The 1,153,433-nt window shown below is 46.4% G+C and overlaps 1 protein-coding gene and 1 long non-coding RNA gene across 5 annotated transcripts; one reads left to right on the forward strand and one right to left on the reverse strand.

Moving 5' to 3' along the window:
* Positions 1-130,162: 130,162 nt before the first annotated feature.
* LOC146832839 (uncharacterized) lies at positions 130,163-150,980 on the reverse strand. The gene is made up of 3 exons (XR_014960177.1): positions 150,893-150,980; positions 147,217-147,313; positions 130,163-130,289 (listed from the first exon to the last, which is right to left on the reverse strand). It is a non-coding gene; the product is annotated as an uncharacterized LOC146832839 (long non-coding RNA).
* A 117,385-nt stretch (positions 150,981-268,365) lies between these two features.
* SARNP (SAP domain containing ribonucleoprotein) lies at positions 268,366-812,158 on the forward strand. 4 transcript variants are annotated; one of them, XM_085600267.1, is made up of 11 exons: positions 268,366-268,524; positions 317,623-317,722; positions 353,273-353,319; positions 460,172-460,245; positions 519,156-519,207; positions 520,073-520,146; positions 531,213-531,241; positions 604,734-604,768; positions 624,605-624,673; positions 757,577-757,660; positions 812,001-812,158. In XM_085600267.1, the coding sequence occupies exons 1-11, from the start codon at positions 268,492-268,494 to the stop codon at positions 812,040-812,042; spliced, it is 639 nt and encodes a 212-aa protein (XP_085456393.1). In that variant the 5' UTR covers positions 268,366-268,491; the 3' UTR covers positions 812,043-812,158. The 4 variants fall into 4 exon arrangements, with proteins under 4 accessions (XP_085456393.1, XP_085456391.1, XP_085456392.1 ...); XM_085600265.1 differs by lacking the exon at positions 812,001-812,158 and adding an exon at positions 809,511-809,747; XM_085600266.1 differs by lacking the exons at positions 624,605-624,673; positions 812,001-812,158 and adding an exon at positions 809,511-809,747.
* Positions 812,159-1,153,433: the final 341,275 nt, after the last annotated feature.

Here is a 1,153,433-nt window from a genome sequence, read left to right on the forward strand (position 1 = left end):
TTGGGTAGCAGCACTACAGATGACTTTGAGGAGGATTCTGAGGGGGGAGGATCCCCAGCCAGAGTACCGGGAGGGCAGTGGCCCTGAGAAGGTAACAGGGGGGAAAGGTGGGTCCTTTGAAGAAAAGAGTAGGATCCGAGCTCGTGATCGGAGACTGAGGGTTCGACCATGAACTCAGGAGGGCTGAGGCTAAGGGAGCCTTAGCCCAGGAAAAAGAAAAGTGTGTTACTCAGACCCTGAGCTTGGCTGGGTTGAAGGTAGAAACCATGAGGGTGGAGTCCAGCTCAGATGGTGGCAGCAAAAGTGTTAGGTACAGTACTGACTAGGGAGATGTACACACACACACACAGTTGATGTCCTGCTTCAAGGAGGTGGATTGAGGAACTGGCACAGGGGATTATATTCCTAGTGGTGGGAATTACACTCTACTGAGGCTAGATGAGAGGTGCAGGGAGAGGGGTTCTCCCATGGTAAAAGCCCTGGTAAGTGAGTATGAAGACCACCCAGTAGAGCATGGGTTGAGCAACAGCAACTATCAGACACTCTCTCACCTGTCTTGCAAGGGTGACGTGGGGTACTTTTCTGCGGCACTGAATGGTTGGGTGAAGGATAGTTTGGTTGACATTTGTGAGAGGCTGTGTAATTTGGATGCTGGAGACCATATGTTAAGTCCCTGATTTACAGAGCTATGCCAACACCCGGTGGTGTGTGAGATCTCTGACCCCAGGGAACTTGCGCTAGAGGCAGACCTTTTGGTGGATTCCAGAGGGCCTAAAGAAGCTTTTGGGAGGGATCCTGAAGGAGGTGGCTCAGGTTTTCCCTAACCAGGTGAGGTTGGTAGTGACCCAGATAGGCCCAGGTGTAGTTGGATGGGTGAGGGGTCCCATGTACCATCTGAGTAGAGGGAGTGGGAGTGGGCTGAGTCCCAAGGTGCCCAAGGCCTGGCTGGTTCCATGAGGGAACACCAGGATGGGGGGCCTGGTCTGTATCAGGAGGGCATCCCCTAAGGGGGGTCCCAATGTGTCAGGTGAGCTGGGGGGGACTGCTGTAACCAGAATTCCACTAGTTCTGATTTCTGGCAGTACCACTCCAGGCGGGAGGGTACAGGAGTCCAGAGAGAAGGGTAAGGGGACAGTCCCCAGAGGAAGGACCAGTGGTTCAAGGGTTGCCAGCTCTGAGGTCAGAGCACCCAGGACTGACTGTTATGTTCCATATAGGCATCCCAATATAGGCTCAAGTAGCAACCTTCCCTTTCATCTATATTCTCCCCTACCATTTCACAACACAACGGTTCTTGGGACTGACCTTTTACCTAGTTATGGTACTGCTAACAGGACGTGGGCTTTTTCCTGAAAACTAGCCTTATCCATTACGCATGAGGATTGTTGGAAATTCAGCAGGACTACCATCTCCTGCATAATAACTATGTATAAGGGTAATTCTTTCTGTCATCCTAAGTCCGACATGACACAGCAAGGTAGAACCCCTGAGGGTACCACTTTGGGTATATAAATACCATATCTTGCTGAGGTAGTGGGAGGAGAAAAGGACTTCCATGCTGACACACTGATGCAAGACGCTGAGGTTCCTGCACACAGACACTCTTGTTCGCAGTGGTCTGACATCCCTCGCGGGGTGTCCATCTCGAGACCAAGACGGGGTCCCACAGTCTCACACTTCAGGTAATGGGGTTGACTTCATCCTAGAAGAATTCTTGACTTTACACCTACATATATGCTAGGTACACTTAGGTACATCTAGTTAGGGTCGCATCGTAGAAGTACGCATTTACTACTGTCATGTATTTTATATACTTGCCTGTATTCATTGTTTTAGCACAATGATAGAAATCTACCATCCTTTTACTCTGTTAGTGCTTTTAATCATTTATTTCGGTTTCTGTCTAATGATTGTTTCAGCACACCTATTTTATACTAGAATGATGCTGGTTCAATAACTTCTTATTAGAAAACGTCCCCACCGTTTATTCTGTGTATCTCTCTGAGACAAAGTGAGCACGAGTGACTGAGCGAAAAGTATAGCACTGTTTCTACGATCCCTGATGGGACAGAGTTGTCATGTTCGATAGTTGCCAAGAACTATTCTCTCCTTGGTAAGAGGGGTTTCTAGTGGCACTGTGAGATTGCTGGTGTACAGGCTAACATACCCGGTGGAGGTATCTAGAATTAGTCTGGAAACCAATCCTACAGTGTATGTTGTCTAAACGCGCAGACCCTATATAGGCTTATAGGAACTACATGAAATGGCTCTGCCAACATTGGTTTGGTACTTATTTAACGGTCAAATCTGAGTAGTTTAGTCGTTCTATTCTCAGAGACCCCTACTCACAGTTCCCCAGAGACGTGGTGGGAAGGGAACTATCCGCCACAGCTGAGTAGGCATATCCTATGTATTGGCTGTAGTTTTATCAAGCTTGAAGGACAATCAGTTCCTATTGTGCATAAAACCTCATCTCAGTTTCCTTGAAACTTTTTCCTTCTTCAAAATAATGGCTGACAAAGACACCACTGCGCCAGCACAACGTGCGCTTGCAGCAAGGGAAGAGCAAGAAGGGTAAATAAACATTTCAGAAAATGTTACAACTGCCCTTACTCGAACGAGCGGACTATGGAGTCACAGATAGGGGCGGGACAGTGACATTCGTGATTGAGGCACACGCATCATATAGAACACAGGTATTCTATTCATGGGTTAAATTCCCACAAGCAGATGCACAATCAAAGACATTTCATTCATATACTGAGGATGAAACACCAGACAAATACCGTCCGTATGAGGACATTGAAGTTCCGCTCACCGACCAGGAGCATATCAACTGGTCTAAAGGTGCCCTCCCACACACAAAAGAAATAGTGAGACTCAGGCCGCTCAGAAGAGATGGAGCGACCTGGCCAGTCCTAGCGGCCTATAAACCACATCCAGACATTGACATAATGCCAGTAGGAGACTTAAGTCCACTTCATAAAGAAATAATAAAGCTTTACAGAAACCTGACACAGTTTGTGATGAGAACACTCACATTTCAGCCAGCAAGGGCTACACAAGCAGGACAAATTCAGGGATCTACAACTACAATAACACCTCAAACGCTACCCGCAGTTATGGGTAAAATGCCCACTAAACATGAGCAAATGGCATTCTGGATAGCTCAGAAAATAACACAGCTAGAGGGAGTATTTCCACACACAAGTCCTAAAATAAAACACAGAACGCTAACAATTTGCTTGCCAAGGGGGATAGATGCCAAAAAGAGGATTGTACCGCTTGGGGTACAGTTTTCGCTGTCAAATATACCAGAACTCATGGTTTCCCTTCATTAGCAGTAATACCAGATGTATTAAGACAAATACAGAATGAGTATGGAGCAGAAGCTGCTCTGAACTTAGGGATGACATTATTAGGAAATTTTGCCCAGGTATCTGCTATAATATTAGCAAACATAAAAGGGCAGGCAGCAGCAGTGGCAATACGCCAACGCATGAGGGATTTCACTCCTTTACAACAGGAGTATGAATTACCTAAAATTATCAAAGACACCTATGCTGAATTAGGTAGAGATAATTTGGGTGCTAGAGCAGTAAAACCTCATCTCATGGGTGGTTCTGAAAAGGATAACGCTAAACAAGCACCTACATCTTCGAAGAAGAAATGCGAAGTCAATAAAAAACAAAAGAATATGTTATGTTATAAAAACTTATAGAGCGCTCAAAAACCCAAAGGTGTCCTGGCGCTGATGCAGAGTCTCTGGAGAAGCAGTGAACAAAATTGTCGCCAGAGGCGGAGAGATAGCCTAAATAGAGAAAAGCCAGGTCTTCAGACCTCTTCTAAAAGAGAGGAGATCAGTAGTGGACCTAAGAAATAGAGGAAGTTCGTTCCAGGCATGGGCGGCCTTGCGCACAAAACTCCTCCCGCCCCAGTTGGCTTTTTTGGCCCTGGTTATTTCCGCCAATTTGGCATCGCTAGAGCGAAGAGTTTTTCCCGGAGTATACCACTGGAAACGCTTTCTGAGGTCCAGAGGTCCAGTTCCGTGGAGTGATTTGTGAGCTATACAGAGGGATTTGAAAAGAACCCGATGTTTCATGGGTAGCCAATGCAAATCACGTAATCCTTTGCTGACGGACACAAGTTTGGGAGTATTCGTTAGCAGCCTGGCTGCCGCGTTCTGTGCCATCTTGAGTCTGTTAAGATGTTTAATGTGAACCGTAAAAAAGAGGCTATTGCAGTAGTCCAGATGGGACAGAGCTAAGGCGGACACAACAGACCTGAAGCTATCGGTAGTCAGATAAGGTTTTATTTTCCTCAACATCCTAATGGTTAAAAAGCAAGTGGATGTCACTTTATTAACCTGCTTCTCAAAGGAGAGTTTATTGTCCACTATTACCCCCAAATCCTTTACTTTAGGAGCGAGCGGAGGGGGGGGGACCCAGATCACTGGGCCACCAGTCTGGGGACCAGAGGCAGGGATCGTTCCCGAACAGGATGACCTCTGTTTTGCCAGCGTTAAGTTTTAAACAGTTGGCATCCATCCATTTAGTGATGGCAGACATACAGTCTTGACAGGTGGAGGCTTTGGTTACTTTAGTCCCTTTGTTAAGGGAAATCACAATCTGGGTGTGTTAGACCTGTCAGCCCTTTGGGTGGTCCCTCCTCATCATTATTTATTTTGTCCCACTTCTGCCTCAAACCCTGTTATAATTTTTCCTTTTTGGGAACCACCAGACTTTTTAGTGTTGATGCAGGGTCAGGGAGCCATTTTCCCTACCCCTGGAACTTCTGTCTGAGGGCCTGAGACACAAAATGGTGGCCACCCATTGTCACCTGTGACATCACCAGAACCTCCTGGAACATTCTAGAATCCTGGGATAGTAGGAGGCAGTTTAGAATGTTGGGAGGCCATCTCAGAGTGGCAGTTGGCAACTGACTGGAGAAGAGAGAGGACAGAGATAGAAGGAGGTCGGAGTAAGGCAGCAGAGGTGGAAACCAGTGCTTGGAGTGGGGTCCAGAAACCCACCCTTGATGCTAGTCTCTACTGACCAAGCCCAGCCTAAAGCCCTGTGTGGGACCAAGACCAGAAGAACCATCTTAAGGAACTGAACATTTGGAACAGGCCTTAAAGAAGAAGAACAGCAAGTTCCTGACCTGTTCAGCAGTGTCCTCCTGGAGTCCTGACGTCGAGAAGCCTGGAGACCTGGGGCCTGAGGTAGAGAAGCGGTGCTGACAGAAAGCAGACGTCGTACCCGGAGCCGCCAGAGGTCGAGTGAGGGCGCCGACGGAGGTCGTGGAGGGGCACCGGAGGTCGAGTAAGGAGTCACCCGAGGTCGAGTGAGGGCGCCGACGGAGGTCGTGGAGAGGCGCCGGAGGTCGAGTCGGGAGTCACCTGAGGTCGAGGTGAGGCGTCGACGGGGGAGTGAAGTCCGCCCACCGGAGTCGCCGGAAAATAAGGTGAAGCGCGCCGGAGGTCGGGAGTGGAGATCGCACCCCGGAGACACCAGGAAGCGGGGAGTCCGAGTCCCTGCTACGCCGGAAGGCGACATCGAGTCAAGACCGTCCAGCGACATCGAGTCGAGACCGCCCAGCGACATCGAGTCGAGACCGCCCAGCGACATCGAGTCGAGACCGTCCAGCGACATCGAGTCGAGACCGACCAGCGACATCGAGTCGAGACCGTCCAGCGACATCGAGTCGAGACCGCCCAGCGACATCGAGTCGAGACCGCCCAGCGACATCGAGTCGAGGCCGCCCAACGACATCGATCCGGAGCCGCCTCACGGCGTCGACACGGCGCCGAGCGAAGCCGATCATCGTGTAAAGGACAGTAAGTGGTAGAGGGGGCGTCTGAGGCCCCGTGGAGCCCTAAAAGACCATCCTAGAGGTTAAAGGGGGTGTTGGGACCAGCCTGGGAGTGCCAGGGGTGAACTGAGACTGGTACAGTGACCTCCATAAAGGGTTGTGTAGTTGGGAGGGCCAGATCTTTAGATTACTCTTGTTCTGCCTCAGCTTAGGCCCCAGCCTTGACCAATCTAGGTGGGACACCCCCATGCCATCCAAGTGACCTTAAGAGGTGTATGGGCAAAGTAAGACCAAGTGACCTCATGAAAATGATCTGAACTGTAATTGTCATTGATTGTTTTACCTTATTTATTGAAGGTGCTTTATTTATTGTCTTCCACTAATTTATTCCTGCACTGTATTTATTGTCTGACTGTATTTATTTGCCGTCTGTATTTATTGCACATCTATTTATTCCTTGCTTAATGATGACCTGAACCTATTTATTGAAATTCCAAAGTAGTATTGTTTATTTGACCTGCTCTTTTGAAGGAAAATCTTATTGTATTGTATTTATGTTATGAAACCTGCAACTAAGAGAAAATAAGATAAAGACATATATATTTTCAACTTGACTTCCATAATTTTTACGGTGTAGTGTCGTTTTTGGAACGGATGAACGCATGGTTATTGTGTGGGTGTGACGTACGCTTAACACGGTGCCTGACCCCAACCGCTCGAGCCAAGCTACCATTGTGCTGGGAACCTGGTGACTGCTAACCCGGTTGCCCGGTTTCCAACATAAAATTGGTGGCAGCGGTGGGATAGAGCTGTGCTTGCGTCTACTCGACAATAACTTTGGGTAGTCCATAGGCCTACACCGGGAGTTTTCTCCAAGCGGACTTCCTAATTTTGAGTTTTGTTTTTCCAAATTTACTTCTGGTGGTGGGAGGAGGTATTACAAAAGGTACCCCCCTGCATAGCTTCTGTAAGCAACTGTCTTCTATCCTGAGTGGGCAAAATGGAGTTTAAGTTGGAGGATGTGGAAACTTATACTGTGGCCCAACTCAGAGAGTTTTGTCATCGAGAGGGGGTGTTTTGTCCCCAAGGTGCAAAGAAGGGTGAGCTCCAGACCAGCTTGAGGGCTTGGGGGGAGGAACGGCGAGAAAGTAAGGTTGAGAAGGAGGACAGGGATGGAGAGCCTGACAGCGAGGGGGCTGGTTTGTACCAACCTGAGGTGGGGAACCTAGTAGCGGGGCCCAGAACACTTTCAAGGAAGGGCAACAGTGTCTCTAGCAACGGCTTATTAGAAGCAGAATTCACTGACCGGAGGGAGAAAAGACAGCTCACATGGGAATTGGCGAAGCTGGAAGCATAGGAAGTTAACCTGAGGCCAAAGGATCGAATGAGAGGTCCAAGAGGTTTAACATAAACATTAAAAAGTGTCGGGCTCAACGAGGACCCCTGAGGCACTCCACAGGGGAGAACAAAAGATTTGGAGGAAAAAGAACCCATGTCTACGTTTTGTGTTCTGTTGGACAGGAAGGACTTGAGGAGGGCAAGGGCCGTGCCCTGAATCCCCACCTGAGCTAGTCGATATGTTAGAACAACATGGTGAACCGTATGGAAAGCCGCCAACAGGTCCAGTAAGATCAGAATGGCTAAGCCTCCCTGGTCGACGGCTTCCCTAATCTCTTCAGTGGCTTTCAACAGGGCCGATTCGGTGCTGTGCCCGGCCCGGAACCCGTATTGGGAGTGGTCCAACAGAGTGTTGGTGTCCAGAAAGAGACTGAGTTGCGAGTTCATCGCCTTCTCCAGTATTTTGGCCGGTAAGGGAAGACGGGAAATAGGTCTGTAGCTATTGGGGTCTTTTGGGTCGAGATTAGTTTTTTTTAGGAGAGGAAGAATCGAGGCGGTTTTCCAAGACAAGGGGTAGTGCCCAGATGCCAGAATCTGATTAAGAAGTAGAGTGAGAGTATTGGCGATAGTATCTGGGGCCAGTTTGATTATAGAAGCAGGGCAAGGGTCTTTAGGAGAACCAGAATTGCAGCCCAGCAGCAGATTGGCCACCACCTGGTTAGACAGAGGCGTGAAATTGTCAAAGGTGGGGAGGTTGTTGGAAGGTGTCACGTCAGTACTACTAACAGCAGGGGGTCCTGAGGGCATGCTGAAAGAGGAAAAGATAGTATCAACTTTGGACAGGAGGAATTGTGCAAGGGTGTTACAGAACTCATAGCTGCTGTCCGGGTTGGGTTTAGGGAGAGTAATAAGGGCAGTAACAGTTTTGAAAAGTTCTTTAGCCGAAGATTTGGCTTCGATGATTTTTTTGGAGAAGTAGGCCTTTTTCTCGGTAAGCAGCGAGTTTTTGTAGTCTAGGAGGCGGGATCTGTACCTGTCTTTATTAATGGGGTTGTAACCGTTCCTCCATAATCGCTCCAAACGTTTACATTCTGATTTCAGTTTTTGAAGGCTCTGCGAGAACCAAGGGGCAGATGGAGTTCTACGTTTGGGGATGCACCATTTGACCGGAGCGAACAGGCAGCAAGCTGAGTTGATCCAATCAGCATAGGCGGCTGAGGCATCATCTATGCTAGGAGTTAGGTCCGGGGCTGAGCTAGTCAATGCTTTATTGATGTTGGATGGATTAATATTTTTCCAAGCCCTAATGGCTAACCCATCTTTCTGATTACGCAGGACTTGAGGAGGAGTTGAATGGGCGATCTCAAAGAGGATGGCCGAGTGGTCAGTCCAGGGTAAAGATAGGATGCCAGTGATTGACAGACAAGGTGAGTTTGTAAAAATCCCGTCCAAGGTGTGGCCAGCCTTGTGAGTAGGACCAGATACTAGTTGGTGAAGATCAACGGCACTCAACGTGTCAACCAGTCGAGCCGTGTCAGGGTCCGAGGGGTCATTTAAATGAAAATTAAAATCTCCTAAGGCGGTGAAGGATTTGGCACAGAGCCCATCTTCCAACAGTATGCCTATTGAGTCGAGAAAGGCCACTTTAGAGCCTGGGGGGCGATAAATAAGCATCATCTTAAGTGAGTCATGAGGGCCAAACCGCACATTAATGGAAAGTGCTTCGCAAGAGCTGTTAGATGCGTCCTCAAAAGTGGGGCAGAGGCTTTTGTGGTAGATCACTGCCAGGCCGCCTCCTCTTCTGAGAGTGCGATCAAGACTATAGCTCAGAAAATCGGGTGGGGCTGCTTCAACCAAGTCTGGACCTGACACGTTGTCAGTCCAGGATTCGGTAATAAAGGCCATCTTGATATCCTGATCTTCAATCAAAATGGAGCATTCATGGCTATGCTTCACTAGCGATCGAGCATTCACCAGGAGGCATTTGAGAGGAGACTCCTTCATAGGTGGCTCGGTACCTGAGCGACCATAGGAAAGGGTTTTGATGGGCGCAGCTAGAATTAGAGGAAGTTCACAGGAACAGCGCCGGCGGTGCACCCGCTGCGCGGTCGCTTCAGGGCGTGTTTATGTACCATGAGCGGTTGGAGCGCGACTAGAGCGCTAACTGAGTGATGGCCGCCGCTCACTGGGTCTGAACGCGGTAAAGACCAGCGAACCAGGCTTCAGCAGCGACCTCAAGGTAAGATGTTCACAGTACAGTACAATTAGCAAGTGAAGCAGATTATTAAAAGATTAAAAAGGCCAAACCAGCAATGTGCAAAAATAGCAATGAAAACGTTCTGACAGTAAGTAAATACCGTGAACTTCACAGCCAGCCACTCGCACCAAGCAGTCTGTTCTCTCACGCACCTGGAGGGTATTGAACACAACCCTCCAGGCAAACACTGCTGCGCGGTCGCTTCAGGGCGTGTTTCTGTACCATGAGCGGTTGGAGCGCGACTAGAGCGCTAACTGAGTGATGGCCGCCGCTCACCGGGTCCGAACGCGGTAAAGACCAGCGAACCAGGCTTCAGCAGCGACCTCAAGGTAAGATGTTCACAGTACAGTACAATTAGCAAGTGAAGTAGATTATTAAAAGATTAAGAAATGCCAAGCCAGCAATGTGCAAAAATAGCAATGAAAACGTTCTGACAGTAAGTAAATACCGTGAACTTCACAGCCAGCCACTCGCACCAAGCAGTCTGTTCTCACACGCACCTGGAGGGTATTGAACACAACCCTCCAGGCAAACACTGCAAGAATAGAGAGAATAGATCACAATTCAGTGGTGGGTATCCTAAATAGGAGCCCTCCGAAAGGAGGTACAACCTTAGGAATCGTGATAACATTAAAAACCCTGACAGGTATCAGGATACTGATACACGTTCCTCTTGTTCCTTTCAGGGTTAATCAAAAAACTCAGAGTGAAGGACGGTCAGAACACAGACAAGAGCGTACAAAGTTCAGAGACACGCAACGCGCTTCAGATTAGAGTTCCAAAAAAGAAGAATAGCCAAAATCAAAACCTCAATTTAGAAAGAAGAAAGTAGCAGGTCTCATAGTTATACATGCCCGGAATTCTGAGGACTCAACTTCTGAATGGGGAATGGGCTCTGAAGATGCTAGACAGCGCAGCAGAAGAACAATAGCTAGCCAGAACCTGATGGAATTTCTGCTGACAGCGGAGTTGAATGAGCATATCACGGTGGAAACACCTGATACCCGGGTAAATGCCCCACATAGGTTACATGAAATATCACTCCAAATGGAGGGGGACAAACCCAGAAAAATTGAAGGTCTCTTGTGGGTGAACCTGACTTATGGCTATGACATCCTTTTAGCTGAAAAAGATTGGCCGCCATTGTTATGGATTGCCCAAACACATTTTATTCAGTTTTATATGTGGTACTGCTCCAGCGGAAAAGGGCAAATTTGTATATCTTCCCTGCGTCACAGACCCGTCATCACACTAACTCATTCATACACGCATTCATTGGTGGGGCCCATAACACCAACACTCATACATCTCCTCGAATCTGCACACAGGAGAAAAGAAGCGCTGGACATGTGGGGTACCTTGTTACCTATAGGAGGAAAATTCTTTACATTATATACATTGATACCTATAGAATCCTAACTTTAACATCAAGGCACTCCCCCACTTTGTCGACGGACCAATTAGTTGGACTGGTTGATGGTGATTTAGAACCAGCTAAAACACATTAAAGCTTCGGAACCTTTGATTAATCAATACCTTATTAGAAGAATCACGGACTCACTTTTGTTAATCAATATTTAGTTTATCTAATTAATTTGCTTTCATTCGCATAGTTGAACTTCAATCAAATCAGAATTTTCAATGAGCATCTTTGTCACGAATTTACATAACAATCATATTTACCTAAATTTTTATACCGGTGACCATTTTCAGAAACCTGTCAGCCCTGCATAAATCAAATCCCTTCTGGTGAAATTGTCCAATCAACTCAGGCTAAGACCCAATTAAGTCCGGGAAAAGTTATTTCGCTCAGTACGACACAGTCCCAATGGTAACCAAAGACCAGGTAATCGCGCCAGCAACTCGACCCTCCTCACCATCAGTCACCAACGGAAATTTGGAACGCACTTACACCCACCCTCTTCTAAAGTTCCCCTTATATAGTAAATTCTAGGATAATATGCAACATTTCTAGGAGTAGAACTGTTCTGATTGGCCAAACCCCTGAATTTTGAAATACTGAACGCTGTTCCCAGGTTTTCTTGGTTTCCAGGGAATCAAACATGTCATCCCTTAATTTGTATTCTTTTGTTCAATTCTCATGTGAAAAGTTCCGAAGTAACAACATGTAGACCTACGGGTACAGGTCGCTATTGTATTTTCAGTCATTCACTCTAGCCGAGTCCTGGCAATCCTCCCCGTTCTTATCCTTGACAAGGAACACGTAGTTTTGTTGGTAGAGGTCGCCTGGAGATATTCAGAGCCATCCGAGTCTGCGCAGTATACATCGCGCTCAAATGACGGTGGCCACTTCCGAACTCCATTTTGAATATCACGGCCTAGTAGGCCCGAATGCCAACTTAAGCAAAAACAAGCATAAAAGTAATTAATATACGGAAATGAAGATTCTAATGTTTAAACCCACACTAATCCCGATATATATTAGTACTTTCCTAGCTTATAGCAACATTTAAAGCAATAATACTCACCATTCCGCAATACTGGAAGCACAAACCATTACAAAAGCAACAATAAATCATGCAATTTTCTATTTCAACACACCCTACAGTTAATTTGCGTACCATGGTTAATCATTTAATTATTTAGCCATGCAATTAGCATTTTAGTCCCACGTGTATTAAGGTGTAAGGTTGATTAATAATAATACTCCAAATGATTAATATAGGTTAATATTTAGAATGGTTACGCAATTAGTAATCTTCATGCAAAATAGAGAAGGTATACAAAATTTTGCTTTACCTGCTCCACCAATCCCCCCTTTGGTGATTTTTAACATCACCACTAATCCCATTACATTTTTGTTTTATGGAAATGATTTCTCAGTTCCCTTACATTTGATTACGTCACATCATGGTTTCTCCCATCTCATCCTTTCTTGTTTTCTTATACATACTTTCTTTCCATTCCTCCAATTCTATTTTTCCCCTTTCTCTTTCCCTCGTTTCTTTCTCTTTTCTCTTCGCAACTTCTCTTTTTATTTTACTTTGTAACTTTCTTCTTTTTATACATACACATCCCAGTCTTAAAATCAATATTAGTATCACCACACAGGTCACTGGCATTAAAATCTTACCTACAAAAGAACTACCTAGTTTGGTTAATAAACTTTTTATCGTAGAAAACCCTTTACCAAGCCTTTCCCAAACACTTTCAACCTCCAGTGGAACAATTTCCTCATGCAAATCAGTTATATTCTTAATATATTTCTTTAAATTTTGACTCTCGTCAGGAATGTAAGTATAGCAGTGTTGCACCTTCAGCATTCCACAGACTCCTCCCTCTTTTGCTAAGATAATATCAAGGGCAAGTCGATTTTGCATTATCATGGCCCTCATAGTAACCATTTCGGTATTTACTAGTAAGAACCCTCCAGTAGTGCTTGTCGATAAGCGATCCACTACTGTCGACAATTTTCTAATTTTATGTGCATTCAGAGATATTCCAACGGCTGGTATCAGTGCTCCAAAAATATCCCCTACAATTTCTGACCAACTTTCCCTCCTTCTACGTGTTAGTTGCCTACCTATTTCGTGCACACCGTCTTCTCCCCTTCCCACGTGAAATATTTTTGGGAAGATCAGGCCTAGGTAGCATGTACCATATGTTGAAGCCAGGACTCCTCAGGATCGTACGTTGCTCAGAATGGTCCACCTCTCGACACCACCACGGTCTGAATGTATAGAAGAACAGACTCGATGGAGTGGTCAAGTGGGGGAAGGGAAGGAAGGGGACAGCAGGGAGGGAGACCTGAAAAGACAACAATAGTGATATAAATTACCAGAGCCTGCATACAGTTCCTTCCTATCTTACCCGGACCCCACTATAAGATCACCCCGAAGTCTACCAGTAGTACCTGTAAAGAAAGAAAACACCGCCTCATCTATTCTGCAAGGTTAATGGATGTTGTGTCCTAAGGCTCAACCTAGTGAAAAAAGACCATAGTCAGCACTCTGCGCAATACCTTGTAACATCAACTATGAGGTGGCACACAGATTCCTCCTACATACCATGGAAACATTCTTGCAGGCCGAGACAGGGGTGTGGAAGAGCCGTCCTCTGCTCACTCTCAATACCACTGCTACAGGACACAGAAAGAGATCACATGACATTCAGAAGTAGCACAGTACTAGCAATAGCGGAGAACTTGTCTGGCCCTTCCCCCAATACCTCTTGGGTAGAGGCTGTGATCAAACGCAGAAACAAAATACATATATGCACCTTGCAACAGTGTTTCTATCCCTTAACACCAAGGATAGTACACCTCTCTTGCCTGAGGCTAAAGTATATTGTATTTCACAATCACAATCCAAAGGAAAAAACGATAAGAAATTATGGCCACCAATAATGCCTGGTGGTGGCGATGCGTTAAGCTGAAACCATCAGCGTTTTCCCTGCATGAACCGGAGTGGTTCTCCAACAGGGAAAACGAGTTTGGGCTAGTCTGTCCCCCTATGAGTCAGGAATGGGCTTTCCCCTGCAAGAGCCGAAGGCGGCTTGCCAACAGGGAAACAAGGAGTACAGCGGTTTGCCCCCTTTCACGGTTCCAGGAAGGACGGTGGGGGCAAGCAATCCAGGTGAAACCCCAAAGTCACAGGTCTCACTTTGACTAATTCTATGCCGGGACGTGGGACCCGTTGTAGGGGTTGCTCCGCAAAGAACCGGCAAGTGGTTCCACCAACGGAGCACTCCCAAAGCAAGTGCAGACCCCCTAGACAGCCACTCGAAGAATTGTGAGCGTACGCACTGACCAACAGGTAGGAACTGAGATGCGGTGCACACGGCACCCTTTCCCACCTCCAGCGCACAGCACGGCTCCTCAGGAATAAAGTAAGCGGCAGCGCTCTGCTGCCCCGGTAGCGTTTTCTAGGAAATGCCTCGTGCGCGTCATGACGTCGCCATGTCATCGCGCCGAGGATCCTGGGAAGTGTAGTTTTTGTTTGTTTGTCTCATACGGCTACGTTGTTCTAGCGCGCCGAGTCAGTGTTCTTTGAGTCCCCCCTCCGGTGGGCTGCAACACCATACCAATGGTCCGGTAACCGATAATAAGCCCTGCTCCCACAGATTAAATATATTCCAGAGAATACCGGATCCTTTCCTCCTTTAAATACCCAACCTCCCATGATTCTATATACATCATGGCATTCACTCGCACCTACAAAGTAATTATCATAAACAGTTTTATTTCTTTTAATACACAATTTCCCTCTCTGAGGCCAATCCAAAGCCATTGCGGGACTCATTTCTCCCTTTAAATGGTTTTCTTTCTCCACATCCCAAACTGTTGTCTCTCTTTGTCCCTCAGGTACCTTCCTTTGCATCTTAATTCTCCTCTCTTCTACCATGTCCAAGAAGGTCTTCTCTTCCCTTTTCAGACTACAAGTAAGATTGTTTCTAAACACTTCCTAAAATTTTACCAGGTTTTATCTTATTTAGTTCAGGAACTACAGGTACTTGTGAAAAAACATTGTCTACATCAGAGTAATAATATTCTAATTTCCCTGTCTTATAGTACAGACTTGCTAATACACTACATGTGATTCCATATGTCACAGGAAGGTGGTGATAGGTAACACCCTCTGACACTGATGCAGTTAACTGCATACAAACATAACAATCTCTAACATTCATAGTCTTTACATATTCATACAATAGCTTCGAAAACACATTATTAGAAAAATCAGTTATAGAGCTATTCTTATGTAGATTAATTCTATCTACCAGTCTAGTCGAAACTTCTTCTCTATGAGTCTTATTCTCAAGGTGATTTTCTACTCTTTCAAATGTTACTCTAAACGAAACTATTATAGCTATTACGATCCATAGAAGCATTAGTAATCCTGTACAACAACAACACACCTTGCACCATCTTCGGAGAAACCCACAAGTAGGTTTGCTACCTTCTGTGTTTGCCATTTCAAAAATGATCAGTGTCTTTTGACTTAGCCTCCTTTATTCACAACTAAACTTCTGTCTAAACCCAAGGCTCTAAGCGCCTACTTGGTTCTTTCGGTTATGTGTCTCGTCCGGTATTTCAATCTCTCTGTATTTTCCTTTGCCATTTCAGTCTGGAATTTGATTGTCTTTGTCTTCGGTTCCACAGTCTTGGTTCAGAACTTCCTGATCATCCGTCTCTTCTCTGATATCAGATAAGATAACTCAGGATTTCTGAATCTTCTTCGTCCTCAACCACGTCCGGCACAGTCACTCCTAGACTTTCTTGGCTGTCTGCTTCCTCTTGTGTATCAGGAAGTGCCACATACGTCCATTCCGGTGACTTGTACTTCTGGTTGGGTTTCTTGATTCTTTTGTTTAAGTGAGTCTGATCAGTGTCTTCTGATTTCGCTTGACTAGACACTTCATTCACTTGCTCCGCTTTAGATGGTCTTACTCTCGTCAATCAGTACCTCAGTCTTTTTATCTTATTCGGCCAAATTTCCTATTTCGACTGTCGTTTTAACTTGTTTCCCTACTCACCTCGCTCAGTTCTCCAAGCTCTCTTCCTCAAGACTCGTCCTTCTTGGTATTCTCCTTCACTTTCTTCTGATTCTGTATCGGTGTGACTTTTACCTTCCTTGGATTTTACCTTCACGACCTCAGGTTTCCCATCTATAGTTTTCCCTCCTCGTGTTTCTTCCATGCAATCGTCCTGCTGACTGACTGTCCCTTCCTCTACCTGGATGTGTGTTTTCCCTACGCTTCCTCAGGGGTCTTCCGCAACAGTCTTACCCTCACTCTCTGTATCTGATTTCTCACCTTCTAGTTCTATGACCTCAGGCGGAATTTCTCTCGTGCTCGCATGTGGGGCTTCCTTATCAAGAATTTCTTTGTCAGTTTCCTCAATGTTTTCCTTTACCTTTTCTTGTATTCCCACCTGTTCTGTTGCAGGGATTCTGCTTATACACAGAACTATGCGTAGAACCCCAGGACCTCAGTGAATTGTGGTGTACCAGAAACTCACCTCAGAACCCAGAACCCAGTATCCGGCTAGCATAAGTGTCCCATTCGTTATTCGAGGTTTAGCTCGGCGGTCCCAATGAAAAGACAACCCAGAACAAGCGACTCAGTGTACTCTCAGGAATGGTGGAAATCGGAAATACCTGTTCGTATATTATTCTCACATCAGTCCACAACAAGAATAAACAGAGACACGGTGAAAATAAAAAGAGTTTATTTTTATAGACCACGTGTCCTAAGATGCAGTACTTTGGCTAATACAAGCAGACAAATGATTATAATCAAAACCATCAGCATCATTACAATACCATAGAATATAAAGGGAGTGATCATGTTATAAAGGACAGGGGATACTACCACCTTCCCTTAACTAAGAAGCTAATATTATTATTATGCTAATAAAAGGTCTCTTAGGCTTGAACAGGGGACCCCATACCTCACAGATCAGCTTAGTGAAATCACATCACAGGAGCATCAGAAGTCTTCTTGCAGGAAGGCTCGTCTTCGGTCTGAATATTAAACCTGATGTCTGCAATATTAAAAGCACCAACTTTCAGGTATTCGCAGCTGCCTGTGTGTTATGGCTAAATAGTGAGTCGATCAACCTAGAGTGGAAAACATGCATTGTCTAACGACCCAGACTGTTCCTGTTACACCATGTACAGACCAAGGTCGCTGCGCAGAGCTCGGGATGGTAACAACAGATTGCTCTTGTGTGAGGCAAAGCGCGAGCTAGCAGTTTGTTTAAACAATAACATGTAGACGCAGTGTCGTGCGCAAAAGCAGCAAGATGGCTTTCTAACATCTAACGTGGGTATGCTAACTTAACAATGTATGTACGTATTAAGGGATTCCTTACTACAGTTCAGTATCTGATTCGGAGCTAGTATCGGAAATTTCCAGTCGTCTCCTTAGTGGTAAATTCTCTGGCTGCGCAACTTGACTCGGCTCCAACTCTCCCCTTCTTGGAGTCTGTCTTGTTCTCGTTTCTTCTGATTCTGACTCAGAACTGGTATCAGACTCTCCCAAATACTCTTCCTCAGGTCTGTTTATAGGACTGGGCATTCGGAGAGTATGACTAGCATGTATCCAATTCTTTACTCTGGCACAATTCACAGCCGTCGTCGTGGTAAGAATCACTTGACGTGGTATTCCACAATGTGGGACCAGACAATTACTCCTTCTATGCAATTTGATCCTCACCCAGTCTCCTGGACTCAAATCATGAGCTGGCTTCTTTTCAAGGGTGTTTGCATCTGATCCAACCTGATGAAACACAGAATGAACGGAATCAGCCAACCCCTTGCAATAATCCAACACGGAGTCATCAGATATAGGCAGTAGTTTGTTGACAGGAATGAAAACATGTCTCATCCCTCTACCCATAACACTTTCATGGGGACTCAATCCAGTATTCCTATCAGGAATCAATCTAATAGTCATGAGTACTAGAGGCAAGACAGCAGGCCATTTTAAACCTGTGGCCAAACACATTTTTCCCACTCTGTTTTTAATGGTGCCATTCATCTGTTCCACTACTCCAGAAGCCTCTGGACGATAGGCACAATGTAGTTTCTGTTGTACATTCAATGCTTCACAAATCAATTTTATGATTTCATTCTGAAAATGCTTTCCTCTATCTGATTCAATGATCACTGGGAAACCAAACCTAGGAATTAATTCTCTCAATAGGAGTTTCGCTACGGTAACCCCATCACTCCTTCTAGTTGGTTACGCTTCCACCCAACGTGAAAACAGACAAACAACTACTAGAACATATCTTAGCCGATTACATGGGGGCATTTCAATGAAATCAATCTGCATTCTGGTGAAAGGACCTCCCTCCCGTCCTATCGTTCCCACACTCACCACTGTTTTCCTACCTGGATTGTATTGCTGACAAATGAGGCATCTTTGACAAAGGCTCTCAGCCACAAGCCGAAACTTGGCATTATACCAGGTCTGTTTGAAAAGTCTGATCATAGCATCCCTGCCTACGTGTGCCTGTCCATGGTACATCCGTGCCATGGTAGAGATCATGCTATCAGGCATTACTGGTCTTCCATCACGATAAACCCAAACTCTGTCTGCCTCTCGTGGTGCGCATCCTGATTTTATCCATTGTTTCTTTTCCTCTTCTCCTGCCTCCTCCTGTAACTGCCTCACCTCTTCCCAAGGTAGAGGGAAATGCTACTTTATCGGCGAAACAGAATGATTCTGTGGTAGGGTAGAGGTAAGCGCTGCCTACTGGAAATACAGAATTCTTGTGTAATCGAATAAAACTATCTCTTTGGTTTAGAGAAACAGGCAATGGTGGTGTTTTTATGTCGGTACTAACAGATTTTGATTAAAGAAAAACGTAAAAAGGTTTGCCGATAAAATTTTGTAAAGGAGGTGTCAGCATAAGCAGGAGTAGTGAGAAACGCTGACGTCAGAAAGACCGCGCTGGGATTGGCCAGCCATAGCGAGACAAAGCTTTCACGGATTGGTGCGTTGGTACGAGACGCACTAGGAGTGGAGAAGTGCCAGTGTGACGTAGACGCACAGGATTGGTGCGTTAGTGTGTGTCGCGCTAGAATTGGCGAACTACAGAAAGGACGTAGACGCCCAGGATTGGAGCGTTAGTGTGAGTCGCGCTGGGATTGGACAGCAAACGGAATAGTCGTAAGAGAAGTGACTTGATAAAACTAGTGAGTCGGAAATAAGAATAAGGAAAATTATGTATTACGATCCACCTGAGAAGGAGAAAAGGTCATGGTTTGGGAAAATCAAAAGCCTTTTTAAGAAGGATAAGCCAATTGTGACTAGGGAAGGACAGATACTTCCTCCACCAAAATCGCCTGCATCTTTTATGGTAGCGAAATATGGGTACCATACATGTATTTGGCTGGATAATTGGGCAAAATATACTAAAGAAGATGGAGGTTTAGAATTTCCAGAAACTGGTTTGTTCAGTTTAGCTGTATTAAGGAACTTAAGAGAAAGAATGATGAGGTTAGAACCGAGACCTAGACCTACTCAGTTTGAAGCCTTAACAGAATGGGAAGAAGAAATGTATGAAAGGGAACAGCATCGGAGTAGAAGAAGGTATAATTACATGTTTGGTAGACCGTGTGGGCAGGAAAGTCATGATGACAGAATGAAGAGATGGCGGAGTGCAAATATGACTGATGGGATGTTTCCATTAAGAAATACTGAAGAACCAAGTGGCAGAAAGTGTACAGAGAAGAAAAACAAAACAGGGTCAGACGGTTATAAGTATGGTGTGAATGAATCGGAGGATGATGTGGTAGAGGACATGTTTTATAAAAATCCTCCCCCGTATCAGCCAAACTCTACGGTGCTAACACCCAGTGCGCCAGTAAAGGAAACAATGCGAAACAAAATTATTGAGCAAACGCCACCTGATTTAGGGAGAAGTAATCCATTTAGAGACTCTGAAATAGCACAACCTGTCAGGACTGGAAATGAAAACTCAGCTGAACTGGCCAGAACTACTCTGGAATTAACTGAGAAAATTAGGGAATTAACTAAAAACATGGAAGCTGTAACCGTACCTGTAACTATAGGGCCGGTGATGCCTGTTTTTGATAAACAAAAAGAGAGTGACCATTGTTTAACAGTTACTTACCATAGTAATAAACCATTTGAGACAGGAAAAAGTGATCCGGGAGGAAATCCATGGGGAACAATGGTAGGAACGTTAGGATTAAGTACTCCTAAAAATCCGACGATGAATCAAAATCCAGCAAGTAAGCCGCTGATGACCACAGAATCGGCATCAGAGACCCCAGAAAGAAGTATGGAGCGAATAAGAGATGAGACAATCCCTGTAGGTCCCACTTCTGATGAATTAAGCGATTGGTTAAGGAGTTTACAGCGAAAAGATACAGAACCTCAACCGTTAGATGTGGCAAAATTAAAAATAACATTGGAGGAATTAATAGTAGGGACTAACCCAACTGAAAACTTAAAAGCATATCAGGATGAAGAGCTAATGTTTCTTTGTAAAAGTATAACTTGGAGAGCAAGGAGTTTGCATGAGAAACTTGAGGAAACAGCGAGCGAAATGGGTATTGACTTTGAGAAAATAAGATCGTTTCAGAAGCCATATAGAGTAGATTTCTCTGAAAAGGATATTGAAAATTTGAATACTGCAGGGAGATTAACACAAATTAAAGAACTGATTGCCTTGCTGAGGAAATGGATAGATGGAAAAGCAGGTGGTTTTGAAAGAGAGCTGATGCGACAGATAAGACCTTTTCAGCATTCCCGGTAAGAGAAAAGGAGACGGTGGTAAGAAAATGTCCCATGAGGGAGATCCCAGTTGGGGGTTATGTGCATGTTCCCTGGACTAGACAGGATATTTTATCATTTACAAATGATTTCCCCAGGCTCTGAGAGAAGCCTGTGGCGTGGTACCGACAGGTGGAAAGGTTTGTTAAATTATCAAAGGTGCTTTGGATAGATTTGAATGGTCTGTTTGATATAATTGTGCCGGAAGATCTATGGTCAGAATGTAAAATTACAGTAGGTTGGCCCACTCAAGAGTATCCCAGGGATCCTAAGACAGGTTCCCCTGATCCAGAGGTAATGAGAAAGTATGAACAGGTAATTACTTTTTTGAAAAATAAAGTGCCTCCAAAGGAAACTGATTGGGTAAAAATTGATAGAACTCACCAGGAAGTTAAAGAATCTGTCCATGCCTATTATGAAAGGTTGCTGTTAGCTTTTAAGCAATACAGTGGTGATGAGAAATTGAGTGAAAAGTATTTAAGTCATTTTGTATATCGATTTGTTTATGGTTTGAGACCTGAAGTAAGCGAAATGATTAAACAGCATACAGTGGATTGGCAAAATAAAAAGATAGATGAAGTATTGAGACATGCAAAGTGTTTTAGTGATGAAATCGAAGCAAAACAGCGCAAGCTGAAAGAGAAGGCTATGTGGGCACAGGTTAAAGTGGCAGAGAGACAAGAAGCTCGGCTGATTGAACAAGCAAATGGCATGGGCCAAGTGAGACCAAAACCTAATATTGGAAAGGGAAAAGGACAAATTAGCTTGGACGAAGCAAAAAACAAATGGCCATGTCATAATTGCGGAAAGTTAGGGCATTGGAAATCCGAGTGTAAATTGCCCCGAGTGCTAATGGCGATAATGCATCATTAAATCCACAGGTGCAGAATGAGGTGAGTTGTCAACCGCCGTGACAGCAGCCGGTTGTTGCCCAACAGTGTCAGGTGCCAAAGCCACCTTTTCCACAGAGCATAAACCCTCAGAGATACAGTAATGAGACAGGATTCTACACGGAGGAACAGGTAACAATGCTACCGCGCACTAGTGCTGTTTTGCAGTATTGGCTGCAGCGCGATGAGAGTGAGTCAGAAGAGAGTTATTGACGGTGCCGAGGAGAGGAAGAGGAATGTGTACTTGGCACAACTCTAGATGTAGACCAGACAGGACCCTTTGTGGATGGAGAGGTAAATAATGAAAATATTACTTTCCTAGTAGATACTGGTGCTACTCGTTCAACTGTTAGAACAGCTGACGTCAAAAATCTTCCTCTCTCGGGTGACACAATCCAAGTAGTTGGAGTTTCAAATAGACAGTATCTTACTGAACCTGTTAGAGTTAAAATAGGGAAATTTACCGACATGCATCGACTTGTCGTGTATGATACTAACCCTGTAAATTTGTTAGGGAGGGATTTGTTGTGTAAAATGAACTGTACAATTTTCTGTAAACCGGATGGCATAGCTTTTGAAACTCCAGATGAGGATGTACTGTATAGAATGACAATGGCCAATCTGGAACCTGAAATTACTGAGGCATTTGTTGTATTTGACCCAGAGGAATTGCCTCAGGAGTTGAAGAAAACAGTGAAACCTGAGGTATGGGATTTCACGGGAGAAGATATGGAATCGATGAAAAGAGTAGACCCTGTGAAGATAACTGTAAAAGAGGGAATAAGCTACCTGAATATCCCCCAGTATAAATTTACACTGGAAATAATTGCAGGAGTGACTCCTGTAATAGATAAGATGATTGAACAGGGAATTTTGAGAGATATAATGAGTAGTCCATGTAATTCACCAATCATGGGTTTGAAACCTTTAGGATGGTGCAACATTTGAGGAAGGTGAATAGAATTGTTGTACCTTGCTGTCCCATTGTACCAAACCCTTCAGTGATCTTATATCAGATTCCCCATGATGCAGAATGGTACACAGTCATTGACCTGTGTCATGCTTTCTTTTCTATCCCGTTGCACCCTGACAGCCAACAGATTTTTGCTTTCCGGTTCGGCGAACGACCCTTGGCATGGTGCCAAATCCCACAGGGGTATACAGAAAGTCCATCAATATTTAATCAGATTCTAAAGAAATCCCTGGAAGATTTAAAGATGCCCGAAAGTTCAGTACTAGTGCAATACATCGATGACCTATTGGTGGCATCGAGGACACGAGAAGCATGTGTGGTGGATACTGTTGCCTTGTTGAATCATTTGGCGGATGGAGGACTTAAAGTACCCCCATCGAAATTACAATTTTGTAAAAAGGAAGTACAATATTTAGGCCACAAAATTGAGAAAGGTCTGAGAAAGGTGACTGCAGACAGGATCAGAATAATAAAAGGAATGAGAGCACCAATGACTCAAAGAGAAGTGAGAATGTTTCTTGGAATGGTGGGATATTGTCGTCAGTGAATCAGCAACTTCTCGCTGATTGCAAAACCTTTGGTACGATTGACGAAGTGATGTGAAAGACCCCCTTGAACTGAACAAAGTGGAAATGAAGGCTTTTAAACTATTGAGAGATAGCTTGTGTGAAGCCCAGGCTCTTGGAATGCCTGACTATGAAAAGGAGTTTGAGCTGGATTGCAGCGAGAGAGATGGGTGTGCTCTTTCTGTGTTAGTACAGAAACATATTTTTCAGCTGTATTAGATCCTGTAGCTGTGGCATTGCCTGGTTGTTTGAAAGCAGTGGCTGCTACCTGTAAGAGTTTGGAATAGAGTGAAGGAATTGTGATGGGATACCCTGTGAGAGTGTTTGTACCCCATGACATTGCGATCCTTTTAACAAGGAGCCGCACGCAGTTCATGACGCATAGTCGTCTAACTAAATATGAGAAAGTCATTTTGGGTGCTACGAATGTGAGCCTTGTGAGATGTCTCAATGTAAACCCCTCAACATTGCTATCTGATGCTGTAAATTTGGAAGTGAAGGATGACGTGGACCATGATTGTTTGGAAGTACTTGATTTTTGCACCAAGCCGCGTCCGGACATAAAAGATGAGCCCCTGAAAGAAAGTGACTATGTGATGTTTGTGGATGGGTCATGTCTAAGAACTGAAGAAGGAATTTTGAGTGCAGCGTACGCAGTATGTACTGTAGCGGCTGTATTGGAAGCGTCTTGTCTGAAAGAAGTGAGATCAGTCCAGGTTGCTGAATTGTTTGCATTGACCAGAGCGTGCAAGTTGGGGAAGAATCTGAGAGTCACAGTGATTACCGATAGTCAGTATGGATTTGGAGTGGTGCATGACTTTGGGCAGATTTGGTCCCAAAGAGGGTTCTTGACGTCCAGTGGAACTCCTATAAGGAATGCGGAAGTGGTTGGCAAGTTGCTTGAGGTGATACAGCTGCCTAAGCAAATAGCTGTAGTAAAATGTGCAGCCCACTCAAAAGGTACTGACTACGTGTCAGCGGGTAATGAATTTGCGAATGACATAGCGCAATATTGTGCACGCAACCAGAACTCAGTAAATCGAAATCGGGAAAAGGAAATGAACTCATGTCCCTTATTTTTGACTAACACTGAGAATTAAGGCCAGAGTTTCACAAGAGAACCTGTTGCTATTTCACCCACACACATTCATATGGTAAATGTCCCTACCGATAACAAACGACGATGTTACCAACTCGAAACCAGACAATGCGTTGTGCGACTTCACTTGCCACACATTTCCCCGTGTACCTACAGGGCAACCAGACAAAACACCGTGCGACTTCACTTGCCACACGTTTTCCCCGTGTACCTACAGGGCATCCAACTTCCTACATCCCGGAAGTCTTCAAAAACAACATAGAACGCAACACGACTCAAAATAAAATGTTAGTACATAAATCAATAATCAATCATCAATAATCAATAATCACCAAACCAATGCAATAAAACCATAACTCTGCTACCAGAAAAATTGCTTCAGTGGAAAAGGGCAAATTTGCATATCCTCCCTGTGAGAAGTTGGCCTGATATGTAGTGCTCACTATTCTAGTGATCACTGTGTATCATTCCAAACGACCCTTATTGATGATTGGTTGTAAGTCAACCTTTTAGACCAGCTATCCTAGTAGCGTGGATACGAGCAGTCTTAGGCTAAACTCTAGAGGGCGTGTTAAGCCAGCTGTTTACCATCACATATACCCCTTGAACACCAAGTGAAAGGACACCACACAAGTTGTTATGAAAATAAAAGGATATTTATTTATAACAAGACTACCCTGGCTCTTTATGAGTCAGGGAGCTAAGCACACTACAAAACTCTTAGGAAAATACTTCAGTTGCACAATTTACACAAATGCCCGAGGGGCACGAGAAACCACCTACACTAACAGTGAAATGCGAATGGTTAGAGTCTGGAGGTACTGATTCCGGAGTGATCCGATCAGTGGGACTAAACGAAAAAGGAACTGGACACTTGTAGAGCGAACCTGCGATGGAGCACCGAGATGCTCGAGTTACCTAGCCCGGAGGCTGCGGCTGCGTGAAGTTCGTCAAGATGTCGGGAGTCCTCGTGTAGTCTCAGGAGCCTGAAAGAAGAAGTTGCTGGCAGGCGACCAGTGACGATGTTCAGAGCGATCCAAGCCTGGATCGGTGATGAAGGAAAACCTGAAAGCAGAGGGGACTCAGTTCTCAACCGCTAGCCAGCGATCGTGTGGGTACCAGGAGGGTACCGGCTGAAGTCACCTCGACCAGGTGAGTGGGTGACGTCGGACTCGGCTGTTCCTCGGACCAGGAGGCGCGGCGGCGACCAGGATGGAGGGCGAGCTGTCCCACGAAGGTGGCTGCTGTCGATGATGCTGGGCCCAGGAAGGGGCAGCGGATCTTGGCAGTGGCAACCCAAGCGGGGGAGTCAAGATGGCGTCGGGAGTGGACCAGGAGGGTCCGGGGTACTCCTCTGTTGAAGGGGAGCAAGAGCCAGTCTGGAGCAACCAGACCAGTGATGAAACCAAACGTGGTGCGCCGTGAAGAGGGCCACAAGCCGGTCGGCAAGTGGTCGGACAACGCGGTGAACAGCAAGGAGCGGAGGGGCCCCCACGCAGATCTCGTGGATGCTGGGGAGGCAGACTTCGATGCTGGAGCTGCTCAGGGTTTAGGGCTTCTCAAACCCTAGGTGCACTCACTCGAGGGTCCCTCGGTGGCGTGCTAGATAAGCGTCGTGCAGGTTCTGAAGATAGCCGGTCCCGCAGGTCTCGTCACACCTACGACTCTCAGCTGAGCTGATGAGGGAGGTAAAAGGTCAGAGATGGCAGGGAACTCGGGTCTCGTCGAGCTGGGCAGTCTTGATCCGTAGGAGAGACTTACAGCAAACCGCAAGCGCTTAGGTGGTGCCTGCTGGTGCAGGGTGGCTACTCCTTAGCCACAAGGGAGAGTCTTCAGAAATAGTCAAGAGTTCCTTTCGTGGAAAGTGGTTCGTGATTCGGAGGTATCCGATTATCTGATTATCCAATTTGGGAAGGGGACTCGCTCCTACCTTTATTCTAAGAAAAGGGGCTGGCCCGTGACTAGGTTCTACCTATGGGTGGAGCCAGGAGGGGGGTGGTTACACCCCTATCCTTTGTCCGGCTTCGCGCCAGCTCAGGGGCTGGTGTGCCCCCGAAACTGGTTTGAGCCGGGCTATGCACAGTGAGCACCGGGGTGCCACTTGCAATCACCTTCCTTTCAGCCCTGCCTACCTGGGATACACAAACCCTGTCTGGGACGGTGCTGACACCGCCCTCGACAGGAAACCCTTTGTCCAAGCTCCCCTCGCTGGAAGGTCCCCCAGCAGCGGGAGGTCAGACTTGTGTCTGGTGGCAGCATCCATTTTGTGATGCTGAGGCTTGAGTCAACTTTAACCGGGGTTCAAGGTTACTTCCATGTCGTGTCCCTCTAAAAGTGGGGAATGCCAACCCCGTCACCAGGACTGGCGAGGGGTTCGTATTCCCATTCGTATGACACCTTACTCGACATGTGTAGGTGATGCGAGGCCAAAGTTAGCAGATAACCGCAAGGATTATAAGGCATTAAAAGTAGTTGGCCCGCGTCACCATGGAACGGCTATTAGGACTTAGTTCCGCAAGCCGTCGACGGGCTCAGCTCGCGCCAGAGCACCGTCCCACAGGATCCCCTGCACTCTGCCTTCAGGATTGATAAGGCCTGCTATAGGAGTGACTGATAGGAATCCATGTGTCCATTTTAGGGGTTAGGTGTAGGAATACTACACCTACAGCAACGGGTGATTACACCACGTGGCCCCAGCTGTCGTGCAGCCAGTTGTGTCAGATTTGGGCGGCCATTCCAGGGGTGGCATAATACATGCTTCAGCCCCTGGTAGGCCCTGGGTACACCGATGCCCTGGATACCTGTGGTATGCTGAGACAGGGACTGACAAGGCGGCCCAGTTCCAATTAGTGGATGCACCTAACGTACATGTGTGTTAATTTCGAGAGAGAACAGCTAGGCTGTGGGTCTGATTGGCAGGCCCACAGCCGGAGAAAGTGACCCGTCATCACACTAACTCATTCATACACGCATTCATTGGTGGGGCCCATAACACCAACACTCATACATCTCGCTCGAATCTGCACACAGGAGGAAAGAAGGGCTGGACATGTGGGGTACCTTGTTACCTATAGGAGGAAAATTCTTTACATTATATACATTGATACCTATAGAAGCCTAACTTTAACATCAAGGCACTCCACCACTTGGTCGACGGACCAATTAGTCGGACTGGTTGATGGTGATTTAGAACCAGCTAAAACACATTAAAGCTTCGGAACCTTTGATTAATCAATACCTTATTAAAAGAATCACGGACTCACTTTTGTTAATCAATATTTAGTTTATCTAATTAATTTGCTTTCATTGGCATAGTCGAACTTCAATCAAATCAGAATTTTCAATGAGCATCCTTGTCACGAATTTACATAACAATCATATTTGCCTAAATTTTGATACCGGTGACCATTTTCAGAAACCCGTCAGCCCTGCATAAATCCAATCCCTTCTGGTGAAATCATCCAATCAACTCAGGCTAAGACCCAATTAAGTCCGGGAAAAGTTATTTCGCTCAGTACGACACAGTCCCAAAGGTAACCAAGGACCAGGTAATCGCGCTAGCAACTCGACCCTCCTCACCATCAGTCACAGACGGAAATTTGGAACGCACTTACACCCACCCTCTTCTAAAGTTCCCCTTATATATTAAGTTCTAGGATAATATGCAACATTTCTAGGAGTAGAAGTGTTCTGATTGGCCAAACCCCTGAATTTTGAAATACTGAACGCTGTTCCCAGGTTTTCTTGGTTCTCAGGGAATCAAACATGTCATCCCTTAATTTGTATTATTTTGTTTAATTCTCATGTGAAAAGTTCAGAAGTAAATACATGTAGACCTCCGGGTACAGGTCGCTATTGTATTTTCAGTCATTCACTCTAGCCGAGTCCTGGCAATTCTCCACGTTCCTATTCTTGACAAGGAACACGTAGTCTTGTTGGTAGAGGTCGCCTGGAGATCTTCAGAGCCATCTGAGTCTGCGCAGTAGACATCGCGCTCAAATGACGGTGGCCGCTTCCGAACTCCATTTTGAATATCACGGCCTAGTAGGCCCGAATGCCAAATTAAGCAAAAACAAACATAAAAGTAATTAATATACGGAAATGAAGATTCTAATGTTTAAACCCACACTAATCCCGATATATATTAGTACTTTCCTAGCTTATAGCAACATTTAAAGCAATAATACTCTCCATTCCGCAATACTGGAAGCACAAACCATTAAAAAAGCAACGATAAATCCAGCAATTTTGTATTTCAACACACCCGACAGTTAATTTGCGTACCATGGTTAATTATTTAATTATTTAGCCATGCAATTAGCATTTTAGTCCCATGTGTATTAAGGTGTAAGGTTGATTAATAATAATACTCCAAACAATTAATATAGGTTAATATTTAGAATGGTTACATAATTAGTAATTGTCATGCAAAATAGAGATGGTATACAAAATTTTGCTTTACCTGCTCCACCAGTACAATAACGGCCAGAGGCGTACCCATCGATGAAGTTCAATATAGATGCTGCCATGTGCAATTAGGAATCATACGGAAAAAAGAATTAATTAAAACCAAAGAACATAAACAGTTAACATAGTAAACTGTGCACAGGTCAGGCAAACCCCCCCTCCTCGCATCTCTTTATCATTAACGCATAATAACAGTCTGGATGATCATGTCTCGTCTCATGAGGCCTACACCAGTAAATTACTCTCCCACTGTATGAGGGATTCCGGTGACTCTACAACGAGTAAGTCAATGCCTCTATACTCTGCCCATCGCTGCCATATCTTCCAGTGTTTTTGAGGGCAACTCCTTGCTTAAAACACAGCCAGTTCAATACCCATGCACCAGTCTAATGCTTTTTTCCATTTTCCCTGGGGTGGCGCAGTGTTATTCTTCCAGTGCTGGGCGATGTCTCGTTTAGCAAGTGTGAGCTCAAGAAATAATAGATGTTGCTTGTATCTATTTCCCCCTATTCCGTCTGTACTATGGAGTAAAACTAATATGGGGTCTGAAGGGATATCCCATGAAAGTATCTTACCGAGGCATGTCAGGATTTTATACCAGTAGGGTTGAAGGGAGCAGCAGATCCACACCGTGTGGAGAAAGGTGCCTATTTCTCAGTTGCAACTATGGCACAGTGGTGACGGTATTACACCGATGCGCAACATGCGATGCCTGGTGTAAGAAGCACGATGTAAAAATTTGAACTGAATCAAACGGTAACGGGATGCGATATCGGGCCCACGAGGGCCCACCAGTGCCTCCGACCAAGCATCATCCGTGAGCTCAGTTATATCAGTTTCCCAGTTACGTCGAAGTGTATCAATTGTTGTGTTATGTGTAACAACGGTTTGGTATATTTGCCAGATATTTTGTGCTTCTATGTCGCCCATTAGTAGTCGCCCTTCCAATGGATGGAATTCTGGAAGTTCAGTCAAAGTTGCAATGTGTGGGGACAGAGCATGCCTCAGTTGTAGGTATTTGTAAAATTGATTGCAGTGGAGCTGAAACTCCTCCTGTAGGTTTTGGAAGGATTTAAGGATTGTACCCTTCATTATCTCCCCAAGTGTAGATATGCCAATGAGGTCCCACGTGCAGAACCAGAACAATGACCCAATTTGTCTAAAAGATGATCCCTTCCGCAATGGGGTCGCATGTGTCAAGCGCCCTCTCAGCCCATCCGTCGGAACGCGCATCTTCACAACTGAATCACCACTTTAGTGGCTGGGGCAGGTGATTTAAACAACTTTGGCTATACAGCAAGTCTAGTAATGATTGGTATTCTATCATGATTCTATCGACCGCGAATCCAGGGTATGTCTGAGTATTATACCACCAGTCATTAATTTTGAGGGGGTGAGAAGCCAAGTAATATGCGTAGATATCAGCGGTTGCTATTCCACCACAGTAAGTGGATTGTGTACATGTTCGCAGTACGACTCGCGTAGCCCTGCCGCCCCTTAAGAAGTTAGCTAGAAGAGCGTTGATTTATGCAAACCACGATTGGGGGATGCCATAGGGATAGTTCTGAAGCCTGTATAAAATCAGCGGTAGCGAGACCATCTTGAAGATGGTGGACCTTCCATATAAGGACAGGGGGCGGGGGGACCAAGCCCCACCTCATCTCTGATCTTGGGTATTAGTGGAAGTATGTTGCATGTCCAAAACGCCATTTGATCTGGTGACATAAAGACGCCAAGGTATGTGAAAGCGTCCGATACATATGTCAACCATGATGCCCACGTGGCACGCCACTGATCACCGCAGACTGGGAATAGCATGGATTTGGTCGGGTTTGTGCAGGGACATGAAGTTTCCCTGAACACTTTAAGGATCTGTAGTATTCGTGGGCCCGTAAATCCCAGATCCATAAGAAAGAACAGGAGATCGTCGGCATAGAATGCAATCTTGTCCGACACCTCCGGGGACCATTTAAAGCCCCGAACTAGTGAGTCTCGGCACATCCAGTTTGCCAATGGCTCTATGGCAAGTGCGAAGAGGAGTGGGGACAAGGGGCACCCCTGTCGAGAGACCCGCCCAATGGGAAAGGGGGCCAACACGGCGCCGGCAACACGCACTGAGGCGGATAGGTCGGTATATAGGAGGCGTATATAGGATGTGAATCTATGACCGAAATTTAGGGCATGTAGTAGAAGAAAGATATACTCCCAGTCTAATGAGAAGGCTTTGTTTATGTTGGCGAGTAAGCCTGCTGCAGGATGTTCTAGTTTCGGTACCATAGCAAGGGCGTTGTGTCGTCATATGATATTATGGCGTGTGGACCACTGTGGCAATAAGCCCGACTGGTCTGGGTGAATTAATTCCATGATGTGCGGTAAGGGACAATTGGCAAGGATTTTACCCAAAAGATTGGCTTCTAGGATTAACAAAGAAATGGGGCGATAGAAAGCTGGGTCTTCTGGGGGGCATCCTGGTTTAATGAATACCATGATTTCGGCATGCCGCCAATCTGGTGGAAGAATCCCTAGCTCAAGGGACTCCTGCAATGCTCCAAGGAGATGGGGACCCGTCTTGGAAATGTTTCCTCTAAAGAATTCGTTCGGGAACCTGTTGGGACCCGGGGTCCATCCAGGGCGCATGGCATGGAGAGCGGCGGTGAGCTCCTCCAGCATAAAGGGGGAGAACCTGTAATTTTACCGACTTTTTCCGATCTCGTTTCATTATACTTAAAACACACATATGCACAGGAGTGGGCGGTAGCACTTGCTCCAGCACTATATCGCAACCATGTTGGGTGGGATGCTGAGTCACCTCACCATACAATCCCAGTAAAAACTACTCCAACTCCACAGAGACAGTAACCAATAAAGTAAGAAGCAAAAAAGCAGGTCAGGGAGAACTTAGATCAACTTGAATACCAAGATGCAATTGAAACTTGCTCCTCTTCAATGAATAATCCTTTGTTTCCCGTAATGAAACCAGATCATTCATAACATCTAGTTTTAGACTACAGACATCTGAACACATGCACTAAAACATTTACAGTACAGAATGCACACAGTGCTGCATTAATTAATAATATTGTGCCGAAAAAATACAAAACAACATTAGATATCTCAAATGTATTTTTCTGCCAAAATATAGCACCTGAAAGCAGAACTTTTACAGCATTTTCAGCGCTATGTTCTTAGATTCAATTTTGTCGACTCCCCCAAGGGTTTAAGAATAGCCCTGGGTCGTTCTCTGCTAGGTTAACAGAGTTACTTCAGAATTTGGATGAAGAGGCATTCTCCTATGTAGGTGACATTTATCTGACAGATGATGATTTGAAGGATCACTTGACCACAGTGAGCAACATAATTTTGGGGTTTGCCTCTGAGGGTTACAAATTCAACTTTTAAAAATTGAAAATAGCCCACCTCAATGTCATATTTTTGGGCTATGAGCTTTCAAGTGAAAGAAAAAACTTGGCATCTAACTTTTTAAAAAAGTGCGCGCTGCTCCAAACTCCTAAATTGTTGCAAAAGTAAAACCTTTCTACGACTTAATAAAACCTAATTTTTCAGTTAAGCATTGGACACAGGAACACACAGATTTCCTTTGTTCCCTACAAGCTGACATGATAGCATCAAAACACATGCAGACACACATGAATGTTCACAATTTGGTGATCCGTGTTCCAGCGGGTCAATCTGGGTATACTTACCTAACCTGACAGCAGTACAGACCTCTGTAGCGAGAAAAAGAGCACTGGCTCAGGAGAATCGAATAATTGTCGTAACTCCAGTCCCAGCCTTAGAGGCTGTTACAAAGGCTAGCATTTCTAATGCTAAAGCCTTACATCCAAGGTGGATACAATGGGCTAATTCCCTCACTGCAACAGATGTAGAATACAGATATGACTCTACACTAAATACACAAGCATTTCTGCAATATGAACACAAATATCCTTCCCCAAATGAGATAATGTCTCTAGATCATTATGAATACAATATTTACACTGACGGATCAACTCAGCCAGCCGTAGGAAGTAAACAGCAATACAGCGCCGCGTGTGTGATTGATTAGGGTAGTATGCAGGAAGGCAAGTTCCATCCTAGCAGTACGAAGACACAGTCTCTAGGAGACTGCATAGCTCAGCTAGCAGAATTAAAAGCCCTATCACTGCCACTAAGAAATACAGATCGAGAATTTCCCACACTGATAGTGTGAGATTCTTTTTACTGTGTCCAGTCATACAATTAATATCTTCACTACTGGGGTCAAAATGGGTTTAAGACTCAAAACGTGGCACAATTAAGCATAGAATGCTATGGGAGCAGGTAGCTGAGTTGAAAAATGAACTACCAAGAGCTCACATGATACACACGCTGAGTCATCAACGTGATGGCGTTCACATTGAAGGAAATTAATTGGCCCATGAAGCTGCAAAAGGAGCAGTACGTACTGCTGCCGTAGCTGCAATCAATCGTTCAAAAACGAGAATAGACAGACAGATAATGGTTGATGTCATTGCTTCACACAAAAACAGCCCAGCCTTGCCTAAAGGTTTTTCACACAAGTACTCCTACAAGTTAGATGCAAATTACATTCTGTATGCTCAGATTCCAGGAGTGGGGGATAGAGTAATTCCAATCATGGATCACAGATTGGGTTTAATACTAGCTGCACATGAGGATCTGGGTTCTGCACACACAGGAGTTACAGTGGCCGTTTCATTGCTGAAATAGTGCTATTGGTGGCCAGGACTTACTAAACAGACAAATAATTTTGTCTTAAAGTGCGACATCTGTCAGAAGATGAAGGGTTCCACCATGGCATATCCAGTACAGACACCACTACTAATATCAGACAGACCACTTGCATGTGTCTATTTAGACCACTGCAGCCCCCTACAATCAGATGAGCCTTACAAGTATATCTTGGTGGCAGTGGATTCATGCTCTAGATTCCTATGGGTTTGGCCTCAGCGCTCGGCTGATGCTTAAACTGTTATAAAAGATTTGCGAGTCTTCATAGGGACATACACAGTTGGCACATTACACTCTGCCCGTGGCCCCGCGTTTAGCTCTAGGGCTTACAAGGAAGCCACAGGAAGTCTAGGTGTTGCACTGCAGTACTCCTCTCTGTACCATCCCGAGGTAAATTTGGTAGTGGAGAGGAAAAACCGGGACTTTAGACAATCTTTAACATTAAGGGTATTAGGTTCAGGTGGTAGTTATACAGGCGTACAAAGAGTTCCTAATAATATCCCAAGAGGTTTCCTGGGTAGTGTCACTCCTGACGAAGTCCTTTCTGGGACAGAAATGTGGGTACCTGATCTCGATTTTGAAAGCACAGTGGCGGATGAAAAAGCATTTGACATCAATAAACGTTTGCCTGTTTTACAGAATCTCAATGAATTCCGGGCACTACAAAGCAACATGCAAGTAAAACGCACCGCCAGTGGGGAAGTCAAATCAGTCACATCAAGACCTGTCTGGATCCCAAAAGTCAGGGATCTGGTCAGAACAAAGATTGTGGATAAGAAAGAGTTTGGGCCATCATACAGAAATCCAGTCCCTATCTTGGCTGTCGAAGGATCAAGAACAGTACTTCTTCCGCCTCTTGCCAGCAACAAAGAAAAGAGATTTGTCTCCATTGATCTGATCAACCCACACTATGTGGATGATACTGAATAGTAGGCCTCGTGGGCTCCTGGGTAGCCGATGCTCTCCTCTTGCTACCATACAGGAAGTTCAGACAGAAAGACTCATAACATTTGAAGAGTCACCAATACAAAATGATGGAATTTCCAACAATGAAATGGAACTCGTTCCTCTTGAAGCAGAAATTCAAAACTCAAATAAAATACAAATATCAATTCGGCCTAACACCAACGTCTACATCAATATGCCTCTACAAGAGACGCCTGCCAGTTCAACAAAACCTGCTGAGCTACCAAAGATAGATAGAAATGCATCTGGCTACTTCATCGAGTTTGATACCTTCTTGCTGGATCCCAGGGGACCTGAAACAACGTCAGCTCCTGTTTCCCGTAAGCAACACATTTGTGACTTCTACATCTTTCTGAAAAAGACTTACTTAGTATCACCTTGGCTCCAGCTCTGGATAATAACTAGAATATTGCTTTTTCTGTTCTGGTTTGGCCTAGTGACTATCTTTTGCTTACTCATGAATGGAAAATATCTCCCAGAATGCTCTGCAGTATCAAATGTGAACTTGGTTCTGAAACCTCATACATTTTCTCATCGTGAACAAAGAGACCTGTCCTTCATGAACATTACAGCTGTTCCAATTCCTGATGGTAAAGTTTGGGACAAGGTTGATTATGATGTATTTGGTCCCACTGAACTTTTGAAAATACCACATTTATTTAAAATTTCTCTAAATTATATCTTACCTCCAGTACATTTTCTGACGATTAGGATTTTGAAACTGTAAATAATGTGTTGTCTGATTTGGAACAGAACAGAAGCACTATTTAGAGCATGCCTCATTCCACAGCAGATAATATTTCTGAATGACAGTGTACAACAGACTTCTTGTCTTGGGATAGCCAAGAACAAGGATTTGAACACACCTTGGATACCAACATGCCACACTTTGAGTGGTGGCAAAACTTTACATCACGTGAAGGGGATACAATAGATGACATCATACAGTACAATTCATCAGATCCCAATTGGAAAGGATGGTTAGGTTGGCCCACTGACACAAACAGATGTCAATCAAGATTCAAGGTTACAACCGAAGGGTTTACTATCCATAGGCCGGACCAACGACATGTACAAAGAGAACATCCGGGAGTGGTGATATCATACAGTGTTGGGAAGTTGTGCCTTGATTGGCTAAAAACCTCAACACTTTCCCAGGTGAAACAACGCTTATCCTCACTCTCAGATGAGGTGGATTTAAGGAATTTTTTATTAGGTCTCCGAAAGCCACGTCAGAAACGTTTCTTATACGGTATTTATAAGGAAATCTGGAAAATCCCTCAACAAGAAGCTGCAGAGAGACTCCGTGAAATAGATAGAATTAACCTAGAAAAGGAGTTAGCTGTATTGTATAACGGAATAACATACAGATTTATTCACTGGGCAGCATTGTATCTTCTGCTATAGATATACTAGAACAGGACTTGTCCATACTACAACACAGACAATCTCAACTACGTTCTATTATGTTATTAAGCTGGACGCTGCAATCAATGCGTGCTAGTTATGTGCCTTGGCGATTTATCAACAGTACATCCTTGTTCTCTGCATACAATCTAACTGAAAAACAGATGACAATGGCACAAAGGGGAGCAAAATATACAATACTGTGAATTGAAAAACTGGACCATTTACCTTTCACTGTGGCAGAATCACCATTCACAGAATGGTTAATCCATGGCCATATAACATTACCAGTCACAACTTTCCAGTTTCAGTATTGCCTAGAACAACAACAGGCAGGCAGATATGAAGCGATGGGTAGGGAATTCATCAAGGAATCTTGGGAATTGCCATACAGATTTCGATGCAGGTGTGGGGACATGGAAGTGTTTCTAAGCGGTACAAACTGCGAGAACGCTTTAAGTGATTCGCTCATATGCCAGGCTATCATGTTTCACGGGGCCTGTAATGGTTCAGTTGTTAACTTATCCTGTCACTTGAAAGGGTCCCCAGCTGCCGTGAGAAATCTAGAGTTAAAGTTCTTTCAAATGGGAGTTACTTAATGCTGAATGATCAAGGTTGTTGTGGGATGCTTCCGGGCATCGCATATCTTGTCACTGTAAGCTCCAGGGTTACTTGCTGCATGCAAGTATTGTTTCCACTGATCCATACAGTCAGGGAGGTGCTGTTATGGCCTTCGTTGAATTGTTCCTTTCTACGGTTTGATACTCTGAGCCAAATGAAAGCCATGCTTTTATAGAAAACTGTGTCCTTAACCTCCGTCCGAGAAACTTATGATCTCCAGGTTGCAAGGTCCTCGGCTGAGATACAGGCACTAGTACGAACAAACTGCCTTATCCATTTCACAGAAATGGTACAATGTATCTTTAACATGTCTGATACGATGGGTATAGTACACCTATTTAAGACCATAGGTTCTGGACTGTTAAGCACCTTTCAGACAATCTTCAGAGTTATTCCCAACTTCATTCACTCCGTGTTTGGAAGCATTTTTGGAGGGCTTCCGCTGATTCTGTTTCTAATAGCAGGCATGCTGATATGCAAGGGACGTCCCAGTCACTAAGGAGATGGGAAAAACGCTCTTGGAGTGCCGATACCTTCATTGCATGGTACTCCATCTGGGCACATCTCGCCTTCGCGAACTGAGGGAATCTTGGTTCCTATCATTTAGACCAGTCTGGATTGACTGTATTATGCCTGTCCTCCGATGCCTGTTCTGTGGACAAAAATGCATTTTGGATCTCTGTCTAGCACTTCTATCCGGTGCGCCACCGGACGTTGATGCCTTACTGGACCCGATAACGGCCCATGTTCTGCTGTGTCCTCAGCGTATTCCAATGTTGATGTCTGCATTCTTAGAGCCACCACAGGATGCTTCAGCTCCTGCTGGAATGGATACCGGCTCCTCAATAAATACTCAGGCCTTGGTTTACACACAGGAATCCCCAGCAGCGGCTGTGGAGAATACGGAGGAACATCTGTGCTCGATCGACCTATGCTCGATTGACCTAATCTGTGAGGTGTTGCAGGGACCGTCGTCTGCGACTGCAGGCAACAGTGATGTTGCACCTCCCAGCCAGGACACAAACATTTGGCTCATTATGGACTGGGAAAATGTGTTTTTTTAAAAACAACCAAATTTGGAATTTTTAAACAATAGACACTTTTTGCTAAGCTGCATGGCTTTCAGTCACTCATAGTTGTTCAAACTATAAATATGAACAAGATTGTAGTAAAGACTTCTATTGCTTAAACTATTATCTTAGCCATTTTTAAGAATTTTTACATTTTTAAACATTGTTTTTATAATTGTATTAGTTGTTTTTTGTACAAATGCCTACAAATATGTTAGAATTTAAGTTTGTCATCCAGTCGGATGAGGAGTGGGTGTTATGTTCCATATAGGTACCCCAATATAGGCTCAGGTAGCAACCAACCCTTTCACTTATATTCTCTCCTACCATTTCACTACAAAACGGTTTTTGGGACTGACCTTTTACCTAGTTATGGTACTGCTACCAGGACGTAGGGGTTTCCCTGAAAACTAGCCTCATCCATTATGCATAAGGATTCTTGGAAACTCAGCAGGACTACCATCTCCTGCATAATAACTATGTATAAGGGTCATTCCTTCCATCATCCTAAGTCCGACATGACAGGACGGCGGCCTTGCTGCAGGGGTCACTTAGTGGCATGAAAGACATTAAATCAAATTTGTGAAGGAGATCGTTCAATATTTACCCCTGTTCAGAACGTTCAAAGTGAATTCCCCTCACACATGGGCAACCTATGTGGGTCAATCTTAGAGCCCTGGGGTCTCGACATGGGTGGATGTTAAAGTCCCGCGCTGCATGAGCCCTGGCATGAATATATGCATCTCATGGCGCTCAGGAACAACGTTTGCGGCATGCGCGCCATGTGGCAGCCTGGGAGTTGAAGTCCCAACACCCCCGGTAACTTAGGCAGGCGGTAGTGGCAGCTAAAGGCAGAAAGCGGCAAAACAGCAGCAGGTACGAGCTCCCGAGTTGCGGGAGCCCTGGCCTGAATATATGCGCCTCCTGGCACTCAAGAACAACATTGGTGGCGTGCGTGCTGCGTGGCAGCCTGGGGGTTGAACTCCCAACACCCCCGGTAACTCAGGCAGGCGGTAGTGGCAGCCAAAGTCAGAAAACGGCAAAACAGCAGCAGGTACGAGCTCTCGCGCTGCATGAGCCCTGGCATGAATATATGCATATCATGGCGCTCGGGAACAATGTTGTAGGCATGCCCGCCGCGTGGCAGCCTGAGGGTTGAAGTCCCAACACCCCCGGTAACTCAGGCAGGCGGTAGTGGCAGCCAAAGGCAGAAAACGACAAAACAGCAGCAGGTACAAGCTCCCACACTGCGGGAGCCCTGGGCTGAATATATGCGCCTCCTGGCGCTCAGGAACAACGTTGGCGGCGTGCGTGCTGTGTGGCAGCCTGGGGGGTGAAGTCCCAACACCCCCGGTAACTCAGGTAGGCGGTAGTGGCAGCCAAAGTCAGAGAACGGCAAAACAGCAGCAGGTACGAGCTCTGAATGGTATATTTCTGTGTCGGGCAATGTTGTGAAGCATAAAATATAACAAACAATCTTGCAGACTTTACAAGGAGAGTGGAGGCGGGCCCTCAGGCTTGTCCAGACACCTGAATTGGGCCCTCAGGATTAAAAAATCCCAATCCACCAGACCCTTTGCTCACACTTGGGCCTCACTTAAGCAGGTGGGGGGCTCCTCAGTGATGTTATAAGCCATATGCTGCTAACATAGGCTGAGTCATCTGACAAATATAATCATAAAACAAGCATTGACATAGCCAATAGGTCTCGCCTTTGGGACCTTATAAGTGTTTAGCCATGCAACAGTTGATGTTGTTGCACGAAGGATATTGTGCTGCATAACTAAATACTTATAAAGCCCCAAAGTCGAGACCTATTGGCTATGCCAGTGCTTGTTCTTAATGAGTGGATTTCGTGCCTTTATCCCATCTGGGCAGAAAATCAATAAGTAAACAGGCAGGCCTGTTTTCCCAGGCCCAGGGACGGCTCCCTGTGATATACAGCGGATACACTCAGCCGATCGGTCTTTGGGCCCTGAAAACCAGCTCTGTTTGTTATTGAAACCAAGGCGAAATATGGCAATGCACCAGTATTATTAAAACATACGACAAATGATGGGGATTCTTGTGAGGTCTGGTTGGAAGCTCTTCACTCAGAGGTGCGAGGGTGCAGGTGCCGTTCCATGGCAGGAGGCTGGTGTCCGGTCTCTGCTGCACGAGGGTGGGCAGCGGGGGTGCAAGGAGCAGCAGCAGCAGCCAGAGCAGGAGCATAGAGGGCTGTCCCAAAGGGCCCGACATTGGCATCCCCCGCTCCACTTCTCCGAGCCACCTGCACACGGTCACCCTAATGCGGTGGTATCCGGGGTCGGTCAGAGGAGGGCACTGCGTTTCTTTCTAGCTGGGGGGCCCCTCCTAAGCATGGTGCAGGGGTCTACGCAGGGCCTGTCTCCAGCACAGCCTGTCCACAAGCAGAGAGATTCCATAAGAGCTGTGGGGGTCTGACTACTTTTTCCCCCAAAACCAAACGACCCTCATCTCAGAGGCTGCTCACTTGCCCGCACCCAGACCGCAGTGCTACAGGGAAACTACCAGCCCGTAGGGTACCACATAGAACCATAGGGCGAGTTCGCACTCCGCACCACAGGAAGGCGTACTGATCTATAACCCTAGGGCACCTTAACAACCGCACACAGAATGAGGTGAACGCTAGCAGGCTAAACGCGCAGACCAACACAACACTGCAATTCACTGGATTTCCCCTGGTGCCGTCACAGAAAGGCAGATGCCTGTGCTCCGTCGCCCTGCAGCCATAGCTTCTCCCAGTTCTCTCCTCGGGTCTCGGTGGTCCAATCCACGATGCCCAATCCTAGATTCCTTGCCGGCTCTCACTGCCGACTCCAGGCCCTTGTTATTCCTTCCCCTGTTCTGGTGCTCTACAGGCGGCAAAGGCTCTCTCTACGCTTTGCGTTCCTCGCTCGGTTCTCCTTTACGGGGCTCGAGGTGCTCCTATGCCGGACTCTGCTGCTCTCGCTGGGGCTCAGCGTTCTCCTCGCCCCTCTTCGCAGCGCTCTCTCTGCCGAGTTCTTAAGGCTGCTCTCCCGGGCTCTCTGTTCTCTTTCCCTCCGCAGCTTCCAGCACAACCTGCTCTGGATCCGCGTAGGTTGTTGTGAGAAGTTGGCCTGGTATAGCCTGTTCACTAGTTAAAGTGACCACCTTGTACCATGCCAAGCAACCCTTATGGTGTGGTTGTAAGCCAACCTTTTCGGACTAGCTGCCCTAGTGGTAGCGTAGGCTAAGCAGTCTTTGAGGCTAAACTCGTTAAAGCGTGTTAAGCAAGCTGTTTTACCATATGTAACCCCCCTTTATACCAATGAAAGGACACCACACAGATATATATTCAAAATATATATGTATTTATTACTCAAAGTATCCCCTAGACTCTTTATGAGCACAGGAGCACAAATCGTTAAACAAGACAATGTTATAATATACAGAAGTTGCACTTTATATGGATAGGCCCTGGTGGCCGATCAAACAATATACAAAAATAGTGGTATAAGTACCACGAACAGGAAAGGGAAAAGGCCTAGGGCCTCTAGAATCGCTGGGCCTACAAGGAGCTAACTTCAGTTAGTGACCAGGAGGTCCACGGTTGCGTGTGCAGTGAGGAAAGTTACACGCGTGCTCCCATAGGTTTTCAATGGGTGCGTAAAAGTTCAAAAGTTACTGCTAGAAGGGTCTTCTGGATGGACTACGAATTTAAGATTCAAAACAAAGACACTAGAGATGTTTCTCTACACTTGGGCACCGGAGTGCCAGCTTTACCTCACCCACAGGAAGCGGGTGCATAGGTCTCGAAGTGCGTCGGGTTTCTTCTATCGATTCAATGGAGCCTGATGACAAAGATGCTGCAGGCGGTCGGTCCAGAAGAGATGCGGTGGATCCAAGAGTGGATCGGAGTTGTAGAAGACCTGAAAGCAGAGGGGACAGTGTTCACAGTCACTAGCCAGTGACCGGCGTGGCACCAGGTAGGTACCAGGCGATGTCGGGTGCAAACAGGTGATGAGGTGTAGCTTGTCTCCGCAGCCACGTGGTCCCTGAAGGTCGACGACGTCCAGGAGTCGGTTCACGAGCTGTCCCACGCAGGCTCTCGCTGTCGGCGGTGTCGGCGACTCGAAAGAGGCAAACAAGCCTTGGCAAAGGCAGGAGACGTGGAAAGAGAAGTAAGCTGATTGTTCTGACCAGCAAGGTCAGAGGGGCTGCTCCTTTGGAGAGCAGCTGGGGCCAGTCTGGAGCAACCAGACCATCATCATAGATTTCAAGTTAGGTCGCCAAAATGGCCACTAGCCAACGGGCCAGGGACCGGGCAGGCGCGTCGAGATGCAAAGTGCAGAGGGGCCCCACGCAGATCGTGGAGAGGCTGGAGGGCTCACCTTTGGTGCAGATGCTGCTCGGATGTTGGGCTTCTCAGGACCCAAAGCACAACTTGGAGGGAGCCTCTGTTGTCGCGCTTGCAGCTTGTCATCGGTCTTTCAAGATGGCTGGCTCCACGTGTCTCAGTGCCTCCACGAGTTCCTTCCTTGCAGGGACTGTGGATCGGGCTGTGAGAGGTCTGGAGGTCCAGGTCTTGTCGGGCTCTGGGCTCGGGCTCCGGCGGGAGGCGGCGGCAAAGCAGACGTCGAATAGCTGGTTGGTGCTTGCGTTAGCAAGATGGTCACTCCCTGACCATAGGGGAGATTTCCTTCAGTCCTCTGTGCAGCAGAGCGTCGAAGTTCCCGTCTTCTTCTTTGTAGTAAGTTGATTCCAGCATGTCTGAAGTCTTAGGACACAGCTCCTACCTTTAAGCGGATTCTAGGGGCTGGACTACCTGCTAGGTCCCTCCCTAAGGGTGGGACCAGGAAGGGGGGTGGTTACACCCCCAATCCTTTGTCCAGCTCGCCCCAGGTCCGGGGCTGGTGTGCCCCAGGACCGGTTTGAACTGGCATATGCACCGAGGCTCCTTGTGAGCCTCAGGCATGTCTGATTCCATTCAAGCCCTACCTGACCAATACACAAAATCCTGTCTGGGGTGGTGCACGCACCTCCCCTGGCAGGAAACCCTTTGTCCACGTCTCCCAAGCTGGAAGGACTCCCAGCAGCAAGAGGGCAGACTTGTGTCTGTGGTGGCAGCATCCATTTTATGGAGCTGAGGCTATGTCTGATTTTACCTGGGTTTCAGGTACTTCACATGTCGTGTCCCTCTAGAAGGGTGGAATGCTAACCCCGTCGCCAGAATTGGCGAGGGGTTAGTACTCCAATTCGTATGACACCTTACTCAACATGTTTTGATAAAGCCAAACCAAAGATAGCATTTAAACGCGAGGTTCATAATGAACTTAAGAGTATATGGTATGACGATATCTGGAAACGGTAGAAGGAAGTTGTTCCGACCACTGCAGACAGGCTCCGCTCATGCCAGAGCACCATCTCACATGGAACCAAGCACTCTGCCTTCAGGATTGTCAAGGCCTGCCATAGGAGTGACTTATAGGTTAACATGTGTCCCATTTAAGGTTAGGTATAGGTATACTACACCTAAGTAAGAGGTGGTTACACCAACTTACCCCAGCTGAGTGATCAGCCAGTTGTGTCAAATTGCTAGGCCAGGCCAGGGGTGGCATAATACATGCTTCAGCCCCTGGTAGGCCTTAGATACACCAATGCCCTGGGTACCTAGTGTACACTGGTACAGGGGCTCACAGGGGGATCCAATTCCAATTGGTTATGTACCTAGGGTACATGGAGTCCATTTTAAAGAGAGAGCAGCTAGGCTGAGATCCTGAATGGCAGGATCTCAGGCCAACTAAGTCGAAAAACCAGCTAGACACTAGGCAAAAAAATTGGGGGTAACCATAGTCAGATATCCACCTTCCTACAGTTGTTAAAGTGGTGATAACAGTCGACAGAGAGGTGGGGCCCACAAAGCAAGGCGGGCAAGGTGAGAATCACACAACTGAGAAAGAGACGGAGAAAACACAGGAGGTGGGGTACTAGGCAGAGAGTGAAAGTGTTTGGTGGAATATAGGCGAACAGCAAGAGGAAACAGAACATTTAAAAGTAAGAAGGCATCTGCTACCAAATGAGTGGTAATGTCCAGTGCACGCATTTTAAGAAGGATTTTTCTCTCCCAAACATATGTAATATGACGATAAAAAACGATAGCCTCAGACTTCGTAGAATAGAACTATACCACGGATTACACACCCGTAGGCTCAGGTTATATAATTCAACGCTATCTTTGGAGAGAGATGTAATTTACAAGTGCAGTCATCACACAGAATAGCTACCCTTCAGCTTACTGCTTTACATGAATTAGCATAATAGACAGCATATCTATCTATCCTGCAGGCAGTAGACTTCATTCGCACTGAAAGCTCTGGCGGTTCCGCAGCACACGCGAAGTGGCATTTTTGTTGCTATGACAAAGAAAGCTTCGCAAGATGGCATCAGGCTGTCCACAGTCTGACGGACACGCGCATGCTGTTTGCTATGGACAAATGGCAACAGCAGCCATGTTTGTCCATGCAGACGCGTGCATGAAAGCCCTCGGCAGAATCGATTCCAAAAGGTACTCGCAATAGCGAGAGCAGCGTATGCGCTGCTTTCGTCAGGCGAGACCTAAACAAGCATATGTGAAAACATGTTTGCAAGACCCCAACTTTTAAACAGAATATCACATCAACAGAATGTTTTACACTTACTCTTCTTGCAAGGCCTGCTATCTGTTGTGGTTTGGAGATGTTGCGTAGCACTAGGGTGTAATAAGTGGAACCTGGAAATCTTGCAAATGCACTAATGATGTAGACATCTTCAATGCAGACCGCCTGCACATTAATGGAGAGGAAATGCTTCCTAAAGCAGTACACTTACTCCCAGCCAAGAGGTGGCACCAGTGCAACGGAGCTTCCATCTATGGCACCAACCACATATGGTAGTATGCCTCCCAAGCGATCAAAGTCGGTCATAATATTGTTAGCTTAATCTGTAGAACATTGGATGCAGCCATTCATACGCATGAGGATGACATCCAGGACCTAGCTAAAGACAGCTGGAAAAGTTGGCTGTGACATCCCAGTGGAGTTGCTGTTTACTGGAAGTAGCCAGTAGCATGACTACTGCCATAATCTTCAAAATGAGTGGGACAACAGTCTGAATAATTATGTCCAGCAATAGTTCAAATTGAAATGGTGTCATGGTTCCGCCTGTACTTCTTTTTTTAAAATTTAAATTATTTATTCTATATTCAAAATAACAAGAGCTACAGCTGTTGGGTAGGCTCACGAGACCCGCCGACCCCCTGGGAATGTGTCAAAGACCCCTGGGGGTCCACGGACCACAGGCTGGGGCCGCCGCTCTAAAGCATAGCAGCTCTACCATCTATTCTGATGCTAACCACTCCGTGTAGCCTGCCTATTGAATATGAGTCTGAAAAGAAAAGAAAGTCCCTCCAAAAGCACCCCCATAGAACAGTTGCACTACTCATTTGATCCTTCTCGAAGCCGAAAGGGAGACAGCAAATACTACTGCACTAACCAAGACAATGTAGGTCAAGTCACTCTGTACAGTCCAGCATGAGTAAGTGGGAGTGATGTCCCTCCCCTTGCGGGTTATAGGTACAAATGGACTCTCAATGTCTCATCCAGTTTAGGTTGAAAACATCCCCATGTCTCCTTAAACTGTGGCAACTTATTATTCAATGTATTTATTAATTTCTCAAAAGCCGCCATTTCACTTATATTATCTAATTAAGAGCGTACAGTCTGAACCCTTGTTATTTTCCAGTTTAAGAACAACTATTTTTGTTACCGCGAAGGCTGTGGACAGCCATATGTTCATGTGGGTGGTTTGAGGAGGTCAGAGGTGTTGTGGGAAAGGACCAACCGTGCTGACTGCACTCCCACTTGTCCAGATTTCCACTTAATCAAGTGCCATATCTGTTGCAAATACTGTAAGTCAGGGTATTCGGAAAGGAGGTGCCCATATCTCAGGATTCCCTCCCACATCACCAACACTTTGAAAGGGTGCTAAGCTTTGCTTTGTGTTGCTTATTGGGTGACCAGCATAACAATGAAGACAATGAAGAATCTTAAAATAACTAAGGGCCTAATTTAGATGTTGGCAGACACGTTACTCCGTCACAACAGTGACAGATTTCCTGTCCACCGAAATATAAATTCCATTATATTCAATGGGATTTATATTTCAGCGAATGGGATATCCGTCACCATTGTGATGGAGTAACCCATATGCCAAGATCTAAATCAGGCCCAAATTTTCAGAGGAGCTTCCCTGAACCCTTTATCATGCCTTTCCTGCATGGCTTCCAGATTGGGATGTGGTTTGTATACGCTTTCACCCTGTTTACGTATCTTTCTCTGTCTTGCCTGGTGTGGTGGATAGATATAGAGTACAATGTGTCAATGTAGTATGTTCAAACAAGGTTCTTTGAAATATTACACAATGGTGTGATTTTAGCCCAGGTAAATTAAAACATATCTAACATTTGAAAAAATAAAATTTCTTTTGTCTGCATTTGGTTCTAATATATCTGATGGTGCCAGTGGGTAGTAATAGTTAGGACCTAGTTTCCATAGGAAGAGCGTTTTTTGTTTTGCCAATAACTTTAGCATCGTTTGACGAATCATCACAACATTTTCCAAACTAATATGACGCTCACTTCAGCTGCTTTCCTGAAAGGTTCGTGGTGATCCGTCTAGCAGGGATCAAGAAAAAGAGGAGGGGTCCCAAAACTCGTTTTTTCATGACAATTCCCAAAGAGATTTTAGACATGACTACAGCCCAAACCACTGAACGGAATCGCACCACATTTGGCAGAAAGGTAGCTGTTGGTCCAGAAAGCGGCCTTTAAATTGGCATAAATCTGCTCAGTAGTTTTAGAAATATTAAGGGACAACCAAATTTGTATACATAGGGACGCGGCTCCTCCGAGGAGTTGACAATCCCCATGCTGAAATTGATTAACCAGGAAGTGTTGGCAGCCATCTTGGGACTCTGCTTCAGCCAAGTCCCACAAAAAAAAATTAAAAATAGAGAAGAGGGCAGGGTAGAATTACCCTGCCCCCTAGGCCTCATGGGGGCTCAAAAGTATTTATTTTTTTTGTCGGCAGGAAACGCGCAGGTTCTGCGGCTCCTGCTGGGAAAAAAAACTCCTGCACTTCTGTACTCTTTAAACCCTGAGTGGACGAGGTTGCAGGGGCATGAGCAATTATATAAAGGAGGGGGGCTCACTGAGCCCTTTCCTAGGGATTATGAAAGTCCTGGAGACAACCACCTCCACCGGGCACTTTAAATATGTATGCGGGCAGGCTTCGCTGTGCCCGCCTGAGCCCCGGGGACCACCCCCCTGGTCAAATAAAGTTAAATTCATGCAGGGGCAATTCATTGAATATAAGGGTGCATGCAACCCTCCTACAGCCCTGGGACCACCACCTCTCCATGGCTGAAATAACTTAATGTAGGAGATCCGTCGCTGACCCCTGTTCCCGGGACCACCATCTGCCCGAGGTAAAGTTTTACAAAGGAAGGGGGCCGCGCGGCCCCCTCTCGTGGAGCCAACATGGGCCTTGAAACTGCCACCCTTCCTGGGCCGGCTTGTGCTACCTCCCAATGTGCCCAGCCTCAGGAGGTAGCTGTTTGCTTTTGCTTAATGGGAGCTCCCATGAAGCAAAAGCAAACATAAGTCTACTTTCTACAAGAAAGTGGCATTTTCATCTGTTTCCCTGTATGCAAATATGCATGCAGTGAAACAGATGAAAACATTGCTTCCCCAAGCAGGTAGCTGGTATTTCAAGCAGCTCCCTGCTTGCCGGAGCAATGCCGGCTCTTGCAGGAGTCAGGAGCTGGCTTGGACTGCAGGCCCTTGAGGTTCCCTCCACAGTCCTGGGGGAAGAGGAGAAAATAAAGGTCAGAAAAGGCATAATAAAGGTCAGAAACGAGTAGAAAGGCAGACTAAAGGTCAGCAGCTAGCAGAAAGAGGCAAAATAAAGGTCAACAACGAGAAGAAAGAAGCAAGATGAATGTCAGAAACAAGCAGAAAGATAGAATAAAGGTCAGAAACGAGCAGAAAGTGGCAAAATAAAGGTGAGAAATGAGCTGAGAGAGGCTGAATAAAGGTAATAAATTAGCAGAAAGAGGCAAAATAGAGATCAGAAAGGAGCAGAAAGAGGCAAAATAGAGGTCCGAAACCTGTTGCAAGAGACAGAATAAAGGTCAGAAAAGAGCAGAAAGTGGCAAAATAGAGGCCAGCAACAAGCAAAAATAGGCAGAATAAAGTTCAGAATCAAGCAGAAAGTGGCAGAATAAAGGTCTGCGACGAGCAGAAAGAGACAAAATAAAGGTGAGAAATGAGCCTAAAGAGGCAGAATAAAGGTAATAAACAAGCAGAAAGAGGCAAACTAGAGGTCAGAAACGAGCGGCAAGAGGCAGGATGTAGGTAATAAACGCCTAGAAAGAGGCAAAAGAAAAGGTCAGCGAGGAGCAGAAAGAATCAAAATAGAGGAACGAAACTAGCTGCAAGAGGCAAAATAAAGGTCTGCAATAAGCAGAAAGAGGTCAAATAAAGGTCAACAATGAGCAGAAAGAGGAATAATAAAGGTCAGAAATGAGCACAAAGAGGGAAAATAAAGGTAACCAATGAGCAGATAATGGCACTATAGAGGCCAGCACCGAGCAAAAAGCGGCAAAATAGAGGGAAGTAACCACCTGCAAGTGGCAGAATAAAGGTCAGGAAACAAGCAGAAAGAAGCGGAATAAAGGTCAGCAATGAGCAGAAAGAGGCAAGATAAAGGTCATCAACGAGCAGAAAGAGGCAAAATAAAGGTGAGAAACGAGCTGAAAGAGGCAGAATAAAGGTGAGAAACAAGCCGAAAGAGGCAGAATAAAGGTCAGAAATGAGCAAAAAGATGCAGAATAGAGGTCAGAAATGAGCAGCAAGAGGCAGAGTCAAGGTCAGAAATGTGCAGAAAGAGGCAGAATAAAGGTCAGCAATAAGCAGAAAGAGGCAAAATGGAGGTCAGAAACCAGCAGCAATAGGCAGGATAAAGGTCAGAAACGAGCAGTAAGAGGCAAAATAAGGTCAGTAATGAGCACAAAGAGGAAGAATAAAGGTCAGAAACGAGCATAAAGAGGGAAAATAAAGGTCAGCAACGAGCAGAAAGTGGCAAAATAGAGGCCAGCAAAAAGAGGCAAAATAGAGGCCAGCAACTAGCAGACAGTGGCAAAATAAAGGTAAGAAAAGAGCAGCAAGAAGCAGAATCAAGGTCTGCAACGAGCAGAAAGAGGCAAATAGAGCTCAGCAACACGCAGAAACAAGCAAAATAAGGTCAGCAACTAGCAGAAAGAGGCGAAATAAAGGCCAGCAATGAGCAGAAAGAGGCAAAATAGAGGTCTGAAATGGAATGAGAGAGGAAAAATAAAAGCCAGCTACAAGCAGAAAGAGACAAAATAGAAATCAGCAGTGAGCAGAAAGAGGCAAGATAAAGGTCAGAAATTAGCAGACAGAGGCAGAATAAAGGTCAGAAACGAGCAGCAAGAGGCAGAATAAAGGTCAGCAATGAGCAGAAAGAGGCAGGATAAAGGTCAGAAACGAGCAGAAAGGGAAAATATAGGTCGGAAAAAAGCAGTAAGAGGCAGAATAAAGGTCAGCAACTGTCAGAAAGAGGGAAAATAAATGTCAGCATCGAGCAGAAAAAGGAAAGATAAAGGTCATAAACGAGCAGTAAAAGGCAGAAAAAAAGGTCAGAAACTAGCAGAAAGAGGGAAAATAAAGGTCAGCAATGAGCCGAAAAAAGGAAAATAAAGGTCAGCTACGAGCAGGATGAGGCAAACTAGAGGCCAGCAACAAGCAGAAAGAGACAAAATAGAGATCAACAATGAGCAGAAAGAGGCAAGATAAAGGTCAGAAATTAGGAGAAACAAGCAGAATAAAGGTCAGAAATGAGCAGCAAGAGGCAGAATGAAGGTCAGCAATGAGCAGAAAGAGGGAAAATAAAGGTCAGCAACAAGCACAAAGATGCATACTAGAGGCAGGATCAAGCAGAAAGAGGCAAAAATAGAAATCAGCAACAAGCAAAAAGAGGCAAAATAGAGATCAGCAATGAGCAGATAGAGGCAAAATAGAGATCAACAGTGAGATGCAGAAACAAGCAAAATAAGGTCAGCAACTAGCAGAAAGAGGCGAAATAAAGGCCAGCAATGAGCAGAAAGAGGCAAAATAGAGGTCTGAAACCGAATGAAAGAGGCAAAATAAAGGCCAGCAGCAAGCAGAAAGAGACAAAAAAGAAATCAGCAGTAAGCAGAAAGAGGCAAGATAAAGGACAGAAATTAGCAGAAAGAGGCAGAATAAAGGTCAGAAATGAGCAGCAAGAGGCAGAATAAAGGTCAGCAACAAGCAGAAAGAGGCAGGATAAAGGTCAGAAACGAGCAGAAAGAGGGAAAATTTAGGTCGGAAAAAAGCAGTAAGAGGCAGAATAAAGATCAGCAACTGTCAGAAAGAGGGAAAATAAATGTCAGCATCGAGCAGAAAAAGGAAAGATAAAGGTCATAAACGAGCAGTAAAAGGCAGAAAAAAAGGTCAGAAGCTAGCAGAAAGAGAGAAAATAAAGGTCAGCAATGAGCCGAAAAAAGGAAAATAAAGGTCAGCTACGAGCAGGATGAGGCAAACTAGAGGCCAGCAACAAGCAGAAAGAGACAAAATAGAGATCAACAATGAGCAGAAAGAGGCAAGATAAAGGTCAGAAATTAGGAGAAACAAGCAGAATAAAGGTCAGAAATGAGCAGCAAGAGGCAGAATGAACGTCAGCAATGAGCAGAAAGAGGAATAATAAAGGTCAGCAACTAGCAGAAAGACGCATACTATAGGACAGCAACAAGCGGAAAGAGGCAAAAATAGAGATCAGCAACAAGCAAAAAGAGGCAAAATAGAGATCAGCAATGAGCAGATGGAGGCAAAATAGAGATCAGCAGTTAGCAGATAGATGCAAAATAAAGGCCAGCAATGAGCAGAGAGAGGCAAAATAGAGGTCTAAAAGGGGATAAAAGAGGCAAAATAAATGCCTGCAGCAAGAAGAAAGAAACAAATTAGAGATCATCAGTGAGCAGAAAAAGGGCAAGAAAAAGGTCAGGAATTAGCAGAAAGAGGCAGAATAAAGGTCAGAAACGTGCAGCAAGAGGCAGAATAAAGGTCAGCAACAAGCAGAAAGAGGCAGGATAAAGGTAAGAAGAGAGCAGAAAGAGGGAAAATAAAGTTCAGCAATGAGCAGAAAGAGGAAAAATAAAGGTCAGTTACATGCACAAAGACACATACCGAGGACAGCAACAAGCAGAAAGAGGCAAAATAGAGATCAGCAACAAGCAGAAAGAGGCAAAATAGAGATCAGGAACAAACATAAAAAGGCAAAACAGAGATTAGCAGCCAGCAGATAGAGGCAAAATAAAGGCCAGCAATGAGCTGAAAGAGGCAAAATAGAGATAAAAAAAGATCAGAAACAGGTAAAATAAAGGTCAGAAACAAGGAGAAAGAGGCAAAATAAAGGTCAGAAACAAGCAGTAAGAAGCAGAATAAAAGGTAAGCAACGAGCAGAAAGAGGCAAAATAAATGTCAGCAACGAGCAGAAAAGTTAAGATAAAGGTCAGAAACGAGCAGTAAAAGGCAGAAAAAAAGGGCGGAAACTAGCAGAAAGAGGGAAAATAAAGGTTAGCAATGAGCCGAAAGAAGGAAAATAAAGGTCAGCTACAAGCAGGATGAGGCACACTAGAGGTCAGCAACAAGCAGAAAGAGGCAAAATAGAGATCACCACTGAGCAGAAAGACGCAAAATAAAGGTCAGCAATGAGCAGAAAGAGGCAAAATTAAGAACCGCAGTGAGCAGAAGAGGCAAAATAAAGGCCAGAAGTGAGCAGAAAAAGGCAGAAAATTTGCAAAACTCACTCAGCCACTCATGCGATGACACAACCACTTACAAAATTACTCATACTCTTTCTCACCCACTGACAGATCTATTCAGAGACTCACGCCTGACTCGCAGACCCACTCAGACACTTATGCCGTCACTCACAGACTGACTGACACTCATGGAGGCACTTTGCAAATGACTCAGACACCCTCACACCCACTCACAGACCCACTCTGACACTGATGCACCCACTCACACACCCAGTAAAACACTTACACCCACTCACAGACCCATTTAGACACTCATGCACTCACTCACAGACCCACTCAGACACTCATGCACTCACTCAGACACTCACATCCACTCACATACCCAGTGAGGCACATATGTAGCCACTCCCAAGCCAAATCAGAAACTCACAGAGATTGAGCCACTCACACACCCAATAAGACACTCATGCAATCAGTCACACACTCATTCTAAAAGGTTGCAGGTTTCAGTTATGAAATACAATTTAAAAACCTTAGAAATTCTCTGAAACATACAAAGGTTAAAGGGACGTTATAGTTAGGCTCAGATTTCAATCATACAAAACCATAGAATTTCAGCTGTTAAAGTTACCTGAGCTAACTATAACTTACGCCCCGCAATGCACTGCTTATGACCTCCCATATTATGTCACTCATGACATGTTCAGTGACATCACTGATGCCATCTCAAATGACATCACAGATGACATCATCCACAGAACCACTCAGACACCTACTCACACCCCCATATAACCTCTCATACTCCCACTGCTACACATACCCATTAACAGATCCATACTAGTACTCACACAACTAATCACTCATCCATAAAGCCACTCACACATCCACTCACTCATACAAAACATCACATATCTAATAACTCACCCATAAGGTCACTCATGCACCCACTCACTCACCAATTCAGTATCTCACAAATCCGGTCATACAAACACTTACATATCCACTCATACACCCTAATATCCACTCATGTATCCACTCTATCATCCATACAGAAACTCACACAGCCACTCACTCACCTATACAAGAACTCACACACCCACACTCACCCATACAGCCACTCACATTGCCACTCACTCACCAGTAATGCTACTCACACATCCACTTACTTACGCGTACAGCCAGACACAGCCACTCAACCATACAACCACTCACTCACACACCCACAGAACCACGCACATACCCATTCACACATCCATACAACCGCTCACACACCCACTCACTCATCCTTACAGCCACTCACACAGACATTCACTCTCCAATATAGCCACTCACCCACTTACTTACCTATACAGGCACTCAAACAGCTACTCCCTCACCCATATAGCCACTCACACACCCACTCCCTCATCCATACAACCACTCACAAAGCCACTAAGTCACCCATACAGCCACTTACACACCCCCTCACTCTCCAATAGTTACTCACACAGCCACTCACTCGCCCATTCAGCTACTCATATACCCACATACCCACTAACACATCCATACAGCCACTCACACACCCATACAGCCACTCAGACATCCATCTTTAAGTTTCTTACACTCATGGGATGATGTCATCAGTAATGTCATTGAGATGCCACTGACCATGTCATAAGTGATGTAATATGTAAGGTCATAAGCAGTGCATTGCGGGGGTGTAAATTGTAGTTAACTGTAGAAATCTGAGCCTAACTATAATGTTCCTGTAACCTTTCATTTTTTTCAGTGAATATATTTTTTTTAAGGAAATATCTAAATGTACTGATTTTTTGTTTTTAGATTGGAACTTATCAAGGTTCAGATAATTGTTGTGACGAACGCTAACCTAATCCATCACACATAATTTTGAGGTGAAATTTGTCTATGAACAGCGGAACATGATTGAGTGATAATGTTAAGAACAGGAATACATGGTTTGTTGGTTTTGATTACAGATGATCTTCGAGATTGTGAAACAGTAACGGGTACACGAGTGTAACGCCCTGAACGTCTCAGGATCGTTTAACAGACACGACAATGAGGACGCAACCACTTGTGAAGGGTTAGTTCTTTTAATGAAGGAAAATAAAATACAAAGAACAAACAAAAGTTATAGTCACTGGAATCCTCCAGGCTAAGTACGTTACCAGCCCACAGCACGGATGGTCCTAACCGTCCTCTGCATATACGCCGATCCCGGCGTATGCCAACAGAGGGCAGAAATGAAATGGCCGACAATGCCAATCGGTGGGCTGTGAGGGGCACGAAGAGTGTTGGGGAGAATCGAGGAGTCAGGGAAACACCCAGCCGGGATCTCTACCTGAAGGGAGCAGCCGCTCAACCTCTTCCTCAGACTGCACCGGGACGCGGAGTCACCTCCTGGTGATGCGTCACCGATACCCCAATCACAAGCAAGAAGACTAAACCGAGAGCAGCCGCTCGATCGATCCTGTGGACTTCCGAGTCTGTAACGCGGCAAACACCTCCTGGTGTGCGTTACAGCTGGCAGTCCCTGTGTCTCTGGTCGGGCTGGGAGTTACGACTCCAACCAGCAAAAGCGCCACTGCGCTTGGACTCAGCCGAGTCAAAAAGCGAAGCTCAATGGTTGACCGGTAGAGCTTCCGGGTCCTTCACAGGTGACGATGGGGCAAGACACGGCCCAGGGAGTAACGACTCGACCTACCTCCGTTCTTGCCTTACTGGAGCACCACTCCGGAACACTGCTCTTCACGAAGCAGGTACGTCGGTGTAAACACAATATCCGACAGCCTTGTACCTCCCGGTTCCTCCCTTTATAGGGCGTGTTTTCCTTGAGTTATGTAACAGCTCTCCTGTTTACATAAGGGCGTGTTTCCCTTGAGTTATGTAACAGCTCTCCTGTTTACATAAGGGCGTGTTTCCCTTGAGTTATGTAACAGCTCTCCTGTTTACATAAGGGCGTGTTTCCCTTGAGTTATGTAACAGCTCTCCTGTTTACATAAGGGCGTGTTTCCCTTGAGTTATGTAACAGCTCTCCTGTTTACATAAGGGCGTGTTTCCCTTGTATGACAGGAATTCTTGACAGTACATCCTCCCTCTCAGCGGCTCCCCACGGGTCCAGCGCTGGCAGGAAAACGCCGATGGAACAAGGAGACCAAGCGCGGAGCATGAACCCCTTCAGCCGGTTCCCATGAATGCTCCTCCGGGCCATAGCCTTTCCACGCAACCAGGTACCACAGCTTCCCCCTGCGCCATTTGGACGCCCGTATGCCCGACACTTCATACTCCACCTCCGACTCCACGCATACCGGCCTAGGTGTCCCAGACGGCTTGGAGGGTGCTGGTTTGAGCAATGATACATGAAAGACAGGGTGTATCCGCAATGACTGCGGCAAGCACACCTTCACGTTCACGGGACCCATACACTTGGTAATTCGATAGGGGCCCATGTACTTGGGATGGAACACACTGTTCTTTCGAAACCTCATGTTTCTTGTGGATATCCAGACGTAGTCTCCAGTGCGGTACAGTGGCCCGGGCCTTCTCTTCCTATCTGCCGCAGCCTTGTATCTTCTCTTGGCCTCTATTAGGACAGCCCTTGAGCACATCAACGTGTCTTTTATGTGTGCCACCCTGTCCGCTGTGGCGGGAATCCTGTCCTCTCTGAACGGATGTAGACATGGCAAGAACCTGGGATGTTGGCCATAGTTGCTATAGAACGGAGATGACTGTGTGGAGCTGTGAGTGGCGTTGTTATAGGCTATCTCTGCAACCCATAGCAAGTCGACCCATTCTTCCCTGCCCTGGTCCACAAAACATCGCAGATACTGTTTGAGCGTTTGGTTCAGACGCTCGGTTTGGCCGTCCGTTTGAGGGTGGTAGCTGGTGGACAGGGCGGTCTTAACATGCAGCGCAGTGCACCAAGTCTTCGAGAATTGCGCAGTAAACTGCGACCCCCGGTCCGACACGATCACCCCAGGTAATCCATGCAGTCGTACCACATTCTTTAGGAGTAGTGACGCCAATTCCCCGGCCGTAGGGACTCTCTTGCAGGGGATGAAGTGCCCCATTTTCGTCAAGTAATCCACCACCACCAGTATTGCCGTCATCCCCTGGTCTACCGGTAGGCCCACCACGAAGTCCAGTGATATGCTATCCCATGGTCTATCCGGGGTCGGAAGTGGATGTAAGAGCCCTTGGGTTCGGCCATGGTCGGCCTTCATGGTAGCACACGTAGGACACTCCTGTCCCCACCTCCTGACATCCACTCTCATGGTTGGCCACCAGAAATGCCGTCCCATGCTAGCCACCGTTTTTTCAAAGCCCAAATGACCTGCGCATGGAGAGTCATGGCACCAGATGAATGCTTGTTTCCTTAGCCTAGGCGTGGGTATCAATAGGCACCTGCCCTTCAGGGGTATCCCGTCCTTCAGCTGCCATTCTCTGTGACTGAGGAGCCACCTCCGCCATGCGAATGACCTGATCCCTCTCTTTATTCCCCTCAGGAAAGTATCCGGTTGGATAACCCCCAATACCATCCTCGGGGAAATGATGGAACGCTCGGTTGCAGGCAATGGTTCCTTAACTGCAGATTGACGGGACAGGGCGTCCGCCTTCCGGTTTTCCGTCCCCGGCCGATATGTGATGCGGAAGTTGAACCCCGCAAAGAAGATCATCCACCGCAGCTGCCTGGGAGAAAGGTGTCTAGTGGCCGTCATGAACTGTAGGTTCCGATGGTCCGTGTACACCGATACCACATGTCTTGCCCCCATCAACCAATGCCTCCATTCGGTGAAGGCGTCCTTGATTGCGAGAAGCTCCTTCTCCGCAATATGGTAGTTGCGTTCGGCGTCGTTGAGTTTGCGGGACATGTACGCAACGGGATGAAGCACCCCTGTGTCGTGGTTGCGTTGGGAAAAGATAGCCCCCAGCGCCACATCCGACGCGTCCGCTTCCACCACGTAGGGGAGATCCGGATCGGGGTGAGCCAACACCGGCGCCTTACCAAAGGCGCTTTTCAGGGCCTCAAAGGCTTTGTTCGCTTCAGGGGACCAGACAAACTCCTTGGACTTCCTCAGTAGCTGTGTGATTGGGGCCACCACTCCTGAAAATCCATCTATAAACCGCCTGTAAAAGTTGGCGAAGCCAATGAAACTTTGGACGTCCTTCACGCTTTGGGGCACCGGCCATTCTTTCACCGCCTTGATCTTTCGTTCTGCCATCTCCTGTCCCTCTGGACTCAGCATCACTCCGAGGAATTCCACGGATGTGACGTGGAAGTCACACTTGCTGAGTTTACAAAACAGCATGTTTTCCCTCAGCTTTTGGAGCACAGCTTTGACGTGGTGTACGTGCTCCTCCACACTGGACGAATAGATGAGGATGTCGTCGATATATACGACCACGTAGATATCCAACTCCTCTCTGAATACCTCATTCAAAAAGTACTGAAAGGCTGCCGGGGCGTTGCACAGACCGAACGGCATGACGAGGTACTCAAAAAGGCCGAACCTGGTCTTAAAGGCGGTCTTCCACTCGTCTCCGTCCCTCATGCGCACCAGATGGTATGCCCCTTTCAAATCCAACTTGGTGTAGATACGAGCTTTCTTGACCTGTTCCAGAAGTACACTGATGAGAGGCAAGGGGTACCGATTTTTTATGGTTATCGCATTCAATGCCCTAAAGTCCACACAGGCTCTCAGCTCCCCATTAGCCTTCGGGATGAAGAAGAGTGGCGAGGCGGCCGGAGACTTGGACGGGCGGATGAATCCTAGCTTGAGGAGTTTATCCAGGTACCCCCGGAGATGCACGTTTTCAGGCTCCGTCAGGGCATACAGCCTGCCGCTGGGAACGCTGGCCCCTGGCACCAGGTCGATCTGGCAGTCAAACTTTCTATGTGGTGGTAGCACTTCCGCCTTCACCTCATCAAATACATCCTCAAAACTGTGATAAGCCTGGGGGAGAGCCACATCTTTTTCTGCCGCTGTAGCCACCGTCTGACTCCCGCTCTCATCTGCGTCAAGGGATTCCGTTCTTATTCCACAATGCAGGATGCAATACGGTGACGTCATTTCGATGCGATGTGTTGGCCAATCCACAAAGGGGTTGTGTTTCTGTAGCCACGGCAATCCCAATATGACGCCATATTGGGGCGCTTGGATGATGTTAAAATCGATTTGTTCCAAATGGTTCCTCCCATATCTCATCGGAAGGACCCCCGTGTGCTGTCCGATGGGCCCCGTCACCAATCGCCTTCCGTCTACCGCATAGACGTCTTCGGGTACTGCTTTGGGAAGAAGCACTAGCCCTAGCCTGCATGCCTCGTTGTGGTCCATAAACATGCCAGTGGCCCCTGAATCCACCATGGCCACAACGGGTATCCACTGGTCATGCACTCCCACGTGCACCGTGATAAACAGGTGTCGTTGTCCCTTAGTGACCGAGTTGGAAAGTGAAGGGATGGATGAGTGACTCCGAGATGCCCCTTCTCTGGTCTTGGAGTCCTCTAGTTTTCCGCCGGTATGTCCACCACGGCTGTTACCGACCGGTTGGCCCGATAACGTGACGTCTTCGGTTTGGCAGGGCATTCACGTACGTAGTGGCCTTTTTTGCCACAATATAGGCACAATCCTTGTTTACGGCGTGACTCTTTCTCCGTGGCTGTGAGGCTCGCTCGTATTGCGCTGATGTCCATGGGTTCTCCCTTGGATGCGGTGGAAGTTTCAGGACTTCCCACCGTCACATAGGATGGAAGGGATTTTCCTTTTCTCCCATGATCCCCCTTTCTTTCACTTAGCCTATGTTCCAGCCGTAATACCAGGTTGATAAGGCCCTCACATGTCTTGGGTTGAGGGTCAATATGAGCCACGGCGTCCTTGAGCTCATCGCACAGCCCTTGATGGAAGAGCGCCGTCTGTTTAGCAACAGGCCACTTGGTTTCCGCAACCAGCCTTCGGAACGCGTTGAGATACTGCACCAGGTCGTTGGATCCCTGTCTCAACTCAAGCATTTCACGGTCCGCCGTGTACGAGTCAGCCCTTCTGTCGAATACCTTCAGGAATTCCTCGCGAAAAGCACCCCAATCACATAAGAGGGGGTCGTCCCTGCTCACCAGAGGTACGGCCCATTGTGCCGCGTTTCCAGCCAAATAGGATATAAGGAAAGCCACACGAACCTGACTCGTGGGGAACGCCTTTGGTTTGCACGATACATGTAGCGCCACTTGTGTGAGGAATACCTGCACTGTGTTAGGATCCCCACTGTACCTCTCTGGTGTTGCCAAGGGGATGGCTACCGGCATTTCCACTACTACCGCAGGGGTCTGGTTCGTGAGGGAGGTGCTGGGCGTGAGCGGGTCCAATTGGATAGCATCCAGTCTGGCTTTTACATCGGCTGTTTCTTGCCTAGAGGCAGCCACTTCAACTTGCATGGCCGCTAAAGCAGCCAGCACATCATCAAGTGTTGCCATGTCTGTTATCGACCGGGAGACAGTTAGTGTTATTAAGGTCGGATATTTTGTAACGCCCTGAACGTCTCAGGATCGTTTAACAGACACGACAATGAGGACGCAACCACTTGTGAAGGGTTAGTTCTTTTAATGAAGGCAAATAAAATACAAAGAACAAACAAAAGTTATAGTCACTGGAATCCTCCAGGCTAAGTACGTTACCAGCCCACAGCACGGATGGTCCTAACCGTCCTCTGCATATACGCCGATCCCGGCGTATGCCAACAGAGGGCAGAAATGAAATGGCCGACAATGCCAATCGGTGGGCTGTGAGGGGCACGAAGAGTGTTGGGGAGAATCGAGGAGTCAGGGAAACACCCAGCCGGGATCTCTACCTGAAGGGAGCAGCCGCTCAACCTCTTCCTCAGACTGCACCGGGACGCGGAGTCACCTCCTGGTGATGCGTCACCGATACCCCAATCACAAGCAAGAAGACTAAACCGAGAGCAGCCGCTCGATCGATCCTGTGGACTTCCGAGTCTGTAACGCGGCAAACACCTCCTGGTGTGCGTTACAGCTGGCAGTCCCTGTGTCTCTGGTCGGGCTGGGAGTTACGACTCCAACCAGCAAAAGCGCCACTGCGCTTGGACTCAGCCGAGTCAAAAAGCGAAGCTCAATGGTTGACCGGTAGAGCTTCCGGGTCCTTCACAGGTGACGATGGGGCAAGACACGGCCCAGGGAGTAACGACTCGACCTACCTCCGTTCTTGCCTTACTGGAGCACCACTCCGGAACACTGCTCTTCACGAAGCAGGTACGTCGGTGTAAACACAATATCCGACAGCCTTGTACCTCCCGGTTCCTCCCTTTATAGGGCGTGTTTTCCTTGAGTTATGTAACAGCTCTCCTGTTTACATAAGGGCGTGTTTCCCTTGAGTTATGTAACAGCTCTCCTGTTTACATAAGGGCGTGTTTCCCTTGAGTTATGTAACAGCTCTCCTGTTTACATAAGGGCGTGTTTCCCTTGAGTTATGTAACAGCTCTCCTGTTTACATAAGGGCGTGTTTCCCTTGAGTTATGTAACAGCTCTCCTGTTTACATAAGGGCGTGTTTCCCTTGTATGACAGGAATTCTTGACAACGAGATACTCTCCACTATCGTTATTCTGATGAGGAGAGGTTATCAGAAAATAAGTGTACTGGATAAATGATGTAATAGGCATATTCCCATTGGAGTGAAATCTATCAAACCTTAACTTGTTTAAAAGCGTTTAGAAAAATAAGCAATAGGGATGCTTACCTGTGACACGTACGCACATATACTCTGTCCAAGCTCTGTATTCAATGGATATAATCTTAATTGTGTCGTGTTGAAACCACAAAATGAAGGCATCTGGAACATTTTGTCTCCTTCACATATATGTATATAACTTTGAGAATAGGTACTATGTTTGGAGTTTTGTGATACTGACACAGGCCGAAAATGAACATAAAATGTTCATAGGAGGTTATAGTGATTATAAATATGTGATATATTTATGGCTATTATAATAATGGATACATGGACAGCTGAGCACGATATGTGCTATAACAATAACAGTGTTAATTTGACAGTCTAACGGTATGGAGGATACAATAGGTTCGAATGCGCCTTGACTATTAATTTTCTTCTTTTTATTATGTAGATCTGTGGTGTATATTATGGCAATAGTGTGAGAAAAAATCACAACTGCCTAGGAGATGCACTGTATGGCCAAGAAACAGTTCTCTTTTTGGTAGGTGGTCTACTGTTTACTCACTGCAAACTCTGGGAATTGTTGGTGTCGGTATATTTTAGATAAACGTAGGGCCATCATAGGTGTCTCCTATGAGCTGAATCTTTCTCTCAACTAATTTCGGGTGTGAAAGCCTTCCTCTAGCATCTTCTTGTGGTGATCCTTTTGGGGATTTGACTTTTTCACGCACCTGTGCAACGTCTGATTCTTTGATCTCTTTCTTTAATCTCTGCAATGTATAGGGACAAAAATGAATATGTCCTTGATGATCTTTTTTGAGGATTTATATATCTTCAAAATATATGAAATATTTTAGAACAATGGTCTTTTCCTTCTGTATATTCAATTTGATTTAATGAATTCGAACGTTTAGGATATTTTGCCCTAGACAAACTGATCAATACAACAGAATACATTTGTACCATTTAGAACACGTTTATTTATGTTCAGGTGTCATGTGATAGATTGTTGATTAGATTTTTATCCTCTGAACATTTTTCTATCCTCTGGTAATTACAAATGAAGTATATATCTTGTATTACAGCCTTGACATAGTCTAAGGGGAGACGAAACACGTGTTGGCGGTTTTGTTTTGGGATGTATTATCAAAGAAAAATAAAAAGAATTGCGTCTGTGAAGATAACCCAGTAATGTGGACTCTACTTTTCGAGTCGAACTTAAGAATTTGAAAACGTATCATTGTCAATCAATCAGTGCATGAATATTGGTTTGTCACTCATCAAGCCACTGAATTGTCCTATACCCAAACTTGGACTGTTTTGATAAATTTAAGGGTGTGCTGAATATTTCTTTCAATTGCTATAAATATATATATATATGTATATATCTATATATATATATACATATCCTACAACGCAATCGAGAAGAGAAATATCCTTTTTAGTAGGGCCTTTTGGCCCCTTAGAGGCTTTGCAAGTAGACTTGGCACAAATCTCCCCAGAAATGATGATGAAAATATATAAAGCTAAATGCACTAGTATAGCACTTTACGGGGCGGGCAATTGGGATACAAGAGACATGCTGAGATGCAAGTAACAGAAAATAATTTTTTAGATATCTTTTAGCAACCCCTAAAAGCATGTCAGCATATGTACTCCACTCCGAACTCGGCGCCCCATTTCTTACTAATTGAATTAAGCTAGAACCAATTCTGCTGTTGTACAAAATATGGACTTCAGATTGCACAGCTCTCAACCGAGCGATAATTGCCGACTGTCTGAACTTAAGTGCATATAAGTCTATCCCATGGCTGATGTATATCCAGCGGTTCCTTGGTGACATGGCCCATCCTAAATATTTTGATAAACCAGAGACACTAGTTACCATCAGTAGAAAGACATTGAAAACAGAGGTGATAGCTCACTTGGAAAAACTTAGTCTGACAACCGAACTCCCTAAATCTTCCGTTTTACACAATCAATTGATATTAACCACTTGTAATACGCAGCCTTACCTTACAACTGTTTTAAACTCATGGCATAGGTTTGTGCTTACACATCAAAGATTGGATATATTTCACAGATTATGTACTTTTTCCACTATGAACGAGTGGTCAACAGAACTGGTAAATTGTCCGTGTGATGGTAGGCTGCGGCAGAACGACATGCACGTGGTTTTTTGTGTGTAAATTTTACTCTAACTATAGGAAGCGGTATATTTTTCCAATTATAAGGCAGTTAAGTTTTAAACAATGCCATCCTGTTTATTTGTACTTACAGTTGTTACCAACATTAGACATCTGCTGCAGTATGTCATCTTTCCTCTGGGCAGTTTTTTATGCTTGAAAGAAGATGACAACAGGATCTACATAGAGTATAGTAATGGGAATAAAACTAACTGTGAGTCTATAGGGCAAGGTGAACTTCATACAACAGCACTATCAAAATACGTTCCTACCAAGATATCACTATAGATATGTGCATGCATTATGAGATCGCATGAATGCATCAAAGGTTCCCATCACCCACATAGAGTGGCTTGCCTCATCATTTGGGAAAACAGGGACTTTTATCTAAGAACCGGATGCCACCAGGTTGTCATGAGGCAAGGTTCAGGATACGTCCCGGATGCTCGTATGGCAATGTTGTAAAAAATGAGAGGATCACTCTAGGACATTGTGTGGGGTGATGTGTGCAGTGCAATAAAGTGAATGTGTATAATAAAATTGGGAGCAAGGCACAAAGATAAGTTTAATAAAGTGCTGCCTTGATACCAAATTAAAACAGTGCTAATGACAGTTTTAACAAATAACTGTGATGGAAGTGGTCGACATGTTTCAGCCTTGGGTAAATATGCCCTGGCTTTCGTCAGGACCAAGTAAGCTACTGCAACTATAATTGTGAAAAAAAGGTAAAACATACAACCTGCACCTGAAATAGGTGTGGAAGAAATTACCTGTGAAATGAGGACAAACATAATGAATAATGCTGTTCAAAAGTGAGCAGCACTTTATTAAACTTATCTTTGTGCCTTGCTCCCAATTTTATTATACACATTCACTTTATTGCACTGCACACATCACCCCACACAATGTCCTAGAGTGATCCTCTCATTTTTTACAACATTGCCATACGAGCATCCGGGACGTATCCTGAACCTTGCCTCATGACAACCTGGTGGCATCCGGTTCTTAGATAAAAGTCCCTGTTTTCCCAAATGATGAGGCAAGCCACTCTATGTGGGTGATGGGAACCTTTGATGCATTCATGCGATCTCATAATGCATGCACATATCTATAGTGATATCTTGGTAGGAACGTATTTTGATAGTGCTGTTGTATGAAGTTCACCTTGCCCTATAGACTCACAGTTAGTTTTGTACTTATATTGTGGATTGGGATCTTTTCTGTTTGAGTCTTTAAACTTATATCCCGTAGACCCCCTACTCTTTTTGAGATTCTTTTTATTGTAGTAATGGGAATATACATCAATCAGCCATGGTCACTAAGGTAACTGGGAACAATAACATCTGGAAGGGAACACGAGGAACACTGTACTAATGCACTTTAACCATTTTAGGATTATATTTGTATAAACGTGTAACAGAACTCTGGGTAGTAGTGGTCTTTTAGTAATTTGTCCTCATGTTGACAATCCTTTTATATGTACCTGAATGAATTTAATCAGTTGGCTTTCTAATATTTTGATTCTATGATGATATTGCTTCTAACCTTTTTGTATATGTAGTTAAATGAATTCGATGTTTGTTGTTTTCATCTGTGTAATTACTTTTATGACTGTTGTGACTCCGAAATATATATATATATATATATATATATATATATATATATATATATATATATATATATATATATTGCAAAGATTACTCCTTCCACCTCTACCACGGCAGCGAAGAAAGAGATACGAACCACTTTGTCTTCTCAGGCAAGATGTTTTATTCCATACCCAGCAGCATACGACAGATGACGCGTTTCAGGCTCAAGCGCCCTTGTTCACATAAAGGCTGCAATTGATTTCGCCATTTTTAAATAACATGCCCTTCCCACAATAGTCACATGATACAAAACTTAATGAATGACATGGAAAACAGACTTCGTAAACATACCCCACGTAATGAATACATAGCGGTCAATATAAAAATTCCTGGATAAATCCAAATTTTTATAAACAATTCATTCATTATGACTGCATAAATGCATGCTATCATTAACAGATTTGTGACTTCGGAAGGCAATGTGCAAAAATAATGTTTGTTCGTGTTTTTAAAGTGCATAGCAGAACTATTTGAAGAATTAATATTTCAGATCATTTATGTGCAAATTAATGTGATATTAAGTATAAAAAATATTGGTTACATAGAATGACCACACAGATAGAAAAAAATATATACTATATATACTATGTACATATAAACACACTCTATATACAAATATACATTTATCAGCAATCTACACCTGGCTAAGGCACCATTCTGAATATACTATGTATTAATACATGATGGTGTCAGCTTCTATTTGGAATACTTTCTCAATCTTTTCAAATTCAGATCGTATCTGAATTTAATTATATTTTTAGTAACAAATAGAAGAACGGTAATATCAAAACTCTGCCACAGTGTAAATATATCGCCAACTAAGCTTGTAAGTACAAATGTACCCACCATTGTTAATGTGTTATCTATCCATCTCGCGTGATCACACATTTCACCAATATTTACAAAATCCAAACAATAAATTGTATAAAGTTACATCCAAAAAAAAGCAAACTCAAAAAATATATGTACCTCATATAAGTATACTGTTTCGGGTTATCCACAGAAAAATTATTTATAGACATGTATACATATCTTCGGTGTTATTCAGACCATTTGGGCATTTAGTTTCTAATCTTAGCATAGCCTCTCTGTTTCCTCCTCTGCGTGGTTTAGGAATAGCAGCTACCACATAATATTTTAGATAAGATAAATTATTACCATGAACTTGTTTAAAATGGCGCGCCACTGGGTAATTGGGATCACTATGCAGAATGGCACGCAGATGTTGCAGTATTCTCTCATGTACCTGTAGTTTCGTACTTCCAATATAATGAAGCCCACAAGTACACGTGAGAACGTAAACTGCGAACTCGGTCTTACAATTATAGTTTCCCGTTATCTTGTGTGGTATAGGACTGAATGGAGTATAGTACTCTGTGGTGTTAACCCCGAACTTGCACGCCCGGCATGTTGAGCACTTGTAAAAACCATCTTTTGGTTTCAACCAATTAGATTTGGTTCTTATTTCTGGGCTAGTGATATCTAGTATTGCCCCCATGTTTCTAGCTCTACTGAAAGTTATAGTGGGGATGGATGGCAGACTCATTTTTAAGACAGGATCAGTTAGTACTATTCCCCAATTTTTATTGACAATAGAACGGATTTTGCGTTCGTTCTCACTATAAGCTGTGATAAGTCTAGGACATTGACTTTTGACTGTAACCCCAGGAGTAGCTGATGGAACACATGATACCTCCAAGGCTGCTGTTGGAGCCGGGAGTAAGCTGGCTCTAGATCTAGTTGATGTTTTAATCAGAGCTTTGGTCAAAATCTCATCTGTGTAGCCTCTTACTTTCATTCGGTGCATGGATTCTGCAGCACAGATGTTGAATTCTTCATCCGTGCTGCAAATCCTTTTCAGGCGTAATAATTCCCCATAGGGAATACTCGCAATTAGGTGTTTAGGGTGGGCACTGGAGGCATGGAGTGTTACATTGCCGGCAGTTGGTTTCCTGAAAAGGGTACTTTCTATTCTGTTGTTAGCTACATACAGTTTGACATCCAGAAATTCCAAACTGGAATTATCTATGTGGTGGGTAAAGTGGAGATTCAAATTATTAACATTAATGCTTTTAATGAATTCCAATGCTTTATTTTTATCACCACGCCACACGATGAAAATGTCATCGATGAATCTGTAGTAGTGTACTATGTTTTCATTGAAAACAGAAGAATAGTTCTTTTTAAGTACCTGCTCTTCCCACCAGCCTACGTGTAAACACGCATAGCTGGGGGAAAAGCAGGCACCCATAGCCACGCCCCTTAATTGCCTAAACATCTCCTTTCCAAATAAAAAGAAGTTGTTATTGAGACACCAATTCATCATACTCACTAGGGCCTTATTATGCTGATAGAATTCGCACGTTTTTTGGTCCAAAAAGAATTTTACAGCTGCCAGACCTGCCTGGTGATCTATACTGGTATATAAGGATTCAATATCCAATGTAATTAGATACATCCCATCTAACCAGTGTATATTCTCGATCTTACTCAAGAAATCACCCGTGTCTTTTATGTAACTAGGCAGTGTTTTCACATGGTTTTGTAGAAAAAAGTCGATATATTGGCCCACTTGTTCAGCCACACTCCCTATAGCTGAAATAATGGGCCTGCCCGGTATGGGAGAAACACCTTTATGCACTTTTGGTATTAAGTATAACACAGGTACAATAGGGTTCTCATTATGCATAAATTTAAATTCATCATTAGAAATGAGGCCATCACCACGAAGTTGTACTAACAGTTTCTTGAGAGAATCTGTGGCCCCTTTGTAGTTTTTGATGTTGGATGGTTCGTAGCAATCTTTGTTATTTAGTTGGCGTTTTGCCTCCTTGATGTAATCTTCTCGGGGCCAGATTACTAGATTGCCCCCTTTGTCTGATTTCTTAACGATGATTTCGTTGTTTTCACTTAATTTTTTCATTAACTGGGCATAGTCTCTTTTCTTTTTTTCAACTTGCTTTCTTTTTTTTATTTTTTTGGACTGTACTTGTTTGTTCAATTTTTTAATGTCTTCCACTACACAGTCGTGGAACGTATCTAATGCGTCTCTTGGCATCATGGGGATATATTTGGATTTTTTCTTAAAGGGGCTTATCCCGGCACCCTTCTGTAGCAGATTGATATTTTTAAGTCTGGTTTGCGTTGGAGCATCGTCATCGATTTCATCACTTGCTGCCTCACCAGTGTTTAAATCATATAGGTCTAAATACAATGGAATATCAGCTGCCCTAATGCCAAGATTTTCGTCAAGGTTGTTAACTCCTTGTTGCAACTCTTCGTCTTTTTCCTTAACATGTTTTAAAGAAAAATGTTTTTTTAATTTAAGTTTTCTGACGAATTTGAAGACATCAATCCTCGTGGAGCTGTAGTTAAAAGGTTGGCCAGGGCAAAAATTCAGACCCAGAGATAGCAACTTCTTCTCAGCATTTGATAGAGACACCTTGGACAAATTGATTATAGTCTTGTCCAGATCTACTTCTTCCGATTCCAGTTGCGTCTTCTGTTGTTGTTTCCTTTTTTGTTTGCTGATTTTTCTTCGTTCTTTCCTTCGTCTGTTTTTTCTTTTTGTGTTTTTTGTTGTTGCTTGTTGTCTGTTCTCGGTCTCAGTGATCGCAGTCTCTCTGCTACTAAAAAATCCAATTCTTCTCCTGCATCCAGTACTATGGCTGGTGTGGGTCTCTCTCCGCTTTCCGTACTCAGTTCGCTTGATGTTGAAACTGAATCAATATATATATATATTCCTCCTCCCGGCTCGGGTAACTGCCGCCGCAACTCCAAATCAGAGGGTGGTTTGTCGGGAACGGACCACCCCAGCAAGGTCCGATAACATTTACAAAGCTTCTCGTAACAAGGGATGACGACGCTGTGTTCTGGCCAACAATGCTTTTATTTAAGTCGACTGGTAGGACGCGTTTCGCCTGTCCAGCAGGCTTGTTCACCAACAACTTAACCGTTTTGAACAGCCATTTTGTCACATGACCTGACTACCAAAATAGTGTATTAAACGAAAGACTGGTAGTTTTTACGCAACATTGTAGCGCAAACACATTCACTTTTCAATTTCATAGTAAAACATGTCATTCAAATTGTGATTATGCACAGTTCTTTACAATAATGAATAACATCTTTATGGTTAAAAAATCCTTCTATTTTTAACTTCATTGCACAAATATCTGATTGAATATGAGAGCCATTCAGATAATTAATGACAACCCACTCTTAAAGTAACAAAACCACATTTCGCTATCGTCAAAATACTGAGTGGCGCGCAACATAAATACATGCTGATAGCATTGTTATTACTAGAGCATTTATAACGGATTAAACCCAAGTGGGTTACCGCATCATACCAGGATTTCATTCTTTTCCCTGGCTATATACACATTTAAACATGTAGATAAACATGTAGATATATATATCTATCTCCAACTCTACCCATGGGTAGAAAACGAGCCGCACACACAACGGTAATGTTGCTGGTTTATTAAGTTACAGCACTGGCAGTCCTGATGCATGTCGGTCTCTTGACCTTTCTCAAAGGGAAGCCCCAGCATCGCACTGAACTCGCAGCCAAACAAGGTGATTGCTTTTATGTTATGCTTCTTTGCCCCCTGGTGAGCGGCCTTAGAGGGCCTTCTCTTTGAAGCATGCTGGTCCTTGTGGTGCGAAATCAGTCAATCATTGCCCTCCAGTGGGTGATGCTTTAATAATGTTCTCTTCCTGCTGTTTTCTCACTTTCCGTTGTCCCCTCGCAAAACCATTTTAAAGTTGCAGGAAACCATGCCAAAGTCGATCCTTGGCGGCGCTCTAGTATCCCTTGCCGTTTTGTCGGATTACACAGATGGTTCGAATTCGGGAAGTCATGGCACTCTTTACTGGCGGTGCGTAGCTCGCGGCCGAACCAAGCCACTAAAACATCTCTCCAACTCTCCCCAACGGAAAAAAACGAGCCGCACACACAACGGTAATGTTGCTGGTTTATTCAGTGATAGCACTGGCAGTCCTGATGCCTTTCGGTCTCTTGACCTTTCTCAAAGGGAAGCCCCAGCATCGCACTGAACTCGCAGCCAAACAAGGTGATTGCTTCTATTTTATGCTTTTTTGCCCCCTGGTGGGCGGCCTTAGTGGGCCTTCTTTTTGAAGCATGCTGGTCCTTGTGGTGCGAAATCAGTTAATCATTGCCCTCCAGTGGGTGATGCTTTAATACTGTTCTTTTCCTGCTGTTTTCTCACTTTCTGTTGTCCCCTCGCAAAACCATTTTAAGGTTGCAGGAAACCATGCCAAAGTCGATCCTTGGCGGCGCTCTACTATCCCTTGCCGCTTTGTCAGATTACACATATGGTTCAAATTCGGGAAGTCATGGCGCTCTTTACTGGCGGTGCGTAGCTCGCGGCCGAACCAAGCCGCTAAAAGATCTCTCCAACTCTCCCCACGGGAAGAAACCGAGCCGCACACACAACGGTAATGTTGCTGGTTTATTGTTACAGCACTGGCAGTCCTGAAGCATTTCGGTCCTTTGACCTTTCTCAAAGGGCAGCCCCTGCATCGCACTGAACTTGCAGCCAAACAAGGTGATTTCTTTTATTTTATGCTTTTTTGCACCCTGGTGGGCAGCCTTAGTGGGCCTTCTTTTTGAAGCATGCTGGTCCTTGTGGTGCGAAATCAGTCAATCATTGCCCTCCAGTGGGTGATGCTTTAATACTGTTCTTTTCCTGCTGATTTCTCACTTTCCATTGTCCCCTCGCAAAACCATATATATATATATATATTTTGAAAATTTCGCGATGATTCGTCGACCGGCGCCAAAGTTATTCCAAATAGAATGTTGCGGATTTCCTATGGAAACAGGGTCCTAACTATAACTACCTACTGGCGACCGCCAGTAGGTAATATATATATATATATTTATATATATATATAGATATATATATATATATATATATATATATATACACACATACATACAGGGAACTCTGGGTAGTTCCCACGTTTAGGTGGAAGGTAGCTCCTGTATGGGGCACCCTCAACACCAGTGATACTCTAAATTTGCTCACCTCAAATGTCTGCTTTTCTATCAAAGCTTTTAAGCATAGGATTAGCACAGTGCTATCCAGGCCGAGATAGAAAGGGGCAAAGTCTTTTGTCATTTCTACAGCAAAGTCTTTAAGCATAGGGTTAGTACAGTGCTATCCATGCCGAGCTGTTAAATGACAAAAGCCATTTACCACTCCAGGCACAGTATTACAGCTTTGGATTGGTAAAATAGCATCCAAGCCAACCTGAAATGAATAAAAGCAACCCCTGACACATGTTTCGCTGTCATTACAGCTCTTCAGAGAGGTTTAGCTTTGTCCAGACACAAGAGAGCACCCAGTATAAGTCAAAACAATACCCTTGCAGGCATAGAGTGATGCATACATTATGCAAAAAAGAAGCAGAGAACTCTGGGTAGTTCCCAAGTTTAAGTGGAAGGCAGCTCCTGTATGGAGCCTCCTCAAAACCAGCAATATTTGTATCTGTTTCCCTGCCCACTAAAGTGCAGGCAGGGAAACAGGTCAAAAGTCTGCTCCCAGCAGGCATAAACACTTTCAAAGCTCCCACCCACTAGGAGCAAACTTTTGTGTCTGCTCTCACTTGGCTGGAGTTTTGAAAATGCTTCTGCCAAGTGAGAGCAAACACAGGTTTCCCTGCCCGCATCAGTGAGGGGAGCGAAAACAATATGTCTCAGGGGTGGGTTCCCTGGGACATAGCTTATGAGTAGCCCCAGGAATGGAGGAAAGGCCCCCCTCCCTTGTACTTTAGTTTCACAGCCTCGGGGGATAGGGTCGGCTCGGGAAGGGGGGCCATTTAGCCCTCATTGCCATTGAAAATACACTGGGCCCGGGGGCTGAAAATGGGCTGAGGAGAGGGGCCGTGTGCCATCGCCCCCTGAAAAGCACACCGGGCCATGGGGGTTGTGGTCCCCGGAGCTGAAATCAGCACAAGGAGGGGTGCTGCGTGCCTCCCCCAAACAAGATGCTGGGCCCTGGGGTCCCCGGGGCTGAAAGTGGCTTGGGGAGAGGGACTGCCAGACCCTCCCCCTCATAAACACACTGGGCCATGGAAGCTGGGGTGCCCAAGGCAGACACCAGCATGGGAATGGGAGCCACATGCCCCATCCCCTAAGGAAAACCACCAGGCCCAAGCATGGTCCCATGCCTGTTTTTAAAAAATTCCCGCAGATTTGCGGATCCTTAAAGAATTTGTGGCAAAACTTTTTTTTTAAGTTTTTGGCCCCAGGCGGGGTCACTCTGACCCCACCACCAGGTCTAGCGGGTCAGGGTATCCCTATCCTGCCTCCTTATTTTTTGTAAACTTTTTTTAGGACTTGGAACTGAGACCTGAGCCTAAGATGGCTGCCATCACTTCCTAGTTGAGGTGATGGCAGTCAATCAATCTCAGCTTGAGAACTGTCGGGATGCACAGCGGCTCTGCGTCCCTAGATATAGGAAGGTTTTGAGCATTATTTGCTCAAAAACTACTGAACGGATTTACACCAAAACACAAAAAGCATTTTTTCTGGCCCAAGATTTAGCTTTCTGACACATTTGGTGTAAATCCATTCAGCGGTTTAGGCTGTAGCTGTGTACAAAGTTCCTATGGGAAAATGAATAGGGAAAATGTGTTTTGGGACATCCCTTGTTTCTTTGCCCCCGCTTGACCACAAAACTTTCCACGCACAAACTAGGCCAAAAAAGAGCACTTTTTGGAAAGTTTTGTGGAGATTGCTCAAAGGGCACCAAAGTTATTAGCAACTCTATCCTCACTATAATTACCCATTGTGAACACACTAGGCAGAATAAATGAACTATAACTCAGCCCTCTACCATGCACAGTGTTCTGCTAAATTGTATAATTTGAGATGTCATGAGTGTTTTTATGAATGCTATGATTTATCATGCTTTATTAAGTGATGTAGTATGGAAGGGTGTAAGAAGTGCATGGGTAAGGAGAGAGCTACAGATACTTTATTATGCCTACCAAGTTCACAAAACTGTTTACGGATATGCATAAATTATAGGTGCGCAAATTATAACTGTAAGTTATAACCAGGGCCTTTGGAATTATGCGATTTCCGCATAATTGTAGATTTGTCGTATTTGCCACCTAATCCATCATCTGCTGCATAATCTGCAGATTTTAAGCCGAAAAATGAATTTTTAGCTCAAACAGCTCAAAAGTTAGTAAAAAACACAGTGACCCTTGTGGCCGCGCAGTGGAAGGCACTTTGTAACGGTTGACTGGTCAATGTTCTGTGGTTTATTGCTATTTTTGTGTGTTAATCTGGTAATAATGAGGTACAATGTGTGCCAGGACAGTGTTAACAAGCTTTAAAATGAAAAACAATTGAAGTAATACTATCACAAAATGTGCTGCATGTTGCTGCATAATTTGCCTTTTCTTGCTGCATAATTTAAATGGCTAAATTTGAACCGACCCCTACCATCTCATTTCAATAATGAGATTATTATGGTTAGAAGGGTCCCTTGGATAGGGAAGACCAGAAAAACAATAATAGGGGATTGCATCTTGGTAACTTTTAAAAATCCGGGCACTGTTCTGCATATCTGTGAAGGAATAAATAGATCACTGGATTCCACTATTCAGACCCTTCCAGTATCCTTCTTTTTCCCCCCTATCCGCATGCACCATGCTCCATCGCATGATGAGTGGATAAGGGTGGAACATAGACGCAGACATAAGGACTATGTACAACGCCCAAATCTCCAATTGCAGGACACACCCTATTTTCATTTCAACCGTTTCAATTGTTTGAATGGTCTGGATGGGGTTGATTGACTTTCCGCTCACACGCCAATGACCCAAGATTGCGGCTCCTGTAGTCTTTCCAAGCCATCCACCCCGATTGTTGGTAAAACCCTTGGTCCACTGAACGATCCAGTGCTCCTGGATGATGGCACCAGCAGACTTTTTGATCTATCTGCCCACAATGTTGACAATGCCTCTGGAATATTGAATGAGCCAACTCCTGTGGAGAACGGCTCCAGTGGACTTTCCGAACCATCGGTCCCTACTGTTGGTAATGCGTCAGAATTCCCGATTGCAGTAGAGTCTGGAACCATCCCCTCTAACCCCTCTGGCACAGCAACTAATACCCCTGAACATCTGAGGCTAATTTGCTGGAATGTTGCTGGACTGGCTAGTAAATTGGGTGACCCGGACTGGGCAAATTATATCGAGACTGGTGACGTATGTATGTTCCAGGAAACCTGGGCCAGAGAGGACTATGGTCACCAAGGCTACATGTCATTCTTCATTCCAGCGAGGTGGGAAGGCAAAGGTCGTCCGTCAGGAGGGCTTACGACCTGGGTCGCATCTCACCTGGGCTGTGTGGCAACGCGGTTGTCGGCTAACTCTGAAGATATCCTTGCGGTTTCATTATCATGGCCCAACCAAGCTAAACTTGTGTTTATTAACATTTATTCTAGGCCAATGGGAATTGCAAAGGAATCACCGACCATAGATGAACTCTCTAATTTTATATCTGACCTACCGAGTGATTCATTCTATGTAGTGGGAGGGGATTTTAATTCTCATTTTGAGCCACTCCCTGGCCTTCTGGACGGGTTATCATCGGAAGAAGAGGCCAGATGGGCAGTGCCTTTAGTGGAAGCTCCACCTCCGAAGGCTTGGACCCCACTAGCACTACAAATTACAGCCCTCACCCTAAAGTTCGGAATCAGAGCTTGTAATGGGCGAATGAAATCCGACATACCCAGTAAAACCACCTACAACAGACCGGGAAGAGAGTCCCGTCTGGATTATGTCTTGGCCCAAATAGTGAAGTGGCCGACAATCCAGGATTTTAGGGTGACGGAAAGGACCGATAGTGACCATAATGCACTTGAGCTTGACCTTGTTCACCCTGGCCCCCAAGCTCTCGTGACTAACGCGGAAGGGAACAACCCTGCGCTCCTCCTTGACAACAGCAGGAGAAGGATCAGGTGGGAGCACCTGGCTACAAGCAAGAATAAACTCCCCATGCTCTATGATGGGATAACCCCCATCTTGGAAACTGTGGGGAGCTTGGACACTGAGGCAAACAACAAAGACTCCCAGGGCAAATTGTACAAGGCTCATGAGGACCTCATAAAAGCTGCGGCACCTCATTTCACCTGCAGTTCACGAAAACCAAAAGGGGGGCGGCAAGGCAAAACATCATGGTATAACCTATTATGCAGAAGGGCAAAAACAGAACTCCTTAGACTAATCAAGGAGGGTTTAGGGGGGGATAGCCTTAAACAAAGCAGGCGAGCTTACAAGAAACTCATTGCCCACGCTAAGGCAGAATGGGAGGAAAATCAGTGGGAAGAACTCACCAAGGCCCTAGCGACCCAAAACCAACGTCTGTTTTGGAGGATAGTGAACGGGGGGTCGGGGAATTTACAATCGGCACTGGAGCCCAACATTGCCCCAGGGGTGTGGCAGGCTCACTTCCAGACCCTATACAGTTCTGAGCCGGGAGAATCTCCTGCTGTTGTTGAGGTGGGCTGGCCGGACTGTGAAGGGGAGCCAATAACGCTGGGCGAGGTCACCGCTGCCATCTCAGGACTGGCTTCTGGAAAGGCGCCGGGACTGGATGGATTACCAGGGGATATGTTTAAACAGGAGCCCACTGTTTGGGCCCCTTACCTTACCGCCCTTTTCAATGGAGTTCTTGGTGGCATGGAAATCCCTAGTACTTGGCTGGGGGCAGAGGTGGTCCCCATCTTTAAAAAGGGCTCGCCTCTCCTCCCAGCCAACTACAGACCAATCAGTTTAATAGACGTGGCACAGAAACTGTTTGGTAGGGTGTTGCTGAATAGGCTTCAGGACTGGATGGAGGAGGTGGGCGCCCTTAGTCCCTACCAGGCGGGATTTAGGAAGGGGGTATCCACAGTGGACCAGGTTTTCAGATTGAACCTAATTTATTGGAGGACAGCAAATTTCGAGGGCGGTAGTCTGTACACAATTTTTGTGGACTTACGGGCCGCCTTCGATCTGGTGCCCCGAGGGAAACTTTGGAGCGTCCTGGCAGAGATGGGTGTTCCCCCGGACATCCTATTGATCTTACAGAGGCTGCACCACAATAATTACGCCCGAGTGAGGTGCGGGAGGTCGGGGGAACTGACCGATAGATTCCCCGTTGGCCGGGGGGTAAGACAGGGTTGTGTGTTGGCACCAACCCTGTTTTGCCTCTTCGTCAACGGGGTAATCGCCCATCTGAATGCCACTGACTATACTGACGCCCCCAAATTAAATGGCAGCAGGGTGCCTGCAATTATGTTCGCGGACGACACCCTGCTGCTATCCAAAACCCCTATGGGTATACAGAGGATTCTTGATTCCTTCGTGGCCTTCTGTACTGATAGGGGGCTGGAAATTAATGCGGCAAAAACCAAATTCATGGTTTTGAATCCGAGCCAAAAATTGCGGCCAAATCCGCAATTGGGAGCTGTACTGCTCGAGAGAGTAGCCACCTTTGAATACCTTGGTGTGACTCTCAACGAAACCATGACTTGGGGATCTCATCAGAGTAGGGCTAACCTCAAACTCATACAAACCACTGGGGGTATCGCCCGGATGATGACTGGTTCATCATACCGTCCATTGGGGGCACTAATCCAGATATATAAGGCCCAGGCTAGGGGAGCGATAATGTATGGGGCGGAACTTTGGGGTCACACGCCTTGCCGGAGTCTGTCACTAACGGAAAATAAGTTTATAAGACAGATAGCCGCACTCCCGCCCAGCACCCCGCACCTCCCCCTGAGGCTTGATTTGGGTTTACGACCGTTAGCTGATGAAATAAGCCTGAGACCCACAGCCTTCTGGCGTAGGCTGTGGAGTAGCAATGATCTTGCAGAATATCGGGAGGAACTGGTCGAACTTCTGAATCACCCAAAAGTGCTCAATATCCCTTGGGTCAAAAACATCCTAGCCACTTGCATGGAAATAGGGCTCCCTGATTTATGGACTGAGCCAGCGAAAGCCGCACTAAATATCTCCAAAAAGTCCCTGGCTAATGTATATCACGAACACAAATTAGCCAGGGCCCAAGCCACCCAGGCAGAAGGGTCCTTATCCTCCGTGTTTCTGCAAAGCAAGGATCTCTATAGGTTTGAGAAGGTATTGGATCCTATTTTCCCTGTACTGGCCCGGAAGCTGTTTCTCCAATGGAGATACTGCACACTGCCCTTCCGGTCTTTTACAAGCACCTGGTCATCGGCTCCCACCACAAAGCAGTGTCCGGTTTGTGATGCTACGGAGGAAACTGACTTGCATGTGGCTTTCTTCTGTCCAGCCTACAAGGTAGCACGAAAATACTGGCTCCTCCCGCTGATAAGGAATATGGGCTGCAGGGAATATGCACCAATGTATAGGATTTTAAAATCTGATGTCTCTGGCCCAACTGTCCTCGCACTAACAAAATTTCTTACCAATGTTTGGCATACGCGCAACCGTATTCTAAAGGCGTTGGGTCCCTCTTAAAAATTTTTTTTTTTTCTGTGATTGTATATGTGTATTGTGTATGTTTTATGGCCAAATGGCCGAAACAAAGATTGGAATTGGAATTGGAATTGTTTATTGCTGCTACTTTGATAACTGTTGTTTAATAACTTTTTATCTCAAATGCTGAATTATTTATGTATTTTATGTATATGTATATATTTTATCTGTGCTTTTATGGTCACCGACCGAAATAAAGCTATCAAAGTAATTTACTTAACCCTGCTGCATAATTTGACTCTCCCCTGCACATAATTCCAGGGGCCCTGATTATAACTATAACATTAAAATTTCCACTGTTTGTATAATAAGTTGTTTTTGTATAAAAATAAATAATTCACTTTTCCGAACTGTAAGTCATCCCCAATCTTGATTTGTTTTATTGAATTTCTATGTTTTAAAAAGAAGTTTAACCATATAATGTTGTTTATTTTGGCATTGCTTCTTTCATGTATACATTATTTGTACATTTCAGTAGTATTCTGGTACTCTTTCAATAATTTATATATTCACTGAAAAATCAAAGGTTAAAGGGACGTTATAGTTAGGTGAATATGTCAGTTAAAACATACCATTTTAAACAAACAAAACCACTGAAATTCTCCAGTTATAGTGATCTTAGGTAACTATAACTCGTGCCCTAAAGTAACTATAGCACTTTAACACCAAGACATTAAGCTAAGCTATAAAAACATAAGCACACTTGACTAAATAATTACTCTGCCAGGGTGCAGAAATAAGTACAGTATGCATTATTATCACGTGATGTGACACTTGGCAGGCCAGGCAGTGAGGACTTGTGAACATGGAACGAGCTGTAGTGTCACAGACCAGGCTGGACATTGTTTGCTCCGTTCGTGTGCTTCACAGAGGCCTGTAGAACGTGATTGCAGCTCACTCAGTCTCCAGCCAAGGTCATTCACATACCCAATACCAGCATGCCAGTCCCACCCAGATACAGAATGACTTGATGACTTGTTTGAAATATGTTCCCCTCATTATGCCACAAGCAAGGTTTACAGGAAGAAAATAGAGCAATATTTTATTCTCATATATTTGTATTGCAATTGAAATGTTCCTAACTGAAAAACTGTATATGTGGATAAAACAAATTGGAAAATAGAGGTTGATGGTGACAAAAAACAAAACGTGTTAGGTAACAGTACTGCAGGAGTGAGAGTGTCGCAGAACAAAAGGCTGGAAGCCGAATGAATTACAGCTTCTTCTCAATCCCTCTCTGATGATTAAACGACAGACCAAAATGCTTCATGTGCAAAAGATTTTTTTTTGTTTAAAAATGCTTTATTGCAGAAAATAAGAGAACAGAAGGCAATTACATTGGATAAAGATAAACATCAGAAGATCAATCCCAGCGACAAAGAAATATACAATGTATATCAATAGAACATTCTAAAAACAAAAAAGAAGAACAAGATAGTGAAACTATAGGAATTAAAGCAAAATTAACATATCCTATAAAGATAGATTATGAACTTAATAAGCTTGAACTGAAATACAAAACTGTAATGCAGAAACAAGTGCATTTTAAATATTTTATAAGAATGAAAGAGAAGAAACAGTAAAGAAGAGAAAGAAAGGAAAGAGAAAATGCAAAGGTAAAGAAAGAGTGGAAGGAGGAAAGAAAGGGGAAATAAATAATGCAATAATTAGAATTAAATAAGCAATTGAATAACAACAATGGGGTTTATAAATAGATATTGAATGAACATTTCTACTCTTTAAGGAGGTTCATAGTTACAGACCATGGATACTGGACTAGCCATATGTCTAGATGGAGATGTTGTAAGAGGTGACCATAATAAATCTTTTTTAATCTTTAAAGGAAGAGAAGTAGCATGGGCTTCATCCAGACGATGATGGTGACACAACAGACTCCACCATGCGAAATTTATAATTTTGGTTGTATCTTTCCAATTAGATGTAATTATTTGAAAAGCTAAAGCAAATATCAAATCGACAAATTTCCCAATCATACACTGAGAAATCCAGAGGGGGGAAACAACACCCAAGAAAATGTGTACAACATCAAAAGTAAAATCTGTGGACAAAATTGTGTTCAGTATATCCCATACATGTGTCCAGAACTTTTGGATTAAAGGACATTCAAAAAACATATGTAAAAGATCACTATTTTAATGAGCACAGGACCAACACAGTGGTGCCGATCACGATCCTGTAAAAACCTGGTACGAACCGTCGGACGGAGCAAATTCTCCGTCCGACGCGTACCCGGTCGTCAAAATGTACAAACATGGAATTACGATTCGCACGGAAACACCATTTCGTACGAATCGTACAAAACCCCGACCGACGAAAATAAACATACAAATGCGATCCGGGAAAGCGCCGACGTGACGTCGGGACGCACGCAGCCAGCCATTCACGAACCAGGAATTACGATTCGCACCGACGTCATCCCGCACGGTGAATATTTTCCGGCTGCCAAAAACTGCCGGGAAATCAGGACAACGCGAACAAGGAGGACCTGTACGCGACGGACAGACATGGACCCGAACCTACGTGTCATCCCGGCCCTCATAGCAGTCGACCTCCTCTACAGGTTACGACGCAGACGCCGCAGAAGGTCAGAACAACTAAGGGAGGGGGAAAGGGGGGGAAAGGGGGGGGTAGGACCAGGATCAGGCCACAAAACCACCACCAATGTCACACAGCACACATGCCCTGGACATACCTGACCCCCATGCCCTGGTCACCACGAGGGGGTGGGGGCGTGTCCAGCAAAGCCAGCGTCCGCCACAAAGGAAGTGCCTCACGACGCGAACCGGCAACACAACTATACAGGTACGTCCCGTACCCACGCCTTAAGAGTGTGGGTACGAGTCGTACCACGCCCACACCTACGTCACCCCAACAATGGCGGGACGGCTGTACCCACGTGGCAAAGGCCTGGGTACGGGTTGCACAAGCATCACATAGCGTGGTTATGGATATGTACGTACCGTACCCCCACCACCGTATGCATGGAGCGTACCCCCAACCCCAACAGTGTAAGTTCGACCCGTACCCTCACCCGCGTACGTATGGAGCGTACCCCCACCCCAACAGTGTAAGTACGACCCGTACCCTCACCCACGTACGTTTGGAGCGTACCCCCACCCCAACAGTGTAAGTACGACCCGTACCCTCACCCGCGTACGTTTGGAGCGTACCCCCCACCCCAACAGTGTAAGTACGACCCGTACCCTCACCCGCGTACGTATGGAGCGTACCCCCACCCCAACAGTGTAAGTACGACCCGTACCCTCACACGCGTACGTATGGAGTGTACCCCCACCCCAACAGTGTAAGTACGACCCGTACCCTCACCCGCGTACGTTTGGAGCGTACCCCCCACCCCAACAGTGTAAGTACAACCCGTACCCTCACCCGCGTACGTATGGAGCGTACCCCCACCCCAACAGTGTAAGTACGACCCGTACCCTCACCCGCGTACGTATGGAGCGTACCCCCACCCCAACAGTGTAAGTACGACCCGTACCCTCACCCGCGTACGTTTGGAGCGTACCCCCCACCCCAACAGTGTAAGTACGACCCGTACCCCCACCCGCGTACGTATTGAGCGTACCTCCACCCCAACAGTGTAAGTACGACCCGTACCCTCACCCGCGTACGTATGGAGCGTACCTCCCACCCCAACAGTGTAAGTACGACCCGTACCCCCATGGAGCGAACCCACACACGTGTATGGACTAAGCGTACAAATTGTTAAATAGGAGGGGTGTGTGCCTATCACTCCCAGCAGTGCCCAGACGCAGGAGAGGTGTGTGCAGAGTCCTCCCAGCAGTGCCCAGAGACAGGAGGGGTGTGTGCAGAGTCCTCCCAGCAGTGCCCAGAGGCAGGAGGGGTGGGTGCCTATCACTCCCAGCAGTGCCCAGAGACAGGAGGAGTGGGTGCCTATCACTCCCAGCAGTGCCCAGAGACAGGAGGGGTGTGTGCAGAGTCCTCCCAGCAGTGCCCAGAGACAGGAGGGTTGGGTGCCTATCACTCCCAGCAGTGCCCAGAGACAGGAGGGGTGGGTGCCTATCACTCCCAGCAGTGCCCAGAGACAGGAGGGGTGTGTGCAGAGTCCTCCCAGCAGTGCCCAGAGACAGGAGGGGTGTGTGCAGAGTCCTCCCAGCAGTGCCCAGAGACAGGAGGGGTGGGTGCCTATCACTCCCAGCAGTGCCCAGAGACAGGAGGGGTGTGTGCAGAGTCCTCCCAGCAGTGCCCAGACACAGGAGGGGTGTGTGCCTAAAACTTACAGCAGTTCCCATGTAACGCAAAGGGTGGAGTAGCCACAGATACCATGCCCACAAATTTCAGTCAGGTGCACAAAGACCCTGCAGTACATGTACCACATGTGTGTGAGGCTGGGAGTATACGCATGCATAGCGCAGAAAAGAAAACATGTCCACATGAAGTCATGTCAATAGTCCACATACACAAGTACAATGACTATCAAGAATGCCACGAATGATGCAGGTGGAGACATCGCTCAGCATGCATGTGCAAAGTTGAAGGAGTCCGTCACACACCCAGCTAATGTACACACAGCTCTGCGCTAAATATTGGGAACACCCTGCAGGGAAGATGTCAGGGTACACAGAGGAAGGAATACACCTTTGGACAATTTCACCATGCAGCAACTGCTTACTTGAACACAGAAACCTAGCTAACACCGTGTGATGGCACACAGATCCCAGGGTCCCCCCTATGACCAGCACACTACTACATTTCCCACACAACCAACACATGATCACCACCCAAAATCATGTAGCAGCCCCACCAACAGCAATATCAGAAAAGCAGTAGTGTTCAAAGGAAACAAAAATGGCTTTAATCAGCATGATCAAAAATTGTATGTTCGTATAAAGTTCAATATTTACAAAGCCCATTGGGCAGTCCAGAAGTCACAGCTGGATGGGGGACACAGTGGGATGCGTGTCCCCTAGCTTGCCTGCACAGTTACATTCCGTCGTCTTCCACAGGGGTGAGGGCATCATGTGGGGGGGAAGAAACAGGCACCGCAGGGACAGGAGGGTGAAGGGTAGGCGTCGTGGGTGCAGGGATGGAGGACTCCACCACAGGGGGTGGGGCAGGGCCAAAGGTGGAGGCCAGGAGCTCGCTGCACACCTTAGCAAGGTCCTCCAGGGAATCCCCTGCACCCGAAGGAACCACAGGCCCCAAGGAGGGGGGGGTCAGAGGGATGGGTCGCAGCGCCACTGGGGGAGGGTGTAGACAGGGGGGGGAATCAACCACCCTGACCGAGGACTTCCTTGACCGCTTGCGTGGTGGCGTCACTGTGGGGCTCAGGGACAGAGCGGCCATGAAGGAGTCTTTGGGGGAGATGTGGCCAGGAGAGCTGAGGGGAGGGGATTTGAAAGGAGTGGATTGGGTGGAATGCGGACTCCCACTCTGGCTGCGTGTCACACGTTTGCCCCCGACCCAGTGGGTGTGCCTACTTCACCCTGTGTGTGCGTGTCAGGAGGTGTGCGGTGGACCTTCCCTGCTGGTGTGGTGCCTGTGTGTGTTGTGGTGGGTGCATGCTGACGTCTGGGTGTACGTGGGACAGGCATGGGAGTGGGAAGTGTGGATGGGGCAGGGGTAGGGGGTGGGATGTAGCGCTGTAGGAGACCCACTGCTGCAGTCAGTGTCGAGTCTATCGACCTCAGCAAGCTGCGTTGGTCAGCCTGCGATGAATGAATGCCCTCCAAGTATGCCTCCATGTTGTGCAGAACTTGGCTGTGGCCATGGAGGACATTAAGGATCGCAGCCTGACCAACCTGCAACTGCCGCTGGATGTCCACAGACTCGGCATTGGCGGCAGCAGTGGAGACAGGGGCAGGGGGTGCGGTGCCTGGCAGGAAGGAGACATTTGGTGACCGGGCACGTTGGGAAGGGACACGAGCAAGTGGGAGGCGGCTGATGGCAATGGAGGGGGCGGGGCGAGATGTAGTGCTGCTGTCAGCTGCCGGTGCAGCCGCCGCCCACTCGGAGAGATCAACCTCGGACCCGTCAGCTTCATACTCTGTTGTGCCAGTCGACAGGTCCCCGGCTTCACTCTCCTCCACCTCAGTCCCACTTGATGTGCCAGCCCCGATGTCACCGCTGGCACTGGTGCTCGGTCCCTCTGCTCCGTCTGTGCCCATGTCTCCCTCCGTGTCCCCCGACGATGCTGTGGGCAGGGTGAAGAGACAGAAATTAATCATACACCTGTATACATATGTCACATGAGTCCAATCTACATAGGTCACAGTGCATAGCCTGAAACAAAAGAAGAGTTACATCTACAAAACAAGGTACATATGTAGGGCATGCAAGACACAGTTGTTTGACCCACCATGCCACCTAAAAACTATGGAGAGCATGACACAATAGCAAATGAGATGGAATGGAATTTTGACTGAGGAGCAAGGCCCTGGGGACAATCCAGCACTGCATCTGCACCACAAAGCGTGGCAGGAAATAGGGATGAGCAGGGACCATATCCAGGAACAAGAGGCACATGCAGCATAGGTTATACTGAAAACATGCCCACCATGACTGGCCCACTGCACCTTGAGTGCATGTCCAGACAAACATCACACACTGGCCAGTCCTAGCAAGGAGATATCAGGTTGTGACATGAAGGCCATGCCCGCACCACCCACCCCCTACATGAGACTATTATTTGGAGACACAGGAAGCACTTACATCCCTTAGTCTGGGTGAAATACACATGGGATGCAACAAATCAAGGTTGCACACAAAATACCCAAGGTGCGCCTGTCCAAATAATCATGTACAAATGGGCATCATCAGATGATTGTAACAAGACACACAGGCAATGTCCACCGTGAGTATGAACAAGGAAAATCAGGTCAGGCTGTACAGTGGACACTTGTACCACATTTCACGTCAATATACATTTGGCCAGGGGACAATGGCACAGAGCACAACCTATGCTGTAGTGTTCTGCTCGATTTTCCCGGCCTTCTTGTGAGGAACAATAATGGAATGTGACTTCAGTCTCTTATCATTCAAGTCTAAGGGTTAGAGTAGTGAATGGAGCCTATTTACTAGGCACTTCGACATGATTCTGTGCTCTTCCCCATAGATCAGGGCTTGCACACATAGCCTAGGGGATAGATTCGTTAGTATTAGGGATAACCTGTCCTGTAGTGAGGGTATTTCATGGAGCTGTGCTGAATTCAGGCCTGGTAGGCCTCAAACGGGAGAGACTCCATCTTTCTTTCTGCTCCGGCAGCTTGGGATGCTTCTAGGTCAAATGTAATGTTTTAGTTATGAGGTGTTATTCGCTTGGAGAGAACCGGTTCAGGCCGGCCCTTATCGAAGGATTGTATTTTTCTTCATGCCGAAGACACTACATCAGGCCGGCCGGTTGGGAACGTGTCCTTGGTACGGGGAGGTACAAGAATTTGGTGGGCGGCAGGTTACGGGCCGGAATTTTCCATGAGGAAACGCACCTCTATATTAGTGAAAGTCTGAGGCAGTTACATGTTCAGTCCGCAGGCGGCATCTAGCCGTTAGCAGTAAAGCTACTACTTATTCCAGGGAAGACAGACGCCATCTTGAAGGCGGAGAAGAACCGAGAGACAGATGCTCTCCTAGCAGAATAGCCAGAGAGGAGAGAGTAGCCGATAAGGAAGAGGTCCCAGTGACTCGGAGAAGGGTGATTCCAGGCGAGCCGAGGCACAGACGAGAAGGGAACCTAGATGACCACTGAGTGCAGGCTACATACTACTAAGGCAGGGGTCTTCAAACTGTGGGGCGCGACCCCCAGGGGGGCCGTGGAGTGATGCAAAGGGGGTCCCGCCTTCCCAGTCACACTTCTGCCCAGGCCCAAGGGCTTCAGCCCCCCCCCCCCCCCCTTCCCCCGTCCTGTGTCTCAGCCCGGGCTGCTGCAGTGAAACTTGAGCTGCTGGGGGCTCAGCTGGGCAGTGTCTGGATTCCTATCTCCAGCACCCCCGTGTTTTTTTTCACAGGTCTTTAAAGACCATTTAACATGCCTTTGTAAACTGCTTACAGAGGCTTAGGTTTTTTTGCTGGTTCCAGTACCCCCTGGGTCCCCACTGTGCCTATTCCTTACATTTGGATTTTACATTCACTGCCCTAGTGTGAGAATGCATTTCATGGAAAGGAATACAAAGTTGGCTTCCTGGGGGCGCCGTGAGTGAAAGTTTATTGTGCTTTTGAAGCACCTGCTGCAGCGTTTCTTTCCCCGGCAATTGCCAGGCCTCACATAAATGTCAAGATAACTTGTGTGATTAATTATCTTCCTGGAGAGAGATCAGACTATTGTATAGTTGAGGTTTTGACTTGGGTGATGTTAGTGCAGAGGGTTAATATGCCTGCTGCAAAGAACGTGTACCAAGTAGATTACAGAGTGCGTATGATGTGAAGAGATCAGCAGGTTACTGCTTTCAAAAGAGACATCCTTTTGTTACTTGCAATTTATAACTTAAAGTCCTAATAGAGAATAGTGAGCTATTAACTTTCATCCTAGAACAGCATACACACTACAAAGAATACATTATTAGACCATTGATTAATGTTGCAAAAAGGGTTAATTTGGCTAGAAATCAATTCTTATTATGAAAGGAAACTCCCAACTATGCTGTTTCTTTTTCGACTCTGAGTTTGTGCTTCTCCACACCAAGCACTCTTGAACTATACTGCCTACCAGTATGGATGACATGTGACTCCTATACTTTTAGTCCTTTGGCTTATGTAACATTTCCTATACACTGATTTACACACTTATGATTGATTGTCTCTGTGTAATGTGTGTGTGATGCAAAGTGCTCGGACACCCTACACTGGTATGAGTGGCACTATATAACTAATTCAATGCATCTGAGAGTGTGGGGTTATGGAGACTTGGTCACTGTTAAAGGGTGCTAGTGAGAGAATCCGTGGTGGGGGTGGTCATTGTGGGGGGCACCAACAAACATGGTCGCACAGGGCACCACCAGCACTAAAGCCGGCCCTGGGAAGTATGCACAGATAAGCGCTGAAAATACCGCTTTAGGTGACTGTTTTTTTTTGTACCGACTGGGCCACCAAAATAATCTGCTGGCAACCCTAACCATAGGACTGGAAGTTTGTTGCAGGATCAGCACATTATTTATTTCCTTCACCCTCGATCCCCGATTAATGCCGCAATAGTTTAACTTAGATCTTAAAGTCTACGCCCCGTCAATAACATGCTGAGTTACTTCATGGGTCTGGGAATGCACCCTGCATTCAGACAACTCATTCCTCATTCTCGCCCTTCATTGTCACGCTCACCCTGCACTCACAGTGATCACAATGCACTCACACTGATCACCATGCACTTGCACCATTCACCCGCTCACCTTGCACTCACAGCGATCACAATGCACTCACACTGATCACCATGCACTTGCACCATTCACCCGCTCACCCTGCACTCACAGTGATCACAATGCACTCACACTGATCACCATGCACTTGCACCGTTCACCCGCTCACCCTGCACTCACAGTGATCACAATGCACTCACACTGATCACCATGCACTTGCACCATTCACCCGCTCACCTTGCACTCACAGTGATCACAATGCACTCACACTGATCACCATGCACTTGCACCATTCACCCGCTCACCTTGCACTCACAGTGATCACAATGCACTCACACTGATCACCATGCACTTGCACCATTCACCCGCTCACCTTGCACTCACAGCGATCACAATGCACTCACACTGATCACCATGCACTTGCACCATTCACCCACTCACCCTGCACTCACAGTGATCACAATGCACTCACACTGATCACCATGCACTTGCACCATTCACCCGCTCACCCTGCACTCACAGTGATCACAATGTACTCACACTGATCACCATGCACTTGCACCATTCACCCGCTCACCTTGCACTCACAGCGATCACAATGCACTCACACTGATCACCATGCACTTGCATCATTCACCCGCTCACCCTGCACTCACAGTGATCACAATGCACTCACACTGATCACCATGCACTTGCACCATTCACCCGCTCACCTTGCACTCACAGCGATCACAATGCACTCACACTGATCACCATGCACTTGCACCATTCACCCGCTCACCCTGCACTCACAGCGATCACAATGCACTCACACTGATCACCATGCACTTGCACCATTCACCCGCTCACCCTGCACTCACAGTGATCACTCTGCTCTCAAAATGCACTTGTCCTGCTCACACTATACCTCAACCTGCAGTCACACGAGTACACTACTCATCCTGCACTCATGTGACACTTCACTCACCTGTCCCCCTCACTACTCAATATGCAACTCACTCAAACAAGTCCATCAGTAATCATACATTCATTCATCCCATTCTGAACTTGCATCTGCACCCAAAATGAGAGAGGACAGCAAGGGAGTGAGAGAATTTGATTGAAGAGGTCAGGGATGAGGAGAAATGTGAATTGCCGAAGAGAAGTGTGGACACGCAAGAAGTGAGTGTGATCCAAAGGTGAGGGCTTCTGTTAGAACAAAGGGGAGATGTGAAAGAGGAATGGGGGGACTGGAGAGGTGTAAGATACAAATAGACAAAAATTTGAATGAAGAGACGAGGTGAATGAGAAGTGCTGAGGGGCACGGGAGGTGACAGGGCCAGAGAGGCCATGAGATAAATGTGAGAGACTGTTAGAGATGAGGGCAGTGAAAGGACAGAATGGCAAGAGGTGATTAAAGGTGAAGTGAGAGGTTGAATGGGGAGAGTTCAGAAGTTGTAAAAAGGGGTGAAAGAAAATGACCTGCAAAGTGAGAGAGGGATCCGGCGTTGGGAGAGAAGAGAGGGATGGAAGGGAGGGGGTGAGAGGAAAGCTGCATGGGTAAACGGCTTAACTCTACACAAAACCGCCAGGGTTTTAAGGGACCCCTGCTTCTCCCGGTCAGGGCCAGGTGAGCTTCTAATGTGGCAGCACGTATTGCTGCAGAGTGGAAGGCCCTTCACAAAGGTTGACTTGAAATCTTTCTGATGATAATTGCTGTATTTTGGTTATAAATGGGTACTGATTGGGTGAAATCTTTCCTCAGCGTTACTGTGTGTAACAAATATCAAAATAATGAAGCAATGCTATCCCAAAATACGCGGCATCACATAACCTTATTTACATTTTTATCCCACGCAATTTAGTCAACAGGTTTAGACATTTTTGTCAAGAGGGGGTCCTTACGCCTCAAAATGTTGACAGGGGGGTCTCGGCATCCAAAAGTTTGTAGACCTCTGTACTAAGGTGATGTCTTATTAGAGTGTACAACTTAATCTTTCACTTTTCTTTGCAGGTTATGTGTTATATTGTAATGTTATGTGATTGCGTATGTAATGAGTAATAAAGTACCCAGTTTGTAGTGAACCAACATGTGCTGCGTGTTCTTGTATGAGAGGGTAGCCTATTCTTCTAGTCAGCTGCGGCTACATGAACAGATGTTAACCCTGATCAGGTAAGTGGTAACTGAATAAGGGAAAGAGGAGCCCCTCGAACCTGAGAACAGGCTATGCTCGAACTGGCAATCCTTGTGTGATCTGATGAATAGTGAGACTGATTCCCTTTTTGTATGTTATGGTGATCATAGGATGAACTGTCGTATGAGACTGCCGTCTAGGTAGAGAGGTCTGGATTCGTATAGGATCGCGAGGCCGCCACTTGTGATACTGTCGTATGGGCAGAGAGGTCTGGATTCGTAGGGGATCGCGAGGCCGCCACTTGTGCTGAGACTGCCGTCTGGGTAGAGAGGTCTGGATTCGTAGGGGATCGCGAGGCCGCCACTTGTGATACTGTCGTATGGGCAGAGAGGTCTGGATTCGTAGGGGATCGCGAGGCCGCCACTTGTGCTGAGACTGCCGTCTGGGTAGAGAGGTCTGGATTCGTAGGGGATCGCGAGGCCGCCACTTGTGATACTGTCGTATGGGCAGAGAGGTCTGGATCCGTATGGGATCGCGAGGCCGCCGATTGTGCTGAGACTGCCGTCTGGGTAGAGAGGTCTGGATCCGTATGGGATCGCGAGGCCGCCACTTGTGCTGAGACTGCCGTCTGGGTAGAGAGGTCTGGATTCGTATGGGATCGCGAGGCCGCCACTTGTGATACTGTCGTATGGGCAGAGAGGTCTGGATTCGTAGGGGATCGCGAGGCCGCCGATTGTGCTGAGACTGCCGTCTGGGTAGAGAGGTCTGGATCCGTATGGGATCGCGAGGCCGCCGATTGTGCTGAGACTGCCGTCTGGGTAGAGAGGTCTGGATCCGTATGGGATCGCGAGGCCGCCACTTGTGATACTGTCGTATGGGCAGAGAGGTCTGGATCCGTATGGGATCGCGAGGCCGCCACTTGTGCTGAGACTGCCGTCTGGGTAGAGAGGTCTGGATTTGTGTGGGATCGCGAGGCCGCCACTTGTGATACTGTCGTATGGGCAGAGAGGTCTGGATCCGTATGGGATCGCGAGGCCGCCGATTATAAGAGGTCTTGGTATGTATAGTAGGAATTCCCTGTCCTTAGGTGGTAGATATATGTGGTTGCACTATTGTAAATAGGCCCTAGGGAGGGGGTAACGTTCTGTCTGGGTTAGTGAGGCTCTGATGAGCGGGTTCCATCTGATCCGAAAACCCAAGCAGAACATTTGGCGTCACGAACCGTTTACGAAACCTGTGTGCGTTGTGGTTGTATCGTGTTTGCTTTCAGCGCGTGCGTGGTTTCGTTTGTATATTATTTCTTTATATTTGTGAGTGTAGTTTTTTTTCTTTTTCTTCTTTCTTCTTTCTCTTTTTCTCTTTTTCTTTCTTTTCCGAGATGTTTTCTAGAAAGTCGAAATCTACTTTTAAGTTGCCCGTTGATATTCCCGGCTGGGATTCAACGCCTTATGAAGCCTTAGCCCGTGAATGGGCTGATTCTACTGGTTTGAGTGAGAATTGGAATTCTTTTTTGGAGCTGGCGGAGCCGGCTAATGTGATTACTTGTTTACAGAAGGCGCCGGTATCTAAGGGTGATGAGCTTCCCGTTTTGGGGCGCAGAGGTTGGATTGTTCTGTCTGCGTACAGGATTCTGCATGAGAGGTTGTTGAAGTTGCAGAAATCGCATAAGGATGTGGAAGCGAACTTTGTTGAGATTCAGAATGCTCATACTTTGTTGCGGTGTCAAAATAAGTTGCTTGCTGACAAACTTGAGACGTACCAAACTATTGCCGAGAGGGCGGCTGTGCGAATTGCTCGTTATAAATACAAAAATCGGCGTGGTCGGGTTTCGAAGCGAAAGGTGCGTCTGGTCGTGGCGAAAGCCGGACTGGATTGGAATCCTGATGAATGGGATGGTAATATCTGGAACTCGAGTGATTCTCCTTCCTCGGGTGAGGAGTCTGCCAAGCGCGAGTCCTCTCGCTCCAGCCGTGATTGTAAGTCTGCTTCTTGCGCCTCTGATGGTGCACCCCGTGATTGCGCTCGTCCTTCGAGCGGGGTCGATGCTTCTTACACTGATTGTTCCTCTACGTGTACTGGTCGAGCTCCTTGTGATGCTCGTCCCGCGGTCTCGGTGCATCCAGTTTTTCGGCGGAAGTTGCAGCAGGCTCCCGGTGCTCCGAATGGTATTGCTTTAGACTCTTTGGAGGATTTTACTCAACAAGAAATTAGTGATATTTTGCAGCGATTTCGGCAGCGAGCTGGTGAGACCTTACTCACATGGATGGTGCGCCTTTATGAACTGGGCGCTGCTGGCATTATGTTGGATACTGGCGATTGTTTGAAGTTTTGTTCCTTGAGTTCGGATTCAACTGTACAGGATCATTTTCGTAACTTTAATGTTGGTGGTCAAATTTCTTTGCTTCAATTGGCGACTGAGGGTTGTAATCAAAAATATCCTACTGAGTCTGACTGGCCTGTGAATGACAAACCGTGGTATACTTTGCGCGATGCTGCGCAACGTCTCAAAGAGGAGGTGATGAAAACAGCAATTTTTCTAAATACTGCTGACAGGTTGCTTGATGGTTTCTTGACATCTTCTGTGCGGAATCGTATTATTCGTTCTTCCCCTGTTGCTTATAAGCAGGTCATGATGACTTTATTGATTAATCAGACTGGTAACATGTTATCTGTGGTGCTGGAATCGGTACGCCAACTCGGTGAGTTGGGTGAGTGGTTTAAACCTGAACGGCAGTCCCGGCCTGACACTCGTACTCCTGGTGACAATAAACTTACTAGACGTGATATGTTTTTTGGTCTTATGGCCGATGGTGTGCGGAAGGAGGACATTGATGGTGAGACTACTTCTCGTTTGTGGGAAATGTTTCGCAAACGTGGCTTGGATCGAAAGGAGGGTGCCCGGCGTGTTCGGACAACTGAGTGTGATCGTGGTTTTTCTGACGGTAGCGGTGATGACGACCGCCGTGGGCGCTCTGATCGTCGTGATGATCGACGTTATGTACGTGATTTGTCCCCCCGTCGTGAGAGAGACAGGGAGAGAGAGGGGGAAAGAGAGAGGGGGAGAGATGATTATGTTAACAGCAGACGTAGAGATGATAGGGATCAATCCCCTGAGTTGAGAAGGAGAGAGGATCGACACATATTGGCCGATCGAAACCCGCAGTACAATGCAGAGAACAGGAATCCATTTCGTAATGGAGATGGATATGAACAGGAGGTATCGATACCTGGGAAACGTGAGAGTCTTTATCCTGATTTATCCTGGTACACAGAACGCAGTAAAGATGACTAGGAAATAGGTCAAGCTCCAGTACACAGATGGGCTCACAGAGATAATAGACCCTATGTAGATATTGATATTTATTGGAGACATCGTAATGTCCAAAGGGCCCGAGCATTGGTAGATACAGGAGCGGAGGCCACTCTTATTCATGGAAAATCAAAGAAGTTTAAAGGTCAGCCTTTTACAATTACCGGATTAGGTGGAAAGGAAACTCCCGCAGTTCAAACTTTACTTGAAATGAGAATAGGTAGGATTCCTAGAAAAGAATACTCTGTATTAGTGGTACCACTCTTAGAATTCATAATTGGAATTGATATTTTGAAAGGAATGACTTTGCACTTAGATGATGGATGTTACCAATTTGGAACTAAACATTATATATCGTCCAGGCCTGTACGGGTTGGTCGTTTAAGAATGCCCCCCATAAAAGTTCCCCAGGCGACAAAAGTGGTTCGTCAGAAGCAGTATCGTATTCCAGGTGGTCATGAAGACATTAGTACCACTATTCAGGAGTTGGTGGATGCAGGAGTTATAACCCCAGTTACTTCTGCTTGGAATAATCCTGTTTGGCCTGTACGTAAGAGTGATAATTCTTGGCGCATGACTGTTGATTATCGAGAATTGAATAGACACACACCCCCTTTGACTGTTGCAGTACCGGATGTTATTACCCTAATTGAAAGAATCCAAAAACATCCAGGTACATGGTATGCGTCCATTGATATTGCTAATGCTTTCTTTTCGATTCCGATTGCCCCTGAGTGTCAGGAACAATTCAGTTTTACGTGGAACGGGCGTCATATGACGTTTAGAAGTCTTCCCCAGGGCTATGTGCATAGTCCTACGATATGTCACCGGCTGGTGGCAGAGCATTTGGCTGAGGTACCGGTTCATCCGCGAATTCAGATATGTCACTATATTGATGATATTTTGATCCAAGGTGAAACACAAGAGGAAGTTCAGACCCAATTGGACAGAGTCATTGAGTGCCTGCGTGAGAAAGGTTGGGAAATCAACCCGGATAAATTACAAGGTCCGTCCCAGGCTGTGAAATTTTTGGGTATTAATTGGCATGAGGGGCACCGAGAAGTGATCCCTCAGGTTAAACAGAAAATTCTTGATTTTGCAGTTCCGAGGAACAGGAAAGAAGCCCAAAGCTTCATTGGTTTGTTTGGTTTTTGGCGCCAGCATATTCCTCATTTGAGTCAAATATTGGCCCCTTTGTACCGTGTCACTCGTAAAAAGAATGCATTTGAATGGGATAAACCACAGCAAGATGCGTTCAATCTGGCAAAAGAAGCAATTCAGCATGCTCTGGATTTATGGCCTGTATGTGAGGGTGATGTGGATTTGAATGTGTCTGTACAAGGCCTTTATGCGAATTGGAGTTTGTGGCAGAAACAAGGCAAGAGTAGAGTACCGTTAGGTTTCTGGACCAAAAAGTTACCTGATGCTGGTGAGCGTTATACACCTTTTGAGAAACAGTTACTTGCATGTTATTGGGCTCTGGTGGATACCGAGCAATTGACTTTGGGACATGATATAGTTTTGCGACCTGAAATTCCTATCATGCAGTGGGTTATGAGTTCGCCGAAAACTCACCGAATTGGACACGCTCAAGAGGCGAGTGTGATTAAATGGAAATGGTATATACAAGACAGGGCACGTGTGGGACAAAAAGGAGTTGCATCTTTGCATGAGCAGGTGGCACGGGCGCCATCGACTGAGACTGAGAGTGAATGTTCCGTACCTTTAGTACAGGAGTCTCCTGTTCAGTGGGGTAGACCTTTTGATGATTTGTCCGCAGAGGACAGAAACCATGTCTGGTTTACGGATGGTTCAGCAAGGTTCATAGGGACGAAACGGCATTGGAAGGCGGTGTCCTATAATCCGATCACACAAAAATTGCTGAGTACAACTGGTGAGGGTAAGAGCAGTCAATTTGCTGAACTCTCTGCTGTTTATCAAGTTCTGAAACAAGAGTTACCTGGCACATGTCATATTTTCACCGATTCTTGGTCTACTGCCAATGGACTGGCAGTTTGGTTACCGACTTGGCATTCCCATAGTTGGAAAATCCATTCAAAAGAACTGTGGGGAAAAGAATTATGGCAGGAGATTTGGGAAATGCTCCCACAGAGTACTGTTACAATCTTCCATGTGGATGCTCATACCCCGATAGACTCTCTTGACAAATTCTTTCATAACATTGCAGATGAGAAATCTAAAATTGCTGAGGCAGTGGTGGACAGGCAAGATTCTGATCTTGCGGGATTGGCGAAATGGGCCCACCAGAAAGCAGGACACTTTGGAGAGAAAGCCACTAGCAGGTGGGCTGCTGATCGAGGAATTTATATTCCCCTAGATTTAATTAAAAATGTTATTCTACATTGTCCTATTTGTCAGCATATCAGGCAGCGCAAAGTGCCCCAAATTGTTAAAGGTCATTTACATCGCGGGAAATTACCCGTTCAAATTTGGCAGATTGATTACATCGGTCCACTTCCTATGAGTAGGAATTGTCAATATGTTTGCACTATTGTTGATACATACAGTGGCCTATTGGTGGCCTTTCCCTGTAAGCAAGCTACCCAATTGAATACTATTAAAACATTGGAATTGATTATGATGTATTATGGTGTGCCATCCCAAATTCAATCTGATAATGCATCCCATTTTCGTGGAAGATTGGTATAGGAATTCTGTGTGGAAAACAATATTGAATGGGTGTTTCATATACCATATTATCCACAGGCCTCGGGTCTTGTGGAGAGGTTGAATGGACTGCTGAAAAACCAGTTACGTAAATTAACAGATGACAAGTATAAGAATTGGCGAGACTTTTTGCCTCAAGCGCTATTGATTTTGAATAACCGTCCTTTTCTAAATGCTGAATCCCCACTTATGCGTTTGTTTCCTCCGAATGTTGATGCTAAGCCCAATGAAATCAAAGAGACTGTGATGTACTGGGAGATTACTCCCGGAGCTTTGGCTCCATGTAGAGCGACCCCAGGGTCGGCAGGTTTAGACTTGCATGCCATGGATGACACCGTTATAAAAAGTAAGGATCGAGTCATCATTGAAACTGGTGTTGGTGTTCATATACCAACTGGAAATTTCGGATTAATCGCCCCTAGATCGGGGCTGGCTGTAAAAGGCATTCAGGTGCTTGGAGGAATAATTGATAGTGATTATCAGGGAGAGATTAAGGTGCTCCTGCTGAATAGCAGTGAGGTTGACTTACTGATACATCAAACTGACCGAGTGGCTCAATTGCTAATAATGCCTGTTTTCAGTGGTGAGATCACAAAAGGCACTGCCCCAACGTTGCTAACTGTACGAGGCCAGAAAGGTTTTGGCTCCACAGATAATCCTGGGGCCAGAGTTTGGGTGCAGTCGCCTAAGAATCCCCCTGAGCAAGCAGAAGTCATTGCAACCGGTCAAGACAACACCATTTTAGTTATGAGACCAGGGAAAGATAGCTGGGAAGCAGTCCCGGCTGACAAATGTTACTTACGAGAATGAATAATGCTTGTATTTGATTCTCTTTCAGATCATTCTTTGGACTGTTGCTGCAGGATGTGTCGGCGTTGGACTCCTTTTGGGCTGGTACGACGAGAGAGGAGGGATCCCATCAACCCGGGCTGAATTGAGAACCCGAGTGTCGCGTTCCTTCCCTGCGTGGGATTCGTCGTCGAACTTTTGGATTACATTGGCCAAACAAGTGACTAAAGCCCCTCATTTCTGCTTGACACCGATGAGATCGGTGACGGACATTCTAGCGACTTGTTTAGTGGCTGTCCCTGCTTCATTGGAGACTTTGACTCATATTTTTAATATATCAAATGCTCGCCCCAATGTTCTTCTGGGCGATTTTGCTGCCCATGAGTATTGCCCCTTGTGTACTGTACTGTCAGACCCGATACCCCCCATCCAGTCCCAAATAGTTACTTATAACATCACACAAGGTGATTTGTGTTTTTTCCTTACTTGTGATCCTAGTGCGATTTCTGAATGTATGCGTTTAAAATTGAAAGGTGCCACTTCATTCACCGCTCATGAACGAACTTTGTGCCTTCAAAGGACACCGAAAACATGTACTTCTGTTCAGAATAACATGACTTGCAAGAGTTTGGTGGTTACCCCCAGTCATTATCGCACGATGTTACTACCTGCCGGATGGCTTTTCTCATGTGGTAATACTTCCTGGCCATATATTCCCGCAAATATTTCTGGAGGCCCTTGTGCCATTACTAGACTGAGCTTGTTAATGTTTTCGTCACATCCGAAAGCCAACTCTCGTGTGATTCGAGATACAGTGAGGTTACAGGAGGATTGTGACTCATCTTTGCATTTATATTCCAAGTCTGAATACCTTAGCCTGGCTATTTCAATTGTTGGTGTTCCTGCTTTGGCAGTTTATAATGCCAAATCTATTGGGAAAATGGCCTGCTGGATGGTAAAATCCATCAATCATACTTCTACAGTCCTGTCTGACATGCTATTAGACGCCCAGGGTGAACGTAGGGCTATCTTGCAAAATCGAGCGGCCATTGATTATCTTTTGCTTAAACATGGACACGATTGTTCTGATTTTGAGGGTCTTTGTTGTTTTAACTTGTCGGATCATACAAAATCCATTCAAGCTCACATTGATAAACTACATGACTTGACAGAAGAAGTTAGAAAACACATTGACCAGGGCTGGTTTGACTGGCTCTTTAATTGGTTACCTGATTTGCATATGTTACGTCAGATATTAGGAGGTATTCTGATTACTATCGGCATTTTGATTTCTATCTGTTGCTTTATTCAGTGTATTCCTTCACTACTTCAATTCTGCACACCTGGTGCTAGACATAGATCAGTTAGTCTTGTTTCATATTATTCTTCCACAGATATTAGTTCTGTTTAATGAATGTATAATAGACTGAAGTCAAGGGTGAAATGTTCTGCTCGATTTTCCCGGCCTTCTTGTGAGGAACAATAATGGAATGTGACTTCAGTCTCTTATCATTCAAGTCTAAGGGTTAGAGTAGTGAATGGAGCCTATTTACTAGGCACTTCGACATGATTCTGTGCTCTTCCCCATAGATCAGGGCTTGCACACATAGCCTAGGGGATAGATTCGTTAGTATTAGGGATAACCTGTCCTGTAGTGAGGGTATTTCATGGAGCTGTGCTGAATTCAGGCCTGGTAGGCCTCAAACGGGAGAGACTCCATCTTTCTTTCTGCTCCGGCAGCTTGGGATGCTTCTAGGTCAAATGTAATGTTTTAGTTATGAGGTGTTATTCGCTTGGAGAGAACCGGTTCAGGCCGGCCTTATCGAAGGATTGTATTTTTCTTCATGCCGAAGACACTACATCAGGCCGGCCGGCTGGGAACGTGTCCTTGGTACGGGGAGGTACAAGAATTTGGTGGGCGGCAGGTTACGGGCCGGAATTTTCCATGAGGAAAAGCACCTCTATATTAGTGAAAGTCTGAGGCAGTTACATGTTCAGTCCGCAGGCGGCATCTAGCCGTTAGCAGTAAAGCTACTACTTATTCCAGGGAAGACAGACGCCATCTTGAAGGCGGAGAAGAACCGAGAGACAGATGCTCTCCTAGCAGAATAGCCAGAGAGGAGAGAGTAGCCGATAAGGAAGAGGTCCCAGTGACTCGGAGAAGGGTGATTCCAGGCGAGCCGAGGCACAGACGAGAAGGGAACCTAGATGACCACTGAGTGCAGGCTACATACTACTAAGGTGATGTCGACCCTTTCTTATTAGACTGTACAACTTAATCTTTCACTTTTCTTTGCAGGTTATGTGTTATATTGTAATGTTATGTGATTGCGTATGTAATGAGTAATAAAGTACCCAGTTTGTAGTGAACCAACATGTGCTGCGTGTTCTTGTATGAGAGGGTATCCTATTCTTCTAGTCAGCTGCGGCTACATGAACAGATGTTAACCCTGATCAGGTAAGTGGTAACTGAATAAGGGAAAGAGGAGCCCCTCGAACCTGAGAACAGGCTATGCTCGAACTGGCAATCCTTGTGTGATCTGATGAATAGTGAGACTGATTCCCTTTTTGTATGTTATGGTGATCATAGGATGAACTGTCGTATGAGACTGCCGTCTAGGTAGAGAGGTCTGGATTCGTATAGGATCGCGAGGCCGCCATTTGTGATACTGTCGTATGGGCAGAGAGGTCTGGATTCGTAGGGGATCGCGAGGCCGCCACTTGTGCTGAGACTGCCGTCTGGGTAGAGAGGTCTGGATTCGTAGGGGATCGCGAGGCCGCCACTTGTGATACTGTCGTATGGGCAGAGAGGTCTGGATTCGTAGGGGATCGCGAGGCCGCCACTTGTGCTGAGACTGCCGTCTGGGTAGAGAGGTCTGGATTCGTAGGGGATCGCGAGGCCGCCACTTGTGATACTGTCGTATGGGCAGAGAGGTCTGGATCCGTATGGGATCACGAGGCCGCCGATTGTGCTGAGACTGCCGTCTGGGTAGAGAGGTCTGGATCCGTATGGGATCGCGAGGCCGCCACTTGTGCTGAGACTGCCGTCTGGGTAGAGAGGTCTGGATTCGTATGGGATCGCGAGGCCGCCACTTGTGATACTGTCGTATGGGCAGAGAGGTCTGGATTCGTAGGGGATCACGAGGCCGCCGATTGTGCTGAGACTGCCGTCTGGGTAGAGAGGTCTGGATCCGTATGGGATCGCGAGGCCGCCGATTGTGCTGAGACTGCCGTCTGGGTAGAGAGGTCTGGATCCGTATGGGATCGCGAGGCCGCCACTTGTGATACTGTCGTATGGGCAGAGAGATCTGGATCCGTATGGGATCGCGAGGCCGCCACTTGTGCTGAGACTGCCGTCTGGGTAGAGAGGTCTGGATTCGTGTGGGATCGCGAGGCCGCCACTTGTGATACTGTCGTATGGGCAGAGAGGTCTGGATCCGTATGAGATCGCGAGGCCGCCGATTATAAGAGGTCTTGGTATGTATAGTAGGAATTCCCTGTCCTTAGGTGGTAGATATATGTGGTTGCACTATTGTAAATAGGCCCTAGGGAGGGGGTAACGTTCTGTCTGGGTTAGTGAGGCTCTGATGAGCGGGTTCTATCTGATCTGAAAACCCAAGCAGAACATGTAGACACAGAGATTGTCAACATATTCGGATTACACACATGATACCTAGGAAAATATGCCCCTGGGGACAGTAGTGGCCACACAACTCCATGCTCCTGAATGGGAATGACTGCAACACACGCTACCATCCCATCCCCGCACTATGCGTACCGCACACTCATGCACATCATGCCACAGGCCACCACATAGGACATGCGTGCTGTAAGGCCTCACACTTGAGAGACTAACTCCCATGTCTGGACTCATCATTAGTGCCAACTGACATGGAACCCACAAGATCAGAACTGGACAGGGCACAGGCAAGGTCCCAAAACCTGTTACACACCACCCCCACACATGATGCTGCAGGCATTGTACACGTGGAGAAGGTGCCAGGCTACATAACCTTGTGACGGAGTGACTTCACACAGACCAGGGAACACATTGCAAGGAGGGGAAGGGAGGCAGGAGAGCACTGCAATACTGTGGGTAACAGGATCTGCACAGCACCATTAAACCCTGGCAGTGCATCCATGGAACAGTGCACTTACAAATGCTGGTGAAACACAACAAACACACATGTACCTACCCCCTTCCTGCTGCTGCATCTCCTGTAAGCGCCTCTCCAAGTCTGGAAAGACCACCGGCAGCACACGCTTGTGGATGTGGCTCAGTCGGCGGCGCCCGCGGTTCTTATGGCTCTCAGGTGAGTCCCCCAGCAGGACCCGTGCGATCCTCCGCGTCCAGCACCGGATATCCTGCCAGCGTTTCCTCACCTGGGACAGGCGCCGCTTGCGACCATCCGCACTCCTCACGGCACTGACGGCGGTCAGCCAGATCTGCTCCTTGGCAGAGGCGCCTACCTGTGAGGATGAACAAGTGACACTACATCAATACACCTGCAACATGTCACAGAGACACATATGAGAACAAATTAGATGATTACAACAAGGCATGTCATGCAGCCAACGCATTGCACCTTTGCCATAGGGACATACTCCTCTGGGGAAGGGCAAAAGCAGTACGTGCCAGTGAAAGTACACAGGTGGAATAAGGGCAAAGACACAATCAATTATAAAGGCTCACACTGTGCATCACACCCACCCCTCCTGTCTCTGGGCACTGCTGGGAGCGATAGGCACCCACCCCTCCTGTCTCTGGGCACTGCTGGGAGGACTCTGCACCCACCCCTCCTGTCTCTGGGCACTGCTGGGAGTGATAGGCACCCACCCCTCCTGTCTCTGGGCACTGCTGGGAGGACTCTGCACCCACCCCTCCTGCCTCTGGGCACTGCTGGGAGGACTCTGCACCCACCCCTCCTGCCTCTGGGCACTGCTGGGAGGACTCTGCACACACCCCTCCTGTCTCTGGGTACTGCTGGGAGTGATAGGCACCCACCCCTCCTGTCTCTGGGCACTGCTGGGAGGACTCTGCACACACCCCTCCTGTCTCTGGGCACTGCTGGGAGGACTCTGCACACACCCCTCCTATGTCTGGGCACTGCTGGGAGGACTTTGCAGACACCCCTCCTATCTCTGGGCACTGCTGGGAGGACTCTGCACACACCCCTCCTGTCTCTGGGCACTGCTGGGAGGACTCTGCACCCACCCCTCCTGTCTCTGGGCACTGCTGGGAGGACTCTGCACCCACCCCTCCTGTCTCTGGGCACTGCTGGGAGTGATAGGCACCCACCCCTCCTGTCTCTGGGCACTGCTGGGAGTGATAGGCACCCACCCCTCCTGCCTCTGGGCACTGCTGGGAGTGATAGGCACCCACCCCTCCTGTCTCTGGGCACTGCTGGGAGGACTCTGCACACACCCCTCCTGTGTCTGGGCACTGCTGGGAGGACTCTGCACACACCCCTCCTGTCTCTGGGCACTGCTGGGAGGACTCTGCACACACCCCTCCTGCCTCTGGGCACTGCTGGGAGGACTCTGCACCCACCCCTCCTGCCTCTGGGCACTGCTGGGAGGACTCTGCACACACCCCTCCTGTCTCTGGGCACTGCTGGGAGGACTCTGCACCCACCCCTGCTGCCTCTGGGCACTGCTGGAAGGACTCTGCACACACCCCTCCTGTCTCTGGGCACTGCTGGGAGGACTCTGCACACACCCCTCCTGTCTCTGGGCACTGCTGGGAGTGATATGCACCCACCCCTCCTGTCTCTGGGCACTGCTGGGAGTGATAGGCACCCACCCCTCCTGTCTCTGGGCACTGCTGGGAGTGATAGGCCCCCCACCCCTCTTGCCTCTGGGCACTGCTGGGAGTGATAGGCACCCACCCCTCCTGTCTCTGGGCACTGCTGGGAGTGATAGGCACCCACCCCTCCTGCCTCTGGGCACTGCTGGGAGTGATAGGCACACACCCCTCCTGTCTCTGGGCACTGCTGGGAGACATCAGGCATTCCCCCCCCCTGGGACCCCCCCTACAGTACATAGCATGTGTGTCACACCTGGACACAATGGCAGAAGTCACAGTCACAAAAAAGGGACACAGTCTGTGCTAGTGGACTCTGCACTCACCTGATACCCTGATCGCCCATACAGCATGGGGTACTGTGGGAGGATCACATCCAGCAGAGCCATGTTCTCCTCCAGGGTGAAGGGCTGTGACCTCTCCACAGACCTTTTCATGGTTCCAGGGAATCAGTAGCAGCAGCTGGGTCGTGGAATACAGAGATGTGCAGGCAAGTGCCCCCTCATGGGACCTGGCTGCCTTATATCTGCCTTGCTGGCCTGTTTCATGCACAGGAGTACAGAGTGATTGGTCACTCACCTTTGCATCCTATGTTTCCTCCAATCCCTTCAAACCTAGCACAGTCAGTGGGTTCTCATTGTGTTTTTTTCTTCAGCATGATGTCAACCCCACAAACACATTGCAACAAAGTAGATTCATTCCAACTGACTTCTGCTGTGCACCTTCCAGAACAAATTCAAACTTAAAACTTGGTCTCCATGACAACCAGCATGCATGTAGGCCTTAATACTTGTCCCTCATGTGTCCCCTATGTAATTTTGAGCTTCACACACAGGTACGGTGCGTTCCGGGGCCCTAGGGCACCCCAAATGCATAGCAACGGCCCGTACAGGCGTGCGTACTTTCACTATCACCATGGGTGCCCTCGCGTATGCGTACTCGCAGTGGTACGGCCCGTACACACGCCTGTACGCTCACTATCACTATGGGTGTCCTCGCGTATGCGTACTCGTAGTGGTACGGCCCGTACACGCGTGCGTACGTTCACTATCACTATGGGTGTCCTCGCGTATGAGTACTCGTACTGGTACGGACCGTACACACGAATGTACGTTCACTATCACTACGAGTACGCATACGCGAGAACACCCATGGTGATAGTGAGCGTACAGGCGTGTGTACGGGCCGTACCATTACGAGTACGCATACGCGAGGACACCCAAAGTGATAGTGAGCGTACAGGCGTGTGTACGGGCCGTACCAGTACGAGTACGCATACGCGAGGACACCCATAGTGATAGTGAGCGTACAGGCGTGTGTACGGGCCATACCAGTACGAGTATGCATACGCGAGGACACCCATAGTGATAGTGAGCGTACAGGCGTGTGTACGGGCCGTACCAGTACGAGTACGCATACGCGAGGACACCCATAGTGATAGTGAACGTACGCACGCGTGTACGGGCCGTACCACTATGGGTGTTCTTGCGTATGCGTACTTACTGACCGTACACATGCCTGTACGCTCACCATCACTATGGGTACACATACGGCAGCACTCCCATAGTGATATGGGAACGTACACAGGCCCTCTTAGCAGAAGCACGGTGGTATTCACACATCACAGTGGTGACAGGCAGCACACAGGAAGGAATAGGGCTGACATACTTGTCCATGGATGGACATCAAGGCATTGTCTGGGCAGTACTACATGTGTGGGGCACAGGTGTGACAGGCTGTGATGTGGCACATTACTCCTGAGTCGAGAAGGCACCAGATGTATGATGAGATGTGTACAGATGTAATGTGTGACGGTGCAATGTGTGCCAGGCATGCCCTTGACTCCTTTGACATGTGTGCATGTCGTACTGCACACTTGGGATGAGCGTCACTGGCATGGCACGGACACCAACACACGGAAGTGTCCCCTGATGCCCGGTACAGGGGTTACCACACCTGACATGTCACTACCCACGGTGCACGATGTGACTATGTCATGTATGTGTGGGGGGTTCCCATTAGGTTGATGTTGGAGCACCCTCAAAAGCTGCAGCTGTTGCAGCAACCAACATGTGTCTGTGTGTAGATTGACATTGCACACTGTTCCGCACACCATGCCACATGTGGTATCGGATGTGAGGTGCATATGTATGCATGGGACACTTAGTAGCGTAACAAGGACATGTCTGCATCCTCTCTATGAATGTGTGGTGAGTCATGACATGTACACCTTCATGGCAAGGTGTGTGGGCTGTCCTAGTGTAATGTCATGTGACCTGTGACTCTAGTGTTCCGCTACCAGTCTCTGCAATCAACATCCTACTTCTGCTGATGTGTGGATGTATGTCACTCCTGTGTTGCATCTGGCTGTTCACTTGCACTGGGACACAGCTAATCCCATGCCATGGCATGTGGAGGTTCAGAATCTCCGTGTGTAGCTGGGTCTTGGTAGGAGTGTCACCTGCCAGCCATACGTGTCCAGGGCATGTGGCACATACCTGACTCCGTATGTAGCATATGTGTATAGACAGATTAACATGTGCTCAGTACATATAAATTGTTGTTGTGGTGCACTCACTCTTCCTTGTCACTTCCAAATTACTGCAGAGCGCCACCTCTTCCCCGAGCAATTCCGGACTTGGCTGCCATGCGGGAGAATGACTGTATCCGGTGCTACCGCTTCCCCCAACGGTTGATTCTGGATTTGACGGCGAGACTGGCACCACACCTGCAACCGCTGCACAGGTATCCTACGGCACTGACACCCAAGCTGAAGGTAATGGCAGCCCTACATTTTCTAGCCACGGGTACCTTTCAAAATACCATAGCTCATGTTGGTGGCATGTCCCAGAGCATGTTCTGCCATGTGCTGCATGATTTCTTAGAGGCCATGTTGATTCACCTGGATGACTTCATCCATTTTCCTACCCCTGAACAGTTGACTGTGGTCAAGCGTGGATTCTATGCCCTGGGAGGGATGCCCCATGTCATTGGGTCCATAGATGGGACACATGTTGCTTTGGTACCACCACAGGCACAGGAGGTAGCGTACCGGAATCGCAAGCACTACCACTCCATCAATGCCCTTGTGGTGTGTCTGTCCAACATGGTGATTTCACATGTCTGTGCTCGTTTTCCAGGATCAGCACACGATGCCTACATCATGAGGCGTAGCAGGGTGCCTGAAATGATGACGCAGCTGCGGAACGAACGAGCATGTGTTGTTGGTGGGTACACTCTGGCAGTCCTGTATTTTGCTTACACTTCCAGCACGACCGCTTCTCCTGTCCTGCTTATGTCCATGTGCTTTCCATGTAGGGGACGCTGGCTATCCCAACATGCCATGGCTGATCACACCTCTCCGCAACCCCATCACGCCGGCCCAGCTCCGCTACAACACCGCCCATGGCCGGACAAGGCGAGTGATAGAGAGGACGTTTGGCCTCCTGAAGAGCCGATTCAGGTGCCTACACAAGACCGGCGGCGCCCTCCCATATGCCCCGGCGAAGGTCTGCAAAATCTTCATGGTCTGCTGCATGCTGCACAACATGGCAGTTGAGAAAGCTGTGCCACTCATCCTGGATCAAGATGACGAGGACCATCCACCTGTGGAGGACGAAGGTCTTGGCAATGGGGCTAGTGATGTGGAGGATGTGGAGCCGCAAGAGGACATCCGGACTCGGCTCATACGCGACTTCTTTGCTTAGTGGTGAGTACCAGTGTCTGAGTGTGCACGCATTGGTCCCCGTGTGGCATGTGTTGTGATGTGTGTCTCCACATGCATGTATGGCACGTGAGTCAGAGGTGTGTGTGGGTGTGTCACTGGAGTGATGGTGCCAGTGATGGTTGTATTTCCCCAGTCATAATTGTGACCTAGCATGTTGTCATCCATACATGTGTCAAGTAAATGCACATGCAAGTGGCTGTGCTTTTTGTGGCTGACTTCTTGTGTGTCTCTCTTCCCCAGGTACTTGCGCATGCCGTCTGCTGCTTGCATTGTTGTGGCACTGCTATTCCTCATGGACACGTCATCGTGTGCTGACTCAGCGTTACAGGCACGGACACGTTTGGAAGTCTCCTTAGGGTAAGGGATGCATCAGGGGTGTATTGGGTGTGGCAGTTGTTCACGATGTATGCACACTGCCCCTGTGGATGTTTGGTTCCTCTGCAGACATGTTGCATCACCATGGTACACATGACATGCAGCTGGGTACACCTGAATAGATGGTCAGACTAGTTGACAGTCATCTGTGATGGGATAGTGGATTGTGATGATGGCATCAATGTGTGTAACACTGCCCTCGGACACATACAGTTTGCATTGGCTTGACATGGTGTGGGACTTCCACATCAGAGGATCAATGGTGTATGGCAGCCTCTCCGTGAGCAGCAGGGGGTGTTTAGCTGTTAGCCGACACTTGTGTGCCAGTTCCATGGCTATCACGCATTTGTGCTGCAGAAGGGGGGTGCCAGTGTTGGACCCACATGTTACTCCACATGACCTGTGTATGTGTACTCCGAGTTGCCTCTGCATTCCCGAATACATGACTAATAAAGCTGTCCCTATGCCTCCAAGGTGCCTCTTCTCAGTCAATGCTGGTGTGTTGCCACGGTGCATCCGGCATGTCTGGCATGGTTTTCCCTGATAGTGGCTATGTGTCTATGTGTCGAGTAGCAAGATGCAAGCTGTGTGTGTGGGATGAGACTGTGTATTGTGCATGATGTCCATGACTGTGTGGGTATTGTGACATGTGCCATCCCCATGCATCCAACCTTGGCCAGGCCCCCATTATCTGCATCCACCGGACTCAAGCTTGCAGGACATGGTTCTGCCACCTGTCTACACATACCTGGGTGCCCCCAGGACACTGGACATGATCCCTGACCTCTGCGCATGACTGTTGCTGTACTCAATATGTCTGTCGGCACGGTTGTGCGGCCACCCCCTCAGCTGGTTGGGCCCATCACGGGTGTGTATGGTGCTCCATGTCTGTCTTGCCTAATACACTGTGACCCGTGTGTCCTGTGCCAGACTCAGGCCCCAGGGTGTGGATGGTTGAAGTCAAAAGAGAACTCAGGCATGTTTAGACTTTACAAGACACATGTAAGGTAATAATGCAACCAGCAGGCATCTTCTCTTCATGGTGTGACTTTTTATTTTTGTGGGGGGAGTGGGGGGGGGGGGGTATGACATGAGGGGCTTTCCGGGAGTTTGGAATCCAAAGTTCAGTAGGGGAGTTGGTGTCCTTGCCATTGGAAATCCTCAGAGTCCATGCCACAGTCTTTGTCAACATTGGTCAGACAGTGACCAGCAAGGCCATGTGGCAGAGAATGTCTTTTGATGCTGTGATGCTGTTGCTCCAGTGGGCCAGGTGCCAGGCCAGGTGTCCTGGGAGATGGTGATGTAGCGCCGACCCTCACGGTCTTTTCCGTGGACGACCCGCCCTCCTGCGGGGACCCTCAGAAGCAGGCCGTGACGATGTTTGGGATGCTCCATCGGATGTTTCCTCCTCCTCCTCCTGATCCCTCCCTGTGGGTGGTGATGTTCTACGCCTTCTGGCACAGGGAGGGTTGGCCATGTTGTCGGCCATCCGACGGAGTGTAGTGTGAATTCCCGTGAACACCGTCACGAGCTCAGCCTGTCTGTCCTCCATCCTCCGTTGGTGTTGCAGTAGACAGGCATGTTGCTCCGCATGTTGCTGGGCCTGCTGGGTCTTGATCTCATCGAGGGTCCCCTTCATATCATTGAGGGTGGACACAACCTGGGCCATGCCCGTGGTGTCCTGCCGGTATGTGTCCAGGATGTTACGGACATGGGAATAAACCGGATCCCCAGCCAACTGGTCAGGCTGGCGCCTCCGCCGTCCTCCACTCCCACCACCCCTGCCCACTTGCACCTGGCCTGCCCTTGTGGGCACATCGGGTCTCCGGGACCCCTGAGGGGTGGCATTGGCATTGTCGCCTGCCTCCTCCTGGGTGCCCGGGACACCGTGTCCCTCCTGGCCAGCCTGGCTGCTTTGTGGTGGTGGGGCAGGGATCCTGGGTGTCTCCTGGGATGTGGCAGGAGTGGGGGTGGTGGTTGGCCCCGTTGTACCTGACGCAGGTGCTGCAGGTCGTTGGACACCAGAGGGGCCAGGTTGGTAGGGGTCGTCCACAGAGTGGTGAGAGTCGTCGCTGCCGGTGGGATCGGCCTCCCGCAGAGCCGGGTCCTGTGAGTCTTCCCCCCCAGTGTTGGGGGGTGAACCACGAGGTTGACCTGTGTGTGAGAGAGACAATGTTAAATTTTGTTCCATGCAACATCCATGTTTCATTAGTTTCAAAGTTGGAACATTTCCTCTGGGAATTTGGATCTGTCTTGCATTCCACTCACAGTGCACTTGTGCATGGGTGTGTCCCTTGGGCACAGCTTTGGCGACTTTAACTATGTGTGGCACAGTCTTACTTGCTGCGTCAAGTGTGACTGCAGTCAGCAGTGGAGTGGGCAGGTGTGGCGAGCCGTGCATTGGCGCCTTATGTGTTGCACTGTACGTGGGCACATGAAGTTGTTCCACACACTTCAATGATGCAGGTAGCTGTCGTTGTGCTCGTGCACAGGTTGTGACATGGCCCTGTGTTTTGCCATGGAGGAGTGGGGGGTTCTGGCACTGGCCACCCTTGTCTACATGCACGCAGTCCACCTGCTGACGAGCAGACATTCCCACACACCACAAGGCTGATTTGCTCTCCCTGTGTCTCCCTCCCTCTCTGTCCCCCTCTCCCTCCCTCTCTGTCCCCCTCGCCCTCCCTCTGTGTGTCAGCCTCCTCCCTCTGTCCGTCTCCCTGTGTCTCCCTCCCTCTCTGTCCCCCTCTCCCTCCCTCTCTGTCCCCCTCTCCCTCCCTCTCTGTCCCCCTCTCCCTCCCTCTGTGTGTCAGCCTCCTCCCTCTGTCCGTCTCCCTGTGTCTCCCTCCCTCTCTGTCCCCCTCTCCCTCCCTCTGTGTGTCAGCCTCCTCCCTCTGTCCGTCTCCCTCCTCCCTCTGTCCGTCTCCCTGTGTCTCCCTCCCTCTCTGTCCCCCTCTCCCTCCCTCTCTGTCCCCCTCTCCCTCCCTCTGTGTGTCAGCCTCCTCCCTCTGTCCGTCTCCCTGTGTCTCCCTCCCTCTCTGTCCCCCTCTCCCTCCCTCTCTGTCCCCCTTTCCCTCCCTCTGTGTGTCAGCCTCCTCCCTCTGTCCGTCTCCCTGTGTCTCCCTCCCTCTCTGTCCCCCTCTCCCTCCCTCTCTGTCCCCCTCTCCCTCCCTCTGTGTGTCAGCCTCCTCCCTCTGTCCGTCTCCCTGTGTCTCCCTCCCTCTCTGTCCCCCTCTCCCTCCCTCTCTGTCCCCCTCTCCCTCCCTCTGTGTGTCAGCCTCCTCCCTCTGTCCGTCTCCCTGTGTCTCCCTCCCTCTCTGTCCCCCTCTCCCTCCCTCTCTGTCCCCCTCTCCCTCCCTCTGTGTGTCAGCCTCCTCCCTCTGTCCGTCTCCCTGTGTCTCCCTCCCTCTCTGTCCCCCTCTCCCTCCCTCTCTGTCCCCCTTTCCCTCCCTCTGTGTGTCAGCCTCCTCCCTCTGTCCGTCTCCCTGTGTCTCCCTCCCTCTCTGTCCCCCTCTCCCTCCCTCTCTGTCCCCCTTTCCCTCCCTCTGTGTGTCAGCCTCCTCCCTCTGTCCGTCTCCCTGTGTCTCCCTCCCTCTCTGTCCCCCTCTCCCTCCCTCTCTGTCCCCCTCTCCCTCCCTCTGTGTGTCAGCCTCCTCCCTCTGTCCGTCTCCCTGTGTCTCCCTCCCTCTCTGTCCCCCTCTCCCTCCCTCTCTGTCCCCCTCTCCCTCCCTCTGTGTGTCAGCCTCCTCCCTCTGTCCGTCTCCCTGTGTCTCCCTCCCTCTCTGTCCCCCTCTCCCTCCCTCTCTGTCCCCCTCTCCCTCCCTCTGTGTATCAGCCTCCTCCCTCTGTCCGTCTCCCTGTGTCTCCCTCCCTCTCTGTCCCCCTCTCCCTCCCTCTCTGTCCCCCTTTCCCTCCCTCTGTGTGTCACCCTCTGTCACCTCAGCCCAGCTTCCTGGGCACACACTGTTAGCAGATCTTTGAATGGCCCTTGGCTTGTTGATGTGAGTTTGTTTCTGATCTCCAGGCACCCATTGGGTGTAGTGTCTGTGTGTGCGCTGCTGCTGTGGTGGTGTGTGCTGCCACTCTTTCACAGTGTTGGCTGTTCATTAGCTGCTGTCATGTGCAAAACAGTGCCTTCACCCCCATGTGTTAATGCAAGGCGTCCGTCATTTGCTGGCGAGTCTTTCCTGTGTGGGGACACACTGTTTGTCTGGCTGTGACCTAGGCCATATGGGCAGAGGGCATTGTTGTCTGCTTCTGAGTTGCACTATGTGATGTTTGGGGCCCACCCTCCCGCCATCCGGCTTACCGTGTCATGTGTTGGTGTCTTCTGTGGCCTGTGACTTGACATTGTCCAGCTGGGTGCATGGGGCATGGTGGCGCCAGTGGCATGTGCGTGTTCATGGAGTGTGGTTGAGTCATGCGATAGCTTGGGGTGGTTGAGTGCCTGTTAGTGATTTTGGTTGTGGATGACGTTCCCCCCATGTGAGGTGCGTTGTTTGTGTACTCACCCGGGTCTCGGAGTCCTCCTAATCCTTCGACTGCCTCCACCGGCTGTATGGCCATCACCCTCTCCTCCCAGGGATGATAGTGTACGGGTCTGCGGGACGGCCCTCCTCCAGTGACGTTGGCCTGGTTGTGTTCATCCGTCATCTTGGCTCGGACCCTCCTCCGCAGATCGTACCACCTGGCTTGGTATTCCTGCTTGTTCCTTCTGGTGTCCGCAACAGCATTCACAGCATCGACGATGGTCTGCCACATGGCTGTTTTTGCTGAAATGCTGGTCTGTCTGACCAATGTTCCAAAGAGGTGTGGCTCGACTCTGAGGATTTCATCGACAAGGACCTCCAACTCTCGGTTACTGAACTTTGGATTCTTGTTAGTGGGCATGGTGAGGGGTGTGGGTGTGGATGGGGTGGGGGTGTGGATGGTTGTGGGTGTGTGGGTGTGGTTGTGCAGGTGTGTGTGTGTGAATGTGATGAGGGGGTGTTTGTGAAGGTGGTTGTGTGAAGGTGTGCAAGTGTAAGGTGTGGTAAAGCTTGTAGTATGGTGCTGTAGGTTGTCTGTGGGGTCTGGCAGCAGTGAGTCTGTTGCAAAGGCTCATGGTTTGTGTGTGTGGGCCCTTTTTATTGATCCATTGGTGGGTGTGGCTGTGTTTGAAGTTTGGGTGATGTTTTGGGCCTCTGTTTGTTTTTGGCAGTTGCAGGTCAGTGAATGTGTTGTTTTAGTGGTTGTTGGACATGTTTAGTGGCTTTGTGCCATTCGAATGGTGTATTCTTGTGTTGTTTTGGTTTGTCCTGGTTGTGTACGTGCGTTTTTAGCGTGTGTACGGGGTGTACATGGGCCATTTTGTTGTACAGTGCTGTCCTTGTGTGTGGCTTGGTACGACTCGTACATGCGGTTGTGATGTTGGGGCCTGGGGTGCGCTCCGTACTTAGGATGTTGTGGTGGGGGTACGACTCTGACGTACACGGGTGTACATACACGGGTGGGGGTACGACTCTAATGTACAAAGTGTACATACACGGGGGGTACGACACGTACAGGGGTGTACATACACGGGGGTTCGACACGTACATGGGTGTACATACATGGAGGGGTACGACACGTACACGGGTGTACATACACGGGGGTACGACACGTACAGGGGTGTACATACACGGAGGGGTTCGACACGTACACGGGTGTACATACAGGGGGGTAGGACACGTACACGGGTGTACATACACGGGGGGTTCGACACATACACGGGTGTACATACACGGAGGGGTACGACACGTACACGGGTGTACATACACGGGGGTACGACACGTACACGGGTGTACATACAGGGGGGGAACGACACGTACAGGGGTGTACATACACGGAGGGGTACGACACGTACACGGGTGTACATACACGGGGGTAGGACAAGTACACGGGTGTACATACACGGGGGTAGGACACGTACACGGGTGTACATACAGGGGGGGTGGGACACGTACAGGGGTGTACATACACGGGGGTTCGACACGTACACGGGTGTACATACACGGAGGGGTACGACACATACACGGGTGTACATACACGGGGGTACGACACGTACACGGGTGTACATACAGGGGGGGGTACGACACGTACAGGGTGTACATACACGGGGGTTTGACACGTACAGGGGTGTACATACACGGGGGGTTCGACACGTACAGGGGTGTACATACATGGGGGGTACGACACGTACACGGGTGTACATACTGGGGGTACGACACGTACACGGGTGTACATACGGGGGGTACGACACGTACAGGGGTGTACATACATTGGGGGTACGACACGTACACGGGTGTACATACTGGGGGTACGACACGTACACGGGTGTACATACGGGGGGTACGACACGTACAGGGGTGTACATACACAGGGGGTTCGACACGTACACGGCTGTACATACACGGAGGGGTACGACACGTACACGGGTGTACATACACGGGGGTACGACACGTACAGGGGTGTATATACACGGGGGGTACGACACGTACACGGTTGTACATACACGGGGGGTATGACACGTACAGGGGTGTACATACACGGGGGGGTGCGACACGTACACGGGTGTACATACATGGAGGGGTACGACACGTACACGGGTGTACATACACGGAGGTACGACACGTACAGGGGTGTACATACACGGAGGGGTTCGACACGTACACGGGTGTACATACAGGGGGGGTAGGACACGTACACGGGTGTACATACAGGGGGGTAGGACATGTACACGGGTGTACATACACGGGGGGTTCGACACGTACACGGGTGTACATACACGGAGGGGTACGACACGTACACGGGTGTACATACACGGGGGTCTGACACGTACACGGGTGTACATACAGGGGGGTACGACACGCACAGGGGTGTACATACACGGAGGGGTACGACACGTACACGGGTGTACATACACAGGGTAGGACACGTACACGGGTGTACATACACGGGGGTAGGACACGTACACGGGTGTACATACAGGGGGGGTGGGACACGTACAGGGGTGTACATACACGGGGGTTCGACACGTACACGGGTGTACATACACGGAGGGGTACGACACGTACACGGGTGTACGTACATGGGGGTACGACACGTACACGGGTGTACATACAGGGGGGGTACGACACGTACAGGGTGTACATACACGGGGGTTCGACACGTACAGGGGTGTACATACACGGGGGGTTCGACACGTACAGGGGTGTACATACATGGGGGGTACGACACGTACACGGGTGTACATACTGGGGGTACGACACGTACACGGGTGTACATACGGGGGGGTACGACACGTACAGGGGTGTACATACACGGGGGGTTCGACACGTACACGGCTGTACATACACGGAGGGGTACGACACGTACACGAGTGTACATACACGGAGGGGTACGACACGTACATGGGTGTACATACACGGGGGTACGACACGTACAGGGGTGTACATACACGGGGCGTACGACACGTACACGGGTGTACATACACGGGGGTATGACACGTACAGGGGTGTACATACACGGGGGGGTGCGACACGTACACGGGTGTACATACACGGGGGTACGACACGTACAGGGGTGTACATACACAGGTGGGTACGACACGTACAGAGGTGTACATACAGGGGGGGTAGGACACGTACACGGGTGTACATACACTCGGGGTATGACACGTACATGGGTTTACATACACGGGGGTACGACACGTACAGGGGTGTACATACACGGGGGTACGACACGTACACGGGTGTACATACACGGGTGGGGGTACGACTCTAATGTACACGGGTGTACATACACGGGGGGTAGGACACGTACACGGGTGTACATACACGGGGGGTTTGACACGTACGCACGGGGGCTGGGGGGGCGGCGCGTACGTACGGGGGCTGGGGGGGTCGGGCCGTACGTACGGGGGCGGGGGGGGTCGGCGCGTACGTACGGGGGATGGGGGGGTCGGCGCGTATGCGGACGCATGTCTCTATGGTTGCTATGGGTGTTCGGTGCGGATGGTGTTTTTTCCATACGGTTGTAACATCGGACGCACAGGATGGATCGTGATTCCGCGGTCGGACTTCACTTTTCACATTTGTACGGTAAATCGTCCGAAGACGTGTCGGACACATTTTCCGACCCGAGGACGTGTGGGGAATAATTCCCAATGCGATTCGTATGGTCTTTTTCCCATGCGAATCGTAATTGGCAGTTTGTACGGCACTTGTACGATTCGTACGGTAAAAAGACCGGATACGAGTCGTACGGGGAATTTTTTTGCCGGATCGTAATTGGCACCTTAGTATTAAGAGATAATTTACATTTATAAGTTCGTGGGAGTGATATATAATCTGTTGTAAAAAATAATAAAGCGTTTGTATTTTGCTTGCCAAACAAGACGAGGTATGAATTTTAGCCCATTTGCATTTCCAAGTGAGAGCTGAAAATTCTTGATGTAGATCTGATTCCCATAAGAGATCTATTTTAGATTTGGTAGTTAATTTAGAAGCACCAAGCAATAATTTGTATATGCTAGAGGCTCTTATTTGTGAAGAAACATCTATCAAGGAAAGAGGTTGCGTGTTAGGAGCTATATCAGGTTGTTGAAATATGTAGGAGAGAAGATGTTTGAGGCGCTGAAAATGAGAAGCATATTTAATAGATATATTATATTTTCCCTGTATCTCGGTGAAATCTAACAGAGAGCCATCAGAGAATAACTGTCCGACAACTATAATACCTTTATTAATCCACTCTTTCCACAAAATAATTCTATTATTTAATTTAATGTGCGTGTTCTCCCAACTTGGGGTTTGTAAAGTGTTTTAAGAGAAGGAATTGAGGGAACAAAATCAGAGGTTTGGAAATAGCTATAGAATGGGTGAGTATTGGAGAAATAAAACCTTTTGGAGGTTGGGTGATACAGATCGCATCCTTGAGAGTAAAAGGTAAAAATTGTGCCTGTTCAAGTTGCCCCCAAACTGTTGATGAATCTGTGTGAGTATAGGAACGGAAGACTCAGATATGTTTTGATGTAAAGGCTGAATGGTATGCTCTAAGGCAGAGGTCTTAAAACCTTTGTAGGTTGAGCCCCCCCAGCTGATTTTATTTTTGATGTTGGGCCCCCCCCCACCACCTGACAGAAATTTCTTGAATCTGGTACACTACATAATGGACCGCCACTCGCATATCCCGGGCCATATCCAGCAAATAATGTTCAACACAATAAGAGTGTTTAGTAAACTGCAGGTTTGTGAGTGGGTTGTGCTCCACATCCAGTCTTGAACGGTACTTAGTCTTTAATACTGCAAGTGCTGTGAACCCAATCTCACATAAATAGAACAAGCTGAAAGGCAAGAGAGTTTTGATAGCAGTTTCTCTCAAAGCTGAATATTTTGCAGACATTTTCAGACAAAACAGGGACTCAAAGGGAGACAGTGTTGTCAGATTTTTCGAGCACTCCCTAGCTCAGAGCTGGTACACGAGAAACAAATCTTCTCTAGAAATCATTATAATGGGATAATTGCCCACCAACCAGTTATGGATCCGAAGACAAAGTTGAAAGTCCACAAAGAGGGCGCTGAACGAAAACCTAATTGAGAATTCCTTAGTGGTTACAATAAGTTGCTTGCCTGAAGCAGTGAGGGTTTAGGACATGTTGGGCTTATGTTTAAAAAAATAGAACTAATAATAAATAATTGATGTTGTCTATTTTACTTCAGAGCAATGCTGTCTGACAGACTTTGTGGTGGCAGGGACATGTTAAGGATTTTTGGTGCCCTGGGCCAAAAATATTTTGGGGGCTCTTGTTCAGTACAGCTTTGAGTTTCAATGATTTGCTTTCAGCTCTGCCACACCCTCTTTGGCCAGGCTACTAATGGTTCACAGGCACTATAGTCGAAATTCTAAAAGCGTTTACACCTAACATTCAGAGATTGTGATGTGTTTTCACTGTTGTAACAAAGCAGCAGCCCACTAATTTTACAGCGAATAATATCTGTGATATCCTCCAATTTCTCATATGTGAGGACCCGCTTGGATTTAAAATAAACTTTTTTATGGTTGTTGCATGAAACAAACACATTTCTCTGCAAATAGTAATAGACTCCCTCACATCAATTACATTAAAAAGAAATTAAACAAAACATTATTTACAAGAATCTGTTTAGGAATTATTCCAGGCATCAGGGTAAAACCAGAGCTGTCTCTATCAAGGGGCACCCTGGAAGGCTGGATTGCAGTGCATGTAAATATGTCCTTTCGTAATTTAGGACGAAAACCTTGATGGGGCACGACATGTCCATACTTGAGTACAGGGGTGCAACTAGACCCGAACTTTGGGTGGAGTCTAACACTCCCAGCCAGGACTGGCCCTAGCACTTGTAGCACACAGTGAACCAGTCTTTTTTCGCACCCCCTCCCCCATTTCCTCCTTCTCCATGAATTCCCTCCTTACCACTTACCAACGATGCACCTCATCTCTGTATAGCACCTTTCTGGCAAACATATCATTTTTTTATAGCACTACTCATTGTTTACTCACACTCAGTTCTTTGATCTGCATGTTACACGTTCTTTGTATTTATTTACTTATTTATAAAGTTTTATATAGCGCTAACAAGATCCCAAGGGATATCAGAGCGCTTTACAATCTAACTAGAACTGGAAGGATAATAATGTAACAACAACAAGTTAAAAACACAAATGATCATAAGGTGCACGAAAATTCAAATGGAAGTTATGTTAAACAAGGTACAGTGTAACGACAGAGGGAAACAGTATGTCACAAAAAAAAAAAGATTGTAGTAGTAAATGTTGAAACAATGGAAGTAGGAACAATGTCAGCGGGCCAAGGGGCTAGCCCAATTACTGAAGGAGTTTATTCATCAGGAATCTTTTGACTTCCAGTTTGAACACCGTTGTTCTGGAGATTCTGCGTATTTCTGGAGGAAGAGAGTTCCATATCTTGGGAGCCGCGCCAGAGAAGGCTCTGTGACAGGTTCTCTTTTTGTTAAGGATAGGTGGTTTCAAGAGTAAGGTAGTGGCGCTTCTAGAGGCTCTTGCACCACAAGATAGTTCAAGTTTTTGTGCCAGGTACCTGGGCGTCTTGAAGTGGATAGCTTTGTGCGTCATAGTGGCAATTTTTAGCTGGATTCGTGCTTCTTAGGGGAGCCAATTTAGAGTTTTTAGGACTGGCGATATGTGCTCATTGTGTTTGGAGCCTGTAACCAGTCTAGCAGCAGCATTCAGTGAAGCCCTTAGCGGAGCCAGGATGTATTTGGGCAGGCCACAGAGTGTAGTACTACCGTGATCTAGCCTCGGTAGGACAGGCGCTTGAACCACCTGCTTGAAATCCTTAAGAGGGAGGAAAGATTTGATGTTTCTGAGTGTTCTTATCAAGTGATATGCTCCTTTACATGTATTGCAGATATGATTTTTCATATTCAAGTTCTTGTCCCTGGTGACTCCTAGAGACTTGGCTGAGTTTACGATGAGCGGGGTGCAGTTGAAAGCAGTGAGGTGGCTCAACCAGAGGTCAAGATTGGGTGTGTAATTCTGAGGGGAGACGAGCAAGAATTCTGTTTTTGAGGTGTTGAGCAGGAGATGGTTCTCAATTAACCAGTTTTGAGTATACGTTAGGGCGGTGTTGAGTGATATGAGGTTTTCCGGGGATGAGATTTTCAAGTAGAGTTGCGTGTCGTCGGCATACATGTGGAAATGAATATCCATGGAGTTAAGTGAGTTAGCTAATGGTTCCAAGAAAAGGTTGAAGAGGATAGGAGATAAAGCAGATCCTTGGGGGACCCCCATGAGAACAGGCGAGGGCTGGGAGAGAGAGTGATTTGCCTTGACTCTTTGCGATCTGTGATGGAGGAAGGACGAGAACCACTGTAGCACCTGATCACCAAAACCCATCCTGATTTGCAGAATGGCTAAGAGGTTGTCATTATTGATCGTGTCAAAAGCAGAGGAAAGGTCAAGGAGGATCAGGAGGCAGGATTCGTTTTGATCGAGACTCTTTAGAATGTCATCCATAACATGAATGAGGGCCGATTCCGTGCTGTGCCCCGTCCGAAAGCCGGATTGATGTTGGTCTAAGAGCTGGTAGTTCTCAATGTGAGCACAGAGTTGGGACTTAACGCATTTTTCAAGGAGGTTCGCAAGGGTGGGTATGTTGGAGATAGGTCGGAAATTATTGAGGTCTGTCCTATCAGCGTTAGGTTTTTTTAGAATAGGGGATACTTGAGCTGCTTTAAGGCAATCAGGGATTGTGCCTTGTGAAAGAGACGCATTTACAATCCTTGTCCAGGTAGGTCTTGTAGCAGGCACATTTAACCTCTGCGCTGTGTGGGTGGCAGGAGTGCCCATGTGAGTGCACAGTGAGCCATGCAACAGTGTGAGAGTAGGTTAAGAGGAGTGACTGCAGGGTGAGTGAGGTGACCATATGAATTTGGGTGCAGATGTAAGTGCAGAGTGGGGCGAATTAATGTATGGTTAGTGGTGGGCTCATTTGAGTGATATTGCAGATTGAGCAGTGAGGGGGGCAGGTGAGTCAAGTGTCACATGAGTGCAGGCTGAGTAGTGTTCTCCTGTGACTGCAGGGTGAGGTACAGGGTGAACAGCGCAAGTGCATTGTGAGCGCAGAGTGATCACTGTGTGTGCAGGGTAAGTGGGTGAGTGGTGTGAGTGCATTGGGATCAGTGTGAGTGCATTGTGATCGCTGTAAGTGCAGGGTGAGAGTGAAAGTGGAGGGCGAGAATGAGGAGTGAGTTGTCTGAATGCAAGGAGCAATCACAGACGCTTGAAGTAACTCAGTATGTTATTGACGGCAGCGTAGGGTTTTAAATGTGTTAAACTATTGCTATTATGGCAGTAACCAGGGATTAGGGTGGAGGAAATAAATAATGTGCTGATCCCGCAACAAACACCCAGTCTTGTGATTAGGGTTGCCAGCTCATTATTTTGATGTTCCAGGCGGTACAAAAATAAGCAGTCACCTAAAGCTGTATTTCAGCACTTGTCTGTGCATACTTTGAACAGCAAATATAAATAGAAATAACTTTTAATTGGGTTCCAGGGCTGCCTGAATGATCTATGACTGACAATAAAAGGGCACAAAGATCAAAAAGTCAGATTACAAGTGAATACATACTTCTTTATTTATAACCATATTTAGTGTCAAGACAAGCAAGCAATAGTAGGCTGTTTAACAACACATGGCTGGCTGGCATTTTGCGTGCCTGCCTGTGTAGTTTTAAAAGAAACTGTCTTCTTTCAGGGAAAAGCTAACCCTCCCAGGAAGGGGTTAATTCATAGAACTGAAATGCTTCAGCTACAGTGGGAGGCTGGACATCTCCTCTGCTAACACTGAAAGCAAATCAACAGACAGTCATGTCAGCTGCAGTGGGAGGCAAGGAGTCTCCTCTGCTATGAAATCAAACCTGAAGGAACAGAACTGTCTATTTGTTTGTGATCGGTTTCATAGCAGAAGAGACTACTTGCCTCCCACTGCAGCTGAAATGAATGTCTGTTACTTGCTTTCGGTTTCAGCAGCTGAAGCATTTCCGCTCTATGAATTAACCCCCTCCTAGGACAGTTAACAAGACAAAAGCATGGGCGCGTCGTGTCCCATCGATTTCCCCTCCCTCCCCCCTCCAACCATACCGGTGTTCTCTACGAAGACTTGCAATGCAGGGAACAAAGGTACGATTAGAGTGGAGTGCGCGCCCCCCTGAGATGGCGTTGCGCCCCCCCCAGGGGGGCACGCCCCACAGATTGAAGAACTCTGCTCTAAGGTTAGGGAAATTAACCCCACCTGAATCTTTGGGTTGTTGAAGGCATGTCAAAACAATTCTGGGTTACGTTTGTTCCATAAAAAAAATGATTTTCCCTACCTGTGATTGCATCATCTTTTCTTTTCTTTTTTATTTTTTTACTGTCTTTGCCTGTGCTTGTTACAGTTTGAAATTGTAGTTTTAACCTGCCGTGATTGCATGATTTATCCTATGTTTTTGTGTTTAAACTTGTTGTTTTTCCTGCCCATGACTGCTTCCATTTAACCTGTTGAATTGTGGGATTTGCAGTCCAAACTCTGTAGTTTTTCCCTCTCATTCCCTGTGACAATCAGTTTTTTCCCTCCAAATTTCTCCTTTGCTCTATGCTAAGACCTGTATGCTAAGCAGTGCACCCCCAGCCACCATTTTGTGTTAACAAGTCAGTGAAACCAGCCCCCCTTGCCCCCCCAGCAACAGGTATATTCTATATCAGAGGGTGCTCTGAGACAGCAGTAATCTGCTGTGAGCTGTTTAAACTGTGTTTAATAGGGACTGTGCACTTCGTTGTTTGCCCAGGAGTGGGAGTAAAGTTTTATATAAACAGTATTGTTAGAGGACAAGTTTGTTATGCCCTTACCTGCAGAAGTCCAAAGTGTGGATTGAGCCTGTCTGTCTCCTAGGAGATTTCTGAATAGAGCAGCTCCCCAGTCCCAGCCCCACCGCCAGGCCAGCAGACCTAGGACTGCTGATTGGTTACCCCAGCTCCAAGCAAATCTGAGCCCTCCTCTCACACCTGCCCAGGCCCCTTAAGGCATTGCTGGGTGCACCCCAAATCATTCTGCTCCATCGTGAGTTGCAGCCTACTTGTGCCCCAGATTGCAGTGAGCCGAGTCCAGGAAGTGGTAAGGAGGCAGACTAGTGCTACCTCTTTCCTAAAAAAAGATTTTAAAACGATTTTCCCTACCTGTGATTGCATCATCTTTTCTTTTTCTTTTTTTTTTGTACTGTCTTTGCCTGTGGTTGTTACAGTTTGAAACTGTAGTTTTAACCTGCCTGTGATTGCGTAATTTATCTCATGTTTTTGTGTTTAAACTTGTTGTTTTTCCTGCCCATGACTGCTTCCATTTAACCTGTTGAATTGTGGGATTTGCAGTCCAAACTCTGTAGTTTTTCCCTCTCCTTCCCCGTGACTATCAGTTTTTCCCTCCAAATTTCTCCTTTCCTCTATGCTAAGACCTGTATGCTAAGCAGTGCACCCCCAGCCACCATTTTTTGTTAACAAGTCAGTGAAACCAGCCCCCCTTACCCCCCCCCAGCAACAGGGATATTCCATATCAGAGGGTGCTCTGAGACAGCAGAAATCTGCTGTGAGCTATTTAAACTGTGTTTAATAGGGACTTTGCACTTTGTTTTTTGGCCAGGAGTGGTTGTAAAGTTTTATACAAACAGTATTGTTAGAGGACAAGTTTGTTAGGCCCTTACCTGCAGAAGTCCAAAGTGTGGATTGAGTCTGTCTGTCTCCTAGGAGATTTCTTAACAGAGCAGCTTCCCAGTCCCAGCCCCACCCCAGGCCAGCAGACCTAGGACTTCTGATTGGTTTCCCCAGCTCCAAGCAAATCTGAGCCCTCCTCTCACACATGCCCAGGCCCCTTAAGGCATTGCTGGGTGCACCCCAAATCATTCTGCTCCATCTTGTGAGTTGCAGCCTACTTGTGCCCTAGATTGCAGTGAGCAGAGTCCAGGAAGTGGTAAGGAGGCAGACTAGTGCTACCTCTTTCCTAAAAAAAGTTTTTAAAATGATTTTCCCTACCTGTGATTGCATCATCTTTTCTTTTTTTTTGTTGTTTTTTTTTGTACTGTCTTTGCCTGTGGTTGTTACAGTTTGAAACTGTAGTTGTAACCTGCCCGTAATTGCGTAATTTATCCCATGTGTTTGTGTTTAAACTTGTTGTTTTTCCTGCCCATGACTGCTTCCATTTAACCTGTTGAATTGTGGGATTTGCAGTCCAAACTCTGTAGTTTTTCCCTCTCATTCCCCGTGACTATCAGTTTTTCCCTCCAAATTTCTCCTTTCCTCTATGCTAAGACCTGTATGCTAAGCAGTGCACCCCCAGCCACCATTTTTTGTTAACAAGTCAGTGAACCCAGCCCCCCTTACCCCCCACCCCCAGCAACAGGGATATTCCATATCAGAGGGTGCTCTGAGACAGCAGTAATCTGATGTGAGCTATTTAAACTGTGTTTAATAGGGACTTTGCACTTTGTTTTTTGCCCAGGTGTGGGAGTAAAGTTTTATATAAACAGTATTGTTAGAGGACAAGTTTGTTAGGCCCTTACCTGCAGAAGTCCAAAGTGTGGATTGAGCTTGTCTGTCTCCTAGGAGATTTCTGAATAGAGCAGCTCCCCAGTCCCAGCCCTACAGCCAGGCCAGCAGACCTAGGACTGCTGATTGGTTACCCCAGCTCCAAGCAAATCTGAGCCCTCCTCTCACACCTGCCCAGGCCCCTTAAGGCATTGCTGGGTGCACCCCAAATCATTCTGCTCCATCTTGTGAGTTGCCGCCTACTTGTGCCTCAGATTGCAGTGAGCAGAGACCAGGAAGTGGTAAGGAGGCAGACTAGTGCTACCTCTTTCCTAAAAAAAGTTTTTAAAACGATTTTCCCTACCTGTGATTGCATAATCTTTTCTTTTTTTTGTATTTCTTTAACTGTCTTTGCCTGTGGTTGTTACAGTTTACAATTGTAGTTTTAACCTGCCCGTGATTGCATAATTTATCCTATGTTTTTGTGTTCAAACTTGTGGTTTTTCCTGCCTGTGACTGCTTCCATTTAATCTGTTGAATTATGGGATTTACAGTCCAAACTCTGTAGTTTTTCCCTCGCATTCCCCGTGACTATCAGTTTTTCCCTCCAAATTTCTCCTTTGCTCTGTGCTAAGACCTGTATGTTAAGCAGTGCACCCCAGCCACCATTTTCTGTTAACAAGTCAGTGAAACCAGCCCCCCCTCCCATCCCCCCAGCAACAGGAATATTCTACATCAGAGGGTGCTCTAAGAAAGCAGTAATCTGCTGTGAGCTGTTTAAACTGTGCTTAATAGGGACTGTGCACTTCGTTTTTTGGCCAGGAGAGGGAGTAACGTTTTATACAAACAGTATTGTTAGAGGACAAGTTTGTTAGGCTCTTAGTCCAAAGTGTGGATTGAGCCTGTCTGTCTCCTAGGAGATTTCTGAATAGAGGAGCAGCTTCCAACACCCTGGCCAGCAAACCTTGTCTGAGGTAGCTGGAACCTTATATAGTCTGCTATTGTTTGGTACATGTGTACACTGATTGGTGGTTGTAGCTGGTGTTTCTATTGGATTAGGGTTAGTGTCCTCATTGGTTGGGTATTTTAGGGTTCTGATTGGTTTCTGGGTCTGTGATTCAATCAATGTAGGGTTGGGACTAAGGCTAGGGTTATGATTTCTATTGGAAGTAGGGACTAGGGCTTCCTGTGTTATTGGCTGTTGGGACTAGGGCTAGGGTTAGGCCTTTAATTGGAAGTAGCGATTAGGGATTCTGGCGTGATTGGTTGCTGGACTAGGTGTGGGACTAAGAGTAGGGTTAGGCTTTCTATTGGAAGTAGGGACTAGGGCTTCCTGTGCCATGGGTTGCTTGGACTTGGGTTGGGACTACTGGTAGGGCTAGGGACTCTATTGGACGTAGAGATCAGGGTTTTTGAAACTGATTGGGTGCTTGGACTAGGGCTAAGATTAGCTGTAAGTCCCTGGTCTCCTACTGGTTCTAGATTTTAGGGGTAGTTTTGTGATTGGATAGTGTTAGGGCTAGGGTTCCCATTGGCTGAAGGGGTCACCTGATTGCTAGGGCTATAAAAGGCCAGGCTTAAGGCTTCTTAGCCTGGGCATCGAGGCAAAGGGTGGAGAGGACAAGGGCAGTTGCCTGTTTGAGCCTATTCGAGACTGGTCAGGACTAGGGCCAGAAATGCTGCCCATGTTCCCAATCAGTAATACCCACCCCACACATCTATATCTACAAACATAGTAACACACACACACCAAATGTACACCAGACACAACCCTATGCACAAACCAATGTACCAGCATACATTACAAAACCAACCAAACCACATCTATACACCCTTCTATCCCAACTACCACACATACCCACCATCACCTACAAACAGTACACAACTCTGTCCTATACCACTAACCAATCCACTCGTCACTAACACAACGCCATTCAACACCATACATAACTACATTCCATCCAGACACACTCTCCCTGCTCTAATTACACCTAACAGACCACCTTTTATCACTAACAAACATATAATCAGCCTTCCATCATTTGTCCAACCAACACCCTCCTCTTCCCTCTACCATAATTACACTAACGCACAACACATGCACTGCACACCACCACGCTTTTTAACTCTTGCAACTAACCAGTCTAAGACAAACACTCTTACCTCTACTTCATTCCCTCCTACACACAACATACACTCTACTCATAAACAATCACCACTCCCTCTATCTTACAACCTCCTCTCACAAACAATACTATACAATCAAATCCATTGCATGAAACAAATACACCAGCACCCCTTTTCACTACTCCTCAAAAACAAAATATATCACACACACCAGCACAACAAAATCTTCAAAGCGCAACACCTCATAATACTTACATCACAAAATACAAACACACACCCACCTTTCAAACCCCACAAAGGAACAAAATCCAATACCAAGCTTTCTCTCTTCCACCACACCTAACACAGATACAGCAATACAGCAACTCTCTTCTAACCGCCTCTCATCCATTGGACAATTTAGAACCTTACTCCATGACCCACATGCTGCACCACCACTCTTGACTCGTACACCTTCTGCCCTAAATACACGCAAACAATATAAGCAGCGTGCCACACCTCACAACTTCGCTTCCCCATATCTACTGCACAACAGTGTTACACCACGAAAACAACACAGCACTCCAACTCACTCTCAAACACCATCTCCACCACATACACACACAGACCCATCAAAATGCCTTCTTAGCATGCTGGATGCGGAACACATTATAGAACAGCTACACAATTGCTATCTTAATACAGCTAATGCCAGCACAAAAACACACCTGCTACAAACCCACACAATGCTGATCACTCTTCTACAAAACAAAGTCTCACTATCACCAAAGGCCATTCTCTAAACTGTCTACTAATAAACGCTCGATCCCTCTCTAAAAACAAACATCACATCTACGACCTTCTCACAGATACAAAACCAGACATACTATTCATAACTGAATCATGGTTGGGAGATGATATGGCTCCAGTCCTGCATGAAACCTTTCCTCTAGGCTATCAAACGATCACCCAAAATTGTATAGGCAAAAAGGGAGGTGGTCTAGCTGTTGTGTTCAGGCAAACATTACATATCACTAAAGTTGAAGACATCTTCATAAAGAATTGTGAGGTTCTTCTAACAAGATGCAATCCTACACCATCTTCCTCCTTTAACTTTCTGCTTCTTTACAGACCTCCACCTAGCAAGGCGACATTCCCAGACGCACTTCTAGACACAGTTTCAAACCAGATAACAATACACTCCAACCTATGCGTTCTGGGTGACCTCAACGTTTGGTTTGACAAACCCAATATGACCCATCCAAAAACAATAATCACTGGCCTAGATGCACTGTACCTGCATCAGATTGTCCACAAACCCACACACATTGCTGGACATATCCTAGATGTCATTTTTGCTAATACTGAACTAGTTACCTTTCAAACTATAACTCCAGTCACATGGTCAGACCACCACTTGCTTGCTTTCCAACATAAGCCAACACTAAGCGACTCACCTAAAATTACCTTACATCCACCCACCTATCGTTCGTGGAACAAACTCAATTTGGAACACTTAGAAACACAACTAACATCCAGTACAAATCCGCAAACAATCAATTCTGTTCAAAATCTATATGAGTGGCTACAGGAAGCTTTTGTCATCTTGATACCACTCAAAACCACACAACAGAACAAACAAACAAAAAAGCGCCTTGGAGAAACATAGAAGTAAAAGACATAAAACAACAAATTAGAAAGCTGCAACATACCTGGCTCAAAACAAACGCCAAACAAGACAAACTTCACCTACAGAAAATTAACAGATTATACAAGTCAGCTATCAAAAAAGCTAAGAAAAGGTACTATTCAGACAGAATTCAAAATGCTAAATGTGCAAATAAAGAATTCTATAAAATACTCAATGAATTTCGCAAACCAAATTGCCAAGGAGGAACTCATCTTGTTACTCAAGATTTCACAGACAAACTGGCAAATCATTACACGGACAAAGCAGAAACATTGGACTCGCACTTAAAACAGAAACAAAGCACCAGCACTAACCCTTGTACAAAACAACAATCCAAGAATACTCTAACCCAGCCTCTCCATTCCTTCCAACACATCTCACACAATGAATTTATGGAAATGGTCAAAGCAAGAAGGCCTGCCAGCAGCCCTTCTGACCCCTGTCCACCACAAACTGTCAAGACAATTCTTTTAACAACCTCTGCTGCCACTCCAGTAAGACGAATCATCGATTCCTTAACTACCGGAATATTTCCGGAAGAACGCAAAAAGTCACACATACGCCTCTTTAGAAAGAGCAGCGTTTGCCCAGATGTCACAATTCATTGAAGAGAATGACATGCTTTCAGACTTCCAAACAGGATTCCGTCTGGGAAGTGGCACTGAATCTGCCCTCCTTGCCATCTGGGATGACCTGAGGAATACAGTAGACCGCAACGGGGTTGCTGCGCTACACCTCTTGGACCTCTCGGCTGCCTTTGACTCTATGAAGCCAGCATAGAGGGAACTGATCTAGACTGGATCGCGTCCTACCTTCGAAACAGAACTAATGTCATCCATACCCCACCTTTCTAGTCTAAACCATACTCCACAAAAGCAGGGGTCCCTCAAGGCTCTATCATCTTGCCAATGCTTTTCAACATCTACATGAAGTAATTACCGGAACTGATCAATCAATTTCACCTCACCTCCTATAACTATGCAGATGACACGTAAATACTCCTTCAACTGGAATGCCCCAAAGACATTAGAAAATCCCCAATTTTCAGTTGTCTCAGAGCCGTGGATCAGTGGATGACATGGAGCCATCTCAAATTGAATGCTTCCAAAACTGAAATACTCACGTGTGGCGATTGGAAGCATGACCCGCTTGCCGCCTGGCCTGATGAACTGGGATCACCGCCTAAAGTATCGAAGGAAGTAAGAAACCTCGAAATGATCATGGACTCCAAGCTGTCGATGAATGCCCAAGTGGACAAACTAACAAGATCAAGGTTTGTCACTATAAAAACGCTGCAACGAATTTTCCCTCATTTGGGATTTCCACACAAAGTCCAAGCTACCATCTCCCTTGTTCTGTCCAAACTCGATTACGTCAATAGTCTCTACCACGGATCACCTTTAACGACCATGAAAAGACTGCAATGGATTCAGAACCCGACTGCCAGACTATTCTTGCATATCAAACCCCAAGACCACATCTCACCTGCCTTGAAAGCCCTGCATTGGTTACTGGTTGCCAGAAGATCCACGTTCAAGCTGTTGTGTAGCACCCACAAAGCAATACATGGAATGGGACCGCTCTTCATCAGGAATAAAATCACCAAACACATTCAACAAAGGAACCTCCGCTCTAAAGGGGCATCTCGCCTCAAAATCCCAAGATACAAGAAAAATACATGGGTGGCACATCCTTCTCTGTTCAAGCAGCCAAAGTATGGAACTTTTACCCCTCAACATAAGATACACCGACAACCACCTTATCTTCAGAAAACTACTCAAGAATTGGCTCTTCCCCATATAAGCACCATACAAAAACAGAAATTTACAACATATCCCTCTGTATATAAGCATTTATTTTCACTATAGATATGTACCTATCTTTGTGTATTGCTTTGTATAAACATGTAGAATAATTATGTTGTTAAAACAAAAAAACATCTTTGGTCTACATGTACTTGCTTCCATTATGCATCTATGTACCTCCATCTACTTGGATCTGTGTGTCTGTTACTTTTCTCCTGAAAAAGCATAATCAGTGCACTACCCTATTTCTCATCCTGTACCTCTATCAATATCTTTAATCTACATATACTTGCCACCTTTATGCATCTACATACTTTCAATGTACTTATGGATCTATATATTAATCACTTTCTTCTAATTTGGCATTTTCAATGCACTACCCTATTTCTCAGCCTATACTTCTCTCAATATATCTTCTAGCCCAACTTTCTGACTCATCTCAAACTTCTTTCTACTACTCTTTCCAATGCACTACCCTATCTCTCAGCCTATTCATCTATTATTATATCCTCTACATCCACTTTCTCATTAATCTCAACCCCATACCACTACTATGATCCCCAAAATAACCCTTTCTAGACTCTCTACTACTCTACCCTCCTTGCATCTTCTGACACCTCTTTACTATACCGATCCCCCAAAACAAACCTTTCTAAACTCTTCCCTCTGACTCTTCCCCTCCAAAAACCATTTTTACTCATCCAAAAGCCTTCTACCTACTGCTATGACCGAAAAACAGGCATTAAAAAAAACTTCAATCTTCTATCCCTCCACTATCCTTTTCAATCAAAATAACAGACTAACATGTTCACTTCTCAAATTCCATATACCACTATACTAACTCACCACTAATCCTTTATGGGTTCGAGAGTAGTGTGCTACTCGCCAATAAAGCGTTTCAACACCCCACTAGGGTTATAAGCGCTAGATAACGGCAAACCGTTTTCCCTTTTCTACTCCTCCCCAACCCCTCTCAATCCAAATAACTGACTAACATATCCACCACTCAAATTAATTTCATGTTTCACCGTACTAATTCAACACTAATCCTAATGGGTTCCAGAGTAGCGTGCTACTCCCCAAAAAAGAGCTTCAAAACCCCATCAGGGGTAGCAAGCACTATATAAATACAAACCTCTTTCCCTCCTCTATCCTGCCACCTACCCTTCTCTATCCAAATAACTGAATAACACACCCACCACTCAAATTACTTCATATTTCACTATACTAATTTTCAACACTAATCCTTTATGGGTTCCGTAGTAGCGTGCTACTTGCCAGAAAAGTGCTTCAACACCCATCAGGGGTAACAGGTGCTGTATGAATGCAAACCTTTCTTCCCCTTCTATCCCTCCGCTATCCTTCTCACTCCAAATAACTGACTAATATCCACCAGTCAAATTACTTTCATATTTCACCATACTAATTCACCACTAATCCTTTATGGGTTTCCGGAGTAGTGTGCTTCAAACACCTCATCAGGGGTAACAAGTGCTATATAAATACAAACCTTTTTTCTTCTTCTATCCTTCTGCTATCCTTCCGAATCCAAATAACTGACTAACCTATCCACCACTTTAAATTTACTTGCATGTTTCACTATACTAATTCAACACTAATCCTCTATGGGTCCCAGAGTAGCGTGCTACTCGCCGAAAAAGTGCTTCGACGCCTCATCAGGGGTAGTAAGCGCTATACAAATGCAATTACAATACAATACAATAAAAATCGAATCAAAGCACAATTAATGGCTTTAAAGAAAGTATGAGGAAGAGATATTGAAAGCATTGACAAATAAAAGTTAACAATAGGTAACAACATCATTTTAATTGCAGCCAGCCTGCCTCACCGGGACAAAAATAAATGAGACCAACCATCTATTAGTGCATTAACTTTAGTCATAATCTCTTAAGGGTTAATCTTAATGATTTTTTAATATTGTTAGAATAGAGGATGGCTAGACATTTAATACCATTTGAAACCAGACTCTTTGAACATATCAGGAAGACAATATTTATTCAATGGCAACACTTCTGATTGGTCAATATTAAGTTTATAACCTGAAACAACCGAATATGTGTTTAATAGTGAAAGAAACTCTGGTAAAGATGTAGAGGGGTTGGATATATATAATAAAATATCATCAGTATATACTGTGTATTTAATATTCAGATTTTTTAATTGAAAACCAGAAAATGTAGGAGATCGGCGGATTGTTTCCAGGAAGGTTTCCTTAATGCTAAAATGAATAAAAAAGGGGGATAATGGGCAACCCTGCCTAGTACCTCTGTGTAGGGGGAAGTAGTGGGATTGTTTGCCATTGAACCAAATAAAGGTAGAAGGTGCAGAGTATAGTAGCTTAATGTATTCAATGAAATTTTGGCTAAAACCGCGCCAATTCAGTGCACCGAACATAAATTCCCAATTCACTTGATCAAAAGCCTGCTCGGCATCTAGCGTTATGGAGGCTAGGGGAGAGCTAAGTTTAGCGGCCACGTGAATGATGTTAAGGAAAGTTCTAGAGTTATCTGAAATAGATCTTACCTTCACAAAACCTGACTGATGCATATCAACTAAATAAGGAATAACCGAATTAATACAGAATACTAGTAACTTTGCAAAAATCTTGCAATCCGTATTAATCAAAGAAATTGGTCTATAGTTGCTACTTTGAGAGCGGTCCTTATCTTTCTTATGGATTAAACAACGTATGGCCTGAGAGAAAGAGCCTTGAATCTGTCCTGAGTTCAGAAAATGGTTGACAAGAAGTAATAACTTGGGAATTAAAAGCTGTCTAAAGTGTGAATAAATGCGTATAGTAAAGCCATCAGGTCTAAGAGTTTTATCTTTGGGGAGTTGATTAATGGCAGATAATAATTCTTGTTCAGATAGAGGAGTATCTAGGGAAGATAAATCAACAATAACATCGGGGTTTTTTAGGGATTGATTGAAAAAAAATATCTAATTGATCTGTAGAGGGAGATGATTCAGGGGTATATTGATTGGTATAATATTCCGAAAAGCATTCTAACATTTTTGAGTCGCTAACATGACGGACCCCAGTTGAATCTGTTATGGCAACAATCTTAAATTTCAGCTTTTTGATTTTAAGATAGTTTGTCAAGGATTTACCAGCTTTGTTCCAACCCCCATACATTTTTGCATGAAAATGAAGTAGGGTATCACAAGCATTGTCCCAGGATTGCTTGTTGTATTGCAACTTGGCCTTAATAAGTTTAGTTAACATATTGTTACCATTGAAAGAGAAGTATTCATGTTCCAAAGTCTTAATCTGAGCTAAGAGTTGCCAGAAATTTATTAAGAGCTCTTTTCTTCTTTCTAGCTACAAAGTCTATTATAAATCCTCTTGCAGTTGCTTTAAAAGCATTGCTTTGTAAACAAGGAGAGGGGCTCTATGAGTCTAAAGGGACAGAGCACCGCAATAACTGAATAGTTATAAAAACAAGATTCACTTTGAAACTGTACTACATAGTCATTCTGACTCTACTAACAATGGTTGTTTTTATCAAGCATCCAATATCACACAAATCAACCCTTTGTCACACACACATGAAACCACTCTGTTCGAGGTATGAAAGTACTTATATTCAAAGTTTAATACATCAGTTATGAAAATCACAAAAAGTATATCACAGCATAGAAATTGATAATAAAATACACATCAAATAATAACATTATACCCGAAAGGGCCATAAAAATACATTAAAAAGCTTCTCACTAACTCAGGGAGTGCCATGTCCCTAAAAAGATACAACACCTAGAAAGGAAATAAAAAAGGCAATGAAATCTGCCTTTCAGGCGTTAATTTGAGTCTTGTATTGACAGAACTTAGCAGAGTGCAACTTTCCCTGTCTTTTGTGGCTCCTGTCACATCTCAAATTTAACAAGGCTCTCTCCGTCGACGCGTTTCGGTGGTTGTAGATGGATAAGGCCACCTTCTTCAGGACTAAAAATAATTTTCCTTCCTCATCCCAAATTCATTTAATAAACCTAACACAAAAAATAATAACAAAGGTTGTTTTAGAAGAAATTTTTTCATTAAAATATTAACCAGCAACTCATTACAAGACTAAAATTAACGCTTTAAAAGCATGCCAAACAATATTCATTTGTGGGTCTGTGGGAAGATTATTTATGAAAAACTCTTGTAGGAAAACTGTAAATTTTTCTGGGAATTGTTGATCCGATAGAAGGGAATTGTTAAATCTCCATCTACGAATGGGAGAAATGGAGCTGGGATACTCGAGGTCTACAATAACGGGAGCATGATCCGAAATAAGAATTCAACCTATTTCCGCATGTGTTAAAAATTGAAATGTATGGTAGGTAAAAAATACATAATCTATTCTAGAGTGGGAACTATGAACAGGGGAGAAAAAGGTGATTTCCAATACATCAGGATGTGATACTCTCCAAACATCAACCAACCCTCTAGCAGATATGGCTTTCTGAAAGGCTCTATGCATTTTGGTGGGAACAATCTGGTCTGGGATCTGCGGTCTAAAAAAGTATCGATACGTTGGTTGCAATCTCTGCTAACTATCAGGTTTTCAGAGGAATGCAAGGATAACATAGTAGAAAAATTATTCCAGAATAAGAGATCCACTCCATTCGGACCATATACATTACAAAATGATAATTGTGTATTATTAATCTTAACATCTATTAAAAGCCATCTTCCAGCATCGTCATTAAATTCATTTAACAATTGAACATTTAACGACTTATGAAACAATATAAGCACACCATTTTTGTTATTTACAGCAGGTGAACTAAAAACATTTCTCACCCACTGTTTTTAATATAATTTATGTTTTGTTCTTTATGATGAGTTTCTTGTAAGATAGCTATTTGACATTTCAATTTTGATAAATGAGACAGAACCCTTTGCTTATTAACCGGATTATGAAGACCTTTAACATTCCATTTCACAATACGTAAGTTACTCATGGGGAAAAGCGTAAAAAGTATATTGATCAATAAACAAGCTTAAATGTGACTTAAAATAGGTAAAGAATTTAAGCAACCGAAACACAAATGAAAGCGCATAATACAAAACCAAATGTATAAAACCATCAATAAACAAGGAAGTGATATTAAGATAGAAGAATTGAGAGAAAATGGGATAAAAAATAGAGGAAGGACTGAGAATATAATCAACATGTTTTCTAAAACAAAACAGGTCAGGTAGAAAATAATAGAGAACTACTAAAACAAATTTGTGTAAAACAAAGGTCACTATAATATACAGAGAAGTGGAGGAGAAAGAAGATAGAACATTAAAAATGAAGTGTAACCATTCATAAGGAGTCCGATGAAAAATAATGGAAGACCACAGATAGGAATAACATAAGGAAAGTTTGTTACATGACACAGAAAAAGGAAAGAAGAAAGAGAAGAAAGGAAAGAAGAGAAAGGAACATAAAGAAATGAGAAGAGATGGGGAAGAACAAGGTCTAACCCAATGTAAATTGAATGAAGATATGAGAAAAATCCAAGAGACTTTAGTCATAAGAATGGGGAACAAAATGAACAATAATACTGAGGTGGGGGGATGAAGAGAGGATAAATACCGCTCAAAGAGATCAAAACACGTTCAAAGACGCGCTTTTGATTTTACTGACCTCTGTAAGGTGATCAGATCTACAGCTCACATAACGCTGCCGTGAGGGGAACGGCTTTTGGGCACTGAGTCATCTTTCTTCAAGCCGCTGCCGTGAGGGTAACAGTCTTTGGGTGCAGAAGGACTACATCTCCCATAAGGCCCTGCTCTGTGCCGAGAATCGGCATCCTCAGAGGGTGCCAAAAGCCCTCTTAATCAGCACGGGGCACACGCAGCGCGGGACGCGCTTTTAATTTCTCTGACCTCTGTAAGGTGATCGGATCTACAGCTCACATAACGCTGCCGTGAGGGGAACGGCTTTTGGGCACTGAGTCATCTTTCTTCAAGCCGCTGCCGTGAGGGGAACAGCCTGTGGGTGCAGACGGACTACATCTCCCATAAGGCCCTGCTCTGCGCCGAGAATCGGCATCATCAGAGGGCGACAAAAGCCCTCTTAATCAGCACGGGGCACACGCAGCGCGGGACGCGCTTTTAATTTCTTTGACATCTGTAAGGTGATCGGATCTACAGCTCACATAACTCTGCCATGAGGGGAACGGCTTTTGGACACTGAGTCATCTTTCTTCAAGCCGCTGCCGTGAGCACACGCAGCGCGGGACGCGTGCGGGCGTGCCCGGGCGCTGCCCGGGCCAAGGGCGGGCCCTTCTGCGCCCTTCGAAGCCCGAAGGAGTCCGGGCTGGGCCACCCCTCTAACAACTCCAGATGGGTAAGCGCAAACATCTGGGTAACTCTGATAAAGGGGGTCTAAAAGCTAAAATACCCAGAAAGTCACCATCTATAATTTCTTACATAACCTCTGCCGTGGGTGCCTTGAATAAAGAAATAGCAAATGCGGAAAAGGAGCTAGGTTTGGACTCAAGGGAAGCACCTAAGGAAGGGATCGAGGTGACAGTATTCTTGGCATCTGCCCCCGTACCCCTGGACCCTGTGGTATTGATTAATGCCCCCAAATCAAAGACCGATGCTCTTCCCTTTGCTTTGGCCGGTATAGATGGCATGCCTAGCCCCCAGAGCACTTATACTTCACCATGTGGCAAATTAGAAAGGGCTCCCCTGGAGGGGCCTACTGGAGTGAAACGTCCTCACAAAAAAACTATAAAGCGCAACAAGGGCTCTAAGAACAGCACCTTTAAGCCCATCCAGGGAATTGATGAATCCACTCAACAGTCTTTGCGGTCCCTTATTGAGGATATTTTTAGCACAAGATTCGAATCAATGCTGACCACTATTGCTAAGAACATTATTGACACTATGAATGCTTGTGTGGCTGATCTAAAAAAGAAATGTGAACATTTAAACACTATTATTTACTCCCGTCTGAGAGAAAAATCGTGTCCCATGGTTAACAATATTGATGTGTTTCCAGCAGCATCTGGTTTAGCTAATAGAGGGAACAACCAATTGAGTGACTTGCTGCCATCCTTGGGGAGGGTGGCGGTACCCTGAATTCAGGGGATAGGATGGATGTCCCTCTTACCGTGAGTCAAAGGGATCCTAATGTTACCCCCTGTAACAACACGAGGCAACCTAGAGGGCTGCCCATAGCCATGAGGGAGAATTCTGAGCAGTATAAGAATTCTACATTTTATAACCACAATAGGATTGATCTCCCCCCCCAGAAGCTACTTCTTTGGTTGTCGTTCTTGTTGGGGTTCCCTCCCTAGAGCATCCGGAAAAAGAATCAACAAATGGTTTGTTGTGTAAAACAAAAAGTTGGTGTAATCATTATTGTTCTGGTTCCTCTAAGATCTCAGACCATATTATTATGGCTAGACGGGTGTCCTGGGTGGGTAATCATCCCAAAAAAATCGCTGGTGATTGTATAATAGTCAATTTTAACAAACCAGATATAGCGGACCTGTTGTTTTGGGATGCTACTGACCTAAATGGGGACGGCAAAAGGGCCGTCCCATTGGGTTATTTTTACCCACCAATAAGTACATGTTATTCTTGCAATAGGTCAAAGGCTAATATTACTTCCCATTTGCTGCCGCACCGGCATGTAAGACCTGTAAGCAGTGTTTCTAGTCCTGCAAGGTTGTGTGGAGTTGGTGCCCTGTCTCCTTACATTATGGGTGTGCGGTCAGGTTCTAAGGAGGAGGGTTTACCATTGTCTAATAGATTTCTCCCATTAAGCCAGCTGGAGTCAAATGATTGACTTCCAGTGATAGCGGTTAGTTCTTCTGTTCCTAGTCTTAATGTCTCGGAGGGTATTGATACCGGGAGTGAAAAATATCTATCTGATACGCCTCGTATCATTTATGCCCAAGAAGTTACTGGCGACGCAAATTCAACCAAATGCAGTATTATTAGCTGGAACATTGCGGGCCTAAGAAGTAAAAGAGATAACCCTCAATGGCTAGAATTTATAAAAGCTTTTGACATAATTGCCCTTCAGGAAACTTGGGATAGGGGGGATAATTTTTGGCTGGATGGTTTTAGCTCTTATTTCTTACCAGCCCGAGCAGCTCCAGCAGGAAGAGCTAAGGGTGGTCTTATGTTACTTCTGTCTCTGAATTTACGGGGATCTATGAAAAGGATTGACAAAGACTCCTTTAACTGTCTGGCAGTAGAAATCTGTTCCCCAAACTACCCCAAGATACTTCTTGTGAATTTTTATAACTCTGGGGAAAATGACTACAGGAACCAACACTTTTTTTTTATTTTTTTAAACACTTTATTACATTTTTCATGAGAAGGAGCAATGGGTCACAAATTGCATGCATCGCATTAAACATATATATAGTAAAGAAGACAATGCAGGCGATAAATGCCAACCTGCAATCAAATGTAGTAAGTGCGCGATTGTAATCATATAAACGCATCAGGATAACCTGAGGTCCCCCATTCATGTACTTTGCTTTGTATTGCATAACCATCTTTCCAGATGGTATACTCATGGGGGGGCAGTGTCTGTCTAATATTCCCCTAACTCCCGAAACTCCCAAGCCCACCCTAAACCCACCCACCATACCAAACCATGCCACAAATAAAACTCAGTCTGCGTGCCGCGAGGCATTCCCTGGGGGGGATAGGGGGAAAGAGAAGAGGGGAAGGAAAACAACAGGAACCAACACTTGAACACTTTGAAACTTTTTTTAGGAAATTACAGGGTAATGCAAACCACTCTATATAACGTTGTGCTTATGGGCGATTTTAACATTCATCCTTGCTGCTCTCATTGTTGTATTGAAGATGATCTTGGTTATAATTTTGCAATGACCCCCCATTTGGAACATTCAGAACGGGGGGAGGGCTTAGAGTCCCTCTTGTCTGAAGTTGACCTCTTTGAACCTGGTTTTGTTAACATTCTTAACCGGTGTCCTACATTTAAATCTATAGCCAGAGATACTATTATTGATTACATTTTCTTGTCTCCTGTGCTCTTAGACAAAGTAATTTTTTATAATGCCAAGGAATCGCCCTTTAGTGACCATAACCCCGTCATCTTGGAACTAGATAAAAGCTGCGGCCTATTAGCACCTGGTAGTATACACTTCGCACCCTGTTCCATAATTACTTGTGATCAGGGGAGAAGGCTCAGATGGTCCAAAGTTATGCCGGACATCTTCTTTACAGATTTGTGCGAGAAATGCAAGGGGAATATTCAAATATGTGCTGATCCTTTAAGCACAAAAGATCCTACCTTTAGAGCCTTTGAGGGTATTTGCAGTCAAATAGCTAGCGAATTAACAGTCAATCCTAAGCAGAGAGCAACACGTGGCTTAAAATGGTTTGATAATAAATGCTCACGTGCTCATCGACTTTTAAATTTAGCATTGAAAAGCTCACCACGTGATAGGGTCTTAATTGCTGATTTACGGAAACAGTACAAGAAGGTCATTAATAGCCGGAAAGCAGAGATTAAGGCTGAGGCATGGCACGCGTTGCTATCAGTAGATGTACTCAGGGATAGCTCAAAATTTTGGGGAATTATCAATACCGCTTTTTTCTCAGGCATGGATAATGAGATCCAGGAATGTAACATCACAGAGGCTCAATGGCTGTCCCATTTTAAGGCAATATATGCCTCCATAGAGACTCAAGACTTGTTTCTTAGCTCATCACCTTCTCAAGTCCGAGTCCCATTTGTGTTCCTTGAAGAGGAAGTGGAGAAAGCAATAAGGGAGACTATCAGTGATAAGGCCCCTGGCCCTGACTCTGTTCCTGCAGATCTCTACAAAAGTGAACCTAAATTTTGGGCAAAGATCTTGGTTAATGTTTTTAATGCTTCTGGCACCTCAGGGTTCCCTGTATCATGGTCTCAATGGATTATCATTCCGATCTTTAAGAAGGGCCAGAGAGGGGACCCGCGGTGTTATAGACCAATATCCCTGATTGATTCTTCTGTGAAGATTCTAGGAGAAATAATTTTAACTAAAATTTTGGATTGGGCCACAGAGAAGAACATTATTTCTGTTTTACAATATGGGTTCAGAAAAGGTAGAAGCACCATCGACCAGTGTCTTAATTTGTCTTTACTAATTAGCAAATACACTGTGGCAAAAGAAGGCTGTTTAAGGATGGCATTTATGGACCTATCCTCAGCGTTTGACCTGGTTAACAGGTCAAAGCTGTGAAATATTCTCTTGGACAAAGGTCTTGAACCATCTTTAGTGTATTTCCTGGCTGATCTCCACCAAGATCTTACTGCCTCGGTCAGGATCTCACAGGATGGTAATTGCTCAAGCTCATTCAGATCAGCCCTTGGAGTTCGTCAAGGGTGTATCCTAGCGCTGGTTCTTTTTACTTTGTATAATATTGACCTAGACAGATCCCTTTTGAAGGCGTCTTTGGATATCCCGCGTGTAGGAGACCGATCTATCCCGGTTCTCCTATATGCGGATGATGCTGTTCTTCTAGCACGTACGGCGGTGGGCCTCCAGCGGCTCTTGGATGCCTTTGGGGCACACATGCAGTCGCTGGACCTGGTAGTAAATAATAGCAAGTCCCACATTTTGTCTTCTGGTCGTAGAGCAAGAAAACCCTATTCTTTTTATTGTAATGGGTTGGAAGTGACTTCGGTCTCTTCCTTCACCTACTTAGGGGTTGTTTTTGATGAGAAGTTTTCTTGGCTACCTCAACAGAAAATTAAAAAGAATTCTATTACTCGATATGCCCTGGAATTAATGGGGTTCGCAAAGCGTCTGGGGGCTAGACCGATTGAGAGTATACTGAAAATATATAGTGCAAAGTGTGTAGCGATTGCGGCCTATGGTTCCTGTGAGAAGTTGGCCTGATGTATGATGTCACTAGTTCTAGTGTACACCTTATATCAGTCCAAACAACCCTTATGGTGATTGGTTGTAAAGTCAACCTTATAGACCAGCTATCCTAGTGGTAGCATGGACAAGAGCAGTCTTAGGCTAAACTCTGAATGGCATGTGAAGCCAGCTGTTATACCATATATAATCCCTTGAATACCAAATGAAAGGACACCACAACAGATATATATATAAAATAAAGTGTATTTATTCTAGTCAAACCCTCAGCACTCTTTATGAGATTCGAGGTAAGTACAACACAGTCTTATTCAAGCATACATTAAGTCACACAGGTAAGTAATACAGTTAGGCCCTAGGGGCCACGCAAACCATATACTAAGTAAGTGGTATAAGGACCACTGTCACGGAAATAGGATAGGCCTAGGCCTAGGGAATCGCTGGGGCTACACTATACTACCCAAGGTTAGGAAGTGGGAGGCCCACGGGATTCAGGTGCAGAGTGGAAACACTCACGCGTAATGCGTAAAAGTCGATAGAATCACTAGCAGTTAGAAATAAGCAGATTTAGGACACTTCTGGTATAGCTAGAAAGTCGAGACTCGGAAACTAGACCCTAGGATAGTCAATACCCTTGTGAGCACCAAAGTACCCAAGTTACCAAGCCCACGGGCTGCGGGTGCATAGGTGTGAACTTGCGTCGGGTTTCGTCGTGGACTTCTATGGATGCCTGAAGGAAAGTTGCTGATAGGCAGTCAGTGAAGACAGTCCGGTGGATCCCAAGGCCGGGATCAAGAAGGAAGGAAACCTGCAAGCAGAAGGGACACAGTCTGGGTCACTAGCCAGTGACCACGTGGAACCAGGAAGGAACCAGGCGATGTCGTGAAGATGCAGGTGAAGAGGTGAAGCTTGTCGCAGCAGCCACGGGTACCAGGAGACGTCGAGGACGACCAGGACCAGGAGGCGAGCTGTCCCACGAAGGCTCGTGCTGTCGGCTGCATCGAAGTCGAACTAGGACTCACCAAGCCTTGGCAAGAGGAACCCACGAAGAATGGAGGACTTGCTTCTGGTGCAGACCAGGGAGGTCTGGGGTGCTTCTCTTTTGCAGAGGAGCAGGAGCCAGTCTGGAGGAGCCAAACCAGCAGTGGAAAATCGAAGGTGTGTCGTCGCAAAGGTTACTAGCCAACGGGCAAGCAACCAGACAGACGCGGCAAGCAGGAAAATGCAGAAGGGCCCCACGCAGGACTCGTGGAGTGTGGGGGGCTGATCTTCGGTGCAGATGGTGCTTGGGGTTGGGGCTTCTCAATCCCCGATGCACAACTTCGAGGGTGCCTCAGAAGCTGCGCTGGAAGATACTCGCCACTTTTCCCAGGTAGCCGGTCCCACGTCTCTCGTCGCCTCCACGGATCTCAGCTCGGCTGTGGATGTGGATCAGGGTCGGAGAAGTCTGGAAGTCAAGGCTCTGGTCAGGCTCTGCAGTCGGTCCCTCGTAGAACGTCAGCAAAGCAAAGGGTAAGTCTCTTGATGGTGCCTGTTCGCACAGGGTAGCCACTCCTTGGCCACAAGGGAGATTCTTCAGTCTTCTTCTTTCGTCGAATGTCGAAGGTCCAGAGTTTCTGTTCAAGTTGCAGGTTCAGGATAATCTACTTTAACAGGGCCCACCTAGCTACTAATATACTGGGCCAGTGGGCTGGGCTACCTGCAAGGTCCCTCCTATGGGTGGGACCAGGAAGGGGAGTGGCTACACCCCCTTTCCTTTGTCCAGTTTCGCGCCAGAGCTGGGGCTGGAGTGCCCCAGCACCGGTTTGAACTGGACTATGCATGGAGCACCTTGTGTGCCCCAGGCATGTCTCATTCCTTTCAGCCCTCCCTGCCCCAATACACTAAAGTCTGTCTGGGGAGGTGCTAGCACCTCCCCAAGCAGGAAACCTATTGTCCAGGCCTCCCTGGCTGGGAGGGCTCCCAGCAGCAGGAGGTCAGACTCGTGTCTGTGGCAGCAGCATCCATTTTGTGATGCTGAGGCTTTGGTGAGAATTAAACAGCAAAGTAGGATTTTAACATGTCTCTCCCTCTAGAAGGGAGGAATAATATCCTCATTACCAGAAAGGGTATGGGGGTATTATTCCAAAGTGTTAGACACCTTACACAACATGTTTTGATAAAGCCAAACCATAGCTACCATAACCGTTTAAGATTATAAGGTACTTTAAGAGGACATGGTAGGCTATATCATAGAACAGCTATAAGGACATGGTTCCAAAAGCTGCAGACAGGCTCAGCTCATGCTAGAGCACCATCTCACATGTTACCAAGCACTCTGCCTCCAGGATTGTTAAGGCCTGCCATAGGAGTGGCTGATAGGTACACATGTGTCTATATAAGGGTAGATATAGGTATACTATATCTAAGCAAGGGGTGATTACACGACCTTGCCCCAGCTGAGTGATCAGCCAGTTGTGTCTGATTGGAAGGCCAGACCAGGGGGGCATAATACATGCTGCAGCCCCTGGGAGGCCTAGGGTACACCTATGCCCTGGGTACCTAGGTTACACTGTACAGGGTCCAATAAGGTGATCCTTACCAATTGGGTATGTACCTAGGGTACATGGATTCCATTTTAAAGAGAGAGCAGACAGCCTGAGACCCTGAATGGCAGGATCTCAGGCCAACTAAGTCGAAAAACCAGCTAGACACTAGGCAAAAAGTTGGGGGTAACCATAGTCAGATATCTACCTTCCTACACAACCCCCCCCCCCAAACGAAAGGAGATAAGGCTGTCCTTGACAAGGTAAGCCTCTATTGCCTAAGTGGCCATATAAGGAAGAACCAGCACTGGCATGGTTACCCCCTGTCTCATGGTCCACTAAGCAATCCCTCACCCTAAAGGTATCATAGGGTCTCCACCATAGGGAATCTCTACCTTTGGTGTGTCTTTGCAAAGTAAAAGGCTGGTGTTGAGATGGAGTACTGAAGTGAGTGTCCTCAAAGTGAGGCCTCAGCTTCCTCCAATCATCCTCCACCATGGATGCCTTTCTTTCTTTAACTGAGTTGCACTGTGCTCTCAGGGTCAGCCTCTGGCTACCTAAAGCTGGAGGCTGGGTCCCTTTTGTGGGCTTACTGGAGGGACAGGTCAGGTTTGGGGCCCTAAGGTCCCATGTTTGCCTGTGCCCAACAGAATCCCTCTGGGGGAGGTCCCTAACTACCTGTAAAAGGGATCCCTCAGGAATGTTTTTAACCATCACCTGGCTAGGGCTACTAGCCAGACAATCCTCATTCTTTTGATGGGGGGGTTCTTGTGGACAGGGGCCCTCTTGGGGTCCACTGGCTTCCCTGACCTCTACAGCCCTGGGCTGATTGAGGCAGGGTAGAAAGAGGCAGGCTACCTGCACCAGACTGGGTCCCACCTTGGAAGGGGCCACTGACATCAGAGGCTCTGCCAGGCCAGGCCTGGCTACCTCTGGGGCAGTTCCTTCACAAGGGGTGAGGTCAGATCCCTGAGGAGGCTGACCTTTTCCTAATGTCTGGGGAGAGGGAGACTTTTCTTCCTCTCCACAGCTCTCTGTTTGTGTGGAGTGATCCATAGTTTCAGGCTTCACTACACCTATGTCAGTCTGAGTATGGGCTGAGACCATTACAGCCTTGCCAACCTTTTCAGGGAGGCACTCAGTTTGGGTTTGAGCTGTGACTGTCACAGCTCTGTCAATCTCTACAGGGAAGTCTGTCTTTGCCTGGGCTGTGGCTACCACTGCCCTTCCAACCTTTTCAGGGAGGAAATCTATTTGGACAGGGGTTGTGGCTGGGACAACCCCACTACCCTTTTGTGAAAGGCCTACCATTTTAGAATGGGTGTCTTGTTCAACTCCAGCCCAAGCTGAGAGTTCTAAGTCATTCCCCAGTAAGCAGTCTACAGGCAAGGTTGGGGACACTGCCACCCTTTTAGGGCCAGTGACACCTCCCCAGCTGAGACATACCTCTGCCATGGGATGACTGTTCTGTTTGCCATCAATGTTAGTTACCTGGTATGAGAAACCAGGCAAAAGCTGCTCAGAGGGAACTAGCCTATGGGCCACCATAGTGATGCTAGCTCCAGTGTCTCTGTAGGCCTCAGCTTTTCTACCATTGATGTAGGGCTCCTGTCTGTACCTGCCCAAAGTGTTGGGACAGGCAGTGAAGTTGGCAAACCCCATGCCACCATCACAGACAAGAGTAGCTGCTGTAGGGGAATTGGCTAAGCCAGGATCCCCCTGTGTTCCCCAAGAAAACCCAACCAAATTTTTGTGGGCACTCCCACCACCTGGGGGATTACTGCTGACAGTAATAGGTGGTGTGACAGGAGTAATTGGAGGAACAGTTTTGTTTTTAGCCTTTGGGCAACTGCTGTCAGTTTTCCAATGCCCAGGAATTTTACATTCATGGTAATAAGGCTTTTTAACTGTGGTAGAGGAGGGAGCTTGGGACCCACCACCCTGTGTGGAGTTTTGGGGCCATGAGGAAGATTTCTCTTTTGTTTTATCCCCACCCTTCTCTTGAGGCTTGGTGGTATCTTTCTTTTGGTCACCACCCTGATTTTTAGGCCTAATCCTGGTCCTGACCCATTTATCTGCCCTCTTTCCCAATTCTTGGGGAGAGGTCAAATCTGAGTCTACCAGGTGTTGATGGAGAAGCTGGTTCTGACAATTACTAAGGATCTGCTCCCTCATAATCAAGTTGTACAATCCTGTATAGTCCTGCACCTTGCTGCCAGTTAACCAACCCTCCAAAGCCTTAGTGGCACAATCCACAAAATCAGACCAGTCCTGTGTCTGTGTCTTCTGGGTGTCTCTGAACAACAACCTATATTGTTCAGTGGTTAAGCCAAACCCATCTATCAGAGCACTCTTCAGGACTTTGTAATTGTTAGCATCCTCATCACTAACTGTGAGGAGCTTGTCTCTACCTTTGTCAGAAAAGGAGAGCCACAAGATAGCTGCCAACTGACTCTGGGGTACCTGCTGTACTTTGCAGGCCCTCTCCAAAGCAGTCAACCACTTGTGGATGTCATCCCCATTCTGATATGGGGGGACTATCTTGCTTAGGTTTCTATGGTCATAAGACCTATCCCTATCTCTAGGAATGTTGCTGCCACCAGTGAGTTCTGACCCACACAATTTTTGCTCTCTGGCCAGAGCAAGCTTCTCTTTGGCAAGGGCAAGTTCTTCCCTTTCAATCCTCAGTTTAGCTTCCTTCATTCTGGCCTCATGCTCTCTCCTCTGGGGGGAAGTCATCCCCCTGTGGGATGAAGCATTGGAGCTTCTTGAGTGATTGGAGTGGAGAGAGTCCCCTGAGGGAGATCTACCCCTTCCATCTCTCTTTTTAAGATTACTTGGGGGCCTGTAAGGGAAGCTCCCATGCAAGCTCCCATGCAAGCTTCAGTTAGCCTGACTAAGTCTTCTGACTGGGGTCTTGCTACATCCCTCTTCCTCTGAGGTCTCTTTTAACTCATCTGTATCAGTTAAGTCAGGGGTCTCTTCTGTGGAGGGGAGGCCCTTATCTACAGCTATGGCACCATACTTGGCAGCTCTTTCAGCATCATAGGCCTCCAGAAGCTCCACTAGCTGTCTACGGGTAGGGTTGGAACCCTGTTTTAATCTCCTGGAGGTACACAGTTGTCTCATCTCCTGGAAAGTGAATGCATCATATCTAGAGGGAATCTGTCCAGGATCCTCCTCTCCTGAGGGAGTATCAGTGTGATCTCCATTCAGGGACATGATTCTAGTGAGGGTGTGGTGTGTGCACCTACCTACACTAGTTGTATCTACTAAACCTCTCTAGTAGTTGTATTCAGGGTGTGCTTGGCCCTTCAACCTACAACAACTAAGTCCAGTAGGACTTAAGTATTTATAATCTATGTTATATGTACCTAAACAATATCTGTGTGATCTTTCAATTTAGTATCTCAAGATTACAATGGTATATCAGTCCAAAGAACCCTTATGGTGATTGGTTGTAAAGTCAACCTTATAGACCAGCTATCCTAGTGGTAGCATGGACAAGAGCAGTCTTAGGCTAAACTCTGAATGGCATGTGAAGCCAGCTGTCATACCATATATAATCCCTTGAATACCAAATGAAAGGACACCACAACAGATATATATATAAAATAAAGTGTATTTATTCTAGTCAAACCCTCAGCACTCTTTATGAGATTCGAGGTAAGTACAACATAGTCTTATTCAAGCATACATTAAGTCACACAGGTAAGTAATACAGTTAGGCCCTAGGGGCCACGCAAACCATATACTAAGTAAGTGGTATAAGGACCACTGTCACGGAAATAGGATAGGCCTAGACCTAGGGAATCGCTGGGGCTACACTATACTACCCAAGGTTAGGAAGTGGGAGGCCCACGGGATTCAGGTGCAGAGTGGAAACACTCACGCGTAATGCGTAAAAGTCGATAGAATCACTAGCAGTTAGAAATGAGCAGTTTTAGGACACTTTTGGTATAGCTAGAAAGTCGAGACTCGGAAACTAGACCCTAGGATAGTCAATACCCTTGTGAGCACCAAAGTACCCAAGTTACCAAGCCCACGGGCTGCGGGTGCATAGGTGTGAACTTGCGTCGGGTTTCGTCGTGGACTTCTATGGATGCCTGAAGGAAAGTTGCTGACAGGCAGTCAGTGAAGAGTGTCCGGTGGATCCCAAGGCCGGGATCAAGAAGGAAGGATACCTGCAAGCAGAAGAGACAGAGTCTGGGTCACTAGCCAGTGACCACGTGGAACCAGGAAGGAACCAGGCGATGTTGTGAAGATGCAGGTGAAGAGGTGAATCTTGTCGCAGCAGCCACGGGTACCAGGAGACGTCGAGGACGACCAGGACCAGGAGGCGAGCTGTCCCACGAAGGCTCGTGCTGTCGGCGGCGTCGAAGTCGAACTAGGACTCACCAAGCCTTGGCAAGCGGAACCCACGAAGAATGGAGGACTTGCTTCTGGTGCAGACCAGGGAGGTCTGGGGTGCTTCTCTTTTGCAGAGGAGCAGGAGCCAGTCTGGAGGAGCCAAACCAGCAGTGGAAAATCGAAGGTGTGTCGTCGCAAAGGTTACTAGCCAACGGGCAAGCAACCGGACAGACGCTGCAAGCAGGAAAATGCAGAAGGGCCCCACGCAGGACTCGTGGAGTGTGGGGGGCTGATCTTCGGTGCAGATGGTGCTTGGGGTTGGGGCTTCTCAATCCCCGATGCACAACTTCGAGGGTGCCTCAGAAGCTGCTCTGGAAGATACTCACCACTTTTCCCAGGTAGCCGGTCCCACGTCTCTCGTCGCCTCCACGGAGCTCAGCTCGGCTGTGGATGTGGATCAGCGTTGGAGAAGTCTGGAAGTCAAGGCTCTGGTCAGGCTCTGCAGTCGGTCCCTCCTAGAACGTCAGCAAAGCAAAGGGTAAGTCTCTTGATGGTGCCTGTTCGCACAGGGTAGCCACTCCTTGGCCACAAGGGAGATTCTTCAGTCTTCTTCTTTCGTCGAATGTCGAAGGTCCAGAGTTTCTGTTCAAGTTGCAGGTTCAGGATAATCTACTTTAACAGGGCCCACCTAGCTACTAATATACTGGGCCAGTGGGCTGGGCTACCTGCAAGGTCCCTTCTATGGGTGGGACCAGGAAGGGGAGTGGCTACACCCCCTTTCCTTTGTCCAGTTCCGCGCCAGAGCTGGGGCTGGAGTGCCCCAGCACCGGTTTGAACTGGACTATGCATGGAGCACCTTGTGTGCCCCAGGCATGTCTCATTCCTTTCAGCCCTCCCTGCCCCAATACACTAAAGTCTGTCTGGGGAGGTGCTAGCACCTCCCCAAGCAGGAAACCTATTGTCCAGGCCTCCCTGGCTGGGAGGGCTCCCAGCAGCAGGAGGTCAGACTCGTGTCTGTGGCAGCAGCATCCATTTTGTGATGCTGAGGCTTTGGTGAGAGTTACACAGCAAAGTAGGATTTTGACATGTCTCTCCCTCTAGAAAGGAGGAATAATATTCTCATTACCAGAAAGGGTATGGGGGTATTATTCCAAAGTGTTAGACACCTTACACGACATGTTTTGATAAAGCCAAACCATAGTTACCATAACATGGTTCCAAAAGCTGCAGACAGGCTCAGCTCATGCTAGAGCACCATCTCACATGTTACCAAGCACTCTGCCTCCAGGATTGTTAAGGCCTGCCATAGGAGTGGCTGATAGGTACACATGTGTCTATATAAGGGTAGATATAGGTATACTATATCTAAGCAAGGGGTGATTACACGACCTTGCCCCAGCTGAGTGATCAGCCAGTTGTGTCTGATTGGAAGGCCAGACCAGGGGTGGCATAATACATGCTGCAGCCCCTGGGAGGCCTAGGGTAAACCTATGCCCTGGGTACCTAGGGAACACTGTACAGGGTCCAATAAGGTGATCCTTACCAATTGGGTATGTACCTAGGGTACATGGAGTCCATTTTAAAGAGAGAGCAGACAGCCTGAGACCCTGAATGGCAGGATCTCAGGCCAACTCGAAAAACCAGCTAGACACTAGGCAAAAAGTTGGGGGTAACCATAGTCAGATATCCACCTTGAAAACAAATTTTTACGCAGTCTCTTATCAGTTCCACAATCAACGCCAGTTTTTTCGATACATCAGGAACTGGGGATCGGTTATATCTCGGACACTTTGAGCATAGCTCCGTTGCTCTGCTGGCTCTAAACGTGTATTAATCCTGAATTGACTTTGAATCATGAGATCCTACGAGACTGTGTCATTTAGACAAGTCTAACAAGATTAAGTGGTTGTCTTATGTTAAAAGTATGTTAACCAAACTGGGGCGGCCAGAGCTATTTGAAGCGCCTGAAAAGATTCGGAGGGAGGATGTGCGGTGGGTGAAAACAAGCTTTAAGAATTTATTGTCTGCAGAAAGGGAAGAATCAGAGTTGCATAAACCCTCAGTCAGGGCCCATTTTTTAATAAAAACGAACATCTGTATTGAACCATATTTGGTAATAGTAAATAAGCCCTTCCATCATTGGCTTTTAACTAGGTTTCGTTTTAATTTGGTTCCTTTCTTACTAGGTGATTTCCAGGAGTGGTGTAACCCCGAATATGCGGTTCCTTGTCATTGTGAGAATTTGTCTTCCCAGAATGCCCTCCATTTTATGATGTTTTGTCCTTTTTATACTGATATCCGTAAGAAGTATATAATTCCCATTTTGAGAGGAAGGGGTTTCCTGCAGGTTAGACTAGCATTACTCTATCTCCAGACATTGAACACTCCATGGGAAATCTTTATTATTGCGTGTTTTTTGGTTGCTGCTATGAGGACTAAGAAAAACAGATATTTGCCACCTGATTATTGCTTAGATTCTTAAATGTTGTCATGTAATTTTATAGGTTTGTGATTTTAGTAACAATGATTTTCATATGAAGGACTGTTTTTTAGGAGGCCCACAATGTGTCAACATTCTAGAGATCATCATAAATCTATGAGTTTTTCTTATATGCCGTAGCACCTTAAATAACGTTTTTATATGGTTGTCTGAAATGACATTTCTGTAGTCTGCCCCGTATGGTTTATATCTTTTTAGCATTTTGCACTTTATAAAACACGTTGCACTTTAAGATATATTATAGGGAGTGAAAATTGAAGTTTCGTATTTTAATATGTTTGCCTTTTTGCACTTTGAAATGTTATTTTGAGGACTAACGCGCTATTTTAATCTTTGAACTTTTTTAACAACATTTTGCACTTTATACAAAATTTGTACTGTATGCTTAGCAAAGCTCTAGCTCTATAAGACGGATCATAGGAAAAGACTCTTGTAGTTTTGCACTTCTTGTATTTTTTAATCCTACCCTTTAAGTCTCTTTTTTACATGGAGTGTTATGAGCTGCCTATCGAGCTGATATTAGGATGGTTTATTTTTAAAATGAATTGTAGTTTTGAATGAAATGTTTACTTTTATGACATTAAGTTGTCGAATAAAGCATTCATGATTGATTGACAGGTGAACAAAATATCACCCAATAAGGAGGGAATAACATAAAACGAAAAGACAAGACAATCACAATGCCTTTGTAACTTACCGAACAGTAGGGGAACACCATAACTAGACACAAACAGCAGACTAAATATCAATATTGAACTCGGACACCGACATCAAAGCAAGAGGGAGCCAGGGACCTGCAAAAGAGAGAAAAGTTAGAATGACAACATTTTAGGAATTACGGAGTTCCATGACTTCTCCCTTGTGCATATGTATGAATTTCTTGAGCTCTGCGGGGTCTGCAAAAGTGGTAGTCCTGCCTCTCTAGGTGACCTTGAAGATACAAGGATGAATAAGGCCATAGTGAGCATTCATGGATCTCAACATGGGTCTGAGATCTAGGAACTCCTTTCGACATTGTGCCGTTACTCTGGAAACATCATGAGTGAAGAAAATCTTTTGGCCAAACCACAGTATTTGTTTGCGTTCTTTAGCCACGGAGAGAATCGACATTAAATCTGTATATGGAAGAAAACAGGCAATGATCCCTCGTGGCCTTTGTGAGGTTGAAGCACCCATTGGCCCAATCCTGTGAGCTCTTTTAATGTTGAGGTCAACAGTTGTCAGTATATCAACTATTTTTGATATGTGAATCTTCAAGAAGTTGATCATGTCGAGACCCCCAGAACCTTCCGGTATGCCATGGATACGTAGATTATTGTGTCTGTTTTGGTTCTCAATATCCTCAGTTAATTTCTTTAATTGAGTCACTTCTTTGGATAGGGTATCAACCTTTGTAGTCACATCTTGGGCATTACTAACCCTTTGTTCGACCTCTGTAAGCCGAGAATCTAAATGAGACCATTTATCTTCAATTCTCTGAAGCGCCGCGTGAGTATCTGCCATGAAAGGTTTTATGTTTTTCAACTCGTCCATAATGTCCTCCAAAGGCAAAGGTGATTTGTTAGGAGAAGTGGGATCTTTTTTTGCTCTTTTTGTTGCGTTGCCTCCAGATTCTTTGTGGGTATTAGTGTTAGAATTGCCGATAGAAGGAGATTTAGGTGATAGAGTCCTCTCCGTATTTTAGTGAACTGCAGTGCGCTGGTGAGATGGCGTATATATTCCTTCAAGTCTCACGAAGACAGAAATTTAATAACTTCAGTTAAAAGAACAGTGAGGCAGACCAATAAGATGACACAAAAAAGTTGTAAGAGTCTCTCACCAATGTGGCAGTTTAAAAAAAAAGATGTCACTGACAGGACCACACGATGCAATTGTAAAAGCTAATACAGCTACTCCGCCCATATAAAATGCCCACAAAGTGCTGAGAACATGAGGAAAGAGAAACAAAGCAAACTCCTCAAATTGAGAAAAATTCCCATTTGTTTTCAGTCTCCATTGACTGTTGATAGAGGTGGAGAACCATAAGGGCACCAGCACGTGAGGAGATTCAAGTGAAAGCTAACAAAATGGCGGCCGCAAGATGGGGCGCACCGGTAGCAGCAAGAGAAAAGACTAAATTAAGGCAAAATAGACCATTACAAGGTCTATAGACCTACCCTGTTGCTCCTGAGGGCCTCTACCGCCTTCCGCCGTGTCAACACAACGGCCATCTTCCGTCGCTGCAGCCGCGCGCCACTGAGCAAAAGGTTTTAGTGGTCGCAAACGGAGAATCGGGCCATTTACGACTGTTAAACAGCCTTTAGACATGTACTAACCCTATTTTGCATGTTGGTACCCTATTACTGACTCACAAAATAGGGTTTGTGAGGCGGTGTGTCCCAAATAAAAGAAATTCAGCACTCCCTAGCAGAGACATTCTGTAAGGCAAGAAAACACCTGGAAAGGGGCTTCACACTCACCAAATGAGGCACATCAAGAGACAGTTTTCAGAATAAAGCGTGGAGTTTTATTAGTGCAACACTCTCTAACAGAAAGACTTTCCCAGATGTCAAATGAAAACAGGTAAAACAACATGCAAAAATATATATATATGTATCACAAGTTCAAATGCATGAGATAAAACATAAGCAGATAATTACGGTAAAACACATAATGAGCACCTACAAGTCAAATAATAATGAGGGAGAAAAACCTAAGCAGATTATAAAAAGGAATACTCATAAAGCAAATGCAAGAGGGCAAATATAATAATGATGGACGTCCAATGCAAGAAGCAAGCATTGTCAAATGCAAGTAATCAAATACATGAAATAAGCACTGTTAAATGAAAGACTCAAATATACACAGAATGGAAGCATATAAAATATATACACAGAATATATCAGAAAATGCCAATGAACAAGAACCAATGAATAAAAAATACTTCGCGGGTTGGTCACTTAGCACACAGACAAAAACACATGTAGAAATAACTCTATATATTTATACATATATGTTAATTCCAGTGATCAAATAAAATACTTGCAATATCTTCATCTTAGCCCACACAAGACTGGGGGATCCCAAATTACAGTTCTGGGGTGAAGAATCTCCTCAAGTAGGGAAATGCAGCACTGAGCAGACGCGTCCATCTCTCAGGAGAGAACCCGGTTTCCAAGCCAAGAAACCCCAGTTTTATAATATTCTCAATGCATGAAAAGACATCCTCTACAGCAAGGACACTTACAGTGTCTGGCCAGGCTCCATGCAAGCATTCCAAGGCAAAGGAGTCCTCACGTATTCTCCTCACGCTCCCACACATGTCCCAGCCCTTTATCTTAGTGAAGCTTGCGAAAGTAGAAAACATTCTCAAAAGTACACAAACACCCTCAAAGAGGGAAACAATCTTAAACGTGAATAACCTAAATAACCGTGAGTAACAGGGGCCTGCTTGTGTGTGCAGAGCTCAAGCTAGACAGAAACAGAATTCAAGATGGAGTTTAGGGCATGTTCAAGCCCATAGGTAAAACTCCATGTACAACCTAATGCACATTTGCGCACCACTGCCTACAGCACTTTTCCCTAAGACAGAGAAGCACATTCCACACATTTTTTTCTCTCAAGCTTTCAAACGCACTTCCCACACGTTCTGTTCCTGGAAAGGGTAAGGCTGTCTTACTCTGTAAAACCCTCCCACTCTGACGCTACAAGGAGACACAAAATGATATCACAAGGCAAAAATGCAAGTGCAGAGTGAATTAAAACCCATAAAGTTAATTAAAACAGTCAAAGGTCACTACGTGGTCCCAATACATGGGAGTGCGTGTAGCACTACAATCCCCCATGACCTTTGACTATCATAACATACATATCTAAAATGAACTTTTTAAGTAAAGGCATGAATATAAAATTAAGCACACATTAAAACGGTGACATTATAAAATCATGATGCATATTACTTCATGTAAAATAGCTCATTTATATCCAATAATAACTCAGCTACAGAATAAATGTATGATGAATACACCAATAGAATCAAACATGTTAACTTATTAATGCTTCTAGTGTTACAAATTTGTAATCCTGGAACTTCTACTATTGAAGCCCCTAAAGTTATATACTTTGCCTGAAAAAAATGAATCTCAAAATCATCTTCATCAAGCTGAACAGTTTCTCCTATTACACTCGGTATGCAATGCTGGATTCAATGAAAATATTCTCCATCAGTCCTAACTGTGTAAATGTACACAGCCCTCCTGCTATATTTAAAACAATATCCTTTCACATGTGTCATTCAGAAGTACCCTAGGGACTCATATTTCATTTTCAGAATCAGTCTCATTTGAGCACGTTTATTATGATCTGTAGAAATAGTTGGGGCTCGGTGAGCTCACCTGATTGATTCAGCCAAAGGATGTCAGTAAAGGCATCAATCTGCACTGTTAGGTGGTCACTTCAGAGTTGGGGGCTCCCACATCCTCACGGCCTCACTCAGACACAGGCACCCACATGCCGGGGAACGGTATCCATGGCACCAACACTACACAGGAAAGAAACAAGTATCACTCTTCTTGAAAGCAAACCTTTTCATTTTCAGAAAGCACACATTCTCCTTTTTCTGCTTTGGATCTAATGTCAAAGTTGTGTCTTTTCCATCTGCAAGGGTCTTCGCTGGTTTTGGGGAATGATTTGGGAATTCCAGCCACAAATTGGCCTCTGGGTTCTTGTTAGTGGAGTCAAACTCTCCTTCCTCTCGTACATTAAGAAGGGCTTGGGCAGTCCTTCCTGACTATCTCTCCATACACTGCTGAATCAGTACACCCTCGATCATTTGGCATAAGCCTAATGTCTGATAATTCTATTCTATCCAACTGCCCCCCCTCACCTTCTGTTGGAATGGTCTGTGATGTGCATGCTGACACTTAAGAATAACAATTTTACTCAGGTCTAGGGGAATATGCAGTCCTTTATTCTCTGCCCACCGGTTAGTGTCTTTCTCTCACAGGTGCCCACATTTTTGGTGTGCCCTCTTAGCCATGCCCACTAAATCAAAATCTTGGGGCCACCTCCCCTGTCTTCAGGATTTTGGCTTTTTTGTCTGCAAGAAAATTAAACCACCATTCTAGTGAAGTGGTAGGGTAATGAGCTTCTACATGATAAACAGTGACTGCGCTTTGCGGTAACATTTCCGAAAGTTCTTGCCACAACTCCTTACCCCACTCCACAGGGGAATCCTGTATCTGACACATCCTGTAACCCTTCTGTGTTTTCTATAGGGACCTGCACCACCTGCTCAAGCAACACTACAGTTTCTGTCTGTATGTACCACTTACATTTGATCACGTGCTACTTGTGCATTCTCCAGCATCTGGCAAAAGCCCAGGAGCACCCTGTTTTTTCCTGGTTTTTCCCTCATAATCCAAGTAGCGTACTGCCCCTGAACATGTAACTCAATGTCTCCTTCTGTATTAGCCACACAGGTAAATCATATTGTACAGCCTCTTTTGGCAACTCAAAAGCACATTGCGACTGCTTTCCCCACTCAGAATCATGTTTAAAAATAACATTTTTCATTTCTTCTGCCTTAGGTTTCTGCATATCATCTCTCAAAGTAAACCAAGTTTTGTCATTTACTGACCAATCTGACTTGTAACTGCAACCAACAACCGTTAATTGTAACAAGCTGATTTGTTTATCTTCTGTGTAATTTCTAAAATATTCCTGCACTTTACAGTTAACGCTAAGTGCACAAAACTGTGCTACATTTTCTCAATTCCACATCACTTTAGAGGCTCCTAAATAAAAAAAATCACAATCCACGTTAGTAAAGCCTCCCCTCTTTTCTGCCGTAATCTTTCCAAATTGGCATTAATCTTGTGGGGAGGAAAGTCCTCCAGAGAAATGATAAAACCTCCTGTGAGCATTGTGAATTAACCTGTAGTTTTTCTTGAAGCGCATTCTTCTACTTTGACTCACTCTGGCTATCTGTAAAGTCTGGTAATTTATACTGCGTCAAACACACGGTATCTCGCTATTGAGCTGCCTGGTACATCTGCAACTCTCTTTTTATTGATTTATTTTCACATTTTAATATATCAGAAGTTTTTGTTTACTTCAACAAACTGCTGCTGTATTTCATTACGTTCTTTTTCTAACAGTGCACATTTTTCATACATGCTATGAAAAGCACTGAAAAGAATCCAACTTTTTGTCCCTGAAGAGCTAAGCTCTTTCTCCTCTTCATAGGAAACGTTTTACAAACATTGTATATCTGTGCTTGCCCCTCGTCTGTTGAACATGCATAAGAGACATCTTCCCTCCCGAGTAGTCAGTTGGCATCTGGGAATCTGCAACTGAAAACATTTACTTTTTAGAAAACATTTTTCCCATTTACCTTTTAAAATCGTACCCTCTTTTAAAATCATACCCCACTACCTTTTAAAATCGTATTCCACTCCTGCTACCAAAATGTTTTGCTTTACACTCCCAAATAAAAGACATTCAGCACTCCCTAGCAGAAGCATTCGGTAGGGCAAGAAAACACCTGGAAAGGGGCTTCACACTCACCAAATGAGGCACATCAAGAGACAGTTTTCAGAATAAAGAGTGGGGTTTTATTAGTGCAACACTCTCTAACAGAAAGACTTTCGCAGATGTCAAATGAAAACACGTAAAACAACATTCAAATATATATATGTATCAGAAGTTCAAATGTATGAGATAATACACAATCAGATAATTATGGTAAAACACACGCAAATAATGACCACTTACAAGTCAAATAATAATAAGGGAGCAAAACATAAGCAGATTATAATAAAGGAATACTCATAAAGCAAATGCAAGAGGGCAAATATAATAAGGATGGATGTCCAATACAAGAAATAAGCACTGTTAAATGAAAGACTCAAATATACACAGAATGGAAGCATGAACAATATAATCACAGAATGTATCAGACAATGCCAATGAACAAGAACCAATGAATAAAAAATAGTTTACGGCCTGGTCACTCAGCACACAGACAAAACACATGTAGAATAAGTCTATAAATCTATACATGTATCTCAATACCAATGATCAGAGAAAATACCTCACCGGCTGCAATATCTTCACTTTGCCCACACAAGACTGGGGGACCAAAATTACAGACCTGGGGTCTAGAGACTCCTCAAGCCAGGAAATACAGCACTGAGCACACGCGTCCGTCTCACAGAAGAGAACCCAGTTTTATAATATTCTCAATGCATGAGACGATATCCTCTACAGCGAGGAAACTTACTGGTGGTGGGCAGGCTCCATGCAAGTATTCCATGGCGAAGGAGTCCTCACGTATTCTCCTTGCGCTCCCACACATGTCTCAGCCCTTTATCTTAGTGAAGCTTGCGAAAGTAGAAAACATCTCCTAAAGTACAGAAACACCCTCCAAGAGAAAAACAATCTTGAACGCGTTTAACCTAAATAACCATGAGTAACCTGGGGGCCTGCTTGTGTGTGCAGAGCTCAAGCTAGACAGAGTCAGAATTCAGAATGGAGTTTAGGGCACGTTAAAGCCCATATGTAAGACTCCAATATACAATGTACAACCTAATGCACATTTGCACATCACTGCCTACAGCACTATACTCTGAGACAGAGAAGTACATTCCAGATATTTCTCTCTCTCATGCTTTCAAACAAGCTTTCCCACATGTTCTGTTCCTGTCAAAGCTAAGGCTGTCTTACTCTGTGCAACACTCCTACTCTGAAGCTACAAGGAGACACAAAATGAAATCACAAGGCAAAAATTCAAGTGCAGAGTGAATTAAAACACATAAAGTCAATTAAAACAACGGATGTCAAAGGTCATCACGGGGTCCCAATGAATAGGAGTGCGTGTAGCACTACACGATATTAGGAAGGGGAGTGTTAAAGGCATCCCTTCCTAATACCAAGTTGCAGTGGAATGTATGAATGTTTTGCCACTGAAATGCAGTCACAAAACATTTGTATTTTAATGCCTATTTCAAGTAGGCAGTAAGCCAGTCGCAAATGGGAAGGGGTCCCCAAGGGACCCCTTGCCCTTTGTGAATGGTTGTGAAAACGGACCACTGCCTACACTTAAAAAATGAAACGTTTCATTTTTCTTTTGAAACACATCCAGTTTTCCTTGAGGGAAAACGGACTGCATTTTTTTAAAGATGCTATTTACAAAGCAATCATAGACATGGTGGTCTACTGACTCCAGCAGACCACCATCCCTGTGATTTTGGCCATTTTCCAATGGATCGCAAACTGCAACCTTCCTCATGCATATTGATGAGACAGGTCCATTTGCGAACCACTGGGAATAGCAAACAGTGTCAAACACACTGTTGTACATTGCATTTTGCGACTTCCTAATTGTGAGTCACAAAAAGTCACAATTGAGAACTTGCAAAATCTGGCAGTCGTACATGTGGCCCATAGTGTTACACTTATTTCCAGGGTATGATATTGGTCCCAGTGGTACTGGTAGTGCCCAGCATAATGGGCTGTGTTACCGTTAAGGATCATGCAGTCAAAGAATATGCTTTTAGGTCTCGTCTACAGACAGCTCTAGATGTTTGTTGTTAAAGATCTATTGTCTCTAATATATTAAAATATATAGATGTAGTGGGCTTTGGGTCAGCCTCTTAATCGAGATGGGCTGGCTCTCATATATCTCATTTTCACGTTTCCTATGTGATGGTAAGGTAAGGTAATGGTTTCCTCCTATTCGTAGTTTATCCTATTTATGGAGCATTTCTTCTTCTTCTTTTTCTGACTGTATAACTTGTATCCTTTAACTGCTGAGCTATTTTTTCATTGGATTTTAACATTTCATGGGACAGCATGTCTTTCCTTGCAGTCTTCCCCTTTGCTGCCCTTGCTGCCTGCTTGCAGTGGTGTGAGCCCCCTCTCCTCTTGCTAGTGAGTGAAGCTGGATATCGGTGGTTTCTTCATTAGGGCAGGGGAGCATCCCCCCTCCCGCTGCGAGCCGCGCTAGACGCGAAAAATAAAATGGCAATGAAATTATTACATTGCCATTTTATTTTTCACTGTGGAGCACCACAGCCACACTCATGCCCCCAAGCCAGGAGAAATGGGACGTATCCTCTGCTGCCAATGGAGCAGTGGTGGACGTCCAAAGTGCGCATGTCAGTTTGGCCAGCTGTCTTGCGCTGGCCAAAGTGACATGCTCACTTTGAAGCTCTGCACTCAGCTGTCTTAGACAGCTGGGTTGAGACCAAGCACAGGCCTGCCGGTCCTGTTAAAGCATATAGCTGGCCCCCTCCATCCATTCATGGTGCTGCTCTCATGTTGGTTAGCAGCATGAGAGCAGTGCCTGGATTGGTTAGGGGATTATCCTTCGAGAAACAGACTGCAGAGGAACACCAAGGAGGACGTGGAGCTCGTGGGTAAGTACAATTTTATGTTATCTATTTGGAATTTGGAATGCATGTAAGTGTAGTGATTAAGTTGGTGTTTATGTTTTTTGGGTGGAGGGGTTGTATTATTTGGCCTTTTGGAGGGAGGGTTTGGTTCTTTTTTACCTTTAGAGGGAGGGCTTGTTTAACTGCTTTCTAAGGCTACCAGTTGCCCCTGGGCAGGATATTCCTGTTACGGAAGTCGTCCTGCAGAAGCATTTTATGGCTTTTCCTAGCACAGTTTAGTAAACATTCAGTAATGCAGGTAAAGAAGTTAGACTTCATTTATTTATTCAAAAAGACTGAAAGCAGAGCAAGTGAAGCTGCATCTATTTACTGCAGCCACAGAGGGGTTCTCTAAATTCACTTAAAGTACTCTACTTTCAGCACTCTGCTTTAAAAGTAATTGTTACGTGCAAAGAGACAAAACAAAAAAATGGAAAGAAAATCCCACGCTCCTACAGACGATATTGTGTAAATTGGGAATAGAGTTAAATAATGTCTTTAAATAATTTCTTTATATTAAACACTCCAACAAAGAAAAAAATATTAAAGAAGCGGAGACAGCAGCTGTGCACAGAAGATTAGACTCAATGCAAAGGGGAAACACACGCGCGCACACACACACAAACACACCCAGTCTCTCTCTCTCTCTCTCTCTCTCTCTCTCTCTCTCACACTAGCACTTTCATTTACTGAAATAACATGGTCAGCAAAGCCCTTACCATCAGACATGAATGTTTAACTGTACCAATCAACGCCCCTCAATGAACTCCAAACACCCACCTGCTAACCAGTGTAGGTTGAAGCCAATCATCTTAGTCAAAAACACCGGCGCCTCTGGAGAGCTCAGAACACCCAAAAAGCAGTTGTATTTCAACCAATTGTATTGCCCTTCCCCCGGCCAACCGGTCTATGACCTCATCACTTGTTCGGAGCAGCTTGTATATGTACATACGCAGATCCTAAATTCAGGAAATGTACCAATATGGGTTAATGTACCAATGGGTTAATGGACAGATGGGTTAATGTGCCTATGGGTTAATGTGCCTGTTGTAGCTGGCATATGTGCAGTTCGAGCTCTCTAAATCCTTCCTGGGCCACAGGAGTGGGCCCGTGGCTACATTTGAAGAACCCACACCTACTGCCACTCCTGACCTGATTCCATTCTCTGAGTGCATTGGAAGTTTGGCATCTGCCTCCATTAACAAGCATTTGCAATGCAATAGGTCTCGCATTTGCGAGAGTTTAAACTATTGGCATGGTAAATGACAATGCCTTTTATTTATGTTTTAAAAACCAAAACGTAAATAAAAGGCATTGTCATTTATAATGCCAATAGCTCAAACTCGTACAAATGCGAGACCTATTGCATTTCAAATGCTTGTTTATATTTTGATTGCCGCTCCCTCCCTATAAGGGACAGGGACTGCCTTTACAGAATGTTGTCAATGGCTGTCTGTTGATCCTCATAGGCCTCCAGCACTGCATTCACAGCTACTCAGTACGATTCACAGAGGGAATCCTTCCTCATTCACCGGATTTCTGTAAATTCTACTAAATGTCAATTTTTCAGATTAGTATGTAAACACACTTTGCCACCGGATCCTTCATGCAACAGGCCCTAAGACTTTTGAGGCCCGATGAACAAATGTCGAGACTCAAAGCATTTGCTGTTTCTTGCACAGGGACTGCTTTGCGACCCTACCTCACCTTTGTACTGTGGCTAATGTACAAACCGTACTGCTCCCACTGATGTGTACTATCGCAAAGATATTTCCAACTTTGCACATCACAGACTTTGCAACTGTAAAACAGTTTCGTTCATCACGTCCGTGGATGGGTAGCACATACGGCTGAAATGTTGTATCTGCGGAGCAGTGTGCTCTACAAAATCAGTTATCATAATGTGTTTTGATAACTGTGAGCAAAAACAGAAGATACTCTGTAAATGTTAGGTAACCAGGTAAACAAACGGGCGCTCTACTGAATTTCTAGGTCACAATATCAAACAGGATAATAAAACTATATCAGTGCTCTATGGGGACGAAGAGTTGGTTACCTGTCAACCCTACCTAAACCTGCAAAAGCAGATAACAGTATCAGTAAATATCCTCCCCGAGCACACCAAACACAAAATGTTATATTTAAATGTCCATTGATTAATTTATCTTCTTTTCAAGTCAAGTTTCCTTCAATCGGTACAGCACAATGATTTATTCATCTTCTTATCAAGTCAAATTTCCTCCAATCGGTACAGCCCTATTGTTCGTGCATCCAAAACATTCAATGTAGTAAATCCATCCAATTTAAATCATATCATTGGCAGCCAACACGTGTTTCGTCATGCTATATCAAGCATCAATGACTTCTTCAGGGCTGCAAACCCAAATAAAACAATCTGTAAAATATGTATATTTTATCTTATACATTAAAAATACAATACTTAAATCCTATTTATTCAAAGAAATTACAATACCCATATGAACAGAAATAGACACCACCAAGTGATAGAAAATTAAAGATCCTTAAATCCATTAAAAAAAATATATATATATATTAAAAAAAAAGACTTTTAAAGCACCGTGCATATTAAAAAACGAATACTTAGAAACAAGAGTAGTCAGCCCAAGAGCAAAGTTTATGTTAATTAATGTGTTAATGCCAGAATTAAGAAATAAATTGTTGGTTAGTTATTATTTTATAATTGTAAACAAAAAGTCACCTGAAATGTAGTTGCCAAAATCACTGCTAGTATCATGATTCGTAATATTAGAACAACGTATAATTCTTACACTGTAAAACCAAAATCATTCATCAAAAACAACCCTCATGAAAAATATATATGAATATTAATCAAAACCAACGATACCCCATCTCAAATGTCATATATTTTAAGACAAATAAATCAATTCAGAATGTATTATTCCTAACATGATGTTCTGAATTTAATCAATATATGCAGCTAGCACTTATCAACGTAACCTCAAATTTATCTAAACGATGGAAAGTTTCAAATTCTATAGAGAAGCACCAGACTTGCTCATAACTATTGAACAACTTGCATATTATATGCAAAAACTGAAGTACTGGGTATTTTAGACCCAGCGGTGCAGGGGCACACACCCTATGACTTCTGGGTTCACCCTGTTCCAGACCTACAGAAACACAGAGTCTTCTGGGTGAAGTCAAAGATTCGTTTATTGGCTGCAGACCAATGACAGGTATCCTAGAAGTACAACAGCGTGTATGTTCTCAGGAGACTGCTGAAAATCATAGGAACGGACTTCATCTTAAATACGCTTTTCCCTGCCTCAAGCATACATTCCTAGGTTTTATGATACGGTAATAAACAAGTGTACATTACAAAGAAAAGGCAGAGTCATGATGACCATCCCACATTCCAGTTCGGCCAGCCCACAATGATTTACACAGTAAGGTTCAGATCCCACATCGGATGTCAATAGACCCCCCAATAAACATGAGCATCTCCTGTTTTGGGAAACAAGTCATAAAGCAGGAACAAGCAGGTGTGGAAGAGATTAGCCGGGGGATTGTATAGAATGAAAGGGTTTTATGATGGGTCAAGCCCTGATGCTAATCACAGGTGGACGGAGGAAGGGGAGCTCGTGAGACCGGTTTGACCTGGGGCAGCAGTGCCAGCTGCCCAGGTCACAGAGAAGTCAGAGGGAAAGCCCATGTACTGTGAGGCCCGTATTTACTCCATTATAGCCTATGTGAGGGCAATGACAAGATGGCCACTGCTTCCAAAATGGAACCCGCGTAGTGAAGCAGAATAACGTGTACACAGTGCATTCATAGCTAGAACGATATATAAAGCACTCGTACATGCCGCATTTACCATTTGCGGTTCGCTAATACCAAGATAGACAGGGGTAGGGCCCTGTCCCCTACGCGGTCCCGAATATTAAAGTACGACAGACCCTCCTTTTGCCCTTACATAGGCAATCACTATACTCATCTTAATCCGAGTCCAGGTCAATGTTCACAAAGTCATGGAGATGTTGCTGTAGCATCATCCTATTACTTAGCTCGTCCCTCGATACAGGTTTCCTTACACATAAGGTAGCACAGAGGCCACATATCGTAGGAGCACACTGTATGCACAGACAGAACAGGAAAAGAATGGCTAAGATCATTCCAATGACCATCAGAACTTTCCAACCCCAGGCAGATATCAATTCCCAGAACCACCCCACCAGTGACCAATCTCCCTTATCCACGTGTATGGATTCAGATATTTTATGGAGTTTGGAGATGGCTTGATACACTGTTGGAGCATTATCTGGTATGAAAATGCAGCAACTGGATTGGATGACCTTGCATACCCCACCGCGGTCTGCAAGAATAACATCTAGAACCATGCGGTTCTGTAAAGTCATAAGGCGATCCGCTTGGAGCTCAGCTGTCAGGTTACTAAGGGCACCAGCCGTTACATTGACAGTGGATTCAACCACACGAGTCAGCTGTCTCAGGTTCCTACTATTGACCATAGGTCCCCAAAACGGCAGGAAACCCAATAAGAAGTCTCCCGCTTCCTGACCGGCAGTATCCTCCTTACTAATCACACCTCTCACAACTCTGGTCTTGTGATAGTCAGAGGCAGCAGTAAATGTCGGCGGTAGCAAGTTCGCAATATAACATGTGCCCGAGAAATCAGGGGACAGCCATGTATATGCTCGGTCATTACAGATGAAATATGTGCCCTTGGCAGCCAAAAACGCAGGGGAAAACTGTGATGGGAAGGTGTACGTTTCAGTACAGTCACTTCTTCCCAGTTGAGCTCTAGGATTCTGACCATTACCCTGTAAGCAGAACCGACCCATATGGGGTACGACCCAGATTGGAGATGAGATTTTTCGCTGTCTTTCACCCAGACTAATACTATACCCCGTCGCGTTCCATCCTACATAAGGTCTCAACTCTTCTTTGGGAATGGATGAGTATGCATCGATATCCCTACTCATATCGGCAACTCCTTTCATCAAAGCCTTATTATTGGTGATAGGTCTGATGGAACGCGGTTGGCGAGGGGAGTATGTATCTAGAGCATAGAGAAACATGGTTTGGAATGCCCATGACGATCCATTGTAACTGTACGGCAGCACCAGGTAGGGAATACCCTTGTTAATGGTATGTGGCATTAACCCACACACCCAGCAATTGGTCGTATTCATTACCAGTTGGTGCTGGTGCAAGAGCTGGATAAACAAGTTATTTACGAACTCTGATCGTCTGGTCTGTTCGTGCTCAGGCAAAGGGTGAAAAGAGTGAGAGGAGGCAGTAGAAAGAGGTATAGGCTGTTCAGTGGGTTCAATGGGCTTTTGAGCGGAGAAAAACACAAATCCTACAATAAACATTATGATACTACACAGTGTAAAAAGGCACAAAAAGACAAAACATTTACTTTTTACAATTCTACACATCCTTGCGTTAGAGTTCATTTCCTCAATCGGTCTCTCCATCTTAAAAAACTCCATCCTCTACTCGGGCCGCTCGCGGCGGATGAGTTTCTTCTGCTAAGGGGTACGCCTGTCAGTCCAGGGAAACGCCCTAGACCAACCAGAACCGTTGACCTAGCGTCTTCGGCCTGTACCCCAAAGTCTTGGCACCGCGACCCTGCGGCAGAACCCGGATGGTGGTTCGAAAAACAAAAATCAAGAAAGTCCTTCAGATGGGAGAGCAAAAAATGTCAAAAAGGAAATCGTAAGGAAATCTTTATTTGTCCATGGGCCTTGGTCTCAAATTATAGCGGAGACGGCCAGGTGCTGTTTGGTCTTGAAACAAAAGTTCAGGCTCAGTGGTGTCCAGTCGATTTGATGGTGGCACAGCTTCTTGCAGAATATTGTCACTCTCTTGGTCTGAAACTGTGTCTTTTATGCGTGCGTCACTGAATGGTACAAAACGAGGTACAGTGTCTGTTTCTGAGTCGGCGATACCCTCCTTGACCCACTGGTCATATGGCAGAGGCAAGGGGACTACTTTACAGTGGGTACCATGGATCCAGTGCTTCTTCCCTTTCACTCGCACTGCTGATCTTGTCGAAAGAAGAACAAGATGAGGGCCGATCCAGCGAGGCTCGTCGTTGCTCTTGCGCTGGAAATTTCGGACTAGCACCCACGTACCAGGGTTGATAGGGTGTCCAGGAGGTTCAGAAGCTTGGGGAAGAGTATCATGTACCTGTTGGTGCAAAACACGCAGTTTAACAGTCAAATCATACAGGTAATCGAGCAGTACTGGATGCTCTATCTCACTGAACTTCATGGGCCTCGGTACACCCCATACATTGGCCGGACGGCCAAAGACAACCTCGTAAGGGCTAAGCCCCACTCGTGAGTGTATGGTCATTCTGGTGGACAGGAGTGCTAGAGGCAGAGCGTCAGGCCATTTAACCCCTTCGGTGCTCATGACGGAATGGTTCCGTCATGACCCACGGTTGAGCTGTGCTCATGACGGAACCATTCCGTCATGACCCCGCCCGCGCAAGATTCCGCCAGCACAGCGGCGGAATCTGCGCAGCATCGAAGGGGTTAAGACCGGTGCTCGCCTGGATTTTGGCCAGCTTGAGCTTTAAGGCTCCATTGTAGCGTTCTACTAATCCAGCTGATTGGGGGTGATTTGCAGCGTGGAACTTCTGCTTTATCCCTAGCCCTTCATATACATTCTTCATCACTTTACCCACAAACTCACTTCCGTTATCACACCACACCATTCTTGGCATCCCAAACCTAGGGAAAAACTCTTTCACAAGGGCTTTGGCTGTGGATAGGGCAGTGTTATCTTTCAGAGGATAAGCCTCTATCCATTTTGAGAAAGCACAAACAACCACCAGTACATATTTCAGGTTGTTGCATCTTTCCATGTGAATAAAGTCCAGCTGCAAAACTTCAAATGGACATGATGGGGGTGTGAAGTGACCAGCTGGAGTTGGGGTTCCCCTACCAGGGTTGTACTTCAAGCATACTATGCAATTCTTGACCACATTCTCTGCACACTTGGGAATCCCAGCATTCTGCCATACTGGAGCCAACAACTTACATATACCTTTCGTACTGATATGTGCCATTCCATGTGCCATAGTAACCACTGGAAGCACATATGCATCAGGCAACAACCATCGCCTATGTTCTGTCAGATCAATCCAACAACCATTCTCATCCAACTTACCCATACTTTCTCTCCACTTGCTTAACTCTTCCTCTGTGGCTTCAGCTTGAAGCGACTTCACACTCTCTATTGTGTTCTCACACATTCCCACATCATTAACCCATCTTGCGGGGCCTGCAACATACATTCTAGTCTTCACATTCTGTGCTGTTTCTCTCGCGGTCTCATCAGCAAACGCATTCCCACGTCCAACATCATCTGTGACTTTCCTGTGCGCACTGCATTTCATGATCGCAACTTGCAACGGTAGGGTCAGTGACTCAAGGAGATCATTCACCAACTTGCCATTCTGAATTTTAGCTCCATGCGACGTCAGGAACCCACGCTCCTTCCACAAACGCCCAAAATTATGAGCCACGCCAAGGGCGTACTGGCTATCTGTGTATATATTCACTCTCATTCCTTCAGACAACACACATGCTCTCGTGAGGGCGATTAATTCTGCTGCTTGGGCCGAATTATGTGGCACTCGTGCAGTTTCCACGACCGTGTGCAAAGTCGTGATAGCATATGCAGCAGTCGTGTCACCATTAGGGAGCTTGAAACATGAACCATCTACCCATAAAGTGCCATCACACTCAGTCAGGGGAGTATCTTTTAGATCCACTCTCCCTTTCGTCTCTTCTTCTGTTCTGAACAGACAGTCATGTTGCTCAATCTCATCTGAGTCTGCTGGAATTGGCAACAATGTGGCTGGATTCAGCGTATTGCATCTCTTTATGTGTATGTGATTTGCTAACAGTGTAAGTTCATAACCTGATAATCGCGCACTAGTCAAGTGTTGTGTCTTGGTCCTATTTAATAATGTGTCTACAGCGTGTGGAACCATAACAATCAATGTATTGTCCATTACCAAACCAGCAGATTGTCGGATAGACATCGCTGCAGCAGCTGTCGCTCTCAGACAGCTTGGCAATGCCCTCGCTACAGGGTCCAAGGTGGATGAAAAATATGCGCATGGGCGCGGTCTGTCGCCAAAAGGCTGTGTTAACACTGACAACGCACATCCATCTTTCTCGTGAACATACAATGTAAAAGGCTTACTATAGTCGGGGGTACCCAACACAGGAGCTGAACACAATGCATTGCGCAATTCCACAAAACTTTTCTGGCACTCTTCAGACCATGGGATAGGATTCGGTGTGTCTTTGCATGTTAAGGCTAACAAAGGTTTTGCCAATAAAGAAAAACTAGGGATCCAATGCCTACAGTATGAAGTGATGCCCAAGAAAGCACGTACTTCTCTCTGTGTTTTTGGCACACTCAACTGTGCAATGGCTTGAATTCTTTCTGGGGTCAGTTTCCTTCCCTCCTTCGATAAGAGATGACCTAAGTAGGTCACTTCTTGTCGACAATATTGCAGCTTAGAGAGAGACACTTTGTGATGGAAAGCAGATAAATGGTGCAACAGTGACAATGTGGCTTCTTTACAAATCTTTTCAGTATCCGCAGCGATCAGTAAATCGTCCACGTACTGAATCAGGATAGCGCCACTAGGTAAAACAAGTGCATCAAGCTGCGCTTTCAAAGCTTGACTATATATTGATGGACTTTCACAGTAGCCCTGGGGAGCGCGTTTGAAGCGGAAGCTTCGGCCTCCCAGACTAAAACCAAAAATGTCTCTGCTCTCTTCTGCAATTGGGATACTAAAGAAAGCATTCTTTAAATCGATCACTGAAAACCATGCAGCAGAGGCTGGAATCATCGTTAACAAGGCAGTTATATCAGGGACAACCGGAAACTGTGGCACAACAATCTTATTAACCTCTCTGAGATCGATCACAAATCTGTAAACAGGTGGCTGTGAAGGGTCCGTTCATTTTAAGACAGGTAAAATCGGGCTATTGCAAACGTTGCCTCTTGTCTCTTCAATCACACCCTTATTAATCAAGTCGCTGACAATGTCTAACAATGCTTTCTGCCCTTCATTAGAGATCTTGTACTGGGGAATACGTGGCAGTCTGACATTTCCTTTAAAGTCACCACATATGGCGGTATCTCCAAGAGGCCCACATCATTGGGACCAGTAGCCCAAAGGGCATCCGGAAGGGATGACAATTCAGGTGACATTGTATTTTTAGACAAGTACATTGGGGAAATCACTTTCTTGCCTAATGTAAGTTGTACTCCTGAAGGAGAACAATACAGTGTAGCGTGCAATCTTTTCAACAAGTCTAATCCCAGCAAATTCTCACCACAACCTGTTGTCAGAATCAGGGGTGCTTTCAGCTCGCAAGGTCCAACAGAAAGTGACATGGGACTGGAAATCGGGTTCCTAACCGGGGCGCCAGAAAAACCTACTGAAACATTGATATCGCCAGACAAAGGTGCGCCAGGGAGTTTTGAATGCATGATTGAACTCTTTGCAGCACCAGTGTCTAGCAGAAAAGGCTCCGTTACATTTGCTGTAGTCACCTCAACATATGGTCCGCTCTGATCCACTGGCACTGAAACAACTCCCTCTCTCTGTCTATGGCTGTCCTAGTAATCATTACTTTCTGCATCACCGTCCTCTGCATAATAATCATTATTATAATACTGGGCCGTATTACTAATCGCGTTAGCTTGCTGATCAAAGCTATTGATGGTATTTTGAGGCGGCAGAGGACGCGCGTTCTGGGGAACACTTCCACGCCCTCTGCCTCTAGGAGCTTGCTGACCACCCCTACCTCTTGCGCCATACGCATTACCGTTCCGCTGCATTAATTTAGGGCAACTATATTTAAAATGACCTTCCTCTTTACAGTATGAACATTGGTTGGGACCTACAGGGACACGTGGTTGGTAATACCCGTTCATTTGCTGGTTGTTCTGAAACTGTTGGGGTTGGTGATAGACACCTTGGGGTTGCCTATAATTATTCTGACCTCCACGTGGCGGATAGGCCTGCTGTAAAAGGACCTTTGTCTTTAGTTCCTTCGTTTTCTTTTCTGTTCTATCTTTCTCGTCTTTATCTCTATTTTCATAATACTGTGCAGTAGCCAGTATTTGCGCTGAAGAAGAAACAGCCCAAGAACTTTCTGAATCTTTTAACTTTTTACACAGGTCAGGAAGTAAATTCTGCACAAACTTATCCACAAATAACCGTTGGCCACCCTCAGTACTCATATCCTGCCCACTGTGGTCAATAAACGTTTCTTCAAACCTAGTAAAGAAGTCTGACACTGTCTCATCTTTCTTCTGCTTGCATGCAGATAACTTGTCCCAATTTACGCGCATCGCAGGCATTATTGTCTTCATATACGTAATGATTCTACCAGGCAGTTCAGCTACTAAAGGTTCTGGTTTTGCACCACCAGTTTGTCTAGCATCAGCAGCAACAATGTTAGCCCATGTATCCCCTAGTTCTGCATTGTGATCTACATTACGAATTGATCCCCATAGAGGCTGTGGAACAACATTACCAAACAACATGTCTATGTCGGCCAGATTCATAATGCATGACCCTGCCGTCTGTGACAACTCTTTGTAATAACCTGCTGGGTTCTTACGGGGATCAGGCAAGGACTGCTTAAGCGCTAACACCTCAGAGCGCTTCCATGGAACATGCACCCAAACACGCTGGAAATGCGCTGCCACAGCGGGGTTACCACCGGCAGCTGCAACCGCTTCCTTCCATACCGGGGGAACTTCTCTCATAGGGTATTGTCGCGCTTTTACCTTTTTCCCCACAAGGACATCTTGTTCAAACAATGATTGTTGGCAATCATCATTCCTAAAGGACAATACAACCGCAACTGCTTTATCTACTCCACTCCACGGTCCACAATTATACCAGTTCCAAAATCAAACCTCACTTTTACCACTATCCTCCAATTCTTCACAGAGAATTTCGCACATTTTCTCAAACACATATCTCTGTTTCGGGGCATCCCATTGATGGAAAACGTTGACAACTGATTCCACATCATACAGTGAAGGAAAAACAATCCATCTACGCGCCATGTTATCTATTACCTTTTTCTCGTCAGGGTTAGGCAATTGGCTGCGCAACTGCTTACGCTGTAAACCAGGAGTCGCACCAGATGACTCAAAGAGAGGAGACATTAATGTCGTAACCACATTAGCTAAGCGCTGTCGCGCTGAAGGAGAAGCTGAGGCGAGAACAGGGGGAAAAACAGAGGGAAGAAAAGAGGATGTAGAGACAGGTACTGGAGTGGTGGAAGGAAGAGTGTTAGGGGAGGCAGTTGCTGAATTAGGCAAAGTTGCAGGAAGTGCGGGGGCAGTTGGAAGCACAACTGGCGGCGCTTGAGAGGGCTGCGCTACAGGGATAGGAACCGGCTGCAAAACAACTGGCGGTTGCGGCAAGGCTTGCAGTATATGCACTGGAGGTGGCATATTTACAAGCTGGGGAAGCGCCGTGGCATTTTGAGCATACGGGGGTGGCGAACTCAACAAATGTGACATCAGGGGATCTTTCTCTTTTTCTTCGGACTCATTCCGCTTAGAATATGGTAAAGCTGGGTAACATTTGTCAATCCCTAACTTGCGCTGCCTGTGCAATTGCTCACTCATTTGCTCCTCCTCATTGTCTTTAAATTGTACAGCTGCTTGCATTACTGTCATACCTTTCTCTCTCTTATTCTTTTTCGCTAGCTTAATTTCCTTTTGTTTGGCTTCCTTTCACCATAAGCGGAAAGAGTCAAACATCGCCGGCCGGGCTTTCTTCTTAAACAATTTAATTTCCAAATTATCTAAAATATCGGTATCAAAACTACCATTTTGGGGCCATTTTAAAACACCATCTTTCCTGGTGTAGTGGATCCATACTTCGTTATATGCAATGGGGCCTACGCCATGTTTTACATAGAGCTCATAAGTTGGAGTTCCAACCGGAGGAACCGGACATGACTCCTCTAGCTGGAAATCTTTTCCACAACCCAAACAGAATAATCTACCAAATAGTCCAGAACCAGGCATCTTTGCTCACTAGTCTAGATCCAAACGTCAAAGGATTATCGATTACGATAGTCTCGTGAATACACGAGTCCTCTGGCTTTGGCGTTTGCAAACTCCAAAGTACCAAATTACCAAATCAAACGATCCCGAAGGATACCAAAAACAAATAGGAGACGCTCCACTTATACTTAACTGAATATTGCTGATCGATGGCGTCACCAGAAGACTCTCTCGATTGTTTCGCTCTCTCAGATTCGTCAAGGGTCCAAAACAGGTCGATTAATCAGGGCAGCAGTCCTTCGTAGCCGTCGGGACGCGGAGAACCTCCCAGAAAAGACTTTCGGACCACGTCGACATGCAGGGGTCGATGAAGTGGCGGCCTTCCTCCGGAATTTCCACACGAAGCTCCTCACGAACCTCTGGCTTGGACTGGTACCGCTGAAATCGTCCCGAGTTGGGCGCCAAACTGAAGTACTGGGTATTTTAGACCCAGCGGTGCAGGGGCACACACCCTATGACTTCTGGGTTCACCCTGTTCCAGACCTACAGAAACACAGAGTCTTCTGGGTGAAGTCAAAGATTCGTTTATTGGCTGCAGACCAATGACAGGTATCCTAGAAGTACAACAGCGTGTATGTTCTCAGGAGACTGCTGAAAATCATAGGAACGGACTTCATCTTAAATACGCTTTTCCCTGCCTCAAGCATACATTCCTAGGTTTTATGATACGGTAATAAACAAGTGTACATTACAAAGAAAAGGCAGAGTCATGATGACCATCCCACATTCCAGTTCGGCCAGCCCGCAATGATTTACACAGTAAGGTTCAGATACCACATCGGATGTCAATAGACCCCCCAATAAACATGAGCATCTCCTGTTTTGGGAAACAAGTCATAAAGCAGGAACAAGCAGGTGTGGAAGAGATTAGCCGGGGGATTGTATAGAATGAAAGGGTTTTATGATGGGTCAAGCCCTGATGCTAATCACAGGTGGACGGAGGAAGGGGAGCTCGTGAGACCGGTTTGACCTGGGGCAGCAGTGCCAGCTGCCCAGGTCACAGAGAAGTCAGAGGGAAAGCCCATGTACTGTGAGGCCCGTATTTACTCCATTATAGCCTATGTGAGGGCAATGACAAGATGGCCACTGCTTCCAAAATGGAACCCGCGTAGTGAAGCAGAATAACGTGTACACAGTGCATTCATAGCTAGAACGATATATAAAGCACTCGTACATGCCGCATTTACCATTTGCGGTTCGCTAATACCAAGATAGACAGGGGTAGGGCCCTGTCCCCTACGCGGTCCCGAATATTAAAGTACGACAAGACACGTACTGTTTCATTAATTAAACCTCCGTATAAAGCATATTACCGTTATGTCTTACCGATGTATTTCCAGAGAAATAAACAGTAAAATCGTCATGGAAAACGTCCGTGTGATGAATAGTTTCAATTTCTATGAATAACAAAGAACACAAATCTAAATAATGTATAACTAAGGCACACGTTCTAAGCGCGCATAGTAAGTAATGCGTATATACTCTTACTATAAGGAACGCTCGATCAGTTATATAGTTTTCTCACCCCATTTCATCTGAATTCAAATCCATGTAAACACGTAACTACTGCAGTATTTCAATCCCAGAGTTCGAGAATCTGAAACGGAGACCAGAATCAGTAAATCAGGCTCCTCATATTATAAGATAAACATACTCCTCAGACTAGTAGTAAAGACATGCAATAGACCCTCACCGACTCACCAAGTGTATCCGTATCTAATCCAAACGGGAAAGCCAGCGTTCTACTCGAGCGCCATTTTGTCCATGTCTTATATAGCGAACAACAACAGGCGCCATCTTGAAATGTGCAATTTATCCATAGTAACCATCATTTTTACTAAGGTTATGTAGTCAAAACTAAATAAAGTTACATTTAGTTCATATATTAAATGGTAATAGTCAATAATGTTTAACATCAAATTTAACATGCACATCACCTCGTGTAGTGTGCCTTCAAGCTATGTAATATAATAGCACCGACGTTCTCTTTAAATGCTCTTCTAAGTATTACCAAATAAAATAAAATAAAATTCAAACTACTAATATATATCAATGTCTCGGTTAACAATAATATCAATATAATGCGCCTGAAGCGTTATACAGTAGATAAACCTTGGCGCCATCTTGGAATATGCAATTAATGTGTGCACCCGTCTTATTTATCTAATTACGTTTTATAGCATAAATCTAAATCGCTATAACATTGTTCATGTATATCCGAATTTTCATTCAGAATGAATTTCAAAATTAACACGAGCGTTACCATGTAAATATACTATGAAAAATCCAATACTTCGCCATCAATTAAAGTAAAATTGGCGTTAAACAGTGAATAAACAACAGCGCCATCTTGAAATGTGTGGTAATATGTACACCAGACATTATTAGTAAAATTACGTATTTTTAACATAGATATTAAACTCGAAAAGAAATATAAAAATGGATAAATTGTTAGGGCTGATCAATTGGTTATTCAAAGGAAAAAAGAAAGAGTAGAAGGGAAGTAGTACAATAATAAACATGTTCAATAGTATTACCAAATTACTGAATTAATTTCCCAGGAGTCCAAAAAATGACACATTTATCCTCAACAGAAAGTATAAAACACATTATCATATATGTGCTGAGTTAAAGAATAAAAAATCTTACATCAATATATATATATATATATATATATATATATATATATATATATATATATATATATATATATAAAGAACATTATCAGGGTTACAATAAAGTTGTGTATCATCTTCCTTAATAGCACCCTAACTAAAGTCATTTAATTCAGTTAACAAAATATGCATCAATTTGTGCGTACAATTCCATTAAATATCTCAATTTAGTAACAGTAAATGAATGACCAATCACATATAACACTAATAAATGGAATACCACTTATTATAAACCAACTGCCACATATTGTCTATGGCACATACATTCTGGATACAAAGGAAAAAGGACAAACAGAAGGACTTCCATAAATTCTAAAATAATAAGTACATATTCACCATAATAATATCCTAAGTATACACAAATAGTAATAACAAGGATAACTACCAGTGGATCTAATGATACTTTCAATACAATAACTTACTGACCCAAAAAATATTGAAATTCATTGTCTATATTCATCCCCATTTCTACCTCTTTCAATTTCATTATCCAAATCACCTCTCTGCGTCTAAGTGATAGCTGTCTATTACCACCTCTCTTAACCTGTTGAATATGATCTATGCCATGAAAGCTAAAAGTGTGTTTATCCTTGTTTTCATAGTTTTGTACTGCATGGGCTGCAATAGGATAACGTGTATCTCCCTTTTTCCAGGCCCTAAAATGTTCAGTAATCCTTTCTCATAGTTTTCTGATAGTACTTCCCACATAGATCATTTTACAGGAACACACAATCACATATATGACATAATTAGTATCACAATTAATAAACATATTAATTTTGTGTGTCCCCATATCATTGTAATTGAAAGATGTTACTTTATTTTTAGCCCACCTACAAGAGTTACATCTTCCACATTTATAGAATCCTTTTAAATATTCACCAAGCCAATTCACGTTATCTCGTTTTCTCGGATAACTAGGGCTCACAATATTCGCTAACGTCAACCCTTTCCTAAAAGTCAAACTAGGTTTGTCATTCAAAAACGGCGAAATGTCCTTATCAATTTTAAGCAAATGCCAATATTTATTAAGTATAGAATACAGTTTATGGCTGTCACTGCTGAAATTAGTAATTAATCTAACCTTATCTATACCTTCCCTTTTTATGTCCTTGTTCTTATTTACAAGAGTACATTCTCTACTCAGTTTTGTGCCCTTTTTCTAGCATCATTAATCACTTGGCGTTTGTATCCTCTAGCAGTAAATCTCTGTGTCATATCCTCCAAATTTTTATCAAAGTCCTTCTGGACTGAACAATTCCTCCTAGCCCTCAACATCTCGCCATACAGTATGGCATTAATTTGGCTCCTAGGATGACAACTTTCCGCATGTAACAATGCATTACAACTGGTCTATTTGCGGTACATTCTACTGCTCAATTTGCCCTCTTCAACAAAAAACTCCACATCTAAAAAGATAATACGATTCCTGTCATAATGTGTAGTAAAACTAAGATTCCAGTCATTGTCATTCAAAAAACCAAAGAAATCCTCTAATTCACTAGTAGTTCCTGTCCAAATAAGGAGACAATCGTCAATGAACCGTCCCCAATAATACATTTTATCAATCCATTTACTGCCCCTTGGGCCCCAAATCCACCCCGCCTCAAACCAACCCATTAATAGGTTGGCAAAGGACGGAGCGAATCTGGAACCCATCGCAGTACCGAGTCGTTGCCTGTACCATTTGTAATTGAATAAGAAAACCTTATTTCCAAGTACAATCTTAGTCATTTCCAATAGCATCATCATATGATCATAATAATCATCTGGGCGTTTGTTGAGAAAAGTCTCTAGTGCCTACAGTCCCAAATGATGGTGAATATTAGTATACAATGATACTGCATCTAATGTTGCCATGATCATTCCAGTATCCCAAGAGATGTCACTCATAATATTTAAAACATGTTTAGTATCTTGTATATAGGAAGGAAGATTCTGAACAAAAGGTCTCAAGAATGTATCTATAAACTGTGAGATTCTTTCCGTTGGGCCCCCAATACCCGAAATAATAGGTCTTCCTGGTGGCTTTTCCCTATTCTTATGTATTTTGGGTAAGCTGTACATACACGGTGATCTAGGGCAGTCAACTAATAGGTAATTATATTCATCATAGTTAATTAGAGTTTGATCATACCATTCCTTTAATTTCTTATTAATCATATTTTTCAATTCCTCTAGAGGATTAGCTGTCAAACATTCATAATATTTGTCATTGCTGAGTTGTATGAGAATTTCTTCATTATAATCTTTAGTATTCATGACAACGATGTTCCCACCCTTGTCTGCCATACGTATTGTCAATTCCTGATTATTTGTCAATTCCTTTAACGCTAATCTCTCTTCCCTCGTCAAGTTGTCAGATCTCATACCAAAGATCTTACTCCTCCCTTTATCTATAACTTGATCTATGTCATAATTAACAGCTTTGTAAAAGGCATCTATAGTATTACCTACTGCTAATTGGGGAGTCCACTTAGATTTGGTTTTAAGTCCACTACTGGTACTTAGATTGCGACTCACCTCCAAATCTTCCAATAATTTTGATACAGTTACTGGATCTTCCTCGTTCTCAATTAATGACAACAATAGTCTGGTATCATAAACATCTTGTATTGTCACACTGCTAGTATCAGATCTTGTATAGTCTTGCTTTAACTTCACAGGATTATTTACAAAAAACTTTTTTAGTTTTAACAATCTAACAACTTTATACAAATCTATCTTGATTGAATACCAGTCTGCTTTTATTGTTGGACAAAATCCCAGTCCTTTCATAAGTAAATAAACCATATCCTTGGACAACTCAAATGAGGACAAATTAATAATTTCAATCTCATTGTTAGCCAGTAGATGTTGGGTAATCAAGTTTTCCATGACCGTGTTCTCATTCCCGATCTTATCTTTTGCTCTTCCTTTCCCTCTTGATCCTCTCCTTGTCTTAGTAAACCAGTTTCTCGATTTCTGATTCCTGTTTCTCGGTTCCCAATCCTCATACGGCGGACCTCCTGTAAAAAACTATTTTCTGTATTTATATTTATCTGTATATCTCCCGTTTCCTCATTCTCATTACTGGAGACGTTACTAGATTAGGTATTAATATCACTTGTGGATGGAGCATCTACTTTCCTCCTAGTACCCAAATCTTTACTCACTAAATGGTCAAAACGTTTAGCAAATGTAAATATACGTCCTGTCCTGTGATCATTCTCATCACGCTTTAGTTTCCTAGCTCTTCTCCTCTTTATCTCAGCCTGTAGGTTATTCAAAATTTCATCTAAAATTGTATAATTTTTAACTGTTGCTTCTGGTAAATTCAACTGTTTGATCTCCTCTTCTACTGTCTGAATCTCTGCTAATAGTTTGGTAATCTTCCTCTCCGCATTTTCAATTAGAATATTCATTAAATTTCTAGAACTATTAGTTAATTCAGTTAATTAACAGAAGAGATTAGCCGAGTATTACAGTGCTTTTAAGCGTCAGGAAGCAGGGCTGCCACTGGCCAGGCAGATAACGTAAGGGCATACATCTTTCATTATTTATTTTGCCAGTGGTCAGAGATAATTCGCACGCCCAGGTCAATCCCTTGGTAGTATTCAATAATAACGTCACAGGTTTGAAAGAGTGAAAACTGGTTAAGTGTCTTTTTACGCGCTGCAGAACTGCAACATTTCCTGCATTCTTCAGCACAAAACCCTCCTTTCATTCGTTTGGCATTGAAGAGACATGTGGCATTCCACAGAGAGTAAACAGCTGCCTCTGTCACATGCTGCCTGAAGGTTCCTTGCTGATGAACTTTGCTTACAATTCTGGTGCTGGCAACCCCTTTCCACAAGAGCAGCCACGTGTTGCGGCAAGGGTTTATCACACGGCACTTCTCTAGCTATGTCATTCTTCGACAAAAGAATAACAGCGTTACAGATATATACAGCGGTTTATTTCCTGCATGCAACTGCAAGTTTCTGTGTTAGTTGTTAATGTCATACATTTTCTGTCACTTTGGTCGCTAAAGTAAATATTTACTTAGGTATTTATCGGCATAGCGCTTAATGGCATGAAAAATGCTTCTAAGCACAGTGGCAACAACAAATTCAGCGAACGACTTGACCGGAAAGGAAAGTGAAGGGATCGTTTGGGGAAAGAGGTAAGGAGATAATGGAAACACGAGCAACAAGCATTGGCACGTCCGATAGGGGTGGCGTTGTCTGCCAGTCTTTTGGCTGTCAATGCTTCTTTCTTTTAGCCGTGGTTTTGGTAATATTTTATTGTTGGGCAAATAGCCAGGTCACCATCAATAATAAAAAAAGATCTACAAGCAAAAGTATTTTTGGCATCAAACAGTACACATTACTATAGTATTACAGCGTGCTGATGGAAGCTTTGAGTGTAAATGTGTAAGGACAGAATACCGTCACTCACAGTGAGGTTAGCAACTATCTGAGGTGAGCTGACCCTTTTCTCCATTCTTAATGCTGTAATGGGCAGAACAAAATATGAATTGCACAATAACACACCAGTGGACGTGGATGGCTGTGTTAGTTAAGATGTATCCTTGGTACAGGAGTTTATAAGAGAGGGAGGTGGTAAAAGAAATGCAAAAGGAAAAGGAAAAGAATGGGAGAACAAGAAAGAGGAGAGAGTGGGTAAGAGGAAGAAGAAATAGATGGAGTAAGTGAGGGAGAGAGATTGGTTGAGGAGGGGAAAAGAGAAGGAGAAAACGGGAAAAGAAGAAAAATGTAAGAGGGAGTAAAACTGGAAGAGGAGGAAGGGAGCTGGTGAAATAGCTGAGTGGGGAGGAGAAAGGATCAGAAAAAGAGAGGTAAATGCTATTGGCGGAAAAGGAAATGACATTATATGGAGAGGTAGCGATTTTGGAGCTGAGGAACAAAGTCTGAATTTTGGCGTAGGCCCAAGAAACTGGGTTGTTGGGCAAATCATTTAATCACCACATTTGTACCATGAAGTAATATGTCCTTAACGGATGCTAATAAAAAGCATTTGAAAACCGTTGGGTCCAGTTTGCGCTAGTGTTTATAGTTAAGTGCTGTGGTGATTTCCGGAAAACACAGGCTCAAATTAAGCACTACTATAGAGAAAGTAACAGATTAGGAGAGGCAAATGCCATTGGGGAAAAGTTATATCGTAGCAATGAAAGGTGCCAACTTCAGAGCTAGGAACAAAGATAAAGTTTTGGTGTTGGCCCAACATCCTGTGATCCTGGGCAAATCACTTAATCTCCACGTTTGTACGATAAATGAATATGTCCTTAAGTTATGCTTAAGGACATATTACTGTATTAGTGCCAGTGTTAATAATTAAATGCTGTGGTAAGTCCCAGAAACCACCCGCTCAAAATAAGCACTGGCGGACACAAAATCAAAAACAGCATATTAGACAACGCACACAATAAGAATATTGTGAGAGGGAGGAGCCTAGCGCGCAACCAAGATGGCCGCGTAGGTGCGAGGCTCCCGAGGACCTCCGCGACCTCCTGCATAAATCCTGACTATATCCTGTCCTAGATGAGGGGACTGTGTTCGTGAGACCGAGCTGAGGTGCCACCCGTTTTCCGTTTCCAAATCGGACCTCGGACACCGGCGGGAGCATCGATTGAGGTTTGCGGCCTTCTCCACGCCGGCCCCCCGGATTGGAGTTGTGGGGCGATCCGGAGACAAAGTGAACAACAGCGGCGGGCGAGGCTGGGCGATTCACATACCCCGCACTTTCACTTTCGCTTTCGCGCCCTCCTTGCTGCCAAGCGAGGTAGGGTCGCGAGGCGGCGTGCGGTGGTGTGACTTCATCGGGGTGCCCTGCCGGCCCGCCAGCTGTGATCCGCCCTTCGGAGCTGTGGTCGCCCTCCCCCGGAGCCCGTGAACCGGTCTGTCCGCCCTTTTCAAGGAGATTGGCACGATTTGGGGACTGGAGCCATGTCCACGAAACAAGATGGCGACCGGGCAAAGGTGACATCGACCCGCCGTGGCGCAGCCCCTCAGTCTAACAGCATGGACCGCTACACCCTCCAGAAGGGATCTCCAGAGGCGCCGCGTAGGTCCCCTGTTGGCCCGACTGATGCCCCTGCTTTGCCCGCGGATCTGACCCTCCGGGACGTCATGGGCGCCATCGCCGAGATGAAGGCCTCAGTGGACCAGCGCTTTGACACTCTGGCGCAAAAGATTGACTCGGTCCTCGTGGATGTGGGCCTGGTGAGGGCCGATCTGTCCAAGACGAATGACCGGGTCGACTCTTTGGCCCACACCACCTCGGGCCTCACAACGGACGTGGCGGCCCTCCAAAAGGAGGTGCGCCGACTGGGCCAGGCGAGCGCCCTGATGGATCGTCGACTGGAAGATTCCGAGGGTCGGGCCCGGAGGAACAATGTTCGCATTGTCGGGGTGCCGGAGGGACGTGAGGAGGAGGCGGCGGATCTGTTTGTGGAGGACCTGATCCTCACCCGTCTCCAGCCCCGGGGGCTGAGTAAACTCTTCGCAGTGGAACGTGCCCACAGGGTCCCCGGAGGGAGACCTAAGATCGGAGCCCCTCCGAGGCCTCTCATTGCCCGGATCTTCAACTTTCGGGACAGAGACGCTATCCTGCAGACTTCTAGGCAACAAGGACCGGTCAGACTCGACAATATGGACGTAAACTTCTATCCTGATTTTACTCCGGCGGTCCAGAAGCAGAGACTGAGTTTTCTCGGAGTCAAACGTCGCCTACGGGACCTGAACCTCAAGTACGCGATGCTTTTTCCAGCGAAGTTGAGGGTAGAGGTGGATGGCCGCACGCACTTTTTTGATCGTCCCGAGGCGGCCGGGGACTGGTTGGACACTTTGCCCGGGGATCGGGGCCGGGGGGGTGGCGCGGTTGGTGGGGAGGGCTTGCCGGATCAGGACTGAGGGACTAATAGTAGGCCTTGCTCTGGACAACATTATTGTCATCATTGACTGATTGTGTAAGTTCCCCTCCCGTGGAGGTCGTACGGGGTCTCTTGGGGGCTTTCCCTCCTCCTCTGGGGGACTAGTTAGTGTTTTCATCTATGGGGCGACAGGCACACTGCACTTTGGGGGGGCTGTTTGGGCTCATGCAGGGGTGCAGGGAGGGGGGAGTTCTGTTGGGACGGGTGGGTTGGGGTGGGGTGTTGTTCGTTTTTACCGCAAGGCAAACCCTTTACTGTATTGGTGTTTTTGAGGTGCTCTCGGGGGGACGAGTGATGGCTTCTGTATGTGATGGGGGGTAGGGACTTGACTTTGTTGTCTTGGAACGTTAATGGACTGGGGGATAGGATTAAGCGAGGTGTGGTCCTGCAGTATCTGAAACGAATTTCGCCAGAGGTGGTCTTTCTGCAGGAGACACACCTTATTGGTAATTCCTTCTTTGCCATGAATCGGCGTGGCTATCGTTTGGTGGCCCACTCGGGCTTCACGTCTGGCTCGCGGGGGGTGGGCATCATGGTTAAGAACTCGCTCCCGCTGGAAATAGATGAGGTGCGCCATGATGAGAGGGGACGCTACACTGCCTTGGTGGGGAGAATGGAGGGCAAAGTGGTTGTCTTTGTTTCAGTGTATGTCCCACCGGGGCTACAGTCTACCACTTTTGCGGACCTGGGGCGCCTCCTCCTTGACCTTCCGGGGGGGGCTTCTGGTGGTTGGGGGGGATTTCAATGCGGTGGTTTCTGGGACTATGGATCGTCACCCCCCTAGGGACCTCCCCCGGGCGCAGGCGTGGCTGTCCGGCCTTTTAGATACATTGGGATTGGTGGACTGCTGGCGCTTAAAACATCCCACGCAGCTGCAATACACCTTCCATTCGGGTGCCCATGGTAGCCTCTCGCGGCTTGATCATATCCTTGTCCCTGCGGCCTATGCTGGGAGGGTGGGAGAGGTGCGCCATCTGGCGCGGGGTATTTCAGATCACTCCCCGCTCCTGTTGCACTTTGGTGTCCTCCCGAGGGGGGAGGGCAGGGTAGCTCCAATCAATGCCTGGTATCTGCGCGACCCCACTATTCGCGCTGACCTGATTAAATCCTTGCAGCGGTATTTCGAGGAGAATGTGGGGTCTGTCCCTTCGGCTATCTCCCTTTGGGAGGCCTTCAAGACAGTTATTAGGGGGGAGGCCCTCTCCTTCATATCCCATGCCCGGAGGCGCGAGTAGGAGGAGGTGACCCGAGTGGAGGCCGAAATTACTGAACTAGAGGGTGATTTGGGGAGTGGGGTGACGGATGCTGCACTGCATGTTCTACACCTTAAGCAAGCGGCCTATAGGGCCCTCGTCACGGAGGCAGCCAGGGGCCTCAGTAGAGAGCAACAGGGGCGACTGTTTGATGTGGGTGATAAGGCTGGTAAATTGATTGCGTGGTTGGATAAAAAGGAGAGAGCGAGTCGTGTGGTTCCGCTGATTGAGAGGATGGATGGTGTACGTGTCACCGAGCCAGAAGACATTGTCTCTTGCTTCGCGGATTATTTCCGCGAGGTGTATTCCCCGATCTCTCCCTGCTCGGAGGCGGATTCTCATGCCCTGCTTCGAGATATCGCGCTGCCCTCCCTTTCGGTGGAGGACAGGGAGTCGTTGGATGCTGCTCCTACCTCGGACGAAATTGCCCTCGCTATACGCTCGGTTGCATCTGGCAAGGCCATGGGCCCGAACGGCATCCCTATCGAGTTGTATAAGCTGCGACCGGACGTACTGGCACCCCACCTCCGCGCGATGTTCCTTGCGGCCCACTCGCGGGGCTCCCTCCCGCCGGACCAACGTCTGGCTACAATCGTGGTGATCCACAAGGAGGGGAAACCCCGAGACCGGGTTACCTCCTATCGGCCTATCTCGCTCTTGAATGCGGAGCCCAAAATCCTTGCCAAGGTGCTTGCCAACCGGCTGGTCGGCGTGGTGGGCGATTTGGTCCACCAAGACCAGTCTGGCTTTATCCCCCATCGCAACACGGCCCTCAATCTGCGGCGCTTGCACGGGGTGCTCGCGCGTGTTCCGTTTGTGCGGGAGCCGGCCATCTTGGCGTCCTTAGACGCCACCATGGCGTTTGACACGCTCGAATGGCCATACATTTGGGCGATGCTGGCGAAATTTGGATTTGGACCGGGATTCATCAGCTGGGTCAAATTGTTGTACTCGGGCCCGTTAGCGCAGGTGGTAGTGAATGGGCGAGTCTCGGCCCCATTCGCGCTGGGACGGGGCACGCGACAGGGTTGCCCCTTGTCGCCGCTCCTGTTTGCATTGGCCTTGGAACCCCTGGCAGAGTGGCTGCGGTGGCACCCTTCCATCCGTGGTCTCCGTTGGACCCCCGAGTATGAGGACCGCGTGTCCCTCTACGCTGACGATATCCTTTTGTACCTAGCCTCCCCGCGCAAATCACTGATTGTCCTGGTTGATGTCCTGCGCTCCTTTGGCCGTAACTCAGGCCTTGTCATCAACTGGGCTAAATCATGTGTCTATGTGCTTTCCGGGGAGGCTCCCGTCCTCCCGCGGGGATGTCCGATCCAGATTGCCTCGCAGGGGTTTCGGTACCTGGGTGTCTATATCACGCTGGACCCGGCGGCCCGCTACGAGCGAAACTTGCTTCCCCCCCTCCAGCGCTTGAAGGAGGACGTCGCGCGCTGGCGGCACCTGCCGCTTTCGCCGCTCGGCCGGGCGGCATTGTTTAAGATGATGTCGTTGCCGCGCTTCCTGTACGCTCTCCAGAACACTATGGACCTAGTCCCGGCGCGCTACTTCCGTGAGGTGGAGAGTCTACAGCGCCGCCTGTTCTGGGACGGGAGGCCGCGTATAGCCCTGGCGAAGTTGACGCTCCCGTGGTATGACGGGGGGATTGCCCTCCCGGACATCAAGCGGTATTACTGGGCCTCCCAGCTAGCTGCAATTAATCACGGCCTCTATGGGCCCGCCTTGAACCCGGCATTTGAAATGGACAAGATGCTCCTGCCCGGTGGCGACTACAATCGAGCACTCTACTCTGGCGCGCCGGATCCCCGCTTGACGGGGCCCACGCGTGTCATGGTGCGGGTGTGGCACGCGGCCAATGCAGCTATGGGGTGGAAGGACCGTTTGACCCGGGCGTCGCCGCTGTATGCGCCTCAGCGGTTGGGCTCCCTGTGGACCTCGAAGGGCTTCGAGAAGTGGGACACGATTGGCATCAGTAAAGTGGGGGACCTCTGGACGAGAGGGGGATTTAAAACATTCGAGACGCTGCAGACGGAGTTTCAGCTGCAGGGCAGTGAATACTTTCGGTACTTGCAGGTCCGTCATGCGCTGGGCTCCGTCTTCCCAGACGCCGCCTCCATCCCGGAGTCTTCCCCCCTGGAGGATAGAGTGCTGGATGGCCACGTTCCGGATAGCACGATCTCCCTCATTTACAAAAAATTGATTAATGACCGCTCGGGCCTGCTGACCGGCCTCCGTGAGGCTTGGGTTGCCGACGGGCTGGAGTTGGACGACGAAGACTGGATTTCCGCGGTGGCCTCTCCGAAGGAGGTGGCCATACCGGCTCGCCTTCGCTTCGTCCAGCTTAAGATACTCCACCGGGTTTACATGACGGGGCCAAGGCTTCTGCGTATGGGTTATGCTGAGGATGGGTTGTGTAAGCGTGGGTATGGTGCTTTGGCGACTTTTTTGCATATTTTGTGGGAATGCCCGAAGGTGGAGCGATTCTGGCGTGGTGTGCATGAGGTCCTGCGTCTGGTTACGCATGTCGCACTGTTGCCTGAAGCGAGGAGATGCTTGCTGAATGTGTGGGAACCAACTGATTACTCGGTTCCGCAGACGCGATGGGTGACTCTGGGATATATGATAGCTAAGCGTGACATCGCTCAACTGTGGGGATCCCAGCGGCCCCCGGCGGTGTCGGCCTGGAAAGAACACATGGATTGGTGCATGTTCCGAGAAAAGGTGGTGTATGTGGCGAGGGGCAAGCCTGGGGCGTGGGTGAAAATATGGGGCCCCTGGAACGCCTACCGCGGGGGTATTTGCGAGCCACCACTGCTGCCTGCTGCCTCACCGGCTCCGTCCCCCTAGTTGACCCCCTCCCCCAGCCCCGGGCACAGAGTTCCCCCAGTCCTGGACTTGTTTCCCTTCCCCCTCTTCAGATTCCTGTGGATGGTCGGGGTCCCTCATTCGAGGAGCACGTGTGGTTACCTTCGATTGCGGGTTGCCTTGCGGGTGTGTTTTTTTTTTTTTTTATGTTGTTGCGTGTGTATAAAATGAAACCGTATTGTGGGCTTAGAGTCATGTGACCCACGTCGTTGATGTCTCCTGATTTGCTTCTCTGTAACGCCAAGTGCCCTTTTGTAAGTTTGTCAGGTGCTCCTGTCACTCTAGCGGCCGGCCGGAAGGTTGTAGGCCCATACTTGTATATACTTGAGATTGCAATAAACGGTTTCAACAAAAAAAAAAAAAAAAAAAAGAATATTGTGATCTAAAAATAATAAAGTAGATCACAAATGCGTTTTACTTGTGTAAGTTACAAAAGCAAACCAGCATGTTAAACACCGAGCACAATAAAAATATTGCGGTTTATAAATAAAAACTATGCTACAAATGTGTTTTACTTGTGTGTGTTATAAAAGCCAAAGAGCATGTAAAACACCTTGGTCAATAGATAAAAAGTATATCACAAATGCGTTTTACACCATGCACGAAAACATCACGGTTTTTAAATACAGCAAAATCACAAATAGGTTTGACTTGTGTGGGTTAGAAAAGGCAAAGAGCATGTTAAACACTGCACACAATAACAACATTGCGGTCTACAAATAATAAACTATATCACAAATGCGTTTTACTTGTGCAAGTTATAAATACCAAACAGCATGTTTAACACAGCGCACAATACCAACATTGCGGTTTATAAATAATAGCTAGATCACTAATGAGTTTTAGTTGTGCAGGTTAAGAGCATGTAAAACACTGTGCACAATAACACCATTGCGGTCTATGAATAATAAATATATTACAAATGCGTTTTAATATATCCTTAAGTGGTGCTTATAAAAAGCACTACAAAACCTTTGGGTCCAGTATGCGCTATAAGCGCCGGTGTTGATAATTTAATTCTGTGGTGAGTGCAGGAAAACACTAGCCCAAATTAGGCATTACTATAAAGAAAGTAACAAATAGCAAAGGCTAATGTCATTGGGGAGAGCTGTAGTGTAACAGGCAAAGATGCCAACTTTAGAGCTGGGGAACAAAGTTTGAGTCTTGGGGGCTCATTATGATGGCGGGCGGATTTGATCGGTGATTGGGTCCGACCGCCATGTGTGCGGCGGTCTCGCCTATTCAATTATGATGGGACCGCCACTGCTGCGGTCGGATTCCGCACCTTTAACAGTGCGGCGGTGGCTGCTGACAGCTGAACCGCTGCGATGTTAAAGGAGCATGTTGTGCATTTCACTGCACTACGTGGCAGGCACTAAACTGGGTCTTCCACTTGGTGCAGTAAAATGTAGGGGGTACCATGGGTACCCCCCAGTGCACCCACATCTCCCCCAACACAAGAGGGGCCCACAAGCGGCCCTGGAAGATATTCTCCGCCAGCCTTTCAATGGCGGTTCAACCGCCATGGAAAGGCTGACTACCGCCGCCATCATAATTGTGCCAGGCTCCGCCGCCATTGTGAGCATGCTGACCGCTCCGCCGTGCAATCGTGACGATTGCTACGGCGGAAAAGCGGCAGCCGGACTTTCCCTCCGCCACGGTACCCACCGCCATCATAATGTGGCGGGGGGTAAATCTCATGGCGATAGCGGTCCTTCAGCCATCATAATGAGCCCCTTGGTGTCTGCCCAACATCCTGTGATCCTGGGCAAATCACTTAGTTTCCATGTTTGTACAAAAAATGAATATGTCCTTAAGTGGTGCTTATAAAAAGCACTCCAATATCTGAAAGTTAGGTTTGCTCTATAAGTGCCGGTATTAAAAATTAAGGGGCATATCAGCAAGACGAGACGATAAAATTATCGCCGCTTTTGCGGCTGTTTTCGGCCAAAAAGCTGCGATAATTTTATCGCCTAATTAGCAAGCTCACGCTAACGCGTGAAAACTTGCGTTAGCGTAGGAATTCCTAACGCCCAGTTTTGCATCTCTAATGAGATGCAAAGTGGGCGTTCCTGACCTGACATGACAGGAGAAATGTCGCTAAGCGACATTTCTCCTATCATCAAGCCACACGCTATGAAGCATGGCGGCAAGAAAAGTAGCGATAACCCCTGTTAAAAATGGCAAAACTAGAGCCAGACATTTCAGGAAAAACTCTTTAAATGTACCCAAAACGAATCCATTGTGTAGATGTGCACTAAAAGAATAAAGTAGTATTCAGCATCTGAAAGAAAATGCTGTGTGAAGCTCTCCGCCAAGCCTGTACAAGTAAACGTTTAATACATGTAGCTATTATCCTGCCAACATTAAATAGTATGTTATTTATTTAGTGGATTTTACTGCTAGTGTGCCCCGGAAGTGTTTCTTTTTTACGGTTAGCAATAGGTTACTGCTACTGAAAGTGAACCACTTCCCACTCGATATTTACCTATCAAAACTGCAGTTGGTCATTCCTACTGATGCATGGGCCTCCATCGAATAACTCAGCATTTGAAGCCTCCATCCTCAAAGTAACTGAAACATGCAACAATCTCTGCACCTTCGGACACTAGAACATCGGATTTGACTAACCAAAACAGATTCAAAATCAAGATACCTCCTATTGATCTTAGCGATGCTTAAATTCTTCTAAGTGGCCTCTGGACTGATACAAAGAGATTAACAAACACCGCCCACAATCTTTTCTCCAAAGGAATCCACACAAGTCACTGGACATCTTTCAGTTATCTAGAGAGACCAGCACCTTGTCCCATTCAATGTTTATCTGCCTATCAATACAATTTAAAAAAAGCAAGAAGACATTCTACAGATATTACAACAAATTCAGCTAACTTGGATTTGCCTGTCACCTAACTGCATCCTTACCATCCGAATCACATAACAGAGGGAGGCCTATCCCAAGGCTTTAGCATACTTGTCCCACTCAAAACTCCTCATGTCGAAACAACAAACTAAACAAGCACTGGGTCAATGAGACAATGAAGACTGAACACAGACCCTTGAAATATCTTTCAATTTGGCTCACCATTGGATACTAATCCGCCTCAGGTTTTCAAGAACTTCCAATGGTCCACTAACACAGCCGTTTAGGCCAGAACCATTATGAACAACTCTTTAAACTCAGACCTCTTCCCAAATTACCTCAATATCTTTTACACCAAGCCACATTAAAACAAACCCTGATTCAGTTGATTCTGCCTCCTGCTGCCTGATATCGAATACAAAAGAACCAACTGATCAAAGAGCCGCTTTGACTTAGATTTCCAAATTCCAGACAAAAAGCCTACTCTCCAACTTTCACGTTGTCTGCTGCCCTGCACAGAAGTAGAACATACACTCATCTCCACAACTGACAGAAATGTAGTTGTCACACATAACTTTTGGACATTGTCTATCACTTTTGATACAGTCCACTGCTGCACCCTACTACAAAAGTTAGAAGACGTTGAATTACAATGAACCATCCCAGGCTGAATATCAGCCTAAGTCTGGAAATAAAGTATCAACTTGCTCCCACCATACTAGACTCCATTCCGTACTAACTCTGAAGTGTCAGAAAGTTCTAACATCTTTCTACTCCTCTCTCGTACTTACCTCAGCCCATTACCAGGCATCAAGTCCTTCAACCTAAGCTGTTCAAACTACAGAGACAGGCACCCAGATCATCTCCAGGTGGACCTACACTGCTCCGGCCTAGGCCACTGCCTCTAAGCCATGGACCAATGGATGGTATTCAACGACCTGAACTTAACTTGCGTAAAACAGAGATCCTCACAGATAAAAATTACCTATTCAGAAACCTATAAAGAATGCAGCAACAATCAACTACTCCAGCTATGCCTAGATGACCACATTAATCAAGCTCTTAAAATACTTCACTTGCTACCTATTACCAGGCGCTCCTCCTTCAAATCAGTTTTCATTGCCCAATGTGTATCCAAATGAAGCTGTAATGATACACACAAACTATAGCCCTGTCCTCAGAATTTCACTCCAACACCATGTCTCACCTTTAAGAAGGTACACAATTAGCAGAACTTTCTTCTCTGTTTAAGCAGAAAATTCTGGAACTAACTTCTCACAAAGATAAGCAACAACCCAGAGCACATGGAATTCATAAAGGCATGAAAGGCCTGGTTGCTTTCTAACAGATAGCATCCCTACTGCGAAGCAGTGGCAGGCCTGAACAATGCCAGAATTTAGAGCCTGTCACCCCATAGAGACAGTAGGGAGCAGCATATAAGAAGGAATCGCTCTCCTTTTGCCTCTACTTCAAAATTAAGGGCATTTCCAATATTATTTAACACAATAGGTGCATTTCTATGGTCGAAAAACAAAGAAGGGAGTGAAGAGGTATAATAAGTCGTGGACTTGGCCTCCTCTACAAGTAATGAAAAACACAAAGGGAGTCCACTCTCAATTCCCAAAAAACGTGCTATCCTTACCAACAGTGACTATACCCAAGAGAACCATTCGGTTTCTAGCATGGGAGAAACGTTATGTGTTCTAAAGTAACCCTCACCCACCAAAAGGAACCTTGGTGGCATGCTTCATCATCGGGTTCTTCCCGCTGCGGGACGGGGCGTGCTACGGCCTACGGATACGCGGGAGCACATTCAAGTGATGTGAAATAATGTGTTTGATGTGAGAGGGGAAGGGTCAGAAGATAAGTGAGTTCAAAAATACCTGGCTACGTGGAAAACTAAACTTTAATACTCCCTATAGTTGGTATTAATAAAAGTGGGGAAAAGGAGGAAAAAGTGCTATAATGGGCAGTTTCCTCACGGGTCTACATGTTTCAAAGCCTACTCCTAAGCTTCTCTTCAGGACCTAGGATGTTGCTCTCTTTTACCACTCTGACTGTTACCTAGTGTGGTCAGCCTAGTCAATGTCAAAAGCTAATATGCATCTATGCCAAAAATACATTTATCCAATACCCATTTGATATTCTCTTTAAAAACGATCTGGAAGGATAGAGGAACAAAGTTAATAATCGTAGTGTATATACTCTGATATGCTAGAAACACCCCTTCACCACATTCGTGAAAGGTTTAAAAAGGTGATATATTTTTCACTCCATGCATGATAGTTCATGGTAATTTTGACGTGTATATCTGGCTGCCCTTTTGAAGTTCTGTTCAAGACGTACAAGACAATACAATGCATGTAAAAAAAAAACACACACTCTAAATGCGCTTTCAGTTTGCGGAGATCGGTGCTCTTTTATAATGCATAAGTGCTGTGTGCCAGTAGTCATCTATACAGGAGAGAAAAAACACGATGTGACAGATTCTCAGCTTTTTATAAAAACTGATGGGGAACGTACACTTAGGTTGCCTAATTAGGGCCCCATGAGCTTCAAGACGGGAAGGGAGGAGCGCTTGTAGTCAAACACTGTGGGTAGAGTAAGGATTCAGTCACAGTTAAAAAATATATATACAAATACAGAGTAGAATGTTAGTATGTGTCACACAGAGGAAGGCAGAGCCATCGTTCAGGCCGTATGGATTCCGTGGGCTTGTCACTCTGTCACACAGAGGAAGGCAGAGCCTACCAACAACAGCCGGATACAGCGGGAACGATGGAGACGCAATTTTGCCCCTTCCCCTAAGGAGAGATGTCCGGGAGTAATTTTATAAGTACACTACAAGGACATATCTCTAATCGGGGAAAGGGAAAAGAAAGGGATAAAGAAACTGGAGCGCCGCTGGGAAGCCTCCGGACTAGGGAATCTTCGGAGGGAATGGTTCTCTCACGTCTTATCTGTTACCCTGAGTGCCCTGGAAGAGAGACCACACAATTGTTAACACTTGGACATCATATGCCTTACACTCCTTCTCCCTCCCCCTTTATGTGTAGGTACTTACTTAGATATCAGCTGCACATCTACCCATAGGTTACCAGTGGCAATATTGCCTGAAGAGGAAGACCATATAACAATGTTGACGCTCACCACGTAGAGGCACTTGATCTGCAAGAACGCCTCCCTTAGACTCCAGGGAGAATGTGACAGTACCAGCCTCTTGGAATGTGTACTCAAAATTCTTCTAGGTGAAAACACTCTTTCTCGCCCCGATCTTCCAGTCAGATGAGGGCGAAGGAGTAAACGGGTCAAAATTAAATAGTCGGGTAGCGCTGTGTCTCCTCCACCCCTTCTCTCCAGGGAGGCAAGGAGCAAAAGTGCTGGTTTGTTCGTGTAAAAACTCCAGGCATAGGGAAATCCTTTCTACTGCAAATCCCATGCAAACGAGGCGTTTGCACTCTCAAGGAACTTCTTAGGAAGCTCCGGGGATCTAGTCTTCGTGTAGGGTGCGGGCTGAGACAAGCTGAATCCTGCCGCGTCGCGCAGCCTGCAGGCAGTGATGTGGCCACCTAAGTCAGCGGGGTCTTCTCCGCGTACGACGACGCTCCAGCAATCCCTAGCCGGGACTGGAGACAGGCACTAATCCAATATCGTGGCTTCTCAGAGAGAGCTCCAAGAGCGGAGCACGGGGAAATTATCCAGCAAATGTCTTCAGGGTACTTCAGGGCGAAGCAGCGGCAGCACGAGAACTTCGTTCACCAAGGTAGGCAAACACGTAATCAGGTGACAAGCCTCGTTGGAAGCTTGGGCGGAGCTTTAGTACCCGAGGTGAATGTCTGGTTTCCGCCTCTAGGGCGCCTGGGACTCGTAGTTTTCTCCTCCTCGTACCTATAGGCTGGGGTCTATCTCCGCCGAGTTATGACAGTATGTCTGGATATGCTGCCCGGGTTATCGGCTATGCCGTACTCAGTTCGTCAAAGCATCTCTCTCGCCCAAAACACTGTCTGCCCGTGGGTCCGATGAACAATGAGTGTTTGCAGAGCACCGGTATTTGTATCCGGTTTGTTCTGCAATCAGCATGCATGTGCATCTAAACACTAGAACGATAACCTCCAAAGTGGCCGCCTACCTTGGAATGACTAACTTCCGGGCTCAAAATAAAGCTTCGCCCATGAAACTAGAACGCTGGATTTCTCAAAATGGCCGCCTTACTATGGCACAACTTCCTGGTTGGTTAGTTGATACAAACTGGGGTTCGCGGTTGCATATAGACCAGTCAGGTGTGACCTGAAGGGTTTGAAATGAGAATTAAAATTTTGAGGCAGCATTAATTACCAAAGAAAAAGGTTGTGATCAGTGCTATGTTAAAATCAAGTGCTACGCCGAGCCATTTTTCGATCATGAAAGTGAAACCTTCCTAATGTTGGAAAATACTGGGGCTGTGCAGTTGTACTTCTGCTGTCACAGGAAAAAATGGCCCGATGTGGCGGATCTCCCTGGTTGGTTGTTATTCACATGTAACAGAGCATATAAATAAAATAAGTGGGCAAAATTGAGGGATGAATTTTAGCTAAAAACATTGATGTAAGTGATACGAGATCAGTGTTTTATTACTGAAGGTTGGTCTCAAAAGGAGCCGATTAATATTAAAAAATAATGCATACTAGTGTTGTTATGACTAGTAATTGCTAGATGGAAAAATATATATAGACTACTTAATTTTCCCCCATGGAATATCGCTATTCAGGCCCCTTGTGTGTGTGCCAAGAAGGAAGACCCACCGCTGTTCTTTTTCGACCAGAGTGGTTTCTGAGTCCATTTGTTCGATAACTGTCCACCTTAGGTCTAATATGGTGTGGTTGGTTTCTAAGTAGTGAGTTGACATTTTAGTTGTGGCTTTCTTGCATTTCACATTGCTCCTGTGTTCCCGGATGCATCCTTTCACAGGGCGTGTGGTCATCCCAATATAGTGTGGACCGCACAGACAGCTGATCATGTAGATCACATTCTTGCTGTTGCACGTGGTGAATCTACGTTGTTCCCACTTGGTGTCATTGTTAAAGGAAATGTTCTTACTCATTCTGGTTAGATGGAATAAGCTAGATTAACCACAGGGGTGGTGACCTTTCAGTGGTGGAAGAAGAGTGTTTGACATTGCGCTTTCTGTCAATTTCCACGGTCTTGTATGTACCACTAAGTCCCGCACACTTTTCCCTTTCCTGTGTGTGTACATAGGTTTGGGGAAGTTCAGGTGTCTACAGTTGAGTGTGCGCCAGTGTCTGTTTATTATTTTGGTTACTTGATTGGAACAGGTATTGAACGTTGCTATGCAGATTGGTCTATCTTCTTTGACTTTCTGAGGTGTGGGTTCTAGTAGGGCGTCCCTATTGTTGTTTCTACCGCATTTCAAGGCACTCTCCACCACCTTGGCTGGATAGTTCCCTTTCAGCAATTTCTTCCGCAGTTCTTCTGCTTGGGTCTTGAAATCCTTTACATCAGAACAGTTCATCTTCAATCTTAAAAACTGACCCTAAGGGAGATTATCCCGCAAGTGTCGGGGATGGAAGCTGTCGTAAAGGAGGAGGCAGTCCTTAGCTGTTGCTTTGAAATGTGTGGTAGTTATCAGGCCACCATCTTTGGGGAAGATGTTAAGGTCCAGAAAAACAAGTTCTTTATTGGAGATGGTGTTAGTGAATTTGAGGAATTTATTCTGATGATTTAACCAAGTCATGAAACTGTTGGCCGTTTCCTCATCGCCATTCCAGATGACGAGAACGTCATCTATGTAACGTTTCCATACCCTGATGTGTCGTTGGAAAGGGTTATTTGGGTTGAGAATTGTGTGTGCCTCCAAGTGGTGGACATATAGCCCGGCTATACTAGGAGCAAATATACTGCCCATGCTGGTCCCGTGCTTCTGGACATAGAGTGTGTTTTTATATCGAAAAAAGTTTTCGGTAAGAGCCATTTTAGGACAGTCCATAACTATAATATGTGGGGTCTGGTACTCCTAATCAATCTCAAAGAGTACATCTTCTATGATGCGCAAGGTCTCCTCATGAGGTAGGCTGGTGTAGAGGCTCTCTACATCTAAGCCCATTAATAATTCCTTGGTGGGGTCAAAGCTCATGTCATGTAAGAGCCTCAGGACATCATTGGTGTCCTTGAGATAGGTATCTGTCCGTTGTATCAGTGGACGCAGGAAAGCATCGGCAAACTTTGATAATGGTTCCTAGATTGACCCAATACCTGATACAATGGGTCGTCCTAGAGGTTGGGATAGGTTCTTGTGGATCTTGGGTACTGTGTAAAAACAGGGGATAGTTGGTGACTTCGCAATAAGGAATCCCCCTTCTGTCGTTGGTACCCAGTTGTGGGAGAAGGCTTCCTCCACCATGCTTGCGATTTGGATCCTAATTGACTCTGTTGGGTCCTCTGTCAAGATCTTGTAGGTCCTTTGTTCCTGTAGGAGGTGTTGGCATACCTGGTCATATGCCTGTGTGGATTGATTCACTATTGCTCCTCCTTTATCGGCCGGCTTAATGACTATGTTGTGGTTATTGGCCAATTCCCTGATGGCTTGTTTTTGTTCTTTAGTTGTATTGCGGAAAATACAATGTTCCTCTGGATCCATTTCTTCAATCTCCTTCATGACAGCCTTCTCAAATGCCAGTAACTTCACAGGTAACAGACTGTCAGGGGGGTGAAGGTGGATTTTTCCCTCAGCCTTGTGTCATCATGTCCGTTGGTTAGTGGTTCCTTGTCTTTGAAGTAGATCTTAAGTTTTAACTTCCTTATGAACTCATTTATCTTTTTGAAAAGTTTGAACTTATCCAGTTTCTCTGTGGGTACTAAACCCAATGCTTTCTCCAGGATTTTTTTTGGGGCCTTGAGTTAAGTCCTGGTCGGTAAGATTCACCACCAAGTGGTCTATCTGCTGGTTCCTAGTTGGTTGCTCAAGGCCCCGGTCATGCTCCTGGTCGATACCCCGGATGCTTCTTCCTCTGTGGCCCAGTGGACTTGGCTCCTCTTTCGATTCCGTCCACTCCTGGGGCCAGGGTGTAATCCCAAAAAAGGAGGGGGGTTTGGTTGGTAATACTGGTATTCCTGGGGGCCCTTCCAGTGGTTGAATGGTACCATGGGACCTTGCGGTAACGGGGGACCGTAATGGTAGGGTGGATATGGTGGGGGACCTTGATAGTGACCCCATCCGCGTTGTACTCTGTAGTTTGCTCTTCTTCCCTGGTTCCTTCTACCCTGGTAATTGGATCCACTGTGTCTACTGGAGTCCAAGCTATTGGAGCTATTGGAGCCTGAGTCCAAAGTGTCACCATCGGTATTGAAATCCTGGTGATTCAATGATGGGACATGATCATCCCGTATGTAAGGGTATAGCCTCTCGTGACTGAACCACCCAGTATCCTTCTTCAATTTGGTGTATTTACTTTGTTTTACGGTGACTTCAAACTCATTCATTGTTTGATTAAGTTCCTCAAGACGTTTCTTTAAGACACTGATCGGTGTGTAGCTTTTAAGGCGTACCTCGATGGTTTGTATTTCTGTCTTCAATTCTTTTGCTATGCGGGTGGCAGTTTTTATTATTAATATAAGCCAATCCCGTGAGCAATGCCAGGATATAAGGGACCAGTCTTTCTTAAAAACCTTATCATTTTGAAAGATAAAAGGTTAGTTTCTCACTATCAGACCTTGTGGGGCAGAATTGTCCCTTAGATACTCGGTCATCAATAGACCGTGTAGTGCGGTTTTTATCTACAGCCGTCTAAGTGTTGTTAATTCATCCCAAGGGTTGTTGTCTGGACTTGGTTCTGAGTTATTAAGTCCCTCACACTGGGTGATGGTGGATAGAATCCTTTCTACCTCCTCTTCAGGGAAAGTAAAGCCTATGATCTCGGCCATGGTACAGTGTGTGTGTAAACCCCTGGATAGTATGGTCCGGACTATGAAAATGCTCATTTGGTGAGGGCTACCCTTTGGGAAAATTCTAAAAAAAACTTCCACAGCTGTACGCTGTCTAAATATTGCAAAAAAACAAAGAAGGGAGTGAAGAGGTATAATAAGTTGTGGACTCGGCCTCCTCTACAAGTAATGAAAAAACAAAGTGAGTCCACTCTCAATTCCAAAAAGCCATGCTATCCTTACCAACAGTGACTAAACCCAAGAGAACCATTTGGTTTCTAACATGGGAGAAACAATATGTGTTCTAAAATAACCCTCACCCACCAAAAGGTCCCTTGGTGGCATGCTTCATCATCGGATTCTTCCCGCCCGCTGCGGGACAGTGCGTGCTATGACCTACGGATACGTGGGATCACTTTCAAGTGAAGTGAAATAATGTGTTTGATGTGAGAGTGGAAGGGTCAGAAGATAAGTGAGTTAAAAAATACCTGGCAGTGTGGAAAACTAAACTTCAATTTTTCCTATAGTTGGTATTAATAAAAGTGGGGAAAAGGAGGAAAAAGTGCTAGAATGGGCAGTTTCCTCACAGGTCTACATGTTTTGAAGCCTACCCCTAAGCTTCTCAAAGGAACTAGGAGATCTTGACAGAGGACCCAACAGGGATCCAAATCGCAAGCATGGCGGAGGAAGCCATCTCCCACAACTGGGTATCAACGAAAAAAGGGGAATTCCTTATTGCTAAGTCACCAACTATCCCCTATTTTTACATACTACCCAAGATCCACAAGAACCTATCCCAACCTCCAGGACGACCCATTGTATCAGGTATTGGGTAAATCTTGGAACCATTACCAAAGTTTGCCTATGCTTTCCTGCGTCTACTGATACAACGGACAGATAACGGACAGATACCTTTCTCAAGGACACTAAAGATGTCCTGAGGCTCTTACATGACATGAGCTTTGCCCCCACAAAGGAATTATTATTGGGCTTAGATGTAGAGAGCCTCTACACCAGCCTACCTCATGATGATACCTTGCGCATCATAGAAGATGTACTCTTTGAGATTGATTGGGAGTACCAGACCCCACGTAATATAGTTATGGACTGTTGTAAAATGGCTCTTACCGAAAACTTCTTTCGATATAAAAACACACTCTATCTCCAGAAGCACGGGACCAGCATGGGCAGTACATTTGCTCCTAGTATAGCCGGGCTATATGTCCATCACTTGGAGGCACACACAATTCTCAACCGAAATAACCCTTTCCAACGACACATCAGGGTATGGAAACGTTACATAGATGACGTTCTTGTCATCTGGAATGGCGATGAGGAAACGGCCAACAGTTTCTTGACTTGGTTAATTCATCAGACTCAATTCCTCAAATTCACGAACACCCTCTCCAATAAAGAACTTGTTTTTCTGCACCTCAACTTCTTCCCCAAAGATTGTGGCCTGATAACTACCACACATTTCAAAGCAACAGCTAAGGACTGCCTCCTCCTTTATGACAGCTTCTATCCCGACACTTGCACGAAAATCTCCCTTACGGTCAGTTTTTAAGATTGAGGAGGAACTGTTCTGACGTAAAGGATTTCTAGACCCAAGCAGAAGAACTGCGGAAGAAATTGGTGGAAAGGAACTATCCAGCCAAGGTGGAGGAGAGAGCCTTGAAACGCGCTAGAAACAACAGTAGGGATGCCCTACTTGAACCCACACCACAGAAAGTCAAAGAAGATAGACCAATCTGCATAACAACGTTCAATACCTGTTCCAATCAAATAATCAAAATAATAAACAGTCACTTGCGCACACTCAACTGTGGACACCTGAACTACCCCAAACCTATGTACTCACACAGGAAAGGGAAAGTGTGCGGGGCTTAGTGGTACATACATGACCGTGGAAATTGACAGAAAGTGCAGTGTCAAACACTCTTCTACCGCCACTGAAAGGTCACCACCCCTGTGGTCAATGAAGCGTATGCCATCTAACCAGAATGAGTAAGAATATTACCTTTAACAATGACACCAAGTGGGAACAACGTAGATTCACCATGTGCAACAGCAAGAATGTGATCTACATGATCACCTACCTGTGCGGTCTACACTATATTGGGATGACCACATGCCCTGTGAAAGTACACATCTGCGAACAGAGGAGCAATGTGAAAAGCAAGAAAGCCACAACTAAAATGTCAACACACTATTTAGAAACACACCTTGACAGTTATCAAACAAATGGACTCAGAACCCACTCTGTTTGAAAAAGAACAGCAGTGAGTCTTCCATCTTGGCACACACACAAGGGGCCTCAATGGCGATATTCCATGGGAGCAAATTAAGTAGTCTATGTATATTTTTCCATCTAGCAATTACTAGTCATACCACCACTGGGAAGCATTATTTATGAACATTAATCGGCTCCTTTTGAGACCTATATTCAGTAATAAAACACTGATCTTGTGTCACATCAATGTTTTTAGCAAATATGAGTCCCTCAATTTTGCCCACTTATTTGATTAATATGCACTGTTACATGTGAATAAAAACCAACCAGGGAGATCTGCCACATCGGGCCATTTTTTCCTCTGACAGCAGAAGTAAAACTGCACAGCCACGAATTTTTCCAACATTAGGAAGGGTTTCCTTTCATGATTGAGAAATGGCTCGGTGTAGCACTCGCTTTTAACATAATACTGATTACGACCTTTTTCTTTGGTAATTAATGCTTCCTCAAAATTTCAAATCTCATTTCAAACCCTTCAGGTCACACCTGACCGATCTATATGCAACCGCGAACACCAGTTTGTATCAACTAACCAACCAGGAAGTTGTGCCATAGTAAAGCGGCCATTTTGAGAAACCCAGCATTCTAGTTTCATGGCCGAAGCGTTATCTTGAGCCCGGAAGTTAGTCGTTCAAAGGTAGGCGGCCACTTTGAAGGTTATCATTCTAGTGTTTAGATGCACATGCATACTGATTGCAGAACAAACCGGATACAAATACCGGCTCTCTGCAAACACTCATTGTTCATCGGAGCCACGGGCAGGCAGTGTTTTGGGCGAGAGAGATGCTTTGACGAAGTGAGTACAGCATAGCCGATACCCCAGGCAGCATAACCAGACATACTAACATTCTACTGTATTTGTAAATATATTTTTTAACGGTGACTGAATCCTTCCTCTACCCACAGTGTTTGACTACAAGCGCTCCTCCCCTCTCGTGTTGAAGCTCATGGGGCCCTATTTAGGCAACCTAAGTGTACGTTCCCTATCAGATTTGATAAAATTCTGAGAAACTGTCATATCGTGTTTTTTTAGGTCTCGCCTGACCCAGCGCATGCGCTGGTCTGGCGAGACTTTTTGAGAGGGCTCCAAAAAGTGCTACCAGGCCAGCCTAGAGCTACAGTGCATGTGCGCGGGCGTGCGCGCCGCGCTTCACGCGATTACTTTCACTTTCGCGGCCGCCTTGATTTTTGATCGCGATTGTGATCACTTTCGCGGCCGCTTGTTAAAGTTCAGGGCGTGAAGCACACAGTGCTGAGTGCAAGTTTACTCCTCTCTACAGCACCAAGCACGTGAGAGTCTGCTTTTAATAAAAATGCATATTTTAGGTTTGCTGTATTTAGCATAACTAGGCCAAACCACGCCAAATTAAAACCGTTAACTTTTAATTTCCTGTGAGTGAGCTGTGCAAGTTCATGTTGCATTTTGCTTTCAGAAAATCATTTTAAATCAGATGCTAACCATAGGCAGTATTTGCATATAACAACAAAAACGTTCTTAGCTTCCACAGGAAAGGATGCTCTAATGTTGTAACAAAGCAAGGGCACTCAGCTGGGCCTTGTTTAACATGACAGGAAAGCCTGCTGAGACCGGCCCGCAAGTGTTTTGCATGTGACCAGGTGGGTCACCTGAAGGGGGACCCCAAGTGCCCAAAGGGGGCACAGCCACCCACTGGTGAGCAGTGAGCAGTCCAAGGTGTTGGCTAGTGTAGCGCTTGGGGAGGAGGAGTACCCACAGGAGGGTGGGGACCCCGCAGAAATGACCCTTGTCTCACTAGGGGATAGTGAGATGGTCCCAGGAAACCCGGTGACCCCTAATACAAAGAAATAGGGTTATGTATATCAAATATGGTATTTCTTCCATAATGTATAGTACACTATGAAACAAATATACGATAAAGGATCCGGATAGGCATGCCTTATGGAATAAGTATGATTTGGTAAAGACACAGAGCGTTTGCGAACACTCTGCCAAACCAACTGGTAATTCGGCGTATTTTGGAAAAGGACTGGGGCTAGAGCCTGTCTTCTTGAACATGGAACAGTCTCTGGGCTGTTTTACTTGTCTTGGTGCAGTCTCTGGATTGCTTTTGAGAGCTCTTTTGTTTGTAAATATGATTTACAATTGGTTTGGTTTGAGTACAGTCTGTGGTCTGCCTCTTGCTTTTGTCCTGATGTTGATTTGTGGGTTGCTTGTGTGTTTGAGTCTCTATGAGGTTTGTGGACTGACGCTGGTGGTAATGCTTGTGAAGTACTTGTTTGAGTGAGTAGCGACTGTGCTCTTTGTGTAAGGATGGCTTGCTTCAGCAAGCTGTGATATGAGTGTGTGGACCCTTCTTGAAAATGTTTGGAATGAACTCAATTTGGTTTGTTGTTGTCATTGTGTTCTGCAGATGCCGTTGGAAGAATTACATTTTAAATTTCAAAGATTGAATTATATAAAATATGCTAAGTAGCTGCACGCTACTATAGAAAGTAAAGCAGTGACAAAGTATAGATGTGTGAACATTCAATTATTATATTGCCACAATGGTAACAAATTAGAATTAAAACTCAATAGGAAAAAGTAGGCTTCACAGAGAAAAACAAATTTGTGTGTTTTAACAGAACTAGGACTTAACAAAATTAAAAATAGATGCCCAACATTTTGTTAGTACTGCCTATCTGCTGTGCAAAATGTTACAACACTATCCTTAGATACATCATATTAAATATTAAAAGGCATTCACATTATATGAGTAATTGTTTTCTGCTAAAATAAAAGCGTCCTCCTTTTACCAACTGCAAATGATAGATTTTGACTGGCGTGGAATGCCTGGTTTTTAATAGAATGAACTGAGCCTCATTCCCAGCACCAAAAAGAGAGCTTTTAACAGCTGCTCAAGCTGTCTGTCCGAAGGAAGCTGTCTGTCAGAGCAGAGGGAGGTAATGAGTGGTTTATCAACTTTTTTGGGTTTCTGTGAGGACATTAGAATACAGCACATTACTGTCATATTGGAAACAGATAGCATCATAGCATCATAAGGGCCCTATGCCATTAATTATCAGACAGGATTTATCAGTCCTAGAACACGATGCCTTCTCTCCTGAAAAAATGTAGAAGCTAACATCTGCCGGTCATAAAACACAGCTAAATAAATAAGACAGGCCATACCGAGGCACAAGCTACAAATAAACACTGTGGCAACTAGGTTTTACGTTAGTACAAAATGGCATAAAAGCACATGCATTAAAGACTACTAATTTTGAAAGTTTGAAATACAGCTTCATTATTTTGGATAAAAGAGAAAGGATAAAAGTTAGGACTTTCTTTCCTGTTGCTTTCCTCAGAAGCACATCTGTGGATCTGATGGTAAATAATGACTACTTTCTAAAGGGTGGAACAAACTTTCTATGTTTCAGTAAAGCTTCTGTGCTTAGTTTCAAAAGAAGTTTTGTAAGTGTTATAAATAAATGCATTTAAAGACAGAAGGAAAGGAATGAGGCTTGCTTTTCATATGTAGAAACAACCAAAAGGATTAGTGATCATTATTCAAAAATTACTACATGAAAAAAATGTAGTAAAAGTCATTGCACTAAAATCGTTTTTGCATTTTTATGATCTTTATAATGTCTAATAACACTACTGTGAAAATTCAATATTATTTAGCAATGAAGAAAATTACCCTGTGCAAAGTGTGCATTAAGATTTCAATGTCTAAATGGTTAAATATATTGTGCATCAAAATTAAAAAGGTGCATATTAGTTTCTCTAACAATGACAATATTATTGTATCTTAGTGACAAACTTAAAATATGATTTCTAGTATGGCCTAATGGCTGCAGTCTCCAATACAAATAAAAAGTTATACAAAAGTAGCAGCTCTAGAAACATGTGAATTACATTGCACGCCTTAATGCACAATAGTTCTGGGCGCATTATGGCCAGTTCTTTAGGTGCTAGAAAGCACAGTGCACAAGAATAAAAAAACAAAGAGCAAAAGTTACATCCTACCTTTGAAATATCAGCACACAGGCACGGAGCAGGGATGCCCCTCGGTCATGCTTCTCAGGGAGTTACTTTGAATTGTGATGGCCACATGGAGATAACTTTGCTCAGAGAAGGGACAACAGGTTTAAGGGTCAGATGTCAAGTTCTGTATTTAGCAAACTAGCACGGCTGAAAGCAAAATGCCCACACAGGAGGGTTTCGAAGGAGGGGGTCAGAGCGTAGAGAGAAGAAGGGGCAATGAAATAAAGTTTGCATTAATGCGCCATCATGTTAAACAGAACAATAAGCTAAAGCAATTGGTAGTTGGTCATTGGAATGATGTTTTCTAGTTAGCTCAATGTGCTTGTATAGCAAAATTTACAAAGTGGTACAGTCCAATAGTATTGGACATGGCCTCCTTGGTGTGGTTTCCCCTAGTTATTTACCTCCTACAAGTCTGTCCGTACCCAGCTGCCAAAAAGGGATAAGTATTGTCGACAGGAGGTCACCTGCTTAGGTTACCTACTGTCGAAGGGGGGTAGGAGACTAGCTCCTGGGCAAATTAAGGGTAAGCAAAATTAAGTCGTTTTTTTGGTTTTTGTGCTTGGTATATGTATTATTGTGTCTTTTTTTCTAGGTTTATGTACCGATTATGTGTAGTATTGTGAGCTATTCTGTGTGGAAAGTACGCAGGCCAGCTTATTGTTGTGTTCTCTCTCTCTCTAAGTCTCTCTCTCTCTCGCCTGTCTAAGCTGGCTAGGAACGGCCATGAGACAATCGGTTGGGTTCGCTTTAGTCATTCCTTTCACAGGATGCTGTGAATATGTTCTTGAATAAATAGAGACAAAGCACCTCACCAGTGCACGTCTAATTGGCTATTAAGTAATACTGTTTGAACAAATTGTTAGAATTAACAAAATGAATAAATAAATACGCCATGTTACTGCCCCTCCTGTCTGTAAACTGATGTAATATGGAATTGGATAAGGATGAAAGGATGGGTAGAATAGAATGATGTTCCCTTATTTGACCTTTAGGGGGAACTATATGTGGGTGTTTTTTGTTCTGAATTCCCAGGTGGCAACACCATTATTGTTTATGTTATTGCAGCACTACATAAGTCGCAGAGGCATCACAAGTCCCTCCTTAGTTAGTCTATGTAATTAAGCTGACAGCACTTTCTAGAGCTGGTAAATAGGTTTCTCCCCTGAATATGATGTTATATGGCCCGGATCGTTAAAAGTATGATACATATGATTCACAATGCTAGGAAAGATGCCCATATGCCCTTAACACACATTTTTAAGAACAAAAGGTTCTTTGCTTGTTTTCTTGTCTGCCACAAACAAGTTCTACTGGAAAATTCATGTACCTATTAGGTTATGTTTAATTTATTAGTTATTCATGTAATATGGATCTCTGTTACATTTACAGTTTTAGAGTTTTCCGCTACACCTATAATATGAGAGCATGGTTATAAGAGAAAAACATGGTTGTTCTTATGCAAGGAAAATAATTTTAGAGGTGTCTGCAGTTTTGCACAATAGTGAAGGTTCACAAAGTAGAAGCTGTATTGTGTGTTCTATGACTTATAAGTACAAGTTTTTTAAAAGAATAATTGTCTTGAAATTCCCTTTTTTTTAGGTTCTTCAGAAGAATAATATATGGGCGTTTCTGAAATAGAATATCCTCTTTTGATTTGTGGAAATGTGGATTTTCCTGATCAGTTATGTCCCCTATCTTGGACCCCAACGGTTCTATGTGCATGTCACAAGTACATGTATGTTCCCTCCAGTTCCAGTTTCCAAAACGCAAACATATGTGTGTCCACCGTCAACATGTTCTCTGTCAGATCCGCCATCAATGGGCTGGATATTCGATTCCTAAGTATGAAAGGCCACCGACTTTATATGGCTAAGTTACTCCATTTTTACAGTTCAGGCAAGTAGGCCCGATTCTGTCCTCAAAGCCTTTCCCTGCTCCCTGTCTCTGACAGCTTCAGCTTGAGCTCGCATCTGTATCCATGAACTTTGTCCTACTCCCTGTGCAGCTAACGGTGCCTGCCTCGGCCAGTTTCGCCTGCCTGCCAAGAAGCTGTATTTCACCTTCGAATTATCTACTTTGCTCTTCAGCCGATGCATTCCTGTCTAGTGATTTAGGTAAACATTTCCTTTAGCTCACAAGCAAAGGACTCGGCCTTTCCGTCCTTCTGCAAGTAATTCATAGCCCTGTTGCCATGGAAAGTTTTCTGCCCCTCGCATCTCATATAGACACCTAGACGCTTGTACACGCACACACAGTCAGTATAGAATAGATTCTGTCCGAGAGTTTTTCCTTGTGGATAACATAGTTCTCTAAACATAGGATGTTAGATATGATTTGGGATTAGGTTGACTTGACCCCCCAGACTTCTCGTCTCCACATGTAGAGCTAAATGTCAAGTCCCCTTCACCCCCTAGTTGCACGTCAATCACACGTCATGCTGCTGCGCGCGCATCTATGTTAAGTATTATCTTATAGATCCACCTATGTATGATAATCAGAGCCAATCATGTTTCTTTTTGCTCCTTATTACGCCTAGTTTCGATTACGTATCACTATGTCATTTCTCTTATCAATTGTTACGCCTTTTGCATTCGTTTCATTGTAATGTATGACCTATAAAAGTTACTTCTTGTCAATAAAGTATTGTACTTCACTTCCTGAACCCTCGTGGTGACGGAACCTGAAGGCCGCCACTCGAGTCGGCCATTTTGGAATAAAGCCCATTCAGAAAATCTCTTATACCACGGATTCTGCCTCTTGTTATTTTGAGCTATTTTACTTTATTTTAGATTCCGTATGAAATTCAGTCTAGGTAAAAAGAATATTTACCACATAATGGCGCCCGAATAGGGACACTTTCTCATCTCACGCGCCGGCGGTGCGTTGCAGGCCCGGTCTCCTGCCACAGCTGGACGGACCATAAACGCGTACCAGCAGGATTTCCTGTAGCTCCCTCCGGTCAAGCGGGGGCGACTGAGGCTGCGATCAACCCAGACGAGGCGGTGAGAAGTGCGAAGTATCCCGACCAGAGCCTAGCTGAGAGAGCAAGATCCGAGGTAAACAGAGGCCCACCAGGTTTTCGAAGTCCCGATGTCCAGAGGGACCGCTGTCCGCAGTCATCGAGTCCCGTCCATTCTCTGAGGCCTTCCGTTTCAAGGAGCTACTCGGTGAGTACCATCGCCGGGGAGGCGTGTTGACGCGCACATAGGTTGTGCCGGTCAAGACGGATTTGGGTACACAAATCCGGTCTGCACTGTTTAGCAGTGTATAGGTACTGTTTAGCAGTATATCAAGTATTCCGAAGTATTCAGTTATTGTCAAGAATTCAGCTTGGTGATTAGTTATGCAGACTGTCATCATTGTCGGTCATTTTTAAAATGTTTAATGTTTAATGTTTAAAGTGTTCAAATGTCTTGCATATTGTGGTATGAATGATTGTTCATTGTTCACTGTTCATTATTGTGTTTTTTCGTATTAAGTGAGTTCAAGAGTAAGTATCAGATCAGTTGTCAAGATGCCGCTCTTCTCGAAGTTAAGACAGATTACTACCAGAAAAGGGGTGCTTGAAGAAGCCGTTCCTATTCCTCCTAGGGACACTCCAGGGCATTTTATGTATCACAAGCATGGCTTAGATGCCATATTATTTCTTGATTTATGGGTAGATTATACCAAGGGATTGCCGGAAAGTCAAAGGTGGCCCGCAGCGGGAACCTGGGATGCAGAGTGCATCATGAAAGTGGAAGAAGAGTTATGGAAAAGAAAAGTCAGACAGTCACAGAAAGACGCTGTTGAGTTATGGCGTAAAGAATCTCATAGACGTACAGAAAAAGCACGTAGACAAGAAGAGAGGAGTAAAGAGAGTTCAAAGGAAGTTCAAGAAAATCTATTAATTGAGGAAGGTATCCGAGTGAAATCAGAACAAGTAGATAGACAAAGAAATGCTCTTATGAGTGGTATGTATCCCCTCCTAGCCGAAGGACTACCTAAGGCTGTTCCAGAGATGCCAAAAGATTTGCCACCCCCATTATTTCCAATTAAGGTACATCCAAAAGGGCATCCCAGAACCGCAGAAGATGTTTTTCTTTCCTCATATCTAGATGACGCAGCTCCCGAGTATGCTAACCCCACACCACATAGACCGTCTGGCGGAGGGATTCAACGTCAGGATCAGGTATCTGTCCCCGTGCAACAGCAAGTCCCGACACAAGCTCCGGCAAGCACATCTGTTTCCGCATCTGTCCCCGCAATCGATTCTACAGTGGTATCGACACCTATAGTTGCTGTGTCACGTTCGACGAATCCATTCACACCCGACGCCCCTGAAGGGGCCACGGGAGGTGCTAGCAATACTTTTACGCCACCTAGAATAAATAAACTTGTTTTTCAAGAATCAGCGCATTCACGTACACCCAAATTCGTAAGTGAACGTACGCTTAAGGAACTCCTTATAGATTGTAGATATGACCCGGTGGTCGGTAAAGAGGACGAAATGGTCCTGGCATCATTACGTATCAGACGAGCCGCAGAGTATTTAGCGAGGTTACCAGGAATGACTACGCATCTAGATAAAATATATCATTTTGTCCGAACAGGACACGTAAACAGTATGTCCTTTTTGTAAGTCCGGATTCTTTCTCGCTGCCCCGCAGAGAAAGAACGCCGTATTATATGGATAGACAAAATCCCTTACGAGAAGTGCACCCAATAAAAGGCGAAGACAATCAGTTTCACCGTGTATTTGTATACACACCCATATCAAAAATTGAATTGTTAGAAATGAAGAAAGTAGTACCAAGTCATGACAAAGACCCAGCGGGTTTCCACCGAGAAATTAAGGACATGTTACTGATGGGAGAGTATACCTATCCTGATATTATGACGATATTAAAGGTGCTCTTACCTGCTGGCATTTATGAAAAACTGAAAGAAAAAGAGTGGGAAGTGGGAGACCAAAAGATAGATTGGACAGCATTAGAAACGGAAGAAAAGGCCCGAACTGCAGGTTCAGGGCTCGGGGATAAAGTCAAAGCATTACCAGGTTTACTAGTACAAGTACTGCCACGTTTATTAACTACGAAAAAGGAAGATTGGGGTGCAATCACGGCCTGTAAACAAAAGCATGATGAAGACACAAGTGATTATTATGCCCGATTTGAAAAATGTTTTGGAATAAATAGTGGTATAAAAACAAGTAGTGAGTCGTATCCACATTTATTTGTGACAAAATTAGTAGAAAATGCATTACCTCCAGTAAAGAATAGAATATTGAAATTCGAGAGTACCTGGCAAAGTAACACTCCGTCACAAATGCTACAAATGTTACAGTATCATCACAATAGAATTAGAGATGAACAAGAACACGAACAAAGACGTATGAAAGATACAAAAATGAAAATGCTAGTGTCTCAGACAGTACCGGCTGAAGGACATAAAAAGGGTATGACACAGTCCGATTCAGCAGGACCGGTAAAAGGGACATGCAATTATTGCAAGAAGCCAGGTCATTACGTACACGATTGTCCAGTTTTAAAACATAATATCGCCATAGGTAAAACACAAGAAAGATCACGGCCACTCAGACAAGATCAGAATGAACAAGGAGCTATGCCGCATCCCCAGGCCATGCCAGCCGCACAACAGCCAATACAGTTTGTGCCAGCTGCACCACCGTTGCCTGCTACTGCCACACAAACCACAACACGACAAATGTATCAGACTGCACAGTATGAATATCCTGAGTATCAGCGTTACGCATGAACCAGCCTAGAGAGGGAAGTTGACTTACCGCTTATCGAGATTCCTGTAGATCAAGAAGGACCTTATGTACATAGTGAATTATTAGGTCAAGATAGAAAATTCTTACTCGATACAGGGGCAAGTCGAACAACTATAAAACGTAGTGAAGTTCCAGGGGCACCCCTCTCAGGCTCTCAAAATGTTTCCCTTGGTTTTTCAGGAAAACCTATTGTTAATGAAGTATCACAGCCTCTTCCACTTACGATAAGACCTTTGACACGAACTACAGATTTATTGCTTACTAAATCATGCCCAGAAAATTTGTTAGGAATTAAAACTCTGAAAGCCCTAGGAGCCATAATATGTTGTTCTCCGGAAGGAGTAAGGTTGTTTTTACGTGATTTTAAAGGTCACTATGTGTCTAGAGACATGGATCCCCGACTACAGACTTTACCAGCGCATCTATGGGCACAAGGCCCTACTGATGTTGGTTGCATGAACATTACACCATACCGAGTTACACTCAAGGCAGGAGTGGTATTACCACGAATGCGACAATACAAGTTACCGCAAGATGCTGTAGGGGCTTTGCTGAAAATCATTGATGAGCTAATTGCCCAAGGAGTAGTTGTAGAAACAGACTCCAATGTATGTAATTCACCGATAATTCCGATTCTTAAACGAACTGATCCTACTGCTCCGCCAGTATACCGATTGGTTATTGATTTGCGTGAACTAAACAAGTGCATTGTGCCACAATTTCCTGTGGTCCCCGATATATCATCATTATTGACAGCAATTGATTCCGAAGCAACATTCTTTACTGTAATTGATCTCAAGAATGCCTTTTTCAGCGTCCCAATAGATCCGGAAAGCCAATATTTGTTCGGATTCAGTTTAAATGGGCGCAGTTTTAAATTCTCACGCGCTCCCCAAGGATTCACAGAAAGCCCCAGCATCTACAGTCAAGCACTGAAACGAGAACTTGACAGTATCCACATGCCAGTCAATACTGCACTGCTTCAATATGTCGATGATCTACTGATCACCGCGAGAAGCGAACCTGAATGTGAAAAGGCTTCTCTGACAGTTTTACATTTTCTAGCCGACAAGGGGCACAAGGTGTCTCCTTCTAAGCTGCAATTCTGTGTCCAGCGAGTTATTTATCTTGGTCACTCGCTGTCCAAGGAGGGAAGGCAGCTTACACCAGATCGCATCCAGTTAATTGCTAACATATCAATACCCCAGACACAAAAGGAGGTGCGGGCTTTCATAGGCCTCACTTCATATTGTAGGCAGTGGATCCCTCAGTACGCATTTCTAGCAAAACCACTCATTCAGTTAACCACACAGGAGGCAGCCACATCGACTGTTCTCCCTTGGACTCAGGAACATACACAAGCTTTTGAAAGCCTAAAGGAAGCTTTATGTCAAGCACCTGTTTTAGCAACACCATGTTATAGCAAACATTTTACACTCTTTGTTACAGAACGCGAAGGTACTGCCTTGTCAGTACTCACTCAGGATCAAGCAGGATCACACAAGCCATGTGCTTATTTTTCCAGTACATTAGATCCCGTAGCTCAGGCTTTGCCCGCGTGCCTGAAATCAGTGGCAGCAACAGCTTTAGCAATCAGACAAAGCGATGCCATAGTGTTAGGACATCCATTGACAGTACAAGTACCACATGCAGTAGAAGTTCTTGTGAACCGAACACAAACACAACACTTGACCATAGCAAGACTTACCGGTTATGAATTGACATTGTTTCAGCCACACATAGAGATTCGACGGTGTAATACATTGAATCCTGCTACACTATTACCTGTAATTGGAACAGACCCACTAGCTCATGATTGTGTTGAAATTATTGAAATAAAGACGAAACCTAGACAAGACTTGACAGACGTTCCATTGTTAGATCCAGACCTGACGTTGTATGTAGACGGATCGTGCATGAGAACAAGTACAGGAGATTTAGTGGCCGCGTATGCAGTCACAACAGACACTGAAGTTATTGAGACAAATTGTATAGATACTTTGTCAGCCCAAGCAGCAGAACTTATTGCTCTAACACAAGCCTGTATTCAAGCCACAAATAAGAAAGTTAATGTATACACTGACTCACGTTATGCATTCGGAGTTGTACACGACTTCGGCGTGCTGTGGCGAGAGAGAGGTTATTTAACCTCCCATGGTGCCCACATTCAGCACGGACCCCTCATTCATGCCTTGTTAGACGCAATACATCTACCGACTGCTATATCGATTATGAAATGTAAAGCACACACGAAGGTTACTGATATCATTTCTCAAGGCAATGATGGCAATGATGGACTGAGGCGTACCCAGTATCAGATTACACGGCCCCGACTACTGCCAAACAGTTAGTTCGAGAATTCTTCCCACGGTACGGTTTACCACGTGTTGTATATTCAGATAACGGCCAGCCTTTCTCATCCGAATTAATGAAACATGTCTCACTTTTGTTGGATATCAGTGGAAATTCCACTGTGTCCGACACCCCGAGGCAGCAGGTCTCGTGGAACGACATAATCAAATTTTGAAAATCAGATTGTCTAAAATATGTAAGGAGAAAGGTGTTGACTGGATAGTAGCCTTACCAGTTGCACTATTTTACATAAGAATGGTAGCACACTCTCGAACAGGGCTATCCCCGTATGAGGTGATCTTCGGAAGGCCACCAAATATGTGGGGGACGCCTATACCACGTAAAATAACTGATGTTAATTGTAATATGCTGACAGATTACTTGGCTTCCTTGATGTCTGCACTACAATCTTGTCGTTCACAGGTAGCTGCAGCTTTTCCTGACAACACTGAGGTGAAACCCCATGACGTTGCTCCGGGTGATCTGGTGTTTGTGAGAAATTTTGATCGGAAGACCCAGTTGGAGCCCAGGTGGAAAGCACCGAAGCTAGTCCTGCTGACCACAAGAACAGCCGTGAAAGTTGAGGGCCGCAAGGGCTGGATACATTCCAGCCACATTAAGAAATTCCATGGACTATCCTCGGATATAGACACTGTGCCCTGCACTCCCTCACAGACTGATTCAAAACTTCCCTTTGTTGAACAGAATGACTCTCAGTGCTATAAATTAAAGCTTAGGCCCAAACAGTCGAGCAATTTGATTGTTTAAGTCCTCTCCAAGGTGAAGCGGTTGAATTGTCTCTGACATGTATCCCTTGGACCTGAGTAGAGAAAATACCCGAGAAATGTTGAAACGACAGGCGTATTGTAAATCACTGCGTAGCTACTGTATGAGGACATTATTAATTCTGTTTTTATTGAGTCTTTTAATAATTATTACGAGTGTGATTTTGCACATATATCATCCTATTTCTAGACATGTTTATAATGTTGCTGCTGAACATTCTTTTAGTGACCTACCGCCACATGAATTATCTTATAGACTTGCGCTGCGCAATAACACCTTCATTAGTATGTTACATCATTCCCATCAGACTAGTAATGCCACCAATTGTTGGGTGTGTGGCCGACTCCCTCCCTATCAGAATAACAAAGGAGTTCTGCCTTTCTTTCCACATCCGTTCACACACAATGGCTCCTGTGGAGCATGGTTTAGTTTACTAAATTCCATAGACCCAGACACAGCAGTTTATCAACAACATTGGATATGGGGAAATCTGAATCTAGTTTTATTCAAAGTCTGTCACCCTAATAAGGAGGGTCACCCCAGTAGAACAGGGACTGATCTAGAAAATGAAGTGTATAAATTAGGTAATTTTACACCTAATCTTATGATTCTGAATGTCAAATCCGAAGTTGAACTAATTCTGCCCACTATGTCAGTATTTCCAGTTAAGGGTGAATTATGTGTGAGAAAAGTTGGTTCCATACATATGGGCCATAGCAAATGCGTTACTACAGTAGAATATAGTGATCAAGGTAAATCTTCATTTAGAGCTTCTCGCCATTCTTACTTTATATGTGGTCAGACGGCATATATGCGTCTGCCTCTAGATTGGGATGGTACCTGTTACATAGCATTCCTTTTGCCACCTGTTTTCCTAGCTCCCCCTGATTATTATCGAAATGTTCATTTAGTACACAATAGAGAGCGAAGAGATCTCCCAGTTGTCGATTATACTGAGACGGCATGGGACAAGTATGTGGATTTCAATAAAGGTATCTTTCCCTATATAGGTACAATATCAAATAGTAAGCTGATACGTAGACTAACCAAGACTCTTGAAGCTGTAGTAAACGAGACTATAGCCGCCCTAGGCAATCTGACAGAGGAACAATCAGTGATGAGAATTGTTGTTCTCCAGAATCGTCTTGTCCTTGATGTCATCCTGGCCGATAGGGGCGGAGCTTGCAGGGTCATCGGATCCAGCTGCTGCATATTCATACCAGAAAATTCGCCATCTGTATATAAAGCTATAACACGCCTTCATAAGATTGTGAGCCAGATACACGAGAATCCAGGCACTTGGACGTGGTCCGGGTGGTTTTGGAGTGTGATATCAGCCTGGGGATGGAGAGTTCTATCCTTCCTAGGTATTGGCCTTCTTATGCTCTTCAGTTGTTGTTTATGCCTGCAATGTGGACCAGCGATTTGTGGTCTGTGTGCCACATCATGCATTCCATATCAAGGTTCTCGTTCAAAATGCCGGAAGAAGAAGGAAGAAGAAATGATGCTCCATGAGCAAATCGATGGAATGATGAAGATTGATATCTCTTGAAGGGCAAGTAGGGGACAAGGAGGGAATGTGGAAATGTGGATTTTCCTGATCAGTTATGTCCCCTATCTTGGACCCCAACGGTTCTATGTGCATGTCACAAGTACATGTATGTTCCCTCCAGTTCCAGTTTCCAAAACGCAAACATATGTGTGTCCACCGTCAACATGTTCTCTGTCAGATCCGCCATCAATGGGCTGGATATTCGATTCCTAAGTATGAAAGGCCACCGACTTTATATGGCTAAGTTACTCCATTTTTACAGTTCAGGCAAGTAGGCCCGATTCTGTCCTCAAAGCCTTTCCCTGCTCCCTGTCTCTGACAGCTTCAGCTTGAGCTCGCATCTGTATCCATGAACTTTGTCCTACTCCCTGTGCAGCTAACGGTGCCTGCCTCGGCCAGTTTCGCCTGCCTGCCAAGAAGCTGTATTTCACCTTCGAATTATCTACTTTGCTCTTCAGCCGATGCATTCCTGTCTAGTGATTTAGGTAAACATTTCCTTTAGCTCACAAGCAAAGGACTCGGCCTTTCCGTCCTTCTGCAAGTAATTCATAGCCCTGTTGCCATGGAAAGTTTTCTGCCCCTCGCATCTCATATAGACACCTAGACGCTTGTACACGCACACACAGTCAGTATAGAATAGATTCTGTCCGAGAGTTTTTCCTTGTGGATAACATAGTTCTCTAAACATAGGATGTTAGATATGATTTGGGATTAGGTTGACTTGACCCCCCAGACTTCTCGTCTCCACATGTAGAGCTAAATGTCAAGTCCCCTTCACCCCCTAGTTGCACGTCAATCACACGTCATGCTGCTGCGCGCGCATCTATGTTAAGTATTATCTTATAGATCCACCTATGTATGATAATCAGAGCCAATCATGTTTCTTTTTGCTCCTTATTACGCCTAGTTTCGATTACGTATCACTATGTCATTTCTCTTATCAATTGTTACGCCTTTTGCATTCGTTTCATTGTAATGTATGACCTATAAAAGTTACTTCTTGTCAATAAAGTATTGTACTTCACTTCCTGAACCCTCGTGGTGACGGAACCTGAAGGCCGCCACTCGAGTCGGCCATTTTGGAATAAAGCCCATTCAGAAAATCTCTTATACCACGGATTCTGCCTCTTGTTATTTTGAGCTATTTTACTTTATTTTAGATTCCGTATGAAATTCAGTCTAGGTAAAAAGAATATTTACCACAGATTGATTATTTGTATGTTTTGTCAAAAGATTTCTGTTCTGTTCATTAACAGATATCTGCTGCCTTACAACCATTGCCAGAGGGGCCCGGACATCAGATCCAGCCTGGGGAATCAGCGCAAGTCCAGCTTGGAGCTGAGGTGAAGGAAACCAGCACAGGTGGTGCTGGCAACTGGGACTGCAGTGAAGGTAGAAGGCCGGAAGCACTGGGTCCATGAAAGTGACGTGAAACGTGTACCCCTACCACTGTCGGAAAATTCTTGGGGGAAGGACGGGGTCACAAATCAGGACAGAGAGCTGATTCCTTGCTTTGTTCCTTTTTTCCTGATGCCCAGCTGAGAGAGGCACAGACCAACAAGGACGGCAAGGAGGCTTTGCTTGAGGTGACCCCCTCTGAAACAAGGGTTGCTTCAGATACTTCAGCATCAGGTCTCCGAGTCCCGGTCCCCAAGTGAATGCAAGTCTGCACCTTGGTTGCTGATAAAGAGGTGCCTGGGCACAATAGGTACAATCTGTGGCCCCGACGAAAGAGCAGTGCGCCAGCAGAGCAACACAGGAGTTAGGGAAGGACTTCAGTTCAGGGTACAGGTGCTGTGCCTCTGGTGCCTGTTAGATTAGAGTGAAGAATACTGGTGCACTGCCTGAGACACTGGACAGGATCATTGAGGGTATTTGACCTGGAAGGTGATTGCCCTATCTTGAAAGAAAGACTTTTTCCTTAGCCTGCGCCGTGATTGTTTTTCTGAGTTGCAAGTTGTGCAGCTCCACCGTGGGAGAAGTGAACACTTGATGAATGATAAGAGCCTGCCTGTTTGTACAGTGGCTTCAATTCCTCAAGTACTTTTTTGTTAGCAATGTACCCCTTTGGTCGTCCCATTTTTGAGGAGGAGCAGTCCTTTGCGGCTCCTCATCCTAATTCCCATGGCCCCGTTTGGTCCTCCTGGTCCCCCAAAACAAAGATTGTTTCCAGAACTCAGGGACACGGACTTGGACTGGATGGCTTTGGACACTGTTTTCTGTTTGGGGCTGGAAAGTATTATCAGTTCTATGTATATTTGCTGCAATCCTTTTCTCCTGCTGTTTATGTATAGAATGTGGCCCGATGCTCTGTTCCCTTTGTGCTTCTACCTGCACTTCATGTATACCAGCTAAACAAAATACTAAGAATGTAAATGCCCGGCTAGTAACTGACCAAGAAATAAGAGAACTAATGTCAATCGACATCCATGATAACTTTCATGTTTCTTCTATTGCATAGCAGATGTCTTCAGCTAATGTTAAAAGGGCCGTCTGTGGAAATCGCAGAAATTGCCGTTAGCATAAGCTGAAGCCATTTTGGTTCTGGCGTCCATTTTGTTAGCCATGTGCTTCTTCCGTCTTCACTGTTGCTTTTCTTTCTATTCTGCTTGAGTCATCAACTGTAGTTAACTCCTTCAGTACTGCGCCAGAGCACTGTGTAAGCTCAGAAAGGCCTGTAGCTGCTAGAATGCACCTGTCTTAGAGTGTAACTGTCAGGCTATTTCGACTGTTGTAATCAGTTCTGTCTCCCCTCCCATTTTGTTGACTAAGTAATATTTGCCTGCCCCTGTTAGTCAATAACTATTCCTGTGTGTGACTGTACCTCCCATTTGAGTCTCCATGCATACTCTGCAACAGTCTGTATAAAAAGCCCATGGCCTCCGTATTCTATGGACTACCTCCTACAGTGCTCAAGGGTGCTGTATTGATGTAGTCTAACTCATGAGAGATTAATAAACTTGTTATTTGATATTTCAGCTTCCATGCCAATCTCTACTTTGTTGGTTTAAAGAACCAGTGGACAGATAAGGGTGAACCCCTGCACTGGTGGGCTCCGAAAAAGGCTCATTTCCACACACTGACTCCAGAGCAGCAGAGCGACTGTCACCAGTTGTTGGGACAGTTTGCCCCACTGTTCTCCCTGACTCCAGGTGTTACTCACTGGTGTACCCATGACCTGGACACCGGTGACAGCACTCCTGTGAAGCACAAGATTTACAGGCTGACTGACCTGGTCAAGGCCAGCATTAAAGAGGATGTCTCTAAGATGTTGGCGTTAGGGGTGATCGAGCCTTCCAACAGTCCTTGGGCCAGCCCAGTGGTCTTGGTCCCAAAGTCTGCTGCACCCGGTGCCACTCCAGAACTGCGGTTTTGTGTGGACTACCGTGGGCTCAATGCCATCACCAGGACTGACGCGCACCCCATCCCCAGAGCTGATGAGCTCATTGATCGGTTGGGAGCTGCCAAGTTCCTCAGCACATATGATTTAACGTCCAGGTAATGGCAGATTGCCTTAACCGATGGGGCGAAGGAGAGGTCAGCATTTTCAACCCCAGAAGGACATTACCAGTTCCGGTTGATGCCCTTTGGGTTGAAGAATGCCCCTGCCACCTTTCAGAGGTTGGTCAACCAGGTGTTACTTGGGCTGGAGGATTTCACTGCCGCCTACCTGGATGACATTGCAGTGTTCAGTTCCAGCTGGGAAGAACACTTGCAGCTCCTCGGGGAAGTGTTGAAGGCGCTGCAGAGGGCAGGCCTCATGATCAAAGCCAGTAAGTGCCAGATCGGGCAGGGTTCGGTGGTGTACTTGGGACACAGGTAGGAAGCGGCCAGGTGGTGCCCTCTACAACCCAAGATTGACACCATTCTGGCTTGGGAGCCCCCCAAGACCCAGATAGAGGTGAGGGCCTTCTTAGCACTCACCGGGTACTACAGGAGGTTTGTGAAGGGGCATTGCACCATTGTTGCCCCCTTAACAGAGCTGACTTCCAAGAAGCAGCCCAAGATGGTGATCTGGACTGAGTCCTGCCAGAAGGTTTTTGATGCCCTGAAGGCCGCCATGTGCACGGCACCCATGCTCAAGGCACCCGACTTCTCCACAGAATTCATTGTGCAGACTGATGCTTCAGAGCTTGGTGTAGGAGCGGTGCTCTCACAACTGAACGAAGAGGGTCTAGACCAGCCTGTAGTCTTCCTTAGCCGGAGACTACTCCCCAGTGAACAGAGGTGGAGTGCTATAGAAAGGGAAGCTTTCGCTGTGGTCTGGGCACTGAAGAAGCTGAGGCCATACCTGTTTGGGACTGACTTCCGGGTTCAGACAGACCACAAGCCCCTCAGATGGTTGATGCAAATGAGGGGTTCCATCTCCCTACACCGTCCTGGCACAGAACACGCCAATGCAGATGGTCTGTCCAGGTTCCTCCACCTTAGTGAAGAGAACTCCCAGGAGGGTGGGTAGTTCTCCCTACTTTCAGCTGGAGGGGACATGTGTTAGACTTGCCATCTTTTGGCATGTTTACCCTGAGTTTTTGCTTTCTGACCTCCCGGTTTTGACTCTGTTTTTGCTGGCGTAGTGTTTCTGCGTACTTTTCTCACTGCTGATCAGTGGTAAAGTGCAAGTGCTCCTGTGGTAACTGGTGTTATGGATTGGTGTTTCCATGATTGGATATTTGATTTACTTATTAGTCCCTAGTAAAGTGCACTGAGTGTGCCAGGGCCTGTGAATCAAATGCTACTAGTGGGCCTGCAGCACTGATTGTGCCACCCACGTGAGTAGCCCTGAAAAGGTAACTCAGACCCACCATTGTGGAGTCTGCAATCAGTTTCTAACTGCCGTGAGGGACTGGCCAGTGCGCACACTGGCCAGTCCCTTACCTTCCCTTTTCTTACATGTCAGTCACCCCTAAGGTAAGCCCAAGGTTCCCCTGTGGGCCGGTGCAGTGTATGTGAAAGGTAGGACATGCCCTGGTGTGTGTGGCATGTCCTGATAGCGAAAAACGAAATTGCCCGTAATTTGCTATTGCAATGCTACCTGTTCCCCATAGGACAGAATGGGAAGTTTGTTTATAACATCTTATAAACATAACTGGCCCGGGGAATTAGGTAGGAAAATAAAGTTTAGTATGCCTGAACTCAGAATTTAAAGATGCATCTTTTAGTGAAGGTGATTTTTACATTCTGTGTTTGAAAATACCCCTTTTAGAAAGTAGGTATTTTCTTGCTCAGTCATTCCGTGTGCATCTGTTGGAATGTGGATTGTCTGTCTGGGTTTTAGATGACAGAAGGCTGGGGAGTAGGAGTGGCTCTAGATGGTTTAGGTGGGTCAGGAAAGGGCTGAATAGACCTGTGCTGCAATGGAGGAAGGGGGAGGAGATTTCCTTGCACCTCAAAGGGCCTGGTCTGCCTCTGACCATACCGTCTCCACCTCCTGCCAGGACATCACACCAGAGAAGGCAGAACTGGTTCTGGCTGGGTACAGACACTCTCTGCCTAAGATATCAAAAGCTTTTGGGATATAAATACTTGGGGCCAGATTCTGAACTTTAGAACTCTTTTGGATAAAGAAGACTGCCAAGAAGAAGAGCTGGAGAAGCTGTGAGGAGGAACTACCACTTTGCTGTGTGCTTTGCTGTGTTGGCCTGCAGTGGCTGCTTCTGTCTTGGGCAGTGAAAGGACTGGACTGAACTTTCTGCAATCTACTTTTGTGAGTTTCTCCAAGGGCTTGAGGTAGAGCGTGCACCCTATTCCAGAAGCCTCAGGAACAGCAAAGACTTCAAGCTCTTCTGCCCTCAGCACTGGGGACTGTGTGTTTTGTGCTGCAACAGGGGAAAAATCAACCCGACCCCGTCTACGACGCCGCTGCCGACTCCTTGTTCTGAAGGCACCTCAGAGGGCACCGCCGCAACACGACCCTGGTCTCACCGACGACGCCTGCTGACACCGCCACCGAGCCGCTGCTCGCACCGCAACCTGTGGGCACCGCACTCCTCACCGCCTCGCTTCACGACGACGCCTTGGGATCCCTGACGACGCTCCGTGCTGAAATCTACGCCGCTGCTTGCACCGTGGTTCAAGGGCACCGTTCGTAAAGTTACACGACGCACCGCCCTCATCCCGCACCGCAGCCTTGGCCTACCGACGCCGGCACCATCGACTTAGTTTGTCAGCCGATGACAGCGCTTCAGCAACGACGCCGCCGCTGCTTGCACCGTAAACTGCCAGCACTACGATGAGCACCGCAATCACCTCGCACAGCGACCCTGGTCTCACCAACTATGCCATCTGATGCCGCAACCGAGCCACTGCTCGCACAGTGACCTGAGGGCACCGCATGCCGCACTGCTGCACTTCGCACCGCAGCACCCGACGCCTGCCGACGCCAGGGCTCCTGACTCCAACAGAGAGGAGATCGATCTGCAACACGTGTGACGTCGAGGGCCCCGACAACTTCTGCACCGACCTCCGGAACCGACGCCTGTGGACGCCGTGCTTTCGGAAACTCAATGAGAGGTCGCCGACACCCTGCATTTCTAAAAGGTACTATTTGCGGGTCTTCCCGTCACCATAGCTGGCCCGCGACTCCGCGGTCATCCAGAACTGTTTGGATTTATTTGTTCACAACGCCGTGATAGCCCCGGACGGAGCTATCGACATCAAGGAACTGTTTTTCAAGCATATTTTGATAACTGAAGATTTAAGTTCAGTATTGTGGATTTTTATCATTTTTGGTCTTGTCTTAAGTATATAAAAATATTGGGTATTTTTCTAAACTGGTGTGGTGTCCTTTTGTAGTGCTAGCACTGTATTACTGTTGGTTATGTGCAAATGCTTTACACACTGCCTCTAAGATAAGCCTGACTGCTCGTGCCAAGCTACCAAGGGGGTGAGCAGGGGTTATTTTAGGAGTGTAACTCCCTTATCCTGACTAGAGTGGTGGTTTCTGCCTGGCTTTGGCACATGCCCTAGCCTACAAAAAATCCCATTTCTAACACATGAATTGTATTGTCTTGTACGTCTTGAACAGAACTTCAAAAGGGCAGCCAGATATACACGTAAAAATTACGATGAACTATCGTGCATGGAGTAAAAATATATCACCTTTTTAAACCTTTCACGACTGTGGTGAAGGGGTGTTTCGAGTATATCAGAGTATTTACTACGATTATTAACTTTGTTCCTCTATCCTTCCAGATCAATTTTAAAGAGAATACCAAGTAGGTAGTGGATGAATGTATTTTTGACATAGATGCATATTAGGCTTTGACTGACTAGGCTGACCACACTAGGTAGCGGTTAGAGTGGTAAAAGGGATCAACATCCTAGGTCCTGAAGAGAAGCTTAGGGGTAGGCTTTGAAACATGTAGATCTGTGAGGAAACTGCCCATTATAGCACTTTTTCCTCCTTTTCCCCACTTTTATTAATACCAGCTATAGGGAATATTAAAGTTTAGTTTTCCACGCAGCCAGGTATTTTTTAACTCACTTATCTTTTGACCCTTCCACTCTCACATCAAACACATTATTTCACTTCACTTAAAAGTGCTCCCACGTATCCGTAGGTCGTAGCACGCCCCGTCCCGCAGCGGGGTGGGCGGGAAGAACCCAATGATGAAGCATGCCACCAAGGGACCTTTTGGTGGGTGAGGGTTATTTTAGAACACATATCGTTTCTCCCATGCTAGAAACCGAATGGTTCTCTTGGGTTTAGTTACTGTTGGTAAGGACAGCACGGTTTTTTGGAACTGAGAGTGGAGTCCCTTTGTTTTTACATTGCATTTCTATGGTCATCATGTCCCCCACCAAATTCTCCGATCATGGCCACTCTATAAATCCACACTGTAGTAACTAAACACAATGATGGCTTGCATAAGTGCAATTGTCCATATCTCTCAACTCATCTTCGCTCCAGCCGACGCTTGAGTAAAACTACATACATGCAATATCACAAAAGAAGCATGTCATCAGTCCCCATCGCTAACACCAATACTGTCTCTCTATTGAACAACGATATCCTTACGTAACATTGACAAGGATATATATTCTACCTGAGCAACCAAAACAAGTAGTCTAGGGGGCAACTGGACTTTTGCTAGACCAAATAGGACTTTGAGGAACATCGACCCCAGTGGCCTGAGTTGCCCCCACCTGGACCATGGACTGAGGAGTAGCCCCAGGATAACTCCAGTCGACCACATCCTCAGCATCTTACAGCATCCTGTATCCCTTGTATCAGGAGCACTCCGTTAAGGTCTATGGTGGTACACCCATAGAGACTGGTACTAGACTTGATACTGCTTTGGGGACAAGGTAGAACTGCCAATTTCCAGCTATTCCTTATTGCCCCCTCTCTGTCAGAGCTGGTCGCTCAACATAGGCCAGAGTAGCCAAACACAACTTTTCAAACATTTTACAAAGTTTCCAAACTTTACCAATGCCTGTTGGAATTTTGCAATGATTTATTTGAAAATGGGTATCTCCAGACCCAGCCAGTGGATTTTGTTCATTTTGGTGTCTAAAAATGTATTAAAATAAGATCTATTTTAATAAATTGTTGTTCAATTTCTTTCTTGTTGCATGGCTTTCTGTAGGAAGCTGGGTTTCTGTTGTAGTAACCCCCCACTTTTTGCCAGACTACTGATGCACTTTAACTTCATGTGCCCTGGGTCCCTGACAATCAGGATCCCAGGGCCTGTCTTCTTTCCCAAAATTGTACCTTGTACCCTCAATTGGTACCTCTCTGGCCACATGTCAGTCCCTTGTAGAAGATACCATGGGTACCAAGAACACTGTGGCCAGGGAAGGCCCCTAAGGGCTGCAGCACTTATTGTGCCACCCTTAGAGGCCCTGTACCTCTACACACGCACTGCCATTGCAGGCTGCGTGTTTTTGTGCAGAACAAAGTGAAGAGTCGACATGGCACACATCCCTGGGTATTCTAAGTAACAAGAGCAACCCTTATGTCCCTGTGAACCGGGTAAGTACAAAGTACAAAAACAATATTCACAAGGAACTCATTTATAAACAATGATCTATCATTTGCAACTTCAGTCGTCGCTTTGAATCAATCACAGTCATAAATTTCAAAAATGACCTTGTAAGAAATGCAAAATCAATCAAATGATAATATTCATAATAAGCCCACACAAAACCTTTTTCCTTCCGGAATATACCTAACCTCAGCCGAGGTAGGTTTTTTAAATATACAATGTCTATCTCGCAGACTTCTTATCCAAATACATATACAAAAAGATTCATTTATTCTTGACATTTATAGTGATTTGTGACCCCAAGTGAAAAAACCATAACCTCTTATTATGTGACAATGTGAAAAAGACTTAAAAGGTTATTGGAAAATTATATAAGGACAGATTTAATACAATTTACAATGATTCAGTCAAAGCTGTCTCTTTTATATGTTGTCGACGACGTTTCGACCCACTCTAGATACGGGGTCTCTTCAGGACTGTATTTCTGGGGACTAAAAGGAATAAGGAAGTATAACTATACAATAATGAACTTTAATAATGTGGTATTAATGAAGGAATTGGGCTTAAGTGGCAAGGATCGTGGCTTACCAGTATAACGCATACATATGTCCATGTAGGATCCAGTATGTGGTTGATATGATGGATGAAGGAATCTATCCAGACCTGAAATCTGTGGGTGCAATTTTTGCCCTAAATCTGGCAAATCTCTATGTCGGTGTGGTGAATGAGCCACTTTTGTGGTCTGACACCCTATGATGACCCTCAACCACCACCATTTTGTACTGACTTAAGTGTGTTATGTTACCTTAGCCTTAATGTAGGATGGGTTTGCATATGCCTGCATTTCTTCTGTCTTTTAGTGGAATAGTCTTTCCAAGAATAGAAGGTATGGGATGTTGAGGTGCAGTCTTGTGGGTGGTGGTGCACACATGTGCTCAATGTTGTATACTGAGGGATTAAGTGTATAATGTTATTTGGGTTAGGTGAATTATGACTTTGACCTATTGGCTTTGACGTAGTCTAATGTCATTCTGCCTTCTGACTTTACCTTGCTTCAAACTTTTCTGTGTGCACAGTGGTGCTTGTAAGTTGTGTGGATGAGAATTATAGGTGCAGACTATTGCCTTTGACAGGGCCTCATGTCTGACTCTGCCTTGCTGCTGCGTGCACAGCCGTGCTTGCAAGTTGTTTGGGTTATTCACATTCAAGGTCTTGGTGTTTTCCTGAGCGATTGTTTTTGTTTAGTGTACTGTGGAAGGCCTTGTGAGAGCTTCGTCAAGACAGAGGCTGGAAGAAGTGCGAATGGAGGAAGAGACTTGAGAGCTCCTTACTGCCATGGAGATGCTTGCTTGGAACTTGGCCAGTTCTGGTAAAATTCCTCTGGCGGTGGGAGGAGGTCTTTCACGAATCTTCTAGTGTGTTTATAGCTGAGGGTTGCAGGCTGAGAAACTGGGAGTTTGGATTCCGAGCGAGGGCAGACGTGTCTATCTCGGATTGAACCCTGGCTTGCTGAGCTCTATCCCCGGCTGTAATTCCCCCAGTCAAAAGTGGGCAGTGTATGCACCAGGTGATGTATTGAGTTGTGTGGTTCTTTGATCATTGGAGGTGTTTTCTTTGTGGTGTGGGAGGTGCGCATCCAGAGTACTCCTCTGCTCTCTATATATGTATATCTTTCTGATCTCTTGCAGGACGTCCAGTGTACCTTATCTTATATCAGTTATAGCTTGTTTATTAATCAGTATTATAGTTTGCTCAGTTATTGATTCATGCCTTTAGATTATAAGTTTGCTATGTTCAATCATATTATTGATATGTTAGAGTCTGCTATGTTAGGTGCATTTGGCTTACTGTGTGATGCTATTTACTAATAAATACATCCCAGATATACCAATTCGTCTTTTCCTTGTAGCAGGAGGTGTGGACTCTTCTTGGCCAAGTATTCTGTTGTAGAAGGATGGGTGAATTCCCTTCTAGCAGGTAATTGTGTTATAGGAAGTTGGCGCTACTCCTCACAAGTGATGCGCAAATTATTGTTTTCTTGCCTTGCCTTTGGGGGAGTGTTGAAAGTTTGCCCACCTTAGGAAGTGCAAAGGTGTAGTATATTTGCCTCCCAGGTGGGAGTGCAGGGATTGGGTGTGGCTTATTGGTGAGAAGCCACATTCAAAACAGTCGGGGACCTAGAAGATAAATACATCAATAATGTCAACAATCCCTTCCACACAAATATAAGGTGTTGGAAGCGTTATATTGATGATATTTTCTTTATCTGGGTTGGAATTGAGGAAGATTTAGATTCATTTGTCACGTATTTACATACATGTCAAACAGCACTGACTTTTACATACTACAAAAACAAAGAAATGGTACCATTTTGGACCTGAAAATAAGATGTCGAGAAAATCGTTTGAATGTAACGTTGTATCGTAAACCCACAGACAAGAACACTCTATTGCAGTATACCAGCTTTCATCCAAGGTCCCTCAAAGATGGCCTACCATATGGCCAATTTTTGAGGTTAAGGCGAAACTGCACAGAAAAAGAAGATTTTGTAATATATTACAGAATTCCAGCGCTTGAGTGATTTAACTCTCAGGGAATCTATATTGTGGAAGATTCCTTTCATAATAAGAAGATCCATATATCTCAAACAGATATATTCTGATAAAGAAAAATCAATGTAAGTGTGACCCTCTAATTCACCTGGGTGATCACCTTTAATAATTGAATCTAGTATAAGAACTGAAATATTATACTCCCTGATTTCAGGTCTGGATAGATTCCTTCATACATCATATCAACCACATACTGGATCCTACATGGACATATGTATGCGTTATACTGGTAAGCCACGATCCTTGCCCCTTAAGCCCAATTCCTTCATTAATACCACATTATTAAAGTTCATTATTGTATAGTTATACTTCCTTATTCCTTTTAGTCCCCAGAAATACAGTCCTGAAGAGACCCCGTATCTAGAGTGGGTCGAAACGCGGTCGACAACATATAAAAGAGACAGCTTTGACTGAATCATTGTAAATTGTATTAAATCTGTCCTTATATAATTTTCCAATAACCTTTTAAGTCTTTTTCACTTTGTCACATAATAAGAGGTTATGGTTTTTTCACTTGGGGTCACAAATCACTATAAATGTCAAGAATAAATGAATCTTTTTGTATATGTATTTGGATAAGAAGTCTGCGAGATAGACATTGTATATTAAAAAAACCTACCTCGGCTGAGGTTAGGTATATTCCGGAAGGAAAAAGGTTTTGTGTGGGCTTATTATGAATATTATCATTTGATTGATTTTGCACTTCTTACAAGGTCATTTTTTAAATTTATGACTGTGATCGACACATCCCTGGGTGCCATGCCTACAACCCACTGCCCTGGCATAGGTCAGACACCCCTCTAGCTGGGTGCATAATGAGAAAGGGACCGATTTTCCCATATAAATACCCTGAGACATCCCTACCACTTAGCCAGCATGAAACCCCTGTGTAGGCCCTTCTGTTCAATATGTAGGCCTCTTTGTTAAGTTAACCATAGTTCTGCCATTTTACTGTATAACAGGTTGAAGGCAGGTCTGACCCAAATCATATCCAGCTCCTCTTTCTGCGAGGCCTCCTGCTCCAAACTAAGAGCCCCCACCCTACCCGTTTGCCAAGTTCACTGTCTCAAAGTTCAACATCCCCATGATCTTTCAACATACAGTAGGCTGCATCCTAGGCTGGTACATACTTTTAAGGAAGTTCCCACCGCAGCAACCGTCGGCCCCCGTCAGACCGGCGTGATGAATGTGGAAATCCAGACACAAATATATATATATATATATATATATATATATATATATATATATATCCACACAACAGTTCTCCACTTTGCTAGGAGCCCCCGTCCCTGCAGGGCGGCCTCGTATGAACAGGCAAGGAGTCTCCTGTCCTTCAAGACTGCACACAAGAAGAGATGTCGAGGCTTCAAGTCCGTGAACTGCAAGCTTTATTTCAAGTACACAGAGGCAGCATTTCACTCTTTCCCTGACGCGTTTCGACAAATAATTGCCTTGTTCACAGGTGAGTTGAAACATAGTGTTTGAAATCATTGGCCTTAAGTACCCTGCACATGTGACCTCGATTGTCAGCATACATCATCCATGATGCACCATGATTGTAAATACAAAATCAGTCATGAAATTCAGAGCATAAGTATTCTGCTTAATAGCACGAAATTCAAAGCTAAGTGCATTATTGGTGCAGCATGATTTTAAACAGTCACGTAATGTAAGGAAGGCATCCAAAATAAATAGCTGTTCAACTCCAATGCTGCCATATTAATCTGTTAAAAAGCTCAGTTTGTCACGGAAGTAACAAGATGAAAACTTCCATCCTGTTGCCCTTTCTCACCTCCTTAATTGCATATCACCAGGAAAATTCCATTATGGTACAAAGGGGGGTGAGCGGGACAGGAGACTCCTTGTCTGTTCATACGAGGCCGCCCTGCAGGGACGGGGGCTCCTAGCAAAGTGGAGAACTGTTGTGTGGATTAAACTTGGGGAGCATGTCCCGCTCACCCCCCTTTGTACCATATTGGAATTTTCCTGGTGATATGCAATTAAGGAGGTGAGAAAGGGCAACAGGATGGAAGTTTTCATCTTGTTACTTCCGTGACAAACTGCGCTTTTTAACAGATTAATATGGCAGCATTGGAGTTGAACAGGTATTTATTTTGGATGCCTTCCTTACATGACTGTTTAAAATCATGCTGCACCAATAATGCACTGTGCTTTGAATTTCGTGCTATTAAGCAGAATACTTATGCTCTGAATTTCATGACTGATTTTGTATTTAAAATCATGGTGCATCATGGATGATGTATGCTGACAATCGAGGTCACATGTGCAGGGTACTTAAGGCCAATGATTTCAAGCACTATGTTTCAACTCACCTGTGAACAAGGCAATTATTTGTCGAAACGCGTCAGGGAAAGAGTGGAATGCTGCCTCTGTGTACTTGAAATAAAGCTTGCAGTTCACGGACTTGAAGCCTCGACATCTCTTCTTGTGTGCAATATATATATATATATATATATATAATTCCTTTGCATTACATATTTTCTGCTTGCCCTATGCAATTTACGACGAGCGCTTGGCCTGAGAAACTGACCTTTTCACCTAGTCTACGTTCCGCATTTAGTGGGAAAGCAACTACACGTCTGATAAAAGTTGCAGACCAAGCTTTTAGGGTAGACTGACGTAGGTAGAAGTGGCGTGAGATGACGTTATTGTAGGCGCTTCTCATAACCTAAAACCATATAAAAGGGGAGTTCACACAGTCCTCGGCGGACTCCCTTGCTGTCTGTATGTAGGTAACAGGCTGTGTAGGTTTTTCCCCAAGAGCTAAGAAGCTCTTGTCTTGTCTTACTTAAAGTGTCTTGTTCTGCTTTGCTTAAAGTATTTTGTTCTATTTTACCTATATGAAATGTCATGTTATGTTTAACCATTGTTCTCTTCACTTTTGCATTTAAAATGTTTTGTATTGTAATTGCAGGATTGCTCACTCTTGGGTAAACGTGAGTGTTCCTAGGTAAAGGTGTTATGTATTCTGAGACATATTTTACTTCATTTATGCTGTTTTCATGGTGCATTTATAAAAGTGTTTTTTAGATTTAGTCTCTCTCTCTCTGACAGTACAATAGTTTAGATACGGAAATACCATCTAATCCATGTGACTATCTGGATACTTTATTTTGTATTTTATGCCTTTGTCTTGCAGTTTCTTTGAAGTTGTACCTTCTCATTAAACTGCCAAAGTACTTTGCTTCAAATTCCATGGCTCACATGTCTGTTTCCTTCATTTTTAGAGCGAGCGTTCCTAGGCACCCCGGCTCAAATTAAGGTGCCCCTTTTGTCCCTAACTCACTCCCTCGATCACTCCGTGAAGGCTCCCAGAGCTCTGTGCTCGGCCCCCTGCCCCCTTTGCCCTTAATAAATCTTCCCTCCAACATTTTGGTGCTGTGACTCGGATTTGCAGTACCAGCAGACAGCTGGGACCGAGAGGACACAGACTAAACACTTGTGACTCCTTTCTGACTGAAACCTCAGAGAACAACACTAGGGTAAGTCTATGAGTGCTGCCTGACGTGAGTGTCTTTTGGTAACAGTTTTTGAGAGGAGCGCTTGTGAGACCTCTGCGTTCCTTCTCTCTTTCAGTTTTTCTTCCCTGTCTGACTGATCTCGCTAAAAGACATTCTAAGGCTGGGGAGGCTTGTGTGCGCATTGGAATTCTGAGCCAGAGAGTGGAGTTAGACAGATATGAGATTTACGTGTTTATGTTTCTAGAAACAGACACATGTAATTATTGTGCCTCTTGTTGTCATGATTGCCGATAACAAGACGCCGAGATCGGATCCAATATGGCGACCGGCTATCGCGCATGCGCGACAACGTCAGGCCTGTAGAAAAGCCCAACGTCCAAGGATCTCGAGGCTTCGCGTTCTAGTGTTGCCCTGCAGGCGTGTCTTGCAACTTCCTGTTTCCTGTTTCCGTTTCGGACTTCAACTCGCTTACGCCTTCTGGCGTTCTGTACCTCGGACCTCAGTTATTCGGACGAATCGTTATATAGCTGTCTTTCTTCCTCACAGCTAAATTATTGCAGAGCTCTGTTTTCTTCGGGAATCTTCCCTGTTTTTTCCTGTTGTGTAGTTTTCTACACGCAAGGTATTGTGATCATACCCCCTGTTTTGTTAGTGGCTTATGCGGGTTGTGGAGCGCTCCGCCCGCCTTACCGGACATCTTCCCGTGGGCCGGCCGGGCGCTTCCTCTCCCGCCTCCGATTTCCCTGGAGCACATACGGTTGGACAAAGAGCGCTCCGCCTGCTTTACCGGATCATTCCCGTGGACCGGCCGGGCGCAGTAACTCTTCCCGCAAAGACCCTGGAACTCGCTTCATCACCCTTCCCGGGACACTACGGACTAATGTGAAGTACTCTCCTTACAGACCTGCTGAGACCCAAAGTCAACGACAGACGACAGACTCTTTCTGTATGAGAAGCCAGTAATGGGGTATTGGGACTGTGGGGGGGTAATACGTAATATAATCTCACCACTATCTGCTATTCTGTGTTATAGGACATACTCTAGTAGACGAGAAGGGACTCCTCAAAGCTTGCGCTTTCCCCAATTCTACTATCTCTGTGCCTGTCCTGTCTATTGTACGGAGCCTCCTTCACAGTCATCTCTGTTTTGGGAACTAGGTATTCACTAATAAACTCCATTCCTATCAGGTTGATTAAGGCTTAGTCTCCCCTTTCCTTAGATACTCACTCTGTCTTTATACTCTTTCAGATACACGGTCCACAGTCCTCTTTCAGATATACGGTCCACAGTCCTCCGGTATACAGAAGAAGCAAGACTGCATCTCCAGGGATTTTTTCCCCTCCTTCCTGGTTTTGTTTCCCCTCTTTCCCCTATTACCTGTGCCCTCTAGGGTTTGATAGAGGCATTAGGTGGTGGTGGAAGGTTGGGACCTGGCAACAACTTCACTGAACTCCGCGGCGCTCCTGCAGAATTGTGTTTCGGTAAGATCCTTACACTTGTAGAGCCAAGGGAAAGACTGCGTCTGGCATCTTTCAAGGGCTCACTTTGCTTCATTGATGTTATAATTTGTTACCGTGCCTTTTTTTAAAGCCAGGGAAGACTGCGTCTGGCGTCTTTCAGTGGTGCTCATTTTTTATTATTATTGTTATAACGTGTTATGGTGCCTCTCGACATATAGCAAAGAAAGGACCTCTGTCCAAGGAGGTCACAGGGACCACCTGACAGAGAGGGAAAGGTTGCATGTACAATCTTTCAGTGATCATTTATGTTTTTTTAATTCCAGTGCTCCTCTGATAATTCAGAGGGGGCCCCTATTTCATTACCAATAGGTAAGAGGTTGATTATTCCGGCTCGCCTAGCTATCGAGCTGAGGGATATCTCCTGTTTAGAGTGGATTACAAGTGGTTTCCCAGGGATGATTTACTAGATACTATTTTTTGTTAGTTATAGGTATTTCTGTGTTGTTGTCTTTTTTCTTGTGTGTGCACCATTGTGATAGGAAGCACTTTATCGCCACCCAGTGTGTAAAGTACGCAATCATTGTTTAAAATACAAACACTAAACGTGGCTGCATTGCTCTCTTCCTGAAACACATGTACAAAATGTTCACCAATTATTAGGTACTTTCAGGACTATATGATTTTTGGTTAGTGTCTATTGATATATATAGAGATCTTTATTAAGCGTAGCAGCAGAACTTTTTTGTGATTATTGCTTTTATGGTTACTGTATTAAAAGTCACTGGATGGTACAGAGGCTGATTTAAGGAGACCATAATATCTAACTGAAGAGATTCTGTAAGTTAAAAAATTTTGAGCGCCACAATTGTTACAGGTATACTGTTTAGTGCTGCCTTTTTTCCTGTGTGCACATTTGTCATACAGGACTGCCCCCCCTCATCAGCACTGCAGACCTCGCTAGCATAGTCACACAGATGAATAGAATACATGGTTACAGAACTTATAAAACTGCTGACACCATATATGTGCAGGTTTCTATGGTAACACCAGGATTAGAGATACCAACTGTAGTAACCAGCTCTTGGCCTTGTAACCCCTTGCGAAGCAAGGTCCTTGTTTCTTGCTTCAGCGAACACCCTAGTGCCCTACAATTTCCTGACTTCTCTCCAGAAGGTGTTTATAACGGCCCAGATAAACAGGAGATTAAAGAGGCATTTTTTTTAGTCATTAAAGAGGCATTAGGGGACGAGCTTATACTCGACCACCCTACCTCCCTAACTACTGACACATAAGGACAGCAGTATATATATAATAGGAGACAGAGATGAGCTATAGTGAACAGCAGTCAGTTGGGATAGTTCTACGCATACTAGACAACAGAATAATAGCGGTACACAATCCTGGCGCACAGACTATAACAACATTTAAGAAACGTCAAAGTGCCTTGATATCCAGAGCGTGGAACTTGCCGGGACTCACACTTGCACAGGGCACTGAGGTAAGAGTATCTGCACTACACCTTGTGCAACTGCGCCTCCCAGTGCCAACCTATAGACCCACTACCCTGAGCCCATACCCTACACTTGAGGGGCCACAATATTTACAAAGCTCCCCCTCTGTGGAAGACACTCCAGATATACCACTGCAATTGCCACCGGTGTCCCCATCAACGTCATATACTACTAGAGACTCCTCCATAGAATTAATTCAGTCAGTGGGAAGTGTAGAAAGCAACGGGAGCCCTGATCTCGCCCACCAGCACTCACTCACACCATCTCCTTCAAGCACCAACTACCTGGAGCAACAGGGAGGTTCACAAGTTACTAACGACGCACTAGGCTGTGAACATCACACATTATTGCTGCAGGCACTCCACAATCCCAACTTGCCCCTGGTTTGTGAGCATCACACCCAGCAGCTGCATGAGCAGCTGCAGCAGCAGCCCTCACCAAGTATCATAGAGCAGTTACAAAGACACCCCTCTACAACGCACTACCCATTATTGTGGGCATATTTACAAAACCGCCAGTTAGAAAGAGAATAGTATTGTTAATTCGCTGTCACAAATTGACCACCTCAAAGATATCTCCAGGAGATGAGCAAACAACCCACCCAATACCCTAGATTATAGATCACGGTAAATATAGAAAAAGGCTGTGTGTTGCCCTTTCTGAGGATACATCACTATCCTCTGTTCATGCCCCACCCCTAACTTGTGCAACTATTGACACTAATCTCAACCCTGGGAGTTGATACAACAAATCTGCAGCAGGTGAGGCTGATAATAACACCCAATGGAGGTACACCGTTACTCCTTTCTACACACAACGCTAGAGAATAATGGCAACACCACTGGAACACGTGAGAAAAGATTTCACCGCTCAGGAAAAGCGTATAATAAAACATTGTGGAGAGCTGCACAAACTCACACAAAATATCCTACAATCATGGCCAAAAGAAGGTACATTTGATAGGGCAGTACTAGATCACGCTGCAACATTCCTGGAGGGGAAGTACTCCGGTAACAAACTCAAAAAACGTAAAGACACCCAGGCTATGTGGAGAGTCTTTAAGGACAATGACGAACAAGCCCCAGTACCTACCGCACCGCCACCAGCCTATGACGCAGGTGGCATGTATACAGAGCGAGTTATCAAGGCTGACCTAGAGCCTAATTCAAATGACCAGGCAGCTGTAGGCCCTGAGGATATTTCTGTCCCAGACCTCTCAGATGATTCACCAGAGAATACGCAGGGCCTGCTATCCCTAAGCTCCCAAAGCCCAGGGATGCAGTGTGCAACATCAGGAATACCAGGTAAGATTGACGCGCTATTTACAATAAATCTGACACCAGCATCCAACTCTGCAGCACACCAGCAGGAAGAGGACCCAGAGAGCGATATGGCCTTTGGTGGTTGATAGCACAGTTCTCACCTGCCACTTCCAAGGCCTAACCCCCCAGCACCCACATTTTTCACTGAAGATAACAAGCCCTTAGAAACAAGGACTAGACATTATGGCCCATTCCTCTCCCCTGGCCAGCAGCATTACAATACACAGGCGCACTATAATGGGTGGCGGCCCCTTAACACTGGTCCCAAGCGAGAGGAAGAGCACTTGCTACAATTCAATGAATGAAACAGGGATAGTGAACAATATCACTCTGAGGTAGCCACTGACGCAGACATTAGCAGGTGGAGAACAGAGCATGATTTACACCAAAGAACAGGTAGAGAAGCAGGGGACATGTCACACGAGCAGCACTCAAGAAGCCCCACTGGCAACCCCGCAACAATACAGCGGTTGTCATTACAAGTGGGCAGGGTAGAGGATCAACTCACTGAACTAATGGGTGGTTTTGGCCAATTTAGTAAAAAGCAGCAACCAACACTAAATGAATTAGCTGGTGCTGCAGGCCCGGTGGGTTCACGTAGTGGCGGGGTCCCAACCATCCCACCACAGCAGGGGCCATGGATAAACTTACATCAGGGAGACCAAAGCATAGCCCCAGCCCCACCACAGAGCAACCCAGCAGCTTCTCTGACGGCCAACCTAAGTATACCACAAGCTCTGCTAACAGTTGTTAACTATAACACCCAGATGACGCCACCATCTATGCCCATACCTCAGGCATCACCGCCAGTAGTTGCACCACACAGGCCAGTGGCACAACAGCTAGACCTAGATAATTTTGATCTGCCAAGCGTGCTTGAACGGGCAGAAACAAGATGGAGAAGGCAGAGAAGAACAGAGATAGAAAGACTTGCAGTGTTAGGTAACCATGGGCGACCTGATGACATCCCACAGGAATATGATGTATCAGGTACTGCACAGCTGCGAACAACAAGATCTAGAGCTCTGCACTGCATGGCCATTAACAGGCCAACACCGCCAATGACCAACGGTCTGACGCCAAATGAGATAGTAATACTTGGAGAAGGGTCTGACTACTATGTCAATCCATTCTCAGATAATTTGGCAGGTTGGACAGAAGCTAATGCACCTCAAATGAATGCCTGGCCTCGAGAAGGGTTTTTGAGCCAGAAGAAATGGCCACTGCTGAAGAATGTATTCTGCAGGGCGCAGGAGACGACGATTGGGACTACGAGTACATGAGCCAAGGCCTAAGAATCTGGCAGAAATATGCACGTAGACATGATCACACAAGGCCCACAGGGGCGACACACCAGCTGCCTCTGCTATTTAAAAATGTGACCCCCCCCCCCCCCCCCTATGTCCCTTGGTCACTTATGGACAAGGAAAATTTGAAGAAACAACCCCCAGCCCTCACAGAGGGTGCTGGAAAGTGGATACAAGCCTTTGAAAAGCACACTGCAGGTGAGCCATTGGCTATTGGGGATGTAAAAAGTCTGCTCACCTCCCTGATTGGAGAGGATGCAGAGGATATGTTCACACGCATTGACACAAGGCTGTCCACCACTAATACACGGTGTGATGGTAATCCTTTCAATAGGATTAGACCATCCCCATGGAATGAATTGCGCTGGAAGTTTCCCGATGTCCCGAACATTGGGTCTCTGATGTCACAAACAATGCAAAGCAATGAAGACCCAGCACAGTACATTTCAAGAATGAAGGAAAAATGGCATCAGGAGTTAGGAGAAAAATGGGACGTGACTGGGGGTAATTGTAGGTTCTTTCACCACACAGTTAAAAAGGGGCTGCCCACCGCAGTACAGGACAAATTAGATGGAATAGGAGCAATGGAATGCAAACCATGGCCAGAAATACAACACCACATCATTCATTTTTGCAAAAAAGAGCAGGAACAGGAGAAGAAGAAGCTATTAAGAATTGAAAATGCAGCAGCTAAATTAGTACAGCAAAAACTTAAGAAAAGAGAGGCCCTTGACACAATGATGGTAGCCATACCAGTGAGTCAAATGACTGCTGTCACCAATTTCCCACAAGATGCCCAGAATGCACTAGGAGGTAACACACAAGTAGCAACACCACTCATGCAGGCACAGCCCATCAATAACAATGCACAACAACAGACATACACCAATGGGCAACAACAGCAGTATTATGGTAATGAGCTGATGAGGTATGCAAATATTGGGATGCGGGGGAGAGGTAGAGGATTAGGCTCCCAAAGACCTGCACCACAGCCAGGAGCACAACTGTGTTTCTACTGTCAGCGACCAGGACACCTTGTGAGGGAGTGCCGTACTAAAATGCGGGATGAAGAGAGGTCGGCAGGTAGAGGACACCCACAGCAAGCTCAGGTGCCAACACATGGTCCACAATACTTCCAGCAGCAGCAGCCACAGTCACTGCCGCCCCAAGTAGTGTACTCCTATCCTTCTCCAGCACAGCGACAGCCAATGCTGCAGCAGGTACAATTACAGACACCTGTGATGGCCCAAATGCAGCCCCCTATTCAACAAGCACAGCCACAGCTACTTCAGCCACAAATGCCTGTGTACCTAATGGTGCCACAGACACAAGCCCCTGTACCCCAGGGATCCACGGCACTGCCCCCCACCAATACATTTTCACAGGGCACCATCCAGCAGTACCAGGCTGGAGGATATTTAAGTTAGGACAGCCCATAGACAACTCTAGTGTGTCCCGTGTTATCGTGCCTCACAAATATTAGAGAGGACCCAGTTGTGTATGTCACGATTAACAACAAAACTTATAGTTTCTTGATTGACACAGGTGCTACATTTTCCTGTATTAGGGAAGGAGCACTGCCCATCTCCAATCAGAGCGCAGACACACAGGGTTTCTCTGGGGCAATAACAAGGGTCCCTTTCACCAAGCCAGTACCAATGGAAATAGGAGGTAAATGTATTCAGCAACGTCTACTCTACTCAACACAGTCCCCAGTAAATCTCTTGGGACGTGATCTCATGGCCAAATTAAATATGACAATAAATTTCAATGAGAACGGCACAATGACCTGCTCCATTTCCGGTACATCAATGGCCAGAATGATGGCTGTCACTGTGGATTCTTCCCTGAGAGATGAGATAAGAGCCCGCCCAATGGATGAGCAAGCATTCTCCACAGCAGTACACATTGTTGTTGCCAACACACCAGAGATGAATGGGCGCACTGTCCAACTTCCCAAAGAATTTCTCTTTCGTCCCCAATCACAGAACATCCCTGTACCTGACAAAAATATGATCCTAGGAATACACTGTGTTGAAATAACACCCACATATGGAGCTTTTTACCCCTAGACGACTACGCCCACACATGGGCCTGTGTCATTTTCATTGAACCTGGACACCAGGTGAGGAACATTTCAGATCACCAACTATTTGGAGATCCTGAGGAATATTCCAAAGCAGCAATTATTCATCAAAATGCAGTCCCCCTATCGGTGACAGTTGAGATTAGAACACCAACTCCACCCACAGTTTTTGATGCTACCCGTGACTCAGACTTAGCTCAGGTACCCAGCATCCTTTGGACAACAGGTCCCAATGATGTGGGGCTCATTCAATCAGCTACGCCATTCAGAGTGACACTGAAACAAGGCGCCATTCTACCCAGAGTGCGCCAGTACCCTTTGTCTAAGGAAGCAGAGGAAGGAATTGCCCCTACCATACAAGCACTGCTAGACCTAGGCATGATATACCCCTGTATTTCCCCGTGTAACGCGTGCCATTTTCCGGTACGCAAACAGAAAACAAACCAATGGAGACTAGTACATGATCTTCGCTCGATTAACAGCATAGTGGTTCCAGAGTTTACCATTGTCCCTGACCCTTCAGTAATACTTACCAACATCGCACCTAATACCAAATACTTCTCCATCATAGACCTAAAAAATGTGTTTTTCAGTGTCCCTTTACACACTGACAGCCAGTTTTTATTCACATTTTCATTCAAAGGTAGGCAATTCACATATCAAAGATTACCTCAAGGGTACTGTGAGACCCCCAGTGTGTTCAACAGAGTTGTCAAAGATGACTTGTCAAATTTCCAATGTGACTGCACTTTGCTACAATATGTCGATGACATACTCCTCTGTAGCTCCACTGAGCAGCAGTGCCAACAGGATACAATTGGTCTGCTTACAACACTGGCACAGAGAGGATACAAAGTAGACAAACAGAAACTTCAATACTGTCAGGAAGAAGTACAATACCTAGGTCAGCTGATTTCAGCATCAGGGAGAAGAGTTACCCCAGGAAGAGTAGAGGTAATAAGAAACGCTCCAGAACCTCAGACAGTTAAAGACATGCAAAAGTTCCTAGGACTAGTGAACTACGTCAGACAATGGGTTTTTGACCACTCTACCATCACTGCACCACTCCTGACAGCTGTCAAAATGGCCAAAGACAGACATAACAAGATTGACTGGACACCTGAAATGACATCAGCCTTTGCAAAATTGAAAGAATAGATTACAAATGCGCCAGTGTTAGGCTCTCCTGACTACACAATAGAGTTCTATCTATTCACTGTAATGGACAGGTAATGACAGCAGCGTTCACCCAGAAGTACCCCATGGGCCACAAATCCATTGCATACTTCAGTGGCTTGTTAGACTCAGTAATGAAGGGCCACTATCCCTGTGAACAGGCTTTATTGACTGCAGCATTTGCTGTTGAAAAAAGCACCCCCATAGTTATGAGCTCCCCTCTGACACTGTACACTGAGCATGCTGTCTTTGCAATATTACAAAAAGCTAAAACAACTCTTACCACACAAAGATTGTCAGGATATGAAGTAATACTGTCATTGCCATCCTTGAAGGTTGTTAAATGTCACACTGTGAATCCAGCCACATTCTTTGCCCAACCCATCGCCACCACTGATGATGACACTCATGATTGTGCCACATATTGCCCAGACGAGTCAGGAACAGCAAAAGAGGACCCATTACCAGATAGTATAATTTACTTTGTTGACGGTTCCTCTACCATTGATCAAGAGACGGGAATAAGGTACACAGGTGCTACAGTGGTCAGAGCACAACAGAGGGACTCCTCTGACTCTCTAGACATTGTACAGCAGATAGCAATGCCATCACATTACTCAGCAAAAGCAGCAGAATTAGTAGCTTTGATTGCAGCCCTCAAACATGGAGCTGATAAGAGGATTACTGTGTACTCCGACTCTGCATATGTCACCACAACTACACATTCCAGCATCTTGAGATGGCAAAGGCGTGGCTTCCTCAAAACAGATGGCACGCCTGTAATGCACAAACAGTTACTTGAAGAACTAATAGATTCATTAACGTTGCCAACCGAAGTGGCTGTAGTAAAGTGTGCTGCACACACAAATGGCCAAGATTTTGTTTCCAGAGGAAATGCCATGGCAGATTGGGCTGCAAGAGCAGCTGCCAGAGGGCCCTGACCTGTACCATCTCTAGTCACAGCACAAAATACCTGTGCCCCCAACCTGCTTGCTCAAGATGCATCCTTAGCAGTACAGGTAGATACACAAAATACAGTTGAGGACACAAGTGAGCCGCCGCTCTCAGATACCCCTGATCCAACACTTCCATACACTATTGATGATACACAGCAATATGATCTCATTGCACAACTACACCTTCGAGAGATACAGGAGAGTGCCCCACCTGAAGAATAAGAGTTGTGGAAGAAGAGGGGAGTGCAACAAGATGCCTCAGATTTCATTTACAAACAGACAATGACAGGAAAGCCAGTCATGCCACAGGCACTATTACAAGTGGCACTCACTCAGTTACACCTTCCTACACATGTCCCTCGTGATATCATGTCCACAACTTTGCAGACAGAGTGGCTCATCCCCAATGCGTATGAGCAGATACAACTCTTTGTTTATCAATGCCTCATTTGTCAACAGTATTCACCTAACCCAACTATGAAAACAGTTGCCTCAACAATACCAATGCCCAAAGGTCCCTTTAGAGAGCTCCACATTGATTACGTAGACATGATTGAAAGGTGCCATAATTACCGATACCTCATTGTAGTGGTATGCCCTTTGTCACGGTGGATTGAAGCCGGACCATGTGTCCATTGTGACGCAAAGGCCGCAGCTACCTTCCTGCTTCGTGAGGTCATATGTCACTGGGGTTTACCAGATGCCATTCGCAGTGACAATGGCAGCCATTTTTCAAACGCCATTTTTGACGTAATTACCACAATGTTAGGAAGAAAACATAAGTTGACGTCAGCTTATCACCCGCAAAGCAATGGTATTTGTGAGCACCTCAACGGCCTGCTCAAAGCCAAAATCAGTAAGATAAGTGCCACAATTGGAAAGAAATGGCTCTATTGCTTTTCCACTGCTCTGTTCACACTCAGAACACTCCCAGTTCTGATCATCACCTCACACCTCACCAGCTTGTCACGGGCAGATCAATGAATGTGGTTGTTCCCTCCACCAGACCTAAAGTAGACACTGAAACGTCTTCTGAGATTGTGAAAGCTGAATTGTTTGATTACTTGTGTGCTCTAACTCGTGCTTCAAAGTTCCTTTCTATTCAGATATCAAAGACAAAGAACAAGGGCCCTATTTCTGATGAACTTCCACCTATTTGCCCTGGGACAAAGATCTTCATAAAGAAACAAGTCCGGAAGTAGAGAGACCCAAAATTTGAAGGACCCTATCAAGTTATAGACTCTTCACCCACTGCTGTCCGAATAGCCGAGAGGAAGGCATGGATACATCGGAGCCACGTGAGGATCCACCCGGCACCATCCAAGGCCTGAATTATGAACGAGAGGAGGGCATCGTGTTTCCACTGACTATCCAAGAGAAGGAGTATGAAGATTGTATGGTGGTCTATGGACTGAGACGCAGTAACAGACGCACCCCGCATATCGAACTTTCACTTAAATAGATATGTACAGTCACCATTATTTTCTTTGTTACATTTGTAGTTGCAGTAGCTGTATTTCACTGGCTTGCAGTACATTCAGAGAGAGAGAGAGGTGCAGTTAGCAATATTAGACCTACCACCACCACAGGACACCCCCTGTCCAAGACACTTCCTGGTACCTATGCACCGCCCACCCTGGCGCCTTCCACACCCCCTGCCAACCCTACAGAATGGGATATGGTACTTGATCTCACCCTGAATCCCCCTGTGCCAGATACTCATAAACGTTCCCGCCAAAATAAGCGAAGTGTTAGGTATAAGTTGAGTACCAAAAGCAAGAAAGTGCCAGACAGGTATACGCCATGTACCGCACGTAAGAAAGCAACGGCCCCGCCAATAGCAGACTGGGTCAGTGACCTTCAAAACACAGTTGTTTACACTTATGACCAGCACTCTATGCCTGATTTCCACTTCCAGCGCCCTGATACGACAGCAGAGGATAATGGGGTTCACAACGCACTATTAGACAACATGTGGTACAGAGACATGAGGGAGGTTGGGAGAAAGGTCACAAATGAGTCCTGCTTTGTGTGCTCACATATCCCTCACGCTGTAGGTGCAGATAAAATAATATTTCCCAGAGAAGTGCCACCACCGACCGCCAAATGTCTCCTACACCTGTTTCTTTGCCGCATACATGGTCAGATACAACTCCACTCAGCCGAAATAGATGGTACATTTGTGAACACCACAGAGTGGGATGACAAGTATATTACATTTACAGTTGTAACTGATCCATCAGAGTTTGAAAGGGGAATAGAGGTTTACCATGGTATGGAAGTGCCTGCCAACCTAATGCAGGTTTGGGAATATTACTTTAAGAAACTAGGGTACTTCACCTTCCCAACACCCCCATCAAAATGTCACTCACCCGAACATCGCCACGCCAACCATACCATTTCCAAATGCCCTTGTCACTGGAGGGCAATACTGCGCCTAAAGGCCAATATTTATTTTAACAGCAAGTGGAATGGCCCACATGACTTGATATGTAAGGCGGCCTCCTTAGGAAACACCATTGTGGAGGAACAGAACACACAATATATTAATAAGGATACAAGGGGGGAGTGTGCTGAAATATGGGCACAGGAAACTAGAAGATACACTTTCAATGAGGGTACAACATACAAACCCAAGAGAGCATACAAGATAAAGTCTCCTCTCCTTTGTTTCCTAGGTAACGGTGTAGTTTCTGTGGGTCGGAACACTAACTGCAGCAACGCAATTTTTAATTCGGACCTTCAGTACGGCACCTCCAACCTCATGGACATCTATTGGGCCTGCGGTGAACACATTTATCTGCAGCTGCCTCCCCACTGGAAAGGACTCCATCGTTACAATGCATGAACTGCACCTGGTTGTACCAGCAGCGAATATTTCCCACATCCATACCCACCCGATGACAGGTGATGTCACCCTGCTCCACCACCAAAAGAGGGGCGTCTTGAAATATTTATCAGATGGCCCATTTCACGAGATTCCACAAGAATTCCGCCTTTTCAACGAAGCTGAACTATTCTTCGGGGGTGCTTTCCCCCTGTTCCAGACAAAAGCCAATGCTCGCTGGCTCCAGGTGACGCGGTACGAGCTGATGCAGCTCGTCAACAACACCCGTGATGGGTTCAACGCCCTGAAAGAAGAACTGCGACCTTTGCGACTTATGGTTCTGGAGCACAGATATGTTCTAGATCAGTTAACTGCAATGAATGGTGGTGTATGCGCAAAGGTGGGGAGATCCTGCTGTACTTTCATTTTGGCCAATGATGCGGACAACGGAACACTTACAAAGGCCATTAAGGACTTGGACAATCTGGGGAAACAGATGCATGAGGAGGGAGGTGCTGAAGCAGACGTTTTTGCTAATTGGTTCAACTAGGACTGGATGCCTTCATGGCTGTCTGCTGTACTAAAATTTATAATGCCTATCGTTTGTGTGTTGTTGCTGTTGTGTTGCGGTATACAGATTTTAATACATTGTGTAAAAAGATTCAGCTCTAAGGTAATTGGTAAGAACTACGCAGACTCAGGAGTATACAAATGAGTGCGCATGGAACAAGGGGACGGGGAACAAATAGCTATGTTAAATATAGTAGAGCTCACCATCCCTGACTCTAACACGTCACAGGTTCCCCTTGGTAGTAACTACCAGGCCCAGGTGCCTGGTAGCCCCCCACTTCCCTTGAGGAAAGACTTGGTGCACCCATATGAGATAATGGCTGACCAATTAGGGAGATCACCTGGAGAGATAGAAGCAGACACGAATAAGAGCCCCGGAAAACCTTCTCTTCGTGACGCAACCTGGCCACTGCCCCCACCGCCAGCTAAATATGCTGTACGAATGGTGTTCAAAAATGAACAAGAGGAGGGAAATGAGAAAGGGACCGATTTTTCCCATATAAATACCCTGAGACATCCCTACCACTCAGCCAGCATGAAACCCCTGTGTAGGCCCTTCTGTTGAATTTGTTAAGTTGACCATAGTTCTGCCATTTTACTGTATAACAGGCTGAAGGCAGGTCTGACCCAAATCATATCCAGCTCCTCTTTCTGCGAGGCCTCCTGCTCCAAACTAAGAGCCCCCACCCTACCCGTGTGCTAAGTTCACTGTCTCAAAGTTCGACATCCCCCTGATCTTTCAACATACAGTAGGCTGCATCCTGGGCTGGTACATACTTTTAAGGAAGTTCCCACCGCAGCAACCGTCGGCCCCCGTCAGATCGGCGTGATGAATGTGGCAATCCAGACACAAATATCTATATATATATTCACTGAAAAAACCAAAGGTTTCAGGGGCGTTATAGTTAGGAATTGGCATTTAAAAAACCTTAGAAATTCACTGAAAAAACCATTGGTTTCAGGGGTGTTATAGTTAGCTGGACATTCCCCTCGTACAAAACCCTAGAAATTCCCCTGTTATAGTTAGTTCAGCTAACTATAACTCGTGCCCCCGCAATGCACTGCTGATGACGTCACATATTACATCACTCATGACATGGTCAGTGACATCACTGATGACATCTCAAATGACATCACTGATGACATCACTGATGACGTCATCCATTGAGTATGTGTTTCTGAACAGTTTTATCATGTTTAATATATATAGGGAAAGGCCTGTTGAAAAATAAGTGGGTGTACAAGTGTGTGAATGGATGATTTTCTAGGTGCGTAACTGAGTCTATAAGTGAGTCATTAAATGTATCTTAGTGCAGACTAGTGACTAAACTGTGTGAATGTCTGTATGTGTCTGTGTGTTGGTGTATAAGTGGGTGCATGATTTAGGGAATAGCTATATGAGTGTCTATATGGGTTATTGATTGGTTGTCTGAGTATCTGTATGGGTGCCTGAGTGTTTGTGTGGGTAGGGTGTGTGTGACTCTGTGACTAGATGTGTGAGTGTGTGATTCAGTGGGTGCATGTTTTTAAGAGTGCATCTGTGATGGACTGTATGGTTAGGTGAGTGTATGTATGGGTGTGTTAGTGATTGAATGTATATCTCAGTTGTACATGTATCAGTAACTACATATGTGAAACACAGTGTATATGTGTGTAAGAGTATATAACTATCTATATGTGGGAGTGTGTGATTTTGGGAGTGGCTGTATGTGCCATAGTGCAAGGATATCTGTGTCATGTGCTGTTTTTCTGCAGGAAGACACAGAATTTGTTAGTATTTTTATGAGTAAGTGAACTTGAGTGTTTTTAACTGTATAGGCGAGTAAATTTTACTGTGATTAATTATTTACACTGACTAGATGTATCAGTACCTCAATGGATGATTGGCGGTGTGTGAGTGTCTATATAGGTGTATAAATGCACAGAGTGACTGTAAGTGTGAGTGACTGTACAGGTGTGAGAAGTTGGCCTGGCATATGCTGTTCCTAGTTATAGGGACACCTTGCACCAGTCCAATTCGACTCTTATTGATGATAGGTTTAAGACAACCTTTAAAGAAAGCTATCCTAGTGGTAGCTGTGGAGAGCAGCCTTCAGGCTAAGTCTTGAAGGAGTGTTAAGCTTATTGTTTTACCATAATAACCTCTTGAATAACCAAATGAAAGAGTAGCCCACACAGGTATATATATAAAATATATGTATTTATTCTAGACAGAATCCCACAGTCCCTTTATGTGACTAGTGGCAAAGTTACACTTCAAACAAGCATTTATAAACACAATAAATAGCACAGAAGTCAATGGGCCCCAGGGGGGGACCAAACCATATACTAAAATAGTGGTATAAGAACCACAACAATTCTACAGGCAATGCCTAGGGCATTCAGGATCGCTTGCCCCTTCAGAATCCACCCACAGTTATGAGGAAGGGGACCCACGGGAGACGCGTGCAGTGCAAAGAGCTGCTATCGGGATCTCAATGTTAGCCTATGGAGAATGTCGCGGTTTAAATTATACAGATTAAAGTCACTTCTAGCAGGAGTACAAAGTTAAAACTTTAGACTTAAGCTTTTGAGGAGCCCACTACCACGAGAGTACCGAGGTACCACTGTTACCTGCCCCAGGGAAGCCGGGTGCATAGGTCGATTCTGGTGTCGGGTCGTGGGCTGATTTTCTATAGGAAAATGTTCAAAAGTGCTGCTAGCCAAAAGCGTCAATGATGCCGTGAAGATCAAAGATGTGAAGATTGTAGAGAAGAACCTGAAAGCAGAGGGGACAGAGTCTGGGTCACGGCACAGTGACCAGGAGGCTCAAAGCAAGGAGCCCTTCGATGTCGGGTGCTTCAGGTGAGAGATGCTGTTGCTTGGATCTGCAGCCACGGACTCCGGGAGGCTTCAAGGAAGGCCAGCTTCCGGAGGGCGACTGTCCCACGTCGGATGAGGGTCGCTGTGGTGTTAGTGTCCGGATTGGATCCACTAAGCCTTGGCAACCGCAACCCACGAAGAATAAACAAATCGGCGACAGTGCAGACCCACGAGGTCTGGGAGAGGTCTCCTTCGAGAAGACTGTAGAGCAGGCCTGGAGCAACCAGGGGAACTCTTGTTTTCAAAGATAGACCTCCGCTAGGGCCCGCAAATCGAGAGACAAGGGACCGCGGGAGGCGGCAATTTGGCGTGCGTAAAAGGGCACCCACTGGCCACCGGAGGGGACTAGGGGCTAATCTTTGGCACAATTGCTGTAGAGTGGTTGGCTCGTAAACGGGCCAAAGCACAACTTCCCCACTGGTCAGGGTCGTGTGCTATGCAAGAGGTGGCCGGTGTCCTGGGGTATTGGGGATCTCGGCACCCACGCGGTCCACGGTGCCCAAACTCGTTGACCACACTCACTGGCCTCTGGGATGCGCTGGAAACCCACCTCAAGGGTGCTGGAAGTCGTCGAAGTCCGTTGGAGCAGCGAGGTTCCAACCGGGTCACTTGCAGTGTTTCAGGTGCCTGCCAAGCAGGGGGATAACTCCTTTATCCCAAGGGAGATGTCTTCAGTCAGCTGGGCAGCAGCTCGTTGAAGGTCGGTTCTGTGAAGTTCCAAATTAATCTGAGGCTCTGGGGCCACGTTATTCACCTTTATCCCCAAGATTAGGGGAGTGTCCAGAGTAGTGTCCACCAATGAGTGGTGAGGCGGGAAAGGGTGGCTACACCCTCTCCCCTTTGTGTGTTTCCCGCCTGGGCGAGGGGCAGGATGCCCCTGAACCGGTTCCAAGCGGTGTATGCAGAATTAGGTCTCTGCAGCTGCCTACGTGCAACTCTGAAAGGACATTTGGTGCACCCACCCTGTTCCAATCCACATTATCCAGTCTGGGGAGATGCTAGCACCTCCCTGCCACAGGAGCCCTATTGTCCAGCTGGCGAGGCTGAGGTTTTCCCCAGCAACAGCCAGCCAGGGTCGTGTAGGTGGCGGGCAGTAGCCATTTTGTGAAACTTGTGCACTTTTAAATTGGTGTCTAAATTCTACCGCTTTTCCCATATCGCCCTTCTAGCAAGGAGGAATCGTACCCTCATGCCCATGACTGGACTGGGGGTAGGATTCCTACATGTTTGTCACCAAACACGATATGGTTCTGTGTAGCCATTCTCAAGTTATCGCGATATCGCAATAGACTTATAATGCGGTTAAGAGTATATGGTATGGCTACACTACAAACAACCCAGTAACGATTTTACGAAGGTTGCAGAGAGGCCCTACTCATGTAGGGGTCCCCCCTCACACATACCTCAGCACCCTGCCTTGTAGGATTACCAAGGCCTGCTATAGGGGTGACCTATGAGAGTACATGTGTTGTAATGGGGTGGGATATAGGGTACCTATATCCCTGTAAGGGGTGCTAGCACCACCTTACCCAGACTACAGTAGTGGTCTGGTGGTGTCAGTTTGTATGGCTGTCCCAGGGTGGCACAATAAGTGCTGCAGCCCTGGTAGGCCTACTGGGGGACCCATGCCCTGGGTACCTAGGGTACCATCTACAAGGGACTGGTAGGGCATGCCCAGCATCCAATTAGGTTTTTACCTAGAGTACTCACATCAGTTTTAGGGAGAAAGCAGATAGGCTGGGGTCCTGGATAGCAGGATCCCAGCCAGACTAGTCAAAAACCACTCAAATACCAGGCAAAAAGTTGGGGGCAACCATTAGTCAGATTCCACCTTCCTACAACAGGTGAGTGAGTGGAGATGTATGTAGACCTAAAAGTCAATGAGTAGGTGAGTAGTTATTGGTATTGGAGTATCTATGGTTGTCAAAATGGCCGTCTGAAATTTTGAGTCGGTATATCAAAGGTTTTATTAGGGTGTGAGAAGATGCACTAATTTATCACATGGATGACATCATAAGTGATGTCATTTGAGATGTCATCAGTGATGTCACTGACCATGTCATGAGTGATGTAATATGTGACGTCATCAGCAGTGCATTGCGGGGGCGCGAGCTATAGTTAGCTGAACTAACTATAACAGGGGAATTTCTAGGGTTTTGTACGAGGGAAATGTCCAGCTAACTATAACACCCCTGAAACCAATGGTTTTTTATGTGAATTTCTAAGGTTTTTAAATGTCAATTCCTAACTATAACGCCCCTGAAACCTTTGGTTTTTTCAGTGAATTTCAAAGGTTTTTTAAATGCCAATTCCTAACTATAACGTGCATGAAACCTATGTGTTTTTCAGTGAGTTTCAAAGGTTTTTTAAATGCTAATTCCTATCTATAACTTATTTCTGAAGATATCATGAAAAGCATTCTATTTTTAAAAGTAGGGTGCACATTAGTTTTGTGGAAAAGCATCTTTGTGATTGGTTAAGAAAAAGCAGTTTCAACGTGGAGTACATATCATAGGATAAAATTTGCCCAGCTCAACCACACCTGCTACTTGCATTTGTAAGGCACTGTTCGAACTTCAAACAATCGTCAACTTTTAACCTGCATTTGTTGTGAAATGTTCAAGAAAATGTTACAAAACAATATCGTAAAGTTTTTAAAAAATTGATGAACTTTTAACCTGCACGTATTGTAGAATGTTCTAGAAAGTGTGTTGATAGAATACGTTGCACTTCTGACTCCTATGTGTTGTTGAATATTTAAAAAAATGGTTCATATGGAAAATTAAAAAGAAACCAATAGAGAAGTTTTGAAACCTAAAAGAATCAAGGAACTATTCTAATTCCTTCTTTACATGTATTTATGTGTGCAGCAACAAAATTATAGACACAACAGCACTAGGAAGAGGAAGAAGCAGGGAGTGGGGGGAGGGGGGGGGGGAGGGGGGAGATGGGCAGAATGGCACACATGCACAATTAAGTACAACACACATATAGACTAACAATGGCCAAAATGAAACACACCAACAAGGAGCACAAGTCACACAACCTGCCAACATCACACCACTGAACGAGCATAGAAGTGAAAACCACGCTGCATTCATACAGGATGTGTACAAAGGCCAGTCGTTGGTGTTGTGGGATGTCTGTGACCGTGGTCATCATGGATGAGATGCCCAGCATGTGGCACATGGTCGAGTTCACTGTGTGTTATGTTGCCAAACGGCTGCTCCTCCCTCCCACGAGCCCCCATAATTTTGTACGGTGAGCTGTTGTATCTCGTGCACTCGTACGGCACGCCATTGTAATGCCTATTTGCGCATGTCCTGCTACAATCCAACAACAACATCACAGTGCCGTTTGGAGGTGGTGCATGCCACTTTACAACATCGACTGCTGCGGCTCTTGTAACAGGCCACACCAGAACACAGAGACACACTTACCGCACTTCCTGTACACGGACATGTCCGAGACACCCCGTTCCCCTTGCCGGATAGGCACACCCCTGCACTGACCTGTGAACAACAGACCAGCACACGCCAGTTGTGCATGCAGGAGGATGCGTACGTAGCTACACATCCAGGCTCACTGCCAACGCTGAGGTGACAGCACACTGTAATGTTGCAGGGCTCGTGCCTATCATACTAAGACAATGACCACAGGGACACACTTACTAAGATGTGGGTTTGGGGGGCATTGGCGGTCCTGGAGTTGTTGAGATGAGTCTTCTGGCCCTCATGGGTATCCCTGTATCATGCTCATTGACTCTATGGCATCTGTGGGTGTTCTGGTGTGGCTCTTGGCTGTGTGCCCTTTCATGGTGCAGGTAGTAGTCCTGCTTAACACCAGCAGAAAGCAGATGTAAAATCTCTGGTGCTAACGTGTCTTATCGCCGGAATTTGTTTCGCATTGCAATTGGTGTGAAAGTTGTGATGTGATTTTTTTCGTGTGCACAACAATATACGAACTGAGCAGTGTATCTCGTCAAGATCCAGCACCTGACGCACTATTCCCAATCAATATAAATACAATGAGATTTCTTAATAGATTTTGTGTGTACACTGTAAGTGCAGCCAATACCTCAGTGCAATACAATACAGGATTTTAGTATTTAGAATAAATTGCAAAGGTGCACCTCATGTCTTTTTGCACGGGAACGGCTACTCTCCATTTCATTATCAGCACTATAACGGAAGTTGAGTTGAGATAAATCTAACACACTATTCAGAAGTTGGTGCAAACTGCAGATATCACTAGTATTCCAGCGATAAGTGCCCCAAAATTTAACACCATGGTGGACTCCATCAAATAACAGTAATAAGAACAAGAAAGAGTCACACAGCAGTTAAGAGAACAACCAAAAACATTATTAATTTTTCTTCAAACTTAATTTTTTACAATAATAAATATATAAATGATAAACTATTTTCAAACTTTATTTTTGTATTAACATAAATATAAACAATAAACTAATAAACAAAATATAACAACAATAATACAAAACAATAAGGCGGAACACTCCTGTGGGAACCACGGATGTCGACGACAGACCTGGAAAAACAAAAAGATTGTTAAAAAAACAACAACATGGTATTCTCAACAAAATACTACAAGAAACAAATCACAGATATATACACAATGTATACAGCTAACAAAATGTTATAAGTTTAACTTACAAAAACTGTAAATGTTGCAGCTTTAAAATATTTACCGAATCTGAGGAAATTGCAGAAGGCACCACGCCCACAACGTTTTTCTTCAGTGGTGAAGACATTTTTAACTTTTTCCAAGGGGAAAACAAAGACCAATGCCACCAAGATTTGCCAAAGAGTTCTGTTATGAGGGGATCCTACCAAAAAATACTCGTGCGGCACAGCAAGTATGATGAAACACCTAAGGACCCTTCATCTAAACAATCTTGCACGAGAAGAGTGCAAACAGATGAGAAACACTCCTGTTCTGTATCTGTAAAAAAGAAACAAAAATAAAATGTATATTAATAACTTTCAAATTTATACTATTCCATTACTGTACAAACACATTTTATGTAAAAACTGACTAAGAAACTATAGCCTTGAACCACAAGTGTGACGATCGTTAAAACACTACATGCATAGTGCATACTACTTTGAAGCAGTTCATGCCCTAAAGCCTACCTCACTAAAAGACTACATGCTAACTGACTAAATGATTACAGTACTATAAGGAGACACACTGGATGAGTGACAGGGTGTTTTCTAGAAGAGTATGAATACTAATTAGGGAATTGAAGGTGTGAAACACAACTGTGTAGGTGATTAGAGAACTGCATCCATACTGCATAGGCATTTAAAGCAGTCCATGTGCTAAGGCCTGGCTCACTGCATGACTACTTGGGTACTAACTAAATGATTAGAGTACAGCAAGGAGAGTGCCTAGGTGAATTTATAAGTGGTAGGCTTTTCGCACAGTGAATGGATTAGTACTTGGTACTGAATGGGTCACTAGAGGTGTGCAAAGGCAGTCACAAGTGCTGGACTGTATGGATACTGACTAGGAAATTGAAAGTGTGAAAGACAAGTGTCTAGGTGGTTAGAAGACTGCATGCATAGTGCATAGGGGTTTGAAGCAGTCCATGTGCTAAAGCCTGGCTCAGTGTATGAATACTTAGGCACTGACTGAATGATTAGGGTACTGCAAATATAGTATCTTGGTGAATTTATAAGTGTTTGGGTTTTAGCACAGTGAATGGATTAGTACATGGTGCTGAATGGGTCACTAGATGACTGCAAAGGGAGTGACAGGGTATTTCCTGGCAGTGTATGGATATTGACTAGGGAATTGAAGGTGAGAAAGACAATTGTGTAGGTGGTTAGAGGACTGCATGCATAGTGGATAAGGGTTTGAAGCAGTCCATATACTAAGGCCTGGGTCACTGGATGAGTACTTGGGTACTGACTGAATGATTAGACTACTGCAAGGAGAGTGCCCGGGTGAATTTATTAGGGTTTGGCGCAGTGAATGGATTAGTACATGATGCTGAATGGGTCAGTAGAGGCGTGCAAATGGAGTGACAGGGTGTTTGCTGGAAGTGAACGGATACTGACTGGGGAATTGAAGGTGTGAAAGACAAGTGTATAGGTGCTTAGAGGACTGCATGCATAGTGGATAGGGGTTTGAAGAAGTCCATATGCTAAGGCCTGGCTCAGTGCATGAATACTCAGGCAGTGACTGAATCATTAGAGTACTGGAAAGAGAGTGGAAAGAGAGTGTCTTGGTGAATTTATAAGTGTTTGGGTTTTGGCACAGTGAATGGATTAGTACATGCTGTTGAATGGGTCTCTAGAGGACTGCAAAGGAAGTGACAGGATATTTCCTGGAAGTGTATGGATACTGACTAGGGAATTGAAGGTGTAAAAGACAAGTGTATAGTATGTTAGAACACTACATGCATACTGCATAGACATTTGAAGCAGTCTATTTGGTACTTAGAAACTGACTAAATAATCAGACTACTTCTAGGACAGTGCTTAGGTAAAACTTTTAAATTTTCAGTTCTGCCACAGTCAACAGAATAGTACATGGTACTGCACCTTAGTGTCAAACCCTGCCTCGTTTTATCAATGCATAAGCAAAGACTAGCTTCTAATGCTACTAAAACTTGACAACATGAGAGGTTTTAAATTAGTTATCTGTCAGCAAATACACGATATTACCAAATGCTTCTCTCACAGTGGTTCTCAAATACACACAGACTCACAGTGTGATTCTAGACAACAACCACTATACCTAGGAGTTTACCAAAAATCATTCACTACTGTGGAAGTGGTAAGCGAACTGCACACAATCTTCATATTTCAGGACTGCACTTTTATGTCAAAGCCTGACTCATATAATCAAAGCATATGCAAAGACTGGCTTCTAAGGCTACTAAAACTTCACAACATGACCGGTTTTAAAACAGGTATATGTCAGCAAATACACGATTTTACCAAATGCTTCTCTCACAATCCTTACCCAAATGCACACAGACTCACAGTGTGATTTTAGACAAGCAACACTATCCTAGGAGTTTACCAAAACTCATTCACTACTCTGGAAGAGTTAATGGTACTGCACACAATCTACATATTTAAGTACACCACATCAGTGTCAAAGCAGGACTCATTTAATCAACGCATAACCAAAGACTGGATTCTAATGCTACTAAAACTTCACAACATGACAGGTTTTAAAAACTTTATCTGTAAGCAAATACATGATATCACCAAATGCTTCTCTCACACTGATCCCAAATACACACTAACTCACACTGTGATTCTAGACATGCACCACTATCCCTAGGAGTTTACCAAAACTCATTCACTACAGTGCAACTGGTAAGGGAACTGCACACAATCTACATATTTCAGGACTGCACTTTTCTGTCAAAGCCTGACTCATTTAATCAAATCATAAGCCATAACTGTCTTCTAATGCTACTAAAACTTCACAACATGACAAGTTAAAACAGTTATCTGTCAACAAATACACGAGGTTACCAAATGCTTCTCTCACAGTGGTTCCCAAATGCACACAGACTCACTGTGTGATTCTAGACAAACAACACTATCCCTTGCACTATACCAAAACACATTTCTTCATCTAGAAGTAGTACTACATTTTAGTATAGAAACATAACATAACTCATTTCACAAATTCATAAACAATGACTGGTTTCTAATTCTACCAAAATATAAAAACTGCACAGTTATCTGTTTACAAACACATGAAAAACACAAATGCTTATCACAGAATGGTTTCTACATGCACACACATTGTAGAGAAAAAAAGTACTCCCTACACTTTAGCAGGAAAAATACATTAGTCTGATTAAAATCAAAATAGTCTACATACATCCCCTCACAATTAAATAACTCATCTTTCAAGTTCTTTTAAATTAAGAAGTATATCAACCACTCACCATATTTTCTTTTACAGAATCTCTGCACTGTGCACCTCTCAGCAAAAGCAAAGAATGAAAACGTTTCCCTTTCATTTTCCACACATATACATGTAAACATCAAATCACAATCCTTCACACATAAACTCAAAAGCAAACACACATTTCTATTTGTTAAACATTTCAACCCTTTCCAACTGAAATACATTTCAACCCTTCCCCTAATCTGCCTTCTGCCTGTTACCATAGAAACAGGTCATGGAACACTGCACTAAGCTCACAGGTCACAAGTTCAGCACACAATGTTCCTACACATGACAGGAAGTGTGCTTGACTTTTCAACATATCAGCTTATCATATATAATGTTCCTTACAATCTGTTTTTGTTAACCAATAACAATCATACCTTAAAAAACAGAAATATACACCCTACCTTTCAGTGTAGAAAGTTGTCATGCAACCAATGATTTCTTGTCGTTTTTCAAAAGACGTTGCCGTGGATCCGAGCACCCACCGCGAGAGAATCCGTGCATCCAACGCGATAGGATGCGCGCATTTCTCCGCGTTTTTTTTTTTTCTTTTTAAAGGGGGCCCCAGGGGGTCCTTCTGGGACCCCCTAAGCACCTCTAGAGGGTCAAAGTATTTCCACTCTGCCCCTTAATATGTTTTACACACTTATTCCCCTTGCATCTTCAGCCTCGCTTCTACCGAGGCAGAAAATGGCCGCCAACAGTTCCTGGTTTCGAATGTAGAGACACTCGACAGCCAATTAGCATTCAGCGCGCGATCGGAAAGGTGCGCGCTTGATTCGGGAAGGGTGCGCGCTCGGTTCGGGGAGGGTGCGCTTACGGTGCGGGTACGCTCCGCGGATCCTCCGCAGCAATAGATATCACTAACTTTTTTACCCTAATTTTCTCAGGAACTACTGAACAGATTCACACCATATATGCAAAAGGCACGAGTCCGAACTGAGGACTACCTCTTTGCCAAATTTGGTGTCATTCCGTTCAGCGGTTCGGGCTGTAGCTGCGACAACAGATCCTATGGGAAATTGCATGGGGAAAACGCGTTTTGGGACCCCCCTTTTTTCTCGGCCCCCGCTTGACGGATCACCGCAAAACTTTCAGGGTAGGAGCGGAGCGGAGCTGGCCAAAAGTTTGGAAAATTTTGCGAGGATTCGTCAGCCGGCGCTAACGTTATTCCAAATAGAATGTTGCGGATTTCCTATGGAAAATAGGTCCTAACTATAACTATCTACGGGCGACCGCCAGTAGATTATATATATATATATATATATATATTATTCCTTTGCATTACATATTTTCTGCTTGCCCTATGCAATTTACGACGAGCGCTTGGCCTGAGAAACTGACCTTTTCACCTAGTCTACGTTCCGCATTTAGTGGGAAAGCAACGACACGTCTGATAAAAGTTGCAGACAAAGCTTTTAGGGTAGACTGACACAGGTAGAAGTGGGTGAGATGACGTTATTGTAGGAGCTTACCATAGCCTAAAACCATATAAAAGGGGAGCTCACACAGTCCTCGGCGGACTACCTCGCTGTCTCTATGTAGGTAACAGGTTGTGTAGGTTTTTCTCCAAGAGCTAAGAAGCTCTTGTCTTGTCTTACTTAAAGTGTCTTGCTCTGCTTTGCTTAAAGTATTTTGTTCTATTTTACCTATATGAAATGTCATGTTATGTTTAACCATTGTTCTCTTCACTTTTGCATTTAAAATGTTTTGTATTGTAATTGCAGGATTGCTCACTCTTGGGTGAACGTGAGTGTTCCTAGGTAAAGGTGTTATGTATTCCGAGACATATTTTACTTCATTTATGCTGTTTTTATGGCGCATTTATAAAAGTGTTTTTTTAGATATAGTCTCTCTCTCTCTGACAGTACAATAGTTTAGATACGGAAATACCATCTAATCCATGTGACTATCTGGATTCTGTATTTTGTATTTTATGCCTTTGTCTTGCAGTTTCTTTGAAGTTGTACCTTCTCATTAAACTGCCAAAGTAATTTGCTTCAAATTCCATGGCTCACATGTCTGTTTCCTTCATTTTTAGAGCGAGCGTTCCTAGACACCCCGGCTCAAATTAAGGTGCCCCTTTTGTCCCTAACTCACTCCCTCGATCACTCCGTGAAGGCTCCCAGAGCTCTGTGCTCTGCCGCCTTGACCCTTAATAAATCTTCCCTCCAACAATTATACCAGTGGTGAGGGTACAGGTGCATGAGCCCTGTATCCCTACTGTGTCTAAGCCAATTCTTAGACATTGTAAGTGCAGTAATGCCATTAAGAATATATGATGCTGGGAGTCTGTCATTACGAACTCCACAGCACCATAATGGCTTTACTGAAAACTGGGAAGTTTAGTATCAAACTTCTCAGCTTATACTTTAATGAAAAATGCACTCAGAGGGCATCTTGGAGATGCCCCCTGAAAAACGACCAGCCTCTGGTGGGTTCCTTGACTGTACACACCAGCCTGCCATCACGAGACATGTTTCTGGACCCCTAGGGTGGGAGCCTTCGCTCCCTGAGCCCAGAAACAAAGTCTTTCCTAGGCAGAGGAGTTCACACCTCTCCCAGGCCAGGAAGAGCCATCTGTGGCAGGGGAGCTTCAAAGGTCTTGCAGCCTTTGTAACGCGACCCCCATTCTCTCCTGCTATCAGGAGCAGGCCCCCTTCATGTCTCACCTCCTTTTCGGCGGAAAGACAGGCGGGAAAAATTAGCCAGCCCAGAAGGTGTGCCCATCTCTGCCAACCCCACCCCTCAGGTGGAGGAGGAGAGGTGAAGCCCACTCTCCAGTGCTATCCATCTTGGAGATGGCAGGCACTCCCCAATCAGGATTAGGTATTGTGCTCACTCCCCCACGTGAGGTGAGCACACCAAGGGTGCAGTCCCCCTGAGGTCAGTAGCCCATTGACTACTGACTTCGAAACACCTAAAATGCTCCCTAAATACAGTATTTAGGGGGCAGCCCAGAAACAAGAAATCAGACAAGAAACCAGAAGAAGAAAAGAAGAAGGACTGAACAGCCGTGCTGAAGCTAACAAGAGAACGAAACTCCGGTGTGTCCTGCAGCTAGCAGCCTCAAGATTCTTGAGGACCTGCCCTGCCTTCAAAAGAAAAGACTGCCTCTCCTGTGAACACCGGATTTGTTCATCCACAGACTCTAGGTCCGCCAAAGTCCACGAGTCTACACCACTCTGCACCCGATGCCCACGGCCCAAGTTCGCGTGGCCCAACACCACAAGGAGGTCTCCTCTGCAATCCCGACCCGCGATCCAGTGACCCCTGACCAGCCTCAAGCCTGCAGCCGACGCCTGCAGCCTCAAACCGGAAGGTCCCCCCCCAACAGTGACCAGGAGCAGGTAAGAAGATCCGATCCTAAAAGGCTCCCCTGCACCCGACGCCCCACGGCCTTGGGTGGCCTAACAGACGGTGCCTAACCAACCCCCAACATACCTCTCCAAGTGGTGGTCGCACCCAGAAGACCTTCGTCCCCGAGCCTGCAGTGTGTTTGCAAACCAGGGACTCCCCATTGAAAGCTACAGGGCTCCCAACGCCAAAACAGCACTCTGCACCCGGCTGTCCCAGTGCCGCTGAGGGTGCACCTTTTGTGCTGGCTTGAACCCCCATTTGCCCTGAGCTTAAGTCCAAGAGCTTTGCTCCCACAACCCAGTGGCCTGCTCGTCAGCAGCCACCAACCAGAGGCCCCCTATCCCCCACTTGATAACATTGGGCCTCAGCACTCTGCACCTGGCCGTCCTAGTGCCGCTGAGGGTGTAACAAGAGTGCATCCTTGACCCTGGGGGACCCCTGAGTCTACCCCCAGAATACCAACTCCCACAACCGAATACCTACCTTTGAACTGATAACCCTATTTTTCGCCATAGGATAACATTGACTGTTTTTCTGTGAAACGTTTCTAAGTGTTGAGTTGCAAAATCTAAGAAAACCTTTAAAACTGTAATTAAATAACCAAATCGCTTTTACTTACCTGTTTACAGCAAACGTCCCAGTGAAGTATCCAGGTATACTGCACTGTGTAAGAAAAGTAATCTGTAAAGTAAACTACTTGACATTCTACTAAAAAGCCAATACAAAGTATATGTACAGTATATCAAAAGCATTGCATTACTAGTAGCTCTACTACAGTCAAATCAGAGTGCATATACAATTGCAATTCAAACTGTTTACAAATTGCATTACTACTGTAAATTATTTATTGCTTACTTGTGCCAGGCTTGCTTGGTTCTAGAAAATAAAATAAGTAAAAGAATATTTTTATACAAAACCAATTGGTCTGAAGTTCAGTCTTTGAGTGTGTGATATAATTTGCTGATTGAGTGTGTACAACAAATGCTTAACACTACCCTCTGATACAGCCTTACTGCTCAACCACACTACCACAAAAAAAGAGTAAGGTGCTATCTACTTTTACCTCTGCCTACCTTTGGGGTTCCACTGGACTCTGTGCACACTATACCTCACTTTGGTATAGTATATAGAGAGCCAGCTTCCTACACTTTCTTGTTCTGTTGTTTTGGTACCTCTAAATGCTTTATACTTGTTCCTTTATTTAAACCTTGCAGCTCGAAGCCACAGCTACCCATAGTTGAGGTAAAGGTTTTACAAACGAGCCTGACTGGGCCCACAACGTTAGTGTGAGTGTATTACATGGTGACGTTTCAAAACCACACCATATAATACACCACATTTCCTCACTGAAGGGAAGTCCTAACTACTCTTGAAATAATGTCACGCAAAGTGTCACTCGGGATACACGTATGTCACTCATAAGCAGGTCACTGATATGCACGCTGAAACCTTGGCAGCTATGGAAAACACCTAAGTGAGCTAGACACCGTGAAGACCCCCTTCAACAGACCTCAGTAATGTTCACTTTAGTGTCTCAATTTCAGATTTGAAACATTTTCATATTTTTAACAACAAAATTGATGTCACTAATTTAGCTTATACAGCTAACAACCATTGACAAAGTCAATAATCCTGGCGTGTTTAAGCGCAAGTCAATTGTTGTTATAAATCTGGATGCAATAACAAAAAACACAGAGAAGCAAAATACCAGTTGGCAGAACACTATGTGAAGCACAAATTTGTAGTTCAAGTTTCAGCTGTGTCCTTATCTGCTTAGGTCCCAACCCTTTTAGAGACCTCTCAATTTTTCTATTCCATTTAAAGCCCTGGCTTTTCCTTTTAATGCCCAGCTGCTTATTTTCAGGTTTCGGCTGCACAGCTCTTGTGTTAGGTCACATTACCCTTGTTATGTTATGTTATCTGGTGTTTTATTGAGCGCTCAGCTACTCAAGCAGAGTGTCCCGGCGCTGTGTACTGCTGGGGAACCCATCCTGGCTTTCCCTGTGAGATGGTCCCTTACTGGGCATCTCCAAGGTGAAGACCAAGCATCCCCGGCGCTGGTGGGGCCGTAAGTGGAGATTAAGCAAGCTATTGCCCAGAGTTGCTGAGTGTGATCCATGATTAGAGTAGGCACCGAGGCGAGAATTATCGAGTCCGCTGACCTTGGCCCAAGACCCTGCCGCGTCGGGAATCGAACCCTGGTCCCGGACCGACCTCTGCTTCCGGGTCTGCCGCCTCTAACCAGTGAGCCACACCACTCTACGTGGTCGCATGCTGGGGCTTTGATGGAATGTGGGTATGGTGTTCTGGAATGCGGAAGTTGGGAGGTGACAGTTTGTTGTGGTGTGATAGCTGCGATGTTCCTGGCGACGAGTTGCCTTCCAGCAGGAGCCCCCACGCGTTGGTGTGAAGCTCCTGGAATCCGCCTTCCGGTGCACACAGTGGTCTCCGAACAGGTCCCGTTTTCAAGGTTCCTGGTAGTCAGAGTTGGTCGCACCACAGATCGGCTTTATTCTCGCTGGAAAACTGTCAAGGTGAGGTCCTGTTCTGCCTGTCCAGCAGGAGCGCATTGAGGAAGGGCTGTGCCGAACTCGCCGCGTTTGCCACCTGTCACAAGCTCTTTCCTCGAGCTGCTATTGACAGCCATCATTGAGTGCCTGACCTTGCCCGAGCTGCCGGTCCAAACGTACTTATGCACACGCATGCCGGTGGCCATTTTACTTTGGGCTGGATTCAGACCTTTCTTCTGTTTCTTGTCTGCCGGTGACACACACACCTCTTTTAAAACATGTCACTTCTAAAAGAAAAGAAGAGCATATGATATATTGGTGACACATACATCAGTATCCTCATACAGGAAAACAAATTACAATTTCCTAGAAAGAAAAAAAAAAAGGAGGAAGAAGAAATTATAATCGGTCACCACTCATCAGTTCTCCACACAGTAAAACAAACATTGGTTTAAACAAATTTCCAGCCAAGTCCGGTAAGTCATCTCAAACAAATTCATATACTAATATGAAGCAAAAAAAAGGTTTTTGGATTTAAACAAGTAAAAAAAAACATATTAATAACATGCAACAAACAATAATGCAACCTGCTGCATTTCTACCTAATCTTGCGTCTCCAGAAGCTAATTGGGAAAGATGGAAGGAAGGATTCGAAGCATACCTTGATGCTCTTGAGGGCGAATCTTTCACACACTAAAAGACGTACACAATTCTAAGACACTGTTTAGGTTTCAGAAGGTCGCACCATTCTGAAACACATTCCTATGATTGTGGTTTTGTTAGTTGAAGGTGATGGCGTGGAGGATGAATAGGCTATGTCCATCAAGTCCTTAGATACAAGATTTAAAGCATGCAAAAATGTAACGTTGAAGAAACAAATTCTACAAAAGAGCACAATTACCTGGAGAATCGGCATCCAGCTATGTTGATACATTGCATATTTTGGCTGTTTCTTGCAAATATAAAATCTTTGAAGAAGAAATGATAAGGAATCAATTGGTGGAGAAAACTAGTAATAAAAAAGTTGAAGAGGTTTTACTGTCCAAGCCTGATTTAACTTTGCAAAAAGCCTTGGAAATAGCAACCAGGATTGAAAGCATGATGTCATATTTAGAACAAATGGCGATTTCAGACTCAAAACCACATTCTGATGGGAGTCAAAAACACATTCTGATGGAGTATTAGCAGTCAAAAGTAAATACAAGAAACCAAAGGATAATCTACACCATAAATGGAACAATGGGAATGAGAAAATTGTCTCAAAACCTTGACATAAATGGTGGGAGTGTTACCGGTGTGGCAGTTCTTCTCATCTCGGAAACACCACAGTATGTCCTGCCATGGACAAAACATGGTCATTTTGCAAACGTTTGCAGATCAATCGGCAAAAGGTCATTCAACGCGGATTTCTCAAGGAGAGTACTCAATGTAAAACACTGTACAGGAGGAGACTCATTGTCAAGTGAAGAAGAACAGATCTACACTATTACGGAATCTCAAGAACAATTTCAAAAACAATCTCACACTGTGTGCACGTGTAGTGCTATCTTGCAAGGAATTAAACGTCTTTTGTGCATAGTGAACATCAGTGGGGAGGATGTCAAAGTGTTGGCTGATTCCGGTTTTCCATTGACCCCAATAAGCGAGAGAGCGTGGGAGGATTTTCCAAACTCAGGGGATTACCTTGAAACATTCTGTTACACGACTGGTTGGATATGGAGGAAAAACTATTGACGTAGTAGGCGAATTCGAAGCAAATTTATGTTTCAAAGACATTATATCCTGAGTAGTGTACGCAGCTAAGAAGGATGCTAGTTTATTGGGGTGGCATGATCAAGGCAATCTGGGTATTATACTGGACCCCAACGATCCCCATCAGGTGATTTTGAAAAAATTATGTATCTGTGTTCAAACTATCAAAGAAGAATCATGGGAGTCATCATATCCAGAGGTTTTCAAAAAGAAACTAGGTTTGAGAGGGGTCCGGCAGGGGTGTATTTTGGCCCCTTTACTTTTTACTCTCCATATTAATAAGAGAGGAGATTCCCTAATTTCCTGCTGTAAAGACATCCCCAGAGAGTCGGCTCCAAAATGCTCCCCGCATTCCTGTATGCTGATGATGCAGTGTTGGTGGCCAGAACCGCAAGGGGGCTACAAACCCTTTTAAATTGTTTTACAAATTTTATGGAGTCTTTGGATTTAATCACCAATTTTAAAAAATCACATGCTATGTCTATAGGGTCAAAAATGGCAAAGAAGGTCAAATTCTATTGCAAGGGTCTAGAGCTAGTAAAAGTCCCCGTGTTCCCATACCTAGGGGTACTTTTTGATGACCAGCGCTCATGGTGCACGCAGCGTGCACACACGAAGAATGCATTAGCTAGAGCATCGGGCCACTCTAGACTTTGCAAAAAGAATAGGCTTAAAACCAATCCCCGCACTTATAAAGATCTATAATGCTAAGTGTCTCCCTATGGCGACTTATGGGAGTGACATCTGGGGTTATACAGATGTCAGAGAAATTCAGGGGGTCGAAAATATTTTCTTCCGTAGATTGCGTTCGGTCCCTGCTTCTACGCCAGTTTTTAAAATATACGAGGAATTAGGAGCAGGTTTTATTTCTGACCAAATTGCGGTTGCCCCGTTATTGCGTTGGTTGAGAATTTGGGCACAAGCTACCCCAAATCTTAATCAATTGGTCATTGGAGATTGTCTTACCCTGGAAAAGGGGTTAGACATTCCGTGGCTTAGATACATTAAGGACCAGATGGAAATTCTTGGCCGTCCCAAATTATTTTTGAGTCCTCCAGCACTGAGTCAATCGGCCATTAGAGACCTCAAGCAGGAGTTCTTAGATAGATGAAGAGTACTAAGGGAGGAGAATGAGCTGAAAAAACCCATGGTGAGAAGTTTTGCTATATTGAGCCTGGGTCGGCAGACACAACCATATTTATCCTATATAAACAAACCGTACCATCTTTTTGTCTTGATAAGATTTAGGTTGAATATGGTTCCCTGGCTCCTTGCATTCCCCAAAGGGTATTTCAAAGAGGGAACATTAAATCCTTGCCCTTGCGACAATTTCTCAGACCAGAATACTCTTCATATAATATTTTTCTGTGCATATTACAACTCACTGCGCAGAAAATGTATTATTCCCTTGCTTAGAGGATGTAACTTCGAGCAAGTTAGGCCGGCGTTGGTATACTTACAAATGCTGGCCTCACCCATGGTCTATTTTGGGGTAGCAAGTTTTATAATAGGTGCAATTAGGTGTAGGAATAGGCTATCTATGAATCTCCCTGTGGACACGGCTTTTAATCCTGTTACTTAAAAAATGTATTTTTATGTTTTTTTATATGTAATGTTGGATAAGACTAATGCTGGGCTAATTGTATTTTATATATTTATTTATTTATTCCCAGGCCTAATTATGTGTTAGTGGTCTGTATTTCCATTTTTGTATGAACTGTGGCATTATTTGAAGGAGTGTATTTTGTCCTATTGTGTATAATGAATTTTGAGTGGGGAAGGACTCTATGAAGATTAATAATAATCGTTTTATGGTTTTTACTGATTGTAGATTTGATTTGTCTTGTTTGTTATATGTACTTTGATGGCTATAACTAGCCAAATAAAGTAAATTCGACTCTTGACTCAGGTTTGTTTAAGAAATTTAAGCACAAAATAAGGTTGGTCAATAGGGAAGAAGCTGTTGTGCACAAGGTCCATAGAGTACCTTTGATTTTACGTGATGAGTTAAAGAGAAAATTGAACAAGTTGTGTGCTAGCAATGTAATAGAACCAATCGAGTCATTGGATTGGGTTTCTCAGATTGTTCTGGCTAAGAAAGCCAATGGGGCTCTTCGCATGTGTGTTGATTTACGCGATCTAAATCAAACACATATGGGTAGATTAACACCATTTGCCCAACATTATCGAAATGACATCCACTCTCAAGAGCGGGATGTGGTTCAGTTTACTAGACATGACATCAGCCTATAACCAAATTGATTTGCACCCTGACTCTAGGCATTACATGGCCTTCATCACCCCGGAAGGTTTATACCAATTTAAACGCATGCCCTTCGGACTTGCTTCTGCAGTGTTTCAGAGAATTGTGGAGAGCATGTTTAAGGGTATGTCCGAGGTGGTCTTTTCAGGACTATGTATTGGTGTTTTGTATCAATCAGGAACAACACAATGAAAGTTTGAATTCTGTAATGTCTGTGCTAGAATGAATGGGAGTTACACTAAGACTCGATAAATGCAAGTTGAATAGGACTACCCTGGAGTACTTAGGCTACAAACTGTCCGCTGAGGGGGTGGAGCCCAAGAGCAGTTTAACAAAGACGATAGAAGATTTTAGCACACCTGAGGACAAGGATCATTTGATATCCTTTATGGTACTCATTGAGTTTTATGCAAGATTCGTACCCAATTGTGCTGCGAAAACTTAGCACATGATGAATCTCCTCAAGAAGAACTCCATATTCAGGTGATGTAGTGAGTGTACAGATGAATTTGTTTCAATCAAAAATTGCACATGCCATTCCTTTAAAACCTTTTGATACCAGGGACCATAACATTATCATGACTGACGCAAGTCAGAACGGTTTGGGCGCTGTGCTTATGCAACAAAGAGGGGGAAAAGGATGAAGTGATAGCTTTCGCACCTAAAAGCTTAAGAGGAGCAGAGGCAACGTATTCTGTTGTGGAACGCGAGGCATTGGCCTGCTTGTGGGGCATTGTCCATTTTAAACATTACCTATGGGGTTCAAAATTTACAGTTAGGGAAAATCACAAGCCTTTAGTTCAGCTATTCACTTCAAAAGGAGGTGACAAAGCGACCCCCAGGATTGCCAGCTGGCAATACAGATTTTTGGAACACAATTTGAAGGTTAAATATGTTCCTGGCAAGAAGAACCTGTTAGCAGATTATCTGTCTAGATTACCCAGTTGTGAGGAAAATGGAGGTGGGAAAAAGTAAAGGATTTGGACTCTGAGATTATCTGCCATACTGTATGCAATTCTAATGGTGTCTTGTTGGAACAAGAGTGGAGATGTGCTTATGAGACAGATGAGGAAATTAAGGTGGTAATGAGCCTGGTGCCCATAGTTTGTTCTGGAAGCTATTCTAGGGACTTCTCTCTCAGTAAATTCAAACACCTTTTTGAAGAGCTGTCTGTTGTTAATGGATTATTGTATCAAACTTCTTTACTTGTGGTCCCTGAAGCTATGCGGAATAAAGTTTTTACGTTAGCTCACGAGGGTCACATTGTCGTGCGTGCCATGAAGAGGAGAATCAGGGATAATTTCTGGTGGCCGGGTTTGGACAGACATGTAGAATACTTTGTGGGAGATTGCATGTTCTGTGCTGTTAGCGACAAGTCACAGGTAACCGTGCCCAGCCCAGTGGAAGCGATTGATGTGCCTACTAAGGCCTGGTCCAAAATTGCCATTGACGTCATAGGTCCCATGTCTCTATCTGTCAGTGGTGTTCCTGAGTATGGCATAGTCCTTGTGGACTACTGCAGTCGCTGGCCTAAAGTCACGTTTGTGAAAACGCCCACGGCTATTTCCCTCTTCCAAAATGTGGAGGAGGTAGATGGGTGAGTTTAAATTGCCTGAAGGAAAAATAAAGGAAGCAGGTAGGAAGAGGGTTGAAGTTCATAACAAATATGTTCAGCCTAGGACCAGAGAGCTAGGAGTAACTGCAGGTGATCAAGTGAGAGTAATGTGTCCTAAGATTCTTCCTAAGAGAGAGTCTAAATTCTCTGAACTCAAGTCTGTAGTGAGAATCAACAAAAGTGCAGTGAAACTGGAGGATGGCAGATCGTGGAACAAAAATAAAATCACAATGCCTAGGTCACATCAAGATAATGTGTCTAGGGAGAATGGGTCTCAGGCCGATTATACAGAGTTGCATCATGAAACCAGAGTCCGGCTACCTTCTTCTAGAATATCTAGGTTGCCAACCAAGTTTCGAGATTATATTATGCATCGATTCTTACATTTTCCTGCTAAGTTGATTTTCCTGCTAAGTTGAAGCGTTATGTTATGCATTATTTCTACAATGTTTCGATAGTATCCAATTTATCAATTCAGATATTTCTTGCTAAGCTCTAGCGTTTCGATATCCATTAATTTCATTTGTTTAATTTTAACTGGACCAGTTCTGTAATTATGTTAATTTCTTATTGTATAGGAGAAAGATGTATTAAGTCACATTAGCCTTTGTGGTCACGTGCTTGGGCTTTGATGGAGTGTGGGTATGGTGTTCTGAAATGCGGGAGTTGGGAGGTGACCGTTTGTTGTGGTGTGATGGCCGCGATGTTCCTGCTGATCGGAATAAAGTAACTTACTCCTACCTTCAAGCGTGATCTTTTCAGCTTGCGACATCTATTGTTTTTAATATAAACCTAAAAGGGGCATACATCCTGCCTCCTCTCTTTTGTGGGTTTTCATTGGTTCCTGTGCGTGCCACTTAGTTTTCCTCAATTTCTATTGGCGGTAGCATAATTTCCTGCATTTACCAATGCTTGTTACTCATCCGCTTCTCTTATAAGTATCCCGTCGCCGAAATACCGTTAACATCTGCGTTGGTGGACGTATTTTTTCCATAATGTTGTGCCTATTAATGCTTTTTTGTCTTGCAGCAGATTTATATAGCGCAACTGTATCGCCATGAATAAATAAGTGGTTTGCCCAGAATCGCAGGATGTTGCACCACCAGGTCTCGAACCAGGATCCCTAGCTCTCGCCACATTCTTTCAACTCTTGTGATTCTGGTTTGGTTTGCCATAGCTTTGACATACCCATCACGTTTAATGTATCAGGCAGTTCCCGTGGGCTTTCGCAAGTTTTTTCTGATTTCTGCATCAACTGTAATACCCTAGAAACAACATACACCATTCATATTATTTTCATGACATTAGATTCTCGTAACTGTATTCTTTAGAAGTGTAATTTCAAGACAAGCAAGATTGCAATCATTGCAGTGATGGAGGTATATTAGCTGTGTGTACCACAGAAGATTATGTCACTGTAATTAACGTTTGGCTATTAGCAATGTGTTCAAGAAATGTGCACCATACATGATTTGTTATACACTCATCAACTTACTATGATGCAACTAGTTTTTTTCTGTGCTATTGTAGCATACGTTATAAATTCAAACTGCTGTTATGCAGTGTTTCTTAGTTCCTGGCACATTGATTATAACAAACGCATTTGGTTTGAGGTCATCAGTATTAATGATGCTTATCTCATGGGTTCGCAGGGAGGGGCTTTGTAACTAAATCGAATACTTTGCCACACTATCTTTCCCTGCTTTCTAACACTCTCTTTGTACTTTGTTAGCCTGTCTTCAGTTTCTATCACTGTGCACCACGGAACGTCCTGCGCCTTAAATTAATACACCTTTTTGACTGTTACTTCCGATCTATACTAACAAGGGTGCACACGCACCTGAAGTTTGGATTCACCGACATTTGGGTGAGTTATGGCGGTTTGTTAATCCTGTATACTGGGCGTATATGTAGCTATCCATAACTTACAATTGTTCACCTCTTCTCCTAGTTCACTTATGAAGCGGACGCTTGATCAGTAGTCCAGATATTCAACACCACTTTTTTAACCTTGAGAACACTTATATTTTCTCCTCCAACTAGTGTCACATTGCTTTAAACTTTGTAAGAGCTGTTTTAGGTTTCACCTGCACAGTGCTTGCGCTGTGATTGTTAGGTTCGGCCTCCACTCTTGTGATACTTTTAAGGGAGCTCCTTCCAGTATCCCGGCCGGTGACAGACAAAAATAAACTTATGTTCATCACGTAGGTGAAACAGATGCATTACCAATGCTTGTTAAATTTTGTTCCAGTTCTTGAAAAGAAAGAACTAAATTTACAGCACCAAGCAAGAGGAGATGTAGATATAACCGTGTCCCTTGCAACACAGCCCTTACTTATTCCATAAAGTCAGGGCTTTAAGTGGGCCGGGTCTCACCGGGTCTGAGCACCGGCAGTTTTTTTTAGGGGGCCTCGAAACAGGTCTCTATCGGGCTCTGTTTCGTGCCCTGGCACAGGCGGTCCGTTTTTTTCTGGACTGCAATGACAGCAGCCACATCGATGTGTGCGTGCTTACACTGCTCACTTCTCACTGGTGGAGGTTGTCGGGGCCTGTAAGTGGTTGCACTTGAAGCGCTAAATTACTGGACACACACACTGCTACTTGGCTGGTATGGGCCGTAAGTCCCGAGCGACTCCGGCCCGTTTATTTAAGCCTTCTGGCCACGCCTGGCCAGAAAGTGATACAATGTATGCATGATGTTCCGGGTTGGGGTCTCAGCTCTCTGAAGCGGCTAAAGACTAGACCGCTACATCCCATCCCAAATCAGTTCAAAACAAAACAGCAAAGTGAAAAGTCAGCAAGTCTTTGATTTGGCTTTGGATGGGGTCTCAAATTGTACCAATGCTGCTGGGTGCCTCCTCTCGGACCAGCGGTACCTTCCGTGGTCGGCAGGTCTTCTGTTCTGGGGTGATAGGCTACCTCTGGTGCCGCTGGGTTCAGGTTCGGACTACCAGTGGCGCTAGGAATGCCGTTTAGGCGCCCCCCTTCTTCGTTGCAGGACACCTCAGCTCTTGGTCTCTCACCTTCTGGAGTGGGTACTTTCTTGAACCATGAGATGTTCCGAGTGATGACCTCTCCATCCTTCTCAGCCGTCACTGCAGTGCCTTTGACTGTTTTGACGAGCCACAGTCCTGGTTCATAAGGTGTGCGGAATTTGCCTCCGCTGCGAAGGCTTCTCACTAGGACAACACATCCTGGCGTCATCGGCCGGATACGTGCTCTTCGCCGTCTGCTTGCTTTCTCGTTTTTGGCCGATCTTCGGGCCTGAACGCTCACAGGCTCATAAGGTTCTGGTTCCCAGTTGTCTGCTACCGGGATGTTGTCTCATCTCTGCCCAGAAAGCATCAGCGACCATGGGGACCTCTGAGTTGTGCAGTGTGGAGTGCTCCAGTATTCCCGCAGAAACCTCTGAAGAGCGACCTCTGGGTCTGACTGCTCGGCCACGGATATGCATAGAATCTTGTTCAATGTCTGCATGAATCGCTCTGCCTCGCTGTTAGCTTGGGGCCAATGCGGCGTGATGCGGTGATGATTTACTCCTAGGCATGATAGAAATTCCTTGAACTTGTGCCCTTGGAACAGGGGCCCGTTGTCTGTTTTGATTACGTGTGGCAGACCAAACAGTGCGAAGGTCTTATCCAGCATTGGTAGCAAGTGGTCGAACGCAGTTGACAGTAGCACCTCCACAACTGGGTATTTTGCGTAGCCATCAATCAGGACGGCAGTCATTCGTCCGTCCGGAAGACTCCCAAAGTCGAGACTGACCCACGACCAGGGTGACGGGGCAGAGTCTTCGGTTATCACCGGAGCTGGAGCCCACGGGCCACCAGTGAGTCGACATGCTCGGCACCTGCACACAAAGTCATCCACGGCTTCTTCTAGATTAGGGAACCATATCTTCTCCCTCATCCTGGCTTTCATTCTTCTCGTTCCTTGGTGACCCTCAAGTGCTAGGGCAGTCACCCGATCTTCGAGGTTCAGGGGTATGACGATGCGTGAGCCTCTCAAGACTATGCCGTTTGCTGCGCCGCTCAGTTCTTCATGGATTCTCCATACTTTCCCTAGATGGGACCGGTCTGCTTCGTTCCATCCACTAACGTTGTGGAGGAAACCGGCCCACGAGCCTTTCTGTATTGCTTCCAACACTTTCCTTAGAACCATGTCAGTCTGTGTATGAGCTTCAATTTCCGAGATAGTGAGGGCTTTTGGGCAGGCCCACTGTGTGATCATGTTGACAAAATCTTCAGTCAGCTTCTCTTGGTCGAAGGTCTCTTATGTGATGGCTGCCGGATAGCGCGATAAAAAGTCAGCTGGGTTCTTGGCACCTGGTCTGTAGACTAAATCTAATTTGTAATGCTGGAGTTGGATCGCCCATCTCTCGTTTCTGGGTGGCGGATGAGGTGCAGTTCCCTTGAACAGCGGGAGAAGTGGTTGGTGGTCCGTTACCATGCGGAATGGGTGCCCACTGATATAGAGATGAAAGTGGTTGAAGACCCACTTGATGGCAAGTGCTTCGCGTTCAATTTGTGAGTACCTTGTCTCTGTTGCAGTCAGCTACTTGCTTGCGAAAGCTAGCGGGACCCACGTTCCTGGCTCTGTTTCTTGTGTCAGTAAGGCTCCCAGCCCCACGGGGCTGGCGTCTACTATCAATTCCGTTGGTCGTTTTGTGTCGAAGTAGGTCATGGTCGTCTTCTCCAACAAAGCTTAACTCACCTTAAGAAAGGCTTCCTCCTCTTCTGGGCCCCATTTTCACCCGATGTCTTTCTTCGTCAGGTTTCGCAATGGCTCCGCAATGGTCGCGAGGTTGGGTATGAATCTCCCACAGTATCTCGCCATACCTAAGAAGCTTCGAACTTCTGACGCTGTTGTGGGGGCTGGGGCTAGTTGGATTGCCTGTGATTTTCGGGGGTCTACCTTCAAACCCTCCTGGCTGAAAACATATCCGAAAAATTCGATGGATTTCTTAAAGAACTGGCACTTCTCCTTGTGGAGGGTCACCCTGTGTTCTGTGAGGCGCTGGAGGGTGGCACGGAGTTGGCGGTGATGGTCCTCTAGTGTTGCGGAATGTATCAAGATGTCATCGCTGACGTTCAATACCCCTTGAAGTCCGGACAAGATTTCCCTCATAGCGTTCTGGAATATTTCGGCAGCTGATGATATTCCAAAGTTTAGCCTCTTGTAGCGCCTGAGCCCCAGGTGTGTCGAGAAGGTGGTTGTATATCTACTTTCTTCCGCCAACCTCAACTGGTGATATCCTGCATTGAGGTCCAGCTTGGAGAACCACCTGGACCTATTTAGGTCAGCCAGGATGTCATCTACTGTTGGCATCAGGTGTCTTTCTCTTCGTATCGCCTGATTGGGCATTCGCATGTCTATGCAGAGTCTGATCTGTCCGGGCTGTTTCGGTTTTTCTGCTATAACCATGGGGGATACCCAGGGGTTGGTCCAGTTACCTTCTCTATTACTCCTTGTTGTTCCAGTTTCTGTAGTTCTTGCTCAACTAGCGGTCACAGGTGAAACTTGATTCATCGGTGCCGTAGGGCCAAGGGCTTTACTGACGTGTTGATGTACAGGAGGTCGCTTCATGCTCTCCAGCCCTTGGAACAGTTGTGGGAATAGTTCTAGAATGTCCTCTGTCTTTAGTGTCTTCACCGCGTTCGCAAACATCACCAGGCTTAGGTCTTCAGCGGTGTGACTTCCCACTAGAATATCTGCTTCTCTATCGACAACATGGAACGTTGTCGTCACTTCTTGGCTCTCCGACTTTACTTAAACAGTCATTTTTCCTTTTAGGGGTAGGGGCGTTTGACTGCCATATGTGAGGATTCATACTTTGGACGGTGTGAGCTTCGGTCTTGGGTTCAGTTTCTTGTAGTGTTGGCTTCCCATGACATTGACCGATGCCCCGGTGTCAATGAGGGCCGTGACAGGGGACCCTGCAATCTCGATGGCACATGTCGGATAAGGACGTCGCCTTCGTTTGAGGTCACTCGCGAATGATATGAGAAGGCACTCTTCTTCTTCGTCAGTGGATGGGTCCTCGAGGTACGCCATATGCTGGGTAGATGTCTTCGGCGTTCGTGCCATGTCAGGTTCATCTAGCGAGAGGTGCCTCACCGCTTTGGTTGGCGGCCATAGTCCTGGGATTCCTCTGCTCCGCATACCCCCTCGGCATACACTGGAAAAGTGATTGGGGATTACGCACTTTGAGCAGGTGTCCCTTTGGCAGGGCAGTCGTTTGGAGCATGTTCTTCCCTGCCACAGTATCCGCACTGCGGCTGGCGCGGTCTTCTGGTGGGCCACCGCCCTCGGTTGCCACGACCTGGGTTGCGGGCTGCATCCACCCGCTCGGTCTTAACTGTCACGGCTTGACCAGATGTAGGTGTGAGCGCCGCTTCCATTGCAGTAGCTATGACTTCGGACAGGTCGTGGGATCGCGCCAGGACAAGCATATCTTCTAGGTAGATCCGGGGTTGTCGGAGGATAAGTTTCCTCAGGGTTTTGTTTCAGCACCCTTGGATAAGTTGCTCTTGCACTTCTTAAGCCGGGTCATCTTCAGTGCATGTGCTGGCCAGCTCCCTTAGGCGTGCATGGAAGGCGTCCATAGACTCGCCCTCTCTTTGACGGGCTTGCCGCAACTTAAAGCGTTCGTAATCGGAGTTTAGTTGGGGGTCAAAATGGGCATTGAGCGCCCCCACTGTCGCGTCGTAGTACGTGGGGGGTCCAGTGTTCGGTAGGTGTGCGAACAGCTTGAAAATGTCATCTCCTGCGAAGTGTAACAACAACGACCTCTTGACAGCACCATCTGTCTCTCTGGTGGCGATAAAATAATTGTCCACGCGGCCGACCCACACGGTCCATCTTGGGGACGCAGTAGCAGGATCGATCAGTTCACTGAAGGGCGGCAACGCACTAACTTGGGTGTGTACGTGCGCTGTTGAGGCTGCCGCTTCTGCGTCTTGATCTGTCATGGCGGAGCGTGGTGTACCGGCCTTCTTGCTTCTTAAGGGCCTCTGTGTGTGTGTGTGTTCTGGTGGACTTCGCCAGGGCTTGTCTGTTTTCAACGGGTTTTGCCAGTGCTTGTTTGTTGACCAATGCTTGTTTGGTCTTCTTTTGGTGGGCTTTGCCAGTGCTTGTTTACTTGGCCAATGCTCGTTTGTTCCGCTTCAATTCGGCCAGGCGCTGCCACACGTTTGATTTATTGCAGCCTGGAGGTTGTGGCCGTGTCTCGGTCTGCGCATGCGCACCTCCCCGATTGCAGCGCGGCCTAGATTTTACCAGGTTGGCCCTCTAAGCATTTGCGCATGTGCGCTCTGCGGATTGCAGCGCGGGCTCAGGCAGGATGTCACCGGGAGCACTAGCGCGTCTCTGCTTGGCGTGGGATCACTTCTTCAGGCGCTGCTGTTGGGTGTAGCTGTACCTCTAGCCACCGGCTAGTGGCTTGCCGACTGCTTCGCCGCTCCGCTGAACTCCTTCAATCTCCTCAGCCGGGCGTTTTGACGGGCCAAGGGGCTGGATCGGATGGCTCTAGCTGACGGAAGGGAGCAGTGGGATTTTTGTCTCCCACCCTCGTCGCCAGTGTCGGTGCCTGTAAGTGGTTGCACTTGGAGCGCTAAATTACTGGACACACACACTGCTACTTGGCTGGTATGGGCCGGAAGTCCCGAGCGACTCCAGCCCGTTTATTTAAGTCTTCTGGCCACGCCTGGCCAGAAGGTGATACAATGTATGCATAATGTTCTGGGTTGGGGTCTCGGCTCTCTGAAGAGGCTAAAGACTAGACTGCTACAGAGGTTACGGCATGAAGTCATGCCAGGTGGGCGTTGTAGGGGAAGGGAAATCCTTTAAAGAGAGTCATTTTCTCACTGGATTTCCCTTCTCTTTTTAAAACTCAGGAGCAGCAACATCGTCGTGTCAGCAGTGCTTTAAGTATATACAACAAGCCATCGTTGCTGCTTATTTATCTTATGCAATAACAACCACTGACAAAGTCAATAATCCTGCCTTGTTGTAAGTATGTTACTTGTTGTATGATATCTGGATGAAATGACAGAAACCGCAAAATACAGGTCGGGCAGCACACTATGCTATGCACAGATTTTAAGTTTATGTGTTAATAAGCCACGCCCCTAATTATATTGGCCGCGCCCCCTTAAAAGACCCCCCAGTTTGTTCATCCCACTTAAAGCCCTGTTTAACGTCACCATATCTCCACAGCGTTTTTTCTCCCTCGCCTTGTTTTAAGCGTGGAGTCCTGCTTCGTCACTTGCCGCCCCAGGGCTGCTGTCAGCTGAGCTTTAATCAATCACCCTCGCGAATGTTGCCTCCAACACGTGAATCTTCTTATTGCTCAGGCGCTGCGCAAGGTCTACTGTGACTGGTGTTTATGCACACAGTGGTGTATTGTGAGTGGTGGACGGTGTGAGGCTGTGAGCAAGGAGGACTGTGATTTGTTGCAGTGCTGAACATGGACGGCTGCCATTGGTTTTGATGCTGAACACCGGACGGCTGCCATTGGTGGGAGTGAGCGGAGTGCAAGCGCAGCGGAGAAGATGGCGGACACCGTGGAGCTACACAAGCTGAAGGTGCGTAAGGGTAGTAGTGGTAGTTGTCTCTTTTTGGTTTGGGAGCTATCTGTACCCTTGCTTATCTGCATGATCCAGTGAACAGGGGCTGCCTTGGGAATATTTTCATGTATTATGCTGTTAAAGGGGCTGCCGGCACTGGGTACTTTGGATGAGCCTCTCTCTGGGGGTGTGAGCAGCATCATTGTAATGTGATGTGAAGGGGTTGCTCAGGTTGTTCTTGCAGTCTTAAGAGTCTCTATTATGTATGTTGTTGTGGGGGCGGTTGATATGCTAGGTTTGGATGCAGGGGTAATATGCTCGTCCTCTCGTTGTCTGTACTCGTTGACTGAGGGGGGGGGGTGATAACCATATATGATTTGCCTTTACTTATTGGTGTCTGCTGGGTATGGCTGAACCCGATAGTGGAAGGCTGGCAGTGTATGTGAGAACATGGGGCTTATTCGCTGTAGGAAATACTGTCGGGGTGCTCTGTCTGTTCTTCGTATTGTGAGAGGGATTTGCTAGTTTCTTTCTAAGAGGGTGTTAAGTGTGCTTTTAAGGGGGCGTTGCCTGTACTTTGCTGCCTGAGGTGCAATCTGCTTGCTCCTTGTTGAGTGGGACCTCTTCTTGGGATTAGGAAGGCTAATTTTCAATTAGTGTTTTGCAGGAAACACTTTGCTTATAGGGACTCTAAGCTTGTGTGGAGGCACCAGGAGACGTGTATTCGGGAAGAGGGGGCGGGGTTTAGTCACTGCATTTTTTTTTAAGGGGTTTTATTTCATAGTCCCTTTCTTCCAATTCAGACCATTTTAAAACATGTGACACTCTGGTATTTTGAGCTTATCAACTATGATTACCGTGTGACACTGTATTTGCGTTCCAATTTTCTACTGCCACCTGAAGTAAGCCTTGACTGCTCGCTATAGGTACCTTTGGAGAGCCGAGTTTACGAAATTGATAACTCCGTAATCCGAAAGGAATGAAATGGTGTTAAAACGAGTGGTTCTGCCCAGTAACCACCTACTGCACCATCACCTAAATAAATGGTCTCAATTTAAGTTTGCCTATTTCTAGTGAGACGAAAATATTTAGGAGCCTCAAAAATGGCCTCCATACAGAAAGATGATGTTAGGAACTAAGGGGCATATCAACAAGCAGGCGATAGAAAATTATCGCCGTTTTCGGCCAAAAAGCGGCGATAATTTTATCGCCTAATTAGCAAATCACGCTAACGCGTGAAACCTTGCTTTAGCGTCAGGATTCGTAATGCCCGCTTTGCATCTCTAATGAGATGCAAAGTGGGCGTTCCTGTCCTGGCATGACAGGAGAAATGTCGCTAAGCGACATTTCTCCTATCAGCAAGCCTAACGCTATGAAGCATAGCGTCAGGAAAAGTAGCGATAACCCCTGTTATCGCTACTTTCCTTACACCTGCTTCAGGACTGACTTAGCCATGATATCCTATGGAAGGTGGATATCATGGCTAAGTTTGTGAGTCCCTATCAGCTAGCTAACGTGAGATTATCGCTGGGTTTCCAGCGATAATCTCACGTTAGCCAGTTAGCGCTAGGATTTTTATCGCTGATGAGATAAGCGTTGCTAATAGCACGCTATCTCAGCGATAAAAATCGGCGCCAGCCGACGATAATTATCCTAGCGCTAAGTGCGCTCAGCGATAATTATCGCCGGTTGTTGTTGATATGCCCCTAAGTAACTTGACATCTAATCCTCTACTTTGTCGCTTTACCTGAATGAGCAGGAAATAAACACTAAGGGGCATATTATCAAGCACGGCGTTAAAATTATCGCCGTTTTAGTGGCAGAAAACTGCAGCTAAAGCGGCGATAATGGGCTTGATAATATGCCTCAGAGAATTCCATAGAAGCCCAGGTTGACACCAGAACATGGGCTTCTATGGGAATTCTCTGCAGCATATTATCAAGCCCATTATCGCCGCTTTAGCGGCAGTTTTCTGCTGCTAAAGCGGTGATAATTTTAACGCAGTTTCTTGATAATATGTCCCTATATTATTAGTCTGAGCAGGGCTCGCAATACTAGGATTGATAGTACCTTATTCTTGCCATTGGAATCCTGCCAGTTGTGGTTTAGTTGGTTAGCTGAAAACTAATTGAGACACAATTTGTAATCCTGGCCACTCCATTCGACCACATTTTATTGTATTGAATAGTCACATTTTGAACTTCTTCTGAATCCTTTTTTTTTTTTTGTTGCATGGCTGAGTATTTAAAACCAAACTTCGTACTGAAAGTTACTTGTGTGTGTGGGGGGAAAAACTGGACTGGCTGTTACATGGGGAAGGGGAACAGCGCCTGATCACATTGTCCTACCAAAATGTAATATGGTGGTAAAGCAACCACTTTTGAAGCAAGCTGTGCTGTTTTTCCTACTTTAACAAACTGTTTGATCTTGGGCAAATCATACTGTCCCTTCTAATCTGTCCACTTACCTAGCAATATGTAAGTACTTTGACACATGCTTAATGAAACCGGTAACACAAAGCATATTCCTAGGGCAGATCCACCAGGATTGGTTTCATTCACTGATTCTAGTGCTCATATTCTGTATTACTTGCTCTTAAGGTGAAGGTGCTTCGTAAACTGAACTGTGCAAGACCCTTCTCCCATGGAGGGCTTAAAGAGTGAGATTTGGACACTGCTGGGTGACTCTGTCTTCCATATCAGGCCTTGCGAGATCTACTCGAAACACTCAATATGGTGAGTTAGATTTTATCAGGGGGAGCTATTTTTAGCACCTACTGGCTCTGCCTGTGAGAAACTTGCTGACAAAAAAAGGTGTTCTGTTAATTCAGAAAGTGAATGAGCAGTAAAGATGCCTTTAAATCTTGTTTCTATCTTGTCACATTTAATGTGTGTTCAGAGATTACATGCAAGCTTATGTCTACTTACAAATTGCTTGGGAATTGAAGATGCACAAGAAGTGAAGTAGAGACAGCAAGTTCAGTCCATTATCCTCCTTTATTTATAATTGAAATAAAATCAGCCAACGCGTTTCGTTCCTTTTGCATAAGGAATTACATCCAGGCTGAAACAATCACATAGGACACAATATAAGGCGTCACATATATAACAAGCATTGAAGATGCAATAGGTCTCGCCTTTGATTAAATTAAAGCCATTTGCTTTGCTAATGGTATTGTATAGCAAAGCAAATAACTTTAACTTAATGAAAGGCGAGGCCTATTGCATTTTTAGTGCTTGTTTTTTAAGTATGTTCCTACCAATTTTGATCTTTATAATTCATAACTTTCAACCTATGTTGGTGATCGTGAAATTCGCAATGGACCTGCCCTGCTGGACTCCAGGTAACGCCCATAGTCTAACCCCCTTTCTCTGTCCTACAACTATAGCAAATGAGGCCAAGTGGTGGTTTTAAAACTCTGGTAAATTGCATATTCAATTTTAAAAGATGGAATATCCGGATTATCCGACCAGGAAGCAGGGACAGCTTTTGGCATGGGCGAGCTGGTCCCAGGCCATCCGATTATCTTTCTCCAATTCCCCTCCCATGGTCTCTCGCCTCCAGTTTAGCAACTGAATAGGTGATTAAAATGAGTTGTGACGTGGCAAATGTGTGTAAAAAGGCTGCTCACTGGTTTAAGGTATTCAGCCACAGCATGAGACCAGAGAGCAAACCAAAGTCCTCCCCCCCCCCCCCAACTAGGATCACCAATGCGAGGGGGTACATAGGGAAAGATCGAGAGGGAAGGGTCAGGAGGGGTGCCAAATATAATTTCGCCCGGGGCACTGTTTGAGGAATGCCCGGCCCTGCCAGGGAGGTGTCGTTTTTGCAGATAGACGACACTGAGCATCAGAATACAGCATCACTGAGTAAAAGGCTTTGTGAATCGGGCGCAGAGAAATTAGAGTTTACAAGCAAAGTATGCAGAGGCAATTGTTAGTTTAGGCTGATGTGTTTTAAGCCAGGCCCTTAATTACATTGGCCACGCCCCTTTGAGAGGCCCCCCTAGTTTTTTCATCCCACTTAAAGCCCTGCTCCTGAGGGTATTCATACGTAAGATATGATTTAGTGAACTTGGATTGCCCCAGAGATAGGGAAAAGCAGTGCTTAGCCAGTTAATATTGTGTATGGTTAGAGTCACCATCATTCTGTTACAGACTGTCGGTTGACAAAAAGTGCCATGGGAAAAACAATTAAAACTGTGTTGGTGTAAGGGCGGACGGAACTTACCAAAGCGTCTTGTAGTCTGCGGAAGGAACGGGAGCAAAACAGAGAGTAAAAAGTCTAACATGGTCCTTACCCTATAATTAACAGTAAGTGATTGTACAGGTGTATAGTGACTTATGGCGATCTAACCTGTAGGTGCAAAGAACACAAACAAAAAGTGCTGCGAGCTGGAGAAGAAAGGTAGGGAGCGCAAAGCTAAACTTGAAAATCAAATGTTGTCCGAGAGATTGTAACTGCTAATGCGTCCTGTCTGCGTGAGTGCTTTCTTTATAAAAATGCATACGAAGGTCGTGAAAATGGTATTGATTGCGTGAGTGCTTTCTTTAGAGAAGTGCTTACGAATGTCCTGAAAATGATATTGTTTAAAACTGTATACATGTAAATTAAAACCGGGAAATAGTGGTGGCCGGGTGGCCTTCCTGTAAGGATGGTGTAGTGCACCCTTAAGATTTTGGTGTGCGATGAAGTTAGCCCAGAGTTGGACCGAGAAAGACTTCCTGTCGTGGTTTGTATCTATCCAAGATATGGGAACGGTCTCTGCAGTGAGGGAGAAGGCTGTCGGCCGCTCGCTCCTTGTCGTCTAAATATAGGCTGGAAGACCTAACGAGATGTCAGTGTCCGGGGCCAGAAAGCGAGATTGTGCGTGACCGCAGTTTAGTGTAAACCCGAGGAGCACGGAACAATTACCGAATCCGGTGACCGACTCTCACGCCCAGTGATGTGATTCCGTATCACATGTGTGACAGTAATATGAGTAAGTGATGGTCAATGGAACCAACTTGCACATCAGGAACGGTGTGCTTGAAAAATAAAATGTAAAGTTACAAAGAAAATGGTTGTCCGGGAGGATTATTTGTGCTTGCCATATATACGGGAGTGAAAAACAAGCTTCTGATTGAGGTCAGTACATACTTCTTAAGTTGGTTTTAACTGATTTCGGCGAGCCAGCAAATGTACAGCGCCATTCGCCAACATGACAAAAGAACATAAAGTGCGCCTTAAAACCACAGCGCTTTAAAACAATACAAGACAAAGAGCGGCTGAGCTGCTTAAACAAAACACAAGTTTGCAAGTTTAGGAGAGAGCATGTGGGGAAAAAAGTGCGTAGCTAATAATTAAAGGAGTGTGTGTACTGCCGCCAGTAAAAGATCCAATCCCGGTGGATGGGGCCAAAAGGGGACAGGGTGGCAACCAGGTGGGATTGAACTGCCTCCGGAGCAATCATTGCACTGCCATTTGCATAATTTGTGACGCCAAACGATGCGCACGAATGAAAACTGCAGGCAGAGCTGAGACACGGCTTCGGAATCCGTATTGATTCCAAGAAGCCCTCTGCATGGCGAGAGCAGTGCATGTGCTGCTTTCGCCAGGCCGAGACCTAAAAAGACATGCAATACACACATATATATATATATATATATATATACATACACACTCAGTATACACTACACAAAGTTCCCTTAGTCTAGAACGTTGAGATGACACAGGATTCTGTTATAAACAGTCACACTAAATGTAGTCAAGTCGCTAGACAGGCCACACAACAAGTGTGTACAACGATATACAGTAATCGACACTTAGTGTAAAGAAAAGATATGCACAGATTAAAAAAAAAATATATATATATATATATATATATATATATATATATACATACAGATTCTACACAACCTAAGCACAGTGTCTATAACTATTGTATCCTTATGCAATAATTGACACTGGTTGAAAAGAGAACCTACATATATACAGCATAAGAGCAGCGTAAATAGACACTGTTATTATCCTTATACCTCATAGGTTTGTGCTAGGGGGAAGAAAATAGAAAGAGGTAAGAGGTGATCTGAGTTTACCCGAGAAGCCTAAGAAATATACCTATGTGCATAGGGAAGGAAACTCATAGCCCATCCCCATTTCCATAGATTCTCACCTTGGTTAATCTAGTAGAGTATTCACAAATATCCTTGGTGGTTGCAGTAAAGGTAGTGTAGCCCAGGTAATCACCCCACACAATAAGGGTCAGTCATGTCTGTATAGATGACACTCCTATTAGCCATGGCCAAAATAAATGCACATATCATTATGAATTTCATAAAAAAGGTCAAGGCAGGCATGTGTTGAAACCATGATCCTGTATTAGCAGATCACAAAAAGTCAATGCCTACTTTCCGCCATTTAGATGCCATACTAGAGTCCTACCAAAGACCAAAACAAATGAATGTGAATCAAGTGCTCCTAATACGCATAATGACACCCTTTTGAAATCATGTCCCAAAGAACCAGCTGTCAAGATGGTGCTACCACGCAGGGACAAAAGCTAATGCCCACCCGCATAACAAATTCTATAAGGGTCCATACTAACTGGACCAAACGGTATATGCCCCTTGATGCAGTGACACTAATGCGCAAAAGAGGTGAAAGTAGCAATTATTTGCCCCTGTAGTGTAGTTCCTATTTCCCTAATAGGCTCTGCACATTGGAATAATATACCCTATAGGTTTGGCATAGGATTGAGGTCAGTATGCCCCTATCGAGTATATTAAACTTAATTAATTTGTACCAGCTAACTCAGAGGCCACTAGAAACTCCTTGTAAACAAGAAGGGAGTAGTTTCTGGCAACCACATAAATATGACAACTTTGTTTTCCTTTAGAATCGGAACACACTCAGAATCGTGGAAACAACAGATAAGTTTCACTCAGCTAATCGTGCATGCTTAGTTTCTTCAGAGTTGCACAGAAAGAATAGACTGGCGTTTCAATAAAAGGATTTATTGAACAGTCTTGTTTCTCGTGTAAGAGATATGAGCTGTTTCAAGTTTCAAGTTTCAAAAGACCTTTATTCGATATGAGCTGTTATAATCACAAGACAGTATGGGAGATATATTATTGTAGGAAGGTGGAATCTGACTAATGGTTGCCCCCAACTTTTTGCCTGGTATTTGAGTGGTTTTTGACTAGTCTGGCTGGGATCCTGCTATCCAGGTCCCCAGCCTATCTGCTTTCTCCTTAAAACTGATGTGAGTACCCTAGGTACAAACCAATTGGATGCTGAGGATGCCCTGACAGTCCCTTGTAGATGGTACCCTAGGTACCCAGTGCATGGGTCCCTCAGTAGGCCTACCAGGGCTGCAGCACTTATTGTGCCACCCTGGGACAGCCATACAAACTGACACCACCAGACCACTACTGTAGTCTGGGTAGGGTGGTGCTAGCACCCCTTACAGGGATATAGGTACCCTATATCCCACCACATTACAACACATATACTCTCATAGGTCACCCCTATTGCAGGCCTTGCTAATCCTACAAGGCAGGGTGCTGAGGTATGTGTGAGGGGGGACCCCTACCTGAGTAGGGCCCCTCTGCAACCTACATAAAATCATTGCTGGGTTGTTTGTAGTGTAGCCATACCATATACTCTTAACCGCATTATAAGTTTATCGCGATAGTGTGATAACTTGAGATTGGCTACACAGAACCATATTGTGTTTGGTGTCAAACATGTAGGAATCATACCCCCAGTCCAGCCATGGGCATGAGGACACGATTCCCCCCTGCTAGAGGGGCGATATGGGAAAAGCGGCAGAATTTAGACACCTAATTTAAAAGTGCACACGTAGTACAAAATGGCTACTACCCGCCACCCACACGACTCTGGCTGGCTGTTGCTGGGGAAAATCCCAGCCTCGCCAGCTGGACAATAGGGCTCCTGTGGCAGGGAGGTGCTAGCATCTCCCCAGACAGGATATGTGGATTGGAACTGGGTGGGTGCACCATGTGTTGCCTTTCAGAGTTGCACGTACGCAGCTACAGCGCCTACATTCTGCATACACCGCCTGGAACCGGTTCAGGGGCATCCTGCCCATCGCCCAGGCAGGAAACACACAAAGGGGAGTGGGTGTAGCCACCCTTTCCCGCCTCAACTCTCATTGGTAGGCTCTGATCAGGACCCTCCCCTAATCTTGGGGATAAAGGTGAATACTGTGTCCCCAGAGCCTCAGATTAATCTTGGACTTCACAGACTTGACCTTCGAAGAGCTGCTGCCCAGCTGACTGAAAATATCTCCCTTGGGGTAAAGGAGTTACCCCCCTGCTTGGCAGGCACCTGAAACACTGCAAGTGACCCGGTTGGAACTTCGCTGCTCCTACGGACTTCGGTGAAGTAAACAAGGGCCTATCGCTAGTTCAATATCCCGCTCCGTAATATCACACAGCAACGCCACCACCTCTTCCCAATAATCCCCGAGTTTGTGGCAGCCCACATCATATGGCGGAAATCCGCCCCTTCAGAGCTGCAGCGCGGGCAGATGGCGGAAGTCGTATTAAAATATCTATGAATCTTTTTCCGGAGTAAGATACGCCCTATGTAAGATAAAAAATGTAACCAGTTAGAAACGAGCATTTCTAGTGCTTTTCCATGGTCGTTCAATCAGCTCAGCCCACGCCTTGTCAGGGATTTCAGCGCCTAAATCTTCCCCTAAATCTGTTTCAACCCCGTCAACGGAGTCAGCATCTCATGTGTCACACGTCGATATAGACAAGTTATTGCCTTAATGGATCCCACCGCTAAAACTACATACTGACAGGCCATAGAGGTCTGCGGCTCAGACAGCCCTCCTCCCCAATACTTCTGGATGGCCGACACGAGAGCCGAATGCAGCAAATAATCCCCCCGGGGCAGGTCGTATATAGCCTGCAGAGGGTCAAATGGCAAGAGGACAGAATCGTCATAAAGGTCTCCAACTGCAGTCAGGCCTAGTACCCCCCCCCCCCCCCCACCCCCCTCAGGTGCATAGGGGCGCGCAATCCGCGCTCTCCGCTGGCTCCTGCCCCATCAGAGCCGAAATGTTCTGAGTTCAGTGGAGAGTTTTTGAGACGCAAGGGTTGCTGCAAAATTATGCGGGAGAGAATCTGCTCAGATATTCGGCCATCAACATGCTCGCCCCCCCCCCCCCGAAACAGCAGCGCCACGGCCTGAGTAAGCCATTGCAATTGGGCCGCCAGATAGTATGTCTAAGAGTCCGGGAACACTAGCCCTCCCTCTCCTCTTGGCCACGTAAGGGTCATCAGGGCCACTCGTCGCCTGCCTGCAGACCATAGGAAACCCATGACCATTGTTTGAAGCCGTCTAAAAATTGATGCCGGAATCAAAATGGGGAGGGTCCTGAAACAATACTGCAGTCTAGGAAGTGCTACCATCTTAACCAGGGCCACCCGGCCCGCCACTGAAAGCAGCAACGTTCCCCAAAACTCCATGTTGCCCTGAAGGCCCGGAGAGCTCTACTCACATTACCCTCTAGGAGATCCGTCTGTTTGTGATATATATGGGTCCCCAAATACGTCAGACAAGTAAGTTTCCAATGCACTCCATCAGTTAGTAAGGGACCCTCACTCATTGGGGCAGCGGGAAACAAGCATGACTTCGTCCAATTCACCCTAAGGCCGCCACCTTTTCGAGGTCTTGGAGTAATCTCTTCGCACTGAGGAGGGCAGCCCCAGTGTCTGCCAAAAACATAAGCATTCTGCTTTTTACCTGTATTGGCATTTTACCTGATTGCTATCGCCGTCACCTCGGTCCACCATGGGGTTTCCCCGATTGTTGTGGAGGGTGTCGGCGAGGAAGTAACTTGTCTCTGGTTGTTGGGGGCGGGGCCTAGCGACACACCTGCAGCCTACATCAACGGCATGCCATTCCCGTTGTGCAGCGGACGCGCGCAGCGGGTGGCACGCCTAAGGCAAGCCTGTCTGTGCCCGGCCGGGGCCAGGGGCCATGCACTATGCCTATTTGTTACGCTACCCTGCTTCGGAATTAAAATCGATGCAGGGAAATTGGGCTATTGACTCCCGCACCCGGATTAAACGTAACAAATTCGGGATATTAGCCCATAGGGACACGCACCTTGGAATTTCTTGCAAACCACATGAACAGAAGCGCCTTAACAAAGATGAGCATCGGCAAGCTCCAGCCACTCCCATATATCAGGCGCAGGAGGGACTCTCAGTCTGCTACCTGAATACCTGTACGATGGTAAAACATCAACTTGAAATCTTCTATCTCCTAGATGTTGATAAACCGGATATTCTGCTCCTCTCTGAAACATGGCAGAATCTGCTCCTGATGTCCTTGCTGCAATCCCAGATAACTATTACATCCTTCAGGCTAACAGACCCGCGGGTAAAGCCGGTGGAGGGGTAGCAGCTATAATACAACAGAAACATCAATTTACCTCATTAGTGACTTCAGGTATCCCCTCAGTCGATTAGCCTTTTATTAAAATTGGAATCCCATCACTCTGCCTTTATCTGTGCCCTATTTTATAGACCCCCACATCACATGCCTACTTTCCCCCAGCTTTTGGGCGATATGATTGCCGAACTGGTTGTTAATCATTCTATAATCTTGATAATTGGAGATTTCAACTTTTGACCCAACGATGTACAGGAAAGCTCTTGTTCTATTGAACTCACTGACCTCCTAGTGGGAATGAACTGTATCCAGCATGTAAAAGCAGCCACCCATATCAAGGGGCACATCCATGACCAGGTCTGGACTTCGAACCTGGAAATTTCCCCTTGCACATGGTCGGACCATCATTTTATCAGCTTTTTCATCTCCAGTGTCACCCCTTCTAAAGCTCCTCCGTCAGGAAATTTTATGGCTAGAAACGGGTCGGGTGGACATCGAGGAATTTTGCTCCTTGCTTACTGCCTCAACCCCCACTGCTCAGGAGGAGTTCTGTCTTCCTCCCCCCCCACCCAGGCAGATAACATCAACACCTGTCTTGAATCTGCCAGAGACAGCATAGCCCCCCCTGAGGAAAATTAGAATTAAGAGGCCCCATGACGCCAAACGCTGGTTCTCTGACGACTTAAAAGCGAAGAAACTGGCTCGGAGACAAGCCGGACGTAGGTGGAGACACAACTATTGCTCCGATAAAAAAGCCACTTTTGTGTTCCTACTCGGAGATTACAAAAGTGCCATCCTCCAGACCAATGCAGAACATATTTCCTCAAGAATATTAAAATCAGCCAACAAAGCCAAGGACATCTGCTCTATAGTGGATTAACTTGCTAAGCCAGATCGAGTCATTGCAAAACCTGCTCCATCACAATTTTATGTGACTCTCTCAATTAATTTTTCATCGAGAAAATTGCCACAATTAAGGCCAGTATCCCTAGATCTACCTTACCCATGGACCCTCTGTGCCCACACACAAACTCTCTCATCACCTTGACCAAATCCCTCCAATCACTAGAGATGTTACTTAAAAAGGTCTGTTCTGGCTCCCCTACGGATAGTTGTCCTCCTCACATCCTTCAGAAAGTTTTCCTTTCCTGTTCGGACCCCCCCCCCCCCCCATCGCTTCTAGACAACTCCCTTGCTCAAGGTACTTTTCCTAATTTATTTAAAAATGCCGAAGTTGTCCCTATTCTGAAGAAACCCAGCTCTGACCCTTTGATCCCCAGTAATTATCGTCCCATCTTCTTGTTGCCTTACTTAGGCAAAATTCTAGAAGCCCATGTCGCCAACTGTCTCAGTTCCTTTGTGGAGCAATCTCATTATCTGGACTCCCATCAAGCAGGTTTTAGACCTGCACATTCCACTGAGTCAGTCAACTTGGCAGTCTTGGACAAACTTAGAAGGGGGGCCGACCAGGGCACTACCCAGGCCCTGGTGCTCCTGGATTTGTCTGCCACCTTTGACACAGTCGACCATCACCTTCTGATCGACCGTGTCGACAGTGCCGGTATCCAGGGCCTGTCGCTGAAGTGGATCTCTTCCTTCCTCAGCAACCACTTCCAAGCAGTCCGCCTTGCTAACTTCTCAGCTAAAAAAAGAAACCTGACATGCGGGGTCCCGCAGGGCTCATCCCTCTCACCCCTTCTTTTTAACCTGTATATTTTACCCTTGATTATGGCCATGCGTAAAAGAAAGGTCGTATCTTTTAACTACGTTGATGACCTTCAGCTGGTGTTTAATATCGACTCATCTGCAGCTGGTGTTTAATATCGACTCATCTGCTTCATCAGTGGCGAGCTTCCAATCTACAATGAGTTTTATCAGCGACTGGATGAATGTCAACCAGCTCAAACTTAATCCTGACAAAACCGCGCTGATTTTCACTGGTGGGCCAGCCAATCCGTGGAATTCTAATTTCTGGCCCCCACTACTAGGGAGTCCACCACTCCCAGCCAGCTCTGTCAAAAGCCTGGGAATTGTGATTAGTAATGACGTAACTATGAAGGCCCAGATCAGCTCGGTGGTCCCCGCTTGTTTTTTCCATCTGCGAAGAATCCGGAAGATCAGTATATTCTTGACCCCCCCCGAGGCTCTTACCCAGGTTGTCCTTGCCCTGGTTATTTCGCGTATTGATTACGCAGATTCCCTATATGCTGGTATACCAGCATACCAATTACATCGTCTGCAATTAGTGCAGAATCAAGCGGCCAGGCTAATAGTTAGGCTGCACCATTTATAAAGCCCTCTTAGGATACAGCCCTGCTTTTATCGCTTCAAAGTTACAGTGGTACGTCCCCTCTAGCGACTTACGCTCTTCTAACAAGAACCTGTTGACCCTCAACTCCTTCAAACGTAAGAAACATGGGGGCCTTAGATTCACGATGATTCTGGCTCCTCAATTCTGGAATAGTCTTCCTTTCGAACTACGTACGACCACCTCTTATGCCCAGTTCAGAAAACTACTCAAAACTTCATTACTCTCCCAGGATATAATTGAGCTCACTGTCTTGGGAATGACACCGCCCGTATTTAGCGCCAAGAAACTGCCCGGTTTATGTGCGCTCCACAATTTTTTTTTAACATAACATCGGCGTAGAGCGCAATGTAGTGAGTAAAGCCATGCACATAGAGTCCCGAATATCGCCGCCCCGTCCGAGCTTGAGTCACTAGAGGCTCAATAGCCAGTGCAAACAGAGGGGACAGCGGGCAACCTTGGCGTGTCCCCCTGCTCACTGCGCACGACTTTGAAATCAATCCACCCGTTTTAACTCGCGCTGTAGAGCACTTGTATAACAATGCCGTCCAAGCCACGAACTTGCCGCCAAACCCAAAAGTGCGCATAACCTTAAACAAGTAAGGCCACTCTAAACTGTTGAAAGCCTTCTTGATGTCGACCGAAAAAATGGCCGCGGACGTCTTTGGGTACGTATCGGCTTCCACTAAGCGACTCATAAGAGGGAGCAGGCGGGTCGCCAAAATCCGGATCAAGATCTTATAATCATCAGTGAGCATAAATAACGGTCGGTAGGCGGTTCTATCCGCAGAAGACTTCCCGGGCTTCAACAACTGAATAATTATCACTTCCCAGTTAGTGCTTGGGAGCTGCCCAGCCCTCTTTGCCTTATTATAGAGAGTAACCAAGTTTGGCGCCAAAAGATAGATACAAGTCGAATAAAATTCAATTGGCAGCCTGTCAGCCCCGGGAGTTTTTTTCTGCGCCATTTGTTTAATCGCTCCTCTCACTTCTCCCAGTGTAATGTCCTGGCCTAATAAGTCAGCCTCAGCAAGCCCTGGAAGGTCGACCTCAGCCAAGAACTCCCCCAGAGTTTCCTCATTCAACGTCACCTTGCTCTGATGTAGCTCGGTGTAGTAGGTGTGGAATTGTACATTAATCCCTTGCTGTACATGGCATGGTTCCCCTGTTGGGCTATTGAGTTTCAAGATAACCGCCCCCCGCCTTGCCGGATTAGCCAACCAAGCCAGCAACGTACCAGATTTGTCACGCTCGGCATGCGCACGCACTATATATTTCTTATAGTCAAAGCATCGGAGTCTCTCGACCCCTACTGCCACTTCCTCTCGCGCTGCTAGTAATTCTCTCTGTCTATGAGGTTGCTCAGGTCTGTCTCTTTCTTGGGCACGTAAGTGCTGGTCCGCAGCTTCAATGTCTCACAGGAATGTTTTTCGTACCCCTACTACATTGGCAATGCAAAGCCCCCTCACCACTACCTTGAAAGCATCCTACTCCACAGCGTTCGAAGACGCCGTTCCCGCGTTGTCAAGGAAATACTGGGTAATCCCCGTCCCCACCGCCCCCCGAATCCTCTAAGAGCTCTGGATTTAGGCTCCAACTTGGGATCGCGGAGCGCGCCTGGTTCCATTGCACCCGCAGCAACAGAGGGTTATGATCCGATAATGTCCTGGTGAGGTACTCGCTATGTTTGACTGCAGCGTGCAGGTCTGGGGAACATAGTATAGCATCCGGTCTAACATGGAGCTCATGCAAATGAAAAGAAGGAATAATCACGGTCAGCTGGGTAATGAGTCTTCCACGTGTCCACCAACCCCCAGCGAGTCTGCCAATTCCTCCTGGCTTTAGAGATCTTATGAATAGGGGCAGTAGGGAGAGGTGGATGTGACCTATCCATAAGAACATCAGTGACTGAGTTAATGAAAGTCCCCTCCTATCTTTACCGTGCCAGTCAGATAGGGTGCCAATTTGCGGTATCGTCTGAGCCCGGGCAGAATTGTTCTGCTGCACTGTCTTCCGTGACCCATGGCGGCGTGCTGATTTGTGGCGACGGGGGTTCTAGCCCCACTGCGGGTATGTACAAGCTCACAGCAGAGTGGCACGGGTTGGTATTACTTGCAGACAGGGAACAGGGCACCCATCTACACCAGCGAACCCTCAATGAACCTCTCCCAAGTACAGTATGACCTCCGCCAGGGGCCAGCACTGTCCCAGTAGTCACCTGGCTGCAGATGGAGTTCAACCAGAACCTGCTCCTTGCGGTGGTCTTGGGGATGAAGCAGAGTAGGTACCTTTCCACTCCTGAGCACTCTCCCAACGCACGGAAAATGAACAAGCACAGCCCACCGCTCCCAATGGCAATCGATTATGCTCCTCCCAACATGCCAGCACCTACTCCGGATTCTCGATACAGGCCTGAGTCCCGCACGTCAATCACTTCCTCCGGGTTAACAGTCCGGAGCAGTCTAGGCTCATAGGCCAGAGTCCAAAATGGTGGCGTCTCCGCCCAGTGTTAGTCCGAGCCACGCTCTGCCCTCAGACCCCCAGCATGAGGAAGCGTGCCGCACTCCAGGGCCCTGGGGGCCTCTCCCCCACTCCGATGTCCTGCGCAGGCTTCAAGAGCAGTGCCACAATGAGCATCAGCACTCGTGTCCCCAGAGCGGCTCCACCTTCTTTCAGGATTTCTCTGCCTTGTGCTCTCCCCACCGGCGCTCACCTGGACATCAGGCCGATTGCGACCCAGCAGTGCCGATCTCTGGTCGGCAGGTCGCGTCCACAGTCCGCTCTCGCATCCTTCGTCGACCACCGTCAGCAATGCCGCGGGCCTCCCCAAGCCCCTGCAGCCAGGGCGTCGAGTTCTACCGAGGCCAATTCTGCCGCGCGGCCACTTCACTTCGGGTCTGGACCGCAGGCACCGCTCCTCAAGCTCGGCGCCAGCGAACCACAAAGTCGGTTCAGTTGTGCCCGACTTCCCCAGGAGTATACAGGCGGCAGCAGGACGATGAAGCACGGTCCCGGTTAGCGCTCTTTACAGGAGAAATGTTCGACTGGCGCGGAGCTCCTCACTCATGCGTCCGCCATCATCCCCAGGCAAGCCACGCCCCCACTGCAATTTCTCCTGATGCGTGTCATTTCTCCGAAGGGGATGTTATTAATCACAGAGCGTGAATGTGCACTTGAGGCGTGCAGTACCCTATTACAGGCTGTCTCCTTTCTGTATAATGTACTATGCATTATCCCATTTTTTACATAGAATTGTAGGTCCACGAAACCTAGAACCCATCGCCCTTGTCGGCCTCTTTTCGGCCTCTCTAATGACGATGTCACTGTCCAGACTGAGTCTATTGAGTGCATGTCTTTCCTTAGGGGAGATGTTGTGATGAATGGGTGGTGCAAATTTGCTGGACATTTCCAGTTTATTTAGATCTTCAGTTACTTTATCAAAACATATATAAATATTATGGTGGTAAGCTGTAGTAGGCACAAATTTAGACTTAGGCCTCAAGCCACTGTCCCTGTTGAAATTTTGGGGAATATTAAATTCTTCCAACAATGTTATGCACCCCATCCTCACCAAGAAAAAGCAGACTCCTGTACATTTCGCATGTCTTTAATCGTATGGGTCACAGAATGCTGTGTTGTAGCAGGGCCACCGGGCTTGGAGATGCGATCTGAGAAATAGTCCCTAAGCTTAAGGGCTCTCACACATTTGTACAAATCAATATGAACATTGGGGATATCTCCACTCTTTTATTAGGTAGGTGTAATGAATGTGATTTCTCACCAATAAGCCACACCCAAACCCTGCACTCCCCTATAGAGAGGCAAATGTACCCACTGCACCTTTAAATCATACACTTTGCACAGCACTCCCAAAGGCGAGGCAAGAAGACAAATTCTGGTGCATTTAAACTGACACACAAGTTTATTAATGCAATATTTTAAAAAGGCAGGCCGAATATATCAGTAATCGCAGACTCCCATATATCAAGTGACTAATTAAATGAACAATTGAAATAAAATGCAATATATACAAATAGCAAAGAGTAGAAAATATATACAGAAACGGTTATGAACACCTCACCGACTGATCTGCAACATCCTTGCCAACTCTAGCTGGGGAAGTCCTTTCAACAGCCTAGGAAGGAGTTCAGTCCGGACCCAAGTTCCGCAGCAATACGTCTATTCTGTGGTGAACTTTCACCTGGTCCCGAAAGCACCCAGCTTTAATACCATTAGTCAACGTGAAGCGAAGCTTCTGGAAAACCTTGCCCCCTTTTCATTAGAGACGAGCATTGGCATAGCCAATAGGTCGCGCCTTTGGGAATTTTAGTGTTTAGCTAGAGATATTGACTTTGCTTATGTTTTTAAGCTGTGCTGTATAGAAGTCTGCAGTATGCTGAAAAGTTATAATCAAGTAGTGTCAGAAGCATTTTTGTTGCCTTATATATGACCAAGAAAGCATTATGAATAACTGAACGACTAGATTAAATAAGTATTAATATTAAATAATGTGTTGGGTTTTTTTTGTCCTTTTTATGCCTGCAACTTCTATCTACCTGTCTGAATGGTTGCTTGTTATGTTGTTTTTTTTGTTCGGGGGGAATTAATATTAGGAGGGTGAAGGTTGGGAAATAGTACCTGTATAACAGTTAGTGAGAGAGTTGGTCAGTTAGTGAGGGAGACAGTGAGTGAGTTAGTCGCTCAGTTAGTGAGAGGCATTTAGTGAGAGATGAAGTTAGTGAGAGAGAGAGTCAGTAAGTGTGAGATAGTCAGTGTGAGTGAGAGAGAGAGTGTGAGAGAGTTAGTGAGAGCGAGAGAGTTAGTGAGAGCGAGAGAGTTAGTGAGAGAGAGTGAGTTAGGTAGTTAGTGATAGTTAGTTAGTCAGAGAGAGAGTGGGAGAGTCAGTTATTGTTAGTGAGGGAGTCGAAGATGGTGTCAGAGGACACATACAGGAGCAGCAGTTTAATTGAGTGTTAGACAAACAAAGTGAAAAAAATAAATAAAGAGCACACAAAAAAGCGACAAACACAAACAGTTGGGAAGGGAGACAAAATGGGAAATGGAAACAGCTGTTTAAAAAATAAAATCTGACAAATGCAAAAAAAACCCCTGTAAAGTTTAATTGAAACACGTAATCAAGAAAAAGCGTCGGCAAAACAAGCAGTTCAAAGTGGAAAAAAAGTGCGCCACAATGATGCAGTGCATCAGGTTTTAGTGTGGAAAGATGGGTTTACAGAAGTGTGACTGACTGGATAGGGTAGTGTTTTGAAGGACTTCAGTACGCTTCATGTATGATCCTTCACAATTGAGAATAACTGTTGCACAAAATCGCGGGGACATGAACATGGTTCACCAGCATCCCACTGAACAGATCTGTTCATTACGCCACATCCTTCTGATTTATTCAAATTGCGTAGCGCTGTGTTATGGGCCTATGCTCTGTTTGTGTACGATTTGGTTGCAGAGAGGGATTTTGTACCCCTAATGTTACGTGAAGTGCGCAATAATGATGCAGTGCATCGGGTGTTAGTGTGCAAAAATGGTGTCGAAGGACACATACAGGAGCAGCTGTTTAAACGAGTGCTAGACAAAGTGAAAAAAAACCAAAGAGCACACAAGAAAGCGACAAACACAAGCAGTTTGGAAGGGAAATAAAACGGGAAATGGAAACAGCTGTTTAAAAAATAAAATCTGACAAACGCAAAAGTTTAATTAAAACACGTTACCGAGAAAAAGCGGCGGAAAAACAAGCAGTTCAGAGTTGAAAAAGAAAATGGAAACAGCTATTTACTCGTGCCAAGCACTCGTGATTGTGGTAGCATGCCCCATGAGGTAGCTGTTGCTTCTGGGTAGGCAGGCAGATTCCCATGAATCTTTGAAAAACTTCCATTAAAAGACTTATAAGTACTGACATTTCTGTCCATCATCACTTTATATAACAGAGCAATGCAGGTTTTAAGGGCCAGTGAGGTAGGGGACCAATCACATTTTCATGAGGCAAGTGGCCTTCAAGTAACTACTGCTAACAGGAGAGTTTTGATATTGTAAGAGGACACAGTGTAGTCAGTTTGTGCTGCAAGGGACAGTTCCTGCCACTGTTAGGGCAGACCATCTGCAAAGGATACTTAATGGCGTTTCAGGGAACATTGCTGCAATGGCTAGATTAGATTTATCTGCTTGAGTTAATGAGTAAGTGTCACTTAAAATGTAATACGTGAGGCCTTGATATTAAGCAGTGTGAAAATTGCATAATTTTCTGTCCCGCAGTTACGTAAAATTTTGTGACAAATACACGCAATTAAGCAAAATGCAAACCTGTGATTTAGCGCTATAACGTAGCTTGAAATGTGAGTACGGGTCCATTTTATACACAATCATGCATTGTGCGTTGAAAAAATAGAATAAACAACACAAGTTCCACAAGCAACAGCTGCTCTTGTGCGCGTGGTCAAACCTTGAATCAAACGTTGCGTAATTGCATGACGTGGGGTAATTTTAAGAATTCTGCGTCAAAAGTGTAATGCACAGTTCCTAAAATTACACAAATTACCAAGTGTAATTAAAATTTTGTCCAGGACAACTTGATTTCTCACACATAACTTTGCCTGAAAATGTCTCACATAAGTAGACTGAATAATTGTCAGATTATTTGCAGGGACAACAGTCTCAAACATAAAAATACTTGCTATGTTGTTAAAATGCTGCCGAGGTGGCAACACTTTGGCCATTATGAACTGCAACTTCCCCAAGAAAACAAGCTTTAGACTAAAAAATGCATGAACAAATGTGTACAGGTCGGCTCTGTGATTTTAACAAAGTCCTGCATCAGAACCGAGTATTTATGGCAGACTACATGAAAAAGGAAGATACAGTTTAAGCACTTTGCAGGAATTGAATTCAAACATCAAAGAAACTGCATTACAAAGTCACCATGCGGGTCAAAAAAGCAAAGTATAGGTTTGTATAGTTCCTTTAATGAAAGCAGTCTGTGTGATTTCTCTGAAAACCAGGCACCATCCGTGCAGCTTAAAGAGAAATCACGCAGCTGCTGCTCAGGCCTCAGTTTTATTTACAGGAAACTGTTCCCACTAAACGGAAAGTGAATATGTAAGTTTAGTTTTTGCGCAGTTTGCCTCTTTAAAGAGCTGCAGTCAGAAGCTAATTGCTAGATAAACAGAAAAAGCAGCAGCTGTTTTGAAGCACTCGTGCTTGTGCTGGCCTCCGCCTTGCGGGAGTGATCAGCGGCGACACGAGAGCCATATGTATCCAATTAGCACACTCGCTGCTGCTCGCTCCCGCAAGGTGGATGCCTGCACAAGCATGAGTGTGCTTGAAAAGGAGCAGACCGATTTCTAAAGGTCATCTTCTAGAGCAGCGCATGCACGCTGCCTAGGCGAGACCTAAAAACCGAGCTGGCTGGTACCAGTCTGCGTCAAGGCCAAGACGGAGACTGGCCAAGCTCCCGTATTTTAACTCCGAGGCAGAGTTGTACATTCCACAGACACTTCCCACAACACATTCCAGTTTACTCTGGTCGGTGAAATGCGAAAAACAAGTGAAGAGCATAAATACCTTGAAGGTGAATCTGTGCACGCGGAAGTAAGGCAAAGTCAGAAAACAAGAAGACACGAGGCCATGTCAAAGCCAATAGGAAGGACCTATAATCCTCATAACCCATACAACTTGCAAGCTTAAAGCAAGGTAAAGTCAGAAAGCAAGATGACATGAGGCCATGTCAAAGCCAATAGTAAGGCCTAATATTTCCCATAACCCAAACAACTTGCAAGCACCACTGTGCACGAGAGGAACTGAAGCACGGTAAAGTCAGAAAGCAAGATGACATGAGGTCATGTCAAAGCCAATAGTAAGAACTCATAATGATTCTCACCAATGCACAACACCGAGCACATGTGTGCACCACCGCCCACAGCACTTAGAGACCAAAAAGTGCACTCCGCACCTCTCTCTCTCCCTCTCACGCCCTCAAATGCACATCTCACACCCTCTGTTCCTGGCAAGACTGTTCTACTCTGTGACAGCTCCCATTGAAAGACAGCAAGATTACAGGACAGAAGAGAAGCAAGCATATGCAGGACCGTCCTACATCAAGGATAGGGCAAAATAACACACTAAAGTCAGTTAAAATGGTGGTAGTCGGAGGTCATCATAGGGTGCTCAACCACAAGAGTGGCTCTTTCACTACAGTAGGTTCAACATTTTCAAGTCTCTGTTGTCATTTATCATATCATTTGAACACATGATATCACATGCTACATCTCTTGGACTGTCTACCGTCCCTCCTTTTGAATCTCCCCTTTGACCTCCTGCCTCCCCTCCTGGATTTGGCTGGTCCTTTTTTTGTTGCAGCCTGTTGCTTATTCACAAATTTGCTAGTTCCTTCTGGAAGGAACTTCCCCTAAAGGGACCTCCTGTGGTGTAGTGTTAGATGTTATACTACTCTGTGGTGAGACGGAGACGCTACTGACTGAGCTTGTATCATTACTCTCATCTCTTTCATCTCTATTTCTCTTCTTCTCCTCTACCCCCTGGATGTTATCATACTTCTTAGCAAAGGTGTACACTCGACCATCATGGTAGTCCCTGTCGTCCCTTTTGATTTTTCTCAATTTTTACTCTTCCAAATACATTTGGTGATTTTCCATCACTTTTTTCAAGTTGGCATAGTTTTTTTCAATAAGATCTTTTGGTTCCATCTCATCTTTCTCAATGGCCTCAATTTCTCCCTGGAGTTTCTCCTCCTTTTCCCTGGCATGTCTCACCAGAATTTGCATCATAACCTGTGATTCTCCCTCTAGGTTACTTTCCCATTCTTTCAATAACTCCTCATTTAAATCTTTGAACGTAGGGAAAATTAGAATCCTAACCCTCCTGGTATTTTCCTGTTCATGTACTACTGGAGGGTCACCCCGTCCCACCAGCGGGCTAGCTCCTGTTTTTTTAGGCGCTCCAATCTCAAAAACAATGTTTTAAGGCTCACATTGCTAGATGCCCCCTGAGCCACAGGCTGTTTGGAGACACTTGTACCAAATAGATTTTGCGCCATCTTTTCTCTGCCATCATTGAATCTGGGCATATTTATCAAATTATCACCAAGGGATGAGTGCAAAACGGTCCACAATATACAGTAATAGACAATACTCCCAAGGGCTGACCGTGCATTAAATTATAATGGCAAAAGCCCCCAATGAGAAAGCAGAATGTTAATGAATGTATAGACCAATTAACATGAGACTCATTGGTGGATGGAAATCCACTCCCGCCCTTAGTCCAAGCAACTGACATATGGCCCCCATGTGCCACTGGTAGATATACTGAGGCTAAACAGAGATTCCACTGTCCAGAGCATGTTATGGGGACATAATTGAGGACAAAGTTGGCCCTGGACTTGATCCTAGGAGTATAATCAACTAGGCAATATCCATAACATGAGATAAAAAGACCACCCATTATAGCATCTCTATCGTGTACGGTGGGTGAGCTTGGTAGTGTTGTTCAGGGATAACAACAAGACAAGTCAGAGAAATCAGAAGAAACAGGAAACAAAAAGGGGAAATGCTGCTCATTTTGTCATGAAGATTGGTGTTTACAGAATCCTCTATCTTTGCAGTAAAGAGAGAGAAAATATAAAGTAAATTGTCTGACACTCGAGCTGGTCTGTAGACAGTGTCACACTGAAGACTATAAGAGGTCCCTTTTTTCTATAAATATATCAACAAAAAGGAGGAGACTGGGGGCGCTTATAGGTCCAGAATACGGGTCCCTAGAATATATCAATTCTATTTAAAATGTATGCAGTTCCTTAGGATAAAAGAAGAGAGAATTAGAGGATTGGTCTGAAACTTATATATGTCCAAAGGTTGGAAATGGGGTCTCCTCCTTGTGGAACTGGGGTCCTCACACACCTGGCAGGGTGTCATGCTTCATCATAGGGCTTGCTCCTCATCAGGCCGGCGCTGCAACAATGCCTGACGGGCACCCATTATCGAAGATCTTCTGTTACGTGAAGTGCAAGTGTAGATGAGTGTGTAGAGTGAGTGAATTATGTAAGGAAGCTCGAGATTAAAAGGGGACCAAGTAGTACTCTAAAAAAGTTTTAATCAGTGTGTCAACTTGTCTGTATTTCTGTAAACAGGCCATAAATCTTATTCTTATCTTGTCACATTTATTCAAAGACGCAATGTCAGGCTCCGTCTTCTGAGGGAGCTTGGTGTTTACTTGTCTTTCTCTGACTTCAAAGTGAAAGGATTTATATGAACATCTTGCTGGATACTGAACTGTGCAAGTATTTCAAAATTAGGAACTCGCAAGTGAAGCACATTTTTTGTTAATTCTGAAGCGTGTTGGGAAAAAATACTTCTAATATGAGCAAGACAAATCAGTTCACTAAGTGATGGCATTTCCACACATTGTTTGTGAGCTGTATAGTTTTATTAGTAAAGCTGTATGTCTGTACAAGAGTGATGGTAATTTCATTTGATAATTTGTTGTCTGTAATGACAGTGTTACCACACTATGCATACTCCACTCTACGCATCTGCACCAACCCACGCTACTGTGCACCACTTCACACCACTGCTCTACGCTACTGTACTCTACTCTGCACCACTCTTCTGTATGCCAGTGCACTCTACACCACTCTACACCAATGCACTCTTTCGCTCTGCATTCTACACCACTCCAGTCTAGTCTACTTCAATCCACTCTGCACTCCACGCGACTGCACTCTATGCCAATACACTCTATGCCAATGCACTTTATTCTATAGCACTCAACTCTCGCCAGTTCTCTGTATTCCACTCTAATCTACTCTTTGCCACTGCACTCTGCACCACTTTACGCCATTACACTCTGCCACTTTACTCTGTACCTCTCCACTCTGGCACTTCACTCTACTCAAAAAACAAGAAATTCTCCGAAACCATCTACTCTGCACCACTGCACTCTACTCAACTGCACTCTGCCACGCTACTCTGCACCACTCCACTCCATTTCACTCTACTAAAAAACAAGAAATTCTCTGAAACCATCTACTCTGCACCATTGCACTCTACTCAACTGCACTCTATGCCACTCTACTCTGCACCACTGCACTCTACTGTGTACCACTCTATTCTACTCCACTGCATTCCACCACACTGCATTGTACACTGCTGAATTCTATGCAGCTGCACTCTGTCGCTATGCTTTGCAACACTCTGTGCCACTCTACGCCACACCAGTACACTCTACACCACTCGTCTCTGCAGCACTGCACTCTACGCCACTCCTCTGCACTACTACATTCTATGGCATTTTACTCTATGCCACTCCACACCACTCTGTATCACCGCACTCTACACCACTGCATTCTACTATGCAACACTCTAATCTACGGTACTACATTCTAGGACGCTGCATTGTACGCTGCTTAAATCCATGCCGTTGCACTCTTCGCCACTGCACTCTACGAGACTCCACTCTATGCCGCTCCAGTACATGGCACTAGATGCCACAAAACTCTACTCCACTCTTCGCTGTGGCACTCCACGCCACTTTCCTCTATGCCACTAACTTAGCCATGCTGAAAAGCAGCCACGTTGGTGTACATCATGGCTAAAACACATTGGCGAGAGCAAGGCAAGACATAGGAACTTTGCCAATGCTTGTTTAATTCTGAAGTGTGATGGAAACAAAGATTTTAATAGGATCCCAAAAAATCTGAAAACTTTACTTAGCTATTGTACAAAATATAAATTTTGCTGAACCCCCGATTGCCACACATTGTTTTCTCCGGTATGTAGTTTTAGCAGTAAAACTGCATGTCAGTGGGAGAGTTTGTGGACATTTTAATGGAAATGTGCTGCCTGAAGATGACAGTCCACTATCACATCAAGCTTTAGTAATATTTACTTAAAGTGAGAATTTTTAACCCCTTTTGTTAACGTAATGCATTCGCCATTTAAATTGCATTTCAGGTCACAGAAACATACTCCAGTCTTAAATAACAGATGATAGATAGATCAGCTCAATGTCGTCTTTTCTATTAACCTCTTCAGCGCTGCGCGGATTCCCGCGCGGTGCTGAAAGTTCTGAGTGCGGGCGGGGCCATGACGGAACGGTTCCGTCATAAGCACAGCCCAACCGACGTGCATGACGGAACCGTTCCGTCATAGGCGTCGAAGAGGTTAAGCAGCGGCCAAAGTCCATTAAAAAAATGCATCGAGGGCTGAGGCACGGGCGTCACCGCTTGGTAGTGTGTCCGGGCGGGCAACTGCTGACCGCTTTCATGGTTCCAGCACGTCCGTATTCCTATCTGAATGCCACAGACGTGTAGCCGGAAGTTGCGCCAGAGAACACCGGCATCTTGCAAGGTATTGCTTTGTTTGTTTTGGCTTGTTCATAGTAGTGTTTTCCTTCAGTAACTCCGTGTCTCCCCTCGGTCCTGGCTTCACTTTCCTGAGCTTGTGTGATCCGCTACTTCAGAACCGCTGTTTCCCCAGAGGCTGCGGTAGAGTTTTCAGTGTGGTGTTTGCCTAAATCAAAACTGTCTTTTCCAAAGTGAGGTGAGGGTCCGCAGAACCATCTAAGCCACTAATACTACAAATCCCAGAATGCATTAGGATAACTAGAAGCCAAGTAATAGAACAACATATTCCCCTCTGCATGTAGCAACTGGTTGCTCAACGGCATGTCGTTTGTTGCCCCCCTCACCTATAGGCTTTGGTGTCGGAGTGTCCCCATCTTAAAAGACAAACAAGAAACAAATGATTTCTTATAAGGTTGAACTTGAAATGATGCCCTTGGGCGAATGGGTTAGGTTGTACTACAGTGGAATAACGAAGGGGCATCTTGATGTACAGTAGCTGGAGGTTTGGCTAAACTGTTGTAGTATGGCACATAATAGCTAGTTTTAATTTTAGCTGGTGCTGTTTATTATAACTTTTTTGGTGTGGCACAACACAGCGGCATCTTGGATTATAGCTCCTACGGTTGGATTGGTTTAGCTATTGGCAGGGCCACTGGAGTTATGCGGTTGTGCAGCCGCTGACATTTTTTGCATAATTATTGATTTGCAACATTTACCAGGCAATATTTCATCTGCGGCATAATCTACAGTTTTTAACAAAAAAAAATGTTTCTAGCTTAAACGGGTCAAAAAATACAGCGACACGTGTTGCTGCGCAGTGGAAGGCCCTTTGCAAAGCTGGACTGGTCACCTTTCTGTTGCTTATTTTGTATTTCTGGGTGATAAACTGTTACTAATGAGGTGCAACCAATGCCCAGACAGTGTTACTTGTACTGGGTGGAGATATTTGGGGGTGATGGTACTACTATTAGTAGATTTAGATACTGTACCAGTAAGTCACCAAATCGACTAGTTGTTATTTAGAGTTGCAAGTCGTACCGATGATGACCAGTGTGGCCTGGAGCCAGACTATCTGGGCAGGAGTAACCACAGTGACGTGGCTTTTTTTCTAAATAAAAACTGCGCCATTTACTCAGCAGTCACCCCGTGGAACTGTGGGTAGCCAGCGCTGTACCACTGTAAACTGTGGCTGTTCATTAGTCAATTAGCTTAATAGTCCCTCCTTAGTACCACTTTGTCTCATTTTGTGACCTCCCATGGCGGCACCCCCTGTTATGAGTGTTTTTAATCGGTAGGCTTTAATTACAGCCTCCGAGCACTATTTTTCCAAATAGCAATAGGTCTTGCATTACATAAAAGGCATTGTCATTTACAATGCCAATAGCTCAAACACCCATTCATGCGAGACCTATTGCATTGCAAATGCTTGTTTTGGGTATTTGGGGTAGTTCGCGCTTAGGCCCCTGTAACTTTTTGACCACATAAGGTATCCACGCCAAATTTGTGTCCTTTTCTTCCAACATCATGGGGATTCTAAAGGTACCCAGGATTTGTGGATTCCCCTGGAGGGGACCCAGAAATGAGCTAAAATACAGCTAAATTAAAAAAAAAATTTTATAAAGTGCTGCAAATGAAAATGTCCGTTTTTTTCCCTGCAAATTGTATCAACAAAAGGGTTGTGGGGCTGAAATCACAATTTTCCCAGCTTTCAGGGACTGGCAGACTTTTGTCAGAAAACCAACATTTTTTTACACAGTTTTGGCATTTTACTGGGACATTTGCTATTTTTTGTGCTTTCAACCTTCTTCCAGTTAATGGTAGAAATGGGTATGAAAGCAATAATGGATCCTGGAAAGCTATATATTTTAGAAAGGTAGACAAAATTCTGAATTCAGCAAGGGGTCATTTGTGTAGATCCTTCAAGGTTTCTTTATAGAAACTAACAGTTGAATATAGGAAAAATTTAAAATTAGTTGAAAAAAAACAGCCATTTGTGCCAATGTTTTAACCTGTAACTTCTTCTAATTATGACAGATGTTTAAAAGCGATATACTGTTACATCCGCTGGACCTTTCTGGTTGTGGGGATATATAGGACTTGTAGGTTCACCAAGAACCCGACGAACCCAGAGCCAATAACTGAGCAGTGTCTTGCAATGGTTTTTTATTATGTACCGAGTATATAGCAATATAATTTGGGAAAATCTATACAGGGAAAAATCGGTATGAAAGACACCTATGTATTTCTGAAATTGGATCAAAATATAGAGTTTAGAAACAGTAGCTCTTTGCACATTTCCGAAATTGTGAGTACCCATACTAGCATGAGAATTATAGGACATTTTTCAAAGTGACTTCTTTTTTACACATTCTTTCATTTGGAAGGCAGAAATGCATCGAGAGTCAATACGTAATAACAGCTGCTCTACAATTATGTGTTACTCTAAGTACCTCACTTGTGTGGGTAGGCCTAGTGCCTATGACAGGAAACTGCTCTAAACGCAACGTGAACACACTTTATTTTTACAGTGAAAGCTGACACTTTTTTTGCTATGTGCCTAGCTGTAGATTTTAAACCCTAGCTCTGCCGGCACCTAGGGAAACCTAGAAAACCTATACGTTTTTGAAAAATAGACACCCAGGGGAATCTAGGATGGGGTGACTTATCTGGCTCTCACCAGGTTCTGTTACCCAGAATCCCTTGCAAACCTCAAACTTTGTAAAAAATAAAACCTTTTCCTCACATTTCTGTGGTGGAAAGTTCTGGAATCTGTGTGGATCTACAAAATTCCACCCACACTGCATTGCCCAAAGTCTTCCGAGAAAAATGGTACCTCACTTGTGCGGGTAGGCCTAGTGCCCGCGGCAGGAAACGGCCCAAAATGCAACATGGACACACCACATTTTCACAGAGAAAATTGACCCTTTTTTTGCAAAGTGCCTAGCTGTATATTTTGAACCCTAGCTCTGCCGACACCTAGGGAAACCTAGAAAACCTATACATTTTTTAAAACTAGACACCCAGGGGAATCCAGGATGGGGTGACTTTTCTGGCTCTCACCAGGTTCTGTAACTCAGGATCGCTTGCAAACCTCAAACTTAGTAAAAAAAAAAACATATTCAAACACGTTCAAAATCTACAGCTAGGCACTTTGCAAAAAAAGAGGGTCAGTTTTCACTGTGAAAATATGGTGTGTCCATGCTGGTTTTGGGATGTTTCCTGTCGCGGGCACTAGGCCTACCCACACAAGTGAGGTACAATTTTTAGGTCTCGCCTAGCGTTGCAGATCGCATGCGCTGCTCGCTCTGCGAAGCATATTGTTGTAGGGTAGGCTTTAGAAGTGGAGTTGACACCCCACCCATCTGTTTTTATTGGCTTGCGTCATCGTTTATGGTAAACGCTGGCTTCTGATTGAAAATGAGGCTTCTTTGTTACCGCCCTGTCTCCTTTTGGGACCGCCCATCCAGACTGGATCGTTTACTTGCCGCGTTACACGGTGGGCTTTATCTGGTGGGTGAGCACTAATTTTAAAATGGACACAGATGGGGACAATCGTATGCTTTTTATTGTTTTAATGAGCGCAGCGGCCGCTTGGGACACCGCGCTCCCTTTATTTATATTTAGCATTTATGTTGAGCGCGGTATCCACTTCACAGACACCGCGCTCTGTTATTTTATTTTTTATTTATTTTTTTAACTTTAAAACTGAGCCCGGCGCTGCCTCAAGGACACCGCGCTCAGTGTTAGTTAAAGAAGGAAAAAAAAGAAACCAAGCACGGTGTCCTTGAAGCGGCGCCGCGCTCAGTTTTAAACTTGACCATTAGCAATGCAATTGGGCCTATTGCATTGCAAATGATTGTTTACAAGAAGGTGTTGACTTGCATATGGAGGCTCTGGCCTGGGGAGCGGGTGGATAGTAGTGCTTAGGCATGTTATCTTAGGCGGAGCAGGCTGATAAGGAAAAGGAAAGAGTAGGTAGTAAACACCTAATTTGGGGCTCCTCCTTCTTTACTCTTGCCCACTGTTGTTAGGTCTCGCTTACGCAGCGCGCGTGTGCTGCATAGGAGGACCTTTAGCCGTCGTTCTGCACTTTTTCGAAGCACATACTCGTGCTTGTGGCGGCATCCACCTTGCGGGAGCGCGCAGGGGCGCGCCACAAGCACGAGTATGTGCTTCCAAAAAGAGCAAACGGCTGCTGCTTCGCACACGCGTTCGGAAGCATTTCCAGGGCGTCTCTTCTATTCTGTGCACTCCCCCAGTCCCCCATAAACCCCCCCCCCCCCCCACCGCCACCCCTTCCACTTGTTTCATTTACGTTAGGCACTCAGTGCTGCTGCTTCCCCAATGAAAAATCCCTGCCCCCCCCACCACCATCGCACCAGGGCACTTAAAGCTCTATGAGAATGACATAACAGACTTCAAAGAACTCACTCACTGATTGTTTTATCGAAGTTCATCAAACTCGAGGAAGATAAAGCTTTTATTTTACTAGCTCTGGGTGTTACACTTTAAAAAAAAATATCAAACTTTCGTTTCCTAGTCTAGGAGGCATACCATTGTAATAACACACATGCCAAATGCATCTTTTAGTATTAAAAATGTTGACATTTCTCTCTTTCCATGACTTAATGCCTCTTTAAAATATACCTCACTTCATTACAAAGACAGTGGACTTATGAAAACCAAACATTTTCCAGTAGCAAAGTTTGAGTTTGTGTGTTCTCAAATAGCATGTTGTATAATTATCCTGTATCAAAATGTAACGCATTTTAAACTTTAGAAATGCAATCTATGTCCAGCGAAACAGAGGAAACCGTGCTCTCTGCCTCAACGTTTCTCCTCATTTACTGTTAGCTGGAGTTTTTTTGGTGTGCAGGTATGGGGTTTCAGGTCTCCTTGCACGAGTTAGGCATTCCCTCCCCCAACTCTCCAGGCCTCAGAGGTGCTGATAAGTGAACAATAGAACAGATGTGAACAAACACCCCAAGATAGATAAAAACCACTGTGGTTTTATTGACTTCAAGAAGGGATCAGCATAATCTCATTGTGTTCAGCATGTTTCAGGGCAGACACTATGCTGTGTGATTTTATATTCTGTCTTTCAATTAAATCTATCTAGAGTACCCAATAAACACAAATTAAGCACACACTAGCACAATGTGTACCACAGCACATGTGGACAAAAGGCCAGAGAACAACTGATGTTTGAATAAGAGGCAGATGATTTCAGGTACAAAGAGACCTGGTGACTTACGGCCACGTCCAGTTTAACAGATACTCCATCATGCACTCAAAACATCTGCATGTTTTTTAAAACAAAGGAAGGGCTTATGTGATTGAAGGCACTAGAAGATATATGGTTCGGGTGTTTTGTCCACCCAAAAAGTAGGATTCCTACTGGTCCATGAATTTTAGCGAACAGCTCAACATACACTGAGATTACAGGACCTCCTGGTAAGATTGCAGGCCCACCAGTTCCCATGGCTGGAAAAGCAAAACTTCAAGTCCCAGAATCCAAACTGGTTTTGGTGAAAGGACCTAGGCTCGATGACAGTGAATATCATGACAATGGCCTCTTGACAGTCATGATGATGATGTCCTATTTGTAGTTTTGATAGATTATAACTGTGTGTGCAGTTATGCCTGTGATGCAAAGACCTGGTTTTTTACGTCTGGGCACTTCCACTACACAGCAACCCACCAATGAAACAAAGCAGGTTTCAAAAAACAACCATGCTCCAATACGGAAAATGATTCCTTTGTCAGTTATGTGTTTTCTTTTGTTCAGCTCACCCCTGCTGTGCTTCTGGTAGCAAAACTGCACCCATGTTCTGACATCACTACATTGAATACCTAGAGCTACCTGTTAATTTCCGACTATGAATTAATGAGGCTGGTGCTAAATGCACGACAGGTTTTTCAGCGGCACTGTACCATTGGGAAAACTGTCTTTCTCTTCTGGCTAGTTCACCTCTGATGGTGAAGAGAGTGCCATTACCTCTACTCTAAAGGAAGCTTTTTAACTGGTGTCAAAGAGACCTATTATGGACAATACCAACACTAACAATGGGCTTTGAGTCAGCCTATTACGTACCATTGGGTGGCTTGCCTTTCAATTTTACTTGCTAGTTATTCTATGGCTGTGCTTCCTTTCCTTCCTCTTATTGTGTTTATCCCTCCCTGGAGAATAGCTTCTTTTGCATCCTTTGGAATGGATTACCCAAATCCTCCCATTGCTTAAAAGTAGGGAACTACATTTTTCTTTTTCCATCAGTAGTACATGGAAAGTCATGCGTTTTTCATCCCTCTCTCGTGGGCTGTTTGCCCCTCAAATCCCTGCATCCAAATGCTCTCACTGTTGCATTTCTCCTATAAATTTCCCTGCCGCTGCTATCCCCTATCCGGCTCTCTACTGTTATAGGTCTCGCCTGAGCCAGCGCATGCGCTGCTCTGCGAGACATTTAGTAAGTGGGCTTTTCAAAGTGCTACCACAAGCTTTTGCTGGTCTCAAGCTTGCGGTTACGCGCGCGTGCACGCACAGCCGCCATCTGGCTTTTTTTCATGGCTCATTAAGCCTTACAGCGCGCGAATCACTTGTATTTGAATGCCCCTCCACCCCCTTGCTCTCTGCTCTCACTACCCCCTCCCTCCTTGTCCGCTTCATGGCAGACTCTACAAGGCTTATTTTAAATCGGACATTGATCATGCGCACAAAGTAAACATTACTGAAAACCTTACCAAATATTGATGAGCCCTGTGGAAATTTCATTTGTGTTAGCCGAGATCAGACTCTCACACTACACACATCTCTCACCAAAAACAACACATGGGACATATTTAGGCAATAATACTAAACATCCTGCCATTTACATTTATAGAAAACAACGTGCTCTCTCACCAAAGGCAGCCTCGTCTGATAATTGAACAATTATTTTGTACTTAAACTTACATTTCCGTCTTGTTATTATGAAATAAATTGAATGTGTGCATTTTAAAAAAATGAAAACGTGTGCTATTTACCCAAAGACAGCCTCGGCCACAAGTTATACAATTTATTAAATTTCCTTTTTAGCTTTTAACTACTCCAAACTTCCTTTCCATTTTTTAAAATTTTACCCATATGTGAAACTTTATTGATGACACATTTGCCTCTCCTAACGCTGGGACTAATATTTAGGAGGACCAAACCACAAACATTTCGGTACCCTTCTAATTGCAGTGCCATGACGTCCTCGTCTCCTCATTACACATGCTTTCGTGCTTAAACAAACCTTTCCGTTTTGTTATTATTAAATAAATACGGCGATCAGCCAATGTCTACGAACATCAGAAACACATCCTGCTCATCTTGGCACACATAATAACTTGAGACGCTTCGGCTATAAGGAACACAGCAACAATTAGAATGAGGTTCTAATCGTGTTATTGTGTTACAAAAATTGTGCAGCTTGTGGCTTCACGTTAGTATGAAACTGAAAACTCGCTTCTTCGAGAAACGCTACCCCGGGTAGGATGACTTCTCCTCCCTTCTACTAGCGCCACTTCGTCAGCCACAATCGGCACTCTCCTCCCCGCTTTACACCCCAGTGACGCCGAGCTGGCCAGCTCTCCATTACTTGCCAGCTAGGTTCACGCAGACAAGCTACAACAAGGTGGTTTCAGATCGGACAACTAAAATGAGGCAAAGTGAGGCGTCTATAATTAGAAATATGTGCCTTTGTTATTACCGTAGTGTTTACTGCTGTGTGTGTTCTGTGTATTTCGGTGTCGGTTCCTGTGCATGCTTCTGAGGTTCAGCTGTTGTTGACACTGTGTTCTTTTTGTCACTGTGACTCTGTGGCTGTTCATCTCTTAAGTGGTCGTGTTCGCCTCCGTATTTGTGTGAGCGCTCCTCTCTATGGCTGTGACTCTGCACTGCACCTGTGTGTGCTGTCCGGTAACACACATCGTGTGCCTGCAGTTGTGTATCTTTTGTGCCTTGCGTGTCACGTGTGCGTTTGTGTGTCTCTGCTCGCACACGCGTGTGTGTACCTGCGATTCCCAGCGTGTTCTTGCTTATGCGTAGCTGCCATTTCCGGTGTGTAGCTGTGCTTCTGTGACGTCCCCATGGCATTTGTTTGTGTGTGTCTGTGATCCCTTGTATGTACCCGCAGTGTTTTCATGACTCACTGTATGGGTTTCTGTGTGTGTGATTTCGTGTTTAGATTTGTTATTCTCCGTGTAGCAGCGTGTCTAATGTATCGCCCTGTGTGCATGTGTGTGTGTTTGCAGTTGTATGGCTGTGCCTTCCTGATTAATGCTAGCTGCCTGTCGTCCGGTGGTTTAATGCCCTCGTGTAATAAAATATTTGTGTGGCTCCTCAGAATGTCATGTTTTCACAATTGTGCATACAATTGTCAGCTCTAATAACTCACTGACTTTGTCCTGTCGCACTACAACCCCACGTTCGCAAGGTAAAGGGAAGCGCTTTTGTCAGCCACACGCAAATGAGTTGGCAGAAATGCTTCTCTGTCCTTGAATAGGACCTAAGGAACAGTCACTCCCTGTACATCCGCTCTATGCTAAATCTCTAGCAGTGAAAAAAGGCTTTGGCAAGGCCAATAGGTCTGGCATTGACTGCCAGCCTTTTGGCTTTGTTAATGTTGTTTAGTTTTTGTTATGGTTTTTTAAAAACAATATTTTTGCAGAGCTGTTGGGCCCTCACAAATATTAAAAACAACACATTGGCTAAAAACAAACATCGTTTTGGTCTAAAAAACACACACATTGCCATAGTAGTCCTTTGCACTGAAGGGAACTACTTTGAGTGTGTGGATGCGCTCTCGTGAAAGAGCAGAATGGCGTCACTCACAGTGAAGTTAGCCAGTGGCTGAAGTGGGCTGTCTTACTGACCTGTACTGTATGCTGTGTTGGGTGGAATTAAAATGTGAATGACACAATTGCCCAATGGATGAAAAGGGCTGACTGACATAAGACCACAGGAACGTGGACAACTGGAGTGGTTCAGTTATACTCCATCCAAGTGTCTAGTCTAGACATACAATTCGTATCCTTATTGTGTTGAGTGGACAATCTGGGGAATTTGGGTTTGGTTGTATATTAGGCTACCTGCATTAATTGCAGCTCCAATATCGTTTTCTGGCAATGTATATGTACATAAAAAGATTATTTCATCACTAATTTATATGTACCTTGCTACAGTGAACCACTGATATTCTTATATCCCTGTTGTTGGTGGCATCCGACATTCATCAGGGCATACCAGTGGTGTGGCACAGTCAGTGTACTGTGTACCGATAGGGGTAGCATCAGTGGCTCCCACACAAGTATGATTACAGAAGTTAAATGGACTTTCCTAAAAAAAAAAACAAGCATTGTCATAGCCAATAGGTCTCCCCTTTGGGACCTTATACGTTTTTAGCCATGCAACAGTTGATGTTGTTGCACCAAGGATATTGTGCTGCATAACTAAATACTTATAAGGTTTCTTCATTTTTAAACCCCTCAGCTCCAGCATTGCCCTCCCCCATATTTTAATTTACTGCTCCAAGATTGCTCTCTACTAGCTTGGAACAGTATTGCATGCAATTTAAACAAGCATTTGCAATGCAATAGGTCTCGCATTTACGCGAGATTAAGCTATTGGCATTGTAAAAGACAATGCCTTTTATTTATGTTTTAAATACAAAAATAAAAAGCATTGTAATGTGCAATGTCAATAGCTCAAAGTTACGTAAATGCGAGAACTATTGCATTGCAGATGCTTGTTTTGAGTTTGATGCTAAGGGGCTGGCTGGAGGTGGAATGTGGCATCTGGTGACTCTAAAGTTTCGGTTTTACTGGAGAAGTGCAGTGCTGAAGAGCATGTTGAATTGTTGCTGATGAAAATCTGTAGCGGAGGAAGAGCCTTGAGAGAGAGCATCTTTTCCAGTTGAACGGGCTCACTAGGGGTACTCTAACGTTATTTCCTTTATAAACAACCCCACCCATCTCCACAGACCGAGCTAGTGTCTTCAAATGCACTGCTTTTTCAGTGCTTTCTGCCAGCCCCTGTGCACCTGATTTAGAAGCATGTATGTATACGCTAATTAAAAAGGCACTGCGCATTTTTCACCAGTGATCGAATTTCTTCTTGGGAGATGTATATGGTTTGTAAAAACTACTAATTCTCCTTTTGCACCCCTGGCTTAAACAGCTTTCTCCAGGTCGTGTTCCTTTCCTGCATACTGATCCGAACTGGGATCCCCAGTTTCAAAGGCCACATCTCTTCCTAAAATTATTGTGCATTTGTTTGTTCTATACTCAGAGGCCTCCATTGAACTCTGCCTTGCATGTGTAATGTTTAGGGACGTCTAGGTGCTAGAGCTCGTCTATGACTGCTTTTGTGTAACATCGTTCAACGCATTGATTACAAATTCAACCTGAAGTAGCGCTTTACATGAGCACAGTCACATTTAACATGTTTTCGTTATACGCATGCGAAGATTGAGTGATTTAGCCCAGAATCACAGGATGGTGGGCTGGCGCCCGGACTTGAACCTGTTTTTTCCCCATGTCTAAAGTACACAGCGTTGGTCGTTATGAGACATACTCCTCCCTGTGATTCTGCGTCGGTGTTGTTTTGCAGCTTCTCTGTGTACATTGATTAGAGAAGTGCAGTTTATTTCCGGCTGATAAACACATAGAAAACAAGGCTGGGAACTACTTCAGGGACAAGCGTTGCTTTAATATGTCATTGTCTTTCTCAAAGCCAGTCAAGTAACTGGAGCTCGGTCCAAATAATCAAATTAGAAAGAAAGGCGCACAGGATGCTTATGGATTTGATCTGCGCTTCCATATAGCGGGCACTAGGTCCAGGTGCATTCCAGTCCTTCACAGCACAACTGCACTGTTATAACACTAGTTCCAAACATCACATTTTAAACATTTGTTCAAACTGTTTGCAATGGGGTGTCGAGTGCTTGATCTAGCATCATGGGATATTGTGCTGAGGCCGGGATTCCCATCTGGTTCCTCAATAAGGATGGCGGCAGCCTTAGCCTTTGCCTTTAGGCCACATCCCTTGCACATCTCTGAGAGCTAAACTTGCCCGCAGTGCCACCTGGCTTCCCAGCACCAACCTGTGCCAAGTTTCAAAGGCAAACAACCGGAAAGCAGGAGTGAAAGCACCGATCTTACCTGGAAAGGGGTGGGGAATTAGGATCCCTGCCCAGCTGTGGCAGATGTTCCACAAAAGGCAGCAGCGGGGAATGCAGAGACCAAGCAATACTTCCGGTTGTACCACCTTAAACCTGAGGAACCTTGATGAACCCTGCCCACCTGATTATAACCCAACAAGAAGAAACACATGTCCTCATGTGATCCTTTCATTCATCTGCTGGTGCCAGCGAAAAGGGTGAAAGCCCACCTAAAGCCCCCAAACTGGGCTGGACATGACGTCATCCGCCAGGTTCAGGGGCTGATATCTCGTGCTGGCCATGGCTAGTTTGCATAGCAAGGTGGCCACTGAGAAAATACTATACGCAGGCAGTGGAGAAAAACTAAGGGGCTGTCCCCTTTGATGTTCCCCTCTGGGTGATGTGACCTTCCACCTTTCTAGTTGTGCAGAGAACGTAAATGATTGAAAAATAGCGCACAATTGTTTTTTATAACCAGGTTAAATGGAACATGTGAAACTAAAAGTGCAGCTGTGTGCCATTTTTCTGTCCTTGATGGGAAATCTCAGCACAGATTAGAGTAACAACAAGCATTTGCAATGCAATAGGTCTCGCATTTACTCTAGTTTAAGTTATTGATATTGTAAATGACCATTCCTTTTATTTGTTTTGAAAACAAAAATAAAAGACCTTGTGATTTGCAATGTCAATAGCTCAAACTCGCGTAAATGCGAGACCTATTGCATTGCAAATGCTTGTTCTCTGAAGACTTTGGGGAATGTGGGGTGGGTGGAATTTTGTGGATCCACGCAGATTCCAGAACTTTCCTCCACAGAAATGTGAGCAAAGTTTTTTTTTTTTGTTAAACAAACTTTGAGGTTTGCAAGGGATTCTGGTTAACGGAACCTGGTGACAGCCAGACATGTCACCCCATCCTGGATTACCCTGGGTGTCTAGTTTTAAAAAATGTATAGGTTTGCTAGGTTTCCTTTGGTGCCAGCTGCGCTAGGACTGAAAATTCAGAGGTAGGCACATTCCACATAAAAGTCTGTGCCTAGTGGGCTTTCTGCCCTGCCGCCCTGGGGAGGGGGTAAATCGGAGGCTATTGCCCCGATATGCACCCAAGGGGGCAGAAAGACTATGGCTATTTTGTTTGGGTGGGTGGGGACATTGGGATGCCCATTCTGGGCAGCCCCTACCCCTACGTATAAAAAATGCCAGCATAATCGCTGGTGCCTCGTGGGCTCTCTGCCTCCCCCCCCCCCCCGGGGTGCAAATCAGGGGCTACTGCCCCCATCTACCTCCTGGGGGGGACAGAAAGACAGTGGCATCTTTTTTTGGGGGGGTGGGGGCATTGGCATTCCCATTCTGGGCAGCCCCTACCCCTGAATTTTGAAAAACATTTACTCCTGGTGCCTAGTGGGCTTTCTGCCCCCACCCCCCACGACGGGGCAGCTATGAGGCTATTGCTCCCATCTGCCTCCGGGGGGGCAGAAAGACTGTGGTAATTTCTTGGTGGAGGGCGTATTGGCATGCCTATTTTGGGCAGCCCCCACCCCTATGTATAAAAAGAACAAATCCCTATGGCCTAGTGGGCTTTCTGTTCCCCCTCCTGCCCCCAGGGGGTCGGATCAGGGGCTACTGCCTCCTGAAGGGGGGAGGGCAGAAATACTGTCATTTTTTTTGGGGGGGGGGTATTGGCATGCCCATTCTGGGCAACCCCCGCCCGATCTTTGGAAAAATAAAAATCCCTGGTGCCTAGTGGGCAGTCTGCCCCCCCTCCCCCCCCAGGTGGGGGCAGATAAGGGGCTATTGCCCACATCTACCTCCTGGGGGGGGCAGGAAATCTTATTTCTTCTTTGGGGGGGGGGGTAGAGTGAGGGCTTTGGCATGCCCAGCCTGGGCAGTCTCCACCCCTGGCCTATTAAAACAAGCATTTACAATGCAACGCTCTCGGCATTGTTAAAGTTAGAGCTATTGGCATTGCTCATGACCTTATTTTTGTTTTTAAAACATTTAAAGAAACGGCATTGTTATTTACAATGTCAATAGCTTAATCACTCTCAAAAGCGAGATTTATTATGCGAGCATTATTTGGGAAGTTTGGCAAATCCATAATTCTGAGGAAAACGCTGCAGCATCGCAAAATGCCAGTGGCCCAGACTAATATGCATGATTAGTATTTGGATTCCATGCCCATTCCTTCTTTGTCCTCTCTGCTGAAACTGCTGTCTGAAGTGTCAAATTTTATTAATACTAAACAAAAATCGCACTACCGTGCCAGGGCCAGACTTGGCGTTGATAATGATTGTTTGAAAAGGGAACTTTGAAAGGATACGAACTTGACCAATTCTGGTTTCAAAATATAAGAGAACACTGTAGAGGCATGCGTCTACCGACTGTTATATATAATTTGGGATATATTTCTTAATCTGTCGAGTTCAGCCACTGCATGATTATATTGTTGTCTCTTTTTGAAACTCAGGAGCAGTAACATTGTCGTGGTGTCACTAGGGCTTCAAGTGGATGCTTTTTCAATATTATATACAAGCCACAGTTACTGCTAATTTATCTTATGCAACTAACAACGATTGACAAAGCCAATAGTCCTAACTTGTTGTAGGTATCATGTTACTTGCTGTATCATTATGCCTGGATGCAATGACAAAAGACAGCAAAATACAAGTCGTATAGACCCCGCGCAACACCGCCCCCCACCCATTTTTTTTTATCCCACTTAAAGCCCTGGGTCGGATACTCAACAACAGGGCCGAACTGGAACCCCAAAGTAGGCCTGGCAAATATGTCGGACCAGCTGGAGGGTCATGGGGGAGGTTAACTGTGAAGCTCTTTTGCTACAGGAAACGCCCGATGCCCGGGCAAGCCAGCCCGACCCTGCTCAACAACCCCGTTCTCTCTCGCATTTACCTGTGATCAGGCACGCATCACCCATTGAACTCAAAGGGCTTCAGCCCCCCCCCCCCCCGTCGCGTGTGGCAGCCCGGGATGAGACCGCTTCCCGGGCAGACTCAAAGCCGCGCCCGAGCACTTCACAGGTCTTTAAAAAGACCATTTGCATGTTAATGATGCCTCGCTGTTGGTTCACCCCTTCTAAGAACCCCCGCAGCTCCACTCTGCCTAGATTCAGCCCCCCCACCCCCGAAATCAGCGCCACTCTGCCTACTGTTTAAAGATTCAGCCCCCCCCCCGAAATGTTTGCTTAGCCCCCCCCCGAACATTAACTAGCAAGTGATTTCGCTGGTCGCTTTTTCACAAGCTCTGAACTTTGGCAGTGATGTTTCCCCTTGATAGAGAAGTTTCAGTTTCTGTTTGAGATACACGCTTATTGCACCTCCGCTGCTGACGCATGTATATTTACATCAAACTCCTTTTACCGCCACTCAGTGCCTTGCTGCAACAGAGAATCTTCGGTACCTCAGTACTTGCAGCGTTTTGTAAAAAGCATATTTCCAAGCAGTCATCGAACACCGCTGCCTTTCTCCGAGGTAGAGCAGAAATGGCTCGGAGAAACGCAGCGTCGTTTTCGGATTCGGGGGCGTGTTTTGCTTTTATCTCCTCTTGCCATTGGCTGGAGGAGATAATTAGACTTTCTGCAAAAAACACGCCCCCCGATCCGAAAAGGACGGGGCCTGATCGGAGTGACGGGACCTCTTCTCCAATGGCTGGCCAGCATTGAAGAGGCCAGCCAATGGAGAACAGGGGAGAAGAGGGGCGGGTTCAAGCCCCTTTTCTCCAAAACATTAAATCTCTCGACTTCCGGTTCTGCCTTCGGCAGACCGGATGGTCCCGAGACCTAAAAAAAAATCCCTGACGTCTAGAGTGTTTCTTGTCTCGCCACTAGATGTTAGGGACCCAGAGGTTTAGAATGGGAAATAATCTGAAGTAAGAGTAACCTTGACCATACTGCATCAAGAGGCTTTCTATTACTTGCACTTTTACCATTAAATTACTCTGCATGATTCTTAAAGAATATAAAACCGATTTTACAGCTGTACACTGTTTCTTGAATTCTAATGTCGTTCTCCAACCGAATCTTCTACTGGATAGGTTTGTTTGTTGCAGTTTAGCTTTTCTAAACTGATCCTTTTCAAGTTTACTACATGATCGCTCATGTTCTTGCATTTTAAAATCATCAATGAATATTATTTGTAGTTACAGATGTGGTTTTTAGGTCGAGCCTAGGCAGTGCATGTGCTGCGGCATGCTGTATTGGGGCATGAAATAGAAGCCTCACCAACTCTCCGCCCATATTTGTCATTGGCTTGTGTAATTGTCCTTCGTAAATGCTGGCTTCTGATTCGTTAATAGGCTTGTTAGTCCCTCCTTAGTACCGCCTTATCTTCATTTGTAACCTCCCATGAGGGCTGGCCCTTTTACTTCGGTTGTAACGCGGTACGTCTTTTTTAGTCTGTAAGCACTATTTTCTTTAATGAGTTTCTCCTACTGCAGGCACGACATGCTTTCCTGCAACATTCAGCGCACCATGCGTGGGTTCACTTTCATAGCAGCCCGGGACAATGGCAGCTGCTTCTTTGAATATGTCTCACATTTACAAGAGTTTGAGCTATTGGCATTGTAAATGACAATGCCTTTTATTTATGTGTTAATTAGCAAAACAGATACATAAAAGGCATCGCCAGTTAAAATGACAATAGCTTAAACTCTTGTTATATTCCAGCCTTCTTAATTAATTTCATTAGTGGAAGGTTAGGGAGCCGACTGCTTGTGTAAACTTGTAATATTAACATGTCTATTTTTGTCTAATCCCCTCGGTGTTCTATCTATGTATCCAGCAAGCATGTGCAATTTATTTTTTGAATCTTAATGGGTTTCATAAAGTTGTTTTGCGTGAAGGGCAGTTTCAACAGTCTTTCAGTGCAGCAAGAGTTTATTGCTGTTTTTGTAAAGGGACAGATGTAGACTGCTGCCTCTTGTCGCTGTGGGTTAAGTGCAAGTGTACTTTGTTTAAACTGCAGACACCAGTATACCTGGCTGGTTTCTGTACTCTGAAACACAGCCATCTGTCATATGACATCCTACATCATTTTGGCTCCTGTGCGATTTCGCTTCTAAAGTAGAACGAAATAATCTTTATTGGTGGTATCGACTGCATTAATCTACCAAAGTAACTGAATTGGCCATCTCCCTTCCATATGTTGGTCTCGGTGTCACCTTTTAGTTCAGATTTGGCTGCGCCTGAATGGTGTTTCCATAGCAGTGTCCTTTGTTTTATGCAGCACTTTCAAATACTCTTAACTCTCCAAAGGTAGCTGGGTATAGTATAGAGAAATCATACACCCCGAATCCCTAATCATTGAATAACAGACACTGGGAGTGTTTGTCTATACGCAAATAAAAATTAGGCCAACACTTTTGGCCACACTACAATTAAACCTTAAATTACTTATGTTTTGACATTCAACCCTGCTACTTTAGTTGGTGTGCCAAGCTATTCTTCATCGCTATTATAGATCTCTAAATGCACGCAAACAATCTCCCTCGACTCCCAAGCGAGAATTCATTTATTGACAACACGAATTAGCAGAAGATTGACAAATTATATCATAATGAAGGGTCATGAAAACAAAACATACTGCAAGTAATGTCGCAATCAAAACACAATAAAACTTTATTCATTGTAGGCATTTCAACTTATAACAAGCATTGGCATAGCCAATAGGTCTCGCTTTTGGGACCTTATAAGTATTTAGTTATGCAGCACAATATCCTTGGTGCAACAACATCAACTGTTGCATGGCTAAACACTTATAAGGTCCCAAAGGCGAGACCTATTAGCTATGCCAATGCTTGTTTTCTCCGGGATGACCAATATTTTCATGTCGCAGCAGGTACAAAAAAGTAGGCAAATCATCTAAAGCCAATATTTTTTCTTCCTATAAGTACATACTTAAATCAGCAAATCTAAATAGAAAGCACTTCAAAATGTATTCTAGAGCTCCCTTAATGATTCACGACTGATGGTTAAAGTAAACCAAGGCAACGAAGACACGTTAAAAATGAACAGGGTCGATCTTATATAAAGCCATATTTAAGTATTACGTCCGGGCCCTTGCCAAACCTAAAAACATGAACAAACGGCAAATTTTCTCTGTACGAAAGGTAGTAAACTTATACGAGCATTTAATCTGCGTAAATAAGTTGAAACTGAAACTAGTAATGGACTATTCGAAAATGGCTCAGAATCGGTAACCAGACATAAGCGCTGAATCCCGATCCATGCGGTGCCCAAATGCAATTTGACAGTCAAATCCCCTTCTGTATAGCATGCACCCGCCAAATCGTGCAATCCAGATGAAAAGGTGCCTGCCAAGCTGCACTCAAAATATAATTTGTTATCCATAATGTTGGGCAGTTAGTCTCCTAAATTAGCTTGAACAAACGACATCAACTAGAGCTGTCAAGGCATCATGTTAAATTACCACCCATGCCACTGAAGAACAGCAAATGGGCGGACCCACTCTGCCAGCAGACAAACGAAGGAAAGCAGACCTCACTCACACCAAGGCTACCCTGAGACTCGAACAAATGCCTTACTACCTTATGTAATACATCGTTGATAAAAGCCGTTCTGATTTTACTTAGGTGACCAATTATACATTACTTACATACGGCTCCCGTAAATTCAACCTAACGCCCGTAGCAGAGACGATTGTTGGTCTTTTAGCGGCCCTTGTGCGTAATGTTTGTATTTCCGGGTTGCATAATAGCCAATCCCACTGCTAATGCTCATCTACTATAAGAAACAACAGTATAATTGTGTTTATAATAAACCACTTGAACGATTACTATTTTATAAGGTTTAGAGAGACATAATTAGGCATCCTGCAAAAAAAAAAAAAAAAAAAGCGAATTCATGCAATGATCACGGATATTCAGAGGACGGCAAAAATAGTCAATGTCTGAGGGTGTAAAACCTTCCAAGCAACAGCTATGAGCACTCCCATTCAGGAGGGAATATGACTCATCAGTTAGACATATGAATATCCAGAGGGCTCATATCTGCCAAGTCTCTAAAGAGTGGAATCATCAGGGCTGGAGTCATACAGAACTACAACAGCTGAAGTCACTGGGTCAAAGCGGCCTCAATGCTGCCACTTTCTAGCATGTTTCCAGATGTGAAACTGTCCTATTTATAATACGGAAATGTAGAATTACACGGGAAAAAAAAAAAAGAATTAGAAAGGTAAAATAAAAAGACTTAGAGGGAGCATTATACAGTGAAGCTATTACAATGGAGACCAAAATGGAGTAATGAGCAGTTGGAGAGTTAACAGAAACAAAAGTTTCAGAAACAAATAGCATGAGAAGTCAGGAGTTAGACAGCGTTATAGAATGAAGGCACCAAAAATCATAATGAACAAGAGAAATAGACTGATTCACAGAATCGGAGAGCAAACAATCGTTAAAACAAACAAGAGTGTATGAGTAAACGGGAAACTAAAGGCGCAAAAAAGAGAAGTAGGCAGCTTCAACGCAAAGGAGCAAGATGAAAAACTAGTTAACAAAAAAGAACAAGCAATGGCCGCGCGACCGTGAAAGGAAAATGAAGCTGACTAGGAGGGAGTGGGAGAAGGGAGGGGGTAGGGGAGGGGATTCACGCGCTGTAAGGCTTAATGAGCCATTACAGAAAGCCAGATGGCGGCTGCGCGCGTGCACTCGCGTGAACGCAAGCGCCAGGCCACCAGAAGCCTGTGGCAGCACTTTGGAAACCCAATCAATCAATACATTTATAGACCGCGCTACTCACCCGTGAGGGTCTCAAGGCGCTGAAGGGAGGGGGGTGCTGTTACTGCTCGAATAGCCAGGTCTTGAGGTGCTTCCTGAAGGTGAGATGGTCCTGGGTCAGTCGTAGGTGTGCGGGGAGGGAGTTCCATGTCTTGGCGGCCTCCGGTTGTGGTTCTGCGGATCTGTGGGACGATGGCGAGGCTGGCGGAGCGGAGCTGGCGGGTGGGAGTGTAGAACGAGAGGCGGTTGTTGAGGTATTCGGGGCCCATGTCGTGGAGGGCTTTGTGTGCGTGGGTGAGGAGCCTGAACGTGATCCTCTTGCTGACGGGGAGCCAGTGCAGGTTTCTCAGGTGGGGTGTTATGTGGCTGCGGCGAGGGATGTCTAGGATGAGTCGTGCGGAGGCGTTCTGTATGCGCTGAAGTAGTTTTCTGAAGTTTGGCTGTGGTTCCTGCGTACAGGGCGTTCCCGTAGTCCAGTTGGCTGGTGACGAGGGCCTGGGTGACTGTCTTTCTGGTTTCGGTGGGGATCCACCGGAAGATCTTTCGGAGCATGCGCAGGGTGTTGAAGCATGAAGATGATTTGGCGTTGACTTGTTTGGTCATCGTGAGGGAGGAGTCCAGGATGAACTCCAGGTTGCGAGCGTGGTCCGTGGGTGTCGGTGCGGTGCCCAGCGCCGTGGGCCACCAGGAGCCGTCCCAGGCGGAAGGGGATTGTCCGAGGATGAGGACCTCCGTCTTGTCTGAGTTGTGTTTCAGACGGCTGAGCTTCATCCAATCCGCGACGTCTTTCATTCCTTCCTGGAGGTTGGTTTTGGCTGTGGCTGGGTCTTTGGTGAGGGAGAGTATCAGCTGGGTTTCGTTAGCGTAGGAGATGATGTTGTGATTGCGAGCGATGGCGGCGAGGGGGCTCATGTAGATATTGAAGAGGGTTGCGCTGAGCGAGGAGCCTTGGGGTACGCCGCAGATGATCTTGGTGGCCGTGGAGCGGAAGGGAGGGAGGCGGACTCTCTGGGTTCTGTCGGAGAGGAACAAGGTGATCCAGTCCAGGTGCGGTGGCAGACGGTATCGAAGGCGGCCGAGAGGTCTAGGAGGATGAGAGCGGTTGTATCCCCGTTGTCCATCAGGGTCCTGATGTCGTTGATGGCTGTGATGAGGGCGGTCTCGGTGCTGTGGTTGGCTCGGAATCCGGACTGGGATGGGTCGAGCGAGTTGTTTGCTTCGAGGAATGCAGTCAGTTGTTTGTTGACTGTCTTCTCGATGACTTTAGTCGGGAAGGGAAGGAGAGAGATGGGGCGAAAGTTCTTGAGTTCTTTTGGGTCAGCTGTGGGTTTCTTCAGTAGGGCGTTGATCTCTGTGTGCTTCCAGCTTTCTGGGAAGGTGGCTGACGCAAAGGAGTTGTTTATGATGTTCCGCAGGTGGGGTGCGATGATGGCGTCGGCTTTGTTGAAGATGTGGTGAGGGCATGGGTCAGAGGGAGAGCCGGAGTGGATGGTGTTCAAGACGTGGGTGGTGTCTTCAGCGCTGATGGGGGTCCAGGCGCTGAGGGTGGTGGGTGTGATTGTTGGTTCGGTGGCTGGAGGCGTGGTTTAGGTGCTGAAGCTGTCGTGTATGTCTGCGATCTTGCGGTAGAAGAACGTGGCGAGGGAGTTGCAGAGGTCTTGCGACAGTGCGATGTCATTGTTGCTGGCCCTGGGGTTGGAGAGTTCTTTTACGATGTTGAAGAGTTCCTTGTTGTTGTGGGTGTTGTTGTCCAGCCGGTCTTTGAACGATGTCCTTTTGGTGGTGCAGATCAGCTGGTGGTGTTCGCGAGTGACGTTCTTGAGGGCTGTCATGTTTTCTGATGTCCGTTCGTGGCGCCAGGTTTTTTCGAGGGTTCGGCAGGATTTCTGTGAGGCTTTGAGGGCGTCGGTGAACCACGTGGTTTTCCTGTTGCTGATCTTGCCTGGGGGGTTCTTGAGAGGAGCGAGGTCGTCGGCGCAGTTGGTGATCCATTGTGCGAGGTTCTGGGCTACGTTGTTGGTGTCAGGGGTGTCGACTGGTGGGTTCTGGCTCAGCGATGTGGTAAGCTGGTCTGTGGTGACTTTGCTCCAGCATCTGCGGGGGATCTGTTGCGTGTGGTGGTGGGATGTAGTCTTCTTGAAAGTGAAGTGGATGCAGCTGTGGTCTGTCCAGTGTAGTCCGGTGGTGTGGCTGAAGGAGACGTGGTTGCTTGCGGAGAAGATGGGGTTGAGCGTGTGGCCGGCGTAGTGGGTGGGGGTGTTCACCAGTTGCTTGAGTCCGAGGTTGTCGAGCAGGGTGGTGGTGGTGTTGTCGTCGTTGTTCTCCAGGTGGAAGTTCAGGTCCCCTAGGAGGATGTATTCGGGTGATGCTAGGGCGTGCGGGCTGATGAAGTCGCGGAGGTTTCGCTGAATTGTGTGCGCGAGCCCGGGGGTCTGTAGATGAGGGTTCCTCTGAGTGTGGTCTTGGGGTTGGTGTGGATCTGGAAGTGTAGGTGTTCGGGGGCGGAGATTGTGTCTTCGGCGTTGGTTGTGACGCTGATGGTGTTCCTGTAGATGATGGCGATTCCTCCTCCGTTTTGGTTGACACGGTCCTTCTGGGTGATTTTGAGCCGTCCGGGATGGCTATGGCGATGTCGGGGGCCGAGGAGGCGTTCATCCAGGTTTACGTGAGGAAGGCGACGTCAGGTGCTGTAGTGTTGAGGAGGTCCCAGAGTTCGATGGCGTGTTTGTGGACGGAGCGGGCGTTGAGGAGGATGCACTTGAGGTTGTTGTTGTTGTTGTTGCTTTGTTCGGTGAGCGGGGTGCAGGTTTGGAGGAATGTGAATTTGCAGGTTTGGTAGGCGAAGGGTCCGTGGGTTCGTTTCGGGGTGGCTCGGTAGCAGGCGGGTGATCGTCCGGTGTTGAGTGCGTTGAGGGTGGCGGTGTCGTATCTCAGTCGTGTGCCCAGGGGTTCTGGCGCTGGGCGCGGTCCAGGCGCGGACAGGCTTGCCTTTGGCGCTCCAGCGGCATGCCAGCGGAGCGCCCGCTGCGCACGTCCGCTGCGCGGCCGCTGTGCGGCCTCCATATGAGGGGTTGTGGGAGGGAGGAGCAGCTGGGAGGCGGGAGTGGGGCGGCAAATGGGAACAGCGGGGGGCGGGGCCGCAGGGATGCAGCGGCGGGAAAGGTGGCACAGAGGGAAACCGGGGAAAGCGGGGAGAGGACACAGAAGGCAATACGGGGGAAGGGGGCACAGAAGGCAAAAAGGGGGGGGGTAAAGGGGGTACAAAAGGGCACAGCAGATGTCAAATGGAGAGTACAAAATACAGAAAAAAAAATCCAAAGGCAACAAGTGAAACCGGGGAAACAGAATGAAACCGGGGAAAAAAAACAGGAGAAGGACACAGAGGCAATACGGGGGAAGGGGGCACAGAAGGGCACAGCAGATGTCAGGTGGGGAGTACAAAATACAAAAAACAAAATCCAAGGCAACAAGTGAAAACGAGGGGCAAGACCAGAGGAGACTCACGCAGCAACAGGCAGGGGCAAGGCGACAGCAGATTGCGGGGGCAGCGTCACAGGAGGACCGTGTGGCGGCTGGGGGGCGACCTACCTGAGGACAGGGTCAAAGGTCGCTCGCAGAGCAGCGCATGCCCTGGCTCAGCGTGACCTAAAAACTGCCATTACATGAAGAGGTGTCAAAAACGACTCCTGATGGTACCCACATAAATGATTAAACTGCACAAAAAATACACGATTATAGCACCGAAGACAAAATCCTTTCTCTGTCTTATGATGGTTCACAATTATGTTTTTGTCACATCCTTTAAGTAAGGTCCACCTTCCCCAGGACAGAAAGATCGATTAAATATAGTAAACTATAGCTACTGATGTGCTTTGTAAGTTTAGGGTTCTCAATGGTATTTTTGGGGGGGGCATTTCCTTTTGTATTTATCCTTATTTATTTGTTGCCAATTTTTATCTTTATCCATATTTATTTTCGGTTTTGTGGAGAAATGAATCTAAAATTAGTATGTTTCCACATATATTTAATAGATAAAAATTCCCTCATGCTTGAATGGCTGCCAGGTTTCAATGCTGTGAACGTCAATAGAAGATAAATCAATGCACTTATATGAAAATATGCAAATGTCACTATCAACCTTGTGCATATCTACTGCTGTTAAATCCTCTTAACTAAAATTCCTTTCTTTTTTAACCCCCTTACCTATCAATCCATGCAGCTACTGGCCTGGCAGTCATGGCATTCAGTATCTAGAATGACTCAAAAAGCAACCAAAGTTCAATTTTTATTCACATTTAACAATAAGTATAGACAAGAAAATGTTTTCTGTCTGTATTTATCAGTATTAATGGAAAACAGGGATCCTTATTTGTAATCAGCAGGTGGCACAGACCGGTCAGCCTATGTAACTATGGGCCTGCTAGAAAACAAAACTTCTAACTATAAAATCCCAGGTACACAATGCAGTACAATAGTTATGTAGTTACCTCAATAATTCCCCTCATAATATCATAGCTTGTTGGTCCCAATGACTTAAAGCTGAAGATGTAATGTTCTCTCTGTGGGTTTGCTCCTGCTCCTCATATATCTGAACTCGGCACACATCAATCTAGAGCACTTTGCAGAAAAATAAACTAGCTAGTTCAATAGCTGACGTAACTGAAGTCCCAGCAAATGGAGCCCTGTTGTGAATGCCCTGCACCACCTTGGCTCCGAGCCTGAGGTGTTCCTTGTCACTTGAACAAGTGCTGTGATAGTATCCCAAGTCACTGGACACTGTCATGAACGCCAGTATGAATTTCATGTGTATTCAAGTAGTGCATTTTGCTCATGCCTGGGTCTTCAATACTAATAAAGGTACATGCAAGATGTTGAAACATCCTTTCTTGCTCACAAGTCAAATATCCCAGAGAACCTCATTCTCTCACACTATCCGGTCATCCCAGTTCATAGTATTTCATCATCCACTTTTGTGGGAGAAAGAGATGAAGGTGGTAATGACTTTGGGAAGATTGGGTTGAATCAAATGCAAGCGGGAAGAAATGTCTGGTCTGTCATTCAGCATTGAGTATTCATGTCTCTGCTAATTCTAATCTCTTCTTTAGTTGGCTGAACTGAAGCAGGAGTGTGTGAGTCATGGTCTGGAGACGAAAGGAAACAAACAAGATCTCATCAACCGCCTGCAGGCCTACTTTGAGGAGCATGGTATGTCTCAGCAGTGCTCTTGCCTGACGTTTACAGCACATGTGCAAGTATTGTTTGATCAACTACTTTATGATGGAATATTACATTGTGTAAATTACATTTGGGTTTTTTCCTTTGAAATGTGAGCTCTTCATGCACGAAAAAGAGCTTTGAGGAATTTAGTGCATAAACATGTCTGCTGACACAGGTGTTCTCTTCTTTTAAACAAGGAGGGCTCTATTCATCTGAAAGTGGATGTGGCGCAAGTGGGTACTCCTGTGCTGCCAGTCGGAAGCCATCACCCCAAAAATGGTCCCTAGAATACTTTTTGGGGAAAAAGATATTGAAGTGTGTTTTTGGTAGTCTGTTAACAATGTAGAAACAATTGAGGTTTTAGAGTTCAGCCGTACTTTTGATCAGAGCGGAGAGGTTTTGCTTTTGCTACAGCCAAACTCTGTCTGGTGAGGCAGGTTAGCAAATAAGTTTGCTGACAGGGACGCAAATGTAGCTGGTAGATGGGTTTTTAGAATTTTGGAGAATGGGAGCACGTTGTTGATAGCGTTGTTCGATTCACTGCAAGTGTCTGAGGAGATGGGCATTTATGGTGCTGTTTTACTTCAAGTATGCTGCAGAGTCCACTGTGGTGTGGGAGCTACTGCACTTAGTTTAGCTCGTCTATTCAAGTTCTACTAGAATTTTTCACTGTCCGTCACTGTCTCTTTACTGTGGTACCCTGTGTAAAATGTCCTGCTTAATTCAATACCCTTTATTTTCATTATTCGAGTTCCAGCCCTGAATATAGAAGCAGAGATTATTTTTAACACTTTATACAAAGTCCTTGTTTCCTGTATGTTGTTAATATACACTTCCCACTGTCAGTCAGGCCTTGTCTAAGAAGCAATGCCACCAGTAATATTTATTGAAAGTACAAAGTCAAGTATAGACTTCATTCAGAAAATCAGTTCCAGCTGGAGAGAATTGGTCCCCCTTCACCCAGAGCCTATAATGTTGGAATAAAAGCATGTGAGGAAGCCCAGGTGGCTGCCCCACAAATATTTGGTGTCTGTAAGGTTCATAGCTTCATAAGATCTCTTCACTGCCAATTAGTTTTCCTGTCCATGGAGGGAGAAAGACCTAGTGTTGTCAAGAGTTAGATATGACTTATGTGCCATGTTAGCTAGCATGGAACAATTTCCATAACAAGAAGGAACTCTGAATCAAAACTTTCCAGAGGTAACTTGAACAGAATGATACGGAAGGCAACCCTATCACTTTCTTTTCATTCCTTTAACATCAACTAGAAAACAGCATTTAATGGAACAGCCCTCAATTTCGACAGTGGGTACTGCTCAAATGAATTTGCTTCTTTGGACATAGCAGAAGTTTACCTTCAAGTACTTGCCTTTCGAGAGCAGCTCATTTTCCTCCTCAATGGTAGCCTCATTGGCTAGATGACTCTCCTTGGCCACTTGATTCTCAGACTGCAGTGAATTACAGCGTGAAACAGACTGCATGATCATAAGCGCTTACAATTCAGTCGTTTTTAGCAGAACAGGATGCTTCCTTTCATCCGCTGCTATGCCCTTGTTCTTCTCATAGTGGGGAGAATGATACTTCTTCTCCACACACTTGTGAGGCTCCATTCTGTAACACAAACACCTTGCATATCCTGGCTGATATCCAAATGCTATTAACAGTATCATGGGTCCAGCCATGATATTGGCGATGCTGGTCTCCTGAACCCCAGTACAACTGCAGGGTAAGACCAACTGTGACAGTTGACCCTGAGAAATGTCCTCGTGCCCCCAACAGATCCAAAGCAGGGTGGCGCAGTCAGAGTACGACCACCAGCTGAAGTCAGGCCATCCAACCCCACCACAACCTGCGTCAATCAGATGTCCTACTCTGGTTAGTTCATGGCAGAAAGGCGGGCCCAGACTTGTGCTGCTGCATACATAAATCCGCGTAACTTGTAATACCCTTAACTGAAATGGACAGGTGTACTGACCACCTATTTACCCAATGGACAGGTTAAAAATAATGGTTGGTGTGAGTAGCAGGGAGTCTGCATTTTTAGTCTACACATATAAATTGAATATTTTAAAATTTAAAAAAGGAAAACATACCCGGCTTTTAAATGAGTTAGAATTTTGTTTTATTTTGATTGCAGTGACAACTGCTTGTCTTGGTAATTGGACCTACTTAATATGTAAGGAATCCGATGAGCAAGGCAGGTGAAGGTGTAATGGGAGTTCGAGATTAATTTTCATGGCGCTCAGGCTTGCTTCATCCCATGTCTTTCTGTATCTTTAACGTTGCTTTTGCTTCCTCTGTATTTCTTCGCCTGATTTTTAGGTCGAATCCTACCAGACAGCGCAGCTGTTTGGTTTGCTAAAGATATCTTAGGGACATTTGAAAAGCTTCCTGGGGAATGCATTCCCCCCAATACTTACCTTTTGGATTTGTAACTCACATTTTCTTGCTTTCTATTTGCAGACTTTGTTTATTTTAGGGTGCCAAGTTTGATTTTGTCCCTCCTGTAGACCAATCTTTGTTTACCCTATCCTTCCACAAATGTTCAAAGGCTGTAAACAGGCTTTTAAATCTTGTTGTCACATTTGCTGTGCATTCAAAGACAGGTCAAATATCAGGCTCTTTTTTCTGAGGGAGCTTGGTGATTACCTTTCTTTCTTTGACTTCAAAGTCAGTATTTATGGGACAATTATGGTGGCTACTGTAGGTGTGCTGGAGTAATTTGAATGCCTGTAAATGAACTGTGTAGATATTTAACAATATATTGGAATTCGGAAAGCACAAATGAAGGTAATGTTTTGCAATTCTGAAGTGTAAACAAATATTTTAATACGATCAAAACAAATCTGCACACTAGGTGACCTTTACACACATTATCATTTGTGCGCTGTATACTTTTAAAATTCTGTGCAAATATAATGGTTATTTCAATTGAAGTTGTATTGTCTGTAATGGCAGTTCCCTACCACACTATACGTACTCCACTTTACGCCACTTCACGTCATTACACTCTACTCTGCACCACTCTACTCAACGTCACTCAACGCCTCTGCTCTGCACCACTCTACGCCAATGCACTCTACGCGAATGCATTCTACCCTGTACCTCTACGCCACACTAGTCTACTCCGCATCACTGCACTCTGCTGCCACTGCACTCTATGCCGCACCACTCTACACTATGCCACTGCACTCTAAACCACTCTAACTACTGCACTCTACGCCACTTGATTCAAATTAATGTCCTCTACGCCAGTCTACTCTGCAACACTGCATTCTACGCCACTCTATCCTACTCTGCACCACTCCACTCTATGCCACTTCATGGCACTTCAATCTACCCCGCACCACTCCTCTCTACATCATTCTACTCTGCGCCACTTCACTCAACTCTATTCCACTGCACTCCATGCCACTCTACACTTCTAACCTCTGCTACTGTACTATATGCCACTGCACTCCGCGCCACTCCGCTCTGCGCCTCTCCACTCTGCGACACTCCACTCTAATCCTCTTAACTCTACACCAATCCACGCTACTTTAATCCTGCACCACGCCACTTCACTCTACTATTAAACCATCTACTCTGCACCACTGTATTTCACACCACTCTACTGCACTCTATACCACTTTGCACCACTCCACACCACTCTGCTTTACGCCACTACACTCTGCCACTTTACTCAAAACCAGTGTACTCTGTGGCAATCTGCTCTTCTCCACTGCACTCTACTACGATGTACTCTGCAGCACTGAAAATTCTGCCACTGATTTTAGCGCCTCTCTACTCTGCATCTCTCCACTCTAATCTACCCTGCACCACTGTACTCTACGCCACTTCACTCTAGACCACTCTACTCCTCTCTGCCATACTCCACTCTACAACATTACACTCCACTCGGACACTCTACTCCTCTCTACTTTGCACCACTCTACTCTGCACCCCTGAACTCTATGCTACTACACTGTACTCTGCACCACTGCACTCTATGGCAATCCAGTCTACGCCATGCCAATCCACTGCAATCCATGCCATTCTGCACCATGTCACTTTGCACCACTCTACACCATTGCACTCTGTGCTACTTTACCCAAAACCAATGAACTCCATGCTACTGCATCTTAAGCCAATCTACTCTGCTGCTCTGCACGGCACTCTCTGCCACTTCTCTCTACGCCACTCTGCTCTGCACCACTCAATTCTATGCCACTTTACTGCACTCTACGCCACTCTAATGTACTCTACGGCATTGCACTCTACAACACTGCTCTTCACCAGTCCACTGCACTCTACGCTACATCTCTAGGCCACTCTACTCCATTGCATGACACTCTACAGCATTATACTTCACGATACTCCACTCTACAACATTGCAAGCCACTCTACTCCACTTGGACACTCTACTCCATTCCACTATACATCGCTCTATAACACTCTGTGACATCCCAAACTTTTGACTCCTGAGAACCCCCATTGACTCACCACTGGAATTTGTATGATTTAAATTTCATACATTAAAAGAGTAATTCGAAAAAAATAATAACACGTGCACACAAAACAAATACTCTAATTAGTAAGGATTTTAGTATTTTATAGTGAAAGAGTTACAAAAAACGGAAAAATGTAATGGGAAGGTTGGTGCTGCATCTCCGTGATTAACTCTCCTGCCAGGGCCAGAGTGGAAACCCAAAGCAGCCCTGGCAAATGTTTTCAGACCAGTCCCCATACAGTGCACACCAAGTGCAGTGAGTGAGCCTGACCACTACAAAGGGGGTTTGGGAGGCTCTCCCCCGAAGAAAATTTAGTTTACAATGGTGCATTCTACAACACATCTGTCATTATATATTGAATTATATTAGCTTTTACAGAATAGTAAATGATTACCTTTCTATGCACCAGGATATAACAAGCTTTGTTGGGGTTCTTCAATGATTCCCTTATTATCACCCTTCAACAGTTCCACAGCACATCTGTCCCATACATTTCATTTGTTTTATAGCATCTCTCATACCATTGTAGGATGTCAGAGCACTTTACATCACACACATATAGAGACAATGAATCATACATGTAAATCAGTGCAGATAAAATATTACATAAGGCAAAGGGGACTACAAGGTGTAGGATTCACATGTCATTTATACTGGTAGGCATTTTTAAAGAGTGCTTGGTCTGGAAAGGCACAAACTCAGGATCCAGAACATGACACCGTGGTTAGCATTGACGTTAACAATAAATCTCTATTTCCACCCAAATAAACCCCTTTAGCAGCATCAAGATAATGAAAGACTGGGTAAAAACATAAGTTACTAACTTGTACCATGCAGTGTGTAAGCAGTTCTTTGATGACCGTTTATAGGGCACTGTGCTAGATTAGGATTGTCTCTCATGAGCTGCAGAGTAACAGTCGAATCTCTGTGACAATAGCAGTAACCCACTGACCTATGCACATAAAATATAGTTTTTTCAAATGTATGGTACGCGTTATTAGCAGCAGGCATATTAACCCTCTGTGCTACATTAGATAAGTCAAACCTGCCACTGGACAAAACTCTCATCTCTCTTCAGCAGGTACATTATTCACTGGTGTTATCTTGACACTTTTATTGTTGACAAAAACGGCTAATTCTACAAGGAACTTTGCAGTGCTTTTAAAACTGCTGCCTGTGGACCCCCTGGGAATGTTTCACGGACCCCTGGGGGTCCACGGACCCCAGTTTGGGAAACACTGCTCTATGCCACTCAGTGACACTCTCCTCCAAACCACTCTAGCTCGCTTCGACGCTGTACAAGTCTGCTCCTCTCTGTGACGCTCTATGCAACTCCCTTCCACTTTACTCCGCTCTATTCTACTGCACACTGCTCCGCTCCATTCTACACCACTCCACAACACTCTATGCCACTCCACGCTACTCCACTCAAAAGTCCATCTACGCTACTTCACGTTACTTTACTCCACTCTACGCTACTTCTCTGCTTTACGCCTCTTCACGACACTCTAAGCCTTTCCACTCTATGCCCCAACATTAACTTTTAGCCATGTTGAACAATAACCATGCTGGTGTAAAACATGGCTAAGGCACATTGGCAAAGCGAACAGCTCTTGCTTGGCCAAGACATAGTGGCTTTGCCAATGTTTGTTTTCCCCGCGGCATCCATAATACTAGTGTGGCCTATGTCAGACTTGGTGCTGTCTGAGAATACCCATTCCGACAAAAGTCTCTGCTCTTCACCTCACCAAGGGATCTACTATTCACTGTGGAATAGTTGTAAATGGGTGTGTTTTTAGGTCTCACCTAGCGGCGTAGCAAATGCGGTGCTCGCCATGGCGAGATCTATTGTCGTCGGTTTTGTGTTCGGAAGGGGGACAGGAGCTGTGCAAGCGCCCTGGATAGGCGATGCGCACGTGTACGACTCCTTCGACTCCAGATCATCTCGGACAGGAGATGTGCCTGCACCTGGACGGGAAACAGCTTTCTGGTAGCGGGCTGTGACATCTCATGCCGCTTTTACTTTGCCGGAGCACGGCGCTTTGGTTTGTGTTTCTGGCTTCTAAATGCGAGTGACTGATTTACCAGGACGCATTTACTATCCATAAGGGAGTTCTTAAGTTTTTAGCCCGCTTTTGCATTAGCAAACCGTATCGTCTCTATGGCGCGTTTAGTTTTACAAGCCTCGTAGTTTCATTTTCTCCCTGCATTTTCCCAAACAGTGACAGCGCACGGTCATGGAAAGTACTGACCTGCTCAAAGGGAGAGGAGACATGCTCCGTGTCGGTGAAACACTGACTCGCTTTGGGACCGAGACTCCGTTCTTTCTGCCACAGGGCATGCCAGTGCCATGGAGAGACAGACGCACACTGAGGCAGGTGGCACTAAAATGCAAACTGAGACAGAGGGACAGTGACAGGCAATGGCACAAGGAAGCACCAATATGCTCACTGGAGAAGGGAGACCCTTAAGCATAGTTTCACAGGGCGACACTGGAACAGGACTAACGGGGCAAGGGGACAGGAGAAAACATGTACTGCGGCAGGAAGACACTGATGCACACTAAGTCAGGAGACACTGAAACGCACACTGGGACACGACACTGCGATAGACGCTGGCAATGCAATGGTGCAGACAGTGGCACTGCAGTGTGATCAGGCAATATTAACACCCACGAGACTAGGACAGCATACAGGAATAGAGACACTACTGGCAGAACACTGTGGCAGGGATTATGACCGCACACGGTGTCATGCACACTGAGAAAGGATGCGCTGACAGTACTCTGGCAAAGACACGATCATGTGCACTGGGACAGGAGGATCTCTGTAGTGGTAACGCATTTCACTGAACACACGTTTGCAAGACCCAATTCCAATACAGAGTCTTCGAGATATCCAGCATGCAGCGGACTACAACCTACATCTCAGAAATACTCAGCTGCCTGCGGGGAAATGCAGGGCTATAAATAATTGCTTAAGAAAGGCTCGCCATCATCGCCATGCTAAGATACGGAAGAAGCAATTAGCCCCTTGCACACAAACATTAAAAAAAAAAAAAGATTATATTTACGAAGTAATCTCAAAATCTCCGTGTCGGCACGTGTTTAAACACTTAGACAAGCAAGCATTGGCATAGCCAATAGGTCTCGCCTTTGGGACCTTATGTGTTTAGCCAGAACGTTTGGATATGTTGTAGAGCATTGTGGCTGCTGTGCATTATGTTGAAAAGTTATAATAAAAAGTGTTTAGCATTTTTGTTACCTTTATACAAACGAAGACAACATTATATATAACTGAAAAACCTGATAAAATAAAGATTTTAACATAAAAAATGTCTTCTAGTTTTTTTTTACTTGTAATTATGTGGTACTGAGTGGAATGTGGAGTGTATTTATGTTGCATTGAGTAAAGTGGAATTATGTGGCGTAACTTTGTCGCACTGAGTGGTATTTTGTGTATTGTATTTATGTTGCATTGAGTATATTGTAATTGTGGTGTCTAATTATGTGCCATAGTGTATTATGTGGAGTGTATTTATGTTGCATTGAGTAGAGTCTAATTATGTGGCTTGTAATTATGTGGTACTGAGTTGTATGTGGCGTGCATTTATGTTGCATTGAATAGAGTGTAATTATGTGACGTGTAATTATGTGGTACTGAGTGGTATTATGTGGAGTGTTAGTCACGTTACTCGAGACATACTAGTAAATTAACTGTGCCAATTGGGTGACAGCCAAGGTTACCATGTATAAACGAGAGAGCACAAGCACTTTTGTACTGGCTAGCGGAGATAAAGTGCGCAGAGTCCTAAAGCCAGCAAAAGCGATATCACAAAAAACAGGAGATGGGGAGGCAAAAAGTTGGGGGAAAGCACAGCAAGGATGCAGGTCCAAGAGAAGACTTCTGATAGGAGGTTACAAGGTGGAGAGGGAAGCCTCTTCGTGCAGAGATGCATGACCTGTGAGCCCCAATGATGAAGGTCGTCCATTAGTTTTGGGGCTCATCTAGGCCTGTTAATCATACGTTATATGGGAATCCTGTAGAACAGAAGACATAGCAACACATGGAGGGCTGTATCCACGCTGGGCACCCAATGCTCCAAGAACCATCAATCAGGGGCTTCTAACCACGGGGGAGAGGGTGTGAGAGGTGTGGGGCAGCCAGCGGCGTTAAGAGTATAACGGAATTGGTTAAAAAACGGCAAGAAGGTTATGGGCAGTAATAAAGGGTTAAGGGAAATTGTTATATTTATGGGTATTCGGGTAACGGATCTTTCACCGAGGGTGCACAGTGACTCATCTAGCGGAGGTCCCCACACAAGAGTAGCTTTCCTCCTCTACACGCATTTGTACGGATGGGCGCATTGGTGATAAAGCCACCAAGGGACGAAGGTCTGTAGAGGTTAGCGGGAGCGGCTTAAAGGCTGATTTAGGGTTGGGCGGGGTTAAAAATGCAGGCAGTGACTGGCATTGTCGTGGCATAGACCTTCATTGCCCCCGAATGTGTGGGCCCGGGCTAAGACAATCCCGGATTGGTGACCGTCTTAAGGCAGCGGCAACTGAGTACTCAACAGGCCGCTCAAAGACCTATTACCAGTGACCGGGGCTTTGTTGTGTTTTTTCACCCCTCCTCTGTGCTTATGTCGGGTAGAAGTAGCACCCTCCCGCTGATTTTGAAGGGAGACGGTTTCTCGGACGGCTGGAGGCTCACGGAGGAGGGTGCGGGTGGCGAGGGTTAGAGGGAGACTTAAGAGCACCACAGCGGGGGAAGGGGCAGCATTGAGGTTTAGTTACAAGTTGGGGGGGTGAGACGGGGAGGGTGCATGGCTGACCAGGAGAAGGAATTTGTAGATAAGGAGAACACGGGGAGGGGTTGCTCCAACAGGCATCGCGGCGTGTTGGTGGTGCTCCCCGTCCCTCACCTGGCGGGGCAGCACATAGAGGCTCTCTCTGGGGAGAGTTTCGGCGCGCACCACGAATAGCACTCTGATAGCCTCCGGTCCTGGGTTCATTAACCAGTAACAATAGCACTGTGGGGACACCCTTGCAGAGCGGGCAGCATTGATGCTAAAGGGAGCACTCCTGTTACGGGGTGCATTGCTGCAGGCAGTTTCGGGGGCCATGAGGGAAACGGCTACACGGAACAGAAGAACATCGCCGCCGTGAGGGAAACGGCCAGGGGAAACTACATCCCCCAGAAGCACCGGGAGGTCGCCGAGGGTGACGCGCTACAAGCGCCAGCCGCTGCCTACTTCTGCCGCGGGGCCCCACGCACCGCGGGACACCCTTGCAGAGCGGGCAGCATTGATGCTAAAGGGAGCACTCCTGTTACGGGGTGCATTGCTGCAGGCAGTTTCGGGGGCCGTGAGGGAAACGGCTACACGGAACAGAAGAACATCGCCGCCGTGAGGGAAACGGCCAGGGGAAACTACATCCCCCAGAAGCACCGGGAGGTCGCCGAGGGTGACGCGCTACAAGCGCCAGCCGCTGCCTACTTCTGCCGCGGGGCCCCACGCACCGCGCGCGGTCGGCACCGGGAGAAGCCCGGGACAAGGGCGGGACAGTCTACGGCAGTCCACGGCAAGACTAGGCAGGGCTGGGCCACCTATCGTACATCTCCTGCAAATATGGGTAAGCGGAAAAGCGGTGCTACCATAGACGATGGTGGAAAAAAGGCTAAAGTGGCAAAACAATCTGACTCCATTTTGTCCTATCTTACTTCTGCGGTGGGGGCTTTAACTAAAGAAATTGCTACAGCACAGCAAGAACTGGGTTTAATAGCTAAGTCTCCCTCCTCAGTTATATCACCTGAAGCACAAGCCATCCCTTTAGAGCCTGACGTCATCATAACAAAACCCACAACTGCCACTGTTTCCACTCTACCTCAAGCTTGTGCATTCCAGACTTTGCTTCCCACTGTAAATCCGGACCCTTGGGGAACTTTAAAATCATCCTCGAAAAAACGTAATAAGAGGGAGGCCCCCCCTCGAGCTACTCATGGGATGGAGGAGTCTCTAAAGGACCTTATTGAGGCTCTTTTCGAGGAACGGATTGAACCCCTTTTAGTGGGAATTGCAAAGGACATAGTAGACACTATGAACACATGTCTCGATGGCTTGTTAAAAAAATGTGTCCTGATAGATGATATAGCAAAAAAAATTGATAGCTTGCATCTTGGTGATAAAAAGGTCGTAGATTGTCACAGAGCACAACACCTACCTCTACCACTACCTGAGGCCACCTCTGAGCCCATGGAATCAGATATAGTAGGTTTACAGGCTCCCCAACCACCCATACCTATTACCCAACAGGTGGTCCCCTTAACATCAGGGGAAACTAATTACTTGGGAAGCAAGATTCATTTAAATCTGCCCCCTGCGGTAGTACCCTACGTAGCTGTTTTCCTAGGGGTGACCCCGCTAAGGGAAGGCGAGGAGGAGTCAACTTCCGCACTTATTGGAAAAGCAAAAAAATGGTGTGATGATTTAAGCAGTGGTGACTCAAATACATCCTCTAGCATCATAGCCTCAAGAAGGGTAGGATGGGTGGGAAAACGGGCTAAAAATGTGAAAGGTGATTGTGTGGTGATAAACTTTAATAACGACCATTGCCCGAGTACTCTGTTCTGGGATGGATCAGATATTAAGGAAAGTGATAGCCTCAGGGCAGTCCCTTTAGGCTTCTTTTATCCCCCACAGCCCCATTTTAACTCACATAGGATGCCCCCCCCAATTACGGTCCCACCAGTGAATGGGTGGCAAACTGTAATTAGGAAAGTGAGCCGAAACCCACCAACGTACCATAACACAGGTCCTATTATGGATTTGGTTAATCGTTTTAATCCTTTAAGTGATTTGAACACCAACGATTGACTACCTTTACGCCTAACATCACCTATAATAGCCATGCCTGAGAGGGTAAATTCCCTACCATGTACATTTATGACCTGGAACGTTGCAGGAATAAGAGCTAAAAGATCAGACCTTACTTGGACCCAATACATTTCTAAACATAAGGTCATAGCTCTGCAAGAAACGTGGGACACTTCACTTTCCTTTAACTTAGATGGTTTCCTAAGTTTTACAATACCCGCTAGTCCCAGTAACGCGGGGAGAGCAAAAGGGGGGCTTATTACATTTTTTTCATTAGATCTAGTAGGAACTTTTAACCTACTGAATTCAGGTTCCCCAAACATTCTAGCTATAGAATGGACAGTCTCCCCAAGCTGTAGCATACTAGTAATTAATTTTTACAATGCCTGGGGTGGACCAAATGAATTCGAACATGTGCATTGTTTGGCGAACTTGATAAATAAATACAGTCAAAATTCACATACTCCCTTCGAAATATTTTTAATGGGCGATTTTAACAGCCACAAATGTCAATTGCCTTGTCAATCATTAGATGCAGATTCTCCTGCCGGAGCCTGCATTCCTCACTTTGAACACACCAAAATGGGGGAGTCACTTGACTTATTGTGTGCCAATTTTAATTTATATGAATCATTTAAAACTGCTATTAATGAGAAGGTCCCCACGTACAAAGGTACAACTAAGGGGACGATAATTGATTACATATTTATGTCTGTAGGCTTAATTTCAAAGACCAGTGACTATAAAGTTACGGTCTCACACCATAGTGATCATAACCCTCTGTCAGCTGCAATACACTGGAGTGACTTATGGCGCAGGCAGGTGGATCAGCCCCGGGTTTGCGCCTTGACGGTGCCCAGTGATCAAGGCAGTCGACTTAGATGGGGTATGGCCATGGAGGAACGGTTTACGGAAACCCTACTTCCCAAAATTGAGGGACCGATAGAAACTTGTCTAGATCACACTGCCTCGAACCTTCAGGTTGTCGCAGCTTTTAATTGTATCTGTGCACAAACCGTCAGGGATCTTACAAAACCTAAATATAAGTACCCCCCAAAGCCCCACAAATGGTTTGATAGCAAATGCTCAAGGGCACATAGAGAACTGAAACTGGCTCTTAAGGCCAAGAAAAGGGATAAAGAACTAATCTCTCATCTAAGACGGGCCTATAAAGCCAATGCGAGGGCAAGGAAAAATGAAATTAAGAACAATGCTTGGACCGATCTTCTCAATGTAGATGTTTTAAAAAATAGTAAACAGTTCTGGGAAATCATCAACCACTCCTTTTTTACAGGGGAGAACAACCTGAATACAGATTGTGTAATTCCCGATGAGAGATGGGTACAGCATTTTAGCAAGATTTATGGGGGCGAACCATTAGTCTGCCCAAGTACCACTGAGGTGGCTTATGGTGCAGCCACAGTGGTATTTACGGAAGAGCAGGTCCTTAAAGCCATTAGGGATACCACAAAAAATAAGGCTCCAGGCCCGGACGGTGTCCCGGCAGACTTTTTTAAATATTGCCCAGTACTCTGGAGTAAAGTTTTGACCAGAGTATTCAGAGCAGCAGCCGAAGGATGCCTACCTCAAACTTGGGCAACATCCATAATAGTCCCCATTTTTAAGAAGGGAAATCGGGAGGACCCCGGGTGCTATCGCCCAATTTCCCTCATCGACTCTACTTTCAAAATCTTAGGTAGAGTCCTTTTGAATCAACTAAGGGAAAATATAGAACTGAATGGGGGACTCTCGAATATCCAATACGGCTTTCGTGAGAATAGGGGGACATTGGAACAATGTTCTAACCTCCACCTTCTAGTCTCCAGGTATACGGTGGCCGGGGAGGGGACAGTTTACCTGGCCTTCATGGACCTCTCCTCGGCCTTCGATCTGGTGAATAGAAGCAAGCTATGGACTATCCTACTAGAGCTAGGCATAGAGGAGCCCTTGGTGGCTTTTATGGCAAGGTTACATCAAGATCTCAAGGCAAAAATAAGAGTCACCAGGGACGGAAGGTGCACGGAAAGTTTTAAATCTGAAAAAGGGGTGCGCCAGGGTTGTATCCTGGCCCCCCTTCTTTTTACTATTTATATAAATGGTCTGGGGAAACACCTAGAAACAGGATTGGCAGATGTTCCCCGTGTAGGCGGAGCTCAGATCCCAGCCCTCCTATACGCGGACGATGCCGTCCTGATAGCACGAACAGGGATTAGCCTACAGATTCTTCTGGACCGTTTTGGTTCCTTTATGGAGAATCTAGACTTGAAAATCAATGTCTCCAAGTCCCACACCATGATTATTGGTCGTAAAGTAAATATGTTGCAGAAAAAATCGTTTATTTGCAAAGGGGAGATCCTTTCTAGGGTCCCAGTCTTTCCTTACCTGGGAGTCCTTTTTGACCAAAGAGGGTCCTGGGTCTCCCAGGTTAAAGCTAAAAGTCTTAGCCTAGCACGATCTTCATCAGCCTTGCTGGCCTTTACAAAAAGACTGGGAGCTAAACCAATGGAGGCTGTGGTTAAAATATACAACAGTAAGTGCGTTCCAATCGCTATGTATGGATCTGCGATTTGGGGCTATGCAGAGACGGCAAAAATACAGAGGGTAGAAAACGGTATCATCAGGAATATTTTATCTGTCCCACATTCCACACCCACCTTCTCTATCCATGAGGAAATAGGCTTAGCATACATCTCTGATAAATTAAAATTAGCTCCCCTCCTTTTTTGGGTCAAAACGTGGTTGAATCCCGAGCTGACGCTAAACCATGCCATCCTCAAGGACGTCATTGCAAGGGATAACGCCATGAGAATTCCCTGGCTAAAATTTATTAAATCTACTTTACTAATGCTAGGGAGACCGGAACTTTTTAATGACCCATCTAACATCAGGAGGGAGGATGTCAGATGGATTAAGCAGATGTTTCTGGAGAGGGTTCGTATGGATAGAGAAGATTTGGAATTGAGGAAACCCATGGTGAGGGCACATATCGTTTGAACTACTTCGCCCACCATGGAACTCTACCTAAAAACTGTGACTAACCCTCTTCATAGACTCCTACTGACTAAATTCAGGATGAATTTAATCCATTATTCTTTAGGAAATTTTCCGGTGTGGTCAAAACCTGATGACGGGCCGCCATGCGGATGTGATAATTTTTCAATTCAAGATACCCTCCATTTTATATTTTTTTGTGATTTTTACAGCAGTGAAAGGAGGAAATATCTATTCCCTGTCTTGAAAGCGGCGGGCTTTACTCAAATAAGGCCAGTCTTAATCTTCCTCCAAACGTTAGCAGATACTTACACCATGTTTAGTGTTGCTTGCTATCTAACCGCTGCATTTAGATCTAGGAAGAAAAGACTACCCCAGATTGACCTGTTTTAACTCAAACTGGTTTTTAAAGGAATACTTTTAATATTTGTAAATAGACTTGTACTTTCGCATGCAATAATCTGATGAAATGTAATCATTACGCAGAAAACCCTTTTTGTAATGAGATTAAGTGATGTTTTTAAATACTGTATTTGTGTTTGTTGTACGCCTTTTATGATTTTAACAAAAATCGAATAAAGAGTATTTTGACTGACTGACTGACTGTGTTTGCTCGGTCATCCCCCCGATGGGGCAGCGCTTGCAAAGCCTCGTAGCTTCTAGGCGCTAACCCATTGCACTCACCTGGAAGGGAGGCACTTTGAGGCTGCCACGGCCTCCTTGCGGTGGATACACTGTGCTCGCCGAGGCAGGCTTCTGGGAGCGGTCACCGTGTCCGGGGGTTGAGGGAAGGTGCGCACTTGGGATGGGGGGCAGCCCGGATCACTGTGTGTCAGGTCGATGGAACGATGGGGGGGGTGAGGGGGGGGGTGGTGAGTCGTCGGTCCTCTGCCGTCCAAGATTGCCGGTTTTGGTGTAGCCCTCATGCTTAGGGAGAGGATGCAGGAAGCTGCTCGAGTCATGGGCGGGTGTTCGGGGCTCGGTCGTCATGCCCTCTGCCTTTCATCCCTCTGAGGCCGGTGGGATGGGGCTCACAGGAAGGGGTCGGGCACGGTCTGGTACACTACCGGCAGGGGGGACATGCGGAGTAGTACGGCTGGTCCTCGGGAGGGGGGGGGGGGGGGAGTTCACCCCTCTACCTGGGCCTCGTAGGTCAGGATAAGACTGGGAAAGAGCCACCAAGGTTTGGGTATGGTTGAATGGGAGTATTTCATTTTCATGGGGTGGCGAGTGCCGTTGCAGCCTCTCTGAGTGAACGCTGTCCTGCGGGTGAGGGTCGCACGGTGAAGGCAGGGGAAGGAGAGAGAAAAATTTAAAAAAGCTGGTGGGGTGGCAGTCCTTGGACAGGAAAGGGGGTGGTGGTGGCGAGGCTTGCTGCAGCCTGGGCCTGCAGGTTGTTTGGAAGGTGGTGCGGAATTTGGGGGGAGGAGGGGTTCAAAACGGCAAGATAACTATTCAAACTGACCTCGGCCTATTAAGTATTAGACGTCAATTAAGCCCACATGGTCCTTACATTCTGCAGTTTCACGGTGTCCCAAAAGATTGATAAAAATATAATAAAAGCCAGAGAAAAGTAAACGACAGGACAATATGCACGGAGTGCTACTGAGGGAGCAACATTATGCTTTCATTTACACTTACCGTGAAGTTCAGGGCTTTGCCTATTTGTATTCATTTTTTAACAACGTGCACCACCATTTATTCATTCCATCCAAAATGCATATGAAAAGGTCTCTGCTTGCACGTCTAAGATTTTATCTTAGGACTTGATTACTGCTGAATGCTAACCTGTTAAAGAACAAGCGCAGTCGTGAAAGTGACCGCGCTGGGTTAATTAGTAAAGGAATTCGCACCAGGGCCAGCATGACCACCATCTGTTTACAATTAAGATCATTGGAAACAGATGGTAGTCGCGCGCGCTCCCGAGGACCCTAGGCCAAAGACCAGAGAAGGCGGAACATGCACCCGCCTTGAGCCAATTGCGTGCTGTCTTTCTTAGAAAGACGCACGCAAAGGCCAATCGTGGGTTCATTTTAAAAAAGGACACGCACAAGCGTGTGTTCAGAGCTCAAAAGCCCTTACTTAAAGTCTCGCAGAGCAGCGCATGTGCGCTGGCTCAGGCGTGACCTAAAAAACTAGATTTGCTCGACCTGCATTCAGGTGCCCGATATTCGATCATTTTTGCCCTACGTCAAATGAAGCACACCAAGCATCAGAATCGCTTTCCAATACATTTGTCTTTTGGAAATGCTAATATCTTTGGCTTCATAAGTTCTGTACGTGGAAAAAAATGGGAAGCCATTCTTTTACCACGTGTTTAACCTTAATCAGAAAAATATGGTTTCTGTTTAAAAATAACGCAGTTATGTAGCTCTTTCTGGAATCGGAAATGCCGACTTGAGAAGTGAGAAAAATGTGACCGGCACCAAGATCAAAACAAGCATTTGCAATGCAATAGGTCTCGCATTTGTTAAAGTTAGAGCGGTTGCTGTTGAAAATGATTTTTACCTTTTTGTTTTTTTATTTGCAGTGGAGTTCTTATATTTGCATAGCACTATTGCCAATGGTATATAAAAGCTAAAGTAAAAAACATTGTCATTTTCAACACCAACAGCTCTAACTTTAACAAATGCGAGACCTATTACATTGCAAATGCTTGTTTTATTGGTTTGATGCCTTCCTGAATTTAGTTCTAGGTCACCATCGAGCTCAGCATTGAGCTTTATTTTGATGTCATGCACTTTTCATAAAAGGCCTAAGGGCAGAGCTCCTTCGCATAAAAGAAAGTCTAGAACTAAAGCGCATACTGTGCAACCCCCTTTTGGGCAATGCGTACACATTCATGCACACTCATTTAAAGATAAACTTGAGGACCTGCTAGAGTGGAATCTTTTGGTCTGTGAGGAATTGTAAGAGGAATATTAAAGTGACTTTGAAAGATAAACCATGAAGTCGGTGTTCAAACCATTTTAGTCTGAAAGCTTGACATAAGTTGTTGAAACCCATTAGGAAAATGACTGTCAAACAGTGCCAGATTGGTCTATTTTATCAGGGATATAAAAATTGTAAACTGTCCTCTATGATCAGTTTTCATTGTAGATGATATTTGGAAACACTTTTGTCAGTCTTACCTGCTCATGGGAAAGTCTGCTCTGCCAGTTTAGAGAAGAATTAAGTACAGAGGCAGACCTTGTCTTTGGCGTAGGCCATCCTCTGGTGGTATCCTTTATTGTGTTGTAACTAAGATGTATGTTGTGCTCTCAAATTCTTCTGGCTGGGAAATTAGACATATGATAGGATCTGGCTGGAAAGAAAGATGTGCATAACTGAGTACATAGCTTTCAGAGAAGCAGTTTGAGGTGCAGTTAGATTGACCCAGGCAAAGATGCTCCTCCATCTTAAGCTGTGGTCTCTAAATTGAAAGTTAGAGGCTGCACAAGAGATTTTACTATAGACATATCCAACGTAAGGGGACTAGTATTCTCTGTGACTCTTGCTGACCCACTCCAGCATCTTTGGGACTGTGTGCCAAGGTTTTTTTGTAGTCTTCATTCATCTCATTGTCACTCTCACATTCATACTTTTATTTGCACTACTCTCAGGCTCTCTGAACTTTCCCGATCCTCCCCCTTTCCAGTCAGCCGTGTGGAACCATTCCACATTGTCCTTTCATTCACTCTTTCTTGGTTTCCTTTTCCAACTCTCTTGACCACTGTTATTGCTTTTAGGTTTAAATCTTTTTATTAGCATTTTGTAAACAAAGGCCAACAATATGATACACAGATGGTCTCCATCACTAGTCAAATGAACCAACAATGGAATGCAAGTATGTGAGGGAGCCAACAGATTCACCTGGTCAAGTGGCCAAAAAAGGAAACTGATTTTACCCTCCCAGCCCTCGTCCATGAACCAAGAGACTTATGCAAAACAGGCTTATTTCGCCTCCGTCAGCGAGGTATCTTGCGGTTCACCCCCTGGGGGGCCTGTCAGCAGTGAGCGAAGGTACCTTGGGCAGGTGAGCTCCCTAAACTCAGAGCTCAATAGAGAGAGAAATGGTTGCCAGAGGTCTGCGAAAGAGGAGCCCTTCCCGGCTAATTTAAGAGTGATTTTTTCCATCCCCAATACTTGCCACAAGCGCTGCAACCACCCCTCAAATGTAGGGGTGCGAGTGGTCCTCCAGTGGATCAGAATGTTCTGCATGGCCGAACCCAGGGCGGCCGCCATCTGGCAGCCCGTAGTGATCTGAGCGGGTTTGTGAGAGGATTCGGGAGGCCCAGGAGAACGTAGCTGGGAAAACGTGGTATTTGGGTGTTGAAGTGTTTTATCTATTTCATCAATAACCTGCGAGCAATAGGTCACAGTCCCACAGTAGATGCACCAGCGTTCCCCCGCTTCCCACAGCCCCGCCAGCAGTCGGTGTTCAGTTGGGGGTCCATCGAGTGTAGGCGGTCAGGTGTGTAATACCAGTAGGTGGTCACCTTAGTCAGGGTCTCTGTCAGTCCGATGTTACATGCAGAGTGACGTGCCCTATAATATATCCCCTCCCATTCCTTGCGGCTGAGGGCTCGTCCTAGGTCCCGCTCCCAACGCGGGCGCCCTGCATTATAGATATGCGTGTGTCTGGCCAGCAGCATCCTGTACAGGTCTGAGTTGAGTTTTTTTATCGGATGAGCGCATAAGAAGCCATTTTTCGTAGGGTGTGAGGAGGCGCTGTGCACCGGGTTTCACCAGGGGGTGGAGAGCCCAATGTCGGCTCTGGAGGTAGCGGAATCGTTCAGATTCCGGAATCCCATAGAGTGAGCGGATCTGGGGGGAGGCAAGAATCCCATAGGGATCGAACAGATGCCCAAGGGGACCGACAGCCCGTAGTGCGCCAGCTCGTGAAGGAGGTCTCACCCATTCCTGGTTGAAAGTCGGGATTATCAAAGAGCGGGGTGAGAGGAGATGGGAAGGTAGTCAAATTGTATTTCTCAGTAGTCTGGTCCCAGGCCTCCAAGATCGTCCTGGTAATGTGGGAGGCATAATGATTGGTGGGCCTATGGGCTTTACGCAGAAAGGGGATCCTTTGCAATGTCGTGGCTGCCACCGCTTGGTCTTGGAACAGCCCATGCTTCTCAGATTCGGACTTGCTCCATTTGGCCAAATGTCGAAGTTGCGTTGCCTGGAAATAGAGCCGGAGGTCCTGGACCCTCAGGCCACCCGCCTCTGGAGGCATCATCGTGATGACTCCCTTCATGCAGGGCCGACTGCCCCGCCAGATGAACTGTGACAGCTCTGATTGGACCTGTTTGATCCAGCCCTTGGGTGGTTGCAAGGGCAAGGTCTGGAAAATGTAGAGTATTTGATGGAGGATTGTCATTTTTATGGCAGCCACTCTCCCCAACCTGGAGATAAGAAAATACTTTCACAGCCGCAGTTCCACCCGGATCTGCGCCTGCAGTTTAGCGTAATTAATAGTGGTTATCTCTGGCAACGTGGGCGCCAGTTGGATGCCTAGGTAGGGGACAGGTCCATCTGCCCATTGAAGGTGGGTGCACGGAGCGTTAGTGCGCCAAGGTAGAGGGCATCATCGAGAGGTTGAGCGCTACTGATTTATCAAAATTAACTTTAAAACCCGACGGAGAGAGATACCGGAACGTCATCGGCGTAGAGGCTAATGGTATGGATATCCCTCCCAAATTTAATCCCAGTGATGAGGGGGTTGCGCCAAACACTTTGGGTGAAAGGCTCCATGTACAGCGCAAAGAGCTGGGGAGAAAGAGGGCACCCCTGTCTCTTGTCCCTGGTAATGGGGAAGCGGACCGAGGTGTGTCCGTTGATCCGGACTGAGGCCGTGGGGTGTCTGTAACAGTTGAGGATTAGGGTTCGGAACCTCTCCCCCATCCCTGCATGTGTCAACACCTGCTCTAGGAATGGCCAGTGGACCCTGTTGAAGGCCTTCTCTGCGTCTATGGTGAGGAGCATATACGGAGCATATACTCCCCGGCGACACAGGAGGCCTTCTTGATCAGGTGGAGGACCAGTTTGGTATTGTCACTCGTTTGTCGTTGAGGAATGAACCCCGCCTGATCCGGATCGATGTATCCTGGCATATAGGGCGCCAGTCTTGAGGCTAAGATCCTGGTGAAGAGTTTAAGGTCGATGTTGAGGAGGGATATAGGGTGGTAGGCCCGCACCTAGTCTTGTCCTTCCCAACCTTCGGAATAACCACGATGGCCGCTTCCAACATGTCCTCCGGGATTGCTCTGGTGAGCGCAAAGGAATTAAAAAGGCGTGTTAAAAGGGGTGCTATCGTGGGGCAGAAAGTTTTATAAAAGGCGGCCGTGTAGCAGTCAGGCCCGGGCCATTTAGCCAGCTTGATGCAGGAGATTGCCGCTATAACCTCCTACGCTTATTTCTCTCTCCAAATGGTCAGCTTGTGCCTGTGTGAGGGAGGGAAGTTGCGCTGCCTCTATGTACGCATCACTGAGTAAGCCGTCCAATGCCTGCGCCACATACAGCTGGGCATAAAAGTCACGAAAGACGTTCGCAATGTCAGCGTCGACCGTCACCACCCGCCCTGTGTTGTCACGCAGTTCCTGAACCCCTTGTCGTTGCCTAAGCTTGCAAGTAAGCGGCCGCACCTGTCACCCCCTTTGTAAAAAGCCTGGCGTAAATGAAGAGCAGAGTACTCCGCCCTGTCGTTGTCAATAGCCGGCAACTGAGCCCTCACAGCGCGCAGTTGTCTCCAGATCCTAGGCGCTCCAGTGCGTGGTGCATCTGTTCCAATTCCCTGCTGCGCTGCGTAAGATCGTCCCTCTTGCGCCTACGCTCACTGTTGTCTGCCATTGCAATGGCAATGAACTCCCCCCTCAGTACTGCCTTAAGCGCTGCTCACTGTGTGGAGAGTGGTGTGTCGCGATTGTCGTTATGTGTCAGGAAGTCGTCTATCATGGACTGTACTTGCTTGACCACGTCCTCACGGTGGAGAAGGGTGTCGCGCAAGTGCCAGTGACGGGAGGGGCGTTGCATTGGGGGGGGGGGGGGATTGCAAAGGTGACCACAACCGGGGCGTGATCCGAGAGGGAGGCCGTCAAAATCTCCGACTCCCCAATCGGGGACCGGAGCGCCTTCGTGCCAAGGAAATAGTCAAGGCGTGCATAGGTCTTATGGACACTTGAGTAGAATGAGTATTCGCGGCTATGTGGGTGGGTAAGACGCCATAGATCCACCATCCCCAACTCCCTCAATCTGTCCAAGCCCCTCTGGGAGAGAGCGCGCCCATCTGACTTGAGCGCTGTGCGGATCTATCCCTCGAGTTGTTCATCACCAAGTTCAAGTCCCCCCCCCTCCCCAACAGGATCCTTCCTTCTATTGTTGCTGTGGCTTCAGTCAATGCGTCGTGCAAGAACCTCTCTTGTCCCTCGTTAGGAGCATAGATGGACCCTACTGTAAACGTCAACCCCCGATGACGAACTGATATGTAAGGAGCCCCCCCCCCCCCCCCCCCCTTAGGAATCTCGGCCTCTCTGCAGAACCCGTCCCTGAAAGGAGCGGGAAACCAGTATGGCTACCCCTGCCGTTTTAGTACCACTACAAGAAAAAAACTGAGTGGGGAACAAGCAAGATCGAAGGCGGTGGCAGTCACGAGCTAGTAGAGTCGTCTCCTGTCTGAGGCAAATGTCTGCTTTTGAGGATTCTAGGTAGGAAAGGACCACCCTCCGCTTGACAGGGTTATTGAGCCCTCGCACATTCAGGGTAAGAATACGAAGTGTAGAGGGTGCCATCTAGAGAGTGAGTAAACAATAGCACTTCTGGACGCCAGGGACTAACTGGCAAGGGAGGTTAATCAGTAAAGGCAGCCTAGTAAAGCCGGTGTTAAAAAGCAGTGGACAAGGACCCCCAAAAAAAGAACAAAAGAAAAAACAAACCCCAACAAGAAGAAGAACCATGATGTCCTGAGAAGATACAATGTCCAAACAACCCCAAGGGGAAGCCAAAGAATAAGCCCCCCCCATCGGGGAAGGGGAAGGTCGCAAGCAACCAACATCTGGAACTCAGAAGTCCGTCATCCTAGTATAAACCGGAAAGGTCCAACAAGGGGTTCATGGAGTGGCCAAGACTACACCCTCCCCGCCTTCCGCCTCAATAGAGTAAAGAACAGATCGGCCCTGCTAAAGTCATGACGAGTGGGTCTTTGCCAGTTCGTCAGGGGGGGAACTCCAGAGCGGCCCTCTGACTCTGTACAATTTCTTTGGGGTCTGGCCGCTTGGGGCGCCTTCGGCGTCGTTGCCTCTGCCAACCCGATGGCGAGACATCTGCAGCGGGTCTCCAGCTGCGACCCCCCCCTCCCCATCTCATCCGGGATATCAACACCAAGAAGTCTGCTGGCCTCCGTCAAGGAGCGAAGCTGGTACAGTTTCCCATCCATGCGAAAGATCAAGCGGAACGGGTTCCCCCAGGAATAGGAAATGTCCTGTTGGCGGAGATGAGACGTGATGGGGCGAAAGAACCTGCGTTTCTGCAATGTGATCGCCGCAAGGTCCTGGTAGAGGACGGGACGTTGGTCCTGATAGACAATTGGATGCATGGTCCTGGACTTGGGAAGGATCTCCTCTTTTGTACGATAGTCCTGGATGCAGCCCAAGATATCAGCTGGAGCCGCCCTGTCCGCCCTAGGGGGCCCAACCTGGTGGGCTCTGTCTATTTTATTATTATTATTTCGGATTTATAATGCGCATGGCTGCCACAGGAACGAGGCGTCCCAGCGCAGCACAGGGGACCAGAAACGGGAGCTTAAGAAAGTTGAGGCCATTAAATGGTGGAGATGGGGAAAAAGCCAGGTGATTAGAAATAGTTCTAGTAGGGGTCGGAAGTGAGTTCCACAGTTTTGCCGCCAGGTAGCGGAATGAACGTCCCCCTGCCCTAGCCCTACACACTCGAGGAGTGCAGACCATAGCTTGGTCGGCAGATCGCAACGGGCGCTTGGGTATATAGGCCTCCAACAAGTGGAGAAGGCCCGGCGGAGCCTGTCTTGCTAGGATCTTATGTGAAATGCACAATGCTTTAAATTGTATTTGCTTATCCACTGGCAGCCAATGGAGTTTGGGAAGCACCAGGGCTACTGAGCAGTGCTTGGGTAGTGAGACCAGAATCCGTGCTGCTGCGTTCTGGACCCTCTGGAGGCGCTTTACGCTGGCCCTTGTTGCTCCTAAATATAGGCAATTGCCGTAGTCCAGTCTAGATAAAACAGATGCCTGGATGATAGTCTGGCGCACCGAAGCGGGGAAAAACCCGAGCAACGGCTTTAGACCCCGCAGGAGTCCAAAACAGACCCCTGCGACAGCTTTTGTTTGTTTCTCAAACGTCAATCCTCGGTCAAACCATAACCTCCGAGGTTTTTTACGGTATCCTTGGGGAATGGGGCAGGTTTTAGGCGGTCCGGCCAGTAAAGATCGGTCCACAGCTCCCTGTCCCTCCCAAATAGCAGGATTTCCGATTTACCGGAGTTAAGCTGTAGGCAATTGGCTGCCATCCAATCGGAGATAGCCAGCAGATCGTCCTTGAAATTGTCTAGATTGATGGTACATTTCCTAGAGAAGGCTATCACCAATTGGGTGTCGTCTGCGTACGATACCAACGACAGCCCCCTCTCCTTCGCCAGCTCCGCCAGAGGGCTAACATAAAGATTGAATAAAAGTGGGCTCAATATGGAGCCCTGTGGTACCCCCTGGTGCAGAGCAAACTCCTGTGAGGAAAAGGGAGGTGCCAGGACCTGAAAGGATCTTTCCGATAGAAATGATTTAATCCAGGCCAAGGCTGAATCCCCGATACCGATATCCTGTAGGCGTTTCATGAGTATTTTATGGGACACCGTATCAAAAGTGGCACTTAAGTCCAAAAGGACCAAGGCCGCTGAGTCCCCTACGTCTAGACTGCTCCTAATGGCTTCCGACACGTCCAAGAGCGCAGATTCGGTACTGTGCCGGGGCCGGAAGCCATGTTGCGTAGAGTCAAATATGGCATGTTGCTCAACAAAGTTAGCCAGAATGGAATTCACATGCGCCTCCGCCACTTTGGCCAGGAAGGGTAACTGAGAGATGGGTCGATAGTTACCCGGTTCGGCAATGTCTAGGGAAGGTTTTTTCAGCAAGGGGACAGATCTTGATATCTAAGTCGGGTGCATTCCCCAGTACGTGGTTGAACAACCCCCTCACATAGGCGAAGATGTCTTCCACTTCTGCGTTCGTAGCAACACCTCTGATCCGTACGTTGTGCCTCTGGGATCGATTCTCCAGATCTTCAAGATGTGCTTGGAGGTCAACTTGCTGCTCATGGATGCGACTGACCTCCTGCTGGAGCGCGGAGAGTTCTGTGTCCCTATCATCCCCTTTATCCTCCAGTGTTGAGACCCATTCTCCAAGGCCATCAACGTCCCTGTGAATGTCCTTGATCTCAGAAGTGAGATTGCGTTTCATGGTCTGCAGGTCCTCCCTGAGCGTTGAAAAGAGGGACTCAAGAAAGGCCCGCGTCCCTGGTTCCTCTCAAGCGTCTCTTGATGTGAGGGTGTACTCTGTCTCCTGAGATGAGTGAGCCATCTGGGAGGGTCCTTGTTGGGCGCGAGAGAAGAGGTCCTTCACAGTAAGGTCGGGCTTAGTCTCTCTGGGCTTTGTCCCTCTTGGCACGGGTAGAGGTCATATCCCAGTTCTGTGGCAAAGGGAGCGAGCGGTGCAGACCCACTCCCACGTCGCGTCGGTGTCGAGCTTCGTGAAGCAAGGAAGGATGCAGGAGCCCCACCTAGCAGCGCTTCGAGGCAAATACAATGTCTATGGCAGGCAGGCACCTAAGGGGCAGCGGCCCCAAACACAAGCACGCCCAGAATGACGCACTCCTGGCAGCGAGGGCCCCCCGTTACACTCTCACGTGGTCAGGCCCACCGCAGGCCCGGGGCAGCACACACCAGATGCGACCACTGTCCTTAGCCGCACAGGTGGGCTCGCTGTCTCGCATGACTTAGGTCTCGTGTCAGAGCACACTTCACCCCACTCACTTCCGAGGGCTGCCAGCCGCAGCAGGTCGCAGAGCCGATCAGCCAAGCTCGTCCGGCCTCTGCCAGCCCATCAGAGCCGCCGCACCGCCAGCTATCAAGCAGGGGGGCCGTGCAGGAAGTCGGGTCAACGGGGCGTCTCGCTGGGCCCATCCCAGACTCGCTGCTCCCAGATAGGCCCTCCGTCCACTGACGCCACTGGTGCGACCCCCTCACCTTCGTATCCAGCAATTGCACTGCTGCAGCCCTCGCCGCCAACCGCCGGGCCCGCAGGCGCAGCGTCAGTCCCACCAGGTCCGGCGCTAGCGGCAAGAGCCAGCCGCCGAGGAGGCACGCCCCCCCCCGGCCGCCTCAGGTCAGTCAAGCCGGGGAAAGGAGTCGACACACCAGCGTAGCTCGGCCTCTGCTGGGAGGCAGGCTGGCCCGCGGCCGATGCAGCGTCCCTCGTTGAAGGGATGCAATAGGTCTCGCATTTACGCAAGTATAAGCTATTGGCATATTAAATGACAATGCCTTTTATTTTTGTTTTTTAAAACATAAATAAAAGGCATTGTCATCTACAATGCCAATCGCTTAAACTCGCCTAAATGCGAGACCTATTGCATTGCAAATGCTTGTTTGAAAACGGGAACAATTATAGCGGTGCCCCAGGAAGCCGGGGGTCCAACTCCGACCGCCACGTTGTTGACTGATGTTAGGACGGGCCTATAGCTACAGATTGGAAATGTAAAGATCAGGGGGAATTCTATCTAGTCCTGGGGCCTTGTTACGGGTCAACCCAACTATACCCAGCCTGACTTTCCCCTCGGATACTGTTAGGGCAGATTTAACCTATCCCACTCCACAGGGGACGCTCTGAGGCTGGGGGCTCTGAAATATTACCTCATAGTGACTGACCCATTCAATCTCTGTGAAATGGGCATCAAGAGCATTTGCTGCATCCGGTGCCGGAAAGGAGCTATTAACAATGCTCCAGAACTTGGTGCTGCTCTTGATGGTGCTAGTCTCCATCAGCTCGCTCCAGGCATCCTCCTTCAGGGCCATTTTACGCCTACCCAGGGCTTCTTTATACAGCTTTCCGCAAGTTCTAACTCTGAAGGTGTCCCTAGAAATAATGCGTAATGCCTCTTTTAGCTTCCGGGCAGCACCTGAGCAGGCATAATCGCACCATCTTGGGGTCCTATCTGGTGTACAGATTCGTCCTGGTCAAGGATTGTATTAGTTGGAATTTTTAATTTTGTAAAAGGTTGCAGTCTCCTGATTATTCATAAACCACTAGCTAGCCATTTCAGTCTAAACACAACACCGCCGTACTTGGATCTCTTCTTCTTTTGCATTAGCAAACAGTTGAATTCAAAGGGAGCTGCAGGGGGTTATTTGAGGGGTTTGGGGGTGGTCATACAACTGATTCATCACAGGACATGATCCTAAAATGTATAGAGGAAGATTGTAAACGTGTGCTCCGTTTGAAGTCTCAGGATGTTGACTACATTGATGAAATGGTAAGATCAAAAAGGGCATGCCAAAGATATTTGAAACAGCCCTGCTTTCACAAGCCTTTACTGGCAAAATTCCAATGGGTCTGCACCTTGGGTGTATGCTGCTTAATCGTAGTGGCAACTGATCATCTTTGTGGAGAAAGAATGCGCGTACTCTCAAGCTTGGAAACACTAGTTTAAAAAATGATGTGGCACTTCAAGAAGTACATGCCTACCTGGAAGCGTATCTCTTGTAGGTAGATTCCTCCATCAATTGGTCAAAATGTTTGTTAATTATGTTTTAATTTTATATAAGTGGTCAATAGCACCATCCAGACAGGTGTTTTTATTTGAAGGTAAGCATTTTAGCTTGCTAGATAAGATTTAGTTCTTGTTGGGGAAAAGAGAACCACCAAAACAAAGTCTCTTCTGAGGCTGGCAGTCTCGTGCGTTTTTCAGGTTCCCTGTACTTCGCTGCATATTTGCCCATATCAGTAATATCTGGATGTCGCTTGGCCTTAGGATATACACTGTTGTCACAAGTGCAACGCTGTGATGACATGGAGGGCACAAACTGTCTCTTAGGGAAGGTGTTCATGGTAGGGACTCTGTCAGTGCTGAGAGCTTTATTCAGGTGGAATAAATGCTGCACATTGTTGTCTTGCAAATCTTCACTGCTATATTATCATTCTATAGAAGGACAAATAGGTGTTTGTACAAACCAAAAGCACAGTAACTGTGTCACCAACAAAAATAAGGCAGGATTAGGTATTGTACACAGTCCTTTGAAACCTCCACTTAGGTGGGAGTAGCGTCGAGTATAGGTCGCAGTTTGTATTGCGAAAGGTGAGACTGGCAAGCCATGCACTTTTAGCTGGAGTTAATTTACTACCCCATCAAAGCGCTATCTCACGTTTAGCCAGAAGCAGTTCCAGAGCAATAAATGTACAATGTTTCTTAGGCATATTGCGTACATATCCTAACAATGCAACCTCTGGGGAGGGGGCCAATTCCAACTGTCATTTGCGATAGTGTTTCGAAGACGGCCGTCCAAAACTCAGCAATCTTAGGGCAAATCCATGTCAAGTGAGGAAAGTCGGCATAAGGGCTGTTACATTTGTGACAGTTATGGGGAAGGGAGGGGTCAATAGCGTGGAGCTTAGCCAGGGTCATATATGCTGTCCAAAGGAATTTAAAATGTAACAAATTATTCCTGCTATTCAGTGAAACTCCCCTAGTCTATGCACAGCAGAAGGCCCATTGGTCATCTAGGATGGGATGACCCAGGTCTGACTCCCAGGCCGCTCTAACCTTGCTGTCGCGGCACGGGATTAGGGTCATGCAAGCCTTATATAGTTTGGAGATCAGTCTAGTCCCGTCTGGGGCAGAAATGACAAGGGAAAGAAGTTGGATGGACTGAGGTTCGAGAGGGTATTCTGTAAATTTGTCTCGCAGAGCTCTGCGCACCCTGGCGAATATAAACTGGTCCATGAAGGTCAATCCAGTCACTCCCACGCCCCCTGCATTCTCAAATAATGCCCCCCTGGGAACAAGTCGCCAAATTTAACCATGGACTGGGATTTAAGCACCCTCAAGACCTAGGTCTCATCCGTAATAGGGAGCCATGGGTTGTGTGCTATAGGGATGTCAGAGGAGTATAGGGAGCCATTTCAAGTGATCTGCGAGAGTTTGCGCCATGCCCAACTTGTGGCGGACACCTTCTGGATATCCCTGGGGTCGCGGGGAAAGCCTTGGCATAGTATGGCCGAGAGAGGAGTCGGGAGCACCAAATCAGACTCCAGCCTAGTATAGGGAATGCGGACATCTGGATGATACCAAGAATAGGAAAAGCTGGCCTGTGCAACCAGATAATACATTCTAAAGTCTGGAGCACCGAGTCCTCCCTTTTCGTACGATAAAGTCATGGTGTTCCACCGTATCCTGGGTCTTTTGCCCACCCATGCGAGCCAGATAAGATGGGACCGGAGGGTTTTAAAAAAAGCTATCTGGCAGTGGAATGGGAATATTGTGGAACATGTATAAAAACTTCGGGAGCACAATCCTCTTCATGAGAGCAATCCTACCAGACGTAGAGAGTGGGAGCCGCAGCCAGCGCTCTATCTGCGCTTCAAGGTTCTGCATAGCTGTGCCATAATCGAGCCGTAGCATCTGTTCTGCATCTTGGTGTACCTGTATACCTAAATACCTGACAGACTTGTTACACCATGCCAGCAGGAACTCCCAGTCCCATTCAATGGTGCTGGTGGTCAGAGGGAACAATACGGACTTACTCCAGTTGATACTCAGTCCTGAGTGTCCACCAAAGCAGAGAATCTCCCTTATCAGTGGGTCTAAATTGGTTTGAGGGCAGCGGACATATAGGACAATGTCGTCGGCATATAGCGACTTGAGGAGGGGGCCGGTGTTAAATTGTATACCTCTGTGAAGGTGCTTCTCCTGAAAATGGCGGACCAAAGGGTCCACGGCCAATATAAAAAGTAAAGGGGACAATGGGCATCCTTGCCTGGTGCCTTGTGTGAGATTAAATGGGGTGGATAATGTGCCGTTCAAGCGGAGTCTGGCAGTGGAACCGGCGTACAGTAGTGCTGTAAGGTCTATAAAACACTTGGGCATGCCCAGCTTCCTCATTACGGCCCATATGAAAGGCCATTCCAAGGAATCTAATGCCTTTTCGGCATCCAACAGGACCGCTGCCGCCGGTGTCTCTGGGTTAATCCTATGTAGCACTGCAAATAATGTACGCAAGTTCAGCGCAGTGGACCTATGGGGTACGAAGCCAGATTGTACTGGGGATATAATATGATCTAACAAGAGAGCAAGCCTCAATGCAATCATTTTGGCTACAATTTTGTAGTCCAAATTCAAAAGTGAAACCGGCCTGAAGGATCCGCAGTTCAATGGGTATTTGCCAGGCTTGGGTAGTAAGACGATTACTTCTTTTCGTAGTGTGGGGATCAGTGAGTTCTTTTCAAGGGCTTCACTGTAAACCTCAAGTAAATAAGGAGCAAGTATGTCTTTATAACGCTTGTAAAAAACGCCCGTAAAACAGTCTAGCTCAGGCGCTGTATTGCCATTTAAGGCGTCTATGGCACTTACTAGTTCCTCCTTAGAGAACGGCTCCGCCAAGAATTTCTGCATATAGTCCTCAAGCCAGACCATTGCAATCTTATCTAAATAGGTTCTGCAGCCGCCCTCGTCCTGTTGCATCCGCGTGGTATATAATGCTGTGTAATATCCACAAAATTCATCCCTAATCTCCGCTGTGTCTGTGTGCATCTGTCCATCATCCGAGCGAAGAGATGTAACAAGTCTTCCTCACACTAGGTCGCAATAACTGTGCTAACGTGTCTCCTGGCCTGTCCCCCTCTCCATACCGCCTGGCAGTACAAATTAGTTTCGCTCTCCGCCGCCTCTGTGAATTCCGTCAACAGCAACAAGCGGTCGACCTGCGTAGCCTGATCTGGGTGCGCGAGTAGATCTGCGTCTAATGTTTTTAAACGATCTTCCAAGCGGTCGAGTGTGCCCCTCCGTGATTTCAAAACCCCAGAGTGTTTTGCAATACATTCCACCCTTGAATGCTCCCAAACCGTTGCCCATGTGTCGACGGAGCCCACATTGAGCTCATAATAAGCCACTATGGAGTCACGGATTTCTGCCGAAAAAACAGCGTCATTCATTTCCTGCCACGGGATCCTCCACTGCCGCTCCACACCCTCTGGTCTGGGAACCCGGATTTGCATACTAACCGGTGAATGGTCAGTGTACATTCTGGGTAAGTGAGTAATCATACAGAACCAAGGCGCCATGGTGTGGGAGACTAGCCAGATATCCAGTTCGTGTCCAGGTGTCATGGGGGGTGAATAGTGTGTGTAAGCCGAGTCGTTGGAGCAACGCACTCGCCAAGTGTCAACTAAACCAATGGAATCACAAATATCTCTGAGGACTCCATTTGCTCAGGGCTTCGTAGCGGGAGAGTCGGCCGTACTATCCAGTGTGGGTTGCAAAAGCAGGTTAAAATCACCCCCCAAACAAACATAGTCCGTGCCCAAGTGGAGCAGTAGTGCGTGTAGGGAGTGAAAGAAATTTGGGTCGTCCACATTTGGTGCATATATGCACATCAAAGCAATGTTGTATCCCATAAGTCTCCCAGTCACCAATGTGTAACAGCCAGCCCTATCCATGGTCACCGTGGACAGTTGGAAAGGTAACCGTTTGTGTATGAGCATGGCTGTGCCTCTGGAGTACGTGCTGTAATTCGCAAAGTAGCGGTCTACACCCAACTAGAGGCAAACAATGTAGAAGTGGTGGACAAATGCATTTCCTGTAAAAAATAAATAAAACCCATCCGCCCCATGGCGCTGCAAATAATTCAATACATGTTTCCCCTTCCTAGCGTTATTCAAGCCCCGAACATTCCAGGTGACAAATTTGACATCAGATATAGTGGAAAGCCTAATTGGCATCGTCTCCGGAGGTCATAAGTGTGAAGAGCATACAAGTGTTGACATGAGCACAAGGAACATCATGGTGAGACTGTCGTGACAGGAACAATTGAAACTGTATAACTAAAGCAAACCCCACCCATCCCCTCAATCGTAAACAAGGGGAAAACCCACAAACCCATAAGAATGCCAAATGAATCTCCCAGTTGTCGACTGGAAACATAACACAAAAGTGCGATCGCACTGGGAGAGAGGCAACACCTCGCCTTATCCCCAGAAATATCTATTTAAGGAGCGAATACAACAAGGCCATAGCCCAGAACCCATGATTTAACCAACCTAAAATGTGTTAATCTGAACCGAGAAGCACAAGCAGTATATCATTGCCATATAATACTTATCAGCGATACGTTGCGGTAAATTCCTTTATGTCCCTAAAAACAGTTCCATACTGAGCCAGAGTTCAGCAACGGAGATGAACGTTCCAGGGTAGGCGACTTTCTTGGCGGGCCAGTATTGGTACGGACTATAAGAGATTCCTGGGCCTCAGCTGGGGTGTTGAAGACCCTGGACTGGCCATCAAAATCAACTTTCAGCCGCGCTGGGTACAGCATACCATATTTGAGTCCAGCCTTACGTAGCATAGTTTTGACCGTTTGCAAATTTTCGACGGGCCTCCTAAACCAATGCCGTGAAGTCCGGGTATAAGGAAATGGATGAGCCCTGCCAGTCCAGCGAGCCCTGCTCTCGTGCCAAGCGCAATGCGGTGTCCCTTTGTTTGAAGTTCAGGAGCCGTGCCAAGAGGGGGCGAGGTGGATACCCAGGATTGGGCCGTGGACCAAGGGATCTGTGCGCCCTCTCAAAACAAAGGTGGCAGAGAAGGACTCTCGCCCAAATAGGTCAACCAGAAGCCTTTCCACAAATTCGTCCAGATGACCCGTGTTCGTGGACTCTGGCACGCCCATTATTCGCAGGTTGTTGCGTCTACTCCTGGCTTCAACGTCCTCGTTCTTCATGGCGACGTTCTTTAGTAGACCTTCCATCCTTTCCAGCCGTTTTGTTGTTTCGGCTGCGCCGTCTTCCAGATCTGAGACTCTTCCCTCCGACGTGTCCAACCGCTTTTCATGCTGGTCCAATCTGGCCCACATTCCGTCAAGGCGCTTGTCCACGGTGTCGAAGCGAGAGGCTAGTTTTCGGAAGCCCGCTTTAAGTTCCGCCATCAGCGCCTCGCTGGCCTGTACTGCAGACTGAGATGGGGCAGCCATCTGCTCCCCGCCATCGTAGCATGTGAAGAGTCTGCGCCACCACCTGCCTTGTCAAAGGTGAGTTTCTGCTGCTTCGGCTCGCTCTTGCCCATTACCCCAGAATAGGGCTGCAGTGGGGATCGTGTCGCAACCGCCCTGGATCGGTGCTGTCGCAGGGGCCCACCCCCACGGAGTACCGCAACTGTCTGCTGCCAACACACCAAGTTCTAGGATCCCAAACACGGGCCACTTCGCAGTTCTCAATCCGGTGAGCCCCAAATCAGCCCAGGCACTCCGCTACTCCGTCAGGGGCATTCCCACTCCGGGGCCTCACAGTGAAAGGGGCCAGTCCAGAACATTTATCAGAGAAGGCTTCTCAGCACCCAGCCTTCGCGGCTCCTCCGTGCATCACTGCAGCTGGCATGATGGCAGGCCCAAAGCCGCCGCGGGGAAGTAGCACTTGTCTTCCTGCGCCACCGGTGCAATCTACAGCCTTTGGTGCGGGGGGCAGCGCCTGACAGAACGTGGGGGCATTCGCGCGGGCTTAACCACTGCCAACCGGGGAGCCCGATCCAATCAGGGTCACCACACGGGCCACACAGTGGCAGCGAGCCTACATGACTCCAGCGCGGGCCCTGCTGCCGACCGTCGCAGCCAATCCGGGCACCTGCTGAGAATCAAGTCCCCGTCTGCAGTCAGGTAAAAATGGAGGCCGCGGCTTAGGACGGCGTTGCAGTCCCGGCACGCATATCACCAACGGAGCGGCCCAGGAGCTCCAAACAATCAAAGGAAGGTAGCGCTGAGAGCGGAAGGATCCAGGGAGTGCGATCCTTTCGATTTCATGCTGCTTAGCCGTGCGTGGGCTCAGGTATGGCCTCTGTCCCCTGGGAGTTCGGTGGATCTCCTCGACTACGTGGCCATTTTGGTCCGCGGCGCGGCCACGCCCTATAGAAGCCCTGTTGAGTGCCAAACTTCCTCCCACCAGTCCACAATGTGCCAACTGGCCAGAAATCGCAGCTACTTCAGCTCCTCTGTCTCACCAAAATTCGCAGCATATAATTGAAACATTCCATAATCACTCACAAAGTCTTTTGCGGAAAAAACCTCTCCAGACTTTGACAGGTCAAGTCTTAGTAGAACCTGAAGCACTGGCTTACTCACCAGGGCTCTAAAACCCACTTTTTCTCTCCAACCTTAAATTCCTCTTACCCAACGGTTAAGGCATTATAACTCCCTTTCCTACACCACCTTGGCAGAACACTGCTCCTATCTGGTTTTGCTGCAACAGCCGTTCTAAATATAGCCTGCAGTCCCTACAGCAGGACTTCCTTCCTCACATTTGTAGTACCTGTAAGTTTCTTCTTTGAAGTGACACTGTCCATCTGTTGAACTGCACTTTATGAAAGTCAGCATACTAATGCATACTGGATTTTCTAGTGAGGTTTAAAATAATGTTTCTTTTGGCCATCCTGGAAATTCAATTAAGTGTATTTAACTTGAAAGTTGTGATTTTAGTTGCCATCACATCTAGTGGGCGAGTGAGCAGAGTTCATACCTTTTTGCCATCCAGTCGGTCTTTTATAATAAAGTTATCTTCCCTTGCTGAGCAATCCTGACATTCTCTATAAATTGCTTCAAAATTGTGAAGAATAATTTTTGTTATGTGTAAGGGTGATGCAAAGCTCTATAAAAACAGTCTTGGTTCAATATTGCATTAGGTTGTTACCAAAGTCTTGACTGGTCCTTAAAATGTCTCCTCAGACTTCATTCCTGTATGCTACGACCCTGGAATTAATTCAATCACAGAGGATTCTCTCCTCTCTTTATAAGTTATCAGGTGTGAAGTATTTCCAGTAGCAACTAAGGCTACATTTTTCAAGGGCATGGCATTAACAAGGGCATGAATCCAGCTACTCAGGAACTCTATATTTCTCTAGGAACAAGGATTTCATCCTGTCCTGTTTAGCCAGGGGTAAGGCATTGAACATGGAGTAAGTACAGACTTCCCAGTAGCTTTTCTTACAGTGTATGCAATGTTTTCAATTCTAAGTGTTGAATTTGGGTAGGTTTCTTTGCTGGTGAAGGCCACATTAAAAAAACTATTACAGTAGTTTTCCACCTTTGGTATGCATTGCCTAGAACCATGTGTGTGCCTCTTCACTGCCCCAGTTTTTAAAGGCTGCTTTTGCACATAGTTGCTTTGGAAACGGCTCTTGTGTTGCCCAATGTTTTTAGAAGCACTTTCATAAGAGAGCGCAGAAGTGATGGGTGGAAATGCAGCAGTCTGTCTGAACCATTTGTAATTACTCTAGACTTATGCCGTCATTATTTTCTCAGCAATTTCAGACTAAGGCCAACCAAATACAAATCAATCTTGGCTTTTACCCATAAGTGAAGCCAATACTGAACTAATAGGCCTCTGTCCCTCTAAATGCAAACACAAGCATCTCCAGATGTGTCTGCATTATTGGTTTGGTGCAACTTCAGTTCCCCGTGGTAGTTACCTCTGGACTCATTTATTGGCGTTCTACCATCATTTAAGGATGACTATCAGCACATAAGGCCTACAGTTTGAACTCAACCTCACCTGTTTGTGGTTGATTAAGGGTAATTTGCACATGACAAGCTCTCCTGTGGTTGTTCAAACATTTCCATCCATCTCAATTTTTACTAGTTAACTACTTCTAACTAAGGTTGACGATTGAAAGGGACAAAGCCCTTATAGATTGCCCCCGCCCCCATTTGTTTTTCTTTTAACATTTTTCTTGGATACTCATATTGCACGGTATCACCGCATTAAAACCCATGGAGGATACCAATGTTCTAGCAATATTGTTAAAAGTAAGTAACTCTTCCTTAGTGAATCATATTGTTAAAGGTAATAGATGGGTTTGCGGGGGGAAATAATGTGACCATCTTTGAAGTCTCAACTTGCCTCTGCAACTAATTAATGAATTTCTTCCTGCTTCCCAGCTGATGAGGCAGCAAATGAAGATGATGTTCTTGGAGAAGAGACGGAGGTAATTATATTATACATTATTTATTAGGTTTGTTGTTTACTAGTATAGCCATTTCTCTCCCAAGCCAGCAATTTTTTTTAGCAATATATCATCCTACTTATGTGCTGTTAATTGTACATAGACAATAGAAGACAGTAGGGGGCAAATTTCTTGTGTACTTGCATGCTTCCTGCATTAGTGGTGCTCCTTCCTGTTCTTTCCTCCACACATGCTTCCAAACCTCGCCCTTGATAGCTGACTGAGCAGTCAGTCTCTGGCCTCGCCTGTCCCTCCCTCCATTCAGGAAAACAACAGGGAAAAATAGCACCATTGCATTGAAAATATACTTATTTGCAATCTTCTTCGCCATATGTATTCCCTTTGAATTCACTAAAATAGAATATCTCTGCTCTTGTGCAAGATCCCGGAACACGGCTTTTCAAGATTAAAAAAATATATACATTTTCAAATCTGTGAAATACACTGAAAGCAAGACCAAATAGGCAAAATACTTGCCTTCCTTTTTTTGTTACCAATTTTTCTATCCAACACGACTTTTGACTGAGGCGCCGCTTGAAAACAGTGCACTAAACAAAAAAGAAAGCAGAAATAGTACACAATATAATGACACTATAACATAGTAAAAGCTAATCCTACTTTTTATAGAATCTTGAAAAGCTGTACCAGACATTTAGGCAAATAATCAAAGAGAGGGCAAGAAAAGATCAGTTGGGATCCTCCAACTTCCCTGAAATTACCGTATTTAAATCAAAACAAGGGTTTACCTGAGTCCAGTCTATCTGGGCGGTACCGACACATAAGTGATTTTTACAAGAAATCTCTCCCCCTTCAGGAAATCCTGCAAGCATGATTCATCATAGAGGTTTCACGATGGAATCTAATACTTCGATCGCTGGTTTCATCCTGAGCTCTTTCGGGCCGCACTTATAAATATTTCAAGGGATCCTACACGTAAATGGTTAAAAGCCTGCCTCAAGCATACCTACAACAAACTTTATGATCAGAATATTGCATTGGCAGTGTTATAACCAAGTGCAAACATTGTGGGGTCTATCCTTCCCTGCGGTCTAAATGTTTCAGCGTTCCTAGAAGATGCTGAGGCTTTTGTCAGGACCAGTACCAGTGTTTCAAAGATCCATATGAATTGCATAATCCTTTTTGGGTCTGACTAGTGGGAATTACCCCTACTCGCACATCATGCTTCCATTCATACCATGCATAGATTTTATGCTTACGCCCTGACAGGCTAAATCATCAGTGGGTATTGATATATTTAGTTTTTCACTCCTTTTCTATTGACGAGGGAGGGTCAACATTCTTATAGTCACACTTTCTTTAACTAAACATTGTGCTCAATCACCTAAGCATCCTCACTCCTCGTTGGGCAGTATGTAAGCATAAAGAACTGATAAATTTGGTCTTGTACAAATTTCTAACAATGTTTTGGCACCCATTTGTTCTTTGTACTTCCTGTCACACAAGGAGAGAGTTGTAAATCATTCCTCTTATGGAGTTGCTAAACAGTGGGGACAGAGGAAGTGAGTCACTGATTTGTTGGGGCTTTTCCTGCGGCTGCAGAAGGCTTATGACTATTGCTGTGACCACTGGTGGACGTTTGCGGCTCAGAAGACAGACTGCTTCTGTTGTTGCTTTTGTCTCTGAAGTTATCTTTTGCAAGAAAGCAATTTGTATACATGTAGCTCACTCATTGAGTATCCTTTTAAATGAGACATGGAGAAATTATTTTAATCTTTCAAGACCAACTGACATTGGGGTCTCTGCCTCTGATTTCATTTTCTGAATCTTCCTGTTCATTTGTGACCTGAGAAAAGACGTAGCATTAAAAGGTAGCTTCAACATTATCTGTTGAGATTGTGGTGTTGGAGGTAAGTCTAAGCCACAAAGAGTGCCTGATTGAAACACCATTGCAGATGTCAACTGTGGGCATGTCTGCTGTTATCCTGGGCTGCACATATCAGGCTATTATTCAAAGTAATCCCTTCTTGTATGATTTCCTTGAGAAAGAGGGGACTCTGGTGAGTTTGTGATGCTGCCCATTTACTCTCTGAAAGTGGCAGGAGCAGTGTCATGGAAGGCAGAATGGGTAAACATTATAGGTGTGCAAAATGTCTGTAATTTGATTTTGTGTAATTGCTTGTAATTTCAGATACATTATGCAAAATTCAAAACCAACATCTAGCGCTATATTTTTGCCCTAAACACATTTCACTTAAAAACAATTAGCACAAAACCCAAGCACTGTGTATAGTCGCTTATGTTCTCATTGTTTCCAAGCACGTGCTCTGTATTTTTTTGCAGAAAAATCAATGCCAGTTTCACCCAGGCCTAATCTTAACTGAACTCGCCTCTCTGAGGCTGTTGTGGAAGCTGAAAGTGGCAATCTTTCCCTTCTTAAGCCTAAGGTAGACACCTTTGTTCTTCCTCAGCCTCCAGTAACACCTCTTTTTGCAATCCTTAATAGAATAAGGTCAGGAAGGCAGACTACTCAAGCACTTTTGACTTCTTTGAAAACGTTAAGAAAAGCAATGCTTGAAAAGATGTGTTCGAGGATCTTGGAATGTGGGGAATATTCTTCCTTTTAGGATTCAGTCTATTTAATAATGTTTTACTTAAAAGATACTTTTGCCTACACCGAGAGGCAGACAAGGAAATTGATAACATCTAACTTGGTTCCATCTCTTCGCTTTCTCTTCCCACCCCATTATCCCCATATACCAGCACTCATTCTATTGATGTATTCGTAAGGTTGTGATAATCCCAGTGGAAGGCAGTGGTCCAAGATAGTCTGTGGCTCTATGGCTGGAATATCTAATGTCCCATTTGTTGGTATTAATGGGGTAATGTTCAACGCCCTAAGATATCTGTGGCAGGAGAGCTCCCTGAACATTGCAACCAAGTGCATCAGAAAGAGCGCTCATTGTTCTCTGAAATCTTCTCCCTTTCGGCTCCAGTGCTGGTGTCATTTTCTTTTTTCCTCGGACATCTCCAAACCTATATTTCCGCTCCCTTGGGTCTGGTGGTCAGTCTTTCCTCCATTGAGTGGCAATTGCCTGTTTAATAGCACAATCCAGTTGCTTCTGAAGAAGCAGTGAGAAGGTTTGTGTGTGGGAATGACTGTGTAATGTGTATGGTGGAAACCTGGGACCAGTATGTGCATAGATTCAGACAGTGACAAAACAAGTGAGTTAGGGTGCCTGTGCTTCCACACTTGTCTGCATACATCTGACTTGCGGTCATTCCAGGAGCGCAGTCTTTCAGTTGTGTAATTCAATATGTCAGAACTTCCGACATGCTTCCCGCACTGATAGTCACGTACCTATAGTATGTGCGTGCTTTGTGGAATACCTCTTCCCATACTCATTAGTTGCCCCTTATCATACCCTTGTGGTAATAATAAAACTATGTACCACAGCCATATGGATATGGGGTCTGTCCTCCACCTCTCATCTCCACCACTCTGGCCTCCCCCATCTGTGGGGGTTGATGACTGACTCAGGTGGAGTTCAGCACAAGGCTGGTTGCTCTTTGTTGGATCTTGGATGAGCTGCTCAAATGGGCTGCCATGAAGGTTTGTGGACTAATGGGTGTACAATTAGTTGTCTTGCCTGACTAGAAAATGTAGATTTTATTACAGACCAGGAGGCTCATGTTAGCCACTTTTTACTAGAAGGTGTGTCCATCTTGTGATTAGTTTGAAAAGTAAACCACTTTTCCATTGAACACATCCATTTTTAATTTAGACAATTTTCAGAGTATTGTAAGGAAAACAAGATAACAGCCATTTAATTGTGCACCTCCTAGCCACAGCTTAGATGTTTCTTGACTGAATACCGTTCAAAAGTTCACATTTTAGAGAACACTTTTGTATAGCTAAATCATTTATAAGCGTTCCTTTTAAATACCAGTGTAAATACTGCAAATACCAGAAAATTGAATTTAAACCTAAGAATGAACTGTTAGTATATAACGTAGAAAACGCCTTAAGATCAACATGTTTGCTACTAACCAGGAACTGTCCAACATCAACTACATTTTTTTGTGAGAAACAGAAGACAGTAATTTGAAATCAAGTTCTTGAAAGAGCTCAAAACAACTGGAAAAAATGCTGACCCCTCTATTCATCATGTGGAAAGGGGTGTACTAAAAGAATGCTATCTGAAACAGATAAATGAAGATATAAACTATTGTCCTCAAATCACTTAATCTTCAACCTATTAACTTAATAGAATTAAGAACACATATACTATAATATTTTTCATACTAGCTTAAAAATGACGAAAGTGAAACTACTAAAGTCATAAACTATTTTTTAAATGATTTACATTCCTTACTGGATGACTTCATTACAATCCAGGTTTTACAGTCCTACCTGCTATTACATCATTGTTCTGTCAAGACACAAGGCTCATTTTACAGGATATTGACATCTTCATTTAGAGGTTTCAAATAAAATATGCAAAGTTATAAATGTTTTTGAGGTATCTTTCCAGTTGGTCAGCACCAGTTTGATCGCTGCTGTCAGAAGTAGGTCCAAAAGTTCTCTCCCTCCCTCTGTGGGGAGGTCTGTTCTAATGAACGCTGTGGTGAGTGAGGCGAAGATCCTTGTGATCTTGCAATTGAAAACATTGTCTATAAAGTCCATCACCTTTTCCCAGAAACTCTTGAGCATTGGGCATAGGAAGATCAGGTTCTCCAGCTCCCCACTCCCCCTGTTGCAATTCCAGCAGGTTGGGCTATCTCTGAGGCCTAATGTGTGTAGGCGGGCTGGGGTTCAGAATGTTTTGTGTATCATCCATAATTTGGTTTGTGCTAGAACTGGCGTGATTTTATTTCGGGTGGCCGAGGCCCATACCTTTCCCCACTCTTGTTCATTTAGCGGGGGTTGTATAAGTGTATCCTAGTATCCCTTTGTTTTATTGTTGAGTTTGGATTTAAGGGGTCGTAGTGTTTTGTATATTTTCGATGCTTGGTGGCCTAGTTTATTTATGTTTGCGACGTATTGGAAGATCGAAGGCGTGGTGTCCTTTATTTTCGATTTTGTTATGGCTGTCTTTATCTTTAGGAAGCTGTATAAATCTAGGTGGGTCATCCACCTTAGGGAAGCAGATAACCTGGAAATGCAATACTCCCCATGGAAAGTGACTTCCAGAGGACTATGGGAAGTCCTTGACAAGGCGTTGGTCCCTTATGAACCACCATAAGAAAACGCTCTGACCAAGAGACCTCTCAAGAACTAGAACAAACAACCTATCCAGGAGAATATATACAGTTTACTTCTGTCCTATCCTCCTCCTTGACTTATTCTACTTATTCCTCGACTTATTCCACTGTACATTCCCACTTTAAGACCTTTCTTTTCTTCATAAGAGTATAGCCAGCAATGGGAGACCCGACAAAAAATGTACTTGTATACTATTATCTATACTTTGTAACCCAAAAGGCGGTGAACCCGATAGACAATGTTTGTATATATATATATATATATCACTTAAAAAACCATAGGTTTCATACATGTTATAGTTAGGTGGACATTTCACTCGTAAAAAACTAATGAAATTCCCCCGTTATAGTTAGTTGGGATAACTATAACTCGCACGACTGCCACTCTATCACAAGGATGATGTCATCAGTGATGTCATCAGTGATGCCACTGACCATGTCATGAGTGATGTAATATGTGACGTCATGAGCAGAGGATTGCGGGCGCGCGAGTTATAGTTATCTCAACTAACTATAACGGGGGAATTTCATTGGTTTTTTACAAGTGAAATGTCCACCTAACTATAACATGTGTGAAACCTATGGTTTTTTAAGTGAATTTGCAAGGTTTTTCAAATGCTAATTCCTAACTATAACGTGTGTGAAACCTATGGTTGTTTAAGTGAATTTGTACGTTTTTTTAAATGCTAAGTTATGTATGTATTATATTTTTTTTTTTTAAGGTTTTTCACCGTGCGCGCACCCGCGATTTTTAAATAAAGAAATAAAATGTTTTTTTCACCCTTCGGGGTCCTTTAGGGACCCCCTGACAAAGGCTAGGGGGTCAGGAACTCTCTACCCTGCCCCCTTTTCACGTTCGCCACCTCTCTTTTTCACTGTCGCACCCAAAACAAACAAAATGGCGGACGACACTTCCTGATTTCGACCGATTCGAACGTTGACTGACATGTAACCACTAATCAGAATTACGCTCGCGCACGTTAGGGTGCGCGCACCATGCGCAGCTATAGATATTTATGTACTTTTAACTGCAATTTTCTCAGGAAATACTGAATAGATTTACTCCATATATGCAAAAGGCACATGCCTGACCTGAGGACTACCTCTTTGCCAAATTTCAAGTAATTCTGTTCAGCCGTTCGGGCTGTACCTTCGACTAAAGGTCCTAAGGGGAAATGCATGGGGAAAACGCGTTTTGGGACCCCCCTTTTTTCTCAGCCCCCGCTTGACGAATCACCCCGAGACTTTCAGGGTAGAAGCTGAGCAGAGCGCCCCATTAGTTTTGGAAATTTCGCGAGGATTCGTCAACCGGCGCCAAAGTTATTCAAAATAGAATTTTCAGATTTCCTATGGAAACACGGTCCTAACTATCTACTGGCGACCGCCAGCAGATAATATAAAATATATATATATATATATATATATATATATATATATATATATATATATATATATATATATGTATGTATATATGTTGGACAAGTCTGCTGTCTTTCGAACGTCATCCAGCCTGTGTCCTAGAGTAAAAACATTTGAAGCTGTTGCTTTTCTAACTGAATAAGCTGAGAAGCACTTTAATCTATTCCTGCTTCCAACATGACCTCTCTTACCCAGTGAGCAATTGTTGGCAAAAGAAACATGTTTGTCTGGTTTGACATGTAACAGTATTCATTAAAACTCTTAATTTTGAATTGCTGTTAAATCTTTGGTATGAAACAAACTAAGTTAAAAAAAAAATTAAAATAACTTTATTTAAAGTTTTCCACAGTAACAAAATACAGATATGCAACCGGTACCAGCAAAGAAGAATCATGTAGTCATGTGATAATGTGGTACAGTCCAAGAGATCAGTCCTTCCTCTGGATCCTCTCTTCCAAAAGCAATAATCAAGTGTGACAAACATATTTATTCCCCCTCCCCATCGCTAGATGCCTGGCTGCCCGCTGCTGCTGGGCTTTGTAAACCTGACTGCAGCCCATTGGCCAGTAGATCATGGCAGAGCTCCCTCCACAGCTTTAAATCGTCCCCTAATTTTTCATCTCTCCAACTCATCTTCATGTGGACTTCCTCAGCTAATGTCCATTCTCCCACATCATGTATCCATGCAGTGACCTTGGGAGGCCGCACCCACATCCACAAAATAGCATTTCTGCTTCTCGCTAGCACCAAACTTGAGTTAATGTTGACTTTCTTTTGTACTCTACTTTGAGAGGGGATCATTTTGCAGTGAATGTGTCCTCACTCTGGGCTAGATTGTATATTACCATTTCCATTGCAAGCAATTGCCACAGTAAACCGAAGTGCTATGTTAAGGCATTTTTATTTTCCAGAAGAGCACTATACAGTGGAGGGCCAGCATGTGTGAGGAAAAGTCATTGTTGAGATCCCATTCCCTCTTGCAGGTCAAATCGTAGGCCCGGAAAAGTGACTTGTCTGGTCTGCAGGGACAGGGAACCCCAGGACTTCTATTAACATGACCGAGAGCTACCTTCCAAAATATTTGATTGGGCAGGACCTCAAAATATTGAGTAGACGCTCCCTATCTACCAGATACCTCCAGTAGATGTCCGGCGCAAACGAGGTGTCGCTGGAAATCATGTTGGCGTCATGCACTATGGGTAAATTCCCTGTGCAGGATGCTTTCAAACATTTGGGGATATTAGATTTAAGAGTCAACCAATCCTCATCTGTGCACTCCCTCCAGTCCTTCCCATCACTGCTGGTAGCACAACTTTGTTTACTGACTCATGCTTTTTTAGTGCTCAGTAAGTGTTTGGGATAACGTCTAGAGCTAGAGTTACAACGGAGCTTTTTTTTTTAAAGTGGGTGAAGGGCTTAGTGGCTTCCAGTGCATTAGGGGCATGGATGGCCCAATGACCAAAATGACAGTGCTGAAGCCTACCCAGTTCTGGTTTAGCATAGTCGCCTTGCATTGAATGCAGGATATGAAATGGCCGTGGTGAAATAGGTTTGCCAGAGTTCTGCACCCATTTTGTATTGAAAGTTATCTCCCTTCAAAGCTTAGATGTAATCAGTATTCTGATGGATAGTGGTATGTGTGAATGGGAAGGAGTTCAGCTACCTCTTATGGCAATCTGGTCTCATACTTAGAGTATCATTGTCACTGGGGTTGTCATGTAGGCATTATGGGGACGCTGAACTTTCCACAGCCAAACTATGTCTCACAGGGGAGCCGCCCTCCCCATCCATCAAGAGCCATCTCTTAGTCTCCCTAAATACAAATTTCTAGAATAATACTGAGGGATGCTGCTCGATAATAGTGCAGGAAGTCTTAAGAAGCCAGCCCAGCCTTTTCTCTAGGGGCCATCAGAATTATCTTTGAGATCCACATTTATGCAGGAGGGGTCCTAAATCTATAAAAAAATAAAAATGGTCTTAGGTCATTAGGTAATACCAAGAAGTACATTTTTATTTAGGCACACTGAAGTATTGTGTTTGCTGCAAGGGAAACGCATCACATTACATCCCAGTCACCAGACTCCTGAGACTGAAAGCACAACCAGTATTTATATAACCCTCCCTAGTCGAAGTTGAAGCGTGTACAAACATAGTATTTTGTGGTTTGAAAGTTGAGGTAAGCCTATCTGAGCAAGGCTTACTACAATTAGAAAGCGTTCCTGCTTCCCAAAATACGATCATTAGTAAAATGCTCAACTTTAGTCATGCACAGTGATGTATGATGAGCAAAGTGTAGGGACAGCAGATGTCTCCAGCCCACGATGAAGGTGACCTGCACAGATATTCTTTGTGTTGGTAAGAGGCGCACTGGGGGTTGGTAATGGGGCACTAGTTTAATCTCTCTCTCTTTTCTCCCCCCCCCCTCTCTCTTTTCTCGCCCCTCTCTCTCTTTTTCCCCCTCTCTCTCTTCTGCCCCCACTCTCTCTCTCCCCTGTCATTGTTTTCCTTTCAACTTCCAATGTTTGATTTGCCAAGAGCATGTCTTCCTTGATTACTGCAATGTTTTTACTGAGGTCTGCTGTCAGGTTGCCAGACTGTCAGTAAAAGTTTTTTATAAGGCTGGATTTCAGTTCGACCACACAATCCTTTAGGTCTCTCTTAGTGATTAAGTCTGAGCGCGTCCTGCCCATTTTGCCTCTGCAGCTGTCTGACCCTCCAGTTTCCGCTATTGGGAAGGAAAATTTTATACCTCCTCCAGCTTGCTAGAAGGAATGTGTCCTGCTTTTTTTTTTTTATCGCCGTCCTTCACTGTCCCCATTTGGGAGTGTGGCGGGGGACACCCACAGTTACTGCTGGTAGGTTTTAGAGACCTTTGAAGAGAGTATGGTGTAGGTACTGTGGTCCATGTCAGAGCCCCACCAGTTTCCGAGACCCCTGGAGTGTAACCTCTCAAATCAGCTACATTTCCTCAACCTCTGTCCATATTTTTGCATCTCTCCTGCGCCAACTGAAATTGTCATAGGGTGTACAGAACTGTGCCAGAGGATGGATCAGACCGGAACGGGGATAGTTGTCATCAAAAGTACATGCAGGTGAATGAGCCCTTAGAGTTCTTGCTCTACGGTTATGGAATCCCTTCATTCAGTTACTTCTGTTGGGAGACTATAAAACGTTTTGCAGATTGCTGAGAACTTAAGTATTGTTGATTGGTGGTATGGCTGTGTGTTCTGTTCTTTATCTGTGTGGTCTTGATGTCTTCAAGCCTATGTTGGCAGTGGACTTCATAAACAAATACATTGTATAACTCCTTGGTAGCAAAGTCAAGAAGAGCAAAGGAATGATGAGGAAAGATCACTAAATACCTATTACAATATATCAGTTTACTCCTGATCCATGAGTTAATCAATACTTTAGTGGTGCGGGCAGAAATAGAAGGAAAGATTCTGTGTGTATTTAGTGTATGTATGTATGTATAGATATATATATTCACAGAAAAAAACATAGGTTTCAAGGGTGTTCTAGTTAGCTGGACATTTCACTCGTACAAAACCATAGAAATTCCTCTGTTATAGTTAGTTCTGCTAACTATAACTCGCGCGCCCGCGATGCACTGCTAATGATGTCACACATTACATCATTCATGACATGGTCAGTGACATCATTGATGACATCTCAAATGACGTCACTGATGACATCATCCAGTGAATGTGGTTTAGTTTGAAATTTAAATATGTATTATATATATACCAATCTGTATTGAAGATTGAGTGGATCTATAACTGTCTGGATGGAGGATTTAGTAGCTGTCTGTCTGTTTAAGTGAGTAATTAAAAGTGTCTCAATACATGGATTAGTAACTAAACTATGTGAATGTGTGCATCACTATCTCTGTTGTAAAACATGCTGCATCAGTTGGTCACTAACTACATGAGTGTGTATATTAGTTATTGATTAGTTGGGTGAGTATTTGTATGGGACACTGAGTTTGTGTGTGGTTGGATGGGGTGTGTGTAACTCTATGCATAGATGTGTGAATGGTTGATTGACTAGGTGTATAGGTTTAAGTGTGCATGTGGAAACAGTTGTTTGGGTGATTGAGTGTATTTATTTGTGTGTGGCTGAGCGAATTTATGTTTTAGTTGTACATCTTCAACAAAGTAAAAAAATAAAAGGCATTGTATGTGAGAGTTGGTGTATATAAATAAGTATATATTAGAGTCAGTGATTGTGAGAGTAACTATATGAATGAGTGTATAATTGTAATGGTGATTTTTTAACATATAAACTATGAGTTACTATGTGTTTGAATGAATGAGGTGTTGTGTGTATAATTGTGTAAGTGAGTAAATGTAAGTGTGATTAATTTTTTTCATGAGTGAGTAGGATGACTGCATAACTGACTAAGATGACTGCTGATGTGTCAATGTCTATATATGTGTATAAGTGCATTTGATAGTGTTCTATTAATTAGTGACTGCATGTATAAGTGATTCTGTTGTTGAATGGGGAGTTGTGTGTGTAGACTTAGGAATCAGTGAGTGGGTACGTTGTAACTGGTATTGGTGTGTCAATGGTTTCAAATATGGTACTCTGTATTTTACAGTGAGTGATGAAAGGTTATACTAGTGTATGATGTGTATCAGATTGTCACGTGGATGATGTCATTTGAGATGTCATCCGTGCTGTCACTGACCATGTCATGAATGATGTACTATGTGACATCAGCAGTGCATTGCGGGCGCGCGAGTTATAGTTAGCAGAACTAACTATAACTGAGGAATTTCTATGGTTTTGTACGACTGAAATGTCCAGCTAACTATAACACCCCTGAAACCTATGGTTTTTTCTGTGAATTTCTAAGGTTTTTTAAATGCTAATTTCTAACTATAACGTCTTTGAAACCTATGGTTTTTTCAGTGAATTTCAAAGGTTTTTTAAATGCTAATTTTTAAGTGTAATAGTTATACCTATTTTTTTGTACTGATTTTCTACAGTTTTTTAACTGTTTATTTATAAATATTTTATTCATTAAATAACATTATATATTTTTCTGAAAATTGCACACACAAAAAATTTAAACTGAAATATTGTTTAATTTTTTATTTTTTTATTTGAATATATTTATATTATTTTCTTCTTTAAATGTTTTTTTCCAAAAACATTTCGGAGTCGCGTACACTTCACGGTGGGTGCGCGGATTCTAGCCACCATTTTAGAAATGTCGTGAAGGATCCGCGTACGGTGTGCGACGGCTGCATGTTTTTCATCATATACATTTAATATTACGTGATGTGCGCAATTGGTATGCGACCAGTCCGCGACTTCTGCTCCCGCGCATTCGCGAATTTTTTTATGTTCTAAAATTATATGTATGTGTGTTTAATATACATATTAGGGCAAGAGACTATCTAAGATATTCATAAAAAATTATATATTTGTACTTATAATGAACATGTTGTTTTTAAATATATTTTCGCGAAGTCTCGTCGGGTGCGTGCTTCGTGATCGCAGAGTGCACGGATCCCATGTGACCTCAAAAAAAGATTTCATTGGTTCATAACATTTCCCACTGTAACTATTGAAGGACCCCACCCATTTTAATCATTCTTGTTGGAGCATCTTTAGAGAGACATCTCTTTTCCTACAAGAACCCTTTTTGCTTGTTTTTTTTGGTGTTTTTCAAAAAGTATCAAACAAAATGGCATGTGGACAGCAGCAGCAGCAGGAGGAAGTATCTTCTGAAGAAGAATTCTTGCAGGAGGCACCACGTCCACAGAGGCTGGAATCTGTAGTGTGGAAATTCTTCACTTTTCCACCTGGAGAAAAGAAAGTTAATGCGAGGAAAGTTGACGTGCAAAACTTGTGACCGAGTCCTGTCAAGAGGTAGTGAAAAAAAATACTCTTGTGGCATTGCTTCTATGTACAAGCATATCCGGACCACACATCCTCTCAATCTTGCTCGGGAGGAAATGAGGCGAGCTGCTTTGAACCCCTCACCTGCTGTGGCAATACAGCTGGAGCGTCCTCAGGAACACCTGCAATGGACATTAGGCAAGAATTCGCCTTACTCGAGCAACACTGCGTGAAGTGTAAGAAACTTATATGCATCGGTGAGCAGTCGGTGGATGCAGTTTGTGCTGCACAACGCAACCATCGTTGTTAATTTTTTTGTTTTTGGATAGATAAGTAATTCCAAATGTTTCCAGTTTTATTTGTTCTTTTTTTTGTGTGCATTTTTTTTAAAAAACCAAAAAAAATACAAAATTGTTCCAAATAAAATTACAAAAGAAAAAAGAAGAAAAAAAAAAGTTCTTATCAGAACTACCTTATCTGGTTAAAGAAAGAACTATAATTGCACGGTAATGTGTGAAAGTTTGGTTGAATATATGTATATGGCATGATTGACTGAAAGAATGCATTAGTAGTGTATGGTGAATTTATAGGTGAAGACTTGTGAGGAAGTATTGCAGCGTGACACTGCAAGCTCTTTAGCTGCACTTCACTGTGGCACTTCCGAAGCACAGAGATGTGACACATGTACATGAATATGTTGCAACTCTGTGCTTCCCTCTGCACTGCTGCACAAACTGCAGCCATGCGGTGACACAGGCACCCTTGCACCATGGTGCAAGGATGTCTGTGTCGTGTGGAGATTGTTTTTGTGCTGGAAGGGACACCTTCCAGCACAAAAACAATCAGTAAAGGTATTTTCCTCTTTCAATGTATGCTGTGGAATGCAGCATGCATTGAAAGAGGAAAAAAATGAGAAGAAATTAAAACAATTCTCCTCGTTGTGCCTTGCTACACCAACTCTAGGATGGCGCAGCATTCACACACATCTCCAGATTTACGATTTCTCATAAATCTGGAGATGTGTCTTGTTCTATGGGTGTTGCGTGGGAACACCCACAGCAACACCTATGGGACGCCCCTTCAACGCAAAGTTCTGTGTATGAAGGGGTCGTATTTACAAGGAGATGAAAAACCACGCGGGGTGGCTTTTCCTCTCCTTGTAAATATGAAGGAGTGCCTGGCGCCATCACTACGTTACAAAAAGTGACGTACTGGTGGCGCAGGGTGCTTGTAAATCTGCCCCATAAGTGCTTAGGTATTGGCAGACTAATACAATAAGAACATAGTGCTGGATGGGTGATTGAAGAATTGCATGAGACTGATGGGAGGTATCCTACGCTGCATGGGTACTACTTCAGTATTTAATGGAGTGGACCAATAGTATGTATCTGCTTAGAGATTTGTAAGGATTATGCACAGAATATTTTATGTGTACTTGTGTTGGTGCCTAGGTCATTTTATAAGAATACCACTAGTAACTGGAATGATGACAGTGCTGCAAACAGAGTGAACACTTAATTTATAAGTGCTTATGTATTGGTGGAGTGATAGGATAAGTAGATAGTGGTAGATAAGTGATTAAAGAAGTGCATAGGACAGACTGGACGATTCCTACACTGCATGAGTACTAACTGGGTATTTAGAAGTGTATCAATAGTATGTAGCTAGTTAGAGGTCTGCTTGGATAGTGCACAAAATATTATAGATGTACTTGTGTTAGTAGCTAGACCATTCCATAAGTTCATGACTAATAACTAGAATAATTACAGTATTACAGAGTGTATAGTGAATTTATAAGTGCTTAGGTATTGGTGGGGTAATAGGATAAGTAGATAGTGCTGGATGGGTGATTGGAGAAATGCATGGGACAGACAGGAGGATTCCTACACTGCATAGGTACTAACTGGGTATTTAGAAGAGCGTATCAATAGTTTGTAGCTGGTTAGAAATGTGCATGCATAGTGTACAAAATATTGTACCTGCACTTGTGTTTTTGACTGCGCCATTCCTTAAGTATACGACTAATAACTGCAGTAATTTCAGTGTTGCAAAGAAAGTGCGTACTGAACTTATAAGTGCTTAGGTATTGGTGGAATGATAGGATAGGTAGATAGTGCTGGATGGGTGAATGGAGAAGTGCATGGGACAGACAGATGGATTCCTAGACTGCATAGATACTAACTGGGTATTTAGAAGAGCGTATCAATAGTATATAGCTGGTTAGAGGTCTGCGTGCATAGTGTACAAAATATTGTACCTGCACTTGTGTTAGTGGCTAGGTCATTCATTAAGTATATGGCTAATAACTGGAGTAATTCCAGTGCTGCAAAGAGAGTGCATGCTAAATTTATTAGTGCTTAGGTATTGGCAGAGTGATAGGATATGTAAATAGTGCTGGATGGTTGAATGGAGAAGTGCATGGGACAGACAGAAGGATTCCTAGACTGCATAGGTACTAACTGAGTATTTAAAAGACTGTATCAAAGCTATGTAGCTGATTAGAGGTCTGCATGCATTGTGCACAGAATATTGTAGCTGTACTAGTATTGGTGTGTCTATGGTTTCGAGAATGGTAGTCTGTATTTTAGGGTGTGAGGAGGTGCATCAGATGTTAGTAGATGATGTCATTTGTGATGTCATCAGTGATGTCATCAGTGATGTCACTGACCATGCCATGAGTGATGTAATATGTGACGTCATCAGCAGTGCATTACTTTAATCCAAAAACTGGCGGCCATATTGGCCTGGTCACGATGTGAAAATTCAGGAATTGATACAATAAAGAAAATAAAACAAGTGTTAATATGCACACAATGTCATTTCAGCATATCTTGCCCCGTGACCGCCATACCTGTATGTTCGTCAACATGACATTCATAATAAACATACTTAGAATTGCAAACATCAACATAAACAATGGACTACACATGGGGCGTGGCTAAGCGAGCCACGATGGCGGATCGGCTTTGCTGAGGCTCCGCGTCTGGGCGCCTCTCGACAGCTCTATGGAGTGTCCCGCCGGGTGCTGATCGATGCGGGGGGCATCGGAGGGTGACTACATTACAGCGGGGAGACAGTGGACGCCCGGGCGCACCCCCAGCCCTCCGGATGGGAATCGGCCCGACTGCTGCCGCCGGCGCCGCATCTTAAGCCGTAAGATGGCGGCGGAGCTCTCTGAATGATGCGGGGGATGCCGTGAGGGGAGACAGAGAAGCCAACACCGCGTCTCACCCTGATCGCGCCGACACTCGGGGAGTGTGAGCAGGGAGCGGACTCCCGGATAGTGACGTGGAGAGCATCGAGGATCGGAGGGGCTTTACTGGCCCGAACGCACCCGCCATCTTGAGCCCGCTGAGACCCGGAGTCGGGCCCTGGGGCGGCCCCCGTGCACCTCAGGTACTACATGTGACTGGCGCTGGAGTGAGCTAAGGGGGTGCTGGGCTCTGTTGCGGACGGCAGGACCGGGAGGCATTCAACCGACCAGACCAGCGATTGCCTGACCCTAAAATGGCCGCCCACAGGACATCGCATCCCTGTCCATGCAGCCGGTGAGGCCTGGCTCCTTGTGCCTACTGAAGTGACGGCCTTCTGGGTGCCGCCTGTGGGCGCTGCTGTGCCCTTGCCAGACCTGTTGACCGCCTACCCGCTACGAGTCGCCGAGGGACATTGATGACCCCGCCTCGACAGTAGACCCTGAGAAAGACTGGGGCTTGCACGGGGACCACGAGGATGCTTCCCCCCCTTGACCTTGGGGCGGCCGCGGAGGATACCCCGTGGCGTCAGTCGCCGGTGGAGACCCTGCGAGGGGTGGATTGGTGCTGGGAGCGCCCTGAATGTGGCGCCTGGTGACCGGTGTGGACGATTCCTGTGCTTGGTCCACGGGGGGACCTTGGTGGACCGGCTCAGACGGCGGCTTCCCTGGACGGCTTCACCCGTGAGACAGCGCGGCCGCGCCTTCCGCCCTTTTGTGGATTCCTCGCGTCGCTGGGGCTCCTACGACCCGGCGGACACTACCGACTCGTCCGGACCGCGTGGACTCACGATGGGGAAGTCAATGCCCGCGCAGCATCAAGTGATCCCGGAGACAGCCCCGGAGAACATGCCCCGGACCTCGACGTGGTCCCCCAACGCGGTGGCCTCCACGGACTTATCGATCTCGGACAAGCTGGATAAGGTCCTCGCCGCCATTGAACTATCCCGTCTGTCTATGGAAGAGCGCCTTGGTACCCTGGCGACGGATGTCAATCTCCTCCGCGATGACCACCGGAAATTGGCGGACCGGGTGCGTACGGAGGAGCGGACACTTGCGGAAATACAGCCCATACTAAAAGAGCAACAGCAGACGCTCCAGGGGGTCCTTACTCGTCTGGCTGCGGTGGAAGAATACTCGCAGGATTTAGAGGGCCGCTCGAGACGCTGCAACATCCGGGTACTGGGGCTGCCGGAGGGAGTCGAAGGTGCTGACCCCATTGCATATATGGACACGTGGCTGAAGTCGTTTACCCCGCCCGCAGACCGCACACCATTCTTCTCCATTGAACGGGCTCACCGAGTGCCGGCCCGAAAGCCCCCGCCCGGCACGTCTCCTCGACCATTTCTCGCCAAGTTCCTGCACTTCCGGGATAGAGATGCGGTGCTTCGGGCGGCGCGACTGGCCTCACCGTTGCGAGTGGACAACAGCCACATCATGATCTTCCCGGACTATGCTCGAGCGGTGCAACAACGGAGATCTTCCTTCCTGGACGTAAAGCGGAGGCTGCGGGACAATAAAATCCAATATGCGCTGCTCTTCCCGGCCCGCCTCAAGATTATCTATAAAGGATCCTCCTTCTTCTTCGCATCCGCGGAGGCCGCACAAGACTGGGCAGATCAGCACTGCTCGCGGGTGTCCGATCCTCACCCCCAGAGGAGCTCCCCTCTCAAAACTTTCCACGCCCGGAAGCGGCCCAAGAAGCTCCGTAATATCGAGTCCCGACCAACGCAGGGCGCCCACGACTCGCCGGATCTCGAACAGATTATGCGAGAAAGACGGGAGGCTCTACAAGCGGTGATCGACCTACGCACCACACAACCTTCAGACTCTATCGATCGACCTCCGCACCTGTTCTCCTCCGAAGGCGAAAACGACAGCGACAGCACCGTCTCGGGGGTGGACCAGACGGCACCTCCCCACGCCACTCCGCAGACCGCAGATGGACTATTGGATGGGCCACCCTCTCCTCCTCTCTCCTGAGGCAACTCAGGCACACGGACTCTTGGTATCCTTAACTGTGATGCGCACCCAGCACCAATGATATGGCGCCCGCAGGGACAGTCACTCTGCTCCAGATCCTACTACATGCCCACTCAGCGTGCGGCCTCGCACTAGCACATCGTCACCCCCTATCATATAAAGCAGTTCTCCCCCCTTTAGTGTTACGGGAGGTAGTTTGGACACATCGTTACCCGCACGATGAGTCCTGAGTATTGGGACAGTTTCCCGCATCCCCACACGTTGTTCACACCCCGGTTTGCTTATGTCCCACTTCGCCATGGAGTTTCACACCACAGCACATCCGTTTTCCAGGCTTCCAGTCCGCCTGCCCCCTTCCAACGCAGCACGTCCCTGAGGGCCCATTATTCGATTTCTCTAAGAGGCACCACACCCCGTCCCCACACAGAACCGACCATCTATGGCACAACTGACAACTAGCGCAGACATTAATATACTCACACTCAACACACGTGGTCTACATACCCCATGTAAGCGCTACGCAATATACGCCTATGCGAAACGACAGAAGGCATCTATCCTCTGCTTACAAGAAACCCACCTTAATGCAACCGAAGTCGGCAAACTACGAGTAAAATGGCGCGGACTCATCTGCGCCACGACCTACTCCTCGTTTGCCAGAGGGGCACTGATATGGATTCGCCTGGGAACCCCTTTTCGGGAACTAAGACGGGTGGTGGACGACGAAGGCAGGTACGTCCTACTAGAGGGTCTCTTAGACGGGAGGGCTGTCCTTTTAGGCAGTATATACGCCCCGAATGTCGACCAGGATAAATTCTGGGACCGACTCACAATCTCTTTGGCTCAATTCACACAGGTGCCCTGGCTATTAGGAGGGGACTACAACTGTATCCTGGACCCGGTGCTGGACCGCTCACACCCTCCACTCCCACACTCTCCCACCTATAGACAAATAGACCGCTTTAAAGCGTGGGCCGCACACTGGTCCCTCACGGACGCATGGAGGATGCACCATCCCCAGACCCGCATTTACTCTTTCCACTCCATTCCTCATAATTTACGAGTCCGGCTTGACCGATTCTTATGCACAGCAGCGCTTCTCCCGCAAATATGTCACTCGGATTACCTGGGTAGAGTCGTTTCCGACCATGATGCGCACCTTCTCGGCCTCCAGTGGCGACCCCCGCGCCCCCCTGTTCCTACGTGGCGACTGTCACAGGAGTGTCTCAAGGACCAGACCTTTACACATGACCACCAACGTAGCATCCAAGACTACTTTACGCATAATGCGGGGACCGCGTCGTCAACCCTGGTCGAGTGGGATGGTTTCAAGGTAGTGGCCAGGGGAGAATGCATTCGGTACAGAACCGGGGTGCGACACACCCTGGAGCAAGCCCTAGAGAGGGCGGAGCAGCAACTGGCTACTACCACTAAGGCCGCAGATCAATCAGTGGCGACGGTAGCTCAGGTCGCCCACGCCAAATCGGAGTACCAGGTGGCGTGCGTGGACTTGCGTCGTCACAATTTTTGGGCATACGCAAACCGCATGCATCGGGACCGTGATAAGTCGGGCGCACTCCTGGCGTGGCTTGCTAAGCAAGATACCGAAATCCGGCCTATTACGGCAATCATAAATCCCCAGGGTATCCTGGTGCAATCTCAGGATGAGATCCTCCAGGCGTTCTATCACCATTACTCGGCAGTCTACACTGCTCCCGCGTCTCTCGACCCCGGGGCCATCGACCATTTCCTCGACCCTCTTCCCCTTCCCCGAATTGCCGCTCTAGACCGGAAGGAGTTGGACGCAAAGATAAAAACAACTGAGATTACAAGTGCGGTACGAGCACTGGCCCGCGGCAAGGCCCCTGGCCTTGACGGGCTCCCACTTGAATATTACGCCACTTTTGCCCCACAGTTGACCTCTCGTCTATCAGCAGTATTGGACTCGGCGCTTAGACTCGGCGAACTGCCCGGCTCTATGAGAGCGTCGGTGATCGTGACGTTTCCGAAACCCGACCGAGACCCTCAACTCCTCGCACCGGCCCATCACGCTGCTCACAGCTGACTGTAAAATCCTGGGTAAAATTTTGGCGGACAGATACTCTCAAATCATATGCCCGTTAGTACACCCGGACCAATGCTGTTTCGTTCCAGGGAGGACTACCTCTCATAATATTCGGCGCCTCTTTCACATTCAGGATCAGATTGGGGATCGTTTTCCGCACGCGGCGTGTCTGATCTTAGACATTGAAAAGGCGTTCGCCACCCTAACGTGGCAATTCCTATTTGCAGTCCTGGGGCGGGCGGGTCTCGGCCCCACGCTCATAGCCTATACTCGTCTACTCTACACCAATCTTACGTCCCGGATCCGCCTCGGTCGCTATATCTCCCCGGAATTTGCGATACACAGGGGTACGCGACAGGGGTGCCCCCTCTCGCCCCTCTTATTCGCACTAGCGGTAGAACCCTTGGCCATCCGGCTCCGTGGGGATGGGCAGGCCTGGGGTATCCCACTGGCGGACGTCACGCACTGTGTATCTCTGTATGCGGACGATCTTCTCATATATATACGGGACGTGACGGCGGATCTCACCACCGTTGAGACCGCCCTGGCGGAGTTTGCGGAGGCCTCGGGGCTGAGGGTGAACTGGGACAAATCGATGGTCTATCCCCTCCACCCGGACGCCCCCTCTCGGGAGGTCTGGATCGGTGATCGGAAGCTGCACTGGGCGACGGAGGGTCCCCGATACCTCGGGATCCGATTATATCATTCCTCACTCGACATTTTTGAAGGGAACCATCGGAGAGCACTAGCAGGGATACGATCCTCCATTGGGTTCTGGCGGAGTTTACCGTTAGCCCCGATTGGCCGGGTAGCCCTGGCAAAGATGATACTGGTCCCGCGGCTTTTGTACTACTTCACCAATCTCCCAGTGATTCCCCCCCGCTCCTTCTTCAAAGATTTAGATACGCTTCTCAGCTCTTTAATATGGGGGCAGGGACGACACAGAATCGCGCTGGCCAAGCTAAGACTGCCCACGACGCAGGGGGGGCTCGGGGCGCCTTCCTTCGAAGCCTACTTCCTGGCGTCGCAGCTCCAATGGCTCTCCTATTGGACGGCGGAGCGATGCCTGCTTGAGACATGCACGGTCACGGGACGTGTGCCCCTGCCCGAGTTGCGTCGCCTTCTTCTGCCGGGTTCTCGTCCCATGCGAACCTACCCCCTGCAGGTGGACATTGCCCGGAAATGTGTACAGCGTATCCACCGCATGGCACCGCGCCGCCCTCCATACACGCCATTACTGCCGCTGGTCGGCTGGCCCAGAAATGACGTTTTTTTCACACCCGCCATGCTTCGGGAGTGGACGGCGAGGGACATTGTCGAAGCGGAAATGCTATTTGACGAGTGACAGCTCAGGCCATACCGACAGCTCATGGAGGAATACGATCTGCCCCCAGGCCAGTTCCTGCTTCACTGTCAACTCCTCAGCCACTTCCGACCATACTCTGACCTCACGCAAGGGGAGCCTCCCACACACCCAGTCCTTCTCACACTCTTACAACTGGGACGGGGTCGACACCTTATTACATGGCTGAATAAATCAATTGGGGACCTAACACCCCCCCTGCTGGTGCCTCTCCGAGCCCTATGGGAGGAGGAGACGGGACGACCATTTCACGACAGCGAATGGGACAGAGCGATAGAATTCCCCAAAAAAGTATCCAGGAATGCCCGCTTTAAAAATATACAATTCCACATTCTCCATAGGGCCTATTTGACGCCAGCGCGCCTTCAACGTTTTTATCCCGACACTACATTTCTATGCCCTCGTTGTCAGGCGCAGGATGCTGCCTTCCGTCACATGTTCTGGACCTGTCCGGGCATTCAGCACTATTGGACTTCGATCCACTCAACACTCAGGGATCTCACTGGGCTGACCCATTTGACTACCTGGGAGGGGTGCGCACTGGGTGTCCTGGGGCGGAGGAAACGACACAAGGTGTCGATGCGCTTTGTCTTCCTGGCCCACCTACTAGCCAAACGCTGTATAGCAATGCACTGGCGGTCCCCCACTGGTCCTCCACTTGCAGCTTGGGTGGGGGCTGTTCTTAAGTGGGCTGCTGCGGAGGAAGACGCAATACGAGAGGAGGAGGCCAAAGGTACCCGTAAAACCCCTATATCTTTAGAATGGGCGCTCCTACTACACCAATTCAGACAATCTCAGACCCCAACTGCAACGGTAGCTGACAGGAATAACCCCGATGCCGCACCGCCTAACGCGGTCCGGATCTCCACGACGGGGGATCCCCCCCAATGTCCCCCCGCACCACCCCTGGGCCAGCTGAGTTCCCCCCCCCCCCCCCCCCCTGCTCATTTGATACACCCCATGGCTCCTCATCCCGGACTGTGCACACGCCCACCCCCCCCTAGATGGGAGGCGGATATATAGCCGAATAGGCAATGGCAGAATTGGGACATAGCCTAGACTTCGTCCCTCAGAACTCCATGGCATCCCCCAGTTTGGTTCTCCTCCCCAGTTCTTTATACAGGCAATGATCTGCTACCATACGGACCACTTCCACCTGGAACAAAACATATACGTTCTCTCTATATTGATGTTGGTCTATTTGCCCACTCTTGTAACGTACCCATTTTCACGGAAGATGATGTATGTATACTTATATTCTTAAATGCCAATAAAAAGTATTTTAAAAAAAAACCAATGGACTACACATTACGTTAAAGTGAAAGGCTATCGGCCATATTAATCTGGGCACGTTGCGTATTATAATGGTTCTCACACGAAAGAAAAGGGAAAAAAAAGGGGTGTTAATTTACACACACTATCCCTAAATAAAGTTCTAGCGATTCTAGTTCCATTCCATTCACAGCTCATTAGAGATGTAATGAGTGATGTAACTGACCATGTCATGAATGATGTAATGTCTGAGGTCATTAGCAGTACATTGCGGGGGCGTAAGTTATAGTTAGCTCAGGTAACTATAACTGCTGAGTTTCACTGGTTGTGTATGAGTGAAATCTGAGTCTAACTATACCGTCCCTGCAATCTTTGTTTTTTTCAGCAAATTTCTAGTTTTTCTTTTTTTTTTTTACGTTAAGTAAGATGCATATCACAATGGATGGTGGGGGGTTGGAAGCAGGGCCTGGCATTGTGCTGCCCCCACCCAAGCTTGCTGCTCCTGCCTTCCCTCCTAGCCATCCATTGTCCAAGTCCATGTCCCTGCTCCCTTATTACAGCCCTCTGTGGCCGTTGTTCTGCCACTGGCCTTCTCACCTTCTCTGAACAGTTACCTTGCTGCCCCATCCACCTCCTCCCTATCCTCTGTTGTCTGAATCCATGGACTAGCCTCCTCCCACCTGCCATGCATGGTCTGATGTGCTGCCACTGCCCTCCATTTAGCATGATGTACCAGTCCATTCCTCCTGCCTTCCATTGCCCAATTCTATGTCCCATCATTGACCTCTTGCTTAGCCTCTGTGCTTAGCTTGCTGCCCCTGTTCTCATTCCCCCTGCCCTCCAATGTCTTTGTGCATGCCCCTGCTCCATCCTTTTTGCCCACCATGTTCCATGGACCTACCACTCCTATCTACTCTGAGTGTTCTGTTGAGCTGCCACGCCACTCCCCTCCCATCTGCCTAGCATTGTCAGATGACTGTAACCTGTCCCTGTCACCTCCACGCTGCCTGTCCACATTCCATGCCCCTATCCCCTTCCTCCTGTCCTCCATGGTCCATTTTACTGCCACACCCTTCTGCCCTCCGTGGTCTGTTGTGCTGCAACTGCTCCTCCTGCCTGCCCCGCGTGGTCTGTTGAGGCACCTTCCCCTGAACTCTCTTGTCTGTGCCCAGGTCCTGACCCTCCCTTCTATCCTCCATGGTCCTTTATGCATGCCCCTGCACCCTCCTTCTTGCCCATCATAGCCATTGTGCTGCCACTAACCCTCCCGCTTGCCATGCATGGTCTTCTGTGCTGCCACGGCCCCTCCCACCTTCCCTATGTGGTCAGTTAGCTGCCCCTGACCCCTCCCACCTTCCCTCCATGGTCTCCGTGTATGCCATCATAGTCTCACTGTTGCCCTCCATGGTGTGTCTTGATTCTAGTGCCCATCCTGCCTGACCTCCATGGTCATCTTGCTGCTCCTGCCCCCTTGCCCCCAGCCCTCTGTTTCCATGTGCAGACCCCTACTCCCTCCCTCCTGGCTTGTCTGTTCCATTGTAATGCCCCTGACCCTTTATGGTCTGTTATGCTGCAGCTTTCTCTCCTGTCTGTCCATTATGGTCAGCTAGCTACCATTGCCTCTTTCCCATCTGTTCTCTGTTCTCTGTTGTCCATGTGCATGGTCCAATCCCCTCCCTATTGCTTTCTATGGATTATTGTGCTGCAGTCCTGTCCCACATGCCCTGTGTGGTGTATTGTGCTGCTGCAAACCCTGATGCCTGCCCTGTAGGGTCAGTTTGGTGCACCTCTCCATGTCCCTCCTGTCCTCTGTTATCCGAGTCCATGTACCTACCCCAATTCCACCTGCCTTCCATGATCCAATGTACCATACTTGCGAACATTTTGAACTTGGTAAGAGGGAGATTTTGAAAAAAAACTGGGGTATTGACTTTCCCCTTTGAGTTACATTGAAAAAGAGGATATTGTAGTCAGGAGTCAGATCAAATAAAGCCCATTTGAGCTTAAAAACATTGGACGTTTCCTGGCTGAATCAGGTCTGTTGGCATGTATGGTTGTACTACCACTGCCTCTTCCTTATGCCCACAATGGTCTATTATATTGCCACAGCCTCTCTTGCCAGTCCTGTATTGTTGGTTTGTTGGCCGTGCCCCCCTTTCCACTGCCCTCCATAGTCTGTTGTGCTGCCACTGCCCTTCCTGCCTGCCCAGTGTGGTCAAATTGTTGCCTCTGCACCCTCCTACTTGCCTTCAATTTTGAGTCCGTGCCCCTGGCCTCTGCCTCTCAACAGTATCCTAATGAACAACTAGATTGCTAACATTCTATATTTATTACAAAAGTGTGGAACGCCTGACGTCATCTTGATGTAATCAAAACTGTAATACCTAGAGCATTTCCTTTAGAAATTACATATATGAGAGGGTCTTATTTGCATCAAAATTATGGTTAGTGCTCTAAAAAACTAAAACGAGGACATATTTTCTGAGTTTTCAAATAGCGACAAAGCACTTTTAAATTAATTGTTATCTATTTTTTTTTATCCAGTTGACCACTTGATTAAATGTTGCACTTAGGGGAGAGGATGTGGTGTTACTTCCAGAGCTGCAGACTTTGCAACTGGGGAACCAGGTTGGAGTTTCTGCTTCAGCTCGACATTCTGTGATTCTGGTCAAATCACTTAATCTCCCCATGTCTACAACCAAAATGAATTTGTTCTTGTGTGATGTAACCAATGGTCATGTAAAGCACTCCAATACCTGACAAGGCTGCACTATATAAAACTGCAAAAACACAAAAAATAAAGTGTTTTGCACACTTCTGTCATTGGGCTACATGAGGGCTACATCTGGGTGACATTTGTGCTGCATTTGGGCTCTTTTGTCTCTGGTGGCCATCTTGGGAGATTTATTTGTTATGAAGTTTCCTAATTTCCTCATTTACTGCAGCCTCCTCAGTAGGAAATACGTTCAGTTTTTTACTTTGGTTCCATCAAGAAGGCATTCAGATGTGTCGCACATTTGCCATAAATTCTGAATGTTAGCACTCTAGTTGCTCATTAGATCACTGTAGTAAAGCTGCTGCTCACCAGGGAAGTCTGCTGCTGGTATTGAAAGTGCATGTTTCAGTCTGCATGTCAGAATTGTTTAATGAAATAGAAGAGGATTTGAGAAGTCACTCAAAATGTGCCCTAATTTTTCTTTCTGCAGCGCTAATCATACTTTCTATGGCAAAATGAACCCCCTCATGTTCCTTTTTAAATTAAATGTTTTAAGAGTTACCACTTTATTCCAATCAAGATGGCTTCAGGTGTGCAATACGTTTGTCATAAGTAATACTGTTAGCGCTCTAGTTGTTCTTTAGAACACTCTGGGAAGCTGCAGTAGAACACAAAGGAATCAACTGACAGTCTCTGCCCTTGTTGGATGTACATGTTTTACTGAGAATGTCAGACTTCACTCTCACATGACTGAGAAAGATAGTGTGAATTTACAGAAAATATGCTCTCAGTTTAGCTTGTAGATCACCTTCCAAACCTCTGTGGGAAAAGCATGAGAAAATATTTTTCTCTTAAACATGATTCATGATATCCCAGCAGAAGGCTTTTTCACATGGTAAAATCACCTTGGAACACACCACAATTCCTAAAATGAGTATGGTACCATCAACAAATGATTTATAATGTAACTAAAGTCTTAAAACCTTCTATTAACTGCAATGCTTTTTAATGAGGTGCTATGATGTATATTGGTCCCAAGATGGCTGCCAACACTTCTTGGATGAAGTGCTGACAGCCAATCAGATCTCACGATGAGTTGTGTGGTTAGGCTCCGCCCAGATATATGTGATTTTACTTTTGATTTTCTCAGGAACTACTGAACGGATTTACACCATTTAACCAAAAGGCACGACTCTGAACCAAGGGCTACCTTTTTGCCAAATTTGGTGTCATTCCGTTCAGCAGTTCGGGCTGTAGCTGCGACTAAAGATTCCTATGGAAAATTGCATGGGGAAAACATGTTTTGGGACCCCCCTTTTTACTCGGCCCCCGCTTGACGAATCACCCCGAGACTTTCTGGATAGGAGCGGACCGGAGCTGGCCAAAAGTTTTGACAATTTCGCGAAGATTCGTCAACCGGCGCCAAAGTTATTGGGAATAGAATGTTGCAGATTTCCTATGGAAAATAGGTCCTAACTATAACTACCTACTGGCGACCGCCAGTAGGTAATATATATCTATATATTTTTTTTAACATACTTTATTGATGACCATGATAGCAAATCCAATGCAATGATTATTATAAAGAGAGACAGTGTTTTTTGCACTTTCAATAAGTACAACATATGCGTTACATAAATCTAGCTTACATTTTCCATACTACTCGACAGGAAATGAATAACGAATGGTATCTGGTGACAACGTGAATATCAAATCATAGCAGTTATGACCGCTAAGTTTACAACATAAAGCTTTTACATTTCCAATTAACATGAATAAAAAATTCAACCATGACCCCTCCCTAACCCTCCCAACCCATACTCCTGGTCAGCCGGTGTCTTCAGTTTCCATTGTAACATAAAGGGGGATGCTAGTAGTGCTATTCTGGAGGGTCCGCAGTGACCGCGGATTGTAATGTTTGGGTCGGAGTCCCGGAACCTAATGTGGAAGAGTTGCAGAGTGACTCTGTGTATCATGGGGATGGGGTACCCTGTGGGGGTAGTAAGTGAAGTGATTCGAACTCATGTAGCATGATCTCCCATTCCATCAAAATGGGCTGCTTTTGGAGCCCCCTCTCTTCTTCCCTCCTAAGGGCTACACCTTCCGACTTTCCCCATTGAATCATGTCATCTTGCCAACTGGAGATCGCTGGACACTTGGGGGATTTCCACCTCATGGTGAGGGCTCTTACTGCCAATATGAGGGCCAAGTCTAGGAATCTCAATCGCACCTTCTGGACTTTTGTGCGTCTATGAAGACCCATGAGGCAGTTCAGGGCGTCGTCCGAGACAGGGATTTGTGTGACTTCGCTCAGGGATCGACGAACTCCCTCCCAGTAGCCCCGAAGGCGGGGGCAGGACCACAGCATATGAAGGAAGTCTGCCTCGTCCCCTTTACAGTGGGGGCAGCAATGTGAAGCGTCTGGGAACATGGGATGAATCCTCTTGGGGGTGAGATACAACCTATGGAGGACCATCGTCTGTATGAACTTTAGTTTTGCATTACGGGAAACTCTTTTTGGGTGTTCTAGCATGCACTGCCAAGCCTTGTCAGTGATTTTCGCAGTTGAATCCTCGGACTATTGTGTTCTGAGGGATGTGAGTGTGGTTGCAGCGTGTGCCCGAATACCTGTATATAACCAATGGACCAGGTGTCCCCCATTTCCCATGTAGTATAAGAGATGTACCAAGTCATGTTGTGGGGGTTCGTTGCGTTGTGGGGCCCATGTGTTCTTTATGTAATGGGATACAGTAGCGTTTAGTAAATCTAATCGTGGTGGTGCGTCCGTAGCCTGAACAAAGGAGTTGTGATCAAGCAAGCTACCGTCACCGAAGAACGCCACAACGTCCTCCACTCCCGCCTCCAACCAATCGTGTTTCCTAGTCTTCGTGAGCCTACTTTGTTGTGTGGGGATACCTAAGAGGGGGATGTTCTTCGAGTAGGGGGCCGCCAGGGAGGTGTATGATATCGCCTTCCTCCAGCACTGCAGGGCAGTCTTCAATAGGGGGGGGCTGTCCATGGGGATTTTGGCCTTGGGTAAGAGCAGGGAGTGCAGCGCTCCCTGGTCCAAATCCCAAGGAGTGTACCTAATTTCCTGTAAATTCCTCCCCGCAGTCCAGTAAGATAGCCATAGGAGCTGACTAGCATAGTAGTAGGCTCTGAAGTCAGGAACTCCCAGGCCGCCACTCCTGGTCTCTAATTGGAGTTTCCGTAGGCTTACTCGCCTACGGCCCGTCCCCCAGATAAGGTCCACCAATATGGTGTTCAATGTATTGAAAATAGACTGTGGGACTACGACTGATAAGTTCACAAAATAGTATAATAGGCGAGGGAGCATCACCATCTTTGAGATGGCTATACGCCCCATCACTGAGAACGGCAGGGAGGACCAAAAGGCCACACTAGCACGGATGCCGGTTATGGCTCGCCCTATATTACCTTCAATTTGATCTACCTGTGTTCTATAGACTTGGATACCCAAGTATTTAAAGTTGGTGGGGGCCACTGGTAAGGTATAATCGCCGAACCATAGGTTATTTGGGTAAGGTATTTCCTGAAAAAAGTATGCCATAGATTTTCCCGGGTTTATAGCCAGACCCGACAGACGATCGAAAGTGGTAAATATATCGGGAAGGGGAGAATTCACAGCCGTCAGGTCACGTAGATACAAAAGGATGTTGTCTGCTTAAATGGAGATTAGGTGGGTCGCACCCTCAATGGGTATACCAAGCCGTTCCGCCGATCCTCTAAGCGCTATCGCCAGGGGTTCCAGTGCAAGAACGAATAACAAGGGAGATAACGGACATCCCTGTCTCGTGCCCCTGTGGACAGTATATTGGTCCGAAATGTAACGACCTGTATGGGCTCGGGTTGTGGGGGATGTATATAGTAGGCGTACCCATTTAAGATATGTGTCTGGGAACCCAAAGCGTCGAAGAGCCGTGAACATAAATTCCCAGGAGAGAGAATCAAAGGTCTGTCGAAGGTCTAGCGCTATGCAACCTGCGGACTGGTAAGCACGCGAGGTGGCCTCCATTATATAATGTAATCGTCTGGTGTTAAGAGACGTGCTACGGTTCGGCAGGAATCCGCACTGGTCACTATGTATTAGTGTGTTAAGATAGGGCTGTATACGGTTGGCGAGGGCCTTACTTAGGATTTTATATTCAGTTGCCAGCAGGGAGAGGGGTCTATAATTGGACATGTCCAGGCCATCACGTCCTGGTTTGGGTAATGATGTGACCAACGCTTGCATGGTGGAATGCGGTAGATGGCCAGCCTTGAAAGCAGCTTTGTATACTGACTCCAGTGTAGGTACCAGGGCCTTTGAGTATGTATGGTAAAATTCAATAGGTAGCCCGTCGATCCCAGGTGCTTTGTTACGATTCAGCCCTTTTATCTCAGCACGAATTTCGTGTTGGGTTATGGGGCCATCTATTCCGTTTTTTATCTCCTCAGAAAGTACCGGGATGGGTAAATCCTGCAAGAACTCCGCAATAGAGGAGCCTTCCACCGATGTGGGTGCAGCGTAAAGCGTATTAAGGTAATCATGAAAGGCTGTGTTTATTTATCGTTGGGTATGTGCTATATGTCCATTAGGTGTATGGATACTAGTTATGACCGGTGGATCGGGCCTATCCCGTACTATGCGGGCTACGTACTATGCGGGCTAGCAGTGTGCCAGATCTGTCTGTCTGTCTCCGTGTGTTTGCGTTGCAGGAATGCCCTATGATCGATTGTCCGTAATGTTTCTAGTGTTTCAGCGTGCACTATATAGGCAGCCTGCAACTCCTCTTTTTTTTTGTCAAGGTCTGTCACTGCTTCCTGTTCCAGCACAGTCATCCGTTCGACCCTGTGTAATCGTTGGTTTGTTGGTTTGTCTCCTGTCGGGCCCCTACTAGCTGACCTATCGACATACCACCACCTTTAGTGCGTCCCATTCGATTAAGTTAGAGGAGGCCGTGCCCCAATTTTCAGCTAGATAGCTAGTGATAGTGTTGGAGAGGGCTGTTCGGAATGGAGTATCCTCTAGTAATTGCGGATGTAACTTCCAGGTGGGTACTGGAGTGGGCACATTTCCCCAGTTAAGTGTAAGCTCTAGGGGTTGTGGTCGGAGAAGGTTTTAGCTAGGTATCTGGATTGGCAGGCCTGAGTAACACTAGATCTAGAACAGAGGAATCTATTGATTCTGGTATGAAGACTATGTACCGGAGAATAAAATGAGTATTCCTAATGAGTAGGGTGTAGACACCGCCATGCGTCTGAGAGCGCCCAACCGTCAGCCCAGGTAGCAAACAGGTCAGCCAGTTTAATGGCGTTTGTACCGTGAAGGGGAGGGTGAGATCTATCAAGTGTAATGTCCAATACAGCGTTCCAATCTCCTCCCAGCACCCATGGGACACCATCCCAGTCAGCCAATGCTGCACCCAATCGGTGCAGAAAGCGGTCCTGGTCAAAGTTAGGGGCATAAACACTGCCAAGGATCACCAGGGATCCGTCCAGTGTGCCCTTCAGCAGTATGTTTCTCCCTTGGTCCTCTACCTGGTGTTCCAGTTCAATAAATGGGACCCCCGTGGCGTACCCAATAGTTGCTCCCCTGGAAAATGCCGAGTAGTTAGTGGAGTACATCTGTCCCCTCCATTTTTTGCGTGTTTTTTGTGTTTCCGACTTGGTTAAGTGGAATTCTTGTAGGAACACTATATGAGCTTTGCGCCTGAGTAGATACGCATGTACACGATGCCGCTTTTGAATCGCCCCCAACCTACGTACATTCCATGTGATTAGGTCATGTTTACAGTAAGGCCAGCTTCCTGGCGGCTCTACGGAACCCAGCAGAGGGGATTTATAATTAGACATGTCATAGACAGTATTTCCGCAGTACATAATCATGCATAAGATAGAGGCGGAGTCTCTGAAGAACAAAGCCTAACGTGCCTGCAGATAGAGGTGATCTAAGTATACATTCTTAGCAACAATCCCGAACCTCCACATCAATATACAAGCTATAACATGATGACAATATTCATACGTAGGATTGCAAAAAAAAAAAAAGGATACGATAGACGCTGGGGGTTGGATTCTATGCCATCTGTATAAGCATTTGCCTAACGGGTAAGAGAGTTATACTGTGCTCGGAGTCTGAGTTCAGGGTGCTGTCCTCCGAGTCTATGGGGATTTTCTTGGAGTCTTCACGAAAAGCCCCGGCAACAGCAAGGACCCCTGCCTGGTCACGACGCTGTTGGTCACTCCATGGTCCTGCGCCTCTTTTGTCCTGGTTGGGATTCTGAGATCGGCGAGATCCTAATTTCAGGAGTTTGCCGGAGCCCTGTGAAGAGAAGTCTGAGTGACTGATCTGGCTAGAACCAAGGCACATAACTTAGAGCCATTCCTCAGTGTCCGCGGGGCTCTCAAAAGAAGTGAGCTTTTTTGTCGTAAATAACTTTCAGTCTGGCAGGGTATAGAAGTGCATATTTGAGTTGCGCTTTCTGAAGTTTCTTTTTTTACCGCTTGGTAGGACGATCTCTGCTTCTGAACCATGATGGTGTAATCTGAGTACAACGAAATGCAGTGATTTTCGAACTGAATCAGCGCTTTTCCCCTCGCTTTCTGTAACAATATATTGCGGTCCCTATAATTCAGAATTTTCACTATTAGTGGGCGAGGTGTTGCGCCTGGCCGGTATTCTATGTGCCCGTTCAACACAAAAGTATGGAGAGAGTCCCTCCGACACTATATGGTCCCTGAACCATGCCTCCATAAATTCTGCCGTCTTAACACGTTCACTGCGTTCTGGTAGGCCAATAACGCAGATGTTGTTGCGTCTTTTTCTGCCTTCCGCATCTTCCACCCGATCTAGGAGGCCTGTCATCTGTTGTTGTAGCTGTCGTAGAGTTGTGGAATTTGCCGTGACTCGAGGATCTAGGTCCTTGAGGGATCGTCCGTGATCCTTGACAGTATCTGCCAGTTTTATGTGGTCCGCCCTGAGTAATGTAAGGCCTGTGGTGAGCGTGCCAATCTGTAGTTCGAGTGCTGCCCTGGAATCGCGGATTTCCTTGTGAATTAGATCCAGCTTGTCGGGTGCACTCTCCAGCAATTCCGAGGACACGGCCCTTGGTGAGGAAGGCCTACTGGAGAGCTCCGTGGTGGAGGGGGGGCCAGCACCCTGCTGGCCTTCGACCGTCTTCGCCCGGACTCTGCCCATGATGCTAACACAGCGTGTTGGCGTAGAATTGTCTCTTCCAGGTGGGTGAGTATAAGAGGTGTTGGCGAGACTCTGTGCTGTTGTACGAGTAGGCCCAGACCACCCCTTGGTAGGCCGTGCGTGTATGCCACTGTCAGAACTACACCGTCTGAAAAGGAGTCAGGTGGCTGGGGGGGTCCTGCAAAGAAACGGCAGAAGCACTCTCCCCGCAGGGTTGCAGTCGGGGTTGGCAGACAAAAGGGTCGTACTATTGCTGATAAAGTCAAGTAGGCTAGTGCACGTCTCGAAGCCAGATACAGACCGCTATTGGCCAAGGAAAGGCTGCTTGGTGATGGTGTTCTCTGATTTTGTCTAGTCGTGCCCCTCCCCGCTCACGCACAGCACCGTGGAGCGCGGCAGGGCCTCCTCAGGTCGCTCCCGCCGGTATGACGGTCCTGTGCGGGCGATGTAGGCCCCACCTCGGGATGCGTGTGCGAGTGCACGGCAGCACGGCAAGGACCAGCGTCCGGTAGTGTGGGGCTTCCGCAGTGGCGTAGCTCGCTGTGGGGGAGGGAGAGGCCTGCAGTAGTTGCGGTGTGAAATTGGGAAAGTGTTTAGTCTTGCCGAAAGGGGCCGACGGCCCATGTTTAAATCTTCTGAGCCGCCCCAGACCGTGAGGGGAGGACTCACTGCGTGCTCTGGCAAAGAGATCATGCATGGGGCGAAATGTCCGGGCCAATGCGGGTACCGCAACTCACCGCATATATCCTTGATGGTGCCTCCTGGTGTACCGGTGTGATTCTCCCCGCTGCCGGGTGTTGCCGGGGTGGCACAGGTTTCAGGCCGCGCGGCTGCCCGCAATCGCCCCGCAGGGGTCACCGCGCGGCGTGCCCACTCACCCGTGGCACTGCTAGTAGCTGGAGCGGGCCACGCGGGGGATATGGCGCTGTGTTGGGGCAAGGGGCAGACAGCCGTCACAGTGCCCGGCCAGGCTCCGCAGCACATCCGATGCCTCCGATCTTCAATTGGGCCTCGCCCCGTGGAGCGCCGGGCCATCTGCGTCGCGCGCGAACCCGCGTCCCACCTCAGGCCCCGGAATCCGCCCGATCACAGGGGCGAGCCGGCCCAGGCTCCAAACCCTTCCGCGTCGTAGTCTGGAGGGTCATTCAGGGCACACAGCAAAGCAGGGGACTCCAGCTCATCGGTAGTGATATCCCCGGTCGTCCGTTGGCCGGGGAAGGTGGCACAGGAGAAGTAAAACCCCCTCGAGGGTCCGAAGCTCTACTAAGACTCGACTGCCATTTTAGGCGGCTAGCCACGCTATACATATATATATATATATATATATATATATATAATCTACTCCCAAATATTATTAGGACTAGATGGAGAGGCTGAAGTGGTGCAAATTTGTATGCAGAACACTTCAATTCAGTTAAAACTGAAGTTCTGATCATAAAAGCGACTGGTCTAGTGATTTGTGGCCACCAGACAAGACATCTGTCCCATTTTGGTGGTGAAGGTGCATAATCTTGGCTTTGTCTTCTTTAATAAGCTTAGTTGCTCTGACCAAAAGCAAAGTGTCTTCCCCCTGTTTTACCATGTGAAAGTCCTTAGAAAGATTCTTCCTATGCATACCATGGAATCTCTGTTTTCCGTTTCTAAGGGCTCTTATTGGTACGTGCTTTGAGTATTGTAATGCACCGTAGTGAGCCTATGCATTTGTCTCTGGTTGCATATGCCAATAGTCCTACCTTCATGCGCAGGATCATTCTTCCTTACCCTTACTGCTGTAACCAGCATTTCTCTGCCAAAAGGCCTATTGGCTAATCCCAAGGCTCTCAAAACCAGGGCTACAACTAACCATTTCTTATCATCTGAAAATCCAAAGACCTGGCTATTTGATAATCTGTTTGATCCTCTTTTGCATTTTTCGAGTGTGGGTCTCACTCAGCACCAGGATCCTTGCAAGTGTAGCAGAGCACGTTATAAAACTCATTGAGTTCAAATTCATGGCAATCCACTGACAAGTGGCAACTAGACAATTAGATATACAATATTGCAGAATGGGTGAGAAAGTTGGAAACTAATATTTGGGTGTCACTGACATCTAGAAGGTATGAGAACTTGAAACAGGGGACAGTGACACCAAGGGAAGTATAGTTGCGAGAGAAAAGGAGAGGAGCAAAGCTGGCCTTGGGGTAGTGGAATGGAAGTGAATCCGATGAATTGCCTTTCCTTGGGGAATGACCGGTTCAAGAGGTGGGAAGAAAATCATCTGGGTGCATGGTCTAAATTGCCAAGTGTTCCTAGGGTGTCAAATAAGGTAGGGTGGGCAAGTTGTGTCAAGATTGCTCATAAGAGAGGATAAGGGTTGTTGTGGTGGGTGGAGGTGACAGTTATCTCTACGTGTCTGATGGATGTCTCAGTGGAGTCCAATGCACATTATCCTGTCCCGAGTAGGTTGAAACGATTGTGAGAACTGAGTCAGGCTGTTGAACACAATGATTTTATGTATTCTGAAAGTAGTGACACTGGGCAATAGAGTGGGTATCTGCTGCTGTTGTATTTTTAGGTCTCGCCTGACCCAGCGCATGCGCTGGTCTGGCGAGACTTTTAGTGAGGGCTTAAAAAAAATGCTACCATGGCCGGCCTAGAGCTTGAGTGCGTGGGCGCGCGCTGCGCTTGATCGCGCGCTGCGCTTGATCGCGATCACTTTCACGGCCGCTTTGATGTTCTCCGTGAGCCAATGCTTGTTCTCCTAGCCACAAAGTATTCTCTTGCTCCAGGTTGCTTTAGTTAAAGCCTGCACTGTCTTTGTTCCGCTCGCATTCATTTACACGATGAAAACGGGACAATTCATGCATTTGTTTGGAGTGCAGTACATAATAACTGCAGGTATAGGTTGTCAGCTGCCTGCTGTTACATAGACCAAAGCAAGGGAGAATGCAACTGGAATCGTGGTTTTAAACCTTATTAACTGTGCAGCCAATCAGTTGCACCAGTTACTGGAAAGCATCAAGTTAGACTAGGTTTAATAACCAGCGTATTTGACTGACTCATTGGTCAATGGTGCATTGGAAGAATATGTGTCTCATGAGCTAGCTAGCTAGCTTACTTGCTTCCTTCTTTCTCTTCTTTTTCTTTCTTATGTTCTTTCTTTCTTGTTTTCTCTTTCTTTCTTTGTTTCCTTTTCTTTACTTTTTCTTTTGTCTTCTTTTCTTTTCATTAATTCTTTTCTTCTTCTCTTCCTTCCTTCATTTCCTCTCCTCTTCTTCTTCTTTCCTTTCTTCATTTCGTGGCTTAATACATCTATTTAGTTCCGATTCATGGCTTTTAATGCAAAATTAATAATACTAGTGTGCCAAATGGCTTTTATGGGGTAGCTCTGACCTTACAACTGAGAAAGAAATTAACCTAGGTAGTGCATGTCCCACGTTCTTTCAAATAGCTTTGAAACTTTGTAGGCCATCCTCCCATTTACGAGAACTTTTATTGTTGCACATTATTAAAACATGAAGTCACAACTAGAAAAAAATTGGCGTTGTTTGCAGTCCCGGAAGTGGCTAATATTGAACGGATGTAACTCTTAATGCAAACCGGGAATAATAAACAGTCTTTTTTTTGCTTTCAGGCAGGCTTAATTATTTAAATGATAAAATACGCAGGGGGGGAAATTAGTGCGGAAAGACAGAACAAATTGGCGAGATCTGTGTCGATTTAACTAGCAAAATTTCTAGGCAAGTAGTACAATCCGTGTTTCATCACCAGTGCTTTATTCTGTCCAGTCACCCCTCATTCCGTTCCTGCTTAGTGATTGAAAACAGACATGGTTAATAATATGCGTCTACCTGAGGCCCGATGCAGAAATAGCGCGGAAATGGTGACAAAATGGCTGCTCAGATGTTGGTATTACTGATGAACATTAACACGTTAATTGGACTATCTCTAAAGGGTTTGGGGGGAACGAACAGCGCTAAAACCTTCGACTTGCAGCATGACAAACAAGCATTGGCATAGCCAATAGGTCTCGCCTTTGGGACCTTATAAGTGTTTAGCCATGCGACAGTTGATGTTGTTGCACCAAGGATATTGTGCTGGATAACTAAACACTTATAAGGTCCCAAAGGCGAGACCTATTGGCTATGCCAATGCTTTTTGTTTAATTATTAAATAGAGGTTAGAGCCATCACATTTTTTAAGCAGGGGGATAGATACCAGAAAGTAGTGAAATGGGAAGCTAGGACAAAGAAGTACATGCAAGAGGATTTATCGTTTGAGAATTGAAAATGTCAGATGGGTTGCAGAAAGGAGGTAGCACATTTGGGATAAGCTGTATGGGACATGTGGAGGGAAAGTCAGAAAGGATAGCAGGCTGCACAGTTGGGGAGTAGTAGGGGTGCAAGAGGAGGGGTCCTGTCTGAATGTGGTCATTTTTTAATAGACGTTTAATGCAAAGAAAAAATATGTAGATAGTTGGGTTGGGTGCAGCAATAAGTTGAACGTGTGCTTAGAGCGGCAAGGCTTGAAAAACTATTCACATTGCTTACATGCTACAAATCAGGGATGTGGAATTCCCAACGCCCAGGACATGGTGCTTAGAGTCAAGAACAGGTTTGATGTTTATTTGTACACTGGACAAGTAGGCCCAACCCCTACAGCACAAGCCCTTTGGCTTCCAGTCTACAGCACTACAGTATATAATGGGAAAGTGTTTTGTCTGGCACTAAGGTATGATTTGTATTCATTAAGGTGTTCAAAGTTGTATATATGAATCACTGATGCAAAGCTTGCTCTATTATGCGCGCACACTTAGGAATTGCAGTGAGCTCCGCTTTCATTACTGACTTTGGTTCCAGTGTAAAAAGAGTGTGTGTTAGCAAAATGTAGTACTTTGAATACTCCCAGGTTAAATGCAAATAGATGCAGAAACTTAAAAGAAAGATTGTTTTTCCTTTCAAAATAAAATGCCAATGCACACTTGAACAAAGTTTCGCTAAATATTGTCGTTTTAAATACCAACCCACAGAGGCATTATTTAGTAAAATGTGTTTAATGCATGCAAGTACTTTAATGCAGGATTCATAATTCTGACTCCATGTAAACCATGATGGATGACATGAAAATAAATTAGGGCCCTGATTGTTAAAGAAAGTCACAAAAGCGCACCAAATGTCTGTCCTTGCATTAGTGCAGATTTCCACGTTCTGGAGTTTATAAATTTAAGCCTGGAAACTTCTAACAAAGTTTTGTTAATTCCAATTTCGAAAATCTACATATGTATATTTGTTAATGAAAAAAACTGCTTAATGTTGGCAAATTTATTTTGCCTACACCCACTCTTTCCCCACCATGAAAAACGTTTTTCTCTTGCTGTTGTCAAGAGTACATTTCTAACCTTTTCCATTGTGATCAGAGATTAGATAGAAGTTGGTGAATACCTTTAAAGCATGTAAGCTTTTGGGGTGCACAGACTCACAGGGCATTCCAACCCTGGAACTGCTGCTTTCCGATTAATTCCAGCCCCTTTATTTAAACTTGCGGAAATATGGCAAAGTCAGAGCCTTGGTAGGATTCAAACCCAGAAGTAAGATACCCCTCTGATATAATATGAACACTGCCATAATTTGTCACCTCGCTGCATGCCAACAAAAGGGACAAATTATTTATTTTAACTAGGCAAGTAGAGTTGTAAAGCATCTCGTCCCTTAGACAAGTAGACATTTTCTAAAATTCCACATCCCTGACAAAAACAGCTATAAACCTCTCCTTCACTCGCCTCATTCAACTCCTGCAATACACGTGTAAGGGACAGGGGTGAAGCCATCTTCAGAGCGCTGGTCAAAGCTTTTAATTATGGTTCTAAAGCAGTGGTTCTTAACCTGTAGTCTGGGGGATTCTTGTGGATCCACGAAGTCTACTGAGGCGGTCCATGGCCTCTTGGAAAATGTAATATAATTAGCAGATTAATAGTGTTTATAAATGAAGAAGCAAAATGTAAAATTGAATTTTTAAAATGTTCTGTAAATGTGAAGAATTTGGAAATTGGTGGCTAAAAATCAAGTTAGTATCATCAGATTGATTTGTGGGAGCAGTGCAATTGCATGTAACAGAATATAGCATGCACGTTGAGTGACCTCAATTAAATTTAGACAAGCTCCAACCTTTTGATTACAATTATTATTCTTTTTTTATATTTGTTTGTGAATTAAATATTTCATAATTTGCATAATTGTTTGATGAATGTGTGGTTCTGTATTTTTTGTGTATTATTTTGGAGTTCAAATATCAAATTCATAGGCCGGGGCCACTGGCGGTACCCGTGTTGCAGTAAAGGTTAAGTGGGGCTCCACAGACGTCAAAAGGTTAAGAACCACTGTTCTAAAGCAATGATAACACCGCCTTAAAGTAATTGATCTCTCTTATTGTGGGCTATGAAACTCCTTTCAGTATGTCCTTAAAACTTGATGTCTATAAAGCCTCTTCCACATATTTCTTCTGCCATCACTCGCATCAACATCGGTCTGTGTTCTCAGCAGACATGTGAGGGGTTTACTTGCATACCAGAAGTATGAGTCCTTTTCTTTTTGGGTAATAAGTATCAAAAGATATGTAGAGCACTTAAAAACTACAGAATTGTGATATGAAGCACCATAAAGTAATTTGTTAGTATTTTTTTAATCACTTTATATCACACTTCTTTTACAGCCAGATTCCAAGTTCAGTTGTTTGATGCACCTATTGCATATAGATAATGGAAGAAGTGCATTAGGCCGAGTTAGGAATTCAGATTACTATACTAGCTCTGGCAACATGTTAAAGAACTTTCAAGGCCTGAAATAAATTAAAGAGATTTAGGAAGTAGGCAGCATTAAGAAGTGTTGTGGATAGTTTAACCAGGGCCTGCTTGTATGTATGCAATTTTCCATAACCTTATTTTAATGCCGCCTACGAAGGAGTGTGTTCAAATGCCAGAAAGGATCATTATATCCATTTATTGCGATATTGAAGGTTTTTAATCATAACCTAAGAAGCCGCCAATTAAGTTAGGTTAATTGGGCTCTTATAGTTATTTTTAGATAACACTTTCCCTGCACTCTACTCGCCATCTACACTCCTCACACCCCATATTCATCATCGGCAAAAAGAAAAGAACTCTGGCAAAGAGTTCCAGATCAACGAGTTAGCTGCCCACCAGTATCAATACTCCGGAGAGCGCCAGACCAGAAGAAAGTTCTACCAATGGGGACCGAACTAAATATAATCGACTCTTCAATGACACTCCCCATTTTCAACCTCTCTCAACACAACCTCACTCCATACGAGATCAACCTCCTCAGTAAAGGATTATCGTTTGTACCCACAGACAGAAGTAATTTCTTTGAGATCCAGGAGAATCTACTACTATTCTTCAGAAGAATCAGACTGAAACAATTCTTCTCGGAGAGACCTTCACGTGAACAAAACACACGTTCCCTATTTCAATTACCATCTACCTTCAACCCTCCATCAGTACTAATGCCCCCAGAAATTCTCACCTTTGAGAGAAGGATTCTTCTACTTGAAATGAGGAATATTCAACTACAACATGAATTTGTTCCTTATAACCTTTCCTTGGCAGAAAAACAGGCCCTTCAACACCTTAGTAAGAACAAGGATTTAATCATCAAGCCCGCAGACAAAGGGGGAGGGATTGTCATACAAGATCAAACCAAATATGACATGGAAATACTTTGCCAACTTAACAACATGGAACACTACCGCGCTCTTCCCTCTGACCCTCTTCCGGGTATAAGATCTAAAATAGTTACGCTGACTGACCAGGCCAAATTGGATAATATCATCTCTGACAAGGAGGCCTTGTTCCTTAACAAAATCAATCCTCGCACTCCAGTACTTTATGTCTTGCCAAAGATACATAAGAATCAACAAAATCCTCCTGGTAGACCTATAGTATCCGGATGCGGCTCTATTCTGGAGCCTTTTGGCAAATACATCGACAGCATCCTCGAAGAATTTGTACCAAAAACTGACACTTTTGTGCGAGACTGCATGGATTTAATTAACCTTATTGAAGATACCCCTTTCATACCAGGTACTAACCTGATGGTGGGTATGGACATTGAATCCCTCTACACCAATATACCCCACAGAGAAGGTCTCGAAGTCATAAGAAATATCCTCAACACTCGACCTTCACCCTCAAGGATACCCACTGACTTCGTGATGGCCCTCTTGGAAATTGCCCTAGAGAATAACTACTTTTTGTATAAAGACACCTATTATTTACAGATCAAAGGAGTCTCCATGGGCGCATGTTTCGCTCCAAATTTTGCCATCCTGTATGTCCATCACCTTGAGAGCACATTGATCCTCACTGACCTTAACCCCTTCAGGAATAACATCACCTTTTGGCGTCGCTATATAGACGACATCTTGCTCATCTGGACAGGTGGCAAGACCTCTCTTTCACAATTCATTGACTGGCTACACAATTGCCAACAACATCTGAAGTTTACAGTGGACCCAAAAGAAGATAACCTCCCATTCCTGGACCTCACTCTACGGGTTGAAGACGATAAAATTGGAACCTCATTATACAGGAAACCCACGGAGCGCAATACCTTACTGCTCTATTCAAGCCACCACCCACGAGGTCTCTGCGATGGTCTACCATATGGACAATTGTTGCGGATTCGTCGCAACTGCAAATGGCGCAGAGATTTCTTCAAGGAGGCCGAAATATTAACCGCCAAACTTGTGGCCCGCGGGTACCCCAATAAACTGGTAACCAGGGCACGGAAACGAGCATGGTATAACCATCGTGATACCTTGCTTACCCCCAAAGAGAAAAGATCGAACAGCCGGATACCATTTGTTTCTACCTTCTCACCTTCCAGCAACAAACTATCCAAGATTATCAAATCAAACTGGAACATTCTAGCTCCTCTCACCATCTTCAATGAACCCCCTCTATTCTCTTACCGCAGAGGTAAAAACATAGCTGACCATCTGTTACATGCGATCACTTGGCCACCTACACCGGCCATATCAGAGTCAATTCATAACTCGTGGAAACTATCGCCGGTGGTGGGCCACTACAGATGCCAGAGATGCGCAGCATGCTCCTCTACTACTAACACCAAAACTTTTGAACACAACGGTATGAAATTTGACCTGAACTCCTTCACTAATTGTAGGTCTCAAAACGTTATCTACCTGATAAAGTGCCCCTGCAGCAAACTCTACATCGGACAAACTACCCAGATGGTCAAGGACCGCATCCTGCAGCATCGTAGCCGCATCAGATGTGGGATCCTAACAGCCCCTTTGGTCTCACACTTCAAGGAAAAAAATCACGAGTCCGAATTCACCTGGCTGGTAATTGACAAACCGTCCATTCCAATAAGAGGTGGAGACATTCAAAGACTTCTGAACAGGTGTGAATGCCGTTGGATTGCTCGCTTTAACACCATTGAACAGGGCTTGAACTCTCTTGACGAATGGAATTCCACTCTTGCATAAATGTGTCCTTTTGCTGCCTACTGCCTACTCTGTCTAACTGATACATCCATCCAGTTTTGCCATTCCTTGGGTTGCCACCTACCACTGCTCATTCCCTTCCCTTTGTCTCCCCTCCCTCCTTGTCCCACCCGCCCTCGCCCCCTTCCCTCCTTTTCCCTTTGCTTCCCATCCCCTGTCTTGCTGCATCAATTTTGCCAGTATATTGCAAATTTAAAATGTACTCTTGTTGACTTATGCTCCATTCTGTTTGTACAAATAACATGTGGTTTTTCTCCTACAGTTGCACTAGATACGTTCATCTAGTCTTGCCATTGCTTGTTTACCACCCACATTTGTTCATTCCCTTTCTACATTTCTCCCTTTCCCTCTCCTTGCCCTACCCCCCTCGTCCCTTTCCCCCTCCCCTTTCGATTCCTTCCCCTGTTTTGCTGCAAGTGATTTTGCCAATGATTTGCAAATCTAAATGTACCGTTTATTACTTATGGCCCCTTCTATTGTACAAATGATACGTTTCTGTCTCCTACCGCGGCATCATTCATGACTGTACTCCTTGTTTGGTGTTGACCATTAGCAGGACCAGGCCCTCCTTGCCTTTTTTCTTTCCCCTTCACTTCTCTCCCTTGTTCGTGTGATGCACGCGTCTTAACCTTCCTGTCTTACTGCTTCCGTATTTCACCATTGACCATCTGTATGTGTATTAGTTGCCATGACTACCTCACTGACTTCACTTCCGGTTTTCCAATGCACGCGCTCTAGTCGCTTCACCCCTCCCGTGATTCGTTCACCATCTATCACGTGACTCGGACGTGCCGCTTCTATACCTCCCCTCCGTGCTCCTCACTTCCCATTCACTGCCTGACTCACGCCGGCTGACAGCACGCCACGGACTCCCTTCCGGTGATTGACTCGCCATTTTCCGTAAGTACCCTTCCCACCCCCGGCCCCTCTCCCTTTCCGTGTCCACCTGGCCAGTATCGTAACCCCGACTTTTCCTTTCTTCAGCACTCCAATTGACAGTGTCCCCCGCCCGTTATCAAGTAAGTGCCGCCCCTTGCCCTTGTCTCTGCTCCATATTCCCGTCTTAGCGGTTTCTTTAATTTTCCTTGCCTCTCTCCCCCTCCCAGTTCAAGCCTTCACGGACCTCCCCCATTCCCTCAAGGCCGTGCCCCGCTGGTTGAATCTGTCTTCCGGTTTTCGCAAGTAAGCCCGCTATTTTCCCGCTCGATCACGATCCCGATCTTTGTCCTTTGTTATTGGTCTTGACTTGTCTCTCCACTGCGCTCTTGTTTCCCAACCGCACTTGGTAGCCTGCGATCTCCGGATCGTCTCACTCGTTTCACTCGTCTCCCTTTGCGCTCTCCACTTCACCAGATCTTTAGCGGTGGTACCCAGTTGCTTGCCTGAGTCACTCTAATTCGCCGTCATGACCGTGCACAGATGCCAATCCTTAGGGCACTTCATGAGTTGTCCTCCCTACTGGCTCTTTACGTGCTCTCTCTCTCTCATGTGTCTAGTTGCTTGCCTGAGTCACTCGGCTTCGTCACTGTGTCCTTTAGGCACTTCGTAAGCTGTCTTCCTGATTCTCTCTCCCTCTTGCTGCCCTCTCATCCTTGGCCTCTTAGGATTTCCTCACGCTCGGTCGCCTACCGCCGCCCGTAAGTCACTTTCTACCACTCCGCTGTAAAAAAAAATTTTTTCCCTTTCTTTCCTTTTTTGGTCCAATCTAAATTGAATTCTGTCCTGAGATAGGTTTCTCTGTTACCCTTAGCACTGCCCCAAGTATGTGTAACCAGTCCTGATGATGGCCTAGAGTGTAACAGGCCGAAACGCCGTCGACTTCAACAGCGTTACTTTTGGCGCCCTTTTTACTATGGGCATTTTCTCTACTGTTCCTTAAAAAATTCCTACATTAATTGTGTGAATGCCCTAACTTCGCCAGATTTAATGTACCATTGTTTTTTCTGTTGCGCCTCTTTCACCGCTGTACATACCACTTCATGTGTCACTTGCGCCGTCACAAATTTCACGAGCACTTGTGCACAGTATTTTGTTGATTACATTGCCACTAATTGTCACGCAGTGCTTCCCACTCATATGATATGTACATATGACGTAATATGTCCATCATGTGTTGAACATCCTTAAAAATATATATTTCTCTACTTCCTCGGTCTCCCTGTGTCTTCCCTATGTGGATTCATTCCTCTAATAAGTACTCTATTGTATGGTTCGCTTTGACATAACTTGTCCTCCTAATGAATCCCACATTGAGACATTGTTGTTAGATACGATGATGAAGCATGACACCCTTCAGGGTGTGTGAGGGCCCTTGATTCTATAAGGAGCGCTCCCCTCTAGTGCTTACCCGGTTAGAACTCCCTACTTTCTCTATAGCCACTGCATACCTCTTATTTCACAGTTAACCTCTCGGGCACGTATGCTAGACCTTTTTCTTCTACTGTCAACCCCCTCATTTTGTATAGTTGATTGCTGATGTCCAGGTTAAAATATTTAATGATGAGGGGGAGTGCTGGGTATTAACGAGGCCTCGAAAAATCAGTTTCCCGACTCTCTAGTGTAAGTCGTATTTAATTAGGGAAAAGCTATTTTTAGGGTCTACTAGTCTATTCTGGCGAGTGAACCTTCGCTGGCAAAGAAGAGTTGTTCTATTCATTCAGAAATTGAATGAGAAATAAATATGCCTTTAAGCATTGTTTTTATTTTCACACGTTTGGTGCGCCTTCAAAGACAGGTCATCAATTTGTGTCTCCCTACAAACGTGTCATGGAGATTGGTGTTTACTTTTCTCTCTATGACTGCAAAGTTAGAGGATTTTTTGAAGTTCCTTGTCTTGACAATTGTGCTGGGGTACAAAGAGTGTCACATGTAAGGCAGGAGCCTCCAATACACATTTATACAGCTTATAAATGAACTGTACAGATTTCAAAATATGTTTGAGTAGTAACGACTGTACACTTTTGTAATTCTGAAGTGTGGTAGAAACAAAGATTTTATTTTGATCAAAACAAATTGGAACTCTACTTGGCGATGTGTCAATGATGAATATTTGCAGAAGCCCAATTTCCACACATTGTTTGTGCACTTTACACTTTTATCAGTTAAACTGCTTGTTAGTGGGAACATTTGTGGATATTTCAATAGAAATGTGCTTTCTGTAAATGACAATGTGCTTACCACATTGTGCTTCAGTAAGATATTTATTAAAAATTAGTTTTTAAACATGAACTGAGAAACATTCGTGCCCTGCTCTTTGATAATGTCGTTACTTAACTGAAGCACATCAGAGGTCATGTGTACCCTATATATGGGCTAGATACTTATTGTACGTGGAGTAAATATTTAGTCTATGGCAGCTATGCAGTCAACACATATTTGAAGGTCCATTCATGTGTGATTATGAAGAAAAGGCGAGACTGTGGAATAAAATATTTACCTAGGATCCCACAATTTGAGACAAGTTTATGGGTCAAGCGCATTAGTTAGTTAGCTAAATTATTCAAGTCACTAGAACTGCAGGTCTGGTAACATTTTTAGGCCTGAGCTTTTCTTGTCTAGATGGACGCAGCTACATTTTACCAAATCACTCCTGTTATCTCAATTCTTGCCACTTGAGTGATTTACAGACGTTCCTTTTAAAAGTTCGTGTCAGCAACCATAACAGTTTGCCTAAAACTTTGTGCTTGGCAGTTGAGGACAGTTGTGAAATATTTGCCCTCTATTGGCCCCTCTAGATTGACTAATTTTAACACACACACACTGGGGAAAAACAAAAGTTAAAGTGGCAGTTATAGTTAGGTTTTGATTAAAAAACTTAGAAGTTCACGGACAATAAAAGGTTAAAGTGACGTTATAGAGTTAGATGACAATACCAGTTGCAGCATTATATTTTGAATTAAAAAACACAGAAATTCAGCTGTTCTAGTTAACTGAAGTTATTAAAGCTCGAGTGTTAAAGTAACTAACTCGCACCCCTGCCATGCACACTGTTGTCAAAAATAATTTAATTTCAGATGTTATTAGTGATCTTGTCAGTGCTGTCATAGTGGATGTCATCAGTGATGTAATATGTGAGGGTATAAGCAGTGCATGGTGAGGGTGTGAGTTGTAGTTTTTTCTGTGAATTTCAAGTGTTTGTAATTAAGTTATTATGTATATATAAAAGTCAAACAGATTGTTTTTATCAAACATTTAAATGAAGCATTTATGGTCTTAGCTCCAGCTCCATGTATCTTTTAACAGTCGAGCCACATAATGCAGCCATAATCAGCCACAAGTGGTTCCTGCATTGGCTTTGGGGAATGGGGTCGCCAGGCCCTGAAAATGGCCTGATCGCACACCCTCCTCCCCTTTATAAATCAAGGCCCCGTGGATGAGGTGCTATGAGTCTAGAAAAGGCTCACATGGGGAGGAGGGGACACAGGCCACGTGCTCTCTTCCCCCATTGAACATTTGGTGCAAAGCCAACAACCCCCCACAACACACACTTCCCAACACCCCTATCCCACGGCAGGGTTTTGGGGGGGGGGTGTTTAAACAGTTAATGGTCCTGGGGAGAACCCCCCCCCCCCCCCCCCATTTAGGTACCCCCTACCCTGTCCCGCTGTATCAGTTTTAGGTCTCGCCGAGGCAGCGCTTGCGCTGTCGCTGCTAGACATTTTGTAGTCTGGATATGGGCTTTAAGCTCTGCTTATTTTCAAGGACTGCCCCTGTTTCTTGTGTTCTTGTGTTGTTACTATGACAGTTTGTGGCACTATTTGTTTCTTTAAGCTAAACCACTGGAGACCAGTGATTGTGGTTTACAAAGCTCTGTTGTAAACAAGGCTGTAAATCTTGCCCAATTTGCTGTGCATGTAAAACCAGGTCTGTTTTCTATTGATCAGCAACATTTGTTCACCTGATCCTGTAACAGTGCAGCTTTAACCATTGATTAATTGTGCTTGTTAAAGTTTCCATTTAGTTAATGTTACCAGCATATTTTTTTATGGAGCCTACGCCGAGGCTCGAACCATTGCCCTGAGGTCCGAGGTCGGCAGCTGTGTTTATTATACCACATCCCCTCCCGCCCCTGCGCCAGAGACATGGAAAGGCTTGCTGCATGCCGCGACTTCACGCTGTTTATTTCATCCTTGTTTAATAAAGCTGCTGAGCTGGTCGTCCCTTCTGGCCCCACCTCAAAGCCATGGCATCCCATGCCAGCCAGCCCCTGCTTTGTGTGAGCAGCGGTGACATGAGGGGCCACTTGCCACTACACAAGGTCACATTAATTTATTTTTAATCACTGAGAGACTAAGTGATTTGCCCATACTCACAGTATGCTAGTTCACGCCGATACTCGATCCTGCTTCCTCATTCGTTGTCGTACCAACGACCAGCTTTATTTCCCCCTATTTTTTAAATCTAATTTTAAGCTTGTCAATTTTAATTTTTATCACAAACATTAAAATTATGTTTGGCATTATGCACTTTATTATCAGTTATTAACTGGTGTCACTTCCATTCCATACATCGTCTCTAAATGTCGCTGTGCTACACCCAGTATGTAATGTCTTGAAGGCTCATGCCCTGGTGCGGCAGGCGAACTACACACAGTAGACCAGCTGTGAAACACACAATTCGAGATTTTACAAACAATTAGCCGTTTGGGGGCTACTGCTCATGCTGTTGTTGGTAGCCTCTTGAATAGTCCTTGCGTGAAGAAGTCTGACTATTCAGGAAAGATTGGAATGGGATTCTGTTCTAATCATAAATCGAGCATATTGTGAGGTCAATGGGGCGGTCTGATTTCCTTAAGCACCTTTCCAGGGCTCTTCAACATTTCAGGAGAAGTTTATCTGTGTAGGATTTATTGTTCGCTAATCTCGATTAGTGTATAGGGAGCTGGGCTTTCTGATCGAGGTAGGGGTGATGCACTGCCAGTACAATATCCGAAGGTGTGCAAACCTGCACAGGAGTGCCATAGCATAGATGGCAGCACTGATCTTGGAGAGGTTTCTGGCCCACATAACTGACTAGTTTCTCAGCAAGTGAATTCAATTCTAGGAGTGTGTGAAATTTGTGTAATTTCCTTTTACAGAAACATTGGTACATTTAGGAAGAATTATGCCAAATTATGGGCATTTAAAAAGCAGCTGGCATTTGTATCAATATTTAAGTTTAAAATGCTTCCTCCCATACTTTTGGATGCAAGAAAGCATTTCCTGCAAAAATGTCTCATAACCTATTTGCCATTTTCTGGTTGTCCAGCGTGGCGCCGTCATACGAATGGCAATAGTGCTATGCAAATATCATCACTCCACTGCATACTTGATAAACAAAAGTAAAACACATTGTCATTCTCAACGCTAAGAGCTCAAACTTTCACAAATGCGAGACCGGTTGCATTGCAAATGCTTGTCTAGTCTTATTTTCAGGACAGGGGAGAGAGTCCCCTAGTCTTAAAATGACTGCCATCACATCTTTGTTAGTGTAGTGGCAGCCGATCAGATCTTCTCTCTAGATCGGTCAGGTCGGAGGCGTGACATGTAAATACATACATTTTAAACATTTTATTTCTCCAAACATACTGAACAGATTATTATCAAGTCACAAAAATAGCATACTTTCTGGGCTTAGATTTACCTTTCTGCTAAGTTTGTTGTAATTCCCTTCAGACATTTTGCCTGTAGCGGTTTCTAATTTTCCTCTGGTAAGTTGCATGGGGTAAAAGGGTTTTTGCCCCCCCCCCCCTTTTTCTTGGCTACCAGTTACGGATCACCCCAAAACTTTTAGGAAGGAACTGAGGTGGATGGGACTGTCTTTTGTTTGGAAAGTTTTGTGAAGATTCACCAAACAGCAAAAAGTTATTAGGAAAACCAAAAATGCTTTTGCTGTGGGGTGGTGTGGTGGGGGTGTGTGTGTGTGTCTGTCCCCCCCCCCCCCCCCCCCCCCCCTCGCTACTATCGCATCTTGACTCCGAGGATTTGAACTTCCTCCAATCTGGGTATGACTAACTCTCGGGATATATCCACAACATGCAGCAGTTTAGACCAGGATGCAGGTGGGGAAGTCTTGAAACTGGGGCACTTACCCCAAGTGCCTGAAGAGTACACTTGTGTGCCCAGAATACATGGAGTCGAAATAAGGAAACCCCATTAATAGGTAAGGGGCTTATTTGTAGGGTGGCCAGATGTCTTGGATTTCTCCCGACACTTTTCTTCGTTTAAAATGCATTTCTTGGTTTTTGAGACAAAGGTCACGTCATTCTTCAAAGCATAATTGAAAGGTATGCTTTCCTTTCACAGGCACCTCTGAAGGCTAAGTAATATAACTGTTTCTGTTAGGTACAATAGGAGGAGGTGGGCTGCATGTTCCCAGCAGAGAGGAGACAGTGGGGAGGAGGAGAAGAGCTCAGGGTGGAGGTTCTGCCATAGGTAATGTTGAGTAAATGATGGTTTGTAAATGAGTACGCACTGCAACACCCCCCCCCCCCCCCCACCCCCAAATGTGTGTGTGTGTGTATATATATGTATATATTTTACCAAGCTGCGCACAAAACCGGACAGGCCAGATATTGAAGTAAGATTAAAGGCTCTAGTCCTACTTTTATGCCTGTCCTATCCCGGTTTTTGCTTGTCAAAATCTGGTCACCCGATTAATATGGTCTTACCTGATGGCGATCTTGTATCATTGGGCAAGTACTGAATGCAATACCCTGTTTTATGGATGTTGTGCCTGGGCAGATGGTGTTGTTTTCCATCATGGGCCGTCAAAGCCGTGTCTAAAGTCTGCGGTTTGAAAACCAACATGTAGACCCGAATTATTTTTTTTCGTTACTAACAGTTGTGACCTACCTCAAAAACCCGGCCCTTTGTTGTATCAGACTATGATGGTACGGTCACAAACTACTGTCCGAAGAATCATGATCTACTGATCCCCATGCATTGTCTGCAGAGGCCTAAAAAACGTCTTTCGTTTGATGGTCTTTAGCGCCCCCTTGTGGATACTCTTCAAAAGTGAAGCCCGTAGAAAAATTCGCGGTTCTTTGTTGTGGAGACCGAAGCAGCAGGCGATTTCCGCTTCTAGAAAGGAACACGCTGCGCAGCGCAGCGCCCCATGGCCGTTGAGATATGCGGTATGGGGGAAGTGCAGGACTGCAACAGTCCAAGGTAAGCGCTCAGTGATGTCCCAAAAAATACTGTGTGTGGAATCTACCACAAAGATCTCCGTACTGCGCGGGAAGGCCCGGATTCGAACTGACAGGAATGGCAGTGGCGTGCCTGGCTCTCGTGCTCCCAGCGATAGCAGTGCTGACAAACCTGTTCAGTTTGTCGCAGGACTTAATTTTTTAGTTCAAGTTCGGCAAGCCAAGTAATTCATGGTGAGCTTTTCCGAAGCTCTTCATAATTGTGCTTCAAGGAGAAGCCTTTTCTGCTCACTCAAAAACGTGAGAGCTGTGACCCATGGGTGGCACGGGTAAGCTCCCATTAGGAACTACACGTGTGTTGCCTATTGCGGTCGATCTGTATATCACACTAAAGTTTTTATTATTGTCCGAAGCATAGCTACCAAGTTTTCAGCATGCTTATGTGTGACATTTCCATTACTTCAGTGTCTGACATTTAAATGCCACACGTGTAACGCTTTTAGTGACACTTTACATTGAGAGAAAAAAGCAGTTCTGATCATCGGAGGAATGCTGCGATTACTCAGAGTTCTTTTCTCGCCGTGCTGAATCACATAATGAGGACCCTGTGCCTTCAATCACAATCCTTTCCCACGCATAAGTCTCCACCCCCCCTACCCCCCCCCCCCGCCCAAAACACCACACAGTTGTGGTGCAGTTCGGGTTCTTCAATTTCCCCCTACTACCGCGGACAGAGTGATTTCGCAGTCACACACACACACACACACACACACACACACACATCATACGCTGGTGGGGCCCATAACACCAACATTTATTCTATCAATCTATCCGTACCTTACTCAGAAGGGGAAAACATTTGGTTCCGAACTACACTGCTTTCCTTGGTGGGAACTTTATCACTTTCCCTCTTACTATCAAAACCCTTGCTTCTCTTCCCATCAAGGAATTATAGGTCAATGAATCATTTAGTTGGGATTAGCTTAATGACTCCTTAATTCTCTGTAATTATTCAATAATACATTTCAAATAAAGAACAACCCGACACATGAGTTCAATTAATATTTCTTTATCTAAATCAAATGCAGGTTAAATTCTAGTTAATAATTTCATCTGTTGTCATATTTACCTATTCTGGCTAATTGTCGTTTCTAAGTCAGAATCTGGTCCTCAGTCAAATCGTCAAAGTTCTGTTCTATCATGCAGAGTCACCGTCCTCTGCGTCAGCATAACATCAGGATACTGGAAATGATGAAGTCACGACGAACGCTAGACCTCTCTAGTCTACTATTATTTATACTAAAATTTACATTCCAAATGTTGCAATTGACATTTTGCAGCGTGAATCTTTCTGGATTCACTATGCTGTGCATTATTCCGCGATCTTGTGGTTGGGTCCGGATTCGTAGTCTTTTCTTTGTTTTTTTTTTTTTTTTTGTAGCCCAGGTGGGCGTCGACGTCGACCATTTGGTGCACCTCCCGTGACGTCGTCGTGCTTCCTGCGGAAGTCCCACCTTTGGGGCGCCATCTTCAGATTCTTTTTTCCGCCGTTGGGTCTGGATCGACATCGGGAAGCTCCAGAAATTCACTCGGAGGAAGAAGGAAGAAAAGCGAGTTTCATCGATAGAATCAAGAGAAGACATCAGGAATTGAACAGATTTCATCAGGAGCGCTAAGAAAGAGGACCAGCGAGCCTTTTTCTTCGGCAGCCCTGGAGAATGCACGCTCAGAGACCCTGAGCGAAATGGACAAGACGCCATTCAAGTTCTGCCCAAACTGCCACCACAAGTTCGCGCAGAGAGACCAGCATCCGGTCTGCAACCTCTGCCTACCGGTCGATCACCAGAGTATCGACTGCAACGCCTGCTCAGCCTTCGCGCCGAAGACACTCAGGGTGAGAGAGCGGCAGAGAAGGGCCAACGCCAACATGGACGGCAAGGGGAAGCCCCCGACGCTCTACGCTCTGGGCCTCTCCTCAGACGACGAGGACAACGTCGCCGAGACAGCCGAAAACTTCACGGTCGTAGAGACCGACAAGAAAAAAGAAGACGAGGTAAGAGAATCGTCGAGCGCAAAACAAAAAGTACCTCGACAACACGAGGGTGACTCGAGAAAAACTGAGTCAAAGTCCACGAAGGGAGCCCCGGCGCCGAAAACTTCGACGTCCAAGGGGGGAACTTCGGACAAAAGGCCCAGCGGATCCTTACAAAAGGACTCCCAGGTGCAGAAAGACGCCGAAAGGCAAGGGTCGTCGAAATCATCCCATGAAACGGGCCGATCGACGCAGAAAGAACGTTCGACGTCGACGCAAGTTTCATCGAAAAGGCCCGCGGTCGACGCCGAAAGCATCTCCGAAATGGAGAAAAAGAAGAGGCGGCTCGAGGCCGAAATGGAGAACATCCTTCAAAGGAAGAAGGAGTTCGACGCCAGGATGAAGGAATTCAAGATTCCAACAGTTTCATCGGCGGACGTCGTCGAGGTCGAAGAGGAGTTCGACGCCGAAGGGCTGACAAGGGATCTCGAAGAAGAGGAGGAGCCCTATTATGAGGAAGAAGCCGAGGAAGAAGACCAACAGTCGTTCTTCGAATCGGCGGCATCTACCAGCAACGACGTCGAATGGCACGATCTCGACACCGAAAACCCGGAGGAGCCCGTGGACACGTACCCCTCGAGGCCTTCGCCACCCGACGACATCGGGGTATACAATATGGTGGTGAAGAGCGCAGCACTGGCCTTCGGCGTCAAACTCGACGAGGAGAGGCCGAAAGCCGATTTTCTCGTCGAAACACTGCTCCCCATCCAGACTAGGAGTCAGTTCCTCCCCATGCTACAAAGCGTGATGAACCAGGGGAGAGAAGCCTTCAAGGAGCCTGCCACCTGCCGGTCGATCACACCCAGGACAGAGAAGAAATATAAGCACTCCTCCCTGGACCCACCTTACATCAAGGGTAGCGTCACAGCAGACTCCATCATAGCCTCCACGGCCAGGAGAAGGGCCAACGTTCCAGCAACTTCGGGGCCACCTCCGGATAAAGAGAGCAGGAGGATCGACCTCACAGGCAGAAAGGTCGAGAGGAACGCCGCAATGCACTGGCGCATGGCGAATTCGAATGCACTCCTCAATAGACACCAATACCAACACTGGGATGAGATGGGGGAGCTTGTAAAGCACCTCCCCGAAGAATACCGCCAGAGAGCCTCTCACCTGGTGGATGAAGGAAAGAACATCGCCAACTCCTGTATAAAGACGGCGTTGGATGGGGCAGAGACTTCAGCAAGACTCATGGCCATAGGGGTCACAGAGAGGAGGCATGCATGGCTACGAATCTCGGGATTCAAAGCGGAAGTGCAGAACAACATCCTTGGCACCCCCTTCAACGGAGAGACACTGTTCGGAGCAACGGTGGACGAAAAGCTCACCCAGCTCAAGAAGGAAAACGAGACAGCGAGGTCCATGGGGGCCCTGCAGCTGAGGGGAATGAGACGAGGTAATCCCTCGAGGAGACCCTACGGTAGGGGTGCAAGCCAACAAGGGACATCGCACCAGGCGTTCCAACAAGGTCAGCAGGGCGAAGGTCACGGTCAAGGTCAGCAGAAGCAAAGCTGGCAATATCAACCTCGGGGCCAGTCCTTTCGCGGGAGAGGGAACGGACGTGGCCAAAGGAGGAGAGGGGGCGATCAGCCCTCCTCGAAGTGACTCAGCACGCAAGAAGACGCCTACCCTCGTCAAGTCCCCAAGGGTGAGGCGCAGAAAAGTGTCATCAGGGGGAAGAGAAGTTTCAAGAGCCTACGAGCATACGTCACCAGTAGGCGGAAGGCTGAGGTTCTACCTTCAGGAGTGGCGGCGCATAACCACAGACAAGTGGATACGGAACATCGTGCAGTACGGATACTGCGTAGACTTGGAGAAAAGACCTCCAAACAGAAAACCGAAAGGAAGACAGAGATCTGCCCAAGAACTGGCAATACTCAGAGAGGAAACGCGGAAACTCCTACAAAAGGGAGCCATAGAGGCAGTGCCGTTCGGGGAACGCAACAAAGGGGTCTACTCAAACTACTTCGTGGTTCCGAAGGTAGACGGAGACCTCAGGCCCATACTGGACCTCCGTTACCTAAACAAGTTCATAAGAACGCAAAGGTTCAAAATGACTTCACTGCAGGAGGTACTGCCACAGATAAGAGAAGGGGACTTCATGGTCACCATAGACCTCAAGGATGCCTACCTTCACATCCCAATAAACAGAAGGCACAAGGGCCTTCTAAGATTCAACATCGAACAGGAACACTACCAGTTCACAACCCTGGCCTTCGGATTAAAATCAGCGCCAAGGGTCTTTACAAAATGCCTGTCGGCGGTAGCGGCACACCTACGAAAGCAGGGCATACACGTATACCCATACTTGGACGACTGGCTGGTCAAGGCAAACTCACGCGAGAAGTGCGAGAGGCACGCAAAACGCGTAACGGACACCCTCACAAATCTGGGATTTTCCATCCACTGGGGAAAATCATCGCTGGAACCGGAACAGGTAAAGATTTTCCTGGGGGCACAGATCAACTCCATCAACAGTACAGTAGTGCCCAGCGACAGGAGGACAGAGGCCCTACTGAAGGAGACGCAGCTCTACCAGAAGGGGCGAGCTCTGACAGTGAGGGCGGTGAGCAAGATGATGGGGATGATGGCGTCCTGTATCCAGCTGGTGCCAAATGTACGCCTGCACATGAGACCATTCCAGGAATGGCTGCAACAGCAATGGTCACAAGCAAACGGAAGTTGGGAGGATCTAGTGGTTGTTACGCACGCAGTGCAGGAGGAGATAACTTGGTGGAACAGAGACAACATAACAACAGGGAGAAGCCTGACACCACCAAGCCCAACAGTGACCATTACCACGGACGCATCGCAGATGGGATGGGGAGCGCACATGGACAACCTCAGAGTGAGGGGTCTATGGGCTCCGGCAGACGCGGTCCGCCACATCAACTACCTCGAGTTGAAAACGATACTGCTAGCCCTGAAGGCATTCCAGAGACACCTGTGCGGGCAGAGGGTGTTGGTACAGACAGACAACACCACGGCGATGTTCTACATCAACAAACAAGGGGGGACACAGTCGTTTCCCCTCTCATCCCTAGCTCAGGAGATTTGGAGATGGGCCATACCTCTCAGGATAGATCTACTGGCAATTCACCTACCGGGGAAGGACAATGTGGAGGCAGACTGGCTAAGCAGGCAGACCTCAGCATCACACGAGTGGGAGCTCAATGGCCAGGAAACGGAGAAACTCTTCCGGAGATGGGGGACTCCCACAATAGACCTTTTTGCAACACGCCACAATGCAAAATGCCAAAGCTTCGCGTCCAGGCAACCAGATCAGCAATCCAAGGGAAATGCCCTATGGATAAGCTGGTCGAGGACATTTGCCTACGCCTTTCCACCGATACCCCTGTTGCACAGAGTGCTCGACAAGTGCAGAACCAGCAACATGACTCTGATCCTGGTGGCCCCACAGTGGGCGAGGCAGACATGGTTCTCACAGATTCAAGAAATGGCGCAAGGCAATCCGTACAGGTTCGAGAGAAGAAAAGACCTGCTCTCAATGCAAAACGGGGAGGTCCTGCACCCAGAGCCAGAGACCCTCAACCTAGCAGCATGGCTCCTGAAGACCTAGAGTTCGCACACCTAAGGTTACCTCAGAGCACTATGCGAGTGCTACGGGAGGCAAGGAAACCTACTACAAGAAAGTGCTACAGCGCAAAGTGGAAGAGATTCACAGTGTGGTGCAGGAAGAAGGGCCTGCACAACAGAATGACAAGAGACTCAACTGTGCTGAGGTACCTCACACACCTTCTAAAGAGTAACCTCTGCTCGAGCTCCCTAAGGGTGCACCTAGCAGCGATCGTTGCCTACACCAGAGGTGAGAAGGGTGGAAGTTTCTTCAGCTCGCAGGTGGTGAAGAGATTCATGGAGGGAGCCAAAAGAATGGCACCCCCGAAAAGGTTGCCGCCGCCGGCATGGAATTTAAACGTGGTTCTGACGGAGCTCATGAAGGCGCCGTTTGAACCCATTCACAAGGCCAATCTACAAATGTTGACGATGAAGACTGCCTTTCTAGTGGCCATAACCTCACTACGCAGGGTGAGCGAGCTTCAAGCACTAACGCTACAGGAGCCCTACATTCAAATTCACAAGGACAGGGTTGTCCTGAGGACGGACCCACACTTCATGCCCAAGGTAGTGTCGGCGTTTCACATGAATCAGAGTATCCAGATACTGAGTTTCTTCCAAAACCCGACTACAAACGCAGAAAAGGCCCTGCACACCCTCGATGCCAGAAGAGCGGTGATGCACTACATTGAAAGAACCAAGGAACTCAGGAAGTCGAAGCAGCTGTTTGTGTCCTTTGCTACCAGCTTCATGGGTAGACCAGTGACCAAGGGCACCATCGCTAGGTGGATTGCCCTCACTATTCAATTCTGTCACAAACAGGCTGGACAGGAGCTAACGGAGGGGCCACAAGCTCACTCCACAAGGAAGAAGGGGGCCACAGTTGCCTTCCTGGCAAACACGCCCATCCAAGACATCTGTCTCGCAGCAACTTGGGCATCTGTGCACACGTTCACAAAGCACTACTGCGTGGACATTCAAATGAATAAGGAAGCACAGGTCGGACAGAAGGTGCTACAACACATTTTCAACGACCAGCGATCATCTTCCACCCAGCCACCACAAAAATAGGAAAACCGCTACAAAATCTATGCACAGCATAGTGAATCCAGAAAGATTCACGCTGCAAAACGAAAAGTTTCTTACCTGTCGGTGTAGTTTTGCAGCTTGAAGATCTTTCTGGATTCACTAGCGAACCCACCCACCTCCGCCAGGAAGATGAGGCTGGAGGAAGAGGGGGTGAAATGGCTAGGATCAAATAGGTGGATACGTACAGAAATATGGACAAAAGGATTAATCAATCGCCTAGGGTTAAAAAAAAAAAAAAAAAAAAAAAAACAGGGAAAAAAGAACCCGAAGATGGCGCCCCAAAGGTGGGACTTCCGCAGGAAGCACGACGACGTCACGGGAGGTGCACCAAATGGTGGACGTCGACGCCCACCTGGGCTACAAAAAAAAAAAAAAAAACAAAGAAAAGACTACGAATCCGGACCCAACCACAAGATCGCGGAATAATGCACAGCATAGTGAATCCAGAAAGATCTTCAAGCTGCAAAACTACACCGACAGGTAAGAAACTTTTCGTTTTCAGTGATTCTCATTGGTCAACTGAAATACATTCCAATGCATCAGGAAACATTCGATGTCGTTCCCACATATTAAAAGTTCCAAAACGAATGTATGGGAATATTAGCAATCCATAGTTCAGGTTGCAACAATTTCTGTTGAAGGGTTGGCATTTCGCCCAGAGCAGCCTTGAGGGCACAGCGATGACAGTTCACCGGCAGGTCGCAGCTGCTGAAGTTTGCGTAGGCGCATTTCTCCTTTCCCTTCATTGGTATTACTTCATAAATGTCTGATTCAGTTGGCGGCCATTTTATAGCAGGCTGGATTGGGTAGATAAAAGGAAAACATTTTACCCGCTCCATCAGTTGGACTGGACGACAGGGCAAGAGGGAGGGCCTGATTCAGCACGGCGAGAGAAGGAATCCGAGTAATGCTATTACGGTAAGTAATCGCAGCGTTACCTCCTTGATCCTATCGCCGTGCTGAATCACATAGTGAGGTGTACCAAAGCCACAAAAAGGATCAGGCCAACTGCACATAAAACGTAAGGCCAAGCCACAGGCAAAACCAAAGACCGAATAGAAGCCAGCACTGCGGAACCCACCAACAGTAGCACAGCTGAGCCGCCCCCTCCCCGCCTTGAGGGGGAACAAACGACCCCAAAAAGCAACCAACAGAGCGCCAGGAAGAAGGCACAAAAGAAGGAGGCCCTCCAGCACAATGCCCAGAACCCACCAGAGAACAAACCGGCCACACACACCAGCAGCTGAGGGCAGAAAAGACTAGCATCCAAAAAACAAACCACTGGTGAGCAAACGCCAACCAAAATAGCACCAGCAGGACGCCAAGACATGATCCACAGAGGCCAAAGGCCCAGGAGACCACCAGACCCCTGCAAAGGAACCGGAAGCTAGACAGGCCCAGGCCGGATGAAACCAGCACCTGAGGCAGAGCAACAAAAAGTGGAACCCCAGGTGACGGAACACACCACGCCAGGGTAAGGCGGAAACCCCAGGCCACACAAGGAACAGGGCAGGGAAGAAGAGGACACCAGAGTCCAACAGCTGACCAAACGACAGAAGGAACCCAACCCAAAACAAAAGCAAAATGCCTTTAAATCTTATCATGTCACATTTGCTGGCTTTCAGAGACAGCGGTCAAAAGTCAGCTTATCTCATTACATGTATTTTTCTTTCTGTGACTTAAGGTAGAGAATTTTGTAAAGTGAACTGTGTGACAATTGTTCTGTGCAAAGCATGTTAAATGAAAGCTGTAAGATGTCTGACTTTTTTCTAACACTGAAATAGTTAAGTGAACTGTTCAAACATTTCAAATATATTTCAGTAGTTATGAAGACCCATTTTTGTCATTCTGTGGTGAAAAAATATTTTTATAGGATCAAAACTAATAAGAACACTTAACTTGGTGATGTGCAAATTTTAAATATTTTTGCTGAAACCTAATTACCCAAAATATGCTACCTGTGAATGACCATGCTCTGGTAATTAATATATTTATGAAAAGTGAGTTTTAAACCCTGAACTGGGAATTATTACTGCTCCTGCCCAGATGACAATGCTATTCGTGAACTAAGAGGGAAGCCAGGTATCATGTGTACCCTATATATGGGCTCAATTCTTGTTATAAATGGAGCAAACATTTATTCTAGTAAATAAAACGTGTTTTTTTTGTACAGCAGAAATAGTGAACTGGCATATTTGAAGGTGCTCTCGTATGAGATAATAAAGAAAAAGGCAGCTCTGTAAGACAAAATATTTGCCTAGTATCCCTCAATTGGAGACCAGTTCAGGGCAAAGTACATGACAGTTCTGTCGAGTAGATTATTAAAGTTAATAGAGCCCTGACCAACCTGAAGACCAGGACACAGGCCATACGGCTGCACCAGGAACCGACAAAACAGGACACCACAGTGAATGGAAAACGCCCAGGCTGGAAGGGACGCCAGGCCAGCCATGAAGGTGCTACTGTACAGGCTAAGCATACCCAGGAACGAGCGGGAAGGCCTCAATGTGGCAGCCTGGGTCCCAGAGAAGACTGGGACAGACAGCTGCAGACCACCATCCTTCAGGCAAACAACAGTAGCTGAAGGCAAACTAACCCGAGGCAAAAACAAGGAGCAGCAAAAGGAACCAAAAGAAAAAAACACAAAGAGAAGGGAACAAGCCCCAACTGCCACTTCAGAGGAGAGTCAAAGAAAACGAGGACCAGAAAGCCACAAACAGTGCTGCAACACCAAAGGCAACTGAAGACTTAAAGCCATAGCCAGCCAGCACAGCAGAAGAGGAACTCCGAGACAGCCCCAACAAGAACTGCAAGACTGCATCCAGGAAGACTAATGGGACATCTGACACACAGGCACCACCGGCACAGCCAGAGACGATAGCGTCGCCCCCAAGAAGGAAGCCGGCAACACCTAACAAGAGGCTGACTGGGCCCAAAAACGAGGCAAGAAAAAAGACCGACCGGCCACAACCCCTAGGTGAACCACTGGATCCAGAAGCAAAAAACTCCAGGAAGAACAAGGAGTGGCCAGCAGACTGGCCCAGGAAGGACGAACCAGGCCGGAAAGAGCAGCAGCAACAGCGCCCTGCCAACCAGCACACAGGGGAAGCTGAAGACACAGACACCGATGCACCAAAAAGGGACCCTAGCAGGAGCACAGCGGTCCCTGGAGACACCCACCACCACAGCCCCCGGCAAGCCAAGAAACGTGGCAGGGTAGAAATGCAGGTGAAGGGCTAACACAAGACCCTGCCCGGCAGCCACCACAGTAGAACAGCATTGCGGGGACACCGAAAGCCAGCCACCAACAATGCGCCGCACTGTGACCTGGAAAAGAGGAGCACCACTATACCAGGCCATGGGAACAGCAACAGCGCACAGGCCCCGCAAAGCAGAGGAAGAGGTGCCAACCGCACAAACAGGCAGCCACAGCACCAGGAAAGGCAGCGCAGAAGCGAGCACAAGGAGCGTGTTAACCAGCCAGGGCGACACAGGGCAGGAGAGAAAGTGGACTGCGCAGCACACATCACTGAGGACGGGAGACAAGGCACCAAAACAGGAGGGATGGACAGGCCACCAGGAATTCCCAGCTACAGCCATGAAGAACACAAGCAGACGGAGCCGCAAGGTCAACAGGGAAGTCACCAAACAGCCAAGGAGCAGCAGAGACAACACAGATGAACGCGACACAAGGCGCAACCGAACCCCCGAAGGCCTGAAACACACCAAGCAGGCAGGAAGAGATCCAGCAGAAGACCAGACAAGAACCAGACACAACAAGAAGGGGTAGACAGAACAATGGAGTCCGGGCCCCAACCCGCACAGTTAGATCGCGCAAGCCCAAAAAGCGCCAGGCCCAAAAACAGACCACCAAACATGGAAAAGGATGACAGCAGGCAAAAGCGCACAGGCAGAAATTTGGCAGAGGGCACACTGCACAGTTTAACCTTGATAACCGGTAGTAAAGTGCCAGTGCTCCCCCATTTAAAGATAGTCAAATTGGCATACTTCTAATTGGTATATTTAACTTGTGTATAAGTCTCTAGTATATGGTATAAAACGTGCCCAGGGCCTCTAATGGGCTGCAGCACCTATTGTGCATTCCACTATATTGGCAGTGCAAACGTGACTTCAGTCCTAACGTTGTAGCCTTACTCTAACCGTGCTAAACATGCACAGCTACATTTAACAAAAGTTTTAAAAAACTATCTTGATAGGTACAAATCTTCCTTGTAAGTATTAAGCTATCCCGTGTAGGCCTATGAGCCCATAGGATAGGGTGCATGATATTTAAAAGTAGGACATGTATAAATAAAAATTAACATGTCCTTACAGTGACTAGCACCTCATAGCAACTTTTTTCTTTTTTTTGGTAAACTTTCTCTATAATTTTCTGACATGCATAGTCTGGTTGCGATAAGATCACTGCAATAACAAATCCGTCATTACCAACGTATTAGCATTACGACGTGTACACACAAGTATGAAAAGGGTGCTTACAAATCTGGAATAAATACATTTACTGGATGCAGGTTTCAAGTCACAACCCCGATCAGCCTTATCTTAAAACACCTATGTCTGCGCCCAAGGAATCATCCGTATGCTATATAAGGAACTAACCTCATACACTCTGTTCAGCCTATCCCAGCTGGGACTATCCACGGGGGCTGTGGTGTGGGAGAGGGTGTATTCAAGTTCTGCAAATATTCTTTAAAGGGTCCCCAAATGTCTTTTGGTCGGGAGGCGGGTGGTTGCATTGTGGCATAAAGTTTTCAATTTATGTTGCAGGAAGTAAGGCTGGCTAGCCAGACTTTTGTCGTGGGGAGGATTCTACTGCCACACTTGAGAGCAATCTCAAACTTGGCGAGTAGGAGCGCTAGGGCGATACATTTCCGTAGATTCTTTGGCATGTTGAATACATCGCCCAGCAACGCAACCTCAGGTGTTGGGTCTATCCCTAAATGTCATCTGGGAAAGTAGTCTAAAAACAGCCCTCCGAAAGTGTCCAATTTTAGGACAATTCCACGCCAGGTGGACAAAGTCAGCATGAGCACTCCCGCATTTAGGACAGTTGTGCAGGCGATTGGGATCTATGGTATGGAGCTTCACGGGCGTCATGTAAGCTCGCTATAAATACTTGAAGTGAATCAATTTATGCCTGCTGCTAAGGGATCCTTCTTTAGTTTGAGTGCTACAAAAAAGCCCGTTGATTGTCTAGAATCGGGTGCCCTCAGTCTTGCTCCCATGCGTCCCGAACTTTGGTATCATGGCAGAAAACGAGAGCTACACTAGCTTTGTACAACTTGGGAATTAGTTGTTCCCCATTTGCACTAGATATTAAATGCGTCAGGGGGGGTGGGGGGGGGAAGAAAGTAGGCTCCAATGGAGATTCCAGGAGTTTGGAACGGAGTGCTCTACGGACTCTAGTGAACACAAATTGGTCCATGAATGTCGCATCGCTGAATTTCCCTCCCTCTGTACTAGAGAATACATGCCCATCTGGGAACATGTCACCAAATTTAGTCAGAGTAGGATTGCAATGTGCGCAGGACTCATTTCTTCTCTGTAATAGGAAGCCATGGGTTTTGTGCAATAGGTATTTCGGAGGAATAGAGTGGTGCCCCCCCTAGCTTGTAATAGTTTACGCCATGCCCAACCCGTTGTTGACACTGTCTGGATATCCCGAGGGAAACCCCATGGCAGGAGAGCGTGCAGCGGGGTCGGGGAGACCAGATCAGCTTCCAGTCTACTATAGGGAATGCGAACGTCAGGGTGGTACCAGGAATGTGCGAAGCTTCCCTGTGCTACTAGATAATACATTTTAAAATCCGGGGCGCCAGACCCGCCCCTCTCATACGGCAAAGTCATGGCTTCCCAGCAAACTCTCGGCCTTCGACCTCCCCATGTAAGTCTGATAAGATGCGATTTGAGAGTGTTAAAAAACCTATCAGGCAAGAGAATGGGGATGTTATGAAATAGGTACAAGAATTTGGGAAGCACGATCATTTTCATTAAGGCAATTCTGCCGGCTAGTGATAGCGGAAGTTTCAGCCAAAGCTCGATCTGGGGCTCCAGGTTGTGTATAGCCGCCCCATAATTACAAAGGTTGATCTGTTCAGTGTCCCGATGAATGTGGATACCGAAGTACCTGACTGATTCTTCACACCAAGTCATTGGGAATTCGCAATCCCATCTGCCCGTGCTCGTCGTCCGAGGGAGGATCTAGGACTTGCCCCAATTTATACCCAGACCCATATCGGATCATCTCTCGGATGAGTGAGTCCAGATTTGTCTGGGGGCAGTGGACGTATAATACAATGTCATCCGCGTATAATGATATCGGAGCGGGCCTGTGTTAAATTGTATGCCTCTATGTAAGTGTCTCTACTGGAAGTGTCGCACCAGTCGGGTCAAGGGCTAAAATAACAACAAGCATTGACATAGCCAATAGACCTCGCCTTTGGGACCTTATTAGTGTTTAGTTATCCAGCACAATATCCTTGGTGCAACAACATCAAGTGTTGCATGGCTAAACACTTACAAGGTCCCAAAGGCGAGACCTATTGGCTATGCCAATGCTTGTTTGATCTGGTTTGACAGCACAGAGGTTACCCAACTTTCGGTTATCAACTGTATTTCAGCAGTATTATAGAAAGTGGCTTTGGCTCCACCCATATATTGATGAGCAGGATTACCTGTTTTGATAAGGCAGTTGTGTGCTTCCACAGAAAAAAAATATTCTCCTACAAGAGATGTAATCATTAGTTTATCAAGTTGCCAGAGCTCATTATCAAGTCTAGCTATTGCTTTAAAACAGAGCTTGACCGAAAGAACAAACGCATACCACTGCAATGCTATACGTCTCGTAGACAGTTAGATAATGATGGAGTTTGTTCTTCTCTGGCAGCACCACATATGGAAGCAGGGCAGTCTGGAGGAATGAGTTGCTGTATTGCTGATCCAAACACCTCTCCTTTTCCTTTCCATTATGAACTTCAGAGATTCCTAAACATGTCCCTCCTTGAGAGAATGGTGTTTTTTTCCTCTCTTTTTCCTAGTTTTAAGATTTGGAGATACTTTTTTAAACTTAAACTGCTCAACTCCCTAAAGTTAATTCAATTATCAATCTCAATGTATTACTTTCTTTAAAAAAAAACACATTATTAACATATATTCAAATGCAGTATTTCATATATGAAAACGCTTTTATTCCCAAAATAAAGTCCCTTCTCTTTCTTCCCCTCTCCTCTGGATAATACAATCAATATAGCGCGGGGATGCCTTCGGGTCACCAGGCGCTCTACAAATCGTTAAATAAATAAATAAATAATTATATTAAACTACTTATCCAATATACTATAATTCAGCCCCTTATCACTAACCATCACAGAACCCTAAAAACTCCTCACTATGCCTCATTGCTACTCTCCCCTGAACCCCAAAAGCCTATTACTGCCACTTAATGCTACCATTTCCTGAACCCGGCAAACTCCTTAATACCCCTAAACACTCACTTAGAGACTTTGCCTGCTGGAAAGCAGGAGGGAACCTAAGGGTGAAATACTGGGTAGAGCTGGGAATCACATTGTTTCCCTATATATCCAATGGTGATTGGAGAACACTAGTGCTCACTTATAATATTATACAGAGCTATAACTTTCACAATAATATCACAATTGCATTGCTCCAAAGGAAGGGTGGTCACCTCATACCCTTCACCCACCCAAGGGGTTTTACGCAATAACAAGAGTCCTTGAGCACACGTCGTATACAAAGTTTACAGAAAGTATATCGCAAGTATACTTTGTATATGACTTGTACTCAAGGACTCTTGTTATTGTTTCCCTGTATTCAATCTACACAGAAAGCAATATTTACTGCTACATTTTTTCCAGCACACAAACCCAGCAGAACAGGTTTTAGTGTGATAAACAACATTTGTGAATGCAATGCATGCAAACACAGCGTTTGCCCGTGTTTACATTTGTTGGTGCATCAAATCTAGATCTGTGGGTTTTGTCAATGCTTGTTACATCTTAACTACTCCTCACTTAGCACTATTCAATGTACCATGCAGCTAAATAGCTTACATGCACCATTAAACCTCAGAGTATTCCGCCAAGATTTTGGACACACATTCTCCGACCCCGGGCGTTTAGTTTTCATGGAGCATCCAGGCTGTATTCCCAGATAACGGAAGTCTTTCCTCTACGTCTAGTGACCCGTCCCTGCTCTCACGCTCACAGGCGACATGGTGTGCCGGCTTCAGGCGCTTTCTCAAAGTGAACGTCCAGAGTAAATGTTCTTGTGCAAATGTCTGAGGGGGTTCCAACTCCATATAAGCGCAATTGAAAAAATATCGGCCAGTTTTAAAAATACGCATGTAGGGAGTTATTTATTGCTGTGAGCTTTTAATGCCCCAACACACAGTGCGCTGCGTTCAGGAACCGAAGTCCACGTTAACCTCACATAAGACTCGAGCGAAAGCAGCTGCATATGAGCAATTCTTCTCACATAAAACGTGTTATTTCCTGCGAGCTGAACACCAAGTCACTGCTGTCGTTAATCGCAACAATGTGTTAACATGCTTAAAAAGTAAAGCGCTGCGGAGCCAGAGAGTCATTGTCAGTCGCATTAAAATTCATTGGACCACTGTCCTTTGTAGGCATAAGTTAAGTGAAAGCCAACTGGATTAAAGAACTTGGTGACTCAAAGTAACAAGCACGCGCGTCTCACGCTGAAAGTTAAAAGAAAAAAAAAGGCGTGCAGGCAGCAGTGGGAGAAAGAGGCGGAGGGGTGCACACGCGAGTGGTGCGCGCGCGCTGGGGAGAGCAGTCTGCTCTTTTTCAAAGCACATACTCCTGCTTGTGGCGCGCCGCTTCGCACTCCCGCAAGGCATTTGCCGCCACAAACATGAGTATGTGCTTTGAAAAAGAGCTGCACGACGGCTAAAGGTCTCCTATGCAGCGCATGCGTGCTGTGTAGGCGAGACCTAAAAAGGAGTGGGGACCTGTCTGCACCCTTGTCTGGTGCCACGTGTGAGAGCAAATGAGGGGGACAGCATGCCATTCAAACGGAGCCTGGCTGAAGGAGCGGAATAGAGCAGCGCGGTAAGGTCACTAAAGCCCTTGGGAATACCCAACTTACCCATGACTGCCTAAATGAAAGGCCACTCCAGGGAGTCAAAGGCCTTTTCTGTATCCAAGAGGACTGTGACGGCAGATACCTGCGTTACAATTCTATGCAATACTGTAAACAATGAACGAAGATTCAGCGCCGTGGATCTATGGGGAATAAATCCAGTTTGTGCTGGGGATATGATGCGATCAAGTAGAAATGCCAGCCGCAGCGCAATCATTTTTGTAAGGATTTTATAATCTACGTTAAGGAGCGACAGTGGACGATACGATCCACAGCTCATAGGATCTTTGCCTGGTTTGAGAAGTATGACAGTGACCGCTTAGCGTAGCTTTGGAGGAAGCAGTTTGCTTTCCAAGGCCTCGTTGTACATTTCAAGAAGATAAAGGGCTAAGATATCTTTGTATGTTTTATATGTTTTATAAAATATACCTGTAAAGCCATCAAGGCCAGGGGCAGTGGAGCCGTTCAAGGCTTCTATAGCACTGATTATAACATCCTTAGAGAAGGGTTCTGCTAAGAATTTTTGCAAAAAGTCCTCCAACAATACCGTGGCTATCTCATCCAGGTAGACCTTGCGATCTTCATTGTTATATGCTGTGCGTGTGGAATATAAATCTGAATAATACTTTGAAAATTCATCTCTGTTCTCGGTAGTGCTGGTGTGCAATATGTCCGTCTCAGAACGGATGGACGTAATGTAGGCTTTCCCTACGTTAGGCTTCAGGAGCTGTGATAAGGTGCGCACCGGTCTGTCGCCCTCCCCATATCGCCTGGCTGCGGCATACTTCCCAAGGAAGTTAGTTTTGCTCTCTGCTGCCTCCCTGAACTCAGTCATCCGCAACAAGCGGCGGTTAGGTCCAGATGGGGAGGGGGACAAGTTGTTCTGCATCGAGTACACTCAACTGTTTTTCTATGCCAGAAATAGTATCTCTAAGTGATTTCAGTATCCCAGAATGTTTGGCGATGCATACTCCTCTAGCGTAGGCCTTAAAGGCTTCCCTCGGGGTCGCCCATGTGCTGGCTGAGCCCACATTGAGCTCAAAATAAGTCACAATTGCTTCCCGCAGTTGTGCCGAAAACACCGCATCATTTAACGCCTGTTCTGGAAATCGCCATTGCCGTTCATTACCTTCAGGTCGGGGTAATGGTCTGAAAATGTTCTAGGGAGGTGGGTAGTGGATCTAAACCAGGGTGCCATGCTAGGAGACAAGCCAGAAGTCCAGTCTCGTCCAAGTATTGTGTGGGGCAGAGTAATGCGTGTATGCTAATTCAGTCAGGTTACGCATGCGCCATGTGTCTATCAAGCTCAGTGAGCTACAAAGGTCCAGCAGTGCACTGCGAGCCCGGGGTTTAGTGAAAGGGGAGTTTGCTGTGCTGTCCTTCTCAGGGAGAAGGAGGAGATTGAAATCACCGCCCACGCAGATATAGTCCGCCCCCGATGAGAGGAGCAATGCATGGATTCTATGGAAAAATTCAGGATCATCCATGTTTGGTCCATATATACACATGAATGCAGTACCATACCCCATTAGTTTCCCAGTGACAAGGGTTAACAACTCTCTCTATCATTGAGCATGTTATGTAGTTAAAAGGGCAGCCGCTTATGTATTAAGATAGCAGTACCTCTGGGGTATGTACTGTAGTTTGCGTAATAAAGATGAGCCCCCCAACTGGAAGCAAAGGAGGTAGGAGAGGTAGGGGATAAATTGGTTTCTTGCAAAAACGCAATTTCAGCTTTGTGCCGTTGTAAATAATTTAAAACATGCTTTCTCTTTCTGGTGTTGTTTAAGCCCCTTGCATACCAAGTGACGAAGTTCACATCTGTAATAGTAGACAACCTATCCGCCATCGTACCTATCGAGATGATATACAGACAGTAAGCATAGAGATGTTTTAGGACACGATGAGTAGCAGTAAATTAACTGTGTCAGAAACAAGTAAAACAATCCCACAAAACTGGAACCCCACCCCCCACCCATCCCTCCCTATCCCTTTGCAGGGAAATCCCTTATTAAAAATTCAGCAAATTGCCTCATGTAACCTATACGATTGAGACCAACTCCATAAGAATTGATACATTCTCAACTCAAGAACAACCAAACGTGATATACACTGGGGGGGTGTCAACGCCACGCCAGGACCCGGGATGCAAGATTTCTAAAGGTGACTCTGGCACCTCTACATGCTGTGATTTATTAAACCGCATTTACATTATTTCCAACGTTAAATGAACCCAACACTAATCATTTGAAAAAAGTTCCACACTGGCCGCTGATCCGCTGTGCGGTGGGGAGCTCCCGGATTTATCGGTGATCCTGCGTCCGTTGTTCTTTTTGTACCCTTTGCAGAAGTCTTGCACTGCTTGGGGCAAGTCAATGATGCGAGATTGACCCTCTATGTCCATTCGGAGCCGCGCTGGGTAAATCATGCCATAACTAAGGCCCAAGTTCCTGAGCGTAGCTTTAACCCCAGAATATTTCCACCTGGCATCCTGCACCATGGCCGTGAAATCAGGATAGGGAGACAGAGTGGAACCCTGCCAGGATAATGTGCCAAGTTCTATGGACAGCCGTAAGGTGGTGTCCCTGTCCCGGAAATTTATTAGGCGGGCTATGATGGGTCTCGGAGGACAGCCTGGGTTAGCTCTTGGTCCCAGGGAGTGGTGGGCGCGTTCTATCAGAAAGGTAGTTGTAAAAGATTCCCTGCCAAACCGGTCCGAGAGCAGGGTCTCTACGAACGCATCCATACGACCAGTGTTGGTGGACTCAGGGACCCCAAGGATTCATATATTGTTGCGCCTACTACTCGCCTCCAAATCTTAATTTTTAATAGCGATTTCCTTAAGGATCCTTTCCATCTTGTCGAGGTGTTTAGTGGATTGGGCCGTCCCGTCTTCTAAATCCGAGACCCTGCCCTCTGCGTTGTTTAGCGTTACAACAAACAAATGATGGACGGAATGCTGACAATGCAGACATTCTCCCCCAGTCAAGAGATCTGGGTTAAATCCATCGTTCTTTTGCCCACTACGCCACCCCAGTTCAGACATGGCCATATGCAAATCAGTCTTGACCCTGTGCCTCATGGGAACAGTCCAGCCTGAACTGCCAAGCCATGTCTTCCCTGGACCGGAATCAAGCATCCTAGGACCGGTTTCTGGCTATCAGCCGTCATCAGCCAGGATAGCTTGACTCCAGGGGCGTAGTGAGCACGGGACCCACGTCTGGGCATACCCATCCCACTTAGGGCGAAAAGCGTTACAACAAACAAATGATGGACGGAATGCTGACAATGCAGACATTCTCCCCCAGTCAAGAGATCTGGGTTAAATCCATTGTTCTTTTGCCCACTACGCCACCCCAGTTCAGACATGGCCATATGCAAATCAGTCTTGACCCTGTGCCTCATGGGAACAGTCCAGCCCGAACTGCCAAGCCATGTCTTCCCTGGACCGGAATCAAGCATCCTAGGACCGGTTTCTGGCTATCAGCCGTCATCAGCCAGGATAGCTTGACTCCAGGGGCGTAGTGAGCACGGGACCCACGTCTGGGCATACCCATCCCACTTAGGGCGAAAAGCGTTACAACAAACAAATGATGGACGGAATGCTGACAATGCAGACATTCTCCCCCAGTCAAGAGATCTGGGTTAAATCCATCGTTCTTTTGCCCACTACGCCACCCCAGTTCAGACATGGCCATATGCAAATCAGTCTTGACCCTGTGCCTCATGGGAACAGTCCAGCCCGAACTGCCAAGCCATGTCTTCCCTGGACCGGAATCAAGCATCCTAGGACCGGTTTCTGGCTATCAGCCGTCATCAGCCAGGATAGCTTGACTCCAGGGGCGTAGTGAGCACGGGACCCACGTCTGGGCATACCCATCCCACTTAGGGCGAAAAGCGTTACAACAAACAAATGATGGACGGAATGCTGACAATGCAGACATTCTCCCCCAGTCAAGAGATCTGGGTTAAATCCATCGTTCTTTTGCCCACTACGCCACCCCAGTTCAGACATGGCCATATGCAAATCAGTCTTGATCCTGGCTGATGACGGCTGATAGCCAGAAACCGGTCCTAGGATGCTTGATTCCGGTCCAGGGAAGACATGGCTTGGCAGTTCGGGCTGGACTGTTCCCATGAGGCACAGGGTCAAGACTGATTTGCATATGGCCATGTCTAAACTGGGGTGGCGTAGTGGGCAAAAGAACGATGGATTTAACCCAGATCTCTTGACTGGGGGAGAATGACTGCATTGTCAGCATTCCGTCCATCAATTGTTTGTTGTAACGCTCTGCGTTGTTTAGGCGCCTGTCATGGACCTCTAGCTTGGCCCCCATTGTGTCCAACCTTTTTTCCAGGGGGTCGAATCGGGAGTCCAATGCTTTAAAGCCAGTACGCAATTCCAGTAGTAGCGCCCCAGAACCAGCTGGATTGTCACTAGGGCCAGCTGACTCCGATCCACCCGACTCCGATCCACCCTCCGCCATGCCTCTTTCAGAAACCGTGGACTGTTCAGCAGATTTGGGGAATTGCAACTGCTTTTGTTTCCCGGTCCCTCCGACCCATCCCTCAGGCAGCGGCACAGTGGGTTGCCGAGCAGTCACTCGCTGTCAAATGCTTTCTGGGACAAGGGGCTCCTGCCTCACACCAGCCAGGCCACGTGTCACTTGCATGGCGCTGGAAACAGCATCATTGTCTCACAGCCACACTGCGCAGCGAGCTGAGTTATTGCGCCCGGTTTTAGGATCTCCAAATGCGGGCAATCCGGCACCCATGAGGCACTGTTTGCAGGAGAGGTCCTGCAAGTCAATCCCAGCCTCGCCTCCACGGGCGGCCGGATGTCCCAGCACATTCAGCGGGGCACAACTGCAATTATAGCAGCCGCGCAAGCATCCTCTTCAAAAGGGTAGGTAATTGACGGCCCCTCCAGAGCTCGGTACAATATGCAGGTTCCACATTTGGCCGTACATTGTTAAATCCTGTATCATAGGTCTGCTGAGCCTCACATAACACTTGAAAAGGAGAGAACAAAATGGAGAGACCATTCCTGTGTATCCACTGTCTGCTTGCTGATGAGCTCTTCATTTGTCATACAAGCCCTGTCTCTAAGTTTATTGTGAGTACAGTGTCTGCCCCTAACTGGATTTTATTGTTAGATGTGAGAGCACACTATTATTACCATAGTGCACTTCCCACACATTCCCCACCTCCCTTAACCCTCAGAGCCTGAGTTTAGTGTGGCCGAAGAAATGTTACCCTATTGGTTAGGGGCTATCTATGAGTCATTCCCACCGCATCAATGTGGCACCTCCAGGCACCTACCTCATTACAGTTCCTGGACCTGTGGATGATTAGAAGAGGACTGAAACCGCTCCCCCAGGGCAAATAAAAGTATTCCAAGGGTCGTACATACAGATGATCTGGTTGCTCTATACCTGACTGCATACAGCCTACAGACATCATTGAGTTGTGATATCTTGCATTTGAGATCACTAACTCACAAAAGTTTGGCGAAAATAAAAAGTTTAAAGCTTGGATGGAAAAAGCACAACTTTAGCTGTTTAATCAATAAATGTAAAGTCTGGGTTGTCCAAAAACACAGTTGTCTCAGTCTGGAACAGCCAAATCTTAGTTTGCCTCCTTTTTTCTGAAATAATTTAACTGTTAATTCTTGCCCTGTATAGCTTAGTCATTACTGATGAGCTGTACTGTACGTTCCCACAGGTCTCTACTTTCTCCTGTTCTATTCAATTTTCAGCCTTTCGCCAGCATTATTAAAACCTTCAGCTTCAGGGTAGTCTTTTACGCTCACAACACCCATCTTCTTCTCAGACTTAAAGAACCCTCTCTTCAAATCCAGGCTATCATGACAGGATGCCTAGCTACCATCCTACATTGGATAAACCGCAACTTGTTAAGGATCAACAGATCGAAAACTGAAATCCTGCTTGTAGATTACAATACTTTATATTCTGACCGCTGATTTTTGGGAGCCATGCTGACTAAAGTCAACAAGATTAAAAGACTGGGGGTTGGATTGGAAAAGGTTCCACTGTAAAAACTCATATTTAAATTTGGTTTCTACTGAATATTTTTTGTAGATGAAAATGCTGTTAGAAAATTCTTCCTTTGTCCCCACTTGAAAGCACCAGTTGTTCATTAGGCCATCAATTGCAGACTGGATTATGACATTGCTTGCTATCTGTGCCTCCCTGCAGCCTCAATCTATGGATTGCAGAGAGTTCCGAATATGGTTGTAAGACTCGTCTTCAATTTGCGATAGTTCGACGGGGAACGAGATGTGTGCCGAAATTTACATTGGCTTCCACTTGCAAAGCAAGTACAGTTCGAAATCTTCTATCAGGCCGAGTCACTGTTTTTTCAGAATCTGCTTCTCAGATCTCCGTAAGCAATCTTTGAGGCCATGGTAATTTGTCCAGCTGGCAATCCTGCATTTCTCAAGAACTAGAATGGCAGCTGAGTTTCTGCTATTGTAGTTACTATTCTATGGAATCGCCCTTCCTTCATCCCTCCACCTTGATACTTCAACTGATAGAAAATCATCGTTTTTCCAGGAATACATTCAAAACCTGAACTTGTTGACGTTTAGGTTCCAGTTCTAGCACCATGATTCCTTTTGGCAAATACACTGCGTTTTAGAAGATAGTCACTTACTAGACGCAGTGGCAGAAAACATTCCCTTACTAAATGCTAAGCTCCATTTGACTAAATGTAATGTGCATTGATGCTTGTTTACCCTGGCTGGGGTAAGAGCGGGTGTGATTGTTGCTATTTAATTGTTGAATCTGTGTGTAAACTTCTGTCAAATTACGATTTGTTTTAAACAATTTTTTTAAGTGAATATTTAAATACACTGTTGATTACAATTGCTCAAACACTGAAATTGAAACAGTGTATTGATTTTTAAAAATACTGAGGGAGCTTAACAAAAATTAGATGTAAAGGGTGATGCTCTTCCTCACTTTAAACAACTTTTTTTTTCACTGCTGTAAGCTCAAAATAATTTGATCTAGAGGCGCCATTTTGTCTTTTGACCACATTGCCATGTTTGTGGCCAGGTAGCGGTGGTCATTCAGCTTTACAGAGGGGGGCATACAATTCTGTCAGTGGCTTTGAGGCGTCCCTGGTGTGCCGAAGGCAAACCAGTCTGTACCCGCCTGCATCCAGCTTCAGCCACGCTGTCCAGCTGGTGAACTCTGTGAAAACTGACTCTTGGCCTGCCACTGCAGCCTTGTCAAGCAGGTTTAAACCTGACAATTCGACTTGGCAAAAATAAGCCCTTTTGCCAGGTCAAAACCTTCCTTGTTAGGTTTTGGCTAAACAGCGTATCTGCTGTCTCAAAGAGACATTCAATTCAATGTTTTATTGTTTCAGTTAATTAAAACCATAGCAATATAGATTCTAAAAGAACAGTAAAGGACAGGTTTTTTTTGTTGTGTAAATTCCTTATGATTTAAAAATCTTTTCTCAACAATTATTAACACTCAAATATATATAAAATGTCCATTAAACAATTAATTGATCACTTAATATCAAAATGTTTACAAAACTACATGATTAACAGTTAATAGGTCGGGAGGGTTAATTAGCCCATAGTCCGCTATATTAAAAAGAATACTTTTCAAGTGTTGTTGACATGCTTTCCAATGTTTTCAATATACAATATTACTCTCCAAGGGCAATCAGTCTTATTCAATATTACCGGGCAATGGCTCAAGATTCTATTTTTTTGAGTTTGCTTGTGTATGGTAAGGAACTTTATCAGTTGACAGTTCAGTAAGGTGTCAGTTGGGTCCAAGCCAGCTATGATTGCAGATCTGCATGTTCTTATTCTTCTGATGTTCATAGCGTTTTTTAATAAAGTGGCTCGTGGATTTAACAATTTATGACATGGGCAGACTAGATTAATAAAATCCTCTTTACTGCCACCACATAATCTACATTCTTTCGGCCCTTTCTGGACCCATGATGGCTGGTCCGCAATTGATGGCAGTTTGCCCAGACGCAGGGCCATTAGTTGTAAGTTTCGATAGGCCGATAATGTGATATCTAGATATGGCGCTGGGGTGAGTGTTTTATAGTTGGCAATTACCATCCAGGCATGTTTTTGCTTGATGAAGATGTTTTTGTCTACTAGCAAAGAATGACTATTTGCTGATTTGTTTATGGCGTGTTTGGATTATGAGTAGGACAGACTAGTTTTCCAAAGCTCACCTGCGCAGGTTGCTGATAAAGCTTTTTTTAGGTATTGATTGTAATAGACATGTTTGCAATTCAGTGGGCTTCAGCCTCGCCAATGACTTACCATTTGTTCTTTCCATCGTCACTCTTGTATCCTTCATTCCCGTTTGTCCATGGCATGCATGCGGCATGCCTCTTCTTTTGTTTCGCCCTCCCTCAGAGCATGGACCAAATTCTTGTATCCATCCATTACTACTGTTTTAGGAGCTACTTTTTTCTGTGTTTTTGAACACCCCACATGAGTAATTGTGTGTTTTGCTTCTTGCTCACCTGTCCTGCCAACTCTCATGAAAAAAGCACTATGATGCGGCTCTATCGCTGACCGTGTTATAGTGCTCTTTTTAAAAATAATTTTTTATAACTTTACTTTTCATGCAACAATTTAACGAAAACACAAGAACACCATGGGTCTTTTTGACACCCAAGCCATTATGTTCCCCATCTTCAGTGGGCCTCTCACTGAAAAACGTGCATACCCTTTACATAGAATGTGATTCCAGTAGCTTCCACAAAAATAGAACATTAAGATTCTTCTCTCTAATTTGCCTCCCTTCTGTACTGATGCTTAAATTCAAGATCGCCGTTTCTCCCACATTCGCAATCCCTGACAGTGTCTCAATCCAGCACGCACACGCACTTTTAGCGCTTTCCCTCCAGGAAGACTGGCTGCATTGTCCTGCCTATCAGCATAGTGCCTGATATTCTTGCATTCACCCTAGACAGCCGATAAACATCTGAGCCTTCACTTCCATAAATAGCTGTTTGGATCCCTTAATTACATCTCAAGATTCTTTCAACTGTGTTACTCATACGACACCCTCAAACTGAGAGGTTTCCAGTTGCATCTCTTAATATTTACATAGTTTGTTCGCAGTTCTAACTTAAAAAAAGTAAGATGGCTATGTTTTGTTTTCAGACTTTATTTTGAATTTTTGCTTTGTTTAGTTAGGGTACTGTGGCGGTGTGACATTGGGTACAGACTCAAATTAAAACATTTTCGTTCTGACGTTTTCTTGTTTTACAAAGCCATGAAGGGATTCCAGGCCTGGGAGACAATATCGGTGCATCGTACTTTGTAGTTTTTGCTTACGCTTATTTTTCGTTGGATTATTATTCAATACAACACTGCGTAGGTACGTATCAGAGTAGCTGTCTTAACCATATGTGTAATGCTTACCAAGAAACATTGATCGAATAGCCCCTTTTCTCATTTTCATCCCACTCACAAGCACCATGTTGGATATCTTAGACACGTGTTTCACGTAATGTGCCCAAACGCTGTAGACACTGGGACTGAACTAAAGTATGTTTCACAACTTTCCTTCATATGTTAACACTTCACCAGTTGCTTTTGACCTGATAATAGAACACCCAGTGAAACTTGTTAACATCACACACAGTATGCAGTTCTTGTCTGTATGCTCTCTAGAACTCGTCCAGAAGTACCTATGGTTTGCTTCCCTTTTTGGGAAGCGTTCAGAGAAGTGCATGCATTTGCCAAACAGAGCCACCCCGTGTGCAGCCACTAACTCTCTAGGGTGGTTTCTACGGAAATTCTCTCCCTGCAACTCTTCGTAGCAGCAGATTGAGAATTGCGCTTCATGCCTGTAATCTTATGGGACCTCACGGGAAGTTGGCAGAGAAGAGCCTGCTAAGTACTTTTGAGATCCCAGAAGAGGATCTGTGGGCTCCACAATTGTCATTGATTACTTTGCTGTAGTTCTTTCTCCATGTGCGCACTTAAAGTATAGTGTGCCCTAGTGCTGCTAACAGTCACTTCTGAAGCTTCTGAGATGATTGTTATTCATGATTTGCGTTGGATTATACAGCTGTACAGTTGTCTACTTGTGTCGCTACTGCTGCCATAATGTGCTTTGTACGAAACAGAAAATAGACAAAAATAAAGGGATAGACCAGAAAACAAGGATATATCATGCTTCACTGCTTAAATTGTGTGCTAAAAAGACATTAACATTGCCAAAGCCAATAGCTCTTGCATCGCCGAGACCTTTTAGTTTTGCCAATGTCTGTTTATATTAGTAAAGCACCCCTAGCGGAAGGCCTGGGTGTCCTATCAGGCAAGGTGCTTAATACTGAAAAGGACATGTTTGTTTTGGATTTAACAAACCCTGACGGTGAAAACACGAAATTGCCCTTTTCATTGTAGCAAGGCTGTTGGTCCCATTGTTTAACATAGAGTTTCAGTAGTACTAACTTCCATTTGAGGCCACCAAAGAAATGACTCCAAGGTATCAAATTAATTGTTACATTAAACCCGACTCATTGTTGAGATCGAATTTAAGTAACTTTCAATAGAAAGGTTACTTTAGAACGTCACCCCTTTGTTGCCCAAATCATCAGTAGCCTTTCCTGCTATCTGCAGCAGTTGTCACCCGAAACAAAATGCTTCCCCTGTGCTAGAGAAATTTCTGAAAAGGGAGGAGGTGAGGCCTCATCCAGCAGGATGACTATCCAGATTTAGCAACAGATGGTCCAGCCTCGAAGAGGCTATTGCATAAGTGAAGCAAATAATGAGCACACCTTTGCCTGCCTGCTCCTTTGTCTAGGAAAACAGGCTGGCATCTCTGCTAGACTGAGAAAAGCTGTTGCAGAACTGATTTTCCTGGACGAGTGGCTCATTATGCCCCAGGGGTGTGCTCAAAGCTCCTTGCAGGGGAAAAAGGCTTGTGCCTTCTTGGTTTAGGGTAGAGAGGGGTATCCTGCAATTGTTCGATGACTATACCCCTAGGAAGTGACGTAAAGTGGGAAGGGTAGCCTTGTGGGAACTATTGCCCCATTAGCTAGCGTGTCCTCCACTCCTACAAACGAGAAGATGGCATAAATGGGGCACTCCAGACCCATAGTCCTCAGATCACTACTGGACTGCCAATAAGACAGGACTGCCCTGCTTATCCATGGACCCATCAAAGAGAGGCTGCACCAAGGAAGGACTGCACCTTCTGAACTCAAGGGATGGCGAAGAGGACTGTCTTTTGTGTCCACTTGTGGAAGAAGAGCTCCACTTCTGCCAGAACTGAACACCTGCTGCTCTCGGGACCCAGCAAAGAGAGGCTGTACCCCAGTTTGGACTTCTCCTGCTGAACCAGAGGGACTCTCCAAGAGGGCCATCCCTGCAGTGGCCTTTTGCGGCAAAATTATCTGTGTGCCAGTCTAGAAGAAGTGACTCCAGGGGCTAGGCGGCTAGCTTCCTGTTCAGTACCAGGGACACAAAGTCTAAAGAAAGCCTGCACTTGAGAGCCTAGCTGCCCAGGATCACCTCCCCTCTCTGTACATTGAAGTTCCTACTGGGAGACTGAGTCCTCACCTGACCTGCCCGAAGGTGTCCCTAAGTAAATGAAACCCGTGGCCGTCATTGAAGTGGACCATGGTCCTTCTGCAAGAAAGAGACACTCTCCTGTGGACAATGGCTGAAGACCACTATAACCGTAGACCAGCTGACCAGTGGCAACTTGACCTGCACTGGTCTTCACAAGGGCATTGTGGGAGATAGACTGCTGAGGCAGGAGACTAACCCCTTAAGTTTGTGGACCCCAGGTCGGCCCCTGGAATACTCACAGCATCTCTTCACCAGCTCCTGCCTTTTCAGCATCCTTGGTATCTTCTCTGCAACCTGCATCTCAAGCATCAGGACCACTTCTTTTCTGGAACTGCGATCTCAGTGAAATTTTCTGTGTGAACTCAGACTTCTGGACCTGGCAGCTGACTTTCTCCATTGACCTAAGTGGTCTCAGGGACTGGCTTCTCACCCCTTGTGGGCAGTCCAAGAGAGGATTGATAGTTGTGTTAGCCATTGGCTTAGGAACAGTGAAGCAGATTATAGAGATTTATCACTGATTACAAAGGTTTATTGGAACTAAAGAGTTTACTTACTTTTACAAAATTATGTCTCTGCTTTCCCTTGATAGGTTTTTGTGTCTTATTTAAGATAAAATGCATTCTGGTTTTATAATCCGTATTGGATTCTAACTGTGTCGTGCTTCATACTTACCTGTTGTTTTGGAACTTCCAAAGGCTTACACCTCTTCCTTTGACTAAGCATGACTGCTCTGTGCCACACCTACCGTGGACTGATCTAGAGGATTTGTTAAAGAAACCAACTTAATTTGCTAGAGATAGTGTCATTATTACATAGTGAGGTCTCCCGACCACCCCACATAATAAGTCAGTTTCCTACTTCTAGCACTAGTGCCTGATAATGGGAAGGGCGTTTCACCCCATGTCGACTGTTCTATACAGGGTCAACAGTGCCAGTCTACGGCTTCCCTTCTGTATTTCCACCTCCAGCTCCCTAAAGACAGCATCTGTTGGGTAGGGTATTCTGAGTTATGTATAGGAAGCACGGTAGGGAAAATATTTTGAAGAGAACTGCTCTCCTCAATAAGGACAGTGGTAAGGCCCATCAGTATCATGCCTCTTCTCCAAATATGATTAGGCTGTTCTTAGGTTTTTCACTATTAGTGTCTCTCTATCTTGTGTAATCTAACATTTTAAACATCTTAAATGCATCTTTATGGACTCTATTGAGTCATCAATCCCTCATCTTCCCTATTGTTGTGCCCTAAACGTTGTACATTTTTGCCACTTTGTATCCTGAGCTTCTTCAGAATTCTTCGAATATGTTCATTAGGTTGGTATTGTGTGGTTTGGATGTGGATAAATAGAGAAGGATGGTGTTCACATAGAGATACTCTCTCTTTTTGGCCCATTTGCCATATAAATCATCCCATTCCTGGGCGTTTCCTGATCCAATAGGCCAGAGGTTCCACATCTAGGGCAAAGAGGATAGGTGACGCGGGACAACCATGTCTGATTTCTTTTTTCAGTTTAAATGTATGCAAAGTCACACTATTTATCTCTCAATTGCAACTGGGTCTGTATAGAGCAACTGATCCCATTTTTAGGTCTCGCCTGACCCAGCGCATGCGCTGGTTTGGCGAGACTTATTGAGAGGGCTCCAAAAAGTGCTACCAGGCCAGCCTAGAGCTACAGTGCACGTGCGCGGGCGCGCGCGCCACTTTTACCGCGATTACTTTCACTTTCGCGGCCGCTTTGATGTTTCACCGCGATCCCTTTCACTTTCGCGGCCGCACGGCCGCTTTGCATAGCCAATAGGTTTCGCTTTTGGGACCTTATAAGTATTTAGTTATCCAACTGTTGCATGGCTAAACACTTATAAGGTCCCAAAAGCGAGACCTATTGGCTATGCCAATGCTTGTTCTGTTTTTAGCTGGTTAGTCCATTTGGCTGCTTCTTCCTGTGCCATACCGCCGTCAGGAGCTTTTTCAGCAGTCTGATTATTTCCATGACAAGATAGTAACGCTCATTTGTTCAGTAAGCCCCGATCTCAGTAGATCTTGTTCTACCTGTCCTAATATTTCTACTCAGGTGCGAACAACATATGCCCTAAATAATCCTCCTTTGCTCTGATTATTCAAAATATGATGACAGCTAATCTCAACTCAATTAATTTTGTTTCCCCTTTCAACTGTTTCCCTGCTAAGCTTATCAAAAGGGTTGCACCTACTCTACCGCCTTTCCTAGCATCCTTATGTAACTCCGTCCTGTTTTCCGGTACTGCCCTAGACTCTTGGGGAAAAAAAGCATCAATAGCACCATTGTTGTAAAAACCACATGCAGAGCCATCTACGCTGTGTAATTATTGGCCATTTTCCTTGTTACCGCTAGTCGCCAAAATCACTGAAAAATTAACCTTCAATTATTGTCCTATATTGAGGACATTATTTATTACATTTCTTGTACTCTGGGTTGCAACCACATTTAAGCACAGAAATATTATTATTTACATCTGAATGGTTCTAGATGTTGGAGCTGCTGCTGCCCTTATTCTTTTAGAACTCTCAGCTGCATTTGACACCATATCTTAGACATTCTTCTCAATCAGCTTTCAGATATTGATGTCCAGGACACAGTCGGTTCATTTTTAGCCCTTCTTTTCAATCGGCCCCTTTTACTGTCCTTTCAAAATCATTGCATTTCATTCCTCTTGAACTTTTATTTGTGTTGTTACATTGACTCCTTTATCTAGTTGGTGAGCACTATTTGCTGAAACTCCTTTCTTCTCCTACCAGCTGTTGTAGACAGGACACTCTCTCCGGCAACCGCAGTTATTTTTTTATATACCAGCAGGCATGCCTAAAGTTATACAGCTTGCAACATGCAAAAGAAGCAGCATGACGCGAGGGCCCATCGCGTAGCTGAAACATTTTATTTGTTTTTACCAAACACACACATGCTTTATCTTTAACACCACGCCTGCTTTAAAAAAATATATATATTTTATTCTACCCAGAACGCATTCAGTGCTTTATTTATAACTCGGGTGCACACCAGAAGCATGGGTAAACAAACTTTTTGAAGCCATGCTGCCTTTTGCAAGGCGCGGCATGTTCCTTGAAGCTGCTTTTGCTTCCCCACTCCTGCTTTGCATTATGAGCCCTCCCCCACCCTCTGAGCATAAACTGAGCCTTTCTCAGTCAAGTGGCAACGCTTCCTCAATCCTCCTCCCACAGCCATTCCCTGGTCTGCTTGACTCCCTCCCACACTCCCAACACCCCCTTCCCCCACTCCGCACAGGTCCCTCGGGCACCTACAAGGTATGGGCTTCACCGTGGCATCTATATTTTTAAACAGTACAGTGTTAAAACATTTCCATTTGCTGCTCAGCCCGACCCCTCTCTCGCTCCCAACACCCCCATGCACAGGTCCTGCGGGCACCTACAAGGTACGGGCTTCGCAGCTGTAGCACTTGTATTTTCAGAAGAGTAGCGTGTGTAGGCATTTGCACTTTGTAAATGCTCTGTCACTGCAGGTAAATAAATATTTAAGGGCATGGACTGTAGAATGTGAACTGCCAAAGCCGCGAAGAAATGTTTTCACATTCATCCCGAGTGTCGGATTCATGCATGGTGAAAAGGCAATGAGAGACTTGAGCAAAGCTGTCCTTTTAGACAAGTGCTATTTAACTCATGGGATGGAGTGCTCAATGCCGGCAGCGTGCGATCAAAGGGCGAGCAGACAAATGGACTTGCCATCCCTGCCTGCAGCGAGTACTGCCACTTCTGGGCTAGTCTGCTTAAGTATGCTATGTTAACCAAGAGGGCGGGAGCTGGACATGAGACAAGTACAACACTGGAATTAAGGAGCAAACCAATCGCCTACCACAGAATTTAGTCTTCCACCCCTGCACTCTTGAATCTTCTTTTCACTGACTCTTCCTTTTCTTTTTTAGCCTTTCAAAGTGACTGGACTGTTTGGAAAACGTTTTATTTCCCTTCAATCTACTCCAGTGTTGCAACCATCTCGTTAGCCGTGAACACAGGGTGGCCTGATCGCTTTACTCGTGATTTGTTTTATGCTCTGAAACTATCTAAGGAGCTAAATTGTTTCCTTGTAAAGAGCTTACTGTTTCTGCTAACATTTCACATGCCTTACTTAGTCTTGCATTAACAATAAATGTTTGCTTTTTACAAGCATTTTGTCACCTTTTTTTTCCAAGGCAACATATCACTCGTCTCCCTTACCTCATAACCGATTTTCAGGTTCTCCAGCGACAGTCATACAAATGGAAGTAGCGCTATGCAAATATTATTATTCCATTGAAAATGAAGACAAAGGTAAAAACATTGTCATTTTCACTGCCAAGAGTTGTAACTTACCCAAATGCGAGACCTATTGCATTGGAAATGCTTGTTCTCCTTGTTTCCTACAGACTGTACTCAGATTGTTATCCTTGCCTCTTTCAACTCTTCTTTAAAACCACCAAGTGTGGTGTCCAACAGGGTTCCTCCATTAGCCCCACTCTTGTAATTTGTATGTTGTCCAATTGGCTGATATTTGTTCCTTATAAACTCTAGTGTTTTTAGGTCTCGCCTAGTGACGCAGCGCGGAAGCGCTGTCGCTAGCAAGATCTATTGTTATCAACTTGGTTTGGAAGGGAGACAGGACATGTGCACGCGCAGAAAGGACTGCAATTATGAACGCGCCCGTGAACACGCACGTACAGACACGCGGTGTGCACATCTCCTTTCCCCCTTCCGTCCTCGCAAGCCTCATGCAATTTCACTTTCTTTTTCTTAATGCGCAGGCGCGCTCAACTTGGTATGTCCTCAAGCCCGGTGAGCGACGCGCTTTTCGTGCGCTCATCTCTGGATGTCCTCAAGCCCGGTGAGCCACGCGCTTTTTATTTCTAACAGACTGTCTTTCCTATAACAGCTCTCTGACTGACAGCAGCCGAATCAAAGCACACCGTTAACCTAGATTAGTTCCAGAAAGCTTGAAAACGAACTTCCGCAATGGACCCCCACCTTAAGCCGTTGCAAACCCCGTGGGAGAGATCAGGTGCGCGCCTCCCGGCAACCCCTCTTTGTCGATGGCAACCCCTCTTTGTCGATTAATTACTCTGCCACATAACGCTCACTTACCCAGGGACAGCTCCAGGACACCGGTCCCCTCTCTCCGAAACTACGTGCAGACATGCGATGTGCACGTGTACGGCGTCTCTTTTACTGAGGAGATGTGCACACATACAGACACGCGATGTGCACATCTCCTGTCCCCATTTCCGTCCACGCAAGCCTCATACAGTTTCACTTTCTTAATGCGCACACACGCTCATTTTTTACTAGGATTGAAACCTGTGACCTGGATACTACACACAGATTTCTGCAACATACACTGACGTCCTCTGCGCGGGTTTCGGAGCAGTGACCTGCAGGGTGCATAAACCTCTATTCAGCTGATCCCGACTCCTCCCTGAATGATCGATCCGGGATGGAATATGTAGCCTCCGACACGTCTCCTGGAATGACCCGCCGACATCAGGAGCTATTTCACTGCGAATGGATCCTTCGGCCTGCAGAAACTCCCCAGGTTGTTCTGGGGTGGAATCTACGGCTAGCGAGTACCCACAGGTCTCTTAGCAGACATCGACACCCCCTGGGCCCCCTTGAGCTGCTTTCTTTCTTACCGGGATAAAGAAGGTGCACAAATAATGTGGCTGAGAGCCGCACCCTGGTGGCACCCTACCTACCGGCACGGTCTGTCACCCAACACTAGCCGATATCTAATCTGCTCATGCCTGTGTCATTCTGCGATTGTCCGCAGTGCTGCCTACCTCTTGTCACTGGAGAGTCCTGGGGGTGCGGGGGTGTGATGGGTTGGTTGTAGCGGTCTACACGCTGCTTGAGGCTGCATACAGCGGTGCTATGTGATGTGCCTGTAGCATTTGTTAAACGTGTCTGGGTCTGGCCTATTTCCCTCCTCCACCTGCCCTACTTCCCTCCTCCACCTACCCTACTTGCCTTTTCCATTCATGGCTTTTCCGGCTTAAATTGCCTGTCCCTCTGTCACCGACTTTGCATGCATCTTGTGTCAATTTCCTCAGGGTCTGCTGCATTTCCTAATCTGTGTAATCTCACACGCTCCCACCGCGCGCTCACAGTACAAGGCAAATGCAAAAAGAACTATTGATGGACAGAATGCAGAACAATGTCATACATTCACCCCAGTGCAGAGATCTGGCTAAATCCATCGTTTTTTTGCTCACCATGCCATTCCAGTTTGGACTCAGCCATTTGCAAATCAGTCTTGACCCTGTGCCCAATGGGAACAGTCCAGCCCGAACTGCCAGGCCAGGTCCTCCCTGGGACTGGAAACCAGCATCCTAGGACCGGTTTCCGGGTTTCACCCCTCTTCAGCCAGGATAGCTTGATTCCAGTGGCATGGAGAGCACGGGACTCTCGTCTGAGCATACCCGTCCCACTCTGGGTGACAAATACAAAAAGAACTATTGATGGACAGAATGCAGAACAATGTCATACATTCACCCCAGTACAGAGATCTGGGCCTAAATCCATCGTTTTTTTGTTCGCCATGCCATTCCAGATTTGGACACAGCCATATGCAAATCAGTCTTGACCCTGTGCCCACAGTACAAGGCAGACATGCGCTCGTATTGACTCCCTGCGCCTAGAATGTATGTTTATACGTGCCGTGTAAGTTTATTTGTATTATTTTTAGAAATCTCCTTTCCTCTCTATTTTAAGGGGCGGGCGCATCGTGTTGCATACACTGGAGTACAATCTACACATGTCGAAACAAGACCCCCTTCTGCTGTTTGTCGGTGATTTGGGGTGGGGGGGGGGGGGTGGTGTTTGGAACCTCCCGGAAGGAGGAGGGGTTTTGTAAACTCCAGTGCGGGCTGTCGATCTGGGTGGGTGTGGGTTTGCGAACCTCCAGAAATGGGGTCCTGGGAAAAGCTGACACTTAGCATTGATGTTGGGGGATGGAAGGGGGGGGGGCTGTATTTGTGGGTGGGGGTGGATTCTCCGGGTCTGGAGTTCTGGACTGTGTGAGCCCCGGGGGCGAATCTCCCTGCCCTTTCCCTCGGAATGAGCGGGTAACTCATGCCTGGTGTAGGTGGTGGGATGGATGTGAGAGGTGCCCCCAGTCAACCACATTGGAAGCTCAGGCCAATCTGCACACCGCCTTGGGGGTGCCCCTGCCTCAGCCGCCGCGCCGATCTGCTCTGTCACTTTCCATAACCGTAGCGGGGTATGCCTCCGTCCCTGGCACAGCGGTGGGCAGTGGGCACTCCCTTCGCCTCCACCCTCAAACATGCTGCGCGAGAGCCCTTCTCTTCCCCGCCGTCTTTTTTTCTTTTCTTTTTGTAGTTTTACATTGTACGAACTCGGCTCAAGGACTGGAGCGCTTCACACGAGCGTGAGTTACATTACACAAGGCTAGATTCTTTTTTAGGCACAGGGGAGTAAGTGATTTTCCCAAATTCACAGGATGTGGAGGCGCGCCAGGACTCAGACTCTAGTTCCAAAGTCGACAGTTCTGGCCATAACAGCACACGCTCTAAAGTAACAAGCATTTGCAATGCAATAGGTCTTGCATTATTAAAGTTTGAGCTATTGGTGTTACATTATTATTACCAATGCCAATAGCTCAAACTTAAATAATGCGAGACCTTTTGCATTGCAAATGCTTGTTTTCTTATACAGTTGACACTAAAATCAGCCTGAGACTGGATGGCAGTGTGCAAACATTGCAAAGCCAATTACAAACTCTCCTCTGTTGCCAAGTGAATACATTTCAGTCTTTATATTAAACACAGATAAGACCGAGGTTCTGGTCTTCAGCAATCCTTCAGCTTGGTCTTCCAATTGGCTGGCTGGCGGACCTGGCTTTTCGACAGACAGATCAGCATTCCCCCCTAGCGCCTTGAGACCTTTACAGGTGCGTAGCTGCGCTATACAAACTCCTGATTGAGTTGGGCCATCTCCCATTCCCGCCTCCTCATCTGCATGAAACCTATTTCTGATTATTTGTTCTTTGATGACTATATCAGTAACCTCATCTCCCTGTGTTGTCCTATCATGAAAGTCTTTAGGAAATTGATTTCTTCTTTACCAGATACTTCAAGGAAAACCTTGGTTGAAGTCCTCATAACTTTATGGTAGCACATTTCTTTCTTTTTCTTGAAGCACTCCACAAGAATACATGTTTTTTCACTTATCTCCCTTGCTTGCTAGCACAGGAACCAGTAAACGTCCTGTATTTTTGGTAAAAGTTTTCCAGCCACCTATCTTTTTTTTATTTGAGGAATTTTATATAGTGTGACTAATAACCCGCCAGTGGTGTCAGAGCACTTCACAAGTACAATAGAGATTATACAACATTTCTTTTGTTAGTAATATAGAGACAAATGTATGAGTGTCAAAATATATACATTGGTGTTCCCAGGTGGCTCGGTCAGTGTTGTATATTATTCTAAAAGCAAGCTTATTATTACAAGAGCAACAAAGTTTTTCCTATTCCTGGAGGACCACAGGCCACAAAGTGTTTGAGGACCTCAGTCTATTGGTTACAGTATAAAGAGGTTGGCGTGTTGACGTTTGATCTGTTCCAGTTTGTGGCTGGGTGCTTTCAGATGTGATTGTTTATTGTGGAACCCTGAGATTCGTGTTTTTGCTATTCTAGTGGGACCTTGTGCTCGGTGGCACTTAGTTTATATGTGCCAATTACATGCTACGAGTTCTCTCATCAGTGGCTTTTCCTTGTGCGCATTGGATTTAGGATAGAATTTTAAATGGATCTATATTCGCTCAGTTGAGTTAAGGTAAGCTACTGGGTAAAGGTAGTGGGCCATGTGGGAGATTTGTTGGATGAAGTCGTTTTTTCATCTCTACTTTGAAGACTTTGAGAGAGAGGGGTTCTGATTGAAGAGGGAATGTTCGACATCTTGGGGGTGCATACAGAAAAGGCGTGTTTGAGAGTCCTATTGCATTTGTAGGTAGGCCTTTCCAATAGTAGGTAGTTTTTGCCCTGCAGGAGGTGTTGACCTTCTGAAATGGTCAGGTTTTCAGCAAGGTAGATCAAGGTCTTTCTGTGAAAGGCTTTGTGAATAATGTAGGTCAGTTTCAGGATACTTCTAGTTTCAGTCGGCAGCCATCCTACTGAAATTAGAATGGATGTGATATGATAAAGATTTCTTAGGTTTGATACAACTACTTGGCTGATTCTACTTCACTCTGCCAGTACCTGTTCTTCAACCTCGCACGAGGAACAGTGTTGTCTGTGAGCTTGTTTGTTTTGGTCAGTGCTCTTTAATAATAGCATAACTTGAACAATCCTCTTCTCAATTTCGTGCCCATGCCATAGGCACTGTAGGAGAGTGGGGGTATTGAACTACCCCCAAAATAACCATACCAGAAGTGAATGAGGAATAAACAGGCCTTTACATTTTGTTATTATCTTGTCACATTTGCTGTGCACTCAGAGACAGAGTTCAAATGATAGGCTCTGCCTTCCAGGGAACTTGGTGTTTTACTTTTCTGTGACTGAAAACTAAGAGGCTTCATGTGACAATCTTGCAGGATATGGGAACGCAAAAAGGCTGTAGGGTGTTATTTTTATCCTAGGACACAACAAAATGTAAATAGCTGTAAATGAACTGTACAAACATTTCAAAATATATCCGAATTAGGAAAGCACAAATGAAAAACATTATTTAGGTCTCGGCTAGCGAAGGCTGCGCTTGCGCAGTCTCGCTCGCGAGATTTAATGACTTGGAGTAGTGGGGCTTGAACCCGCCCCTCTTCTCTCCTCTTCTCCAATTGGCTGTCCTCTTAAATGCTGGGCAGCCATTGGAGAAGAGCTTTGTCTCTCCAAACAAGCCCCGTCTTTTTCAGATTCATGGGCGTGTTTTTTTCGATTCTTTCTCTCCTCTGGAATGTAAACATTCCAGCCAATGGCAAGAGGAGAGAAAGAAAAACACGCCCCCTAATCCGAAAATGCCGCTGCTGTTGTATGGGGGTCTTCTGCAGCCATTGCGTCCCCCGGACTATGGAATAAGCACCAAGACTTCAGGCATGATACACATCAAAGGGATACCGGTAAACTTGATGTTATTTCTTTGCTGACATTTGTCTCCGACTTCATATGTATTTTGGTGACCTTCTTATATGAAGATTAGGAGGTAATGCGGCCTCTGCATCGAATATTTATGAACATATGTTTTCGAAAACCTTAGATGTCTGGGTCATCCAATTGGTGATATAGCTTTAAGGCACCCTAAGTCATCACGTGTGCGTCGGTTAGTTAAACGTTTTCCAGCCGCACAGGAAGTGAAAGCACGCTTCGACCCCGCTCTGCGGGAGCCTGAACGGCTCTTATCGAGGTGAGACCTGGGAGCGTCTCAGTGTTTATTGGCTCCTTTCCGACCTCGATATCCGTTTGTTGACTTTTGTCAGGCTTTGCGATCGTGCCTTTGTGACTATTTTTAACATAGATCATGCACACGAGGCAGCTTTCTGTCCGGTCAGCTCGTGATAGTGCATGGAGTGGATTTACTCACTTGCTTGAATATATTGGTTTGTCTGAATTTGTCTCTTCATGGGAGAAAAATAAAAAAATTGTTTCTAGTTGCCATCTTGATTTTAATTGGCCTCAGCATATGTATATATTTTCAGTAGTTGAACCGCCATCAGGCGTCTGGTTTAGATTGGAGCCAGATTGGTCTATCATATTTTAATCATATGTCGACACTTGCCTTTCATAGGCATACGACGCTGCGTTTTTTCGTTATTTGAATTAATTATACCGTTGCATTTGCGTTGTATGCAAGTTGGCTCACTGCCTTCATACATGAAGGGTTGACCCTGAACTTTCATTTGTTTCTCAGGATTTACGGCCTGTCTGGTTAAATGTCCAGGCATAGGCTGGCCTCTTTACTTTTTTAGGTCTCGGCTGCGAAGGCTGCTGACCGGGAACCGGAGGACTCCTAGTGGCGGCTGGAGAGAGAGCGTGCGGCTGTGGCCGTTGGAGCGGGCACAGTGAGCGCACGCGGGGCCGGCAGCGGAGGGAAGCGGCTCGCACGCAACGGCGGGTCCGACTCCGCAGCCCCGGGTTGAAGCATGGCGGAGCAGGCGGCGCCGGAGAGCCGGCCGCAGAAGGGAGCTGCCGCCTCCAACTCGCCGGGCCACCGGGGGCAGCTCCTCTTCCGGAGGGGCCCTGGCCGGTGGGCTTTCGCAGCCGGCGGGCTGGCAGTCCTTACTCTCCTTCACCATCCTCTTCTTGGCCTGGCTGGCCGGATTCAGCTCCAGGCTCTTCGCTGTCATACGCTTCGAGAGCATCATCCATGAGTTCGACCCTTGGTGAGTGTGGGGATGGTCTGCCTGATGCAGTGGGGTTTGTTGAGCAAGAGGGAGTGGAGCTTTAAGGCTCAAGGGAGTGAATCTGATAACCTGTCTTGGGCCGGAGAAGAGACTCCTTTGGTGCATTCTTGCATGAACTCTACGAATCCCCTCTCCAATCAGGTCCTACAGGACCAATTAAGTAATTCCACCCAGGATGAGCATGGACTGCTTTACAACCCTGTGCCGCCCCACCTGCCGGTTTCAATCCAGAAGCACATGGAGGAAAAGAGGTACCCCGTGAAACTGAAGGAGGCCTTTGCTTTATATGCAGCTTTAATGGGACGAACATGGGCAGTACCACAGCTTTGCTACACAAGACACGCACGAGACTTAAAACTTGCAGCATACTCGCCCTTGGGCTTAATTATAACTTGGAGGGAAATACCAACCAGGTGCAAATAGAGGTACTAATTTGAAGCACTGTGCATTCGTTGTAGGGAGCCAAACTGTGATTTACACACCACGTTTTACCGAGCGCAGCAAAGAACATGTACCATGCAGATCACAAAGTGCACATAATGTAAATAGGTCAGTGGGCTACTGCGTGTGTGTGTGTGTGTAGGTGGCTCTATTTGTGTGTGGGTTGCTCTATGTGAGTGGCTCTGTGTGTGTGGGTGGCTTTGTGTGTGCGGGTGCGAATGCAATAGGTCTCGCATTTGAGTGATTAAGCTATTGACATTGTAAATAACAATGCTGTTTCTTTAAATGTTTTAATGCGGAGACCGTTGCATTGTAAATGCTTGTTTTAATTCTGAAGTGTAGTTCAACCATATTTTATTAGGATCAAAACAAATCAATGCACTAGGAGATGTTGATGTCCACACAGTATCATTTCCGCTCGAGGACGCCCTATGCCTCTGGAGGACGCCCTATGCCTCTGGAGGAAGCCCTATCCCACTTGTGGGCACCTTAGCCACTTGTGGAGACACTACGCTGATTGAGGACCCTCTGCGCCGCTCTGTGCCACTGGGGGACACTCCATGCCACTCTTTGCCACTCGCGGACCCTCCACGCCACTCTTTGCCACTCGAGGACCCTCTACGCTGCTCTTTGCCACTCGAGGACCCTCTACCCTCCTCTGTGCCACACTCGAGGACTCTCTACGCTGCTGGATGACCCTCTAAGCCGCTCGAGGACCCTCTCCACCGCTCTATGCCACTCCAGGACCCTTTGTGCCACTTGTGGACGCTTTGCCGCTCTATGACACTTTAGAACACTCTACGATGCTCCATGTCTCTGTACGCCACTCTGTTCACACTGCCCCACTCGAGGATGCAGTGCCCCACTTGAGTAGACTCTTCCAGAATTCTGATTTGCAAAACCAATAACTAGAAGATGTCGGACCAGTTTACCAACCTCCTTTTGCTCTTGAAATGGACCTTCTCTGGAGCATCATAAACCCAGCAACACGTTGTGTCAGCTGAGACATCACCATCAGAAAATCATGATTAATTGAGCTGTAGCTCACTACTGCATCAGTGTCCGGTATAATCCTTAAGAGAAGATATATCCAGTGGTGCTGGAACAGGTCTAAGGTAGGTCGCTAGTCCCAACGTATTGGGAAATAATTATTTCCAGTAGTGTAAACATCCCCCTTTCTATCTTTAGTGTTGATCAAGATATTTCTGATTCCTCGTTCCACCTGCTTTAATCTCCAATGTATATTAATATTATAATGATTCCTTACCGCTCCAGACAACTGCCCAAACATGACTTCAAAAAACATATTTAAATCCATCCAGACTGGCCTTCTCTTACACCAGTCGATTAGAGGCAGAAACCATTAAAATCTAAAACAAATTCCCCAAAATTCGAGTTACTGACTGATCTTTTAATATCCTCTAGTTACTTTCATTAAAGGCATTCCTTATTGCCTTTGAATATTTCCACCTTTGAATCACTGAAAATAGCCTGGAAGGCCACACACAACTGTGATTAATCTGCACACCATCTATTGTCCCCCAGAGTCTGTAACACTTTAATTGAAGAATTCAAGGCATACATGATCTTCATGGAAGAATTCAAAGAAATACCTAACAGAGTAACTACAGTTGAACTCCCATAACATTTTCTTTGGGGACTTAAACATCAAATGAAACCATCCTTTTGATTTTTAACATAGCAGCATTTAAATTCTCCAGCTATATTAACCTTCACCAAGCTTCCCGGAATAGTTAAAATTACTGATCTATTATTTTAGGATTCATCGTCTAGTAAGTGACATTTATTTATTTATTTATTTAAAAGGTTTTGTATATCGTGAAGAGGACCCTAGAGGGTATTGGAGCGCTTTACAGACAATTGCGAGACACATAAGGGGAGGCAATTGTAGCAAAACAGCAGCAAAAGACAAAAATAAAAACAGTTATGTAACGTCATAATAATGGAGGGTATCAGAACCGCAACATTACAAGATATCACAAGTAAGCAGAGGAGCATGACACGTAAGGCAGCAGAACATGTAAGTAGAATACAGCAAGAAGAATCGTTGTGACAATAGATGAGGTGGAGCAGACCGTAGGGCTAGGAGGACCCACCAGTTCTAGGCTGATATTACAAAAGGCCGAGGCTAAACATCTAACTCAGAAAAATACGCATCAGTAAAGCTTTCACTTCCTTTTTGAAGCACACTGTTGATGTAATCAGTCTAGTTTATGTAGGTAGGGAGTTCCAGATTCTCAGGGCAATACCTGAGAAGGATCGATTGTAAGTTTTCGTTTTTGAATTTTGTTTTTTGGTTTAAGCTACAAGGTACTGGAGCCAGTGGCGGCATCACTTGCGGGTGGGGGAGGGACTGGGGATGCGTGCGAGTGGGGGGGGGGTTAATTTAAAACAAAAATTAACTTCCCTTTGACGGCACGGTCCTGTGTCGTCTTCTCTGCAACAGGAAGCAGCCACAGGCAGCCTCCATCTCCTCCCCTAAGTCAATCACAACTCTGCGATGGCAGCATTGTGATTAGTCTGACCGCGCCCAGCCAGACGCCTAAGGGGAGGCCATTTTATCCATGTAGGCTGCATGCATCCTACATGGAGAAAATGGCAGTGCGCGCATGACTGGTTTGGTCGGCCCCAGAGGGCTGACCAAACAATCAGCGCCCACACAGTGGGAAAGCCACTCCTCCCCTGCCCTCGAGCATGAACGCCCACCCCCATCCAAACCCTTCTGCTTTCTCGCAGTGCGAGAAGCAGAAACATAAAATGATATTTATAATACCATTTTATGTTTCAGCTTCTCGCACTGCGAGAAAGCAGTGGGGCGATGCTTTTCTGCCCATATGGAGGAGCTGCCCCTGACTGGAGCTCCTGGAGGAATGGGCAACGCCCGAAAGCCCTAGCATTTTTGCGAGGTACAGAGGAGTGTTCAAATGAAGGGCTTCATGGTTCATGCAGGCAAGTTTTAGTTGTATTCTTCCCTCGAAAGGTAACCAATTTAGAGATTTCACACTCGGGGAGATGTGGTTGCTTTTCTTGGAGCCTGTGATGATCCTGGCAGCAGCATTCAGTGAAGCCCTGAGAGGGACCATTCTGTACCTCGGTAGACTGCAGAGTGTTGCACTGCTATATTTCAGCTGTGAGATGACTAATTCTTGCACAGCAGACTTCAAGTCATCGAGAGGAAGGAAGGGTTTTAATTTCCTTAGGATGCTCATTTGGAAGTCGCTCCTTTGGTAAATGCGCTGATGGGATCCTGCATGTTCAAGATCTTGTCCAGCACTATTCCCAGAGATGTCGTAGTGTCTATGATATGTGGTGTACAGTTGAGAGCGGATAGATTTTTCAATATTTCTCCAAGATGGGGGCTTGTTTGGGTGGGGAGATAAGGAGGAATTCCGTTTTTAGGGTGTTCAGATTGAGATGGTTGGAGGTTAACCAGTTTTGGGTTTTGTGCAGGGTTCCGTTGTGTGTCTTGATATCGTCAGGAGAAGAGATTTTCATATACAACTGGGTGTCATCTGCATACATGTGATACTGGATGTTAGATGTTTGAGTATTTCAGTAAGAGGTTCAATGAACAGGTTAAAAAATGTGGGTGAGAGAGAGGACCCTTGGGGAACTCCCAGAGTTCAAGGACTGGAATTGGAGAGGGTTTGATTGGTTTTAACTCTGTGTTCTGTTATGGAGAAAAGAGGCAAACCATTTTAGTACTGAGCCGGAGAACTCCATCCTACATTTCACAAGGCTCAGGAGATTGTCATGTTTGACAGTGTCAAAAGCGAATGAGAGGTCGAGTAGTATTAATAGGCAGGATTTGTTCCGGTCAAGCATTGTAAGTGTGTCACTGACTATATGAGTGATGGCTGTTTCGGTGCTGAGGCCCTGCCGGAAGCCCGATTGGAATTGATCAAGAAGCTGGAATTCCTCAATGTGGTTACACAGTTGTACATGAACACATTTCTCAAGGAGCTTTGCCACAGTAGGGATGTTTGTGATTGGTCGGAAGTTATTCAGATCCTCTGGGTCAGCCGTAGGTTGTTTGAGAATACCCAAAACCAGATCGGACTTTAAGCTGTCCGGGATCTCGCCTTGAAGTAGGGAGGCATTAACAATCTTGGTCCAAAGTGGAACTAGGGACATTATCTCTTTAAGGAAATTGGAGGGAAGGGGATCGTTTAAGTGATTTGAGGGTTTCAGGGTAGAAAGAATGTTGAGAATGGATGTATCGTTGAAGGTTGAGAATTGACTCCAAAGAGCATAGTTTTTAGGGGCGTGACATACAGCAAGATGGGGCTGTGGGGGTAGGGGGGAGTCTGGTGAGAGTGATTGATCGATCAGGGCAGATGTGATCTTGTTAGACTTTCCAAGGAAGAAGGCCCAAAGTCATCGCAGTTTGGTTGTGGCCTGAAAATGAATGGCGATTGAATGGGAGTGTTATTGGTTTGAAGTTTAATCAGATCAACCATTATTTGGGGGCGATTTCTGCCTTTGTGCAGTTGTCTTCTGAGCAAGATTGCTTTCGCAGTTCTGATGTGTTGCACAGACTCCTTCTACATCTCAAAAGCTTAAGGAGTTCAATAGATGGAGAGGACCTCCATGAGCGTTCTGCTAGTCTCAGGTTGCGCCTGCCTGAGTTTAAGCTATCATTGAACCATGGTTTGGAGTCTTTGTTGGACTTTCTTTTTAGTTGTAGGGGGGCAATTGCATCCAGAATTTTCAGCATGGAGTTGTTGTAAGGCTCAGTGAGTTCATGGACGTCTGACATGAACGTAGAAGGAGGCAGGGACAGATTGCTACGTGATATGAGCTAATTCATGTTTGCATTTTGCAGCGATCTTTTCCAGTATATGTTTCTTTGGTTGGAATTTGTTGTTGTTCTCGTTCTAGGATGAGGAAGGTGATATAGTGATGATCAAACCAGTCACAAGGGGCAATTAATTCCAGCTCCAAATAAACTTAACATAATTAAAACTCTTTTTGATTCAATGTTTCCTTCTAAACTAACAACACAACCCTACCTTATAAATAGGGCTCCCGGTTTTATGGTATTTATTTTTTCAACATTTTCGTCTGTATTTATCCATATTTATTTTTGGCCATTTTATATGTATTTATCCATATTTATTTTGTGTTTTGTGTATAAACGAAGTTGAAAAAGTGTACATTTCCATATTTATTTAACTGATAGACGTGCACTCGTAATTTGATGTTTGTTGTGTTTTAGCAGTTTAAGCTATCAAATATTACATACCAGTACATCCACTGGTAAATACTAGCATTATATCATAAATATATATTGACATATGCCATTATTTAAATAAATTTTATCCTGTTTTTTTAATTTCCCATGCTGTCTATATTCTCAGCTGCTGGCCTATAATTCATCAAAGCCAGCACAGAGAGTCACTTAGAAGGAGCACAATTTTCTGTATTTATCCACTTTAAAAAATAAATGCAGACAGAAAACACATTGTTTTCTGTCTGTATTTATCTGTAAAAATGGAAAATAGGGAGCCTTATAATGACAATTCTTTCATCTATTACCTCATACTCTATCCCTGAAGACTAAAACACTTGCTCCTTAATAACTAAATTAGATACTTATCAGAATAACGCAATGCATGTACTACCAACTGGACTTACTGCATGCATAGACTATCGGGCGCTTTAATTCTGCTGTACTATATTTCCACTGCCGTTACCGTAACAAATGATCTCTACTTCTTCACTTAGATCTTTAAAAAAACGTGTACACTTTCTGTAGTCACCTTTCGGTCCGTTCAGATTCAGCACTTTATTTATATCACTTTTGAATTCCGCTCACATGGCACTTGGTGGTGGTTAAATTTGGCTCCTAAATCCACTTAAAGGAATGCTGTTGAGCTATATCTATTGCAGCCTTGAGTAAGCCCTGGTCTTATAGACCACTATAGGGCATAACACGTGTCGGCTGCTGCAACCCCAAATATGTATTCTGTAATACTTTGGAGAATGAGGATAAAGCCAAAAAGCTTTAAAAAAAAATAATAAAGATTTACACAATACTGCAAACTAACTGGGACTTTGCAACCTTTCTTGACCATAGGAAAACCCCATATTGATTAAGGAGGAGCACATACTTAATTATTTTCGCACTCTTACAATATGAGGCTGGTAAGGTACAGTGCCTCGAGTGAACCTCCTCCATGTACCTAAAAACAAATTGGGCAACATCATCTAGGAACACGATCCCTGGACCTCTTCTGTCCTGGGAACACCGCAAATGATTCCAGCTGAATGGAGTTGAGATTGGAGATGATTAGATCAAGGGTCGAGCCCAAGTTGTGCGTTGGGTTGTTACAAAATTCAGTCAGGGTGAGGTCAGCTAGGCAGTTTTTAAGACTATTAACAGCCTGATCATTCAGGTCAGTCCAATGTAGATTGAAGTCTCCCAGGAAGATCTGAGGACAATGGAGACCCAAGTTGGATGAGATGGTTTCCATAGTTTATTCGGCCAGAGGGCTGTTGTCTCCTGGCGGATGGTAAAAGTTGTGCAGGTTGCATAAGGGTCTGTGTTTGCGGATGTTGTCTATGCACAGATATTCACAAGATGAGAGAATTGTGGAAGGAGACTGCTTTGCTGAGAGACTGTTATGGTATATACAGGCAATGCCTCCACCAGTTCTCTTAGCTCTATCAAGTCTGATAATGTTGTGGCTAGGAGGAACTAGGTTGTCAAGGACAGGTCCTGACGAGTCATTAAGCCAAGTTTCGGTGAGTATTAGGATGTTGAGTTCCTGATCAAGGATGAGGTCAGCGATGTCCGTGGCATGTTTCACAGCTGATCTACAGTTGAGAAGCATGCATTTCAGGTGTGTTTTGGAGTCCGTATCAGTAGGCTGTGTAATTTTAACTTTCATAAGGTTAGCAGTGTTTGTTTAAGGCATTAGAGTTATGTCTGGGAGCTCTGTGCGAGCTTGGTGGAATAGTTTGAATAGGCCCCGGTATGACTGGTTTATGTCTAGGAGCTCTAAGAGGGTTTAGAGGCATAATGTGAGTAGGCCCAGTTAGGTTTGGCTTGTCCGATTGAGTGGAGTAGTATGCTAGGAGGAGGGAGAGAATGTCAGGGTCAGATAGGTAGTTCTTACATCTAATGGGTCTGGAGGGGGCATTAGGAGAGAGTGGTACTCCAGTTCCGGACGGGTGATGCCTGCTTAGGGTCAATCCTCTTCTCAGAGGGAAGAGTTGGTATTTTAGGGTATTGGTTGGTCACTTGCAAGATCAACTTCGAAGCTTTGTTGGACGATAAGTCAAAGGCTTGCTCTGAGGTGATGTTTATGAGCTTTTGTTTCAGTTTTTTGTTTTTGAAGCTCCCAGTTGATTTCCTCAAGTCTAGAGGTGGGACAGGGCTGAGGATCATTGATCGTGGAACAGGAGGGAGAGGGGCCATTCATGAGGATGGAAGTAGTCGTGGGACACGAATGGGGACGGTATGGTGAGGGGCCGTCCCCGAAGGAGGAGTTCAGGTGGTGTAAGCCAGATGGGAGCAGCAGGGGGAGGATGATTTGGAGTGGTGAAGGAGCTTGGGTGGCAGGGGAGTTAGGTTCAAGATTTAGGGAGTCACAAGGGAATGAGGCCTATTGCTGTTATTGTGTCTTGAGAGAGTCGGCTTCATGGTGTAGAATGAGTGAGCCTGCAGCGAAGTGATAGGCAAGATAGCAGTTTCTAGGTTAGTGCAAGAAGGTATGGAGGAAGTGTTAGTAAGGTAACCAATGCTATGGCTGTCAGTGAGCCCAACTATCAGTGAATGGAGGCATTCTTCCAGAGAATGGTCTGACCATCTTTTGATCACCTTACTTAACCAGCAATGCATCATTTCAATTTCTTGGATATATGAAATTCTTTTTTGATTACCTCCATATAGTAAATTGCAACGAATTAGAATCGTCTGCACCTCTGTGTAGGGTTAAATCAGCAGTGAACAAATAAAATATATGAAATACTTGGTTCTCAGGCAAACTATTTCAAATGAGAAAATATCTGAAAAATCGAGAGAACCTGGCACTCGCATGAGTCTCTTCATTCTCTAATAAATCTCAAACAACTTCCTTAATCTCTGAACTGTTCAAATAGGCGAAATCAAGGTTCGCACCTTCCAAAACAACTTCAATCACAGTCCACCGTAGCTGAAAAAAGATCACATGAATCAAGAACTCCATTTCTTCCTCCGACTTTACAGCTCACATTTCTTCACTACAGGTTTTTAAGCCATCCACCAATGGAATACCTTCTCAGCAATCTTTGAGGATAATCTGAAAACAACTGAAAAACAATCTTTTATCCTGATGATGGCATTTACTCTGATCTTGTCAGAGATTAATGTTATTTATTCGGCAACCTGAATTGTTTAGTGAATGCTTCCCTCAAAGAGGGTGGCCTTCCTTACTCACCGTAAACAGGTCTGATTACCCCAGTCATTTAAAAGAAATTGCAGGCAGATCTAAACAATCTTGCCAACGTCTGATCTGTGACTCTCCTTTCCCTGGAGTGGGAAGATTCTTTTAAAATTAGCATTTATCCAGCACAATAAAAGTATTGCCGACCACAGTCTCTTTCCTCCTTATTAGTCAGGATTCAGCAGTAGATGCAGCACCGAAACCACTACTCTTACAATCCTCGGTCTTTAACTCCTAGCTTGATGAATGCTCTACCATTCGGATCTGTTGGTGGCATTTGACAGAATTGATCACAAGAAGCTGTTTGAGAACTTAGAGCCTTGCATGTACGTTAGGCGTATAGTATTAAAATGGTTTGCTTTCTTCTTTGACTAATAGAAAACAATTAGCATTTCGAAACGTATATCTAAAGCTGCTTTGGTAACGTACAGTATCCCTCATATCTCGATAATATCTCTGGTGCTGTTTAATCTTTACAAGGAACCTCTCAGAAGTATGTTGGAGAAAACAGAGTTGGCCACCTATGTGTAGATTTACCTGAAGATCTCAGGGATTCAAGATAAGGTATGCAAAGAAACCAGATCAACAAAAATTAAAAACTGGATGTCCGCTAATCTCCTAAACCTTAACCCAGAGAAAACCAAGTGCCTCCTAATCAAAAGCACGCCACAACAAAATAAATCAAGACTTGCTTACGTTAAGCTCCTGAAGACTCATCGTGCAGAACAAATTGCTACCAAAGCCTGTGCAATTTTGTACACTAAAATGGGGGCGAGCCACTTAAGGTTGGAGCCAGAACCCTAACTTGTATGCTACTCAAGGTTACTCTTGGACCATCCCGCCCAAATCGAGCTGAGATTTAATGTGGCTTCTGCCAGCCGCCCACGCTCTACCATTATGCGTTGAGAATTAAAAACAAGGCATAAACCTTTGGTGTAAAAATGAGAGAAAGAGGTAGCCATCTGATGGGTGAATTGCATAATGTGAAACCAGACAAACTAGGACCAATTTTTGTTTCCCCACTTTACCGAATCGTATGATGCTAGGCATATATCTTATAGAACCTCTTTTTTTGTTCATTATCACATACTGGAGTGTCTTCCAATACACGAGTTCAGGGTGTGCACTGTACAAAATAGTCTGCAATATTAAAGTGAAACACTTCTCCATGTAAAAGAAATTCTTTTTTAATTTTTTTTTTATTTTGACCACTATCATATTTTCACATGATGTTTGTTGCATGATTTTGAAGCCAACTATTTTCAGTGCTCGGCTTGTGCACGTTCTCTTAGAGCCCAGCCAGACCCTTGTCTTGGCTCTCCCCTTAAATTTGGTGACTTGCTCTTCTCTATTGTATTCTATCAAAACGAGTACATTTTTTCTCTAGCATAATGTTTTCCAGTAGTAGCTCAATCTTTGGTGCTTTCTAAATTGACTATTGTATACTTTGTATTTGTCGCTGTGTGTTCCTCCCATCTAACCCCCAGTAAAAGATAATACACTCTGCAGAAAAAAATTGACCAGTTAACCTCCCTCCTCAAAGATTATCACTGGCCCCCTCTTGAGGCCAGAATAAAGTAGAAGTTGGCTTGTATCACCTATGAGATGCTTCACCTTAATACTCCAGCGTACCTACTCGTTATCAGAAGACATGGGGACACCAAGAATCTAAGAATTACCAGTTGTTAAGTAAGACTGGCGGAATGCTTATTGATCTTTCAGAAAAAAACGGAAGACTTTACTGTTCAACCTACACCTAATATACAATCATTTGTTGCTCCAGCAATCAGTGTATCTTTATATAAAGTACTTGTCCCATGTCTCTTGTCAATTCCTTTTCACAAACGCCTTCCTTCTTTTTCCCTCATCCTTCTATCCAGTCTTACCTTCCAGTTGCCATGCTCACTCTTCACCGCACTGGCATCCAGATACACTCCCAGCCAATCAGATGACTTTACTACACCTGTCCTTTATTCAACGTCTCTGTCCTGTCACTTTATCCTTCACACCATCCTCACTGCAATTGTACTTATCTTACCTTCCATCAGCAAGCGCCCAGAGTATGTATACCTATATCTCTTGTTCTATTTATTTTTGTGATGTTGTTGATATTTACACAGTTGGATGTACTGTGTGCTGATAACCTTGAGTTCGGAGCTCGTTATAAGAAGGCATAAATATTTAATATGAACTTCATGTAGACCCCATTTGACGACTACTTGAACACATGCATCACAACAACAAGAATTTATACCTGGCAACATTGCAGAAAAAAATGAAGACTTGCTGAATACACCTTGATGATGGAATGTTTTATCACAAACGGTACCCTTTTTATGAGTTGTTCTTCCGTGTCATGATAGTATTTTGTCTCCTCCACCGAGTTCAGTGGTGTTTGAACAATTTTTTCATGGGGGTGCTGGCTACACACAAGTTAGATAAAAATATAGGAGACTTGAACAATGACTGTTTGACTAATCAATCTAATGAATGACATAAACCTGTCTAGTTGGATAGTGTAAGGCTGTCCTAATACTTTTTTGCTTCATTGGTGGAATAAGACACTCATATTTCTAACTATGTATGAAGTGTGCCATTACTTGTGTCTGGTCAGTTAGTGTAAACACATTCCCCATTGAAATGGTCTTCAGATACAATTAAGCCACAACCAGAGGAGTGCTAACATAGTTTCTTATGTAACAGCCAGTTCTTTGTCACAACTTATGATGTACAGTTGGAAGAATTTAACACTTCACAATTTCTGACCACACCACATGAGGTAAACGTCTGAAGCTCACAAAACATTTGCGTCATTGTATACATGTTTGTGTCCAATTATAATCCTGAATGTAATACAGAAATTTGAAACAGCACACCTGGGTCAGTCTGAAACTTCAATCTACTGCGGAACTAACGCTTATAGCGTAAATAGTGCCAGGAATACCAATGACCATCGCAAACGCTGTGATAGGGTTTATAACACCATAAGCCAGTGGTTCCCAAACTGTGAGCAGTGGCTCCCTTGGGAGCCATCAAACCTATCCAGGGGAGCCGTGCACCAAGCACTTTAATGCATTTAATGTTGAAGGATCTGTTGGCTTCAGTTAAACTAATTAGACTTAAACGCATGATGTCAATTTGTAAGTGACATGCCTAAAGCTGCAAACATAGTGCTTAATTGATAGCATGTCGAGGAAGATAACCTCCATATTTCACTGGATCCCCATGTTCCAACACTCCTAAAGTATGTGGAAGATGCCTGATTTATTTTGTTAGACTCGTTATTAGTTTTGTTTTTTTCCAAATGCATTTTACACCAATGCAAATTATCAGGAAAGTACAGTCTATGGTCTGTCCATAAAACACATTATTATTAAGTATTGACACGTACTTGAACCACCGGTACTACCAGTACACACTTCTTTCAGTACACACACATTTCCAGACAGACCTGCTCTGTCCTTGAGGACAGGGAAGTAAAACACTATATATACGGCATAATGGCAACCCTTGGAAGCAAGAACGAGGGCCGTTTAAAAAAAACAACAAAAAAAACTGAGGAATTTATTTGGCTTGCATTGATTTGGAGGCAAATTTAGGAAGGAGACAGCAAAAATAAAGCTCTGTGGTTTGAGAAATCGTGAGTCACCCTGCTGAGACAGGTGTGTTGGCACGTATGACATCGGTAGAAATGAAAGTGCATGCAAATATTCTTCAAGAGCAGAAACACTTTGTTGATGGGGCCTACATGCCTAGGGGTGCTATCTAGCACTGTAAGTGGGATACAAAAATTGAGGGTACTCTAAAAAAAGGCATGGGCAAAGAAGTGTATCTAGGAATATATTTTATTAGAGGTGCCGCCTTAGTAATATAAAATACCCTGCCTATATGATTATAATACCTTCATCAGCGTCATCCCAATTATTTTCAGGGAGACAAATGCAAGTACTCCCGAGGCCGGGCTTACATGCCCCCCACCTTTCAAATAAAATAACATTGGGAAGCCACAGGCAATGGCCAATGGGTCAAGGGAGCCACGGGTCAAAAAAGTTTGGGAACCACTGCCATAAGCAATATAGTTCCATTACAGAAATATTTTATAGTAGTGTGTGTGTGTGTGTGCGCGCTATGCAATGGTAAACTTGCTTCACTCCGAACACATTTCCTTAGTAATAACTTATTTTTATATAGCATTTCAAGCCACACTTCAACCATTTCTAAGCACTGTTAATAACTGGTTTCACTATTAGCCAGTGGATATTTGCCAAAATCGAAAGGTTGAGCTAGCCTTGTTAACTCAAACTCATAACCTGTAGATAACAGTAGTTGGTGGCAGATGTTTAACTAACTAAGCCATCATTCTAACAAGACAATGCTCCTTCTTTATTGGCCCAGCTTATGCACGCAGGTGACCAGGCCACATAATTAGCCCGTAGAATTTTGTGAATTAGAAATAGGCTCTCTTCAGAATTATCTACTTAACTAAACAAATTATATAGATTATTTGCAGCTTAAAGCACAACAGGTGACTCTTGTCTGAAAGCATTTAGACTAAAACTTCAGGCTGAAAGATTCTGTGAATATGTTCAAATAAATCCTGTTTCGACTGTTCGTTGTTTTCTCTGTTTAGCTCAAGCTTTAGTCATGACGGTTCCCCGAGTTAGGGTTTGTGCCTTGCTGTATTATAGCAGAGGGAGGACAGTGCCAAATGGTCAGAGTTTTGTGACATAAAACACCCAGATGAATACAAAAGCGCTCATTGCTCCCTCAATGTCATCACCAGACTGCACCCTAGTCGGGTGTTGTATTTATGAATGGAAGAGTCACAACATAGACAAGTAGAAAAAGTGAACCTACCATGTCCCTTAACAACCATGAGAGCTGTCTCGTTTCAGAAACTCAAATTACAAAATAAAATGTACGAGTAGTGCATACCTTTAAGCTTATGCTAGCTACCATTTGTGTTTAGTATAAATGGAACTTTATAGCCTCATAGGTTGTGTGAATGCAACTTTCTACTTAAATAAGTTTTCCTAACAGTGTTTTACATTAGAGATATTCATTTATTGTTCTCGCTCTCAGGTTTTAACCTTGGTAAGCACTACATTTCTTTGCCATCTTTCCAATAGCATCTCAGATCATTCAAAGTGTGTAAAGAGATCTCTTTTGGTAGTATGAACTTTGACAGTAGATCCCACTACCTTATTTAGCATTGATGGAAACAATGAGTTTCTGATGGTGGCCCACCTGCAAACTGCCGCCAGCTAAACTGTGTTGGAAGGCCAGTCTGGTTTAGTTGCGGACGGCCTGCTGACAATGTTTCTTTCTGTTATCAATAGCCATGCCTTGAATACCCAGCATTGGGAAAGCCAGTAGGTCTAGTCTTTAGGACCTTTTGGTGATGATGTGCCATTTTGTAGACACATGCGTGAGTCATGCATCCATGCCTACAAAATTAGGCGTGCAACATTTGTTTTTATATTTTTATCGATCTGAGATTGGGTCAATAAAAAAAATAGCAGAAGTAATTTGTTGCCTTGTGCCCCCTCCTCCCAAGGAAAAAAAGTTATTAAAAAAAAAAAACACAAAAAAAACTGTGGGTGTAGTGGACAACTGTGGAGCGGGTGGCGGAGAAGCAGCTAGAAGTGGGGAGGGAAAAAGCAGCAAATGTGGGAGAGCAACATAGGGGGAAAGCAAACAAGCTAGAAAGCTACATATAGAATGGGTAGGGTGGGGATTTGGCGGGGGAAGCACATGAGCGAGAACTTGCAACACAAGGGTGACACCAACATGGTGCGTGGTGGGTATTTGGTGGGACAGAGAGAAACACGAGGGGGAGGGTGGAAAACACATGCACTCTCATGGTGTGCTAAATAAGAAAGGAACCCGAAGCAACCAAGGACTGGTTACATCCTAGTTAGGGCTCATCAGCCAGGTATAGCTTGGTTTCAGTGCCTAAGTGTGCATGGGACCCACGTGTGGGCAGAGCCATCTTACTTACGGCGACACACTAAAGTAAACAAAAAAGTGATGCATGAAAGTGCTTATTTTCCAGTTCAGGGAGAACCTTGCTTGGCAGTTCGGGCTGGACGGTTCTCATAGGAGTAGGTTCAATATTGATTTGCATATGGTTGAGTCCAAAATGAGGTGGCATGGTGTGCAAAATACCTATGGGCTGGAATGCGGCCTGAGTAATTATCAGTAGCTGAGATTAATTCAATCTTTCTATTCATCTCATTTTTGTATACTTTAGGGTACCCAAAAATGCGTGGCATAGTTTTTATCTGAAGAACGGTGGAGCCCTGCAGTTTTGTTCTTTTGTGGTATATACATTTCGGGAAATACCATTTTCAGGTACACTGATTGTTTTGCCTCTTTCTGAAGCAAATAAAATTGATGCTGGCTAAAAACAGCACACCTCCCTTGCCTTGCTTGTTGAGTTTTCCAAAAAAAGCAGTGCTTGGTAGGTGTGTGAAGCTGCATACACTTTGAGCCAAATTCTGCAACCTTCTTGCATTTTGGTGGTTTTGCCGCTTCCTTTGCATTATCTACGCCACTATTTTCAGGTGGGGTAGGGTTTTATTGGAAGGTATGTAGCTATGTACACCGATAATCTATTGGAATTATCACTTATTATACGCACACATTTAGATTTATATGACTCTAAAATTGTAGGTGTGTTATATTCCCATAGCGTTATGGATATTCCAAATTTCTGTAAGATACATAAGTCATCTATTTCTGAATTCAGAGTCTCAGGTAAAATTAAAAATGGCTAGCTTTCCTTGACATACATTTTCTGCTCATATTATTTTTCAGTGCCATTAGATAATTGGCCAGTACACATTGAAAATTATTGTAAGTCAGTGATTTGGCTGTGGATATTGTGTGTTTTCCGGCAAACTATAAAAGTTGCATATATCTGTGGCCGAACGTCTGTGGGCAATGTTCATTTAGTACCAAATATTAGAGATGCAAATCTTGATAACTATTATTTTTTCCAATGGTATATTTACTTTTGTGTGAATTCACTGAAGATATTCTGCCGGGGTACCTTGGACAACCTACACAAATGATCCATTGATTAATTTATAATGGTATCTAGATCTCTGATACATACAGTTTCCTGTGTCGCCTTTCACTACAAACCGCATAAACTACAACAAAAGGACATATTGACCATAACATAATGGGAAATAATTTTTTCTCCTTTTAATCTGTTTCAGAAACTGCAGGAGAGGGTGAAGTTAGCACAGCTCATCTTTTGTTGAACCCATTTGCTTTAAAAAAAAAAGGGGGAAAAACACTACTCTCTTTTAAAAAAAATTGCGGTCTGAACGAGACTATTACTTATAGATTCCTTACCTTAGAATTACCCCCAGGCGTCAGTCTGGATTTGGAGAATTTTTCTTCAGCAATACCCCTGCGCATTGGTAGGTGGTGTCGGTCGACTGCGTCCGTCGTAGACGACGCGGTCGCCGGGATGACGTTGCGGTGCCTACTTTGACGCCGCCCCTGCGCGTTGACGTCATTTCTTTCTTTTTCCGTGCCAGCCTAGTGCAGATCCGGAGAGAGCTTGCCCTTTAGTCATTTTTTGAGTAAACTTTTTTGACGTCTTTTTTTGAGTCTTCGACTCCTGGTGAGTGAGGAATGACCCATCATCAGACTGGATTCAAGCCTTTTGACTCCTGTAACAAGCTGATGTCCATGACGGATCTGCACCTCATGTGCCTCTTATGCCTGCAGCGTGACCACGACCCGAAGTCGTGCTCCGAATGTCAGGCCATGAATCCGAAGTCTTTGCGGGAGTGGTCCCGAAAGCCTCTGGAGGTCCGGCAGTCAGCTCCTCGTCGCTCCCGGTCTCGCTTGAGGGGAAGGTCTCGAGACCGGTCGGGGAGCCACCACACCGCGTCCAAGACGTCGCACTCTTTCGGTAAGTCGAAGCACAAGAAGAAGGCGAAGAAGCACTGTCGCTCTTCACCTTCTTACCCACCCCCCGTCAGTCGGCTGACGTGACGTGGGACCCGGAGCATCGTCGCTCTAAGGCTCCGTCTCCGGTGCCGGACTCGGAGACGACTTTGTAATTCCCCCCCCCATCCCCCCCGTCCGGGAGCCAGGGCGTCCCTTGCCCAGCTCCGTGCGTTCTACGAAGCCCTCCACCATGTTTTTGGGAAGCCCGTCACCGCTGGTGCGCCTTCAGGGCCCACGGAGTCAGTTCGGGGGCCCTGGGCCTTTGATGCCGGCGGCTCTGGCACCGGAAGGCGCCCGTGGATGCAGACCTGGAACCGGATCGATGCCAGTCGACCTTACTCGACCTTCCCCGGTGCCGATGCCAGCTTTGCTCCCTGACGACGACGCCCCATCCTCATCCCCGAGATGGACCCAGATCGATGTCAGCCGATGTCAAATCTGACGCCGGAGGGTATTTTTGTTCCCCTGTTCGTCCCAGGGGTTCCCTAGCGCCCTGAGCGTGGTGATGAGGAGTGGGCGGGGTCTGACAGACCAGCTGGAAGAACGGGACTGGAGAGAGGAATTGGTTGACCCCAGTGGTCTTGATCCCTCCCCAGACCTTGGCATACTTTCTCCCCTAACCATGGTTACGGAGGAGGGAGCGTCCTATGCTGTGGTTTTCAAACAAAAATCTTAGTGTTTTACGACTAAAGGGCTTAACAGTCAATTGATTAAAAGCCTCAACACTTTCTGATGTTAGTTGCATTCCAAATAATAATGTAAAACAAAATAACCTAAAAATTTGATGTTCAGGAATTACTATGGTACATAGCATTTCAGTTCTTCCAGCTCTTCCAGGCAGGTGTGCCACTTTATCCTAATGAAATGGACTGCAAGTTATCTGTCATAATGGAGAGTGAGGAAAAGCAAGATCCCAGGTTTTAGTTTGTGGTGCTTTGCTCTTAATCGTGTTTTGCTGTTTACTTGAGCCACTAAATGTGCCAGCCAGTCTAAAACCACACGTGAAGCAGTTCTATGATAGCTACTTAGATGTATGTCACCATGCACTTTCCTCTGTCGCTTTGGGTTTTCACTCACAGCTCACTTTCCCACCCTAGGAGGAAGAACCAAAGCCAGTAGAACCTGCCGCCGAAGTTGAAACACTGCCACCACAGGAGAAAACCCCTGAAACGTAAGTATTCTCTTGGTTCTAAGAATCCTGGCCTTCTTTTTGTTACCAGAACCCTCGTTTAGAGAAACTTGCCATATTTCCAATTGTAAACAGTGCCCATGTAACGGGACACATGCGAGTGGCAGATGAAGTACCACATGACCTTAAAAACTGGCATGCGATGTTGCTTGTGCTGAGTGGTGACGAGGATGAGAAGGAACTCCCACAGGAGCATGTCACCAAGGTTTGTGATTTACATAAGTGGCGTCAAAAAGACTGAAATGTTAATTAAATGTGCATCAGCGGATGTCTGTGGTTCCTATATTGATTAATTTCTTGAACTGAATGTTATGGTATGATGTAGATTGCTAAACACACAAACGGAAGGGGTGAAAGGCAAATTCTCTGTACTCCGGCCTCCCCAATCACACAATCGTAACACAAACGTAGGAGTAGCGAGTGGTATTAATAGGGTGGCACGTGCTCAGTGAAAAAATACTGCCCACACTCACAAATCTGTGCCATGCTTCATCATTGGGCTTGCTTCAATACACCCCAGCGCAGACCAATGCCTAGGGTGGAGCAAAAGGGAGAGGAGACAATACAAAAAACACACAAATAATGTACAGATATATTTGGGATCACCGAAAGAAAAGTGCAGTGAAGGTTAAAACTAGTACGGTGGTGTCTCTGCTCAACAATTTATTCTGGGACCCACCAGCTAGATCTAAAATTGTGAAGGATGGTGGTGATAGGAAAGGATTGAGTTCCTTCACCCCTCCTTACTGCCAAAGTGATTTTTAGATTGTGCATAATTATTTTGGATGGTTAGTCACCTCAATGTGATGTTTATGTAAAACAATAAAAAAAAAATTGTAAACGCCAATGTTAAGCACTTCTGTCTCTAAAAGATCTATATTTCTATCAGTATGTACGCACGCACGCCTATATATTCACTGAAAAACTATGGTTAAAGTGAAGTTATTGTTCGCTTGGTTAAAACACTGTATCACATGTTTAAAACAACCTCAGAAATTCACTTAAAAACAGGTAAGTGCAATAATGGTTACAAATTAAAGCCCACACACAAAGTTTTATTTAAAAACAGTTAGTCATAACTTCAAATTAACTTTAGTTTTATTTTCAGGGAATTTTTTTTTTTTTTTGATAATCTATTACATTGAACCTCTATGAAGGTGTGTGCATTCTACATTGCTGCACACAGCCTGACTCTATGCACTTGGTGTTCACCACAGGACCTGGCCTCTGGTCAGGTCATGCCCATCCATCTGCGGGTGGCCCAGCCGTGCACTGCTAAAGGCACAGCTGGGGATGGATCCTTCACTGCACATAACTTTTGGGTTGACCGCAGGGCCTTTGCTAATGGCACTGTGACAAATCTACACACAATTTGGCATAAAATTAGAGCTATTAATTTTCTATTGTTTTGTCAATTTTTGTGCCAAGGCATCATAAGGGGTATAGTTAAAGGGGGGGGGGGGGGGTCAAGTGCATTTTCATTTGCTAAGAACTTGGCAGTTGTTTGATAAATCTAGGTGAAATATGGTTGGCAGATACAAAGTTACAGCATTGCAGGTATATCCGGTTTTGCAAATGGGGAGCAAAGTTAAAAGGTTGGAGTTTCAAAACATTTTTATTTACTAATTACTTTGATTCTGTTTGATAGATTTCTCTGAAATGTGGCATAGACTTAGTAAGTTTAACATACTCTTGGTATTCTCAATGTCTTGCAAGTGGAGACTTTTAATGTCCTTTTAATAATCCGTCGACGACGGAAGACTCTGGAAATTGATCGTTGCCAATATTGTCAGAGAGGGTGATTCAAACACTGTTGTTGACGGATCGCCCGTTGATGGGGTTCCTGTTGACGAAGTCGTAGTCACAACCCTCGACAAAGTGTTCGTCGTCGCTGAAGCCGTCGACTATGCCGTCGATGAGGAAATTGACGTCATCGTGTTTGTCGACGATGCTGTCACCACGGCCGTCGACGATGTAGTCGTCGACATAGAAGTCGTATTTAGTGGAAGTCCTCGACGACGGGTCTGTCGATGCTGCTTTTTTTGTCGACGAAGCCTGTTTGAGTGGTGTGACAGGCAGAGAAGCAGTAGAGGATTTCTTTAGGCCTGATTCCTTAAGTTTAAGGGCTGTTTTATCGGCAGTGAAGGATTTCTCTGCATTTAATATCTTTGAATCAGCCTTTAATGAGGTAGAGCCCTCACTTGTACGCTTCCTCTCAGCTGAGGATGGCCCAGGGCTGTCTTCAACATCAGATCCAGAGTCTGATTTTGATTTCTTCTTCTGGAGCCATAACAATATTATGGCCTCTCTTTCCTTTAGAGTTTTGGCTGAAAAGGTTCTGCAGTATTTACAGTCCTTGGCTGTATGTTTAGGGTAAAAGCAAGAAAGACAGTCCTTGTGTGGATCTTCAGAAAAAAAACCTTGCCTTCCCACAGAATTTACAGGGCCTAAAAAGCCTCTTCTTAAAACCCTCTGGCATCTTTGAAGCAAAGAAGGTAGAAAGACAATACCTTGAGGTTAATTCTAGCAGGGTCAAAAGTTCACTCAGTGACAAACTGAGCAGAGCTCAGGGAGACCCCCGTTCGAGGCATATGAGCTGCAGATTGTACACTTAGCATAGGTCGCCATCTGGTGTTGGGCCCGGATGTTTGCAGTTTGTTTTTCTTCTTGGACCGTCTTTGGAAGTCACGAGTTTGGTGACTCCTCCTTCGGTCCGTACTGCGCATGGGCTTCGGCTCCATCCTCAGATTGTTTTTTTCCGCCATCGGGCTCGGATGTGATACTTCGTGCTCCGGCTTCGAACTTCTACGGTTCCAGCCTCGACGGAAAATCCTCGATTCTTCGAGTTCCTTCATCATCTTCATCTCTCGAAGCGGCACTTTTTCCATCCCGTACATCGACACCGGCCTTCGGGCCCTCCGCGACTCCGGTCCCGGCCGATGGAAAGGACTCCGTTTAAAAAGTGCCCAAAATGTGGGTCTAAATTTCCCCACACCGACCTCCATCAGGTGTGTAACCTTTGCCTCTCTCCGGAACACGAGGCTCGAGACTGCCCCGCCTGCAAGTCTTTTCGATCGAAGAAAACGATCCGAGATCGAAGGGCTCGACGCACCATGGCGCACTCATCCTCGACAGCTCCACCGGACATCTTCGGAGACGACGCCGAAGCTTCGGGGCAGACACACACCGAACTGGGAGAAGACATCGTCAGCGCTTCCGAGGCCGACGACTCCGACCTGGAGGACGTAACACCAGGACAGCGGGCCGTGAGTACAATGCCCCCTCCCAGCCCCGCACCGAAAACCAAAGAGACTCCGGTTACTCCCTCGCCTGCCGGCCTGGGCAAAACCAAAACCAAAGCCTCGATCACCCCACCTTCGGGCCCGGTGTCGAAGCACTCAAAGTCTCACGGCAGCTCGGGATCGAGCCAGCCGACGCCCGGTGCCGATAAACACCACTCGGCACCGAAGCCTGCAAAATCCAGCTCGACTCCGAAACCACCGGTGCCGAAGCCTGGACACTCGGCGCCGACCAAACACAAACAGAAATCGGTCGGCACCGACGCTCCGGCGCCGAAACAGCATTCGACGCCGAAACACACGGAGACCTCCAAAAAGCAGGGCGTACACAGAACATCGAAACCTCCGGTTCCGAAATCGCCGGTGCCGACAGACGACTCGGCGCCATTGGCTCTGTTTACACCAGACCCTTTACAAAAGACTTTGTCCAGAGATCCAAAGACTGGCCTTTTGACTGTGATTACTAAGAAGCGTCGCCTTGAGGCTCCGGCTCCTCCTCCTCCACCCAAAAAGAGGGACTCAGCTACTTCTCCCCTTAGAGTACCCTCCCCACTGCCACCCCCCCTCCCACCACCACCCCCTCCACCTTTACCTCACTACGATCCGGCCCCATCCCCAGACCCGGATGACGGGGACCCGGACAATGACCCAGGGGACGCCCCAATGGATCCCACTCCACCAGGGACCCCAGATCCATGGGAGGATTATAATAACCCTGATGTACCCAATGTACCTCAAGACGACCTATACCCATCAAGGCCGTCTCCTCCAGAGGACTCTTTAGGGTTTCACCATTTAGTGCAGAGAGCAGCACACTACCATGGGGTGGACATGCACACGGAACCAGTGGAAGAAGACTTCCTACTGGATACATTTGATTTACAAGATCGTTCCACTGCTATTTTACCCATGCTTAAGGGTGTCACCAAGCACGCTACAGAGGTATTCAAAGACCCTGTCAGAGCCAGAGTACTAAACCCTAGAATAGAGAAGAAGTACAAGGCGGCACCCACAGACCCTGCATACATCAAGGGCCCTGCTCCTCTAGATTCCCTAGTTGTCTCCACAGCTAGAAAGCGGGCTAACTCCCAATCCTCAGGAGATGCCCCACCACCAGACAAGGAATCTAAACTTCTGGACGCGTCTGGTAAACGCACCGCCTACCAGGCTGCAAACATGTGGCGCATTGCAAATACACAAGCACTGCTTGCGCGATATGATAGAGCACACTATGATGAATTAGAGGCTCTTATGCAGCACCTTCCAGAGAAATACAAACGCCAAGCTCATGACCTGATACAGGAGGGCAAACTAATCACAAACACCTCCATTAAGTGTGCCCTCGATGCAGCAGACACTGCTTCTAGAGCCATAAACACCAGTGTCCTGCTTCGCCGCCATGCCTGGCTCAGGATATCAGGGTTCAAGCCTGAGGTCCAGACATCAATACTTAATCACACCTTTGACCAGCAAACACTCTTTGGCCCAAAGGTAGACGAAGCGCTCGAAAAAATGAAGAAAGATACAGACACAGCGAAGTCTATGGGAGCGCTCCAGACCCAAGCCTCTAAGCGTTCCTTTCGACGCTCGTCCTTTCGTGGCACAGGTAGAGGCTCCTCCACCGATAATGCCTCTACCTCCTACAAATCCCCTCCTCAAAATACCTTTTCAAAGGGCAACCAAAGAGGTGGTTACAGAGGCAACAACAATAAGGGCAGGGGCAAAACCAACAATACCCGTTCTGCCACCCCACCCGCACAATGACTCCCCTTCGCTCCCCCCAGACCATTCCACTCCGGTCGGGGGCAGACTACAAGATTTTATCCACGTATGGGAGTCCATAACATCGGACAAATGGGTGACCCAAATCATTCGGTCAGGGTACTGCCTCGAGCTAACATCTACCCCACCCAATATCCCACCAAGGCACCGTCCAATGTCCCAAGAGCATTCCACACTGCTCAAACAAGAGGTACTCTCGCTCCTCCAGAAACACGCCATAGAGCAGGTACCCGGCAATCAACGAAATCTAGGGGTCTACTCCCTATATTTCTTAATCCCAAAGAAAGACGAGACCCTCAGACCCATTCTGGATCTCCGGCCTCTAAATGCCTACATACATTCAGACCACTTTCACATGGTCACCTTACAACAAGTCCTCCCACTCCTCTGCCAGGGAGACTTTCTCACAACACTGGATCTGAAAGACGCGTACTTTCACATTCCAATACACCCCTCTCACAGAAAATACCTCAGGTTCGTGGTGGACGGGCAACATTACCAATTCAAGGTTCTCCCCTTCGGGGTCACCACTGCACCACGGGTGTTTACCAAATGCCTAGCAGTAGTAGCAGCACACCTCAGACGTCAACATGTTCACGTCTTCCCTTACTTAGACGACTGGCTCATAAAAGCCGCGTCCTACCACCAATGCGTGCAACATACAAACAGCACCATCCAACTGCTTCATCAGCTAGGCTTCACGGTGAACTACCAAAAGTCCCACCTCATACCATCTCACACAAAGCAATATCTCGGGGCCACCATAGACACCTCAAAAGGTATTGCCTATCCAAACTCAGCCAGAATCACAAGCATTCTAGCCTTACGCAAAATATTCCTTCCTCAACACTCTCTACCAGCAAGAGTGTTTATGAAGCTCATAGGGATGATGGCGTCTTGCATCTTCATAGTGCCCCATGCAAGACTCCACATGCGTCCACTTCAGGAGTGCCTAGCACAACAGTGGAACCAGGCCCAGGGTCAGCTGACGGATCTGGTGTTGGTGGACGGCCGCACACATCACTCTCTGCAGTGGTGGAACACCACAAACCTTTCCAAGGGACGGCCGTTCCTGGACCCGGTTCCCCAAGTGACTCTAACAGCGGACGCATCGCTCTCCGGCTGGGGAGCGCACCTCTTACACCTCACAATGCAAGGTCTATGGACGCCACAGCAAAAAACGCTCCACATCAACCATCTGGAGCTTTTGGCGATCTTTCTAGCCCTAAAATCTTTCCAAAAGCAGATTTCAGGCAAAGCAGTCCTCATTCGCACAGACAACATGACTGCGATGTATTATATACAGAAACAGGGGGGGACACACTCTCCCCAGCTCTCCCGCTTAGCCCAGAGCATATGGAGATGGGCAATTCCCCAAAACATTTTTCTCCTGGCACAACATGTTCCAGGCGTACAAAACACCATAGCAGATCTGCTCAGCAGACAGACTCAACAACTACACGAATGGGAACTGCATCCACAAGTTCTTCACCCATTCTTCCGACAGTGGGGGCATCCTCAAATAGACCTCTTCGCCACCCACGAAAACAAAAAATGCCCAAGCTTCGCCGCCAGATACCCACACCCATTGTCCAAGGGCAATGCGATATGGATGAACTGGTCAGGCAGATTTGCATACGCCTTTCCACCTCTCCCACTAATTCCATTAGTGGTCAGGAAACTACAACAGCACTCCCTCACACTCATTCTGGTAGCTCCGACGTGGGCCAGACAGCCGTGGTACACCACGCTACTACAACTATCAGTGGTACCACATCAAAAACTGCACCTTTCCCCATGCCTCCTAACCCAGAACCATGGAGAAATCAGGCACCCGGACCCAGCTCAGCTCAACCTGGCGATCTGGCTCCTGAAATCTTAGAATTCGGGTACCTTAACCTTCCCCCTGATTGCATGAACATCATCATGGAAGCCAGACGTCCTACCACTAGAGCATGCTATGCCGCAAAGTGGAAAAGATTTGTAATGTACTGCCGTAACAATACAATCAACCCTCTAGATGCATCCATACAACACATCATATGCTATCTGCTCCATCTTCACAGGTGTAACCTGGCGTATTCATCCATACGCCTACACCTAGCAGCGATCGCTGCCTATCTACAAAACAGACAGCATTTGTCACTCTTCAGAGTGCCCGCTATTAAAGCCTTCATGGAAGGCCTTAAACGAGTACTTCCTCCCAGGGCACCACCCTCCCCTGTATGGAATCTAAATTTGGTCCTTACACGACTAATGGGTCCGCCCTTCGAACCAATGCACAAATGTGAGCTACAATTTCTCACCTGGAAAACAGCTTTCCTTGTAGCTATCACTTCCCTTAGAAGGGTTGGTGAAATACAAGCGTTCACCATACAGGAACCTTACATACAAATGCATCACAGCAAGGTCATACTTCGAACTAATCCGAAGTTCCTGCCCAAAGTCATTACCCCCTTCCACCTCAATCAATCAGTGGAATTACCTGTCTTCTTTTCGCAACCCCAATCTGTTGCGGAAAGGGCCTTACACACACTAGATGTGAAAAGAGCGTTGCTATATTACATACAAAGAACGCAACCCTTCAGGAAGACCAAACAGTTGTTCGTTTCCTTTTCTCCACCACATAAAGGCAACCCCATCTCAAAATCAGGGATAGCTAGGTGGATTGTAAAATGCATACAAATTTGCTATCAGAAGGCAAAGAGAACATTATCTGTTCCCCCTAAAGCCCACTCTACAAGAAAGTTAGGGGCTTCTATGGCTTTTCTAGGGAATATACCCTTAGATGACATATGCAAGGCAGCCACATGGTCTACACCGCACACATTCACAAAACACTACTGTGTAGATGTGCATTCCCAGCAGCAAGCTAGGGTGGGCCAGGCTGTACTAAAAACACTCTTTCAAACAGCTGCAACGGATACCGGTGGTCGCCGCTAAGGTTGGGTACTGCTATATAATCTATGCTAAGTGTACAATCTGCAGCTCATATGCCTCGAACGGAATATGCTACTTACCAGTATGCATCTGTTCTTGGCATGTAGAGCTGCAGAGTTGTACACGCCCACCCGCCTCCCCGGCTACCTGTATCCGTTCCAGTCCATCTTATTTAGATACAACACACATGGGTTTCTCACTGTTATTACTACGCTCCATCATTTCCCTGTTGGCGAAAAACAATCTGAGGATGGAGCCGAAGCCCATGCGCAGTACGGACCGAAGGAGGAGTCACCAAACTCGTGACTTCCAAAGACGGTCCAAGAAGAAAAACAAACTGCAAACATCCGGGCCCAACACCAGATGGCGACCTATGCTAAGTGTACAACTCTGCAGCTCTACATGCCAAGAACAGATGCATACTGGTAAGTAGCATATTCCTTACACATGACGTGTGGTTAGAAATCTGAGGTCTGGTGGCTCTGCTGGAGAGTTGAGGTCTAGGGCTGGTCTCTGATTGGTCAAAGTTTGAACCTACATAAAGATGCTGACAAATGTTGTTTTTTTATTAAATACTTTATTTGTAGTTTTCCAACAATGGAACAAATAAACTTGAGCAGTCATTTACAGAATCCTTCGAGACAGTTCTTATCGACACATTCTTTAGTTTACGCATGAGAGTACCTGGCGCCCATTACGGGTCATTGTACTTTTGCACTTCCCGTGGCATAGCAGCTCTTTCAGTAACGCAATACAAAAAAACATCAGGGCTGACATAGGCACCTCACACACTGTTTTCCCCATCAGACCCACTAGACTGCTCACCGCCTGATTCCATTGCTGACAACAGTTCTCTGCTCAATTCTCTCCAACTTATGTCCTCATCTATCTTTTCGTCCCTTCGACTTGCCTTGATATGCAACTCCTCAGCCAAGGACCACTCGGCAACATCCCTTAGCCAGTTCGCAAAAGAGGGGGAATCTCTCACCTATCCTATAGATGACTACCCTCCATTTAGCCAAAACCAGTGCCAATTGTACAAGCCTATTTGCCATTTTTCTCTTTTTGCGTCGCGGCACTAACCCCAGGAGGCAGTTTCTAGGCGTTGCCTCCAGCACAATTCCCACCCGTCTGCGGATGAGCGCTACTACATCAATCCAGTACTGGTGAACTTCTGGGCAATACCACGCCAAATGCAGGAAACCTACATGCACACCATGACATCTGGGGCACTCATGCGATCGGGAGGCATCTATGCGATGGAGCTGCGCCGGAGTCATGTATACCCGGCAGGACACCTTACGCGTTAGCGCACATGCCCTTCCCACGCCTTTTCCTGTATCGGCTCCTGCAAATCCGTATTCCACGCGTCCCACGCCTTAAGGGCCAAGGAGCCAGTGTCAGCCCTCATAGCCTTCTACAACAAGGACACCAACCTGCGCCCACCTCCACAAGTTAGCAATATATCTAGAGTTTCTGTGGTCCAGGGCATGGCCGGGTACACTGGCCACGTCATCTTGGCCACTTCCATCAGACCAGCATATTGTAAGTATTGCCCCGGACCCAAGCCAAATCCCTCACACGCCTGCTCAAGCGTGATATAGGTGTCATTAATATACAAGTCTGCCAACACCATACAGCCACCCTCTCGCCATGCCTGAAAAGACATGTTGTCCACCATCCTACGCACCGGAACTAACTGCCAGATGGACAGTTCCGGGTGAAAAGGAGCCCGCCCCAGTACTCGTTCCAACGACTTTCTGTCATATCCAGGCTGTTTGCTTAACCATATAGGGCTGCTCCGCACTTGCCCCAGCACCCTGCATCAGGACCACAGGTAGGTCCTCCACCAACACTCGTCCAGCAAGCAGGCGCTTTTCCAAGCAATCTCCTTCATATAGCCACTGAACAACATGCTGCAGATGTGCCGCATAATATAGATCAAATCTAGGGACCCCAAGTCCACCTTCCTCATATCGCTTTTGAAGCACACGCAGCGCAACCCTAAAACGCGTTCCTGCCCAAAGCAGAGTTACAAGGAGAGAATTTAATTGTCTAAATACCTTCACAGGAATCGGGCACAGCGCATTCTGCAAAGCATAAAGACATCTTGGCAACATCACCATCTTTGCCACCGCTATTCTGCCCACTAATGACAGCGGCAGTGTATTCCAGAATTCCTCAGAGCGCCACAATCACTCAACCACCCTACTGATACTCAACTGATGCAGTCTAGCATCCCCGTGAGCCATCTGCACCCCTAGGTATCGGAAATGGTCCGTATCCCACCTCCGCTCCAGTCCAGGCAGTTCTCCAGCCTCTCTCTCTCTCTCATCCCCGCTAATGGAAACGCCAGGGATTTGCGCCTGTTAATGCGTAGCCCTGAATAAGTTGCAAACCGATCCATTAACCCCAACAATTGTGGTATGACTTTGCCCGGAGACGTAACATAAAACAACGCATCATCAGCGTAAAGTGAAATGAGGTGCGAACTGAGTCCAGTTTGTATGCCCCAGCAGTCCAATTTCTGCCTTGCCCAGACTGCCATAGGCTCTATAACCAGAGCAAACAGTAGCGGCGACAAGGGACAACCCTGCCGCATGCCCCGCACCAGCGACCATTGCGCCGACCTAGTGTGTCCCATCCGCACACACACCACAGGATCCGTGTATAGTATTTTGATCCATCTGCAAAAACGCGGTCCCAACCCCAGCTGGCCAAGGATTGCCAACAAATACCCCCAGTTCACCGTATCAAATGCCATTTCGAGGTCAGTGGACACCAGAGCCATCTCCTCGGGCGTCCCCTGCGTCTCATGCAGTACGTGCGCCAGCCGTCGCACATTCATGGACATACTACGGCCCGGCATAAAACCGCACCGATCCACATGGACTAAGTGGGCCATATGCGGTCAATATTTTTATATCTGAATTGATCATAGTCAGCGGTCGGTATGCTGCCGGGTCCAGTGCATCGCTGCCCGGCTTTGGGATCAAGCAGATTTCACCCTCACGCATCGTAGAGGGCAATATTCCACTGTTGAAGGACTCATTCAGAGTCTGTAACAAAGGTCTAACCAATATCGCAGAGTATGCTTGCTAATACTCAATGGGTAACCCATCCCTACCTGGTGCCTTCACCCTAGGTATGTCCCCCATCACTTCCCTAAATTCCTCTTCAGTAATGTGCTCATCAAGTTCTGTCCTAACGTCCTTAGATACCTGTCTTAATTGAAGGCCCTCCAAAAATGGACATATAGGTCCGCGTTAACCTGCGGGTCTACCTTCTAGACAGACTACAAGTGGTGCCGGAAAACTTCCAGCATGGCTGCTCGGTCATATGCCAGCTCGCCCGAGTGGGCACTAAGACAAGTAACCTGGGAGGGGTGCTCTCTGCGCAATATCCAGGCCAATAGAAGACCTGCTTTGTCTCCTTCTGCATGTAGCCGCTGACGCTATTTCGTAAGAGTGTACTTATCCAGTCTGTCCCAAGTGTCGGCAACCTGCTCACATATTTGTCGCTCTCGGTCCTGTATGTTAGCTTGACCCTGTGATCCTGACTGTAGATTGGCCAACTCTTTCTCCCTATCCTGTAGTTCAGACTGCAGCTGCCTCCAAACGCCATACATCCGACCCATTGCCGCCCCCCTGACCACCGCCTTCATCGCATCCCATTCGTGGGCTCTAGTGCTAGCAGTGCCCCAATTAAGGGTCAAATATTCCGTCAAGGCATTTGATATTGCCTCCTTCCCTACCGGATCCTCCGATGCTGACAAATGTTAAAAGTTTTTCTCTCCCATTGGTGGTTTTTATGTACTTCTATGGTACTTCTTTTCTAACTACAGCAAGACTCCCACCATGATGATGGAGAAGATACAAGCATGTGAATCTATGAAAGATTCTATGCTGGAGAATCTATCTAGCTGCAGATTCCTTACAGCCCCACCCATGCCTCCCCGCTTTGCGGACTGATGTAGTAGGACTAGGGTTGTTTCCCATTTCGGGGCCCTAGTTTTTTGCACACGACTACGTCAGTTACTTCGTGCTTCTGGCGTAGAAAATACGAAAAGTACTGACGTCTGCGCGCCTGGGTGACGCCTATATAGGCACCAAAACATCACAACAGACGCTACTGACGCCGTCACGCAGAGCCGAATGGAGCCACCCGACGTTGCACGCAAGGGGTATTGCTCAGCAAAAGTTTCCAGATCCAGCCTGACGCCTGGGAAATTCAAAGGTAAGGAATCTGCAGCTAGATAGTCTCTACCAGATAATGCGTTACTGAAGGTAAGTAACTTGTTCTTCAGAGCCAGATAGATGTACAGCTCTCAGCTCAAACATGTATGTGATCTGACTGTTCGCTGGTTGACCACTCCACTTTTCAGCATTGTCCCAATATCCATTTCTCCACGATCATCAGTCTGTGAAGCACTCCTGAACAAAGGTACCCCCCACTCATGCGATTTGTTGTCCCTTACAATATTTTTTGTTAGATACTGCCTTTGTAATGGAATTCTGCTCTGTATATTCTATTTCCACTATCCAGCAACTGATTGCTAGGCTGGGGGAGATAGCCTGTTTCTCAACTCCATCTCCAATTACCTGAGATCTGGGGTCTGAAAGGCACTCATGAAATCGATGTATATACAAATTGGCCTGACACTGCTTAGAGGTAAGATGTCTGGCAGCTGGCTGGGCGATTGTTAAAAGACCTTTTTTTTTTTTCTTTCAAACAATTTTATTAGAATGCTGGAGCAATGATAAACAAGCATTTGCAATGCAATAGGTCTTGCATTATTAAAGTTTGAGCTATTGGTGTTGCAATAAACATAGGGCTAAAGATACAATTAAACAGGCTTCAAAACCCAAGAGTAGCAAATACACCTTAAACTCAACATTGCATGTATGCTTCCAAACACCGAGCATACCCCGAAGAAGAACCCCTTCCGAATGACAGACACCCCCTCAAGAATGACAGGTGGTCCACCATACCAGCAAATGTCTGTCCGGAATGGGGAGGGGCGGACAGATATGAGCGACTCTGGGAGACACCTTTTGAGAAACAACGGCGAGCCACGTGAATAATAAAATTCCACAGTTTTCTTGAGGATGTGAGGGTTATTTCCGGAAGCATATGTTGTCCCCACTGCTAGTGGATCATAGCCAACCCTCTCATGTATGGAAGGAGATTTTATTTGCGCTTTTCCATTCTGAAATAATTAGTTTTGTGCCTATCACAAGCATGAGATCAAGAAGTAGAATGGCCTTCATATTGGAGGGGGGGGAAATTTAGGCATGTGAAAATGCCGATCGAGACTATTGTAGTGTTAAAGATTTTTTCAATTAATTTTTGTATTTGGGACCAAAGAGGTGAAACCTGTGAATAGTTGAATAGCGTGTGTGTAAAGGCCCCAGGTGCAATCTGAAGTTCCATCAGAGTTATGACTCAATGAAGACTACCTTGTGGAGTCTGTTTGGTGTCCAAAGGGAATTGTGTGTAATCTGGTATCTGCATTGTGCCATTACAGGGTTGATTTTACTATTAAAAGGGGAAGACCCTATTTTTGTCCCCAAGAGGCAGTGTGAATAAAGTGATCAGAAGTTTACCTTTTCGTATTATTCCATGTAGAGATAGTTTTGTGTAGTGGTGGGTGAGAAAAGACAGTAAATCTTTGAAGCCACATGGCCTGATTTTGTAAACCTACCTTACATTGTTGGAGTGTCTTCTGTATATGTATGTTCTTCCTAGCTTCCTTAATGCATGTTTGAGTTTTAGAAATTTATAGGAGTCCATGTTCGAGCGATTGTAAGTATGTTATAGAGTTGCCCATTGACGCCTAAGTCTTTAATTTGGTTGATGCCTTTGAAGGCCCAGTTTTCCCAGTAGATAGTAACTCCTTCAATCCTGACATGTTTATTATGCCATAAGGATGCTGGAGTAGATTTCAGCATTTGCAATAGAAGTTTAGTAGTGAAGGACTTTTAGTGGTGAGAAGTGCTTGTTAAGGTATGGACAGTTGAAGGTCAGATTCTGTGGGGATCCAGACCGGAATTCTCTGTATGTCTGAAATGTACCACCAAGCAGCTTGTCTTGATAGAAAGTCTAACTGGTATCTTAAGTAGTAAAGTAGGTTAAACCTCCATCAACATAAAACCCCTGCAAAGCCTAACAAATGGAGAATGTGCCTGGGTAATATACAGTGCACATAAACCAAGTGTTAGAAATATTATTTTACAATATGATAAAGCAATCAGCACAAAAACATATATTCTTAGGGTCAAGTATTGGGTTCTCCAGGAGGAAGAGGACATTGTCCATATACTAAAAGAGTTGATCCCCGAGCACCCCACAAAGAAAGGGTTCCAATCTTATATAGTAGTAATCTTGGTATTTTATTCACAGAAATTCAAGCATCTTAACCTTGGTGCACAAAGTCTTCGTAACAGCAGCCAACACGTTTTGTCGCTGGGTAAATATTTTCCAGTCAACTTCCTCAGGGCTTGGGAGTGTAACACATTAGGATATCCTAGTAAAACTAGTAATAAAAAAACTAGTGAAAATAACCTTCACCAGAGTAACATAAGCCAAAAGAACCTTTTAGCCAAAAAGAGTGTACTGAGAGAGGTACTGAAAAGAGTATTACGTGCTGGTTTATAAATGTATGGTTCATCCATGCTTGTGACTAACATAATCCAATTACCATATATGTTAAAGAACAAAATTGAATTCACCTAATGTGACATACCAGAGCAATTGACACCCACAAGTCAGAGATGTATAAAAACAGAACAGAAAAGGTGGCTAACAAATCCCACACAACTCACCTGTTTAGTTATTAACATCCAAGGCACTATTCTTTGAAAAGTAACAAGACCAGAGTCCTTATATGCTGAGAAACAATACCAACAACTAAAACGTTACATAATAGAAAATACAGCTATATAAAAGAAAATATACCACTTACACAGTACTCTAGACTACTGAGGGTTGTGGTCAAACAATCAATACTGATAAAAAAAAAGACAGAAGGCTCCTTATCACCATGTGTCCACAGTCTGAAATCTGAAAAAGCTCACCATAAGTTAAATCTATTCTAAAGCTATGTCCATCAGTATATGAATATCTCTTGTCTAAAACATTTAATCAAAAATGAAGGCTTGAAAATAAAATATTATGAGTATATTGCTGTACATTCTCGCCATAGTTCCAAGAGTTCAGTTCAAGACACAGGAGCCTGCTTCGTGCATCATTTTAGATACTATCATCATAAATCCATAACAGAAGTAGAATAGCGGCACTCATCATTTTAATTGCCATAACTAAGCAAAGTATAAATCATTGGGGTATGTGTAAAATGAAGAAACTCGCCAAGTATCCATCTGTGGCGTGGTGAATGAGCGCAATGGTTGCGTAACTTTTATGCATGAAAATAGAAAGAAGACTTCACGTGGTCACCAGTCGGAAGAAAAGATGGATGACAGCCGTCTTGAATGAACAGTAAGCATTCTAAAAGAACCTAAACCTAAGTTTTGCATAAGGCCTTTGATGCCTACGTAAGTAAACTTTTCCTTCCCTCTCTGGTAACTAAACACAAAGAAGAGTTAAATAAGTGTTATGATGAAAGGAGGAGTCCAGTAGCCAAGTTTAGGTTATAGATGAAGGATTTATTGAGTCTCCGATGTTAAGATGGTATTTCTGTTAAGTTCGGTAGTTAGGTCTGTAGTAAGCCCCACCAAGAGCAGCTTCCCTGCTGCTCAGCCCATACTCAAACTGACATTCCCATCACCAGGCATCCTCACATTCCATTACATCACCATGCCACACAGCACATTCCCACTGGCTGAGCAGCAAGGTCAGAGAATCAGGAAAGATGCATAATACCATAAACCAGATATAGCACATCTCTCCTCTTTACAGAACACATAAAATATAGTGTATACAAGCAGGAAACATCAGTTACGTAGAAGAAACATGCATGTGAAAATGTTGCAAATTGGAAACAGCATTTCAGAAGAAAACACAAGGCACTTCGAAAGCGACTATGCATAGAAAATGCTGCAGTATCCAAGATGGAAATAAAAATACATAAGAGAACATGCATAGAAAGAAATGGTAAAATGCAAGATCGAAATATCTCATTACATATACCAAAAGTGACACACATCTCCCCACTTTGCAGAGCAAATGAAAAGACAACAAGAATTTAAGATGTCAAAGATGCTCCTAATCTAATCTAAATCTTGCAAAATAAAAGGGCTGAAGATGGATCAAAACAGTCCAGAAATAACTTCCAAATAAGGAAGGAAACATATAAGAAAATACATATATCCCCTCACACGCCTACCAACTCTAACGCACACCCCAATCAGACGCATACGGAGCAACCAAACCACGCCATGTTACCTGACCTCGGCAGACTTTTGCGCGTTTGAATGAGAATGAGAAATCATTTGAAAACAAAACGAATAAGGACTTCCCCCGATCGATCTCCTATCACAAGAAAGTTTGAAAATTGATAGGTTACAGTATTAAACTGGAACGTCCTGACAATAACAAAACAACAAAAACACAAGTATTGTGGGATTCCTAGAACTCACGAAGGGTCTTTTCATGCAATAACTATCTGTCCGGAAGATGGTCTGACGGACTTCTGCCATCCAAGACCGAAACGTCGACTCCATCATCTAATTTCACAATATTAGATAAATGCAGTTGATTATTTTCTCAATGATGAGATTGGTCTCTGTCATAACTGTACTGAAATAGATGTCTTCTGATGAAATGTGGTTCTGATTTAACCCGCTTTTCATGATCTATTGCTCGAACCAATGGTTCTTTTTTACTCCTTTTTACTCTGATTTATATATAAAAAGATTTGTGTTTTATTCGCAAAAGAAATCCCGTGTGTGTTCTCTTTATCTGAAGATTGTTCTTGTTGATAACATTTACTGTTGGTGTATAATTTGCTTAAATACACCCCCAAAATGATTCATTAAGAAATAGAACCAAGTAATTACTTTATTCACAAACAAAATCCCTTGTCGGCAGCTTTACTTTTTCAATTTTTCGGCCTAAGCCCTCAAGGGTATATTGGGCTTGCCCTTCATCTGGTGATGTTACCACCACAACACACCAGTTGGCCAGACTAGCATGGAAATGAGAGATAACACAGAACACAACAATTAAAAAGAAAGAGACACAACATCAATTACAAAACAAAGCGCTCTCAAATTCAATACACCACACAGGACTCTCCTACTCTCGTATGCAAACAAAACCACTAAACCTGACACATCATCCCTGAGGAAGGGCATCTAGTGAAAAGCAATGAACGGGTGAACTGCACCCCACTAGTGTATTAACAAGCATTAAAAGTAATGAATGGGGGAACTACAACCCACAAGAGTATCAACCAATCCTAAAAATATAACCAACATGACAAATGCAGTTTCCACACACAAGGACCATGCGCACAGGCGAAAACGCATACTGTCAATAGACGTCTTATAATTTAGCAGAAAAAATTATCAAGTTCTCTCGCACAGGAAACTCGCACACCAGTAACACAAATAAAAATCTAATTTGCATGACAGAAATATGAATGACGATTACACGCACAAGACTCTTGCACACAGGTAAGAATAGATATTGTCACCATAAACCTTTAACTTAGCAACATCACAGCAATAACTCCCACTCACTGGAAACTTGCATAACAAGTGTAAAGGCACTGTGAGCTAGAAAAACCACCTGATAGCAACTTGAAAAATAATCATACTAAAGAGAAATCCAGCATTCTACAGTAGCTGCCAGTAAAAATCAAAGCATTCTACAGCACATGCCAGGAGAGAAGCAAAGCACTTTACAATACATGTAAAGGGAAAACACAGCAATAGAACGCAGCAGAAATTGAATCAAAATTCTATATACACACATACATACATATAAACACCCTGAATATCATGGCAGTACTGGACATTAAAATCAGGATTGAAACATTCCCACATCACCCAAAAGTCCCCCTCAATCACAGGTACCTTAAGATGCTGACTAAAATAAAGCTACTAATAGTAAACTGCAAACCCTGTAGCTGGAGAGGACTGGTGCTGCAATGTAGAAAAATGTCAATGGCGAGACCCTGATTCCCCTGGAGACACCTGATGATGGTACATGCAGCGAGAGGAATTAGAAATAAGCAGTGCGTTCAGAATACACACGCTCACAGCTCTGTGCAACACCAGGTACACAGCACCGCGTTCAAATGACGTGTGTTCAGAAATATTGAGCAGCGTGTTAGATGACGCCTTACCAGAGACAGTCTCCACACACAGCTCTATGCAACGCCCCATCTTGGACCTCCACCCACCAATGTCTATTGCATCAGGGAAAGAAAAGGAGAAAAACGAAGATGGTAGCACATAGGAAAAGTACATCCCGGGTGGCTCCCGGCACGTACATGCTGCACAAAGTACTGCGCTGCTAACAAAAATGAAGAGAACGCTGCCGACACAGCTCGGCAGCAGCAGCAGCAGCAGCCTCCAATGTATTCACGCAAACCCATCAACAAGGTAAAGGTGCGCAAGCTGCTTTCCTCACGCGGCCAATTCAGATTCTGCATACCAGCAATGGCAAACCGCTCGGCCCAAACTAATGGCGAATCCTCAATAACTCTCAGCTGAATAAAGTTTTAAAGACATAGGTTGATGCTTAGTCCCTTTCTGGCTAAATAATAAAGTTGATGCCTTTGTAGGTCTCATCCACGAGTAAGCGCAGGCTGCCAGCAACTGCCCTTATCAAGCTGGAACCAAAACAAGAGCACAAACTGCCATCGTAGCTGCCATCAGGATCAAAATGTGGACGCCTGTACAAATACCCTGGAGAGAAGGCTTTTAGATGAAATATAACACTGGTGGGAGAACTTGAGGGCAAAGTAGATTTCAGCAGGCTCCACTACCCTGATACTACTTCTCAAATTCAGAACAGTTCTCTTGAGGATTTCCTTGTAGTCTTTTCAGTTTCTTTCTGTAGGTTAACACCTTGCACTTGTAGTTTCTTTGTCAAATCGTCGCCAAAATATGTTAAGATGAAAGGAGTCCAGTAGCCGAGGTTAGGTTATAGATGAAGGATTGATTGAGTCTCAGATGTGAAGATGGTCTTCTATTAAGTTCTGTAGTTAGGTCTGTAGTAAGCCCTACCAGGAGCAGCTTCCCTGCTGCTCAGCCCATAGTCAAAGTGACATTCCCATCACCAGTCACCCTCACATTCTATTAGATCACAATGCACACCAACATTCCACACAGCACATTCACACTGGCTGAGCAGCAAGGGCAAAGAATCGGGTAAGATGTACAATACCATAAACCAGTTCTAACAATAATCCCATCTCGAACTCTGAAATACTAGATGCCATTCAAACTAAAAATTGGTTAGGCCCTTGGTCCCAACGGCCTTCCTGGTAAACTTTTACAGATGTTTTGCACAACCCCTTCTGACCCCACTTCACAATCTTTCCCTTTATTTTGCAAAGCCATGTGCCATTCAGGGCTTGGCTGGCAAAAACAACCATTGTTATATCATTGTCTTATTAATTTTCTTGGAATCTGACTCATTTTAACTTTGTCCCAGACTAACTCTCCATTCGGCCCACTTGATTAGGTGTTGCTAACGGCTGCTTCTGTGTTGTTCTGTAGTGCTCACTAGTCTGATTCCAATACCATGAATGAGATTATGATGTATTTTCCCACAGATAAAGGGCCAGGAAGTCCTGACATGCATTGGGGATCAGGACTTAAATACAAGAATTGAATGTTAACTAATTCTGTGGACACCGAATTATGAAAATCGATTGGTGTCATCACAAGTCATGTGAAGGAAACTCCACAAAAACCAAGTGATGCATAATCACCACGAAGGGTAACTTTAAATAAACAAAAGAATTATGGTTTACATTTGAAATCAGCTATTTTATTTTTGTTTAAATTGCCCGTATTCGCATACCAACCAGTGCACCTGGGGACTGCAGTTGAGAAAGTACAGCTAGTATTTTTATTAGCCCCTTCTACTTGACTTGAATGTCACCTTTTTCATAAGAGGAATTGTGGCTTTGCTTTCTTAGTCAAGAATTCTTTGAAATGTACCAAAATTGACTCTACCTTTGAATCCTCACGTGAGACCGTTACGATTAAATTTATAGACCTCTGTGGTTCCTTTTGATTGTTGATTTAATCACACAGAATCCCTTCCGCTGGCATGGAAACTTATGATCTTTTAGACTCTCTTCTGGTAAAAAAACAAAAAAAAAATTTATAATCTTAACATGTTTGTAAGATGGGCGTTTTTTTAATATTCAATTTGAATGGTCTGAGGCTTCTTTAACAATGAAATATCTCAAGTTATCTTCGCTCCGAGTTAACGCGCAATCTCCTTTCCACAAAACATATTAAAGGCAATTCCCCTGATCACATCTGTTCTAATTTTGCTTGGGTCCAGCCATATTAACTCTTTGCTGTTCCATGGTTGGAACGTTTTGGTGTCCCTTTTTCGTGCAAAGAAAACAAAAATTGCTAATCCTTTAAGGAGATGAGGTAACCACTGCTGACACTCTAGATGTGCGATTCCAGCAAAAGATACCAACGGCAACACTAGCTTTTGACCCTTCGCTTCTTTTGGAGGAATATAATGGTTTAATTCGATTGTTAATCGTTTATCTCCTGTTAAACTTAAACCGAAGTAGGAAAAAGCAGTATTCTTGTAGTAAAAATAATAATAATTTCATTTATAAAGCGCCCGGCTGTCCCCGTGCTGGAAACCAAACACGTGTCAGAGGCCAAGAAATGCAAACCTAAAAAGCTAGACAGTACAGAGTCGATAGAGGGATTCACAGGCACAAAAGCCTTGTCTTTCGGTTTTTACGGAAAATACTTTCAGAGGGCTCGGCATGTAGGGGAAAAGGAAGAGAATTCCATTTTCTGGCCGCCAGGTAGCCAAAAGAGCGTGCACCCATTCTAGCTCTTTGCACTTTAGAGATCTTGACCAGATGCACTACGGTCGATCTCAAGTTCTGGGCCAGATAAATAAGTGGTAGAGATAGCTAGGACCTTTACCATGCAAACTGCACTGACAGTAGCACAGTGCTTTATCGAGTATTCGATTTTCTACTGGCAGCCAGTGAAGAGTATCTAAAGCTCTGGCAGAAGAGGCTCTTCTGGGCAGATTGAGGACCAGGCGTGCTGCAGCATTCTAGATGCGTTGTAGCTTGTTGAGGTCTTTCTTAGCTACTCCTAGATATAGAATATTTCCGTAGTCCAGCTGAGATGTTAGGAGGGCGTGAACTAGGGTTTTTCTCGCTGATGCAGGGAGAGTGGCCAGGGTTTTTCTAAGAACTTTCAGGGTTCCAAAACATTTTCCCGTCGCCTTCCTAATATGTATCTCAAAGTATAATTTGGGGTCAATCCAGACTTCCAGATTTTTCATTTTTTCTTCGGGGTCAGAGTAGGACCCAAAGTCTGAGGCCACCAAAATGAGAACCAGATAGAGGGAGTGTAACGCCCTGAACGTCTCAGGATCGTTTAACAGACACGACAATGAGGACGCAACCACTTGTGAAGGGTTAGTTCTTTTAATGAAGGCAAATAAAATACAAAGAACAAACAAACGTTATAGTCACTGGAATCCTCCAGGCTAAGTACGTTACCAGCCCACAGCACGGATGGTCCTAACCGTCCTCTGCATATACGCCGATCCCGGCGTATGCCAACAGAGGGCAGAAATGAAATGGCCGACAATGCCAATCGGTAGGCTGTGAGGGGCACGAAGAGTGTTGGGGAGAATCGAGGAGTCAGGGAAACACCCAGCCGGGGTCTCTACCTGAAGGGAGCAGCCGCTCAACCTCTTCCTCAGACTGCACCGGGACGCGGAGTCACCTCCTGGTGATGCGTCACCGATACCCCAATCACAAGCAAGAAGACTGAACCGAGAGCAGCCGCTCGATCGATCCTGTGGACTTCCGAGTCTGTAACGCGGCAAACACCTCCTGGTGTGCGTTACAGCTGGCAGTCCCTGTGTCTCTGGTCGGGCTGGGAGTTACGACTCCAACCAGCAAAAGCGCCACTGCGCTTGGACTCAGCCGAGTCAAAAAGCGAAGCTCAATGGTTGACCGGTAGAGCTTCCGGGTCCTTCACAGGTGACGATGGGGCAAGACACGGCCCAGGGAGTAACGACTCGACCTACCTCCGTTCTTGCCTTACTGGAGCACCACTCCGGAACACTGCTCTTCACGAAGCAGGTACGTCGGTGTAAACACAATATCCGACAGCCTTGTACCTCCCGGTTCCTCCCTTTATAGGGCGTGTTTTCCTTGAGTTATGTAACAGCTCTCCTGTTTACATAAGGGCGTGTTTCCCTTGAGTTATGTAACAGCTCTCCTGTTTACATAAGGGCGTGTTTCCCTTGAGTTATGTAACAGCTCTCCTGTTTACATAAGGGCGTGTTTCCCTTGAGTTATGTAACAGCTCTCCTGTTTACATAAGGGCGTGTTTCCCTTGTATGACAGGAATTCTTGACAGGGAGTATTTCCCACGATCAGTACCTCGGTCTTGCTGCCATTCAATTTAAGGCAGCTATTCCCCATTCAGGTGCCAAGTTCGCTCAGAAAGGAGGAGAACTGGTTAGCAGCTTCCTCCGAATTATGGGATAAGGTGACAATAAGCTGTGTATCATCCGCATAGGAAACAATGGTGACATTGTTTTATTCCATGTTGGCGGTGAAACAAAAATAGTGATCACCTGCTCAACAAAAAGGAAGGGGAGAAAGAAAGAGTGTAGAGGGGGAAGGGAGGTAGAGGGGAGGTGAAAAGAGGCAGAGAGAACTTTCCCCAGTGTCAAGGATCCAATCCCGAAGGGGAGGACTCAATGTAGCCTCTTGTTGGCCCTCACACACCCCGAAGGATGTCTTGCTTCATCATTGGGCTTGTTGTTGCTCCTCGTCGGGCCGGCGCTGCAATGCCCGACGGTCCCCCGAAGTGTCTCTTTATCGGAGGTCTTTTAAAGAGAAAAGCCGTTAGGTGAGTGCGGGTGTGTGGGCTTAAAAAATAGTGGTGGATCCAAGAGGTAGATGATTACGTGCGTGCAGAGTGTGTGAATAAAAATGCCTAGGGGTGTCCAAAAAGTACTACTTTAATGTTGTGGGGCCCCTGGCAAATTAAAAAGACCGATAGGTCAAGGGGTCACTGTTAAGCGCAAGGTGCTAGTGTGACTTAGCAAAAGGTCGACATGTTTCACGCCTAGTTAGCCCGGGAGGGTCAGTGGCGTTTCTTCAGGACCTAACTTAGTGGGAGGATGTGCACGGTGAAGACGGGGGTTCCAGAGGTTGGAAGGGTAACCTGCGTCTATGAAAGGTAATGAGAGGTACGGAGCTGCGGGGTACAGTGACCTAATCAGCAGATTCAGAGAAAGCGTACCAAGCTAGTATTACCTAGCAGGGGAAATAAACGGGGGGGGGAAGAAAGGAGGGGAAGGGGAGGGGTAACAGACACACATGGATGTTTTTAGACAGAACTGGTATAAATATAAACAACAGTTTATCGAGAGAACACAGCGAAAAACTGTCCGTGCCCCCGATTGCCATCCAAGTAGTGGTCGTGCAGTCACACCAATGATAGTATGCAAAGAAACATACACAGATGCCATGTCAGCCGTACAACATCGGTGCCAGACACACACATCTAAACGGAAGGTAATGTATCGCCCATAGGAGGGGGGCGGTGTTAGAGATTAAAAGTAACGTTTAAAGTAGGTCAACATCTGTGCCAAACAATAACTGACGTTATGAGGGGGCAGTCTGTGCAACTCGAAAATAGTAATAACATGGAGGTAAACCGTAGCGTATGCAGTCCACATACCAAGGATAAAGCCCCAATATACTCGTAGGTGACGGGCAGTGGTTAGACAGAAAGCTCAGAACATACGTAGAAACTCCGTTCGTCTCAGAGGAGTGGGTATAATGAAGTTGACATACAAAACTACATACGGGACTAACACACACGTATACCATGCTCCTTACCCTCGTAAGTGTAAGCGAGGGCTTCCTAGGTTTTGCCGTGGCTGCCTGCGCCCTATTTGCTAAAATGACAAGGCATAAGTAAATTGGTACTGGGGCCCCAAAGCAAGGGCAATCTGCGTATTGGGATCGTGGAGCGTCTCCCATGCGGACCCTGCGTTGTTGAGTACTTACGGTTGCGTCGGGGGCCGGCTCATTCAGCACCTACCCTCTGCCAGCGGCTGCCTGTAGATAGTACGGGTTGTGTTCAGGGTTCCATATAAAGCGGTGAAAGGAGGCGTGTACCACTTCCTGTTCAGGAAGAGCGAGCCGGGGAGATGCGAGCGTTGGTTCTAGCGCATGCGTGGGTGAATGTGTCCCGATTGGCGCGCATGCTCAGACGAATCAACAGATGATGTGCGCATGCGTTCTGAGTTGACCTCGGTGCACGTCTAAGAGGTGGACTGCGCTTGTGCGACTAATGGGGCTAGTGAATCCTATTGGTGCCCCGGGTCTAGAATAGAAGTGCAGAGTGGCGTTCCCACCCCAACTGAACAAAACGTGTCCGAGTATATAGTGCTCGGTGTAGTCAGGATTCCCCTTCACAAAATGGACTGTGTTCAAAGGGGATCAGAGGAGAACCAGAGGTCCCAGACCAGGGAGATACACCTTAATCAAGAGCCATAGAGCCCACGTATAGTCACAAGTGTTCAGATATGTGCCCAACGGAGGGATGGTATGTGTAAGGGGCTGATTAGAGTTCCACCCAGGGTATCTCATCATTGAGTCCTTTCGTGTCAGTGTGAAGACGGAACACCCAGCGTTGTTCTTGGCGTAAGAGAGCCTAGGCATTCCAGAGAGGTCTGGATTCTAGTATAGTCCATGACAGTTGTTCACAATTATGCCCAAGTTCAAGGAAATGGTTGGTGAGCTTGGTGGCTGTTCGTCCTCGTCAGATGGTGCTCTTATGCTCGCTTATACGTATTTTGATGGGACGTGAGGTCATGCCGACACATCTAAGACCACATGGGCATGTGATAAGGTAGACGCAGTTCTTGGTGTTACAATTGGAATGTCCTCGTTGTTCCCAGATGAAGTTCTCCAGGGTTAGTTGTTTACTGTGAGTTGTGGTAGAGCAGGCGTGGCAGTTCCCACATGGGTAGTGGCCTGTCACAGGGGGTAGGTTCCACAGTGTGGTATTAGGTGGGTCCGATCTGCTTTGTAATGGTCGCGTGTGGACCAGTCTGTCACATAGGTTAGAGGTTCTTTTGAACGCAAATCGTGGTTGTTCCAATTCCAGTGAGTCGGTATTCAAAATCTTCCAATTGCGTTTGATGATTTGTTTAATCCTGTTGGACCGGGTTGTGAAAGTGGTGACACATGTGATGGACTCGCTGGGTGCCTTGATTCTAGTTTCCAATAGTGTCTCCCTGTGGTTGTTACGGGCTCTTTTTCTTGCGTGTCTGACAACCCTCTTGGGGTAGTGTCTATCCAGGAGGTTTTTTTCAAGGTGGTTTGCTTCGGTCTCATAGTCCTGACTAGTTGTGCAGTTGCGTCGTATACGCAAGAATTGACCGTACGGAAGATTCTCCCGAAGGGCCTTGGGATGGTGGCTGTTAAAATCAAGGAGGCTATTACAGTCCGTGGGCTTCTTGTGTAGTGTCGTCCTCAGAGCACCGTCCTCCAGGATGATCTTGAGATCCAGGAAAGTGATAGAGGTTTCGCTCATAGTTCCTGTGAATCGGAGATGTGGGTTCAGTCCGTTAGCCCATTCCAAGAAGGTCTCACAGGATGATCTAGTGCCCTTCCAGAAGACCAGGATGTCGTCTATGTACCGCTTCCATGTAACGATGTTATCCTTGTATGGGTTTATGTCTGAGAAGACATAGCTGCTCTCAAAAGAGGCCATGTACAGACCAGCCAGACTCGGTGCGAAGGTACTGCCCATACTGGTACCTTGTACCTGATGGAAGATGGAGGTTTTGTACATAAAGAAATTTTCTTTCAAGGCTAGTGTGATCAGGTCCATGATAAAGGCCACTGGTGTGTTAGTTAGGGGTTCTGCCCTCTGGAGTAGATCGTTGACAACCTCGATCGTGGCGTCTTGAGGGATGTTAGTATACAACGCTTCTACATCCATAGTCAGGAGTAGGTCAATAGGTTCCGTATTCTCTTTGTTGATGGTTTCTATTAGGTTGAGGACGTCCCGTGTGTCCTTGAGATAAGCGGTGGTGTTCTGAACCAGCGGACGAAGGAAGTAGTCGCTGAATTGGCTCAGTGGTTCCAGGAGGGAGTTGATACCCGAGACAATGGGTCTTCCTGGATTACCCCCTTGTGTATTTTGGGGAGGATATAGAAGTATGGTGTCTTGGGGTCATTATTGATCAGGAAGGCCGCTTCATGGGGGGAGATCCACCCCTCCGTGCTGGCCTCATTGACCAATATCTTGATCCTTTTAGACAAATCCTCTGTTGGGTCTTGATTCAATTTGCGATAATATTTGGTGTTCCTGAGTTGTTTCTCACATTCAGCTTCGTAGTCGGTGATGTCCAGGAGGACAGTGGCACCCCCTTTGTCTGCAGGCTTTATGATGATCGTTTCATCTCTTCTGAGTGACTCCAAAGCCCGGCGTGTTTTATTTGGAAGGTTATTGTACGGTGACCCTTTTGTTAGTCGAGTCGTCTCTTTGAGTACGGCCTTCTCGAAAGTAAGGACCTCAGGTGGAACCATTGCGGTGGTGGGTGTAAACTTGGATGGGGGTCTAAGTCCAGAATCATCTCTGTCATGAGATGGTTTCCCCTGAAAAAACGCCTGTAATCTAATTTTTCTAAATAGTTGGTGTAGTTCCTGATTCATCCTCCTTAGGGGTAGGAACAAAACCAAGGCCTAGTTCAAGGGTCGTGGTTTCGTCTTGATTCAGCTGTTTCTTGGAAAGGTTGACGATCAGGGTCTTTGGTTTGTCATACTCCTGGTTTGTCTCTGCTGTTGTTGTTGGAGTTGTCCAGGGTCTTGCCATTGTACCTGCTTCTGACCTCTTCTTCTCCCTCTGCCTCGCCCCCTGCCTCTGTACTGAAAAGGAGGTGGTGGGTTTGGGAAGAATGGTTGAGGGTAGCCGGGCTGTACATATCCTGGTTGTGGTCCGTTGAATGCAGGGTACCACATTGGGCCTTGAGGTGGGTAAGAGGGATGGTGGAAGCCATAAGGGGAATCCTGACTACACCGAGCACTATATACTCGGACACGTTTTGTTCAGTTGGGGTGGGAACGCCACTCTGCACTTCTATTCTAGACCCGGGGCACCAATAGGATTCACTAGCCCCATTAGTCGCACAAGCGCAGTCCACCTCTTAGACGGGCACCGAGGTCAACTCAGAACGCATGCGCACATCATCTGTTGTTCCGTCTGAGCATGCGCGTTAATCGGGACACATTCACCCACGCATGCGCTAGAACCAACGCTCGCATCTCCCCGGCTCGCTCTTCCTGAACAGGAAGTGGTACACGCCTCCTTTCACCGCTTTATATGGAACCCTGAACACAACCCGTACTATCTACAGGCAGCCGCTGGCAGAGGGTAGGTGCTGAATGAGCCGGCACCCGACGCAACCGTAAGTACTCAACAACGCAGGGTCTGCATGGGAGACGCTCCACGATCCCAATACGCAGCTTGCCCTTGCTTTGGGGCCCCAGTACCAATTTACTTATGCCTTGTCATTTTAGCAAATAGGGCGCAGGCAGCCACGGCAACACCTAGGAAGCCCTCGCTTACACTTACGAGGGTAAGGAGCATGGTATACGTGTGTGTTAGTCCCGTATGTAGTTTTGTATGTCAACTTCATTATACCCACTCCTCTGAGACGAACGGAGTTTCTACGTATGTTCTGAGCTTTCTGTCTAACCACTGTCCGTCACCTACGAGTATATTGGGGCTTTATCCTTGGTATGTGGACTGCATACGCTACGGTTTACCTCCGTGTTATTACTATTTTCGAGTTGCACAGACTGCCCCCTCATAACGTCAGTTATTGTTTGGCACAGATGTTGACCTACTTTAAACGTTCCTTTTAATCTCTAACACCGCCCCCCTCCTATGGGCGATACATTACCTTCCGTTTAGATGTGTGTGTCTGGCACCGATGTTGTACGGCTGACATGGCATCTGTGTATGTTTCTTTGCATACTATCATTGGTGTGACTGCACGACCACTACTTGGATGGCAATCGGGGGCACGGACAGTTTTTCGCTGTGTTCTCTCGATAAACTGTTGTTTATATTTATACCAGTTCTGTCTAAAAACATCCATGTGTGTCTGTTACCCCTCCCCTTCCCCTCCTTTCTTCCGACCCCCCCCCCGTTTATTTCCCCTTCTAGGTAACACTAGCTTGGTACGCTTTCTCTGAATCTGCTGATTAGGTCACTGTACCCCGCAGCTCCGTACCTCTCATTACCTTTCATAGACGCAGGTTACCCTTCCAACCTCTGGAACCCCCGTCTTCACCATGCACATCCTCCCACTAAGTTAGGTCCTGAAGAAACGCCACTGACCCTCCCGGACTAACTAGGCGTGAAACATGTCGACCTTTTTATAAGTCACACTAGCACCTTGCGCTTAACAGTCACCCCTTGACCTATCGGTCTTTTAAATTTGCCTGGGGCCCCACAACATTAAAGTAGTACTTTTTGGACACCCCTAGGCATTTTTATTCACACACTCTGCACGCACGTAATCACCTACCTCTTGGATCCACCACTATTTTTTAAGCCCACACACCCGCACTCACCTAACGGCTTTTCTCTTTAAAAGACCTCCGATAAAGAGACCCTTCGGGGGACCGTCGGGCATTGCAGCGCCGGCCCGACGAGGAGCAACAACAAGCCCAATGATGAAGCAAGACATCCTTCGGGGTGTGTGAGGGCCAACAAGAGGCTACATTGAGTCCTCCCCTTCGGGATTGGAACCTTGACACTGGGGAAAGTTCTCTCTGCCTCTTTTCACCTCCCCTCTACCTCCCTTCCCCCTCTACACTCTTTCTTTCTCCCCTTCCTTTTTGTTGAGCAGGTGATCACTATTTTTGTTTCACAACCAACATAGAACAATGTCCTCATTGATTTAACTGTTATTGGTGGAGCACGGACATTAGACCACAATCAGCTCCTGGTCCCCCCTCTCCCCTTTTTGATTCAGACATTGTTTTATAACAATCCCTGCCACAGGTCCGATACAAAGATTAAAAAGAGTAGGGCTCAGAATTGAGCCCTGTGGGACCCCTTATGAGAGTGGAAGGCTTTTGGAGATGTGCGGATGCTGCGCAACTTGGAAACTACGACCCTGAAGAAAGGCGGACAGCCATTTTACGGCTGAACCCTCCATCCCACAAGTCCTTAATCTCTACAGGGGCATATAGTGGGAGACGGTATGAAATGGTGCGCTAAGGTCCAATAGGACCAAAGCAGCAGTCTGACCCTCGTCCGCAGACTTGCACAAGGTCTTAGTGGCAAAAAGTAGTGCTGACTTTGTGAATTGGGCTCTTGAAAGCCTGATTGCAAAGGGTGGAATACATTGCTCTTGATGTGGGCCACCAATTGAGTGTTCACCACTTTCTCTGCGATTTTAAGAAAGTATGGCAGAAGCGAAATGGGGCAGAGGTTGTCTAGCAGACTCTGATCCGCAGAGGGTTTTTCCTTAGGGGAAGGACAATAACTTGTTTCCATTTCTGTGGGACTTTGCCGCAGCGGAAGGATAGATCAAGAAGTTGTCGAACGGAAGGTAGAATAGCATCCATTCTTTCCCTTAGGACTTTTGGTGAAGCTGGGTCCACTGGGAAGCCATATTTAATAGTCAAGGCCAAAACCTTGAGGTCCTCTAGCATCGGAAAATTTAGCTTCCAAGAGGGTACTAGCCTCAAACGTGTTATTAGTATGAAAGTTGGAACAGGTGCCATTATAGGCCTCCGGTGGAAAGGAGTCATAAATTTTAGATACTTTTGTAATGAAAAAATCAGCAATCTTGTTGCAGGACTATAGAGAGCTGGGCACAGGGGTACGGTCCAGTGATGAGAGAGATTTAAAGATAGAGAACAGTCATTTAGAAGAGTTTTCCGCTTGCTCTATTCTATCAATGTTGTAAGCTGCACAGGTTTTTCTTATAAGAGCATGATAAATCTTTGGCTCATTCTTATAGGCAATTTTATTACTGTCAGAATAATCCTTCCTCCATTGGCGCTCCAGACGCTTGCAAGATTTTCTGGCTAACCTCAGATCTTCGTTAAACTAAGACGCCGAGTTGGTCCATCTCTGAGAGGTGAAGGTTTTCCAGGGGGCTATTAAATCTATTGCTTCTAAGATCCACTTTTCCACTACTGAATTGGCAGCGTTGATATCACTCTCCAAGTTGGAGGTGATTCTGCTGAAGTGTTTGAGTAAAACTTTCCGCATTAAACCTGGACAATTTCCTGTGTGCGACTTGCGGCAGGTCCTGACAGGAGGAAGGGGTCTCGCCAAGGGAGTGGGAAAGGCAACCAAGTGGTGGTCCGACCAAGGACCCACAGAGGGAGATTCTACTTCGATCTCAGAACAGTTGGAGAAAATGGGGTCAAGTATTTGACCCAGCTGATGTGTGGGGAGATTAGTTTTAAGATGTAGCTGCAGAAAGGTTAATTCCTGATAAAGGGACTGCTCATCAGCATTCGTGTTTGAGTCGAAGTGTAAATTGAGATCACCTAATATAATCAGGTTATTGTAGCACAGCGCTGATTGGACCACAGTCTCCATGAGACTCGAGATGAAATTGGCTGCCGATCCAAGGGACCGATAGATCAGAAAACTGGTTAGCGCATAATCATCAATCGCTGCCATGGTGAAGGAGATAGCCTCACAGTTGTCAATGTTGGCAGCTTTAATAGTGCATTTTAATGAGTTTTTATATTATAGCTATCCCACCGTCGCGCTTGATAGGGCAGTCGTGCCTTAGGATGCCATAATCTTGGGGGAGAGCTTCTAAAATCTCTGGGGCTGAAGACACATTCAGCCAAGTTTCAGTAAGAAACAAGGCGTCCGGTTGTTTGTCAACAAGGCATTCATAGATTTCATATTTGTTTGCTGAGCAACCTGCAGTTAAGTATGAAATTGAGTTTATGCTTTTTAACCAGAGTGTCCTTCGTCAGGGTCTGATTGAATGAGCAGTGAGAACATAGCAGTTGGTCTGTCTCCACAGATAGGGTGTGGCAACAGGCTTCTGGGATCATTGGCGCTAGCTCTTTGTCGATCTGCTGTATATCTTAGAGGCTGCTCATTAGTAAAACGGGCAGGGGTTCCAGACGCGTGCCATCGACGAACCTGTTGCACGTGTCCGTGCTGCGGGCATCTAGAAGTAGACCACCTCCGGGGGCGTGGCCAAAGCAAGCCAATCCGACGCAGTGGAGCGAGACAACTCGCCGCGCCCTGCACTCGGTGTCAGGTGAAGTCAGGACCAAGACAGAGAGCAAGAGGTTGCAGGTAAGGTATGGGGAGTGGAGCCGGGCAACTCTGGCACCAAAGTGCTACAAAGAAACAAATGGAAAAGGTATTCTGAGGGAGCCAGGCACCTCCTAGCAATAAGTGCTTACAAGGAAATTAAAAATGGAAACAAATGGAAAAGAGATGCTGAGGGAGCCAGGTACCTCCCAGCAATATGTGCTTACAAGGAAATTAAAAGTATTTAAAACAGTGCAAACAGCAGTGCAATAAAAAAACCACTACACTCCTACCCCAGTGAAACGCACTCAGTGGGGAGTGAAAGCACAAAGCAAATCGGCGCTCCTACCAGGAGAGTGGAATCGTTTTCTAAATACTTGAAGGCTCATTTTGAGCGCTAGAATGCCTTTAGTGTAAAGTCTATGACCCTTTAGTTCAAAGCATAACGGAAGGAGGCTAATCGCGTATATATACGCGAGCAATCAAGAAAGCAACATTTTCTTTCGATCTACATAAAAAATAATTGCCAGGGGCTGTTTTCTCTGTGGGTAAAGAACTGAGAGCTCGCCCTAAACAGGTAGATAATCTACCTTCTACTTAGAAGTGAAATCAGTTTTCACCTTTTTTTTTTGTATAGAGATGTTTTCTCAGCTTTCAAGCCTCTGTCTCATGAGCTACGTTTGCAGAGTATTCCACTTGCTGCTTATCATCCAGACTGGTCATAAGTCTGTAACATTGTCTGGTCTGCCCTTACGTGATGAAGATTTTTATGTCTCGCCTGACCCAGCGCATGAGCTGGTCTGGCGAGACTTTTTGTGAGGGCTCAAAAAATGCTACCATGGCCAGCCTAGAGCTACAGTGCATGTGTGCGGGCGCGCGCTTAGGAGCAGAGGCTGGCAAACCTCGTCATGCTCATTAAGCGCCCGCGATCACTTTCGCCCGAGATCACTTTCGCGGCGCCCCTTTGATGTTCTCGTTCAAAGAACATCAAACATCAAAGAACATGTTGTGTTAATGCTTTGCTGCGCCCGTTTGACTTACAATGTGCTTTCTCTTTCCACAAGCTCGATGTTTGTGTTCCTTTATTTTGAGGTGCTTTTAGTATTACTGTTTTGTGACTTAAAGAACATTAAGGAAATGTTACTGTGAAACTGGACAACGTTAAGTGTTTATTTCTAATCGCAGCGGCTGCTTCATGTCCGTTGCACCATTCAGGGAGTCCTTTCGTTGGTGCTTTCATGAGGACATGAGGAAGTTGGAAACTTTTGGCACATTCTCTTTAAAAGCACAGCATGTTGGCGACTGGTTAATCGATTAGACCTATGTAGCGCTTTAGATCTCAAAGCGCTATGGTGGGTGCAGCAGTTACAACTCATGAAATATGGGGTGCAACTCACAAGGAGGGGGCAGGTTTGAGTGCACATTGGCTGCAATCGAACTCTTAAGATGATGGGCTGTGTGCATCCATTATCAGCACTCCGTCTTCGCTAAGTGATCTTGTTTGTTTTGTTGTTGTGTTAACCCCTTCTGTGCTCATGACGAGCTGGACTCGTCATGGAGCACAGTCGCGCTGTGCCCATTACGAGTCCAGCTTGTCATGAGGCATTCCCTGGGGAATCCCTCTGGTGCGGGCACCAGAGGGATTCCCTTTTACTAAAAATAGCCTCGGGAGCTGGGGAAGAGCTCCAGAGGCCCCCCCCTGCTTTCAGTGTAATGACGATCGGTGCGCACGTCGCGCCGACGTCATTACACTGAAACTGGGCCACAGGAGGGCGATCCCCAAGCAGGGATCCACCCACTAGACACCAGGGAGGGGGGAGCGGCCCCTTGGGCAAGGGCCTTTGCTCCCCCAAATACTTTTGCCCTAATTTAGTCTTTTTGCCCCCCCTGGGGGGCAGATGGGGGCAGTAGCCCCCAATCTGCCCCCCCCCCGGGGGGGCAAAAAGCCCACTAGACCCCACTAGACACCAGGGAATTTAAAAAAAAATAAAAATAGGGGTGGGGCTGCCCAAAACGGGCAGGCCCATGCCCCCACCCCCCAATTATCACAGTCTTTCTGCCCCCCCCTGGGGGGCAGATGGGGCATTGGCCCCTAATCTGCCCCTTCGGGGGGGGGCAGAAAGCCCACTAAACACCAGGGATTTTTTTTGCGCAATTGTTTTTAGAGTGTGGGCTGCCCGAAACAGGCACGCCAATGCCCCCCCCTCCCCCCCACCCCCCCCCCCCCACAAAAATGACAGTCTTTCTGCCCCCCAGGAGGCAGATGGGAGCTGTAGCCCCCAATCTGGGCCCCCCCCCCCGGGGGCGCAGAATGCCCACTATTATTTTTTGTTTTGTTTTTATTATTTTAATTTTATTTATGATTTTGGAGCTCAAATGAGATCCACATAAAAGGATAACACATGGAAAATACATTTTCATGCATTTAAAATCAAAATAAAAACAGAAAAGGAACATTTTGAGAACCTCTAGTATATATCTAGCAAGCTTTTAAAAAAGTTGAAGATTTTATAACAAAACATTTCATTCGGGGGATTATAAATGGCGTCTAAGAATGTGGTGGCAGACAAAATATTTAATTTTAAACAAATTGGTCTCAACCACTTACGCCGATGTAGAAGCAGAGCTGGGCAGACAAAGAGTACATGAGTGATATCCTGAGAAGCATTATTACAAAGATTACACATTGCTGAAGAACCATACCATCTAGACAATAAATTATTCAAAGGAAGACGATCCTGCCTCAATAGAAACAAAAAGCGGCGTACACCATGAGGAAGGTTCCAAGTAACATAGGGTTGTATTTTCCTTATTAGGCAGGAATCAATGGCCGGGGAAACACCTTTCCTTAAGATGAGGGCTTCCCTATCCATCCCAAAACTTAATTTCCATGTAGCTAGTTTCAAGGTGTACTTCAGCTGATATGCAGATAGTGTAAAAAGTGCTGATTCATCCAATTGTAAAAGATCAACTGCAATACTGAAATTCTTTACAATTAGGGAGTGCTCTTTTAGGGATCCCAGTAGTTCTTTTTGAATAAGATATCTTAGAGTACCGGGTTCTCCCTTTACAATATTAAAGACCCATCGCACTAGCCCAGCGAGGCCCTGGACCCAACTGCTACGCAGGCCAAATTCTAACCTAAGAGCGGCCACGGTACAAGCGGTATTAACCGTAGTTAAATACCGCAAGATCTTGCCCTCCATAACGTTCAAAAAACCCCATTTGCCCAATTCAAGTAATTCAATGCCATACAGTAGGGAAGCTGGGATTTTGGCACTAGAAACCATGGATTTTTTTGTTTTATTAGTGTAGGGGCTCCCCAAAATGGGCATGACAATACCCCACCCCACCCCCAGAGAAATTCCAGTCTTTCTGCCCCCCCCCCCCCCCCCCCCCGGAGGGCAGTATGTGGCAGTGGCCCCTGATCTGCCCCCCCCCCCCACTAGGCGCCAGCAAGTATGCAGGCTTTTTTTATGCGTGGGGGCTGCCCAAAATGGTCATACCAATGCCCCCACCCCCACAAAAAATAGCCACAGTCTTTCTGCCCCTTTAGGGGCATATCAGGATGAAACCCCCTTCCCCGATTCCCCCCCCCCCCCCCCCAGGGCGGCAGAAAGCTTTTTTTTTAGCAATGTGCATACCTGTGGATTTTGGGCCCTAGCGCAGTTAGCACGTAGGCAAACCTAGCAAACCTGTACATTTTTTTAAACTAGACACCGAGGGGAATCCTGGATGGGGTGACTTCACTGGCTCTCACCAGGTTCTGTTACCCAGAATACATTGCAATCCTAAAAATGTGTCCAAAATAACACATTTTCCTCACATTTCTGTGGTGGAAGGGTCCAAAACGTAGTGCGCCTCAACAGGCAAGGGTCCTAAACGTAGTGCGCCTCACTACGTTTTGGGCCCTTGCCCGTGGCGGGTCCTTAGGCCTCCCACATGAGTGAGGCACCGTTTTTATCAGGAGACCCGGGGGAACGCTGGGTGGTAGGAAATTTGTGTCAGCCCGCTGATGCCACAACTTTCCTGCACAAAAATATGTGTAAAAGAAGATTTTTTTTCAGCTAAATTTGAGGTTTGCAGGGCATTCTGGGTAAGGAAACGTTGGGGGATCCACGCAAGCCATACCTCCCTGGAATCCCCCGGGTGTCTAGTTTTCAGAAATGTGTGGGTTTGGTAGGTTTCCCTAGGTGCCGGCAGAGCTAGTGTTCAAAAACTACAGCTAGGCACTTTGCCAAAAAAGGTTCATTTTTCACTGCGAAATTGAGGTGTGTCCACGATGCGTTTTGCGCCGTTTCCTGTCGCAGGCACTAGGCCAACCCACACAAGTGAGGTACCATTTTTATCGGAAGACTTTGGGGAACACGGGGTGGGTGGAAATTTGTGGATCCACGCAGATTCCAGAACTTTCCACCGCAGAAATGTGGGGAAAATGTGGTATTTTGGGCAATTTTTTAGGTTTGCAAGGGATTCTGGGTAGCAGACTCTGGTGGGAGGCAGTCAAGTCACCCCATCCTGGATTCCCCTGGGTGTCTAGTTTTCAAAAATGTATAGGTTTGCTAGGTTTCCCTAGGTGCCGGCAGAGCTAGGGTTAAAAAACTACAGCTAGGCATTTTTCTAAAAAAGGGTAATTTTGCATTGTGAAAATGTGGTGTGTTCACGTTGGGTTTTGAGCCATTTCCTGTCGTGGGCACTATGCCTACCCCTACAAGTGAGGTACCATTTTTATCGGGAGACTTAGGGTAATTCAGATTTGTAAAGGAACTGTTATTACCTATTGACTTTCGATGCATTTCTGCCTTCCAAATGAAAGACATTGTGTAAAAAAGAAGTCATTCTAAAAAATGACTGATAATTCTCATGCTAGTATGAGTATCCCAATTTCGGAAATGTGCAAATATCTACTGTTTCTAAACTCTATATTTTGTTCCCATTTCAGAAATACATAGGTGTCTTTCATACCGATTTTTCCATGTACACATTTTTACAGACTAATTACTATATACCCGGTACATAATAAAAAACCATTGCAAGTTGCTGCTCAGTTTTTGGCTCTGGGTTTGTCGGGTTCTTGGTGAACCTACAAGTCCTATATATCCCCACAACCAGTAATGTCCAGCGGATGTAACGGTATATTGCTTTAAAAGAGCTGTCAAAATTAGAAGAAGTTACAGGTGAAAACGTTGACCCAAAAGGCGCTTTTTTCAACAAATTTTCAATTTATCCTATATTTAACTGTTAGTTTCTATAAAGAAACCTTGATGGATCTACACAAATTACCCCTTGCTGAATTCAGAATTTTGTCTACTTCTCTAAAATGTATAGCTTTCCAGGATCCATTATTGCTTTTGTACCCATTTCTACCATTAACTGGAAGGAGGTTGAAAGCGCAAAAATAGGCTATGTCCCAGAAAAATGCCAAAGCTGTGTAAATAATTTTGGGTTTCTGACAAAAGTCTGGTATCCCCTAAAAGCTGGGGAAATGGTGGTTTCAGCCCCACAAACCCTTTTTTGATAACATTTGCAGGAAAAAACCCAGATGCTTTCATTTGCAGCCCCATTTTCCCAAAAAAACTAAATTTTGCTGTATTTTGGCTCATTTCTGTGACCCCTCCAGGGGAATCCACAAACCCTGAGTACCTTCAGAATCCCCATGATGTGGGAAGAAAAGGACGCAAATTTGGCGTGGATACCTTATGTGGTCAAAAAGTTACAGGGGCCTCAGCGTGCACTACCCCAAATAGCCAAAAAAGGGCGTGGCACAGGAGGGGAAAAAGGCCTGGCAGCGAAGGGGTTAATGCTTTGCTGCGCCCGTTTTGACTTACAACGTGCTTTCTCTTTCCACAAACTCGATGTTTGTGTTCCTTTATTTTGAGATGCTTTAAGTATTACTGTCTCACACACACAACCACACACAACCACACACACACAACCACACACACACAACCACACACATCCAACCACACACACAACCCCAAACAGCCACACACACAACCACAGCCACACACACAGCCACACACACAGCCACACACACAGCCACACACACAGCCACACACACAGCCACACACACAACCACACACACAGCCACACACACAGCCACACACAGCCACACACACACAGCCACACACACACAACCACACCCACACAACCACACACCCACAACCACACACCCACACACCCACACACCCACAACCACACACAACCTCACACAACCACACCCACACCACCACACCCACACCACCACACCCACACACCCAACCACACCCACACAACCACACACCCACAACCACACACCCACCACACACAACCACACACAAACACAACCACACAACGACACACACACACACACACACAACCACAACCCCCCCCCACACACACAGCCAAAATCCCCCCCACACACACACAACCACACTGAACCACACTCACACAACCACACACACACAAACACACACACACAACCACACACACACAACCACACACACACACACAACCACACACACACACAACCAAACACACACACACAACCAAACACACACACACAACCAAACACACACACACAACCAAACACACACACACAACCAAACACACACACACAACCAAACACACACACAACCACAAACACACACACAACCACAAACACACACATAACCACAACCACACAAACACAACCACAAACACACACAACCACAAACACACACAACCACAAACACACACACAACCACAAACACACACACAACCACAAACACACACACAACCACAAACACACACACACAAACACACACACACACAAACACACACAACCGCAAACACACACAACCGCAAACACACACAACCACACACACACACAACCAAACACACACACACAACCAAACACACACACAACCACAAACACACACACAACCACAAACACACACACAACCACAAACACACACATAACCACAACCACACAAACACAACCACAAACACACACAACCACACACAACCACAAACACACACACAACCACAAACACACACACAAACACACACACAAACACACACAACCGCAAACACACACAACCACAAACACACACACACACACAACCACACTCACACACACGTACAACCACACCAAGCATTGGCATAGCCAATAGGTCTCGCCTTTAGGACCTTATAAGTGTTTAGTCACGCAACAGTTGATGTGGTTGCACCAAGGATATTGTGCTGCATAACTAAATACTTAAAAGGTCCCAAAAGCGAGGCCTATTGGCTATGCCAATGCTTGATAAATGAGAGATTGCGCAAACTAATTTAAATGTATATTGTGACGTATGTTATCCTAATAACTTGTTTAATCAATATTAACATGCAAATACAAAGTACTACAATCTCTTCCCCATCCAAATGCTATTTTCAACCCAGCTTCCCTTCCCCAAACTAACGACTACGGTTTTAAACAGTAGTGCCTACAATACAGTTGAGGGTCCTATTTTCGCTTGCCCTAGCAGCAGAGTATGTAATAAGCTAACAACTCCCGTTTGCTAGGACCTAGCAGGCCCTCACATCTTGGGCTTGCATCTCTATGGTAACATATATTGCACCACGATAGATTTTCTTTATTTTATTTCTTCTTATTGTCTATAGCGTCAGAGTTTCAGAGCGCTATACAAGGCATAGGTAACATAATTGTAGTATGATATACAGAGTGTTTACAATTGAGCACAAGACGCCTTGAGAGAACAATTTCACAGCGATGTACATAAGCATTTGAACGGAAAATATCATATTTTGAGCGGGCGCTCGCGTGGTGCAAAGTGACATAAAGCTTTCCTTCACTTGACGTATGTATCCCGATAAAGGCCGACAGGAACAGCTCTATAATGCGAAGAGCAGGGTGACGACAATGAAACCCTATGAAAATCCAAGCCCAGGGTTTAAGTGGAATGAAAAAACTGGGGGGGTCTCTCAAAGGGGCGTGGTCAATGTAATTAAGGGCGTGGCTTAAAAACATGTAAGCTAAAAATCTGTGCTTAGCACAGTGTGCCGCCCGACTTGTATTTTGCTGTTCCTGTCATTACGTCCAGATATATGATAAAACAAGTCACATCATACCTACAAGTCAGGACTATTGGCTTTGTCAATGGTTGCTAGTTGCAGAAGATAAATAAGCAGCAACTATGACTTGTACATAATATTGAAAAAAACTTCCCCTTTAAGCCCGGGTGACACCACGACAATGTTGCTGCTCTGAGTTTCAAAAAAGAGAAGGGAAATCCAGAGAGAGAATGACTCTCTGAAGGATTTCCCCTCTTCTACAACGCTCACCACGCGCACATGATGTGCCTGCTGTCACGGCCGGGGAAAAAAACAAGAATTGGCATAGCCAATAGGTCTTGCTTTTGGGACCTTAGAAGTATTTAGTTATGCAGCACCATATCCTTGGTGCAACATTATCAACTGTTGCATGGCTAAACACTTATAAGGTCCCAAAAGCGAGACCTATTGGCTATGCCAATGCTTGTTTGTCAATCGTGTTCTCCAACAAATCTTTTGGCTTCCCTTGGGACCCACTTACTCCTACCTGGTGATTATTAACGCGTGACTATACCGGTCTGGGCTCGACTAATTGAAATTGAACTGTTATTGGTCTGTTATTCCTTTAGTAAAAAGGTCGATCTGTGTATGTGTTCGTTGGTGTTCGAGCCGGGGCGAAGTGATTTGATGTCACGGGATATGCCGGAAGGAGCGCATTGAGGCATCGAGCAAGACATTAAGATATCAACAATACGGTGTGGGCGCGTGCAGAAGCTGCAGTAATCTGCGTGCTGTTTAAAAAAAAAAAAGTTAGTTTCACGATTAAAAGGGCATTGTGCTAAACATTGTACTACGCTCTTCTTTGAACTAATGTACAACACTCTATACGGCCTAGCCGAATAGAAATATTTTAAAAATACATTGCTTTAGAAGTCACACAGTTATCCCTATTTAAAAGCTTTTTAGCCAGTGTAATTCAACTATTTTTGAAGTTCATATCTGGCAGAAATGTGCACGAGCTGATTAATATGTGCTCCTTCTGGTAATAGCATTGGGCCGTTTCTAAACACCACGTGCCTTACGTTACGCCTGCTCATTACACGGCCCGCAGTGGATAATACCGGCCACTAGAGGGCAGTCTTCATCTTTGTTAGGAAGATGATGGTAAAGAATTGTTAAGGCTCCGATTTTTTTCAGAATGTGTTTCTCCTTTACAGAAACAGATGTTGACTAGTATGTAATAGCGCTCCGTTATAAATAAACTCATGTTTTAATATTAAAGTAGCAGATGTATGAGAAGTTGTCACACTAAATTCTGTAGCTTGATTTATTTGTTGTTTACTTTTCATGGTTTAAATCTAGTTTATTTACAGTGTGAGTTGTCATTTTCAAAAGTATGTTCTTTTGCTTATTTTAATTGACCTTCGGTTATACGCCCTCAAAGGTAACCATCTTGCCTTAGTGGGGGGGGGGGGTGCTCATTTATTTTTAGTCCTCCTGCTCCGTCTCTGCTCCCACTTGGAAGCAGCTTGAGGCGGTTCACTGGGCTGCTAATGCTTGTTCTTTTAGTTATTGTCCACGGTAACTCTTTAGATTCGGACTAAGCAAGCCTTGTTACTAAAGGCTGCTTAGAGTTGTTCATTGCAGTGCGAGTCCAAGAGGGGACCAAATGAGTCACATTGCGCTTAAGAAACTCAGCTCCTTTAATAATGAAGCATGCTGAGATTTTCTAAATTTCTTTTATGGTAAGGGCAGAGTTCGTTCCAAGGTTGTATAGTGTATTGATTTCCAACCTCCACAGATGCCTTATTTCGGGACTTAACATTTCTGCTCACATCTGAAGAAGTGGCGTGTGTGGCTTCAACAGGTGATGTTCTATGCCTTTTTCGGTTGGCTTTGTCGAAAACGCGCCTCAAACAAGAACACTTTTTAAAGCTGACCTTCGATGAGTGACGTTTACGTTTGCAGGTACTGGAGAACAGCGCTTACGAGTCTTTTTCTGTTCTTTTATTTTTTTACCATTTTTAGGTGATTTTAATATTGCATTATGCTGAAACAGTCACACTCTGAACAATGGCAGAGCTGTGTTTTGACAGAACCAAGCGTAAAGCATGTCTTCATCCTGCGTTTCACAGCAGGCGTCTAAGAGAATAAATCTTCCCAAAGAAGCGAGATGTGCTTTAAAACGCTGTACACATTAGTGGAGCAAACCGACAGCTGTTGAATGTGAATAGGCGCTTGCATCATGGAGAAACTGCAGGCCACTTGCCAGCCTAGCCTAGTTTAGCCTGACTGGGACACTTACTGTCTCGATGCTCGAATGAGTGATCAACTGAAGACTTTCAGATCTTTGTCATTCTGTACCTCTTCTCCTTACACAACTACTAGCTTCACTAGTGTGTGCAAAATCTGCCCGTTGAAAGAGAGCCGGTGTGGGGGAGTGCTTGTGAGCAGTACAGTTGATTACTCTATTAATCGTCTCACCAGTCACTATGCAAATAGTATAATTCGACGATGACGAAGATCCAAATCCGGCTGATTAAAGTCGTGGATCCTCTGGCGCTGTATAGTAGAATGTGTAACGTCATTCATTGTTGGCATACTCCATAAAGTTCTTCTTTGTGCTGCAGTTTGATGCCTCTAGCCCTGGCTCAAGCAGGAGGCATAGACCCTCCACCTGGCCTTGCTGATTAATCCAAAGCTCAAGCTTACAGAACTAGGCCAAAATGGCTCCAAAATACGGGTCTCACGAGATTTATCAATCAATCCAGTAAGAGAATACAGTTCTACCGTTTTTGGACTGAACTAAAACATTTCCTGGTCAGTGCCTGTAGAGTGTAGACAGTCAAGTGGTGATTGTCTATTTTGTAGGATGTTTTACTTCATTTCTTACTAGGTATCCTGCTTTTCTGTTTTACCGGCGTTGGCTACTGCAATATTTGTGTCCAGGTACCATCCCCCACTAGCAGTGGAACGAGGACTGTGCTATGCATATTCTTGTCTCTTTGCTAGTAAGCTTTTCCAATTTTGACTAACGGGGCACCTTCCCTGCGTGATCGGCCAGCCGGTTTTGCAGCGCTAATACATTGTCTGTTTGGTGGCCAAGCTTTTCCTAGTATTATGCCTTGACCGCTGCTCACCGGTGACAGATATTGCTGTGCATTACCTGCTCTTTTCATGACTGCACTTCTCCTCATGGTACTCCTGACCCGGTTTATTTAGTGTTGTTTCTGTGGATAAACCTTTCCTAACGATGCTACTGTTCCTCCGCTCACTATTCACACATCACTCGTCTGTTTGAACAGACCTGTTGTAATGATCCTGCTGAACCTCTGCTCACAGGGTGAAGACATGCCGGTCTGCTCACTGTTCTTGGTGTGAATAAACTTGTTCTAATGACACTGCTGTACCTCTGCTCACTGGTGGATGACACCCGCCTGTGTGCTGACTGTTCTTGGTGTGAATAAACTTGTTCTAATGACACTGCTGTACCTCTGCTCACTGGTGGATGACACCCGCCTGTGTGCTGACTGTTCTTGGTGTGAATAAACTTGTTCTAATGACACTGCTGCACTGTGTGTTCTAATGACACTGCTGTACCTCTGCTCATTGGTGGATGACGCCCGCCTGTGTGTTCTAATGACACTGCTGTACCTCTGCTCACTGGTGGATGAAGCCCGCCTGTGTGTTCTAATGACACTGCTGTACCTCTGCACACTGGTGGATGACACCCGCCTGTGTGTTCTAATGACACTGCTGTACCTCTGCACACTGGTGGATGACACCCGCCTGTGTGCTGACTGTTCTTGGTGTGAATCAACTTGTTCTAATGACACTGCTGTACCTCTGCTCACTGGTGGATGACACCCGCCTGTGTGCTGACTGTTCTTGGTGTGAATAAACTTGTTCTAATGACACTGCTGTACCTCTGCTCACTGGTGGATGACACCCGCCTGTGTGCTGACTGTTCTTGGTGTGAATAAACTTGTTCTAATGACACTGCTGTACCTCTGCTCACTGGTGGATGACACCCGCCTGTGTGCTGACTGTTCTTGGTGTGAATAAACTTGTTCTAATGACACTGCTGTACCTCTGCTCACTGGTGGATGACGCCCGCTGTGTGCTGACTGTTCTTGGTGTGAATAAACGTGTTCTAATGACACTGCTGTACCTCTGCACACTGGTGGATGACGCCCGCCTGTGTGTTCACTGTTCTTGGTGTGAATACACTTGTTCTAATGACACTGCTTCTCACTTGTGGAAGACACGCCTGTGTGTCGCCTGCTCTCGGTGTGAATACACCAGTCCTAGTGATACACCAGTGCTTCTACTCACCAGTGGCACACCGTGTTGTGTACTCACTGCTCTTTGTGTGAATAAACCTCTTTTAATTATCCTCCATTTTAAGGTGGGGCAGACTCGCGATTGCGGGAACTGAGCCTCAGGCCAGACACCAAGTACCTTGAATTTTCATAATGTAAACTAATTAACAAGCATTCTCTGGTTAGAGCCTGGGACGCGGTTCAGTTATTGGTAGTTGAGTGTGCCCATGTGCGAGAACAGTATATTTCCCAGTTGTCGATGGTTGAGACCCATTGACCCAGACTGGTCTTGCCCAAAGACACCTATTTGTAACATGCCTTCCCATACCCGAATGCCCAGACGTGTCCGAGTCCTGCATCGGTCCTGTGTTAACCTGCACCAGGGTAGGCCTTAAAGGCGGCGCCCAGCGCAAGTGTATTGAAAAACTTTATTCGGTAAGGAAATTACATACCATAAAAGCGTTTACATATCAAAATACATTAATGATTATACACATATCGTTTTTACAGGATAAGTTAGTTTGGCCTGAGCGGATGGAAGTAAGTGCAAAGAGCAGAAAAGCAATTAAAAGAAATGTTTTAGCATTGGTTAAAAATGGTAAAATAGGGTAAGAAAATTTAGAAAATGCAAGACAGGAGAGAAACAACCCCCCCACTAGCAATTTTAGGATGCATAGGAGGGCTAATCCCAGTTCATCGTAGGGTATGTTTGGATGACTCGTGAGGACCGTCTGTCAATGTGGTATTTAAAAAGAAATCTCCATTCATAGGTTAGTTCTGTGTCGTACACAGAATTTTAAGAACATTGCCATATTTTTTGCCAGTGTTTCTGTTTCTAACAGTTGAAGGGCCATAAAAGCTGGCCAACAATGAATTAGGCCCAAGTGTTTCAAAAAAGGGATCAGGTATAACTTTCTTGGCTCTACATAAAATTTACAAAACATTATTGCATGCAAAGTTGTTTGGGGAGAAAGGTCATCACAAGGGCACGGCATCAATTGGCTACTCCACTTGTTTATCCCAGGAAAAGTGATTAAACGATGGAATATGTTCAGTCGCATTCTGGTGAGTAGGAATTTTTCATAGTTACTCAGAATGGAATTCAAGTATGGCTCTATTTGGTCTGTTGTTTGTATGGAAAAAGACAGTTGTGCAGAGATTTTGTTTAATTCAAGAGCCAGGCGCAGATCAGTTAGGTGGGTTAAACACATGTCTCGCAATCTTTTTCTGGGGATTAAGGTGGTATTTTGAGGGTTTGAAAAAAGATGCTCAAGTCCTAAATCCGTTAAGAACTTTTTAACGAAAGCAAGCCAAGTGATTAATGATCCGTGCTCCAATTTCATGCAGTCGTTAATGAGTTCCTGAGTAAATTTTAATTCTGGTGTAGTCCAGATGCGGTGCCATAAGAGGATAGGCTGCATGCGTATCACGTCCGTAATATATGTAAGGCCCAGTTCACTGTGAATATTAAAAGTTGAAGTGGACGATGGGACTCCCAGCAGGAATTTCAAAAAGGAGTTCTCTGTCTTTTGAAGTAAAGTGACACGTGCATTTCCCAAAATCCCGGCCCCGTAGGTTGCTGTACTAAGGCATTTTGAGTTGCAGATGTCTAGCATTTCCTTAGATGCTCTTTTGCCCAGCCTCCGGGCAAACACTCTCAGAGCCGTTGTTGCTTTTAAAAACTGTGAATTTCTATTCTCTATTGCACTTTTCCAGGTAGTTTTGTTATCTATCACGACTCCTAGGTAGGGATAAGTGGTGGTATACTCTATTTTAGTGTCATGTAGATAGATATTTTTCTTTTTACGTAAATGTTTCCCTGATGCCATCACAAAGGTTTTTTTGGCGTTAATGTTTAGGTCCAGTTGTTTCATAAAATTTGTGTATCTGACCAGGGCCCGTTGTAACTCAAGGGGGGTGCGGGCGAGTAGAACTGCGTCGTCCGCATATAAGAGGGCGGGGATTGGGCATTGTGTGATGTGTGGCTGGTCCTGGCTACCTTTTAACAGGGCTACTTCTAGTCCGTTGGTGTAAATGTTAAAAAGAAAGGGAGCCAGGACGCAGCCTTGCCTTACCCCCCGCTCAATTCCAAAAGATGATGTTAGCTGCCCCCCGATGCCATATCTTACTCTAGTAGTGGTATTCGGATAGATTTCCCTGATGTAGTTGACCAGGTTGATATCAATGCCCAATTGGGACATTACGGACCAGAGCTTAGTGTGATCTACGCAGTCGAAAGCTGCGGACAGATCGACGTATGCCATGTAAAGACTGCCACCCTTTGCATGGACATACTTCCCTCTCAGGAGTGTAAGGTTAAGGACCTGCTCTATGGTACCTCTACCTTCCCTGAACCCGAACTGGAGGTCAGATAGGATGTTGTTTGACTCAGCCCAGTTTTGTAGGCGTGCTAAGAGGATTCTACCTACTACTTTTCCAAAAGAATCCAATAAGGAAATGGGTCTGTAGCACGCAGGGCTATTCCTGTTTCCCTTTTTGAATATGGGCACTAGGATCGAATCTGACCAGGAAGTCGGTAGTCCTACATGTCCCAGGGCCTCTAGGACGTTTAATAACAGAGGGGCCCAGAGGTCGGTGTTTGATTTGTATAGGTCCATAGGTACCGCGTCAGGACCCGGGGCCTTTCCTGACCTGCTAACATTCAGGGCCTGCTCTACCTCTGCGAGCTCAAAGTTCATATTTAGTGGGTTAGTTCGGGGCATAGGTGAGTAGTGAGTGTGTGTTAGTGGCCCGGCCGGATTTGAAATTTTTTTTGAAAAATGGGTGACCCACTCTTGTTCTGAAATGGTAGTTTCAAGTGTACCGCTTACTTTCGGTCCTGTCAGAAAAGAGGAGTTTACGATCTCCCAAAATGTTACTGAGTCTTTATTTTGGCAGCTGTTATGTAATGCAGTCCAATGTTCTTCTTTGAGTTCTCTTTTCCTAGATGCTACTGCCTTATTATAGTTATGCCTGGCTGTTGAGATTTCGAGAATATTTCTTGGAGATTTTTTGAGGGCAATCTTGAGAATTTTGTGGGCTCTGGAGCATACTGAATTAAACCACCTGAACTTGGGTTTATCCTGTGGTGTTTTCTGTACCCGTGGGTGGACTATCAGGACATTCTTAACCTGTAGTGTTATTAATTCATAGTTGGCCACAATCTCTGCAGGATTGGACGTCTCCGTTAAGCAGGCTTCGAAAGCTGGGCGGGCTGCATTAATTATGGTTTCTAGGATAGCAGTAGGGTTGATTTTAGACCATTTTAGTGCATAACCATTTGGACGGGGCATGGAGATAAGATCTGCGTGGAGTAGTGTTTCAGCATTTTTTTGTGGGGCAGTAGTTTGAATTGTAACGGTCAGTGGAAAATGATCACTAAATGCACAATCGTGAGTGAAGACATCGGTGATCAGATTAGGGAAAATGTTCCCTACTAGAATGAAATCAATACAGGAGAATAAGCCTCTGCCGTTAAAAGTTGGGGCAAAGGGAGTTGTGGGAATGGTAAGTTAATTTGCAAAGGCCAATTGTAGATGAATCATGTTCTCGTTCAGAACAGACCCCTTATGAGAGTGTGAAAAATGGGGAATATTGTTTTGTAAATGATCCAGGTAACCACAATTACCATTTAAGGTACTCTTAAATAGTGCTGAGTTAAAATCCCCCCCCCCCCAAATTATTATTGGTTCCTTGCCTTTAGTGGAGATTAATTGTTTTTGTAAGGAAACGCAAATTTCTTTTATAACCTCTGCAAATCTATTTTCCGAGAGGTTATTGTAGAAGTTAACTATTAAGATAGGTGGCATTCTACTTATGGTGACACGTATAATCTGGTATTGTGGCTCAGCTTTAAGAGTATGGGCCTCCAAGGTTGGTATTAAGTTTGAGACATATATGGTTAATCCACCCTTTGCTCTGCCGGATGTTGAAGGGAGTGCTGGGCTGAAAAAGGTCTTAAAGCCATTTATATGTAAGGGGGTTATTAACCATGTCTCCTGGAGAGCAATGATTTCGGTTTCTTTAATACATTTGATCCATTCTTCATTTTGGGTCTTTAGACGAAGACCTGATATGTTCCAGAAAGTTATTTTTAAAAGTGAGTTTGTTTTCATACATTTAGGGTTAATCCTACGGATATTTTGATTGTGTACAGTAGAGTCCATGCTGGTACTGGTGTCACCCTCCCTATATGATCTAAGTGTCGGAGGGGAAATATTTTCGGGAGTGCTGATCTGTTCAGGGTTGAGTGCGATCCCTTGTTGATTTGTGGGTGTTAGGTGAGTTGAGGAAGGAAATGTCTTATTTTTCCTCGAATGTGACTCAAAGTGGGCAGTTGATAGAAGTGGAAGAAGAATGGTGGTCGGAGGTACGGAGTTGACCGATGATGTTAACTGTCAGTCCACCTCCTCTAGTGTGGTAAGCTGTTCGAATCTGTTTTGGGTAAGGATACACCCGTTCCCGCTGTGAGCACTTATTTGCTCGCTGTGGTAGAAATAGTCAAGTGACACCATATTAATGTAATTGATTTCATGTGTTATTGTCCTATTGATTCTAAGTAAAGAACGGACTAGACCTGGTGATCTGAAGTTTACGACTATGCAGTCTCCGGGACTTTTTTTGTGAGAGTCACCAATCCAGCCCACTCTCCTCACCATCAAAATCTGGTTTGTGTGTCTTGGGTGGAAGTAGGTGTTTTTAGTGAGCCAGTAGGTGACCTTGTTCCTTAGCGAGACCCATGTTTCAGTAGAATCTTTTTGTAAGAAAGGGACATTTGTTAGGACCAAAACGTATGGCCGGGCAGCTGGTGGTAAATGTAAGTGATCTTTATTAGGGATGGTAGAAGCTGTACAGTCTGCCCTGTTGTTATGATTTAGAATTACTTTAGAGCTCAAAGATGGGTCTAATTCAGTATTTGGTCTTAGGGGTCCCTTTGTTGCTTGAATCTTCGTCGGTCTAGTTGTGGGATGAAGGATAGGGGTATTTACGCTAGGGTTATTGGAATGGTTAATTGAAGGTAGTTAGTTCCAGTTTGGTTGTGCATTTGGATGACTGGTTACCAGCGATGTATTAGTCGGGTTTAGTTTGGTTATGCCATCAAGTACGGTTTTAGTGAGTTGGACAAATTTATCTTCAAATACCGAAGAAAGTAGAGAGATCATTTCCCCAAGTTTGACTTCGATATCGTGACTGACAGCTAGCTGTAGTGTCTTTACGCTATTTTCTACTGATAGCTTAATCGTCTCGCCAAGAGTAAATAATTGGTCGTGGGGAGATAGATTAATTTCCTCTGTTTGTATGCCTATATCGCAGGTAGCTGGAATTGGTAAAATCTTTTCCCCTTTGGGAGGCTGGCCTTTTTTATGTGTCCCCCTCCCAATACTCATTTTAGTTTTACCTTTCCCTCGTGTTAGGGGGCCCTTTGATTGTGGTACACCGACATTCGGCCGAAGTCTGAGTCGGTCGGGTGAGGTTGAGAGGTGATTGGGAGAAGATTTCAATGGTGATTGTCAGGGTAGGTAATTTAGGCAATGAGAATGAATTAGAAACATCAGCAGTTCTGTTGGATCTTATCGGGGGTTCTAAAGCGAGCCTCCTTTCTGTTGATTGTATTTCCTGTATTATTAAAGATTCTGCCCTCAACAAATAAGCGTCCAATGTGCCCACTGTGCTTTTACGTGTTTCCATTTTCGAAGGGCGGGACAGTTACAATCAGGTGGAAATTGATGAGTGACACAATACGGTTCGCGCTGTGGCGAAGGTGTGATAAGGCTTTACCGTTTGCTATAGTTGACAGTACCTTGAGGAGCGATGGGGGGACGGTAGTCTTTAAACCGATGATATGGCTTTACGAAGATATCCCAATGGGTACAGCGAAGGGGGTTGGCCCGGCCTGGTCTCCTCTGGCCCCTGACGGCCACAGACGGCCCGCCCTCTGCCCGGGCTCAGCCCGGCGCCGCCCGCGCGCGTCCGCTAGGCGGAGGGAGCTGCCTCCTTTTCATCGCCTCCAGGCGCGGGAACCAGGCAGTGGGCGGTGTCGCTGTGCAGGGTGGGAAGTGTGGTCTGCCCCACTCCGTGGCCGCGGGATGTCAACAGCGCGGCGGCGGAGGCGACCACAGCTACAGGACTCCTGGGCTGCACCAAGTCCGTCTTAGCAGGATGGCAGGTGGGTAATGTCAGCGTGGCCTCCTCCAGTGTTATCTCCGGCTCGGAAAATGCTGGTGAAGACATGCCGGTCTGCTCACTGTTCTTGGTGTGAATAAACTTGTTCTAATGACACTGCTGTACCTCTGCTCACTGGTGGATGACACCCGCCTGTGTGCTGACTGTTCTTAGTGTGAATAAACTTGTTCTAATGACACTGCTGTACCTCTGCTCACTGGTGGATGACGCCCGCTGTGTGCTGACTGTTCTTGGTGTGAATAAACGTGTTCTAATGACACTGCTGTACCTCTGCTCACTGGTGGATGACGCCCGCTGTGTGCTGACTGTTCTTGGTGTGAATAAACGTGTTCTAATGACACTGCTGTACCTCTGCACACTGGTGGATGAAGCCCGCCTGTGTGTTCACTGTTCTTGGTGTGAATACACTTGTTCTAATGACACTGCTTCTCACTTATGGAAGACACGCCTGTGTGTCGCCTGCTCTCGGTGTGAATACACCAGTCCTAGTGATACACCAGTGCTTCTACTCACCAGTGGCACACCGTGTTGTGTACTCACTGCTCTTTGTGTGAATAAACCTCTTTTAATTATCCTCCATTTTAAGGTGGGGCAGACTCGCGATTGCGGGAACTGAGCCTCAGGCCAGACACCAAGGACCTTGAATTTTCATAATGTAAACTAATTAACAAGCATTCTCTGGTTAGAGCCTGGAACGCGGTTCAGTTATTGGTAGTTGAGTGTGCCCAGGTGAGAGAACAGTATATTTCCCAGTTGTCGATGGTTGAGACCCATTGACCCAGACTGGTCTTGCCCAAAGACACCTATTTGTAACATGCCTTCCCATACCCGAATGCCCAGACGTGTCCGAGTCCTGCATCGGTCCTGTGTTAACCTGCACCAGGGTAGGCCTTAAGGCGCCGCCCAGCGCAAGTGTTTAGCGCCCCCAACTGCAGCACAATAAAGGCAACTAGTATATCCTTAAACTTCGCTTTCTTCTGCTCCCGCCTTGAAACAGATGCCTGCTGCCAAGCGGTATGTCTAAAATCACGCTGTGCATCAGCGGAAACCCGATCCCTGTTCTGTCCACTGTTAAACCCAGTTCGTGTGCATGTATTCCCAAGGCGCCGCTCTCCTTTGGCATCCGTGCCCTCTCCCGCCGCACGGTTTTATGGCCCTCGTTTATGCTCACACCTGCAGTGACAGCTGCCAGAATGACTGCAGGCAGCGGCTTGTTAGAAGAAGGGGCTTAAAAGTTAAAGGGCGCTTCGGGTCCCTCCTCCTCTATTAAACCGCTGTAAAACATCAGGATTCCCACAGGAAAGGGGGTCATTAAAGGGAGGTGGAGGGCCCGTGACGCTGGAGTGAGAGTGGAGAGTGTGTGGGGCTTGGACCCAGGAAAGAGCATAGGTCCAGTGTGTGAGTGAGTGAACCACACCACACCACCACCCTGCCGCCCACGCCTGGCACTGCAGTCATGCAGCACCCAGACCGTGTGCAGCAGTGCAGGTTGTTATTAGGAATCTTCTCTGTCCTCGAGTAGGAGGGCGGAAGAGGCGGGTGCCCAGGAGGATAGCAGTAGTGTGAGAAGGCAGAGCCAATCTCCAGCACTCCTCATCAAGGCAGCAGAGATATTCAGATCCGTGACGCCTGCGCTAGGCCATATATCCGTATGGTACAGCACACAGTAAAGAAGTCTTTTACATTGCAAAGTAACGTAGGAGCAAACATGGTCTTGAATGCTCTTCAAGGTACTACGTTATAAGCAGTACATCCTCGGAGAGGAGGAGGAAACGGGTGGGAAAGGGATTTGTGCATAGAAATGTAAATGTAAATTTGATACTTGTATAGCGCACTACTCACCCGCAAGGGTCTCAAGGCGCTTGTACGAATACCGCTGTGGAACCCATCCTGGCTTTCCCTGTGAGGCGTCGACTCCTGGGCACCCCCAAGGTGGAGGCCAGGCATCCTTAGCGTTGTGGGGGCCGTTGTGGAGATTAAGCTATTTCCCAGAGTTGCAGAGTGGGACTCCATGATTGGAATAGGCACCGAGGCGAGAATTATCAGGTCCGTGGAATTTTTGAGCCCAAGACCCACCGAGGCGGGGAATTGAACCCTGGTCCCGGGCTAGACCTCTGCATCAGGGTCTGCCGCTCTAATCATTGAGCCACACTTCTCCACTCATTGAGCCACACTTCTCCTTATTGGTTATGGGAAAAGTCCTTGGGTGTGATGTGTAGCTGGAAGCATGGCTTAATGAATGCCCAGAGTTTGTCTAGGTATGTGCTGCCCATATAGTGGCTGTTCTGTGTGTGAGTGCAGAACTTGCACGGTGTTTAGCTCTTGCTCACGTGTGTGTTTGGTTCCGCAGTGCATTCTTTCTACCTGGTGAATGTCAGATTCAAAGTCAGGAATGCTCTTGCACATGTGTGTGACCGGTGCAAAGTTAATGCTTTGCTGCCCTGGTGAATGTCAGTTTAGTAGTGGTGTGCCTCTGCCTTAATGTTTGTCTGGTTGAAAGATGCTGTTTACCTTGAATGCATTCCTGGTACTGCATTCCTGGTCCGTAGTTGGTGGTGGGGTGCATGTGTACTTTAGGGATGGTGCCATCCTGTCCTCGTACATGATTATTTCAGAGATGCATTACACACAGGCGAGTCACAGGTTTGTTTAGGTATGTGTTTGTCCATATTGCATCTACCACAACAAAAGGGATTCCGAGGAGATTTAAAGACCCGCAAGGGTTGACTCCCCACTCTAAACCTCTACCACAAATAAGAAACATTTGGATCTGAGAAAAAATTACAACTGTTATAAATGAAGAACCAGCTACATAGGGGTATCCCTTTAAAAGGACAAATTCCATCACCTACCAGAGATGACATGCTTTATAATTGGGATTCTCCCCGTACCGTGATACCTAGTCACGGTACGGGCACCAACCCCTTCGCTGAGAGGGAGGATCTCAGGGATGTTTTAATGTAGAGGAGCTGTGTGCTAAATATCACAGTGATGAGCCTATGGTAGTCAGGACAGCAGAGTAAGTTAAGGTGATAGTAAAACTAGCTACAGGGTACGCAATACCCCTTTATTCATGCGCCCCTGGGCCAGGATTAAAAACGGGGCACTTGCGGTGAACAAATATACCCACAGTATGTGTCCGTATACAGTTGACATATTTCTGCAGTAACTCACGTAGAGGTGTAGCAGCTCTCTTCAGGACCTACTCAGAAGTACTGCTGCTCAATGTACTTAATTAAATAAGTTGTGTGTAAGAATATCAAATATACAAAACCGTCCAGTGATCCGATTAAGTAATCATAAAGTGGTGGATTCACTGGATTACCCACTGATGTCTGGGAGCATGCCTCAACTCACCCTGGCATGTGGCTTGGGGGACTCACTGTCCTGGTTACGGAAAGTCAGCTGTCCGGACTCTCCGTAACGGAGGTAATTCATCCTTAAACGGATACCCCTTTGTAGCTAGGTCTTCATTTATAACAGTTGTATTTTTTTCTCCGATCCAGGTTTTTTTTGTTTGCAGTAGACTTGTCCATATTGCACCTGTTCATTGTGCGATGGTGGACTTTACAGTGTTTAGGCTTCATGCCCAGGTGAATGTCTGATTCAGAAATGCATCCCTCATCCACAATTGCATGTCTTGCTTCCTTGCGTCTTGGTGTCTGTCTGGTTAAGTGATGTGTTCTGCTTAGGTACATGTCATGTTCAGTGATGCTGCACTTCATGTCCATTTGTATGTCCGGTTCAGAAATGCTAGTGCTTGTCTGATTCATTTGCACTGCCTTCTGCATATCTGGTTTAGAGAAGATGTACTCGTGCCCATGTGCTTTTCTGGTTCAAAGATGCAGGTGCATATCTTGTTCTGAGATGTCATACATCATTGATTAAAATTGGTTACCATGAAGAAGACGACCTGCTAATAAGAGGATACTGTGGGCAGGAATAGCACGTTATGATGTTCATACTGAAATTTGTTTGGGGTATATTGATTTCTTTGGAGGGGCGTAAGAATAGTCCAACATGTAAATACCTCACCATTATTTTCATCATTTTGACCAATGCCTGTTCACATCACACTTGATTCTGGCATTACACCATTTTGTTGTGTGAAAAAAAGTTTTCTACATAAATTCTCTGTAACGTCTTTTGTTTCTCCCTGATAATGGTTTAGTAACCTTTGTAACAATCTGGCTTGACAGCGCAGCTGTCTCCAGACAATTATGTGAGCATTACTAGAAAGAGACTTTGGTTCCGTCCACATGATGGGAGCCAGGAGCACGTGTTTTGATTGGGCAGAAGTTGTGTGCTTCACAAAAAAGTGTTTGCCCTCCACACAGCTGTTGACATTTTATTTATATATCCAGCTGCCTGAGTTTGAACGTTCAGGGGCACATGCATCGCATCGTAATGCATTTATGTTGTGTTTATCTGGCAGCAGCACTTATGAGAACAGTCATCAACCTACATGGATTCCTAAGCCACAGTGCAACTGACACCTGAACTTTTAACCTACAACAATATTAGTATACTTTTCTTTGTTTCCACACAAACATATATATTCATTCCCATGCTATTTACGTGTAAAACTACACATAATCATACAACGTTCTTTTAAAGCCAGACCTGTTGCCATTGCCAATCATTCTTTTTTTTTTTTTTTTTTATGCATGAAGGTTTGTTGATGTTGACTATAAAATGTAAGCAATCAATTTTCAGGCAATGTAAGGCCTCCTTCCTGCTGCTTAGATTCTTGGGGTTATCTACTCGCTGTGTTTTTTTCAAATAGTAAAAAAGTCATTTGCCTTGGGATGGTAACAGAGTTCACCTTAAAACACATTTCTTCTGGGAGTCTTTGATTAATTGGAAAGTTCCTGAACTAGAAGGAAACTAATATTAAATCTATTCACCTGCAGTTGATGGTGGTATGGCATGCACGCACCGCCTACAATCATATTGCAATTTTTCATGCAAACTCAAGATGCTCCCACAGTATTCCTTAAACCCTGCATGAAAACTGACTTCTGACTTAAAACTTTCAATTTTCGACCCTTCTGTTTCTTTCAACTAACTGTTTGTGTTCCACCCTCTGCATGCCTCCGCTCTCCGAGCACTGTGTATTCTAAGTCACATGCTTGTTTACCATAATCCCCATCATTGTAGCTGTAAAAATGTCCAACCTTCATTTCAGAGGTCCCAACCCGTCCTTTAAAAGTCATATCCTTGCAACCTAACAATACCTAATCCCCTGTGGCACATCTGTTAATACAGTGAACCAAGGCATGATTTAACATATCCCCCAATTTCAGTAAAGATCACACTTAACTCCTATTCATTTCATATCACACAGAAACTGGAGTAAATTGCATGGCTTGGTTACTTTAAGAGTGCAAGACTAATCCCAATTACCAACAATAAGCCAAAGGAAAAAAAAATGCTAACCCTTGGTTCCGGAGGAGTGTGCTCTCAGACGTAAAGCTCTAAAATGCCTTTTTAGGGGTAGTATGTGCTATATAAATGCAATTTAAATAAAATTCAATGTATAACACTCAGTGGGGCTGTCCATTGTAGTTCCTACAGACTGCATAATCATTTCCTCTTACACTTGATACTCACACTCCACATAATACAAAACTGCTAAGCATCATTTTCAGCATCCAGAACTGTACCAATCCACAGCAATAAACCACCCACCACAAATTGAACAGGCATGCAGTAAATGAAGAGATCGGTCACATGTCGATGGGCAACAGAGAACTTAAATTTAGTTCACCACTTAGGGTCCAAAATAGTTACATGCTATAACTGCGTTTTGACATCTCACAATAGTAGTCGGATAGGGGATGATGGTAACAGTCCATCTAGGCAGCTCTCTGATCTATGTCTTGTTCCAACCTACGCCTACTCAGGATCATTGACTTTAAAGAGAATATCTCAGAATCGACAGCCCGTTTTAGTAACCAGCTAATTGGACTATGACACTAGGTCGTACTATAAAGGGATCTGCAGAGCTGCTCAAAGCTGCCAGCTTACTCTCTCTCACTTCCTCATCCATCATACTGCTAAATACCGTTTCCCATAACATGTTAACAGTGGTCCTCACACACAACATGGAAACACTTCCCATACAGGTTCAAAACGAAGTCAGCACCCTTCCAACCATACACCCTTCATGGTATAGCATGCTTCCTCTATAGGCAAGTGCTTCGGCGTCTCACCTAGGGGCAGTAAGAACTATGTATATGTTGCAATACTATGCAGCATTGGTGCATGTTCGGTATCAAGATGCTGCCCTTGTTCCCGGGTGCACAGGGATACCCTCTTGGGTGATTAGTGCGCTATACAAATCAACATAACATAACAGATGTAGCTTAGAGTTGGTGCCGGGATACATGCTAGGATTTGAGATGCTGCTTGACTGGTACTTGACTGCTTCGAAGATACCGCCTGCAAACCTTGTTAGACAATGCTGCTTTTATACGCAGGTGTATGTCTGCTTCAGAGAGGTTGCCTGCTGTGCCCCTGAGCGCATACTTGAGCAGGACTGGGTCCCGGAGGTCTCGTGCTCCTTATCGGTTTGTACGCTAGATGCGCCCATTTAGCTCTGTGATAAGACCACGTCTCCTTGAGCTGTCCGTGGGAGGGCGAGCAGAAAAGAAAGCCTTCATTTTGTGTAATTGTCTGCTCTTCAGTATATATTTGTTAATACTTGAATGAGAGGGCTCCTGTAGTCAAAGAAAACACCTGCCTCTCGTTGACCTGTGGTTTCTGCAAATATACTTGGAGCGATGGGCAAACATCTTTTAAGTTGCACCTTGGCATCTTTTTGAAGGATACCCTTCTACTATCTGATTGACACAGCTATGTAGGAAATACATGAGTTACCCAATCTGCCCGAAAGGAACGTCTGTAAATATTTTGGCACAGATGGTATATTGTCATTGTGCTTATCGGGATGCACCAGCATGTGCAGTTCTTGCCAGACCGATCCCAGGGGGCATGCATAATATCAGGACGCCTGCCTCTAGCCTGGAACAGAGAGCAAGAGAGATTAAAAAAAATCACTTATGCAAGGCGCCAAGAAGTGGGCATTCAGAAGGCTGCCAGAGGCATCCCATGAGTGTTTATTAAGGAGGCTACCAGGGCATTCCTCAAGCACCCATCTCAGAAGCATACGTATAAGGTGCCAAGGACTTCCTCGAGCCTATGCCCTGAGGACTGCCAGGGGCTTCCCACAAGATCCTTTTAAGGGTTTCAGAAGTGCATGTTTAGAAGGATGCCAGTGGCATCCTACAAGTCTCCATTTTGAATCTGGGCTAAAATTGAGATGCCCAACCCAGTAACCCCAGGCGAATGTTTGACCATGCTGAGACTGATGGATGGGGCAACAGACTGCGTGAAGCATGACATTTTGCGTATTGGCTAGATATACAGTAGGCATACAGGTGCTAATGTATGGGAATGTGGTGACAGATCAGGTTTAGTGCATGCAGACACTTTTTGCATGTACAAGAGGGCCTAGAGGGCAACCTTAGCTGGATACGTGGGCACAGAGAGCTAATGTAATGGAGGGATGATGGAACGCGCATGGTGCATGCTGCATGTACAAGAGGGCAGCAGCCCTGGCGTAGAGGGCAGCATGCCTGGCGTGAATACATGGGCATAGACATGCTAATGTACGATGTGATGCAAGAGAGCCTAGAGGGATGGGTGAATATGTGACCCTATACCAGATGAGTGCACCTGTACCAGGGTAGTTTCAGGTAGCGTTTCATACTGTGCTTGGGATGGCTGCATTAGAAATATTTCAGAAAGGTGAGCTTGATAGCCGTGCTCTGGACTCTGGTACAGGCATGGCACATCAGTGCAGAGAGCAGCCGGCGCTGGTTCGCGGCAGTCTGTAAACTTGAGGTTCTCTGTTTAAATGTGTCCTCGTGGGAGCTGCCTCTCTGCTGTACCGCTATCCCTATCGCAGCCTCCATGTTTAACTGGCTGCTTGTCGTTTCCCATGGGAGGGGTGACTGGACGGCCCCGCTGGCCTCAGGATGAGCCAAGGTTCCCTTTGAACCGGTGGCCTTGTCCATAACGAGCGGCAGTAACAAGTGTTCTCGCCTCAGGTGCTCTGTACTAGCCCGTGCAGAATTACTTCCTGTGCAAATAGCTGTTAAACCATTACTGCCTTCGCAAACACTCCAGCTTTTTTCTGAAGTGCTGGGTCCCGGGACGGAAACACCACCGCCTCCGTTTTATGGGAAGCTTTGAGTATCTTCGCACCATTTCATTAACAAACTGTCCAGCGTGGGAAGCAGTTTGCAAACCCCATGAATCCCGCCTTTTATCACCGTCCTTTCATAAAAAGGTTGTAGTCGCTTACTGTGTCCACCTGGACACATCTGCACAGGCCCCTTTTAAATACCAGAACAATCTGTGGCGCCTCTTCCAAGAGGTCAGTGTTGTCCTATGGAAGTAGGCTTTTGTTGCACTAACACCGCTCTCCCAGCATGTTCCTCTTTATGAAGTGAAGTGTGGTATGCAAACATCTCTTCAAAGTCCCCCCCAGCCCCTCCCTCCACTGTCATGCCCCTCCCATTAGAGGGGCAGTTCTGGTCCCTAAGACCTGAGGCATACTATTCTTGCAGCCTTGGCGTTGCCCTGTTGATAACACAGAATCATGTATATTGTTTATACCGTATTTGAAAGTGTCATTTTATTGCCTTTTAAAATCAATAAACCGCAAAAAAACTGTTGACCGTCACCTAAGCCACAAAGATTGCTTATTGATTAAGTGCAAGCTCATGTTTACCAGCAATAATGATGATACTCTGTTTCAATGAGTGCCTAAACTGTTTTATTGTACATTTCTTTAGGGAAAGTGACAAAAAGGTGGTGAAGATTTTGACCGGATTGCCGCTGAATGAGGTACAAAGCACTCATGGAAAATAGAAAATGAACAGTGTTTAAAGAATGTGTGGAATGGAGAGACCGCCATTGGAGCAGTGGTGGCGAGATGGCGCCCTGAGTTCTTTGTAGCTTAGGGTACTTTTTCACGTATTAGAATAGGAGAGCCCAAGGTAGACCTTGGTGTTGCCCCTGAACCTTTCCCAGTTAAGCATGCCAACCCTGTGAGGGTGGGTTTTTCTTTTCCACGTTCCTGGTCTGCAACATCACTGGTGCGACAAGTTGTGGTGTTTGCGAGCCTGGCTTCAGCCACTCTGTGAACTGTGTCTGGTTCTTCTCAATGTACAGATCAAGTCATCCAGTGGGCTATCTGCGTGCTGGGCCTAAGGTGGCATGCCCGCTGAATGTACCCTCTTTAAAGCATACGTGTAGTGAGGATCACAGGAGGCAAACCGCATGCGATCCTTTTAGGACCTCCTGAAAGCTCACCTTTGGAAAACAAATGCTCCTAAAGTCACTGGTATTGTGTAGAAGATTTGAGCAGGGACTTGATCAGGTTCCAGGTGATACCAGTAAGCAGGAATGCACGGTCATATCACACTTATTGGCCCAGATATTTAGCAAGGAAGGGCTTGTACGGTGGTCTTTCTCTCACTGGGCTGTTCACGTGAGCCTGCGACTGTAACTAAGACTGTCCCTGTAAAACATTTTAATGACCATATTTGTCACCATAAACTCACTGCGAGTCGGGGAGCGAACTTGTTCACAACTGGTTTGCTGCATGCTATGAAATCTCCAAGGCTTCATTTTAAGTGGGGCCTTGTTGTCTGTAATCGTATTGCTTTCTTTTGAGGTGGTCCCCAGTAATATATGATTTCTCTTTTAGAGACTACAGAAAAGAGCAGAGAGGTTTAATGTGGCCTCGAGTTTGGAGAGTAAGAAAGCGGCTCGTGCGGCACGGTAAGTGCTTACAATTTACCTCCCATCCGAACGAATGTCTAAAATAAAAAAAAAAAAAGGACTCCACTTTGCACCCTGTCAATTTAACAAGTGCAACCTGAGTGGTAAATTGCAAAATTAAAGCGTTCTGTAAAGTAAAAAGTGCATAACATCTGTAAGTGATATCAAGACATCTGAGAGACCAGCATCTTAAGCCATCTCGAGAATTGTAGCCCATTCTGTGTGAAAGCTTTCCCCATAATGAGCCGCTGCATTATATTGATTTTGAAGCCCCACTGTGCAAAATTTCCACACCTGTGCCCGTTCAACAAACTTAGTCAAAAATAAACTTTAAAACATCTGAGCTGAGGGAAGCAGGTTTCTTTAGAAGCCACTTCCTTTTCTATAGGCTGACAGACGTCGTTTGTGCATTAACACTTTGTGCCTGGGTTTGGGATGACCGATATCATGGTGCGTCTATCGTGATGTCACATAATGGGCCTGACCATACCATTGAAGCATTTGCTTGAACCGTAGTAGTCCATGCTTGCTGCAAAAGTCAGGTCCATATTTACTTCTAGTGCACATAACGGTTAGTATATTCACTGTGCTAGGTACACCATGTAAGTTGGGAAGAATAGCATTGTCTGTGCTAGTTGCGTTCTGTGACGCTAGCCAACTTGCAGCCCCTTTGAAGGGTATAATGTGTGATGTTCACCAGTATGCAGTTGTCTGTGCTAGTTTCTGGGATGTTGACTAGCATACAACATCTGACATTGACATTAGTAAGTAATGTTGATAACGGCACAACACTTGTGCTAGGTACATTTTGTGTTATTGCCTATCGTACATCATCTGGGTTAGTAAGTGATATTGACCAGTGGTCTACTACCTGTGCTTGTTAAGGGATGCCTACCAGTGTACACAACATTTGTGTTTGGTAAGTGATGTTGACCAGCATGCAGAACCTGTTTGGTTAAGTGAGTTTGACCTGCATGCAGCACCTGGGCTTGGTACATTCTGTGATGCTGGCAAGCTGTGACTTGCTGGCTTTATTACATTATGTGTTTGGGTGCATGTTTACCCCTGTGTTCAGTTTATTCACGTGTTTGCAAGTATTCTCTCCCCTCTTGTTGGTGCATTGTAGGATAGTTTTCAATGCCCCATGCTTGGTTCATTGTGATGTTAGTGAGTGCTGCTGGTCTGGGATCAAGTCCAGTGTGATGGTGGGAACGGTGGACTCTCATGAGCTTTATACATATTCTGTGGTATTGGCATAATTTGACTTCTCTTGTCCTTGGTGCATTCTGTAATGTTGAACAACTTGTGCACTCATGTACTTGGTATACATTCGAGTTCGGTAGCGTGTGTTTGGTACATTCTGAAACGTTTAGCGTGCACGCAGAATATTCTGCAAGATTTCCCAGTCCATAGCTCCTGTAAAAGGTACATTCTGTGATGCATTTCTCTGCGTAAGGTACATTTACTGATTTTTCACCAGCGTTCACATTTGTATGCTTAGTCAATTTTTGTGTTTGGTAGCTTGTTCTTCCTAAGGACTTAGTTTGATATTGGTGAACATAACGTTCACTCCCTTTTTATTGTAGATTTTGTAATATTGGTGATCGTATACTCACTTTGAGCTTAGTATACTGTGATGTTGGGGAGGAACTTAATATGTTCTTCGTTGGTGTGGAGCATCTGCCACTCAGTGCATGGTATACCTTTGGTGATTTTGGAAGTTTCTCTTACCTAGTCCTTTGTACATTTTGATGTTTGGGAGTGTGGGCCCCTAATTCTTCATACCGTTTGTGATGGTGGGTGTCACGTTTCCATGTGGTTGGTACACTGACATATTGAGAATACATCTCCCTGGACCGTTCTTACTATAGTCTGATGTTGACCAGCACACAGTCCCTGTGTTTATTACTTTGCTGGGATTGACGGAGCACGCGTTTTCTGTTATTTGTAGATTCTGTGAAGTTGGGGATTGTTCTCCTATAAATGCTTGGAATATTCTGTCCTAATCCTACTTTCCCCTATGCCTGGTGAGCTCTGTGTTATTGGATAATGTTTGCTCATTTGGCTTAGTAGATTGACTACAGTTGGGAAGGGGTTATGCATTCAACTGTGCTTCGTTTATTAGGTCTCGGCCTGGCGAAAGCAGTGCATGCGCTGCTCTGCCATGCAGAGGCCTTTAGGAATCTATAAGTTCGAGGCATGTGGGCTGCTGAATTCATATCTGTGCATAGATCGCCGCCTAGTGTTGGGTCCGGATGTTTGCACGTTGATGTCCTGGAAGAGTCTTCGAAGTATCCTGAGATAGGTGACTCCTCCCCTGGACCACAGTGCGCATGGGCATCCTCTCCATCCTCAGATTGTTTTTTTCCGCCATTGGGTTCGGATGTGCTTATCTTGACTCAAGTTAGGAAAATTTAGTTTTCAGGCCAAAAGGCCTTTAGTTTTCGACGGTACTGTTCCCGATCGGTATCGACAGTTTACAGGCTAGTTTTCACGGCTTTAACAACTTTTCGGATCCATTAAATCCGACCATCGACCGAACTTCGACGATGGAATCGAGGACCCCATTCAAGCGGTGTCCTGTTTGCCACGCCACATACCCCCATATCGACGTCCACCCGGTGTGTAACAAATGCCTCTCACCGGATCATGACGAATCGAAATGCATGGCCTGTGCCCGATTCAGATCCAAGAAGACTCTCCGGAATCGACGCGCCGCGCGACTGGAAGCGCAGCAAGCGGCACCGGCCCGACCAACATCTTCAGCACCGAGGACGAAGATGTGGAAAGCGTGGAAAATATACCCTCCAGCCCCACTTCCGAACACGGTTCCCGATCGGAAGATGTCGATGAAGAGCTTTTTCACAGGGAAGAAGCCGACGACGAGGTAGGAGACTACGATGAGGCCTTAGGGGCCGAAGAAGGTAGCTCCGGTGAGGAGCAAGGCCTACCCGTACAAATTGAGGCTATCCCAGTGTGTCAGTCGATGGCTCCGGTCGAGGGATCGCCTTCGGGCCTTACCCAAGACCAATCCCGCAGTTCTTCGGCCCCGCCCTCCGGCCCGGCCACGGACATACAGCAAGAGCCATTGTTACCTAAAAAGACTGGTTTCCCTACCACGAAACCGAAACCAATCATCGCACCGGTTAAACAGAAACCGAAAGTGAAACGGACACTGGTCGGCTCGAGGACCACCACACCTTCGACGCCAGCCAAACCCGTCGGCTCCGACCGCACCAAAAGGGACTTCGGTGCCGAACTCGCTGCAGCCGATGTCGGCGCCGACCCAAAAAGAAAAGCCGTCTGTCCCGTCAAAGCGCCTCGGCCCCCGGCACCGAAGCAATCGGCACCGACCACCAAGGTGACAATAGCCACTGCATCGCTATCCACCTCGAAGGCAGCGACTACGGTACACTCATCGACGCCGTCGACGGCTCCTACCCCTCCTCGACTCGATGACCCGGTCGCTTCGAAGAAGTCCACACCTGCCTCTACGGAACCACTCGGCGCCAAAGAACCGTCGGAGTTCCGGGTGCGACAAGTGGCAGCGTCCTTGCAACGCATCAGGGAAAAGGCAGCCCTCCAGACCTCGTGGGGCTCCGCACCGACACGGGCACAGTAGGCACCTTCGGCACCAGCCAACATCACCTTCAGTTTGCCGCCATCCACGGCGCCGAAAATGTTCGAAATCAGAACCTGCGTTACCCAGACACGGTCCCCATCTACCGAACACTCGACTACTGGGACATCGCCGTCCCACTTCATCGACGCCGACACCGGCAGGCTCATGCTCCGAAAGCGGAAGATCACTTCAGGGCAAGCTTTGGACTCTTACAGGATCCCGCTAAAACAAAAAATGCCGGCGGAATCAGAACCAGTTCTTTATGAACGCATCCACACCTCTTACACAGATCCATCATTCTCTCCAACGCACTCCGACACGGATGCAGTGGAGGACTACATGGGTGACGACACCACCTACCCCGAGGACATAGACCCTGAGGGACAGCAAGACCCTGATCAAGTCTGGGATGACCCTGTAGACCCAGGTGCCGCTCTGGATACACAGGACACGCAACTTTATGGCGCAAAAACGTCCCCCACAGAGGACACTGCTGCATTCAACGCCCTCATTGAACGTGCCGCAGCCAATCATGGAGTGCAACTCCACTCAGACACTATCGAGGATGATTTCTTGGTGGACACTTTCGCATCCTCCGAGAGGACTGTAAAGACTCTGCCCATGTTAAAAGGTGTCCTCAAGCCAGCAAAGGACATTTTCAAGGAAACCACCAGGGCACGGGTAATAAACCCCAGGATCGAGAAAAAGTACAAACCCGCACCTGGGGACCCCACGTACATTAGAAGCCAGTTGCCTCTGGACTCCATTGTAGTTGCCAATGCTCGCAAACGGGCGCACTCTCAGACAACTGGTGATGCTCCTCCCCCGGACAAAGAGTCCAAGGTTCTAGAGACCTCCGGCAAACGGATTGCAGCCCAGGCAGCGAACATCTGGCGCATCGCCAATACACAGGACCTCCTAGCTCGCTACGACCGCTCACACTATGACACGTTAGAGACCCTACTCCAACACCTGCCAGACGAGTACAAAGAGGCAGCAGAGCTCCTCATCAGGGAGGGACAACTGCTCACAAACGCATCCATCAAGTGTGCACTGGATGCCGCAGACACTGCTGCAAGGGCAATAAACACCAGCGTCATGCTACGACGACACGCCTGGTTACGAATCTCCGGATTCAAACCTGAGGTCCAAAATAACATCCTCAATCAGCCGGTCAACCCCGACTACTTATTTGGACCGGAGGTTGACACCACCTTAGAAAAGATAAAGAAAGACACGGACACTGCGAAGTCAATGGGGGCTCTGCAAACGCAGACATTTCGTAGTGGCTCCTTTCGTCGCCCCGGAAATAGAGGTGCAGGTAGAGGACAGGGGGCACAGCAAACCTACAATAAAGGGGGCACACAGAGTTCCTACGATAAAAACACCCGAGGTGGATATCGTGGCTCCAGCACCAAGGGCAGAGGACGTGGTTACGGCAATACCAGGTCCTCCCCCAAGAACAAACAGTGACGCCCTCTCCCTTCCCCCCGCCCACATAACACCTGTCGGGGGAAGGCTCCAGCGGTTCCTGTCCACGTGGGATTCCATCACCACGGACAGGTGGGTCAAAGATGTTATCCAACACGGTTACTGTCTCGAATTAAGCTCCACTCCACCCACCATACCGCCAAGGCACCGTCCTATGTCCTCAGAGCACTAAGCGTTATTACAGCAGGAGGTGCTAAGTATGCTGCAAAAAGGCGCAATAGAGGTCGTGCCCGTACACCAGCAGGGAACAGGGGTGTACTCTCTGTACTTCTTAATACCAAAAAAGGACGGGTCACTCAGACCTATCCTAGACCTGAGACCCCTCAACCACTACATTCTCTCAGAGCATTTTCACATGCTCACCCTACAGCAGGTTCTCCCGCTCCTCCGACAGGGAGATTTCCTAGCCACGCTAGACCTCAAAGATGCGTATTTCCACATACCCATACACCCGTCACACAGAAAATATCTCCGGTTCACCATTCAGGGGCAGCACTATCAATTCAAAGTCCTCTCCTTCGGAGTGACAACAGCACCCAGAGTTTTCACAAAGTGCCTAGCTACCGTGGCTGCACATCTATGAAGGCAACACATTCACGTCTACCCTTACCTGGACGACTGGCTTGTTCAGGCAAAGTCAGCCCAGCAATGTGCCAGCCACATGTCCCGCACCATTCACCTTCTTCACAGTCTGGGATTCTCACTAAATTACCCAAAATCACATCTCCAACCCGCACACGTACAACAGTACCTAGGTGCGACCATAGACACTCTGGCAGCCACAGCTCAGCCAAATTTAGTGAGGATCAACAGCATGCAAATGCTGATTTCCAAGTTCAAACCCCAACACTCCCTTCCTGCGCGAGTGTTCATGCAGTTGATAGGCATGATGGCCTCCTGCATTTTCATAGTCCCACACGCGAGACTACATATGCGCCCGCTTCAGGAGTGCTTAGCACGTCAATGGAATCAGGCTCCCGGGCAATTAAAAGACCTAGTGTTGGTGAGCGGTCGGGCATACAACTCTCTGCATTGGTGGAATCCACAAAACCTTTGCAAGGGCCGACCGTTCCAAGAGCCTGTTCCACAAATAATACTGACAGCGGACGCGTCTCTCCAGGGATGGGGAGCCCATGTACTCAATTACACAGTGCAGGGACTATGGACTACACAACAAAAGAAGATGCACATCAACCTTCTGGAACTGATGGCAATCTTCCTGGCTATGAAAGCATTCAAAGTACACCTGTGCAACAAGGTAGTGTTGATCCGGACGGACAACATGACTGCCATGTACTACACACAGAAGCAGGGAGGAACACACTCTCCACAATTGTCTCATCTGGCTCAGAGCATGTGGAAGTGGGCCATTCAGAGGAACATATTCCTCATGGCGGAACACCTCCTAGGCAAGGACAACCAGATGGCGGATCTGCTCAGCAGACACAGCCACCAGATGCACGAGTGGGAGTTACACCCATCAGTACTCCAACCATACTTCCAGCAGTGGGGTCATCCAGAGATAGACCTATTCGCCACAAGGGAAAACGCAAAATGCCAAAGCTTTGCCGCCAGGTTCCCACATCCACAGTCGCAGGGCAATGCGATATGGATGAACTGGTCCGGCAGATTTGCGTACGCTTTTCCCCCAGCGCCGTTGATACCGCTAGTGGCACGCAAACTGCGACAACACTCACTGACACTCATCCTGGTTGCTCCAACATGGGCACGCCAGCCGTGGTACACCACCTTTCTGGAACTTTCCGTGGTGCCGCATCAAAGGCTGCGGATCAAACCCGCGCTTTTGACGCAGAACCATGGAGAAATTCAGCACCCAGATCCACAACAGCTGAACCTGGCAATCTGGCTCCTGAAGTCCTAGAGTTTGGCTACCTAAACCTGCCACCTGACTGTATGGAGATCATTAAGGAAGCTAGGAGACCCACTACCAGAGCTTGCTATGCAGCCAAATGGAAGAGGTTTGTCATTTATTGCAATAACAATGACATTAACCCGCTAGACGCATCCATTCAAAACATAATCTGTTACCTCTTACACCTATACCGATGCAATCTGGCATACACCTCAATATGTATCCATTTAACCGCAATAGCAGCCTATCTCCAAAACAGGCAGCACCTCTCTTTATTCAGAGTGCCTGCCATCAAAGCCTTCTTGGAGGGACTTAAACGAGTAATTCCCCCAAGACACCCACCAGCACCAGTGTGGAACCTCAACTTGGTCCTCACCCGACTGATGGGTCTACCCTTTGAACCTCTCCACTCATGTGAGATTCAATTCCTCACCTGGAAGGTAGCTTTCCTAGTAGCAATCACTTCGTTGAGAAGAGTTAGTGAACTCCAGGCACTAACCATTCAAGAGCCATTCATACAGGTTCACGCAAACAGGGTCGTACTACGTACCAACCCCAAATTCATGCCTAAAGTAATATCGCAGTTCCACATGAATCAAACCATTGAACTGCCTGTTTTCTTTCAGAATCCACAAAATGTCGCTGAAAGAATGCTCCATACACTAGACTTCAAAAGAGCCCTCATGTACTATATAGACAGAACTAAAAACTTTAGGAAGACGAAACAACTTTTCGTCGCCTTTTCCCCACAACACAAAGGCAACGCAATCTCCAAAGCAGGTATAGCCAGATGGATCGTTAAATGTATTCAAATCTGCTATCAAAAGGCTAAACGCACATTAACAATTCCCCCACGGGCCCACTCAACACGTAAGTTAGGGGCCTCCATGGCTTTCCTGGGAAACATTCCTTTACATGATATATGTAGAGCAGCCACATGGTCCACTATACATACATTTACCAAACACTATTGCGTAGATGTACACTCAAAACAGCAGGCAGCTGTAGGACAGGCTGTTCTCAAAACTCTTTTTCAGACCGCTGCAGCTGGCACTGGTGGCCGCCGCTAATGGGAGGTACTGCTATGTATTCTATGCACAGATATGAATTCAGCAGCCCACATGCCTCGAACTGAATATGCTACTTACCAGTATGCATCTGTTCTTGGCATGTAGGGCTGCTGACATTCATATCGCCCACCCTCCTCCCCGGCGCCTGTAGCAGCTGCAGCTCTCAGAATTACTGTATAGCATGGTCATCACTTTCTATATCTACTCCATCACTGCCACAATGGCGAAAAACAATCTGAGGATGGAGAGGATGCCCATGCGCACTGTGGTCCAGGGGAGGAGTCACCTATCTCAGGATACTTCGAAGACTCTTCCAGGACAACAACGTGCAAACATCCGGACCCAACACTAGGCGGCGATCTATGCACAGATATGAATGTCAGCAGCCCTACATGCCAAGAACAGATGCATACTGGTAAGTAGCATATTCAGATTCCAGCGTGCACGCGGGGAGACAAACGAGACAGAAGATGTGCACGCGGGAATTGGATGCTTTACTGGCAGTGTGATACACTGGGACTTTTTTTTCGCCGCCAGTGAAGCCAGTCCCCGCGTGCACATCTTCTGTCCGTCACATGACGGGCCGCGCTTGTTGTCAAATGGAGAGAGGCTGGTTTTCTCCTCTCGCCATAGCCCTATGTTATTTTAGGCTTACCTCACGTTTTAGGCAGCATTCCGTTTCTGATGCCATTCTTTCGAACTTTATGATCACTATCCAGCTCTGAAACTGCCATTTACAGAATGCTTAATTACGCTGAATAGTGCTGAAATGTCCCCGTTTCTTTTCTGAAACTCTCAAGAGCACCTATTTATTAAAGGTCTTTTAATGTTGGGCATGCATTCCTATGTGAAAAGAGACCCACAAAAACTCAGTTAATAGCTACTTCATGCAACAGTGGGATTGGTTTGGTGAAAGGTCTTTACAATAAAAAAGAATACCTTTCCATACCTCACAGAAATGTATATGCACCTTGTAAAGATTTTTACTGCTTATGATAAATGAATAAATATGCTGCTGCCGATTTCAGTTATTGTTTGTTGAATAAAACGTGATGAATTTGTGAGGGATAGGATTCTAGACTTACTTTAGACCAAACCCTTATTTACATAGACCCCGCCCATTATAAAGCACTCTTCTTGATGCCTCTGTGGCCACACCCCTCTTTTAGAGACCCACCCCCCATACACACACTTTTTTTTTTATCCCACTTAAAGTCCTGGTGCTCTGCTGGCATACAATTTGCAAGAATGGTTCGCCGTTTTCTGGGACAGGGCGAAATGCGCGGCTAGGCTAGTATACCATGTAGGAGAACTGCACTTGTTGCTATTAATATGCGCAGGCTAGGAGCGTGTCTTGGGGCCAGAGGTCTGTCTGTGTCTAATCATACAACATCCAATCAGGAAGCTAATGCACGGATTACATGGATTGGAAATAATTTCTGTAGTTAACAGTCGCCGAGCCATGCGGGGGCTGGAGGAGGACAGGATGGGAAAGCACACCGTCTGAGGCTAGGTGCGCACGCGCGAGGCGGCCATGTTCAATATGAATCTGCTAGCGCGCGCCGCGTCTGCGCTCGGAACAAAGAGGGCTTCAGGGGAGCCGGCTTCTCAGCGGCTCCGAGTGAGCGCATTCTCGGAGATTGGTATTGCGCAGCAACCTCCCCAAGGCCATTATCAGCCCCGGAGCTGTCCACTTTTAACAGGCCGCAGTACTTCACGCTTTGTCTGTTTGGCTCACTTTTAGTTTTGCTTTTTGTATAGAGCTTAACACCGTAGATTTGACTTTGCTTTGGTTTTAAATAACGGGGCCTACTGGCACAGATTTAATGGCAGCGTGTCGACCAAGAGGACAAAAGGCTGCGTTTTAGGCTAATCATCCTGCTTGATGATCTACTTGGCACCTCCGTTACATAAAGTTGGCAGGCCAGTTTAAGGAATAGATCCGAGGCAAAACAGGTTCCAGTACTCAACTATTTTGACATTGTCTGTCCAGACCGCCAGAAATGGTTGCTAGTGCATGTGAATTGAAACATCTAATAAATTCCAAAGACCACGTGTAAATGAATCTAGGGAACGGAGGGTTTTAATTCTGTGTTCATGCGAGGAAATATCATTTGACAGCAAAAAGTTAAATGCAGTACATTCCCATGTATGCAAACACGTTTAACAAGCATTTGCAATGCAATAGGTCTCGCATTTAAGCAAGTTTTAGCTATTGGCATTGTAAATGACAATGACTTTTATTTATGTTTTGTTTATAACATGTAACTAAAAGGCATTGTCATTTATAATGCCAATAGCTTAAACTCGCGTAAATGCGAGACCTATTGCGTTGCAAATGCTTGTTCTGTTTGTTGGTGAGTATGTTATCCCTTTTGCCTGATACTTTAAATGTGTTTGGATTGTATGTCCTTTCTTTGTTGGGTTGATGCCCCTGATACATTTTTTGATGGTGGAGATGATGGGCTCCCTTTTGCTTGGTACATTCTGTGAAGTTGTGGATGTTATTCCTTGTACTTGGAACATTCTCTTGTTCTTAGACAGCCTGGAGTCCACTGTACATGCTTCATTCTCTGAGGTCATGGAGCATGTTCTCACTGTGAGCTTGGACCATTGTGTGATGTTGGTCAGAGTGGCATCCCCTTTGCTTGACAGATGCAACCCTGAGTCCTTACTTTGGGCAGTGCTTTTCTCTTCCATGATGCCTTTAAGTCTTGCTCAGTTTTAACCTCTCACCATTTGCGGTAACTGAAGTATGTAAATGTACCCTTAATGCTACCATTTTCACCGTTGAGGCATTGTCATTAATGTGTGTTTTGTGAACTGACAGTTTTGAGATCTCTGTAGTGTTTTATGAAGCAGACAAACACACTGTTTTTGGGCCATGCCTCGCTGTATTTCATGTAATTTGTAACATGTGCATCACTTCAATTTGTGATGTAGGCTACTCCAGAGTTAATAAACTGCAGTTTATTGAATGTAATCGGACTTTTCTTTCCACCCCATTCAGGTTTGGAATATCATCTGCCTCACCAAAAGGTAACAGTAGAAACCCCTGAGGGCAGTAAACTGTATGTTGGAGGGGGAAGTACTCTGTTAGTTAAAATGTGCTCCACTTTAGCAGTCTTCAGAGAGATTTGGTGCTTGATTCCGTACTTGCTAAAGAAATTCACCACCTCGAAAACCTTTTATAGATGTTTCTACCTCTGAACACTTGAAGTTTCACTTTTATTTCCTGCAAGATGGCCATCTACACCTAAAGCCATTCTCTCAAGTTTTGTTGGGAGGTTACCGTTTTCTTAAATATTGCAGAGGATCCGTTCCTCTTTTAATGGGCAGAATAACTGTGCAAAAGTGCCTTTTTAAGACATTTGATGCGAAAATGTGAATTCAGTGACCATTGAAATACTGTTGAAAGTGGGGCCCTGATTTTTGTAATGTGTTGCATGTATTCCTTTTGTGGGCACATCAATATTTAAAGAAAAATAAAGAAAACCATGTGGACAAAGGTTATACACATCGCACGTAAGGTGGGGCAATTAAGAAAATTGTGTCGGAGTGGGTATGCATAGGTCAGATGGAGGAGGGATTAAGCCTTGGTAGTGACTCATGACACAGAAACTGAGTGTTTAAGACACTTATTGGTAAACACAATTATGTGTGGAAGGAGCTGAATGGAAGAAAAGGGCACCACAAAAACTAATGCTGTCATTGCTGGAAACATGGACATCCAATGATACCCAATGCGAAGTGACTTGAGCCTTACCAATAAGGTTTTCTACCCACTATGCACTTGTGTATTCAACCAAGACATTAAACAGAATTATCTGAAAGAGACCATTAGTTATAGATTCCTTACCTTAGACTTACCCCCTGGAGTCGGACTGGATCCGGAGAATTTTTTCCGTAGCAGTAAGTACCCATGCGTGTCGGTAGGTGGCGTCAGTCGACTCCGTGTATGTCGTCGCCGGGATGGTGTTGCGATGTCTACTTAGATGTCGCCCCTGCGCGCTGACGTCGGTTCTTTATTTTTCCACGCCAGCCAGCGCAGATCAGGAGAGAAGCTTGCCCTTTAGTCATTTTTTGGGCTAACGTTTTTTGACTTTTGTCGACATCTTTTTGAATCTTCGACTCCTGGTAGCACGAGGGATGTCCCATCGTTGGATGGTCTTCAAGCCTTGTGACTCGTATCATAAATTGTTGTCCGTTACGGAGCCGTACCTCGTGTGCCTTTGGTGCTTGGAGCGCGACCCGAAGTCATGCTCCGACTGCCGGGCCATGAATCCGAAGTCTTTGCGGGAGTGGTCCCGAAAGCACTTGGAGGCCTGGCAGTCCGCTCCATGTCGTTCGAGGTGTCCGTCGAGTGGAAGGTCTTGGGACCGGTCGCAGATCCTCCACCACTCGTCATCGAAGTCTTCGCACTCCTTGGGTAATTTAAAGCACAAGAAGGCGGCGAAGAATCACTGTTGCTCTTCGCCTTCTCCTCATCCGTCGGCTGACGCGACGCGGGACCAGGAGCATCGTCGTTCTCCGGCTCCGTATTCGGAGCCCGCTTCTGAGACGGCTCTGCGCTTCCCTCCCTTTCACGGAGCCAGAGCATCCCCTGCCCAGCTTCGAGCTTCGAAGCCCTTCATAGCATTTTTGGGCAGCCCGACTCGACCGACCTGCCTTTGGGCCGCACGGATTTGGCTGGGGGCCCTGGGTCTTCGATGCCAGCGGCTCTGCCTCCAGAGCGCCCCTGAGGATCCAGTCCTGGATCGACGCCAGTCGACCCCACGGTACCTTTCCTGGCACAGTTTCCAGTGACCATGCCCCTGAGGTTGGTTGTGTACCCAACCGGCGTTGACCCTAGCCTCACTCCTGACTTGGGCACGGCGCCGGACTGATGTCGCTCGAAGTCGGTACTGGCGCCAGAGGGTACTTTCGTACCGCTGTTCATCCCTGGTGTTCCCTATCACCCTGAGTGGCAGCCAGAGGAGGGTGAGGAGGACTGGGCGAGGTCTGTAAACCCTTTAGCTGACCAGCTTGAAGAGCCGGACAGGCAAGAGGAACTGGGTGCTGCCAGTGGTTTGGACACCTTCCCAGACCTTGGCATGCTCTTCCCCCCCCTACCGTGGCTAAGGAGGAGGGAGCTACATACGCAGTAGTGTTGCGTAGGGCGGCTGAGGCCTTGGGCCTGGAGCTATCTACGGTGGCAGTCAGGGCTAACCTCCTGGCAGAGGTACTTCAACTAGCAGCGGCCTCTTCGGAGCCCCTGCTGCCTTTTAATGAAGCCCTCACCGATCTCCTTCTGGGCTCTTGGTCCAAGCCCAGCCCAGGTGCTCCTGTGGACAGGATGATTGCCCAACGCCACCGCCCGGCCCCAGGCGACCAACTTTTCCTCTCCCAAAACCCAACCCCCGAGAGCTTGGTGGTCCAAGCCTCATCTTCTAAGGATGCATTCCCTACTGCTCCCCCAGATAGGGATTCCAAGAAGCTGGACCACCATGGGAAGAAGATGTTTTCTAATGCCAACTTAGTGCTGCGGTCGGTGAACACCACATGCCTCTTGGGCCGTTATATCCATATGATGTGGGATATGGTTGCGCCAGTGCTGCCATAGTGCCCAGAGGAGGCCCAGGCCGTTCTCACCCGCGCAATATCAGAGGGTCGAGATGCAGAAAAGTTCACCATTCGGTGTGGGCTGGATACCGCCGACTCTCTGGGCAAAACGGTTTCCACGTCTGTGGCCTTGAGGCGCTATGCCTGGTTGAGGACGTCTGATTTCTCTGGGGATGTCCAATCCAACATTTGGGACATTCCCTTTGATGGCCGTTGCCTGTTTGGGGACAAGGCGGACTCAGCGCTCGAGCACTTCAAGGATTCCAGGGCTACAGCCAGGTCCTTGGGGCCTAACAACAACCTCTCGCCCCACGCAGTCCGCCTTTCACCTCTTTTGTAGCTACGGAAGGGGTGCCCCACCACGTTCCACCCAATCTGGCCACCGGGTCCTTGCAAGCTACCCAGCTTCTGCGTGGCCACTGACATGGGACCCAGCGATGCAGGTCTGGGGGCCTGCAGGCGAGCCAGTCGACCCATGCTCTCCCTGCACCACCCTCCAAACCATCCTAGTCCGACCTTTCAGGGCCACCAGAGGCCAGTGGGTGGCAGGATTTGCCAAAATCTCCCCCACTGGCAAAACATCACTTCGGACAGGTGGGTTTTGCAGATAGTCCGAAGCAGCTACTCCCTTCTCTTCGAGACCACCCCATCCTACATGCCTCCAGCACTCCATCGCATGTCAGAGGATCACTTGGCCCTCCTCCGCCAGGAAGTTGCAGTTCTCTTGGCCAAGGGAGCTATTGAAAAGGGTCCCTGTGCCAGAAGTAGGTCGTGGTTGTTACTCCCACTACTTTTTGGAACCCAAGAAGGACAAAGGCGAGGAGCCTAGCGCGCAACCAAGATGGCCACGTAGGCACAGGGCTCCCGAGGGCCTCCACAACCTCCCACGTCTATCCTGAATTTATCCTGATTCTATCGACGGGCGAACCTACGTGGAGGTGATACCTGCTGTCCAAATTCAAATCGGACATCGGGAGCCGGAATAGTATCGATTTCAAGTTGGCGGCCCACTCCGGACCTTGCCCCGGACTCGAGTTGGCATGGTGCCCGGGCAGAAAGTGAACAACAACGGCATGCAGGACTTGGGCCGGTGCGCACCCCCAACTTTCACTTTCGGTTTCGGGTCTCCTCGCTGAAACTGAGGGGCCTTGGATTGTCAGCACACATTTATAGTGGGACGATTGGGTAAGCTTCCTGCTCTTGGACACTAGCTGGGACTACCCCTCGGGGTCTCCGAGGCTTCCTAGATTGGTTCTCCGGTGATCGCTCATCGTGTTGGTGGCCGACACCCTTGACGACCATCAGACAATGGCGGCTAGATTGGACGGAGATAAGCAAAAATCCAAGACGACTAGGCGGGGAGCTCATACCCAAGCTAACAACATGGACCGCTATACCCAGTCGAGAGGTTCCCCTGTTGGCCCGCATAAGTCGCCGGAGAGACCCAAGGATGGCCCGGGATCGTCAACGGAGTTAACATTGCAGGACGTCATGGGTGCCATTGAGGAGATGAAAGCGGCGGTCGGCCAGCGATTCGATACATTGGCCCATAAATTGGACACAGTTTTGATCGATGTTAAATTAGTCAGAGCGGACCTTTCACAAACGAATGAAAAGGTCAAATCCTTGGGTCTGACGACGTCGAGTCTGGTAACGGACGTGTCTGACCTGCAAGCCGAGGTCCGTAATCTGCGGCCGTCCACTGCTTTGTCTGTCCGTCGACTGGAGGATTTTGAAAGTAGGGCTCGGCGGAATAATGTGCGCATAATCGGGGTGCCGGAGAAATCGGAGGTCCCTGCAGCTGACCTCTTTGTGGAAGACCTTGTGATCAACCATCTTGCACCCAAAGGCTTGAGTAAATTCTTTGCGGTTGAGCGGGCCCATAGAGTTCCGGGTGGTAAGCCCAAACCGGGCGCTCCCCCCAAGGCCCATCATCGCCAGATTTTTTCATTTCAGGGACAGGGATGCTATACTGCAGGCCTCGAGGGTGAGTGGGCCGACGAAGTTCGAGAACACTCATATAAGTTTCTACCCGGACTTCACACAATTGGTCCAAAAGCAGCGACAGGAGTTTATGGGTGTCAAACGGCGACTGACATGGACCTGAAATATGCGATGCTCTTTCCGGCCAGGTTGCGGGTTGAGTTTGCGGATCGGACGCACTTCTTTGATCGGCCGGAGGAGGTTGTAGATTGGCTTGATACCCTGCCTCAGCAACGACGTCGAGAGGGACAGACCGAAGGGAACGGAGTGGGCTCGGCTGAACAGGAGTAGACTTTTGGTTCCTGGTGACTGACTATTGTGATGGCACTTCCATGTTTTGGTTTGGTGTTTCTATTCAGCGCCTTATCCTTCAATGCCCGGGGGTTGTGGGGTGCTCAGTGAGGCTCTTTCCTCCTCTGGGGGTTTTCTTTTTGTAGCGTAGTTAATGTTAGGGCGAAAGGCACACTGCAAGTTGGGGGGGCTATATGGGCTCACGCAGAGGTGCAGGGTGGGGGGAGTTGTAACGGGAAGGTTGGTGGGGAGGGGGGGAGTTGGGGAATGTTTGTTTGGTTCACAAGGCAATGTGAGGTTAGCTGCTGATTTGTCCTGGTTGTGTTCTCCGGGATGTGGGCATCATGCACGGGAGCGGGGTGGGGGGTAAGGGATTGAGAATACTTTCGTGGAATGTGAATGGACTGGGGGATAGGATCAAGCGCGGGTGGTGTTGCAGTTTTTGAAACGGATCTCGCCCGACATTGTTTTCCTGCAGGAGACACATCTGATTGGGAACTCCTTCCATGCCCTGAATAGGCGGGGCTATCGCCTTGCTGTTCACTCTGGTTTCACTTCTGGCTCTAGGGGAGTGGGTATCTTGGTCAGGGCCTCTCTCCCGTTGGAGGTGGACGAGGTGCTCCACGATGATAAAGGGCGATATGCAGCATTGGTGGGGAGATGGGAGGGTAGAACTGTTTCGCTCGTTGCTGTTTATGTGCCACCGGGATTGCAGACGGCTACATTTGCGGATTTGGGGCGTTTGGTCCTGGGACTCCCTGGGGGGGTTCTGGTGTTAGGGGGTGATTTTAACGCTGTTGTATCCGGTATGGAGGACCGTCACCCCCCCAGGATCTCCCTAGAGCCCAGGCCTGGCTGGGTGGCTTTCTAGATACTTTAGGACTTATAGATTGCTGGAGACTGATGCACCCGGGACAGGCACAATACACCTTCCACTCGGGGGCCCACGGGAGTCTCTCGAGACTTGATTATATACTTATGCCAGCGTTCCAGGCTGGAATGATCGGGGACGTGCGTCATTTGGCCCGAGGTATTTCTGACCATTCCCCCCTATTGTTGCAGATGGAGGTTGTTCCTGGGGCAGAGGGAAGAGTAGCGCCAATTAACCCCTGGTATTTACGTAACCCTGATGTTCGCGCTGAACTGGTTAAGTCCATTGATCACTACTTCAATGATAATGTAGAGTCAGTGTTGTCTGCTGTCTCCCTATGGGAAGGTTATAAAACGGTGATCCGGGGGCATGCCTTGTGTCTTATTTCCCATGCTAGGAGGTGCGGGAGGGAAGAGGTGGTCCGCCTGGAAACTGACATAGCTGAGATGGAGGGGGATTTGGAGCGGGGTGTCACGGATGAGAAATTGCACGTTCTCAGCCTTAAACAGTCAGATTATAGAGCGCTGGTCACGGATGCTGCTAAAAGGATGAGTAGAGAGCAACAAGGACGACTGTATGATGTGGGAGATAAGGCCAGAAAGTTGATTGCTTGGTTGGACAGGAAGGAGAGAGCGAGTAGAGTGGTGCCGGTTGTGGAGAGAGTGGATGGCGTGTGTGTGACTGACCCGGTAAAAATTGTTGACTGCTTCGCGGATTACTTCCGTGGGGTATACTCTCCGGTCTCTGGGTGCTCGGAGGAGGACTCTCATCTGTTACTTAGAGATATTGCATTGCCGTCCCTCTCGGAGGCTGATAGCATACTGATGGAGGTGAAGTTGTCGCAGGATGAGATTGCTCTGGCCATTCGCTCGATCGCTTCTGGTAAGGCCATGGGTCCCAATGGTCTCCCCATTGAACTATATAAGTTGCGTCCAGATAAGATAGCACCATATCTCCGTGACATGTTCCTCGCTGCACGGGCGGCGGGCTCCCTCCCCCTTGACCAACGTCTCGCTACCATAGTTGTGATACATAAAGAAGGGAAGCCGCGAGACTGCTGTGCCTCCTACAGGCCTATCTCGTTGTTGAACGCGGAACCCAAAATTCTGGCTAAGGTATTGGCCAATCGTCTGGTTCGGGTCGTGGGCGACTTGATTCATCAGGACCAGTCCGGTTTTATACCTCATCGTAATACCGCCCTGAACGTGAGGCGGTTGCATGGCGTGCTTGCTAGAGCGGAGTTTATGCGTGAGCCGGCCATCTTGGCGTCTTTGGACGCTACCATGGCGTTCGATACTTTAGAGTGGCCGTATATTTGGGCTGCGTTAGCTAAATTTGGGTTTGGCCCTGAATTCATTGGGTGGGTAAAATTGCTATACACTGACCCATTGGCGCAGGTTGTGGTGAATGGTAGGGCGTCGGCCCCCTTCGCGCTGGGGAGAGGTACGCGACAGGGCTGTCCGTTGTCGCCCCTTCTCTTCGCACTTTCTTTGGAACCTCTCGCTGCCTGGTTGCGTTGGGAGCCGTCGTTGCGGGGCATTAGATGGACGCCGGAATTTGAGGACCGTGTCTCCCTTTATGCGGATGACATTCTTCTGTATCTCACCTCTCCTCGACAGTCGCTAATTGTATTGGTGGACGTATTGAATTCCTTCGGTCGTAATTCTGGCCTGGTTATCAACTGGGCCAAGTCATGTGTTTACGTCCTCTCGGGCGAGGCCCCCCTCCTGCCGCGGGGGTGCCCTATTCAGATTGCTACATTTGGGTTCAAATATTTGGGAATCTTCATATCACTGGACCCCGCGATCCGCTATGAGCGAAACCTTCTCCCTCCACTCCAGCGATTGAAGGCCGACGTCGCGAGGTGGCGACGGCTTCCGCTCTCGCCGCTCGGACGGGCGGCATTGTTTAAAATGATGTCGCTGCCTCGCTTTTTGTACGCTTTACAAAATACGCTAGATGTCGTGCCGGCCCGTTACTTCCATGAGGTGGAGGGTCTTCAGCGCCAACTGTTTTGGGACGGGCGACCGAGGATCGCTCTCGCCAAGTTGACACTCCCTTGGTATGATGGGGGTGTTGCCCTCCCCGATATTAAAAGATACTATTGGGCGTCTCAATTGGCGGCGGTGAACCACGGGATATACGGTCCTGCTTTGAATCCGTCCTTCGAGATGGATAAGTTATTACTTCCGGGCGGGGATTACAATAGGGCACTGTATTCGGCGACTCCGGATGCACGGTTGACAGGACCAACGCAAGTTGCGGTACGCGTGTGGCATGCGGCGAATGCTGCGATGGGGTGGAGGGATCGCTTGACTCGAGCGACGCCGTTGTATGCCTCCCAGCGCTTGGGTTGTCTGTGGAAAACGAAAGGCTTTGAGAAATGGGATATGATTGGTATAAGTAAGGTGGGTGACCTCTGGGCGAAAGGGTCCTTTAAAACGTTTGAAATGCTCAAAACTGAATACAAATTAAATGATAGGGAGTACTTCCGATATGCACAGGTCCACCATGCGCTGTGTTCGGTTTTTCCGGATGTTGCTGCTATCCCAGAATATTCCCCGTTGGAAGATAGGGTGTTAGACGGCTATGTGCCCGACAGCACTATTTCCCTGATCTATAAAAAACTTATTAATGATCGTACGGACTTGCTGACCCATCTGCGGGAGGCGTGGACGGCCGACGGATTGGAACTGGACGATGAGGATTGGGTATCGGCGGTGGCCTCCCCGAAAGAGGTGGCGATCCCGGCCCGCCTTAGATTTGTGCAGCTGAAGATACTCCATAGAGTGTATGTCAGAGGGCCTGGTTTGATACGTATGGGTTATTCGAGGGATGGACTGTGTAAGCGTGGCTGTGGCTTGTTGGGTACCTTTCTTCATATCCTATGGGAATGTTCGGAGGTCGTACGATTTTGGAACGGGGTACATACTGTAATGGAGGAAGTCACGCATGTCGCTTTGTTACCAGAGGCCAGGAGGTGTTTGCTGAATGTCTGGGAACCAAATGACTATAATGCGGCGCAGACGCAGTGGGTGACTTTGGGGTGCATGGTGGCTAAGCGCAATATCGCACAGTTGTGGGGTTCCCCGAGGCCGCCTACGATTTCGGTATGGAAGGAGAATATGGATTGGTGTATGTTCAGGGAGAAGACTGTATGTGGCGAGAGGCAAGCCTGGGAGGTGGACTAAGGTGTGGGGACCATGGAATTCATATCGTGGGAATATCTGCGCTCCGCCTCTGCCGCGAGAGGTCGACGTCGCTTTGTCCCCCTAGCCGCACATTCTATGTAATTGTGCATGCTTTGTCCTCTTCTCCGCCGCCCCCCACTACCACCTCCTGTCAAGAGTTATTCCAGATAATGTGGATCTTCCCCCGTCCTGGGGAGCGCACGCTGCTATTTCGGACTCTCATTGCCTTGTTTGTGTGTTATTGTTGGTTTTTGTCCTTTTTTTTTTTTTTTTTTTTTTTTTAGAAAATATGAAACCGTCCTTTTTGATTGCCCTTGGACTATGGCCGCGGCCTGTTATATGTGCTTTCGAACTTTAGGGAGCTTTTGCTTCTGGCTCATTTGAATGTGTGGAGTTGCCTTGCTGGCTCCCGAGCTTTCTAGCGGCCGGCCCTTGTGGTTGTAGGCCCTTGTTTGTATCTTTTTAATGTGTAATAAAGGTTTCTTCTTAAAAAAAAACAAAATAAATAAAAAAGGACAAAGGCTTGCGTCCTATCTTAGACTTAAAAGCCCTCAACTGCTTCCTTTGGAAGGAGAAGTTCAAAATGCTCACGTTGGCTCAGGTCCTGTCTGCCCTTGATCCCGAAGACTGGATGGTAGCTGTGGATTTGCAGGACACCTATTTCCACATCCCCGTCCTGCCAGCCCACAGGCGTTACCTACGGTTCATGGTAGGTCACGAGCATATTCAGTTTACCATGCTCCCTTTTGGCCTTACAAGTGCCCCTCGGGTGTTCTCAAAAGTAATGGCGGTGGTCGCAGCTCATCTGCACAGATTTGTTTTGAAAATTCTTTTTTTATTGGCATTTGCATAAACATTACATACAGAGGCACATTTGGAGTTACTATTGGTGCATAACTACACAAGGCAGGAGCGCCCAGCCACAGCCCAGGTGGGCCCCCGAGCTCGTGGACCCGTGGGGTTGCGTGATGCTACTCTTTGTAAGCTGCAGACAGACGTCCGGGGTCTGCGTCTGGGCATGCCCCACCAATGCGCATGGCGGTCACTGCGCCGCATAAGAGCCATGTAGTGTGCCTGTTCCCCTGTGAGGTGTATCATCAAGCTATGGGGTTGCAGCCATGAGTTAACCTTCAACCAACTGGGGACATAGAAACTGGGGGGGGGGAGTTGCACTATGCCGCAGAAAGTGAGCAACAGTAGTTTTGTGCCTGAGCGCTGGACCATCGCGTGGGATGATGTCGGGGTTTTCGCAGGCGCGGGGATGGGGGGAGAATAGTCGGATGAGGAGGGGGATGCGGGGGTGCCAGTTACCGCCTATATGGAAGTGTGGTAGCGAGATAGATGTTATCTACGACCGCGACCCACCGGGCGCCCAGTCTTCTCGTGTGTCTCCCTGGGTGGGCTCCTGGCTCGCGGCTGGGGGATCGATCGCTTGTGGGCCCGCCACAGCTGTTGTTTCGTGCGCAAAGGAATGCATTAACATGGCCCATGACAGGGAGATCGGGTGTTTGCGTATCCCTTGGGCTTCCTCCGTTCTGAGTAATGTTTCCTGCGCCTTACCCCATTTTTTGACTGCGCCTACCCATGCCGCTAGGGGGGGCCCCTCAGCTCATCTGCACAGATAAGGCGTTCCAGTCTTCCCCTATGTCGACGACTGGCTGTTGAAGGCGAGATTGCCCCAGGCTGTCGTCTCCCACCTCCAGACTACGGCGGACCTCCTGCATTCGCTGGGGTCACTATCAACGTGCTAAAATCACACCTGATTCCCTCTCAGAAGCACGTTTTCATCGAAGCAGTTCTGGATACAGCGCAGTTTGGGCTTATCCTCCCGAGCAGCAAGTCCGGGATATTCGGGCTATGATACCGACGTTTCAACCTCTATCCCGGATTTAGGTGAGAATGACCCTGAGGCTGCTGAGCTCCATGGCCTCTTGCATCCTGCTTGTGGATCATGCCAGGTGGCCTATGCTGGCACTGCAGTAAGACCTGAAGTTCCAGTGGGCACAGCATCAGGGGAATCTTTCTGATGTTGTCCAGATCTCAGGGGGACTGCGCGTCAATTGCAGTGGTGACTCACGAACCAGGATTGGGTCAGTGGCAGATCCCTCTCACTTCCCCAACCAGAGTTCATAGTAGTGACCAAAGCGTCACTCCTGGGATGGGGCGGCGACATGGGAGAGGCAGAGATCAGGAGTCTCTGGTCTCCGCATCAACCTTTTGGAGCTCTGGACGATCAGTCTTTCACTGAAGGCATACCTTCCTTCTGTCAAAGGAAGAGTAGTGCATGTGTTCACAGACAATGTTCACAGACAACACCACCGCCATATGGTACTGCAACAAACAGAGCGGGTGGGGTCGTGGACCCTATGTCAAGAGGCTCTTCGCCTCCGGACATGGCTGGAACATCAGGGCATATCCCTGTTGGTTCAACACCTGGCAGGTTCCTTGAACACCAGGGCGGACAAACTTAGCCGCCGGTGCATGATGGATCACGAATGGCGTCTTCACTCGGAGGTGGTGCAAGGTCTCTTTTGGCAGTGGGGAGAGCCTTGGTTAGATCTGTTCGCCACCGAAGAGAATGTGCAATGTCAGCAGTTCTGCGCGTTGGAGTTTCCAAGGTGGGACTCACTTGGCGACGTTTTTCTTCACGAGTGGAATTGCAGCCTCCTTTACGCCTTTCCCCCTGTACCACTTCTGCCCAGACTGCTAAAGAAGAATGTCAAGCGCGTCCGGGCCCAAGTTATTCTTGTGGATCCAGACTGGGCACGAAGAGTCTGGTACCCCGAGCTCCTGAGCATGGCCATCGATCCTCCGATCAGACTGCCTCTACAGGAGGATCTTCTGTCGCAGCAGCAGGGGACGGTCCTCCACCCGAACCTGTCCAGCCTTCACCTCCATGCGTGGAGATTGAGTGGCGACAGTAGACAACTTTTGACCTTCCTTTCGAAGTCTTTAATGTCATTTTGGCAACCAGGCATCTCTCCACTAAAATGGTAGACGCCTGTAGAGGGAACAAATTTGTGGCATGGTGCAAACCAAAGGCTGTGGATAGCCTTTCTGCCCCTCTTTCAGAGGTTCTCTTCTTCATTCAGTCTTTGGCCCAGCAGGGCTCTGGGCACTCTTAAAGGCTACCTCTTGGCCATCTCTGCCTTTCTGGGCCTTCTTGATCAGCCTTCTCTTTTCAAGTGTTTGAGTGGCATTACTCATCTCTTTCCTCCCTCTCCTGTCGTAATGCCCCAGTGGGACTTGAATCTTGTTCTTACTTTCCTTATGTATGCTCCCTTCGAGCCACTACATAATTGTCCTCTTCATCTTCTTACCTTGAAGACCACCTTCCTGCTTGCCATCACATCTGTTCGCAGGGTGAGTGAACTTCATGCTCTTTCCTCCAAGCCTCCTTTTCTTGCAGTTCATCCAGACAAAGTGGTTCTTCATACTAGGCCCTGTTTTCTGCCCAAAGTGGTTACCTCTTTCCACATAGGTCAGCCCATCACATTGCCCGTCTCCGCACCCTTCCATAGAGGAGGAGAGACTCCACCGTCTGGACCCAATGCGCGCTATCCTTCTACCTTGACTGCACTAAAGATTTCTGGGTGGACTATCCACTCTTCATGGGTTATGTGGGCGCCAAGAAAGGTCGGGCCGTGCAAAACCGTACTATCTCTCGATGGGTTGTCCTATGCATCACAATCTGCTATTCTTTGGCGAAAAAGGAACCTCCAGTAGGGCTGCGCACCCATTCTACCAGGGCGACGGCAGCCTCTACTGCTTTGGGACGTGGAGTTCCGTTGATTGACATCTGCCAAGCAGCCACGTGGGCATCCCTGCACACTTTCACAAAACATAACTGCCTAGACAGCCAAATCCAGAGAGACAACTTTTTTGGCCGTTCTGTTTTCCCGGACTTTCTGCTGTGAACTTAGTTCACAGACTCACCTCCGGGGTTGGCAATTGCTGGGGTATCTATTCTAAGGTAAGGAATCTACAACTAATGTATGTCTCTTTCAGATGAACAAGTTACTTACCTTCGATAATGATGCATCTGTAAGAGACATACATTAGTTATAGATTCCTTGCCGCCCCACCCATCCTCCCGGTTCTGGGAACTGACTTCCAGGGATAGGGACTCCCTTCCAGGGCCCTAGTTTTGTGCACCAGTGGTTAGTGTCTTGCATTGCTCTGCGCTTCTGGCGTGGAACGTCGTGTCAGAACTGACGTCAGCACGCAGGGGCGGCATCTAAGTAGACACCGCGACGTCATCCCGACGACCACGATGTCGATGACGGACGTACAGGGGTACTGCTACAGAAAAAATTCTTCGGATCCAGTCTGGCGCCTGGGGGTAATTCTAAGGTAAGGAATCTATAACTGATTTATGTTTCTTACAAATACATTGTTACTGAAGGTAAGTAACTTGATTGTTAACACACCCGCTCAATTCAGTTGCAATTTGAAGACAACTTATGTCAGTGTCCTACTGGTAAAAATGCAATTTTCCTGTGTGAAATGTCGGAACTTCTGAAAGGAGAGTATGCTAGTGTTTTAGAGGTAGTCTGTCAAAATTGATAATTCATGGGTCATTTAGGACACAAAGTGCCTTGTCTATGACCTTGGCATATTTTTCTCTATAGTCATTTCCTGCTTCGGAGACTTTGACTAAACATGCAGCTTGGCAGGTAATGTGGTCTGTGTTGGTAAATGGCTGTACTGCTGCTGGACTCCTGCTCCCCAATGGGAATGCAGCTGTTTTCGAGTTTTTTTAGGTCTCGCCTGTGCTGTCACTTGCAAGATCTTTTCTTGCTGGGGAAAAAAATTGTTTAAAAAGGCATCAAGTCCACCTATTTCTTACTATTGGTTGGCATCATTGTCACTCATTTCTTTTAATCGGTTACGGTCTCACTAGAGACAGCTTCAGGGGGAATTTGGTTTCACCTTCTTTAAGTTACACACTCTTGTAGTCGGTGTGTGTTTATAGCCACCGTTGCTTGAAGTGAGGAGAGTGCATTTGTTGTAAGCAGCTGTTGTGAGTGCTCATTGATGACTTCGATTGCTCGTCACTGCGTTTCTCTTCCAGGGGATACTCATCAAAGTCATAAGCACTGAAAATAATCACTGCCCACGTGCGGGATCCCAGAGCATATAGAAATATACATAAATATATGTGTTCGAGGCATGTGGGCTGCTGAATTCATATCTGTGCATAGATCGCCGCCTAGTGTTGGGTCCGGATGATTGCACATTGTTGTCCTGGAAGAGTCTTCGAAGTATCACGAGATAGGTGGCTCCTCCCCTGGACTACAGTGCGCATGGGCATCCCCTCCATCCTTAGATTGTTTTTTTCCGCCATTGGGTTCGGATGTCCTAATCTTAGCTCTTTGAGTATTTAGGCCTTTACATTCGTTGGTATTGTTTTAGTTCGGCGCCAAGTATATTTGTCGACGGCGTTCTCGAGTACATCATCAAGGATGGAACCAAAGACATCGAATATCCCCTTTAAGCGTTGCCCTCTTTGCAACGCTAAGAATGCTCGTTTCGACGTGCACCCGGTGTGCAACAAGTGCCTCTCTCCAAACCACGACGAAGCCACCTGTATGGCGTGTTCCAGGTTTCGATCGAAGAAGACCCTTCGCATTCGTCGAGCAGCTCGGCTCGAGGCGCAGAAAGCGACGCCGAACCCGGACAACATCTTCGGGACGGAAGATGAGGCGGTCGTGGACCTTGAAGTTCGGGGGGAGCTCTCGGATCCGGATTCGGAGCGAGAATCCGACTATGATGCCGAAGACGAGCGTATGCTAGACGAACAGGAAGATGGTGTCGTCGAAGAGGTAGGAGACGACGAGGAGGCCCTTGGGGCTGAGGAAGATGGCTCAGAAGATGAGCTAGGCCCACATGTCGGTACAGGACCTAACGAGACACTCGATAAGGCTCAGGTCGAGGGATCGCCACAAGGCCTTACCCAAGATCATTCCTCTCGTTCTACAGCCCCGCATAAAGGCCCAGCTACGAACTACCCTAAAGAGCCGTCGGTATCGAAAGCGCCATCATTCGATCTAAAGAAATCGAAACTGAAGGCACAAGCACCTACCTCGAAACCGAAAGTGAAAGAGTCTCTCATCGGCAACAAGGCATCGAAGCCCTCGGAGCCGAACAAACACAAGAAGGCCGTGGACGCACGGAGACTTCATGAGGACGTCGAGCCGAAGGCGGCGCCACCAACCAAGGTCAAGGTTGCCGACCCGAAAAAATCTGCGCCGAGGATCGTCGACACGAAACTTCAGAGCGCCTCGCGACGGCCGACCCATCCCGATCCTCGTGTCGAGGACACGGCGTCTGGTTCGGGGTTAGATACCACATCCAGAAAGGTATCGACGGAACGTGTCGACTCAACAACACCGTCTCCCTTCCTAAAGAAGAAGGTGTCGGAGTCGTTACTCCGCATCCACGACACGACTTCCACGCAAGGCGCGAAAGCACCCCCGCAGCCGAAGACGGTCAGCACAGTTCACATCGCGTCGACGCACATAAAATTCGGACTTCCACCAGCGGTACGACCGAAGATGTTCGACGCGAAGAAGGGTCTCGAGCCGCAAAAAAGGGTCGACCCGAAGAAACCTGTCGAAGCACCAACAGGGATGCCAATGGGACAAAGAGCTGTCGAAGTACCTCAGGAAGATGAGGAGCCAAGGCAGTTTATCGACGCGGAGACTGGTAGACTGTCAATATATAAGATAAAAGATACTGCCAGAGAAATCAATGGAGCCATACAAAATTCCATTAAAGAAGAAGAGGACAACGTCACCAGTTCTAGTGGCACATGTTCACTATTATGTCCAGGAGCCTCAGTCATTCTCACCCACACAATTTGATGAGGATGCAGGGGATGCTGGTGATGTTGAGGACACTTATCCTGTGGACACTGACCCTGAAGATCAAAACCAACCTTGGGTGGACGATATTGGTCAAGGGGACCCACATACTGCTCCAGACACGCAGGCATATGTGGTAAAATCATCTCCTACTGAGGCTACTGCTGCTTTCAATGCCTTCATTGAGAGAGCAGCAAAAAATCATGATGTACAGCTCCACACTGATCCTATTGAGGATGATTTTCTGATGGATACCTTCTCTACCTCAGAAAGATCTGTTAAGACTCCGCCCATGCTGAAGGGGGTCCTAAAACCGGCTAATGACATTTTTAAGGAGACCACAAGGGCGAGAGTACTAAACCCTAGGATTGACAAAAAATATAGGCCAGCTCCTGTGGACCCTACCTACATAAGAGGCCAGTTGCCTTTGGACTCGGTGGTGTCCAATGCTCGGAAGAGAGCCAATTCACAGACAACGGGTGATGCTCCTCCCCCTGACAAGGAGTCTAAGGTCTTGGAAACTTCAGGGAAAAGAGTTGCTGCACAGGCAGCAAACATCTGGAGAATTGCCAACACTCAGGCACTTCAGGCTCGATACGACGGGGCACATTATGATACCCTAGAGATACTGCTACAGCACCTCCCAGATCAGTTTAAGGGAGGAGCAGAGTCCCTTATTACAGAAGGGAAGCTCATAAGCAACGCTTCCATTAAGTGCGCACTTGACGTAGCAGACACTGCAGCTAAGGCTATTACCAGCGTCATGTTAAGAAGGCATGCTTGGTTGAGAATCTCAGGATTCAAACCAGAGATACAAACAACAATACTCAATCAACCTGTCAACCCTGACTCCCTTTTTGGCCCCGAAGTTGACACCACCCTAGAAAAGATCAAAAAAGATACAGAGACTGCTAAGTCTATGGGGGCTCTGCAATCACAGCAGTTTAGGAGTGGGTCCTTTCGTCGCTCTACCAACAGAGGACCATCTAGAGGCCAGAACTCCCAACAGTCGCATTACACTAAACAAGGTACACAGACCACCTATAATATGAATAACAGAGGTGGATACCGTGGAAACAACGTCAAGGGCAGAGGCCGAGGAAACAGCTCCAGGTCCTCCGCCACCAACAAACAGTGACGCCTTGTCACTGCCCCCCGGCCACGTAACACCTGTCGGGGGGAGACTCCAAGAGTACCTGCCGGTCTGGAAGTCCATCACTACAGACAGGTGGGTGAGAGACATTGTCCAGTACAGTTATTGTCTGGAGCTCACATCCACTCCACCAAACATACCACCAAGACACCGTCCTATGTCCGCAGAGCACTTGCACTTATTACACCAGGAAGTTCTCAGTATGCTCCAAAAAGGAGCCATAGAACTCGTGCCCGCAGAAGAACAGGGATCAGGAGTGTACTCACTGTATTTTCTGATCCCCAAAAAGGACGGATCTCTCAGACCCATACTGGATTTAAGACCTCTAAACTGTTACATTATTTCAGAGCATTTTCACATGCTCACCTTGCAACAGGTGCTGCCGTTACTCAAGCAGGGAGACTTTATCGCAACACTAGATCTCAAAGATGCGTATTTCCATATACCCATGCACCCATCACACAGAAAATATCTCAGGTTCACTGTTCTCAATCAACATTACCAGTTCAAAGTCCTCACTTTCGGAGTAACAACGGCACCCAGAGTGTTCACCAAGTGCCTGGCAACAGTGGCGGCGCACTTAAGGAGACAGCACATACATGTCTATCCTTATCTGGACGACTGGCTTATCCAGGGAAAGTCGGCCCAGCGGTGTGCCAACCACATAACCCACACCATTCACCTTCTTCACAGCCTTGGATTCTCCCTGAATTATCCAAAGTCCCACCTTCAACCCACCCACGAACAGCAGTACCTAGGCGCGACCATAGACACTCTGGCAGCCAAGGCACAACCCAATTCAGTGAGGACCAGCAGCATGCAGTTGCTCATAAAAAAGTTCAAACCTCAACACTCACTACCGGCACGAGTGTTTATGCAGTTGATAGGCATGATGGCCTCCTGCATCTTCATAGTCCCGCACGCGAGGTTACATATGCGCCCGCTTCAGGAGTGCTTGGCACGTCAGTGGAATCAGGCTCACGGACAATTGAAGGACCTAGTGTTGGTGAGCGGTCGGGCATACAACTCTCTGCATTGGTGGAATCCACAAAACCTTTGCAAGGGCCTACCGTTCCGAGAACCTGTCCCACAAAACATACTGACGGCGGACGCGTCTCTCCAGGGATGGGGAGCTCATGTACTCAATTACACAGTGCAGGGACTATGGACGACACAGCAAAGGAGGATGCACATCAACCTTCTGGAACTCATGGCAATCTTCCTGGCAATGAAGGCGTTCAAAGTATACTTGTGCAACAAATTCGTGTTGATCCGGACGGACAACATGACCGCCATGTACTACATACAAAAGCAGGGAGGGACACACTCCCCACAGTTGTCTCATCTGGCTCAGAGCATGTGGAAGTGGGCCATTCAGAGGAACATCTTCCTCATGGCGGAACACCTCCCGGGCAAGGACAAACAGATGGCGGATCTGCTCAGCAGACACAGCCACCAAATACACGAGTGGGAGATACATCCGTCAGTACTCCAACCGTACTTCCAACGGTGGGGTCATCCAGAGATAGACCTATTCGCCACAAAGGAAAACACAAAATGCCAAAACTTTGCCGCCAGGTTCCCACATCCACAGTCGCAGGGCAATGCGATATGGATGAACTGGTCAGGCAGATTTGCGTACGCTTTTCCCCCAGCACCATTAATACCGCTGGTGGCACGCAAGCTGAGGCAACACTCCATGACGCTCATCCTGGTTGCTCCAACGTGGGCACGCCAACCATGGTACACCACGTTTCTGGAACTCTCCGTGGTACCGCATCAACGACTACGGCTTACACCCACGCTTTTAACGCAGAGCCATGGCGAGATTCAGCACCCAGATCCGCAACAGCTGAACCTGGCGATCTGGCTCCTGAAATCTTAGAATTTGGCTACCTCAACTTGCCTCCGGAATGTATGAATATCATCAAGGAGGCACGGAGACCCACTACCAGAGCCTGCTACGCGGCTAAGTGGAAAAGATTTGTCATTTATTGTAAAAATAATGACATCAATCCGCTGGATGCATCAACGCAAAACATTATCTGTTATCTATTACACTTATACCGATGCAATCTAGCATACAATTCCATCCGTATACATTTAACCGCACTGGCAGCTTACCTTCAGAACAGGCAGCACCTCTCACTGTTCAAAGTGCCTGCCGTCAGAGCTTTCTTGGAGGGACTCAAACGTGTGATTCCTCCAAGACACCCTCCTTCACCAGTCTGGAACCTAAATGTGGTCCTCACCAGACTAATGGGACCACCTTTTGAACCTCTACACTCTTGTGAGATTCAATTTCTAACATGGAAAGTAGCTTTCCTAGTTGCCATTACTTCCCTAAGACGAGTTAGTGAACTTCAGGCACTAACCATTCAAGAGCCATTTATACAGGTTCATGCCAACAGGGTCGTACTACGCACCAACCCTACTTTCATGCCCAAGGTAATCTCGCAGTTCCATATGAACCAATCCATAGAGCTACCGGTGTTTTATCCTAATCCTGAAAATGTAGCAGAGAGAATGTTCCACACACTTGATATCAAAAGAGCTCTCCTGTACTATATTGACAGAACACAAAATTTCAGGAAAACAAAACAACTGTTTGTTGCCTTTTCTCCACAGCACAAAGGTAACCCCATTTCCAAAGCAGGAATAGCTAGGTGGATCGTTAAGTGTATACAGATTTGCTATGAAAAAGCTAAGCGCACACTAACAATTCCTCCAAGAGCCCACTCCACACGGAAGTTAGGGACCTCCATGGCTTTCCTGGGAAATATTCCTTTAGAGGAGATATGTAGAGCAGCCACATGGTCCACTATACATACATTTACCAAGCACTACTGTGTAGATATACACTCAAGACAGCAGGCAGCTGTAGGACAGGCTGTTCTCAAAACTCTTTTGGGTGCAAATATTCGCCTGTGCAAATGAGCAATATTGAATGGTAGGATTGATCAAATTGATTCCATAATTAATTCCCATGGTTGTAAATATAGATATAAATATGTAATTAAATAATCATATAAATATATAAATACATAAATAAACGCATACAATATCTTAAATACAACTCAATCATAAAATTTCTTCCATCAATAAATTATTGCATAAAATGTGCTATATATACAACCCATGTACATAAAAACTATGATTTAAATGTCCATTTTTACTTAAAAAAACTCCCAATTGTGCCTTATTACTGCTAAGTTCATTAGGATCAAGTGAAACTCAAGATCTAATTAGATTTTCATATAGTTAGCAAGAAGATACATTTATGTTACAATCAATTTGTTAAGAGGATATATTTTATGTGTACCATAGTTTAACTTTAATTTCTATGTAATTTCATTTGGTTGTAGTAAATGTCCTAAAGGGGTTTTTCTTGCAACAATTATACTGACCCTGTATTGCCAGTTTTGATACTGTATATGGGTTCTTCATGTGTATGTGTGTGTGTGTGTGTGTGTGTATATATATATATATATATATACATATATATACATGCAGCCTAAAACTGTTCCAATAGGGCAAAATTACATAGGTTTTTCTTGTAGAGGCTCAGGAGAAGCACCTTGCCGGAACCAATCAATTCCACTGGAACTCGTAAGAATGTCTGATAAAAATGAGAAACAGAAGTCCGGGAAAAAGAATAAGCTGAAGCTGAAAAAGTAAAGAGCAAAACGAAGAATATCGAAAAGAGCTTCGCGAAAAATAACATTTCTCCAAGTAAGCCAAGCAGAACAAGATGGGGAAGAAACCAACCACACCAAGAAGAGTTGTAATGGATCATTCAATATTTGTCAGCAGTGCCCTCCAAAAATCCCTCAAATGGAAATAAAGGGCAGAAAAGTCTTAAATCCGCTAGCTCCGAATTTTTCTTTAAATTGTTCAAAATCAAAAGAACATATAACAGAAGGTAAATGCATCATTCAAGATCTTAAGGATGTTTCCGAAAGCTCATTCTCAAACCTGCTAGAATTTACAGATATATTCCCTAGTGGTAATTGTCCATTAAACCCCCCCCCCCCCCCCCCCCCCCCCCCCACGATTAATGTACTTGATTTATGTCGGGCTGTCAGTGAACATCATTGGCAAATTACACAAGGCCACAAGTTCCCCACAGTACTCTGACTGGGGAAAGGATATTTCCTTCTCTATTACATTCTAGTCTCGGTATTCTCCCACTCATCTGCACTTCTAGTTTGTCTCACTCTTGTCACTGTTGTCCTACTTTCCTCTTCCTTCTTTCTCAGTTTTCAGCCTGTCCCTATCTTGCTCTGGATTAAAGTAAGTCGAGGCCCCCAAAAATGTGTTCTGGGAGACACCTTCACAGACCAGGTGCTGCAAGTACTGTAGGAGTGAGGGGGAAACAGGTCAGGACCTTAGTTCAACGGGTGCAGTGTGCTCTTGGGCAGATGTGTACACGTTTTCCATGGACCTGAAAGTAATGGGGAGCTGCTGAGGAGCCATTAGTGCTTGAGCCACAAATGAGGGGGAGGGAGGGGGGTGAGAGTCCAGCCGCTGCAACACTGTATGAATCCTGGCCGAGCAGCCTCAGGCTTTCATCCTTCTGAGTCCAATAAATTGAGTAAGATATAGTTGAGTGTTAGTGGCAGTAGTTATTTGTAGCTCTGCGAAGCTGCAAACCTGAAACAGCAAGCGCTATATAAATGAATACGTTGTTGTCACGTTACACTTGGTGCTGGAAAACGCATCTCTGTAGCTTGTGTTTGCCGTGTCTTTGAACCATGGCAAGGGGTGGAAAGGAGAACGCTTCACTCTCTGGGTCTCCATCCAGCCCAGGGAGGCCTTTCTTCACGGGGAGGAAACGCTTGGCATTCCCCGAACAGATCGGGCCTTGTCTGCCTCTCATGACATCGAGTTCAGGAAGGAATGCCCGTCCCTGGCAGTCCATTGTTGGAGGGCGAGGCGTGAACCCGCAGCTCCTGTGTAAACAGCTCCTCCGCACCAGGGCCTGGTGGCAGCAGGCACAATGGGCCGGTGTCCGCTTTCTCAAGGCCCCTGCTTTGTTCAGTGTTTATCAGAGCACCCGGGGAGCTTAGCTGCGATAAGCCCCAGGAGTTAAAAAGTTCTTGGGGCCAGCTCGCACTTCTCTTTGGAACTGCACGGGATGCTACAGCCCCTCCCCGACCTCGCACAGACTGTGGACAGCCCATTGTCCTTCTGACTGCAGATGATTATCACATTTAGAATGACAATGGGCCGTCTGCCTTTAACGTAACGTGCACTGTAAGTGAGTGTCTTTGAGGCGAGTGACTAGATTGTGGCACACCTCAGGCTTAACGTGCGCCCGAAGTGTGCTTCCTCACTGCTGATTAGCACATGCCAGAAGGCGACCTCATCCATGCACAGTTTTACTAGTATTTTTCCGTTTCTAAATATAAATACAGACAAAGGAAAAATAGTTTTCCGTCTGTATTTATATGTAGAAATCCGTAATAAAGGAAAACCGGGAGCCCTAATTATAATCAAAGAACAAGGCATTCTTCATAAAAATGGTTTTGATATCGCCATGGTTAAAAAGGCCAGCTCTGTCCGTAAACAGACAAGGGAAACCAAAGAAATAAAAGGCATCTCTAATAATAATTTTAAACAGCAGAGAACGGAAGATAAAGAAAGGAAATACGTGCAAGACATTCCTCTGCAGATCTCCATAAAAGATGGAGTTCGGGAATTCTGGGATGGATCGGACTCGTGGCAAAAGCCGCATTTGGATGAAAATCCCTGGGCTTGGATAGCGGGTTCTCTGAATAGGAAGAAGTTGGGCAAAGATTTGAAATTGCCTTTTTAGCGCTAGGCATGTAATAGTGTCATGGAATATCACAGGAAAGACAACTGATAAAAATGCTTTTTATTCTGGAACATCCACCGTCCATTGTGTTACTGCAAGAAACATGGTCCATGACAACTTTTGCGCAAAAAGATTACTTTGTGTTTGTTAAAGCAGCAGAGGCTTCTAGAAGAGGGCACGCACAAGGAGGCCTAGCAATTCTACTGAGAGAAGAGATAGACTGGGACCCGGAGGAAATTGAGCTTTCGCTCCCAAATGTCCAATGCATTAGCATTAAGTGCCGGAAAGAAAGATTGGAGACTTCATCTGACCTCTTACTTTTTAATATATATTTTCCACCAGGAACCTCAAAAGATCAAATCTTGACTAAAGCATTCAAGGAAATCAAATTAATCCTAGAAGTAAGTGGATATCCTATGATGATAATGGCTGGGGATTTCAATGGAAAGATCTCAAATTCACTAATCTATAATAGGGGGAAATCTCCGCAGGAAGAAGCCTGCTCAATACCAACTCCCGTCCTCCCCGAAAAATTAAAAGCAGATAAAAGGGGGAAAATGCTTTTGTCATCCATCGAAGCAATCAATGGCGTAATAATAAATGGGAGAAAAGATGGTGATATTCCGGTGGCATTTACCAGACGGGGTCCAAATAAGTCTTCAATCATAGACTATTTTATCTGCAGTTTAGATTTATTTCCGAAGGTCCAATCGCTTTCTACTAGATATTCTCATGAAAGCGATCATGTATTACTCACAGTGGAAGTTGAAGTCTATCCCCAGCACACCTCCCCGTGGTCACTCCGTTCCTTCGAAGGACAGGCAGTTGTAGAACAGGAAGGATTCATTGGAATTCCAAAGCAATTAGTAAGATAAATCATATGATTTATCAAGATCTGCTAACATCAGTGAGTAAAATTGGCAAACCATTAAACAGATTCGAAGTAACTGTACAGTCAGTAGTCGCCTCTCTTCAAGGAAGTACCTCGAGACGAGAATTTGTTAAAACATGTCATGGGAAAATCTGTGGAGAATAATTCTCGACAATTAAATAAATTGACTAAAATGCAATTCCGCTCTTTCTGTGTGCTAAGACAAGGAGAAATATGGAAACTGAAAAAACTCCACCAACGGAAAAAGGAGAAAGGAAAGACAAGCTCTGAGAGATTGTGTCTGGGTCGACATCCAATTAGCAGTAAAACACAAATAATAAATCATTCTGGAATTTAATTGCTGCACAGATGGGGATACGAAAATCTGCTCAAGCGACTCCTGTATCATCATCATCATCTGACTGGGAAAAGCATATTCTAAGGCTTTATAAATCTAATCGTCATGACCTTTTTTCCCCCGGACTGGAATAAGCACTGAAGAAACAACCCGAACAGGAACCAATGAGAATTTCAGCCGCTCAGATCTCTACTCTGATTTCCTCTGCCAGGTCCTCAGCAGCGATGGGCCCTGACAAGATACCTACAAAAAAATGCTGATGTCTGGGGAAAATTCTTAGCCCCTCTCTTCCAACATTGCTTGAAAAGTGGAGAAATTCCAGAGGTCTCAATTCCATCGAAGACGGCTGGGTAGAGGTAGAGAAAACAGGCAGCAGGCTTCAACTGCTAAGCAACCAGCCAAACAATGAGCAGAGTGTGAGAAGTTGGCCTGATGTATGATGTCACTAGTTCTAGTGTACACCTTATATCAGTCCAAACAACCCTTATGGTGATTGGTTGTAAAGTCAACCTTATAGACCAGCTATCCTAGTGGTAGCATGGACAAGAGCAGTCTTAGGCTAAACTCTGAATGGCATGTGAAGCCAGCTGTTATACCATTTGTAACCCCTTGAATACCAAATGAAAGGACACCACAACAGATATATATGTAAAATAAAGTGTATTTATTCTAGACAAACCCTCAGCACTCTTTATGAAATTCGAGGTAAGTACAACACAGTCTTATTTAAGCATACAGTAAGTCACACAGGTAAGTAATACAGTTAGGCCCTAGGGGCCACGCAAACCATATACTAAGTAAGTGGTATAAGGACCACTGTCACGGAAATAGAATAGGCCTAGGCCTAGGGAATCGCTGGGGCTACACTATACTACCAACAGTTAGGAAGTGGGAGGCCCACGGGATTCAGGTGCAGAGTGGAAACACTCACGCGTAATGCGTAAAAGTCGATAGAATCACTAGCAGTTAGAAATAAGCAGTTTTAGGACACTTCTGGTATAGCTAGAAAGTCGAGACTCGGAAACTAGACCCTAGGATAGTCAATACCCTTGTGAGCACCGGAGTACCCAAGTTACCTAGCCCACGGGCTGCGGGTGCATAGGTGTGAACTTGCGTCGGGTTTCGTTGTGGACTTCTATGGATGCCTGAAGGAAAGTTGCTGACAGGCAGTCAGTGAAGAGTGTCCGGTGGATCCCAAGGCCGGGATCAAGAAGGAAGGAGACCTGCAAGCAGAAGGGACAGAGTCTGGGTCACTAGCCAGTGACCACGTGGAACCAGGAAGGAACCAGGCGATGTCGTGAAGATGCAGGTGAAGAGGTGAAGCTTGTCGCAGCAGCCACGGGTACCAGGAGACGTCGAGGACGACCAGGACCAGGAGGCAAGCTGTCCCACGAAGGCTCTTGCTGTCGGCGGCGTCGAAGTCGAACTAGGACTCACCAAGCCTTGGCAAGCGGAACCCACGAAGAATGGAGGGCTTGCTTCTGGTGCAGACCAGGAAGGTCTGGGGTGCTTCTCTTTTGCAGAGGAGCAGGAGCCAGTCTGGAGGAGCCAAACCAGCAGTGGAAAATCAAAGGTGTGTCGTCGCAAAGGTTGCTAGCCAACGGGCAAGCAACCGGACAGACGCGGCAAGCAGGAAAATGCAGAAGGGCCCCACGCAGGACTCGTGGAGTGTGGGGGGCTGATCTTCGGTGCAGATGGTGCTTGGGGTTGGGGCTTCTCAATCCCCGGTGCACAACTTCGAAGGTGCCTCAGAATCTTCGCTGGAAGATACTCGCCACTTTTCCCAGGTAGCCGGTCCCACGTCTCTCGTCGCCTCCACGGATCTCAGCTCGGCTGTGGATGTGGATCAGGGTCGGAGAAGTCTGGAAGTCAAGGCTCTGGTCGGGCTCTGCAGTCGGTCCCTCGTAGAACTTCAGCAAAGCAAGGGGTAAGTCTCTTGATGGTGCCTGTTCGCACAGGGTAGCCACTCCTTGGCCACAAGGGAGATTCTTCAGTCTTCTTCTTTTGTCGAATGTCGAAGGTCCAGAGTTTCTGTTCAAGTTGCAGGTTCAGGATAATCTAATTTAGCAGGGCCCAACTAGCTACTAATATACTGGGCTAGTGGGCTGGGCTACCTGCAAGGTCCCTCCTATGGGTGGGACCAGGAAGGGGAGTGGCTACACCCCCTTTCCTTTGTCCAGTTTCGCGCCAGAGCTGGGGCTGGAGTGCCCCAGCACCGGTTTGAACTGGACTATGCATGGAGCACCTTGTGTGCCCCAGGCATGTCTCATTCCTTTCAGTCCTCCCTGCCCCAATACACTAAAGTCTGTCTGGGGAGGTGCGCGCACCTCCCCAAGCAGGAAACCTATTGTCCAGGCCTCCCTGGCTGGGAGGGCTGCCAGCAGCAGGAGGTCAGACTCGTGTCTGTGGCAGCAGCATCCATTTTGTGATGCTGAGGCTTTGGTGAGAGTTAAACAGCAAAGTAGGATTTTAACATGTCTCTCCCTCTAGAAGGGAGGAATAATATCCTCATCACCAGAAATGGTATGGGGGTATTATTCCAAAGTGTTAGACACCTTACACGACATGTTTTGATAAAGCCAAACCATAGTTACCATAACCGTTTAAGATTATAAGGTACTTTAAGAGTATATGGTAGGCTATATCATAGAACAGCTATAAGGACATGGTTCCGAAAGCTGCAGACAGGCTCAGCTCATGCTAGAGCACCATCTCACATTGTACCAAGCACTCTGCCTCCAGGATTGTTAAGGCCTGCCATAGGAGTGGCTGATAGGTACACATGTGTCTATATATAAGGGTAGATATAGGTATACTATATCTAAGCAAGGGGTGATTACACGACCTTGCCCCAGCTGAGTGATCAGCCAGTTGTGTCTGATTGGAAGGCCAGACCAGGGGTGGCATAATACATGCTGCAGCCCCTGGGAGGCCTAGGGTACACCTATGCCCTGGGTACCTAGGGTACACTGTACAGGGTCCAATAAGGTGATCCTTACCAATTGGGTATGTACCTAGGGTACATGGAGTCCATTTTAAAGGGACCCTGAATGGCAGGATCTCAGGCCAACTAAGTCGAAAAACCAGCTAGACACTAGGCAAAAAGTTGGGGAGTAACCATAGTCCGATATCCACCTTCCTACACAGAGGCTTCCTCCGTGCCAGTTAGCCACTCCAGTAGGAGGAAGTATCACTTTTCATCTGGAAGAGTAGAGATCAATAACAAACGGCAAATGGGTGGTGAATATTGTTCAAAATGGATACTTGCTGAGGTTCAAGGCCCCACCTCCATCAGTTCCTCCTCAAAGAAGATCCAACCAACATCACCTACTGTTGCAAAAAGTGTTGGGCAGTCTTCTACAAAAAAACGCCATAGAGTATGTCCCAAAGCAACAGCAAGGACAAGGCATTTACTCTCGTTACTTCCTGGTCAAAAAAAGAGGACCGACAAGAGAATACAGACCAATTCACGATCTGCGGCTCTTGAACAAATTCATCCGCAAGGAAAAATGTTGAATGTTGGCTCTGCACCAGATCTTCCCTCATCTTTATCAGGGAGACTGCATGTGTGCTGTAGACTTGCAGGACGCCTACTTCCATATCCTGTAGTCCAAAAGGCATCAAAGGTTTCTCCGCTTTCAAGTAATCCATCAGCATTTTCAATTTCAAGTTCCAACGTTCGGGCTCAAATCAGCCCCCCGAACGTCTAAGTGCATGGCGGTGGTGGCAGCATTTCTATGCAAACGCAAAATCATCATTTACCCCTATCTGGACGATTGGCTCCTGAAGAGTGCCACACCTTCTCTGCTTCAGAATCACCTCAACTACTGTCTCCAGCTGTTGAACACGCTGGGGCTACAAGTCAACTTCAAGAAGTCGGTCTTCAATCCGACCCAGAGAATCTATTACCTGGTCTCTTCACTGGATACCACAAAGTCAAGCTTGTGTTCTTCGGAAGAGAGGTTATCATCAATCAGAGACAAATGCCGCGATCTCCTCAGCATCAGTCATCCCACAGTCAGACAGGTTTTGTCGCTGTTGGGCTCCATGGCCTCTTGCGTATTCATCGCCCCCAATGCCAGATTGAACATGCGTCCTCTGCAGCAGTCTCTGGAGGACCAGTGGATGCAAGTCGCTGGGAAGACCATGTGACTCTACCTCAATCGGCCAAAGACTCCATCAGATGCTGGATGAAGCGGTCACACCTACTAAAGGGAGTCCCATTCCACCAAGACATTACCACTCAGACTATAGTCAAGGATGCTTCCCTGCAAGGTTGGGGAGCGCACATGGGGCCTCTTCAAGTACAAGGTCTCTGGTCAGAAACGGAACAAGGGTATCACATCAACTTCCTGGAATTAAGCCGTTCACCTGGCACTCAAGTCGCTGTACCCTTCTCTTCAGTCCAGATCCCTCTTGATTCAGACAGACAACACCACAACAATGTATTATCTGAACAAGCTGGGGGGCACCAGGAATCACAGACCATCTGGAAGTGGCTTTTCGCAAGGAACCTCCGCATTGTGGCCATTCACCTTCCGGGGTCCATGAACGTTCAAGCAGACTCACTAAGCAGAGACTTCGTAGAAGCGCACGACTGGGTGCTAAACAGCGAAGTCACGCAAGACATCTTCCGACAATGGGGAGTGCCAGACATCGACCTCTTCGCAGACGCGGCCAACACCAAATGCCCCGTCTTCACGTCCAGGTTTCCCCAACCAGGATCACGAGGGAATGCCCTTTTGATAAACTGGTCTCAGACATTACTGTACGCCTTTCCACCGCTTCCGCTGATCCGTGCAGTGATCAACAAATTTTACAGGACCAACACCAGAATGATCCTGATAGCTCCGGAATGGCCGTGTCAGTGGTGGTACCCGGACCTTCTACAATTATCCGAGGTGCCACACCGGAGGTTGCCTTGCCGTCCAGACCTGTTGTCCAAGAACGAGGGGAGAGTGTTTCATCCCAATCTCTCATCCCTCCGATTGACAGCATGGCTTCTGAGGTCCTTCAATACAGACTCTTAGACTTACCAGCGGATTGTATGACTATCCTGAAGGAAGCCAAGAGACCTTCCACCAGAAAATCCTATGCTTTCAAATGGAAGCGGTTCTACTTATGATGCATGGACAATGCTCATGATCCGGTGCAGGGTCAAGAGCAGGTACTGTTGCCATACCCATTACATTTGGCCAAGTCTGATCTGCAGTTCTCTTAGATTAAAGTCCCCTACATAGGTTTCTTTTTTCCAAATGCCAGTGGTAAAAGATTTCCTTAAAGGGATAAAAGAAAGGTTTACCCCCCAGTTAGATCTCAATCTCCTCCTTGGGAGCTCAACATAGTCCTTACAAAACTTATGGGTGCTCCTTTTGAGCCGATTCACAAGGCTTCTCTGCAGCATTTATCATGGAAAACTGCCTTTTTAGTCGCCATCACTTCTGCCCGCAGGGTTAGTGAAATCCAGGCCTTGTGTTGTAGAGAGCCTTATACTGTTTTTTATGCAAACAGGGTGGTTTTGAGAACCCATCCGAAATTTTCTACCTAAGGTGGTCTCGCATTTCCACATCCAATCCGACTTATCACTCTAACCACTTTTTTTCCCAATCCCACTACTCCTCCGGAAAGGTCCCTTCATTCTTTAGACCTCAAGAGGGTACTGAAATTTTATCTAGACAGAGCCAAGACCTTGAGAAGGACGGGCCGGTTGTTTGTTAACTATGGTGCCATAGATACCGGTTCGGCACCTTCTAAAAGATCCATCTCTAGATGGATAGTTTCTTGCATATCTTTGTCCTACCAACTAGCTAACAAGGTTCTTCAGGGCAAACCCAAAGCACATTCTACCAGGGGCAAAGCCTCTACCACGGCCCTCCTTATAAATGTTCCTATGCCAGAAATTTGTAAAGCAGCGACTTGGCACTCGGTTCATACTTTCACTCACCATTACTGCTTGGATTCTGATACACAGGCGGATGCTCAAGTTGGTCAAGCCTCACTGAGAAATGTATTGGCTTGATGTCATGTTAAGACGCGCTGTTATCTGTTTTTAGATACTGTTTGATCGTGCGCGAGGTAGTTGGTATGGGCTTGCTACTCTATTCAGTGCTTATGACTATTGATGAGTATCTCCTGGAAGAGAAGGATTAGTTACTTACCTTTAATCCTAGTTCTCTTCCAGGGGTATACTCCTCAAAGTCCTAAGCAACCCTTCCGCCTCCCTGGACGAGCGTTTACAGTACGTTAATGTAGTGTTTGCATCTTATACTCAGGTTGCTTCAAGTTAGTACACCGTAAAAAAGAACTGACCTGTCACCTGTGGTGCATGATGGGAGCAGAGAGGCTCCTGGAGGTCTTAAAGGCCCAGTGTCCAGGTTCTTGGAAGCCTTAAAGGCAAGGTGCCCGTTTTTTACTGTAATGTGATGTTTATTCATCTATGCAAGTAGAAGTCAAAATCCCTTGGTGGAAATATGTACTAGTACTGGGTCTCAAGATTCCCAGCGCAAAAAGTTAACATTTATAAATGACAAAATGTATTGTCTGTTTTTGGCTCTCTGTTAAATGTTTGTTGGCACACACTAGGTATCAAAAGTGTTTGTAATCACTCCTATGTTGAATTATTGTGTTGTTTTTTTCCTTTATGTATGCAACAAAGTATTTTAACGCTATATGAATTGGATGTCATTTTTAGTGTAATTAGTTTTTCAGTAATTTTTTTTAACTATATCAAGTGACGTTTTTTAATAAAGCAATTTATCTTTTAATATACATCTCATAGTTGTGTAGGAGTATCTTTGACCTTGCATGATTTAACTTATGGGCTATAACTTTTTGCGCTGGGAATCTTGAGACCCAGTACTAGTACATATTTTCACCAAGGGATTTTCACTTCTACTTGTCAATAGTACCCTATTCCCCTGGTTTGGTCAAAGGGGTCCCTCTCATTTATTTTACATATTCATCTATGCATCCTGTGAGCCAACTGCCTGCTATTACCTGTTTTTCCTTTTTGAAAATAAAGGTTTCTGTGTGACACTATTACTAGGTGTATGTAGGAGATTATCTTTGTACAAGAAAAACCTATGTAATTTTAGCATTTTGCCCTATTGGAACTGTTAGGTTGCATATTTATGTATTTATATACATGTATATATGTATGTTGTGGAGGTGCTAGGCACTTGTTGCCCCCAACATACACATATATATGTATATTTCTATGTGCTCCGGGATCCCGCACGTGGGCGGGGATTATTCAGTGCTTATGACTTTGATGAGTATACCCCTGGAAGAGAAAACCAGGATTACAGGTAAGTAACTAATCATCATCCCCTCCCCCCCCCATCGTTTAACAGCTGTGGAGGGACGTCGTTTACAATTCCTGCCCGTCTGGCAATCAGTGACAACAGACAAATGGGAATTGTCCGTTCTGGTTATTGCCTGGAGCTTACCAACAATCCTTCAAACATTCCTCCACGTTCACGCAAAATGTCACTTGACCATTTACACCTCCTCAAACAAGAGGTCAGTCTCTCCTTTTGAAGGGAGCCATAGAGCCTGTACCACTTCTATCAGGGGTCGGGCGTATACTCCCTGTACTTTCTGCTACCCAAAAAGGACGGCTCTCTCATACCTATTTTAGACCTCAGAGTATTAAATCTTTACAATCAGATCATGCTCCCACTTCTACAGCAGGGTGACTTTATGTCTACTCTAGATTTACAGGATGCGTATTTCCACATTCCAATACATTCCGCTCATCGCAAATTTCTTAGAATTGTGGTAGCGGGGCTGCATTACCAATTCAAAGTACTCCCATTCAAAGTAACCACTGCTCACAGAGTATTTCCAAAAGGTCTTGCGATAGTCACTGCTCACCTACGAAGACAACACATTCATGTCTTCCCGTACTTGGACAACTGGCTCATCAAAGCCAGTATGTACCTAAAGGGTCTCCAGCACACTCACATAACACTGCAGTTACTGCACCAACTGGGGTTTACAGTCAGTCAATCAATCAATCAAACATTTGTAGAGCGCACTAATCACCAGTGAGGGTCTCAAGGCGCTGTCAATGTGTTGAAGTCGCATCTTCAACCTTCCAACACTTAAATCTATCTAGGAGCCCCTTTAGATACTCAAAGAGCTCTGGCTTTCCCCAGTGCAGCCAGAATTCGCTATATTCATGCTCTAATTCTTCAATTTCAGCCCACTCACTCACTACCAGCTCGAGTGTATATGCAGCTGCTGGGAATGATAGCCTCTTGCATCATGATTGTTCCCCATGCCAGACTTCACATGCGATCCCTTCAGGAGTGCTTAGCAAGTCAGTGGAACCAGTCTCAGGGTCTCTTAACCGATCTAGTGTTGGTAACTGCCGTACTCCTCGCTGTCTGCAGTGGTGGAACCCACAAAATTTGTCAAAAGGACAGCCCTTCATAGACCCTGTTCCACAGACATTACTAACAGCAGACGTGTCGCTCACTGGTTGGGGAGCTCATCTCCAGAATCACACAATTCAAGGCTTGTGGCGTCAAAAGCAAAAAGCTGTCCACATAAATCATCTAGAGCTGCAAGCAGTGTTTCAAGCGCTCAAAGCCTTTCAAATTCACCTCGTTAACAAAGCTGTCCTAGTCCGCACCGACAACATGACAGCTATGTATTATATACAAAAAAAGGGCAGACACGCACACTCTCCAACTGTCACACCTAGCTCAAGACATTTGAAAATGGGCCCTACACCACAAAATCTATCTCCTAGCAGAACACCTCCCAGGAGTAAACAATCAGATTGCTGACCTTCTCAGCAGGCAGAGGCAACAAATCCACAAGTGGGAAATTCACCCTCAAGTTCTCCTCCCATACTTTCAAAGTTGGGGGTTTCCTCAAATAGATCTTTTTGCCACACACGAAAATGCGAAATGCCCAAGCTTCGCCTGGGACGACTCCTGGTGGCCTTCCGCCCTGGGCACCACACCCAAACCGACAGACCACGCACGCAACCTGGGTTTCATCCTGGACTCCTCCCTCTCCATGACCAGGCAAGTCAACGCCGTCTCCTTATCGTGCTTCAACATCCTGCGCATGCTTCGGAAGATCTTCTGGTGGATCCCCACGGAGACCAGGAAGACCGTCACCCAGGCCCTCGTCACCAGCCGACTGGACTACGGCAACGCACTCTACGCCGGAACCACCGCCAAGATCCAGAAGAGACTCCAGCGCATCCAGAACGCCTCAGCCAGACTCATCCTCGACATCCCACGTCACAGCCACATCTCCGGACACCTAAGAGACCTGCACTGGCTCCCGGTCAACAAGAGAATCACCTTCCGCCTCCTTACCCACGCACACAAAGCTCTCCACGACCAAGGCCCGAGCTACCTCAACAACCGAATCAACTTCTACGCTCCCAAACGCCACCTCCGATCCGCCAGCCACGCCCTCGCCACCGTCCCACGCATCCGCAGAACCACTGCTGGAGGAAGGTCCTTCTCCTACCTGGCCGCCAAGACCTGGAACTCCCTCCCGGCCGACCTGCGCCTGACCCAAGACCACCTCTCCTTCAGGAAGAAGCTCAAGACCTGGCTGTTCGAGCAGTAGCGGCACCCCCCCCCCCCCCAAGCGCCTCGAGACCCTACGGGTAGGTAGTGCGCTCTATAAATTTCTTTGATTGATTGATCCACATCCTCTCTCCAAAGGCAATGCACTGTGGATGAACTGGTCAGGGATATTTGCCTATGCTTTTCCACCTCTCCCACTCATTCCATCAGTGATTCGGGAACTCAGGCAAACATCTCTCACACTGATTTTAGTAGCTCCCACATGGGTCCATCAACCTTGGTTCACAACCCTGTTGGAGCTATCAGTAGTTCCACATCACAAGCTGCATCTCACATCCAATCTCCTTACACAGATCCATGGAGAAATCAGACACCCAGATCCCAAAGAACTCAACCTAGCGATCTGGCTCCTGAAGTCATAGTTTGGTTATCTGAATCTTCCAACAGACTGAATGAACATTATTAGAGAGGCCAAAAGACCTACTACAGGAGCTTGTTATGCAGCTAAATGTCAGCATTTTGTTATCTATTGCAATAACAGCATCAATTCTCTTGATGCTTCCATACAAAATATCGTATGTTATTTGTTACACTTGCAGGGGTCCGAATTAGCTTACACTTCTATCCGCTTACATCTCGCTGCAGTAGCTGCACATCTACAAAATATGGAACACTTATCTCTCTTTAGAGTACCAGTTATCAAAGTATTTATTGAAGGACTAAAAAGAGTTATACCACCAAGACTTCCACCTGCCCCAGTTTGAAATCTTAACATAGTCCTCACACGATTAATGGGCACACCTTTTGAACCCATGCATAAATGTGAACTGCAATTTCTCCCTTGGAAAGTCGCTTTCCTCATTATAATGACTTCACTGAGGAGAGTGGGGGAGCTACAGGGCCTAAACATAGAAGAACCTTGTTTCCAGCTTCACAAAGACAAAGTAGTTCTTCGTACAAACCCTAAATTGCTACCTAAAGTAATTTCTGACTTTCCTGTCAATCAATTGGTTGAGTTACCTGTGTTCTTTCCTCAACCAGATTCAATGGCAGAACGAGCTCTACCCACTTTAAATGTTAGAAGAGCCCTCTTATATTACATAGCAAAAACAAAGTCATTTCGTAAGACTAAACAACTTTTTGTTGCTTTTGCTCCACCTCTCAAGGGCAATCCTATATCTAAATCGGGTATTGCTAAATGGATTGTTAAATGTATTCGGACTTGTTATGCAAAAGCAAAGAGAACTTTAACAGTACCCCCTAGAGCACATTCCACTCACAGAATAGGGGCTACTATGGCTTTTTTAGGAAACATCCCCATAGTTGACATTTGTAAGGCTGCAACATGGTCTACACCACACACATTCACCAAACATTATTGTGTAGATGTGTTGGCAAGACAACAAGCTAATGTGTGCCAGGCAGTACTTAGAACACTTTTTCAGACAACTGCAACAGCTACAGGTTAGCCACCGCTTTCGGCGAACACTGCTGTATAGTCTATGCAAAGCATGTGATCTACAGCTCACATGCCTCGATCAGATAATGTTACCCAGTAAGCATCTGTTTTCTGCATGTAGTCTGTAGATTCACATGCACCCACCCGCCTCCCCGGCTACCTGTACCTGTTACAGTTCTTTCTTACTTTATATACATACACATGGACAACACTATTCTACTCTTACTAACTCCATTCTCACCCTCTGCGGGAATACAATCTAACAATGGAGTTGATGCCAATGCGCACTATCACCGAAAGGAGGAGTCACCTACCTTGACTGGAAAGACTTCTTCGAAGAAAAACAACTTGCAAACATCCGGACCCAACACTAGATGGCAGGAGTATGTATGTAAAGCATGTGAATCTACAGCTCTACATACCAAGAACAGATGCTTACTGGGTAAGTAACATATATATCATTATAATATACACATATGTATACAAATTTGCAGCCCCAAAATTAGGCTCAAATATGCCAATATTGCATTGTATTTTTCATTTGAAATAAATCGTATAAAATAACATTTCGATGATATAGAGAAATGTACTCCCAACTAGATTTAACAATGTCTTTATTTTCAAAGAAAAAGGCAAGGTGATAGGAGGCAGATTAGTCTAGAAGGCTGCATATAGAAAACTCATAAGAGAAAACTGGCGCTGTGCCTTTATGACCTCCAGGCTCCCATCATGCCCCACAGGTGACAGTTAGGTCAGTACTTTTTTTCCGGCTCTTTCTGTAAGGATCCTGGAGCATTGAGCTTGTCAGTTACTGGTTTTATATCACTAATTGGTCTTTTCAAGTGAGATTTTTTTATCTTCAGTCATGCTTTTTAGTACTTGTAGTACTAGTGCCATAATTTTTTCTGACTTTTCAGCTATTTTTCCTGTCCGAAATGGCAGTCTTATTTAATAGGTGCCCATTCCTGTGGGAAGAAGATGGCTAAGTCAGATCCGCACTCTGTATTGTGTGCCTACCGTCTTCACACAGACCTGACAAGTGCTACTACTGCCAGCAGTTTTCCAGAAGAACCCTTTGTGAATGGGAGAAGATCAAGCTGTATGCCATGCAGGAGAGAGGAAAGGAGTCTGGAAGTGGCCTGGAAGGACATCTATCTAAAGAGTCCTTCTCTCAAAGATGGTCAGAGCACAAGAAACGGGGAGAAAAAAGAAAGCATCGGTCAAATTCGCTGTTGAGGGGAAGATCGACGTTGATAAAATCACTGTGCTTTCCTTCAGCCTCTAAGTCTCCGGAGTTGCAGTCTGCGTCGAAGACTCTATTGCGTCCAACGGACGGCTCCAGGCACCGCAAAGTCTAAATCTAGACACGCATCAGCCTCCCATAGGCCGCTGTCGACCCCCTGTCGTAGACGGTCCAAGTCGAGCTTGCCGATGAGGGGTAAGGGCAGACGTTCAACATCGAAGTCTCCTCGCCAACATGGGCGGTTGTCATCGAAGACCTTAGTACCGATGTCGAGGGCACCTCAGACGACCCCAAATCTGACGCCGAAGACTCCGACATCGGTAGGCCTTGTTCACAGTTGATCGATTGTTTCATCGCCGACGGCAGGGTGAGCTCGATCATCGCCGGTAAGAAAATCGCAGTCGAAAAGGTCGCCGTTGAGAACGGCTCAGAAGAGAAGGTCTCCTTTGACGTCGAGAAGAAAGGCACCTTCGACGTAGAGGATGTCACCGTCGAGGAGGTCAACGTCAAGGCCTACATCCACCCACATGTCTCCACTTGATAAAAGGCAGAGAATAGATGGTTCACCTGTGCAGTTGTCAAGAGACCCTTCTACATCGAGGGAAATTCAGGATCTAACATCGAAGGGTATGACATCGAAGTGCTTCGTCCTCCCCGGACCTACGTATTGTGCAGATCATGCCGGAAGGTTCCCCGGCTCCAGAACACCATTTGCCAATGACTAACCTTTTTCCGAGATGGCTGGAGAGCATAAGGGACTGGAAGATGATTAAAAATTACTCCTGGCTCAGGATTTTCTCAAATATATTTGCTGTCTCATTCTCCGGATAGGCAGGTACTACCTGCCCCACCTCATAAATCCACAGCCTTGAGGAGACCTAGTCATGGTCTCCTATTAGTTGCTGTAGGTCTAGATCTCTGCACCGTTCACCTAGAGAGCAAAGATGCAGGTCTCCTTTGTGGTCCTCTGTCTCCCGATCTTCAAAGGCCGAGTGTTCCCCCATCTCTTTCATCTACCCCACCAATAAGAGTATCGCCAGTGGCTGATATTGTTACCTTTAACGAGGTACTGTGTAGAGGGGCTACAAAGCTCAACATAGAGAAGCCCGTCTCTCTTCCTTTAACATCTGGTATTTGAGGCCCTTCATCATAGGTCTTCCACTAGAGCTCTGCTCCCCTTTGTTCCTGGACTATTAGAACCGGCTCTCCATACTTTTCTAACGCCGGTGTCAGTGGGAGCAGCACCATCATGGATAGTGAAAATATACAGAGCCCCATAACAGGACCCACTTTTTCTGAGGTCTGATCCTCGATCGGACTCTCATTGTGTCAGAAGCCAGGAAAGCGCTCACAGAGGCCTGCTGTTCGCCCCGTCAAAGACAGCAAAACCACAGACTCCATTGGTGACTGAATGTGCAACACATTTGCCTCTTACATGAAATTGGACAGTGCTTCTGCACTGCTGGGTCGATATGACCGCTCGCTATGGGACTCTGTCTCAAGGTTTACGGAGAAGTTACCGAAAGAAGATTGGCAGGACTTTCAGGAGATCCTGCATGAAGGAGGGCTCGTGGCCAATCAGGTCATCAGCGCTGCAGCAGACCTTGCTGCTCATGGTTATTCCCATGGTATATCCGCTAGACGATCCTCCTGGCTGAGACTCAAGGGCTTTACACTAGAGGCCCAACAGAGAATTCTCAACCTTCCCTTCAATGGTACTTCTCTCTTTGGCTCTCATTCAGATGAGATGTCAAGGATGAAATCCGAATTGGACACCTTGAAGGCTGTTGGTTTATTGAAAAGCAAGGACTTATGAAGTTGTTACCGACCTTATAATTACCACCAATACCAGCAGAGGGTTCAAACCCTCATTGGTCATTGCAGCAACACCATTTCGAGATCACAGTACCACCAGCGACGGCCCGGTAGAGGAAGAGGGGTCTCTAGGCAAACTACCCCTGCGGCAAAACAGCCTAATACGTTTTGCAATGTGAATCTTTTCTGGATTCACTATGCTGTGCATTATTCCGCCATCTAATGGTTGGGTCCGGAATTGTAGTATTTCTTTTTTTTTTTTGCTGTTGGTGGGCGTCGATGACGTAGTTCCATCTGGTGCCCTTCTGTGACGACAACGGGCTTCCTCCGTAAGCTCCCACCTTTGGTAGCCATCTTCAGATTCTTTTTTTCTGCCGTTGGGTCTGGATCGATACGGGGAAGCTCCCAAGATTGGAGAGAGGAATCGTGGAAAATCTGAGAAAAATCGGTAGAACGGTGATTTCCACTTTCAACTTCTAATCTACGACGACCGCAGTGCGACAAAGGGAAGAAATCAAGAACTTCGTCAACGATCGGAGAATGCGCATGCAGGGGGCTCCCTAGGCGTGGTAATGGACAAGACGCCGTTCAAGTTCTCTAGTATTGGGTTGTCTTTCATAGATTCACATGCTTGACTATTCCCCGTCGTCGAAGTGGGAGTCCCACGGTACATAACATAGCAATGTAGCAATAACATAACCATAGTATAGGTAAGAAAAAACCATAGAGGAGCATTGAATCATAGAGCTTTATAGATAGAAAAGCTTGTCACCTTTATAACCTATCCAAGTCATTGTGAATAGTCCAAACTCCAGCCAATCAGGCGCTAGTACCCTTGGAATGTTCTCCTCAGAGGCTCAGGCCCTCAGATTTTCTCTGCTCAGTTTTTTCTTATTTTTCTTCTCAAACAACTATTTTTGTCATGTCTACAACCAAGAAGTCCCTCTTCAGATCCTGTAGGACATGTGGAAAACAGCGACTTCATTCTGAGGACCCTCATAAGAAGTGCATTTAGTGCCTCTACCCTGAACCACCAGGTAAAGGATTGTAAAAATTTGCAGGACTTTCTCACAAAAGACCTTAAAGGACAGAGAGGGGCGTCTCCTTCTGTGGCTCCAGAAGTTGAAGACTATGAATAACCCCCTGTCAGATATGCAAAGTGTTTCCTCAGTCCTGGCTGCTTCATCCTTGAAGAGAGCCAGTGAGTCTGAGAAGGTTTCTCCTAAGACTAAGGTGGCGAAGAAACATCATGTTAAGTCCAGAGACCTGCCTTCAACATCAAAAGGGGTGTTTCCTGCCCCTCAGAGTCTGTCTTCACCCTCAACGCCCCTGAGATTTGACTCTCAGGCGTCCAAGACTCAGTCTGAGCAGTTTTTGCCTAACAAACAGGCTATCTCGTCGACGAGCTCATCGTCGCTCCCTCCGTCGACGAAGACTTCTGTCGTCACCACTACAATGACGACTTCAACTTCTTTGTCTATGATGCCGGCTATGATCCTGTCGTCTCTGACATTGCCGTCAACGTTGGTGTCCATGAAGGTGAGACCTCTGTCATCTATGGTGCCTTTGACTTCGTTGACGGCGTCTACCAAGCATAAGAAGCATTTGTCGACACACACTTCATCATCGATGAAAGGGTCAGCTTCGTTGATGGTGGCTTCGTTGATGGTGGCTTCGTCGACGGTGGCTCAGCGGCAACATCTCTCGGTGACCGCGTCGACGGCTGCATCCATGGATCTAGTTCCTTTGAAGTCTACTGGTTCTCTGCTTCAACGCCGACAGTGTTCTTTGGATGTCTTGATGCCAATTCAAACTGCTTCTCATCCTCCAGCAGAGCTGTTTTCTTCTGACGCTGGTGACGATGATTCAGAGGAGGATGACCGGTTTCGGGCTGCTCGCATTCCCTCTGAGCTTCTAATTAAATGTCAGGATTTTGATGATGACCAGGAGTATGAGGATTTTTCAGACAGTACCAACCAAGCAGCACCGGATTTTCCCATGGCGCAAATGCCTATTTCCCTTATTTCCAACCTTCAATTCATGCTGGATGACTATTACCGTCGTTTTCCGAACTCAGTCCAGGCCTATCCAGCACCACTTCAACCTCCGCTTGCTGCAGAACCGCTTTCCACGCCTTCTACATCGGCGTCACAGTTACAACACCAGGTCACTCCTTATGTCGTTGAGGAGGATAATGATGAGGATGATGCTGACAGAGAGGAGGGTGAGCTGGATGATAGATCCCTCCTCTCGGAATGGGACAATTTACAGATTCAAACCCCGTCTCCCACCACTCCAGCTCCTCTTGATTCTCCACCGGTGGACATAGGCGGATTTCATGTCCTCATGGAAAGGGTGGCAAAACGATTTCACCTCCCTATGGTCACTAGAGAGGAGGATTGTTTCTTGTATGACTTTAAAGATCAGCCACAGAAACAAATTTGGGCTATTCCCATCATCAATTTTATTTGGCAAGAAGGTCTCAAGCTCATGCAGAATCCTAATTCCATTCCTGCTGTCCTGCCACGACTGGATAAAAAGTACAAGGCCCCTGCAAATTCGCCTGCTTGTCTTATTGCACAGCTAAAACCTGATTCCATTATTACTCAGGCAGCACAACGTCGTGCCAGGAATCCCTCGTCTCCATTATCGGCTCCTCCGGATCGTGAGGGCAGACACCTTGATGCTATTGGTAAGAAGTTCTCTACTATGGCGGCAACTACGGTCCGGGCAGACAATTCTTTAGCTATCCTGGTCCGTTATGACAGACAAATGTGGTCGGACATTGCTTCCCTTGTAGATTTAATACCAGAACCTTCTAAGGCTGAAGCGCTAAAAATTCTTCAGGAAGGGGAAAGGATTTCCTCGGAGACTATTGATTGTGCTGTTGATGTATCTTCCACTGGTTTTCGTCAAATGGCAGGCCCGGCAGTCCTCAGGCAGCAGGGCTGGTTAAAGGCCACTTCTTTCCGTCAAGAAGTGCAGACAAAGATTTTGGACATGCCATATGACGGTGAATTACTGTTTGGCCAACACATCGATGATGCCCTTCAGACGGTCAAGGACACCGACACCGCTCGTGCTCTCGGCACTCTTCAATTTAAAAAACAGCCCTTTCGGGGTGCGAGGGGTCGTGGCGGCTCCTCTTCATTTCGGGGAGGTTCCAATCAGTACCGACAGTACAACTCTTTTCAAAGCCAAGAACATTACTCCTCCCAGAATGAACAATCGTACAGACAACCGGCGTCGGCGTCTTACAGACTGTACAGAGGTAAATCCTCTTATAGAGGAAGGGATTCCTCTAAGAAACAATGACTTTTTCCATCTGCCATCCTTGATACCTTCCACCCCCTCAAAGGTTGGAGGTCGAATCTCCCGCTTCTACTCCAAATGGTCACTGATTACTACCGATCAATGTGTTCTGGATATTGTGCGCAGGGGGCGCGCTTTAGAGTTCGTAAAGATCCCTCCCAATTCTCCACCCAGAGGTCCTCCTCCTGCCCATCTGAAGGCACCTTTAGGTCAACTCACAATCTTGTTGAGAAAAGGGGTGATCGAAGTGGTTCCGAAACTACAAAGGGGCAGAGGATTCTATTCGACAACACTGGACCTCCAAGATACCTATTTTCACGTCCCGATCCTGCCCAGACACAGAAAATTCCTCCGATTCAGAGTGACTGGGAGAGATTTCCAATTCAAGGTCCTTCATTTGGCCTTCGTTCTGCGCCCCGAGTGTTTACCAAGGTCCTGGCACCAGTGGCTGCTTATCTTCATCTACAAGGAGTTCAAATTTTTCCCTATCTCGACGACTGCCTTCTAAAGGCACGGTCGTTCAAACTGGCATCCCGACACACTCTACTTTGCAGGTCCCTCTTCCAGTCTCTGGGCCTTACGTACAACCTGGAAAAGTCTCAATTTGTTCCCGCTCAACTCAGGACGTTCTCGGGGGGCCATCCTAGAAACCAAACTGGCGAAAGCCTTTGTGTCACACGAAAGGCGTCAACGCCTTTGCAACCTAGCAACCTCCCTCTGGTTAAAAAGGTCTGTTTGTTCAGCAGTTGAAGTCTCTCCTAGGGATGTTGTCCTCTTGCATTCCCCTAGTCCCTCACTGCTGCCTAAAAATGAGACCCATCCAGGAGGAGCTCGACAAGCAATGGGCTCAAGTTTCAGGATCTTTCAACGATAGGATAAAGGTCACATCTTGGATGAAAACGGCTCTGTTCTGGTGGACTCTCGAAAAAAACATCTCTTCAGGTCGCCCGTTTCTGGTGGACACCCCAAGTTTCACTCTCACAACAGACTCATCTCTCGAAGGGTGGGGAGCGTACCTTCAGGGCCTCGCAGTCAAAGGACGGTGGGATACCCACCAAAGAACTTGGCACATCAACCTTCTGGAGTTACTTGCCATTTTTCTGGCGCTAAAGGCTTTTCGCACCATCATCCTGGGAGCTTTGATGTTGATCCGGACGGACAACACAACATGCATGCACTATATAAACAAACAAGGGGACACACGGTCCTTTTTGCTATCCCTTCAGGCTCAACAAATCTGGGACTGGGCAATCCAGCATCAAATCACACTGACGGCAGTGCGTCCAACATTCTAGCGGACCCTCTGAGCAGATCAACCTCTTCCAACCACGAGTGGGAATTACATCAACCCACACTGGATCGCATCTTTCGGTTATGGGCCCCCCCGAATCTGGATCTGTTCGCAACCATTCTGAACCGCAAATGCCCGTTCTACACAATTTGGCTTCCCCAACCAGAGTTGTGCGGGAATGCCTTTTTGATGAACTGGTCAAAAATATATGCCTACGCTTTTCTGCCGATTCCTCTGGTCCCCAGGGTTCTTCGTAAAATGAGGAGAGAACCTTGCCTCATTCTGCTAATAGCTCCCAGGTGGCCTCGACAAATATGGTTTACGGAACTCCTTCTCCTGTCGCAGTGCGACCCGATTTTGATCCGCCCACTTCCCGATCTTCTGACAATGGATCAGGGACAGGTTTGTCATCCCGATCCGGCATCTCTTCGTTTAACGGCATGGAACCTGAGCACTAGGAGTTTGCCAACTTAAAAATTACTTCAGACTGCAGAGAGGTTCTTGCTAAGGTAGCCTCCACTATGAAGACATACAAACTCAAATGGAAACGGTTCTGTCTGTGGTGTGATGCTGCTCAAGTACACCCTGTTCATTCTACACCAGATCAACTTTTGCCTTTCTTTTTACATCTAGCAAAATCAGGCCTCTCGCATTCTACTCTTAAAGTTTTTCTGGCAGCAATCTCAAGATTTCGACAGGATGGTTCCACCTCTCTTTACTCCTCCAGAGTAATTCAGCAGTTCTTCAAGGGCCTTTTTCGGATGTTTCCCCCAATTCGTCGACCGCTTCCTCGTTGGCACTTAAATGTTGTATTGACACAACTCATGAAGCCCCCATTTGAGCCAATCCATAAGGTCGATCTCAAATTAGTTACTTGGAAGACTTCGCTGCTGTTGGCTCTCACTTCTTCACATTGAGTCAGTGACGTACAGGCTTTTACTACTAAACTGCCTTTTCTTCAGTTTACCAAGGACTCTGTCTTGCTCCGCACCAATCCAGCCTTTATCCCCAAAGTGCCATATGATTTCCATCTTAATTAGCTGCTCATTTTAAAAACGTTTTTCCCTAATCCTCAAACATCAGCAGAGAGGACACTCAATTCTTTAGATGTCAAAAGATGTCTGAAATTTTATCTTCAAACGATGGCTAGTATCCGTAAGACTGATCAACTTTTTGAAGCCTACAGACGGATGCGAAAGGGGCATCCAGTCACCAAACAGACTATTGCACGCTGGATATCTACTGCAATTGCTTTTTGCCATTAGCAAGCTGGGAAACCGCTTACTGCTACTGTTCGAGCGCATTCCACCAGAAAAGTTTCCTCTTCTACTGCGCTGTTTGCTGGTGTACCTCTTCAACACATCTGCAGAGCTGCAACATGGTCCAGCAGGCACACCTTTACAAGCACTACTGTCTGGAAGCTGCTGACAACGCTGACACAGCCGTGGGGCAAGCGGTCCTACGTAATCTCTTTAAATAAGGTGAGCCTCTATTGCTTCCCTCCTCCTGTATACAAGGTACCGTTTTCTATATGCTTCAGTATCTCTATCGTACTGTGTTTTATGATTGATTTATATGTACCTTGCATTATCTTGGTATCACAGCTAACTACTCTTATTCAAGCATGTGAATCTATGAAACACACCCCAATACTGGAGAAGAACAAAATTTACTTACCTGTAAACTGTGGTTCTCCAGTATTGGTGTCTTTCATAGATTCACATGCGAACCACCCTCCTCCCCTCAGAGGCTCTCCTCTTCTGCTTGACTCTTTTGTCACTCTTGTGCTATGAAAATCTGAGGGCCTGAGCCTCTGAGAAGAACATTCCAGAGGGTGCTAGCGCCTGATTGGCTGGAGTTTGGACTATTCACAATGACTTTGATAGGTTATAAAGGTGATAAGTTTTCGATCTATAAAGCTCTATGATACAATTCTACTCTGTTTTTTTTTTACCCATACTATGGTTATGTTATTGCTACATTGCTATGTTATGTACCGTGGGACTCCCACTTCGACGACTGGGAATATTCAAGCATGTGAATCTATGAAAGATACCAATACTGGAGAACCACAGTTTACAGGTAAGTAACTTTTGTTCTTCTGTAAGAACTGCCACCTCACATACGCTCAAAAGGATCAGCACCTGATCTGTAACCTGTGCCTGCCGCTGGATCATCAAAGCGACGACTAACGCCTGCTCCGTCTTCACTCCGAAGACATTGAGGGTAAGAGAAAGGGAGCGACAAGCCAATTACAACATGCAAGTTCAAGGACCACCGCCATCACTGCGAGACCTGGGCCTATCCAGTGAAGAGGAAGATAATGTCGCCGAAGGACCCGAAGGTGACGAGGAAATCAGTCTTGGTCGTGGAAGTCCAGAAGAAGACTTCGAAGGAGGTAAGAGTCGTCAACCTCGAAAAAACTAGAAGAGTCTCGAAAATCAGACTCTAGACCTCAAAAATGATCCTCTGCGTCGAAGCATTCGGCGAAAGTAGCTGCATCCAAACAAAAACAGACTGTAGGATCCTTGCATAAGGACTCCGGAACGGCAAAGGTCCTCGAAAAAACAAAGATGCCAAAAGACAGTCTGGAAAAGGACGCCTGGGTGTCGAAGAAAGAGAGACCAAAACAAACAAAGACGACCGGTTCGGTGGCGTCAGCCGAAAAACGGAACACACGAGGCTGTGATTGAGAAAAAGAGAAGAAGGCTCGAAGCCGACATGGCGAATATCCTTCAACGCAAAAAATACTTCGACAAAAGCTTGAAGCAATTCAAGATACCTCCGAAAACAAGGGAAACGAAAACCAAAAGGGTTGCCGAAGAACCAATAGCACCAAGAACCCCCGAACAGATCGGTTCATTCTTCTTCGGGGAAGACTTCGAGGAAGACTTCGAGGAAGACCAACAAGCACAAGCAGAATCGTCGAACTCGGGGAATCAAGAGCTCCAATGGCAAGATCTCGACGCCAGATCACCTGAGGATGCAGTGGAATCATATCCTTCGAGGCCATCACCCCCAGATGACATTGCCATGTATAATCAGGTGATCAAAAAGGCTGCAGAAACTTATGGGGTTCTGCTAGAGGAAGACAAACCTCACTCATATTTTTTATTAGAGACTCTGATGCCTACACAATCTAGGAATCATTTCCTACCAATGCTGCCTAGTGTCCTAGACTAGGGGGAAGAGGCATTCAAAGAGCCTGGTACATGCAAGGCTATAACACCAAGGGCAGAGAAGAAGTATAAACACTCCTCTAAAGACCCTATATACATCAGGGGATCAGTGCCAACAGACTCGATCATTGCCTCAACAGCAAGAAAAAGAGCAAATGTACTTACTGCAGTGGGACCACCTCCAGACAAGGAAAGCAAGTGGGTGGACCTCGTAGGAAGGAAGGTGGAGAGAAGTGTGCAGCTAATCAGTGGCGCCTAGCAAATTCAAATGCTTTGCTGAACAGGCATGCTTACCAACATTGGGAGGAGGTAGAAGAACTGTTGCAAAACCTACCTGAACAATTCTAGAAAAGAGCTAGCCACTTGGTGAAAGAGGGTAAAAACATTGCTAATACATGTTTAAAATCAGCCCTTGATCCTGCTGAAATGTCTAGCAGGCAAATGATGATCGGCATAACGGAAAGGAGGAACGCATGGCTTAGAATCTCAGGCTTCAAGCCAGAAGTGCAAAGAAACATCATTAATTCAACATTCAATGTAGAACAATTGTTTGGAACGGTGGTTGATGAAAAGCTAACTTAACTAAAGAAGGACAACGAAACCGCAAGATCCAGTTCAGAGGCATGCGTAGGCATGCCATCAAGAAGACCAGCAGCAAGAGGTACACGCCAACCTACTACCTCACATCAAGGTTACCAGCAGAGACACCAAGTGGGAAACCAGGGCACACAACAGGGATAGTAACCAAGCTGACAATATCAAGGAAGAGGATCTTTTTGAGGGCGTCCCCGTGGTAGAGGTCAGCCACAAAGAGGTGGACAACAAACCTCTACCAAGTGACTGCACCCACAAGGAGGTACAGTCACAAACAACAGCAGTGAGAGTACACACAAAAAAGAAGCAATTACTAAAACAAGAAAAAAAAAAGTTTACAGTTCCTCCAACATACCATTCCAGTAGGAGGCAGACTAGGACTTTTCCAGCAAAAGTGGAGAGAAATGACCACAGCCAAATGCATTCTAAACATAATACAATATGATTACTGTAAAGAGTTAACAAAGCAACCTCCACACAGTAGGCCAAAGCAAAGGACACATACAAATGAAGAATTATCTCACCTAGTCAGAGATGAAAGAACTTCAGGAAAAACATGCAATGGAACATGCACTGCACAAAGAAAAGAACATCGGAGTATATTCAACATACGTCCTAATTCCAAAGGTGGATGGAACATTACGGCCAATGTTAGACTGAAGGTTTCTAAACTAGTTTATAAAAACGCAAAGATTCAAGATGACAACACTTCAAGAGGTGTTACCTCAGTTGCAAAGGGGAGATTACATGGCAACAATAGACTTGAAGGATGCATATTTACACATCCCAATAAACAGAAAACACAAAACAATGGTAAGATTTGTTGTGAACAAACAACACTAACCGTTCAAAGTACTGGCTTTTGGTCTAAAATCAGCACCAAGGGTGTTCACAAAGTGCCTGGCAGCAGTAGCAGCACATCTCAGAAGGCAAGTAATTCATGTTTACCCCAACTTAGACTGGTTAGTAAGAGCAAACTCATAGAGTCGATGCAAACAGCATATACAACAAGTGTTAGAGACACTAGTTTAGCTGGGTTTCTCCATATACTGGGAAAAATCATCAATAGAACCGGAATGCGAGAAGGTGTTCTTGGGCGCAGAGACAAACACTGTTAGGGAAAGCATTCTCCAGCGAGAAAAGGAAATCAGCTCTATTGAAGGAGACTCATCTATACCAGAAGGGGCATCATCTGACAGTGAGGACAGTGGTGAAATCATTAGGAATGATGGCCTCATGCATTCATTTAGTTCCCAATATTCGTCTGCACATGAGACCATTTCAAGAATGACTCCAGACACAATGGTCACAAGCTACAGGGAGGTGGGAGGATCTAGTGGTTGTCACAAACTGAGTTCATCAGGAGAGGTCATGTTGGAACAAAGCAAACCTAGCACAGGGCAGACTTTTCACACCTTCAACTCCAACAGTGACCATAACAACAGATGTGTCTGTAGTAGAATGGGGAGCACACATTAACAATCTCAAAGTTAGGGGATTGTGGGCACCACAGAATGCGGTGAAACACATCAATATCTTGGAACTAAAAACAGTGTTCTTAGCCTTAAAAGCCTTTCGGAAAGAGCTATATGGGAAAAGGGTGTTGATGCAAACAACACTACAACTATATTTTACATAAACAAACAAGGAGAGACTCAGTCTGTAGCACTCCCAACTCTAGCACAACAGTTTTGGAGATGGGCAATTCCAAAACAAATAGACATTTTAGCAATACACCTACCAGGGAAGGGCAATCTAGAAGCAGACAGACTGAGCAGACAAGCAACATCATCCCACGAGTGGGAACTGAACCAAACAGAAGTGCAAAACATTTTCATAAAATGGGGAACAAACAAATAGAACTATTTGCAAAACCTCACAATGCAAAATGGCAAAACTTTGCATCCAGGCAACCTTGCAACCAGTCCCTAGGGAATGTGTTATGGATAGACTGGTCAGGGTTATTTGTGTACGCTTTTCCCCCAATACCATTATTGAACAAAGTGACCAGCAGATGCAAAATCATCAAAATGACAATGATTCTCATAGCACCACAGTGGGCCATACAAACATGGTTCTCTGAACTAATGGAAATCTCACAAGGAACAATGCACAAACTTTCAAAAAGAAAAGATTTGCTAACATTGCAGAACGGGAAAGTGTTTCATCCAGAGCCAGAGAGCTTAGGCCTACCGGCATGGCTCATGAGGAATTAGAATTCGCACATCTCAAACTACCAGAAAGCACAATGGGTGTTCTAAGAGAAGCTAGGAAACCAACAACACGAAAGTGTTATACAGCGAAATGGAAAGGGTGTCTTCAAAGGCGTCTTTCAAGAAAGATTAAAAAAGAAAGAACAGTGCTAAAATACCTCACACACTTACTAGAAAGTACATTATGTTTTTCATCACTGAAAGTACATTTAGCAGCAATAGTGACATATACAAGAGGGGAAACAGGGAAGAGCTGCTTCACCTTACGTGGTCAAAAATTTCCTAGAAGGTGAGAAGAGGATTGCACCACCAAAAATGGTACCGCCACCAACATGGAATCTGAACATAGTTCTAGCACAAATGATGAGAGCACCTTTAGAACCGCTACACAAAGCAACGCTACAAATGCTTATAATAAAGACCGCTTTTTTAGTGGCAATAACATCCTTATGTAGAGTTAGTGAATTGCAAGCACTAACACTACAGGAACCCTACTTTCAAATACATAGTAACAGGATTGTCATAAGGACAGATCCACAATTCATGCCAAAGGTGGTTTCAAGATTTCACATAACTCAGAGTATACAAATACCAAGTTTCTTTCAAAACCCTAAGAACAAAGTGGAAAGAGCTTTGCATACACTTGACGCAGAGCAGTCCTGTATTACGTGGAAAAAACTAAAGAATACAGAAAAAACAAAACAGTTATTTGTATCCTTTGCAAAACTTTTTCTGGGAAGACCAGTAACCAAGGGCACAATCGCAAGATGGATAGCAATAGCCATACAATTGTGCCACAAACAAGCAGGACAAACTTTACAAGGAGTGCCACGGGCGCATTTAACAAGGAAGAAAGGAGCAACTATTGCATTTCTTGCTAACACTCCAATGGCTGCAACATGGTCTTCTGTACACACATTCATCAAACATTACTGTGTGGACATTCAAATGAACAAAGAAGCACAAGTAGGACAAAAGGTCTGACCGCATCTATTTACAAACCAAAGTTCATCTTTTACCCAGCCACCATAAGACTAGCAAACTGCTACAAAGTCTATGCACAGCATAGTGAATCCAGAAAAGATTCATGCTGCAAAACGAATAGTTTCATACCTGTTGGTGTAGTTTTGCAGCTTGAAGAATTTTCTGGATTCACTAGTGAACCCACCCTCCTCCGCCAAGGAAGAGAACCATAAGGAAGAGAGAATAAAAAGAAAAAGCAAAGAGAAAAAAGAATCAGAAGATGGCTACCAAAGGTGGGAGCTTTCGGAGGAATCCCGTCGACGTCACAGAAGAGCACCAAATGGTACTACGTCGTCAATGCCCACCAACAGCAAAAAAAAAAAAGAAATACAACAATTCCGGACCCAACCACTAGATGGCGGAATAATGCACAACATAGTGAATCCAGAAAATTCTTCAAGCTGCAAAACTACACCAACAGGTAAGAAACTATTCGTTTTCACTTGATCGAGTGGATCAAAATAACACAGGACAACTGGCTACTCAATATTGTGCGGAATGGGTGCTCAATCAGATTCAAGTCTCCTCCACCCTCGCGGTCCAGAAAACAGGGAGATACATCATAGACGTGAATCCGTTTCCCCTGCGCCTGAAAAAATAAACCAGATCAGAAACAAAGAAAATTATGTGCAATAATGAGAGCAACTTGAAGAATACAGCCAATTGAATAGAAAAGTGGGACGGTCTATTACAACTTGAAAGGAAGAGTGATCATAGAGTAGATCAACCCAAGATAAGAAGGAATTGAAAGTGCAAAAAGGATTGAAATATTGAACATTGAGTTGAGAAAACCCTCATCAATGGTCTTGAAAAAGATAGTGGCAAACAAATGAGCCCATCGAAACGCGTCGACGCAAAAAAGGCACAATTCAAGGAATGAGTACCGACCTATAGAGATGAATACATAAGTATCTCATAAGTGGTATAATCTGAGTTATGTTCAGGAGGATGTGCAATATATGACAAAGTGTACTGTCTTTTTATGTGGTTTTCTCGGTTATGCTGGTTCATAACGGAATATGTTATTGTTTGATTTTTGTGTAAAAATCTAATCGGTATATTTGAATTTTTCATATGTATTTGTAATAGGTTCCTTCTTGTGCTACTAAGAAAAATTTACTGTTCATAGTAACTGCTAAGTAGGGACTTTTTTAGACTGTGTTTTTTTAAAAAGTGATGTATAACATGTTTTTTAAATAATAAATTCAAATGATTTCTGTATAAGAGTGGTGGAAAATAATTGTTTAATAACGATAGTACACAAGGGACTGCTAGTTGATACTTTTTATGAGTACCCTATTCCCTTGAGTATTACAAGGGGTCTCTCTCTTTTATTTCATATATCCTCCACCCTCACCCCAGTCAATCGGCTTGATCTTCTGCGAAAAGGTGTTCTCCATCCTGTTAGAAAAACATGCCATCGAAAAGGTTCCCTGCCAACGTCGGCAGGGGATCTATTCCCGCTACTTCTTGCTTCCAAAGAAAGGTCCAAACAAGGAGTTCAGGCCCATACTAGATCTCAGACTCTTAAACAAATTTGTCCTCAAAGAAAGATTCAGGATGTTGGCATTACATCAAATCATTCCACACATTCATCAAGAAGACTGGATGTGCTCCATAGACCTCCAGGATGCTTAATTTCACATCATTCAGGATAGTCAGACCACTTCCAGTTCAAAGTCTTGCCTTTCGGACCCAAGTCTGCTCCTCACACTTTTTCAAAATGCATGACACGATGGCTGCCCTCCTGCAAAAGCAAAAGATCTTAGTCTATCCTTACCTAGACGACTGGTTACTCGAGTGCCTCTCCCAGTCTCTTGCAGGAACATCTGAGATCCTTCATTCAAATCTTAAACCACTTGGCCCTGTGTTTAAACTTCAAGAAATCTATCCGGAACCCAACTTAGAGGATACACTACTTGGGCACTACTCTAGATGCTGCAAACGCAAGAGCGTGTCCTTTGGAGGAGAGACCATTAATAAATCTTCAACAAAGGTCGTACTCTCCTTAGAATACCTCATCCCACGGCCAGGTAGGTATCTTCGCTGCTGGGCTAAATGGCGTCATGCATATTCATTGTTCCAAATGCCAGGTTGCAGATGACACCGTTACAACAAGCTCTAGAGGACCAATGGTCTCAAGTTACCAGCTGCTGGGAGGACACCATAACTCTTCCTCATGCAGTCCAAATCTCAATAAGATGGTGGATGCAGCGTTCTCATCTGCTGAAAGGAGTTCCTTTCCACCAGGCACTTTCCAAACAAACTCTCGTCATGGATGCATCCCTTCAGGGCTGGGGGCTCATCTCTTCAGGTACAGGGGGTGTGGTCAGAAAAGGAGAAAACTTACCACATCAACATGCTAGAACTGAGAGCGGTAAATCTGGCTCTCAAAGTGTTCTTTCCCTCCATAGAGTCACGTTCCCTATTGATTCAGACGGACAATACCACAAAGTTGTATTACCTGAACAAACAGGGAGGAACTATTTGGAAATGGCTACTGGCGAGGAACATGTCTATATCAGCAGTTCACCTTACAGGCGCCCTCAATACACAAGCAGACAACCTAAGCCGCAACTTTGTCGAAGCGCCCAATTGGGTGCAAAAAGAGAAAATAGTACAAGACATCTTTCAGAGATGGGGCTCTCCAGACATAGACTTATTTGCAGACGCAGCAAACACAAAATGCTGCGCCTTCGCATCCAGGTAACCTCAGCCAGGCTCCATAGGGAATGCACTTTTAATCGATTTAGTCAAAGAAATTACTCTACGCTTTTCCACCAGTCCCTCCGATACCACTGGTGATCAACAAACTATACAAATCCAGGACTGAGATGATCCTGATTGCGCCAGAGTGGCCTCGCCAGTGGTGGTACCCGGACCTGCTAAACCTGTCCAAGACACTGCATAGGAAGCTGCCATGCCATCCGGATCTGTTAACCAAGTCAGGAGCGAAAGTTTTTCATCCCGCCTCCCATCACTGAGGTTGACAGCATGGCTCCCGAGTTCCTCCAATATGGTCACTTAAGACTCTCGCAGGACTGTATGCAGATCTTAAAGGAAGCGAGAAGGCCTTCGACAAAGTCATATGCTTTCAAATGGACGCGTTTTTATCTGTGGTGCACAGTTAACGGACATAGCCCTACCCTGGGCCAAGAACAGGTTATATTACCCTATCTTTTACACATTCCAGCAACAGAAAGAAGCAATAGCAAGGAGAGGTAATGCAACGGCGGTAGCCTTAAAAAAACCTTAAACTCAAAATGGCGGGACCCAGCCTCACCCCCTTCTACAGGTGATCCAAGTCAAACTTATACCCACCATCACCTACGGAAGCGAATGCCTACGAGGAGGTGATGCACGGATCTTGTACAGAACAGCAGCCAGGGCAATGAGAATCATATTCAACCTCCCCAAATATACACCTCTGGCGCAAATAAGACTTGAATTCGGTCTACGGAACCAACAAATAGCGTGGAAGGGCGCCTATGCCAAATGCTGGTACAAAATAAAGGGAGCAGGTCTGACGACTCTGAACACCTTCCTCTGGAATGAGCTTGAGTAAAAAAAACAGGCAGTGCAGCAATGATCTACCTAAAAAACTCAATAGACACCTTGGCTCTGCGAAATCTCTGGGAGAGCACTGGTTCGCCTTAAACCTTCAAAGAGCTGGTAAAATAGTAAAAATTATCTCATTAGTGGAAGACATAGCGGGGGCGCTAGAGAGCGCGCGGCCAAGATGGCTGTGCCTGCGTGAAGCTCCCGAGCAACGGAGCCGTTCTCCTCTGGTTCTCCTGCCCGGAGTGTGCTACGGGGCTGCCAGGGCTGCCTGCTCCTGCCCGTGAGGCCCCGGCGCTCCTGTGGGACTTGAAGTGAAGGCGGGGGCGGCCTCGGTCTGCGTGCCGCCCCCTTGGGGACCTACCCGGCGAGCGGTGCGGGGAGCGCTGGAGGCGTCGTCCGGCCGCGAACATCACCCCACGCCGCGGCCTGCCACGAGGCGGCTGGGCCGCGCGGCGAAGTGCGGACCGTCAGCGGGAGGACTGGGGACTCGCGAGGGACTCCCCTGCAGCGACGGTACACCGGGTGTCTGAGGATCGGCTGTGTGGTGCTGACGATCGTCCACGTTGTGACCCTGCCTGTCCCAGCACCCCGAGCCTGCAGGAGCCTGCCACGGTGGTGGCGGCCATGACGGCCGGAGGCAATGGAGGCGGACATGGAGCCTGCGACGCCCGGGGGCCCGGTGAGTGACCTGGTGTGGCGGACCTCCCTCTGGGTGTGAGGCTGTGGACGAGCGCCTGACTGCTGCCCCTTGGGGGCGAAGCGGATTGCTGTGGTGGCGGAGGCGACCCTGGCGGCCGTGCTGTGGCCCTACAAATTGCACCGATCGGCCGGGATCAGGGTGAGTAACCTGGGGAGCTGACCGCTTGCCCGCTGCTGGATGCGTTGGGGTGGCCGCTGCGGACTCGGCGGAGTGCGGCCTGGAGGACCTTGGCTACTGGTTGCCCACGGCTCGCGGCGCACCTCCCCCGCCGGCGGCGCTGCCCCGCGCCCTGACACCCCTGGCGTTGGCCCAACTCGTGGCAGTGGGACTGGGCCCCCTTTGATAACAGCGTCTGGTGGTAACTGGAGCCCCGGTCGGCCTCGTGCACCACTGAGCCCTCTGAATGCCATCGGCGCAGCAGCTGGCCATGGGGCGGCTTCGGAACAAGCAGGCCGAGACCAGGCTGAGGGCGGACGGCCCTGACGCGACGCCGGGGCGCTCTGCTGGGACTGTGGCACCGCCTGCATCGACCCTGGAGGCCAAAATGGACGCCATGCTGGCAGCGGTCGACCGGCTGGGCAACACGCTGGAACAAACTCGAACCTCTCTGGAGTCCCGGATTGACAAAGTCACGGTTGACTTCACCTTGCTCCACGCCGACCATCGCAAGCTGGCGGACACCGTTGCCGGTCACAGTCAGGCGCTACAGGACGTGCAGCCGATAGTGCGCAATCATTCTGCCACCTTGCAGGACCTGATCGACCGCGTTCACACTCTCGAGGACCGCGCGGAGGATGCGGAGGGCCGCTCTCGGCGCCAGAACATACGAGTCGTGGGCTTGGTGGAGGGCGAGGAAGGGCGACAACCAGAGCAGTTTGTTGAAGATTGGGTGCGGGACATCCTGCCCCAAGGAGTGCTCTCCCCACAGTTCGTGGTGGAACGGGCGCACAGAGTACCGACGCGAAGGCCTGTCCCTGGAGCCCGGCCGCGTCCTTTCCTGTTTCGCCTCCTCAACTACCGGGACCGGGACGTGATCCTCCGGGAAACCAGGAAAATGGGTGCCCTGACAATAGGGGGTGGCACAGTGATGTTGTTCCCGGACTACACTGCGACCGTTCAGAAGCGGAGGAGCAACTACCTGGAGGTGAAACGCCGGCTCCGTGAACTGCACATCCAATACTCGCTGCTGTTCCCCTCGCGCCTCAGGGTGGTCACGAAGGATGAGACCCGTTTCTTCGATGCCCCGTCTGATGTCTGGGACTGGCTGGAGGAAACGGGCCAACATGGTGGCCCCCGGCACGCGGACCCGGGGCCTGTGGTGCGTAGGGAGAAAAGGCTGAGACGGCGGAGACAGAGGGACCGACGGGATGGGGCCGAGTCCCCCGGTGGCCCCGAGTCCGGAGAGGATGCGTGTGGAGCGGCTGGAGGCTCTTGAAGCGGTGGCCACTCTGGGGACTGTGAGCAGCCAGGGGGACGTGGCGGCTCGCATTCACAGTGACACCGAGACTGACCTGTCCTCCTCCCCGTCCAGCATGATTCCGGAAGACCAGGTGTTGCCAGAGGTGACCCCCCAGACAGCCGACCTTCTGGGGTGAACTCTTGTTTGATTGCACTGTGTCCACTGCAGGTACCCCGGGGTGATGGGTGGGTTGCTGCGGACTACTCTTGGGGGGGGGGGGGGGGAGCTTTCTGCCTCTGTTGCCTCCTGGATTGTGATTTTGGGGCTCTGTATGCTTCCATGATTGAGCAGGTTGGGGTGCTGTGGGGGTCGCGGGGCTGGAAGGGCAGTGCGGGTCCCCTTGCATACGAGCCAGGGTTGAGGGTCCGGGCTTGTTTTGGTCACAGGGGAGCGGGGTGGTGGCGATTTCCGCACACACTCCTCTGGGGAGCGTTTGAGCGATTGGCAACCCTACAGGCACACGAGGCCCTAACGGGGGTGACATGGGGCTCTTGCAGGCCAGGACCAACGGTATTGCTCTTTAGCCCCTCACAAATCCATCTTTGATCTGGTAGTTCACAGGCGATTGAGCCTTACATGTTTGGACGAATGCCCGGTTTTGGGGTTCGCCCTTGCGGTTATGGAGTTCCTTTTGTTAATATTATCTTTACTTTTGCCTCTTTGCATTCTGCAGTGTTCTGCAGTTCTCTCCCACATCATGTTCTTGCAGCGGGCGGTCTGGGTAGCGGTCCTCCGGGTCTCCCCCCCCCCCCCCCCTTCCCCCGGCCGGCCCGCTTCGGCCTGTGGGCCTAGTGTTGTCCGCACTCTACACCGATGGCTGACACTGCAATAGTCACATGGAACATTAGAGGCATGCACACACCGGCCCGCCGATACTCTGTTTTTGCCTACCTACAGAGGCACAGGATAGGGGTGGCCCTTCTCCAAGAGACGCGCATGACGCGGCCAGAGCTGGACAGGCTGCGCGCCCAGTGGAGGGGACAGCTTTTTGGGACCACATATTCTGCGCATGCTCAGGGTACGTTGGTTTGGGTACGGGCGGGCACACCCTTCACATGCTCCGAAGTAGTGCTTGACCCTGCTGGCCGATACACCTTGCTGCGGGGGAGGCTCAACGGACACTCTGTGCTCCTAGGATCTATCTATGCCCCGAACGTTGAACAGCCGTCGTTCCTTGACCACCTCTCGGTGGCCTTGACCCCGTATGTGGGTCTCCCCTGGTTGCTGGGTGGGGACTTTAACGCCGTGCTGGACACGAGCCTTGACGGATCCTATCCGCCACTCCGTAGCACACAGACAGTCTCGAATGCGAGGAACCTTACTGACTGGTTGTCACGGTGGGCCCTTCATGACGTCTGGCGCACCTTATATCCCACTGACCGGCTCTATTCATATTATTCTGCGGTGCATGATCTTCACGTCCGCCTCGACAGGGTGGTGAGCTCTCCGTCGCTGGACCCTTTGATAATCCAGGCGGACTACCTGGGCCGGACTCACTCTGACCACAATCCTCTTAGACTGCGTCTCTGCTGGGACCCGGGGAGACCCCCCATTCCCACATGGCGCTTGCAACCGGCTGCTCTTGAGGACGCGGAGTTTCGGGCCTCGCTCGGCACAGCGGTCGAACAGTTCTTTGACCTCAATGAGGGCACGGCGGGGAGCACGTTGACAGAGTGGGACGCGCACAAATCGACCATGCGGGGACACTGCCTGGGGGCGACAGGGAATATCCGTAAGCAGCTTACGTTGCTACTCACCGCTCTGGAAACTCGGCTGCTGGCATGCGAACGTCATGGCGAGGGTGGTGGGCGTGACTCGACCAGGCTGGCCCGGCTCCGGGCACGCCATGCTGAACTGTTGGAGAGGTTGCGTTGCCACAACTACGCTGCCCATTCGGCACGGGTCCACGCCTCGTCGGACAGGGCGGGGCGGTTGCTGGCCTGGTTGATCCGACAGGAATCGGGCTATGCGCCAATAGCCTCCATCCGTGGATCGGACGGGACGCTGGTGCACACGCAGCGGGAGATCCACCAGATACTCACGGCACACTACAAAGACCTGTACACTTCAGTGGGGCGCCGGCAGGCACAGGATCTCGATCTGTTTCTGGGGGCCGCCGGCCTCCCCACAATTCCGGATGCCCACCAGGAAACATTGGAGGGTCCCCTCACTCTGGAGGAGATAGGGGACGCGGTGGCCTCATTGGCTTCTGGCAAGGCGCCTGGGCCGGATGGTCTCCCGGCAGAATACTACAAAGCATATCGGGAATCTCTGGTGCCCAGACTGCACACGTTATATATCTCAGCCCTTGAGGAGGCCACCCTGCCCGCCTCCATGAGGGAGGCCTACCTGATCTCTTTACCCAAGCCGGGGCGTGATCCTACTAATCTAGGGTCCTATCGCCCCCTTGCCCTCCTCAACACCGATTACAAAATCCTGGCCAAGGTTCTAGCGGAGCGGCTGGCCCCCACTGTGCCTGTACTAGTGCACAGGGACCAGAATGGGTTCGTGCCGAAGCGCAGCACTTCGCTTAATCTCCGCCGGTTCTTCCGTGTTGCCGCACACGGTGCACAGCATTGGCCGCGGGCGGGCTGTCTAGTGTTAGCCCCACTCTAGGCAATCAAAGGCTTTTTCAAGGTCTATCTGGTGGCAGCATTATCGCACTATGGACTAGGTCTCGGGTTCCTGCAAATGGCGGCGCTCCTCTACAAGAACCCCGTGGTCCGGGTAAGAACTGGCCCATACATTTCCGAGGCCATCTCGGTTGGCCGAGGTACCAGGCAGGGGTGCCCCCTCTCGCCCCTCCTTTTTGCGCTTGCCATAGAGCCCTTAGCGGCCACCCTGCGGAGGGTGTTGACGGACGGCATTCCAATGGGCGACACCACCCACCAGGTCTCCTTATACGCGGATGACCTTTTGATCTTCGTACGGGACGTGGCGAATATTTCAGGGGACCTTGAGCGGGTTCTCACGGAATTTGCAACGCTTTCCGGGTTAAGGGTGAACGCGGCCAAATCGTGCCTTTACCCGTTCTGTGCTGATGCTCTGGATCCCCGGTTTCAGTTAGGGGGTGTGCCTGTCAGGTGGCAGCTGGACACCTTCCGTTACCTGGGCATCCAGGTGTATCGGCGGCCAGCTGACTTGGTGGAGGGTAACTTGGGCAGGGCGGTGACGGCGATCAGGGCCCAGATGCGCTTCTGGGGCACCCTCCCCCTCGCGGTCACGGGCCGCATTGCACTGGTCAAAATGGTGGCCCTGCCCAGACTCCTCTACTACTTTGCTAATCTGCCGACCTACGTTCCAGCGTCCTTCTTCGCCGCCTTGGAGCGCTCCCTCCGTGATTTTGTATGGGGCAACGCACGCCACAGAGTGGCGCTCTCTAAGTTGTACCTCTCCACGGGTCAGGGGGGACTCGCGATGCCATGCTTTGCGCACTATTACCTAGCAGCGCAGCTGCAATGGGTGGCCAGGTGGTTGGCTGACAGGGAGAGAGATGACACGGCATCCATGGCGCCGCCACTCCCCCTGATGGATATTATAGCGTCGTTCCACCCGACGGCCAGAATGATCAAGCCGGGCCCCCTTCTTGTGGCAGTGGCCTACAAGTGCTATCGGCGTGCCCTCTACTTGACCCGGTCGCATACCCCATACGCTCCTGCCATGCCAATTGAGGGTTCGCCTAGCGGTCGAGGGATACTACGCTCGACGGAGCTTGATGAATGGCACGCGGCGGACATCTGCACGCTAGGGGACCTCTACCGCGATGGTGTGCTTATACCGTTCGCTCAACTGGCGGAGGAGACGGGGTTACCAGCCGGTCAGTTCCTCCGCCACCGCTCGCTAATCGTGACGCTGACGAACCGGTGGGGTGCTCTTCAGGAGGAACCGGCACAACACCTCATGATGCAGTACCTCCATGTCATGGGACGGGGCAGTCACATGATTCGTTGGTTCGCAGCCTCCCTGCGCACGCAGGTGGCGACGGACCTGTCTCCGTTGCGGGGTAAATGGGAAGTGGATCTGGATCGCCCCATGACCGACAAGGAGTGGAGGGATACGCTACGGGGACCCACACGGGTCCCCAGGAACCTGCGGTTTCGCCAAATCCAGTACTTTATACTGCACAGAGCATATCTCACTCCCGACTCCATCAATCGCTATTTCCACCGTGCGGACGCTGAATGCCCACGCTGCAAGGCTCTGGATGCTGGACCGGTGCACATGTTATGGAGCTGTCCAGCGCTCGACTCATATTGGCGGACGGTGCACGAGGCGTTAAATACTTGCGCCGGTCCGCTGGTGCGGCGGGAATGGCTGGCCTGTCTGTTACACTTGTTTCGTAGAACTCCCCCCACGAAGGTTGCCTGTCGCTTCCTCGACCTGGGCCTGATTGTGGCGAAGCGGTTAATTACTAAGCGCTGGAAGGCGGCTGAGCCCCCCCCCCGGGCGCAGGCGTGGCGGAGTTCCCTGCTGGTGTGGGCGGGGGCGGAGGGTACGGCTCTCTTGTGGGAGGAAACGTTGGGCCTCAGACACACACCCATAGCGAATCAATGGGACGTACACTTACAGGCCCTGATGCAACTGGATGGGGATGCCCTGGGACTCTGTGGGACACATACTGTGGAGACACTCCCTGGGGGTGAGGGGAGCGGAGGCGAGACTGGGGGACCCACTTTGGGGACTGGCAGGGAGGTCTTAGCTGTGCCGGGCAGATGTGCGGACAATGACAATTGCCTTAAATGGAACGATATGTAACGAGGGGTGGGGGCCGGGTTGGGGGGGGTGGACTGGGGGAGGTATCTTGGGGGTCACGTGGTCGATGACCGAACCTGCTGCTGCTGTTCTGCTGGGCTTCTGTTGTTTAACCTGTTTCCTTTTGTTGTTCTATGAATCTGTTTAAATGCGGGCGGTGGTCCTGACACCTATCAGTTTACCTTGCTCCACACATGGTGGTGGCGACCGATCCTGTGGTTCACCGCATTCACAATTGGCGGAGACTCCTCCGAGTAACTGACTCATTGCCTGTGAGATGTTCCATTTATGATTTATGCTGTGTCTATATTAACGAAATGCCAATAAACAGATTTCATAATAATTAGTGGAAGACATAGCGGTGCTAAAGCATAGGGCACATGGCTGGTTTGTCCTACAGGATTACACTAGAGGCTCGCCCCAAACCTACTTAGGTGCCGGCTTCAATCGGTCAACAAAGGAGAAATACCTTCATCTAAGGCTGAGTATTCTCCCATCATTGTTTCATCTGCCCCCATCATAGTTTCATCTGCCCCCGTGGAAACGCACACAATCGTCAACTAACTGCTGATTATGCAGAGACTCAAAAGAGGATATGAAACACCTACTATGCATATGCAGGAGACTGGATTACGAACGAAAATGCATATTAAAACCTGCTTTGAAAAAACCGGGAACAAGAACTTGCAGGCAGGCATTTAAGGCATGCTTTGAACGCGAGGATCTCCAACTAGCCTGCCGCCTTTTCCAATTTTTAGACAAAGCAGAAATAATGCCAAACTCCAGCTTGCAGACAACTGGTAGGGCCACCTTACGATGAACTTAAGACTTACTTGCCTTGGTACCAGGGCCAGAACCAGTACCTTCTTGTCTCAGCTCACAGAGCCATGTAGCGCCCGAACTGCCCATAGAAGAGGGAAAATGGAAAAATGGCAGGCTTACCCGCAACTTCACAATGTAAAACTTTTTTAATTTTCAAATGATCCTTTCTTTTTAACAGGCGCGACATTTTAAATAACTCCGCTAACATTGTTTTATCAAAGTGTATCTTAAAACATGGTCTTATCACATGAAATATTTTGATATATTGTTTTATAGTTGCAAAGGTTTTAAGTAATCACGCAATAAAAGTTGTAGTTGTGTTGGATATCTTTTGTACTTGGCTAAAGCAGGTTTACAGTTCTCTTCTATTAGAGTACATCTAGCAGCAATTACAGCTTATAGAAAGTCCCCCACTCAGGCCTCTTTCTTTCAAATGCCAGTTGTTAAAGACTTCCTGGAAGGGCTAAGAAAGGTCTACCCACCAGTTTGATCACCTTCCCCTGCCTGGGAACTTAATGTTGTCCTCTCTAAATTAATGGGTTCCCCCTTTGAACCTATTCTCAAAGCCTCTCTGCAGCACCTCTCTTGGAAGGCCGCTTTTCTAGTGGCAATTACCTCTGCTCGCAGGGTAAGCGAGATTCAGGCGTTCTGTTCTACAGAGCCTTATCTCTTTTTCCACGTGAACAGAGTGGTTCTGAGAACTCACCGAGCTTCCTACCTAAGGTGATCTCAGACTTTCATATTAATCAGTAGATCACCCTCCCCACATGTTTTCCAAATCCTACCACGCCTCCTGAGAGGGCGTTACAGTCACTTGATCTAAAAAGGGTGCTAAAATTCTATCTGGACAGAACCAAGGATATAAGTAAGTCGGACTGTCTTTTTGTTAACTATGGTCCTATGCAGGTGTTCCCTCTTCTAAAAAGTCCACTACTCGATGGATAGTATCTTGTATCACAATTACCTTATCAGCTAGCTCACAAGCAGCTCCCTGGCAAGCCAAGGGCTCTCTCTACGAGGGGTAACGCTGCTACTACGGCTCTGCTTAGAAATGTACTTATTCTGGAGATATGCAAAGCAGCTAAATGGCACTCAGTCCACACCTTTGCCCGCAATTACTGCTTAGATTCTGATATTCGGGCAGATGCTCAGTTTTGGCAAGGATCCATGAGAAATGTATCTAGATAACAAATGTTTCAGAATATGATAATGTACAGGTATTCGTCCGCAGGGTTCAGGGGATGGGCTTGCTACTCTATTTAATGCTTACAACTATTGGTGAGTATTCCCTGGAAGAGAAGGATAAACCACTTACCTGTAATCCTAGTTCTTTTCCAGGGGTATACTCATCAAGGTCATAAGCAACCCTCCCTCCTCCCCTTACGAATACCAACACTATAACAGAATGTTTTTTCCTCATGTTCTTTATACAATGTAATACGCCGTTGAAAAGACCTGACCTAGCTGTCACCTGTGGGGCATGATGGGAGCCTGGAGGTCCTGGAGGCCTTAAAGGCACGGCACCAGTTTTCTCAAGTGAGTGTTCTATATGCAGCCTTCTATACTAATCTGCCTGCTATCACTTTGCTTTTTTCTTTGAAAATAAAGGCGCTGTTCAAACAAATTGGGAGTACTTTTCTCTATATCATGGAAATGTTATTTTATATGATTTATTTCAAATGAAAAATGCAATGCAATATTGGCATATTTGAGCCTAATTTTGGGTTTTGGGGCCGCATATTTATATGCATGTGTGTATATTTTAATGCAGATTATATATATTAATATATGTTTACATATGAAGTGTGTGTGTGTGTGTGTATATATATATATATATATATATATATATATATATATATTACCTACTGGCGGTCGCCAGTAGGTAGTTATAGTTAGGACCACGTTTCCATAGGAAATCCTCAACATTCTATTTTGAATAACTTTAGCGCCGGTCGACGAATCCTCGCGAATTTTTCAAAATAGGTGGGGCGCTACGCTCCGCTCCTACCCTGAAAGTCTCGGGGGGATTCGTCAAGCGGGGGCTGAGATAAAAGGGGGGTCCCAAAACACGTTTTTCCCATGCATTTTTCCATAGGACCTTTAGACAGGGCTACAGCCCGAACGGCTGAACAGAATTACTAGAAATTTGGCAGAGAGGTAGTCCTCAGGTCAAGAAAGTGCCTTTTGTAGGTTTGGTGTAAATCTGTTCAGTAGATTCTGAGAAAATAGCCTTTAAATCAATATATATATCTGAGCCAGCTTACGGTGCGCTTACGGTACGCTTACCGTACGCGTACGGTGGCGTGCGCGAGCGCGATTCTGATTGGCTCTTAGATCTTAGTAAACATTCGAATCGGCCGAAACCAGGAAGCTGCGGCCGCCATTTTCTCTCTCGCACTGAGAGTGATGATGAAAATACAAAGCACAAAAACATGTAAAGGGGCTGTTTAGACAGCGCCCACACACATAGCAATGATGAGGGAGTCCCCAAAGATACCCCAAGTCCAAAAACGGAATTTTTATATTTTCGCTGAGCAAAGCGTGCTCACTGTGCGCGCACGGTACGCGAAGCGCACCGTGCGCGCATGGAACGAACTGCGCTAAGTGGCCGCGCATGCCTCGAATGGCGTAAAGTAACTTAGCATTTAAAAAACCGTACAAATTCACTGAAAAAACCATAGGTTTCACACACGTTATAGTTAGGAATTAGCATTTAAAAAACCTTGCAAATTCACTGAAAAAACCATAGGTTTCACACATGTTATAGTTAGCGGAAATTTTACTGATAAAAAACCAATGAAATTCCCCCGTTATAGTTAGTGCAGGCAACTATAACTCACGCGACCGCAATCTTCTGCTGATGACATATGTGTCTTTATGAAAAAAAAATATTTGTAATATATGTATAGCTAAAAATGTATGGAAGAAGACATGGGCAAATAAGTGTCTAAATACAGTATTAGCATCAGCAGAGGATTGCGGTCATGTGAGTTATAGTTGCCTGCACTAACTATAACGGGGGAATTTCATTGGTTTTTTATCAGTAAAATTTCCGCTAACTATAACATGTGTGAAACCTATGGTTTTTTCAGTGAATATATATATATAATGCCCCGGGGTCCCTGCACATGGGCGGTACTATTCAGTGCTTATGACTTTGATGAGTATACCCCTGGAAGAGAACTAGAATTACAGGTAAGTAACGTATTTTTTTTTTTTTTTAAATAAAGGTGTTGTTCAAACAAGTTGGGAGTACATTTCTCTATATCATGGAAATGTTATTTTATATGATTTATTTCAAATGAAAAATACAATGCGATATTGGCATATTTGAGCCTACTTTTGGGTTTTGGAGCTGCATATTTATGTAGATGTGTATATTATAATGATATATATATATATATATATGTATGTGTATATATGCGTGTGTGTGTGTGTATATATATATGTGTGTGTGTGTGTGTATGTATGTATATATATATATATTTCCCACACGGAAAACTTCCTTCAAAATAACGAAAAAACTTTCCAGCGGCACACCATAGGACGAGTCCAATAAAGATTTATTGTCTCACAAAACCAACAGTACGACGCATTTTAGGCGAAGCCTTTGTCAAGTGCATGACCTGTGTCCAACTTCCCATTGAAATAAGGACCATAGTTCATAGACAGTGAGAAAACACTTAATGATCGCAGGCACATATGAAAAAAGAGATGCAAATTCATATGTAAATAAATGCCTTTACAAAACAACTATGCTTAAAATGGAATAGGCAAGATTTGATTAGAAATGCACATCCAATAAAAAACAATTGGTTAATCATTCTTATAGTATTCGCTTGTTTGTGGTCATGTATCTGGCCACAAGTCCGTACACATTCATACCTTTTATGCAAAATACCGGCATAGTTTCCCAGCATCATTTCATAATTACAATTGCGCTCCCATAATTTCAAAAAATGAGAATCACTGATGCATCATGTAATTATCAACATTGCAACAAATCTAAAAATCATCTATTCTACATTGCATCGCACAACATTAAAACGGGTAATGTACCCGTACGTATTCGTGACCCACCCGATATCGCAATTGCTTATAATTATACAGACTTCTTAACAAATTCAAACCATTGCAAGTAATGTACCATGATATGAAGTCAAAAAGTCAAAAAATTCAATTATCAGTTAAGAGCCATTAAGGGTAATGTACCCCTATTAATATTATTGCTAATCCTTGTTTGGCCACAGGCAAAATCATACAGAATCAGTGTGCGATACAGAAGATCAAAGGATTCTTTTTCATACATCCGCTGTTTTTATACTGTCTATGTGGCTAGGGTAAAGGTCTACTGCTGCTAGTGATGATTTATATGTAGTGAAATCACACAGTGACTAGGTAAATAAAGAAAAGAAATAAATTATGAGAGGAAAGGACATGTTAAACTGAATAGATGGATATACTTGTCATTATTAATACATAATAATAAGACTACCTACACCAAAATATAGTGTGGTATGAAGGCCCTCCTAGCAATTGCTAATATGTCGTCACTGAGCCATGGCATCCTCGACTCATTTAGAAATAGTGTCATGAAAATACCCTCAAATAAAAGTGATCAAGTCAAAACAGCAAAGCTGATCAACATGCTGGGAGGCTTAAAAGGACTACGGTTCCCATCAATATCATTTATAGCCTATATGTGTGGCCAGTTCCTCCCCATAGTTCATACCATTCGGGATTTTGGTATTGAGCTCTATGATGTACTTAGATTCAGTGTCTCGTAGCAGCTTCTCATGATCCCCACCTCTGGGATGTAGTAGTATCCTGTCAATACCATAACATTTAAGTAAATTTGCATTACTCTGATGTTTCTCCTGAAAATGTCATGCGACAGGATAATTGCAGTCAACATTAGTTACTGCCCTCATGTGTTGCAGAACACATGTTTTTAGCTGTAATTTTGTGCAGCCTACGTAGTTTAACCCACATGGGCATTCTAGGACATAGATACAATATTCACTGGTGCATGTTATAAATTTATTGATTTCTTTAGTCTTTTTCTTATCTTGTCCCACAAAATAGCTATCCCGATTTACACTGTCTGCAGGCCTTGCAGGAATTGCATTTCCTGAAGCCCTTGGCTTTTCCCAACCACGTGGTGGTACTAGATGTTTGGTGGTAACTGTGGACTAAATGGTCCTTTAGTGACTTAGGTTTTCTGTAGGTTATTGATGGTGCCTTTCCCACGTCAGGGCCAATTATGGGATCCGTCTCTAACAGGCTCCAATGTCGTCTCATGACATTTCTCAACTGGTTAGATCTTACATTAAAAGTTGTGATTAATCTTTGTGCTTCACTATTTTTTGTCAGTTTCTTTCTGGAAGAGAATAGTGCTTGATTACGTGCAATTCCTTTGGCCTTTTCACTAGCTGTCTCAATGATTTTGTACTTGTAGCCTCTTTGTCTAAACCTCTTTGTCATAGTATATTGTTCTGCAGGAAAGTTGCTTTCTGTGGTGCAATTCCTCCGTGCCCGAAGGAATTCGCCAAAGGGAATGCTATTCTTTAGAGGGGTAGGATGATGGCTTTTAGTGTGAAGTAAAGTATTTCCAGCCGTCTCCTTGCGGAAAAGGCTGGTAGTCATTTTACCTCCTTCAATACGAATTGCCACATCCAAGAATTCACAGAATGAGCGACTAATGGAATGGGTGAATTTGAGATTTAGATAATTCCTTCCCAGTTCTTCTATGACTTCCATGGCAAGATACACGGGGACATCCCATATCAGGAACAGGTCCTCAATATACCTTATCCAGATAGGACTGTGCCCTGTGAATCTGTCATTCGTCTCCACCCATACCACACGTTCCTCCCACCAGCCCAGAAAAAGATTCGCTAGGCTGGGGGCGAAACAAGTTCCCATCGCAGTCCCCGCTTTCTCACGATATAGGATTTTATAGAAAATAAAGATGTTTTCTTTAAGGCAGTATAGCATCATAGTCCTTAGCATCTGCGTGTGTTCCCAAAGGGAGATATGCCTTTCCTTCAGGAAATACATACACGCTTCCACTCCCTTCTTGTGTTCAATACAAGTGTACAATGAACACACGTCCAGTACTATCATGTGAAAATTGTCTTCCCAGGTGATGTCATGAATGCGACGTAAAAAATCTGTGCTGTCACGACAATAAGATCTTAGTTTCGTTACATAAGGTGACAAAAACAAATCTAGAAAAATTGAAGTATTGTCTAATAATCCCCCATTGGAGGATACTATAGGCCTCGCAGGTGGTCTGGTTGGATGTTTGTGGATTTTCGGGAGTAGATCAAAACAAGGGGTCCGTGGATTATCAGTTTTCAAAAACAAATATTCAGGTTTATCCAAAAAATCCTCCTCCCACCAAACTTTCAATAAACCATGATACTTGACAATTGATGTTTTATACACATCCCAGCTGATTTCTTCATAACATGAAGAATCATGTAACTGTCTCAGTGCCTCCTGATTGTAAAAATCAATGTCCATAATGATGACGCTCCCACCCTTATCCGAGGGTTTTATAGTTATAGTCTCATCATCCATTAGTGTCTTGAGTGCACTTCTTTGAGATCTAGTTAAATTGTCACATTGGGGTGTTTGGCACGGTTTCCTCATATTGTTTATTTCCCGTATCATAATACTGTTGAAGGCCTCAACGTTATCATAGGGGACGTTGGGGTTAAAAGTTGATTTTGGTCTTAACCCCGTGCAGTAGGTGGCATCTGGTTGAAAACCCAGAGTGATCAACATTTTTCTTTTGAGGAAAAGTCATTCATATCCTCCTCCATTTGATGTAGGTCTAGGATAAGATTGGCATCCTCTAGATTCAAATCGGATGCCTCTTCAGTAATACAACATCCAGTCCTCGGAGTCTTTATTTTGATAGCAATTTTATGTATTTTCATTAACTTCAACTTACGTACATACAGAAACAGATCGATACGAGTGGTTACAAAATTCATATCATTGGTTGGACAGAAAGACAGTCCTAGTTGTAGCAGAGATTCTTCCTCCTTTGTAATGTCCCTGGAGGATAGATTGATGACTGATAGATTAGTCATGATAGTAGAATCCACATACGGACTTACAAAGACAGTTCTACCCCCTCGTCTGTTTCTAATCGTCGTCTTTTTTTTGTTCCTCTTCATTTTCCTCTTTTTGAGCCTCTTCCTCGTGCCCTCTTTGCTTGTGGTTTCTCCTCCTGATCTTTTTTCTGTTTGAGAATTTGGAACTCGTGGAGAAAGGTGAGGGGACGTGTACCTAAAGGGACGCTTCGGGCTTCTGTGTCTGAACTTAAGTCCGAGCTGGAATCAGTTGCTGTTATATCCTGTTGCCTTTGTCTTTGGATAATATGTAGATTTCTCTGAGCCCAATCAAATCTTTTGGCATAGGCCAAAATGCGGCCTTCCACATAATCTTTCTTGTCCCTTAGAAATTTGCATTGTTTTTTAGCCTTTATTGCATCTTCATAGTTTTTCAATTTGGTTTCTAATTGTTTTTCAAAATCTGTAACTGTTTTGTCACTTTTTATTCTGCTCAATTCTTGTCTCAGCTCTGCCAGACCTTTTCTTGTGGGGTCCAGATCAATTTGGGCATACTTTACCAACATTTCCAACATGCCCTTGCATGTCTTTGCCATGAATGTAGCCCATTCCTTCAAAAGTTCAGGATTGGGGTTTTCGTATGTGGGAATAATCGCAATTCGCAGTCCTCGTGGTACTCTGTTGACTTCAATATAATTTGTGAGCGAGGTAATTTCCCACCATTTGTTTATCTCTCTTTTCGTTAATTTCTCCCAAAAAAATAATTTTTGTTTCAAAGATGGCTCTGTTACATTAACACCACTGCTGGATGTAGATTCTATTTTTTCTGTTTCCAAGCTTTCATCAAAAAGCGATAGGGCCTCCGCCTTCCTCGTGGTCTCCCATTCACTCATACTCTTTAAAAACCAGCGTTAATACACAGCGTGTCCTTAGACGTCTTTGCTTATATCTCAGCAAGGACGTTGCGTCTGCTCCGCTTTCACTTGTGATTTATGGCAGCTGATGCAACTGTATGGGCACGGCAGTAGTTATTACCAGGAAAACCCCCACCCTCCTGTGCGATCTTCCGATAAGGCCCCCACAGTGCCCGCATACCTACACTCTTCGTTTGAAAATGTCCGGAGTGGCGGGAACGGCTTCAGTAAATGTCTCCACAGATTGCTGTGAGCAGCCGCTCACCCTCCTTTCGACGCCGGTGCCAGCAGCGGTCACAGCACCGCTAATGATATTTCCCACACGGAAAACTTCCTTCACAATAACGAAAAACCTTTCCAGCGGCACACCATAGGACGAGTCCAATAAAGATTTATTGTCTCACAAAACCAACAGTACGACGCGTTTTAGGCGAAGCCTTTGTCAAGTGCATGACCTGTGTCCAACTTCCCATTGAAATAAGGACCATAGTTCATAGACAGTGAGAAAACACTTAATGATCGCAGGCACATATGAAAAAAGAGATGCAAATTCATATGTAAATATATGCCGTTACAAAACAACTATGCTTAAAATGGAATAGGCAAGATTTGATTCGAAATGCACATCCAATAAAAAACAATTGGTTAATCATTCTTCTAGTATTCGCTTGTTTGTGGTCATGTATCTGGCCACAAGTCCGTACGCATTCATACCTTTTATGCGAAATACTGGCATAGTTTCCCAGCATCATTTCATAATTAAAAGTGCGCTCCCATAATTTCAAAAAATGAGAATCACTGATGCATCATGTAATTATCAACATTGCAACAAATCTAGAATTAATCTATGCTACATTACATCGCACAACATTAAAACGGGTAATGTACCCATACGTATTTGTGACCCACCAGATACCGCAATTGGTTCTTAACCGATAATTGATGATTGAATTTTTTGACTTTTTGACTTCATATCATGGTACATTACTTGCAATAGTTTGAATTGTTTAAGAAGTGTGCAGAATTATAAGCAATTGGGATATCGGGTGGGTCACGAATACGTAAATACGTATATAAAATTGCAAAATCATTTACTGATCCTTTAGCGCTTACTCATACCCATCCTCCATCACTGAAGCTATGCAATAAACTTTCCGAGTTCTTTGAGGAAAAACTCGCGCTGATTTATGCCTCCTTTCCTGAGCCATGGGAGAGATCCCAGTCCCCTACGGATGGCCATCCGGAGTTGATTCCCAGTATTGTGCTATCAGAATTTGCTGATGTTTCCGCTGAAGTCTCTCCCCTTGAGCTTCAGAAGTGCAAATCAGGCTCTCAAAGTGATCCTTGGCCAGCTAAGCAATATAGCACCTTTGCAGAACTCCTCAATCCCCATTTGAACTCCATTTGAAATTCTTCACTTAGACAGGGTATTTACCCTGCAGTCTGGAAACACGCCTTTCTCTTGCCTATTTAAAAAAAAAAGTGAATGCGGATCCTGAAATTACCAGTAACTATAGACCCATCTCGCTGTTACCCGCCCCTGCAAAGGTCTTAGAAAAACTAGTCTATCTGCAATTGGCCGGCTTTATTGAGACCAATGATCTTCTTCATGACTCTCAATCTGGCTTTCGTCCCGGCTATAGCATGGAATCAGCATTGATTGAAATGGCTGATGCTATACACTTGGTGGTCGATGGAGGCTCTAGGGCGGTGTTGGTGGTGCTAGATTTATCTGCAGCATTTGACACCGTCTCCCACTCTATCCTCTTGAATCGACTTAAGGATATTGGCATCCAGGGTACAGTGTTGAACTGGATATCATCTTTTTTATCTGACCACAAACAGGTCCGGACCCATCCTTTCATCTCCCCTATCAAAGTCAGGCGTGTCTCAGGGCTCTGCCCTGAGTCCACTCCTTTTTAATGTTTACTTGACCCCTTTGGCAGAACTGATCTCTAAAACTGGGATCAAAATTATATCTTATGCGGATGATACTGAGTTACTGTTCACCTTTCGGGATGTATCCACCTCCACTTTTGAGCCGCTAAAAGAGTGCCTTAAGAATATTGCGGCCTGGATGGACCGTAATTTTTTAAAACTCAACACGGACAAGACAGAGATCTTATTCTTTAATCAACCTTCTCTCCTCTCCTTGAATCTATGATGGTCTGATGAATTAGGCTCTGCACCCCTACCTAAGGATTCAATCAAGAACCTAGGCGTTAGATGGGACAAACATTTGTCCCTGTCTACACAGGTTCAAACGGGTTCGGCCGCCTGCTTTGGTAAAATCAAAATCATTAGAAAATTAATTATCTGGCCAATGCTACCCGTAAAACAGTGGTCCATGCGCTGATAACCTCCCATCTGGATTATGCTAATGGATTATATCTGTGTCTTTCACTTAGGTTGATCCGCAGACTCCAGACTGTACAAAATGCTGCGGCACGCCTGATCTGCGGGGTCCCACTTCGTCACCACATTTCTCCATATTTAAGACAACTTCACTGGCTGCCCATTGCTAAGCAAATAGAATTTAAGGCTTTGACCTTAGCATTTCGGGCAAGTAAAGGTAAGGGGCGGCTTTATTTAAGGAAGAGACTCTGCCCCTACCATCAAGCCAGATTCCTTCGATCTAACAACAAACATCTTCTTGTCACTCCCTGGTTCTTAAAAGCCAGAATGTGAGGTAAATCCTTTGAGGTGGGTGCCACTCAATGTTGGAATAAGTTACCTCTTGAGCTACGCCTGATTCAGTCAGATCTGGAGTTCCGTAAGTCTCTTAAAACCTGGCTTTTTAGCCAATTCGATTAGCCTTGCCGCTCACTTGCTCTGTCCTTTGTCTGCTTCAGCGCCGGGACACCCTGTTGGGGGTAGCTGTCCGCTTAATACAATTCTTTATTATTATTATTATCTAAAACATGACTGTAAGCGGGTTTCAAAAAATGTAGAGGCTGGGTTTTTAACAATCTCTTAGGATTTGAAATTCGATTAGCAACTTTGGAAGAGTCTGTAACAAAAGCTAGATATACCTACTGCCCTAGCACTATTGTATGCACAGGTCTGGTCAGCATTTCATGCTAGATGGCACCTTGATAAGAGTACTTTCAAGCATATTGCAATATTGTCGTAGATGTTGAAGATTTGGAGGTGTTACAAGCTGATTGTGGGCATTTATTTGATGCTACAAGACGTGGCCACTGCCAGGCCTTTTAAGGCTAAGGAAGTAGGAGCAGTAGCCGATAGCTTGAGCACACACTGAAACTGTGTTTGAATGCAAGTTTCAGCTTGTTCAAACTGTGTTTGAATGCAAGTTTCAGCTTGTTCAAACTGTGTTTGAATGCAAGTTTCAGCTTGTTCATACTGTGTTTGAATGCAAGCTTCAGCTTGTTTAAACTGTGTTTGAATGCAAGCTTCAGCTTGTTCAGTACAAGGTCTATATCTTCTCGCATACAATTATTTTCACTCTGTACTACTCCGTGTACTACTCCGTGTTGCCCCGATTGCACATGTAACGGCACACGGTTTTGGGATAAAATTGTTTGTAATTTCCCAGATTAAGGCCATGCAGATGAAAATGCTGCTGGCCTTGATTCTGCTGGCTCAATTCCCCAAACTGGACCTTCTGTGAGAAACATTCCGGGAGCTCGTTGTGCTGCTTGCGAAACAACCGAAGGCTTGTGAACGTGTCCTGCTGTAATGCAAAGCAGCATTTTAGCAGCCTAATCCACCCCAAACAACGCCTAAAGGATATCTGGGCTAGATTTGTAATGTCATTGAGGTCGGATCTTGAATTGAAAAATGTGTGCTAGGTCGAGCTCTTTAGGGAGTTTGAGCTCTCATATGGTGGGGATTATTAGATTCATGCTACATGTCATAATGCTTGTTGCTGACTTTATGTAGGTCTTATATGTTAGTCTTTTTAATTTAGGTCTGGTCTAGAGCCAGCTGTAACCATGTCTGCATCCTCAGGTTTCTATAAAGAAAATTGTCATTCATCATCCTTCTTAATCCATTGGCCTGTTCAGGTGTCGTTCACTCCTTGTTTGTGCCCACCATAGCATGGGGCAGTAAATCTGACCACTTCATGCATTGGCTGCTGGGTTCTATGAGTGACTGCTTTTTTGCCTGGTCACATGTGCACAGCTGCCTGAAATGGAATGCACTGGTTTGCCTGAGCCACTGCGACGGTCCTTTTCTATTTTACTGTTTGCTATTTTTGTATATTGCTAGTGTTTTGCCAAAATGCTGCATGCTTGCCAAGGCCAGACTTTTGGCTTTACAAGTTTAAAAAAAAAAATCTATATTTACACCATAATTATGATGTATATGTCTATTCTGCTTAACCTTAACAGTATTACTGTTACCTCCATAGAAATACATATATATATATATATATATATATATATATATATATATATATATATATATATATATTTTTTTTACCTGCAGTTTGGTGAAATGCAAGGGGTTTCCAACAGTGAGTGATGTGCTTAGTGTAAGGACAATAACTTTAGAGAGTAACAATCTGTATTCTCTCGTCTTTCAGGCCTGTCAGTGTTGTCTACAAATACCAAGCCTACGGTAAGTGACTTAGAGCACACATTTTTAATTATGTTTCAGTCCAGTTGGCAATTTGATTCGGGTCAAAAAGTAGCACGTTTCCCTACTTCCAGAGTAAAAATAAAGGATATAAGAGAATTTGACCATTAAGATGCACAAGACATTCCTAGGCTCTCCATTTCTTGCTTACTGAGAAATGTTGGAAATCTACTCCTGACAATGGCAGACATAAACCTTCCAGAGTTAGGGAAAAAAGTGGTTGGAGGGAAAGTGAACTTGCAATCACTCAGATTTTAGCATGAGCAAATCTACACATTCATATTTGCTCATGCTAAAATGTAGTTCACAAATATTTTCTAAGAGTGCTATTTCTTGTCCTACTTCTGTAAATTATTGGGAATTCACAAAAGCCGTATATCTGCCCTTAATGCAAGGACATATACCATGGGTGCACTTTTAAGACTTTCTTTAATAATGGGGCTCCTAATTTGATCTGGCTTTGACCACGACCTTATGTGTTTATTAAAATTCTGGTTCTCTCTCTCTCTCCCTCTGTATCAGCTGGCTTCACTGTGAGTGACTGCATTCTGCTGTTTCACAAGGAGCATATCTCCACACAAAGTAGTTTTATTTAGTGCCAGTAACTACTGTGGCAGTGTGCTTTATAAAACCTAAAAACATTTTGCTTTTGCCAGTGTTTGTTAGAATGGTGAGGGCCCGGCAGCTCCCACACCAATAAGGTTTTACAAAAAACATGCCAACACAAGTCATACATTGACAAAACTAAAAAGCTGACCACCAATTTAAGACCTACTGGCTTTGCCAATGCTTGTTTGTGTTTCCCATAGTATTATTGAAACTGGTTACACTGATTTTCCATTATGAATATTTTTGGGAAATAGTGTGCATCAACACCGTTACTAAATGATGCTGCAAAGAAACGGTACCTGACAATTTACAGTAGTTTAGCTAAATGATTTTTCCCTGCTTTCATTTGTTTTATGAACATTTTATTTTGGAAGCAAAGAATCCCCAATCTTGCTTTCAAGCTTCTGCAAATATTTGTATCAAATCAGAGAGCATTCTGGGAGTATTATACATAGCCTCATATTGCTAAACTTTGAAAACATGTGCTCACATTTTTATACAGGAACTGCTGTCATCATGGTCAGAGCTTACAGCATTTACTTGGAGCGCTCACCCAAATAATAAAGGCTTTCAATTAATGAACCATAAATACAAGTTTGAACAGTATTAACATATGGACAACAATGTTACCTTAACTGCAGACAGTGCCCTTCCCTGGGCCATAATGTGGTACTGCTAACTGGCAGCCAAAGGGTTTGTTCTGCAGGGGGTTGGGCCTGCTTGTCAGCCTAAGTAAAGCTGCGTTACCATTCTGTGCAAATCATTGGTGTGGTCTTGTTCTTGAAGCCCCATCTCTGGATGGATATAAATGAGAAAATGATGTTCATGGTGATTTCCATTCTCTCCGTCCTTCTGTGTCCTCCTTCACAGCTCGCCAAGCATAACACAACAAAAGTCATGATAAGCGAGGTACTTCAAAGGCATGCTGTCACTTTAAAATCTGAAGCAGGCCCTTCACTCAAGTGTTCGATTTCAAACCCTACTCATACTTCATACATTATTAGCTCCCTTTTCCTGCCATGGTTTTTCCACCATGAATGGTTGAAGCACAGAATGTGCTCAAATATTATGTAAGATGCGGTTGCAATAAAAGTACAGCAAGGACTAAAAGTACCACAATCAACATGATTTTTTTTTTCTTCAGTCTGTTTATATATTCTTTTTCAACTCATTGAGCCTGACTTTAAAAGCTAAGAAGGGGAAGCAGAGCGATCCTAGGTTGACCAGACCTTGAACAAAACACTGAGAAAAACCTCCTAAGCAGAAGAAACTACATTGCCTGAAAGACTTATTTGGAGGATAGTGCTTGCAAACTGACTGTGGATTGTCCTTCTGGCTGCCTTTGGAATCCAGAAAATTAGTAAAAGCTTCTGGAAGCTCGCTGATGGGATGAGCATGAACTCTTTGGGGATCCAAAAACAATTGTTTTCACAATTTTTAGAGATGCATGATACTGTACACTTGACCGTGGTAGCTTTAGCTGACTCATAGGTGATAGAATAGTCCTTAAACTTTCAGAATGATTTTGCTTGCTCCATAAAATACTAAAGTTCTCTGTGAAGGTGTCAAATGTATATACGGTCTTTTCTGCAGATCAGATACTGGGGTGCAAATCATTTAATTGCAATGCAAAACCAATATCATATAAAAGAATGGACAATGCACATAATAATCTCATATCTATGAAAAATGTGTAGCTCCTTTGAGAAGGTGTCCTCAGTTTGTCTATACATCCAGCAGAGGTAATAGCCCCTGTAAAGGCCATCTTCAAGAGTTTAATAATAAGGTGATAAGATAAGATAATAAGGTGTCATGAATTCAATTTGACTGCATGTTATGGAAGACCAGACTAAATCCAAATGTTAATGACACCTGGCTCCCACATAGGCAGATGAAGGTGCGCTTGGGCTTGAATATGATTCATTATGGGGACAATAATGAAAGGTTATCCTACCCTGGTAAGGATAGCTGCAAGGGTAAAAGTATTTACAGGAGAAGACAACAAATCCAGTATCAGGAAGGAAAGAACTACATCTTGCTAGAATCATTAGAGAAGGAATTTTCCATTTCAAGGCTCAATACCTAAATATGTTCCACTTTGTAGATCTTCATAATTAAGTCAGTTTGGCAATGCTTATATTAGCAGAATCTTTATCTGCAAATTCAAGATGAGGTATATTTTCAGAGCCCAAGTTCTAAAGGTTAACGGTAAAATGAAGGTATCAATTGAGAAATGATTCTCTGTTGGATGGACAGATTTGGAATTTGAAGAAGCACCAGCAAATTATTTTCTGACAACAGATCTTTGTACCATTATCGTCAAGGGCAAGCCCATGAGTATCTTAGACCAGCTGATGGAGTTTCTTACCTTTTGGAGAGTTCTGTAAAAGAGTGCAGTTGTGTGGAATGCAATTAGGGACTTTTTGGATAGCTTTCTGTGTGCCATTATCAAGTTCTTCTGTGTGGCCAGCCAGTTTATCTGAGTAACCTCAGTGTCTGACATATGGATTGAGAAGCTACTTTCATAACCATTCTTGATGAGCTTGATGGTTTCTACTCAATGCATTCACTTTTCCATTTTTCGATTATATATGACACATAGGAAATAGTTGTTGAGACAGACTTATTCCATATCTGATTTTCCATTGGACGGAAGGGTGTGGTTCACTTAAATCACTGTGTTTTCAGGAAAAACTATAGTTGGTGGGATCTCTATGAAAAATCAAAACTCTACTCTTCTGGAAAAGTGGGATAGAAGAAAATGTGTCGCAATGTAATGTTCTTTAAAGAGGTGTGCCTTGTAGTTATGCAACATATGAATTCATGTATGTGGGTTTATAGAGCTCAAACTATCTACAAAGATACTAGGGACATTTTAGATGTGCTTCCTTGTCCTGAACAGTCCAGAGTCAGAGGATCTAGCGCCAGCTCCTCCGGCGCAGGAGGGGCCCTCAACCTTACAGTGGGCTTCCATTTAGCCCAAGGCCAACAAATATCTGTGAGAATTGGGAGAAGCAGAGGCTCCTAATTACGTTCTGCACGGGGCCCCATTAGTTTGCGTTACCCCATTTTGATCACCAGGGGGCATTCCCTCATTTGTATGAGGCAGCACTTTGCTCTGAGCCCGTGCGGTCTTAGAGACACAGAGACAAAAGTTCTGACGGGAGGCGCACTTACTATGCCCCACATAGAGGTGATGCCCAGTTTGGGCATCCCACAAGGGTGCCCCTCAGAATGGTGGGGAAAGTACCCCGGGATCCCTTAGGCATCTCCCTGCAGATGGGCACAGTCATTCACTGTATTCAGGGACTCTAACCACCTTGGAAAATAGGCTGTGTTGCCACATGCTCAGTAAAAGACAGGCTGGCAGCAGACAGCAGTCCACTTTTCACTAGTGCACTGTCACCAATCCAGGCAAGATTTTATATCTGCCCTGAGGACAGTGCATGAACTTTCATAGGGTGCACTGCGTTAGTCTGCGCAGAGAGCACCCAGTTAAAGGTGCGCCCTAAATGTAATACTGGCCTCGTTGTTAACTGTGGGCCGCTATCAAGGAAACCTTCATAGCAATACTTGATGCAGAGTTATTTCCAGGCGCAGAACTTTGTACTCTGAAATGCTGCATGTAAGTAGCAACCCTCTAACTTCTGATTAAACCAGTCTACTCTTGCCGTCCGAACTTTCCCACCACCCAGGGCAAGAAGTAGACACCCATGGAAATAATCAACGCAGGTGCTTAGGGCATATAGGAACATTTCATCTCTTATTAGAGCAAATGATTCTTGAATTGAGCTATGAGAAAAAAAACTTCACTTTGATGCTAAGGTGTTAATGTTTTACTTCTTTTGCCAAATTGTGCTCTCAAATGATGTTTTGCTCTTGCTTGTGATTACTGAAAAACATCTGTAAAAAAACCACTCATAAGTTCTGTTTGCAGAGCTGTATCAGTATAATCTCTATGCATTTGCCAAGGTTTCTACAGATGCAATAATACAGTACAAAACAATAGTGCCAGTGCCTTAATTTCAGCCCATGTTTTCTGTGTTTTCACGGTTTTAACATAAAAGCAGGGCTACTGCCTTTATGCAGCAATGCATGACTTATTTCTGTGGCATGATTTATTAAAATATGTGGCAAGGAAAGACAAGTTATCCAGTATTGGGATATCTTTCATAGATTCACATGCCTGAATCATTCCCCGTCGTCGTAGTGGGAGTCCCACGATACATAAATAACAAAGTAGTACCTTTCCATAGCCTATTATGGTAGCAACCATATACTCTATAGCCTATTAGTCTCCTTTTACGAAAAGAACCAAACTGTAAACTCAGCCAATCAGCACCCAGCACCCGAGAGGCTGAGTCCCTCAGATTTTCACCGCACTTCATTGAGTCTCCCTGAGCTCTGCTCAGTTTTCTTCACTTTCTCAGATAAGTTTCTTTCACATCTCTTCTAAAAGAATGTCTGATAAAATTGGATTGTTTAAAGCCTGTCTCTCCTGTGGGAAGAAGAGAGTGCATGTGGATGATGTCTCTATTGTCTATCCCAGCCAGGAGACAAAACAATGTAAGATATGCCGCACCTTCTCTACCAAGACCCTGAACGATAGAGAAGGAAGAACTTTAATCTGGCTAAAGAAGAAGCAGTCTGCTGCCTCTGATGTGGATAGCAACACATCCTCTGTCAACCAAGAGGCCCAGGTCGCCTGAGGGTCAGCCTGAAGAGAGAAGGAAACATACTAAAGTCTCTCATATGGCCAAGGAATCTCAAAAGAAGGAGAAACAGCCTAAGGTCTCCTCAGAGATAAGTTCCCCTCAGACCTCTAGAGCGCCAGCGGAAAAACCAGGATTTTCTGGCCTTTCTAAAGGTAAAACGGGCCAAAAGTCTTCTTCAATGTCAGGTTCACCGTTGATGCCTGTTTCCACCTCGACTACGACTACTGTGACCGTCTCGTCGTCGAAATTGTCGACGGCGTTAACCACGTCAACGTCAAGTATTAAGGTTCCCTTACCGTCGACGCTGCCTTTATCGTCGACACCGTCGATGAAAGCAAAGTCTTCATCGTCGACGAGCCTGTCAGTGAAGCTCTCGTCGGCGAAGCCGTCGACGACGACACCATCGACGACGAAGCCATCGTCGTCAACGAAGATCTCATCGTCGACGACCAGAGATGTCTCAACGACGGCAATCTCACTGGCTATGTCCATACCGTCGACGACCCCGTTGAAGGCGAAAATTTCTCCGTCGACGACGACACTAGCAGCTCAATCAACTCCATTTCAACTAACTACACAGCCTCAATTCAGGACACCAAAAATGTCTACGTTAACGCCAAGCCATCTTTTGGATGTTGAGGATTCTGATGATGACGAAGGCCAGTTTCGAGCTGCACGTAGTCCTTCTGAACTTCACGTTAAATTTCAGGAGGATGATGAATATGAAGATGAGCAATATTACCATTACCAGGCCCCTCCTGTTCAGTACCAACAGTACTTTCAGCAACCTTGGCAGCAGTCTTCGTAATTTCCTCCGGTGTTAATTTTAGACCTCCAGAATATGTTGGTGGACTATAAAAGAAGATTTCCTCCTCTGGAGGCTATTGTTACGCCTCCTCCACCTCCGCAGGTGCCGCCACCTCCGGCTACTCCTACTGTGGCACCTTGTCCCATTACTCCCCTGCCTCCCAGAGAAGACCCTACTACATCTGAGGATGAGCAGGAAGATGGGGAAATTCCAGACCCTACTGCACCAGTGGATGAGTGGGATGACTACATAGCACCAACGCCGTCCCCTCCGTCTCATCATCCCTCGGACTCACCTCCGGAGGATATCGGAGGAATTCACAACATCATGGATAGGGCCGCTAGTAGATTTCATCTTCCTACAGTGGTGCCCCAGTTGGACTGTTTCCTTTATGATTTTAAGGATCAGGCAAGAAAAACTGTCCGATCAATACCCATCACTGATCATATTTGGCAAGAAGGAATCAAAGTCATGAAGACACCAGCCTCTGTGGTTCCGGTGCTTCCAAGTTTGGATAAAAATATAGAGCACCAGAGGGTTCTCCTGCGTGTCTTATAAGCCACCCGAAACCAGACTCTGTGATCTCACAGGCGGCTCAGACACGATCAAAAAATCCATCTACGCCTATAATTTCTCCACCAGACAAAGAAGGTCAACGCCTTGATTCAGTTGGGAAGAAGTTCTCATCAATGGCGGCAGTCTCCGTTCGGGCGGCTAATGCTTTAGCAATTTTAGCCCATTATGATAGACAAATGTGGTCTGACATAGGTTCACTTAAAGACGCCATCCCTGAAGATAGCAAAGAGGAGTTTCTCAAATTTCTCACGGAAGGCGAGAGAGCAACGTCAGAAATCATTGACATTGCTATGGACATTGCCACATCTGGTTTCAGGCAATTGGCTGGTGCTGCCGTTTTACATAGTCAAGGGTGGTTGAAGGCAACAAATTTCCGCCCTGAAGTTCAGACAAAAATTTTAGATCTGGTCTATGATGGTGCCAGTCTGTTCGGCAGCCATATTGATGAGACACTTGCCTCCATCAAAAAGGATACAGACACTGCTAAAGCGCTTGGAACCCTACAATACCGCAAAGTGCGCTTTCGGGTAGCCCGAGGCAGGGGCTTTTCCAATTATAGAGGGAGTTACCAACGTTCTCAATCCTATCAAACCTATCAGCCGCAATACCATCAAGGTTATCAGCAGCAAAATTACAGCCAGGCAAATACAGCTGGTTTCTCCAGACAGGACTCCAAACGAAAGCCAGGATCCCAAGGCTGTGACACCGTCCGCAAACAGTGATTACAACAGGGTGCCAGCTGCTTCCTTTTTCCCCCAGACTGGTGCGACAATCTCCGAGCACATCTATCAGTGGCGCAACATCACTTCACTCTCAGGCTCCTTCGACGACGTAATCATAGTCACTTCTCGAATGAAGGAAGCCCTGAAATGGTGGACCCAGACTTCACACCTGTCCCAAGGTCAGTCTTTTCTTCCAGTCATCCCAGATTACGTAGTAACAACCGATGCTTCTATGGAAGGCTGGGGAGGACACTTGCAGGACCTAAAAGTACAAGGGAAGTGGTACTTGGCTCAACGGCAGATGCACATAAACAGACTGGAACTGAAAGCCATTTTCCTATTTCTTCGGGCTTTCCTTCCTCGAATACAAGGGTCTTCGGTGTTGATCCGGACGACAACATCACAAGCATGTTTTATATCAACAAGCAAGGAGGCACCAAATCTCTCACTATGTCACAAGACGCGCAGCAATTGTGGAACTGGCTGACACTCCATCACATCTCCCTGACAGCAGAACATGTCCCGGGTCTCTGGAATAGCTTAGCGGATACCTTAAACAGGACGAGCGGCAGCTGTCACAAATGGGAGCTAGAACACAGCTGGACGAGATATGTGCAATCTGGGAGAAACCGGCGCTGGACCTATTTGCGACCCACCTCTACTCCAAATGCCGATTCTATGCAAGCAGGTTCCCTCTCCCAAACTCTCTGGGGAATGCCCTTTTGATGTGATGGTCAGGGATCTATGCATACGCTTTTCCCCCCATCCCTCTAATACCCAGGATCCTCACAAAGATGAAAGGGGAGCGCTGCCGCATCCTCATGATAGCCCCCAGGTGGCCCAGACAACATTGGTACACGGAACTTCTCCTCTCGGAATCGCAGCCCATCCGTCTAGTTCCGAAGCCAACGCTGTTGACCCAGAACAAGGGCCAAGTACGTCACCCGGAGCCAGCTTCTCTGCAGCTGCATGCGTGGCTCCTGAGTTCTTGGAATTTAGAGATTTAAACATTGACCAAGACTGCATATACATTATTGGCAAATCTAGAGCTGAAAGCACCAACAAGACTTATAAGCTTAAGTGGAAACGCTTCTGTGTATGGTGCAAACGTACAGAGATAGATCCTCTTCTCTCTGCTCCGGAAGACATCCTGCCCTACTTGCTTTCCCTAGCAAAATCCGGCCTGTCACACTCGTCAGTGCGAGTTCATCTGGCTGCTATCTCACGATCCAGACGATCGCCACATACTCCATCTTTATGGTCATCAAGAGTGATAAATCGATTCATGAAGGGACTGTTTAGAGCTTTCCCGCCCATCAAGGCTCCACCTCTGGAATGGCAGCTTAATGTGGTGTTGTCTCAGTTGCTCAAACAAACATTCGAGCCCATTCACAATGAAGAATTGAAATACTTGACCTGGAAAGTCGCCCTTCTTCTGGCACTTACTTCGACAAGAAGGATTAGTGAAATACAGGCCTTCACTATCTCTCATCCATTTCTGCGTTTCACTGATCAAATGGTCATTCTGAGAACGAACCCCAAGTTCATTCCTAAGGTCCCTACTCCATGCCATTTGAATGAGCCGGTCATTCTGAGGACGTTCTTCCCTAACCCCTCCGTGCCTGCTGAAAGCACACTACACACTTTGGACCTCAAGAGATGTCTTAAATTGTATTTACAAAGAACTAAGGACATAAGGAAATCAAATCAGCTATTTGTAGCTTATGGTCAAACCTGTCAAGGAACTGCAGTCTCTAAAGCGACCATAGCCAGGTGGATAGCGAGTGCAATTCAATTTTACCATGACAAGGCTGGCAAGCCTTATCAAAGACTGTGAGAGCGCACTCCACTAGAGCAGTTTCAGCATCGACTGCTCTTTTTGCCGGAGTACCAATTGAAAAGATCTGCAGAGCTGCTACGTGGCAGACGACGCACACGTTTGCAAAGCATTACTGCCTGGAATCATCACAGCGTGCTGACGCATCAGTGGGACAGGCAGTGTTAAGAAACCTATATTCTATTAAGGTAAGCCTCTTTCAAGAGAGGCTTGAATACTATCGATGTCTTTTACATGTATAGCATGTTTCATGTTTGAATATTTGATCTTTTGACTAGTATTGCATGTAACATCATTGTAGCACTACCCACCGTCCGCAAGGGTGCTTTTCTATGACCAGCATACATAGGATTACAATATACGCACATTCATGCATATGTTTCCGTGTGTGTGTGTGTGTGTGTGTGTGTGTGTGTGTGTATATATATATCTCCTACTGGTGGTCGCCAGTAGGTAGTTATAGTTAGGACCTAGTTAACATAGGAAAATCGTAACATTCTTTTCCCAATAAAATATATATATATCACATTGACTTTCCGTCTTACTCCCTCGCGATCGGGTGCTTTCAGCGCGGTGACGGACACCGCGTCGGATTTTCACCCACAGCTCACGATATCGAAATACCAGCACTCGCAGGAACGTTTCAATCCAAGGTTTTATTTGGATAGAATATATATATATATATATATATATATATATATATATATATATATATATATATATATATATATATATATATATATATATCCATATATCCATATCCTACTGGTGGTCGCCAGTAGGTAGTTATAGTTAGGACCTAGTTAACATAGGAAAATCGTAACATTCTTTTCCCAATAAAATATATAGGTTTGGAGTAGTTTCATTGTGATTAGAATTGGTCACTTGCTAGCCTCCGTTGAATGAATTTGTTGTAATTGATATATGTTTAATTGCACTTTAAAATAATTATGTATATTTATATGATTACCACTTTTTATTTCAATATATTTTTTTCTGGACATGATGTAAAGCGGATATTATGAAGTTGAGACACCTTTTACATTTCAAAAAAACTTTTGGTGATGTATATACTTATATAAAAAATAGTAAGATATGATGTTTACATTATGTAGGTATTGTTAAGAAAACGGTATCTTACTTCTATTGTGAAATATTTCTTTCATGTCCATGAATTGATTCACCAGCACTTGCACTTTAAATAGAGCGGTCATCAGCCATAGAGTTGTCATGTGATCAAGGGCGGGATCGCCCGAAACGCGTAATGGCGGATAATGGCTAAATAAACTCTGCACAAGAACTATTGGGTCTGCGCTCGTTTGTTTTCAACAAGGAAAGTGAAGGCGAGTTGGAGTGGATTTTTACCGGATTGACTGTCTCCGGTTCGTAGACCCCCTTTCCGGTGGTGGCTTCGCTTGTGGCAAGTCTTGTCCCGGAGTATCCGGCTGCAGTCAGCGCTACGGGCTCGTGGTGCTTGCTGGCGGGGACCCCCGGGGCACTCAAGGAATCTCCGTGGTGGAAGTAAGCGAAGCTCCCTGTGGGCCCAGAAGTTGGAGCGCAAGTACGTGGACGTACTAGCCAGGTTACTGCGACGCTTTCCCCTTCCGGTGTTTCCAGTGCGGAGGATCGGCGGGTGAGGAGGCATCAACAGTGACTGCATCTGGCATTTCCAATCAGGTACAGCGCGTGAAAGGCCAATAACAGGTGGAGAGGTGTGCATCGACAAGCGGAACCCCCTCAAGCATTGGGCAGTGTAGGGAGGCAGCTTGCGATACGTATTGTTTGAAAAGGCCATAAAAATGTCCGCAGACATACTCAGGGACCGCGAGTTGGCAGCTGAGGGGATGTTTTCGGACTCCCCAGAAGACGGTCAAGGAGCTAGTAAAAAGACCAATGAGGAGCCCAGTAAAGGGATGGGGCTCAGGGACAGTTTCCGAGCATTGGAAAAATTGAAGCGGCAAGAACAATCAAAATGGTGGGAGGCTCGGTCATTACAAAGATATTTGGATGTCGGGAGAATTCCGAGAGGCCTCCGCATAATGATTGCCCCCAGCTACGAATCCCCAAACCCCCTCATGATGGCAGAATGGGGGGAATGTAATCTGGAATCGTCCAGGCGACTTGTTACCATATTAGTAAAATATGCTGATATTGATAGGGGAGCGCTTCAAGAAAAGATTGAGCTTTTGGAAAAGGAAATTGAACCACAGGGTGATCCACAACTTAAACAGAAAATGGTGGAAGAAATGAATGCACGACTTAAAAAGGAGTAGGAAAAAATAAAGAATCGAAAGACATATAAATTTAGACGGGATCGGGACGATTATGTAAATGGACAGATATTTACATTCGCAAGGAGATATGACTCCATGCGAGTTGACACAGCTAAAAAACGTCTGGGTAATAAGGAGGATAGAAGAAGTAAACAAATGGCAACTAACGCTTCCCCCTCAGCCTCCGAGCTAAGCTCAGCCATGGAGAGTGGTTCTGAGTCAGATAATGTGGGAGTAAGATCTGAGGCAAGCAACGTAAAATTAACATTGGGGGAAGAGCTAAAAATTTTAAAACGCAGCAGGAAAGAAACACTCAGACCACGCACCCAGGTACCCGAAAAAACAGGGCAACCCAACGAAGAAGGGAGCGTAGGCAAGCAAGGAGGAAACGTCAGAAGGCGTGGGAGGGGCAGGGCTCGCCGATAACAAGTCGGCTATCAAAAGAAAGTTGTGATAACGACCCCTCCACTACAGAAAACACTAATACTATTGTCAACCTTGCAGGTATTGATCTCTCTATTGCTGAACGCCAGCTTCTAGCATTAGGACTCTCTTATTGCCCAGAATCCAATTTTAACTACACTCAAACTCGCGCTGATATCTATAAATTTATACGTAAGCTCAAATTGCAAAAATATCATCATCAGCGAGGCATTAAGGAAAGATTGGAAAACCATGAAATCATCATACGCAATTCGGACAAAGGAGGCAATTTGGTGTTGTGGCCACTAAAAGAATACTTAGAAGAAGCCCACAGCCAATTAAGCAATATGGAGTGCTATAAAAGAGTTGCACCGACCAAATTTAAGATCACACAAGAGGCGCTCTTTTCTCAGCTTATAGCATGGGGAAGCACAGGCTTACTCAGTTGGGATGAGTACAAATATCTTAAAAAGGAAAATGCCACCATCCCTGTAATCTACTTCATACCCAAACTGCACAAGGATATGAACAAACCTCCAGGGCGCCCTATAATTGCTGCGTGTGATGGTCTCCTAGAGAACATGTCTAGATACATTGACTTTTTTTTGCAAGATTTTGTGAAAAGTCTAAAATCATATGTACAGGACACAAGTGACTTTCTAAGGACAATGCAAAATATTAGGTGGAAATCCTCTTATTTAATGATTGCACTAGATGTGTCCTCGCTGTACACTTGTATTAGGAACAATGATGGTATCAAAGCTGTAGAATACTTTTTGATGAATAGGCCCATGGATTTCCTGCATCACAACAAAATGCTGTTGAAAATGCTTGTATTTTGCCTTGAAAACAACCTGTTTCTTTTTAATGGTTTAATGTACCAGCAGATACAGGGAGTTGCTATGGGGGCCAGCTTTTCTCCCAGCTATGCCTGTTTGTTTATGGGTTGGTGGGAGGAGCTGGTCCTCATGCAACAGCATGAACAAGTATTTAATGAGAAGGTAATTTCCTGGCTCCGCTATATAGACTATCTTTTTATAGTGTGGGACTGCGATGTTGAAAGCGCTACTGCTTTTATTTTAAAGCTGAATGATAATGCACTAAATTTAAATTTTACTTCAAATATCAGCAAAGATAAAGTCACATTCCTAGATGTAGAAATAAAGATAATTAATAATAGGTTATCCACTACCCTCTTCAGGAAACCGACGGCAGGGAATACACTACTGCACGCCTCTAGCGCCCATCCTCCACACCTGATTAAGAGCATCCCCTATGGGGAGATGCTCCGTATCAGACGGATATGTAGTGAGGAAGAGGAATGCAACATAAAGCAGAGGGAGAGCAAGGTCAGATTCCTTAACAGGGGATACAGTTCTGAAATTATTGAATCTGCCATCACCAAATCTAGGTCTTTGGCTAGACATGACCTATTAAAACAGAAAGAGGGTCTGCCAGACCCAAACAAAGCGCAGGAGCCTATTCGATTAATCTTAGGATTTTCTCGTCAGGAAAAACAAATAAGAAAAATTGTGAGAAAAAGCTGGCCTATAGTGAAAGACGACCCGATAATTGGAGAACTATTATCTAGTAGTCCCTCAGTCGCTTTCAGAAAGACTAACAGTATGGGTATGGCTTTAGTCAGAAGCAACTTGGAGATGGCAAATAAGGGCTCCTGGCTATCGGTGAGAAAGGGATTCTTTAAGTGTACATCTTGTAAAGCGTGTAAATATGCAATCAATACCAAAAATTATGTAACAGCGTTTGGCTCAAAATCATATGATATTCGGCATTTCCTAACATGCAAAACAGAGTTTGCGGTTTATGTGCTTACCTGTAGTTGTAATTTAAGGTATATAGGAAGCACAAGATTGCCAGTACATAAAAGAATCCTTCAGCATCTAAGAGCAATTTGCAATAATGATGAAAGGTACCCAGTAGCCAGACATTTTAAAAGTAAACACAATAGTGACGCTAAATTTTTGCAGTATTATGTTATTGATACAGTTATCCCACAAAAGAGAGGAGGCGATAGGGAATCCAAATTAAGGAGGTTAGAAACAACATATATCCTACAATTGGATTCCAAACACCCCATGGGACTTAATAACAGTGAAGATCTTTATACATTTTTATAAATATATAAAAATATAGTGCTTTTATATAATAACTTTCATTTGAAAATAAGTCTATAGTTGTCCAGCCACTATAAAATAGCTCAATGTATTTAAATAGGAATTTCTTCCTTCTCTTTATGTATTTCTATACCTCCTTCAAATGGGTGCATGAATTTGTTTTTCACCACTGCAAAAGGTTTTAGGAAAAGATATATTAAGCAAATATTTTAAGGATGATATTTATATATTTATTTGTATATATATATAGTGTTTTAGGTCTGATTTTAGAAATTGGTAATAGAGAGTATATTTATTACTTCTATTAATTGATATACAATTTCTGATGTGGTCCACCTATAACAATCTATTCAAGTATTTATTTCTGGTCATCCTGAGCTTCTTTGCACTTTATAAATGTCCTTGCGTTTTGCACTCTATTCCGACCCAATCGAAGAACTGACATTATGTCATAATAGGTTTGGAGTAGTTTCATTGTGATTAGAATTGGTCACTTGCTAGCCTCCGTTGAATGGATTTGTTGTAATTGATATATGTTTAATTGCACTTTAAAATAATTATGTATATTTATATGATTACCACTTTTTATTTCAATATATTTTTTTCTGGACATGATGTAAAGCGGATTCATTTTGCATTTATGCAGATATTATGAAGTTGAGACACCTTTTACATTTCAAAAAAACTTTTGGTGATGTATATACTTATATAAAAAATAGTAAGATATGATGTTTACATTATGTAGGTATTGTTAAGAAAACGGTATCTTACTTCTATTGTGAAATATTTCTTTCATGTCCATGAATTGATTCACCAGCACTTGCACTTTAAATAGAGCGGTCATCAGCCATAGAGTTGTCATGTGATCAAGGGCGGGATCGCCCGAAACGCTGCATGGGAATCTATGAAAGATACCCCAATACTGGATAAGAAACAAGTTACTTACCTGTAACTACAGTTATCCAGTATTGGTATCTTTCATAGATTCACATGCAACCCACCCTCCTCCCTGGAGAGGCACCTCTAGGATACAGTACTGACTTCACTCGTGCTGAAAAATCTGAGGGACTCAGCCTCTCTGGGGAAGGTTCTAAAGGGTGCTGGGTGCTGATTGGCTGAGTTTTCAGTTTGGCCCTTTTCGTAAAAGGAGACTGATAGGCTATAGAGTATATGGTTGCCAGCATAATAACCTATGGAAAGGTACTATTTACTACTTACTACTTTATTTATGTACCGTGGAGCTCCCACTATGACGACGGGGAATGATTCAGGCATGTGAATCTATGAAAGATACTAATACTGGATAACTGTAGTTACAGGTAAGTAACTTATTTCTTATGCACCAAATTAAGTGGTTCAAGGCAAATAATATCACCCACTCTGTTTTCACTATGCAAATTGCACAGTGACCTATTAAAAAAGGGGGAGTTTCTATCTCCTAGAAAAAATATTTTTTGTAAAACATAGACATTACATACAGCAGACAACAAAATTACATGTACATGCCACAAAACAAAAGGTGCCTTTTATTCTTTTCACTCCAGCCGTTCGGGAGCTTTTCTGGTACAATGTACGTAGGTCACGAAGAGAAGCACAGAGACTAGCTGACGAAGTTAGATTGTTTTGGTGGGGGATTCTTATCCTTTAAAAATTCCTAGACAGGATGCAGACGATGGAAATGGGCACCCATTACCATGGACTCGGACGTCTTATCTGCCGTGATGCTAGTGTGTTGAACACCTCCCAGAGTGGGAATTCTATTTGCCCCCCCAGTTTCCCCCCTGGGAAGCCACATTTTACCATGTCATGATGCATAAGGGGACATTCGTTTTAGAATTACCACTATCTCCTGTGGAGTTCAAGTTGAACTTATTGAATGAGGTGTTACACTCCACATCACAATCATCAGAGTCCTTCCTCCCTTTCAATAAGACTTTCATGGGAATAATTCTACGGTACTGGGAAAACTTTAACTCTGCCCTGGCCATTCCTTGTGTTGTAGCCAGAAGATATAGACCAGACTTGCCGCTCCTTTCATCCTTCTCCACTGCAGAGAAGCAGCCCTAGTTCTGTCTTGTCAGAACATATGGTGACTGTTGAAGCACATGTATTTTCTCCTCTGCTGGCCAGGAAGGCCATTACTTCGGACCATTGGATCTTGCACATTGTAGAATGGGAATATGCTCTACCCTTCCAACATGCCCCTCCACCCATTCCTTCATTTCGCCCCTTTAGCAGACCACCTGTGTATCCTTCAGTGGCGGCTAGAAATCCTGCTCCTGAAAGTGGCACTGGAATTGGGGCCAGAGCAGAATCTGGACCAGTGATGCTGCTCCTGGTACCTCGTAGCCCTAAAAATAGGACTGTGGCTTTATACCGATCCCATATCTCAGGACCTTGAGCTGGTTTCTGCACAAAGAAAAGTTTAAAATGTTGTTCATGGCCGAAGTATTACTAGCGTTGAAAGATTAATACTGAATAGTGTCTGTCAATTTGTAGGATACCTAGTTACTTATATTCTGCGTTCTCACAGAAGGTACCTTCACGTCATGTTAGGATCGGTACATTACCAATTTGTAGTCCTTCTGTTGGGCTTAGCTTCAGCTCCACAAGTCTTCACAAATGTGTTGGCAGAGGTTGCCGCCCATTCCAGACATTCAGAAATTTAAATATATTTCTGTTTGAACAATTGACTCGTCAAAGCCAAGTTGCTGGAGATTGTGTCATGCTACCTGCAGACAATGGAGTCTTCGTAGTTCAAACTGGGATTTCCCATTAAGAAACCCAAATCTCACTGGAGCCCTCTCAGCGCTCCCTGTTCATAGGTGCAGTACTAAACACTACATCAAGTCAACACTTTCCCCCACCTCAGAAGATTTGCTATATTCAGGGTATGGTTTGGGTGTGTCAGAATAAAGCACATATTTAAATCCAGAAAGCCTTGGCCTGATGGCTTCCTGGATCCTCTTGGTCACTTATGTACGCTGGCACAAGGGTTCTCCAGTAGTGCCCCCTCAGGAGGTGACTTCAACATGGCAGCAATATGTCACATACTGTAGTTATCTCAGGGAACACCAACTGATTTGGCGTGGGGGTATGGAGGAGAACCTAGTTCAAGGGATTTCTTTCTAACCTCTACCAGCAGTGATCACAGCGGTAGTGGTGCTTCCATTCTGGGGTTGGGAACAATTCTGGAGGAACTGGAGATGCAAAGCCTTTGGTCTCCTGAGGAGCAGATACTGCACATAATTCTGATGGAGTTGGGGATAATAAAGCTGTTCTCGAGGCCTTCCTGAATTTGGTCCAGATCTTGACGGGCCATACGATTGCTGTGTGGTATGTCAACAAGAATGGAGTAGTGGGGTTGCACAATCTCTGTTGAAAAGCACTACAGCTCTGGTCCTGGTCGCAGAAACACCAGATCTGGTTGGTTGCCAATCATCGAGCTGGTGTTCCGAATGTCAGAGCAGACACACAGCACCTTGACAACCTCAAGGGGCTTTTTCACCCTGAGATGGTTCTATACATTTTCGCTCTCTGGATGCACCTCAGGTGGACATTTTTGCAAGTCATAACAATGCCTATTGCCCTCAGTTATGTGCCATCCATTATCCTTTGCAGGGGGCCTTGGAGGAACATGTTTTATTAGATGGATCTTTCCCCTTCACTACGTGTTTCCTTCCATACTCTTGATTCCTTGAGTGCTAATGAAGATTTGTCTAGACCAGTCTTAAGCCATCTTAATAGCCACAGACTGGCTGAGAATGGTGTGATATGCGGACTTGGTTAATTTCTCCTTGTGCCGCCTGCGCCGTCACGGTCTCAGGGTATACCTCCTCCTGCAATCGGAGGAGCAGATGCTGCAGTCCATCCTCCAGAGCCTTCACCTACATGCTTGGAGTAGGGTCACCTTAATGTTTCTCTTTACCTCCTGAGGTGGTGGATGTCAACTTAAGTGCCCTTAGACACTCCCCCAAAATGGTGTATGCTAGGAGATTGAGCAGGTTCATCAAGTGGAGTAGAGCCTCTCGAGGCCCACTGGTCAGTTGTTTTACGGTTTTCCCAGTCATTAGCTCAGCAGAGTTGTGCAGTGAGCATGGTAAAGGGCTACCTATCCACACTGTTGGCCTTCATGCGTCTCCCAGATCAGCAGTCCCTGTTCAAGTCCTCCATAGTCGCGAGATTTCTGAAGGGCCTAACCAGAATGTTTTCCCCTTCTGCTTTCATAATGCCTCAATGGGACTTTAATTTGGGTCTTACGTTTTTCATGTGCTGTCCCTTTGAGACTTCACATCGTTGCCAGTTGCCATTCTCACTTAAAAATACATTTTCTAGGTGCCATTACGGCCGTTAGATGTTTCAGCAAATTACAAAGTCTGAGCGTCTAGTCTTGCTTGACTTCCTTCTTTCAAGTCTAGTTAGTTCTTAGAACCAGGCCTGCTTTTCTGCCCAGAGTGAACACATCCTTCCGTTTGTAGCAGTCTATCATCCTTCCTGCCTTCTTTCCCATCTACATCTCACTAAAGAGAAGAAGAGGCTGCACAGGTTGGATCCTTAAGAGGGTGGTCATCTTTTCTATTGACCGCACCATGGACTTAAGGCCTGGTGACCAGCTTTTCATTGGCTCACTGGCAAGATGAAGGCAAAGCCATCCAGAAGAGTATGTTCTCAAGGTATATCATCTTGTATTTCAAGATGTGTAGACTTTTGCTCACAAGAAACCTCCTGAGGCCTGAGGGCATAAGAGTTCATGGCACCAGGGCATACTGTTCCACTTCAGCTCTGGCCAGGGGAGTCCCTTTGGCAGATCTGAAAAGCAGCGACTTGTGCTTCCCTTCACACCTTTGCAAAAACTACTGGTTGGATTTGGAGGTGCGAAGGGATGGTTACTTTGCCTGCACAGTCCTCAATGACTTTAGTTTAACCAGTCCTTCAAACCCACCTCCCAGTTTGGTACTGCTTGGGGATTCTATTCAAAATGTGAGGTATTTGCAGATTGGAATATCCTTCAGAAGAAAAGGGTATTTACTTTCAGTAACAATCTTTCTAGTGGATAGTCTTGTCTACCTGCAGATTTCTCACTGACTGGACTCTATTCCCATTCTTGAATACTGTTTTTCCATGTTAGTCATGATAATACGTTTCCAAGCTTTGGGTTTGCACTGCACTTTGCTAATGTGGTGGTGTTCTCATCCCGTCCACCTAAGAGATGTCGAAAAACGGGGTGGGAAACTGCCTTCAAGGTGCTGGTAGGGATTCTCTATGGCTCCAGTGACGTCACAGTGGCAGAGTTTCTGGTGTTGAGACAGGGCCAGCTCCCCCTAACCGCATCAAGAGCTTATGAAAAGTTTCCAGATCCACTCTGATGCCTGGGATATTAAAAAAAAAAGTGAGGAATCTTTTGGTTAGTAGAATATCCACCAGAAGGAGCATTACAGAAGGTATGTACATCTTTCTTCTGTGTCAGTTTAAGCACATTTTTTCAGCAAATGTTCGATAAGTATTTTTTTTTACAGGCTTAAGAAAGATGGGCCTCTCTTGAAAAGATCTTCATTCAGTCCTAACTCTACCATCTCTCGTCTTACACACCCAAAACATTATTTCTCTGTTCATCCCCTCTCCCCTTCGTTTTCATCCCCCTCAAGGAACCTAATCCTCCAACAAACCTGGCCTTTGCCATGAACGTCTGGCACACTTACCCATTTGCTGTGTCTTTGTAGGTGAACATGGATAAGTTAAAGGAAAGGGCTCAGAGGTTTGGCCTGAATGTCTCAACAGTCTCCAGGAAGGTAAGGTGCATTGATCCCCCCGGATCCCTTCACTTTTTGCACCCTTCATGGATCGGTATGAGTCAGCATAGTACAAGACACCTCTAGGTTTAACATCCACCGGTCTCCCTCTGAGGAACCAGATGCTCAAGCTAGTACAGGCAAATGTGTAAAAATGGAGGAGAAGCTTACTGTAAGATCAATTCGTAGCGTAGCAAAAAATGGAAATGGCTATTTAAATATTATTTCATCTATTTCTGTACGTTTATTTAGTGGATGGAAACCCAAGGAACCAAATGTGAATGTATGATCAGACATAAAATATTGTTCTAGCACCCTTCATTTTCATAATTTCACTGTTCAAGTTCTTTGCCTTCACACACTCTTGGTCAGTTTGTTTTTATTTAAATAGTATGTTCTGAGGTGATTAACGTATTTAAGGAGTATACAGAAGACAAAATACCATAGCATACCTTTCATTAAAGCTATTAAACCTTCTGTATCCTAACAGATCAGTAGCAATAGAACTATTTTGCAATTAGGTTCAGGTCAGGGGCTGACTGGAAGTTCAGGCTTTTGGATCAATTTGTAGACCGGTGCTGCAAAACAGAATTGGGGAGGGGATCAAAAAAGCAGTAGTCTGAAGATGAATAATCTTAACCTTCATGGTGACTGTTTATCCTTGTCAAAGTTTATCTTCCTGTCTAGTTATTATGCTGCTATCTGCTAGCAGAAACGAATTCTCAAAGCTGACAATTATAGCTCTTAACAGCTTAGCATTGCACATGTATGCATAAGTACTGACATCACCTCCCTTTGCTTATGTACATACTTTTGCCAGTTGTATTATGAAGGAGGACTTATGTGCATTCCATCATGAGGGCAGAGGAGTAGGTACAACAGGGTTGTGATTAGGGTAGTCTTGGGCTGAGGGCATAACTGCATCTTTGGTCTCTAATTTTTAAAACTAACGGGTATATATACGTGCAAGCAAAAGAAAATGAACAGGGAAAAAGGAAGCGTCAACAGCTAGTGCTCTTTACTTCAAAGTAATACACAGGGCTTATTGTGCATATTGCACAACACTCTTCGAGGAAACTTTGAATTTGTAGTCCCTGTGGTATGTATGTGTTATAGCCAACACTCAAATATTTCTGATGTGTACATTGCTTTGTGTAACACAATTAACCCCATCTCTGGCAGTTTGTCATAAATCTTTGTTGGAGACCCTCGGTCTAGGTCCACTCTTTCTGCGCAGCTCCACTGTGCCGCATCTTGCCTCCAGACCCAGACCTCCTCCTTGGGAGGTTCGAGGCTGCTACCCGTGCCTGCTCCAACTGGGACCAGACTGCCTGCAACCATCGTAACCTTTCTCCGCCGTTTTTTTTTCTTAATTTTTCCCTGTTGTGCCACTGTTGTTGTGCCCATCTGTGTCTTGCTCTAATTTCACCACTGTTTTTATTTTCTCATGCCTGCCTGTTACTTTCGCCGCTGCTGCCCCTGCGACCCCTCCCCGCTCCCGCCCTCTGCTCCCTCCCACCTCCCCTAGTTAATAGCAACCGCTGTGCGGTCGTGCAGCGGATGTGCGAAGGCAAGCCCGTCTGCGCCCGTCCCTGACCGTGGTCAGCTCCAGGAACCCTAGACCTCCAACTACCCATCGCTACGACAACACCACCCTCCTCGCACTCAACCGAGGAAGACTTAGAGAATGCCAACAGGCCTCGCCGAACACGACCCACGGCCAGTTCTCCTGCCTCCACTGCCGACAGACCCTCACTGCCACCCCGGCCTCCAACACCACCGACGCCAGCACCTGTGACACCCTAAAATGCATCCTCCTCAACGTACGCGCAGTACACAAACAAGCCATGAAAATCTGGAGCCTACCCGACTCTCTCTCGCCCAACATCGCCTTCTTCACAAAGACCTTGACCAACGCATCCTCCGCCCCAGACACCAGCACCGTCATCCCAGACGGATACAAGATCCAGAGGAAAGACCACCCCAACCACCCAGGAGGGGGCCTCGCCATCACCTACAAGAGCACCCTCCGCCTCACCACCTCCAGTGACACCTTCCCCTCCGCCAAACACCTGCACTTCCAGATCCAGACCACCCTCAAAGACACACTTCGAGGAACCCTCGTCTACAGACCTCCCGGCCCCCGAACACCCTTCGCCACCACCATCACCGACTTCATTGTACCCCACGCCATCGCCTCAACAAACTACATCCTTATTGGATACCTGAACTTCCACCTCGACCCCAGCGACCCCAACTCCACTATCCTTTGTGACAACCTCGCCAGCATCGGACTTAAACAACTCGTCAACACACCGACCCACAGAGCAGGACACACCCTCGATCCCATCTTCACGGCAGGAAACCGCGTCCAATTCAGCCACACAACGCAGCCTCCATGGGCTGACCACCGCTGCGTACACTTCGCCATCAACAAACCCAAGGCACCCAAACCAGTCCCACGCCCGCCATGAAGGAACTGGAGCAAGGTTACCGACTAGCAACTTAACTCCACCCTCACCCGAGACAACCACACCTGGGCAAACGACGCATCCAGAGAACTCCACACCTGGATCTCCAACTGCGCAGACGAGCTCGCCACGCTACGCAACCCTGACAGACAACGCCCAGGAAAGCCGCCTGGTTCACCACCACTCTCCAAGAAGCCAGACGCTTCTGCAGACGAACTGGAGAAACCCCAAGACAACCGAAAACCACACCCCCTACAAGGACGCCATGACTGACTACCACAACCAGATCAGAGCCACGAAGAGGAACTTCATCCACAACAAAATCCTGGCAAACTCCAAGGAACTTTTCAGTGTCATTCAAGAATTCACCAACCCACGCAGCAAAGCCACTGACATCACCCCACCCCAAGACCTCTGCAACAAGCTTGGAACCGATTTCCACCTCAAGATCAAAAATCTCTACGACAACTTCATCGACCATCCACCAGGCGCCACAGACCCCCAGAAACACCAAAAGACACACAATTGATAGACGGAATGCAGAACAAATCAATACATTCACCCCCAGTCAAGAGATCTGGGTTAAATCCATCATTCTTTTGCTCACCATGCCACCCCAGTTTAGACCTGGCCATATGCAAATCAGTCTTGACCCTGTGCCTCATGGGATCAATCCAGCCCGAACAGCCAAGCCGCTCCTCCCTGGACCGGAAACAAGCATCCTAGGACCGGTTTCGGGGTTTCACCCCTCTTCAGCCAGGATAGCTTGATTCCAGTGGCACAGTGTGCCCAGGGCCCACGTCTGGGCATACCTGGTGCACTTAGGGCGAGAAAGCAAAAGAGACACAATTGATGGACGGAATGCAAAACAAATCAAAACATTCACCCCCAATTGTTCTGCATTCTGTCTATCAACTGTTGTTTTTGCATTTTTCACCCCGAGTAGGATGGGTATGCCCAGATGTGGGTCCCGTTCTCTCCATGCCACTGAAATCAAGCTATCCTGGCTGAAGAGGGGTGAAACCCCGAAACCGGTCCTAGGATGCTTGTTTCCAGTGCAGGGAGGACCTGGCTTGGCAGTTCGGACTGGACTGTTCCCATGAGGCACAGGGTCAAGACTGATTTTGCATATGGCTGGGTTCAAACTGGAATGGCATGGTGAGCAAAAAAACGATGGATTTAGGCCCAGATCTCTGTACTGAGGTGAATGTATGACATTGTTCTGCATTCTGTCCATCAACTGTTGTTTTTGCATTTGTCACCCCGAGTGGGACGGGTATGCCCAGACGTGGGTCCCGTGCTCTCCATGCCACTGAAATCAAGCTATCCTGGCTGAAGAAAGGTGAAACCCCGAAACCGGTCCTAGGATGCTTGTTTCCAGTCTAGGGAGGACCTGACTTGGCAGTTCGGGCTGGACTGTTCCCATGAGGAACAGGGTCAAGACTGATTTGCACATGGCTGGGTTCAAACTGGAATGGCTTGGTGAGCAAAAAAACGATAGATTTAGGCCCAGATCTCTGTACTGGGGTGAAGGTATGACATTGTTATGCATTCTGTCCATCAACTGTTGTTTTTGCATTTGTCACCCCAGAAACACCACCCAGCCCACCATCTCCAACTGGACACCGATCACGGCCGAAGACACCACCTCGACCATGAAAAGCATCCACTCAGGGGCCCCCACCGACCCCTGCCCCCCTCACATCTACCACAGAGCTGAGGCCGCCATCACACCCGAACTACAATGCACCATCAACACCACCTTCAAAACAAGCACCTTCCCAGACGACTGGAAGGGTGCAGAAGTCAGACCCCTGCTCAATAAGCCCACAGCTGACTCCACCGACCTCAAGAACTTTCGGCAGATATCGCTCCTCCCCTTCGCAGCCAAAGTTGCAGAGAAAACAGTCAACAGGAAACCGACACAATACATTGAAGAGAACGCCGTCCTCTACCTGTCCCAATACGGATTCCGAAGCAACCACAGCACAGAGACCGCCCTACTTGCTGCCACAGATAACATCCGCACCCTCCTGTACCAAAGCCACTCCGCAGCCCTCATCCTACTCGACCTATCAGCAGCCTTTGACACCATCTCCCACCGTACACTAGTTGCCAGACTACACGACGCAGGCATATAAGGAACAGCCCTGGACTGGATCCGATCATTCCTCACTGGAAGAAGCCAAAGGATCAGACTCCCACCCTCCCTCTCCGACCCCAGGAAATCACCTGCGGAGTCCCACAGGGTTCATCACTGAGCCCCACCCTCTTCAACATCTACATGGCCCCCCTCGCAGCCATCCTCCGACAACACGGCCTCAACATCGTATCCTACGCCGACGACACCCAGCTCATCCTCTCCCTCACCAAAGACCTCACCACTGCCAAACTCAACTTCCATAAAGGAATGCAAGACGTCGCAGTCTGAATGACCAGCAGCTGCCTGAAGCTCAATACCGAGAAGACAGAAGTCCTCGTCCTCGGTACCACCCCTTCTGCATGGGACAGCAACTGGTGGCCGACTGCCCTCGGAAGCCCACCTACCCCCTCAGACCACGCCAAGAACCTCTGCATCGTACTCGACTCATCACCCACCATGAACTGACAGGTCAACGCCGTCACCTCAGCTGCTTCAACACCCTCTGCATCCTCCACAAGACCTTCAAGTGGATCCCACCTGAGTCAAGGAAGACAGTCACCCATGCACTCATCACCAGCAGACTGGACTATGGAAACGCACTCTACGCCGGCATCAACTACTCCGCAAACTCCAGACAATACAGAACACCGCCGCCAGGCCCGTCCTCGGCTTCCCCCGACACAAACACATCAGCCAACACCTACAAAGTCTCCACTGGCTCCCATGGAGAAAAGAGTCACTTTCAAAATCCTCACTCGCGCTTGCAAATGCCTACACAACAACGGATCCAAATACCTCAACGACAGAATCCGCTTCCACTTACCCAAAAGAAACATCCGACGTTCCAACCTCACACTGGCCGAAACCCTGTGCATCCACAGAGCCAGAGCAGGCGGAAGATCCTTCTCTCACATTGCAGCCAAGACCTGTAACGAGCTACCGGCAGACATCAGACGCGCCTCCTCCCTGAACACCTTCAGGAAGACGCTCAAGACCTGGCTCTTCGGCTAAACAGATCTGCACAACCCGGTCCCCCCCAGGGTATGCCTAAAACTGATGTTATGAAGTACCCTTCAGGCATGGGAAGGATGAGTAAACATGAAGAAAGCTGAAAGATGAACTTGTTCTTTGTAGTACAATATGTTCACCACTTTTGCTAAGTTCCGTTGGTACACGAGAAAATCTTGACAGGTTATTTGCTAGTAGATGAAAATGGTCTGACTCCAACTAATATGTTTGTCAGAGTTAATGTATCAAGGCAGTCATGGATCGGAAGAGGCCATTGGTTTAAATACTTGAGGTTTAGAACCCATTGGACTATGGCTGTTTCACTGAGTAAGCCAAGGCTACCCTCTTTAATGACCACGTTATAAAGATTTTGCTGGCGAGAAGCTTAAATTTCAATTTTAAAAGGTGCTTCCCAAAACATCAGTTAGGTAGATGAATGCCGGACAGACCTGATACGTAGGTAGATGCTCCAGCATCAAAATCTCACAATGTATTGACTAATTAAAAAAATGTTGTTCCTCTCTTGTGGTGTTATGTGCACTCTTGGGGTAGGCTGGACCCAGTGGCGGCTCCTCCACTAGGGCGAAGGAGCGTCGCCCCACTGCTTCTCGCAAGCAGAAACATAAAATGGTAATAACTTTCTGTTATTACCATTTTATGTTTGGTGACAGGCGGGCCGGGCTGCTCTGAGAGTAGGGGAGGGGAGGGAGTGGTGTGCTTGCCCACTCCCCGAGTGGTCAAAGACTGTTTGGTCTGCCCATTGGGGCCTCCAAAACCAGTCATGCGCACTCTGCCTTTTCATTGGTGTTTGAGGAGATTAACACCATGTTAAACACCAGAATTTATAGTGACATTACAGGTTTGTAGAATGTGTGGCTGTAAGTATTCATGCTTTGCAAACACTGGACTTTACAAGTTGTTTTTCTTCAAAAAAGTTTCCTTTCACATGAAGCAGTGTTACTCCTCTCTTAGTCCACAATGTGCATGGGCCTTCCCAGATTACACCCCCCCCCCCCATTCAATCCAGTTCTGGTGTGAAAAGCAACCGCTCCAATGCCATCACAGCTTCGGACCCTGCTTCGGTTTGTCGATTGCAATTGCCTGTAATCTGATTTGCCCGGTCTGCTATGTAGGCGACACATACTAGAGTGTACCCTATAACCACATAGGAGCCTACCTTAGTGAATGTTGGCAGATGGAGTGGTCTCTTTGCATTCTATGCACACTGTAATGCCAAACATCTGTGGTACTATCGGCACAAGGTCTCTAACTTCTGTCTTTCTGCAGAACACCAAGAGTCAAACTGCAGCTTCTGTGAAGCATTGAGGTGGAAGAAAATGCTCAGGTATTGGCGACACACTGAAGATGCTAGGTCAATCCCTGGAGGACAAGCCAGGCCTCTTTGGGTAACACCATTCCCTAGATATTGATCAATTATTGGCAGGGCCACTGGTCTCCGAGAAAACACGCAGCCCCAAAACATTATCATCAGAGGTCTCTGATGAAGAACATAACCCTTTGGGGTTGAAATAGGTAGGTCTGCCTACAAAGAAGATGCCCAGTCCGTCCGTCCGTCAGTACAGACTTGGGGGCATGGGTGACAAATGCACCACCACAAACGACCGCATGGTTTGGCAGAGTACCACTCCTGAGGTAGTCAGGCATCCAGCCAAAGACAAACTTGTAGGCCCACTGATATTAAGGGCCTTGGTCAAATCCATATAAATGGCAGTGAAAGTTCGAAAAAGTAGCGTAAAAAAAAGGGAGGAAAAGGAAAAAAGCTTAACTTAAAAAATTTCAAAAATGGGTAGCGGAAAGGGGTCGACTACAAGTCAATCCATCAACGTGTAAGCACAATAAGTTGCGACAGCCTCCAAGAGGAAGTCATTATAATGGTCGGTAAAAGTGTCCGCCATCTAGGCTAACAAAGTAAATGAACATACATGTTCCTCGACAACTGGAGCCTCTAGCACAATCAGAGGGCAACTTGCGTGTTCTTCGATGTAACTTCTCGCCAAGAAGTCATACGCTGCCGTATAGATGTCCCAATTCCCTAGGACTCCATGTGCCGCTCCACAGGCCATAATCCTGATACCAGAACAGTCCAACTCATGAGCCACTAAGGGACTCATCAGTCAAATATAATCCGGGGCAGGAGACACCGAGTTTAATAGGCACAGACCCAGAGCCCATTCGAAGGGACAATCTAGACAATGAAAAACAGGTTGCACGCAAGTAAAGTAAGAAAACCGGAAGGACAAGCCATAGGCTATGCTTAAGGTGGCCAGTGGCAATGTTCCATAATATTCAAGCATCCTGTTATGAAGATGGAGCAGCCGGGGAAGGCTGTCGTGTGACACATATTGTGCAGCCATTGTGCAGCAAGCAGACCAACAGAGGAACACCAGCAGTGAGGGCGAAAATCAACGGGAGCCTGCCGAAGACGCTGGAAAAAATAGAATGAAAAAATGCCGGTATCACACCAAAGATTGTTTGGAAAGAGGTCATGAGGCCCGAGCCCACAACTTGGAAAAAATGCGCCAAGCCAGTTGTTGATGAGGCATTGAATATAGTGTTATTCAGAGCACCGAAGTGAAGGGGGAGATCGGTATTCAAAAGCGCATGCTCCTCGGTGCGGGTGTTTGCTACGTGAAGGACATATGTTTCACGGGAGGAAGTCAGAGCGAATTCTTTTTGAGACAATAGAGCCCTTATTCTGCTTATCTTGTTGAACTCTGCTTTCAAGGTTGGGATGGAAGGCCAGATGGATACATCGGAAAAAGGACATTTTTACAGCAGACTACTCGTTGTGAAACAGTCACAACGTAGGGAATTCCCACTAGCATCCCACAGCAAGCTTCATTATTTAAAAGCAAATAACTACCGTTAGCTAATAATGTCAAAGTGGGCGTAATAGCTGGCACTGGAATCCCTTTCAGAACGCAAGCTAAATTCGGCGCCTGAACGTTGCATGCACCATGCAATTGGATGTACCTACAGACTACTGAGTGATCAGGTGTGGAAGTGCATTCCTCACCTTTCAAATAAACCTCTTTACCTTCTCTCATGCATCTGTATGTAAATGGGAGTGACCAAACTTCATGCAAAAAGGCAGTACCCAGTGGTTCACATCTGCCTAGGGCATAATGTTTCATACAAGAACTGAACTTAAACAAAGGAAATGGCAAGGTGATTAACCCGTGGATAAGCCACACAGCGCAGTTCAATTCGGCCACAGAGAAAGGCAAAGGTTCCAACTTTTCAATATGTAGTAATGAGTATGTTGCATCTTTCATGGACATGAACTGTTGTTTTGTAGTCAGATTAAAGGCATGAATAAAGAAGAGGTATTCATGTAGTCCCAGGGAACTTTCCCAGCCTTCAATGTTTGCAAAGTCCATTCAAACTGCATTATAGAACGCAATTGATTTTGGCCATGATATAAAACAGACATATCATCCTGTACAATATCCACAACAGATGAAACAATATTATCCAATGTGTAAATTCTGGATGAAAGGGTGTTAATGCTATTATCGATAACAGCTATCACTTTTTCCAAATTCGCTTGATCAAGTGCTCTCAATCTGGAGGCCGCTTCAATTTGCGATAATTTCCAAACTTCGTTATAAATAGCATATACCCATCTTTTGGACCTGCCACCCACAGGACCCTTAACAAAATCATTCAAATCTATTTTGTCATGCAATTTTGATAAATGAAGTTTAACAGATGCCAAGGTGGAATGATGCAGCCAGTTCTGACATAACTTCCCTACAGAATAGGTAGTAACCGAATGGGAAGATTCAAAGCGGGGGTCCACTCTATCCTGTGTATAACCAGGGTATAGACCCAGAAAACGATGTTGACAGGAATCTGAGCTCTTCTGCCAAATCAACCATCCTTCCTGATTTAAATTGGAAATGTTGAAGGATGTGTTAGTAATATATGACTGCAACGCATCAAGGGACAGATCTGTGTGATTATTCCAATTTGGATAAGCACCCAGATCAGGCATGGAGGGGGAATTAATCTTTTTAGAAGTAGCCAATCCAAAGCAGGTGGTTTGAAAAATGGTAGAATTCAAAAATAACATGTGGTTTGGGCTAAGGCAAGCACGATGCAGAGCCTCCGTTCCTTGTACCTGCCAAGGTTTAGAACCCCAAAGAGATTTGAGATCAATGGTATCTTTCCACAGCTCATAACCCCGTATAGTCAAATCATCCATAAAGGATTTGGAATATAACAATTTAGTCGAGGTCAGTCTAACTTTAGAAGCCGGCTCCGCCGCCAATTTAAAATAAAATGATTCAGGGTCAGTTACACTAAAATCTGTAAAATATTTAAATTTGTTCACTAAGGTTTTAGAGCTGCCTTCAATTGGTGCCGGATAATGTTCCCATTGCGTGTAATTAACAACATTTCTAAATGTATTGGCTTTATGTAGGAAGTGATTGCCATAGTGTCGGTAGCAAAATAGCTCCCCATAATTAGCTGTGTCTAAATACAAATCTTCAGCATCAAAGGCAGCATAATATTTCAGATCAGAAAACAGTGCCTCAATCGCCTGGACATCCCAATCATCAGAGCGGATGTTTTGTTTCACAACATCTCCCATAGAAACACGAAGTACATTTGGGACATTAATCACTTCTCTAGGACCATGAATTTGAAATTTAACAGCATCCCACACAATCACATCCAACACAGGCCAGGCAGTAATATTCACAAAAGTCTGGTCCCTTTTCATGATGTGCGATGAGGAGTGGGGGGCCAAAGTTCCATCAATTAGTCTAATTGCAGATCTTTCAGTGAGATACAAGACGAAAAAATACCACCACAAATCCAATGGACATGAACAAAAAGATACTTGTGAGCATCAGTCAAATGTAAGTCCAAGGGGGAATCAAAAAATGTTTCTTAAACCAAGTAGCAAAAATAGAAACTTTCGATGGGGCATTGGAAGTCATAGAGTTAGTATCAAAAGAAAATTGTGTCTGGTCAACTTCAGGTGATTGTAAACCAGGCAACGATACATCTGTGGGATAAGTATACTCCGTATCTTCAGATTGACCAACAGCCGGTGGAGGCAACAAAGGATTAGTAACTGTATGCATCTCGATGGCAATGTCAGGCCTGGTGGTATTTGCCGGAGCCAAAACAGAATTTCTCAGCATCGCTGGACAAGAGACCGCTGGAGTCATACTAAGAAGAATCGGCCACTCGCTGTAGTTTGACATTGTCAATGGAGATGTACCTGTTATCCTTGCGACCAGGAAGTGGAGGTAGAATGACTGTTCTTGTACCCTGCACGCCAAGCACTGGTACCGGTGCACGATAAGAGGGGCCGAACTCCTCCTTGTTCTCCACCTTCTCACGGACCAGGTCACCAACTCGAGGTAGCCAGCCGACTACCGGAATCTGAAGCGCAGCATCAATTGTGGAGGGCAAGTGTTCCTTTGCAAGACTGTCTCTGGTCTCTTGTAGATTCTGTAATACAGCACAGTGATCATCTACGTCAAAGGGTGCGGCTGACGCCGCCATGTCTAGACCATCAAGGTCCGGGACAAACCTCTTTATGCCAAAGAGTATTTCGTATGGGGTCTGCCCACCCAGAGACCTTCTAGGGAGAATATTAAGTGCACGTTGTACGTTATACAGATGGGCTAACCAGTTCCTGCCAGTGCCTAAAACCCTAGCTGTCAGGAATTGCTTTAAGTCACGGTTCATCCGTTCCACAACACTATTGCCTTCAGGCTGGTATGGAGACGAAAATTTGACTTGGACCCCCAAAGATCTCATGGCTTCTTTGTACGCCTTCGAGGCGAACGCAGGACCTTGGTCAGAATGAATGGTTCCACACGCAAAAATTCCCACAAAGACACGCAAATCCCTGATGACAGTTCGAGCATCAGCACTCCTTTGTGGCCATGTGTGCACAAATCTACTGCAACTAAGATGTACTTCTACGCAGTATCAGAGGAGAAAGGACCGCAGTGATCTAAATAAACACACCAGAGTGGTTTATTAGATATGTACCACTGCGTTTGTGGCGGGCGCGTAGCAGTTGAAGGTTTAATCTGCTGGCAAATGTCACAATTAAGAACATAAGCACGAGTTTGTTTATTCAATCTGCGCCACCAGTAACGTTGTTGTAAGAGAATAACAGTCGCTGAAACACCGGCATGCGCAGAAGCCATACCTTCGTGAGCCGCTGTTATAAAAAAAAGTCTGCAGTCCACGTTGGGAATCAACCTGTCACCAACGTCGTTAATTCTCACATAGGGAACTTTATCAGGACTTAAATGATGAGAGAACTGAGAAGGGAAACCTCTAGGGTAATTACTTCCCTTCTCCGTTGCAGCAATAGCTGCTAAGATGTCATCGTCAATCTTACTTTTGGATCTTGTAACTGCTGCTACTAGATATGTTGCCACTGCTGTTTTCGCTGCTTCGTCAGCTAAGCTGTTCCCGACAGCGTGGACACCAATTCGCTGGTGCCCAAGAGTGTGAATTACATTCACGAGAGGCAGATTCTGCTTAAGTTCTGCGACTCAAACCCAAAGCATTTTATGCTTAATTGTGCTACCCGTGGAATCACGATATTCATTTTGAGACCAAAAGAATAAATTGTCATTAAAAGACTGAACACAGTAAAACGAGTCACTCACTATAAGAGTTATAACCCGTGGATCAGCAAACTCCAGTGCAAGCACCAGAGCACGTAGCTCTGCCAACTGTGCGGTACAATCACCCAATGACTGCATATGCACGACATCAGACTTGAATTCACCATTCACGAAAGTACCAGCCGCAATTGCGCAGGCCGCTGAATAAGCATGCTTTGATTCAGTTGCCGGTTGCGCAGAACCGTCTGTGTATATGACACAATGGTAATCCTCAAGCGGGCGCAATGACAGAGGAGCTGGATGAACAAATTCATACTGCAAGTACTCCTGGGTCTGCAATGAGGCATCAAAGATGTAAGTGACATCCGGCAATGTCAAAGAAGTGGCCCATTGTATCCAACGTGGATGCAAAGCTTTAGAATTCTGTACACTGGCTTTCGTCACTGCCGCTAGTGCAGGATACGGTGTGACTACCAACATGCGTTTTCCCTGCGACAGTGCTCTCTCCTTGAGAATTGCCATCTGCACTGCAGTCAAAACTTTTTCGACTGTGGAAAAACGCAACTCAGCCGAAGTGTACAAGTGTGATTCGTAAGCAATGGGGACTGTATCGCCCTCATTGAACGTTAAGTACGTGAATCCCACTGTGCCCGGCACAATTCTTATTACCAGGTTAGTGCGGTTATCACGTGTCAAAGTATTTCGAAGCAAGAAGGTCAGCTTGCAAACATTGCAAGATAGCTGAATGTTCTGGCAGCCAGCTCGATTTGGAAAAATTAGGTTGTACCAAGGCATATAGAGGCTTGATACGCTGGGCATAATCGGGAATGTAAGTACGCCCGAAGTTTAGGAAACCCAGCAAAGATTGTAGTTTCTTCAGTGTTGTCGGAGCACGCAAACACGCACACTTCTCTAGGAAGTGAGGGGCTAATCCTCGACCTTCATTGTTGAGTTCATAGCCCAAAAACAACACTGTATACTCTGCAATGTGGGACTTTGCAAAGTTGAATTTGTAACCGAAGTCCGCAAACATAACGATGCGGTCAACGCAACACAGATGCGGCCATAATTCGTCGTCTGTGAGATAGATATTATCAACATACGAGTACGAGTCAATGCTCTCTAACAGAGACTACACGCGCGGCAAAGTTGCCAGGGCTGTTTTTATAGCCCATGGCTAATCTCTTAAACTGTTTTTGTTGCCGCCAGAAGTAAAGGCCGTCCATTGACTACTAATAGAGGACAGAACAAGAGTATCAACGAGGGCAGAACTGTGGGTATTTTGTACAGCACAAGTCCGACAATGTGAGTTCAAATGCCGGCAATCCAAAACTAGGCGGTACGACCCATCAGGTTTAGTTACAGTGAACAGAGGATTATTCATTGGTAACACACAGGTTTCAATAACACCTTGATATTCCAATTGTTCAAGGATTTCTGCGATATGAGATCTAGCTTTCCGGCGCATGGGATATTGGGATTGCGGCTGGGGCATAGACCGTAAAGGAATCTCATGGCTTGGCGACAATTTATCCCACCCAACCTGAGTACGGTACAAAGCCGGAGCAAGCACCTGGACCCACTCTTCTGCAATTTTCTGAGCGTGATCCTTTGTCACAGTGTGCGCGAAAGATGGGAGGATTACCTCCTCCCCTCTAGGAGCAGCCAAAACGAAAGCTGGGGGCCAGTCCGCCTCTGCCAATAGAATGTCATATTTAGAGGTCAGATTATCCCAAAAAATCCCTTGTATTGTACGTTGTATGTCACCTTCAATTAAAAGGACTATATCATATAGTCTGTCAGGGGGAGCCACTCTAGTATCCGCAGTTTCTACAGTAATGAACGTGTCAGTTGCTGTCGCCTCCAGATATGGACGCAGTGCTTGCCGCACTACTGTAACCTCCACCGCGCTGTCGAGCAGCATTAGTGCCCATGTCAGGTCCCGAAGCTGCGTCCTCACTATTTGTGGCATACCTCGCTGCTAGGGAAGCAACCTTCTTTTTCTGAAATGGGGGACGTTGAAGTGCAAACTAGTCCTGCTTGCCCTTTCCGTCAGGCTGACGGGGGCTGCTCACGTCCTTGTTGGGCACCCCGACCTTTACCACGTTCTCCGCCACCGGACTGTGAGGCCGATGTTTCCTGTGAAGAACGAGAAGAACATTCAGTAACCTGAAATCTGTCAGGTGACCTAATGCTAGTGCGATCTCGCAAATCATATGTGCGTTCACTAGTCGCCTGTACTGGTGACGCAGTACGAGACCCCTGTGTTCGAGGCATATGAGCTGCAGATTGTACACTTAGCATAGGTCGCCATCTGGTGTTGGGCCCGGATGTTTGCAGTTTGTTTTTCTTCTTGGACCGTCTTTGGAAGTCACGAGTTTGGTGACTCCTCCTTCGGTCCGTACTGCGCATGGGCTTCGGCTCCATCCTCAGATTGTTTTTTTCCGCCATCGGGCTCGGATGTGATACTTCGTACTCCGGCTTCGAACTTCTACGGTTCCAGCCTCGACGGAAAATCCTCGATTCTTCGAGTTCCTTCATCATCTTCATCTCTCGAAGCGGCACTTTTTCCATCCCGTACATCGACACCGGCCTTCGGGCCCTCCGCGACTCCGGTCCCGGCCGATGGAAAGGACTCCGTTTAAAAAGTGCCCAAAATGTGGGTCTAAATTTCCCCACACCGACCTCCATCAGGTGTGTAACCTTTGCCTCTCTCCGGAACACGAGGCTCGAGACTGCCCCGCCTGCAAGTCTTTTCGATCGAAGAAAACGATCCGAGATCGAAGGGCTCGACGCACCATGGCGCACTCATCCTCGACAGCTCCACCGGACATCTTCGGAGACGACGCCGAAGCTTCGGGGCAGACACACACCGAACTGGGAGAAGACATCGTCAGCGCTTCCGAGGCCGACGACTCCGACCTGGAGGACGTAACACCAGGACAGCGGGCCGTGAGTACAATGCCCCCTCCCAGCCCCGCACCGAAAACCAAAGAGACTCCGGTTACTCCCTCGCCTGCCGGCCTGGGCAAAACCAAAACCAAAGCCTCGATCACCCCACCTTCGGGCCCGGTGTCGAAGCACTCAAAGTCTCACGGCAGCTCGGGATCGAGCCAGCCGACGCCCGGTGCCGATAAACACCACTCGGCACCGAAGCCTGCAAAATCCAGCTCGACTCCGAAACCACCGGTGCCGAAGCCTGGACACTCGGCGCCGACCAAACACAAACAGAAATCGGTCGGCACCGACGCTCCGGCGCCGAAACAGCATTCGACGCCGAAACACACGGAGACCTCCAAAAAGCAGGGCGTACACAGAACATCGAAACCTCCGGTTCCGAAATCGCCGGTGCCGACAGACGACTCGGCGCCATTGGCTCTGTTTACACCAGACCCTTTACAAAAGACTTTGTCCAGAGATCCAAAGACTGGCCTTTTGACTGTGATTACTAAGAAGCGTCGCCTTGAGGCTCCGGCTCCTCCTCCTCCACCCAAAAAGAGGGACTCAGCTACTTCTCCCCTTAGAGTACCCTCCCCACTGCCACCCCCCCTCCCACCACCACCCCCTCCACCTTTACCTCACTACGATCCGGCCCCATCCCCAGACCCGGATGACGGGGACCCGGACAATGACCCAGGGGACGCCCCAATGGATCCCACTCCACCAGGGACCCCAGATCCATGGGAGGATTATAATAACCCTGATGTACCCAATGTACCTCAAGACGACCTATACCCATCAAGGCCGTCTCCTCCAGAGGACTCTTTAGGGTTTCACCATTTAGTGCAGAGAGCAGCACACTACCATGGGGTGGACATGCACACGGAACCAGTGGAAGAAGACTTCCTACTGGATACATTTGATTTACAAGATCGTTCCACTGCTATTTTACCCATGCTTAAGGGTGTCACCAAGCACGCTACAGAGGTATTCAAAGACCCTGTCAGAGCCAGAGTACTAAACCCTAGAATAGAGAAGAAGTACAAGGCGGCACCCACAGACCCTGCATACATCAAGGGCCCTGCTCCTCTAGATTCCCTAGTTGTCTCCACAGCTAGAAAGCGGGCTAACTCCCAATCCTCAGGAGATGCCCCACCACCAGACAAGGAATCTAAACTTCTGGACGCGTCTGGTAAACGCACCGCCTACCAGGCTGCAAACATGTGGCGCATTGCAAATACACAAGCACTGCTTGCGCGATATGATAGAGCACACTATGATGAATTAGAGGCTCTTATGCAGCACCTTCCAGAGAAATACAAACGCCAAGCTCATGACCTGATACAGGAGGGCAAACTAATCACAAACACCTCCATTAAGTGTGCCCTCGATGCAGCAGACACTGCTTCTAGAGCCATAAACACCAGTGTCCTGCTTCGCCGCCATGCCTGGCTCAGGATATCAGGGTTCAAGCCTGAGGTCCAGACATCAATACTTAATCACACCTTTGACCAGCAAACACTCTTTGGCCCAAAGGTAGACGAAGCGCTCGAAAAAATGAAGAAAGATACAGACACAGCGAAGTCTATGGGAGCGCTCCAGACCCAAGCCTCTAAGCGTTCCTTTCGACGCTCGTCCTTTCGTGGCACAGGTAGAGGCTCCTCCACCGATAATGCCTCTACCTCCTACAAATCCCCTCCTCAAAATACCTTTTCAAAGGGCAACCAAAGAGGTGGTTACAGAGGCAACAACAATAAGGGCAGGGGCAAAACCAACAATACCCGTTCTGCCACCCCACCCGCACAATGACTCCCCTTCGCTCCCCCCAGACCATTCCACTCCGGTCGGGGGCAGACTACAAGATTTTATCCACGTATGGGAGTCCATAACATCGGACAAATGGGTGACCCAAATCATTCGGTCAGGGTACTGCCTCGAGCTAACATCTACCCCACCCAATATCCCACCAAGGCACCGTCCAATGTCCCAAGAGCATTCCACACTGCTCAAACAAGAGGTACTCTCGCTCCTCCAGAAACACGCCATAGAGCAGGTACCCGGCAATCAACGAAATCTAGGGGTCTACTCCCTATATTTCTTAATCCCAAAGAAGGACGAGACCCTCAGACCCATTCTGGATCTCCGGCCTCTAAATGCCTACATACATTCAGACCACTTTCACATGGTCACCTTACAACAAGTCCTCCCACTCCTCTGCCAGGGAGACTTTCTCACAACACTGGATCTGAAAGACGCGTACTTTCACATTCCAATACACCCCTCTCACAGAAAATACCTCAGGTTCGTGGTGGACGGGCAACATTACCAATTCAAGGTTCTCCCCTTCGGGGTCACCACTGCACCACGGGTGTTTACCAAATGCCTAGCAGTAGTAGCAGCACACCTCAGACGTCAACATGTTCACGTCTTCCCTTACTTAGACGACTGGCTCATAAAAGCCGCGTCCTACCACCAATGCGTGCAACATACAAACAGCACCATCCAACTGCTTCATCAGCTAGGCTTCACGGTGAACTACCAAAAGTCCCACCTCATACCATCTCACACAAAGCAATATCTCGGGGCCACCATAGACACCTCAAAAGGTATTGCCTATCCAAACTCAGCCAGAATCACAAGCATTCTAGCCTTACGCAAAATATTCCTTCCTCAACACTCTCTACCAGCAAGAGTGTTTATGAAGCTCATAGGGATGATGGCGTCTTGCATCTTCATAGTGCCCCATGCAAGACTCCACATGCGTCCACTTCAGGAGTGCCTAGCACAACAGTGGAACCAGGCCCAGGGTCAGCTGACGGATCTGGTGTTGGTGGACGGCCGCACACATCACTCTCTGCAGTGGTGGAACACCACAAACCTTTCCAAGGGACGGCCGTTCCTGGACCCGGTTCCCCAAGTGACTCTAACAGCGGACGCATCGCTCTCCGGCTGGGGAGCGCACCTCTTACACCTCACAATGCAAGGTCTATGGACGCCACAGCAAAAAACGCTCCACATCAACCATCTGGAGCTTTTGGCGATCTTTCTAGCCCTAAAATCTTTCCAAAAGCAGATTTCAGGCAAAGCAGTCCTCATTCGCACAGACAACATGACTGCGATGTATTATATACAGAAACAGGGGGGGACACACTCTCCCCAGCTCTCCCGCTTAGCCCAGAGCATATGGAGATGGGCAATTCCCCAAAACATTTTTCTCCTGGCACAACATGTTCCAGGCGTACAAAACACCATAGCAGATCTGCTCAGCAGACAGACTCAACAACTACACGAATGGGAACTGCATCCACAAGTTCTTCACCCATTCTTCCGACAGTGGGGGCATCCTCAAATAGACCTCTTCGCCACCCACGAAAACAAAAAATGCCCAAGCTTCGCCGCCAGATACCCACACCCATTGTCCAAGGGCAATGCGATATGGATGAACTGGTCAGGCAGATTTGCATACGCCTTTCCACCTCTCCCACTAATTCCATTAGTGGTCAGGAAACTACAACAGCACTCCCTCACACTCATTCTGGTAGCTCCGACGTGGGCCAGACAGCCGTGGTACACCACGCTACTACAACTATCAGTGGTACCACATCAAAAACTGCACCTTTCCCCATGCCTCCTAACCCAGAACCATGGAGAAATCAGGCACCCGGACCCAGCTCAGCTCAACCTGGCGATCTGGCTCCTGAAATCTTAGAATTCGGGTACCTTAACCTTCCCCCTGATTGCATGATCATCATCATGGAAGCCAGACGTCCTACCACTAGAGCATGCTATGCCGCAAAGTGGAAAAGATTTGTAATGTACTGCCGTAACAATACAATCAACCCTCTAGATGCATCCATACAACACATCATATGCTATCTGCTCCATCTTCACAGGTGTAACCTGGCGTATTCATCCATACGCCTACACCTAGCAGCGATCGCTGCCTATCTACAAAACAGACAGCATTTGTCACTCTTCAGAGTGCCCGCTATTAAAGCCTTCATGGAAGGCCTCAAACGAGTAATTCCTCCCAGGGCACCACCCTCCCCTGTATGGAATCTAAATTTGGTCCTTACACGACTAATGGGTCCGCCCTTCGAACCAATGCACAAATGTGAGCTACAATTTCTCACCTGGAAAACAGCTTTCCTTGTAGCTATCACTTCCCTTAGAAGGGTTGGTGAAATACAAGCGTTCACCATACAGGAACCTTACATACAAATGCATCACAGCAAGGTCATACTTCGAACTAATCCGAAGTTCCTGCCCAAAGTCATTACCCCCTTCCACCTCAATCAATCAGTGGAATTACCTGTCTTCTTTTCGCAACCCCAATCTGTTGCGGAAAGGGCCTTACACACACTAGATGTGAAAAGAGCGTTGCTATATTACATACAAAGAACGCAACCCTTCAGGAAGACCAAACAGTTGTTCGTTTCCTTTTCTCCACCACATAAAGGCAACCCCATCTCAAAATCAGGGATAGCTAGGTGGATTGTAAAATGCATACAAATTTGCTATCAGAAGGCAAAGAGAACATTATCTGTTCCCCCTAAAGCCCACTCTACAAGAAAGTTAGGGGCTTCTATGGCTTTTCTAGGGAATATACCCTTAGATGACATATGCAAGGCAGCCACATGGTCTACACCGCACACATTCACAAAACACTACTGTGTAGATGTGCATTCCCAGCAGCAAGCTAGGGTGGGCCAGGCTGTACTAAAAACACTCTTTCAAACAGCTGCAACGGATACCGGTGGTCGCCGCTAAGGTTGGGTACTGCTATATAATCTATGCTAAGTGTACAATCTGCAGCTCATATGCCTCGAACGGAATATGCTACTTACCAGTATGCATCTGTTCTTGGCATGTAGAGCTGCAGAGTTGTACACGCCCACCCGCCTCCCCGGCTACCTGTATCCGTTCCAGTCCATCTTATTTAGATACAACACACATGGGTTTCTCACTGTTATTACTACGCTCCATCATTTCCCTGTTGGCGAAAAACAATCTGAGGATGGAGCCGAAGCCCATGCGCAGTACGGACCGAAGGAGGAGTCACCAAACTCGTGACTTCCAAAGACGGTCCAAGAAGAAAAACAAACTGCAAACATCCGGGCCCAACACCAGATGGCGACCTATGCTAAGTGTACAACTCTGCAGCTCTACATGCCAAGAACAGATGCATACTGGTAAGTAGCATATTCCTTCTGTTGCTGCTTTCTCTGTTTCTTAGCGCTCCAAGTTTGTTTTGGAAACGCTGGACGATCGTCTTTGAAAGACGGACTCGCCTTAGTTTGCTGATGTACATCTGGAATGACAATAGTAGGCTTAATCCCTAAACTACTGCGGCCAATAGTCCTATAAGCCTACGCAATAATTTTTGGCAATTCTCGGGCTTATCGAGTTCGTCTACAAGGGCTAAACCATTTGCCACCTGAAAATGAACCGCATCTGCCTTGAGGTTACCAAGGATGAGAGTGGCAACTACGTCGAACACACCGACAAGCCTCATTCCCAACTCGACTGCTGCCTCCGGCCTGTTTTGATCTTGAACACGTTTGATGACGGAGGGAAGCACGGCCATAGATGGGGTGCCGAAGCACTTCGAGTAGACAGCTGCAAAAACTTTACCCCAGTTGTCACAATCGGCCACCTCCGGGAGTAAGTCTTTCTGCAAACTAATGGGGAGTATCCTGTGTTTTTCCACAGGAGTAGAGTGTGGAAATACTGCCTCCAGCTGGTCAAATTTCTCAGCAAGCCAATAAGGCAAATCGTCCTTATTCTGGGGGCGCTTGCCCATTACCGAATTAACCATGACGGGTTCTAATGAAAATCCCGGCCGGGCCAGCTGGCTGTCCGGCAACAACAGGTGCCCCTACCTGCACATTACGCGAAATGTATTGCACTAAAGCCCGATGTACTGTAATCAGGGCTGTATGGAGGACACGTAACTCATCCACCGTAGCGTTCAAATAACGAGGATGAGGTGTAAATCCGGCTAGTACCGGCCAAGTGGCCCCCGGAATGGACAAAGGGCCCAAACGAACCGGTGTAACCGTGTGGGGGAGGGCGCCATTAAACCAAATACGATGCTGCCAAGCCGAAATAGGAATCTTCTGTGTCCTATATGGCGTATAATTCGATGGGAACCGCGTGGGAGTATAGGAGTGAAACGTACTGTCGTCCGCATTCACCGCCGGCATAGTAACCCAAGAGTAAAACAACTCGTAGGGATATGATACATCGGCACTCACCACAAAAATAACAGCCATCCGATCGTCCGGTACCCCAAACTGCGTCAAATGACGCCGGAGAGGTGCTCGGCTATGCGCCGCAATATCGACCGCAGCCATAAGGACACAGAGAAGAAAAACAATCTATATAATAGTAGCACAAGGGTTTCAAAATATAAAAGCCTTTTTAATTGACAAGCTTGACCGAACCTATTGAATTAATAGGTAGGTTAAAATCGTCACTCCCGCTATCTGGAAACAAGTGAGGGAGTCGGGGACTAATATAAGCACTACTAAGGCGTCTCAAATCGTAAGACCAAACATTAGGTGTGCCATGTTGCAGGGATTCTGCTCATGGCACAGAACTATGCGCAAGAAACCAGGACCTCAGTGTATTGCGGTGTACCAAAAACTCACCTCAGTACCCAGAACCCCTATCCGACTAGCATCAGTGTCTCATTCGCTCTCCGTATCATCTCGAAGCTACCAATGATTAGACAACCCAGAACATGCGACTTAGAGGACTCTCAGGAATGGTGGGAATCAGAAATACCTGTTCGTTATTATTCTCATATCAGTCCACAACAAGAGAAATCACAGTAAAATTTAAAAGGTTTATTTTATAAACTACGTGTCCTAAGATGCAGTACTTTGGCTAAGATAAGCAGACTAATGATTAATAATAAAACCATCAGCATTGTTACAATACCATAGAAAATGAAGGGAGAAATCATCCTCCCTTCACGAGTAAGCTAGTATTATTAGACTAATAGAAGGTCTCTAGGTTTAAATGGGGAACCCCATACCGTAAATATCCGCTTAGGTGAATCACATCACAGGATCAACTTTGCACTGTGTCTGGAAAAAGTCTTCTCCAAAGTGTGTGTCTCGTGCATGCAAACTGCAATATTAAAGGCGCTCGAATTTCAGGTATTTGCAGCTGTGTGCGTGTTATGGCTAGAGCGTGGGCCGATCAACCTGAATTCAAAAGCATACATTGTTTGTTGGCCCTGACTGTGTCTGCACACAATGTTCAGACCAAGGTCGCGGTGCACATCTAGGGATGTGAACAACAGACCGTTCTCATGTGAAGAAAAGGCAAGCAAGCAGATTTCATATAATAACATCTATCAGCAGTGTCGTGTGCAAAAGCAGCAAAAGTGGCAAGATGGCGTTTTAACTTCTAAGACGCTTATGCTAACATAGCAATGTATGTACCTGAACCTCCGTCTCCACTAAACCCTGACCTACTAGTAAGGCAAAGGGTATTAAGCCAACAACATCTAACCATTCTTGAAGAGTAAGTTCAAGCCTTACTTCGAAAAGCGGCCATACAACCAGTGCCTATACATCGACCTTAGGCTGCTCTACTAGTTCATCTCGTTGGAGCATTTTCATAGGAACACCTATCTCGATGGTTCAACTAAGAGACTTCATGACGGCGTTGGGCCTCAAGGATGCCTGCTTTCATATCCCTGCACATTCCGCACATCATAGGTATCGCCGGTGTGTGGTAAGTGATCAACACTACCAGTTCACAGTACTTCCTGAAGGAATCGCAAACGTCCTAAGGGTTTTTACCAAATGTCTCTCTGTCATTGCCAAGCATCTCAGGAAGAGGGGCATCCCCGTACTGACTGATAAAGAGCGGCAGCAGGAAAAAATGCCTAGGACACTCTCAAACAGCAATCAGTCTTCTAAACCGCCTAGGGTTTACAGTAAATATAATGAAATCTCATATTCTACCTCAGCAGGTCCAAACCTTTTTAGGAGCAGTCCTAAATGTTATGGGGAAAGATTGCCCCAACGAACAGAGGGTGATGACGTTTTAACGGCTCCTGCCCCTTTCATTCTAATTACCCAATGCCAGTGAGAACTGTATTGAAAATGCTTGGGATGATGGTATCTTGCATAGAAATTGTACCGCACGCTAAATTACGTATGCACCTTCTCCAAAACTACCTTGCCAGTTAATGGTAATCTTGAACATCTTGTCGATAAAGGTCAGTACTCAGAGCTCTGTACAGTGGTGGATCACCCGTAATCTATTAGTGCACTTCCTTTTCTTGGGCCCTCTTCCGCAGGTGACTTATTACCACCAATGTATCACTCATAAGGTGGGGCGCAAATCTTAGCGTCATAACTGTGCAGGGTACATGCGATTCACTTCAACGACCAAGCACATCAACTATCGCAAACTCATAGCCAGTTTATTGCTACTCAAAGCCTTCTATCCACATGTACGGAACCAGGTAGTTCTTATGAAGACCGACTGCATGACTGAATGTACTACATACAAAAACAGAGGAGAACACATGCTCTTGTGCTAATCACTTTAGCACAGCAGATTTGGTGCTGGGCTGTTGGTCACAACACACACCTACTAGCAGAACATTTCCCAGGAGTTTACAGACCTGCTAAGCACAAAACAGTTTACAAGTACATGAGTGGGAACTCCACCATCAAGTCCTACAGTATACTCTAGTAAGTAGAGAATTCCAGCTGTCTACCTCTTTACCACACAAGAAAACATAAAATGCCCAAGCTTTACTTCCATATAACCACATCCACAGTCCGTTGGTAATGTACTATGAATGAGCTGATCAGGGATAATTGCATACTTTTTTATGCCTCTCCCACTAAGCCCATACATAGAAAGATATGGTGAGTCCCTATGACACGCTTTATAGTTGCCCCAACATATTCAAAGTCAGACAACCATGGTACTCCGCCCTATTAGACATGTCCATCTTGCTTTGCTTCCCATCAGATTGGTTCTTCGCACTAAACACCAGGGGCTAATTAGACACCCAACCAAAGGGAGCAAAATCTTGCAATTTGGTACCTGGGCGTCTTAGAATTTCGATACCTGAATCTTCCAGAGAAATACATGGTTCTTGTGCACAAAGCACTCAGACCTATTGTACACGTTTGCTACACAGCCAAATGGAAGTATTTTAATGCCTTACAAACCACTAGACCATTTAAAAAGTAATGATGCAGGCTATAATTTCCTCTTTTTATACTCACAAAAGCATGATTGGCCTGTACGCAGCCTTGGGGGAGATCTCCAAATAGTAAAGTGTAGACAAAGTTTTGAAACTAAACTTGAAAAAAGAATTTTTGTTAAATATTATTGTTAATTAATTGTATTTATTTTAAATGTAGAAGTAAAGAAAAAATGTTCAGCACTAGTAACTCAATTTTGAAATAAAAATCAATGAATTTAAATATATTTAATGTATTATTCTGAAGTTTAAATTGGAAATTAAATGCCCACCTTAGTAAAGAGAAAATACTGTGCATTAATAATTAAAAGTAGTGTAAAGAATTATTTAAAAGTCATATAATTATATTTAATAACATTTTATTACGCTCATTTTTAAATCCAAGTTTCCAATGAAGACATTGAAGCTAAAGCCTCTGAGCGAAAAAACTGACCTGCACTGACAAAATGCTTTGATGCCTAAACAACACGTAGTCGAAAGAGCTTCTCGTTCTTCCTGTCAGACCAGCCCAAAAGAAAATGTCACTAGAGAGGATCTGCTCAACTACATCCATTTTCGAGGACTATTGAGCTCAACAGGGGAAGGAGGGCACAACACCCTCGAAGGAAGGGTCTCACCTGGACAACAAGGCTTTCGATACAATTGACTATGAAAGGAAGAAGGTTGCATCGGAGTTAGAAATTGAACTTCTCATTAAAAAGAAAAGAACCTTTGAGGAAGGTATGAGCCAAAACCAGACTCCTACTCCTTTAGGGCTACCGTAGATACACCACAGGGGGTAGATGGAGACGAAGCCAACTGGGGGGAGGAATTATTATGCACTCTAACAAAGAGAATACGGAGTTCGAGGCACATGGGGAAGAAGACAGAGAGGATATAGAGTCTGACTTTCGACAAGAGGAAGTCAACACATACCATTCCAAACTAGCACCACCCATGACTTTTCCATGCACCACCATGTAGGAGGGCAGCAGAACATTCTGAGGTTCATATTGCGGTTGAAAAGGAAGATATCTGTTTTCTTTTATCAACTTAAAGTCTTGTATATGAAAGGAATTTGTATCTACCCATTTTGCCAGTATCTTTCTGCAAGGCAGGGAAGTTATTCTTTAACCTAAATGGGCTATGACACCTGGATTTGAGAAGTACTGACCATATTCTCAGGATCCTAAATTCTCAGAATTCAAAATTCATATAAGCCCACGTGAATCGAGATTCCTTTATACTAGCCACTGCTGTGAAAGAGCCATGTCGCCATCTTCAGTGGGACCCCTCCAGCTAAGGGACTGGAGGTGGTGGGCAGGTAGAGAGCAGGAGCTTCATAGTGGTGAATAGGCAATTACTCCAGTATTGGAACTTTCAGAGATTCCCATAGCTTGTATCATTCCCCGTCGTCGGAATGGTAGTCTCGGTAAATAAAAAATAACATAGCAGTAGGTACAAAAGAGAAGAAAAGTCCTAGGCCTCATCTCATTTTGTAGCATATCCAACTCTTTTTGTAAAAGAGACCAAAATAATGCAACCACCAATCCGATTAGCCTCACCCCATAGAACCTTCCTCAGAGAATCTCAGAGCCTCATATTTTCTACCACACGTTGTGCTAAGGGAGTCTCCTTTGAGCTCTGCTCACTTCAACTCTATTTTACTATTTTTTCAGCAGTTTTTTCTTCAGAATTGTTTGATATTTCTTCTTGGAATGTCTGACAAAGAGAAAAAAGCCCTTTTTAAGGCTTGTTCCACCTGTGGCAAGAAAAGGTTGTATGTGGAGGACAGGCATAAAGACTGCATCTACTGCCTGTATCCGGACCACAAGGCACCGGACTGCAAGATCTGCCGCACCTTTTCCACAAAGATTCTCCGGGACCGTGAGGGTAGCCTTCTCACCTGGCTCCACAAGCTGAAGTCGAGAAAGGAAACCCTGTCAAGTGACAGCGAAGATTCGTCATCTGCCACTTTGTCCAGAAGGTCAGTGAAGAGGGGTAGGGCTTCCCCTTCACCATCTACAGACCGTCACACAAAAGCCTAAAAAAAGACCCCCGTGAGTCTGAGAGCCAGAGTCCTAGCAAATCTCACCATGGTGCAAAGGACAGAGAAGGACTACCTTCAGCAGGAGCAGTGGCAAAGTCTGCTATACCTTTTAAAAAGCCTTCTCTGTCATCTGAGAAGTCTGACAAGAATAGTCAATCGTCGACGACGCAGCGAAAGACTCAGTTGGCGAAGGCTTCAAAGGTGCAGGTTAAAACAGTACCACCGTCGACAGGCTCGTCGACTGTGCCTTCAAGTCTCCATCCGTCGACGGGCTCGTCGACGACTATGACCATTCCTTAAACGTCGACTAAGGTGTCGACGACGATAGCTGCAATGGCTATGACGTTGACGAGAGCAACAACGACGATGGCGAGGGTGTCGACGGTCTCATCGACCGGGTCGACGACGCCCATCTCATCGACGATCTGCTAGTCGTCGGTGGGTCTTCCATCGACTATCTCGTCTACGGCGATTTCTTTTTCTTCTCCACCGTTGACTGTACTGCCGCCGCCGATGTCTTCGGAGAAAATCACCATTTCTTTGACGAGAATCACGCCGGACATGACTTCTCCAAGAAGGGTTGCCCATCTGCCTCCCACGCTGTTGCTGGAGGAGGAAGACGATTCTGAGGGAGAGGATGATTCTTTTGGTTATGCCAATAGCCCTTCACAGCTTCTAGTCAAGTGCCAGGACACTGATTCTGAAGGTGAATACATTCATGGGCACTCATATCATCACCCTTTTCAACATCAGGAAGATCCTAGACAGGAGATGATTTCTGTACCTTCTTCCCTCTTGGCGGATCTCCAAGGCATGTTGCTGGACTATAGGAGGAGATTCTCCCAGCCGCCTCCTTTTTCACTTCCTTTGGCACAGGCTGTATCTGCTCCGCCAGCTTCTTTTGTGGCTTCGCCAAGGCCATCGTCCCAGATGGTATCACAGCCTCAAGTCACCAGTCCAGTCATACCTCCGGTGGTTCCAGAGGTGCAGATTGATTCCTCGGACAAGGATCAGGGCAATATCACCAGGCCCGACCAGGGTACGGAGTGGGATGATTATGTGATACCGGACCCAACTTCTCCAACACCGGATACAGCTGATTCTCCCCCGGCAGACATTGGGGGGTTTCACAAATTGATGGAAAGAGCCTCAAGCAGATTTAAACTTTCCATGCCTTCAGTTCAATCTGAATGTTTTCTTTATGATTTCAAAGAACCTTATCGGAAGACGTTCCATTCCTATTGTCAGCCAAGTCTGGGATGAAGGTATAAAGGCAATGAAGAATCCGGCTACTGTCATTCAAGTCTTGCCGCGTCTGGAGAAAAAAATACAAGGCCCCTGAAGACAGTCCAGCATCCTTAACAGGTCAACCGAAGCCGGATTCAGTGATATCCCAGGCGGCTCAGAAAAAATCACGTAACCCTTCTGCGTCTCTTACTACTCCCCCTGATAAGGAAGGCAGATGCCTAGATAATGCTGGGAAAAGATTTTCCTCTATGGCAAGTCTTTTGATATGAGCGGTGAATGCGTTGGCAATACTTGGCAGGTATGATCGTCAGATGTGGTGTGACCTCTCACCAAATCTAGACCAGCTGCCTCAGGAGTCCAAGGTGGAAGCAAAGAAAATCTTGCAGGAGGAAGAGGTTACATCAGCTGAGATTATCGACTGTGCAATGGACATTGCCACGACGGCTTTCCGTTCGCTAGCAGGCGCAGCTGTTCTTCGTCGCCAAGGCTGGCTAAGGGCGACATGGTTCCGGCCGGAGGTCCAAAATAAAATCCTGGACCTTCCGTTTGATGGGGAGGTATTATTTGGTAAACATATTGATGATGCCATCCAAAACATCAAAAAGGATACGAAAACAGCAAGATCCTTGGGAACCCTACAATATCGAAAGGTTCCTTTCCGTGGTGCCAGAGGAAGAAGTACTACAACCTACAGGGGTTCATACCAGCAGCAATGATATCCTTCTTATAATTCAACGCCTCAGTCTTATTGTCCATCTTACTATCAAAGACAAGGCCAGACCTCTTCTTTCTCTAGGTCTAACTCTAGAGGGAGAGAGAATGGCCAGGGGCGTGACACCACTAAGTGACAATAGCGGCGTACTGGCTCTTCCTGCTGTACCCCCCTCCACGGCAACATCTGTGGGGGGCAGGGTATCTCAATACCTCCACAACTGGCAACGGATAACATCAGACCGTTGGGTACTCAACATCATTCAATGTGGCCATACGCTGGAGTTTGTACATCTTCCACCTCCAAGCCCCCTGCCGCCATGCCTTCGAAACATCTGCGTCTTCTGCGGCTCGAAGTTCATCAGATGCTCCTCAAGGGAGCTGTAGAGCCGGTCCCCTTTTCTCAGAAGGAAGAGGGTTTCTACTCCAGATTTTTTCTGATCAAGAAGACGCCGGAGAAGTGGCGCCCCATTTTAGATCTCAGGGAGCTAAACACCTATCTCATAAGACAATCCTTTCGGATGGTGTCTCTCCAGAACATTTTACGTCTACTCAACCCTGGGGACTTTATGGCCACTCGAGGATGCGTATTTTTACATACCCATTCATCCGCCCACAGGAGGTTTCTACGGTTTACAGTAGCCAAGAGCCACTTTCAGTTCAAGGTTCTACCTTTTGGACTTCGGTCTGCTCCGAAGATCTTTACCAAAGTGCTGGCGCCGGTGGCAGCCTTCCTCAGGAAGCAGCATTTTCAAATCTTCCCTTACCTGGACGATTGGTTGCTGACAGGCAGCGGAAGAAACAGTCGATGCATGCACGTGTCTGTTCAGCAATCTGGGCCTGACTCTTAACAGGGAGAAGTCATCTCTCTGTCCGTCCAAGGAAGCGCGATTCCTAGGGGCCATCCTGGACACGTCTCTCAACAAGGCTTCTCCATCCCTCGAAAGGCAAGAGAAACTGATGTCCATGGCTCAACCATTGAGAAGAAGAAAGTATCTTTCAGTTCGCCTTTACAAATCCCTGCTAGGAGCAATTTCCTCTTGCATTCCTTTAATACCTCACTGCAGGTTGCGGATGCGTTCACTTCAGGAGCAGCTCGACCTGCAATGGGGACAAGTGGATGGATCCTTCGACGACAAGGTGCTGATCACTCCGGCTATGAAAAAGGCCGCCTTGTGGTGGACGAAGGAAGAGAATATATCCCAAGGTCTATCCTTCGTAATCGATCCAGCTCCTCAGGTAGTGACTACAGATACTTCGTTGGAAGGCTGGGGCACGGTGCTGCAGGACTTGTATGTAAGCGGGCATTGGTTGCCACAGCACTGCCTTCTCCATATCAATCTCCTGGAACTCAGGGCGATTCGTCTGGCTCTACGGGCCTTTCTTGCATGGCTGCAGGGATCGGCGGTTCTCGTCCGCACGGACAACACCACAGCCATGCACTATATAAACAAAGAAGGGGGGTACCAGATCTTGTCCGTTGTCACAGGAAGCCCAGAAGATTTGGGAGTGGACTATCCTTCACAGGATATCACTGAAGGCGGTACATCTTCCAGAAGTACTAAACGAAAAGGCGGACATGCTCAGCAGGCTGTCGTCAGTCAGCCACGAATAGGAACTGAACCAGAATTTTTCACCGGTGGGGTAGACCCTCAATAGATCTCTTTGCCTCCCCGGAGAACAAAAAATGCCAGTTTTACGCCAGCAAGCTACACCATCACGGATCGCTGGGGAATGCGCTTTCAATAGCCTGGCCAGGCGCATTTGTATACGCTTTTCCCCCCCTTTCTGTTGATACCCAGAGTACTCAGGAAAATCAAATCGGAGCCGTGCAGGATGGTCTTAATAGCTCCGGCTTGGCCGAGGCAGTTCTGGTTCACGGAACTTCACCTCCTCTCCCTGGTCCCTCCACGGCTGCTACGGACGGTCCCAGACCTTCTCACGATGTCCCAGGGCCAGATCTGGCATCCGGACCCTCACTCCTTACACCTATCAGCATGGCTCCTGAGCAGCGAGAGTTTCTTGGGCTAGATCTCTCGGAGGAGATTAAGGAGGTGCTCTCTCAGGTCAGAGCTCCTTCTTCTAACAAGACATACCGTTTAAAATGGAAGAGATTCTGCATCTGTGTCAGCAGGAGGGTTTCGACCCTTTTTCATCTCAACCTCACCAAGTTCTTCCATATTTCATGTCTTTGGCTAAAGCAGGGCTGGCACATAAAAGTTCATTTGGCGGCAGTTTCTCGCTATAGACGCACTGAATCTAGACCTTCTCTTTGGTCAGCCAGGATTGTCAAGCAGTTCCTCAAAGGCCTCTTTAGAGTCTTTCCTCCAGTGAGGCCTCCGCCTCCTATGTGGCATTTGAATTTGGTTCTCACCCAGCTGATGAAGCACCCCTTACAGCCGATTCATCGAGCAGATCTGAAATTCCTCTCTTGGAAGGTGGCGCTTCTCCTAGCTCTTACTTCTGCAAGAAGAATGGGTGAGTTACAGGCTCTGACGATCCAGGAACCATTCCTACAATTCAAGAAAAATACAGTGATCCTAAGGACTAACCCAAGGTTCATACCTAAGGTGCCTTCGGACTTTCATTTAAATGAGCTGGTGATTCTTAAGGCTTTCTTTCTTTAGCCCTCTACGCCGGCAGAAAGAGCACTCCACTCTCTGGATGTGCAGAGATGTTTGAAGTTCTATCTGGACTGTACTAAAGGATTCCGAAAATCTTCTCAACTGTTTGTTTCGTTTAGCGCTCCCCGCAAGGGCTTGCGCCTGTCCAAGCAGGGGATTGCTCGTTGGGTGGCCAGTGCTATACGTTTTTGTCATTCATCAGCGGGCAAACCCCTGGAGGGTAGAGTCCGAGCACATTCTACAAGGTCCATGGCTTCTTCTACGGCCCTCTTTGCTGGGGTCCAGATGAAAGATATCTGCAGGGCTGCAACTTGGAGCAGCACGCACACCTTCACAAGACATTTCTGCCTGGAGGCCTCGACACAGGAAGACACGGCTGTAGGCCAGGCAGTCCTGAGGAACCTCTTCCATTGAGTGGTGAACTTTCCTTTCTTCCCTCCTTCCTTTCTTTCTTGTTATTGGCACATTTTGATTTTGGATTAATATGAGTATTTACTATTTATTCTTAAATGTTATTGTTTTTAATGTTCTGTTGCTTGATGCATTCTTTAAAAAAAAAAGAGAGAGAGGAGATGGAGACACAAGGAGGAGAGAGCAAAATGTGCTTCTGACTGCTAGCTACTCTGATACAAGCTATGGGAATCTATGAAAGTTCCAATACTGGAGTAAGAAAACAAGTTACTTACCTGTAACTTTGGTTCTCCAGTATCGGTAAATTTCATAGATTCCCATGCGCCCACCCTCCTCACCTGGGAAAGCTCAGCCTTCAGCATGTTTTGTTATACTGTTACACAAATGGCTAAGAAAATCTGAGGCTCTGAGGTTCTCTCAGGAAGGTTCTATGGGGTGAGGCTAATCTGATTGGTTGTTGCATTATTTTGGTCTCTTTTACAAAAAGAGGTGGATACGCTACAAAATGAGATGAGGCCTAGGCCTTTTCTTCTCTTTTGTACCTACTGCTATGTTATGTTTTATTTACCGAGACTCCCATTCTGACGACGGGGAATGATGCAAGCATGGGAATCTATGAAATTTACCAATACTGGAGAACCAAAGTTACAGGTAAGTAACTTGTTTTCTTCAAACGCCCTTTTCAGTCAGTACGCCTACTCACACTGGACCATATGGAGGGCCTTATGTCGAATTTACTGCACGGGTATCAGAATAGGGAAAAGCCGTTTATGGAGGAGGGTAAGAACATTGCTAGTGCATGCCCTAGACTCGGCTGATACAGCAGAACGATGGCTAGCCACTGGTACAGTGACGAGGAGACATGCCTGCCAACATACCTCTTGTTTTAAACCAGAGGTGCTACCCAACATAATGGATATTCCCTTTAATTGCCAATTTGGCTCAGAAGTAGATCTAACCATTGAGGTCATAAAGAAGGCTAGTGAGATGGCTAAAGTGATGGAGGCTCTGCAGGTCTTCCACCCTTTCCTTAAGAGGGATAAGGAAGCAGACAGAATGCGACTGACAATGACCCCATATTCCTCACAACCGCGTATTTCAGAAACACAATTCTCACAGACACTTTTTGCAAAAATTGCAGCAGTCCAACACATTTTTTTGGGCAGAGGTGAAGGCAGTACTCCTCGAGAAATTGCTCCACAAACCCTGAAGTGACTCAAAGCAGGGCCTTCACACACATACACCACCTGTAGGGAGAGGATAAAGGACTTCCTAAGCACCTGGGAATCCATCACATCAGCCAAGTGGATGATAAATCTTGAAAGATACAGGAGATTCAAGAACTGCTAGAAAAGAAGGGCTTAGAGACAGTGCCTACGCAACAAAGAAACACTACACCATGTAGTGTCTGGTACTCAAACCCCACTTAACAGTGCAGTGTGTTCTGTATCTGTTGTTTGCCCACAAGTTTGTCAAGACCCAGACAATCCATATGATATTACAGGGTGTCATACCCCAGCTGGAAAGGAGGGATTATCTGTCAACAATAGACCTATACGCTGCCTAATTCCACCACCTGCGCACCCTTTGCTTAGGAAACACAAGATTGTGATGGGGGACGGGTAGAGGGAGGGGTATTAATTACCAATTGAAGGTTTTACCTTTTGGCATACAAACTTCACCAAGAGTTTTTACCAATCTCTGACGGTGGTTCCAGCCACCTCAGTAGACAATCTATCTATGTTTATCCTGATCTGGATGACTGCCTGTCAAGTCATTCAGTGTTCTGTCAGGTGAAGTTGACTTGTACATCAGCAGTCTGCTACGAGGGCTCACTGAAAATAAATCCCATTGCAGTCATTTTTGTGTGAGAGGAAGAGATTCACTCTCCCTGATGACTGCAGTCATCACTTCAGTCGGAAAAGCTTTAGCTTGGTTGGTATGCAGGGAGGCCCTTATGAACTAAACACAATTTCTTTATCATTAAGGATTATGTGTGTTAATGGAGAAATCCAGCTTGAAAAGGGTCTGAAAAACTAGGGTCCAGCTGAACAAGGCCGGATCTTGATGTGTGGCTCATATCTCGCAATCATCCAGAAATGCTGCTACAGGTCCAGCAGTTTGGTGAGCACCCTTGGGGCTGCAGTCATACCCAAGGACGGCATTTTTTGTTACAAATGCTGTTTGTGAGAAAGTATAGGTGTTTATTTTCTGTGAGCTTGTTGCATATGGAACTATGCATTCTGCAAGTCAATCAATCAATCATTTGCATTTATAGAGCGCGCTACTCACCCGTAGGGGTCTCAAGGCGCTGGGGGGGTCCAGTGCTCGAAGAGCCAGGTCTTGAGCTGCCTTCTGAAAGAGAGGTGGTCCTGTGTGGCGCGCAGGTGGCTGGGAAGAGAGTTCCAGGTCTTTGCTGCCAGGTAGGAGAAGGACCTGCCTCCGGCGGTGGCTTTGCGGATGCGAGGCACGGCTGCCAGGGCTTGTCCGGTCGAGCGTAGGGTGCGAGGAGCGGTGTAGAAGGAGACGCGGTGGTTGATGAGTTTTGGTCCGATATTGTGCAGGGCTTTGTGTGCGTGGATGAGGAGTCTGAAGGTGATCCTCTTGCTGACTGGAAGCCAGTGAAGTTTCTTCAGGTGTCCGGAGATGTGGTGGTGGCGAGGTATGTTCAGGATGAGTCGTGCGGCCGCGTTCTGGATTCTTTGTAGTTTCTTCTGTAGCTTGGTAGTGATGCCGGCGTACAGAGCGTTTCCATAGTCCAAGCGACTGGTGACGAGGCCGTGGGTGACGGTCTTCCTGGTGTCGGTGGGGATCCAGCGGAAGATCTTGCGGAGCATGCGGAGGGTGTTGAAGCATGCCGAGGTCACCGAGTTGACCTGTCTGGTCATGCAGAGGGATGAGTCCAGGATGAAGCCGAGGTTGCGTGCGTGGTCGGTGGGTTGGGGAGTGCTGCCTAGGGCGGGGGGCCACCAGGAGTCGTCCCAGTCGGTGGGAGTAGGGCCGAGGATGAGGACCTCCGTCTTCACTGTGTTAAGTTTGAGCTGGCTGTCTGTCATCCAGTGCGCTACTTCCTTCATGCCTTCGTGTAGTCTGGTTCTTGCTGAGGTGGGGTTGTTGGTGAGGGAGAGGATGAGCTGGGTGTCGTCGGCGTAGTCCATTGAACATAATTTGTTACCGTGCTGAGCTCCGGCCAAGACTTAAGCCCACAAGTAAACTGGATTACTTGATAAAGTATACATGATGCCATCATTCCCAGTAACCTCATCGTTCTCAATGTCGGGAGATTGATAACGTCTAATAGCTGTAACAAACCGAAAGAACGCAGATTTCAAAAGGTGAAACGAAGACAGTATACTGAGCGGGAGACATTTCAGTACTTGTACCACAGACACCGCCATTACATCAGATGCACACCTTTGTGGTGGAGGGTACATCTTTCCAATCTAAACATAAGAGGATAGTGGTCAGAAAAGAAAGCAGCAGCACATATAGAAGTAAACCCATCTTTGTAGCACTAACGCTTTCCAAAGTAAAACCCAGGGCAAAGTGATGCAGATACTTACAGATTATCCCACAGCGATTTTCAGTCTAAACAAAAAGAGAGGGTACAAGATAGTTCCACTAGGATGTTCCTGATTCATAACAATATTGGCAGATCATCTACTTGGAAAGGAAAACGCTCTCGCCAACTTCCTCTGTAGGCAAATAGGAGTATCTTACAAATGAGAGTTAAGACGAGCTGTAGTAGACACAATTTTCAGATATAGGGACAAGCAAATATAGAATCATCTGCCACAAAAGAAAAGCAAAATGTCATCCTAGAATTCTAAAATTTTAACCTTGTACAAGTAAATGCTGTGAAGCCAAATGTTCTAAAAAATAATTATCAAAAGAACAGATATGATAAAACATTACTTAGCAGATGTTTCTTAATGGACACATCGTTTGGCTGTTGCAGCATATAGAAAGGAGGGAAGTCCGTTACAACGTTTTAAAATAACAGGTGTTAAAACATTTCTGAAGTGAGAAAAGGAGACCTTGCATTTAATTGCAGCTCAGCATTGTAATTTAAACATGGTTCTCGTGGTACTAATTAAACCACCCTTTTAACCAGTGCATAAAGTACCATTAAACAACTTCAAATAGCTGTTCGAGTCGCCATTACTTCCTTAGGAAGATTTCGTACACTCATGTATTCTCTGTGGGCGAGCCATATCCCAAGAGGCATTAAGATTTAAGTGGTCATGAGAGCACATCCAAAATTCTTGCTTAATGCAGTCACTCCTTTTCTTTTAAATCAGGGTAATAATACACTGCCTTCTATCTGTCAAAGATTGTGGGCAGCTGCTTCAAGAGCATTACATGCTTTTAAATGTTAGGGAAGTGATTGTTTATCTTATTCAAGGAACAAAACAAGCCCACACAAGTTTTTTGTCACATGCATGACTTATTGAAGCCGTAATGACCAAAGGGACTGTTGCAAAGTGGATAGTACCAGCTATTGAAATCTCTTATAGGCAGTGGGAAGGAGTCGACTAGGGGTGGGCGTAATTTGCGAAAGTGACTTTCGCAAATTATCGCGAAAATGTTAAAAAATCTCCGCAAACACACAGAAATATCGCGATATTTTCTGCGTGGTCGCGGCTCGCCAACTTACCCATGCTGTTGCTCGCGGGCGCGGCCATCTTGTTTTCACTCTTCTCGCGGTGCATGATCGCGAGAAGAAAGACGTGATCGCGCGACCTATGACATTACTGCGGGCACGAACTGTCGCGAGACAGCGCAAATGGCTACCAACAATCCAACATCTCATGGAGAACGCGACCGGATCGGGAAAACTTGTCGGCGAACGCGGGGATTCAGGTAAGGCGATAGCGAGAATGTATTATTTTACAGCGCGAGCAAGAAACAAATTATCGCGCGTGCAAGAAACAAATTATCGCTAAGCTGCGGAATGCGGAACTTTTGACATTTTCGCGCTCTCCGCGGAACGCGAAAATGTCGAAATGATCGCAATTTCCGCGAGCAGAACGGAAATTTAGCCCAGGCCTAGAGTCGACTCAGCCAGTCAGGAGTCCGGCGTAATTGCCCAGATTCTGCGGAGCTTGCACCGGAATCCCAGTCTAAAAAGCTTGCAGCTCATTTCCCAAGAGCCCAAAGTACTTTGTAGTGTGATTCATATCCACTGCTTTCCTTGTGCCTGACTCTCAAACTGTGCTGTTTGGCCCTGATTTAAGTCGACAGGGTTGGGTTCACGTTTGCGCAGTTCCTCTGCTTCAAACTGCTTGCGGCACAAAGTGTATAATTTAAATAAAGACTGTTGTTGTATTGTCTGCTCATCATGTAAAAGGATAGAAAGGACAGATCAGAAAAATTATGGCATGAAAAGCGGAGCTCTAAAACCTGTTTTGAAGATGCCATCAAAAGGGATCCCGTGAAGATTGGGTGTCTGCCCACAGGAAGATGGACTGGGCACAAATATGTGGTCGTAACTATACTTAGGCATTTTCCTGATGACAGTAGATGTCTTGGAACCCGTTTGTTGTGCCTAAGGGGGGGGGGGGCTAGATGTATAGGTAAATATGTAATTCCCTGAATGCTAGTATCTGTTGCTCTCACAATAGTTTTATGCTGTCCAGTGTGGATGTATTTTTGTGAGCGAAATTGTTTATTTGTTCTTTTGTTGTAGGGCAGATAAACTTTGCCACAGAACCAAAGGCATGAAATAACCTCCCATTAAACAGCAATGGATACAATATAGGGAGAAAAAAGTTTGGTATTTTTCTTTAACTGATCTATGTTACAAGTTTTCTGCACGGCTGAAACAAGTGGGAGATGACACAATTGTGTCTCAGTTGGGTCCCTATACCACTGTAGGACTTAACCAGTGTGTGGGTTGTTTCCAATGCGAGGCTTCACAATCAGGCCTGCGCTTGGCCCTACTCCTTCCCGCATTACAGTTCTTCATTGCACGCGGCATAAGCCAACCTGCTGCTGTGCCAAAGCCTGCCAAGTACTTGAGGTTCAGCCAGGCGTGAAGGCGAGCGTTCATCACTGGGGTTACGCGAGCACTCCTGCCTCTGCTACCTACGTATCTTCCATTACAGCAACAAGCCATGGCAGAAGCATGTTGTGTTCTCCCACAGTGGGAGGCAAATAGTTTTAAGAGAGGACAACAAAGCAGAACAGAACTAAATTGAATTTGTCCAGTGGGGAGTGCAGATACACTGATTCTTGGCTATAGAGCAGGGACTTGCTCGTGCTATAAGCCTGAATCAGGCCAGTGCCCCGCTGTTTGCACCCAAGTGAGAAAATGCACCTGTAATTGAAAGGAAGCACAAATTAAATTTCTTAGTAGGGGAGGAGGAAAAAACAGACTCGAAAAGAACCATCTTTCCAGGATTTTACAAGAAAGGCTTTGCTGTATTTCATGAAACGTGTAGGTTCGTGGAAATGTTTCAGGGCTTTTCCCTGCAATTACTGGTATTGTCAGCATTAAAAGTCCTGTATTGCTGCAGGGCCAATTGAGATCTGAATAGCCTCTTATTATGAGCTACTGTACTGTTTTTTTTTTTTTTTAAATCTATTTTTTATTGATTTTACACAACCATCTACTTAGGCAACATGACGTGGTACAATATCATAGTTACACATAGTAGAATGACATACAGTCTCAAACAGTATAGAAGAATACACAGCGACAGTGCCAATGCATTATGCGAATCCTCGCTAGACATTGTTAAATAATCTATCCTCTGTAATTGAATCTCTGATTGCAAACCTGTGCTTATGCTGCCATCTCTTATTCCCTCATCTGGAGAGCTACTGTACTGGTTAATGCGTGTTTGCATTTGCAGTTTAACTCTTAAGAGCATGCTTTCTTCAGTCACCCCAGGGTTGGGTGAACTGCCTCAAGTTTAGGAGTGACTGCTAGACAGTACCATAGTCTCTTGGCAACCACTCCGATCCCATATATGTGCCTCCCAAAATTAAGTGGATTATGAAACCCAGTGCAGACATGATAATGGAAAATGGGGGTCCCTCAAATAGTTTTGAAAAACTAAGATAAAATAAATTCTCTTCAGTTTAACTGTTCTGTAACTGATTTTCTTTGTTTGTGAACACCTGAGTGTTTTGGCTCTACTGCAATGGTGGTGGAAGAAGCGGGGTTATGTCATTGCGTGGCGCAGGGCTCAAAACCGTGCCATGGTGAAAATGTTACATATTTAGAGCCTTTCTCTTCCTCCAACCATTGCATCAAAGGACTCGTTACTTCTAATTTTGTGGACTTGTGCTTTCCCTTTCAAAACTGACCCAACCTTAAAACCCCTATGCTGATTAGGTTGTCTGCTCTTTGGTTGGTCCCAGGCTTTTCCCCCATGCAGCCAATGACACTGTTCTAGAATGTTCACTCTTTTCCCCACCACGTCTTCTCCAGCCTCCTGAAGGGAGAAAATGCGAAGTTTGGGGTTTATCTGTTCTACCTAATAGATTGCACACTCATTTGTAACTTATTTTTCTATCTTACAAGCCATGACACTCTTTGCTATTCTTACTGTTCCATATCCTCTCCTGGAGCCCAAGTGGCACAGTTCGCAGCCTTCTCAGCTGACTGACATCCCCTTCCTTTCTCTCCCCTGAAAGCTTGTACTAATTTTCCCTAATGAGGGCCTGCTTTACGTGCGTCCGGGGCAGAGTGACACTCATCGCCGGAGATTATCCAGGCAGATCTGGCAGGCGAGATATTACATGACGTTGATAGTGGCATTTCAGGGGCAGAGGTCATTCACCTTTCGGATAATGTGTGTGTACAAAATAAAAAGGGAAGGAGATGGAAGGGGAGCATGAAGAATTGAGATGCTTTTGTGAAACTCCTGGGCAACCTCTGATTTCTATTTAATTTGCCCTCTCTTGATTGCCAGCTCTGGATCGTTAACTGCTTCATGCCAGGGAATGGCCTCAATTCCCACAGGAGTATAATCTTAACCAAATACTCCACAGCAGAACTGCCACCAGCATAGGTTTACTTTTTTTTCATAAAATTGATATTGGTTTGCCTTTCAAAATAATTTTAATCAATTATCTCAACGGACAGGAGCCATTTGCAAGTACATACTCTAAAAAATGTGTTATTTTACACTTGACATTTCCCTCATAGTGAGTAGGAGCAGAGTACAAGTGGTGGTGGCATTTATGTGAAGTAATGCCCTCCACATATTTAAAGTCATTGCCATGGTGCAGGCACTGATGAGTGTGCACTCACTGGTCATGGGATTGTAGGGTGTGCAATCAGGATGTTCTTGTCAGAAATATGGTACTTTATGGCTCTTTGAGTTCATGTTGAGTTTAAGCTTATTCTTAGTACAAAGGCATTACTCAAACCTGTAGAATTAAGAGTCATTCTAAGCATGCATAGTAGGTTCTCTTGTCATTACTAGTATGTCCTATTTCATTAGTTCTACTTTTCCAATAAAGCTTCAGATGGATAACAAAGATGTGTTAGCTCTACAAAGGCCAGAGATCATACATAGCAGTGGCTAAATGCATTAGTAATTCATTTGTTGTGCAATCTTCGGGTCACCCTTTCTGCAGCACCTAAAATCTTTAGCGTAAGTCCCATAGTAAAATGTGAAATCTTAGTGAGAAAAATCTAAGTGATAAATGTTGCTGAGCACGCTGTTATGTCTTCCACCTTGATAGAGAACATGCTTTACTGTTTTCAACCTTTCTAGGATTGATACAGTACTGACCAGGAGAGTGTAGGTATGAGTCCCTGGCATTCTAGTCTATAGCGATAAGGGCTATGATGATAAAGTATATTTTTTTTATATAGAATGGCATGGGGCAAGCACATGGTACAGAAACCAGAGAAATCACACCCTGATGCAGGAATCATGAGAAATATACATTGATACAGGAGAAAGAGAACACTTCCTTGATAATGGAAGCAGGGTAAACCTGCATCCGTCCATGAACCAGTCTAAATGTGCCTTTCGGAGAAACAATGGTTAATATGCCTTAACGCAAGGTTGAACTTCCACCTAAGATGGCGGTGCACTCTGAGCTCCTCTTCTTTGTTCCAAGCCCCACGCCCCAGCAGGGGTGCCCAGTCGCTGCAGGAGGGAACGTGTGAGTGCTGCTGCCAAGGGGGGCCCGGTGTGGTACTACTGTAATATTGAGGACTGTAGACACCAATTTGGAAGGTGGTAGGATCTGCTGGAGGGGCCCTGATTATATAGAGGCTAGCCACGAAATAGTGGGCTTCCAACAGGCAGCCGGTTCATGGCTCCCAACGCCTCTTAGGAGCAGAGAAACACAGATGCCGTGGTGGCGACTCTGCTTAGGAAAAAGGCATCAGATGGCCCTGCACTGAACTTCAGTGATTGAGTAGGTGTGAACCTGATCACCCCTGGGAACTAGTGAAATGTGGGTTAGTTATTTATTTTAGAGGTTTTACATAGCGCTGGCTGGACCCAGAGGTATCAGAGCGCTTTACATGACTGAGATAGTTACCGTAAGAAACAAAATTACATCATGGAATAACAGCAGGTAAAACAAAGAGAAAATGGCTTAAGATTATACATATCACGTAAACAGAGCATAGAATTATATACATATAAGACATGGAAGATCGAATTTAGGGTGCAGGTGAAGACCCGCAATACTTATTGAGGTGGTGTATTTCTAGGTCTTTTTTAAAGCTGGTGTAGGAGGGGTTGCATCGTAGGTCTTTGGGGAGGGCATTCCAGATGTATGGGGCATTTCCGAAGAAGGAGCGGGATTGTGTGGATTTCTTTTTAAGCAGGGGTGGGACAAGGAGGAGAGCATTAGTGCTTCTCAGAGGTTGTGTGCTGCCCGCTTTGCAGAGTTTATTGGTGAGGTAAGGCGGAGCATTTTGATGGAGGACTTTGTGTGTGATGCATACGTTTTTGTAGGCGGATCTGCCTTCGATGGACATCCATTTAAGAGTTTTGAGGGCTGGGGAAATGTGGTCGAAACGTTTGCAGTCAGTGATGAGCCTGGCTGCAAGGTTGAGTACAGATTTAAGTGGAGCAAGGTGGGCCTTGGGGATACCAGTGAGGATGGCGTTGCCGTAATCAATTCACGAAAGGACCAGGGATTGAACTAATTTAAAATCTTCAGTTGGGATAAAGGGGTTGATTTTTTTGAGATGACGGAGAGTGAAGAGGGCTCGTTTAGCCACATTTTTGATGTGAACGTTGAGATTTAGGCTATTATCAATGGAGATACCAAGAGATTTTACTGAGTTGGACAAGGAGAGCGAGCAGTTGAGGGCATTGAGGTCAGAGATCCAGGTTTGAATGGGGAGAGGGTTATTCTTAGGGGAGAAGAGAATGATTTCAGTTTTTTTAGGGTTGAGTTAGATGATTTAAGTGGAACCAGGATTGGATCTTAGTGAGGGTGTTATTAAGGCGTATGATGTTGGCGTGGATTTTGATCTTATAGTAGAGTTGGGTGTCATCGGCATAAAGGTGGTAGTTGATACCAGCTTCTTTTAGAATGAGGGTGAGGGGTTCCATAAAGAGGTTAGAGAGAGGGTGAGAGAATAGATCCCTGTTGGACTCCTAGGGAGACCGAGTGGGGTTAGATAGACAGTCTTGAATTTTGATTTGCTGGGTTCGATGTTGTAGATGGGAGACAAACCATTTGTGGGTAGTACCATTGAGGCCGAAACGATCTTTGAGCACATTAAGTAGGGCAGAGTTGTTAACAGTGTCAAAAGCTGCGGAGAGATCAAGGAGGATAAGTAAGACAGGTCTCATCGTTATCAAGAGTGGTGGATGTCATCAACAATGTTTAGTATGGCAGTTTTAGTGCTGCACCCTTTTCTGAAGCCTGATTGTAAGGCGTCCAGAAGGTTGAATTTTTCGATGTGTTTGTCTAATTGGAGCAAGACACATTTTTCGAGGGCTTTAGAAATTAGGGGGAGGTTAGAGATGGGGCGGAGATTGTTTAGGTCATTAGGATCGGCATTAGCGTTTTTAATAATGGGGGAAATTTGACCAAGTTGAAAGGAGATAGGGACACTTCCAGGAGCAAGGGAGGTGTTGATGATTGTGGTCCAAGCTGGGGCAATGATGCGCTTTAGTTCTTGGACAAGGTTTGAAGGGAGGAGGCCTTTGGGTAAAAAATCTGGGCATTTTAATGGATAATAACTTATCCATGGAGGAGCATGTTAAGACTCTATCAGGCAAGTGTTTTGGACTGATGCGCACTTTAAAAAAGATTTTTGCTTGGATTCCTCTCTCCACTAGAAGGGTTTTGATACAGGCACTTCTAGTCAGTAGACTAGATTACGGAAATGCTCTCCTAGTCGGGATGAGGGAGGACCTGCTCTGTAGGCTACAAGTCGTTCAAAATACGGCGGCACGCCTAGCATTAAATAAACCAGCGCGTACTCCATCCTTACCGTTATTGAGAGAGTTACATTGGCTTCCTATTAGGAAAAGAGCAGTATTCAAACTTTTATGCCTAGTTTTTAAAGCACTTTTTGGACGGGGACCTAAATACCTCACGAAGAAATTAGAATGGTATACCCCGGTACGACAGTTAAGATCCAGTGGCCAAATGCTCCTTCAAACGCTGAGAATTAAAAAATTTAAGATGGGTGGTCGAGCCTTTTCCCATCTGGCTCCCAAATATTGGAATGCGTTGCCAGAAGATCTGCGGTCGTGTCCCACCTTGATTATCTTTAAGAAACACCTAAAAACTTGGCTATTTAACTGAAATTATCTGCATGTAGTTGCCTGCCACCCAGGCGCCGAGAGATCCCCTTGGGGATGATTCGTGCGCCATATAAATAATAATAATAAAGTATGGGAGGACCGTTTTAGTTCAGCAATGATGCTGTGGACTTCGTGCTCAGTTACAGGGAGGAAATTATGCCAGGAGGCATTGTTTTTTGGTTGTGAGTTTGGGTGGTTGGGTACGAGAGGAGGAGTTGTGGGAAGGAGTGAGGGATAGTTTAGGGAGGGAGTAGGAGTAGGAATGTGTGAGGAGGGGTTAGGGTGAGGTGAAGTAGTGGGTAAGTATGAGGGGGGACCGGGGTGTGAGGAATGTGGTGTGTGATTTAGAGGTGATGACAGGAGTAAGTAGGGGGTTGTTTGGGATCTGAGTTGAGAGGAAGGATTGATCTATTTTGGTGATTTTTTCAGAGAAGAAGAGGGCAATTTCTTCACATCTAGCGTTTGAGTCTGTCCGGTTAGGCGGTTTGGTTACAGATAATTTTGAACAGTTCTCTAGGTCTGTTTTTGGGCCGATAGAGTTGTGCACGGAAGAAGGATGCCTTTACGTTATAAATTTGTTTTTTTTGTATGTAGATCTAGCTAATCTGAAGAGTGTCAGGTTTGAGGGGGAGGGATGCGGTCTCCACGTTCTCTCCATCAGTCTTAATGAGCGTCTTTCGTTGTTAAGTTCTAAGTTAAGCCATGATTTGGAAGGGATGTTTATAGAGTTTTAAGTCTAAGAGGGGCCAATTGGTCAAGGACATCCATGTCATCTTTATTAAAGTGATCAGTAAGCTCATTTGCATTTTGTGAGGGAGGCGTGAGGAGCAGTTGAGCTTGGAGTTTGGACTCAAGTTCATCAGGAGGGATAAGTTTAAGATTTCGAGTCCATTTCATAGGTTTTGCAGCGTGAATCTTTCTGGATTCACTATGCTGTGCATTATTCCGCGATCTTTTGGTTGGGTCCGGATTCGTAGTCTTTTCTTTGTTTTTTTTCTTTTTTTTTCGTAGCCCAGGTGGGCGTCGACGTCCACCATTTGGTGCACCTCCCGTGACGTCGTCGTGCTTCCTGCGGAAGTCCCACCTTTGGGGCGCCATCTTCAGATTCTTTTTTCCGCCGTTGGGTCTGGATCGTCATCGGGAAGCTCCAGAATTACACTCGAAGAAGGAAGAAAAGCGAGTTTCGTCGATAGAATCACTAGAAGATATCAGGAAAGGAAGAGATTTCATCAGGAGCGCGAAGAAAAGAGGACCAGCGCCCCTTTTCTTCGACGGCCTTGGAGAATGCACGCTCAGAGACCCTGAGCGCAATGGACAAGACGCCATTCAAGTTCTGCCCAAACTGCCACCACAAGTTCGCACAGAAAGACCAGCATCCGGTCTGCAACCTCTGCCTACCGGTCGATCACCAGAGTATCGACTGCAACGCCTGCTCAGCCTTCGCGCCGAAGACACTCAGGGTGAGAGAGCGGCAGAGAAGAGCCAACGCCAACATGGATGGCAAGGGGAAGCCCCCGACGCTCTACGATCTGGGCCTCTCCACGGACGACGAGGACAACGTCGCCGAGACAGCCGAAAACTTCACGGTCGTAGAGACCGACAAGAAAAAAGAAGACGAGGTAAGAGAATCGTCGAGCGCAAAACAGAAAGTACCTCGACAACACGAGGGTGACTCGAGAAAAACGGAGTCAAAGTCCACGAAGGGAGCCCCGGCGCCGAAAACTTCGACGTCCAAAGGGGGAACCACGGACAAGAGGCCGAGCGGATCCTTAGAAAAGGACTCCCTGGTGCCGAAAGACGCCGAAAGGCAAGGGTCGTCGAAAACATCCCATGAAACGGGCCGATCGACGCAGAAAGAACGTTCGACGTCGACGCAAGTTTCATCGAAAAGACCCGCGGTCGACGCCGAAAGCATCTCCGAGATGGAGAAAAAGAAGAGGCGGCTCGAGGCCGAAATGGAGAACATCCTTCAAAGGAAGAAGGAGTTCGACGCCAGGATGAAGGAATTCAAGATTCCAACGGTTTCATCGGCGGACGTCGGTGAGGTCGAAGACGAGTTCGACGCAGAAGGGCTGACAAGGGATCTCGAAGAGGAAGAAGAGCCCTATTATGAGGGAGAAGCCGAGGAAGAAGACCAACGGTCGTTCTACGAATCGGCGGCATCTACCAGCAACGAAGTCGAATGGCACGATCTCGACACCGAAAACCCGGAGGAGCCCGTGGACACGTACCCTTCGAGGCCTTCGCCACCCGACGACATCGGGGTATACAATATGGTGGTCAGGAGCGCAGCAATGGCCTTCGGCGTCAAACTCGACGAGGAGAAACCGAAAGCCGATTTTCTCGTCGAGACACTGCTCACCATCCAGACAAGGAGCCAGTTCCTCCCCGTGCTACAAAGCGTGATGAATCAGGGGAGAGAAGCCTTCAAGGAACCTGCGACCTGCCGTTCGATCACGCCCAGGACAGAGAAGAAATATAAGCACTCCTCCCTGGACCCCCCTTACATCAAGGGTAGCGTGACCGCGGACTCCATCATAGCCTCCACGGCCAGGAGAAGGGCCAACGTACCAGCAACTTCGGGCCCACCTCCGGATAAGGAGAAATTGCAGTGGTGAACAGTATGAGGTGGTGGTCGGACTAGTCAATAGGGATGATGTTGGTCAGGAAGGCCAAGTCATTGTTGGTAATGATGGCGTCCAAGATGGCTCCTTTGGTTTGGATGGGAGACTGACCTAGTTGTTTGAGGTCATTAATCTCGAGAAGGTTGGTGAAGAGGGTGGTTGTGGGATCATTGGTGTCATTCAAGTGGAGGTTGAGGTCTCCAAGGAAGAGATTTTTTAGTTGGATATTGAGGATTGGGTCAGAAAATTTGTCAATAAAGGGGGTGGATCACCAGGAGGGTGGTAGATATTATGTAGACGAATAGGGTGGGACCTTGAACTTTTAGTTCAGCTTCAAGGTATTCGAAGGTGGAGTGGCCAGAGTTGTTAACGGAGAGCTGAAGTTCGTTTTTGAAGATTATGGCCAAGCCACCCTCTATTCTGTCAGGTCTGTTTTTTCGGAGGATAGAGTATCTGGGGGAAGAGTAGATCAAGCATGCTCATTGAGTGGTCATTGAGCCAGGTTTCCGTGAGGAACGCAATGTCAATGGATTCGCTAAGGATAGATCAAGAGATTTCAGTGGCATGTCGACAGTTAACAAGCATGCAGATCGACAGTTAACAAGCATGCAAGCGAGAGCTTTGGAGGGGAGGGCTGGAGTGGATGGTGGTGAGTTGTTGACGGGGTCTGTTGGAGGCGGGAAAGGAGGGAATTCTGTTGGTCCCTAGAATGACAGGGATGTTGGATTTGGGGTGGGGGAGGCGGACGGTTGATTGAAGTACTAGGCTGGTAAGAGTTGCATAGGTCGGATGAGGAGAGGTGGTTCGAGGTGCGGCGAGGCCTATGCATACGGTAGTGGAGGGGGAGGTATTCCAATGATGATGATTGTAGTTAGCTGGGTTTTTACGGATGGGGTGGAGGGAATTTGCACTGGTGAGTCGGGTTCTGGAGCTGAGGGATTTAACATCTTCTCTAAGTCGAGAGAGTTTGTTAGTCAGTAAAGAGAGATTGCGTTCAATGTTGTGTAGGGTCTGGGTTATAGGGGTGAGGGGAATCTCTGTTGGGGAGGAGGGGGGTGATAGGGAATGGTCAGTGTTTGTTGCAGACGGGGCAAATGTGTGTAGGGTGTGTCAGGTCAGTGGTGGTGGAATGAGTAGAGTTAAGGCTATTAGGCGTGAGGGGTGGTGTGATGGAGGACAAGAGATTAGAGAGCTCAGGGGATGCGGATAGAGATATTATAAGGGTGTAAAGAGTGTGAAGTAGGAAAGCGTTGGGGATTAAGGGTGGCGAGAAATTCAGTGGTTGTGGTGGAGGATTAGGAGAGGGTGAAGGTGGGACCGGTGGTGGTACGATAGGGCAGCCAGGGTGGAGAGGTAGGAATTCAGGTTGTGGTTCCAGGATGGAGGGTAGGGATTAATTATTTTGGATGGGGTTGAGGGGGACATGTCATTAGAGAATGTAAGTGGTTGGGAAGAGGGGGTGTGCAGTGGGGATGTCGGGAAGAGGGAGGATCGTTGGAGGGAGAGAATATTTGGGTGAAAGTGGTTGGGAGATGGCATTGGCTGTTGAGATGACAGGGGAGGGGGAGTGGGAAGTAGGTGCTTGGAGTATGGTGTTGAGAGGAGGGATGACAAGGGAGGGGGAGAGTGGGGTTGGGGGTAAGGGAGAGAGCGGGGGTGTTGAGCGGTTGGGTAGACGGAGGGTTAGGGATAATTTTGTCTAGGTGGAGAGACAAGGAGTTGAAGTGGTGCTCAAAGATGGTGAGTTGTGATTCGGCGGCTTGTATGAGGATGTTACCCGTTTTGAAAATGGAGATGTCGATTTCACCTGGAAAAATTGGGGGAGTGAGTAGTGGATAATTTAAATCCATAAGGAATTTTAGTCGAGTTAGTGACTGGGAGATGTCGTAGGAAAATGCTTTTCCATTTGGAGGGGCGTTTAGAATAGAAGATGTAGTTGGTTTTTATGGGTGAAGAGAGGCTGAGATAGTTATCAACAATAAGTGTTTGAGGGTTACGGATGAGTAGTTTGTTTAAAGTATTTCTTAGCGTTTTTAGATGGATTGAGGGGGGTACAGGATGGTCCAGGAGTTGGGGCCATGTTTGGAGAGAGTATAGTCATGTGGGGTGTGTGTGTGGTTGAGGGGGGGCATGTTGGGTCAGGGATGAGATGTAGAGAGTTGGAAGAAGGCCGTGAGGGCAAGTAAGGGTACGGTAATGGGGGATGAATCAGAGGGAGGAGAATGGGAGGGATACTGATACAGTGTTCCTCAGCCCATGCGCTTCTGCCAAGTGTTCCTACTCAGCGGCAATTTTGAGCATCAACATGATAATAAGAAAGTAATAGTAGTAATATGGCCTCCACAAGAGTGTATGATATAATAGTCTAGACGATCTGGGACATAACATTGCACTTACAGATCAAGAATGTAAAGAGCAGGGTTAAGTCATTGCCATATATGTCTGGTGGGAGATAAAGCTTAGTGGGGCCCAACGGGCTAGTAAGTTCAACAACAAAGTCTACGGGCCTACGGATAAACTGGATTACATGTAGCTACCATTTTAGAAGTGTCTTCATTTGATGAGTTTTCATGCAATCGCCCAAGGAATCCCAAAGATGGATAGCAGGGCTTAGGTACGAAGACAGGAGTCAGGCCACTCAGGAGATCTAGCGTCAGCGGGCATAATGGCCTGGGAATGAACAGGGTTTAATATGGTGTACATTTTAGTTGTGTCTGCATTTTTCAAGAGTTATTCAAAAACACACGTCTGTGAGATCCCCAAGGATGGGTATTAGGACGTAGGCGTGAAGACAACAGTTAGGAATCAGGCCTATCAGGAGATCAAGTTAATCATGAAATTAAGATCGGCAGTGGGCACAGTGGCCTGAGAATGTAAAGGGTTTCACGTGGCGGCCATTTTAGTTGTGTGTTCGTTTTTCGGGAGTAATAAATCCATGAAATCCCAAGGATGGATATCAGGATGTAGGCACTTACCCTGTTTGCCGTGGGGAGTGGAAGTCCAGCGGGCCTGGGGAGAGCGAGAACAGGGTAAACGGGTAGGCAGGGATCAGGCCAATCTGGAAATCAGATACGTTCGGAGATCATGAGCAGGAGACGGCAGCGGGTACAGTGGTAACCGAGCCGATGGGTTATGCGACGACTTCCCTCTCGACGGTGGCTGTCTCGTGTAGGAGTGCCGAGAGGCTCTGGAGCAAGCAGAGCCCTCAGGCACAATTGAAGGAGTCCTCAGTGGGAAGGGTCGTGGTCAGCAGGGCACAGCGGAGGTCATAGGTCAAGAGATGTGCTGAGGGCTGCATTGAGGCCAGATAAGTTGAGTAAAAGTCATGCTGCAGGCTCAAATGAAAGTGCCCTCAGCAGGGCAGAAGCAGAGATCAGAAGGCTGCGTTAAGGCACGGTGCGATTAAGTAGGCAGGTGCACAAAGGTTGAAGGCATGACTGAGAACTGGTCACCGCCATTTTGATGAGCACTTATCGATGGCTGGGGAGATCTGATGACTGCCATTTTAATGTGCACTTATCGAAGGCAGTGGCTGAGCAACATATAGGCCCACTCCACGTCGCTCCGCTGAGTAGAAGCAAGGATCCCTGGATCGTGCGGTCGCAAAACAGCGGGGGACCTCAGATGGCCGGGTGCACGGTGGTTAGCTGCAAGTCTTGGGACACCACCATCTTGTGGAGCCCTGATCGTCAGCACTGATTTGGCTCACTCCGCGTCACTCCGCAGAGAGTGCGGCATGCTGCGTTGAGGTGCGGAGTGGGGAGCGGATGGCCACTGCTTGAGGTTGGTAAACCGCTCGATCCCCGAGAGCCCAAGAGGCAGGGAAACAATCCGGGGCATCACCATTTTGAGGCGATCATGCGGGAGGTCCGTTGGCGACAGCAGTGTGGCAGACTGGAGGAAAGGAACAGGCAGCAGGTCGTGCGGGCACAGAGGTGCAGACCCCTCCAAAAGCGGCCTGGCAGAAACTCCGAGGAGGCGGCGGGGTCACAAAACGCCCAGGACCAGGTCCATCAACGACCAACGGTGGGAGCAGGAGGCTCGACAATCACAGGTCCACTCATTGATCCACTCCGAGGGGAGATGAGGTGAGGCACGCTTATCAGTTGGAGGCTCAGTCCATCAGGAGAGCAGCGCAGATCGAAGGTGCACACCATCACGATTCAGCTGACGAGGTGCTGCACTCTCGTCCCCTCAAAGAGCACAATCCTGGAGGCGATCAGCAAATGAAAAGAACGAGAGGCTCGTCGGACTCCCAGTGGCCTTCCCAGTAGGCAGACCGCAACCCCGGACCTCAGCCACGGGTGGTCAGGGCGAAAGGGGTGCCGAACGCTCTGCGACTTTGAGGTGCTCAATTCAGGAGTGGAGCGTCGAGGCAGATCCGGCGAAGGCACGATCGGAATCAAGGAGATCCTCCCCACAGGTGAGCCAATTTAGATTCAGGCGATCTAGTGTCTTGTAGTAGGGCTTGATGGTAGAATATGGGTGGATGGTGGGGTTAACAGGGGATATTGACTGATGCAGTGATCCCCAACCCGGAAGCTCCTGCAAGAGCTCCTACTCGGCGACCATCTTCCAAAATGAAATAGCTATCCGTAAGAGACACTTTTAGCACACAGGAGATAAGACAGAAACACTGTTAAGCAGTGGCAAAGGACAACCCAACTGAACACATCCGAACCCAGTGGAGGATAGCCAGTGGCAGCTTAGGTACAGGCCCAAAGATTCTGCTCCACTGGCTCCACTGGCGTTGCTGGGCTACCTGGGTATCCCATGAAATTGCTGTTCATGTGCTGTCAATGGACCCCCTTTTGCAGGCTTGGGTTCAAGTGCAAACCGCAGCATGCGGAAAGTGCATTTAGTCCCTTTGGAAATAGCAGAGCATTGTAGAGGAAGTTAAGCTAGATGCTGAAGCCTGGCAGACCATGGAAAGGAGGAAATACTGACCTCCTTTTTGAAAAGCAGCAAAGCCATGTCTGTCACAGTATTTTATATGACCAATATGGCAAGAGCCCTCTATCCGACCCCACTAAACAAAGGACCTGAAGAGAGGGGGGGGGGGGAGGGGGTGGGGGGGTAGTTGGAAGACCGCTTTGATAAGATCCTAGCAGAAAGATTAGCTTCTTGCGAGCTAATCTAGATAGAGACATCTCAGAGGTAGACCTGCAATTCTTCAACAAATGATTGGTGGAGGTTGAGTATCAAATAAAGACCAGTATCACCTTGCAGCAGCTCATACACATCTCCATAGCTCATTTGGAAATGCACACAAAGCTACTACTAGAAAAATCTGAGGACTTGGAAAGCAGGTCCCTCAGGTACAACATCCGGATTTGCAACATGACAGAGGACTCAGAGGGTGAGGACTTCTACCGGTGCCAATATCTTTCTAGGTATATTGAAAACAAATCTAGATAGTGTTCGGAATAGTGAGTGCACATAGAGTGATAAAGCACATAGGCTAAAGTAAGATATCATTGCAGATACCAGGAATCTAAGCAGTTTAAATTAGTCGAGTGCTGTTCTTCCCAGACATCTCGACAGTGAGGCTGCAACCTAGGAGAGAGTTCAATGCCCTCATGTAAAAACTCAGTATAGTGGAACTAAAGTACAGGTGGTCCTTCACAACAGCCATGCATTTTACTTTGCAGGGGAAAGAAAATAACTATTAGAGACCTTGCAGATGACATGTGCCTCTTGAACATAACCAAAGAATGTTATGTATAGCGCACTAATCATCCGAGAGGGTTTCCGGGCGCATGGGCAAGGTATGCGATCCCAAGGTGCTTATATGAAGGGCCAGGGCTTCAGCTGCTTATGGAACTCAGTAAGTGAGGAGGAGGCTCTGATTTGTTGAGGGAGATCATTCATACCTTGAGTGCGATATCGGAGAATGAGCAGCCTCCAGTTTTGCTTTTGCGGATGCGGGGAGTGTGTGAGTGAGGCAGAGCATAGATGTCTGGTGGATTGGTGAAAGTGTATATGGCTCTTCAGCTACTCTGGTCCTGTGTTGTGTAGGGCTTTGTATGTGTGCATGAGACGTGTGAATTGGCTGGTCCTGTGAATGGGAAGTCAGTAAAGATTCCTGAGGTGCTGTGTGATCCGAGTGCAGCATGGGAGGTTGAGTATGAGTTTTGGGGCTGCATTCTGGATGGTCTGGAAATTGTGTAGGAGTTGTTTGTTGATTCCGGCGTAATGTGTTGATGTAGTCCAGCCTTCAGGCGATGAGTGCTTGCATGACGGTTCGTCTAGTGTTCTGAGGCAACCATTTAGAGATCTTTTGCAGCATGCGTAGGATGTGGAAGCGGGAGGTGCACCCTGCGTTGACTTGAGCTGTTATGTTGAACTTGTCATCTAGGATGATCCCTAGATTTCTTATGTGATCGGTGGGTGCTGGTCCTAACTACAGCGGCCACCAGGAGGAATCCCATGGGGAGGTACTGTGCGTCAAAAGGTGGCGTCGGTCGGCTCTGTGCTTGTCGTTGGCGTCGTGGTCGCTGGGATGACATGGCGGTAGCTACTTAGACGCCGCCCCTGTGCGCTGACATCAGTTCTTTCCTTTTCCGCGCCAGCCAGTGTAGATCTGGAGAGAGTGGTACCTCCAGTCACTTTTTGACTAACTTTTTGGCAACTTTTGTCGACACCGTTTTTGAGTCTTCGACTCCTGGTGCACGTCAGGGATGCCTGGTTTCAAGGCTTGTGACTGCTGTAGCCGACTGATGTCGGTGACAGATTCGCACTGCATGTGCCTGTTTTGCCTGGAGCGTGCTCAGACTGCCAGACCATGGATCCAAAGTCTTTGCGGTAGCTGTCCCAAAAGCTTCTCGAGGCCCGGCAGTCAGCTCCGCACCGTTTGAGGTCCCGGTCGCGGACCCACCACCACCATTCTTCTTCCAAGTCTTCGGACTCCTCAGGTAAGTCGCAGCACAAGAAGAAGTCGAAAAAGCATCGTTGCTCTTTGACTTCTCCCCGTCGGTCGGCCTATGCGACTAGGGCTGCAGGTAGTGTCCCTGCCGCTGCTCCGCGTATGGAGCCCGAAGGGTCGACTCAGTTTCCCTCCCTTCCTGGAACCCGGAGCAACTCCTGCCCAGCTTTTCCAATTTTACGAAGCGATGCATGTCATCTTTGGGCAGCCCGACTCCGTCGGCGCACCTTCGAGCCACGTGGGCTCAGCTGGGGGCCCTGGGCCTTTGACGCCAGCTGCCCCAACACTGCAGGGTCCCCTTGGATCCAGGCCTGGATCCGGATCGGCACCTGTCGACCTGATTACACCTACATTGGCGCCAATTCCACCGGCACCACGTCCGCAGCCAACGCCGGTTGTGTCCCCAGCCTACGTTGACTCCGGCCTCCACCTCGAGGTTGACATGGAGCTGGACCGGCGCCGACGGGTACTTTTGTGCCCTTGTTCTACCCTGGCTCTTTTAGACCAGATTGGCAGCCAGGAAGGTGAGGAGGACTGAGAGGGTCTGGAGACCCTTTACCTGACTAGTTGGGTTACGAACCGGACTGGAGAGAGGAACTGGGAGAAGCCAGTGGTCTGGATACCTCACCAGACTGTGGCATGTTGTCTCCTCCTACCGTGGCTATGGAGGAGGGAGCGTCTTACGCCGTGGTTCTGCGTAAGGCGGCCAAGGCTCTCAACCTCAAGCTACCTACGGTGGCAGTCAGGACTAACCTCCTGACAGAGGTGCTTCAACCGGCAGCAAGCTCTTTGGAGCCCCTGCTACCGTTTCATGAAGCCCTCACTGACATCCTTTTGGGCACCTGGTCCAGGCCCAACACAGGGGCTCCTGTGGATAGGAAGATTGCCCAATGCCACTGTCCTGCTCCAGGCGACCCCACTTTCCTCTGCCAACACCCCATCCCTGAGAGCTTGGTGGTCCAAGCCTCAACCTGCAAAGGCGCATTCCCCAGGGCAAAGAAAGGGGAAAAAATGGTCCCAATCCCTTAGTAACCCTATTATTGAGTTGGATATGGGTGAAGTATTTGTCCTTAACAGTGGGAGACCCCCGTCCCACTGGCGAGAAGAGAATTCCAAGAGGTTGTCAGTACAAATTTAGGCGAATGGTGGTTTAGTACAGAAATAATTCCAATAGGCAATTGTTCATCTTTTGCAATGTTGTTTTATGCAGTTTCTGTGAGACTGAGACTTTTTCTCAGGTGTGCAACAAGAAGTAACAGCCAACACATGTTTCGCCCCTTTACATGGCCATCCGGCCCGGGGCTTCCTCAGGGCTGCACATTTTAGGTGAAAAAACGTGCAGTATATACAGTGTGAAGAATGGAATAAATTATCCATTATATGTTCAAAAAACAATACGTGCGGTATTCAGGGATGCCATAGAAAGGTTCACAAAAATGAAGTTGCGACACATAATTTGTACATGGTGCAATTTTCGATAGTCATATGGCACATATAATAGGTAACAGGTTGAGGAAGAGCTAGGATATGAAGTACAGCACAATAATAGGAAACAATAGTTAGAGGGTATGTTTAGACACAAATCAAAGTTTGAGTAGGGGGACAGTGTATGGAAACGTGCAAAAGGACAGGGGAAGGGACAGACAGCATAAAGAAAATTGTGCAAACGAGAATAACATAATTGTTATAAATAGGAGAGAAGAACATATCAGTACAGAGTTTATAGTGACAATTTACATGCACAACAGCACCCATTTGCAACAGATTTACACATTTAAGGGGCAGGGTTTGGGGAAGGCAAAAAATTTGAAATTAAGAGAAAACATAACATATATAGGGCGTGGGCATGAGGAAACGAGCATGTTGATATAAGAAGCAGTCGTCAAGAACAGCGTCACGCATTTGTGTTAGGTTATATGAATGCATATACGAATACAGCGATCGCGAATCATCAGTATAGAGGAGTATGGAGAATATTCACATATTACCGTAAGTATTAGGTTCCATGGTCTCGGATCAGGGCGGATGATAGAGGTGGGGAGGAAAAGGTAGAGTTTAGGTACAGTTCCTTACACAGAGTAGGGTGATGGGAATGAATGGACCCAGGTAGTATATTGTAATGGTTTAGACAGTCATATCCTGTAGGTCTTGTGAGCTATGTGGTACTGAACAGAAGGCTCGGGTGGTTCGTGCGTCCAAGGTTGGATCTGGACGAGACGTTAAGCGGTTTGAAAGAAACAACGGGAAATTAGTGCTGTGGCTCAGAGGAGTGCAGGGAACGTTAGGTAAAGCGAGGGCTTTATTGTACTATATGATGCGGGAGGACGGGCGATGATAGAAGGGAACTTTGTGGTAGCGTGTCAAAATTCACGCTTACCGTATTGCAATCTTTAAGGACAGGGATATGACCCTTGTTGTCTGGTTCTCTCTAGCTTCAATCTATCAGATAGGAAAACAGGAGATAGGACATTAAGACAGGTATTGGATTACCACGGCATGGAGAAAGGACTCCCGTGTAGGTTCCTGGAAGGTGGCTTACCTCGTGAAATGAAGGGTGCATTGCCCAAGAACGATCTATCCAGGCAGTCGACTTCAGCAGCTGTCTGCGGGAGTTTGAGCACTTGATATGTGTCTCCTCGTTAGAAGTTCTGGGTCAGGGGGAGAAGGTTAATCTAGATCTGGTGTCATCGTCCAATGGCAGGCGCAATCTTTGAATGTGGCACCTCACAGAGACTAACTAGGTTCAGAAACTGATGGAAGTTATCGGAAGAATGCGGAAGTGTCAGCGCAGCTCAAGTATGACGGTGTAATGACATAGACCACATATATTATATTCTAGGGTTGGCATATAAGAATGAAATATGACGCTCAGTGGAAAATAGGACTATGGAGATCTGCATGGGGATAGTAGTTGTCACTAGGTGGGCATGGTAAATATAGCAAGGAGTGGCTAATGTGGGGGGGGAAGGAATAGTTCAGGTTGAGCGAGGGAAGAGGAATGTGGGGCGGGGGGTGGTGGTGGAATGAGACTGGGGTGTCGATTAAAGCGGAAGGACATGATCATGGTAGGTGTTCTGATCAACGGGGCAGTAGTATTGCAGCATAATATTATTCAAATCTACCCCATCCCGCTGGATCATTGTTATTGTCTAGTTAGTCAGCCATGCATAGCCTCAGTTTGTTGTAGTAATGAATGTTGGCAGGATTCCGAATCTTGTAGGTGACAGTCATTCTTCGCCAAGCCAGATGTGCATCTCCGCGTCTTTATTCAGACCGAGTTTCACTGTGTTGAATTTGAGGATAAGTTCGCTTTCCCTCCTCCTGAGTTTGAGTTCACGGTTGCCCCCTCGGTTGGCTGGTCGTTGTTGTGGCCGGAATCCTCAGGATCGTACGTTGCTCTATAGGGGTCCACCTCTCGACACCCCCACGGTCTGATTTATAATTACAGACTCCATGGAGTGGTCCAGCGGGGGAAGGAAAGGATGGGGACAGCAGGGAGGGAGATCTGTGGAGACAGAACCAGACAGCAATCAGTAACTCCCTGCCTGTCTTCTTACCTACCCCACCCTGCTCCACCCCTCACTAGTGAAAGGAACTGTACCTGAAAAGGAAGAAAATACACAGCTTCGGACAGTGGACCCACAACACTTAAGAACGTACTCTCAATGATCTAAAGGTAAAGAAGACACAGCATTAGCACTCACACCCTTACCCCTCTCTGGTCGTACAGCAACCTATCGCCAGGATGACACCTACCCGAGAGTATAAGTATATGCCTGACAGGGGAGCGTAAGAGCCGACCTACTGCTCACTCTCTGAACCCCTGCAGCACAATAGGAGAAGAGAAAACAATAACAATTCTGTGGGTCTTTAACATTCCATCATTAGGTAATATGCACTTGTACTTTGGACACACATCTGCATTGCTTCATGAGATAGTGGCTAGAGTTCATCACAGAGCTTTGGTGCCCCCGTTAGAAACATCAGTATCCACCACCACAAGTATAGAACAGTTCAGGCACGTACTCGGTATATGGTAAAAGTCAAAGACTGTCAAATGATATCGAATAACACTCAACGCTTCGTAGCAGCGCAGTGTTTGTTCACCATACAACCTCCAGCTTGGTTGTCAACTGAGCATTGTCACCAAGGTCACTACAGGTGCCCTTCTTCCTCGCATGAACTACTGCCTTTGAGTTCGCCAACGAAGGAAGAATGCACCCCGGAATTTAGTTACACCAGATTCCCGTAATCTTACACTACTGCAGGAGGAATCAGTAAGTAGAAAACGCGGCAAGACTCGAGCCTCTTTCCCTAGGCTCCAACCAGAAACATGACATGACACGGAGACACCCAGTCCGGGTCTCCGTTCTTAGAAGGCGATCAAGGACTGCCCCCTCGCCTCGCCACCATGAGCAAGACTGCGCACTTCAGTATGGAATATAGCGTGGTGCTCAGTGCACCCTTACCAGCCTCCGTGAAGTCAGCGCAGCTCTCCGGATTGAGTAAGCGGCACCCGACCTGTGCCCCGGAACCTCCTTGAACACCGCGGCGCGTACGTCCTGACGTCACCGCCGTCCGGGATCCGTCAAGGCTCACGGGAATTGTAGTTTCTGCCGCATCCCTCGCGCTCGAGCGCGACTTGGCAGTGTTCTTGGAGGCCCCTTCGTGTGGGTTTTGACAGTCGTACTAGTTCTAAACCAAAGAAGAACTCTTTTTTTGTGCGGATGTGCAAGCTGAAAGTGTTCAGTAAGTGGATGGCCAGTGTTACATTTGTGTATATTCCTGTAGTGTTCTTCGATGCGAGTTCGTAATGGTCGAATTGTACTCCCAATGTAGGGTCGGTTGCGGGGCAGAAGATTACATAAATGACAAATTTGCTGTTGCAATCTATCCACTCATTGATGAAAAAAGTTTTTCCCTTGTGGCATTGGTACTGTAGTGGTTTTGTTGATGCTAAGTTTGCATATGCTGCAATTGTGGCAAGTGTGAAATCCTGGAGGTCTGTCCAGGAATGTGGTTATTTGTTTTCTTCTGTCAGTAAATTCCGAACGGCATAACATTTTCTTTAGGTTTGGTGCTCTTCGGAAGGTCATTTCTGGGTATTTCTTAAGGTGTTCATTCAAACTTGGGTTATGTTGTAGGAGGTGCCAATGACGTTTCAGAATTTTTCTTATGTGCTGGTGTCCATTATGGTAATTGGTGATGAAACGGATTACGGTGTTTCCCTCATTTTTGTTTTTTGGTTTCAGAGTATTCTTCTGTTCTATTCTGGATACTGTCATCAGGGTGTTTTTCAGGGTGTTACGGTTGTATCCTCGTTGTTCTAGTCTGGATACTATTTCCTTCCCTTTGTCCATAAATACCTGACCTTCACTGCAGTTCCTATGGGTTCGTAGGAACTCCCCTTTTGGGATATTCCTAATGTTGTAATTAGGATCGCAGCTGTCTGCCCTTAGAATCTCGTTGGCCGCTGTTTCCTGCCTATGGAGTTTGCTATGTAAGGTGTTTTCTTTAACATATAGTGTCGGATCTTGGAAGTTGATCTCCTTTTTAGAGAAATTTGAGGTAATTTTGATCTCCCATGGGTTTTTATCCAGCTTGTTGATAAATCTCTGTAGTAGGGGTATTTCACCTTGCCAAATGCACAGGATATCGTCTATGTATCTTCGCCACATGATGATCTGGGCGGTGAAGTCTGAGAAATTTGAGTCTCATAGCCAGTATCACTCCACGTGGCTCATAAGGATGCAGGTGTACGGAGGTGCAAATTTGGCCCTCATAGCAGTTCCGTGTATTTGTCTGGACAGTTGACCATTGAATCTGAAGATGTTATTGTCTAGACAGAATTCACGCATCTCTAGTACCATTTTATTTGAAAGAAACATGTTAGATTCCTCACCTTAGAATATCCCCAGGCGTCAGGCTGGATCCGGAAAGATTTTTTGTCAGCAATACCCTTGCGCGTCGCTAGGCGTCGTCTGCGGGTCCGCGTCCGTCGTCGGCGTCGTGATCGCCAGGATGACGTTGTCGCAGTACGTAGACGACGCCCTCGCGTGCTGACGTCAGTTCTTCTTTTTTCCGCGCCAGTAAGCGCCGATCCGGGAAGAGCATACCCTTTTAGTCATTTTTTGACTAAACTTTTTTTCGAATCTTTTGGTTCCATTCTCCGTCGACCTCGACTCTGGTGCCGATAGGGATGCCTGGCTTCAAAGCTTGTGACACCTGTCACCGACTGATGTCGGTCACAGATCACTACCGCCGGTGCCTCTATTGCCTTGGGGCCGACCACGATGCCGAGTCGTGCCTCGACTGCCGGGAATTGACGTCGAAGGCTAGGCGGTCCCGCAAGCTGCTCGAGTTCCGGCAGTCAGCTCCACGCCGCTCAAGGTCCCGGTCGAGGAGAAGGTCGAGGGACCGGTCGTGGAGCCGCAGCCATCGCCGCTCGTCGGTGTCGAAGTCTTCGCAATCCGGTAAGTCGAAGCATAGCAAGAAGTCGAAGAGGCGGCATAGCCCTTCGGGCTCCCCTCGCCGGTCGCGCGACTCGGCTGAGGATTCGGGTGGCACCACCCGTGCGGCTACGTCTGACCCGCAGGAGTCATGTCCGACCCCATACCCTCCGGTCCCTGGGTCTGACGCGACTCCGGCGGAGGTCAGGGACTTCCTCACGGCCATGAGGAACCTGGCTCCGCCGTCGACGCCTGCCGGCGCGCCTTCGGGCCCCACAGGCTCGACTGGGAGGCCTAGCGAGCCGGCGGCTCCGGCCCCGGCGTCGACTCCGGTCCCGACGCCGCAGGCCCCCGGGGGATCCCGGCCTGGATCCCAGTCCGCGCCAGTCGACCTCACAACCCCGGCGCCATCTCCTCCGGTGCCGCCCCTAGCGCTGCCTTCGGCCAACGCCGTTCCCCGGTTTAGTCCCGGTCCGGACCCGGTGTCGGAGCGGCGCCGCATCCGACGCCGATGGGTGACAGATTCATCTTCTGCCCGGCTCCGATCCTTCCACCTGCATACCAGGAATCGGATGACGACGACGACTGGGAGGGGTCTGAGGACCCTCTGGCCCGGCAGGGCCAGTTATCTCCGGACTGGGCAGACGAACTGGGGGATGCCAGTGGTCTTGACACCTCCCCTGACACTGGCTTCATCTCTTCTCCGACCGTGGCTTCGGAGGAAGGTGCTACCTTTTCTGTGGTGCTGCGCAAGGCTGTCGAAGCCCTTGGGCTGGAGCTGCCTGCTGTGGCCGTGAGGACTAATCTCCTCACTGAAGTGCTCCAACCGTCAGCAAGCTCCTCGGAGCCTCTGCTGCAGTTTAGTGAAGCACTGATTGACGTTCTGAAGGGCACCTGGTCCAAGCCCTCCACAGTTCCTCCTGTGGACCGGAACGTGGCCCGGCGCCACCGCCCTGCACCGGGCGACCCCACTTTTCTGTCTATGCACCCCACGCCCAAGAGCCTGGTTATCCAGGCCTCTACCTCCCAGACCTCCTTCCCGTCCGCTCTCCCGGATCGGGAATCCAAAAGGTTAGAACAGTTTGGGAAGAAACTGTTCTCCTCTTAGTTTGGGGTTGCGGTCTATCAACACCGCGTGCCTTTTGGACCGTTACTCCCACTCTCTGTGGGATACGGTGGAGGGCGTGCTGCCCCAGTGTCCAGAGGAGGCCCGGACACGGCTCGCCCAGGCTCTTGCAGAGGGGCGGGATGCGGCACGGCATGCAATCCGATGTGGACTGGACACAACGGACTCGCTGGGCAGGGCAGTGTCGAGCACGGTGGCGCTTCGTCGCCATGCCTGGCTGCGGTCCACAAGTTTTTCCGGGGATGTGAAGAGCACCCTCATGGACATGCCCTTCGATGGCAGTCGCCTTTTTGGCGACAAAGCGGATAGTGCGCTGGAGCTACTGCCAAGTCCTTGGGCCTCTCGGCCCGCGCCCACAACCTTCCACTTTTCGCCCCTTTCTTGGCCAAGGAAGGGGCGCCCCCTCACGTCCGCCTAGCCACCGGCCACAGAACCAACCTCCACGCGGTCGCGGATGTGGATTCCACAGAGGCGGTACAGGGGGACAACGTGCCGGTCCGTCCACATCTACCCCAGCAGCATCCGCCTCAAAGCCCTCCTAGTCCGAGCTTTCAGGCCCATTCCACGCCAGTGGGTGGCAGAGTTCGCCATCACCTGCTCCACTGGCGTACCATCACATCGGACAGGTGGGTGCTGCAACGCGTTCGAAGGGGCTACTCCCTCCCCTTCGAGGCGACCCCTCCAACCATGCCACCTCAGTCACACCGAATTTCGGGGGATCACTTGCAACTTCTGCAGGAGGAAGTAATGGCCCTCTTGGCCAAGGGGGCCATCGAGCGCGCTCCTCGTCGTGGTTGTTATTCCCACTACTTTCTGGTTCCCAAAAAGGACAAAGGGGGCCTACGCCCAATCTTGGACCACAGGAGCGTCAACGCCTTCCTCCGGTAGGAGAAGTTCAAGATGCTCACCTTAGCTCAGGTTCTGGATGCCCTAGACCCTGGAGACTGAATGGTAGCGTTGGACTTAAAGGACGCTTATTTCCACATCCCCGTCCTGCCGGCCCACCGGCGTTACCTGCGGTTCACGGTGGGCCAAGAGCATTTTCAGTTTACTGTGCTCCCCTTCGGCCTCACCAGTGCCCCTCGGGTGTTCACCAAAGGGATGGCGGTGGTCGCAGCTCATCTGCGCAGATTGGGGGTTCCAGTCTTCCCCTATCTCGACGACTGGTTGTTGAAGGCGGGCTCGCACCAGGCAGTCGTCTCCCACCTCCAGACTACGGCCGACCTCTTGCATTTGCTGGGGTTCTCCATCAATGTGCCGAAGTCGCATCTGAGTCCCTCCCAGAAGCTCCTCTTCATCGGAGCGGTTCTGGACTCGGCGCAGTTCCGGGCCTATCCTCCGGAGCAGCGGGTCCGGGATATTCAGGCTCTGATTCCCATCTTTCGGCCTCTATCCCGGGTTTCAGTCAGGTTGTTGCTGCGGCTTCTGGGTCTGATGGACTCCTGCATCCTGTTGGTGCATCACGCCAGATGGCGGATGCGGGCTCTGCAGTGGGACCTGAAGTTTCAGTGGGCCCAGCATCGGGGCAACCTGTCCGACCATGTCTTGATCTCGGAGGGCACTGCAAGACAGCTGCAGTGGTGGCTCACGGACCGCGATTGGGTCAGTGGCAGATCCCTCTCCCTACCCCAACCAGAGCATGTAGTCGTGACCGATTGCGTCCCTCCTGGGATGGGGGGGCCACATGGGAGAGGCAGAGATCAGAGGCCTCTGGTCTCCGGTGGAGTCTCAGCTCCATATCAACCTTCTGGAGCTGAGGGCGATCCGCCTTGCACTGAAGGCATTCCTTCCCTCTGCCTGGGGAAGTGTAGTGCAGTTGTTCACGGACAACACCAAAGCCATGTGGTATTGCAACAAACAGGGCGGGGTGGGGTCGTGGACCCTTTGTCAGGAGGCTCTGCACCTCTGGTCATGGCTGGAACATCAGGGCACCACTCTGGTGGTTCAACATCTGGCGGGCTCTCTGAACGCCAGAGCAGACGAACACAGCCGCCGGTGCATGATGGATCATGAATGGCGTCTAAACTCGGACGTGGCGCAAGGCCTCTTTCGGCTGTGGGGAGAGCCTTGGTTAGATCTATTTGCCACCGAAGAGAACGTGCAATGTCAGCAGTTCTGCGCGTTGGAGTTTCCAAGGCGGCACTCGCTCGGAGACGCTTTTCGTCGCGAGTGGAGTTGCGGTCTGTTGTACGCCTTTCCGCCTATACCACTTCTGCCCAGAGTGCTGAAGATCAGGCGCGACCGGGCTCAAGTCATCTTGGTGGCTCCGGATTGGGCTCGAAGATACTGGTATCCCGAGCTACTCAGTCTGTCGATCGATCACCCGATACGACTGCCTCTTCAGGAGGACCTTCTGTCGCAGCAGCAGGGTACGGTCCTCCACCCGAACCTGTCCAGCCTACACCTCCATGCGTGGAGATTGAGCGGCGGCAGTTGATGCCATTTGACTTGCCTCCTGAAGTCTGTAATGTTATTCTGGCAGTCAGGCGTCCCTCCACAAAATCGGTATACGCCTGTAGGTGGAACAAATTTGTGGCATGGTGCACAGCAAAGGCTGTGGATCCCCTTTCCGCTCCTCTTTCTGAGGTTCTCCTCTTTCTTCTCTCTTTGGCCCAGCAGGGCTCTGCTCTGGGCACCCTTAAAGGATATCTTTCAGCTATTTCTGCTTTCTTACGGCTTCCTGATCAGCCTTCTCTTTTGAAATCCCCTGTTGTTTCTCGATTCTTTAAGGGCATTACTCACATGTTTCCTCCTGTCCCTTTCGTAATGCCTCAGTGGGATTTGAATCTGGTATTGATGTTTCTGATGTGCGCTCCCTTTCAGCCACTTCATAATTGTCCCCTTCGTCTGTTGACGCTTAAAACTGCTTTCCTGGTTGCCATCACCTCTGCTAGAAGGGTGAGTGAGCTCCAGGCTCTCTTCTAAACCTCCTTTCCTTTCTGTCCATCCGGACAAAGTTGTTCTCAGGACTCGTCCTTCCTTTCTCCCTAAGGTGGTGACTGCCTTTCACATCAGACAGTCTGTTACGATGCCCACCTTCTTTTCGCCTCCGCATCCCTCGAAAGAGGAAGAGAGGCTCCACCGTCTGGACCCCAAACGGGCGTTGTCCTTCTATCTGGACCGCACCAAACAGTTCCGGGTGGACGACCAACTCTTTGTTGGCTACGTGGGCGCTAAGAAGGGGTGAGGGGTGCACAAGCGAACCATCTCTCGGTGGGTCGTTTTGTGTATCAAGGCCGGTTACTCCTTAGCTAAAAAGGAACCTCCTGTAGGGCTGAGGGCCCATTCCACTCGGGCTACAGCGGCGACCACTGCCCTGGGCCGGGGAGTCCCCTTGCATGGCATTTGTCAGGCAGCAACGTGGGCCTCGCTGCACACGTTTGCCAAACACTATTGCCTGGACAGCCAAGTCCGGAGAGACGGCTTCTTTGGCCGTTCTGTTCTCCAGGACTTTCTGGTGTGATCTTGGTTCGCAGACCCACCACCGGGGTTGGTATTGCTGGGGTATCCATTCTAAGGTGAGGAATCTAACTAACGTTTCTTTCAGATGAACAAGTTACTTACCTTCGGTAACGATATATCTGTAAGAAACATTAGTTAGTTAGATTCCTCACCGACCCACCCATCCTCCCAGTTCTGCGAACCGATATCTAGGGTTGAGGTCATCCCTTTCAGGGCCCTAGAATTTTTTGGCACCAGTGTCGGTCTCTTGCATGGCTCTGCATTCCTGGTGCGGAAAGCTATGTACAAGAACTGACGTCAGCGCGCGAGGGCGGCGTCTAAGTACTCTGATGTCATCCCGGCGATCACGACGACGGACGCGGAGCCGCAGACAACGCCTAGCAACGCGCAAGGATATTGCTGACGAAAAATCTTTCCGGATCCAGCCTGACGCCTGGAGATATTCTAAGGTGAGGAATCTAACTAACTAATGTTTCTTACAGATATATTGTTACCGAAGGTAAGTAACTTGTTCGTTAGTCTCCAAGAAATTTGCTGGCTGTGTCCATAGAGATTGTTGTGCTGCCCTTATTCCGTCATGGTGTTTGATTGAAGTGTATAGACTGACAATGTCAATGCATACTAGCACAAAATCTGGTTCCCATGTAATGTCCTGTAGTTTAAGGAGAATGTCTTTTGTGTCTTGGACATATGATAGGATGTCTTTCATGATAACTTGTAGTTTTTTATCGACATATTCTCCCAGTCTGGAGCATGATGAATTTATTCCTGCTATGATCGGTCTGCCCGGAGGCGGGTATATGCCTTTGAGTATTTTGGGTAGCAAGTAAAAAGTCGGCATCATGGGGTGTTCAATGAAGAGGAATGTATTTTCTTCATAGGATAGAAGCTCTAGACCATACCATCTCTCAATGTTCTCCTTGTTGTTTTATGCAGTTCAGGTGAGCAACAAGAAGTAACAGCCAACACATGTTTTGCCCCTTTGAATGGCCATCAGGCCTGGGGCTTCCTCAGGGCTGTACATTTTAGGTGAAAAAACGTGCAGTATGTACAGTGTGAAGAATGGAATAAATTATCCATTATATGTTCAAAAAACAAAACGTGCAGTATTTAGGGATGCCATAGAAAGGTTCACACAAAGAAAGTCACGATGTGATAGGGAATCCAAAAAGCTGGACCATCTTGGGAAGATGTTTTCTTCCCCCAGCTTGGGACTGCGGTCGGTTAACACCGCATGTCTGTTGGGCCGTTACACCCACTCTGTGTGGGATACGGTGGTGCAAGTGCTGCCCCAGTGCCCGGAGGAGGCCCGGGCCGTACTCTCCCATGCAGTTGCCGAAGGGAGAGATGCAGCAAAGTTTACCATCCGCTGTGGGCTGGATACCAACGACTCACTAGGCACGACGATTTCCACATCGGTAACCTTTCAACGCTACGCTTGGTTGAGGTCGACTCGTTTTTCAGGGGATGTCCAATCCACCCTTATGGACATGCCCTTTGATGGCCATTGCCTATTCGGTGAAAAAGCAGACAACGCGCTGGAGTGCTTTAAGGACTCTCATGCTACGACCAGGTCCTTGGGCCTCTCCACCACCTGCCCTTTCGAGTCTGCTTTTCGCCCCTTTCGTGGCTACGGAAGGGGTGTCCTGACACGTCCCACCCAGAGCCACAGGCCAACGCAAGCTGTTCAGACCCTGCGCAGCAGGGGACGTGGGAACCACTGCCGTGGTTCTGGGGGCCAGCGGGCGGGCCAGTCCACCACAGCCCCCTCTGCAGCAGCCTCCAAACCCTCCTAGTCCTACCTTTCAGGGCCACCAATCGCCAGTGGGCGGCAGGATTCGCCATCACCTCCTCCACTGGTGCACCATCACGTCGGACAGGTGGGTTTTGCAAATAGTCAGAAGGGGCTACTTCCTCCCCTTCAAGACTACCCCTCCCTGCCACATCAGTTCCATCGCATGTCGGAGGATCATCTGGCCCTTCTCCAACAGGAAGTTTCAGCACTCTTGGCTAAGGGTGCCATCGAGCGAGTTCATGTCCCAAAAATAGGTCATGATTGCTATTCCCACTACTTTCTTATGCCCAGGAAGGACAAAGCAAAAGACACACAATTGATGGACGGAATGCAGAACAAATCAAAACATTCACCCCCAGTCAAGAGATCTGGGTTAAATCCATCATTATTTTGCTCACCATGCCACCCCAGTTTAGACCTGGCTATATGCAAATCAGTCTTGACCCTGTTCCTCATGGGAACAGTCCAGCCCGAACTGCCAACCCAGGTCCTCCCTGGACCGGAAACAAGCATCCTAGGACAGGTTTCGGGGTTTCACCCCTCTTCAGCCAGGATAGCTTGATTCCAGTGGCACAGTGAGCCCAGGGCTCACGTCTGAGCATACCTGGCGCACTTAGGGGCGAGAAAGAAAAAGATACACAATTGATGGACGGAAAAAGGCCTGCATCCTATCTTGGATCTCAGGAACATCAACCGCTTCCTCCGGAAGGAGAAGTTGAAAATGTTGACACTAGCTGAGGTCGTGTCTGCCCTCGACCCTGGAGACTGGGTGGTAGTGTTGGACTTGCAGACACTTATTTTCACATCCCCGTCCTGCCGGCCCACCGGCGTTGCCTGCTGTTCACGGTAGGCCACGGGCATTTTCAGTTTACCGTGCTCCCCTTTGGTCTTACCAGCGCCCCTCCTGCCGGCCCACCGGCGTTGCCTGCGGTTCACGGTAGGCCACGGGCACTTTCAGTTTACCGTGCTCCCCTTTGGCCTTACCAGCGCCCCTCGGGTGTTCACGAAAGTGATGGCAGTGGTTGCGGCTCATCTGCTCAGATCAGGAGTTCTAATCTTCCCTCATTTCGACGACTGGCTGTTGAAGGCGGGCTTGCACCAGGCTGTCGTCTCCCACCTCCAGTCTACGGCCGACCTCCTGCATTCGCTGGGGTTTTCCATCAACGTGCCGAAGTCACACCGGACTCCCTTTCAGAAGCTACCCTTTATCGGGTTCTTGATATCACGCAGTTTCGGGTCTATCCTCCCGAACAGCGAGTCTGGGATATTCGGGCTATGATTTCGATCTTTGAGCCTCTATCTCGGGTTTCGGTATAATGACCCTCAGGCTACTGGGCCTGATGGCCTCCTGCATCCTGCTGGTAGACCATGCCAGTTGGCATATGCGGGCTCTGCAGTGGGACCTAAAGTTCCAGTGGGCACATCAGGGGAACCAGTCCGATTGCGTCCAGATCTCGGAGTGGCCTGCACATCAATTGCAGTGGTGGCTAACGAACCAGGATTGGGTCGACGGCAGATCTCTCCCTTCCCCAACCAGAGTTCACAGTGATGACCGATGCCTCACTTCTGGGATGGGGTGGCCACATGGGGGAGGCAGAGATCAGAGGCCTCTGGTCTCCGGCGAAGTCCGGGTCCCACATCAACCTTCTGGAGCTTCGGGCGATTTGTATTGCACTCAAAGCATTCCTTCCCTCTGTCCGGGGAAGAGTAGTGCAGGTGGTCACGGACAACACCACCGCCATGTGGTACTGCAGCAAACAAGGCGGGGTGGGGTCGTGGACCCTATGTCAGGAGGCCCTCTGCCCTTGGACATGGCTAGAACATCAGGGCCTATCCCTGGTGGTTCAACACCTGGCAGGTTCCCTGAACGCCAGAAGGACCAACTCGGCCGCAGGTGCATGATGGATCATGAATGGCGTCTTCACTCGGAGGTGCAAGGTCTCTTTGGATAGTGGGGAGAGCCTTGGTCAGATCTATTCGCCACCGAAGAGAACGCACAATGTCAGCAATTCTGCATGTTGGAATTTCCAAGGTGGCACTCGCTAGGCAACGCTTTTCATCACGAGTGGAGTTGCGGTCTTCTATACACCTTTCCGCCTATACCACTTCTGCCCAGAGTGCTGAAGATCAAGCGAGACCGGGTCCAAGTCATTCTTGTGGCTCCGGATTGGGCACAAAGAGTCTGGTATCCCGAGCTGCTACACATGGCCGTCGATCCTCCGATCAGACTGCCTCTTCGGGAGGATCTTCTGTCGCAGCAGCAGGGGACGGTCCTCCACCTGAACCTGTCCAGCCTCCACCTCCTTGCATGGAGATTGAGTGGTGGCAGTTGACGTTGTTTGACCTGCCTCCCGAAGTCTGTGATGTTATCTTGGCAGACAGGCGTCCCTCCACTAAGACGGTATACGCCTGCAGATGGAACAAATTTGTGGCATGGTGCACAGCAGAGGCTGTGGATCCCCTTTCCGCCCCTCTATCTGAGGTTCTCTTGTTCCTCTTTTCTTTGGCCCAGCAGAGCTCTGCTCTGGGCATTCTTAAGGGCTACCTCTCGGCCATTTCAGCCTTTCTTAGGCTTCCTGATCAGCCTTCTCTTTTCAAGTCCCGTTTTAAATCACTTCCTTAAGGGCATTACTCATCTTTTTCCTCCTGTTCCCTTCGTAATGCCCCAGTGGGACATGAACTTGGTTCTTACATATCTCATATGCACTCTCTTTGAGCCGCTACATAACTGTCCTCAGGTTTTTTACCTTAAAAACTGCTTTTCTGGTGGCCATCACTTCTGTGCGCTGGGTGAGTGAGCTCCAAGCACTTTCTTCTAAGCCTCCTTTTCTGACTGTTCAGCCCGACAAGGTTGTCCTTCGAACTTGTCTGTCCTTCCTTCCCAAAGTGGTTACTCCTTTCCATATTGGACAGACCATCACTTTGCCCACCTTCTTTCCGCATCCTTCCAAAGAAGAAGAGAGGCCCCACCGTCTGGATCCAAAACGTGCACTTTCCTTTTACTTGGATCGCACAAAACCATTCCGGGTGGATGGCCAGCTCTTTGTTGGCTACGTGGGTGCCAAAAAAGGTCGGGTTGTGCACAAACAGGCCATCTCTAGATGGGTCGTTGTGTGCATCAAAGCGTGCCATTCCTTGGCAAAGAAGGAACCTCCATTGGGGTTGCGCGCCTATTCCACCAGGGCGACAGGCAGCTACACTGCTTTATGAAGTGGAGTTCCCCTTAACGACATCTGTCAGGCAGCTACGTGGGCATCGCTGCACACGTTCACAAGACACTGCTGCCTGGACTGCCAAGTCCGGAGAGACGGCTTTTTTGGCTGTTCTGTTCTCCAGGACTTTCTTGTGTGAACTTAATTCACAGACCCACCTCTGGGGTTGGTATTGCTCGGGTATCTATTCGCAGGTAAGGAATCTATAACTAACTGTTTCTTTCAGATGAACAAGTTACTTACCTTCGGTAACGATATATCTGTAAGAAACATAGGTTAATTATAGATTCCTTACCGCCCCACCCATCCTCCCCATTCTGCGAACTGACTTCTGGTGTTAAGGACTTCCTTTCAAGGCCCTAGTTTTGTGCACCAGTGGTCAGTGTCCTGCATGGCTCTGCGCTTCTGGCGTGGAAATTCGTGCACAGAACTGACGTCAGCGCCAGAGGGCGGCATCCATGTAGCTACTGCGACGTTATCCCGGCGAGCACGACTCCAACGACTAACGCAAAGTCGACTGATGCCACCTTCTGACGCACAGGGATACTGCTAACGAAAAACTTTCCGGATCCAGTCTGACGCCTGGAGGTAATACTAAGGTACGGAATCTATAACTAACGTATGTTTCTTACAGATATATTGTTACCGAAGGGAAGTACCTTGTTCGATGTGTACGAACCTGCGCAAAGAATGTGTTTGTAAGTGGAATAGGTATATTGGTAAATAGGTAAAGCAGACGTGGCAAAACCACCATTTTAATGATGGCTATCCGCCCGGCCATTGACGGTGGTAAATTGACCCAGCGCTCCACTTGTGCTTGTAGGCGATCTAACGCCGGCCCATAGTTAAGGCGTAACACCTGTTCTTTGTCTCTGCAGGTGAATTCCTAGGTATTTGGTCTCCACCTCACACCAGTGCAGGGGGAAGTCTCCGCATGTGCGGTCTTGTAAATCCGTCAGAGGGAACACTTCTGATTTACTCCAGTTAATGTGGAGATCGGATAGGGCTCCGAAACGCACTTTTTCCGTTAATAGCGGCTGCAGATTGACCTCTGGCTTTCTAACATACAGCGCCACATCATCTGCATACAATGTCACTAGCACCAGACAGTGCTTGAACTGGAGACCTCTATGTAAGTGGTTCTTCTGAAAATAGCGTATGAGTGGGTCCATTGCAATTATAAAAAGTAGAGGGGATAGAGGGCATCCCTGCCTAGTGCCTCTAGTTATGTCAAAAGGCTCTGTTATCGTGCCGTTGAATCGAATACGGGCTGAGGGTGCAGTGTACAGTAACTTAACCAGGACTGCAAATCCCTTCGGGACGCCCATCTTAGCCAATACGGCGTGTAGGAAGGGCCACTCCACAGAGTCAAACGCCTTCTCGGCGTCTCAAAAAGCTGCCACAGCCGGGGTAGCAGGTTTTATTCTGTTGACTACCGAAAAAAAGGTCCTGAGATTTAAAGCAGTTGATCTATGTCTAATATATCCTGTTTGTGGTGGTGCTATGATCTGCTCCATAAGTAGGGATAGCCTGGTTGCCATCATCTTTGCCAGGATTTTGTAATCAAAATTGAGTAGCGAGAGCGGACGGTATGAGCCGCACTTTTCAGGATCCTTGTCAGGTTTGGGCAGTAATATCAGAGCTGTTTCTCTAAACGAGGGCGGAAGCATTCCTACTTCCAAGGCTTATGCATCTACCTCTAGTAGGTATGGGGCAAGTAGCGTCTTATAAGTTTTACAGAAAGCGCCGGAGAAGCCATCCAGGCCAGGGGCCTTAGAGCCATCCGTGGCCTCAATAGCCTGCTCTATCTCCTCGGAAGAGAATGGTTCGCTTAAAAAGTTTCTATGAGCGTCAGGAAGCCAAACCATAGCAATCTCTCCCAAGTACTTCTTAATCATATCTGTACTAGCTGTTGCCCTTGTGGTTTAGAGATCTCTTTAGTACTGCAGGAGAATCCGCCCAATGGCAGTTGTTCCCACAGACATCTGACCATCCATATCCTGTAGTTTGGTGATATAACTGTGTTTATAATGTGGCCGGAGCAGGCGTGCTAGAGTGCGACCCGGGCGCTCCCTTTCACCATACCTACGGGCCTTCGCATATTTCCCTAAGTAATGTGCTTCACGGTCTGCATCTTCCGTGTATTCTGCTAATAGCTCCGCCCTGCGGCACATATATTGTGCATCGTCCCTAGTTCTTCCGAACATGTTCTCTCTGTCGAGTGTGGTCAGATCGCCCTCTAAACTAGTAAGGTTGCGCCGTAAGTCCCTCAGCACCCTAGTATGCGTAGAGATGCACACTCCCCTAATACATGCTTTAAAGGCCTCCCACAAGACATTCTGTGCGGCGACAGATCCCTTATTGTGGGCATAGTAGTCCACTATTGCTGACCGCAGCTCCTCTCTGAAAATTGTATCTCTTAACGCCATAGAGGGGAACCTAGTCTGTCTCTCAAACCCTCCCTCAGCCGGTAATTGCAGTGAGAGGAGCACAGGGGAGTGGTCAGATAATGTGCGGGGTAAGTGCCCTACTGTTTCAACCCATGGTATCGCCGACTGTGATATCAACCAATAGTCTAGTCTCATCCATGTATTGTATTGCTGCGCGTAGTGTGTTTTTTCGGTGCTTTGGGGGTTAAGATGCCGCCACGTGTCCTCTAACTCCCAATTTTGACAGTACCATGCGGGACAGGGTTTTTATTAACAGGGTCCTCCGCAGTGCTGTCTAAACTAGGCTCTAACAGGATGTCCAACTCCCCTCCCAGTAAAACATGATCGGCCGCTAGGGTGTCTAACTGCGCCTGAAGTTGTTCGTAAAAAGTTGGTTGAATGATTCCTTGCTTATAAGTTACAAAATGGATAATACCTTGCAAATTGGGTATAGGGCAACTCTCACCTATATGAATAACTATCAACCAATAGCTGCATGGTCAGATATAGCTGTTATATAGATATAACGAAAACTGTATTTATTCATGTCTACGTATCCATGGAAAGCAGATTATTGCAAAAAGGGTACAGGCAAATATGTTGAATTTGTTGTGAATTGTAAAATTTCAATAAAGAATTATTCTAAAAAGAAAAAAGTCCTCGACAACGGACCAGAACCCTCCAGACAAGATGTATTCTTTAGACACTCGTTTTCCAAAAATCTGAAAGGCCAGTGCACACTTGTTTTGTTGTGACCCAGTTTCCAGGGGAATGCTAGACTGTGTCTCTTCAGTGCCCTGAATTGAACGGAGTACCTTGCTTGAACTCACATCTTCATCTAATTGGTTAACCTTTGTTAGTATACAACATAATTTCTAGTGATTTGCTGTGATCCCCACTTGTCACATTCTGCAGGGGTGCTAACCATTCTTTCTGATGGATACTTCTAACCAAAAATTCCTCACCTTTTGAATTCTCCCAGGTGCTAGACTGCATCCAAAAGTGCAGGATCTTTTCCAGAAACTTCTACTGCGTGCTGGTAGGTGGTGCTATTGGAGTCTCTACTTACTTCACTCCGCCTCTGGAAGTGACAGTGTGGCACCAAATATAGGCACCACTCATAAGAGCTGTTATCAGCTCCTTTCTTTCAGCACCCTTTGTTGATCCAGAGTTTCTCTCTCATTTTTGTTGGTGTCTTCCTGACTCCAAAGACGTTTTTTTTTTAACAGTGTACTAGAATGTTTCCCTCAAAGACCAAAAAAACAACAAAAAATGCCCACATGCTTTCAACTGTCACCACTGCAGCAAACAGATGTTGGTTACAAACCCACACAATGGGGTGTCTAAGGCCCAGACATGACTCTGGGCCCTGTGATATGTGCTCTCTGGTGCATCCGTAGGCCATCAGGGTGTGCGAGTTGAAATTATACATCGCTGAGCACAAAAAGCGTAGAGGATCATGTTCCGAGGCCCCTTCTAAGTCTCCAGGTCGATCCCACTCCTGGTTCCGGTCCTGCTCCAAGTCCCCATCCTTATAATGCAAAGACTAAATTGAAGCACCAATCTTGACATAAGCCTAAGAGTTCTGAATAGGATTCTTCTCTCTCCCATTAGTCCAGATCAGAAGAAAATGTGTGTAGTTATTTAAAGTACACAACTCATCCACCATCCTGTAAGTCTTATGGCTTATTGTGGGTGCTTTTGAAGCCCCTTCTGGCCCAATTGATACACCAGGGCCCCCTGTTGAACTTGCACTGTTTGGCCTGACTGGCGCCATCTTACCGTGTTGGGCCCTCCCGGCATTTCCCTCTGCACTTGGGTTGAAGGCACCTGCCTCTGCTCCAGCAGTATCAACACTGGATTTAACCCCAGTGCCTGTTTTGGATCCAGAGCAGACTTTGTTCTGAGCCCAGCCAATGTCTCATAATTAACTAAGGTGCAACCCATGGTCTGAGAGGGCTTCCAAACAGCACCACTACCTCTATGCTAATACTAGTGGAGGCAAAAGGCTTTATTTTAAATTCTGCCCCATGTTCGCGTTGCTTCTTCCCCTCCCACACCCCCTTGTCTGCATTGCTTCTTCCTCTCCCACACACCCTTGTCTGTGTTTTCTTCCCCTCCCATCCCCCTTGTCCGCATTGCTTCTTCAATTGTCCACGGTGCTGCTTCCCCTCCCTCCCACCCACCCACCCACCCCTTGCCCGCTTTACCACCCACCCACCCCTTGCCCGCTTTACCACCCACCCACCCCTTGCCCGCTTTACCACCCACCCACCCCTTGCCCGCTTTACCTCCCACCCACCCCTTGCCCGCTTTACCTCCCACCCCTTGCCCGCTTTACCTCCCACCCACCCACCCCTTGCCCGCTTTACCTCCCACCCACCCACCCCTTGCCCGCTTTACCTCCCACCCACCCACCCCTTGCCCGCTTTACCTCCCACCCACCCACCCCTTGCCCGCTTTACCTCCCACCCACCCACCCCTTGCCCGCTTTACCTCCCACCCACCCACCCCTTGCCCGCTTTACCTCCCACCCACCCACCCCTTGCCCGCTTTACCTCCCACCCACCCACCCCTTGCCCGCGTCCCCTCCCACCCACCCACCCCTGGCCCGCGGTGCTGCGTCCCCTCCCACCCACCCACCCCTGGCCCGCGGTGCTGCGTCCCCTCCCACCCACCCCTGGCCCCCTGGGGTGCTGCGTCCCCTCCCACCCTCCCCTGGCCCCCTGGGGTGCTGCGTCCCCTCCCACCCTCCCCTGGCCCCCTGGGGTGCTGCGTCCCCTCCCACCCTCCCCTGGCCCCCTGGGGTGCTGCGTCCCCTCCCACCCTCCTTCCCACCCACCCACCCCTGGCCCGCGGTGCTGCGTCCCCTCCCTCCCTCCTTCCCACCCCTGGCCCGCGGTGCTGCGTCCCCTCCCTCCCTCCTTCCCACCCACCCACCCCTGGCCCGCGGTGCTGCGTCCCCTCCCTCCCTCCTTCCCACCCACCCACCCCTGGCCCGCGGTGCTGCGTCCCCTCCCTCCCTCCTTCCCACCCACCCACCCCTGGCCCGCGGTGCTGCGTCCCCTCCCTCCCTCCTTCCCACCCACCCACCCCTGGCCCGCGGTGCTGCGTCCCCTCCCTCCCTCCTTCCCACCCACCCCTGGCCCGCGGTGCTGCGTCCCCTCCCTCCCTCCTTCCCACCCACCCACCCCTGGCCCGCGGTGCTGCGTCCCCTCCCCACGTGCGGGGACCCCAGAGCAATAGCGCATATATATATATATATATATATATATATATATATATATATATATATATATATATATATATAGTGTGTTGGTGTGTTTGTGTGTATATGTGTGTGAATGTGTGTGTGTATATATGTGTATATATATGTGTGCGTATATATATGTATATATGCGTGTGTATGCGTATGTGTATATATGTGTGTATATGTATGTATGTGTGTATATGTATATATATATGTGTGTGTGTGTATATATATGTGTGTGTATATATATATATATATATATATGTGTGTGTATTTATATGTGATATCTTGAAAACACGTTACTAGGCTCAAGACTGCCACAATTGCATTGTAAATCTTTTACATTTGAAAAAATAAAGAAACCGAAGTCATGATATTTTCATGATACACATAAAGAAAACTGCTTTGAGACACACAACCTTTATTTTCAAAGGTAAAAAAGGCAAGATAATAGAGGCAGATTAGCCTAGAGAGGCTGCATATGGAACAATTGGAAAAACTGGCGCCGTGCCTTTAAGACCTCCAGGAACCCCCTGGCTCCCATCATGCACCACAGGTGACAGTTAGGTCAGTTATTTTTTCTGGCTCCTTCTGTGAGGGTCCTGGAGCATTGAGCTCGCCAGTTAGTGGGTTTTTTTATCACTAATTTCTGGTTTAAAGTGGAATTTTTTAGTTTCACTCGATGTCTTTAGTACTTGGCTTACTAAATCCTGTTGTTTTTCTGATTTTTGGCTATTTTTTCCTCTCAAAATGCCGGCCTTATTTAATAAGTGCCCGGCCTGTGGAAAAAAGATGGCTAAATCGGACCCACATTCGGTCTGTATTGCTTGTCTTCCTTCATCTCACAAGCCAGACCAGTGTTACCACTGCAGCAAGTTTACTAAAAGAACCCTTAGGGAAAGGGAGAAGATTAAACTGCACTCTATGCAGGAGAGCGGAAAGGGTGCGGCAAGTGGCAGAGAAGAGCAGCCCTCAAGGAAGCGCTCCTCTCTACCAAGGCTGGAGCACAAAGAGAAAGGTGAGAAGAGGAGACACCGGTCTCACACGCCGTCAAGGGACAGATCGACATCCAAAATACCTTTGTGCTCCGAGTCCGCGTCGACGTCGAGGCGTCCTTCACCGTTGAAGCAACCGACTTAAGGTGAGAAGTCCCATCATAGGACGAAGTCGACACCAACGCGTAGGCGGTCCAGGTCCGGCTCGCCTATGACGTCAGGCGGCCGTGGCTCGACATCGAAGCCCGCCGCCGAGAGTGTCCGCGGCGACATCGAGAACACCGCCAACGTCGAGAGAACCACGCGCATCGATGTTGAGTCGAACACAGAGGGCCTCGACGCCGGTGAGGCACAGCTGTTCTCCGACGAAGCGTCAACACAGGCATTCGCCATCGAGACGCATGACGTCGATGCACCCGTCGCAAGGGAGGTCGACGTCGAGGAGGTCGCCGTCTAGGAGATCGACGTAGAGATCTCGCAAAACACCCTCTGGATCTAGGAGGTCAAGAAGATCGCGATCCAGTTTGACGGTGAGAAGAACGACGTCGAAGAGATCAACGTCGAGGAGATCACATTCCAGTCACAGGTCTCCTCTTGCCAAGAGACCTAGGGCGACGTCGAGAGACCGCAGGACGTCCAGGTCGTGGCCTCCAGGAGTGTCTCTTCCTCTCCGGGACTTCAGATAGTGCAAGTCACTCCTGAAACCTCGCCACTGCCGGCTCCAGCACCTGCAACTAATATCTTCTGAGATGGCTGGGGGACATGAGAGTGGAAGATTCGAAAGATAACAAGACTGCCACGTTCCCCTAGCAGACCCAGATCTCCTCTAATACAATCGGTGCACTCATCTGAGAGACATGAGCGACGTGCCACTCCGCAAAGGTCCCCATCTTTGAGAAGGTGCACATCACGTTCTCCTAGAAGTCTGGCATCCAGATCTCGCCACCACTCTCCTAGGAGATGAAACCATAGATCTTCTTCGTGGTCCTCAGATTCAAAGGCAGATTTCTCTCCTGCTCTTTCTTCCTCTCCGACGAGTAGAATATCGCCCATTGATGATATCCTAACCTTCAATTAGGTCCTTTGTAGAGGGGCTGTGAAGCTTCATATTGAGATGCCAGTTTCTACCCCTGCAACATCAGTCATCTTTGAAACACTTCACCAAAGGTCTTCATCTAGACCGTTGCTTCCCCTGCTGCCTGGTCTGCTAGAGCCTGCTCTTCAAAAATTCCTGACTCCAGCATCAGTGGGGGTGGCTCCATCACGGATCACTAAAAAGTACAAGGCTCCTGAGAAGGATCCGCCTTTTCTGAGAGCTGGCCCTCCTCCGGACTCTGTTATTGTGTCAGCGGCACGGAAGAACCAGACGGGGGAAGCATCATCTGCTGTACCCCCGGAGAGAGACAGTAAGGCAATGGATTCTGTCGGCAAGAGGATGTGCAACACCTCAGCATCCTATATGAAGGTAGCCAGCGCCTCTGCCTTACTGGGTCGGTATGACCGCTCTCTGTGGGACTCTCTATCACGCTTCACAGAGAAGCTACCAAAGGAAGACAGACAGGATTTCGTGGAGATCCTACATGAAGAGGGTCTGGTGGCCAATCCGGTCATCAGTGCAGCGGCTGATGCCTCTGACTTAGCTGCCCATGTTTACACGCATGGGATTTGTGCCCGTCGCTCTGCCTGGCTGAGTGACTGGCTTGAAGCCAGAGGCTCAACATCGTATCCTCAATTTTTCTTTCAATGGGACATCGCTCTTCAGCTCTCATGCGGATGACGAAATGTCCAGGATGAAGACCGAACTGGACACGGTGAAGGCAGTTGGGCTCGAGAAGAGGAAGGACTTCAGGCAGCGCTACCGCCCCTACGATCGACGCCAATACCAACAGAGGGTTCAAACCCCTCAGTGGTCCTCCCAGCAACATCAGGGAAGATCACAGTCCTACCAGCAGCGTCCTGGTAGAGGACGAGGAGGGAACTCCAGACAATCCACACCTGCTGCCAAGCAACAACAGAAGCAGTGAGTGCTTGCTTCCCCTAACTCCGTTACCCACTGTGGTGGGGGGGAGTGTCAGTTTCTACCTGGAAGAGTGGACCAAAATCCCACTAGACCAGTGGGTGCTCAATATTGTGAGGAATGGGTATTCCATTAGGTTCAAGTGCCCTCCAACTTCTATTCCTCCTCGAAAGACTGTCATCCATCGCATAAATCTTCTGAGAGAAGAGGTGTCCGCTGTACTCCTAAAGGAGGCCATCGAGGAGGTCCCATGGCACCAACGTCGACAGGGGATCTACTCCTGATATTTTTTGGTCCCAAAGAAAGGTCCAATCAAGGAGTTCAGGCCTATACTAGATCTCAGGCTTCTCAACAAATTCATTCTGAGAGAGCGGTTCAGAATGCTGGCATTACATCAAATAATCCCGCACCTACAGCAAGGGGACTGGATGTGTTCCATAGATCTTCAAGATGCCTATTTCCACATCCCTATCTCTCCAAAGCATTGGAAGTTTCTAAGGCTTTGCATCCAGTCAGACCACTTCCAGTTCACTGTCCTGCCTTTCGGACTGAAGTCTGCTCCTCGCACATTCTCAAAATGCATGGCAGTAGTAGCTCCTTTCTTGAGGATGAAACAAATTTTCGTCTACCTTTATCTAGACGACTGGCTTCTCAAGAGTGTGTCTCCAACTCTTCTACAGCAGCACCTCGCTTACTGCATTCAGCAACTGCATCAGCTGGGTCTACACGTCCATTTAAAAAAATCCATCCTCAGTCCAACACAGAGGATACATTAACTGGGCGCAACTCTGGACACAGTAAACGCAAGAGTGTATCCGTGGAGAGACAATCGTCCATTCTCCACAAGTGTCAGACCTGCTTGAAGATACCTCATCCCACAGCCAGACAGGTTTCATCTCTACTGGGCTCGATGGCCTCGTGCATTTTTCTGGTCCCAAACTCCTGACTTCACATGAGACCTCTGCAGCAAACTCTGGAGGACCAATGGTCTCAAATCTCCAGTCGCTGGGAAGACACTATAACCATACCTCTATCTGTCTGGCTTTCCATCAGTTGGTGGATGCGGCGGTCTCATCTCCTGATAGGAGTCCCCTTTCACAAGGAGCACCCCAAACAGACTCTGGTGACGGATGGGGCGCTCACATGGGGTCCCTGCAGATACAAGGACTGTGGTCAGAGAGAGAACAGCTATACCACATAAACATGCTGGAGCTCAGAGCGGTTCATCTGGCTCTCAAGGCCTTCTTCCCTTCCATCAGGTCGACTGCTTTGCTTGTTCAGACGGACAACACAACAACGATGTATTACCTGAACAAGCAGGGAGGCACCAGGTCCAGACCACTATCTCTGGAAGCGCAAGCGATTTGGAAGTGGTTGCTAGCACGAGACATGAAGATATCTGCAATTCACCTACCAGGCGTACTCCATGTCCAGGCAGACGGTCTAAGCAGGCACTTCGCAGATGCGCACGACTGGGTGCTAAAACAAGAAGTTGCGCAAGACATTTTTCACAGCTGGGGAACACCAGACATAGATCTCTTCGCGGACGCAGAAAACACAAAATGCCGCGTCTTCGCCTCCAGATACCCGCAACCAGGATCCAAGGGGAATGCTCTGTTGATAGACTGGTCAGAGACATTACTCTACGCCTTTCCACCAGTCCCCCTCATTCCCCTGGTGATCAGGAAACTGTACAAATCCAAGACAGAGATGATCCTGGTTGCTCCAGATTGGCCTCGCCAGTGCTGGTACCGGGACCTTCGTCATCTGTCCAAAGTACCACACAGGAGGTTACCATGTCATCCGGATCTGCTGACCAAGGCGGGAAGCAAGGTGTTCCATCCCAACCTGCCTTCCCTGCGGTTAGCAGCATGGCTCCTGAGTTTATCCAATATGGACATTTAGGTCTCTCTCAAGGCTGCATGCAGATCTTGAAGGAGGCTCGGAGACCATCTACAAGAAAGTCTTACGCTTTTAAATGGAAGCGTTTTTACATGTGGTGTACTACTGAGGGTCATGACCCTATTCGAGTTCAGGAACAAGTACTGTTACCTTACTTACTGTACTTGGCCAAAGCAGGGTGGCAATATTCCTCCATAAAGGTTCACCTGGCAGCGATTACAGCATATAGAAAGTCCCCCACTCAGACTTCCTTCTTTCAGATGCCAGTGGTTAAGGATTTCCTGGGGGGTCTTAAAAAGGTCTACCCACCCGTTAGGTCTCCATCCCCTTCCTGGGAGCTTAATGTGGTCCTCTCTAAGTTAATGGGTCCCCCATTCGAACCTATCCACAAAGCTTCCCTTCAGCATCTTTCGTGGAAGACTGCTTTTCTCGTGGCAATCACATCTGCTCACAGGGTGAGCGAGATACAAGCCTTATGCTCTACAGAGCCTTATCTCGTTTTTCACGCAAACAGGGTGGTGGTACGAACTCACCCGAGGTTCCTTCCTAAGGTGGTCTCGGAGTTTCACATCAACCAGTCAACTACTCTTCCTACTTTCTTTGCAAACCCTTTCACTCCTGCAGAGAAAGCTCTGCACTCTCTAGATCTAAAAAGTGTTAAAATTCTATCTAGGTAAAACAAAAAGTGTACGAAAGTCTGACCAACTGTGAATTATGGTACATTGAACACTGTTTTCCCTGCCTCTAAAAGGTAAATTTCTAGATGGATAGTGTCATGTATCATGTTATCCTATCAACTGGCACACAAGCAGCTCCCGGGCAAGCCGAGGTCTCATTCTACAAGAGGCAAAGCTGCTACGATAGCGATGCTTAAAAATGTACCTATTCAGAAAATCTGTAAAGCAGCCACATGGCGTTCGGTTTACACTTTCGCACACCATTACTGCCTTGATTCTGACACTCAAGCAGATGCTCAATTTGGACAAGCATCATTGATAAATTTGTTTGGGAAATATATGTTTTGGTAAAATGGTTTTGATATGCTGGTATTCGTCCGCAGGGTATGGGGATGGGCTTGCTACTCTATTCAGTGCTTATGACTATTGATGAGTATACCTTGGAAGAGAAGGATAAGTTACTTAACTGTAATCCTAGTTCTCTTCCAGGGGTATACTTATCAAAGTCATAAGCAACCCTCCCTCCTCCCGAACGAATACCATGGCTATGTATATGTATCTGTTACCCTTACTGTGATTAAACTGTTATACGCCATCCAAAAGAACTGACCTAACTGTCACCTGTGGTGCATGATGGGAGCCTGGGGGTTCCTTGAGGTCTTAAAGGCACGGCGTCAGTTTTTCCAATTGTTCTATATGCAGCCTCTCTAGGCTAATCTGCCTCTATGATCTTGCCTTTTTTACCTTTGAAAATAAAGGTTGTGTGTTTCAAAGCAAACTCAAAGCAGTTTTCTTTATATGTATCATAAAAATATCATGACTTATGTTTCTTTATTTTTTCAAATGTAAAAGATTTACAATGCAATTGTGGCAGTTTTGAGCCTAGTAACGTGTTTAAATACTCTCCCTGGATGGAGAACCTGAGCACAAAACAGCCTCCTTCTTGCACACAGCACCCTGTTGTTGGATGTATTTGCGGCTGGCCCAGCCGCGAGGATGAACTGCCGCAATCCATGCGGATCTGCAGCGCCTGGGATTGCAAGACGCTGAACGGGACGAAAAAGCTCCAGTTTGTGAACTTTTGAAAGATGCACTTCCCAGCACTCCCATCTTGGCACCTACCCACTTGGGATTCTATAGACATGATCAGGCAAACGACAAACGCCCACTGAAGTAATACTTTGTGTATGGACTGCTAATACCAGAATGCTATTTGTCATATGTCCACTGGGGCGGAAGTACACGCCCACTGGGCGGGTTGTTCAAATAAAGAGCAGGTGCCACACATTTGGTTTGCCGTTTTCCAGTTTGTCAAGGCTTGTGATCAAGAACGAACCGTTTGAAACGCGTTAAGCCGCCATAAGAGTGCAAGAAGGAGGCTGTTCTGTGCTCAGGTTCTCCATCCAGGGAGAGTATTTTTCGAGTGGACATCCTCACAGGGGCACCCTGTTGTTGGGGGGATATATATAATATATATACACACACACATAATTTGCAATTGCTCCGAGGTCCCCGCACGTGGCCAGGACTATTCACTGCTTATGACTTTGATGAGTATACCCCTGGAAGAGAACTAGGATTACAGGTAAGTAACTTATCCTTCTTCCCCTCCCGCCTGCACTTCTGCATTGATTCTGCCCCTCCCGCCTGCACTTATGCATTGATTCTTCCCCTCCCGCCCCCACTTATGCATTGATTCTTCCCCTCCCGCCCCCACTTATGCATTGATTCTTCCCCTCCCGCCCCCACTTATGCATTGATTCTTCCCCTCCCGCCCCACCTTATGCATTGATTCTTCACCTCCCGTCCCACCTTGTGCATTGATTCTTCCCCTCCCGCCCCCACTTATGCATTGATTCTTCCCCTCCCGCCCCACCTTATGCATTGATTCTTCACCTCCCGCCCCCACTTATGCATTGATTCTTCCCCTCCCCCTTATGCAATGATTCTTCCCCTCCCCCTTATGCAATGATTCTTCCCCTCCCACCCCCTTGTGCAGTGATTCTTCCCCTCCCACCCCCCCCGTGTGTGCATTGATTCCCCACCCCCCTTGTGTGTATTGATCCCCCCCTCCCCGCCCCTCTTGTGTGCATCGATTCTTCCCCTGCTTCCCTTGATGTAGTTGGGAGAAGGGCCTTTTCAGGTCTGATACTGTTAGGCGTTACCTAAACCCTGATTGTGTACCGTAGGTGTGAGTTTGGTACTGGTATGTTTTTGTAATCCAACTTATGTATAAATACATGTGTGTGCACGCGTGAGATTTTCATTGAGATGAGATGACTGTTCGCGATGTGCGGATGAATTTTTGTGTAGGTGAATGTGTTTTGAGATGTATTTCTGACATGCTAGAAATGTGTTTTCGTGTTTTACTTTAGTTGAAGGTGTGTATCGCTGAGCTATTCTTGAGCATTTGTCCAGTATGCGTGTGTCGCTGGTGCCTTAGTTGGTGGTTAGTTTTGGTGATTGTGGACGTCTGAGTATTTTATGCCACACCAATTAGCAGATTTATGTTGTGTACCTTGTGCAAGTGTGCCTTTTTGTGCCTACGTATGTTGTGCATCTTTGAACAGATGTAGGGTGCTGCTGTAGCCATTTCCTTCCTCTCCTTTCCTAGCATGTGATTTATTTGGTTACTGGCAGGTGGCGGTACTGCTCCCGGTGCGTGAGAATGTGTGCTGTTATGTGGCTCGTTGTAAATGCATAAAGTGTGCCGATAGTTGTATATTCCCCGCTGCTCGGAGAGAGTGATGTCATTGTACAGGTGAAGTGACGAGGCTGTGCGGAGGGGGGGGGGGGGGGGGGGGGTTGTCGAGGCGCTAGTGCGTTAGTTCTCCTTGGTCACCTCTCAATGGCTCTTGTTCCTCCCAAGCCCTCCAAGGGGAGTTGGCGGGGGCGGGGGTGGATAAGGTCCCTGCTGTAGGGAGCACAATGAGCAGACACACTGAACTCACTCCGCCAAGTCATCGGGGTCTTCTTTATTTATCCCTGCTGTGAAACAAAACGTAGCCCTTTGTCTGGGGCACAAATACATCTCCTGCCCCTCCCCCTCGCCATTGTACCCCAATCAATGATGTCATGAAGTACACCATTCAGCCTGGGTTTAACCACTCTGCCGCGGGAGGAGAAGAATGGGATTCTTCTGCTGTTTATTCAGCCCCCTTCAATCTCTTCCAGTTGTACGCGTTGGGAGCTGCCATGGATTCATCGCAGAGACCTCAAAAAATTAAAATGTTCGTGGCGAGACAAAGCGCGGGCTGCATAGGGCCGATAGCACACTGCAGGGCCCGCCATCGCCCCATCCCCACGTCACGCACTCCACCGGCCCTTCGTGTCCTGCTGATTACACTGAAGGACGACCTCCCCGACCTGTGCCCAGGTAGCAGCGTGCCACTCTCAGTCGCACCATTCCCTGTGGCACCGCCGCAGCGTGCCACTCTCAGCCGCACCATTCCCTATGGCACCGCCGCAGCGTGCCACTCTCAGCCGCACCATTCCCTGTGGCACCGCCGCAGCGTGCCACTCTCAGCCGCACCATTCCCTATGGCACCGCCGCAGCGTGCCACTCTCAGCCGCACCATTCCCTGTGGCACCGCCGCAGCGTGCCACTCTCAGCCGCACCATTCCCTGTGGCACCGCAGCGTGCCACTCTCAGCCGCACCATTCCCTGTGGCACCGCCGAAGCGTGCCACTCTCAGCCGCACCATTCCCTGTGGCACCGCAGCGTGCCACTCTCAGCCGCACCATTTCCTGTGGCACCGCCGCAGGCAGCGTGCCACTCTCAGCCGCACCATTTCTTGTGGCATCGCAGCGTGCCACTCTCAGCCGCACCATTCCCTGTGGCACCTCCCCTCCGGATGTCGAATGGCCCAAACCCGCGTTAATCTGTAGCGTTTTGTATTTAGGACGCGGTCAAGAGGCTCCACCGAGTGACAGTGTGTTGCAGGCATACTGTGTGTGTGTGTTGTGATACCAAACTTTAAAGGTTGTTGCAGGAGGTTGTGGGGGGACATGCCTTTCTAGTTATTGCTTAACCTGGACTAGTGGAAGAAATTATGTTGTATCCATAAAACTAAATGCAAGACTTGTCTGGTCTCTGCTGGAAACCACCAAACGAAATCATTCCTCCATTTAAGGGAAACCGGCTATTAATCTAGCATTATAGTCGAAGCCAAGCACTGGGCTGTGGGAGGGGCATAATGAAGTTCCCCCTTGGACTAGAAGAATTGTTTGACCTTTTGTATCATTCACGAGGGAGACCAGAAGGACCCATCAGAAGTAACGTGGTCGAGGGTGACTTCCAACTGTTCATGGAAAAAACATGACGGGTCGGTGTGTTGCAGTTCCTTCTCGTCCCGGAAAGAAATAGAAGAATAGCTTCAGTGTCTGTAGGAAACAGATGTGTTACCTAAGGAGGAGGTCTGTAGTATATACAGGTTTCCCTGTACTCCCACATCCCATAACATCAATCACGCATTTCCTGGGAAAAGGGCATGGACGGTGTGCAGCTTAATGTTGTCTTCATCCAGTTTTGGAAACCCTGGATTAAGGGAGAGCACTGGGCCAGTATTATGATAGATGCCCACAACAAGTCCTCAGAAGGCCTCTCCCGCTCTGGGGCTCTGCTCTCCACTGACCTGTCCTTGCTCTTTGAAGCATTTGTCCAACTTTGAGTTTCTTCCTCGCAGAGATGATAGAGGGTTGGCTAGACAGCAGACAACGAGGCAGTAGCCCACACTGCAAACGCCATAAAACAGTTCCATGGGAGTATGGTCTCCTCTTCCTACAGTTCTGAGCATCCAGGTCGACGGTGTGAACTGAGCTCTAGCTGAATGTACCAACTTAGACTAACCTGGTTTTGGACAGCCATGGATGTCTGTCGTGACCTCAGCAGACAATGCACGTGAAAAAAAACATCTTTGCCAATTCACCTCCGCGCAGAGACACGGTTGGATGTTCTGGTGCCCGGACACAGTGCAGCATTGCAGCTCTTTCAGTACTCTGCATAGGAGATGCCCTCATTAGGTCTCGCCTGACCCAGGCCGCTTTGATGTTTGATAGCGATAATTTTCACTTTCACGGCCGCTTGGCATAGCCAATAGGTCTCGCTTTTGGGACCTTATAAGTATTTAGTTATGCAACTGTTGCATGACTAAACACTTATAAGGTCCCAAAGGCGAGACCTATTGGCTATGCCAATGCTTGTTTTCGAACTTTTTTTCGACAGCATTTTTTACCTCTCCCAATCTGGATTGTCAGTAGTGGGTCCACAAATAAGGCTGCCAGTGTGCTTGTAACTCTTCCGTTTCCCACTGATATCAGTGCCAGGGGGCTGCACACGAGAGCGTCATTCATGCCCGATCAGAATGCCTCGCAGACTGAGGTAAGACAAGTGAGCGGCTTCCGGCGGTACCGCTCTTGAGCTCCATGGTCAGTGCCTTCAGTGGGCCGCTATTACTGGGAGTGTGGTAAAGGCCGAGCAGGGCGTGTCGCTTTGAATCTACCGTGCGGCTGTCATGACTTGGAGTTGTGCTTTGGGGGTTCCTTCTAGAAGAGCCCCTCCAGTGCCATCCTGTCTGCACCTCAACTTTGTACGCTAGTTCCTTTTTGGCCTCTTCTTTCCAGTCCAAGGTATGAATGTTGTTGCCCCACCTCTGCCGTGGAGTGGCAGTCCCGAGTGTTTAGCACTGCCAGTTGTTTGTGGCCACAAAGATGTGTTTTATGTTCTGATGAATGATGTTACACCGCTGCCGGAGGAAGTAAGCCCATCGGACGGGGCTTTCTTTTACACTTTATACGAAGTAGCAGGATTACGGAACCCGGAAAGCCTTTGCAGAATGGCACCCCTAAAGCCGACTCTGAAAAGAGCCTTCGTCCCCCCTGCCCCGGGGTCGGCCTCGCACCGAGAGCGGAAGCGGGCCCAAAGTGGTGGCGAAAATTGCGCTTTGTGTAAAGTAAAAAAACCTGAAAGGGACCGGTGTGCCACGAAGAGGCTAGCGGCCGGGGAGCCCACGGGACTTTCAATGCCCCTGTGCAGTGGGGTGTGCGCCACGCCATGCTGGGGAGTCACCGAGGGGGAAGGGCTGGCTTGTTGGTTTTCAATGGGTTTTTTGTTATATTTTATGGGAGACGAATGCGCATTTGAAAAGCTGCTCACTGGTCGCACGGTTGCTCCTTTTTAGACGCAGTGGGACCTTTCTAGAAAAAACGTCCTCACGGTGTTCGGCGTGTTCAGCTGGGCCGCGGCTCCCATTTACACCCGGGTGTAACTCTTAGGAGCCGTCATACGAAACAAAGGGCTCCGTCATGCCGGGGGGAGGGCGGGTGAAATATTGCGCCCTTGGCTTGTCCCGTAGGAGCCCTTGTTTCGTACGTGGTAAGCTACCAAACAACTCCCACTTTCCTTTTGTGTTTTGGGATCGTTTGCAATACAGCTTTGCCTTACAGTAGTTCTTGTTGGAAAGGTGCCTCCCCCAGATATAACACTCTTTTATCACTCTACTGTGTCCCAGTGGAAGTAATGTGTTTTTAAAAACATCTTTCCACAATTCCGCCTGTCCTGTAATATTTCTTCCGAGAGCAATTCCTTAACGATACAGTGGAAACCACCGTATTCTTCTGGGATCTCTTGTTATAGGATCTCTCTCCATAACCTCATGGTATACCTACGGTAGTGGTTGCTGTTTTAAGGGTATCTCTACAGAGCCCTATAGGAGCCCCCTGAAAGTAATTCTAATTCTGAGACTCTATAGAGCTGCAATCCCACTGCAGGGTAAATCCTATTAGGGAATTGCTGCACAGTCCCACTGTGCCCTTTGGGAAGTAACCTTTGTAAGGACATCTCTAGAGTCCTGACGGACCCTGTTCTATAAGTACTTCAGTTACTGCTGTTAGAACATCTGCAGAAAACCACTAACATCACCGTGGTATCACCCACACAAGGCCATGGTCGCCACTAGCGATCCACTCATAACGGGTGTGAGATGTCATGCTGTAAGATTCACTGCTCCCAGCAGCCTGTTCATGTACAACAAATAAGCATTTGTAAAGCCAGATTTATTTGCTTTGTCAATGTGTTTCCTTTTTGTTGTTGTTGTAAGCCATGTTGTACAACAGTGCGGCTGCTGTGCATTGTATGGTATGATATGGTATGGGCTTTCATTGTATCGTTTAGTATGACCGGTCATTGTCTAGTATGGTATTGTATGGCATGTCAATGTATGTTATGTCGTCGTGTAGTATGTCCTCTCATTGTATAGTATGGCTTGTCATTGTATAGTATGATATGGTATGGCTTGTCATCATATAGTATGGCCTGCAGCTGTGTAGTAGATATTTTTATTCTACATGGCATGGTTTGTCATGGCCTTTAATTGGATAGTAAAGTTCAGTTTGGCATTGGCCTGACACTGTATGGTATGGCCTGTCAGTGTAAAGTGTGCTATGGGCTTTCATTGTGTGGTATGGTAACAAGGAGACGGGTCAAAAATTTAGAGGGTTGAAGTAAAGGCACACTGTCGGAGGGTGGGAAGAAGGGAGTGAGTAAAGACAAAACAAACAGATGGAAAGGGAGAAAGCAACACAAAGGAATATCATGTTTTCAATACAACTAAAACAGCAAAAGTCAGGAAAATATAAGGGACAAGTGTACTCCGAAAATAAACTTTCACAGCTGTGGTGTAGAGTGTTTGAAGCAATAACAGATGGAGGGGGGACAAAAATACAGGAAACAAGGGTGGGAGGGAGGAGGCAAAGGCGACACGGATGGAGGGAGGGACGTTGCATATATAATTAATATGCAAGTCTGGAAATAAACTTTCTCTGCCACAGTGAAGCGTGTTTGAAGCAGGAGAGGGAGCGGGACAGAAAAAGATGGCGTGCAAACAGATGCTTCATTAAGTAGTGCTTCCTCACTGATGCAGTATTATGGAGTGCTTCCTCCAAAACAAACAAGCATTTGCAATGCAATAGGCCTCGCATTATTTAAGTTTGAGCTATTGGCATTGCTAAATAATGCAACACCAATAGCTCAAACTTCTCTCTCAGTGGCTTCCTTTAGAACATGTGAACATCAAATATATGATGTCACCCCCTCTGGAGACGCACAAGCGAGCAGTCCCTTTGAGGCCCAGTCGTACAGATTAGGCTCAGCCTTAGCAGACTAAACACACCTCCCCATCACTCAAGGATGTAGGGATGCCACCCCCTGCAGCACCCCTCGAAAGGCTTGCACAAGCACCACACTGCCATTATCATGCACAGATTTAAGCTCTTGCCTACACTCGGACTAACGTATTCACCACTCCAATTACTTTCACATTTCAATCCTTTATGGGTTTCAAAGTACTGTGCTACTCGCCGAAAAAGCGCTTAGACACCTCGTCAGGGCTAGTAAGCGCTATATAAATGCAATTACATTACAATGCACCGCCAACTGAGCACGGATGACGCAACTTGACTGTCAAGGTTAGCAGTGTGTCACCAGTAACAACCAAAATGTGAAAGGTGACAGTATAACAGGACAGAAGGGAGGGAGTTACGACAACATGAACAGAAAAGACGGACAGAGGATTCAAGCACAACACACTTCACTCATGGGGATTTATTTCTGCATCCAAGTGTTGCGAGGCGGGTGGCTGTCAAGCCCATTCTATATTAGCATGGTAACAAGCATGTTTGTGCAGTGAGACTGTAAGTCACTTTACAACCCTAGGCCCCGCTCAACAGGTTTAGATAGTGGTTGACTGAGGTATTAAGCGGGTGGGGAGGGGGGCTTACCTTGCCACCTATAGGTGACAGCATGGCTGTTGCATACAGACCACCATTTGGGGACCCCCAAAGAGGTACGTCTAGAGAAAAATCAAAGGAGTTTAATTTCCCCACTAACTTGCACTGGAATGGAGTTACCTTTAGGAGAGAAGGCTCCAATATAATTTTTTTTGCCATTGCATGGACCTTTGTTTTCAGAGATGCCCATCCAGCTGCTGAATTGCACACTGTGAAACTGGAATCAATGTCGGCTGCCCTGCTTGACTAAATTGTGTGATCCTAAGCAAATACTTAATTTTACCGTACCGAGCCTCGTTATTTATTTATTAATTAATATGAGAGTACCGTGAAATACGTGAGTTCAGGAAGTGCACTGTACACAAACCTTTCATGTGGGATTTATTAACTTATAATGTCATTCCATCAATAACAAGAATCTAAGCCATATATGGGGCACACATGACCGCTGCTTTGCCTTTAATAGCATCACCAACATGGTGGGGGCATGAATGCAAGTCATTTCATGTCTAAAAATTCTCTCAATTGTAATAAATAGCTCTCAATCAATCCGATGCACTACGGTGAAACACTTTCGCATGTTAAAGAAATCCACTCTTTTGAAATCGTTGTTGCATGATTGACATGCCAAATATGTTCAAGGCTCGGCTCGTGCACGGACTCAAAGCCAAAACGACCCTTGTCTCTCCATGTCAAAATGTTGGCTTGCGCGTCTCTAATCTCCTCTCTATTTGCATTTTATATCTCGGTCCTATTTATGCGGTTATTGTGTTTGCATACATTCAATATACTGTGATCTACTCTACTCTGAAAGTATTGTGACTAATTATGTAATTATAAAGTACTCTATGCCCTGCTATTCCCACTCAACACATGCAATGACATCCTGTGCAAAAGGATCTTAGAAACAGCGCGCAAAAACCCGACTGGAGTTGGCCCTATACAAGTTAAGAAATACCAGGCACTGCCAAAGCCAATTGGTCTGGTTATGACTGAATCGGTTATGGCTGTAACAACTGTCCCCTTCACAATTCCTCTTCTACATATTTCCCACTCCTCCCAAATTCACACAGGTGCCCAACGGAACGCGTAACCATAACTCAGCCGTTTTTATATCGCTTCCTCCTGGGACTCATGGTACTTTTGTGGACTAGGCTGCAATGGAAACGGATACCAATGCATTTATTCCTGCCAAAAGCGACCTTCATCGCAAGCGTTGGAAAGTTGCAATCTATGAACTATGGAGAGGCCGTGGCCTTACGGCCTGAGCTGCGGAATATGGAACTGGGAAAATATGCTCGAGTCTTGGCGTAGCCGTCCGCTCAACATCCTGTGATTCTGGGCAAATCACTTAATCTACCCGTGCCTTAAAAAAGGTGACATTTTGAAATATAACATGTGATCATGTAAAGCGCTTCGATATCTTAGGGTCGAGTTCGCGCTATGTAAAACTACAAGAAAAACAAGCCTGCGAGTGGTGCGCGTGCGCCACAGCGAGCGGTCTGCTTTTAATTATTGCGCCCGTGTCTGGGCACGATGATTGAAAACAGATGTCGGCGGGCAGGTAACAGACACCAACAGGCCGTGAGCGGAGCAACGCAAACGCCTTTGGCCTATTGCGTGCTGTCTTTCTAAAAAAGACGACCGTAAACGCCAATCCCGTGGACCAAAAGGAATCGCACACGCACAAGCGTGTGCGATTCCAGGGTCCGTTTTGGAACCCTCCACAAAAGGGCTCTCGCCTGCGCGAGCAGTGCTGCGCACTGCATCGCTAGGGGCGAGCCCTAAAAAGGGGGCAGCCATCAAAGCGTGAGCAGCAGAAGGGCACTCAGTGGGAATGAAAGCAGTACTTTGGCCGTGCTCCACAGAAGGGACAAACACACCAAGATTAAATAAAACCAGTATGTTCTTACCAAACAAAACCACAGAAGAGGGACTATCAAGCTAACGAATAGTATGCAAAGGGAGGGCTCTAAGCCCCCTTCAAGTAAACAAAATGTTACACAAGCAACAGCGCATGCGCTGTTTCAGGCGAACCCTAAAAAGTGTGATATGATCTGTTATACCAGAAGAGCCATTAGGCCCGGTATCTTTTCTCTTACAAAGGTGAGACAGTGTTAATCTGTAAGAGCTGTTGCTCCAGCACAGTCACTTTTCTAACCTCTGATTGTTTTTCATGGCACCTTTACACTTAGAATAAATGTGGATGAGGTGTTTTACTGGATGAGTCATTGTTCCTGACACCTGCTCAAAAGTGTGAAACGGTGAATTGTAAGATAAGAGCTGTTGCTCCTGACACCCCTTCACTTATCTCGCCAGAAATTTCTTTCTACCTCTGACATCAGTGTCTTTAAAGTTGCAGTTTTTTCCCCCCTTTTTTTTTTTTTTTTTTTTGCGGTTCTCGCTAATGTATCATAATAACAAAGGAAAAATAAAGAAAAGAAACAAAAGGCAGTGAACAGCAAACAAACGATAGTGGGGAATCAGGGCAGAACAGCATCTACAGCAGTAAGACGCCAGCTCTATTTTTTTACTTCTAATTTTGAGTTACTTGATGATTACCTTCTATGAATGATTTTGCTCAATATATTAACCCTCAATTGGTTATGGTAATAAGACAGTGATAAAGGATATACACCAGATTGGGAGAAGTTTTGTGAAATGCTATAAGTCCAATCAGTTTATTATGAAAAATTACAGCAAAGGCAGTAGGCATGATTTATCATGCAAATCGTGTGTTAATAGACCGTTAAGGGACAATTGATATCACCCTGTTGTAATCCCTGTAGACAGGCATTTTGTTACACGGAAAATCACAAATTACTGTAGTATGCAATGGTTTTTGTGTTGGTTACTTTGTCAAACCTTGGGGGTATAAGTTTTGCACTGTAATTATCCTTGCTAGACCTTCTTAGCAGAGCCTGGTTGGTCTAGTTGTCCACCAAGCCCTTGTAGTAAAACATGAACTCTACATACATACACTGACAGAGAGGCTCTTTGATTCAGCCCTCTTCGGTCTGTTCGAGTACCATTTACATTCTGCTTTGCCCAATGACGGAATACTGCATGAGGCAATAGGTTAGCCCATTGCTGCGATTGATTGTATTTCCCTTTAAGTAACAGTATTTTGCCTCATCATGTGCAAATACTCCTGAAAATGAGTGCACTTAAGCATCTGAAAGAAACACGTTAGTTAGATTCCTCACCTTAGAATATCCCCAGGCGTCAGACTGGATCCGGAAGATTTTTCGTCAGCAATACCCCTTGCGCGTCGCTAGGCGTCGTCTGCGGCTCCGCGTCCGTCGTCGGCGTCGTGCGCCGGAATGACGTCGTCGGAGTACTTAGACGCCGCCCTCGCGCGCTGACGTCAGTTCTTCTTTTTTCCGCGCCTGTAAGCGCAGATCTGGGAGAGCTACCCCTTTAGTCACTTTTTGACTAACTTTTTTCGATCCTTTTTGATCTTGTCTCGACTCCGGTGCCGGCAGGATGCCTGGTTTTAAAGCCTGTGCTGACTGCAACCGCTTGATGTCGGTTACGGACCATCACCGCCGGTGCCTTTACTGCTTGGGCCTCGACCACGACGCGGCGTTGTGTTCGGACTGCAAGGCCCTGACCTCGAAGGCTAGACGGGAGCGGTCCCGTAAGCTTCTCGAGCTTCGCCACTCGGCTCCGCGCCCCTCTCGATCCCGGTCCAGGAGGAGGTCCAAGGATCGGTCGCGGAGCCGCAGCCGACGTCATCATCGATCGTCTGGCTCCAAGTCTTCGGGTAAGTCGAAGCACTCGAAGCACTTGCTAGACCTTCTTAGCAGAGCCTGGTTGGTCTAGTTGTCCACCAAGCCCTTGTAGTAAAACATGAACTCTACATACATACACTGACAGAGAGGCTCTTTGATTCAGCCCTCTTCGGTCTGTTCGAGTACCATTTACATTCTGCTTTGCCCAATGACTGAATACTGCATGAGGCAATAGGTTAGCCCATTGCTGCGATTGATTGTATTTCCCTTTAAGTAACAGTATTTTGCCTCATCGTGTGCAAATACTCCTGAAAATGAGTGCACTTAAGTGTCTGGGCTGGTGGCCATTCCTTTATTTTTTTATTAGTCACCTTTCATTACTGTGCTTCTTTTTAAGAGCACCTTGAGGCTCCCCGGACAGTGATACTGGGACGCCCACTTGCAGCTTATTTTATCAGCATTGTACTGCATCCTGTATGGTCACTATTTCTGATCTTGACACCTACCTTGGGATGGTATTGTTTATACTGTATCCTTACTGTTCCATGATAGTTACCATTTTCAGAAGCATTGTTTGCCACCTTGGATGAGCACAGGATTATCACACTATACACATTAGCGTTCGATGATGTTCACTGAGTTGCTATCTTGTGATGGTAATGTGCGTAGAGCATCACTGTTTTTTCACTCCAAGATTCCCAGCAAGTTTCTTCAAAGTGTGGTAGCCATTTTGTAATTTCTATAAGCCACAGTGTACTATACCATTGCGCAATGAATGCCCTCTGCTGTGTTTCAGTTGTTTTTGTATTGCAACTATATTTGCGCCAAATATAAGAAGCAGCATCATATACTCCTTTTATTCTTTTAATTTATCTTCTGTGCTGTGGGTGAATACAAGATTGAGTCACGGTGGAGGAATGGAGTCCAAGGCTGAGGGAGGGTGTACGTTTATATTGACTTATCGTGTGCCTAAACTCATCTGTGACTGAAGAGACACTTTCAGTTATAGACACAACTTAGTGGCATTGTCAGTGCATATTTCTTATGTGGTTTTTAGCAGTTCAATATTGTAAACACAAGATAAAACACATACAGACCACAAGGGCCATGTTTAAAAGCCATAGCTGGCACCAGAAGAATAAATAAAAAACAAATCATCCTTTCTTGTGAATAGTCTGTACGTGCTGGTCAATAACATGTTGCCTTTTGATGTGCTCTTTATAAATTCCCAAGGGTGTTAAAATGCCTAGGAATCCGCGACAGAGCATATTATATAAACTGATTTTGTTTGTATAGTAAGCCTTACTCATAAAAATGCAAAAAGAACAATAGATGGTCAAAAACATTCACCCCAGTACAGAGATCTGGGCCTAAATCCATCATCTTTTTGCCCCCATTCCATTCCAGTTTGAACCCAGCCATATGCAATTCAGTCTTGACCCTGCACCCAATTGGAACAGTCCAGCCCGAAAAGCTAGGCCAGGTTCTCTCTGGACCGCAAACAAGCATCCTACGACCGATTTCGGGGTTTCAACCCTCATCAGCCAGGCTAGCTTGACTTCAGTGGCGTGGAGAGCATGAGACCCACATCTGGGCATACCCATCCATTCGGGGTGACAAATGCAAAAAAGAACAATAGATGGGCAGAATGATAATCAATGTCAAACATTCACCCCAGTACAAAGATTCAGGGCTTAAATCTATTGTGTTTGTTTGCTCCCCCTTCCATTACCGATCCTAGGTTGCTTGTTTCTGGTCCAGGGAGGCCCTGGCTTGGCAGTTCAGTCTTAAATATTCCCATAAGGAACATGGGCAAGACTGATTTGCATATGGTTGGGTCTGAACTGGGGTGGCATGGTGAGCAAAAGAACGATGGATTTAACCCAGATCTCTTGCCTGGGGGTGAATGTTTTGATTTGCTCTGCATTGTGTCCATCACTTGTGTGACTTTTGCTTACTCATAATAATGGCCTTTAACTGTGAAACAGAGGTTATCGACCCTCTGAAATATTGTTCGCCGTACCTAACAATGTAGAATCAGAGTGAGGTAACCTCATTTATCTGTAGCCTCACTCCGAGAACTTAATTTTTTATGGGCTGGGTAAGGTTACATTTTATACCATCATCAACCTTCCTGATTTTGTTGAATGTGCAAGCCGACTTTGTCATTAAAAATAGTCTTTTCCAGCAACTGGGAAAGGTGAGCACTCCCTGAATTGGATTGTCTCCCTCTTGTCTACTAGGGTACATATAATATGTTTCTCTCCATCCATTCGAAGCAGCAGTCAATCCCATGTCTTGAAGTGGGTGGTCCTCAGGACTTCACCTTCTTTGAGGCTGCGACTTCATTTTTCTCTTGGACAAATGTCTACGGTAATTTCTTCTTATGTAGAGTACTACTTATATGTGCTTATGTTGCACACAAAAAACTGAAAGTTTCAAACATCCCGAGATATAGTATGAATACTCTGCCTCACTTTTTTAGTCACTTATATTTTATAAGCCATTAGTTGATGTATGTTTTACAGTTTTTTAAAGTTCCGCCCAGCAAAATCTGAAATGTTCTTTCTAGGCTCGAGTCCCTCCTCAGGCATGTGAGTCTATTAGCCACGATGAATTGGATCATGTGAATTCCCTAATGCACAGGAACTTGAGTATTCACTTAGACGCTGGGCTTCGAGGCTAAATTTGAGCCGGTGATTTCCGGTGCTCGGAACTAGCACGTAATTGTCAACACCGGGCACTGTAACAGTCTGCCACATGGTGGCGCTGTGTGTCTGAATATTTAAACGTGAGCAGACCAACATTTGTTTATTAATTCAGTATACATTTTAAATGACTATTGAGTGCCCCCCAAGCCATTCTTTTAGCTTTGGGGGCCGGGAATAGACTGATTTGGCACACTGCTAGGAGTGTGATGATTAGTAATTGGGTTGGTACTGCCATGGGCAGCCTATGGAGGGGGATGTGTTGTGGGAGCTGCAGTGGCCTCCTGACGAGGGCCCTGGCACTTGCGTTTTTATTTATTTTTTTACAAATTAAGCTCTGCTGGGCTTGCGTGGTCCACGAGCCAGATCACTGCAGATTGGAAGGCGTGCTTGTTTCCCCTAGATAACTGGCGGACCCTTCCTTGTTGGCATTTCTGCTGAGGGTCACTGCATTGAATGTATTTGTGTTAGCCATCTGGACTCAGAAACGTCATTTACCTTGACCTTCGCAGTAGGCTTTTGAAAGGCTTCAACGTGTCCGGAATCCGGCTTGCCGACTTTTTAGTGAATTCGAGAAAAACTGATCACACATCTCCAGCCCTTTGCCAGTTGTGTGCTCCTTTCCATTGATCGTGCTGCGTGTAGGGGTCCGGGACAAGGATCGTCTTGTACCTGTCGCCCCTCCCTTGGGATTGGTTACTACTTGGGGTTCTGCTCCATCTTTGTTCCTCCTCAGGCCTTGGAAGCCGGTTGTTTGTTCAGTGGTGCTCGGGGTGATGCCACGCGCTCAGCGTTTGTCTGCACGGATGCACGTGCGGTGACCTCGCGCGCAGGGCATAATAGCGGAGCTCGCGCCGCACAGGCCTGGAGTTTGTGCGCAGGCCTCATGTAAATGATCGCCCTTGAAATGTACGGGGCCCTGCCGGCCGACCGAAAGAAACCGAATCCCAGCTGAAGCGCCATAACTTGTGAACTGGAAGCCATACTGTCACGGAGCGGATAATGGAGAGGGGAGGGTGAGGGGTCCGCAGGGCGCTGAGATGAATTCCAAACGAGGGGCTGGTGGGTGACAGCTGTGCGCTTTACACAAGCTCGTCTCTCAGAACAAAACCATCAGTTGCTGTCAGTCACCTTCCTGGGGTATGAAATTGGCAGCCCGGCTACCCTTGAGGAATCGCTAACCTTTACCTTTCGGGGTCAAGGCCGCGTCCTCATTAATCTACCGTCCGCTGAAAGCCTCTTTTCATCCTGCCATCCGTCATGCACCAGGGACCTGATGACCAGAAGGGGCCATTCTTCATACACCCATTTCATTTTTGTCCTTTTCAGGGCGTTTTTTTTTATCATAGAGGCCTGTACAGGCGCAAGCTCCTACCCGCCCCATATGGACTTGTGGGGCGTTTTTTCTCATTGGGCAACCCCAGCGCCACAAAGATTCTTTTGTGTGGCACAACTGTCCCAGGCAGACGGGACGAGGTGACGCCCTATATTCCTTGGGAGTCAGTACCACAAAGTGGGCTGCGCCCCAGCGATCCGGTGTGCGATTCGGCCGAGTGGATCTAGCATGGCTTCATTGTGCAGACTGATTAAGAGTAATCTTTGCGCCGTGTCCATGCCCCAGGCTACGAGTGCGCCAAGTGAGTCCAGCAGGGGTCCACAGAGGAGCGGTAATGTGTGCAGAGAAGGCAGCCTCTCACAGCAATGTATGGAACGAACCTTTATATACCATACCGCAGGGGTTCGTGAGCAGGTGAGGGGGCGGGAACTTTAGTGGTTTTTACATGGGTAGATTGCCAGGGGGCCGTGGACCAGAGTAAGCCAGGTCTCGGATTGTTTCAAAGCGCAGTGCTCTCGCTTCCAAGAGGTTACATTATTGCCCTGGAGTTCTCGGCCATTCATAGTGGTATGTCTTTGTATTTCTGAGAGGTCTGGGACCTCATCTCTTCTCACCTGTTCAGTGCCTCCTCTTACCTTTCGGGAGGAATGCAGAGGCGTCCATGCCTTCCCGCCGAGTATTCAATCGAGCCCCTTTCAGAGCGTACAGGGTTGTCATAAATTCGCTCGTTTTTCATCCTCTGACCCTTGTCCGTTTGCATGTACGGTTTTGCCTTTCTCGGTTGCCTTAGTGACCAGGAACTGCAATACACGTGACATCTGTTTTTCAGTGCCACCACTGACTGCGGTATCAGGACACTTGTGTAATGGACATTATTTCCCATAAGAAAAAGGTGATCACTGAATACTGTCTGCTTCTGCTGCCCCACTAGTGCATCGAGCGCTTAGAAACCAGTGCCTTTCAACTGCCCTCCTCTTATTAAATACATTTACCCCTTTATTCTTTATCTCTTGCAGATGTTCAATAATGTTTGTTCTCGGGCCTCGAGCCTTCATTGTGATGACACTGAGGACTTTTACTCGGGGAAAGACCCCTTGCACTTAACGCTTTTGAATAAACTCTTCAGACTACTGAGGTCACAAGGCTATGCATCCTCTTAAGCAGTGTACTCTTACTTTAATATCGGACACCCAAAGGCTGTTCAGAAACTTCTCTGGTATGCAAGCCAGAGTTCTAGCTGTCTTTCAGCTGCTGCTGTTTGGAAGTACTGAGCATCTTCAAGCTCGGATATATCTAAAACTTCAATTACTTTGCATATAATTTAAAGGTATTAAGTTTTGCTATTACATTTTTGAATTTCCCAAGCAAGCAGTGAAGATGGAAATCAATAGCGCCCCTTTTTCGTCAAGGATATTTATCTTTTCAGGTCACTGCAACTAAACAAGCAAAGGGCCGCCCTATGGGGGGCCTGGTCATATGGGTGCGTCAGACACTTCGTTGTAAGGTTACCCAAATACCCACAAATTGCAATGACATCCTTGCTATAAAAATTATCATGGATCAAAGCTCTCCTCTATACATTTTTAATGTTTACGCTAGAGGACTGCCTGGTGGTCGTTGTTCCCATGTCATAACTTTGTTGGAAGGATTGTTGGACAACATCCAAAGGGATTCCAATTTGTTGGTTGTGGGGGACTTTAACACCACGTTTGAACCGTTAGGTGATATTGCTTATAATCTCACGGCAGAGGAGGATGAAATTTGGGGTATACCCCCATTAGAGGTTGTGCCTATAAAAAAATGGTCAGATGCGGCAATTCAAATATCTGGATTGTGCCTCGGATATCAACTGAGGGCCGTAAATGGACGCACACCCTCTGATAGGATAGGTGCAAATACATTCAACAATGGGCGTAGGGCAAGCCGCATAGACTACGTATTGGTAGGTTTGTCCCTTTGGCATTGTGTGAAGGACATGGCTGTAGTCACCCGAATAGAAAGTGATCATGACCCCCTTGTTGTAACAATGAAGGGCTTCCTGGGTGGTCTAATGCCAGCTAGCCTAATGGAGGGACCCCTGGGTTTAGTGGTGTCTAATGACACACGTCATCTGAGGTGGGAAAATGTCTCCAGATCCCAGGAGACATTGTCGAAAATGAATTCCTAATTGGACAGGGTGTTGGATATCTGGGCTTCAGGCGAGGGAAATTCAATTCCCTTGATTCAATTTACTGAGATGCATACAGCCCTGTTTGAGAAACTTAAACTGTTCTTTTGTAGACCTGCTAGGTGTGGGCAGACTAAGAGGAAAGGTAATATAATAGAGGGATGGTTCTCCGACAATTGTCGACAGATGCGAAGAAACCTGGGGTTAGCCCTTGGTGAAGGTGACCCAGGGAAGGTCAGGTTGGCACGCACCTCTTATAAACAAGCACTCAAAGATGCAAAAAAACTTGGGATCAGGCAAGATGGTCTGAGCTTAAAGCAGCCTGCTTGTCGCAGAGCCCCAAAGTGTTTTGGGACACATTTAAATGGGACCGGGGGGGGATCCCGGACCCTCCACAAAATAATGTTCCCCAACACCACTGGGTGGAGCACTTCAAACCCCAGTATGCTTCCCCGGAGGACGAACAGTCCTCAGGGACATTCGAATTAACATTCTTCTCTGGTGAGGTGTTTACGCTGGGGGATGTGGATATAGCTTTGAATACCATCACTTCTGGTCGTGCTCCCGGGATGGATAACATCCATGGGGACGTGTTCATAAACTATAAACCATCTTGGCGCCTGTACATTAGATATTTAGCAAATGCTATTGCTTGTGGGGCTCCGATCCCGGCCTCCTGGAATGGGGCCGAGATTATACCGGTCTATAAAAAGGGCGATAAATCAGTTGCAGCAAATTATAGACCTATAAGTCTTATCGACGCCATCCAAAAGATTATGGGGCGTCTGATACTTTATAAGATGCAGTCTTGGATGGAAGAGGAACACATTCTTTCCTCGCTACAAGCGGGTTTCCGTCCCTTTACAAGCACCATAGACCAGGTCTTCCGGTTTACTAACATCCACTGGAAGACTGTTGTTTTGGGAAAAGGAGCCCTATACGTGGTATTTGTAGACCTAAAGGCGGCTTTCGACCTGGTACCACGACGAAGGTTGTGGGACGTTCTTAGTAAATTAGCTATTCCCACTGATTTGCTGTCCTTGATCATTCGTTTACATGAGGACAACCACGCACGAGTTAGGTGGGGCACAAAAGGTGAAGTCACCGATTCATTCCCGGTTGCAAGGGGCGTACGACATGGCTGTGTGCTTGCACCTACACTGTTTTCGCTCTTTGTGAACGGGGTGGTTGACTTCCTCCAGGAGTTCCCCACCGATGCTCCTGTGTTGGCAAACGAACGTATACCAGTCCTCATGTTTGCGGATGATACCTTGATAGTGTCTAAGACCCCTAGCGGTTTACAGAAGGCCCTGAGTAGGTTTGAAGCCTTTTGCTTGTCTCGTGGTTTAATAATAAACACAGACAAGACAAAATTTATGACATTCAATGAACACAAGTCTTTTCGGGGCAAGGTTTTTATGAACAACGTTCCTCTGGAAAAAGTAGATGCATTCACCTATTTGGGGGTTTTGCTTCAGTCAGATATGAGTTGGGCGAAGCAAATTAAGACAGCTACCCTGAAGCATAAGCAACAGGCAGGGTTGCTTGCAGATAACTTTAAAACTTCTTTTACCAAGCCAATTAGCCCACTAATGAAGATATATGGCCTTAAAGTTTTAAGTTCTACCCTTTATGGTGCTGAACTTTGGGGGTTCCAGAATTTATCCACCTTAGCTGTTGCGTAAAACTCATTTTTACGAAAGGCTATTGGTGTCCCTCAAAGTACTCCTATGTGCCCACTACTATTAGACATGGGTAGGAAACCTATTAGGGACTTGGCCAAACTCCGCCCTCTCCTATATTGGAGAAGATTATGGTGTACGCCCGAGCTTTCACACTATGCAAAAGGCTTTAAAGATGTGATGGACTCGGATCACCACCATAGGATTAAATGGCTGGGGGAATTAAGATCACTGTTGGCCAATTTAGGTCTGAGTGACCTGTGGGAGGACCCCCAAAATGCTTCCTTTCCCACAAAGAAGATTCTAAAGGAGTTATACTGGGATCTGATAATGGTTTCAATGCGTACCAAGGGTGCGCGTAAAGAATTGTCTGGTCGGTTTCTTGAGTTGAAGTCTAAGTCTGCTTTAGAAGATTATTGGGACTTCATCGAGAAACCACTTGACAGGAAGTTACACTTTCAATTGAGGATTGGCACCCTATCCGTAGGGTCATTTAATGGCAGCTGGGGTGGGGTTTATAAGAAAGCATGCCCAAAATGTACCGACAAAGATGAATCTATTAGCCATTTGCTGTTCTTTTGCCCATTATATAAGAAACCTCGTGCAAAATGGGTTATACCTATTTGCAAAATTTTGGGTTTTAGGAAGCACGATGAGGCCCTAAGAATACTCACAACGGATCCCTCACAGCCTATAGCAATAGCTATGGCAAAATTCCTAAGTTGGGCTTGGTTTATTAGATCCAGGGCGTTGTCCCAGAACGTCTGACTACCTTGGCCCTAGTAACTCGGGCAAGCTACTTTCCGTCGCATTTAGACTAGGTTCTTCGATTAAATATGGGGTTTGTTTCAATTAAATATAGGGGAAGGGAAAGTCTCCTCCTCCGTTTTTATGTCAAATTATTCGACAGTCATCAAGTTTAATCTGCTTTTAATGTTTTTAGCATTCAGAATATTTGTCTTAATAATATTGTATGTATATGTTGCTTTTATGACAATACTGTCGAATAAAGCTTTGGAATGGGAATGGGAAATCATAATTTCTTTAAAAAGTGGATCACTCTTCCTAACTGCATTTCGATGCTGTTACGGGGTGCCTCTTTATTGCTTCCTGAAATATGGAGACTTTTATGGTGTTACTAAGAACGGCACATTTTATTAAAGTAACTGAGTGAAGTGCAGAGAACGTGTACAGCACATCTCTTCATCTTACTTTTTTTTTGTAGTTGAACCGTGTTTTTTTTTTTTTTTTTTTTTTTAATGATTTGCATACATGTCTGTTTACCAAGCCCACCTAGTGCTGTTGGTTCTGTGGGCATTAGAGTTCAACCAACCCCTACTTGTTACTTTTTGTCTATTCTAGACTGCTGCTTTTTAGAAGTTCATGGAAATCTGTGAACTCCATCCTTAAGTGCTGGTCATGTGGCACAGGTCAAAAGCATCATGTATTAGATCCTCATTTTGGTGACCTGTGGCTTCCCCAGCATATTTACGGTCTTGAGATTATGCTCGAAAAGAGCAATCCCAACCTCCACATTCTCCTCTTGAGGGTTGATTCTTGGAGAAAAGGGTGTTTGTATTTTTACTAAGCCTCTTGTCTGGCGAAGCAACACAGAGCCAGGTTCCACAGAAGTCACTTTTATTAGAGGCAATGCCCGCAAGAGGAACACTTCAGGGAGTGGCACTTGAGGACAAAGATCCAGGCATGTGCTGCTTCCCTTTGCCTCACCCTTGCTCTCCCCCTGTCTGGGGATTTAAAACCCAATTCCTAAATACAGTTCTCTGGTTTAGAATTCTAACTGGCAAGAGTTAACCTTCATGTCAAGCACATGTTCATTTCCTTTGGTCCATGTTGTTATAAATTCTATCCATTGCCTTCTTGTCGGAGAGTCTCTTTAAACGGATTACTTTCAAAACCTTTCCTCCTGGTTGCAGTTATGTTATATTATAAAGGGTTTTATAGCGCTCTCAAATACTCGAGTGTCCTGGCACGTGCAGTTATCAAAACCCAAGGGAGTGGAAAGTGTGGATCAGCTAATTAAAGACAAGTTTTGAGCGGTTTCTTGAAGAGTCCAAGATCCTGAGTATTTCGCATTTCCAGTGGGAGAGAATTCCAGGCCAAAGCAGCTTTGACAGAGATGGACTGACCTCCCTACCGGGACCTGTGAAATCTGGGAATAGTCATCCGATGTTGGGCGGCTGAGCGCAAAGCTCTGCTGGGGACATAGAAGCAGAACCGCTTCCTGATGTATAAAGGTCCCAAACCATGCAGAGCTCTATGGGCCACCGTGAGGACTTTGAATTGCACTCTTTGGGCCACCGGAAGCCAATGCAGATCGCGCAGATGCTGTCTCACGCTAGATCTTCTAGAGATGTTAAATAGAAGTCTAGCCGTGGCGTTTTGTATGGTCTGCAGTTTTCTCAGCAGATATCCAGGGATGCCACAGTATAGGGCATTGGCATAATCCAAGCGAGAAAGAATGAGTGCCCGGGCGACCGTTTCCTTGGCATGCCTGGGAAGTAGGGGGAAGAACCTTCTAAGAGATTTGAGAGTGCCGAAGCAAACTCTGGTGAGCTTCTTGATTTGCACCAAAAAGCGAAGGTCGTCGCCAAACCAGATCCCCAAGTTCTTAGCAGGCATGCCCTCTAGCTTAGGGCGAGGGAAATCAGGCTGCCACATGCTTTCTCGAAAGGCAGGTGGAAACGAACCATACAGAAGGACCTCCGACTTATCCTCATTGCACTTCAGTTGGGCACTAGCCAGCCACTGAAACACAGATGAGAGACAGTTCTGCGCCAGTGAAGTCGACAGGTCATCGTCCTTCCAGGTAAATAGGAGCTGGGTATCATCGGCATAGGCAATTATTTTTGCCCCCCAGCTCTGCCAGGAAAATTAAGGGTGTCAGATAGATGTTGAAAAGTAAAGGACTCAAGGTAGAGCCTTGCGGTACTCCCGTGGACACTTTCCTGGCAGCTGAAGAAAACGGAGGTGACCAAACCTGCTGAGAGCAGTCTTCCAAAAAAGATTTAAGCCAGCCCAGGGCAGAGCCCGCAATCCCGATGTTTGTGAGGCGGGTAAGGAGAAGATGGTGGGGTACCGTATCGAAGGCGGCAGAAAGATCGAGCAATACCAGGGCCGCCTTGCCGCCCACGTCCAGGCATTCCCTGATTGTTTCTGCCATTTACACTAGAGCAGTCTCGGTGTTATAAGTTTTTCCTAAATCCAGGATTGAGCCGGATGGAGGGTACCAGAAGTTTCGATAAAGGTGTCAAGCTGACGGAAGACTGCCTTTTCGCAGACCTTGGACAGAGCTGGAAGGAGAGAAATGGGACGGTAATTAACAATTTGCAACTGATCTAATGAGGGCTTCTTTAGAAGTGGCAATAATTTAGCCTGCTTCCAAAGCAAGGGAACCCGCACCGTGCATAAAGACAGATTAATAATTGATGTCACTTCAGAATAAAGGCCCTCAGCAACTCCTGCCAGAACTTTGGCAGGGCATGGATCAGAAGGGGAGCCTGATTTAAGGGTTTTAAGAATAGCCGATCTATCTGACCCAGTTGTAGGGGAAAAGCCAGTGGATACAGGTGGAGCGGAGTGGTACAGGGCAGATGGTAGGGGACACTAAGCCCCTGAACGTTCTTCACCAGACTATCTTGTTATTCCAGCTAGGTGTGTCCAAAAGATGGAGGTTCTCTTCGCTGTATCTTCTACAAGTATACTTTGTGTTCCATCAAGATAATGTCTTGTGGTGGTCATATCCCAATTCCATCCCTGCAGTGGTATCTTACTTCCACCCTATATGCTGGCCATCCATTCAGCTTTGGGAAGGAGTTTGCTTCTGTGAGTCTTCTGGCACAGCTGTCCATCTTAGAGAATAATACCATAGAAATAAGTGGATAGTATTGCTTAGGACATTCATGTGTACACGAGTAGCAATGCTTGCATGTACATACAGTAAGGTAGAAACTTTAGACATGCCGTTTTTTAAAATCTTGCAGTGAGGTAGATACTACAAATGTAGCTGATGTTTATTCCACACACTGATGCTGATAGAAATACCTTGGATTGGCTTGGAAGGGTTGGTTCTGTTGTATCTGATACAGTAAGGTAAGAGAGACACCTGGCAATACATTGAGGCACAAGCTAGAAGACTGGAGACTGTTTGTAGCTTGTCATAATACAGTGGAGTAGATGGAATCGATGTGCCTGGATAGACGCTGTAGAAGTGCCTGAAGGAGCCCTTAATACTACTGTATATGTAGGTTTCTGTTCTGCATAAACATAGCTTGATAGCAAGAAGCATGGAACAGGGTTGTGGCAGCCCAAGGATGTAAGTCAAGATAATTTACAAAGTGACAGAGTAATCATGGGAGATGTCTTTTCATATGCGTTCTGAATTGCTTTTGGCTAGGAGCGTGTTTGATATTGACAGAGATGCTGTTCAAGATCTGTGGAACTAGAACAGAGAAAGCCTTTCTTCTGGTTTTCTTTGTACTTTCTGCAGCTTTTTATTTCCAATCTGACAATACCCGGGCTTCTTCTGAGATGATGCCTACCTGAGGTGTTTATTTTTGCTGTTGGGCTGCAATTTCAGGTGACCTTGTGTGTAGTGCAGCAGTTCTTGATGTGTGTTAGGAAGTGAAAGCCGGTGTTGGTCTTTTAGACTTTGGGTGATACGGCCAAGCTTCTCCCGCCTTTGAGCCGATATGCTGCATTATGGAGGATGGATTTTAGAGAGGTTATTGGTCTGTTAGGTAGACCATAGCAGAGGGTGTTGCCTTTGTGCAGTGCAAGAGGGACGCATAGGGTTGAAACTGTTTCATGGTGGAAGGGTTCACTTTCCTATAATTGAGACTTTGCACCATACAATAGTCTTGGTTTTCTTGTCAGTGTTTTCTTTGAAAGAGAGTTTGGTATCGAGGGTCAATCTTAGTGATTTTGTTTTGGATGTTACCTGCAGGATGAAGTCATTTAGGGTCATTTTAGAGAGCCAGGCTTGGATCTTTGGTAGTCTGTTCAAGCTGAACTGGAGGAATTCTTTTTTTAATCATATTTCGTTTCAGAGAGGTGCTGGATGTTTAGTTTTGGATGAGGCTGAGCTAGGCTTTGAGTTGATGAATATCATGAGCAATGGATATTTTCAGGTAGAGTTGCTTATTGTCAGTATATTGATGGATCTTTTTTTTTTTTTTTTTTTTGTTTTTTTTTGAAACCGTTTATTACATCCATAAAAAGGTTACAGTTATGGGCCTACAACCGCACGGCCGGCCGCTAGAGCATCACAAATATAGTACACACAGACAGTAAAAGTCTCTCAGCGGTGCACAGTAGAAACACAGGAGTAATCAACGGTGCAGGCCTCACGGCGTCCTGCCACAGAGTACGGTTTCATTTTAAAGACTAACAACAACAACAAAAACCACAACCGCAAGGCAACCCAAGATTCAAGGTGACAACACTTGCTCCATAGTGGGGGATCCAGAGTGGCAGGAAAGATCTGAAGAGGGGGATGGGAGGAGATCAGGGACTGGGGGGCCGCGTGCCCGCGGCCGAGCAAGGGGGTCCAGCTAGGGAGACGGAGCAGGCGAGGCAGCCGGCAGCTGTGGCGGCTCACAAATGCCCCCACGGTAGGCGTTCCAGGGGCCCCAGAGTTTCACCCACGCCCCAGGCTTACCCCTCGCCACATACACCACCTTTTCACGGAACATGCACCAATCCATGTGCTCTTTCCAGGCCGACACCGCAGGGGGCCTCTGGGATCCCCACAATTGAGCAATATCACGTTTCGCTATCATGTATCCCAGAGTCACCCACCGCGTCTGCGGAGCCAAATAGTCATTCGGTTCCCATACATTCAACAAGCACCTCCTCGCTTCAGGCAGCAGCGCTACACGCGTGACCACACGCAGGACCTCATGCACACCACGCCAGAATCGCTCCACCTTCGGGCACTCCCACAGTATATGCATAAAAGTCGCCAACGCACCACAGCCACGCTTACACAGTCCGTCCACGGCATAACCCATACGTAGAAGCCGTGGCCCCGTCACGTAGACCCGGTGAAGGATCTTGAGCTGGACGAAACGAAGGCGAGCCGGGATGGCCACCTCTTTTGGAGAGGCCACCGCGGACATCCAATCCTCGTCGTCCAGCTCCAGCCCGTCGGCCACCCAAGCTTCGCGCAGACTAGTCAACAGGCACGATCTATCATTAATCAGCTTCTTATATATGAGGGAGATCGTGCTGTCCGGGACATGGCCATCTAGCACTCTGTCCTCCAGGGGGGAAGACTCCGGAATGGATGCAACATCCGGGAAGACGGAGCCCAGCGCATGGCGGACTTGTAGGTACCGAAAGTACTCACTGCCCTGCAGCTGGAACTCCGCCTGCAGCGTCTCAAAAGTTTTGAATCCCCCCCTCGTCCAGAGATCCCCCACCGTGCTGATTCCGATCGTGTCCCACTTCTCGAAGCCCTTTGATGTCCACAGGGAGCCCAGCCTCTCGGAGGCATACAGTGGAGACGCCCGGGTCAAACGGTCCTTCCACCCCATAGCTGCATTTGCCGCGTGCCAAACCCGCACCATGACACGCGTCGGTCCCGTCAGACGGGAGTCGGGCGCGCCAGAGTACAGTGCTCGATTGTAATCGCCACCGGGAAGGAGCATCTTGTCCATCTCGAATGCCGGGTTCAGGGCGGGCCCGTAAAGGCCATGATTAATTGCAGCTAGCTGGGAGGCCCAGTAATACCGTTTAATGTCCGGGAGGGCGACCCCTCCATCGTACCACGGGAGCGTCAGTTTAGCCAGAGCAATACGCGGCCTCCCGTCCCAGAACAGGCGCCGCTGGAGGCCCTCCACCTCACGAAAGTAGCTTGCCGGGACCATGTCCATAGTGTTCTGGAGGGCATAGAGGAAGCGCGGCAAGGACATCATTATATTGATGGATCTTGATGCTGCTGTTGGCGAGTAGGGTCCCAAGAGGAGTTCCCAGGGTCACCTGCATGATAGCAAAATCAACAGGTCTAGCTTGCCTTAACCCTTTAGGGATAAAGGAGCACATATTGAGAAAGGAGTACATTGACATATTTTCGCTGTTGGAGATACAATTAGATGGCTTAGATTTAGTGACTATTGACGAGAAAGACGAGGATAAAAGGGAAGGAAAGAGTTCGACAAGAGAGGAGCGGTTTGAAAGGAAGGCTGGATTACACGCTACCCTATGCGGGAGCAGGGTGGCTTAATTTGAATGAATTGGAAATTATGAACCAAGGGAAAAAAAGCAACATGAAAATGAAACCTAATGTAAATGCCCTGATGAAGTCCCTATAAGGGATGAAACACATTGACTGGGTCAGCAAAAAGAGATGTTTGGAAACTGAAAGAAATGTGTATGGAAATAGTACAAGCGTTTGGAGATCTATTAAGAACAAAAAGAAAGACTTTACACAGGAAAATTTGGATCAAAAGTAATTACAGCTATGAATAATAGCCTGGATTTTTTAATTAACAAAGAGATACGATGTTGACCTCCTATTGAAAAACGAGCGAGATGACATTCACATCTGGGTGAATGCCTTTAGGATCATGATGTGAGATTGTAGAAATGTTTCTACAGGGCATGGCTGATTTGTGGCTCTGTACATGAAGCTCAGAGGGTGTTCTAAGGGGATAGCTGGTTACAATATGAAAAGAGCTTTAGATTGAAGAAGCAGACATGGCTTAGCATGGAATGGCACAACCAAGATCTGTCAGACTACATTCACAAAATCATGCCAGCTACACAAATCCCACATAGAAAACCCGATAAGGCTCTGAGAATAGCTCAACACCTACCACAACAAGACCGGTGCACTGCTGCTGCTGAAGGGATTTGTAGAGGGCTTCAAAATTCCTTTTTCAGGAAGAGTAACCTCAAGGTCAACCAAAAATATCAGATCTGCAGCAGAGCTCCCAGGAGTAGCGGAGCAAAAGATTCAGGAGGAGAGGCCGCTAGGGTGTATTAAAGTTTAGTTTGAACGGCTGCTTTTTAAAAATCTGGTACAGTGCCTCTTGGGTGTTGGACCCAGGAGGAAACCAGGCCAATAATGTTTGTTCATAACTTCTGTCACCAGAGGTGAGTTGGTGAATGACGGAATTAAACAAGAAATATGCAGAGCTGCGTACGCATCAATTGACTGTACAGTTCAGCTGGTCAGGGAAAAAAGGGAGAGGGGCCCTGATTGGCAAAGCAGACATTCAATCTGCATTAAGATTATTGCCAGTTCACCTCCAATAGCTTCTATCTGTTAGGCTTTCAATTTAAAGGACCGTATTATTTTGACAAATGCATGCCAATGGGCTGTGCAATATCCTGCTTGTACTTTATCACATTCGTGCAATGGGCAGTCTACAAAACCGCTTCCCGGGGGTGGCAAAATTCACTACCTAAATGACTTCTTGTTTGTGAAAGAACCCTACACAGACCAATGTACCAGGTTAGTAGTCAAATTCAACAAGCTGATGCTATACTTAGAAATACCATTGGCGCATGATAAAGCAATGGGGCCAACACCTAGATTGATATTTCTAGCCGTAGAACTGAATTCTATCAGAGACACGCCCAGAATCCCACAAAGACAAGTAGTCGTCCTAAGGAGTGACATAAAGATGATGTTAGGCAGAGAAAAGGTAACCTTAAAAGCAGTTCAGAATCTGTTGGGCTGGTTGAACTTTGCCACCAGGGTGATACTGGCAGGTAAAAGGTTTGCAAGAAGGCTAGTGCAACTCACGAAAGGCATTACGAAGCACCACTATGGGAAGTTGACGGCAGGGTGAAGCATGATTTGGTGACATAGCATTCGTTCATAATACATTTTCATGGCACACTAAGCTGGAGGTAGAGAGGGGTCATATCAAAGCAAATGGACCTGTTCACTGATGCAGCATGAAGCCAGGGCTTTGAAGCAACTCTAGGGATTTTGGTTATTGACACGTACAAAGAAATGTGAGTTGGTCCCGGGTGTTCGGGTTACAGATTTGAAATTTGGAAGGGCAGGTTTGTTGGTGTCCCTTCCAAATTACGAACTGATCCCATATGTAGTATGGTTTGTGACAGGAATTCAAACCATTGAACAGTTACAGACTCTCAAGTTGGGGTGCTTTTTCCTTTGAGAATTGAAAAAAAAAATGTTTCTGAAAAAGTAGGCAGTGCCGACTGTCCGAGAAACTTTTTAATTAATTAGTTTTTTTAGGCACAAGACAAACCTGTTTGCTTCAAGGAAAAAGGCTGCCTAAATTTAAAAAAAACGTTAATTTGATCAATAAGTCATGCGGTACTAGTATAGCGTGGCTTATCACCCGTGGGGATATCCAGGTGCTGGACTACCAGTTTCAGTCGAGATCCCTGTCTTGAGTCCCTTCCTTAAGTCTGTCAGTGATTGAGAAGTTCAGAGGTGTAGGGGGAGGGCTTTAGGACTTGGCGGCGAGGTGGCAGAAAGAGCGTCCTCCGCTGTGGCAGATGTGCAGTGTCTGTGAGAGGTGAGCAGAGGTTTCTGAATGGTTGGTGAAAGTTAAGGCGTGGCTCATGTATGCAGGTCCTTGGTCGTGGTGGGCTTTGTAGGCATGGGTCAGTAGTTTGACTTGCCATCTCTCTTAGATGGGGAGCCAGTGCAGGTCTCTCAGGTGTTGGGTGATGTGGGTCCTTTTGGGCAGGTTGAGGATCAGTCTGGCTGCTGCGTTCTGGATCGTCTGGAGTTTGCTGGTGGTGCCCACATAGAGTGCGTTGCCATAGTCCAGGCGGCTGGTAATGAGGACCTGCGTCACTGTTTTCCTAATGCTGATGGGGAGCCATTTGAAGATTCTGCGGAGCATGCGGAAGCAGGCTGAGGAGACGGCGTTGACCTGTTGTTTCACAGACAGTTTGCTGTCTAGCATGATACAGAGGTTGTGGGCGTGGTCTTTCGGAGTGGGGTTGAGTCCAAGTTCTGATGGCCACCAGGAGTCGTTTCAGAGGGAGGTGTGGCTGCTGAAAATCAGCACTTCGGTTGTGTCCATGTTGAGCTTCAGGCAGTTGTCCTTTATCCAGGTTGAGATGTTCTTCGTGCAATTGTGAATGTTTGGCTTCGTCAAGGTGGGGTCCACTGAGAGAGAGAGGGCGAACTGGGTGCCGTCAGCTTAGGAGATGATGATGTGGGATCTGACGAGGTCTGCTAGCAACATCATGTAGATGTTGAAGATAGTTGGACTAAGGGATGAACCTTGATGGAAGCCACAGATGGTGCGCTTGGGATGTGAGATGAAGGGAGGGAAACTGATTCTCTGGGTTGGCCCCAGGAGGAATGATGCCATTCATCTCAGAGCATCGTCTTTGATTCCGATCTGATGAAGTAGTTTGATGAGTGTGTGATGGGAGACAGTGTTGAAGGCTGCGGAGAGGTCGAGAAGGATCAGGGTGGTCAATTCTCCTCTGTGATTAGGGTGCGGATGTAGTCTGTTGCGACAATCAGGGTGTCTCAGTTATGTGGTTGACTCTGAAACCTGATTGGGAAGGAGTCTAGCAGGTTGTTTCCTGGTTTTCAGTGAGTTGGAGGTTGATGGCCTTCTCAAGGACTTTAGCAGGAAACGGGAGCAGTGAGATGGTGCGGTAGTTCTGGAGATCGCTGGGGTCTACTGAGGGTGTCTTGAGGAGGGGCTGATCTCTGAGAATTTACAAGCGGTGGGAAAGGTGGCTGTGGCAATGGAGGCGTTGAGAAGGGTGGTGAGCTGGTGGCTGATTTCGTCGCTTCCGAGGTTGAAGAGTCGATGGGGGCATGGGTCAGAGGGGGCTCCGGGGTGGATAGAGTTCATTAAGGACGGTAGTGTTCAGTGTTCTGAGTTGTTCCCATGTGTTGCGCGGGTGGTCGTTGGCTGTCGTCGTGGGAGTTGTGAGGCTAAGGAGGTTGGTAGGTCGGGTATCGAAGTTTCTGTATATCGTGGCCATCTTGTTGTGGAAGAGGTCTGCAAGAGCGCTGCAGAGTTCCTGTGAGGAGGGGATAGAGTTTTTGGTGGCTGCTGGGAAGGCGAACTCTGGCGAAAGTGAAGAGTTTTTTGGTCTGGTTGGCGGTGGCCTTGATGCGGTTTGTCAGGGCCTTGATATTTTGCGACTTTTAAGTTGGTGGTAGTTGTTGAGTGGCAGACTTGAAAGTGGCTCGCTCAGTGTTGTTTCTGCTGGCACGCTGTATCTCCTTTCTGCTTGTTTTCATCTGCGTTTCAGTACATTCAGTTCTGGGGTGTACCAGCTGGCTCGTTTGGTGGATTTGTGCATTTTGGCTGGTTTGGTGGAGTCGACTAGGTCAGCGGCGCTTGTGATCCAGGCATTGAAGTTCTCTACTGCCCTATTCAGGTTGGTTGATGCTGCATTCGTCAGTCCATTGGTGCTGTGTGACTTTGGTCCAGCTGCGAAAGGGGACACTGTGGCGGATGGGGATGGTGCGGGGTGGTCCAGTTATGGTGAAGTGGACGATGGATTATCTTAAAAACTATCTCTGGCATGTTGGTCTGCTGACTGTTGCAGGCTGCTATCTCCGTGACTGTGGTTAATCAAATTGAGTCGCATTTTGTGAGGTAGGTTAGATGGCGCCCCAGTCTGTATCTGAAATTTTGTGAACTGACCCTAGTGCATAGGTCATTGCAAAATTCTACACTTCTCACTAATTGCAACTAGTTTTTGCAACCAGTGCAATGAAACGTCTGTCTAGTAGAGATATAGTAGGAAGAAACATTGCTGGGCGTTCTCCTCCTATCTCGCAATTATATTGTGAGGTTGAATCCAAAGACCGCTAGGGGTCCTCTTCATATCTTGCAGCGATATCCGAGGGGGAAGGTTTAGATTTATTCCGGCCTGCGCCTGAGCTTGGGGGCTGCTCTTTACGCGTGGCGCATCTCTGTGCCGTTCATTTTGTAACGAGCGGCCTGGTTCTTCACCTGTAGTTAGTGTGGTTGGAGAGGCCCACTTTCGCAGCTGCCCCCTTCTCCAAGCCTGGCGCTTCAGGGCACTGCTGCCTCCAGCTGCACAGCGCCTGGGAGCGCCCTTGAGCCCTGCTAGGTGCGCCTGGAGGCCGTGATAGATGCGCCTACGGCAGCCTCCCTCAGCTGGGCCCGCTGAGGCCATGAATCAGAGGCTGTCAGCGCTAGCGATAGATGGAGTGAAGTGCATTGTACGCGTGCTTCTCGGCGACCCCGCCGTCCTAGGGGTCAAGTGTGAAAGATCATTAGGAGCCCTTGATTTAGTGGAACAGTTCGGCTGTTGCCCCTACGCCCTCGGGGGATTCTCCAGCAAGGCTCCTGCAATAAATAACGCCGTAACCTGCTCTCGTATGGGCCCTGTGGCCGGCCGTGGCTGCCGGTACGGTCCTCTCGGTGCCTTTGCACCAAAGGTTCCTTTACAGGAGGAACCCACGGCCGCTGTCCCGATACATAACACGGCCGTGCCCTGGCATCCTCGCCTTGGCCGGGCCCTCTCGCGAAGTGCTGAGGCCCAGTGAAAGTGCCACGAGCACTGGAAGCGTGCCGAGCAGGTTGTGAGCGTGGCATAATAAGTGAATATGCTGGGACCATGGTGTCCAGGGCGCACAGTGAAGGGTGTGCAGCGGGTGCCGCGAAGTCGATGCCCCGGACACGGACGGCACCGTGAGTGCAGTGAATGGAATACCTGGAAACATTGCGAGTCATGCATAATTGGATTTGCTGCGGTCTTGGCCGCCGTGCGCCAGGGCGTGCCTAGTGAGTATCCCCGGGACGCTATGGACGTGCTGCAGAATTCAGGAACAGGCAGCAGGCGCCCCCAGCATAGGTTCCATCTCAGGCTCAGCCACGCGGTATGCGCTCACTGTCGCCGGTTTACAGGGTTTCATTGTTTTAACATCTTGAGTTCTTTCGCTCCCAGTGTGCAGAAAGGCTTCCAGGGGGCTAGAACAAATGGCAGTAACAGGCCTAGCTCCACGGTTTCTTCCTTCTGTGGCTAAAATCTTAGCCCGTGCAACTGCTGTACTGCCCCGACGGCTTCCCTAAGTCTTTGACTTCCATTAATATGGAGCCCTCAGTGTCCAGCGGCACCAGAAGTCCGAGGACCCTCGGACACCCACTGCTGTGTACTGTTTCCTGGTTTGGGTTTCCATTTCTGAATTCCATCAAGGGAGTGGCTTTGATTCTTTTGTAAAGAAGACCTCTTTGGCCCTTGCAAACTACAAGTCTTTTTGCAAATCTCCCCCAATGCACAAAGCTACCTTTTGCATTTAGTTGAATTTAATTGTAATTCCTTTGAGGCAGGACAGTGGCCTCTAACAAGTACCATGTCATTTTTAATCTCTGTGATTGACGATCTCAGGCGTGACCCACATGCTCATTTGTTGGCTCTTTGGCAGTCTACTTAGTTGGCGAGTCCATTGGTACAGACTGGTAGTGGGTACCTCCATGTTGGTGTGAAATTGATAGTGTTGGCACGTCAACCATAGTTTGAGCCTTCTCATCTGCACTGGTCCACGAGGCCAATTACTATCTCCCGGTCTGTTTTGTGCATTTCTTGCTCCTTGCTAGGTTAATTTACTTTTTTGGCTTTGCTTTCTACAAGTAGGCCAACAACAATACTGTTTCTTTCACAGCCAGGTAATTTGACAGACTATGCAGACGTTGGGAGTGTGGTATTGTACATGGAGAAACTAACATTGTTCGAATTAAGTTATATGAATACGTTGGGGCCGCACACTTTTTAAAAGTACAACTCTAGTTTAGTTGTTAGTTAAATATGAGTACATTTAATATTATTTTCATGGTACAAGATTTCGAACCCCATATTCAGTTGCATGAATCCAGCACGTTTCGTCCACACATGACTTGGGACGCATTGGCTGAATACATTGAATATTGTATTTGTTCACGATGAACATAAGTGTACTGATATTTAGCTTAGGGCTACACAGTTTGTGTAATTTTTAGAATTGTGCGGCCCCAACTGATTTAACATAGGTTTTTCTATGGGCTCCCCTGGTGAGAACTGAATGAGGGGATCTGTGCTGCTAGATCGCCCAGGGGCATGAGCACCTAACAGTGCCAATGGCTTGATGTGCGGAGAGTTCACACCTCAGGCGCAAATGTCGGATCCCGAATCCATCATAAATGGAAGGCTGCTTGCCTGTCACCAACGCCTTTGAAAGTGGAGTACCATCGAGCCGCTGGTGGCGCCACACGTCTTCTCCACCAGAAATCCGTTGAATCCACCAAGCCTTTGCTCGCCTTGGCATGCTTTTTTGACACCAGCTTGAGGCTCTGTCAGCTAGCTGCTCGCCTTTTTGAAACAGACGAGCTGTGTGGCTTTTGTCAGGATGAACGGATGGGGACTCTCCGTTCTTTCGGCATAGTATACAGAGGGCAATAAGCCTGGTCTATGAGCAGTCGCCATACTGACCAGTGTATAGGTTCGTTAGGATCAGCCGTGCCTCACTCCTTTCCGCCCGTGAAGCCGCCCATAGCTGGCTGTGTTAACCGCGCGCTCTGGGATACAAAGGCCGGGCGCGCACCTGGCTAGGGACTGTGCCAGCCGGCTGGCAGCTTGCAGGTTATGCCTTCCCCTGAGCCCTGCTTCCAGGCTTCGGACACATTCATCATCGGAGCCCGGTTACACCAGCTGCTTCCTGCTGTGCTCTGGGGCACGGAGGTCCCGGGAGGGGGAGGCTGGCAGCCCCCAGCGAACATACCATGCACGCCCCTTTAACTCAAAGGCGGTTATACATTTGCATACGCGCTGTGACAGATGACGATTTACTCAGAGCTATTTTTTTTTATAATTCAAATTAAAACTAAATCGTATTTGTATTGTTGCCCAGGGAGATGAACCCCTCAGAGGGTTGATGTGTTCTGACACGGTCAGCAGCGGGAAAGGGGAGTGGGGGTGGTAACGGGCTTTCACCAGCCGCAAACCACGATGTTATATTTTACCTCACGCTTGCCGCCCAGTAACGACACTACCCCTTTCTCTGTAGCCTGTACATATCCATTTAAAATATTTATTTGCATGCTCAATTACAGCAATATCGGGGGTGATTCATCCTGTAACAAAACCTAACGACTCATCACAAAAATATATACTAAGCAAATAAATATGGTCCGTAATTTCATGTTCTTGCTTTTGTATCTTGTCCATCCTCTTTAAAATGCATAATGCACAGTCAAAGCAAAGAATTCGAAGTACTCAGTGTACACCGCATTTGCAATTTAACATTGAATCGTAAGTGTAAATCTACAGCAGTAGCATTTGAACAATGCTTTAGAAATCTATTTAGCTGCACGGAGTTCTGCTGCTTGCGTACCGCCTCATCTATAGAACCTTAACGTGCCAGCCTAAACCTGGAGTGGGCATTCAGTGCTGACAGTATGAGCCTGACAGCCGCGTAACCGGGGCAAAACTGAAGTGTTGATATAATATGTTCACCTGCATTTCATTTAGTCCGTTCTCTGCAGTCTGTACACATATATTTCAATGGCCCAATTTTCTACATTCCATACACACTCCTTCTCATTGCACCATTTTCTGTCTCTGTGCGCTCTCAATCCCATTACCCTACTCTGTACAGTTTGTAAACAACCATTCACATTTTCCTAGTCTCTATTGATATACTTTCACTACTCCATCTTTATAGTCTGTAGGCAGTCAATCCCAACGGTTGGTGCTTTCACAGCTGCTCCATTAAGTTCACCTGCGCCATTCTCTGCCACTGTAATGGCAGCCGTGAAATCAAATCGCACCATTTCTAGAACCTCCCTGGGCTGGGGAAGTCAAGAGGAGAACACCGGCTGCCATGTTTAGCTGAAGGCCTGGAGGCGCCCCCGGGTTATTGAGGTTCTTGTGAGCGACCCCACCGCTCAAAAGGAAGGATCTAAACACCCAAGAGACAGGCCTGCCATACAGTCATAGTGCAACCCACAGAAGGAGTAGTAAGGGTAGAGGAGGAATCAGTTTGCAGAGGCAGCCAGCATGTCTACAGTACGAGGGGAAAAAGGATCGAAACATAAGATATGCTGACGAAGCTCCCCACAGCAAGTGGCGGTGAGGGGCGTACATCGCTGGCACCACAAGCTGGACAGGACTCGGAGTCCACAGAAGCACCGGTCACTCATACCTTTCTGGAAATGCTATTCAATACGCTGCAAGAGGATCTACAGTCCCTGAGGGGCGAAATCGCATCGGAAATGAAGAAGGTTCGCAGCGACATAGATGCGGTGGGGGGATGAGTGTCTGGCATTGAGGAACAAAACCAAGCCCGGGACGAGGAGGTGGCACAATTACAGCAGGAGGTGATTTGGCTACGGGAACAACAGATCAACCTGCAGGCGCACGCCGAAGACCTGGAGAACAGGTCGCACCAGAACAACATCCGCATCAAAGGTGTCCCTCCCAAAGAAGAAGTTGCGGATATTACCCAATACCTACAGGGAATCTTTCGCAGCATACTGCACGCCCCACCGGACTTTGAAATTAAGATAGACAGGGCATACAGGGTGAGAACACAGATGAGCACCAGCACCACCTCCAGATATCCTAGCTTTCCTCCTGGACTTCCAGTTGAAAGAATTACTACGGAAAGCCAGCGATAAGCACCCACTCAAGTTCCAGGAACATCCTGTTGCCCTATACAAAGACCTTGCCATGATAACCTTACAAACAAGAAGGGAATTCTGGCCGGCGACAATGTATCTACGGTCTCAGGGAATTGCCTATTCATGGGGACATCCTTTCAGGCTGATCTTCAAGCTGCAGGACAAACTACACCAACTTAGATCCTTGCAAGAACCATGTTGGATATTAGGTTTTGAATGCCCACATCAGGAGGAGGTGGAGAGAAGGGGACCTTCGGCATCTCCAGGTTGATGGCTACCGGTCGGAGTAGGTCGCACTACTGAGCGGACAGCGAAGCCGGATCCCACTATAATAACCCAGGAGAGACAAGCAGTTCTGGATTCACTGTCCAAGGAGAAAACTTCCCATGAAGAAACTTGAAGGGCAGAGGGACAGATAAGTGGGAAAAGATGGCTGGACAGGCGGACGGACTTTCCCCTGGGGGTGAGGGGGGGCCTTAATAATTTTTTTTTTGGCCACATCATGAACCCAACACTTTTGATCACTGAGGACACGCAAACTCGACCTGCGGGTCCTGGACAATATGGGGTTTTGTTAAGGGTCCAGTTAGGGTTAGGGAGGTGGGGTCTGGGGACTGGTACTTATGCTGAAAGGCTACAGAGGCAAACATTATTTCATGGGAGCTCCGGCACACTAGGGCAAGGGGGAAGAGAGGAGATATGGTAATCCTGAAATAATGTTAGACCGCAACATACCCATTCTTAAACTATCGTAAGGCACATTGAAGGTCTTCACACTCAGTGTGATGGGCCTCAATAACCCCGTTAAGAAAAAGGCCATTCTCTCCTACTTGGAGAACCCTGGTGCAGAGGTGTACCTTCTACAGGAGACCCACCTCCTATCAAAAGATTGGCACCGGCTGCGGTCGCGAGCCCCCCCCCCCCCCCATCACACTCAGTGTGATGGGCCTCAATAACCCCATTAAGAGAAAGGCCATTCTCTCCTACTTGGAGAACCCTGGTGCAGAGGTGTACCTTCTACAGGAGACCCACCTCCTATCAAAGGATTGGCACCGGCTGCGGTCGCGAGCCTCCCCCCCCCCCCCTTCCCCCCCAAGAGGTTCTTTTCTTCCTGTTCGGATAAAAAGGCGGCAGTGGCAATTTTGATCACTAAACGTTTTCAGGGGGAGGTGTGGGACAAAATTGCAGAAATTACAGGGAGGCTCCTAGCTTATACGATACAGATGGGGGGGGGGGGCATACGTTGGTGGTAGGTTCGGTATACGCCCCTAATTCGGGACAGGAGCGCTTTCTACAGACGGCCTTTTCAGAGATCATGAATAGACAAGAACGCTTGACAGTGGTGGGTGGAGATTAAAATATAGTAATGGATGCAGTCAAGGATAGATCAGTGAGCCGATAGATGCAAGCTGGAGAATTGTCACAAGAGGGAGTCAGTTGGTTCCAGACCATGGGGCTGGTAGATAGTTGGCGGAAGAAACACCCCCAAATATCGCAATACTCATTCTATTCCCACGCCCGTAGCACATATGCCCGCCTTGACTACATAAGAGGCACAACTGAATTTAATAAGCTCATAGAGGATGCTGACATCTTACCGGCAGCGCTATCTGAACACGACTATGTAATCAATCAGTCAATCATTCGCATTTATAAAGCGCGCTACTCACCCATAAAGGGTCTCAAGGCGCTGGCGGGGGGGGGGGGGGGGTGTCAGTCCTCGAAGAGCCAGGTCTTGAGCTGCCTTCTGAAGGAGAGGTGTTCAGGTATGGCGCGAAGGTGGCTGGGCAGAGAGTTCCAGGTCTTCGCTGCCAGGAAAGAGAAGGATCTTCCTCCGGCGGTGGCTTTGCGGATGCGGGGTACGGCTGCCAGGGCCTGTCCGGCGGATCGTAGAGTGCGCGGAGGAGTGTAGAAGGAGACGCGGTTGTTGATGAGTTTGGGTCCGAGGTTGTGAAGGGCTTTGTGTGCGTGGGTGAGGAGTCGGAAGGTGATCCTCTTGTTGACGGGGAGCCAATGGAGTTTTTTCAGGTGTCCTGAGATGTGGTGGTGGCGAGGGATGTCCAGGATGAGTCTTGCGGCAGCGTTCTGGATCCGTTGGAGTTTCCTCAGCAGCTTGGTGGTGATGCCCACGTACAAGGTGTTCCCGTAGTTCAAGCGACTGGTGACGAGGGCGTGGGTGACGGTCTTTCTGGTGTCGGTGGGGATCCAGCGGAAGATCTTGCGGAGCATGCGGAGGGTGTTGAAGCATGCTGAGGTCACCGAGTTCACCTGTCTGGTCATGGTGAGGGATAAGTCCAGGATGAAGCCGAGGTTGCGTGCGTGGTCGGTGGGTTGGGGAGTGCTGCCTAGGGTGGGGGGCCACCAGGAGTCGTCCCATGCGGTGGGGGTGGGGCCGAGGATGAGGACCTCCGTCTTGTAGGCGTTCAGTTTCAGGCGGCTGTCTGTCATCCAGTTCGCCACTTCCTTCATTCCTTCATGAAGTCTGGTCCTAGCTGAGGTGGGGTTGTTTGTGAGTGATAAGATGAGCTGGGTGTCGTCGGCGTATGATATAAGGTCCAGTCCGTGTTTGCGTGCGATGTTCGCCAGGGGGGTCATGTAGATGTTGAAGAGAGTGGGGCTGAGGGAGGATCCTTGAGGTACGCCGCAGATGATCTCCGTGGCTGTGGATCTGAAGGGGGGCAGGCGGACTCTCTGAGTCCTTCCGGAGAGGAAGGAGATGATCCATTCGAGGGCCTTGCCTCTGATGCCGGCGTTGCTGAGGCGTCGTATCAAGGTGCGGTGGCAGACCATGTCGAAGGCTGCGGAGAGGTCCAGGAGTATGAGGGCCACGGTCTCACCCTTGTCGGTCAGAGCTCTGATGTCGTCCGTGGCTGCGATGAGGGCGGTTTCGGTGCTGTGGTTGGTCCTGAAACCGAACTGTGTGGGGTCGAGGGAGTCGTTGGTTTCCAGGGCGTTGGAGAGTTGAGTGTTGACAATTTTCTCAATCACTTTGGCGGGGAACGGCAGGAGAGAGATGGGCCGGAAGTTTTTGAGTTCGGTGGGGTCTGCTGTGGGTTTCTTTAAGAGGGCGTTGAGCTCTGCGTGTTTCCAGCTCTCCGGGAAGGTGGCGGTGGTGAGGGAGGCGTTGATGACATCTCGGAGGTGCGGTGCGATGATGTCGTCGGCTTTGTTGTAGATGTGGTGTGGGCAGGGGTCCGATGGGGATCCGGAGTGGATCGAGTTCATGACGCGGGTGGTCTTCTCGGTGGTGGTTGGGCTCCAGGTGAGGATGGTGGTGATGTCGGTAGCGGGTTCCGGGGGGGGGGGGTTCGTGTCGGTGGTCGGGAAGCTGTTGTATATGTCGGTGATCTTGTGGTGGAAGAAGGTCGCGAGGGAGTCGCAGAGGTCCTGTGATGGGGGGATGAAGTTGTTTTCTGCGTCCGGGTTGGAGAGCTCTTTGACGATGCCAAATAGTTCCTTGCTGTTGTGGGCGTTGTTGTCAAGTCTGTTCCGGTAGGCTGTTTTTCGTGCGGCGCGGAGGTGTTGGTGGTGTTGGCGGGTGGCGTCCTTGAGAGCTGACATGTTCTCTTCGGTCTGGTTGAGGCGCCACGTCTTTTCCCGGGCGTGGCATTCTTTCTTGGAGTCCTTGAGGTCGGGGGTGAACCAGGAGTTTTTCTTGTGGTTGTTGGTGCTGGCTTGAGTTTTCAGGGGGGCCAGGAGGTCGGCGCAGTCGGAGATCCAGTTGGTGAGGTTGTTGGCGGCTTCGTTTGGGTCAGTGGTGCTGGTGGGTCGGTTCTGGGAGATGGTTGATGCGAGCTGATCCGTAGTGATACGAGTCCAGTGTCTTCTTGGTGGTTGCTGGGTGTGGTGGTGCACAGTGGTCTTATTGAAGATGCAGCTGTGGTCCGACCAGGTGAGTTCGGTGGTGTGGCTGAAGGTGATGTGTTTGCTGGAGGAGAAGATGGGGTCGAGTGTGTGTCCGGCGTAGTGGGTGGGTGTGTTGACTAGCTGATTCAGTCCCAGGTTGGTGAGGTTGTCCAGTAAGGCGGTGGTGTTGTTGTCGGTGAGGTTCTCCAGGTGAAAGTTGAGGTCTCCTAGGAGGATGTAGTCGGTGGACGAGAGTGCGTGAGGGTTGACGAAGTCTGCGATGTCTTCGCTGAACTTGGTGCGGGGTCCTGGTGGTCTGTACATGAGGGTGCCTCTGAGGGTGGTCTTGGGGTCGCTGTGGATCGTGAAGTGGAGATGTTCGGCGTCGGGGAGTGAGTTGTCGGTGTTGGTTGAGATGCGGATGGAGTTTTTGTGTGCGATGGCGATGCCACCTCCGATGCGGTTGGTGCGGTCTTTCCGGATGATTTTGTAGCCGTCGGGGATGGCTATGGCGAAGTCGGGTGCCGAGGAGGGATTCATCCAGGTCTCGGTGAGGAAGGCGATGTCCGGGTTCGTGGAGTTGATGAGGTTCCACAGTTCGATGGCGTGCCTGTGGATGGTTCGGGTGTTGACCAGGATGCAGTGGAGATTGCTTCCGGGGGAGTTGTTCTTGACGGGAGCGGTGTTGGTCCGTGGGCAGGTGAAGTGACAGTTGTTGCAGGTGAAGGGTCCGTGGGTCCGTTTAGGGTGGGCGCGGTAGCAGCCCGGAGTGCGGCCGGGGTTGTGGTTGACGAGGGTGGCGGAGTCGTAGCTCAGGCGGGGGGCGCGGGGGCCAGGGGTTCGGGCGCTGAGCGCGGGCCAGGCGCAGACGGGCTTGCCTTAGGCACGCCTTCGGCGCGCCCGCTGCGCGGCCTCGCAGCGGCCGCCATATAAGGGGTAGCCGGGGAGGCGGGGTCAGCTGGGAGGCGGGAGGAGGGCGGGTAGGGGAAAAAAGCGGCGGCGGGAAAAAGGCTCCGAAGGCGAGGAGGCCTAGAGAAATGAAAAGGCGCAGAAAAACAGGAAAAACGAGGGGGAGACGGCGGGAGGGCAAGGGGGACGGCACTCAGGAGATGCAGGCACTCTGGGATACAGAAGGAAACCAGGGGAGCGCAATCACACAACACAGGCACTCGGGGATACAGAAGGAAACCAGGGGTGTGCGATCACACAGCACAGGCACTCGGGGATACAGAAGGAAAAAAAGGGGAGCGCGAACGCAGACAAGCGGCAACACAGGCACTCGGGGCACAGGCAGCGATGCAGGCAAAAGGAGAAGGCAGAACAGGGGATCTGGTGGCGCTGTGAGGACAGGGGAGCGACCTACCCTGGGGTCAATGGTCGCTCCCTACTACCGCAGCGGAAGCCACAGGGGTGCTGAAGGTTAAGGGAAAGTATGCTGCACAAGTATACAGTGACAAAACAGATCACCAAGTGCATTAGTGATTACCTAGAGGTGAACGACTCTTCGGACATCTCTGTGGCGACATTGTGGGAGGCACAGAAAGCTGTGGTGATGGGTGAGCTAATAGCTATTGCGGTAGCTGAGAATAGGGAACGTAGAGATAAGAGGGATCAACTAGAGGCACAAGTTTTAGAACTAGAATGGGTTAATAGACGGACGGGGGCACCAAGAGTATGGAAACAGCTGAAGGCAGCGAGGGCACATCTGGCAGGGCTGGAGCTCGATAGAGCGGAATATGCGGCACTGAGATTAAAATACTCCTGCTACATTGGGGGGGGGGGACAAGACAGGGCGAATACTGGCAGGAGCCACCAGTCCAAGATTCAGGCTATCAAGAATAGCAAAGGGGAGGAACTAGTTGAAGATGAAGACAGAGCTCACGCATTCAGGGACTTCTATGCTGATTTATATAAGGGAGAGGTCTGGTCGGAGCGGCTTATGACATCGTATTTGGAAGGGGCACATACATCCATGCCCCCTATAAAGCTGGAGGAAGTGATTGGGGCGATATCTTTTTTTTTATATATATATTTCTGTGTATTAAACAGTTCGACCAATGCACATCAATTAATTACAAGCAGGCGGCTTCATCATTTTCCAGTAACATCGTGTACAATAGAAAATGCGTTCGTTATATTGATTTTGATCAAGGGGTTTCTAGAGTGTCCGTGTCAATCTGCTGACACGGTGGGTGACAAATGTCGCCTCTGTAGCGGTTCCATGCTCCCCATACCTTATTTCATTTCCCAGGGCATCCTCTAGCAATGAAGACTGACTTTTCCCTATACATGCACCAGTCGAGACCCTCCTTCCACCTCCTCAGTTGAGGCGGCTGACTAGCGCCCCACTGCTGTGCGATGTTTCTTTTTGCTATCATGTATGCTAACGTTGCCCATTGCGTAGTGTTTGTGTTGAGATCCGTAGGCTCCCAGACATTTAGTAGGCACCTCCGAGCCTCTGGCTGCATGTCAACCCCCAGCATTGCCCGCAGTGTGTGGTGGATGTCTCTCTAATACAATTGTATCTGTTGACAGTTCCACAGTATGTGGATGAATGTTCCCAATTCCCCACACTCCCTTCTGCACTGTCCGCTTTCTGTATGTCCCTTTCGAACCAGGCCGGGTCCCGTTACATAGGTCCTATGCAATATTTTAAGCTGCACTAATCGCAGCCTGGCCTGGATTGCAACCACTCTTGGGGAAGAGATCGCCTCCTGCCAGTCCTTGTCATCAAGTTCTACGCCATCCCCGTTCCATTTTCCTTTAAGGGTCAGTAACGGATCCTCCATGTTGTTGATCAATTTCCTATATATGAGGAAAATGGTCATCTCTGGGAGATGTCCGTCCAGCACCCTATCCTCCAGGGGGGAGGCCTCCGGGAGCGTCGTGTTACCAGGGATCTGAGTGAGTAACATGTCGGACTTGGAGATAACGGTAATACTCAGTGCCTGTCGAGCTGTACTGTATTTGAAGTGACGCATATGGCTGAACCGTTCCCTCCCCCCAGATGTCTTTGATTCGCGAGATCCCTATAAGGTCCCATTTATCAAAACCCTTGGATTTCCAGATGCTCCCCAATTTCTCCGAGTTCCACAGTGGAGTGGCTAATGTGAGTTTGTTCTCCCACTTCAGGTGTTTATTGACTGTGTGCCATATCTGGACAGCGTGTGCTGTAGGTCCAGTTTGTGGGAATCTACGGGGTTTGGCGTATAACGCTCTGGTATAGTCTCCCCCTGGGAGCAGCCACCTATCTATGGCATATCCGGGATCCTCTGGGTGGCCATATATCCCATGGTTGATAGCTGGAACGCCCAAAAGTATTTCTTTAGGTCGGGAAGACTAATTCCCCCGTCGCACCAGTTAAGAGTTAACTTGGAGAACGCTATGCGGGGCCTGCCATCCCAGAGAAGGCGCCTCTGGAGACCCTCAATTTCTCTGAAGTAGGACACCGGGACCGGATCCATCGTATTTTGGAGTGCATATAAAAAACGAGACAGAGCCATCATCTTAAAAAGGACCGCCCTGCCTAGCATGGAAAGAGGAAGGGATCTCCAATGTGTGACCTTTTTCTTAAGTCTCTGCATGGGTGGGTCCATATTACAGGCAAAGTGGAGTTTCGAGTCCAGCGTCACATAGAGACCAAGATATCGCAAACCTTCAGGTGCAATCTGGATTAGGCAATTTTGCGGTATTATAGGCGGGTCACCCTGAAGGATGTAAACTACTGATTTGGACCAGTTTACAGTGAATCCAGAGTACCTCCCAAATATTGATAGCACATCTAAGAGGCAGATCAGTGATGCTCTTGGATTAGTAAAGTAAAGAAGAATCTTGTCTGCATATAGGGATATCTTGTCCTCCCAATCCAGTGACCACCGCAATCCGCGGATGGATTGATCTTGTCCGATCCAGGCCGCCAGTGGCTCTAATGCCAACGCAAAGAGGAGCGGAGACAGGGGGCAGACCTGCCGAGTGCCCCTGCTGAGCTGGAAGTCCGGGGATTTGTGGTTATTTACCACCACCCGGACCATCGGGCCGGAGTACAGGAGGCAAATCCAACCTGTAAATTCCGGTCCGAATCCTAATTTGCCTAGAACCGCGAATAGATAGGGCCACTCAACCATGTCAAACGCCATGGTGGCGTCTAATGATCTAGAGCAGCCGGCTTCAGTATGGTGGGTGTTCTACTCCGTACTCCATGTAGTCGACGCAGGTTAAGGGCCGTATTGCGACGAGGCATAAAGCCCGACTGATCAGGGTGGTAATGACTTTAAGCAGTCGTGTCGCTAGCAATTTTGCAAGGACCTTGGGCTCCACGTTTAGAAGCTATATTGGCCTATAGGATGCGCAGCTGGTTCTGAGTTTGCCTTCTTTATATATGACCACTATGTTGGCAACACGTTGGTCATATGGGAGCATTCCCTTTTCTCTACTCTCCGTTAACATTGAACGTAAGTAGGGGGCACGTTTATTAGGTCTTAGCTTATATAGTTCAATGGGGATACCATTGGGCCCCGTAGCTTTCCCTGAATTCACCCCCCTGATAGCCTGCGCCACCTCATCATCCGTCAGTGGGGATTCCAGGTAGTCCCTATTTTCGTCTGAGAGCCTGGGAAGTCTTAGATCTCTAAGCATCTCACTATTATTCGCTTCAGTGAACCTGCCAGTCGTACTATACACCGTGTGGTAATAGTCTGCAAACGTGTCAGCTATGGCCTGCGGGTCTGTTATAGGACTGGAATCTTTTCCCTGCACCTCTGGCACCAGTCTCAATGCCCACTCCCGTCTGTCTAGCCACGCTATCAGCTTTCCTGCCTTATCTCCATGTTCATATACTCTCCCCTGGACCTCTCTACTCTGCGCCCTGGCTCGATTGGGGCGATAGCTTGAATTAAACTCCTCAAATCGTCTGGGCCGGATGGCTTCTCGGCAGGATTTTACAAATCCTTTTGCCAAATCTTAGCGCCGGCCCTGACGTGGCTTTTTAATTCATTCGAAGGACTGGGATCGATTTCTTCTGGAATGTTATCGGCCGCCATTCTGGTGCTGCCCAAACCCAGGAAGTACAAAACAGTATGTGGCTCATATCGGCCAGTGTCCCTTCTTAATGTGGACTTAAAGCTGTTTACTAGCATCTTAACGACGACACTAGGCCCACTGATGCCCGGTATAATGGAACTGGATCAAGCGGGATTTGTCCAAAACAGTCTAAGTGGGGACAGCACCAAGAGGATCCTCCATTTCATAGCTAAAGCTCACCGTAAGAACATGGATGCTCTACTATTAAAGGTTGATGCTGAAAAGGCGTTTGACTGGGTTGACTGGGTATACTTAGAATGAACCCATCACCACTTTGGCATAGGGCGCTGCTTTCGATCTTGGGTGGCAGGCTATTATAATACTCCTACGGCCATAATTAGGGTCAACGAGGGTGTCTTCTGGTCCCTTCGCCATCCATCGGGTTACCGGTTTGCCTTATACATTGAACCGCTGGCCCAAAAAGTGAGAGACAACCCAGATATTGGGGGTATCCCCTTAGGTGGGGGGGGGGGGGGAAACACGTACATCTATATGCCGATGAAATATTAGATTCCCTTCATTCCCCGGGGAGATCGCTCCCAGCTTTTTTTACAGAAACTGGAGTCCTTTGGAAGAGACTCCGGATTGAAGGTCAGTGTGGGAAAGTCTCAGATCCTCCCTTTAACCGGGCCTTTGCCAGGCCCAGAAACGAGGGGATATAGCGTCCCGGAGATCCAGATAGTGGACTCTATCCCATATTTGGGACTCGAGCTGGCCCAGACGGTGGCACAAACGGCCACGCTTAATTATACAAAACTTACCCGGCAGATCGGGAAGGACCTGAATAGTTGGAGACACCATCATCTGTCCCTCTTGGACCGCATGGCGGCAGTCAAGATGACAATCTTACTTAAAGCACTATATTTATTTCAGGCACTGCCGGGGTCTCCACCTAAGGGACCTCTCGCTAAGCTACAGACGGATATGCTCCACTTTGTCTGGGCAGGGGCGCGTCCTTGTTTGCGTAGAGAATTGGGATACATGAAACTAGAAGAGGGTTGCTTGGGGATTCTGAACCTATTGGACTATTTTAGAACAGCCCAATTGAGATATTTAGCAGAGTGGAGCAGATAATAATCAGAAAAGCGCTGGTTATTCCAGGATAGAGCACTAGCGGGACTTGCCCTGTGGAAGGTTCCCTTTTTAAAGAAAGCGTATAGGCCACAGAGTCTCCAGAGGTCACCTGTAATGAAGTCAGTGATGGAAGCATGGGAAAGGGTACTTGCCTCCCTCACAAACTCCGAAGAAGCATTTAAAGAAGTGTGGAAACCACTCCTCAGTTTGCTGTCAACGGAATTCCACGAAATCTCCTGTCCGAAATATCTACGCCTCCTTGCGATAACACACATAGAAGAACCCTCCGAGACCCATTGAAACCTAATCAGAAAGACACCATGTAAGCTAGATACACAATAGAACTAGAAAGAAGGGGGGGGGGGCGGTAGGGTGCAGGGGAATTGTTTGAATTCTGGTTTTGTTGTACTACTTTCTCCTGTTTTTTTTTGTTTTGTTTGTTTCACATAAGGTATATACACCGCAAATACTATGAGGTCGAATGCAGACACTTTTAAAAGCAGATCTAATTCGTACTAAGTAATGTATTAGAAACTGGTGTATACCACACATTGTGATATTGTCATAAGCTGCATGTTACCACTGTTGGCACTACTAAGTAAAAATAGAGTTAAACCTAAAGCTTCTTTAATGATCCGTGACTGATAGTTACAACTAAACAAAGGGTAAAAAGCCATGTGAAATAGGAATACAGACTTTATTATTGAATAAAGAATACTCTCTCATTATTAAGTTCCAGCCTTTGCAGATACTTTAAAAAATGAGCAAATAGGTTATTTTTTTTATTGTAGTTATATATAGCGTAAACTCGGCCAAAGGGCGCAATTATATGAACACCAGTTAGATTACAGAAGATCAAATTAATTTTTATTTTAGGCCTTGCGCAATTAAGTCATTTGCCCAGAATCACAGGATGTTGAGGTGAGGCTGGGACTCAAACCTATTTCCATAGTACCACATTCGGCAGCTCTGACCCTAACATTACATTATCTAAATTTCCTGCTCTGTGAAAGGTGCTTCACAGAGATGTTTATGCAACCATAACTTGTTCTAGAGATCAGGCACGCCTCAGTAGATCTCTGCAGCATCAGAGAACCTCAAATGTTTGTTCTTCAACGTGAGTTGGTGCCCCGGGGCACAAATGGAAGCACTTTTTGTTCCATGGTCAGTGATCCCTGCATACAATTTTCCACCAGCTCCCTTTATTGTGAGGGTACTGCAGAAACTGAAAAGGGAGCCATGCAGACTCATCCTAATAGCACCATTGGAGGCTAAACAGATATGATTCACTACATTTTGGAATCTACTGGTGGACAGGCCAATCCAGTTCAAAGTGAATGCCTATTTCCTCACAGCTTATTGTATCGTCCCCATTTTCGTTGTAGGATGCTCCTGCATGAAGTCACCCGTACCTGTTGCATTTGGTCATGTTGGACCCATTGTAAGTTATTTCCTGATACCCCTGGAAGCTTAGCGTTCAGTTGTCGTTCTCAATTAGGATCGTAACCGCATTTATGAACTCTAATGCTCCCCGGCATGGGAGAAGAGTCCCTTCAAACCAATCCACAAGGCGTCAGTACATGTTATTGTTGAAAACTGTTTTTTTCATTGTAGTAACCATTGCCAGACATATTGGTGGGATCCAATTCTCTGAGCAGCCATCCGATTAAAAGGGGAGCATGGACAAGTGATGCTTGTCACTAATCCTCATTTCTTTAAGTACCTTAATCTTTTCACCTGAATGAGAAGATTGAATGAGCAGGTGCACCTGCCAACTTTCTTCTCCTCTCTTATGCAGATGAGGCCCTGCAATTAGTAGATGTGCAGCACTGTCTGAAATTTTTCATCGAAAAGACAAAGGACTTCAGCAAGACTGATTGGCTTTTCGTTACTATCGGCAGTTCTCACAGGGCAGGTCCTATTTTGAAACAAGGCATCATTCACTGGATCACAGCTTGCATTGGTTTCTGCTGTGTAAAGGTCAGAAACACAAATAGTTAAGGGGCTATGGCAGCAGTATTCACTGGTGTGCCCCACAAGGGCATTTGCAGCCTGCAATGTGTGCTTTCGCCCACACGTTGATTAAAACCTGTTGCCTCGGCATCCAGTCAAGGGCTTAAGCTAGTGTTTGACAGGTGGGCCTTTCACGTTTATGCTTCACTTTGATGCTACTTTGGTAATCGCAGGTCAAGTGTGTGACTACAGTCCAGCAGAAAAACGTTAATTACGTATTACTACAGTTGTCCAGCATTGGTATCTTTTGTAGATTCATATGCAATCTATTCATGAGATTGTAGCTTAATTTCCTCTTGACACCAAATGAAAACCCAAGCACTTGAGCCAATAGGGAGAAGAGTTGAGTTCTGGGTCTTTCCACCTTATTGGTCAGAGTTTGTGTCTCAGAATGATGTAGATATACTGCATATGGGCTTTGGATGTTTTAAGTGCTAAAGATGTGTACATGTACACTGCTGCGTAAACATGCAATTCCAAGTATTCCCTGCTTGGAAGATGCCAACATGGAGAACTGGAGTTACTGGTAAGTACTATTCTTGCAAATGTATCCATGGTGCAACAAGTGTACGTATAGCTAAAATGAGGGTCTGTAATCTCACTTACTTGCTACTTTGACAGGACTCCTTGGTTCCTCCACTCAGGTTTCCTATTTGAGAAGCTCTCTTAGATTGATCAAACAACTTTTTACGTTTGACACAGCTTAGACAGTTCCTTACGTTTATCGACCAGCTAATTTACAGACGGATTGTAAGTGGTCTTGTCAGACACATGTAGGGCTACCTAAGTGGTTGGTTGGCTGACTGGCTGCAAAGGGTGCAAAATGCTGTAGCTCACCTGAAATGTAAGAAGGCTGACAGCATCACCGTTGAGTTGAAAGCATTGCATTGACTGCCAGTAAGCAAGCAAATTGTTGTAAAAATACTATGCATGGTCTACGAATGTCTTTTAGGTGTGGCTCAGTTTACCTACAGGAAAACATTACTCATTGAAATTCTACTCTGACTCTCCAATCTAATAATGTCCAGCTGGTTGTACCTTGTATGGTCCTGAGGTGGTAAGGTGTCTGAAGGTTCTCCCATTTAGGCCCTCACCTTTTGGAATTCCTTGATATTAGACCGAATTGTACTCTGCTTAACTTTCAGAAAAACATATAGGTCTTCTTGTTCCTAAGAAACAAATAGATCCTACCTCAATAATCTTATTCTGGTTTCCTCAATTTATTGTCAGATAAACTATTTACTGCAGTCAATCCCCTAGAGACAAGTTTTAATTTGTGCTGTATGAATAAATAACATAAACACGGTTTCTAGCAGAGAAATAAGAGGATCAGCTATAATAACCATTTAGGCAGAAGAGGATATTGATTGGAGATATCTGTTGGCAATATGGTACATTAGGTTGAATCTATTTTCAAAACAGCAAGGCCACCCTATGCACACTTACCATCCCGTGTAGCTCAAATGTACTTATGATAGGCTTTGAACCCTCTTTTCATTGATGTCTCACTTAAATTATTAGAACTTTGTTTCCCTGGAGGATTTTCCTTGACATTTTTGCAAATCTTTTCAGCTTAGGATGCTTCTTTTTTAGGTCTTTCCTGCGTTGCAGCGCATGCGCTGCTTCACCTTGGCGAGATCTGTTGTCGTTGGTTTTGTGTCCGGCTTCTCTGGAAGCGGGATTGGTGTCCACCCTGCCTCCCTTAGGCTCCGGCCATCCTGACTGAATATTTTGCTCAGACTTGCTTGCGCTTTTCAGGAACCGTTCTCGGCGTTCTTGCCTGCATTTTTAGGCACAATAACATGTATCTTGGCGTTCTGTGGCTAAATACTTCATTTTAGTGCAATAGCGGCCGCGCTTATCAGGAAGCATTCTCGGCGTTCGTTGTCTGCGTTTTTGGGCACAATAATATGTATCTCGGCGTTCTGTGGCTAAATACTTCATTTTAGTGATAACCATCACTTCGCTGTACTTGAACCCTTTATTATTACACCACCAGCCTGCCTTTTGTTATCCTGCAGAAACCCTTCCTTTGTCGGAAAATGCGCATATTATGTATTGTTTTTAAGGTAACATGCATTTAAACATCCGTGACACCAGGGGCTTCGCGAGCTGCCACAGAGAACATACAGAACAGTACACGTTTGTATATACAAGGAATTTTATTATTTCAATGTCATATAAAGAATTACATAAATCTACAAGCAACCATTAATATAAATAATATTTTAACCATTGGAGAAAATACATTGGTAAGGTGTATGCATTGCTATCAATTGTTTAAAAGGTGTGTGCACGCGCGTGTGCGTGTATGTACACTGTGTTCTCACCGCGTGTTCTTCCATAGGGCAGTACACATCCTGCTCCGTTTACACACCTAGATTTATTTAAAAAAAGAGCCCCCTTTCACTGCACATAACTAACTCTGTGCACATAATTAGACACGGCGTGAATCCGTCCGTATAGTCCGGTCCCCGCCTCTTATGAAGTCGTATCAGAAACCATAGGTAAATGTTGACCGTCTGTGATGATTTAATGCACATTTGCGTACCTCTAAGGACGCCCATACCTTGTCAGCCGCCAACTGTGCTTAACTTGAACTTGCTCCTCCGAGAGCTTTAGCAACCTTGTAAACAAATGCGATTATTCAAAATTCGGAAAAGTACCATAAAAATAGTAATAATTAGAGGGTCGCGTTCTGTGGATATTCCTACTGAGTGAGCACAAAAACATGGATTTACTTTTTTTTTCTTTGTTGTTTTATTTCTTTCTCTCAAATTTTCTTTATTCCATTCTCTCTATTTTACCTACTTTTGTTTTTTTTATTTTGGTGTTTATTTCTCACGTCCTTTGATGATTTTATTTTTGTTCGATCGCTTTCTTTTTTCTTCCAGAGCCTGCTTTGCATTTTTGCTACTTTTGGTTCATTTTTCCTCCTTTCAACCCTTTATTTCTGTTCTCTTCTTTTAGCTTTTTCGTTGGTCGCTGTTTTTCGCCCCCTTTTGTTTATTTCTGTTCTTTCCATCGCCCCATCCTCCTTTAATTTCCTATCCTTTCCTGGCTTCCCTCTTTCAGTTATGTATCTTGCGAAAATACACAACATTTCGCTGCGCCCCTCGCTATATAAATAAACACATACCGAATTTTACAACACAACACTATCTACAAATGATACTAGAACACAACTACAAATACACATATTGCTACCCTAGCTAATGCTACATATATTATATACCAGCAAATATTCAATGCGATACTCACCCTGCATACCACTGCTACATAAACTTATTGCCACCACCACTAAAGACCAAAGGTATAATACACATACTTACTCCACAGATCCATACAAAACTGTAGTTCGCAAACACATTCAGTACACAAAAAAACTAACAAATTCAGCAAAATATAAACAATGCCAAAATCTTTAACTCTAAATGATGCGAGACCTGTTGCATTGCAAATGAATGTTAATAACTTTTATTAATTTTAATTCTATGCCTTTAAAATATGATAAGATTTGTATTATTGGACTGTAATTCCTAAACCAGTTTTGTTATTCCTAGGCATAAAAAAAATGCATTTGCATGATTATATTATACTTCTTTTCAATGTTTTTGCAGTGTTCCTTTTATGGTTCTATTGAATCGAAATAAAATAATTATTATGATGATATGGATTGGTTTCCTGTCTCTTGGTGGTAGCAGTCTTGAGACAAATGTTCGTGCTTCATACAATGACAGATTTTGCCCCAGTGGAACCAGTGCAGGTGGATGAGACTAAAGCCTGTTTGTCTTTCTCTCAGGTCGAGGATGACGAGAAATTGAAGAAGAGGAAGGAACGTTTTGGTATCCTTACCAGTTCAGCAGCCTCCACAGAAGACACAGAGGTAAGGGCAGTGTCTCGAGTTTGCTTGGATTTCTGGTACCTCATCGGAGGAGCTGGCAGAACCCTTTCATCTGTCTGTGCTGACCTTTTGTCCTTATCATAGGATTTACAGCGGCCCTCGAGGATAGTATGAAAGGTTGACTTCTAATCATTCTAATAAAAATCTCTACTTAAATACATGAGACCAGTTATCCCCATTGCGTCTTCTGTAGCTTTTGTTCCTTCATTTCAGTTTACATCTTGTAGAATAAAAGGGCATTTCTGCCCCCAGAGGGATTAATTCCACAATGCATGAGGTGCTGATCTCAGCCTGTGGATTACTGTAAAGGGATTTTTCATGCAAAGTCCAAGAGAGGGTGACAAGCTGCCGCCCAGTCCATGTGTTGTAGCCATTGGCTTTTGTTCTATGCAGCACCCATTTCAGTATATAGTGGAGACGGGCTGCCCAGTAGTATTAAAGGGGGTTGGGGCATGCCAAACCTCCCTTGTGAGCATTAGGAGTTTATTGGAAATACATATTTTCTTCCTAGGCAAAAGAATGTGCGTTTGCTATTCTACAAGTGAGTTATGTCGTGGGTGGGTAGGGCAGTCTGTAGAGTCTCGAATAGGTACAGAGCTCCAGGGAGGATATTCATGTTTGCGACGTTAATGCACCCCAGCCACAACAGATAAAGCGGCCTCTACCGGCGCAGATAGTCAAGTATATTTTTACGGAGTGGTACTTTCTTGGCCTTCGGCCAACCCTCTAGGTATCGCGTGATGTTAAGACCCAAGTATATAATAGAGGTTTTTGGCCAGTGGAAGGAGGTCGCCTCCATGAAGCGGGGGGAGGTCGGCACAGGGTGTCCTAGTGTTGAGCATGTGAGATTTTCCAGCATTGACCTTGAGGCTTGATACTATCTCACTCTTCTAAGGCAGGAGGTGGGGAGGCTAGAGATTCTGCAAAGTTGGTCAGTATACGGAGGACATCATCCGCAAAGAGGTTAATCTTGTTTGTATGACCTCCAAACATAATGTCTGCTATCGCACCTTCCTGTTGAATCTTTGACAAGGATTTGACCATGAGGGTGAAGAGGAGAGGGTGACAAAGGGCACCCCTGTCTCATTCCCCTTGCCAGAGTGATGGGTGCTGTGTGCTGCCTGTTCACCCTAATCACTGCTGTAAGGTTATCGCTGCCAACATTTTCTCTATCATACCTTGTTTTAACTGTAGTTTGCGGAAACCTCTGAGACTAAGGCTCAACTGACCCAGTCAAATGTTTTCTCTGCGTCAAGCGAAAGAATTAATGCTGGTTTGTCGCATCTGTGTGCTTTTTTGATCGGATGAGCTAATCGGCAGATGTTGCCAGCACCCTAAAATTACGGACAAATCCCACCTGGTCTAGGTCCAGTAGACAACACGCGCATAGCAAGTATTTTTTGTGTAGATGTTTGCGCCTGCATTTAGGAGGGTGGTAAGTCTCTGACATACATTCTGTTGGGTCCTCGCCTGGTTTGGCTATCAGGGCTATTTTCGCCTCACGCATGGAGGTGGTTAGGCCAGTGGTTGAGAAGGAGTTATAAAGTGACCGCAGCTGGGCATGCAGTAAAATGTAGAACTTCAGTGGAAAGCCATCTGGTCCTGGAGTTTTGCCAGCTGGCATAGCTTTGATGACTAGTTGCAGCTCTGCAGCGTCAATTGATCCTTCAAGGATATCCTCATTGTTGAGTGAAATCGGCGCCTAATCACAGTGATCGAGAAGGTGTCACAAATGGTAAGGGTCCTCTGTGCCTTGTGTATAAAGGGACTGCTAGAAATGCACAGAAGGCCTCCTGCTTGTCTTTTCCTCTGAGTTTCTAATCGCCCATCTCTGTTTTGACCTGTGACATGTGAGTTTGTGCCTGTTGTACTCTTACTTTGCGGGCAACTAGAGTGCCCACTTTGTCCCTCTTATAGTAAAGGCTTGTTGCTAGGAAGGTGTGTTCAGCTGGATTGGTTCTGTGGAGTTTTTGCTGGCCTCTCACCACAGTTGGCTTTCTCTTGAGGGGCCTAGAGGATTTTTGTCCGTCCAGGGTCTCCGATTTATTTTAATCTCCATTGTTCAAGAATTTTCCACAAGTCATTCCTCTCGCCTTGTGTTTTTTCAGTGACTATGATAGCTCCCCAGATAGTGGCGTTTCAGGCTGTGTGTGTGAAGACTTGTGGGGTGGAGTTGTAGGTGAAAGTAGTTTACGGCCTCTAGGATTACTTCCCTGTTCACCGGGTCCTTTCAGTGTGTGTGGACTTAAACGCCAAGGTGTGGCATGCCAAGGGGACCTCGGGCCTCCACACCAGGTGAGTTCCAGATGAGTGTGGTCTGAGATTGAGATATCGGATATAGAGGCGGCTTCCAGAGTGGCAAGGAGAGGCTGCATTATGAGGATGTAATCAATGCGGGAGCAGGAAGAGTGGACATGTGAGTAGAATGAATAGTCTTTTGAGTCTGGGTGGATATATCGCCAAGTGTCCAGGAGGCCCAGATCGGCAATTCTTTTGTATCTATGTTTTTGTTGGTTTTTTTTTTTTGGCAGAGCTGGCATTGCCCCATAACTTAAGTGTTGACGTTTTTATCAATGCCCCATACTAAGTTGAAGTTAAGCTCCTGCTATAATGTTCCTTTTGGCATCGCTTGGTTGCAGTTTGTGCGGCACACAGAAATGCATCTTGGGAGGTGTCGATGGCACACATGTTAATCATCGCAAGAGATGTTACCCTTTTGGGCAGTGACCTTAAGGAATTTGATCACTGGATCTTCAGTCACAGATAGAAAACTTCCCACATGCAGTTTGCATAAGATCACATCCACAGTCCATCTTGGTAGAAGGTTACACCCAGAATTGGTGGGGATAACGTCAGTGGCACGTGCAGCAGTGGTGTACTTTCAGCCTGAGGCTATTCTTAAAATAAGATGTCCTGGTCCTGTTCTTCAAGCTAGCTCCACACTTGCTTTGGGGGGTGAAACCCCTCACATTACATTTAGTAACAGTAGTTTAAACATGTGTCCGGGCTCTAAGACTACCTGAGGGCTGTCAGCATAGGATCAAAGCTGCTCATGATCTCCAAGGGTACACAGTCTGGAAGAGCTTGGTGAGGTGGTCCATGCTCACCCAACATGTCCTGCTCCTAGAAGAGGAGAGAAGGGAGTAAGGGAAAAGTGGATAGCAAACCAGAGAAACGAAATGACCAACAGAGCCTAACCAAAACATTTTCCATGTCAGAAGTGTGGGGTGAAACTTTAAGACCACTTGGGGTGCGACCACCTGTGTGAAGAAGGTTGAATTGATACTGGGGTTTCATAGTCGTTGCGGAAAGTCATAAATACGTGGAGTGGAGAAATAAGTGCTTTCCAAATTCCTCGTCCCTTTTGACCCCACAATGGCACTTCGCAGCACCCAAATTAGTGCATCTAAAGTACCGTACAAGTTTAAGTCTCCAAGAGAAGGAGACCCCAACGGGGGTTTACCTCAGGTTGGGCAGTTAAGTTTCATCTTTAGGAGGTACGGAATTACATCCGCCTTGGCAACGTCGGAAGTGCCGGGTCCCCGCTGTCATGGTTTGGGCTTTCGGGAGTTGGTTTGCCATACCGGCTGTTGCTCCATTCTTTCTGAATGCTGGTTTTCTGTTTGGTCGTCTGATGCTTGATCTTGGATGAGGCTCAGCAGTGATTTGGCTTCCCACAGTGTTCAGACCACTCTTTGTCGGCTGTTCCATTGGAAGCTTAAACTAAAGGGTTGGCCTTATTGATATTTGATATTGCGCCCCTACAGGGCCATTGTGACGGAGCGGAAGTCTCCTCATTTCCTAAGGGTCGTTATAGCCAATTGTTGGTACTGTTGGATCGTTGCTTCACGTAAGGTTAGATCAGACTTGCTACGAGACACCTCCAGAATAGCCTTCTTTGAATTAGTGCACACGTGTTAGCCTATCTGGAGGGGATCTGTGTCGGACGAACCAGAGAACATCCTGTGAGCTCAGTCAAGTGTGGGAGGGGGCAGTGAGGTGTCACCTGTGATCACTTGTAGTAGGTCAGCTACAAAGTTTGATATTTTCTCCCTCGGCTCATGAGGTATACCACTGATGGGAATGTTGTTCACCAGCTACGATTTACAAGGTCTTACTACTTTAGTTTGAGTTAAGTATTTTGTTCTTTCAGTGTGTTGAGCCTCCTCCATAACATTTCCTGGTCCTCAGTCCGTGAGTCTGAAGTATGTTCCAAGTAGTCTAAGCATTCTCCCAGTTCGATGAATTAATTGCAGACCTCACCAATGCAGGATTGATTTTTTTGTTTTATTTTCAGTTTTTTATATAGCGCGAACTTGACCTGAGGGTATCCGGTATCAGAGCGCTTTACACGAGCACCAGTTACGTTACATGAGGACACATTCATTTTTGTTAGGCACGTGCGATTAAGTGATTTGCCCAGAATCACAGGATGTTGCACGTCCTTGCCAAGACTCAAACCCAGTTCCCCAGGTTTGAGGTCGACCACCCTAGCTGTTATGCCAACTCCTCTCCCCAAGATTTATACTCCGTCTTGAGTGATCTGATTTCGTAGCGAATTTGGGACAAAAAAAGCAGTTCTTGTGTGATTGGCATTGTTGGTGCTGCTCCGCTGTCTACTGTTGGGTCCGGTTGCTTGTACATCAGCCAGTGTGCTGTGTCCACATTTGAGTAGCTATGTCCTCCGTATGGGGCTTGCCCTTCACCATTTTGTTGCTGCGCACCCCAATAAGGTCAAGGAGGGGGAACCGGGGGCCGCTTGTGTCGTCACTCCTGAGGTTGTGGCAGCGATTTTAGAGTTCCTTAGGGGCTGTTTGCGTATACCAGTGAGGCTGTTGTGCGATAGATAAGGCACAGGACGGTCTATGTGCCCACAGGGGATATCGTTGGACTCAATGAGGAGTGTTGCGACAATGAGCGTTGTTCAGTCATCCCAGGTTACTATGCTTGGATCTCTCTTCCAGGGGATCCTCATCAAAGTCATAAGCACTGAATATTCCCGCCCATGTGCGGGGACCCTGGAAATAATAAAATTATATATGTAAAAAACATACATATATACAGCTCTGTATATGTATAAACATATATCATTTTTTCCAAGCAAATGCAGCCCCTATAAAAGGCTAGGCAATGTATATATACACATCCAATAACACATATAGGTATAATAATATACCTAAATCTCTTTTTTTTTTTTTTATGAGGTAAACACTCATGAGAAAGCAAAAAAGAGAAAAACTGGGAAACTCAGATCTACAAAACATTGCTAGCCTGCAGGCTGCATTGCAATACAATACCATAGAGACTGAAAAGCTCTGTACAGGTAAAAACTGGCACCGTGCCTTTAAGGCAGCCCTGACTTCCATATCCCATCATGCCTCAGGGGTGACAGTTGGATCAGTTGTTCTTTCCGGATCCTTCAGTCAGGACCCTGGAATTAGGCTTCTTCTTATTAATATCTGTGAGGAAGTTAGTATCCTGTATTTTTCTGACTGATTTCTACAATTTTTTCTGTCAGAAATATGCCTTCTTTATTTATGCCATGTCCATCTTGTGGCAAAAAGAAGGCCACTTCAGACACACATGAGGTGTGTATTGTCTGCCTGCCGGATTCTCACTCTCCAGCTACATGTAGTCACTGCAAAGACCTTTCCAAAAGGACTTTAAAGGAGAGAGAAAGGATTAGACTCTACGGCTTATCAGAACGGTCGACGTCGAGGCAGCTGGTCCCTGTTTGCTCCCCATCGGCGTCGGGCTCGGCGTCGAAGACTCCAGCGGCGGGATCGTCGCTGAGAGGTGAGTAGTCCAGGGGTAGTCATGCTGCATAAAGAAAATCGTCGTCGACTCTAGACACAGCGACGAAGCGGATGCATTCGTCGTCGGCGACTTTGACGGCGTCGAGGGATCGCCGTCATAGTTCGACGTCAAGAAGACATATTTCGACGTCAAGAGAGGATCGTTCGACGTCGAGACAGAGACACCGTCCGACGTCGGAAGAGAGACATCGTTCGACGTCGAGAACTGCAAGAGAACAGTCGACGTCGCAAGAGGTTCGTAGGCGTTCGACTCCAAAGTCTACGACAACGTCGAGACCAAGATCGCCGTCAAGACCAAGATCGCCGTCGAGAAAAGAACACTCTTCGGCGAAGAGACTTATGATGTTGAGACATTCGTCGTCGGAGCATTCGACATCGAGGCAGGCGCCTCCGTCAAGACCGACGTCGAGGCAGGAGCCTCCGTCTGAGTCGACGTCGAGGCAGGTGCCTCCGTCCTCACAGGTCTCCAAGGCTGTGGAGAAGTCATTAACGTCGAGGCGAGATTCCCCGTTGGGGTCTAGACCTCCGTTCAGACTAAGCCCTCCGTCGACGACGAGGCTCTCGACGTCGAGGCAAGAAAAATCTCCAATGATCCACGTGGAGTCAAGTCCCAGGTCTCCGGTGATAGGCCTATCACCGTCGAGGCAGACCTCTGCAGTGGGGTATCAAGAGGTGTCGCATGTTCGCCTAACTATCAAGCCAGTCTCGAGGCGCAAATCCCCTCATAGACTGGTGTATACTACTTCTGAGCATGATTCACCACGTCCCATCTCTATCTCGCCTTCAGGATCAGAGGGCTCGAGGTCGAGATCCGAATCACCGGAAATTTTACATCAATCTCCAGTGTCTGCAATAGAACATAATTCACAGGAAGAGGATAATGCTATACCTCAAAGTCCTCCGAGGGAGATGCCTCAGGACTCAGCTATGTCTTACGCAGTTAAGGCCTCCCTAACAAGGTTGAGAGGCATGGACTTCCCATCGAGAGAGGTCAGATCACATTCTCGAGGGAGAGAATTTCGACGTCGTTCTCGAACACCAAGGAGACGATCCAGATCCTCCTCTCACAGAAGAGAGTCGACCAGATCGGGGAGAAGGCGCCGTAGGACTCCCTCATCCTCTCCGTCGACTCGGTCATCCAGAAGGGATTATTGGCAAGTGGGTTCTAAATATACTGCGTCATGGATACTCGCTTCGTTTCCGAAGCCATCCTCCATCGATTCCTCCTGTTCATTCATCTCAGCATCTAAAACAGCTAAGAGAAGAGGTGGCGACTCTTCTACTCAAATCTGTAATAGAAAAAGTCCCCAAAAAACAAAGAAGAAAGGGAGTTTACTCCAGATACTTTCTGATTCAAAAAAAGGTGTGAAAGTAGAGTTCAGATCCATTTTGGACTTACGGATACTGAACAAACACATCAGAAGGGAAAAATTTCACATGCTGACGCTCCACCAAATATATCCTCTTCTCCGGTTGGGCGATTGGATCTGTTCACTGGACCTTCAGGACGCATACTTCCATATTTCCATCCTACGGAATCATCGAAAATTTCTCAGGTTTGTGGTGGGGAACTCTCACTATCAGTTCAAGGTTCTACCATTCGGCCTGAAGTCAGCTCCTCGAGTATTCACCAAATGCATGGCAGTAGTAGCGGCTGCACTGAGGCGTGCAGGAGTCTTCGTCTATCCCTATCTAGACGACTGGCTAATAAAGGGTCCATCGCCTCAGAGTGTCCGATCGCAGCTGTCGCTTTGTCTGAACTTATGTCGCAAGCTGGGTCTCAGAGTGAATGCCAAAAAGTCCAATTTCTCGCCAACACAAAGGATCCACTACCTGGGTGCAACTATAGACTCCGTGGTAGGAAAAGTGTTTCCTTCGGAGGAGAGACAGTCATCCATTATCCTCAAAGGCAGACAGATTCTATCCAACAATCTGTCGACGGCAAGACAAATCTAATCTCTGCTAGGGGCCATGGCATCCTGCATTTTTCTAGTACCCAATGCCAGGTTAAGGATGCGTCCTCTCCAGCAAGATCTCGAGGACAAATGGGATCAAAGGAACTCCCTGTGGGAAGAAAAAGTTTGCCTTTCCTCAGCGGCCAGGCAGTCAGTCAAGTGGTGGTTGAAGCCACTAAATCTACAGGTGGGGATTCCCTTCCATCAAGAACCCCCAACTCAGTCCTTAATCACCGACGCATCCCTGCAAGGCTGGGGTGCGCATTTCGGATCTCTACAAACTCAGGGGCAGTGGTCCAGCAGCGAGCAGTTGTACCACATCAACATGCTGGAGCTCAGGGCAGTCCACCTAGCCCTCAAAGCGTTCCTGCCTGCGATCAAGACGAGTACCATTCTAGTACAGACGGACAATACCACCACAATGTACTACCTGAACAAGCAGGGGGGTACTCGATCCAGGACGCTATCGCTGGAAGCTCAGTCCTTGTGGTACTGGATCCTAGCAAGAAACATCTCGATAAAGGCGGTGCTCCTGCCAGGGGAACTCAATGTACAAGCGGACTTACTCAGTCGTCACTTCCAAAAACCGGAGGATTGGGTACTCAACGACGAGGTGTTAGAAGACGTCTTCAAAGAATGGGGACGTCCGCAAATAGACCTCTTCGCGGACGAGTACAACACAAAATGCCGAGGCTTCGCCTCAAGGTACCATCGGCCAGGATCGATAGGGAATGCCCTTTTGATCGCTTGGTCAATGACATTTGTGTACGCTTTTCCGCCTCTCCCACTAATCCCCAAGGTGGTGACCAAGCTGCAGAATTAATCTGCCAAGATGATCCTCATAGCACCGGACTGGCCGAGACAGTGGTGGTACACGGATCTCCTGCACATGTCGATTCACCCCCACAAACGACTGCCGTGCAGGCCGGACTCCAAGATGCAGGGGAAGATTTACCATCCCAGCCTTCCCTCGCTGAGCTTAACAGCATGGCTCCTGAAGTCCTCCAGTATGGCCATCTGAACCTTCCCCAGGAGTGTATGTCCATACTGAAGGAAGCCAGGAGGCCTTCGACAAGACACTCTTACTTCTGTAAGTGGAAAAGGTTTTACATATGGTGTGCTCAGCATCAGTATGATCCAACAACATGCCAGGAGGATGTAATTTTGCCCGATCTTCTGAATTTAGCGAGGGCGGGGTTGAAAGTTTCATCCATAAAAGTTCACCTAGCAGCCATTACAGCATATAGGCGTTCTCCTACGCAGCAGTCATTCTTTAAGTTGCAGGTGGTGAAGGATTTCTTGCAAGGTCTCAAGAAAGTCTATCCCCCTGTTAGACCTCCCTCTCCTTCCTGGGAGCTAAACTTGGTTCTGTCAAGGCTCATGAGTTCTCCTTTTGAGCCTATACATAAGGCTACCTTACAGCACCTCACATGGAAAACAGCCTTTTTAATAGCCATCACTTCAGCACGGAGGGTCAGTGAGATACAGGCCCTCTGTTCTAAAGAACCCATTCTACGTTTCATCTTAATAGGGTAGTGATGAGGACTCATCCATCATTCTTACCTAAGGTGGTATCGGACTTTCATGTAAATCAAGACATCTCCTTACCAACCTTTTTTCCCAACCCCTCCTCTCCAGCAGAGAGGGCGTTGCATTCTTTAGATGTCAAAAGGGTCCTAAAATTCTACCTAGATAGGACTAAGGCTGTCAGGAAATCTGATCAATTGTTTGTGAACTATGGTGTTGTCCGCATGGGCTTTGCTGCATCCAAACGTTCCATCGCTAGGTGGATTGTTTCAAGTATTAAATTGGCCTACCAGCTGGCTCAGAAGCCATTGGTTGCTCGCCCTGAGGCGCATTCTACAAGAGGGAAGGCGGCTACCGCTGCTTTTCTCAATCATGTCCCACTCTCCGTGATCTGCAAGGCAGCCACTTGGAGATCTGTCCATACCTTTACCAGACACTATTGTCTGGATTCGGACACCAGAGCAGACACTCAAATAGGACAAGCCTCCTTGAGGAATCTGTTCAATAATTGATTGGTTTTCATATTTTCTTACTCCATGTATAGTACATTTTTCATTTGCCTGCAGGTGGAAGGTGGGCTTGCTATTCTATTCAGTGCTTATGACTATTGATGAGGATCCCCTGGAAGAGAAGGATAAGTTCCTTACCTGTAATCCTAGTTCTCTTCCAGGGGTATCCTCATCAAAGTCATAAGCAACCCACCCGCCTCCCCAGGCAAATGAGAGAAGTGTATTATTCAACATGGAAAAGATATATCTTTGTGTTTAGGACTACGGTCCCGCAAAGAACAACTGACCCAACTGTCACCCCTGAGGCATGATGGGATATGGAAGTCAGGGCTGCCTTAAAGGCACGGTGCCAGTTTTTACCTGTACAGGGCTTTTCAGTCTCTATGGTATTGTATTGCAATGCAGCCTGCAGGCTAGCAATGTTTTGTAGATCTGTTTCCCACCGTTTTTCTCTTTTTTGCTTTCTCATGAGCGTTTACCTCATTAAAAAAAAAGAGAGATTTAGGTGTATTATTATACCTATATGTGTTATTGGATGTGTATATATACATTGCCTAACCTTTTATAGGGGCTGCGTTTGCTTGGAAAAAATGATATATGTTTATACATATACAGAGCTGTATATATGTATGTTTTTTACATATATAATTTTATTATTTCCGGGGTCCCCGCACATGGGCGGGAATATTCAGTGCTTATGACTTTGATGAGGATACCCCTGGAAGAGAACTAGGATTACAGGTAAGTAACTTATCCTTGCCGTCCCAAAAGCATTGGCAGCGCTGGGTACAACAAATCTTTTGCTTGTCCTGGCAGATGGTATTTTGGGATTGATGCTGGGCACCCCTGGTGGTTAGAGGTGAGTGCTGGGCCCTGTGTGTCCCTTCTACTCTTGTGGTCTTTCAGGTTTAATTGATGGGGGGTACTCAACGATGCTCTGCATGGTTGGGACCTCTTGCAGCATGAGGATCATTGAGCCGGCACCTCCTCCCCAATTCAGGCAGGCCCTTCCTGGTGACCGGGAGCAGTACCTAGGCCTCCGGGGCATGGTAGCCTACGCACCTCTCGCTCCCATGGCTGTGAGGCGGTTCAGGTGTCTTTTCATAGTTCTGTGAAACTTCAGAAAGTGGCAATGGGAGGTCCTCTGTGTGCAGTTCCGTTGGGGGGGGGGGGGGGGGGGGGGGGATTTCCTCCTCTGATCAGGGTCGCACACAGTCCTCTCCCAGGCTAGGAGGTGGGCACAGCATTGTTCTTAGGGCCTGGGGGGGGGGGGGGGGAGATGGACTAACCCAAGTATCTGGAGGGAGTGGAAGGGCTGTGGTCTTCACTGGGGGCTTACCTAGGGATCCAACTTGTTGTATCGCTGCATTGGTATGGACTTCAGAAGTTCCACATAGCCTACCTAGCGTGTCCCTGGGGCTGTAGGGATGCAATCACCTGTTCTTAAGCGAGGTCGTGGATGTTGCAGTTGACAGCAGCCTGTTCTCTTCCAGGGGATCCTCATCAATAGTCATAAGCACTGAATATTCCCGCCCATGTGCGGGGACCCCGGAAATAATAAAATCATATATGTAAAAAACATACATATATACAGCTCTGTATATGTATAAACATATATTATTTTTTCCCCAAGCAAATGCAGCCCCTAAAAAAGAAGGCTAGGCAATGTATAAATACACATCCAATAATACATATAGGTATAATAAAACACCTAAATCTCTTTTTTTATTATTTTTTTTAATGAGGTAAACACTCATGAGAAAGCAAAAAAAAGAGAAAACTGTGGGAAACACATATCCACAACACATTGCTAGCCTGCAGGCTGCATTGCAATACAATACCATAGAGACTGAAAAGCCCTGTATAGGTCAAAACTGGCACCGTGCCTTTAAGGCAGCCCTGGCTTCCATATCCCATCATGCCTCAGGGGTGACAGTTAGGTCAGTTGTTCTTTCCGGCTCCTTCAGTCAGGACCCTGGAATTCAGCTCTCTTCTTTTTGACTTTTTAGTCAAGAATTATTTGCATTATAGCAATTTTTTGAACTTCCTCTTATTAATATCTGAGAAGAAGTCAGTATACTGTATTTTTCTGACGTTTTTTCTGCTATTTTTGTCAGAAATATGCCTTCTTTATTTATTCCATGTCCATCTTGTGGAAACAAGAAGGCCTCTTCAGACACACATGACGTGTGTATTGTCTGCCTGCCGGATTCTCACTCTCCAGCAACATGTCATCATTGTAAAGACCTTTCTAAAAGGACTTTAAAGGAGAGAGAGAGGATTAGACTCTACGGCTTGTCAGAACGGTCGACGTCGAGGCAGCTGGTCCCTGTTTGCTCCCCATCGGCGTCGGGCTCGGCGTCGAAGACTCCAGCGGCGGGATCGTCGCTGAGAGGTGAGGAGTCCAGGGGTAGTCATGCTGCAAAAAGAAAATCGTCGTCGACTTTAGAAACAGCGGCGAAGCGGATGCGTTCGTCCTCGTCGGCGTCGAAGGATCGGCGTCACAGGTCGACGTCTAAAAGGCATCTTTCGACGTCAAGGGAAGATCGACCGACGTCGAAACTGAGACATCGCTCGACGTCGAAGGAAGGACATCATTCGGCGTCGAGAACTGCGAGACAGTCGACGTCGCAAGAGGTTCGTAGGCGTTCGACTCCGAAGTCTACGTCGACGTCGAGACCAAGATCATCGTCAAGACCAAGTTCGCCGTCGAGGAAAGATCGATCGTCGGCGAAGAGAATGGTGACGTCGAGGCATTCGTCGTCGGAGCATTCGACGTCGAGGCAGGCGCCTCCGTCAAGACCGACGTCAAGGCAGGAGCCTTCGTCGGAGTCGACGTCGAGGCAGGTGCCTCCGTCGGAGTCGACGTCGAGGCAGGTGCCTCCATCCTTGCAGGTCTCCAAGGCTTTGGAGAAGTCCATAACGTCGAGGCGAGATTCCCCGTCGGGGAGGTTCAGACCAAGTCCTCCGTCGACGACGAGGTTCTCGACGTCGAGGCAAGAAAAATCTCCATTGATCCTCGAGGAGTCAAGTCCCAGGTCTCCGGTGATGGACCTATCGCCGTCGAGGCGGTCCTCTGCAGAGGGTACTCAGGAGGTGTCGCATGTTCGCCTTACGATCCGGCCAGTTTCAAGGCGCAAATCCCCTCATAGACTGGTATATACAACTGAATCACCACGTCTTATATCTCTCTCGCCATCAGGATCGGAGGGCTCGAGTTCAAAGTCCGAGTCACCGGAAATTGTGAATCAATCTCCAGTGCCTGCAAGAGAAATTACTCCGCTGGAAGAGGGACATGCTGTACCTCAAAATCCCGCAAGAGAGATACCTCAGGACGTGGCTATGTCTCACGCAGTCAAGGCCTCACTAACAAGGTTAAGAGACATGGACTTCCCAACGAGACCGGTCAGATCACGTTCTCGGGGAAGAGATTCTCGACGTCGCTCTCGAACACCAAGGAGGCGATCCAGATCCTCCTCCCACAGGAGAGAGTCGACCAGATCGGAGAGAAGGCGCCGTAGGACCCCTTCTTCCTCCCCATCAACTAGATCATCCAGAAGGGATTATTCGCCGACACTCTCGGAGACACCACCCTCCAGGGTATCTCCGGTGGATGATATCTCTACTTTTCAGGAAGTATTGTGTAGAGGAGCTACAAAATTAAATATCCCTATGCCGGTTCAGGAGATCACCTCCTCCATAATCTTTGAAACTCTTCATGAACGAGCAGTGTCACGTCCACTGTTGCCGTTAGTCCCTGGTTTGCTGCAACCAGTAATGGATATTTTTCTCACGCCAGCGACCACCAAATCTGCACCGGCGCAGATTCTGAAGAAGTACCGTCCTGCCCCGGAAGATCCTCTGTTCCTAAGATCAGATCCTCCACCGGACTCTGTCATCACTGCTGCTGCTAGAAAGACGCATGCAGTAGCGGGGTCTTCAACGGTGCCCCCAGATAAAGACAGTAAGACGCAAGACTCTTGGGGGAGGAGAGTTTGCGGTTCGGCATCTTCTAGCCTATAGGTGGCCAGCGCCTCAGCGCTTCTGGGGCGCTATGATAGATCTTTATGGGACTCTCTCCAGAGGTTCATTGAAAAAGTTCCATCAGAGGATAGACGGGACTTTGAAGAAATTTTGCACGAGGGGAGTCTGGTTTCTAACCAGGTCATAAGTGCAGCGGCAGATGGGGCAACACTAGCAGCACATTCATATACCCATGGAATCACAGCCAGAAGATCATCTTGGCTCAGGTTGACGGCCTTGAAGCCGGAAGCGCAGGCGAGAATTCTAAATCTGCCTTTTTCGGGCAATTCACTTTTTGGGTCTCATGCGGACTAAGAGATGGCCCGTATGAAAGCAGAACTGGAGACCATGAAAGCCGTGGGGCTTGGAAAGAGGAAAGAGTTTCGACGCCGCAGGGGAAATGACAGGCGTAGCTACCAACAGAGGGTTCAAACCCCTCAGTGGCAGAAGAACCAGGACCAGCAAGGTCAAAAGAAGCAGCAGTACCAGTCCCGCAGACCATCCAGGGTACGCGGTAACAACAGGCAGTCAAACGCTGGAAACAAGGCCCCAGGGAAGCAATGAGGAACCGCTTCCTCCGATGCTGTCCACCGCTCCGGTGGGAGGAAGTGTTGTGCATCATCTTCTAGAGTGGCAATCCATCACAAAGGACAAGTGGGTTCTCAATATACTGCGGCATGGGTACTCGCTTCGTTTCCGAAGCCACCCTCCATCGATTCCTCCTGTTCATTCGGCCCAGCATCTAACGCAGCTCAGAGAAGAGGTGGCGTCTCTTCTGCTCAAATCTGCAATAGAAAAAGTACCCAAAAACCAAAGAGGAAAGGGAGTTTACTCCAGATACTTTCTGATTCAAAAAAGGAGTGCGAAGGTAGAGTTCAGACCCATTTTGGATCTACGGATACTGAACAAACACATAAGGAAGGAAAAATTTCGCATGCTGGCGCTCCACCAAATATATCCTCATCTCCGGTTGGGCGATTGGATGTGTTCGCTGGACCTTCAGGACGCATATTTCCATATTCCCATCCAACGGAATCATCGGAAATTTCTCAGGTTTGCGGTGGGGAACTCTCACTATCAGTTCAAAGTTCTTCCATTTGTCCTGAAGTCAGCCCCTCGAGTATTCACAAAATGCGTGGCAGTAGTAGCGGCTGCTCTGAGGCGGGCAGGAGTCTTCGTCTACCCCTACCTAGACGACTGGCTAATAAAGGGACCATCGCCTCAGAGTGTTCGATCGCAGCTGTCGCTTTGCCTGAACTTATGTCGCAAGTTGGGTCTCAGAGTGAATGCCAAAAAGTCCAATTTTTCACCAACACAGAGGATCCACTACCTGGGTGCAACTATAGACTCCGTAGTAGGAAAAGTGTTTCCTTCGGAGGAGAGACAGTCATCCATTATCCTCAAGGGCAGGCAGATTCTATCCAACAATCTGTCGTCGGCAAGACAAATCTCATCTCTGCTGGGGGCCATGGCATCCTGCATTTTCCTAGTGCCCAAGGCCAGGCTAAGGATGCGTCCTCTACAGCAAGATCTCGAGGACAAATGGGATCAAAGGAACTCCCTGTGGGAAGAAAAAGTTTGCCTTTCCTCAGCGGCCAGGCAGTCAGTCAAGTGGTGGCTGAAGCCACTGAATCTACAAGTGGGGATCCCCTTCCATCAAGAGCCCCCAACTCAGACCTTAATCACCGACGCATCCCTTCAAGGCTGGGGTGCGCATTTCGGGTCTCTGCAAACTCAGGGACGGTGGTCCAGCAGCGAGCAGTTGTACCACATCAACATGCTGGAGCTCAGGGCAGTCCACCTAGCCCTCAAAGCGTTCCTGCCTGCGATCACGACGAGTACCATTCTAGTACAGACGGACAATACCACCACAATGTACTACCTGAACAAACAGGGAGGTACTCGATCCAGGACGCTCTCGCTGGAAGCTCAGTCCCTGTGGCACTGGATCCTAGCAAGGAACATCTCTTTGAAAGCGGTGCACCTACCAGGAGAACTCAACGTGCAAGCGGACTTACTCAGTCGTCATTTTCAAGAACCAGAAGACTGGGTAATAAACAACGAGGTGTTAGAAGACATCTTCGAGGAATGGGGGCGTCCGCAAGTGGACCTCTTCGCGGACAACACAAAATGCCGAGGCTTCGCCTCAAGATACCATCGACCAGGATCCCTAGGGAATGCCCTTTTGATCAATTGGTCAATGACATTTGTGTACGCTTTTCCGCCTCTCCCACTAATCCCCAAGGTGGTGACCAAGCTGCAGAATTCATCTGCCAAGATGATCCTCATAGCACCGGACTGGCCGAGGCAGTGGTGGTACACGGATCTCCTGCACATGTCGATCCGCCCCCACAAACGGCTGCCGTGCAGGCCGGACTTGTTATCCAAGATGCAGGGGAAGATTTACCATCCCAGCCTTCCCTCGCTGAGCTTAACAGCATGGCTCCTGAAGTCCTCCAGTATGGACATCTGAACCTCCCTTTAAGAGTGTATGTCCATACTTAAGGAAGCCAGGAGGCCTTCGACAAGACATTCCTACTTTTGTAAGTGGAAAAGATTTTACATTTGGTGTGCTCAGCATCATTATGATCCAACAAAATGCCAGGAGGATGTAATTTTGCCCTATCTTCTTCATTTAGCGAGGGCAGGGTTGAAATTTTCATCCATAAAGGTTCACCTAGCAGCCATAACAGCATACAGGCGTTCGCCTTCGCAGCAGTCATTTTTTAAGTTGCAGGTGGTGAAGGATTTCTTGCAAGGTCTCAAGAAAGTCTATCCCCCTGTTAGACCTCCCTCTCCTTCCTGGGAGCTAAACTTGGTTCTGTCAAGGCTCATGGGTTCTCCCTTTGAGCTTATTCATAAGGCTAGCTTACAGCACCTCACATGGAAGACAGCCTTTTTAATAGCCATCACTTCAGCACGGAGGGTCAGTGAGATACAGGCCCTCTGTTCTAAAGAACCCTACACTACGTTTCATCTCAATAGGGTAGTGATGAGGACTCATCCTTCATTCCTGCCTAAGGTGGTATCGGACTTTCATGTAAATCAAGCCATCTCCTTGCCAACCTTTTTTCCCAACCCCTCCTCTCCGGCAGAGAGGGCGTTGCATTCTTTAGATGTCAAAAGGGTCCTAAAATTCTATCTAGATAGGACCAAGAATGTCAGGAAATCTGATCAACTGTTTGTGAACTACGGGGTTGTCCGTATGGGCTTTGCTGCTTCCAAACGTTCCATTGCTAGGTGGATTGTTTCAAGTATTACATTGGCCTACCAACTGGCTCAGAAACCATTGGGGGCGTGCCCTAGAGCGCATTCAACAAGAGGAAAAGCGGCTACCGCTGCTTTTCTCAATAATGTCCCACTCTCCGAGATCTGCAAGGCAGCCACTTGGAGATCTGTCCACACCTTTACCAGACACTATTGTCTGGATTCGGACACCAGAGCAGACACTCAAGTAGGACAAGCCTCCTTGAGGAATCTGTTCCATACATAATCATTTTCATGATTTTCTTTCTCCATGTGTGGTACAATCTTTTCATTTGCCTGCAGGTGGAAGGTGAGCTTGCTACTCTATTCAGTGCTTATGACTATTGATGAGGATCCCCTGGAAGAGAAGGGTAAGTTACTTACCTGTAATCCTAGTTCTCTTCCAGGGGTATCCTCATCAAAGTCATAAGGAACCCACCCACCTCCCCAGGCAAATGAGAAGAAGTGTATTATTCATTATGGAAAGGATATATCTTTGTGTTTAGGACTACGGTCCCGCAAAGAACAACTGACCTAACTGTCACCCCTGAGGCATGATGGGATATGGAAGCCAGGGCTGCCTTAAAGGCACGGTGCCAGTTTTTACCTATACAGGGCTTTTCAGTCTCAATGGTATTGTATTGCAAAGCAGCCTGCAGGCTAGCAATGTGTTGTGGATATGTTTTTCCCACAGTTTTCTCTTTTTTTTGCTTACTCATGAGTGTTTACCTCATTAAAAAAAAAGAGAGATTTAGGTGTATTATTATACCTATATGTATTATTGGATGTGTATTTATACATTGCCTAGCCTTCTTTTTTAGGGGCTGCATTTGCTTGGGGAAAAAATAATATATGTTTATACATATACAGAGCTGTATATATGTATGTTTTTTACATATATGATTTTATTATTTCCGGGGTCCCCGCACATGGGCGGGAATATTCAGTGCTTATGACTTTGATGAGGATACCCCTGGAAGAGAACTAGGATTACAGGTAAGTAACTTACCCTTATGTTAGCGAGGCAAATGATTCTCCGTCGAGCGGATAGACGAGAGGTCCCGAGGACACATCTGCCCCACAGCTCTACTCAAGGTCCACACAGGGCGCAAAGGAACCAGGGTCGTCATTCTTCATGCGCCGGGGCCTGCCTGGGTGACAAGATGGCGAAAGGGCTCTTTATCAGCCTCCCGCCAGGCTAATTTCTCTGTCTCGAGGAAGCAAGTGCCCGAGTCACCTGCTCCTTTTCGAGGGGCTTGGGGTGCTCAGCGGCTGTCCGCAGCGATCCCCAAGGCTTGCGCCTCCACTTTGGGGGGCGGATTAAGCAAGGAGCTCAGTAAAGCTGCTGGTCTATTCCATGCTCTGTCTAGCTGCAGCCCTGAAATAGGCTTTCATTTCTTTCCCCTGTGGTCCCTTCAAAATACAAGAGACGCATTACAAGATAGCCTACCAATAAATAAAATATTTGATGGCACGCCCTTGCACATACTCCAGAAACTCCTCCAGTTGGATAGCTTAAGGCTTTCTAAAGATATTTTTGTGAGAATATGCTTCATTGGTGGAATATGACACCCATATTTCTAAGTGTGGAATGTGGCATGATTGTGTCAGCTCACTTATAATTAGCACATTTCCTATTGTAATGATCTTTAGAAGCAAATAACCCACCAGTAACAGCCAGAGGAGAGCTAGCCTAGTTGTATAGGTAGTAGCCAGGTCTTCGTTGTTCATCACCCCTTAATGTGGTGTGATGGGACCATAGAAATTCATCCAAACCTTCATAATTGTTTACAGCGCCACAAATACCGTGATAGGACATCGTAAGAAATACTGTTCCAAGAATCAATATTATTTCTAATTTTGAGCTGCTTCCAGTGGAAGTAATGTGTGTGTACTGTGCAGTGGAGCACAATTCTGTAGTTATAGATTCTTTTTTATGTAGCACTTCAAACCGCTCTTCTACCATTTCCATGCAGTATTAGCAACCAATTTTACAATTTGCCATTGTAATGGTACTCTACCAAAATCAGAAGGACGAGTTAGCCTTGTCAAGATTTCAAACTCATGGCCCTTAGATCACACCAGGTTCACAGGTAAATGTTTAACTCACTGAAACATCTTGCCGACATGACGATACACCTCTGGTATTGGGCCCGGTTTATGCTCTCAGAATACCAGGTCACTGAATTTAAATTTGGAATATTTTAAAATGGAGATAGGCTGCCGTCAGAATTATCTACATACAGAAATTATCTGATCCAATTTGCAGAACAAAGCACAACAGTCCTTGTTGTCTGGTCATGTTTTGAATAATACTTAAGACTGATACATTCTGTGAATATATTAAAACCAATATCTATTAGACCAGATTTTGTTTTCTCTGTGTAGATCAAACTTGAGTCTTAACAATAATCAGAGATCATCTTTCAGTAATACACTTTAAACAAGAAATATACTTTTGTTGTTTGTGTCAACCTGTATCATAGAGGAGAGAGGTTAGTGCCAACTGATCAGAGTTTTGTGTCATTTAACATAAAACACCTAAATGGAGGCAAGGCACTGAGTGTTCCCCAAACGGTGTCTTCCTCAGACCGTCCATAGCCAAGTTTAGTATCTATAAATGCATGAGTTGCCTCATAGACAAGTACAGGTCACCCGCCTAAGGAAGAAGTGAACTTGGTGTGTCTCTTTACAACCATGATTGCGGTCTCGTTTCCCCTACTCAATTTACAAAGCCAAATTAAGGTAAGCTGTGCTAAAAGTATACGTGGTCAGCATTTTCTAGCTATCTTGTGTGTCCATGGTAATTTACACACTTAAAAGCCTCTTAGGTTTTTTTTAATGGAAGCTTCTTTTTACATGCCATATTGTTGTTAAACTGGTGTCTCATCTATTCGTAACCACATTTTAGATGAGAGGAATCAATATACTTTATTTTTGTGGCTCTTAAAAGTAAGCATTATATCACTGCTATGTTTCCAATACCAACCAAGGTCATCTAAAGAGGGTAAAGAGATCTACTCGAAACTAGATTCCGTAGTTCTGATTCGTATAGGTTTAAGTACATACAACTAGGGGAAGACATTGGAAATATTTGCGTATACAAGTTCCACCAAAACTCAGTAGAAATCCTAAAGTCATAACTTACATCTTTGATCCAAAACTTTTGCAGCATGTGCCAGAAAAGTTCCAGTTGTAATAGTAATTCTTTTGCAGCCAGACCTTAAACGTAAATTCAGGTTTGTGTATGGTTGCCTATAAGCCCTTCATTTCACCCTCGCTTTGTGCTTCTGAAAAGCTAGTTATACATTTTGCACTTTTGGAAATCTGTGGTTGTTGTAATGATAAAGAAAGACTAAGCATCGGGTTGAGTCGGGACGTTTGCCTTGCCTTCATATATACTAATTCAGTTTTGCAAAGTGAACATCAGAAAAGAAACTTAAATATAGGGCCATCGATTTTTACCAAGGAATACAGCATGTAGCCAATTTGGGAAGCAGGGATTCAAGCCTAGGTCTTTCAGAGTCTTCCCTGTGTGCCATGCCTACAACCCACTGCCCTGGCATAAATCAGTCATCCCTCTGGCTGGGTGCACTATACCAGTAATGAGGGTACATGTGCATGAGCCCTTTACCCCTACAGTGTCTAAGTCCATTCTTAGACATTGTAACTGCAGAGCTGCCATTAAGAGTATATGGTACTGGGAGTTTGTCATTACGAACTCCACAGCACCATAATGGCTACACTGAAAACTAAGAAGTTTGGTCTCAAACTTCTCAGCACATTAAACCCACACTGATGCCAGTGTGGAATTTAATGAAAAAAGCGCACAGAGGGCATCTTAGAGATGCCCCCTGAAAAAAGACCTACCACTACTGTCCAGGCTGAGTGGCTGGTTTCAGCTGCCACCACCAGACAAGTTTCTGGACCCCCGGGTCGAGAACCTGCTGCACTTGAGGGGCCTGAAACAATGCACATCCTAGGACGAGGTGCCAAGCCTCCTCCCCAGGATGGGCAGGGTCCACGAAGCTTCAAAGGCTTGCTGCCTTTGTGAGCTTCCCCAGGCCACTTGCTGCTTTCAGCAACTGGTCCCCACTGGTTATGACCCCCACTTTGGGCGGGAGAACCAGCGGGAAAAGCAAGTGAGGAAGAGAGGTGTGCCCACCTCTGCCAATTCCACCCCTCAGGTGGGGGAGGCGAGGTGAAGCACAACTCTCAGTCCCCGCCATCTTGCAGATGGGGGGGACCCAGCCAACCAAAGTGACATATGCCCCCCTCCCACTGGAGGGTGGCATAATAAGGAGTGTACCCACCCCAAGGAAGGGACCCATTGGTCCCAACCTTTACTTACCTGTAACATCCCTAAATCTAGTATTTAGGGGGCACCCCAAACCTTGCTTCCTCAGCCAAGAAACCAGAAGAAGAAAAGAAGGACCGAACAGCCGTGCCGAAGCTAACAAGAGGAGGATGCCCACTGACTTGGCCCCAGCCCTACCGGCCTGTCCCCACCTCGAACCTGCAGAATCGAAACTCCGGTGTGTCCAGCAGCCTCAAGAAACCCGAGGAGCTGCCCTGCCTTCAAAAGAACAGACTCGGTTTCCTGTGAACACCGGATTTGTTAACCAACATACTCCAGGTCTGTCAAAGTCTGCACCACGCTGCACCCGACGCCCACAGCCTGAGTTCAAGTGGCCCGACACCAAGAGCAGGTCTCCCCGGCGATCTTGACCCGAGATCCGGTGACCCCTGACTCCAGCCGACGCCTGCAGCCTCAAACCAAAAGGTCCCCCCAACTGTGACCAGGAGCTGGTAAAAAGATCCAACCCTAAAAGGCACCCCTGCACCTGACGCTCCACAGCCTTGGGTGGCCCAACGACAGTGCCTAACCAACCCCCAACATCCCAACTTACCTCTCCGAGTGGTGGTCGCAGCCAGAAGACCTTCGTCCCCGAGCCTGCAGTCTGTTTGCAAACCGGGGACTCTCCATTGGAAGCTACAGGGCGCCAGACGCCAAAACAACACTCTGCACCCGGCTGCCCCAGTGCTGCTGAGGGTGCACCTTTTGTGCTGGCTTGAACCCCCATTTGCCCTGAGCTTAAGTGCAGGAGCTTTGCTCCCACAACCCAGTGGCATGCTCATCAGCAGCCACTAACCGGAGGCCCCCTATCCCCCATTGGATAACATTGGGCCTGAGCGCTCCGCGCCCAGCCGCCCTAGTGCTGCTGAGTGTGTAACAAAAGTGCATCCTTGACCCTGGGGGGGGGCCTGAGTCTACCCCAGAATACCAATTCCCACCACCGAATACTTACCTTTGAACCAATAACCCTATTTTCCTCCATAGGATAACATTGACTGTTTTTCTGTGAAAAGTTTCTAAGTGGGGAGTTGGAAAATCTAAGAAACCCTTTAAAACTGTAACTAAATAACAAAAACACTTTTACTTACCTGTTTACAGGAAATGTCCTAGTGCAGTATCCAGGTATACTGCACTGTGTAAGAAAATTAATCTATAAAGTAATCTACTTGACATCCTACTAAAAAGCCAATACAAAGTATATTTACTGTATATCAAAAGCAGTGCATTACTATTATCTCTACTGAAATCAAATCAAAGTGCATATACAATTGCAAATCAAACTGTTTACAAACTGCATTACTACTGTAAAGTATTTATTGTTTACCTGTGCCAGGCGTGCTTGGTTCTAGAAAATAAAATAACTAAAAGAATATTTTTATACAAAACCAATTGGTCTGAAGTTCAGTCTGTGAGTGTGTGATACCATTTGCTGATTGAGTTTGTACAACAAATGCTTAACACTACCCTCTGATACAGCCTTACTGCTCGACCACACTACCACAAATGGAGAGTAAGGTGCTATCTACTTTTACCTCTGCCTACCTTTGGGGTTCCACTGGACTCTGTGTACTCGATAACTCACTTTGGTATAGTATATACAGAGTCAGATTCCTACATTGTTAGATCAGCGGTGGGATATACAACTTTGCATTTGTTGGACTAACTTGGTTACTACCTGATCACACGACAGAACTCTTAAATTGTCTTTAGAATTCTGATTTTTGAATTAGCAAAATTACTAAAAGTCGTGTTAGGGCCTTGGTTAAGTCCCTTTAGAATATTAGAAAAATAAAAAGTCACTTTAGCTAGGGATAAGAGGGGTACGTTTGTTTTAACTATGTCTCTTAACAAGTACCCAGCTGTTAGAGAAAATAACCACAAAGTCATAGAGGACCAGGTTGAGGAGCTTGACCTCACCCCTTACCTTCACTTGTCTTTCAAGGAGGTATGGTCCCTATGCAAAATTAAAAACATAACCATGGGGTCCCATCCCACCAAAAAAAAGCTCAAGGAGCTGTTGGCTGGGTATGCTAAGGACCACTCATCTAAAAATGGTGAAGACCAATCAGATGCGGAAGAAAATGGAGGGGATGAGGAGGTAGACCAAACCCCCCACTTCATAGGGACAAAAGGTCCCAAGTGGAACTGACTCCAAGAATAAACCTCTCAGTACCTGGATCCCACACAGGTGGGTCAGGTACTACTGAGGACATTTAGGACAGCATACATGAGGAGGACAACCTGCTAGCAATGTTGACCAAGAGATTGGACCTAGAGACCAGACTCCTGGCTCTAGAGAGAGAGGGAGTAGAGATAAGCCTAGCATCCATCAATGGTGGCAGCAATTTACTTAATAAGGATAAAGAGCAATCTTATGATCCTAAAACCCCCAAAGGGATTGTCCCTAAATATGAAGAGAGTGATATCACAAAATGGTTCACAGCCTTTGAGAGGACCTGTGAAATGATAAAAGTGAAGAAGTCACACGGGGGGGGGGGGTGCACTCCTTTGTGAACTGTTCTCTGGTAACTGCAGAGACAGCCTCCTGACCCTTTCTGGGGCAGATGCTGGGTCGTATGACCTCATGAAGAGAACTCTGAGGGATTTTGACTCACAACTGAGGAATATAGAATTTGATTCGGGGGACTCACAAAACCAATCCTAGATTGGCTTCGTAGACTACTCACTTAAAACACTAGATGGTTGGTTAACTGGACACAATGTGCATGATTTAAATGGACTTTACACATTGTTTATGAAAGAACATATTTTAAGTAATTGCACTAATGAAAAGTTACATCAGCATTTGGTAGACCTGGGTCTAATTTCTCCCCAAGAATTGGGAAAGAAGGCAGACCATTGGGTCAAGACAAGGGTGACAAAAACAACAACTGGGAGTGACCAAAAGAAAGGGGTTACAAAACCTCCCAGGGGAAAGGTGGTGAGAATCCCCAAGATAAAAATCCTAAGTCTTTAAAAGAGCCCCAAAAACCTGCACAGGGGGGTGGGGCCCAAAACTCTTACCAATCTACTACCAAGTGCAGGTGAAAGAACTTTGATCCTGCAAAGGCTTGGTGTAACAACTGTAGAAAGTTGGGACACTTAACTGAAGATGCTACTTGTCTTAACAAGAAGCCCCCTAGTCCTACTACAGCTACTCCTGATGTAGCCAGTCTCCAGATGGGGTCAACAGTGTGCCAAAAGCAAATCGGTTTGCACACTGAAGCAGTTTCTAGTTTCGGAAGGGGAAGTTGAATTTGCCTCTTTAGCTGTGTGGCCACCAACCTTAAAGAAATATTTGCAATACCCTTGGATTAATGGAACTAGGATAGAAGCTCTGAGGAATACAGGTGCCAGTGTCACTATGGTGAGAGATACACTGGTTTCCCCTGGGCAATACCTGATTGGGAGAACTTACCCAGTCACCAATGCTGACAGTGTTCCCACTAACCATGCAATGGCTATGGTGACATTAGACTGGGGGGGGGGGGGGGGGGGGGTCTGGCCTGAAACAGGTAGTGGTCTTTCCAAAGCTTCCAGCTGCATGTCTGCGTGGCAATGACCTGGAAACCTCAGCATTGGCTGAGGTAGAATTGAAAACCCATGCAGCAATGCTGGCTGTCCCTGAGATGGTGTGTGTAAAAACAAGAGCGCAGAGCAAAATACAGGGTGAAAAAGAAGTGTTGGGGCCTGAAAGTATGGCCCAACCTTCAAAGAGAAAAGGTAAGAAGACTGGGAAACCAGCTTCTGTACAGCAAGAGGATAAGGACCCCTCTCCTGAGGGAGAGGACTTGGACACCCCAGAGGGAACTAAGCCAGTGGAGCTTGACCCTTACCAGGTTGAACTCTTAGGCCCAGGGGGACCCTTTAGGGAAGAACTGTGCCTTGTACAGAAGGACTATCCAACTCTTGAAAGCCTGAGGCAGCAAGCTGCTACCCAGGACAAGCATTGGCATAGCCAATAGGTCTTGCCTTTGGGACCTTATAAGTGTTTAGCCATGCAACAGTTGATGTTGTTGCACCAAGGATATTGTGCTGCATAGCTAAATACTTATAAGGTCCCAAAAGTCAAGACCTATTGGCTATGCCAATGCTTGTTTCTTTTACACAGGTGTGCCCTGAGGCAACAGCAAGATTTAACAACTATATTAAATATAGATTCAGGACATGCACAATCCACCTCAATACTTGTCTTCGATCAAGCCTAAAACAAAAGTAGGAGGCATTAGAGTTGGTCCACGAGATGAAAAGAAACCTCTGCATTAAGTGTTCTCCAATGTGACTCTTACTTCACTTTATAAGCGTTTGTGAGAGAGAGAGTGTGTGAGAAAGTGTGTGTGTGTGTGAGAAAGTGTGTGAGTGTGAAAAAGTGAGTGTGTGTGAAAAAATGTGTGTATGTGAGAGTGTGAAAGTGTGTGAGTGTGTGTGTGTGTGTGAAAAAGTGTGTGTGAGAGAGTGAAAAGGTATGTGTAAGCGAGAGATGTGGGATAAAGTGTGCGCGAGAAAGTGTGTGTGTGTGCGCGTGCCTCCAATATCATGTTTCAATATAGGACACTGGCAATGCAGCCTTTGGTCCAATAATATACATTCTAGGTTAACCATGAAGAAAAGAACATTTTAGGTCTACAATGGATAAAAAGTGAAAGCATGCGAGCTTCAATGGCAGAAGATACTTTCAGTTCCTAGGAAACCTCATAAGGCTGCTTTCCACTGGAAGCAGACCTGTCCCAGTGCAAAGAATCGCGCTCCTAGCCTATCCCTTACAGCGTTGAGTAACAGGGTGCAGTGAAGGAAACGTTCAAGGCTAGCTGGTGTCCATACGTAACTGGAGGTGCATGCTTTAAAAATACAGATTTCTCTTGAGTTTCTGTCTACTAAAACGTTTTCTAATCTTTATTTAATGTAATATTGGCTAGAGGAGAGAAGCCGGGGTAAAGTTCTCTAGGTTTATAGTCTGGAAACTTACCTACACTCAGCAGTCTTTTCCGCCTGACTCCAGAATGAAGCTGTCTCTCTGACCTTACAAAATGGCAACCTCTGGCTTGCTATCTCCATCTGATGCCCATGTGTACAGCGGTTGAAATCCACAGAAGTAGTCAGTCCTACACCCTGCACCGCCCTGTGTATGCTCGAGCAGACCACTCTTATCACAGCAGGACACCCTGCACAGTACAAGCATGGCATGCAGGGAAGCTCTGGAGTAAGGATCACACGCCCTTCTTCAGCACATAGCAGAAAACATTTATAGGGCTTTTCTGTAACCACCGCTTCTATTATTAACCCAGGTGGAAGTGTAACACCAACCAAAATAATTGTAGTCGTGCTGGTGACTTCCTGTGCAAAAACAATTATTTTGTACAAAGAAAAACATTTGCCAATAGCTTTGAAATGATTTTAGCCCGATCCAAGATGGCTGCCAGATGTTGATATTTGATTGTGACGTTACAGGTCACGTGACCAGTGTGTGAGGCCTCAAGGTGTGAGCACAAGGAGGTGGAATGCAGTATGTATAACAGTTAAATGACACTGGTGGAGGCGTGGCGCAATACTCACAGCCAGCACCTGAGCATGTCCATACTATGCGCGCGCGGTCGCCACTACCTCAAATACGCCGCTATGTGCTCCAAGCGGTATCATGAAAGGGCATGCAGTCTGCACATGCACGGTGCTACACGGCTCCAATGAATCCTGCTATTTCTGCACCCCTGGAGGGGGTCCAGGCACTGGTGATCCAAACTACAGAAAAAAGTCAGAATTGTCAGTGAGCTCCTGCAGCACCTCAAGCTCGTTGCCAAATGTGAAGAGGTCGATAATAAGGATCACAAGCACAGTGAGTTCCTTGAAGACATTTATTAGCAGAGGCAGGAGCCCATGGGTTTGCCTCCAAGTCCTGTGATTTCCAGCCGCAGCCTGCTAGGCAGTAGCGTTTGGAATACACAAGGCGAGAGAGCAGCCAGAGCCATAGTCAAGTCATAACAATTCCAATAACCGCATTGCTTGTGCGGGTGTATAAGCATGAGCGTAAAGTTAAATGTAAACAATACTGTTACACTTGCAAAGAACAGTTCATTAACTTTGAGTCATCCATTTGCAATTGCACCATTTATTCACCCCCCTCAAGTGTGATCTCCTTAAGTAACATCCCACTACTGTATGGTCCTACTCCCAAGAGCAATGCTTAATATTTGTATGTAGTACTTGAAGTTTAACTTAGTTGTTTTCATCTACACATTTATCCTGTCTTGTTCATTCTTTCTAACCCTTCAAAATAGTTATAGACAGTTTTTAATGTCGTTTCATCTGTGGTTTATCTAGATTCATATCAGGAAGAATCGGTAACATTTTGTAGTAATGGACGGAATGTGTTTTATGGCCGCTGAGTCAAGTGTAAAATAATGGGCATTTCAGTTCATCGATCACCAAAATCTGTTCCTGCGCTCGCGCTATGTGCCCGATAGCCGTAATCAGGACCCTTGGTAATGGTGTCCTGGGTGATTGATTGTATGGCACTTGGGCAGTTCCCTTCACGCACTGGTGATGCACTGCAACACTGTAAGCGCGAAGACAGGGGGAGGGGCGGAGGCAGGGAGCAAGCAAGAGGAAAGACAGATGGTGCTGAAGGCTGGCGGTTCACACGTACACCCTCGCGTGAACACAAGCTTGTCGCCAGCCAGCATGGAACAAGGTGGTCCCAATACAAATATACCGATCAAAGACAATATATTAAAACAATAGCAAATAATCAAAAGATTTGAAAAATATTCAAGTGTTATTTAATCACACTGAACATCTGCTACAGATTTTAGAGATCACAATATACAAAAAACATTCAAAACCATCATTGGTGTGCCCAAATGGGTGGAGAGAGAATGGGGCAGTGAATTGTGTGAGGTTGTGAGGTAAGTGAAGGATATTACTAGCAGTTGTTTACAATCAAATTGTTGGGCATGCTATTCAATGCCACACATTTTATACACGGTTCATATCACAATACACTACAATAAAATATGTGCAGCCATGTAAGACAGAAGTCACAGTGCAACATGCGCTGTTGGCGTTACTGCCATCAATGGTGTGTCGACGTTTCGAGCCCTGGATTCATGTAGGTATTTGTCAGAACCTTATAGTGGGGTCTTCCTCAGGACGAAAGAGCAAGTGGAAGGGAGAGGGCACCTAGGAATGAAATAAAAAGTTGGGGTTGTCAGATCTAAAGATTAATTAAGATCAGGACAAATTAAAAAGGGGGGTATTAAATTATAATTACCGTATCTGCCTGAGTAGGCAGTATTCAAAGGCGCAAGAAGTCGTCTAAGAAAGTGGGATACATAGCCTTCAAGGAGTACAAGGGAGAGAGTGGTAAACACCTGTAAGGATAAGGTGTCTGTCAGTGAGGCCTCTAACAGTTTTGAGGTCCTAAATAAACTATGAAGGGTAGTAGAGCCAACTTACTCAGCCAATGAGATGAAATCCCTTTAGTTTGTAATCAAAGGCAGTCCAAATCCTGCTGGGAAAAAACGTGGTCCGGAGACTAAAGTCTCTCCGAGCAGCGCATGCGCGCTGACTCAACGAGTCCTAAAAAAGGAGATGTCAGTGGTACCCACAGAGTTTATTGGGAGGAGGGACTACTGTACACTGAGGCCAAAGACCCCAACCCTGGAGCCATTAGGAGAGTGGTAGTGCCTCAGAAGTACAAGGAGTTCTTACTAACTTTAGCTCATGACATCCCCTTACCTGGACATGTAGGCCAAACCAAAACCTGTCAAAGGCTACTTAGCCACTTTTACTGGCCCCAGATGTCCCAGAAAGTAAAAGAGTTTGTCAGCTCCTGTGTCACCTGTCAAGCCAATGGCAAAACAGGTGGGCACCCAAAGGCCCCCCACTTGATACATCTACCTGTGGTTGGGGTTCCCTTTGAAAGGGTAGGTGTGGACATAGTGGGTCCACCTGAACCTCCCACAGCACCAGGAAAACATTTATACTAGTGTTAGTGGATCATGCCACTAGGTATCCTGAGGCAATTCCCCTTAGGACTACTACAGCTCCTGCAGTAGCCAAGGCCCTCATTGGAGTCTTCACCAGGGTAGGGTTTCCTAAGGAGGTGGTTTCAGACAGAGATTCCAACTTCATGTCCGCTTACCTAAAACACATGTGGAAAGAGTGTGGACTGCAGTACAAGTTTACCACACCCTATCACACACAAACCAATGGTCTTTTGAGAGGTTCAAAAAGACATTGAAAGGCATAATTATGGGGCTCCCTGAAAAACTCAAAAGGAGATGGGATGTTCTCTTACCATACTTGCTTTTTGCCTACAGAGAGGTGCCTCAAAAGGGAGTAGGGTTTTCCCCCTTTGAATTTCTGTTTGGCCATCCTGTCAGGGGACCACTCTGTCATGTAAAAGAGGGTTGGGAGAAGCCTCTCCAAGAACCAAAACAAGACATTGTAGACTACGTGCTTGGCCTAAGGTCCAGAATGGCTGAGTACATGGAAAAAGGATTCAAGAATCTTGAGGCCAGCCAGGAGCTTCAGAAGCACTGGTATGACCAAAAGCTGCACTGGTAGAATGTCAACCAGGGCAAAAGGTGTGGATTTTGGAGCCATTGGCACCAAGGGCTATCCAGGACAGATGAAGTGGCCCTTACCCCCATCTTAGAGAAGGAAAGTGAGGTCACCTACTTGGTTGACCTGGGCACAAGCAGGACACCCAAAAGGGTGATCCATGTGAACCGCCTTACGCTTTTCCATGATAGGCCTGACATCACCATGCTGATGGTGACTGCTGAGCATCAGGAGACCAAGAGTGACCCGCTCCCTGACCTCCTCATACAGCCCCAAAGATGGGTCAGTAGATGGAGTTGTCTTTTCAGACACCCTCACTGCCCAACAGCAGACGGATTACAAGCAAGTCTTGCAGCAGTATGCTAAGCTTTTTTCCTTGACCCCTGGTCAGACACACTGGTGTTCCCATGATGCCGACACCGGTGACCGTTCACCTGTCAAAAATAAGATCTATCGACAGTCTGATCAAGTCAAGGAAAGCATCAGAGCTGAAGTCAGCAAGATGCTGGAGTTAGGGCCAGCCCAGCGGTTCTAATCCCCAAACCTCATCCACAGGGTGGAAAGAGAGAAATTAGGTTCTGTGTGGACTATAGAGGGCTCAACTCTGTCACCAAGACAGATGCTCACCCTGTCCCAAGAGCAGATGAGTTGATAGACAAACTAGGTGCAGCCAAATTTCTAAGTACCTTTGACTTAACTGCAGGGTACTGGCAGATTGGCATGGCACCTGGAGCAAAAGAAAAGGCAGCATTCTCCACGCCCTGATGGGCATTATCAGTTTACTGTTATGCTCTTTGGTTTAAAGACTGCCCCTGCCACCTTTCAAAGGTTGGTGAATCAAGTCCTTGCTGGATTGGATTCCTTTAGTGCAGCGTATCTAGATGATATTGCTGTCTTTAGTTCCACCTGGCAGGATCACCTGATCCACCTTTGGAAGGTTTTAAATGCCCTACAAAATGCAGACCTAACTATCAAGGCATCCAAATGCCAGATTGGGCAGGGAACTGTGGTATACTTGGGCCACCTTTTGGTGGAGGCCAAGTACAACCCTTACAGCCCAAGATCCAGGCTATCCTGGACTGGGGAGCTCCAACAACCTAGACCCAAGTCAGGGCATTTCTTGGCTCGTCTGGGTACTACAGGAGTTTTGTGAAGGGATATGGGTCCATTGTGGCTCCCCTCACAGAATTTACCTCCAAGAAGATGCCCAAAAAGGTAAACTGGAGAGTTAGTTGTCAAGAGGTTTTTGACATCCTGAAAGAGGCAATGTGCTCAGCACCAATCCTCAAAGTTCCAGACTATGCCAAGCAGTTCAGTGTGCAGCCTGATGCCACTGAGCTAGGGATAGGAGCGGTCCTATCCCAGACCAATGATGAAGGCCAAGACCAACCTGTTGCTTTTATAAGCAGAAGGCTTCTCCCCAGGGAGCAGCGTTGGGAGTGGCATTGAGAGGGAGGCCTTTGCTGTGGTTTGGTCCCTGAAGATGCTGAGACCATACTTGTTTGGTACCCACTTCCTAGTTCAAACTGATCACAGACCACTCAGATGGCTAATGCAGATGAAAGGTGAAAATCCTAAACTGTTGAGGTTGTCCATCTCCCTACAGGGAATGGACTTTGTAGTAGAACACCGACCTGGGACTGGGCATGCCAATGTAGATAGACTTTCCAGGTTCTTCCACTTAGAATATGAAGCCTCTCTTGGGAAAGGTTAGTCTCATCCTCTTTTGTTTGGGGCGGGGGTTGAGAAAGTGTCCTCTTTCACCCCTACAGTGTCTAAGTCCATTCTAAGACATTGTAAGTGCAGTGCTGCCATTAAGAGTATATGGTGCTGGGAGTTTGTCATTACAAATTCCACAGCACAATAATGGCTACATTGAAAGCTGAGAGGTTTGGTCTCAAACGTCTCAGCACATTAAACCCACACTGATGCCAGTGTGGGATTTCATGAAAAATGCACACAGAGGGCATCTTAGAGATGGCCCCTGAAAAACAACCTACCACTAGTGTCCAGGCTGAGTGGCTGCTTCCTGCTGTCACCACCAGACATGTTTCTGGACCCCTGGGTCGAGAGCTTGCTGCTCTCGGGGGGCCTGGAACAATACACATCCTGGGACGAGGTGCCAAGCCATCTCCCACAGGAGAGGCAAGGTAAATGAATGGGAAGCTTCAAAGGCTTGCCGCTTTTGTGAGCTTCCCCAGGCCCCTTGCTGATTTCAGCAACTGGTCCCCACTAGTTCTGCTCCCCACTTAGGGCGGGAGAACTGGTGGGAAAAACAAGTGAGGAAGAGAGGTATGCCCACCTCTGCCAACTCCACCCCTCAGGTGGGGGAGGCGAGGTAAAGCACTACTCTCAGTCCCCGCCATCTTGCAGGTGGGGGGACCCAGCCAACCAGAGTGAGGCATATGCCCCCCTCCCACTGGAGGGTGGCATAATAGGCGGTGTACCCACCCTAAGGAAGGGACCCATTGGTCCCAACCTTTACTTACCTGTGACGCCCCTAAATCTAGTATTTAGGGGGCACCCCGAACCGTGCTTCCTCAGATAAGAAATCAGAAGAAGAAAAGGAGGACTGAATTGCCGTGCCCAAGCTACCAAGAGGAGGACGCCCTCTGACCTAGCCCCAGCCCTATCAGCCTGTCCCCACCTCTAACCTGCAGAAGCAAAACTCCGGTGTGTCCTGCAGCCAGCAGTCTCAAGAACCCCGAGGTCCTGCCCTGCCTTGAAAAGAAAAGACTCGGTCTTCTGTGAACACTGGATTTGTTCACCAACAGACTCCTAATCTGCCAAAGTCCGCGAGTCTGCACCACTCTGAGTTCGAGTGGCCCAACACCAAGAGGTGGTCTCCCCGGCGATCCTGACCCAAGATCTGGTGACCCCTGACCTGCCTCAAGCCTCCAGCCAACACCTGCAGCCTTAAACCGGATGGTCTCCCCAACCATGACCAGGAACTGGTAAGAATATCTGACCCTAAAAGGCACCCCTGCACCCAATGCCCCATGGCCTTGGGTGGCCCAACCGACGATGCCTAAACAACCCCCCCAACATCTCAACTTACCTCTCTCAAGTGGTGGGTGCACCCAGAAGACCTTCGTCCCACGTGCCTGCAGTGTTTTTGCAAACCAGAGGCTCACTATTGAAAGCTACAGGGTTCCCGACGCCAAAACAGCACTCTGCACCTGGCTGCCCCAGTGCCGCTGAGGGTGCACCTTTTGTGCTGGCTTGAACCCCTATTTACCCTGAGCTTAAGTCCAGGAGCTTTGCACCCACAACCCAGTGGCCTGCTTGTCAGCAGCCACGAACCGAAGGCCGCCTATCCCCCACTGGATAACATTAGGCCTCAGCACTCGGCCGCCCTAGTGCCACTGAGGGTGTAACAAGAGTGCATCCTTGACCCTGGGGGACCCCTGAGTCTACCCCCTGAATATCAACTCCCACCACCGAATACTTCTCTTTGAACCGATAGCCCTATTTTCCTGCAAACATTGACTGTTTTTCTGTGAAGTCTTTCAGCCCATGCCAGATGCACATACAGCCGCTTCTGCTCCCTTTTAATGAGGACCTAACTGATACCCTACTGGGGGCATGGGCAAAGTCTTGTTCAGAATACTCTGTCAGTCAGCAAATTGCCCAATTCCATAGTCCTGCTCCAGAGTATCTGGCTTTTTTACACCGCATACAACGCTAGACAGCTTAGTTGTGCAAGCATCCACCAGTACAGTCAACTCAAATGTGTTCCCCACTACTCTGCCAAACAGTGAATCTATGAGAGCTTTTTTAAGTGCATGTTCCTTCTGCTGCTAACATTGCTCTGCGCTTAGTCGAAGCAAGTTGCCTTTAGGGCTGTTTTTCCCATGCTTTCTGGGAGCCTGCGATCAAGGTCCTACCTGCTCTCTCAGAAGACATCAGTCCTCCCCATACAAGCTATTCCAGATAGCTGCAATGCGGTCAAATTCACAATACGATGCAGACTTGACACCACTGACTGCCTCCGCTGGGCAATAGTCACTAGTGTGGCACTTCGCTGACACACCTGGATGAGGTCTACCTGCTTCTCTTGGAATTTCAGTCCTCTGATGTATATGGCCTTTAACGGCTCTCATCTGTTTTTGCGAGCAGGAAAACCTTTAGCGATTTAAGGACAGTAGGGCCAGCACGCTCCTTGGAACTGTCTGCCCCAGTGAGACACTTTCACCCGCGGCTTCGCCCCCTCTGTGGGTTCAGTAGGGGCTTCCAAAACAGTCAGCAGCAGGCACAATCGGTTCACATAGCTTCCCAGCCCTTCGCGATCGAGGCATTAGATCCTTCAGACAACCTGGACAGCGTGGGTAGCCCAGACTCCTCTGCCTCGCTGGCTGCCACAGCCGCTAAACCACTTCCTTTCAGGAGCAGGATCTGGTATTTTTTTCACAGGGTAGCTAGCAATTACTTTGGGGAAATGGGTCCTGCCAATTGTTCATTGGGATTATGCCCTCCCATTTATTTCCACTTTACCGCACCTGCCACCACCCTGAGTACGGATGATGGAGAACCATCTGTCCTTATTACTGCAGGAAATGCAGTCCTTTCTGGCCAAAGAAGTGATAGAGAGGGTGCCGGCTTCAAAAGTGGGCACTGGCTGTTACTCCCTCTACTTTCTGGTACTGAAGAAAGACTGAGGCCTTCATCCCATTCCAGACCTTCGCCTTCTCAATGCCTTTCTGCGAAAGGAGAAGTTCAAGTTATCCAGTATTAGGGTATCTTTCATAGATTCACATGCCTGAATCATTCCCCGTGGGGACTCCCATCCCGACGACGGGGAATGATTCAGGCATGTGAATCTATGAAAAATACCAATACTGGATAACCGCAGTTACAGGTAAGTAACGCGTTCCATGCTCACTCTGGCCCAGGTCTTGTCTGCCCTCGACCCATGAGACAGGATGACAGTATTGGACCTGCAATATGCTTATTTCCACATCCCCATCGTAAAGGCCCATAGGTGCTACATGTGGTTCACAGTGGGGCGGGAGCATTTTCAGTTTGCTCTTCTCTCATTCTGCCACCTAAGTGTCCCTTGGGTTTTCATGAAAATGGATGTGGTGGTTGCAGCGCCTCTTCGAAGGTCAGGGCTTCCATGCTTCCCCTACCTCGACAACTGCCTGCTGAACGCAGGCTCACCCCACTCAGTTTTCACCCACCTTCAGACTACGGGGAGCGTCCTAACATTATTGAGGTTCACTATCAAAGAGCCCAAGTCACATCTGACTCCTTCGCAGATGCTCCCCTTTATCGGAGCAATTCTGGATATTTCGCAGTTTTGCGCTTCTCTGCTCCACCCCCACAGCAGAGTAGAGTCCAAGCTAAGATCCAGATGGTTCAGTTTCTGTCCTGGGTCTCAAGGAGGATGACTCTGAGGCTACTTGGGCTCCTGAGAGATCTGAGGTCCCAGTGGGCACAGAATTTGGGAGATCTGTCTGATTAGGTTCAGATATTGGAAGACACAGCAAACGATCTGCAGTGGTGGCTGCTGACCGCGATTGGCTGGTAAGCAGACCTTTCTCTTTACCCCACCCGGAGCCAGTAGTGGTGAAGAATACATTGCTTCATGGTTGGGGAGGCTATCTGGGAGAGGGGTAAGATCAGAGGCATCTGGTCTCTGGCAGAGGCTCTGCACAGCTGTCTACTAGAGCTATGCGCCATCTCCTTGACGGTGAAAGCCTTTCTGCCATCCTTAAAAGGAAGGTTGGTGCAGGTGCTCACGGGCAACACCACCACCATGTGGTACCGCAACAGACAAGGCTGATGGGTTCTTTGACCCTGTTTCAAGAGTCATTATGTCTCTGTAAGTGGCTGGATCACCAGGAGCTTTTTCTAGTGGCACACCACCTGGTAGGATCTTTGAACACCACAGCATGTGAATACATCTGGTGATGCTTAGCAGATCGTGATTGGCAGCTAAACCCGGAAGTGGTGCAGGGTCTCTTCTGCGAATAGGGAGAACCTTGGCTTGATCTTTTTGCCACTGGAGGGAAAGCTTGATGTAAGGATTTATGCATTATTGGGTTACCAAGACAGCTCTCTCGAAGACTTACTCCACCTAGAGTGGAACTCTGGACTGCAGTTTTTCTTTCTGCCATTAGCTCCACTGCCTTGAGTTGTAAAGAAGATCAGGAATAACCAAGCACAAGACATGCTAGAGGCACCAGATTGGGCTAGGAGAGTGTGGTACTCTGAGCTCCTAGGCATGAGTGTCTGTGCTCCATCAGTATGCTGCTTCAGATCTTCTGTGTTAGAAGCCGGGTAGGGTGCTGCGCCGAGGCCTGTGTAATCTCCATCTCCATGCTTGGAGATTGAGTGGCAATAGCTTAATTGATTTGACCTTCCTCTCGAAGTGTTTGACCTCATTCTGGCAGCCAGGCATCCCTCCATGAAATCAGTATACACTTGCTGTTAGAGCAAGTTTGTGATTGATAGAGACATCTAGTTCCCTTGAACGCCAGTAGGGGGCGTCGGTCAGCTCCATTTGGCGTCGTCTATGCCTGCAGTGATGTCTGTGCCACCTATATAGGCGCCACCTCGGCGCGCTGACGTCTGTTCTTTTTTGCTGCACCAGCCAGTGCTGATCCGAGGAAAGAGCTATCCCTCTGCGCGTTTTTGACAGGATATTTGCGACAATTTGTCAATCTTTTTTGTGGTTTCCTCCTGGTGTATCGAGGATGTCATTGAGGAAGACCGGTCTTAAACCCTGTGGTGCCTGGCACTGCGCCGTGTTGGTGATGGACCCGCGCCTTGTGCGTTTGTGGTGTTGGAGCACGACCAGCTCTGCTCTGACTGCTGGGCCATGTTACAAAGAGCGTTGATGGAGCAGTCCCTTAAGCTGCTAGTCCCCCCTCCCCCCCCCCCCCGTAGAAGTCACGGTCCCCCTCGAGAGGAAGGTCTCGGGACCATTCCAGGTGTCCAAATACCTCTTCGTTCCACTCCAAATCATCGGGGCAGTCAAGAGGCACAAGAAGTTGAAGCGTGCTTTGACTTCTCCTCATCCGTTGGCCGACGCAGTGAAGGAATATCGGCGTTCGAGGCCTGGTTTCTTAGAACCTGGGCCAACTTCGCACCACCCCAGTTTTCCGGAAGCCAGAACAAACCCACTCAAATTAAAGTGTTTTTGATCAGCCTGACCTCTCTGGTGCGCCTTCAGGCCCTGTGGGGTCAGTGGGGCCCCATCTAGTTCCACTCCAGCGGCTCCGATGGGCCTCCATGTATACGGTCATAATCCAGACCAGTGCCAGTCGGGACAGTATTACCTGCGTCAGCCCGAAGCTCCTGTTGCCGCTAGTGCCAGCCCTTTCTGATCCCCGACGACAGGGAGCTGTGTCGACCGATGCTGATTCTGTCGCCCATGGGACCTCGCGTCCTAGTTCAGAGCCTGAGCCCTATTCTGAAGGGCTAGACCTCAGGGAGCAATGTGTGGGGTCACTGGACCTTTTAGAATACCAGTATAAGCATGATATGGACTGGTGTGAGGAACTGGGTGATGCCAGTGCACTGGACACGTCTCCAGATACCGGCATGCTCTCCCCCCTACCGTAGCTACGGAGGAGGGAGCTATATATGCAGTGGTGGTGCGGAGGGCGACTGAGTTCCTCGACCTTCAGTTGCCCTCGGTGGCAGTCAAGACTAACATCTTGACAGAGGTGTTCCCTCCTCTCAACCCCTACTCCCGTTCAACGAAGCACTTTCCGATGTTCTTCTGGGGACCTGGTCCAAACCCAGCACAAGGGCTCCTGGATTAGTATTTGATATTGCATCGCAGTGTTTTCCTATGGAACCGCCAAACCTGCTACAGTGAAAACAGCTTTGAGGGCATTTTTACTGTAAGGGCGTTTATCATTAATCTTTTACATTTCCTACTTTTAAATACCATTCCACCCTGCCTTTATGGGCAATGAGGCCTACTTAGGTGTAACTTACAAAGATTAAAAAATAAATGTTAGGCCTGTCAACAAAGCTTATTTTAGCAGGTCTATTTTGCAGTTAAAACCTGCAAAGCCAGGCTACTGTTGGCAGGCCTGCTGTCAAGTTTACGTTGTCACTGTAGTGGATGGCACAGTGGGTGCTCCAGTCCACTTATACATTTAACTTGCAGTCCCTGGGTATACTTTTGTACCATATACTACGGACATATAGGTAAGTTAACATTCCATTCTTTCGTAGGGGATTTCCATGTATAGTCTTAATCACTGAATAGTCCCGCCCACGTGTGGGATCCCCGGAGCACTTCTTCAATATATAGCTTCTTAAGTGCAGAATTTCGCCTTGCTTCAGGGAGGCCTGCAAAGACACTTCAGAAAAAGACAGATTATGCAGCCTAAACACATAGGCTACAATGGCCATATTCTAAATCACGAACTCAAAAAAGACCTAGCACAAAGCATTTGTGTATAATTTCAAAATGTCTTTGTAAACAATATAAATCTCCCTCACAAACCCTTTTGAATAGACAAGAAGGAAAAAGAGCACAGAGTAGCCTCATAGAATGTCAATAAATGGCTAAAATGAGACTGTGCCTTTAATAACCCAGAGACCACCAGTATCCCATCATTCTCAGCAGGTGCTAGTTACTTCAAGTTCCTTTTTCCGGCTCCTGCTGACAGGATCTAGCAACACAGAACTCAGCCTTTCTAAGGCTTTTCTCTTCAAAATGTACCTGTGAATTTTACTTAAAACTACTTTTCAACTGTCCCATGCATTTTGTCCAACTTTGTCAGGAATTTGGGGTTTTTGGTCTTTAAAAATGCCATCTTTATTTCACAAATGCCCTTCCTGTGGGAGAAAGAAAGCCAAGACAGACCCCCATGAAGTCTGTGTTATTTGTCTTCCAGCAAGTCATCTTCCTAAAGATTGTCATCACTGCAAGAAGTTTTCCAGGTGATCCCTACCAGATAGGGAAAAGATTCACCTTCAGGGTGCAGAAGAACAGTGCAGGAATCAGATAGTCTTCAGGTGAGCATTCAGAGCGAGTAGAGTCTCAGTCCTCTACCAGAGCTCTGTCATCAACCTCTTGTGGATTTGGAACAGCCAAAAAGAGTTTTTCTGCAAAAAAAAAACGGTGTCCTTTCCTGTCAATGTCGAGGGCATCGACATCAAGACCAGGTACAGCACCGACCTGTTCACCATCAACACCGAGAAAGAGAAGATCGACGTCGAGTTCAGGTAGGTCAACGTCGAAGACTCACCCATCGTCGACGCATAGCTGCAGATCACCGAGGAGTAGCTGGTCGACGGCGAGACACATAGTCCTATCGACATCGAGTAGTGGCTCGACATGAAGGAGTTGCAAATGACCAATGTCGAGGAGCAGACGAACGTCAAGGAGCATGTCGACATCCGGAATGCGCCATAGGAAGAGGAGATGCATTTCTTCTTAACCATTCCAGGACATACACTCCATCTTCACCCATAGTCTTGCCAGCCTCATCTCCCCAGCCACTGCCTTCTACACCAATTCCAACTGCGCCAACACCTCTAAGATCACGTTCCAGACCGCGTCATCCTTCTCGTGATAGGTCGCAACATTCCTCATCAAGACGACCTCATCATCACTGTCTGCACATAAATCTAGGTCACGATCAGGTTCTTGCCATCGCTCCAAATATTTGTCCTCCACATCTACAGGACGCTACTCTCCTACCCTTACAGACTTTACTCCACCTGAATTCTCCACGGTAGACCATATTACCACCTTTTATGAGGTCGTGGTGAGAGGCGCAGCAAAATTAAATATCCAAATGTCGGTGCCTAAACATTCGACATCAGTGATATTAGAGACGTTTCACCAACTCACAGCGTCCAGACCACTCCTTCCTCTAGTACCAGGCCTCTTGGATCCGGCCATGGAACTCTTTTTGATGCTGGCACCATCCAAGTTTGCTCTATCCAGGCTGCTGAAGAAGTAAAGACCTCCTGAGCAGGATTCACTCTTCCTACATTCTGACCCGCCTCCAGACTCTGTAGTCATTTACCCCACGCTACTACTCCTGCCTCCTTGGTTCCGCCAGAAAAAGAGAGCAAGAAGTTGGATAACTGCTGCCACATCCATGAAAGTAGCAAGTGCAGCTCTCGGATGATATGACATTGTGGGAATCTGTCCAGACGTGTGCCAAAGATCTGCCTAGATACAAATAGGAGGATTTCTTAGAAATAATTAAGGGTTTGATGATCTCAAGCCAAATCATAAGTGCGGCTGCTGATTCTTCTGTACTAGCCGGTCACGAATATTGCCATTATGTGACCCTCCACGGACATGCTTTACTCCATCTCACATCTTTTAAACCGGAGTCACTACAGCGGATCCTAATCTTGCCATTTACTGGCTCCCCCGATTTGGCATCTACACGGACGATGAAGTGGCTAGGATGATAGCCAAAATGAACACCCTTAAGGCTGTCTGCCTACTGAGACCCAACGAACAAAGAAAATCATTTAGGCCTTACCAGAGGTGATACTACCCTCATAGGGTTTAAACCCCTCCATTGTATCAAGGGTGACGACAGCAATGACCCTATACCCAGCAGCGAAGACAGCCTAGGGAAAGAGCCTCACAGCAACCAGCACAAGGTGGAAAACCTAGCACAGGCACTAAACGTTGAATTGTTCCTTTCCCCTCTTCCCTTCCCCACTCCTGTAGGGGGAAGTATTTCACATTTTCTGGGAGAGTGGCAAGAAGTAACAAAAGACTGGGTACTGAGTATTGTCCGCAATGGATACTATCAAGTTCACAACCCCTCCCCCAACCATAGCACCAAAGCCATCCAGTCACCATCTGAAGATGCTGAGGTCGAAAGTCAACATCTTACTTCAGAAACTTGTGGTAGAGGCTATTCCTCACCATCAACGGGGAACAGACATTTATTCACGATATTTTCTAGTACAGAAAAAGGGCAAGAATGAATTCAGACCCATTCTCAACCTCAAATTTGCCAACAGATGGATTTGTTGGAAAAAGTTCCGGATGCTGGCCTTGCATCAAATCTATCCCCAACTCCACCAAGGGGAGTGGCTCTGCTCCATCGACATCCAAGATGCTTATTTTCACATCCCAATTGCAAAGAAACTTCTGAAATTCTTCAGGTTTGTGGTGGGGAGGTCCACTATCAATACCAAGTACTGCCGTTCGGTCTAAAGTCAGCACCCAGAACATTCTCGAAATGCATGGCAGTCGTGGCTGCCCACAACAGGAAATACAGGGTCTTCGTCTATCCATATCTAGACAATCGTCTCAAAAAGGTGTTAACCTTTCAAGAAGCACAGATTCATTTCGTCTGGATATGCGATCTCCTCCTATGCTTGGGGCTTCACAATCACAGCAATTCACAACCAATCCCGGTTCGACCTTGCATCATCTGGGAGCATCCATCGACCCTGTTCAAGCAAAAGTTTGTCCTTCAGAAGAGAGACGCTTATTAATTCTTCAGAAATGTCTCTTTCTTATAACAGAATATCATCCAAGGGTGAGAACAGTTTAATCCTTCTTCAGTTCAATGGCCTCCTGCATCTTCCTCACTCCGACCTCTCCAATAATGCTTTGAGGACCAGTGGGATCAACTAACCGGCAATTGAGACGACAGGATTGAACTGCCCCTCTATGCAAAACATTCCATCAAATGGTGGTGTTCCCATGTCAATCTGCTTCAAGGAATGCCTTATCACCAACCGATTTCTTCTCAGATCATAGTGAAGGAAGCATCTTTACAGGGGTGGGGAGCCCACATGGATCATCTACAAATTCAAGGCATGTGGTCACCGAAGAGATGTCGTATCACATCACCCTCCCGAACTTCGGGTGGTCCATGTAGTGCTCAAAGCCTTCCGACTTCATTCAAGTCACAGACCCTGCTTGTTCAAATAGACAATAAAACCACAATGTACTACCTCAACATGCAGGGAGGGGGGGACCAGGCCATTGTCACTTGACTCCCAGATACGAACTATGGAAGTGGTTGATCGTATGAAACCTGCGAATCACTGCAACTCACATTCCAGGTGTGCAGAATGCACAGGCAACAGAGTTGTGCAAGAAAACCACAAATGGGTCTTGCAGGCCGATGTCGTTCACCACGTCTTTGGACTGTGGGGTACACCCTATCGACCTGTTCACCACCGCACAAAATAAAAATGCCACAGCTTTGCCTCCAGGTACCACCAACCAGGGACACTAGGCGATGCCCTATGGATGGACTGGTCCAGGAAATTTCTTTACGCTTTTCCACCGATTTCCCCTTGATCCCGGCGGTCCTAATCAAGCTGTCACACTCGAAAGCCAAGATGATCCTCATAGCTCCAGGGTGGCCACGGCAATAGTGGTTCCCAGACCTGCTTCACAGGTCACAGTGTCCACATCTCAAGCTCCCATACAGACCAGGTCTGCTCACAAAATTCGGAGGCCAGATGGTACACCCCAATCTCTCCTCCTTGAGTCTGGCTGCATGGTTCTGGAGCTAGTGCAGTATGGACATTTGAAACTGCCACAAGACTGCATGGAAATCCTGAAGGAGGCCAAGCGACCGTCCGTCAGCATATGCCATGAAGTGGAAGAGATTTAGCATCTGGTATTCCTCCAAAAGTGTGGACCTTACGACTTGGCAAGAAGATGTCATTCCTCCATACTTATTACATCTTGCAAAATCTGGCCTGCAATTCTCTTCCATAAAAGTTCACTTGGCAGTTCTTACTGTATACAGGAAATGTTCTTCACAAGCCTCTGTTTTTTAGCATCCCCGTCATCAAGGTTTTATTAGAGGGGTTAAAGAAAGATGTTTCCTCCCATCAGGTGCCCTTCCTCTCCATGGGAGCTTAATGTAGTCCTTTCACACCTTATGCAGGATTCCTTTGAGCCAATACAGAAGGCGTCTCTCCAACACCTGTCTTGGAAAACCACTTTCCTTGTGGCTATAACATCTGCCCGCAGGGTTAGGGAAATCCGAGCACTCTGCTCTCATGAACCATGCGCTGTATTTCACTCTATCAAAGTGGTTATGAGAACACACCCAAAGTTACTCCCGAAGGTTTGTTTCGGACTTCCATGTCAATCAGACAGTCCCATTACCAACATTCTTTCAGAATCCCTCCACTCCAGTGGAAAGAAGTCTCCACTCCCTGGGTGTTAGGAAAGTTCTGAATTTCTATCTAGACAAGACATCAACAGATCAGCTGTAGAGGTCTAGCCACCACTGAGCAACCTATGTATTGATGAATTGTTTCATTTTGTTGTGCTATCAAAAGGGTGCCAAGACACCCTCAGCTAAATCTAAAGCACACTCTACCAGGCGAAAAGCTGCCACGGCTGCTTTAATGCACTATATCCCTATTCCAGAATTTTGCAAAGCAGCAACCTGGAAATCAGTACATACATTCACCAAGCACTAATGCCTAGAATCTGACGCTAGAGCAGAAGCTCAAGTAGGGCAGGCTTCTCTCCGAAACCTATCTGCTTCAACTTTCTCCTTGATCCTTTGTGTCTTCCACTGCGCTATCTGGGGGTGGGCTTGCTATTCGATTCAGTAATTATGACTATACATGGAAATCCCCTACGAGAGGACGACTAGTTTCTTACATGTAATTCCTGTTTCATAGGGCAATTTCCATGATAGTCATAAACAACCCTCCCTCAACCCCGGTGGAATGGACAGAGGTATTCATACAATCTACATCTGTTCACATTTTGCCTTCTAAAAGAACTGCAGTAACTGCCACCTGCTGGGCATGATGGGATACTGGTGGTCTCTGAGTTCTTAAAGGCAGTCTCTTTCTAGCCATATAATGACAGCCTGTGAGGCTACTTTGACCTCCTTCATCTCTATCATTAAAAAGGGTTTGTGCGGGAGATTTATGCGGTTTACAAAAACATTTTGAAATTATACACACATGCTTTGTGCTTGCCCTCTTTTGAATCATGATGAAAAATTCGGCCAATGTAGCCTATGTATATAGGCTGCATAATCTGTCTTTTTCTGAAGCTTCTTTGCAGGCCTTCATGAAGAAAGGCAACATTCTGCACTAAAGAAGATATATATTGAAGTGCTCCGGGGTCCCCACACGTGGGCAGGAATATTCAGTGATTATGACTATCATGGAAAAAACAAGAGTTACAGGTAAGAAACTATTCCATTGGGAGTATACCACTTTACCATGCTGAAAGGAGGAGCACACACATTTTTCCACTGGTTAGCCGGGTAAAGTACACAGAGTTCTATAGCCAGCAAAAATAGGTTTCAGCAACTAAATTCTGGGTGACCCTGCAGAAAGGGTTAATTTCCGACATTACCCCTCTATGAAGGAGAGACCCCATCCTCTGGATCCCAAATGGAGGTCTCAGCTTTTACATTGTGTAGAAGAACAGCTTTTTGTTGGAGAGAAAAAGAGCAGAGCAGTGCAATGGGTCAACAACATCACAATCCTTCCAAGAACACTGTCAGATCATAGTCCACTTATCTTGCAGCTAAAAATGCTACATAGTTGCCCAATGGCCTACTGCTGGAGGTTTCATGGGGAGGCCCTATTATACGTGGTATTCCGCTCTGAACTACTGACATCCATTACAGAACATTTTGATTTAAACACAGGCACGGTGTCTACACAGCCGACACTGTGAGAGGCCTTTAAGGCCTATATCCACGGGGTATGCATTTCCAAACACGCAGGCATATTACAAGATATCCGCACTCAACTACAGAAAGTTGAAAACGCCCTTCATGCACTGGAACAGGCCGCAGAGAAGGAGGGGACACAACAGATGCGTCACCGTCACACTCTCCTTGTAGAGTTCGGGACCAGGCTTATAGTGAAATAAAGTACATAGGCAAATATACCAGGGCACGGTGTGATGGGGAAGGCGAAATGCCTTGACGCACATTAGCTAGACTACTACGCCCAAATAGGCTGCAAAACTATATAGCCAGGATATGGTCAGAATTTAAAACCTACTACCAAAACTTACACATACAACACCACATCCAATCAGTTGGACATCACCTCCTATCTAGCAGACGCAGCTATGGTGTGGCTATCGAATGGACAGCCGGAATTTCTCAGTGAGCCAGTAACCCTGGAAGAGGTAACACAAGCTGTTACCGATCTAGATTTTTCCAAGGCGCCAGGCCTGGATGAGCTCACCGGAGCCTTCTGTAAGGCATTTAAGCAACAGCTGGCCCCACAACTCCTTGTCCTATATAACAAATCCTTAACCACAGGTGAATTACCACTCACACTCCGTGAGGCGGACTTCACAATATTATTGAAACCTGGCAAAGACCCCAGTAAATGTGTGTCATACTGCCCACTGTCCTTACTCAACCTAGATAATAAGATTTTAGCTAAAGTCTTAGCCACTAGGATATCCCTTTTGATGGAACAGATTATCTCACCAGCGCAGGCCAGATTCGTCCCACAACGTTCAACTTCTCTTAATCTTCGAACATTGTTTGCAGTATTAAACAAGGTGGCCCCTGACATCCCAACTGCAGTGGCCCTCCTAGACACGTAGAAGGCCTTTGATTCTGTAGAATGGCCATTTCTGAGAGCCGTCCTAGCCAAACTACAAATTGCCCCGAACTTTTTAGCATTGATTATGCTGCTCTACACTAAACCAATCACACGCCTCAGAATAAATGGAGCGCTTACAAACTCTGTACCTATTCACCGAGGTACTAGGCAGGGATGCCTTCTCTCCTTTCTCCTTTTTATTATCGCAGTCGACCCATTGGTGAGGACTCTACAAGATAAAGCATATTCATCGCGGCCTACAACTCGCATATGGCCCCTTGTTATTATCATTATATGCAGACAATATTTTACTATTTATACGACACCCCAAATATAATCTACCCCCACTTACGCAGGGAATAATACAATTTGGTCTACTATAAGGGCTCTGTATTAACTGGGCAAAATCGGAAATACTCCTGCTGACAGACTCCACCCAACCCTTATCGTCAGAAAACCCCTTTCAATGGGCATCAGATGGTACTAAATACCTGGGTATACAATTGCATACAGAGAACAGGTCCTCAGACGCAACTATGGACTGTCAATAGACACATTGACAGCACAAGTTGACAGGGGGATAAAATTACCCCTCTCCCTAATGAGGTTGATATTGGCGGATACTCGTCCCCGAGTACGCTGGGAAACTCTGACCCTTCCCTATGAGTGGGGAGGACTGGGGATGCCAGACTTCGGCCTCTATTACCTTACAGCACAGTGCCACTATGAATACCATTGATACCACCCCGACGCACGCATACCATATGTACGCCCAGAGGTTGCCCAGCTGGATGGCTTGCTCCATTCTCAAATATTACCGCGAGGCATCCCGCTAAAAACCACAGACAGTCTCAACAACCTTCTGGGCATGGCGTAGGATGCACCGCATACTGCACGGAGGACCCCTCTACGCCAAGGCCATCCCCATATTAGATAACCCATGGTTCCCACCTGTAAGGGAAGTAATAGTTAAACGTACACTCACAAAACATTCACTGCCTACTCTTGGCGACCTGTTCCCTGGTGGCTATGTTATAAAGCTGGCAGATACCTCCAGGGCACAGGATGACCCCGATATGGACCTTTTCATCTTCAAAAGAATGCAAAGCGCCCTCGGGTCTCTTTTACCTACATACCCTATCCCACCAGAAGATTTCCCTCCTTTATCATTAGTAATAAAAGCGTCAGATGGGGACACATGACATCCAAACTATACCGTGCCTACCTAGCACCACGGCCAGATACAACCACCTGAGTAAGGGAGACCCGGGAAAAGTAGTTGGGAAGACCTTTAACTGACCAGATATGGAAGTACTGCTGCGAGCAAATAAAGCGCATCTCCCTTAAACACAGACACAAACTGATTTATTTTAAATACCTACACAGTTATTATCTCTCCCCGGCAGACATCGCAAAGTTTGACCCCACCAGGTCTGCTGCATGCTTGAAATGTCAGGCCCCCAATGCAGATTTCCTTAATCTCACCTGGACATGCCGGGTTATTGCTAAATACTGGGAGAACATATTTGCCCATATTTCCAACATGTCCAATTTCAAATTGACCTGGGCTGGGAGTAGAAAGGGAATTTCGTAAGCTAATTCCAGGGTCGTTGGGAACCACGCTTGGAACGGCCAAAATGGGGTCACTAGGACTATTGAAGAACGTTCTGTTCTCAACTTCTGAAGGACGCGTTGAATCATTGCAAAGGGGGGAAAGGCGTATCCCCGAATGTTTTTCCAGTGCTGGAGAAAGGCGTTTACTGCCAGAGCACCCTGGTCGGGCATCCAGCTGAAGTATCTGGGAAGTTGGGAAGTGAGTCTACTCGCAAAGAGGTCTACTTCTAGGGGACCCCAAAGATAGTCTAGTCTGTTGAATACGTTTGCGTTTAACTTCCAGTCGGTGTGATCTACGAGGAACCTTGAATTCCAATCTGCACAGACATTTTTTATACCCGGAAGGTATTCTGCTCTTAGGGAAATTTGGTGTTCCAGGCAGAATATCCACAGTTTCTTGGCTAGATTGGAGAGGTCTGGTGACCTCGTACCGCCTAGGCGATTTATATAGGCGATAGCTGACATATTGTCCATCTTGAGTAGGACTGATCTCCCTTGAAGGGAATGCTTGAAGCTCATTAAGGCGTAAAGCCCGGCGGTTAACTCTAGAAAGTTTATGTGGTTTAAACTCTCCGAATAAGACCAAAAACCTTCCGTTTTCTGATTTTGAAAACAAGCACCCTAGCCATGAAGGCTGGCATCCGATTCCAGTACATAATCTGGGGAAGTCCCAAAGATGGCTTTCCCGTTCCATGCGTCTAGATTCTCTTGCCACCAAGTCCGTTCCGCCTTGGCTTCCGCGTCTAGGTGAATTTTTTCTCCATACCAAAGCCCGGAGCGGAGGGCCCTACCCTTGATTCTTTGAAGGGCTCGGTAGTGTAGAGGACCGGGAAATATAGCTTGGATAGAAGAAGAAAGGAGGCCCAGTAGTCTGGCTAGTTCCCTTAATGTTATGAGATCTAATTTCAGAACGTGACGCATTTCTTTCCGAATCTTGGAAATCTTCTTTGGGGGGAGTAAAAGCATTGATTTTACTGTGTCGACCGTGAAGCCTAGGAACTCTAGAGACCTCGATGGAATCAGGATGGATTTCTCCTTGTTTATAATAAAACCGGTACTCTCTATTAATTCCACCGTGGTGTTCAAGTCTTTCAGAATTTGAGAATGGTCCTGGGACATGATGAGGATGTCGTCTAAATAGATTGAGTCGGACACCCCTTTCTCGAAGAACCACCAGGGGGCTGAAGATAGGCCGAAAGGAAGGGCTTTGAACTGGTAGAGCTGGTTGTTCCACACAAATTGAAGGAAGGATTGGGACTCCTCTGCCATAGGAATGGTGAAGTAGGCGTCTTTTAGATCTAGTTTCACTAGCCAGTCTTTCTCTAAGAGCATGTCCCTGAGGAGATGGATACCTTCCATCTTGCAATGATTGTAGGTGAGATATTTGTTCAATTCTCTTAGATTTATTACCGGTCTCCACCCTTTATCCTTTTTTTTGTTCTAGTGTCAGGTTTAAAACTTGGGGAGTTGAAACTTGAAGGGGCTTTTCTGTGAAATCTATTCTGAATCCTTGAACGGTCTCTAAAACCCAAGGATCATGTGTGATTTATTTCCAAACTTATAGGAAATTTTTTAGGCGACCCCCCTACTCTCTGAGTTAAGGAGAAAGGATGAGGAGGAAGGGTACTTACTTGAGGCGTTGGAGGGATTGGCACCCTCTGGTCCTGAAACCTCTGAAACGGGAAGATCGTCTTCATTGTGGGAAGAAAGAATTGTTGGGTTGAAACTGGCAACCGAACCCTCTTTGTCTTGAGAAGGGTCTTTGGAAGAATCGGCCGGCAGAGCGACCCCTTCTGCCGGCCCTGGCGAAAACACTTGGGTTGAAAACTCTGCGTATGTTGGATTGCGCTTTATCCAGGGCAATAAATGTCGCAACATATTTTCCCAGACCTTTGATCATATCTTCCCCAAAGAGGAGGCCATTGGGGTTGGATAAAGATTATTTTTCTGCCATGTCGCAGAGTTTAGGGTTGATTTTCGACAAAACCACTTTCCTTCTCTCTGTATTCAAGGCTGCGTTGGCGTTACCGAGGAGGATTAGTGTTCTTTGGCTCCATCCTCGAAGGAGGTCAATGTTCGGTTGTGAACCATTGGTGTAGCTCTCCTCGATTAAGTCGATCAAACGACACAATGGTCCAAGCATGCGGTTTTGAGTGAGCGTTCCATACCTCTCCGAGGATCCCTGCCCAATTTGAATAAGAACTTGATGAGTTCAGGGTCTAAGTTGGGTGTTAAGCAGTATTTATCTTGTATGATAGGGCAAGGGCATTCTGCCCTCAGGATGTTTCTCGTCTCTTTTTCCAAGGGGTTCTTGATCTACCTCTTAATAAACTTAGCCACGTATTTTTGTGGCCACCACTGCGAGCTCGGGTGTTGTAAGTTGTCAGGGGAAAACATTTCTCCACCAAGGGGATCAAAAATAATTTGTTTAGAGGAGGAGGGAAGTTCTTCATCCGATAAGTCAAGGTTAATATCGTCTTCAATCTGGTCTAAGTCCAAAATATATTCATCCAGGGATTCATTGGAGGTATCCACTTCGTTGTATAAGAGGGGATCTGAAGCACTTTGATAATGTGAGCCACTTAGGGCATCCAAATGAGCTATGCCATTGTTGGCACGTGGTCTTGTTGGGGCGCGTAGGACTCCCGTATTAATTGAGGAGCTTAGTCCTCCTTCAGTAGTTGATGCGCATAGACCTCCCAATATGTTTGAGGTGCTTGGACCTCCCATAGTGCTTTCGTCTTGTAAATTATTGCATTTCTTAATTCTTTTACCCTCAGTTTTGTTTAGTTGATCATGTTGAGTAGGGTAGTTAGTGGGGTCGGAAAGAGACCTCTTTCCTGCATCAATTTTGCTTATCGTTTCTCTCATACAGGAGTGTAACTCCTTATGTATTATTTTTTTAATAATCTCCTCATTTGAATTAGGAGGGAGTACCTGGGTCTGCGATTCATCTGACTCAACATCAGACATGGTGAAAAGGTCGGGTAATTTTTTTTTTTTTAAAAGGGTATTAAATTTAAATTGTTAATTTTCAGTAATCAATTTAAGGGTATTAATTATAATCTAATTGTTAATGTTCTGCTAATCAAAATAGTGGATGGATCCAAGGTTGCTAAATGTAAGTCAAAGCGTTGAAAATGGAGAAAAAACGAAGAAAATCGAAGTGTCTGCCAACCGACGAAGGGAACAGCTGTTGCAGGAACACGTTGCTAGGCAACTAGACAAGCCTAGCCTTGCGTTGTGCGTGGATCGTTCTGTTGCTAAGGGTCTTTCTTCTAAGTAAGAGAGCCCTTGTTGCTTCCTCTTCTTTTTTTAATTTTTTTTTTTTTTTATTCATATGCCTGATGCGCGCATGTGAGGGTGGGAGGAGGATGCGAGGAACGGTGCTGAAAACGTAAGGTACGATGATGGTGCGGCGCGGCCTGCAGACCGTACATTGGAACTGCGAGGAGCGGCCGCGCCGTACCGAAAACGAGTAGAAGGGGATCTACTTGGTCCGGAGGGGGTCAACAAGGGAGCACGAAGCGGAAACGGCACGACGGCAATCGGGTGAGGGCATCCCGCAGATCTGCTGTGTCCGAAGGGAATCAGCGAGCGAGTGTGTACGTTGAAACGCCAACGGTATGAAGGGATTGGCGTGGGGGCATCTGTGAAGGCAATATTTACCAAGTAGTCCAGATTAGGTCAGAAGGCATAAGGGGATGTCAAGGCAAGGACAAAGACACATGGGTCAAGCACTAGAACAGCAGGAGGAGGGACAGTAGAGTCCGAATCGGAGAAAAGGAATTAAATTAAATTCTCTCAAGTGTTTGAACACACAGACAGGGCCAAGAAGCTGTGAAGATAATCAAGGACAACAATCACGAAACAAATAAGTAAAACAGCGCAAGAAAGGTAGTGCAGTAACAAGAAGAAAAAAAGGCACAACTTATCCGTCTTGAAGCCGCATTTAAAAGAGGCTGATCTCTGTGCTGTCTTTGCCTAGTTACTCTTGTTTGTTTATTCTAGAACTTTTACTTTATGATGTAACTTTTAAGTGGCTATACTTAAAGTTGCATTAAAAGACAATGCATAATGTCAGCCTCCGTGTCTTTAATGAAATCCAGATTCTCTGGTCATGGTAATGGGAGAATCGCAATTGACCCCCGATCCGGTAGTTTCCCTGCTAGGCTACACTTATAATGTGCCCCACGGAATCCGTTGCTTAGTCTCTCTGGCATTGCTCCTTGGAAAGAGGGAGATATCCTTGAGGTGGGAGGGGGACCAAGACCACCTTCATCCAATGGCTGGCTTGAAAACATGAGCAGATGCGAATGTCTGGGAGAAGATTATGGTAATCTACAACCCCTCACATCACAACCTAAGGTTTAGTCCCACTTCTGTCAGGATTTGCACACTTTGGACCGAGAGGCATCTACACCCCCTCAAACCCTGCTAGGGGCACCCACAGAGGCTTCTCTTACAGGGACGCATCTTCATGCCTGATCGCACGAATTAATAGCTGTCACTCACACTATAACCTGTTTCCCTTCAAAGACTATGTGGAATGCTGTCAGGTATTTTATTCTTAATTTGTGGACCTCAATGTATTGTAGTCAGGAGCATTGTCTCAGCTCTATTATGCAATACCTATTGTAATATGTATGTTATGTTTAAAACTCAATAAAGACAATAAAAAAAAGGCTTGTGGTCTCATTTCACCAGAGTCACAGCTGCTACCACTGGATTGACACGCTGGGTACCTGTCCTGGACTTTTGCCAGGCTGCTACATGGGCATTACTTCATGTGTTCACAAAGCGATTATGTCTGGACAACCAGATCCGATGGGAAAGGCACTTTGCCCGTTCAGTCCTGCTAGACATTTTGGTCTGAGCCAGTTCACTGATCCACCACTTGGGAAGTACTGCTTTGGCATCTATTCGTAAGGTGAGGAATCTGCAGTTAGAAGTATGCATGAGAAGAACAAGTTGCTCAACTTCAGTAAAGATCTTTCTGGTGGATGCTCTAATCACATATTCCTCACCGGCCCTTTCACCTCCCTGTTCTGTGAACTGTACTCTTTTCCCTCTAAAAAAGATCCCAAATGAAGAGATTAGCACACTGGTCAGGACCTGTCTGCTGTTGGGCTCTGCATCTGGGGAGTGGACAGCCTAAAAAGCAACTGACGTCACTTTGCATGGATGACGACTAAATGCAGCTCTGCACGTCGCTCACAGAGCAAAATGACGCCAGGGAAGAGCTTCGTTACAGCACCTACTGGCATGCAGTAGTACTACTTGAAAATTTCCGGATCCAGTCTGACGCCTGGGGAGTATTCAAAATGTGAGGAATCTGTGGTTAGATAAAGTATTCATCAGAAAGAGCTTTACCATAGGTAAGTAACTTGTTCATCACTAAACGGTTGTGTGTGTCATTACATTGAATGCGGAGTTACCACCAAAGGGTTGCTTCACACATGCTGGAAAGAGGAGCTACTTTTCTCTGTGCGATTAAACAGACTGTTCTTCAGAAAACTTTTCAGTTTTTCAGTGTTTGACATGTCAGGACATGGTTAACAAAAAGAAAGTTCTCATCTGCCAATGCAAAAGAAACCCGCAGAGCTGAAATAGCGTTGTTGGGTGTCTTGAAATTCAGGGAAGGAAAAAGCTTTTCTTTTTATGTACAACCCTCACTCACTCTAGTAGTGACGTGCTTCATCATCCGGTTCATCCTGACTGCTAAAACCCAGGATGTGTTCGACCATCCAGGGAGCTCTTTGTGTATACATACTCTTTTTTTACATAGTGACAGGGGGTTAATATTAGAGTGACTCGTCCATGCCCAGGTATCCCCTTATTAGCGGAGTGGATGGGCGCTATAAAAATAATTATACTAATAATTATGGGGAGGGGCAATCAAGGAGTACAATAGTCTTATGGCCCTGAAAGTTCGGTTCTGTGAGTTTCTTTTGCGTTGGCAGATTGGTACGTTTTTGGTTTGAAGTTCACGTAAGGGGAGAATGTATCTAAATCTTCCTTAACTGTTTAGAAGGTCTCCCTTCGCTTTCGGGTTCTTTATTTCACCTGAAAGAAAATCCACCTTTTTGTGTTAGTAACAAAAAGAAAGGCCAAAGATTCACCTGCCTACCCCACAAGCCCTTCAGCATGAAATATTGCTCCCCTTCCCTCACAGATTGGCACATTTCGAGGTACATTGTTCTATTAATTTTATTGGAGTTCATTGGAGTGGTGATGTGTGGAAATCCTGGTCCAATCCCCCTTTCATGAACTAGAGACCAACATTTAGGGTTCATTTTTGTTTTGTCCACCCTTGAGACTAAAGTTTGCAAGGGCAATATTGGTAGTTTTATATTTCCACTGGAGAAGAAGTAACATGAGAATTAATGTAGCGTGAAATCGGTTGGAGGCGTGGATGGTTTGACAAATGGCGGGCACATGGTTAGACTGTTACACAGGGTCTTCTGTACGAAATGAGACCCTGCGCCTTAAAGAGGATCTGCGTAGTTGAAGAGATATGTTTGTGAAGTAATGAAGAATAAAAAGTTTAGCTGCTCGGACAGTATTTGGAGCTCCAACCCTTGCCCATGTTTCCCCTCTGCACGGTGACTCCACTGGCTTCTATTCAGATCATACTTTAGTTAGGGATACATGGAGCTAGCGGAGAGATTCAATTCATTGGTGCACCCTCGACAGATCTACCTACACTCTGCTGATGCTAAACGAATGCAGACCCCAGGATCCCTTTGTAGTGACAAGGTACGAAGACTGCTACTGCATTAGTGTCAAACTCTGGAACCAGCTCTCATTCGATATTGGATATTGATTGGTAATCCTTTTAGGACATACCTTTAACCTATAGTGATTACACAAGCACTTACATTTTCTAGGGTTAAATTGATATGTAAATGTTCTGGTATGGCTCGCAGAGCCATATTTGAGCCAGTCACAGTAGATGTATGTGCTCTAGTTGGTGTTTTAATGCAATTATATTCCTTACATAAATGACTGAGAGCACAACTTCAAAGCTCTTAGCAAATTCAAAAAAGAAGAGGCAATGGTTGTTGAATTGAAGTGTATAATTTTCCCTGAATTCTTGTATTGTCAATTTCTGCTGCAATAAAAGTTTATTTGTAGGTCTTAAGATGCCACAAATCACTGTTCTCAGACTGTGCTCTTCTGTCTCACTCTTTCCAGGCAAAGAAAAAGAAACGAGGAGAGAGGTTTGGCATCGTCTAACATTGAAGACTAATTCATCTTGAATGTCTTGTTTTGTGTTTTTTGCTTCAGAAACTGAAGTTGTAAAGGATTTTTTGAGAACTTTTTAAAAAAAATAAACAAAATGTGATGTTGGACACCTGGTCTGCCCATTATTGCCAGTTTGCTTTTCACAGTTGGAGTGTAAATGTCTGTGAATGTGCACAAAAGGTGAGGTAACAATGTACAGAATTGATGACCTGTACAAATCGATGTGCACAAGTCAGGTTTTCGTTCAGCTGGAAAAAGGCTGTGGGGAGTCATAAAAGATGCTCTCCTGCACACATTCTCTCCAAGTAATACGGACTCCCTGTTGAGGATGCATAACCCTGACTGGTTAAGCAGGGCCAAATGGCAATGGTCCTACGCCTATGTAGGGTGTGCTGCCACTTGCCTTTCCCCTGTTGCCCACTGGATTACTTCCTCCCAACACATTTTATGGTGATTGTTTGTTACACAAACACTTAGCTCTAAGGCTGTTCTCAGAAAGGTGACCTTGTGAGCAGAGTGTATAAAAAAAATCCAGGCCTGACTGTCATGGAGAAATCGGGTGTAGAAATGCCTACAGTATGATGGACATCAAAAGAGGGTGGAGTCAAGCGATGAGCATTATTCCGCCAATTAGTGGTTGGGTCCAGAATTGCTGTACTAGTCCTCGTTTGTTTTTTTACCGTTTGTTGGTGGGCGTCAACATACCACCATTTGGTGTCCTTGTGTGACGTTGACGTGCTTCGACCGGAAGCTCCCACCCTTGGTCGCCATCTTTAGATTTTTTTTTCCCGCCGTTGGGTCTGTATCGATACGGAAGGAGCTCCTGAGATTGGAGAGAAGAATCGACGAAAACTAAGGAATAAACTTAAACAACAAACAGTACGAGGATTCGACGTACCGGACTTCGAATCAAGGTGTGCGCAGAAAGTTGAAAAGAACAACCTTCGCCGACTAACGGTCAGTGCGCATACAGGGGGTTCTCTGTGCGTGGTAATGGACAAGACACCGTTCAAGTTCTGCCAAAATTGTCATCACAAGTACGCCCAAAAGGACTTGCATACTGTCTGTAACATTTGCTTACCATTGGATCACCAAAGTGAAGATTGCAACGCGTGTTCGGCTTTTTCCGCAATGAGACAGACAGAGAAAAGCCATCTACAACATGCGGGGACAGGGCACAGCGCCATCGCTACATGACCTGGGACTCTCCAGCGAGGAAGACGACAATGTCGCTGAAGGTCCAGAGGTCGACGCAGACATAGACGTCCAGGTCGTAAATGTCAAAAAGAAGACGTTGAGAGAGGTAAGAGAACCGTTGACCTAAAAAAAACTAGAGTCTCGAAAGACGAACTCCAGGGCCTCGAAGGGAGCATCGCGTCGAAGCACTCAACATCTGCAGTTGGATCCAGAGAGAAACACTCCGTTGGATCCTTAGTCAAGGACTCCATAACGGCAAAGACCCTCGCAAGCTCGAAGATGTCGAAAGACGGTCGAGGAAAGGACACTTCGTTGAAACAAGAGGTGTCAAAACAGGCTTCGACTGCCATGAAAGCGCCGTCGACCGCGAATAGAAAGGCAGAAAGTCTTGACGAAGAAACTCACGCCTCCAAGATCGAAAAGAAAAAGAAGAGGCTAGAAGCAGAAATGGCAAGTATTTTGCAAAGAAGAAAAGAGTTCGACAAAAGCTTGAAGCAATTATGATACCGCTGAAAACTTTGACAGAAGTAGAAAAAGCGTAGAGGAGTTACAGCCTCCAACGACACCCGAACTGCAGCTCGAGGAGCAAGAAGAAGAATTATTATTTTTCAGAGAAGAAGACGACGAACAGACTTTTGTGGGCTCGGAAACCTCAGAGGTTCAAGAGCTGCAATGGCAAGACTTCAACACTGACTCCCGCAGATACCTATGGAGTACAACTTGAGGAAGAAAAACCACAATCATGTTTTCTACTCAAAACTTTAATGCCTACACAATCAAGGAACCAATTCCTGCCTATGCCTCCCAGTGTTCTGGATCGGGGAAAAGAGCAATTTAAGGAGCCTGCCCATTGTAAGGCAGTCACACCAAGAGGAGAGAAAAAATACAAACCCTCCTCCAAGGACCCTATTTACATCAGGGGTCAGTGGCAGCTGACTCCATTATAACAGCAACAGCCAGGAAAAGAGCTAATGTGCCAACCACCACGGGTCCACCACCAGACAAAGAAAGCAAGAGGATGGACCTTATGGGGAGAAAGGTAGAGGGAAGTGCGGCAAATCAATGGCGCATAGCAAATTCAAATGCATTGCTCACCAGATATGCATACCAACACTGGGAGGGGGGAGGGGAGCTACTAAAGCACCTACGGAACAATTCCAAAAAAGAGCAAGCCACTTGGGTAGAGGAAGGAAAGAATATTGTGGATACATGCTTAAAATCTGCACTAGATGCTGCAGAAACATAAAGCAGACCGATGATGATCGCCATTACCGAAAGAAGGCACGCATGGCTGCGGATCTCAGGTTTCAAACCAGAGGTACAGAAAAATATACTGAATTAACCGTTCAATGGAGAACAGGTGTTTGGAAGTGTAGTGGGCGACAAGCTAAACCAAGTAAAAAAGGACAGCGAAACAGCAAGATCTATGGGCGCTCTACAATTTAGAGGCATGTGTAGGGGCACCCCCCTCAAGGAGACCCGGGGGCAGAGACAGCCATCACCCTACAATCTCGCATCAGCCATATCAGCAGGGGTACCAAGGGGTAAACCAAGGACAACAACAAGGGCAACAACAAACTTGGCAATACCGGCAAGGAAGACAATCCTTTCGAGGACACCCTCAGGGAAGGGGCCTTACGTAAAGAGAGGGGAGCTCCAACTACAACAAAGTGACTATGTTCTAAGGCATGCACACACTCCAAAAACATCACGGAGTGTGCTCCGATCAAGACAATCATTAGAAAAACACCCTATAAACAAATAGTTCCTACAGCATACTACATACTACACCAGTAGGAGGCAGATTAAAGTACTTCCTCCACAAGTGGAGAGAGATCACTTCAGACAAATGGATCTTAAACATAATACTGCATAGAGCTAAGCAAACAACCTCCAAACAAAAGACCAAACAAGAAGATACTTTTAAAGAGAGAATTATCTCAGTTACTCTAAGGTACAAGAACTACAAGCCAAAGTGCATAGAACAGGTACCACTCAAGGAAAGGAACAAAGGCATTTACTCCACGTACTTCCTATTTCCAAAAAGAGACCGAACATTGCGTCCAATATTGGACCTAACATTTCTCAACAAATTCGTAAAAACTCAAAGGTTCAAAATGACAACTCTGCAAGAGGTGATCCCTCAGTTGCAAAAAGGAGACTACATGGCAACCATAGACTTAACGGATGCCTACTTACACATTCCCATGAACGAAAAACACAAGAGGCTATTAAGATTTGTGGTCAACGAAACACACCACCAGTTCAAAGTGCTAGCATTCGGTCTAAAGTCAGCACCAAGAGTGTTCACGAAGTGCCTAGCAGCAGTGGCCGCTCATCTAAGAAGACAAAAATCCGTACTTAGACGACTGGTTAGTAAGCTCATACAGACTATGCAAACAACATATACAGCAAGTAATAGAGACACTAGTTCAGCTCGGATTTTCCATACACTGGGACAAATCTTACCCAGAGCCAGAACAAGAAAGTGCTCTAGGAGCAAGAATAGATACATATTTGGGAAGGTGTTCCCAAGCAGGAAGAGGATATTAGTCCTACTGAAGGAGAGACAGCTATACCCGAAGGGGCAAGCTCTGACAGTGAGGGCAGTGGGGAGGCTGCTAGGAATGATGGTTTCATGAACTCATTTAATTCCCATCATTCGCCTACTCATGAGACCATTCCAAGAATGGCCTCAAGCACAGTGGTCACAAGCAGCAGGGAGTTGGGAAGATCTAGTGGTTGTCACACCAACAGTACAGCAGGAAATAGCATGGTGGAACCAAACAAACATATCACAAGCGAGACCTTTCACACAACCAACTCCAACAGTGACCATAATGACAGACGCCTCACAGATAGGATGGGGAGCACACATGGACACCCTCAAAGTAAAAGACTTGTGAACACAGCAGGATGCTCCGCAGCACATCAGTATCTTAGTGTTAAAAACAGTGTACCTAGCCTTAAAAGCTTTTCAGAAAGAGCTCTATAGAAAGATAGTTCTGATACAAACAGACAACACAACCACCATGTTTTACATAAACAAGCAAGGAGGAACACAATCATGGGCACTTTCGACTCTAGCTCAGCAACTCTGGATGTGGGCAATCCCAAGAAACATAAACATAATAGCAAGACACCTGCCAGGAAAGGACAATGTAGAAGCAGACAGGCTGAGCAGACAGACGTCGCCATCCCATGAGTGGGAGTTGAATCAAACAGAACTTCACAAGATTTTTCACAATGGGAACTCCAAAAGTCGACCTCTTTGCAAAACCCCACAATGCAAAATACCAACGTTTCGCATCCAGACAACCTTGCAGTCAGTCCCTGGGGAATGCACTATGGATAGACTGGTCATGGATATTTGCTTACGCTTTTCCCCCGATACCACTTCTACACAGAGTAATCAGCAAAAGCAGCCACATGACAATGATTCCCATTGCCCCACAATGGGCAAGACAGACTTGGTTCTCAGAGATAATGGAGATATCTCAAGGATCAATTCACAAATTGCCAAAAAGACGAGACTTACAGTGCAAAAGGGAAAAGTACTTCACCCAGAACCCGAGAGCCTGCGCTTTGCAGCATGGCTCCTGAGGACATAGAATTTGCACACCTAAAACTATCAGAAAGCACAATGGCAGTTCTACCAGAGGCAAGGAAGCCAACAACAAAAATATTTTACCTGGCAAAATGGAAGAGATACTGTCAATGGTGCCTCAAAGAACACCTTTCCAAAAAGGTCACAAAAGAAAAACCACTTCTGAAGTACTTAACACATTTACTACATAGTAAACTAACCTATACATCACTAAAGGTTCACTTAGCTGCAATTGTAGTATATACAAGAGGACAAACTGGGAAGAGCTTCTTCACTTTTCACGTGGTCAAGAGGTTCCTAGAAGGGGCAAAAAGAATCGCACCGCCAAAAACTGTGCCTGCACCCACATGGAACCTTTAATATAGTACTTGCTCAGCTGATGAAAGCACCATTTGAGCCGCCACACAAGGCAACGCCACAAATGCTCACACTAAAGACGACCTTTTTAGTAGCAATAACATTGCTACGTAGAGTTAATGAACTGCAGGCACTAACACTGCAGGAACCCTACTTCCAAATACATAACGATAGAATCGTCCTGTGAACTGACCCACATTTCATGCCAAAGGTGGTATCAAAATTCCACTTAAACCAAACTATACAAATACCAAGTTTCTTCCAAAATCCAAAAACACAGGCAGAGAAAGCATTGCATACTTTTGACGCTAGAAGAGCAGTTGTGTATTACATTAAAAAGACAAGAGAATACAGAAAAACAAAGCAGTTCTTTGTATCTTTTGCAAACAGTTTTTTGGGAAGGCCAGTAACCAAGAACACAATTGCAAGATGGATTGCACAAGCTATACAATTATGCCACAAACAAGCAGGGCAAACATTACAAGGAGCCCTGCGGGCTCACTCAACAAGAAAGAAAGGAGCAACAATTGCATTTCTAGCCAATACTTCAATTCAAGACATTTGCATGGCAGCAACATGGTCTTCAGTGCACACATTCACAAAACAAAACATTACTGTGTGGGCATTCAAATGAATAAGGAAGGACAAGTAGGACAAAAAGTCTTGCAACATATATTCACAAACCAGTGGTCCTCTTCCACCCAGCCACCACAAGACTAGCAAACCGCTACAAAGTCTGCACAGCATGTGAATCCAGAAAAGATTCACGCTGCAAAACGTGTAGTTTCTTACCTATCGGTGTAGTTTTGCAGCTTGAAGAATTTTCAGGATTCACTAGCGAACCCATCCTCCTCCACCAAGAAAGATGAGACAAGAGGGGGAAAAAAAAAGAATCAGAAGATGGCGACCAAGGGTGGGAGCTTCCAGAGGAAGCACGTCTACGTCCAAGAAGGACACCAAATGGTATGTCGACGCCCACCACCAAACGAAAAAAAGAATCCAAAGATGGCGACCAAGGGTGGGAGCTTACGGAGGAAGCACATCGACGTCACAGAAGGACACCAAATGGTGGTATGTCGACGCTCACCAACAAAGGGGAAAAAAAAAACAAGGACAAATACAACAATTCAGGACCCAACCACATAATGGCGTAATAATGCACAGCATGTGAATCCAGAAAATTCTTCAAGCTGCAAAACTACACTGACGGGTAAGAAACTGTATGTTATGTGTATTTGTAAAGCACACTTACAACCGTGAGGGTATCCTGGCACTGAGCAGGTGTGTGCGCGCGTGCCTAGTCCTGCCTGTGGTAGGTTGGTTAATTGAAAAGCCAGGTCTTTAGCTTCTTGTGGAATTCAAGAAGCGGGGAGGAGGCTCTTGTGTGGAGTATGTGTCTAATGGATTGCAAAAGTGAACTGTAGATGGGCTAGTTGTAAATATGCTGGACTAAAACATCTGCAGGACAAAATCTACATGGAGGTGTTCTGAGCTATGCAATCGAAAGGCTTGTTTTCTGTACCTGATACTGGGTGCGGATCAGCTCTTTCAGTGGTCTTCAAAATTAACTGGATCACATCTCCAAGTGTACATGAGTAAATAAAACTTTACAAGGATAAAACAAATGCAATGAAATTGCACCACTATTGTAATGACGGCAATCTCGAAGATGGGACATTTTGGGGGCGTGGTCAGGATGCTAACATGGCGGCCACTCTTCCCTGACCTCCGTCGCCACTCCACTGCCATCTGTCCTTCCCGCTAAATCGGGAGGCCCCAAAGGGATCCAGCCCCCTAGCGCTGGTCGCAGGGACTGTAGGGAGAGATGTGTAACCCTGCTGCTGAGCCACGGAGAGGGCTCCTTCACTGAGAGGTGTGGCACGGCCTGCATGGCATGGAGTGGGCCACTCCCGGCAGGCTGCTTCGACCGCAGCTTGAGGTGTAGAAGGCCTGCTCCGGCAGGAATGACCCAGGGGAGTATTAACAAGTTCCCTGGGATTTTGGCTGTGGTCCATGGTGAAGGGGCCTCCCATTGCCATACAGCGCTAAACGGCGGTGGCCCCATGACTCCGGTCAGGAGACAGCGACTGGGAGGCCCTGCACTTCCTGAGGGGAGTGCTTGCTGAAAGTCCGTAGCACAGACTGGCGTGGCTCCATCTTCGTGGAGGAATTGTGTGTCCCACCCCGATGAGCAGGGACGAGACATGATGCCGTGCATTGGCTCCCTCTCGGCCAACAAAGGGAGCACCCAGATGAGGGGAGGAGCCTGCACCGGGTGTGAAAGTGCCCTGGAGGCACCATGGGTTTAGGGGGATGCCCTGGGTGCTGGGGCTTGCTTTAGTAGGACTCTTAGGCAGGGTAGGGCCTCCCTGTGCCACAGGGTCTGTAGCAAGCATCGTCCCTTGGCTCCATTTGGGAGGCAGCACCTAGGAGCCCGGGCAGCCCGCGTATGGACCCAGCAGGTCCACCAAGGCAAGTAGAGGCCCATTGACACTGGAACCTTGAGGCCTGGATTGGGTAGTTGAGGCACCACAACTCTCAGGGGGACACTCTGCCCATCCCGGTGGGCCTAGTGACGGTGGTGGGGTCGGCCACAAGCTCTGATTGGGAGGCCACCATCACTCCCTATTTGTACCTCTTGTTGCATTATGCAGAAGGATAAGCAGCCTGGGGCCAAGACTTCACAGGGTCGCATCAACAAAAACACAGCTGCACAAGCGGTACCACCAACCCTTGCAGAATCCCTCAGCCTCCGATTTACTGGCAATCCATGACCTACGATCTATGCTGGCGGGAAAGATGGGCTGAATTGCAAGTGGATGTGTCCCTGCTGAGACCTTATTTGCTCAGTACGACAGTGAGGGTGGCAGAGGCAGAGTTGTATCTGTGGGTACTATTATGGGGGCAGTTGAGGGAGCGGTGCAGATAAAATGAGGTTGGGGTTCTGTCGCTCAGCTGGCAACATTTCCTAGTTTATTCTGTGACAGGTTCTAGTTCTGTTTTTTTGTTCTTCTCACTCTTACACCAGACAGCACGGTTCATGGGTAGGCCCGACATGGAGCCCGGACGACCTCCCTCCTGCGAGTGGCGATTTGGTTTTCATACATCCAATGACCGACCAGACTGACCCTGACACGCAGGGCACAATTCGCCTTTTGACTTGGAACGTTAATGGGCTCTTGGAACCTGTCTAGAGGGGTGCTTTGTTGAAGAGGGCAAAAAGGTATTGGGCCATACACTCCTTTTGCAATAAACCCATCTTGTGGGCACTAGATGCCCCTTCCTTGATCACAAGGGGTGCTCTCAGGTGTTTCATGCCGGCTTCACCCCAGGGTTGTGGGGCACAGCCAATTCTGATGTTGTCCTTTGCAGGTAAACCACACAAGATGATGGACGGAATGTTGCACAATGGCAAAACATTCACCCCCAGTCACAGATCTGGGTTTGATCCATCGTTATTTTGCTCACCACGCCACCCCAGTTCAGACATGGCCATATGCAAATCAGTCTTGACCCTGTGCCTCATGGGAACAGTCCAGCCCGAACTGCCAAGCCATGTCTTCCCTGGACCGGAATCAAGCATCCTAGGACCGGTTTCTGGCTATCAGCCGTCATCAGCCAGGATAGCTTGACGCCAGTGGCGTAGTGAGCACGGGACCCACGTCTGGGCATACCCTTACCACATAGGGTGAACAGCAAAACACACAAGATGATGGACGGAACACAGGGTCAAGACTGATTTGCATATGGCTGGGTTCAAACTGGAATGACATGGTGAGCAAAAAAACGATGGATTTAGGCCCAGATCTCTGTACTGGGGTGAATGTATGACATTGTTCTGCATTCTGTCCATCTATTGTTGTTTTTGCATTTGTCACCCCGAGTGGGAAGGGTATGCTCAGACGTGAGTCCCTTGCTCTCCATGCCACTGGAATCAAGCTATCCTGGCTGACGAGGGCTGAAAGCCCGAAACCGGTCCTAGGATGCTTGTTTCCAGTCCAGGGAGGACCTGGCTTGGCAGTTCGGGCTGGACTGTTCCCATGGGGCACAGGGTCAAGACTGATTTGCATATGGCTGGGTTCAAACTGGAATGACATGGTGAGCACAAAAACGATGGATTTAGGCCCAGATCTCTGTACTGGGGTGAATGTATGACATTGTTCTGCATTCTGTCCATCTATTGTTGTTTTTGCATTTGTCACCCCGAGTGGGAAGGGTATGCTCAGACGTGAGTCCCTTGCTCTCCATGCCACTGGAATCAAGCTATCCTGGCTGACGAGGGCTGAAAGCCCGAAACCGGTCCTAGGATGCTTGTTTCCAGTCCAGGGAGGACCTGGCTTGGCAGTTCGGGCTGGACTGTTCCCATGGGGCACAGGGTCAAGACTGATTTGCATATGGCTGGGTTCAAACTGGAATGACATGGTGAGCAAAAAAACAATGGATTTAGGCCCAGATCTCTGTACTGGGGTGAATGTATGACATTGTTCTGCATTCTGTCCATCTATTGTTGTTTTTGCATTTGTCACCCCGAGTGGGAAGGGTATGCTCAGACGTGAGTCCCTTGCTCTCCATGCCACTGGAATCAAGCTATCCTGGCTGACGAGGGCTGAAAGCCCGAAACCGGTCCTAGGATGCTTGTTTCCAGTCCAGGGAGGACCTGGCTTGGCAGTTCGGGCTGGACTGTTCCCATGGGGCACAGGGTCAAGACTGATTTGCATATGGCTGGGTTCAAACTGGAATGACATGGTGAGCAAAAAAACGATGGATTTAGGCCCAGATCTCTGTACTGGGGTGAATGTATGACATTGTTCTGCATTCTGTCCATCTATTGTTGTTTTTGCATTTGTCACCCCGAGTGGGAAGGGCATGCTCAGACGTGAGTCCCTTGCTCTCCATGCCACTGGAATCAAGCTATCCTGGCTGACGAGGGCTGAAAGCCCGAAACCGGTCCTAGGATGCTTGTTTCCAGTCCAGGGAGGACCTGGCTTGGCAGTTCGGGCTGGACTGTTCCCATGGGGCACAGGGTCAAGACTGATTTGCATATGGCTGGGTTCAAACTGGAATGACATGGTGAGCAAAAAAACGATGGATTTAGGCCCATATCTCTGTACTGGGGTGAATGTATGACATTGTTCTGCATTCTGTCCATCTATTGTTGTTTTTGCATTTGTCACCCCGAGTGGGAAGGGTATGCTCAGACGTGAGTCCCTTGCTCTCCATGCCACTGGAATCAAGCTATCCTGGCTGACGAGGGCTGAAAGCCCGAAACCGGTCCTAGGATGCTTGTTTCCAGTCCAGGGAGGACCTGGCTTGGCAGTTCGGGCTGGACTGTTCCCATGGGGCACAGGGTCAAGACTGATTTGCATATGGCTGGGTTCAAACTGGAATGACATGGTGAGCAAAAAAACGATGGATTTAGGCCCAGATCTCTGTACTGGGGTGAATGTATGACATTGTTCTGCATTCTGTCCATCTATTGTTGTTTTTGTCCTTTGCAGGTAGACAAGGTATGGCATGACAATCTGGGACGTTATGTTGTGATATCTGACCTCCTGCATCGTTTTTCCAACGCATTGGCTAATATTTACGACCCATCACCACTCGCATACGAGTTTTTGCAGACATCGGGGGCCTCGGTGACACATTTCCCAACAGGATAATGGGTCCTTGGGGAGTTGGGTTTTAATGGGGTGGCAGAGTAGGAGATGGACAGTATGTCTAGAGTGGGGGCATGGTAGATGAATGCCCCCCGACACGTTTTATCAAAGCCATGGACCTGGTGGACACGTTGTGGGCCCTGCACCTTTTACTCCAGGCCACACAAGGTTGTCTCCCAGCTCAACTATTTTCTCCTATACACCTCAGTCCCACAGGGTGCGGAATGCCCACATACATGCCCAAGGTCTTTCAGACCACCCCCACCCCCCCCCCCTTTGGAAACATGATTGCAGTTTGGCCATCTGTACTTGCAGTGGGTTGGAGCTTAAACACATGGTGGCTTCAGGATCCTGAGACCAAGATACATGTCCATATAGGGATTACACACTAAACAGATGCAAATAACGGCATGATCGAGTCCACGATGACCCTCTGGGAGACCTTGAAGGCCACCGGTAAAGGTGACATTATCAGTCATATCTTCAGAAGTCGCAAGAAATGCTGCCAGGAGATGACGGACCTCGAAACACGCATCCTGAGACTGGAGGCAGCTTACACTGCATCCAGCTCCCATAGTGTACTGAGGGACTTCCTACACCAACAAGAGGTACTCCATCAATTGCTCGTAGATGAGGCCCAAATGGCCTGGCTTGCTGCACAGAGTCGCATCTACCAATGGGGTGACAAAACCAGTAACAAACTGCACTAGCTCTGTACCAATTTGGAGCACCACACACCCATGGCTTACATAACAGACGGGAAGGGAGGTAGACCTACTGGCGACACAGCCACTGCTCAATTCTGAGCTGCGTACTACACCTCCCTGTATACCCAACTGCAGGGGGAGGACACTGAAACCCTCTGAGATTTTCTGAGGGACTTACCTACACACCACTTGACTGATTTGGAATGACCCTCCCTAGACAAAGAAATCACCTGCAAAGGGGAAGGCCCTGTCTACTTAGTTTAGGGAAGACCCCTGGTCCTAATGGCCTCCCGTTGGAATTCTTTAAGTCTTACAAACGTCTGCTCATATACCCTATGTGGAACTTGCTCAGGAGGAGGGTGTGCTCTCCTCTGACCTCCACTTGGCTGAAATAGTAGTTATACCAGCACAAGGTCTAATGTCTGCTATTCTTATTGTCCCATCTCCCTCTTTAACATGGAGTATAAGATATGGGCCAAGGCCTTGGCTAACAGTGTGTCCTTGGTTCGGTCCGACCATTCAGGCTTCATGTCTGAGAGAGCCACCCTGCACAATATTCACTGCGTACACAAGGCATTGGCACTGGTGCATACATTGCCAGGTGCCTACTCATTTCTTCTAGCGGACTTCCATAAGGTATTCAATTCCATCCGATGGGACTACCTGTTCTATCTGCTACAGAAACTTCCTTTTGCGCCCAATTTCATCTCTTGGATCCGATGCTTATGGGTCCCTGTTTATTCATTTATCACAATGTGTAAATATTATTATAGCTATTTTATCTACAAGGGCTTCACTATTGAAATAGTAAGGAAAAGATCAAATAAAAAAAAATAGTTAAAACAAAAATAGTTTCAAGAACAGCAACACGAGTGTGAGTTTGTACAATGCAACTTTAAATCTCCATATATCATCTTCCTGATATATACCTGTATACCCTTTCTGTGTAGTCATGCATCTATATATTTATTACTTTACTCCTACTGTAGAAGTAGAAAAAAGAAAAAATATATACATGTATACCCTTTTGTATGTAGTTATGTATCTATATATTCAAGGCATGTGTGCTGTATATACACATGCTTTGCATACTCCTGCCATCTAGTGTTGGGTCCGGATGTTTGCAAGTTGTTTTTCTTTGAAGAAGCATTATTTAGTCACAAGGCAAGGTGACTCCTCTTTTCGGTGATAGTGCGCATGGGTATCAACTCCATTGTTGGATTGTTTTCAGGTTCGGACATGGTTTGCGGTGCTCCGGGTTGAGACTGTTCTTCGGAATCCCTTCGGCTCGCAACCCACTGTACCTTCATCGGTATTGTTTTGAATGCGTTTTCCCCTTCTCCGCACGTCGAAAATTAGAAAGGTATCACTGTTGGATCGAATAAACTCCAACTGTGGACTTTTGGCCTAGCCCGTTCTTTCACTTCCACTTGAGAGATCGACATCGAGCAAATCTGCCAATGGAACGGATTCCATTCCAATTCTGATCTCGCTGCCACTCCAAATAGCCGTGCACCAGCCTTAAAAAAATCTGTAACTTGTGCCGATCTCCGGAGCACAAGGAAGAAGACTGCAATGCTTGTCGCTCATTCTGCTCAAAAAAGACCCTCCGAGACCGCCAGACTCGATGTAAAGAAATGCAGTGACAAAATATCGAAGAGACCCCCGTTATCTTTGGAGAAGATATCGAACAGGAAGAAATGAAAGCATCGGCAGTGGAGGCCTTCCCCGTCCAAGATTCAGAGTCAGAGCTGAAGATAGAATTGGAGTCCCAAGACGTTCCAGCCGGTCAAAGTGCCATGAGTACCAAAGCCGCTTTACCCACAAAACCCGCTTCCATCAAACAGAAGGCTTCCAGGTCACCACTGCTATCCAGCCATAGGAGGCACAGAGACTGCTTCTAACGCCCTGCCCTCTGGCTTGGCACCGAAAGCACAAGTTAAGCCTTCCGGCTCAGGCTCGAGTCGAGATAGTTCAGCACCCAAAGATTTGGTTCCAAAAGACAAAAAACCAAATCCAGCTCAGTACTGAAAACTTCGGCAACAAAAAGATAATATTCAAATGCCTCTAGAGACAATTTTAGAGACCATGTAGCAATAACTGGAGCCAAAACAGAAACCACTGTAAATAAATCCAGACACTGGATATATTACTTCAAAACCAGTGATACCATCCTCCCCCCAAAAAAAGAACTCTGGATATAAAATACCTCTTAAGGAGGAGGAAATGGCTACTAGCCCTCTTCATCCTATTTATCCTACCCCGCCACCCTCTTCACCAGTACCTACTGTACCACCAGCAGACCCTCTAGGCATCCCAGCACAGGGCTCTCCATATACAGATTCTGATACAGGGATGGGGATGACAACTATGTACAACCAGCATATCCATGGGATGATTACAATATAGATCCTCCTATCCAGATGTATATCATGCTAAACCTTCCCCTCCTGATGACAATACCTCATACCAGCAGTTAATTGCCAAGGCAGCTCTATACCATGGAGTTGCTTTACATAAGGAATCTTTTGAAGACTATTTCTTATTCAAAACATTAGGTGCCACACATAGGACAACACAGTCATTACCTATGTTCAAAGGTATGATGAGGCATGCTAAGGACATTTTTAAGGATCCAGTCAGGGCACGTATTATACCACATAGGGTGGCTAAAAAATATATACCCCCCACCATCTGACCCAATTTTTATTAAAGGTGAGCTTCCTTTAGATTCCTTGGTTGTATCCAATGCTCGCAAAAGAGCAAATTTTCAAACTACAGGAATGCACCACCTCTGGACAAAGAGTCCAAACTAACAGATGTCTCGGGTAAAAGAATGGCTGCACAATCAGCCAACCACTGGTGTACAGCCAATACAAAAGGTCTTTTGGCTAGCTACAACAGGGCCCACTGGGACGAAATGGAAGACTTACTCCAATATCTCCCAGAAGAAAACAGAAAAAGAGGGCACGAATAAGTACAAGAGGGAAAACTAATGTTCGAGGCATATGAGCTGCAGATTACACACTTGTGCATAGATCGCCATCTGGTGTTGGGCCCGGATGTTTGCAGTTTGCTTTTCCTCTTGGAAAGTCTTTGGAAGTCACGAGGTCGGTGACTCCTCCTTTGGATCGTATAGCGCATGGGCTTCGGCTCCATCCTCGGATTGTTTTTTTCCGCCATCGGGCTCGGATGTAATCTTCGCGCTCCGGTTCCGAACAGCTTCCAGTTCGACGATCGACGCGCAATCCTCACCCCAATTCGCTGTATTGTTTCGATCGCGATCTCCACACTCGACACGCCTCTCAACAGCAACACCTTCGGTTCCAGTCGTCGACGGCGGCCTTCGGGCCTACCCAAGCTCTGGTCCTGGCTAATGGAAAGGACTAAATTTAAAAAGTGCCTTCGATGTGGGTCCAAATTCCCCCACACCGATCTCCACAAGGTGTGCAACCTCTGCCTCTCCCCTGAACACGAGGCTCGAGACTGTCCGGCGTGCAAATCCTTCCGGTCCAAGACAACGATTCGGGACCGAAGAGCCAGAAGAACCATGGCACACTCTTCGACAGAGATCTCGGACGACATCTTCGGGGAAGGCGTCGACGCTCCAGAACAACACACCGACGAGGGACTCGTCAGCGCCTCCGAAGCCGACGACTCAGATGTGGAGGACATCACTCCGGCACAGAGGGTCGTGAGTACTACTCTACCCCCCTACACCCTCCCCGGCACCGAAAAAGGCTTCGGTCACGCCTTCGCCTTCGGGCCTAAGCAAGACCAAAGACACTGCTTCCCACACCGCACCTTCGGGACCGGTAAAGAAGCTAATTAAGCCTTCAGGCGGCTCGGGCTCGAGCCAGCCCACCGTCGGAGCCGATAAACACTCTTCGGCACCGAAAAAGAAACCGGCCTCTATCTCGACACCGAGCCCCACACCGAAACACTCGGGGTCGAGGCCCAGCTCCTCGGCACCGACCCCATCTTAGGTACCGACAAAAGCCCACAAGGCCACCGGCACAAAACACTTTGAAGCCGAAAACCATCTCGGCGCCTACTAAACAATCGGAGCTCTCCAAGCATGGTTCCAAACAACGAACCAGCACCGACAAACCTAAGAAACCAATGGCCCGACGCCTTCGGCGCCAGCGGACCAACCAACCTCTCCAGAACTATTCACACCGGATCCTTTACAAAAAACATTAGCTAACGATCCCAAAACTGTACATTTGATGCTCTCTATAAAAAAGAGACAGTTAGAGAAACCTGCTCCACCTCCACCTCCAAAAAGGAAGGACTCTGCTACCTCCCCTTTCAGAATACCTTCCCCCACCTTCACCACCTCCTCCACCTTCCCCTCCTCCACCCCCACCTCATCATTCCCCGACCCCATCCCCGGATGATGATGATCAAGGGGATCCATATGATGACATAGGGGATGTGCCCAAAGATATACCTACAGGGGACCCCACTCCCACAGGATCCCCAGACCCATGGGACGATTATAATGTCCCTTATATCCCTAACGTCCCACAAGACGATCTTTACCCTTCCAGACCTTCTCCACCAGAAGACTCCTTGGGGTTTAACCATCTACTGCAAAGGGCGGCACACTACCACGGGGTAGATTTACATACTGACCCAGTGGAGGAGGATTTCCTTCTAAATGCATTTGACACCACACATAGGACCACCTCCATATTGCCTATGCCAAAAGGTGTTATAAAACATGCGCCAGAGATCTTTAAGGACCCAGTTAGGGCCAGGGTCATTAACCTGCGCATTGAAAAGAATTATAAAGCCGCCCCAACAGATCCCTCCTACATCAGAGGGCCAGCGCCACTAGATTCCCTAGTAGTATCCACAGCACGGAAAAGGGCCAACTCCCAGGCGTCAGGTGACGCACCACCACCGACAAAGAGTCTAATCTCTTGGACGCATCAGGCAAGCGTACTGCATCCCAAGCGGCCAATATATGGCGTATCGCCAATACACAAGCACTACTAGCGAGGTATGACTAGGCCCATTATGACGAGCTAGAAGCCATAATGCACCATCTCCCTGATAAATACAAAGCTAGGGCCAATGAGCTAATTCAGGAGGACAAAACAATTACTAACACCTCCATACGTTGTGCCTTAGATGCAGCAGACACAGCCTCTAGGGCCATCAATACTAGTGTCCTCCTCCGTCACCATGCCTGGCTAAGGACATCGGGTTTTAAACCGGAGGTACAAGCCTCCATCCTCAACCATCCCTTTGACCAGGAACATTTGTTTGGCCCCAAAGTGGATGACGCCCTAGAGAAAATTAAAAAGGACACTGACACGGCAAAATCCATGGGAGCCTTACAATCTCATCCTCCCAGACGCTCCTTTCGCCGCTCTTCCTTTCGGAGCACATCCGGAGGCTACTCCTCAGACACCGCTCCCACTTCATACAAATCCCCTACTCAGTCCACCTTCACAAGGGGTTACCAAAGGGGCGGCTACAGGGGCAACAATAACAAAGGCAGAGGCAAAACAAACACCTCCCGCTCTGCCACCGAGCCTACCCAATGACTTCCCTCCGCTTCCCCCAGACCATTCCACTCCGGTCGGGGGCAGACGCCAACATTTCCTTCCGGTCTGGACTACCATTACCTCGGACAAATGGGTAACACAAATAATTTGGTCAGGCTACTGCCTAGAACTATTATCTACCCCCCCAAACATTCCACCCAGACAACGCCCAATGTCACCAGAACATCTACTGCTACTCAAGCAGGAGGTAATCTCCCTCCTACACAAAAAGGCAATAGAATACGTTCCTACCAACCAACAAAATATGGGGGTCTACTCCCTATATTTTCTCATACCAAAAAGGGACGAGACTCTACGGCCCATCCTAGACCTTCGGCCCCTAAACAATACATACACTCGGACCATTTTCATATACTGACGCTTCAGCAGGTACTTCCGCTACTTTGCCAAAACAACTTCCTCACAACTTTAGACCTCAAAGACGCTTATTTCCACATCCCAGTGCACAACGCTCACAGGAAGTACCTCAGATTTGTAGTGGACGGCCAACACTACCAATTCAAAGTACTCCCATTCGGAGTCACAACCACACCACGAGTATTCACCAAGTGCCTCGCAGTGGTGGCAGCACATCTGTGAAGACAGCACATTCATGTCTTCCCATACCTAGACGACTGGCTGATAAAAGCCAGTTCATACAATCAGTGTGTACAACACACACACACCACGATCCAGCTACTTCACCAGCTAGGCTTCACGGTAAACCACAAAGTCCCATCTACAACCATCCCACATAAAACATTATCTAGGTGCCACTATAGACACCTCAAAAGCGCTCGACTACCCCAATCCTGCCAGGATTGCAAGCATTCAGGCTCTACACGCAAAATTCATAGCACAACACTCCCTTCCAGCTCGGGTGTTTATGCAACTAATAGGGATGATGGCCTCTTGCATCTTCATAGTACCTAACGCAAGACTCCAGATGAGTCCTCTCCAAGAGTGCTTAGCGCGCCAATGGAACCAGGCCCAGGGTCAATTAACAGATCTGGTGTTGGTAGACAGTCTCACCCATCGCTCTCTGCAGTTGCGGACCACCACAAACCTTTCCACAGGTTGACCGTTCCTGGACCCGGTTCCCCAGATAGTACTAACCACAGACGCATCGCTCTCCGGCTTGGGAGCTCATCTATTACATCTCACCGTGCAGGGCACATGGACACCTCAACAAAAGTTACTCCACATCAACCATCTGGAGTTACTAGCAATCTTCTTAGCCCTAAAATCTTTTCAAACACAGATTTCAGGCAAGGCAGTCCTAATCCGCACAGACAACATGACAGCCATGTACTATATTCAAAAACAAGGCGGCACACACACTCCACAGCTCTCTCAGTTAGCACAGAGCATATGGAGATGGGCCATACCCCAGAAAATCTTTCTCCTAGCTCAGCATGTCCCAGGAGTCCAAAACACTATGGCAGATCTGCTCAGCAGACAAACGCAACAAATCCACGAGTGGGAACTCCACCCACAAGTTCTACACTCGTACTTTCAGATGTGGGGGCATCCACAGATAGACCTCTTTGCAACCCACGAAAACACCAAATGCCCAAGCTTTGCCGCCAGATACCCACACCCATTGGCCAAAGGGAATGCGATATGGATGAACTGGTCAGGCAGATTTGCATACGCATTTCCGCCTCTCCCACTCATTCCACTAGTGGTGCGCAAACTACAGCAACACTCCCTCATACTAATCCTAGTAGCTCCAACTTGGGCCAGACAACCGTGGTACACCACACTGCTGGAACTATCTGTTCCAGCAGTGTGGAGCAGATATCTGCACCAAAAATGATGCCTCTCTCCACACCTCTTAACACAGAACCATGGAGAGATCAGACACCCGGACCCAGCTCAGCTCAACCATGCGATCTGGCTCCTGAAGTCCTAGAATTCGGTTATCTGAATCTTCCCCCTGACTGTATGAACGTCCTCAAGGAAGCTAGACGACCCACCACTAGAGCGTGCTACGCCGCCAAGTGGAAAAGTTTTGTTGTCCATTGTCACAACAACACCATCAATCCCCTAGACGTCTCCATCCAACACATCATAGGCTATTTACTACACCTACAAAGGTGTAATCTAGCCTATACGTCCATTCGACTACACCTCGCAGCTATAGCAGCTTATCTACAAAACAGGCCAGATCTATCACTCTTTAGAGTACCTGCCATTAAAGCCTTCATGGAAGGCCTTAAAAGAATAATTCCCCCCCCCCAGAATGCCACCCTCACCTGTGTGGAACCTAAATATCGTTCTCACCAGACTAATGGGGCCTCCCTTCGAACCATTGCACAAATGTGAACTCCAATTCTTAATCTGGAAAACCGCCTTTCTCGTAGCCATCACTTCCCTCAGAAGGGTCAGTGGGATACTGGCATTTACCATTCAAGAACCGTTTCTGCAAAGGCACCATAACAAAGTTGTTCTCCGTACCAACCCAAAATTCCTCCCTAAAGTCATTTCTCCTCTTCACCTAAACCAATCTGTAGAACTACCAGTATTCTTCTCGCAACCACAAACTGTTGCAGAAAGAGCTCTACATACACTAGATGTCAAACGAGCCTTACTCTACTACATCGAGAGAACACAATCTTTCCGTAAGACCAAACAACTGTTTGTCTCTTTCTCTCCACCACACAAGGGCAACCACATCTCCAAGTTGGGTATAGCTAGGTGGATTGTCAAATGCATTCAGATTTGCTACCACAAAGCAAAACAAACGCTATCCGTTCCCCCTAAAGCCCATTCTACACGTAAAATAGGGGCTTCAATGGCTTTTCTAGGACACATCCCATTAGATGACATCTGCAAAACAGCTACATGGTCAACACCGCACACTTTCACCAAACACTATTGTGTAGATGTGCAAACTAAGCAACAAGCTAGTGTGGGCCAGGCTGTACTCAAAACATTATTTCAAACCACTGCAACAGAGACAGGTGGTCGCCGCTAACGGTGGGTACTGCTATATAATCTATGCACAAGTGTGTAATCTGCAGCTCATATGCCTCGAACGGAATATGCTACTTACCAGTATGCATCTGTTCTTGGCATGTAGAGCTGCAGATCTACACACGCCCACCCGGCTACCTGTATCTGTCCCAGTTTATCTCATTTAGATAACACACACATGGGCATCTTCACTGTTATTACTACGCTCCATCTTTCCCTGCTGGCGAAAAACAATCTGAGGATGGAGTCGAAGCCCATGCGCAATACGATCCAAAGGAGGAGTCACCGATCTCGTGACTTCCAAAGACTTTCCAAGAGGAAAAACAAACTGCAAACAGCCGGGCCCAACACCAGATGGCGATCTATGCACAAGTGTGTAGATCTGCAGCTCTACATGCCAAGAACAGATGCATACTGGTAAGTAGCATATTCCTTCTAATTCCTCTATTAGATGTGCGTTAGATGCTGCTAATACTGCAGTTAGAGGCGTCAACACTAGTATTCTCCTTAGACGACACGCATGGTTGTGAGTTTCTGGTTTTAAACCAGAAGTACAACAAACCATACTAAATTCCCTGTTGGACAAGGAACATCTATTTAATCCTCAAGTGGATGAATTACTTGAAGAAAGATACAGAAGTAGCACAATCTATGGGGGCACTAACATCACCCTCTAACAGAGGTTCCTTTTGCTACTCATTTTATAGGGGAGACTCCAAAAATACCTCCAGAGAGGCCAACATATATTCCTATAAACCACAAAATCAGTCCTCCCCCTCTAGAGGATTTTACAAAGGTGGTCACAGAGGTTACAGTTTTAAAGGCAGAGGTAAAGGTACCCTAACATGTACCTCTCTGTAGGAGAGTATGATCTGCCCTTATGTTGCCCCCACTTTTTTTCTGATGTATACACTGGTTTCTGGCTATAGTCAGGCTGGGTCCCTGCTAATCAGGGCCCCAGTCTCTCTGTTCTCTCTGAACGACTTGGTGTGCATATTAGATGCCCTAGTGATTGGATACTGTGGTACCGTATGAGCCCCTAGTATATGGTACCCTAGGTACCTAGGGCATAGGTACTTCACAGGCCTACCAGGGGCTGCAGCATGTATTATGCTACCCCTGGGAAGCATTCTCAATCTGACACCACAGGCCTGCTACTGCAGCCTGTGTGAGGTAGTGTTAGCACTCCTCACTGGGATATAGGTTTCTATATCTCACCCTACACACACATATAAACCTATCAGCCACCCCTATGGCAGGCCCTATCAATCCTGAGGGCAGGGTGCTTGGTTTACAATGTGAGGGCGTGCCTCTGCATGAGCAGGGCCCCTCTGCAGCTGCCAGAGTCTATTCTCTATGGCTGTTTGTGGATGCGGTTAAACCATATACTATTAAGTGCATTAAAATGCTAACTTTGGAATGACTGCATCAAAACATGTCGTGTTAGGTGTCAAACAACTTGGAATCATACCCCCACATCAGTCCATGATGTGGGAGCCTGATCCCACCCTTCTAGAGGGGACGACATGTAAAACGATAGAAATCCTATAGAGCACTGGCATCAAAAAATGGATGCCACCAGCACAGACACTGGGCTGCCCTCCTGCTGCTGACTGAAACTCGCAGTGAAGGAAGGCCAACAAAAGGCATCTTGTCACGGAGGTGTCACCACCTTCCAGACAGGATTTAGTCTATTGGGGCTGGGTGGGTGCACTTCTAGAGTGCTTTGAAGTCCTGCACTGGGGGAGCAGTAGGCTCCTCTGTCCATATGCCAGCTCAAACCGGTTATGGGGCTACCTGTCCCTGCTCTGGCACGAAACTGGACAAAGGGAAGTGGGTGTAACCACCCCCTCCCCTAACTCTCCTAGAAGTGTGGTCATAGAGCTAGTTCCTCCCCTATCTTCACTATAAGATGGCAAGCTTTGCCATTGCAAATCAGATATCCCTGGACGATGCTCTACAAGAAGAATCCTGGCCCTTCGACGTTCCACTACCTTGGAAGACAGAGGAATCTCCCTTGGAGTCAAGGAGTGACTCCCCTGCGTGGCAGGCACCAAAACTTTGAATCAACGGTCGCAAACTTTCCCGCTCCCGCCGGAGTCCGAAGTCCCTGCAGCCCCAGAAGTGGATTTCCTGTTTTCTCGACGGCTATTGTGAGTCCCCAGCAGAGCTGAGGCGAGTGGACCCCACGAGTGACGAGGAACCGCAATACCTGGGAACCGTGCACTATTGTTGAGTGCAACCCCTTCACAACGTTCTATGAACTTGTGCTTTGGACCATTTGTGGCCCAAGCCTCCAGCAGGTTTTGCAGCGAAAATCAGAGGCCTTCCCCGTCCCGAGTGACCGTGGGCTCCTGTGAAGCATTTCCTCAAGAGGCGTCTTCGCGATCCCTTGCCCGTTGGCTTGTGGGTCCCCTGAAGACTTTCCTATAGACTCAAAAGGCTCCCCTGGTTGCTCCAGGCCTGCCCTCACTCACCCTCGCTGGGTGAGTCCCTCAGACCTTGCTGGTCTGCACCATCGACTCTCTTCAGTCCACACGAGACTTGCAGTTGACCAGGCGTGTTGGCTCCAATCCGGGTGCCGACACCGCCATCAGCTGCAGACGTCGTGGGACACTCCAAATCCAGCCGCTGGTCATCCTCGATCTCTCCTGGACCTCGTGAGCGAAGAGTCAAAACACAATTGATGACCTGAAATCACCCGACATCCGTGGTCAGCCATCTTCCTGGCCACCGGTCACTGGCAAGTGACTTTGAACACTGTCCCTTCAATTTTCAGGTCAACTCCATCTTGAATCCACCCTTGGATTCCACCGGACACTTCTTCAGTCGACGCAAGCAGCAAGTCTTCTTTGGTCTCCATAGAAAACAGCGACGCGACCCGACACCAAAAGACACCTATGCACCCGGCTTCCCTGGGTGAGGTAACTCGTGCACTCCGGTGCCCTAGTGTGTGTTGGCCCTCGAAGTACTTACCTTGTTAGTGGCTTGCTTGTAGACTTCCTCTAAGCGACCTAGAACTTTAAAAATCCAACCGCGACTTGCACCATTATAATCAAAAGGGAACCCGCGGCTGTGTTCACACACTGCACGCGTCTCCCGTGGGCCTGTTACTTACCTGCTAACACTGCAGTAGTGAAGCCCCAGCGATTCCCCAGGCCCTAGGCCTTGTTATTTTGCAAGTCGACATCCTTATACCATTTCTTTTGTATATGGTCTGGTACGCCCCTAGGGCTCCAGCCATATTTGTGCTTAATTTATTGTGAAATGTTGACATTTGAATGTTTATCTGGCTTCTAATCTCATAAAGAGATTATTAGAGTGTGTCTAGTAATAAATACATATTTATTTGATATATATACCTTTGTGATGTCCTTTCATTTGGTAATTCAAGAGATTATAAGGTAAAACAAGCTGCTTTACATTCCTCTGAGACTTAGCCTGAAGGCTGCTCTCCACAGCTACCACTAGGATAGCTTTCTTTAAAACGTTGTCTTAAACCTATCTACCATAAGAGTCGAATTGGGCTGGTGCAAGGTGGCCACTATAACTAGTGACCAGCATATGCCAGGCCAACTTCTCACACTCTCCATCTCCCAACAGTGACTTCAGAACAATTCCCCCTGATCATCATACACCTGTCTGGGGAAGACTTCAGCAATTTCTTCCCATTTGGCAGTCAATAAAATCAAACAAATGGGTGTTGGATATTATCCAACATGGTTATTGCTTGGAGCTCATAGGCAATCCTCTCAGTATTCCACCTTGCATTCACGAACTCTCTAGAACACCAACAACTGCTCAAACAAGAGGTACAAGCTCTTCTAGCAAAAGGAGCTATAGAACCAGTGCCAATACAACACCAAGGGTCAGGGGTTTACTCACTTTACTTCCTAATCCCAAAAAAGAATGGTTCTCTACGACCAATTAGATCTCAGACCTCTAAATATATACATACTATCAGAACTTTTCCCTATGGCCACACTTCAACAAGTGCTTCCCCTTTTACAACAAAATAACTTTGTCAGTACTAGACTTAAAGGATGTGTGCTTTCACATCCCTATTCACCCACCACATCGCAAATACCTTTGATTTGTGGTAGCAGGAAAACATTATCAGTTCAAAGTGCTCCCATTTGGAGTAAGTACAGCACCCAGAGTATTCACCAAATGTCTAGCAGTAGTAGCAGCACATCTAAGAAGACAACACATTAATGTCTTCCAATATCTAGACGATTGGCTGATCAAACCCAACACACATCTCATGTGTTTACAACACACACAAATTACAATACATATTCATCAATTGGGATTCACAACCAATCAATGTGCAAAAATCCCATCTTTATCCCTTTCGGTGCTCATGACGGAGTGGTTCCGTCATGAGCACCAGTGGTCCTGTGCTCATGACGGAACCATTCCGTCATGTGAACGGGGCACTAAATCACTCCGCTGCAGACAGCAGAGGCATTTCCTTTTTTTATATTGCCTCCCGTGGCCGTTTTGCGTTTTCAATGCAATGGCGATAGCGCATGGGGCGCTGACGCCATTGAATTGTAAATTAAAATTAGTTTCAGTTTAATTGTTTCAGTGCTCGTGGGGCTATATTAGCCCCCTAAGCACCAAAACACTTGGGGGAGGTATCATTGGAAAGGGGAGAATCTTCCCTTTCCAATGGTACCCTTCCCTAGTGATTCCTTGGTTGGGGATCAACCCAGGAGGGCGATCCCCAAGCAGGGATCCTCCCACTAGCCACCAGGGAGGGGGGAGCGGCCCCTTGGTCAAGGGACTTTGCTCCTCCCATATAATTTGGGTACAGACAGTCTTTCTGCCCCCCCCCCCCCGGGGGGGGGCAGATGGGGGCAGCAGCCCCCAATCTGCCGCCCCCGGGTGGCATAAAGACTGTACCCAAATTAAAGCACCCTAGACACCATGGATTTTTTCCTTTATAGGCCAGGGGTGGGGGCGGCACAGAATGGGCATGCAAATGCCCCCACCCTACCCCCAAAAGAAAACAAGACTTTCTGCCCCACAGGAGGCAGATGGGGGGGCAATAGCACCTGATATGCCCCCTCGGGGTGGGGCAGAAAGTCCACTAAGCACCAGAGATTTTCTTTTTATATACATAGAGGTGGGGCCTGTCCACAAAGGGCATGTCAATCCTACACTCTTTCTGCCTCTCTTGGGAGGTAGATGGGACAGTAGCCCTCAATCTGCCCCCGGCGGGGCAGAAAGCACCCTAGACGCCAGGGACTTTTTTTTATAGGTCAGGGGTGGGGGCTGCCCAGAATGGCCATCTAAATGCCCCCACCCTACCCCCCAAAGAAAACAAAAGACTTTCTGCCCTCAGGAGGCAGATGGGAGCAATAGCCCCTTATCTGCCCCCCTGGGGGAGGGGGGGGAGGGCAGGAAGCCCACTAAGCACCAGGGATTTTTTTATTAATACGTAGGGGTTGGGACTGCCTAGAATGGGCATGTCAATGCCCCCATCCCCCCCCAAAAAAAATGCTACAGTCTTTCTGCCTCTCCTGGGAGGCAGATGGGTTAATAGCCCTTTATCTGCCCACCTCCCTGGGAGGTCAGAAAGCTCACTAGGCACCATGGATTTTTTTTCTCCAAAGTTCAGGGTGTGGCTGCCCAGAATGGGCATGCCAATGCCCCCACCCCCCAAAAATATAGCCATTCTTTCTGCCCTCCTTGGGGGCATATTGGGGCAATTGCACCCGATATCCCCCCTACCCAGGGCAGCAGAAAGCCCATTAGACACTGACTTTTTTTTGGAATGTGCCTACCTCTGGATTGTGGGTCCCAGCACAGCCGGCACCTAGGGAAACATAGCAAACCTGATATTTTTGTAAAGTACCCCACCTATAGGAATATAGGATGGAGTGGCTTGTCTGGCTCTCATCCGGTTCTGTTACCCAGAATCCCTTGCAAACCTCAAACTTTGTAAAAACAAAAAGAAAAAAAAAAGCAAATTTTCCTCACATTTCTGTGATGGAAAGTTCTGAAATCTGCGTGGATCCACAAAATTACACCCACCCCTCATTCCCCAAAGTCTTACGATAAAAATGATGCCTCACTTGTGTGAGTAGGCCTAGTGCCTGCGACAGGAAACGGCCCATAATGCAACGTGGACACACCATATTTTTTACAGTGAAAACGGACCCTTTCTTGGCAAAGTGCCTAGCTGTAGATTTTGAACCCTAGCTCTGCCGGCACCTAGGGAAACCTAGCAAACCTATACATTTTTAAAAACTGACACCCAGGAGAATCCAGGATGGGGTGACTTGTGTGGCTCTTAACAGGTTCTGTTACCCAGAATCAACCTCAACCTTTGTATAAACAAAATTAGAATTCCGCCACATTTCAGTGATGGAAAGTTCTGGAATCTGTGTTGGTCCACAAACTTCCACCCACCTGACATTCTCCAAAGTCTCCAGATAACAATGGTACCTCACCCGTGTGGGTAGGCATTGTGGCTGCAACAGACAAGGGCCCAAAACGTATTATGGAGACATCAAAATTACCTATCAAAAAACGATCTGGCTTTGCAAGGGGGGTCACATAAGCTTTTTTTTTCCCGGGCTTGGCAGCCATGTAGGGAAACCTCCCAAACCCACACATTTCTGAAAACTAGAGACCCTGGAGAGTCCAGGAATGTATGGTTTGCGTGGATCCCCCAACGTTTTCCTACACAGAATCCCCTGCAAACTTCAAATTTTGCTGACCAAATCGAATTTTTCTCAAATGTTTGTGTGGTAAAGTTGTAGGATTACCGGGCTGACACAAATTACCTACCCCAGCCTTCCCACAGGTCTCCCGATAAAAATGGTACCTCACTCGTGTGGGTGGGTCAAGTACCCGCAACAGTCAAGGGCCCTAAACATATTGTGGAGACTTCAAAATTACCTATCATAATCTGACCTGCTTCTGCAGAGGGGGGTACCTGGGTTTTTCGCCCCGGGCTCAGAGGCCATCTAGGGAAACCTACCAAACCCACACATTTCTGAAAACTAGACACCCTGGGGAGTCCAGTGAGGTATGGCTTGCATGGCTCCCCCAATGTTTCCCTACCCAGAATCCCCTGCAAACCTCAAATTTAGCTGAAGAAATCACTATTTCCTCTCATTTTTGTATGGGAAAGTTGTGGGATTACTGGGCTGACACAAATTTCCTACCACCTAGCCTTCCCTCAGGTCTCCCGATAGAAATGGTACCTCACTTGTGTGGGTAGGCATAGCGTAGTTTTCAGAAATGTGTGGGTTTGGTATGTTTCCCTAGATGAGCCCGGGGCCAAAAACCCAGGTGCCCCCGTTGCAAAACCAGGTCGTTTTGTGATGGGTAATTTTAAATGTGGTGTTTCCACAATACGTTTTGGGCCCTTGCCTGTCGCTGGTACTTGACCCACCCACGCGTGTGAAGTACTATTTTTATCGGGAGTCTTTTGAGAATGTGGGTTTGGGTGGAAGTTTTGTGGACCAACACAGATTCCAGAACTTTCTATCACAGAAATGTAAGGAAAATGTGGGTTTTTTTACAAAGTTTGAGGTTTGCAAGGAATTCTTGGTAATAGAACCTGGTGAGAGCCAGACAAGCCACCCCATCCTGGATTCCTCTGGGTGTCTAGTTTTCAAAAATGTATACGTTTGCTAGGTTTCCCTGGGTGCCTGTAGAGCTAGGGTTCAAAATCTACAGCTAGGTACTTTGGAAAAAAAGGGTCAGTTTTCACTGTAAAAATGTGGTGTGTCCCCGTTGCATTTTGGGCCGTTTCCTGTCACAGGCACTAGAACTACCCACACAAGTGAAGTACCATTTTTATTGGAAGACTTTGGGGAATGCGAGGTGGGAGGAATTTTGTGGATCCACGCAGATTCCAGAAATTTCCATCACAGAAATGTGAGGAAAACTGTTTATTTTTTTGTTACAAAGTTTGAGGTTTGCAACAGATCCTGGGTAACAGAACCTGGTGAAAGCTAGACAAGCCACTCCATCCTGGATTCACCTGGGTGTCTAGTTTTCAGAAATGTATAGGTTTGCTAGGTTTCCCTAGGTGCCGGCAGAGGTAGGGTTCAAAATCTATAGCTAGGCATTTTGCAAAAAAAGGGTCAGTATTCAATGTAGAAATGTGGTGTGTCCACGTTGCGCTCTGGGCTTTTTCCTGTCGTGGGCACTAGGCCTACCCACACAAGTGAGGTGCCATTTTTATCGGAAGACGTTGGGGAATGCGGGGTGGGTGGGATTTTGTGGATCCACTCAGATTACAGAACTTTCCATCACAAAAATGTGAGGAAAATGTATTTTTTTTAAGTTTGAGGTTTGTAAGGGATTCTGGGTAACAGAACCTGGTGAGAGCCAGACAAGCCACCCCATCCTGGATTCCCCTGGGTGTCTAGTTTAAAAAAATGTATAGGTTTGCTAGGTTTCCCTAGGTGCCAGCAGAGCTAGGATTCAAAATCTGTAGCTAGGCACTTTGCAAAAAAAGGGTCAGTTTTCACTGTAAAAATGTGGTGTGTCCATGTTGCATTTTGGGCCGTTTCCTTTCGCGGGCACTAGGCTTACCCACTCAAGTGAGGTAACATTTTTAGGTCTCGCCTAGCAACGCAGCGCATGCACTGCTCGCCTTGGCGAGATCTGTTGTTGTCGGTTTCTTGGCCGAAGAGGGACAGGATATGTGCACGCGCTTACTGAGTACTGGCGATGTGCACGCGTATGACTCGCGCGTTCAGCACACCGTGCGCATGGCACGCTTTCACTTTCCCTCGCTCACCGTTCTGGAAGCTCCGGTCGTGCACGCGCTCAGTCCATCTCCCAGAGGTTCGCCGTGGACTTGGTGGGCGGCATTCTCGTGCTGGGCAGGACGCGAGAATAGATAAGTGTGCACAGTACCTTTCCTGAATCTGATGGTTAAAATGGCTAGTAACTTTATTTTTGCCGTGCTTTTATGAATTGTTGCTACATTTGAGTGTTACTACGTATCACGTGTTTATCCTCCAACGCCCAGTAAGCTGTGGCATTTTGATTTTCTCATTTGTTAGAGATATAAGAATCTTTTTTTGTGCTGAATCGGTTTCTTTCCTTGTGCTACTTATGGGACTATCAAGGCATTCTATGTTGCTTAACGTATCCAAGGCATTTGCTTAGCAAGCCCTTGAATGTGGTCTCTTTTGTACTGCATATCGTTTGCTTCCCCAACATTCAGGGATTTCTCAAAGAAAGCAGTGGCTGTGCATACTGCTTTAAGTACACAAATGTTTCATTTATTACTAAGCACTGTGTGGCTACATTCCACAGTTTTTACGAAGGAGTAACCATAAACCACAGACGAGTACGAGATGGAAGGCACTCGTTTTGATTTTGGCAACGCTCCGTATAGAATTCTTAGTTCATTTAGTTCTGAATGCTGCACAGTCAGTTCTGATGTTTTATTTTTTCTTCATGTCAAAGGACCGCATTTCCTTATTTAGCCAGTCCCAAATTTGCCTTCGCCCGAAACACTAACAAGCATTTGCAATGCAATAGGTCTCGAATTTGCGAGAGTTTAAGCTATTAGCATTGCAAATGACAATGCCTTTTATTTCTTTTAAAAACCAAAACAAATAAGACATTGTCATTTACAATGCGTATAGCTCAAACTCGTGTAAATGCGAGACCTATTGCATTGCAAATGCTTGTTATCGGAAGACGTTGGGGAAATCAGTGTAAGTGGAATTTTGTGGATCCACGCAGATTCCAGAACATTCCAAAACATAAATGTTAGGAAAATGTTTTTTTTTTTTTTAACAATGTTTGAGGTTTGCAGGAATTCTTGGAAATAGAACCTGATGAGAGCAGACAAGTCACCACTTCCTGGATTCCTCTGGGTGTCTAGTTTTCAAAAATCTATTCGTTTGCTAGGTTTCCCTAGGTGCCGGCAGAGCTAGGGTTAAAAATCCACAGCTAGGCACTTAGCAAAAAAAGGGTTCGTTTTTACCATACAAGTGTGACATATCCACATTGCGTTGTCGGACGTTTTTTTTTGCGGGCACTTGACCTACCCACACAAGTGATATACCATTTTTATCGGGAGACTTAGGGGAAGACAGTGTTGTAGTGCAACTGTTATTACCTATTGACTTTCGATGCATTTCTGCCTTACAAATGTAAGACAATGTGTAAAAAAGAAATCACTTTGAAAAATGTCCTATAATTCACATGCTAGTATGGGTACCCACAATTTCAGAGATGTACAAATAGCTACTGTTTCTAAACTCTATATTTTGTTCCCATTTTAGAAATACATAGGTGTCTTTCATACCCATTTTTCACTATTTATATTTTCCCAAATTAATTGCTATATACCCAGTACACAATAAAAAAACCATTGCAAGACGCTGCTCAGTTATTGGCTCTTGGTTCCTCGGGTTCTTAGTGAACTTACAAGTCCTATATATCCACACAACAAGCAGGGTCCAGCACATGTAACTGTATATTGCTTTCAGAAATCTGTCATACTTAGAAGAAGTTACAGGTGAAAACGTTGCCACAAATGGCTGTATTTTTCAACTCATTTTCAATTTTTCCTATTTTCAACTGTTCTAGCAGTGAAGGGGTTAACTTACACAGCTGCAACCCTATCTCGGAGCTATCCTAAACACACAGAGGTTTAGCTTATACCAATGCAGCCCGAATTCACACTTTTCAAACACTGCTACTACAATTTCAAAGCAATCAATATCTAACAGTAAGAACTTTCATGTAACTTTAGGGATGATGGCATTGAGCATTGCCATAGTACCTCATGCAAGATTAAACGTGCATAGTCCAGTCATTAAAGCCTTTATGGAAGGCCTTAAAAGAGTAATAACACTAAAAGTGCTACATGTACCTGTGTGGAACCTTTTTGTTCTAACAAGACTAATGGGTCCACCTTTTGAACCATTACACAATTGTCCACTGCAATTTCTTTCTTGAAAAGTTGCTTTCTTGATTGCTATCACTTCACTATGACATGTCAGTGAGCTTCAGGCACTAACTTTGGAAGAACCATTCTTCCAACTCCATAAAGACAGTGATTCTTCGAATGAACCCAATGATCCTTACAAAAGTAGTCTCTGCTGTTCATATTGACCAATCAGTCGAGTTGCCTATATTTTTCCCTCAACCTGATTCAGCAGTAGAAGAAAGAGCACTACATACATTAGATGTCAAAGGAGCATTATTGTATAATATTTAAAGAACAAAAGATTTTTGCAAAACAAAACAGCAGTTTGTTGCTTGGGCTCCCCCTCACAAAGGAAAACCTATCTCTAAATCTGGCATTTCTGAATGGATTGTTAAATGTATTCAAACATGCTATATTAAAGTAAAAGAACTTTATACCTCCAGGAGCACATTCTACTTGTAAAATTGGAGTGTCTATGGCCTTTGTAGGTAATACTCCTATAACTGACATTTGTAAAGCAGCTATATGGTCTACACCACACACATTTACCAAAGATTGTTTGGATGTATTAGCACGTCAACAAGCCAATGTAGGACAAGCAGTGCTAAAACACTTTTTCAAACAACTGCAATGCCCACTGGTTTTACTGCCTTTTGGATGATACTGCTATACAGTCTATGCAAAGCATGTGCATCTACAGCACACATGCCTCAAACAGATTGTTATTTACCCTGCAAGAATCTGTTCTTGGCTTGTAGAGCTGTAGATTCACATGCACCCTCCATCCTCCCCGGACACCTATGGTAGTTGCCGTTCTTATTACTTACATTATACATGCACGGACATCGCTGTACTACACTTACTCTAGTCTCTCCCTCTTGCGGGGAAAAAAATCTAATAATAGCGTTGATGCCCATGCGCGCTATCACCGAAAGGAGTTGTTGCAGAGATTCAAATGGTAGCACTAAAACGGGTCAAAAACCAATTAAAATCCAAGCTTGAAAAACCTACAGCACTAGGTAATCCCTTCAATCTGAGGAGGCAAAGCCCTCCCACCACGGACGTCTCCGGGAAAAGATGTGAGGGTATTGTGGACAAGCACAAGCGCTACTCAGGGGTCCCGTGAATAAGTACCAGATCAAACGTTGGCAGCACCATGTTGCAGTGATTCTGCAGAGTCACAGAACTATTCATGGGATCATAGAACCTTAGTAGGCAGAGACTGACTCATCCTACCACCTGAGTACCCATGAGCCCGGGACCAACTAGCTATGGCATCTCACTTGTCCTCCTACTCACTCACAGAGGAACAAGTGATTAGACACCCAGTACACAACACTCCCAACCCTCTCAGGAATCGCAGTTGCAGGACACACCCTTTCGCTTTCACACTCATAGTGGTCCACCGTAAGATCTGACAGACACGAGAAAAGTTTAAAATGATTATTTTAACTATTGTGCTCTAGTATGCAGTATATGTGCCACAGTAAGTAAGAAAATGCCTAACACAAATACGGTGAGCATAGTAAGTAGTCCATAAATCATGAAAGGAGCTGTAATTATATAAGACAGAGTAGCCTAACCCCCTCCCTTTCTACAGAAGCAAAGTGGTTATATATCAGAAGATGTCTGGATGTTGGCAGCAGATCCTGTACCTTAGCATGCACAGATGAAAGTTCTATTCCTCCGGTGCTGTCACAATCTCTTCCCTGGAAAGAACCCTCTCCAAGTGTGTTGTTTCCTATTCTGTGCATAGCTATATGACAAAGTATGTGTTTCTAAACAACAGCTGCATTTGTGTGTTTTGTCTAGGTGCTGAGGCCTGCCCAGAACAAAATAATAAGGGGCATTGTTGGTTTACCTTGTCTACAGCGTGCAGACTAAATCCCAGGAAAGGACAGAATGCAAAAACAACAGCAGGTTCTGTGTGAAAGTACAGTGTTGCACAAAGCAAAATACATTTGTATAGTATTGTGCGCAAAGCAGAGGGCAGTCTGCAACGTGCTGAAGCTAACAGGGAAAACGACAATGGGCTTGCACAGTACAGAACAGAGTCACCTTGCCTTGTGACTGGAAAAGACTTCTTCGAAGAAAAGCAACTAGCAAACATCCGGACTCAACACTAGATTACAGGAGTATGCAAATCGTGTGAATCTGCAGCTCTACATGACAAGAACTGATGCTTACAGAGTAAGTAACATTATCCATTTATTAATTTCCTCCTGCTGTAGAAGAAAAAAAAAACACATTTGACTCTTGAATGAACTACTGCCTCACCCTATATCTCTCTCAATATATCCTGTACCTCCATTCTCTGACTGATCCCAAACCTCATTCTACTACTATGATCTCCAAAATAAACCTTTCCAGACACTTTCCCCCTCTATGCCTCCCTGACTCACCCGAAAGCTCATTTTATTACTATGATCTCCAAAACAACCCTTTCTAAATTCTTCCCTCTTGTACCCCTACTTTAACTCATTGCAAACCTCATTTTACTACTATGATTTCTCTAGTCCATTGCTAGAGACTCATTACCTCCTCCATCTCTCCTTTTACTCATCCCAAACCTCATCTTTTACTATGATCTCCCAAATAACACTTTCTATACTCTTCCCTCTTCTGTTCCTCCATTATACTATTCAATTCAACTAACTCCACTTCTCAAATTAACACATATTTCCCTATACTAATCCACCACTAATCCTTTTTGGACTCTGGAGTAGCGTGCTTCTCGCTGAAAAGTGCTTAGATGCCTCGTCAGGGGTAGTAAGCGCTATGGAATTGAAATTCCTCACTGCCAGGCAAGAGTGAGGGTTAGGGGTGCGCTGTCTGTCCCATTCCTGCTTTATAGCAGGATGAGGCAAGGATGTCCCTTGTCCTTGTTTGTGATAGCGATTGAACCCCTTGCTGGATGGTTAAGGGTTGGTGCCCTGGTGAGGGGCCTGGAGTAGGCGCCGGGGATCTTGGAAAGAGTTGCGCTGTATGCCAATGACGTATTCATTTTCTTGGAAGACCCTCCCTGGCTCCAGACCTCGGGTCCTTCAGGTCCCAGAGTTTTGGAACTTTTTCCGGACTTCACATTAATAAAACTAAATCCTTGGTATACTACCTGGCGTGTCCCCTACTGATGCTCGAGTGGGCTGCTAGCACTCTGATTCACCCAGAGTTTTTTTTCTTTACTTGGGAGTATAGGTGACGGATAACCCGTCCCGGGCTTGGGACTGCAATCTTAAGCCTCACATAGACCAGGCGACATGTGATCTTAGTTTTTGGACGACACTGCCGCTGTCCATTTTGGGGCTATCTGCCATTTATAAAATGGTTGTTTTGCCCTAGTTGTTATATGTGCTCAAGAATTACTCCTTTCCACTCTTGACCTCTGCTACGGAACTTTCTGGGGCAGCACCATGTCCTGTGGGTTGCCCTGTCCAAGTGTTATAAATCCCCTTACAATGGAGGCCCTGCAACTCCGAATATACTCTCCGATTACCAGGCATCTCATCTTACTGTCATAAGTGAATGGTGATTTAACAACACAGCAGTCACTGCCTTGGCCACTGAGCAGTGGGCGATGCAGGTCATCCTTCTGCATCTGCTGTGTGGAGGGGTTCCTCCACAGCACTTCCTAATAGCTACAAAAGTAACACTCCAGCTTTGGAGGGAGACCCATTGCGTCATCAAGGGGGGGGGACGCTTGACAAAGGAAACCCTGTTATAGCATGGGACCCGGTTGGGACAGATTACCACCCTGGAGGTCTTCAAGCCGTGGGACATTATAGACCTCTCCATGTTGGGGTTAGTCATGTCTGGTTCCGCAGTAAAATAGTCTTTGGAGCTGCAGGCGGAGATTGACCTCCACCGTTCGCAATTCTTCCTCTATCTGCAATTAAGAGATGCCCTCACCTCCTACATTAAGGGGCTCTCGGACATTCCAGATTATAGCCCGCTAGAGGTTAAGATTCTCAAGGAAGAATTGCATGTTCACATCTCTCTAGTGTACAGATCCCTAGTGATTAACACACCAGACTTCTTTGACTTGCTGAGAGATGCCTTGGCAGGTGACTTGGGGCAATGATGATGACTGGACGGGGGCTAATGCCTCCCCTCATGAGGCAGTGATCGCATGCTTGCACTGTCAATCAAACTGGGGTGATTTTCTCCTCATGGTTTGGTCATATAAGGGGCTGGCTTTCTTCTGGGAGGTGGTATTGTCCTGCGTGGAATGTGCTGGGTTTGGTATTGCACTGAGATCCCTATTTGGTTCTCCTTCATTCTACAGGGGGGGTTAGACACTGACAGATACCTCAGGGCCCTGTAGGGGCTTGGTCTGGTGGTAGCGAAATTGGATATTGACAGGTCCTAGAAATGCAATGTCTCTTCGTCTTTGGAACAGTGAACACTGGAGTGGGATCAATGTATGAGCATGGAGCATCTGCCAGTGGATTCCTTACCTTTTAATTACCCTATGCGCAGCATTCCACAGAAACGTTTCTCCATAGACATCCTACGTCGATTGAATGTCACAATGGAATTACTCCGCACGCGACTCCGCATGAAGTCATCGCAGCCATAAGAAGACCTCGTCGGTGTGTTGACGTCCATTCTCTTTTTTCCACGCCATTGCCGCGTAACTTTCTTTTCCAGGGCTGTCCATTTCTGTTGTTTCATTGTTGCAGGCTCTTCCTGAAATTGTAGCCGTGACATGGCTACCAGAAGAAGTCCGGTTTTAAACCTTGCAGGGAATGTGTGTGTCAAATGTCTATCACTGACCCCCCATGAAGATTGTCTTTGGTGCCTCTCATTGGACCATGACATCGAGGGGTGTGCTTCATGCCGACACATGAATCCGAAGGCCCTAAAATAGAAGGAGGCTAAACTGTTTGTGGCCAGGGCGAAGAAACAGAAGAGGGTCCGGAAAAGAATGAGATCCAATTCCAAGTCGCTGACAAAAAGAAGCGGCATCATGGATCCCAGACGTCGTTTGTCTAAAGATAAGTCACCGAAGTCTGGGTCCCAGGAACTCCGGCATCACCGCAAGGATGACGTCTCATTCCCCTTCGCCTCAGGTGACTCCAGCACATACTCCGGCCTCGAGAGTCTCTCCGACACCCAGAGGAGCAATGCCTTTGCCTCCGGCCTCTCCATCCCCAGCTCCTGTGTCGCCGGCGCTGCAACCGCAACCGGAGCCAGTCAAACAGCTTCCTCGAGCTGTCTCTGAACCGGTGCTACCAGATCCGTACCCACCCTTTCCAACTCCAGGTACGGATCCTTTGCATTTCTTGAATGCGATGTACAGCACGTTTGCCAGGGCGGCTAACCCTGCTGGTGCACCTGTTGGCCCCATGGGACTGCTTTCATTCAACCTTGGAGGTTTTCCACCGTATTTTGTCATGCCTTTCATGATGATGACCCCGGGAAGTTGGCCTTTCCTGACGCCGAGGTTCTTGACGCTGGTGCATTCCCTCGAGGGAAGAGTGCAGTTGTAGTCTTCTCTGGTGCCGTCTGGCTCTCGTCCCGCGCCAACTCGGCCTCGCCCGGTGCCCTCCGCTAATCTTGTGGAGCCTCTGTCAATGTCGGTCCCGAAGTCACTGGTGCCGCCAACGCCATTACCCAGAGTGAGGTCCCGAAGAGAGGCACAGGGACTGCTGGAGGATGAAGAATTTCAGGAGCAGCAGGAAGATGCTCAAGAGGGGGAAATTATTGACCCTATGCAGGAGTTTGAGGGTCTGCAGGAGGCTAGTGGTTTGGATACATCTCCGGAGTGTGAGCTCTCTTCACCAAAAGGCCTTCCATCGCAAGAGGTTTTCTCATATCATTCCATAATAAGGAAGGCAGCTGATCTGCTGGACTTGCCTTTACCAACTGCATAGATAAAGTCAAATATTTTAACAGAGGTGCTTCATTCTCCTCCTTGTGCATCAGAACCTCTGCTTCCATTTAATGAGGCTTTGACCGAGCCTATTTTAGAGGTGTGGCAGAAGCCAATGACTGCCCCTGCTGTGTCCAAATCAGTTGCCAGGAGATATAAGGTGGCGCCTGGAGATCCAGCTTTCCTTTCCACACACCTGTCTCCTGAGAGCGTGCTACTAAGCAGTCTACAGGCTCTTTCCCAACCATGCCTGAAGATAGAGAAACTAAGAGGATGGAGCAATCAGCTAAAAAGGTGTTTTCTTCAGCCAGTATGGCTCTGATATCCACAAATGCAACGTGCCTGCTGGGTCGATATATCCATGCTCTGGTGGATTCTGCAAAGGAGGTAATCCCCAGGCTTCCAGAGGACATTCAGGGCCATTTTACAGAGATGCTATCGGACATTCAAGCTACGGCCCATCACGTCATGGTCAAGGCTGGATACAGTGGGCTCTGTTGCTAGAATTATGGGTTCCTCAGTGTCCACCAGGAGGCACGCCTGGCTAAGGGGGTCTGGGTTTTCATCAGATGTACAGGCCACCATATTGGACTTTCCTTTTGAGGGCTCTCGTCTATTTGGTACCAAAGCAGACTCAGCGCTACAGTGCTTCAAGGATAATAGAGCCACAGCAAGATCATTGGGTCCACAGTCCCAGCCCAGAGGTTTTGTGTACCGCAGATTTCACAGGTTTGGCAAGACTCCTTCCTCTTGGGTCAAGCAGCAGCAGCAGCAGGCGAACCCTTTGTATAGGTCGTACAGAGGAAAGGGTAGAGGTCACCTGCGAGGCATAGCTTGGCAGCAATTCTCCTCTCCCGTTCCCCTCAACTGGTACCGCAGGGAAGCAGATCTAGATCCTCCATCCGGGAGCATGTTGGCCCCGTGGGAGATCAGGCATCCCATTTTCTACTAAATTGGAAATCTATTACATCAGATCTCTGGATTTTGGATGTCGTAGAAAGTGGGTAGGCCCTTCCCTTCTGGGAGTTTCCCCCCTAGTCAAGGCTGGTGCTCGGAGGACCACCTGTTGCTTCTGCAGCAGGAGGTTCTGTCTTTGCTACAGAGGAGTGTGATAGAGGTTGTTCCGGAGCAGGAAAGGAGTCAGGGTTGCTACTCCTGATACTTCCTGATCTCCAAGAACAGACAATTGAGGCCGATCCTATACCTCAGGATCTTTAATTTTTACCTCAAGCAGGAGAAGTTCAAGATGTTGACCCTGCCTCAGGTTCTGCTGGCGCTGCAGCAGGAAGACTGGATGGTGTTGATCGATTTGCAGGCTGTGTATTTTCACTTTCCCATGCTGAAGTTGCATCGGAAGTTTCTCCGTTTTACTGTGGGATCTCAACACTACCAGTTTGCGGTCCTTCCATTCGGTCTTACATCCGCACCACGAGTCTTCACAAAGGTGATGGCGCTGGTAACAGCACATCTCAGAAGGTCGGGGATTCCTGTTTTCCCCTATCTGCACTACTGGCTGCTCAAAGCAGTCGCGGAAGATGGTGCTCTGTCACTTGCAAGTAACAGCGTGTCTGTTGTTCGACTTTGGTTTTTCGATAAATGAACCCAAGTCTCACCTGGTGCCACCTCAGCACAACCTATTCATAGGGGCAGTTACGGGACACTACTGTGAGTCGTACCTTCCCGCCTCCACAGAGGATTCTAGACATCCAGGCTATGATTCCGATTTTTCAAAATGGAGCGGCTGTTCTAGTTCTGAAGGTCTTGCGCCTGCTCGGTCTGTTCGATTCTTGCATACTGTTGGTCAACCATGCACACTGGCACATGAGGGCACTCCAGTGGTGCCACAGCAGGCAGTGGTTTCAACACAATGGAGATCTCAAGGAGGTGGTCAGAATCTCCAGAGACACTGCAGCAGAGCTGTTATGGTGGAGTGTTCCAGGCAACCTGTTTCAAGGGATGCCGTTTCAACTTCCTTCTCCGGTGGCCACAGTGATAACTGATGCCTCCACTCTAGGGTGGGGAGCTCATCTGGGGCATCTGGCGGTCAAAGGCCTTTGGTCTCCAGAGGAAAGATTGTTTCACATCAAACTTCTAGAATTGCGGGCGAACCTTTTGGCTCTCAAGGCCTTTCTTCCCTCCTTTTGCGGTCAATCTGTTCAGGTCCTGACGGACAACACTACCGCGATGTGGTACATAAACAAACGGGAGGAGTATGGTTGTATCGTCTCTGCAGAGAGGCTCTAGTCCTGGGCTCAGGACCATCAGATTTGTGCAATTGCAAATCATCTGGCCGGAGTGCTGAATGTGCGTGCAAACAGTCTTAGTCTGCAGTGCTTGGCCAATAACGAGTGAGGTCTTCATCCGGAGGTGCTCCTTCACATTTTCAGGATATGGGGGTTTCCTCGGTTGTACCTGTTTGCCACTCATGTGAACGTGCCCTGCCCGTCATTTTGCAGTCTCCAGTATCCAATGCGAGGAGCGATGGGGACGTATTTCTGTTAGATTCGGGCTCAATGCTTCTTTACTCATTTCCTCCCATACCTTTGATTCCTCAGGATCTGAGGAAGGTTAGCCAAGACCGGGCCCAAGTCATATTGATCGCCCCAGATTGGCCAAGACGTGTGTAGTACACAGACCTCCTTTACCTTTTATCGCACCCTTTGCTCAGTCTCCCTCTCAGGGCAGACCTCCTCTTGCATGGGCAGGTTCTACACCCTCGCCTCCAGAGCCAGCACCTTCATTCCTGGAGATTTGAATGGGGAAACCTGAGATCTTTCTTCCGCTGGATGTGGTGGATGTTATTTTATCTGCCAGAAGACACCACCAAATCTGTCTATTCCGGTAGGTGGGCTAGGTTTGTAAAATGGTGTGGAGAGAGATGGATTGATCCCTTACGAGCCCATTTGTCTGATATTCTCAGTTTCCCTCTTTCCCCAGCACATCAAGGTTGTGCAGTAGCAATGGTTAAAGGCTACTTCTCTTCCTTGTCAGCTTTTCTCTGCTTACCAAACTAACCCTCTTTATTTAAATCTCCCATAGTCATAAGGTTCATTAAGGGCCTCACTAATAGGTTTCCTCCCACTCCCTTTATCATTCCTCAGTGGGATTTGAATTTAGTTCTTACTTTCTTGATGGGTCTTCCTTTGAGCCCCTACATAGTTGTCTCTTGAGATTCCTGGTGTTAAAGACAATATTTCTAGTTGCAATTACTTCCGCCTGGAGGGATAGTGAGCTGCAGGCCCTTAGCTTTAAGCCCCCATTTACCTCATGTCATGCTGATAAGATGGTTCTTAGGACCAGAGCTGCTTTCCTGCCTAAGGTGGTCACTCCCTTCCACCTAGGGCAATCTATCACGTTATCCACATTCTATCCTCTCCCTTCAAAGGAGGAGGAGAGACTTCCCTGCCTGGACCCTAAGAGGGCAGTCAGCTTCTACCTGGATAGGACTAAAGACTTCAGTTTGGACGACCAACTCTTCATTAGTTACATGGGCAAAATGGAGGGCAAGGCTGTCCACAAGAGAATGCTGTCCAGGTGGATCATCCTCTGCATCAAGATCTGCTACGCCTTGGCCAAAAAGGAGCCTCCTGAAGGTATTCAAGCTCATTCCACCAGAGCTAAGTCTTCTTCTTTGGCTTTAGCTAGAAGTGTCCCTTTTGTAGACATCTGCAAGGTGGCAACTTGAGCCTCCCTCCATACTTTCGTGAAGTATTATTGCTTAGACTCGGAGGTGAGGAGAGACGGCCACTTTGCACGTTCTGTGCTGCAAGGTTTTTTGGTATAAGTAGGCGGGCACCCTCCTCCGAGAGTGGAACTACTTGGGGATTCAATTAAAAAGGTGAGGAATCCACAGGCAGATGTCATTAAGAATAACAATTCATTTACTTTCGGTAACGCTTTTTCTGGTGGATACAATATCTGCCTGTGGAATCCTCACTTACCCACCCGCCTCCCTGTCACCTGTCTGTTTATACCGAAAAATAATTGACATGTGATTCATGCATTTTATTTTGAGATATTTGAAATTATGTGGTATTTGTTACTAGGAAATGTCTGTTTTAGAATTTTCAGTTTCTTTCTTGATTTCTAAATGCGGTGTATATTTGTGGAAATGTTGTCGGTTCAACTGTCCTTCTCAAAGGCAAAGAAGAAATGGGTGGAACTGACGTCAGCACTCCCAACTAGGTCGTCTTATGACTCTGATGACGTCACACTGAGTCGCGTGCGAAGTCGTTCTGTAGTAGGGGATCTCTGTGTATAGTCATAATCTATGAATAATCCCCGCCCATGTGCGGGGACCCCGGAGCAATCAAAAATATCTCTTAAGCTGTCCCGCATTTGCAAACCTGCAAAGACACTTAAGAGACAGACAAAATAATACAGCCTAATCACAACAAGGCTGCACTGGCCAGCACTTCCTCTGAAGTGAACACAAAAGCCAAAATAAAGTTTAAATGTCATTTTTATTCACATCTGACATCCTCCTTTATTACCACACACTCCCTTCACCAAAATCCCTTTAAACAATAGAGAGGAAGGGGTGGACAGACAAGCCCTATAGGCTGTCATTATGTGTTTGCTAAAGGGATACCGTGCCTTTAAGAAACTCTCCAGAGACCCCCGGTATCCCAGGATGCACAGCCGACACAAGTTACTTTCAGTTCTTTTTTCCGGCTCCTGCTAGCAGGACCCTGGAGCTTGAGCTCTACCCTTTTGGGTGGTTTATTTGATGAAAATTGGATTTTTAGGATAAATAGTGTTTTCATTCGACGTCTAGAGCCTTTGTCAACTACTGCCTGCAATCTGGAGCAGTTTTGGCCCACTCTTAGCATGGCTTTGTTCGATAACTGCCCTGAGTGTGGGAGGAAAAAGGCCAAGACGGACCCACATGATGTTTGTATCCTCTGCTTGTCGTCCTCACATGTCCCAGCTACATGTGCCATCTGTAAAACCTTTTCAAAAAGGACCCTGAGGGACAGGGAGAAGATTCGCCTTCAGGGACAGGAGCAGCAGAGGACCGGTGGGACTTCGGGGCATGGAGGGTCTCATTCTCCCTCCTCCGCCCATGCTTCAGCCCCTGGAGGGACCTCCGGGCAGAGCAGGGAGCAGAAACGGCGCCTACCGGCTGGTAGGTCGCGTTCGACGTCGAAGGCGACGACGTCGACGGCGAGGGAGAAGGCACCGGTATGTTCGCCGTCGTTCCAGGGCTCTGGGTCACGGCAGCCTCGGCGTTCGACGTCGAGAGAGGGGCCGGCGAGACCCGGGACCGGGTCGCCGTCGCAGGTGTCGCGGTCGACGTCGACACCCCATCGGCGTCGTACCGAGCCCCATGGAAGACTTCACTCGCCACCTTCGCCGTCGACCCACGGCTCGACGCTGTCGGAGTCGACGCCGAGATCCCGGCGCCCGCCGTCCAGGCGGAGAAGATCGCCGTCGAGGCACAGGTCGCCGTCGAGGCACAGGTCGCCGTCGAGGCACAGGTCGCCGTCGAGGCACCGGACGTCGACGTCGAGACACCGGACGTCGACGTCGAGACACCAGCGTTCGACGGCGAAGCACCAGAAGGCGACGTCGAGGCAGAAGTCGACGCCGCGGCGACGGAGGTCGAGGCATCGGTCGACGTCGAGGAGGCATGGTTCGACGTCGAGGAGGCATGATTCGACGTCGAGAGGACGCTCGACTGCGAGACGGCGTTCGACGTTGAGGGCGAAGAGACGCCGGACGAGGTCGACGTACAGTTCGACGTCACGGACATCGGGGAACACGTCCTCCGTGATTACGATCTCCAGTCGGGGATCGGGGAGACGCGGACGTTCCCCGTCTGTGGCTTCCACGCGGGACAGGCCCACCAAGAAGAGGAGAGTGGCCGCGAGCCCGGACAGTTCTGGTGCGGGCTCTCCTGCAAGGAGTGATGGGGCTTCGGAACATCTGTCCCCGCTGCGTCCTCAGCAGCCGCCTCTGCCTCCTGCGCCCGATCTTCCACCGGCTCCTCCACAGGTGCCTGATCTTCTTCCTCCTCCTCCTCCTCCTCCTCCTCCTCCTCCCCCCTCCTCCGCTACCTCTGCCCGTGCCTCAGCGGCCTGCATCTCCACCGCAGCCGCCGCCTCCGCCCCCGAGGGCTCCTCGCAGGCAGAGATCTCGCTCTCGCCCTCGCAGGCGATCACGGAGAAGGCGCAGATCGTCCACTCGCTCTGGGCATGGACAACGGAGGTATCGGTCTCGTTCCAGAGGCTCGAGGGGCACGAACTCTTCTGGGACTGGACGGTTTTCTCCCTCGCTGTCGGAGACGCCTCCTACCCGCGTCTCGCCGGTGGATGACATTGCCACGTTCCAGGAGGTGCTGATGAGAGGGGCGGCGAAGTTGGGGATATCAGTCACTACCCCTATTCCCACTACTTCTGTGATCTTTGAAACTTTGCATAAGGCTCATCTGTCGCGCCCCCTCCTCCCATTGGTTCCGGGGTTGGAGGAACCTGCAATGGAGGTGTTCTTGACGCCGGCCGTGGTGAAACCGGCGCCCTCGAGACTGCTGAAAAAGTACAGGGCTCCTGACTCGGACCCGGCGTTCCTCAGGGTGGATCCTCCCCCGGACTCTGTTATCGTGGCGGCGGCTCATAAACAACACTCTACGACGCCTTCGTCCACGGCTCCTCCGGATAAGGAGAGTCGCAAAATGGACTCCTTGGGGAGGAGGATGTGCTCCACGTCGGCCACTACGATGAAGGCCGCTAGCGCCTCCGCTCTGTTGGGTCGCTATGACAGGTCCCTTTGGGACTCCCTGCAACAGTTCGCTGCCTCCCTGCCTAGAGACAAGAGGGAGGACTTTCAGGAGGTGCTGAACGAGGGCAGAATGGTCTCTAATCAGATCATCAGTGCGGCGGGGGATGTGTCGTTGCTGGCGGCCCATGGGTACTGCCACGGCATACACATGAGGAGGCATTCCTGGCTGCGGCTGACACCGCTCAAGCCTGAAGCGCAGCAGAAGATCGCCAATTTACCGTTCTCTGGCACGACGCTGTTCGGGTCGCATGCGGATGACGAGATGGCCCGCATGAAGGCTGAGGTGGAAACCCTGAAGGCGGTGGGGCTGGAGAGGCCCAAGGAGCAGAGGAGGTCCTTCCGATCCTCGGGCAGGCGCTACGCCAAGCAGAGAGGTCAAGGGCGTCAGTCGGGCCACCAACAACAGCCCCAGCAACAACAGCAGTTCCCGAGGCCGTCCTTTCAGAAGCGCCAGAGGGGCAGAGGACAGCATCAGTCCTCGTCGGGGAACAAAGGCCCGGCCGGGTCGAAGCCCTGAAAAGTTACTTCCCCCTCATCCGTTACCCGCTCCGGTGGGGGGAAGTATTCAACACTACCTGGCAGAGTGGAGGACAATAACGCAGGACAAGTGGGTGCTGAATATTGTTTGCAATGGTTACTGTCTTCGTTTCACCAGCCCGCCTCCACAGATTCCACCAGTGCGCTCCTCCTACATGGTGAGGGAGCTCCAGCGGGAGGCGGACGTTCTGTTAAAAAAGAGGGCGATAGAAGCGGTTCCTTTGAAGCAAAAAGGAAGAGGCCTCTACTCACGGTTCTTTCTCGTAAGAAAAAAGGACAAGAACAAGTTCAGGCCTATTCTGGATCTGCGTCAAGCAAACAAGTGGATCCGCAGAGAAAAGTTCCGTATGTTGTCCCTGCATCAGATTTACCCTCAGTTGCATCGAGGAGACTGGCTGTGCGCCATAGATCTGCAGGACACTTACTTTCATGTGCCGATCGCACCAAAGCATCGCAAGTTCCTGAGGTTTCTGGTAGGCAACAACCATTACCAGTATTCAGTACTCCCGTTTGGCCTGAAGTCTGCACCACGGACGTTCTCCAAGTGCATGGCAGTGGTCGCGGCACACCTGCGGAAGACCAAGGTGTTTGTGTATCCATACCTGGACGATTGGTTGATCAAAGCGTCCACTTACCAGGAAGCCCAGTGCCATTTCAACAGGACGGCGGCTTTGCTTCATCGACTGGGGCTGCACGTCAACATGACGAAGTCAGTGCCGGTCCCCGTGCAGTGTCTCCAGTACTTGGGGGCTTCGGTCAATACTTTGACCGCAAGCGTGTGTCCTTCGGAGGAGAGACGCTTATCGATCCGTGGGAAGGCTCGGCATCTCATCTCAGCCCGCTCTCCTACGGTGAGGACGGTGTCTTCCTTACTGGGGTCGATGACTTCTTGCATCTTTCTCACCCCCAATGCACGTCTGCATATGAGGCCCCTACAGGAATGTCTGGAGGATCAATGGGACCAGAGGCGGGGGCGTTGGGAGGACAAGATCCAGTTGTCTCAACACGCTCGGCAGTCTCTGAAATGGTGGTGTGCCCCAGGGAATGTCTGCAAGGGGACTCCTTTTCACAAGGATATTCCGGTCCAGACCATAGTGACCGATGCGTCTCTCCAGGGCTGGGAAGCGCATTCGGGCCCTCTTCAGATTCAGGGGATATGGTCGCAGATGGAGACGACTTACCATATCAACTTTTTGGAACTCAGAGCGGTACACTTGGCCTTGAAGGCGTTCCATCCCTCCTTCAGGACGAACTCCCTGCTGGTTCAGACGGACAATACTACGACCATGTATTACCTCAACAAGCAGGGGGGCTCACGTTCACGCACCCTGTCTCGGGAGGCACAGGCGATCTGGAACTGGCTGGTGGCCAGGAACCTGACGATCACGGCGACCCATCTGCCAGGGGTGCAGAATGCCCAAGCAGACGCGCTCAGCAGGCTCGTTCAAGAGAACCACGAGTGGGTGCTAAACGACGGCGTGCTAAGAGACGTCTTCGCAGAGTGGGGCACGCCGGATATAGATCTGTTCGCTACGGCAGAAAACAGCAAATGCCGCGACTTCGCGTCCAGGTACTACCAACCAGGGACGCTGGGGAATGCCCTATGGATCAGCTGGTCCAACAGCTTTCTCTACGCCTTTCCACCCATTCCCCTGATCCCGGCGGTGCTGATCAAGCTGTCGCAATCCAGAGCCAGAATGATCCTGATTGCTCCGGAGTGGCCGAGGCAATGGTGGTTCACCGACCTTCTTCACCGGTCTGTTCTGCCACACAGACGCCTGCCGTGTCGGCCGGACCTTCTCACGAAATTCGGAGGACAGATAGTTCACCCCAATCTCTCGTCCTTGAGTTTGGCAGCATGGCTCCTGAGCTAGTACAGTATGGACACTTGAACCTACCTCAGGACTGTATGGAGATCTTGAAAGAGGCGAAGAGACCGTCTACGAGGACTTCTTACGCCTATAAGTGGAAGAGATTCTGCTTATGGTGCAGGGCAAAGGACTTTGACCCTACATCCTGTAAAGAAGATGTTATTTTGCCTTATCTGCTGCAGTTAGCTCAATCTGGGCTTAATTTTCAGTCTATTAAGGTTCATCTCGCAGCTCTGACTGCGTATAGGAAAGGCCCTTCTCAAACCTCATTTTTTCAAATCCCTGTGATTAAGGATTTTTTGGAGGGTTTGCGTAAGGTGTTTCCCCCTGTTAGAAGACCTTCTCCACCATGGGAATTGAATGTGGTGTTATCTAGATTGATGAGGGAGCCTTTTGAGCCTATCCATAAGGCTTTGTTGCAGCATTTGTCTTGGAAGGCTGCCTTCCTTGTGGCCATTACATCGGCCAGGAGGGTGAGTGAGATTCAGGCTCTGTGTTGTCAAGAGCCGTATACTGTGTTCCATGCTTCTAAAGTAGTGATGGGTACCCATCCTAAATTTTTGCCTAAGGTGATATCAGATTTCCATGTAAATCAAATGATAACTTTGCCTACGTTTTTTCAGCATCCTTCCTCTCCGGCGGAGAGGTCTCTGCATTCACTTGATGTACGTAGGGTACTGAAATTCTACCTGGATAAGACAAAAGATATCCGCAGGTCGGATCAACTGTTTGTTAATTATGGTTCGGTAAGAACTGGTTTAGCTACCTCAAAACAGTCCATTTCCAGATGGATTGTTTCCTGTATTCAGCTTTGTTACCAAAAAGCTAATAAACCGTTGGGGGGGTAAGCCTACGGCACATTCGACTAGGGGCAAGGCTGCTACTACAGCTTTGCTTAGGAATGTTCCCATTGCTGACATTTGTAAGGCTGCCACCTGGAAGTCGGTCCATACGTTTACGAAGCATTACTGCCTGGATTCTGATGCTAGGGCAGATGCGCAGGTTGGACAGGCTTCGCTGAGGAATTTGTTTGCACAGTGATTTGTTGGTGGTTGGGCTTACTCCACCGCTGCTTGTTGGTTGGGATGGGCTTGCCATTCTATTCATAGATTATGACTATACACAGAGATCCCCTACTACAGAAGGAGTAGTTTCTTACCTGTAACTCCAGTTCTGTAGTAGGGGTATCTCTGTTATAGTCATAAGCGACCCTCCCTCCTCCCCGGTGGAGTAACCTGATAGTATCAGGTCTGTTGTTATACACCTTCAAAAAGAACTGAAAGTAACTTGTGTTGGCTGTGCATCCTGGGATACCGGGGGTCTCTGGAGAGTTTCTTAAAGGCACGGTATCCCTTTAGCAGACACATAATGACAGCCTATAGGGCTTGTCTGTCCACCCCTTCCTCTCTATTGTTTAAAGGGATTTTGGTGAAGGGAGTGTGTGGTAATAAAGGAGGATGTCAGATGTGAATAAAAATGACATTTAAACTTTATTTTGGCTTTTGTGTTCACTTCAGAGGAAGTGCTGGCCAGTGCAGCCTTGTTGTGATTAGGCTGTATTATTTTGTCTGTCTCTTAAGTGTCTTTGCAGGTTTGCAAATGCGGGACAGCTTAAGAGATATTTTTGATTGCTCCGGGGTCCCCGCACATGGGCGGGGATTATTCATAGATTGACTATAACAGAGATACCCCTACTACAGAACTGGAGTTACAGGTAAGAAACTACTCCTTCCATTGTGATGTCCTCGTCGACGTGGGAGGGCTATGGAGAAACGTTTCTATGGAATGCTGTGCATGGGGTAATTCAAAAGGTGAGGGAACCACATGCAGATACTATATCCACCAGAAAAAGCGTTACCGAAGGTAAGTAACTTGTTCTTTCTCTCTATAGGGCCAGAAGTTGCCCGCTCAAACATTACAAAATATGGGCTGGATGGATTCAACACCAGGGCAATCCTTGTTCCCTAGAAGAGGAAATACGGTCTTATGATGGCTAGACCTGAAGTGGAGTCCTGGGGGTGTGGGAGAGTGGGGCATGCAAAGTGGCCTGGAGGCTCGGGCACCTGCTGGACTCTGGGAGGGGGGGTGGTCTCTGTGCTCATTGCAAGTGATGTGACTAGATTAGAAGTAGATTTTGAGTAGAGCCTCTACTCATGGGAGTCCCAGGGGCTTAGAGTCAAAAGGTAGCCAGGTCCTCCGGGGTTTGTGAGGTTGCTGGCCACAAGAGATGCCGGGTTGGAGCAGGCCGGTAGGGCTGGGGCCAAAGCAGTTTGTGTCTTCCTCTTCTTAGCAGCTGCAGGGCAGGTCTTCTTTCTTCTAGCTCTTCTTCGGATTTTGGAATCTGAAATCTGCGGAAGGAATGTTCAGGGTGCCCCTAAATACTAGATTTAGGGGCGTTACAGGTAGGTGAAGGGCAGGGACCAATGGGTCCCTGTCCTGGGGTTGGTACACCCCCTATCCTGCCTCCCTCCTGTGAGAGCCCGGGGATGTGCTTCACCTCGGGGTGGGGTTGGCAGGCTGGCACATCCCCTGTCCTTATTTGGGGTTTCCGGCCAAGCTTCCCACCAGAGTGAGGGTTGCAGTGGCCTGGGGAAGCTCACAGAGGCGGCATGCCTTTGAAGCTTCCCCCTGCCCATCCTGGGGGAGGAGATTTAGCACCTCGCCCAGGATGTGCTTAGTTGCAGGCCCAGGAGAGCTGGGGCTCTCCTACCCAGGGGTCCAGCAACATGTCTGCTGTGTGGCAGTCTAGGCAGCCTTAGAACAGACGTGGATTGTGGGTTAGGTTTCAGGGTGCCTCTCTAAGATGCCCTATGTGGTGCTTGGTACATTAAATCCCACACTGGCATCAGTGTGGATTTAATGTGCTGAGCAGTTTGATACCAAACTTCTCAGGCTTCAGTGCTGCCATTATGGTGCTGTGGAGTTCGTGTTTGACAAGCTCCCAGCACCATGTACTCTTAAATGGCAGCACTGCACTTACAGGGCCCAGGAATGGACCTGGGTACTGTAGGGGCACAGTGCTCCTGCCTCTGTGCCCACAAACTGGCATAGGGCACCCAGCTAGAGGGTGGCTGATGTATGCCAGGGCAGTGTAGTTTGTGGGCATGGCACACAGGGATTTGTGCTATGTTGACTCTCTGTTTTGTCTTGTACCCAGACACTCAGCCTGCCAGGGCAGTGTGTGGGTGTTAGGGTACAGGGCCTCTAAGGGTGGCATAATGAGTGCTGCAGCCCTTAGAGGCCTTCCCTGGTCACAAGGCCCTGGGTACCTAGGGTACCATTTACCAGGGGCTGACATGTGGCCAGGGTTTGCCAATTTGGTTTTGAGGTTTTTGTTTAGGGAAGGAACATAGGTCCATTGGCACCTGATTGGCAGGAGTCCAGGGCACACTCAGTCAAAGTACATTCAGCATTTCAGCAAAAAGTGGGGGAATACCATGCAAGAAAGATGGCACTTTCTCACAAACAGTGCTTAGGCATTTAGGATTTTGTGCAAGGCCCGGGCTGCTTTACTTACTTTCCCCTTAAAGTATGCAATAGAACTAATCAAATCTATTGACTATCTTTCCTTTTACAGATTTTCTGTGGCTCATAACTCTCCAGCCTAGCCTCATGATGTTCCCGGCCTGCTCCGGGAGGTCTCCTGATGATACATGGCGAGCATATGTCGTTTAGATGAACCAGCCCCCTTAGAAATAGCCACCTGCATTTCAGAGATTGATGGAATTTCCTTTGTGTTATTCCTGATAATTTTACCAATTTTTGTCCTAAGACAATGCATCCATATCTCTGTATATGCCAGTGTTCCTCTAAAACAAGGACTTTCACTGAAATCGGTGGGTAACGGTTGACTGAAAGAACATTGGCAGTTACTATGGACCAATTTTCAGTGACAGAGGGGGCTGTTGTACTAAACTATAGACCAATGTTAATCTAAAGCAGTGATATCCACAGTAACCTACAGACCAAGGTCAGTCTATAGGGGAATTATCAACAGTGAAAAAATATAGGGATATTCATGGTGACCAAATGAGCAATTCATTTAAAACTGGTTTCTCCAATGGGTAGCTCGTGAGCTACTGGTAGCTCTTCAGCTACACTTAAGTGGATCTCCTGTGTGCAGTGCAACCTACTAAATTAGACGCTGAACTAACAAGCTGATTTTTTAGGAGACTTCTTACTAATATTAACTTTGTGCCAGGGGCATTGCAGCAATGAATGTTATGTATCACCCTTGTAGAGGCATTCCACATTGACCAAACTTTTAGATCACTGCTGGGAAGCGTGCTTAAAGCACTAAGGTGACCACTGCTGGTAATCATGCCTGTGGTGGCCAGTAATGCAATTCTGTCTGATGTGGTCAGTGCTAACACTCTACTAATAATAGTGGCTTGGGGTGATTTTCATTGAACGTAATAGCTCTAACTGCAGAAAAGGTTAGCGGCCCCTGATCTAAAATCAGTGGTCATGCTAAATAGAAACATTCCCAGACAGAAGATCCCACACATTTTTGCATGAGAGTTTGGGAAGGTGACAAAGACTTTGCAATCAGGATGCACTAAGCAGAGGTGAAGAGATGCCTGCGTTGGAAATGGGGAAAGATTCATATAGTGCTTTAACCCCTTGCATGCCGAGGACGTAATGGTTACGTCCTCGGCTGTGGTGCTGCTGTGCCAAGGACGTAACCATTACAGCAGAGGGATTTCTTTTTTTTCTTTCAGCCGTGTGAGCTGGGGAGAACTTTTCTTCAGTGGAATGACGATTGACGCGCATGGCATGCCTTCGTCATTACTCTGAAACTGAAAATGAAATGAGCCAATCAGCTCATTTCTCTTTCACTGCCTACATGCTCCTGCGGCTATTTCAGCCCCCCGAGCATGTAGGCAGACGGGAGAGGTACCATTAGAAAGGGGAGAATATCCCCTTTCCAATGGTACCCTTCCCTAGTGGATCCCTACTTGGGGAACACCACAGGGGGAAAATCCCGAAGCAGGGATCCACCCACTAGAAACTAGGAAGGGGGAGCACACCACCTGGGCAAGGGCATTTGCTCCCTCCCCCATTAAAATTTGGCAATGATCAGTCTTTCTATTCCCCCATCCCCCTCCCCCACCTCCCTGCAGAAAGCACACTAGCCACCAGGGAAACATCTGCGTTTGACAATCATATACGTAGCAGGAAAATAAAAGGACCCGTCATATCACAGCAGTACATGCTTAATTGGAATAGGAGAAAATTATGGGAGGAGACAAACCCAACATGTACTTAGTTATTCTCATTCGCTGAAAATGTAGTATATCCTTAGGTGGAGTGGAAAGAAAGAAAGCGAGAAAAGGAAGAAAGCTAGTAACAGAAAAGAGAGGGGGAAGAAAAAGAAGAGAAATTGAGCATGGGTTGGACGTTCTCGAAGAAAGGTGAACTACATCATATGTAGCAAACATATAGGCAAGGGAGCGTTTATGGTGGTTTCAATTTTTGTAAGTATGGGTCGAACTTTGACCATAGTAGCCGGAAAGATTTGGTAGAGAAGTTACCATTATGGATGGTGTTGTCCTCACCTCTGATGAAGAAGACCCAAACTCACCATACGTGGTGCGAAATATTGTTATCGCTTTTAAAGTTTGCCAAAATAGTTTTGATACCTATTGTAAGTAACGAGTCTAAGAGGTAGGGATCCCAAGTATTAAGTGGTACCATGGGAGCAATAGCCATAGGTCCAAGGGCAACAATCATATGGTTAAGGTTAAGATCCAACTTTAAGATGGAGTTTAAAGTAACTTCAATATTTTCACAAAATGATGTGACATGTTTGCAGTAAAATAGCAAATGATCAAAGTTGACAGGGAAGTCACAACTGTGCCAACAAAAGTTTGAGTCTGACAGTCCAAGTTTTAAGAAGTTTTGCAGGTGACCAAAAAGATCTATGAATGATCCAATATTTGTATTGATAAAGTAGAGGGGAAATTATTTGCCTCAGAAGAGAGTCCCAAATTATTCCCTAGGAGGATAGGGAGGGGTAATATCATAACGATTACAATAATTTATTTTGTATATGGTTAATGAATGGGGCATTGTGTTTATCTAGAAGCTTATAAATCAGAGAGGCAGTGTGGGACTGGTTAACCAAGGATTAAAGGAATTTAATACAGTAGAATGGACAAGATTATTTAATTTTTTCAAGAGTATCCTTAAGCTTTAAGAAATGATAGAATTCCAGTGGTTGGAGGTTACATTTCTCCGCTAGCATGGCAAAAGGAAGTGGGCTACAAACAGAGCCATGGTCTTTAATAAGTATAATGTCAAGAGCAGCTCAATCTTTCCAAAAAGTGAGTCTACTTTGATATGTGGGTTAAGCCAAAGTGGGGCAAAGTCAGAATGTGTCATCTTAGTCTGAAAGCTTTTATCAAGACTTGTCACGCTAGGAAAGCTATTTGGCAATGTACAAACTTTGGCAGGCTCGTACCCCCTTTAAACATATTAGTGTGTGTTAGACTTGGCCTCGTTTGGCGTGTTTTCCCTGAGTTTTTGCTTTCTGACCTCCCGGTTTTGACTGTTTGTGCTAAGTTAGTGCTTCTACGCACTTTTCTCACTGCTGATCAGTGGTAAAGTGCAAGTGCTCCTGTGGTAAAATGTGTTGTGGATTAGTGTTTTCATGATTGGCCTGTTTGATTTAGGTGTCAGTCCCTAGTAAAGTGCACTGCGTGTGCCAGGGCCTGTAAATCAAATGCTGTTGATGGGCTGCAGCACTGGATTGTGCCACCCACCCAAATAGCCCATAAATACAACTCCGGCCTGCCATTGCAGAGCCTTTGTGCAGTCTGGTACTGCCATGTCGACTTGGCAAGTGCACCCACTTGCCAGGCCCTACCCTTCCCTTTTCTTACATGTCAGTCACCCCTAAGGTAGGCCCAAGGTACCCCTGTGGGCAGGTTGCAGTGTATGTGAAAGGTAGGACATGCCCTTGTGTGTGGCATGTCCTGATAGTGAATTACTGCCAATTTCGTTTTTAACTGTTCGAGGCATGTGGGCTGCTGAATTTATATCTGTGCATAGATCGCCGCCTAGTGTTGGGTCCGGATGTTTGCACGTTGTTGTCCTGGAAGAGTCTTCGAAGTATCCTGGGATAGGTGACTCCTCCCCTGGACTACAGTGCGCATGGGCATCCTCTCCATCCTCAGATTGTTTTTTTCCGCCATTGGGTTCGGATGTGCTTATCTTGACTCAAGTTAGGAAAAACTTTTTCCAGGCCAAAAGGCCTTTAGTTCGCGTCGGTACTGTTCCCGATCGGTATCGATAGTATCTTTGTTAGTTTACTAACTTCAAGAACAACTTTTTCGCATCTTACCCGACCATCGACCCGACACCGACGATGGAATCGAGGACACCATTCAAGCGGTGTCCTGTATGCAATGCGAAATATCCCCATGTCGACGTCCACCCGGTGTGCAACAAATGCCTTTCACCGGATCACGACGAGTCCACATGTATGGCCTGTGCCCGATTCCGATCCAAGAAGACTCTCCGGAATCGACGAGCAGCGAGACTCGAAGCGCAGCAAGCGGCACCGGCCCCGACCAACATCTTCAGCGCCGAGGACGAAGATGTCGAAGACATGGAGAACCTACCCTCCAGTCCCGCTTCCGAACACGACTCCGGATCGGAAGACATCGAAGAACGACTCTTTCACAGAGATGAAGCCGACACCGAGGTAGGAGACTACGATGAGGCCTTAGGGGCCGAAGAGAGTAGCTCCGGTGACGAGCAAGGCCTACCCGTACAGACTGAGGATATCCCAGTGCACCAGTCTATGGCTCCAGTCGAGGGATCGCCTTCGGGCCTTACCCAAGACCTATCCCGCAGTTCTTCGGCCCCGCCCTCTAGCCCGGCCTCGGACATTCTGCGGCAGCCATTACTACCCAAAACGGCTGGTTTCCCTTCTTCGAAACCGAAACCAAAAGCTGTATTGGTTCATCAAAAACCGAAACCAAAGTGACGCTGGTCGGATCGAAGCCCACCACACCTTCGACGCCAGCCAAACCCGTCGGCACCGACCGCACCAAACGAGACTTCGGTGCCGAGCTTGCAGCAGCCGACGTCGGCGCCGACACACAGAAAAAGACCTTCGGTGCCGCCAAACCTACTCGGCTCCCGGCACCGAAACAATCGGCTCCGACCACAAAGGTCAAACTGGCTGCTGCGTCTCACACCGCTTCGACAGCACCACCAAAGGCACAATCATCGACGGCGTCGACGGATACTACCGCTCCTCGACTCGATGAGCCAGTGGCGCCGAAGAAGTCCACGCCCGCCTCTACAGAACCGGTCGGCGCCAAAGAACCGATGGCGCTCCAGGTGCGGCCAGTTGCTGCGTCCTTGCAACGCATCAAACACAAGGCAGTCCTCCAGGACACGTCAGGCTCCGAGCCGATAAAAGCTCCAACAGCCTCTCCGGCACCGGCCAACATCACTTTTGGCCTACCGCCGTCCACGGCCCCAAAACTGTTCCAAATCAGAACACGTGTCACCCACACCACGATCACGCCTGCCGAACGCTCTCCTGCAGAGACGTCACCATCACACATCATCGACGCCGACACCGGCAGAATGATGCTCCACAAGAGGAGAATAACCTCCGAGCCAGCTTTGGACTCCTACCGGATCCCGCTTAAGAAAAAGCTGCCAGTGGCTTCGGAACCAGTTCTTTACGAACCTCTCCATTCCTCTTACCAAGATCCACAGTCCTTCTCTCCCACACACTCCGACACAGACGTTTTGGAGGACTACATAGGTGACCACGTCCCCTACCCCAGAGAGATGGACCCTGAAGGCCAACAGGACCCTGACCAAGCTTGGGATGACCCTGTAGACCCGGGTGCACCTATGGATACACAGGACCCGCAACTATATGGAGCGAAAACATCTCCCACAGAGGACACTGCCGCATTCAACGCCCTCATTGAACGTGCTGTGGCCAATCATGGTGTGCAACTCCACTCTGACACCGTCGAGGACGACTTGCTCATGGATACTTTCGCATCCTCAGAAAGGAATATAAAAACTCTACCCATGTTGAAAGGTGTCCTCAAACCAGCAAAGGACATCTTCAAAGAACCCACCAGGGCAAGAGTAATAAACCCCAGGATCGACAAGAAATACAGGTCGGCGCCTGGGGACCCTACCTACATTAGAGGCCAGTTACCTCTGGATTCCATAGTAGTTGCGAATGCTCGCAAACGGGCACACTCGCAAACGACAGGGGATGCTCCTCCCCCGGACAAAGAGTCCAAGGTGCTAGAGACCTCCGGCAAACGGGTTGCGGCCCAAGCAGCTAACATATGGCGTATTGCCAATACTCAGGCGCTCCTCGCTCGCTACGATCGAGCACACTACGACACATTAGAAACATTACTCCAACATCTCCCTGACCAATTCAAAGAGGGAGCAGAGATCCTCATCAGGGAGGGACAACTCCTCACAAACTCATCCATTAAGTGTGCACTGGATGCCGCAGATACAGCTGCCAGAGCCATAAATACTAGCGTCATGTTGCGACGACACGCCTGGTTACGAATCTCCGGATTCAAACCTGAGGTACAAAATAACATCCTCAACCAGCCTGTCAACCCCGACTACTTATTCGGGCCGGAGGTTGACACCACCCTAGAGAAAATAAAAAAGGACACAGACACTGCAAAGTCCATGGGGGCTCTCCAAACGCAGTCCTTTCAGAGCGGCTCCTTTCATCGCCCCGGAAATAGAGGAGCAGGTAGAGGACAGGGGTCACAGCAAACCTACAACAAGGGAAACACACAAAGTTCATACGATAAAAACACCCGGGGTGGATATCGTGGCTCAAGCACAAAGGGCAGAGGACGCGGATACGGCAACACCAGGTCCTCCCCCAAGAACAAACAGTGACGCCCTCTCCCTTCCTCCCGACCACATAACACCTGTCGGGGGAAGGCTACAAAGGTTCCTGTCCACGTGGGACTCCATCACCACGGACAGGTGGGTCAAAGATATTGTCAAACACGGTTACTGCCTAGAATTAACCTCAACTCCACCCACAATACCTCCAAAGCACCGTCCTATGTCCTCAGAGCACTTAACGCTCTTACAGCAGGAAGTGCTAAGTATGCTACTAAAAGGCGCAATAGAGGTCGTACCCGTCCACGAGCAAGGTACGGGGGTGTACTCCCTGTACTTTTTAGTATCGAAAAAGGACGGGTCACTCAGACCTATACTAGACCTGAGACCCCTCAACCGCTACATTCTCTCCGAGCATTTCCACATGCTCACCCTACAGCAAGTCCTCCCGCTGCTCAAGCAGGGAGACTTCCTGGCCACACTGGACCTCAAAGATGCGTATTTCCACATACCCATTCACCCCTCACACAGAAAATACCTCAGGTTCACTGTTCAGGGGCAGCACTACCAGTTCAAAGTCCTTCCCTTCGGCGTGACAACAGCACCCAGAGTTTTCACAAAGTGCCTAGCTACTGTGGCTGCACATCTACGGAGGCAGCACATACACGTCTACCCTTACCTGGACGACTGGCTTGTTCAAGCAAAGTCAGCCCAGCAATGTGCCAGCCACATGTCCCGCACCATTCACCTCCTTCACAGTCTGGGGTTCTCACTAAATTACCCAAAATCACATCTCCAACCCGCACACGTACAACAGTACCTAGGTGCGACCATAGACACTCTGGCGGCCACAGCTCAGCCAAATTTAGTGAGAATCAACAGCATGCAAATGCTGATTTCCAAGTTCAAACCACAACACTCCCTTCCCGCGCGAGTGTTCATGCAGTTGATAGGCATGATGGCCTCCTGCATTTTCATAGTCCCACACGCGAGACTACATATGCGCCCGCTTCAGGAGTGCTTAGCACGTCAATGCAATCAGGCTCACGGACAACTAAAAGACCTAGTGTTGGTGAGCGGTCGGGCATACAACTCTCTGCATTGGTGGAATCCACAAAACCTTTGCAAGGGCCGACCGTTCCAAGAGCCTGTTCCACAGATAATACTGACAGCGGACGCGTCTCTCCAGGGATGGGGAGCTCATGTACTCAACTACACAGTGCAGGGACTATGGACAACACAACAAAGGAAGATGCACATCAACCTTCTAGAACTGATGGCAATCTTCCTCGCTATGAAAGCATTCAAAGTACACTTGTGCAACAAAGTCGTGTTGATCCGGACGGATAACATGACCGCCATGTACTACATACAGAAGCAGGGAAGAACACACTCTCCACAGTTGTCTCATCTGGCTCAGAGCATGTGGAAGTGGGCCATTCAGAGGAACATGTTCCTCATGGCGGAACACCTCCCCGGCAAGGACAACCAGATGGCGGATCTGCTCAGCAGACACAGCCACCAGATGCACGAGTGGGAGTTACACCCATCAGTACTCCAACCGTACTTCCAGCAATGGGGTCATCCAGAGATAGACCTATTCGCCACAAGCGAAAACGCAAAATGCCAAAGCTTTGCCGCCAGGTTCCCACATCCACAGTCGCAGGGCAATGCGATATGGATGAACTGGTCCGGCAGATTTGCGTACGCTTTTCCCCCAGCACCGTTGATACCGCTGGTGGCTCGCAAACTCAGACAACACTCACTGACACTCGTCCTGGTTGCTCCAACGTGGGCACGCCAGCCATGGTACACCACTTTTCTCGAACTTTCCGTGGTGCCGCATCAAAGGCTGCGGATCAAACCCGCGCATTTGACGCAGAACCATGGAGAGATTCAGCACCCAGATCCGCAACAGCTGAACCTGGCAATCTGGCTCCTGAAGTCCTAGAGTTTGGCTACCTAAACCTGCCACCTGACTGTATGGACATCATTAAGGAAGCTAGAAGACCCACTACCAGAGCTTGCTATGCAGCCAAATGGAAAAGGTTTGTCATCTACTGCAATAATAATGATATTAACCCGCTAGACGCATCCATCCAAAACATAATTTGTTACCTCTTACACCTATACCGATGCAATCTGACGTACACCTCTATACGTGTCCATTTGACCGCAATATCAGCCTATCTCCAGAACAGGCAGCACCTCTCTTTATTCAGAGTGCCTGCCATCAAAGCATTCTTGGAAGGACTCAAACGAGTAATTCCTCCAAGCCACCCACCGGCTCCGATGTGGAACCTCAACTTGGTCCTCACACGCCTGATGGGTCCGCCCTTTGAACCTCTACACTCATGCGAGATTCAATTCCTTACCTGGAAAGTAGCTTTCCTAGTAGCGATCACTTCTTTAAGAAGAGTTAGTGAACTCCAGGCACTAACCGTTCAAGAGCCATTTATACAGGTTCACGCCAACAGGGTCGTACTACGTACCAACCCCAAATTCATGCCCAAGGTGATATCGCAGTTCCACATGAATCAAACTATTAAACTGCCTGTTTTCTTTCAAAACCCACAAACTGTCGCAGAAAGAGCACTCCATACACTAGATGTGAAGAGAGCCCTCATGTACTATATCGACAGGACTAAGATCTTTAGGAAGACTAAACAACTTTTCGTTGCCTTTGCCCCACACCACAAAGGTAACGCTATCTCCAAAGCAGGTATAGCCAGATGGATCGTTAAATGTATTCAAATTTGCTATCAAAAGGCTAAACGCACATTAACGATTCCCCCACAAGCCCACTCAACACGTAAGTTAGGGGCCTCCATGGCTTTCCTGGGAAACATCCCTTTGCATGATATATGTAGAGCAGCCACCTGGTCCACTACACACACATTTACCAAACACTATTGTGTAGATGTGCAATCAAAACAGCAGGCAGCTGTAGGACAGGCTGTTCTCAAAACTCTTTTTCAGACCGCTGCAGCTGGCACTGGTAGCCGCCGCTAATAGGAGGTACTGCTATGTATTCTATGCACAGATATGAATTCAGCAGCCCACATGCCTCGAACTGAATATGCTACTTACCAGTATGCATCTGTTCTTGGCATGTAGGGCTGCTGACATTCATATCGCCCTCCCTCCTCCCCGGCGCCTGTAGCAGCTGCAGCTCTCAGAATTACCGTAAGCATGGTCATCACTTTCTGTATCTACTCCATCACTGCCACAATGGCGAAAAACAATCTGAGGATGGAGAGGATGCCCATGCGCACTGTAGTCCAGGGGAGGAGTCACCTATCCCAGGATACTTCGAAGACTCTTCCAGGACAACAACGTGCAAACATCCGGACCCAACACTAGGCGGCGATCTATGCACAGATATGAATGTCAGCAGCCCTACATCCCAAGAACAGATGCATACTGGTAAGTAGCATATTCAATTGCAAGGCTAACTGTTCCCCATAGGACAGAATGGGGAGTTTGTTTATAACATCTTATAAACATAACTGGCCCTGGGAACTAGGTAGGAAAATAAAGTTTAGTATGCCTGAACTCAGAATCTAAAGATGCATCTTTTAGTGAAGGTGATTTTTACATTCTGTGTTTGAAACTACCAATTTTAGAAAGTAGGTATTTTCTTGCCTAACCATCCAGGGTGCCTCTGCTGGGTTTGTGGCTTGACTGTCCGGGTTTTGGATGACAGGGTCTGGGGAGCCGGAGTGGCTCCGGATAGTCTAGGTGGGTCAGGAGTAGTAGTAGTGTAGTTTAGACAGCACCGACAGAGGAGACTGTAGCAGTAGCGTCTGCATGACTGGGGGAGTAGGGTAATTTTAACCGCCAGTGCACCCCACCAGGACAAGTGTGCTCTTTCCAGGTCAAGAGTTCTGATCTTTTCATAGCGAGAAGGGTGGTATAGTTTTCTTGTGACATGCGCTCAGGTGTGGAGAAGATCCGGAGTCCCAGATAAGTGACCCCATCGGGTACCCAATCAAAGGGAAACATGCCTGTCAATCGCACCAGATCCTCCCTAGGGATCGTCAGGCTAAGGACCTATGTTTCTGCAGGTTGGCCTTAAAACCGCACAGATTGCCAAAGTCTGTCATTTCATTTAAAAGTGGGGGCAAAGATGTGAATGGCTGTGCCAGGATTAATAGCACCATCAGCGTAAAGCAATATTTTGTGGTCCCTGTCTCCCATGCGAATCCCAGAGATGTCAGTGTGCTGGCGAATGTACTCTGCAAAGTGCTCCATGCAGAGCTCTAATAATAAAGGGGACAGGGGCCACCCCTGAGGGGTTTCCCATGATATCCCAAATGGGTGGGACGAGGTTCCATTCACACAGACCTTGGCCACCGGAGCAGTATAGTTACAGCTGACCCAACGTTTAAATCTCACCCCTAGCCCAAATCTAGCAAGCACCGCCTGCAAGAGTCGCTTGGTTCAGTCGCTACAACCCCTTTCAGGGATGAACCCTGACTGGTCTGGGTCAATGAGGCCCTGCATATACGGCGCCAAGCCAGCACTGGTAAATATTTTCAAATCAACGTTTAGTAAAGAGTTGGCCGATATGAGGCACATCTCGTCGGATCTTTGTCCGGCTTCAGGAGAACTACAATAGTAGCCATGTGCATGGATGGAGTAAGGCACTCGGTATCGCTGAACTAGTTGTAGAGGTGGGAAAGCAGAGGGGCAAGAGTAAGAGTGAATATTTTGTAGAAATCAGAGGTAAAGCTGTATTCTCCGGCGGCTTTGCCAAAAGTGAGTTTTTGAATAGCTCAGAGTACCTCCTCAGGACTAATATCAATATCCAATTTGACAACCTCTGAGTCTGGGAGCGGAGTCACCGGGGTCCTCGCGACATAGCTCACAGCCGCCGCAGTGTAAAGTGCATAGTTGAAACACTCAATTAACCCTCAATAAGGTCATCGGACCGCAATCCCCCCCTACGGATCCTCAACTTCTACTTCCCGGCATTGGGCCACCTGTGTCTATGTGCTAGCAATCTACCTGCTTTGTTGCTTCCTTCATAATACTTCTGTCTGGTGGGCAGGAGAACAAACTCTGCCCTGTCGGCGTCCAGTGCCTTCAATTGCTTCCAAGCCAGAGTAAGTTGGCGCGTGGCCTGATTGGAACCCGTGCATAGGTGAACACCCTCGAGCTCTTTATCTGTGTCCTCTCGCTGCTCTCGCTTGACCTTCCTTTCTTTATTGAGCCTAGCCGCAATAGCAATGAACTTTCTGCAAAGGACTGCCTTTAGTGTGTCCCACAACAATGCAACTGGTGTAGAGTCATCGTCCTTAGCATCCAGGAAATTCTGATCATATATCCACCAATCCTACCTCCGTCTACCAGTTCTGCATGGAGTCTGAGAGCACCCCAGCCCTCCCCGCCCTAAATGCAGATCTGTCCAATTGGGAGTTATTTACTATGTTAAAATCCCTCCCATCAGTAAATCCTCATCAGGGGAAGACAAGATCCTGCCCAATGCGTTTTTAAGGAAGGCCTCCTGTGAGTCGTTAGATGCATATATTGAAGCCATAGTGTAAGTGCGATTTCCATCCTCCACCAGCAGAGACAGCAGCCTGTCCTGGGAATCAGATAGAGTCAAAAGAACTTTCCCTTGAAAGTGTTTTGCAAGCATGATTGCCTCTCCCACCCGTTTCCCTGATATGGAGGAGAAGTATTGACGATCAAACCACCTTGACCTAAGGAGTTTCCAGTCAGAGCGTAACAAGTGCGTTTCTTGCTGTAGACATATGCCTCACCTCGCCTCCCTGAGAAACTTAAGCAGTGCCAACTGCTTTGCCGAGGCATTAAGGCCCGAATAATGAGGATCAATATCATAATAAGGTGGTCTTGGATGTCTACGGTGCGTGTAGCTAGCCCGTGGGCAGATCGCCAAACCCCCAGAGTAGAAAGCAGAGGCGTGTGGCAGAGAAGGCATACTGATGCAGGAAGAAAGGAGCTGTCGAGTTAAGGAAGGAAAAGAAGCCCATCGAGATATAAATTCAATCCCCTGGGGAAGCTGCCGATGAAGCATCGGGGACCCCCCGCAGACTGTCTAGGAGGAGGCCAACCATACTCAAACCCTCCCAACGAAAATCCCCACCCCATAGAAGTACTTGATAGCGAAAAGGGGGAGCTGACTTGGGACGGGGAGATCATGTGACCATGATCCGACAGCGCAACCCCCATAGGGTGCGCTGCTACATCCTCAACAACAGACAATGGAGAGCCAGAAAAATAACACCTTCTCGCACCCCCTGGGTAGGCAGCAAGAGCCCTACTGACAGGCTGAACGGGGAGAAAAGGGGAAACCCACAAAGATTTAACAATAACAAGTAAACCAATATTACAAAAATGGCCCTATAGCTGAGAGAAAATGTCACCAAATAGGGTGGTGTCATGTAGTTCCTAGGAATCACCAGGACCTGCGTGTTTTGGATGACCTAAACTCGGGGCGTTGTGTCCAAACCGCTTCTGGACACCTCCACAGGATATGTCTCCCGCTAGACCAGCTAGCTCTACAGTGCCACTACCATCCCTCTGCATCTTACAGTGGTTTAGGTAGTTTCTAGCAACCACTAAACATGGCAACCCTGATTCCTCAGGGATCGTAAAAAACACTACAGTACTGTTTGTTCAGTCACTCGTGCCCACTTATTCTTAGAAAATACACAGGAGGGCGATTTGGACATATTGGTCCAGCGTCAGTCTTGTGGAAAACCTATTTGCTGCGACAATCAGGAGGCAGAAGCATACGAAAGAGATTACTAGTACCAATAAAGTAAATAGTAGATACATTTCTACCATAGTGCTAATGAGATGAACATAAGCAGTTCAGATAAAAACAGTAGCACTTAAATATTCCTAAAATGCGCGCCCAAAGTAATTATTTGTAAAACTTATTTTATTACGTTTTCAAGGTACATAAAGGACCTTGGCCAGCTGTATACATACTGAACACTAGATATGTCGATAGTAACAATGTATACATGAAACTGTAACCCCTGCTGAACCTGCAGGTAAAACATACAAACATGGCAGAGGTACTCTTAAACCCCACAAAACGTATTAGGTCGGGATGTATGTGAGTACAGACAGTAACGTTATGTTGTCTGGGCTGTTCATGGACCAAACATGCATGGGAGGACAATCCTATGAGGGGTCTCTGGGCGGCAAGGAAGGTAGATCTATACCCCGAAATATCGCCCATCGGGACCATATTTTCCTGTGTTTCTGGGGACCACCCTGGGCCTGGAAGACCGCAATCTCCGCTCCCATGCATCTATCAAGGGCCTTCTTCCATCCACCAATTGTTGGAGGAAACGTTCCCTTCCACTGCTGAGCAATATCACGCTTAGCGAGGGTAAGGGCTAAGAAGAGCAGGTGTTGCTTGTGTCTGTTCCCGCCTATCCTGTCGGTGCCATGAAGTAGAAATAATCTCTAGTTGAAAGGGAGGTCCCATGAGAGGACCTGGCCCAAGCAGGACCCTACCCTACGCCAGAATGGCTGCAGCCCGCTGCAGCTCCAGACCATGTGTATGTAGGTCCCTTCTTCCCTCTCGCAACGAAGACACACTGGGGACTGGATGACCCCCTTCTGCCATAAACGGGATCGAGAGTAGTATATTCGGTGTACATATTTAAATTGAATGAGACGGAGGCATGAGGACACCTCTGCACCCTGGGGGGTGGCCAGGGCCTCTGTCCAGTCATCGTCAGTCAGGTCAGGTAGATCCACGAACCATGCTGCCCTCATATTATGTAGTGTGGTGCGAGCGTGGGTGCTCAGTGTCTGGTATAACTGATGTATCCTATGTGCCCCTAGGTCCCCCGTTAGCAGGCGGCCGTCGAGGGGATGAAATTCAGGCAGAGTGTCGAGTGAGTGGAGAAGGGGGGAGAGTGCGTGTTTCAACTGGAGGTATTTATAGAATTGTGTCTTATGCAATTGAAAGTCAGTCTGCCGCTGTTAAAATGATTTAAGGGTAGTGCCCCGCATGACGTTGCCCTGGGTAGATATACCCAGCAAATCCCACTTACAGAAACCCTATAACGCCGCAACAGGGCGTAGGTATTTGCCATGCTATAGTGGAGTAAACAGGTAAGTGTGCCAACAAGGGATTTGTTTATAAGATTATTTCTCGTTATCATTTGTGGCAAACTTTCATAATATGTTTGCAAAGAAATTACTTTCAATTTCATTTGTCAATAAGGCAGCTCTTATAGTTCTGGGTTTCCTATACATATGAAAATATCAGCTTTTGTCAGAAGAATATATACAACAAATTAATCAAATGATAATAATATTTCTAAACACGGGTGTATAGTAGAAAAATAAATGTTATCGTATTGAAAAATCAAGGGGTACTGAAATTTGTCAAGCCACAATGTAACAGGAAGTTGTATGTTAAAACAATTATACATTAGGCTTCTCAGTGACAATTATGTACACTTTGTTCTGAAATTACGATAAGGCAAAACAAGAGAATAAAACAAATAAGTTGCCTATACAAATATGATACAGAAAATAACTGTAATTGTTGATATTTCGGTCGATGGGCTGTTGTCTACTCGACCATCTTCAGGACTCTGGAAATTGCTATTGTAGCCCCTTAAAAGATTGCAATGAGAATATTATGGCAATCAACAATTGGATGTTTTGTGGTCGCTTTCTTGTCAATGGCAATCAGTCGGGATCTGAATCAATTTGTGGCGTTGTGTGCCAAATTTTTCAATTGGGCAGCGTGGTCTTGTTGCCCAAGTCAATAATTGATCCTTGCACTTAATTTGTGAAATTAGGATCTGAGTTATGAAGGCTAGCCAAGTTCTGCTGTCTCGGCAAAAAAAACACGTGAGCTCCTCTCAGTCGGCGTGTGTATAGTGGAGTCATGCTCGTCAGGTGGCCTTGCCACCCCATATGTCGGACCGCATAGCGCCAAAGCCACAGTTATGCTGTTGGGAGGCAAGAAATCTAAGTTCACATGACTATATAAAAGCTAGAGGAGTGGGGTGCGCTACATTGCCATGTGCACGAGCACGTATGCAGGGTCTGTGGGTCGAATTGTATCACCATTCATTAATGACGAGTAAGTGAGATGCCCCATAGTAGGCATAGACGTCCGCCGCTGCTATACCGCCGCTGTACGTGGAATGCATACAGGTACTCAATGCCACCCGAACCGCCCCTCCATTCCATAAAAATGTGTTGTGTACAGCATAAACTTGTGTGAATCATGTGCGTGGTATGTCATAAGGGAAGTTCTGTAACCTATAGAGAATGCGGGGTAGGGAGACCATTTTAAAGATCGCAGACTGCCTATATAATGAAAGCGGGGGGTGAGACCATATCGCCGTCTAGTCCCGTAGGCCGGCCATGAGTGGATTAATGTGTGCCCACAAGGTTTTCGGGCAGGGCGAGACAAAATGCCAAAATATATAAATCCTGCAGTCGCGTGCAACAGCTGCTCTGCCTAGGTATTACATCCTTGGTCTCCGCACACAGGAAAAGTAATTGATTTGGTGGGATTTGTGTGGAGGCCAGATGTTTTTCTGAACACTTGAAGAATCTGCAGGATACGGGGACCTGAGAACCAAGGGTCAGTCATAAAAAACAGCACATCATAATAGAGGGCAATACGGTCAGATTGGGACCGTGACCACTCAAACCCCCGGATTATGGGGTCATTCCGCACCCACGCTACCAGAGGCTCCACGGCCAGGGCCAATAATAATGGAGGCAGGGGACAACCCTGTCCTGTATCACAGCCGATAGGAAAGGGGGCTGACCGGTTACCTGCAATCCGGACTGAACCGTACATAGGCTAGGAAGCGTGAGTCAAAATTAATGGCTTCGAGGAGTTGGAACAGGTACGTCCAACTAAGGGAGTCTAAAGCCTTTTCGATATCGGCCAGTAGGGTAGTCGCAGGACGGCCCACTTCTGGAGCCTTCGCCATACCATTATGGAGCAGCCGTTTGTTGTGTCGAGTTGAGCAGTGTGGCGTGAAGCAGAATTGATCCGGGTGGATCAGATCTTGAATGCTTGTACGGAGACGGTCCTCAAGGACCTTACCTAAGAGTTTGGGCTCAAAATCAACCCTTTCGATGCGCATGACGGAGCGGTTCCGTCATGCGCATCAGTCGCGCTGTGCGGATGACGGAACCGCTCCGTCACGGCCCAGCCCGCGCAACGAACCTTCAGCATGGCGCGGTAATCCGCGCCGCGCTGAAGGGGTTAATAAGAGAGATGGGTCGATCCAACGATGGTTCCTCTGGCAGATGGCCAGGGTACAGGAACAGGACGATCTCCGCAGGTCGCCAGTCCTGCCGGCAATAAATGTTGGTCTTGGACCTAGTGTAACGCCGCCAAGAAATGCGGGCCTAATGTGCCCATATGTGGCTTAAGGAATTTGGCGGGGAAACCATTTGGTCCGGGGGCACGACCCGGGCATATATTGGCGAGTGCTGTAATGAGCTTGTCTACTGTGATGGGGGCATCTAGCTGATCCCGCATACAGTCAGTAAGTTGTACTGGGGGAATGTCTCTAAGGAATTCGGCAATTTGATCTTCTGAGAGCTGCTCACGTCACATATAAAGCGTGGAGAAGTTTCGAGCGAACTTCCCGACAACTAGCTCGGGAGAGGAGCACAGGGTTCCATCTAGTCCTCACAGCGTTGGAACGCTCGAGGGGGATTTTGCGGCCTGGCACAGTCTATGGAGCATTTTACCTGATTTTTCACACCATTGGTAGATCTGATGTTATGAGGCTAGCCAAATTTCCTTTGTCTCATGAGTAAGATGTTGTTGCATGCGCTGTTGCGCTAGGAGTATATTACGCTGGTGGGTTGGACTGAAATCAGTGAAGAGCTGAGCTTAAAAGCTCCTCTTTGTGGTGCTCTAGATCCACTAACTGTGCCTGACGTTCGCGCTTTTTACCCGCACGAAAACTTATATCCACTCAACGGATTGTAGGCTTACTGGCTTCCCATAAAATAATCTTGGATGGGGCCGATGCCACGTTTGCCGCAAGATAATCTGTCACCGCCCGCGCCAGGGTCTCTTCATATTCTGGGTCGTGGAGGTGCCAGGGGGTCATGCGCCACCTAAAGGGGAGTTTATGGGAGTGGGTACAGAGTTTGAATAGGACCGGAGAGTGGTCAGAAAGCCCCTGCGGTAGATGGGATATGTGGGAGATCCGGTGGATATTGCTATGTGGTGTAAAAATATAATCTATTCGGGACAATGATCCGTGGAGTGCGAACATGTATGCGTAGCCCTGTTCATAGGGGTGATATTCGCGCCATATGTTCGCCCATCCCAATGTAGTGGCGAGAAGATTCTTCCTGTCCATTGGGGGTTCTCGTCCAGGATCACGCCGCCAGTCCATGTGTGCAATAACATTGTTCCTGTCCCCACCCAGCAGCGTCATGCCCTCCTGGAATTCACCCCACAGTCACGTGATTCTGTTAATGAAGGTATTTCCCAGTGGGGAAGGGGGGTATATACATTGCCAATGTTAATTTGTTCCCCATGGACCGTACCTGGGAGGATGGTGTAACAATCCCCGGGATCTAGCCAATGCTTGGTGTGGACAAAAGGGATGCGGCAATGTATGAGGATGGCTGTGCCCCTGGAACCCCTGGTGAACCCGGAGTGATATATTGTATGATATCCGAATCTAGCGAGACAGGGGACTTTGCTGCCAAGCAAGTGAGTCTCCTGCAGGAGAAGTATGTTTGCCTCATATTGTTTGCCTGAAAAAAGACAGTGCCCCTCTTGATTTTATTCAGTAGCCCTCTGACCTTCCACCTAACAATAGTTAGGTCCCCAAATAGGGGCGGACATTTCTGTGTGGTCATTTGTCGTCTATGTGGATGATCATTTTTACTGATGATGTGAGGTCTTGGAGTTGCGTCTGTGCATGTGTAACAATAATATAAGAAAATCCCCCACCCCTGATACTGCCATGAACGAGGAGCATCTGTCGCAGCAGAGGGAACCCAGGACCACTAACAGGGGGGCCTAGAGGCCCTCCTCCAATTGGACCCCAACTTCCTCTGGAATATAATCATAAAAGTCTAGGGGCGTGATGTACCTGTTGCTGGGCCTCCACGCCAACAAAGCGATCGAACGGAGCGAAAGGTCTCTGAAGAATGTTAAATATGGTCCGCTAGCGTGAGGGATGTGGTGTCTGTGGTCATTTTAGGATGCAGTCTCCGTGGCCGAGGCTCACCAATTCAATCCGGATCTATGCCTTCGTTTGGAATAGTTCCTGTTCGGGCGATTGCTCTGTGAGCTTTGTGAGGCAGCGAGGAGTCGGATTCTAAGGGCGGCAGCGTATGGCAAAGACTGCCTCTGGTGTATCAACGAAGAAGGTTTTGGACTGAAAGGTGATACGCATCCTAGCCGGGTACAGCAGCATATACTGTATGTTGAGGTCTCGAGCCTACACTTGGCTGCCATGAAGGACTGGCTTTGCTGCTGCACCAGCCTTGTGTAGTCCGGGAAGACGATGATGTGGCACAAATCGAACAGTAGCTTGTCCTTGTGGGTTCTGGCAAAATGCAGAATAGCGTCCCGGTCGGCGTAGTTTAGTAACCTGGCGATCACTGATCTCGGATTCTCTCCGGGGAGGGGGGGTTCTTTGCGAGCTCCCGATGTGCTCTTTCCTCAACAAAGTAAGTAGACAGCATGTCTTCAGGCAGGAGAGACCTCAACCATTTAGTGATGAACCGATCCATGGAGGTGCCCTCGCACCCTCCCAGAAAGCTCACAAAGCGCAGATTATTGGGCCTGGCGCAGCCCTCAGCATCCTCTACTCGTGAGGCCGTCTTCCGCGCCACCAACGCAAGTTTGTTCACCTTTTTTTGTAGGGTCGTTACTTGATCTTCGACTGTTGAGATGCGTGTTTCTGTCTCCGTAATGTGTTCCACAGCTTTCCTGAGGTCCTGTCGCAGTAAGGAGACTTCAGACCCCACAGCGCCGTTCTTCGCGGCTATGCCCCCTGCCTCAAGGCACAATTATCTCAATTATGTGACCCAGGTCCGACAAGGAAGCGCGTTACCGCGCTCATGCAGGAGGGCGGTTCCCGATGCAATGCTGCGCCTGCTGCCGGACGGGCCCATCCCCCTGCGGGCCCGCCATGTGCCTGATCAGTGGAGGATTCCGGAGCCCCCTCCTGCTACGCCGGCCACGCGCTGCCCCTGCTCAACCTCAGGGGCACGACAGTCCTCCCCCGTTCATCAGGCTGCACACATAAATGTTATGAAAACAATCATAAATGTTTTCCCAAACAAATGTGATCATGCATAGTGGGCTGTTGGCCAAGGATGAAAAAGTGGTCACCCTTATACAGAATAATTATGCCATGCCTAAGGACATGTTTATGTACGTCAGTTACAGGGATTATGATAGAATACTAAGAGCCTGGCGTCGAAGACAGGAGCAAGCTACTAGGTAAAAGGTCACCTATTCAGAACCATTATTGTTGTGTGGATGTAAAAAGGGGGCATGCATGACAGGACTATCCTAAAAAATATGACACCCACTCCTCATCAAAAGGTCAACAGAGTCAGCTAGATAATAAAGAAGCTAAGGCCATTTAAATAGCTTAAAAATCATTTACAATAAAAAAACTAAAAGCACTTTAAATGCCTGCAAAAATGTCCATAAAAGAAAGGTAATTTTTTCCCTAAGAGCGTTCAAAAGATCCTCTACACTTGTGTATGTGGTTTAGTACACTGAGCACCTTGAAAGCCATTACGCGCTGTTAGAGCAGAGAAGGAGAAAAATAAAAACAAAGTCAGTTACGCCTTCAATTATGTAAATGTTTAAAAAAATGCCAAATACTTCCCAGCACAGAAAGGCCACAATGTTTATGAACCCTGTGCCGTAGAATCACTATCGCTGAACATTGCATCGGTAGGTGTCAGTCCCTCCAGCATTTCCAATATAATGTTGAGTGAGCAAAGATGGTCATCTCTGGTTCCCACAGCAGCTGCCGGGGAAGAATTTGATGCCTGCAAGCCTGCAACCGATGCCTGTACCTCTGGAGCAGAGACGATTTCCCTTCCAATAGGAGCGGAAGCATCCCTTGGAGGCTCTAGAAATGCCGTCATCAACATTGGAATACGCTGTAGGCAACTGTAAACGTGGGCCTGCAAGGGCTCCAGGAGCACGTCTATGTCCCGTGGCACAACTGATGGAAGTGTCAGACACAGGTCCAACATACATCCAAATCTGCAGAAAAGGCAGCGATACACAGGCAGGACGCAGTACAGCCAGACTGGTCTAAAAGACAGGAACCAATGGCTCACTCAGCTCTCGAAGCCAAGGCATACCCATCTAGAACACCATACGCTCACGACAACATTGTTCCAGCAGTGTTCTCTCAATGTCTTGAGGGATTGAGACATCCATTGTGAATCAATATGATTAAAATCAGGGTGCCCGCTACTGATAGCAGGACCAAAGGAAGCCCTACAAAAACACTTCCAAGTACGGAGTGTATTAAAACTGGAATTACTCCAAAGATGGTCTGAAAGGTGGTTATGAGACCTGATCCAAGACTCTTAAATAAGTGTACGATCCCACTCGTATCAGACATTTTTTTTTTTTTTTTTTTTTTAAAAACCTTTATTTCTTCAAGAGTCTGGACACAGCTATTCAACCGACAACCCGGAGGTTCGGCAGCTTCGGTAGAGAAAGACAGAGAAGCGTCCACATTACATTAAAGGAGCAGTGAAAAGATTCCATTTTTAAATAAACGCAAACACACAACAAACCCCAGCAAGGCAAGAACACTGAATGCCCATGGTGATAGCCCCCCAGGGGAGGCCGGACCCCAATCATCTAACAGTCACAGTACTGTGATAAGAGGAAGAAGGGGGACAGCAGAGGCCCAAGAAGTCAATTAACCATCACATCTTATATACTGAGCTGGAAAGAATGTCAAGAAGAAAGCTGTTCCTCGGGGGGGATCCAAATCAGGGGCAAGACATATTCCCCCCCTGTATTGATTCCACCGCCCCCAGATGGCGTGCCACTTCCGAGGGCAGCCTCTAGCGCAATATACTGTCTTTTCCCTGAGCATACTTCAGTCCATATTTTCTTTCCACGCGGTCAATGTGGGGGGCCCCACGGAGCCCCACAATCGCGCGATATCTCTCTTAGCGACCATGTTACCCAGAGTCACCCATTGGGTCTGTGCCTCATCGTGATCAGTGGGCCCCCAGACATTCAGGAGACAACACCGCGCTTCCGGCTGCATAGCAATGCCCGTCACCTCCCCCATCACTGCATGGACTCTCCTCCAGAATTCCGTGATGACACCACATTCCCAAATGATATGCAGGAAAGTACCCACCATACCACATCCCCTCCTACATAGGCCTTCCTCAGAGAATCCCATATGAACCAGCCTTGGCCCCGTCACATACACTCGATGCAGTATTTTGAGCTGCACCAGCCTCAGACGCGACGGGATCGCAACCTCCTTGGGAGAGGAAACAGCAGACTGCCAATCCTCGTCATCCAACTCGAGTCCATCCCTAGTCCACTGGTCCCGCAGCCCCAGAAGCATATCCGCCCGGACATTTATCAATTTCTTGTAGATGAGCGAGATCGTGCTCTCAGGCATATGGCCATCAAGGATCCGGTCCTCCAAAGGAGAGGACTCAGGCACCCTCTCACCCTCCACGAGCACTGACCGGAGGGCATGACGCACCTGAACATAGCGGAAAAACTCGGATGTCCCCAACTCATACTCCTTCTGCAACTCTTCAAAGGACTTCACCCTCCCCTTAATCAGCACATCTCCGACCCTGGAGATGCCGATCAAGTCCCATTTATCAAAACCTTTTGTATGCCAAAGCCTACCCAATCTTTCAGATTCAAACAGCGGGGTAGCAAGGGTGAGCCTATCCTTCCAGCCCAGCGAGTCAGTTGCCATCTTCCACACACGCACCGCCACCCCAGTGGGCCCCGTGAGGGACGAGTCCAGGGACCGCGAGTACAACGCCCTGTGATAGTTACCACCACGCAGCAACCACCTGTCCATGGCATAACCAGGGCTGAGGACAGGGCCATAGAGACCATGATTAATCGCGCTCAGCTGGGTGGCCCAATAGTAGCGTCGGATGTCTGGAAGTGCAATACCCCCATCATACCATGGAAGCGTCAACTTAGCAATTGCTATTCGCGGCCGCCCATCCCACAACAACGTTCGTTGGAGGCTTTCGACCTCCCGAAAGTAGTTGGCCGGTACCCAATCTAGAGTATTCTGCAATGTGTAGAGGAACCGGGGAAGAGACATCATTTTGAACAAGGCAGCGCGCCCAACGAGGGAGAGCGGCAGCCTCCGCCAGCCCTCTACATCCCGCTGCAGGCGCGCTAGGGTGGGGAGCAGGTTCCTCTCATACCGCAAAGCGGAGTCCGTGGAGATAAAGATCCCCAGATACACGAAGCCCTGCTGAGCGATCTGGATCGAACAAGTTCGCGGGATCGGTGGAGCCTCGCCACTCAGAACATATAAATACGATTTACTCCAGTTGATGACGAGACCCGAATTCCTACCGAAAGATGTAAGAACGTCACAGACCACTATAAGTGATTTCTTGGGCGAGGCAAGATACAACAGGATGTCATCAGCATATAGCGAAATGCGGTCCTCGTGTTCGGGCGACCATCTAAGTCCCCGTATATCCGGGTGCCAGCGTATCCACGCTGCCAGCGGCTCGAGGGCGAACAACAATGGCGACAGGGGGCAACCTTGCCGAGTACCCCTCCCAAGCTGAAACGGAGTCGATGCCCGGCCATTTACCACCACACTCGCAAGGGGTCCCTCATACAGCAACCTCACCCAGCTCACAAAACCATGGCCAAAGCCGAACTTGGCCAGCACAGCCCACAAATATGCCCATTCCACCGTATCAAAGGCCATCGTGGCATCGAGAGACGCCACAATAGCTGGTTCACGCAGCGTGCCCGCCCTGGCGATTACACCATGAAGGCGCCGAAGGTTTAACGCAGTGTTACGATGCGGAATAAAACCGGATTGATCTGGGTGGATCAAGTCTCCAAGTACCCTGATCAATCGGGCCGCCAGGATTTTTTCCAGAATCTTCGGCTCGGCGTTAAGGAGTGAGATAGGCCTATATGAGGAACACTTATCTCGGGGTTTACCATCTTTGTGTATAACAACAATTGTCGCCAGTCGCTGATCCAACGGGAGGGTCCCACTCCCCCGCGCCTCCACGAACATGGCGCGCAGGTGAGGGGCGACCCTATACGGAAACAGCTTATACAGGTCAACCGGCAAGCCATTCGGGCCCGAGGCCTTACCCGAGTTCAGCGCGCGGATAGCTCCCGCCACCTCATCGACCGTTATGTCACCATCAAGATCATCCCTATCTACGTCAGAGAGACAGGGCAAAGCGATATCACGCAAGAGGTCACGCGAGTCCTCGGGCGGCCTATCCGACACTGAGGCATAAACCATACGGAAATAGTCCGAGAAACACTGTACAATCCTCTCAGGTTCCACAATCACCTCTCCCTCCTCTCCCGTCAACTCCGGCACTACTCTATTAACCCGTTCTTTTTTGTCCAGCCAAGCTAGGAGTTTCCCGGCCTTGTCACCAACATCATACAGGCGGCCCTGCTGTTCCCTACTGAGGGTCTTAGCGGCATTCGTCACCAGGTCCTTATACTCGGCTTGCTTCAAGCTCAGCTCATGCAGTGAGGCCTCTGTAACCTCCTCCTCTAGCGATCCCTCCAAAGCCACGATCTCCTCCTCAACCTGCATAACCTCGCCATCTCTCCGCCGCTTGGCCGCCACTACTAGGGAGAGGGCCTCCCCTCGCAGCACGGTCTTAAATGCTTCCCACAGCGACACAGCCGAGTCCACGGATCCCTGATTGTCCTTGAAAAAATTATCAACTGTCTTCACCAGTGCGCTGCGCATCTTGGGGTCTCGAAAGTACCAAGGGTTAATAGGAGCCACCCTTCCCCCTCCCTCACGGCCGACATCCAGCCTGACCCACACTGGCGAATGGTCCGATATACCACACGCCATGTGCCGGGCCTCGGACACCAATGAGGCGTGCGCAGCCAGAGTGAGCAGGTAATCAATCCTAGAGAGGCTACCATGCGCCCCGGAGTGGAAGGTGTATTGGCTCTGTGTGGGGTGCCGGAGCCTCCAGCAGTCTATCAGGCCGAGTGTGTCTAGAAAGTCTGGAAGCCACTTCTGAGCCCCCCCTGTGTCTCTGGGCGGGTATCTATCCAGCAGCCCAGAGCCGACAGCATTGAAATCACCCCCCACCACAAGCATACCCCCCGGGAGATCCAGCACGGCCCTACCCAGATCTGTAAACGTGGAGGCCTGCAGGGCCGGCGGGACATAAACCGAAACTAAAACCAAAGTTCTTCCCTCCCACCGCCCCGCCACCGCCACAAACCTCCCCCTATCGTCAACAATGGTGGAGTCCACCTCAAATGGTAACGAGGCTCTGACTAGGATGCCCACACCCCTGGACCCAGAGGAGAATCCCGAATGAGCTATGAATTTATAACCCTTCCTATTAAGAGCATAGCACGTGTTACCTATAAGGTGCGTCTCCTGCAGTAGGGCGACATCCGGCAATGACCGTTTCAAGAATTGCAAAACAATCCCGCACTTAATGCGATCCCCCAAACCATTAACATTCCAGCTAATAACACTTAAACCCCTACCCCCATCCCCACACGTAAAGAGGCCCACCCCACACCCGAAGAGCCACCATGGAACAGTCCTGAAAATAATCACTACGCCTTGCAGAAACAAACCCCCCAACAACAAACCCAAAATCCCAACTATCCCCCCCCACCCTGCACCCCTGCTGCAGCTTACAAAGCCCCCCCAACTTGCAGTGTGCCTGTCGCCCTACCAAACCCAAAGTCTACAAAAAGTACCCTAAGGGAGGAAAGAGCTCCCCTCGTCCTCCCACATCCCTCCGTATTTACTGCATTCTGTTCAAGTCATTAGCTAGAGTCAAATCGAGTCAGTCCGGTTCCGAAGACATCAACCTTGTTCATCCCGGCCACTGTCCCCGTCTGTGGCAGTGACCTCTCCCGTCCGTCGTCGGGGCAGAGCGTCCAGCCATTCATTGGCCATGACAGGCGACTCAAAGAAGAATGTTCGGTCTTCGTACACCACTCGTAGTCTGGCAGGGAAGAGCATGGCATATTTCAGTTCCCTCTCCCGAAGCCGCCTCTTCACCCCCAGGAAGCCCTGCCTCTGCCTCTGCACCTGCTGGGTGAAGTCAGGATAGAAATTCACCGACGCGTTCTGGAAGGGGACCGGGCCCGTCACCCTCGATGCTTGCAGGATAGCGTCCCGATCTCGAAAATGAAAGAGCCGGGCGACAATCGGCCTCGGTGGGGCTCCCACCTTGGGCCTCCCACCCGGCACTCTATGGGCCCTCTCAACTGCGAAAAACTTCCCAAGACCCTTAGGCTGCAGATGGTTAAGCACCAAGTCCTCCACGAGCAGGTCTACAGAAGTCTCGTCCGAGGACTCCGGGACCCCGATAACGCGCACGTTGTTGCGCCTGGCCCGGCTCTCAAAGTCCTCCAGCCGACGGGCGGCGAGATCACTCTCGGTCCGCAACTTACGGACCTCGGTCTGTAGTTCCGAGACATCATCAGCGAGGCCCGTGGTCTTGAGGTCCAGGGTTTTAACTCGTTCATTTGTTTTGCCCAGATCCGCGCGGATCAGATTAACGTCCACCAAGATGGTATCCACTTTGTGCGCCAGGGCATCAAACTGTCTCCCAATCGAAGTCTGCAGCCCTTCGAGCGCGCCCATGACATCCTGCAGCGAGAGCTCCGGGGCCAAGGGTGAGGCAGTCTTCTGTGTATCCGGCGACTGGCTCGGTCCACCCGGTGACCCCTTCTGCTGGGCATAGCGGTCCATATTATTGGCTTGAGTATAGGCTCCCCGCCTGGTGGCCTTAGGCTTCAGCCGATCCACCTCTGCTTTGCCCGACATGGTTGGTTCAAGCAGGTCGGTTCAAACAGGACGGCCCTCTCTCAGCGAAAGGAATCAGGAGTGCTCAGTCCTGCGATGGGCCGCCAGAGTAGCGTGCAGAGCGTCCAAATGATAATAAAGCAGCCGAGAGCACTCCCTGGGCAGGGCAAACAAAGGGCGAGAAAGTGAAAGTGAAAGGATGGGGACCTCCGTCCGGTAGTTCACACCTCGCCTGGCCGCTGTTGTTCAATTAGAGGTCGGGCATCCTGCCAATTCTAGCCCCTGGCATCCCTCGGAGATAGGCCTCAATCCTCCGCCATGCGTAACTCCGGTTCCCGGTGGGCGATCCGACCTCGGGTAGCATCAATCGCCTCCCTGACAAGTCATCTGCACGATGCCATGCATACAGACAGGATTAGAGACAGGATAGTCGACGGAGGGCACGAGGGTCTCGGGAGCTCAAAGCTCACGCGGCCATCTTGGTCAAGCGTTAGGTTCCTCCCCCCCGTATCAGACATTTTAAAGATACGATGAACCATTTCTCCAAAAATGGATCAGGAAGTTTGTACGGCCAGGGCCTGTATCTCAGCTGAAGGCCTTGCAACCTGGAGATCAAAAGTCTCTCGGGTTGAAGTTAAGGCCACATTTTGTTAAAACAACATGGCTTTCAGTCTGCTCAGCAAATCAAACCTTATACTGGAAACATTCAACGAAGGCCACAGTGGTGCCTTTCTAACTAGGCGAGCCAGAGAAAACAATACTTGCTTACAACAAATAACCCTGGAGTTTACTGTGACAAGATACATGATGCCTGGCGCCATCCTGCAACAGCCTTGATCATTCAGCATTAAATAACTCCCATGTGAGAGTAGCTCAAAAACGGTATAAATCACTGCAGCTGGGGAGCCTTTCAAGTAGCAAGATAAGGTTGCTATTGAAGCATTACACGCTCCATGAAGCGAGACCTCCTTACACACTAAAGAAGAAGCAAGACCTCCTTACACACTAAAGACCCACTTACAGCCTTCTCACATTCTGTGCTACTTAAGAAAACTTCAATGTCCTTATTTCTACAGCAATATCTGTACAGTAACTCCCAGGTTTCCTGTATGTACCCTTCACCCAACGCTTCATACCTGCCTACCCGGAGGTATTTCAGGCAGTATTGGAACTGGAATGTCTTGATTGGTAGTGTGATATAGCCATGAATTAACCATTCAGTAGATGATGACTCTATTACTGTAAAAGGTAACTTCTCTAATTTTTCAATGAGCAGCATGGTGTACTTTGCATCTCTGCGTGCCATGGTCATTTTTGTCTGTGGGTCAGATTATAAACCGAAAACAGATTTGTACCATTATTGTACCACCATGGCACGTGGCCAGAACGTAATGATTGTAGCGTCCAGCTTAAAAGCATAATGGAGCGCAATTGAGATTGCCCGTGTTGTAAAATAGATGAATCTTGTTCCATTATGTCAATTGCTGAGGACACAATGTTGTCCAGTGAATAAATACGTGAGGAAAGTGCGGTCATTCCATTTTCTACCACAGCTAAGGCCTTTTCTAAATTCATTCGATCAAGCTCACTTAATCTCTTAGCAGCATCCTGTTGGGTGGGCTTCCATAGGTCATTGTAGATGGCATATAAGAAGCATTTTTTACGCAGTTTCTTGGGACCTAGCACGAAATCCCTAAGATCCATGTTTCAGATAGTAGTTACAAGTGTTGTTTCACCTGTTGTAGTGTTGAGGTTTTTAGCCTTTCTAGGTACAACTTCCCAACACTATAAGAAGTCACTAGCCCTGGTTCGCCTGTGTGTACATAGCATGGGTCAGGCCTTTGGATACTAAACCCTTCGGTGGTACCCCTGAATCTTGATTGACATCAATTTGTGTCAATAGGCCAAACCAACCAACCCTTCAAATTGGGAGCTGATGAATTGTATGTACCATTCTGTATCATTTCACTGAGCATCTCCTCACTTATCAGTGTGTCATTTAATATACCTTCAATAGGTGTGGGCAAAGGAATGTGTGGTGTTTTCAGGTCTTTAATTTTCGCAAACCCCTAGCAGGTAGTCTGTTGCAGTGTTCTGCTCAGGAAAATTATCTGTAATGGTATGAGGCAAGCTCTAAATAAAGCCTCTTCTTCCCTGAACCTGCCAATCTTTCATCTCCCAGGTGTATTTTGTTTCTATTGTGTCCCTCCAATAGTCGAAACCTTGTATAGACAGTTGGAAGATAAAAGGTGCTGAATATATAAGCTTGGTGTTTGTCAGCACCACTTTCTTCGCAGTTGTATTCATTTGCACAAGGTTATAATAGTATGACGCTGTGTCTTATTTAGTAAACCTTGAAAATTATGCACATTTCTGTGCAAATGCATGGAACGCTTGTTTTGTGCAAAAAGTGATGACCATAATGCTAGTAACAATACATACTGTCTAAATCAGGGGTTTATTCATACAATTCCCTGTAAGAAAATGCAGCAGATAGTTCTAAATCTGAGAGCATAGTATTTACAGTCTCAATGTCCCAATCATCAGAGTGTACTCGGGGTGATGAAATCATTGTGGAATTTTCAACTGATCAGTAGGACCAAATACTTCATGTGAAACCCTATCCCAATCTATACCATCCTGTACTGGAACTGCTGTAATGTTCACTAGGGACAGGTCTCTCTGTTCACAATGTGATGATGTATGAGATTTCAAGACCAAGTTGACAGATTGTACCGCAGAGCGGTGTGGGAGGTAGTGTCCATTGAAAAGCAGGTAAAGACTGTTACTGTACCAACCAAGATTAACAGGAACAGGTCCCCTAATACAAACCAAAGATGCAACCAAGGGGACACAAAGTAAGTGTTTTTGAGCCAGAGAAATGTCAAAATGTATCTTTTTTGGAAACAGGTGGCATTGCTCAGGTTCACTTGGATCTGAAGAAAAGTCATTGAAGTTGATGAAGTAGCCAGACGCAGTTCTATATATCTTTGGTAGCTCTGCAGGGTTTGTAGAACTGGCAGGTGCTTCTTGTGAAGGCACGTTAATGTAGATTTCATTGTTGGGTCAAATAGCAATTTGCGTTTCAGTTATGTTTGGGTGATTTTCAACTTCAGCTGGTGTGATTTGTACTCCATTATTTGCTACCCCTGCACTTTGCGCAGAGGAGTCTTGAAAAGTTATTAGTCTTTCCATCTGAACTTCCTGTATGGCATCGAGAGGAGATCTGTGGCTACTCAAGACTCCACGCGGCCTCCTGTTGAGAATTGGCCACATAGTGTGGTTTGATCAGATCAATGGAGACAAACCTTCTTTCTTTTTTGCTGGCAAGAGGCAGAAGAAGTAATGTTCTTGTTCCTTGAACCGCCAGGACATGTACAGGTTTTCTCTAAGATGGCCCAAACTCCTCCTTGTCCACGATCTTTTGTCTGACCAGGTCCCCAATCTTTGGGACCCAGACAGGCCTTGCCGGTACCGATTTCACTTCCCCAGTGGCAGGCATTTTACTTGGACATTGCTTTGTAATGCCTGGAATTCATTGAGTTCCTGTAAAACAGCCAAATGATCATTCAATTCAAATGGTTTCACATCCACCACTGTGCTGGCGCAATCAAGGCCAGGTACCCACCTTCTTGTCCCAAACAGGATCTCATAGGGGGTACGTCCTCCCATGGATTTTCTTGGCATATTGTTTAGTGCCGTCTGGACCCCATATAGGTGATTGACACAACTACCGCCCGCACCTAATACACTTGCTGTTAAGGATTGCTTTAGGTCCCAGTTTTCCTTCTCCACCACCGAATTTCCCTCGGGAGGGTAGGGGGAGGAGTACCGCAAGGCTACGCCCATACTTTCCATGGCTTCCTTATAAGCCCGAGCGCTAAACACAGGGCCACGGTCAGAATGTAATGTGCCAATTGCGTATGTCACGATGAAGACTCGCAAATCCTTTATAACAGTTAGAGCATCAGCTGAGTGCGGAGACCAAACCCATAGAAATCTAGAGCATGAATCCACTGCCACCAAGACGTACTTGTAGGCCCCGTCCAAATTTAAGGAGCCGCAGTGGTCCAAATAGAAACATGCGAGAGGTCTGCCAGAAATAAGTAAGAACCCTTCATCTGCTGACAGATGTCGCACTTTAAGACATAAGCCTTTGTTTGTTTAGACAAACTTGGCCACCAGTATCGCCACTTCACTAATTAAATTGTAGCAGTGACTCCTGCATGTGCCGAGCCAGACCCTCATGTGCAGCTAGAATTAAACCTAATCTGCAATCTATGTTTGGTAGAACTCTATCCCCCACTCCTGGAATTTGAGCATATGGTGGGCTTTGCGCATCTAATTTACAGGAATATTTGAGTGGAAAGCCTTTCAGGACGGCAGAGCCGTTCTTTGAGGCTTTGACAACTATCAGTATGTCTTCGTCTATCCTCATGCTAGAATGAGTGGTTGCAGCAACGGCAGCTGTTCGCACTCTCGCCTTGGCGGCTTCATCAGCCAGTGAATTCCCTTCAATGTGTACACCAACACGCTGATGACTCAAGGTGTGAGTGACTTGAGCCCGTGTCAGGCATGCTTTCAGCTTTGCCACTTGTTTCATAACAATTTACGTTTAATTGTGCAACCCTTGGAAACTCTAAACCCATTCTGGCCCCAGTAATGAAGATATTCATAATAGGACTGCATGCAATAAAAAGAATCGCAAACTATCAGTGTTGGGATATCCCGATCCGTATATTGTAGTGCTAGTATCAGCACTTTCAGCTCTGCCAGCTGTGCCATATAATCTCCTAGAGATTGTTATGTTATGTTATGTTATTGATTTTTAAATAGCGCGGCAATTACCCGGAGGCGTCCTGGCGCTGTCTAGAAAGATCCTGAGGAAACTAAGTTGAGGCAAAAAGATGGAGGAGGCCGGGATTATTCATTACGGAACAGTCAGGTCTTGAGTTCCTTTCTAAAAGACAGCAAATCCGTTACCGACCTGAGATACAAAGGAAGTTCGTTCCAGGCCTTGGCAGCCCCATAGATAAAACTCCTGCCTCCCCAGCGAGCTTTCCTGATGCGTGGGACCTGCGCCAGATTGGCTTCTTTAGAACGTAGGTTTCTGCCAGGCACGTACCAGTGTAATCTATTCTTTAGGAAATCTGGGCCTAGGCCATGCAGAGCCTTAAAGGTCAAGGTCAGGGCCTTGAACCGAATGCGGCTATTAACCGGTAGCCAGTGCAAGGTTTTTCTTCCTACGGACGCAGAGGCAAATCTCGAAGCGCCCGTGAGGAGACGGACAGCAGCATTCTGCAGAATCTGAAGTTTGCTTAATGCTCTGCTTTGCGCATTTAAATACAGACCGTTACAGTAAACCAATCTGGCAAGTACCAGCCCCCTGACCACTGTATGTCTACTGTCCAAGGGTAGCAGGGGTAGCACTTTCCTCAGCATCCTAATGGTGTACATGGTCTTGGATGTCACCTCTTTAATGTGAGAGTCCAAAGTCAATCTATCATCCAGGATTATGCTGAGGTTTTTTGCTTTAACGACTGGGACTAGAAGCATGCCAAGAGAGTCCGGCCAACAGGCAGGGGTCCAGAAATTAGTAATATTTCCGAACAGAATAACCTCTGTTTTATCTGAATTCAGTTTGAGGCAATTCCTCGCCATCCAGCTCCCCACTGCTAGCATACAGTCCTGCAGGCGCTTTTCCGTGTCTAACTCACCCCCTGGGGTCAGAGAGACCACGATTTGGGTATCGTCTGCGTAAGAAGTGATCCCAAATCCATAAGCGCTGATCACAGGAGCCAAAGCGCTCACATAAATATTGAATAGCGTGGGGCTAAGTGACGACCCCTGAGGGACGCCGCAAGGTGTGGAAAAAGGTTTAGACTGGAATTCCCCCAAGGTGACCACTTGTTTCCTGTCTGTGAGAAAGGATCTAATAAGGTCCCATGCTTTTCCACCAATTCCACACATTTTTAGACGATTCAGAAGAATAGAGTGGTGGACGGTGTCGAAAGCTGCCGACAGGTCGAGCAGGATCAGCGCTGCTTTCCCTCCCTGGTCCACTGCCTCTCTAATTTCTTCCGTAGCTTTGATCAAGGCGGATTCTGTACTATGACCTGGCCTAAAACCGTATTGTGTGGGGTCGAATGCTTGAGTTTCGGCTAGGAAGAGACTAAGTTGCTTGTTTATAAATTTTTCAACCAGTTTAGCCGGAAGGGGGAGTCTAGCAATCGGGCGAAAGCTATTAGGGTCATCTGAAGGCAAGTTAGGTTTTTTTAGGAGTGGTAGGATGGAGGCAAGTTTCCACTGCCTAGGAAATCGGCCAGTTTCGAACATGAGGTTAAATATGCTCGTAAGCTTCACTCCAATCGGGCCCGACGCGAGGTTTGCCACTCTGCTGGGACAGGGATCAAAAGGGGAGCCTGAGTTGATTTCCCTCATGCCAATTTGAGTATCTAAAATAGGAATGGTCCGGAATTTATCAAAAGTTGGGCCAGAGACAAGCTCAGGCCCTGGGCTTTCCATCCACAACTCCGGAGGGTCAATACATCCCTTGCTAAAGACATCAAAAATGCGTTCTACCTTAGTCAGAAAAAAGTTGGCCAGCTCTTCACAGAGTTGTTGGCTAGGTTGGACTGGGCTTGGCTTTGGTGAGGCCAACAGCTTGACAGTCTTGAACAGTTCTTTTGCTGAATTTTTAGATTCTGAAATCTGAGCAGCAAAATATATTTGTTTTGCAGATGCAATTACCTGTTTGTAGGTTTGAAGGCTGGATCTATACGCTTTCCGCTCAGCCTCATTATAATTGCTCCTCCAGGCACGTTCAAGTTTCTTACAAATGGCCTTTTGAGTTCTCAGTTCCTGTGAGGAGCGGATGGCTGTGCTCTCTTCGGTCGAAGTTCTTTAGTCGGTGCTAAACTATCACAAGCCCGCTGCAGCCAGCCCGTATAGTGTTGGCAAGCGCTGTCCACGTCATCCAGCACACAATCTGTTGGAGACGATAGCATTTTGTTAAATGAGACTTCCTTCAGCTTATTCCAGGCTCGGATTTTTATATAGTTCTTTCGATTGGCGGCTTCCTTGCCAGGAATGTCTAGCCGTATATCAAACTTAACTGCAAAATGATCGGACCAGGCTAATGGGAGAAGGCCCCGAAAGTGGAGGTTGCTAAAGTTGGAAAATATCCCATCCAGGGTATGCCCTCCCCTGTGCGTAGGTCCTATCACATGTTGCCTGAGATCTGCTGACATCATAAGATCGTGTAAAGCAATGGTATCCCCGTCTTCTCTTAATTCAAGATGAAAATTAAAATCTCCCAGGACTGTGAAGGCTCGGGAGAGCATCCCCTCCTCCAATAACGTACCAACCGAGGCCAGGAAAGGATTCCGATTCCCCGGTGGTCTGTACACCAGACAGCCCTTGAAGGATTCATGATGGGTGAGCGTAAAATTAAAAAATAATGCTTCGCATGACTGTAAGAGGCAGGGTTGGAAGGATCCTTTGATGGAGTGGTGATATATCACCGCCAGACCCCCACCTCTTCTTAAAGGTCTATCCATATTATAGGAGAGAAAGTCTGGGGGGGTGGCTTTCACCATATCTGGTCCTGCGGCAGGGTCGGTCCATGATTCAGTGATGAAAGCTACTTTAATCTCCAATTCGTCCAAAAGTCTAGCACACTCCAGACTGTGCTTGACTAAAGATCTAGCATTTAGCAAAATACATGCTAAGTAGTTATCATTCTTATTTTTTGTCACTCCCACAATCCCTTGCTTGATATGAATGGGGGAGTCGAGGATTTTCGGGATGGGAGAGTTGCAAGCAACACAGTAATTAAGAGGAGATAGGGGGAGCTCATACGGCACCAAGCAGTGGCAAGCTGGGCTGACCTTTTTCCTCAGATTCAACAATGTGCAAGCGTCATATCTGAGGATTGTACAAGGATCGGTTCAGTGTAATTTGAAAACTGTAGCAGCAAATAGGAAATAAAAATGGAGTGCAAGTTAAAATGCAGATATGCAAGTGCAAAAACGCTAATCTCACAAGTCACAAGGAAGTGCTCCCGGCTCAAGCCCCAGGAGTTCTAGATGCTGCGCGCTCGCGCCAGGACGTCACTTTATACGCAGTCAGGGGACTAGCCCGCTGACCTGCGTACACCTAGAATGGCGGCTGCAATCAGGGAACCCGCCTCTTGATTCAGACGTGCCCCTAACCAAGTAAGTAAACCATACAAGGATCGGTTCAGTGTAATTTTAAAACTGTAGCAGCAAATAGGAAATAAAAACGGAGTGCAAGTTAAAATGCAGATATGCAAGTGCAAAAACGCTAACCTCACAAGTCACAAGGAAGTGCTCCCGGCTCAAGCCTCAGGAGTTCTAGACGTGTAGTTTGTGTATTCGTATTGCTGGGATGGAACTTACTGTCCTGCATACAACCCTTCACTATTGTACATGCTGTGCTATACTTTTGTTTACTTTCTATGGCAGGCTGAGCAGAACCGTCAGTGTAGATGATGTATTCATACTTTTCTAGAGGTGGGATTTCATTCGGGAGAGGGTATTCTTGTTCGTACTGCAGGAACGGTTGCTTTTTTAGTGTAGGATCTTTTTTGTAATCTAAATCTGTTGCAGTGAGAGAATTAGCCCATTGTATCCATCGCAGATGCAGTGCTTTTGCACTTGGAATGCTCACTTTGGTAACAGCTTCTAAAGTTGGGACGGGGGCAACAACGATTATGCGTTTCCCCTGTGCTAGTGCTCTTTCTCTCACTACAGCAGTCTGCACTGCTGTCAGTATTATTTCTGTTGCTGCAAATCGCATTTCAGCATTTGTATATAAATGTAATTTGTATGCAATTGGAACTGTCTCACCTTCATTAACCCCTTCGCTGCGGCGCAAATTCCGCCGCAGCGCTGGGGGGGTGAGGGGTGAGCGCGGCGCCGCCATGCTCATGACGGAACCACGCCGTCATGAGTCACGGGCGAGCTGTGCTCATGACGGCGTGGTTCCGTCACGACTCCGCCCACTCTCTAATTCGCCCACACAGGCGGGGAATTAGAGCCGCGTGGGAGGAGCGGCCGCCAACGGCCGCAGCATGACGGAACCACGCCGTCATGAGCACACGCCGCCCGTGGCTCATGACGGCGTGGTTCCATCATGAGCGCACAAGGGGTTAAAAGTGATGTATGTATACCCTGATAAACCCATGATGCTATCATGTCAGCCTGAACAGAGAGTATCTGTTTCTGTGCCTACTGATGTGCTGTGAAATCAGGTCTGATTAAGTCGTAGAAAGGTTTTATTCTTTGTGCGTAATCCAGAATGTATGTTCTGCCAAAATTTTGAAATTCTAAAATGGATTGCAAACCTCAAACCTTTGAGCGTCTTTGGCGTTCGGAGCAGCGTGCCCTTTTCTAAAAGGTATGCTGCCAGGCTCTTGCCTTCACTTGAGAGCTCATATCCCAAAAATAGGACAATCTTTGATTTTTTTAAGATTACATTTGTAGCCAAAGTTGGCAAACCCCACAATTATGTTGTTCACCCTGCTCAAGTGTTCAAGTAATTCATCGTCCATCAGATAGATATCATCTACATAGGACACTGCCTCCTCGTCAGATGTTTGTAATAATTCTTACGCTCTTGCCGAGAATTGCCCCGGGTTGTTCTTATACCCCTGGGGCAAATGACAGAAGGGATGCTGCGTGCCGAGGGCAGAAAATGCTGTTAAATATCTGTTTTCTGGAGCTATATTTTGGCAGAAGAATCCATTCGCGATATCTAATGTCATTTTGTATTTCTTCCGCACAATGTTATTCATTAATGCGGCACTATGTGCATTTTTAACTGCAAATGTTCCTGTGCATGTGTTTAAAAGTCTAGTTATCTAAAACTAGACGATATGTGTTGTCAGGTTTCATTACTGAAAACAAAGGATTGTTCATTGGGGAGATGCAAGCCTCAACCACAACTTGGTATTCAGGTTGGAATAAGATTTCTTTGACCTGTCCTTTTGCATAATTTTTAATAGGGCACTGTCTCTGTGGGTCTGGAGTAGATTTTAATGGGATTTCATGGTGAGTAGACTCCACGTCCCACCCTACATGGTTGCGGTATAATGTCGGAGCTAGCGCTAGCGCCCACTCCTGCACGTATGAATGTTTTAAAGATTCTGGAACGAGGTTGGAGAAAGCAGGCAAAATGACACTTTCCCCTTTTGGGCAATCCATCACAAACTCAGGCGGCCAATCTTTTTCTGCTAACAGGATGTCATATCCATATGTTAAGTTCTCCCAAAAGAGACATTTTACTTTTCTTGAGATGTCCTCCTCTATTTGTAGTGTAATTTTGTACAGTCTATGTGGGACACTAACTCTTGTATCCGGTGTTTCCAACATGATATGTTCATTCAATACTGCTTTCACCAGAAATTCCTTCAGGTGCTGGTGAGCTATTGTTACTTCTGCTGTGCTGTCTAGCACTGTCTGAGTCTATTCCCCGCTCAGAAGCTGAGTCCTCAGTAACCTGGGCATGTCGTATTTTCAAGCCAGCTATGTTCTTCTTTTTGAATTGAGGTTTTGCTTTAGGTTGCTCTTCCTGTTTGATAATATAATCTGATTTTCAATGTGTTTCTTTTTTTGTTTTTGATCGATCTTCCTGCTTTTGTTCTGATCGCCCGTCCCTCTCTGAGTTTTTTGATTAACCCTGAAAGGGACGTGTATCAGTGTTCTGATACCTGTCAGGTTTCCTAATGTTATCACGATTCATAAGGTTATACCTTTTCTCAGAGGACTCCCGTTGGAGAGACCCACCCCTTGATCGTGAATTCTTTTTTGAATTGTTATTTTTAGAGTTTTTATTTTCCCATTTCTTTTTAGAAGAGGTTGCTTGCTTTAAATTGTCCTTGCCAGGACTACCTGCCATTTGTGGCGTCCCTGGTTTGGCTCCCAAACTATCTCTACCTAATGCAGCACAGGTTTCTTCACTAATTTTTGATAATTCCCACTCCCTATTTATAGGAGCTAATTCCCTTAGGCGGTGGTGTATAGCCACGGCTGCTGCCTCCCCTTTTATGTTGCTCAGCATGATTGCAGAGACTTGGGTAAAGTTACCAATCAGTTTCATTGCCAAGTCTAGGGAAGGTCCTGCCCCAAACTCATTCTGTATCTGTTTCAATACTTCCTGAATGACTGATATGGAAGGGGACTGTGTATTCTAATGTATACTGCAGCAAAGATTGTTCCTCAAGTGGTACAATCTTCAATCGAGGGAACCATCCCCATTGGCAAGGAAATAGTTAGAATTCTATGTTTTTCCTACGGACCCGTATGAGGAAATATTGCTTCCAGCTGTGCATTTTTTTGTGCTATCCAGAACTGAATTTGCTCCCATTTGGAAGGTATTTTTCCTATCACTGATTTTAGTGTCTGTAGGTTAATGGTGGGTGTGGTCGGATGTGGACCAATTGGAGCATTTTTTACAGGTTGGACTGTTAATGTTCGCATGATGAACTGGACAATGTGTCTGTACAGTCTTACTATGTCTTTGTATATTGTACGGACTTCATCCACTGGCAGTGTATCTATCTCTCGATGTGGAGTATATGCCGCTAAGACCGGTCAGGTCGCTCCTTCTATGCTGAGTGGACCGAGTCTTATGACAGATGTTGTTTGGGAGGGTGCCTTTAAACCAGTTTTTGTGTTGCTGGTAAGTTAACAGGACTTCAATGTCTTCGTATGGAATGTATTCTTCTGGTGGTTCAACTACAATGTATGTGTGAAACAATTTAGTCTGTGGATCTGCAGGCGGGAACTAACCCAAGAACCTCTGATCCGAACATCTCGTGTGCCTCAATCACGAAGGTAACACAGCCACCTGTTGCATGTACGCAGTGTTGTATTAATTTAATAGTTAGTGCATTTCTGCAGTTCTCTGTAATGTTAAGAGCGTTTGCAAATTCGTCTTCTCCGTGCCTGAACCACTACTCGTGGACTCAGCCATTCTAAAAAGGAGAAGAATAAATGTTTTTTTTTAGAAATTTAGGGGTTTTATACAATGTGGGGGACCTTTTATCCTTACAACCTTGTTTAAACCTTCAGTCAATACACAGGGTATATCTGCTCAGCTGAGGCGGATTTCCCTTCCCACTTCAGATGTCTCTGAAAGGTGTGAGTAGAGCTTTCTGAGAAAGCAGGACTGAACTACAGATTTTAACTGTTGATATGAGAACCAAACCAACGTTGGCGGCGCCATGTCGTGTAGTTTCAAGGAATCCCCAGGACCTGCGTGTTTTAGATAACCTAAACTGGGGGCTTGGTGTCCAAACCGCTTCCGGACACCCCCACAGGATATGTCAGCCGTTAGACCAGCTAGCTCTACAGTGCCACTACCACCCCCCTGTATCTTACAGTGGTGTAGGTGGTTTCTGGCAATCACTGAACATGACAACTATGATTCCTCAGGGATTGTGGAAAACAGTACAGTACTTTTCGATCAGTCACTCGTGCTCACTTAGTCTCAGAAAATACACAGGAGGGCGATTAGGACATTTCAATAAGTATTTATTGGTCCAGCGTCAGTCTTGTGTAAAACATATTTGCTGTGACAATCTGGAGACAGAAGCATACGTAAGAGATTGCTAGTACCAATATAGTAAATAGTAGATACATTTCTACCATAGTGCTAATAAGAGGAACATAAGCAGTTCAGATAAAAACAGTAGCATTTGCATATTCCTAAAGTCATTTGCCTAAATGTACTTAGCCTAGATCTGTATGTGTAGCATGTATATGCGTATATGTACGTATGTAGCTAAGAAATCCCTAGGGAAGAACCATCCCCCTCACCTGATGGTAGAGAATGAAGGACCCTGTCTCTGCTCCGAGGATGACACCCCGCAAGGGATGTCAGACCGCTGCGTGTTGAAGATTCAGCATGCAGGACCCCGTGTCAGCTTGGAAGGAATTCTCCTCTGATTTGTAGGGGGAAATAAGGGTCTTATATACTAGAGTGGTCACTCCAGGGTTTCTTTTAGAATTGATATGTTTTGAAAACAATCATAAATATTTTGAAAACAATCATAAAGGTTTTCCCAAACAAATGCGATCATGCACACCGGGCTGTTGGCCAAGAATGAAAAAAATGGTTACCCTTATACAGAATAATTATGCCGTGCCTGAGGACATGTTTATGTACGTCAGGTACAGGGATTATGATGGAATACTAAGAGCCTGGTGTCAAAGAGACAGGAGCAAGCTACTAGGTAAAGAGTCACCCGTTCAGAACTGTTCTTGCCGTGTGGATGGGACAGTGTATGTAAAAAGGGGGCATACATGACAGGACTATCCTAAAAGACACGACAGTGGGGCCGTCAGCCTGGCGTCCAGCCATCTCCATATCTCAGGCACGTAGAAAGTTCGGGGGCCCTGCCAGGCAAGCCCACTGTATATGGAGTTTGCCAGCCTCCTCTCCCGGTGAAGTAGTATGCTAATCGCTGGTCAAGCCCCAGTGTAGGCCTATGGATCCACAGCCTTCAACACTTCCTCACGTTGATGGAGCTGGAGCAAGAGCGCTTCCCTGTCCTTATAACTCTTGTAATCCGATGGATTCATTAGAAGTTCTTTACCTGCGGGGCACCGATGTAGCAATCTGCCACTGACCACGCCGCCACCCTTTTTTGTGTGGTGTTAGGCTTGCGGTCAGAGGCCATGTGGAAGCCCAGCACTGACCACGCCTTCTCCAGCGTGCGGACTGCTTGTGCTTACTGATTCCATATGAAGGTCAGCCGAAAGGGCTGTCCCCACTTATAGCAAACACCCTTCCCCCTTAAAAAGGTTGTAGCTGGCCGCAAAGCCCTCTGTCTTTGGAGGGTAAATGGAGAGAGGTCCTGATAAATTCCTACTTTCATCCCTTTGAAGGATATAACTGGCATGTCTCGAGTCACTACCATAATCATCTCTTTTAGTGTGTAGGAGTGAAGACAGGTGAGAATGTCCTGCGGCGGGCGTCCGACCCTGTGAGTACGGTCTAGAGGGATATCTTTATCTCTTAGCGCTGTTGCCACCTGCTTGAAGAGCCGGACCACCAAGTCCTCCAATCTCTCTGTGTCTGTCTGAAACTGAACCTCGTTTATATGGATGTTGGAGCACCTGGAACTGTTTTCCAGATATTCCAGGTGGTAGCACAGCTCCTCATTCCTGTCCCTCAGCTCCAACAGCACACGCATATGGTAGTGTAGTTCCTCCTCTCTACTGTCCCCGGCTCTTTCCAGGGCGTACACCCAGTCCCCCAGCTCAGAAAGATTGGTTTTGATAGTTCTCATGTTTGTGGCAACCTCTTGCCGTAGGGCCGCAAAGTCATCCCGCAAGGTACCAAACAGCTGCTCCAGAAAATGGTGAATGACTGGTTCCTCCATTCTGGCTGCCTCTGCAGCCAGGGTCACATCACTGGCAGAGGCTTGAGGCGGGGAGTCAGAGCGCACTTAATTTTTCTTGGCACTAGATTTGTTTAGGAGATGCTTTATGGAGTTCTCTTTCTTCGTGCAGCCCGAAGACATTCTGGGAGATCCCAAGTCACCGGAGGCAACCGGTAGCACCTTCCTGGTCACTTCCCGCCTGCAACTGGGCCAAAGGCGTCTGGCGCTTGAGGCCCACCGATCAGCCAGGCCAGGGCAGAAAGCGTTATTCCTGTGCACTTCAGTCCTTCGTGGGGACCTCCGCAGCCATGCGCACCATGTAGAAATTTCACAGGGGCCCAATCGTCATCCCAGGCAACTGTCCACACCCTCCACCAATCCGAGCACTGCTCCCGTGCAGTTCAGGCCTCCGGGACGGCGGCAATAGTCAGCCGCAGTGGCCGATACCACCACTGGGGCTCCTTGCCCCCACCATGCGTCTGGTCAAGCCTTGCCTCTCCTGAGACCCCGGAGCGAGCCCGCTGCTACCACCAGTCCGGGCCTCACAGTCGGGTGCGGGAGACCCTTCAGGCCCTAGCGAGTGCCACCCTCCTTCGCTTACCTCCACTCACAACACCGGGGGCCTTGCGCTCCGTCTGCGTCCTCTCGCTGTGTTGGAAGGTCCGTCAGGGCTGCTCCCGTTCGGACGTCACAGCCGGTCAGTGGCCACCTTCCCCCGCCAGCAGGCCGCCATCTTGCACTCTCATCGCGGGTGCCGGGTTGATCCTCCCCAACGCCTCCTGTAGCAGCAGTTGCACCCTCAAACGGTGAGCCAGCCCGCGTCGCAGCTGCCGGCAGGCCATCAACAGCACTGGGGAAGCTGGGTTTACTGCAGGCCTCACCCGGCGGAGCGCCAAGATCGAGCTGCTATGCCGCTGCCATCTTGGCCATGCCCCCAAAGTAAATTTAAAGGGAAGTTTTCAGTTCTTCTTTATTCATTGACTAGCCTAATAATTTTGCATAGCCAGTAATAGTCTCTGGTATTGCCACCTCAGTATCCCTAGGTAAAATGAGTACATCATCTTCACAGGCTGCCAGTTTTTGGTCCTTCGAAGGAAAAGGAATGCCTTGTATAGCAGTAGTATTATTTCTTCTGGAATAGGGGCTCTATAGTGAGGAGAAACATTAAAGATGATAAAGGGCAGCCTTATCTGGTCCTTTGAGCAAGATAGAACTCCTTCAAAAACTGTCAATTAATTTTAATATGATCGGATTGTTTGTGATAAAGGGACATTATCATATGTACAAATCTTTTACCTAATTCAAATTTGTTCAATACTCCATGAGGAAAGCTTAAGAAAGTTTGTCATAGGGCTTCTCTGCATCCAAAGCCATGGCCATGGAGGGAGACGGTAGCAGTAGGCTTTTTTAATGACATGACAGAAGGTGAGTAGGATCTCAGCTGCTTATCTTCACTTCACAAAACCAGTTTAGGAGGGGTGTATCAAGAGTTGAATGATTTTTTTCTAAACATAAAGCCAGTATTTTAGCATAAATTGTATAGTCTGTATTATGTAGAGAAATCGTTCTATGGTTTTTATGTTCTAGAGGGTCTTTATTGTCTTTGAGGATCACCACTATATGTGCCTCCGGCGAAGTGTCCGTGATTTTGCCTGAGGTTTCAAAGTCATCACAAGTTCCAATAAGTGATGTAATAAGTCATATTGAAATATCTTATAGAATGAGGTTGGAAAGCCATCAGGGCCCGGGGCCTCCTACTTTTGAGGGCATTGGTAGGTTTTAGAATTTCATCATCCTAAATCTTTTTATTATGGGCCACCTGTAGATCTGTTGGTAGACTACGCATGTTCGAATTGTCAAGATTTGTTTTACATATCTCAGTATTGAATTCCCTGTTTGGCTTATAAAAAAAGCAGCAATGTAGAAGGAGTGAAAAGAGTACCATATTTTGTTAGGATCCACTTGTATATTCCCATGTTTATCCTTAATGGCTGGGATCTTAGTAGGGTTCTTTGTATCTTTCTATATTAATGCCAGAAATGTACTTACCTTATTGCATTCTAAATATTTTTTGGGTTTAGGTTTGATAGCTATGTAATCACAGGGGAATTAATCACTAGTCCTGTTTATAACCAGGGTCTTGGGTTCTCATCATTTAAAAAAACCCTCATTCACAAGTAGACCGTAAGTGCAGTATATCTTGATTCTCCTCTTTGTTGGTTGAGTAAAAAGCATCATCATCGGGTCTTTGTTATGCTTTCCTCCACTTGGAGGAAGATCAACTGGTATTTACAGAAGTGATCAGAAATGGTGAGGGTGAAAGTGAAGTGCGTTTTAAATTACCTCTATCTATCAATCTCGATTTTAATGTGTTGAGGATGGGGTAAGGATAACAGAAAAAGCGGTGCGAATATAGAAGGGCTACTGTTCTATAGCACCTATTGACATGTTTCAGCCCATAGGTGCCCTGTCGGGTCTGCGGGCTTTCTTCAGGACCAAATGGTTGTATGTGACGAGCCGTGACGTGCAAGAGTAAGTTATGCACTTACCCTTCTGCTTAAATGCGCCTATTCACACACTTGCAGGTTATAGATGAATTGTGTCTATAACTAGAATAGAGAAAAGAGACCGTGAAGACTGAACAAAATTGAATTATACAATAATTATTGATCTATTATGATCGCATTCTGTCAGTAGTGATGCCAGTAGTTAACTGTTCATAGCTATCATTACTCTGAATATCATACGGGAAAGGTAAAACATACACATTAGGGCATTTTGACTATCATTACGGTGAGCACGTGTGGCAGTTAGTGAAGCACGCGTGCCACGTGTGGTTCTGAGCGCGTGGGTCGAGAAAGTGAAAATTTGTACATCAAGGTATTTTGATAATTATCGCGGTGATCACGTGTGGCGAGAGTTGAAGATTGTGTTCCGCTTATAATACTTGGCGTGTGTCACCAGTTAATGGCTACAATTGTTTTTATAGTTTAAAAAAAAAAACGGTTACTTTAATAAGGGAACATTTGTGCTCCTTAGGGAGTGAAGTACGTGCGCTGCCTGGGATACTGAACAGTGTCGCGAGAAGATGAATTTGCATGACAATGTTTTGTGATAATCACAGCGAACTGCATGTAAAATCGAGATTGATAGATGGAGGTAATTTTAAACACACTTCACTTTCACCCTCACCATTTCTGATTACTACTGTAAATACCAGTTGGTCTTCCTCCAGGTGGAGGAAAGCATAACAAAGACCCGATGATGATGCTTTTCACGTAACCAACCAAGCGGAGAATCAAGATATACCTCACTTACGGTCTACTCGTGAATGAGGTGTTTTTTTTTTAAGATGATGAAAACCCAAGACCCTGGTTATAAACAGGACTAGTGATTCATTCTAGTGTGATTACATATCTATCGGATGGAAGCCGAATGAATCCCATCTTCTTTTTCCCTCACTTGATTAGAAAATTAGGTCTGATAGCCCCACAGCAGCTCTTCCGGGCAAGATCTTGTTATGTTCGGATTGAAGTGGCTTTATCTTATTGTTCATATTCTGGTCAAGTGAAAGAGAGCTTCTGAGTTTGAGCTTTTTAATTTGTGTTTCTAGTGCATTTAACTCATATTGATATTTATTTTTGTTTACAATTAAGCTTAGTATAGAGCCACTAACTGTGGATTTCATTGTGTCCCAAATAATTTCTGTAGGAAGATCTGGATATTTATATTCCAGAATGAAATTTTTATTAGACTGAGATAACTAGCTTTTGGTATCAGGATCCTCAAGAATGTCTTCATTCATTCTCCAGTCCTTCATTTTGGGATAATTAGTATATAATTTGATGTTCAGAGTAATGCAGGCATGGTCAGATATTACAATCAGTTCTATCGTAGGGTTGGAGGTCAAAGAAAGAAGAGTATTCTTCTTCGGTTGTCGCACTTAAAGCTTTTCATTGGATGCCAGTGAGCAAAAGGATGATGTTTAAAGCACTCTGTCTAGTCTATAAGGCTATCCATCTTTGTGGTCCAGATTATTTGATGGAAAAGTTCCATCAAAACATTCCAACTCACAATTTACAATTAGCTGGAGCTAATTTGCTAGCAGTTCTTCACTACAAATGTGTTTGTGTGGGGGGGGCAAACCCTTTGCAGTGACTGCATCAAAGTTTTTGCCTAAGCTCCCAGTAGCTTTATGGCTCACGCCAATCGTTATCATAATTTAGAAACCTCTTAAAAACATGGCTTTTTAAAAATTAGTTGGCTCTATAATTTTGCTTTGGACTCCCTAATGTTACCCCATTTAATCTAGATCTGCCAGTTTTCGCCCTCTCTGTTACTCTCTCTGCTCTTTTAGCATTCTCAGCATCAGAACACCCTCTGGAGTAGCAGTCACACTTTATAAAATTGTTAACATAACATTATTAGTGAGTAAGTAATCATTTCTGCACATGGGATTATGTGGGTGAAAGTAGAAATTGAATTTGCTTCCAGTATGATTAAATAGACGCCGGATATCCATCATGTCGTTATCCTTACTTAAGTGCCGCCTCTGGGTATGAGAGTTACTTGTTGTACATGCATTGTGAGAGTCTGTCTATTGCTGGGTCATATGGAAGAATAAAATCCCCACCCAGGATAAGGTAACAATTCGGAGGCAGTTCCCTTATTGTCTTGTCAATTTCAATCCACTAAGGAAGGCCGTCAGCAGTGGGGACTTGGATATTGACAACGTAAAGTGATAGTTTATCCTTTGCTATTTTAGATACGAGTCATCTGCCATTTTCATCATGGGAAACTACTTCAAGAGTACCCTTGGCATTCTTTGAGAGTAATGTAAAAACCCAATTCTTTTTGTGTTTGGCAGGGGAACAGGCACTGTTGTTGACCCAAGAGTGTTGCATAATGCCGGCTTCCATCTCTCCCGCCCTGGTTTCCTGCAGGAGGATAATATCGCCTTTTAGTTCATGACAGTAATCTAGTATTTTTTTATGTCTAATCTGATCTTTGAGACCCTTGGTGTTTAGTGATATAATTTTAAGAGATGGGACGCCATTTTGAAGAGAGTTAGACTAAAGAAAGGTGTTCAGAGTTTAAAAATGTAAGGAGGTGAGTAGCAGAGTTATGAATGTCATACAGAGAGTGCTTCCGCACTAAAGTCATGCTCAGAGGAAGGACAAGGCATTGTGGTTCGAGAATCGATCCAATAGATCTGGAAGCACAAGATAGAGAGTAGAGAAAAAAAGTGAAGCCGAGGAAAATAAGTGGGACAAGTGTAGGCGTTTCCAAAGAGGAATAGGAAAATATACCAACCCCTCCCGCCCAACCCAAAAGAAACTTGAGGAACAGTGTCAGCCTCAACAGGTCAGCTGAGAGCAAAAACAGTGTTCAAACGCTAGAGACCAGAGCAAAACAAAAAACATATATATAGTGTAGCTACCATGCTAAAGATAATGCAGTAAGAGATATCACAAGAAACACTGAATCTTATATTTCAGAGAACACTACACTCTTCTAATAAACTATGCCACAACGGTATTCAAAAACACAAAAACAACATAGCAGATAGGACACTTAACCTAGTGAAACCAATAGGATCATACAAACACATGGCTAAAGTCATAATAGTCTACACTCTCAATAATCAGAGATGTGGTAAATCAGCAGTACAGCCATATGGGTATTCAACAATCAGTATTACAGAATCCTAATTCAGGTACCTTAATGACAGGAATCATTCTACTTTCACATGGAGCAGAACCTACCGCTGGTAAAGGCACAGGAAGTATAGAAATAAAGACTGTCATGAGCAAAAGACATGTATGTACGCACAAAATAATATCAGAGCAGAGTTCAACATTTCTGAATGATAAGTAGTATCCCGAATAGGAGCTAAATAGACAAACCAAGCCAGAGCTTCAATGTAAACATCCCACAACTTATCGAACACAGTGGTCATGTGTAGGATTCTTGAGCAAAAAGACACTGTTTCACGAAAACATTCAGTGGGACATCTGTGAGATCATCATTCCCAGGTCATTAGGTTATCAAAAATTCCCATTCAGCCCTCCTGTCTGATTTTCTTTTTTACTGGACCAACAAAGGAAAAGAGATTATTCAGTGATCTTAAGTCAGGTCTCGGAGGCTAGAATTTCTTTCTGTGTTTCACTGTTGGTTTGGCGTAGTCTTGTGGTATACCAATCTTAGTACCCTTCCACACCAAGGATTTTATTTTCTTCATTTGTTCCTTAATAAGTTCTGTATGTTGGTATCGTAATGGTAAAAAACACACTAGTCTCGGACTAGAAAGAATTGTCAAGCTATTCAATGGTATTCTAAGTGCTCAGCCAGGATTCAAGAAAGGCAACACAAGAGTGAGCTTCCTGTTCCACATTTTTTGGTTGGCCAAACATTCTCAGGTTGGATCTTCTGTTTCTACCTTCAAGCTCAGTATCTTCTCTTTCAAGTAATTCCAATTTCTATGCCATAAAGTCAGTGCATTTCAATAATGCATTCTGAGAGTCTTTCATTCTCCCTATTTTGTATTCCTCTTCCTCAAGTCTGTTTGCCAGGGTTTGAAATCTTGTCGCAGATCAAACATTTCGAATTACAAACCTCCAGTGAGGGCTTTGATATTTTGCGACAGATCATGTAGTGAGGTAGGTTTTTGTAGAAATATGTCCGTATTGCTAGCGTTTTCTTGTTTGCAGATGTGGGTCTGCCTTATTGCATTTTTGACTTGTTTTGGTTTATATGGCATCTTTAACCCCTTCGACGCTCATGACGGAACGGTTCCGTCATGAGCGTCGGTTGAGCTGTGCTCATGACGGAACCGTTCCGTCATGACCACGCCCGCGCAGGTAACGGTCAGCACAGCGGGGGAATCCGCCCCGCATGGAAGGGGTTAATGCGTTCATGATCTTTATCTTTCTAATCAGCCATCCGAACTGAAGGTACACCAAGACGAAAACCGCACAATAGATTACATCTGATATGGCAATGTAAAAGGAGATCAGGGCTAAGGTTGACAGTAGAGTATCTTACTATGGAAACAAGGGTTTTCTGTCTGGAGTGGTTCAAGAAGGGTGTAGCACCATATAGCTAGTGAGAGCACAACCTTTCTGCTACATACTGTCAGTAAAGTGATTTACGAAAGCTGCATAGCTCTTGGAGGTTCTTCAGTAGAACCAATATAGATGGATATGGAACTGGGCAACAATAAGACAGTGAGTGACTGGCCAAACAAGAGGCTGGAGTTTGCGCAAGTCCAGAAATGAATGAGAGTGTCAAGAGTGCTCTGATACAAGGGGATTCCACCAAGGGCAAAACATACAAGCTATCCTTCAGACAAACCCTATGAGAAGCATGTCCCACTACATGTGGAACTATCCAGCCCCTCCTACCTGATTTTTTCGTCAGTGAAGCGAGCTCCGTTAAGTTATTCATTACTGGTCATGTCTGCCCTGTAGTGAGGGGGAGACATCGCAGGGCCAGGAATCGAATGCAGAAACGTCCAGATGGTAGAGAGGGCTCCCAGTCTGCAGGCTCGAATGATTTAGAGCCCGCCGTGGAGAGTCGTCATGGTCAGCGCCAGCTTATGAGCTATTACAGCGGCCTCTTGGGCAGATGCAGATTTGAATGCAATACTTGCCAGATCAACATCAGCCATTTTCTTGTTAGGAAATGGGCATGATAGTACTAAGATGTCAGGAAAGAAGAGTACGGAGTTGACTGGGCACTAGATGCAGTGGTAAGCAGCTGTTGTCTCTGGCACTGTAGTGGAATTCTGGGCTCAGGCAGTCGGCATCATTGTTTCAATCATGTAAAGGGGAGGGAGATAGAAGGGAAGCGATGATCCATTCAACTTCCAAAAGTCGTGCAAAAAATCAATAGGGGGAATGGATCACTTGTAACCACTCTACCAGGATTTGTTAGTTAGTGGTTCCTTCTTAAAAACCTTCATACACGTACGTAACTGGAAATGGGAAGGGGCGGTATATCTTGGTTCTCCGCCTATACGTAGTGTGCCAGACATAGTAACACGGTCTAAAAGCACACGCTCACCATTTTAATTTCTTTAAACTCCCACCCACCAATAAATATTTTCATTCAAGTGAGAATGTTTGAAGAATTTTAATCTCACCTTACCACAATAATTTTTTACTTTTTTGTCTCTGGACACTACTGCGAATACTAGTGGTTAACCTCCGGGGGGAGGTCAGCATACCCAACAAACCCTATGACTATGCTGTCACGCTACGTATAGGCGGAGAACCAAGATATACCGCCCCTTTCCATTTCCAGTTAGGTACATATATGAGGGTTTTTGAGAAGGAACCACTAACTAACAAACCCTGGTAGAGTGGTTACAAGTGATCCATTCCCCTATTGATTTTTTGTAGTAGTCATCGTTGGGCGCAAGTCACGCCCTCCTAGGCTCTATTAGTATTGAAAACTGATTAAGGCTGTCAAGGAAAAAGCAGCTGTTCATTTACCTAGCATAAGCACTGTGTAGGTTCATCTAAAGGCCTAGTGGAAACTAGATTGCATTAGATTAAGGTAAACGATTTATTGCACAGATGGGATAACATGGAACACTCCCCAGACTAGCCCCCTGTCTCGTGGACAATATCAAGTCCTTAAAACATGAGCCATAGTTAACAAAAATACCTCTCTCATCCAGCAATAGATCCACACCCATCTGAAAAACATTAGGGCCTGCCATTTCAATCTTTTATTCAAACCTTTATTAACATTGTTGATCCTCCAGATTCATTGCTTCTTCTTCATTGTTAACAGCCTTTCTAAAATGGATCTTCGTTTCGAGGGTACGACCGTCTCAAATCACAATCTATTTCATGTGACTAATCTGGTGATTCATTTTGGTGTAGTATTGCAATAAAGGGGCACTGAATACTTCACATAATATATTCTAGATTGATGTTGTAATATCCATCTCCTGACTACCTGAGTTGTTTTCCTGTTACACTGTAAGCCACTTGATTCAATTCATCCACTTTTTGTGCCATAATTAGACTGGTATCTCAATTCCCATGCTCTTATTTCAAATCTAAAAGTACCAGCAATTTCCAAAGGAGCAGAAGCCATAGAGTAGTCACATCTGTAGTAACCAACCACAGATTCAAGAAAATGAACTGCAGTCGAGAAAGCTACTCTAAGTGGTTCACAATATGCTGATACAAGGCACTTTATCAGATTTTGACCTCTTAAAGGAAAACTTATTTTCAACATGACACCTACCTCCATTGAATTTATGCCTGTTGTTAGAAATTGGATTTTTGGTCGGCTAGGGCATGTGCCAAAGTCGGGCAGAAACCACCACTCTAGTCAGGATAAGGGAGTTACACTCCTAAAATAACCCCTGCTCACCCCCTTGGCAGCTTGGCACGAGCGGTCAGGCTTATCTTAAAGGCAGTGTGTAAAGCATTTGCACATAACCAACAGTAATACTGTGTAAGCACTACAAAAGGACACCACACCAGTTTAGAAAAATATCCAATATTTTATTATATTTAAGACAAGACCAAAAACGATAAAAATCCACAAATATCTTCAATTATCAAAATATGCTTGAAAAATAGGTCTTTTATGTCGATAGCTCCGTCCGGGGCTATCACGGCGTCGTAAGCAAACAAATCCAAACAGTTCTGGCTGACCGCAGCGTCGTGGGCCAGCTATGGTGTCCGGAAGACCCGCAAACAGTACCTTTTAGAAATGCAGGGCATCGGCGACCTCTCGTTGAGCTTCCTAAAGAACGGCACCCGCAGGCGTCGGTTCCGGGGGTCTGTGCAGGAGTCGTCGGGGCCCTTGAAGTCACACGTGTTGCAGGTCGAACTCCCCTCTGTTGAAGTCAGGAGTGCTGGCGTCGGTAGGCGTCTGGTGCTGCGGTGTGAAGTGCAGCGGTGCGGCATGTGGTGCCCTCAGGTTGCGGTGCGAGCAGCGGCTTGGCGGCATCAGATGGTGTCGTCGGTGAGACCAGGGTCATGGTGCGAGGTAAATGCGGTGCTCGCCGCGGTGCTGGCAGGTCACGGTGCAAGCAGCAGCGTCGTCATGGCTGAAGCATTGTCGTCGGCTGACGAACTGGAGTCAATGGTGCCGGCATCGGTATGTCAAGGCTGTGGAGAGGGATGAGGGCGATGCGTCGTGTAACTTTATGAGTGGTGCCCTCGAACCACGGTTCAAGCAGCGGCGTAGATTTCGGCGTGGAGAGGCATCGTCAGGGATGCCAAGGCGTTGTTGTGAAGCGAGGCGGTGTGGAGTGCAGTGCCCATAGGTCACGGTGCGAATAGCGGCTCAGTGGCGGCGTCAGCAGGTATCGTCGGTGAGACTGGGACCTTGTGAGGCATTGCAGCAGTGCCCTCTGTGGTGCCTTCAGGACACGGAGTCAGCAGCAGCATCGTAGACGGCGTCCGGTTGCTTTTTCCTCTGTTGCAGCACAAAACACACAGTTCCCAGTGCTGAGGGCAGAAGAGCTTGAAGTCTTTGCTGTTCCTGAGACTTCTTGAACAGGGGGCAAGCTCTACCTCAAGGCCTTGGAGAAACTCACAAAAGAAGATGGCAGAAAGTTCAGTCCAGTCCTTTCACCGCCCAAGACAGAAGCAGCCACTGCAGGCCAACACAGCAAAGCACACAGCAAAGTGGTAGTTCCTCCTCACAGCTTCTCCAGCTCTTCTTCTTGGCAATCTTCTTGATCCAAAAGAGTTCTAAAGTTCAGGGGTCTGGGCCCCACTATTTATATCCCAAAATCCTTTGATCTCTTAGGCAGAGAGTGTCTGTGCCCAGCTAGAACCAGTTCTGCCTTCTCTGGTGTGACTTCCTGGCAGGAGCTGGAGACAGCATTGTCAGAGGCAGACCAGGCCCTTTGAGGTGCAAGGAAATCTCCTCCCCCTTCCTCAATTGCAGCCCAGGTCTATTCAGCCATTTCCTGACCCACCTAGACTATCTGGAGCCACTCTTGCCCCCCAACCTTCTGTCATCCAAAACCCAGACAGGCAATCCACATTCCAGCAGAGGCACACGGGATGACTGAGCAAGAAAATACCTACTTTCTAAAAGTGGTGTTTTCAAACACAGAATGTAAAAATCACTTCCACTAAAAGATGCATCTTTAGATTCTGAGTTCCGGGATACTAAACTTTATTTCCCTACCTAATTCCCCGGGCCAGTTATGTTTATAAGATGTTATAAACAAACTCCCCATTTTGTCCTATGGGGAACAGGTAGCCTTAAATCTCACACAGATTATAGGGTAGCAGGTAAGAACAATATAAGGTCTAGTGGAGGGGACAGCTGGGGTAAATGGGCACAACACAGTTGTGGACGAAAACCCTCACTCACCCGATGGTGACATGCTTCATCATTGGGTTTCTCCAGCACACAAGGACCGCAAGGTACCCTGTGTGGGCTACAACTTAACCCAAGAGGGAAGGAGCAGGAGTGCAAACACGTGTTGGTTCTACCAACTCGAAAAGGTAAGGAGGGGCAGAGTGCTAAAGAATAAGTGAAAAACGTGTCTTAAAAACTACCTACTTAGGGGTCACAACTTTATTCCTCCTACATGTATTATGTTTTGTTTGTTTCTTTTTTGATAAACAATAAAAATATTTTATAAAAAAAAGATCTGCCAAGCTAATTCGACTGGAGCAATGCTGGCCTTGTTCTTTTGTGAGGTTAAATTGTTAATATCAAAAGTATCAAAAAAACTATACATTTTGAAAGTCAAGTCAAGTTTTTCTTTATTTCGGCCGATAAGGCCATAAAAGATGCAATGGTACAATATCAACATAAAACATCCACTACATATAAAATCAATAGTAAAATACATAAAATCGATATGAATAACATTTCAGATCACAAAAGACAGTTGTAATTCATTACCACAGCAATCAATCTTTAAATGATTTGGACCTTATCCGCCACATGGCCGTTAAAAATTTGGCAACTGCAAAAACTATATGGGGAGCGGTACTCGTTTTCAGTATTCTATACGAGTGCAGATGACTCCTTATACCCAAATTTCTACAGAGGGGCGCTAGCCAATATTTTCTTGGGCTGTTATAGGCTGGGCAGAAAAACAAAAGGTGGATTTCTTCCTCATCATGGGTACAACATCCTGGACAAATTTTATCATCCCTCTTTGTCCATTTGTGTGTGAACATCTATGAGACTGATTGGCCTGTAGTTGGCCAGGAGAAGAGGAGAGCCCTTTTTAAAAATAGGGACTATCTCAGCCCCCAGCCAAGTACTGGGAATCTCCATTCCACCCGCGATGGAGTTAAAAAGAATAAGGAGATAAGGGCCCCATATCTCTGGATGGAGACGAAAAAGATCACCAGGCAATCTATCGAGGCCTGGGGCCTTCCCCCTCGCCAAACCCTCTATTACACTGACCACCTCACCCAGGGTAAATTCCAATCCGACTACCGGATCACATGAAACAGTGCAGACCACATCATTGGCGTGTGGTTCTTGATATAATTGGCCAAAATGGGCCTCCCAAACGGATGCTGCAATATTTGACTCCACCGCCGCTTTTGGTTCTCCTGCACCGGTATTTACCAAGGACCAGAATTTTCTTGGGTCCTTCGCTTCGAGTGCTAGTGTGAGATCCTGCCATCTGTTCCAATCCCATTCCGCTCGTGCCAGTGCCATAGCTTTCCTATAGTTCCGCCTGAGCTCAATAACCTTGCCCTTATCCGAACCTGTTTTAACTGTATTTATTAGTTGTGACTTGATCTTTTTGCAAGGTGAATTATACCAAGTTGGGGTTCGAGTCTTATTTTTCCGCAGAGGTACCACTGGATAAAGAACCTCGCCTAGAGCTCCCACTAGGTCTTTATGAATTGAGGTTAGCTTCTCATTAAATTCCAAATTTTTTGGCTGTTTAATTAATATATCTAGTTCTTTTAACTTGGGGAGTGATGGCTGATAAATTTTACTTATTGTCTCTTCTGAGCTTACCAATTTCCCCCATTTAACCCTACGTCTATTGGAGCTGAGAACCAGGTTCCCAGGATCATCACTAGACTCAGCGGAAAGTGAACCATCAGCACATATGGGATGCACCATGTCCAATAAAAGTGCATTGTGGTCACTGTCTGTTCTTACTATTACTCTGAAGTCCAGGATCTTAGACCAAAGGCTGGTATCTACAAATATGTAGTCCAGCCTAGATTTGTGATTCTTCCTATTAAAGGTGCATACAGAAGGAATCTAGTGTGGGGGATTCCGAAGCCACACTAACTGGGCGGGAATACACATTAATGATTGCTAGATTTAAAACATTGGGCCACTTGAGTAGGACACACTGTATGTCCTGCGAGAGCGTCGGTACACTTTCCGCAATGCATCCAATGTGACTCGCTACCCAAATCGCCAGACCACCAGAAGGCCTTCCTCTGCCAGTCCAAATTGCATTAGTTTCAAACACTGCATATCCTACTCTGCGCAGCGGTTCCCTCGCCCACGTCTCTTGAAAAAGGCAGATATCACTCTTGCCTATTAGGGACTCCCAGTCACTCGTATCTCATTTATTAGTGATGCCTGCCACATTCCAGGAAAGAACCTTAAGAATTCCAACAGGCGATTTTACTCCTGGTCCCCCAATGTTCTCCGGCACAGCGTCCAATGTTAAAGCCATGGGCATATGCTGTGGTATTTCCAAGATCGGTGGAACAATAGGGGCAACTTTGGAAACAGGCGGGACTATCAATTTTAGGTTGTTATTAGTATAACCTAGTAGACTCAGAGGTGAATTAGTTACTTGACCATGGGAGCTAGTAGATATCAAATTCTCCCGTCGGGAGGCACCAGATTTTTGGATGGTGATATCTATCTCACCTCTCATGGACCCCAGTCCCTTGTAATGTCAATCTACCTGGTCAAGACAACTATATCTATTAGGGTGTATATAGTTGCCATAGTTAGTGAAAACATTGCAAGTGGGCCTAAATCTAGACCCAGCACCAACAGATCCCACCTGGGTCCATCCGTCATCCCTATTCATAATCGAATTGCATGTGTTGGGATAAAAATATGACAGGTGGACCACTTCAATAGATGTAACTCCTATATTGCCAGGCGAGTTGCAGATGTAAGACACAACATTCGGGTTCTTAAAACTTGCAATTATGCAGTCCCCAACGCTTTTCTTGTCGGTGTATCCAACCCATGGGACCCTTCTTACCATAAGGATTTCTCCATTAAGATTAGGTGGTAGAGGCTTATGGATATTTAGCCAACTAATAACTTTATTATGTAGGGAATCATGGAGTTCCACCACATTACCGCGAAGCACAGGTACCCCCTTAAAGATGACAGTATAAACTGCCGCCTCTGGGGGCAAGTTTACTACTCTTCGCTAGTTATGGGGGCTGACTTGCCTGGTTGAGCAGTTTATTACAGCATTTGCTGATATATCCTGGCCGGACGTAGAGGCCAGGGAAACTGGATTAGACCTACTAGTGGGTACTATCGTGGGTTGTTGGCTACAAGGAATTACAGGAGCAGGTTTTGACAAGGGGACTGAAATAGTATTCTCTAAGGGAATAGCTGTTAAAGGTGCAGGAGGCAGAGTAGCAGGATTAATAAGTGTATTGGAGGACCCAGCAGTAGTCCCATGGGCTCTGTACATACTTGCTCTTTGGCCTGCTGCTAAATCTAAAAGTCCCTTTCGTAAATCCAATAAGCATATTTCCATGTTAGCCAGGCGATCTTCCAGGGGAGTAAGCAGTTCCCTCAATAAGGTGCGTAGGCTTAAGAAAGTGGGATCCTCCACCCCTACAGGAATATGTTTACTAGGAGAGATTTGTGCCGTAGTCTGGTGGGACAGGGCTCCTGTTTTACGCAACACATTTAGCCCTTTACTGATTGAATCCGATTGGTTTCCCTTACCCCTATAATCAGGTTTGGAAGCCTTAGGTTTTCTACCCCCTATCATATAGGCCCTTTTTTGCCTTTTCGAAATAGCTCCCTCCTTCTCTCCCTGTAATGGCTGCGTGGGCTCCCTATCAATGCTTATATTCGTCTTAGAAACAACTCCTTTAGCATTAATCTGGGGTAAGGAACCTTTACAAGATGGAAGGGGTAATATGCTAAGCTCTGTATTGCCAGAGTTATCACAATCAATAAGGGAGGAAGCAGAACAATTGGGGTCTGGTGGAGGTGATAGAACAGACATGCCTTTAACCCCCCCCTGCGACTACTGATGTACAGTTAGGCGACTTCACGGGAGTAACGGCATGAGCAAGGGGTCCCAAGGAAGATCTCCTCACCCAGTCAATTTCTTGCGAAATGCGCCTTTCAAGGATAGAGATCTCATCTATGAGAAGGGACCCAGCTTTGGTAAAGTACGTATCCAGAGTGCCTATTGTCCTCCCGGTTGCCAAGCGCTCTTGCTCCTCGTTTCTCTAGTTGTCATGATCACATACACCACCAGATACACTGCGGGATTCAAGCAGCTATAGGGGGCCCTGGCCCGAGCTCGCCCTTGCTCGAACGGCCTCAAACGGCCCGCTCTTTGCCCGGTCTTCGCCCCGAGCTACGTCCCGCGCGCGTTCCGCTAGCGCGTGTAGGCGGGGGCGTTTAAATAAGTAGAAGGGCAAAAGGAGGCGGGGTCGGGAAGAGGAGCCAGGTGTGGTGAGTAAGTTAGGCGCTGAGCACCCTGGTCCTCGCAGTCCCGGTGGTGAGAGTTGCCACAGCGTTCCCCCTGGATGCAGCGTAGCGTCCGTTCAAGTCGAGAGGCACAAGGAAAATGAAAGCCCAGCCAGTTATATCCACGGTCAGAGCCTACAAGCGGCACCCGCGAAGCGGGGGCCGCGAGGCGTAGAGTAAGTGATGGGGGCGGGGTCGGGAAGAGGAGCCAGGTGTGGTGAGTAAGTTAGGCGCTGAGCACCCTGGTCCTCGCAGTCCCGGTGGTGAGAGTTGCCACAGCGTTCCCCCTGGATGCAGCGTAGCGTCCGTTCAAGTCGAGAGGCACAAGGAAAATGAAAGCCCAGCCAGTTATATCCACGGTCAGAGCCTACGAGCGGCTCCAGCGAAGCGGGGGCCGCGAGGCGTAGAGTAAGTGATGGGGGCGGGGTCGGGAAGAGGAGCCAGGTGTGGTGAGTAAGTTAGGCGCTGTGCACCCTGCTCCTCGCAGTCCCGGTGGTGAGAGTTGCCACAGCGTTCCCCCTGGATGCAGCGTAGCGTCCGTTCAAGTCGAGAGGCACCAGTTGCTTCTTTAAGTTGAGTTTGGTTGTAAATGAAACTGTGCCAGAAAAAAGGGCGGGTACCAAAATGAAAGAGGCCCACATTATCTAATCAGACAGCTAAAAAGGTGATCCATATTTGCAAATCAGGGCAGTTTTGAACTTGTAATGACACAGGGCCATATTTATGACCCCACTTGCATCACCTGTATACCAGGCAACGCTGTACATGCACTATGCAACTGAAAAATTGCATTTATGAAGCCACGCAAGGCCATTCTGCGAGCCTCTGAGCAGCTTTACAAATCTCAAGTAAAGCAAACCAGCACAAATCGCTGTGCTGCCTTACTGTGTGCCAGCGAGCCATTCCATAGACATTGCGTGGGTGTTCCCACCCAACTTCTATGGTTTTTTACCCAATCCCACATTTACCAGAACAGGTAAACCTGGGAATGCACCAAAAAGGTGTGCCTTCCCTTGGAGAGGAGTAACGAGGAGAACTGTCTTTATTTCTCCTTGTTACTTCCTCTTTCTATGTGTGCTCCATAGATGAAGGAATATGCCACTCAGAATTGCTTTTGTGAAGGAAGGTATTCCTTCCTGCACAAATACAATCAGTAATGCAACAAAGGCACCCTTGCACCAAGGGTGCTTGCGTTGGCACTAGGCAGTCAAATGGCACCAGCACAGGGTAAAAGGCCGGAATGCGCCATATTCTTATAAATATGGTGCAATCCTTCCCTTTCCCTGTCATCCAATGCAGTGCAGCAAGGTGACTTGCTGCACTACACTGCATGACAATGTCATAAATAAGCCCCACACTGTAAAAGTGTTAGGCAAAGTATGAGAGACTGCATGCATTTGTGCTTATTGCAGGAAATGTTTGTGGTAATATCAGAGAAATCAACAAACAAAACCGACCCATCAGACCATAAAACAGGTCCACAAACAGCAAAAAAAATGTCCCGCACACTAATCTCTCAGACCAGGCCTTTAGGCATTGCCAGACTGCCCTTTTAGACCAGTACATCCCTGGTTGTAAAAAACACCTTTTTGATTCCTTTCGCAAGATAACATAACTTTGGATATAATGTGGTTATGCAGGTTAAAGTAATATTTGTAAATATATACAGTCCCAACTTTGGAAAACATGATTGAGTTGCGTGCATTCTCTTCTGAGGAGGGCAGGGAGTCCATTTCTCACCGGCCCACAGGCTAATTAATTTAAAAGAGGGCATCCATATTAACGTCTGGACCCATGTTGATCTGAAACAGAGGCATTCGTGGTAACCTTTGGGCCAATGTTGATCTAAAACAGACACGAACTGTAAACTCTTGAACATGTGTTAAAATAAAAGGAGGGCATCTGCCCGCGGCCGACTAATTAAAACACAAACACCCTATACTAACGTCCATCAAAAACGGTACAGCAACCGAGCAACGGCGACTTATTGTCTGAAAAGGGTTCATTTAGAACCGGGACACCCCTTAGTAACATATTATCCTAGTGCCCCTTAAAGATGGAGATTGTGGTACTCTATGAGCTATTTTTCATCTAGCAGAGGGCCTTTCTCAGCGCTCACGCTCATCTAAAATCAAGAGCCTCCCGGTAATGGCGGCACGACGCTGAGCCGGCGCGAGCCACCTCCGGTTAAGTGGCCGGAATGAAAACAAGCACTTGTCCCTGCAGGGTCTCCGAGGAACAATCTCCCAGTGTTCTGCACACCTGGCTCCCATTAGTGGCTGCTATCTCGCAGCTCTGCTGGACAATCATGTGTGCACGTGCAATGGTGCAAAGGTGAGACCTTGCAATATGGCTCCCATTAGCGTGCTCCTGCCAGGGTTGCGGGGTTAAATGGGGTAGGTGTTGGGAATTTGTGCTTGGGGAGGGGTGCAATGAGACCAGGCCCTAACCTTGCTTCCTGAACAGCAAGCAGTCCCGCCTCTCAATCCTGCGCGATAAACGCTTAGGGACATTTGTAGTCAGTGGGCTGAAATTATGGCCCACAATTAAAACAAGTTGCCTTGATAATTAAGCGTCCTGAAATGACGTGTTTTTGCACTATGCAGAATTTCTTTTTTTGATTTCAAAGTATTTTATTGAGTTTTTTCAGACAGGTACATTCGCTTTATCGTTACAGTGTACTCGTCAAGCTTGGCTGATGTTGTCATAATTACAGGTAGCTGATATACATGTTAGACTGTACCCCTTTCTAATGTCTTGTTAGAAGATTAAGGACAGCTGAAAGAGAAAGAGAGAGTAGAGAAGAAAGGGAGGAGATAGCTACAAGAAGACTACTTTCGCAAATGCCTATTCTGGGCTTGTATCGCTTTAAAAATCTTCCTTTTCATAAAAAAAAAAGCGCTGGGGTGCACACTGAAACCAGAGTTCTCTACCCTTACCACTATGCAGAATGTCAACCATGTGCAGAACGAAAGAGAACTATGACTCGTGATGTTTCCTTGTTCACGCAGAAGCCTTGGTTCATTCGTGTCAGCAAAAGCCAAGGCGCCTCCTATGGTTTCTACAGACAGGGATCAAACTTCGGTTTGTGAAAAGCGCTTAATAATTTCACCTGAGGTACACAATAGATCTCTGTCCCCGCCGCTGCCCTCTGCTGGTTTTTGAGAAGGCAAGAGAGATGTTGGGCACACAGAAGTCGGATCTGTGGGGAGAGTTCACGATGAAATCTTAAACACAATCAGATGAACCGTCTACTGGAAAAAAAAACCCAATAAGGGCTGTATCAAGAATCGCTTAAATGACAGTGTTTCACTTTCTCAGATGTAACCTATAAATGTGCACCCAAAAGCTTCTGATACATTAATAACACGTTAGTGCCTCCAATCCAGGCTTACCCCCCCCCCCCCCCCCCCCCCCAAATATGCGTCGATTCCGTGACAGGAAACTTGCTAATTCTACGGCAGATTTCAAATAACTACTTTCTCGTTATCAACCCACGTTTAACCTTCCAAGGGGCGTTCCCCGTGTGGCCGGCATCCCATCCATCACGCCCCCACCCCCCACAAAACCTCCCTTTATGCCTCGCATGTCGACAGCCCTCTCTGCAAAATAGGTAGCTTCGCGCTAAAAAAAAAACCCCTTCTAAACGCAGTGACTGTGAACAAGTCAATCAGGTCAAAATATTCTGCAGGCTTTCGAGACAAAGACTCACGAAAGGAGAATAACAATCTTGGTAAACAACAGGGAGGTGTTTCTTGAAACGCACAGGAATGATGTTCTGTCATGTTTCTTCATCAGATATTCGTGGCTTTCTTTTAAGCGTGACAAAAGCTAACCTTGATTTGTAATACTGTACCAAGTATGCTTGTTCGGTTTCTCCCAGTCCATTTTTATGAAAGGGCAAGAACCATATACTAACAAGTATCTATGGGACTCCGGCTTTGTTCTGGCATCAATGTACAAGTTATTAAAACTGCCTCCATCAATCCTATAATCAATAAAACACTTTTAATAGTACAATAATTGTAGTAATCTTTCTATTGAAATATTCCCAAAGCACACCAGGGGGCATGTCTGCAAGGGGATTGCGCCACTGGAATGTTGAATCTTATGACATTCCGGTGGCGCAATGCCCTGAACCATATTTACAAAGTAGCGTTAAGCCACTTTGCATGGCTTAACGCCGCTTTGTAAAGATGGTACCATTTCATGCAGTTTTCTGCGTGAAAGGGGCATGGAATGGGCGTTGCTGTGGGCATTGCTGTGGGCGTTCCACCGCAACACCCATTCTTTTTGACGCTGCCCCATATTTACAAGGAGGTGTCAATCTGAGACAGTGGGAGGAAACCCAGTGCTGGATAGTGTAAAAAACCGGATCTAGAGCAGACTTCAGCCTCAAGGGCCTTTAATTTGTTATCCTTCACCAAACCCACACCCTTAAGTCTGCCAAGTGCCTGGGGGTAAAACACTTTACAATGCACACTACAAAAATATTTGTTACCACCTTATTGAAGCTAGAACACCACACAAAACCAATCGTATGCTAAAGAGGTTAAAGGAGAAGTACCAATTGTGGAATTTACTGATGTTCAAAATATTATTTATATAAATGCATAAATATATATGATATCAATTCTTGATGTTCAAATCACCAGTACTTGAAAAGGACATGTCAAAATGCAGGTACTGTCTATCTAAGACTAGCAGTAGGCTACTAAGAAGTGCTGGTTCTCTCCCGTTAAAATTATTGTATCTTTGCTCAGAAGTGCTGGTGCTCTCCTTTCGAAGTTAAAGAAGGGCAAGTCCTCAGTACCTACTAGTACTTGCCCTTTTAAGGGGCAGAATAACATATAACATCACTTTTGACTAAATTTAAAGTCCTGTAATATGTTAAAAAATGAATTGTAAGATATTACAATTCCTTTTTCCTCTTACGGCCAATTAAAAGTGATATCAAATAGCACATGTGTCTTCTGCATTTGTTTAAGCCTGGGCAGAGTTCACACTCCTGTAAGCGCATGGTCACACCTGTTCCCGTTGATTTTCAGCTCCGGGTGTTTGTCCTGCGCTGGAAAATCAACGTGAATGGCACCATGCACAGTACAAGAGAGCGTTACTATTTTCTGCTGCTCGAGTAGATTTTCTACTCGAGCAGCAACTTTCTCAATGCGAATGTCTTGAGAAAACTTGCAGGGAGGTGGATTTTTCTCGCTCGCACTCGGCAACTTGATATTGGGGAGCACGAGCGAGGAAAAAAACTCCGCTATGCTACACGGAGTGGAGTTTTTCAGAACTCCGCGACTGCAGAAATCTCCGCAAACTCCCCGAACGGAGCGGTGTTCACCGCCAGGGCTTATATTTGTTGTAAATATTACCAACAGCTACAAGCTAGTGGTGGCAAGGGGAATTGTTGCAATATTACATGAACCAGTTTTACTTTGTTACTTTTAATTTCCCTCCTGCAAATCCTAAATCAGAAAGTAACACCTAGCCATAGCACAATTACTGCCTCTAGATTTCACCCCTGGATTTTTCTCAAAATCCTATACAATCAACAACAACCAACAGCAGACCCCAACACCCTCAGCAGCTACACACTCATCTTGCTCTTGCCTTTTCTAGCTAAAGTCATGGAGGAAGACATCAATACCTTACTCGAGGACCACCTAGAACTCCATCAACTTCTATACAGCTCTCAATCAGGCTTTCACACCAACCACAGCACAGAGACTGCCCTTATTGTGGCCATCAATGACATTAGAAGCATCCGCGACCTAAGAGAAACGGCTACACTCATCCTCTTCGACCTCTCCACAGCTTTTGACACAGTCTCTCACAAGTCATTCATTACAAAGCTTCAGCACTTGGGTATCTGCGGATCGGTCCTCAAGTGGATATCCTCCTTCCTCACTGACCGAACTCAATGAGTCAGAATTCCCCCCAACACCTTAGAACCCTAGAAAGTAATCTGCAGAGTTCCTTTAGGGTCATCACTCAGACCAGCACTCTACAACATCTACATGACGCCCCTTGCAGACACCGTCAGAGCCCACGGCATCAGCATAGTATTGTACACAGACGACACACAGCTCATCCTCTACCTTACCGACTCAATCAGCACCAACAAAGCAAACCAATACCAACTGCATGAGCAACATCGCTGCTGGGATGAAAAACAACTGCCTCCATCTCAACACACACAAAACCAAAGTCCTAATCTTCAGCAACAACCACTTCCCATAGGATGCCTCTTGGAGGCCCTCCAAACCGGAAACTGCGAACTATGCTAAGAACCTCAGGATCATCCTGGACACTGACCTCTCCAGGAGCAGACAGATCAATGCCATCTCCTCATCATGCTTCCACATCCTGCGGATGCTACGCAATATTTTCAAGTGGATCCCAATGAACACCAGATGAATGGTCACCCATGCTCTTTATCACAAGTAGACTCGATTATGGAAACGTCCTCTACATCCAAACCCCAGCCCATGTCCTACGCTGACCCCAAGCCACCCAGATTGCTGCCGCAAGACTCATCCTGACTATCCCACAAAATAACCACATCTCTCCACACCACAACTATCTCCACTGATTCCCACTCCAGGAAAGATGCAAGTTCATGCTACTAAACCATGTCTACAAACCTCTACACAACACCGGTCCAGCTTACCTCAACCACCGCTTCAACTTCTACCAACCCTTCAATCTGTGTCCCAGGCAAGAGCACACCTCCCTCGCATCAAAAAGACCAAAAGTGGAGGATGCTCCTTCTGAAAACCCACAGCCAAAACTTGGAACGACCTCCCTAAACACCTCAGAACCTCCTCCCTCCCTCATGGATTTGTGATGGAACCTCAAGACATGGCTGTTCCAGATGCAACAGGCATGATCTCCTCCTCCCCCCTCAGACCTGCCCTACTTAGTGCCTGGATACCCTCACAGGTGATTAGCCACGCTCAACAAATTCACATAACATAACAATCAACAGTCGGACATATTTTTAAAAAAGTGGTGCAACGCAGCACAGCAAGCAAAGTTGCTGCACTGTGTTGCATCACCTGGCAAGAGCAGAACATTGCCATATCTTCAAAGAAATGGAGCAATTCTGCTCTCTCCACGCATTGGTGAACTTTGGGCTGCCTAGCACCAATGCAGGCACCCTTGCACCATAGTGCAAGGGTGTCTGGATTGTGGTCAGTCTAGTATTCAGCCTAGTTTTTTGTGTGCAGAAGGGTACCTTCCTTTACACAAATTTTCCTTTCCGGCTATTTCCTCTTTGAATGTGTGCTGCAGAATGCAAAGCACACGCAAAGAGGAAATAATGAGGAGAAAATAAGATATTTCGCCTTGTTATATTAGCCTCGAGGAGGCATACAATTTTGGCACAAATCTATGTCTACATCTCTTTGAAATATGGGTTTGCATCAAAATCCATGGCTGGATGCACAAGGACGCCCATGCACCAGCCACAGTACACCTACCTGATGCAAAGTAACACAAGGCAGTGCAATGCGCTGTATTGAGTGACTTTTGCATGCAATGCCACACTAATATACATATGAGTGGCTTTGTCCTCCGAAGCGAGGGATCTCCACCTCTTGTTGCTGAGAACATCAGTCCATTGTTGCAACCCCTTGGCTGTCTGTTCCTGCGCTGCCTTCATCTGTTCCTTGGTGGGGGAGGAAGCGCTGTATTTCCCCCCTATTATTTCTTCACTTTTGCGGTGCTGGTTTCCAATCCTCCATCTCTTCCCCCACTAGTTGGTGGGGCCGACCACAAACCTCGATTTTCAAGCCACGACCAGGCATCCTGTATGGTTAAGAGGAATTGAGCATTCCCTTTGTGTTTCACTCTCAACTTTGTCAGGTAAAGAAGTGAGTATATGAGTAGCAGTCTCGACTCAAATGCCCCTCGTTGTTGCTGGGCTAAGTTCGCATAGTCTGGAGACAAATGTACTTTGTGTCCGAGGCCATATTTCCTCGCTGCCTGGAGGATGACACCCTGTAGTTCATCAGTCTCACTATGATCAGGTGTGGGTTTGCCTCTGGCTACGGTGGATAGGATGGAATTTGGTTTGCCTGTTCCACGGGGACGAATCAGGGGGTTTAGCCTGTAGTCTGATCCAACCATTCCTCCATAAAGAGTTCGATGTTAGACCCCTCTTATTTCTCCGACACTCCTACAGTTCTTTTTTTTTTAGATTTTATATATCATTTTTCCAACATACACATACAGTGAAGCCATTTACCAGATCCATAAAACTAATATTCATATATGTAGTACAGCAGGTTACTCAACAAAGGAAAAGAATACATATGATATGCAAGAGGCACATATGACATATCTCAAATCAGATGATACTAAAGAAAAAGAACATTCAACGCCATGAGGCAATACAATGAAATTACCAGTGATATAAATAGCGAAACAGGACATATAGTTAATCTGTTTTTTCATCATCTGTAGAGTCAACCATAGACAACAAATAATTTCGCAATGGCTTCCAAATATTCTTAGGTTTGAAGGTGACTGGCTGTTGAGAGGCATACAACTCAGAATTAGTGTTACAGACAGACAGGTCTTTCAGCCAGGCTGCCCCTGGGGGGGGGGGGGGGGGCTGGGCTGGGGGAGAATAGAGCCATAAGGGGGTCAGCAGAGAGTGGCCACTCAATCATAAGCAACAGAGTGGAAAAATATCCTTCCAAAAACTGTATATAGTAGAAATTGATGTGTAGAAGGGTATTCGGTGACCCTGAATCTATAATAAAAAGTGAGATTCATTTTAGCTTCCAAATGAATCTGTGAGCTTATACATATTGAATAAATGCTCTAGTAACAGCTTATATCATCAAAGAATAATTTTTTTTATAATGCTATGCATTGGACCAATTCGTTTCTGGTTCCGTATCTAACGCTCTGAAGTTGACACAACCACACAGAAGAAATAGGTCCTGGCAACGTGCAATTTCATTGAACATCATCGTTTAAGAATATCATTTAAAAATATCTAACATACCTCTACAAAGAAGAAACGCACAACCACTGTGTGTAGTAAGAATTGATGTGTAGAAGGGTGTTCAGTAACCCAGAATCTATAACAAAAAATGAAATTCGTTTAAGCTTCCAATTGAATCTGTGAGCTTATACATGTTGAATAAATGCTCTAATACCAGCTTCTATCGTCAAAGAAGAACAGATTCTATGATGCTATACATTGAACCAAATCATTTCAGGTTCCACATCTAACGCTCAAAAGTTAGCACAGCCTCACAAAGGAGACAGATCTTAACAACGTGCAGTTTTCAAAGAACAACATCATTTAGTCAGAGTAAGAGGAAGAGACAAGCAAATAGCATGGTAAACGGAAAAAAGTATACAATCTTTATTCTTTTCTAGTCCAGCTTGCCTGTGATTTAAATTTGAAAATCGTTCACGTAGCAGTATGTACAATCTATATTCATTTGTGGTCCATTAAAGCCACATCATAATACAGAAATATGCAGAAGACATTTTAGACAAGCGTGCTCGTAATTTAAATTTAGGAATCGTTCACGTAGTGATGTTTTACACAAACAGACGCCATATTAGAAAGTGCATTGTCGTACATTGAGTTAGCGGACTAGTTCCGCGGCGCCTGACGCAGTCTTTCTTCGCTGTTTGCCTGCCCTCCTGACGTCATGGCCAATCGCATTTCGAGGTCGGCCGTGACGTCAGCGGGGCGCGGCGGATCGGCAGACGGGAGCGGAAGAACACCTGGAGCTGCTGGGCACGGTGCTAGGGATCCTGCGAGAGAAAGGGATGACGGTCTCCCAAGACAAATGCAAGTTCATGAAGGGCAGGATAGACTACCTGGGGCACGTTCTGACTCCGGATGGTATTGCGCCCAAGGAGGATCTGGTGAAGGCCATTCGAGATGCCCCATGCCCTGGAGATAAGGATGCCTTGCGGTCGTTCCTGGGGCTCAGCGAGTACTACGCAAAGTTCATGCAGGGGTACGCACTCACAGTGGAGCCTCTTCGGAAACTGCTGCGGAAGAACGAAAAGTACGTGTGGGCACAGGACCAACAAGCTGCGTTCGAAGCTGTGAAGATGGCCATTGTCGCGGCTCCAGTGTTACAGCCCTACAACAAGGATCACCGGAATGTCATCACCGTCGATGCCAGCGCCAAAGGGATCGGCGCAGTGTTCTGCCAATTACAAGGGAAGAAGGAGAGCACTATTGCGTTCATATCCCGTTCGTTGAGCGACGCGGAGAAACACTATAGCACCATCGAGCGGGAGACGCTCGCCTGCGTCTGGGCAGTGGAGAAATTAAAGAATTATTTGTGGGGCAAAGAATTCGAGCTAGTCACGGACCACAAACCATTGATTTATATGATGGACGGCGAAGGCCGCGGTAATGGGAAAGCCAGCTCGAGACTCCTGCGGTTGCTGTCCAAATTGCAGGAATACCACTTCACTATCAGACACATCAAGGGTGGCCTCAACAGCAGGGCGGACTGCCTATCGCGCCTGCCCATCACCGGCGAGGAAGAAGGTTCCCTGGACGACACGGAGTGTGTGGTGGCGTTGGTAGACGCAACGGTGATTTGCGAGGGGTCTATCTCTGAAGCAGAATGGCTGGCTGCCCAGGAAAAGGACATGACCCTCCGAAGGGTAGTGGAACACATGACGACTCGTTGGCCTCCGGTCAGGAACTTGCACGGGGCACTCAGATGTTTCCAGCAGATTAGTGCGGAGCTTACGATCGAAGACGGCTTCCTGAAAAGACACAAGTTGTTTGTGCCCCCGGAAGGTCTGAGGGACAAGCTGATCAGGATTGCCCACAGGGGTCACCCGGGGAGCACGGCCACAAAAAATCTCCTCAAGCAGTACTACTGGTGGCCGGGGATGTGCAGCGATGTCTGCGGTTTCATTGACAGATGCGGGCCGTGTTTGAGAGCCGACAAACATTGGAATACGTCAAAAGGGGAACTGCAGATGGTAGACATTCCTGTCGGCCCGTGGTGCAAGATTGCCATAGATTTCGCAGGCCCGTTTACCATACTGCCGGAGGACTGCAGGCATCTCATCGTCCTCACGGACTACTTCTCCAAATGGATCCACTACAAGTTCGTTAGGGAGGTCACTACGGACCGGGTGATCTCGGTACTGAAGAAAATCTTCGCGATGGAGGGGCAGCCGAAGATCATGGTTTCCGACAACGGTACCCAGTTGGTGTCCCGGCAGATGACGGATTTCCTGGCCAGGCTGGGAATCAAGCAGGAGAAGACCCCACTATACAGCCCAAAGAGCAATGGGCAGGTCGAGCGGATGAACAGGTTCCTCAAAGAAGGTATCCAACAGGCTGTTGCGTCTCAAATGAACGTGAAGGCGTTTTTGGCCGAGAAGGTGCACACTTTCCATAACACGCCTAACGAAGTCACAGGACATACGCCGTTCTATTTGATGAGAGGGAGACGGTGCATGAGCGAGCTTACCCCCAAATTCAATAAGTGGTATGACATGAGGGATGGAACGGAGGATGTACAGGAAGAAGGGTTGAGAGTCAAGGAACGCATAGTGGCCAAGCAGGAGAGCAACAAACTGTATGCTGACGTGGTCAACAGAGCCAAACCAAAAGACATTGCGCAGGGAGATTGGGTACTGGTGAAGAAGCCCTACAAAGTGCTGAAAGGGGAATCCGTATTCCAAACCCCATTGCGAGTACACGATGCAACCAGAGGGGCAGTGTGTCTGGAAGGTGGGTGATGGCGTAGCAAGGATGACATAGTCAAGCTCAAAGCTGGACAAGAGGAAATCATTAGGAGGAGTGGTCGCATGCATGAATCCGAGAGCGATGATAGTGTGCTTGAGTGGCAAGACAGTGAGATCACCGGGGAAAGTTTGTGCGATGATGAGGTTGGGGGCAAATCCCCTGCACAAGGCTGGGCCGGAGGCAGAAGCGCACTTACGAGTGGGAGCACAGAGCATGGTACGGGAGGTGCTGAGAGGCAGATGGGCCCAGCCTCCAGACCAGGGAGGTATGGCAGTCACAGCACATGGAGCCCGGTCCAAAGCGGCACAAGTGTTGGTGGGGTGGCACAAAACCCGTATGTTACTCCTAGCAGGCCGGCACGGCATGTTAGGGCACCTAAGAGATTTGAGGACTTCGTTATGAGATGATAATATGTTTCACTTGTTTTTTTGTTGGTAAGGGAGATGTCGTACATTGAGTTAGCGGACTAGTTCCGCGGCGCCTGACGCAGTCTTTCTTCGCTGTTTGCCTGCCCTCCTGACGTCATGGCCAATCGCATTTCGAGGTCGGCCGTGACGTCAGCGGGGCGCGGCGGATCGGCAGACGGGAGCGCGAATTCTTCACGAGCGGTTGTATTCCCGCTCGCTCCCCGTGGGCCATTGTTACCAGCGTACTTGCTTGTCTTTATATATATATAATAAAGAGTTTATTACATAATCCCTACGTCTCGCCTCCCTCACTCTGCCACTACATGCATCTAAGTATATTGCACTGCCAATTTCATTATTGCAAAGATATTTGTGATGTGCTAGCCCTTCAACAGCGTGATAAAAATTAAGACCAACTGTTAAAAATAATTAAATTTAACAAAGGACAGAAATGCTTCAAGCGACCGGGCTACGTCAATAGTGCAGTGCATTAGTAACTTACAAATGCGATGTCGCGTGACGAAGTGGGCCGAAGTCAGAGAGTGAAGAATTCAGAACGACCGGCCATTTTGTAATGTGTCTGAGGACCCGATGATAGTATAAAATGAACGATGTTACACAATAAAAATAATAACAAACCCGTTTGACATTGTCATATTGTTGGATTTATATCGCACTGTAGAAATGAATAATTCTACCTTAATACCAGTCTGAAATGTGATATAAGGTGCAATTGTCAATATCAAATATTGACCAATCGTGAGTAAGACCACTAAGGTTCGTACTAGCGTAAGCGCTATTTATTAGTGATTACAGCAAGGAATCTAAATTGTTGCAATGCCTTACTATATAAAAGAGACCACGACAGACGGAAGTAAAGACAGTCAATGGGTTAAGAAGGGCCAGATTTCCTTATGATATAAGTAGGGGGTCGATTATGTTGGTGGGCGGATCGCCACTGCCTGTATGGCGGTGGCGATCCACCCGCCAATGATCACCGCCCGCCTACCATTTCCCCCCCTGCCACAATACGATGGCGGGGGGACCCCGGCGGACGGAAAGACCGTCCGCCGGTTTTCCGCAGGGCGGAAAAGGGCTTACATATGGTGGCGGTGTCTGCAAGACACTGCCATCCATATTATGATGTGCGGCGGTGCGGGGCTTTCTATGGTGGAGACCCTGCCATGGAAAGCCAGGCAGAGATCACTGTCGGGGCCCGTTGCGGGCACCCAGGATGTTGGGTGGGTTGGGGGTGCACAACGGGGGTACCTATGGTACCCCCTGCATTTGCATGCACAAGGTGGCAGGCATCACGTGGTGCCTGCCACGTTGTGCATGCAAATGCACGACATGCCTTTTTTACATTGCGGCGGGTGCTGCTGACAGCATCGCCCGCCGCAATGTAAAAAATGCGGGATGCGCCCACCAGTGTGGCCGGCGCATCCTAATTTGAATCGCGGGACCGCCGTACATATAGCGGGCGGTCCCTTTTGCCGTGAGCCCGCCATCGTAATGGACCCCAAGGTTATCTAAAAGTCCCCAAAGAAACATAGGACTATGTAATAAAGCTCATTGAATGAAACCACGTCTGGTCTGAAAATATATCTCTTAACACAGTGTGTGCGAGTGCTTCCATGTTAGGAAAACACTCATCAGGTAGTGCCTAGAGTTGATCACATAAATTATTTATCGGATGGTAGTTTGTTATCTAAAGTGATTTACTTTAAACAGAATGCAAATGCTATCCTTTTAGAACTTATTTGAACTGTCACATGATTATGGTACTTTACAAAAAATAATGAAATTCATTATTAATGTTCAAACCAAACATTACAGTTCACGAGCGACAAATCCAGCGGACTTCAACTTGCCTAAGATAACTTGTCTTGTCTCCACCTCTCTCATTGCCGGTTACATGATCTATAGCATGAAAGGTTACTCTCATATTTTCTGGATGCATTTCATGTATATGGACAGATACAGGGCATCATAAAATATTTTCAACTTTGATGATATAAGCTGTTACTAGAGCATTTATTCAATATGTATAAGCTTACAGATTCATTTGGAAGCTAAAATGAATCTCACTTATTATTATAGATTCTGGGTCACCGAATACCCTTCTACACATCAATGTCTACTATATACAGTAATCGTGCGTTTCTTCTTTGCTGAAGTATGTTAGATATTTCTTAAACATACGCTTAGTATAATGTGATGACTGTGTCCTGACCACGCTATGATTAGGGTTTCAGGGACATTACAAAACCATACTTGGTATGACTTGCACTCAAGTTGATGGCCTTTACAATAGAATAAGAAATATTCCAGTGATCTTATTCAATCATGGACTACAATGATGGCTACTTTAGTGAATATACAGGCCTGTCTCCACTTTGCATTTGTTTCATTTCATTATATATGACAATTACTGATACTACAAAACTGTCCATGGAATGATATGCATGGAAGTATATGACTACTGAGATAGAATTAGGATGTTGCAAAAGTCGCACTTGTTCTTAGACTTTAATCATGGTGTTTTTTTGCCTCTCGTGTGTATTGACATATGACATTGCTCATAATACGACTAAACTATGATATGTATAATTGCTGTGTATTATCTCCTTTTTGCTGCAATATTCTCCCTATATGAAATTAATCTACGATATGTCTCCCCGTGACAAAACTGTATACACTTTGTGTTTTAATTGCTATTGTGTAAAGAACTTTGTGATGATCAGATTGATAGTTTAGTATAAATAACATGTTGCATATATTTTAACTGTAAGTATTAATGTTTGTCCTGTATGTGTTTTTATAGCCTTGAAGAAATCCCGTTGGGATGAAACGTGCCGCGTCAGCTATTAATTCTGTGTTGAAATGTGGAAAAAGAATAAAGAAAGGATACATTACTAAGAAACCAAAGTCGTATTTGATTCATTTGGGAGACATTGTGCTGATTTCCATATGTTGACCATCACTTACTATTGCTATATGTAAATGTATTTGTACTTAAATAGCACACTTCTACCCAGAGGTCTCGTAGCGCTGTATTCATACCACTGTGGAACCCTTCCTGGTTTTCCTGTGAGATGTCCACACCTGGGCACCCCCCCAAGGTGAAGCCAGGCATCCTAGCGCTGTGGGGGCCGTTGTGGAGATTAAGCAAGCTATTGTCCAGAGGGACCCATGATTAGAATAGGCACCGAGGCGAGAATTATCAGGTTCAGGGAAATTGAATCCAATAGCCGCCGAGGCGGGAATTGAACCCTGGTCCCGGACCAGACCTCTGCATCAGGGTCTGCCGCTCTAACCATTGAGCCACACTTCACCACACTTTTGCTGATTTCTACACTGTATTTAATTATAGTTGTGTGCTAAGCCATTTCTGTTTCTTGTGTTTTTGGATATCCCAATCAATAGGGACGTAAGGAGGTCACGTTCCTGGCTCTCTGCACCACACTTCTGCATAAAAAACTATTGAAAACTAGACTGACTGGTGCAGGCCTCTAGTGCCCTGACCTTCTGTTTCTTGCCCTATCGTTCCCTTTAACGCAGTTTTCTGTGTTAAAAGTACGTGCAATGGGTGTTGCTGGGGGCGTTCCTAGCAACATCCATTGCTTTTTGACACTGCCTCAGATTTACGTGAAATTTGGAATGTGAGGCAGCGCCAAAAACGTACGCCTCCCCAGAAGAGGCATAAGGGAAGCACAACGAGGAGAAATATCTTCATTTCTCCTCATTTTTCCTTTTTTTTTTGTGTGCTGCATTCGTGGAAAGAGGAAAAAGCCTCTTGTGATTGTTTTTGTGCAGGAAGGTTTTCCTTCCTGCACAGAAAGAATCATTACCGCAACGCAGGTACCCTTGCACCATGGTGCAAAGGTGCCTGCGTTGGCGTACGGCAGCCCTTTGTGCGCAGGGGAAAAGGAGTGGAATGCACTGTATCTGATAGATAAGGCGCAATCCTGCCTTTTCTTTTGCTGTAAGGCAGCGCAGCAGGAAGGCCTGTGGTGCTGCCCTACGGCACAACCTCATAAATGAGGCCCTCTGCCTTTCTCTTCTTGCCCACAGAAGACAAGGACAGTCAGTGTTCATTTCTCCTGCTCTGCCGCTGCCCCCTGTCTCTCTCGTTCTTCCTCTTAGTCCCTCAGTTTCTGTCTATGTCTCACTCCTCCTCACTTGCTGCAAACCGTGACTTTCAGAAACGGCTCTTACCCTCTCTTCCTCTCCTTTCCTTTATTTGTACCCCTGTGAAATGGATCCAAAAAAGAATAACACTTTTGCTGGAAATGTCTTTTTCTGACATTTTCTATTCCAAAGTGCAGCCTTGGGTATGGAGAGAAAAAAAAGGTTCAAAATACAATAAATAAATAAATGAAATAAAGCAAGCTATCTCGCAAAGTGGCCAGATTGGTTTTATTCACAACCACACACATTAGCGCCACACACATTAGATTGCCAGTGAAGCGCTACTTTCATTTTCTCTTTTTGAATAAGTTGTTCAGTTATACATAATATCATCTCATTTATAAATAACGTAACAAAAATACTTATAACACGGCAGGCGAGGACGCTGGATGTCGGAAAAGCTTGCTCCGTTGTTTTCAAAAGCTTTTTGCAGAGTTTTTGCTGGATTATACTGGAACAATATCAGACTATCGCCGGACTGTCGAGGCACCCGAGGTCCTTGAGGCTGGGGGCCTGCCTACTTTGCCTGCTTTGTCCGACTTGTGAGTTCCAGGCTTACTGAGCGGTTTCATTATTTGGAGCAGTCGCTGCTTCCCGTGTTTCCATTGTTCCATGAGCATTTTTTTTTTTTTTTTCTGGAATTCATTGAGGCAACAGATTGGGATACAGCCTGAGTAAGCCTCTTTTGTAGAACGTCGTTAGCTGGTGTTTTACTTTTCAAGTTTTCTAAGAAATACACGGGTGTCTTCGGGCAGATAAGGTGTTCGCAGTAGCTTCTACCAAGTGTGCTCTGGGGAGGAATCCCGTGGTATTTTGACATTTCCCTAATTGAAGGAACTCTGGTGGAGTCTTCGAGCCCGTGTGCTCCATCCCTGGCTTTGCTGTGCTGTTCTGATTAGCGGGAGCGGGACTGCGAGGCCCAGAGGTGCTTGCGCCAGGACATCGCGCGCACCTGGTGCCTCTTCCCGCCCCCTCCTCCCTGAAGGCCTTTTAACGCCTCGCGGCCCCCGCTTCGCGGGAGCCGCTCGCAGTAGCTTCTACCAAGTGTGCTCTGGGGAGGAATTCCGTGTTATTTTGACATTTCCCTAATTGAAGGAACTTTGGTGGAGTCTTCGAGCCCGTGTGCTCCATTCCTGGCTTTGCTGTGCTGTTCTGATTAGCGGGAGCGGGACTGCGAGGCCCAGAGGTGCTTGTGCCAGGACATCGCGCGCACCTGGTGCCTCTTCCCGCCCCCTTCCTCCTCCTACTTAGCCCAGCTCCCTTGCGCGTAAGCGGGACGCGCGCGGACTGCAGCGTGGGCGAAGCCCGGGACAAGGGCGGGACAGTCTTAGACAGTCCTAGACTGGCCGGGACTGGACTGGGCTCGCCACTCTGCCCGCACAATTATTAAAGCTAGTCGGCTGAAGTAAGACTATACCACCTATTTTATCAAAGTAGTTTTCATGTGATTGTAGTTAGTGCGCACTTATTCTGTTGTTATTTGTTTGTGTCGTATAGCAGTGTTTACTACCAACAGAAAATATGCCTAAGAAAATCGTCTCTGGAGCTTTAGATACGTTTAACACCATAGATAACTATCTGGTTCAGGTGGTAAATAAAATAAACAGTGACAGAAGGCAATCGCTAGGTTTGAGTCAATCCCCTAACCTTCACTTAGCAAGCCCCTCCACTAGTGCGCAAATGACTGATACATTATCGCAAGACCCCAGCACGAACATCCCTGACGCCTACCTCCTTGACGTCGGAAACCATGATCAAAGCATAGAATTGTTGGTTGACCTAGAGACAAACGCAGAGTCTGACCCAGAGTCTCAGGCGGAACTCATAGCAGAGGAATCCTCACCCTCTGTGCCTGTGACTAGGGCGGTGAGAACCTGCAGAAAAAGTCAGCCTAAACGCGGGGGACCACGGTCAGGGAGGAAAAGGGCCGCTTCCCCACCAAAGTCTAAGGAAAAAAAACAAGAGCATGAGGGAGATAACCTTAGACAAATTATAGATGATGATCTATTTGACAGGATAGCGGATATGATAGATCTAAAGATAAAGACTATCATTAAGCCACTGATTGGAAAAATTGATAAGCTTACCGCAGAGGTGAAAAGGTCAGGAGGATTGCAACATAAGCTAATAGAAGAAATAGAGAATGTAGTAACCATTGTCACTAAACCAGTAGACACTGTGTTGGGAGATAATGGGGGTGATATAGTAGCAGATGAAGGCTTATCAGAGACCATTCCGCCTGGTCAGGCACCACCAGCTGTACCTAGTCAGGAAGCAGCAAGAGAGGCCCCTATACCCCCATCTACTGCACCAACACTGCCATCCCTAGGGGATAACCCCACACAATTTATAGTGGAAGCTTCACCATTGGTACTGGTACTAGCGAATGTACCCATCTTACCCCCTGGCCAGACAGAATCTATTTCATCTCTGACAAGCAAGGCGTTACACTGGCTGTCAAGCAACATGCAGATGGCACATTATGGGAAAGAGCAGTTGGCAGGGGAAATTGTAATGGCGAGGAGGATGACATGGATTGGGAACAGGGAAAAAAAGTTCAAGGGGGACTGTGTAGTGTTAAATTTCTCAAACGCAGACGTGCTCCCAAACGTCCTGTCAAATATATTTCCCCCCCCAACGAAGAAGTGGAACTATAATCCCTCTCACCCTAAAATTTTTCTATAGTGAGCAGCAAAACGCGATCCATCCAAATATTCCAAGACCAGGGTGGGTCACAAGAAGTAACAGATGGGGTGGGGGTTTTGGACCCATACATAATGACCATGGTATTGGCCCAGCAAATAGATTTGCTGCAGGGCCAGGTGATCATCAGAATGTGTTATTTTCTAAGACCCCTAGATCAAACTGGAATATAATGAATAGGTGGGGGGCAGGTGTCCCGGTAAATGACCGAAATGACCCCGGGATCTGTGGAAATGGGTTTGGAGCTTGGCCGGTTGATGAGCAGTTTTGGATGCATCCCAATACCCCATTACCAAGGTGGAATGTAGCAACAAATGGATGGGGATTGGAGGCCCCACCCTATGATTGGGGGTTTGGTACAGTGAATAGGTATGGGGTTTTGGCAAACTTAAATGATTGCGATTGACGTATGGGGGGCCCAAATACGTTAAAAAATGGATCAAGGGTCCCATGCATAATAAGCCACACCAAAGATAAGGGCAGAGGTCTTATAGATGGTATAAACATGTTTGAGACAATTAATCTGGAAGGCCGCAAAGCGCAAGTTGCTCCAGAAAGAGAAACCGCTCCCGACCAAATTGTGGGTGTGATCGTTGGTGGTTCCCTTAAGGAGAACGAGAATGTTATTGTTAATGATAATGATATTTCGCATGATCAGTTAAATGCAGTAGAGAGAGTGGGCAACTTATCGGCTAATGGAAGCCCCCACCTACGAGCAGAAGATGGGGTCCCCTTGACCGATTTTGTGGCGAAGAGAACTGTAAAAACATGCAAGATACTATGTTGGAATGTAGCGGGACTTAATTCCAAACGTAATGATAAGGAGTGGTCAAGCTTTGTTGTAAGACATAACATTATTGCCCTCCAGGAAACCTGGGATACAACTGCTAACTTTTGGTGGGATGGGTTCACTAGCTTCGCCAAGGCAGCTATTCCTAGCCGCAGCGGCAGAGCTAAGGGAGGCCTGTTATTGTTATTCTCTCTAGAATTGAAGGGCTCCCTAAAACAGATTAGTACTGACTCGCACAACATACTTATCGTAGAGAGAGAGATTAACCCCACTAGGAGGTCCTTATACATCAATTTTTATAACTCAGGGAATAGGGACTACAGCGGTAGCAATATCGCCACTTTAGACGCTATTTTAAGGTCAGGCAGCCAGATTACTCAGCTTGACACAGAGTATATCCTACTAGGCGATTTTAACATTCATCCCTGCACGTTAGCATGCAGTTTAAGCAATAAGGAATGGGGTGATGGTCCCGAGGGACCTCACTTTGAACATACCACAGAGGGAGAAGAGCTAGAGGACTTCCTGGCAAATTTCAACTTGTACGAACCAGAGGGGGGCCCAAGAATAGCTACCTTCACGGGCACCAATCCCGGAACCATAATTGATTATATTTTCACCACACAAGGTATTCTAAACCAGGTGCTTTCCTACTGCACTGTGTTATCTCACCACAGTGATCATAACCCTCTCTTACTCGAAGTGGCTTGGGGAGATTACATGGGGCCAAATCCGGGGAAAGTGAGGTCGGGCCATACTTTGCGTACCTCTGATCAGGGTAGGAGAGTTAAGTGGGCTAAGGTGGTCCCAGAAAACTTCTATGCTGAGGTTTTCCCGAAAATTAAGGAACAGGTTGAGGTTTGCCAGAACCCTCGTGCCCCGGGTTGTGAAACTATAGGGGCCTTTGAGTCGATCTGTGGGCAGGTGTCGCATGATCTCCTGGCTAAACCAAAGAAAGGAGAACCGAATAAGAAGCGCTGGTTCGACACCGCATGTACAAAAGCACACAGGTCTCTGATGGTAGCTTTGAAAAAAAATACCTAGGGTAAGGGGCGAGATTGTTAGATTGAGGAAAACCTATAAGTCAGCTATAAAAATCAGACAAGAAAGCATCAAACGGGAAGCCTGGGAAAATCTCCTATCCGTGGCTGTCCTGAAGGACAGTCGGAAATTTTGGGAAATAATCAAACAACCATTCTTTTCCGACCAACATAACGAGGCCATGGACTGTGTCATCCCAGATGACAAGTGGTTGAATCATTTTAAAAATGTGTATGGGGATAATGATCAGGCAACCCAGGATGTGTCGCTGGCCACTTTAGACGCCACTCCTATTCATTTCTATAGCACAGAAGTGGAGAAAGCTATCTTGGCCACAACCAAGCATAAGGCCCCGGGCCCCGACCGGGTGCCAGCCGATTTTTTCATACATGCCCCAAAGTTGTGGGCAGAGGTATTGGCCAATGTCTTTACCGCCGTTAATAGCAACCCTACACCATCTTCCTGGGACATTTCCACCATCGTCCCCATCTTTAAAAAGGGCCAGCGGGACGACCCCGGGTGTTATAGGCCCATATCCCTCTTGGACTCGTCGGTGAAGATCTTAGGCAGAGTCCTTTTGTCCAGGCTGAGGGATAATGTTGAGAGTTGTGGAGGGTTGTCAGAGATCCAGTATGGGTTTAGAGAGAGGAAAGGCACAATCGAACAATGCTCCAACCTACACCTGCTCATATCAAAGTATACGGTGGCCAAGGAGGGGTCCTTGTTTCTAGCATTCATGGACCTCTCCTCGGTCTTCGATTTGGTGAACAGGGCTAAGTTATGGATGACCTTGCTGAAAATGGGGATCGACGAGGCATTGGTAAGATTTATGGCTTCCCTACACCAGGAGCTTTTTTCGGCCGTACGAGTCACAAATGAGGGTAGGTGCACGTCCCTTTTCAAATCCCTGAGGGGGGTAAGGCAGGGCTGCATATTGGCCCCTCTGCTCTTCACAATTTATATTAACGGTCTGGGTGCACATTTGGAGGAGAAGGAAGTCGACGTTCCGCGTGCGGGAGCAGTTAAGATCCCAGCGCTCCTGTACGCGGACAACGCCGTGCTAATTGCGCGCACGGGTGTCGGCCTTCAACGCCTCTTAAATGCCTTTGGCACATTCATGGAACAGCTTGATTTAAAAATAAATGCTAGTAAATCGCATACCATGGTGGTGGGCCGAGAAAGTAGTAAGAGGAGAACAAACACCTTTACGTGTAGAGGGGATATGGTTTCTAAAGTTTACACTTTTCCCTACTTGGGGGTACTTTTTGTCCAGAGAGGAACTTGGGGTCCTCAAGTGAGGGCGAAGAGGTTGGCGGTTATTAGATCATCGTCGGCCCTCATGGGCTTTGCGGGCAGGTTAGGTGCCAGGCCCATGGAAGCGTTGTTAAAAATTTACAAGAGTAAACCTGTCGCCGTTGCATTATATGGTTCACCAATTTGGGGCTATGTAAACGTGGAACCAATCCAAAGAGCGGAGAACAGATTTATACGGACACTCCTCTCTGTGCCGCAGTCAACACCAACTTACTCAATACACTTGGAAGTGGGCCTAGATTTCCTTACTGATGGGTTGAATATGGCTCCCCTGATCTTTTGGTTAAAGACGTGGCTTAATGAAGACCTTCCACTGAACCATAAGATCATGTCCGACGTCTTGTCCCTAGACCATTGTAAAAAGATCCCCTGGCTGGCCTATCTGTTGAAGGTATTCTCAGATTTGGGACGACCAGAGCTCTTTACTTCCCCCCAAGATATCAAGGTCCAAGACATCGATCTTGTCAAAAAGCATTTTATGGGGAGGGCAAGAGCACTTCGTGAAGAAAGGGAATTAGTGAAACCATCAGTAAGGGGCCATTACTTACTCGTTAATTCATTTTCTTTAGCACCGTATCTTGGTTTTGTTACAATTCCATTCCATAGGTTTCTTTTAACCAAGTTCAGGTTTAATTTGTTACATTTTTATTTAGGCACTTTTAAAACATGGGAAAAAACGGAAATAGCCTCACCCTGCAGTTGCGATCATTTCTCACCCCAAGACACCATGCATTTTGTTATGTTTTGTGGGTTTTATTTAGAGCCAAGGAAAAAATATCTGCTATCAGCTTTGAAGGAGGCGGGCTTCACACAAGTGAGACCGGCTCTGCTCTTCTTGCAATCATTGCCCAACATACATATTACCTTTTGTATAGCCAATTTCTTGGTAGCTGCAGTTAGGATGAAAAAACACACCCATTAGATCCATTGTTATTCCTTTTTAACTTTTGTATGCCTAGATTTGTTTTAATGTAAATTATTTTATTGTCATATTTTAACACGTATGAAATGTTCCTAACTCTTTGTCTGAAATGTTTTTTTAATCTCTTTGTATGACTTTAATTGAGTCGAATAAAGATATTTTGACTGACTGACTGACTGCTTATAACACTGTTTTATTATAACTGCAACATGCTGCACACAAGCCACACTACAGTACAACATAGCTTAGACACATTAGCAAAGCCAATAGCTCTGGCTAAACACTTATAAGGCCCCAAAGGCGAGAACTAATGGCTATGCCACAGCTTGTTATGTTTGTCCCTCCCCTGAAGCATAGCCCCCTTAACATGACTCTGATTGGCTGGCTCCTACCCTTCAAATGCTCACTTTCAAAGAACTATTTTTAGGTCTTGCCTGACCCAGGGCATGCGCTGGTCTGGCGAGACTTATTGAGAGGGCTCCAAAAAGTGCTACCAGGCCAGCCTAGAGCTACAGTGCATGAGCGTGGGCGCGCGCGCTGCGCTTTACCGCAAATATTTTCACTTTTGCGGGCGCACGGCCGCTTTGATGTTTGATCGCAATCACTTTCACGGCCGCACGGCCGCTTTGCATAGCCAATAGGTCTCGCTTTTGGGACCTTATAAGTATTTAGTTATGCAAGTGTTGCATGGCTAAACACTTATAAGGTCCCAAAGGCGAGACCTATTGGCTATGCCAATGCTTGTTTTGTTTGTGCTTAAGCACTCCATGAGAGTGCATGTGTTTTTCAGTTCTCTCACTTGTGTGCTTCTCCTCACCAAATTCCCACTCCCTCGTGCCCCATTTTGCTGTGCAGTTTACTCATTTTGCAAACTCTCTTTCTTGTGCTTCTTCCAATGCCAAACTCCCTCCTTCACATGCCTCCCTGTTGCTTTCTCACTCTTGTGCTTCTCCCCTGCTCCTGTTGCTCTCTCTGCTTTTATTGCGCCCACCTCCCTCTGCTGCCCCACTCCCGCTCATCTGTTGCCCCCAACGCCCAGCGTCTTTTTTTCTAAACATTTTTATTTCGGGTGGAGGACCAGGCCGCAAATTACTGCTTGCCTTTCAACCTTAAAAAACGTGATTTTGCTCAAATTCTTTATTTTTCATTCTTATTGGTTTCCCGATCTATCCTGGATCAGAAATAAATAAATAATACTTGCGTTATTTTGTAGGAGTGTATGCGTGATGATGCAGGCCTGTGACACATCATCACGCATGCATTCGCTCATCTCATCATAATGTTCATAAGTCTACAAAATACTACGCTTGCTGCAGCCCCGTCATCACAACGGCCTTTTTTAGGTCTCGCTGAGTCAGCGCGCATGCGCTACTCGGAGAGACTTTAGTAGGTGAGTTTTCAAAGTGCTGCTGGCTGGCGACAAGCTTGCGTTCACGAGAGCGTGCACGCGCGAACCGCCAGCCTTCAGCACCATCTGTCTTTCCTCTTGCTTGCTCCCTGCCTCCGTCCCTCCCCCCGCCTTCGCGCTTACAAGCGTTCGGGATTCTCCCAGTGATTCTTCATTTCACAGCTGCCTGACCAGTAGCTGACAGGACTGGTACCACGGGGTGTTACAGTAATAAGGGGTGTGCGGTCCCTATATAGCTGCCAATCTGCTCGTATTTGTACCGCCATGCCAATCTTCTCAGATGACTGTCTTTTTTTTTTACATGCAGCTGTTTATATTATTAAATCCTAACAGGCACCGAAGCGCGATGGTACATCTATCAGTCAAATAATTGTTCAAATTCAGAATTTATATATTTCTTAACCTAATGAAGAAGGATAAATCAGCAGACATGAGTGGAAATAATATGGTTAAACACAGACACTGACGTTAAAAATTAAATAATACAATACGATGTGCCCTAACTCTATTTATTCCCTGACTCTGTGGATGAAGTTACATTGTCATTATTCAGGATACGAGCCCGTTTGGTCGGCTCACTCTGTGACACCCCGGACTCCTATGCCCCAACTCCTCACTGGTTTCATTGTGGCACAAGGTGTGCCAATATTTACGTTTGTTTTGTGTACTTTTATTTAGCGCAAACCATGCCCAACGAGGCATCGGAGCGCTTTACGAGCAACGGAGGAAACTGTTGTAAAAGTACCACAGACAACAGAAGACAGAGCGCCATCACTCTGGATTCGGCAGAAGACCTGCTCCTCGTGCTACGAAGCAGCTTATGGGGTCACAAGGCGCACTACATAAATATGATAACATATTCTACCACCTACTCCCCGCGCATCGCAGCCTGACAGCGAGGCGCTATGGTAACATGCTGAACTGTGACAGGTCCAGTCATCTGCTGACAGCTGGCGGGTATGTGGCCACTGCACGCAACCTTTCCCAGAATCCTTTTGACATGCACAGGCTCATTAAATTGTCCTTGTGTAACATAACTAGTGCTCCAAAACCTTCGGGCTGAGTTTGCGCTATATGCTGTTTTCATAAACCCCTACCATTTTTATTCCCCTACTAAACCCGTCTCTCTTTGTAAAAATGTATTTTAAATACTTACGTGTTTAACACAGTCACTAAATGCTTGCTCTTTATCTATTAGCAGAGAAAAAGCTGCAAATGGTTTTATTTACTAACTATTGGAATTTTTAAAGAAACATTGCCAATAGCTCTGGCTAAACACTTATAAGGTCCCAAAGGCGAGACCTATTGGCTATGCCAATGCTTGTTTTAGTTTGGCTATTTGCATACGATGCTGCACAGCACTGCAAAAACGAATTGGCGACACCAATAGGTGCTTGTTTTAACATGGCAACAGAACATTAGACCCGTTTAGATCAAAGGTTGGCAGAAGGGCGGCACAGGCAGACCCTGCCCTCCATGACATCACCAAATAAAGTTCACAGAGGCGTGGCTAGGTTGATGCTGTTCCCTGGTGAGATACCTCAGGGGGTTAACAAGTACCGCGGGCTACACGTGGGCATACGCGTCAATCCCAGCAGCGTCCACTCCTGCTTTGCAGGTCGCCTGAGTGATGACATCTCTCGTCGGTACTTTGAGCCGTGGGCGAGTTGGTGCCACATGAAGATCAACTATAAAAGCGTCATTGTTTATCCATGCTTTTCTCCCCCGCCCCTTCCCATCCTTTAAATACGTCCCCAGGGATGAGGCTCGTTCCCTGGTGAGTGCTCCCGACACATAAGTACATCCGAAGCTTATGGAGATAGGGGTCGCGGCAGAGATCAGGGTGTCAGTTGGTCTTAACTCTGCATTCACCGAACAGTGCAACCGGCTTGAACTTGGAACCCTCCCCTCCTTCGCGCGCTTTCAATGGACCCCGCTTCGTAACACTACAACCCATTCTTTGACAGCTTCTCCCAGCCCCCCGCGCGAGCAGGAAACACATGCCTGCCATTGTCCCCTCGTCATCTGGGCTCGGAGCGGCTCGGGCGAGGGGCTGGAAATGTAATTCAGCACCCGTCCCGTTCCCCTCCCGTCACTCTTTTGTCCTCCGTCCCCTGTTCCCGGGAAAGAGAAAGGCCCGGGCCCTCCCAGAGGGCAAGAGGCCAAAGACAGCAAGCAAGGACACTGCCTGTGAGGTGAACCTACGCGCAGCAGTGCAGCGCGCGGCGAGGCCGCAGAGCAGAGACGAGGCGCCCCGGGGGGATTGCAAAGCTGCACAAATGAATTCTAACCCATGCCCCTTGGCAGATGTGTGGGTGGATATTGCAGTTGCATGTTGCGAGCCTTGCCAACCGAGCCTCTTTCCGAGTCCCCGCTGCCGGACTAATGTAGAAGAACGAACGCGGTGTAAATCGGCCACATTGATAACCACAACGTGAATTATGCTGAATGTTCAACATACTTTATATGTGCAGCTCTGTAGATGAAGCTTACTAAACTCTGCTCACGTGCATAATTAATCTCGCTGCCTAATTTCATACCGGCCCCATAGGAGCCAGGTTGACCATAACATTTGTGGGACCTGGGTAATATCAATGGAGCGAAGGTGAGATGACGTGAGTGCCCTTACTCACATGCACGATGGCCCATGGAAAATACCCTAGCATGAAAAAACTCACTCAAATCAAGAACAATAAACAAGAAACGTATTTATTCATTACAGAGGAGGACCTGAGAGGTGCTAGGAATATGCTAGAAGGGTTTAGCCGCCACTCGGGATTGAGAGTGAACTGGCAGAAATCGAGACTGTTCCCCACGACAAATAATAGCCCCCCCCCCCCACGAACGGGCTGAATGCCTCCAATGGGAGCCCACCTGTTAGGAGTACTTGGGGGTGAAAATATATCACAGAGCTGCAGATTTAGTGGAGGGCAACGTGGACAGGGGGATAGGGTCCCTCCGTCCATCCATGGAGTTCTGGGGGTCCCAGACGCTTTCTGTGGCGGGCAGAGGGGCAACCAGAGTGACATTTCGGGGGGGGGGGAACAACAATTTCAGGGGGGGGCGCTAATTCTTACAGCAATCGGCAGTGTAAAGATGGAGGGGCTCTAAGAAGGGGTGAAAGAACAACAAAGCCTCATTAACAAGTAAATGGTCTTTTAACCCGTTCCGTGCTCATGACGGAACCACGCCGTCATGAGCCACGGGCGCCGTGTGCTCATGACGGAGTGGTTCCGTCATGCTGCGGCCGTTGGCGGCCGCTCCGCCCACGCGGCGCTAATTCCCCGCCTGTGCGGGCGATTAGCGCAGTGGGTGGAGTCATGACGGAACCACTCCGTCATGAGCACAGCTCAACCGTGACTCGTGACGGAGTGGCTCCGTCATGAGCACAGCGCCACCGCACTGCCCCCAAACCCCCCCCAGCGCTGCGGCGGAATTCCTGCCGCAGCCAAGGGGTTAAAGACCTGTGAAATACTCGGGTGCTGCTGTGTGTGTGTGCCCGGGAAGCTGTCACAGTCCGGGCCGACACACACGAGGGGGGGGGGGGACTGAAACCCTTTGAGCCCAATGGGGATTGCGCGCCTGGTGGCGGGTAAGGTGGCCCTTCTGACAATGGTGGTACTCCTGCGCCTTCTATATCTCTTCGGGACTCTCCAGATATGGGTTCGGAGGGCGACATTTCGAGACCCGAACTTACAGTTGATAACGTTCATATGTGTATTAAGGGGCGTAGCCTTAAACACGATGCAACGCTCCGAGGGGACGAGCAGTCCCTGACCTTGAAGCATATTACCTTGCGGTACAGCTCCAATCGTTAGATGGTTGGCTGCGAGTAGGAACCCGAGAGGGACATAATGCCCATTCGCCCCAGTGGCCCCAGACTTAGCGAAAATACTACTGCGACTGGAACAACGACCGTACAAGGATACTGAAGAGACCAAAATAGTGACCCAGTGCTGGACTAGATGGCTGCAGCGTGCTCAGTTTAGAGTCCCCCACTCCCCTGACTTTTCTCTAGAGCTGTTAAGGTACCTACCACACGGGCGGAACTGAACAGACCTAGATGACTGTAGGGAGGCTAGGGCGACGGTGGTGAGGGACCTATTCCGAGATTCCCTGGTGCTTCCTTTTGAGGATTTCTGTGTGGAATTTGATCTTCCCCTAGGCCATTTTTTGCTGCACAGGGCCCTCACCACAGTGTTTAAGAAGCACTGGGACACTGGATCCACGGAGCCATGGGCGCTGGACTGCTGTAGATATGTGGCCCTTGTCGGCGGGTGTAATTAAAAGGGTCTCCTGTATCTACAGGGCGATCAGAAGTTACACACAGAGACCCATGGAGCTGCTACGGCTTCAGTGGGAGGAGGACTTGGGAGTACCAATTCCAGAGTAGAGTTGGGGGACCATTGTGGGGAGGACCCTCAAGATATTAAGAAATGCACGGCTCAAGCTGATAAACTACTATGTCTTACACAGAGCGTATCTCATGCCTGGGTGAATCAGATGATACTTCCAAGCAAAAGAGGCAGCTTGCCCTAGATGTGGGGAAAGAGAGGCACATGTGATGTACATGTTTTGGGACTGTCCCAGTCTCCGTTTATTCTGGGAAGAAATGCTAAGTAAGGTAGAAACTATCATAGACAAACAGATACCACACACACCAGGCCATTGTTTATTTAGCTGGCTCCCACCCACGGCCAAAACGAAGGTCACAGGGAAGCTCCAGGACCTTGCACATATACTAGCCAAGCAGGAAATCACTAAGAACTGGAAGTCGGCAAGGGGACCTGTTATAACCTGTTGTGTTGTGTGCATCTTCCTTTTTACTATTCTGTCCCTTGCTGCTCAGCCATGAGTGATGTCACTTAGAATGTTGAGTGTGTGGGACTGGAGGAGCGGCAGTTGGAAGAGATGGGGCTGAGCAGCAGGGAGGCTGCTCCTGGTGGGGCTCTCATAGGGACTTAACAGAAGCTCTACAAGAGATCTTATGAGATTATATATGGACTTTGTAACTTCATGAATAAACCTACATCTTGTTCTAAGGCACCTGTCTACGAGACATCCTTTATTATTACACTGGCGACGAGGATGGGACTTGGAAGAGGGAACGAGAGTTGGGCAGGCGCCGAAGGCAGACTCTTGCTGAGTGAAGGGGGACGAGGTAGATGGTATGCGGGCACTGGATTCGGATGAGGCAGCAGCAAACCTCTCGTGCCAGTGCTGTAGCAAGGGGGGGGGGGGGAGTTGGGGGCGGAGGCCTCCCACGGCTCTTACCTGCAGTCTCTGGGCTCCCCCGCACCCGCACTTCAATCGGCCGGCGCAGGGCGTCAAAAGAACCGGAGATCTCGCCAGCATCCCCCACCCGCTCTTCACTCCAGCCGCATGGGGCACCAAAATCATGGACTGCCACAGGCGGCCATAGGGCTAGCTACACCACTGTCTTGCGCTCTTTATTACCTGAAAGGGAAGGGAATGGAGTGGGCCAGCGAGAATAAGAAAAGACAGACAACATCTGACCCCTGTAGCTACACCTTGTCCTCTACAGGAACAGCATGTGCACTTTAATGCATAACCACACATGCTATACCTGACAGGCTGCAATGAAGCGACACTTGAAAACAGATAATTGTATTTATGCTTAATAAAACCCCAATAAAATCATTTTTTTTAAAGAAACATATTTATTAATTTTGTGTCGCACCAACCACAATATCCAGTCCATATTTTCACATACAAACAACAGGTAGGGATCTACGAGGTTTATTTTTATGTTTCTAACTGGTGCCCTGAAGGAACCTTCTAACTTTAGGCACACTGTAAAAAAAAACCCAGGTATTATCACAAATGAAAATGTGAGAAGACCATCTAAGTTATTTTACCAATGTAAACAACATGCATATTTTCCACGTATTGAAGAGTTGACTTATGAATGAGTTAAAATGACATTTTAATGATGCAAGGGGTGCACTTGCTTGGTGTACTTAAAAAGAGTAGTTTTTCACCACATAAAGTACACAATATGCAGTGAATTTTTATAATGCCTGGGTTCTAAAGGTATGATAAATGAGACTTGGCTTTGAATTGCAGCTCTCCATGCCTACGACACCCCATCTCATTCCCCTTTGGAAATGAGGAACATGCTTTCACACCTTGTGACTTGTCTTTCTGAAAGCAGATGCTTGGTAATACCGGAGCCTAGCACACACCTTCAGCCAGTAAACAATGTGAAAAGTCCAAGTTCAAATCTTATCATGAATTATTGGTAGGCCCAAGTCCCACAAGGGTTCACTGACAAAACATAGACACCCAAAACATCCCCATACCATAATATCGAGTCACAAATATAGATATCAAAAATATCGACATCCTATATTTATAAAGGTAAGTAAAAAAATATCGAAAAAATATTGATGACATAACTATAGATCTAATAAAATATTGTTTATTTATATATATATATATATATATATATAAAATAAAATAATAAAATAATAAATATATTAAATAATAAACGTAATTAAAAACAGAATAGATTTAATATAATTTTAACAAAAATAACAAATAAACTTAACCTAAAAAAATTAAACACACATAATAATTATTATATATATTTGCTGTAAAACAATTAATAAAGTATTAATTTAGATATGTTTTATAATTTTAAAAATATAGAAAAATGTAACAAATAAATATATATATATACATATACCAATTATTATTATTATTTTTTTTTTTAAAGAAACCTTTATTACACAATAAAATACATACAAGGGCCTACAACCACCATGGCCGGCCGCTACAGAGCCCGAGGGCCCGCAATGCAATGCCACACATTCAAATGAACCAGAAGCGAAGCTCCCGGCCGTTCGTGAGCACATGCAACAGGCCGTGGCCATAGGCCAAGATCAATCGGAAAAAACAGTTTCATTTTCTATTAAATGCAAAACACACTCACGGCAATGAGAGTCCGAAATAGCAGCGTGCGCTTCCCAGGACGGGGGACAACGTACAGTATCAGAAGCAGTTCTTGACAGGAAGTGGCAGTGGGGGGCAATGGGAAGACAAAACATGGAACACACTTCACACAATCCCGCAGAATGCGTGGCTAGGGGGACAAAGCAATATCGACCTCTAACGGCAGGGGCGGGGTGCAGATATGTCCACGATATGAATTCCATGGACCCCATACCTTCGTCCACTTCCCTCTCGCCACATACACCGTCTTTTCCCTAAACATACACCAGTCCATATTCTCCTTCCATACCGCGATCGTGGGCGGCCTCGGGGAGCCCCACAGCTGTGCTATGTTACGCTTAGCCACCATGTACCCCAGAGTCACCCACTGCGTCTGTGCCACATTATAGTCATTCGGTTCCCAGACATTCAACAAACACCTCCTAGCCTCTGGCAACAGAGCAACGTGCGTGACCTCCTCCATTACGGCGTGGATACCGTTCCAAAATCGCACAACCTCCAAACATTCCCATAGGATATGAAGAAAGGTGCCCGACAGGCCACATCCACGCTTACACATTCCATCCCTCGAGTAACCCATACGTAGCAAACCGGGCCCCGTGACATACACTCTATGGAGGATCTTCAGCTGTACAAATCGTAAGCGGGCCGGGATCGCCACCTCTTTCGGGGAGGCCACCGCCGATACCCAGTCCTCATCGTCCAGTTCCAAGCCGTCGCCCGTCCATGCCTCCCGGAGACGGATCAGCAAGTCCGCGCGATCATTAATAAGTTTTTTGTAGATCAGAGAGATAGTGCTGTCAGGCACATAGCCATCCAACACTCTATCCTCCAGCGGAGAATATTCGGGGATAGCAGCAGCGTCCGGGAAGACGGAACACAGCGCATGGTAGACTTGTGCATACCGGAAGTACTCTCTATCATTTAATTTGTATTCGGTTTTAAGCATTTCAAACGTTTTGAAAGACCCCTTCACCCAAAGATCCCCCACCTCACATATACCAATCATATCCCATTTCTCAAAGCCTTTCGTTTTCCACAAACAACCCAGCCGCCCGGAGGCATACAACGGCGTCGCCCGAGTCAAGCGATCCCTCCACCCCATCGCAGCACTCGCCGCATGCCACACACGTACCGCGACCTGCGTGGGTCCTGTCAACCGCGCATCCGGGGTCACCGAATACAGCGCCCTATTATAATCCCCACCCGGGAGCAGTAATTTATCCATCTCGAAGGCCGGATTCAAGGCAGGACCGTATATCCCGTGGTTCACCGCCGCCAATTGAGACGCCCAATAGTATCTTTTAATATCGGGGAGGGCGACCCCCCCATCGTACCAAGGGAGCGTCAACTTGGCGAGAGCGATCCGCGGCCGCCCGTCCCAAAACAGTTGGCGCTGAAGACCCTCCACCTCACGAAAATAACGGGCTGGCACGACATCTAGAGTGTTTTGCAAAGCGTACAAGAAGCGAGGTAGCGACATCATTTTAAACCATGCCGCCCGTCCGAGCGGCGAGAGCGGCAGTCGTCGCCACCTCGCGACATCGGCCTTCAATCGCTGGAGGGGAGGGAGAAGGTTTCGCTCATAGCGGACCGCGGGATCCAGAGAGATAAAGATTCCCAAATATTTGAACCCCAGTGTAGCAATCTGGATAGGGCAATCCCGCGGTAGGAGGGGGGCCTCGCCCGAGAGGACGTAAACACATGACTTGGCCCAGTTGATAACCAGGCCAGAGTTGCGACCAAAGGAATTCAATACATCCACCAATACAATTAGCGACTGTCGGGGAGAGGTAAGTGTAATGTAGTGCTCTTCCCCACGTTGTTACGCCCCACAGATGACACTACACGTGTTTGATGATGAACGGGGGTTTATTACCAAATTCAACTTCTGAGCAGGAGCGCCGGTTCGGAGCTCCGATCGCGTTTGAATCGGCGCGCTAATGCCGATTCCAAAATGGCCGCCGCCGGAAGTCCGCTGACGTCGCACGTAGTGCGCGCCGCAGACTAGACCGCTACACCACATCTCCCTCCTTTATAAACACAACAAACCAAGTCCCTTCTTCACACGTGAACAGTCTTACTTGTGGTCCAGGCTGAACTCTTCGAATCTTCGTGGCAGCATTATTCTCCTCCCGCAGCGTGTTCTCCTGCCTTCTGCACTCGCGGTCGGGGTGGTGTCCACCCCACTCGGGAACGCCGCTCCACTCGCTTCTCGGAGTTCTGGACCACCCAACTCCGTCTATTCCACTGTCTCTTGGTCACTTAGTCCTTGCGTCCTGACTCCACCCTCTCTCGGGCTCCAGGTCCCCTGAGGGGAACTTCCTACTCCTCCTTCTGGTCTTCTCCTTTCGCCTTCTGCCGCCGGTGTGGACCTGGCCCTTTCCGTGCTGTTCAGTTCCGTTCTCTGCTCTGTTTCGTCGGCCCTGGTACACCTTGCCATACGATCTTGGGCCCATATCTTCCCGTCGCTCAGTAAGGCTGATGTGGAGTAGGGTTCCACTACTTGGAATGGGGGTGTGAATTTGCTGTCCCCCTTCCTCCCGGGCGTTGGCAACTTCACCCTCACCCACTCCCCTCTCTCCAGTGCTACTTCCTTGGTGTTATGCCTTGAGTCGTAGTAGTTTGTGTACACGGCTTGCGCTCTTTCCAAGTTCTTGCGCACCACAGCCGGTGACCAATGACTCTGCACTGTGAGCTTCTTCCAGGCCACGTTGTCTCTGGTGAAAGGTTCTCTCCCTCTCAGTATTCGGAACGGGCTGTAGCCTGTGGAAGCGGGAGTTATCCTGTATGCCCATAGTAGTCGCTTAAGTTCCTTCTCCCAGCTTGTGCCCTGACTGATGGCCGCTTGCACCGACCCTATTATTACTCTATTGAATCTCTCCACCGCTCCATTCCCCGCGGGGTGGTAGACCGGCGTGCGCCTGACCGTTATCCCATTTCTGTCCATGAAGGCCTCCCATTTGGTCGACGTGAACTGTGGGCCGTTGTCGCTTAGGATCCCCTTGGGGATGCCTTCTCTGATGAATATGTCCGTGAGGAATCCTAAGATGGTGTCTGTCTCCGCGTTCTCATCCACGTGGACTTCTGGCCACTTCGAGTACCTGTCGACGACCACGGTGAGGTACTTCTGGGTACCACTGGCGTCTTGTATTGGGCCTAGGACGTCTACTGAGATTTCCTCCCATGGATTTTCTGGACATTCAAAGCGTCCCAGCGGTGGATGCAGCACCCTTTGTGTCTTGTCTGCATTGCTGCACTGTTCACACGCTCTGACATGACGTTCCACCGCGAGGTCTAATCCTGGCCACCAGTAGTCCTCCTTTACTCTTCCCTTCATCTTCACGATTCCCAAATGCCCTTCACGGGCGATGGCCACCACTCTAGGTCTCAACACCAGCGGAGGTACTACTTTGTTGCCCCGGAGCAGAAAACAGGGGTCGTCCCCCAACGACAGTTCTTCTCTGACCTCCCAGTACTGTTTGAGTTCTTCTCCGAGTAACCTCTTCTCCGGCCACCCTTGCGTCACATATACTTTGACTGCCTTGACCTTCTCGTCTGACTCGTACTCTTCTTCCCACTCCTGCCTGCTTATGGCTTTCTCGTGATCGCCCATGAACGCCACTGCATACTCTGCCCAATTTTCTGCGTCTTGCGTCTCCGCAGATTCCTTTGCTGCTGCTCTGCTTAGATAGTCCGCTACTCTGTTCCTGGTCCCAGGTATGTACTCCACGTCGTACACGTAGTCGAGGAGTCGTAGCGTCATCTTGGCGATTCTTGGTGTTGCATGCTCATGGCCGTTGGACGTGAGTACCTTTACCAGTGGTTTGTGGTCTGTTCGTAAGAGGAATCTTCCTCCCCACAGGAACTGTCGGAACCTTTCCACCGCCCACACCACTGCCAGCATTTCTTTTTCAATTACGCTGAATTTGCGTTCATTGTCCGCCAGCGTGCGGGACGCAAAGCTGATTGTGGCTGTCATTCCTTGTGCGGACCTTTGAGTTAGTACCGCCCCTAGGCCTCGGTCGCTCGCGTCCGTGGTTAGCACCGTGGGTGCCGTTGGGTCGAACCCTTGAATGGGTACTGCATCGCATATTTCTCTTTTCATCCTCTCGAATTCCAGCTGTTGCTCCTCCTTCCATACAAACGCTGTTTTGTCCTTCAGGATCGACCTCAGGTGGTGGGTCTTTGAGGCAAAGTGGGATACGAACTTGTTGTAGAATTCAGCCATCCCTAAGAACGTCCGGACCTCCTCCTTGCTTGAGGGTGTGGGTGCATCCCTGATGGCTGCCACGTTGGATGTTTTGGGTTTTATGCCTTCCTGGCTGATTTCATGCCCCAGATACGTGACAGTTTCCATTCCAAACTTGCACTTGTCCCACTGGGCTGTAAGCCCATTCTGCTTGAGTACTGCCAGTACGTCTGCTAGCTTCCGGTCATGATCTTCCCTGGAGGGTCCCATCACCAAGATGTCATCCTGGAAGAACTGGATTCCCTCCATCTTGTTGAACAGCCGGTACATTAGTTTTTGAAAAACGGCTGCAGCAGAGGCAAGCCCGAACGGCACCCGTAAGAATTTGTAGCACCCAAACGGTGTTATGAACGATGTGAGATGGTTGCACGATTTGTGGAGTGCAATCTGGTGGTATGCGGACGTCAAGTCTACTGTGGAGAACCACTTGGCACCCTTGGTCTTGGCTAGCATCTCGTTGATGCGGGGAAGGGGGAACTTGTCCACCACAATGTTCTTGTTGAGTTCTCTGAGGTCCACGCACAACCTCACCTTCCCGTTCGGCTTCTGCGCAACAACCAAGGGGGCCAGCCATTCCGCATTGTCGATGGCTTCGATAATCCCGTTGTCCTCGAACCTCTGCAGTTCCTCTTGTACCGCCTCCCTGGTGCGGAACGGAATGTTTCGCACTTTGTGGGACACTGGTCGGGCTCCCTCTTTCAGGTTTATTTTGTGCGTAAATTTGGTTAACTTCCCTATATTGTCTCTGAAGACTTCAGGGAACTCCTCCTTCCACTGCCGTGCTCCCACTCCAGGGTCCTCTTCCATCATGAGCACTTGTACGCGTCCTCCCGGGTTCAATTTTATCCCTAGCTTTCCTTGGTCCCTCCATCCTAACACTGACGGTCCTTTTTCTGCCACGTATAATTTCCCTTCGCACGTTCTACCCTTGAACTCGAAGGTTAGGGGGCAATACCCTACCATCGGTATGGGTTCCCCTGTAAATGTCACGGGATGGATGTCCGTGGGACGCAGTTGGTGTGTTGTAACCGGTGCAAAGTCCTCCTCCCATATCTTCCTTCTTATGATCGTGTAGGGAGAACCTGAGTCTGCGACCATTGTGACTCCTACTCCCCCAATATTCATGTCGCATCTTGGTTTCTTGTCGACCGCACCGTCTATCCCCAATATCTGATCCTCTATCATCAGGATCTCTTCGTCTTCCTCCTGGCTTTCGGCCTCATCATCCTTGCCTGTCTCCTGTGCCACGTACTTCACTTGCTGCCTTGGTGATTTCCTTCGGCATACTCTCTCGTAATGGCCCATCAGGCCGCAGTACGTACACTTAGCTCGGAACGCCGGGCATCCTTTGTCGTTGGCGGCATGTCTATTACTGCCGCATCTGTAGCACGTGTTGGTGCTCCCTTGTCCCTGTACCTGCTGTTTCGTGCCCCGGGTCGTGGACTTCCTGTATGTCCACGTGTTGTGTTGCTCTGCCGCCACCTGTCCCTCGCGGCTCTTCCGTTCCTCTATCCTGCACACCGCCTGTTCTGGAAGACGGTCTTTCTTAGCCGCCTCTGCACACCTCTTAGACATTTCCGCTTTCTTCACCATGGCTACCACCGTCTTAAGGGGTGCGTCTCCGTTAGCCCACAGCTTTTCCTGGATGGACGTGTTCACTGTATGCATAATTATTTGGTCCCTGATCAACTCTTCCTGGAAAGTCCCAAATTTGCACGTCAGGGCCAGCTTCTGTAACGCCGCCACATACTCGTCGACCGTCTCCCCTTTGTGCTGCGCTCTGTGGTAGAAATTGTACCTGTCGATGGCTGTACACACCGCCGGGTGGTAATGGGCGTCCAGATCGTCAATCGCGTGTTGAAACACGTCATCGTCCCCTACGGGCCGCACTTCCTTCACCAGGTCGTCGTATACTCTCTGTCCCGCCGGGCCCAGATGATGTAGGAGTATCCTCTTCCTGCGCGAGCTCGGGAATACTGCGTCGCCCTCCTCCTCTAGAGCGAACAGGTAGTTCATGAAATACCGTTTCCAGTCCTCCCACGGCATCTCCTGGACTCCCACTTTGGTCAGGAAGGGTACTGGGTTCGGCAAAGAGGACGATACGGCACTCATCTTGCCTCCGGCCCCTTTCCGCCGTGTACCTGGACTCGAACCACTCAACGCGCTGGTACCGCTGGAGCCCCCTTCGCCTGGGTCGTCGTCCTGGCCGGACTGTTCGCTTCCTGCGTATCCTTCTGCGACCCCCGCCAGGATGTATGGAGTTGCCTGGCCACGTGCACGCCGGTGGCGCTACCCCTGCACTGCTGGGCTGTCTTGGGCTCCACCGCTGCTGTACTGGACCAGGCTGGGGCTGGGACCCTTTTCGTCCTGCTGCGCCCCCTCTGCCGCTCTCCGTAACACTGCCGCGCTCCTGCAAGAGTGGTGGTGACTTTGGATGCAGTCAGCTTACACCACGTGGACTATTTCTGGAGGCAGCGCTGGGCCGTATCCCATCCTCGTCGCCATTGTAATGTAGTGCTCTTCCCCACGTTGTTACGCCCCACAGATGACACTACACGTGTTTGATGACCAAATTCAACTTCTGAGCAGGAGCGCCGGTTCGGAGCTCCGATCGCGTTTGAATCGGCGCGCTAATGCCGATTCCAAAATGGCCGCCGCCGGAAGTCCGCTGACGTCGCACGTAGTGCGCGCCGCAGACTAGACCGCTACACCACAGTAAGATACAGAAGGATGTCATCCGCGTAAAGGGAGACACGGTCCTCAAACTCCCGCGTCCATCTAATACCCCGCAGCGACGGCTCCCAACGCAACCAAGCGGTGAGAGGCTCCAAAGAAAGTGCAAAAAGAAGGGGTGATAACGGACAACCCTGCCGCGTACCTCTCCCCAGTGTGAAGGGAGCCGACTCCCTACCATTCACCACAACCTGAGCCAATGGGTCAGCATACAGTAATTTTACCCAACCAATAAACTCAGGGCCGAACCCGAATTTCGCCAACACGGCCCAAATATACGGCCACTCCAAAGTGTCGAACGCCATAGTAGCATCTAAAGATGCCAAGATGGCCGGCTCACGTATAAACTCCGCTCTAGCAAGCACGCCGTGCAACCGCCTCAAATTCAGGACGGTATTCCGATGGGGTATAAAACTGGACTGATCCTGATGAATCAGGTCGCCCACGACCCGAACCAGCCGATTAGCCAATACCTTAGCCAGGATTTTGGGTTCTGCGTTCAACAGCGAAATGGGCCTATAGGAGGCTCAGCGATCTCGCAGCTTCCCCTCTTTGTGTATCACAACTATAGTGGCGAGACGTTGGTCAGGGGGAAGGAAACCCGCCGCACGTGCCGCGAAAAACATGATCGGGACGCAACTTATATAATTCAATGGGAAGACCATTAGGACCCACAGCCTTACCAGACGCGATCGAGCGAGTGGCCAAAGCGATCTCATCTGACGACAACTTCGCCTCCATGAGTATTGCATCAGCCTCCGATAGGGTTGGCAGTGCGATGTCTCTAAGCAACAGAAGAGAATCCTCCTCCGAACGCACAGAAACCGGAGAGTATACCCCGCGGAAATAATCCGCGAAGCAGTCAACAATCTCCACAGGGTCAGTCACACGCACTCCATCCATTCTCTCCACCACGGGCACCACCCTGCTCGCTCTCTCCTTCTTATCCAACCAAGCAATCAACTTTCCGGCCTTATCCCCCACATCATACAGTCGTCCTTGCTGCTCTCTACTCATCCCTTTAGCGGCATCCGTGACTAACGCTCTATACTCTGATTGTTTGAGGCTGAGAACGTGCAATTTCTCGTCAGTGACCCCCCGCGCCAAGTCCTCCTCCATTTCAGCTATTTCAGTTTCCAGGCGAACCACCTCTGCTCTCCCGCACTTCTTAACATGGGAGATAAGTGACAAGGCCTGCCCCCTGACCACCACTTTATAACCCTCCCATAGGGAGACAGCCGACGACACCGACCCCACATTATCGTTGAAGTAGTGATCGGTGGATTTGACCATCTCCGCGCGGATCTTAGGGTTACGTAAATACCAGGGGTTAATGGGCACTACTCTCCCCTCTGCCTCAGGGACAACCTTCAGTTGCAACCATATAGGGGAATGGTCAGAAATACCTCGGGCCAAATGACGCAATCATCCCAGCTTGGACCGCCGGCATAAGCATGTAATCGAGTCTCGAGAAACTCCCATGGGCCCCCGAGTGAAAGGTGTACTGCGCCTGTCCCGGGTGCATCAATCTCCAGCAATCTACAAGCCCCAAAGTGTCCAGAAAGCCACCCAACCAGGCCTGAGCCCTAGGGAGATCCCTGGGGGGGCGACGGTCCTCCAACCCGGATACAACAGCGTTAAAGTCACCCCCCAACACCAGAACCCCCCCAGGGAGTCCCAGGACCAGACGCCCCAAATCAGCAAATGTAGCCGTCTGTAACCCCGGAGGCACATAAACAGCAACGAGCGAAACAGTCCTACCCTCCCATCTCCCCACCAGTGCCACATAACGCCCCCTATTATCGTGAAGCACCTCGTCCACCTCCAGTGGGAGAGAGGCCCTAACCAAAATGCCCACTCCCCTCGAGCCAGAAGTGAAACCAGAGTGAGCAGCAAGGCGATAGCCCCTCCTATTTAGGGCATCGAAGGAGTTCCCAATCAAATGTGTCTCCTGCAGGAAAACAATGTCGGGCGAAATCCGCTTCAAAAACTGCAACACCACCCCGCGCTTGATCCTGTCCCCCAATCCATTCACATTCCACGAAAGGATTCTCAATCCCCTACCCCCCACCCCACTCCCGTGCATGATACCCACATCCCGGAAAGCACAACCCGGACAAGTCAGCAGGGAACTTCACATTGCCTTGCGAAACAAACAAACAGTCCCCAACAACGCTCTCCCCCACAATCCCCAAACCACAACTCCCCCCTCCCTGCACCCCTGCTTGAGCCCAAACAGTCCCCCCAACTCGCAGTGTGCCTGTCGCCCTAACATATACCACGAAAAGAACCCCAGAAGGAGGAAAGGGCCCCAATAAGCTCCCCACAACCTCCAGGCATTTGAAGGGCATATTGTGTCAAACTAGTGTCCAGTTGAGCCAAGGTACACACGTCTAGTCCATCACCAGGAGCCAAGTTCTAGTCCTGCTCCACCAAATCCTCTCCGCTCTCCGCCATCCGAGTGTCTCGATCCTGTCCCCGAGGCAGGGCATCCAACCAGTCTCCAACCGCCTCCGGCCGGTCGAAGAAGTGTGAGCGACCCCGGAACTCAACCCGCAGCCTAGCCGGGAATAACATTGCGTATTTCAGCTCCATGTCCCTCAAGCGCTGTTTGACGCCCAAAAATCCCAGCCGTTGTTTTTGGACCGCTTGCGTGAAGTCCGGGTAAAAGCTGACATTAGAGTTCTCAAACTTCAGCGGCCCGGCCACCCTCAACGCCTGAAGGATAGCATCCCTATCCCGAAAGTTAAAGAGTCGGGCGATTATAGGCCGCGGGGGAGCACCCACTTTGGGCGCACCACCCGGAATCCTGTGGGCCCGCTCCACAGCAAAGAACTTGCTCAGTCCCTTGGGCACGAGACGATTGATCACCAGATCCTCCACAAAAAGATCAGCAGCAGATTCCTCCGATCTTTCCGGCACTCCAATGATACGAACATTGTTCCGTCTAGCCCTGCTTTCGGAGTCCTCAAGTCGACGATCCGTCAGGTCACTGGCTAACCGCAACCTACGGACCTCCGTCTGCAGGGCGGCCACATCCACAATTAGGCTCGAGTCAAGGAGTCGACCCGCTCGTTAGTTTTGGACAGGTCTGCCCTGACCAAATTCACATCGATCAGGACCGCGTCCAATTTATGAGCCAGGGTATCAAACCTCTGACCCACAGCAGCCTTCATCTCCTCAATGGCGCCCATGACGCCCTGCAAAGTCAATTCTGACGATGGGCCCGAGACCTCTTTGGACCTCTCAGGCGATTTATGCGAGCCACTAGGGGATCCCTTTGTCTGCGCATAACGATCCATGTTGTTGACCTGAGTATAGGCTCCCCTCCGGGTTGACTTAGGTTTCGACTTGTCTCCGTCTAGTCTCGCCGCCATCGTCCGGAGGCCACCAAGGTTGGCACCCGCCAGCACCAGGGACAAGGACCAGGTAGCTAATTCAATGGAACACAGCAGTCGCAGACAGGAAGCCCGTGTATAGTCCGAAAGTCGGCCAGACACTCCGCCTTCCGCGCTCCTCTGAAACACCAAAGTCCCTCAGCCTGTATCAGAAGACAAACTTGAAAACGAAAGTGAAAGTGCGGGGTACGTGGCAGGTCAAGCCCAGCATGCCGCTGTTGTTCACTTCGTACCCGGGCACCTCACCAACTCGAGATCGGGACCAAGGCAATAGCAGGCCGCAAACTTCGGAGCGCAACCATTCGGGTTCCCGGCGTCCGATCTGAATTTGGAAAACGGGTGGCACCTCAGCGCAAGTTCATCAGCAAAAGCCCGTCAAATTAACCAGGATTTAGTCAGGATAGACGTGGGAGGTTGCGGAGGCCCTCAAGAGCCGTAAGCCTACGCGGCCATCTTGGTTGCGCGCTAGGCTCCTCCTTCCCATATACCAATTATTGATGTTAAAAAACATTCTATTATTAATTGAAACATTAAACTATTTAAAAATATTTAAACTTAAATTTCCCACTCCAGTCAATGCAACAGTGGGAAAAGTGTTGTATAGCGGAGGGGTAAAAATTACTGTTCTCACTCCAGTCAGTGCAACAGTAGGAAAAGTGTTGGATAGCAGAGGGATAACATTTACTATTCCCACTTCAGTGAGGGCAACAGTAGGGAAAGTGTGGATGCTGGGGGGCGGGGGATAACAATTACTATTCCCACTACAATGAGTGCAACAGTAGGGAAAATGTTGGATAGCAGAGGGATAACATTTACTATTCCCACTCCAATAAGTGCAACAGTAGGGAAAGTGTTGGATAGCTGAGGGGTAAAAAGTACTATTCCCACTCCAGTCAGTGCAACAGTAGGGAACGTGTTGGATAGCAGAGGGGTAAAAATTACTATTCTCACTCAATACAACAGTAGGGAAAGTGTTGGATAGTGGAGGGATACAATTTTCTATTCCCACTCCAGTCAGTGCAACAGTAGGGAAAGTGTTGGATAGTGGAGGGTTAAAATGACTATTCCCACTCCCATGAGTGCAACAGTAGGGTAAGTGGTGGATAGCAGAGGGGTAAAAATTACTATTCCCTCTCCAGTGAGTGTAACAGTAGGGAAAGTGTTGGATTGCGGAGGGATACAAATCACTATTCCCACTACAGTCAATTTAAAATTAAAAACAAACAAAATATCAGCAACAACAAAAAATATTTGAAAAACAAGACATTAATTTTGTTTAATAAATATGTAAAAAATTCAAATACAAATATATTTAATATTTTAAATTATAAATGAAAAATATTAAAAACATATTATAATTTTAAAAACATATCACAAATACCTACAAATAATATATTAAATAACATATAAAATATTTTTCAAACAAATACTTTAGTTACAAATTATTTATAAACAAAAACATTATTACATACATTTATTTTATTTACATCCTACCCTATGACACCACACAATTCACAACCTAAATCTAAATACAAAATAAAATGTACTTTCATAATTAACATAGTCATCAATTAAATAAATATTATTAATTAAAAAAAGAATTAAAACACATAAGAATTAACTTACCACCCTTTACTCATCTAAACCCCACAACCCACACCTAAAAGTAATTACACAATTCCCATATTTAATTTTCAATTAATGAAATAATATTAATTAACAACTAAGTAATTAATAAAAAATAAATTGCTTCCCACCCTTTACCCCTATAAACCCCACAACCTGCACCTAAAATTAATTAAACAATTTCCATATTTAGTTTCCAATTAATTATTAATAATAATTAACAACTAATTATTAATTAATTAATTAAAAATAAATTACTTCCCACCCTTTACCACTATAAACTCCACAACCCGCTCCTAAAATTAATTACACAATTTCAATATTTAATTTTCAATTCAGTAATTAATATTAATTTAGAACTGATTATTAATTAATGAAAAATAAATTACTTCCCACAGTTAACCCCATACAATCTCAATAAAAAATATTAATAAATAAAAAAAATCATTAATTTCAGCTACATTTAAAATATATACTAAAATGCATAACACTAATTAAAAAATCTATATTTTAAACAATATTATTGACTTCTATATTTAAAAAAACAATATTTCTTACCTTCAAATAGATATTCTTGACCCCGATATTGTTGCTGTCGATATTTCTCACTGACGATATTTAGAACTCGATATTTTTGTAGTTCGAAATTTCCAACTCGATATTTTGTCTGCACACTTCCCACAAGTACTCATAACCTGGCCCCTGTGGCCCCAGAGATGCTACGAAAAGCAGTAGGTATCAAGAGAACACAGAAATGGGTCATACATGATTTACAGAGGTTTAGGCCTGTCCCATAGTTATTGCATTGTATTTATATGCGCTGTATGCTACTGCAAGGTGTCGGAGCACATCATTGGATAGGTAACATGCTACGCCCTACGGATGTGCTTTGCTGGAAGGCTGTTGTACTTCCTGTGAGCCTATTTGGGAAGTGTTGTGGATAATATGTGAGTGACCTGTGAGGTGCTCTTGTGATACCTTGGGTCTCAGGATAAGTGACAGAAGGAAGGCTAAGTGAGAGAGGTAATGCATGATGTAGGCGTGGTATAGGTTGCCAGCTGTAATCTGCCTTTCTGAGTTTACGGTGATTCCAGACTCAATCCACCTCCCATGCTTTCTACAGCAATGAGGCCCGCCCTCTACGCCGGAATCAACAAAACTCTTCTCTACAAGCTCCAAACCATCCAGAACGCTGCAGCCAGACTCGTCCTTGGAACCCCACGGCACAAACACATGACCTAACACCTACGTGACCTCCACTGGCTCCCCGTCAAGAAGAGAGTAACCTTCAAACTGCTCACCCACACCTACAAATCACTCCACAACATCTGCCCCAAATATCTAACTGAGAGAGTCTCCTTCCACATACCCAAGAGGAACCTTCTTTCCGCAGACCTCGCCCTCGCAGAAACCCCCTGCATTCGCAGAACCAGAGCAGGCGGAAGAGCTTTCTCCTACGTCTCAGCCAAAGCCTGGAACGAGCTCCCTGTCAACATCAGATGCTCCCCCACCCTCCACACCTTCAGGAAGAACCTCAAGACCTGGCTCTTCAACTGAACTGGAGCTGCACCCCCCCCCCCCCACACCCCAGCATCTTGAGACCCTCACGGGTGAGTAGCGCGCTTTATAAATCCCTGATTGATTGATTGATTGATTGATTGCACAGCGTGACTCTTGTGAGTCTACGAAGGAGAACAATAGGCAGAGGAAGGACAGACATCCACCTGGACTGTCCGCTTTGCAGTCATTCCTATTGTAGTGTAGTTCCTATATCCCTGATAGGCTCTGCGAATTGGAATAATACACACTATAGTTTTGACATAGGACTGAGGTCAGTATGTCTCTATTGAGTACATTAAACTTAATTACTTGTGTGTGCCAGCTAACTCAAAGTTCACTAGAAAACTTCTCGAATAAACAAGAAGGGATTAGTTTCTGGCAACCGCATAAACATGACAACTTTGTTTCCCTTAGAATCGGAACAATCTCAGAATCGTGGAAACAATAGAGAACAGTTTCACTCAGTCAATCGTGCATGCTTCATTTCTACAGAGTTACACAGAAATAGATAGACGGGCGTTTCAATAAAAAGGGTTTATTGAACAGTCTTATTTCTCGTGCAAGAGATATGAACTGCTACAATCATAAGACAGAATGCGAAGTATAATATGTACAGCATTAGCAGTAAGATAAAATAATACTGCAATAGCATGGTTTGTAGCTATGACAGATATTCACAAAAATACATACATAAATTACACAGGCTAAAATGTTAATACTCATCTGATGCTTCTATCTAGTTCTACCCCAGTGTACCTAACCTAAGTGTAGTACGAGGTAAGAAGTAGGTGCTGTTTGTCTATAGTCTAGTTTAGCTATAGTTGGCAAAATTGGCCAAAGGTCCCTCTAGGTTCTAGTCCGCGCCATACCTCAGAATAAGTGAGGTTGGAATCTCTTTCTGAGTTTCGATCTCTAACACCCCGCAAAGGGAGTCAGAAACACTGGAGCTGGATTCTCTGCGAGGAGGATGACAGCGTCTGGTCAGTGCGTCAGGCGGGGACTTGACTTCCTTCCGAACTTGCCGTGGCGAGTCGCGTCGTGCAAGTAGGCAGCCGAACCGTGGTTTGCCATGGTAAGTGAAGGTATATTTATACCTTGAAGGTGTTTAGGAATGCCAGTATTGACGTAAAAGTCGGGCAGAAGAACGTCATGAATGAACCCCTAAGGAATAGATGTTCATGCATAATAAATGAGTTCTTGGAGAAATCAATATCCAAGCAAGGGGAAGTCCTAAAGGCTTAAGAGTCTGGTTTTCCAAGAACTTGTTGTGACGTAGATGAATGGATGTACGTGGCCATGCCTGTATTTGGTTAGCATGGATAATGCCTAAATAAGGGTAGGATTTCGATGCCTAAATATGGGCAATGCGAATTGTGCCTATATAAGGACATAAATCGGGAAACCTATATACGGTATCTAAATCGACACACAACACTATATAAAAGTATTGTTTTGGCATGTCCAGTCCTTAGAACGGTGGGGGACGGGGATGGTGCATGCAGTGGTGACCAATCTTCAAGTCCTCTAGGATGCCAGGCACATGTAGCAGGTATCTACATGCATTGCACACACGTCCTCTTTCATGGTCTGGTTTAGTTGCATTGTTGGTAGTTTTCTGATAGTGCAAGCAATGTCCTATTACTTTTCTGATCTGTTAAAATAAGAGCCAGCTGGGCTAGAAGTGTTTAATCAGGACCATCAAGCCTATAGCTGTCATCCAGCCCGCGCTAATGACTGTTGGCCGCGGAATAATCCAGTTATGGTGAATCCTGTGAGACTCAGGGGTCACTATCTTAACAAGATCTACAAGAGAGCATAGCTGTTATTCAGCCTGCACTGATTACAGTGGTCCATACTAAAGTCAAATTATAGTGGTTCTTGTGACAATTGACACTACTTTTATTCAGTCTCTACTGGGTACAGCTGGTCATGATGGAGTCAAGCTATGGTGTTCATATCACATTTTGTCTAAGTGTTTAGTTCTGACCATATTTTTGATGAGTTTTGATTTCAGGGGGCCCAAATATTCTGCTTCTTTATCTTGGGAAGCTGTTTACTTTCTTTCTGGATTTTAGGTGATATTGTATATTTTGTGTCCTAACTGGCAATGAGTTGTAACATTTTGTTGCCTGAACTGAGAACGCTGTTTCACCAATGTTAATTTACTTGTAGGGCGGAGTCGATGAGTCAAAGTGCTAGTCTTCAGCAGCAAGTGCTGTTTGGGGTGTATCATTGATTACATTTCATTAGTGAGTACAGGCCTTTAAGTGGGCCGGGTCCTGCTGGTGCTTAGCACCGGCAGCTAAAAGCAGGTGCTCAGACAGGTCCCTATCGGGCTCTCAATTTTTGCCCCCACCTTCAGGATGAAAAAAAAATCTTAACTCTGTGGCAGTACCACCCGTCACTGCCTTTGATGTACCTTCAAAGAGGTTTGTTATAATTCGTTTACAGTCTCATCATTTCAGAACTGAAGCATTTTCAATATTCCATACAATGAAGACATAGTTGTTGCTTATTTATCTTATGCACCTAACAACCATTGGCAAAGTGAATACTCCTGGCTTGTTGTAGGTGTGATGTTACTTGTAATATATATTTGGATGCAGTGACAGAAGCAGCAAATTCCTAGTCAGGTGGCACACTATGCTAAGCACAGATTTTTAGCTTACATGTTTTAAGCCACGCCCTAATTACATCGGCCACGCCCCTTTGAGAGACCCCCGTTTTTTTCATCTCGCTTAAAGCCCTGAGTGAGTACCACATGGCATTCCCTTGGATGGTTCTGTGTATGATGCAAAGTGGCGTAATGGTAAAACACCTGGCTTTTGGCATTCAGTGTGGTGCTTGAAGCACTGGTGCAATGTATTCCTTTGGGTGAAGGTGCAGTAGCAATCTTGCTACAGTGTTTTGGAATTCTTGTAGTTTTCTTAGTAGTAAGTTGGGAGCATCAAGGTAAAAGCAATTTTTGTAATCGGCCTGCAATAATAGAAGAGTGAGAATGTCCTGTAATTTCGGATGGTGAGGGAAAATGTGTCATAGCCTTTGCACTGTGTGGAAAGTGATTCTGCTGATGTTATTAAGATCTGGCGTCACAGAGCAGTTTGGGTCCATGGTCACTCCAATGCCTCCAGTTCTTTGGTCCATATCATTGTAGGGTAGTTGTTGATCTATTGCTAACAGGTCTTGATCAAATTATTTGCGTACCTGAGTTTAAGATGGTTGTTCATCACTGATACATCAGTGGCATTGAGGCACTTGATAATTCGTGATACATCTATACCCATAAGGTTTTCCAGTTTTAGGATAATGACGATTTTCCACAGCTCTCGTTCGAAGAAAATCATCATTTTATTAAAAACACAGAAGCTAATATCATGCAAATCTCCTTTATTGCCCTCATACGCATCAGCAATAAGGACAGAACATTCCCATTAAAACACATTAAACATTCTGCAACATGCATAAATACAGGGAACCCACAGCCATCTTCCTTCTTTACCTCCTGCATTTAAATATTTCCATTTTCATGTCCTCAATGCAGACTTTGTCCTATTTTCCAACTGTTATCTTCAGTCCTTTCAATCTCTTGTGTAAATCTGAGCTGCATTAAAACACAAAATAATCGTTTATAACATGGGTTAAATTGGTGGGAGGGATAATATTAACCTAATGAAATCATGTCTTTAATGAATTCATGATTTTCTTTCCATCAGGGCTGTGGAAAGTCTACGATTTATGGTAAGGCACGGAGGCCAATATTATGCATGTTCAAAGCTTTGCAATAACATTTTCCGCAGTACTCTCAATGGGTTTAAAACATAATTTCTTAAATGTAGAATCGTATGCCCAATCAGCCGACTTCAGAATATCACTTAAACTTCCACCAACCATCGCTGCTTTGCTAGCCATAGAACCCCATGCTGATGGGGCCCCAATTGTTGTACCATACACCTTCTCCTTTCATCACATCCTTTATCACCATGTCTAAATTGGTGAAGAAGCTGGCTGATGAGTCTGTTTGAAAGATATTAACAATTAAATCAGCATGTTCCTCAAACCCTCAGTGCTAAATATATGTTCTCTTTGGCATTCAACCACACACATGTTTACATGATCATCTAGTCTTGGATAAAAAATAGTTCTAGACATTGGGCCTGATTTTGAGTTTGGCGGTCTAACCACAGTAGGACCTCGTCTGCCCCGCCTGCAGCCTACGGCACTGGCGGTCCAAAGATGGTTCAAAGACCGCTGTATTACGAGTCGACCACAAGGGGATCTTGCAGCAGTGGTGAGTACTATTACCAAATATATCGATGCTTTTGTGTGCATTTCGATTACATTTCTGTTGGATGCACACATATGTATGATATATGTGGGACAGTACCATATACCCATTACCTGAGTTCGGCCCATATGTGGGTAGTCCTGACAATGGGTATATGGTACAGAAAGGACTCACCTGTAGATCGCCTCACATAGGTTGGTGATCCACGGGGTGAAGATACTGTTGTGAAGGAGGGATCTGGAGAAAGGGATCTTCGTTGGAATCTGTCTGAGAGAAGAAGAAAGGGGTGAGTACGCACCCCAAATCCTTCGTCCCTGCCACCTTGAAGCAGGCAGTCGGACCTCCATCATACTCTCGTGAAACAGGCAACTTGTAATGCGCTCAGCAGTGCAGCTCCTTTATGGCGGCTGCCTTTCCCTGATTGCGAACCCGGCGGTCGGCTGTCTTTTGTTGGTATCGGTGGCTCAGCAGCGGTCTTGGCAAAGCCGATCTCCTCAACTCTCAATACAGCGGTCAGACCGCCGAGCTCACCGCACTCGGACTGTGACCGGCGATGCGGCAGCCCATGGGCCCGCTAAACTCGTAATAAGGCCCGTTGTCTTTGCTCTTTTCCTAGTATAAAAACAAACTAACTCCGGTAGATAACTCCTTGAAGAAACTTCTAAAACCCGAACATCTGATACTTGAGTGTAAGATATTAAACAAAGTAGAGTTGCTAATTTCAATGACAAACTCCACAAAGTTACATTTTCATTCTTTCCTGACTCTTGCAGCTATAGAAGAACTACATTCACGCCTCGTCCTGAATTATACTTAGCCACAGGCAGGCCTTCTAAATGCACATGCTCAATCAATCTCTTTACCAAATTTATTGTGACCAATAGGTAAGCCATCCTCCAAAAGATTTCCAAATAGCTGATCTATATAATTAATCGACACTAAACAATACAGCTCGTCGAAAAGTCTTGGGGCCCGATTATGACTTTGTCAGTGTGGGAGCGGGCCACCAGAATACGAGTTTTCTCGTGTCTGGTCAGTATTTCTTTAGCGGTCCCACGGCAGTGCCACTGAAAATGGGCACTGCAATGGGAGTGCTAAAGAAAGTTACTGCACGAAATGAGCTCTGCAGTCCATGCCGTGTAGGAACTGGGGTGCATGCACACAGGGGGGGGGGGCAAACATGTGACCCCCATGGCCCTGAGGCAACAGGGCTCACCGCCATGAAAACTGTGGTGGAGAGTGAACTTGTAATATGCTTTGCAGTGCCGCAGCGACACGCCAAGCATATTGCAGCCTCAAGACCACCGCAACACTGCCAGTCGGTCCGACTGCCTAACTTGTAATAGGGCGGTCTGACCGCCGGTGCAGCTGTGCTTGCACTGCCACCTTGGCTACAGTGGTCCATCGGCCCTCCATAGTCATAATTAGCCTCTGAGTCAAAACATTTGCTGCATTAACTAAAGGCACTGAAATGGGATCCAAATCCCTTTCAGAAACCAATCAACCCATCTTTTCAGCGCAATCTATATGCCTTTCATGTTCCTGGAGCACAAGATTCTTTAATGTGCTCCAAAGCCTCTGACAATAATCCTGACACTCGCCAGACTCCCTTGAAACCATTCATGACATCAATTGTAACTGTCCTCCTATCACCAACTTGTAAAACTCCCCTGTTGCATTCTGCAACATGGCATTAGGACTGGATCGTCCACTAACAACTCCATCACATCTGGAAACCATGCTTGTTCTTCCCTAACAGTGTGACCAATATAATTTCACCTTCTCTTTCCACACCTTCATTAAAGTTCTCTGAATCTTTGCAATTGGTGGAAAAGCATAAAGTGGACCTCCATTCCACCTCTGAAAGACAGCTTCTGCTGCCTTCACCTCTAGATCTAGTCTAAAACTGAAGAACACTGGAACCAGAGCATTTAACCTTTTGGCAAACAGATCAATGTTGAAAGGACCGCATCTCATCTCCAACTTCCTGAAAATCTCTCTTTTCAGCATCCAATCGCTGGAATCCCTAAAATTCCTTGGATTCTTATTGGGAACATAGTTGCTTCACCCTGAGATATGTTGAGCTGAATGCATAATATTATTGTCCAGGTAAAAATGCCAAAACACCCTTGCCAAATCTGTGAGTGCTCTTGATCAGGACGGCACAATCTGTTCACTTTCCTCAACTCAGACATGTTGTACATCCTTAATAAAATACAACACGCTACCTGATCCTTTGCCAGTGCTTATACTGCAAAAGACACTGCCAACATTTCCCAATACTTTATGTGTATTTCTTTTTCCATCTACTACCATTTGCCCCCTATTTTCACGGATCCACATGTCGTATCCCAACCCTGAAGTCTGACATCTGAAACCATGATCACCTCCGACACAAGGGAACGCTGCATAGACAGAGTTGGGGAGGCAGAGCTGACCCTGATAGCGACGGAAGCTGTAGACATTACTGTGCCAATATAGGCGGGGACCGGGCAGAGCACACTAGTGGGTGACACGTCTTACCGGTCATGACAGGAGACTTCGGCAACTAATGGACTACAGCACCCACCCACTATCGATCACGCAAAGGTTCATGATGATGTAATAAATTGATTGGCGCTTATACCTGTGAAAGTACAATGTAACAAAATGCATGCAAAACCCTAATAAAAAATGTAATAAAAAAAAAATGATCACCTCCGACACTTCTCTAAAAAAAACTTTTTAATGTAAATTAATTAATTAATTGGTTAATTCATTCTGTAAATTATTTATATGATTAATTAGCCATTTTTTATTTAATAGTGATTTGTTCCATTTGTAGATTATGTTGTCATTAATTTTGTTAATTATATAATTGATTAATTGGTATTTTAATTTGTTTAGTATAGATTGTAAGTTTTCAAATTTAATTGAACTTTTCTAAAGTTTAAATCATAATTTTTTATGTAGCAGCAGGTTGTTGGGCTTGTAGGAGATTAAGGTGGGAAATTCTTGAAAATATACATTTTTATTTATTTATTTATAATGATTTCTTTAGGTTAAATAAACAGTTAGTTGATAATTACTTATGTACATTATTTCACACATTTTTTTGTTCAATATTAGTTTTTAATTGTTAATTAGTTGATCAGTGTATTTAATTCTGAAAATTAGTCTTATATTTATTATTTGCTTTCATTTTATTTGTTTTGTGATAATGTCTTTAAAATTCTATTGACTTTTTTTTCGTTGTTTACTTTTTTTTAGTTGTTGGTGGTGTTTTGGGGTAGTAGGTAAGGAAGAGTAATTCTTTCAAATATTTTTAATATGTTTTATTTTTGTAAGATGTTTTTGTATTATGATTGTTTTTTACGTGCATTTAATTTTGTTTTTCTATAATGCATTCATTTTCTAATCTAAATATGTGTACATATTTTAATTTTGCTATATATTTAAATGTTTTTTAAAAAATGTTTAGCGATTGGAACGGTATATCTAACGCCTCCAAAGTCCACCGCTTTGCCTACTGTTGCTTATATTGGAGTGGGAATAGTAAATGGAATCTTCAAAAGGACTACATTTTCCCTACTGCTATAAACAGGCGAGTGGGAATAGTTAATCTAACCCCGTCAAAGCCCAACACTTTCCCTACTGTTATTTAGATCGGAGTGGAAATATTAAATCTAACCCATTCAAAATCTTTAGCTTTTCCTACTTTTTGATAGATTGAAGTTGAAATAGTAAATTAAACCCCTCCTGGGGGCATATTCTCAAGAACGTGTGATAAACATCGCAAAATTAGCGTAATGCAACTTTGCATATCGCAGTCTATTGCTGGAAAACAACACTGTGTTAACGTAGTATTCTGAAAACGGCGGCACCATGCGATTGTCCCTCGATAACGTGTCAAATGACCACGTTAAAATCAACACGACGCCACAAAAATGCGAAACACCAACGCCAGAAAAGGTGCGATTAGGCCAATCACAATACACAAATCAGCGATTACCAGCGACAGGCCTGCAATTCCCACGTGTCATGCAGGAAAATGCACCATATAAGCAGAGTAAAAAAACGGTGAGATGACAATGTACGAGCACAACCCCACATCCGTGACGTAGAACAAATGACCATTCTCCCGCACCAAACAGGTATCTCCTCACAGTCACAACGTACATTGACATGCAGTCTGCATGTAAACTGCGCCAATGCTGAAACATGCATGGAACACACTGTGAAACCACATCTCCCCTTCACATCGCAGAGGGACAAGCCACCCCTCATGCACACAGATGTTTCATGACCATGATTAATCAATTATGAAAGCGTGGACGTATGGTGGGGCAGTGACTCCCACTTATGTACATGTTGCCCATGTTGTGGGACTTGAGTCACAGGGGGATCCCCTGCATCATGGAGGTACATAACTGACCCCAAAAGGAGCCCGTTGTTACCTGTAGGTCACAATTGGCAGCCAAAATGGAATGATCTGGTACACATGTGAAACGCCGAACAGTGGGATTCCCTACTAACTGTGACACACAGAACTGGCACTTCAAATACGTGACACCATAAACAGCCTCTCTGCACAGAGGTGACACACCCACCATCCATGAACACATCATAAAAATGTTAGCCCCACATGTCGCACCCACACCTGTCTGAGTGATGTGCCTGTACAGATGAGTGGCATGCACTCAGGAAATGTGCTTTTGGAATGCATTTATTTGCACATGCTGTGCCTGTGGTCATTTTGTACTGTCCCGTGATTGCCAAGGACTGTCACAATGTGACATGCTCATGTGAAGAAATTGTCAATGATGATGTTCCTACGGGCTATTCCTGCTGCAGTGGGGTGTGGTCTCCCTGCTTCATCCTCATCATCATCGTCCGGTGCATCTGGCACATGTGTCCATGGGGCATTGCTGCGTACACATATGTTGTGCAACACACAGCGTGCAACGATCATCTTGCACACGATACCTGGGCTGTACAGGAGCCTTCCACCTGTGACGTCCAGGCACCTGAAACGTGACTTCAACACGCCAAATGTGCGTTCCACGATGCCCCTGGTGCGTTTGTGGGCCGCATTGTACTGCCTCTAGGCCTGTGTGTTTGTGCTTCGAGGGATGTCATCATCCAAGCGCAGTGTGCATATCCTTGGTCACCTGTGACAGTGCAGAGAGACATGAGTCAATAGTTGGGTCTGCATGATGTATTGGCAGGCTCACTGGTACATTGGGGTGTGATATGTGTGACTTTGTGATTCCTGTATGACATGTACTGCTTGTTGCAAATGAGCGGCATCAATGTGCATTACGTAGCCTCACTGCTGCTACTCCCTCCCCCCGAGCCTATTCACTAGTGTGCGCAGTGCGGTTGCATCACTTGCACCCCTACGGCACACCATTGTCATGCCTGTCTGCACATGTCCTCAAGCCTGACAACGACACAGTGATGTTGTGCGCTGAAGGTAGGCGGCCACGTGTGTGTAGGCCTATGGTAAGGACAGGGTGGACACAGATGTAGACTTCATGCCTGGCTGAACTCGCCATGTGGTTGAGGGTAGACATTTGGCCTATGCTGCATAAATAGTGACACACACAACAGTTGGCATATCTGGCGCTCCTTCATTTACCCCTTCGGCCGAGCCCACACTCCGGGGGCATGCTACATAGCAACATTGTATATTGAATGACCACACCCCTACGCCGTACTGCCATACGCCGGTCTACTTCCTTATGCTCACAGGGGGGTCCGACACAGCTACATGTCCCACGTCTACCCCACTGCCTGAGGTGACAAGGTTGCGCCCGCTGTGCACAGCACAATGTAATGTGGTATGGTCCGGGGTCCTCATGCATACATAATGACCACACGGACACACTGAAATACTCTGTGGAACTGGCTACGGGCACGTGCACCCGGAACCTCCTATTGCCAGGGTCACACGTCCAGTGACGCTTGTTCTGGATGGGTGTTGGGTAGTGTAAGCCACCCCTCAGGGGCTGGTTGGTGCTGGCAACAAATACAACAGTGATCAGACAATCAGAAGTTCAAAGTACAAACAGCAAGGGTCCATGACTTGAGCTGCACAGAGTTAGTGGGCCCGGATGCACTGTGGCCGGCACAGGCACACCCGCAAGGGACGGCGGCTTGCGATGCACTGAGATAGGGCCACGAGAGCTGAGCCTCGTTGATGTCCTCATTGATGTCCAAGGAGAATGTCGCGGAGTGTTACGTGGGACAGTGGAAGGTGTCCATCCAGGGCATGATGCAGAGGGCAGAAGCAAGCAGAAACAGGCAATATGGAGGAGTTGAATGCTACAGTCTCCTTTTTCCCACCATGTCAGTATCAGCTACATGAAGATGAAGACAACACCCGGCCCATAGACTCAGACCCCACCAAAGTTCAACCAGAGAGTGTCCCTGACTACCGTGGAACAGAGTCAGTGGCACCAGAGCTGGAAGGGGATGCAGTCTACGATGAGGCCTGTACAATGATATCAAGTCTACCATAAATAAATCAAGGCTCAGTTCCAAATGTGTGACCTACTCGACCGCAATGTGTAGGCCGGAGGCAGAAGTCAGCAAGGGCCCACAGACACGTGTGGTCGGAATGCTATGCACAGAGTTGGTGGCACCACATCGAAAGGAGTATAGTGACATAAACACAGCCATGAAATATGTACTCTGCCATTGTGTAATCAAGACTCAGTTCCAAAGGTGTGACCTACTTGTCCGCTGGGGATGCCGGTGGAGTATGTCAACGAGAAAGGAGTACTGCGGGCCTTGCTCGCGGAGGCCGTGATGGTCTGAGGAGGCTACCAAGGTCGCGGGCCTCGGGCTTGGAGCTTGCACCGGAACGTGGTGGGCCCTCTTGGAGACACGCAGGTGTCAGAAGGTGAGCAGTGAGGCCTGGATGTGCAGGGGCGTGCACCTCAACGGTGGGGCAACTCTTTTGTATAATTATTTGTGGCCAGCCCGGGTCACGAGGAGCACCACCCCGGGATCCAAGGGGGTCCGCAGCTGTTCACTGAGACGGCATGGCGTGAGCAGGTGGAGGTCGTGTGACATGCAGGCGCTCAGGAGCGCGATGGTTTTAGTTTCTCTAAAGAACTTTCGGTTAGCAGAGATGGCAGCGACCCACTGGGGGTTTATTCATGAACTTCAAGTCCCAGAATTCCAAGCAGGATACTCACCTGTGTGCAATGGCAGTGACCAATAAGAGGGGATGTTCTTGAAGTTATTTGTTTGCCATTTCTGCTGCTGTTTGTCCAAGAAGAAGGGCGTCAAGCCCGAAACGCGTAGGCAAGTGTTGCGATTATTGTTGTGCCCTGAAGCGCTTGACTTAACGACTGCACACCACCAGCGGGTGCACCTCAACGGTGGGGCAACTCTTTTGTATAATATATAGATATATATAGAGATAGACAGATAGATAGATAGATAGATAGAAAGATAGATAGATAGATAGATAGATAGATAGATAGATAGATAGATAGATAGATAGATAGATAGATAGATAGATAGATAGATAGACAGACAGACAGACAAACAGAACCATCAACGCCAGGCAATGACACAATAGAAGAAGGAGGAGGCATGGAACTTCCATCTGGAGCCAAGACCAAAGAGATCAAGCACAACAAATAAGTGAATCTGCCATAACAGTCGTCAACCTATCCGATCTGATGCTATCCAAGGAAGAGATTGAAACATTTTCACTGGGTTTATCTTTTGCCTGGGAACGAATTTCAACTATGCTCAGATGTGAATTGACTTTTATAAATTCTTCAGAAAATTAAAATTGAAAAAATGTTTTAGTAATCAAATGAGCGCCAAGACATCACAACACCACACCACCTAGGCTGCTTTTTCGAACCTAGTGGTGGGAGATCTAAGTTTGCCCCAGGATCTGGAACAACTGGAAAGGGCAAATGATGACTCTGGCGTCACAATGTCCTGCAGGGAGACAGTGGATCTATGGGAGCATTGCAACATGCTTTAAAAGAAAATCTACCTTTGTTCCTAATCTCCCAAGGGACTCTATTGATGTGTTTTCGGACTGGGCAATTAAGGTATTGCAATAACTATCCTCATTATCTAGTGATAGATTCTGTAAAGGCATGATGCAAGAAGAGAAATACTACTCCAAAGTAATGGATACATTGAAATTGAGGAATAACATTGTAGTCTGCCAGTCAGACAAGGGTGGGAATGTAGTCCTGTGGCCATTGTGCATGTACAATGACAAAGCCAAATCGCAATTGAGAGACACCGGGTGTTATCAAAGGGTCCCGCTGAGTAACATTATAGAAGTCAAGAACAAGAACCACAAAGAATTAGCAAAGTGGAGGGGCATGGGACTGATCACGGAGGGGGAGTACCGATATTTGAAGGTGGATGATCCCATGACACCTATATTGTATTTAATCCCCAAAGTGCACAAGGATGTGCACAATCCTCCAGGAAGGCCCATAATATCGGCCATTGGTAGCTTGTTCGAAACCACTTTGAGGTACATAGGTCACTTTCTGCAGGGTATTGTGAAATCCCTCCCATCCTACATTCAGGACACGAGGGAGTTTCTGCAAAAACTACACAATATCACCTTTGAGGAGTCCTACCTTTTGATAACACTTGATGTAGCTTCGCTGTACACCAGCATTGCACATGAAGATGGTCTCAGGGCTCTGAGACACTTCCTTGATACCAAACCAATACATCTTTACCAACACTCTAACATGTTGCTAACAATGGCAAGACTGTGCCTTGAAAACATTTTTTTCCTGTTTGGTAGAGATACTTACAGGCAGTTAAGGGGCACGGCCATGGGCACCTGCTTCACCCCCAGCTATGCAAATCTTCACATGGGCTGGTGGGAGGAGCACGTGCTCAGGGTCGAATTTGCAACAGAATGGAAGGAGAATGTTGTGGTACGGTCTTGTTTTATAGACGATTTGTTTATACTATGGAGGGGCTCCCGAAAGGGGGCCAATGCTTTTGTTTCTGCCTTGAACATGAATTCCCTGAATTTGAAATTCACTAGTACCATCAGTGAGTCTCAGGTGTACTTCTTAGATTTAGAAGTTTTTGTGAGTAAAGGGAAAATGCACACACGCACTTTTAGGAAACCCACGGCAGGGAATTCAATTCAAAGAGAGGGGATACAGTCAACAGGTTTTAAATCAGGCACTCAAAAAGGTGGAGGGAATACCAAGAGAATCAATTTTGTTCCTGGAGCATGTAGGAGACAGACAAGCTGGCAAAAAGAAGGATGACATCAGAATGTTTATAGGATACAATGCCTATCATGCAAAGTTGAGAGATTGCATTGGCAACTAGTGAGAAATGATCCCACTCTTGGCAGCTTAGTCTCATGCTGATGGCCCCTAACCTTCAGAAGGGCGAAATCTATGAGACAACAACTGGTAGTGAGTAGCCCTGAGGTGGTAGAAACAGAAAGGTGGCTTAAAGCCAATCAAAGGTTTCAACAAATGCCTGAAATGCAAGGCGTGCCAAAACGGCATTAATAAGAAAGAAATTAAATAGCCGTTGTTGAAGAAACCTTGGAAAATCCATCGCTTTTTTAACTGTAGGAGTGATCATGTGATATACATTCTCCAGTGCACATTCCCAAAACTCTATGTGGGTAGCACGATTCATATGGTGCTCATAAGAATCCTTCAGCATTTGAGGGCGGTAAAAAACAACGATAGAACCTACCCTGTGGCTAGGCACATCAATGAGGTCCATGGAGGGAATATTAACGAACTCTTCTACTACGTGACAGATTCAGTCCCTAAGAATAGGCGAGAGGGCAACCGAGAGATGAAACTTAGACAACTAGAAGCACGTTATATACTAATGCTGGATACTAAGTTCCCTCGGGTTCAACTCAGAGGAAGATATGTATGCCCATCTTTAGAGGGGTGAACCGCCTCTTCCGCCAACCCTCAATCTGATAGATGAAAGAACCTTTACATGAAATCAATGCTTTTTGAGATCTCTGGAAATTCAAAACATTTTTAACTAGTTTGGTTTTAGTCTTGTACCTCTGAAAATAGGATTGATGATTATTGGTTGGGAATTCATACATGTGCATATTATGAAAAACCAGGGAGTGGAGATGTGTTATCAATGGGACAGTGACATTTGCCATGTAATAAGTGTATGCATTGTGTTCATTTGCTTTGTTCATGAGAATGATGCAACTGTGGACAAGTATAACTCTGAGGCTGCATGCTTTCCTGTAGTTCAAGGTTCTCCATAGTCGGTCCTGGAGGGCCAGATCCATGCCAGATTTTTAAGATAACTGCATTTATCTAAATAGGGTATGCTAAAAAATCTGGCATGGATCTATCACTCCAGGACCGATTTTGGAGAACCCTGCTGTAGGTGATCCTGGGTCTCTCACAAATTGAGCATCCAGTGGTAGGGTAATTTTGTGTATGTCTCAGTTTTCGGTCTGTATCTGGCGAATTCTGTTGGAGTTATCATTATAGGTCACTACTAATCCCAAACCAGTGGGAGTGCCAGTGTTGTTGTTAGTGCTGTTGTCAGAGTATGTTCCCTGTTGATGGTTTTCATTTTGTTGAGGACCCAAAGAGGGTACCCTCTTTCCCTGATTCTGTTGATCATGATCACCTCTTTCTTCAAGTACGCACTGTCAGTGTTGCAGTTGGGAACACGGAACATACTCTGACAACAGCACTAACACCAACACAGATACTGATTGGAGAGTGGTTATGACCTATAATGATAACTCCAACAGCATTTGCCAGATATTGGGCAAAAACAAGGACATTCTCAAGAGTGACCCTTCCATCGGCCATTTATATATATCAAAAACACAGGATATATATATATATATAAGTAAGTAATTTATTTATTATAGTCAATTAAAACCTTAACAAAATAGAAATAAAATTATTAGAATCTGACAACATGAGACACTACATTTTCATAGACTTATTAACATTATAATCAACGATAGTCCATTCTACAAGTAACCTATACAGTGCCCTTATTAAAATCCTGCAAAAAAGGCTGGGCCAGTCCTTGCTCAGCATACTGCATTGTGGCGCAGCTGCATCAGCGCCAGGGAACAACTGTTCCTAGTACAGCCGGGGGTCCACCACCAATATGACTTTGGAAGTCGTAACTGGCATGAAGGTGGACCACCACTGCTGTGCCACAGTGAGTCTGGCAGTCACAAGACCGCCAGACTCCTAATCAGCCCCTAAGTCTTTTACATCATAAAATCGGCCAGTTGATTCAACTGCATACAGTAATTAATTCTCTTGTAAGTAGCTTTATTAATTAAAGTAAGGTTCAGTAGTAGACGTACGCTTCCATTTTCCTTAGAAAATTGTGCAAAAGTTACTTTTATTAATAAAGCATAAAAAAAGAATCATAGACAACACTGTTTTATCCAGAGTTTTCATTCTGTTTAATATTAGTATCAAAATAAATAGTTTGCACAGCAGAGGAACCACTTTGGGCCTTATAGTTTAGCTGTCCGTGGACCGGTGGTCCATCTGCCGCCGTATTATGAATTGAGTGTGCTGCCTGTGGAGGGACTGCAGTTGGACCACTGGCACTGCAAGCACACTGCCGGTACAGTGGCTGGGGGAAAGGCAGACTCCATAGGGCGGTCCAGCAAAGCAACAGCACCCTCCATATTACGAGTTGGCTATACTGCGAGCTGACCGCCACTGTTGGACCACCGTCCAAAGGATGGTGGAATGGAAGAATTTGGGGTGCATCCTAACCCCTGTCTTGTTTCTTCCAGCAGAGTTTGAGGTGGATCTCTTTCTCCAGGTCCTCCCTAAACAGCAGGATCTTCACCCCCAGGAAAACTACCCAATCTGTGGCGAAACATAAGTAAGTGCACAGTATACCGTATACCCATTGCAGGTACAGGCCACATATAGGTCGGAACCCGGTAATGGGAAGGTGGTATCTTTCCATATGCATCATGCATATGTGTGCATTAAACACATATGTAGTTGAAATGTACACACATGCATTGATATATATGGAAATAAATTGCCCACCACCGAAAACCATCGTAGCCACACCGCTAGCCTGGTGTTCAACTCATAATACAGTGGGTGGGAGACAGCCAGCGCAGCGATCTCCTAGGGGTCACGGATGTGGTCCTGTGGTGGTTGGACTGCCAAACTCGGAATAAGGCCCTTAATCAACCACACTATCAATATATTATTTTTGTTTGAGTGCTGCTCTTCTCGTCTTAGTGTCCCTCATTTTTTGTACCAAATTCTGTATTACTCTATTTCTAAACATTCTTATTTCTTTAAATTGTATCCTCCTTCTTGTCAATTTTTTTTTTTTTAATAACATTCTTTACTTTTAATCTGACTTACTCCTGCTCTGCTTCACATTTAGAGAGATAAAGTAAATAGACAACAGCAGTGTGAGTATATGAATGAGTTCCTACAGTAGTTAATCAAACGTTCACGTTTGTGTGTTTCTGTATTTATAAATAGTTACATAAATTATGTTGTTTGTTTGTTAATTGTTTGGCTTAAATTGTATTCTAATATGTTAATAAAATGTACTTGTAAAGTTATAAATATATCACAAACACACCCATACAGGTATCATACATTCACTCAAACACCTATACAGTCATTCATCCAGGTACTGACACACACATGCCCACTCAAAAACCTGTACAGTCAAACATGTGGCATTTTGCACAGTGAGTAACCATCTCACTCAGATCTTCGCAGGCTGCTGGTATTATGATGACTGCAGCTGCAATCATTCAGTTTTCCACCCTTTCATGAATTGTTTTTAAGTGGTTTCTTTTCGAAATTTTTCCATATTAATACTTCTTTGCACTGCTGTTGGGTAACTGTATGCTGCAAATACTACACTGCATATATTTAGGTGTAACCTTTTCCCCTGAAGGTATTGTAAAATGCTTGGATAAATCTATTTCATTTGTGCTTGTTGGTGTAAAGATATAGCTGCATGTGTTTCAAGTGGTTGTGCATAAAACTGTATTTAAAAATAGTTAAATACGCTGTTTTATGTTTATTTATACCTTCTAGATATTCCAATGGTTTGGAAGGTAGATATGAACTGAATATTAGTTGGAATATTGGATCGGAATCACCACAGCTGCAGGGTATGTGTGGCATGTCTAATCCACTGAAGGAAGTAATCACCAAAATGAGCCTAATCGATGTCTGGAGGAGAACTATACCCTATGAAAAAGGAATACTGGGGCACATTATCAAGAAACTGCATAAAAATTATCGCCGCTTTAGCGGCAGAAAACTGCCGATAAAGCGGCGATAATGGGCTTGATAATATGCCCTGGCGAATTCCCATAGAAGCCCATGTTCTGGTGTCAACATGGGCTTCTATTGGAATTCTCTGCGGCATATTATCAAGCCCATTATTGCTGCTTTAGTGGCAGTTTTCTGCCACTAAAGCGGCGATAATTTTAACGCCGTGCTTGATAATATGCCCCACTTTTCTTACCACAGTGTGCACATCACCAACAGTAGGCTGCACCAGATTTAGTCTCCCAGGAAGTACAGCACAGATTCGAAGCTGCCCAAGGATGTGGGCAGATTTCTCTCCCGTCATTTCTTGTTGGTGCTTCCATACAAGGGGGCTAGACCACAAACACATCCCAACATGGAGCCACAGACCAGAGGCGCTACAAGACTCGGCCTTCTGGGAGAGTTTGATTACACAAAGGATAATTGGGGTTCTGCAAGTTGCCGGGTGAATGAATGGGAAAAAATGAAAGTAGTCCACAGAGAGGGTTGTATTAGTGAGATGCATTGATCTAGGTACGTACTCGTACCTATGAATATGAAGGACACGATACTGGAAATGGATCTAGGAATGACGTGCGTGTCAAACATATATAAATCACGAGAGCTGACAAACAGGGGGAGATGCTGCAAATAAAACCACTGTGGGAAGAGGAAATCTGGAGTCACTGACAGATAACAAATGGGAAAATGCATGCCTGCTTGTAAATGCTGTCTTGAGCAACACCATGCTAAACTGGTGCAATTTAATATTGTATATTGAACGTACTCAATACCTCTGAAAGTAGGTAGGATTTACTGAAAGAGACCACATACTCACTGCAATGATGGAGCCTGCTGCTAGTCAGTCTGAGGGAGTTCCTGCTGTTGATGCCCTGCGCCTCTTGATCAATGAGGCTGTGGAGGCTTCATTCAGGGCAAGAGACACTGATGGTCCTCCAGATATAGTCCTTAGAACTCATTCCCTTACAGATGTGGAGAATCCTGATGAGGAGGATGAACGGAGGGGTCACTTCATGCAGGGAACTGAGCTCTCTGAATTGTTTAACCATGTCCTTTGCCTGTGGTGCATAATTTGCAGGATGATGTTTTACCCAGCATCACCAACCTGCTCCTGGCTTGTTGCTTCTGCACAGTACGGTCCACAAGGTGCTGGCCCATGAATGGTGGGACATTGATAAATCTGCTTTTCCTCGCTTTTTTGGAAAACGTTACACTTTGGTCTGTCAAGGTGGATATTTTGATGGCTGGTCTATCTTCCCAGGGCATGGTTCTTTTTGACGACACCCTTCCTTTCACGTTGACAAGAAGGTTGAGGATGCGGTAAAGAGGTCTTACGCCGCCTCCAATTTTTCCATTAGGGCTACGGCCTATACCAATTATATGGTTCAGTCCCTGTTGAAGGATTTCCAGGCTCTGGTTCTTCAGTTGCAGGATAAGGAAGATGCTTCCTCGCTGTTGGCTCTGATGGAGCTCCAGGTTCGCTACCTATCTGACCTTTTCTTCAATAACTTGTGTGCGGCTGCTGCTGCGTCAGGGGCATCCATTGCAGCTTGTTGCCATGTCTGGATGCAAACCTGGAAGGCAGAGGCCTTGCAGAAGTCTTCCCTTCGCAAGTTGGCATTTGAGGGTTCAAAAGTGATTGCCCCCAGCTGGAGGAACTAGTCAAACAGTCAGCTGAGAATCGGAAGCTGGTGGCTCCAGTTCGTCCCCCCTCTCTTGGTCAAGGTTTTGGTTATTGCTATGCTTTCCTCCGGTCAGGAATGCTCACCAGCCCTTTCGTGGCAGGGGTCATGGACGGTGGGCCCTGGAGTTAACAAGTTCCGGTACCAGTCCAGTGCTACTTTCTCCGCTCCTTCTCCAAAGTAGTGACAATCTGCCTTTTCCAGTTGGAGGTCGCCTTTGTTTCTTTTGTTAGCGCTGGCAAGGTCTTTCTGGTGTCTGGGTGGTTTGGGCAGTGACCTTTGGTTACCGGATCAAGTTTTCATCCCCCCTGCTCCGGTTATCAAAGAGATTCCTCTGCCATGAAATCCCCTGAGGCAGGCGGCCTTGCTGGAGAGCATTCGGATTCTCTTGGAGAAGGCATCGGTCATGGAGGTTTCACCCCTGGAACGGGGGCTGGGTTATTAGTCCATTCTTTTCTGGTGTCAAAGAAGGATACCACGGACTTTTGCTCTGTGTTGGATCTGAAGGTGGTAAATATACACATTCCTCATCGTCATTTCAAGATTGTGACTTTGCACTCGATCCTTCAGCTGGTCCACCAGGTGTGCTTCCTTGCCTCCCTCGAACTGATGGACGGCTACCTACATGTTCCATCCATCCGGCGGATCAGAAGTTTCTGCGCTTTGCAGTGAGCTCCTGGCACTTCCAGTTCCAGTTGTTTCCTTTCAGCCTTTTTATCGGCGCCAAGGGTTTTTATGAAGCTCTTGGCCCCCCTGGTGGGTATTCTCCAGTCTAGGGGGATTCAGGTTTTTTCTTACCTTGATGATTGCCTGATTGTTTCTCCCTCTTTCTCTCAGGCAATAGAGGATGTTCATCAGGTCTGTCATCTGCTGGATTCTTTTGGGGTTCCTCATCAACCACAGGAAGTCCTCCCTTTGTTCCTCATAGTCTCTGCAGTTCCTCGGGGCCCTCTTCCGGATGGATTGGGGATGGTGTTCCTGTCTCCCAAAAGATAACTGACTTTGCTGCAGCATCTCTCTTGGGTACTCTCCCAGTCTCAGGTGTCTGCCTAGCTCTGGCTGTGGAGTCAGGGGGAGATGGCCTCCACGATACATGTCCTTCCCTGAGCCCTTCTCCATTTGTATCCCCTCTCACATCATGGTCTGCGCCACTGGGATCCTGCTTCTCAGGCCCACGAGGCTCTCATTAGTGTGCCTCTGGAGATTCATGTGTCCCTTCAATTGTGGTTGCCCCTCTCAATCTCTCCAGGGGTTTCTATCTTCTTCCTCCTCCATCCTTGTTGGTTTTGTCAACCAATGCCAGTGTCATGGGTGTGGTGCTATTATGGGGGGGTTTAAAAGCCCAGGATCAGTGGTCCAGTGTCAGGGCTCTCCAGTCCTCGAATTAGCGAGAATTGATGGGGATTGGCAGGCCCTTCTTTGGTTTGCTCCCCTTTTTGGGGACGAGCTGTTTGTATTCAGACCGTCAACCATGGTGTTTACACCTATGTCAACCGGCAGGGGGGATGCGCAGGTCTCTGTTTTTCCTCCTTTCCCAGAAAATCGTCCAGTGGGCAGAGAGGAATCGTCTTTCTCTCTCAGCAGTGGGCCTGAGGATTCTTTGAGTCAGGTGTTTCACTCATCAGTGACCATGTGTCTGTCACCTCTTCTTTTTTGGCAGGTTCTCACCAAGTTCTGCCTTTCCTGGCTGGATCTTTTTGCCTTGGAGAAGATGGCTCTTCTGCATTTTTGCAGTCTGGTTCTCTCACAATTGAGCTGGGTGATAGATGCTTTCTCTATCCTGTTGTCCCAGGGGATTCTGTGCACCTTCACCCCCTTGATTTCCCAGGTCCTCAGGAAGATTCAGTTGGATTGTGCAGAGGTTCTTCTGGTTGTTCCGGAGTGTTCCCGGAGGTTTCCTCTTCTTCTGGATTGGCAGTGTGTCCCCATTGGCACTTTCCCCTGTACCTTTCTCCACTGCGTGCTCCTCTTCTCAGCCAGTCCTCTCTCCTTCACATGCGGCTGGGGGTCTGGCACTTGAGAGGTTGTATTTGTTGGATCAGGGTTGTTCGCTCGAGGTGGCTCAGAGCATCCAGTTGCCTCACAGGCCTTTGACCTTAAAGTCTTATGGTCGGCAGTGGAAGAACTTTGACTCCTGGTGTCATGAGAAGGGTCTATCTTCTTCTTCCTGGGATCCTTTCAAGGCGCTGGACTTTTTGAGGGATGGTTTGTCCTGGATCTGGCTGTCTCTACTCCCCGTGCTAAATGGGCTGCCATTCTTGCTTTTCGGGGTTCTGCTGTGGCTTCTGTCTCTTCCTTGCTGTCTCGCCTTTTGCTGAGTTTTTTTTGCTTCAGCGTCCTGTTTCCCACTGTTCGGTTCCTGCTTGGGATCTTCCCTTGATCCTTCAGGCATTGACTGGTCCTCCATTTAAACCCCTGCTTTCTGCTGACCTTAATTTTCTTCCGACTAAGGTTCTTTTATTGGTGGCCATTTCTTCTGGTTGACATGTCATTTTGCATCCTAGTTTTTCTGCCCAAAGTATTGACTGCCTTCCACTGTCAGGAGGATATTGTCCTTCCTGTCTTTTTTTCTGACTCGTCTTCTTCCGAAGAGGAGGTTCTCCATTCTCTAAATGTGTTACGGGCCCTCCACATTAACCTGGATCATACCCGTGATTTTTGGAAGGTAAATTCCTTGTTTGTTACCTATGGTCTCTCTGGGATGGGTCTCAAGCTTTCCTTGTTCACTTTGACTCAATGGGTGAAGTGTGCATTTCTCTTGTCCTATGGGGCTGCTCACTGCCCTCTTCCATTTTCTGTCCAGGGACAGTCCACCAAGGCTTTTCCTCGCCTTGGTCCATGTTTAAGGGTGCCACCTTATGTGATATTTGTAAGCCTGCTACATGAGCCTCTCCCCACACTTTTGTTTCCCACTACGTCTTCAGTTGGGGATGGCAGCTTCTGCTGCTTTTGGCGCCCATATTTTGTCTGCTGTACATGATGTGTGATCTGTACAGTTTTTCTTTCTGATTAAATTTACCTGTTGGTTTGATTGCATTCTTCTGGTCTCAGTGTTTTAATCACCTTACGCTTGGGTATGGGCTCCTTGGTAAAGAATGGGACCGGAAGACGGAGGAGGTAATGCCTGGTTACTCACCGGTAATCTTTTTACTCCGAGTCCTTGTCTTCCAGATTGGCTGAACAAACAGCACCACATGACAACACATCTCACAACATAATATAACCTACCACATTAATTAGGACCATATCTGTACTCCGCCATAACTCCTGATTATGAGCATAACACAGCAGACACTTCCACAACCCACCCCATAACAAGAACATCACCATACGCATGACATATACCTAGTCATCCTCAAGACCACACATAATGACCAGCCCGACTCTGGCTTGTTTTACAGTCCTCCACAATACACAATTCCACAACACTTCCAACCACAATTACAAATGCTCTTATTTAAGACACAATACATAATGGACAAGATACTTAACTTTGGTAATGCCTTATCTGGTAGACTCTATATCTAGCCGCAGATTCCTTACCTTTGAATTTCACCAGGGCGATCTCACTTATCACATCTTACTTCCAGGCTCCCCAACTTAGATTCATAATAGAGTGGGAGGAAAGAAACAGCCAAACAGTGATGTTTCATAGGCCACCTTATAGCTGGGGCACCCATCTGGCAGGTGCCATGGCTGTGGAAAGCAAAGGGAACTGGGGTCTCTACTCCTCGCCAGTTACCAGAGTCACTATGGTGGCTTGGAACAAAGTGTGCATTGACTGGGTTTTAAATCCTTTTCTTCTCCATTTATGCCTCTCTCATATATTTCAGATTTTACTCAAACGGAAGAGAATCAAGTTTTCAAATTTGGGAGGAGAAGAGAGGCCTCCTGCTTCTCACATAAACATATAAAAATCCTCTGAAGTACTTACGGGTCAGTGTGACCTCAAGGAGACTGAGATGTTCACATACACACAGGTTAGACACTGGATCGTCCATTCCACAATGAAAGAAGGTGCATCCTGACACCTTACAGGGTTGCATTTGGCTGTACTTAATTTTCCTTTTTCTCAGATGTCCTGTACTAATAAGATTTTATATTGTATTTCCAGCAGTTGGAAGTCTAATGCATTAGAAAGCGACCTATCATAGTGTTTTTCCCAGTCTTTGGGCATGAGTTCCTCTCCCAGCTCCTTCTCCCACCTTTTTTGACGAGGTGTCTTTTCTTGCGGGGTAAAGTCTGGGAGAAATCAATTGAGTGTGGAGATCATACTTTCATCGTGAGGACCACGCTTAAGCCATTTCTAAAACCCTGTAAGCAAGCAGATTATTCAGGAAGGTTTAAGGAGATGTGTGAGAGATATTCAGGCATTGCCCATCTGACAGAGATGGCTAAGGTACCTCTAGGTGCAAAACAGGATCAAAAAAAGAGAACGTTGAATCTAAACTGATGTCTTGGAAGTTGCAAAATATGCAACAAAATGTAAAGGGAAGAAGACAGGGTGCCATTCAAGAGGGGATCTCAAGGGCAAAATGGGTGCAGGTAAAGTGGAAACAGGAGAGGCAGAGGAGAAGCCCTGGGTGCTGGAGGGTCAGCTGTGCCTGCTGGAAAACAGATTGTCTTAATACTGCTTCAAATGTACCTCATCACACTAACCCACCTGAATATAACCACATCTCTCAGAACCCTTGTCCTGAATGTTAGTATAGGCCAAGAGTTGTTGACTGTGCTCTGAATATTCTAATTCCTGTAGATCAAAAACATCCAAATGCTGATTGTATGATAAATAATAAATCCATCATTTGCCTCATTGATACTGGTGAAAGCCACTCTGCTTTGAAATTGCATAAATTCCCTTCATTATCTCTCTCAGGCCTGTCCATAGACGCAGTCGATATTTCAAACCAGCGTGTTCCACACCACATTTCTGAGCCCACCTCCATCCCTTGATTTTATCACAGAAGAGATTGCCTGCCTGCTAAGTCCTCCTTCACAAGCAAAGCTATTGAATCTGAATATTGTATAAAAGCACAATTGTACTGTATTTTGTATGCCAGATGGAATCTACCCCAATATACCTCAGACCATTCAGAACACTCAGAACAAATACAATTATGGCCTTTTGTTGCTATGTAAAACAGATTGTCAGCCTGTTGATAACCGTGAAATGTCTAAAGAAGAAGCTGAATTGCTTTCTCAAGTGCTCTCCCACAGTATAGTCCACAAGGGCCAACAATGTGGGGGTACATCTCCTTTATGGACCCTGTGAAAATAAAGATCAACCCAAAGAAGGAACTGCCACATATTCCACAGTATTGTCTGAAGCCTGAAGCTGAGGCAGGGATTTGACCAGTCGGTAAACAGACATAATATCGAATTCAAAATATCGACAGAACAGAATATCGAGTTTTTAATATAGAATGGACAGAATATCGAATTGCCAAAATATAGTGGTGAAGAATATCGAAAATCAGGTAAGAAATAAAATATCGATTTAAATAATATAGAAGTAAGTAATATCGACAGTCATGATATAGTTGTTAAAAATATCGATATTTTTTATAGTGTTTTAAGTGTTAGTATATGTGTTAAAAGTATGTATACATTTTGGAATGTATGTTTGAATATTTTTAAAGTAATTAATTTTATGTTATTTAATTTTTGTGTAATTTAATTCCGTAGCGGGTTGTGGGTTTATAGGGGATTAGGGTGGGAAGTCATTTAATTATAGTACATTAAATAATAATTTTTAGGAATTATTCATTATTTTTAATTTAATTTTGCGTTTTACTTCTGTAGCGGGTTGTGGGTTTATAGGGGAATAGGGTGGGAAGTAATTTAATTGTTATTAGGTAATTATTAATTGGTATTGAAAATTAATTGGTTGTTGATTAAGTATTAATTGGTAAATAATTTGTATTAATTGGTAATTTATTAGTATTAATTGTTTAATTGATAATTATGTTAATTGTATTAATTTATTATTTGTAGCGGGTTGTGGGTTTATAGGGGAATATGGTGGGAATTAATGTAATTGTAAATAATTAATTATTGAAATAATTTTTGTATATTGCTAATTAATTTATTCTTAATTAATTATTAATTGGTATTACTTTTATTTATTAATTTTGGTATTGAAAATTAATTGGTTGTTAATTAATTATTAAAAGGTTATTAATTAAAAAAACTGGTATTTATAATAAATTAATTATTAAATATTGTTTGATTGGTAATTAATGTTAATGTTTTTATTTGGTATTAATACTTTATTTATTTTTAATAAAATGTTAAATTATTATTTTCCCTACTATTGCACTCACTGGAGTGGGAATAGTAATTTTTACCCCTACGCTATCCAACGCTTTCCTTACTATTGCACTCACTGGAGTGGGAATAATAATTTTTACCCCTACGGTATCCAACGCTTACCCTAGAGTTGCACTCACTGGAGTGGGAATAGTAAATTTTACCCTCCCGCTATCCAACGCTTTCCCTACTGTTGCACTCTCTGGAGTGGGAATAGTAATTTTTACCCCTACGCTATCCAACGCTTTCCCTACTGTTGCACTCTTTGGAGTGGGAATAGTAATTTTTACCCCTACGCTATCCAACGCTTTCCCTACTGTTGCACTCTTTGGAGAGGGAATAGTAATTTTTACCCTCCCGCTATCCAACGCTTTCCCTACTGTTGCACTCTCTGGAGTGGGAATAGTAATTTTTACCCCTACGCTATCCAACGCTTAGCCTACAGTTGCACTCACTGGAGTGGAAATAGTAATTTTTACCCCTATGCTATCCAACGCTTTCCCTACTGTTGCACTCTTTGGAGTGGGAATAGTAATTTTTACCCCTACGCTATCCAACGCTTTCCCTACTGTTGCACTCTCTGGAGTGGGAATAGTAATTTTTACCCCTACGCTATCCAACGCTTTCCCTACTGTTGCACTCTTTGGAGTGGGAATGGTAATTTTTACCCCTACGCCATCTGACGTTTTCCCTACTGTTGCACTCACTGGAGTGGGAATAGTAAATGTTGCCCTCCCGCTATCCAACGCTTTCCCTACTGTTGCACTTTCTGAAGTGGGAATAGTAATTTTTACCCCAACGCTATCCAACGCTTTCCCTACTGTTGCACTCTCTGGAGCGGGAATAGTAATTTTTAGCCCTACTCTATCCAACACTTTCCCTACTGTTGCACTCTTTGGAGTGGGAATAGTAATTTTTACCCCTACGCTATCCAATGCTTTCCCTACTGTTGAACTCACTGGAGTGGGAATAGTAAATTTTACCCTCCCGCTATCCAACGCTTTCCCTACTGTTGCACTCTCTGGAGTGTGAATATTAATTTTTACCCCTATGCTATCCAATGCTTTCCCTATTATTGCACTGTCTGGAGTGGGAATACTCATTTTTACCCTCCTGCTATCCAACGCTTTCCCTACTGTTGCACTCTCTGGAGTGGGAATAGTAATGTTTACCCTCCCGCTATCCAACATTTTCCATATTATTGCACTTACTGGAGTGGTAATAGTAAATTTTACCCGCCCGCTATCCTACGCAAAAAATATTGCATTTTTTAAATTAATATTACGTTAATATATATGTTTTTTTTAATTTTTTTACTTACATTAATTATTTATTAATTTTAAAGTAATGTAAGTATTTTTAAGTATGTTTCAGTTAATTACATGTTTTATTTAATTAATTTTACATTAATTTTAAGACATTTACAATAATTCGATATTGTGACTAACTATATTTTTTACAACGATATTTTGGATTCTATATTTTTGTACTTACCTGTTTGGAGATAGGGCTTCGATATTTTGGCATTCTATATTTTTCCGTTGATATTTTGGCAATTCGATATTCTTCTTCTCGATATTTCGTCAGTGATCCGACCAGTCATTGCAGACTTGATTGGTTAAGGGATTTTGGTGCTGATTGTTAGCAGATGTGATATGGCTATTCTTATTTTAAAGAAGGAGGGAAAGACTAATGTGTACAGATTTGTGCAGTACCTGCATGAAATTAACAATGTGGTTATTCATAGTTTCTCCGTTTAATCTTTATTGTCAGGAACGTGATGAATTTGTCCTTGAGATACTGGTACGACATCACGGGGTTCAGAAAAAGCCCATAGCACACCATTCCTCCTCTTTAGACCTCGCAGAGGCAGCGCTCCCTCCATGTCTCCACTCTATAGTCACCACATCTCATATTGTTGAAGCATCTGAAAATATAGTATCGAGTTCCACCCTTATAGCCATTGTTCCCAACGCTGTTGTTGCTCTTCTCCTTACCACCATTACTGAGCATCTACTTACTGCCAGGTTGACCCAATACGACAATCTGCTGTTGTCTGCCTCCGATATCACCCTAATCCACCCTAACATTGGTGTCTCTCAGCCCACCAGTGAGGGGGAGAATAACATGATTGTCTTATCATAACTGAGCCACTAACAAATACCTGCATTGATCTTACAGATGCACCTATACCAAATTGTGAACTAGTGTATTTGTGGATGAATCATGCCCTAGAAATGACTATGGTGAGCTGGTTTCAGGTTATGCTGTATATATTTTATATCAAACTGCAGAAAGCACCGCTTGCTTAGTGTGAGATGTGCTCCACTTGCTGAACTTTTGATCCTAACCATAGCCTGGTTGAAAAAAAGATTAGGGCCGGATTGCTTTTGCAAAGACCGCCGGTGAACAGCCGACACCACCAGCCATCCGCAGACCACCAGAGGTGTGATCGGGGAAAAGCAGCTGTCCTAGGGTGGTACTGAGAAGTTCACCGCCGACCGCAATACGAGTTGGCTTCTCAACGAGCCAACTGCACTGGTGGGACCGCCGACTCCAAGTCAGTGGAATCGAAGCATTTAGGGTGCATAATCACCCCTTTCTGGTTCTTCCCATCAGAGTTAGATGTGGATCTCTTTTTCCAGGTCCCCCCTTCACACCAGCATCTTCACCCTGAGAATACAACCCTGTTTGTGGTGATATACAGGTAAGTCAGTTTTGTACCTTATACCCATTGACTGGACTGCCCACATATGGGTCAGACTCCGGGAGTGGCCAGGAAGACAACCGCTGGCTCCATTGTCACCTCGTAATACGGCAGTCAGTAGATGCCGGCGGTGCGGTCTTCTGGAGGCTTTCTGGTTCTTCCCGTCAGAGTTAGATGTGGATCTCTTTTTCCAGGTCCCCCCTTCACACCAGCATCTTCACCCTGAGAATACAACCCTGTTTGTGGTGATATACAGGTAAGTCAGTTTTGTACCTTATACCCATTGACTGGACTGCCCACATATGGGTCAGACTCCGGGAGTGGCCAGGAAGACAACCGCTGGCTCCATTGTCAACTCGTAATACGGCAGTCAGTAGATGCCGGCGGTGCGGTCTTCTGGAGGCTGCGGTTTTCGAATGGTGGGACTGCCGAACTCGTAATGAAGCCCTTAGACTGTGTTCACAGGCAAAGCCCGTTTTTGGAGACAGACATGACTTTGGGATTTTCTGGATTCAGAGGGATTTCTTGACTTCTAAGGGTACACCATAAAAATGGAATGCATATACCTCATGATGTAGGGGGCCATTATGATTTTGTGCGGATCGCCACCGCCCAGCCGGCGGTGGCAGGCGGGGGAAAACCGCACGCCATCCCAACACAATTTACCCCCGCCATTGTAGCCAAAGAGGGTGGTGTACCATTGTAGGGTCAGAATGGTGCCCTCACCTCCCCAAGACCTCCATCAGTATACATGAACAAATAGACCACATAAAGGGTAGTCTAAGAAAATTACATGAGATTCAGAGTGACTTAGGACCTAATTATGACTTTGGCAGTGTGGGAGTTGTCCGCCATGCCACAGCGCCGCTCCCACATCTGCAAAGTCGACTGCCGCCCACCTGCCAGATTATGAGTTTCCTCGTTGTCTGGCTAGCAGTGCTTTGGTGGTCTCGTGGCTGTGCAGTTCTAAGGCCCATATGTGTGCCTTAGAACTGTAGCGCAGAGGGAGCACCAAAGCCCATTCCTGCAAGGCATGGACTGTGCAGTTCATGCAGTGCAGGAACACAGGTGCATGCACACAGGGTGGCACAACATGTGCCCGCCTGCATACACCCCCTTGCACAAGGGCACCAGGGGGCCCTGTAGGGCCCCCTTACTTTCCTGACCGCCACACTTTTCATGGTGGGCTCACCAGCATGAAAAGTGTGGAGGCCTGGAAAGTCGTAATATGCTTAGCGGTACAGCAGTGTCACAGCCAGCATATTGCTGCCCCAGCCTACAGCGTCACCGTTGAGGGATCGCGGATCCCTGGCAGTTGCGGTGGTCCCATGGCAGTCCAACTGCCAAAGTTGTAATATTGCTGTCAGACCGTCGACCGCACCACCACCGCTGCGCCACTGTGAGTTTGGTGGTCCACGGACCGCCAAACTCAAAATCAGGCCCTTAGACTTCAGCGGTAGTGACAACTCAATGATATACAGGGACATTTAGGAATTGGGAATTAAGATTTTTGAAATAATGATAGCAGTGATTCTTGTCATACTAACACACATGTCTTGATTAAAATGACTTTGTCCATCATTCAACAGGCTTGCAGTAATAAAGGCATTGCCCATGCTTACCTGCTTGACATTTTTGTAGATGCTGATGAAAAATGTAATAACACAGAATTTAAAACTGAAGTTATCAAGCTGTATGCTATGAAACCTTTGTAGGTTTTCACTTCAGGGTGAAAAAGGGTGGTCTAAGGATGTGAAATTGTCGTATACCATTCTGATTTTATTAAAAATTACACATTTGTTTTTATACCTGCTAAAAGTAGATTAAAGCCTTAGCATTATTGCACATTTACACGTATTTTAAATGCATAGAGCCATATTCTTAAGGAGCTATCGCTGAGTTAACAGCAGTTTAACTCAGCCAAAGTCGCGATAAATTCATCACCCCATTCACAGGCTGGTGCTAACAGCCCATAGCACCAGTTTACCAGTGATAGCAGCCGCAAAAAACATCGCCACAGATGACACCGGCAACTATCGCTAATGAGATGCAGAGTAGGCGTTCTCGTGCAAAAAGCTGCGACAACACCACTCCACAACATTATCAATGACCAGCCACATTGGCGAAAAGACCACGAAACATGCGATAAGGCGCGTTAGCAGCAGAAAACTAACACCTGCTCTGACCTGGTGCAAAGTCGAACGGCAGCCTGCAACAGAAAAGGGAGCCCAGCCCAGAGCCACACCTGAAGAACAACAGATGCCATGGAGCCGCTGAAAAAGTGTGCCGGACACCCAAGAGGGCAACAACACCCACCGCCATCACACCCAGGACCACAACACCCCCCAGAACCCCCCCCCCAGACCACCACAGAGGTAGCACGGACAAAGACAGCGGACCCACAGGAAGCGCACCAGCTTCACACACTTAACACCAGAGGATGTCATTGCCCACCAGAGGCTCAAAAGGACAACCATCCCACGCATCCTGACCCTCATCACCCAACAGGCAGACGGCACCAACACAGCACACAACCAACATCCCACCCCACATAAAGCTACTGGCTGTGCCGCACCTGTTGGCCTCTGGTACCCCACAACCAACAACCGCCAGAGTCGGAGGAGTCTCACAGCCAGCCACATCCAAGCCCCCCCCAACTGTCTTGGATGCCATCATCAGCCTGGTACCACACTACCTATCCTTCCCCCACACTGCGCAGGAACAGCTGGAGACCAAGAAAGGCGTCAAAGCCATAGCTGGATTCCCTCACGTGTCAGGGGGCAATTGAATGCACACATGTCCTACTTGTGCCCCATGGTGACACTGCACACAATATCCGCAACCAAAAGCACACGCATACCATCACTGTGCAGGCAACAGTGGACCAGCTGGGAATCTCCACCAACCTCTACGCCAACTACCCATTCCGAGTTCATGAGTCCTACATCCCGCTAGAACTTTTTTCTTGCCGCCTACGTTTGCACCGGTCCAAGGGGACCGCAATGCCAGCATTTGTTCTCCCGCTGCTCCCGCTGCTTTTGCTGCCACTAACGCCGGGATTGGGGAGGACTACATTGCCCAGTATTCCTTCTGTGGCGCTCGGCCACCACGCAAGCAGGAAGCGCCAGGAGACGCTTCATAAGCGCACACGGGCTCCCGCTCTTCGGGTCCTGCTAGAACTTTTATCTTGCCGCCTACCTTTGCACCGGTCCAAGGGGACCGCAACACCAGCATTTGTTCTCCTGCTGCTCCCGCTGCACTTGCTTGCCATTAACGCCGGGATTGGGGAGGACTACATTGCCCAGTATTCCTTCTGTGGCGCTCGGCCACCACGCAAGCAGGAAGCGCCAGGAGGCGCTTCATAAGTGGACGCGGGCTCCCGCAGTGCGGGACGCTCGCTGGTGTGCCCGGGATGTGCCCGGGCCAAGGGTGGGCCCATCAGCACCTGACAGAGGCTGGGCTGGGCAACCTCTCCAACGTGTGGACATAAATATGGGTAAGCGGAAAACAACATGCTCAAATGACCTACCTAAGACTAAAGCCAAAATTTCCCGTAATTGTAACTCAATTATATCCTATTTGACTAGCGCTGTTGGGGCGATTACAACAGAAATTCACAATGTAGAAGCTCAATTGGGGATGGGTGAAGGGCATGAGGAAATTAGTACCCCCCTATTGTCAGCCCCCTGTATTTCCGGAACCGACCATGCCATTGACATCGTAGCAAGGGCCCAAGACTTTAATCATGAGAAAGCCATCGTATTGTACCCTCATCAGGAACAACCCTTGGTTACCACTAATAACACTCCCATGATTTCGTTAACGGATCATTTAGGTGCACATGCATCAAAATCCCGAAAAGCGAGTCCTTATTAGCGATAAATAAGGAATCGCAAATAAGGAATCGCTTTCCGGGATGCATGTACAGATTCTGTAAAATTTAGCGTTTCCTTAAAAATCGCTAAAACTAACCGAAAACACAATAGCGATTCCTTAAAATAAAGAATAGCAATTTACGAATGCGGTATTACCGATTTCGGTATTTGCGAATTCGGAAATAGCGAATTCGCAAAAAACGGGTCGCACTAGAAGCGGGCTGATGACATCACAACCAGGAAGTCATCCAGCCCATCCCTCATTCACTGCCCTGAGGACCTCACAGGAAGAGGCAGAGCATACAAGCTGAGCCAAGAGACTTCACCCTCAGAACCCATTCAGACCACCTTCATCCAGGATGGACAAGAATGCACCTGCTACATCAGACACGCCCAGGAAGAGGAAGAGAACGTTCTCTGACAGGGAACTTGAGCATTTGATCGAGGGGGTGAGCAGCAAGCATGATAAGCTGTTTGGGAAGCTGTCACTCAAGGTGCCCGAAGCAGAGAAGCGGAAGATATGGTTTCGCATTAGGGAGAGGGTGAATGCTGTCGGAGTGATGCACCGCAGCATCGACGACCTTAAGAAGAGATGGTATGACCTCAGGAAGAGGGCAAAGGAGCGCTGTTACATACATTAAACTGTAATTCTGTGTATATTCCTTTAAGTATGAATCCTAGGTCGCTTGCTACTGCAGGTGACATGTTATGCTTTCAATGAGGTTCTACATTCTATGTGGAGCTTCACTTAGAGAGATAGGCAGTTAAGAGAGTATTCAACTGGTATTGGGAACAGGAGAGGATGTATTGAATATGCTGCCAATAAAGGACTTAACAATATCTCATTCATCTTGGATTATATTAACTTTTAATATTGGCGACAATGGGAACCACTGGGCAGCATGAAGTAACACAGTGGTGGAACCCATCTCATCTGGAATATTTTCGTTTCTACTTTCATTTCCAAAATTTGGGTACGTTACTTACAAAGTTTTACTAATTTATTTGTACTTTGATAGTACCTGCGGCTGTATTTACGTTCAGTGATTTGATTGCACCTGCGGCAGATAAATGTTTTCATCGAATACATAACACAAGAAACGAAGGAATTTAATTTTTTTTTAATTTGACAACCAGAAGAAACATTAAGGAGTTAAGTTGCACGACACGTTTAGCGATTATACTGTGAAGAGTGAGGATTTTTGGGCGACATCATTTGTGCTAGAATATGATTGATGCGTAAACCATGACAAATGCTGTCTATTAAATGCTGCCAATAGATACCCGATTTTGCAAGTGAAGTTCGCAGCGAGTTTGTTTGAGGACACATGTTGTTTTTCTTGCGCAGTGAAACGGGAAGGTTTTGGGCAGCATTACTGTGAAAAAAAAAAACAATTTGAAAGTATACATTACCGCGCGCACTGCCAACAAATCTTCAGTTCTTTGAGCGCGGAAGATTTTGTTTTCTCTCTTCATTCACCTTCATCACGCCACGTACGTTACGTTTTTTCACGCAATGACAACGAATTCGTAACACGCACAGACGCCATTTTAGCTGTAACCAAGGAAACACCGTCACGAACAAACATCCTTCCGGCAAGCAGTTGTTTAACATCACACAACAATAATTAACGAAGAAGGGAAGTAAGTACTTTTATTAAAACAGAATTAATAATGAGTTGCACGCAAATAGCAATTATTATTTAATTGAAACAGTTGTTTGGTTCATTGGATAACATGCAATTCGACCCACCTGCAAAATTCTTACAAAGCAAAGGCGATCCACCCATGCCATGGCCAAGGTGGAAAGAGGAATTTTTAAACTACATGAAGGCAATTGATGGTGAAAGAATGGGCTCTGAGAGGAAAAAAAGTATTCTTTTACATAGTTTAGGTTCAGAGGGTCAAGTGATTTTCAGATCTCTTCCTCAAATCATTACCCAAAATGCAGGAAGTGGCGATTCAATGAATGTTTACACAGAGGCATTGGCAAGATTGGAAAAAAGATTTAAGTCAAATGTTAGCATTGCCTTAAACCGTTTTAAGTTCTACACCAGAATACAAAAGGAGGATGAATCTTTTGACGATTTTTTAACATCCCTAAAGTCCTTGAGCATGCATTGCAATTTTGGAAATATGTCTGACGAAATGATACGTGACCAAATCATTGTCCACGTAAAATGTAAAAAAAATCAAGACAAGTTATGGGTCATGGGTCACCCAAATTTAAATGAGACTATCGCTACAGCCAAGGCTCAAGAACAATCTGACCAATGGATGGATACAATAAAAAGAAACACTGAAAAGAAAATGACAGAGGAAGAAATATGTACTGTTGGTCACAAATTCACATCAAGGCAAAACATAACAGGTGGAAAACATAATTTCAATTGATCAAAACAATATTTCCAGCAAAAATCTTTCGAAGGACCTAACAATCAAGGAGTATGCTACAGATGTGGCAATAAATCCCATTATGCCTCATTTCCAGGGTGTCCAGCTTTGAAGATAGAATGTAAAATATGTAATAGAATCGGACATTTCAGTAACATGTGCAGAGACAGAGGCACACAATTTCACAGGCAAGGATCTATTTCAGCAGTTTCAGAGGAAGAGATGACAAATGTTAATACTGAAACTAACCATGGTTTTGTTGTTCCTTTAGTCGGCAACATCGCTCAGGGTCAGATCTGTTCTCCCAAATGCGTTTTTCAAGTGTGTGGTGTCGATTTACTTCTCATGGTAGATTCAGGTTCCCCATGGACCATCATTTCTCATGAATATTACATCGAAACGTTAGCAGACTAAATGTCTTTAGACAAACTAGAAGAACCGGATATAATTGCTGAAAGTTTCTGTGGAACAAGAATTGATATGATTGGTTTCTTTTGGGTTAGCTTGCAATTTAAACACAGAAAAGCTAATGTCAAACTATACATTTCTCAAAAAGGAGTCAATGTATTAGGTTGGTTAGATCAATGGAAATTAGGAATTACACTTAATTCCAGATCTAAAGTACCAGTATCACTATGCGATGATAGTCTAATGAACCCAATATCTGTTGTTGAAAATCTACACAGCAAAGAAACAAGGTTCATTGATAAAGCAGAAAATCTCATAAGTCGTTTTGGTAACATTTTTGCAGACAAACTGGGCAAACGTAAAAAAATTTCACACAAAATCTTGTTGAAAACAAATAACAATCCTGTAGTACAAAAACTCAGAAATGTTCCTATTAACATCAGAGACGAACTCAAACAAATGTTAGATGAACTACTCAAAGACGGTATCATTGAACCTATAGAATCATCTGAATGGGTTTCTCCCATATTTTTGGTACGAAAACCTGACAAAAAGTTGAGGGTATGTGTGGACTTAAGGGCATTAAATTCTAACATCATCATTGATTGTCATCCTTTGCCTAACATAAATGAACTGGTATCCCTATTAGACGGTGCAAAAATTTTCTCTACCCTCGATCTCAGATCAGCTTATCACCAAATAGAGCTCACAAAGGATTCTAGGAAATATACGTCGTTTATCACCCCACAAGGCTTATTCCAATACACGCGCATGCCATTCGGTCTTGCGTCTGCAGCATCAGTTTTTCAAAGAATCATGTTTCAGATGTTCAGAGATAGTTACTCTTATGTAAAATGTTTTCAAGATGATATATTGTTTTTTTTTAAAAACACATCTGAACATGAAAAACACTTAGAGAATGTTTGTAGGATTTTGGAACACAATGGTTTAACTCTCAAAGCACACAAATGTATATTATTCAAGGAATCTGTTGAATACCTAGGTCATACTCTTTCAGGAGATGGGGTGTTTCCAAAAAAATCCAATGTAGAGGCCATTTCTAAAGCACCGTCTCCAGAGAATAAGGATCAACTGCTTTCTTTTGCTGGAATGTGTGAATATTACAGCAAGTTTGTTATAAACTTTGCCACAAAAATGGAGCCTTTGAGGAGACTTCTTAGACAAGGAGTTAAGTATGCATGGGGAGATTTAGAACAACGCTCTTTTGAAGAAATTAAACAAGACATTATAAATGCCCCCACACTCAAACCATTTCGCATCAATATAGAATGTGTTATTACTGTCGATGCGAGTTTATATGGTTTGGGTGCGGTTCTGTCACAAAAAGGAAAATATGATGAATGGAATGTTGCTTTTGCCTCAAGGACACTGAATGAATGTGAACGCAAGTATGCGGTTATAGAAAGGGAGTTATTAGCTTGTGTGTGGGCAATTGAACATTTCAGGTTATATGTGTAGGGTTCCAAATTTACATTGAGAACAGATCACAAAACTTTAGTAAACACATTATCTGTGGGTGGAGGTTGGAATTCCACAGCCAGGATTGCCAGACTAATGTCAACATTGCAAGAATATAATTTCACCACTATACATGTGCCAGGAAAAAAAAATGTCATGGCTGATTGTTTATCACGTTTACCGTGCAAACAAAGTGCAATTAATTCTATGATTGATGCTGATTTTGTGGTCACCATTGAAGATGTTGTACAAGAGAAATTTCACGACATATCTGAATCTCATTGGCATGAATGTGAACAAAAGGATGAGAATTGGTCAGTGTTAAAGGATTACATAAAAAATAGCTAGCCTAGAAAAGATAGAATTAGTCCAGAACTTTTGCCTTTTTTCAAAGTAGTTGAGGACTTAGAGATAGATGGTGATTTTGTTTTCAAATCAGGGAAGTGCATTCCCCCAGAGAGCATGTATGAGGTGATTTTATGCATTGCGCATAAAACTCATCCTGGCATATCCTCCGTGAAGCGCTTAATTAGAGAGCATTGGAGGAGCCTAGCGCGCAACCAAGATGGCCGCGTAGGCACAGGGCTCCCGAGGGCCTCCACAACTTCCCACGTCTATCCTGAATTTATCCTGATTCTATCGACGGGCTTCCACGGGCGAACCTACGTGGAGGTGATACCTGTTGTCTAAATCTGAATCGGACATCGGGAACCAGAATAGCATCGATTCCAAGTTGGCGGCCTACTCCGGACCCTGCCCCGGACTCGAGTTGGCGTGGTGCCCGGGCAGAAAGTGAACAACAACGGCATGCGTGACTTGGACCGGTGCGCATCCCCGACTTTCACTTTCGGTTTCGGGTCTCCTCGCTGAAACTGAGGGGCCCTGGATTGTCAGCACAGATTTATAGTGGGACGACTGAGTACCCTGCCTGCTCTTGGACACTAGCCTGGACTACCTTTCGGGACCACCGAGGCTCCCTAGATTGGCTCTCTGGGGATTGCTCATCGTGTTGGTGGCCGACTCTCTTGGCGATCATCTGACAATGGCGGCTAGATTGGACGGAGATAAGCAAAAATCCAAGACGACTAGGCGGGGAGCTCATACTCAAGCTAACAGCATGGATCGCTATACCCAGTCGAGAGGTTCCCCTGTTGGCCCCCATAAGTCACCGGAGAGACGCAAGGATGGCCCGGGATCGTCGACGGAGTTAACATTGCAGGACGTCATGGGTGCCATCGATGAGATGAAAGTGGCGGTCGGCCAGCAATTCGACACATTGGCCCATAAATTGGACGCGGTTTTGATCGACGTCAAACTAGTCAGAGCGGACCTTTCACAAACAAATGAAAAGGTCAAATCCTTGGGCCTGACGACGTCGAGTCTGGTAACAGACGTTTCCGACCTGCAAGCGGAGGTCCGTAATCTGCGGGCGTCCACTGCTTTGTCTGTCCGTCGACTGGAGGATTTTGAAAGTAGGGCTCGGCGGAATAATGTGCGCATAATCGGGGTACCGGAGAAATCGGATGTCCCTGCGGCTGACCTCTTCGTGGAAGACCTTGTGATCAACCATCTCGCACCCAAAGGCTTGAGTAAATTCTTTGCGGTTGAGCGGGCCCATAGAGTTCCGGGTGGTAAGCCCAAACCGGGCGCTCCCCCACGGCCCATCATCGCCAGAATTTTTCATTTCAGGGACAGGGATGCTATACTGCAGGCCTCGAGGGTGAGTGGGCCGACGAAGTTCGAGAACACTCATATCAGTTTCTACCCGGACTTCACACAATTGGTCCAAAAACAGCGACAGGAGTTCATGGGCGTCAAACGACGGCTGAGAGACATGGACCTGAAATATGTGATGCTCTTTCCGGCCAGGTTGCGTGTTGAGTTCGAGGATCGGACGCACTTCTTTGATCGGCCGGAGGAGGTTGGAGATTGGCTTGATACCCTGCCTCAGCAGCGACGTCGAGAGGGAACGGAGCGGGCTTGGATGGATAGGAATAGACTTTTGGTTCCCGGTGACTGACACTTCCATATTTTGATTTGGTGTTTCTATTCACTGCCCGGGGGTTGTGGGGTGCTCAGTGAGGCTCTTTCCTCCTCTGGGGTCTCTTTTTGTAGCGTAGTTAATGTTAGGGCGACAGGCATACTGCAAGTTGGGGGGGCTACATGGGCTCCCGCAGGGGTGCAGGGTGGGGGGAGTTGTAACGGGAAGGTTGGGGGGGAGGGGGGGAGTTGGGGAATGTTTGAATGTTCTACAAGGCAACTTCACGCCATACGATTGGTGGTCGGGATCGTGTTCTCTGGGGGGGGGGTTGTGCGCTGGGATGGGATGGGGGGTAGGGGATTGAGAGTACTCTCGTGGAATGTGAATGGCTTGGGGGATAGGATTAAACGCGGAGTAGTGCTGCAGTTTTTGAAACGGCTGTCGCCAGATATTGTCTTTCTGCAGGAAACACATCTAATTGGGAATTCTTGCCATGCCATGAATAGGAGGGGGTATCGTCTTGTTGTGCACTCTGGTTTCACTTCTGGCTCACGTGGGGCGGGCATCCTGATCAGAGCCTCTCTCCCGCTGGAGGTGGACGATGTGATCCATGATGATAGGGGGCGGTATGCTGCACTTGTAGGCCGATGGGAGGGCAGAACCATCTCGCTTGTTTCTGTTTATGTCCCACCAGGATTACAGACCGTCACTTTTGGGGCGAATGATCCTGGGACTCCCGGGGGGGGGGTTCTGGTGGTGGGGGGCGATTTTAACTCTGTCGTATCTGGCGGGGCGGATCGTCACCCTCCCAGGGATCTCCCGGGGACACAGGCCTGGCGGAGTGAATTTATAGATACCCTCGGACTGATAGACTGCAGGAGACTAATGCACCCGGGGCAGGCGCAATACACTTTTCACTCAGGAGCCCATGGGAGTTTGTCGAGACTTGATTATGTCCTTATGCCGGCGGCCCAAGCTGGGATGATGAGAGAAGTAAGACATCTGGCCCGGGGTATTTCCGATCACTCCCCACTACTGTTGCACATTGAGGTCACCCACAGGGCTGAGGGGCGGGTGGCACCGATAAACCCCTGGTACCTGCATGATCCTAAAATCCGGGCGGACCTGGTCAAGTCTATTGACCGCTATTTCACTGAAAACGTAGGGTCAGTGTCCTCTGCTGTCTCGTTATGGGAAGCCTTCAAAACAGTGCTCCGTGGGTAGGCTCTTTCTCTCATTTTCCACTCCAAGAAAAGCAAGACTGAAGAGGTGGTTCGCCTTGAAAACGACATAGCCAAGTTGGAGGGGGACCTGGAACTGGGTATTACGAAAGATGCGTTGCATGTTCTCAGTCTTAAGCAGCTCGACTATAGAGCGTTGGTTACTGACGCAGCCAAAGTGATGAGTAGAGAGCAACAGGGGCGCTTATATGTTGTTGTAGTACTTTATTCGACATATAAAATATCATAAAAGTGCAGTACAATGTGTGATAAAAACAGATTAAAAAATATTGATACTACAACAAATGGCTTCAGTCCATACATAGTAAAAAATTAATAAAAAACAGCGTGTAAATACACGTATCAGTTCCACATATCCCCTGCAAATAATAGAGTGAACAATAATAGACGCAGGGTCAGGGGAGTGGGTGGTTAGCTTGACGGTGGTGCGCCTTGAGCAGCCTGCGTCTTAATCTCCAGGCCCAACCCAGGTATTTGGCAGTCCCACAGATTGCACTAGGGACAGTAGTGTCATAGGTCAAAATACGCAGTGCAACCCTAGCGGACCTTACACCCAGATTGTTACAAACAGGTTTAAGCCACCTAAGTCTTGGTTGCCTGTACGCCTGGCAGGCAAACATGAAATGACCAATAGACTCTGTAGGCGAGGCACACCCTGGGCAGCCTTTTGGGTGTGTGATGACCTTACTCCAGCGGGTTTGAAAATCATAGAGTGGGAGCGTGCCATATCTCAGTTTGAGATATAGAGATCTGTCTTCAGGTGATTCAATGAGGTCCATAAAGGATTCCAGGCTGGGAGCTGGTTTTGTATCCAGGAAGTTTACAGTAAGCACACCCTCCTGGTTCCTTAGGGTATCGGCCGTGACCCAATCCCAATAGATTTTTTTTATCGTAAGTTTGGGAGGGGGAACCTGGCTCGCCCAGGCTTCTTCCAGGCCAATCATCTGCAGATGTTTTTTCAAGTTTGATACCCATGAAATCTTATGGTCTGCTCCCAGATTTAGTAGCTCGTCCAGGGCAGAGGCAAAGTGGTGGAGTTCAGGGGATCTTCTAATCCTTGCCCAGTATAGTATAGGGCGCAACCTTGCCATGTTACTGATGTTTTGTCTGCCAAGGTCATAGCGGAGAGGAACCAGCGGGGTGGACAGGGGAAGCGAGACTAAGTCCCTAAAGAACTTGTTCTCGGATCTGAGTAACTCTGACAGATTTTCGAAACCCCACAATTCCGCCCCGTAGAGCGCTGCAGACAGTGCCTTCCCCTCATAGACTTTGACAGCTGCCGCTATCGGCCTGCTAAATGAGAGCCTCTGGTGTCTCGATATTGCACCTGCAGCTCTTTTGTGAGCAAGGAGCATTTTTGAGAGGTGCGGGGCCCATTTAAGTTTGTTATTTACCCTCACTCCGAGATAGTCAAAGGCATCCACTAGCTCAAGAGATGTACCATTGAGCTTGATGTTGTTCTTAAAGTTTTTAGAGGGAGATAGCGCCATCAGTTTAGTTTTCAGCGTGTTTATTTGCAGCCCCCTAGAGTCGCAGAACTCTGAGAAGCGGGACAACAGTCTTTGTAGGCCCATGGGGCTTTTCGAAATTAAGAGAGTGTCGTCAGCAAAGAGTAGGGTAGATATTTTTTCCCCGCACAGGGTAGGGGCATCGACCCTGTCGTCTCTCAAATAGTCTGCCACACCATTTATGTAGAGAGAAAACAGGGTCGGGGCCAAGACACAGCCCTGGCGCACACCTTTCTCGACGGAGATCCTCTCTGTGAGCTGCCCCTGTTGTCCCCACCTGACTTTAGCAAAATTGCCTACATGGAGACGTTTCAGGAGGTCCAGAATTAGGGGAGGGATGCCCAGGTCAAGCAGTACCTGCCACAGCTGTGAGCGTGGCACCAGGTCAAAGGCTGTTTTTAAATCAATAAATGCCAAGTAGAGGCTGCCTTTTTCGATGACCACGGATTTCCAGTATATGGTACAGAATCTAAAGACCTGGTCAATGGTACCTACTCCCTCCCTGAAGCCTGCTTGTAGATGGCTTAGAATGCCCTCCTCGTCTAACCACTCCTTAATCCTAGTCAAGAGGACTCTGCCAACCACTTTTTGAATTACGTCGATTAAACTAATCGGTCTGTAGTTGGCAGGGTCCCCTCTGTCCCCTTTCTTATAAATAGCCACCACCTCCGCCCCCTTCCAGGAGTCCGGAATTGGGCAGCCTAGAGCTAAATTTTTTAAGATCCGAAGGATGAATTCAGCCCAGAGATCTTTTTCATGGAGCAATAGATCACCTGGGAGACCGTCGGGGCCAGCTGCCTTTCCCGGGGCAATTGTATTAATTGCAGAAAGGACCTCATTTAGGCCAAACACGGGCTCTAGTTCCAGATGTTCCGAGTGCTCCCATACCGGCAACTGCTCCTCATGGCCCTCTCTTTCCCTAGATAAATAAAGGTTAGAGAAATGTGAATGCCATTGGGACCCCGTTATATGATTCGGGATTGGATCTGCCCCGCCCCTGGTGCTGATGTTTATAAGATTCCAGAAGGGGGATGAATCTTTTAATAGGGCTGCGACCTTTAACTCCTGCCAGAGGGATTCGTCCCACATACGCTTTGCCTTTCTTATGGTGTTATAGTACATTTTCCGGGCATTGGAGATAGCTAGCTGGTCCTTGGATTTAATAGCTCTAGATAGAGTCTGTCTCTTAGCCCTACAATCTTGTGAGAACCAGGGGTTTTCTGTTTTTGGGGGATGCCGCTTTTGGTCCCCCTTTTCCTGAGTCACAAAGAAGTTCCCGACCTGTGCTACCGTCCGATGATAGACTTCTAAGAAGTCATTGTGGGGGAGAGTCTTCGAGAGGCAGCCTGTGGGCAGGTCCAGAGCAACAATGCCTTCTTCGTCTATGCTTCTGATTTTACACAGATCCCTCTCTTGCTTTACCACCTTTGGCCACTTCAGGCGTCTGTTGCAGTTGGTGGGGGCGACCTCTCTAGCCCCGGGCCTCTGAATGGTTGGGAGTTCAATAGAAGTAGTAACCAGCCCTCGCCTGAATTGCATAAATAAGGGATTGTGATCGCTCTCGGGCCTATCAACCACTTCCATGTCACTGAGGTCTGGCCAGAGCTCTGTGCTCAGCAAGATGTAATCAATGCGTGATGGGGCTCCAGTTCTTATGAATGTGGGGGCACCCAAACCATCTGAAGGGGTTCGTCCATTTGTGGCCCTCAAGTTGAACTCCAGGGTGAGAGCATTAATTTGTACAGCTCTCTTTGACCATTTTTTCAGTGGTGGAAGAGTTAATTGGAGGATACCCTGCTTGGAATCTATAACGCCAATTCCCAGAATGTCATCGCTGCTCAGGGGCTCAAAGGTGCAGTTTAGATCCCCGGCAACTATGACACCCGCCTTTGGGGCAATTGCTGTGAGTTCAGACTCCAAAACTGAAACGGTCTGGCTTACTTGACCGCCAGGGTTGCCCCTAGCATAGATGTTGAATATATCAAGAGGTATTTGATGGACCAGTCCCTTGATAGAAATATGCAAAAGATCATCAGATGAGGTTACATGGCTCTTAACTTCCCAATTCAAGCTAATATTAACCCAAATTAAGAGGCCCCCAGAGGGACGACCTCGTGTGGACCTAGTAGCTGGGACAGAAAAAGTAGTAAATCCTGATCTATAGAGGGGGACCAGGCTCCAGGTTTCCTGAAAGAGGATAACGTCGAACTTGTCGATGAAATCGCTCCAGTCAGGATCTGGAAGGTTCCTCCTTAGCCCTGCGATGTTCCATGATAGCATCTTAATGATACCCGAGGGGGATGGCATTAGGGGGTCCCTGTGTCTACTGCCGTACTAGCTTGGCAGCCCTCATCAGCTATCAGACTGTTAGTAACTTCGCCTGAATCAATTAAGAGCGGGTTGAGAGCTGAGATAGTATTCGAGGGTGAGCCCACTACAGAATACGATGTAAACGGATATAGTGGGGATCCTGTGTGTGCATTATGTAGTCAGTCTACTTGTCTTAAGCCGGAATCCTCATCCTCCCTCTGATGAGTCCAGACAGGAGACTTGCGAATCTGGATTGAGGAGTGGGCAAGGGGTGAAGTCCTATACTCAAGCAGGAGTAGGTTTTCAGCCAAGCCGGGGTCCCCAAATACAATCTCTATGCAGTCAGAGCCAGAGTATGCCCGAGAAAGCCTCCTTACCCTTATGATGTCCTCTCTAATGATTGATCTACAGCCTCTTACATGTCTCAACCAGTGTATAACTTTATTGTGTAAGGATTCGCTGTTTTCAACGATACAACGTGATGTCAATTTTGGGGCGTTGGTCATGAAAACAGGAAAGCTGTTATGCACAGGGTAAGAGGTCGCCGGGGGAGCTGGGGTGTAAGGTGTAGGGTTGTTGCTACAAGACAAAGAGGATCTAGGAGCGTGTCTTGAGAGGGGAGCTACGGTGGATAGACCTGACAGGTCAGAGCGTCTCAGCGCGTCTTGGGAAGGCTTGGAATGAACACTACCTCTGGTATTTCTCCCCTCGTCATGCACACCCTGATTGGTATGACCAGAATTCGCATTAGGGAGAGTAGGCTTAGGTGATCCAGCCTTCTTTGTAGAAGAAGCTACCCCAGGATCGGATGGGAGAACAGGGAAAGACAAAGAGGGAATCCTGCTCAGGATGAGACTCTCCACTCTCTTTCCAAGATCAGCCACCAGCTCCTCTAATTTCTCGATTCTACCATAGAGCGCTGCCAGATTGTCAGCATCACGCCCGGTAGCAATCGGTGGATCCACTGTGGGCTCAGCAGCCTGGCTAGGTAAATGAGACAGGTCAGGGTCGAGAGAGGCAAACCTGTTGGTACATAGTAAGGCTTGGAGGGCAGGGTCCGGAGTTATTGGGACTGCTTCAGGGGCATTCGAGGTAGGCATGGCCTGCGATGAGGTAAGGTGCAGGTCAGGAGTGGGGATGACGGGAGCGGGGTCAGACTTTTGTTGTTTTGACAGGCGCTGGGTATGAAACATAGATGGTATTGTACAATTGATCTTTGGGGCACCTTTAACTGGCTGGCTCCCCGCTTGCTCGTCATGTAGTGTGTCCTCACAATCATGTACGATCTCCTCTATTCTGGTCAGGACACAGTTCATAGCTGCGTGGACATTCTTCTTTGGCTTTTTACCCTTTTTACCAATGCTCGTCAGCCCTCCCTCTACAGCTTTTCTTTTACCCATGGATGTAGCCTAGCAGCAACGGCAGGGTACAAGCTGTTAATCCGTAGATAAACGAATAGCAGGAAGCGAAGGTCAAAGTTCCACAGCAAACAGACCAGGACCAGCACACAGTAACTAAAGGTCATTAGCCGTAGCACAGTACCTTATCTGCAGCTGGGGAATGTAGCGTCCAGCACTCCTCGATCAGGGGGAAGCCCGGCCCGACCTCTTCCGACCTCGGACGGCCTCAGACGGCCCGCCCTTTGCCCGGGCTTAGCCCGGCTTCGCCCGCGCGCGTCCCTCGACGCGGGGGAAGCCTCGCTCTTAACAGAGCCTCCGTGCGCGGGAAACGCGTAGCAGCCGCTAGGCAGCCTGGGAGCTGTAGTCTCCCCCTGCGACCCGCGGGATGGAAGGAAGCGGCCACAGAGGGGACAAGCAGCGTCGGGGCCCCAGGAGCGGCGAGAAGTTCAAGCAGGAACGGCTCAGGTGGCTGGTAGGTGTGGACAGCCGATGCAGACCCCCGCTCCGCCGGGGAAGCCTCGCTCTTAACAGAGCCTCCGTGCGCGGGAAACGCGTAGCAGCCGCTAGGCAGCCTGGGAGCTGTAGTCTCCCCCTGCGACCCGCGGGATGGAAGGAAGCGGCCACAGAGGGGACAAGCAGCGTCGGGGCCCCAGGAGCGGCGAGAAGTTCAAGCAGGAACGGCTCAGGTGGCTGGTAGGTGTGGACAGCCGATGCAGACCCCGCTTATATGATATGGGGGACAAGGCTGGTAAATTGATTGCATGGTTGGACAAGAAGGAGAGAGCGAGTCGAGTGGTGCCGGTTATTGAGAGAGCGGATGGCGTGCGTGTGACTGACCCTGTGGAAATTGTTGAATGTTTCGCGACTTATTTCCGCGACGTCTATTCTCCAGTCTCGAATGGTCTTGAAGATGACTCTCATCTGTTGCTGAGAGATATAGTGTTGCCGTCTTTGTCAGAGGCGGATAGGGCACTGATGGATGCGACGTTGTCGCCTGACGAGATTGCTTTAGCTATTCGCTCGATCGCTTCTGGCAAGGCCATGGGTCCCAATGGCCTTCCCATTGAACTGTATAAATTGTGCCCGGACAAGATGGCGCCCTATCTCCGCGACATGTTTCTTGAGGCACGTGACGGTGGCTCCCTCCCCTATGATCAGCGTCTCGCTACCATAGCTGTGATTCGCAAGGAGGGGAAGCCGCGGGATCGGTGTATTTCTTACAGGCCCATCTCCTTATTAAATGCTGAGCCTAAAATTCTTGCTAAGGTTTTAGCTAACCGTCTGGTTGGAGTCGTTGGCGACTTGATCCATCCGGATCAGTCCGGTTTCATACCTCACCGTAATATGGCCCTGAACCTGAGGCGTCTTCATGGAGTGCTCGCCAGAGCGGAGTATATACGTGAACCGGCCGTTGTGGCGTCCTTGGATGCCACTATGGCGTTCGATACCCTAGAATGGCCATATCTTTGGGCGGCGCTTGCGAAATTTGGTTTTGGCCCCGGGTTTATCGGTTGGGTGAGGTTGCTGTATGAGGAACCGTTGGCCCAGGTAGTTGTGAATGGCAGAGTGTCGGCGCCCTTCGGGTTGGGAAGAGGCACGCGGCAGGGTTGCCCGCTTTCACCTCTCCTTTTTGCGCTTGCCTTGGAACCTCTGGCTGCCTGGTTACGATGGGAGCCCTCATTGCGCGGCATTAGGTGGACGCCTGAATTTGAGGACCGCATTTCTCTGTATGCGGACGACATTCTCCTGTACCTCACATCTCCCCGGCAGTCTTTGATAGTACTGGTTGATGTTCTGAACTCATTTGGTCGCAACTCCGGCTTGGTCATTAACTGGGCCATGTCATGCGTCTATGTTCTCTCTGGGGACGCTCCTCTCCTTCCGCGTGGCTGCCCTATTCAGATTGCGCTGTCAGGGTTCAAATACCTGGTAGTGTTCATAACTTTGGACCCTGTAGCCCGTTATGAACGGAACCTACTCCCCCCACTCCAACGACTGAGAGCTGACGTCTCGAGGTGGCGACGGCTTCCGCTTTCGCCGCTCGGACGCGCGGCGTTGTTTAAAATGATGTCGCTGCCACGATTCCTGTATGCACTGCAAAATACACTCGACGTCATACCGGCCCGCTATTTCCGTGAGGTTGAGAGTTTGCAGAGGCGGTTGTTTTGGGATGGGCGATCCCGAATCGCTCTCACAAAATTGACACTCCCTTGGTATGATGGAGGTATCGCACTCCCCGATATCAAGCGATATTATTGGGCGTCCCAATTGGCGGCGGTGAACCATGGGATGTACGGGCCGGCCCTGAACCCGGCGTTCGAGATGGATAAAATGCTATTGCCTGGGGGGGACTATAATAGAGCACTCTATTCGAAGTCGCCTGGTGTGCAGTTGACAGGCCCAACAAAGATAGCGGTACGTGTGTGGCATGCTGCTAATGCTGTGATGGGTTGGAAGGACCGCCTGACTCGAGCGACTCCACTGTATGCTTCGGATAGGCTGGGCTGTTTGTGGAAAACCAAAGGGTTTGAGAAATGGGATATGATTGGCATATGTAAGGTTAGTGACCTCTGGGTGAAAGGGGAGTTTAAAACGTTTGAAATGCTGAAGGCGGAATATAAGCTAAACGACAGGGAGTATTTCCGATATGCCCAGCTCCGTCATGCGTTGCGCTCGGTTTTCCCTGATGCCATCGCTATCCCGGAAAATTCCCCGCTGGAGGATAGGGTGCTCGATGGCTACGTGCCTGACAGCACAATCTCCTTGATCTATAAAAAGCTTATCAACGATTGGGCGGATCTGTTGACCCGCTTGAGGGAGATCTGGGTGGCTGACGGTTTGGAATTAGATGACGAGGACTGGGTCTCGGCAATAGCCTCCCCGCGGGAGGTGGCAATTTCGGCCTGCCTTCGGTTCGTACAACTAAAGATACTCCATAGAGTGTATGTCACTGGTCCCCACCTGATACGCATGGGTTTCTCCGTGGATGGGATGTGTAAGCGTGGCTGTGGTTCGCTGGGTACTTTCCTTCACATTATATGGGAATGCCCTGAGGTGGCGCTCTTTTGGCGTCGGGTGCATGCGGTAATGGAGGAGGTCACTCACGTTGCACTGCTTCCAGAGGCTAGGAGATGCCTGCTGAATGTGTGGGAGCCAAACGATTATAATGTGGCACAGACGCGGTGGGCGACTTTGGGAAATATGGTGGCCAAACGAAACATTGCCCAGTTATGGGGTTCCCAGAGGCCGCCCACGGTCTCGGTGTGGAAGGAGAATATGGATTGGTGCATGTTTAGAGAAAAGACGGTGTATGTAGCGAGAGGCAAGCCGCGGAAATGGACAGGGGTGTGGGGTCCGTGGAACGCCTATCGCGGAGACATCTGTGCCCCTCCACTGGCTGTTGTGCTAGATGCCTCTTCGTCCCCCTAGCCGAGCATTCCTCGTCTGTTAAGTCACGAGTGTGTTACAGTTTGCTTTTTCCTCTGCTCCCGTGCCCCCCTCCCTTCTCTGCCGCTGATCATTGGTTCCCTACTCCGGGGAGCGCGTCCTGCTATTTACAATGTCTATCGCCTTGTTTGTGTGTAATGTTTCTTATTTTAAATTGGAAACCGAAACCGTATTTCATATTGTCATTCAATTGTTGCTTCTGCCTTCATTGAGTGATTTTTTAACTTATAATATTTTAAAATTTAAAATAATTAAAAAAAAAAAAAAAAAAAAAATTAGAGAGCATTTTTGGTGGCCGGGTATTGACAAATGTATTGATAGAACGGTCAGGGAATGCCCTGAGTGTGTTTCAAGCGAGAAGATGCTTAAGGTTCATATCCCACCTCTTCAGCCTGTCAAATGGCTTTCTGAACCGTGGAAAAAAATTGCATTTGATATTTCAGGTCCTTTCCAAATACTTCCTGAATCTTCACGGTATGCCCTGGTAATAATTGATTATCACTCTAAATGGCCCGAGGTAAAGTTTGTTCCAAAAGCCACCACTAATGCTGTTTTTAATTTTTTTAAAGATATCTTTTCCAGAGAAGGTTGCCCATCATGTTTGGTCACTGATAATGGTGTTCAACTGACTTCTTTGGAAATGTCTGAATTTCTAAAAGAGTGCGGTATTAACCACAGGTTTACTTCATTATATGAACCACATGAAAATGGTCAAGTGGAACGTTTTAATCGAGTTCTGAAAGGTTTTGTCACTGAAGCAATAAAATATGGTGTAAACTGGATAAGTGCGTTAAGGGAACGTTTATGGACCTATAGAATTACACCACACACTACAACTGAGGTTAGTCCATTTAAGCTTTTTAAAGGAAGAGATCCTGCTTCACAAGTGCTTCCATGGTGGTTGAGAGAAAAGTCCCATTATTTTGTTCCTAAAGGGGAAGATGTGAGGGAGATTGCGGAACGTGTAGAGACCAAACAAGTCAGAACCAAAAGGTGGTATGACAACAAATGGAAAACAAGGTCCCATGATTTTCAAATAGGTGATTGGGTAAAAATACTGAAACCTGGTTTAATTTGTAAAGGTGATAATAAGTTCAGTGATCCTGTCTAAGTTAAAAGAGTATTCGAGAATAGTGTTATGACACAAAATGGAAAAGTATGGAATGTAAGAAGGTTGGCTAAATGTTCTAAAGATGCTTTCACAAGAAAATGGTCATCTGATGTCAATACTGAACACAATAATGGTGATTCCATTGCTCATAGAGTTAAAGATGTTAAGCGTATTATTAATGCACCTAAAAGATATGCAAATTTCACGTAATTCTATTTTATTTCTTTGTTCATGTTATTTTGAGTACTTCACTTCTTTTGTTAAATAAGGGAGATATGTTACATACATTAAACTGTAATTCTGTGTATATTCCTTTAAGTATGAATCCTAGGTCGCTTGCTACTGCAGGTGACATGTTATGCTTTCAATGAGGTTCTACATTCTATGTGGAGCTTCCCTTAGAGAGATAGGCAGTTAAGAGAGTATTCAACTGGTATTGGGAACAAGAGAGGATGTATTGAATATGCTGCCAATAAAGGACTTAACAATATCTCATTCATCTTGGATTATATTAACTTTTAATAAGCGCATTGCTGAAAGAGTCAAGGAAGCAGTTGGCACAGGAGGGGGGCCAACCAGAGTACCTGCCAACACTGCCCTGGAGGAGCTCGTTGAGGGGACCATTGAGTCAGAGGCAGTCGTCGGAGTAACCCAGATGGACACCTCCGGCGCACCAACCACAGAACAAGGTAAGATGCATGCCTGCGCCTATACGCTGCGTATGGTATACCCATGCCCATCCCCCCAGGTTAATCACAGTGTGCAGGGAGAAATGCATAACACATATACCCTCACATTAGTATTGCATCATGGGAGTTGTAGTCATGTTAGCCAAGTGTGCATGTATGATCACCAATGCACAATCAATGAGATCAGCAGTACAGGCCCAATAGTGTGTCTAAATATGTAATTTATTGTAGGAAATAAATGCGGAATGACAAACAGATGTAGTCACAAAATAAACTAACAGTGCACTGTTTCACACACAGATGCATCTCCGGTGGACTCTGATGACAGTGAGCACCTCATCATCTCTGAGACACCGGCAGATACAGATGGAGAGACGCCGCAGGAAGGTCAATCCACACCACCACCACCGACAATACCACCACCACCAGCGACAATACCACCACCACCACCAACAACACCACCAAGACGCAGGGCACATGTCCCCTCCCTGCAGGTGATGTATACAGAGCCGAGACCAGCACCCACAAGTGTCACCAGTCAGACACGTGTCACACTGCCAGCCCCACCACCAGCACGTGTCCGAGTCACACAGCGTCGCAGGTCCATGTGCAGTATTGCAGAGCGCCCCGAACAGCCAAGGAACATCTATGGTGGTGTAGAGGCCCAGATGCTGCGTGTTCAGCGCCTGCAGGGGAGACACATGGGAACAATGAACCTCAACATCTCCAAACTGGCAAAACACATGTGCACTCTGACAGACGCTGTGTGGCACATGACCACAGTTGTGGCTGAGGGCAATCGGGACATCAATAAGAATCTACAGGAGGTCACCCGTGCCATCCTAGCAGGACAACACAGCGAGCGCAGGAGGCATCGGCAGAACTTGCTCCGTACTACTGCATCTACCAGGGCCACCACAAAGCTCTGCAACAGCACTGCAGTTTTGTCCCACCGCTCCGTGTCACTGCAGGTGGACCTCGGGCATTACTGTGGGGATGTAGCGAAAGCCTTAGGCCAGGTGACCACTGCAGTGGAACACTTACAGTCAGGGACATTTAGTGGCAGCAACTTGGGAGGGGAGGAGGGCAGTGAGGCTGCAACAAGTGTGAGCAGCGTGTCCATTCCGGAGACCTGCAACAGGAGGCGCAGTTCGCGCAGCTCTACAGCCACAGACACACAGCGTGGTGTGGTAAAGGAGACACGTGACAGGAGGCTGGGGGTACGTGGGAAGCGGCACTAGACATTCAGTCCCGCATCTCTGTCCATGGTGGTGTAACCATGGGCCACTTGCATTTTGCGTTTGTACTCCCGTGAAGCCAACGGATATGTTTTCTCCACAATGTGTAGAAGCACTGTATTTTATTCTACTCATGTTAAATCACTTTGACAAGTGCTCATGTGAAGTAAACATTAGCACTCCGAAATATATTGTCATGGCTCATTCTTACCTGGCTCTGAAATGATGTTGTGTGATGTATGTCTGCCTCCTTTGACCTTCAGCTGTGTTTGGCACGTGTGACTGTCGGTGTTGTGCGGGTGGTTGGTCATCCCAATCGTTGTTGTTTCTGTCCATCTCTATGGGTATCCCCCTTCTGGTTGCAATGTTGTGCAGCATGGCACATACTGCTACAATCCTGCAGCAGGTCTCTGGGTTATATTGCAAAGCACCACCAGTCTTATGTAAGATCCGGAAGCGACTCTTCAGGATCCCGAATGTTCTCTCAATCACATTTCTGGTGCTAATATGTGCTGCATTGTAGCGTTGCTCCTGTGGTGTTGCTGGATTGATGTAGGAGGTGAGGATATATTCCTGCAAGGTGTATGCACTGTCACCTACAGGGGGGAAGCAAAGGCTTAGCGGAAGTAATGCTAATACATGTGTGATACTGATGTAATGAATAGGTATGAGTATGTACCAAGCAGGAGTTCCTCTCCGAATTCTCCATTGAGCAGATGCCTGTGGATGCCACTGTGTCTGAATATATATGAGTCGTGTGTGCTCCCTGGAAATTGTGCCACTATGTCCGTGATTATGTGCTTGGCATTGCACATGACCTGCACGTTGATGGAGTGATAGGACTTCCTGTTACGGAAGATGTACTCATTGGCTGAGGGGGGACAGATGGGGACATGCGTGCAGTCAATGCATCCTATGTTCAAACAAAACAAGGGGACCCAAAAGGTAATTGAGGACCTTGGGTAATCGTTAATTACAAGTAAACAGTGGTCCTCAAATGATGGGATCAAGTGGCGTCCTCAGGTGCCGGCACCTGAGGACGCCACTTGATCCCGTGTATTGTCACGGATCCCCTACCGGAGCAACGTATTCGATTTGCCCGTTCCCTCGTAAATTAAGCATCCCCTACGACAACACCTGCAATTCCGGGCCTCTCTTCGGACGGATTATCCCTCGGAGCTACTTATCTGGAACACCCAGTTCCTTCCTATACCAGGCAATTTCTTATCTTTACCAGGCTCGTACATACTAACGTCCTGATGATGATCCTTGTATCCTCGAAATAGGATCGAAACGTCGTCGACTCTAGTCTAAACAGCGTGCACATTAACCCATGTGTAAAAAAGTGCACTGTTTGCTCGGATTAAGCTTATAACATCGGATTTTGTAAATAAGCTCCTTTGCCTTGCCTGAAATGTCTGTTTGTCATGTAAATGTCTTTCTTTCCCAACGGATGCAGGACTGTGTCCCGCATATGTTTTGCTGTTGAATATTGTTTGCACTTCATTGAAGAATTAAATTGGTTGTCCGGCTGGACTTCCTTAATATAGTTTCGATTCTGTACTATATTTATTCACCATTATTCCTTAAATCATTTGAGGACAATTGTCAATGCATCCTATGACATGGGGGAATTGGGCCACCTGATAGAATTCCTGTTTGGTCTGGTCCATCTGCTGTGGGGTTGTGGGGAAGGTGATGTGGGTATGTATCATTGTGAGCATGGCATCAATGAATTTACGGAAGAAGCGTGAAAGTGCGCTTTGTGATACGCCTCCCGCTACCGCTACGACCCCCTGGAAACTTCCAGACGCCAGTAGGTGCAGGCTGCATAGGACCTGGACGTGCGCAGGAATCGCATTGGTCCTACGTGTCTGGTGCTGCAGTAGTGGTTCCAGGTCAGCAATTAGGCGCATTATCATGGCACGATTGAGACGGTACTTGTCATATACTTCCTCCTCATTTTGGCCCAGCAATGTAATGCGCACTCTGAATACCCTCTCCTGGATCCTGCTCCGGCGCTGTGCTGCTGCATTTATTCTCATCCTCCTTGCGAGCACGTAGAGGGCTGCCATTTTGTAAAAGGAAACGGGGTCTCCAGGCCCATTTTTGACGGCTTTCTGATTAATTACACCTGTGGTACACTTTGACTACTTTTTTTTTTTTTTGGGTGTGTCTGCAACTTTACCTCCTGGTTCAGATTCCCCTTATTCTGCTCATGCTAACTAGCGAATTTGTAGGTTTTCAGTATTAGCGATTTTTGATGCATTCTTTAGCGATTCTTTATTTGCTAATCGCTATTGCCAGGCGCTATTTGTGTTTTCGGTATTTCCGATTCTTTATTTTGCGATTCTTTAATGTAACGGGGATTATTTTAGCAATTCTTTATTTTTTTCGCTATTGGGGTTGATGCATTGGAATCGGTTGTTTGGCACTCGCTAACGGACGATTTTAGCGATTCGGTATTTTTGCGAGGACAATTTGGCTTGATGCATGTGCCAGTCTGTAACATCTACGAAGAAAAAAAGAAAGAAAGGATTTGAGGGAGGAGCTATAAAAAAAAGTCCTCTGCACTCAGACGGTGCCTGGATCTCACCCAAATGTCGCCGGCAGGTTACCCGCTCGTCCTGGAACCACATCCCCTGATATTTCTATGGCGACCATTTTGACTCATATTGATACTCAATTTGAGTCATTAAGACTGGAATTAATTAACAGCATGAAATTTGGTGTAGGTGAAATTATGAAGAAATTGTCATATTTTGAGAACAAATGGACAAGGGGCGGGACTGGGGTAGCTAGCATGAACACAAGCATTAAGGAGAATGAGATTGGTGTGGGTGGGGGTGAGGGTAGAAAACGACAAACTGAACCAACTTGTAGCTACAGTAGTGTAATTAAGGGAAGAGGGTTAGCTGCAGGAGGTGATTGTAACTTAGGTTTGGTCCCCCGGAAACTTGGTGAGTCTTCCCAGGGAAATAGCAGAAATTCCAATCAGCAGGTTAATATTGACTCCCGTAGAAGAACAGACATTAACCAGATGGCCAATTCGGTTAAGTTAAGAGGCCCGGCGTGTTTAGTTAGGCTTCATTTGCCTCCGGAAGCTACTCCATTAGTCGCAGTTCTCACTGGGGTACCCCCTCTTAAGGCAAATATTAGGGAAACCACAGAAGAGTTAATCCGTAAAGTCAAATCATGGTGCTCAAAATACTCTGAGGGAGGCTTAATGGCGTCACCCTATATTATTATGGCCAGACGCGTTGACTGGGTTGGCCGCTGTCCGAAAAATGTTGAGGGAGACTGTGTGGTGGTCAACTTTGGCAAGAAGGACGTGGCAGGTTGGCTCTTTGGGGAAAATCAGTCCAGTGATAAGGAGGGAATTAGAGCACTCGTACTGGGGGTGTTTTAACCGCCAAAAGTTCTTGCAAGGTCTAACAGCTTATCGACATCCTTCAGGCAACATCTAAGAGGGAACGGGCAAAGTCAGGCTAATAGACCAGGATCCACTGAGGTAAACTACTTAGCTAGTGGAACTTCTACAAACCCCTTAATTTCAGGGGGGACAGGGGAGATGGCCCTAAAACTAGTGGGGTGGAAATATCAAATAGATTTGACTCACTATCTCAGTTAGACTGTAATGACTAACTAATTAGTATTCCACCTGTCCTGATCCATGAGGATGACAAACAGCGGGATCAATTAACTGATGTACCACAACCATGTACTTTACAAGATGACGGTCTAATAAAAATTCTTAACTAGAATATTGCTGGGTTAAGAAACAAAATGGAGGACGCAAACTGGATCACTTTTTTAAAAGATTATGATATTGTTGGGCTCCAAGAATCATAGGAAGTAGATAGCTCACTATGGATAGATGGCTTTAATTCCTAATTTGAACCTGCTAGACCATCTAACATGGGAAGAGCGAAAGGGGGCCTGATTACCCTGATTGCCCTAAAGGTCTCTGGGATTCATCGTAAATTAGATACAGGACTAGCAAATTGCCTAGTTTTAGAGATAGTACCTGTAAATTTAAATAGAGTATTAATTGTTAATTTTTATAATTCTTTTGAAAGAAACACAGTCATTGAACATTTATCTAGCCTTAAAACCTACCTAGAGGGTAAATAATCTTACACCTTATTAGGTCATTATTTTAGGGGATTTTAATATACACCTATGTTACAGGCAATGTTGTATCTCTGACAGTTTAGGGCCCGACAGGTATCCAGAGACACACTTTGTACATACTGCACAAGGTGAATTTCGGGAGCAAACTATAGCTAATTTGGGTCTTTCATATCCAACTAACCCATTTGATATGGATGACACCCCAACTTTTAAAGGAGGGGGAAACCACACGACCATTGACTATATATTTATAAATACTGCCCTTGAACCTTACGTTAACGACTATGCCGTACTGTGGTCACATTTTAGCGACCACAATCCCATACATTTAATTTGGGGGGGGTATTGGTCTTAACTCTGAAGATAATAAATGGGCATCAATAGGAGTAATTAAAGATATAGATAATGGCAGTAGATTGAAATGGTGTATGGTCATTCCAGAAGATTTTTGTATTAAACTAGTTGACACAATAGGACCAGAAATGGAGTTGTGTTGTGATAGCGAGGCCAGAGATACTGGGGTTTTAATTGCCTATAGGAAAATTTGTATGCAGGTAGCACAGGATCTTTCGTACCCACATAAAGAATATGTAAATAAAGGTGAAAGGTGGTTTGACCATAGATGTTCAGTGGCGCATCACAATCTAATGGGCGCTCTAAACAATAGACCACAAGACAAGATCTTGATTTCTGTCTGCAGGAAAGAATATAAATTGGTCACTAATACTCGCAAGGCAGAAATTCAAAATGAAGCTTTTTGCGAATTATTGTCGACTGATGTGTTAAAGATTAGCGCCAAATTTTGGAATGTGGTGAACAGACCTTTTTTCTCCGAAAATAAGGGTATCATGCTGGATTGTAATATCACAGAAGAGGATTGGTTGAACCATTTTAAAGTTATTTATGGGTACCAGGGAGATATTGAACCCAGTAGTACCCTTTATGTGAGAAAGAAATATTCATTAACTATTACAGATAAGGAAATAGGATTGGCCAAAGCCCAAATGACAAGAAATAAAGCTCAAGGCCCAGACGGGGTACCTGCTGACCTTTTTATCACTAATATACCTCTTTGGGCTAAACTGCTAGTTAATGTTTTTAATACAGCTTTTAAAATGGGTTTACCAGACTCCTGGTCACAGTCAATAATAGTGCCAGTTTTTCAAAAAGGTAATAGAAGTGACCCACGCTGCTATAGGCCAATGTCTTTGATAGACTCATCTGTGAAGGTCTTAGGTAGAGTAATCTTGGCCAAACTTACAGAGTGGGTGAATGACGCCAACATTCTCTCAAACATTCAGTATGGCTTTAGGAAAGGGAGAGGCACTATTGATCAGTGCCTTAACTTACTTTTGTTGTCCGGGAAATACACGATCGAGAAGAAAGGTTCACTTCACTTAGCTTTTATGGACCTTTCTTCGGCTTTCAATCGTGTAAATAGATCTAAGTTATGGCAACTATTACTAAAGTCAGGGCTGGATGAAAATATCGTAAACTTTTTGGCGGATCTGCACCAGGATCTTGAAGCAACAGTCAGATTTGAGCAAAAAGGCAACCTAACACGCAGCATCCGCATTATTAAAGGGGTGAGGCAGGGTTGCATTCTGGCTCCAATTTTATTCACCTTATACATTAATAATCTTGAAACGGTTTTATCAGGTGCTAGTATGGACATTCCTCGCGTTGGTGAGAAATTAATTCCAGCTCTCCTATACGCGGATGATGATGCTTTATTAGCAAGAACTGCGAATGGCCTACAGCATCTTTTAACAACGTTTGCATCTTTTATGAAGTTTTTGGACCTGGATGTCAATTTTTTAAAGTCCCATGTCATGAACATGGGGGTAAAGGCGAAGAAATGTAAAACTTATTCTTGTGAGGGCAACAAACTTACACAGGTGGCATCATTCTCATACCTAGTAGTATTATTTGCTGAAAGGGGCACATGGATCCCTCAAATGAAAGCTAAAAGAAATATAATGGCTAGATCTACCATTGCAGTTTTAGACTTTTCCCGCAGATTGGGTACTAAACCGATATGAGCCATGTTAAACATTTACAAGGCGAAATGTCTTGCTATCGCAAGATATGGTTCTGATCTTTGGGGTTATAGGGATGTTGGTGAGGTTCAGGTAGTCGAAAATAAATTTTTAAGAAATCTGCTATCTGTACCACCATCAACTTCCACCTATATCATACATCAGGAGATGGGTTTAGGTTTTATTTCAGACATTATAGGCATGGCCCCTTTACTCAAATGGATCAGCATCTGGATAAATCCATATCTTGAAATGAACCGTATTATTATTCGCGATTGTCTTACACTTGATCTAGCAAGCAGCATACCGTGGTTAAACTATGTTAAAAAATCTGCAATTCACTTGGGGAGACACAAACTATTTACTGCCCAAGAAAAACTCCTAAAAGCAGACATGGTTTGGGTCAAAAGTACTTATCTTAAGATATTACAATGTGAAAGAGAGGCCAAGGAATTAAATAAACCCCTTGTGCGTGTTCATCAATTGCTATGTACATCACAAACGATTGAGCCATATCTTACTATTGTAACTAATCAGCATCATCGTTTTCTCTTGGTCCGATTCAGATTGAATCAGCTGCATTTAATTTTTTCTGAATCAAGGGGATGGAAAAAGCTGGAGGATATGGCAGTATGTACATGCGACAATTTTTCTACCCAAGACTCGATGCACCTTGTTTTATTTTGTGATCACTTTTTGCACATTAGAAAACGGTTTATATTACCTATTTTAAAAGGCAAAGGTTTTACTCAGGCCATACCGGCTTTTATGTATTTACAAATGCTAAACAATGTCTGGAAAACTTTTAACATAGCTAGTTTTTTAACTGCAGCTGTTAGACTAAGGAGGAAAGGAAAATTAGTACCCCTGTTACAAATTGCATTACATTTTTATTTCTCTTTTTATCATGTGTAAATTGATGAATTAGATCCCGTCTTTGATATCTTGTGATGTATATGATACTGTAATACCAAGGAAATATTTTTATTGTGTATTTAATGATTTTTAGTATGCTTTTATAGTTTTAATTAACCGAATAAAGTGAATTTGACTGACTGACTGAGTCCTACATCTTCCGACAGTCCACCATCACCCTGCGCTTCCTGGCTGGTACCTACGGAAATGCGCTGCTCGTTGGCAAGTATCAAATGAACACACCACACACCTGAACTCCACAACCAAGCAACTCACAACACTGGGAATGCACACGTCACAAACTCACATACAACATGCCAAACAACATGCTCACCCACCAGACACGATAGCACAACTCACTCGGGCAACCTGGGCCAGCCATGCACATAAGCCATCAACTGCATGTCACCTCAGCCACATGATAGCAAATTGTGGGAAGAGGTGGGGACCAGGCAACTGACCTAAAAATGACAATGTACACAATGCCAAGTGTGGCATTGAAGCGATGGCCAGACTGCAGTATGCAGACCACACACATATCCATGTCGACATACACCGCTGGTGTATGGAGTGCAGGGGACAGTGGACGCAACCATGTCACCCCAGCCAGTGGGGAAGATCCCGGAAATGTAGCTTGTTACGTCCCCCCCTGTAAGCGTGAGCGGAGTGGGCTGGCCCAGTGTGCGCCAGGCATGCGTATGGGTGTGAATAAAAAGCACGTAGCTCTGGGCGTGGTCCTCTTCCGGAATGCCCAAGGACTCTGCCAGGGCGGCACCCTGCCACGAGGCCGACACCATTGCCATGAGCGGCCCCGGGATGCAGGGCCCCGTACCAGTCCTGCCGGGCCCTGTGCACTCTGGCCTCAATGCACACCTGCTGACACTGGCGTGTGTCGATGAGGGCCCACCACGTGCCCGTGAAAGCTCCAAGCCAGAGTGCTGCGAACCTGGCAGCCTCCTCAGAACAAAACGGCCTCCGCAACACCGACAGGGTGTACTCCCTTCTCGTTGAGGTACTCCACCTGCATGGACAGCGGAAAAGTAGGTCACACATTTGGAACTGAGTCTTGATTACATTATGGTAGAGAACATCAATTATGGCATATTTTATCTCACTATACTCCCATCTATGTGGTGCCACCAAGTCTGTGCATGGAAGTCCATCCACAGGTGTCAGTGGGCCTCGCTGTGTTTGAGTCGTTCGCACATGTGGGACTGAGTCTTGATTTGTCAATGGCACAGTACATATCATTGCACGCAAGGAGAGGTGTAAGAGGATGACACGTTTCAGTCCGGAGGGTAAAAGGATCATCGTTACGGAGGTGATCGAACACTACCGACAACTGCCCTGGTGTAAGCAACTCTGTGCATCGCAAGCCAACAACACATGGCTGTGGGCCACTGCCGACAGCTGCCTCCGGCCTACACTGCAGTGGAGTAGGTCACACATTTGGAACTGAGTCTTGATTACACCATGGCCGAGAACATCAAGAATGGCAGATTTAACTCACTATACTCCCTTCGATGTGGTGACACCAAGTCTGTGCCTGGCATCCCAACCACACGTGTCTGTGGGACCTTGATGACTACACCGCCGGACTACACTACGGTCCAGCAGGCCTCACGCCAATCCAATCTAGTCCGTACCAGGCAGGACACGTCATCGTCGCTGACTGAACCCTTGCTCGGCTCTGGTGCTTTTGCCTACGTCAACCACAAGTCACCTCCAAATGTCATGTCAACGTTGTGGGTTAGAGTTCCAGGCGGAGCTCGCTGAACCGCACAGACCGCTGCCTCAGGCCTCCACTGCGGTCGAGTAGGTCACACACTATTCAAATACAGTCTAGATTTATTTATGGCTGACTTGATGTAATTGTACAGGCCTCAACACAGACTGCATCCCCTTGCAGCCCCGGTGCCACTAAGTCTGTTCCCCGAGACCCATGGACACTTTCTGGTTGAACTTTGGTGGCGACTGAGTCCATGGACTTGGGCTTGTCATCACCATCATGTCGGTGATACTGACTTTGTGGCGAAAACGATGCCGTGGCATTCGACTCCTCCATTTTTGCTGCTTCTGGACAGCTTCCACCCTCTGCATCATGTGCCCCTATCTCCCTGCACCACAAGTCACCGTCCCATGGCGGTGTGCCTGTGCCGGCCGCAGTGCATTCCGGGCCACTAACTCTGTGCTGGTCAGGACAGGGACCCCCTACTTCTGAGATGTTGGATGGCTCTGAGGCGATGGCCTTGGGGGCATCAACGCCATATGTCTGTGGCCCTGCGCTGTCCACTGCCTCCGGCCTCAACTGCGGCCCACCAGGGCTCACACATCAAATCAAGTCCTGACCGGCCCGGACGTCGCATCATCGCAGGAGGCACATGCCACCACCGCCAGGACCAACTCCAACCGCCAACTGCCAGTGTCAAAACGGTCGTACTGGCAGACTGACGGAGTTGCCCACACCTGTCGTGGATGCCATCTTCTGCCGGATCACCTGCTCAGCAGTCCAGGTGCCACTAGCTCTGTGCACCATGAATCATCGTCCATTACTGTTTTGGTTATGTGCTGTGGAGTGCTCACGCAGCAATATCACCTCAGTGTGGGAGACCTGGGTCTGCGATGAGGAAGATGATGCAGGTGTGACATCCCCCCACTACAGCTGCATCAGGAATGTTCAGAAGGGACACAATCCTAGGCATTTTCTTCACAAGAGCACGCTCAGCTCTGGGGACCCAACCTCAGCGCACTGAAACTCACGGACACTTCTGTTTTTATGTTGGGTGACCTCTGTGCTTGCTCCAGTTCCCTCCTTGTTGCTCAGCAGTTGACTCTGTTATGAAGGTGTTTTTTGTTTTGATTGCACTGATGTCCACTGTTCAAGTTGTTGCCAGCACCAAGCACTCTGTGCAGGCTGCCTTATACTCACCCCACACACAACCAGCACAGGCGTCACTGTATATGTGCTAGCCAGTTCAACATGATATCTGCGTGTGTCCCTGTCATCTTGTTGTATTCATGAGGGCCCTGGGCCCTAGGACATTACATTGTGCTGTGTACAACGGATGCAGACATGTCATCGCAGGCAGCGGGTTAGAGCGTGGACATGTAGCCTTATCGTCACCCACACAATTCGTCAGGGCAGTGGACTGTGCTGTCGTACGCAGAGCCAACGTGGGTGTGTGACTGATCTGTGTGTGCCCCAGGGCATGGTTCTGTACTGGGAATGTGCATCCGCATGTGTCTCTATGGCAGTGTGGGTCTCCTTTGTGGGGTGTAGGTGGTCCCTGAAGGGTAATGGACACCCACATATGTGCTCCAGTTCGCCTTCCCTGGGTTCGGAACACACCCGCACCCGTTGGGCCACCTCCTTTTGGAGTTCTGACACCTGGCATTGGGGTGCCATGTGTGGTTCGGTGAAGTGTTGTGAACCTGCCGTGCTTGTGGGTGCTTCATGCTGTGTGGTCTGTTTCAGGGGCTGGGTTCTCCTCTAAGTGGCCTGGCTGCCCTGGTTCTGGTGGTGGGTTGCATGGGATGTCAATGGGCTGTTGTAGGGCGTCAGTGTCATAGGTGTGGTGGTCCACTCCGGCATCACTGATGTGTGGTCTTCTGTGCTCTGCTGGAGGTGTTGTGTGTCCCTCTGCAATGTGTGGGGAGATGCATGTTGACATTGTGTTCACATGTGTGTTGGCGCATTGTTCTTGTTTACATGCAGACTGTATGACAGTGTACATTGTGACTGTTTTGGAGGTGCAGGATTAGATGCGGGACAGTGTACATTTGGACTACATGACGGGTGTGAGGTTTTACACGTACATTTCCATTTCACAGTTTCCAACTCTGTCAGATGTGGTGGGACTGTTTCTGCGCATGTGCGGAGCCAGTTGTGTCCTCTGTTCTGCAGTGTTGGGGTTGCACATTGTAACACATTGTCGTCAATGTGGATGTGCTGTTCTTACTATGTGTGTGTGCTGCAGTGTGCCACGGGGATGAGGGACATGATCCAGGGTCATTGTGGGTGTGCAGTGTGCTCTGCTTATTTGTGCATGTGTGCCATTGGGCCCATCTCCGCCCGTCCCCCCAATCCCTGGTCTTTACTCACCCTGTTGATGTTGTGTCAGGTCCTCCCGAGCTGTGTCCGCACTCCCGACTCCTTGCACCGTCTCTGCACTGTTGACTGTGGCCTCCATTTCCTCCAGCTCCTCCTGTGGCGCAGGACTCCCACCTCCTGTCGCCGTTGCTGCCTTCCTGTTGGCGGCGTCTTTGTGCCTGGTTCAGATTTTCACGTCATGCCAGCACTTCTTGGCCTCCTCCATTGGCCTCCCCGACTCTCCAGCTGCATTCAAGGTAGTCTGATTGTGGGTCAGTTGCTGGTTGTGTTCTGTCACCTCCGTGATGCTGGTCTTGTTTTCCTGCGGACTGCACCCCGTCTTCCTCTCCCTCTTCTCCTTGGCCTTCCCCGAGCCCGTTGTTCCTTGCTGTTGGTCTGTGGGGCTTGTGGGGTTCGCGTTGGCCTCTGCGCTTGGTCAGGGTGCATCCATGTTGCTACGCACTTTGGCTTCTTTCTGGTGTGTTGTTTTTGTTGCTTTTATAGTGCATTTCCCACCAGACGAGTGGGATTTGCAGGCCTGTGACTGTTTTTCGCAGCTTTTTGAATCGTGCTATGCCTCATCGCAGTTTTTTTTGCGTTCGTGTTGTGCATTTTTGTAGCGTGACGTTGATTTTAACGCGGCCATTTGACATGTTATCTGGTGACTATCGCATGGTACTGCCGTGTTGTGAATACTTGGTTAACACGGCGTAAATTTCCAGCGATAGACTGCGATGTTGTAGGTTGCGTTAAGTTGCTTTTGCAATGATTATCACACGTTCTTGAGAATATGCCCCATTGTCTTTTTGCCATCCCATGTTGTACAATGCACATTTAGAGTAACTGTTCTAGTAAGCGTACTTGCATTCTATAGGTCACACAAAGTAGCCAGAACTGCGGCTTAGTAGTCAGCCTGTTTACCACAGCTTACTGCAACTCCTTCAAGTTTTCACTTTCTTCCCACAAGATGATCCCGACATCTGCTCATTGGTGTCTAACTGTAGTTTCAGTTGCATCAGATGTTTTTTCTTCCATTTGATTGCATTGGGAAAAAGTGGATACATGTAGCACTAAAATGTATGGAATTTAGCATTACATGCTCCAACTGACCAGGGGTGAAGCTCTCATCCGTTGATATGGCAATTCACACATAGCATATTTTCTTATGCTTTCTGGCTATTTTTGCATTAAACATGCATTAGACTTCTATGAGCTTTCCAGAGAGTCTTATTTCTTTTACAAGACTTTATGGTCAAAGGGCTACAAAGCAGGTTTTCCCAGGATTCTCTGTCTCTTCTTCATTATTATGGTCATCCCATGACTATGAGAGAGATTCAGATGCTTGAATGTTACTGGATCGCAGAGGTCAGCTTGTGGAAAAAAAAGTATCAGATATTTTATTCAGATCTTGTCCTTAGTTACTTGAGGAAAAATCTGAGTCATCCGCTGAACCTGAAAAGACTCCTACTAGGCCTAATTTCTTTTCCCAGTTCTGCCATCATCCTCCTATATTGTACCCAGTTATTTCTGTGGTGAAGAATGCCGTTTTTCAAGAGTGGAAGGGGATCGAACAACACAATTTCATAGTTGTTGACCCGAAAGTATCCAGTAGATGACCCTAACGTTCCACAGACTTGTCCAGTGCATCCCAATTTGGCTGGTCCTTATTCTCCACCAGATGCAGCCAATAAAATGTGGATGACCTGCTTCTCAAAGCAATCATTGGTGTTAACTTGGGCATGAGGACCTCAACTTAATCATCATATGTTTCACAGAACCTGGTTAGCAATTTCAGTTTTTATCTCCATCATTATTGGAAAGGGAAGATTGTGCAGACCTTTTTGCTAGGATGGTGTTACAAGCCTAGTTTGAGTTTGTTGCAGATGCATTCTTTGATAAAGAGTGGCAACTATTGCCTCTTGGCTTGTAGTTGGAGCATGCCGACATAGGTGGACTTGTGAATAGAAGGAGTAGGGTCTTTCCATCACTTACTTACTTAAATCGTTTGCATAAGTCCTTTAAAAATTAGGAGCATACTGTACATTTCACAGGGTCTGAAGTCTGCAAAGACATCTTTCAAGGAATGCTTACTACCGTCAGAGTTATTGTACTGCATCAAATCAGTCAGGTGGCATGGCCAGTTGCTTAAGCTGCAGGAACTTGGAATCAGCCTAGAGGACATCTTCTGATCCTCCTGCCAACCATCACTGCTTTTAACAACTGCATTCTCCCTGCTTTGGAACCTAGAGGAGGAAGGATAATGACACTTTTTGAGGTCTGAGGTGAGGCACAGTTGCTTGGGCATCAGACATGATTCAAGAAGGTTACAAGATCGATTTTTCACACTTCCGCAGATTCCAGATCCCTGGTAATTCCATGGCCCATATCTGTGGGAAAACAGCAGGCTGGAATGGGTGGAAGAAAAATGTGAATGGCACAACAACTGCCTAATGGATGACATCTGGCTGAAACCCCATAGAAGTAACTATATTATACACATAATTCTGGCTGGGATTCAGTACCATTTGGACAAAAAGGTCGTCTCACTCGTAAATGTATCCCCATGTGTTCCTGTTTCTGCAATTCAAAAGGGGATTCCACTTAACCATCAACCTGAAGAGAGTAAATCAAGATGTTCTGAACAATTCACTTGGACTATTTACAGAGCATTAGTCCTCTAATCATTCCATGGAGGTTTTGTTGGCAGTGGACTTAAAGGATGCCTATTTCCAAATCCCAATTTGACATCCTTATTAGTGATTTGTACACTTTTCGATCCTATCCCAGAACACCCAGTTTAAAGTTCTTCCCTTCAGCTGGAAATCTGCCCTAATTGTAGTTTGAAAGTTGCTTGTGGTAGTGGTAGGATTAGCTCACAAGAAAGGGTCCCTGCAGTCAGTGTCGGCTCGGATATGGATCCAGGTCCAAGGGGATCAGGTGAGTAGAGCACCCTTCTTGATTTGAAGAGGGTGACATCTTTGACCACCCTTCTCAAGATTCTAGGTTCTTACACCTTGGGTTCATGTGTATTTTTCTTGGCATGCATCCAGGGTGTTTGTTGTCTGTTGTGTTTGACTTAATTTGAGACACCTGTCAAGACACACATTCTAGGGTAGGACCCAGCTTCCTGCCAGTATGGTACCAGTTTCAAAGGAGATTTCCTAGAAACTTCTTTTTTTCAAAATATTTTTGTTGAGCAGTTCATAGCCATTACATAATATAAAAGAAAAACAAATCTTTTCACGCAGATGCAGAATGAATAAATAACCAACAAATCATGTAGCATATTCTACAGAGTTGATATAAAGTGCTAGCATGGAAAGTGCAACTCATGAAAACAACTTGTACACCTAGAGACAGACAATATTAAGATGTTTACATATATGGTGATCCAAGAAAGTGTCTAGTGCAGGAAGTAGAGTCAATTGACATATGATAAAGCATAGAGAGAAAAATCCTCATATTACTATGTACCCTAGGTGCCTCTCTAGTCTGCAGCTAAAATTTGCGGCTCAGCCTATCCAGTAGATGTTTAACTAGCGACATTGATATTTCCCCTTTCCCACCAAAGTTAACCTTGCCCAAACCACAGTAATTCTGATTATAAGTGCTTTGGGCAATTGTGTATCTTGGGCTTAGTTCAGTTACACCTCTGGCCTCTCTTTCAGCTCATAGTCTTCTGGAAAAGAAGGACTTGAATGGTTCATCCAACTGTGACAGGGTCAGTATTGTTATAAAGAAGAAGAATGCAAACACTGCCCGCCTGCACCTCAGTATAGTAGATGATCTGCGTATAATCAGCAAAGTTTCAGGAAGGGACTTAGGGAAGGGTCACCAGGGAGTAGATCCTGTTAACCAAAAGATGAAGACAGTCAGTACTGAGTCCTTTCTATGACATATTGAGTTTAGATCATGTGGTAAACACAGTTTACCTGTCTCACCTGAAAAGAGGAATCCTGTTACTTATGGGTAGCTTTTTGAGAACGCTCTATCCTCAGAAAGGAAGATTAGAAGAAGGGTTTAGAATTAATATATTCTGGAGTTTTCACCACCTGAGAAGACAAATAGTGATTACCTTGAAGCCAAAGTGCATCAACAACATTATCACATGTACACTCTACTTTACATTAGGACAATCACCACTACTGATAGGAGTCTACGAGTCTCTTTATGTCTCTGGTTTCATTGTCATTCTTTCTAGTGAGCACATTGAGGGAGTGTTACCTCAGACCCCCTTAGCTCACAAGTTAAAACAAACAGGGGAGGCCCTGGGAAATGCAGCTGAGAATTTTCTTATCTCTGAAGGCACAACAATGATCAAATATCCTTATTGTAGGATGAAAGAATGATAAGATGGGTTTTTAACAAAGATTAACATTAACCAAGAATTTGATCACTATCCCCACAAAGTTCTGTGAATTGTTTAAACTAGAGGGAAGTTATGCACTTGGGTGCATATTTAAAAGCCCCTATCGCCACCATGTCACTTTCAGTGACGTTGTGATGGAGATATGGGGCTCTCCTTATTTACAAGGCAGAGTTAAACCACTTAATAAAAACATTTAAAAGCCGTTTTTCAACTTCTGTGTGTGCTGCATTAAGCATTAAGCAGCACACATAGAAGTTACAAAATAGCATTTAAAGATTGTTTATGTGCAGGAAGGGGGACCTAAACAATCTACCCTTCAACACAGGCACCATTGCACTATGGTGCAAGGGTGCCTGCGTTGGCGCTAGGCAGCTAAAGTTACCGCCAGCGCAGGGGGAAGTGCAGGACTGCACCATATTCTAGTAAATATGGTGCAGCCCTGCGTTTCTAAAATGACGAAGCATGTTGTTAGCCTTCTTGGCTTAACGACACAATTCGCCACTTTATTGTAAATATTCCCCTTAGTGCCAAAAATCTAAACAAATCAAAGTTTCAACTGGGACGCAGTGCTAACCAGGAAATCAAGTTGAAGTATGCTAAAGTCCGCAGCACTTAACAAGAATAAATAAATAAGGCTCACCTTTTCCTTGTTGAGCCATGATCTACGAAGTTTGGGCCATCAGACCACAGAACACCAACCAGCTTTACCTCAAAACTCTCAATATCTGGCAGGTAACATTGGGTGTGGCTGTCTTAAATATCCGGACTGCACCCAAAATGGCAAAGAAATCTCACATCTCGCAAGATCTCACAAGACCTCATGAACAAACATCACAGTGGTGCACACTGGTGCATGCAACACTATCCCATGCACCAGTATATTGATGCCGAAGCAGGGTCTTGTATATTGTTTAATGTTATAATGGCAGTGGCAGATAGGGCTTTCTCCATGGAGAATGAGAAAGTTGAACTTCTCCAAGGACATGGCTGTAAGAGCATGAGAGGAGCAGCAACTAGTGAAGTGGCCTGTGGCAGACAGCGAGGGCAAGGATGGATCCTGATAAACCAGAGAGAACGTTTCGCAGTTCACCGGATTCTCCGCAATAATTTGCAACACCTGTTCAGGGTAGATCTGTCGCTCTCAGAACAGAAAAAACTAGACCAAGGTCTATGTGAATTATGAGGGAGGCACTCAGGAGCATATTTACAATTAAAGTAGCGAAGCGTGTCGTTAAGCCTAGAAGGCTAACGACATGCTCTGCCACTTCCAAAATGCAGGGCTGCACCATATTTACAAGAATATGGTGCAGCCCTGTGTTTTCCCCTGTGCTGGCGCTAATTTAGGCTGCCCAGCACCAACGCAGCCACCCCTGCACCATAGTGCAAGGGTGTCTGCGTGCAGGGGAAGATTGTTTATATGCAGAAAGGTCCCCTTTCATGTATATAAATACTCTCTAAATGCTGTTTTGTAACTTCTGTGTGCTGCTTAATGCAACACACATAACAGTTGACAAACAGCATTTTTTTAAAATTTATGATTATGTGCAGGAAGGGGGACCTTCCTGCACATAAACAATCATAGGCAATTTGTTGTTTCTATGTGTGCTGCACAAGGCAGCACACCTGGAAACAGCAAAAACGAGGAGAAATAAAGCATTTCTCCTCGCGCGGGGGTAAGACCAGGTGCCTCCCATTTACGCTGCCCTTGTAAATAGGAGGCAGCGTCAAAATCAATGGGTGTTGTTGTGGAACGTTCACCGCAACACCCATTGCCCTCCCCTTTCATGCTAAATACAGCGTGAAAGGGTGCCTTATTTACAAGGTAAAAAGAACTATTGATGGACAGAATGCAGAACAATGTCATACATTCACCCCAGTACAGAGATCTGGGCCTAAATCCATCGTTTTTTGCTCGCCATGCCATTCCAGTTTGAACCCAGCCATATGCAAATCAGTCTTGACCCTGTGCCTCATGGGAACAGTCCAGCCCGAACTGCCAAGCCAGGTCCTCTCTGGACTGGAACCAAGCATCCTAGGACCGGTTTCGGGGTTTCACCCCTCTTCAGCCAGGATAGCTTGATTCCAGTGGCATGGAGAGCACGGGACTCACGTCTGAGCATACCCGTCCCACTCGGGGTGACAAATGCAAAAAGACCTATTGATGGACAGAATGCAGAACAATGTCATACATTCACCCCAGTACAGAGATCTGGGCCTAAATCCATAGTTTTTTGCTCACCATGCCATTCCAGTTTGGACCCAGCCCTCGCCCTATGTGGGAAGGGTATGCCCAGACGTGGGTCCCGTGCTCACTACGCCACTGGAGTCAAGCTATCCTGGCTGAAGAGGGGTGAAACCCCGAAACCGGTCCTAGGATGCTTGATTCCGGTCCAGGGAAGACATGGCTTGGCAGTTCGGGCTGGACTGTTCCCATGAGGCACAGGGTCAAGACTGATTTGCATATGGCCATGTCTGAACTGGGGTGGCGTGGTGAACAAAATAACGATGGATTAAACCCAGATCTGTGACTGGGGGTGAATGTTTTGCCAATGTGCAACATTCCGTCAATCATCTTGTGTGTTTTGTTATTTACAAGGTAGCGTTAAGCCACGTTATGTGGCTTAACACTGCCTAGTAAATAAGGTGAGGCCCCTATCGCCATCACAACGTCATTGAAAGTGACGTTGTGGTGGCGATAGGGGCTTGTAAATATGCCCCTCAGTGCGAGAATCTGGCAGAGGTTACAATACAACCTCTCCTCTGAACAAAGAAATACCTTCTATTATCTCTGAAAGTAGTCCACATAAGAGAAGGAGGCTATATGATAGCAGATCCATTGAGTCGAGTATTTCCATTATCTCAGGGGTTTTTTTTTCTGTCTCTAACTGTGTTTCAGGAAATGTACAAAAGATTCAGCAAGCCAGCGACGAATATATCTGCTAACAAGGCCAATGGCCTTCACCATTATTCTACTCAAGATTCCTGACAGATGGCGCTTACAAGGTGGAAGCCTTGCCTTTCCCAAATAACTAATGTTTGCCTTTCCTACCTTTCCAGTCATTCAAAACCTCCAAGCTTGTTTCTTGAGAGATCGTCAGGGGGGATTCTTTTAGTCTCTTTTTGGCCTCAGTAGTCGATTTGATTCAAAACCTTTTTTCTCGACATATATAAACAGCCATAAAAGTGCACAAAAGAGTAAAGTCAAATACAAACGATTAAAATCTGAATTCCTGGTTACTGGTTCTCCAACAGATAGTGTCAAAGCCAGACTTTCAGTGTTCCAATCGCCTTTCCAATCCCCTCCTCTCATGGCGTTATCTCTCCAGAGGATGTGCCTATCACTGTGACAAGTGAAAAGATTGGGGTCGATGAAAGTGATTGCTACAGTTGTTCATGCTTCCAGGTCTTCATCTGCTCGGAAGGCCAAACATATCACTGGACCCTACCTTTCCTAAAAGGTGGCTCGAGAAAAGAATGGTACCATGGAAATGTGACCCAATTTTGGAATTACAGTTTCTGAATAATCAATGAGCTGCCATTGAGGTTTTCAGAGAACATTGCAGTGTCTTATAGGTTGTGCACTCTTGCTTCTCGTCTCTCTCAAATAATTTCCTTGGCTCGTCCACCAGTGAGGAGGATGGTTCAACTTCCTTCTCTGGTTCTTTTTGTGTTGTAAAGCACTCGTTTTGAGTATTTAACTGAAGTGTCTCCTACATTTCTGATACTTAAAACCTCATTTTTGCTGGCTATTACTTCCGCCAGGAGTCTTGGGACATTGGGTTCTTTCGATTACCAGTCTTCCTATTTTCACCTTATTCCCGACGGGATGATTATTTGATTGGTTCTAAGCTTCAACTCCTAGGTTGTTCACAAATTTCACAGAGGGGCAGAGGTAGTTCACCCTGTGTTCCATCCTAATCATATGACTTTTTTAGAAGCAGCTTTGCATTCTTCAGATGTGTGTCGAGCTACTTCTATTTATTTTGAAAGGGTTGCTTGCTTTCATCAATGCAACAATCTATTTATCAATTTCTGCCCAGCAACATATGGTATAAGTTGTTCTACTGAAACTTAAAGTAGCTGGGTGAACTCTGGGTGAACTCAACTACTTCTTTGGCATATGAATCTTGAAGCAAGGAGATGTCTGATCAAGTTCACAGCTGCCTCGGTGATAGAAACTCTGGGTGTATCGATTGCAGACATTTTTCAGGCTACTCCCTAGACTGTTCCATCCACCTTTGTGACCCATTACATGAAGGAAGTGGGGTTCCCAAATTTGGATATCTTTTGGCACTTGATCTGTCTGCTGCCTCAAGATGATTGTTTTTTAGATGTATTTATTACATTTTGTTTTGTTTTTGAATAGTGTGTGACAAAGCTACTGACCTGGATTGGGTATGTTCTCATATTTATAGGTATTCAGCCAAAATATCGAGTTTAAAATGTCGACTTACACAAATATCGAGTTTTAAATATCATGACACAGAAATATCGACAGCAAGAATAGCGTGGTCAAGAATATTGTCTTTAAGGTAAGAAATATCGGTTTTAAAAATATTGAAGTCATTAATATCTTTTGCAAAGATATAACTGTTTAAAATATTGATTTTTTAATTAGTGTTATGTATTTTAGTATATATTTTAAATGTATGTGATGTATTTTTTGTATAAGTATTGTTTAGGTTTTTAATATATGCGTTACATTTTTAGTACTTTTTGATTCTATTTTAATCCCAATCCAATCCAATCTTTTTTTATTTCGGTCCGTGGATCATGAAAGAGCATTGCCAAAACATACAATATATAACAACAGATTTAAAAACTAAAACCCAGATAAAACAAAATAAAATTATTTACAGAATCAGATAAAAAGTCAGTCAATATTAGATCCATTGCAGGTTCCTAAAAAAGCCTTTCGCGCCCACCACATAGAAGTAAAAAAACGTGATACAGCATACACAATTGGCATTTGGGTGTTGTGCTTTAGGAGCCGGAATGCTTCTTCACAGCGCTGTGCACCTAGGTTCCTGCACAACTGTACCAACCATCTTTGTCTAATTTTTTATATCCTGGACAGAAGAAAAATAAATTACGTTTGGTCTCCTCTCCCCTACTGCATGCTGAGAATCCCAGGGTAGAGCTGCCAGGCCATTTGTTAAAACAATGCACGCAGAGGGAGAGAGCCGTGCCTGAATTGTACATTCAGTTTCCTAGGTATGGCCGGCTGTATTTCATCAAGGCATGGCTCCAAGTTATAGGCTTCCTTTTATTATCAAAAGTGTAGCTGTAAGAGAACCAGTGGCAGAGTTTTTGTGGAGTTGGGCAAGCTCCCCCCCCTGTAGCTACTAACTAGTTGTTTACGCGAGATTGCAGCACAGGCTACCTCCGGGTTGCTCCTTAGGCTGTCTATACCTATGGTATAGCGACCTTCCTTAATGTGTTAAAAAAAAAAGCCAATTTACCTATGCCAGGGAGTCCCAATATTTCTTGTAGCTCATTCCTATATTCGGCCAGTTCAGGGGTCACCCATAGACGCCGCCAAAATGACAGGAGTCTACAACCAATTTCCTCTGCTATAGGTCTCACCCTTAGTTCCAAACGCAGTGGAACGAATGGGGAGCTCACCGGTAGACCGAACAGCTGGCTAAGAAAGCTGTTCTCAGTTTTGCTTAAGGCTTGACTTGTCCATTTGTGCCCCCCAGTCCTTTTTTGTTTCTGTTAGGGTGAGCACAACACAAAATGGAGCTCTAGGGGCAGAGAACAGGTCGTCCCCCACTCATACGTTTCTATACAGCAATTGACCTGTTCCCAAGGTGAATATACAGTTCAAACATCTATACCCGTTGTCATATATTTTAAGACAATCTATACAGCATGTGGTTACACCATCTATGCTACTTATGGGTATGGCTCACCAATTTAGAAGAAGAAAGAAATTCATACGAGGTACATAGGTCTCTCTAATCCCCAAGTATCTGTCTCTAAACACCCAATAATGGTGAAAAAGTGTAGGAAAGGAACGAGGAAGCCTCACGGTAGCAACACCAGGGAGGTTTAAGCAGGAAGGTACTCGCCTGCTACCTCAAGGTCTCATCATCAGCTACCCTCGTTCCGAAAATAAGATTTGTGTAAGGGAGGAAGAATGGGTAACAACCCAAAAAGTAAAGTGCTTGGGTATGTGTAAAGGAAAAAGTAGTGCCAAAATATGTGCACCGAAGAAAACCCCACAACTATATACAGTTCTGAGCTAGAACACAATGGCTTACAATTTTTATTCCATGCTGTGTGTCTACTCCTATTTCATTGCCATTGGGTACACTCACGGCAATTTCTTCAGGGCGTGGGGTTTTATCGCTTAACCCTGCATTTCCGCCTATCTTTTGATAAAAACACTTCTGTAAGAGACAAGAGATAAAAAGACAAACAACAACACATAGCAAAATTAATTGGCATCTGGCAAAAAGGAACTGAATATATACTGTGTCCCTTGTAGCGTGTCCGCCGTGTCATTTACCGGGATATTACCCAACGTGGGTATACCTTTACCCTTGAGCTCTCGCGTTTGAAAAACTGCACTCCTTCAAGGCTCTTCCCGATAACTCCTACTGTGAGTCTGTAACACATAACCAAGAATCACATAACTGTTTGATGTACTCTAAAAACTCAATTACTCAATGTGCATCTATCCTTCTGCTATGTGCCTCACGCTGATGGTGTCTATGGTATTCCTCAATCTCACAGCTGTCCCATAATGGCATTGTGTAACCAAGAGTCAAACTATGGCTACAAAGATACGCTATCTTTTCTTACCCCCCGTTGTTTAAAATGCACCGTATTGCCCTTCCAAACATCCCGTCTTTCACTCTTTAACCCACGATCTTACTACTCATGTTTCTAGTCACTCAAAGGAAGCCCATCTTGACTTTTCGGGGGACCCTTTCCAATCAATCTCTCACGTTACAGGACCCACCTTAGCTGTTTGCGCGTCCGGCGTTAACTCAGCACCGCATCAACCTGGTGTGGTGTTTCCTGGGGATAAATGCGCTCATGCTCACCTCGTGATCGGACCCGGAAGGGTCCCGCCCTCCTCAAGGACTATCTCGTATGGCGCTCTTGCCTATGTCTGCATCGCCGCCATATTGGAGTGGTGGTCTCCGTAAATTGACTATCACAACCCCCGCTAATAGTACAAGGGAAGATGGAATTTAACAATTCCTATGTCAGTCCTTGTACATGACTTATTCTTATTTATGTCACCGGTGTTAACATACTACCCTCGGCTTCTTTACAATTACGTATTGTCCCATATACAAATGCAAGTTGTTAGATCTACGGACATTAACAGCACCCATTATCTGGTATAGCGGTGCCTCCCTGTTGCGATAATATAGTACCTCAACTCTCTGCTCACTCCGTGTCTACCCCTATATATGGCACCGGTAGCACGCTACGCTCGACAATTCTTAGTTCAAGACCCCACAACTTTATTGTTAGCGGACAGTCCCATCGAGGATTGCTCACATCAATAAAGATTCCCGGCAAACAATGTACTTTTGTTATTCCTGTGATTGTCGGTTCCACATGATGCCATGATGTACTAACAGGGACCTGTATCATAAAAGAAGAATTTCTCGTTGTAAAAATACATAGCACTCATTGGAGATTTATCAGAGAATTATCCATTACTACTAGCACTGTAGGGTCAAGGTTAATCCCCAGTCTCTGATTCTGGCATGCAACGCATCAAATGCTTTTTGTAAAGGTATGGATGCATAGTGAGCTATGTATTTACCCTATTCCACTCAATAAGATCATTTAATCCAGTTTTGTCCACCCCTTCCTAATAGATCCAACGTGCTTACCTAGTACCTAATCTGGTCTCCATGTTAAAGTGGTCTCCTATCACTCTCTCGAGGACCACCCAACGCACATCTTTCGGCATGTGTTTTTGGGACTGATAGTGTTGCACCAGTCTTGTGCTCAATTTCCCTGCACGTAGTGTGCTCAGATGTTCTTGTATCCTGATTTAGACCTTCCTACTGGTAAGACCGATGTAATGGAGGTCGCAGGGACATGTCAGTCTGTAAATAACATTAGATGTGTTACAGTTACTGAATTTGTTTAAAAACCAGGTTTTATTGTTTGCAAGGGTAACACTTTTGGTGGCAGATGTAAGCGCACACACAGAGCAACTCCCGCATGGGTAATGTCCCTGCGGGATGTTGGTCTCTCGAGGATCTTGTTTTGGTCTAGTGTGGACCAAGCGGTCTCGGATGTTGGCTGATCGCTTAAATGCAAAGCGAGGTGGCGGCATTCGCATGTTTGTAGTGCTTAACAGATGCCAGTGCCTACGAATGATCTGTCTGATTTTGGTGGAAAGTGGACCAAAAGTGGTCACTACTGGGATGCAATCACTACTCTTCTTGGGAGTTTTTTCCAACAAGGCAGCGCGAGGTGTATTGTAAGCTCGCTTTCTTGCCTGTTTGATGACCTTAATTGGATACGCTCGGTCCTTTAACTTATTAGCTAGCACATGGGATTGTTCAGAATATTGTTGTAAAGTAGAACAGTTGCGGCGGTACCTCAAGAACTGCCCTACGGGTAAATTGTCCCGAAGCGCTCTAGGATGAAATGATCTATAGTGCAATAGGGAGTTTTTGTCCATAGGTTTTTGATGGACCGTAGTGACCAGTCCATCATGTTCGGCCTGGATGTCGAGGTCCAAATATACTGCAGATGTCCTGCTCGCCGACCATGTGAAATTCAAGCAGCCATCAAGGCCGTTGAGCCAGGTTAGAAACTCATTGAGTCTCTCTTCTGATCCTTCCCAAATACATAGAACATCGTCTATATATCTCTTCCAGAGGACAATGTTCCTCTGGAAGGGATTGGTGTCTGGATGAATATGATAGGCCTCGAATTGGCCTACATAAATACATGCCAAGCTGGGGGCAAAAGTAGCCCCCATCGAGGTACCGGACACCTGGAGGTATAGCTGTTCCTTACATGCAAAGAAGTTTTGTGTTAGTGCGATCTCAACACACTGAAGAACAAAAGTTTGAGGAGTATCATAAAACCATTCAGAGTCCCTCAGGGCTCGGGCTGCTGCCACCAGCGTAGCTTCCTGAGGGATACTCGTATATAATGATTCTATGTCTATGGTGACAAGGTAGTGGTTGTCAGGGTTGTATGATACATCTTCCAAGATTCTCAAGACATCTGTAGTGTCTTGGACGTATGAAGGTTGAGTGATGACACATTCTCTTAGGAAGAAATCTGCAAACTGGGACAGTGGTTCCAGTAAGGATTGAATGCCCGATACTATGGGGCGACCCGGAGGGGGTCGTTGTGTTTTGTGAATTTTGGCAACTATATAGAATGCCGGAACTCTCGGTTTCAAATTAATCAAGAATTCGGCTTCTCTATATGTAACCCATTTCTTTTCCTTGGCTTCCGTCACTAGTTGGATAATCGTTGCTTGTAGTTCCTTGGTGGGGTCCCGTGCCAAGGGTCTGTAGTTGCCATGATTGCCCAAAAGCCTAGCCACTTCGGTATCATAATCTTGGGTGTCCATCACTACCACAGCCCCGCCTTTATCGGCTGGCTTGATAGTGATGGATTGGTTGTTCTGTATACTCTTCAGTGCTTGCCAGTCTCCATGACTCATATTACTATGGGTCGTGGTTTGCATATTCTGTTCTAACTGAAGGAAGTCTTGTAGGACCTTCTGTTCGAACACCACTGTCTCGGGGCCCACTGCACTGTTAGGCGGACAGAACTGAGAAGGTCGGCGCAGATTAGTTGAAAACACCGACATATTTTCCTGTTCCTTACCCTCAAAGAATTTTTTGAGTTTAATTTTTCTCATGAGACCATAAAGTTCGGCCCGTAGTTGAAACCCATCGTGATGGGGGGTGGGTACAAACCCCAACCCTTTATTAAGTACTGCGAGTTCAGTGTCAGTAAGATGGTATTTTGAAAGGTTAACCACTATGTTGTTGTTTGCAGTTATAGGGGTGTCCTGCCTCTGCTGCGTGTGATCCTGGGGGAGAAGGGCTGCCAAGTTGAATTCTGATTCTGACGGGCCCGGCCCCTTCCCCGACTTCTGTAACTGCCCCCTCGTTGGTCTGTTGGGTTCTGCGTTTGTTGTCCTAAAAAAACCCTGAACATGGCTCCCAAATCCTCATTAGTTCTATCCTGGGGATTGAATCTAACCCTCTGATTAGAAGTGGATGCTTGGGCAGTGGTCTCCTCTTCCTCACTGCTGGTGTTCTCGAATGTCCAGTTATTAGGTGTTCTTCTCCCCTGACGACGCCCCCCTCTCCCGCCAGGTGGAAATGTAGGTTGGGGTTGGGTCTGTTGATAGTATTGATCTTCAACATACGGAAACGCCCATTCATGACTAAATCTGTCTAGATTGCGTCTGAGTCCTTTAATCTTTTGGTTGACCATGCATGCTTGGTATTCACTTAGATCGTCTTGAATTCTAGCTAGCTGTTCTTTTGTGTCAGTGATAGTTGTGTCTGCCTTTATAGTCTAACTAGACCTAACTAGTCAAAAACACCATCCGTCTTAAGGAGGTGCCAATTTTTTCTCAATATTTTCCTAAGATGATTCACGTCTTCCGAAAATATCGTAATCATTCTAGATTTTGTTGTGGATTTATCCTTAACCTTTTCATCTTTGTCCTTCAATAACTATTCTCTAGGAATGTTTTCAACCCTACTCAGTGTTGCCTGTAGTAGGGTTGAAAACATTCCTAGAGAACAGATGGTGTCATTGGTCCAGACATACCTGCAATTCCTCAAATAACTTTTAGAAGAGCAAGATAACTTACAGACCGCCTAGTACATAGTTACATGGGAAAGAAGCAAAACAACTAGGGAACCCTGAAAGAGATGAGGTTTTTTTCCTGTGTAGTAAATGTAAGGCGTGTTGCCAGCAAAAGAACATTAACATATAATATACCAGGTTTGAAAGAAAGCAAAACAATCAACAAGTTCCTTACATGCAACACTGCTTATGCGGTGTATTGCCTAATTTGTCCGTGTGGACTTAGGTATATAGGAAGTACTATTCACCCTATCAACATTCGAATTCTGGAACACATGCGTGCTATAGCCAAAAAGGATGCCACATATCCAGTGGCCAGGCATTTTGCAGAGGAACATCACAGTAATAGGGACCTAATACGCTATTTTGGCATAGACCATGTATTAACTAATGTGAGAGGGGGTGATTTTTCATGACAATTTAAATTTCGTAATTGTGCACGCCTAATGATAATTTTTTCATGTGCGGCAATCATGATGTAGCATATGCCGATACACGGCAGGGTTCTATATTCATGCAAAAGAAAATTATGTAAGCTACACAGGTTAACGAGCAGTAGTGATTAATCACTCAAAACGGAGGCAAAGATGTTAACCAAAGGAATTATGTCATCACGAAATCATTCCAATATGGCTGTTACAAAGATCATGCACTGAATAGTCCATTGTTGATTTTCACAAGTATCATGTGACAACCTTTTGTATATAAAAAATATGATTTTTTGGTGCGCTTGTTGAACATTAGAAAAAGGCATAAGCCGAAATGCGTCTGTTTTGCTCCTAATAAATGGATGGCAATTTATCCCCGTGAGTACTCTTTCTTGGTGGAAACAAGAGAGAAAAGAAGCGTTGATATTTCTGCGGACACACCTCTGTAATCATAGCACCCGTCTGGGAATGCTCTGGAAAGGTGTAACAGAGCGAGAATATATATATATATATACATATACATATATATATATATATATATATATATATATATATATTCACTTAAAAAACCATAGGTTTCACACATGTTATAGTTAGCTGTACATTTCACTCATAAAAAACCAATGAAATTCCACGTTATAGTTAGATCAGGTAACTATAACTTGCGCGCCCACAATAAACTGCTGATGACGTCACATATTACATCACTCATGACATGGTCAGTGACATCACTCATCACATCAATGATGACATCTGAAATGACACATTGTGGATTGCGGTCGCGCAAGTTATAGTTACCTGATCTAACTATAACGTGGAATTTCATTGGTTTTTTACGAGTGAAATGTACAGCTAACTATAACATGTGTGAAACCTATGGTTTTTTAAGTGAATTTGCAAGGTTTTTTAAATGCTAATTCCTAACTATAACGTGTATGAAACCTATGGTTTTTTCAGTGAATTTGTACGGTTTTTTAAATGCTAAGTTATGTATTTTTTTTTATTATTTTTTTCTGGTTTTTCACCGTGCGCGCCTCGCCTTTTTTTACACAGTAAAAAATTTTTTTTTCCCTTGCGGGTCCTTCAATTTATTTAATAAATGTGATTGTTATTTCGTTTTTTTTTTTTTTTTTTTTGCCATGCGCGTACGGTAAGCTTACCGTACGCGCACTCGGCGATTTTTAAAAAAAATTATTAAATGTATTTTTCGTACTTTTTGGTCCTTCGTGGACGCCCTGACAAACGCTAGGGGGTCTGCAACTCTCTCCGTTGCCCCCTTTTCACGTTATCCACCTTTGTTTTTCAGTGCGAGAGACAGAAAATGGCGGCCGACACTTTCTGATTTCGACCGATTCGAATGTTTACAGTCATGTAACCACCAATCAGAATTGAGCTCGCGCACGGCACCGTACGCGTACGGTAAGCTTACCGTAAGCGCACGGAGCGCGCTTTTAGATATATATATTGATTTAAATGCTATTTTCTCAGGACCTACTGAACAGATTTACACCAGACCTGCAAAAGGCACATCTCTGACCTGAGGACTACCTCTCTGCCAAATTTCAAGTAATTCTGTTCAGCCGTTCGGGCTGTAGCTCGGACTAAAGGTCCTATGGGAAAATGCATGGGGAAAATGCATTTTGGGACCCCCCTTTTTCCTCAGCCCCCGCTTGCCGAATCCCCCCGAGACTTTCAGGGTAGGAGCGGAGCGGAGCGCCCCACCTATTTTGAAAATTTCGCGAGGATTCGTCAACCGGCGCCAAAGTTATTCCAAATAGAATGTTGCAGATTTCCTATGGAAACACGGTCCTAACTATAACTATCTACTGGCGACCGCCAGTAGATAATATATATATATATATATATATATATATCCACACAAGATGCACTCCTATCGGAGAGCGTAGCCCTTTGAGGGGTGGCACAGAGCCGGTGGAGTAAGCCGGTAATAGTTTCTATCAAAAAACGGAGTTCCAATTGTGCACTCAGGTCGTAAGAAAAGACATCACACAGCTCCAAGGACACTTCAAAGGGGGTTTATTGACTTCATAAACCCAACGTGACGCGTTTCACCCTCCTGGGGCTTGCTCACACACCGTTATGTTCCCGGACCATCGCTTACATACATTGCCAGTAACATCATGGACAGTGAAAGAGAATAAAATTGAAATTGATCTTATCTGTTCACTGGAGAGCAGCATGGGAAGAAAAGGGTAGGGATCCTGTGTCGCGAGCCCGAGACATAGTCCCTTCCTTTCTTCCTGTAAAGATAAAACAAAATCCGTTTTAATCATATTGCAATTGACGTACTAGAATTGAAGAGTCATAATACCAATCATTCATTTAAATAACAAGTTCAACAAAACCCTTCTGGGCCTAATCCTCTCGTGTCATGCCAGATTTGCAGCTACACATCCACCCTTAATGTCCATTCTCAGTAGAGTATTCCCCCTTTCCCTCAGTTGTGATCATACTAAATCCTGACTGCCATGGAAGGGTCATGATGTCACATTAGTCGCCATACAGGTGTATGGCCATCTCCTCATCCATGTTATGGCCATTTGGATAGCGGGTCCCCATCCCAATAATGTGTCGTGATTCGCGTTGTCTTAATTTTAGAGTGCTCTCGCCTCCTCTTTTATTGGGTGTTACCATTTCTATGGCATAGTAGGACAATTTGGTGTAATCCGAAAAATGCTTCATTTCAAAATGTCGGGCAATAGGGTACTGTTGGTCCTTATTGGTAATTGCCCTCATATGTTCGAGGACCCGTTTCTTTGCCATGTGTGTGGTGCTTCCTACATAACTAAGCTTGCAAGGGCATTCGAGCACGTAAACTACATTCGTTCTGCTGCATGTAAGGAACTGCTTAATGCTGATCATGCTGTTGGTACTGCTATTCCAAAATTCTTTCCGCATGCGGCTGTTGCCGCAAGCCTTACAGTGTCCGCATGGGAAGAAGCCTTGCAGATCTATACTGTTGCTTCTCACCCTATTGGGTAAATCACTGTGGACTAAAAGATCTTTCAAGCTACGCCCCTTCCTGTAGCTAATTGAAGGATATGTTGGTAGCATCTTACCTATAACAGGATCTCCTTTGAGGAGATTCCAATTACGGGAGATCATTTTCTTTACTTGATCTGAATGTCCATTGTAAGTCAGTATCAGCCGGGTTTCTGAATTGTCACTGTCTTTTTGTGAGTTGGAATCAGGGGAGATCTCAAGAATAGTGTCTCTGTCGATCGCCTTAACCCTTTCCATAGCCTTTTTAAGTACCCACATGGGATATCCTCTTTCTTTGAATCTCTGTATCATAATCATTTGTTCCTTCAGAAAACCCTCATCCGTGCTGCAATTTCTTTTTGCCCGGAGCAACTCCCCATATGGGATGCTCCATTTGAGTGTGTTAGGATGGCTGCTCAGAGCATGTAATAATGTATTTCCTGCCGTGGGTTTGCGAAACAACACTGTTGTTAATTTGTTGTTCACAATTTCTACAAAAGTGTCGAGATATTCGACCTTTTGATTACTCGCAGTGTATGTGAGGGTTAGGTTGCTGTTATTCTGGTTAAGTTTGGTGATGAAATTATGAGCTTCTTGTTTGCTACCTTTCCAGATAACAAGCAAGTCATCGATGTATCGTAGCCAGAGTATGACCTTTGTGAAATCATGCTGAAACCTTGCTTCCTTCCTAATGTCCTCCTCCCATGCTCCCATAAAGAGGTTGGCAAAGCTGGGTGCAAAGCTGGTCCCCATCGCAGTACCTAGTGATTGTTTGTAGATCAAATTGTCAAACATGAAGAAGTTATTCTCCAGACAATATTTAATGATTTCGAGTATCATCAGTGTGTGTTCCCTAAATCTTATGTGTCTGCGTTTAAAGAATCTTTCGCATGCTTCTATACCCTGTTCGTGGTTAATGATGGTATAGAGGGAATTAACATCCATGGTTACCAGTAAAAAATCTTCTTCCCAATTTATGTTGTGTATTTTGACCAAAAAATCCTTCGTGTCCTTGACATATGAAGGGAGAGTGATTACAAACTCCCTAAGGAAGTGGTCAGCATAGTGAGAAAGATTTTCCAAGACACAACCTCTGGAAGACATAATAGGTCTACCCGGGGGGGGTGTCCTTGTTTTTGTGTATTTTGAGAAGCAGGTACATAACAGGGAGGATAGGGAAGTCTTTCTTCAGATAGCAGTATTCTTCCCATTTTATCAAACTCCTATCCTTCCATTCACTTAGTTTTTCCCAGATCTGTACAATACTGTGGTTATAATCTGATCGGTTAGATCTGGTGTATGTCTTCAGGTCACTCAATTGTCTTATTGCTTCTGCTACATACATTTCTCTAGACAGAATAACAATATTACCCCCCTTGTCAGCGGGTCGAATTACAATACTGTCATCCTCAGCTAGTTCTTGCACAGCCCTCCTCTGTGAAAGGGTAAGATTATGTTTGAAAGTTTGCATTTTTTTGGCCCAGTTTTGTTGTCTGAATTTCAAAAGGTTCTGGCCCACCTGTTCTTGAAAAGTGTCAATGTTATCATGGCTCATTGTTGGTAAAAAAGTTGATTTGGGTTTAAAACACGAAATGGTAGATGCATCGCACCTTATTTCCATTTCATTCAAGATGCGTTGAGCCTCAATGTTGGCATCTCCACTACCAGTGTCATTTTGTAGTTCATGCATTGCAACTAACAGGTCAATATCCCCTATTGTTAACTCATCTTCTGACACAGAACTCCCTACTTGGGCCCTAGTTCTATTTCTTGCAGGTTTCAGTGTATGCCATTTTTTAAGTTTTAATTTCATGCAAAATTTAAAAATGTCAATCCTGTCATACGTATAAGATGTAGATATTTTTAACCGCATCGCTGCTCATGACGGAACCACTCCGTCATGAGCCACGGGCGCCGTGTGCTCATGACGGAGTGGTTCCGTCATGCTGCGGCCGTTGGCGGCCGCTCCGCCCACGCGGCTCTGATTCCCCGCCTGTGCGGGCGAATAGCGCGAGTGGGCGGAGTCGTGACGGAACCACTCCGTCATGAGCACAGCGCGCCCGTGGCTCATGACGGAGTGGTGCCGTCACGAGCATGGCAGCGCCGCGCTGCCCCCAAACCCCCCCAGCGCCGCGGCAAAATTCGTGCCGCGGCGAAGGGGTTAACATCGATATTTTTGTATAGGGATATTTTGGGTGTTGATATTTTGTGAGTGTGCCATATTTATAGACCTGGATGAGGAAGGAATATGAGGAGGTCGATTATTTACCAGTAACCCCAATATTTTGATTTTCCTTCCTCGTCCTAGACCCTAATTCTCCCAACTTTTTGCTCTGCAGCTTCAGCTTTAGGCTAGGGTAGCTGTAACCAAGAATAATCATGAGTCACTTAACAGCCACGGCCTGTATAGGGTGTGCTACCGGGGCGGTGACGTAGGGAGGGGCAGGGTAGGGGGTTGTAAAATGCAGCATACGGATGATTTCAGGTAAGTAACGGAAAAAGAAAATTTCGCTGCGCGCTCTGCATCGCAAATGCCTGCCCCTTTTTTAATGACTTGTTTTTCTAAAAAAAAAAACAAGGGAGGGACTCTGCGCCCCGGGGCCTGCCTTTCTTTTTTTCATGGAGGGGGCCTTGAGGCACCCCTCCCCTTTAAAAAAAAAAAGAAATAAAGGCCTAGCTCCGGGGGATGGGGTCCCCGGGGCCAGGACTTTATATCTTTTTTTTTTTTGTAAGGAGAGGCACCCCCCTCCCTGGGCACACTTCAGCCCCAGAGACCCCATACCCTGGGGACTGGCCTCTTCGTTGGGTACCTGGTGGGAGCCTCAAGGCTTCACCTGTCCCTGCCCACTACCCGCCTCCTGCGGGAGCCGGCATTGCTTTGGGTCCAGGGAGCTGCTGACATGCAGCTCCCTGGGTCCCAAAGCAAAGTGTCTGTTTTCCTGCTCCCTGCACATCGAGCAGGGAAACAGACACTGCTCTGCTTTTTGAAAGCAGAGCTGGTTTGCTATGGCTTGGCGGGAGCAGTGCTCCCGCCAAGCCATAGCAAACTGCAATGTTCCAGGGGTCCCCAGGGCATGGGGGTTAGTGAGGCCCCCACATAATTTGAATTAGCCCTGGGAAGGTGGTGGTCCCTGGGGCTGCGGGTAAACCTAGTGGGCATTCCCACATTCCTAATTAAATATGCCCCGGGGATGTGGCAGACCCCGGGGCCTTGATAAACCCAAGGAGGGGGGCCCATGCGCCCCCCTCCTATATTTACCATACGCCTCCGGGATCTGGCTCATTATTGTAAAGCAAGCGCAGGAGCCTGCGTCTGTTTTTTTTGTCTCAAATTTTTGATTATTGCGATTTCGCAGCAATTTGTTTTTTTTAATGCTTTTATGCAGTGGCAGGGTTCCATGGGGACACCAATACCATGGCTTGGGGGTCACCGTATTCCTATACTGCCCCCTTTTCTTTATTTTCACTTTTTTGTTTTGGGACTTGGTGAACCAAAGGTTCAAGTGATGTTATAGTTAGGCATGTTCATAAGATCTTCCCTCACATTATAAAATCCCAGAAATTCACTGAAAATAACCAAAGTTAAAGTGACGTTATAGTTAGGATAATAAGATCATAGCTTATGTTAAGCAAACCCCATAAATTCTCTAAAAAAATCAAAGTTTTATCTGACGTTATAGTTAGGTGTTGAAATAAGATAAAAACTAACGTTTAAACCACAAAAAATAAGGAAATTAGCCAATTAAAGTTTACCGAGCTAACTATAACTTGCATCCCTGCAATGCACATATATTACATCACTCATGACATGTTACATGATAATCATTGATGACATCACTAATGACATCTCAAATATATATATATTTCTGGTGGATACATATGCTTGTGGATTCCTCACCTTTTGAATCACCCCTTGCACAGCATTCCACGGAAACTTTTCTCCATAGCTCTCCCACGTCGACGAGGATGTTACAATGGAAAGGCTCCACTCACGGCCCCGCGCAACATCATCGGAGCCATAAGAACACCTAGTCGGCGTGCTGACGTCAGTTCCCTTTTTCAGCACCGTCGTTGTGTAACGGTTTTTCCCAGGGCTCTCCAGTTCTACAGTGTTTCATTATTACAGGTTCTCCTAAAATTGTAGCAGTGCAATGGGAATATGTGACATTACAACGCATGCAATTACAATGCATGCCTTTACAACGCAGTCTTTACATCGCAACTACCATTACATTGCATGATTTTACAACGCATGCCATTACAAAGCATTTTTAAAAACTACCATTACAACGCATACCATTACAACGCATAATACTTTTAGGGCAACAGTAGGGTAAGTGTTGGATAGTGTAGGGGTCAAAATTACAATTCCTACTCCAGTGAGTGCAACAGTGGGTTAAGTGTTGGATAGTGTAGGGGTAAAAATTACTATTCCCACTCCAGTTAGTGCAACAGTAGGGAAAGTGTTGGAAATTATAGGGGTAAATTTAACAATTCCCTTGTACCCTAAAACCCATACCCAACCTAATACTAAAGAAATCTCCATTACTTACCTTATAATGTGTTGTAATGGCATGCGATGTAATGATATGCATTGTAATGGCATGTGTTGTAGTGACATGCGTTGTAATGATATGCATTGTAATAGCATGCGATGTAAGGGCAGTTGCATTGAAACAGTTGCATTGTAAAGGTAGGTCGTTGAAATGACTGTGTTGTAATGGATGTTTCACATGCGATGGCTGTTCAGAAAAAGTCTGGATTTAAAACCTTCTAGGGCATGAGGGGGTCATATGTCCATCACGGACCCCGTGGTGATTGTCTTTGTTGCCTGTTGTCTGACCACGACGTCTAGGGATGTTTGTCGAGTCAGCGTATGAATCCAAAGGCTCTCAAGGAAAGGGAAGCAAAATTGTTTATGGCCAGAGTGAAGAAGCAGAAGAGGGGTCGTAGAAGGAAGAGATCGACTCCGCACACCTCAAAGTCATTGAGGAAGCATAAGAAGAAGTGGCATAATGGCTCCAGATGTCGTTCTTCTAAGGACAAGTTGCCGAATTCAGAGTCCCCAGCTCTACGGCATCATAGGAAGGATGAAGTCTTGCCTTCCCCTTCACCTCAGGTGACTCCAACTCACGGTCCACTCAGAGAAGCTCTCTGACGCCCAGGGAAGGGAAGACTTCACCTCCGACCACTCCGCCTCTGTCTCCAGTGTCTCCGGCACTGCAGCCAGAACCAGTCTTACAGCCTCGAGCTGCCCCTGAGCAGCCAGTACCGGATCCATACCCACCCTTTCCGGCTGATGACCTCGAGTTGGCCTCTCCCGAAGCAGAGGTTCTCAACGTCGATGTAGTCCCAGGAGGGAGGGATGGAATATTCTCTGGCGCCGCCGGGCTCCCGTCCGGAGTCATCTCGACTTCACACAGCGCCTACAACTATCCCTGAAGGACCTCATACAACGCTGGCTCCAAAGTCACTGATGCCACATCTGACACCGCTGACGCTGATTCCCAAGTTGAGATCAAGAAGGGAAGCACAGAGGCTTCTGGAGGAGGAAGAATTCCAGGAGCAACAGAAAGAGGCTAAGGAAGGGGAAATTGTTGATCCCATGCATGAGTTTGAAGAGCTTCAGGAAGCTAGTCTGCTAGACACGTCCCCAGAGTTGAAACTCTTTTCTCCTAAGAAACTTTCTTCACAGGAGATCTTTTCTTACCACTCACTTATCAGGAAGGCGGCAGATCTTCTGGACTTGCAGTTGCCCACTGCTGATATTAAATCAAACATCCTGACAGAGGTTCTTCACTCTCCTTCATCTGTGACAGACCCTCTGCTCCCATTCAATGAGGCATTGACGGGGCGAATATTGGAAGTGTAGTAAAAGCCTATGTCCACCCCTGCTGTGTCCACATCAGTGGCAAGGCGTTACAAAGTTGTGCCTGGGGATCTGGCCTTTTAATCTTCACATCCATTTCTTGAGAGCTTGGTGGTTCAGGAATCATGCTCTAATAAATAATCTTCTGGTTCTTTTCCGTCTAGGGATTCTAAAAAGATGGAGCAATCAGCGAAAAAAGTATTTTCATCAGTCAGTATGGCTTCAAAATTGACAAATGTAACATGCCTACTGGGTCGCTACTGTTGGAGGGAGGATTCATTACGGGTCAAGGAAGCTAGGGGCGGTACTCAGAGCCCCGGGAGCCACCACAGAACTGAGCAGGAGAGTTAGTCAGGGACAAAAGGGGCACCTTAATTTGAACCGGGGTGCCTAGGAATGCTTGCTCTAAAATTGAAGAAAATAGACATGTGAGACATGGAATTGGAGCCAGAATACAATGGCAGTTTAATGAGAAGATGCAACTTCAAAGAAACTGCAATACAAAGGCATAAAATACAGAATACAGAATTCAGATAATCACATGGAGCTCATCATGATACCCTCTGTATCTGCACTATTGTACTGTCAGAGAAAGAGAACGCATCTATAAGTGTAATTGAAGAAACAGGTTACACCAAGGAGAAATGTTTCAGAGTATAAGAACTCTGTTACCTAGGAACTCTCACGTTTACTCTAGAGCAAGCATTCCTGCAATTACAATGAATACATTATGTGAAAACAAAAAGGAAAAACAAATAAAGAGAACAATAATTAAACATAACAGGACATTTCATATGGGTAAAATACAACATAATGCTAAGCAGACGCAAGAGCTTCTTTTGCTCTTGGGGAAAACTCTACGCAGCCTGTAACCCACATACAGACAGCGAGGTAGTCCAACGAGGTCTCTGGGGGCACCCCTTTTATACCTTTCTTCGGGCTCCTTCGCACGCAACTTCTACCTACGTATGCTACCCAAATAGCTTCGTCTGCAGTATTTACCAGACATGTCGTCATTTACCCACTTAATGCGGACAATGAACTAGGTGAAAAGGTCAGTGTCTCAGGCCAATCGCTTGTCGTAAATTTCGCAGAGCAAGCAGAAACTATAAGCAGACATTGTACGCGACTCAGAAAATATAAACAGATATTGTGCGCGAATTGAATATGGACACATATAAATCTCAACAACGAAAACAAAGCTGTTCCTGAAAGTCAGATAATAGAAAAGGGAAGTGTTCACGGACACTTAAAATATTGGATTTTTGAGGCCCTCACACAAACTCAGGGCTATCGTAATTTACGTTACCCCCTTGAATGTATTGCATCATCATCGGGCTGCTCCTTCGTCGAGTCGGCTGGTGCAATACTCGACGGGCTCTTGTTCAAGGAGCACTTTGATGGAGATCTTTTAAATCCAATGAAGCCGGTGGATGCGTGCGTGTATGAGGCCTTAAAATGATGTAGATGAAAGATGCGTGAGTGTTTAAAATAGGGGTCGAAGTACTTACTCAACTAATTTATTAGGAAGTCTTCTCCCCTAGTTAAAAGATATCTGAGGTTCAGTGTTATTAACTAGAAGTTATTAACTAAGTTATATGCACTGCCTCAGTTGGGTCGACATGTTTCTCGCTCTATTTAGAAAAGTGCTCTAGCGATTCTTCAGGACCAAAAAACGGTGTTTATCTATCTACATCTAAACTAATATTTAATTAAACAGTGTGCAATCTCTGTCACGAATTGGTATTACCTGCAGCTCGGTCTACCTGTAGGGGGATAAAGGCCAAGGAGGTTAAAGAAAGCATTGTATAGTCACTGTTTTATGTACATAAGATATCTCGTGAACCACTGAGTGCTACTGTGGTGAAAGTGCACTCTAGACGTGAAAGGTGAAAAGAAACTAAGTGAAGAATGAACCCTGTGAAGTGACTTCTATTATACTCGGTGCTGATAAAAATTCATAAATGGACTTACCCTAACAATTCTTAAGGATATTCCACTGCAGTTCCTGGTAGATGAACGCAAGGAGTTCCTCGCGTTCTGTAATCATATATGAACACTGCTAGATGAACAAGGTTTGTTTTAAAAATGACAAACTCCAGGGTCATGTTGGCCCCTTCTCTTATTTGTTGTATATATGAACACTGCTAGATGAACAAGGTTTGTTTTAAAAATGACAAACTCCAGGGTCATGTTGGCCCCTTCTCTTATTTGTTGTAAATACATCCTAAGTTCTGTAAAGATGCTTAAGACACTCAAAATATCTGAATAAAAACCATCCCTCTTTTTTGGTAATATTGGTTCATTATCTTGTGTGGAGTTATATGCGCAGAGAAGTGACAAAGAACCTAAAGTATGGTCAAGGTTTTCAAACATGTGTCTGTTAAAACAGTTGCTCCAACCTTTGTAACTGGGTCGTTATTTGTTGTGATTGGACTCATGAAACTGGGTCGTTTTTTACTGTAATTGGACTCATGAAACCCAAGGTTAAACTACTGTCTGAACTATATGGAGATCCTATTAGAGGCTAGCTCTTATAAACAACTACAGAACAAACTGACAGTGGCTTGCATCTAAAGTCTTCCTTCACTCCCAATATGTCAATGATTCCACCAGAAGTATTGACATTTGAACAAGCGGTATTAAAAGACCTGGCCAATATAACCAAACCCAACAAATACAACAATCTGAGCAAAATGGAGACTGAAGCTATCAGGACCTTATCCAACGATACATCGATTACCATTAAGCAAGCCGATAAAGGGGGAGCCACGGTCATAATGGATACATCAGATTATGACCGGGAATGCAGACGACAACTGAGTGACAGGACTTACTACACCCCAGTCTCCACGAACCCCACCCAAAACCTACTTGCTACCATCACAGCCTTAGTCTTCTCGGCTGAGAGTGAGGGCTGGATTAGCAAGAAAGAGGCCGCATTTTTGGTGAAGAAGAATCCACGCACTCCATACTTTTATACCCTACCAAAAATCCATAAGGGTATTTCACCTGTCCCTGGAAGGCCCATCGTATCAGGGATAGACTCTGTTTTGGAACCATTGTCCCAATTCTGTGACTACTTTTTACAACCTCTAGTCAAGAAGACTGCTTCTTACATACAGGACACCGCAGATCTATTAAGACTCCTGAATGAATTACCATCCACAGACGAGATCACACTATTGGTGACACTAGATGTACAAGCACTGTACACCAATATACCACAGAGGGCCACTCTGAATGTGATAGAAGAGGTCCTGAATCAGGGAGTTTGGGAACATAACACCCCCACGGGTTTCATTATGGAATGTGCCACTCTAACATTGACGGAGAATTTCTTCGAATTCAAAGGCCAGATTTACAAGCAGATACAAGGAACTTGCATGGGGAGCACGGTTGCTCCTAGTCTGGCCTGCCTATATATGTCTGATTTTGAGACCCGATACATTCACCACGAGTCAAACCCGTTCAGTACAGACATATACCTCTGGAAGAGGTTCATTGATGATATCCTCATCCTGTGGAAGGGGGATATGTCGACCTGCACCGATTTCTGTGATTGGATCAATACACTTGATCCACACCTCAAGTTTTCTAAGACAGTGTCTGACAATACCATTCCCTTCTTAGATTTAAATATCAGTCTACATGGGGGTACTTTATCCACTTCTCTATACAAGAAACCAACAGATCGCAATAGTTTACTACTATACACAAGTCATCATCCCCGTAGTCTGAGGGACAATCTACCCATTGGACAGTTCCTTAGGGTCAGACGAAATTGTAGTGACTTGACAGACTATAGAGTAGAAGCGAAGAAATTGGCAAAGAATCTCCGGTCACGAAGCTACCCCACTAAACAGATAGCCCTGGCCAAGAAGAGAGCCCGAAACAATAACCGCGAAGCCCTACTAGAGCCCAAAGTGACAACTCCAAACGACACTTTGACCTGTGTCACATCATTTACTCCACTGTCCAACCAGATCACTAAAACAATTAAAAAACATTGGAGCATTCTGAACACAGGCACCATGCAACTCGAGCTCCCTAGATTTGCATTCAAACGTACAAAAAACCTAAAAGACACCCTAATTCACACTAGGCCACGTCCCCAGGGGCAAACAATCCAGAGACAACTATGGGACTTGCCACCTGTAACTGGACATTACCCTTGTGGCTCATGTTCAGTGTGTCCTATGACCACAACACATAAGTCTGTTCTCCTCAAGAATAATTTTAAATGGGAGCTACGTCGCCATACAAATTGCAACACAGCAAACTGTATATATCTTATCACTTGCCCCTGCAGACTGCAATATATTGGCATGACCACCCGCCCCATCAAAATACGCATGACGGAACACCGCAGCAATTTTCGCTGCAAAAAGATCACCACTAGAATGTGCACCCACTTCCTAGAAAAAGGACATCTTCCTGAGTCATTCACCTGGCTCATTTTGGAATCATTTTCAAGCATCACAAAGGATGCTTTACTTACAAAAGAACAGAGGTGGGTGTATAGACTGGGCACTCACATGACAGGATTGAACGACGCCATTCCATGGGCCTCGATCAAACCTCCATGAATTCTGTACCCAATAACATCATTTCTCTGACATACTGAACTCTCCTACACTGATAAATAGTCAGTATGCGAAAAATGATTTACATACTATGACCCCCACCTAAGATGGCGACCGGATCTGCCACCAGCCGCCAATCAGCTATATGACATCAGTCTCCCTCTCGCTCCAAAACCAACACTCCCACCACAATAACAACCCCCCCCCAAGAAAACTCCCCCCCAGATTCTCCCCACCCCCGTTTAAGATCAAAGTATCTTGAGACTAATATACAAGGTCCCAATATCAACATCACTGTAGGACCTAGTGCACGACAGATGGTTATTATACGAGGTCCCCCACCCAAGATGGCGACCGGGTTTGCCACTGGCCGCTAGCTAACTATACAGTCATTAGTGCTGCGACTACTTCCGGAATAACGTGATTCTCCCCACCCCCGTTTAAGATCAAAGTATCTTGAGACTAATATACAAGGTCCCAATATCAACATCACTGTAGGACCTAGTGCACGACAGATGGTTATTATACGAGGTCCCCCACCCAAGATGGCGACCGGGTTTGCCACTGGCCGCTAGCTAACTATACAGTCATTAGTGCTGCGACTACTTCCGGAATAACGTGAAACGCCGGGTTAAATTCAGCAACGTGATTCCAGACACCGCCGCCCAGTCCTGGTAGAACGGGGTAGGTGTATACGAGACACGGACTCGGCGTGTCAGTAAGTAACCCTTATTTATTTATAGTTCATGTGCTGGTTGTTAAGGTCTTACATTTTAATAACGAAGCTGGGGTGCGGAGGTTTTTTAGCCTTCACTACGGGACCTATATTTACTTAACAACCTAACGGGTTCCCTGTAGAATGTGGGACAAGCGCTAAAGAGGACGCGACCTGGTCGCTCACGATGATTGCTGATTGTCAATGCCTTACATTTTAAATACGAAGCTGGGGTGCGGAGGTCTTTGTTCTTCACTACGGGACCTAGATTTACTTAATAACCTAACGGGTTCCCTGTAGAATGTGGGATAAGCGCTAAAGAGGACGCTAACTGGTCGCTCACGATGACCACATACTGTATTTGATAGTTACCTCTGAACAACCTACAACGACTATAGAGTCAATAACATTAGCTGCAATGTTAACACGAGTGGAACATTCATCACCACCACTTCGTGGCTTTTAGATTCTATACTCTAATGATTATTAGTGACCTGAAACAATAACCAATGTTGTTTATAAGAGCTAGCCTCTAATAGGATCTCCACATAGTTCAGACAGTAGTTTAACCTTGGGTTTCATGAGTCCAATTACAGTAAAAAACGACCCAGTTTCATGAGTCCAATTACAACAAATAACGACCCAGTTACAAAGGTTGGAGCAACTGTTTTAACAGACACATGTTTGAAAACCTTGACCATACTTTAGGTTCTTTGTCACTTCTCTGCGCATATAACTCCACACAAGATAATGAACCAATATTACCAAAAAAGAGGGATGGTTTTTATTCAGATATTTTGAGTGTCTTAAGCATCTTTACAGAACTTAGGATGTATTTACAACAAATAAGAGAAGGGGCCAACATGACCCTGGAGTTTGTCATTTTTAAAACAAACCTTGTTCATCTAGCAGTGTTCATATATACAACAAATAAGAGAAGGGGCCAACATGACCCTGGAGTTTGTCATTTTTAAAACAAACCTTGTTCATCTAGCAGTGTTCATATATGATTACAGAACGCGAGGAACTCCTTGCGTTCATCTACCAGGAACTGCAGTGGAATATCCTTAAGAATTGTTAGGGTAAGTCCATTTATGAATTTTTATCAGCACCGAGTATAATAGAAGTCACTTCACAGGGTTCATTCTTCACTTAGTTTCTTTTCACCTTTCACGTCTAGAGTGCACTTTCACCACAGTAGCACTCAGTGGTTCACGAGATATCTTATGTACATAAAACAGTGACTATACAATGCTTTCTTTAACCTCCTTGGCCTTTATCCCCCTACAGGTAGACCGAGCTGCAGGTAATACCAATTTGTGACAGAGATTGCACACTGTTTAATTAAATATTAGTTTAGATGTAGATAGATAAACACCGTTTTTTGGTCCTGAAGAATCGCTAGAGCACTTTTCTAAATAGAGCGAGAAACATGTCGACCCAACTGAGGCAGTGCATATAACTTAGTTAATAACTTCTAGTTAATAACACTGAACCTCAGATATCTTTTAACTAGGGGAGAAGACTTCCTAATAAATTAGTTGAGTAAGTACTTCGACCCCTATTTTAAACACTCACGCATCTTTCATCTACATCATTTTAAGGCCTCATACACGCACGCATCCACCGGCTTCATTGGATTTAAAAGATCTCCATCAAAGTGCTCCTTGAACAAGAGCCCGTCGAGTATTGCACCAGCCGACTCGACGAAGGAGCAGCCCGATGATGATGCAATACATTCAAGGGGGTAACGTAAATTACGATAGCCCTGAGTTTGTGTGAGGGCCTCAAAAATCCAATATTTTAAGTGTCCGTGAACACTTCCCTTTTCTATTATCTGACTTTCAGGAACAGCTTTGTTTTCGTTGTTGTATCTTCTTAGGGCACACACAGCTGGACCTTCTTCAAAAAAGCGCCCTTACGCCCCCCCCTGTTCATTTTTTGGATATATACACATATAAATCTCCTCAGTTCTCCTAACTTGACACTCTGCGGTTGCCACTTCCCTTAAAAGCGGGACCCCTGCTCAGGAAACAAGTGCCATGCCAGGATGCAGCTTACTGTATGTCGAAGTCTCAAGGGGATGCTGAACTTTGATTCCGATCACAGAGCACGGCAGGGTGGGGGCTACTAGTTTGAAGCGGGAAACCTCGCAGAAAGAGGAACTGAATATGAGTTGGGTCAGACCTGCCATCAGCCTGCAATACACTAAAACGGCAGAGCTATGGTCAATGTAACAAAGGCCTATATTTCGAACAGAAGGGCCTACACAGCAGTTTCATGCTGGCTAAGTGGGAGGGATGTCCCAGGGTGACTATATAGCAACACAGGACCCACTGGTCAATGTAATACGGCCTACAAATTAAGCTGGCAGGGCAAGGACAAGGGTCTCATAATTCAGGTGTGGCCAGAACGGGCCAGGGGCCCCCTATGATACAAAACCTACCCTCTCTCATTCCCCCCTCTTGTTCATAATATGAACAAACTCCTGACAGCATACCTATCAGGTCTTTGAGGTATTTTGTAATTGTAGACGCATTTAGGGTGGTCCCATTGTTACTTCTACAACTTCTATAAGTGCCAAGATATTCACATTCCCTGTTCTATGCTTGTTCTCCCTTTGCTAATTATGCAGTTCTCAGGAGGTGCAACTGCTACGTACTCGGTATGTCTACAGAAGAGGATATTGCACATTAGGACAAACAGGTATGACATTGTAACACATGCTCTGTCAACTGTCCCCCTGTCCCGTCTTTATCAATGGCAATTCATTCAATGTGGTACAAAAGTCATTATAATAGCAACAATGGGGGGTCAATGCTGCTAGTAGCATCCATTATAATTTTCTCTAATTGTTCTGAAAGGCTTGAGCAAGTCTTGAGGCATTCGTTGGTACGTGTGGCTAGTTGGAAGAATGTCTTATCTTCTGCTGCGTCTGTACTATGTTCCAAAAAAGGTCTGCTGCATAATGATGTAGAGCCTCAGAGATTATACCTTTAATCAGAAAAAGTAACCGTTGGTGCCTGTCTTCAAGTAATTTCGAGAGGTTTGCAAGCACTTCTTATTACTAGGCACATTCGATATGAAGAAACAAAGTGAAGAAAAGGTAAAGATGTCTCGTTGTCACATCTTGTAGACTGAGGGGTTGGGGCGTCAATGTTTCCAGACGTTCTTTAGGTGATGTATCCTAGGGGCCCGCTTACACACTCGTCCTTTCTCCTCTGCGTAGCACGTGCAGCCCTTCAGGATGAACTTGGGATACCATTCCCACTTGGTAGTTTCTGTGGAACACATGTAGTATCTGTGTGGCTCCTTGCCCCTTGCACAACCCCTCAATCACATGTGAGATGAACGTCGGTCCATTTTCAGAACCCAAAAGCATAGGTTCTCAAAAGCGCGGTATGAACTCTTTCAGGAGGCATTTGGCAATAGTTTGTGCACTGCTGTTCTTGAATTGGCATGCCTTAGTCCACTTGCTGATCATGCACACAATAACCAACACGTACTTGCAGTTTCAGTAGGAGATATGTTGATGAAGTCCATTTCATGTGGGGAAATGAAGTGTCCTGAGGCAGTGGAAATACAGCTTTAGGAAAACAGTCTGGTCCTCCTATCACATCGTACAAGTATTGAACCATGAAAAAAAGACAGGCCATGGGGGCAAGCATTATGGTTGGTAAACATCCCTTTCCATTTGGGCCTATTCATATCCCCTGTTCTCTTCTTCCTTTCCTTCCACCCAGCCCTTTTATTATTTATCTAGTGTCATTTGCTATTCTTTCTTGAACATCTGCCTCAATAAATTCTTTACCAATTGATACACAGTCCTTGGGAGAGGTGTGTACAGCACATTCTACAATTGAAACTGGAAGCAACAGGCCTTGCAATAGTTGAGTTATTAATGGTATACGCTGCATGTGTTGTCCAGCTGGTAAGGAGAGAACTCCAAATGAAGAAAAGAACCTAAAAATGATATTGGCATCCCTATACAAGACCTTAAAACGAAGTTCACTATCTTAAAAGCAAAAGAGGAATTAAAACACTGTACCACAGCTTGACCCAACAGAAAACCCAGATGAAAATCTTTGTCACAGTAACACCTTTAGTAATCAAAACACTCCTAGTTGTCAAGTTGTGCCCAGGGATGTGTAATTCCTATAGCCCTACGCCCAGGACATATCCGTTTGAGGTCAAGGGCAACAAGCCTTCATGCATATTTCATCTCTGGGGACAAGTAGGCTCAACCCTCTACAGCACAATCACTTTGGCTGTCAGTTTACAGTACCACACTATGGATCTGGGAAAGGCACAGTCTGCAAAAAAAAAAAGACAATATCTGTGTCCCTGTGCTACTGCTGAATGTTCATTGATGCAAAGGCTTCATTATCAGGGTGAGCGCTCTAAGTAAATGTTGTAAGCTCAGACTGTACTACTGACAGTGGTTAGAGTATGAAAATGTGTACACACTTCTATGTATGACTATGAGACTATGTATACTGCTCTCAGAATGCTCTTCAATTAGATGCAAATTTTTGTAGAAGCTTGAAAGCAAGACTGGTAATTCTTTGCTTCACAAAAAAGAATGCAAAACATTTTGCAAAACTACTGGAACAAGGTAGGTACCATTTCTTTGCAACATAAAAATAAACAAGCATTGGTAAAGCCAATGAAATTGTTGTTCAGCCTTTTGGCTATGTCAATGCACAACTTGTCTTGGCAATATTTTCATGAAACCTCATTGGTGTGGGTGTTGCTGGGCCCTCATCTTTATAACAAACATTGGTAAAAGCAGAAATTGTTGTGGCCTCAAAAATCACACATTGCACAGTAGTTCCTGGCACTGGATAAAACAACTGTGTGTGAATATGCTCCCTGTGAAAGAACAGAACGAAGTCACTCACAGTGAAGCTATCTGCACACATTGTATCCTTAAAATATCATAATACGAAGCACATAATTACAAATGATCAATACCTAAACATAATATAAACACAACATTACTACTTTTCTTTACTCCTATCCTCTGTGTCCCTGGCAAATGTACTGCACTGAGAATGCATTTTAGCACATTCACCTTACACGGTAATCTATTACTCAAATATTCTTGTGAAGATGGCGTTGTTTCTGTTGTAGCCGATCACCCGTCCTCTTCTTTCTTGGACTCAAGGTTGATGGGGCGGATCCTTCTTCTTCTGCCTAAATACCTGAGTAGAAAGAAACTTCGCAGCGGGTGTTAATCTATACAAAAACATGCCTCTCACATAATTTCATTGCCACTTTGATACCCAGTTGATGTGACCTATACATATATTAATTGATTAGGGAGAAGTATATGGGGCGTTAAGTTGTTGTCAGAACATTGTTATATTTGCGAGTGAATACTGAGCGATCCAAGGGCAATAACCTATTTTTGCTTTCTCTCAATTCTCAATTCATTACCCTTAAACAGTCTGTTCAGGCATTGCTGAAAGTTGTTGCTGCTTTTATATCATAATTGACACATGGTCTAGCTGTCATCCAAACGTGTGGGAAAATGTGGTAGGCCTGAGCCTGTGGAATGATAAATTTTCCTATTTGTAGGCACGAGGTGATGAAAACAATAACATTGGGTCCATGTAAGCAAACATCCCGAAGACGGAAAATCCAATATACTCTTCTTGGAGACGCAGGGAGGAATCTAGTGATAATAACCTCTAGTCATTCATTAACTAAGAAAGCGAAATAAGAACCCAAACAGAAAATAGAAACTCTCAAGAAAGATAAAAACTTGTAGTGGTCGAACTGCAAAATATATGCAACCACCTCTAAATTCTGCAACTCTAATTTTAGAAGGCCTCTCCAAATTCACACCTTTTATTCTGACGACACTGCAATACTGAGTACTGCATACAGTCCTTTAACATTAAGATCCACTCTATATCTGCACGTATTATTTATTCTTTTGTATTTTCCTAGTACTGGGGCATGTGGTAGCTACCTGTGGTAATCTTATTCCTACGAATCTCTGGTTGTCTCATATTTTGAAGGCTGCACACAGCTGTGCATATCCGAAAACTTATTCCTCACTTCCTCTCACCCTTCTGTATATAAACACATACATATTCCTTCACTGAACTGCTCCACGTGAAACCTGAAAACACTATTTTCAATCTCGGCTTCACCCGTTACCAAATTGTGTGATTCTAGGCAACTATTCCTCTTTACTTCCACAAACGAATATATTTCTACACATACATTTTCCTTTCTACAAAATCCTATGTTCACTTCCAAACACAGGAAGCACCTTTCCTGCCTGGCTCAACGCCCAGAATCTGTAGTCAGCCAGGACTGCTACTTCTGAAGGCAGCCTCAAAAATCTGTTAACCCTTCAACATCATGTAACATCCAGACACGTGTTGTCTTTAATTGTACGTAAAATATAGCTTAGTTTAAAATAATATGGCTTTTCTGTAAAGCGCACGTTTACTCAGAATAGTTTTGTGGCGCAAAATAGCAAATCTTTACTGTTCCCCTAACTCAATGGTACTTATTTTGTCCAACTTGGAAAGATGAAAGGCTGAGGAGATCTGGCAGCACTTGACGTGTGCCCATGAAGTCAAACCATGGGTATATCTAGCATGCATTCCACTCCATCATTTTATCTCTAAAGTGTCACTAACTTTCTTGGCCATGAGACACAATTTCAGGATTTTTCCCTATTAACTAATCCCAACTGTGTGCTCTTTGTGGCAGCACTTACTGGATCTGCCCTAGCATGATGGGCTACTGCTTGTGCCTGCTTCACTTGCTGCTGAATTTTGAACGCAGGTAGGGGTAAATTATTCTGTACTTGGTTGCTCAGTACTACAGCACTCAGTGCAACCTTCAGTGTGAATTATAAATGGCCATCCAAATAGAGAGATATTAATATGCATTTGAAACTGAAAGTATCTCCTTTTCTGCCAGGAGACTATATTACTTATATTGATGGCTTTTTGTTAGTCTTATAATATTGTAGTCCATGACCCATAAATATCATAAGTAACAGCTCCATTTTACCTGGTATCACAACTTCTATCATTGTGCTCTGGGTGGTAAGGGACGGCAGTCCTTAACCTCATCTTATTATGTCATTCTTCCTTTTGTGTGACTGGTCACACATTTTATGCTGGGCCTAGTCTAGGGTGTAACAGCAACCAGAAAACGCAAAAAGGTGCTGTGTGTTGTGGCGAAAAGTGCATGCAAAAAGCCTTCATCCCCTTCTTACTACCACTTTACTGAATATTCAAGTGGGAGGATTTTGTACTATGGGTGCAAGCACGCCAGAAAGGTGAAATGAGAAGCGTGAGTGTGTAAAGATTCAAAATAGGGGAGTCTTTTCAAAACTGTGCATAAAAAGACGTAATTAAGAATCGTAAAGACAGCTACTTGGAAGCTAGACACAGTATTCACTGGATGCACCGCGCACCAGTTGCGTGGTCTCTAGTTGAACCTGTCTCAGTTAAAGTGGGTGTGCTTGGCACGAACCCAGATGTTCCTGCTTATCACCTCTTACTGTAGTGCACAAGAGAAGTACACCTACATATAACATCTCCTGTGGCACCACTGTGAGAGAAAGAGATGAGGAGGGCCCATAAGAAAAATAAGAGAAAGTGTTTCCCTTCTAAAAACAAAAGGTCTTACGTTGAAGTGCCACTTTTATTCATCAAATCATTAACCCAGCAGAGAATATATTCATCAGTTTGTTAACTCCAGAAAGACTATTCAAAACTACATCTGTAATCAGCCAAAAACAGTAACACAAAAATAGTTGTTTATGACGCTCAATTATCTAGAAGGCAAACCCTTAAATGAGAAAAGTAATTGTGCAAGGATTTAAAATTTCAAAATACATTTAAATGCAATGAAAGGGTGAAATTACATGGTCCTGGGGCACTGCACCAAGGCAGTTTAATTTGAGGGGGTGCTTCTGCAAAAGTATGACAATATAGACGTGTGAACGATAGGGAAAAATAGCTGTCTTATCTGAATGAAAGAAGAACCCCTTTATTTAAGGAAAATTCAATGTATAGCCTGGAAGTCTTAACAAAGTCATTTAAAGACACATTTCTGAAGCGAAGAACGAACTCATATAGTGCAAATTTATTTTAAATCAATAAAAATACTTACAAAATGCAACATACACTTTACTGCAATGCCAGGAATGCACATGTTAAGTTAGGAGGGACAACCATTAGTGCTTTGCAATAATGTTTCAGAATAAGGGCTATGCAGAGGAGAGAGAAAAAGACCATTTCAAAGCACAATAAGAAATCAGAGCTTCAGCCAAAGATGCTCAAATAGAGGGCTGAAGGAGACCACACAGGCGTCAGTGACCCACGCATGCATTGATGGATTCAGCTAAAGAGGGGATTTCGAAACTTCCAGAGGATGTCTAGGGCCACTTTGCAGAGGTTCTATTAGACATGCAAGCTGCAGCCCCTCAGGTTATTCAGCCTGGGCTTGACACAGATGACTCAGTTGCTAGGGTGATCGATTCTTCAGTGACAACTAGGAGGCACGCCTGGCTAAGAGGGTCTGGATTTTCTCCGGATGTGCAGGACACCCTTTTGGATTTACCTATTGATGGCTCTAGACTTTGGAACCAAAGTGGACTCAGTGCTGCAGCGCTTTAAAGACAGTAGGGCCACTGCTAGATCATTAGGCCTGCAGTCCCAACCTAGAGGCTTGAGTTCCCATAGATTTTGAGGCTTTGGCAAGGCTACTACTCCTTTTTGGGCCCAGCAAAAATACCAGCAACAACAACAGTAGGTGAATCCACTGTATAGGTCATACAGAGGGAAAGGTAGATGTCGCCTGCGAGGCTCAGCTCGCCAAGAAGTCTCCTCCTCCTCCTCCTCCTCTCCTGTTACCCCAACTGGTTCTGCAGGGAAGCAGCTCTTGATCCCCCCATCTTAGAGCCTGTTGATCTCGTGGGAGGTCGGGTGTCCCATTTTTCACGAAATTGGAAATATGTTACATCAGATCTCCGGGTGTTAGCTCTCGTAGAAAATGGGAACACCCTTCCTTTCTTAGAGTTTCCCCCTCCTTTCCCACCTCGCCAGGGTTGGTGTTTGGAGGACCATCTGTTCCTCCTGCAATAGGAGGTTCTATCTTTACTGTAGAAAGGTGTGATAGAGGTGGTTCAAGTGCAGGAATGGAGTCAGGGATGCTACTCCCGGTATTTCCTGATCCCCAAGAAGGACACGCGCTTGAGACCGATCCTAGACCTCAGGATCTTGATTTTTTACGTCAAGCAGGAGAAGTTCAAGATATTGACCCTAGCTCAGGTTCTTTTGGTGCTGCACCAGGAAGACTGGATGGTGTTGATCGATTTGCAGGATGCATATTTTCACATCTCCATCCTGAAGTCGCATCGGAAGTATCTCCGTTTTACAGTGGGATCTCAACACTACCAGTTTGCGGTCCTTCTGTTCGGTCTTACATCCGCATCACGGTTCTTCACAAATATGATGGCGGTGGTGGCAGCACATCTCAGAAGTTTGGGATTCCTGTTTTCCCGTATCTGGACGGCTGGCTGCTCAAAGCAAATTCGCCAGAGATGGTGCTGCATCATCTGCAAGTAAAAACACAGCTGTTGTTCGACTTGGGTTTTTCGATAAATGTACCCAAATCTCACCTGGTACCCTCTCAGCGCAACCTGTTCATAGGGACAGTACTAGACACTACTGTGAGTCGTGCTTTCCCACCTCGTCACAGGATTCTAGACTTCCAGGCTGTGATTCCAATGTTTCAAGATGGAGCGGCTGTTCCAGTCCTGAAGTTTCTACGCCTGTAAGGTGTGTTCGTTTCCTGCATACTGTTGGTCAACCATGTTCGCTGGCACATGAGGGCACTACACTGGTGCCTCCGCAGGCAGTGGTTTCAACACAACGGTGATCTCAGGGAGGTGATCAGACTCTCCAGACACACTGCCGAGGAGCTGTTATGGTCAAGTGTTCCAGGCAACCTGTCTTAAGGAAAGCCGTTTCAACCTCCTTCTCTTGTGTCCACGGTGATAACGGATGCCTCCACTCTAGGCTGGGAAGCTCTTCTGGGGGATCTGGAAGTCAAGGGTATTTGGTTTTCAGAGGAAAGATTGTCTCACATAAATCTTCTAGAATTGTGAACGACAATCAAGGCTGCAGAGAGGCTCGACTCTGGTCCTGGGCTCAGGACCATCAGATTTGTGTAATTGCAAATCATATGGCCGGGGTGTTGAATGTGTGGTGTGTGGACAGTCTCAGTCGTCAATACTCGGCCGATCACGAGTGGCGCCTTCATCCGGAGGTGGTCCTTCACATTTTCAGGATGTGGGGGTTTCCTCGGTTGGACCTGTTTGCCACTCAGGATAATGCGCACTGTCCGTCGTTCTGCAGTATCCAGTATCCGATGCATGGAGCGTTGGAGGATTCATTTCAGTGAGATTGGGGCTCACAGCTTCTTTCGCATTCCCTCCCATACCCTTGATTCCTCGTGTTCTGAGGAAGATTCGCAAAGATCGGGCCCAAGTTATATTGATCGCTTCGGACTGGACAAGAAGGGTGTGGTACACAGATCTCCTTTACCTCTCATCGCACCCTCCGGTCCGTTTCCCTCTCAAAGCAGACCTCCTCTCACAGTCACTGGGGCAGGTTCTACACCCCTACCTCCAGAGCCTGCATTTTCATGCCTGGAGATTGAATGGGGCAACCTGAGTTCTATCTCTCTGCCACCGGATGTGGTGGATGTTATTTTATCGTCCAGAAGACACTCCACCAAATCTGCCTATTCTTATAGGTGGGCCAGCTTTGTTAAATGGAGTGGAGAGAGATCAAGTGATCCTATGCAGGCCCATTTGTCAGATTTTTTTAGTTTCTTTTTTTCTTTGGCATAACAGGGTTGTGCAGTAGCAACTGTTAAGGGCAACCTGTCTACCTTGTCGGCCTTTCTTTGCTTACCAGTTTCTAGCATTTAAGACAGTTTTTCTGATTGCGATTACTTCTGCTAGGAGGGTAAGTGAGCTACAGGCTCTTAGCTCTAAGCCTCCTTTTCCCTAAATTCATGTAGATAAGATGGTTCTTAGGACCAGAGCTGCTTACCTGCTTAAGGTGGTCACTCCCTTCCACCTAGGACAATCTATCACTTTACCCACTTTCTATCCTCCCCCTCACCCTTCCAAGGAGTAGGAGAGACTTCACCGCCTGGACCCTAAGAGGGCGGTTAGCTTCTATCTGGACAGGACAAAGGACTCCAGGCTGGGCGACCAACTCTTCATTGGTTATGTGGGTAAAATGAAGGGCAAGTCTGTCCACAAGAGAATGCTGTCCAGGTGGATCATCCTCTGCATCAATATCTGCTACGCCTTGGCCAAGAAGGAGCCTCCTGAAGGTATTCAAGCTCATTCCATCGGAGCTAAGTCTTCTTCTTACTTTCGGTTTGGGTGGAGGTGTCCCTGTTGTAGACATCTGCAAGGTGGCAACTTGGGCCTCCCTCCACACTTTTCTGAAGCATTACTGCTTAGATTCGGAGGTGAGGAGGGACGGCCACTTTGCAATTTCTGTGCTGCAGGATTTTTTGGTATAAGTAGGCCGGCACCCTCCTCCGGGAGCGGGACTACTTGGGGATTTAATTCAAAAGGTGAGGAATCCACAGGCAGATGTATCCATCAGAAGAACAAGTTACTTACCTTCGGTAAGCTTTTTCTGGTGGATACAGTATCTGCCTGTGGATTCCTCACTGACCCACCGCCTCCCCGTTGCCTGCCTACTTATGCCATGTTGGAAAACGAGGCAGCATCTGTGAGGCCTGCACAAATAACATGACTACATTTGTCCTTCACTGGGAACCAAACACCCAATTGTAGCGCCTGACTCTCAGAGGGTAGCGTTGCAGAGCAGTCTGAGGCTTACTCAAGGGAGGTGGTGTGGGCTAGTAATCGCCATTTGCAGGTGCACAAAAAATAACACTCAATAATTGATTGTCCAGTCTGTACTTTGCTTTATAAAAGTAAGAGTACATTTATTAAACACACACACTACTCAATACCATGCACCAATTTACAAATATTCATAAGCTGTTGAAAATACTTTGTGACATTGCATAACATCTCCACCCCTCCCGCAGGGGGGGTGGGGTCTAGTACCACCACTCCCATGTATGCACATCAACTTGCCCCCAATGCAGTTAGTTGAACATAACCTGGAGCGAGGGCCCTGCGCACTGGCACCATCCCAGTGGCGACCCACCCCATTACCTCAACAAGCATTAAAAAGGGGTAAACCTGCCTTGGTGACACATGACCCTGACTAAGCATCTCTTACTGACCATAAAGTTGGCACCTCTATATCTTAAGGGCTAGCAGTCTGGGGTCTTCACCTAAGCGCAGCAGCAAGAATCCATGTTTACGCACACTTTAGAATGACAGTACTCATCACCTTGGTTGATCATTTGAATGCATTGCAATTACAGCCCCTTAGGGCATCACAGATGAAATCACAGGATTGCTCATATACAGCCAGACACCCTAGCAGGACTGTCTGGCCACATAGCCCCACTTGGCCTATGACATCTCCTTACACATGTGACTTACAGTCCCTTCAAAAGAAGTACTCCTGTCAACTACACTTCTCCTGCAGTGTGCCTCTTCACTTTAAAAGGAATCACAAAAGCATGGAATTACGTAAATACAGCCAGACCCCCTAGCAGGAGGGTCCAGCAACATAACTCCATTTAGCTTAACATCACCTTACACAGGTACTTCACTTTACACATGTAACTTTCAGTCCACCTAAAAAGAAATAACCAATAGTAAATGCATTTCGGTGCAATCACACCACTTCACCTCCAGGGGATGCCCTTCTCCAGACATCCCCAACTCAGCCCTTCTGCTGAGCCCTTGAGGGGTTATTCTTTCAGATGCCCCGTGAAACGTAGGGGTGGACTGTTCTTCTTTATGCTGGGGGAGACTGCGGTGCTCCTGCCGCCCCCCTGCACCCCTTTTCACAGATGAGGTTGACCCCCTCCTCTGGAGGCCACCAGGCACAAAAATGGCAGATTTCTTCGTGCAGGGGGGGGGGGGGGAAGACTGTGCTCCCCCAGCCGCTCCCCCGGCACCTTTTCACAAGTGAGGGTGGCCCCTCTCCTCTGGGGGCCACAAAGCACCAAAACAGCAGATTTCCAAATTCCTGGCGAGGCATTATGGGGCACTTCATGCTCCTCTTTACCAGCCCCCGCCACTGGGAACACTCTCCTCAGGGTCTCTGATTCAGCAGGGTGCTGTCTTCACTGGCTCCCTGCACCAGCCTCTCGCCAGGCTCTCCTTCTGGGACTCACCAGCCCCCGCCACTGGGAACACTCTCCTCTTCCCTCAGGGTCTCTGATTCAGCAGGGTGCTGTCTTCACTGGCTCCCTGCGCCAGGCTCTCCTTCTGGGACTCTGTTCTCCCTGCGCAGAGGCCCCTGCTTCTGTGCACCAGTCCTGGGCTCTTCTTCTGGTGCTGATAGGGTCCTGGGGGCAGTCAGGGGGTCTCTCCTTCCAACTGCCCATTGCGCCAGGCTCCAGCACCTTCACCCTCAGCAGACCACACCCCAGAGAGCCCTTCTCTTCCTGTGCAAGCACTTTTTAAAAGTTGAGTAGGGGGCTGGCAGAAAGTCTCTGTTGGTCCTATCAAACAGCGACACATCACGTCCCTGCCCCTGCTCCCTCCTTGTCCAGCCTCTGAGCTTGTTCAAAATGGTGTCCTCCAGGGTTTCTGGCCACATGTCTGAAGCCTCATCCCCCACCTGCCTTCCCTCCTTGGTGCAGCCTGGTGCCTGGCACCCAGTGACAGCTGCTAATTGATGAGCCTGTATCCCCTCCCATCTTCTCTTCGTGGAGAGGAGGCCCTAGCTTGTGGAAGAAAGGTTATCAATCCATCCAGCTGAGGTCAGCCAGGCCTGGGTCTGGTCCTGGCTGGCTTACAGAAATATGACAGTTCTGGATGACCCAAAAGCAGTACAAATATGACTTTGGACTCTGCAGAATACTTCTTTTCACCTCCAATACAATGGACTTTAGGGCATTTCTGGAAACTGCAGGCCTTGTGGAAGTTAATTTAGCCATGGGCCCCACATTCCCTTAGGGAAATAATGAAGTGAAAACACAGTAGAACACACTGACTTTCCCTGGCATGTTTCTTACCAGCGTATAAAGCCTATTCCATATCACCACCTAATACTGCATAAGTCCTGCCACACCATTCACTTTGTAGCTGCTCCTGGACTGCGCACGCTAGGAATCTCCCCTGCGCAGCCCGTACACGTGTCCACATGCATGTTCACATGTGTCTGCATGTAACCAGCCCGGTGTCCCTTACTCCAGCTGCTGCGCAGTGGCCTGGTCAAGCCAGGGGAACACCAGTAAAATCCCCATGCAGTCTCTTACATCCTGAGTTCACTGTGGATGAGTCCCAACTTATGAGGCTCCCCCACAGTAAAAGCTAAACAGTTAGGTGCTCAAAAAGCAAAAAATCCGGGCGGCCCATAGTGTCAGAACCACCTTCTAACATGCCAAAAAGATTTTTAGCATGAAATTCATGTATTTGATTGTTATTTGTAGTGATGGTATGCTTGTCTCTAGGAAATGTCTATATTTTAGGATTTCCAGCTCCTTTTCTTCTTTAAGTTGTATACGGTGTATACTTGAGAAAATGTTGCATACTGTGTATACTTGTGAAATGTTGTTGGTTCACCCGTTCCCCTTGAAGGCACTAAAAAAATGAGTGGAACTGGTGTCAGCAAGATGATGAGGTCTCCTTATGGCTCTGATGACGTCGTACGGGGCCGCGAGCGGAGATGTTCCATTGTGACGTCCTTCTCGACGTGGGAGAGCTTGGAAGAAAAGAGTCCATTGAATGCTGCGCAAGGGGTAATTCAGAAGGTGAGAAACCCACAGACAGATAATGTATCCACCAGAAAAAGTGTTACCGAAGGTAAGTAACTTGTTCATATTACCTACTGGCGGTCACCAGTAGGTAGTTATAGTTAGGACCTAGTTTCCATAGGAAAAGCATTTTTTGACTTGACTATAACTTTGGTGTAGTTTGACCAATCTTCATGAAATTTTCCCAAATAAAAGTTCATAGTGGGTTTTGTGTGTCATGGAAAGTCTGGGGTGATCCGTGCAGTGAGGACCAAGAAATCGGGGTGCGAAATAAGCGTTGCCCTAAAAGTATTATGTGTTGTAATGGTATGCGTTGTAATGGTAGTTTTAAAAAATGCTTTGTAATGGCATGCGTTGTAAAATCATGCAATGTATTGGTAGTTGCAATGTAAAGACTGCGTTGTAAAAGCATGCAGTCTAATTGCATGCATTGTAATGTCATATCTTCCCATCGCACTGCTACAATTTTAGGAGAACCTGTAATAATGAAACACTGTTGAAATGGAGAGCCCTGGGAAAAACCGTTATGCATCGATGGTGCTGAAAAAGGGAACTGATGTCAGCACGCCGACTAGGTCTTCTTATGGCTCCGATGACGTTGCGCGGGGCCGTGAGTGGAGCCGTTCCATTGTGACATCCTCGTCGACGTGGGAGAGCTATGGAGAAAAGTTTCCGTGGAATGCTGTGCAAGGGGTGATTCAAAAGGTGAGGAATCCACAAGCATATGTATCCACCAGAAATATATATATATTTGAGATGTCATTAGTGATGTCATCAATGATTATCATGTAACATGTCATGAGTGATGTAATATGTGTGCATTGCAGGGATGCAAGTTATAGTTAGCTCGGTAAACTATAATTGGTTAGTTTTTATCTTATTAACACCTAACTATAATGTCACATAAAACTTTGATTTTTTTTTAGAGAATTTATGGGGTTTCCTTAACATAAGCTATGATCTTATTATCCTAACTATAGCGTCACTTTAACTTTGGGTTTTTTTCAGTGAATTTCTAGGATTTTATAATGTGAGGGAAGATCTTATGAACATGCCTAACTATAACATCACTTGAGCCTTTGGTTTTCCAGTGAATTTCTGTGTATCTAGTCACATGCAGGTAATTTCCCCACTGTACATGGCACCTGGCCAAGCCCTGTGACCAACCCCACTGCGAATGGCAGAAAGCCTGACAGACATTCAACAATCTGTAAATATTAAACCAGGCCATCTGTTTTCAACTATCTTCTGAAGTATATATATTCCTGGATGCTTCAAATCTTGGCTGGTAGTGAGCTCTAGAGCTTGATAGCTTGTACTGAGAAAGCAGTGCCTCCTATAGATTTGTTATGGTAAGGTGGTATTATGATTTGTGGTGCAAGCTAGGAGCGCAGTGTCTAGTTTTGCTTGTATTGTTTGAATGTACGTTGTAGACACCGTGGCCCTTTTCCGTAAAGGACTCTATGGGCAATGCTGAGGGCCTTGAACATTGCCCTACAGCTACAGGTAGCCAGTGGGGTGAATGCAGGACTGGAGCCATGCTTTCTCTTGGGTGAAGGTGGAGAAGGAGTCTTGCAGTAGCATTTTGGATTAAATATATTTTGATTATGATTAATCTGGGTGCACCAATGTACAGGCTGTCGGCATAGTCATGCTTGCAGATTACGAAAGTGAGGATGGCCTGTAGTTTTTGTTGGTGCCCAAGGTATGGGAAGATTTAACACAGTTATTTCTTAGTGTAGAAGCATTTTTTTACGCTGTTGACATGAAGTATCAAGGATAGGGCTGAACCCAAGATTACCCCTATGTTTCTGACTTCTCTTGATGTTGTTGAAGGGACCTTGACTTTCTTGGGCCATCTGGCGGAAGGTTGGAATTTTTGCCGTTGTTCGCAGGTCAAACTTCTTCACCCACTAAAGGCTTCAACAAGTCTGTGTGAAACATGTGCAGATGTTGTCTGGTTTCCAAGTCCACTCCGTTGTGCTTTATTTGGTGATTTATCTACTGGAAACCCCTGGCTCCAGCTCACTCTTTTAGGTTAATTTAAGCATGCTATGCTGTGACAACTAAGGGGCGTTCGAGAGCGTTTTGGTCCTAAACCCTGTTCCTACCTCCTGATCTCCCGGGTTGGCGTCATTGCTGTAGCTGGATTCTCCCTCCCGCCGCCGCACCTGCAATCTTTGCGGCCGCTGTGGGGAGGGAGAGAACTACATCTCCCAGGCTCCCCGGCTGCCACCACCGGAAGCTGCTTCTCCGCCCTTCGCGCCTGGAGGCGCTTCAAAAACATCTCCATTCTCGGCGGAGCGGGCGTTAGAGAGCGTTTTGGTCCTAAACCCTGTGCCTACCTCCTGATCTCCCGGGTTGGCGTCATTGCTGTAGCTGGATTCTCCCTCCCGCCGCCGCACCTGCAATCTTTGCGGCCGCTGTGGGGAGGGAGAGAACTACATCTCCCAGGCTCCCCGGCTGCCACCACCGAAAGCTGCTTCTCCACCCTTCGCGCCTGGAGGCGCTTCAAAAACGTCTCCACTCCCCGCGTCGCGGGACTGCGCGCGGGCAGCGCCGGGCTAAGCTCGGGCCGTCTGTGGCCGTCAGGGTCTGGAAGAGGCTGGGCTGGGCCACCCCCCTTGTTGTGAGGTAAGGTGGGGGAGGAGTTCACGGCCGACGACAGTTTCCATTCCCGCTCAATGACTGTGCCGAACAGCTCATCCAAGGACCATGTCATATATTGTTGACATAGGCCCCTCCTGTGGTTGTGATCTGTGTAGACTTGGCGGTCAGCTCCTGGGGGGTGACGCTGATGGTTTCTCTGTTGCTTTCTCGTTCCATCGTGCGGCCAGAGCTAACAGCTCCCTGAAAGCATTGCGGGCACTTCTATTTCTTCGCTCTGATCGCACCTGGAGGCACTTTTTGGGTCGAGCTGCTCCCTTTACGCCCGGGAGAAAGGAAGAAGGGCGGGGCTGCCTGTTGTCTGTTACGGCTACCCCCTGACTGTTGCGTTACTTAAGTACGCTTTGGCCACAGCAATAAGATTGTTTTTGTAATTTGTGATTAATGTTTGGGTCATTACTCAACAAGTATTTGTAAAGCTTGAACACTGCTGGTAGCATTTACTTGAGGTGTTTTGTTACATAGCTTTGAGAGTTAAAAAGTGTACCATGAGCACACTAATGGCTAAAAACAAATCAACCATGGATAACTACTTAGTAAAGGTGGTGAGTAAGATCAATAACGATAGAAGAAAGTCATTGGGCCGGGAGAGTCTCCCGGAATTATCATCTCCCACCCTTGACGATAGCAGTAGTCCAAATGTAATTGCATCTCTTGTCACTGATGGTTTATTAGTGGAGACTCCTGTACTAATGGTTGTAGACCAGGATGCATTAGATCAGAATCCACCAGATGATTCCATGGTCGCTCCAATAGTACGCTCTCCTGTTAAGAGAGCGGTAAGGAAGTGTAGGAAAACGCAGTTTAAGCGGGGGGTGTACAACACAAGCTATTATCTGAACCAGCACAGAGAAGTACTATTGGCCATAAGGAGACTATGACCAACAATTGTGGCACTAATATAGATATGAGTTCAGAAATTTTGGCTCATATAGCCAAGGTATTTGAAGCTAAACTAGAAGTTGTTGTTAAGCCACTTGTAGAAAAGATAGATTCATTGACAGCTGAAGTGACTAGATTGGGTGGTCTCTTATCTAAAATAACCAATGACCAGAGTATAATACAGAGGGAGATAGTGGAACAACATGAAAAAGTTGTACAGATGCCGTTGATAGAGAGAGTAAGTACCTCTAATCCCAGGGAGATAAGCCGAACGGTCGACAATACAACTCCGACTAAAGTGCCTTCAACTAACACAGTGTGGCCCTCAGTCCCAGCGAGAAAAATACGCTCCATTAATCTACCTCCAGAGTGTGAGCCATATGTTGTCGTTCTTTCAAATGTTCCACCCCTAGACTCTTCACAACCTAGTACACGAAATGAATCACATGACTCACTTAAACGAAAAACAATTTCCTGGTTGAATAAAAATTGTGGGTTTCCTACAAACTATTCGGATCAGATATTATCGACTAGACGGGTTTCTTGGATTGGTAATGCTAGGAAAACCTGTAGAGGTGAATGTATAATTATAAATTTCAAACATCCCCAACATGTTGCGACTGTGTTACTTAGAGCGGCATCGCTGGCACTGGGGGAGAATAGTGTGGGTGTGCACCCCTTGGAGTATTTCTACAGTCACCTAGCTAGGGCCCCCCAGGCTAATACTACAAGTAGGCTCCAGAATCCCAACAGATGCCCAATCTTCCAGATTCCTACTAATAACAGATATCTGGCACTAAGTACTCTGGATCAGAATGATTGACTCTTGTCGGTTGGTAATTTTGATTCAGAGGTTACTGCAGTTACTCAGGCTGGGAAGTTGAATCCGAGTATTGTAGAGTTTGAACAACTAAGGATGGAGGCTCCCACACTATCTTACGATGTTAGATCTAGATCTGCCTTGTCTCTTAAAGTTGTGGTAACTGATGAGCTCCCAAATAATGTAGGAGTTAGCAATGCTAGTCTGGGTGAGGCTGGACAGTGTTGCATTAGGAGTACCGAGACCGAGGGAAATAATATTGTAAAACTTCCAGTTGATGGAATCAATACCTCAATTAGCCCTGTAGATGGTGCAGCTAGGCATGATAGAATGGTGAATGCATTTTCACCTTGCCCAGAAGAAAATGTACCTGTTAGATTAACATCATGGAATATAGCAGGTATAGCTAGGAACCTACGGGATGCAGCCTGGTGCTCCTATATTGAGGAGTATGACATAATTCTCCTTCAGGAGACTTGGGCCGTAGAAATGCCTCATAGGCAAGGGTACAAAACACTCTGTTGTGGCGCAATCCCGTCAGTAAGAGGGAGAGCGTCAGGGGGATTGGTGATTTGGGTAAGGGTTACTCTGGAAATAGATATTACCCAACTGTCGATTTCTTCTCCCGATTTATTGGGATTAAAAATGGTGACTTGGGGAAAAGGAATCATATATCTAATACATATATATAATAGACCACACTCTTCTAACAAGGAATCGAAGGTGGTAGAGCTTTTGGATTCTTTTTTAGATACACTAAGACCAAATGTACAGGTAGTAGTTGGAGGGGATTTTAATTGTAAATACAAACCAGTGTCGGGCCTGGACAACTTATTTGACGAACAAGATATTGCAAACAATGTCCTGTCTCTGGATTCTACTGGTTCAGCTAAAAACTCTATAGCTGCTATCCAGATTTTACAACTGTCCGTGGCCCATGATTTAAGGGCATGTAATGGCCGTTTTCAGTCCGACAGACCATCGGCTCCAACATTTTGCAAAGGCAACTGTAGGTCACATATAGACTTTATATTGGTCTCTCCGAGCCTATGGTATTTAATAATTGACTTTAAAATAGACCATAGGACAGAGAGTGACCATTTTCCTCTTCAACTATGGTTAGACCCTGAGCCTTTTATATCTAACTTAGCTGGAGAAGTTATGTTAAGTAGCTCCCCTGGGGAACTCCAGGTAACAAATAACAGGCGTGCTTTAAGATCGCCTTATATCCTGGCTAAAGAAGAGACAATGCTAAATATTTACAATACTTTTGCTGATACCATTGAAGCATGCCAGATGCCCCTATTGGGCACCCAGGGTGTTTTAGATCTGCATTATAAATTGGTAGATGCGCTAACTCCTCACTTGAGTAAAATTTACAAAAAGGACAAGAACCAAAAAGAAAACCATTTAGAGTTAGTTAATCAATGGTATAATAAGGAATGTCGCGTAGCTAAGTCCCATTTGATCCAGGCTGTCAGATCAAAGAACCCTCAGGGTATAAGTGATAGCAGACAGGCATATAATAAAACACTGACCCAAGCAAAAAAAGCTTGGGATGATGCCTTATGGGATGATCTTTTAAATGCGGCTAAATTGAGAGATCAGGGCGCTTTTTGGAATTTAATTTCAAAGGGAAATAAAAAGGGCAGATCACCCAGGGATATTTATCTAGATGAAAAAACATGGTGCGACCATTTTTCTAAACTTTATTCTAACAACAATGAGGGTTTGCCCATAGGGGATCAAGAGATTAATTTAGCATTGAGTATTGCTCCCTTGCGATTTAGCCTAGAGGAGACTATCGAGGTATTACAGGCCGTCAAAATGGGCAAAGCCCCAGGTCCTGATAAAATCCCTGGTGATTTATTGACGCACTATGTGGAAGTCTGGGGGCCCTATATTAATTTCTTATGTAATTCCATAGTGGCCGGAACGCCAATTCCCGAAACCTGGAAAGGGGCCGAAATTGTAACAATTTTTAAGAAAGGTGATCGCTATGATCCGGCCAATTACCGTTCTATAAGTTTAATAGATCTTTTACAAAAGGTTTTTGCCAGACATATTTTAAATAGACTTTTAGAATGGATAGAGGGGACTCAGATATTAACTAAATACCAGTCAGGGTTCAGATCAAAAACCAGCACGGTTGATCAAGTATTTAGGTTCACGTGCATCTGCTGGAAATACATCAACATAAGGAAGGGCAGTTTGTACGTGACATTTATTGACTTGAGGGCCGCCTTTGACCTTGTTCCACGTAATTTGTTGTGGTCCACACTTAAGAATATGGCGGTCCCTGGTGAGTTACTTAAAGAACTCATTAGATTACATACAGGGAACTACGCCAAAGTCAGATGGGGGAAGGGCGGTGACATTTCAAAGGCCATACCTGTAGGACGGGGTGTGCGTCAAGGCTGTGTGCTGGTGCCTACACTCTTCTCATTATATTTTAATGATATACCTATCTACCTAAGGGACTGTGACCATGACTCTCCGAAGCTAGGAGATGAGGCGATCACGGCATTACTTTTTGCCGATGATACGATTCTCATCTCACAGACTCCAAAGGGTTTACAAAATTTAGTGAATTCCTTCAATAGCTACTGTGTAGGGAAGGGGTTAGAAATAAATTTATCCAAAACAAAATATATATCCATAAATCCTCAGAAGTCTTTTAGGAAGAACTTGGCCTTAAATAATCAAAAACTGGAGTACGTGGAGAGTTTTAATTATCTAGGAATTATGCTGGATAGTACGCTTTCTTGGAAGGGGCAGTTGGAAAAAAGGAAATTATCCTTAAAACAAAATTCGATGCCTATTTTAAAAGTGCACGGCAGTAGTCATTCTAAAGCTATTACGCCAGCACTTGAAGTATTTAAGGCGAAGGCCCAATCAGCGGCACTTTATGGTGCTGAGGTATGGGGGCATTCTTGTAAAAGCAACTTTGAGAAGGAAGAAAATTATTTTATACGTAGGTTGCTTAAAATACCAATCAGAACCCCCCTAGTCCCAGTGTTCCTGGATATTAATCTTAAAAGGACAGACTATCAAGCCATGCTAAGGCCATTACTGTACTGGGTTAGGTTATGGACAACCCCGGAGTTGAGTGATTATAAGAGTGGATTGATAGAAATAATCCGAATCGATGGGTATAAGAAAATTGCATGGTTAAAGCACCTTTTGCAGTGGTATAACAGGCTAGGGCTCTCCCATTTATGGGAAGAACCACAGAATATGATGCCGCCCCTCAAAAAGCTTGTAAAGTCTACTTTCTGGTCTTATGTCAATGGTGAATTATTTCATAGCTCAACGATTGGCACATTGACTCAGAGATTTTTGACTATAAAGGACATTCCTGAATTTTAACAATTCATGGATGAGATAGGACCACCACTAGCAAAAACATTATATCTGCAATTTAGACATGGGGTCTTACAGACTTCCGCAAATACTTGCAGGTGGGGGGGTAAGAATGCCAGTGGGTTGTGTACCCTCTGCTTTCAAAAAGCAAAAGAAGATGATGTCCATCTATTGTTCTTCTGCCCAGTCTATAAAAAATCAAGGGACCGTTGGATCAAACCCTTATGTAAAAACATGGGGGTTAGGTCTTACAAAGAGGCAGAACGTATACTCAAGTCAAATACCTCGCAACTGGTAGTGTTTTGTACAAGTAGGTTTTTATTCAATGTGTACCTTATTAGGAAACAGATCGGTTGTAAGTTGTAATGTACCGATGCGGTCTGCACTTTTTCTTAGCCCTGTTAGTTAATATAAAATGCACTGATTCCTTCTTTTTAACGTGTTTTTAGAAAAAAAAAATTTTAATCTGGCTTTTTAAATTAAATTAAAATGTATGTCTTCGATTTTAATGCAGTAATTTTACAACCGATGAGGTAGATTAATTGTTGTTCGCCCCATTGTATGTATTAACTTGAATATTTGGTCTGTGTATTTGTAAACAATTGTTGGAAATGTACTTCTTGCTTTTATGGCTATATTAGCCGAAATAAAGCTTAAACAAACAAACAACTAAGGTTCACTGCGGCCATCCATTGCTGCTCGAGGTCTGGCATGTCGTTAATGTGTTAAGTGTTACAGGCTCTAGAAGTTGCATAAAAATGTCTTGGTTCAGGAAGTATTTGTTACCTGGAGCTGCAAAATGTAAAGCTCATCAACCTTTTCCAGTTGGAATATCAATTGTGTGAAGACTACATGCATTTCTGCAACCAAAAAATAAAAGACAATGGAGACATTGTTAAGTGTTAGGACTACATATACTATTTAAAGAGGGTGAATGTTGTTTGCCCAGAGATGCAAAAACAGTGATCACAGAGCCAGAATTGGATTTTGGTTGGTAAATTGTCAGCTGCGTTGGCAACATTTAACTTCAGCAAACGCAGCTGTTGAAAATTTCTCATATATAGCTCTCTTCACCGTGGCAGCATACATTTCTCCAGCAAAGTCGCTGTATACACCAAGGGAAGAGAAACTTGGGGGGATGTAGGACGTTACAACGCATGCTGTTACAACACATGCTGTTACAACGAAACTGTTACAACGCAAGAGGATTTACAACGCATGCCATTACAACGCAAGTCTTTACATCGACTTGCACTAGATGGCGTGCTAACATTATAAAAGTGTAATTTACTATTCCAACTCCAGTCCACTTAACAGTAGGGAAGGTGTTGGGATAGTAAACTACACTATTTGTAATGTTAGCACGCCATCTAGCGCAAGTCGATGTAAAGACATGCGTTGTAATGGCATGCGTTGTAAATCCACTTGCGTTGTAACAGTTTCGTTGTAATGGTAGTGCGTTGTAAAAGTTGCGTTGTAAAGGTTGTTCCCCCTTGGGGGGGAAAGCTCACAGCAGAAAACCCCTCTATGTCTGTCAGAGGTGGAAAGATTTCACATTTTGGACGATGGCGAAGAGAAGTGAAATGCTGGGCCACAAGCAAGAGTGTTGCCCTCCATGGCAAAGAAAACAGGGACCTACACTGACATCCTATTGCCCGCTCATGGGACGAGATTTTCTCTGCGTTTTAACCAAGAACACACAAAGAGTGATGCAGATATCAGTGCCACATGTCGCTAAGGAATCGGATGCTACTCAAACACAGCAGTACAACACATATGTTGAACAGAAATATGCCACACTGACTGCCCCCACTGGAAGACTAGTAGAGCTGACCCCTCCACCACATATGAATATATAATATAAGACTGCCTGATTGTTGTCCTATATATAGAGACACCCAAATGAATCTCAAAGAGGGACAAATCATAGTATTGCGAGGGACGAATCTCCCATGGTCCACGACCTGAAAATGTTTCACATCTACAAGAAAGAAATTTTCATTTCGGGAGGGTAGATACAGGAAGATAGATTAACCTATATTTGAAAGAAAGGGGCCATAGCTCTTAAAACAACACCCTAGCTCCTTGTGGATGAAGGTCATGTTCCTATCTGCAATTCAGGTCACATTCTGGAACAGAGGCCCGAGCTCCCTGTCCACCATGAAGCCCCAGTCGGGACCCTACGTGCAACCAAGGTGCAGAATCAGTAAACAAATTCAGGCAACAAAAACATGGAAGCAGGGCTCTACTCATATAAGCCCAACAAAATGGCATTACAATGAGAGCCCAACTGAACTATGCTTTCTTCAGAAGGTTGCATAGACTTGGAACGAGCAAGGAACCTTTTGACTAAACTATAGAATTTGGTAGCTAGCAAGCAAATAAAGCGACCTCGGTAGAACGAACGCATATCAAAGGCAATAAAGTGCTCCCCCATGCTCCCCACTCCCACCCTGCACCGGCCTTACCCCCTTAGCAGCCAAACTGCGCGTGACATCCCATTGTTGCTACCCCAATCAATTCCACAGAGCCTACCTCTATGCCCGCATCCCCCCATCACACACCTTGCATCCCTTGTACGGCTCTATATAAGAAAGCACTCTTTAGGGAATAGAGAGTTGGCGCTCCAGAACGTTCTGTAAATAAATAAATAACCATCCTTGGCTCGTTGCCGATTAGACTGCAGTCACCGTGCAAGGGCAGGAGGATTGTAAAACTCTGAATCTGGGAGCAGTGGAACGGAAAGAGAGTCTGTCAGCGGGTCTGGCCGTCCCTCTCCCTCTAATTGCTAGCAACTTCGCTTGAGGACAGAGGCTCTTGTTGGTTTAGGTAGCTGGGGGTAGGGGCAGGTCACAGCTAGCGTATTATGTCATAGTTGGCGTAGGGGATGTCCGCTTCCTCCGTGGGTGGCCACGGGACCAAGTTCTCATTGCAACACCCGGGCATCAGCAGATTTGCACATACACACGTAGCGGCGTATCATCCAATACATTACATCCATTATTTTTGTTTCTTTTCTTCTGGTTTCTTTCTCTCTCTCAACTGGGTCAGGCAATCAGGTGACAAGAGGTCTGGCTCAAAGGTTCTCATTGTACGTGACCAGGACAAAAAGGAAAGAGAGGGCTGGGGCGGCTCTCGCAAAACATCTCATCTCCTTTGGAAGCACAGTAAAATTCACATTTTTAACTCCATACGTTTGCAAGACAGGTAAGTGCTTTATGCTCTCTCTTCACGTCTATCCAGTAACTCTCTACTTTCCACTGCAGTTTCTCCCAGTAACGCGTTTCTTCCTCCACGTTCTCCGCTCGGTTTTTTACCTTGACATGACACTACTTTTTCATTATTTCCCTTTCATTTTAACCTTTGAATCTACGTCGAGTCTCCTAACATTCTCATTTTGTTAGTCCCTACTTTTCTTTTTTTTGTTTCCCTACAGCTTAACTTGCCCTTTTGCTTTTCTTTCAAGGCACCTATCTCTTTCGTCTCTTTTTTTATGCTCGTTGCCACTTCTTTTGCAATTACTTCAATATTTCCCTAAATCTTTCCTTTACTTAAGTCTCTACTTCCTTGTCCATTTTTAAATGCAAATTGCCCACAGAAATGACACTTGCACTCCCCTTCGTTCACATGAGTCCCCATACTCGTGGGATGTTTTGGACTGGAGCATTTTTTTCGCACAGCAAGCAAAACGAAATGCAATGCTGGCCATCCTGACCATGCCAGCTCTGAACTGACGCACTCTGCGCCACCATGGTCTCATACCTCAGGTCCCAGAGCTGATTCACGACGAAGCTTGGTTATTAAGAACTACTTAAGTGTTTCAAAATTCATAGGGGCCTATGCACATTTGGCTTACTTCTGCTGCGTTCTGATCCAAACATCTAAGTAACGCACCCAGGAGGCCCGGACTGCAAATCACCAATTAGGGCAACAAAGGTGAAATAGGTCTGGTGTGGCTTGTGTTACAGTTCATGGAGCAGGTGACCTAGATGTTCGGACTGCGTTATTTATTTTCGGATATGGTCTAAACTGAGTTGCATATGGTTGGTTCTTGTCTGTAGTGACACAGTAATCGAAAATGTGATGAAATGTAATGTGGCCATGCCAAATTATCAGTGGCTGTGAATAATGCCCCGGTTACTTACGGTAATCTTCTTTACTCTGAGCACAGTCTTCCTCACCACATGGGTTTCCATCCCTCCCTTCCCTGTTTTGATATTGGCCTTATGTTTTTGGTACTGAGGCTTGGTAGTGGAATAGGAAGTGGGGTGAATCGTGCCTTCTCTTATGGTAGGTCAGGGTTGAAGGAGGTCGGCCATGTTAGGAAGGGGTGGGGGAGGCTAGAGCTCTAACTTGCATGGAGGATCTGTGGGGGAGCTGAAGCTCATTACATTAGTAATGTAGCAAGGAAGACTTACAAGGAGATATTTAAGCATTCCACCCATCACTTTTTTGGAATCCTTAGTGAGTAACCCTAAAATGGTTCGATATGACAGAAAAGGGTTATATAGCTAGCAATGTCTTATACCCTGGAGGCACTTCAGCAATGATGCTCACCAAGTCTGACAAATGCTTGGTGTTGCTTGTGCTTCTGTTTAGAGGGCCAATGGCATCGCAGGCTTAGTAAGACTGTTCCTTTTGGGGCAAGGTAAAGACTGATTTGGATATTGTTCGTACCATCCTCTAGAGGCGCAGCAGGAACAAAAATGATGGACTGGAGTGCGCCCCTGAGTAATTATCAGTGGCTGAGATTAATTCAAGCTTTCCATCCATTACTTTTAGCTCTTGCGTTGTGAATCAAGCTTGCTAAACCTAGATAAGGACGTTCTTTAAAACAAAAGCCCCTTGGACATGAAGAATACTATGAGAGGCAATTAGCAACCATAGTTCTTTCTGTCATTGTAAAGAATTAAAATTTTCAGAGCAATAGGAAAGTGGGAAAATGCATACACCAACTGCCGTTTCCATTTGATAGGTGAAGCAGCTCCTGACAAAAGTGGATCCTTCTGGGGATCCTTTAGAAATTGCTTCGGAGGCGAATAGCTCTATTAGAAGATGTCTTGGGAGCAAAAACAGAAGGGAGGCTACAATGCCCATAGAGCTACCCATAGTAAATATTTTAATTTACAGAAAATGTGTCACTCATAACAAGCACACTGTTACCTCAGATGAGCGACACATCTGTGGATGAATTTGTCACCCAACTTGGTAAAGAACCATACTGAAAATACGATGGCAGAGAAGCCATATTGTTGCATGTTACCGATGGCTGCTAGTTCAAAATATTTAGGCAACTACAAATAAAGATGCCGTTCTGGAAATGCCACAGGAGGATATTAGGCTCAGGGAACCGGTAGCGATGAAAATTTGAAAACAAAAGAGAGAAATCACAGAAAAAACAAACTATGACAATATCGAGGGAGTGGCTGGGTAGACAACACCTGAGCGGAGCCTTAACAATCACAAGCAGAATTCAATACCTGCAATCATCCACACGGCGAACAGAAAAGAATCAACACTGCATCTTACTTGCTTTGGCACAGGTGTTAGTTACCATCATGTTTAATATCATCTTTGTCTGAAGGACTGAAGATCAGCAGCAATTAAAAGAAGGTGCTCAGCCATTGAGCAGCAAGGAATCAGGCATTATTCATTCAGGGCAAAGGAAAGTGTGTGTGGACAACAGAAAAAAAGACCCACACACGCCGGAAGACGCTGATGTCCTAATACATAATAGGGATGATTAGCTCCAATATTAGTTCCTTACTTAGCTCAGCCACAGAGGCGCTGAATCAACACTATTCATTCATGCGCCAACAGGAAAATTGCCAGTATTATGTCTCCTCAGGTCCATGACATGGGAACACATCTGTCACCTCTAAAGTAGCTACATGTTAACTGCAGTGTAATCCCTCATTCATCAATCCAGGATGCGGTCCTCTAGCTGTTCAAGGAGCGAGCAAAGAGAAATACCTTCAGGTTAAGTATTACTGAGTAGATTTGTTCAATTCCTCCGACTTCAATACTGCACTTCACAGGCAAAACACAACTGAAAAAGGAGATTCAGAGACTACTGACTTTAGACCTTACAAGTCTAGGTGTCCGACACTATGGGGCAGATTTATGAGCCCCTTGAGCCTCATTTACGGCGCCGTTGCGTCACTTTTGTGACGCAGCGGCGGCGCAAATCCTGCGCCATGCTGCGGGGTATTTACAACGTGATGCATCTGGCAGATGCGTCACGTTGTAAAGCCCTGCGCCACATGTAGGCGTTCTGGAGCAGGGGGGGGCGTTCCGGCGCAGGAACGCCTCCTAAAAGTGGCTGAGTGACATCTACAAGATTTCACTCAGTCACTTTTAAGGCCATGCTGCGTCAAAACCCTGCGCCTGCTTGAAGCAGGCGTAAGGATTGACGCAGCATTGTGAAGATAGGTCCCCCCAAAGCATTGCTGGAGCTGCGTCGCGCTTGCGACGCAACTCCAGCAATGCGCCACTTTTACGGCACAGATGCGTCACGCATCTGTGCCGTTTTTGCTCCATGGTGCGCCGCATTGCAAATGCGGCGCATCCATGGTGGCGGAGCTGTGGCGCACAATAACTGGCGCATCCCTGCTGATATGCAGGGATGCGCCAGTTATTATAAATCTGCCCCTTAAAGTCTCGCCAAGAACTGTGGTACCCAAAAAGGGAAGTGCAAGTGAGAATCAGTGTGCATATGCCACAACCCAACAAATCATTTCAAGGAGAAATGTGGCTTGGCCCCTGCAGCACCAATGACATCATTATGCATTTAAACGCGGATAGGGTGTTCTATAAACGTGACTTAATTAAGGGATTTTATCAGCTGTAGAAAGCTCTTGATACATCACAGTGTTCACCACACATGGTGGGGTTGTCTCATAGAAATGTTTGACTTTTGTAATGTCCTAAGAGGGCATGCTTTACAAGAAGAGGGAGATGCATTGAGCAATTACATTGATGATATTTTTGCGTCTGACAAGTCTCATAAGGAATAGGATAGCACAATACCTAATGTTTGTGCTGCCTTGCAAGAGAATGACCTCACCCCTGAGACTGACCAGCCTGAGTTCTATTCACCAAAATTAAAGGTTGGGGCATTAGGGTGTAAAACTACGGTTGAATAATACATCAAAAGGAAGGAATGGACCATCATTTATTGGAGTACATAACTTCCCAACTCTCGAAAAGAAAAAACACACCTAGGGCCTTATTACAAGTTCGGTGGTCCAACCACCAAAGGACCTCGTCTGCGACCGCTAGGAGACCGCTGCGCCTGTGTCTTTCCATCTGCCGTATTAAGAGGTTCCAGAGGGGCCGGCAGTGTGGCTGCGGCTGTCATGCAGCTGTGGGCAATGTACTTCTATATATATCGATGCCTGTGACCCGTGCCCACACCACGTATTCAACAAAGCAGACTCAGCCATCGCACCTCAACTACGGAAGGTCATCAACATCTCCTTTGAAACAGCGACATTCCCGGAAAGCTGGAAGCCCGCCGAAACCAACGCCCTCCTCAAGAAGCCCAAGACGGACCCCAAGGACCTCAAGAACTTCCGGCCCATCTCCCTGCTCCCTTTCCTGGCGAAGGTCATCGAGAAAATCGTCAACATGCAATTGGCCCGCCACCTGGAAGACAACAACATCTTGGACCCGTCCCAGTCCGGATTCAGACAAAACAACAGCACCGAGACAGCCCTCATCGCCACCACAGACAACATCAGGTGCCAACTAGACAACGGCGAAACATCAGCCCTCATCCTCCTGGACCTGTCAGCCGCCTTCGACACGGTCTGCCATCACACTCTAAAGACACGCCTGCTAGAAGCCGGAATCCAAGAGAAGGCCCTTGACTGGACCACGTCCTTCCTCGCCGGCAGAACCCAGAGCGTCCGCCTCCCACCCTTCCGATCTGAAGCCACCGACATCATCTGCGGCGTCCCCCAGGGCTCATCCCTCAGCCTGACGCTGTTCAACATCTACATGGCCCCCCTCGCACAAGTGGCCCACCATCACGACCTCAACATCATCTCCTACACCGACGACACCCAGCTCATCCTCTCCCTCACCAAGGACCCACACACCGCCAAAACCAACCTCCACGAGGGAATGAAGGCCGTCGCCGACTGGATGAGGAGCAGCCGTCTGAAGCTGAATTCGGACAAGACGGAGATCCTCATCCTGGGACCCACCCCCTCAGCCTGGGACGACTCCTGGTGGCCGACCACACTGGGAACAGCACCAACACCCATCGACCATGCACACAACCTAGGATTCATCCTCGACTCCTCCCTCTCCATGTCTAAGCAGGTCAACGCCGTCTCCTCCTCCTGCTACAACACCCTCCGCATGCTCCGCAGGATCTACAAGTGGATCCCGACCAAAACAAGAACGGTGACACAGGCCTTCGTCAGCAGCAGACTGGACTACGGCAATGCACTCTACGCACTAATCCCAGCCAAACACCTACAAACGACTACAACGCATCCAAAACGCCTCCGCCCGACTGATCGTCAACGTCCCCCGTCACAGCCACATCACCCCCCACCTGAGAGACCTACACTGGCTCCCCGTCGACAAGAGGATCACCTTCAAGCTCCTCACCCACGCACACAAAGCACTCCACAACGCCGGACCAGCCTACCTGAACAGCAGACTCAGCTTCTACACCCCCACCCGCCAGCTCCGCTCCGCCAGCCTCGCCTCGCCCTCGCCGCTGTCCCCCGCATCCAACGAACGGCCTCCGGCGGCAGATCCTTCTCCTTCCCTCGCCGCCAAGACCTGGAACACCCTCCCAACCCACCTACGGCAGACCCAACACCTACTCGCCTTCAGAAGACTCATCAAGACCTGGCTCTTCGAGCAGTAGCGGCACCCCCTCTCCCCTCAGCGCCTTGAGACCCTCACGGGTAAGTAGCATGCTTTACAAATACTTTGATTGATTGATTGATTGTAATTCCAACTGCATATGTGTAGAATGCACACATATGCAAGATATATGTGGAAAAATACCACCTACCCATTGCTGGAGTCTGACCCATTTGTGGGCAGACCCGGTAATGGGTACATGGTACCAAAGCACTTACCTGTATTTTGCTGAAGACGTGAGTCGTATTCCTCACGGTGAAGATGCTTCTGTGTAGGAGGGACCTGGAGAAAGGGATCCAAGTCTAAATCTGCTGGGAAGAATTAGAAAGGGGTCAGTATGCACCCCAAATCCTTTGTTACTGCCAACCTTTAGGCAGCGTCCGACCGCCGCGGTCGGCTCGTCGGGAAGTCAACTTGTAATATGGACAGCAGTGATGCACCTCTGTACAGCCCAATGCAGACTGCTTTCCCCAGACTGCGACCCCCGCAGTCTGCGGTGTGCTGGCGGTTCAGCCACAGTCTTTGCAAAGCCAATCTGCCAAATTTGTAATACGGCAGATGGCTCTCGCAGTTGGAACGCCACTGCTGGGACAACGGTCCACAGACTGCTCAACTCGTAATAAGACCCCTAGTCTATTTGCCAATATTTTTGTTTATATTTTACAATTGAAAATCATGAGTGAGATTGGACGATAGTTTTTAATGCCCGAAGGATATTTCTCGTCCTTTGGGATAACTAGTATTGTTGCCATAGAGGCAGAGCCTTGGATACTGCCTTTTTTTTTTTAGCAAAGTAAGGGAAAAGATTGTATAGTTGTGTGCGGATAGATGAGGAGTATGTCTTGTGAAATTTGCTTTTGAACCCATCCGGCCCTCGAGCTCTCCCTATTTGTAGCCCTTGAAGGGCTTTTAGTACTTACTTTCTTCTAACACTGTGGCACAGGCGTACTCGCCGTCGCCACTACATGGACCATAGTTCCTTGGGGCAACTTGCTGGTAAGACGAGCAGAGTGCGGCCAATTGGATTTGTTGTATTTAGGCTCCCTTGAGCCATTGGGCTGACGAGCCCTGGACCTGCACCTGCGCGCCATGAGTGGTACGTTACCTGTTAATACGTTTTTGGCAGTCTACGCGGCACCCCCTTACACTCACCTACTCCCTGCTGACGAGAGGCAACTACCTCGAAACACGTGTCCAGGGATGGCTAATGCATCACTTACTTTCTTCTAACACTGTGGCACAGGCGTACTCGCCGTCGCCACTACATGGACCATAGTTCCTTGGGGCAACTTGCTGGTAAGACGAGCAGAGTGCGGCCAATTGGATTTGTTGTATTTAGGCTCCCTTGAGCCATTGGGCTGATGAGCCCTGGACCTGCACCTGCGCGCCATGAGTGGTACGTTACCTGTTAATACGTTTTTGGCAGTCTACGCGGCATCCCCTTACACTCACCTACTCCCTGCTGACGAGAGGCAACTACCTCGAAACACGTGTCCAGGGATGGCTAATGCGACACTTACTTTCTTCTAACACTGTGGCACAGGCATACTCGCCGTCGCCACTACATGGACCATAGTTCCTTGGGGCAACTTGCTGGTAAGACGAGCAGAGTGCGGCCAATTGGATTTGTTGTATTTAGGCTCCCTTGAGCCATTGGGCTGACGAGCCCTGGACCTGCACCTGCGCGCCATGTGTGGTACGTTACCTGTTAATAAGGTTTTGGCAGTCTACGCAGCACCCCCTTACACTCACCTACTCCCTGCTGACGAGAGGCAACTACCTCGAAACACGTGTCCAGGGATGGCTAATGCGACACTTACTTTCTTCTAACACTGTGGCACAGGCGTACTCGCCGTCGCCACTACTTCGACCATAGTTCCTTGGGGCAACTTGCTGGTAAGACGAGCAGAGTGCGGCCAATTGGATTTGTTGTATTTAGGCTCCCTTGAGCCATTGGGCTGACGAGCCCTGGACCTGCACCTGCGCGCCATGAGTGGTACGTTACCTGTTAATACGTTTTTGGCAGTCTACGCGGCACCCCCTTACACTCACCTACTCCCTGCTGACGAGAGGCAACTACCTCGAAACACGTGTCCAGGGATGGCTAATGCGACACTTACTTTCTTCTAACACTGTGGCACAGGCGTACTCGCCGTCGCCACTACATGGACCATAGTTCCTTGGGGCAACTTGCTGGTAAGTCGAGCAGACTGCGGCCAATTGGATTTGAAGGGCTTTTAGTATGTTCATTTGTGTGATAGGTGTATTGAGAGAATCTTCAGCTTATTTATATAGAGTTGGAAGGGAGAGATTATCAGAAAAGTTAGTACAGGAGGCTAAGGGCCTTATTATGAGTACGGCGATGCTGGGACCGCTGTACTCGCGGTGGCGGTCCGATCACTTCCACCAGTCTTCCCTATTATGAGTGTGGCGGTGGGACCACCACAAGACCGTCGCCTCTGCCGGGATCAAGGATTTTCCTTTGGTAGCGGTCTTCAAAGGGCCTGAATATGCTAGAGGTGCCGATGCCAGTACCGCCGAGGATATTACGACTTGCATTTTCACCACCCATTTCATGGCCCTATGTCAACATGATATGACTTTTCATAGAATGATCTAAAAGCCTGTAAAATCTCTTCTGCTACATAACCTGGGCCTTATTGAATCCAACCTGTGTTGAAACTGTAAAACTGAGCCTGGGGACCTATTACATATGTTCTATAACTGCACACACGGTTTCCCATATGGTAGCAGATCCAAACTTTTCTACAAACAGTTTTCAAAATGACATTTCCAGTTAATCCCATTACGATACTATTAGGTATTCATACTCCTTTGACCGTATCTCCAGTGAGCAATGAAGACTTACAGTTGATAGATCTGATGGATTTGATACTTACCACTGGCTCAAAGCTAATACTCTCAGAATGGAAAAGTTTGAAAAACATTTCATTTCTCACTTGGTGGGCTTGGTTATGCGTTGTGTGTAGCACTGATAATATCTCTACTCAGAAAATGCATTCTCTTAGTTCATCAAGAACACTATGGAGTACTCTAGATAAATACCTCCAACCTAGCAAACCCCTGTGACTATCCACATTGTGCTAGCGGCTTAATGATCTGAATAAGAACACTGCAATATCCCTCACATAGACATTTCTCTATATCTAGGTTTTACCTCTTCTTGTGCTCTCCCTGCTCATTTGGCCCTTATATAATACATTGTCTAATTTATTTGGGTATGGTACAATGAGTACTCATTAATTTGCTGGGTTCATAGTTTGTTTTGTCATTCTACTATTTATGGCTTTTTCTTCTACTAGGCGTTATACCAAATTTCCTACCACATTGGGCTATTGAGTCTGGCTTTATGTTTGCTTTTTGTTTGTAATGGTTTGATATGTGTGGCGAATCATTTCTGTTGAGCATCTGTTTAAGCCAGGTAAATCGGAATGCTCTTAGCAATACTGAATTGACTTTGGGGCATATTAACAAGCCAGGTGATAAAATTATCGCCGCTTTAGCGGCAGAAAACTGCCGCTAAAACGTCGATAATGGGCTTGATAATATGCTCTATGGAATTCCAATTGAATCCCATGTTAAATGTGAAGGACGTCTAACATGGGCTTCAATTGGAATTCCATGAAGCATATTATCAAGCCCATTATCACCGCTTTAGCGGCAGTTTTCTGCCTCTAAAGCGGCGATAATTTTATTGCCTGGCTTGATAATATGCCCCCTAGTACCTTATGTTTTTGATATCTGTTCATTGACTTTAAATTAAAGCTTTTGTAATAAAAAATAAGAAAAGAAGCATTACACCTGTTCCCAAATGAGGTGTAGTGGTGTAGCCAATATACTGCAGATACTTTCATTAGAGTGCTGTGGGAGGCAACATGCACAAGATATTAAAAGGACTGATACAGATGTAAAGATGTCACAGGTTTCAAACATGTTTAGGACAACTTGTCAATGACAACTAGAGGCATAATATTGAGAAGCACCTGTCAGTAATTTCAAAGAGCCTCTGGATATGACTATTTAATCTGGCACATGTAAAGTATTGGACAGACTGATCTAAAAGTATTTGTTGCTGGATTTCAGAAGTGCAACCTGTGGCAGATTTAGGGCCCGATTACGAGTTTGGTGGTCCGACCACTGTACTGCTGTGGTGGTGGTCCGAAGAAGACTGCTGCTGCAGCGGTCTACTGCCCGCCATATTACGATGTCTCCGATGTGCCAGCGGTGGTGTTTTTGATGGTACTGAATGTTTTTTGATTGTTGTCTATGCATGTGTGTATATTCTGACTGCACAAGTGTCGAATGTACACATATGCATGACACATGAAAAAATACCTACCGATTGCTGGAGTCTGGACCACATGTGCCCAGTCCAGTCAATGGGTAAATAATACCAAGTGGAATTACCTGGATTTTAGCGCCAAAACTGTTGTTTTCTTCGAGGTCAAGATGTTGCTGAGAAGGGGGGGGGCCGGGAGGAAGGGATCCAGATTGGAGACTGAAGGGAAGGAAAAGGAAATGGGTGAGAATGCACCCCAAAACCTTAGTTTCCGATGACTCCAAGCAGGCAGTTCCACCGATACAGACGGCTCATCAGAAAGCCAACTCGTAATTCAAATGGCGGAGAAACTTCTCTGTACCGCCCTATGTCAGCTGCATTCCCCGTCCAACCCCGCGGCAGTCGACAAATGGCTGGCAGTGGTGCTCTGGCAGTCTTTCATTCTGAAATCCGACAACATCACAATACGGTGGTGGGATCCCTTAGTCAGCGGCAATGAATCTGACGCAACCGCGGTGGTGGGAACGCCCAACTCATAATCAGTCCCTTAGACACTTGCTTGGGGGTAACCTCGGTGTGGTGGGAACGCCAAACTCATAATCAGTCCCTTAGACACTTGCTTGGGGGTAACCTTGGTGGGGATCAATGACGCAAATTTTGTGGTAAACAGTGTAGTTGACAATAATATTCTGTCAAAAATATTATTTACCATAATATCATGTTTCTATACTTATAATTGCAAGTCCCTAAAATATCGGGAAACAATATCGTTGACACTAATATCATCCAAAAACATACAACAATGCTGATTTTTAATACTAAGAGAGTTCAAAGAAGTAAATCCTAAATATTTTAATATATAAATTTAACAGAATGTACATCAAATCAATTCCTTTACTATTTAATGCTATATATCCATATATACTTCTATAAACCCATGTGTGTGTGTGTGTGTGTGTTTTTGTGTGTATATATGTATATATAAATGTATATATATATATATATATATATATATATATATATATATATAAAAACCATAGGTTTCACACACGTTATAGTTAGCTGGACATTTCACTCGTAAAAAACCAATGAAATTCCCCCGTTATAGTTAGTTAAGCTAACTATAACTCGCGCACCCGCAATCCACTGCTGATGACGTCACATATTACATCACTCATGACATGGTCAGTGACATCACTCATGACATCACTGATGACATCTCAAATGACATCACTGATGACATCACTGATGACATCATCCATTGAGTATCTGTTTCTTAACAATTTTAATATGTTTAATATATATAGAGAAAAGCCTTTTGAAGAATGAGTGGGTGTGCAAGTGTGTAAATGGATGATTTTCTGTGGTGCATAACATTATTCTTTAAGTAAGTCATTAAATGTATCTTACTGCAGACTAGCGACTAAACTGTGTAAATGTGTGTATGTATCTGTATGTTGGTGTATAAGTGGCTGCATGGTTTTGTGAACAGCTATATGAGTCTCTATATGGGTAATTGATTGGTTGTCTGAGTATCAGTATGGGTTCGTGAGTGTTTGTGTGGGTAGGGTGTGTGTCACTCTATGCATAGATGTGTGAGTTGTGATTCTAGGGGTGAATGGTTTTAGGAGTGCATCTGTGATGGACTGTATGGTTGAGCGAGTGTATGTATGGGTGTGTTAGGGATTGAATATATATTTCAGTAGTACATTTGTGACTAACTACATATGTGAAAGGCAGTATATGTGCGTGTAAGAGTATATAAGTGAGTAGATATGAGAGTGTATGATTGTGAAAGTGACTGTATGGATGACTGTGTGCTTGTATCAATGATTCTATAAGAGTGTAAGAATGTGATACTATTTTTATGAGTAAGTGAACTTGAGTGTGTTTTACTGCATAGGTGAGAAAATGGGAGTGTGATTATTTGCATGACTGAGTTGGTGTAACAGTAGCTCTATGGATACTTGTTAGTGTGTGAGTATCTATATAAGTGTTTAAATGTATATTATAGTTTTGTATGGGGTGACTGTAAGTATGAGTGACTTTACAGGTGAGCAAGTGGAGGTATATGAAGACCAAAGAGTTAATAAGTGGGTATGTAATCATTGGTATTGCAGTATATATGGTTTTGAGAATGGAACTGTTAAATTTTTACTCGGTGTATCAAAGGTTATATTATGGTGTAAGAAGATGTGGTAATTTTTCTCATGGATGACGTCATCAGTGATGTCATCAGTGATGTCATTTGAGATGTCATCAGTGATGTCATGAGTGATGTCACTGACCATGTCATGAGTGATGTAATATGTGACGTCATCAGCAGTGGATTGCGGGTGCGCGAGTTATAGTTAGCTTAACTAACTATAACGGGGGAATTTCATTGGTTTTTTACGAGTGAAATGTCCAGCTAACTATAACGTGTGTGAAACCTATGTTTTTATCACTGAATTTGCAAGGTTTTTTAAATGCTAATTGCTAACTATAACGTGTGTGAAACCCATGGTTTTTTCACTGAATTTGCAAGGTTTTTTAAATGCTAATTCCTAACTATAACGTGTGTGAAACCCATGTTTTTTTCAGTGAATTTGTATGGTTTTTTAAATGCTAATTCTTACCTATAACGTGTGTGAAACCCATGTTTTTTTCAGTGATTTTGTATGGTTTTTTTAATACAAATTCTTATTTTAAACGTGTGATCTTTTTTTTTTATTTGCAAGGTTTTTTACATTTTTTTTTTACTTTATATTCTCTAAAAACATTATGCTTAATTTTTAAAAATTCTGCAATATATTATTTTTTCTCATTTTTTTTTTACCAAACAGGAAAGATATATTACTATAACATAGTGATTCTTTTTTTCCAATTTTTTTTTTTTTTTTTACGTGCGCGTACGGTAAGCTTACGGTAAGCGTACGGTTTGCGTAATGTACGTAATATTTCTACTCTTTTTGCGTATGGTTACGCAATTTACGTAGCCGTGCATACTGCGTACGCGGCGCGTAAGCGCATACGCTACACGCTCACGTTACACGGAAGTGTTGCGGCGTGCTTGTTATGCGCATGCGCACGTGCCTTTTATACGCGCATGCGTACTTTTACCGTAAGCGCTCCGTAAGCGCTCCGTAAACGTAACGTACGCGCACGGTGGGTCATGTGATCAAGAAACAAAACTTTTGATTGGTTTAAAGTAGTTTCAGTTCTAGAACTCTCCTACACCACACCCATTCCCCTCATTTCTGCTTGTGATCCCTTAGGAGAAGGAGCTGAGTTGTCTTTGGGATACGATAGCAGACCAGCACTCCACTTCTGAGAGTGAGGCTAGCAGCACCACCATCAGGCAGAGAAGGAGGAAACAGAAGAGCTCTTTTATATGGGAGTATTTTACTTTTCCTGAGGGTGAGAAAAAAGTGAATGCTGCTTTAGTGACTTGCAAGCTGTGCCAGCGTGTACTTTCTAGAGGTAATCCTAACAAGAAGTATTCCTTCGGGAATCACACTATGTTACGACACCTTGAGGATGTACACCCTAGGACACATGCTCGACATACTGGAGAAACCCTTCAGTAAGTCGACCAAGCACATCCACAGCAGCTCGCCGAGTCCATCTTCGGCAGCTCAGCTGAGCCCTTCATCTGTGGGGGCAGATTCACCTTTTTCTGATCCTGTGGAAACTAACCATCGATTTGCGAGCGTTACAATGCGGTGCTCAAATTGCCATGGTCTAATTGTTCATAGGGAGACCAGTGTTCCCCTAATTAACAACAAAATAGACCAGCACATTTGTCCTACCAGCTAATATTCCCATTCTTCCTTTCCTCTGTCCCTGCATGAACACAACGGCTCTTTTAAGAGCCAACCTTACCTCTCAACTTTTTTAAATTTTTTCTTAAAAACGTTTTTTTTTTTTACCGTACGCGTACGGTAAGCGTATTTTTTTTTTTATTTTTTAAAAACACTAAAAAACAATTACCACATTACAAGGTCTTTGAGGGATTCATAACGAAATACTGAAAATCTGTTTGAGGAGAAGTGGAAGAAAGGGACCATCTAATTTCTGACTTACCTGACCAACCCAACAATTTTATTATCAATTTATATTTAATTGAAATTGCTTGTAAAAATGTTTTTTTTTTCGAAAATTTTCTTTCTCAATCTGAAAAAAAAGAAAAAAGTATTAATATTTAATAAAACATTATATAATACAGTACACGTATTTACATATTTTCCAAAAACAATTTTTTGCCATTTTTTGCTGTTTTCAGAATATATTGCATCTCACTATAAATCGTGAAAGCAATTGCATTCAACAGCGGGCAAAAAAAAAATAACAATCTCAAAGATTGTTTTAAAAAAGTCCAGAATCTTTTTTCACTTAAACATAACATTATAGAAATGCAAAATATTAAAAAAAATATCATCTAATAACAAAAACTTTTTCTTTAAAATACCGTCTGACAATTTTGTTACAGAAGCATAATCACAAAAATAATACATCTCAAATAACTCCACAATACATCTGGTTACCTTTCCTTTAGGCCAAATGGTAATTTTAAAATTCTTTTTTGATTAAATTTCCAATGGTAATCCAATAAAATTCCAAAATTTAAATTGTACAGATGTTACCGATTCTCTCTAAATTTTTGGTTTCCAAAAGATTCATTAGGAATTAAATAAGTCCACAATACAATTGGTTACCTTTCCTTTAGGCCAAATGGTAATTTGAAAAATCTTTTTATTTGAAAATTCCAATGGTAATCCAATAAAATGGTAAAATTGTTTTGTACAGATCTTGCCAATTCTCTCTAAAATTTAGGTTTCAGGAAGATTAGATAGGAATTTGCTAAATCAAAAGGCAAACATTGCTTGAAAATCAATTGGGAATCATTACACAGTGTCCAGCCTTTTTCACATTTAAGATAAACTGTTACAGTAGGTCCATCATGGAAAATTATTGCAACTGTTACAAAAGTTTTTCCTGAAATTGATAATTGCTGTCCTATAAACTTCTTTATTAAAGTATCCAATTTTGAACCATCAGCTCTACATCGTTGCATCATTAAAATTACATACTGTCCGTATTCCTTTAAAATTAACGTTGAAAACATGTCAGATTTACACTCACTGCATTCCATGCTATGATTAGCATCTTTAACTAATTTAGCAAAAGTGACTGTTTTACTCTCTGGCAATGTTAAATAAATATCCTGATTGGTTGAAATGATGTGCATGAGCACTCTTTTTTTTCATGTAGTAATCCGTGATCAATTTTGTTTCTGATCTCTTCATAAATTTGTTGCTGCTCTTCATTCAGTTGTCTTTCCAAATTTGGTAAGTCTATAAATTCTTCTTGAGCTTGATTCATAGCCGTTTCCACTTCAGTCATTGCTATTGCAGCTTCATTTTCAACGATTGGTTGTCCTAGGGGATCTTGACTGAGTGTTCCAGAACTTTGGCTGTCTTGAGAACTGTCTCTAGCTACTTCAGCTGCAATTGTAGTTTCCTGTTCAATTTCTTCATTTAACATTTGCACATAATTTGTGAAAGTACTGCATTCTATGCTGTCTTTGCAAGCATTAAAGGAATCTTCATAGCTTTGAAATTCTCCCAGTAGTTCGTCCTCTGAACGCCATGGTTTAAACAGCTGTAAAAGAGCCAAGTAGTAAAATTCCTTTTTGTCAGTAGTTTCGCAACTGAGCTTCCTGTGATTAATCAAACTTCCTTTTGTTTGCTTCACCAAACATCCTTCCTCACCAATGACTTTATATTTTCCATTGTTGATGTCTTCTGCAGCTTTCCGTGAATAAATGTAGTTCTGCAGCACTTCATAGAGACACATGTTCTCTAGATGAACACTTCTCTTTGGGTAATATGTGTCCAACATGTTTGATTTCAAAATATCTGTACTTTCTGGGTCATTCTCGGCCAACTATTCAATTTCTCCAACAGATTTCAGTACCCGATTTCTCATTGCTGCAAGGCCTAAACTTGCCCAAATTATTCTTCTTGATTTTGAGTAGAGACTTGCAGAAGATAACCTATCTGAACATTCGTAGGATCCAATTTCTCGATGCGATAACATCTTTAAACTGAAACTGTACAGCTTCTTACTGACAGTCTTCTCGTGAGAAATCTCTTCCCACATTTCTTTCAATTCAGTTTTTTCTGATTTAGTAATGTAAGACGTTACATATCGAGCAACAGCAATGGAATTGTCAGCTACATACTGTATATCCATGTTAGCATTTCACATGGATAAAATGACTGGGTTGTAGTCATTTATATTTTTTGATTCTTCTTTTCTTTTTAGGTTGTAGGTATTCTTAGGTGATTTTCTTGTAATAGTATGTCTCACAGCTGACATAAAACTATTTACTCTTCCTTTTGAAAGAACAGGTCTAGGAAATCCAAATCGACATTTAGTGTAGAATTTATCTTTCGTCTTGTACTTCCGTCGACAGTATTTTCCACACCGATGACTTTGGAAACGTAAAACTTGCTCTTTTAACTTTTTCTCTTCTGTGCTTTTTGGTATAGCACATGTTGCATATTCTTCAATGAAAGATAACACTGCTTCATCAGTATCTGTTCCAAACTTTGGGGCATCCTTGATCCACAACAGAATATGAATATGAGGAGCACCTCTTGCCTGGTACTCTTTTCTCCAAAAGAAATCCACAACTTCTCCAAGAGGTGGATTTTTTTTATTGCAGATGAAGGACATCATAGCCTCAAGTCTATGATTGAAATATCTGCAAACATTAACCGGATCCAATGAGCACAGTTCTCCTGCTGTCTTGTATTCGATGTTTTTAATGTTTGAATTTGCCTCTCGTAGAAAATCCAGTAAATCATCCCAAGCGTACTCAGCACAGCTTAGGGTAAGGAACCATGTTGGTGTTCCTAAATTCCGTAACATGCATTTTAATTCACCATGGCGTCGGTACCAATATTCATTTGTCCCACACTGACAAGCCATCAGATTGATCAGTTGTGTTTCCAAATGATCATCTCGGTGCTGCACTTTCTCCATAAAATCCTTAGCAGACACATTTTGTAAATGTACTCCACTTTTTAAAATGTGATTTACTGCATAAGACAATGCAGACAAGTCGCTTTCAAATAAAAGATGGAACAAATAAGGAATACTTTGTCGAAATCTTGGATCTTCTGCATATAGTCTTGTAGTCCGATACTCAGAAGCTGGAATCTGTTCTGGACGTTCATCGTATCGTCCTCCTTTTCCTGTAGGAAACAGCTGGGGAAAACATCGAGCTTGCAAGCTCTCCTCCCATACACTCACGGGAGTTCCTTTTGCTTTCTTCATCTGAAACAGAGTAAATAGTGTCTCCCATAACTTCTTTTGAATGAAGAGGATGTATGCTAAAATGTTCATAAATTTCTTCTTCCTTTGACTTGTCCACTTTTTCAATTTGTCCAGTTGGTGTTTGTGTCTTCTTGTAAATCTTCTTCTTCTATATAAATTGATTTATACCATTTGTTATTCCACAAATTTGCTCTTTGTACTTTCCGTACATCTACCAGCTCCTGCCAAATCTTCTTATTCTTTGTAGGTACACCATTAACCAGAATAACTAATGGTTCAGTTTCCAAAGTATCTGCATCAATAGTTTCCATATTTTTTTTCAAATCCAAGGGCAAATACACCACTCTACCTTTTAAACCTCTCAGTAAATCTGAAGGAGGTAATTTACCAGTTTTGGGCTCCATACGTACTATGGTCTGGAACGGATGAACACATTGAATAAGTATAGACTCATATGTATTTAATTCAGAAAGTTCGGCAGGAATAGCATCCAATTCTAAATTATTATGTACAGCTCTGGTCGGCATTCTATTTTCTTCTAACTTATTATAACAGTATTTACAAATACGCTGATCTTCACCCAAATCAAAACAATTTTCAAGAAATATATATGTGGCAAAATCCTTCCACTTATAATTATCTTCATTTTCACTTTTTCTGTAGAGATAAACATTCCTGGTTTGTTTTTTATAATGAGTTCTGCGGCAACAAATACAAGTAATATTTGGTCTTTCATTAGAGATTATTGCAAATTTTGTTATGTGATCAATAAATTCCTTACTTACAGAGGGTTCTACATTCTCTTCCACTTCTTCCTCATTTACTGTGTCTTTTTCTGCACTTTCTTGTTCTGGACCAAAGTAACAAAACTGAATTTCATCAGTAACCTTCTCTACATCTGATACCGATCCACGTAACAGCGCCCTATTCAATTCATCTAACTTTATTGCTGGACTTTTAGCAAAATACAATCGTCTCACAAACTTTCTCATTTCAGTATGATGAACAGCCAGCATCCTAAAATGATGGAAAACACTTTTACACACTTTTCTAGATAGACAAGCCAGAGAATGTCCCTGCAAACCAGTATTCTCTCTAACTCTGCATGGATCTAGACTTTGAAGCACCTTAATCTTCTGTTTAACACTTTTTTTTACTATATTCTCTTAGAAACTCACGAAATTTATCAATAGATTCCTGACGCACAGTGCAAATACTACTACAATTCCAAGTATACACTGGGGCTTTAGGACGTCACCCCATAGCCTCATCCGCCATCACTTGTTCCTCATCTCTTGGAACCATTTTCTCCTTCTCCATTATACAACCATTTTTCACTTCATAAGCACGACCTCTGGTGTCAACTGCATGCAGCAAACTATTACTTTGAAGATAACTCTCTTCATTAAAAAAAGGTTCACTACTTGAACTATGCATCCATTCTCCTAAAAACACTTTACAAAAGTTTGTTCTTTTCACTAGTCTTTTCCTTTTGCTTTGTGATTTCAGTACATTGACCATTTTATCTAATGTACGCATCCTGTTCAAAATTAAAATGAATATTTTCCTTTTTAATTCTAATGCCTTTGCTACAATGGCTTCAATTTCTTTTTTCTCTTATAACATTGAGCTTTTTTCTTATATTTCTTCACATCCTTTATTAAATTGGACATAACTCTTCTCTGAAACATTTTTCTACGAATCTCTTTAAACGCTGTTTTTCTTTTTAAGTTAATCTTTATTGTTTCTGAAGGTATATTTGCATTAACTAAATGTTCAATTTTTTCCTGTTGTTTTCTATTTAAAACATTCTTTCCAGTACAGACATTTTGTACATTTTTCCTTTTTTTGAAGATATTGTTTAAAAAATCTTTTGTCTGCTTACCAGAAGACTTTCTCTTTTTCCCAACATGAGCATCTCCAACTAACTTAGGTCCTCCAGTTGTCTTCAAATATAGATTTTATTTGTGGTTTTTCCTTAGTCTGGATTTTGTAGGCATCTTAAATTTTGTTCACTGCTCTTCATCAATATCTGCAAAAAACTTTAAAAAAAATCCTTTATTTTATTTAAATATATTACTATATTTTTTATGATCTTTTCAAATCTTAAAATACTATGTACCCCTTTCCTACAAGTGAAAATCACAATAACACCATCACAAATTAAATATCTAAAAACAATTCCTGTGTGCACACAGAGTCATGGTTTGATATTAGTCAGAAAACGAAATTTCTTTGCCAATTTGAAAGCACACTTACTACTCTTTTTTTGACAAGTGATAAGTACTTTTACAGTCTGACACATTTTCAATCCACTTTTCAGATTCTGAAAACAGCACATGTCCAAACAGCTTTTTGAGACCAGGAACATGTGTAACCTGGGTGACTGACTACACTCCAGCAAGGGCAACCAGCCTTAGTGATGCTGAATGTATTTGCATTACTGACTGCAACCTCAAACCCCACTCGGTTGTGAATAATATGCATGATTCTACAAGATAAGCAGCTGGGTGTGTGCTAAGAGTCTGCTTCTGCAGAAAAATAGCTGCCCCTTTCCTACTAATGCAAATGTAAAATTACCAGAGTAATACGCAATAAATCTCTGTCTATAATTCCTCTTTGCACACAGAGTCATGGTTTGATATTAGTCAGAAAACGAAATTTCTTTGCCAATTTGAAAGCACACTTACTACTCTTTTTTTGACAAGTGATAAGTACTTTTACAGTCTGACACATTTTCAATCCACTTTTCAGATTCTGAAAACAGCACATGTCCAAACAGCTTTTTGAGACCAGGAACATGTGTAACCTGGGTGAATGACTACACTCCAGCAAGGGCAACCAGCCTTAGTGATGCTGAATGTATTTGCATTACTGACTGCAACCTCAAACCCTAAAAGTATTCCTCATTTATACTAGTACACCTTAATTTATGGTAAAAACATAGTCCATAATATTTTACATGTTCCTTACATTTAAATTTCTCCCAAAACACAAAATGATAAACACAACTTCAACAAAAGGAATTCCAATTCTATTATTCATTTCTTAATTTACCACATACATCCCCTCTCAAACTCATAACTGACCTTTAAAATTAGTTAGTTGTGAAAGAAATGTGGCACTCAAACAGCAGATTATCAGAGCCAGGATCTCTGTTCTGTACACCTCTCTCCTCTCAGCAGAACCAGATAATGGCAATGTTTCCCTCTCTTTTTCCACACATATACATGTTAATTTCAAATCTCAGTGCTTCCCCCTTTTTTTCAAATGTAATCACACATTTCTATTGGTTGAAAACCAACCCTTTTCCAAAAGTACCCTTCCCCCAACTTGACTTCTGCCTAGTACCCTTCCCCCAACTTGACTTCTGCCTGCTACCATAGCAACAGCTCATGGAACACTGCTGTGTGAAGTCAGGTCAGAAGTTCACCACACAATGTTTCATTTCCAAAGAGCAAGAGTGCTTGACTTTTCTAACCTAACAGCAAATCCATAGTAATGTTCTTTGGTAACACATTTTTCTGTACCAATACAAAACATGCTTCTATAAATTGACACATACAGCCTAGTTTTTAGTGTAGAATGGTATGAAACAGCCAATGAGTTCTTTTTATTTTAAAAAAATATGTATGCCTCCATTTCTAAACTGTCTTTCATTTCTTTTTCCCATTCTACTGAAATACACCTCCTGAGTGCATCCAGATCTCCTTTGAAGATGTTCACAGTGTGGATTGTAGGGCACAGCTATGTCTTCTGGAGTGAAAAGTATGCAGAGAAAACAGGTATGGTGAGAGACCTTGCTTTGCCAAATGTAGACATTAAATGGATTGGTCAGAGAGGGTTAAAGTGGCACCAATTGATGCCATTGGTGAAATCCTTCATGCAAATCCAACACCCTGACCTCATAATAGTGCACTGTGGTGGCAATGACCTAGGCACTTTGACTGGGGTAGGTCTGGAAATGCTTATGAAGGAGACCTTTGCACAACTGTTTTCACTTTTCCCTAAAACTGCCTTTGCGTATTCTAACATATGCCAAAGGCAAAAATGGAACTGGTCCAATCATTTTTGTCCGCAGATTGACAAAGCAAGAAAGCACGTCAACAAATCTGTTTCTGCTTTCCTCCGAGACTATGGTATGGGTTCCATTTACCACAACAACTTGCGTTACGACATGCAAGACATTTATAGAGGAGATGGTGTACACTTCACTGATGAAGGGAACAGAGTCTTCCTCTTGAACCTTAGACTCTGCGTCGGTACTTACTTGTAGGTACCACTAAAAAATCACTTCAAAAACACAACGGCTCTTTTTAGAGCCCCCTAATATCTAAACACTTAAATCTGAATTTTATTTCTTTTTTTATTTATTTTTTCTACCGTACGCGTACGGTAAGCTTACCGTACGCGTACCCCGCGATTTTTTTTTAAAATTAATAAATGTTTTTTTCGTACTTTTGTGTCCTTCTTTGACCCCCTTTCAAATGTTAGGGGGTCTGTAACTCTCTTCCTTGCCCCCTTTTCACGTTATCTCCCTTTTTTTTTCTGTGTGAAACACACGAAATGGCGGCCGACACTTCCTGATTTCGTCCGATTCGAATGTTTACAGTCATGTGACAACCAATCAGATTTGAGCTCGCGCACGGCACCGTACGCGTACGGTAAGCTTACGGTAAGCGCACGGAGCGCGCTTACAGATATATATATTGATTTAAATGCTATTTTCTCAGGAACTACTGAACAGATTTACACCAGACCTACAAAAGGCACTTCCTTGACCGGAGGACTACCTCTCTGCCAAATTACAAGTAATTCTGTTCAGCCGTTCGGGCTGTAGCTGTGTCTAAAGGTCCTATGGAAAAATGCATGGGGAAAACGCGTTTTGGGACCCCCCTTTTTTCTCAGCCCCCGCTTGACGAATCCCCCCGAGAGTTTCAGGGTAGGAGCGGAGCGTAGCACCCCATTAGTTTTGAAAATTTCGCGAGGATTCGTCGACCGGCGCCAAAGTTATTCCAAATAGAATGTTGCGGATTTCCTATGGAAACAGGGTCCTAACTATAACTACCTACTGGCGACCGCCAGTAGGTAATATATATATATATATATATATATATATATATATATATATTGCTTCCAATCCTGGTTTCTCGCGTGCAGAAACAGGCACTGACTCCGTGGGATGCAATTCAAATAAAATTCTTTATTCCAACAATGTGGCCCAGACGCGTTTCGGCGGACAAGTCCGCCTTGCTCACTGTGTCTGGCCTCACTCTGGGAAGTTAATTTAAGCATTTCCATAAAAACATGTGACACAAACCAGAAGGTCGCTTAGCAACCAGTAAATCAGTGATCAACATAGAAAAAATACTAACAGAAAAATATTTCTTCTGACTCGTATTACCTTAATGAGTAATGCATTAGCCACCTATACCACAATTAACCTAGTATGGATTGTGTAATATTTTCGACATTCTATTTGCTCATACAAAATAATTGTTGTATTGCTGTAGTCACTGTGAATTGCAATGCAATATATAAACAATATGTAAACAATGTTTAAACAATATAAAACATATCAGCATAAAGCCCAAGTGGGAAATGATGTTGCTGGCATCGGATCATACCCCTACTTGATTTTGTTGAATTGGTAATGGTGGCAAACCTGAATGGTTATTACTACATAAGGAAATCTCAATAGTTAAAAATTAAAACAAAATAAAAATAATAGGAATATGATAAATGAAACAATGTGAAAAAACAAAAATGAAAAGAAAGAGTGAGTCAGATCTCATGGGGTTGGTTTAAAAATCTAGATTGGGCAGACTTCTACATCATATTATTACTAGTGCTAAATGATTAAAGGTGTACACTCATAGCTTCGTCGACATTCATACCATTCGGAATCTTACAATCCAACTGGATTATATATCTCGACTCTAGTCTCCTAAGTGCTAGTTGTCTATTGCCACCTCTGATGTTCTTCTTTATGCTGTCAATAACAAAGTAAGAAAGATCTTCCACTTTGCCGCCATGTACCTTATTAATATGGCGGGCCACAGGATATGTAGGATCAATATTACTGATGGCCCTTAGGTGTTGTAGTATCCTAATATGTACGGGATGAATAGTACTTCCCACATACATTTTTTCACAGGTACAACGTAACATATATACCGCAAAATCTGTTTTGCAAGTATAATTCTCCCTGATCTCAAGTGGAGTTTTTCTTAGAGGAGTGGAAACTGATCTGGTGTTAATTCCATATTTGCAGGCTTTGCACTTTGTGCATTTAAAGAAACCTTTTTGGGATTTGAGCCAACTAATACCTTTGTCCTGCGCAGGAGCGTTGGACACAAGTTCTTGTTTCATTGATTTGGCTCTCCTGAAGGTTAACTGGGGAAGCTTAGTGCAATATGGGCCTATGGTAGGATCACAGCGCACTATTGGCCAATGTCTATACAGGATTTTCCGTAAATTGTGATGGTATGTGTTATATCCTGTAATTAGTCTTGGTGTCTGTTTTACTGACTCCCCTGAGATTATTTTGCTTTCCTTGTTTTTAAATACAAGATCTTCTTTAGTAATAGCTGAGCACTTCTGTTTTGCTATTTCTAAGGTTTTCGACTTATAGCCTCTGTTGCTAAGTCTCTTAAACAAGTTATCTGTGGAGTCTTTTAAACTCTCTGCAGTACTACAATTCCATTTCATACGCAAACACTCGGCATAGGGGATACTTTCAATAAGTTTTACAGGATGAAAACTTTGGGCATGTAGAATGGCGTTCCTTGATGTTATTTTACTAAATGTGCGTGAATGTACTTTGTTGTTGATAGTATACAATTCTAAGTCAAGATATACAATGGATTTCCTATTCATGGTACATGTGAATTTGAGATTTAAATCATTTTTGTTGATTTCATCAACAAAATCATTGACACTTTGTTCAGTGCCCTTCCATAAAATAAAAATATCATCTATGTAGCGTTGGTACAAGACTACATTTTCAGACATCTGGGTGTTGAATGCCCTCATGAGTACTTGCTCCTCCCACCAGCCCATATGCAAATTCGCATAGCTGGGGGCGAAGCAAGTACCCATGGCTGTGCCCTGTGTCTGTTTGTAAAGCAATCTATCAAACCTAAAGATATTATTCTCCAGGCACCATTCCATCATATGTAATAACATAAGTGTATGTTGATAAAAACTTATATCCCTTGTACTCAGATAGTATTTTGCTGCATTCAGGCCATCATGATGTCTGATGCTCGTGTATAAACTTTGTACATCTAATGTGACAAATGCATAATCTTCATGCCAATTGCAATCAAAGATTTTAGTTAGGAAATCCCCGGTGTCTTTACTATATGATGGTAAAGCCTGTACGAATGGCTGAAGAAAAAAAGTCAATAAATTTGCTCGTATTTTCAAATAGGCTCCCAATGGCGGATATGATTGGCCTGCCCGGAGGACACTCTGCATTTTTATGGGTTTTCGGGAGCAAATAAAGTTGAGGTATCACAGGGTAGTCATTTTTCATGAAATCCAATTCATTCCTTGTTATCAACCCATTCCTTCTCCATTTGTACAAACATCCATGATATTTCTCTTTAATGCTGATGATATTGGTGGCACTGATCCGTGTGTAACAATCCTTATCCGATAGTTGGGTCATTGCCTCTTTGTTGTACATTTCAAGAGGCCAAAGTACAACATTACCCCCTTTATCTGACCATCGTACAACAATGTCGGGGCGTTTTGCGTTCTTTTATATTTTGCATGACGCTGGAATATTTTGTCAGTTCATTGTGCCTAGTTTTATTGAAAATATTGCTGCTTTCAATTGCCAATAGTTTGAGGTCCTTGATCATTTTGTCTGCGAAAATGTAAATATTGTCCCTAGGCATTAAAGGGTTGAAAATAGATTTAGGTTTGAATGGTGTAACCACAGCTGCATATATGTTTAGATCCGATCTAATTGCTGCTTGACCGCTAGTTATTACATCGGTTGTATCATCATTTTCCAGCTCCGTCATGTCTCTTAAGAAGGTCATGTTCGCTACGCTTAAGGTATCTGGTTCTGGGGGCATGGTGCCACCATGATCCCTGGCATCAATCCTTTCTTTGGTGTTAAAGAAATGTTTGCGTAATTTTAATTTACGGATGAAGTGATACAGGTCTATTCTGGTCTTTGTGTAATCAGTCAGTCAGTCAGTCAAAATTACTTTATTCGGTTCATAGCAAAAACCATAAAAGTACATTGAACATAAAACAGTACAACCATTTAAAAAAAAGATTAGACATAAAATTACAATAAATATTTACTCCGACAATAAAAAGATATACACTATAGCCATGTGATCTTTTTCCTCAATCTCATTGAAATTACTAAAAAAGTGGCAATATTAAATATTTCCCAAGGAGAACCCAACATCTGAAGATACATGAGAGCTGGTTTCGCCTGTCTAAAGCCTTTGTTTTTAAGAAGAGGAATGATGTATTTTTTGCGGATTAAAGACAGGTGTTCACAGAAAAAGATAAAGTGCATAGTGTCTTTTATTGAGAATCTGTCGCACGAACAGATCCCCAAATCCTTCTCCTTAGTCCAACCAGGGGAGTCAGTCAATAAGAGATGGAATTTGTTCAATCTGAACTTAATTAATAAGAAACGATGGTCCATCTTATTGACAATACCCAAGTAAGGCTCTAAACTGTTAGATGTAGTAATCAGCTGATGTGCCTTTACAGTGGGTTTGAGTAATTCTCTTTCCTCCCTTGTTAACATAGCCCTCTGTTTATGTGTCTTTAGCCCATTTTAGATCCCCCCTTACTATAGTGCTTGGATTCTCAAATAACTCAGGTCGGCCCAAATACCTTGCTAGAGCTTTAATTTGATTCAACCACGGTATAGTTTTGCCATACTCTAAGGATAGGCAATCTTTTAAAATTGCATGGTTCAATTCTAGTTCAGGACTTAGCCAAATCGAGAGCCATTTCAAAAGTGGGGCAATGGCTATACGGTCAGTTAAGTAGTCAATCCCACACTCTTGATGCACTATATAGCTTGATGTAGAACATGGGAGGGATAATAGTGATTTTAGGAATCTATTTTCTACAACTTGTAGATCAGAAATATTTTTAAAACCCCACAGGTCTGCCCCGTATAATGCAATGGAGGTGCATTTTGCTACGTAGACCTTCAACATGGCTTGCATGGGCTTCACCCCCAATTTGCGTCCAAATTCAAGGACAGCAAGTGTGGCCCTAGCAAATGCATTGCGTTTGGCAGCCAATTGTGGGGCCCAAGTAGACTTGTCATCAAAAATGACACCTAAATAAGGGAATCTTGAGACCCGAGATAGAACATGACCTTCACAAGACATGGTTTTAACTCTCTTTGGGATAGAGCCCACAAACATCACATGGGATTTGGAGTAGTTCACTCCAAGATCAAGTGCAATCATAAATTTAGCAAAAGAATCTAAAAGCTTTTGGAGCCCTACAGCCGTACGTGCTAAGAGAGCGGCATCATCAGCATACAATAATGCTGGAATCTCAAATTTGCCTGCCCTAGGAATATCCTTGCATGACTTAATTAGTGTGGGGCCCAATTCATTAATATATAAAGTAAAAAGCAGGGGGGCTAAAATGCATCCTTGCCTAACGCCGTTAGTGATTCCAATTTTATCCGTGGAATTGCCCAGCCGGTCATATCTGACCGTGGCGGTGAGGTCTCTATGCAGATCTGCTAGAAAATAAACGATGTTAGCATCTATTCCACAGTTTAATAGTAACCCCCACAATTTTGAACGATTCACTCGGTCAAACGCCGAAGACAAGTCCATAAAGGCCAAATACAAGGCCCCTTTTTTAGCAATGGTATACTTGCCTATGTGCCCGCCCCTTTCCCCGCCCAGTGCCGGCCGTTGCATTAGCGGGCGGGGTCTATGACGAGCTGGACTCGTCATGGGCACAGCGCCACCGCGGCCCATGACGAGTCCAGCTCGTCATGGGCACTGAAGGGGTTAAAAGTTGGAGGTTCAGGCTCTGGTCTATGGTCCCGCGGCCTTTTCGAAACCCATATTGTAGACACGAGAGAGTGGCTGTGTCTTCTAACCAATCAGTTAGTCTGCCCAGGACCACACGCCCCAGAACCTTAACAGCTGAATCAATAAGGGAGATCGGTCGGTAGCAACTGGGATCCCCCCTGTTCCCTTTTTTAAAAATGGGTATGATTACTGATTTGGACCAGGTGTCAGGAATCCCAGCAACACATACCCGGTTAAAAACATTGGTTAATACTATGGACCATGTCTCAGGATCAGATTTAAAGAGGTCCGCTGGTACGCCATCAGGGCCAGGGGCCTTATTACTTGTCATCTTGCTGATGGCCTCGACCACCTCTTGCTTAGAGACTAATAAAGTATAAGGGTTCGCAGTGGTGGGAGATATACTCAATTCACCGCTAGATCCCATTTCATAGACTGTTTTAAAATGTGAGTGCCACGATTGTTTCCCGATGCCGCAGTCTAGTTGATCATTTCCTATATCCGAAAAAAAGGGTTTATTGACCACAGACCAAAACTTTGCACTATTTCTAATTACGTCCACGCTGGAAAGTTCTTCCCAGGCTTCCTCCCTAATCACCTTTTTCCTGGCATCCAGAGTTTTCTTGTATTCTTTTCTCAGCTCCGCAACCAAAGTCCTATTCACTGGCTTAGATTTCAGGGCGGCCATTAGCTTTCTGTTGGCGGATGAACAGCTTTTGTCAAACCAACCTGGCTCTGCCTTATCTGTGTGTTTCCCGGGACGACTCAAGTCGGCAAAGATCTGACTACAGATGGCTGAGTAAGCCAGAAGGACCTCATTATCCCCTGCTTCGGGGTCCAGGCAGGTTTTTAACTCAGAGCCAACCTTACTATTCAAGTTGTTATAGAAGTCGCCAGGGATTACTTTGCACCATCTGATTCTGCGCGCCTCATCTAATGGGCAAATATCGGATTTATCCACTCTTGTTGGAGGTTTAGCCAGTTTTTCGAAAATGTTACAGAGTATTAGGTTCACAGGGTTATGATCACTTAAATGGGACCAGGTCGTCTCATATTTTTTAATATTAGCCCCCAAAATAGAACTAACAAAGATGTAATCAATAACCGAGTCTTTCCCAGTTCCTTTAAAAGTGGGAATAATTTCTCCCTCCATAGACGGGAGGAACAGACCGTGGTCTGCCAAGATGGATTCAAGGAGAAGTCCCGCCGCCGAGTGTTCAAAGTGTACAGCACTTGAATCAATCGGTCCCAGAGGATCCGAGGAGAGACAAAGATGTGGATAGCCATGGATGTTAAAATCACCCATCACTATAGTAAGGCAATTCTTACTGTTGAGATTATTGGTCTCCATGCGGTCAGCTAAAAAACTATTTAATGCGGCAAGATGGTCGGTCGTGGCAACTCTATCATAAGAGTTATAAAAATTCATAACCAAAAAATCAGGTCCCTCATTCATCTGGATAAAAATAGCCATAAAATTTGGCGAGCCTGTTTCTATTTGAGAGGATGAGCCAGGTATAGATGCTGAAATTAACATTGCCAGCCCTCCCTTCGCCCTCCCTGAGCTAGATGGAGTGGCGGATACAAAAAAACTCTCGTACCCATCCATGTGCAGCGTGTCCTCAGTGTCCCATGTCTCTTGTAGACCAATAATGTAACCTGATCTAATTAGATCTCTCCAGGTGGGATCATCTACTTTACTTCTAAGACCGGCTACATTCCAAGAAATCAATTTAAAAGAAGAACCCAATGGCTCCTGAATTAAACCTAATGAAATGGAACCGCAAATTGAGGGATTCACAATTGGAAAGACAGGGACTTGTATATCAGGGGAGGTGACTTGATCGCTGGTCTTTAGTCACTCAATGTCATCCAAATTGGAGAAGACCTCAAATCTATTGGAGACAGGGACAGCAAAATTATTATTGGAGCTAAATCTAGTACCGAGTCCAAATGGTTGAGAGGAAAATGATGAGCCAAAGTGAGATGGAGGATAAAAGAAACCCAAGGGGAGAATATTCACATAATCTTTATGGATTCTCACAGACCCTGCCTGTCTTAGGATGTCAGTTACTAACCCTGGGGATCTAAAACTTATAACTATACAGTCACCCTCTAGATGTTTAACAGTCTTGCCTACCCATGGTACCCTTCTAATCATCATAAAATGCTTATTAAGATGATGGCCCAGAACTGTTTTATTTGTCAGATAATAAAGGGCCTTATTTCTCAAGGAAGACCAATGTTCCTTTTTATTTTGCTCTAGTTTAGGCACTTTGGCTAGAATGATAGTGTAGGGGCATGCCTCAGCTGGTAAGTGTAAGGAAAAATCCCCTCCTTGCTGAGGAGCAGGAAGATGTGAGTCCCCCTCCTTAGTCTGCGATTGCCCTGCCGTTCCTAAGGTCTTACCCAAGTTATCTAAGGCTGGTTGCGACGTCGTAGATCCTGGGCAGATGGGCGCTACCGAGGGTACTGGTTGTTGTGTGGAAGTGATCATGGAGCTCAACAAGTTATCTACCGAAGCCGTGAGTGTACTTAATGTATCTCCTACAACGTTATTTAGACCTGTTTGGGGTTCTTTGCTTCTGAGGTGAGATTCCATGATACAGATACGGTCCTCTATTCTTTTTAGGGTAGCTATTATAGGCTGTATTAATGAGGTAAGATGTGCTTCCATAGTTGTAATAATACTAGCCATAAATGTCTCCCTATTCTGGTCCAGCTCTACATTTAAACTAGTTCGTCTATTCTCGCCAGAATCTGCCCTGACCAAGTGAAGAGAGCTAGAGTTCAGTTTCTCCTGCCTAGGAAGAGGAGTGGTAATCCTTGGTTGCTTAGCCTGCTTTCGATGCCCCGCAGGGTTATTTATGGCTTTCCTTTTACCACTCACAGAGTTTCCCCCATTACACTTAGTACCATTTTTCGACTTGGACTGTCTAGTATGGATAGCCACGGGTGAGGGGACACTGCTATCTGTACTTAAAGGAGTAATACTAGTGGAAATGGGAGTAGAGTCATCCACCATCAACTCATTAGGGATAACACGGGGATACACAGCTGCCGGTATGACATTCGAGGAGGGAATATCAGCTGTGGGTTGCGAGATACTTAGGTGGCCAATAGGCTCAAGAGAAAGTCGCCGTTCAACCAAAGCAATTTCATTGACTACGGCTGTTTCAGCCTGTTTTAAATAATTGTCCAAAGTCCCCATGCCTGCCACCCTCGTACTTAGTTTTGCGTTCCCTCGTTGCATGGCTCACGCCGGTCGTAACAGAATACGTAACAATGGATTGTGCGACTCACCACAGCAGAACAGCAGTCAATATGGGATTAAGGAATTAAGGATCAGGCCAGATGTAAAGGCGCGCTTCCGCTGACGTTGGCGGGCTCGTCCCGCAGGGGCCGCCGGGAGCTGTAGTTCCCCTGCACACAGCGGCCGTTTAACTGCTGAATACGGCGGCGGCAGGGAACCCCAAGGTGAGTTGATGGAGCGCGTCCCACTAGCGCTGAGTAGACACCGTGGCTCTTGATACAAGGAGCAAAGAAACCGCCTCACAGACAGACACCCCCGCTCTGCCGAGGGCTCTCGATCACTTTATGCGCTTCAGGCGCGCTTCCGCTGACGTTGGCGGGCTCGTCCCGCAGGGGCCGCCGGGAGCTGTAGTTCCCCTGCACACAGCGGCCGTTTAACTGCTGAATACGGCGGCGGCAGGGAACCCCAAGGTGAGTTGATGGAGCGCGTCCCACTAGCGCTGAGTAGACACCGTAGCTCTTGATACAAGGAGCAAAGAAACCGCCTCACAGACAGACACCCCCGCTCTGCCGAGGGCTCTCGATCACTTTATGCGCTTCAGGCGCGCTTCCGCTGACGTTGGTGGGCTCGTCCCGCAGGGGCCGCCGGGAGCTGTAGTTCCCCTGCACACAGTGGCCGTTTAACTGCTGAATACGGCGGCGGCAGGGAACCCCAAGGTGAGTTGATGGAGCGCGTCCCACTAGCGCTGAGTAGACACCGTGGCTCTTGATACAAGGAGCGAAGAAACCGCCTCACAGACAGACACCCCCGCTCTGCCGAGGGCTCTCGATCACTTTATGCGCTTCAGGCGCGCTTCCGCTGACGTTGGCGGGCTCGTCCCGCAGGGGCCGCCGGGAGCTGTAGTTCCCCTGCACACAGCGGCCGTTTAACTGCTGAATACGGCGGCGGCAGGGAACCCCAAGGTGAGTTGATGGAGCGCGTCCCACTAGCGCTGAGTAGACACCGTGGCTCTTGATACAAGGAGCAAAGAAACCGCCTCACAGACAGACACCCCCACTTTTTAGTTGTTTTTCTGAAATGTATGCTCTTGAAAAATTGCTACAGTCCGTCCTCTCGTAAATGCCGCTGGGTCATGCTTTATATAAAAACACAAATAAACTTGAAGCAGTTATCTGCTGAGTCTCCAATATAGGTCAGGTCCGTTTATTGTGGGATCTGCAGTTCTGAGTTTGTGACATGAGACTAAAAGTCCAGGTCAAACATGAAGGTGGGAAACCTGAACGCTTTCAGCCTTCCCTCCGTTGCCGTCTGCTCGGAGGCTATTTCCCTTCATTCACTTCTTTTCTCCGGCAGTATTAACAGCCTCCCAGTTCGTAGCTTCTTCCTTACGTCACTAGCAGTCAAAGTTAGTTTCCTTGCAATATGATAGTCCTAGAGCAAGGATTTGTTCTTCCTCTTGTATCAAAGCCATAGTCGTTAAATTTACTACTGTGTTCTCTGTTCCTGTTGTGTTATCCATCTCCTTTTGTTCCGTCTGTACGTTGGTTTTTGTGTTTTGTTTGCCCCATCGACGGTTTCTCCTCCTTCTGTTCCCTGGCTTTGAGCTTTGTTTGATGCGTACTCCTGTCTTGGAGGTCTTGGGCGTAGACTCATCAAACGCTCCACTCGTAAAAAAACGAGTTCTTGAATCGGTGTTGGTGCATTATATAACTGACACCCTACTGCCGCTTGCTTCAGGATCAGATTCAATTTCTGAACTTAATTCCGATTCGCTGGGTTCACGGTGTCCTGAGGGGCCGCCACTTGTCTTTGATAACTCTTGACGACGAATGTTTTCATATCTTCTTGAAAAGGTATACATTCTACCGTGCGGGTAATCATTTCTGTCACGTTGAAATTTGCTGGCTTTTCTTTCTTTAATTATTTGCTCATACTTTAATACACGATTTTTAATATCTGTTAGACCCATTTTTACTTCATCTTGGTTGGATATTTTTTCAAGTTCGCTATATATCTCATTTATTCCAACCAATATTTTGTCTCTGTCTGTTGTTGCAAATTTGATCAATATCTGCAGCATATTTCGTGACGATTGGGCGCTGTTATCAGCCCATTCCCATATATATATATATAGCTCCTGGGTGATTCATCAAGCAGGGGCCGAGACCAAAGGGGGGTCCCAAAACTGCTGAACGGAATTACACCAAATTTGGTGAAAAGGTAGGTCTTGGTTCAGAAACCAATGGTGTAAATCCGTTTAGTAGTTCCTGAGAAATTAGAAAAAGAAAGGTTTTGATATCTGAGCACCGAGTAGGAGTCGCGACTCCTCCTGAGCACGAGCTGACTTCTGATTGGCTGCTAACACTCCAAACCAGGAAGTGTTGGCAGCCATCTTGTGACTCGATAACTGAGTCACAAGAAAACAGTGAAAAAAACATTAAAAAAAGAAAAGGGGACATGGTAAAAACATCCTGACCCCCTAGGCCTGCTGAGGAGGTCCCAGAGGAACACCCAGGGTCCAAAAAAGCATTTTTTTTCGTTATTGTCAAGCACTGGGTGGGCCAGGTCCCATGGGCTATCCCAGATTATATAGCGGGGGCCCGCAGGGGCCCCCGCAGCCCCAGGGACCTCCACCTCCCCGGGGCTCTAATTTAAAAACAAATCAAATTTGTGTGGGGGGCTCAAGCCCCCCCACACACCCCGGAGACCTGCACCTCCCCGGGGCTCTGTTTAAACAAAAAAACATGTGTGTGGGTGGCTCCAGCCCCCCACACACCCTGGGTACCACCACCTCCCCGGGGCACTAAATATTAAAATCCATTACGGACCCCCAGACCCGGGGACACACACCTCCCCGAGGCTTTAGAAATAAAGGGAGAGGGGCCGCGCCCCCCCCCCTCCTGGAGCCCTTAATGGCCCTGGGGACCAGGGCCGGCTCCTGGTGCCCACCCCCGGGACATTGCCGATTGCTATGGCAGGGTGGGAGCACGGCTCCCGGCCTGCCATAGCAAACCCTGCGGCCCTCCTCCCCTCTGTTGAACTGTATTTTAAAATGACCCACATGACTCCATTTTGTGTTGCCATGCTCTCGGCAACCTGATGAAGAATTGCTTTCCACGTCCCTGTTGAAACTTGCCCAACCCGCCCTGCTCCTTGTGGTCGAGCCGATTCCGAGAAGCTGCCTGTGTGCCTCACCCCCCAGTTGTGCCAGAGACTCAGCCACATCCTGTTCATTGTTGGTAACTCAACCTGTCACGACCAGCTGCCCTGTGACCACACCAACTGATAGAGGAAGCACGAGGCTGTGCCCTGTGACCACACCAACTGATAGAGGAAGCACGAGGCTGTGCCCCATGACCACACCAGTTGGGCAAGGAAGCACGGGGCTGTGGACATTGTGCAATCAGAGAACAGATGTCCCCTGACCACGATTGCACCACAAGACTAACGAAGAACTTGTCAGAATGAGGAACTTATCAAAATGTGGAACGGTGTATTGTACAAATGGGCGTGGCTAGCGCTATAAATATGTGTAAGCTGTGGAGTAAAACAGCAGTCTCCGTAGAATTGTCTTTGTACCATTCTGGGACCTCTGTCCTTAGCTCGAGCTAATAAATAACTTACTTCCCTCCACGGCTGGTTGTCCTGGTCTCTTTGGTAATGTATGATTTGAGCAAGAAGAACCCGTAGATTTTAAGGTGTCCCCTGCACCACTGGCTTTGACTCTCCTAGTGGGGGGGGTTCTCCAAAAATCCGGTTCTACACCTCTAATATTTATTATTATTTTTTTAAACGGAAAGGCCAGCCCTGGGGTATGGGGTCCCCGGGGCCATAATTGGCCTGAGGAGCGGGGGCCACACGGCCCCTTCCCGATTTCTTTTTTTTTATAAAAAGGTGTCAGGCCCTGGGGGATGGGGTCCCAAAAATGTAGATGAAGGGGGGCCACACAGCCCCCCTTGTGATTTGTTTTTTTTAGATCCGGCAACTAGCCAGAGGCCACGCCCTCTTTCTCCACCACTCTGCAAACGCACCCCCTGGAGCGGTGTTAGTTGGTGAATTAATTCCCCTTGAACAGTGAGGGTCCCTGGGGGCCAACTAGCCCACCAGGTACCTCCAGTATGTGCCACAGAGCTGCCTTGCAGTGAGGTGGTCTGAGGCCATGCCCCTTTTCACACCACTCTGCAAACGTGCCTCTCGTCGCACTGCTGGTGGGGCGATGAGGTCCTCTTGTGTCCTGAGGACCTCAGGACACAAGTGGACTTCATTCCCCGAGCAGCAGTGCGCCAAGAGGCACGTATGCAGAGTGGTGTAAAAAGTGGGCGTGGCCTCGGACCACCTCTCTGCAATTCAGCTGTGTGGCCCTTACTGGAGGTACCTGGTGGGCTAGTTGGGCCCCTGGGACCCTTAGTATTCAAGGGGACTTAATCCCCCAACTTAGAATGTGCCAGGGGCGCTTTTGCAGAGTGGTGGAGAAAGGGGGAGTGGCCTTGTCCACCTCTCAGCAATCCCACTGTGTGGAGCTTACTGGAGGTAGGAGGTAGGCTAGTTGACCCCTAAAGGACCCCCAGCAGCATAGGGGACTTAAATCCCCATCCAAGAGCACGCCAGGGAGCGCGTCTGTAGAGTGGTGGGCAAAGGGGGCATGGCCTGCTATGAGTACTTACCAATGCTGCTGTGTGGGACTTACTGGAGGTAATAAGAGGGGTAGTTGGCCCCCAAGGACGTCCTTGGGGGCCAACTACTCCTTTTGTAACCAGTAAGTCCCACACAGTGGAATTGCTAAGACGTCTTCGGAGGCCATGCCCCCCTTTCTCCACCACTCTGCAAACGTGCCTCCTGGCAGACTACGGGATGGGGGATGAAGTCCAATTTACTCCTGAGGGATTTTGGGGTGAAGAAGCCCTCCTGGTACCTCCTGTAAGTCCTACGCAGCGGAATTCCTGAGCACTGGTCGGAGGCCAGCACCCTTTCTCCACCACTCTACAAATGTGACTACTACTTAAAAAAGCATCTTTCTGCACCACTGACTTAGAGGTCGTTTTAATCCCCCTGCCCTATTATATAATGAAATTCACTGAAAAAGCATAGGTTTCAGGGACGTTATAGTTAGAAATTAGCATTTAACAAACCTTGTAAATTCACAGAAAAATCACAAGTTTCAGGGAAGTTATAGTTAGTTGGACATTTCACTCGTACAAAACCATAGAAATTCGTCTGTTATAGTTAGTTCAGCTAACTATAACTCGTGCCCCCGCAATGCACTGCTGATGACATCACATATTACATCATTCATGACATGGTCAGTGACATCACTGATGACATCTCAAATGACATCACTGATGACATCATCCACGGGAAAATCTGATGCACCTCCTCACACCCTAAGATCACCTTTGATACACCCACTCTAAAATACAAACTACTATTTTCAAAACCATAGACACACCAATACCAGTTACTACATACCCACTCACTGATTCCTAGGTCTACACACACATCCACTCATTCACCCATACAGTCACTCTTACATGCAGTCACTGATCAATACAACACTATCATATGCACTCATACACCTATACAGACACTCACATACCGCCACTCATCCAGAGTTACTCACACACCTAGTCAGTCATGCAAGGAATCAATCACACTTCCATTTACTCACCTATACAGTTATACACACACCACCTCACTTATTCATACTCTCTTATACAATCACTGATACAAGTACACACTCATCCTTATAGCCACTCTCACAATCACTCACTCTCACGTATAGTCATTTATATAATCCAACTCTCACATACACTGCCTTTTACATATGTAGTTACTCGGACATGTACAACTGAGACATCCATTCACTAACCAACATACCCATACACACACTCACCCACCCATAAAGCTGTTTCCACATGCACTCTTGAACCCATGCACCCAGTGAATTAACCACTCACATATCTATGCACAGAGTCACACACCTCCCACCCATCCACACAGACACTCAGGCACCCATACAGATACTCAGATAACCCATATACCTACTCATGTAGCTACTCACCAACCAATGCAGCCACTTACACACCAACTGACAGACTGATACCAACATTTACACAGTTTAGTCACTAACCTATGCATTCAATGCGACACGTTTAATCACTCACTTATACAGTCAGTCACGCACCTACTAAATCATCCATTCAGGTACTTATACACCCACTCATTCTTCAATACACCTTGGTATATAAATAATATATATATATATATATATATATATATATATATATATATATATATAAGTCCAAAAAGCATCCCATTTAGAAGAGCCAACTTACAGGTAGAGAATCTTCGTGTTTATTATGCAGGAAAAACAGCGCAGTGCAATGACAACAAAGTCCAAATGAAATAATATGCCTGACGCGTTTCATGCTCCTCGAGCATTTCTTCAGAGGCTTCATTAGACACTGCAGGGAGCACCGGCCTCATTTAAATCATTAACACCTGTCCCAGTGGGCGTTGACTCACCCAGAGCCTGCTGGTATTAGTAGTGCCAAATAACGCTACAGTGAGCTGCTCCTGTGCAATGTCAGTATTAAAAAGATTAAACACCACAGTGGGTCTGGAAACTGTCACAAAGCCTTTGCGCTGCACTTTTCAAACCTGCATCACGATCTTCCTGCCCTTGACGCTGCTTGCCAAATAACTGCAATTCCTACATACTAGTGAAAAACACATCTTCAAACACAATTTAGGTGGGCACCAATCTCTAATTGCGTCTTCGGGCATTTGCAGGAGTCTTTAGATGTTACATTTGTGTTAAAAATAAGAAAAATACCAGCCAATCATACCATAAAAGAGCTACGCTTACTATTTGATACAGTTAAAACATAAAGAAAATTCATAACATTTTGGAGCTTCCTACATGGATTATGATCAACAGATAAAGTGTGACTGCTAAACAAGTGCATATGAGTGCTTGAAGCTGCATGTAATTCAAAAGTAAAGTGCAAATGCTATAGAAATGCTTATGGATACTTGAAAAAGCACATTGCTTATCCAAAGAAGCTACATATAAGTATCGAGTGCTTTCTATTTTAGTGCAGGGCAGGTATAAAGTGCTAGTGGATGAAAGTGCATGTATACTTTAAAACAACAGATATAAATTATACGGATCTTTTAAAATTTCAAGCCTTTTTTTCCCCTCCAAAAGGTGACAGCAAACAGGTATCTACTAACACTGAAAAAAAAATTCTGTGAAGTATTGGTTTTTAATATTCTAGTCGCATCAGTACAATACCTGATTCCCAAATTGCGACAGATGGGTTTAATCCATTTTTGCCTTGGGGTGGCATATGCTGGACAAGAAAATAGTATATGGTGATAATTTTCTTGTGTAGTGTGTTGACATAGTAGACAGTAATCATCGTATTGTCACCATTTTTCTACCCCATTTTACTGTATTAGATTTGACTTGCAGTACACCATGGCGAAACTTCATGTACAGTGATTTTGCCAACTGAGGTTCAATTTCATCCAGAAATTGCTCGAAGGGTGGTAGGGATTTTGTAAGAAGGAACTGAGATGTCGATCTATCATTGTCAGAATTGTGGGAGACACTGTTTTGCATATATGCCCAAAATGTTATTTTCAATATTTTCTTGGAGGGCAGTGTCAATAATGCGGGCATTTCCCAGTAATGGTTCAACCCAAGTTTATAGAACCATGTTCGCACACTGGAGACTTTCACAGTGGTCGAATCTTAATATCTCTTCTAACCCTTCTTTGTAACTTGCAAGTTCTGCAGTAGTTCACAGTCGCACCAAAAATGACAGTGGTCTCAATATAGCCCGATGGTCAATACGTTTTATATTCAAATCGATAACAATGGGGATAACTGGTACACTCCGTATGGGAAGGCGTAGCAGCGTCCTAAAGAACTTACTTTTTTCCACCGCAAATGTATTTCTGCAGGTGGCCCCCCTAAAGTTCAGCTCCATAAAGGGTTGCTGATTGTGCCCTATATTTGTACACTTCTAGTGCAGGTGGCACTGCCTTAGTTATACTATTCTGATGTTTTTTAGTATAGGCAGTGAATTCTGGAGCCAAATGGTCTTGCTTTTTTGCAAATGCGGGTGCCATGTCAATTTGATGTCAAGTGTGATACCTAGATAGATAAAGTTCAACACATATTCTAGCTTCTGCTTTTGAACAAAAATGTTCTTCTTAAATGATTTGTGCGGTTTGGCTGCCATATATTTTGTTTTACTAGAATTTATTTCAAGGCCTTTCATATCACAATATTCACTAAATGAGTTTAAAAGATTTTCGGGTCCCTTCGGCGTTTGAGATATTGTCATCTGCAAATAAACGGGCTGGTACATGCAACACTCCTATCTTCGGTGAATCATGCCTACACCCCTGAAGATGTTTTGGGGCATCATTAACATATAAAGAAAAGAGGGTGGGTGCCAGTACACATCCTTGTCTTACACCCCTCCTTATGGGGATTGCCTCAGTGAGTTCTTCCCTGGGCCCCCATCTGACTTTCGCATAATTTTCTTTGTGTAGTCTTACTATCTGTATAAGGAGTTCCTCTGGTACACCTTGGTTTTTTAGAGAGCACCAGAGTAAATCTCTTGGTACAAGATCGAAAGCGGCCTTCAAATCTATAAATGCTATATACAAGTGACCTTCCTTTAAAATCGTATATTTCCACCCCATGCAAAGAAGTCTAAAAACCTGGTCGATTGTTCTTGTTTTTGCTCTAAACCCTGCCTGATATTGTGATAAAACATTATTTGCCTCTGCCCACTCATTTAATTTTGATAACATTTGCTTGGCATAAATATTTTATAGAGTATCAATAAGGATTATTGGCCAGTCATTTGCAGGATCCTGACGATCTCGTTTTTTGAAAATGGTAATAATTTCTGTCCCTTTCCACGATTCTGGTACTGGGGCACATGCTGCCACAGCATTGCAGAGAAGATTAGTATATGGCCCCCAAACAGCTTTATCATGCTTCAACAGATCGCATTGTATTTTATTGGAGCCTGGGGCTTTTCCGGGCTTGATTGCGTCAATTGCTGCCAAGGTTTCCTCTATACTGAAATATGGAATATAGGTTTGATCCATATTATTGGATGCTACAGGGTTTGGTGCTTCACATTGCTTATTATTTGTTGGTTCAATAGTAGTCTCTGAATACAATTTCGAAAAATGGTTGACCCAAGTACCTGGGTCCAAAAAAAGATCCATGCTACTTCTCCCCATTTATTTCCCTTGGCTATCAGTTTCCAGAAACCTGCATGATCCTTAATTTTGGCAATCTCTCTTTGTTTGCATTAGTAAGCTTTTATATTTGGCCCTTTTGTCTCTTAATGCTATGATATCACTTGATTTTGCTGCCATTATGAGCTAACTCTTTACTTTGTGACACTCACTATTATACCACTGGTTAGCTGAGGTGTGTGTGTAGCTGTGTTTCCCACCCCATTCTCTCTGGGGATCTTACTCAGAATCAGTTTTAGGTTAATTTGTACTATGGGAATCTCTGTAATAGGCAATTTAGTGCAGGGTGAGATGACATCTGCAAAAGAGTTGTAGATCCTTGTCATGGCCTCATCTTTGCCCACTATTGATGGCCATTTCAAGCCTCTACAGTTGTTACTAACTATTGAATGGATTTGAATTGGATAACTGTCATTATTCCTCCTGTTCGTGAGCTGGAAGAGGGAACCTACTAGTGTTAAACATAGGGGGTAATGATCGCTATCTCTTCTGACTTCACCTTTTAGATCTTGAATGTTGGACCATGAATTAGCCGATACCATTATATAGTCAATGCTACTCTTGGTAGTGCCCCTGCTAAATGTTGGTGCTCTTGGTCATTCTGACGGCAATCTACCATTGCAGGTCCTAAGTCCCTGCCCTGTAACTAGTTGAATAAGTTGAAGCTGCAACTGTGCAGGGCACTGCAGGACCAGCTTCCAGAGGGGAGATGTTATTAGCCAAATCCTCCTCTGCAAACATGTTTTCTAGTCCAACTATAGGTTCATATTTACAGTTGAAGTCCCCCCCTACAGTTACCAATTCCCTCAAGTCAATTGTGCTAAAAAACATATCTAACAGCCATATAACTGGGGATTCCTTGCTGGAAGGACTTGGTTTATTGTAGACATTTATTTATTATGTAGATTTCAGTTTTGTCAAGTGTCCCCATTATATCTAAAGCTGGAAATTCCGGCTGAGTTATATCCACACTTAGGGTAATTTTTACACAAAGAACAAGACCACCCGACGGTCTATCTCTTACAGAGGGGGTGGTGCTAGCACTGAATGTTTTGTACCCGAGCTTATAGGGTGTTTCTAGTGCCCAGGTTTCCTGTAGCAGGCAAATTTCACTGTGATTAATATACTCCTGCCATTCACCATCTTTTAATTTACCTTTCAACCCTGCTATGTTCCACGATATCAAACACAATTCTGACTGCTCTATTGGTTCACTCATTAAACATGGGTTGACTAGAACACAATCCGCACCTATTTCTCCCCTGACTGGTTGACTGACGTGATACTTAACAATGGGGTCAGATAGAACTAACTCTTCGTTGGAAGAGGTATGTGACCTCATGCATTGTTCAAGTGTAGGGGCAGAATTAGCTGTCAATCAACTGCCTCCAAATTGTTTTCCAAAGCATCAGAACTTGGTTGTGGTCTAGGATTAGCAGATGCTTGAAGGTTCCTATCTATAATATCACAGGGATTATATAATCTAAATCTCACCTGGCTACTGGAGAGTGGACCTGTTCTCAGACCAAGGGCTACTAGTCCATCAGCTATATTTTTTGTTTTTAATGTTAGGAGTATGGTATCGGGGGCTGAATTTTTGGTAGTTAAACGTTCCACCTCAAGTAGATCAGAATGTATTATAGATCTACAGTCCCGCTTGTGCCTAATCCAATGTATTACTTTGTTTTTCAAGAACTCCTCATCCTCCCTATATGAAGAGAGATTGAGCTTTGGAATGTTTGTCATAGCCACTTTCCACCCATTTGCTTGGTGATACCAGTTTCCCTACGAATGTTAAGAATCTGCCTGTCTACGTTTTGTACAGCGGATTGATGTCCCATATTCTGTGTAGCATGTTGGTTCTGTTCCCGTGCTATGCTTTCCCCACCTATTCTACGCCAATTGGTATAATCCCCCCTGATTGTATTGGGTTGTATTTTTTGTGGGTGCCAGTTCTCTGCAATCTCCTAATCCACTCGTCCCCAATTACAGATCTTAGTTTTCCCTGACTGTAGTTCAATCTGTGTCCCCAATCGTGCCTATTCTCTGAATCTTTACAACGTGGTTTAAGTCTTGAGCCCTCTGGTTCTGTAACAGCTTTTTGATCCTCCAATTTTTTTATCTCAGTTTACTATGCCTTTTGTGCTCATGTTTTTTGTTGGTGCTTGGAGGTCAGTCTGGCTCCTCTTGCGGGTTCCCTAGCTGACTCATTATGAGTAGTTAGGTTACCTATTATTACCTTTAGGTCAGCGATCTCTTTTGTTAGTATATCTAATTTCTGGACAAGGTTTCCTATCAAATGCATGCTTTCGCTAGTTTGTGAACTACTGGCCTGTGGAACTACCTTTTCTGCTGGCTCTTGGGTTTCACTATCTTTCCCTTGTATATTAGCATGTTGTTGCTGTTCCTGCATATATAGATTGGATGGCTGCGTGTGTATTACCATGCCGGAGATATCTAGCCCTGATTCTGGAGCTAGAGCGGAATACCTATTAGTACAGACAATCGGTATAAATGGTTCTCCCTGTCTTGGTACTCCATTTGGTGCAGCTAGTGCACAACCATTTACCTCCTGATGAACATGGGGGTAGTTTTGACTGTTGGAAGTGTGTTGGGGAGAAATAATACTAGGGGTCCTTTGCAGGGTCGCAATTGTTACCGTTGTCAAATCCTTTGTTATAGAGCTCTCTGTTTGAGAGCTTGGATGGAGTTTAGTATAGAAAGTATAATGGTAGTATAGGGAAGAGGTGTGGCGCCGCGGCCAGGGCGACTGACTCCGGAATCGGGGGATGACGGTTCGATCCCCGGCGGCAGATTAGCCCAGCACCATGTGACTCTGGGCAATAGCTTGCTTAATCTTCCGGACGGCCCCCAGCGCCTAGAGACCCTTACGGGTGATGGTTCGCGCTTTATAAATGTGGATTATTATTATGATAAAGCTGTAATTTTTGCTTTATTCTTGCAAATTGTGTTACATTTAGTATTTAGCATGGACGCCACTTCTTCAATTAAATGATCTATTTCCTCGATAGAGCAATTTTCAGCTGTGTGCTTCCTTATTTTTGAGGTTTTTCCCTTTGCCTAGCCATCAAGGACCTTGCGTTTGCCCATTTTGTCTGTGTAATTTACGTGGGTTAGGGTTAGAAAAAACGTACACCCACGCAAAGTTTCCTTATGAATCCCCCTTTCCTTATTTTTTTTTTTTTTTGTTTTTTTTGTTTTTAAAAGTTTTTATTGAACAATAAGTCGATTACAAGCACGGGCCTACAACCACCAGGGCCGGCCGCTAAGTACAGAATGAAATATACATTTATCAAAGCTGCAGTCGGTTCCCGGGGGTCGGCCCCGTAGTGAGTCCGGATAGTTCTAGAGGCACAGGAGACTAGATCAAACAAACACAGAAAACTAAAAGAAAAACAAAAGGCGAGGCATAAAGACAAACGGCGCAGGTCAGGCTTCCTCCGGGGAACTCCAGGTCAGACCATTAAGCAGCACACGAAAGGAAGGAGTACCGGGAGGCTGGGGACGGAGGGGGGGGGGCCAAGGGAACTGAACGTCCATATGTAGTCATTCCAAAAGGAGCCCGGAACCGTCAAGGGTCAGGGGGACATGGCGATATCGGTGTCCACCAGGGGGGGCGTACAGATACCCCCGCGATAAGCATTCCATTGCCCCCAGATTCTGCCCCATGCCCCCGGCTTACCACGGGCAACATACACAGTCTTCTCCCTGAACATACACCAGTCCATATTCTCCTTCCATACTGACACGGTGGGCGGCCGCTGGGCACCCCAAAGCTGCGCTATATCTCTCTTGGCAATCATGTTCCCCAGGGCCGCCCACCGAGTCTGAGCCGCGCTATAATCATTGGGCTCCCACACATTCAGGACACAGCGACGCACCTCCGGCAGCAGCACAACCCCAGTGACCTGTCCCATAACCGTATGTACCCGGCGCCAGTAGTCCGCCACCTCGCGGCACTCCCACAGGATATGGAGAAAGGTGGCACTGAGCCCACAACCCCACTTACAGAGCCCATCGTCGGAATATCCCATCGAGACCAAGCGAGGACCCGTCACATACACCCGGTGAAGAATCTTAAGCTGTACCAACCGGAGACGGGCTGGAATGGCGACCTCTTTGGGGGACGACAGTGCAGACTGCCAGTCCTCGTCGTCCAATTCCACCCCATCCCCCATCCAAGCCTCCCGAAGGCGCACCAAGAGGTCAGCCCGATGATTAATCAGTTTCTTATAAATTAAAGAAATAGTGCTGTCCGGGACATGTCCGTCAAGTATGCGGTCCTCGAGGGGCGAGGAAACCGGGATCGTGGTCCCCTCTCCAAAGACCGAGAGCAGGGCGTGTCGAACCTGGGCATAGCGGAAGAACTCCCTGTCCGTAAGCTCATATTCGGCCTGAAGAGCCGCGAAAGTCTTAACCGCGCCCTTATGCCACAGGTCTCCCACTTTGCTGATACCAATCGTGTCCCACTGGTCAAACCCCTTCGTAGTCCAGAGGCTCCCCAGGCGATCGGAGGCAAACAAAGGAGTAGCACATGTCAGTCGCTCACCCCAGCCCGTGGCCGCAGTGGCGGCCCTCCAGGTCCGCACAGCGATCTTAGTAGGACCCGTAAGGGTCCGGCCAGCCGAGCGGGAGTACAGCGCCCTGTTATAGTCCCCGCCGGGAAGCAGGAACTTGTCCATCTCATACGCCGGGTTCAGGCCAGGCGCATACGTGGCATGGTTGATGGCCGAAAGCTGCGCGGCCCAATAATACCTGCGAATGTCGGGAAGCGCGATGCCCCCGTCATACCAGGGGAGAGTAAGCTTAGCAAGAGCAATACGCGCCCGCCCGTCCCACACCAGTCTCCTCTGCAGGCTCTCTACCTCCCGAAAGTAGGCCACTGGGATGACGTCGAAGGAATTCTGGAGAGCATAGAGGAACCTGGGAAGGGACATCATTTTGAACAGCGCGGCCCGACCCAGCGGGGACAGGGGCAGCCTGCACCACCGGGCCGTATCCTCTCGCAATCGCCGAAGCGGACGCAGGAGATTCAGCTCATAGCGAGCCACCGGGTCCAGCGAAACGTATATCCCCAGGTACTTAAAGCCGCTCAGAGATACCTGGATCGGAAGCCGAGGCGGTAGGAGTGGAGGACCACCGGAGATCGGATAGACGCAGGATTTAGACCAATTGATCGTGAGACCCGAATTACTCCCAAAGGAAGTCAGAACGTCAAAGAGGACGTTGAGCGACTGCCGCGGTGAGGTGAGATATAGGAGAATATCGTCCGCATACAGCGAAACCCGATCTTCAAAGCCCGGGGCCCACCGGATCCCTCGAAGCGAGGGCTCCCAGCGGAGCCAAGCCGCGAGTGGCTCCAGGGCGAGAGCGAAGAGCAAAGGGGACAACGGGCATCCCTGCCTCGTGCCCCTGCCGAGGGCAAAGGGCCGAGAGACCCGCCCGTTCACCACCACCTGAGCCATGGGTCCCGTGTACAGAAGCTTCACCCAGCCAATAAATCCTTCCCCAAAGCCAAATTTAGCCAAGACAGCCCAGAGGAATGGCCACTCGATGGTGTCAAAAGCCATCGTGGCATCCAAAGAAACCAGCACGGCCGGTTCGGAGAGGAGCTCCGCCCTGGCAAGGGCGCCATGAAGACGCCGCAAGTTAAGAGCGGTGTTACGATGCGGGATGAATCCGCATTGGTCCGGATGAATCAGATCGCACACGACGCTCAACAGACGATTGGCAAGGACTTTCGCCAGGATCTTAGGCTCCGCATTTAGCAGTGAAATAGGCCGGTAAGAAGTACGGCGATCTCGCGGCTTGTCCTCCTTGGGGATAACGACTATCGTGGCCAAACGCTGATCGGCCGGGAGGGAACCCGCCGCCAGAGACTCACGGAACATGCGACTGAGGAAGGGCGCAAGCTTGTCAGGGCGCAATTTATATAGCTCAATGGGCAGACCGTTGGGACCCATAGCCTTGCCCGAGCGAAGGGAGCGGATCGCGGTCGCTATTTCATCCACCGACAAGGGGGCGTCCAGCCGCTCACGGTCCTCAACGGACAGGCAGGGCAAGGCGATATCCCTCAGTAGAAGGCGAGAGTCGTCCTCATCCCTGTCAGTCACTGGGGAGTACACAGCCCGGAGGTGGTCGGCAAAACATTCCACAATCTCGTCAGGCTCCGTCACACACACACCATCCGCAGCACGCAACTCCGGGACCACACGATTCACTCTCTCCTTCCTGTCCAGCCACGCGATCAACTTTCCCGCCTTGTCCCCGGCATCGTACAGTCGACCCTGCTGCTCCCTATACATAGTTTTGGCCGCGTCAGTGACCAGGGACCTATATTCAAACTGTTTCAGGCTGAGGGCATGGAGCCCGTCCGGAGTAACATTCGCCTCCAAGGCCGACTCCAGCCCCAAGATGTCAGTCTCCAGCCTCACCACTGCCTCACTCTTGACCCTCTTAGCCACCACTATCTTGGAAAGGGCGTGTCCGCGGATCACGGTTTTAAAGGCTTCCCACAGGGACATTGCAGAAGACACCGACCCCTCGTTATCCAGGAAGTATTGGTCCATAGCCTTAACCAGGCTGTCACGAGTCGTAGGGTCTCGCAGGTACCATGGGTTAATGGGAGCGATCCGCCCTGCAGACCGCGGCCCGGTGTCAAAAACAAGCCACAGCGGAGAATGGTCGGAGATACCCCGCGCCAGGTGCCTGACCTCTCGAATCCGACCAGTCTGCGCCGCGGGCATAAGGAAGTAGTCTAACCTAGAGAGACTCCCATGCGCCCCCGAGTGAAAGGTGAATTGACATTGGGTCGGATGCATTAATCTCCAACTATCCACCAGGCCGAAGGTCTCCAGCATCCCACCCAGCCATGCCTGGGCAGCGGGGAGGGTCCTTGGTGGGTGACGATCCAGTTCACCCGAAACCACAGAATTAAAGTCCCCGCCCATGAGCAGGAGGCTGTCCGGAAGGTCAAGCAGCATTCGACCCAAGTCAGTGAAGGTGGAGTTCTGGAGGCCCGGGGGGACGTAAACTGAAACCAGGGCAAGGGGCTGCCCCTCCCACCTCCCAATCAAACACACATAGCGCCCTCTGTCATCCGAGACTATCTTAGTGATCTCCACCGGAAGTGAGGTTCGCAGCAGAATGCCCACCCCCCTGGAACCAGTTGTGAAACCAGAATGGGCCACGAGGCGGTATCCCCCCCTGTTCATTGCATGACAAACATTGCCAACCAGATGCGTCTCCTGGAGAAACACCACATCAGGAGTCAAACGACGCAAATATTGCAGTACTACACCCCGCTTGATACGGTCCCCCAACCCATTGACGTTCCATGACATAAGCCTCAACCCGTCCCCCCCCATCCCCCCCAATAGATCAAGGGTCCCCCCGCCTGCAGCACAGTTCCCAAATGTGGACAAAAATCAGTACCTCGCCCTGTAAACAAAAAACACACAGCAAAACAAACCCTCCTCCCCCCCAACCCCACCCCAGGACCAACTCCCCCCACCCTGCACCCCTGCGGGCCAAAAAACCCCCCCAACTTGCAGTGTGCCTGTCGCCCCACTAACCCCATTCTACGAAAAGAACCCAGAGGAGGTAAGGGACCCGTCCCCGCCCGCCCCCCTCACTGGTCCTGGTAAAACACAATATGCAAATGAAATAAGACCCGACTGTACAGTGCAAAAAGGCAAAATCAAGGACCAAAAGTCATTCTAAAGGGGACCCATCACCTGCGGTGCCCGCAGAGGGTCCGGGACGGCCACCTCCGTCCGGCAGAGAGTCCAGCCAGTCACTTGCAGCCACAGGAGAGTCAAAAAAGGCTGTCCGATCCCCATGTTCCACTCGGAGTTTTGCAGGGTAGAGCATCGAATACTTTAGGCCCAGCTCACGGAGACGACGCTTCACCCCTTGGAATCCCATCCGTTGTTTCTGGACCAGTTGCGTGAAGTCCGGGTAAAAATTGATGGTCGAGTTCTCATGACGAACCGGGCCGTGGGTCCGTGAGGCCTGCAGAATAGCGTCGCGGTCCCTGTAATAGAACAGTTTGGCCACGATAGGCCTCGGGGGGGCCCCCGGCCGTGGCCGACCGCCCGGAACTCGATGGGCCCGCTCCACGGCAAAGAACTTACTTAGGCCAGCCGAGGACAACTGTTTCAGGATAAGTTCCTCGACCACGAGGTCAACCGGGCGGCCGTCAGAGGACTCCGGTACACCTATGACGCGGATGTTGTTGCGTCGGGCCCGTCCCTCGAAGTCCTCAAGCCGCCGGGCCATATGGTCGTTAACCACCCTGATGTCTCCAAGCGCGGCCCGCAGATCCGACACATCCGCACCGAGGGTGGAGGTCCGTGCGTCGAGAGCCTGGACCTTCTCGTTAGTTTTGGAGAGGTCGGCCCGGATCAGGGTGACATCGATCGCGACAGTGTCAATCTTACGGGCCAGGGCCTCATATTGCGTCGCGATGGTTTCCCTGATGCCATCAATGGCGCCCATAATGTCCTGCAAGGATAGTTCCGTAGTGGCGGTCGCGCCTCCTTCCGCAGTATCCGAGGGGAGGCCAGCAGCGCCAGAGGGCCCCCTGCCCTGGGTGTAGCGGTCCATGTTATTGCTCTGGACTGCCCCCCCGCGGAGGGAAGCCTTGGTCTTGCGGCCCTCGGGACCCCCTTTGCCCCCCATGTGAACACGGTCACCCGAGGGGACCTCTAATCAAGAGGTGTAAGGCACCAGCAAGAAGACCACAAAATGTCGGTATAGGGGGTCCGAGGCGATAGGCGCTCTAGTGGCAGATGAAAGAAAACCTCATGCAGAGGCCCAGGAAGCACCTCTCCACCCCGAGCGCACCTCCCTGCCGGTCTCCTGAAGTGCAAAACCGAAACCGAAAGTGGTGGATCGGCAGCTGGCACCGCGCTGAAGCCGCTGTTGTTCAATTGCAGCCCGGTCCCTCGGGTCACCTTCACCCCGGTCACCTCCGTCGGGTGGGTCCCAAAAGTTCCGACGACGACAACTCAGGATTCCCAGGTCCGATTTGAGTTTTGAAAAGAGATATACGCTCAGCTGGTCTTTATCTCCCAGATTCCATAAGCCACGTCAGGATATTCTCAGGATAAATTCCGAGGAGCAGAGAGGGTCCGGGGAGCCCTGTGCTCACGCGACCATCTTGGATGCGCGCTAGGCTCCTCCCCCCCCCTTTCCTTATTGATGATAATAAGCTAATATAAAACTCCACTGGGTATAAGGTAAATAATTAACTATAGGGCACCAAAGAAGATGAGAAAGCTACTGTCTAATGGTCCACGTTACACAAAACAACCACAATTCAGCCTTCACCCCTCCAACATAGTACCTAAGTAACAAATGTTTGAGACTTGTGTGAACCACTCCTCTATGTTGTCTGTATTCAGGGTTGAATATACTCCCAAGTTATTTTATAGTAGAAAAGAGTTCAATTGTCCCACTTACAATGTCACTGTTGCCAATAAAAGTTTATATGTCTTACCTAAAATAAATATTATAAAACGCCAAGGGGGGTGGCCCTGCCCTGTTCCTCCTGGTGCTGACGAGCACAGACGGGCCAGCCCTTGGCCCGGGCACAGCCTGGGCACGCCCGCGCTGCGGGAGCCCAAGTCCGCCTTTAAGCGCCTCCTGAAACGAGATTGCGTGTTGGTGCCTCCTGGCACTAGGTGCTTGTGGGCAATGGAGTCAACACACAGGAACAGCAGCGCGCAGCAGAAAAAACAGGTTACGGGTTCCCCAATCCACTACTAAAATATAACCCACATAAATAGGTAATAATCTATTTACATAATTAACAATACAATATATAATTTATTAACAATTAAAAACAAATTACCAATAAATTTAAATTGTATATAACATATATAAATTAATTAACTCAAAAAAATAATAGCAATTATTCCAACAATGCTTACAACTAAAATTAATATGATAACTAGAACTCATTAAAATAATGTATAAAACTATATGTGTTACAATATATTACTGCAAATGGTATTAAAAACAACAATATTCATAAAACAATATTACTTAGGAACAAATCGAAATTATTGACAACAATAATCTGTACTACGATATGTTTGCATCACAATATTTTGTTTCTGATAGGTTTGTGATCCTATATTTCAAACTCAACTGTGGTAGGCAGTATATGCAGCTTGGAGAACGCTTCGGGTATTAGTCCTAGCATATTGCTCTGCAGATATAATGATATTGTATTCTATTGCATCAATATCTAAGAACAAGTTTAGAGACCAAGTGCTAAGCTGCTGTGGAGGAGACTCTGGTTTAGACTCTTAAGTACCAGAGAACAAACATCAATATAAGGCATTTTCAGCACCTTGGATCAACATGTTGTGCTGTCTAGTGATACGTGCCACCATGAAACTCAGGCAGCTTGTCTCTGACTGTGTTACTTGAAGGGTCATTTAGACATTAGTGGGCATTTGCTAGGCTGCCAGATTGGCAGATGTCCTCACCTTCACAAACAACACTCACTTGCCATAATGAGAAATTCCCACTGCTAGGAATCAAAACTGTGCTAGGATAGCCCCCATGGTGGTGTGTGCCACCCAGCAGGTTTTTCTTCCAGAAACAAGTATCCAAGTATAAAGTTTGATTCTGAAATAGAAAAAATCTGATCCGTATGAGCATGAAGTCTTCTCAGTGCCCGTCGGCCATTGCTGATTTTCCAATGAATTAAATGCAACAAGGGCAACCCAAATACCACCTGGGACCAGGTGTGTATAGATTTATATACAGCAAAGGTCCCATGTAGAGCAGTTACAATTAGGTCAATCACGGAGAAAGATGCAATCAGCAGCAAGTATCAATCAATGACCATAGATTGGTAACAACAGAAAAACCGGACCTACTCATATGTCTTTATACGATTTTGTATTTGCAACTTCAAAAAATGCTCAGTGAGTGACAAACATCCAGTGTAATAACATGTATAAAAGAACAGACAACAATGGAACATTCAACTGATTTCAGTATTAGGTACATTTGCTTGGGTTCTAGTAATTCAGGCACCGAGACAATATTATTATAACTATTTAATTCCAAGTATTGGGATCATCAACAGCCTTTTGACCCGTAGTATTATGATGCTCAGCACCAGGACAATAGCATTTCAAATGGATCAAAAATAGAGTATCTGAAATTAAAAAAGGAATTAATAAGAGAAGTTTGATAAAGGTAAAAGAAAAACTGTTGGAGTAGCTGAAAAGTGCACTACTTACTGAGCTGGAAGTGATTTGAAGAGTCAGTAATAAATATTGAAAAACATTACATCAATCATGGAGGAGGAGTCCCCAGCCTCGAGACTGTGGGGACTTCTTCGAAGACAGAGGCAGCATGCAGGCATCGGAGCCCAGCTCCGGATGGCGATCTATGCAGGAGTGTACAACTCTGCAGCTCTACATGTCAAGAACAGATGCACACTGGTAAGTAGCATTTTCCTTTTGTTGTTTGATTGTGACATCCTGTATCATAGAGGAGAGAGGTCAGTGCCAACTGAGCAGAGTTTTGTGTCATTTAAGATAAAACACCTACATGGAGGCAAGGCACTGAGTGTTCCCCAAATGGTGTCTTCCTCAGATCGTCCATAGCCCAGTTTAGTATCTGTAAATGTCCCACTGGCTGTACCGGAATAGGCAGACGGTACTATGAACATGCTGGAAACCGGGGAAACACGGCCCTCAAGAACCTAGCGTTCAGGAGCCCCGACTGGCAGTGTTCCCTCGTGCACATCTCAGCTGCGCAACGTGGAGGTACTGTGAGAAGGGGAAGCTGCCTGGGCTACGTACCGTCGGTACTAAAGCTGCGCCTGACCCTAAGATGGCGGCTGGGTGGCCCGTGAAGAGGCGGTGAGTGTGACGATGTAGATCCGGGTGGCAGGATACTCCTGGGGTGAGACCAGCTCAGCTGAAAGTGGGTGGCCCCATAGGCAATCAACCCTGCTGACACACATGAAAGCTTAAATGAAGTCAGTGACCCCTGTGCCTGACCCTGACATGGCGGCTTGTGCACGACAGCATGAGTTAGAACAGAATGAGTTAAAGAAGGAAACCAAGCAAAGTGAGCACACTGAAGAGACGCCAGCGGGGGAGGGGTGGGAGACACACTTTGAAACCAGGATCTGGAGGTTGAGAGACAGTCTGGGGACTAATGCAAACTGCATCTGAATGGCTTGCTCCGATAACATATACATTATAGAGGATACATATATCCTCTATGGAAGCGAAATTAGGTCGTTATGGCCGCCTCTGGGGACATCTGACACACCAATTTTCTAGTAATGGCCACAAGAGTGAGCCCCTTTCCAAAGCACTCCTTCTCCCCTTGTTGGGGAGGGATCCAGCATTTATACCATGGAGTCGCAGAGACCCCTCTGAGAGAGTCCACAGCGACTAGGGAGTCTCACACAGCGGAGGCCTGGGTTTTTACCCCATTACTGCTGGGAGCACAGCACCGTACACCGTGACCGGCGCACTCGATTGAACTTTTTGGACTATGCCCCTCTAGGCGGAAACTATAACCTTCTTTGTATGTAAAGCTGTGCCCGAGCAACCATTGGCCGATGACCGGTGGAGCTGTCCCACGCAGCTGTACAGGGGTTTGGCTTTGGTTCACCCCTCGGCCGTTACCTACCTAGCCGGACGTCGGAGACTGTTTTTCCTCGTCTCCCCGTTGTGCCTCCTATACCCCCTCCTCTTCCCTCCATTATTCTCCCCTACCTCCCCTATTCCTTCCCTCACTCCCCTATCCTCCTATCCCCTTGCCTATTTTTTTTCCTCTTGTTTATGCAATGCTTTTGTACTCATATAATTCCTGTAACTAAGCTCCAGAAACTGATGTAAATTTGTTACCATGTTCCTCATGTAAAGCGCTCTGATACCTCCGGGTCTTGCCAGCGCTATACAGAACTCAATTAAAAAATCATGGAGGAAAACAAGCAAATTGTGAACAGGTGCACGCCAGGTGAAAGGTGCAATAACGAGCCCTCACTTAAAACGGAGAAACTGGGCTTGCACTTACTTGCAAAATCTAGAATGGCTGGTCCCATTGGAAAAAGCTGTATTTCCCCAAAAACAAGTATTCAAGAAATCACCTAAATAAACAACACTGAATTGAAATCATGATGACTCAGGAAGAGGGAAGCAATCACTCGCAACACAAGTGCACTTACCTTTTATGTTCCTTACCACAAGCTGGTGTGCAGCCATTTTGACACTATGGATGCTCTTTGTGTACCATTATCATCATTTCAGTTGAATGCGGAACGCCGACTCATGTGGATGCTCTCTTTGTATGCTGACTTCATGCAGTTTCACAGGTTAGCACACTCGCTCCACGAGTGATCATATCTTTCTCTGTGATTTATCTGATTGTAACTATTCCACACGAAACGTTTATTGTACATATATCGTTTTTACCAAACATGGCAGACCTGGACAGGAAAAATCATCATTGGATAGACCATCATAAATACAGAGGTCTTCCGAACTACTAAGGACAGCCGTCTTTGGGAAACAGTCTGCAGCCAATGACTGCACCGGATCCACTAGCCTAAGCTCCTCCAATGCACAATCAGTAGTTCTCCCCCATCAGCCACTATAATCGCCTGAGAAATATCCTCAATCACCCATGCAATATACATCTCCTCAGCAATTGCATTCACACCATGTTGTTCATCTGAGACATATCCTCTGCCATGAACACGCTCTACATTTCCTCATATCCATCCTCCATGCCGCATATATATTCAGAAATCCCCCCACCATCCACACCCTCTACATCTCCTGAGATTTATTTGCACCCTGTTCCACATTGTACACCGCCTCGATGCCTTCACCACCTTCCACTCCATCCCCGTCCCCTGAGCAAACATTTGAACCCAATCAAGGGCAGACCACATTTTTATACAATTTAGTTAGGTAATAATAACATCAATTATGTATTTGCTAGTGACAACTCAGATTGTGAAATGTGATGTGAGAAATGGAGTTGCTGGTTGACTGGAGTGTGAGCCTTAGTCAAGCAACAACTGCAATCTCTTGCAGAGTGAACCACTAAAAGTCACTAAATTAACCTGTGCTTAACCCTGGTTCGCTTGACACACAAGCAGTCAGGCTTAACTTAGAGGCAAGGTGTAAAGTATTTAAGCAGCACACAAACAGTAATAAAATGAAAACACAAGAAAAATCCCAAACCAGATAAAAAAAATTGATGATATTTTAATAAATGATTTGACACCAAAACTACAAAAATCTAATAAATTGAACCAGAGATATTGATTTCAGCAGAATTTAGTGAAAATAGCGCCAAAAAGCACTAAGCTCCAACAAGGTACATCTGGTCGCCCTGGACCGGGATAAAGTAAAACGTTTAGGCTTACCGCGATGGAGCAGAGGCCGGCTACAGGGACCAGGCTAGGCCCATTGAGCAAATGTACCTTAGTCTGGACAGGGTAGATGTTGAAGATCCTCTCAACGGAGAGGCTGCGAAGCACAGAGGGGGTGATGCGTGGATGTCAATCCACATGTTTGGTGGAGATGTGCTGGTACTGGTGGTGCCACAGCAACAATGCATCGGTTCTGATGCAATTCTGAGTTTCAGCTTCAACGTCAATGCTTTCATCAAGAGAGATGCAGGCCTTTCCTTGAGGAGCGTAGCACAGTGGTGGTTCCGAAGGCGGAGCAAAGTCTCCGAGCCACCCAGATGCAGCAATGAATTTGTTCTGGTCCTCGCAAACAGGAGCAATGCACCTGTTCCGATTCGTGCAGTAGCAAGGATGCATCGGTGCTGACCGCGCAGTTGTGGTGATGCGCTGGTTTCGTCTCTGCAGTGGTGGTGAAGTATAGAGAAAGCACTTTAGGCTCACTTCCGAGGGTCCAGGATGGGGGTGGCACCCCTTGGCAGGGCAGACACACACTTGGCAGAGTCCAGGTGCAAAAGCAGTATAGTTGAAAGTCTGTTATGACCATGAGACTTGAGATCGGGAGGCTAGCCAACTAACCCTAGGAGTCACTCTGGGCTCTGGGGGTCAAGTGGTGCAGGTCCATTCCTTCTCACTCAGACCAAAATGGCAGCAGGGCAGAACAGCAAGAAAGCAGTTCTTCCAGAGCAGCAGTCCAGCAGAGTGGACGTCCTTCAGCATCCCAGCAATCCTTCTTTCTGGCAGAGTATCCACAAGACCAGAAGTGTACTGAAGGGGTAGGGTCTGAAGTCCAGTGGTGCCTTTGAAGTGGGGGAGACTTCAAAGAAGAACTTTGAAGTGCACAGAGGTCCTTCCTTCCTGCCCTGGCTCCAAACTCACTACAAGGGGTACTCTGCCCTTTGTGTGGGGACTGGACACAGCCTAATCAGATGTAAGTCTGAGGCTGTGCCCAGCTCCTCCCTACCATCCTCCCAGGATGGTCTATAAAGTCACACCTATTCTCCCTTTGTGTGTGGCTGTCTAGAGGGAATACACAAGCCCAGCTGTCACCCAACCCAGACATGCAATCAGAGATAGGACGCATGCACACAGAGCTAAGAGGAGGAAAATGTCAACTTTCTAAGAGTAGCATTTCCAAAATTGTAATGATAAATTTGACTTTGCCATTATAGAGGATTTATCAATACAATTTCAAAGGTACTAAACATGACAATTTGCCTTCCAATTGGGAACTACAGCTTATTAGATGTAACAAGGAATCCCCGCTATTGAACTATGGGAGGGGTAGGTCTCACTGTAGTGAAAACCGAATATGGGAGTTTTTCAATGCCAGGATATGTTAAAAAAAAGTATGTCCTACCTTTTAATTACACAGCACCCTGTCCTGCCAAATGGGCTACCTGTGGTCTACTTCAGTGGGTCTTATATGCAATAAAAGGGGAGTTTAAGACTTGGCAAGGGGTTTAAAATGGCAAGTTGACATGGCAGTGCAAACTGCACAAACAGGCTATGCAGTGACAGGCCCTGAGACAGGTTCTAAAGGGATACTTAAGAGGGTGGCACAATCAGTTGTTAAGGCCTGCTAATAGCATTTAGTGTACAGGCCCTGGGCACAGGTAATATACTTTACTAGGGACTTGGGAATTTATACGTATATTAAATATGCCAATTGGGTACATATCAATCAACCTATGTTTAGGGACGTGAGCACAAGCACTTTAGCACTGGTTTGAAGTGGAAAAGTGCACAGAGACCTGAGCCCAGCAAAAACAAAATCAGTAAAATTTGAGGCAAGCAGGAAACATTTTTGGGGGAAGACAACCCTATGGCTTACATGTCTAACAGTGATTATGAATGGCAAGTATTGATAGAACAGGTGATTCTATAGGTATGTATAATGGTTGATGCTGAGTTTTACACTCTCTTAACTTGTGCCCATTGTCGCCTTCTCTAGTTATCACTGTTGGCACAACATGAGTAAGAATACTTCAAATTGCCATCCAGTGTAACTGGACCTCATCTCTGCCAACAATGACAGAAAGGTTAATTCACCACAAACAGTAGTAGCTAGGGAAGTTGCTTGCTACAGGCCAGTATGTGTTTTGTAAGGAAGATTTGAACACATACCAGTGCTTAGGAAATAGCAGCCCTAATATATTATTTCCAACAGGTAGGTATGACTCTAACATTATCCATCATTTCATGTGGAGTGAAGCTGTGAGAAGGTGGCCTGGTATATGCTGTCCACTAATTAAAGTGGGCACCCTGTACCAGTCCACACGACCCTTATGATGTAGGAGGTCAAAGATAACCTTTAGAAAGCTATCCTAGTGGTAGCTCTGGAGAGTAGCCTTAAGGCTTAATCTTGAAGGAATGTAAAGCAGCTTGTTCCACCAGAATATCCCTCCTGAATGACTAAATGAAAGGAGAACCACACAGTAGTTGTATAAAAATATGTATTTATTAATATAACACTCTCTACTAGTCTTTACACGAGATTAGGGCACAAAGCACACAATACTGAATCAATAGAACATTCGTAAGTAGCAAAATACACAGCAGGCTCCAGGGGGAGACCGAACCACATACTAAAAAAATGGTATAACAATCACGACTTGACTAGAGACAGTGCCTATAGCACGTAGAATCGCTGGTACCCCAAGGAACCACCCAGAGGAATGACACAGGGAGCCCACGGAGGACGGGTGCAGTGAGGAAACACGACCTCGTGCTCCGTACAACTCTATGGGAAAGTCACGGTTGCTTAGTTACAGATTAAGGACACTTCTACAAGGACTTTGAGCACAACTTTTGGAACATTGGAGGCTCTAAGGCCAACCCACCAGTGAGTACCAAGGTACTGTGTTGCCTATCCCAGAGGAGCCGGGTGCATAGGGGCCAAGTGGTGTCTGAAACCTTCGTTGCGGTGCACAGGGGTTCGGGATGCACGGCCCCCACGAGGGATAGGGGTATCAGAATCACTGAGAGGTCAGATCTACCTCAGGGACCTTTGGGAAGCCACCTCCTGTGTTGCTGAAATCTGCAGAGTCCTCGGGTCAAGAAAGCTGGTACTGGGTAGACCGGTGACCAAAACATGTCCCTTTGGAAGGGTGGAATCATACCTCCCACACCAGTTACTGGTGTGGAGGTATGATTCCAAGTTGTTTGACATCAAACACGACATTTCTAAGCAGCCGTTTTAAAGTTAGCATTTACTGCGAGGTTATAAAGCACTTAGACCTATATGTCTGGCAGCATCACAGACAAACCCGGAGAAGGGTCTCCGAAGGCTGCAAAGGGGCCCTACTCATGCAGGGGCAACCTCTCACATAAAACCCAGCACCCTGCCTTCAGGATTAATAAGGCCTGCCATAGGGGTGACTCATAGGTTTTTAAGTATAGTGATTTAGATAAATATAGTGAACCTATATCTAAGTAAGTGGTGCAAGCACCAGCTTACCCAGGTTGCTGTAGCAAACCTGTGGTGTCATTTTGAATGGACTCTCATGGGTGGCATAATACATGCTTCAGCCCATGGGAGGCCTCAGGGGTACCTATGCCCTGGGTATATGGACTAATAAGGGTACCCCAGTATCCAATCTGGAGTGTACTTAAAGTACATGCATAGCAATTTAAGGGAGAAACCAGATAGACTGGGGTCCTGGATAGCAGGATCCCAGTCAGACTTGTCCAAAAACAGTGTGACATCAGCAAAAAGTGGGGGTAACCATAAGAAGCAGATACTACTTTCCTACAGAAGCTAACTCTTAGGGCCCGATTCCGATTTCAGACGGAAGGGCTCCGAACGATGGTCGGAGCCCTTCCGCCCGCATTGGAATGTGCTGGCCGGATTCCTTTCTGACCGATGGGCTCAGTCGGATGGGAATCCGACTTGGATTTGGGGATGGCTTACGACGGGCTCGAAGAGCCCGTCCGCCATCGGAAATCCTTCAGTACTCCCCCAGCCGCCTCTTTTCGATCGAGGGAGTACGATGGCAGTTTTTCACTGCCTTTTCGTGGCGGTGTTTCTGGCACGAAAAGGCATTTGGGACTGTCTTTGGGGGCCCCCAGTAGGGCCCCCATTAGTGCGAGACCACCGATTCGTGGCCTGGGGGCACCTATGGTGCCCCTCTGTTGATCCCTGCACCCGGTAGAAGGCACCTTGCGGTGCCGGCCACAGGGTGCAGGGATGAAATGCACCCCTCCATTTCACAATGTGGGCATGCATTCTGCTCGGAATGCATGCTCCCATTGTGAAACATACAAGTGTGACCGAACAGGGTTCGGTCGCATCGTACTTTCAGGCCCGTAACTGACGACAGTAGGTCGTTCGGTCACAGTTCCTCAGGTCCGTCCGACATCAGAATCGGCCCCTTAGAAGGCTTCCTGTCTGTGCTGTAACAACCATACCTCACAAGATGAGGGAGAATTTCTCTGAGCCAGCTAATATAATACCTGCTCTACTTCATGGAGTACCCATAACCTTTGAAAGCAAAAGGCCTTTGAGGAACACAACAGAATTCAGTGGAGGCTTCTCTGCCTCGGTTAGAACCTCTATCCTGTGACTTGTCAGACACCTGACCTGTTATCTCTCAACACATTCTCACAGCCATCTCGCCAGACATGGGTGCATATTATCAAGAAACGGCGTTAAAAATATCGCAGCTTTAGCGGCAGAAAACTGCCGCTAAAGCGGCGATAATGGGCTTGATAATATGCCCTCGAGAATTCCCAAAGAAGCCCATGTTCTAGTGTCAACATGGGCTTCTATTGAAATTCTCTGCGGCATATTATCAAGCCCATTATCGCTGCTTTAGCGGCAGTTTTCTGCCGCTAAAGCGGCGATAATTTTAACGCCGTGTTTGATAATATGCCCCTTCCTTATTTCTGATTGATGAACAGTAACACAAGTAATCTCATCATGACCCAGAATCTTTTTCTGTCTTTCACTTTCCCTTTGCAATTCTCATAACGACCTGGGCTTGTTCTCCTGTCTCGCATTCTCCTCAAAATGTAGTTATCCCTACTTGGGTAAATATGGTTAATGAGAACCAATGGAAAATCCGGTCTCCCTGTGCTACTTTCTGACCTCAGCCTATCACGCCCACTCAAAGTGCGAATGTCTGCATAGATGTGTATTCTAACTGTGGAAAGGTGCCAAGTGCTTTGGGTGATGGTGACAACCTTCCCCCACCCAGCTAAGGGGCGGCTCCTCCATTGGAGTGAAGGAGTGTCACCCCACTTAAATTACCCTCAAAGCCCCAGAGATAAAAAATAAAATAGTAATTCATAGCCATTTTATTTTGCATCTCCTGTCCCGAACAAAGCGTCAGGATAGGGCAGGGTCTGCTGAGTGACATCAGCAGAGAGGAGGGTGGGCTGTTATGCACTGTTTAAATTGTACATGTCTTTTTGACTGGCAGTCTTACTATGGCCAGTCAGACATGTGCACTTTAAATATCTCTAACCCAGCTGTCTAGAGCAAATGCAGACCTTCAGAGTGCTGTGGAGCGCCGAATGAGGCTGCTCCCTCCAATCAGGGCGCTGCTCTCGTGCTGCACGAGAGCAGCACCAGGATTGGCCAAGGGAGATTTCTAGTGGCCAGGCTGCAGTAGAAGAAAGAAGACATAAAGTGCGGAGGATGTAGTGTCTGTCTTCAGGTAAGTGTATTTTTTTTATATAGTATTTTCACGCGTGCCCAGCCCCCTGACCCATAGATGCCAGTTGCCACTGACCCCACTGCTACAGTGGAGGGTTGATGATGCCACTGCTCTTAGGTATCAACAAAGTCTTTTTTATAATGGAAAGATGGAAAGGGGGTCAAAAAGAGACTATGAAACGGGAAAACCATAAGTTTTTACAAGGAGAAATTGGTCAATGAGCTACTCGTCAACAAGGGCAGCTAAGGTACTAATGAAGTACTGATGTTTTCTGTAAGAGCTCTAGGGTTCTGTGGAAGTGGATGGCATAACATCCAGAATTCACTTTGGCTAATGTCTGAATGTTACATATTTTTCTGTCATCCTAAGGACTCTCCAGATTCTTGTATGCTTACTTCTTTAATATACGTGATAGACGGAAGTATTCCTTAAAGACTCATTCCCTGAAGACCAGGAATTTTTCAAGCCAAACAAAATCCTCCTTTAAGGAGATGGTGAGGGAGGAGGCATTAAATAAATAAAGTAGAGAGCTTGTCGGATTAGAAATTTGTTATGCCTCTTGAAGTGCAGCGCCTGAAAAGCTATTTCTTTCATTGACAGGTGTCTCCTTCTTCATGCCCAAATATACTGAAAGTAGTTGATTCCATTCCTTCGTGCTCCAAGATCCGGCAGAGGCTCAAGAAAAAAGTCCTGTAGCTGAAGGTGGCAATTGTCAGAATATTGTGATAAAACCACGCACACCAATTGTTGAGTTAAATTTACGCCAGTTGGGGCGTGCTATAGAGGAGAGCGTCTCCTAAACCAGGACGCAGGAATAAGTGAAAATTGCACTAATCAAAATGAGTAGTGTCCCTCTAAGCACAGCCAAAGTGCAACAATGTTGCAAGATGAATCAAGGAATAGTGCTGAGTTTCAAAAAATGTTCCAATATGCACATTTATTAACAAATGTTTGATCAAAGTTGAATTCCTCGTTACATTCACGGGATTGTTGATTCAACACAATGGTTCAACACCGGACTTTTAAGTGCGCTCAATGCATTTCGGGTCACGCACGACCCTTCATCAGGAGAAGTCCAGGTATGTAATATTCCAAGGAACTGGTTGTACAGAGCAATGTTTATAGAAAACAACTAAGTTCGACGCGGTCATTAAGTCCGTGTGGGGCCAGAGCATTCATTTTGTAGATCCAAGCCGTTTCTCTCTGGAGAAGATACTTGCGATTGTCTCTGTGATCTTTAATCGGTACCACCTCGCATACCAAAAATCTCAATTGGCTAATGTTGTGACTCTTAGCCAGAAAGTGCATCGCTATTGTGGATTTGGTATTTTTGTTGCGGATATTGCTTTTATGTTCTGTTAATCGTACCTTGATTTTTCTCTCAGTCTTGCCAATGTATATTAGGCCGCACGGGCATTTGAGCATGTAAACAAGGTTTTTGGAGTCGCATGTTGCTGTGACATGTAACTTAATGTTATAACCCTGTGTAGGGTGCTGGGTTGAATTGCCTTTAATTATGTTATTACAATGGCCACAGTTATGGCAGGGAATTGTGCCCTTATAAGAACAAACTGAATCGTTAAATGACTGAAAACGTAAAAGTTCCATCAAATTCTTGCCCCTTTCGTATGCAAAAATTGGTCTTTCCAAAAATGTGTCTTTGAAGTCAGGTTCAATTTGTAACATTGGCCAATGCTTCAAAATAGTTTTTTTGATGTTGTAACTCATGGTGGAAAATTTGGTGACCATGACTGATCTTGACGTGGATTTTTTAATGTCTCTTACTTTTAACAGTTGTGATCTGGATTTAAATTTCACCCTTTCCAAAGAGGTTGATACGATTTCCTTGGGGTACCCACTATCAAAGAAACGTTTTTCCATGTTCAAGTTTTCTTGTGACAAGAGTACAGGTTCAGAAACGATTCTTTTTACCCTGAGAAATTGAGAATATGGTAGATGATGTTTTAGTGAAGGTTGGTGGAAGCTGGAAAAATGTAGCAAGTTATTTCTGTCAGTACTCTTTCTGTAAAGAGTAGTCTCAATTCGGTCACCTTTGATATATAGCCATACATCCAAGTAGTTGATGGTATCACTGTGGATATCATAAGTGAATTTCAAGCGATCATTTATCCCGTTAAGCGTGTTGATAGCTTCTTTCAAAAGTTGCTCGGGACCTCTCCAAATTAAAAAAATGTCATCAATGTAACGTAGGAATAGTGGCATGTGAGGTTTCCATTGTGAGTTGTTTAGAATATGATCCAGTTCGAACTTGTGCAGGAACAGTTGTGCATAGCAAGGAGCTGCACAATTGCCCATGGATGTACCGTTCAACTGCAGGTAATATCTGTTATTGTAACAAAAATAGCTGTGGTAAAGTGTAAAATGGAGTAACTCAAGTAAAAATACTTTTAGGTCTTCAGAGATAGAAGATTGCAAAAGGAAAAATTCAATGGCTTCCATGCCGAGATTGTGAGGGATGGAAGTATACAATGAAGTTACGTCTATGGTACAAAAAAGGGTATTGGTGTCCCACTTAATGTCGCTTTGTTGAATGATATTCAAAAAATGAGTAGTGTCTCGTACATAGGTTGACATTTGTTGTACAAAGGGTTGGAGATGTCGATCAAGGTATTGCTCTGTACAACCAGTTCCTTGGAATATTACATACCTGGACTTCTCCTGATGAAGGGTCGTGCGTGACCCGAAATGCATTGAGCGCACTTAAAAGTCCAGTGTTGAACCATTGTGTTGAATCAACAATCCCGTGAATGTAACGAGGAATTCAACTTTGATCAAACATTTGTTAATAAATGTGCATATTGGAACTTTTTTTGAAACTCAGCACTATTCCTTGATTCATCTTGCAACATTGTTGCACTTTGGCTGTGCTTAGAGGGACACTACTCATTTTGATTAGTGCAATTTTCAATTGTCAGAATATCACATTTCCTTTTTTTTTTTTATTTTTTTTTTTATTTCCACGGAGGTTCTAGTAGCAGCGACAATTACATTCATATACTTGCATCATACAGTAAATATTACAGTTTGAATTTATATATTTGATGTGCTTACAAAAGATAACAAATAATGCTGAGCTCCTCCCACCTCAATGAAATTTAAATTCATATGTTTAAAATAATTACAAAGGATAACAAATAGCGTTGTGCTTATCCCACCTCAAGATAATTTGTAAGAGCAACCCAAATTAACAATCCAATTCGTTTCTTCCTAGCCCCCTTCAAAGCATACAGACTCCATTCTAGTTCATAGATATTATACAACTTAGCTCTCCAAAATTCAAATGTCGGAGCCTCTGATGATAACCATTCCGTTGCAATACATAAACGTGCTATATTCATTGGAAGAAACAAAAAATATTTGTGCTCATTTGATATAGAATGGTCTGTTCCCAATAGCATAAGTGTAGAGGTAATCTTATATGGACATTGCAGCACCATTCCCATAAATACTTCGATGCTATTTAAAAAATGCGACAACTTAATACAATAACAAAAAATATGCGCCATATCGGCATCCAGATCCCCACAGCGAAAACATTTCCCATCATATTTTTCGCCCATCATATTTTTCGCCCCAAGTTGCCATCCGTTTAGGGGTATAATATAGCCTAAAAACCGTCTTATAAACTTGGGCTTTTAAATTAGCAGCCAGACAAAGTTCCTTAGCAAGACATAACGTTTCTTGAATATCCACATGAGGCTCTCCTAACTGATCTTGCCAGTAAAGATTATATTTTAAAATGTCATCCTGTTTAAACTCCATCAAAATCAAATAAAGTGATCCAATCCTTTTTTGGTGGCGAATTCCCTCTACTAATATATTAGATGAAACCTTGACCTGATTTTTTAAACAAAAGTCTTGAATTTGGAGATACTTAAAAAACAAAGAGTGGGGCAGCTGATATTTATCTTCTAGTTTTGCATACGTAACAAATGTAGCATTAGCATCATATAAATCCCCCATTTTGCATATCCCTTTACTAAATAAACATTTTGCCGTGTTGTCCCAAAAAATAGAAGGGAGTATTTTATCAGCCCCAAAAGGGGTGTAATATGTAATTTTGCCCAAATTTATCAACTTTCTAACCTTTCTCCATACTTTAAAGGCTGAGATTAATACCTTGAAGCGAGTGTGTTTGTAGTAATTACCCTCTAGCTCCTTTAATAAACATCCTTTTGCATGTTCTCCTAATAACAAAAAAAAAATCGAGGGGGCTTCCGCTTCGACCTCCGGAGGCTCGCCTGTCACCATAAACCTCATGTCACATTTCCAAGGGAAAACAATCAACAGAAACGTTCCTTATGAGTATGTGTAAACAGCAGATGAACACTGGGCAAGGGACCCTTCAAACATGGTACAAACCTGAGCTAGGACGACTTTTAGGGGGAGTGGTCCACTTTCCCCTCATTGTCACAAGTTTGGTAGCTGACAGTGGGATGAATGTGCTACTAAACAAACGATGTATTGAACGTGCAGACAGTGATAAGGTTTACTGCCATTTGCAACAATACCATGACCTGACAGCGCGGAATGAGTTAAGCAAAGAGGGTAAAAAAAGAAGCAGGCATATCCTTTCTGAGAATTACACCCAACTACCCAACACTGAACACCCTACACTACCCTACTCTTACCCTCCAGTTAACACGTAGGTTCACTTATATATGAGACTAATTAATGCTGGGAATGTTGAATGCCCCGGAGTTCATGAGAGCTGTAACCAGGGCAGCAACTATAACATTCACATTTTCTCCCAGCTGCTCGAACATTCCTGTTTGTTTGATTTGGCATTATTTTCCCGAAGCTGGCAAGTTTATTAAATCATGAAGTAATTTATCTCAATGTAATGCCTTAAATAGAACACAGCAGCTGTGTATAGCCAGTGGCATAACACGGGCCCCGCAGCCCCAGGGTGGGGGCGAGCTGCAGGGAGCCCCTTCAGCGCAGTACTCCGGCCCGAGAGCTCCGGATTCAATCCGGAGGGCCCCTCCATGTACCTTGCAGAGGGGGGGGGGGGGGGGGGGCTCAAGTCGTCTTACGCACGTGCGTATAGCATAGAGCACCTTGATTTGAAGAAGTATATATCACAAGTGTTGACTAGTTTCAGTGGCAGGGTCGAAAGTGCAGAATGGGGATCTGGATCAAGCGTGGCCGGAAACAAAGCTGTGGATGACTCTTGATGCGGCGAGGGGCGCGGTGCGCGGGAATCAGCAGGTTATTGTACGCACGTTAGATCTGAGAGTGGAATGACGGGGTTGGAGTCGAAGTGAACCCAGGTCTGGAGAGAGGATGAGTTGTGGATTGAAACTGCAATTGCTGCGAGGTTTACTCGGTCGTCAGAAAACAGCAAGTACACTAAAAGGCTCGCTTGATAATCAAAGACCCGCATATGTGGAGAAAAGGAAAACATATTTTGAAAATTGCTGGTGGCGACGAATTTTCGTGTGAGGGAAGAAGCTGCGCTTTTGTCATTAGCGTGGCGGGCCCTGCGCGCATGTCAGGGAGTGTGGGAAAAATGCGTAGGATTAGAAAGCATATTTTTTGCTATGAAAGCTGGCTCTGTCCGATGAGGTCAAGGCACTCGTTCGCCAGTTCTTTACCCCTCTCTTCCCCTAAAGTATGCAGAGTCATAGGGTCAGGCAGACAGGGATTAAGAGTGCAGCTGGTGGGGAGGGGAGGGGAAGAAAAAGGGAGAACTGGAAGCATAGAGGAGAGGACCAATACAGAAACAGGGAGAGGAGTGAGGGCACACGGGGGAGAAACAGGGTGGGCGAAGATCACACGTCAAAGAGTGAGGAGGGCATGATGGACGCTGATAAAGGGACGGGGCACAGCCGTCTGAAATGAGAGATGGAAAGAAGTGGGAAAGGAAGTAGGGAGGCAAATAATATGATAGGAACTACTGGGAGGGAGTGTGAAATGGAACCGGAGAGAGGGGTGCAAAGGCTGGTACAACGTGAAAGGGAGACCAGGGGGAGGTTGTGAATAACAAATGAGAGAAAAGAAGAAAGGAATTTAGAGAGCCAGAAGGGACAAACTGCACTAAAGGGAGCTACAAGCAGGAGTCAGCGAGGAGGCACGGGAAATGAGAAAGAAAGAAAGAGGGAGTGAAGGAGTCCGGAAGAGAAAAAGACGAAATGGACGAGACGTAGTGACAAAGATGGCGAGAGGTTAGAGGGAAGAGAGAGAAAGAGAATCGGTCACTGGGAGAGAAGGAACAAGTTGGTGGTGAAGAGGGAAAGTGTGAAGGCAAGAGTGGGAGAAAGAGACAAGCGAATGAAAAAGACAGAAAGGTACGAAAGGGAGAGAAGGGGATAATGGGATATTTTGAGGAATCAACGAGGGGACAATGAGATGAAAAAAATGGCAAATGAAAACGATGGAGTGTTAAGCAAACCTGAGAAATACTATGATGTGAAAAGATGTGGACGGGGGATTAAAAAGAGAGGCCAGGAGACGGTGAAGGAAAGCGATAGTGAAAAGATAAAGAAGGGAACTGAAGGGCAGAGAGAAGAGATGGGGAGTTTAAAAGGGGAGATGGAGAGGGAGATAGAGTGGTTAGGGGAAGCGATGGAGATAAATGAGGATAGAGAGATATGGAGGGAAGATGGAGGGATGAAAGGAAGAGATGGTAAATGGGAGCGTGACTGCATGAGATACTAAGGTGGAAGGCAAATGATGGAAAAATTATAGAGACAAGAAGAGAGAGGACACTATGGATAAATGGAAAGAGTGAAACAGACGCTGAGATGGGCATAGGAAAGGGATGAATGTTTGCAAATATTGCATTCTGCTGTTTCCAAGTGCTGTAGCTAATAGAGGTAACTACTGATAATGAGAGGAGACTTGAGGGGAAAAGGCCGAAAAAGGGGGAAAGGGGACATGTAGAATGAAAGGATAAAGGAGAGAGTGGGAAAGGAAGACTTGAGAAAAAGGGACCAGTAGATAGATGGAGACATTGAAGTGGGAGAAAGAATAAGAGAAAAGAAAGGGAAAAGTCAGGGACTGAGGAAAAGGAAAGAGGCAGAGAGAGTAAAGCGGAGAGATGATAGAGTCTAAAATGAAGAGTAGGAGAGAAAAGAAACCATCCTAAACCATGACATCGATATCACAGTGCTCTTAATATGTTTGCTCATGTTTACACATGGGGACAGAGTGATTCCCAGGGATTTTACAGAGTCGGGCAGGGTAAGATTGCAGTTAAAAGCATCAATGGATTTTAGCCATTTTGTGACTTGCGGGGGGGGGGGGGGGGGGGTTTGCCCATTGTTGGATATGAGAAGGAATTCCATCTTATCTTGGTTGAGTTTTAGGTGGTTGTGAGATACCCAGTTGTGGACTTCCCTTAGAGTGTAATTTAGTCTCTGTATGTCTCCAATTGAGGATGTTCCTAGGTAGATCTGGGTATTGTCCACATAGAGGTGGAAGGAGATGTTGGCTTTTTTTAGTATGGCGGTGAGGGGCTCCATGTAGATGTTGAACAGTGATGGGGAAAGAACAGATCCTTATGGGACACCCCTGGTTATAGGGATTAGGTCAGACGTGAAGTTGTTCATTTTTATTTGTTCAGAGCGGTTCTGTAGGAAAGAGGTAAACCATTGTAGGACCACCTCGTCTGCGCCAATCCTTTCTCAGAGTGCATTTATGAGCAGTTTGTGGTCCACCGTATCGAAGACTGCCAATAGGTCAAGGAGTATGAGTAGGCAGCATTGGTCTGCATAGAGTGATTTGTAGACATAATCTATGACATATTCAGGATCGCTGTCTTGGTGCTGCATCCTTTATTGAAGACCGATTGGTGAGTATCCAGAAGGTTGTTGGTTAATTTGGAGGAGAACACATCTTTCCGGGATTTTGGCTAAGAAGGGGAGATTGGAGAAAAGTCCTGAAGTTATTGGTGTTGTTTGGGTCTGTGCCCGTTTTCTTTTTAGTAATGGCGTGACATGGCCGATTTTAAGACAGTCTGGCATGACTACGGTTTTCAGGGAGCTATTTATAATCTTGGCCCAGAGAGGGGCTAGAGCAAGGTTGAGCTTTTTTGCCAGTTGAGCAGGAATAGGGTCTTCTATGTGTGAGGAGGGTTTGGACCTGTTAATCATTTCAGTGATATCTGCTTCGAAGATGGGGTTGAATGTCTTCCAGCTGCTGAGGGGGTGCATGGGGGGTTGTTTCCTTCTTTGATGGGGGGCGGGCTTTCATTGGGTGACAGGAGGTGGTCATCAAGGGAGCGCTCAATCTTGGTGATTTTCTCATTAAAGAAATTGGCAAAGTTGTCACATAGATCTTTGGAGGCCTGCACGGTTATTGTGGGAGGCTTGGAAGTTTGTTGTTTAATGATATTGAAGAGTTCTTTGGGATGTTTTTTGGTATTGTCTAATGCACTACGGAAGAAGGTCATTTTTTCATTCTTTTTTTTTTTTTTTTCGAAACCGTTTATTACAAGACTCAAAAATATACAAATATGGGCCTACAACCTTCCGGCCGGCCGCTAGCAATGAAAGGAGCATACGATATACATTTATAAAACACATGGTGCTGCGGCTGAGCATGCACAGGAGGTAACATCGTTGCGAGCCACACTATCCAGACCCCACTATACGGTTCCATTTTAAACTTAAAGAACAACAAATACAAACAAACCCACAAGGCAATCCTCAATCGGAAATAGCAACACGTGCTCCCCTAGAGGGGGGATCCTAGCCATCCATAGGAATCTCAAGAGGGGGGAGAGATCAGAACTAGGGCTGGGTACACCTAATGCCCAGGTACCGGGGGGATGAGTTGGCTAAGGGGACGGGGCCGGCGACGGATCAGGCAATAACGGTGGAGCACAGATTCCCCCGCGGTAGGCGTTCCAGGGGCCCCACACTTTCACCCATGTCGCAGGCTTACCTCTCGCCACATACACCACCTTTTCCCGAAACATGCACCAATCCATATGTTCCTTCCAGGCCGAGACAGTCGGGGGCCTCTGGGATCCCCACAGCTGGGCAATATCACGCTTGGCAACCATATACCCCAGAGTCACCCACCACGTCTGCGGCACCGAGTAATCGGTAGGCTCCCACACATTCAACAGGCATCTCCTCGCCTCGGGCAACAGCGCCACATGCGTGACCACTCGCAGCACCTCATGCACACCACGCCAGAACCCCTCCACCTCCGGGCACTCCCACAAGATATGCAGAAAAGTCCCCAGCGCACCACACCCACGCTTACACAAACCGTCCTCAGCATAGCCCATACGCAGAAGCTTTGGCCCCGTCATGTAGACCCTGTGGAGTATCTTGAGCTGGACGAAACGAAGGCGAGCCGGTATGGCCACCTCTTTCGGGGAGGCCACCGCGGCGATCCAGTCCTTGTCGTCCAGCTCCAGCCCATCGGCTACCCAAGCCTCACGAAGGGCCGTCAACAAGTCCGAGCGGTCGTTGATCAGTTTTTTGTAGATCAGTGAGATCGTGCTGTCAGGGACGTGTCCATCCAGCACTCTATCCTCCAGGGGGGAACACTCCGGGATGGAGGCAACGTCCGGAAAGACGGAGCCCAGCGCATGCCGGACCTGCAAATACCGAAAGTACTCGCTGCCCTGCAACTGAAATTCCGTCTGCAGCATCTCGAACGTTTTCAAGCCTCCCCTCGTCCAGAGATCCCCCACTTTGCTAATGCCTATTAAGTCCCACTTCTCAAAGCCCTTCGAGGTCCACAAGGAGCCCAACCGCTCGGACGCGTATAGTGGTGACGCCCGGGTCAAACGGTCCTTCCACCCCATAGCTGCATTGGCCGCGTGCCACACTCGCACCATGACACGCGTGGGGCCCGTTAGGCGAGCGTCGGGCGCGCTAGAGTAGAGCGCTCGATTATGGTCACCACCTGGAAGTAGCATCCTATCCATTTCAAACGCCGGGTTTAAGGCGGGCCCATATAGGCCCTGATTAATCGCAGCTAGCTGGGAGGCCCAATAGTACCGTTTGATATCCGGGAGGGCAATCCCCCGTCATACCATGGGAGCGTAAGCTCAGCCAGGGCAATACGTGGCCTCCCGTCCCAGAACAGGAGACGCTGCAAACTCTCCACTTCGCGGAAGTAGCGCGCTAGGACGAGGTCCATAGTGTTCTGCAATGCGTACAGGAAACGCGGCAGCGACATCATTTTAAACAATGCCGCCCGGCCGAGCGGCGAAAGCGGCAAACGCCGCCAGCGCGTGAAATCCTCTTTCAGACGCTGGAGGGGGGGAAGCAAGTTCCGATCATACCGAGCCTCCGGGTCCAGAGTAATGAAGACACCCAGGTACCTAAATCCCTGCGGGGCGACCTGGATCGGACAGCCCCGCGGGAGGATAGGAGCCTCCCCGGAGAGAACATACACACACGATTTAGCCCAGTTGATGACCAGACCGGAGTTACGACCGAATGAATGCAAAACATCAACCAGTACTATGAGTGATTTACGTGGGGAAGCTAGGTACAAGAGGATGTCATCAGCGTATAGGGATACGCGGTCCTCATACTCAGGGGTCCAGCGGAGACCACGGATGGAAGGCTCCCACCGCAGCCACTCCGCCAGGGGCTCCAAGGCAAGTGCAAAGAGGAGCGGCGATAAGGGGCAGCCCTGCCGTGTGCCCCGGCCCAGCTCGAACGGAGCCGATACTCTTCCGTTCACCACCACCTGCGCCAATGGGCCCGAATACAGCAATTTGACCCAACTGATGAACCCTGGGCCAAATCCAAACTTCGCAAGCATCGCCCAGATATATGGCCATTCAAGCGTGTCAAACGCCATGGTGGCGTCTAAGGACGCCAAAATGGCCGGCTCCCGTATGAACGGGGCACGTGCGAGCACACCGTGCAAACGCCGCAGATTAAGGGCTGTGTTGCGATGGGGAATAAAGCCAGACTGGTCCTGATGAACCAAATCGCCCACCACGCCGACCAGCTGATTGGCCAGTACCTTGGCGAGAATCTTGGGCTCCGCATTCAGTAGCGAAATGGGCCGATAGGATGTAACCCGGTCCAGAGGTCTCCCCTCCTTGTGGATGACCACGATTGTAGCCAGACGCTGGTCCAGCGGGAGGGAGCCCACCGAGTGTGCCGCCAGGAACATAGCCCGGAGGTGGGGTGCCAGCGTATCCGGTCGCAACTTGTACAACTCGATAGGGAGACCATTCGGACCCATGGCCTTGCCGGAAGCGACCGAGCGTATGGCGAGGGCGATCTCGTCGGAGGTGGGAGCGGCGTCCAACGACACCCTGTCATCCCCGGAAAGGGACGGCAGCGCGATATCACTGAGCAGGGCACGGGAATCCTCTTCCGAGCAGGGAGACACCGGGGAATACACCCCACGGAAATAATCCGCGAAACAGGAGACGATTTCTTCTGGCTCAGTTACACACACACCATCCGTTTTCTCAATCAGCGGGACCACACGATTCGCTCTCTCTTTTTTGTCCAACCACGCTATAAGTTTACCAGCCTTATCACCCACATCATACAGTCGCCCCTGTTGCTCTCTACTGAGGCCCCTGGCCGCCTCCGTGACGAGGGCCCTATAGGCCGCTTGCTTGAGTTGGAGGACATGTAATGCGGCATCCGTCACCCCACCTTCTAAATTACCCTCCAACTCGGCTATTTCAGCCTCCACCCGGGTCACCTCCTCCCGCTCGCGCCTCCGGGCGTAGGAAATAAGGGATAGGGCCTCCCCTCGGAGTACTGTCTTGAAGGCCTCCCATAGCGGTACAGCCGAAGGCACGGACCCCACATTCTCATCAAAATATCGCTGAAGGGATTTAATCAGTGCAGCGCGAATGGTGGGGTCGCGCAGGTACCAAGGATTGATTGGGACCACCCTACCCACGCCCCTCGGAAAGACATCAAAGTGCAGTAGGAGCGGGGAGTGGTCCGAAATACCCCGTGGCAAATGGCGCACCTCTCCCACCCTCCCAACATAGGCCGCCGGGACAAGGACATAGTCTAGTCGTGAGAGACTACCATGGGCTCCCGAGTGGAAGGTGTACTGCAGCTGCGTGGGGTGTT

The sequence above is a fragment of the Triturus cristatus genome, chromosome 4_2, assembly GCF_964204655.1.
Source record: "Triturus cristatus chromosome 4_2, aTriCri1.1, whole genome shotgun sequence".
Taxonomy (NCBI): Eukaryota; Metazoa; Chordata; class Amphibia; order Caudata; family Salamandridae; genus Triturus; species Triturus cristatus.

What these genes read in the sequence shown, in the direction of transcription:
- SARNP (XM_085600265.1), top strand. Translation starts at nt 268,492, where the DNA reads ATGGCGGACACCGTGGAGCTACACAAGCTGAAG. An exon ending in TTCTTGGAGAAGAGACGGAG is followed by an intron (nt 353,320 to 460,171) that starts GTAATTATATTA and finishes TTCCCACCCTAG; the next exon opens with GAGGAAGAACCAAAGCCAGT. An exon ending in CAGGAGAAAACCCCTGAAAC is followed by an intron (nt 460,246 to 519,155) that starts GTAAGTATTCTC and finishes ACATTTCTTTAG; the next exon opens with GGAAAGTGACAAAAAGGTGG.